The sequence below is a fragment of the Eptesicus fuscus genome, chromosome 13 (genome assembly GCF_027574615.1).
Source record: "Eptesicus fuscus isolate TK198812 chromosome 13, DD_ASM_mEF_20220401, whole genome shotgun sequence".
Classification (NCBI taxonomy): Eukaryota; Metazoa; Chordata; class Mammalia; order Chiroptera; family Vespertilionidae; genus Eptesicus; species Eptesicus fuscus.
In genome coordinates, this window is record NC_072485.1 from 41803626 (window position 1) to 42764938 (window position 961313).

The 961313-nt window shown below is 44.4% G+C and overlaps 27 protein-coding genes, 1 long non-coding RNA gene and 6 pseudogenes across 77 annotated transcripts; 11 read left to right on the top strand and 23 right to left on the bottom strand.

Moving 5' to 3' along the window:
* Positions 1 to 22672: 22672 nt before the first annotated feature.
* Positions 22673 to 26985, top strand: PHOX2A (paired like homeobox 2A). The gene is given in 4 exon segments (XM_054725446.1): positions 22673 to 22889; positions 24975 to 25162; positions 26015 to 26329; positions 26331 to 26985. Coding segments are annotated over 4 exon segments (855 nt in total). The 3' UTR covers positions 26466 to 26985.
* A 106-nt stretch (positions 26986 to 27091) lies between these two features.
* Positions 27092 to 41776, bottom strand: INPPL1 (inositol polyphosphate phosphatase like 1). 2 transcript variants are annotated; one of them, XM_054725221.1, is made up of 30 exons: positions 41697 to 41776; positions 40485 to 40883; positions 37621 to 37684; positions 37379 to 37529; positions 37028 to 37148; positions 36640 to 36780; positions 36308 to 36401; positions 36111 to 36200; positions 35835 to 35933; positions 35570 to 35720; positions 35375 to 35481; positions 34939 to 35041; positions 34656 to 34852; positions 34227 to 34344; positions 33393 to 33489; positions 33027 to 33165; positions 32827 to 32926; positions 32650 to 32738; positions 32308 to 32389; positions 32095 to 32184; positions 31480 to 31593; positions 31252 to 31340; positions 30712 to 30799; positions 30472 to 30627; positions 30146 to 30224; positions 29909 to 30049; positions 29583 to 29723; positions 28389 to 29061; positions 28006 to 28151; positions 27092 to 27884 (listed from the first exon to the last, which is right to left on the bottom strand). In XM_054725221.1, exons 2-30 carry the CDS (start codon positions 40679 to 40681, stop codon positions 27794 to 27796), a joined length of 3948 nt encoding a protein of 1315 aa, XP_054581196.1. In that variant the 5' UTR covers positions 40682 to 40883; positions 41697 to 41776; the 3' UTR covers positions 27092 to 27793. The 2 variants fall into 2 exon arrangements, with proteins under 2 accessions (XP_054581196.1, XP_008148261.2); XM_008150039.3 differs by lacking the exon at positions 29583 to 29723.
* A 2654-nt stretch (positions 41777 to 44430) lies between these two features.
* Positions 44431 to 49485, bottom strand: LOC103293566 (folate receptor beta). Its single transcript, XM_054724948.1, is given in 5 exon segments — positions 44431 to 44854; positions 44983 to 45118; positions 45233 to 45421; positions 47617 to 47781; positions 49431 to 49485. Coding segments are annotated over 4 exon segments (765 nt in total). The 5' UTR covers positions 47770 to 47781; positions 49431 to 49485; the 3' UTR covers positions 44431 to 44567.
* A 15239-nt stretch (positions 49486 to 64724) lies between these two features.
* LOC129151179 (folate receptor alpha-like) lies at positions 64725 to 69888 on the bottom strand. The gene is made up of 4 exons (XM_054725141.1): positions 69736 to 69888; positions 65403 to 65591; positions 65138 to 65273; positions 64725 to 65005 (listed from the first exon to the last, which is right to left on the bottom strand). The coding sequence occupies exons 1-4, from the start codon at positions 69886 to 69888 to the stop codon at positions 64725 to 64727; spliced, it is 759 nt and encodes a 252-aa protein (XP_054581116.1).
* Positions 69889 to 80689: 10801 nt separating this feature from the next.
* LOC129151089 (folate receptor beta-like) lies at positions 80690 to 86774 on the bottom strand. Of its 2 annotated transcripts, none has more exons than XM_054724828.1 (5): positions 86622 to 86774; positions 84807 to 84971; positions 81473 to 81661; positions 81237 to 81372; positions 80690 to 81105 (listed from the first exon to the last, which is right to left on the bottom strand). In XM_054724828.1, the coding sequence occupies exons 2-5, from the start codon at positions 84957 to 84959 to the stop codon at positions 80819 to 80821; spliced, it is 765 nt and encodes a 254-aa protein (XP_054580803.1). In that variant the 5' UTR covers positions 84960 to 84971; positions 86622 to 86774; the 3' UTR covers positions 80690 to 80818. The 2 variants fall into 2 exon arrangements, with proteins under 2 accessions (XP_054580803.1, XP_054580804.1); XM_054724829.1 differs by lacking the exon at positions 86622 to 86774 and adding an exon at positions 85162 to 85213.
* A 24310-nt stretch (positions 86775 to 111084) lies between these two features.
* On the bottom strand, positions 111085 to 115659 carry LOC103293661 (folate receptor alpha-like). The gene is made up of 5 exons (XM_028158208.2): positions 115626 to 115659; positions 115338 to 115505; positions 111867 to 112055; positions 111599 to 111734; positions 111085 to 111466 (listed from the first exon to the last, which is right to left on the bottom strand). Exons 2-5 carry the CDS (start codon positions 115503 to 115505, stop codon positions 111234 to 111236), a joined length of 726 nt encoding a protein of 241 aa, XP_028014009.2. The 5' UTR covers positions 115626 to 115659; the 3' UTR covers positions 111085 to 111233.
* Positions 115660 to 131309: 15650 nt separating this feature from the next.
* LOC129151053 (uncharacterized) lies at positions 131310 to 132453 on the bottom strand. The gene is made up of 2 exons (XR_008557853.1): positions 132290 to 132453; positions 131310 to 131624 (listed from the first exon to the last, which is right to left on the bottom strand). It is a non-coding gene; the product is annotated as an uncharacterized LOC129151053 (long non-coding RNA).
* A 22-nt stretch (positions 132454 to 132475) lies between these two features.
* ANAPC15 (anaphase promoting complex subunit 15) lies at positions 132476 to 135641 on the top strand. Of its 2 annotated transcripts, XM_028158226.2 has the most exons (5): positions 132476 to 132599; positions 134010 to 134134; positions 134668 to 134727; positions 135020 to 135157; positions 135311 to 135641. In XM_028158226.2, exons 1-5 carry the CDS (start codon positions 132500 to 132502, stop codon positions 135368 to 135370), a joined length of 483 nt encoding a protein of 160 aa, XP_028014027.2. In that variant the 5' UTR covers positions 132476 to 132499; the 3' UTR covers positions 135371 to 135641. The 2 variants fall into 2 exon arrangements, with proteins under 2 accessions (XP_028014027.2, XP_008148149.1); XM_008149927.3 differs by lacking the exon at positions 132476 to 132599 and having other exon boundaries at positions 135323 to 135641.
* A 642-nt stretch (positions 135642 to 136283) lies between these two features.
* Positions 136284 to 161673, bottom strand: LOC103293564 (transmembrane O-methyltransferase homolog). Its single transcript, XM_054724561.1, is given in 8 exon segments — positions 136284 to 136604; positions 137325 to 137521; positions 138615 to 138888; positions 148619 to 148771; positions 149634 to 149839; positions 155178 to 155315; positions 155886 to 155968; positions 161419 to 161673. Coding segments are annotated over 6 exon segments (1233 nt in total). The 5' UTR covers positions 155260 to 155315; positions 155886 to 155968; positions 161419 to 161673.
* Positions 141274 to 147186, top strand: LAMTOR1 (late endosomal/lysosomal adaptor, MAPK and MTOR activator 1). Its single transcript, XM_008149920.3, has 5 exons — positions 141274 to 141456; positions 145363 to 145508; positions 145755 to 145832; positions 146156 to 146282; positions 146548 to 147186. Exons 1-5 carry the CDS (start codon positions 141415 to 141417, stop codon positions 146638 to 146640), a joined length of 486 nt encoding a protein of 161 aa, XP_008148142.2. The 5' UTR covers positions 141274 to 141414; the 3' UTR covers positions 146641 to 147186.
* Positions 161674 to 161697: 24 nt separating the features above from the next.
* Positions 161698 to 248851, top strand: NUMA1 (nuclear mitotic apparatus protein 1). Of its 6 annotated transcripts, none has more exons than XM_028158186.2 (26): positions 161698 to 161910; positions 211285 to 211358; positions 220081 to 220166; positions 227344 to 227423; positions 228736 to 228818; positions 229386 to 229466; positions 230987 to 231074; positions 232856 to 232967; positions 233483 to 233640; positions 233886 to 234003; positions 234091 to 234208; positions 234535 to 234675; positions 235644 to 235766; positions 235897 to 239295; positions 239772 to 239813; positions 241270 to 241338; positions 242676 to 242786; positions 242866 to 243084; positions 243202 to 243356; positions 244588 to 244834; positions 245734 to 245962; positions 246460 to 246629; positions 247010 to 247183; positions 247407 to 247523; positions 247611 to 247826; positions 248164 to 248851. In XM_028158186.2, the coding sequence occupies exons 2-26, from the start codon at positions 211317 to 211319 to the stop codon at positions 248173 to 248175; spliced, it is 6390 nt and encodes a 2129-aa protein (XP_028013987.2). In that variant the 5' UTR covers positions 161698 to 161910; positions 211285 to 211316; the 3' UTR covers positions 248176 to 248851. The 6 variants fall into 6 exon arrangements, with proteins under 6 accessions (XP_028013987.2, XP_054580534.1, XP_054580533.1 ...); XM_054724559.1 differs by having other exon boundaries at positions 245806 to 245962; XM_028158188.2 differs by having other exon boundaries at positions 161699 to 161910; positions 246493 to 246629.
* LOC103293562 (60S ribosomal protein L18-like) lies at positions 163668 to 164264 on the bottom strand (annotated as a pseudogene).
* Positions 243653 to 253884, bottom strand: IL18BP (interleukin 18 binding protein). Of its 7 annotated transcripts, XM_054724563.1 has the most exons (9): positions 253360 to 253884; positions 252939 to 253135; positions 252784 to 252822; positions 252316 to 252371; positions 251718 to 251924; positions 250927 to 251050; positions 250701 to 250848; positions 248940 to 249084; positions 243653 to 244014 (listed from the first exon to the last, which is right to left on the bottom strand). In XM_054724563.1, exons 2-8 carry the CDS (start codon positions 252980 to 252982, stop codon positions 248971 to 248973), a joined length of 732 nt encoding a protein of 243 aa, XP_054580538.1. In that variant the 5' UTR covers positions 252983 to 253135; positions 253360 to 253884; the 3' UTR covers positions 243653 to 244014; positions 248940 to 248970. The 7 variants fall into 7 exon arrangements, with proteins under 7 accessions (XP_054580538.1, XP_054580539.1, XP_054580542.1 ...); XM_054724564.1 differs by lacking the exon at positions 253360 to 253884 and having other exon boundaries at positions 252939 to 253146; XM_054724567.1 differs by lacking the exons at positions 252784 to 252822; positions 252939 to 253135; positions 253360 to 253884 and adding an exon at positions 252697 to 252741.
* A 944-nt stretch (positions 253885 to 254828) lies between these two features.
* Positions 254829 to 326296, bottom strand: RNF121 (ring finger protein 121). Of its 2 annotated transcripts, none has more exons than XM_008149918.3 (9): positions 326223 to 326296; positions 301350 to 301387; positions 297865 to 298006; positions 271107 to 271261; positions 269195 to 269302; positions 265979 to 266099; positions 258333 to 258466; positions 257616 to 257717; positions 254829 to 256068 (listed from the first exon to the last, which is right to left on the bottom strand). In XM_008149918.3, exons 1-9 carry the CDS (start codon positions 326283 to 326285, stop codon positions 255948 to 255950), a joined length of 984 nt encoding a protein of 327 aa, XP_008148140.1. In that variant the 5' UTR covers positions 326286 to 326296; the 3' UTR covers positions 254829 to 255947. The 2 variants fall into 2 exon arrangements, with proteins under 2 accessions (XP_008148140.1, XP_054581266.1); XM_054725291.1 differs by having other exon boundaries at positions 271107 to 271215; positions 326223 to 326251.
* A 460-nt stretch (positions 326297 to 326756) lies between these two features.
* XNDC1N (XRCC1 N-terminal domain containing 1, N-terminal like) lies at positions 326757 to 348883 on the top strand. Of its 2 annotated transcripts, XM_028158194.2 has the most exons (10): positions 326757 to 327163; positions 331139 to 331308; positions 334680 to 334821; positions 336090 to 336245; positions 337270 to 337448; positions 342158 to 342243; positions 342481 to 342653; positions 345197 to 345269; positions 347343 to 347470; positions 348253 to 348883. In XM_028158194.2, exons 2-10 carry the CDS (start codon positions 331264 to 331266, stop codon positions 348483 to 348485), a joined length of 1215 nt encoding a protein of 404 aa, XP_028013995.2. In that variant the 5' UTR covers positions 326757 to 327163; positions 331139 to 331263; the 3' UTR covers positions 348486 to 348883. The 2 variants fall into 2 exon arrangements, with proteins under 2 accessions (XP_028013995.2, XP_054580915.1); XM_054724940.1 differs by lacking the exons at positions 342481 to 342653; positions 348253 to 348883 and having other exon boundaries at positions 347343 to 347404.
* A 3698-nt stretch (positions 348884 to 352581) lies between these two features.
* LOC129151182 (selenoprotein H-like) lies at positions 352582 to 353233 on the bottom strand (annotated as a pseudogene).
* A 1006-nt stretch (positions 353234 to 354239) lies between these two features.
* ART5 (ADP-ribosyltransferase 5) lies at positions 354240 to 360561 on the bottom strand. 5 transcript variants are annotated; one of them, XM_054725622.1, is made up of 5 exons: positions 360454 to 360561; positions 357176 to 357237; positions 355307 to 356036; positions 354665 to 354697; positions 354240 to 354579 (listed from the first exon to the last, which is right to left on the bottom strand). In XM_054725622.1, the coding sequence occupies exons 2-5, from the start codon at positions 357233 to 357235 to the stop codon at positions 354449 to 354451; spliced, it is 954 nt and encodes a 317-aa protein (XP_054581597.1). In that variant the 5' UTR covers positions 357236 to 357237; positions 360454 to 360561; the 3' UTR covers positions 354240 to 354448. The 5 variants fall into 5 exon arrangements, with proteins under 5 accessions (XP_054581597.1, XP_028013979.2, XP_054581596.1 ...); XM_028158178.2 differs by lacking the exon at positions 360454 to 360561 and adding an exon at positions 357589 to 357957; XM_054725621.1 differs by lacking the exon at positions 360454 to 360561 and adding an exon at positions 357589 to 357957 and having other exon boundaries at positions 357176 to 357336.
* Positions 360285 to 372560, top strand: ART1 (ADP-ribosyltransferase 1). Its single transcript, XM_054725623.1, has 5 exons — positions 360285 to 360338; positions 366871 to 366989; positions 367294 to 368073; positions 369160 to 369201; positions 372463 to 372560. The coding sequence occupies exons 2-5, from the start codon at positions 366926 to 366928 to the stop codon at positions 372558 to 372560; spliced, it is 984 nt and encodes a 327-aa protein (XP_054581598.1). The 5' UTR covers positions 360285 to 360338; positions 366871 to 366925.
* Positions 372561 to 373949: 1389 nt separating this feature from the next.
* Positions 373950 to 380195, bottom strand: CHRNA10 (cholinergic receptor nicotinic alpha 10 subunit). 2 transcript variants are annotated; one of them, XM_054725620.1, is made up of 5 exons: positions 380073 to 380195; positions 377220 to 377365; positions 376675 to 376829; positions 375180 to 375712; positions 373950 to 374407 (listed from the first exon to the last, which is right to left on the bottom strand). In XM_054725620.1, the coding sequence occupies exons 1-5, from the start codon at positions 380140 to 380142 to the stop codon at positions 373950 to 373952; spliced, it is 1362 nt and encodes a 453-aa protein (XP_054581595.1). In that variant the 5' UTR covers positions 380143 to 380195. The 2 variants fall into 2 exon arrangements, with proteins under 2 accessions (XP_054581595.1, XP_008148138.3); XM_008149916.3 differs by having other exon boundaries at positions 377220 to 377373; positions 380090 to 380142.
* A 6954-nt stretch (positions 380196 to 387149) lies between these two features.
* On the bottom strand, positions 387150 to 388046 carry LOC103293656 (transcription factor BTF3-like). The gene is made up of 2 exons (XM_054725654.1): positions 387912 to 388046; positions 387150 to 387518 (listed from the first exon to the last, which is right to left on the bottom strand). The coding sequence occupies exons 1-2, from the start codon at positions 388044 to 388046 to the stop codon at positions 387150 to 387152; spliced, it is 504 nt and encodes a 167-aa protein (XP_054581629.1).
* A 1548-nt stretch (positions 388047 to 389594) lies between these two features.
* NUP98 (nucleoporin 98 and 96 precursor) lies at positions 389595 to 493445 on the bottom strand. Of its 6 annotated transcripts, XR_008558014.1 has the most exons (34): positions 493175 to 493445; positions 480053 to 480154; positions 477257 to 477358; positions 476970 to 477146; positions 475426 to 475565; positions 473860 to 473967; positions 470997 to 471177; positions 467107 to 467270; positions 460280 to 460417; positions 458288 to 458426; positions 451841 to 451933; positions 443572 to 443712; positions 437677 to 437810; positions 433445 to 433632; positions 429410 to 429526; positions 427445 to 427740; positions 424790 to 424903; positions 423935 to 424073; positions 421180 to 421357; positions 419681 to 419845; positions 415561 to 415743; positions 414683 to 414839; positions 412866 to 413295; positions 411400 to 411629; positions 409503 to 409769; positions 404989 to 405146; positions 403370 to 403513; positions 402467 to 402609; positions 398189 to 398410; positions 393129 to 393370; positions 392473 to 392627; positions 390981 to 391092; positions 390352 to 390857; positions 389595 to 389790 (listed from the first exon to the last, which is right to left on the bottom strand). XR_008558014.1 is itself a non-coding variant. In XM_054725605.1 (33 exons), the coding sequence occupies exons 2-33, from the start codon at positions 480126 to 480128 to the stop codon at positions 390625 to 390627; spliced, it is 5466 nt and encodes a 1821-aa protein (XP_054581580.1). In that variant the 5' UTR covers positions 480129 to 480154; positions 493175 to 493445; the 3' UTR covers positions 389595 to 390624. The 6 variants fall into 6 exon arrangements, 5 of the variants coding, with proteins under 5 accessions (XP_054581580.1, XP_054581582.1, XP_054581581.1 ...); XM_054725605.1 differs by having other exon boundaries at positions 389595 to 390857; XM_054725607.1 differs by having other exon boundaries at positions 389595 to 390857; positions 458363 to 458426; positions 493175 to 493444.
* A 196-nt stretch (positions 493446 to 493641) lies between these two features.
* PGAP2 (post-GPI attachment to proteins 2) lies at positions 493642 to 514252 on the top strand. Of its 14 annotated transcripts, XM_054724672.1 has the most exons (9): positions 493645 to 493763; positions 495591 to 495686; positions 496574 to 496737; positions 498761 to 498781; positions 501842 to 502016; positions 509928 to 510022; positions 510167 to 510273; positions 510869 to 510977; positions 511157 to 512071. In XM_054724672.1, exons 3-9 carry the CDS (start codon positions 496641 to 496643, stop codon positions 511285 to 511287), a joined length of 735 nt encoding a protein of 244 aa, XP_054580647.1. In that variant the 5' UTR covers positions 493645 to 493763; positions 495591 to 495686; positions 496574 to 496640; the 3' UTR covers positions 511288 to 512071. The 14 variants fall into 14 exon arrangements, with proteins under 14 accessions (XP_054580641.1, XP_028013968.1, XP_054580647.1 ...); XM_054724666.1 differs by lacking the exons at positions 495591 to 495686; positions 496574 to 496737 and having other exon boundaries at positions 493642 to 493763; positions 498761 to 498786; positions 509770 to 510022; XM_028158167.2 differs by lacking the exons at positions 495591 to 495686; positions 496574 to 496737 and having other exon boundaries at positions 493643 to 493763; positions 509770 to 510022.
* LOC114234590 (U2 spliceosomal RNA) lies at positions 497501 to 497677 on the bottom strand (annotated as a pseudogene).
* RHOG (ras homolog family member G) lies at positions 512681 to 525181 on the bottom strand. Of its 3 annotated transcripts, XM_054724678.1 has the most exons (3): positions 525093 to 525163; positions 514990 to 515119; positions 512681 to 513903 (listed from the first exon to the last, which is right to left on the bottom strand). In XM_054724678.1, the coding sequence occupies exon 3, from the start codon at positions 513833 to 513835 to the stop codon at positions 513260 to 513262; it is 576 nt and encodes a 191-aa protein (XP_054580653.1). In that variant the 5' UTR covers positions 513836 to 513903; positions 514990 to 515119; positions 525093 to 525163; the 3' UTR covers positions 512681 to 513259. The 3 variants fall into 3 exon arrangements, with proteins under 3 accessions (XP_054580653.1, XP_054580652.1, XP_028013974.1); XM_054724677.1 differs by lacking the exon at positions 514990 to 515119 and having other exon boundaries at positions 525093 to 525181; XM_028158173.2 differs by lacking the exons at positions 514990 to 515119; positions 525093 to 525163 and adding an exon at positions 520043 to 520121.
* Positions 525182 to 538192: 13011 nt separating this feature from the next.
* Positions 538193 to 753173, top strand: STIM1 (stromal interaction molecule 1). 7 transcript variants are annotated; one of them, XM_054724794.1, is made up of 14 exons: positions 538193 to 538998; positions 669450 to 669580; positions 696076 to 696190; positions 717324 to 717435; positions 721327 to 721442; positions 730510 to 730687; positions 734701 to 734878; positions 741934 to 742101; positions 742614 to 742714; positions 742994 to 743229; positions 744414 to 744506; positions 746480 to 746546; positions 750393 to 750521; positions 751260 to 751322. In XM_054724794.1, exons 1-13 carry the CDS (start codon positions 538860 to 538862, stop codon positions 750475 to 750477), a joined length of 1719 nt encoding a protein of 572 aa, XP_054580769.1. In that variant the 5' UTR covers positions 538193 to 538859; the 3' UTR covers positions 750478 to 750521; positions 751260 to 751322. The 7 variants fall into 7 exon arrangements, with proteins under 7 accessions (XP_054580769.1, XP_008148134.1, XP_054580771.1 ...); XM_008149912.3 differs by lacking the exons at positions 744414 to 744506; positions 750393 to 750521 and adding an exon at positions 748600 to 748636 and having other exon boundaries at positions 538198 to 538998; positions 751260 to 751374; XM_054724796.1 differs by lacking the exons at positions 744414 to 744506; positions 750393 to 750521 and adding an exon at positions 745048 to 745096 and having other exon boundaries at positions 538198 to 538998; positions 751260 to 751345.
* LOC103293553 (60S ribosomal protein L26-like) lies at positions 614425 to 614776 on the bottom strand (annotated as a pseudogene).
* Positions 753174 to 753436: 263 nt separating the features above from the next.
* LOC129151300 (uncharacterized) lies at positions 753437 to 756625 on the bottom strand. The gene is made up of 3 exons (XM_054725655.1): positions 756611 to 756625; positions 756065 to 756579; positions 753437 to 755527 (listed from the first exon to the last, which is right to left on the bottom strand). The coding sequence occupies exons 1-3, from the start codon at positions 756623 to 756625 to the stop codon at positions 755329 to 755331; spliced, it is 729 nt and encodes a 242-aa protein (XP_054581630.1). The 3' UTR covers positions 753437 to 755328.
* RRM1 (ribonucleotide reductase catalytic subunit M1) lies at positions 756565 to 802551 on the top strand. 2 transcript variants are annotated; one of them, XM_054724764.1, is made up of 19 exons: positions 756565 to 756667; positions 765037 to 765125; positions 769640 to 769817; positions 771891 to 771991; positions 772980 to 773039; positions 774672 to 774711; positions 774976 to 775138; positions 779995 to 780136; positions 782167 to 782250; positions 784244 to 784405; positions 784780 to 784859; positions 785532 to 785733; positions 788107 to 788256; positions 788468 to 788689; positions 796742 to 796818; positions 799307 to 799442; positions 800292 to 800387; positions 801518 to 801706; positions 801989 to 802551. In XM_054724764.1, exons 1-19 carry the CDS (start codon positions 756649 to 756651, stop codon positions 802175 to 802177), a joined length of 2379 nt encoding a protein of 792 aa, XP_054580739.1. In that variant the 5' UTR covers positions 756565 to 756648; the 3' UTR covers positions 802178 to 802551. The 2 variants fall into 2 exon arrangements, with proteins under 2 accessions (XP_054580739.1, XP_054580740.1); XM_054724765.1 differs by lacking the exons at positions 756565 to 756667; positions 769640 to 769817 and having other exon boundaries at positions 765064 to 765125.
* A 4789-nt stretch (positions 802552 to 807340) lies between these two features.
* On the bottom strand, positions 807341 to 808345 carry LOC103293652 (olfactory receptor 52K1-like). Its single transcript, XM_008150030.3, has one exon. It carries the CDS (start codon positions 808343 to 808345, stop codon positions 807341 to 807343), a length of 1005 nt encoding a protein of 334 aa, XP_008148252.2.
* Positions 808346 to 870992: 62647 nt separating this feature from the next.
* Positions 870993 to 871953, top strand: LOC129151301 (olfactory receptor 52B4-like; annotated as a pseudogene).
* Positions 871954 to 878736: 6783 nt separating this feature from the next.
* On the bottom strand, positions 878737 to 880737 carry LOC103293651 (zinc finger protein 418-like). The gene has a single exon (XM_054725657.1). The coding sequence runs from the start codon at positions 880735 to 880737 to the stop codon at positions 878737 to 878739; it is 2001 nt and encodes a 666-aa protein (XP_054581632.1).
* Positions 880738 to 899944: 19207 nt separating this feature from the next.
* LOC129151302 (olfactory receptor 52B4-like) lies at positions 899945 to 900880 on the top strand (annotated as a pseudogene).
* Positions 900881 to 911712: 10832 nt separating this feature from the next.
* LOC114229648 (zinc finger protein ZFP2-like) lies at positions 911713 to 920035 on the bottom strand. 2 transcript variants are annotated; one of them, XM_054725611.1, is made up of 4 exons: positions 919822 to 920035; positions 916382 to 916437; positions 913778 to 913976; positions 911713 to 913650 (listed from the first exon to the last, which is right to left on the bottom strand). In XM_054725611.1, exon 4 carries the CDS (start codon positions 913394 to 913396, stop codon positions 912422 to 912424), a length of 975 nt encoding a protein of 324 aa, XP_054581586.1. In that variant the 5' UTR covers positions 913397 to 913650; positions 913778 to 913976; positions 916382 to 916437; positions 919822 to 920035; the 3' UTR covers positions 911713 to 912421. The 2 variants fall into 2 exon arrangements, with proteins under 2 accessions (XP_054581586.1, XP_054581585.1); XM_054725610.1 differs by having other exon boundaries at positions 911713 to 913976.
* A 13423-nt stretch (positions 920036 to 933458) lies between these two features.
* On the bottom strand, positions 933459 to 936096 carry LOC129151303 (zinc finger protein OZF-like). Its single transcript, XM_054725658.1, has 3 exons — positions 935198 to 936096; positions 934602 to 934948; positions 933459 to 934370 (listed from the first exon to the last, which is right to left on the bottom strand). The coding sequence occupies exons 1-3, from the start codon at positions 936094 to 936096 to the stop codon at positions 934099 to 934101; spliced, it is 1518 nt and encodes a 505-aa protein (XP_054581633.1). The 3' UTR covers positions 933459 to 934098.
* Between the last annotated feature and the right edge of the window lie 25217 nt (positions 936097 to 961313).

Here is a 961313-nt window from a genome sequence, read left to right on the forward strand (position 1 = left end):
TTTTCCATGCCCTAAAATTCCAAGGGAAAGGGACCCATAGAACCCTTCCCCCTTCCACTGCCATATCATAGCTACTGTTCTTCTCACCCTGTGTTCTGGGTCAGGCCAGACCAAGTTTCTCCAGCCTTGGATCTAGCCAGTGTAGAGCACTTCTAGGAGGATGGCTGACTGAGTCACACCTGGCCTACTCTGGGACTCGAATACCAGATGACCCAAGTAAGCTCAACTCTCTGAGACTAACAACATAGACCCTAGGGAGCTGTAGGGGAAATCTAGAGATCTTGGGGTCTGCCTCAGCCTGTCTACACTGCTGTCCCAGCTAAGTTAGCCTGGAATAAACAGCTCCCCCATGCAGTCTGCATCTTAGTCACTAAGCAGAAGGTCTGCACACCATCCCCTTTGTTTCAGCCTCAGCTTAGCTAGGCACAGCAAGGCCTACTGTGTCCTTGGGCATCATCTGCAGTAGTCCCCATTGATGATCACCCTCTCCCTGCAGGGCCATTTTGGAACCCTCCATCGGTGTTAGTGTATCTCTTTCAGAAAGCAGAAAATGGGGGCAGGAATCAAAGTCCCTTGGGTGATGGAAGAATGTCATAACAATATGGTGGGTATAAGTCAGGACGTGGGCTCTAACCATCATTATCTAGCCCTTCAAGGAGCTATGTCTGCTGCTCCCTACCTCAGTGACTGCTGTTCTTTTTTTTCCCCTTAAAATATTTTTAGACTTACGGAAAGTTGCAAAAATAATAGAATTCATGTATAACCTTAACCTAGCTTCTCCTAATATTAACATCTTATAAAACCATGGTATAATTATTAAAATCAGGAAATTAACATTGATACAGTTCTACTAACTAATCTGTGGACATTCAACTTTTTCCAATTCTGCTACTGATGTTCTTTTTCAGGTTCAGGATCTAAGGCAGGTTCAGGGTCCTGCCTTGCATTTTGTTGTCATGTTTCCTTCATCTCTTTCAACCTGTGATAGTTCCTCTGTCTTTCTTTGACTTTCATGACCTTGACACTTCTGAAATGTCCAGGTCAGTTATTTTGAAGAATGTCCCTCAATTTGGGTTTATCTACTGTTTTCACATTATTAGATTGAGGGTCTACATTTTTGGCAAGACGAGGACCCCAGGAAGGACTGTGCCCTTCTCAGTCAGTGCCTTTCAGCAAGGAGATAGTTAACTTTGATCACGTGGCTAAAGTGGTATTCGTCAAGTTTCTCCACTATAAAATTACAGATTCTCCTTTGAAATTAGGAAGAGTCTTGTGAGGGGATACTTTGAAGCCATGCAAATGCCTTATTTACCCTTAGAATTTTGTCCGCTGATTTTAGCATCTATTGATGGTTCTTACTTTTAAAATATATTTTTATTGATTTCAGAGAGGAAGGGAGAGGGAGAGAGAGATAGAAACGTCAATCATGAGAGAGAATCATTGATCGGCTGCCTCCTGCACGCCCTACACTGGGGATTGAGCCCGCAACCCGAGCATGTGCCCTGACCAAGCTGAACTCTCCTGGTTCATAGGTCGACATTCGGCCAAGCCGTCTGGGCCCATTGATGGTTCTTGCTTAAAGCAAGTATTAATGTTCTATTTGCCTAATGATGACTTTCTGTTTCCTTATTCCACCTATATTTATTAATTGGCATTCTACTGTAAGGAAGAGCTGTCTCTTTCCTCCCCTTTATTTATTCAATAATTTCTTTATAACAGTATAAACATAGATATTTGTTTTTCCTATGGTTTATAATCTGATACAAACAGTTTCTTTTGTTGTTCTTTTAGGCCTAGATTTGGCCATTGGGAACTCTGTAAAGTTGGATCCTGTGTTGTTTCAGCATTGCCCCCACCATTTTTTTCAGCACTTCCTTGCTTTCTGGCACCACAAGATATTTCAAGTTCACTCATATTTTTCTTGTCCCAGCCATGACATCAGCCATTTCTCCAAGCAGCACCTGGTTCCTTTTATTCAAGAATGATACTTAGAAATCAAGATCTAGGCATTAGGTGTATTCATTGCTACTAGAGTGTCATTGCTTCTAGGACCTTTCAGCACACAGAACTATGAAATATATGTATGTATGTTAACACATGCATCACACACATCTGAATTTATTGCCGTGTCTCTGTATCTGTATATTATTAAAGAAACATGAATTCATATTGATACCTACAGTTCCAATCCAATATCACATAGTTTGTGACTGCCATTATTATGACTTTACTATTCTTATTCTGCTTTTCCTTTCCTGCTATCTCTGTTTCTTCTCTTTTCATTCTGTTTTGTGTTAGATAAAATTATTTTGCCTGGCGTCAGTCCCTTGGTTCAATGAACTATGGCCATGAGCAGCAGGCATGTAACTCAAAACCAGGTAACTTTTTAAATGTGTTTTTTTTTTTGTTTTTTTGTTTTTTTACAGAGAAAGGAAGGGAGAAGGATAGAGAGATGGAAACATCGATGAGAGAGGAACATCATCGAATAGCTGCCTCCTGCATGGCCCCTACTAGGGATAGAGCCTGCAACCAAGTGAGGTACATGCCTTTGACCAGAATCGAACCCTGGACCCTTCAGTCCACAGGCCAATGCTCTATCCACTGAGCCAAACTGGCTAGAGCAAAACCAAGTAACTTTTATACAAGAAAACCCGCTGGCCACCTTTCTGAAAAGAGTGTCTGGGACAGAGTAGAGCCTCAGTTTCTGAGGAACTTAAGTATCACTTCTGTGGATTCTCAGTTAGACCTCCTTGGTGATGTTGGACCCTATCGTCTACTTCCTTGGCATCCTAGGCAGTCAGTATTCAGCTCACTGACTTGTTTTGTCTCTGTCTCCAGAATGTGAGGTCCAAGAGGGCAGACACCAGTTGTTCAGCTCACTGTCCTAGTCATAGCACCTGGCACAGTGCCAGCACATGATGGATGCTCCAGGTATTTGAGTGAATGGTGGGTCCTGTGGCAGGCACAGGTCTTCACAGTAGGTCCCAGGACAGAAAAGTGTTATTTGTTCACTGAGCATCCATTTATTTGTCATGTGCTTGTGGCCAGGCTGCACCCCCGGAGCAAATGGGGCAAATTAAGACCCAGATACCTTATTGAATATCCTGAAATGCATAACACTGGACTGGGAAATAAAAATGTAACACCAGCACCTTTATTGTTCAAAAAAGAAAAGCTCAAAGCTGTGTAGTGATGGTTATAGAAATTTAGAAAAAACAAACAAACATTTAAACCACAATAATATAGGAAATGGACTAATAAAGACAAAACCTGAAGTTAGCCCTAACCGGTTTGGCTCAGTGGATAGAGCGTTGGCCTGTGGACTGAAAGGTCCGAGGTTCGATTCCGGTCAAGGGTATGTACCTTGGTTGTGAGCACATTCCCAGTAGGAGGTATGCAGGAGGCAGCTGATTGATGTTTCTAACTCTCTATCCCTCTCCCTTCCTCTCTGTAAAAAAATCAATAAAAAATATTTTTAAAAAAAGCAAAAAACCTGAAGTTAATGAAGTAGGAAACTAAAAGTAATAATAAAAGATAAATAGAAAAATGATTCTTTGAAAACACCAATAAAATAGATAAAACTGTCTTAGCCTAATAAATGGGAAAAGAACATAAGAATAAAACAGGATTAGGAATGAGAAATCAGACAACCATATATATATGGATATATGGAAGAATTTTTAATGATTGTAGGAGTGTTCTATGGCAACAAATTAAAAACAGGCAAACATAATTTTCTAGCAAACACTGACCCAAGGTATTGTTTGAATGGACAAATTAATTACCAAAGAAGAAATCGGAAAGGTGATTAAAATTTTATCCTTTTTGTCTTCTTATTTTAAACTTTTTTATTGATATATATGGAAAAGTGCATAGATCACAAGTATACAGGTCAATTAATTATCACAAAGTCAACAGCAAAAAAAAATAGATAAGTTGCAGTTTTTAATTAATATGTAAACTGCTTCAAACCATGGGAAAATGAAAAAATGCTCCATAGATTTTTCTTTTTTATTTATTTTTTTTAATCCTCACCTGAGGATATTTTTCCATTGATTTCTAGAGAGAGTGGAAGGGATCAGGAGAGACAGAGAGAGAGAAACATCAATGTGAGAGAGATACATCAGATTGATTGCCGCCTGCGCATGCCCCGACCAGAAGTATGCATTGGAGGCAAACTAAGCCCTTGACCAGAATTGAACCCAGGGCCCTTCAGTTTCGGGCTGACTCTCTATCCACTGAAACAATGCAACTCGGGCTCATCATTGATGTTTTTATCCCCCTCTCCCTTCCTCTCTGAAATCAATAAAAATATTTTTTAAAAAAACAATAGCAAACATCATCTTTAATTATAAATACTAAAGCTATTTCTGTTAAAGTCTGAAATAAGACAAGATTCAACATTACTTTGAAAATTCAGGTAAAAGCAATTAGCTAAGAAATCTAATTGGTATAAATATTGTAAAATAAATTATATTTAGGAAATCTAAAAGACTACAGTAAAACTTATTAGCATTACTAAGGAAATTTGGTATCTAAATAAAAGATAACTATATAAAAATCAGTAGCTTTTTTCTATCCTAGCAATAATTAGCCAGAAACAGTACAAGGGCAAGTATTCCATTCATAATTGCAACAAATCTATATATATAAAAAGCCAACGACCAGAACAACCAGTCACTATGACACCCACTGCAGCCAGCAAACCGGCCTGATCGGGGGTGGGGCTGGCCAGCCAACCTCCAGCGGCCCAGCCCCCTGGCCAGCCTGGCCCCTGATCGGCCTCTCCCACCCCAATCAAGGGTGGGACACCAGACAAAACCCCCGTGGCCCTTCCCCCCAGCTGGCCCCACCCTCAATCAGCCTGCCCCACCTCTATCGGACTGCAGCCCCTCCCTCCAGCCAGCCCCGCCCCTGATCACCCCCTTACCCCAATAGGGGTTAGGCCAGCCAGCCAATCTCCTGCAGCCCCTCCCCTTGGCTGGCCCCACCCATGATGGGCCCCCACCACCTCAGTTGGTCTGCAGGTCCCACCCCCTGGCTGGCCCTGCCTCTGATTGCCCCCCCATTCCAATAGGGGGTGGGGCCAGCTGGCCAACCTCCTGCAGCCCCTCCTCCCACCCAGCCCCACCCTTTATTGGCCCCACACACACCAATCGGGGGGTGGGGCTGGCCAGCCAACCTCCCATGGCCCCTCCCCTGGCCGCTAACCCCTGATCGGCCCCCCTAGCCTGGCCCTGATCGCCCCGATCTGGCAGGCTAGCTGGCCAACCTTCGGCTGTCTCCTCCTCCCGAATGGCCCGGCCCTGATCCATCCTGATTGGGGCCAGGCTGGCCGGACCCCACCCATGCACGAATTCGTGCACTGGGCCTCTAGTAGGTATATATATTTGCTCATATATACATAAAGTACCTCTGGAAGAGAGGGAAGTTGAGTAGAGGGGATAGCAATGGAAGGGAAAATTCACTGAGTTCATTTTTTACAGTATTCAATTTTGTATCCTATTAATGTGTTATCTATTCAAAATTATGTAATACTTAATAAATTTAACAAATAAAATCATATTGAAGGGCATAAAACAAGATCTGAAGAATGAAAAGACATACCAGGTTCTTGGAAAAGATGACAATATCATTACAATGTCAATCTTTAAGTTAATATATAATTCAATGCAAACCCAATTAGACTCAACAGCATTTTTAATTTAATAAAATTAAAGTCATGTACAATATCAAGATAAACCCATATGGAGCTGTTGTTTTTCTGGATATAGACTCAGCAGATACAAGGTATTACTGTCAGTAACTATAATCTCATCTTGATAGTATGCAAACTAGAGATAAGTACATTTAGCTGTCATCAATACACACCCTAACTTTTGGGTTCCCATTCATGTCTGGCCCCTTGGGATTTCCCATATTTTTGTTTCATACCCAGCTGTGTCAAACTTTTTTTTTCTTGGTTACATATTCAATATTTTCATATTTGAGGTAGGAAGGGAGTTTATACCTGGAACTATTCTGTTTAATATTAGATGTCACCCAAACCATTGTGCATAATGCAATCAAAGAGTCTTAGGTGGGTGCTGCTTTTATTGTCAGACCCAGGACAGAGTCGCCCACTGCTTCTCTCTGATTCTCTTATTTCCCACTTAAAAAAAAAGTCAGCAGTTTGACTCTTCAGCTCTTTTGGTGCTCTATCTCTCAGTGACTGTCCCTCATTCAAGAAAGATTTTAGTTCTCATATCACTTTCTCTTCTCTAACACATCATCATTCCTGTGGCTTCAACTTGCCACAAATAACTTATCCAACACCCTGCTTTACTATTTCTCTGTCCCTGCCCACTTCAGTCACCTATGTCGTGGTCATATCCTAAATTTTAACAACAGTAAGTGCACTTCCTCCAAAACCCCCATATTCCTCTGGCCAGTCTAGTATCCAGAGTGAAGAGTCTTACAAGTTGACAATAAAAAGACAACCTAATTATAAAAAGGGGAAAATCTCTGAATAAACATTTCTCCAAAGAAGATATACAAATAGCCAATAAGCCATCAATTAGCCAGCAGGGAAATGCAAATCAAATCACAATGAGATATCACTACACACCCAATAGAATGGCTATAATAAAAAAGATAGACAGGAAGCCCTGGCCAGTGTAGCTCAGTTGATTGGACATTGTCCCATGCACCAAATGGTTGCTGGTTTGATTCCTTGTCAGGGCACATGCCTGAATTTCAAGGTTTGAACCTCAGTAGGGGGCATGCAGGAGACAGCCGATCAATGTTTCTCTGACATTGATGTTTCTTTTCCTTTCTCTCAAAATCAATTAAAAAAAAAAAAAAGACATAAGTGTTGGTGAATGTGGGAATGTAAAATGATGCAACTAATTTGGAAAAGAGTCTAGCAGTTCCTCAAAAGATTAAACAGTTTCCTTATGTCTCAGCAATGGACATATAATTGCACTCCTAAGTATATACCTGAGAGACATGAAAACATACATCCACACAAAAACTTGCTACACAAATGGTTTAAAAAAAAAAAAGTGGAAACAACCCAAATGTTCATCAGACTGAGGAATAAATAAAATACGGTATATCCATACAATGGAATATTATTCAGCCATAAGAAGAAGGGAATACTGATTCATGAACAACATGGATGAACCCTGAAAACATGCTGAGTGAAAGAAGCCAACTACAAAAGAGCACATATTGTGATTTCATTTGAGTGAAAATGTCCAGATTAGCAAATCCATAGAGGAAGAGAGGAGATTAGTGGTTGCCACAGACTGGGGGAAGAAGGAAGTGGGGATGACTGATAATGGGTCAGGAGGTTCTTTCTGGAATAATGAAAATGTTCTGGAAGTACAGAGTGGTAATGGTTATTCAACTGTGCAACCATTGAATTGTACACATTTTTATATCTCAATTTAAAGAAAAAATCCTTTAGGAAGTAGTTTCTTTTTTAATGTATTGAAGATAATGTTAAAAGAATGAGAAGACAATCCAAGACTGGAAGAAAGTATTTGTAAAACACATGTCTGATAAAGGACTGGTACCCAAAATATACAAAGAACTCTTAAAACTCAACGATAAGAAAATGAACAGCCAGATACAAGATGGGCAAAAGATTTGAACAGATACTTCTTCAAAGAAGAGATACAGATGGTAATAAGCATATGAAAAGATGCTTTTAACATCATATGTGATTAGGGAATTGCAAACTAAAACAACAGCGAGATAACCACTGCACACCTACTGGAAAGGCCAAACTCCAAAACACTGAAAACACAAATGCTGACGAGGATGTGGAACAACAGGAACTCTTCATTCGTTGCTGGTGGGAATGCAAGATAATATAGCCACTTTGGAAAACAGTTTGACAGTCTCTTAGAACACTAAACATTTTTTTTTTTTTTTTTTTTTTAAATATATTTTATTGATTTTTCACAGAGAGGAAGGGAGAGGGATAGAGAGTTAGAAACATCGATGAGAGAGAAACATCGATCAGCTGCCTCCTGCACACCCCCTACTGGGGATGTGCCCGCAACCAAGGTACATGCCCTTGACCGGAATCGAACCTGGGACCCTTGAGTCCGCAGGCCGACGCTCTATCCACTGAGCCAAACCGGCCAGGGCAGAACACTAAACATTTATCATCTGATCCTGCAAGCATGCTCCTTGGCATTTACCCAAATATATTAAAAATTCACATTCACACAAAAACCTGCATACAAATATTTATAGAGCAGCTTTATTCATAATTGCCAAAACCTGGAAACAACCTAGATACTTTTCAATAAGCAAATGGTGGTGCATCCAGACAATGGAATAGTATGCAGTGCTAAAAAGAAACGAGCTATCAAGCCGTGAAAAGCCATGGAGAGACTGTAAATCCCTATTACTAAGTGAAAGAAGCCAATCTGAAAAGGCTACATACTATAGGATTCCAACTACCAGTATATGATTCTGGAAAAGGCAAAACTATGAAGACAGTAAAATAATAACAGCAGTTGCCAGGAGCTTGATGGCGTGCACATGTATAGGTGGAGCACAGAGGATTTGGGGGGCAGTGAAACCATTCTGTACGACAGATAATAGTAGGTATGTGTCATACATTTGTCAAAATCCATGGAATGTACAACACAGAGTGGAGTGAACCCTACTGTGAATTATGGACTTCAGTTGATAATGATGTCAATATTGGCTCATCAAATTGAAATAAATGTACCTCTTCGATGCTGATGTTGTTATTAGGGAGGGTGTGGGATGATTATGGGAGCTCTATACTTTCCACTCAATTTTGCTGTGAACCTAATACTGCTCTAAAAAAAAACAAAAAACAAAAAACAAAACAAAAAAAAACAAATTAAACTACATTCTAATAGAGCTGTATCAACAAAGTCATATTTTGACAGTTAAAATTACAAGACTGTGGTTAACTGGGGATACTCAAGCATTTAGGATGTTTACCAAGCATTTTCTGGAAGAGCAAATTACTCAATAAACTTCCTATGGCATAATTTATGATTTGGGTTTTTATCCCTGACTAGAGGCCCGGTGCACGAATTCATGCACCAGTGGGGTCCCTCAGCCTAGCCTGCAGGATCGGGCCAAAACCGGCTCTCCAACATCCCCAAGGGGTCCCGGATTGCATGAAGGTGCAAGCCAAGCCGAGGGACCCCACCGATGCATGATTGGGGCTGGGGAGGGACGCAGGAGGTTGGCCAGCTGGGGAGGGACCACAGGAGGGCTCCAGGGCATGTCCAACCCATCTTGCTCAGTCCCAATTGGCAGGACCCCAGCAGCAAGCTAACCTACAGGTCGGAACATCTGCCCCCCTGGTGGTCAGTGCACGTCATAGTGACTGGCCGACTATCTGCCCCCTGGTGGTCAGTGCATGTCATAGCAAATGGTTGAGTGGCATTAGCTTATCATTAGCATATTATGCTTTGATACTGGACACTTAGCATATCAGGCTTTTATTATATAGGATATTTAATTTCCAGGAAAAGCCAGCTGGATGAGAAGTTACTATAATGGGAAGAAACTATCCTATATAATAAGAACTTTTCACCCTAGCCGATTTGGCTCAGTGGATAGAGCATTGGCCTGCGGACTGAAGGGTCCCAGGTTCGATTCCAGTCAAGGGCACATTCCTGGGTTGTGGGCTCAGTCCCCAGAAGGGGGCATGCAGGAGACAGCCAATCAATGATTCCCTCTCATCATTGGTGTTTCTATCTCTCCCTTCCTCTCTGAAATAAATAAAAAAATATTTTTTTAAAAAGAATTTTTCATGCAGTACCCTTAAAACTCAACAAGAAAACCTGATTTTAAAATAGGCTAAAGATCTAAACAGACCCCTCACCAAAGAAGATATACAGATGGAAAATAAGCATATGAAAAGATGCTCCACATCATATGTAATAAGGGAATTGTGAACTAAAACAACAATGAGATACTGCTGCACACATATCAGAATGACTAAAATCCCAAACACTGACCAGGCCAACTGACTAAGATGTTCAGGGTACCTGATACTTCCTGCTTTTTAGGTTTTATCAGAATTTTATCATAATTATAGTGGAACTGTTTAATGTCTTATGGAATGCTAAGATTATCAAAGTCCCTGTGGACTAAATTGTGGCACAGAGGCAGAGAGTTAACGCAGTCCTGAAGCAAAATGATGAAGGTGTACTTCTGCCCTTGCCAGGTTAAACAAGACTACCTCTGGCCTTCTTTGCTTATTGAAATAAAGAAGAAACATTTGCAAGTTAACAACTTTATTACAGGTGGCAGACACTGTTGTTTTACTCTCTCTAGAACAGCAGTATCATTGGAGTCGTCACCTGTCTTAACCTTTCAATAATCCACTGGCATTCTCCAGCCCTTCTGACTTCTGCATGAGCCAGACAGATGAGTTGAGTCAGTAACATGTATCATCTCCTCTGAATTTTCAGCTCTTTGATGGTTATGCTAGTCTTGCATTTCCCCCAGCAACACATTGGTTTTGTTTGTAATTCTGTTAGTAAGGAAACCTTTTCAACCATAATAGTCCCATTCTATGGATTAGAGTCATATGCTGCCACTTGCTGAATATTCCTAGTCTAATTATATAACCCAAAACTGGAGAAATCATGGGGAAATGGGTTTAAGGACTGTACTGTGAGGTCAATTAGAATCAAAAGTCAGTTTATCACTTGACTCCATAAGCCTCCATTGTACCAACTACAACTCGGCATTAGAGCCAGTGTCAACAATCCCCAAGGACACAGTTATTCTAACGAAGTACCACAAACTAGGTGACTTAAAACAATAGAAATGTATTCTCTAGAAAACAAGTCCAAAGTCAAGGTGTTGGCAGGGTTGGTTTCTTCTGGAGACTCTAAGGGAGACTCTATTCCATGCCTCTCTTCGACCCGCTGAGGTTACCAGTAATCCTTGATGTTCCTTGTCTTGCAGTTGCATCACTCCAACCTCTGCCTCCATCCTCGCACATGGTGTTTTCTCTGTGTGTCCATGGCCAAATTGCCCTCTTCTTATAAGGACGCCAGTCATTGGGTTAGGGCCCATACTAATCCAGTATAATCTGCAAAGAACCTATTTCCAAATAAGGTCTCTATTTCACAGGTACCTGGGGCAAGGACTTCAACATATCTTTTTGGGAAACACAATTCAACCCATACAATTGCCCTGGAAAATGACTACAGGTCTCATTGGGGAAGGTTGAAAGGAATATATAAACATTTATCCTTCCTTAAGTGAACCTGCCTTCACTTCATTTCAAGGGACTCTGTGAACTAACCCAGGCCTGGAACTTGGGTAAGAAACCCTAATTCTATTTTGACTTAAGTTGGTCCACTGTTCACCAGCTCCTGAGGACTTTTGGTTCTATAAGTCAGTTAGGATGTTAGTGAACTTCCCATATTGTTTAGTCCTGTCTGTAGTATCTCCCCGCAACATCCCTGGCCTCCAGAAGCCAGTTACTACAGCACTTTCTAAACATGTCATCACTCTCACAAATATATTTCTCAGTGCCTTGGTGAAGAGAGTCATCTGGACACTCTCAGGGGATGGAGTTGGGAGTGGATGAATCACACTTAGAAACTTAGAAGGAAAGGTTTATAAAGCAACATTCTCCTTACATGTTTAGATTCTTCTACATTATAGTAAAGGATCCTTGGCATCTTGATTTCATTTAACTTCATCAATGAAACCAGTTTTCACTCAACCAAGTGAAAACAAATCAACTATACACCCGCCAGGATGGATAAAATTTAAACTTTTTGACACTGATGAGGATGGAGCAACATTATTGGTGGGAGTATAAAATGGCACAACCACTTAGGAAACGATCTGGCAGTTTCTTATAAAACTAAACATACACCTACCCTATGACCCAACATTTCCAAGAGAAATGAAAACATATCCACACAAAACAGACTTGTATATAAATGTTCATAGCAGCATTATTCATAATAGCCCACAACTAGAACCAACACATATATCCATCATCAGAATGGCTACACAAACTGCAGTATTATATTAGTGTTCTACTGCCATGTAAAAAATAATCCCAAACTTAACAGCCTAAAACAATATTCATTTACTCACAATCCTGTAAGTCAGAGTCTGGCATGGTTCTATGCTCAGAACATGACTGAGTTCTCATTTGCTCAGGATCTCAGTGTCATCCAGGCTGCATTCCTTTCTGGGGACCCTAAGGAAGAATTCACTCCCAAGTTTATTCAGCTACTTAGCTGAATTCAGTTCCTTGTGGTTGTAGGACTGAGGTCCTATTTTCCTACTGGCTATCAACTGGAAGTCACTCTCAGCTCCTAGAGGTCACTGCATTCTTTGCCATGTAGACCCTCCACCTAATAATGAAAAATCTTCCTGTTGAGCCTCTCATGCTTCAAATCTGACTTCACTGTTTCTGACCTCTTGACCCAAATGTAAAGGGTTCATGTCATTAGGTCAGATCCACCCAAATAATTCCCAATTTTAAAAGCCATCTGTGAGCCCTAGCTCGTCTGGCTCAGTGGATAGAGCATCAGCCTACGGACCAAAGGGTCCAGGGTTCAATTCCAGTCAAGGGCATGTACCTTGGTTGCAGGCTCCTCCCCGGCCTGAGCCCTGGTGACCCAGGCCCTGGTTGGAGCTTGTGCAGGAAGCAACCAATCGATGTGTTTCTCTCACATCCAAAGTACTCTCTTTCCCTCTTTCTTCCACTCTCTCTAAAAATCAATGGAAAAATATCCTCAGGTGAGAATTTAAAAAAAAAAAAAAGAAAAGCCATCTGTGATATAAGACATAACCTAATCACAGCAGTGCTATTCTCTCATAGTCACAAGACTGGAGAGTGTACAGGGCCTACACCAGGAGGCAGGAATCTTGGGGGACATCTTAGAATTCTGCCTGTACAGGTATATACTCAGCAATATACTGAGCAATATAAAGAAATGAACTATTGATACAACATTGATGAATCTCAAAAACATGCTGAGTAAAAGAAGGCTCACACAGAGTTTCCAAAGGAAATCAAGAACAGACAACATTACTCTATAGTGGAAAAGAAAAGAGTGGTTACCTCTAGGGGAGTGGGGGTTGGTATTGATTTGGGAGAGGCATGAAAGAAGTTTCTGGGATGATGATAAGGGATTGGGTCACACATGTGTACTCACTGAATGGTACACTTAAGATTTATGCATTTCACCCTAGCTGGTTTGGCTCAGTGGATAGAGCATCAGCCTGCAGACTGAAGGGTCCTGGTTCGAGTCCAGTCAAGGGCACATGCCCGGGTTGTGGGCTTGATCCTCAGTGGGGGGCGTGCAGGAGGCAGCTGATCAATGATTCTCTCATCATTGATGTTTCTATCTCTCCCTCTCCCTTCCTCTCTGAAATCAATAAAAATATTTTTTTAAAAAGATTTATGCATTTTACTATATGAAAATTTTACTAAAAATTAACAAATAACATTTTTCTCTGCTTAATGATATCGGTCTTGAGGCCAAGTATATGGATGTCTGCCACTGACTATGAATGCATCAAAAAATACAATGGATAGAAGAATGAATAGGTGAATGGATAGGTGAATGGATATGTGATCAAGTGAATATAATGTTATTTTATACTCTAGGAAAAGATTAATTCATCTTTAAAAAAAAAAAAAGGAATGAGAACTCCTAGCTATTAGAATTGGCACATGGAATCCAGGCTCTATGGTCATGCACTCACACTGATCAGTTGGCCTGATTTTAAATTATGTTCCTCCTTCCTCGCCTAACACCCTCAGAATCCATTCCCACATGTATTTGCCAGATTTTATGAATATAAAATTGAAAAATCTTTTAATTCTTTTAGTGGGAAAGCTTTTTTGGAATTTGACCTCCTATTTGACCTCGAGGAATGTTAGAGTCTGATTCTAGTTATGAGTGTGGAGACAATGAAGTCAGTGGGATGGGGCATGAGGAGACTTGGCTTTCTCTTACCAGATAATTCCTCATGGGAAAGCCTTTACATGGTCTTCAAATAAGAGGAAGGCAATCCCATTAGACAGGGAGAGGGTGCTATCATAGCTGGCTATTTTCAGGGGGAAGTTGGGGTTGTGACAGAGATTGCTAATTGCAGGCTGTGGTAGATATCTCCTGACATGACTCCCAGTGATCCCTGCCTCCTGATGCTCATGCCCTTGTGTAATCCCTCCCCTCTCTTTGAGTGTGAGCAGGGCCTAGTAACTTTTCTTTTTCTTTCTTTTTTTAATATATTTTTTTTATTGATTTCAGAGAGGAAGAGAGAGAGAGAAACATCAATGATGAGAAAGAATAATTGATCAGCTGCCTCCTGCACACCCCACATTGGGGATCGAGCCCGCAACCCAGGCATGTGCCCTGACTGGGAATCGAACAGTGACCTCCTCGTTTATAGGTCAATGCTCAACCACTGAGCCATGCCAGCCGGGCTCTAGTAACTTATTTTTAAGCAACAGAATATAGCAGAAGTGATAGAATGTCATTCCTGGGATTAGGTTATAAAAAAGACTGACTTCTGCCATGGCCGGTTTGGCTCAGTGGATAGAGCGTCAGCCTGCGGACTGAAGGGTCCCAGGTTCAATTCCAGTCAAGGGCATGTACCTTGGTTGCGGGCACATCCCCAGTGGGAGGTGTGCAAGAGGCAGCTGATCGATGTTTCTTGCCCATCGATGTTTCTAACTCTCTATCCCTCTCCCTTCCTCTCTGTAAAAAATCAATAAAATATATTAAAAAAAAAAAAAAAGACTGACTTCCATCTTGCTGGCACTCTCTCTGGATCTTACATGCTTGCCTTGATGAAGAGGCCCATATGGCAAGAAACTGAGGGCAACCTCTGGCCAACACCTGGTAAGGACTGAGCCCTTCAGTCCAACAGCCCTGGAGGAACTGAGTCCTGGCAAGAACCATGTGAGTTAGCATGGAATCAGTCTTTCCTTGGTCAAGACTTGGAGGCTGCAGATGTAGCACCCTGATTGCAGCCTAATTAAAGACTCAGGTAAGTCATGCCCAGATCCCTGACCCACAGAAACTATGAGATTTATTTTGTTACATTATTGTTATTTTGGATTTTCCCTTATGTATACCCAAACTGACTCTAACTTATAGAGGGCTTAGGACTCTCTGAGTCATTCAGATCTTCATTTATTACCATCCTAGCATGCCCCTCTTCTAAACACTGTTCTCTCACATGGGAGTACACTTCAGTGTTTAAGTGTTCAAGCTCTTTAAGTGTTCCACACCTCCTCACAATTTTTGCAGTCCTCATTCCCTTTATATGGATCTCTGATAGCCCCCCAAAACTATACTTTTAATGGACACTTCATTCCAGGTGACCACTGGCAATACATTGATGAACTGGTTTTGTTTGTTTGGGTTTTTTTTTTAAATATATTTTTATTGAGTTCAAAGAGGAAGGGAGAGGGAAAGGAAGATAGAAACATCAATGAAGACAGAGAATCACTGACTGGCTGCTTCCTGCATGCCCCCTACTGGGGATTGAGCCTGCAACCCAGACATGTGCCCTGACCGGGAATCGAACCGTGACCTCCTGATTCATAGGTTGACACTCAGCCACTGAGCCACACTGGCCAGGCTGATGATTTTTGTTATTGTTGTTGTTGTTGTTGTTTTTACCACTGAATGCCTCTCCATCTCTGGATTTTCATTGCCTTTAATCCCAATCAGGTGACACAACTAGTCCCAGAATCCAACCAATTCTCTGAGAGTCTGATGTGCTCAGCCAGTCTAGTACCAATTTCTATATCAGAGTCATTAGGTATAAGAAATAGAAACCAATTACATCTTATTTAAGCAAAAAATAATTTTATTAAATTCATAAAATATATTAGATATCTTGGAGAATTATTGGAATGACTGGGGGACCAGATACAGAGCCACAGAACTAGAAACAATGCCCCAAATTAAGCTGCATTGTTGTCTCTGCAAGGGACACCTGTCCCTTGCACAACTGACATGGTTGGCCCTCAGCCCACGATGCTGCCATGATCAAGCTCTGTAGGGGCCCTGCTACACCTAGAACTGATATTGCTGCAACCTCACTGACCGGGGGATAATTCTTACGGTTCCTGAGTCCTCACTGCCTCAGTTAGATTCCTTAGCTCAGACTGCGGTGAGTGTACATGATTGGCTGACACTAGGTCAAGTGTCTGAATTTTGGTTGTGAGGGAAATTCAGAAAGTGAATTTCTGGTATCTATCAGGTGGGGAATTCCCCTAACTTAGAAAGTGTTTTCAGATGCCAGATGCCAAAAAAGAATAATAAATGTCAACTCTTTTCTGCTGTCAGGCCAGAGTACCAAGAAAGACTAGAAGAATCACACTTCCCTAATTCCTCTAGATCTTCCCAAATTTCATTTCACCTGTCAGACATTCACTATTTCCTAATCAATGCATTCACTCTAGGATGTGGCAGAGAACATGGCTATAGCCAATCTGCAAAGCACATGATTATCCTCCTGTTGCAACCTCAGATTGCTGGCCATAGTCAGAGGTTTCCTTACCAGAGTTACATCTGCTCCTCATCAGCTTGTGTCCCCCTTGAAGCACTTTCCTGAGTATACTCCAATATTTACCATTTTCCTATTTAATCCCCTGAAGTTGCAACCACAGGGCAAGGGGGGAAGTTGAGGTCGAGTTCTAAGAGACAATATGCAGTAGAATTCCCAGCTACTTCATTATCACCTAAGGAAGATATTTCGTTTCCAGGCTCAATGGAGAGATTTTCACTGCATCCCACCCTATATCAACAGGGCCAGTTCCATATTTTAGGGTCTGTCATTTGCATTGCTACATACCTTAAATCAAATTTTTAGTTAAATGTTTTTGTTTGGAAGTGATAGAAATCCAACTTGAAGTAGATTAAACATAAAGAAGAATGGCAGGGACATGATGGCACCTTTCTCCTCCCCCTTCTCCTCTTCATTCTCCACAGGAAGCATGCATCTCCTAGACTCTAAGAGACCCCATAAGGATTGGAACCAGGGAGGACAGCAATGGGCAGTGGCAGTTCATCCTGGGCAAACCTCTTGCCCCTGTCCCCAAGGCCCCCTTTTCTCTGACTTCTGAGTGAGCCAAAGCAGCCCAGCCCAGGCTCATCCCCACCTAGTCCTCCTGTTACCCTAGGCCCTTCCTTGTTTCACAGTCCCCAGCTTTAATAAACATCCTCTAAAATTAAAAGAATAAAGAGGAGGAGGAAGAAGCGGAGGAAGAGGAGGAGGAGGAGGAGGAGGAGGAGGAGGAGGAGGAGGAGGAGGAGGAGAAGAAGAAGAAGAAGAAGAAGAAGAAGAAGAAGAAGAAGAAGAAGAAGAAGAAGAAGAAGAAGAAGAAGAAGAAGAAGAAGAAGAAGAAGAAGAGGAAGGTGGTACTGGATAACAAAATCCAACGAAGGGCTGAACAACTAATTTGAATAAGGATGTTTCAGGAATAACTAGAACTAGGCTTTTAAATTCTAGAGTGAGTCTCTATATCTTTGCTTCAACTTCTTATTCATTCTTTCTTTTTTTATATATTTTATTTTTGTTGTTGTTGTTCATCCTCACACAAGGATATTTTCCCATTGATTTTCAGAGAGAGTGGAAGGGAGGGGGAGAGAGAGAGAGAGAGAGAGAAACATCGATGTGAGGGAGACATTGATTGGAGAGAGACATTGATTGGCTGCCTCCCACAGCATGCTTCCAGACTGGGGAAGGGATGGAGCCTGCAACCGAGGCAAGTGCCCTTGACCCTTCAATCCCCAGGACGAAGCTCTACCCACTGAGCAAAACCGGCCAGGATTTCATTCTTTCTTCATTGAAGATGACCTTCCTTCTTTTGATGATAGGGAACATGGCTACAAACATTTCCTGAACTTTATATGTATAGCTTTCCGCATTCTAAAGAAAATAACTTGTTTCTCAATTTAAATAAGAAAAAAATATTAAGGATTTTATTGACCTACACGTACACACACCTGAACCAATTATAGCTGAGGGTAGGATTATGTAAGAACAATAGTTCCCTGGATAGCCATGTGGATGGAGGAAGCAGTTCCCAAAAGAAAAGTTGTGCTGGGCTGGCCACACCACACATGTCCACTATGGCAGCCCTCAGGCAGGCCCCTTCCCACGCACAAAAACTTGAATAAGCTTGTCAATGTATGGCTTGGTTGTAGGATCAAACCTCTCCCCCTGCCCCGCCCTTTGTTTTGTAAAGGAATCAACTCACTTCACCCCCAGTGTACCATTCTCTTGCAAAGACAACAAAAACATTCTGGACAGAACCTCCCTATAGATAAGTGCTCCTGTGCCCACGAGATTGGGAGATCCTTAGACAAAGCATGCAGGACTAATTTATCCTCATGTGTCTAGTGCCCCATGAAGTTCCATCATAGATCAGATATTCAAAAAATATTTGTAGAACTGAATAAAGATCTTTCCTCATTCTTCAGGGATCCATGAAGGCTGAATACTTTTAGCCCTGTGTCCCTTACACCAAAAGGTTGCCGGTTTGATCCTGGTTAGGTCACATACCTAGGTTGTGGTTCGATCCCCAGATCCGCAAGTAAGGGAGACAACCAATCAATGTTTCATATCTCTCTCTCTCTCTCTCTCTCTCTCTCTCTCTCTCTCTCTCTCTCTCTCAATATATCCTCAGGTGAGGATTTTTTAAAAAAGGAAAGGAAATTACTTAATGACTGGATAGCCGTATTAGTGGGAAGAAAAGAAAGGTCAACAGTTGTTGTTCCCATAACAGAGAGACTATAAGATCTGATAGACAGGTTGGGAGAATATATAGTTAATTTGCTTGCCTCCAACCCTCCCTGGACCAGAAAGTCCTAGCAGGAGAGAACAGGGATTTGAGAATAGGGGCAGGGGAGGGGTGTATTCTGCTTATGAAGTTGGTAGATAAATAGGGTTGGCAGTTCTGGGATCTTTAAGCAGAACCAGACAATGCTAATATTTCCCTGATAGATAAGCTCCATCCCTTATTAGAAGTTAGACATGGGTGTCTGATCAAGCTTGGCTTCCAATCATAGTTGTACAATGATGACACTGAAGACATTGCTTCGGAGCGTGAGAAGATGCACTTCAGGGAGGAGCCACGACTCCACGCTCTCCCCTCATCAGAGAGGACTGACTAGGAGTACGCCTGGTTAATAAATCAGCATGGTGGCCACGCCCTGGGGCCAGGAGATCCTTGCTCAGAGTTCTGAGGGGAGGCTAACTTCAGTGGCTGCTCTTAGAAGTGGGAAAAGGGTGGTGGTCTCAGGCTGCCATTCTCCAAAAGACCGCAGGCAGAAGGAGTGCTCCAGGGCATGGGTCCTTCCTCATTCATTCTCATGATGCGCCCACCATCCAGGCTCACAGAATAAGTATCCAAGTTGGGATAAGAGCAGATGAAAAAGGAACCTCCCCACGTTCCTTTTTGCATCGCTGCTCTCTCTGTGGGGGTAGGGGATGTCTTTCTACCCTGACACACTCCCACTGTCTTTACTTCCACACTTCCTACAGGACCCCTCTCTGGGCCTCAACCTCTTCATCGGCAAAAATTAATTAAAGGGCCAGCCTGGGTAACTCTGCAGGACCTAATATCTTCTGAAATCTTCAGGGAAGAGGTGATGCTGCCATCCATGCAAAGATAGGGTTCTGTGTCCAGGTTACACATCTAGGTACCGGGTGTGACAGAGGAGCCCGACCACGGTGTGGTCTGGGTCTAGTCACACAGGGCCCAGTCACTGGGTGACAGGAAAAGGGGTTGTGGGGGTGATAGTAGCTAATTTATCTATCTGTTTACCTTGTGCCAGGCACTATTAGAGTGAGGGCTTGGATTTTATCCTGAGGGCAATGGAGAGCCATGGGGAGTCTAAAGAGAGAGGTGGCACCATCTGATTTCCCAATTCTGAGAACCCTTGGGCTTCCTGTGGAGCAGTGGTTCCCAAGGTGGGGCACATGCCCCTCAGGGGGGCAATTTGACTTTTAAGGGGGGCAATTTGAGAATGAGTTATTACCAATGAATTTTTTGCATTTCTTATGGTTCTTGGGGCCTCATATACAGTATATAAATATATATTGTGACATATTCATGCATTTCAGTTCTCTATTATATGTTTTGAAACTTTATTTGCTATTTTTTTCATATCACTTCATATTATTCTTATTTTTTAACAATTTCTTAGTGATTGCTTTCTCAGTACTTCAACTGTCCTTTCATTCTTTTATTTTTCTCTTCAATGGATGCCATGTTCTTTGAAAGCATGTTTAGATTAAGTTAATGGCCTTTTAGGCTTCCTCCACATGAATAGGAGTTCACTTTTTGAATAGGAATTATATGTCATGGGGAAGGAGGGCATCAGGATTTTAGAGATGCTTAGGTGGGGCATGACCAAAAAAAGGTTGGGAATCACTGCTGTAGAGGATGTGTCAAGGGAGATTGGTGAACCTCACACATCAGTGGGGAGAATTTTTAAAGCAGTTTTACTGTCAGTTTTAGAAGTTTAGAGCTAAAAAATAGTGAAAACACTTCAAAAAAGCCCCCTGGCATGGAGATGTCCTTGTGTGAAGCAAAGAATGGGTGGCCAGAGAAGTGGGTGATCTGAGGGTGCACATGCTCCCCATTGAGCTAGTAAACGGGGGCAGAGGTGTATTCTGGGAGCCCTTCCCTTATCCCCAAGGACTTTGGTAAAAAGGGTGCCTCCTCCCCTGGCTGCTTGCTGGGTCTCCACTCCCCCATCTGCAGGACCCGCCAAGATTTGGGTCGAGGAGGCTGGGGGCTGTGTGGGGCAGCTGTCCATCTACATAAGGTGAGCTGCTGGGGCAGAAGAGTTCTCTATTCTGTTCCCCTGGGAAGGTTTCTGTGTCCCACCATCCCACAGTGGTGGCTGAGTCTGCGGAGGGCCAGAGTGTCTGTGGCCAGGTCCAGAGTAAGTCTAGGTGGTTTTCTTGGAGGAGAAAAGATTCTCTGGAGAAGGGAGGTGAGAGGTTAAGGGAGAGAAAAGGTGCCACTGGGTTACTCCCTGTCCTGCCATTCATCATACACTTTGTGATGAAGGTGCGGGGAACCAGAGGGTCACCTCCGATGGCAGTGGAAAGGAGGACTGAGATGGGGGAACTGGAAGGGGAGAGGCCGATCTGGCCATGAAGGTTCAGGACAAGGTCGTGGGGCCTTCAGGACAAGTCAGGAGGACAGTGGGACCTCGGTACCTGCGACCCTCCCCCTGAGCTGCAGATGGTTTGGTGGTCAGTCTTTGCAGGGAGGGAGGGGAGAGCCTGGTGAGGGGCCTGGGGCTGGACCGGCTGTTTCCTTGACACTAAGAGTGTGGGGTAGGGATGTGGCAGCTGGGAAGGCTGAGAGTGGGAGGCCCAACGCTGCCCAGGTTAACCCCGTCTTACAGGGGGACAGAGCGTCCAGCGGGGCAGAGATGGTGGCGGCGGTGGGGGGCTGTCTCAATCACTTGAGGAGCAGGGAAGGGGCTGGGGGTTCCGCAGGATCTGGAGCGAGCGGCGCCTGCATCACAATCCTTACTCTGGGCGCTACAGCTCGTGGGTCTCAGCTCGCCCAAGGCTCTTTCTCTCCGCCTCTCCGCCTCGGTTCCTCCTCCGTGTTGATCCCTGGCCTTGTCTTTCTGAAACTGTCCCTCCGTTTGTGTCTGTCTCACCATCACTGCCCTGTTTTGTCTCATCGCTCTCCTGACCTCCATCACAATCCCTGTCTCATTCCTCTGCCTTCTGTCTCCAGGCCGCCTGCCTTCCTTTCTCTGCCCCCCTCTCCGTCTCTGCCTTGTCCCCATCCCCACCCCTGCTCTTCTCAAGTCCATGTTTCACCTTTGTCTCCATCGCTGTCCCTGTCTCTTCCTCTTGCCCCCGTCTCCAACCTTCCTCTCCCGTCCACGTCTCATCCTCGTCTCCATCTGGGCACCTGCCTCTGTCTTGTCCCTTTCTCTCCTTGTTTGTCTCCGTCTCCTCTCCTCATCCACGTCCCCGTCCCAGGCTCCGTCTCTTCCTCGGGCCTGTCTCCCTCCCCCTTCCGGGGCTGCCTCTTCGGTCCCCGCCGGGAAGGAACTCGCGGGGGGCGGGGCCGAGGGGCTGGATCGGAATAACTCGGTTATCTGGACGAATTGAATTAACTTCACACGAGCGCTGCCGGGCCCGTCTCCGCTCCCTTCTGCGGGGCCGCAGGTGGAGAAGCCGGGGGAAGGGGTCGAGACCTTCCGGGCCGGCACGATGCGTACAGACCCGAGGTCTGGGCTGGATTGGGGCGGGATGGGGACTCGGGTGAGGGGGCCTCGCGCAGCCCCGCCCCGAGCCTCCGGAGCCAGCAGAAGGCAGCGGGTACCTTTTGGGGTGGAGGTGGGGTCGGGGGCAGCTGGGGCGGGGTCTGGGCCGTCGAGGCCCCGCCCCGAGGAGCTCGCTCCGCCCCCTCGGCGGGGTCCTGCGCGTTAAAAGGCACGCGGGCCGCGCCGGGCTGCACTTGCGCTGCACCCGGGTGGAGCGCGGCCGCGACGGGGCGGGCGGGCTCGCGGGCGTTCAGAGCCGGACTCGGGTCCTCGGCGCCTAGCGCTCCAACTCCCATCCCGACCCGCACCCGGCCCGGGACCCCGACCCCGACTTGGCCCGGCCCGGCCCCCGTCCTCGCCCCCCCGGGCCGATGGACTACTCCTACCTCAATTCGTACGACTCCTGCGTGGCGGCCATGGAGGCGTCCGCCTACGGCGACTTCGGCGCCTGCAGCCAGCCCGGAGGCTTCCAATACAGCCCCCTCCGGCCCGCCTTCCCCGCGGCCGGGCCGCCCTGCCCCGCGCTCGGCTCCTCCAACTGCGCGCTTGGCGCCCTACGCGACCACCAGCCCGCGCCCTACTCGGCAGGTGAGCCCAGCCCCAGCCCAATCCTCGCTCCAAATCCTGCGGAACCCCCAGCCCCTTCCCTGCTCCTCAAGTGATTGAGACAGCCCCCCACAGCCGCCACCATCTCTGCCCCGGCCAGACCCTCCAATGCCCCGCTGGACCCTCAGTCCCCCTGTAAGACGGGGTTAACCTGGGCAGCGCTGAGCCTCCCACTCTCAGCCTTCCCAGCTGCCACATCCCTACCCCATACTCTTAGGGTCAAGGAAACAGCCGGTCCAGCCCCAGGCCCCTCACCAGGCCCTTCCCTCCCTCCCTGCAAAGACTGACCACCAAACCTCTCAATCCCTTGTATTCTTGGAAGATGCTCCCGGCTCTCAGTTTAACAGACCCACATCCTTATCATCACCACCCCACTTCATGCCCGATCCCCAGCAAGGACCCTTCCAGCCACGGAGCTGCCCAGATGAAAACCTTCCTAGAGCCCAGAGCCATCAGGCCCCTCCTGCCTGGTTTTGGACCCATCCTGCCTGTACCCAAACCCTCTTCCACCACGGAAACACATTCCATGCCCTGAAGAAAAGGGTGCCCAGGTCATGAAGCCACTTTCATGTCCTTATTCCCCCTGGAGACTCTCCCAACTAGCGGCCTGCAGAACCCAGAAGCTGCCCCTTCCTTGATCCAAGTCCCCATACGAACCTCCAGCCTCAGGGAGCCTCTCAGCCATCCTAGCCCTCCAATTACAGTCCACGCTGCCCCACCCAATCTCCTTATCTCCTTCCTTCCTGGGAAGACCCCTAGGACCCAACTAGAAGATTGGGGCCTAGGGGTGGGGGTGGGGAGGGATGGTGAGATAGGGACCTGGATTTGGAGAAATGAGATCCAGAGAGAAGGAGTCAGAAACTGGAACAGGGATGGGGAGATTGGGTGCTCTGGGCCTGATGCGGATGGGGACGGAAATGGAGAAAGGAAATGGGGAGATGGGCCCCAGAAAGATGGAGTTCTGAGCTGGGGGAGATAGGGACCAGTACAAAGAGGTGTGAGCCAGGTGGAAGACTGGGGACCCTAGGAGAAATAGGGACCCAGGGTTGGGGAGATGGAGATAAGAACCAGGCGGTGGAGACAGAAGTATGGGAGATGGGGATGAAGGAAGATGCAAACAGATGAGGAAGATGGGGATAGGATGGGGTGTTAGAGACAGGGATTCAGGGAGAGAGAACTAGGGTGACAGGACAACGATGACGGATATTGGGGGCCCCTGGAAAATATGGAGACCTAAGTGGGAGTTGGAGAGAGGGATGGGGAGACAGTGGGGACTGGGATGGGGTAGATGGGAGACCAGGATGGGAAGAGAGTGAGGGGGACCGGCACTGGGGGAGGTGGGACACAGAGGGGTGCCCTCGAGGACGAAGAAGGGCAAAGAGAAGATGGAGGAACCTAGGTGGGGAGAAACAAGGACACTTCCCAAAGGGCACCGAGAGGATGGTCCCGAGGAGGAAAGTTAGCGGGAGGTTTGGGTGGAGAGGAGGGAGAGAAGGGGTGAGATGCAGCTGAGGAAATGAGGCCTGGGAAGGAGGGAGAGGCGGGTGGGGGGCCAGATCCGGCAGTGCGGAGGGGCTGTGGCAGGACTGAAAGCAGACCCGAGCAGGGGAGTCTCCGCCGCCCTGCCGAGGACCGGGACTGGTTCCTGGGGAGATTGTCGGTGCTGATGAGCCCCGAAAGCCAGCCAAGGCTCGGGTGGACCTGACGCCGGGCGGCAGAATGGCTGAGGGAGAGGCCCGCTGATGGGAGGGTCGGAGCGGGTGGTGGCCTGGCGGGAGGTGGAGGGAACAGGGCGAAGGCCGACCCCAGGTAAACGGCTGTGACGGGAGGGGCGGATTCCGGTTCCCTCGCTGCTGCTGGTGGGTCTCACTGCGCCGTGTCCGCTGTGACCCCTGCCGGCTCCAGCGAGCCATAGAGACGACGCTTGACCCGAGGCCGCGAGGACGGAGCCGAGGGGCCGGGCCGGGGGCGGGGGCCGGTGAGCGATGCCCTCAGGGGCAGGACCCCGCCGGCTGAGCGCGGCCCCTCACTCTCCCTCCCGGCCGCCCCCCTCCGCGCGCCCCGCAGTGCCCTACAAGTTCTTCCCGGAGCCGTCGGGCCTGCACGAGAAGCGGAAGCAGCGGCGCATCCGCACCACGTTCACGAGCGCGCAGCTCAAGGAGCTGGAGCGCGTCTTCGCGGAAACCCACTACCCGGACATCTACACGCGGGAGGAACTGGCGCTCAAGATTGACCTCACCGAGGCTCGCGTGCAGGTGCGTGTTTGCGCGCGTGTGTGCGGGAGTGTGTGCTCGGAGAGGACGGAGGTGGTCGCCCGACACCTGCGGGGCCGCGGGGCCAGGGGCCTCGCTGGGCGGGGAGCAGGTGTAACATGCGGGCGGAGGGCCAGGGCCCAGGTGCAGGCGGGGGTAACCGGGCAGGAGAGGACGGGCAGCCCGGCGAGGCGTTGGGGCCGGGCCCTGGCAGACCTGAGGCCCTCGGGAGAACTGAGCGGGCCAGACCCACGATTTCCCTGCAGAACCCCTGGGCGGGCCGGGCACGCAGAGCGGTGCTTGGGGAGCGAGAACGGAGGCTGGGTGGGTAGAGGGGATGCCCCAGGCGGCCTCGGGTCCCAGCATTGGGGGAGGGGGCGCGGGGAGCCGGTCAGCGCCAGGTCCCCTCCCCAGCTCCGCAGCTGCGAGACTCCCGAGCCTGGAACCCCGGGCGGGCGCAGCGCCGGGCCAGGGCGGACTCTGACGTCTGTGTGACAAACCCGAGTACAGAGAGATGTCCATCTGGTCCGCCCTAACGGGACACAAAAGGTTTCTCCTGGAGTCCTCGGCCGCTCTCGGCCGCCCCGGGACACTCTGGGCGGGTACTCGGAGCGTCTTGCAGGAGGGAATTGGGGGGCAGGGCCTTTGGGAGCGGAGGAGAGGAAGGCGGAGTTCCCCCCAGCGGGGTCCGCAGACCCTAAGGACCCGGAGAAAGGGTCCAGGAGGCCGAGCTGAGCGGTGGAGGGCGGAGGGGCCCCGCTGGGAAGCCTGCTGACCCTCCCGACCCGGCCCCTTCCGCACGGAAGTCTCACTCGCGCCTCGCGGCCCCGGGCTGACCGGCCCCTGTGCCCGCAGGTCTGGTTCCAGAACCGCCGGGCCAAGTTCCGAAAACAGGAGCGCGCGGCCAGCGCCAAGGGTGCGGCGGGCACGGCGGGCGCCAAAAAGGGCGAGGCGCGCTGCTCGTCCGAGGACGACGACTCCAAGGAGTCCACGTGCAGCCCCACGCCCGACAGCACCGCGTCGCTGCCGCCGCCGCCCGCGCCCGGCCTGGCCAGCCCGCGCCTGAGCCCCAGCCCGCTGCCGGCCGCCCTGGGCTCCGGGCCCGGGCCCGGCCCGGGGCCACAACCGCTCAAGGGCCCCTTGTGGGCCGGCGTGGCGGGCGGCGGGGGCCGGCGGGCCCGGCGCGGGCGCCGCGGAGCTGCTGAAGGCCTGGCAGCCAGCAGAGCCGGGGCCCGGGCCCTTCTCCGGGGTCCTGTCCTCCTTTCACCGGAAGCCCGGCCCCACCCTGAAGACCAATCTCTTCTAGCCGCTGGACTCTGGAGGCTCCGGGCCTGGCCCCAGAGACGCCCCAGCCCCTCCAAGACCCGACAGAGCCCCTCCCAGTCCCGGCCGCCTGCCCGGAAGTCCCCACCTCCCACTGTGTCTGACCCCGAGGAGTCCCCTCCCTAGTTTTGGAGACAAAGTCAGAGCCACTCTTGTCCTCCCCCACCCCCACCCGGCAGAGTGGGGTACCTTTCCCTGGGACCCCCTTCCCCCCTAGGAGAGCCCAGGGGCGCGTCTAGCTTGGCTTTCTTTGGAACCGGGATCAAATACCTGCCGGTCCCTAACTGTTCCAACGTGAGGGTCCTCCGGGAGGACCAGCCGGCCCCTCCCCTTTGCAGCAGGCTGGGTCATCCCCCACCTTGGTGACCAGCCGGCTGCCCCACCCCTCAGGCTCACCATAATCAGCAGCCTGAAGGGTCCCACCAATTTGTCCCTCAGCGTTTCCTCCCGTCTGGCAACCAGTCTGGCCCAGAGGGTAGGCCCTTTAGAGGAGTGCAGGGGCTGCCAGGCCAACGGGACAGAGGGGTTTCCTCTTGATTTTTTGTTTTGTTTTATTGTTGTTCTTTTCCTTTGAAAAACTTGTAATTTATTGAGGTGAGTTTTGCTCAATCCAAATAAAACTTAATTTATTGAAGACATCATGCCGCTAACCCCTCTGAGTACCCAGGATGGGGACAGGCTGGCTGCTGGTAAGAGCTGGGTCTCCCTTGCTCCCAGAGGCTGCTACACACACACGCTCACATAGACCAGGAGACAGTGAGAACTAAGCAAACTGGCACTTTATGGCAGAGATTCATCCCCCATTCCCAACCGCCCCAATAATATTAAAGTCCCTGCCCTCCCTAAACCCACACAGAAAATCTTAAATTAAACCCAGCCCGGTACTTGGACTGTTCCTTCATTTCCGGATGGACACCCCAGAGTGGGTGTTGGGGAGAGGTCCCAACTGAGCCCCTCCCTCTGTGCTACAGGCCAAAGAACAGTGGTGAAAGTGAGGGTCCAGACGTACCCAAATGGACCCCTCAGACACTCCTTAGGTCTGAGGGGTCCAGAAAGGATGGGCAGCACCAGAATAACCAAGGTCCTTGGTAACCATGGTAACTGATCTCTGGTGCCCCTGGAATAAAAGGAGGGGCAGGATGTCCTAATTAGGGCATTCCAAAAGATTGGGTTGTGGGGAACGCAGATTCCAAATAAATAGGTAGAGAGGTGCTGCCCACCCCTCATAAATTTTCAACTCGGGGGCCACGGCTAGATCTTCGTGGGGGTAGGAAGGGGCGCTGAATTCGCAGCTTCACAGTGCCACCGCTGTCACTTGCTGAGCTGCAGGGTGTCCAGAAGGAGGCGCTTGTGAGCCGGGTCCTGCACCCCAGCCTCCTCCAGGTCCTCCTCGGTGATGTCGCTGTAGGAAGGGGTAAGGGAGGCCGAGAGATGGGCGAGGTAGTCCAGACTCTGGACTCCAGAGGATCCGTGGCTCCGCCCCAGGGCAAGCCCCACCCATCTGCCTCCAGCCCCTCCCCCACCTGAGAAACTCCAGGTCGTCCCAGCCATTGTGCACCAGGCCCTCCTCATAGCGCTCCAAGCCGATGGCCCGCAGCCAGGCGCCCATGCCCGCCTCACCCAGCCCGCCGGCCCGCCCGCTCTGCGGGCACGGGCACGGGCACGGAGCCTGAAGAAATAGGGCATGTCAGGGAGAGCACTGAAAGACAGCCACATTCTAACACATGTCCTGGGGTGGAGGGAAGGGAGGCAAGGACGGGGGCTAATTCATGTCTCCCAACTCCCCAGTGCCCGGCTCAGGGTAGAGGGGACACCCCTGAGTGCTGAATGGTGTAGAAGGACACCGCAGGCCAGGGACAAGCACACACCTCAGGAATACACAGCCAGCCACCCCTGGTCCACACACCTCCTCTGCCAGGTCCTCCTGGATGCTCTCTCGGATACGAGGTGGAGGGAAGCTGAGCGGCCGGCCGTAGTCTGAGGGCAGTCCCCTGGGTGGCTGCAGCTCCAGGGGGCCTGGCAGGAGCACTGAGCGGCCAGGCCCAGCAGGAGCGTAGTCCACCTCACTCAGCGTCTTGGCCATCTGCAGCACCGAGCAGGAGCGATCGTCCCCACTGGCTACCTCCCCCAGGAAAGTGCTAGTGGATGAGGGACCTGGGGGCAGTGGGGGTCTTGGATGGGCCTTAGGGGGGGGTGGGCCACGGGCCTCACCCCCACTGCGACCCCGGACCACTGGCCCTGGCAAAGGATCCAGGCTTGGAGGCAGGAAGATGGCCGAGTCTGGCAGTGGTGGGGGTGGAAAGTCTGGAGGGGGCAGTGTGCCCCCAGGCTCCTCATCTGATGAGCTCCCCTCTCCCGCTCGGGGAGGCCTGTGGCGACCAAGCTGTGGAGCAGGCACTGTGATGGCCACCTTGTTCTTGGTGGCAGGTGGGACAAGGGCCCTGGCAGGCGGAGGTGGCTCTGGGGGCAGCAGCTGGTGTGGGACCCCTTCAAGGACGTAGTAGGCAGGGTTATTGAAGCTGTTCTTGGGTGGAGGAGCCGCCACCCCTTCAGACTCTGGAGCCCCCTCTGGCTTCAACCTGGGTTAGGGAGCAGGATAACTAAGTCAGGATCCGGAAACCCAAAGTGAAGGTAGTGAGTGAGGTAGAAGGAAAACCAGACTGGGAGTCGGGAGACATGTGACCTTGAGCATATCACTTTCCCTCTCTCGAGGCATCTGAGACTGACCTACTGAGGACTCTTGCTCAGGAATTCAAGTTAGTTTTACACAAACCTGGCAATAAAACTAAGATGACTGCTAACAGCTGAAGAAGAGTGAAAAAGCACCCCCAGACCTAGGAGTTTTTAGTTAAGTTCAAGCAACAATTGGAGATAGTCACTTTCCCAAAGTATGATCCACAGAACACTGGATGTTAATAGCTATTGTGTGGAAAAGAAGTTTCCTGGTCCATTAAGTTTGGGAAACTATATTCAACAAAGTTGGAAAAGGGTTTCCTTCCTGTCCACATGCTCAGAGCTTTGGCTAATACTAATGTGCACTGGGAATATCTAAGAAAAGAAACTAGCAAGAACCGTTTCTCAAACTCATTTGATCACCAACCCGTTTCCAGGGGGCACTATAGAGCTGTGAGTGCTCCACAGAGAGCGCCGAGGGAGACCCCGAGCTGAGGCGTGTGCCTTCTCCACACAGGAGCTCACACCGGTTCTGTTTACGTGGAGGGAGCTGTTGCAGAAACCATTTCTAAGGCAGAATTGAGAGGAAAGGCTGACTATGCTCCCTTTGACTCAGAGAGCCACACCCAAGGGAGGCCTGGCTGGCCAGAGTGGCCATGACGTAGGGCCATGGGGCAGCAGAGCACCCAAGCAGCAGACAGCCCCCAGGCTGGTGCTGAAAGCCAAGCACAGTGATGGGTCAAGTTCTCTCACCTGGGGGTCAAGGGCTCCTCCCGGGGAGTAGCTCGAGGAGGGGCTGGTGGCCTCCCCGTTGGTGGTGGTTTCTCTGGTTCTTCGAATAACTTGGAGAGTGGGCAGAAGGCCTCTGTGGGGGCTGGCTTTCGGCTCCCTGACCTGCCAGGGGTGCAGAGGGCAGGAGAGATGAAGTAGGGGCTGACCAAAAGCCCCCAGGCACCCCTTCACATGACACCCCACACAGCCCCAGCTCACCTGGGCTCTTGGCTGCCTCGGGACACAGAGGGGGCTTTGCCCTTTGTTCCTGCCTCATCCTTATCAATGCTGATCCACTCTGGGGGAGGAAGGGAGAGGGGACTCAGAGGGGACTTGGGGTCCTGGATCCTGGGCACTCACTGACCTTCCAGCCTCCTCCCAGGTACTCCTCAGGGCAGGCCCACTCTCAGCCATGGCTGCAGAACTCCCAAACACCATATTCCAGGGATTCTAACATGCTCTCCCCACACCCCTGGTCCTTTCCTCCTGGGCCTACCCACACCACCTCATCTCATGCCCCACACCCCTCCCAATGGAGCCCCCACCGTAGAGTCGTTCACGGGTGCCCAGGCGCTCTGTGGGCACCCGCACCTTCATGGAGCCACGGATGTTGCCTGTCTCCTCGCCACGGTGGGACAGGAAGGTCAGGAACTGCTGGGCTGTGCTGCCAATCATGGACTTGAGTGCCACCACACACTCCCCTGAAAGGGCAAACCAACAAATTGCCAAACCTTTCTAGGGCCCCGTGTGGCTTCCTATGCTCCTTGGCACCCCTCACCCCTCACCATAGGATTCATAGCCATCCATGGACTTCACTGTGAGCAGGAGGTGCTGGTCCTGCAGGTACTCGATGTCAGCCAGAATGGGCTTGAGCTGCGGAGTGGAGAGGCCCAGTGAGGAACAAAGCCCTCACTACCCCCTCCTGCCCGACACCACTCACCCCTACTCTCAGGCTCATGCATGATCACTTCAACTCAACTCGTAAGGAAAGAACCCAAATCCTTAATGTAGAAGTCACAGCCCTATATGGGCCTTTCATAGCACTTAAAAGCATTGCAACTAATTAATTTTCTGCATCCTCAATGGCCAACATAGGACCTGACATTTAGCAAAGGTTCAAAAAGTAATGATTAAACAAATGAACAAACTGTAACTTGGCCCCAAATGAAGCAAACGCCCTCTCCTCACTCATGCCCACCCCTGACCCCCTGACATGCACACACACGCATGTGCTCTGCCTGCCCTCCCAGGCAGGCCCTGAATATGCTCCACTGCACCCTCTCTGTGCCCTCACCCATGAGCCCAGGCCCTGCCTGCAGCCTCACCGTGGGCAGCTGGCGTGAAGACCACTGCACTTTGAGGAAGTTGATGTTATCACTGCTCTGGGCATCATTCTCAAAGCTCTTCTTGTACTCTGGGTGGAGGTAGGGAACACCCATTAAGTACCACTTCCCAGCTACCCTTCCCCCTAACTAGGGGAGGGGGCTAACTGCTCTGGGCACATCTGGCCTCTCACGCCCCTTGGCCCACTCCAGCCCTGGGCCCCTTCTGACCCTCCAGGCAGGTGGAGTAGAACTCAATGAAGAACTTGGTGCGGCTGGCTGTTTTCACAATGGCCTCGATGCTCTCAAACTCAATGTAGGCCTGGTCTGAAGTCTTTGAGAGCCCTGAGGGGCAGAGGGCAGAAGGAAGACAGGAGGGCTGAGAAGGTGACAGGATGACAAGGACAGAGAGACTGAGCCCTGGCAGGGCAGAAGGGAAGGCCAGGAGGGCCCTCCCCAGTCCCAACAGCCAATAGGGAGTGAGACCCTAATGCCCAGACCCTAGATCAGAGCAGACAGGCAACTCAAGGATGAGAGGTCATCTAAGAGGTGCTGGGGACCAGAACGCCTCAGGGATTGCCCGCCAATAATCCACCACACCATCAGGCACATTGAGGAGCACACACGTGGCCCCAGGCAGATAGTCACTCACACATATACACACATACTCACGGGCATGTACCTCTTACGATGACCCAGGCACACAGACACCCTCACACATCATATTCAGAAACATTCCGCATGTACGTGTACACACACACATATATTCGAGCCCATGCACATCCCAGGTCTCCACCTGTGCCCCCAGACGTGTGCTACAGCTGCAAGCATATCCAGAATAGTCACCTTTCTTGGAAATGAACTGAGAGGTAACGCCAACCTCAAATGTCCCAAACACGGGGGAGTGGTCGCTGGTGACAATGTCATCAGTGCAACCTGGGGAGGGGGGATAGGAATGGGGGCTCAGGGGAAAGCTGTGTTCCCACTTCCCAAAGCTCGAGCAGAGTCAGGACAGTGACTACCCAGGATCGCCCATCACCCTTTCCGTGAGGCTCTGACCATAGGAATTGCAGATGATGTGGGTCTCAGGGTAGGATTTCCAGAGAATCCGGTCACACCATGAAGGCACGTTGGTCCGGACCTGGGCAGGGGATGGCAGCATGGTCAGGGCCAACAGCTAGGGGCTGCTCAGCACAAGCCCCCTCCCCTGCCCAACTCCCAGAGCTGATGAGGCCCCACCTCCTTCCACTTGGATCCTCACAAGACCTAGTATTACCCGCTGCGGCCTCAGTGGGAACACAGCACTGGAGTGGTAACTGCAGACGCCTACGCCCTTGACCCCATAAGCACTCTTGATTCACTGCAGCCCTGGGGTCCTAAGGCAGACCTGTCCTCACTCACCCCAGTTGGCTTCTGCTTATGCCAGGCATATGTGTCCCGGGAACCTCGCTCGTAGCGGTAGGTGGGCGGGAAGGAAATCTCCTCTTCACCTAGAGAAGGCAGGGAACAGGCTGGGGTCAGGGCTCAGGGATATCACAGATCTCTGGCCCTCAGACCTCCTACTTGGCCCACACTCACTGAATCGGAGGAAGACCTTGTGCTTCTCCCGCTCCAAGTTGAGCTGGTCCACCCTGAGCAGGGGCTCAAACTCCTTTCTGCTGATATAGTTCAGGATCTCCTGGGGTGGGGACACAAAGGCTGAAGGCTGTCCCTCTGAGCCAGAGCCAGAGCCAGAGGTGAGAGCCCATCTGACCCCCAGCCCAGCCATCTGCTCGCACCTGGATATCCATGTCCAGACGGTAGTTGAGGTCCCCAAACCAGAAGAGGTGAGTGAAACGCAGAGAGATGTCAAAGGCACTGAGCTGGCGGTCGCCCAGCGAGAGCAGCCGCAGGATGTCCAGGTAGTTCTGGTTCCGCCTACAGTGAGGATGGGAGGAGGTCCCCAGGGTCAGGACTCAGGGACAGGCAGAAAGGTAAGAAGTCTCTGGGGTCAGAGATGGGGTAGGGGTCAGGGTCCCTGAGGAAAGAGGGGTCTTGGGATAGGGACATCGGTAGGTCATGGACTGGGATATGGGAGAGGGAATAGGCCTCAGGTGAATTAAGGGATGGGGGTGAAGAGACTGTTTGGGAAGGCACCCGCTCACCGGGCAGTCTTCTCATTTCCCGAGGTGAGGTGGCAATTCACAAAGCCAAATGAAGTGCCATTGAACATGAAGGAGACGCCCACAGCCCCCTTGTTTCCTGTCAGGACATCAAGAAAAAAAAAGGCCCGAGTCACCCTTAGAGGGCTCCCAGCTCTCCCCTCGAAGCAGCAGTGGGAAGGTTCTCCTAACACCCCTCACCCGCACATTTGAGGAGGTAGGCAGGCCTTTGAGCACACACCCACACCTTCCCTGGAGATCCACGTGGGGCACACACGTGGATGGACCGAGTCTGTCTGCATGTGTGAGCAGAGCCCCTGGAGATCACAGGTGATTCCAAGGGTGAAGCTGCAAGGACCTACAGACTCTGGGCAGAATCCACCCTGGAGGAGCACTGGACTGCAAACCAACAGACCTAGGCACTATGCCAGGCTCCACCGCGTGCGACCTTAGATCACTCAACCACTCTGGGCCCAAGTTTTATCATCTACTAGAGGCCCTGTGCACGAATTCGTGCATGAGTGGGGTCCCTCCGCCTGGCCGGAGATCAGAAGGGAGGGGGGGGGGTGAGGGACCTGTGTTGAGCATCTGCCCCCTGGTGGTCAGTGCGCGTCATAGCAACCAGTCAACCAGTCTTAAAGGTCGTTTAGGCTTTTATATATATATAGGTGAAATGGAGGTAATTATCCTGGCCTGCCTTCCTGGTGGGGCCAGATGAGATTTAGAATAGGAACATACTTTACAAAGTTCAAAGAGTTCCATATATGGAAAAGCTGAGACCACCCTAAAGGGGAAGATCCTCGGCTGGAGAGGAAGCAGGAGGTGCACTCTGCTCACCCAGGGTGTTGGCAATGCCAGTCTTCACACTGGAGGTACTGACATGGCTGATGCGGTTCTCGTGCTCTGGCTTGACCAGCACAGCCACCTTGATGTTCCACAGGGACTGCATGGCAATCTGGGTGGAGAGTACAGAGTCACCACTGTCCCGAGCTGGGCCACTGTCCACAACCCCTCCCCACAGCCCATACTATATCAACTGTGCTGGCAGGCACAGGATAGGAAAACTTGCTATCTTTTTTCTGAGGGGCAAAAGAGAAACAGACCCTCCCATAGCATGAAGGACTCGAGTTAAATCTCATAAAGGATAGGCCCATGGGCCAGAAGAACAGCCAGTCAGGTTGTGTTTCCCAGGGTCACCATAAGGTCAAGCAGGATAGTTTGGGGTGGTTGTGAGGAGAGGGTACTAGACAAGATGACCCCCCTCACCGGGCGATAATCCAGATCTGTGAGCTCCTTGAGGCCCCCGCGTAGCAGGTCCAGCCATTCTCGGTCACCCACCGAGTTCTCCTGGGTCCCAAAAACATAGATGTCATGGGGTATGGCAACTGTGACCTCGTCCAGAGTCTTCCCCAGTCCCTTCGATGTGAACCAAGATGTCACATTTTTCGGAGGAGGCACACTTCCTGGAGGTGGAGGGGATGGGAGTGGTCAGGCCCCTGCTCTGGGGCCATTTCTCCCTCCCACCTCGGCCCCTGCCCCCAGGCCTCACCCATGTTCCAGGTGCCTATGAAGACAGAGATCATGTCGGGCTCATCCTGCTTCGAGTGCTTGTTCTTCATGAGCTGTAGCAGCTGGCAGAAGGCCTCCCGCTTCTGGGGGAGCAGCCGCCAGTAAGAGGCAGGTGAGCAGCCAGGGAACCCCTCCTTCTAGGGATACCCTGCTAGGTAGCAGGTACCATGAGGGGAGGGTCATGCCTGTCTGGTACACCACTATATAGTTCATGCAGATAATAGGTGCTTGATAAATATTCATTGAATGAGTATTTAAATCCACCCTCAGGCCACCCACTCTCCATACATGTACTCTCTGCCCTGTCAGACCCACCCTGCCAGGAGGGATGACATGCCTATATCATGTGTTCCTTCTTTTCCCATCCCATGGGGACTCTTGCAGCCCCCAATGGCCTAGCCCAATCTGCTGCTCACCCGGGCACTGACAAAGATGAAGTCCTTGCGCTGTGTCCGGTCCTTCTCCTTCTCAAACACGACACCCAGCTTGTTCTGGACACGCTGAGACTTAATGAGCTGGCGGACTAGGGGATGGAGAATGAGTCACACTGGCCTATGTACTGAGGCCCGGGGCTGCCCTGTCCACCCCTCCCAGTTTAGGCCCTGGCTCACTGCGGTCATGAGTGAAGGTTGTCCAGTCCTCCTGTGAGTCTCGCTGTCTCCGCAGCAACACCAGCCGCCCGCCCTCAACATCCACGCTCAGCGTGAACTTCTGTGACTTCCCGATCTTGGTCAGATCACCCAGGGTCACATCCAGCTTCACCTGCAGGTCAAGAGGTAAGGAGATGCTGAAAAGACCTCGGGGCAGGCAACAACCCCTTCACCTCCAACTGTCCTTTGTCCCATGAGACCCCAGCTGGCACCCCCTGCCATGTACCTCAAAGGCCTGCACAGGGATGGTCTTGGCCTTACGTGTGCATGGCTGCAGTGGAGCCGGGGGGGCCGTGGAACTTATATCCTGAAGGGCCTTCAGGGCCTGGAGAGGGCAAGGGCAGGGGACATGAGAGGACGGGGACAAGGTCAGAGGGCTGCTTCTCAGAGGGGCATGACTGAGGTGCCCCTAAACTATAATTTCAGGCTTGAGATCAATTAGGCCAATGGGAGTGGTAAGGGACTGGTGGGTTAGGGGGTCAGAGGTCAGGAGTCAGGCCACCTTCTTCTGGATGCCTGACAGGAAGTCCTTTAACACGGACAGTTTCAGCACCAGGCTCTCTAGTTCCTGCTCCCCCGTCTGTGATGGGTTCTGCAGTGAGAAGGAATAAGTCTTGTACTTGAGGCCACCATGCAGGAGGTCCCCAACTCAGCCCCAGAACATGAACCCAGTCCCCAAAGATGTTCCCACAACCCCACCTGTTGCTGCAAAAGGCGGGTAACCATGGGCGAGCTCTGCTGGTCAAACACCTTGGACAGAATTTCCAGGCCAGACAGGACCTTATCCACCTCACTACGGGAGACATCAGGTCAGAAGAACTGCCCACCCCGATCCAGGTACAGGTAAGGAGGGATTCAGCCTCCACCATAAGGATGCAAGGGTTCAGGTGAGGAAAAGTCAGGAGACAATGACTGGTTCCCTGTTCAGGGCCAGAGGTCAGAGGTCAGGGCATCTGTGCAGCAAGGGAGAGCAGGTGAGGACAGGTCAGAGGGGTAAGGGTGCAATGCATGGTGTTGGATGTCCCAGGTACCTGTGTAGCCTCCGGCATGAGGTGGCAAGAGTGCGGGTGAGGTGGGGCAGGTTGCTGGCTCCACTCCGAACAGCCTCCAGGTCCAGCCCGTAGCTGCCCTTCAGGTACTCATGCGAGACAGTGCTCAGCCCATTGGGAGCACTTGGAGGAGGGGTTAAGAAGTCAATAGAGGCCTTGCTGACCCTGTCCCAGCACCCCGACCCTATCCATAGAGGAGACAGTACTATTGACCATCAGAGTACCATGGATCAGGGTATCTGTCTCTGGGGCTGAGATGGGATGGGGGCCCCTGGGGGTGAGGCCTAAAAGGTCTCCCCACCTTTAGTGAGAACATAGTTCTCAGAGGAGAAAGGGACTTCCTGCTCAGTGAAGGGGATTGGGGTCTTACCTCTCAGCAGCCGGAGTTGTGGGGGTCTCAGGGGCTGGTGGGGGGCTGCTGGGCCCCACAGAGGCACAAATGCTGGTGGAGCCAGAGCGTGGGGGCAGCGGGGGCTTCTCATCCTCCCCATCTGTGGACAGGGGTCAGTGGGGCATCCATCTGGGCCTCCCACCCTCAGTGAAGTATGGGGGAATGCCATGGTGACCAGAAACTTCCGTGGAAAGGGGGTAAAGGTCCCTGGCATCATGGTTAGGGCTGGGGCTTTAAAGAAGGCAGGTTGAGAAAATGGGATGGGAAGAAGCAGGTAATATTTGAATGGGAGGCAGGGCAGGCATTTGCACACTGCACACCGGGTGGCACCTGAGGCATCGCGGTCGTCTTGAGGGTCTGGCTCTCGCTCCCGCTCCACAGGCAGCAGCAGGGCGCACACCAGGCCCTGGTTGGGCTGGGCATACAGGCCAATGAGCTCGCCCAGGGTCTGGAAGCGGCGCACAGGCACCCCCGGCGAGGTCTGCAGCCAACAAGGGTGGGAGAAGGGTCAGCCAGCTAGTCTCAGGCCACAGGCTGGAATCAAGGACAGGGGTCAGGGTCCAAGCCCCTACCTGCACAGCCAGGAAGTCTTCTCCATCAGGCAGAATTCGATATGTGTGCACATGCTTCTGATACCTGATAGAAGGTGGCGGTCAGAATCTGTCACTCCCAGGCTAGAGTCTAAGCCCCAAGGTACCCTCTCCTCCTGCCACTGGACTCAACGCCAGCCCTTTCAGCTTGGCTTCCCTATAACCATTTGCCCAAGCTGTCCAGGGTTAATGATGGGGGCAGTCCACGTCTATCCTGCTAGTGTCACCAACAAGCAGGAACCGCCCTCCCTCCCCCCCACCCCCCAGACCTACATAGTCTCCACACCCACCGCAGGGCCCGGGAAGTAACAGACAGCTCTTTTGTGGCCTCCACAGCTGTCTAAACAGCCCCTCTGGGCTGTGGTACCAGTCTGGGCCCCCCGCCAGATTAAGAGTCCTCAGAAGCCTGGGTAACCGCTGTTTGCATGCATGGGCAATGTGCTAACACACATGTGCCTGCTGTCTATGTTTATGTTGGTGTCTAGCTCTGCTGAAGTTGGGTGTGTCTGGGGCAGTTTTGCTGGGGAGGGGAGGGGTATCATCCTGGGGATTTCTATCCGCTTCCCCAGACACCAGGAAATTGGGATGACCTAAGGGGACCCCCCCCCCCATGGTAGATCCAGGCCACTAGGAGCCCCAAACTGAGGAGGGGTGATAGGGGTGCTGACAGATGACAGCAACAGCTGAGCAGGTGACAGCTGAGCTAGGCCTGGGTGGCGAAGGCCACACTCAGTGGGGCTGGAAGACTCCCTCTGCAGCCCTACCTCAGAGTAGTCTTGCCCAAGGGAGTCAGTCACCCAGACTGTGTATTAGGCAGGAGGGGGTGTCGGCTCCAGAGAGGACCAAATGCCTATATGGGAAGACCCTTTACCTTGGCCACAGGGCCATTCCCTTCCCTCAAGTGGGCCCCCTTTGAGGGCTCTCTTGGCTGCCAACCAGACACAAGCCATGCTGGTGTCTGTAGGTGACGGGGCGTGTTGGGTTTGTGGACTGTGGGCTTCTGTTTATAACAATAACAACATCCCATTAACTGAGCCCTGTCTCTGTGACAGGCCAGGTACTTAGCACAGACATGATCTCATTAATCTTCACCTTTTGAGGCAGATATTATTATCTCCATTCTCTAGAAGAGGAAACTGAGACTCACAGATGAAACACAAAGCAAGTAAAGGGCAGAGGCCAAGTCCTTATATCCTGGCCTGCTGATCGGATCGCCTGTGCCTGCTGAGGCAGGGATGTGTCCTGAATGTTACCTGTACACATGTGGGTGTGTATACAGGTAAGCAAGTATGTTTCTGATCGCCCACCCCCAGACTCCTGAAGTGCAAGGAGTAGCCAGAGTCAGCTGGCAAAGCTGAAGTACCTCCCCACAGACCCTCGCCCCACCCATCTCCTCTCCTGGCAATAGAGCCAGGATTCTCCCCTCCTGGGACAATAACTTCCTCACCCAGACGCAGGCCCAGCTGTCCTCCTCTCACTCAACAGCTGACCCAACACCTGCCTCTCTCCCCTCCCTAATTAGGGGTTATGCCTCAGAGGGGGGCTGGGAGGCAGGGCTCAAGGATATTCATCTGCTTGGGCTGCTCCTCTTTAGTCTTCCAGGCTGAGCCTCAGACGTAGGGCATAAGCTGAGACGTAGAGCACACCCCTTCCTCTTCAGGTCCACGGCCTGCCTCAGGGTTCCTCAGCCTCAGCGCTCCTGAGGTTTGGGGCTGCGTGATTCTTTGTTGTGAGGGGCTGCCCTGTGCTTGTAGGATGTTTAGTAGCATCCCTAGCTTCTACCCACTAGACGCCAGTAGCATCATTCCAGTTGTGACAACCGAAAAGTGTCTCTAGACATTGCCAAATGTCCCCTGAGGATCAAGTCAACCCCAACGGAGACCACTAGCCTAGGCCAATGCACCCCCGCCCCCCTCCTCCCCACAAGATGTGAAGAGAACAGAGGGAAGGGACGGAGGGATGGAGGTTTGGGAGAGCTCCTGGGGCCAAGGAGAAACATAACTAGATCTAAACAAAGCAGCCGTGTGGCTCCCCACTCACCACCTCCCACTCCTGAGGCCCATAGGAGCTACCCAGTGTCACAGTGAGTGGTGTGGGGGACAGCTCACGGAGAAGACTCCAAAAACTAAAAGTGCAAACTCACCCCAACACCACCGCCACCTATGGCTAATGGGTACAGCCACAGGACCAGGCCCACCCAGAGAGGTGCCAAGTCCAGCCCCACACTCAGCACCCACAGTTCAAGGCTAGGGCAGCCGGGAGCCAGAGCACACATACTCACTCATTGATTCATGAAATAATGGCATGGCCCCACACAGCCTCACCCTCTTCTTCTGGACACCACCCTGCCCCCTAGCCCCAACCATACACAGCCAGGCAGGCCCCAACCTCAGTCTGGGGCACAGCAAAGGCCCCTAAGGGAGCTGCTGACCATCCTCACACACCCCATCAGCCCCTCTGGCCCCAACTCCAACTGCGCTTATGCCTACCTCTCAGACACCTAATCTCTGTAAGCAGCACTGCACACAACCAGGCAATGCACATCCTCACTCCTCCAGCTCCTTCTATCTGGAGGGTGCCTGAGGGGGTCTGACAGAGACCCCCTGCATTTTCCCCCCTTACAGCCACCCTGGCAGCGGGTCGGCACTTACTCTGCTTCATCGCCCCAGAAAGTGCCCCCAGACACACAGCAGGAAGGAAGTGCTCCCGGCATCCTTCCTCGGCCTCAGCATAAAGCCCAGGCCCCACTCTGGGGGGCGCTGGCGTCCACTGTCCCAAGCCCTCCCCACACACTCCAGGAGCCCCAGACCGAGCCCCCGCCCGCCGACAGCCCCAGCGCCACTCACAGGACGCAGAGCGCGAAGGCGCCCGCCACACTCTCGCTGTCTCGGACCAGGAAGCTGCCATCGCGGCCTGCCCGGGCCAGCAGTTCCTCGGCAGCGGCGCGGCTCAGGTCTCGGTGGTACCAAGCAGGGGCCGGGCTGCCCAGCGCGCCCCCCGGCCCGTTGCCTCCGGGGCCCAGCGCACCGCCAGCCGAGGCCATGGCCCGCGCTGGGCTTAGCGCCGCCCGCGCCCACCGCCCCGCGCCATACCCTCGGCGCGCAAGGGGCTGAGGCTGGGGCTGGGCCCGGGCCCCGGGCCTGAGGATCCGCGGGCCGCCGGGGCGGGGATCCGGGCCCCGCGCTCCGCCGCGCAGGCCGCCTGGTGTGCCGTGCAGCCGCCGCCGCCTGCAGCGCCGGCCTCAACTTGAAGAGAAAGAAAAGTTTGTTCAGAAGCGGCGGGAGGGGCAGGACGGGAGTGCAGAGCCGGCGGCCGCCCCTCCCCCTCCGCGGGGCCCCCCGCCCCCGCCCCCCGCATTCCCGCAGGACCCGGGACTTCCCAAACCCCACAATGGTCTGTCTGCCCCGCCATCGCCATCCCGAGGAGATCTAGCCAAGCCCCTAAGGGAAGCCCAGGTCCCTCCATGCTGTGCCTCGACAGTTTGGGACCCCAGTCCCCTCCCCTGAGAACGAGTCCCCTTTAATAATCGCAATATGACCCCCAGCTCCCACAGACGTCTGATTCCGCCCCAGATCCTTTCCATTCCGCCCCCCAAAACCTTGCAGAGTCGAGTTCCCCAAACCCGTGGACCCCACGATGAACTTCCTTCCATCCCTCTCTCCATCATCCGAGCGGCCCCCAACCCCCAACTCCCGTGTAACCCAACCCCCCCCCCCCTTAGACATGAACCCCTAAACTACACTGGGTCCAGCTCCATACAAATCCCGCGAGGGAATCCCCTCCACAGAGACCCGATCCCCTACAAAGCCCCTGACGAGGTTCAGTGTCCTCGAAACACCACGCACGGCCCCTGGCAGCCCCCCTCTCAGCCCGGGCAGAGCCCTTCCCCCTCTTGGCCAAGTTCCCTGGCACCATCCACCATCCCCGCAGGCCCTGGCCTCGAGGGGTTCAGCAGTCCGAGCCCAGGCCCCCCTCTGCCCGTCCAGGAGGAAGTTCCCTCAGATCCGCGGGCTCCCGACCTCTCCCCAGAGCCGCGGCCGCCGCGCGCAGACCCCCACCTCCTGGGCTGCTCCGGGGCGCCCTTCCCGGGGGAAGCGGCCCTAGACTCTCCGCGGCCACTTAAGATGGCCAGCCGCCGCGCAACCCCCTTCGCCTTCCGCCCCGCCCGCCGCTCCGCCCCCGGGTAGCACCGCGCCCCGCCTCCCGGGCCCCGCGTCTGGATCCCGGAGCCGCCGACCCGCCTAGGGACTTCGGCCGAGTCACGGCCCCACGCCGAGCCGAGCCTTCCCGCTCTGTAAAATGGGGATAAGGTTATGAGGGCAGACTCCACGGGGCTGTGCTCGCAAAGGTCTGGGCACGGGGCCTGGCACCCAGGAGGCGCTCCCGAACGGCGGCTGTTTTTATGATTAATGAAGGAGGACCGAGGGCGACAGCTGTGTAAACTGCAAAGCGCGGCGGCTGCACGGACGAGTATTATTAGCACCCGCCCCCGCCCCAGCTACTCTCTCCAAGTCAACAAACTTGAGCCTTTGTAGGCGGGATGCCGAGTGGGGAGCTCCCCAAAGCCGGTCTGACCCGGCACCCCCTGCCCCCTCCCCTCCCGCCTAGTGAGGGACAGGCACCTGGAGGTCGGAAACGGGGCGGGGCCCATAGCAGGGCTGCCCGCCCCATCCCAAAAAAGACCTAGCCGGTGGCGCCGCCGGGGAGTCCGCTTCCTGCCCCGCCCCTCCGCCCCCTAGCTCCTTAAAGGCGCAGGCCTGCAGCCTGGCTCCCACTGCTGCCAACTCCTGGACGGCTGTCGCAGGTGCCCCTTTAACCTGGGAGACAGCTTTCATTTTGCTGAATTAGTGTCTTGAGTCCCGACCAACTCCTTGCTCAATTTCAAAAAACGTATGGACTTAATCCAGCTAGGTACAAACGATTGAAATTTCTTTTGAGAGCCAAATTTTTTAAACTTAAACTTCTTCTAACGCCACTTCTTCAAAATAGACTGGCTTAGGCCGTGGTATTTTTGTGGAAGAGCCACACTCAAGGGGCCAAAGACCGCATGTGGCTCGCGAGCCGCAGTTTGCCGACCACGGAGCTAGAGCAAAGCCTGGGACGTGGAGGGGGCTCTGTGGGACCTTCCCAACTTGATAGAGTAACTTGAGAGACCCTCCCACAGAATCCAACAGTGTCGCCGGGCCCCTACAGGAACCCAATAACGCGGCCGCCAATCTGTGCCCGACTTCTCTCAGCGAGTCAGTCACCTCTTGGTATGAGGGAAGGTGAGTCTGCCAGGAGGGGGCAGCCAGGGGCGGCAGGGAGAGACCTGGACTAGGAGTATTCAGGCCTCATTCTAGTTCTAGCTTGATCACCCACCTGCCTGATGTTGTCAGACAGGTATTGGTGCCTCTCTAGGGATAACTGCAGTCTGAGTTTGGAGACCCAGGAGGAAGGGGGAAGTGAGAGCCCCAGAAATCAACTAAGGCCCAGTTTCTGGGGACTGTGCAAAGACAGAACAACCACCCAGGGTAGGCATATCTACCATTGCCAGATGGGGACAAAGGTAAGAGTCCCCATCCCTCTTCCACCCATACCTCCAGAACATAGCCTGACTGAACCAGTTCAAGGCACTTGAGTATTTACTCCCCAGCAACCTCCCAGATTGCCTTCCTCCTACACTCTCTTCCTCCTGTGAGGGTCCCAAGCCCCAACTCTCTTCAGTCCACATCAATTGTGAAATTTTTTTCACCTCTGGACCCCCATCCCTAGCTTTCTCATTGCAGACCCTGAGCACAGAGACAGACAGACAAGGCCTGAGTGAAAGGGGATATTTACAGACCAATATAAATAATGAAGTCCTGAACCTGACTCTTACTTGGGGCTACAAGAGCAACAGGATCCCTGAGAACTATTAATGTGCAGGCACTGGGCTCACATACTTTCTAGGCAGCAGCTCCTTTATATTTAACAACCCTGAGGGAAGGAAGGATTATTAGTCCCATTTTAATGAGGAAAAAGATTGAGAGCAGTCAAGCAACTGTTTCCTTTCACATATTGAGTAACTGAGCTGATGTTGGAACCAGTTTTCATTTCTCTAATCTGAAGGAATCCAAACACTGTACTAGCTGGTTTGGCTCAGTGAATAGAGCATTGGCCTATGGACAGAAGGGTTCCAGGTTCAATTCCAGTCAAGGGCACATGCCCGGATTGCCAGCTCAATCCCCAGCAGGAGGCAGCCAATTAATGATTCTCAATGTTTCTCTCTCTACCTCTCCCTTCCTCTCTGAAATCTATATATACTAATATACATGTATATCCTATATAATAAAAGGCTAATATGCAAATCAACCGAATGCTATGATGCACACTGACCACAAGGGGGCAGACGCTCAATGCAGGAGCTACCCCCTGGTGGTCAGTGCGCTCTTGCAGGGTGAGTGCTGTTCAGCCAGAAGCCCTGAGCTGGGTTCAAGGCTGGGGAGTGCAGTGGCAGTGGCAGGAGCCTCTCCCGCAGCCTCCACAGCAGTCGGACATGCCCTGAGGGCTCCCGGACTGCTAGAGGGTGCAGGCAGGCCAGGCTGAGAGACCCCCACCCCCAGTGCACAAATTTCATACACCAAGCCTCCTCTAGTGTGCACGAAATTTGGACCCCCATATATATATATATATATATATATACACACACATACATATATGAAGGAATCCAAAAACTATGGAATCTCTCCACTATGCACCCACAAACTCAAACCAAAATAATTTATCAGACACAAATATGTCTGTCTATTTATTAGAACTGGCTATCAGAGGAACCCCAAGCTCCACATGAGGAACTGGTTGACAGAGGGATGGGTAATGCAGGGAGGCAAGCTTAGGGCTTCATTTGTGGACCTGTGCTGAGCGAAAACTGATCCTGTGCCTCAAAGCTGGGGACAGACAGAGGGGACTCAATCAAGGAGCCAGAGTAGCAGCATCAGAGTCAGGCTGAGCAGGAGAGGCCCAGTCCCATGGAGCATGGCCCTAGAAGCCATGGCCAAGGCATAGAACCTCTCCACCTCTTCATTGGGGTTGCCCTGGGCCGGCTCAAACCACATCTGGATGCAGTGGCCACTCCCTCGGCTGTATTGGCTGGCCTGGTAGGAGTGACTCCAGAGGCCCTCACACATGGCTGCAGGAGTGGGGAAGTAGGACTCGAATGTGCGACAGACGGCCCCAGCTGGACACTAGTTAGATCCTGCAGCGGGAGAGAGGATAGACAAGACATCCAGCCCTGCTTACCTGAGAGAGATTCAGGCAATGCCAAATCCTCAAACCGCCTTTGCCCAAACCCCACCTCCATCTCCCCACCCACCCAGCCCTCACCTGAGGTCCAGTTCCAGCCCTTGTGCCAGTCACTCTTGCAGGTGTAGGAGGTGCGGCAGGCTTCCCACCAGCTCTCACAGTCCTCTTTGCACAGGGGCACGTTCAGGAAGCGCTCTCTGCGCCAGCTCTGGTTCACCTGAGTGGGAGGTAAAATGCGAAGGTTCCTCAGCCAGGCCTGTTGGCAGCCACAGCTTTGACTGGGGTGGGGTGGGGTGGGTGGGGTGGGATGGGGTGAGGGGGACCCCGGTACCTCCTGGATCCAGGGCCCCAGGTTGGGGGAGCACTCATAGAGACAGGTGTCCTGGATGAAGTGGCGCTTGCAGGCGGGCTCCATCTTGCCACAGTGGTCCCAGTTGAAGTTATACAGGAGGGAGGTGTCCTTGTGCAGCTCCTGGCTGGTGCTGACAGAGCAGCAGGCATTCTTCCTCCAGGGAGTGCACTGGGTGGGGAGGACACAGCACTCAGTTCCCCCTGCCACCCACTTCTGCCACCTCCAGCCTCTCCCCGTTTGGTTCTTGCCCTCCAGCCCCAGGTAGATTGTTCTAGAAATGCTCACTGTGAGGACCTCTCTGTCCTTGGCCTTCAGGAACTCCCATCTTGAGGGACACTCAATTGCAACAGTGTGATTAGGGGGTTGTGGGAGCCTGGGGGAAACCCTGTCTTGGGAGGACAAAAAACTATCATTTATACAGGCCTTAACACTTTATTTATTTTTAAATACATTTTATTGATTTTTTACAGAGAGGAAGGGAGAGAGATAGAGAGTTAGAAACATCAAACCTCCCACTGGGTATGTGCCTGCAAACCAGGTACATGCCCCTGACCGGAATCGAACCTGGGAACCTCCAGTCCCAGGCCGACGCTCCATCCACTGAGCCAAACTGGTTAGGGCCAGGCCTTAACACTTTATAAAAAATTCTTAAATTTACTCATTAAAAAAGTATTACTGAGTAGCTACTCTATGCCAGCCACTGTTGTAGACGGAGTATAGCAGACAAGAAAACAGGCAGAAATATGTGTTCATGGATCTTACATTCTGGTCAGGGGAGACAGACAGTAAGACACTAAAAGGGGAAAAATATGATATGGAAGGATATGATCAACTATATAGGGACGTTTGCAGCAGGGAATGAGTATGTGGAGAATGGGGTGATGGTTGGAATTTAAAATAAGGTGGTTTGAAAAGTCTCATTGCTAGGTGACATTTTCAGTAAAGAAGGAAAGATCCCTGACCAGGTAGCTCAGTTACTTAGAGCATCACCCTGATATGCCAAGGTTGTGTATTTGAACCCAGTCAGGGCACATATAAGAATAAACTAATGAGAAAAATAAAAAAAGAATAAACTAATGAATGCATATATAAGTGAAAAAAAACAGATGTTTCTCTCTCACTTCTTGTGTCTCTCCTTTCTCTCTCTAACATCAATAAATTAAAAAAAAAAAAGGAGGGGGGAGAAAGTAAGCAATACAGTCATCTATTATTGAATAACCATATTCTTGGCAAGTATTAAGATCTGTGTCCCCTCTATGGATAGGACAGTATCAGACACACAGAAACATTTGCTTAATAAAGTAAGTGACAAACATATTTATGATTTCCTTATCTAAACTGTATTACATCTTCCATATGAACACACCTTAGTTTACCCGATTTTCTAGGACAACACAAACCATGAAATGGAAGGTTGTACCATATGTTTTGTATTACCGGAGATTATCACTATTGTAGAAAATTTTCTGCTCAATGGCAACACTGCTAGGGTATCAGATAGCATTTAAGTTGCTAATAGAGTACACCTGTATAAATCTTCATTTGAAGCTGCCCCATGCATGTGCTGTTTCACAAGCACTTCTAATGTAGCCATAGCAGAGAATTGACATATGAAATGTAGTTTGTTTGTTTGATTGGTTGGTTTTTTTATAAATTGCTTTCTTTTTGCTTCTCCTTTGCATTATAGGTAACTACGTTGATATTTTTAAATTAATAGATTCTAGTAGATTTGAACTTCATTCCCGGATAGAAAAGAGAGTCTAAACAATATTGTTCCTAAAAAGGAAGTGTGGAAACTAAAAGGGTTGCAACCAAGTGGCATAATTTTTTACAGAATGTGTGAAAGTACTGCACCTCTGCCCCGTGTCGCAGTCCTAGAGGCCTCTCCTTTGCCCCTAGCACTCCATGGGACTGCCACACTGTAGTCAAAGTAGGAAAACCATCCTCCCCCAAACCCCTGGAGGTGTCCGCCCCAGTCCTACCCCACCACGAGCGCTAGTCATGTCCAGGTCCTGTGTGTGTCCATAGGCTCCTCTGGGCCTCAGTTTCCTCATGTGTGTCATGGGGAAAATGTCACCTACCTACGTCAGAGGACCACCGGAAAAATGAGATCATGGACAGAAAGCCCATGACACCTGGTAGGTAGGTACTCAGTAAGTGATCATTGCATGTGATTGCTGACATGGTATCCTGTTCTGAGGAGGCCGCCCCAAAATCAGCTAAACCGCTCCCCGACCTTTACCTTCTCAGCAATAATCAGCACATGGGGTGTCTGGCCCCTCACCCCTTCCCGCACCACCCTAAGGTCCTCTTCCCTGTCAGAACCAGTCCCCTCCCCAACCGCAGCCACACTGCGGCCATACCTGGCCATGCAGCTTGTCCTCAGGGCCTGGCTTTGTCTTGTGGTGTTTGGCGTCCATGCAGACGTTGAGCAGGTCTGTCCTGTCTCTGGCACTGCACACGGAGGCCGACAAGCAGGCCAGCAGCAGCAGAGGTGGCATCCGTCTCCAGGCCATGTCTTTCTGTCCCTGCAGAGGAAGCTGTGGTTAGGGAGAAGGAGGCCTGAGGGGAGAGCCCATGCCGGGTGCTCCCTTCACCCCCTCCTCAGTCTCCCCATCTCCACAGTGAAGGCTGGGGCCAGACCCTGTTCCTTCAGTGCTGGGTCCTGGGGCTGCCTGAGGCTGAGATAGATGAGGCTGGCAAAGGGGGCTCCCTCACCCGTCTTGGAGGGTTCAGAAGGGGATCTGGGGTTAGTAAGGGGACCCTCAGGGACAGTACCCAAGTTGGAGAAGAATGCTTAAACCCACACATTCTCTCTGGATTTTACCTTTAAAAAGAAAGAAGTTAAATGGTTTAGGTCCCTACTTCCTGAAAAGGGCCAGGGACCCACAGCACCCTTATGCTGTATTCAGCAAGTGCCCTGCCATTAGACCCTGGATCGCCTGGGTTCCCATGGCAGCTTAGGAACCCTGTTTGCCTGGGGAAGGCAGAGGCCCAGCTCTGCTGAGTTCTCCACATCGGCCTGAGGATCAAGGGATGTAACACAAACAGGACCATGTTTGGTTTAATGATACAGAAATGGAAGTGGTGTTTTTTTATCTTTAAAAAAGAAAAGTTTTGCTCTGACTGGTTTGGCTCGGTGGATGGAGCGTCGGCCTGCGGACTGAAGGGTCCCAGGTTTGATGCCGGTCAGGGGCATGTGCCTTGGTTGTGGGCACATCCCCGGTAGGGGGTGTACAGGAGGCGGCTGATCAATGTTTCTCTCTCATCGATGTTTCTAACTCTCTATCTCTCTCCCTTCCTCTCTGTAAAAAATCAATAAAATATATTTTTTAAAATAAAAATAAAATAATAATAAAAAATAAACGTTTTTATTGATTGTTAGAAAGAGGAAGGATGAGGAAGAGAGAGAAACATCAATCTGCTGCCTCCTGCACAATCCCTACTGGGGATCGATCCCACAACCTGGGCATGTGCCCTGACCAGAATCATACAGCAACCTCTTGGTGCATGAGATGATGCCCAACCAAATGAGCCACACCAGCCAGGACAAGAGTGGTGGCTTTCAAACAGATTTGCTCCCTCAGACTTCTTCCTTCCCTATTTCCTCAAAGCCTTTCCTCCCTCCTCCCCACTGTGACTCTGGCCCCTCAGCTCTCTGAGAGCTGGACTAATGCCCCAGATCGCCACCTGACTCCTCAGAAAACAAACGCAGAGACCCTTGGACACACCAGAAGGACCACATAAAGTCTGCCGTGTTAAAGGAGCCTGCCCGACAGGCACTGAGGGGCATGGGCGGCACCTGGATAAGTGACAGCCCCTTGTCTGTCCAGGACTGCCCGTCACCCCACCCCACCCTTTACAGATCTGTTTCTTTGGGCTTAGTCGCTGAAGCACTAAGAGTTGATAATGAAGACCCATTCCTCTCCCTCACCGTTCCCTCATGCAGTTCATCACCAAGTCCTGGGAAGGGTCCCTCCAAAAACCTTTTCAGAATTCACTTCCCCTGGCTCTGTGTTTGGGGTCAGTTCACTCCTCCAATTTCTTCCCCTTCAAGTCATCTTTCCCACAGGAGCCAGGGTGATCTTTCTATAGAAAGACATGCCCCTCCGCTACCCACAGACCCACCAAATCCCCCCAGTGCCCCTGTCACCCTTCCCTCCTGGGGGCATCTTGCCTGAGCCTCCTTTGCTGCTGGGAGCGCACGCTGCTGCGTCCAGACTGGCCTCTCTCAGGGCTGGCCTCAGCTCCAGGACCCTGGACTCCCCAGTGGTCTCTGTCCTCAAAGCAGGATGACTGCAAGAGCTCTGAATGTGCTTATGCAGAATGTACCCTGAGGTTAGCAATGTCTACTTCTACTTCCTTCCTTTCCAGACCTCACTGTATTCCAAGCTTCCTTAGTCTGTCAAGTTAGCCAATTTTATGTGATTTCATCTCTTTAGTTGTTAATTTACTCATTCCAGGATCCACACATTCAACATTCATGACAATATAGAGTAACACTCACCTCCTCGGGGAATCTGATTTTTTGTACCTTTTTGTTAAAAATATATTTTTATCGACTTCAGAGAGGAAGAGGGAGAGAGAGATAGAAACATCAATGATGAGAGAGAATCATCAATGGGCTGCCTCCTGCACGCCTCCCACTGGGGATCAGGCCTGAAACCCAGGCATGTGCCCTTGATCAGAAGCAAACTGGGACCCTTCAGTCCGCAGGCCAACGCTCTATCCACTGAGCCAAACCAGTTAGGGCAGGAATCTGATTTTTTAGGTTCCCCAACTGCTTGTTAGGATAAAGCTAACTTGAGGGGAATGAGGCAAGGAGTGGGGAAAACCCAGGCTTTAGGGTCAGGCCTTGGGACCCAGTAAGAGTTCCATCCCTGGCGCAACCTTGGTAAATGTCACTAAACCTTACTGAGCTTTTGCTGGCTCATCGGAAAATTGTTGAGGATTTAACTGGAAAAGTCTGACACGTACCAAGCAGGCTTAAATAACAAGTCTCATGTTAATTTGTTAGCGGTGAAGTAGACATAGGTAGAAGTTGAGGTACAGAAGTCTAGGTGTGAGGTGTTCTCTCTTTTCCACGTTCAGCACGGAAAAGGAACGGGTCCAGTTCCTGAGTGGAGGAGCTGGGGATTAAGAAATAAAGAAAGAAAGCAAGACGCAGAAATAGAAGCAAGCTGGGAGCCAGGTGGGACGCCATCCTCTCTGATGGAGAGGCAGGGACCCCGAGCCCACGCAGCACATTTATTTTATACCCCCAAATACCAGGAAGTATCACCAAAACTTAGGATCAAAGGAGCTTATTTGCTATTCTTGAGTAGGCCCTAGCATTCCTGGTGCTTGAGTGGATTTACATATCAAAGTCACAAATCCCAGACACCTGGTCAAAGGTAATAGCCAGTACTCATAACACTTTCCGCCTTCTTGGGGAATGTGTATCCAAGACCTGGCTCTGCCAGTCCCCTCGGACTCAGCTGACAACAATTAAAGAAATGCCCATGTGCCTTCCCAGGTGCTGTCTACATCTAGGGACACAGAGAAAAGTTGTATCAGATCTGATCAAATATAATATCTCACCAGATAACATTTCTTTAAACATAATTAAGGAATTTTTTTATAATCTTTTAAAAAATATGGTAGAATACATATTATATAAAATATACTATCTTCACCATTTTTAAGTGTACAGTTCTGTTAAGTACATTCATATTGTTGTGCAATCAATCTCTGGTAATCTCATTTTGTAACACTGAAACTATTCCCGTTAAGCAGCTACTCCTGATTCCCTCCTTCCCCTAATCCTTAGCAACCATCTTTTGACTTTCTGTCTCTGTGAATTTGACTACTCTAGATACCTTCTTTAAGTGGAAACATGTTCTTTTGTAACTGGCTTCTTTGACTACATTATAGTCATAAAGTTCATCCATTTATCAGAATTTCATTCCTTTTTATAGCTGAATAATATTTCGTTGTATGTATATACCACATTTTATTTATGGATACTTGGGTTGCTTCCACCTTTTGGTATTGTGAAGAACACTGCTATAAGCATGAGTGTACAAATATCTCTACAGGACCCTGCCTTCAGTTCTTTTGGGTACATACCCAGAAGTGGAAGAGCTGGATCATATGGTAATTCTATTTTTAACATTTGAGGAACTGTCATACTTTTTTCCATAGCAGCTGCAGAATTTTACATTCCCATCAACAGTGTACAAGAGTTCCAATTTGCCGAAACCGGTTTGGCTCAGTGGATAGAGCGTCGGCCTGCAGACTCAAGGGTCCCAGGTTCGATTCTGGTCAAGGGCATGTACCTTGGTTGCGGGCACATCCCCAGTAGGGGGTGTGCAGGAGGCAGCTGATCGATGTTTCTCTCTCAGCGATGTTTCTAACTCTCTATCCCTCTCTCTTCCTCTCTGTAAAAAATCAATAAAATATATATTTAAAAAAAAAAAGAGTTCCAATTTCTTCCCATCCTTGCCAACACTTGTTATTTTCTGTTGGATTTTTTTTTTTTTTCAAAAAATAGAAGCCATCCTAATAGATGTCAGGTGAAATCTCATTGTAGTTTTGATTTGCATTTCCCTAATGATTAGTGACATTGCACAACTTTTCATATGTTTATTGGTCATTTGTACATCTTCTTTGGACTTCATTATCAAGTCCTTTTCCCATTTTTAAATCAGGTTATATGTGTTTTTTTGTTGAGTTGAAGGATTTGCTCCTTGTTAAATATATGATTTGCTAATATTTTCTCCTGTTTTGTAGGTTGCCTTTTCACTCTAATTGTTCACTGATGCACAGAAGTTTTTAATTTTGATGGAATTCAATTTAACTCTTTTTGTCTTCTGTTGCCTATGCTTTCGTTCTTCTATCCAAGAAGTCATAGCCTAATACAATGTCATAAAGCTCTTGCCCTGTGTTTTCTTAAGGAGTTTTAATTGTTTTAGCTCTTTGTGATTAGGTCTTTGATCCATTTTGAGTTAAATTTTATAGATAGAGTAAAATAAGGGCTGAATGTAATTTTTTTTTTTTTGCATGTGAATATCCAGGTATGTCCCAGCATCATATTTTGAAAATGCTATTCTTTTTTTTTAAATTTTTTTTTCAATTTTTTTTATTAAGGTATTATATGTGTACATATCTTACCATTGCCACCCCCCACCCCACTCCCATATATGCCCTCACCCCCCAGAGTTTTGCATCCGTTGGTTATGCTTATATGCATGCATACAAGTTCTTTGATTGATCTGTTATCTCCCCCACCTCTCCCTAACTTTCCCCCTGAAATTTGACAGTCTGTTTGATGCTTTACTGTCTCTGTATCTGTCTTTTTGTTCAAGTTTATAATGTTCTTTATTATCCATAAATGAGTGAGATCATGTGGTATTTTTCTTTCATTGACTGGCTTATTTCACTTAACATAATGTTCTCCAATTCCATCCAGGTTGCTGCAAATGATGAGAATTCCTTCTTTTTTATGGCAGCATAGTATTCCATTGTGTAGATATACCACAGTTTTCTGATCCAGTCATCTGCTGACGGGCACCTAGGCTGTTTCCAAATCTTAGCTATGGTGAATTGTGCTGCTATGAACATAGGGGTGCATATATCCTTTCTGATTGGTGTTTCTAGTTTCTTCGGATATATTCCCAGGAGTGGGATTACTGGGTCAAATGGGAGTTCCATTTTCAGTTTTTTGAGGAAACTCCATACTGTTCTCCACAGTGGCTGCACCAGTCTGCATTCCCACCAGCAGTGCACGAGGGTTCCTTTTTCTCCGCATCCTCGCCAACACTTGTCGTTTGTTGATTTGTTGATGATAGCCATTCTGACAGGTGTGAGATGGTACCGCATTGAAAATGCTATTCTTTGAATTGTCATTTATTCTATTGAATTGTCTTGATACCATTGTCAGAAATCTGGACTGTAAGTTCTATTCCATTGATGTGTACATCTATCCTCATGCTGCTACCACACTGTCCTGATTATTGCAGTTTTGTAATAAGTTTTGAAATTGGAAAGTGTGAGTCCTCCAATTTGGTGCTTTCTTAAGATTGTTTGAGCTATCATGGGTCTCTGACATGTCCATATAGGTTTTAGGTTCATATTGTCTATTTCTCAAAAATAGTCAGCTGGAATTTTGGTAAGGATTGATTTGAATCTATAGAGCAACTTGGGGAGAATTGCCTTTTATCAAAAGTGTCTTCTGATTGATGAATATGGAATGTCTTTCCACTTATTAGCTTTTTAATTTCTTTGAACAATGTTGTGTAGTTTTCAGTGTACAAGACTTTTAGTTTTTTTAATGTATTGCAATGTGTTTTGTTCTTTTTTATACTATTGTGAATGGAATTCTAATATTAAATTTATTGTTGTATTGTTTATTGATAGTGTACAGAAATACAATGTTTTTGTTAATACTCATCGGAGGATATTTTTCCCATTGATTTTAGAGAGAGTGGTGGAATGGAGGGAGAGATGGATGTGAGAGAGACACATTGATTGATTGCCTCACGCAAGGGCCCTGACCAGGGGCCTGGGATCTAACCTGCAACCCAGGTACTCTTCCCTTGACAGAAAATCGATCCCGAAACCCTTTGGTGCTTGGGCTGGTGCTTTAACCACTGAGCATACCGACTAGGGCCAGTTTATTTATTTATTTTTATTTTTTAAATATATTTTTTATTGATTTCAGAGAGGTAAGGAGAGGGAGAGAGAGCTAGAAATATCAATGATGAGAGAGAATCGTTAATCGGCTGCCTCCTGCACACCCCACACTGGGGATTGAGCCTGCAATCTGGGCATGTGCCCTGACCAGGAATTGAACCATGATCTCCTGGTTGACGCTTAACCTCTGAGCCATGCCGGCTGGGTGGGCCAGTTTATTTTTATATATAGATCTGGTGCTTATAAATTTGCTGAATTCACCTATTAGTAATACAATGTTTTGTAGGTTCCTTAGGATTTTTTATATACAATGTCATACCATCTGTGAATAGAAATAGTTTTATTTTTTGTTTGCAATCTGAATGACTTTTATTTCTTTTTCTTAAAATATATGTTTATTGATTTCAGAGAGGAAGCGGGAGAGAGAGAGAGAGAGAGAGAGAGAGAAACATCAAGGATGAGAAAGAATCATTGATTGGCTGCCTCCTGCACGCCCCTACTGGGGATCAAGCCCACAACCCAGGGAATGTGCCCTTTACTGGAACCGAACCTGGGACCCTTCGGTCTGCAGGCCAACACTCTATCCACTGAGCCAAACCAGCTAGGGCTATTTCTTTTTCTTCACTAACAGCCCTAGCTAGAACCTTCAGTAAAATGTTGAATAAACATGATGAGAGTAAAAAACAAAACAAAAATAAAACACGATGAGAGTGGCTATTCATGTCTTATTCCTGATCTTAGAGGGAAAGCCTTTTGGCATTAGTGTGATGTTAACAGTGGGTTTTTCATACATGTTCTTTATAAGGTTGGGAAATTTTCCTTTTCTTCCAAACTTATTTATTGGTTGTTTTGTTGGTGTGTCTTTGTTTTCTTTTTGTTGGTTTTTTTTGGTTTTTTTTATCATGAAAGGACTTTATATTTTGTCAAATGACATTTCTGCATCAACTGAGATGATCATGTGGGTTTTGCCCTTCATTCTAGTCATGTGGTATTTTATTAAATCCACTGCCTTTTGGATGTTAAACCAACTTGCATTCCCAAGGTTAATCCTACTTGGTTATGGTGTATAATATCTTTGACATGTTGCTAAATTCAGTTTGCTAGTATTTTGTAGAGGAGAGTTATGACTTTATTTAAAAGGGATATTGGGGTGTAGTTTTCTTTCCTTCGATATGGGTCTGCTTTTGGGCTCTCCATTCTGTTTATTTGTTTATTCTTTGCCAATACCCACTGTTTTGATGACTTTGTCTTTATAGTAAGTCTTGAAGTCAGGTAATATCAGTTCTCCAACTTTTTCTCTTCCAATATTGTGTTGGCTATTCTGAGTCTTTTGTTTCTCTATATAAACTGTAGAATCAGTTTGTTAATATCTACAAAACAACTTAGTGGAATTTTGATTAGATTACTTGAATCTGTAGATCAAGTTGGGAATAACGGGCATCATGACAATATTGAATCTTCTTATTCATGAACATGAACTATCTCTCTATGTATTTAGTCCTTGTACTTTGTTCATCAGAGTTTTGTAGTTTTCTTTATATAGATCTTGTACATAGTTGGTTAGGTTTATACCTAAATATTTCATTTTTCTGTATGGTAATGTAAATGATAATGTTTTTAGTGTTTTTTTTTATTTCAAATTCCACTTGTTTGTTGCTAGTATATGGAAAGGCAATTTACTTCAGAGAGGAAGGAAGAGGGAGAGAGAGATAGAAACATCAGATGAGAGAGAATCATTGATTGGCTGCCTTCTGCACACTCCACACTGGAGATCGAGCCCGCAACCTGGGCATGTGCCCTTGATTGGAATTGAACCTGCCCCCTCTCCCCCCCACACCCCAGTCCGAAGATCCACGCTCTATCCACTGAGCCAAACTGGCTAGGGCGGCAATTGAATTTTGTATATTAATCTGTATCCTGCAATCTTGCTATAATCACTTATTAATTCCAGGAAATTTTTTGTCAATTCTTTTGCACTTTCTCCATAGAAGAACAAGTCACCTATGAACAAAGATAATTTTATTTCTTCCTTCCCAATCTATGTGTGTGTGTGTATATATATATGTGTATATATATATATATATATATATATATATATATATGTATTTTTAATATATTTTATTGATTTTTTACAGAGAGGAAGGGAAAGGGATAGAGGGTTAGAAACATCGATCAGCTGCCTCCTGCACACCCCCCACTGGGGCTGTGCCTGCAACCAAGGTACATGCCCCTGACTGGAATCAAACCTGGGACCCTTCAGTTCGCAGGCCAATGCTCTATCCACTGAGCCAAACCGGTTAGGGCCAATCTGTATGTTTTTTATGTCCTTTCCTTATTTTATTTCATTATCTGGAACTTCTAGTATGATGTTGAAGGGGAGTGGGAGAGGGAAAATCCTTGCCTTGTACCTGATCTTAGTGGGAAATCTCCCAGTTTCTTACCATTAATTATGATTAGGATTTTTTAAATATCAAGTTGAAGTTCTTGTAAATGTTTAAGTTTAATTATTATACTCCAGATTTTCTATTTGATTTTTTAAAAAATAATTTATATCTTGTCCTGGCTGGTGTTTTTCAGTGATTAGAGTGTAGGCCCACACACCAAAGGGTCATGGGTTCAATTCCAGATCAAGGGAATGTACCTGGGTTGCATGTTCACTCCCCTCCCCTGGTGGCGGGTGGGGCACGTGTGGGAGGCAACCAATCAATGTGTCTTTCTCACATTGTCTATGTTTCTCTCTAGCTCTCTCTCTCTCTCTCCTCCCTCCCTTCCACTCTCTCTGAAATGCAATAGAAAAAAATGTCCTCAGGACAGGATTAACAACAACAAAAATTTATATCTCTTTATTGATATTCTCCTTTTGGTTAGACATCATTTTTACATTTTCCCTGACTCCTTTAGACATGGTTCATTTTTATAATAGATGAGTTAAAAACAAATAAGTTCAACGTAAGGGACAATGTCTGTTGACTGCCTTTTTTCTCCTTATATAGGCCATACTCTCCCATTTCTTTGCGTGTCTTATTGTGTTGGGGAACAGTGTAAAAACTGGTAATTTTATGCCGAAACCGGTTTGGCTCAGTGGATAGAGCGTCGGTCTGCGGACTGAAAGGTCCCAGGTTCGATTCCGGTCAAGGGCATGTACATTGGTTGCGGGCACATCCCCGGTGGGAGGTGTGCAAGAGGCAGCTGGTCGATGTTTCTCTCTCATCGATGTTTCTAGCTCTCTATCCCTCTCCCTTCCTCTCTGTGAAAAATCAATAAAATATATTTTAAAAAAAACAAACTGGTAATTTTAAATGACATAATATGGCATCTTTGGAAATTAGATACTCCCAAGGCTCATATTTGTTCCTGTTTATTTGTTGATTGACATTCAAGGACTAAATCTGTAAAGCCTGTTTTCTTTGTCATGTGTGGTCACTGTCATTTCTGCCATTTAGCTTAGTGGTCAGCTAATGAGTGGACAGAGATTTCCTTAAATGTCTTCCACTCTTTGCCAAGGGATTCTGTGTGTTGGTTCAGGCAAGCCTTCAAAGCTCTGAAAGTTTACTCTCCCTTACCCCTCATTTCCTGCTTCACCCAGGCCTTAAGGTTATTAGAATTGAGAGATTGGGCCTTTTCATGTGTTTCCAGGGTTTACATACAGTTTTGCAAACACATGTGGATTTCTAGACCCCCGGGTACGTCAGAGCTTTTCAAAGCCTTCTAGCTACGTGTCCTTCCTAATATTTCTTTTAAGTTTTTTGGCCAGCTTATGGTTTGTCTCAGCTGGTTTCCCTGCCTCAGGGAGTTGGGATGTCTAACAGTTTGCTGATGATTATTTGGACAAACACCCAGGGATGGGGCTTCTCGCTGTGTGAGCTCTGAGTCAGTCAAATAAGACTAGCTCTATGAATGGGGCTCTTACCAGGAGCTGCCAGACAAATCAGTGACATTTCTCCAGGGATAGGGCTTTGGGAGGAATTCCACACCCACTCTGTCCCCTCTAGTGGCTCCTGGGCTTCTGTTTTTCACAGTTACTATAGTTGTGAGATAACTGGGTTTGAAGGCTACCAGAGTTTGGGAGAGGAGGATGGGAAAAATGTCAAAATGCCAAGAGCTTGCTGTTTCCTACTGAGATTCAACCATTTTTCTTAAATAAGTGCTCCTTAGATTTTGAAAGTTTGGGTTAATTTCCAGAGTTCTGGAAAAGCTGAGTTTGACATCTTGCCAGTATTCTTGCTTTCATGGAGGAGTGGATTTTCAGATGCCCTTCCTCTGCCATTCCAGAAGTGCATCTTCAGGTTACTTTTATTTTAAGAGGCATAAAGCCTCTTACTAAGAGTCTTTGAGTATACATTCTGCACTTACCATGAAGAAATAAGTTATTTTTTGTTTCCTGTGTTTTCCCCTACAGCAGTGTTAAGGTCCTTACCCAACCTAACTGTGAACTTTTACTTCGCAGGAAACACGTTAATTTTTATTTTATTTTGTGCTGGCTCACTCACGTTGTGCTCTTAGGTCATGATACAAGACAGTATGTTTCCTCATTTCTAGAGAAGTTAAAATTCTTAATGACAATGTTATAAATAGAGTTCTCTTATTAATGAGACAGCCAAGACTCAGGCTATTTCCTGCCAACACTTTCTTCAGTTCTCTTCTCTAAATCAGGCCCTACATTCAGGACAATAAAACTATCAAGGTGTATTTTACACCAAAACCACCCTAGCATTTCTCAGACAGCTGCTAGAATACACCAAAAACTTGCTCTCTAACAGCATGGCACTCATAAGTAAAGTACTCAAGGAGGGATGCTAAAAATAATTAAATATAATTGGTATGCTCCACGTTTTTAAAATTAGCTTATCAATATTATAAGAGTTGCCCTGTTCATAGTGTCCACAATGTGGAGGAAGATGACAGCAAAGGGAGGAGCTCATCCCTTTGAGGTGAGTTTTATACAAGGTAAAGGGTTCTGACCAAATGGTTAGTTATTGTGGACTTTTTCAAATGGGTAAAATCATACTCATGTTCACAGGCAAGGGTTTGCATGATCACTGTCAACAAGTTTATTTCCAAGACGATTTTATGCCTTTATTTAAAATCACCTTTTAGACCAGCCATTGTGGCTCAGTGGTTGAGCATTGACCTATGAACCTGGAGGTCAAGGTTCAATTCCCAGTCAGGGCACATGCCTGTGTTAAGGGCTCAATACCCAGCAGGGAGCACGAAGGAGACAGCTGATCAATTGTTCTCTCTCAATATTGATGTTTCTATCTCCCTCTCCTCTCCCTTCCTCTCTGAAATCAGTAAAAAAAAGTATATAAAGTAAAGTAAAATAATAAAATCTCCTTTTATTGTTGATAGGAATCTAGGTGCACATCTTACAAAATAGACTGTAAGGCACTCAGGATTTCTAAATATGTATCACCCACAGAGCTCTGGCAAATAGAGGAGATAAATGGAATTATCAAAAATAAGTTAGCCCAGGTGGTGTGGCTCAGTGGTTGAGCATTGACCTATGAACCAGGAGGTCAAGGTTTGATTCCCAGTCAGGGTTGTGGGCTCAATCCCCAATAGGGGGTGTGTAGGAGGCAGCTGATCAGTGATTCTCAGCATTGATGTTCCTATCTCTCTCTCCCTCTCCCTTTGTCTCTGAAATCAATAAAAATATATGTTTAAAAATAAGTTGGGTAAAGTGGTTGAGAAAACTAACTCTCCTTGTCTATTTCTCCTTCCTCAGGTTCTATGATATGTTCTCTTTAAAAAAAAAAAAAAATTATATATATATATATATTATTGACTTTTTACAGAGAGGAAGGGAGAGGGACAGAGAGCTAGAAACATCGATGAAAGAGAAACATCGACCAGTTGCCTCCCGCACACTCCCCACCGGGTATGTGCCCGCAACCAAGGCACATGCCCCTGACCGGAATCAAACCTGGGACCCTTGAGTCCACAGGCCGACGCTCTATCCACTGAGTCAAACTGGTCAGGGCTATGATATGTTCTCTTGAAAGTAGCCATCAACTGAGACTTCATGAATCTCTTCCTCAGGAGGTTCATGCTCTGTTCTGCTCTTCATTCTGCTGTTGGAAATGAACACATTGATCAGATCATCTGGTCCTTTTAACAAGTGGTTTCTATTCTCTCCTTTTGTTTCCCTACAGATCCTGCCATGATTGACTGATGGGAAAATAGACTCATGGATCTGACATCACCACCATAAACCAACACTTGAATAATTCAACCTATCAGAGCCCTGGTTCTTGTCCAGAAAAATTCCAGCCCCAAAGCAAAAGAAATGCTCACCCACAAACAGGTAAGAAGAAATAATTTTGAAAGAAATAGTGAAGTTGACAAAGGATATGATTGTGCTTATTGTGTCGGTATTTTTGGTAATGTGCTTCATGTTCTTTTTTTAATTAGTCATATGATGCAGCCCTTTTCTTTCCGCTGGCTCTGATCGCTAACCCTCAATTTAGCAGACCACACTTGTGCCAACTGGAATAAACACTCCCTCTAAAAAATTTTTTTGGTCAGTGGGCTACGTTTTTAAATGTCTCAACTGGTATTGTCATCTTCATCTACACCAAGAACAGACTCCCTCCTTGATTACTGTATTGATCCAACCAATGCCTCAAAGTTCGTAATCAAATAGAAATTGCCTCAGCCCTACCCAGGTGGCTGAGTTGATTGGAGTGTGGTCCCCTGCACAAAAGGTTGCAGGTTAGATTCTGGTCAGGGCACATACCTAGGTTGCGGGTTCAATCCTGGTCAGGGGACATATGGTAGGAAACTGATGTTTCTCTCACATCAATGTTTCTCTCTCTCTCCCCTCCGCTCTATAAAATCAATAAACATAAACTCAGATGAGAATTCAAAAATATTGTCTCAGATAATAGATTGTATGGAGCCAGATGATAAATTCCGTAGAATACAGCCCTCATGGGTGCAACCCATAGAAATCAGAATCATACAAGATTCCCTATATGCTACCATGCAAGAGAGAATACCCTATAGGCAATCATTCATTTATTCATTCATTTCACATATCATAAAATTTACTTATTTAAAGTTTACAATGATTTTGCCAAGTGGTGCAACCTTATTGTAAAAGAGTTTTATTGTTTTTTAACTTATAATTTTTATTGAATTTATTGGAGTGACACTGGTTAACAAAATTATACAGGTTTCAGGTGCATAATTCCACAACACATCATCTGTACTCTGTATTGTGTTCACCATCCCAAGTCAAGTCTCTTTCCATCACCCTATACTTTCCTCTACCTCCCTGCTCCCCTGTAACATTTAGAACATTTTCATTCCTTCTCATACACATTTATACTTAATTCCTGTTCCCAAATCCAGTCCCAGGCAGTCACTAATCTACTTTCTGTCTATAAATTTGACTTTTCTGGACTTTTCATACAAATGGACTTTCACTTGGCATGTTTTTAAAGTTCATGCATGACATAGCATGTGTCAATAGTTCATTAGCTTTTCTTGCTAAAAAAGTATTCCATTCTATAGATACAACACATTTTGTCTATCCATTCATCAGTTGATGGACATTTAGGTTATTTCCAATTTGGGGCTTTTATGAATATGCTGTTATGAACATTCAAATGTTAAGTTTTTGTGTGATATGTATTCTCATTTCTCTTGATTTGTTGGGCTATAAGACTTGTACATTTAACTTTTGAGAAACTGCCACTGTTTTCCAAAGGGTAGAACCATTTACATTTCCATCAGCAATGTATGAGGGTTCCAATTTCTCCACATCCTTACCAACATTTGTTATTGGCAGTCTTGTTTATCATAGTCAGTCTAATGGGATGAAATGAGTGTATTATTATGGTTTTAATTTCCATTTCCAAAAGATGTTGAGCATCTTTTCATGTACTTGTTAGCCACTCATGTACTTTCTTTGATGAAATGTCCATTTATTTCTTTTGCCCATTATTTGACAGGCCTGTTTGTTTTTATTATTGAACTAGAGGCCTGGTGCATGAAATTCATGCACGGGTGGGGTCCCTAGGCCTGGCCAGCGACCAGGGCTGATTGGGGCTAGGCCTATCAGGGCCAGGCTGGAGAGGAAACTACGGTTCCATGCTGGGCGTGGAAGGAACAGACGCCAGACACCGACACTACCATTGTCGGTGGCCTGCCACTGCCTGGTACCTTGCCTCCCCCCCTCCTTCCCTTGCCACCACACAGCCACCGTGGCAGGCAGGCAGCAGGCTGATCCGGGCCTGCTGGCCAGGGCGAGGGACAGGGCATGGGAGGTTGGCTGCCTGCCATGAGGAGGGAGCCAGCCCTTGGCCCCCATGGGAAAGGTGCTGTGTCTGCCGCCACCCAACCCCAGTTCCCCGTCCCAGCCCGGCCAGCTGGGGGAGGTTAGCTGTGACAGCGCACTGTGTTGAGAGTCTGCATCCTAGTGGTCAGCATGCGTCATAGCTACCAGTCGTTCTGGTCACTTAGGCTTTTATATATATAGATAGATAGATTGTTGCTATTCTTTGCATAGTATGCATATAAATCCTTTATCAGACTTGTGTTTGGCAAATATTTCCTCCAAACTGTTGTCTTTTAAATTACTCAGTGGTTGAGCATTGACCCGTGAATGGCTAAGGCCAAGTATTTTTATAAATAACTAGAGGCCCGGTGCACAAAATTTGTGCACTGGGAGGGGGGGGCGGTCCCTCAGCCTGGCCTGTGCCCTCTCACAGTCCAGGACCTTGTTCCTTACTGCCTACCTGCTTGCTACTCCTTAGCACTGCCATGAGCCTGGCTTCTTGCTGAGCAGTGCTCCCCCTGTGGGAGCTCACTGACTACCAGGGGGCAGCTCCTGCATTGAGCGTCTGCCCCCTGGTGGTCAGTGCGCATCATAGTGACCTGTCATTTTGCCCTTCCATCAATTTGCATATTAGGCTTTTATTATATAGGATTCACAATCAGCACAGTAGACCTTTGATAAGGTATGTTAGATTGAGGTGATTCTAATCTTAAATTTCAGTAATTTTAATCTCTAATAATAAAAGCATAATATGATAATTAGACCTGACAGCCGAATGACCTTCCAGATGTCCTTCTGGATGACCTTCTGGGTGAAGCCAGGGCTGTGAGGTCTGAGGCAGCCACTGTGGCTGCAAGGGCTGAACCCCTTGCACGAATTTTGTGCATTGGGCCTCTATTACATCTATAAACATGCCATATTTGTAAAGTGTCACAAATTCTGTAGAGAATATAATACATCAATTGACTGTGTTCACAAGACTATTTAGGGTGGTAGCCAGTAGATTGTACCACTTTCCATTTAAAGTTGGTCCTCCTCCTTCTTACCAAAACCAAACCCCAAAAATACATTTGTAACTATGATCATGCCAGAAATATACTGACCATAGCATAACAGTTTTTGTAGTAGTCATTAGGTCTGTTGACAAACATTCTGATTCCCCTTTCCTTCCAGACACATGTAGAATTGTACTTCCCTGGCCTCCTTGAAGTTAGTCATGGTCATAACTTAAGCTGGCCAACAAAATACTAGTAAGTGATAGGTGGGTGCCAAGCCGGTGTGGCTCTGTGGTTGACTATTGACCTATGAACCAAGGGGTCATGGTTTGATTCCTCGTCAGGGTACATGCCCTGGTTGCTAGTTCAATCCCCAGTAGGGGATGGGCAGGAGACAGCTGATCAAAAATTCTCTCAACATTGATACTTTTCTCTCTCCCTCTCCCTTCCTCTTTGAAATATATGTAAGTGATGTGTGGAAGCTTTAAATGCTGGTATGGAATTCAACAAGTTCCTTATTCCTGCCTCATAAAAGTGTGTGACCAGATGGCACCTCCATCAGCCTGCCTTGCTGAGTGCCCAGCAGTATCCCCCTGACAACCCACATTAATCACTGTAGCTTGAGCAAGAAATAAATATTAGTGGTAAGCCACTGAGATCTCAGGGATGGTACTGGAACATAACCCAGCTTATCACAACTGCTACAAACTATACTTAATGTGAGATCAATGCCCACATATCTGTCAAATTATTGGTTTGGAACCTGTTCTAGGATTGGGATCCAGTCCTAGCTCAGCCAGGGCAACTCAGGCCCTGCTCCTCTGGTCAGGTGTGGGGCCAGTATCCCTTTAAGATGCACACATTTACCCACTTCACAAGGGAAAGAGCTTGTTCTCAACAGCCAGATTGCCTGGAGTGCAAGCCCAGCTCTTATGCAGGGGATGGCTTTGACCATGTCCCTTAATTTATGGCGTGTTTTCACATATGTAAAATGCAAACAGTATCTACACCCAATGGGAGTAAATATAAAGCATTTAGGACAATGCCTGGCAGGGAGTGCTTTAAGGGTATTATCTGTAGAGGAGTATGGCTCTTGCTGGCCCCCTTCACCTCTTCCCAGCCAGCATCCAGAACATGCTGGTCACTCCCATTCCCTCTCTTCTACTGAAGAGCTGAGCTCAGGACAGAACAGTCAACCCTGGGAGGCTTTGGTCCAATTCAAGTGACAAAGTCCTGGGCCTGACTCTACAGTGAAAAATGAAATTGAAAGCTGTGAATATGTCCCTGATTAGAATAGTTAAGTATCTGGCAAATAGCAAGTATCAGAGCTGGGAACTGACCAAGTCTCAGTCAATGGCAACAGGGAAGCAGAAGTCACATTCCTATTCAGACCCAAATAATTTGCAAGAGACATGCAGGACAACTAGTTTATTCAAACTGTTGGACAGAGCTCCCACCATGGGAGCTGAGCCGTGGGGCTGAACTGCGTGGGGATGACCAGGTATCAGAAGGTAAAAGGAGCTCAGCTGAGCAGCAGGAGCAGCATTTGGGCCAGGCCAAGCAGGAGAGGCCAGGCCCCATAGAGCTCAGCTCCATTCATGGCCTCTGCATAGAACCTGGCCACCTCCTCGTTGGGGTTGCCCTGGGCCGGGTCAAACCACATCTGGATGCAGCGGCCACTGCCTCGGCTGTAGTTGCTGACTTTGAAGGAGTGACTCCAGATTTCATTGCACAGAGCAGCAGGCGTGGGGAAGTAGAAATCAAAGCGGTGGCAGGCAGCCTTGACCGGGCATTCATTAGACCCTGTGGGAAGAGGAGGAGGGAAGGCCCTTAGCCATTGTGCCCAGAACTATATCTGGTTCTGCCAACTTTACAACTCTGTCCCTTCATATACCCATCTCACACCCCCACTCTCCCCACCCACCAGGCTCTCACCTGAGGTCCAGTTCCAGCCCTTGTGCCAGTTACTCTTGCAGGTGTAGGAGGTGCGGCAGTCTTCCCACCAGCTCTCACAGTCCTCTTTGCACAGGGGCACGTTCAGGATCCGCTCTTTGCGCCAGCTCTGGTTCACCTGGGAGGTGTCAGCAGGGGAAAAGGACTCAGGCCCAGGATTCTCAGTAGCCCAGCCCTAGAGAGCCCCAGAGCTGCAGAGGCAGGACGAGGAGATGTCTGGGAAGCAGGCACGGGGAGGAACTCATACCTCCTGGATCCAGGGCCCCAGGTTGGGGGAGCACTCATACAGGCAGGTGTCCTGGATGAAGTGGCGCTTGCAGGCGGGTTTCAAGGGGCCGCAGTGGTCCCAGTTGAATCTGTACAGGTAGGAGACATCCTTATGGGCTTCCTGGCTGGTGCTGACAGAGCAGCAGGCGTTCTTCTTCCAGGGACTGCACTGGGTGGGGAAGACACAGGACTCAGTCCCAGGCCCAGCACAGAATGTCTTCACAGGCAGCGTCTCCCATTTAAGCCCTTGGTTCCCCAGTGCAGTTGGTCTTTCAGGGAAATAGTTGCTGTTGGGGGGCCCTCTCTTGGGGAGATGTAGTCATTACAAAATTAATTCAAATCTTTATTGAGCTCATACTTACTCTTAACCAGGCACTTTTCTAGGAACTGGAGACAAAGCAAGAAAAACTTCTCATAGGATAAATGTTTGGGAAAAAATAAAGCAGGGGAGAGGGATGGGAAATTGCAATTTTGTAAAATGGTCCAATTAAGCCTCATTGATTTAGTAACAAAGACCAGGAGGTGAGGAAGCAAGTTAAATAAATTCTAACCCCAGAATAGTTCTAATTAAATAAACACAATGGAACCTCGGTTCTCGAACTTAATTGGTTCGGAAGGCTGTTTGAGAAACTTTTTGTTAGAAAATCGAATCATTGTTTCCCATTAGAAATAATGTGAATTCAATTAATCCATTCAAATTATTCCCTGTTTTAAACTTTCTTATATATAGTACATGTCTAATGTATAAATAAACACTTCTTTTCTAAAATTTATCAAACCACCCCCTCTTGCACACTCTTGGCAACATCAGCACTATTTTTTTAATTTAATTTTTTTGTTGTTAATCCTCACCCCAGGATATTTTTCCCATTAGTTTTTTAATTTTATTTTATTGTTTAAAGTATTACAAATAGTAATACATATGTCTCCTTTTTTCCCCATTGACCTCCCCCCACACACACCTCCTTTATCCCCACCCTCAGCCCCGACACATACCCTCACCCCCTCCCCTCCCGCAGTGTCTTGTGTCCATTGGTTATGCTTATATGCATGCACACAAGTCCTTCGGTTGATCTCTTATCCCCCCACCCCCCAATCCTCCCCTGCCTTTCCGCTTTGACCGTCTGTTCGATGCTTCTTTGCCTCTGTATCTATTTTTGTTCACCAGTTTATAATCTCCTTTGTATTCCACAAATGCTAAGAGAACTAAGCCAGTCAATGAAAGATAAATACCACATGATCTCACCCATTCGTTTTTAGAGAGAGTGGAAGGGAAGGGGAGAGACAGAATGAGAGAGACCCATTGATTGGTTGCCTCCCACACGTGCCCCAACCAGGGCTGGGATCAAGCCTGCAACCATGGTACCTGCCCTAGATCTGGAGTTGAAGCTGGGACCCTTCAGGTCCCTGCCTACCTGAGCCAAACCAGCTAGGGCAACATTAGCACTCTTGATGGCCTTTTTATGTTATAAAATTGTGCTAATCATCAATTTCCACCAGCAACAAAAGCGTTCTTCTCTCCTTTGTTTGTTGCCTGAGACCTGCTTTTTGTCAAGCTGAGATATCAGCATGAAACGATTGTCAGGTCCCAAACCGAAGTTTGGTTCAACAGAGACATATTTTCATTTGGTCTAGAACCGAATTGTTTAAGATGGGAGGTGTTCGAGAAACAAAGTTTGACCGTACTCAATACATTCTTATTGAATGAATGGAAGCTATGGCCTAGAATTTAGTATAAACAAAATAATAAAATGTGCACTTAAAGTATACATATAGGCTGAAAAAGTTCTTGTCAATGCTGCTAGTGAAGCATCCATTTTATATAAAAACTGCTGTTTGAAATTTTAACCCTGCTATTTTGGCTTCTGTAAATGCTTGCTTGCTTAAATAATAAGGAAAATAATACTCCTCCCATTCCAGAGAGCCCATAAACCTTCCCCAGAGGAAGTTATCAGTGCTGGCACCAGGCCAGGCCTTTGGTTGAGGTCTCAAAGCCCCAGCACATAGGGCTCTTTAAGAACTTGCAAAGGGGATAGGAAAAAACCCATATTTGGGAGACAAAGGTAAAAACATATAAATAGGGAAATTTCCTCCATGTTTTTTGCCCACAATTTGAAAGGCATTTTTCTCTGGGCCCACGCGTTATAATAATAAAGAGTGACTCCATTTCTCTAAGCATTGTTTGGTTCTTCTCTGGTTTTATGCAACACTAGAAGTACCCAAGATACACCACTACATGTGGTCAGTCTGCACTGCCAGCCTTTGCTCAGTCACTCGCAACAAGCACAACTGGAACTGAGATGATTACCTGCTGATGAGGTCCAAATGGACATTTACATATTGGAATGCATATTACAAGTGACTTCCTTTTGTTTTGTTTTTTAAATATATTTTTATTGATTTCAGAGAGGAAGAGAGAGGGAGAGCGATAGAAACATCAATGATGAGAGAGTACCATTGATCGGCTGCCTCCTGCACGCCCCACACTGAGATTCGAGCCCGCAACCCAGGCATGTGCCCCTGACCAGAATCGAACCCGAGACTCTTGATCCAAACTGGCTAGGGTCCAACCTAAACATTTTTTTAAAAAATCAATATGATGCCAACATTATAAAGAAAAAATAAAAGCCCTAGCTGGTTTGGCTCAGCGGATAGAGCGTCGGCCTTTGGACTGAAGGGTCTCAGGTTCGATTCTGGTCAGGGGCACATACCTGGGTTGTGAGCTCAACCCCAGTGGGGAGCGTGCAGGAGGCAGCTAATCGATGATTCCCTCTCATCATTGATGTTTCTATCTCTCTCTCTCCCTCTCCTCTCAGATCCTTGGAGAGATCGTTCCCAGTCTAAACTGAAATCAAAATCAACCTCTGGTCTCTAGCCGTTTTGGCTCAATGAATAGAGCGTTGTGGCCTGTGGCCTGAAGTGTCCCAGGTTCAGTTCTGGTCAAGGATATGTACCTCAGTTGCAGGCTCAATCCCTGACCCTAGTGGGGCACATGCAGGAGGCAACCAATCAATGTGTCTCTCTTGCATAGATGTTTCTCTCGGTCTCCCCCTCCCTTCCACTCCTTCTAAAAATCAATGGAAAAATATCTTCAGGTGAGGATTAACCAACAAAAATCAACCCCTGGGAGGGGTCTCCTCAGTGTCACTTCCCAGGCTCCTCCCTGGGCCTGCTTCCTGATTTGTGTAAGACAGAAACCCAGCAGCCTAAGAAGCTGAGCTGTTGACAATGTATTGGCAACACAGGCACAAAGTTTATGTTAAACAAATAGCTGCCAGATTAGTTTTTTTAGATTTTTAAAAAATAGATCTCTCCAATTTCTAGTCTTTTTGTTTTTTTTTATAAGGGAAAGAGAGAGAGAGATTTCTCATTTAATTGGTTGATTCTTGTATGTGCCCTGACCGAGGATCAAACTCCAAACCTTGGCATAGTATGGGGACAATGCTCCAACCAACTGTGCTACCTGGTCGGAGATTAGATTTTTATTCTGACAACAAAAATCACACAGGGAGCCCAGCCGGCATGGCTCAGTGGTTGAGCCTTGACCTGTGAACCAGGAGGTCACGGTTCGATTCACGGTCAGGGCACATGCCTGGGTTTCGGGTTTGATCCCCAGTAGGGGACATGCAGAAGGCAGCCAATTGATGATTCTCTCTCATCACTGAGGTTTCTCTCTCCCTCTCCTTTCCTCTTTGAAATAAACAGGAAAAAAAAATTATATTTAAGAAAATCACACAGGGAAGAACAATTACAAATGACAAAATGGGGAGTGAGATGTGGGCTGGGAAATGGGGAGAATGGGTGCCCACGTCCCTGGGATGCTTCCTGGAATCTTAGGTTTCCTCCCAGGTCTCCCAAGTACCCTGAGTGCCTCTTTGAAGTCTCCCAGGCGTCCCCTGGAGCAGAGTTTAAGAACCAGCACTATAGCCTGGCCAGCTGGCTCAGTGGTTGAGCGTCGACCTATGAACCAGGAGGTCACGGTTGGATTCCTGGTCAGGACACATGCCCAGGTTGCAGGCTCAATCCCCAGTGTGGGGCGTGCAGTAGCCAACCAGCCGATCAATGATTCTCTCTCATCACTGATGTTTCTATCTCTCTCTCCCTCTCCATTCCTCTCTGAAATCAATAATATATTATTGATAGAAGCTTGAAATCTTAAAAAAAAAAAAAAAGACCTGCACTATAGACCAAGGTCTGTCTAGGTCTGAAAATCTGTCTCCTCAGGCATAGAGAGGGTTTAACCTTTCATTTCCGGCTTTTTTCAACTGAGTCAGTTCCTCCCCACAGACCACCCCTCCTCCACCTCGGTCCACCTGCTCATGCAGCTTGTCCTCCGGGCTTGGCTTTTCCTTGTGGTGCTTGGCATTCATGCAGACATTGAGAAGCTCAGTCCTGGGCCCAGCTGCCCATACTTCGGCTCCCCACACCAGAAGGAGCCACAGCTGTGTTGTCATCGTTGGAGCCATGTTAGTCCCTGAAGGAAGAGCTGTAGTCAGTGACACAAGTAAAGTGGAGGAGTGGCCTCAAGGTATAAGAAAGCTCCAGGTGGGTGGAGCCTCCAGGAAGCCTGGGGCAGTTTACACCCTACCCCCACCCCTCAGTCTTCCCAGCCTCAATGAGAGGTGGGACCAGACGCCACCTTTTGGGACAGTCCTGGGTGGGGCCTCCCTGACGTCTCCATGTGGTCAGGAGCATCACGTGATACATACCCTAAGGGATGGGGTTTGGGAAATACGCAAAAATAGCCAGGAGATCACCATAGGTCCCCAATCCCTTGTTCACAATCTTTTTTAGGATTTTATGAAAGGTAACACTAAATCAGGTAATCTGATTTACATACACTCAACAATCAGGCGAGCACACCCTGTGGGGAAATAGTTACACCGGTGGGATAAATAAAAATGATAGTAACCTCACATTCATTTTCAGGACAGATTTTTTTACACCAAATGACTTTGTAAAAGTTTACAATTATCTTCATGTTAGGGCTCCAGATAAGCTGGAGACCTATGTGTTGTTGTTGTTTTTTTTAAACAAAGCCTCTGTGCCACCTGGCCAGGTAGCTCAGTTCATTAGAGCAGTCTCCATACTGGCGGATTCCATCCCAGTCAGGGCACATACAAGAACCAGCCAATGAATGCATAAATAAGTGGGATGACAAATAATAATAATTTTAAAAAGCTTGGTTCTAGCTCCTTCCAGCCTTATCATTTGGCCTCTCCCAGAGCCCATGTGGCCTGAGGGAGGTCACAGGGCACAGAGGGTCGGTGGGTGGGCACTGGCAGCCAGCTGGGTAGTCCCTGGGGGAGGCTCCTGAGCCTCCGACCACAGAGGTGGCCTCCACTCAGCCTTTGTGGCATCTCAATCCTCTAGCCCAGTGGTCGGCAAACTCCTTAGTCAACAGAGCCAAATACCAACAGTACAACGATTGAAATTTCTTTTGAGAGCCAGATTTCTTACACTTAAACTTCTTCTAACGCCACTTCTTCAACATAGACTCGCCCAGGCCGTGGTATTTTGTGGAAGAGCCACACTCAAGGGGCCAAAGAGCCGCAGGTGGCCCGAGAGCCGCAGTTTGCCGACCACGGCTCTAGCCTCAGACACTTAGCTTGGGGAGGTAACTGTTCCCTCAGCCTCCTGGTCAGCAGATGCCTGGCCCTCCTGAAACACTCATTTCCCACAGCTCCTAAAGCTTATGCGCCACCTGCTCACAAAGTTGCCTCGTCTGCACATTACACCCATCTCCTGCAGAACTCGGGTGTCTTGCCTGGGCCTCATGGACAGGCCCTGAGCTGAGCAGCCTCTAGGCCAGTGATGGCGAACCTGTGACACGCGTGTCAGCACTGACACGCGTAGCCATTTCTGATGACACGCGGCCGCATGCCGAGGAGGAAACATTTGCTGCTCCTGAGGATGAAACATTTGCGACTAGAGTCTTGGAGTTCGTTTTTCCCTCAAAGTGACACACTCCCCGAGTTATGCTCAGTTTTTTTGGCGAAGTTTGACACACCAAGCTCAAAAGGTTGCCCAGCACTGCAGGCTGACTCTGCCCAGCAGGGCTCCGGGAAACGTGGAACTGAATTCCCACCTAGCCCTCCTCCTCCTCCTCCCCATTCCTTCCCTTGGTCGACCTAAGAAACATCCAAACCTGTTGAGAATTTTGTAAGAGTTCATTTGAGTCAGAGGATATGCCTAGAAGCAAGATCTCAACAGAATGAAAAAAATGCTTTGAAAAATAAAGTCTCTTTTACGATTAAGGAGGGAAGGTAAGAAAGGTTACATGAAGGCGGAAGAAGGCAAGGTGGGGATCAGATTACCTCTTACAAACTTTAGAAGGGGGGTCTGAAAGAATTGTCAGGTATTATTAGAAGGAGGGGTCTGAAAGGGGCATTTCAAAGGGCGTTAATCTAGTTGCACAGAAACAGTGAACAGATTTGCTTAAGGCTAAGATAATCTTTTTAGTAAAGAAGTTATATATGCCTGGGGCCTGACTAACCCACCATGACCTGCCTCGTTAGGAATTCATCAGGTCACCCTGTGAGGCTACTTTCCATAGAACCCCCCTTTTTTGTCCACACCCCATACCCTTCCACAACCATATTCTGCCACTTTATTTATTCCAGAGTTCATTCGTTCTATCATTTGCTAATTCATTCATTCAGGACCCAATCTGTACTCTTGGGGACCACCAGGTGATTCTTCCAATCAGGCTCCTTGGGGAAACAAAGTCTAGCAATTTAGGGCTCAGGGTTTCAGATCCGCCTGCCCATAATCCCAGCCCTCACACTCACCTCCTACGTGATCCCAGGGGGAAATAACTCAAATTATCTTGAGGCTTAGTTTTCTCATCTGAGGATTATATGTCTGGGGAGGGAGGAACGTGGGTGTTGGAGAGTGGGAATTTTTGAGCATTCCAGAGTGGACTATGCCCCAGATAAAGTTGTCAGTGCTGACACTAGGCCAGGCCTTGAGATACGGTCTCATGGCCCCTTCCCAGCACGTAGGCCTTCTTTCATAGAACACTGTCAGCTTTCTGAAGAACAGGATGACCCTGTGAATAACATGGTCGTCATTGGCATGATCCTGACGTTGCTTGGGAAAAACTGTTTTGTCTTGGGTTACTTGTTCTGCAAAAACCGGATGTGGTTAATGTGCTTAAAAGCAGTCCGACACAAAGGGTCGCTGCTGCTCTCTGGTCTCCCTGCGTGGAGAATGGCAGAGCAGTCGCTGGGTCGTCCGGCCACCCAGCTAATAAAGGCTCCCTAAATTTTAATTTGGTCTGGGCTCCAGTGGTCATTCACTCGCATCCACTCCACAACAGTGGGGGGAGACCCCCAACACCTGATAGCCAGCTGGGCACAGATTGAGGCATCAGTTGGGCACAGTTTGAGAGATGTGCTCCAAGTCTGGGACCCCCCAAGTCTGACTCTGGGATCCTCAAGTCCAGAGCTCCTTCAGCTTGGGGCCCCTGTGCCTTCTCTGTGCTGAGGCTTTCATGGGGCAACTGATGTAGAGTCCTGGCAGGGGGGTGAGAAAGCCCTTTCTCTAGGTTCTGTTGGGTCCCACCTGGTCAATCAGTAGCTTTTCTTACTGTGGCTGCTTTCTAGAGCCAGAGGCCTCTTCCTCTCCGAGCCTGCTACATCCCTCTACAAACCCCTCCTCAATTTCCTAGGCTCAGCTCAGTGCTCTGCTGAAAGGCAAGAGCTCGGGGTTCTAGTTCGGGGATGGACACTAACTTGTAGTTTAACCTTGGGCAGGCCCTGCTCTGCTCTGCTCTGGGCCTCCATCTCCACTGCTGGAATCTCTGCACTTTAGGCAAAGTGGACCCTCCCAATCTAGCAAGTCCTTTAACACATGCTGGGAGTACCTGTGATAGGTGGGGAGTGGCATACCTGGGAGTGGAGGTGGCTCTCGATGCAGCTCAGGCGTCTGCTCTGCTTTCCAATTCCTTGCCCTCACCTTACTTCAGGAATGGCTGGGGTTTAGTGGCCTAGGAGACGGGCAGTCAGTCAGGCAGTGGGAATGTGGCCCAGGAGTGGAGCCTGGGATTGGGCGAAGGCCACTCAGCAGTTAATTATTGTCACCAGCCAGGCCTCCATGGGGGTGGGGGGAAATAATAATAATAATAATCCTATATAATAAAAGGCTAATATGCAAATTGTCCCCTTGATGGGAGTTCAACAGGGAGTTTGACCAGGGGGCGGGGCTGGCCCACCAACCACCCTCGGCCCCTCCCCCATGCCAGCCAGATGGGCCCCAATCGTGGTGGGCTAGCTGGACCTCACCCATGCACGAATTTGTGCACCAGGCCTATAATAATAATAATAATAATAATAATAATAATGTGGGCCTAAGGCCATTCCCCAAGCCCCACTTACCCCATTTTCTTCCAAAAACTCAGATTTGATAAAACCTTGCAGCAGAGTTGCTGGGATCCTTTAACAGAGTGGGGAATCATTCGGCCCATGTGCCATATAAGACCCAAGAAATCATTCGGTCTGGCTCTTACCAAGGCATAAGGAGTGAGTTAATTAAATGTTTGACCCAATATAGCAGGCTAATTTATTTTTAAGCAGGCTAACTTTTAAGTTGATAATTTTGTATGGTCAGCAAATGATGTTATAAATATCCAAATGGGCCTTGGCAGAAAAAAGGTTCCCAGGACAGAACCAGTTGCAGGGCAAGGGCTTCTGACCTCCCAGTCAGCTGTAGAGAGCAAAGAGCTCCCATGTTCCCAACTTAGCCTCCAACTCCTCCAACCTCATCAACCCCGTACATCCTTTACCTCCAGCTGCGAAACCACAGGTGTTCACTTGATAACTAGAGCCTCAGTTGTTCCCAAAATTCCAGCTCTCCTGCTCTGTCCTTCTCACTCACCCACCTACACAGGTACCCCTTAAAGATTTTTGTTTTTGCTGAGACCGGTTTGGCTCAGTGGATGGAGCGTCAGTCTGCGGACTGAGGGGTCCCAGGTTCGATTCCGGTCAAGGGCCTGTACCTTGGTTGCGGGCGCATGCCCAGTGGGGGGTGTGCAGGAGGCAGCTGGTTGATGTTTCTCTCTCATCGATGTTTCTGGCTCTCTATCCCTCTCCCTTCCTCTCTGTAAAAAATCAATAAAATATATTTTTAAAAAGAACGATTTTTGTTTTTAATGATTTGAAAGAGATAGAGATAGAGATACATATAGAGAGAGAAACATCAATTTTGTTGTTTCACTTATTTATGCATTCATTGGTTGCTTCTTGTAAGTGCCCTGACCTGGGATCAAACAGCAACCTTAGTGTATTGGGACAATGCTCTGACCAACTGAGCTTCCTGGCCAGGGTTACACAGGTATCCTTTCTACAGCATCGAAGAGTCTGGTCTAATTTAGACCCCACCATTCTCAGTCAAGGAGAGAAGCCTTCCTTTTTCACCCCCTTAGGCTGTGGTGATATCACTGGTGGGGGAAGAGAAGAGGGAAGAGCAGATTTGGACAGGAGGAAATACTGAGCTTGGCTTTGTCAAGGTGCCTGCAGCCACCCAGGGGAAGGTGGTTGCAGAGGCAAAAGCCCAAGGGAAGAGTCCAGCTTGAATGCAGATGTGGGAGCCATCAGCCTGTGGATGGCAGCGGAAGTTTAGGAAAGATGGGATCCCAATACCTTCTGGAAGGCCACAGGTCTGGGCGCCTGGAGCAGGAGGGAGCCAGAGAATCAGAGGAGGCAGATGGATTTAAAAGGACTTAGCTTGACACTCAGGCAGGCAGGGTAGGGGTCCAGTGGAAAACAAAGGCAGGTGGAGCATAGGCTGGGGCAGACACGGCAGTTTGAGCCAGCCTAATCACAGAAACCAACCACGCAGGAATAACAAAATGTTTTTAGACTGGGAGTGGGAGGTATGTGAAACTAGGGAGGGGTTGCAACAATAAGGTGAACTGGCACTTAGGAACAGGGAAAGTTCAGGTCCGTTGCTGGGCAAGAACAATGGAAGGTGGCTACACTACAGGGGTAGATATAGAGCAGGCTTGTAGCAAAAATATACCCCTAGACCAGTGGTCGGCAAACTGCGGCTCTCGAGCCACGGTTTGCCACTCTGTTGACTAATGAGTTTGCCCACCACTGCCCTAGGGAAAAAACACTTAAAAAACATTTTAATAATGTACTAATGTCTTAACCTGAAGTCAAAACTTCTGGGTAAGGGTAATGCCTTACGCAGTGGTCGGCAAACTCATTAGTCAACAGAGCGGCAAACCGTGGCTCTCGAGCCGCAGTTTGCCGACCACTGTCCTAGACTATAAGGCTTCATGGGCAACCCATTACTGGGCCCCCTTCCCATTCGGGGAGTCTGAATCCACTTGCAATAAAATTTCCACATTTTTGCTTAAATCTTCTGGTCCAAGATCTCATTCTTTGGCTTCAAGAGACAAGACCTCAGGACAAAGACCTCGGCTAGGCATGGTTATCAGGTTGCTGGAGGAAAATCAGCTTGGCTGATTTTTTTGCCCAGGAAGCCTTATCTGAATTCTGAGACAGCAGCCTGGGAGGGTTAAGCCCTCTGAAGATCTCAGCAGGCAGAGGGACACTGGAACCCTCAGGCTCCCTCCTGACTTCACAAGCCCAGCTCAGCCTTCTCCTGATTAGAGAATGACCAGTGAAAAGACCTCAAGGTGGGACTTGCTCCTGCTCCTCATCCTCCATCCCTGCCCCGGGAGCTGATCTTTATGGGCTTTAAGCTCCTCCACCCAGGCATGAGGTTTGGTCCCAGAGTCAGGCCCTGGGCCCTGAGGGCTTCAGAAGTGACCAGCGAATGGATGGTGAGTTGGAAGTGGAGCTCTGATCTATGGGGAGTTCCGTGCCCTTGTTGAGCCTCAGGCCCTTGTTCAAGGTAAGAAACATCCAAACCTGTAGAGAATTTGCATGAGTTTATTTGAGCCAAAACAGACAACAATTGCTGGGAAGCAAGATCTCAAACGCTCTGGGGAATGAAAGTTTTGCAGTTTCTGTTATGCATTTGAAATTAAGGAGGGAAGTAAGGACGACTACATGAAGGTGGGAGAAAGCAAGGTGGGACAGGATTACAGGACAATTAAAATAGGACTTTAGGCCGAAACCGGTTTGGCTCAGTGGATAGAGCGTCAGCCTGCAGACTGAAAGGTCCCAGGTTCGATTCCGGTTAAGGGCATGTACCTTGGTTGTGGGCACATCCCCAGTAGGGGGTGTGCAGGAGGCAGCTGATCGATGTTTCTCTCTCATCAATGTTTCTAACTCTCTATCTCTCTCCCTTCCTCTCTGTAAAAAAGTCAATAAAATATATTTTAAAAATAATAATAATAATAATAATAAAATAGGATTTTAGGACAGATAAGTTAAGTGGGTGGTTAAGACTTATTTCAAAGGTGTATTAACCCAGTTACACAAGAACAAAGGACAGAGCTTGTTTAAGGCAAAGATAAACCTTTTACTAAAATGTTATAGCCCTGGGCACGACTGGACCCCCTCCAGTTAGAAATTTATAATCAGATCACCCTGTGAGGTTACTTTTCGTAGAATTCTTTTTTCCTTCCACACTCTGCTCTGAATCTGGGGTCTGGGTGCTAGGGCCCCAGGGAGGGACAGGGTCAAGCAGTCACACCTTGGAGCCAATCCCAAGAATGTCCACCTAAACTGGAAGCTTAATACCAGCAAGATTAGTCACACAAAGATAACAGGAAGATGCTGGGCCTGCACAGCTGGGGGCTCTGGGCTGGCGGGAATGGGGGTGGGAGAAACCAGAGCTTTTCCTGAGTGCCAGCCCATCACATACACAATGGCTGCACATTCCCAGGCAGCAAGGAGGGGCTAGGATTCAGATCTGAGTGTGATTGCAAACCTGGCTTCCTTCACAAAGAAAGGAGAGCTCAGTGAGGGACTCAGGGCATCAGCCTAAGGACGGCAGATGCAGTGCTTCTTCTCCTGGGCCTCTTAACTTCCTTCTTAGCCACCTAGAAATTCTGTTAGCGCTTCTATTACCTTCGAGCCTTTGCACTTGCTGAACCCTCTCCATGGAGTGCTGTTCCTCCCACTGTCTCTGCTTGGCAAACAGTACTCCTCCGGAAGCCTTTCCCTAACCTCTCTGGGCTTCCACAGAACTACACCACACTCGGGGCTTCCCTATAGCAAAGCCTGAGCAACTTGTTTTCTAATGCCTGGCCGCCGTGGCTCTGTGGTTGAGCATCGACCTATGAACCAGGAGGTCACAGTTCGATTCCTGGTCAGGGCACATGCCCAGGTTGTGGGCTCGATCCCCAGTATGGGGCGTGCAGGACCCAGCTGATCAAGGATTCTCTCTCATTTCTATGTCTCTCCCTTCCTCTCTGAAATCAATTATATATATATATATATATATATATATATATATATATATATATATATATAATTTATTTATTGTTTATTTTTTTTAATAAGAGTTATTGGTTCTCAGGTCCACCTGCCCCCACCAGCTTGTGCAAGGTACTCAGTTTCCTCCCTGTTGATGGAGACAAGCAGACTGGGTGCTCAGAAAGCCTCTGTTGACTGACAGTATGGGTGCACCGATTCCTTAACTTCCTGAGTACCTCCTCTCTGCAGGCACTGACCCACACTCAGGCAATCTGTCACAAATGACACAGACATGGCCCCTGCTATCAGATGTATGTTTTGTTAGGGAAAAGCCAGACACTAAACACAGCAGGTATATATATATATATATATATATATATATATATATATATATATATCTGTACAAGGGGACTAAAGGGTTGTGATAAGAAGGTGCCTCACCATCCATTTGCTGGTCACTTCTGAAGCCCTGAGGGCTCAGGGCCCTGGCTCAGGGGCCAACCCTCATCCAACCCTCATGCCTGGGGTGGAGGAGCTTAAAGGTGTACAGAAGTCATTTTAGGGGGAAATTATATGTTGAAATCTAATGGCTACAGGGGAAAAGGCTGCAGAGGATAAAAGAGCATTCTAGGAACACAAGGAGGGTATTGCTAAAGTTAAGGCCCCAAATGAAAAGTGTGAATGGAGCTCATATATGGAGGTAGAAGGGGAAATAATTTGACATGTAATCTAAGTAGAGGGATGGCCAAGGCCTTCTATGCCACTAAAGAAGTTTAGATTTTATAACAGCTACCATCGGAAAGCATTAAAGGGTTGGTGAGGAGCTGTCATATAACAAGACCTTTTAGGTGTTCGTTTTTACTTTTTAAAAAATGTCCATCGCATAGTAAAACTGATGGCTGAAAGTTTACTGGTGAATAGGATATCTGCAGTTCTCAAAGTATCTCCCTACAACATACATATTAATTATAAGGGGGGGGGGGGGGTAGTAAAGAAACCTGGAAGACCCAATATCAACCAAAAGATCAGTTAACATCATCAGATGGGCAAACCTGACACCATGTGCCTCCTGTTATGATGCACCAAGAAGGACAGAGTATTGCTTTTGGGATATTTGTTTCAAAAATGCACAGCTTCATTCTAGTGATGAGGAAACAGATACATTCAAAATGAGGGATATTCTACAAAATAACTGGCCCAGCCCTAGCCAGTTTGGCTCAGTGGATAGAGCATCGACCTGTGGACTGAAGGGTCCCGGGTTCGATTCTGGTCAAGGGCATATATGCCTGGGTTGTGGGCTCAATCCCCAGTAGGGGGTGTGCAGGAGGCAGCCAATCAATGATTCTCTCCCATCATTGATGTTTCTATCTCTCTCCCTCTCCCTTCCTCTTAGAAATCAATAAAAAATAAGATAAAATCTATATAATAAAAGTGTAATATGCTAATCAGACCAGACAGCCAAACAACCTTCCAGACATCCTTCCAGATGACCTTCCAGACGACCACGCTATGACACCCACTGATACCAGGCCAGCCAAGGCGGGTGCGACGCAATTGGTTAGGGGCCCGGCCATTGCCCCATGACTGCCCTGCAGAGGGAGACCCAGGCCACAGGCCAGCAGGGCGATCAATCAATCAGGAGGTTTCACGATCGCCCCAAAGAGGGAGGCCCAGGCCACCAACGGGCAGGCTGCGGAGGGTGGGTGGGGCCTCCCTCTGAGGGCGATCCATCAAGGAGCCCCGGTTGGGTGGGCAGGGCCTACCTCTTTGGGGTGATCAATCACGGGGCTCCCAGACTGTGAGAGGGCACAGGCCAGGCTGAGGGACACCACCCCCCACCCCAGTGCACGAATTTCATGCACCAGGCCTCTAATAAATAAATAACTGGCCCGTGCTTTGCAAAATTGTCAATGTCATGAAAGAACCTCCCTTGCTGAAATATCCATCAGTAGGTGACAATTAAAGGTAACATATTCATAGAATGGAATATTGTATAGCAATTAAAAAATATGAACTAGGTCTCAACAGACTAATATGGAAATATTTCAGAAACTGTGTTCTCATGGTAAGGCACATGGATATGACAACTACACCTATCAACTTAGCAGAAAAAAAAAGTTTGATGCCATAATGTGTTGACAAGGCTATGAGGAAATGGACACTCATATTTTGCTGGTGGAGGCCACATTGATACAACCCTGTAAAGTTGAAATCCATATTAGAAAATTAGAAATCCACGTACTCCAGCAATCTCTCTTCTGGAATTCAAGTATAATATGCTACTATGTCTAAGATTATTCATTGTAACATTATTTGTCATTTTAAAAAATATATTATTATTGATTTCAGAGAGGGAGAGAGAGATAGAAATGTCAATGATGAGAGAGAATCATGGATTGGCTGCCTCCTGCATACCCACTACTGGGGATCCAGCCTGCAACCGGGGCATGTGCCCTGACCCCTGACCACGGGGAATCGAACCATGATCTCCTGGCTCATAGGTTGATGCTCAACCATTGAGCAACACTGGCTGGGCTATTTGTCATTTTTTAAAAAAGGAAATAATGCAGATGTTCATCATTGAGATCCCTCCTCCAATATTTCCATCCCAGACCACATCTGGTAAGAGAAGGAAGGGGAAAGAAACTTGTTTCGCACCAGAAGCCTGATAAGGTCATCCATCAATTTCTGCCCACCTTCCCTCCACCAATCCCCTTGTCCCCTTGTGATGCAAGAATGATGAACTTAGCCCCAGACTAAGGGATCAATTTATACTCCCTACTTGCTGGTGAATTTCAAGCTAGTCCCAGTCCTTCTTTGGTTCTCTCGACAAGAATGATGATGTCCCCCTGCCACCCCATCTACCCCACGATCGGCTCACCCCACCCTCGACAACCCACTCATCCCCAAATTATTTACAAGACACAAGACACATGCGGATCTCTCTATTTGAATAGACTGTCACAGCGTAAGGACCAGGGCATTGTGCGGTCTGCTAATTGAGAGAGCTGAGCTGGACTGCAGGCAAGGAAAAGGTCCAGGTATCAGTAGTGGAAGCTGTTCAGTCAAGGAGCCAGAGTTGCAGCATCAGAGTCAGGCTGAGCAGGAGAGGCCCAGTCCCATGGAGCATGGCCCTAGAAGCCATGGCCAAGGCATAGAACCTCGCCACCTCTTCATTGGGGTTGCCCTGGGCTGGCTCAAACCACATCTGGATGCAGCGGCCACTCCCTCGGCTGTATTGGCTGGCCTGGTAGGAGTGACTCCAGAGGCCCTCACACATGGCTGCAGGAGTGGGGAAGTAGGACTCGAATGTGCGACAGACGGCCCCAGATGGACACTTGTTAGATCCTGCAGGGGGAGAGAGGATAGACAAGACATCCAGCCCTGCTTACCTGAGGGAGATTCAGGCAATGCCAAATCCTCAAACCGCCTTTGCCCAAACCCCACCTCCATCTCCCCACCCACCCACCAGCCCTCACCTGAGGTCCAGTTCCAGCCCTTGTGCCAGTCACTCTTGCAGGTGTAGGAGGTGCGGCAGGCTTCCCACCAGCTCTCACAGTCCTCTTTGCACAGGGGCACGTTCAGGAAGCGCTCTCTGCGCCAGCTCTGGTTCACCTGAGTGGGAGGTAAAATGCGAAGGTTCCTCAGCCAGGCCTGTTGGCAGCCACAGCTTTGACTGGGGTGGGGTGGGGTAGGGGGAGGGGGACCCCGGTACCTCCTGGATCCAGGGCCCCAGGTTGGGGGAGCACTCATAGAGACAGTTGTCCTGGATGAAGTGGCGCTTGCAGGCGGGCTCCATCTTGCCACAGTGGTCCCAGTTGAAGTTATACAGGAGGGAGGTGTCCTTGTGCAGCTCCTGGCTGGTGCTGACAGAGCAGCAGGCATTCTTCCTCCAGGGAGTGCACTGGGTGGGGAGGACACAGCACTCAGTCCCCCCTGCCACCCACTTCTGCCACCTCCAGCCTCTCCCCGTTTGGTTCTTGCCCTCCAGCCCCAGGTAGATTGTTCTAGAAACGCTCACTGTGAGGACCTCTCTGTCCTTGGCCTTCAGGAACTCCCATCTGGAGGGACACTCAATTGCAACAGTGTGATTAGGGGATTGTGGGAGCCTGGGGGAAACCCTGTCTTGGGAGGACAAAAAACTATCATTTATACAGGCCTTAACCCTTTATAAAAAGTTCTTAAATTTATTCATTAAAAAAGTATTACTGAGTAGCTACTCTATACCAGCCACTGTGGTAGACAGAGTATAGCAGACAAGAAAACAGACAGAAATATGTGTTCATGGATCTTACATCCTGGTCAGGGGAGACAGACAGTAATACACTAAAAGAGAAAAAATATGATATGGAAGGATATGATCAACTATATAGGGACGTTTGCAGCAGGGAATGAGTATGTGGAGAATGGGGTGATGGTTGGAATTTAAAATAAGGTGGTTTGAAAAGCCTCATTGCTAGGTGACATTTTGAGTAAAGGAGGAAAGACAGTGAGTGATACAATAAAAGATATACAGTATATATTTTTATTTTTTATTAATCTTCACCTGAGGTTATATTTTCTATCGATTTTTAGAGAGAGTGGAAGGGAGGGGGAGAGACAGAGAGTGAGAAACATTGATGTGAGAGAGACACATGGATTGGTTGCCTTCCACATGTGCCTGGACTCAGGATGGAGCCTGCAACCAAGATATGTGCCCTTGACCGGAATTGAACCCGGGACCCTTCAATTCACAGGAATAAAATAGATTTTTGTCCGGGTGAGGCCGCGCCTCTGGGTCCGGGAGAGGCCGCGCGCCCCTGGGTCCAGGAGAGCCCACACACCCCCCTGCGTCTGGGTGAGGCTGGGTCCCGGGCCCGGGTGAGGCCGCACACCCCCGGGTCCAGGTGAGGCCGCGCGCCCCTGGGTCCGGGGGAGGCCGAGCGCCCCTGGATCCGGGTGAGGCCGCGCGCCCCTGGGACCGGATGAGGCCGCTCGCACCTGGGTCTGGGTGAGACCACGCGCCCCTGGGTCCGGGTGAGGCCACGCGCCCCTGAGTCCAGGTGAGGCCGCGCCCCTGGGTCTGGGCGAGACCAAACCAGAGAGAGTTGGACCTGCATTACCACCATTTGTTCACCATCCAGAACTGAAAAGTCAGAGCTGACATGTATACATAAGGAACTGGTGGACATTGAAATTGGGTCTCTAAAGAACTGTTGGTCCAGAAAGAAACTCACTACAGACTGATTCATTTGCCTGTCAGCATAACTATTATTGCTCGTCTCACATTCAGTTCTTATAAGTATATTTCTAGTAACACATGATCTCACTCATATAGGGGAAATGATGAACAACATAGACTGAGGAACAAGAACAGACCCAGAAACAAAGAGGCATCGACCGGACTGTCAGGCCTCAGAGGGAGGGTAGGGGAGGGTGGGGGGAGGGGGGAGAGATCAACCAAAGGACTTGTGTGCATGCGTACGAGCCTAACCAATGGTTAAGGACAACAGGGGGGTGTGGGCATCCGTGGGGAGGGGTGTGGGATGGGAATGGGGGGATGAGGACAAATATGTGACATCTTAATCAATAAAGAAATTTTTTTAAAAAATTATAAAATAAAAAATAAATAAATAAAATAAAATAGATTTTTGAATAACCATTCTTGGCAAGAAATAAGATCTGTGTCGCCCCTGTGGTTAGGCCAGTACCAGACTTAATGGGCCCACAGAAACATTTGCTAAAAAAAAGCAAATGAAAGACATTTATGATTTCCTAATCTAAACCAAACTTCATCTTAGAAATAGACACACCATAGTTTAGCATGTTTTTAATATAGACCCAATTTTCCAGGACAACAAAAGCATGAAATGGAAGACTGTACTGTATGGTTTACATTATTGGAGTTAATTACCATTTTAGAAAATGGCCTCAGTTGGTGTGGCTCAGGTGGTTGAGCATTTTCCCATGCACCAAAAGGTCACCAGTTGGATTCCCAGTCAGGGCACATATCTGGGTTATCGTGGGCTCAACCCAGTAGGAGATGTGCAGGAGGCAGTCAGTCAATGTCTCCCTCTCTCTCTCTCTCTCTCTCTCTCTCTCTCTCTCTTCCTCCCCTTTCCTTTTTCTCTAAAATCAATAAAAACATATAAAAAATAGAAAATAGTCATCAATGGCAACACGTCTTAGAGTATCTTATAGCCTTTAAGTTGCCAATAGAATACACCAGCACAAATCTTCATTGCAGCTGCCCCATTCGTAGTGATTTTATGAATAAAGAAACGTGTGCTGTTTCACAAGGACTTCTAATGTAGCCATACCAGAAAACTATATTGAAATGTAGTTTGTTTGTTTTTTATATAAATTGCTTTCTTCTTGCTTCTCCTTTGCATTACAGGTAATTATGTTGATAATTTTAAATTAAATGTGCAAATAGATTCTAGTAGCTTTGAACTTCATTCCAGGATAGAAAAGAGAGTCTAAACAATATTTTTTTCTAAAAAGGAACTATCGAGACTAGTAAGGGATGCATAATTTTTTACAGAATGTGTGAAAGTACTGCACCTCTGCCCCGTGTCGCAGTCATAGAGGCCTCTCCTTTGCCCCTAGCACTCCATGGGACTGCCACGTAGTCAAAGTAGGAAAACCATCCTCCCCCAAACCCATGGAGGTGTCCGCCCCAGTCCTACCCCACCACGAGGGCTAGTCATGTCCAGGTCCTGTGTGTGTCCATAGGCTCCTCTGGGCCTCAGTTTCCTCATGTGTGTCATGGGGAAAATGTCACCTACCTACGTCAGAGGACCACCGGAAAAATGAGATCATGGACAGAAAGCCCATGACACCTGGTAGGTAGGTACTCAGTAAGTGATCATTGCATGTGATTGCTGACATGGTATCCTGTTCTGAGGAGGCCGCCCCAAAATCAGCTAAACCGCTCCCCGACCTTTACCTTCTCAGCAATAATCAGCACATGGGGTGTCTGGCCCCTCACCCCTTCCCGCACCACCCTAAGGTCCTCTTCCCTGTCAGAACCAGTCCCCTCCCCAACCGCAGCCACACTGCGGCCATACCTGGCCATGCAGCTTGTCCTCAGGGCCTGGCTTTGTCTTGTGGTGCTTGGCGTCCATGCAGACGTTGAGCAGGTCTGTCCTGTCTCTGGCACTGCACACGGAGGCCGACAAGCAGGCCAGCAGCAGCAGAGGTGGCATCCGTTTCCAGGCCATGTCTTTCTGTCCCTGCAGAGGAAGCTGTGGTTAGGGAGAAGGAGGCCTGAGGGGAGAGCCCATGCCGGGTGCTCCCTTCAGCCCCTCCTCAGCCTCCCCATCTCCACAGTGAAGGCTGGGGCCAGACCCTGTTCCTTCAGTGCTGGGTCCTGGGGCTGCCTGAGACTGAGATAGATGAGGCTGGCAAAGGGGGCTCCCTCACCCGTCTTGGAGGGTTCAGAAGGGGATCTGGGGTTAGTAGTGGACCTTCCGGGACTGTTCCCAAGTTGGAGGTATCTTGCACCCACACCTTCCCTCTGGACTTTACCTAAAAAAGTAATTAAATGGTTTAGGTCCCTACTTCCTGAAAAGGGCCAGGGACCCACAGCACCCTTATGCTGTGTTCAGCAAGTGCCCTGCCATTAGACCCTGGATTGCCTGGGTTCCCATGGCAGCTTAGGAACCCTGTCTGCCTGGGGAAGGCAGAGGCCCAGCTCTGCTGAGTTCTCCACATCGGCCTGAGGATCAAGGGATGTAACACAAACAAGACCGTGTTTGGTTTAATGATACAGAAATGGAAGGAGTGGTGGATTTTTTTTTTTTAAAGATTTTATTGATTGCTAGAAAGAGGAAGGGAGAGGGAGAGAGAGAAACATCAATAGGCTGCCTCCTGCACAACCCCTACTGGGGATCAATCCCACAACCCAGGCATGTGAATCATACAGCAACCTCTTGGTGCATGGGATGATGCCCAACCAAATGAGCCACACCAGCCAGGACAAACGTGGTGGCTTTCAAACAGATTTGCTCCCTCAGACTTCTTCCTTCCCTATTTCCTCAAAGCCTTTCCTCCCTCCTCCCCACTGTGACTCTGGCCCCTGAGTCCGGGTTTATTTTTAAAGTAATATTATATGGTGAAATATTATACTTAATCAGATCTGAGACAATTTTTTCTGTGACCCTTGACTTCTGTACCTCACCTTCTACCTATGTAGAGACATTGACTGACTGCCTCACCTCTCTGAGAGCTGGACTAATGCCCCAGATCGCCACCTGACTCCTCAGAAAACAAACGCAGAGACCCTTGGACTGACCAGAAGGACCACATAAAGTCTGCCGTGTTAAAGGAGCCTGCCCGACACTTGAAGGGCATGTGAAACCCGGGCATGTGTCCTTGACAGGAATAGAATCTGGAACCCTTTAGTCTGCAGGCCGACACTCTAGCCACTGAGCCAAACTGGCCCAGGCTGATTTCATCTCTTTATTTGTTAAAGGAGCCCCCCAGGCACTGAGGGGCATGGGCGGCACCTGGAAAAGTGACAGCCCCTTGTCTGTCCATGACTGCCCGTCACCCCACCCCACCCTTTATAGATCTGTTTCTTTGGGCTTAGTCGCTGAAGCACTAAGAGTTGATAATGAAGACCCATTCCTCTCCCTCACCGTTCCCTCATGCAGTTGATCACCAAGCCCTGGCAAGGGTCCCTCCAAAAACCTTTCCAGAATTCACTTCCCCTGGCTCTGTGTTTGGGGTCAGTTCACTCCTCCAATTTCTTCCCCTTCAAGTCATCTTTCCCACAGAAGCCAGGGTGATCTTTCTAAAGAAAGACATGCCCCTCCGCTACCCACAGACCCACCAAATCCCCCCAGTGCCCCTGTCACCCTTCCCTCCTGGGGGCATCTTGCCTGAGCCTCCTTTGCTGCTGGGAGCGCACACTGCTGCGTCCGGACTGGCCTCTCTCAGGGCTGGCCTCAGCTCCAGGACCCTGGACTTCCCAGTGGTCTCTTTCCTCAAAGCAGAGCTCTGAATGTGCTTATGCAGAATGTACCCTGAGGTTAGCAATGTCTACTTCTACTTCCTTCCTTTCCAGACCTCACTGTATTCCAAGCTTCTTTAGTCTGTCAAGTCAGCCAATCTTGTTTGATTTCATCTTCCTTTTTTTTAAATATATTTTATTGATTTTTTACAGAGAGGAAGAGAGAGGGACAGAGAGTTAGAAACATCGATGAGAGAGAAACATCGATCAGCTGCCTCTTGCACCACCACCCCCCCCACTGGGGATGTGCCCGCAACCAAGGTACATGCCCTTGACCGGAACCGAACCTGGGACCCTTGAGTCCGCAGGCCGACGCTCTATCCACTGAGCCAAACCGGTTTCAGCTCATCTTCCTTTTTTTAAAGACTTAAAAAAATTTTTTTTATTGATTTCTGAGAGGAAGGGAGAGGGAGAGAGAGATAGAAACATCAATGAGAGAGAATCATTGATTGACTGCCTCCTGCAAGCCTCCTACTGGGTATCGAGCCCAAAACCCGGGCATGTGTCCTTGACAGGAATAGAATCTGGAACCCTTCAGTCTGCAGGCCGACACTCTAGCCACTGAGCCAAACTGGCCCAGGCTGATTTCATCTCTTTATTTGTTAATTTGCTCATTCCAGGATCCACACATTCAACATTCATGAAAGTTTAGAGAAACACTCACCTCCTCGGGGAATCTGATTTTTGAGGTTCCACAAGTGGTTTTAGGATAAAGCTAACTTGAGGGGCATGAGGCAAGGTGGGGAAGAACCCAGGCTTTAGGGTCAGGCCATGGGATCTAATAACAGCTCCAGCCCTCTCAGAACCTTGGAACTGTCACTAAACCTTGCTGAGCTCTCGTTGGCTCACCAGAAAATTGTTGAGAATATATCTGGAAAAGTTGGGCACGTATGAAGTAGGCTTAAATGCCAACTATCATGTTAATTTATGAGCATCGGGGTGGACATAGGTAGAAGGTGAGGTACAGAAGTCAAGGGTCACAGAAAAAATTGTCTCAGATCTGATTAAGTATAATATTTCACCATATAATATTACTTTAAAAATAATTAAGCAGTTTTTTAAAAATAAATTTTTATTGAATTTTGAGAGAGGAAGGGAGAGGGAGGGAGGGAGAGAAAGAGAGAGAGAGAGAGAGACAGAGAGAGAGAGAGAGAGAGAGAGAGAGAGAGAGAGAGAGAGAGATGTGAAAGAGAAACATTGATCAGATGCCTCCTGCAGGAGCCTCTGACCTTTTGGTGCATGGGATGATGCTCAACCAACTAAAGCCACACTGGCTAGGGCCATAATTAAGCAATTTTTAATAACCTTTAAAAATTGTGGTAAAATACACATTATGTAAAATGTGCCATCCTAACCATTTTTAAGTGTATTGTTAAGTACATTCATATTGTTGTACTACCAATCTCTGGAACTTTTTCATCTTGTAATGTTACAGAAAACCGAAGAAGAACAAAGCATTACTTAGAGAGATAGAGTTACGTTTATTACACGCGGGTCCAGAGAAAAATGTATCTCAAATTCTGGGCCCCAACATGCAGGAATTCTCTCTATTTATACGATTCTACCTTCTTTGTCTCCCAAATATGGGGTGTTTCCAGCCCCTTTTGCAAGTTCTCAAAGAGCACGTATGTACTGGGGCCTTGCGACCTCAACCAGAGGCCTAGCCTGGCACCAGCACTGATAAACTTGTCTGGGGAAAATTTAATGGCCTTGCTGAAGTGGGCGTAGTCTTAGCAAGCAAGAATCCACAGAAGCCGCCCCAGCCGGCTTGGCTCAGTGGATAGAGCGTCAGCCTGCCGACCGAAGGGACCCCGGTTCGATTCCAGCCAAGGGCACATGGCTGGGTTGCGGGCTTGATCCCCAGTGGAGGATGTGCAGGAGGCAGCCCATCAATGATTCTCTCTCATTATTGATGTTTCTATCGTTCTCTCCTTCTCCCTTCCTCTCTGAAATCAATGAAGAAATATATTTAAAAAAAAAAAAGAAGAAGAAGAATCCACAGAAGCCAATTAGCAGGGTTAAAATTTCAAACAGCAGTTTTCATATAAAATGGATACTTCATTCCCCACTGGTTTTATGTACATGAGTCAAATCATTGACTCTTAGTTATTGTAGTTATATTTACCCCTGAGGACTATAATCTTAATTTTTTGCCTAATAAAGTTAGTGGGCCTGCTTATAAGATAAGGGCCTAGAATGAGGGCCAGGAGTAATCTTTAGAGAGTCCGAAGAGTCCTGGACTTTCAATTTTTCCTGGGCTGTCTTAAGCCGGATGTGATGAAGCCACGCTGGGATTCCGTTGACCTTGACTGCCGTGGAGGTGGTCCTTTCCAGGTAGGAGTCAGTCCTTGGATGGCAAATACCTTTACCCAAACAGAGTCACCAGGGTGGAAGGAATAAACCAGATCAGAAGTTGGTACAGGCAGAGCTTCTCAGATGCTTACTGGGTAGACTGTAAAGCCTGTAAGAACTTGAATAAAGACTGGTTATGGATTTTAGTTTTTCTAGATTGGGTAGGCCAGGATCTGGAAGCGTCACTAGAATCTGTAGAGGCCCCACTGGTTTTAGGGCAGCCTCCCGGGCAGCTTCATCTGTGGCCCTGTTCCCTCTTGCTTCTGTGGAGAACCCTTACCTTGTTGTAAATGCATACCTGCTATCAGTATAAATTGTTACTGATTTTTCTTTTGTCCACCAGAGAGCCTGAAACTGGGTGACTTGAATGTTTGACATCCAGTGCTCCAGTGTGTTCCAGAGTAAAGCCTCGACCTCATGTGGGGCAGTTAGAATTAGTTACTGACTTAGGGTTAACTTATTTGCTTTTTCGATAAGCATAGCTGTGGCTGCTACTGCCTGGAGGCAAGCATGTCACCCAAATGCAAAGGGGTCAAGTCTTTTGGTCAAATAAGCTACTGGCCTTTTCTAAGGGCTGACACTTTGGGTGAATACCTCTTTGGCTATGCCCCTTGTCTTAAATACTTAGTTACATCTGGTAGCGCAAGTTGGCCCATCGTCCTTGCTCTGCTCATGTCTGTCTAACTGCCTAATATATTACCTCAAGGATCCTGGCTCTGAATTCTTTTAGGGAAAATGGACGTTGAATTACTTCTGTAGCTGCTTCATGCTGAGGAGGGACGGAGTTTTCTCTCAGAGCCAAGAGATCCTTGCTGTCTGTCACAGGGACCATGAGGCCTAGGCACAGAAGGAGGTGGGCTTGTGACCTGGCAGAGACAAACTGTAACAAATGATCCAGTGGAAGGGAAAGGAAACATTTCAGTTTTAATGACCTCTATTGAAATAGAATTTTTCTCCTCCAAATTACCTCTATGTTTATCAAAAGAGCCAGATAAAGACTAATTTACCTATTGTATTTAATTTGGCCTGCTTGTTTGCATAAACACAACAAGAATGGTAACTGACTACCTTTGCCAGAATTTCATGATTGAATCTTATTGAGCCCCATAGGGCTAGGAAGCCAAACCATCCAGCTGCCGTCAGGCCTGCCTGTAGTATCTGCTGAGTTAGGTGAATCCCTCACCTGAAGCGACTCCACCTAGGCCCACGCCCTAGGTTTTAAGGCCCATCTCAGTAGCCCTCCTATGCGTCACGGCCTAGAGTGTGTGGGGTTCCGCAGGGACACAGAGTCATCCTTATTGCTCCCCTTCTACTCTGACCAACCGCCAGTGATGGTAGGGCATGGGCCTGATGCTCCAGCACCAGCCATTTTCAGGGCTCACAAGCAGGATACGAGGCTTTTCCTTGGCACTCTTATTGGCTTTAAGTCTTCAGAGTTCAGACAGGGCTCTTTAAAACATGACACTACAGTCAAAGTTTCCGGTCAATAAAACCGCTATTAGAAACCGGTCTTACTGAATTTATGCAGAGAAACGTATTGCCATGATTTATTAAGCATTGCCAAATTTCAGAATAATTATATAAGGAGAAAAATATACTGACCTGCTTTAAGATCTTCTGATTTTCCTTGTCAGTCCTTTCTATGGATTCTTCAGAGTAATATAACTATCTTCAAATGACAAGGAGAAATTCAAAATGTGTCTATATTCAAGTAGACAATTATAGCTGTCCTTGTAGTAGGGTTCCCCCTACTTAACTTGTCCTTAAAATTTCATATGGTCTCTGGGAGGAGTGACATGCCCTCTCAGAAAGGACTAAGGGAGCTTTATTGCTTTACAGGATCTCACATGTCACAGGACCTCACGGGGTCTGTAATTCCTGTAACAAAGGGCTGGTACTCACCACTTCCCTTTGTTCCAAACAGGCCTTCCCTGGTTTCCTAAAGTTGAGGTTTGTGTCACACCTGACATGGGTATGGCCACAAAGGCCTGCAAGACAGTATACAGGCTGCCAACTGTCCTTTAATAGAGACCAAAACTAGATAGGTATTTCCCTTGCCCATTTGGGCACCTGCCCTTTTGGCAACTGCATTCAAATCTGTAAGGTTAATGCAATATTATTAACACAATGAAGTACAATATTGGCACTGTGGCTACCTTAGGTAGCCAAATCTTCTGCTACCATATATGACACATGGTAGGGCTATACAAATATCTTAGGGAGGTGACTAAGGTCTATTCTTTTTTTAAAAAATATATTTTATTGATTTCTTACAGAGAGGAAGAGAGAGGGATAGAGAGCTAGAAACATCGATGAGAGAGAAACATCGATCAGCTGCCTCTTGCACACCCCCTACTGGGGATGTGCCCGCAACCAAGGTACATGCCCTTGACCGGAATCGAACCTGGGACCCTTGAGTACGAAGGCCGACGCTCTATCCACTGAGCCAAACCGGTTTCGGCTGCTCTTTGATTTTTAAGCTGCCAGTCCCAAACAGCCAGAGTTGCAGTTAGAAACAGCTTTGCATATTGCAAAGCGCTTCTGTGGCAGTGGCTTGGGTATTAGGCCCCATGTCTCCTGCCAGTCCCCTTTGTGGCAGAGCAGCGACCAGGCCTCTCCCAAGGCAGTGCACTGGAAGGGGATCTCCGCCCCTCCTCTTCCAGCAGCAACAGGTACTGAACCCTCTCAAGGGATAAATATCACAAATTTATCCCTTTAAATTAACCTTAGGACTTTAAAATTTGCAAACAGGGAGCTTTCACTAGCTCTATCTGCTGCTTTCACAGATCCTGGGCCTGCTGCTCTATCCCTGGGGCTGCAGGAAAGCTAGTAGCAGTCACTGGCTTCTGGTTTAACTGCTGCAGCCAGCAAGCCAAAGGCCTAAGTAGCAGCGGGGCAGCCCTAGTGTCAGGTAAATGTCTGCTGTCCGCCGCTTTTCTTGCTGCTGAGGCTTCTTCCAGGGCCACTTAAGCAGCTCAGGCATCCAGCCCCCCTTATCCCCTTCTTTTATCTGGCTCTTGGGGGCTGAGTCTGCCCAGCAACCAGTTTTAAATCACCAGGGCAGCTAGAAGTTCTGATAAGACACCTGCGCCAGCCGAGCGGTCTGCAGCCAGTAAAAATAAACAAAAACCTATCTCTCCCAGCTTCATAATTAACTGCTGACTCCCCCCTCCCCTTCTCTGCATTAACCATTTACTCTGTCCTTAGCAGGGGACATAAGGCAAGCGGTCTGAGATCCTGTATAACCAGGCTTTTTACATTTAAGGATACTTTTTTCTTATTCAAACCTGTAACCGTTGTTTTCCGCATAGATTTTTACTCTAAGCCCCTAGACTCCTAGAGGATCTTAAATCCTCCTCCTTTACCACTCTTGATTTCTCCGACCCCTCCTTCCCCACCCGTCCCGTCCCCCAGTCCAGTTGCTTGTCTCCCTTTCCGATTTCGAGTCAGAGGAAGACAATTCCTACAGAGGGGAGAAAAAGAAACAGTGGGAGTTTCAGAGAAAACTACAGACTACTGCTGTAGCAGTCCTCCCTTTCGAAAGCTGAATTTTGACCTGTGGAAAAATGACTTTTAGTCAGCCTAGAAAGATAGCAGATGAGGATAAGGGTGTATAGGGAGATTTCTTGCAAACTGAAAGCCTGGATGGCCTCCTGAAAGAAAAGATCTTTAATCCAGTTATAGATGCTATTAGAATCAGGATGAGAGAGGAAGGGAAAGACCAGGTTATGTCCTCTATGAGAATCCTAATAACTGAAAACAGCAAGTTAAACAAACGTTGGACTATGATGTCACAGCCAGGGACAGGGCCTGTAAATCTCTCCACCCTGCGGAGCTATAAGCCCTGCACCTGGAAGTCTCCAACCACCAAAGAGATAAGAAAGCCATAAATAAAAGTTACTTGTTCTTTGAAATATCACAAATTTATCCCTTTAAATTAACCTTAGGACTTTAAAATTTCAATTTAATATAGCAAATTCACAAATCAGAGCAAACTGAAACTCTTACTTATTCAAAATAAGAGAGAAATTTTTATTAGCTAAACTAGGGGCCCAGTGCACGAAATTCGTGCACTGGGGGTCGGGGGTCCCTCAGCCCAACCTGCCCCCTCTCACATACTGGGAGCCCTCAGGGGATGTCCTACTGACGGCTTAGGCCCGCGCCTCACAGGGAGCGTACCTAAGCCGCAGTCTGGCCTCCCTTTGTGGGAGGCAACCAGGCTGGTCAGGGGAAGGCACCAGCCCCATCACCCCACTGCTGCAGCCACTGTCAGTCACCGCAGCCACCAAGAAAAAATGACAACTTTCTTTAGCCATTTTCAAGATGTGTCTTTCATAGGATATGGATTTCTTTATTTTTTATCCTCACCTGAGGGTATGTTTCCATTGACTTTTAGAGAATGTGGAAGAGAAAGGGAAAGACAGAGAGAAACACTTTGATTGGTTGCCTCCTGCATGAGCCCTGATCTGGGCCCCGGCCAGGGAGAAGCCTGCAACCTAGGTACATGCCTTTGATCAGAATCAAACCCAGACCCTGCTCTCTGCAGACTGAGGCATTATCCACTGAGTCAAACCGGCTAGGGCAGGATATGACATTTCTTAGCCTTCCAGCAGCGGACCTTCATTTTTTTCCCCAGAAGTGTGGTGGAAAAACCCTAGATCACCTTTTTGGATTCTTATTACCCAAGTTACTAAGAATATTTCCAATGGCATACAGGAAGCTTAGCCAATGTGCAGTCAGAAAAGGTGTTTCCTCTATAGTTCACACCAATGGAGGGCTGGGCCCTGCCCAGGCCTCCCCAGCTCCCTCTGATCACCGGCTCAGCCCCTGCCCAGGCCTGCCCAGACCGAAAGCCTCTTGGGCAGGAGCGGACCCCCAGCTCCCTACAATCAATCAAGGGAATCCGCTCCTGCCCAGGCCGAAAGCAGACCCCCAGCTCCCTGCCCAGGTGATCAACTGCAGGGGTTCCGCTGGTGTACCAGGCTGAAGAAACCCCCAGCTCCCTGCAATCGATGGCAGGGGGTCCGCTCGTGCACCAGGCCAAAAGCTTCCGGCGGAGGCTTTTTGCCTGGAGCCGGAGCGGACACCCAGCTCCCCGCTTTCGATGGCAGGGGGTTTGCTCGCCACGCCCACCATCCAATCAGAGTGAGGAGCTGGGTGTCCACCACGCCCACCATCCATCGAAAGCGGGGAGCTAGATGTCCGCTCCGGCTCCAGGCCAAAAGCCTCCGGCGGAGGCTTTCGGTCTGGTGCCAGAGCGGACCCCAGCTCCCTGCAATCCGTCGCAGGGGGTCAGCTCAGGGCGCCTATGTATGCAAATTAACTGCCATCTTGGTCGGGTTTATTTGCATACTCGCTCTGATTGGATGGTGGGCATGGCTTGGCTGGTGGGCATGGCTCGGGCATAGCGAAGGTGCGGTCAATTTGCATAATACTGTTTTATTAGGTAGTATGGGCTGATTCCCTCCCACTGTGATAGAGAGCAAACATCTCTGAGAAAAATAACTCAGCAGCGCTGCTTAAGACGTTTGCAGACCATCACCGCAGGTCCGCCCTATTTTTAAACAATTTAAACAACAGAAAGAGATAACATATACTCTCATGAGTACAGCCAGAGGCACAAAGTAGCTTTCACTTCACACAGACCAGTTAATGAGCAGATAATTATGCCAAGACAGACAAACATCCATACTCACACTCTCTCAGTAGACTAGCCCAAACTGGAGCTGAGCAGATAAATGAAACAATGCCCAACTCCCCAGACGGGCTTGGGGGCACTCCAGGCACCCATACCCCAGAACAGAATTCTCCACCAACATCTTGGTGAGAAACTACCGGAGGAGTTAGGACTGTGTCCAGTCCCCCATTCTCGGTAGCAAATTGGCTAGTCCCACACAAACAAACAGCAGAGTGAACTCATAATTCCTTCATTCACCTCCAGAGTCCCACATTTATATACTATCTAGTCCGAGTTTTTGACTTCTACCAGATATTAACCAGAGTTTAAACAGTCACCTGATTCCTGACTCCTGATTAATTTGCCTGAGGAAGCTCTATGGCCTCCGGGGAGGTGATCAAGCTCCCCCTTCCACACACTTGGAGTGGGCTTAACTGACGGGGCCCCTACCTTACAGATTCTGTCAACAGGTCCAGAAGTGTCCGTCCACTCTTTCCAGATGCCGGCCGGGTCCTGGGCTGAGGTCCAGGAGGGCCTGGAGTCCCCCAGTTCAATTCTACTAAATCAGCAGAGCGATACCTCCTGGAGGCCTATCCAGCTCCCCTGGGCCCCAAACTTGGCCCATTCACTGGAGTCCAAAAGGCCAAGCTAGTTATGTAACACTGGAACTGTGTTCCCACTAAGCAACTACCCATTGCCTCCTTCCCCCAGTCCTTGGCAACCACCATTTGACTTTCTGTCTGTATGAACTTGACTACTTTAGATATCTTCTATAAGTGACATCATACAGTATTTGCCATTTTGTGAGTGGCTTCTTTGACTTAGCATAATAACCTCAAAGTTTATTCATGTGTTAGAATTTCATTCCTTTTTATAGCTGAATAGTATTTAATTGTATGTATACAATGTATTTGATTTATCCACTTATTCATAAATGTACACTTGGGTTGCTTCCATCTCTTTGTACTGTGAAGAATGCTGCTATAAATACGGGTGTATAAATATTTCTACAGGACCCTGCCTGCAGTTCTTTTGGGTGCATACATAGAAGTGGAAGAGCTGTATCATGTGCTAATCCTATTTTTAATATTGAGGAACTGTCAGACTGCTGCAGAATTTTACATTTCCATCAACAGTGTAAAGGGTTCCAGTTTTGACGAAACCGGTTTGGCTCAGTGGATAGAGCGTTGGTCTGTGGACTGAGGGGTCCCGGGTTCGATTCCGGTCAAGGGCTTGTACCTTGGTTGCGGGCACATCCCTGGTGGGGGGTGTGCAGGAGGCGGCTGATCAATGTTTCTAGCTCTCTATCCCTCTCCCTTCCTCTCTGTAAAAAATCAATAAAATATATTAAAAAAAAAAAAAAAAGAGTTCCAGTTTCTTTTCATCTTCACCAACACTTGTTATTTTCTGTTGAACTGGCGGGGGCGGGGGGGGGGGGGGGGAATAGAAGCCATCCTAGTATGAAAGGTGAAATCTCATTGTGCTTTTGATTTGCATTTTCCTAATGATGAGTGGCATTGAACAGATTTTCATATGCTTTTTGGTCATTTGTATATCTTCTTTTAAGCAATATTGTTTGCCCATTTTAAAATCAGGTTCTATGTTTTTTATTGTTGAGTCGAAGGATTAGGCTCTTATCAGATAAATGATTTGCAGTATTTTCTCCTGTTCTGTAGGTTGACTTTTCACTCTAATTGTTCATTGATGCACAGAAATTTTTAATTTTGATGTAATTCAATTTAACTCTTTTCTTTTGTTGCCCGTGATTTTGCTCTCATATCCAAGAAATCAATGCCTAATACCATACCATAAAGCTCTTACCCTATATTTTCTTAAGGAGTTTTAATGGTTTTGGCTTTTATAATTAGATTTTTTGATCCATTTTGAGTTAAATTTTGTAGATAGAGTAAAATAAAGGCTGAAAGTATTTTTTTTTTCATGTGAATATCCAGGTGTGTCCCAGCATCATATTTTGAAAATGCTATTCTTTGAATTGTCATTTATTTCATTGAGTTGTCTTGATACCATTGTCAAAATTCTGGACTGTAAGTTCTATTCCATTGATGTGTACATCTATCCTCATGCTGCTACCACACTGTCCTGATTATTGCAGTTTTGTAATAAGTTTTGAAATTGGAAAATGTGAGTCCTCCAATTTGGTGCTTTCTTAAGATTGTTTGAGCTATCATGGGTCTCTGGCATGTCCATATAGGTTTTAGGTTCATATTGTTTATTTCTCAAAAATAGTCAGCTGGAATTTTGGTAAGGATTGATTTGAATCTATAGAGCAACTTGGGGAGAATTGCCTTTTATCAAAAGTGTCTTCTGATTGATGAATATGGAATGTTTTTCCATTTATTACACCAGAAAATTGTTGAGAATATATCTGGAAAAGCTGAGCACGTTCTTTTGGGTGCATACATGGAAGGGGAAGAGCTGGATCATGTGCTAATTCTATTTTTAATATTGAGGAACTGTTAGACTGCCGCGACCCATTAGGAAAGGGTCCTAATGCCGCGACCCTTTAATACAGTTCCTCATGTTGTGGTGACCCCCAACCATATAATTATTTTCGTTGCTACTTCATAACTGTAATTTTGCTACTGTTATGGATCGTAATGTAAATATCTGTGTTTTCCGATGGTCTTAGGTGACCCCTGTGAAAGAGTTGTTCGACCCCCAAAGGGGTCGCGACCTACAGGTTGAGAACTGCTGATTTATTAGTTTTTTAACTTCTTTCAACAATGTTGTGTAGTTTTCAGTGTACAGTCTCTTACTTTGTTAAATGTATTTCGATGTGTTTTGTTCTTTTTTATGCTATTGTAAATGGGATTCTAAAATTTATTGTTGTATTTTTCTTTTTTTTTTTCTTCTTTTTTTAATATATTTTTATTGATTTTTTTACAGAGAGGAAAGGAGAGGGACAGAGAGCTAGAAACATCGATGAGAGAGAAACATCGACCAGCTGCCTCTTGCACACCCCCTACTGGGGATGTGCCCGCAACCAAGGTATGTGCCCTTGACCGGAATCGAACCTGGGACCTTTCAGTCCGCAGACCGACGCTCTATCCACTGAGCCAAACCGGTTTCGGCTGTTGTATTTTTCATTGCTAGTATAGAGAAATACAATTTATTTTTATATATAGATCTGGTGATCTATAAACTTGCTGAACTCACCTTTTAGTAAGACAATGTTTTGTAGGTTCCTTATGGTTTTTTATATACAATGTTATTCCATCTGTGAATAGAAATGGTTTTATTTCTGGTTTTCAATCTGGATGACTTTTATTTCTTTTTCTTGACTAGTAGCCCTAGTTAGAACCTTCAGTAAAATGTTGAATAAACATGATGAGAGTGGATATACGGGTCTTATTCCTGATCTCAGGGGGAAAGCCTTTTGGTATTAAGTATGATGTTAGCGGTGGCTTTTTGTTTGTTGGTTGGTTGGGTTTTAGAGAGAGAGAGAAGGGAGGGGGAGAAAGAAAGAAATATGGGTGTGAGAGCAAAACTTCAATCAGCTGCCTCCTGCATGCCCCCTACTGGGGATCAAGATGCAACCCTGGTATGTACCCTGACCTGGAATCAAACCGGCAATCTTCGGGTTCACAGGACGATGCCCAACCAACTGAGCCACACTGGCCACGCAGCGGTGGGTTTTTCATAGATGTTCTTTATCTGGTTGGGAAAATTTCCTTTTCTTCCTAATTTGTCTATTGTTTGTTATTTTTGTTTTTTAATATATATATTTTTTTTATTTTAGAGAGAAAGGAAGAAGGAGAGAGAGACAAAAACATTAATGGTGAGAGAGAATCCTAGATTGGCTGCCTCCTGCACGCCCCACACAGGATCGAGCCCACAACCCAAGCCCTGACTGGGAATCGAACCTGACTTCCTGTTTCATAGTTTGACACTCAACTACTGAGCCATGCAGGGCGGGCTTGTTTGTTTGGTTTTTTTTTTTATCATGAAAGGATTTTTAATTTTTTTTAAAATATATTTTATTGATTTTTTACAGAGAGGAAGAGAGAGGGATAGAGAGTTAGAAACATCGATGAGAGAGAAACATCGATCAGCTGCCTCCTGCACACCTCCTACTGGGGATGTGCCCGCAACCAAGGTACATGCCCTTGACCGGAATCGAACCTGGGACCCTTCAGTCCGCAGGCCGACGCTCTATCCACTGAGCCAAACCGGTTAGGGCTCCTCTTCTTTTTTAAAGATAAGTTTGTGAATGATTGGTATTGTTTTTTAATTTTATTTTTCAATTACCATGTCCATTCAATATTATTTTGCATAAGTTTCAGTTTTATAGCATAGTGGTTAGGTAATCACATACTTTACAAAGTGTTCTCCCTCATAGTTCCAGTACCCATCTGGCACCATACATAATTATTACAGTACTAGAGACCCAGTGCACGAAATTTGTGCACGGGGGTGACGGGGGGTCCCCTCAGCCCAACCTGGGACCCAATCTGGGACCCCTTGGGGGATGTTCGACTGCTGGTTTAGGCCTGATCCAGGATCAGGCCTAAACCAGAAGTCGGACATCCCTCTCACAATCCTGGACTCTTAATCACTCACCTGCCTGCATACCTGGTCACCCCTTACTGCCCCTCCTGCCGGCCTGGTCACCCTCAACTGTACCCCTCTGCTGTCCTGGTCGCCCCTAACCACCCCCCCCACCAGCCTAGTCACCCCTCACTGCACCTCCTGCCAGCCTAATTGCCCCCAACTTCCCCCCCTGCTGGCCTGGTCTCCCCCAACTGCACCCCCCCTGCTGGTCTGGTCGCCCCTAATTGCCCCCCCATTGACCTGGTCACCTCTTACTACCCCCACCTGCCAGCCTAGTCACCCCCAACTGCCCCCCCTTGCTGGTCTGGTCATCACCAACTGCCCCCCCCCCTGCCAACCTGGTCGCCCCTCACAGTCCCCTTGCCAGCCTGGTTGCCCCATGCAGCCTGCTGTTCAGTCATTGGGTTGTCCCTCACTAACCCTCCTGCGGACCTGGTTGCCCCATGCAGCCTGCTGTTCAGTCATTTGGTCATCCCTCACTAACCCCCCTGTGGACCTGGTTGTAGGCAGCCATCTTGTGAGGGCGTGGGGGTTAATTTGCATATTGCCTCTTTATTATATAGGATTATTTACCATATTTTCTATGTTGTGTTTTCTATATGCATGACTATTTTATGGCTACCAATTTGTACTTCTGAATCCCTTCACCTTTTTACCCAGACCCCCACCCCACTCACCTCTGGCAACCATCAGTCTGTTCCCTATGCCTAAAAGTCAGTTTCAATTTTGTTTATTCATTTCTTTTGTTCTTTAGATTCCACATATAAGTGAAATCATATGGTATTTGTATTTCTCTGACTGATTTATTTTACTCCACATAATACTCTCTAGTTCCACCATGTTGTTGCAAATGGTAAGATTACATTCTTTTTTGTGACCAAGTAATATTCCATTGTATATATGTACCACAATTTTTTTTATCAATTCTTGTATTGATGGGCACTTGCATTAGTTCCATATCTTGGCTATCCTATATAATAAATGTCTAATATGCTAAGTGTCCAGTCATCCGGTCATCCATTCAACTAATCAAAGCATAATATGCTAATGATATGCTAAGGCCACTCAACTGCTCGCTATGACATGCACTGATCACCAGGTGGCAGACACTCCGACAAGTAGGTTAGCTTGCTGCTGGGGTCTGGCCGATCGGGACTGAGCGAGATGGGCTGGACACACCCTGGAGCCCTCCCACGGTCCCCTCTGCCTGGCCAACCTCCCGTATTTCTCCCCGGCCCCGATTATGCACCTGTGGGGTCCCTCAGCCTGGCCTGCACCCTCTTGCAATCTGGGCTGAGGGCCTCCCCCCCTCAAGTGCACGAATTCATGCACTGGACCTCTAGTTAGAAATAACACTGCAGTTAACATAGCAGAGCATATATTATTTCAATTTACTGTTTTTTGTTTCTTTGGATATATACCTAAGAGTGGAATTGCTGGGTCAAAGGCAGTTTCATTTTTTATTTTTTGAGGACCCTACATACTGTTTTCTATAGTGGCTGCACCATTCTGCATAAGGGTTCCCCTTTCTCCACATCCATGTCAGCACTTGTTGTTTGTGTATTTAGTTATGATAGCCATTCTGACAGATGTGAGGTAATATCTCATTATGGTTTTAGTTTCTCTGATTAGTGACATTGAGCACCTTTTCATATTTCTATTGTCCATCTGTATGTCCTCTTTGGAGAAATGTCTATTCAGGTCCTCTGCCCATTTGTTCTCTCTCTCTCTCTCTCTATCTATCTATCTCTCTCTATATGTATATATGTATATATACACACACACACACACACACACACACATATATACATACATATATATACACATATAATATGTATATACATATATATATATATATATATATATATATATATCTTACCTAATAATAGAGAAACATGTCAATTGACCATACCTCTGCTACACCCACAGCCAATCAGAGTGAGTATGCAAATTAACCCAACAAAGATGACCGTTAATTTGCATACATACCTGAGTCCCGGGAACCTCCTAGGCACCCAGGTCACTCCCAACCAGCCATAGGGCGGAGGCTTTAGGCTTGGGAAGGGGCTGAGCCTGTGATCGGAGGGGCGGGGGGAACCTCTTCCCAAGCCTAAAGCCTGGGGCAGAGGCTTTAGGCTTGGGCAGGGGCCAAGCCTGGGATCACAGGGAAGGGGAAAAAAATCAATGGAAACATATCCTCAGGTGAGGATAAAAAGAAAAATAAAGAAAGAAATGTCATATCCTATGAAAGACACATCTTGAAAATGCTTAAAGAAAGTTGTCATTTTTTCATGGTGAAGGGGCTGGAGTCCGTATTGATGAAAATACCTTGGCAGCTGTGGTGACCGGCAGTGGCTGCAGTAGTGGGGTGATGGGGCTGGCACCTTCCCCTGATCAGCCCGGTTGCCTCCTGCAAAGGGAGGCCAGACTGTGACTTAGGCCCGCTCCCCAGGGAGCGGGCCTAAGTCATCAATAGGACATCCCCTGAGGGCTCCCAGTATGTGAGAGGGGGCAGGCTGGGCTGAGGCACCTCTCCCCAGTGCACGAATTTCATGCACCAGGCCCCTAGTAATGTGTATGTGTGTGTGTGTGTGTGTGTGTGTGTGTGTGTATATATATATATATATATATATATATATATATATATGTTATTTTTATTTATTTCAGAGAGGAAGGGAGAAGGAGAGATAGAAACATCAATGATGAGAGAGAATCCTTTTTTTTGTTTTTTTTTTTTATTTGTTTGTTTTTTAATATATTTTATTGATTTTTTACAGAGAGGAAGAGAGAGGGATAGAGAGTTAGAAACATCGAGTAAGCATTCAATAAATACTTGTTAAGTGAAAAAAAAAAAAAAGAAACATCTATGAGAGAGAAACATCGATCAGCTGCCTCTTGCACACCCCCTACTGGGGATGTGCCCATAACCAAGGTACATGCCCTTGACCGGAATCAAACCTGAGACCTTTCAGCCCACAGGCCAACGATCTATCCACTGAGCCAAACCGGTTTTGGCTATGATGAGAGAGAATCCTTGATCAGCTGCCTCCTGCACGCCCCCTACTGGCAGCCCAAAACCAGGGCATGTGCCCAGACCAGGAATTGAACTGCGATTTCCTAGTTCATAGGTTGATGCTCAACCACTGAGCCACGCTGGCCAAGCATCTGCCCATTTTTTAATTGGATTATTTAGGAGTTTTTTGATGTTAAGTTGTATGAGTTCTTTATAAATTTTGCATTTTCAAATCTATCATTGGTGAATATCTTCTTCCATTCAGTAAGTTGTCTTTTTACTTTGCTAATGATTTCCTTTGCTGTACAAACACTTTTAGCTTCATGTAGTCCCATTTGTTTATTTTTTCTTTTGTTTCCCTTGATATATCAGGAAAAAATATTGCTAAGAGAAATGTCAGAGATTTTATTGCCTATGTTTTATTCTAGGAGTTTTATGTTTTGAGCCTTACATTTAAGTCCTTTTTTCCTTTTTATTAATTTATTGGTGTGATACTGGATAACAAAATTATACAGGTTTCAGATGCACAATTCTAAAACACATCATCTGTACGCTGGATTGTGTGTTTACTACCCCAAGTCAAGTCTCCTTCCATCACCATTTATCCCCCTGTACCCTCCTTATCTCTCCCACTCCCCACGTTTAAGTCTTTAATCCATTTTGAGTTTATTCTTATATATGGTGTAAGAAAGTGGTCTAGTTTTATTTTTCTGCATGTATCTATCCAATTTTCCCAGCACCATTTTTGAATAGACTGTCTTTATCCTATTGTGTGTTGTTGCCTCCTTTGTCAAATATTAATTGACCATATTGGTGTGAGTTTGTTTCTGGGCTCTCTATTCTCTTCTTTTTTTAGAACTTTTAAAAAGTATTTTTATTGCCCTAGTCAGTTGGGCTAAGCTGCTGTTTTTCACAGCTACTGCAGTTGTGAGATAGCTGGTTTTAAAGGCTACCATCGCGTTTGGGAGAGGAGGATGGGAAAAAAGCAAGTCAAGCCCTAGCTGGTTTGGCTCAGTGGATAGAGCGTGGCCTGCTGACTGAAGGGTCCCAGGTTCAATTCTGGCCAAGAGCACATGCCCAGACTGTGGGCTCCATCCCCAGTAGGGGGTGTGCAGGAGGCAGCCAATCAATGATTCTCTCTCATCATTGATGTTTCTATCTCTCTCTCCCTCTCCCTTTCTCTCTGAAATCACGGTTTCATCTTTGCTTCTTCACAAGCTTCCCTGTAACTGCATAGTTGTTTGCTGCATTGAATTTCTTTTAACGACAATGAAAAACAAATGTTAGTATTTTACTAATGAAGTCTTTAAGTTTCAGTCTATACATTAAAACATGGAGGGAAAAATCTTCTGAGGAACACTTTTAAAAACCATTACAGTGTAATGGGAATATTCACTACTTACACATCATGTATTTCGCCCCTAAATGTTGTATAAAGAAGTGACAGTTGAGCTGAGTATATGTTAATAAAAGGTCTGCATTAACATAAAATGAAATCAATAAAAAAAAGTGTAAGTCAAAATGCCAAGAGTTTGCTATATTCTACCGAGATTCAACCATTTTTTTAAAAATAAATGCTCTTTCGATTTTTGAAAGTTTGGTTTAATTTCCAGAGTTCTGGAAAAGCTGAGTTTGACATCTTGCCAGTATTCTTGCTTTCATGGAGGAGTGATTTTCAGATGCCCTTCCTCTGCCATTCCAGAAGTGCATCTTCAGGTTACTTTTATTTTAAGAGGCATAAAGCTTTAAATAATGTTGGCCACTCTTACTAAGAGTCTTTGAGTATACGTTCTGCACTTACCATGAAGAAATAAGTTATTTTTTGTTTCCTGTGTTTTCCCCTACAGCAGTGTTAAGGTCCTTACTCAACCTAACTGTGAACTTTTACTTCGCAGGAAACATGTTAATTTTCATTTTATTTTGTGCTGGCTCACTCACGTTGTGCTCTTAGGTCATGATACAAGACAGTATGTTTCCTCACTTCTAGAGAAGTTAAAATTCTTAATGACAATGTTATAAGATAGAGTTCTCTTATTAATGAGACAGCCAAGACTCGGGCTCTATCCACTGATCCAAACCAGCTAGGGCTTGCTTTAAAAAAACAAAAAACACAAACAAACATATTTTTATTGATTTCAGAGAGGAAGAGAGAGGGAGAGAGAGAGAAACATCAATGATGAGAGAGAATCATTAATCAGCTGCCTCCTGCATACCCCACACTGGGGACTGAGCCTGCAACCCAGGCATGTGCCCTGACCGGAATTAAACCATGACCGCCCGGTTCATTGGTCGACCCTCAGCCACTGAGCCATGGCGGCTGGGCGTGGACCTTATCAAATGGGTAAAATCATACTCATGTTCACAGGCAAGGGATTGCATGATGACTGTCAACAATTTTATTTCCAAGGTGATTTGATTCCTTTATTTGAAGTCACCTTTTAATTTGACTTAGGGTGGTAAACACATAATCCAACATACAGAAGATGTATTGTAGATATGTATACCTGAAACCTATATAATTTTATGAACCAATGTCACCCAATATATTAAATAAAAAAATAGACTTTAAAATATCACCCTTCATTATTGATAGGAATTTGGGTACACATCTTACAAAATAGACTGTAAGGCCCTCAAGATTTCTAAATACATCCAGTGTCCTGATCACCCACAGAGCTCTGGCAAATAGAGGAGACAAATGGAATTATCAAAAATAAGTTGAGAAGAAAATAAGTAAGTTGGATACAGTAGTTGAGAAAACTAACTCTCCTTCCCCAGGTTCTAATAATATGTCATCAACTGAAAGCAGCCATCAACTGAGACCTCCCAAACCTCCTCATCAGGAGATCCATGCTCTGTTCTCTCTTTCATTCTGCTGTTGGAAATGAACACATTGATGAGATCATTTGGTCCTTTTAACAAGTGGTTTCTGTTCTCCCCTTTTGTTTCCCTACAGATCCTGTCATAATTGACTGACGGAGAAATAGACTCATGGATCTGACACCACCATCATAACCCAACACTTGGATAATTCAACCTATCAGAGTCCTGGTTCTTGTCCAGAAAAATTGCAGCCACAAAGCAGAAGATTTCTTGGAGGGAATGCTAACCCACAAACAGGTAAGAAGAAATATTTTTTTCTAAAGTTTTTTAAAATATTTTTTTATTGATTTTAGAAAGAGAGGAAGGGAGAGGGAGAAAGAGAGAAACATTGATGTGAGAGAGAAACTACAATTGGTTGCCTTCTGTATGTGCCCGACCCGGGACCAAACCCCCACCCAGGTATATGCCCTGACTGGGAACCAAACCAGCAACCTTTCAGTGCACAGGATGACACTCAAGCAACTGAGCCACTCCAGCTGCACAAGAAGAAATAATTTTTAAAGAATAAGTGAAGTTGCCCTACCCGGTTTGGCTCAATGGATTGAGTGTCGGCCTGCAGACTGAAGAGTCCTGGGTTCAATTCTGGTCGAGGGCATATGCCTGGGTTGGGGCTTGATCCCCAGTAGGGGGTGTGCAGGAGGCAGCCGATCAGTGATTTCTGTCATCATTGATGTTTCTATATTTCTCTCCCTCTCCCTTCCTCTCTGAAATCAATAAAAATATTTTTTAAAAAAGAATAAGTGAAGTTGACGAAGGATATGCTTGTGCTTATTGTGTTGGTATTTTTGCTAATGTGTTTCATGTTGGGTTTTTGTTTTTTTTAATTGTTTATATGATGCAGCCCTTTTTCTTTCCCCTGGCTCTGATCTATAACACTCAATTTAGCAGACCATACTTGTGCCAACTAAAATAAACATTCTCTCTAAAAAAACTCCTTGGCTGTAGCTGGTTTGGCTCAGTGGATAGAGCGTTGACCTGTGGACCAAAGGGTCCCAGGTTCGATTCCGGTCAAGGGGCACATACCTGGGCTTGCAGGCTCGATCCCCAGTGGGGGATGTGCAGGAGGCAGCCAATCAATGATTCTCTCTCAAGCATTGATGTTTCTATCTCTCTCTCCCTCTCTCTTCCTCTCTGAAATCAATAAAAATAAAATTATATTTTAAAAAAATCCTTGGTCAATGGGCTACTCTCCTAAACATTTATACTAGTACTAGAGGCCCGGTGCACGAAATTCATGCACGGGGGGGTGGGGTGTCCCTCAGCCCAGCCTGTACCCTCTCCAATCAGGGACCCCTCGAGGGATGTTTAAACGGGCAGTCAGACATCCCTCTCACAATCCAGGACTGCTGGCTCCCAACTGCTCACCTGCCTGCCTTCCTGATTTCCCCTAACTGCTTCTGCCTGCCAGCCTGATCACCCCCTAACCACTCTGCTGCCAGCATGATTGATGCCTAACTTCTCCCCTGCTAGCCTGTTTGCCCCCAACTTCCCTCCTCTGCTGGCCTGGTCACACCTAACTGCCTTCCCCTGCAGTGTTGATCGCCTCCAACTGCCCTCCCTTGCAGGCCTGGTGCCTCCCAACTGCCCTCCCCTGCTGGCCATCTTGTGGTAGCCATCTTGTGTCCACATGGGGGCAGGATCTTTGACCACATGGGGGGCAGCCATATTGTGTGTTGGAGTGATGGTCAATCTGCCTACTACTCTTTTATTAGATAGGATAGAGGCCTGGTGCAGGGGTGGGGGCCAGATGGTTTGCCCTGAAGGGTGTCCTGGATCAGGATGGGGGTTCCCTTGGGATGTGGGGCAGCCTGAGCAAGGGGCCTGTGGTGGTTTGCAGGCCAGCCACACCCCCTGGCGACCCAAGCAGAGGCCCTGGTATCTGGAATTTATTTACTTTCTACAATTGAAACTTTGTAGCCTGGAGTGGAGTCAAGCCTCCTGCTCGCTCTGTGGCTGGCAGCCATTTCTGTTGGGGTTAATTCACCTTCTATAATTAAAACTTTGTAGCTTGAGTGGAGGCTTAGGCCTGCAAGGGAAGGTGGAAAGCTTGGCTTCCTCCATTGCCTGGGAAACATTGCTCTCTGTGGCTGTAGCCATCTTGGTTGGGTTCATTTGCATATCTGCTCCTGATTGGCTGATGGGTGTGGCTTGTGGGTGTGGCTTGTGGGTGTAGCAGGGTTAGGGTCAATTTGCATATTACCCTTTTATTAGGTAGGATTGTCTCCATCTATACCAAGAACAGATTCCCTCCTTGATTTTTGTTTTGTTCCCACCAATGTCTCAAAGTTTATAATGAAATAGAAATAATCTCAAATGGCCCTGACCGGTTTGGCTCAGTGGATAGAGCGTCGGCCTGCGGACTGAAGGGTCCCAGGTTTGATTCCGGTCAAGGGCATGTACCTTGGTTGCAGGCACATCCCCAGTGGGGGGCGTGCAGGAGGCAGCTGATGGATGTTTCTCTCTCATTGATGTTTCTAGCTCTCTATCCCTCTCCCTTCCCCTCTGTAAAAAATCAATAAAATATATTAAAAAAAGAAAGAAATAATCTCAAATGGTAGATTTTTATGGAGCCAGATGCTAAATTCCTTAGAATACATCTCCTCCTAGGCACATCCAATAGAAATTCAGAATCATATAAGATTCCCTATATGCTACCATTGCAAGAAAGTGTATCCTATAGGCAATCATTCATTCATTCATTTTACATATCATAAAATTTACTCATTTAAAGTTTACAATGATTTTGCCAAGTGGTGCAACCTCACTGTAAATGAATTTTAGAACAGTTTCTTAACACATTTATAGTTAATCCCTGTTCACAAATCTAGCCCCAGGAATTAAAAATTGTGCCTTTTCTGGCTTTTCATACAAATAGACTTCTACATTGCATAATGTTTTTAAAGTTCATCTATGATAATGGCCTGTGTCAGTAGTTCTCTAGCTTTTGTTGCTGAATAGTATTCGTTATATAGATACAATACATTTTGTTTATCTGTTCATCAGTTGATGGACCTTTAAGTTATTTCCAGTTTGGGGCTTTTATGAATATGCTGCTGTGAACATTCACATGCAAGTCTTTGTGTCATGTATATTTTTATTTCTCAAGTAAATACTTAGGAGTAGACTTGTGGGTCGTGAGACAGTTTTACATTCAACTTTTGAGAAACTGCCACTGTTTTCCAAGGGGCAGTACCATTTCCATTCTCATCAGCAATGTATGAGGGTTCCAATTTCTCCACATCCTGGTCAACATTTGGTTTTGGCAGTCTTATTTATCACAGTCTCTCTGGTGGGTATGAAGTGGTATATTATTGTGGTTTAATTTGCATTTCCCTAATGATTAATGATGTTGAGCATCTTTTGGTATGTTTATTAGCCATTCATGACCGTTCTTTGATGGATTGTTTATTCATTTCTTTTGCTCATTATTTGCCCGGGTTATTTGTTTTCTTATTATTGAGTTGTAAGCATTCTTTGCATAGTATGGATACAAATCCTTTATCAGACTTGTGTTTGGCAAATATTTCCTCCAGTCTGTTACTTGGCTTTTTATTTTCTTCATGATGTCTAATTTATCTGTCCTCTCTGAAGTGGTTTCTGCTTTTGGTCCAAAAAAGAAATAACAGATGGGTGCCTAGGAAGAGATGTATTCTAAGGAATTTAGCATCTGGCTTCAATCTAAGAAAGCTTTGCCTAACAGGGGTCTAGAAAATGTTCTTCTGTTTTCTTCTAAAATGTTTATTGTTTTAGCTGTTACATTTGGGTCTATGATCCATTTTGAGTTGATTTTGTGTATGGCATGAGTTGTAGGTCATAGTTCATCTTTTTATATGTGGGTAATAAATTATCCCAGCACATTGTCAAACAGACAGTCCTTTCCCCCAATGAATTGGCTGAGCAACTTTGTCAAAATTCAATTAAATATAGCCTTGGCTGGGTTGCTAAATTGGTTGGAGCATTGTCCCCAAAACCAAAAGGTTCGATTCCTGGTCAGGGCACATACCTAGGTTGTGGGTTCAATACCTGGCCGGGAGGTAGATAACTGATATCTCTCTCTCTCTCTCTCTCTCTCTCTCTCTCTCTCTCTCTCTCTCTCTCTCTCTCTTCCCCCCTCTCTCTCTCTCTTTTTTTCTCTCTCTCCATCCCTTCCTCTCTCTAAAAATCAATAAACATACATCCTCAGATGAGATTTAAAAATAATCAATTAAGTATAAATATAAGGATTTGTTTCTGGCTTTCAATTCTGTTCCTACTGTATGTTAATGTACATATCTATCCTTATGCCTGGACTACTCCTCTAGGATATCTTGATATGGAAAATTATTACTCCATTCCACAACCTAATGATTCCTAAGAATGAGGATGACAGCTACATAAGTGGGGTATTTTTATAAATACTTGTCTGAACGAACAGCATAATAGGCCTTTGATAAGGTATATTGGATTGAGGTGATTCTAATCTTAAATTTCACTAATTCTAATTCATCTATAAACAAGTCATCTTTGTAAACAGTGCCACTAGTTCTGTAGAGAATCTGGTCTATTGATTGGCCTATTCAAACAATAGGGTTGTAGCCAGTGGATTGCTTCATTTTTAATGCTGATATAGTTCTTTTCATAGCTTCAAAGAGTTGATCTTTCTCCTCTTTACCAGGACCAGAATGAAAAAATACATCTGTAACCATGACCACGCCAGAAATATACTGACCATAGCATAACAGTCTTTGTAGTAGTCATTAGGTCTGTTGACAAACATTCTGATTCCCCTCTCCTTCCAGGCACATGTAGGATTGTACTTCCCTGGCCTCCTTGAAGTTAGTCATGGTCATAAGTTGAACTGGCCAATAAAATAAGTGATGGGTGGAAGTTTTAATAGCCGGTATGGAATTCACCAAGTTTGCTATTCCTGTCTCATAAAAGTGTGTAACCAGATGGGGCCTCCATCAACCTGCCTTGCTGAGTGCCTAGTAGTATCTGCTGAGTGCCTAGTAGTATCCCCCTGACAACCCACATTAATCATTGTAGCTTGAGCAAGATATGCCAGTAAATGTTAGTTGTGTTAAGCCACTGAGATCTCAGGGATGGTACTGGAACATAACCCAGCTTACCACAACTGCTACAAACTATACTTAATGTGAGATCAATGCCCACATAATCTGTCAAATTATTGGTTTGGAACCTGTTCTAGATTGGGATCCAGTCCTAGCTCACCCAGGGCAACTCAGGCCCTGCTCCTCTGGTCAGGTGTGGGGCCAGTATCCCTTTAAGATGCACACATTTACCCACTTCACAAGGGAAAGAGCTTGTTCTCTACAGCCAGATTGCCAAGAGTGCAAGCCCAGCTCTTATGCAGGGGATGGCTTTGACCATGTCCCTTAATTTATGGCGTGTTTTCACATATGTAAAATGCAAACAGCATCTATACCCAATGAGAATAAATATAAAGCATTTAGGACAATGCCTGGCAGGGAGTGTTTTGAGGGTATTACCTGTAGAGGAGTATGGCTCTTGCTGGCCCCCTTCACCTCTTCCCAGCCAGCATCCAGAACATGCTGGTCACTCCCATTCCCTCTCTTCTGCTGAAGAGCTGAGCTCAGGACAGAACAGTCAACCCTGGGAGGCTTTGGTCCAATTCAAAGGACAAAGTCCTGGGCCTGACTCTACAGTGAAAAATGAAATTGAAAGCTGTGAATATGTCCCTGATTAGAATAGTTAAGTATCTGGCAAATAGCAAGTATTAGAGCTGGGAACTGACCAAGTCTCAGTCAATGGCAACAGGGAAGCAGAAGTCACATTCCTATTCAGACCCAAATAATTTGCAAGAGACATGCAGGACAACTAGTTTATTCAAACTGTTGGACAGAGCTCCCACCATGGGAGCTGAGCCGTGGGGCTGAACTGCGTGGGGATGACCAGGTATCAGAAGGTAAAAGGAGCTCAGCTGAGCAACAGGAGCAGCATTCGGGCCAGGCCAAGCAAGAAGGTTAGGCCCCATAGAGCTCAGCTCCATTCATGGCCTCTGCATAGAACCTGGCCACCTCCTCGTTGGGGTTGCCCTGGGCCGGGTCAAACCACATCTGGATGCAGCGGCCACTGCCTCGGCTGTAGTTGCTGACTTTGAAGGAGTGACTCCAGATTTCATTGCACAGAGCAGCAGGCGTGGGGAAGTAGAAATCAAAGCGGTGGCAGGCAGCCTTGACCGGGCACTCATTAGATCCTGTGGGAAGAGGAGGAGGGAAGGCCCTTAGCCATTGTGCCCAGAACTATATCTGGTTCTGCCAACTTTACAACTCTGTCCCTTCATATACCCATCTCACACCCCCACTCTCCCCACCCACCAGGCTCTCACCTGAGGTCCAGTTCCAGCCCTTGTGCCAGTTACTCTTGCAGGTGTAGGAGGTGCGGCAGTCTTCCCACCAGCTCTCACAGTCCTCTTTGCACAGGGGCACGTTCAGGATCCGCTCTTTGCGCCAGCTCTGGTTCACCTGGGAGGTGTCAGCAGGGGAAAAGGACTCAGGCCCAGGATTCTCAGTAGCCCAGCCCTAGACTAGAGCCCCAGAGCTGCAGAGGCAGGACGAGGAGATGTCTGGGAAGCAGGCATGGGGAGGAACTCATACCTCCTGGATCCAGGGCCCCAGGTTGGGGGAGCACTCATACAGGCAGGTGTCCTGGATGAAGTGGCGCTTGCAGGCAGGTTTCATGGGGCCGCAGTGGTCCCAGTTGAATCTGTACAGGTAGGAGACATCCTTATGGGCTTCCTGGCTGGTGTTGACAGAGCAGCAGGCGTTCTTCTTCCAGGGACTGCACTGGGTGGGGAAGACACAGGACTGAGTTCTTCCCCCAGAACAGCCATCTTCTCCATTTTCTGGCCCCAGTAGATCATCCAAAGGAAGACTCAGTGGGGAGGGTGCCTTTATGTCTGGCACTTGAAGAGCCCCCATTTGGGGTAAAGGCAATTATGATATTGGATTTTAACAGAGTAACAGGGGATGAGGGAAACCTGGAGAACCACTGACTGGAGAAGCAACTATTATTTGTATAGCTCTAAACAGTTCATAAACGTATTTCACATTTATTCAAGTTATCTATGTTACTCACTTTGCATCCAACCAGTATTAATTGAATGCTTATTATATATCAGGCACTGGGCTAGATACTAAGAATACTACAGTGAACAAAACAGATCAAATCTCTTCTCTCATGTTGTGTATGATTTTCCTTCAGAGTTGGGGGAAGCCGGAGAACATTGTAGGCCTAGAAAACAGCAGGTGCAAAGTCCCTGAGGCTTTTGTGCTTTATCCTCTCAACAATCCAGTAAAAATATCATTACTTGGCCGAAACCGGTTTGGCTCAGTGGATGGAGCGTCGGTCTGCGGACTGAAAGGTCCCAGGTTCGATTCCGGTCAAGGGCATGTATGTTGGTTGCGGGCACATCCCCGATGGGGGGTGTGTGCAGGAAGCAGCTGATCGATGTTTCTCTCTCATCGATGTTTATAGCTCTCTATCCCTCTCCCTTCCTCTCTGTAAAAAATCAATAAAATATATTTAAAAAAATTCACGAAGCCTACATTTATAAAATATATATATATATATATATATATATATATATATATATATATATATATCATTACTCCAAATTTTAGGGAGTGTAAGTAAGCTGAACCCCTGGTAAATGGTGGGGTTAAGATTCAGGACAGGAGCCTGGTCCAGGTTGTGGTGAGGGGTGGATGTGAAGGGGGTTTGTTTGGCTGTCCTGGGGTCTGTAACCCCAGGCTCAGGGCTTCCAGATAGGTTCAGAAAGCAGTGGGGAACAGAGGGGCAATGGTCAGCACATGGGCCTGAATATTGGCCTGACTAAATGTGGGAGGCTATCCTAGAGAATTTACTAAATTCAAGGTACGTAAAATGGTAGAAGTGGTGGAGGTTTCTCTTTCAAAATCACTTTAGCCTGGCCAGTAAGGTTCAGTGGTTGACCCATGAACCAAGAAGTCACCAGTTCAATTCCCGGTCAGGGCACATACCCGGGTTGTGGGCTCGATCCCCGGTGTGGGGCATGAGGAGGCAGCCAATCAATGATGTTTCTCTCTCATTGATGTTTCTATCTCTCTCTCCCTCTCCCTTCCTCTCTGTCTAAAAGTCAATAGAGAAGTATATATATATATATATATATATATATTTTAATCACTCTAGATTGGAATTCAAGTGCTGAATGATCATGGACCAATTGCTTCAACTCTCTGAGATGAACTCTAGTACCCACAGTCAAGCAAGAGGGGTTATGCTATTGGCCTGGGCACTCAGGAAGAACTAAGGAAAATCCATGGGGGTGGGGTCCAACCTACTGCTTTCCAACAACCTAGCCCACACCTAGTGCACTGACACAGACCATGCTTTCAGGCCTCCCCAACTTCACCCATGTTCTTCCTCAAATGCTCCCACTCTTGGTCACCCTGGAAGACACCATGCACCTCATCCCTGACCTACCAGCTAAGGTCAGTGGTTTCTGCCTCCAAAAGAGTTAATTAATATAATGAAACGCATTTCCTAGCTCAATGTAAGGGTTCAACAAAAATAGCTACTCCCATATAGCCCCTGCCCCTCAGAATTACAATCATTTGTCTCCTTCAAAGATCTGTGTCTGCACCATTTCTTGGCAAAGAGGAAGTACCTCAGAGAGGAAGGGAGAGGGAGAGAGAGATTGAAACATCAATGATGAGAGAGAATCATTGATTGGTTGCCCCTTGCATGTCCCCTACTGGGGATCGAGCCTGCAACCCAGGCATGTGCCCCTGAGCGGAATCAAACGCTCTATCCACTGAGCCAAACCGGCTTGGGCTTCAGAGAGTTCTTAAAAAGAACTTAAAAAGTTCTAAAAAATGACGTGGTGGGTACTGACTTCCGGGTAGGTAAAACGAAGTCGTTCTGGAGATGGGTGGTGGCGATGGTTGCACAGCAATGTGAATGTACATAATGCCACTGGACTGTACACTTTGAAATGCTTAAAATGGCAAATTTTGTTATGCATTTGGGTTTCCCAAAAAAATGTATATACACACTTTGAATAATTATAAAGGCCGTGTTTGTTAAAATACATTTCATTTTCAAAATTGAGCTATCAGCTGTTAAAGTGTGTATACATTTTTTGAGGACACCCTGTATTTCACCACGTACACACACAAAGCAATGAAAGGTTGGAAATGACTCAGGAGTCATGGGGCTGCTGGGCTTCCTCCTCTTCACTTCAAGTCCCTGGAATGAGTCCATGCCACAGTCTTTCCCGGAGAACACCCCCAGCCCTCTAGCAACGTGAAACCTTGTGGGGAGCAGAATCGGAGACCAGAAGGAATGAAATACTGGCATCTCTCATGAGCCTGGAGTTCAACTTCAAGCTCAGATTTCCTGCACTGCTTCCAGGGGCCTTATCTATGAAACGGGGACCCTGGTCTCACCTCTCCTTTTCTGTGGTCTCTGGCCCACAAGACTTCCACTGTTTGTGCTGTCACCCTTCGACCTGTGTACATGCTGTCCTCTTCTAGGCAGCCCCTTCCTGCTTTGTCTTCCTGGAAAACTCTTACTCAGCCTCCAAGGCCAAGCACATCTGATTTGTCACTGTCTCTTCAGAACCTAATGGGGGTGGGGGACCTGGCCTGTTTGTATATATGTGCTTCCTAGTGACTTCGAGAGACCCATCTCCCCTTCTACCTTGCCTCTGAGCTCTGCACTGGCACATAATGAAGGCTGGGAAACTTACTGCCTGTCTCTCTCCTAGCCCCTGCTAATGAGTAGCCTCTCAATTTCCACAGGTATCTGTGGGCCTATTTCTTCATTCGTTTAAGTAAAGACCATCACCCACCAACCAAGTAGGACATTTGAGCATATTCACTGATAAGATGTGAGGAAAGCACTTGGCCCATAGTAGGTTTCCCCCCCACCTCCCCACCTCCCCACCTCCCCACCTCCTCTCCCTGGGGAGACCCTCAATATCACCTTAGCCATACTCCTGCCTCAAAGTTGATCTTCCTATCACCCTACTTCTTCCCTTTCTGGGGTCAATCCTTTCCCCACCCTAGACCCCACCCCACCCTCACCTGGCCATGAAGCTTGTCCTCAGGGCTTGGCTTTGTCTTGTGGTGCTTGGCGTCCATGCAGACATTGAGCAGATCCGTCCTGCCCTGTTGAGTCCTGGGCAGAGCACCCCACACAGCAGTCACTGAAGCCAGAAGCAGCAACTGTGTGATCTTCCAGGCCATGTCCATCTGTTCCTGCCAGAAAGCCACGGTCAGAGATTCACAAGGCCTGAGAGGCAGCAACCATAAGAATCTTGGTCATATTTCTTGTTCCCCCCCAAGCCCAGATCTTCTCCCCACCCAGTTTACCCCACAGAGCAGCTGAGCCAAGCAATGAGGGGCATGTAGAGGTCTAGGCCAGAGACGGGAATTCCCCTCCCCACCCCAACCCTCAACTGAGGGCACTTCATCATCAGCTTGCTCTGGATCTCTTCTGGATTTCACCAGCCAGTATTTCGTCCACAATGGGAAATCTCTGCCAGCTTGGCAAGTCCTCTCAAATCTGCTCAAGAGAAACCACAGGGCAGGGCCTGCCGATGGGGTGGGGGAGTGAAAGAAAGGGGCATCTGCCAGCCTTGGCCGCCTAGAGGCTTTTAGGTGCCCAGAGACTGCCAGTGGGGCAGACAGGGAAACTGTCCTGGGGCCAGGTGAAGGCCACTGAGTTGTTCAGTTATGGCTCATGGTCCTGGACCAGGTGCCATGGGAGTTGGGAGGCAATGTGGCAAGCCAGTGAGAGTGCAGGCCCAGTCAGCAAGACTCCAGATCCTCACATACCAACAGCCCCTCCTCCCACACAGAGGGGTCTTGGGAAGTTCCCCCAGCAGAGTCAGGCCTTGAGCTAGAAGGCCAACAGATAAGGGGCATGTGGAGGAGAGCGCTGAGCCAGAACAGTGGGCCATGGAGAACCCGAGGAAAGTCAGCAGAGAAACCAGCCTCCCAGGAGTCCTGTGGGAAATCCAACCTTGACTCCTACCTCCCATTCGCACTTTCCCCCTCTCATCTGCCCTTACCTCTGCCCTCGGCCCACCTGGGAACGTAGAGTGGCTCCTCACCTCCACATCTCCTTTTATAAGCCCTTTCTGACTGCTTGGTCAGCCTCTCAGTCAGGGAAGGCAGGCAGGCTTTGTCTAGGCCAGTGGTCGGCAAACTCATTAGTCAACAGAGCCAAATATCAACAGTACAACGATTGAAATTTCTTTTGAGAGCCAAATTTTTTAAACTTAAACTTCTTCTAACGCCACTTCTTCAAAATAGACTCGCCCAGGCCGTGGTATTTTGTGGAAGAGCCACACTCGAGGGGCCAAAGAACTGCATGTGGCTCGAGAGCCGCAGTTGGCCGACCACGGGTCTAGGAGATAGCTCAATTGTCTCACTAAGGGAGGGGCCAGTTAAATAAATTATGGTACATCCACCCAGATTTAACTTGGGAAGAAATAAATGAAAAAGCTTTTGCTGTATGCATATGGGAAGAATCACCAAGTGTATTGTTAAGTGAAAGAAGAAAGGTGCAGAAGAGTGTCTATAGGATGCAATATTTGTTTATAATAAAGGAGGAGGGAGTCATAGTATTTTATCCAATGTAAATCCAGAATGTTACTCTTTTTGTGACATTCCTGGTTCCATATGTAACTATAGATAGTTACTGATGGCATTCTAAAATTAAACTTTTTATATATTGGGGGGGGGGGGGTGGGGAGGGAAAGAAGAGGAAGAACATATGTTTCCTTAAGAAAATTCTGGAATGGTACAACAAAATTTTTAAGTGGTTGCTTGTGGGGAGGGCACAGATTTGGGACGAAACTTTCCTCTGTGAATCATTCTATGCTGTGTGTTGTTGTTTTTTTCAATTACAGTTGACACTCAATATTATTTTATATTAGATTCAGGTGTACGGTATAGACATTTATATAATTAATGAAGTGAGCCCTCTGATAAGTCCAGTACCCTCCTGGCACCATACATAGTTATTATAATATTATTGAATATGTTCCTCATAATTTACATCTCCATGACTATTTTGTAACTACCAATTTGTATATCTTAATCCTTCACCTCTATCACCCAGTCCCCAAACCCAACTCCCCACTGGCAACCACAACCTGTTGTCTGTATCTATAAGTCTGTTTCTGTTTTTTGTTTGTTTATTTTGTTCTTTAGATTCCACATAAAGTGAAATCATGGTATTTGTCTTTCTGTGTCTGATTTACTTCACTTAGCATAATACCCGCAAGGTCCATCCATGTTGCCACAAATGGTAAGATTTTATTCTTTTTATGGCTATTTGGGGTCTTTTGTGGGTTCATCTAAATTTTAGAATTGTTCTAGTTCTGTGAAAAATATCATTGGTATTTTGATAGGGATTGCATTGAATCTATAGATTGCTATGGGTAGTGTGGACATTTTAACAATGTTAATTCTTTCTATTCATGAGATTCATGAGCATGGTATATGCTTCCATTTATTTGTATCTCCTTCAATTCCTTTCTTCAATGTCTTATAGTTTTCTGAACAGGTCTTTTATCTCCTTGGTTAATTTTATTCCTAGGTATTTTTTTTTGTTGCAATTGTAAATGGGATTGTTCTGATATTTTGATAATGGTGTATAAAAGTGCAATCAATTTCTATTTTAAAAATATATTTTTATTGATTTCAGAGAAGAAAGGAGAGGGAAAGAGAGATAGAAACATCAATTATGAGAGAGAATCATTCATTGGTTGTCTTCTGCATGCCCCACACTGGGGATCGAGCCTGCAACCAAGGCATATGCCCTGATGGGGAATTGAACTGTGATCTCCTGGTTTATAGGTCAACGCTCAACCACTGAGTTATGCCCACTGGCTGGGCTGCAACCAATTTCTTTCTTTTTTTTTCTTTTTTTAAAAATATATTTTATTGATTTTTTACAGCGAGGAAAGGAGAGGGCTAGAGAGTCAGAAACATCGATGGGAGAGAAACATCATCAGCTGCCTCCTGCACACTCCCCACTGGGGATGTGCCCGCAACCAAGGTACATGCCCTTGACTGGAATTGAACCTGGGACCCTTGAGTCCGAAGGCCGATGCTCTATCCACTGAGCCAAACTGGTTAGGGTTGCAACCAATTTCTTAATATTAATTTTGTATCCTGCTACTTTACTGACTTCAGTAACTGGTCTAATAGTTTTTGGTGGAATCTTTAGAGTTCTCTATATAAAGTATTATTTCTTTTGCAAATAATGACAGTTTTACTTCTTCCTTTCCAATTCAGATATCTTACTTTTTCTTTTTTTCCGTTTTTGATTCTCTCTCATCGTTGATGTTTCTATCTCTCTCCCCCTCTCCTTTTCTCTCTAAAATCAATAAAAATATATTGGAGGGGAGGGGTGGTAAAGACCTGCTGCTTCCTGCCAGCCACTGAAAGAGCCTTAGGCACTATGCCAGTTGTGTGAGGTAGGGCCGCAGGTAGTCTACAAAGCATGTCAAACTCAAAGGCTAACACGGGCCAAATAAACAAGGTTTAAGTTTATGTGGGCCGCAAGAAAACAAAAGCTTCAATTTTCATAGAAACGTAGGTTTATTTTGATAGAGGTATGCTGAATACAAAGAGCTGAAATAAATGAGTCATCATTCACATAAAATAAAAGAACATTTTAATAAAAATTAATATGTTTTGCCCAAACCAGTTTGGCTCAGTGGATAGAGCGTCGGCCTGCGGACTCAAGGGTCCCAGGTTCGATTCTGGTCAAGGGCATGTACCTTGGTTGCGGGCACATCCCCAGTGGGGGGGGGGGGGGGGTGCAGGAAGTGGCTGATTGATGTTTCTCTCTCATTGATGTTTCTAACTCTCCCTCTCCCTTCCTCTCTGTAAAAAATCAATAAAATACATTTAAAAAAATTAATATGTTTTCTTGAACATTAACTTACCAGACACTGAATAACTGCACAAATTAATAAGTGTAATGCAAATAAACCTATTTTTCTTGTTCTCCGAAAGCGAAATATTTCCTGTTGCGCACACCAAACAAGTCAATACAAGACTATTGATGTGGCAATTGGCTGCTAAAATATTCGCTGCTAGTATTAGTGGAGAGAAATGGTGCACCTGCAAGTAAGGCGCGTAAGGGAAATGAATGCAACACCATTATAGTAATCAGTCATTAGCAGATATTGTAGTTCGTTATTAATAATTATGTATAACAGGATATTGTAAGAATTAAGTTATGAAATTTTTATTAAAACGTTTCTTACATACCGTTACATTGGCTAGGTTGCAAAAACATTGGTTGTGGGCCGAATGTGGGCCGTGAGTTTGACATGCTTGGTCTACAGGGTAGGGCAAATGGTATTCACCAGCTACTACAGATTCAGATTTGGCACCAGTGCTGAACTTGAACCACACAGCAAAAGTCACAGTACACACCCAAGCAACCACCACCTGCTGGGGGCCTGGAGACCTTTGCAGTGGGGTCGGGTCTCAGGGAGTCATCAGGGTTGAACGAGCGGAGTCCACCAAGCTACTGTCGATTCAGATTTGGCCAACATAGGAAAGACGGTGCCTGCCCACTTGGCCTTGTGGGAGGAGGTCTCCTACAAGGGGACGATGGTAACCATCCCTCCAGCCCTCACCCTGAATCCACACAACTCAGTTTCTCCCTGTGTGTCTCTGGCACCCCCTGAGCTCGATCAGAACTTCTTGAGAGTTTTTTAAGAAAGATAGCTGAGCTGGCTTAGGCTGGCTATTTGCTGCCAAAATAGTCTCTGGCAGTGAGGGAGTTGGGACAGGGTCTCAGGGAGTCCTTAGGGTGGAATGCGTGGAGTTCAGATTCCGAATAGGCCATGTGGGAGGATGGCTAAACAAAGGAGAATGGCGACCGTCCCTTCAGCCCACACCCTGAAACTGCACAATTCAGTTTCTCCCTTTATGTCATTTGTAACCCCTGAGCTTGACCAGAACTCCTCGAGAGAGATAGAAACATCAATGGTGAGAGATAATCGTTGATTGGCTTCCTCCTGCATGCCCCCTACTGGAGATCGAGCCCACAACCCGGGCATATGTCCTTGACCAGAATCGAACCTTGGACCCTTCAGTCCGAAGGCTGACGCTCTAGCCACTGAGCCAAACCAGCTAGGGCTCCTGAAGAGTTGTGGTTTTTTAAAAAATATTTTTCATTGATTTCAGAGAGGAAGGAAGAGGAAGAGAGAGATAGAAACATCAATGATGAGAGATAATCGTTGATTGGTTGCCTCCTGCATGCCCCTCACTGGGGGTTGAGCCCGCAACCCAGGCATGTGCCCCTGACCGGAATCAAACCCGGGACCCTTCAGTCCGCAGGCTGACGGTCTATCCATTGAGCCAAACCAGCCAGGGCTCAAAAGTTTTTTAAGAAAAACTGTAGCTCAGCATTCTCCCTCTTGGGAGCACAATGCACCTTTCCTCTCTTTCCCCCACCCAGGCACATTACCTTTGCTGTCCTCTCTCCTGAGCTCCAAGGACCCTTCTTTTGCTTCTGTAACTTGTTTTCTGAGCTTACACAGCCAACTGGCTCACTTTTAACTACCTCTGTAACTTTCTAAATAAACTTTCTCTTATAATTTGGATTAAAAAACTGTCGCTCATGCCAAGGCTGGCTACTTGCCACCAAAAGAGCCTCGGGCAGTGCAGGAGTTGGGTGGGAGGGAGTCTCAGGAAGTCCTCAGGGTGGAGCAAGTGGAGTTCACCAGGCTAATGCAGATTCAGATTTGAGAGTGTGGGAGGAGACCTCAACACGGGAACAATGGCAGTCATCTCTCCAGCTCTCGCCCTGGATCATACAACTCACTTTCTCTCTGTATGTCTCTGATGCCCACCTCCCCCAGAACTGCTGTCCCTCTGCCAGAGCCCAGGGTGAGTCCTGCAAGAGAGTGTCTGTGTGTGAGCCTTTAAGAGGACACCTGTGGACCTAACCGGTTTGGCTCAGTGGGTCCCAGGTTCGATTCCAGTCAAGGGCATGTACTCAAGGGTCCCAGGTTCGATTCCAGTCAAGGGCATGTACCTTGGTTGTGGGCACATCCCCAGTAGTGGGTGTGCAGGAGGCAGCTGATTGATGTTTCTCTCTCATTGATGTTTCTTTCTCTCCCTCTCCATTCCTCTCTGTAAAAAATCAATAAAATATATTAATAAATAAAAAAAAGAGGACACCTGTGTCCTAGCTGTGCAGGAGGCAACCAATCAATGATTCTCTTTCATCATTGTTTCTATCTCTCTCCCTCTCCATTCCTCTCTGAAATCAATAAAAATATATTAAAAAAAAAAAAAAGACACCTGTGTTTCCAGGAGTCTTCTGTCTCACCCAGAAAATGGAATCTTTGCTGATTTTCACAGCCAGGTGTTTTATGAGCTCTTTTCCTGGTACTGCTCTAGGCTGGGAAGTACAATATGGGCCTGGGACCCCTCGCTCCTCAGGGGATACCTCTGCAGCTGAGACATCCTTCCCAAACACCACACCTGTGAGACCAGCCCATTTCGCATCTCTGTCCCTCTTACCAGTCTCAGAATGGCCTCTTCTTTATAACCTTAGTTATAAGACTTCTGTTCAGCTAGTCTGCAGACGGTTCTCCAGGTTGATTGTTCTATAATGTAGTTGTAATTTTGATGTGGTCATGGAAGAAGGCAAGCTCAGCATGTACCTCCTCCATTATCTTGACCAGAACTGAAACAAGCTCTTTAACTTGGTCCCAACTGCTGGCAGAATAATGCAACACACATAGGCCACTACCTGAAAGCTTATGTGGCTTAAAAGCATGTGCTCCCTCTTTATATGCTGTTTTGATTTTTGAATCATATAAATGCATGCCTTATTTAAATGTAATATACATGTATGCATATATGTATATAAATATCCAGAATGCTAAATAGAAAAATAAGATAGAGTGATACATCTGATTTGTTACCATTTATGTAAATTTCAATAATAAGTGTATGCACAAAACAATACTATATATAATTTATGGATGCTATTCACATGTTTGCAAAAGCATAAACATGAGGCCATCAATAGTTCTAGTTCCTTGGGTAACTGCCAGAGAAATTCTGTGCATTTACAAGTATTCTATGCATTTATACTTATCCCACTTTTGTGCACATATGATAGCATAATGTCCTACACTTTGCTTTTTTGGGTAGTTTCACTGTACATTTATGTTTTTGACAAAAGAAACAAAACAAAAAACTCATAAAACCAAGTTATCCACCATACACACTTGAATAATATTGTCACATCTGACAGCATAATCTTCAAGTTGTTTTTTTATACCTTGTACTGTCTGAAATTAATTTAAATGTTTTCTATGGCAAAAACCCTTTCATTAACCATTATAAAAATAAGTTAAGAAAAAAGTTTACTTTTTCATATTAAAAATGCTTCATCTTTTGTCCTTATTTCTCAAATGCTATTGCACACAGTAAAATGGCTGCTAAGCTAGGAAGACAAATGTTATGGCTCCTGTTTTGTTTTGTTTTGTTTTTGTTTTTTATCATGTGTATTGGTATTTTCTCATTATGATTTTGGGAAAACCTCCAAGTTCTGTCATTATTTACTCAACTAGTAGAATGCCTCTCCTGGGGCAGGGCCTGTGGTTTCAGTCTGCTCTCAGCACATGGTCCTGCCACAGGTAAGTCTAAGGGCACAAAGTCAGCATCTGGTTATGAGGTGCTCACCTTGTCCCGTCTCCTCCTCAGGGCTCCATCAATGCTGAGTACTGACCATAGTCTGTCCTCCTTCCATTGTACCAGACTGTGATCATCGCTGTTGCTGGTCTTAGTATCTTCACTTCCTAAATAGGGACATGTAGCCATCTTCCTTCTCTTAGGAGTAGTTTGAAGGTATATATCCAAGTATGTTGTAGCCTCCTAAACATTAATGTGCACGATCATACTGATAGTCAGATACCAATTCGAATAATGGGTGCTTTACTTACATCGTTGTGTCTTGTAACCCTCACAGTGCACTGCAAGGTTGACATTATTATTCCCAACATACAGATGAGGAAACTGAGGCTCTGGGAGTTAGGTGAATTCTCAAATAGCTAGAAAGGGGAGGAGTAGGGATTCAACCCAATTGGCTTAACTGCAAAACCCATGCTTTTTTTCACAGTAATACTATCTCCAGATACAAGGTCTTATTTTCCTACCCTACCTCCAGGAAATTTAGCTGAGAAACCACAGCCTCTATTTACTTTTTGGAACAGACTTCGGAACATCTCTCCCCAGAAACTTCCTGGACTGTACAATTGTATTAGTCCTGCTAATGTTTTCCTGAATAATGCAAATAAAGGAAATATGATATTGTAGAAATAAGAGTATCATCTTACCCCAGGTATACAAATCATCCATGACACAAAAAGGAAGAACATAAAATTTCCTTTGCCTTTTTTTAAGAAGCTAAGCAAAATCACAAACCAATAAATATATAAAGGCAGCCTATGCCTGGAACTATGAGGAGAGTATGTCAAGAACCAAGGGTTATGATTAATCCAAATCTGTGCAATGGGGGGGCTGAGGGGACCCCTTTCCCATGTGTGGTGGGTTAAAGTAGGAAACAAATATTTGACTATTGAGAAGTGAGGTCTATGTCCCCTCCCCTTGAATGTAGACAGGCTCTGTGACTGCTTTGACTAACAGAATATGGTAACAAGTGGTGCTCTGACAGTTTCCAGCTCCAGGTTTTAAGAGACTGTCATGGACTGAATGTTTGTGTCTCTCCAAAACTCATATGTTGAAACCCTACCCTGACCCATGTGATGGCATCAGAAGCTGGGACGTTGGGAGGTGATTAGGGTTAAATGAGGTGATTAGGGCTAGATGAGATATTAGAGTCGGGAGAAAATTTGCTCTCTGCTCTCCACCAGTCAGGATATATCAAGAACTCATCAGCCTGACTAGCCTCTCTTCCCACTTTTTTATTGTTTTTGCCTTGATCAGAGTAAGGAAACCTTACCTTCAGTGAGCAATTATATGCAAACCCACCATGCAAATCAAGGCCTGGGTTGCGCACCCCTTCGGGGCTGCTTTCTAGGGGACGGGAAGAGAACCCACAGAGATTGTTTCTAGCTCATCCATCCATCCTAATCTCAGAGTCAGCCCGGAGAGGCCCCAATGACTACTGGTGGACCAGAAAGTAAATGAGGTGTCAAGTGAGCCGGAGGTAGAAGAAAACTTATATACCAGGCAAAGGTATACTCCCTCAGTCAGCCCACCCAGTGGGGCTTTCTAGCCCCCTCCAGAATCCCCTCCGCATGTGCCCAAACAATCTCCTCATTCACCCCATATCCCAGTGCCTGCTCACGGAGTCTCCTCCCACCCGGAAGGTTTCCTCTTTCCTTTCTTTTCACTGACTATATAACTCTAAAGCATCCTTCAAGACCCAGATGAAGTCTCCCCTGCTCGAGGAGGCCTTTGTCAATGTCTCCTTGCCTGCTTCTAAGGATATGCGTAATCCTTTGAGTTCAGGGCACTAGTCTTATAGTCCTACTAGAGGCCCAGTGCACAAAATTCGTGCACGGGGGGCGGGGGTTGTCCCTCAGCCCAGCCTGCACCCTCTCCAACCTGGGACCCCTCGAGGGATGTCCGACTGCTGGCTCCCAACTGCTTGCCGGCCTGCCTTCCTGATTGCCCCTAACTGCTTCTGCCTGCCAGCCTGATGACCCCCTAACCATTCCCCTGCCAGCCTGATTGATGCCTAACTGCTCCCCTGCCAGCCTGTTTGCCCCTAACTGCCCTCCCCTACAGGCCTGGTCCCCCCCCAACTGCTCTCCCCGGCAGGCCTGGGTCCCCCCAAACTGCCCTTCTCTACAGGCCCAGTCGCCCCCAACTTCCCTCCTCTGCCGGCCTGGTCACCCCTAACTGCCCTCCCCTGCAGACTTGATCGCCCCTAACTGCCCTCCCTTGCAGGCCTGGTCCCTCCCAACTGCCCTCCCCTGCTGGCCATCTTGTGGCGGCCATCTTGTGTCCACATGGGGGCAAGATCTTTGACCACATAGGGGCAGCCATCTTGTGTGTTGGAGTGATGGTCAATTTTCATATTACTCTTTTATTAGATAGGATAGAGGCCTGGTGCAGGGGTGGGGGCTGGCTGGTTTTCCCTGAAGGGTGTCCCAGATCAGGGTGAGGGTTCCCTTGGGGCGTGGGACAGCCTGGGTGAGGGGCCTGTGGTGGTTTGCAGGCTGGCCATGCCCCCCAGCGACCCAAGCGGAGGCCCTGGTATCTGGGATTTATTTATCTTCTACAATTGAAACTTTGTAGCCTTGAGTGGAGGCCAAGTCAGGCCAGGGCTGCGGGAGCTTGGCTTCCTCCATCACCAGGGGAAACTCAAGCCTCCTGCTCTCTCCAGTTTCATGGCTGCTGCCATTTTTGTTGGGATTTATTTATCTTCTATAATTGAAACTTTGTAGCCTTGAGTGGAGGCCTGGGCCTCCCAGGGTGTGCAGAAAGCTTGGCTTCCTCCATCGCCGGGGAAACCCAAGCTTCCTGCTCGCTCCGTAGCTGCAGCCATCTTGGTTGGGTTTAATTTGCATACTCACTCCTGATTGGCTGATGGGCATGGCTTCTGGTGTAGTGGAGTTATTATTAATTTGCATATTACTCTTTTATTAGATAGGATTTCTCTCATGGTGCCTCCCACTAAGATGGCCACAAGCAGGCCCTGCGCTGAGCACACCACAACTCTTTCAAAGATCTATGTGCCTTTGCACATGCTATCCTCTCTTGTCTAGATTGTCCTTTCCTGGCATTATCTCCTGCAAGGTGTATATCAAAGTATTTCCCTGAGGAGCCCTCCCCACATCCTCTCCCACATATTGCCTTTCTCTTCTCAATGTTCCTACTCTTCTCAGAACCTATTTCTACCATAGCATTTGTAGCATAGAGTCACATGAACTAATCATTCAATTCCATTAGAGTGAAGGAAAAAAACACTCATATTGTAGAAGCATTTTTTGAGTGGCTACTCTGTGCCAGGTCCTATACGAGGTGCTGAGGAAATAGAGATGAATCAGAGACCTGCCCTCAGGGCTTAATACTTTGCGTTATGTCTTCCAAACTAGACTGGAGCTTCCAGAGGATGAAGACTCAGATCTGATTCTTCAGTGAGTCCCCATCACCAACCACAGATCAGCCCATAAGAAAGCTTTGAGGCCCAGTTGGTGTGGATCAGTGACTGAGCATTAACCATGTCCAGGAGGTCGATTCCTGGACAGGGCACATGCTTGGGTTACAGGCTTGATCCCCAGTAGGGGGGCATGCAGGTGGCAGCCAATCTATGTTGATGTTTCTCTCTCATTGAAGTTTCTATCACTCTCTTTCCCTTCCTCTCTCTCTAATAATAATAATTATTATTATTTATTAATATAATTATTATTATTAATAATAATAATAATTATTATTATTATTATTAAAGAAAGCTTTGTGAGTAAAAGATGACTTTTTTGCCCAGCCAGTGTGGTTCAGTGGTTTAGTGTCACCCTGTGAACCAGGAGGTCACCATTCAGTTCCCAGTCAAGGCACATGTCTGGGTTGCGACTGAACAATAAGTCTCTCTCATCATTGATATTTTTATCTCTCTCTCCCTCTCCCTTCCTCTCTGAAATCAATAAAAATATATTAAATAAAAGATTGACATTTTTTTAGTTGTAGCTTCAGCTAGGACAAGTCACTTCACTTTCTCATATGCTAACTGGGGACATGATTCCCAGGGCTGGAATGAGAATAAGAGGAAACTATTAATGCCAAAGCTCTTTGGAGATCACATATCCTGTCGTATGCATGAAAGATAGTGACAGTCCCCTGCATTCCCTGCCAAGGTCTGCCATACTCCTCAAGAATTGTGGAAGCAGCTCTCACTAGCATTGAATTCACATCAGTCAATTCTGGCCCTTCCTGAATTTTTGAGAAATTTCTGCACAGAGCCATGGATTTCCCTCTCCAGCATATGGGCTCTGACTGTTAGGAAATCACCATCATGCCTCCTGCTTTCAGCCCAGGCCCTAAAACGCAATGAAAGAGATGATAATATCTCAAGGCAGAAAGGGCCAGGTCTGGGGAGTGTCTTCTAGACACTCACATCAGAGCTGGAGACATGGTTGGGATATTATGTTAGAGAAAACATAAGCTAAATGATGGGGAGGGACCTGACTGTGGTCTCCTTCAAGTCAACAATAGGGCCAAGGTAAGACTCCAAATCCTGGCTCCCATACTGTCCATTCCATCTAAAGACCACCAAAACCCTTCCCCATCTGAATCCTCTTAACATTCTTTCTCTCTCCATCCCCAGACACCTAAATGCCCCAAAGGATTCTTACTGTTCTCTAAACACATCATCTGCTTTCAACTTCATGCCCTCGCATGTTATATGCCTGTGTGCATCCCTGTTCTCCCACTCATCTATCAGATGAACTCCTATTTATCTCTCAAAGTATACTCAAATGTTTCCTTTCCTGAAACACAAGTATAAGCTCAAGTGTAAACTCCATTTTTCCAGGACCCATTCCTCTCTTCCTCAGTTTATCCAGAACCCATTCATCTCTCCCTCTTATATAATCGTCTTTGTCCTCAGTACACTGTATTTTTCTTTAGGACAGAGATTATTTCTGCTTAGTCTTTCTGTCAAAGGGCCTATTCAAGGTGTCTAGCACTTGTTGGCACTCAGTAAATGCTAACCAAACAGTGAAACAAAGGAATATGAATCTAATTACTTAATCTCTTAGAGTCTTCGTTTTATTGTCTTTGATATGAAAGAAACATTTGGCAAAGATAAATGGTGGATGATGAATGTAAAACAAATACCACCATCATTGACTCAGTTGCTGAAGTGAAAAAATGGTCAGTGTTCTAAATTTCCACTTATCCCGCTCCAGTCACCGTGACTTGTTGAACCTGTCAGAGGACCTTGGTAAGAAACTCTAGGTTACCAGGGAATTTCCCATCAGATCAGAGCTGTCAGGAAGGATGGGAGGTAAAGGGTGCTTGAGGTAGACATAAGAAAAGGAAGCAGGAGGAAAGACAAATGGGGACATAAGTCACAAGGGGAGCAAATAAGGGATCCCAGGCGAAGGGAGAGGTCAGGATGGATCGTTGGGACATAGAAACCATTCAGTCTGTGCCCTCAAGGAGCTCACAGTCAGTTGGGGAAACATAGAGGCACAATTTTGTTCAAAACCAAACTATTTTCTGATATTCCTTCCTGATATTCCTTCTTTACTTGACTTACAGGATACCATCCAATTTACCAGGCTTTCTAATCTTTTTTACGCTCTTTCTCAGTCTGGTTTGCTGCTCTAGTTTCCTCAAGTTCAGGATTTTATTTTATTTTTATTTTTTTAATATATTTTATTGATTTTTTACAGAGAGGAAGGGAGAGGGATAGAGAGTTAGAAACATTGATGAGAGAAACATCGATCAGCTGCCTCCTGCACACCTCCTACTGGGGATGTGCCCGCAACCAAGGTACATACCCTTGACCGGAATCGAACCTGGGACCCTTCAGTCCACAGGCCGACGCTCTATCCACTGAGCCAAACCGTCAGGGCTCAAGTTCAGAATTTTAAAGGAAACTATTTTCCATTTACACACACCCCATTGGTGATCTCATCCAAACTCATGGCTCTAAATACCATCTATGTGCTAATGACTCCCAAATTGATATCTTCAGCCTAGATCTCTCTCCTTCAAACCTTTACCTTTTACCCCCTCAACATCTCTATTGTAATGAACATCTCAAACTCAACATACCCCAAAATGACCTCCAGATAGTTCCCCCAAAAAACTAGCACGTCTCTTGTCTGTTCCATCTCAAGAAATGGCAACATTAGTCTTCTAGTTGTTCAGGTCAAAAATCTTGGCTCCTTTCTTCCTCTGATATTCTACATCCAATCTGTCAGCAAACATTGCTGTCTCTACTTTCTAGATATAGTAGACTCTTGAACAACATGAATTTGAACTGCAAAGTCCACTTATACATGGACTTTTTCAGTCTCTAGTCGTACTGTTTTTGACTCACGTTTGCGAGTCCACAGATTTGGAAGGCCACCTATATACACTGATCGATATAGGCGACAGATATGGGGATTTTAGTATCTGTGGTGGGTCCTGGAACCAATCCCTTGCAGATACTGAGGGACAACTTAAGTTGTGAGGGAGTAAAAAGTTATATGCAGATTTTCAACTGTGCAGGGGTCGGTGCATTGTTTAGGGTCAACTGTATATTCAAAATTCAATCACTTCTCACCCCCCACCTCTGCATTATTATAATAGGCTCCCAATTGGTCTCCCTGCTTATTCCACTGCCCCTTATAAATCTAGTCTTCCTAGAACAGCCAGAGTAACTCTGTTAAAAATATAAATCAGATTGTGTGGATCTTCTACTCAAAACCCTTCAACAGGATCCTCAACATGGAGTAAAAGCCAAAGTCCCTATTATGACCTGATAGGGTCCTATCTGGCTCCTGCTACCTCTCTGTCTTCTCTTACTCTCCCCAGGGTACACTATGCTCCAGCTATTTCTAGGCCCTTTGCACTTACTGTCCCTGAAATGCTCTTCCCCTATCAGAATAGTGTTCTCTCTCCTTTTCTTCAGAACTTTCTTCAAAAGTCACCTTCCCTGCAAGGACTTTCTTGGCTCTCCTATCTAAAATAAAACCCATCCCCCACAAAAATAATTAATTAATTAATTAATTAAAATAAAAACTCCCCTGCCAATGTTTTATTTCCACTTCACTGGTTGATTTGGTCTCCTTAGTATTTACTGCAATCTTAAACTACATGTCTTATTTATCTTTATTGTTTATCTATCTCATTAGATTAGAAACTTCATGAGGAGAGAGGTTTTTTTTTTCAATCCGTACCTGAGAATATTTTTAAATTGATTTTTTTGGGGGGGGAGGGGAGAGAGAAACACCAATGTGAGAGAAACATCAGTTGGTTGCCTCCCACAACCTAGGTATGTGCCCTGACCAGGAATCAAATCCGCAACCGTTTGGTGTGCGGACAAATACTCCACCAATTGAGCCACCTGGCTAGGGTGAGAAATATTTTTTTGCTTCATTTTCTTCATTATTGTATACCCACTACTTAGAATACTGACAGGCACATCGTGAAGCACTCAGTAGGTATTTATTGAATGGATGAGTGAAAACGATGGCCATTTCCAAGAGGCAAATTTTACCCTTTTTAAAAAATATTTTTTTTTATTGGTTTCAGAGAGGAAGGGAGTGGGAGAGACAGAAACATCAATGATGAGAATCATTGATTAGCTACCTCCTGCATGCCCACACTGGGGATTGAGCCTGCAAGCTGGGCATGTGCCCTTGGCCAGACTCAAATCCAGGACCCTTCAGTCCACAGACCAACACTCTATCCACTGAGCCAAACCGGCTAGGGCCAAATTTTACTCTTTAATGAAAAACTTTATAACAAACAGAGAAGAAGGCTGGGCAGAGATTAAGATGGCAGTTGAAGAGGAAACAATTCAGGGGAAAAGACTTGTTAAAGGTCACACATCTTGTTGGGGAAGGAGTGTATTTTTGAATTACTAGCCCTGGAAGAGGCTGATAGGCTGATGGGTGATGGAGCTTAATGGAAGGTGGGTATGAAAGACCTCTTGCTAGAAGACATGAGGATCTCTGAAAAGGATGGTGAATCAGAGGTTGCAAGAACAGGGACATCAGCAAAAAAGTGGAAGAGAGGATGAGGCTGACCACTAATCCAAAGGGCAGCTGAATTTCTCAGCAGCAGAGGAATTCAGCTGTGCCCAAGGCTGACTAGTCACTTAGGCCCTTGAATAATCTCAAATACAGAACTGGACAGGCAATCTTAAGAAACAAGGGAGACCTCTGCGGGTCTGCAATCTTGCTTCCCCACTGGACTGTGAGGTGTTTTTGGTAGGGACCATGTTTCTGGATTTATCTTCAGCTTCTTGCAGAGCCTGGATTATAGTAGAAACTCAAATATAGGGTGTCCCCCCAAAAAATGTATACACACTTTGAATGATTATAAAGTTAGTGTTTATTATATACAGTTCATTTTCAAAATTTAAAAGAATCTACAGAAATGAATACTTTTGTTGTTGTTGTTCAATGCGTTTTCAAACTGGTGACCATTCTGCCGATAATGTGAAGCAACGGAATCACAAACATCAAGGATCATTTCGTTCAGTATTTGTGCACCCTCAATTTGTCAACTGTTGCCAGTTTTGTACCGTAAACTTTATCTTTTATGTATTCCCATAAAATAGTCCAGTGGATAAACTTTTTTTGTTCAGAGCTTAGTCTGGCTTCACCCATTATTTCAAATCAGTTAAGCCTGAAAAGGAGTAAAAATTAAGTAACAGCTGTTAAAGTGTATACATTTTGCCCCCCCAAAATGTTTACACGCTTTAAGTATAAAAGCAGTGTTTGTACTTCAACTGTGTATTCAAACTTCCAATAGCATTTTAGGGATGCATTTCTTTTGCTTTTGTTAGTTTGTTTTTATTGATTTCAGAGAGGAAGGGAGAGGGAGACAGAAACATCCATGATTGGAGAGAATCATTGATCGGCTGCCTCCTGTCTGCCCCCTACTGGGGAAGGAGCCCACAACCGCAACTCGGGCATGTGCCCCTGTCCCAAATCGAACCTGGGACCCTTCAGTCCACAGGTCGAGGCTCTATCCATTGAACCAAACCGGCTTGGGCTGAATTTCCTTTGTTCAAAGCTTAGTCTTGCTTAAAAGAAACATAAATTGAGCTATCAGCTGTTAAAGTGTATACCACATGTTTTGGGGACACTATTTTCGCGGAAGGCATACATAAATGAATGTATGCGCAAACCGGAAACTGGGAGTGAGAGAAGACAGAAACTGTTTAAAAACACCCAGCGACTCTGGGTTAGAAGCAGATTAATTTTCCTAGTACACAGCCTAACAAACAGGCCCACCGCTACCGCAGGTGACACCCAGCTATTTTCCAGCACAAGTCGGCGAGCAGCTACCGTCCGTAGGTAGAGGGGCGGGGTTAAGTGGAGCCGTAGGCAAGGGTGACCGGGAGCCGGGCAGACTGGAGAGGCCGATTGGCTGACTTTCAAGGCGGGGCCAACAGAGAAGGCGCAACAAATTTCCGTCTCCTGCTACACGACTAAAGCGTGTAACGTCACGTCCGGTCTGGTGGGCGGGAGCGGGAAACAAAAGGAGGCCAATGACGCATGCGTTCGGTGGGTCCCAGGTTCTGGTGGGTTCTTCCTCCGAGGCGGAGTGAAGTGCTTCCGGGTCACTGCCGGCTGCCGCCTCCCGCCTCCCGGCGCGGTAAGTACAGAAGCAAGACTGCGTCTGCAGTCTCTTCGCCCCTTCCTCCCTTCCCCAGAGAAACCCCGCTTCCCTGACCCGACTGCACCAGAGATCCGTGTTTAGACTGCCCTTTCAACATTAAAGAGCGCCAGCTCATTGGCCGCTTCCGCGAGACTAAGCCCCACCCCGTCACACAAGATCCGTCACTCATTGGCCTCACATCTTGTCACCCAGCATTTCTTCCAGTTAATTGGCCCTCTTTAAGCCCCGCTCCTTTCGCCTTTAGCAACCCTATAAGGGTAAATGCGTCTCCGAAACCCGCCCCTGCCTTATTCCTGTTGGTCAGCCTCGCGTTCGTTATCATAATGAGCAAAGAATGGGCGGCGGCTTTGCGGCGATCGTTTGGTTTTCCGAACTTGGGTCTCTGTGCCTCTCAGTAATTCTGGGGCATAATGGGTGGTACTGTTGTCCCTGTTAGGTGGTCTGGGAAGCTCAGGTTCACGGAAGGGTAGGGTTGGCCCGGAATCGGTCAAATAAGTTAGGGCAAAAGCAGAACTAGACCTACATCCTTTTCTCCTGCTCACCGCTCGTACCCGGACTGGACCTTTTCCCCGCCGGAGTTCTGTGCCTCCGTTCACTGTGAACTAGAGCCCAGTCGTTGCCTGTTGCTGAGCCTCAATTTTCCTGTGAGCCGAAAGGTTTTAATTCATATTCTCTGAGACCTTCTTGGTCAGCTCCCTCAGCTGCTTAATCCGAGCTGAATGTACTTGTTCTCTCACATGTTAGTTCATTCAACCTTCCACTACTTATTTACACATTTACCCATGCCTTTAGAATGTATTAGTGAGCCATACTTGCACGTCTCCCCGCCCTCCCCCCCAAAAAATTTTTGGCTGTGGTTTATGAAAGGTGATTAGTGTCCTAAATTTCGGACACTGGGTAGATATGTATGGATAATCACAGAGGGCAAAAAAAAATTTTTTTTTTAAATCGGTTTTAGTGTTTGAAGGAGATACAGTTTCGTGGAGCCCTGCTACCTCTACTTTTGTAATGCGAGTCTGCACTTTGGATTCCTATCTCTACATTTGGCTTCCATTCCTTCCCTCTTTGAACAGCTTACAGTTTTACTTATCCATAAAGTAAATTACCTTACTTAATGATCAGAATAAATGTGAGGGTGGCATATTGTTATTATCCCCATTTTTCAGATGAGGAAACAGACTCAGGTTAAATGACTTGGCTGAAAGTCAAACAGCTATTAAGTGGTGGGGCCAGGACTCAAACCCATGTGTGTCTGACTCCCACAGAGAAGAGCTAGCTGCTTCTCTGCTCCCTTCCACTCCACCCCACCGCCAAGTCAAACTGTAACCCAAATCAAAACCAACACATCTGAGAGCTGGATTCACCTGACCTTTTCTCTCAGTCTAGGAGCCATGTCCACCTTGTTTCCCTCCCTCTTCCCCCGTGTGACTGAAACGCTGTGGTTTAATCTGGATCGGCCTTGTGTGGAAGAGACAGAGCTGCAGCAGCAAGAACAGCAGCATCAAGCCTGGGTGAGTGAGCACCTAGCACAGTGGTGAGCCTCAGTCAGGGATTCCCCCTTCACTGGTCATGATCCAGCCTTCCTCTGGAGACCTACCCTGGAGGAGCTTTTTGCTTTGAGCTGAGAATAATCAGGCTGGGAGCTGGGTTCTCATCTTTGTGTTACCCTAATTTTCCACGGGACCATGGGACTTCTGGGCCAGATTGGAGCCCAGGTTCTTTTCCAAAAAGCATAGGAAATAATAATTTTGACTATTTATTGAGGACCTAGCAGATGCCATGTTCTAGGCTGATAGTCTTTCACTTCATCCTCACCATAATCTTATGAGAAAGTCAAGGCCCAGAGAGTTTATGTAATTGGATCAAGTTGCAGATGACAGGAGAGAAAGGGGATTGAATCTTCCTGAGAACTGGAAGCTTCTCCTTCACACTTGGGCGGGGGGTGGGGGGTGGGGTTCTTGTTGTGGGCAGAGTGGTCCCGTCCCATGCTCCTGACTTTCCCTGCTTGGGCCCTGGCCCTGCTTTTCTTCCCCTTTGGCCACAGCTCCAGAGCATTGCAGAGAAAGACAACAACCTGGTACCTATTGGCAAGCCGGCCTCAGAGGTGAGTGGGGCCCAGGTGGACTAAGGCTCTGCTCTAATTCTGAAGGTCCTGCCTCTGACTCCAGAGAAGTTGTGATCCTCAGTTCTGGATGGAGGCCAGAAATGGGAGCTAGAGGGGGTGGGCTTTGGGCCCAGAACTAAGGTCCTGCAGAACATGCACCAGCCTGCTAGACTCAAGTGTGGGTGGGGAGTTGGGGTCATTTGTTGACTCCAGAGAGAGGCTCCAAGTAGGCCAGCCCTTAAACTGGTCCAAGAAGGCTGTAGAGTCTACAGGCTCTCCCCTGCCTCACCAGCACTATGATGATGAGGAAGAGGAGGATGAAGATGACGATGAGGATAGTGAAGAGGACTCAGAGGATGATGAAGACATGCAGGACATGGACGAGATGAATGACTACAATGAGTCACCTGATGATGGAGAGGTCAATGAGGTAGGCAGGGGTGTGGGAAGGGCCTCTGCTCCTGGGCCCCTGCCCCTGACCTAATTGGTGGACAAGGGGTACAGAGACCCTGGATCCAGCCAGGAGCAGGGTCTGGGAGTGGGGCTGGCTGGGTGGCTGAGGCCCCTCCCCACCCACACCCAGCCTCCTCTCCAGGTGGACATGGAAGGCAACGAACAGGATCAGGACCAGTGGATGATCTAAATAGACAAGACAGAGTGGCCTCAGGGAGATTCCAGGCCATCCCAACCTACCCTGTGACTCCTGCAGAACCAGCTGATCACCCCAGTGCCGGAAAGTTCACCCTCAGGCACCTCCTCAGCTGCTGCCAGGACCTGGTCTCCTTGGCCCCTCCCAGGCAATCAACCTGCCCTTGAATCCCCAGGACCTGAGTCCACCCCACCTTTCTGGCCAGTACCTCACCCCTTGAGGTTAGTCTCTTTCTAACTCTCTTTAATAAAGACACAGGACTGATTTCTCCCTCCCCCCATGTCTATTTCCCCCCCCCTTTTTTTTTTTTGGTGGGGCCCAGAGGAATCCAGCATCTTTTCTTGAACTTTTGGGAGAGGGCATTCAAGGGACTTTGGGCAAACCTACCTGGCCATTGGGCCAGGGCTAGGGAAGGCCAGGGCCCAGGCTTCACTGCCTTCTACTCTAGCTTATATTGCACCAGCCATTCCTTCAGGGCTTCTAACTCAGAGTTTACTGTTTCTTTTAATTCTATCCACAATGGCATGGGCTGGGGAGGGCAGGCTTTTTGAGTTCCAGAGCTGGGAAGCATCTAGAACTCTTCCAGCCAGTTTCCTTGGTGTTAAGAGAGCAGATTAAGTCTCAGAGCAGGGCAGGGACTCCCCTGGAGCCACCCAGCAAATCGGTGACAGAGCTGGGGTGGGAGCTCAGGCCTTTGCCTGTCAGTTCATGGCTTTTTCTTGAAGCAGTGGGACCAAGCAATCTGACAGAACTTGATGCCTCAGGTGAGTGGGCAGAGGTAGGAGAGTCTCCCCAACTCCAAGCCCAGCATGTGTCAGGCCACAAGCAGGGAGGGGAAGGGATGTTCTGAGGTCCTTGCTTGGGTGGGGGTGAGGTGGGCAGCAGTAAGTACCCCTGGGCCTAGACCTCAGCCAGGTCCTGCGTAGGTGAGCTGGGCTATGCCATCCTTAATGGCAGGAAAGTCTGGGAGGCCAGTATGATGGAGACGGCAGCGATAGCGGCCACAGCTCTTGGCGTACTGCAGGAAGCGGGGTGCACCAGGGAAGAGCACGTGGTCCGCCAACACAGTGGCACCAGCTGGCAGCAGAGCGTGAGCCTCCAGAAGCTGCAGGTCCCGCAGGTAACATCGGGGCCGGTGTGCCAGGAGTACCAAATCTGCCCGACTCAGCTGGTACTGGGTTCGTAGGCGCGGGATCACCTCCTCTGAGCTACCCACGATGAGCTCCACCTGTGGGGGTGGGAGGAGCTGGAGGTTAGGGTAGGACACACCAGGTTTATCCCCCACCAGACCCCATCAGGATCTGGCTTACTTTATGTCAGGTCCTAGTCTAGATCCCCACCAGTGTTCTTACGTTTCCTCTGGCCTCAGAACCCAAGAAGTCAGGATCAGTATTGTGATTTTTCTTTTCTTTGTTTTTGTTTTGTTAATCCTCACCCAAGGTAATTTTTCCATTGATTTTTTAGAGAGAATGGAAGGGAGGGGGAGAGACAGAGAGAGAACATTGATGTGAGAGAGACACATTGATTGGTTGCCTCTCGTATGTGCCCCAACCAGGACTGGGAATTGAGCCTGGGACCCTTCGGTCTGCGGGCCAGTGCTCTATCCACTAAGCCATACCGGCTAGGGCTAGTATTGTGATTTCTATTCAGCCAGTGAAGAAGCTGAGATTCAGAGGATAAGTGCTTTGCCCAACGTCTCATACCTAATAAGTGGACTGAGATTTGGACCCAGATTTGCTGGACTCCAGAGACTTTCCTCTTAACTGCTTCTTAGTCACTCAGCAGTAAATATGTGCAAATGACTTGGAACAAGAGTTCACACAGCCTCCAGGATCACAGTTCCCTAAGTGGAGCTGCTACTTTCTCCTAGGTGGGATTCCTCCACAGGGGAGGCCTGGCCAGGACAAGGCCAAGGGAGGAGACCAGAGCTGGGGAGGTGGGGGCTGACCGTGCGCTCGTCGAAGCCAGCCAAGCGGATGAGTTTTTCAGCCACCACTGCTGTGCGTGGGTCCCGCTCTACAGTGAGAAGGCGACTCCCAGGGGGCAGGGCACGGGCAATAAGCAGTGTGGAGTATCCGCAGTAGGTACCCAGCTCCAGCACACAAGCAGGGGTCTTCTCTTCCACCAGCCGTATCAGGATCTGACCTACGGGAAGAGATAGCTATTGCAGCAGACATGGGAGATGGATTTTAGGCCACAGAAAGAGATCTCAAATGCCCACCTGCAGCTCCCAACCAGCTGGAGTCTTCTCTCTCTCCGACTAGTCTCAGCTGCCCCAGTGGTACCCCTTCTCCTCCAGGCTTACCAGTCTTCACACCAGCCACTAGAAATCTTTCTAAAAAAAATAAATCTGACACTATCACTCCCTGGTTCCTCGATCCTAAGGCCTTGGGAATTGAACTTGGGATCCTCAGCCTGACACTCAGGACCTTCTTGGAACTGATCCTATCTTACCTTTCCAGTTTCAGCTCTCAGTTATGCCTACCTGTAGCCTGTACCACAGCCATCCCAAACAACTGTGCCCAGGGTCAGCCATTCTGGCTCATTCCTTCCTGTCACATTTGTTATGTGGCTAACTTTGCCCTTCCCCAACCCTCTCCTCACCTGCCTGGCCAACTCGAAAGCAATCCTTCTAGGCTGTTAAACTGTTGCTTCCTCCAGGAAAGTCCAGGCAGAAACAATCACCAGGCTTCTGAGAGACCATCTTCCAGTCTCTTGAAGGAGCTTTGCTAGAACTTCCAGTTTAATTTCCCCTTATTTGTTCATTGAATATCTTTCTAACCTTGGAATTGGACCAATTTCTTAAATAAGACTGAAAGACTTGTGCTGGGAGCTGGGACTCGGACAAATCCAGGCAGGGAGCTGCCCTGAATAGGAAGTTGGGGCCTCAGTAGTGAGAGAGAAAGACATTACAAAGTTATGGGTTATGTGTGGAGATGGTTATTCCCCTCTGTATTAAGCCCCCCCTTGAGGCCAGCATCTGTGGCTGATTCACCCATGTGGCCTCTACTTTCTTCTCCCCCAGCACCCAGCACACTCCTGGTACAAAAGAGGTGGCAATAAATTTTTGCTAGATGAATTAACTTTGCCCAGCCCCCTCATTTCCAGAGGAGAAAGAAGAGACCCATAGAAAAGCAAGAACCTGCCTAATTCACCCATTAAGGCAGTGGCAGATCCCAGCTCTTCCTTCACCATCTTGGGGCGTTGCTTCCTGGAGCAGAATGCAGGGAACACTGACCTTTGACAGGCCCCATGTGGCTCAGGTACTCGCAGTGACTGCTCCAGTGGTCCAGGGTGGTGAGGATTTGAGTAGGGTCTCCAGGCAGGGCGTGGGTGAGCACATAGCTGAAGGCCCGTTCCTCAATCCGCAGCCCTGACAGGTAGTCTCGGAGGCTCCGCAGCAAGACGGTGTGCACCAGAAGTCGGAAATGGTGCCGGTACCGCACCAGCAATGTCACCACCAGTGGCAGGAAGGCTAGTGCGATGGCAGGAGACATGGTCCCTACCTGGTCCTGGTAGGGGTCCTGGGGTGGAGGGAGACAGTGAGGGAAAGCCACACCTGACATTTGCCTGTCAGTGCAATCCATAGTAGTAATAATTATCCCTATTTTTTACAAACTGTGGCTCATAAAGGCTAAGTCTTTTGTCCAGAGTCACACAGCAGGACTAGCATTTGAATCTGAGTTGGTCTGATCCCAAGCCCATGTACTTTCAAGGACTCCATGCTAAATTCAGAGCCCAACCCCAAAACACCTCTCCCCACTTCCTCCATCTTGCTCCCTCCACCCATTTCCCTTCATCTCTGTTGTCACCATTCTTCAGGACCCCTTTCACCAGCTCCCTTATGACATATCCTTCTCCTACCCCTACCCCTGCCTGCTTGGTCTCCTCTGACCCATTACTGTGTAGCAAAAAGGCACAGCTTTACATCAGAAACCCCTTCACTGCCCTTGCTTTGCCTCAGTAAAAGGCAATCCAAACACTTACTCCACAGGGTATTAGGATAAGATGTCCTTCCCACCCCAGGATTTTCCTTCTCTGCTTCCCTAGGGGTGAGAAGAGTCCTTGATTCTATATTTCTTTTTCATTCCTATCTCCTTTCTCCTGCAGTCCCCTCTTTTCTCCCTCAGAATTCCCTTCACAAGTGCATACACAGAGCACACACTTTCTCCTCACTCAGCCCTCTTCCCCCCAGCCGGCTATGAGGGATAAGTGTCCTGTCTTCTTCCATGCCCTTTTGAGGCCACTGGTAGTGGTGGAAACTAAAAATGAAAGTAGGAATGTATGAATGGCTGTGAATAGGTGAGTGATGGCAAATTTGAACCGGTGTGCTTGGGAACCCACACTCAAGGGCCCTGCTTACCTGGGCTGGAGGCTCCTGCTTGAGGAAGATCGGAGCATAGGACAGAAGGGGGAAGTCCTTGGAGGGTAGGGGTAGAATCCTGAGGCAGGCTGGACTTGCTCTCAATTATTGATGCTGAGGCTGCTGGTGTCACCTGAAACCTGCAGTTAAAGTTACTAACCCAGGAGCAAGCTGGAGCTGCCTCCTACCCTTCAGGAGCCCTCAGAACTTATAAGAACTCCATGGTCTTGATTTGAGGGGCAAAAGAGCTATAGGTGTTGGTAGCCTCTCCTACAATCCCTTGGATCAGCACATGGGGTCTGATGTGAGCCAACGTGATAGGGAGGTTGTAATTTATTCATTAATTCCAAATTTGAAAAAAAAAATTCCAAATTTGAGTTTTCTCTAAGTGCTAGGGAGTGGGTCACAGAAAAGAGTCAGATCTTGTCCCTGTCCTCCAAGAACTCTATGTTTTTTGTGGGTGTTGTGTTTTGTTTTGTTTTTGAACTCCATGTGTGGTAGAAGAAACTGATGCAGGAACAGTGAATACAATATAATGCGATCACTAGAATGGATGCTCCATGAATACAAGGACTCTTGGCTGTTTTGTGAACTGCTACATATTCAGATACAACAGTATGTGACATATTGCAGATATTCAGTAAAATTTGATTCAATAAATTTGATTCAATAACACAGAATAGGGAGTAAGCACAGATGTCCAGAGAATGAAGTTAGAGAAGGGAATCAGGAGGGTATTGTTGAATCTTGAACATAGCAAGCAGACCTAGTGGGGAGACAGTGTGCCCGGATACACGTGCAAAGTCCAAGAGGTCAATCATGAAACTGCTATGGCTGGTGAGGCATTCCCCTAACCCCTGCACCACCACCCTCTGGGCCTGGAGTGGGAAGCAGGTGTTAGAACCTGCAAGATTTTGAATGACAGACTTGGACCTGTTTTCAGGGTCCTAGGGAAGACATGGGATGGTTCTAAGAAAGCAATGATGGTGAGCTTTGTGTGTTAAGATAGTAGGGCTGCCATAAAATGGCAGGATTGAAGATAAGTGCCTAAGGGCAAAGAGATCAGTAAGGTGGCCTCTATCTCCACTACTAGGACTAAGCTCCACTCCGCTTCCGCTTGTGAAGATGTAAGGTTCCTTCTTCCATTAAGTGTCAGATCTTCAATGCAGGCCGAGAACTACGTTGGTCGTCACACCCTGTGTCCCCCGACTTGCCGCTGAGCAACTGGAGCCTACGTGTGTGCATCCCACTCGCCCCTCGCGTGGCATTTAGGAGACCACAACATGACACTTGGTATGAGTTCGCTCACTGGCCCACAAATGTAGTCTGGAGGCCACACGACCACTCGAGACCCTCTATGGCTTGCAGGAGAGAACGAGCTCAGATTGAGAAGAGGCTGAAGTCATGTGATAAGCCCCTCCCTTTCCTTCCATCACGTGCCTTGCGTCTTGTCACGTAGGGTACGCCTTCCCATTGGTTGGAAATGGTCACGCGGTGGGGGCGGGTCCGGAAGCCGGGGTTTCGGGGGCGCAGCGGTAGCGAAGTGGCTCTGGGACGGGAGAGTCGTGGAGGCGGGTAGTTGCTTGCTCATTGCAGCTACGGGTCATGTGACCGGAAGGGCTCCTTACGGACGCCGTCCCTCCTCTCGGCCTGAGCGCCCGGCCCGACCCCGGCCATGGGGTGCTGCTACAGCAGCGAGAACGAGGACTCGGACCAGGTGCGGCCGTGGCGGGCGGGGCTCGGGAATGAGGGCTGAAACCCTGGGGCATGGGGCTCAGAAAAAAACCCTGCAGAATAGGGGGGCAGCTGGACGGCGAGGCTCACAGAGTACGGAGGCCCGGAGGGGACATACTACAGAGGAGACGCCGGGCCGGCCTCTACTGTTAAAGCCCCAGTTCTCTCTGTCCAGTCACGGCGTTGGGGCGTGCAGTGGGGTGTGCTGGCAGCCGCTTATCTCACTTGCTCTCCCACCGTTTCACCTCCCCTACTTTCAGACCTTTACAGCTTCAAGGATCACTCGTCTAGGTCCCTGGGAAGCACTCCCTTCCCCCCTCCCTGTGCTTGCATTAGCGGGCTTTGTGAATCCGTTGTAGAGGTGGGAAAGCTGAGGCTCAGAGTTAGTTTGTCCTGAGATAAGTCAGAAATCTGTATATTCTCTCAGTCTCTGGGGTTGGAAAAGGCAGCTCACTGATGTCTGGGGTCAGAGGAGGCCTCTGGAAGGTGGTGGCATTTGAGTGAGTGAAGGATTTAATAGGCACCACGAGGACATCAGGATGTGTGGGAAATTATTTGGGAAGTAACACATCGGGTTTACCTTTGGCTGGATTGGGCCGGCGCGGGGAGGGTGGTGGTATGGGATGGGGAACTCAGTTTTGACTGTTCCAGTGCAGTCCCTACCTGGGCCTGACGGTTCCTCTAGCTAGAGGGGTTCTTGCTCTGAGAATTTGGCTGGGCACATCCCTTTGCAAGAAGAATTAGCTTGGGGAGACCTGTACAGTTTTAAATTATCCCTCTTCGTGCATTTTCACACCACACTTTAAAAAATATATATGTTTTTATTCTTTTTTTTTTAGAGAGAGAGAGAAACATTGATTGGCTGCTTCCTGCACGCTCCCTACTGGGGATCTGGAGCCTGCAACCCGGACATGTGCCCTGACCACGAATCAGACCAGCGACCTCTTAGTGCATGGGTCTGTGCTCAACCACTGAGCCACTGGCTAGGCTCACACCACACTAATTCTGGTCCTTCCCACCTGACCTCCTTTGAGGGGGGTAAACCCTTCCAAGGATGAAGTCTTAAGCTGTTGGCCCCTCACTTTTGGTTGCTTCTGTGCCTGGGTTCCACATCTCAACACATACTAGATACAAAGACAGTAGAAAGGTTTTAGCAATTAGCCCACAGTCTGATGGGTAGATGCTGACAGAAATGGATTATGTCACTGGTATTTGGGAGAATGTCTTTCCCCAGTGACTCATGAACCTCTTTTGGGTTAAGGATTTAGGCTTGGGAAAATGTCATTTGTATGAGAGGCATGGGTGGCTGAACACAATGAACACATAATCACATTTCCTCTGTCTTATGTTAGGCATGCCTCAGCCAATACTTTTCACTTCACCCCAGCCTGTTAAAGAGACAGTATCCCTTACTACTGAGGAAAGCTGTGGCATATGGGAAGTAGTTGTCTCTTAAAACATAATATGGACTCTTTCTGGCAATGACTCAAGAAGGGTTAATGCCTGCCTTATGAGAAAGGATATACCAGCTTCTAGCTGGAAGAGCTGGACTTTTTGCTCTCCTCAATCTCCACCTTGCCTTTGATGGGCTCTCACTTCTGTTCCTAACCCCCAAAGACGGTGTTTGGTCAGTGCTAGGTGATTTGAGACCTCAGATGGCAAAAGTCTAATTACCTGGACTATAAGCCATAATCAATTCGCTATCAAAAAAATCCCTCTTTGAGCTCTTGGGCTGGCTCCTCTTTCCCTCTCATCATTGCCCCATTATTATAATAATACAAAGACATGCACAACATATTACAGTTTTCAAAGCCCTTTTACAGTTTTCTCACTTGACTTTTGCCAGACATTTGTCATAAGGTACCAGTTATGCTATTAAAAGCCTAGGTGCCCTTGCAGGTAGCTCAGTTGGTTAGAAGGTCATCCCAATACACCAAGGTTGTGGGTTCGATCCCTGGTCAGGGCACATACAAGAAACAACCAATGAGTGCATAAATAAGTGGAACAAATAAAAGTCTCTCCTCTAAAATCAATAAACAAAAATTAAAGAAAAATAAGGAAAAAGTTCAGAGCGGCTAAGTGACTTAGCAAAGGTTACAAAGCTGAGAAGTGCCATAGCCAAGGTATTTTGATGCCAAGCCATGTGCTCTATCCATTGGATCAAGCTGTCTCTTCTAGATGACTAGTCATGGGCAGACCACATATGTGTCTATGCTAGGGTAGACCGTGAAACTGACTCCTGGGTTCACATTGACTCAGGAACAAAATTCAGTGTGAAAAACCTCCCCTGTGCTCCCTTTGCCCTTTGTGGGTGAGGCAATGTTATGTGTCCTCTCTAATGGGAGCAGTATGGCTTCTGGGAGGCTAGGTCTCGGGAACCCATGGGGAGAAACTACCCTGTCCTGCAAGAAGGTCTGTCTGAAGTGGGGCTGGGGGAAGGATGGACACAGGAAACAAACTCAGACTTCATGATGGAACCAGCTTTTCTGAGAGATAGTTTAATCTTTGGCAAGTATTTTGTCTTTCTAGCACTTCAGTACTTAGCCTGTCCTTTAGGAATGGAAGTGTCTAGAAGTTGGGAGGTAATGGGGCAGAAGCTCACAGCTTCTGTCTCATGCTGCTAGGAACTGTGAACACTTGGGCAATTTAGGATTGAGCAGGAAGAGTCATGTGACAAGGCTGGGCCTGCTTAGGGTGGGGCAGGCAGGGCAGGAGGAAGTGGCCCTCTACAAGGAGAGTTGTGCAGAGAAGTTGGGAGCCTGCAGTGGGGAAGTTAGTGGTAGGAACTGAGATAGGCCTGGAGTGGAACACTGAGGGGTCTGGTGGTCTGGTACTACCCGTTGGTGAGTCAGGATAGGCCCCTTGTCCTTGACTTTGTCCTGAGCACCCTCACTCTGTGGCTTGGCTAGATCCCCAGCAGGTCTGCTTATCCAGTTTGCAGCTGACACAAAGCCAGCAGGGATTTGCAGCTGATGTGCTCAAGGCAGGGTTGTATCCAGAAATATTAGAACAAGGAACTAAACTGGGACAAAGAGACATACAGAATTATACATGACCAGGGAGACTCTGCCCCACGTCCGTTCTGGGGGTTGTGATCATCAGTGAGGCTAGTAGTAACAGGGCTGCTGAACGTTAATGAAGCCACACTAATAGAGGTGTGGCACCTTCGCAAGGGAGGGAACAGCTCCCTTCATTCAAGTCAGGATCCCCAGGTGCATCAAGTTTGGTTCTGGGAGTCCCATATAAAGAGAGCATCAAAGCATCACACCTGAGAGGATAAGGGACCTGACCTCAAGAAGGAAGCACACTTAGCCTGTGTGACCCAGAAGTTGAGGCTGGAGCTCCTGCCCTGAAATAATATGAGGAATGGGCATTGAGAGCTTGGGTGTGTTTTCTCTTTGAGCTTAGGGCCATGTCTGGCCTCACAGGGCCTCTATCCTGGGAACAGACAGCCTTGCTGGGGAGGGCCTGGTTTGGGGAATCAGGAGGGTCATTGGGCTCCTGGCTTGCATCAATTTCCCCTGTGGACCACACTGTTTTTGGTGTTTTCTACCTCTTCTGGCTCCCAGCCTCCAGTATTCTGTCTCCATAAGTTGCTGGACTATTTTCTAAAGCTCCAGGGCTGTTACTGAATACCTCTTTTGTGCCTCTGTCCATCTTTTCAGGGCATCTGCGACTATTTGGGTCCACTTTACTTTGTCCTGGACCACCGAGCTGAGCTTCAAAGGGCAAGCAGGAACTGAGTCTTATCTGACATATAGTGGGGCACTGGGATATTCCTAATAAAAATATTTTTGGTGCTTAAACGTCAGAATTGGGCTGAGAACCCAGGAAAGGCAGGTTGGACTAAGGGCTCCGGGGCTGCTTTCTCCCTGATGATCTCTCCTAGGACCGAGAGGAGCGGAAGCTGCTGCTGGACCCTAGCAGCCCCCCCACCAAAGCCCTCAATGGAGCCGAGCCCAATTACCACAGCCTGCCTTCCGCTCGCACAGATGAGCAGGCCCTGCTCTCCTCCATTCTTGCCAAGACAGCCAGGTGAGCATCAAAGAACCAGGCCTGGGGCAGAGCTCCTCTCTCTGAGTTAAAGGCTGGAATAGAGAGAGCTGACATGGGGGGTGGAACACGGTCAGTGGGAGAGGCGCCTCTGGGCCCAGCCCTGCTCCAGTAGGCAGGTGGGGGCACTGGTGTCAGATAGTCCTGGAGTTAGCACCTGGCAGTGAATCCTTTTCGTCCCTCTTGGATGTACCTGTCATGTCCTCTCTATTTCTCTTCTCCCCAAAGCAACATCATTGACGTGTCTGCTGCAGACTCCCAGGGCATGGAGCAGCATGAGTACATGGACCGGGCAAGGCAGTACAGGTGAGCATCTGGCCAGCTTGGACTCCTCCCCTCCCCTCCATCCCTGATCCAGCTTTGCAGCCTGGGCCCAGTCCAGCCTCTTCATTTGGGTACAGCCCAAGAAACTGACCACAAACCTCTTGGGCACCTTCATGTCAGCGCTAGTTGTCCTGTGACACTCAAGGATGCAGAGGGCCAAGGGAGGTGGGCCTGGAGTGGATTTGTGGTCAGCTGAGGCCTTGTCACTTGCTTCTCTGGTCTGAGGGAGGCTTCCCCGGGCTGAGCTTGGCAGGGCAGGACAGATTGTAAACTGATTGCCCATCCCACCCCTCCCTGTCGGCCAGCACCCGCTTGGCTGTGCTGAGCAGCAGCCTGACCCATTGGAAGAAGCTGCCGCCACTGCCATCTCTCACCAGTCAGCCCCACCAAGTGCTGGCCAGCGAACCCATCCCCTTCTCCGACCTGCAGCAGGTGAGCCACCCCTTGCCCCACCCCTGCCTACCCACTCACACTGCCCAAGTTGTGGCAGAGGGTTCACCCTCTCTGCCTTATAGGAGGTGGGGAACTGGAGTTAACCTGGTAGCTTGTGGGCCCTGCTCGCTCCCACCTTTCTCTTTGGCTTTCTATCCCCCACATTCCCTCCTCTCTGGCCATCTGATCCTCCTCCCCTGGTTTCTGGATCTCCCTTTTCACCTGTCTCTCTCTGTTCTTCTCCTCCCTGGTCCCTCTATCTCAGGTCTCCAGGATAGCTGCTTATGCCTACAGTGCACTTTCTCAGATCCGTGTGGACGCAAGAGAGGAATTGGTTGTACAATTTGGGATCCCATGAAGACAGTGGTCCTTGGACAGCTCTTCTCCTCTCTTCACCCCGCCTCCCCTGGCCCCAGCCTCACTATGGCTTATACAGTACCCTGACCTGCTACTAATCACAGAGAAGAATGTGGAGGAGGAGGAGAAGAGCGAGGCTAGAAGCCTGGACAAGTGAGGATGGAGCAAGAGAGGGTAGAACCATTTGGGACTGGCCTTCGAAGCCCTGGCCAGGGGTGGGGTGGGGGTCAAAAGGACAGGGCCTGGTAGGTCTTCACTGTCACTGGGAAGGGGTGGAGGTAACACTGTGAGAGTGATCACTAGGGGGCCTATGAAGGCCCCTTTCCCACTCTTTCTCTTGGCCTCACTCTTTGCCCCTCTCCGACTTGGTGCTTACAGGCACCTCACTAGGGTTTGTGACCAGTGTCTGGATGAGATTGAATTTGAATGAATTGAGTTTGTATTTCTAGCACCCTGGGTTTTTACATGTTTGGGGTTTTGGTGTTTGTTTTTTTTGGGGGGGGAGGGGGTGTTATCTCCCTTGATAAAGGAAATGTATTCATCTGTGTGCTGATTTCAGCCCCTCTGTCCTGCCCAGCACCCTACTGCTTGCTTCTGGCTACTTAAGTCTATGAGCAGTGAAAATGGATGATGGGGAGGGGGACATCTTTTAGGGGCATTAAGAGGAGTCCAAGATATGAGTTCAAGGTTCCCAGGTCTTATCTGAGACTCGGCCTTGGCTAACCTCATATTGGATAAGATTGCTTGTCATTTCTCCAGTGATAGGAACACAGGCAGCTGTCATTGCTGAGGACCCTGCCGCAGACTCAGTGAAATTACTGAAAAGCCTGGGAAGGGATTGGTGGTGATGGTGCAGACAGATCAGGAGTACCTGACTTGGAGTCAGCAAGCTAGTTTTCAAGCAGAAGATTCTTCTTTTTTATTTTTAATCCTCACCCAAGGATATTTTTTCCATTGATTTCCAGAGAGTGGGAGGGAGGTTGGGAGAGAAAATGAGAAACATTGAGGTGAGAGACACATCGATTGGTTGCCTCCTGCATGCGCCCCTACCAGGGCTGGGAAACCTGCAACTGAAGTACGTGCCCTTGACGGAGAATCAAATCCATGACCCTTTAGTTCGTGGGCCAATGCTCTAACCACTGAGCAAACCGGCTAGGGCAGAAGTTCTTTTTATCAAATGAAGTCTCAAGCACAATCCCAACATATACAACATGAGAGTAACTACTCTGGTTGGATGGAAATGGGGATTCAGCATTCACGGCCTATCTTCTTGGCCTTTTATCACCGAGGCCTCTGAGGCATCACCACAGAACTCTGGAACTCTAATTCCAGGATATCTGATCTGAAGAGTGAAAAAAGGACCCAGGGTTGAGATAAGTTCCCCAAGGCCATGCAGTGAACCCAGGTCTCATGTGTCTCAGGCCAACAGGCCTTTCCCTCCTCTGCCTACCTTTCAGTGAAGCAAGACCAAAGCCAGTGGCAACTGCCCGAGTTGGGGGGCATTTTTACACAGCACAAGTGACTTCTAATCTGCTGAACAGCTCAAATCCTTTATTGTATTGTCAAACCAACACTGGCTGTCCTCGGGCCTTCAGACGGCTGCAGTCCTGGGAACCTCAGAGTGCATCTTGCTTGATCCGGATTTTCTTGGGCCTGATGTTCATGCGTTTCCACACTTCAGCTGAGGTGCGGTCTGCTTTGGTGACCCCACTGAAGTCGAATGTGGTGATACGAGGCAAGGTGCACAGCACATACTGCCTGTGGGGAAGACTCGGGCTGGGGGCCAGCCCCCCCCACCAGCACCCCATTCCCCCCCACCAGCTGCTGCTATCTCCCCTGATTGCAGGAAGGGAGGGACTTGAGTATAGTTTGGGGGAGACTGAGTTTATTCTGACAGCAGGAAATGCCTAAAGGTCTCTACTTCTTTTCCTTATCTTCCCTCCTTTCCCTTGGGGAAGCCTAGCTCCAGGGCAGGGCACTTACCTATACCCCTTCTCTTCCTCCATGGGGTTCCCGTGGAGTGTGAGGCTCCGGAGCCGAGGGAGGATGGCCAGCTTATTCACCTCTCCGAGGCGCTGGATGCTGTTGCCATGGAGGTAGAGGACACTCAGGTTGAAGAAAGTGGACAGGACCTGTTGGGGAAGAAACCGAAAGCCAGGCTAGACAGGTCTCTAGAGCTGTGCTCAGGACTGACTTGAGGGTGAGTAGAGTTTGGGTAACAACTTGCTCTCCACTCCACCACCCCTCATCTCCAGCCATATTGGATGACTCTAACCTACTTCCATTCACCTCTGAGGAGGTATAGGGCATCCCACCGGGTCCTAGCACTGTCACTGACTTGCCAGGTGACTGGACCTGCCTGCTTCTACCTGAGCCTTAGTTGCCCTTTCACTGAAGACCTTTGGTGATCTGAGAGTCTCAAAACAAGGGACAGGGATACAGAGCATTGTGCTAGGTACATAAGAGAAGCTTTTAAAATAGGGAAACTGAGATCACTACACCTGGGGAACAGTTTCTAAGTTGTGCTCTAGCTCCTTACCCCTAATGGATCCTGGACAAGGCAGGACCAGTTTTATTTATTAACACTTGAGTCTGAGTGCATGGAAAATAAAGTGCTGTAGTTTTACTACCTACCTCTTCCACAGAAGAACTTTGCACAAGGCACAGTGGGTGCCCATAACAAGAGCTACCATTTTATTTCAGCTTTCTATGTGCCAGTTGGTTTTCATACATTCTTATTTAATTCTTACAAAATATTGATGATCCCCATTTTTCAGACAGGGAGGCTGAGGTTTTGGAGAGGTTAGGAAGGTTGTCCAAAATCATAAGGGGCAAATCTAGGATCTGAACCTACATCAGAGCCAACAGCTGTGTGCTTTAGACAGTACCATGATGCCTCACAACTTCCTTGAGATGTGGGAGGTGGAAAGGCTCGGGGCTGGACAGGGTAGCTTCCGGCCCAACCTGACTGGACTCTCAGGACTGGGAACTCACAGGGTCAATGGAAGTCAGGTCGTTGAAAGACAGGTCGATCCAGGCCAGGTTCTCTGGATGCTGCAGCAGCTGTGAAATTACATGGTTGAAGTCTCTCAGCTCATTGAGGACATTGTTGTTCAGCCACAGGGACTGGGTCAGTGACTTCCCTGACTTCGAGTGCCTTAGTGGTCGCTGCCCTTTCCTTGGCTCCTCGCTTATCAGATCTGTGGGAACAAAGTGAAGTCTGCATATATCATCTTTGCCTTTCTGGTTCTGGGGGATGAGAGCTGAGAGAATAAGCAGCGCGAGCTAACTGGAGGGCCACAGACTGACTAGTGCAACTGCTCACTGTCAGCTCAAGACCCCCATCTCACAGGCCCCAGAAGTCAGAAAGCTTGAACTAAGGGCCAAAGACTTCTTATCCCAAACTCGGTTTGGGTCACATGCTCCTCATATCTATTTTATTATTGGGTCCTCTGTGTACACCCTGTGTATATGTGTTGGGGGGAGAGAGAGAAAACCACTCCTATTTTATAATGAGGAAACTAAAAACCAGGGTTGGGCTTGAGCCAAAATTATGATGGCACAAAATCCCAAATTATCCACTGGTAGAGCCTACAGAATTCACTTCAGTGTAACACACCCTGATTTGCTCTCTTCCATTAATATTGAACAACTACTATGTGCCAGCTACTGGATATACAATGGTGAACAATATGAGAGACAGACTGTGCCACGCTCTGTGTGAGTAATAGGGTAGGGATGAAGCAGATGTTTATGTCTTGGAGGAGCTCAAATGGGCAAGATGGAAACAAACTGGCAGTGTAGTGTGCTAAATGCTATTTACGTTGTTGAAGGAGAGGGGCTCCTAACTTAGTCTGGAGCTCATGAAAGTTTCTCAGGGAAGGTGCAACCTGAGCTGGATCTCAGAGGACTAGGAGAAGGGTGGAAAGGGTGAGAAGAACATGAGCAAAGGCACAGAGGTATGGAACAGCATGGGCACACATGTATGTGCTGCACAGGGGGCAAGGAGGAAAAAGGAGACAAGGAACCTCTAATGCCAGGCTGAATATCTTGGACTTTACTGTAGGTGACAGGAAGCCACTGGAGGTTTTGGAGCAAAGGAGATAAATCTTTCATATAAGAAAGATCATTCTGAAGCTTTAGTACAGAGTCTGGATTTTAGGGAGTAGACCAATTTGGCTATTTTAATCATCCAAGCAAGAGATGAAGGTCAATCAGAGTGACTTGATGGTTGATGTAACTGATAAGGAATTAAGAAAGGAAAAAACATGGTTGGGCTGGTAATGAGTTTAGACTTGACCTTGGTGTGTCTGAGGTTCCTTAAGTATAAAAAGGTGGATAAGCCATGTAGGCAGTTGGATATGAAGGTCGGAGACACAGACTTGAGAATAATTAGCATAGAGTGAACAAGTTAGAGAAATGGACGAGAGTCCTCAGGGATAGTAAAAGTAGAGAGGAGGCACAAGGAGGAAGGGGAGTCCATTTAAGAAGTTACTGAGCCCAGCCCATGTGTCGTCCTGTGCACCAAGAGGTTGCTGTCAGGGCACATGCCTGGGTTGTGGGCTCAATCCCCAGTGGGGGGCATGTAAGAGGCAGCCGATTGATGATTCTCTTTCATCAATGTTTCTCTCTCTGCCTCTCCTTTAAGCCTCTCTAAAAATCAATGAAAACATTTTTTAAAACACTATTTTTTTTAAAAAAGGCACTGAATAATCAGGAAAGGACAGGGCAAACCAGGAGAGTTTAGTTTTATAGATGCTCAGGGAATAATCCATATTTATAGGAATGAGTTTTAGGGGAGATGAGAAACGAAAAGTAATTTTGGTAACAAAATTTGAAGCCCCTGGTGACTTTGATGAGTGCTGTTTCAATGAAATGGCAAGGGCCTGGGGACAGAAGCTAGATTGGAGTGAGTCAAGAGTGAATGGAAGGTAAGGAAATATAAGCAGGTAGTGTAAACAATAACTTCAGAAAGTTTAGATGAGGAGAATAGAGTGATGTTAGAACCCATCTGAATGGACACCCCTGTAACCGTTCGCCGCCTCCCATTCTGTTTTGTTTTTGTTTTTTGACAAATGAGGTCCAGGGAGCGGATGCGCTTTGCCCAAACTTACAGACACCAGAATCAGACACCAACTCTGGCTGAGGTGACTATAGTTTTCCTATGGCCCCTATACCTTTGGTTACTTGTCTAAAACTGCCTCTGGCCCTAGCCAGTTTGGCTCAGTGGATAGAGTGTTGGTATGAGGGCCGAAGGGTCCCAGGTTCGATTCTAATCAAGGCACATACCTTGGTTGCAGGCTCCTCTCCAGCCTGGGCCTTGGCCAGGGCTCCTACAGGAGGCAACCAATCAATGTGGTTCTCTCACATCAATATTTCTCTGTCTTTCCCTCTCTCTTCCACTTTCTCTAAAAGTCAATGGAAAAATATCCTCGGGTGAGGATTAAAAATAAATAAAATAAAACTGCCTCTGGAGAAGGAAATATTTAGTACTTGTTGAATTGGGCAAGTTTGTCTTCACCCTCCCCTCAGCTCTTTTTGGGTACACTTCCTCTCTTACACCCCCAGCCAACATTCACTTCCTCTCCTCAGCTGCATGTCAGGCAGCATCCACCAGATGTCTCTCTGTCTTAATCCTAGAGTGAGCAGAACTCCCAGGTGGAGTGTGAGATTGGAGGAAGGTGGCAGAAATGTACTGGAGCACCCCAGTTTGTGAAGAAACTCCTAAGCCTGCCTCCCAACCTCACATCTCCTGACCGCAAGCCCTGGAATGAAGTTACAAAGATGACAAAATAAGCCTACATATGGCCTGACCAGCGTGGCTCAGAGCTTTGACCCATGAACCAAGAGGTCACTAGTTCAATTCCAGTCAGGGCACATGTCCCTGTTGCAGGTTCGATCCTCAGTAGGGGGCGTGCAGGAGGCAGCTGATCAATGTTTCTATCTCTATCTCTCTCCCCCTCTCTCTAAAATCAATAAAAACATATTTTTACAAAGCCCACATAGGCCGAAACTGGTTTGGCTCAGTGGATAGAGCGTTGGTCTGCGGACTGAAGGGTCCCAGGTTCGATTCCGGTCAAGGGCATGTACCTTGGTTGCGGGCACATCCCCAGTGGGGGTGTGCGGGAGGCAGCTGGTCGATGTTTCTCTCTCATCGATGTTTCTAGCTCTCTATCACTCTCCCTTCCGCTGTAAAAAATCAATAAAATATATTAAAAAAAAAAAAAAAAAAAAGCCCACATAGCCTGAAGGGTGTGGCTCAGGGGTTGAGTGTTGACCTATGAACCAAGAGGCTGCCAGTTCAATTCCTGGTCAAGGCACATGCCTGGTTGTGGGCTCAATCCCCAGTAGGGGGAATGCAGGAGGCAGCCGACCAATGATTCTCATCACTGGTGTTTCTATCTCCCTCTCCCTTCCTCTCTGAAATCAATAAAAACATTTAAAGAAATAAAAAGCCCACATATGGACTAGCATCCAATGTGATGCAGCCAGTGTGATGAGGCAGCAGCTTAGGGAATGCCATCAAGTCTGGGCTGACCCCAAGCTCAGGAGCCACTGGTGGAATGGCATTGCCTAAAATTCGAGGCTGCCTGGGGCTGCTGTTATCAAGGGTAGAGCAAGGTGTCTAGACTGCTACAGTTACTGCTCCCCACAGGCTCCATCAGGGTACTGTATTACTGCGGATCGGCCTTGATCAGATTAGGCAAAGGCAGGTCTGGAAACTGGACCACAAATATCAACACTCAGAGAACTGGAGGTTGTCTAGCTACAGGAAAATCTGGGGAGAAAGTGATTCTGTCTCCACCCCTCTGAAGAGTTACCATGCAACTTTTTCCATGTGTCCCCAGAAGTCAGGAGTTAGTTTGCTATGAACTTCCTTGTGTCATTTCTCATCCCATAAGGAAGGGATGGGTAGGTGCATGTGGTAAGGGACTCCCTTAACACTAGGTGAGCAGAAGTTAGAGAACTATGGGTTGGAGGTAGTACAGGTTGGATGCCGACTAAAGTCACTGCCATTTCAGATTCTATGATCCATCTATTGATTAATTACCAGTGTGCCAGCTACCACTAAACTCTACCCCCCTGTCCTCTAACCCCAATTTTAAGTAAGTGTTCCATAGTTCTGGGAAACCTGAGGGGACTGGCCTTTTGGGGCTTAGATGTGCCTCTCTCCCCTCCTAATATTCATCAAGGAGCACTATGCCTGGCATATATGTATACACACATATATACATACATACATACATACATACATATGCGCTTAATAAAATAGGTGCTTAACAAATATTTAACTGTTGAATGAAGAACAGGGGATCTGTACTGATTATGTTTTGGGCTGTGGAGTTATCCTTGGTTGTAGTAGCTTATCTCTACCCTCATTCTGAGGACTCCATAAAGGGTAAACTACATCTCCCTGCTCAGAGCTGGGAATTCCCAGGGTACGTGGGAGCCACACTTCCCTTCCTCCTCTGTCACCATGGCTATATTGCATGTAGCCATCACTGTAGCTAAAACCCTTGTGAAACATGGACTACATCAAGCAGAAGTGATACCATGCATAAAAAATAAAGATCACGATAGGTGGGTGTGTGCTCACTGAAGAACAAATATGAGTTACTATTGTGGCTGATGCCAACTCCTGCAGTATGCTAAACCCAAACCCAAGTAGTATCCAGTACCCTAGATAACTGTTTGCGTTCCTGAACTTAAATGTGGCCACCAGTTGCCTAAGAAAAAGTACCAAAGCCAGATAATGGGTCTAGGATATATTGATGCCAAACTGTTCTGTGAAGACAGATATACTGGAGCATTTATGAGACCAGATAACAAAAGCAAGTGACAGCAGAACTTCTCTAGGAAGAAGCATATTCCTTTGAAAATACATTACTTGAGAGCCCTGCTGTGTCCCCTTCTGAGAGGTACTAGCTGCCCATTTACAAAGATATTGAATGATAAAATGGGAACTAGCGTGGGCAGTGCTGAAACCTATAAGTGTGGGTGATGATGAAATAAACTTGGATATGACTGGAATGAATATAAAATGTCAAGTATTATACTGGAAACATGCCAGATTGTTAATAACAAGACCCCCCCCCCCCACAAAAAAAATGTTTTACCAGTGATCAGAATAGGCTTGTGTCCTGACTGAGGAGATAGGACTCTGCTGCAGGCTGTGTTTTCCTTCCATTAGTTCCTTCCTCTCCAGGTAAAAACAGAATAAAACTATTGGCTGACAGACTGGCTTCCCAGCTTTCTTCCACCTGACTTTCTTGTTGTAGCCTGTCTTCTGAAGATGATCAATTACCCTGAGAGAGCCCCCTGGTTCCTTTCAGAGTTTCTGCTAATTTTTTTAAAAGGCCAAACACTTCCACTCCCACCTCCCTTTCTTCTACTCCTCCCAGAAAAGACAACAACAACAAAATCTGCAAGTATATGGGAAGAATCTCTTCAGGCTTTTAAGTAGAAGACTGATTACTCCCTAGGGATCACACCCAGCCGCTGCTATGGTGAGTGGAGTGCTGTTCTCTGTGGGCTGACCTTGAATCACCTGGATGTTTCGGAAGGAGTAGTCAAGAGGGGGCTCTTGCACCGAAGTGTTCATGAAGTCCTGTTTGCTCATAGCTCAGGCCATAATTTGTCCGGTGTAAGCATGGGCCCTGGAAGTCCGGGTTCAGCCTGGGAGGACAGAGAAGGGCTGGTATTCTAGGTACAAGGGGCATAGGGCCCTCAGGTTTCCCCATTGCCCTCCACCCCTGCCTTCTACCCTCTATACTCCAGGCTTGCCTGGCTGCATTTATATTTTAAGATACTTCTTAGAACACCTTCACATCCCTTAGAGCTCATTGATAGTTATAACACCCATTTCTACTTTCCAGACGAAGAAACTGAGACCCAGAGTGAAAGAACTTGCCCAAAATTAAGCCAGTGAGTCAGTTGTGGACTGTAATCATAGTCTTCTGAATCCTACTCTGAGGCCCTTTCTGCTACTCCACAGTAGTTACCATGGAAACGGTCTTGATACCTACCCTCTAGTGACATCAACTGGGTTATTCTATTGCTTAACAAACCCCTTAGGGCATTGTGTCTGATCCCCTTTTGCAATCTGACCCAGCTCAGAATTTGCTACTTTCTCTGTCAGGCCCCATTGCCTTTTCGTCCAAAGGCCCTACTTCCAGCCACATTCCAAATGTAGTCATGTGTATGTAAATACACACATAAAACTAGAATCATCTCACTCTCACTCACCTGTCACTGATGCCTGAAACTCCACCATTAGGGATTCATTCCTTCGGGTTCAGGGATTGTTCCCTGTTAAAATGGAAATACCCCTTGAGAGGGGTGAACACAATGTTATCAGTCGTTTACAAGTGTGGTGTAAATTGTCTTATCAGATCCTTTCCAATTTGCTGGCTCAAGTAAAGCTGAGAACTTTTCAACAGGCAGAGCAGAGTCATAAGAACACTACTCACCTGATCAGAACAGCTGACAATATAGAAGGGTTTTGTATGTGACACAAATAAGACAAATGGACTGACAAGGACAAGTATATTTCCCAGGGAACCTCCCCTTTCTCACTCTATCCAATGCCATCACCTCCTTTGCATTTACTTTTTCACCTGCTTTCCAAAGGGATTTTAGGTAGTTTACAAATAGCACATTCAAAACAGGATGATTTGTAGAAAAGAAATGTCCAGCCTGGCCAAAGAAATGTCCAGGTGGTTCAGTGGATTGAGCATTGTCCCATGTACCAAAAGGTCACCGGTTTGATTCCCAATCAGGGCACATACCCGGGTTACGGACTGGATCCCCAGTACCGGGTGTGCACAAGGCAGCTGATTGATGTTTTTCTCTCATCGATGTTTCTCTCTCTCTCTCCTTTCCTCTCTCTCTAAAAAAATCAATCAAAAATATTTTTTTTAAAAAGAAAAGAACTGTCCACAGAAATATAATGAATTTCACAAATGCAGGCCACATATATAATTTTTTTTCACATAGGTAATATAAATTTTTCTAATAGCCATAATAAAAAGAAAGTAAAAAGAAACTGGGAAAGTTAAATTTAATCATATATTGTATTTAACCCAATATATGCAAAATATAATTCAACATATAATTAATATTAAAAATTGAAATATTTTACACTTTATAGCACATCCCAATTTGGACAAATTATTGAGTATTCCAATAGCCACATGTGACTAAAGGCTACCATACTGGACAGTGTGGATGTAGAAAATATAAACACGGAAGAGGAAGATTAGAAACCGGATTAAAGGAAGACAGAGATGTACCAAAGAATTAGGAAAGTAGGCCTATATTTAGCTCTGAAATTCCTGGTAAACAAAGCCAAAAGGGAAACATTAGGATATGTGGTTCTCACCATTTGATTCAAAGAAACAAATAGTCTGTATGCAGAAACAATTAAATTCACAAATGTTCTTAAATGGAATTTCTTTTAAAAACTATGGAGTTGAGCCCAGCTGGTATGGCTCAGTGGTTGAGTGTCCACCTCTGAACCCAGAGGCCATGGTTCAATTCCCGATCAGGACACATGCCTGGATTGTAGACTCAATCCCCAGTGGGAGGCAACCAATCAATGATTCTCTCTCATCATTGACGTTTCTCTCTCTCTCTCTCTCTCTGTCTCTCCTGTCTCTCTCTCTCTCCTTCCTCTCTGAAAAAAAATAAAAAAAATATATATATATATATTATAATTTAAAAAAACAAAAAAAAACTATGGAGTTGGTAGTTTGTAATTCAGTTTAAGCTACATACAGTTTAAGTAAAATTTTTTGTATGAATTAACATATGCAAAGATAGAGTTTAACAAGTTTAGAGCAGCGATTTCAACCTTTTTCATCTCATGGCACACACAAACTAATTACTAGTTCTGCGGCACACCAAAAAAAAAATATTTTTTTAACAACAAAACAAAACAAATATAGTTTTGATTCATTCACATCAGATGGCTATTGTGTTGGCTATTGTCATTTTTTTACTTGACAATCTAAGGGGAAAGAGGTCAGTGTCCTTGACTAAATAGTCAGGTATTGCATGTTTTTAAAATTTTTGCAGCACACCGGTTGAAAATCTCTGGTTTAGAGAAATAAAAAGTGAATGGCTTCCTCTCAAAAAGCAGCAGTTTCAACTGAGCTTTGGGAAGTACAGGCTTGAGTCACTTACAACTGAACTCTGTCTGATGCGGGACTAGCCAGGTGGGCGTGGGTGTTGATTAGGGAGATCTGGATCTTTTAGATGTCAAATCTACAGTGAGACAACAAAAACTGTTTCTTTTGTAGAAATAGAGGAACCTTGTGTTCTCATCTAGACAGAAGCCCATTCCACTTGGGAATCTACAACAGGTTTGATGCCTTTGAGCAAGACTGGACACTTTTCTCAAAGTAAGACCTGGGTTGGGACCCCAGAGTTCTGCACTACTGAACGTGAATTTTAGCTTAAAATATTTAAGGGCAGATTTTTATCATTAGTCTCCTTGACCATCGATTACCTCAGTGCAGTTCCTAAGAACTTCTGATTTAGTGTAGTACTGGCTCCTGATGCATTTTTCTGGGTTAGTTCGTATTAAAAATGGAGCCCTAAGTATTCAGATAAATTTGCCGGTTGGAAAGGGTTATTAACCTTCTCCATTTAAACAGTAGTCCTGTGAGCTAGTATCACAGAACCTGGCTTATTACAACAGGTACTCAGGAAATATCTGTGAGAAGAATGAATGAGAAACTGCCAAATACAGGATCTCTGTTTTAGGAGTGTTGATACTAAGCTGCTTGTTCTAACAATTAGCTTTGAGGTTCAGCTGTCTCAGTCCACACCTCATTCACAGTAAGATATTCAATTCAATTCTGCAAACATTTATTGAGTGCCTGCTGCCCTGTGCCTGACCAGAAGACATGAAGCAAAGATACAAATAATAGAATCCTGTCTGTCATGAACACAGAAAGACCTGCTGGGATTCTATTGATTGTGGCAAAATGGCCTGCATCTAGTTCTAAGAAACAGTTGCCTACTTAGTGAATATTCTTCTGTTTCAATACTCAGCTTTAGGGAATCCTCTTTGGTGAACACTTTCTTTCCCAGTAAAATTGATCAATGCGTCCTGTGGTAGATTGATTTCTTTGATGATTCCTATGTGTCGTCTCCCCTGCTCCATCCCTTTTGCCCTATTACTTTTAGTTGTTTGGAATACAGTTTCTTCCTCCTTTTGCCTGGCTAATTCACGACCCAGCTCAGTTTTCATCTTTTCTAAGGCGCCCAATCTTATGCCCAAATCTTGGATGTGGAACTTCTCTTCAGAGCTCCCAAAATACCCTATTACATACTGCCATGGTAGCACACATATCACTAAGATGATCTGCTTACTATTTGTATGTCCATAAACTCCACTGTGACCTCCAGGGCAGGAACCATGTTTTTCTCATAATTGTATTCCTACCTGGTGGCAAGTAGTAGGTGCTTAACATATACATTAAAAATTGCTACAGAGCAATACTATCAAGGAGAGGAACACGAGGTTATTATAACTGAGGAATCTGACCTGCTGAGCAATCAGGGAAGACATTTTTATCTTTAACAATTACTTTATTTAAATTATTTTTTTATTTTAAGGGAAGACATTTTAAAAGAAGTGATTGAGAGAAGAAATTGAGGATAAGCACAAATTAACAGGGAGATGGGGGGGGGGGGGGAATGAACATTCCAGGCAGAAATAACACATTCTATGGTGAGAGGTTACTTGGAAATTTTGAAGACCTTAAAAAGGCCATATAACCCAGCTGGCATGGCTCAGTGGTTGAGCGTCCACCTATGAACCAGGAAGTCACGGTTTGATTCCAGGTCAGGGCATATGCCTGGCTTGCGGGCTCAATCCCCAGTGTGGAGCGTGCAGGAGGCAGCCAGTCAATAATTCTCATCATTGATGTTTCTCCTTCCTCTCCCTTCCTCTCTGAAATCAATTAAAAAATATTTTTAAAAAGGCCATATAACTGAAGGGGATAAAAGGTATGGTTAAGCAGGCTGGAGGGGGTCAATGCGGGGGGAGGGGACATTTGTAATACTCTCAACAATGAAGGTTTTAAAAAAAGGTATGGTTAGATTGGAGGCTAGAGAGGTGGGCAGGAGTCAGGCTGAAATGTTGCTTGATGCTAAGAGTAATAGGAAGCCACATGATAACTTTTTAAATGAGTGTGGGATGGGGGAGGGTGAACAATATCAAATTTCTACTTTTAAAGGATTACTCTGGTTGCAGTATGCAAAATATCTGAGAGGGTAGGCAGGAAGGATGTGATGAGAAGTAAAGCTGACAAGACTTTACGATGAATGGGAAATGTAAGAGGTATTCAGGCTAAATCTTGGTTCTTTGGCTTCTGTAATGGTGATTAGAGGGTGAGAACACTGGAAGGAATTGAGGCTTGGAGTACATAGAGATTATGAGTTCAGTTGCAGACATGTTGAGTTTAGGTTGTCTTTGACATATCCTGAAGGAGATGTTGAAGAGGCAAGTGGCTATACAGACCTGGAGCTTAGAGATGAGAGCTGGGCTGGAGATATACAGTTGTGTACATACAGGTGGTAAATGAAGTTGTGGATGATCATCCCCAACAAGGGAATATAGAGTGAGGTAGGAAGTGGACCTAGGACCAAACCTGGGGGTACTTTAAGATAGCGAGTGGACAATCAGGGCCAGCTAGAAGCCAGCCAGAAACCAGCTAATCGTGGCAGCATCAGACATGGGTGCTGTGTAGCCAGACTGTTTCCTGTTTCTGTTTGATTTCCATTGTCTTCACTCTCTCTAGTTCCCTTTCCCATTTAAACTTTAAAGGAAGGATCTGAAACTCATTCAGGCTGAAGTGCGAAGAATCCAATGTAGGCCAGACAGGTTTCTTTTCCCTGGGGCAGTTCCTACTTGTTGGAACAAGTCCTTAAACTAGAGAGGCTGTAGGCTCAAGTTAGAGACTTGGCTGGATGTAGGCGAACTGGATTCTAGTCCTAGCTGTCACTGACTTGGTGTGTGGCCTTGGGCAAGTCACTGCGCCTCTTTGGGTTTCAGTTTTCCAATCTGTGAAATGGGGATAAATATCCTTGATTCACAAAGCTCAAAAGAGACACTGGATATGAAAGCGCTGGGTAAGTTACTAAATGCAATAGATCTGTCATGAAGACTGTAAAAGGAATGAAGCTCTAACTGTGGAGCTTTGAGAAACAGAGCATAGAGGAGGTGGGGACAGGAGCCCTCATAAGTGTGTGGAAAGATCCTGCTCAGACTGAGACGGAGGCTCTACCCTGGGGTCTTCCTGCTTGGAAGGAAAGGGGCAGTGCAAGCCCCATAAAGTTTCTTACATCTCCAGGATTAGCGCCTGTGATTTACTCTGTTACTCCCGTGTCTGGAAGACCCTGGGTCTCAGTTCATCAGGAAAACCAACCTTATGTCAAGGTGTTTCATATCTCCCAGGGTACCAGGGAGCCCCATGTTTGTGATGGGGAGGTTCTTAAGCACCCCGGAACCCGTCTACCCGATATGGGTGTTGTGTCATGTTCACTGTGAGAGCGAGTAAAGTTTTTTGTTTATTTTTTATTTTTGTTTGGGGTGTGTGTGTGTCTCAGGTCTCGGAGAAAGGAAGTGCCCCTCCCCTCTCCACAGAGCTCTTGTTCCCTAGAATGGGTTTCCCATTTTCCCGCCCGACTCACCCGCAGCTGCTGCCCTCCAGCCTCGGCGTCCCACTCACTACCTCAGGGTTACCCAGCGCAACTCCATGGTAACTACCTTCACCACCACACCTCGGCCTGGCGCCGAGAGCACTGCCGCAATGCCTTCCGGGAGCTGTAGTTTGTTAGGGGCGGGGCTCCGAGGCCGCGAATGTGTTGGGATTTGTAGTCTTGGCCCTCCCGTCGGGGCCGGGGCCGGTACACCCCTTCTTTTTTCCCAGCGGCCCTCACACTTCCTTTTCCCGGGTCCTCAAGCGTGCCCTTGCGAGCACCCCAGCCCACGGGAGCCTATCAGAGCTCCGTGCGAGGGGGCGGGCCATCGTTTAAACTAACTGTGCGCTCACAGGGCTGGCGCGAGCCCGCGTCGAACTCGATCCGGAGGAAGCGGAGGCCAGCGGGATCGCGCGGCCGGGTAACCGGCGCGGGCCGCGGCTGGCGTTCAGCCTCGGGGCCCACAGGAATGCCCAGGTCTAGAGGGGTTGCTGGAGAGGCGGGTGCGAGCAGAGGGCCTCTTTCGTAACGGAGTCTGGCCGAGGAGAATCCATCCGGGGTGAGGTTTGTGAGGAGAGGGGTATGTCGGAGGGGGAGGTGCCGGGCGGCCTGTTTGGGGGCGTGTCTGTAAAATTCTGTCCGCGGGTGATCCTGTGGGTGAAGGTGGGGGTGGGAAATGCAGGTTTCTGAAATGCTTGCGACGAGGGGGTCTTGGAATGGAAAGTCTTTGCCTATTGTTGTTAGTAATAGTAGGGGATAAACATTTCTGAGCACCAACTGCGTGCCAGACACTGCGCCACACCCTTTATATGGGTCATTTAAAAAATATTCCTAACAACCTTATAGTTTATTACAGACGGGGAAATCTGAGGTTTACCTCGGCCAGGGTTACCTAGCTAGTGCGTGGTGAGCTGTGCTGGGGTTTGGGGGGGGGGGCTGGGCCTAAATGAGGGCGGGAGGGGAGGATGGAGGCTGTGTGGGGGTGCAGGTTGTCTTGGACGAGCCACTTTATTTTAAGCCGCACTTTTCATGTATGTAAACAGCGAACTTACCTGCATTTCCTGCTTCCTGGTGTTGTTTTAAGGGTCAAGGCAGGTCCGGTGTTCCGTGGAAGCATGTTGGAGAGTACACATTCGTGACTGTAAAGTGACTGTGTGAAGGTGGTAGGTGGAAAAGAGCCCTCTGGGCGCTCTCTCTTACTTACCCCCGAGGTAGCAGTGTTCATCTGGTGTTCTAAGAGTGTCTGCATGGTGCCCTTCTAGGTCGTGTCTTTTGTCCTTGTGTCCTCATGCCTATGCGATAGGAAGCGTTGGCATGGTCATTACTTACTTTGAAACGAAGGAGCTTTTTTGGGCTGAAAGGGGATAGGAGCCTGGCTTTTCCATCTTCCTTCAGTGGCGTTTGGAACTCTGTGTTAGGCTATCCTCTTGCCTGGAGTGGAAGTGCTTTCTGAAAATGTTATAATACTGACATGCTTTAATGCCTGCTTTACTCTCTGGTGTCTGTTGCCTAGTCTTGGATTGCCAAAGTTATGGATTTTCAAATGTGTTACTGTGTGTGTGGGCAGAAACCTTCGATGGCGAGGGAATTGGGGCTCTCTATCTTGTGGAGATCTGTACTGTGGTGAATATATGGGAATCTGGGGGGAATGTTCAGATCACATCAAGTAGCTTTCAGTCAGCAGGGATGAGTGTGTGTTCCCTCTTTTTCTGTTCCAGCGTGGTATTTATTTCCTCTTGTAGAGGAAATTACTTAGGAGGCCCAAGTTGAAGCAAATGATGAATCTTAATCGAAAGCCAAAAGCTCCACTCCCCCCAAACTAAAAGATATTGTCCCAAAGCTCACATAAGAAACATTTCTATTTAGAATGTTTTTTTTGTTTTCATTTATTTATGGAGTATGGGAGTGGGAAGAATGCCTAAGAAGTAAGACTGGGGTTCTAGAACTGTTAGGATAGGGACAAAGCCTTGCCTCAGATGGCCAAATAGAGCTGCTGAGGGAATGTTTTGTGTCTAATTGATAAAACCCTATGGTCAGTAGGTATGTTTGGGGTCATTTATTTCAGCCTCTTACCTACTGTACACTAAAAATATTAAAAGGTATTATCTATATTAAAAATAAGCACTTCCATAAATGAGACTACTCCCGAAGGCAGTCAACATCGATGTTGAACAATTCTAATTAATAATTATTGTTTAGTGCTGTCAGTGATTCATTTTACCTGTATAGATTTACTCTTTTTTTCTTCTTTTCAATGGTTTTATTTTTTAAATGTTTTTGTTGTTTTTTTCAGCATCCAAAACCTTTTAAATAATATGATAGGATTTAGCGTTAGTTTTTGTAGCCGCGGGTGGCCCAGCGGCCTCTTGCACGCTCGAACTCCCGGCCCATGGATCGCACGTGGGGTTTGGTGTGGCTGTGGGGGGTTCCTGGGGCCTTGCCGAAATGCCTGTACACCTCGCGGCCCTTGCGAGGACCAGAAAGCAAGACAGTTGCCACAGCCCTTGGGGGAGTCCAGGGCCAGCTGGTCGAAGGTGAGAATCTTGCCCCCAGCCTTGAGGATGCGGCTCCGGGCACGGCTGCTCACACGAAGGGCACACACCTTCAGTTTGGGCACCTCCTGGATTCTCACGTCATCAGTTAGAGTCCCTACAACCACGGCGGTTTTGCCCTCCCGGCCAGGAAGCGTCATCTTGCGGATCATTCGGGGAAGGGACAGTTGGTGCGACTCATGAACAACCTCTTCACCACTTGATTGAAAGTGGAGTTGGTTCTTCTGGCCAGAAACCTGTATAGCTTGACCAACAGCCTTAGGTAGATGTCCTGGCTCTTGGGCTCCTTGCGCCCAACCTTTCGGTCTTTGTTGTGGCGGATGTCGACTCGCATGATGGCGCCTTCTGCTCCACCAGGTCCGGAAAGCTTAAATGTTTTTATTGATTTTTTTTTAGAGAAAGAGGGAGAGAGAGAGAGAAACATTGATGAGACATACATCAATTGGCTGCCTCCTGCACGCCTCCTACTGGGGATGGAGTCTTCAACCCAGGGCATGTGCCCTTACCTGGAATCAAACCTTTTGGTGCATGGGATGATGCTCAACCAACTGAGCCACACTGGCAGGGCTACATTTATTCCTTTTTTTCACCACTCTTTTTATTTTTTATGATAAGTTGTTTTTTTAAAATATATTTTTAATGATTTCAGAGAGGAAGAGAGAGAGAGAAACATCAATGATGAGAGAGAATCATTGATTGGCTGTCTCCTGCACGCCCTCTGCTGGGGATGGAGCCCACAACCCAGGCACGTGCCCTGACTGGAATCGAACCTGGTACTCCTTAGCCGGAGGCTGACGCTCTATCCACCTGAGCCAAACCAGCCAGGGCTCACCACTCTTTCTTGCAAGTTATTTATTTCTTTTGTGTCAAATAGACAGATACGACCTTCAGGTGTTTTCTTTCAAGAGGGTCTGTTAGTGGTAAGCACTCATTGTTGGAAAATACCTTACTCTTCAGTCTTGATTGATAGTTTATCTGGGTATTAGGTTTCTAATTATTTTCTCTCAGCACTTTGAAAATGTTATTTCACTGAAATTCTGTTTTTTTATTACTCTTGAAAACTATGCTGACAATTTAACTATTCCTTGTAGGTAACTTGCCTTTGTTTCTGATTGTTTTTAAGATTTTTTTTTTTTCATTTGTCTTCTATGGTTTCATTACAGGGTGTGGATTTAATTTTATCCTACTGGAAGTTTATAGTGACTCTTCAACCTGAGATTTCATATCTTTCATTAGTTTTGTAAAAATTCCCCATCATCATCTCTTTAAATAGTGCCTCTCATATTTAACTTACATTAAACCTCCTTATTCTGTCCTCCACATCTCTTACTCTTTCATAATTTTCATCTCTATGTTTCTGTAACCTTCTGGGTAATTTCCTTTATCTTTGCATGCTGATTTACTCTTCAGCTAGATTTAATTTGTTTTTTGAATTTTTTTTAAAATCCTCATCAGAGTATTTTTAAAAAAATATATTTTATTGATTTTTTTACAGAGAGGAAGAGAGAGGGATAGAGAGTTAGAAACATCGATGAGAGAGAAACATCAATCAGCTGCCTCTTGCACACCCCCCACTGGGAATGTGCCTGCAACCAAGGTACATGCCCTTGACCGGAATCGAACCTGGGACCTTTCAGTCCGCAGGCCGATGCTCTATCCACTGAGCCAAACCGGTTTCGGCATGTTTTTTGAGTTCTTATTTTTAGACATATTCTTTGGTTCATTTTCAAATCTACCTGTTTATTTTTATGGTATCTTTGTTTTTAATTCATCTTATGTTATAGTAATTTAAAATAAATTTAAATTATAGTCTCTGTAATATTGTTCAATTATCTAAATTTTTTAAGGTTATAATCCTGCCATTTCTTGTAACCAACTCTTGCTAATGATAAATTGTTTCCTCAAGTATTTTGTAATTGTGGTAAGCTCATATTCAGAGGTGCAGCATCTATGATAATTTTATGTAGTGTGTGTTGAGGTCAGTTATCCCAAGAGCAGTTTAAAAAAAAAATCAGCTTTGCTTAGGTGTAATTTATGTAAATTAACTTTAAAGGAAAAAGAGTTTTGACAAAGGTGTACACCTATAAGAAGGCACTGCCTTCAATACTTAAGATTGCTTTGATAAACTGCAAAGACTGAAAAACAAAACAAACAAAATCCAAGTTAAGCCATACAATAAGCAATGGGGAATTTATGACGTTGCAAAAACTCTTTTTTTAAAAATATACTTTATTGATTTTTCACAGAGAGAAAGGGAGAGGGATAGAGAGCTAGAAACATCGATGAGAGAGATACATCGACCAGCTGCCTCCTGCACACCCCCCACAGGGGATGTGCCCGCAACCAATGTACATGCCCTTGACCGGAATTGAACCTGGGACCTTTCAGTCCGCAGACCGACGCTCTATCCACTGAGCCAAACCGGTTTCGGCCAAAAACTCTTTAAGCTATTACTAATTGTACTGAAAAAATCTAGCCATATCAATTTAGGCCAGAAAAAGAAAGAAAAGACATCCAAATTGGAAAGGAAGAAGTAAAATGATCTCTGTTCAGATATGATGGCCCAGATGTTCCCCACTCCTGCTCTAAAATATTGTCAAATGATTTTTGACAAGGGTTTCAAGACCTTCAGTGGGGAAAGGACAGTTTTTTCAACAAATAGTGCTGGGAAAACTGGCTATTCACAGGGAAAAGAATGAAGTTGGACTCTCACCTAACACCATACATAAAAGTTAACTAAATTGGATCAAAGACCTAACTGTAAGACTTAAAACTATAAAACTCTTAAAACATATGACAGAAGCTTCATAACATTGGATTTAGTAATGACATTTTGGATATAACATCAAAGGCAGAGACCGCAAAAGAAATAACAGACACACTGGACTTTATGAAAAAATTTTAAAAATTGTGCAGCAAAAGACACTCAACATGATAAAAAGGCAACCTATAGAATGGGAGGAAATATTTGCAAATCATATATCTGATAAGGGATTAATATCCAGAATATATAGAGAAGTTCTAAAACTAAACAGTAAAAAACCAAACAAAATTATCAACTTAAAAATTAGCCTATTATATTTGTATACCTAATTCAAAAATGGCAAGGGACATTAATAGACATTTCTTCAAGAAAGACACAGATGGCCAATAAGCATATGAAAAGATTCTCAATATCACTAATCATTAGAGAATTATGAATTAAAAACGACAATGAGCCTTGGCCAGTTGCTCAGTGGTTAGAGCGTTAGCTTGTGCACCAAAGGGTCGCGGGTTTGAGTTCCAGTCAAGGACATGTATCTCGGTTGCAGGTTCAATCCTTGGCCCCTGTCAGGGTGTGTGCAGAAGGCAACCAATCCATGTGTCTCTCTTACATTGATTTTCTCTCTCTCCTCTCCCCTCCCTTCCTTTCACTTTCTCTCAAAAATTAGTGGAAAAGTATCTTCTGGTGAGGATTAACAAACAAACAAAACTACTATCTCACACCCGTTATGATGGTTACTGGAGAAATTGGAACCTTTGTGCACTGTTAGTGGAATGTAAAATGGAATAGCCACTGTGACAACAAACAGTATGGTGGTTCCTCAAAAAAACTAAAACTAGATTTACTATGTGATCCCACAATTCCACTTCTAGGTATATACCCCTCTCAAAGCTGAAAGCAGAGTCTCAAAGAGATATTTGTATACCTGTGTTCATATCAACATTACTTATAGTAACTAAAACAATAAAGCAACTTGTGCCCATCAATTGATGAATAGATAAGCAAAATGTGCTATATATATATACAGTGGAATGTTGTTTAACTTTAAAAAAGGAAAGAAATTCTGACATACGCTGTAAGATGGATGAACCTTGAAGACATTATGTTAAGTGATATAAGTCAGTCATAAAAGTACAAATGAATAATTCCACTTATAAGAGTTACTCAGAGTAGTAAAAAATCACAGAAATAGAAAATAGAATGGTGTTTTCCAGGGACTGGGAGAGTGGAGAATGAGGAATTATTGTTTAATGGGTATACAATTTCAGTTTTACAAGATAAAAAGATTAATAGAGAAGGATGGTGGGGATGGTTGTACAATATTATGAAGGTATTTAATACCACTGAACTGTGCACTTAAAAAATATTAATATGGGGGGGTGGGATGAGGGCATACGATAGGGGGTAGGGGAGGCTGGGGGAAGGTCAATGGGGAAAAACAAAGGAGATATATGTATTACTATATGTAATACTTTATTTTTTTTTTTTTTTATTTTTTTTTTTAATTTCTTTATTGATTAAGGTGTCACATATTTGTCCAAATACTTTAAACAATAAAATAAATTTAAAAATAAAATAAAATAAAAATATTAATATGGTAGACCTGGCCTGGTAGCTCAGTTGGTTAGAATGTCATCCTGATATGCCAAGGTTTAGGGTTCCATTCATGGTCAGGGCACATACAAGAGACAATGAAGCATAAATAAGTGGAACAACAAATCCCTCCTCCTCTCCCTCCCCCTCCCCCAAATTAATTAAAAATATTAATATGGTAAATTTGTTATGTGTGTTTTACCATAATAAAAAAAATCGAAAGTAAAAGAAAAGATATAGAGCATCTTCATCACTCCGAAAAGTTTCTTCATACCTCTTTACAGTACACCTTTTCCTCACCTAGGCCCCAGGAACCACTCTAGATTAATTTGCACGTTCTAGAATTTTATATAAGTCAAATCATACAGTTTTGTATCTTTTTCTTTTCATACAGTATGTACTCTTGAATCTAGTTTCTTTTAGGTACTATAATGCGTTTGAGATTTATCCATTTAGTTGCATATAACAGTAATTTATCTTCTTTTGCTAAGCAGTAGTCTGTTGTATGGCTATATCATACAATATTATTTATTGTTCACTGTTGATGAACTTTTGGGTTTTTCATTTTTTTGCTGTTGTGAATAAAGTTGCTGTGAGTATCCATGTACAAATTTTTGAGTAGATATATATTTTCCTGTCTTTTCATATTGAATGTCTGGGTCATATTGCAGATGAATGTCCAGCTTTTAAAGAAATTACCAGTTTTCCAAAGTGGTTGTACCATTTTATGTTCCCATAGCAGTATGAGAGTTCCAGTTGCTTCATATTCTTACCAACACACTTTTGTCAGTCTTTTTAGTTTGAGCCATTTTCATGGAGGTGTAGTAGTTTCTCATTGTGGTTCTAATTTGCATTTTCCTGATGACTGATGATGTTAAACATCTTTCCTATATTATTGGCCATTTGTATATCTTCTGGAGCAACTTTGTGTGTGCTTCTGTTGGGCACTCAAGGCTACTGGCAGTCTGGGACCAAAATGTGTGTAATTTTTTTCTTACCTGTAAATTTCTAGGGCTCAAGCTTAGTATAAATTTTAACTTCAAATCCATCTCATGTACACACCTATGGTTTTGAATTCCTAGGTTTTTTTTCTCCCACTTTGCTAGGTAACCAAGGCAAGAATCCTTATTTCCCTGTGGAGAGATGTTTTCCCTCGTCTATACTTTTTAAAATATATGTTTGTTTGTTTGTTTGTTTGTTTGTTTGTTTTTATTGATTTCAGAGAGGAAGGGAGAGAGATAGAAACATCGATGATGAGAGAGAATCATTGGTTGGCTGCCTTCTGCATGCCCCCAATTGGGATCGAGCCTGAAACCTGGGCATGTGTCCTGACCGGGAATTAAACTGTGACCTCCTGGTTCATAGGTGGACGCTCAACCACTGAGCCATGCCGGCTGAACCCCCTAGTCTTTCTTTTTACTGTACGTATCAACCTTTATTCAGGGATCTCAGTTGCTTTTTTTGGACTCAAGAGCTGTCTCTTGGACTATGAGCAGTTCATAAATACCTTATACTGCTATGAAAGTTATGCTGTCAGCTCACTTATAGTTTCCAGCTTCTTTGTTTCTGGTTCCTGGGATTTCCCTTATTTTCTTGTGACTCAATTTATATATCAGTTAGGATCCAATAAGAAAACAGAAACCACTTGTAGCTATTTTATGAAATTTTAAAAATTATTATTGACTGGAGGCCCGGTGCACAAAATTTATGTATGGGTAGGGTCACTAGGCCTGGCTGGCAATCAGGGCCGATTGGGGCCTTCCTTCCCCCATCTGCCTTTATTCTGTGCTGCCCCGTGGTGGTCAGCGCACATCATAGCGAGTTTTCAAACTCCCGAGGGGACAATTTGCATATCAGCCTTTTATTATATAGGATTTTTAGAGAGAAAGGAAGGGAGAGGGATAGAGAGATAGAAACATTGATGAGAGAGAAACATCATCGATTGCCTGCTTCCTGCACGCCCCCCACCCGGGACCAAACCTGCAACCCAGGCATGTACTCCGACTGGGAACCTAACTGTGATCTCTTGGTTCCCGGGTCGACGCTCACCCACTGTGCAACACTGGCAGGGCACACATGTAGCTATTTTAATAGAATGAACTCAGTCAAGTTCATTCTATTAGTTTAAACTCTTATAGGAGGTTGCAAAATTAGTTTAAACTCTTATAGGAGGTTGCAAAAGCCAAAAGGGAATCTTAAACTAACTTTGATATAATAACTGCATTAAGCACTTACCTATTAGGACTGAAAAACAAAGAGAAAAAAGGTTGGGGTTATCAGAACCTACAAGTCTGGAGGGATCTGGTGTTAACTGCACCCTAATTCTCTGAGGAGAGGGTGTTGCCTGGTGCTGCTGGCATCTCAGGGAGCTCACAGGAGGGGCCTGGAGGAGCCAGGTTTGGTTGAGCCCTGTCCAACTGGTATTGGTGCCTCTGAAGGGGCACAGTGAAGCTGATTCTGGGAGTTTAGAAACAGCAAGCCACAGGAAGAAGTCCTTTGTAGCTTCCTCCTGCCTTCCATTTTCCCTTTAGCACCCCCCAATTTACAGAACCTAACCAGGAGCCCCAGCTGGCAAAGGTGAAGTGGAATTGGTGGAGTCCAAACCCTAGTATCACAGAGCAGAGCATAACAGGGTGTCAACCTGAGAGAGAAGAACTCAATGGCACAGTCTAAAAGGATGTTTATTATATTTTCTAAGAATTATCATATTTGCAGCCATATTTAGTAGGAAGATTTTTGGGTTATCTGGTTCCTTATATAGCAGTTAGTAATAGCAGTAGCTAACTTTTCCCCCCATCATATATTGTGAGTCAGGCACTGTTCTAAGCATTTTACATGAACTGCTTCCCAAAGCTCTATGAGGTAAGTACTATTATTACTATTCCCTTTAATGGGCAAGGAAATGTAGCAATCTACCCAAAGTCACAACAGTTTGTAAAGTGGTGGAGTTGGTGTTTTAGTCCAAGAATTCTGAGTTACATAACCCACATTCTTAAGGTCTTTATTATCCTGAAAGTTTTTACCTATGTCAAACCAAAATCTGTCTTCCTATAGCTTCCACTCACTGGTTCTAGTTTTGCCTTCTTGGAGGAGGACACAAAGTTTTTCTCTTCATTTGTGTGATAAGCATGCCTGTATTTGAAAAAAGATTTTCATGTTCTCCCTGGTGTGACATGTGGAGTTCTTCCCTCACATTTGCCACAGTATGACTTTCAGACCCTTCACCAAGATTGTCATTCTTCCTCTGCATGTACTCTGACTTTGCCTTTCAAAGGTGGTCACACACAGTTGCTCACTCGATTTGAGCCTTGAGTAGCAAAACAAGCATTGATGTCTTGGGGAGCTCTGTCAGATTCATGGTTCATTGAGAGTATATATAGTAACAGCCTCTCCTCTACTTCCCATTATAGGCAGCCTTTTTCCCCCTTAAGACAACCTTTTGGTTTAATATGACCTGCTGTACCAGGTACCCACCATCCTGTGTTAGTTTGGTTGATTTCTTCTTTTAGAAATGCAGGGATTTATATTTAATCCTGTTAAGTTGTATCTTGTTATTTTGGTACGACCAAACCTGTTAAGATCTTTTTGCCAGATCAAATCTAAAAACATTTTATTTTTTGTCCTTCACAGTTTAGAATTCCAAAGCTCAGCAATCAGGCCTTACATGTTTTCATTCTGTCTTTGGTAAAAAATACTGAACATGGTAGGTTTTAGAAGCAAGCTCGATGTAATCCTTCTATAGCTCTTAGTCCAGTTAATGAAGGTTTGAGGGAAATAGTTTTGACTATTCCTTCTGCTAAATTAGGGGGGGACTTACCTGGCAAGGGCAGTATCTAGTCTGTCAGTGAGGGAAGGAGAGAGTCAAGGTTAAGGGTTGGCCATTGGGTAGTCATTCATCCTAATAAGGGACCCCTTAGTTGAAGTAAAATGATCTGATTGTAGAAGGGAGAGAGGGCATATTGCATGGCATGCTCCTGGGTTGAGACCTCTGTTGGTAGCTGTGGCAGCTGCCCTTTCTGTCCTATTTCAGGGCCAATGTCTTTGAAGCCAGTGCAGGAAATGCCATTGGTTTAGCCTTGTAGATTTCTTCTGCCTCTTGCAGCTGAGGACTGGTTTATCTGGTGAGGAGTCAAGACTGCATATGTTTCAGGCATATTTATTTGACTAGTTGGGTACTTTCCTGTGACTGGCCAGAGACACTTGTTTTACAGGCTGTCAGGTTTTTGTGATCCCAGCTCTTACTCCTGTGTGTGGGTAGCAATTGCTTTCTGAGCTGTAAGTGTTCATTTGTCAAGTGACCTCAGTGATGAGATGAGGTAATAATAGCTTTGATTGCCTTCTTTTCTATCTTTCCCGTGGTGTGACAATGTAAGTTTGGGGGAACCTCTTGTTTCCTAAGAGTTTGCCACTGCACCCCTGATCAACTGTTGCAAAGTGGACTTTGTCCAGTTGCTGACTTCCAAAGCCCAGTTTCCTTAGACAGTGAGCAACTATGTAATGAGTGCCTATTATATCTCTCACAGAGCTGAATATGTAATACAGGATTTCTCTCCTCACCAGCTGTTCAAAACTACAGAGACTTTATAGGAATAACATGCAAATATTTATATACTCATATATGTTTAAACATACTGATAGTTTACAAAAATAATGCAACATACATACTCTTAACCTAGATTTACCAATTGTTAACATTTTGCCAAATTTGCTCTATATCCTTCATTTTATGAACCTTTTGTCTGTTAGATGTGAATATCATGTTACTTCGTCCTAAACATTTCAGTAACTATTTCCTAAAAACCAAAGTATCGTCTATATAACCAAAATGCAATTAGCACTCAAGGAAATTTAATATTGATTCAATACATCCAGTATATAATAATTGTTTAGATTTCTCAAGTTTTCCCAATGATGTCTTTCATACATTTTTTTTCCAATTCAGCTTTTTAAAAAAATATTTTTAAAAAATATATTTTTATTGATTTGGGAGAGGGAGAGAGAGATAGAAACATCAATGATGAGAGAGAATCATTGATCGGCTGCCTTCTGCATGCCCCCTACTGGGGATCGAGCCCGCAACCCGGGCATATGCCCTTGACTGGAATTGAACCTGGGACCTAGTTGCCCACAGGCTGACACTCTATCCACTGGGCCAAACCACCTAGGTCCCAATTCAGTTTTAATTGAAGGATCAGTTGTCAAGATTTTGTCATGCCCCTAGTCTCCTTTAACGTTGAACAGTTCTTTAATCTCTTACTCTTAAATACCTTTTTGTCCATCATCGCATTGACATTCTTGAAGAGTTCAGGTTAGTTTTTTGCAGAATGTCTCTTAATTTGGGTTTATATGATTGTTTCTTCTCGATTAGATTCAGGCTAAACATTTTTGGTAGAGCTAATTAGATTAATACAGTAGTTTGCCTAGTGAAGCTAGGAAACACAATGGAATCAGTATTCAGTTTTGCATGACAGTGTATAATTTAGCATTCGATTGTGTTGTCTAATCTGTAAGCCCTATGGGAATTGAGAGAAGAGGGAACTCAATAGGACCTGGAGTAACTAGGGATGACTTTGGCAGGCAGGTGGACAGAATTTGAGGTCGTTGCAATATGGTTAGATAAGCCAGTCTTTGGGCTTCCCATCCCACTTTTAGGGTTGTATATCATGAAAACTGACTTTCTTCTTCAGAGTTTAAAGCTCTGTATTTGCCATAGTGTTTGTATTATTTGGAAGCCTAATAGTTTAGAGCTCTTACTTCAGACAGGCCTAGAGAATTCCCAGCAAAATGCCAGCTGTCTAACCTTGGGGAAGTTTCCTCACTTGAAAGCTAGAAAGAGTATTGATAACTACTTAAAATGTGATTGCAATGCTCACAGTGAAATATTACATATATATATTTGAATTAAAATATTTAAATTCCTTTAGGTGGGGGCAGCACTGTTGTTCTGCCATATGCTTCATTGGAGCATTTATTTCTGTTACCTGCCTAAGTCCTGAAGGTGTTTGAATTTAACACTGCTGGCTAACTGAAGGCATGGAAATGAGAAAGAGCTTGGCTCATGCCAAGAGAAGTGGGAAGACTGGCTTGATTAGTTCAGAGCATACATTGAAATAGTGGGAAATAAGGTTGAATAAATGACTTGAGGCCATGTAATGGAGGGCTTGGAAAATTTAAGCCAAAGAATTTAGATGTGATGCTTTAGGCAGAAGAAAACCATGGCAGGTTTTTGTTAGGAGAAACACCCTAGAAATGAGGATGGTATGGAGTCTCCTGAAGAAGGACCTTTCCTGCTTCATAAACCAGAATTCTGATAGGGCAGGCCCTTCTAAGTGTTGACCAGGGGTGGGTGTGGTTTGTCAATCTTGCCAGAGGAGGCCAGAATTTCTGCCCCAGTGACTCTTCCTGCTTTGCCACTGACTCACCCCATTGACCTGGGCTGTGTGGCTTCCCTTCCGGTTGCTGTCTGAGCTGCAGAACGCTGGGGCTGCCTGGGATAATGTGAGACTGAGCTGACCAACAGTGGGTGGAATGGGGGAATGAACAAGCCTTCCTGTCCCTTTGCCCCTTCCCTGGGTAAAGGCTAATTCTAAGCCAGACTGCCAGAGATCACTTTCTTCCGAGCCTGAGGAAGCTCCACTAGGAGGTAAGTCAAGATGGTTCCTGCCCTCTGCTTTTTCATAGGTCAGCTTTTTCTAGAACTGGAGCTCTACTACATACTCCCCCTGCTCTGTTCTGGATTCTTCATAGTAACCTTTCAGTTACTTGAGGCAAATGGGTTACTGCAGAGGTAGGCAAGAGGTTTAATAAACATATTCTCCTCGCTGTGGGGGTAGTGTCCAAAGGTTTCACCGATCCCTAGTCTGAGATAGAGTACCCAGAACTCTTGTGAACTAAACAATGGTTTATACCCCTAAGGGCGACTGCATAGAGATCCTGGTCAGAAACCATTGTTTCTCAGCTGCTGGGTTTCAGAACCATTCTTGGTGTGTTTTAGTGCCCCCAGTGATCTCCTTTCCCTTTGAAAGAAAGCAGTGAGGAACAGAGAAGGGGGGAGGTGTATGGATTGGGATATGTTGTAGGTTATGGTGAGAGTCAGGGTGTCTGGATTTCTAGTTCTGACTGTTACTAATCAGCTGTGTGACCAGAAACAAATTGCCTAACCTCGGTGGAAAACTAGAGTTTTCTCATATGTAAAAATGAACAGTTTGGATTATATGATCTAGAAGATTTCTTCCAGCCAAATTTTATGATTATATAATGTGTGATTGTAAAGTAATAAAATAATTTACTTTTAACACATGGGATATATTGCACATATCTTGTCCCTTTCATTGTAATTGTGGAACAGTTACAGTATTTGTAAGTGTGGCCCCCTCAAAGTAATTGTGTTTTCAACCTTTACATTTATTCTGGTGATGCTGTCAGTGCTCAGAACATTTTTGGCTTCTAAACCATTTTTTTGAATATCCTCAAAAGTAACAAATCTTCACTCTTGCTTGGTGGATTTAATTTTTAGAAACAGCCAGAAGATACTGTGAGAGTCAAGCAAGGCAATAACTCTTGGTGAATGGGGTGTGACACTTTTTGTGACTGTCTCACATGGAGTAGGTTTTTTAAAAAATAAATATTTTATTGATTTTTTACAGAGAGGAAGGGAGAGGGATAGGGAGGTAGAAACATCGATGAGAGAGAAACATCGACCAGCTGCCTCCTGCACACCTCCCTACTGGGGATGTGCCCACAACCAAGGTACATGCCCTTGACTGGAATCGAACCTGGGACCTTTCAGTCCGCAGGCCGACGCTCTATCCACTGAGCCAAACCGGTTTCGGCCACATGGAGTAGGTTTTAAAGGCAGTTGCCAAAGAAGTGTTTCGTAAATATTTCTAGCAATGGTAATATTGTTAAAATAAGTAAATAACTTCCTAAAGAGACTGTTTTGATTACAGTTTTCATTTGATTTAATAATATTGGAAATATTTGTTTTGAAAAGCGTCACTTCGGTTATACTCACTGTGTATGTGCTTGCTTCTAGGTCAAGGTAATTAAACAGTAGAGAAAATTAGCCTTTATCCTGATAGTCCTTCCAAATCACAAATGTGTTGAGGGCCAAGAAAGGTTTGGAACCTGTTGCTGCTGTAGGACATTGTAGTTGTGGAGCCATTGAAGTCCCATCTCCAGAAGACTCCCAGTCACAAGTTCTTAGGCTGCCGCAGCCACTGCTCATCAGCATGCCAGATTCTATCAGGATTACTTCCAGGTGGCATGGCTGAAGCAGATGGTTTGGTAGCTCCAATCTGTTATAGGCGAAATGATATATCATGTCACTTCATTTATTTTATTTATTTACTAGAAGCCCAGTACACGAAATCGAGCAGCCCCGCCCATCCACCCACTACCCCACCCGGCTGCCAGGCACCAGGACCTGGGCTGCTTTGCTCCGGCCACCTCTGCCACCCACCTGGTTCCCCATCCGGTCGTTACCACGTTACGGCCACATGCCAAAACCGGTTTGGCTCAGTGGATAGAGCGTCGGCCTGCGGACTGAAGGGTCCCAGGTTCGATTCCGGTCAGGGGGATGTACCTTGGTTGCGGGCACATCCCCATTGGGGGGTGTGCAAGAGGCAGCTGATCAATGTTTCTCTCATCGATGTTTCTAACTCTCTATCCCTCTCCCTTCCTCTCTCTAAAAAATCAATAAAATATATATTTTTAAAAAAGGCCTTTTAAATATAGATTTAGTCAGCAGTTTAGGTTTGAAAAAAGGGTGGGCATGTGTGGTGGGGTGGGAGGGACTACCAAAGCACAGGGGCTTATCTTTGTTTGTTTTTTGTAATCCTCATCTGAGGATGTTTTTTTCCCCATTGATTTTTAGAGAGAGTGGAAGAGAGAGGGAAAGACAGAGAAAAATATTGATGTGAGAGAAACACATCGATTGGTTGCCTCCTGCACGTGCCCCGATCAGGGCCTGGGCCAGGGAGGAGCCTACAACTGAGGTACGTGCCCTTGACCGGAATCGAATCCAGGACCCTTTGGTCCGCAGGCCAATGCTCTGTCCACTGAGCCAAACTGGCTAGGGCAGAGCGGTTATACTGAATGTATTTTATTTTAAGGAATAAAATGTGTGTGTTATTTATAACACTGAAAAACTGTGACCACTACTAATCATGCCTTTTGGCTTAATTCTACTGAGTTAACATTAACAATAATTTGCACACGACAAATAGTTTCCTAAATACAAGAGATGAATTATTTTATAAATATACTTTAAACATTATGTATTTATGAACCTTGAAAATGTCTAAGCACCTCAAATGCACTTATTATTTTAAAAAATATGTTTTTATTTATTTCAGAGAGGAAGGGAGGGGGAGATAGAAACGTCATTGATGAGAGAGAATCATTGATTGGCTGCCTCTCTCACAGCTCCCACTGGGGACCAAGTCCGCAACCCTGGCATGTGCTCCTGATCGGAATCGAATCCGGGACCCTTCAGTCCACAGGCTGATGCTCTATCCACTGAGCCAAACCAACTAGGGCTCAGATGCATTTAAATTAGGCTGGTTGTAGTGCCCTGGAATCTGTTACTGGAAATGGTGGTCTCATTAACCCTTTGCACTCGCTTGTTTTTTTCTCGATTCCTTTATTCTAATGCTAACCGTGTCGAGTTACACTCGACATCCGAGTGCAAAATTAATAGCTAGTCAGTAAAGTAAGGTTTTAGGCATCCTGGTCTGATTCTTCTGAGTTACTGTGATCACTTATAATTCTCTTCCTTACTCTAAGGCAGTTATGGACTTTTTGTAATAATAGCAAACAGTGGTTTTAGATGCCCTTTAATTTTTGTTTCCCATGTGCTGATTCTCCATGCTGTCTTCCTAAGATGCTCCTCAGAAAGCTCTCAAAATATGTGGGTTCCATATCTGCATCATCATCCTTTTATGGGCTTGGTATCTTCACTATTCTTACTCAGCAGTTTGGACGCTACATTCCTCTTCATATCTGCATTTTGCTTGCTAATGTCTACATTCTGGTTCCACCTATGCTGAATCCCATCATATACAGGATCAAGACCAAGCAAATCCAACAGCAGACTGTTCACATGTTTTTACCAAAGCAGGAATAACTTTGGAAGAGGATCAGAGTTTTCAGCATCTATAGCACGGGTAGGGAATGTCTGGCCTGAGGGCCGTATAAGGCCCGTGAAATCATTTGGTCTGCCCCTGCCAAGGCATTAGGAGTGAGTAAATTAAATGTTTGACCAAATATAGCAGGGCTAATTTTTAAGTTGACAATTTTGTTATAAATATCCTGGAATGATGTTATAAATATCCAAGTGGCCTTTGGCAGAAAAAAGGTTCCCCACACCTGCTCTAAGGGCTTGTTTTCCTTGTTTTTATACAGAAAAGTTAGATACTAAGAGTTCAAGGTCTGAAACAGGTAGGTCTAATGAGGTTTGATGGGGAAGTATCTATTGTTCTATGCTGCTTGTCTATTAAACTAGGGGCAGTCTTGGTTGGTGTGGGTCGGTTGGAGCATCATCCTGTGCACTGAAAGGTTGCTAGTTTGATTCCCAGTCAGGGCACATGCCCAGGTTGCAGGTTTGTTCCCCAGTGGCAGCGCATACAGGGGGAGGGGAGTGTGTACAAGAAGTAACCCATCGATGTTTCTCTCAGACATCGATCTCTCTTCCTCTCCTCCTTCTCCCTTCTCCCTCTCTAAAAACCAGTAAAAAACAAAAACAAACAAAAAAACAAAACTAGGGCAGGAGTGGAAATCCTTTTTAGCACCTAAATTATAGTGACTACTGTGTACTTGTAGTCACAGCTGAGTGAACAAACATGAACTAGCTATTTAATGAGAAGTAGGCACTAGAAACTTTCTCCTGAAAAACAGTCACAGGGCATGCTGGTCCTGAGAGAAGTTGAATTCTCTGACTAGTGGTCGGTTGCACGAAATTCGTGCACATTAAAAGGGGGACCCAGAGTCAAGTCCCCACCCACCCACATGTGCCTCAAAATCGCATTAGACCTCAGGTCCCCCGGCCCGGCACCGGGAGGGGGGCACAGCCTCAGGTCCCTGTCAAGCCCCACTGGCAGGGGGGCGCAGCCTCAGGTCCCCTGTCAAACCCTGCTGGGCGGAGGGCGCGGCCTGAGTTCCCCCGATCCAGCACTGGGGGTGCACCTTGAGGTCCCCCGTCAAGCCCTGCTGGGTGGGGAGCACAGCCTGAGGTCCCCTGTCAAGCCCTGCTAGGCAGGGGGGTGCAGCCTCAGGTCCCCTGGCCTGGTGCTGGGGCGGGGGGTGCGACCTGAGGTCCCCCGACCTGGTACCAGGGTGAGGGGGGGCGCGGCCTGAAGTCCCCTGTCAAGCCCCACCTGGTGGGGGGTGCGGCCTGAGGTCCCTTGGCCTGGTGCTGGGGCGGGGGGAGCAGCCTGAGGTCCCCTAGCCCAGAACCAGTACGGGAAGCGCACCTTGAGGTCCCCGTCAAGCCCCCCTGGGTGGGGGGCGTGGCCTCAGGTCCCCTGGCCTGGTGCCAAGGCAGGAGGCACGGCCTGAGGTCCCCTGTCAAGCCCCACGGGGGCAGGGGAGGGCGTAGCCTCAGGTCCCTGCTGATTGCTCATTAAGGCTCCTTAAAGGAACTTGGCCTCAGCTGTGGGTGCAGCCATCTTTGTGACGGAGTGATGGTCTATTAGCATATTCCCTCTTTATTAGATAGAATAGGACCTATTGTTTGAAAGAGGTGGGCTGAATTTCATCAAAATGGACTGTGGAGATTGTAATTTAGAAGATTTAGAGACTTTGTTCCCTGCTGTTGTTAATTTTAAACCTTTCTTTAAAGGGATTCTCTTAATGATTGATGCAGTGGGATTCATTTAGAGAAAATAAAAAACCATGTAACCAAGAAGAAAAAAAAAACGAAAAAACAAAAACAAAACAAAAAAAAACCCATGTAACCACAATTAGAAGTTAAATGCCCTAGAGCAGAGCCAGTTGCTGGATAGACAAAATGGCCTGATCAATTGCTTTACAATTCTTAAATCCTACAGTGACCCCAAAGAGAGAATGTGCTGCTTGTACAGCTTGCTAGGCTGGAAGATTTGAGCTCCAAGCAAAGGAAGAGGTGGCCTGTAGAATCCACACCTCTTAATTTCCCTATTTCTCTTCTTTGCCTTAGTCCCCTTTAGTCTTAATTAGGGTTGTGTTAACACAGTCAGCTTGCCAGTCCCCTTAAAGTGGCAGGTCCATGACATTTTCTGCTGTTGACTCATGTTAGGTATGTGACTTTAAATTAGAGGGATTGTTTTCTTTGACAATTTGGCTTTACTAGCTGCCTCACTAGATTAGGTTGAGAATGGAAGCTCTCATTCAGTCAGTCAGGATTATTTAGTGCCTGACTATAAATAATATATATATGTATAAGCAGTGTGCTGGAATGGAGCTGATAGGTGAATAAGATGGTTTCTTCTCTCCAGGAGCTTAGTCAAGTGAAACATGTATGCAGCTAGCTTCGACCCACAGGGGAATGAAATAGAGTGTGGAGGAATAAGTAATATGGGAGCGTACAGAGGAAAAACAACTGTTCCTGAGTTTGGGGGAATAAGGAATGCTTCTGAAGGGAGAATGCATTTGAGTCAGATTCTTTTTTTCTTTTTTTTAGCCAGATTCTAAAGGTGAATAAGAGTTCAGTAGGTTTAGAAGAAAGGGCATTTTGGAAGAGGTCCCAGCATGGGTAAATGCACAGAGCCTGGAAAATACCTGGCATGTTTGGAAAAAGTATTCCTGAGATAGAAGACATTTTAGAGGAATGAGCAGGAGATGAAGCTGGAAAATAAGTCTGACAGTTGGATCTTAAAGAAGAACCTTGAAGATGGTGGCATAGGTAAATGCTGGTACTTGCCACCTCCTACAACCACATCAAAATTACAACTAAAATACAGAACAACCGTCATTCAGAACCACCGGAAGTCCTACAACTAGATTAGTAAAGAAGAAGGCACGCTGAGACTGGTAGGAGGGGCGGAGGCGTGGAACAGGCTGGTCTGACACCCATGTGTGGTGTTTCTTTAATTGGCAGGGATCTTTCCAAGGCCTCCCATGAGAAGCAGGGGTCCCAGCCCCACACCAGACCCCCAGCACAGGGTTCCAGAGCTGGGAAGAGAAGTCCTCATAACTTCAGGCTGTAAAAACCAGTAGGGACTGTGGCTGAGTGACACCGAGGCTGCTGGTGTCCCAGGTGTTCCTCTTAAAGGGCCCACACATGAACTTACACGGTCCTGATTCCTTTGAGCTCTAGTGCCAGGCAGCGGCTTTGGGGGAATCCAGGGACATACGGGGATACGGGGATGAACTGGACTGTCTGGCATCAGGGCAGGAACTCGGGGATGGCTTTCTTCCAGACAGGGGTGCTTGCAGGGGTCAGTGTTTCTGTGCTGAGCTGATGGGCAGCCATATCTAAGTTTCCATCAGTGTGGCCCACACTGTTCACTCAGTCCTGGTGATTCTAAGACCCCGCCCCATCCAATTTGAAGGCCCACCCAAGCTGGCTTATGCTTCACACTTTCTCAAATTTTCTAAACAGCAGCTAGAATCAGCATGCCTCACACCTATCAATAAAAGGCTCAAGACCCAGCATTAGTACCAGCCTGCCTTGCTTCACAGCTAGGTCTCATCTGAGCACTTCCTAGCTCAATACAAGTAGCAGCCATCTGCAGATTGCTCTGTAGCTCCTGCTGGGTGGCCCTAGGCAGTGGCTGACTTTGTACCTCCTGGGAGGCCCCAGAACAGTGACCCAGTGGACAGCTTCAGACCATAACAGATTACAGCTCTACACATGCACAAGTGACACACTCAAGGGGCAGACTCAGCACTAAAGCCCCACCGAAGCAATTCCTGCTCCATAGGGGTATCTCCTGCATAGCAGATCCAAAGAGGACCACATCAAGACACATCATAATTAAAATGTCAAGGGCAGCCCTAGCTGGTTTGGCTCAGTGGATAGAGCGTCGGCCTGCAGACTGAAGGTCCCAGGTTCGAGTCCAGTCATGGGCACATGCCCTGGTTACGAGCTTGATCCCCAGTAGGGGGCGTGCAGGAGGCAGTCAATCAATGAGTCTGATCATTGATGTGTGTGTGTGTCTCTCTCTCTTCCTTCCTCTGAAATCAATAAAAAATATATATATTAAAAAAAAAAATAAAATGCCAAGGGCAAAAGACAAAGAGAGAATCTTACAAGCAGCAAGAGAAAAAGTTAGTTACCTACAAGGGAGCACCCATACGACTGTCAGTTGATTTCTCAACAGAAACTATGCAGACCAGATGGGAATGGCAAGAAATATTCAAAGTGATGAATAGCAAGAACCTACAACCAAGATTACTCTACCCAGCAAAGTTATCATTCAGAATTGAAGGGCAGATAAAGAGCTTCACAGATAAGAAAAAGCTAAAGGAGTTCATCACCACCAAACCAGTATTATATGAAATGCTGAAAGGTATTCTTTAAAAAGAGGAAAAAGAAGAAAAATGTAAAGATAAAAATTATGAACAACAAATACATATCTATCAACAAGTGATTCTAAAAATGAAGTGAATTAAAAATCTGAGGAACAGAATAAACTGGTGAACATAATAGAATCAGAGGCATAGAATGGGAGTGGATTGATAATTCTCAGGGGGAAACGGGTGTCTGTGTGGGGGGTATGGGAAGAGACTGGACAAAAATCATACACCTATGGATAAGGACAACGGGGGGGGGGAGGGAACCGGGTGATGGGGAGATATGGGGGGGAAAAAGGAGAAACAACTGTAATAATCTGAACAATAAAGATTTATTTAAAAAAAATAAAACTAATTTATTAATTTCTATCCTTTATATTGATAAAATAAAAATAACATCTGTTGTTGGAAGGGTGTAGAAACAGTAATTTTTATACTCTGTTGGTGGGACTAAAATTGGTATACCTTTGGTATTTGGGACCTATCGACATTTAACGTGTATTGACTTCATCAACTCCAATTATTGGTACATATCCTAGAGAAATTAGTTTGTATGTAAAAGAAGGTGTATACCAGTATTATTTTTTGTTTGTTTTTGTTTTGTTTTTTGATAATCTTCTCTTGAGGATATTCTCTTCATCGATTTTTTTTTTTTAAGAGAGAGTGGAAGGGAGGGAGACAGAGAGAAATATCGATGTGAGAGAGACACATTGATTGGTTGCCTCTCGTATACACCCAACTGGAGCTGGGGATCAAGCCTGCAACTGAAATACATGCCCTTGACCAGAATCCAACCCAGGACCCTTTAGTCTATGGGCTGACGCTCTAACTACTGAGCCAGACCAGCTAGGGCTGTACCAGTATTACTGATACAACATTCTTTGTCAAGACAAAACACTGTGAACAACCTAAATGTTCAGACATAGAAAATGGGAAAATAAGGTTTTGGCATAGTCTTACTATGGCATTTTTTCTTGAGCTTTTACAAGTATGAAGAGTCCATTATATACTAGCTAGAGGCCCAGTGCATGAAATTCGTGTACTCGGGGTGGGGGTCCCTCAGCCCAGCCTGCGCCCTCTCCCAGTCTGGGAGCCCTCGGGGGGTGTCCGACTGATGGCTTAGGCCTGCTCCCCGCGCCGGCAGTCGGACATCCTTAGCACTGTCGCGGAGGTGGGAGAGGCTCCTGCCACCACCACTGTGCTCGCCAGCCATGAGCCAGGTTTCTGGCTGAGCAGCGCTCCCCCTGTGGGAGTGCAATGACCACCAGGGGGCAGCTCCTGCTTTGAGTGTCTTCCCCCTGGTGGTCAGTGCACGTCATAGTGACTGGTCGTTCTGCCATTTGGTTGATTTGCATATGCGCCTTTTATTATATAGGATATGAAACATGTCAAAGAAATTTTTAAGTGAAAAAGGCAAGTTGCAGAACAAATTATACAGTATAATTGCAGATATGTAAACCAAACACACATGCATTCTTTTGTCTAATTATATACACATGTGCATATGTGTGTGTGTGTGTGTATGTGTGTGTGTGTGTGTACATATATATACATATATATATGATTAGGAAAAGTCTAAAAAGTTACACAACAAATTTATAACAGTGGTTACCTCTGAGGAGGGGGTGCCATTGGGGAATGTTGGTTAAGGTTTGGTGAATAAGGAGTTTTGCATTTTATTCTATATACTTCTGTATTATATTATTTCATAGCAATAATGTATTCTTTCTCCTTCCTACTTGTTTGGGTATCTGGTGGGCCTATCTGCACTTGTCAGGGTCAGGAGTGTGACAAAGTAGGATTAATTCCGTAAGCCAGCTTTGCCCACATCAGATGAGTTGGAGCAGCTGCTGAGACCAGAACAAGGAGCACAGCGTGTATGGGAGTGGGTGGGCTGGCAATGTGTGCAGATGGCTGGGAGAGGCAGCCAAGACAGGCCAACTCTAATTTGCTAACAGTAGCTATCACATGTCATGTCTTAACATTCTCCAAATTGCTTTGCTCTTCATTATCACACTGGGTCCTGAGAATTCTGTGAGCAAGTGAGGCAGGGATGATAATAGGAAAAGAAGCAATCAAGACTTGGGACAACAAAGAAAGTATGTGTGTAGAAACAGTTTTTCCCCCTTTTATTTAAAAATAAACATGTACAAAGATATTCATTACGCATTGTTTGAAATGGTAGCATTGAAAATAGTTATGTCCATCAATAGGAAAATATGTGAACACATTATGGTATATTCTTTTTTTTTTTGTTTTTTGTTAATCCTTACCCAAGAATATTTTTTCCTTTGATTTTTTTTTTTCTTTTTCCCTTTGATTTTTAAAGCTAGTGGAAGGGATGGGGAAAGACAGAGAAAAGAAAATCGATGTGAGAGAGACACATTGATTGGTTGTGCCCCACCCGGGGCCTGGTATCAAGGAGCCTGCAACCAAGGTACGGAATTGAGCCTGTGACCCTTCAGTCAGAGGGCCGATGCTCTAAGCACTGAGAAAAACCAGCTAGGGGTGCATATTCTTTATATGGACTATTCTTATACAGTTTTGTTTTGTTTTTAAATTCTTCATTGTTTAAAGTATTACATATGTCTCCTTTTTCCCCCATTGACTTCTCCCCAGCCGTTCCCACCCCCCAGCACATGCCCTCAACCCCTACTGTCTGTGTCCATGGGTTATGCTTATACAGCTTTTTATTTTACTTTTTCATATGTAAAGAATTCATGGGAAGTTTACTTTAAAATTATCTATAAAGCACTGCAGGCATATAGTATTATATCAGTAAATCAGAAAATCTCTAATCCTCATGTTTCCATTACTACCCTTCAGACCACCATTGATAATGTCTATAAGACAATTTGTCATGAAATAAAATTATTGATGGCCAACAGAGTGGCTAATAATAATAACATTAAAACAGTAGGAAAGGTGACTGTACATCCCAGTGTGCTTGTGACTGTCATGACTTCTGTCAGTTCACTCAGGATTTCACCTGGATTTTGACTCATTCATTCTCACAAGTATTCCAGTTTGTATAATAAATTACATGATTACTTTAGTAATATGATTTTTGTTTGTTTTTGTGTTTGAATGATAATATTTTTTAGTCCATTCTGATTTCTCTTGGACAGGTCTAATTTCAGTTAATCTTGTGGGTCTATGATAATTTGAATGGTTGTTTCAAATAAGTAATTGGTTGCTATAAATCCTACCCTGTTTTATAAAATATTGTCTTATTTTTAAGCATTTGTTAATTGGCTAAATTGACTATTCTATTAAGAAGCAAAGTAAAATTCATTAGAATATAGCAAGGATCAGTATGTTAAGATTTAGCTGGCAACAGCTTTTCTGGACATAATTGTATCTGGTAGCAACTACAGTTGAAATTTCAAACACAGTTCATGTATTATGCAGCTTTTTAAAAGTATGAATTGGAATAGCAAGAGAGCCCACTACATGGGAGAACATATTTGCCAATTATACATTCGATAAGGGGTTAATTTCCAAAATATATAGGGAACTCATACAACTTTAACAAAAGGAAGACAAACAATCCAATTAAAAAATGGGCAAAGGACCTAAATAGACACTTCTCCAAAGTAGACATACAGCCAGAGACATATGAAAAAATGCTCAATGTCACTAATCATCCAAGAGATATAAATCAAAACCAACAATGAGATATCACCTCACAACTGTCAGAACGGCTATCAACAACGACAAGCATTGGTGAGGTTGTGGAGAAAGGGGAACTCTTTTTTTTTTTTGGGCGGGGGGGAACTCTTGTATACTGCTTGTGGAAAGGCAGACTGGTGCAGCCATTATGGAAAACAGTATGGAGTTTCCTCAAAAAATTAAAAATGGAACTTCCATTTGACTCAGTGATCTCACTTCTAGGAATATATCCTAGGAAACCCGAAACACTCATCAGAAAGAATATATGCACCCCTATGTTCATAGCAGCGCAATTTACAATAGCTAAGGCTTGGAAACAGCTTAAGTGCCCATCAGCAGATGAGTGAATAAAATAACTGTGGTACATTTACACAATGGAATACTAAGCGGCAATAAAGAAGAAAGAACTCTTATCATTTGCAACAGCATGGGTGGACCTGGAGAGTATTATACTAAGTGAAATAAACCATTCAGAAAGATAAGCATCACATGATCTCACTCACGTGGAATCTAATGAACCAAATAAAATTATGAACAAAAATAGACCCAGAGACATAGAAATAAGGCTAGACTGTTGAACCTCAGAGGGAAGGCAGGGGAAGGTGAGTGGGAAGAGATCATTTAATGAACTTGTATGCATATATGCATAACCCGTGGACACAGACGCTGGGGTTGTGGAGGGGCGACAGAAGCGGGCTGGAAAAAGGAGGACCTATATAATACTTTCAACCATAAAGATTAAAAAAAATAAAAGTATGAGTTGGAATTTTAATTATTGAAACTTAGAGAAATGTTCATGTTAAATTATTAAGTGAGAAAAACAAGCTGCAGAGCAATGTTAGTGTAAACTTAGTTTTTTAAATATAGAAGACAATAAAGACCCTCTAAATATATATAAAAAAATTTGTGCTTATGTTTTTGGGACATAGGGAAATCTGTTAATATTTCTTATCTTGTGGAAGAACTTGGAGGGGGATGGAGGAGTGCTGAGAGATTACTAATTTTGTTTAATATCTAACCATTGTATTGCTTCATTGGTTTTGGAGAACAAGGAAAATAAACTTGTATGAGCAAGAAATGTAGTTTCCTAAACATATTTTTCTCTTAATTGATTTTTAAAAGCTGCTTTTAATTTTTTTTCAGTGAGTTAATGAAGTAAGAAATTATAAAATTCAAAATAGTGTTAACATGTACATTTTCCCTTCGGTTTAGGAGAGGAATCGGGTTAGTGGAAAGAGAACCAGGAGAACCAATTCTGTAGTTCTCAACTTTCTGATGTGTGAGCTTTAATAAATTAAGATAATTTACTGACTGTTAAACAAGGGCCTCAGTTTCCTCATCTCTGAAATGAAGACCTTTACCAGGAGACACTGTTCTCTCAGGTCCTTTTTAGCCCTAACACCCCATGAATCTATGATTCACAATTGAACTATCTCTTGAGACAATGGTCAGCAAACTCATTAGTCAACAGAGCCAAATATCAACAGTACAACGATTGAAATTTCTTTTGAGAGCCAATTTTTTAAACTTAAACTAAACTATATAGGTAGGTACATTGTTATTAACTTAATTAGGGTACGTGGTATTTTGTGGAAGAGCCACACTCAAGGGTCCAAAGAGCCGCATGTGGCTCGCGAGCCGTGGTTTGCCGACCACTGGATTAGAACATTGTATTTCATTTATTTTTAAATACATTTTTTAAAACTTTTTAACACTCTAAAATTCGGATGCATTTTATAATCAGTGGCATCTTTTAATTGTCATTAGCCATTTTTCTCACATTTTTATTATCTCCAAAATTTAGATATCTTATTAATGACATAGAATAGTCCCACTTTTCAATGCAGGGCCCTTTATTTTTGTTTTTCTTTTCCTTTTCATTAACAGTTATCTTGGCTCCTTCCTGGGCTTCCCTTGCTCCTAAATCCATCTGACTCACTCATATCACCTAGACATTCTGGATAGCAAAAGTGAGTGGAGATATTATTTGAGTGTGCAAGGATTTTGGGAATCCTTACTTAATTGGTAGGTGTCTTATATGAAACTGCTGCTTGAGAATTCAGATAAATAAAGATGTGATCTTGAGGGATCCAATTTAAGTGCTCCTGAATTTTGATTAGTCTCTATCTTGATTTTGCCTGGTGTTTTTGTTCTTTTTTTTTTTTTAATTCTCACCCGAGGATATATTTATTAGAGAGAGAAACATTGATGGGTTGCTTCCTGAAAATACCCCCACTGAGGATGGAACCCACAACCTTTTTGGTGTATAGTACAATGCTCCAACAGTGGTGTGGTGTTTGCTTTTTGTTTATTATTATTATTATTATTTTTTTAATCCTCACCTGAGGATATTTTTTCCATTGATTTTTAGAGAGAGTGGAAGGGAGAGGGAGAGACAGAGAGAAACACCAATGTGAGAGAGACATATCAGTTGGTTGCCTCCCACATGCCCCCGAACAGGGCCAGGAGCCTACAACCAAGGTATGTGCCCTTGACTGGAATTGAACCCAGGACCCTTCAGTCTGCAGGTTGACACTATCCACTGATCCAAACCAGCTAGGGCCTGATGTTTGCTTTTTAATTCAAGTATAACATACATATAGAAAAGTGCATAAATTGACATAGTATAGCTCATGACTTTTCACAAAGTAAACACACCTGTGTAGCTAGTACTGCATTAAGAAACAGAATCCCAATAGGTCCTTTCCAGTCATTATCCCCTTGCTGTTTTCCTTTTAAAGGTTGACTCTGTTGGTTCATAAGTGGGATGGCTCATGGTTATCTTGGGTGAGTCTGCTGGAAAGAGCTCCAGCTTTGAAGCCAGAACATCAGAGTTGCATTGGTTCCTGTTGGTTTTCAGTTGTACTTTTCAGAACTTCATCTTTGATAAAACGAAAACAGTGTCTACCTTGCAGAGCTGTTGTGAGCACTGTGTGACATGCTTTGTAGGTGGGACCAAGTGGAAGCAGAGAGGACAGGGTCCCAAACATCCTTTACTTCAAACAATCTACTTTTATCTGTATCCTGGGTTCTATATAAAGATTATATCTGAAGAGGGTTCTCTTTTAAAATATAATTTGGAGCCATTCATTTATTAAAAAAATATTTATCAAGTACCTTCTATGTGCCAAGCATTATTCTAAGTTCTAATAATTCATTGGTGTGCACACAGTCTATGATTTCATGGAACATATGGTAGTAGGAAAAAGAAATTAATGAAATACAAAAACATGTAATTAGAAACTGAGTGCTATGAAGGGAAGGAGTATGGTGCTATGCATAGTAGGAACTTGACCTAATCTAGGTGGTGGGAGTTTACATGAGGAGGTAACATTTGAATTGAGAGATGATAAATTAGAATTAACTAAGTGAAGAAGTAGGACAAAAGAAAGCTTCTGGTCAAAGGAAGAGCATGGACAATACTAGACCATATGTGGGTGTAACTTTTGCTGATGAACTTTCAGCCTCTAATAGCAGCTAGCATTTATCTCTGTACCAGGTATTGTGCTTATACTTTATTCATACCATCTTGTTAATTACTTATAACGATCCTTCTTAGAAAGTACTATTATTTATTATTTTTTAAGATATATTTTATTGATTTTTTACAGAGAGGAAGAGAGAGGGATAGAGAGTTAGAAACATCGATGAGAGAGAAACATCGATCAGCTGCCTCTTGCACACCTCCTACTGGGGATGTGCCCGCAACCAAGGTACATGCCCTTGACCGGAATTGAACCTGGGACCCTTGAGTCTGCAAGCCGACACTCTATCCACTGAGCCAAACCGGTTTCGATGAAAGTACTATTATTCCCATTTTACAGATGGGGAAACTGGGAACACAAGTTAAATAACTTGCCCAAGGTTACACAGCTAGTAAGCTATAGAGCCAGAATTTTAATTAGGTAGTTTCCAGATCCCATCTTAGCCATTATGCTATACTAGTGGCCCGGTGCACAAATTCATGCACATTGAAAGGAAGTTAATTAGAAGAAATATTTTAATATCACTGTTCGCCCTTTCTCTATAATAGAAGTGTCAGAGGTGAAAGAAAATTAGTAAAATGTATATGAAAATAACATATAAATTGATTAATAAGCAATACCAACATGATGTAACAACAACAAAGACATGATATAAAAAGAACAAAACATGATATAAAAACAACATTGATTAAAAACAATGACTGATAAATTGATTAACCCTTTGCACTCGCTTGCTTTTTTTCTCGATTCCTTTATTCTAATGCTAACCGTGTTGAGTCACACTCAACATCCGAGTGCAAACGGTTAAACTTATTGTAACACTGAGGCCAGTGTCAGACGGGAACAAATCAGTTCTTGGAATCGGAAAAACCTCTCCTCCGCAGATCCTGCTAATACTTCAGCTTTGATTATGTTAGGTTGCAATCTACATGAATAAAAGAGTAAGATGCAAATTGACCATACCTTCATGATGCCCACCAGCCAATCAGGAGTGAGTATGCAAATTAACCAAACAAAGATGGTGGGTTAATTTGCATATGCAGGCGCTGAGTGGCCGGGGGTGGGACTCAGGCGTTCTGCACCGCCCCAGCCACTCTGGGCCTCTGGGCAGTGTGGGAAGGCAGAAAGGTGGCTCCGGGCCAGAGCGAAAAGGCAGCTCCAGCTGGAGCGAAGGTGGTGCCGGCAGCCAGGGGAAGGAAGGCCCATTCTTGCATGAATCTTGGTGCATCGGGCCTCTAGTCTTTTAATAATAAGTCTAGTATCATTACAAAGACCCCATTTACTATTATGATTTCTCAGTAGCATGATAATTGCACCTACTTTCAATTCTTATTTATGACACAGCATTCCCGAAGGAGTAATACTCTTAAGAAATTCGAGGGGAAAATTTTCCTTTCGGCATCATCTGTTGAATCTAGTATTATTGTCGATTACACTGTCGTCTCTGAGTCTTAATGCAATATTTGTTCCCCAGCCTTTTTCACCATGTGGGAAAAGAATAGGATACATCATTGCATCTAATGTAGGAAACAGGATACTGATTTGTTTCATTTTAGTGGCATTCGGATTATTGGGATCTGGTTTACAATTAATGAGCAAGTCCCTTTCAAAATGAGGTCCTCCATCTTTGTTTCTGAATATGACGGCAACTTCGGTTACACAGGAATGATTATATCTACCTGGATCACTATTACGATCATATTTAATTGCCATTGTTACTTCCATGTGCTGCTGCCGCCGCCACTTTCTTTCAGCTTCAAAATGTCAACAAAACAACCAAATTCACTCATGGCAATGACATTGAAACACAGTGTGTGATTGGCGCCAGTGAGAGCTTTATATGTATCGCTCATGCGCGAGTCAACTTAGCCTTTTATAGATATAGAACAAACTTGCTTAATTAGACCTGCTTTCTGATGCAGCTAATCTTTTCCCAGCCCAGTGAAGCACCCCAACTTCTCTTTCAGGTAATTGTCAGCAACACAGCAGTAAATATCAACACAAAGCAGATTATTATTGTAGATCACGCAGGGAGAACAAAGGATAAAATATTTAACTGCAGTAGTGTTTGACTATATTTCGTGCAGTGAGAAAACCTGAAGTCATTTTCAAGGTCCACCATTTCTTACTTCTTTTCAGTCAGGTCAAGTTTCTGAGCTTTCTAAATCTCTGTTTTCCAGCTTATGAAAAGAAAATAGGATTCCATGGAGTCTCCTATCTACCTACTCCAGGAAGTCTGTGAGGATCAAATGAGATGAGGCGTGGGAAAATGCTTCACAGACATTTGGTTACAATGTAAAGTGTTTCCACCTGAGGCTAGTCATCACTAGGGAGAGGAAGCCAGGTGTTGCTACTTGACGTCAATACCCGGACGGTCAGACACAGCATATTAGCCTTTTATATAGTTAGACTAGAGGCCCAGTGCACAAAATTCATGCAAGGGGGGGTCCCCTCAGTCCAGCCTGCACCCTCTCCAATCTGGGACCCCTCGGGGGATGTCTGACTGCCTCTCGCAATCCGGGACTGCTGGCTCCTAACCGCTTGCCTGCCTGCCTGCCTGATCGCCCCTAACTGCCTCTGCCTTGCCCCGCACCTGGGACCCAGGATTCCCTCCTCCAGCTGGTTGCAGGCACCCAGGACCCGGGCTTCCCTCCCCGTGGCTGCCGCAGGCACCCAGGACCCGGGCCAGCTTCGCCCAGGTCAGCCGTAGCCGCAGGGGACCATGGGTGGGCGGCTTTGCCCAGGCTGCAGCTGCTGGCACCTGGGACCGTGGGGCAGGCAGCTTGTCCCTCTTCCGGGCCGCAGCAGGGCTGGTCCCCATTCCTCTCTCACAAGCTCATTTGTGCCTGGCTGGTCCCCATTCCTCTCTCCCCGGTGTTGAGTGTCTGAACCGTTAGGCGTGAGGGCATGACAACTATTTGCATATTAGCTCTTTATTAGCACTCCTTGTTTCTTGCCATTCCAGCCTGAATTTCATGAAGACTGAAACATAGATCTGATCTATGTTACTCCCTTTTGCTCCCTCCCTTTAGAAACCTTGTTTCCCATCACCTACAGTATAAATCTGAATTCCTTAGCATGATGTAAGCCCCTCAGAATTTAGTACTACTTATTCCCATCATCTGTGACACCCTTTCAAAACTGCATGCCATTGCTCAAATGTAATTAGCTCTGTCTTTGCATATGCTGTTCTCCCTGCCTAGAAATGTTTTCTTTCTTTTTTTTTTTTTTTACTTCTCTTTTGGTGAAACCCTACTCATCCTACTCAAATTTTAAGTACTCAGCTTAAATGTTACTTCCTTGGTAACATTTCTGAGTTTATCAGTCCCTCACAGCTCCTCAACAGCAGTTCTAAAGTCTTTTCAGCAAAGCAAGAATCTTAGAGGTCTTTTCCACTCTCTACCTTCCCCATACACCTCATTCTAAGAGCTTTGAGTCTACCTCTGCAATACTTTTCTTTTTCTTTTTAAAATATATTTTATTGATTTCAGAGAGGAAGGGAGAGAGAGAGAGATAGAAACAATGATGAGAGAGAATTATTGATCGGCTGCTTCTTTCATACCCCCTTTTGGGGATCAAGCCCATAACTTGGGCATGTGCCCAGACCAGGAATCGAACCATGACTTCCTGGTTCATATGTCGATGCTCAACCACTGAGCCACACCGCTGGGACCTCCGCAATGCTTTTCAAATGTACCTTTCTTTTTAGTTCCTACTGCCCCTGCCCTGGAAGCAGCAGTTTTTATCTCTGCCACTACAATTGCTACCTATCCCTATGTTCTACCTTGTTCTACCTCTGGACCCAGTGTTATGCCAAACCTGTGTTTTCAGAAAGCACACAGAAGTATGCCAGTCTCCTGCTTAGCACACCTCAGTACCTCCCACTGCTCTTAAGTAAGTCACTACTGGTCTCCACTAGATTTTACAATGTTCTCTCACCTTCCTTTCAGCATTACCCAGGTTTGTGTTCTTTGGGCTCATAATTAAGGTGAGTTACAGTTATGTTTGTTTCATGTTTATAGTTGAATGTCCCTGATTAAATTTTATTAATTCCAGATAAAGTGCAATATATCTTACTAGAGGCCCAGTGCATGGATTCGTGCCCTGGTGGTGGGGTCCCTCAGCCTGGCCTGCGCCCTCTCACAATCCAGGACCCCTCAGGGAATGTCGGACTGCCGGTTTCGGCCTGATCCCTAATTCACATTAAAATAGCAACTATACAGAACAAAGCCTATGGCCCATGGTCCTTTGACTAGATGGACACATACAGAGAAAAGACCAGAAGTCTGATAACTATCCCTCCCTCAGGCCTCTGTGATTCACACCTTCAAGCCACCCAGCTGCTCAGGAAACATGACTGATGGAGAGGATCTAGTACCCAAGAATGGGTTAGACAGTTTGCTACATTGCTATGTATACCAAGAATATATTAAGACAGGCTAAATAATTAAGATGTGAAAATCTTTGAAATCTGAATTACAGTTCAGTTCACCTTGAGTAAGTGTGTGCAAGGAAACTTGGAAGCAAATGCCTGCGGGGATCAGGCCAAAACCGGCAATCTGACATCCCCCAGGGCTGTAGTAGAGCGCAAAGCGGCAGGCAGCCGGGGAGGAGCCCAAGCCTAAGCCGCTCCTGCTCATCCCAGCCTCACTGCGCCTGCTGCCACTGCCAGCTGCGCTCGCCAGCCATGAGCCCAGGGTCTGGCTCACTTCAGTCAGCTGAGCGGCGCTCCCACTGTGAGAGCGCACTGACCACCAGGGGGCAGCTCCTGTGTTGAGCATCTGCCCCCTGGTGGTCAGTGCATGTCATAATGACCGGTCGACTGGTTACTTAGGGTTTTATATACATACATGTATTTTGGAGAATTTGAAATCAAATAGATTTTTTTAATCAGTCACTTTATTTATTTAAAATATATTTTTATTGATTCAGAGAGGAAGGGAGAGGAAGAGAGAAATAGAAGCATTAATGATGAAAATCATTGATTGGTTGCCTTCTGCACACCCCACACTAGGGATTGAGCCTGCAACCTGAGCATGTGCCCTGACCAGGAATCAAACCCTGACCTCCTGGTTCATAGGTTGACACTCAAGCACTGAGCCACACTGTCGGCTTCAAATGGATTTTAAAAAATACCTATATATAAAAGCCTAATATGCAAAATGTCCCCATGGGAGTTCAACCGGGAGACCAATCGCTCACTATGACATACACTGACCACCAGGGGGCAGCATGGAATGAAGGAAGGCCCCAGCTGGCAGCCAGTAGCCGGGGAAGGGAGGCGCCCTGGCTGGCAGCTGGAAGGAAGTCCCTGCCCGGCCCTGATTGCTGGACAGGCCTAGGGATCCTACCTGTACACAAATTTCATGCACCGGGCTTCTAGTGTGTGTGTGTGTGTGTGTGTGTACATATATTTGGTCCTAAAGGGGGGAAATTTCAGTTTTTAGGAAAATTGCTTGTGAGGAAATTTGTACTTTTCAGTGATGCCAGATACTTGGGATGTTATTTTATCTAGTGCTGTTCAAGGTATGTAGCATCTTTAAAAATGGAGGAAATGACACCTGCTCTGCTCATTCATGAGCTGTGGTAGAAGCTGTTTGCTTGAGGGATGCATAAATACTTTGTACACAAAGGGCTATACTGATGAGAAAGATATAGGACAGTGATGGCGAACCTATGACACGTGTGTCAGCACTGACACGCGTAGCCATTTCTGATGACACGCGGCCGCTAAGGCGGCCGCATGCCAAGGATGAAACATTTGCTGCTCCTGAGGATGAAACATTTGCGAAATAATGTTTTTTCCTCAAAGTGACACACTACCCGAGTTATGCTCAGTTTTTTGGCGAAGTTTGACACACCAAGCTCAAAAGGTTGCCCATCACTGATACAGGATATAGCTGAGGAATGCTGGAGAGAGCACTGGATTTAGAAGACTTGCATTTTGGCTCTGCAACCTTGGCAGTTGACCTTGAGGCAGGTATTTTCTTCTTTCTGAGACTTTGGTTCCTAGTCTATAAAATTGGAATAGATGTGTTTGCCTGTTAGGGTTCTTGGTGGGGGGATTAATTTAGATGTGAGACATAGTCTTCCTTAAATTCTTAAAGTCTGTGTCAGTGTTAGGTTGTTTGTCTATTTTATCATGGGCATGTTAGATACCATTCCATTTTATTTTACTTATTCATAGCATATTGACAAGTTTGGTTTTTGAGTCAATCTAGCATTCTATTTAGAAATGCAACCCTTATTAATATTTGTGTTTGGGGGAAAGGGAGACATATGTAATACTTTCAACAATAAAGAATTATAAAAAAGAAATTTGTGTTTGTTCATTTCTATCAGTGATTAAAGGAAGGAGAAGTGAATTTGAAACCAGAAAGACAGGGACCTCAGTGATGTGTAGGAGGTGGAGGCATGGAAAATAAAGGGGGGGGGGGGGGGCGGGGAGAAAGAAGAGAGATGTCATTTGAGTTTTGTACCTACTTAAAACCTATTTGAAACAAACCAGAACTGGGCCAGAGTCCCTGTTCTCCAAGATTATGTTCTGAAATCACAAGTTGTCTGAAATCGGCAGGCTTTCCTTGCTCAGGCATACAAATAAGTGTAACATTTTTGTCTGAGTCAGGAGATAGCAAATCTTCAGCAAAGTTGTCACATGTATTCCAGTATGGATGTTGAATGTGACCATGAAGGTCTCTTTCAACCTTGAGGTTCTGTGATTTGTTTACCAGGTATAGAAAGCTGCTTTCTTCAGTCTTTTTAGACTAATGTAATTCTAAATTGCACTTTGTGGCTTTTATTTATGAAACCTTGTAAATGCCCTGAGTATAGAGCCAGTCACTTTCATTGTACCCCATGCAAAGTGGTACTACCAGTTTCCAGGGACCTTCTCCTTCCATCAGGATTAATGAAGTACCCACATGTGCCTTGCTTTGAGTTTGAGACCCAGCAGGGTAACAACGTGTCTCTTTCTAGGGGACTTGCTTTTCTTTTCTTTTTTCTTTTTTTTTGGGGGGGGGGGGGGGGGGGAAGGAAGCCATACTGGTGAAGTTTGACCAGATTCTAAGGAAATTAGTTCTATTGAAGATTTTTGTTGTTGAGAATGGTGTCCTAGAGGAAGAATCATTGGAATTTTTGGATATTATCTAATTGGGTTAGATAGTATCTAACCCAATACTCTTCTTTTACTGGACCCAAGCTAGGGTAAGTGACTTGCCTAGAGCCACAAATTTAGGGGGCGGGGGTGAATCCAGAACTTACTGCCAAGAGCTTCCAACACTAAGTCTACTATGTTTTCTTTTAATATATTTTTATTAATTATTTTTTTTAATCCTCACCTGGTATTTTTTCATTTATTTTTAGAGAGAGTAGGAAAGACAGAGAAATATCGATGTGAGAGAAACACAACAATTGGTTGCTTCCTGCATACACCCAACCAAGGCCCAGGCTGGGGAGGAGCCTACAACCAAAGTAGGTGCCCTTGACTGGAATCGAACCCAGGACCCTTTGGTCCCCAGGCCAACGCTCTATCCACTGAGCCAAATCGGCTAGGGCTATTTATATTTTTTATTGATTTCAGAGAGGGAAGGAGAGAGAGATAGAAACATCAATGATAGAATCATTGATCAGCTGCCTCCTGCATGCCCCCTACTGGGGATCGAGCCCGCCAGCCGGGCATATGCCCTGACTGGGAATCGAACTGTGACCTTCTGGTTCGTAAGTCGATGCTCAACCACTGAGCCACACCCGGCCAGGCTAAATCTAGTATGTTTTCTACCACTAGCAAAGCTCTCCAAGAGTTACATATCTTTACATTTAATTGTTCCCCCTTTGTTTTTTTTTTTTTTTACTTTTGTCATCGGTTTTGTGTTTGTGAGCAAATATTGTAGTAGGTATGTTGCTTGTAGGGACAGAGTCATTTACTCCTGTGACAATGAACAGGGTGAACTGGTTCTCAGGTGTTTTGTAGAAAGACCTTGAGGGAGAATTGAATAGGGCCTCTTGGGTGTTATAATGAATCCTCTCTGGGTTTTTATTTGCCCTCTGCTTTTCTCCCCAGGAAGCTGCAGGCTTACAAACACTGCCTCATTATTCAGTCACTACCCTCTGGAGAGGGCGAATGAGGCTTCAGGTTAGGGTTCTGAAACAGCAGTCCTTCCGTCCAGCCAATGGCTTTTCTTCCAGCCTTCTTTCTCCATGGCTTCCCACCTTAGATCTGATCAACATCCCTTCTAGTAGAAGACTTTTGTCCATTCTTTCTATTTCAGAGGAATTTTGGTTCTTCAGTGTTGGTAAAGCTCTTGCATTTTCAGGAAAAAATTCCCAGTGGTTACTTTTGAAATTAGAACTGCTTGGTTGTTTTGATTAAAAAGTTGATTTTTATGAGGAGATAGAGGTACAATTCTTCTTTGGGTCACTGAGAATGTGCTTGCTTTTTTATTCATTCAATCAATGGTTGTTTTATGAAGAGCAGTAAAGAATAATATAGACCAGATAGATAGCTCACTATTTATGTGAGACTAAGTCACTTAACTCCTGATCCTCAGATTTCCTAATCTTTTTTTTTTTTAAATATATTTTATTGATTTTTTACAGAGAGGAAGGGAGAGGGATAGAAAGTTAGAAACATCAATCAGCTACCTCCTGCACACCCCCCACTGGGGATGTGCCCGCAACCAAGGTACATGCCCTTGACCGGAATCGAACCTGAGACCCTTCAGTCCGCAGGCCGACGCTTCATCCACTGAGCCAAATCGGTTAGGGCAGATTTCCTAATCTTTAAAATAGAAATAAAACCTACCTTTTAGATTGTCCTGAGGATTAGATGAGATGACCATGTAAGAGGGTGGATTCTGGGGACAGACCCAATTGGGCTCAAATTTTGTATCCAACACTTACTAGTGTGTGACTTTAGGCAAGTTATTTAATCTTTTTAATTCTCAGTTTTCTGTTACATAGCAATAATCATAGTGTTTGGATTATTGTATCATTGGGTTATTGTGAGGATGAAATAAAATAAAGCATGGAAGTGTTCAGCATAGTGCCTGGTGCATACTAAGTGCTCATTAAATGTAGGCTATCAATTACAACAATAACAGCAACAACAATAATGATAGACTTTATTTATTATGTTAGGACATCAAGTGGCAGAGGAAAGGCTTCAAGGCATTGCATTAGGCAGTGAATTCAAAAGAGGGGTTTTTCTGCTATCTTTCTAGGAGAGGTCCTCCAGGGACTGAAAGAGAGCTCTCATTGGGCCCTAGCCTACAGCTCCAGCAGCAAAAGCCCTCCAGGCTAGTAGGTTGAGGTAGTAGGTTCAGAAAGACTTGAAAGGACAGTATGAAGACCATTTTGGCAGGAGGGTTTTGCTGAGGGCATAAATGACTCTTAAGAAGGTAAAACTGAGGCCAAGTCATGGAGGGCTTGAATGCCAGGCAAATTAGAATCACCTCATTCCTGGGCCATCTCAAGGGAATTGCTCTCAGTCTTTCATTTAAAATTTTAAAAATGGTAATATACATAAAAAACTATAACACATTTTAAACAAGAATAATAAACACCCATGCACCTATGACCCAGCTCAGGAGATGTAATATTCCCACACCCTTTGAAACACCCTGTGCGCCACACACCCATCACCAACCCCTTCCAACCTCTATCTGAACACTATTTGGAATTTTTAGTCATTTATATAATTTTCCTTTCCTTCCTTCCTCCCTACACTTCGCTCTTTCTCTCCCTCTCCCTCTTTTCTTTTTCATCCCCCTTCCTTTCCTCCTCCCACCTTCACTTAAAAAAAAAAAAAAGGTTTTACCACGCCTATCCCAGTCTTCCAATCTTTGGAGACAGTGAGCAGGGGCTGTGGAATCAGGCAGGAGCCTGGCTGGGCTGGGAAGAGGAAGGGTGGGGAAGTTCTTTGCTTCTGCCACAGGAGGGGAGTGGTTGACTGCACTGCGGTAGGGGAGGAAGAGGCACATTCTTGGCTCAAACCCTTACTAGCTGTGTGACCTTAGGCCAGGCTCCTTGAGTTGTTCTGAAGAGAAGGCCCAGAAACATGGCAATTTTGGTGGAGAGGTTCCAGAGGAGAGGTCAGCCCCTCTGAGGCTGCACAGCTAGAAGCTGCTGCCTTGAGTTTAGAGCCAAAGAAGAGTAGAGGGGAAGACCTCTTTTATTCTTTGGAGACACAGTATCAATTCTTTTATGTGCTAGGGAGCTGCAGGGCTAACTCAATGCTAGATGAGGCCAGAAAGAGTTTAGCAGGTCTGCCTCCTGTTTTCACGTAATACAGTTTCTGGAATGTTGATTGTGCCAGTCATTACATTATGTTTACCGCTTTGTTTTTCTATAAAACTTTTGGTTTTGCTTTTCTATAAAAGCTTTTGCCTTTGCTTTGCCTTTGTGGTGCTTCTTTGAATAAGAACTTTCCTTTCCACCAATAGCGACTGCAAGTGATACTGTGGGAGTGAGCTACAGGGTCTGGGAGGAGAAACAGGGCTTGCGAGGTCTCTGCAGTAGTGGGCCTTGTTCTGACCCCCTCCACAGTACCTCCACTATTCACCAGTCATTCTCTGGTGGAAACCTGCCATCCAAATGTAGTTTAGTGCCAGGGCTGGCCAGCAGCTCCTGAACAGTGGATGAACAGATTACTCCGACAGTTTCACTGTTGGGGAGAGGGCTAAGGGACAGCCTGGCTGAAGGAGCCAGGCAGCCTTGATTGCCTGCCTTGTTAGGCTTTTATTGGAATTTTTATCTTTAGATACAATCAGTAGGGTGAGTAACCTTGGGAGGACATATGTGTTTACACTGCCCTCTAGGCAAGGGCATCCAGGGATTAAGCATAAGGATTCCAGTAAACACCCGGGGTCTGCACATGCACAGATTTGTTTGGAAAGGTCAAGAAATAATTAGGGGTGCCACCTTTGACACTCCCCTAAGTCGGAATTCTGATAAACAAGGCAGGCGGCCTTCCACTCACCTCCCTTTTATCAGAATGTCCTCCTTACAGACCTTCCAACCAAGTCTCTTGTGCTCCCCAGCAGTTTAGTAGAGGATTCAGGGAGCCCTAGTGTGCTAGGTACTATGGGGGATCAGAGAGAGAGAGATGGAACTACTTATGCCCTTGTGGAATTTACACTCTAGATGTGAAGACAAGTCTTCGTGCATATACAGACAAAGGAGTTCAAGTGCCAAATGCATAATGTAGACACATTTTTCTGATTAGCAATATAATACAAGGTTATTAAAAATAAATTCAGGCTGGTCGGTGTGGTGTGGCTCAGTGGTTGAACATTGACCTATGATCCAGGAGGTCATGGTTCAATTCCTGGTCAGGGCACATGCCGGGGTTTTGGGCTCAGTCCCCAGCCAGGGGCGTGCAAGAAGCAGCAAATTGATGATTCTCATCATTGATGTTTCTATCTCTTCCTCTCCCTGAAATCAATAAAAACATACTTAAAAAAAATAAATTCAGATATAAAAGAAACATAGTGTAGGAAGTCCCCCAAAATCTGACTCTTCCCCAAGATAGTTATTGTTATCTGTTAAATATTTGAGGCCCTAGTTGGTTTTCTCAGTGGTTAGAGCATGGCCTTTGGACCAAAGAGTCCTGTGTTCAATTCCCAGTCAAGGGCACAAACCTCAATTGCAGGCTTGATCCCCAGCGGGAGGCAACCAATTACTGTGTCTTTCTCAAATTGATGTTCTCTCTCTCTCTGTCCCCTCCCTCCCTCCCTTCCATTCGCTCTAAATATCAATGGAAAAATATCCTCGGGTGAGGATTAAAAAAAATATATATATATTTGAGGAATTGAAATTTGAGCTGGACCTTAAAGTAAAATCCAGAGAGGCAGACTAATGGAAGGAAAGTAAGCATCCTGAGGATCCAATCTCCTGCACTAGCTTTCTCCACAAATGGTGAGCCAAATTCTGCTTGGACACCTTGGTGACAAGGGGCCAAAATGCCAAAATAGGAAATTAACCTTTGTTAAGCACCTACTTGTGCCTGATGTGCCAGCCAGTGTTAAGCACGGATAGATGTTATAGATGAATTTTTCCTTATTACAACCTTAAAAAATAGGTATCTTTATCCATATTTTACAAACAGATAATGAGGCTCAGAGGTTACTTGCCAGTGTCATATAGTATGCACTCAGTAAGCATTAGCTGCTATTTATTATACCTGTTTTCTCTGTTATTGTAACATGATCTATATCATCTCCCCACTTAATTTAATTCTACTAGTGTGTGTGTGTGTGTGTGTGTGTGTGTGTGTGTGTCTGTGTGTGTGTCTATATATATATATAGACACACACACATTTTTTATTGAATTCAGAGAGGGAGAGGGAGAGATAGAAACATCAATGATGAGAGAGAATCACCGATTGGCTGCCTCCTGCACACCCCTATTTGGGATGGAGCCCACAACCCCAGCATGTGCCCTGACCAGGAATGGAACTATGACTTCCTGGTTCATAGGTTGATGCTCAGCCATTGAGCCATGCCAGCTGGGCAGTTCTATATATGGCCTTTCTGTCCTCCCAGCCATTCCTCACTCTTTGTTTGTTTGTTTATTATTGACAGTAGTATTACAGATGTCTACTATTTTCTCCCTTTTTGCCTCCCTTCATCCAACTGCCACCCCACCCCAGGCCTTCCCCATACTATTGTCGGTGTACATGGGTTATGCATATATGGATATACAGTATGTTCTTTAGTTAATCTCTTCCTGTCCCCTCCCTACTGAGATCTGTTATTTTGTTCCATGCATCCATACCGCTGGTTCTAATTTTTTTTTGTTAATCCTCATGCAAGGACATTTTTCCCATTGATTTTTGGAAAGAATGGAAGGGAGAGAGACAGAGAAACATCGATATGAAAGCGACACATTGATTGGTTGCCTCCTGCAAGTGCCCCTCTGGAGCCGGGAATCAAGCCTGCAACCGAGATACATGCCCTTCAGTCCATGGGCTGACTCTCTATCCACTGAGCCAAATTGGCTAGAGCACTCTGGACATATTTTGTTCATTAGTTTATTTTGTTCATTAGATTTCACATATAAGTCAGATCATGTGATATTTGTCTTTCTCTAACTGGCTTATTTTGCTTAGCACAATACTTTCCAGGTCCATCCATGCTGTCTCAAAGGGTAATTGCCCCTTCTTTTTGGTAGTTGCATAGTATTCAATTGCGTAAATGTACCACAGCTTTTTTTATCCACTCATCTACTGATGGGCACTTGGGTTGTTTACAGATCTTAGCTATTGTAAATAACGCTGCTGTGAACATAGGGTTGCATATATTCTTTGTGATTGGTGTTTCGGGATTCTTAAAATATACTCCCAGAAGTGGGATCTCTGGGAGTCAAATGGCAGTTCCATTTTTAATTTTTTAAGGAACCTCTATACTGTTTTCCATAGTGGCTGTACCAGTCTGCATTCCCACCAGCAGTGTACTAGGGTTCCCATTTCTTCACATCCTTACTAGCACTTGTTGTTTGTTGATTTATTGATGATAGCCATTCTGGCAGGTATGAGGTGATACTTCATTTTAGTTTTCATTTGCATCTCTCTGATGATAAGTGATGTTGAGTATTTTTTCATATGTCTATCGGCCATCTGTATATCCCTATTTGGAGAAGTGTCTATTCAGGTCCTTTGCCCATTTTTAAATTGGATTGTTTTTCTTCCTGGTGTTGAATTGTATGAGTTCTTTTTATATTTTGGAAGTTAAACCCTTATCAAATATATTATCCATGAATATGTTTTCCCATGCAGTAGGTTCCCTTTTTATTTTGTTGATGGTTTATTTTGTGTGCAGAAGCTTTTTAGTTTGATGTAGTCCCATTTGTTATTTTTTCCCTTTGTTTCCCTTGCCCTAGGCAATATATCAGTGAAAATACAGCTACATGAGATGTCTAAGATTTTACTGCCTATGTTTTCTTCTTGGATTTTTATGGTTTTGTGACTTACATTTAAGCTTTTAAAATCCATTTTGACTTTATTCTTGTGTATGGTGTAAGTTGCTGGTCTAATTTCATTTTTTGCATGTACCTGTCCAATTTTCCCAGCACTATTTATTTATGTATTTATTATTGATTTCAGAGAGGGAAGGGAGAGGGAGAAAGAAATAGAAACATCAATGATGAAAGAGAATCATTGATTGGCTGCCTCCTGCACGCCCCCTCCTGGGGATCTATCCCATAACCACGGCATGTGCCCTTGACTGGAATCGAACCCAGGACCCTTCAGTCCACAGGCCGACGCTCTATCCATTGAGTCAAACCAGCTAGAGCCGAACACCATTTATTTTTATTTTATTTTATTTTATTTTATTTTATTTTATTTTATTTTATTTTTAAATAGATTTTTATTGATTTCAGAGAGAAAGGGAGAGGGAGAGAGAGATAGAAACATCAATGATGAGAGAGAATCATTGATTGGCTGCCTCCTGCATGCCCCCCACTGGGAATCGAGCGTACAACCCGGGCATGTGCCCTTGACCAGAATTGAACCCGGGACCCTTCAGTTCGAAGGCCGATGCTCTATCCACTGAGCCAAACCAGCCAGGCCCCTAACACCATTTATTAAATGAAGAGATTATCTTTTACCCCATTGTATGCTCTTACCTCCATCTCTCACACTTTTTCTCCATTACAGTTTCTCCCTCTACTTCCAGTCATTCCCTTCTCTTCAGCCTATCTTCAGAATGTCCCTTATTCCCTTCTTTCCATTCTCTCTTACCTTACTCTCCTCCATGTCCTCATTGTCTCCTGTCTGATGTGGTAGCCTTCTGACCCACTTACCTGCTGCTAGTCTCATTTATTTATATATACCAGAATAATTTCTTAACGTACAGTTCTCATCGTATCACATCTCTGTTAAAAACAACAAACTAAGCATGCAAATCTTTAATTTGATTTTTTGGCTTAAAGTTTAAGATTCTCCAACTCACCCTTCAGATCTGTTTCCTTACTAATTACACACCACTTCTCTGCTTTCCTTCCACACTCCTCTCTCCATTCCCATCTGGAGAATCCTACCTACGTGTTTTAAGATCCAGATTAAAATACTGTAACCAGACAAACAATGGGCCCGTGCTGCCTGTCACTACTCGAGTCAGTTAAGCAGAGACAGGGTTGAGTCATTCTGGTCATTTATTCCAGCATTGCCGGCAGCACGGGAGAGCCGCAGGTCGTCCACAGAAATCTGCTCTGCAGCCACCATAAGCCAGCTGCTTATACAGGTATAAGTACAAAGGAAAGTAGGCAAAAGGGCAGTTTACAGATACGCAAAAAGGCCTGGGGATCTTCAAAGGGTTTAGCGATATGTAAAGACTAGGGTCTTCAGGTGAACTCCCAGGTCCTGAGTGCAGCTGCCAGCCTGGTTAGAATGTGCCTTCTTTAATTAGAACAAAACAGTCACGGTTAACAGAGCACAATTAATATTTCTTACAATGCTAACTGCTTCCCCAACATCCTATTTTTACCCCCTTTCAATATCACTTTGTTTTCTTAGTCCTTTCCTACTCTAAACTGGTTAGATTTTTAAAATTTTTTTGTGGGAGTTAGTAAATACTGTCTTTAAATATAATTTTTGAATCATATTTCTTATCTGCTGTGGGATTATAACCTATCTCAGTATAGATGCCAGGCTTAATTCATCTTTATATGCTTCCTACAGTGCTTTGCACATAGTATGTACTTAATATATGGTGCAAGTGAAAGGAAGAGGAGGGAGTCCCTGATAACTGGTGGGTTTCTCTCTTAGTCTTGGTGAGGGTCATTGTTCAATGGGTGGAAATGCTGTGGTGTGTTTTTTTTGAAGTCAGACATCTTTTCTTTTTGACCATGTAGGAGAGGCAGAGCCTATAGGTTCTGATGACGAGTCCCAGTGCCTATATCTGTTAAGGGGCTCCAGCCCGTGCTTGCCTTACTAGGTCCCGTGCTTTGGCCCCTCAGCCCCTCCCCACAAATGCTCAGCGGAACAGGGGATTAGGTTCTGGCAGTACAGCTGGGATTTTGGCGGCCATTCCACAGTCGACAACAGCACGCAGCCACCCGGACAGGACAGCGCAGGCCTGCGCTCCAGGCCCACAATTTGCCTGGGCTTCTTGTTTGGGTGGCGGAGGAGGAGGGGGAGGAGTGCGGCATCCTGGCCTTGCCACGCAGAAGGTATGGGCAGGACAGAGTCCCTTCAGGAATGGGCTTGGAGGGTGGCCATTGTCCCAGGTCAGGCGGTGCCCACAGAAGGAGGCAGGCGCTTTGTGTGTGAGCACGGCATGTGTGTGCTTAAAGACATGGCCCGCCCAGGAGCCAGCAGGAAGCTGCTCCCATTTAAAAGGGCCTGGCTCGCTCTCCAAAGCCTCTGTTCCCGGGTCTTCTCCCCTGCCCTTCTGTTGCTGGCCAGAGAGATGGACAGGCTGTCATTGCAGTCTTAAGAGAGTGAAGGGGGAGTGTCTGGGCAATATCAGGTTTGTCAGGCAGGCCACTGTGAGTGTGTTTTGTGTGTTTATGCCACAGTTTGCCTCGGCTCTTGCCACTGTTGCAACTCAGTGTTGTTGTCTGCCTCCCCATGCATCCTATTCTTCTGTTTGTGGGCTAGACTGGGAGGGAGGGGCTCCCCTCCTCTCCAGTGCAACCCTCCTCCCCCCTCCCCCCGCTGCTACCCTTCCCCCCCCTTGGTGAGAGTTCCCTGCTTCTCTGAGGCTCCCAGATCAGGACTCCCAGATCGCGGAAGCTTGCTGTGCCTTTAAAGAAAGCAGACTCCTGGCTGTGACGCACTTCTGGCTGTCAGCCAGGAAGATCGCTCCTGCCAGGCTGACTGAGAAGAAAACCAACAACTTTTCTTTTGTGTGTGGGGTTACTTTCCACTAGCCCCCCCCTTCCTCCTCTCCTTTCAAGATTTAAATGCTAATGGCGGATTAAAACCTGTAAATACGTTTGGCTTTAGGAATCTGGTAAGGCCCTCCTGCACTGAGACTTTTTCTCCTCACTCTTTCTCGGGTTTTTTGTTCAAACATGGACGTGGGGGTGGTGCGGTAGAGTCTGCCCCCCCCCCCTCTCTTTACTGCGCCATCCTTAAAGGGGAGGGGGTAGGAGAGGGAGAGCAAGTAAACACTCAGAAACAGGCACTGGGAGCAGAGCTTGCCAACATCCGGGAGTTGGCGCCTTTCAGAGCAAAGGGTTGCTTTCTTTCCCCCTCGCATAGATGTTAGCGCGTTTTTGTTCAGAGTGGGGGAAGCGTGTGTGCCTGCATGCTGAGCTGTAGAGACAGCTCAGGAGAGCTTCTCCATTCCCAAGTGAGGCCTGGGTGTGTATACAGTGGTGGGGAATGAAAAAGGTTCATTTTTCAGATGGTAGGGACCAGGGTGTATGAATATAACTGTGGGGGCAGGTGCTGATGAACTGCTGGAGTGGGTGCGGATGTGTTCGGGCGTGTGTGTGTGTGTGTGTGTGTGTGTGTGTGTGTGTGTGTTTGTGTATCTGTATGCGCGCGCATTAGGCCTGGTTTGATTGCAACCCTTTTGCCCACATCCTTCTGATCTGGACCCTACAGAGCATGTGGGGAAGGGCAGATATTAGTTAGCCACTTTTCAAGAAACCAGGGGAATCTTGGTTTCCCTTGCAATCTCTCCCTAGTTCTTTGCCAGGGCCTTGGAGCTCTGGGCCAAATTCTAGGCTACTCAGAAAGGGTGGTCTGTGTGAAGAGGGGCAGGCCTGAGCCTAGAGCATACATCCAGCAAGCTGGTTTGGCCCAACTTCAGGCGTGCAGAGAGCCCTTTGGCTGTGGATGAGACAGCCTACTCAGGACTCCCCAGGAGTTGAAAAGGATTGTTTTTTTCCCATCCTTGGCTTCTTTTGCGGCTGCTGGTCCTTGGGTCTTTTACCGCCTCCAAGCCAGGATACACACCAGAAGATAATTCCTATTCTCAAGTTAGCCTCTGATCACATAGTTTGGCTTTTGCTGGGCCTCTCTGGGGTAAACTACAAGGTGTGAGGTGTGGGTGCCGATTGCCCATGCCTCCTGACTGATCGCTCCCAGAGTTGGAGGAGTCCCAAGACCAGGGTGTTCACTCTTCAGTTGGTGGATCTTTTTTAGAAAGGTGTACAGAACATGGAATTCTTATGGCTGCAGGCAGGCAGGCTGTCAGTGTAAATGGTGGTAAACTTTGCCACTGAGCATGGGCACACAAACAGGATAGTCATTTCCCTTGTGAGCTGTGAGCCTTTGGAACCTTGGGGTAAAGCCAGGGTGGGACTTGGAGAAGGACCCTTAGAGATGGGAGTTTGTGTGGGCTTTGGGCCTTAAAATTCTGGGAGTGGGAGCTGGCCCCTAAGAGAATGAGGGTTCAGTGGAGGCATGAGCTGAGAGGTCAGTGCAGTTTTGCAGTTTTCTGGGACCAAAGGTCACTTTGGTGTTATCTTGAGGCAGGGCTGGTGTTCAGGCCAGGCAGTTAGTGGCTAAAAGGCAGTCTCCAAAGGAGCTGGCACCCGGGCTGGGGGCGGGGTAAGGAGAGCAGTGCTGCCACAACTCGGACCCTCTGGCCTTTGGCCTATCGCTGATTGTTCCTTGCATCTGAGCAGGTGGTTTGCATTAGCTTCAGCCATGATAGGAAACTGTGGCTGAGTTTTAACTCCTTACGACCCAGAGAGGGTGCATGCCAGGTGGCTATGTGTTTCTTGAGTGCCTGCTTGTCCTGATAATATCTTCTCTGGAAACAGAGGGGTTACTGTTAATGTGGGAATTGGTCCTGATGGTGAAGGAGTTTACATTATGTTAGTTTTGAAAATGTAGAGAAGATGCAAGACCTTTAGTTTATAAGGCAACGGCTTCTATGTCTTGGTTCCTTCTTGAGCCCAGGGGAAAGAGCAGGTATCTTATTAGCTCTCTGTTTTGGATTCTGAGACTCTTTTTTTGCAAAGAACCAGTAGATGAGAACTCTGAAGGTGCCTTCAGAGGACCTGCATTAGAGGTTTTCTTTGTTTGTTGATTTGGGGGTGACAGGGGATGCCTGATTGTGTCAGAGTGGATTTCAGGAGATCCCTCTGTGAAATGGTTCCTGGCTACAATTGTGGGGATCTGTTTTTCCATCACCATCACCCAGTCTTCTGGGTGGGGCCTGCCTCAGATTTCAGGGGGAGGGTGGGGAGGATGGTGCTCTGGCTGGGAGCCCTCCGGTTCCAAGCCAAGGTCTGTTTAAAGCTGTAGTCCCAGTGCTGAGGACTAGTGCCACCAGCTTCGATCATTCTTTACCCCAATTTAGCCCAAGAAGAGTGACTAGCTGGGCTGTCCTGAAGTTTCTCACCCCAGTGTCTTGTCTCTGATAAAGTGCCCCTTCGCAGTCTCTGAACTGACACGGTCCTTCTGGGGTTCATCGTGTTGTTGAGTATTGGGTTCCTCCTGTTTCTGTGCCTGGGAGCATAAAAGAAGACATTTGGCCTTGACACCAGTTTTCCTGAGAAGTGGAACTAGTTTTTAGATAGACTCCCCTGGGACAACATAAGGGTTGTATGTTTTGTCTCTGAGATGAAGGGAAGAGGTTGGTTAAACCTCAGGTCATTTTTAGCACCACAGCTGTGAAATCTCTCAGAGGGGGCAAGATCTACCTCCGGTTGCATATAAAATTTCTGACTGAAGTTTTGGGCCTCATCAAAAGGATATCAAGTCTAACTCGTGTAATACTTTAAACAATAAAGAATTCAAATTAAAAAAAAAAAGGATATCAAGTCTAGAGGCAGCATTGGGGATGAGGGGGAGGTGATCTGGGACTCATTTCCCTTGTTCCTGAGTAGCTCAGACTTTTTTTTCTCTTCAAGAAGCACCAGTCAAGCATTTGGCCACTGCCACCTTTACCACAAATGCCAAGCACGGTCCCTCTAACTTTAGACTGGCCAATCACCAGAAAAGCCTTTTTGCAGTGTAGTAATTGAAGCCATCTGCCTTCATCCTTGCCTGGCCCCAGGGAGCTACGCAGTTATTGGTCATGAATAGGCCATCCTGGGTAAAAATCATCCAAGACTGAGGAACACATAGACTCCTTAGCCTCTCTGCCTCCTGAAAGCTCCCTTAACCACTGCATTTGCTTATTGCCAAGGCCCAGGTGAATTGGCTCATTTCCAAGACTGACATTGATATGACAGATGGAATCATGTTAGGTTTTTCAGGGTCAGGAAGCAATTAGAATTAGCATTCAGTTATATTTAGCATTTAATTATTTTCTTACATTATTTAATGCTTCATGTATGTTTTATTTTACTCCTTATTCTGCTGTAAGCCCCTCAAAGGCAAGGACCATGTCATTGTCTCCCATTTCAAGTAATTTTGTTGTTTACTCTCATCTAGCTTTCAGCACAGGATGAACATGTAAGGATTAAGAAAACAACCTTTTTGATTGGCTGATAAACAGGGTACACTTGCATAGAAAGGGCTAAGAGATTTCTGTATGCCCTTCTACTAGACAGTAAGCACCATATGGACAATAATGGTGTTTTCTTATCCCAACACTTTGCATACAGAAGGTGCTTAGCAAATGTTGGTTCCACAGAACCCACACTTGGGAGATGCTAATATGTGGGGAGAGTTATAGTTGATGTGGCTCTTAACCACTCTTGCTCTTCCTTATAGAGTAGTGACAAACTGAGCACCTACAGCAGGAGGGGCTGATTGCTCCCATGGAGATTTGTGGGAATCGTGGAGGCTGCTAGGAGGTGTTGGGGAATATTTAGTCACCAGGTCTGTGGTCTCTTGGGCAGGTTGGCAAGTAGATGGACAATTCCCAGTGGGAAGGAAAGTTGGAGTTAAGAATACCAGGACAAGTACCTAATCTTTTATTAAATGTCCTCTGGGCTCTCTGTCAGAATTGGCTTTGACTTCACCAAATCTCCCATTTGAACCATGTCTGACATTTCTGGGAGGGGGGGAGGATATAAAAATTCAGAATTTGGAGAGGTTCCCCAAGGACTTAGTTATTATTGTTAGTTAGGTAGAACTTGGATACCTGTAGAAAGAGCCAGAAATCAACCTTTCAAACCTAGGTCTGTCTGGAAAACCATGATTATTCTATGTTTTAAGGGTTGAAGGCCAGCTTTGAATGTTGTACTTTCTGTAGAACAGAAAGATTGTGTAAAACTTGTGGACGTAGAATTAAATGCAGGATTCTTTATTGTCCACTCTGATGCAGTAAGTTTTATATTAATTTTGATGTGTACTCTCAGCTCTCTAAAGATTCCCATGGTGCCTTGGTGATGTGGATTAAGTACAAGTGAAGAGTGATTTATTTATATGTTCAGAGCCACCAGTGAATGAAACTGTTTCTCCCCTCCTCCTTCATCATGGATATCTGAGGTCATTAACTGCTCTTCTTCTCTTTGGTCCCAGGTGCATTGGGGTGACGGTCTGGTATCACCAAGATGACGCTCCATGCCACCCGGGTGGCTGCACTCCTCTCTTGGGTGAGTGGTCTTCCTCTCCTTTGCTAAACTTCTCCAGGAAGCTTGGGAGAATTTTTAGGAGTCACAACTATAGAAGTACAGTTTTCCCCTTAATTTTTAACTTTTATTATTTCTGATTTTGATGCTGACAGTGATCCATGAGTCTACCTGTGTAGGTTTGAGGAGGCTGCCCTAAGGCACATATTCCCCTTCAGTCATGGGAAGGGTTGCTACAGGTGTAATGGAAACCCATCCTCATTTGCTCCCTGTGGATTTTTCTGACTAAAAGTGTTGGCACTGAACTTTGGTCTTCAAAAGCCTTTATTTGTAGGGCAAGGTTCTCCTTGCTCTTTACCATGTTTTGTCTGCTTCGATTATTCTCCTGTTGCCTTCTTGATTACGTCACCAAAATTTTCCTGCTAGGTATTTTCATATACTTTCTGCTTGAGACAATACCAAATGAAAAAAAAAACATATACTAAGCACTGGGAATTTAGAGCTACAGAGTAAGTATAGAGGCCATTGAGTGCAGTGATGACAAGCATGGGCCTTGGAGCCAGACAGTCTGGCTTAGAATCATTGTTTTGGCTTGTGTGACTTAGAGCAAGTTACTTAGCCTCTCAGCTCCTCATTTTAAAATTGGAAAAAGCCCTGCCTGGCTGGTGTGTCTCAGTGGTTAAGTGTCAATCTATGAACCAGGAGGTCATGGTTTTATTCTCCGTGAGGACACATACCTGGGTTGCTGGCTTGATCCCCAGTAGCGGGTGTGCGGGAGGCAGCTGATCAATGGTTCTCTAATCATCATCGATGTTTCTATGTCTCTCTGAAATAAAAAAAAGAAAAAGAAATAGCCCGGCCAGTGTGGCTCAGTAGTTGAGAATTGACTCAGGAATCAAGAGACCACTGGTTTGATCCCGGGTTTTAGACTCGATCCCCGGTAGCGGGTGTGGAGGAGGCAGCTGATTGCTGATGTTTCTCTATCATTGATGTTTCTATCTCTATCCCTTTTCCTTCTTCTCTCTCTAAAAATCAATAAAAACATTTTAAATAAAAATGGAAATAATAATACCACATGGTGTTATTCTGAGGATATTGATATAATGTGTGTAAAAAACATTTCACACATACACACAACCATTTAGTCCAGTATCTGAATAAATAATTCCTGAAACTTAGAATATTGCTTGGGCATGCTATTTGGTACAGGGTATTTTAGTAGTCACCCTGACGATGGATCAATTAGCCAATTAAAGAGCCAGCTTTAAAAAATATATATATAGACTATTTTAAAGGAAATAAATTTTTAATTTCCAAATAGGGTGGATTTTATAATACAGCATCAGATATCTAGTCAAGTGATATGTATTTAATGTACAGAACATGCATTCTCAGTCTTCAGTTTCTGAAATAGATACAAATTTTAGTTGTGTAGTTTAAAATGATTTTTAAAATATTTATATTTAATACATTTTGTATTTATATTACATTTCAATGTTTTATGTATGTATTAGAAACAATGTCTCTTCCTTCTCTTCCCTTCATCCACCCCAAAAAAAGCTGGATGTGGGGGACCATGAGCTATGTCTGTAGTTCTGTGGCTTATGTGAATATTTGGGATCCTTTAGCCACATTGTTTTAAGTTGATCAGTTTATCTTTTTATTTATTTAGGTCCTAGGCTTGTTTTTATAGTGACTACTGCTGTTACAGAGAAGAACAGACACAAAACTAGTTTTTTCTTTTTTTTTTCTTTTTATATTTTATTGATTTTTTACAGAGAGGAAGAGAGAGGGATAGAGAGTTAGAAACATTGATGAGAGAGAAACATCGATCAGCTGCCTCTTGCACACCCCCTACTGGGGATGTGCCTGCAACCAAGGTACATGCCCTTGACCGGAATCGAACCTGGGACCCTTGAGTCCGCAGGCCGACGCTCTATCCACTGAACCAAACCGGTTTTGGCAACACAAAACTAGTTTTACTTAACAGCAAATACTTGTATACTTTTCTCAAAAATCACATGAACATGCATTAAAATATATTTACAATTTAAAAGGTAGGCAGCTACAGTGGATTTTATGACACTAGCAGCGTGAAATAATACTTATGCTAATGAGAAGAGTGGTTTAGAACAACGGTCACCAATCTTTCGGACCTCGTGGACCACCAGTGGTCCGCGGACCACTGGTTGGTGACCGCTGGTTTAGTACACACATATACACACATCATTATAGCTGTGGTTTAAAAAAAATGACTTAGGGAAAAAAGACTAGAAAGAAATATATACTGAAATTGTGTGTATTAAAATACTTGAATGAGTGGAGTTTTTTGGGTTTCCAAATTTTCAGTAATTTATTTTGTAATGTAAAAGTAAATTTAGTTTACTTAACATGTAGCTTGAAATTAATCTGTGCCAACAATTACAATGAATAAGTTGTTATAGGGAATAGGGAACTTTAAATAAAAATTTTGTTAAATATATATTTTTTTATTGATTTCAGAGAGGAAGGGAGAGGGAGAGAGATAGAAACATCAATGATGGGAGCGAATCATTGATCGGTTGCCTCCTGCATGCCCCCGAGCCCATAACTCGGGCATGTGCCCTGACCAGGAATAGAACCATGACTCGGGCATGTGCCCTGACCAGAAATAGAACCTTCTTGATAGGTCAATGCTCAACCACTGAGCCAGGCTGGATCAGGTGGGAATAGGGAACTTTAAGATTCAACAAGCTAAGCAACCCCAAAAGCCTGATAGACAGTTCTTGCATTCTGCCATGAGCTAGGCCCTTACTCGCATGATTTTTACCCTGATTAAAGATGAAAGAGCTTCTCCATTTCCTTAGCCTTTCAATGATTTCTCATTTGAGAGCAAAATAATGCACCAAAAGAAAATACATTTTTATATCTATGAAAGAAACAATTGATGTATTATTACTTAACTAGAGGCCCCGTGCACGAAATTCGTATACTCAGGGTGGGGGGGCAGGTCCCTCAGCCTGGCCTGCACCCTCTCGCAGTCCGGGAGCCCTTGGGGGATGTCCGACTGACAGCTTAGGCCTGAGAGCGGGTCTAAGCTGTCAGTCAGACATCCTCTTAGCGCTGTCGCGGAGGCAGGAGAGGCTCCTGCCCCTGCCACTGCATTTGCCAGCCATGAGCCCAGCTTCTGCCTTAGCAGCGCTCCCCCTGTGGGAGTGCACTGACCTCCAGGGGGCAGCTTCTGTGGATAGCGTCTGCCCCCTGGTGGTCAATGCATGTCATAGCAACTGGTCGTTCAGCTGTTTGGTCAATTTGCATATTAACTTTTTATTATATAGGATTGGTATTAGATGAATCCAGATTTCCTAAGTGACTTTAAATCAGCTAACTGATGTGATCTTTCATTCTTGTTAGTGAACAAGCTTTCCTAGCCCTTGAATATTTTACCTACATTGTAGGTATTAAAGGGAGATGGTTTTTGGATGCTTAAGTGTTGGCAGTCTCTTCGTTTTTAGTAAGTACAAAGGGATCTTGGTCTGGAGTATTCAGAATTTTCTCAGAAAATTTACACACACTGGCCATTCCTAACTAGATTAAGCTTTTTTTCAAAATATGGTTTTAATATATTGTCTTTAAAACTTCAGTGAGAGGTCATATTTTATATTCTATACTTTTTAAAATATATATATACGTACGTGTGTGTGTGTGTGTGTGTGTGTGTGTGTGTGTGTGTGTACACACACACATTAGAGGCCCAGTGCATGAAAATTCATGCACTGGAGGGGGGTCTCTCAGCTCGGCCTGCCCCCTCTCACAGTCTGGAAGCCCTCAGGGGTGGGAGGCAACCCGGCGATCAGGGGAAGGTGATGCCCCTATCACACCTCTGCTGCTGCCACTGGTGGCAGCACAAGCCTCGGCCAGCCCTGATTTACCTGAGCCTCGGGCGGCCCTGGGCGGCTGGACAGCTACCATCTGAGGCTTGCCTGTGCCTCAGACTGGCCTTGGGGGTCTGGGGAGCCAACATCAAAGGCTTGCCAGTGCCTTGGGCATCGGCTGGGCAGCCGCCATCCAAGGCTTGCCTGTACCTCGGACCGGCCCTGGGTGGCTGGGGGGCTGAGGGGACTGGGGGACTCCAGAGGCAGGTGCGCGGAGCTGAGGGGACTGGGTGCTGCCATCTTGTGGCTGTGGGTGCCGCCATATTTGAGGGTGGGGCAGTCAGTTAGCATATTCCCTCCTTATTGGCTGTGGGCGCTGCCATCTTTGAGGGCATGGCAGTCAGTTAACATATTCCCTCCTTATTGGTTGTGGGCGCCGCCATCTTTGCAATGGTGTAAGGGTCAATTAGCATATTCCCTCTTTATTAGATAGGAGGATATTTCAGAGAGGAAGGGGGAGAGAGAGAGATATAGAAACATCAGTGATGAGAGAGAATCATTGATTGGCTGCCTCCTGCACACCCCATACTGGGGGTTGAGCCCACAACCTGGGCATGTGCCCTAACTGGGAATCAAACCGTGACTACCTGGTTCATAGATTGATGCTCAACCACTGAGCCATGCCGGTTGGGCTGTATTCTACACTTTTAACCTTTTGCACTCGGATGTCGAGTGTGACTCGACACGGTTAGCATTAGAAAAAAGGAATCGAGAAAAAAACAAGCAAGTGCAAAGGGTTAAAATTAACCTATACTAACTTAGATCTATCTAGAAGTGGTTTTAGTTGTTGTTGTTTTTTTAACCCTCACCAGAGGATATGTTTTTATTGATTTTTGAAAGAGAGGAAGAGAGAGGGAGAAACATTGATCTGTTGCCTCTGGGAATGGAGCCCACACTTGGGTATGTGCCCTGACTGGGAATTGAACCCATGACCTTTGTGTGTATGGGTCAACTTTCCAACTAACTGAGCCATGCTGGCCAGGGCTAGAAATTGCTTTTAACATAAAAGTGTTTAACCAAAATAAATACTGTTATTTCTGTAGCTGTGAATCATTTATTTATTTATTTATTTATTTATTTATTTATTTATTTATTTATTTTAGTTCTCTTGATTCTCCATTGCATGCAGCTAATGTAACTGTGGAGACGTACTTCATTATTGTAAATTAATTAGTAATAATAGTGCTTTGCATTTCATGCTTTTATGTGTTTTTTGCATCCATAATCCTATTTGAACCCACACTGGTCCTTTAAGGTAGATGAGGTAGGGATTATATTCACTTGACATGTGACAAAAAGTTGATTACAAAGACTCCTGGCAAGTTAGTGAAGGAGATGGGCCCAAAATCTTTGTCTGGGTGCTCCCAGCAGAGTGTTATTTAAAAAGCACATCTAGCCTTAACCAGTTGGCTCAGTGGATAGAGTGTCGGCCTGCGGACTGAAGGGTACCAGGTTCGATTTCGATCAAGGGCATGTACCTTGGTTGCGGGCACATCCCCAGTGGGGGGTGTGTAGGAAGCAACTGATCGATGTTTCTAACTCACTATCCTTCTCCCTCCCTCTCCATAAAAAAATCAATGAAATATATTTAAAAAGCACATCTATACTAATAAAAGGGTAATATGCTAATTAGACTGGGTCGACCAGACATCTTCTGGTCGTCCTGCCTTCCTTCCGGACAAAGCCACGGTGGCAGGGGCCGAGGCAGAGGTGGTTAGGGCGATCAAGCTGGCAGGGGAGGGCAGTTAGGGGCAACCAGGCCAGCAGGGGATGGCAGTTAGGGGCGACTGGGCCAGCAGGGGAGGGCAGTTAGGGGCAACTGGGCCAGCAGGGGAGGGCAGTTAGGGGGGACTGGGCTGGCAGGGGAGGGCAGTTAGGGGCAATTGGGCAGGCAAACAGGTGAGCGGTTAGGAGCCAGTGGTCCCGGATTGCGAAAGGGATGTCTGACTGCCAGTTTGGACATCCCCTGAGGGGTCCTGGATTGGAGAGGGTGCAGGCCAGGCTGAGTGACAACCCCCTCCCACCCGTCCATGAATTTCTTGCACCAGGCCTCTAGTCATATCTAAAAAAAGAGGGAATATGCTAATTGACCCTCACACCATCGCAAAGATGGCATCACCCACAGCCAATAAGGAGGGAATATGCTAACTGACAGCCCCACCCTCAAAGATGGCGGTGCCCACAGCTAATAAGGAGGGAATTTGCTAACTGACTGCCCAGCCCTCAAAGATGGTGGCACACACAGCCAATAAGGAGGGAATTTGCTAACTGACTGCCACGCCCTCAAAGATGGCGGTGCCCACAGCCACAAGATGGTGGCGCCCAGTCCCCTCAGCTCCGCCTGGGTGGCAGGCGCACGGTATGGCCGGGCCAGCCCGAGGCTCAGGCAAGCCTCGAATGGCGGCTGCCCAGCCGCCCAGGGCTGGCCCGAGGGACGACCAAATGACTGGACAAGCAGGCTGCGTGGGGCGACCAGGCTGGCAGGGAGGTTAGTGAGGGATGACCAAAGGACTGGACAAGCGGGCTGCGTGGGGTGACCAGGCCGGCAGGGGCGTTAGTGAGGGACGACCAAATGACTGAACAGCAGGCCCCATGAGGGGCGACCAGACTGTGGCGGGGGCAGTTAGGGGTGATCAAACTGGTGGGGGCGGGCAGTTAGGAGCGACCAGGCCGGCAGGGAGGGGGCAATTGGGGGTGACTTGGCCAGCAGCAGGGGGCAGTTAGGGGCGACCAGGCCAGCAGGGGGGTCAGTTAGGGGCGATCAGGCTGGCACACAGAGGCAGTGAGGGGCGATCAGGCTGGCAGGGGGGCAGTTAGGGGCGACCAGGCAGGCAGGCAGGCGGGTGAGCGATAAGGAGCCAGCGGTTCAAGATTGTGAGAGGGATGTCCAACTGCGGAGACTGGCAGTCGGACATCCCCCGAGGGGTCCTGGATTGGAGAGGGTGCAGGCTAGGCTGAGGGAACCCCCCCATGCACGAATTTCATGCACCAAGCCTCTAGTTTATAAATAATAGAATCTATCATTTGCATATAACCATTATCCTAAAAGTCTTTAAAATACCTTGTTAAGCAGGCTAAGTCTTCCTCTTTCCTCAGTCTTATACAAGGTGATTGACTTAGTAAACTCTTCCTTCCTAAGGCAATACAATACAAAGCTAAACTTCAGCCTGGTGAACTTGGTACCTGTGAAATTCATGAGTATTTTCCCAGTTGACCACACATGCTAGTTGAATAACCTGTGTAACTGATTCATTTGCATGTGACTGCTGGCAAATTTTCTAATTGTAAAGACTGATTTAGGTGGATGCCTGCCTAAAGCCAAAGAAAGGGGACAGGGAATTGAATCATAATTAGTGAGTTGTTCTTTGTAGTTTCAAGTTCTTTTTCTTCTTCCTTTCTTATTTTTTAAAGGAGATCATTTGTGTGTGTGTGTGTGTGTGTGTGTGTGTGTGTGTGTGTATATTGATTTCAGAGAGTAAGGGAGAGGGAGAGAGAGAGAGAAACATCAGTGATGAGAGAGAATCATTGATCGGCTGCCTCCTCCATGCCCTACACTTGGAATCAAAGCCGCAAACTGGGCATGTGCCCTTGACCAGAATTGAACCCGTGATCCTTCAGTCTGCAGGCCAGTGCTCTATCCACTGAGCCAAACCAGCCCTGGCCCTCCTTTTTTCTCTATTACCTTGTTCCCCTATCATTTCTCCCACTTTCCTCAGCCAAAGTTTTATGTCTGGAAGGAATTTTAAGCATACATTAATAACAAAATTTTATATCTGTGTGGGAGTGTATAGATCTCTACCTAATAAAGAGTAACATGCTAATTGACTGTGCCTTTGCAACACCCACCAGCCAATCAGGAGTGAGTATGCAGATTAACCCAACAAAGATGGTGGGTTAATTTGCATACGCAGGCGCCGAGTGTCTGGGGGCGGAGCAGGTCGCAGGTGTTCCGCACCACCCCAGCCCCTCCAGGCCTCTGGGCAGCGTGGGAAGGCAGACAGGCGGCCTCGGGTGGAGTGAAGGCTATGCTGGCAGCCAGGGGAAGGAAGGCCCATTCTTGCACAAATCTTCATGCATCAGGCCTCTAGTTCAATATAAGTTTCAAATATTTCAAAATTCAGGAGACACAAAGGGCTATAAATGAAAAGATTTGAACTACAAAGCGTTATGCCATTTAAGAGATACCAAGGGCTATAATATAAAGAAACCTTTCTTTTTCCCTCATCTCCCAGCTATCACATTCTTATCTCTAAAGGCAATGGTGGTACCAATTTGTGTATCCTTCCAGAACCATTTTATGCCTAATTGCATTTAAGGTATACCCCTAGAGCAGTGATGGCGAACCTATGACACGCGTGTCAGCACTGACACGCGTAGCCATTTCTGATGACACACGGCCGCTGAGGCGGCCGCATGCCGAGGATGAAACATTGCTGCTCCTGAGGATGAAACATTTGCGAAATAATGTTTTTTCCTCAAAGTGACATACTACCCGAGTTATGCTCAGTTTTTTGGCGAAGTTTGACACACCAGCTCAAAAGGTTGCCCATCACTGAGCTAGAACATCCTAGGAGTATTTAAGCTCTTATTTAGTTGAAGCCAAAGGAAGGATTTTGATGGCAGCTCCAGGCGGCTGTCACTGGGTGAGTGGGTGCAGCAGCATTCTTATGCTGAAATTAAAAATCCTAGAATCATTTGTTCCTTTAGTCCTGTAGTCACACAACTACAGGCACTTGCAATGAGCAGAGAATTGCCAGCATCTGGGGAAGGCATGAACCACAGTGCTCTGGTACTTATGACAGCTTCTCTGGGCTCTTTCCTTTGTCTCACAGGTGAATGGTCTGCGTGTGGCTGACCCTGTGGAGGCCTTGCTGCAGCTGCAGGACTGCAGTGTCTTCATCAAGATCATTGGCAGCATGTGAGTGTGCACCACATCTCTCTCGGGCCTCTCAAGCAAAGCTGTGTGCTGGAGTGGGGACTGCCATTTGCTCCCTTGCCTTGGTGACTTCTGTGACCAGGAAGCGTGGACAGTATTGGGATGGCATAAGCCAGTGTGGGACCCAGAGGCAAGAACACATTGACCTCATCCTCCAGTCACCATGGTTCTCTATGGGAGGTTTCACTCTTGTTCCCCCTAAGGCTTCCTCCCTCTTGCGCAGAAGAACCTCCAAGTATTCCAACAGCCTGCTCTGGGGCTCCCTGTCTTATCTCAATAGGAGTCTTCTACAGCTCTCTTTTTGTGACTCATCCTTATCTCACAAGCCTTTGCATCCTATAGGGCTAAGAAGAAAGGGGAAGCTCTTGTACTTATGAGAAATAAGAAGCACTTCAAAATCTCATCTCTAACTTGTTAGCAAAGCACAGATATGCAACCATTAAAGCATTTCTATTGGTATTCACCTGCCTCCTTTACCTTGCTTTGTGAGGTTAATTAGCATTTGATAAGCTGTTTGTTGTCCTGTAGCCAGGTTTCTAGTTTGGGCCTTTTTATAACTGTGTCTTTAGCACATATTTTCATTGAAGCTCACAGTTATGGAGAAATAATGGAGTGGAGCCTCCTCTGGAACCAAGCAAAGATGGGTCAAGCTATAGCCTAGTTATTAAACTCATATAATTCATCCCTTTTCCTGTATCATCAATTTTTAGGGATTATGGAGGACAAAACTGACCTTCTCTCACTTCTTTATGCTACAAACAAAAGTAGAGGACATCCACAATATAAGGATTTGGAGGTACAGTGATGGAGAGGATAGCATAGTAGGCTGAACCCCTAGGCCAAGGATAGAAGAGTTGAGGGTGTTTATGTGGCAGGTAGGATCAGGGATTCAGCAACTCTGTGAAGTAATTTGGTCACCCATTCATAGACAACAGCTCATTACAGGGAAAGAAGATGGAACTGAGCTAGGGACTAGGTTTGATTTATCTTGTGTCCTTCATACCTAGTTTAGGACAGTACATTTATTTTATTTTATTTTTTTGTTTAATCCTCACCCGAGGATATTTTTCCATTGGTTGTTAAGAGAGTAGAAGGGGAAGTGGAAGGGAAGGGAAGGGAAGGGAAGGGAAGGGAAGAGACAGAGAGAAACACCAATGTGAGAGAGACACATTGATTGGTTGCCTCCCGCATGCACCCCAACCAGGACTGGGGATCGAGCCTGCAACCTAGGTACGTGCCCTTGATTGGAATCGAACCCAGGACCCTTTAGTCCAAGGGCCAATGCTCTATCCACTGAGCCAAACCAGCTAGGGCAGGACAGTACACTGATTTTAACTAATGTTTGTTGAATGAATAAATAGCGAATGAAAATGTAGTTGATATTCTCCATCAGTAAAGACTAGCAGGTCTGAGTAACTCAGGACAGATAGGTTTGCTAGTGGTTTTTTTCACAATCTTTTGAATGTATCTTTTGAAATGTTTATTGGTAATAGGATGTCTTTTAGGATTTTTAAAAAAATCTCTGTGGTTCTGCCTTAGTACTTCTGAAAGAAGCCACTGTTATTTTGGTACAGACACTGTCATTTTCTCTCCTAGTTATCAGGGCACGACCTTTTAACATCATTTTTAAAAAAAATTTTTATTTCTTTATTGATTTCAGAGAGGAAGGGAGAGGGAGAGAGAGATAGAAACATCAATGATGAGAGAGAATTATTGATTGGCTGCCTCCTGCATGCCCCCCACTGGGGATCGAGCCCGCAACCCAGGCATGTGCTGGAATCAAACCTGGGACCCTTCAGACCCTGACGCTCTATCCACTGAGCCAAGCTGGCCAGGGCCATCATTTTGAATTCTTTCCTCTCCTTGGCACTGATTTCTTTTTTTTTTTTTTTTTGTTTGTGTGTGTTTTTTTTAAATATATTTTATTGATTTTTTACAGAGAGGAAGAGAGAGGGATAGAGAGTTAGAAACATCGATGAGAGAGAAACATCGATCAGCTGCCTCTTGCACACCCCCTACTGGGGATGTGCCCGCAACCAAGGTACATGCCCTTGACCGGAATCGAACCTGGGACCCTTGAGTCCGCAGGCCGACGCTCTATCCACTGAGCCAAACCGGTTTCGGCCTTGGCACTGATTTCTAATCAGTCACCATCCTCTCAGTCTGTCCTTTAGAACAGAGGTCACCAACCTTTCGGACCTCACAGACCACCAGTCGTTGGCGACCGCTGCTTTAGAAGACTTCTCACATCCTTTCTTCTGCTTAATTCTGGATACCAGGCCCTTGTGATGCAATTCTTCTCTAACTTGCCCTTATTCCAGGGCATTCCTGTACATGTGATCTCAGGACCCTTCCTCTCATCCTTTCCTTGTGATGCTCCACAGCTGATGCGCCTCAGTGACTTACTAATCATTGCCAGGAGTTTGAATTCTAAATCTTTAGCTTTGGTATTGAAGAGCTTTTATCAGGGCCTACCTCCTCCCACAAGTCTTGTTTTCTACTCTATACCCCAACCCTCCCCTTTTTTGATCCTATAGAATTTTGTAAAATTTGGATTTTGTTAATTATATTCTCTTACTTATTCTCTTCTCACTGTTTCTGCTTATTCTCTTCGCACTGTTGCCTATAAACAGTAATTAGATCTATTTGATTGGGTTAAGATTTTTTGTTTTGGTTTTTTCAGTTTTTTAAAAATATTTTTTATTGATTTCAGAGAGGAAGAGAGATATAGAAACATCAATCAGTGATGAGAGGGAATCATTGATTGGCTGCCCCCTGCACGCCCCCCCACTGGGGACCAAGCCCACAATCCGGGCATGTGCCCTTGACCAGAATTGAACCCGGGACCCTTGAGTCTGCAGACTGACGCTCTATACACTAAGCCAAACCGGCTAGGGCAGGGTTTGTTTATTTTTAAATTAAATCTTTATGGTTGCAAGTATAAGGTATTTTTGCAAGACTGCTTTATAGGTGGAGTTAGGTACCACCTAAATCAGCATTTTGCAGCTAATCTTAATGAAAATAATTATTTTGCAAACCTTAATGAAATGATAGATCTAGGCAACCAACATCAATGGCCAATAAAAGTATTAGGCTAGTACAGTGGTCGGCAAACCGCGGCTTGCGAGCCACATGCGGCTCTTAGGCCCCTTGAGTGTTCTAACGCCACTTCTTCAAAATAGACTTGCCCAGGCCGAAAACCGACTTCAGCGCATGGGCCGCGAAGTTTCAATCGCACTATACGTGCACGCCCACATGTGGTATTTTGTGGAAGAGCCACACTCAAGGGGCCAAAGAGCCGCATGTGGCTCGTGAGCCGCGGTTTGCCGACCACTAGGCTAGTAGTACCTACCTCACTGTTTAACTTCACTAAAAGAGAAGCAGCCAGGTATAATATGCCTCATGTTATGACATACAATAGGGTACAGCCTGCTTTTTTCTGACTTAAGAATAGATCAAGGAGCTTTTGCTTTTGAGGAGATAAATTTTCCTTGGCCTGATGACAAGAACAGTAGATGTATCCAGGGGTAGCGATGTGTGCCTTTGTTTAGGCTTAGAACTAGGTGGGAAATTTTCATAGGGAGTTCAAAAATTCAAGATGCCCGCCTTCCAAATTGTTCTGTAACATGCTGCCTGAGTTTTAGACTAGGAGAGGGAGAGGGAAAGAGGACGGGGGGGGGGGGGGGGGGGGGGAAGGGGAGAAGAGAGAGAGAGAGAGAGAGAGAGAGAGAGGGCACTTTAGAAGGAGGGACTGTTGAAATTCCAGGCTAACCCTAATCTCCATCTCAGATCCAGGATAATGCAGTGCAGACCAACTTCTTTTGGATGTGTACTGCCTGTTACATTTTTGATGCTGCTACTGTTGCTAACCTAAATCAGATGCCTAGTCCTCAGGGGAAGGAAGTGGAGGATGGCAGGGTTGGTGGCGTATAGAACCTATGAGAATTGAACAGGGCTTATTCCTTGGCCCCTTGGCCTTCTCTCTGGGAAAATAATTGGAGCCACCCACTCTGACAAGTTTCTCTTTCCGTTCTTTGTGTGAAAGAAGCAAAAAGGCTGTTTCATCTTGAGGCTTGAATAACAAAGTTTAGTGGAGGCATTTTGTCAGAAAACTAAAGCCCTGACATTTGTCTTACCGACATTGACTTTTACTCTTCCCAGTATAAAGCATCCCTCATCTGTCAGTCAGCACATATACTGAGCACCTGCTATATATTCCTGGCTTTCAACTTGCACAGTTAGAGTGGTCAATTATAAATGATGCAGTTGTACCGTGAGTGCTGTAGGAACTCTTAAGGAGGAGGAGGAGGAGGTGTGTCTAGCCGTGGTTCTGAATGGCTTCCTGCTAGAGAAGAGACTTGAATGTAGTCTTGGCTTTTCCAAAGCATGTTTCATGCAACTTTATTTATCCCAGAGGCCCAGTGGGGAAAATAAATGCTTTTGTGATTAAATATTAGGAAATAATGCATGTTATATCCTCTTATGTAGAAAATGTTTAGTTTGGTTTAACCTAGTATTTCTCAAACATTTAACCCGCGAACTCTCTTTATTTTTTACCTAATGGAATATACTAGGTAAATTACTGCTCTACGCTGAGGCAAGGAGTCACAGCATTCCAGATTGTAGGTGGGTAGGGAAGAGGGCTCTTGCAGGAGTCTGTGAGGAGATTAGCATCTCCTGAAGACTTTGCAGGTGTCACTAATCATAGACTAGCTACCCAGGATGCTTCTTGTGGGGAGGTTCACTTGGAAGAAGCCTTTGTAATCACGTGGGAGACAGAGGGAGCTACTTTCATAGTCTTGGCTTGGTTACTTCTTGTGCTTTTCAGGATGTCTGGCACTGGAAGGTTCTAAGGCCTTCCCTGCCTTCCAGAAAATTGGTTGAAACCTGGAGATTGATGTTCTGAGGAGCAGGAGACCTTTTAATCATAGAAGATTGTTCACCTTTGAAAATAAAACTGCAGTTAGACTGAGCCCCCAGGAGCTAGGGGCCTGGGCTGTGTGAGAGCTCCCCCTGCTGCCTCCCGTCCTCATTGCTCTCTTTGTACTTGGCTTACCCTTCCAGTTAAATAAGCACGGTGACAGCCACAGATCAAAAGTGATTGTCCCTTGTTCTGGCCTCTGGGAGGCTTTTGCTACGTCAGCCTTCAGCCTAGTGTGTTGAACTTTGCTCTGTCATTTCAGGGCCTTGTTCCCTTTGGTTCTTTCCGTTCTTGGACCTGTTTTTTTCTCCTTTCCATCATCCTCTGTCACTCTTATTCTAGCCAGGTTTCCCAGGTGTCCTGACCTTTGACCTTTACTTGAGCCATTCCTAATTATTGAACTTAGCTTCCCATTTATCTCTGTTGCCTCCATCAATTTTTGTCCCTCTTCCCACAGTGCTTTTTTTTTAAAAATGCTTACAAATTTATTTACATTTCATTCACACAGGGATTTATATATAAACCAATATTTACTTTGTGGTGTTCTTTTAGACATTTCTATCACTAGTTTCTTCCACACATTGAAGAGTCCAAAATAATCAGAATTGTCATTCTTTTTTTTTTTTTTTAATATATTTTATTGATTTTTTACAGAAAGGAAGAGAGAGGGATAGAGAGTTAGATACATCGATCAGCTGCCTCTTGCACACCCCCTACTGGGGATGTGCCCGCAACCAAGGTACATGCCCTTGACCGGAATCGAACCTGGGACCCTTGAGTCCGCAGGCCGACGCTCTATCCACTGAGCCAAACCGGTTTCGGCAGAATTGTCATTCTTTAAAATCTCTACTTAATATCCTGACACTTTAATCCATTGCCTTCCAAAGCTTTCTCCATGATAGTTATTGAATATAATACTTAGGACTAAATTATGAAATGGTTACTGAAATAATTACTCAATAGTATTTTCAAAATGTGCTTTTTAAAATACAGCTATGCTGTATAACTGATGTTTCGGTCAAAAACAGACCACATCTATGATGGTGACACCATAAAATTATAATGGAGCTGAAAAATTCCTATTGCCTAGTGCAGTGATTTTCAACTGTGTGCCACAAGAATTTTGAAAATGTGCAATACCTGACTATTTAGTCAGGGGCACTTGTGACTTCTTTTCCCTTAGATTAGCAAATAAATGACAACAGCCCACACAACAATAGCCATCTGGTGTGAGTGAATCAAAATTATACCTAGTCTTTCTGTCAGGTTGGCAAAAAATATGTATTTTGGTGTGTTGCAGAATTTGCTAATTATTTTATATGTGCCATAAGATGAAAAAAGGTTGAAAATTGCTGGCCTAGTGACATCACAGCCATTGTAATGCCATGTAGCGCAGTGCATTATTCATGTGCTTGTGGCCATGCTGGTGCAAACAGACCCGTGCTGCCTGTGGTGTGAAGTGCAGCACACACAGTTATGTACAGTGCACAGTACGTGATAGCAAACTGGCTTATGTATTTACTATTTATCATTATTTTAGAGTATACTTATTCTAATTATTAAAACGTTTTTTATAAAACACCGTGCCTTGTTACACTGTTAGCAGTTGAACATGCTGTACAGACTTGTAGCCTAGGAGCAATAGGTTAATCCAGGGGTCCTCAAACTTTTTAAACAGGGGGCCAGTTCACTCTCCCTCAGACCGTTGGAGGGCCAGACTATAGTTTAAAAAAAACTATGAACAAATTCCTATGCACACTGCACATATCTTATTTTGAAGTAAAAAAACAAAACGGCAAAAACACCCGCATGTGGCCCGTGGGCCGTAGTTTGAGGACGCCTGGCGTTAATCATATAGCCTAGGTGTGTAGTAGGCGGTACCATCTACATTTGTGTAAGTGCACTCTGTGATGTTCGCACACGATGAAATTGCCTAATAACGCATTTCTCAGAACGTATCCTCGTCGTTGAGGTGCATTACTGTATTCACAAATGGGATGTCAGAGTGCTCTTTCCAGAGGGACCTCATGCCTCAAGTCCCCACTTGCCACCCACCACACAGTTCTTCTGAATAAATGGTGCCTTGGTATCTTCTCCCCTGTCTCTAGCATCTGGTCAGGTTCTTTCCCAAATCCAGTGCAGACCAAGCCTGACGAAATGGGAAGGTAGTATGTGATGTAGTAACAAGGAGGGAAGCACTGCTGAGTGATCTGGTCCTAATACTTGCTCTTTTTCTAGCCACAGCACGGAGGAGGGGCAACAAATCGTGCAACAGCCAGTGCCAGAGAGACTGGACTTTGTGTGCAGCTTTCTGCAGAGTAAGTACTTCCTTATCTAGCTGGGAAGGAGCTGCTTCCTCAGCTCTGGAGAGTCCAGAGGAACCAGTTAATAGGTATCTGGAGGAGCAAAGGCCCAGGGCTGTCAACTCTGTACCACAGAGATGAATACAGCCGGGTCAGCTTCCTGGGGTCTGGTGCTGCTCACACTAGCTGGGGCAAGAAGAGTGTCTCTTCAGTCCCAGAGCCCTTCTCGGAGCTCCAGGTACAGCCAGAGGGTCAGTTTTTAGGACTCCTCATCTGCAAGGAGATGGAGGAGAGGGAGGCATCTCTGTTACCCTCTTTGCAAGAAAAACATTTTTCTTGGGTAACTTTAAATTAATTGCTTAGGAAATAGTATAGGGGCAGAGGCAGATTTAAGTTGATATTTTGGCCCTTCTATTCACTGCTCTGTGACCTTTCTGGATATAGGTTCCCTGTCTATAAAATGGAAATAATAATAATTGCTCTAGGTTTTGGGTAGATTAAATAAGATCACCTGCAAAGCTTCTGGCACAGTGCTCATTATCTGCTTTCTCCACCTCCAGAGAATTAAAGGAAAGGTGAGAATGGATTTAGATAAAGCAAGGTGTTAGTAATTGAGCCCAGACCCTCTGGCAGCATAAGAACCAAATATCCCCAGTCTTCCCCATGTGACTCAGCTGCAGGATTCCTCTGTGACCTCAGTTGGAAGGAGAGTCTTTTGTTGTTGTTTTGTTTTGTTTTGTTTTGTTTTGTTAACCCTCACTTAAGGATACCTTATCCATTGGTTTTAGAGGGAGTGGAAGGGAAGGAAGTAGGGTGGGGAGAGAGAGAGAAACATCGATGCAAGAGAGAAACATCGATTGGCCACCTCCCACACCCCCCGACTGGGGCAGGGGATCAAACCTGCAACCCAGGTACATGCGCTCCACTAGGAATTGAACCTGCAACCTTTCAGTGTTGGGGCTGACTCTCTAACTACTGAGCAACACCAGCCAGGGCTGGAGTGACCTGGAATCTTTGGGCTCCTCTGTAGGGCTGAGCAGGAGTTTGTGCGTGGATGGGTGAGTGCAGTGCTATGCCCCAGAGCTGCTGTGAATCCAGCCTGCTTTCTTCAGGAACTATCCCTGTAATCCTTGGACTCACCCAGGATAGAACTCACTTCAGGTGGAAACATGTATGTTGGGGAGAGAGGACATAGGAGTAAGGAGCCCTCCATCTTCTAGCCCCACCAGAGACAGAAACCAGAACATCTGCTCTGACTCTGAGATGTTCTGATGATCTCAGGAATGACCCATAGGAAGTTCACCTCTTATCTACATTGTCATTACAGAAAACCGAAAACATCCATCTTCCCCGGAATGCCTGGTGTCAGTGCAGAAGGTGATGGAGGGGTCAGAGCTGGAACTGGCCAAGGTAGCTATTGAACACCAGACTGGGGGTGGAAGGGTGGCATCAGAAGAACCTGCAGAGCCTTCTCTTAACCCAGAGGAAATGGTGGGGGCTTTATTTCTGGGGCTTGTGGAGGTTTGAGGTAGGTTTTGATAGCCACCTGGATGAGGCAGGGGCTAATTTAGCCCAAAGAGTCTAGGAGACCATGCCATATGACAAGAGTTTACTAGACCATTACTGTGGACCTCAGTGGAGACTTGGCAGGAATCAGGCCTCACCCAGCTGTTGTCATATTTTTCTTTTTAGCTCAGTCTACTTCATTCCTTCTCCTGTCCGGGTGCTGGCCTAGAGGGTTCCATGAGTCCAGGTATTTAGCTGTGCAGGAATCCTGGCACATGGCTTTTTGCACGTAGGCATTGAGTCCTCAAATGTTTCCTGGTGCAGTTTAAGGGCAGTGGCCTGGGCTGCTGAATTCTAGGAGCTTTGGAATAGTCTCCAGAATAGCCTGGGCGGTGGGGGAGAGGGTGGGAGGGCGGGCAGTGAGAAGAGAGACAAGCTCCACTCAGTGACTTCCTCCTGTTTGGTTCCTAGATAACCATGTTGCTCCTATACCAGTCCACCATGAGCTCCAAAAGTCCCAGGGACTGGGAACAGTTTGAATATAAGATTCAGGTAAGCCCTTGTGCCTCCACTCTACCTAGCAGGCCTAGCCTGCATTTCACCTCACCCCATCTGTTTTCTTTAAACAGCACATAGAGTATTACAGCCATTCATTTAGAAAGTCTGAAAAATATTGAAAAGCACAAAGAAGGAAATAACGGTTGCCAATAATCCCATTCCCAGAGATAACTACTACCTTTTAAAAAATATATATTTTTATTAATTTCAGAAAGGAAGGGCGAGAGAGTTAGAAACATTGGTGATGAGAGAGAATCATTGATCGGCTGCCTCCTGCACGCCCCCTACTGGGGATCAAGCTTGCAACCCAAGCATGTGCTCTTGACTGGAGTTGAACCTGGGACTTTTCAGTCCACAAGTTTGGCTCTATCCACTGAGCCAAACCAGCTAGGGCATAACTGCTAACTTTTAAAGGCTATACTTCCAAGCTTTTTTCTTATTTAACTGTACCTGAAACTATATTGTTTGGGTGCTACATAAAAATTGTTCTCTCTTCATGTACTAGTATGTATTCCTGTGTGTGTATGTGTATATATATTTTTCTCAAACTGTCACTCCATTTATTCCTCCTTTCCTCTAGTAGAAAGGATTAGTTAGAGAGAATGTCTTTGTCCACCCTGACAGTCTAGCTCAGTGGTCACCTCCTTTCCCCTCCTCTACATGGCCCCTAAGTGAAGAGGAGTTGGTGCATCTGCTTCATTATAGAGTGAATTGACCTGATTTCCAGGAGCTACTTGCCATAAAGGTTCTGGTGTTGGCCTTGCTTCCTACATGAGCAGCTGTTTTTTATTTCCCAGAGCAGAAGCAGCTAGAATCCAGAGTGGATATACTGTAGGTGACTGGTGGGGCAGTGTCCAGAGAGCAGTGGCCTTTCACGTTATGGTAGAAATGTTGAATCATTCCATTTCGTACTCTGAGCTCATGGTTCATATTGGGGATGGGGTTAGGGTTGTCGTGTGGCATGGAAGGAACAGGTGGTTTCTTCCTCCCTTCAACCTTTTCTCTGCTCCAAGCTGGTCATAGAGCTGGTAGGAAGAGATTCTAGAAGAATAAGGGATACAGCAGAGTTGGCCAGGAAAATTAACTCTGTAGCTTTGGAATTCAGACAAAGAGGGAAGATTTTACAGCTGAGCTGGTGGATAAGCTTTGGATGAGCCCTGAGGTGTTCTCACCTAGATAAACAAGAACAGTGAGGGTCAGCGGAAAGAGGCCACAATAGTCATGCTAAAGCTTTCTGAGCACATTACTTTTCATGCCTGTTCTCATCTCTTGTGGTCAGGAGTGAAGTCAGTTGGAAACTCTAACCCTGAGTGGATATTTAGGGAGGAGGGAGGTGGGAGCAAGTGGGGTGAACGTCTCTAGTGGAATGTTCTCAGCTGGACCATGGGGCTTCCAACTCTTAGAGGAAGAATGGGCTCCTATAGACTTCTGGGGCTGGCACTGTCAGGGTAGTGACCTCCATCCCTTCAGGTGTCCCTAATACTTAAGTGTTGCTCTTTCTCTCTGTGGCCTAGGCTGAGTTAGCCGCCATCCTGAAATTTGTGCTAGACCATGAAGATGGACTAAACCTGAATGAGGACCTAGAGAACTTCTTGCAAAAAGGTAAATAGGGACCACTTCTGAGGATCACCTCCTCTCTGAGCTGGGATCCGGAGTTGTTGAGGAAGGAGGTTGTTTCTGTGTCTAAAACAAGACAGAGTTGGTCCTCAGGAAAATTGTGTAATGGCGTAGGTTGATTTCTGGGCCCTGTTGCCATCATCCCAGTTCATACAGAACTACTTCTAGCTGCCTGGCAGCAGCCAAGCAGAACTTTTTTATAAGTGATCTTGTCTACTGTTACGTTCTCCTTGATCACATCACCACCACCACCACACACACACACACACACACACATTTATTTTTTAATCCTCACCTAAGGATTTTAAAAAATATATATTTTTATTGATTTCAGAGAGGAAGGGAGAGGGAGAGAGAGATAGCAACATCAATGATGAGAGAGAATCATTGATCGGCTGCGTCCTGCACGCCCCCTACTGGGGATCGAGCCCACAACCTGGGCATGTGCCCTTGGCTGGAATCGAACCTGGGACTCTTCAGTCCGCAGGATGACGCTCCATCCACTGAGCCAAACCAGGTAGGGCATAAGGATATTTTTAAAAAATATATTTTTATTGATTTCAGAGAGGAAAGGAAAGAGAGAGAGAAACATCAATGATGAGAATAATTAATCAGCTGCCTCCTGCACACACCCCACTGGGGATCGAGCCCACAACCTGGGCATGTGCCCTGACTGGGAATCGAACCATGACCTCCTGGTTCATAGGTCAACGCTCAACCACTGAGCCACTGCAGCCTGGTCTGCCTGAGGATTTTTTTCCATTGATTTTTAGAGAGAGTTGAAGGGAGGTGAGGGAGAGAGAGAGAGAAACATTGATGTGAGAGAGACACATGTATGGGCTGCTTCCCACATGCGCCCCAATTGGGGCCTGGGATGGAATCTGCAACCCAGGTACATACGTGTCCTTGACCAGGAATGGAATCCATGACCCATGCTGTACCACTAAGCCACATTGCCAAGTCTGTTTTTTATTTATTTTTTAAACAATCATTACTCCTGGTTTAGAATCTAGGAGTACAGTCTTAAAAGATGTTTTTCCTCCACATTCAGCTCTTGTTCTAGATGAGAAAGCAGATACATAAACTCAGTAGGTATGATAAGGGGTAAGTGCTAGGACAGAGAGGAGCCAGTTTTACCAGATGTCTAGCTGGAAGCACAATAGAAAGAGTGATAGCTCTACCTACCTTCTGGTGAAGAGGCCATCGGTGTTGATAGGATGTAAGACTTGGGTCTCGGCCATTCTCTTCCAGCTGCTGAATTTGATGTTCCTCATATTCAGGTTCCTCATGAGCCCTTCAGGTGATGTTGGAAATGTGAGAGGAGAAGCTCTGGGCCAAGTTATGGGTTTGCAGGTCAGAGTATGGCTGGCCATTGAAGTTGTGAGAGCAAGGAGGCCCCATCTGAACACTGAGGGCTTAGAAGATGGGTGGAGGAGGAAGGAGCAAATGAGGGAGACTAATAAGAGTGAGTGTTTAGAAATAGGAGAACCATGTAAAAGTAATCATGGGAACCAAGGAAAGAGAAGGTTTTGAGAAAGTGTGTTGGCAGTGCAAGATTTTAGATTAGAGGAATTCAGAAAGGAGGCTAGTAGCTGACCCAAGAGGTTGTTGGGGCTGAGAGAAGATCCTGCTTAGGTTCTGCCCAGTGGCCGCCTTCTGTAGCTTACATATGTGTGCGCTCCCAAGAGGAGTTCTTAAATTGTGTAAAGATACAAATCTGTTCACCCTCTTACTAACCTCTATGGTTTGTCTGTTCCTTCCCCCAGCTCCTGTCCCTTCTAGCTCCATCTCTGAAGAACTCTCTCCACCCAGCCACCAGGCCAGGAAGGAGGTTCGCTTTCTAGAGCTACAGAAGGTTGCCTCTTCCAGTGGGAACAAGTATGTGCTGAGCCTCTTTCCTGGGACAGGGCCTCAGCATTCAGTCCTGAACTCCCTCCCTTCCTCCTAGACACTAAGCTGCTGAGCAGCCCCTTACATCATCAGAGGTGCTTGCAAGCATCCTGTCAGGCTGGGATGTCCTCACCTGCTGCAGTACTAATTGGGGGAATTGGTTGGGATCTATCTTGGGCAAAAGACCTCTCTCAAAGACTGTTCCCTGTTTATGGAATTCCTTTCTTTGTTGATTACACTAAAGTCCCTTGTCTCAGTGCAGCTCTGCAGAGGCAAGGAGAACACCTCCCTCCCCCTTTATTTTTTGACTTGGAGAAAGAAGGGTTTCCTTAAGGTCATGTCACAAGACATGAGATGGCACTGCAGACAGAACCTGGGTGTATGGGTCTCCCAGTCAGTGCTCACATCCATAGTGCCCTGCTTTCCCCGCCCTGCCTATTGCTGGTCACTTCAGGTCTTATACCTTAAGATGACCATGGCATCTGGGCTATCTCTTTCCTTAGCTTCCTCTCAGCTTCTCCAGCCTCCCCCATGGGTGACATCCTGCAAACCCCACAATTCCAGATGAGACGGCTGAAGAAGCAGCTTGCGGATGAAAGAAATAATAGAGATGAGCTGGAGCTGGAGCTGGCTGAGAACCGCAAGCTCCTCACCGAGAGGGGTGGGTGCTGGCACACAGCAGATGTGTATGAGTGGGCAGCATCTGGGGTTTCCTTCCAGGGAGCAATGGGCTTGTCTGAGGTATGGGCCCTCTGCTGGCCCTGGGCCTGTCAGGATGACCTCCTGGAAACTGGTTCTGTCCTTGCCTCCATCTTCCCTTTCCCTTGGATTGGATGTTTCCTCCTTGCTCTCCCTTCTCCCCTTAGTTCTGCGCTGACTCTCCTCTCCTCTCCCCTTGTCTCCCAGATGCACAGATAGCCATGATGCAGCAGCGCATTGACCGCCTGGCTCTGCTGAACGAGAAGCAGGCAGCCAGTCCACTGGAGCCCAAAGAGCTTGAGGAGCTCCGTGGCAAGAATGAGAGGTAGAGTTCTCTCTTCCCCCTTCCGAGCTCCCTGCCCCACCTTGTACCCATGAGGGACACACTCTTCTCACTGCTCCTTCCTTACAGCCTTACCATGCGGCTCCATGAAACGCTGAAGCAGTGCCAGGACCTGAAGACAGAGAAGAGCCAGATGGACCGCAAAATTAGCCAGCTCTCTGAGGAGAATGGGGACCTTTCCTTTAAGGTGTGTTATGCCCCCACCTGGAGGCCCCTTGGAGTTGAGTTTCTGGACAGTTAACCAAGAGGGGGTTGAGAAGAATTTCCTGGCACCTGTTTGGTGCCTTTGTCTCTCCAGAGACCTGCATACTTTGCCCCTTTCCTTGTCCCATAATTGGTTGTAGCCCTAAATTTTGATCTGTAGTCCTGAGTTAGGGATGTGATTCATTATGATTGGCCTGACGATGGTGGACAGAATCATCAGAGAATCCAGTCCTGGAGTTCTGGAGCAAGCAGCAGTGGTGGTACCAGTTCTGACTCTGGGTAATGGGGCTTCCGATTTGTCTATCTCAGCTGCGCGAATTTGCCAGTCACCTACAGCAGCTGCAGGGCGCCCTCAATGACTTGACAGAGGAGCACAGCAAGGCCACTCAGGAGTGGGGGAAGAAGCAGGCCCATCTTGAGAAGGAGTTCAGCACAGCCCTGCAGGACAAGGTAAAACTCTGTTTGGGGGTATTAGGGCCACCGTCTTGAGCACATGTTCAAAGTTGAATTCTGTTTGACGCTCTCTTCTTTTGGGCCTTTGGGAATTAAGCTGACTTCTGTTCAAGGTTTAATAGTGTGCTGTAATGGAAGAATTATGGGCTTAGAAGTCCAATACACCTTTGAATCTTGTCTCTGCTATTTACAAGGTGTGGATCTTGGACAAGTTACTTGATCTCCTTCTCTCTAAGCATCCTTTCCTGAAAATGGGAAAAAGAACGAGTAGCTGCCTCATCAATCATTGTAAGATAATAATACATAGAAAGCACTTAACACATTGTGTGGTGCAAAGTAAGCTCTCAGTGAATTAGTTGCTATTATTATTGCTGTTAATTAGGAACTCAACTCTGCCATTTATTAACCATGTAGCCCTGGGCCACGCCATTTAACAAATGAGCTTCAGATTCTTGCTCTGTAAAAGGGGCAGTCATAGATATCTCTCGGCTCTATTGTGTGGGTTAGAAATTCAGAAAGGCACCCAGTGCCTGGCCTGTTGTAGGTGCTTAGTGAGCAGTGAGGGGAAGTGGGGGTACAGGAGGGTGTGGTGCTGTGGCTGCTGCTGCTATTGATGCCCAGAGGGGCAGGGTATGTTTTTAAGCTGGGTGGGTATTTGGATAATCTGGAAGCTAAGACTTCCTTGAGGAAGGGTATACAGTGAAGAAATTTGAAGTAAACTCTGTGGCCTTGGGGAAGAAATTATCAGGTCACCTGACTTAATTTAGCCCTCTAGCTAGGGCTAAAAGGCAGGTCTCTCATGGTCCCAGATCCATGATTTCTGAGGGTTTTTTCCTAGGTGAGGGCAAAAGGAGATCTTGGTAACAAGGTGATAGGGTCTTATGTTTTGTTGATGTTCACAAGGGCTTGTGGGGACAGCCAGTGCCTCTTCCACTTCTGTTCATGTGGAGCTCTTTTACTCCCAGAAATGCCTTGAAGAGAAGAATGAAATCCTTCAGGGAAAACTTTCACAGCTGGAAGAACATTTGGCCCGGCTACAGGAGAACCCACCCCAGGAGAAGGGTGAGGTGCTGGGTGACGTCTTGCAGGTAGGAATGCATAAAAGCAACTGTAAGACCTGCATGCTGTGTGCTGGGGTTGGTGTGGGCCATGTTTAGCACATTCAGAGGCCCTGGTGACAGGAGTCATGCTGATCCCAATTTGTCTCTATCTCACCAGCTGGAAACCCTGAAGCAAGAGGCAGCCACTCTTGCTGCGGACAACACCCAGCTCCAAACCAGGGTGGAGGCACTGGAGACCGAGCGGGGCCAGCAGGAAGCCAAGCTGCTTGCTGAGCGGGGCCACTTTGAAGAAGAAAAGCAGCAGCTGGCTGGCCTGATTGCTGAGCTGCAGAGCTCTCTATCCAACACCAGACAGGCCAAGGAAGAACTGGAGAAGGCCTCCCAGGCTCAGGGGGCCCAGTTGTCTGCCCAGGTGGCCACACTGACCTCCGAGCTCACAACCCTCAATGCTACTCTCCAGCAGCAGAATCAAGAACTGGCTGGCTTGAAGCAGCAGGCCAAAAAGGATCAGGCCCAGCTAACCCAGACCCTCCAACAGCAAGAACAGGTCTCCCAGGGCCTCCGCCACCAGGTGGAGCAGCTGAGCACCAGCCTGAAACAGAAGGAGCAGCAGTTGGAGGAGGCCACCAAGGAACTGGAGGCCACCAGGCGAGACCACTCTCAGCAGCTGGCCACTGCTGCTGAGGAGCGGGAGGCCTCCTTAAAGGAGAAGGATTCAGCCCTCCAGCAAGTAGAGGCACTGGAGAAGGAGAAGGCTGCCAAACTAGAGGTGCTGCAACAGCAACTTCAGGCTGCTAATGAAGCCCGGGACAGTGCCCAGACCTCAGTGACACAGGCCCAGCGGGAGAAAGCAGAGCTGAGCCAAAAGGTGGAGGAACTCCATGCCTGTATTGAGGCAGCCCGCCAGGAGCAGCGTGAGACCCAGGCCCAGGTGGCAGAACTAAAGGCCCAGCTGAGGTCTGAGCAGCAAAAAGCAACTGAAAAAGAAAGGGTAGCCCAGGAGAAGAACCAGCTCCAGGAGCAGGTCCGGGCCCTTGAGGAGTCCTTGATGATCACCAAGGGCGGCCTTGAAGAGGAGAAGCGCAGGGCTGCAAGTGCCCTGGAAGAGCAGCAGTGTTGTATCGCCAAGCTAGAGGCAGAGACCCAGAGCCTGGTGGAGCAACATAAGCAGGAACGGAAGGAGCTGGAAGACGAGAAGGCTGGACGCAAGGAGCTGGAGGCTCGATTACAGCAGCTTGGGGAGGCCCATCAGGCTGTGACGGAAGCCCTGCGGCGGGAGCTGGCAGAGGCCATAGCCTCCCAGCGTGAGGCTGAGAGTGAATGTGAGCAGCTTGCCAAGGAGGTGGCCACATGGCGTGAGCGGTATGAGGATAGCCAGCAAGAGGAGGCCCAGTATGGTGCCATGTTCCAGGAACAGCTGATGACCCTGAAGGAGGAATGTGAAAAGTCCCGCCAGGAGCTGCAAGAGGCAAAGGAAAAGATGGCAGGGATAGAGGCTCACAGCGAGCTCCAGATAGGCCGGCAGCAGAGTGAGCTAGCCCAGCTCCATGCCAGCCTGGCCAGAGCCCACCAGCAGGTCCAGGAGAAGGAGATCCGGGCCCAGAAACTTGCAGATGACCTCTCCACTCTGCAGGAGAAGATGGCTGCCACCAGTAAGGAGGTGGCCCGCCTAGAGGCCTTAGTACGAAAGGCAGGTGAGCACAAGGAAACAACTTCCTCTGAGCTACTCAAGGAGCCCCCAAGGGCAGGAGACAGAGAATCAGAGTGGCTGGGAGAGCAGCAGGGGCATCGGTTCTGCAGTACCCAGGCTGCACTGCAGGCTATGGAGCGTGAGGCAGAGCAAATGGGCAGTGAGCTGGAGAAGCTGCGGGCTGCGCTAATGGAGAGCCAGGGACAACAGGAGGAGGAGCGTGGGGAGCAGGAGCGGGAGTTGGCCCGGCTAGCCCAGGAGCGGAGCCGAGCCCAAGCCGATCTTGTCCTGGAGAAGGCCGCCAAGGCAGAGCTTGAGATGCGGTTGCAGAATGCCCTCAATGAGCAGCGTGTGGAGTTTGCTACCTTGCAGGAGGCACTGGCCCATGCCCTGAAGGAAAAGGAAGGGAAGGACCAGGAACTGGCCAAGCTTCGTGGGCAGGAGGCAGCCCAGAGAACAGAACTGGGGGAGCTTCAGCAAACCGTGGAGCAACTGAAGAAACAGCTGGCCAAGATGGAGGGGGAGGACCAGCAGTCTCTAGGGACAGCCAGTGGAGAAGACACTTGTGCGTCAGGAGCCCAGTCTGAGGCTACTGGAAAGACCAAGCGAAGAGGCCCTGACCCGGAGGCTCTGCAGGCAGAGGTGAGCAAGCTGGAGCAGCAGTGCCGTGAGCATCAGGAGAAGGCCTCCAGCCTGGAGCGTAGCCTAGAGTCTGAGCGTGCCTCCCAGGCGGAGCGGGCCACCACTCTGAAGACTTTGCGGGGCCAGTTAGAGGAGAAGGCCCAGGAGTTGGGGCGCACCCAGGACACCTTAGCCTCAGCACAAAGGGAGCTGGCCACCCTTCGCACCAAGGCCCAAGACCACAGCAAGGCTGAGGAGGAGTGGAAGGCCCAGATGGCCCGGGGCCAGCAGGAGGCTGAGAGGAAAAACAGTCTCATCAGCAGCTTGGAGGAGGAGGTGTCTATCTTGAACCGCCAGGTCCTGGAGAAGGAGGGTGAGAGCAAGGAGTTGAAGCGGCTTGTTGTAGCTGAGTCAGAGAAGAGCCAGAAGCTGGAAGAGAGGCTGCGCCTGCTTCAGGTAGAGACAGCCAGCAATAGTGCCAGAGCCGCGGAACGCAGCTCTGCTCTGCGGGATGAGGTCCACACACTCCGGGAGGAGGCAGAGAAACAACGGGTGGCCTCTGAGAGCCTCCGACAGGAGCTGGCCTCACAAGCCGAGCGAGCAGAGGAGCTGGGCCAAGAACTGAAGGCATGGCAGGAGAAATTCTTCCAGAAGGAGCAAGCCCTCTCTGCCCTGCAGCTGGAGCACACCAGCACACAGGCCCTGGTGAGTGAGCTGCTGCCCGCCAAGCACCTGTGCCAGCAGCTGCAGGCTGAGCAGGCAGCTGCTGAGAAACGCCATCGTGAAGAGCTGGAGCAAAGCAAGCAGGCAGCTGGTGGGCTGCGGGCAGAGCTGATGCGAGCCCAGCGGGAGCTCGGGGAACTGATGCCCCTACGACAGAAGGTGGCAGAGCAAGAGCGAGCAGCCCAGCAGCTGCGAGCAGAGAAGGCCAACTACGCAGAGCAGCTGAGCATGCTGAAGGAGGCTCATGGCCTGCTGGCAGAGGAGAATCGGGGGCTGGGAGAGAAGGCCAATCTCGGCCGGCAGTTTCTGGAAGTGGAGCTGGACCAGGCCCGGGAGAAATATGACCAAGAATTGGCAGCTGTGCGTGCTGATGCTGAGGCCCATCTGGCTGAGATGCAGCGGGAAGTACAGAGCACTGCCCGGGAGCTGGAGGTGATGACTTCCAAGTATGAGGGTGCCAAGGTCAAGGTCCTGGAGGAGAGACAGCGGTTCCAGGAAGAGAGACAGAAACTCACTGCCCAGGTAAGGCACCAAGCTCAACACCACCTCCAAAGATTGGGCCTGAGAGACAGACGGCGTTGTTCCCTCTGCATTCCAGGGCCTTAAGCTTCCACATTATCGCAGAGTGTCTTGTCTCCCTCACTCACTGGGTGTCAGAGGAGATGTAGCTGGCAGAGTTCAAGTCTGTTGTCCCCTATTGTCCTAAAGAAAATATCAGTAGCCTCCACTTCCCTGAAGCCTCTGTCCCTGGAGAGTCAAACAGTGAAGGCCATGGCTCATTCTGGAGGCACATTATGAGGTGTACCTGCAGTGGGGGCCCCAGAGCCACTGGGGACTAGAATGAGCCAACTGGCACTTACACATTACTAAATGTCTGGTCCCTTGGGGGAGGGGGATTCTAAGAGTTTCAGTGAGGTCAGCCTGACAATAGGAACAGTGCCTCTTTGACCCCTATCCCCCATCTCACTCTGTCTCCATTGCTCCTCCCCCGTGCACAGGTGGAACAGCTAGAGGTATTTCAGAGAGAGCAAACTAAGCAGGTAACGCCTGGGGTCCTTGCTAAATGCTGGCTGCTTAAGCGGTGACCAGTCTCGGTGCATGACCCCGGCTGCAGCTTGCCTCCGCCAGCTCCCGTTGTGAACTGTTTGTGAAGGGGGCAGGGTCAAGCCATGGAATCCAGGCCCAGGCTGCCCAGGAGTGCTGGGCCCTCTCTCAGGCCTCATCCCACCCGTCCCAGGTCGGACTCCCCACCTTCTGCACTTTCTGCCATTTGCCTCAGGCACGAGGGGTAGGGTAGGCTTCTTCGTCTTTCCCATATCTAAACCAATCACAGACAATTCTTGGGATTCCTAAACTTTCAATTCCTGTTCCAAGTTTGGGTCCTCAATGAGGAGGACTAGCAGAATGACCAAGGCCTTATTTAACTCAGTTCCCTTCTTTCCCACAGAAGCCATAAAGGTGATAAGCAAAGCATTCTTCACAGAGCAGGGAGGGTTGTGAGCTCAGGATGTCTGCCGATGGGTGATGACCCTTTGGGCCTTAACCCCAGGCGTGAAATAGATGTCTGGTAGCAGGAAGGCCAAGGTTGAGAGGTGCAGGAGGGGCCTCTGCCAGAGGAGTTGTATCGTCTAGCTGCCTCGCTCGCTCTCTCAAGGATTTCTCTGTGCTGCCCAGATGTCAAGGCTATTGAGCTGGTTTTTAGCAGGAGCACCCTTTCTCTGCCAGCCCTTCTACCCAGTCACCTCAGGCCTGCGGAGGAATCAGGCTTTCCTTTCTTCCCATCACCTTCTGCAAGGAGCCCAAGACGACAATCAAACTGAATACAAACAGTTAGCAATGGAGCCCTCGCCTCTCGCTTTTGCTGATCATGCTTGAGCTTCTGGAATGCCTGGAGGAGCCGGAGTGCTTGTGGCTGTGATGCTCCCCCTCATCCCTCCCTCCCCTTGCTCTTCCTCTCGATGGGAATTGGGTGGGCGTGGACGTGTGCTGCCCTGCTCTGTCTCCCAGCAGTCTGATCCCCACACTAACCACACTGCTGGCACCAGCCCTAACAGCCGGTGGGTATTGGGAAGAGGACTGATCGTCTGTGGGCTTTTGCTTCAATAGTTTCTGGGAAGGTATTGAATGAGTATGTCTGCTAGTTACAGGCTAGGTCCCCTATTCCTGTCTCCAACCCAAGACAGTTGGGACTGGGAATGGCAGCAGTAGGGTGGTGGTGAGGTGTTAGCTCCCCAGAGTAGATCTCTCCCTGCAGGCCTCTGTCCCTGCAGACTGGGGGTGGAGGCGAGTGTGGGCAGGTGGCTCTGGCAGCACATGAGTGTTGGGTTACCTCACTCAGGTCCTGCCCAGCCAGGCTGAGCCGCAGGCTAGAGAAAGTACCAGAGTTTTTTTTCTAAAAATATTGGGGACTGGTCTGGGAAAACCCCCTAAGTTGCCTGGACATCCAGGGTAAGGCCGGCTGAGTCTTCCCGTCTCCTCTTCCCTCCCCTATCCCAGGTGGAAGAACTGAGTAAGAAGCTAGCTGACCACGACCAAGCCAGCAGGGTGCAGCAGCAGAAGCTGAAGGTGGGACAGTTGGGAGCGGGAAGGTGCTCTCAGCCCTCGGGCTGTGTTGGTTGTGGAGACAAGGAGGGGCACCATGGGGACCTGGCAGCCTTAGATCTGCCTGTGGTTCAAGAACCCCCTGCATGTGCCTTCTGGGATCTCTGAAGGGAAGATCTTTGCATTACAGTAGCAATAACCAAATGCGGTTACTTAAATTTAAAGTGGTTATAATTAAAATTTTAGTTCCTTAGTCACACTAGCTACAGTTTCCCTGCTCAGCAATTAACTGCATGTGGCTCCTGTCTACCATGTTGGACAGGGCAGAACATGGCCAGAAAGTCCTATTGAATAGTGCTGGCCTAGAGTTAATCACATGCAATATTATAATGCAATTTAATATTCTTAATATTTTCAACATTGTCACCGTTTGTTCAATATATGCTGTTTTTGCAGTCTAGGTGTCACAGCTTTTAGCTATAGGAGCAAAGGAATTGGGTCCCATGGCCCTGGGACTTGCTAAAGCCCTGGTGGGTTACAGGAATTGGTGGGAGCTGAGAGCTTCATTTCCCCAGCTCATTTCCACATGCTCCACACCATGTCATGATGATGATAAACAGATGCTTGTTATACTTCTTTTGGGGGCCTTCCTGGTGCTAGATGTAAAAGAGGTAAAGCCAGATGATTCTGTCCAGTGTCTATTACAAACTAAGCACTTGCTGGCCTTGCAGGTGGACAGAGAATCAGACACAGTCCCTGTCCCCAAGGAGTCTGGCCTGGAGAGGAGGCAGTGCAAGCCTCATAAACACCCACACAGGCTTTGGAGTCAGGTGCACCAAGGGTCAGATCATACGCTGCTATTGAGTCACTATGATCCTGGCCAATTGCCTTAAATCTCTGTGCTCATTTTCTTCAACTCTGAGATGGAGATCTAGTTACTTCCCAGAGTCGCTCTGAGGAGAAATGAGTTCACATGTCCTGAGAGCTCCCATCCCAAGTGCCTAGCCCCGTGCTCTGCACCTAGGTGAGAGGATCAGTTCCCTTCCTCCTTGGGGAGACTGTGTACTCATGGAGAGAGAAGGAGACAGTTTGTGCTTGATCTCAATGAAGATAGGGCTGTCAGAGCTCTGCCAGAAATGGCATAAGCTGAATGGGAAAGATCCTGCGGACTGTGGACCTTGCAAAGGTGTGTGGTGTTCAGTATGCTGGAGTTGGTGGGGGTAAAAGGATTTTCCCACTTCCTGAGAGAATATGTAGGAGTCTGAAAATACCCAAGAGTCCAAGAGGCTAGGGCAGGTCAGATTTAGATGGAGTAGCCAGACCACCACCCTGATCAGCCTTCCACATCACATGCTTTCCAGGCCCAGGGAGGGGAAAGCCAGCAAGAAGCCCAGCGCCTCCAGGCCCAGCTGAATGAGCTGCAGGCCCAGTTGAGCCAGAAGGAGCAGGCAGCTGAACACTACAAGCTGCAGGTGAGGAGTCCAGTCCTGGCCCACTGTGCCCTCCCCCACTCTCCACCCCTAGCCCCTACCCACCCGTCTGCCCACACAGATGGAGAAAGCCAAGACCCATTATGATGCCAAGAAGCAGCAGAACCAAGAATTGCAGGAGCAGCTGCGGGGCCTGGAGCAGCTGCAGAAGGAAAACAAGGAGCTGAGAGCCGAAGCTGAGCGGCTGGGTCAAGAGCTACAGCAGGCTGGATTGAAGACGAAGGAGACTGAACAGACCTGCCGCCACCTTACTGCCCAGGTGCGCAGCCTGGAGGCACAGGTAAGTATCTGGCTGGACAGACTCCCTTACTCATCATAATGGATCCCTGTGCCTTCCCCTCCTAAGCCACCCTTGCCTTAGGCTTCTCTTCACTCTCCCTGGCCCTCTGTTTCCCAGGTTGCCCATGCTGACCAGCAGCTTCGAGACCTGGGCAAGTTTCAGGTGGCCACTGACGCCTTAAAGAGCCGGGAGCCCCAGGCTAAGGCTCAGCTGGACTTGAGTATTGACAGCCTGGATCTGAGCTGCGAGGGAACCCCACTCACTACCACCAGGTCAGGAGGCACCATTCATTCCTCAGTCTGTTGTCCATTGAGAGACTATTGCCGGTATCCTGGGCTTGTCCCTTTGCCCTTTGGAAGCTTATTCTTAGGAGAATAAAAAGGCTATGTGGAGGTTGTCACTCCTGTTCTGAGTCTTCAAAAAAGCCATAGGTATGTGTGCCTGTGGCTGGACTCCCCATTGATGGAGGCTGGCGCTTTGAGGGACCTGGGAAGGGTGTGAAATGGAGTGCATGATCAGATTTTCATCTTAGCTTATCCTTACAGCCAATGTAGAAGCTGAGACTGAAAGCATTTGTTGTTATTTAATAAGACTTGTGTCAGACACTGTTATAGACACTTGAAAAATAGTAATTCATTTAACAGATGAAACTGGAGCATAGATGGGCAGTCACTTGCTCAAGGTCCCACAGTGACAGAGCTGGGCTTGGACCTGGGCCGCCTGGCTTGAGTCCTTGTTTGTCACTGCTCTGGTACCTCTCAGATGCCGTTGTCAGTCTAGGTGAGAGTTGATGACAGATCAGGGAAGGATGTGAGAGCAGAGCGGGGTGCAGTTAGGAGACTTGCTGATTTGGTTTATTAGGAGAGGGAAGCAGTAGGATTGTGTCCATGTTCATGGCTGGGCAGCTTGGGTGAAGGCTGCTCCCATTCGCTGAAATAGAAGATACAGGAGGAGGAACACACAGATGAGCTTAGTTTGGGACATACTCATTGGGGAGTAGTGGTGGGTGTCCAGAGATGTCTGGGACAGTGGGTGTATGGGTCTGGGAGTTGCCAGTATTGAGTCAGAGGGCCATGGGAGTGGACTGAAGGGAAGGCCCAGGTCAAGGACGCTCCTTGGGACCTCTGAAAATTCAGCAAATGGGGTGCTTGACCTGGTCTGATTATAATAAATGCAAGAATTTGCCACTTTGGCCAAAACCGGTTTGGCTCAATGGATAGAGCGTCGGTCTGTGGATTGAGGGGTCCCAGGTTCGATTCCGGTCAAGGGCATGTACATTGGCTGCGGGCACATCCCTGGTAGGGGGTGTGCAGGAGGCAGCTGGTCGATGATTCTCTCTCATCGATGTTTCTGGCTCTCTGTCCCTCTCCCTTTCTCTCTGTAAAAAATCAATAAAATATATATTAAAAAAAAAAAAAAAGAATTTGCCACTTTGGAGCAAAGAGATGGACAAAATGCTTCCTAGCCCCAAGAATGGCATCTAATCAGGTTTCTTTCCTATAGCAAGCTGCCTCGTACCCAGCCAGATGGCACCAGCATCCCAGGGGAGCCAGCTTCACCCATCTCCCAGCGCCTACCCCCCAAGGTAGAATCCCTGGAAAGTCTCTACTTTACCCCTATCCCGGCTCGGGGTCAGCCACCCCTGGAGGGAAGCCTGGACTCCCTGGGGGACATCTTCCCGGACTCAGGCCGGAAGACCCGCTCTGCTCGTCGACGGACTACGCAAATCATCAATATCACCATGACTAAGGTCAGGCTCAGGGGAGGGGGTGCGCGCTGCTCATGCCTTCTTAAGGGCATCTTTCCAGTGGGTCCTCAAAATAGCCACAGGGCTGACCAGCCTGTATCTTACAGAAGGAAAAGGTGAAATTCTGAGAAGAACCTTAGACCTCTTTTGTAGAAAAGGGCAGGACTGTAATTAGATGCCTATCTGCTGACTGTAAGGCTGGTGTCCTCTCCATGTGTAGCACTGACCCTGTACAGGCTGAAGGGAGAGAATATGGAGAAGTTGCAGCTGAACCTGTGCTTCCCAGCACATCCCCGGGGGAGCGGAGATGTGTTGTGGCCGCCAGGGAGCTGCCTGCCAGCCTGAGGGCTCTGGCCCTTGTTTCCACATCCCACGGTTAGGGAGGAGAGGGGGTGCGGTGCCTTTGGGGCAGCAGGGACACCTCTGTGTACAGGGTGGCTCTGCTACCAAGATGCTGGAAAAGCTCTAAAAGATGGTCAGACCCTGGCAAGCGTGGGCCAGGGACGCAGAGGCCGTGGGATGATCGTGACCAACTCAGGAGACATGAGAGCCCTGGTTCTCCCACTTCCTAGCTGTTTGACCTTTGGGCCAGTTACTTCATTTCTTTGTACTTCACTTCTGAAGTAGTCTAATATACTCTGCCTTCCCTCCCTCAAAGCATTGAATAGACTTAGTGGGGAAAATGGGTAGAAAAAGAGTCGATACCCTCAGCACCTTGTGTGGGATTCTGGCAGCAAGGCCCATTTCTTGCAGACGTCCAGGTAAGAACTCTTGCAAAGCAGTATGGGAACACAGCTATGTAGCAGGATCTGAGGGGCTTCAGGAGGGGGAACAGTGGAGGCTCCTTTATAGAATGCCAGGTGCCCACTCAACCCACTACAACAGATCGTCCTTTCTTCCAGAAGTCAGATGTGGAAGAGCTGGACAGCGCCAACTCATCCTTCTATAGCACGCAGTCTGCCCCTGTTTCCCAGGCCGGCCCAAGAGCCACCTCCTCCACCCAGTCTCTAGCCCGCCTGAGCTCTCCTGATGATGGCAACTCTGCTCTGCTCAGCCTGCCTGGATACCGGCCCACCACTCGCAGCTCTGCTCGCCGCTCCCAGGCTGGGGTGTCCAGTGGGGCCCCTCCAGGTAGGGACTGTTCCCTAACCCAATCCAAATATTAGACTGGAAGCAGATCCTGGCACAGGGAAATAACAAGCATTTAAAAACCCAAGACTAGCTTCCTGGCTGCCTTGCCTGTCCATCGAGGGGGAATCAGAAATGCTCACATAATGGGCCTGGGATTCCCAGCATGATAGTGAAGCTCAGAAGCTATTGGGAGTGCTTTTCAGGTGGTGAGAGTCTGCCAAAGGGCCAAGTATTTTACCCTCAGATTCTTCCGGGAGGCTCTTGTCCTTTGGAGATCCTCTGGGTATCAATTCCTGGCCCTCGAGTCGTTTCTCTTGGTGTCATGGCCTCTGCGTGACCTCTCCAAGGAGAATGCAGTGAGGCAGCTCTGAGCAGAGCAGGACTCTGGGATACTGGGCTTGAAGTCCACGGGGGAGGTGGACAGGATGGTGGCAGCAAAGGCTGGCGAGATGCCAGGGCCAGTGGGCAACCTGCTGCCTCCACCTTCACTCTTCCAGCCCCACTTGCTCAAATGTCCCTGCCCTCCCCAGGAAGGAACAGCTTCTACATGGGCACTTGCCAGGATGAGCCCGAGCAGCTGGATGACTGGAACCGCATTGCAGAGCTGCAGCAGCGCAATCGAGTTTGCCCCCCGCACCTGAAGACCTGCTATCCACTTGAGTCCAGGGTGAGCTCTGGGGTCACCTGCATGGGACTTGCCTGCACTGGCCCACCCCTTCCTTTCTTGGCATTCCATCCCAGTGCCACTTGCTGACCCAGCTCAAGTAATAGTGCCCTTGGTCTCTGGCCTCCTGAGGGGGGTAACTAGATACTTCTAGTAGAATAGCTGTAAGGAAGGGAGTCAGGGGTGAAGTTCCTGTGGGTGGGTAGGAGATAGAGAGGTCTGCTTGGGACTCCTCTTCTGTGGCCATTGTGCCAGGGAGACAACAGGCCTTTTGCGATATGTAGCCTTCAGCTGTCCCACATGCCAGGCCAGTGAAGAGAATCTGGGCCATCCTGTTGCATCTTCAACAGCCTGGGTCCATTGACCACTTCCACCTCACACAGCCTTCCTTGAGTCTGGCGACCATCACAGATGAAGAGATGAAAACTGGTGACCCCCAGGAGACCCTACGCCGAGCCAGCATGCAGCCAACCCAGATAGCTGAGGGCACTGGCATCACCACCCGGCAGCGCAAACGGGTCTCCTTGGAGCCCCACCAGGGCCCTGGCACTCCTGAGGTAGGAGACGTTGGCTCCTGGGTTTTATTCTAGCTAACAGCCTGCCAGGTCAGCTCACCACGTTTGAAAAGTAGATTAAAGGGGAGGCTTCTGGCCCTTGGGGGTGGGGTGAGAGGTGCTGCTGATGGGACAAGTTGATTTATAGGTCCACTCAGCTGAGATACCTGGCTTTGGATGTGAAGTCCTCTTGCTGATGTCTGCCTAATCGGCCTCTTCCCCATAGTCTAAGAAGCCCACCAGCTGTTTCCCACGCCCCATGACTCCCCGGGACCGACATGAAGGGCGCAAACAGAGCACTACGGAGGCCCAGAGGAAAGCAGCTCCCGCTGTTGTTAAACAGGTTAGTTGGGGGCTGAAGGGATACCCTAGAGCAGCAGGTTGGCCTGGAAAGCAGCAGTGAGCCTCATTTGACAGCCCCTCCCCACAGGCTGATCGCCGCCAGTCCATGACCTTCAGCATCCTCAACACGCCCAAGAAGCTTGGGAATAGCCTTCTGCGGAGGGGGGCCTCAAAGAAAGCCCTGCCCAAGGCCTCTCCCAACACCAGCAGTGGAACCCGTCGCTCTCCTCGCATTGCCACCACCACAGCCAGCGCTGCCACTGCTGCTGCCATCGTCGCCGCCACTTCTCGGGCCAAGGGCAAGGTGGAGGCACTGGCAGGGAAGAGGGAGGGTTGAACTCTTAGGAACCCCAGTGGAAATATGGGGCAGCTTCCAGGGCAGGCCTGCTGGGGGCTGAGCAGGTGCTCCTTGTCTTGGTCAGTGGCTTAATATTGAGGAGAGGAGGCAGACAATTCTACTCCTAACAGGAAATCCAGAGTTGCTTAGACACATCTAGCAACTGGTAATCTGAAGGTAGATCTGTCCAGAGCCACACCATGGAAGGGATCCTAGTCAGGGCTATGGGAGCAGAAAGAGGTCTTCCTAAGCCAGCTGGTGCAGGCTGATATCACAGCCACATGACTGTGTTTCTCTCTTTCAGGCAAAGCACTAAAGGACCAGTACCAGTGAGTGGCCCCACCTGTGTCCCTGATGCTGCCCTGCCTGATGCTGTCCCCCTCAGTGCCTTCTCTCAGCTTCCAGGCCAACTGTGGCCAAACCCCTAGAGACAGTGATGCCTGACACACCTTGGCCTGGTACCTGGGCCTTTGCCAGAGCCTTCACTAGGTGAACAGATGTGTTGTCAGAATTGGCCTGGAGCCTGAACAGTCTGGGTCCTCTCCCTACCTTGCCTCCTGTTTTCACAAAGCAAAGTCACTTCTCCATGACAACGAGATCTGAGGCTGGCTTTGAGGACTGGGTCCTTGGGCCCAGCCAGTCCTCCTCAGCCTCTGTATTTAGAAGGGACCATTGGAGGAGCAGGCCCTGGTCCCTGCTGTTCCTGGTGGCTAGGCTTACCAAGGGCCCTTGTTGTTAAAAGTCTATGGCTGGGCGTTGACCTAGTGGGAGCACCTGGGGATAAGGTGCTCCCATCCTTCCAAGGGCACAGTTGCCCGGAGGATGCTCTTTTCCAAGACAGCCCGGTGGGGGAGGGTGGGGACAGCTCATCCCCCACCTTCTCTAGACTTGTACTGGGGTGGGATTTGGATTGATGGGAAGGTTTTTAAGGGCCAGGGATGGATCTTTTCTAAATGTTATTACTTGTAAATAAAGTCTATTTTTCTCCCTTGGCTGCTAAGCTGCCTGATCTGTGTGGGAAAAGGGAAATCTGGGCTTGTTAGAGCATACCTTTGTTCCTGCTGTCTTCAGACCACCTACCTTCTTTCAAGTCCCTTCTCCTGGCCTCTGCTCATGAAGCAGTATATGCTGTCTTTTTCTGAGGGCCTGTGTCCCCTGAATCTGGTTTTGTCTTTAACTTCTGAGTGGTACTCTTCCCATAGTCCCTCTTAGAATGGGCCAAGTTCTGTGAATGGGAGAATGGCCTAAATCAGAAGATGTCAGCATGCCTCCACTGAAAAATCACCTATGAATGCCCATTGTGGGCCTTGCTAGGTATGACAAAGATACCACTGTGTATCAGAAGCAGCCTCTGCCCAATCTATTGGGACAACACAGACATAGCTTAGATATTGCAGGTTCAGTTCCAGACCACTACAACAAAGAATATTGCAATAAAGTCAGTTACAAAATATTTTGGTTTCCACTGTAGTCTATTAAGTATGCAGTAGCGTGTCTAAACAACGTACATTAACTAAAAAACACATCATAGCTAAAAAATGCTATTCACCATCTGAGCTTTCAGTGAGTTGTAATCTTTGCTGGTAGAGAGTCTTGCCTTGAGGTTGGCTATAAGAGTAGAATGGCTGAGGGTTGGAATGGCTGTGGCAATTTTTTAAAATAAGAAAATGAAGTTTGCTGCACTGATTGACTTTCACGAATAATTTCTCTATAGCATGCAATGCTGTCTAATAGTATTTTATCCACAGAACTTCTTTTAAAATTGGAGTCAAGCCCTGGCCGGTGTTGCTCAACTAGACATTGTCTCATTTAGAGATCACTGTAGGGTTATTACTTGGGCTAATTTTAATACTGTTATGTCTTGGGGAATAGGAGGCTCAAGGAAAGGGAGAGAGATGGGGAATAGGCAGTCAGAACACACACATTTGTCAATTAAGTTTACCATCTTATATGGGCATGATTCATGGCACCCAAAAACAATTGTAACATCAAAGACCACTGATCACAGATCATAACAAATACAATAATGATGAAGTTTGAAATACTGCAAGAATTACTACAATATGACATGAAGTGAACAAATGCTATTGGAAAAATAGTGCCAATAGACTTAATCAACACAGGGTTGCCACAAACTTGCAATTTGTAAAAAATGCATTATCTGTGAAGCACAATAAAACGAGGTATGCCTATACAAATATATAGCATTAAGTTGACAGATTGTGGCCTGAGCTGACAGCCTAGACCTAAATAAAGAGGTGGCGTTTCAACCAGGCTTGAGTTCACCGGTCAGGATGGTGAGGCAGAGGGAACCCTCTGGAGGCTTCTTGAGTCGGGGGTCATGACTGTCCTCAGCCCAGCCTGGGGAAGTGAAGGCAGACAGGGATCAGGGCCAAGAGGGAGGGATATCTCGTCACTTTCCTCTAGGCCAGTGGTCCTCAACCTTTCTAATGCCGCGACCCTTTAATACAGTTCCTCATGTTGTGGTGACCCCCAACCATAAAATTATTTTCGTTGCTACTTCATAACTGTAATTTTGTTACTGTTATGAATCGTAATGTAAGTATCTGTGTTACATTAGATAACAGATATTGCAGGGTCAGTTCCAGACCAGGCTGTAGAACCTAAGACCATCGGAAAACAACATGAGGAACTGTATTAAAGCGTCGCGGCATTAGGAAGGTTGAGAACCACTGCTCTAGGCCATGCCTCCTCTGCTTGAGTCTGAAGTTCTGTTTAGTTCCACCTTGGGCCTGGGGTTTGGGGCACAGCCCACCCTTTCCTCCCCACACTGGAGCAGAGCTCTGCCCATCCCTGGAAACCTTCCCTCAGGTTCCTCACCAAGAGATGGGCCAGGACAACGTGGCGCTGGACAGTGTACTCAGGATCCGTGAAAACACAAGAGAAGTTGGTGTTGAGCAAGACGGGGCTCAACTCCTCCAGCACCAAGGCCTTCTTCAGCTGAGTGCTGGCACCCCTGCGCTCCCAGCTGCAGCAGAGAAGAAAGGCATGAGAAGACTGCAGGAGGAGGCCTCCCTCCTGTGGGCCTCACCACCCTGCCCCTCACCTGGTGCTGCCCTCCCATAGCCGGTCTGGGAGGTGCTCGATGAAAGAACCGTTGCCCAGCCAGTAGAGGATGCTGAAGTGGTGGAAGCGGCTACAGGCGGTACAGGACAGAGTCAGCGTTCCATCTAGGGGCACAAGTGGCTGTTAGCCCTTAGCCCTTCCGTCGAGCAGCCCCCCACCCTCTCTTCTGCGGCCTGCCCACCCTCCCCAGCTCCACAGCACCACGATCCAGGGACCTTGAGTGCTGCTTGGCACACCATCCAGGTGCGAAATCCGTTAAAGCAGAAGTGCACTGTCTATCACGGAGGCCCAAAGCTGAGCAAGAGTCTGGGGGATAGGTCCTTGGTTCAGGTGATAACTCCTGAGCTTGTTTATTGAGGAGACCTTCTAGTGCCCAGCTTCAGTGACTAGAACCCCCAGCCAAGGAAGCAGCCCTACTGGGCCACTCCTCCTCTGAGGTGGCCAGAGCAAGTGGGCTCTGAGAGGAGAGGCAGGGCCTTGGAGCCCACGGCAGTCAGCTCTGCAGCTTCTCACCTTCCCTTGTCTGAATTCTCTCTGTCCCATTCGATAGGGAGCATCTTGGGAGCTAGGCCCCGTGCCCATACTCATAATGCTGGGTGGGAGACAGAGAATGCTGAGTGCTCAGCCAAGCTGGCAGGGTTGGTAGTGGGCTACATGGCAGAAGGGCAGGGGGTACATTCAGGAGTCAACCCCACCTTTGGACCCTCTGTGTTAACAGCCTCCCCTCTAACCACTGTGCCCTCCTGGGCTTTCTTCAGAATTATTCCTTACTTGGTGAGATTCCATCTTCTGGCCAGGTCACCTCCAATGCTGGGCACCGCTTAGTTGCTGGAAGCGTTGAGGGGTGGGAGGGGGCGGGGTCTTCTGTGATCCCAGCTGAGACTGTAGCAGCTGTGACGACCTGGGGTACAGGTGTGGCTCTCGCCAAATGGGAGACGATGTGGGTACACAGGAACAGGAACCACAAAGGGCTGGAGTCTGAGGAAAGGGCAGTCACGAAGATCAGCAGCTGTCAGGCCGCCTGGGAATGCTCAGCACCCGGGCTCAGATCTTAGCTGAGGGAGTTGCTGCCTGGATAGAGCTCTGGCTTGGAGATTCCTGGGCTCTGCTCAGGGAATTGGAGGGGCAGAAGGACCCTCCTGGCCATTTTTGAAAGAAACACAGGGAGACTCTGGAATAGAGCCAGAGCCACAGCGTCTGGACAGAGGCTGAGAGAGCACAGTGGAGAGGAGTCACCTGGGAGTTAAGGCTTGGGGCAACCCCACGGCTCCATTCTGTTCTCAGACCACTCCCACCCCCATGTTCTATCCCCGACCATCCTCTACCCTCCTCCTCCTCCCAGCCGCCCATGCACAGTCCCAGGTCCCACCTGGTGTCCAGTTCTGTCTGGTGGCCATGATGTGCCAGGAGCTGGTGTTCTTGGCTCTATATATGTATGTGGTGACGGGGCCGGCGGGGAAGGAGTGGTGACAATTCAGAAGCTGGCCTAGGACTCAGAACCTGCCCCCGCTGCCGCCCCTCCCCCTCCTTCTCCGCCCACTCCCCCTCCCCCCCCCTCCCAGCCGCCGCAGGTTACAGCTCCGGCTTCTCCGCCACCTCTGCCCCCGAGAGGCAGCCGCATTGGGTCTCCCTGCATTGGGTCTCCCTCGCTCGCGGCCTCCCGGGGACCCGCAGCTCATCACGCTCATCCTGGAGCAGCTCAAAAGCCGGCAGCTTCCGCAGGGACTGCCTTTCCTCGCCCGGCTCTTACCACTATTAACATGCTGGTTTCCCGTGCAAGCTAACCCCTTCAGCATAGACACGGAAACTGAGAAGCAAGGAGGGGCTGGGGACTTACCCAGTCAGGAGGGAGAGAAGGCTCTCCTCACAGCGGGAGCTGTTCTGGGAAGGGCAGGATCCAGTGAAATCATTCTGGGAAAGCACTGGCCCCTATTTCACTTTCACTTTGATTCAGGTACGGGAAGCTTCCTATTTCCTAGCACCCTTACTCACCAGCCAGTATCAGACTGGGTCCGTAAAGTCTTTAATCCACCCATATCTGCACCCTCCAGGGTCACGAAGGGTATGGACTAGTGAGTCTCTCTCAGGTCAATTCTTCCATCCCAGCGAAGGGTCAGGACTTGAGTATCCATCTTTGCTCTTCAGAGCCAGATCTTTGCTTCTATGAGCAGGCCTCCTGCTTCCTCCTCCTGTCACGTTGATATTCAAGGGAACAACTCTTGTAGGCACTGGGGATTCCAATGTGTTAGACCATTTCATGTTCAATGTCACCCAAGTCTATCCACATCCAGACCTTGCTCAGGCTCCCCACTCCCCTAAACCAACACCCACCCAGAGCCACGATGAACTCTTCTCACTTCTCTCATCCCAGAGCTACAGGTCTAGGTTCCCCAGGAAGTTAGATTCCCCCTACCTGGTTCCCAAGAAGTCTGAAGAGCCCTGCTTTTCGGAATCACCATTCCAGAGGGTCACAGCGCAGTTCCACTCCGCTGGTCCCATGTGAGCCCCGCCGTGGGAACTGCGCTGAGAGTACTTCCCAGACTTGTCCACGGGACCTCGCAGAGCCACGCTGAGAACTTGAAACATGAGCTGGAGCCCTGGTCCTAAAAGGAGGGCACTCCCTAGGGAAGAGGGGAATGGCCCCACACTGGCTGGAGCAACCCTCTAGTCTAGTTGCTGATGGGACAAATAGAGCTGGGACTGGGGCAGGGGCAGGACTAGGGGGAATGAGTGAGGCACTCACTGTCAGGGTCATGGAGGCAGAACGAGGAGGACTGGCGATCCAATGTATGCATGTATCAAGTGTGAAGGACAAAACCTGAGTGACTAGGGTTTGTGACTTCTGTGGTCAGGAGGCCAGGAGAGCTGGGACAGAGCCAGGGAGGCCAGGACACAGGACTGGCTTTCGAGGATGTCAGGAACATCGTCTGCTGCAATCCCAAGGGGGCATTACTGGTGTGGAAACCAGACTCATATTCCTAATTTAGAGGCAGGAGACGAAGCCATGCATTCTGTTCTCCAGAGCTCTACTTGGCATTTTTTACTCTTGGTCCCTCCCCAGGGGCTGATAGGCTGCAGGAAACAGGGAAACTCCTTCCAGCACCTGACTTAGCAGTTAAGTCAGGAGGCAAGGCTGCCTGGGGCTCCAAGACAGAGTCCTTTGGGCAGGGGTCCTCAAACTTTTTAAACAGGGGGCCAGTTCACTGTCCCTCAGACCGTTGGAGGGCCGGACTATAGTTTAAAAAAAACTATGAACAAATTCCTATGCACACTGCACATATCTTATTTTGAAGTAAAAAAACAAAACGGCAAAAACACCCGCATGTGGCCCGCGGGCCGTAGTTTGAGGACGCCTGCCTTTGGGGCTTGGGGTGGAGGGGAGGGAGGGAAAGGAGGTGGGATTCTACTTCAGAGTCACCAAGACTAGAGTGGGGCCACTGGGAGGTCCTAGGACTCAGGACTGGTGAAATATGAAGAGTCTTGGACAGTTGGCTTCAGCTTCTCCCATGAGCCGGATGTAGGGATTGGATGATCCCTGGACCCTTCAACCAGCCCCCAGTCCACTCTGAGGATGGCATGAAAGGTGGGGGACTGTGGGAAGCCACAGCTGGGTAAGACAGCCGAAGTTGAGAATGGCCCTGAGAAGGGGTGGTGGCAGGGAACCGACCTCAGGTGGTAAGGACACAACCACCCAGTGGTGCCCCAGGGCCCCTTCCACCACAGGACAGGAGCCCAGCATTCCACCGCTCCCAGGGGTGCTGAGCGGGGCCAACCTCAGGGTCCTAGCTCTCAAACAGGAGCAGCAAAAGGCAGCCAAGGCAAGGCATCCCCAGGGACCCCAGGGAAGGAGGTGGGAAGAAGAAAAGCAAGATGATGTTCAGCTTTCCAACCCAGCTCATGGAGCTTTATTCAGAATGGAGTGACAAGATCCTTCTTGGTTCTTGCTGCCCTTGGAGGGGAGGCCAGGTGGGCCATATTTCCTAGGAGCCCAATGTGGAAGGCCCATGTTTACCCTCCCACGTCCTCACAGCTCCTAGGGCCAGGGCTGGGTCCCCCTGGAATCCCTTTTCTGATGCCATACTCACCTGGGCCTCCCCCTCCTCCCACCTCCCCTGCCAACTTCCTCTGCCAGGCCCAGACAGGACCCATGAACAACAAAGCTGACGTAGGGATGGTCTCTGGCTGGGAATCCCCTGCCAGCTTCAAGGGAACATAGTCTCATGTGTGTCAGTCCCTCTGCCGCACCCACTCAGAGGCACGCACCCACTTCACCCAGGCTTTCCGGGAAGGAAGTGATGTGGCTGAATGGCCTGTGGTATATACTGCCACTTCCGGCACAAGGGGCCCTCAATCATTGCAGCCCCCGTGGCCTCCGTTCTGGCTGAGTACAGGGCTGCTCCGGGCAGGTCACCCAAACAGCTCCTGCCCCCAAACAAATCCTCAATGCATTCTGAAGTCCCAAGGCTTCCCTCACTGGAAAAGTCACAAGGTTCCATTTGCCTCAACCAGCCTATGGCTTCTGGACAGGGGAAGATAGAAGATACCCTCACCACACAGTGCTCCTCTCTGCCACCAGTGGGAGGGCTTCAGCTCTTCCACACCGAGCGTGCCAGGCTTGAGCCCCTTCGAGGGAAGGAGGGAGGGGTGGGCTGAGGCTCTCAGCCAGAGGCAAGGAGGCTCCTTTAAACCAGAAAGGTTGTGGCTCTGCTCCCGCCCTGCTCAAGCAGGGAGGATAAGGCCTGCAGGAGTTGGGGCAGTTCCTATGCTCCACAATAAAAAAGGTTTTTAAATATATTCATCAAAATAGTTTTTTTTTAAAAAGCCCCCACTGCTGACAGCCCACTGGCTAGCTCGCCATCATATCCCTCCCCTGCCCGGACACAGCCAGGAGGGTCCTGAGTGGCCCAAGTGCCCCTTTGAGTCTTTCCCACCCAGGAGGTCTTGAAGGGCAGGGAGGAGTGTGCCCTGAGGTCCATGGTGGGTGGATGCTCTTCGGCCTGATTATTCGAGGCCCAGGATGTAGTTGATGCCTTGTACCAGGCCAATGATGACAGGCTGCCAGGCTACCAAATAGCGAAGCCAATCCAGCAGTTGCCCGTACATGACGTGGGGCCTCTCCCAGCTGCCGGGGTGTTAAAGGAAAGAGGCTGTGCAGAGAGCTGCTAAGGCAGGTCTGGGGATGGTCACGGAGGGTTTGCCCACATCCTCCTGGGACTGCCCACACTTTCCAGCAGCTTTCTAGAAAGCCCCACCAGCCTTTCTATGTTGGAGTAAAGGGCTAAAGCAGAAAGTGGGGGGAGGATGGCGGAGGGGCCAGTGCAGAAGATGGGGGTGGAGTGTGGAACTAAGCTCTCCATGACCGACATGCAGATAGGGTCGTCCATGAAACAACTTCTCTGAGATGGACTGGCAGTGAGAGAACACAGCCTGAGGCCTGTGACATTGGCTGCAGGGAAGCTGGGAGTTAAGTAAGGCAACCCTGAAGGTTCTTGTAATGCCGATCTGGAAGGTCCCTCTTCCTAGGTCAAGGAAGAGGTTGAGTCTAGAGACAGAGGCAGAAGGGAGCAAGAGGCTGGTCACAGGTGTTAACCCCTGGCAGAGGCCCCAAGGAATCCCCATCCAGGGGCACTAAGCACCTGGCCCTACTGAGGCCAAACGGCTCTGGAGATAGCTCCCCTCCTTCACTTTACAGCTAAACACTGGGCAAGACGCCTGGAAAAGGAGCCTGGGATTCCAGGTCTGGGGAAAGCCCTGGGGAGAGGGAACCTCTTGAAAGGCATCAGAAAGGGCAGCTTGGCCTAGTCTCTGAGAACTAAGGGAAGCCCCAACCATCAGCTTGAGCATGGAGTTATTACTTGTTCCTAAACTAGTCTCTGCAAGAACGAAGCAAGGAACCTAAAAGGGCCTGTCTCCTATTCAGGGAGTGTACTAAGAATGCAGTGGCTCCCACACAGCCCAGCTAGTGTCCTGTGGACAGAGAAAAGGGGCAGCTGAGAGGAGAGGGGAGAAAGCTGGGTCCCTGGATCCCAGGGGAAGTGCAGGGGCAGGCAGAGTAGTGGCTGGGCACTTTCCAACAGTCAGGCTGTGAGGAGAATGAGGAGGGTGAAGGTACAGGATGAGGAGGGAAGCTGGCAGGGGAGGAAGTGGTAGCTCAGAGGAGCATAAGTCCTGTGTTGATAGCTGATGGGGACAGGGAGTCCCTCAGCCATCCCTGCACCTACAGGCCCTGCACAGGCACAGAGCTGGTCTCCAGGCCTGCATGTCATAGATAAGGCATCATCATGCACTAGTTATATCACCCTAAACAAGTATCCAACATCTTCACTGTTTTATCTGTAAAATGAGAATATCACCAGGTCATAAAGTTTCTAGAGAAGACGAGATTCATGAGAACACTTAGCACAGTGCCAGATACACAGTAAGCAAGCAAGAAGCGGTAGCTGCTACAACTACCAACTTAGCCTTAAGGGTTCTAGAACTATGATGAGAAGCCGAGGCATTAGTCCTATGCTATGTTCCATCCCCAATTTCCTAGATCTGAGGCCAAATAGAATGGTGGACATGTACCAGGTGGGGGGCAGGAGGGAACGCCCCAGGAGGACCCAAATGCAGGGTCACACTGGCCAGTGCTTTCTTCCCACTGCCCAAAAGAATGCAAAATAAGGATACGGGTTGCTGAACATCCTCTTGAGGTCTACCTTCTCTTTGCAGTAGGGACACGTCTGCTTCTTTCCCACAATGCACCAGCCGCGAATGCAGAACTCGTGGAAACTAAGCACCACTGGTCAAGGGAAATACTGTGGACAGCCTGCGTGGCACCCAGCTCTGTGCTGATCCTCAAGGTGCCCACGCACTAGCTCTGGAGAAAGGTTCCAAGCCTGGCTTCCCCTCTTACCTGCTGTATAATATTAGGCAAGTCCCTTCTCTCTGACTCTTTGCTCATATGTGAAGCAAGAATAATAATCTCTACCTTACAGGACTGACAGGGGGCAAAATGGGGATAATATAATACATGGCACAGAATGGGAGCTGAGCAAGGACATGACAAATCTTAGACGTTATTCAGGGGGATCTGATTCTGAAACTGAGAGATCCAATTAGAGGATGCTCCTCCTGTGACCCATCCAACCTTGGGGCAGCTAGTGCAGCTTCAGGCTCCTTCCTGATCTGCCAGGCTATGAACACCATTTACATAGAGTGGCTCCCATCTGCGGGAAAGAGCAAGCAAGGATGCATTTTCTACTCCTGGGTATCGGCGCCTCTAACACTCAACATCACCCAAATGTCTACCCTCTTGTGACTCTCCTACACTCAAAGGCCGGGCAGCATGCCCCCTTCTCTCCCTGACTACAGTGTGCATGTGACCCAGGAGCTCCAGGTGGATACACATGATTGCAAGACAGCCTGTACGTGTTCTCGATGATGCCCTCTTCACTGACATCCACAAAGATCTGCTGCCCACACACGGCACACATGCTGTCCGAGAGGTGTTTGGTAGGCATGCCTGACTCGCTGTAGAACTAGGAGAGAAGAACACAAGGAAAAGACAGGAAAGATGTGAGAATCAACCAAAGTGGGAAGCTACCACAGAGGCCTTAGGTCTTCTAGAGAGAAGGCAAAGTGGCAGGGGAGGTCACAGAGCTAGAAAACATGTCTATACAGTAAATAGACCTCATCCTTGTTGGGTGAATGAGGAGAAAGGGACAGACCAGAGATGGGTCAGGAAGTCTAATCTAACAGGACCTGAATACTAGGCTGGATTAATATTAGGGACAAAGGAGAATGTGAGGGAGAAAGGCTCAGGGTGGTGACCAGGAGCTATGTCAGGTAGGCCACGCTGTGGCCAGACTATGATGCTAGCAGACATGGACAACATCTCTAAGATTCAACGGCAATATCCAGAGCAATGCTGTGTGGTGATAAGGGTGCTCTCAGACACTTGTGGCTGCAGCAAAGGAGGTGCAATCCTTTTGGACAGCATTTGGCATAATATCTCATACTGTCACACACTTCAGCCATTAATTTCACTTTAAGAAATTTAAGGAAATAAAAACAAATGTCAAAAAGCTTCATGCAGCCCTGGCCAGTGTGACTCAGTTGGCTGAGCATTATCTAATGCACTGAGCGGTTCAATTCCCAGTCAGAGCACATGCCCGGGTTGCAGGCTTGACAGTCAATGTTTCTCTCTCCCTCTCCCTTCCTTTATTTTTAAAAGTGAATAAAAACATTTTTTAAAAAAAGCTTCATGCATATAGATATTCATTTAGGCATTATTTATAATTAAAGAAGCAAAGAGTTTCATAATTCCTCTAAAAGTTAAACAAGAATCACCACATGACAAGCAATTCCATTCCTAGGTACATACCTCCCAAAAAGGAAAACGGACTAAACACATGCTTGTATGCTAATACTCATCAGAGCACTACTATTCACAATAGTCAGAGGTGGGTACAGTCCCTCAATAAACGGATGTATAAACAAATGTGATATAGCCACCCAATAAAATATTGTTCAGTCATTAAAATAATGAAGTTCTGACACATGCTACAACACACACAAACCTTGAAAACATTATGCAAGGTGAAATAAGCCGACACAAGAGGACAAATATTATATGACTCCATATATAAAATATCTAGAGTAGATAAAAATATATAAAAAAGATCACTGTCTTCTGTGTGAAAAATGAATTGGAGAGGAGGCAAAGAGGCTTTAGAAAGACCAGCTAGGAGATAATAACAATTCTTTAAAAGCAATGGATGATGGAGGTTTATACTAAGTTGATGGTTTAGGCTAATTTGATGGCAGTAAAAACTGAGATAGGGAAAGGTGGGGGAGTTATGAAATCAAACGAAGGACTTGTATGCATGCATATAAGCATAAACAATGGACGCAAAACTCTGGGGGGGGAGGGCATGTGTGGGGATGGGGTGGGGGGGTAATAGTAAGATATGTACACATATAATACCTCAATAAAAATATTTAAAAAAATAAAAAAAAAACAAAAAAAAAAAACTGAGATAAGTAGACAGACTGATGATGTCTAATAGACCACCGAATAGTAACGTTCTGGAGCTCAGAAAACAGTTTTGGATTCGAAATCTGGAATCCCTGGAAAAAGAAAAGTGAACTATCCAGGTGAAGAGTAGAGAAGATGACTTAGATTTGAACTTGAGGAACAACATCATTTAGGAAAAAGAAAAGTTAGCAGACAGGAAATATCAGCGATAAAAAGAAAACCAGGACTGGGTAATGTTGTGAACTCTGCAAAATGCTTTACATTAACCTATTCCTTACAATTCTGTAAGACTGGTAGTATTACTACAACTAAGAAAACAAGACCAGAGAGGTAAAGTAACTTGCTCAAGAGCACACAGCTAGCCCTGGCTGGGTGGCTCAGTTGATTAGAGCATCATCCTATACATTAAAAGGTTGTGGGTTTGAAACCTGGTCAGGGTGCATACAGGAGGCAACCAACCAATGTTTCTCTTTCTCTCTCCTTCCCTCCCTTACTCTCTGTCTAAAGACAGTAACAACATAGGAACATATGTAATACTTTCAACAATAAAGATTAAAAGAATTTTAAAAAGAAAAGAGTACATAGCTAATTAAAAGTGGATTAGAACTTGAAACTAGGTCTGACTCTAACCCCCTAGCTCTTTCCATTACTTTAAGCCAGATGAATGGCTAGCTAGTCTTGTCCTGATGATATTGGGGCCACTGATGATCCAAGAGGTAACTCTGGGGCACAGAAACTTGCTCAGAAGTGTGAGGTAAAAAAACAAAACAGTGTGAGGTAGAGCCCTGGCCAGTGTGGCTCAGATGACTGGAGCGTTGTCCTGTACACCAAAAGGTTGCAAGTTCAATTCCTGGTCAGGGACATATCTAGGTTGCAGGTTCCAGCCCCAGTCCAGGCACAAACAGGAGGCAACCAATCCACGATTCTTCTCCCCTCTCCTCCCCTCCCCTCTCCTCCCCTCCTTCCCTCTCCTTCCTCTCCTTCCCTCCCCTCTTCTACTCTCCCTTTCCCACCCCTCTCCTTCCCTCTCTAAAAGTCAATAAACATATCTTCAGCTGAGGATTAAAAGAAACCTACAAAAACAAAGAAGAAAGTGTGAGTTATACCCAATGTAGCATGAATAGTGCGGGTTACTGCCCTGCCTGGAAGAAGCCCCCAAAATAAGCTTATTTCACAATCAAGGAAACCATACTGACTGGCTGTCACACGATTATGATCTCATAGTGACCAGATGGAAAAAACCAAACATCCAAGGTTCCCTAGACTCATCATAAGATGATAATGACTGAAGTTCATATTACAAGTTTCTCCACGTGAAGACAAACCAAAGAGGTACTCTCCACTAAACAGAACAGTGAAAAGGAATTGCAAATGCTTGCTAATGTACTTACAAAGCCTCCTGATTTCATTTCTAAGAACCCTGACACGAAAAAATCACAGATCTCTTTAGGGCAAACCACCCTCAAAGGGGAACTATGCGAGGACTAAAACAAGTTGCTGACATGGCAAGCAGAACAGCTCCAACATCAACTATGACTTTCTGGGATAGGAGCCATGATCACAAAATGTACAAAAGACTATGCAAAATGATCAGGCCTGAAAATATGGTCTATACCTACAGTGGAATATTATTCTGACTTAAAAAGGAAGAAAATTCTGATACATGCTACAACATGGGTGAACCCTGAAGACATTATGCTAAGTGAAATAAGTCAATCACAAAAGTCAAATATTGCACAAGTCCACTTATATGAGGTACCTGCAGTGGTCAAATTCAGAGACAGAAAATAGAATGGCGGTTGTCTGAGGCTGGGGGAGGGGAAATTGCGGAGGTACTATTTAATGGGTATAGAACTTCAGTTTTACAAGTGAAGAGTTTTATGGATGTATGGTAGTGATGGTTGCAGAACAATGTAAATGTACTTAATATAACTGAACTATACACTTAAAAATGATTAAGATAGTAAATTTTGTTATATGTGGTTTTTCAGTCCTCATTAGAGAATGTTTTTATTGATTTTAAAGAGAGAGGAAGAGGGAGAGAAAGAGAAACATCGAATCAGTTTCCTCCCATACATGCCCTGACCGGTAATTGAACCTGCAACCCTTTGTTGTATGAGATGATACTCCAACCAACTGAGCCACTGGCCAGGGCAATGTTATGTGTATTTTACCACAATTAAAAAAAAAAAACAAACACAAAAAACCACAACAACACAAAACAAGGATTGCTACTGAAATGGGTGGTAGTGGTATTAGTGAAGACTGTACTTGGGTCATACTTGGTACATTATAGACAATTGACAAATAACTATTTCTTGAATAAATGAATTAACGAGTTGCCTAATGAATGCATGGTAGGTGGAAATTTCCTGGCTTCTTCAAATTGCCTGCACCAAAGCATTGATCAGATTTTGTTTTTAAGGTCAGGGTTATTCTTGAAATTGAGGTTTCCGTGGCTCAGAGACCCAGAGCACAAGGCCCACTTGACCAAAGACGGGCAGAAACAAGAGAGTCCTGGAATTCTCAGGGTTGGAAAGAACTGTAAAGGCAGTGCAATGTATCCCTTTAATCTATGCTGAAATCCCTCTCCCACACCTTGCCTGGTCTGATCTGCTGGCATCCCAAGCCCTAGAAGAAGGCCTGTCACTAAGTCTCAGCAATGTTTGCTATGGGAATAATGAATGAACTCCTGGTGACTCACCAGTACCACCACAAGCCATTCTAGTCTTCCTATGACCAACTCTGCTGCAAGATGGGAACATGGGGAAACAGCAAACTGTCCATAGTCAGGATCAGCAAGGTCACATTCTGTTGAACAGGTGTTGGATAGAGTGGCTCCTCTGAAAGGGATGGCCATTCTCAATGTCAATTACCTAGGAAAGAGGTAAGTCTTCACATAAGACACCAGGATTCAGAAGGCTGGCCTGAGGAATAGAGGAAGGGGTGGCATATTTTTGTCAGGAACAAAGGCTCTGGGTCCAGACATTTGGAAAACAGTTGTCTAGATGTGCCACTAGCTACACAGCGTAGGCTGAGAGTTGGCAAAGGCGGGGTCTGGAAACCCTGGAAAGCAGGTAGCCTGGTAAGCCAGATTAACCTCAGCCAAGTATCCTTGGCTTATTTTCCTGCTCTCATCTTCAACCTTTTAATAAAGCCCAATGTGACTGCTTGATCCTTCTGTTCTTATGCTGAGATACAGGGAAGTATGTGGGTTTATACTTGGGCCAGCCTATTAAGTGAGCATATGGGGTAGTAAGATCCCATAAAGGGAAGGAGAATATGAGGGGCCAAGAGCTGGTATTTGAGGCACCCTCCGCCCTAACAAGAGATTCTCCTGCCAGGTCTTTTGGTAAAGCTGGAATTTATGTTTTAAGGACTATCAGCTGAAATCATTGGAGCACCCAATAATTCTTCCCAAGAACATGGAAGGCCCAGCTCAAACCCTGTTTTGGAGAGGCCAATGTAATGATCCCATCTCCCCTAGAGGAGAAGCTATCCCTGTGGATCAATTCTGAGCTCAGTCCCATTTGGACAGAAAAGGGATTTTTGTAGATTGGTTATCAGCGACCACCTGAGGGAATTAAGGCTATGCTTAAATTGGCAGCTGATAATAACCTTGAAATCAAGTTGGCAACAACCTGGGGAAATCAGAGAATTGGTCCTGTAAAAACAATGAGAAAAAAAAGAAATCACTAGAGGGTAAAGGATAGGATACCGGCAAGAGTGACTGTGAAAAGCTGGCTATGCTATAAAAGCAGTCTAAGAGAACAGCTGTTGTTCAACGTATAGTAACTAGATAATCTAGGGTCCAGAAATTTCTTCTGGGAAGTGAAATGGGTAAAGGAAGAGCTGAAGCCTACATAAATGTGTACAAGACCGAGAAATGCAGCTAAAACATAAGATAGTTGTTCAAAAAAGTATCTAATAAGCTGTCCACAAAGTGACCCAATATACTTTGTTTTCAATTTGATCCATTGCTAGAAAAATAAATAGCCCCTGATACTCAGAAACAAAGTCCTAGATCTGAAACTACAATATTAGATTAAAGGTATCCAAGGTGATGGTTGAGTATTATTTAACCTAAATTGGCCTGTGACACAAATGAGATTACAGAAGCATGGACATACAAGTTCACACAGTAGATAGTCTCCCACCTGCAAACTGCCTCAAATCTTTCCGGAGTTCCCGAAGCGCCTCACATGGAGTCAGTGCCGATCCTTTCCTGTTCTTCTCACTTGGTCTCCATAGCTATCTGCTGCCTAAAAGCTAGGACTGGTATCTGATGCTCCCAGAGAACCTATTTCCCTGGTGTTCTCCCAGGGTTTCACTCCAAGCTGTCAAGAACTTCTGAATGCCCTTCGGTTCCCCTTCATCAGACAGAGCCACAAGTATTTCAGCACAGAAATGGAGAGATGTCCATTGAATTCTGAAATATTCTCCCTTGGGGTAGGGTCTAATGGGATGACACTGAGATGGGGAACACTTTTGTGTTGTTTACATAATTAAGATAATGTAAATAGCAAAAAAACACAAAAACATATTTCCATTATAAAGGAAAGAAAGGGATACTGATGTGGGTTTCTCAGATTGGCTATTTTACCCATATTTTAAGCTTGAAGAATTTCTCCATGGTCTCCATCTCATCTTCAAAAAGCATTTCCTATCTCACCAAAGTGTACATCACTCAAGGAGTTGCTTGAGTTAGAAATCTCAGCTTTGACACCTACCTTTCCTTCATATTTTTTCCTTCAGGCTCCAGAACCAATCTATAACCAAGTCCCATCAAACTTACCTACAAAATACTTTAAAATAGTGCTCTTCTCTCCCTTTCTACCATCTCTACTCTAATCCAAGCTACCTTCATCTTTCCCAGACTAGTGCATTTGTCTCTTAAATAGTCTTAATTTTTTTTAAACCACACAGATAAGAACATATCTCTAACCTGTGGACCCCTCTCCAATCTGTTCTCTACCCAGCAGCCAATATGATCTTTTTTAAAATATATATATTTTATTGATTTTTTACAGAGAGGAAGGGAGACGGATAGAGAGTTAGAAACATCGATGAGAGAGACATTGATCAGCTGCCTCCTGCATGCCTCCTACTGGGGATGTGCCCGCAACCAAGGTACATGCCCTTGACCGGAGTGGAACCTGGGACCTTTCAGTCCACAAGCTGACGCTCTACCACTGAGCCAAACCGGTTAGGGCCAATACAATCTTTTCAAAATGCAAATCAGATAACGTCATTTTCTATTGTAGCCTTCCAGTCTTTTAAGTATAAAAAAACCCACAATCTTTCCTTAGTCCTATAAGGCTTTTTCTAGTCTAGCCTCTGACTATGTCTCCAGTTATTTCACTACATTCTCGGCCCTACAACCATATTAGCCTTAGTTCTTCAAAATGCCCACCTTTCCTTCCACCACAGGACGCTATACTCGAAATTTTCTCTACCTCTTTTCACTTCACTTCATCTAGTTAACACCTACACATTGTTTGAGTCAGCTCAGTAATCACTTTTTCAAAGAAGCCCTTTGAGACACAAGACTAGGTCAAATGCTACTACTACATTTATTCATTGCATCATGAACCTTTCCTTCATAATATTTATTAAAATTATAACTTTATATTTATTTTTGTGTTTATTACCCTTAATACCCCTCTCTGTCACTAGAGAGTAAACTCCAATTAGGCAAGGACCATATCTGCTTCTGTGTGTACACCTTTGCAATCCCAGCAGTGTTCAGGCACATAGGCATTACATAAATACTTGTTGAATAAATGCTAACTTCCTTCAGGGTAAAGTGGTCCTTTCCTATAATGGTCCTAAAGTTAAAAATTCCAGGGTACATCTGAGATCTGACTTTCCAAATTTTAAGGAAGAAATCTCCATACATACCACTCACATCTTGAAGGATTTTATCTGGCTCCTCTCTTCCTTCAAACAAGTGATGCTATCCTGAACTCTCTGGAGGTGGCAGGAGGCAGTATTAAGAGCCAGGTGAACTCACCCCTATGGTAGACGCCATGTAGTCTGCACACATTTCTGCAAAGTCCCGCTCAAGAACACCATAGTAGAGGCCATAGAAGAGGAGAGAAATGCCAAAGTCCATGGCATCTTCTGGTTTGATCCTGTAAAGGAAGTAGCATGGCCTGCCCTGAGACACACTGCTTTGTATTCTACTCTGAGACACAGAAGGAAGTGCCAAAAAGTGGAAGGTTCAAGGGCTAGAGCAAGTTTGCTAGGGCAAACTAAGACCAAATCTAACATGCTGTATTTACAGTATACACTGAGTGGCCAGATTATTATGATCTCTGAACGCATAATAATCTGGCCACTCAGTGAGTGTGTGTGTGTGTATGTGTATTAGAGGCCCGGTGCATGAATTCGTGCATGGGTGGGGTCCAGCCAGACTGGCCAGGGGAGGGGACATGGGCGATTAGCCGGACTGCCTGCTGGTCGAACTCCTGGTCGAGGGGACAATCTGCACATTAGCCTTTTATTATATAGGATATACACTGAGTGGCCAGATTATTATGCGTTCAGAGATCATAATAATCTGGCCACTCAGTGTATTGTCCCTGGGCACCAATTGAACAGGCTAGCATTGTGAGCTTCAAAGATGAAGCCATGGTATCCCCTTCTGCCTCACTTCCCCTCTCTGTTCCCAGTGCCTGCCTCCTCCAACTGGCAACCATGCACTGCAGCTGCCAAGGGCCTGCTCTGGTTGGCACCTACATATTGAGAACTCTACTTTAAACCCCCACCCCCTTTCAGGCTACTGCTTCTGAGAATGTCTTGTCTGATGGCAAGCAGGCACAAATATGCCCACCATCTGATACAGCCCATGGGGCAGGGAAGGCATTTTCTCTCATTATAGAAGCATCTATATCATATCCTAGATTTTGACTCTTATCTCACAAAGTCTAAAATATTTATTATTTAACCCTTTACAGAAAAGTTGGGCAACCACAGTTTTTAGAAAAAAAGTTAGTCAGTTACAGTCGAGCTACCATAAAATGTTAAACTGCACCTATACATATTCTATATGTCATCAAGTTAAACTTTGACCCACATCTATTTACCAAGAACAAAGTATTTTTATTAGATATATTAGGGTGACACTGGTTAATAAAATTATATAGATTTTAGGTAGAAAGACAAAGTTCTTGCCTATAATATCAAGAGATTTGTTTTAATAGTCCAATAATTTGCAACCTTGAGTCTATAAATGTTTAGTATAGAAAGTACCTTTGTTAAAATATTTGTACCCTGCCTGTGTGGCTCAGTTGATTGGAGCGTCATTCTGTGCACCAAAAGATCGCAGGTTCGATTCTTGGTGAGGGCACATACCAAGGTTGTGGGTTTGATCCCCATGCAGGAGGCACCCGATCAACGTTTCCCTCTCACATTGGTCTCTCTCCCTCTCCAGCTTCCTCTCTCTTTAAACTAAAAAAAAAAAAAAAAAAAAAGTACCAGGAACTGTATGTGTTCACTTAAAGTTGTAAATGGTATTTATCTTAGAAAGCTGAATTTGCTCATCAATCTTGTAATATTTAACCTATTAACTAGACATCATGATCTTTCACCGATTAACCTGATCAGTAGCATAAAAATGGTCAAGATTCCCAATTCAGTTTTCTTCCTTGTAGAGTTTATGAAAGTAAAAAGAAACTGTAATTATAGAATAAATGGCTTTAAAATATAAGGCAGAATCTTGATTTTAAATTTTTTTAAACCACACAGGTAAGAACATATCTGGAAATATCTTGCTTTTCTTTGATGAGATGTATTAGACTCTATACTGATTAGTTCCTTTGTGGAGCCAGTTTATTCTTCCAGCCTGTTCTACCCCAAGTAAGAGCCATGGCTGCCCTCTCACTATATAAAGTAGTGTACTAGGTTTGGGGAAGAGGCCAGTAGTCACGAATTTAAATTTTAATCCTAAATCTGTTTAGCTTCAGTACACTGTCATAGGCTTAGGTTTCCTTGTGATCCACAAACCTCATCCCTTCAGCCAGGAAACCACATTTCCACCCTCTTCTGCCCTACTCACTGTACCCACGAATCTCAAAGCCCAGAATTTCTTGGCTTCTACCTCAGTTGGGGGTAGGTAGACATGTATGCTGAAACAGATATTTTAGAAAGCTTATGACAACAGAAAGCAATAGCCAGACTCCTACTCCTAGTAATGTAACCTTAGGAAGCACCACAGCCATGTTATCTGTAACAACACTAAATAGAAAAACAACCTACGTGCCTAACAACGGAGGAGTTAAATGTCCACAGGTTAACTTTCTAGAACTGTTTCCTTAGAAATCTGATAAAAGTGGATTGTCAGCTGTGCTACAAAGCAACAATGCTTATATGTTAAACATGGCCTGTGATCGGTACACTGCATCTGGACTGGGAGATTCCTGAAACTGAATGTGTTCCTTGGGCGAGGGGGCACTTCTGGGACAGGCGTCTCACTCTCTTACAGCTCAGCCCTGTGACTACTATGAGAACTGAAGACACTGCCCTGCAATTTCCTGTCTTGTATCCTTCTAGGTGGATCTGTTGCCAGGTGTGGTCAACTGTATGCCACGAGTTCAAATGTCTAGTCCCGGGTCAGCAAATTTTTTCTGTAAAGGGTCAGATAGTAAATATTTTAGTTTTGTGGCCCATATAGTCTCTGCTGCAATTATTAAAATCTGCTGTTTTACTGCAAGAGAAGCTATAGACAATGTGTAAACAAATGTGTGTGACTGTGTTCCAGTAAAATATTTTTTTATTTTATAAAAACAGGAAGTAGACCAATTTGGCCCACAAGACATAGTTTGCCAACTCCTACTCTTCTTGAACATAAGATCACTCAGGGAGAGCAGATGCTGCAATAAATAGTTCTATTGGACAAGGAAAATAGTTCTATTAGGGAGATAAAGTAATGGGAAACTGGCTATAATCATTATTATTACTTCTGTCATACTCTTCCACTAAAATATAAATTCTTAGAAAACATAACCAATGATTTGAAACTCTAACTCTGTATTATCCAACATTCCTTTCTCTTTGTCAGCTCAATAGTGGAGGGCCCACCCTCGGATCCCCCATGGCTCGAGTCTGGGATACCATGTTTCCCCTGTTAATAACCAGGACTTGCCCCAGGAAGATATATCCCACCAGCATCTCCTCCCCCAACACCAGAAAAAAAAAAAAAAAAAAAAAAAAAGCAAAGGGTACTCACTTGAATAATAAATTAAGCCCAAAAAGGGTAAACATGACAGCCATGTAGCCAACGATGCCAGTGGCATAGCTAATTTTATAGATCAGCAGGAACCATTTATAAACCAACCTGGAGAAAGGAGAGAGAAAGACGTTAAAAATGGCGGTAGAGTAAGTGGATGCTGCACAGACACGCTCCCAGGAGCAAACTGGAATTACAGTTAAAATACAGAAAAACTTCCTGAATAATCAATGGAAGATTCACTGGAGAGAACCCTGATACCCGAGGACCGAAAGTGGAGACTGCATAGAGATTGGTAGGAGGGGCAGAGAAGCGATAGGGCTGGCCAGGTGCCCACAGACAGCAACTGATATTCCGGAGAGATATCTCAGCTGTGGGGGGTTGCCACTGAAAACTCTGGGATCTAATCCCCAAGCTGGGCCCCCCTGCAGAGAGCACCAGAACTGAGAAGAGTACCCATATAACATCTGGCTGGGAAAAGCAGCAGGGCTGCTATCTACCAGGGAGTGATGGCTGAAAATTCAGGCACCTTCTTAAAGGGCCACTGCACAAAATTCCCTGTGGAGCCACCGTTCTCTGGCAGAGGGAGAGCTGTGTGGACTAGAGCTGTGTGAGCAGAAACCAGGACTGGAGACTCAGGGGTTAGAGCTAGAAGGCAGACAACCCCGGTTTCCTGTGCTGAGTCATTTCCTCATGCAGCGGAGGACATCTTTCCCACACAGACATTTGCTATATACAGGCGGCTTTGCCTGGGGGGAAGGCAGCTGACCCATCCTATTGGAAAGTACCTTACCCTGAGGCCACTTAAGATATCCTATATAATAAAGAGGTAATATGCAAACTGACCCTCACACCCTTGCACAAGATGGCCACCCTCATGTGATCAAAGATGGCTGCCCCCATGTGGTCAAAGATGGCCACCACAAGATGGCCAGCAGGGGAGGGTAGTTGTGGGCCATCAGTCCAGCAAGGGAGGGTAGTTGGGGGGGACCAGGCCTGCAGGGGAGGGCAGTTAGGGGCGACCAGGCCGGCAGGGGAGGATAGTTGTGGGGGACCAGGTTGGCAGGGGAGGGCAGTTGGGGGTGACCAGGCCAGCAGGAGAGGGCAGTTGGAGGCAACCAGGCCTGCAGGGGAGGGGAGCTGGGGGCAACCGGGCCAACAAGGGAGGGCAGTTGGGGGCGACTGGGCCGGCAGGGGAGCAGATAGGCATTGATCAGGTTGGCAGGGGAGTGGTTAGGGGGTGATCAGGCTGGCAGGCAGGTGAGTGGTTGGGAGCCAGCAGTCCCAGATTGTGAGAGGAATGTCGTACTACCAATTTAGGCCTAATAATTGGGCCTAAACCAGCAGTCAGACATCCCCCAGGGGTCCCAGATTGGAGTGAGTGCAGGCTGGGCTGAGGGACACCCCTCCCCAGTGCACAAATTTGTCTGGATATACAGTGACAGACAGAATGGATGTGGTTCTGATCTCATAGATATAGTTTAGTGGGGAGATAGACTCTCAAAATAATATTTAGTTATAAATTGTGATAAGCTCTATGAAGGAAAACTGCAGGGCACCATGAAAAATATAACAGAAAATCTAACTTAGAGATCAGAGAAGGGTTCACAGAAGAAAATAACATTTTAAATGATACTACAATCATCACCAGGATTTGCTTACTCTATTGTTTGCTTTTAATGTAAACAGACCTTGAAATAAACTATAAGGTAAGCTATAGGGAAATATTTGGGTTTTTTAAATCTGTGAATGGGAGGTAGGTCTCCCAATCAGCTTGTTTTGGTGGAGCTCAGTGCCAAGTAAACATGGCAGATAAAACTTGCAAAGTTTTCCATCTAAACACACCCCCTCCCATGCATCCCAAACCGTTAGCTTCAGGAAACCTTGTTCTTTCCACTACCTAAATTCTCACCTTGGGGTTGTCTGCACTAGTGGCTTTCGGGTGGCTCGGAAGGTGACAAAGGCTGTGACAGCAGAGAAGAAGATCCAGATCACTAGGAACCTCCACCAGTGCAGCTTCACTGTGAAATAGAGGGGAACAACCCACATCTGAAAGAGGGTCACCATCTGAAACACAAACACAAGCACTTCAGCTCTAGCCAGCTCCCTCTGCAGCTCTACCCACAAGTCCAGAGTGCATCTCAGGTGTTCCATTTCAGCCTGATCCTTGCCTACATTTCCAATTGTGGACGAAGGCACCTGCTAGGACGTAAGTTGGAAACCTGGGACCATGCTGGACACTTCCCTTTCATCCCTCACCCAACCGTTTATTGTATCTATTCTCTCCTTTCCATTTGAATCTTTGCTGTCCCTTAACTGGCTGACTATGACGACTTCCTTGTTAAGCCTCCCTTGTTCAGTGTCTCCCCTTCCTATCTACCCTCCCAGGAGCTCTGGAAAGGAATCTCTAACATACAGTCTTGAACATGTCATTCCCCTGCTTAAAAACCCTCTAATGGTCCCCCCCAAATAGGATAAGATCCAACTCCTTAGACAGGCAATCAAATCACCCAAATATGGCCCCAAACTACTATTCCAAGGATCACCTTCTACCACTCCCCATGCTTTTTAGTCAGGCTGTCCCCCTCAGGCTAAAACATCCTTTCTGCCTGATAACATCACTTCCAAGACACATGAAGCCTTTAGTCTCTTTTCTAGGAAGAATGTATCTTGAGTTTTTAATGCTCCAAAGCATTTTCTTTTCTACCATCATTACAGTGCTTACCTAGAAGTACAAGACGGCATTCAAATTCATTCTCTACCTGAATGCAAGCTCCTTAAGAAAAGTCATTAGGCCATATTCATCTGCTTCCTGTGCTAGAAAACTGTCTGGCACGTGAGAGATCCTCAAAAAACTTAGATAAATAAGAGGAAAGCAGCCCGCCGGTGTGGCTCAGTGGCTGAGCGTCAACCTATGAACCAGGAGGCCACGGTTCAATCCAATCAGGGGACATGCCCAGGTTGCAGGCTTGATCTCCAGCAGGGGACATGCAGGAGGCAGCCAATCAATGATTCTCTCTCATCATTGATGTTTCTATCTCTCCCTTGTTCTCTGAAATAAATAAAAATATTTTTTTTCAAAAGAGGAAAGGAAGACTAGAACCCAAAGAGGGAGGCTCATTTCTGTTTCAGAGTATCTGTTTCCCTTTCATTCCTTCAGATATCTACCTCAGACTTAGCTGAAGAATTCCAAATGTATAATACAACTCTAAGTCAGAAGTTTGGACTAATCACCCTTTGTTTTGCTCCCCAATGCCTCCTTACTCTCTCCCAATCACCCAGCTTTCACTACATGTCACTTGTCTCAGGTAAGTAGCAGGTGTTAAAAAAAAAAGGATAATTAGCACTTAATGTAGGCTTTCTTCCTGGATTCTATTCTGACTTGAACAAAGACGTAATCAGGAGTAAGTCTGGACATCAATGTGAAAGGAGTAAAAAATCTTGCTGTGGTTTGTAACTTTCAGGCTTGAAACTTTAAGGGTGCAAAGCTATTCAACTCAAAGAAAAGAGGGGAGGGCAGTTAGGGGTGACCAGGCCTGCAGGGGAGGGCAGTTAGGGGTGACCAGGCCAGCAGAGGAGGGCAGTTAGGGGCAATCAGGCTGGCAGGGGAGCAGTTAGGCATTAATCAGGCTGGCAAGGGAGTGGTTAGGGGATGATCAGGCTGGCAGGCAGAAGCGGTTAGGGGCAATCAGGAAGGTAGACAGGCGAGCAGTTGGGAGCCAGCAGTCCTGGATTGTGAGAGGGATCCCAGATTGGAGAGGGTGCAGGCTGGGCTGAGGGACACCCCCCCTCCCGCATGCACAAATTTCGTGCACCGGGCCTCTAGTTCATAATAAAATACCCAATATTTCTCCACTGCAATTCTAGGTATTTAGTGTTTGGCTCCAGTGGACAAACTGTTCTGTAGTAAAAAATGCTTCATTGATTCATCCATCAAATATTTACTTTGCATTTACTGGGAAGAAGAATGTAGAAATAAACATGACCTCTAGTCCCTGTCCTCAAGGAGCTAACAGACGAGCAGCAGGAGAAAAACAAATCAAACCCAATTTTAAAGATTCTATTAATCCTTAGACCCTTTCTAGAAGAAGTCCAAATAGAAATCATTAAAGAACACATGAACAATGTCAAATAATACAATACATTGAAATGACCAGAGATTTTAGATATGAATTTAAAGAGATCTAGATGTGAATACTAATACAGCTGTTTACTGTGTTATCTTAGGCAAGTCACTAACCCTGATAAGCCTCAGTTTTCTGAACTATAAAATGGGGTTAACATATCTATTCGCATAAGGTTGTATAAGTTAAGGAAGTTAATACAGGAAAAGCTCTTTGAACAGTTTCTAACAAGATAAGCATTCAATATAAGTAATGTAATAAATATAATGTAAGTATTCAACATATCAGTTCTTACATTTAAATAGGAGTAATATATACACTGAGTGGCCAGATTATGATGATCTCTGAACACATAATAATCTGGCCACTCAGTGTATATATTAGAGGCCCGGTGCATAAATTTGTGCATGGGTGGCGCCCAGCCAGCCTGGGCAGGGGGAGGGGACATGGGCGGTTGGCCAGCCTGTCTGCTGGTCAAACTCCTGGTTGAGGGGACAATTTGCATATTAGCCTTTTATTATACAGGATATACACTAATTGGCCAGATTATTATGCGTTCAGAGATCATAATAATCTGGCCACTCAGTGTATATAAAACAAGCACAGTACATAATTCATAATAAGCGGTCAGTAAATGAGAACTCTTATTATGGTTTCACATGATCAAAACTGCATAAAGTCACATATATAAGGGAACAAAGACTGCAATGAGGTAACAAAAATAATCAACATATTAAAAATGATGAGGGCCCTAGCCGGTTTGGCTTAGTGGATAGAACATCGGCCTGTGGACTGAAGGGTCCCGCGTTCGATTCCGGTCAAGGGCACATGCCCAGGTTGCAGGCTCAATCCCCAGTAGGGGGTGTGCAGGAGGCAGCCGCTCAATGGTTCTCTCTCATCATTGATGTTTCTATCTTGCTCTCCCTCTCCCTTCCTCTCTGAAATCAATAAAAAAATATTTTTTAAAAATGGTGGGGTGGCCGAAACCGGTTTGGCTCAGTGGATAGAGCGTCGGCCTGCGGACTCAAGGGTCCCAGGTTCGATTCCGGTCAGGGGCATGTGCCTTGGTTGCGGGCACATCCCCAGTAGGGGGTGTGCAGGAGGCAGCTGATCGATGTTTCTCTCTCATCGATGTTTCTAACTCTCTATCCCTCTCTCTTCCTCTCTGTAAAAAAATCAATAAAATATATTTAAAAAATGGTGGGGTGCCAGCCAATATGGCTCAGCTGTTGAACATAGACCCAGGAACCAAGAGGTTACTAGTTCAATTCCCAGTCAGGGCACATGCCCAGGTTGCGGGCTCAATCCCCAGTAGGGGTCGTGCAGGAAGCAGCTGGTCAATTATGTTCCTCTTTCATCAATGTTTCTATCTCTTCATCCCTCTTCTTGCCTCTCTAAAAATCAATTAAAAAAAAATTTTTAATATGGTGGGGTTAGGCCCTGGTTGGGTAGCTCAGTTGGTTAGAGTGTTGTCCCAATATGCCAAAGTTGTGGGTTCAATCTCTAGTCAGAGCACATAGAAGAGTTAAATCAATGAATGCATAAATAAGTAGAACAACAAATCAATGCTTCTCTTTTCCTCTCTCAAATCAATTTAAAAATTGGTAGGGTGATAGAATTTCATTATAATGTTTAATTTGTCTTTTCCAGGAAAAAAACAAATGACCTAAAAACACAAACCAAGGATATGAGGCCACTTTCAGGTATTAACCTTTTGCACTCGGATGTCGAGTGTGACTCGACACGGTTAGCATTAGAATAAAGGAATCAAGAACAAAGCAAGCGAGTGCAAAGGGTTAAGGCACTCTCCATTGGAAAGGCTTGAAAGCTAGATTCTGTTCAGGGTCTAGAAAGCAGCTGCTGGGGTGAGAGCTCAGTGCCTGAAAAAAGAGGCAGGGCAGAGGGGCTGAGTGAACACAAGTTTACCATGTAAAAATGGAAAGTTACAACTTTGCTTGGTTAATTTGTTTCTACTGTAGTATTTATTGGCATTTTGCTTAATAAGTTGAAGCCTCTTCATTAAAGAAGGCATCTTTAATAGCTAGCTTGGCAATAAGTGGCTGAAAGTTACTACGCAAGATTCTCAAAATAATGGCAGAGACTCTGGTGCCATCTGGTGGCAACACTTCATGCAGACACATTTGGTTAAAGAGTTTCCTTAAGTACTTGTGCCTGATGGGTGGAAGGCACAAAATGATGGAAGGCCTTGGCCATAACTTCTCTTTCAGGGTGTGGAGTGATGAGATATAAACACATAAATTGGGAAGCCATGCAAAGCATCAAGTACTGACATGAGAGTTCAGAGGATAGAGGTAGCAGAAGCTGTCAGGGAAGACTGCCTAGAAGAGGCAGAGCTCTAGCTGGTTCTGAAAGAAGCTTGGGTTTGGTAAGGGGAAGGGGAGAAGCAAAAGCCATTCATCCTTCTTTCCATGATCTGGAAAGACCAAGTTGAAGTGAAGACTATCATGAAACTAACTCACTGATTCATTCAGCAAACATTTACTGAGGTACAAACCAAACTTCTCCAATCTAAAAGGTAAGAAAAGCAATATCCCACTTATCTCTGAAATGCTGTAAGTTAGATGCTAACAATAGCAGCTAGCCCACATTTAAATGAACTGTCTTTGTTTTAGATTTATTTCATCTCAGGAACTATAATTCATGAAAAGTCAGAAAAGAGCTCCAAATGACTTCCTTCCCTGGCACCAGCTGCCTTGTCAGTCTGCTGATGCTTGGCACTTATGACTTGCAGGATCTCATCACTTCTGTATCTTCCTATGTTATGGCGACAGGGATCACCCACCATGCTTGGCTGAAAAGAAATACTGAAGATGAGCTAACACCAAATGTCCAGGTAGTATCTATACTAATAAAAGGGTAATATGCTAATTAGACCGGGAGACCTTCCGGACATCCTTCCGGACAAAGCCATGGTGGCAGGGCCGAGGTAGAGGCGATTAGAGGTGATCAGGCCAAGAGGAGAGGGCAGCTGGGGGTGATCAGGCCAGCGGGGGGGGTGGGGGAGATTGGGGGCGAGCAGGCCGGCAGGCGGGGCCAGCTGTGGGCAAGCAGGCTGGCAGGGGGGCAGTTGGGAGCGAGCAGGCCAGCGGGGGGGCGGGGGGGCAGTTGGGGGCGAGCAGGCTGGCAGGGGGGACAGAGTTGGGGGTGAGCAGGCTGGAATGGGGGGCAGTTGGGGGAGAGCAGGCTGACAGGGGGGCAGTTGGGGGCGGGGGGGTAGTTGGGGGCGAGCAGGTCGGCAGGCAGAGTAGTTAGGGGCAATCAGGCAGGCAGGCAGGTGAGCGGTTAGGAGCCAGTGGTCCTGGGTTGCAAGAGGGATGTCCAACTACCGGTTTAGGATCAGGCCTAAACTGGCAGTCGGACATCCCCCCAAGGGGTCCCAGATTGGAGAGGGTGCAGGCCGGGCTGAGGGACACGCCCCTCCCCATGCACAAATTTCATGCACCAGGCCACTACTAGCAAAGTAAGAGACTCACAGCTAACAAACAATCAGCTTGAAAGAAGTGCTGATAATGGACAGAGGTCAACTAGAGGAAGGTGTCAGGGAAATGCTATACAGCTCTGCTCAATATTTTCATGAGTGATTTGGATACAAATACAAGGATCTGCTTACCAAACTGTGGATAGCACAAAACTGGGGAGGTGGGGAAGATCATGGCAGTGAACATGGAAAACAGAAGCAACAAGATCCAAAATGAATAAAGCTTTTTTCTAGAGTTCTTCTAGCTCTGACATCCTATGAGCTAATAAGCTGAGATGAAGAACCAAAACTATGCAATGAAACCTAACCAACTACCCAAGTATAGGATGGGAAAGGAATGGTTTAATAGCAGCTCATGTGAAACAGATCTAGGGGTTCCAGTTGAGCACAAATCACCAAGAAATATATGCCAACAGGGCCACTGCCAAAAACACCAAAGCAACCTCATGCTGCTTAGCTAGGAACAGACCCAGAAACAAGGAGGCAGCAGCTCTGCTATTCTCTGCTGTCAAAGCATTCCTAAGATCAGGTCTTCAGACCACATTGTATAAAGGACACTGATATATAAGCATGGTCAGTGAGCAGCCAGGATTACAAAGGATCTGAAAACCAAATCAGGTAAGGAACAGCTGAAGGCAGCAGGGTATCAGGCTTGGAGAAAACTACAGGATGGCATGGCTGAAACCTTCAGTTATCTGAAGATCACCTGGTAAGCAGATAGATATATTTCATGCCCTGATAAGACCCACACATTGCTGGAATACCCTACAGGGTAGAAACTTTTTTTGACAATTCCTTCCTACCACACCCTTGGTAAATGGTCAACCTTACCACAAGAGTGAGGCAGGTCCTTCCATTGCTAATAAATGTATTTCAGAGTTCCTGACTCTGATAAACCTGCCTTAGTGTCCCTTCTGCTTCTGGGTCTAATTCTTGTCCAGAGACACAGAGTAAATTTACTCCATTTCTTCTGATTACTCCACAATACCTAAAATTACACTTCCTCCTCTCCCCAAGTCTTCTGCTCTTCAGGCAGAGTCAGTCAACCAGTCATTTAACAAACACTGAGCACTTACTGTACAGCATGCTAAGGACTGTGGGATTCAGAGATAAAGAACAAAACCTCCTCAAGAACTTAGGTCTACTGAGGAGAAACAAAGAAAGTAGAAGGTAAATACTTCATTCAATGTAGAACCAAGGAAGGCTTCCTGAAGAAAGCAACCTTTGATCTCTGTCCTGACGGCCTAGTAGGTACAGGTACAGAAAGAATCATGATGAGTGTTTCAGGATGAAGGAACATGGTATGCTTGAGAAAGTACAACTAGTATTTGAGCGAAGTGTGAGAAATGAGACTACAGGGGTAGGGAAGGCTCTTTGGAGGAAAAGGCTGATGTTTGCCTCACAGAAGTTTTTATTATACTGTAAGGAGCAAATTTTTTCTTTCTCATAGAAAGTGGATTATAACCCTTTACCATCTTCGTCAGCATTCTCTAACCACATCCTAGTAACCCCCTTAAGGTCTTAGCATGAGAAAAATGTATAGTATTTTAAAGATATCCAGCTAGGAGATTTTGCCCCTCATCCATTCCAGGAGGAAATAGCAGATCAGTAGATAGGAGTTTGAAAAGATGCTATACAGTATTTGGTTAACAGACAGAAATGATGAAAGCTTCTACTTGGAGATCTTTAAAAATAGGATACTTTTCCAGGCATAAACTTATTCTTTCCCTAACATTCCTGAGGGAGTTAACCCTTTGCACTCGCTTGCTTTTTTCTCGATTCCTTTATTCTACTCGGGATTTAATTTTTTAAATACCTCAGATTTTACAAAGCGCGGCAGTAGAATAAAAACTGGAGTTTCTTTTCATACAAACTTATTTATTTGGATTTTTTTATATTTCAAATTATTGATACATTCAAAGAGTATAAAAAGAGCTGCTACCGATGCTAACCGTGTCAAGTCACACTCGACATCCGAGTGCAAAAGGTTAAGGAGTAACATTAGACTATCTGAATAGACTAGAGGCCCGATGCACGAAATTCATGCAAGGGCCTTGGCCCCGGCCCCCGCCGCTGCGGCTGGGGACCTCTGCCGCCTCTGCCTCAGCCCCCGCCCACTGCAGCTTTGTCTGGAAGGACGTCTGGTCTAATTAGCATATATGCTTTTATTATTATATTATTATTATAGATTATTATAGATGATAAAAACTGATGTACAGAGAAATTAAAGAGCAAGTTTGGCCTGGCTAGGTCTCCAATTCAGATCATCTGTCTCCCAAGTCCTGCCTCCCTAGCATATTCACTGAGTCTGGGGAAACCCTGGAAGCCTGAGGAGGCAAGATGGTGTAAAGGGAGGTTGTTGTGAGAATGCCTGAAATATAAGGAAAGGACTTGGGCAAAAGTCATCAAAAAAGGAAAAATCTGGGGGGTTATAAACCGAAATGACCATGACAGAAACTGATATTTTCCTGAAACTCTTAAGAAACCTCAAAAAATGGTTGAGTGGCTATAAAAAGAGCACTTAACCAAGAATCAGATTTTGGTTTTACGTCCAGCTCTCCAATTTAATAGTCATGTGTCCTTGGCAAATCACTTCAGAATTTTGCACTTTGGTCTACTAATCTGAAAAATGGAAATAAAGCCCTATCCTGACCATCTTATAAAGCTGTTGTGAGGTTCCAATGAGATAGCAGATGAGAAAAGTTTTTTTAAAAAACATCAACAAATTGGCTCTGGCCAGTGTGGCTCAGTTGGTTGGAGTGTCCTCCCATATACCAAAGGAGTGTGGGTTCGATTCCTGGTCAGGGCATATACCCAGGGTGTGGGTCCAATCCCTGGTTGGGGCATGTACAGGAGGTAACCAATCAATGTTTCTCTCCCAAATCAATGTTTCTCTCTTTCAAAGATAAAACAAAACAAATCAACAAATTGAAACGATAAAGCAATTTAAGTTACTCTTGTTTCTTTTATTCAAAAGAACAGTACCTGAAATTTAAATACAGAAAACAGTAAGATCTCTTGCTCCCAAAAGTAGTTAGACTAAGTTTTTCTTCTTCTAACCTGAAGATTACACTTGATCTCCTAAGTTAGAGAGAGAAGTTTAATACTTTTCACAGTGAAACAAGTAGGTTGACCTACTTGCTCATAATCAGTCTCATGGCTGGCAATATCTATGCTGTCCTAGGTCCTTGAGTCGAGGACAGTGTTTCTTCTCATCAGGGGTGAATTTCCTCCACACAGGACATTTAGCAATGTTTGGAGACACTTTTGGTTGTCACAATTTTGGGAGGGATGCCACTAGCATCTACAAGGTAGAGGCCAGGGATGCTGCTAAACATCCTACAATGAACAGAATAGTATACCCCCCACCCCCACCCCCAAAAAAGAATCATCTGGCCCAAATGTTAATAGTCTCCTTATTGAGAAACCTGGTCTAAAAGAACAGAGCTAGTTTATTTTCCACTCAGTGGTCATAGGGGCACAATGAAAAGCTGAGTTGCCAACCACCACTAGTGAAGAACAAAAAATTTCATTCAGTTTGAGAGAAACAGAGCCTTATCAATTAATTCCATCATTTCTTGGCATGTCATAAGAACCTTTTTCTTTTTTAAAAAGCTCTGAATAGCTATATTTTGAATAGTTTCTACTGTTCAATAATCTCAGTGCCACTTCTTTACACAACATTCTCTAGAGAGCTGTTTGTTTTTTTTTTAATTCCCATTCTTCACCCCATAGACATTGTAATGTGTTTAAGATGTGTATATATACTTTAAATTTATTAATTTTTTTGGTGGTGGCTGTTAATCCTCACCTGAGGATATTTTCCAATTGATTTTTAGAGAGAGTGGAAGGAAGTGGGAGAGATAGAGAGGGAAACATTAATGTGAAAGAGACAAATTGATTGGTTGCCTCATACCAGAGCTTGCAACTAAGGTACATGCTCTTGACCGGACTCCAACCTGGGAGCCTTAAGTCTGAAGGCCGATACTCTTATCCACTGAGCCAAACCAGCTATGGCAAGATGTATATATTTTTTGTATCTGTTCTGATAAATTGTATTTTTTGTGTGCATGTATTTTAAATTTATTATTGGCACTGTGTTGTATATCTTCCTGTTTGTTACTTTTTCATTGATTTGCAGTTTCAGTTACCTATGGTCAATACTGATCCAAAAATATTAAATGGAAAATTCTAGAAATAAACAATTCATAAAATTTAAATTGTGTGCTGTTCTAAGTAGTGTAATTGTAGAAGTTACTCTGTATATTAATCTACTGTCAGTTCTTTTCTAAATTTTTAAAATGTTTTTATTGATTATTTTAGAGAGAGAGGAAGGGAGAGGGATAGAGAGATAGAAACATCGATGAGAAGAGGAACATTGACCAGTTGCCTTCTGCATGCCCCCTACTGGGGATCGAGCCCACAATCCAGGCATGTGCCCTGACTGGGAATTGAACCAGTGACCTCTTGGTTCATGGGTTGATGCTCAACCACTGAGCAACTCTGGCTGGGCTCTATTGTCAGTTTTAATCATTACTAATCTCCCATTCTTTTATCATTTAACTTTGCCCATGGTAATCCTTTACTGAACAAAAACCCTTAATATAATCAAATTTATCAAGTTTTTATCCTATTTACCTACATATTTTTATTATCTTTATAATATGAATCCTGACTCTGATAATCATTGGTTGAAAGAATCTCTTTGAGCTTCAGTTTCTTGATCCATACAATGGCAAAAATAATACTGCCTACCTCACAGCAAAATACTTGGCACATTATAAAGCACTCAATAAATGGGAGCTAGTGCTATTAATTATCTATATACTATATAAAAGCCTAAGCGACCATCGTAACCGAACGGACGACTGAACAGGCTGCGTGGGGCGACCAGGCCCGCTGGGGGGTCAGTGAGGGGCGACCAAAAGACCGAGCAGCAGGCTGCGTAGGGCAACCAGGCCTACAGGGCGGGGGGGCAGTTGGGGGCGACCAGGCCGGCAGGGAGGGGGGGCAGTGAGGGGCAACCAGGCCAGCAGAGGAGGGCAGTGAGGAGTGACCAGGCCAGTGGAGGGGGGGAGTTGGGGCAACCTGGCCGGCAGTGGGGGCAGTAAGGGGCGACCAGGCCGGCGGGAGGGGCAGTTGGGGGCAATCAGGCAGGCAGGCAGGCAGGTGAGCAGTTAGGAGCCAGTGGTCCCGGGTTGTGAGAGGGATGTCTGACGGCTGGTTTAGGCCGAATCCCCAGGATCGGGCCTAAACCAGCAGTTGGACATCCCCCGAGGGGTCCCAGATTGGAGAGGGTGCAGGCTGGGCTGAGGGGACCCCCCCGTGCACGAATTTCGTGCACCGGACCTCTAGTCTATACATGTATATATAAAAGCCTAAGTGTCCGTTATGACTGGTCAACCGAACGACCACTATGATGATGGACTGACCACCAGAGGGCAGACACTAAACGCAGGAGGTGTCCCTGGTGGTCAGTGCACTCTCACAGCAACCTCCCACGGCCGGCCAACCTCCCGTGGTACCTTCCCCCAGCCAGGCAACCCCCTGCGGTCCCTTCCCCTAGCTGGCCTGCCCCGATCAGGCCAGCCAGGCCCAGGGACCCCGCCTATGCATGAATTCGTGCACTGGGCCTCTAGTGTTTCCATAATAGTGAAGACACAGCAATGTCCCAACTATGTTTCTGCTCACTTCTCCTCCTCAAAACCCACCTAGCAGCCTGGAAGGTAAGAAGTCCCCAAGAATAGTAAAACTGGTGGCTACAGCAAGTATCTAAAATCTTTCTGGGCAGGAAGAACAAACTTAGATGCACAAGGATGGAAAAGCAGGAATAACAAGATGGGTCATCCAAGCAGAACAGCAAATAATAGAATCCTCAGCCCATAGGATGGTTGAAATATAAGGAAAGGACTTGGGCAAAAGACTGTGAGTTTGATCTAGTCTGTAAAAATGTCTCTACCAATTATATGAATAAAATCAGATGGCAAACTAGGGAAAGATACCTGCAGCATGTACGTAAAAGGGCTTATTCCTAACATATAAAGAGTTCTTATAAATCAACTAGCGTTCCCGTTGCAGGAAAAATCCTGCAACAGGGTTTCCTGCTGCACTCTACCCCGCCCCGCCTCTGCTCCTCCCTTGTCCCCCGGCCAGCCTTCTCCGCCAGCCCACCCCGCTCTCCTTCCTTCTTCTCCCCCGGCCCCGTCTCCGCTCCTCCCTTGTCCCCCGGCCCGCCTTCTCCCCCAGCCCGCCCCACTCTCCTTCCTTCTTCTCCCCCGGCCCGCCTTCTCCGCCAGCCCGCCCCGCTCTCCTTCCTTCTCCTCCGGCCCCGCCTCCGCTCCTCCCTTCTCCTCCCCCCGGCTTGCTTGCTTCTCCGCAGCTTTGCTCCCTTCAGCATCTCTTGGCTTCTTTCTACGCTGTCTTGATATGCAAATTAGCCGCCATCTTTGTTGGGGTAATTTGCATACTCGTCCTGATTGGTTGGTGGGCGTGGCTTGGCTGGTGGGCGTGGCTTGGTGTAGTGAAGGTGTGGTCAATTTGCATATTTGTCTATTATTAGGTAGGATAAGAAACATTCCAAAGGGATCCTAAACAAGAAAGGGATATGTGACCAAACACACCACATGGCTTAACTGTGAATAATATTTACATGTTGTAATAATGTAAATAAGGAATATTTATTCAACTAAAAATTGGGAGGAAGAGGCGGCCTTGGCCAATGTGGCTCAGTTGGTTGAGCATTGTCCCATGCACCAAGTTTCTCTCTCTTGCCCTCTCCCTTCCTCTCTCTCTCAAAAATATAAATTTTAAATTAAAAAAAAAATTTGGAGGAGGAAAAGTGTGTGTGAAGGATATAGGTATAACAGTATAAGCTAATTATCACATTCCATAATAGGAAGTCAATACATAATATTTAAAAGTAAAATTGTATATATACTGTATATATACATATACGTATATATACTAGAGGCCCGGTGCACAAAATTCATGCAAGGGTAGGCCCTCGCTGCCCCAGCTGCCTCAAGGCCCCACCCCCTGCCCGCACTCCCCTTGGCCTGGCACTGCCCGCATCCACTGCCACATACCCCCAGTTCCCCGGAGGCCCCCAATCTATCACCCCGCAGAGGGTGGCCTGGGCCTCCCTCTTTGGGGCAATTGCAGAGCCCCGCCATCGATCGCCCCACAGAGGGTGACTTGGGCCTTTCTCTTTGGGGAGATCTCGGAGCCCTTCGATTGATCACCCCACTGGCCAGTGACCTGGCCTCCCTCTGCAGGGCGATCATGGAGTGATGGTGGGTCCCCTGACCAATCGCATCACACCCACCTTGGCTGGCCTGGCACCAGTGCATGTCATAGCGTGCTCATCCAGAAGGTCATCCAGATGGTTGTTCTGTTGTTCGGTCAATTTGCATATTATGCTATTATAGATATACTAGAGGCCTGGTGCACAGATTCGTGCACTGGTGGGGTCCTTTGGCCTAGCCTGCGCCCTCTCGCAATCTGGGACCCCTTGGGGGATATTGAAGGCCCAGTGCACAAATTTGGCCCGATCCTTGCAGGCCAGGCCAAGGGACCCCACCAGTGCACGAATCCGTGCACTGGGCCTCTAGTATGCATATAAGATCTTTGGTTAATCTCTTCCCGCCCTCCTGCCTCCCCCCTTCCCTCTAAGATTCATCAGTCTGTTCCATGTTTCCATGCCTGTGCATTAAGCGTCTGCCCCTTGGTGGTCAGTGTGCATCATAGCTACCGGTCGAACAGTCGAATGGTCACTTAGGCTTTTATATAGTATATAGATTCAGTATACTCATTTTATTTAAAAATAGAGGGGTAAGAATCAGAAAACAACTAAAAAAGTTAAAAGTGATTGCTACTGAAGTAAGAATCAGGGACTGATACAGTTAAGGCAGAGGACAGATGTGTTTTGTTTTTTAATGTTTGCAGAATTATTTGACTTTTAAACTATAATATATATATGCTGATAAAAAACTGAAAAATCAAACATATAAACAATATGAACAACAGACAACTGACAGAAAAAGTCAAATGATCAGTATGAAAACATGCTCAACCTCACTAATAATTAAAGAAATAGTTAACAAAGTAGATAGTTTTACCATTAGACTGACGAAGACTAAAAATATTGATGATTCCTTATCCTCTCTTTAACACTGGATTAAGAGCACTGTTCATCTCTGTTGGTGCAATTGTTAACTGCTATAACTTTTTTAGAGGGCAATTTAACAAGATCCACTGATAATTAAAATGTGTATATTTCTTGACCCAGCAATTCCATTTCTAGAAATTCATCCTATGGAAATGCTTGCCAAGCTATGCCGATTACATATGCAAGAAGTTTACTAAATCATGGTTGTAACAGTGATAAACTGTTAACATGTCTATCTACAGAAGTTAATATTTTTTAAAAATCTATTTAAAAGAATATTTACATTACTAGGTTAAGAGATGGCACAGAGTCCTAGCCGGTTTGGCTCAATGGATAGAGCGTTGACCTGTACTGAAGGGTCCCAGGTTTGATTCCTGTCAAGGGCACATGCCTGGGTTGAGGGCTCGATCCCCAGTGGGGAGCATGCAGGAGGCAGCCGATCAATGATTCTCTCTCAACATTGATGTTTCTATCTCTCTCTCCCTCTTCCTTCCTCTCTGAAATTAATAAAAATATATATTTTTAAAAAGAGATGGCATAGATACTAATATGGATAGATATTTGAGACTTAGTCTTAGGCAGGAAATGTTGCAGAACCTAACAGATGTCATTAACATCTAAAAATGTATAAATATTAACATACGAATAGCTCTGCCAGCTGGCATGGCAATGGTTGAGCCTCAACCTATGAACCAGGAGGTCACAGTTCAATTCCTGGTCAGGGCACATGCCCAGTTTCGGGCTTGATCTCCAGTGTGGAGCGTGCAGGAGACAACTGATCAATGATTGTCTCTCATCATTGATGTTTCTAACTTTCTGTCCCTCTCCCTTCTCTGAAATCAATAAAAATATATTTATTAAAAAAATATGAATAGAAAAATATGCAAATGTAACAAACTGTTAATAGTGGTTCTCTCTGGGCACTTTTTATTTCCAGGTAACATATATATTGTTTAAAATTTTTATAACAGCCGAAACCGGTTTGGCTCAGTGGATAGAGCGTCGGTCTGCGGACTGAAAGGTCCCAGGTTCGATTCCGGTCAAGGGCATGTACATTGGTTGCGGGCACATCCCCGGTAGGGGGTGTGCAAGAGGCAGCTGGTCGATGTTTCTCTCTCATCGATGTTTCTAGCTCTCTGTCCCTCTCCTTTCCTCTCTGTAAAAAATCAATAAAATATATTTAAAAAAATAAATAAATAAAAATAAAAAAATAAAATTTTTATAACAAATATGTATAACTGCTGGAGGCTAAGTCCAGTGGGCCATTATAAATGTGAGAAGTCCTCAAGAGGTTGAATGGATCTTTCAGCAGGGCTGAAAATCTGTATGTTATTACCTGCTGCTGGAACAGCTGAAGGCAATTCCCCCAACCTGATGGTCCTTTATTGTTTACTGGACCTTACCTTTGATATGTGTATCTGCTTTGCTAAAAGGCAAAATGTATGAATTAAAAGCCCTGGGCCGGAGAGCTGCCACTAGAGTGAAGCCTCCCCTGGCTCCCCCATCCTTCCAAATTTATATTTCATGTCTAGATTATTCATTTATGCGCAGACCCTTTACCAGATTCCTTGAACCCTAGCAGCTGCTGAGTAAGACCCCGGCATGTAACATTTGTTATCAGAACAAAAAACAAAATAATACAGAACAAAACCTCAGGTCAGCTTTGTCCTTTTAGAAAAAGACAGGCCTTCACCTCTGTTGGTTACTCAGTACGATACAGATTTTAGAGCTGAGAGTAAGTCCAGCCAAACATTCCATAAAAATCACAAAAAAATCCCCTCCATACATCCCTAAGAGGTTGTCTAGTCCCTAATAAACAATAGCTTGTGATGGGAATATCATTTTCTTCACAGTTCATTCCATGTGGTACAGCTCTCACTGTTGAAAACCCCACCTAATAAAAGAGTAATATGCAAATTGACCGTGCCCCTGCTACACCCACCAGCCAATCAGGAGCAAATATGCAAATAAACCCAACTAAGATGGCTACAGCCACGGAGAGCAAGAGAGAGGCTTGGGTTTCCCCAGCAATGGAGGAAGCCAAGTTTTCCGCCTGCCCTTGCCAGCCTAGGCCTCCACTCAATGCTACAAAGTTTCAATTATAGAAGGTAAATAAATTCCAACAGAAATGGCGGCAGTCACGGAGCTGGAAAGAGCAGGAGGCTAGGGTTGCTCCCAGCAATGGAGGAAGCCAAGCTTCTGCAGCTCTGGCTGGCCTAGGCCTCCACTCAAGGCTACAAAGTTTCAATTATAGAAGATACATAAATTCCAACAGAAATGGCTGCCGCCACGGAGCAAGCAGGAGGCTTGGCTCCGCTCCAGGCTACAAAGTTTCAATTGTAGAAGATACATAAATCCCAGATACCAGGGCCGCCACTTGGGTCGCCAGGGGGTGTGGCCAGCCTGCAAACCACCACAGGCCCTTCGCCCAAGCCGCCCCACGCCCCAAGGGAACCCCCACCCTGATCTGGGACACCCTTCAGGGCAAACAAGCTGGCCCCCACCCAGGCACCAGGCCTCTATCCTATTTAATAAAAGAGTAATATGCAGATTGACCATCACTCCAACACACAATATAGCTGCCCCCATGTGGTCAAAGATCCTGCCCCCATGTGGACACAAGATAGCCACCACAAGATGGCCAGCAGGGGAGGGCAGTTGGGAGGGACCAGGCCTGCAAGGGAGGGCAGTTGTGGGTGATCAGGACAGCAGGGGAGGGCAGTGGGGGTGACCAGGCTGGCAGAGGAGGGAAGTTAGGGGTAATCAGGCCTGCAGGGAAGGGCAGTTGGGCGGGACCCAGGCTGGCAGAGGAGGAAAGTTGGAGGTGACCAGGCCTGCAGGGAAGGGCAGTTGGGCGGGACCCAGGCCTGCAGGGGAGAGCAGTTGGGGGGGACCAGGCCTGCAGGGGAGGGCAGTTAGGGGTGAACAGGCCTAAAGGGGAGGGCAGTTAGGGGCAAACATGCTGGCAGGGGAGCAGTTAGGCATCAATCAGGCTGGCAGCAGAGTGGTTAGGGAGTGATCAGGCTGGCAGGCAGAAGCGGATAGGGGCAATCAGGAAGGCAGGCAGGCAAGCAGTTGGGAGCCAGCAGTCCTGGATTGTGAGAGGGATGTCCGACTGCCCGTTTAGGCCCAATCCCACTGGGATCCCAGATTGGAGAGGGTGCAGGCTGGGTTGAGGGACAGCCCCCACTCTGTGCACGAATTTCGTGCACCGGGCCTCTAGTTTCTTTATAATACTTGGCTGAAATCTGCATTCTTAAAACTCATTCCTTAGCTTTAATTTGGGCCTTTGGAGTTACACAGAATAACAATCATGAAAACATACTTTAGAGCAGTGGTCGCCAACCTTTCAGACCTTGCAGCGACTGCTGCTTTAGAGATTAAGGAGACTTTAGCAATCATCTAGTCTTAAACCCTCACTTTAAGTATATTTTTATTGATTTCCAAGAGAAAGGGAGAGGGAGAGATAGAAACATCAATTATGAGAGAAAATAATTGATTGGCTGCCCCCTGCACGACCCCCACTGGGGATCAAACCCACAACCCAGGCATGTGCCCTAATGGGGAATCGAACTGTGACCTCTTGGTTCATAGGTTGATGCTCAACCACTGAGCCACACCAGCCAGACTTAAACCCTAACTTTAAAGATGAAATCAGGATGAGGAAAGAAAGGCTAAAAGGGAGAAAGTAATCTGTCCAAGGTCTATTGCCAATTATTAGCAGAGGTGCTAGAAATAGATCTTAGATCACCTGATTCCCCACTTCAAAACTTTTTATAGTACACCAAAATTCTGTTCTTCAGAAAATAGGAAAGAAGGTAACACTTCTTTTTTTTTTTAAATATATTTTATTGATTTTTTACAGAGAGGAAGGGAGAGGGAGAGTTAGAAACATCGATGAGAGAGAAACATCGATCAGCTGCCTCCTGCACATCCCCTACTGGGGATGTGCCTGCAATCAAGGTACATGCCTTTGACTGGAATCAAATCTGGGACCCTTCAGTCCGCAGGCCAACACTCTATCCACTGAGCCAAACCGGTTTCGGCAGAAGGTAACACTTCTTAACACATTCTATGAGGCCAGCATTACCCTATTACCAAAGCAAGACAAATACATGACAAGAAAACTATAGACCAAAATTCCTTATGAATATAGAGGCAAAAATCCACAAGAAAATACTAGCAAATCGAATCAATCCAGCAGCACATTGAAAGGATTATGTACATCACAATATAGTGGGATTTATTGCAGGAATGCACATGATCATCTCAATGATGTAGAAAAAGCATTTGAGAAATCCAACAACCATTTGTGATAAAAAAACAAAACAAAAACACCAACAACACAAAACACAGCAACAACATTTGACAAACTAGGAATAGAAGGCAACTTCCTCAACATGATAAAGGGCATTTATGAAATACCCACAGCTAACACACTTAAAGTTAAAAACTGAAAGCTTCCCCAAGATCAGGAAAAAGACACTGATGCCCATTTCACAAATGGGGAAAGGGTGAAGACAGGGGAAATACAAAATGGAGTCACTTTAACCAAGCTGCTAAACTATTAACATTATGAAGGTTGAAGCATAAAGAAACAATTCTTTTTCTTGTCTTAACTAAACTGAAAAATTAAACTTTTCAAATTTCCAGTCCTGTGTCAATGCCTGGATATCCATTTACCTACAGATAAACCTCTGACTACCCCCTAAAGAGCTCAGGATGTGACTAGACCTCCTGGCAACCATCCAACAAACCACCTGGCATCCATCATCCAGACAGCCTGACACCTGACTTATAACCATCCTAGACCAATCCCTAAGACCTCGAATGCAAAACTGATTATTCTTAAGGATGTGACTTTAAGTTCTGCTACAAGAACTCTTAATTTTCCTTTTTTCTGCAGTATATACTTCTGGGATTTTGCCTAGATGTGTTTCTAGTTACAAACTCTAAGACCCTTTGTCATTTATTTCTGGCAAAGCTTCCAGGCTCTTTTTTCATTCCACACTATGCAGCGCGCGCGCACGCGCGCGCGCACCCACACACACACACCCACACACACACACACTCTGAGTGGCCAGATTATTATGCATTCAGAGATCATAATAATCTGGCCACTCAGTGTAGTTCAATGGAACATAATTGAGTGTACAAGGGTAAATGTATGCTTCTATGGTCAATTAAAAATGTTTTAATCCTCACCTGAGGATATTTTTCCTTTGATTTTTAGAGAGAGTGGAAGGGAGGAGACAGAGAGAAACATCGATGTGAAAGAGTCACATCAATTGGTCAAGGATTGAACCTGCAACCAAGACACACGCTCCCTCCTCCCCACATTGGAATTGAACCCAGGCACTTTATCCGCTGAGCCAAACTGACTAGGGGTATGGTCAATAATTTTTGACAAGAATGCCAAGACCATTCAATGGAGAAAAAAAATCTCTTCAACAAATGGTGCTAGGACAACTGGCAAAAGAATGAAGTTAGACTCTTAACCCTTTGCACTCGCTTGCTTTTTTCTCGATTCCTTTATTCTAATGCTAACCGTGTCAAGTCACACTCGACATCTGAGTGCAAAAGGTTAACTCACATCATATACAAAAAATTAACTCCAAATGGACCAGAGACCTAAATTTAAGAGATAAAAGTATAATACTATTCAAAACATAGAGTAAATCTTAATAATCTTGGATTTAGCAATGGATTCTTAAATATGACACTAAAAGCACAAGCAGCAAAATAAAATATAGGTTTAAGGGTATAAACGTACAATGAGGAGTAAATAAGGCTTGGAGAGCGGTAGCACAGTACAGCTTGGGTTTGAACTGCATGGGTCCACTTATACTGATTTCTTTCAATGGATATATAGTTGGCCCACCATATCCCCAGGTTTTGCATCCACAGATTCAATCAACTGCAGATCAAAAACATTTTCTCTCCGTGGCTGGAAATCGCAGATAGTAAGGGCCAACTATATGCAATGTTTTGCGCCATTTTTTATATAAGGGACTTGAGATTGCAGATTTTGGTATCCGTGGGGGTCCTGGGATGAATCCCCCACAAATACCAAGAGACACTGAAGTTTTGGAGGAGTCAAAAGTTATATGCAGATTTTCAACTGCATAGGATTCAACACTCCTAACCACAGCATTGTTCAGGGGTCAACTGTATAATGAATATAGACAACAATATTGTACTATATTATCAAACTTGCTAAGAGACTAGAACTTAATTATTCCAATCACTAAAAAGAAAAGATAGTTATGTAATGTGATAGAGGTGCTAAATACTACTACAATGGCTGTCATCCTATATGCAGGCTAATATGCAAAAGGCTAATATGCAAAAAGACCTAATGGTGAAACGACTGGTCGCTATGATGCGCACTGACCACCAGGGGGCAGAAGCTCAATGCAGGAGCTACCCCCTGGGTCAGTGCGCTCCCACAGTGCACTGGCTGCCCACCATGTTCGCACCACCCCCTGGTGGTCAGCACACGTCATAGCGAGCGATCAAACTCCTATTCTCCTGGTTGAACTCCCGAGGAGACATTTTGCATGTTAGCCTTTTATATATATAGACTAGAGGCCCGATGCATGAAGATTCATGCAAAAATGGGCCTTCCTTCCCCGGGCTGCTGGCACCCGCCTTCGCTCTGGCCGGAGCTGCCTTTCTGCTCTGGCCTGGAGCACAGCGGTGGTAGTGGGAGCCTCCACGGCAGCACTAAGGATGTCTGAATGATGGCTTAGGCGAGTGGGCTCCCACACTGTGAGAGGGCGCAGGCCGGGCTGAGGGGACCCCCCCGCTAGTGCATGAATTTAATGCACTGGGTCTCTAGTATTACAATATACAACTGTATAAAATTAAACGATGACACCTAAATTTACACAATGATATATGTCAAATATATTAAATAAAAAAGAAAAAATAAACTGGAGTTCATCAAACTGACAAATGTTATACATTAAAGGACACTGTCAAGAAAGTGAGAAACCAACCCATAGAATGAGAGAAATATTTGTAAATCATATATCTTATAATGGTCTGGTATTAAGATTATATTAAAAACTCTTACAGCCCAGCCAGCATGGCTCAGTGGTTGAACGTTGACCTATGGACCAGGAGATCACGGTTCAATTCCCAGTCAGGGCACATGCCCGGGTTGTGGGCTCAATCTCCAGTGGGGGCAGGCAGGAGGCAACCAATCAGTGATTCTCTTACATCAATATTTCTGTCTTTCCCTCTCTCTTCCACTCTCTAAAAATCAATGGAAAAATATCCTCAGGCCAGGATTAAAAAAAAACAAACAAAACTAACAAAAACCAAAAATGTCATTTGTAACCTTTTTTTAATTTAAAGTCTATTTTGTCTGATACTTAAGAGCCAACACAGCTCTCTTTTGGTTATCATTTGCATGGAATATATTTATTTGGGATGAAGATACTTTTTTATTTTTTATTGATATAATATCAGTATATAACATTATATAAGTTTCAGGTGTACAACTTTATGCTTCAACATCTGTATACACTACAATGTGATCACTACTAAAAATCTAGTTACCATCCATCACCCTAGAGATGACCTTCTTCACCATTTCACCCACTTCCAACCCTCCTCCCCTTTGGTAACCACCAATCTGTTCTCTGTATCACCCACTTCCAACCCTCCTCCCCTTTGGTAACCACCAATCTGTTCTCTGTCAAGAGTTTGTTTTTGTTGTATTTTGTTTATTCGTTTTTAGATTCCACATAAGTAAAATCTTATAGTATTAGTCTTTCTTCATCAGACTTATAACACTTAGCATAATATCCTCAAGATCCACCCACACTGTCTCAAATGGGAAGATTTCAACTTTTTATGACTAAACTAGAGGCCCGGTGCATGAATTCATGCACGAATTTGGGGCCAATTGGGGCTGACTGGAGGTCGGGCTGGCCAGAGGGGGCCACAGGAAGTTGGGGGGGGAGACCCAACTGGGGCCCCAATCAGGCCAGTTGGCTACCACGTGCGCCCCATAGCGACTGGCCATTCTGGTCGCTTGGCTTTTATATCTACTTAATAAAAGAGTAACATGCTAATTGACCGTACCTTCGCGACACCCACCAGCCAATCAGGAGTGAGTATGCAAATTAACCCAACATCACCATGGCGACGATGCAGGCATTCCGCACCACCCCCAGCCACTCCAGGCCTCTGGGCAGCGTGGGAAGGCGGAAAGGCGGCTCCGGGCCGGAGCAGAAAGGTGGCTCCGGGCCAGAGCAGAAAGGCAGCTCCGGTCAGAGCGAAGGTGGTGCCAGCAGCCAGGGGAAGGAAGCCCCTTTCTTGCATGAATCTTCATGAATCAGGCCTCTAGTCTATATATATAAAAGGCTAACATGCAAAATGTCTCCTCGGGAGTTCAACCGGGAGAATGGGAGTTTGATTGCTCACTATGACGTGCGCTGATCACCAGGGGGCGGCGCAGAACATAGTGGGCAGCCAGTGGCGGAGGCAGGATGCTGAGGGAGCAAGGAAAAGGGAGGCCAGGCGGGGGGAGGGGACGGGTGACCACATGGTGGTGGTGCACAGGGAGGCAGGGAACCTGATTGGCCCTGATCACTGGCCAGGCCTAGGGACCCTACCTGTGCATGAGTTTTGTGCACCAGGCCTCTAGTACATAGATAATATTCCATTGTATATTATGTACCACTTCTTCTTTATTCATCCATGGATGGACACTTACATTGTTTCTATATTTTAGCTATTGTAAATAATGCTGCAATGAAATAGGGGTGTATATATCATTTCAAATCAGTGTTTTTGTATTCTTCAGATAAAAGCCAGAAATGGAATTACTGGGTCATACTGTAATTCTATTCTTTTTTTCAGGAATCTGCTTACTGTTTTCTATAGTGGCTGCACCTACTTTACATTCCTATCTTATATAATAAAAGGCTAATATGCAAATTGACCAAACAGCAGAACGACCGGTCGCTATGACATTCACTGACCACCAGGAGGAAGACACTCAACGCAGGAGCTGCCCCCTAGTGGTCATTGCACTCTCACAGGGGGAGCACCGCTCAGCCAGAAGCCCTGAGCTGGGCTCATGGCTGGAGAGCGCAGCAGCGGTAGCAGGAGCCTCTCCTGCCTCTGTGGCAGCACTAAGGATGTCTGACTGATGGCTGTCAGTGGGACATCCCCTGAGGGCTCTCAGACTATGAGAGGGTGCAGGCAGGGCTGAGGGGACCCCCCCCACCCCGCCGCATGAGTGCACAAATTTCATGCACCGGGCCTCTAGTTAATAGTATAATCGAGTTCCCTTTTCTCTCTCTCTCTCTCTCTCTCTCTCTAATATGTTTTTACTGATTTTTTTTTTAGAGAGAAAGAAGGGAGAGGGATAGAGAGATAGAAACATCAACGAGAGAGAAACATCATCAATCAGCTGCCTCCTGCACACCCCTCAACTAGGAATTGAGCCCCGCAACCCAGGCAGGTGCCCTGACCTGGAATCAAATCAGTGACCTCTTGGTTCCTGGATCAATACTCAACCACTGAGCCACACCAGCCAGGCAGATTGCCTTCTGTCCATATCCTCTCCCACACTTGTTATTTTTTATCTTTTTTTATATGGTCAATGTAACACATATGAAATGATAGCTCATTGTGGTTTGGATTTGCATTTGCCTCATAATTAGTGATGTTGAGTATCTTTTCATGTGCCCGTTGGCCATCTGTATTTCTTCTTTGGAAAACTGTCTAATCAGATCCTCTGCCCATTTCTTAATTGGTTCTTTGATTTTATGTTATTGAGTTGTTTGAGGTTTTTATATATTTTGAATATCAGATGTAAGATTTTCAAGTATCTTCTCCCATTCACTAGGGTGCCTTTCCATTTGACTGATGGTTTCCTTTGCTATGCAGAAACTTTATAGTTTGAAGTAATCCCATTTATTTTTGTTTTTGTTTACCTTGCCTTTTAAATCACATCCACAAAATCACTGCTAAGACTGGTATCAAGGAGCTCACTGACTATGCTATTTTCTAGGAATTTTATGATTTCAGGTCTTATATTCAAGTCTTTAATCCATTTCAAATTAATTTTTTTGCATGGTATAAGATAGTGGTCTAGTTTCATTCTTTTCATGTGGCAGTCTAGTTTTCTGAACACCATTTATTAAAGTGTGTGTCCTTTTCCCATTGTTATGTTCTTGGCTCCTTTGTTGTAAATTAATTGTCCATATATGTGTGGGTTTAATTTTGGGCTCTCAGTTCTGTTCCACTGATCTGAGTGTCTGTTTTTATGTCCATACAATACTGTTTTGATTACTACAGATTTGTAGTATAATTTGAAATCAATAAGTGTGATTTGTTCTTCTTTGTTTTGTTCTTTCTCAATATTGTTCTTTCTCAAGATTGCTTTGGCTATTCAGGATCTTTTGTAATTTCACACAAATTTCAGATTTCTTTGTTCTAGGTTCTGTGAAAAATGTCACTGGAATTTTGTTAGGGGTTACAATGAATCTGTAGGCTGTTTTGTGTAATATTGACATTTTAACAATATTAATTCTTCCAATCCATGAGCAGAGTATCTTTCCATTTATTTGTGTCTTCCTCAATTTATTTAATCAGTCTTATACTTTTCAGTGTATAGGTCTTTCACCATCTTGGTTAAATTTATTCCTAGGTATTTTACTCTCTTTGATGTAATTATAAATAAGATTATTAATTTATCTGAGAACTTGTATAGATATACAGAAACACCACAGTCTGTATTATCAATTTTGTGTCCTATTAACATTACTGAATTCATTTAGTAGTTCTAGTACTTCTTTAGCGAAGTCTTTTGGGTTTTCTATATATAATTTATATATATATATATATAATGACAGATTTCTTTCTTTCCAATTTATATGCCTTTTATTTATTTTTTTATTTATTTGTTTTGGTTAATCCTCTCCCAATATTTTTCCATTGATTGTTAGAGAGAATGGAAGGGAGGAAGAGAGACAGAGAAACATCGATGTGAGAGAGACACATTGATTGCCTCCCGCACACGGATCAAACCTGCAACCGAAGTATGTGCCCTTGACCAGAATTGAACCTGCGACCCTTCAGTCACGAGCCGACGCTCTATCCACTGAGCCAAATCAGCTGGGGCTTTTATTTCTTTTTCTTGCCTAACTGTGGTGACTAGGACTTCCAATACTATGTTGAATAAAAGTGGTGAGAATGGGCATTCTTGTCTTGTTCCTGATCATAGTAAAAAGTTTTCATCCTTTACCATTGATACGATGTTTGCTGTGGGTTTGACATACATGGCTTTTATTTTGTCTAGGTAGTTTTTTTCTATGCCCACTTTGTTGAGAGTTTAGATATTAAATAGATGTTGAATTTTGTCAGAAGCTTTTTCTTCATCTATTGAGATGATATAATTTTTATCCTTCATTTTGTTAATGTGGTATATCACAATGATTAATTTGTGGATGCTGGACCATCCTTGCACCCTTGGAATAAATCCCACCTGATCACGATGCATCATCTTTTTACTGTATTATTGAATTAGATTTGCTAATATTTTGCTGAGAATTTCTGCATCTATGTTCATCAATGATGTTGGCCTGTAATTTTATTTTTTTGTAGTATATTTGTCTGGTTTTGGTACCAGGGTAATGCTGGCCTCGTAAAGTGAGTTTGGAAGCATTTCCTCCTGTTCAATTTTTTAGAAGAAGTTGAGAAGGATAGCTACTAAAATCTTCTTTGAATGTTTGATAGAATTCACCAGTGAAACCATCTTGTCCTGGGACTGTTGTTTTTTGGGAGATTTTTTATTACTGAGTCAATCTCCTTACTAGTAATCAGTATATTCAGATTTTCTTTTTCTTTATGATTGAGTCTTGGAAGATTATATGTTTCTAGGAATACATCCATTTTCTTCTAGGTTTTCTAATTTGTTGGCATACATGGACTATCTTTTCCCATCCTCTTACTTTCAATCTCTGTGTCTTTGTATCTAAAGTGAATTTCTTATAGCCCTGACTGGTATTGATCAGTGGTTAGAGCATCAGCCCACACAACAAGGGGTCCCAGATTCGATTGCCAGTCAAGGACACATACCTGGGTTACAGGTTTGATTCTTGGCCCTGGTCAGGGTACCTGTGGGAGGCAATCAGTCAATGTGTCTCTCTTACATCAATGTTTCTCTCCCCTCCAGCCTCCCCCCCGACTCCTTCCCGCCCCCCTACTCTCTCTAAAAAGCAATGGAAAAAAATAGGTGATGATTAACAAAATAAATAAATAATAAAATAAATAAAGTGTGTCTCTTACAGACAGTATATAAATGAATCATAGTGGGGGTTTTTTCATGGTGGTTTTTTAATACAATCTACTAATCTCTGTCTTTTAATAGAATTTAATCCATTTACATTTAAAGTAATTGTTGATAAGGATTTACTTCTGTCATTTATGAGTATTTCTCTGTATGTTTTTATTCCTCATTTCCTCCATACTGCTTTTTTTTTTTAATTAATCTAAATCCTACCTATAAGATTTATTGGAGGCTTCACCTTCCCAGTCAAGTGATCACTTCTCCCTCTATTTCAATAGTTCTTAATGAATATCTCCTTCATGAATATGTCCCAAAATATTTAAAAGGAAGGGCCTACCTTTTCTGGCCATAAAAGTAGTCTCAGGTTCTATCCCTGTTTTCACCCTCTGAATCACTTGCACCTTAAACACACACCCACCATACAGAATTCACCATTCATACATCAAGTTCATTATTATTGTCCATTCTCTGCCTACATGTGGCTTGGCTTAGGCTGGATCCTAGAATACTTAGGAAGGGTCTCTTGATTACTGGCAGACAAAGAAGAAGAGAGTCAAAATGGCTTACATTGTAGGAGCGAGGATGCCTCTGCTTCCACTGCACCAGGAGCAGCTGGGCCACCACCAAGGTAGCGATGAGGATGAGGACCATTTCGGCATGCATGGCTTCGTGACCACGGTGCTTGGCATGCATGCGTGCATGCTCGATCCTGAAAGTCAAACAGATGGGGTTAGCCAGGTTAGGGCTGGTGTGGTGGTAAAGAGGTAGTGCTTCCCAGGGATATTCTACCCGTCCAAAGTTCAGAACACACTCCTGTATTTTGCAGCTGTAGGGTACTATGCATATGCCCTAGAGCAGCGATCTAGGAGCAACCGCTGCTCCAAAGGTTTCCTTAAACCAGCGGTCACCAACCTTTCGGACCTCATGGATCACCAGTGGTCCACGGACCACCGGTTGGCGACCGCTGCCCAAGAGGACAGGCATTCTGGCATAGAATAGGGGTTCTATGGGCCCCAATAACCAAGCTCAGCTATTGGATTAAATGTGGGTGGTGTGCTGCCTGCCTCCAATGGCAGATACAGCTGACACCTTTCCTGTTGCAGGAAAAAGATCCAAGAAGCCCGTGTCACTGCCCATTTCAGACCTATTTAATTCTGTCATTGAAAAGAAAACATAACCCAAAGAGAAGATTGTAGCCACAAAGCCTCATAATCTTAGTATTGATGATACCAATAAAGGAGTAGCATTGAAAACGTGTGTTAATTCTAGGGTTAAAGTTTTGCTTTATTTGTCCTACCCTCTTTGTCAGGACCAGAGATCCTGAAGACTATTTACCTGGGATCCTGAAGACTATTAGCCTGAAAAATCTAGACTGCTTTGACTTTATATTATATTCATTCAAGAGTGACTTCGCCATCAGCATCGACAGGGAAATAGCCTCAAGGACTTAAGAAACTCTTATTTAATCTAAGGCTGGCATTCTCTTGTCCTGAGGATTGGCAGCAAACTATTTCCTTGTTCAATACAGGCAAAAAGCTTTTTCTAAGAACAGAGAAGAATAGTTACTCCTATTACTCTGGGTCAGAGTCAGCCAAGGGAAAAGAATAAGGAAGAATTTAGTCAGAAAACCAAATACAAATATAGCCTGTGGTCAGGAGCTTTTGTACAAGTTTTCCATGTATAGGGAGGGGGATTAGGGAGGGAAGGAAAGGACAACATAAATGCTATCTTCATGGAGTTCCCGAGGGCAAGAAGAACCCAGCAGGATGAATTATGGGTAAATGATAAAGCAAATATAGCAAAAAGTTAATTGTAGAATCTAGGTGGTGAGTGTAAGGGTGTTCACTGTGCATTTCTTTCATACTTTCTGTATGTCTAACATTTTTCATAATATAATGTTAGGGGCTGAAACTCAGTGGGCAGCCAAATGTCAGTCAGCCAGCCAGCCACAGCACCTAAGGGTGCACTTTACATAAAACACTATCCTGGGTGAGAGAATCTGACAAAAAGATGATAAGGTTAGGAGTAAGAAACTTTAACCAGTTAACTGCCACAATATTTTGAATTTAATTTAAAAAGGTCTGCCGCTTGCGTCTATAGACATTTATGGCGTACAAATGGTTAAGGTTGTGGCCTTGACCAAGAAAATTAACAACTCTACATCACAATTTCTTCATCTGTCAAAAGGAGTCCATATCTTTTCCGTCTCCCTCATAGGCTTATTGTGAGAATAAGCTAAACTAAAAGGACAAGTAACACTTTAAAAACCTAAGGACTGTGGGGAATTATAAAGATAAGAAATACATTTCTTGTTCTCAGACAATATGTAACTTAATGAATGTGCACAATGAAAGAATCAAGAAAAGACCAAAGAAGACATCTATTTCAAGTTCCCACTCAATGGAAAAATTATTTTTGATATCCTTTGTATGGAATACTTCCATTGGCTTGAGAACATATGCCTCTTAAAGTAATCTATTCTAGAACCACCAGTGTCTGACACATTGTAGGTACTCATATGTGCTTATAAAGGACTAACACTTCAATGCTTTAAGAGGTAGGAGGGCCCTAGTTAGTTAGGCTCAGTGGATAAAGCGTCGGCCTGCGGACTGAACGGTCCTAGGATCAATTCCAGTCAAGGGCACATGCCCGGTTTGTGGGCTCAATCCCCAGTAGGGGGCGTGCAGGAAGCAGCCAATCAGTGATTCTCGCTCATCATTGATGTTTCTCTCTCTCCCTCTCACTTCCTCTCTGAAATCAATAAAAAGAGGCAGAAGGTTCTCTACCTCTCAATATACCATGATTATTAAAAATGTTTCTGATAATAATACAAAATCTATCTTTCTATAGCTCCAATGTATTGGACCTAAACCTATATTCTGGAACAATAAAGGACATATCCACTCCTCTTTTCCAATGCTGCCCCTTCAAAGAGTTCTCATGATCTTATTTTTTAAAAACAAAAACAAAAACTATCCTGTTCCTATCACCATTTTCCTAGCCTTTTTAGTTCTAGATATTTATTTTATTTATTTTTAGTTCTAGATCTTGTAAACACTATTAATAAAACATAATGTGAAGACCATTAATCCTGGTTGCCTTCTTCGAGACATTATCTAGCCAAAGATCTTCTTATACTGTAGTGTCTACAACATCCAGTGTGGCCTCAGTGTAGCAGAGCACAATGGCACTGTCCCTACGTTAAGGCTGATAACATATTTCTATGAACATCTTCCAAATGATTTGAATTATTTCAGTAGCTGAGGTACACAACTGGTGCATATTAAGCTTAAAGTCATCTAAAATCTTGTTGGGTTTGTCATATGAGTTAATATTTTTGCCATTCTATATTTTTACAATCAATAGTTTTTAATCTAAAAGGTTTTTTCTCATTATTAGGTTTTATTTGGTTGACTTCAGCTCACTGGTCAGCCATCTTGTGAAGTTTGTGGGCAATCACTCTGAAACTCCTTTACTAATTAGAAATCATGACAATAAGATATTTGTTGGCCCACTCTGGGTACACAGCAAGTAACCAGCAAGTTGAGATCTCCCATTTTCTCAATCAGATCCCTCTGCCCTGTTTAATGTATAATGATGATAATGTTAATGATGATAATCATCTTCAAAGTAGGTAACATTGGAGCTTACCACATGCCAGGCACTGTTCTAAGGATTTCACATATATTAATCCTCACAACTCTATGAGGTACAGGTACTATTTTGATCCACACCTGACAAATGAAAAAAACTAAGGCAAGTTAAGTAACCTGCCCAAGATCACATAGCTAGGAAATGGTACAACTAGTATTAAAACCCAGGTGGATAGTTTGGTACATTTATGCATTTGCTTCCCAGGACCAAGGGAGCTACCCAGAAGTGACCCATGTACTGGAAAAAAATCCCAAAAGACCTAGCCTACTGGTCATGAGTCACTGTCTCTCACAGACAAGGAAGCAAAAAGGTCATGAGTCACTGTCTCTCACAGACAACTCTACTAGTTGGATTACCCTATAGTCCCCAGCCTGAGGGGCCCACACTGTCACACTTACCTCCATTGCTCCTCTGGCGAGAGGTGTGACATATCAACCTGTAGAAAGACACAACCAAAAATAATCCATTACTGTCTTAGGCTGTCCCTGCCCAAAATAAGGTGCTTACACATTCATCAATATCCGCCAAGGAATTACAGGTAGCTTTAAGTGTCACAATTTCTATGAAGCCTTCCCTAGTACACTATTCCCCACTAATCTCTCCCTTCTAGAACTAACCAGTAACTCTGGCCCATGTCTATGACTGACATTGTTTTGCATGTCTGTGCAAAGCAATAAGGACAAAAGAATGAACCTAATTCCTAAGATTCTCACAGCTATGAGATAAAAACATAATATTTCTTTATTAGATATTGAAGACTAGCTATGGAAGAAAGAAAAAGGAGGACTTCTCATCCAACCTGTGGTGTGCAGATTAGTGAAAACTTCCTGGAGGTGAGATGTGAAATACTACCCAGATGAGGAAATTAGAGAAATATGTTCCAGGAAAAGGACTAGCATAACCATGAAGTTATAAAGCATACAAACAATTAAGTATGGGGGTGGGGTCCCTCTGCCTGGCTGGTGATCGGGGCTGATCAGGGCCATCTGATCAGGACCATCTCGCCCAGTCCTGATCTGGCCGGTGGCTGGGGAGGGACCTCGGGAGGGCTCCAGGGCGTGTCCAACCCATCTTGCCCAGTCCTGATTGGCTGGACCCCAGCAGCAAGCTAACCTACCAGTCAGAGCATCTGCTCCCTGGTGGTCAGTGCACATCATAGCGACCAGTCAGTCGACCGATAGGACACTTAGCATATTAGACTTTTATATACACTGAGTGGCCAGATTATTATGATCTCTGAACGCATAATAATCTGGCCACTCAGTGTATGTGTGTATGTGTGTGTGTGTGTGTGTGTGTGTGTGTGTGTACCTATATATATGTATTATATATACATATGTGTGTGTATGTATGTGTATGTATATGTGTATGTGTGTGTGTGTGTGTGTGTGTGTGTGTGTGTGTGTGTGTGTGTATATATATATATACACACACACACACACTAGAGGCCCGGTGCACAAAATTCGTGCACGGAGGGGGGTTGTCCCTCAGCCCAGCCTATACCCTCTCCAATCTGGGACCCCTCGAGAGATGTCCGACTGCCCGTCGGGATCGGGCCTAAACGGGCAGTCGGACATCTCTCTCACAATCCAGGACTGCTGGCTCCCAACTGTTTGCCTGCCTGCCTTCCTGATTGCCCCTAACCGCTTCTGCCTGCCAGCCTGATCACCCCCTAACCACTTCGCTGCCAGCCTGTTTGCCCCCAACTTTCCTCTTCTGCCGGCCTGGTCACCCCTAACTTCCCTCTCCTGCAGGGTTGATCACCTCCAACTGCCCTCCCTTGCAGGCCTGGTCCCTCTCAACTGCCCTCCCTTGCAGGCCTAGTCCTTCTCAACTGCCCTCCCTTGCAGGCCGGATGCCTCCCAACTGCCTTCTCCTGCTGGCCATCTTGTGTCCACATGGGGGCAGCTATATTGTGTGTTGCAGTGATGATCAATCTGCATATTACTCTTTTATTAGATAGGATCGAGGCCTGGTACAGGGGTGGGGGCCAGCTGGTTTGCCCTGAAGGGTGTCCCTGATTAGGGTAGGGTTCCCTTGGGGCGTGGGGTGGCCTGAGCGAGGGGCCTGTGGTGGTTTGCAGGCCGGCCACGCCTCCTGGCAACCCAAGCGGAGGCCCTGGTATCTGGAATTTATTTTCCTTCTACAACTGAAACTTTGTAGCCTGAAGTGGAGCCAAGCCTGGGGCTCCCTCCACGGCTGGTAGCCATTTCTGTTTGGGTTATAATTGAAACTTTGTAGCCTTAAGCGGGTGGGCCAGGCCAGGGTGGGCGGAAAGCTTTGCTTCCCCTGTTGCCGGGGACAACCCTGGCTTGCTCTCTCAAGCTCCGTTCTGCCGCCATTTCTGTTTGAATTTGTTTACCTTCTATAATTGAAATTTTGTAGCTTGAGTGGAGGCTTAGGCCTGGCAAGGGCAGGCAGAAAGCTTGGCTTCCTCTGTTACCTAGGAAACCTTGCTCTCTGTGGCTGTAGCCATCTTGGTTGGGTTAATTTGCATACTTGCCCTGATTGGATGATGGGTGTGGCTTGTGGGTGTGTCGGAGATATGGTCAATTTGCATATTTGTCTATTATTAGGTGGGATATACATACATACATACATACATATATATATACATATAATTAGAGGCCCGGTGCATGAATTCGTGCATGGGTGGGGTCCGGCCAGCCTGGCCATGGGGAGGGGACATGGGCAGTTGGCCAGCCTGCCTGCTGGTCAAACTCCTGGTCGAGGGGACAATTTGCATATTAGCCTTTTATTATATAGGATATACACTGAGTGGCCAGATTATTATGCGTTCAGAGATAATAATCTGGCCACTCAGTGTATAGAGATTGTAACTCACAGCGCAGAATGCTCAGCACACACTTTCCCTCCAGCCCCTGGTCTTGGAGACCTCATGTCCTTCCAAGGCTCTGCTCACCCTCTTTAGCTGCTACACCAAGTAAATTGCATTGTGTGTATGGAAACCCTTTGCAGGCTCCATGGGTGTGTCTTTACTTCACTGCAGTTCTGATTACCCCAACATAAGGAGAGACACCCTCATTATCAGGTAACACTATCATGGTAAGACCCCTGCTCAGCCTAATGCAGCAGTTTTAAATAGGCCATGGGTCGCCCTAGATGGTTTTGCTCAGTGGATAGAGCTATGGCCTGCAGACTGAAGGATCCTGGGTTCAATTCTGGTCAAGGGCACATTCCTGGGTTGTGGGCTCAATCCCCAGTAGGGGGCGTGTGGGAGGCAGCAGATCGATTCTCTCTCATCATTGATGTTTCTATCTCTCTCTCTCCCTCTGCCTTCCTCTCTGAAATCAATAAAAACAAACAGGCCATGAATCAAACATCGCTGCTCTCCATCCATCCAGTCCCCTCACACCCTCTTTTGTCTTCACCCCCACACACACATACATACACTCTGCTGGGGTCTGTAAAATGGGGTCAGGATTTCTACTTCAATTAAGGGCGATGTTTCCACATGACCCTCCTTCCCCACTCACCTCTGTCCCCAGTCATGTGGGGTCTCTCCCTCCCTCCCCTCCATCTAACTTGGTAGGCCCTGCTCTGCCCCCTCTTCCTGTGACCTCCTGTCTGCAGCCTCCCCCTTTCTCCTACAGGGCGGAGCTCCCCAAAGGCAGGGCTGTGCAGAGTGGGCTAGGCGGTGTGGGTGAGGCAGTGCAGAGCGGTGCAGCTGTGCAGGGAAAGCCCAGGCGGGGCCTTGGAGGACAGCTGGGGTGATGGGTCACAGGGAAGAGGAGAGAAGGGCGTGGAGCCTGTCCTGTGGGAAAGGCAAGGGGCTCCTGAGCTGCCCCTACCCAGCAGCTTTTCTAGGCCTCTGAGCAGCGGTCACCCTCCTCCCACTCACTGCCTCCTGCTTCCTTTCAAGGTTTGGACTCAGTTTCTCAGCCCCACCCCCCTGTCTGCTGCATCCCCAGGAGCCCGAGATCACCTGGCCCATCCCCCACCCCATAATGGTGCTAACCACTCTCCTCGAGTAGCTAGTGAAACTTAACAAATAAAAAGCAGCAGCTCTGAAGATTATAAATTGTGCACTGAGAACGCCACAGATTGCAGAGGAGCTGATAGTCCACGGCTCTCAATCACGCATAGCAGCCTCCCCCACCATCCGGTCCCTCCTGGCTCCCGCCCCTGCCCCCACCAGGGCTGGACCAAACCCTGGGAGCTTCCTGAGGGCTCTCACCTCACACCTCACTTTCCAGTCCAGCCCACCAGCAACCACAGCAAGCTAACCTACTGGTTGGAGCATCTGTCCCCTGGTGGTCAGTGCACATCATAGCGACTGGTTGAGCGGTCAAACTCCCAGCCAAACTCCAGTTGAGGAGACAATTTGCATATTAGGCTATTATTATATAGGACTAGAGGCCCGGTGAACAAAATTTGTGCACTGGGGGGTGGGGGTGTCCCTCAGCCCAGCCTACATCCTCTCCAATCTGGGACCCCTCAAGAAATGTCTGACTGCCTGTTTAGGCCCAATCCCACCAGTCGGACATCCCTCTCACAATCAAGGACTGCTGGCTCCCAAACGCTCGCCTGCCTGCCTGCCTGATTGCCCCTAACCGCTTCTGCCTGCCAGCCTGATCACCCCCTAACCACGCCCCTGCCAGCCTGATTGATGCCTAACTGCTCCCCTGCCGGCCCGATTGCCCCTAACTGCCCTCCCCTGCCAGCCTGGTTGCCCCTAAATATCCTCCCCTGCAGGCCTGGTTGCCCCCAACTGCCCTCCCCTGCTAGCCCAGTCACCCCTAACTGCCCTCCCTTGCCAGCCTGGTCCCCCCCAACTGCCCTCCCCTGCAGGCCTGGTTCCCCCCAACTGCCCTCCCTTGCAGGCCTGGTCCCTCCCAACTGCCCTCCCCGGTTGGCCTGATTGCCCACAAATGCCCTTCCCTGCCGGCCATCTTGTGTCCACATGGGGGTGGCCATCTTTGACCACATGGGGGGGCATCTTGTGTGTTGGCACGATGGTCAATTTGCATATTACTCTTTTATTAGATAGGATAGCCAAAGTATGGAAGCAACCTAAGTGTCCATCAATAGATGAATGAATAAAGAAATTGTGGTACATGTATATAATGGAATATTACTCAGCCATCAAAAAGAATGAACTCTTGCCCAGCTGGTGTGGCTCAGTGGTTGAACGTCCACCTATGAACCAGGGTTTGATGCCCAGTCAGGGCACATGTCCAGAAATGTGGGCTTGATCCCCAGTAGGGGGCATGCAGGAGGTAGCCGGTCAATAATTCTCTATCATTGATGTTTCTATATCTCTCTCCTTGTCTCTCCCTCTCCCTTCCTCTCTGAAATCAATAAAAATATATATATTTTAAAAATTCAGACATTTTTAGTAGATCCCTGAGTACTGTGCCTACTGTACCTAATGGATAAGTTAGCCCTGGGTCCTGTTGTCTCACCAAGCTGCCAAGTCACTTTGTTCTGAGATTCTCTTTTCTTTTTCTTTCTTTTTTCCCCTTTTTAAAAAATCTTTATTGTTAAAGTATTACATATCTCTACTTTTTCTCCCATTGTGAAATTCTCTTTTCTAATGGGTCTCTCTGATCAAACAGCATGAGGATTAAGTTCACACTAAATCTCACACTGCCTAAATCCACACACACACAAAAAGGCAACCTCACTCTACTCATATAAACACTATAAAGTCTTTGGGCAATCATTTGACAATAATGTATAGTCTGTATTCAAAAAGGGTTTATTTACACTCATAAATTATCAAATCCAAACAAAAAAATAGACATGTCATTGACCTACAAATGCCAAAGTCATGGGAAGCATGTGCCTGGCATCTTGATGATAGCCAATAAATATTTGTTTGTTCATTCATTTGTTCATTCATTAAATCACAAGACAAACATAAAACAAAGTCTCTTTCCTTATGAAACTTAAACTTGCATTCTAATGCAAAAGACATAATAAACATGTAAATAAGCATATTTTTATATACATTAAATAATTTCTGGTAGCAGTGTTCTAAAGAGATGAAAGAGTTTAAAAAAAAAAAAAAGGCTATTTTGTTGCTACATGTAGATACTCTAGTTCAGCGGTCGCCAACCGGTGGTCCACGGACCACTGGTAGTCCATGAGGTCCGAAAGGTTGGCGACCACTGCTCTAGTTTTCCCAAAAGGTTTCCAACAAGAGAACACACTGGGTGGGATGAACAGTGAAACTTAGCCCATGTGGTATGTCTTCATTCCTTGGGGTTTAACTCATTCCCACATTTTACCCCAAGAAATGGTTTCAGGGCAACAACTACCTTTCTCAGTGAAGAAAAACAGCTGTAGGTCCTAATCTGGCATGGCTATTTATTTGATTTATTCCAAAGAACAGGGCACTTCTCTCCATGCCTCAGTTTCCCCACATATAAAATGAGGGAGGGGATTGGCTTAGGTGATTTTCAAAGTAGTAATTCACACCAAATCTGTCTAACTCCAAAGTTCTGCAGTTAGCTATAACACTCTGGCTTTCCAAACTCCCAGTTTATTTAGTTCCACAGAAGTGAAAGCAAAATGCCTTCAGTGTGGTGAGGTGTGATATAACAGGTTGTGACCAAATTAAATCAGTGAAAGCGTACCAAGTGACTACCATATGCATCCATCACTCAGGGGATGGCCTCTTGCCCTGGCTTCAAGTACCTGCTAACTGCAAAGGGAGCTAAACTCTGGAACTCCATTCACCAGGGCAACCTAGCATTTCAGAGGTCTCAGTTGATCCTTCCAAAAGTTAAAGACTGATCAACTTTGCAGCTAGAGACCTCATTCTTTCACAAAACATTAGAGATGACTAAGTCCAACCTTTGCTCTTGAGGTATTCACAGTTGGAGGAGGAGGGGCAGGCTATTAAACATAATATAATATGATAAGGATAACACTGACATATAAACAAAATGCTGTGTAAGCACAGAGAAAGGAGATTAGCTAGCTTCTAAACTTGGTATGAATACAGCACAACAACCAGGCTGACTGCCTCTATCTTGTGGACACAGATACTGTGGTCTGCTGTGTAACTGGAATAACAAGTGAAGTCCAAAGGTTCACAGGCTACCCATATTTTTGGCTTTCCGTTCTTCTCTCATTCATTTTTTCTCCAGCTCCTTAGACTTGCCAAGAATTCAAGGCCAACAAATCAAAGTAGAACTACCTACCTCACTTTTCAGAACTCATAAATCATCTGGGGATCATGCTTAGCCAAACAGAAAGGCCTAACATGGACAGTACACTCTGGGCAGTGAAGTGAAAGTAGATGCTAGCTGTAATAACTGCTGTGGCTGCTGTCTGCCCTCCACCCCTACCCCTCCTACCATCAAAAGACAGCACATCCTCCAAGCAGCTGAGTTGTAAAGCTTTTTTAAATGAAACTTTTCAAATATATACAAAAGTAGAAGAAATGGTTTAATGACCTCTCTCCTATTCAACATTATCAAATTTGGGGGCCTAACATTTGCTTTTTTGGTTCTTCAATGCCTATCCTATCAAATTTGTTATTTCTCAGACTGGTTTCCTCTCCACCTGGTCCTCCTCTCTCACTCTTTCCTATGTGCACACCAGCTTCCCACACATTCTACACTTTTCTATCCACCCATAAGAACCAATCCAGACATCACCTCTTCCAGAAACCCTTTCAGAACAGAATTATCCTTTCTATGAAGTCCTAATCTGGACTATCCAGGTGCTGATCACATTAACTCACCTAGGAAATCTCTCTTGAATTTTTCTTTTCTTTTTTTTTTTCTTTTAATATATTTTATTGATTTTTTACAGAGAGGAAGAGAGAGGGATAGAGATGTTAGAAACATTGATGAGAGAGAAACATCGATCAGCTGCCTCTTGCACACCCGCTACTGGGGATGTGCCCGCAACCAAGGTACATGCCCTTGACCAGAATCGAACCTGGGACCCTTGAGTTCGCAGGCCAATGCTCTATCCACTGAGCCAAACCGGTTTCGGCTCTCTTGAATTTTTCATTGCCACACCACCTTAGTATAGACTTTATCCTTGCTCTCTCATAGACTAATGCAGTGACTTTCAAGGTGATCTCTCTAACTCTGATCTTGCCAGAACAGATTCATAACACAGAAGCAGCCACAGTGATCTTTATCAGACACATATGACTGTATCCTTGACCAATTCTGATAACCTTCTATTACATTCGGCTTAAAGTCCAAACTCCTTTGCATGACACAGAAGGTACTTCATAATTTGGTCCAACAAGCTACTTATCTCACCACTCCCCACCAAATGGCTTACACTCTAGCCACACTGAACTGCCTAACATTCTTCCCTTATATCCCTCACTGCTTCTACTAAAAGCGGCTACTGTCTTCTCCCACTAGAATTCTTTCCTCACATTTACCGTCTAGTTCATTTCTATTCACTCTTTAAAATGCAGCTCAAATATCAATTCCCTTGTGAGACATTCTCCAACTTTATTCATTCACACATCCATTTGACAACTGTTAACTGATCCGATGTTAAGCTCTAGACAGGGATACAATAATAACTAACAGCTTCACACTCAAGGCGCTTAAAATCGGGTAGATCTCCACAGGTGAAGTAATTCGTTTCCTCCTCTGTTCTCCTGCAAAATTTTGCAATTTGCACATACCTCGAAGGTCACATTTATTACTTTTATAATTATTTCTGAGTCTGTTTCCATCGCTGGGCTCTAATCATCTTGAGGCCAAGGATTGTTTTTAAAGCTTTACTGAGGTATACCATCCACTTAAGATGGACAATTCAATATTTACAGAGTTGCTCAATCATCTTATTTTAAATCATTTCCATCACTCTAAAAAACACAACTCATGCTCATTTGCCAACTTCCTATTCCCACACTCAACCTAGGCAAGCACAAATCTACTTCTCTACAGATTTGCCTTTTCTGGATTTTTCATATAAATGAGTTTTATACTATACTAGAGGCCCGGTGCACGAAATTCGTGCACAGCAGGGGTGGGGGGTGTCCCTCAGGCCAGCCTGCACCCTCTCCAATCTGGGACCCCTCGAGGGATGTCCTCCTGCTTGCTCCTGGTGGGATCGGGCCTAAATGGGCAGTCAGACATCCCTCTCACAATCAAGGACTGCTGGCTCCCAATTACTCGCCTGCCTGCCTTCCTGATTGCCCCTAACCGCTTCTGTGCCAGCCAGATCACCCCCTAACCACTCCCCTGCCAGCTTGATTGATGCCTAACTGCTCCCCTGCCAGTGTGTTTGCCCCTAACTGCCCTCCCCTGCAGGCCTGGTCCCCCTCAACTGCTCTCCCCTGCAGGCCTGGGTCCCACCCAACTGCCCTTCCCTGCAGGCCCGGTCACCCCCAACTTCCCTCCTCTGCCAGCCTGGTCACCCCTAACTATCCTCCCCTGTGGGCTTGACTGCCCCCAACTGCCCTCCCTTGCAGGCCTGGTCCCTCCCAACTGCCCTCCCCTGCTGGCCATCTTGTGCCGGCCATCTTGTGTCCACATGCGGGCAGGATCTTTGACCACATGGGGGCAGCCATCTTGTGTGTTGGAGTGATGGTCAATCTACATATTACTCTTTTAATTAGATAGGCCTGGTGCATGGGTGGGGGCCAGCTGGTTTGCCCTGAAGGGGTTCCCTTGGGGTGTGGGGCGGCCTGAATGAGGGGCCTGTGGTGGTTTGCAGGCTGGCCACGCCCCCTGGTGACCCAAGCGGAGGCCCTGGTATCTGGAATTTATTTACCTTCTACAATTGAAACTTTGTAGCCTGGAGTGGAGCCAAGCCTCCTGCTTGCTCTGTGGTGGCAGCCATTTCTGTTGGAATTTATGTATATCTATAATTGAAACTTTGTAGCCTGGAGTAGAGGCCTAGGCCAGCCAGGGCTGCAGAAGCTTTGCTTACTCCATTGCCCGGGGCAACCCTTGCCTCCTGCTCTTTCCAGCTCTGTAGCTGCCGCCATTTCTGTTTGGATTTATTTACCTTCTATAATTGAAACTTTGTAGCCTTGAGTGGAGGCCTAGGCCGGCAAGGGCAGGCAGAAAGCTTGGCTTCCTCCATTGCTGGGGAAACCCAAGCCTCTCTCCTGCTCTCTGTGGCTGTAGCCATCTTGGTTGGGTTTATTTGCATATTTGCTCCTGTTTGGCTGGTGGGCGTGGCTTGTTGGTGTAGCAGAGTTAGGGTCAATTTGCATATTACTCTTTTATTAGGTAGGATGGTCTTTTTGGATGGGATTCTTTCACATAGCATAATCTTTTTCAAGGATCATCCATGTTATAGCATGTATCAGTTCTTTTCTTTACTTGCCAAGTAACATTCCACTGTACGGATATACATCTTATTTATCCATCAGTTTTTAGACATTTGGGTTGCTTCTAATTTGGGGCTAATATGAATGATATTGCTATGAACATTTGTGTATAAGCTTTTGTGTTGACATATGTTTTAATTTCTCAAGTATATACCTAGGGGTGGAATTACTGGATCATACGGTAACTATGCTTAAGAACTGCCAAACTGTTTTCCACAGCCACTATACTATTTTACATTTCCACTAGCAACGTATGAGGGTTCCATTTTCTCCACTCTCTCAACAACACTTGTTGTTATGTGTTTTTTTATTATGGCATCATAGTGGGTATGAAGTGGGATCGCTGATGGGTAAAGGATGTTGAACATCTTTCCATGTATATTTTCTCTGGAAAAAAAGTCTATTCAGATTGTCCATTTTTAAGTGGGTTATTTATCTTTTTCTTGTTGAGTTGTAAGAGTCTTTATATATTCTGAACACGTGTCCTTCATCAGATATTTTCTCCCATTTAACAATCCTACTGGGTGTCAAGTGGTCCAAGAATCATTGGAATATTATTCATCTTTGTGTTTCAAAGAATTGGCACATAATCTGGCACATTGGATGTGTCCAATAAATGTTAGATGGATGTTACATAATGCCTTACTCATTCAGTATCCCTCTCACACTTCACACCTAGCACTAGACACAAACCACATACTTTGGAAATACAGAGACTGAATAATTCACTCCTGAAGAAACAATGGGAATGCTGCTGAAGTAATCAGAGGAACTGGGAAAACCATCTGAAACCAATAGAACTTAATCTGTATATATTCATTGCTATCAGTCACCCCTGAAACTGCTACTCTCTCTGAGAATAAAGAAGCAACTTTTGTTCAGTGGCCCACACTCAGAAGTAGATATCAAAATTCTTCATCACTTAGATACTGGCCCCTCCCTCCAATCCCTTAGCCAGTGGGAGATATCAAGGACATGACAGAATCACAAACTATGCTCATTCATAGCAGTAAATGATACTTTGGCTTCAAGTGACTTGAAGTGACCTTTCTTCTTAAGGAACTCAGAAGTTGATCCAAAGAAAAGAGACAGGCTGGCATCTGGACCACATCAGAGATGCAGAGCTAGCAAAAGTGCCCCATCCTTTGTGGCTACTAAGTTAGAAAGTGAGTCTTCCTCATAAGAGAAATACTAACATGAAACCCTACATGATCATTAATAACAACAATAAATACTTTCCAAACTTATCACAGCATACAAATAGGACCAAAGGATGCTTTGGGGCGAATGCAGAACACAGGTGGTTGTACCAGAAGGCCTAGGTCAGTGTGGAAATGTCTCTACAATCTTTTCCTTCCTTTTTATTACTCAAGTTACAAATGAGGCCCTTCAACCTCATACCCTCTTAGCCAGTCACTGTGTCACTCAAGTTCAACATTTTCTGGTGTCCCAATGCTGCCTATAAAAGAAAGTCAGAACTCCTCAGCAGGCTGCACAATGCTCTCAACAAGAACACTGAAAGTGAGCTCTTGTGACCACACCTGGCCACAATCTGATCCCAGACTACCTTTCCAGTTTTACCTTCCTCTGTCCTGCAACTCCTCTGGCACTTAACATATGCTCCCCTGTACTATGTATAATGTACCAGAAAGTACATGCACTCTGGAAATAGATAAATCTGGAAGCCCCTTACCTGGATTAAGGCAAGTCTTCCCTGCCTCTTTAATCTCTTCTCCATTTCTGTCCCCAGAGTGATCTTTCTAAAGCAAACCTGATCCATGTCACTCACCTAAAGCTCTTCCGTAGCTAATCATCCATCCTATCTAATAAAGAGGGAATATGCTAATTGACCATCACTCCATCACAAAGATGGCTGCACCCACAGCTGAGGCCAAGTTCCCATAAGGAGCCTTAACCTTTTGCACTCGGATGTCGAGTGTGACTCGACACGGTTAGCATCGGTAGCAGCTCGAGAAAAAAGCAAGCAAGTGCAAAGGTTTAACAAGCAATCAGCAGGGACCTGAGGCTACACCCTCCCCCGCCCCCGTGGGGCTTGACAGGGGACCTCAGGCTGCGCCCCATGCCCCGGTACCAGGCCGGGGGACCTGAGGCCATGCCCCCCACCCGGCGGGGCTTGACGGGGGATCTCAAGATGTGCTTCCTGTCCTAGTGCTGGGCTAGGGGACATCAGGCTGCTCCCCCCGCCCCACCACCAGGCCGGGGGACCTCAGGATGCGCCCCCCACCAGGTGGGGCTTGACAGGGGACCTCAGGCCATGCCCCCCACCCAGTGGGGTTTGACAGGGGACCTCAAGGTGCACCCCCAGTGCTGGGTCAGGGGAACTCAGGCTACACCCTGGTGGAGCTCGACAGGGGACTTCAGGCCACGCCCCCCACCCCAGCACCAGGCCGGGGGACCTCAGACCGCACCCCCCGCCCCAGCACTGGGCCAGGGGACCTGAGGCTGCACCCCACTGCCTGGCTTGGCTTGACAGGGGACCTCAGGCCATGCCCCCCACCCAGCGGGGCTTGACAGGGGACCTGAGGCTGCAGCCCCCTCTCAGTGCTGGGCCAGGGGACCTGAGGCTGCGCCACCCCCCCACCCCCCGCCTGGCAGGGCTTGATGGAGGACCTCAGGCCATGCTCCCCACCTGGTGGGGCTTGATGGGGGACCTCAAGGCACGCCCCCCGCCCTGGTCTGGGCTGGGGGACCTCAGGCCATGCCCCCCATCCCGGCGCCGGGCCAGTGGACCTGAGGCTACGCCCCCTGCCCGGCGGGGCTTGACAAAGGTGGGACTGGCCGGGTCTGGATCTAGCCCAATGGGGGGGGGGGGGAGGCGGGTCTGGGTCTCACACAATTTTGAGGCGCATGTGGGTGGGCGGGGACTTGACTCTGGGTCCCGTGGTGTGCTCCAGACTCTGACAGGAGGAAGATTTTCATATACATTTTACTAATTTCCTTTCATCTCTGACACTTCTATTATAGAGAAAGGGAAAATAACAATATTAAATTATTTCCTCTAATTAATCCCCTTTTAATGTGCACAAATTTCATGCACTGGGTCACTAGTTACAGATAAAAATCCAGACTCCTTAGCACAGCTTATAAGGCCTCAATAATCTCACACAAGTCTTCCTTTCCAGTCTCCCTACTTTCTGATTACTCCCCACCTTCTACTCTGATGCTTCAATAATACTAAACTACACACAGTTCCCTGGCAGTGCCATTCTCTCCCTCTCACCTCCCACCTTGCACATGTTGTTCCTCTGGCCAAGAGGACCCTTCCCTTCCTTCTTTAGTTGGTTACTTTCTAGTCATCTTTCATACCAGCTAAAGTGCCACTTCTGGGAAGCCTTTCCTGATCCCTTGCCCACCATTTTCTGTGCTCCCAGAGATCTCTGTGCTTCTCTGTATTACAGCAGTTGTTACATCATCTGTTTATATGACTAATCATTCCACTAGACCAGTGATGGCGAACCTATGACACACGTGTCAGCACTGACACGCGTAGCCATTTCTGATGACACGCGGCCGCAGCGGCCGCATGCCGAGGATGAAACATTTGCTGCTCCTGAGGATGAAATATTTGCAAAATAATGTTTTTTCCTCAAAGTGACACACTACCAGAGTTATGCTCAGTTTTTTGGCAAAGTGTGACACACCAAGCTCAAAAGGTTGCCCATCACTGCACTAGACTGTGAGCAGCCTGAGGACAGGGCCTATGTCTTCATTATCCTTCACAGCTAAAATAGTGCCCTGGTAAATGCTCAGAGTATGTTTGATCAATGAATAAATGAGTGAACAGGATTCTCCCCTCATAGGCATGAGACTGGCATAACAAATAACTTCATTAATATTTTAAGCTGATAATATTTCACTTACCTAACAGTGCCTAACAACTCTGTGACAGAACTAGGATAAAATGTCAGAGCTTTAGAGTCCCAGACCAATGTTCAGACATCTCCCCTGAGTTCTAAATTCATATTTCCACTTACCTAATTAATTAACACCGCCACTTAGATGTTTAAATAGCAGCATCTCAAACTTAATGTGGCCAAACAGAATTTTTTATATTTCCTCCCTCCTCCCTCCAAATTTCTTCCCTGGTCATTCCTGTTTCAGCAAGTGACACCATCAACCAATGATCAAATCAGAGCAAAACAAATCCAAAAAACCTGAAAGTTGAGCTTAATTATTTTCTTTCTCTTACATCCCATGTCCAATCCACCAGCAAGTCTGTAGACTCTACTTTAAAACACATTCTAAATTCATCCACTTTTCTCCATGGTCTCAGCTGCCACCCACCCCCACTCCCAACTACAACGCTATCATTTCTCATGTGCACTGCTGCAATAGTCTAATTGCTCTCCTTGAATGCCCCCCAATCCAATTCCTAAAAACAGCCAGGAACATCATTTTTAAAATGCAAATCCGCTCACTTAACTTCTAGTTTTAAAGCCATCCAAAATCTTTTCATTGTACAATCAATAAAATTCAACATGTTTATCAGCATCTACAAGTCCTTACAGATCTGACTCTGCCTAACTTCCTGACCTCAAATGGTACTACTTTTCACCTGCTTACTATAATTCAGTCACATTGGCCTTCTTTTTGGTCCCAACACATGCTTAGCTTATTAGCATCAACTTCTCCCTCTACCTGACACATGTTTGCTTCCAAATCTTCATAAGTGTTAGGTCTTCATTATTCAGGTCTTGGTCCAAATATCACCTCCTAGGAGGCATTCCATAACAACCCTATTTAAAGTAGCAGCCTCTTTCTCTACCACATCACCCTCAGAGCACTTATAACCATTTGGAGTTATCTTGTTTGTTATTTATTTGTTATCTACTCTGATGCTCCATTAGAAAATAACTTCAGTCCAAGCCGGTTTGGCTCAGTGGAGACCAACAGACTGCGGACCGAAGGGTCCCAGGTTCGATTCCGGTCAAGGTACCTCTGTTGCAGGATCCGTCCAGGCCCAGGCCCTCGTCCGGACACGTGCAGGAGGCAACCAATCAATGTGTTTCTCTCACATCTATATTCCTTTCTGTCTTTCCTTCTCTCTCTAAGAAATCAATGGAAAAATCTCCTCGGGTGAAGATTAAAAAAAAGAAAAAGGAAGTAACTTCACAAAAGCAAGGACCTTGAAGCATAGATTGTCTCTTTATCCATATATGAATTCCCAAGACCAAATAAAATGTCTGGCATAATTAAATGCTCAATAAATACATAATTAAATTTGAAAATAGTGAATCCATATTATAGACTACACCAGCAATAGAGATCACAGAGTCACATCGCCAGGGTCAAATCCCAACTCCACTTACAAGCTATGAAACCCTTAATAAATTACTTAGCTGTGCCTCAGTTTTCCTCATCTGGAAAGTAAAGATGATGACAGTATTAAAACAGAATAAAAGAGCTAATGCATGTAAAATGCTTAGCATACTGCCTAGACCAGTGGTCGGCAAACCGCGGCTCGCAAGCCACATGCGGCTCTTCGGCCCCTTGAGTGTGGCTTTTCCACAAAATACCACGGCCTGGGCGAATCTATTTTGAAGAAGTGGTGTTAGAAGAAGTTTAAATTTAAAAAATTTGGCTCTCAAAAGAAATTTCAATCATTGTACTGTTGATATTTGGCTCTGTTGACTAATGAGTTTGCCGACCACTGGCCTAGACCACGGCAAGCACTAAAAAAGTTAGCTATGCCCTAGCCGGGTTTGCTCAGTGGTTGGAGTATCGGCCCTTATTGACTGAAGGGTCTCAGTCAATTCTGGTCAAGGACAGTACTTCAGTTGCAGTGTGGATCTAGTCCTGGCCCCAGGCCCCGGGGCACGTGCAGGAGGCAACCAATTGATGTGTCTCTCTCACATCTCTCACATCGATGTTTCTCTCTGTCTCTCCCCCTACCTTCTACTCTCTCTTAAAAAAAAAAAAACAAAAAGAAAAACACCAATGGAAAAAATATCCTCGGGTGAGGATTAATCAAAAAGAAAAATTAGCTATTATTGTTACCCTTAGAATAAAAGGAGAAAGATTGTTTCTGCAAGGCCCTAAGTAACAGACACAAGAAGAGGTTCGGCTCAATCAAATGGGCAATGGAGAGTCAAACGTCACTGGAAGCCTCTTAAGCAACAGAGGCATTCAGTTATTGAGAACACCCTACTGGAAGGGGGAAGGGCAGAGGGAACGCAAACCTTAGCAGAGCTTATGCACTCTGCCTCCAGCTCTCTGCTTCCCCTTTCGGCACTGTTTCTCTCTAGTTGCCCAGGGCTAAAAGCCCCATGGCCATAACTCTGCATCCCCTTGGGAAAGTTGCACTTTAGAGGGAACTAATGAGTTTATGTTTACCTCTGAGGAGCAAAGACAGAAAGGATGTCAAGAAGGGAAAACAGCCAGGCCCATGGCTGAGTAGTTGAGCTGATCAATGATTCTCTCTCATTATTGATGTTTCTATCTCTCTCCTTTCCTCTCTGAAATCAACAAAAATATATTTTTTAAAGACTATTATTAAGAAATACCTTCCCCAACCCTCAAGAAATAAAGGAATCCACAAATGTTTAAAAAAAAGAAAAAGAAGGTGCCTCATTAGCGCAGTAGGTAGCGCATCAGTCTCATAAAAAAAGAAAAAGAGAGGAAAACACAGCCCTGGCCAGTGTTGGTAAGTGGTTAGAGCGTTGGCCCGAAAACCTAAGGGTCATGGGTTCAATTTCCAGTCAAGGGCACACACCTGGGTTACAGGTTCAATTCCCCCCTGCGGGAGGCAACCAATCAATGTGTCTCTCTCACATTGATGTTTCTCTCTCTCCCCCATCCTCTTTCTCCCACTCTCTAAAAAATAAATCAATAGAAAATATATCCTCAGTTGAAGATTAACAAAACAAAAAGGGAAAACACAAATAAAATGGATATGAAGAATGACACCAAATGGATGATCTTCGGTTGGCTTTCATGGAATAAACTTCTAAGCTCTCAGGCCAAATAGCCCCAGGTGGACTGAACCTACACTCCCCAGAGGCATTCTCTGCCAGCACTTGTGCCTCTCCTTGGGTCAAAGAAGTAAACAAGCAGGATCTGGGAAAAGGAACAAAGAGGACTAAAACAATGAAGCTACAGAAATAATAATTCTAGCCCAATTTGAAGAATTTTGCAACAGAGGTATTCAAAGAGGATTTAGACTCACTGTAGAATGATAAGCTATCATTAGAGGTGTTTAAACATAGACTGAGTGATAACTTGTTGGGGATGTTCAACATGGGTGGATTGGATGGACTAGATTTAAGATTCAAACACAATAAACATTTGAATATCTACTCTGTTAGCTACTGTGAGAGGTTAGGTACTAGGAACACAGAGATGAAGAATGATACTGTTATGTCCCCTCAAGGAGTTCACTGACTGACTAATGGGGGAGACAAACAATGCAACATGGTAAGTGCTAAAGAAATCTATATAGGGAGCTATGGTGGCAGAAAGCAAGGCCTCAAGATTCAGTACCTATAACTCACTGGTAAGAAGCAATATAGCATTAACTAAAAATGAAAACACTTCATAAGCAGTTTGTAAGCAAATATTTGTCAGGCACTATTGTATTATATCAGAATAGATAGTGGGTATGTCAGTTAGCCTTTGTGGTTTAGTCAACACTTCCTTAATCTTTAGCAGAATCCATACCTACAAACATTCTTATTTATTCAATAAATATATTGGTGTCTACTATGTGCCAAGAACTGAGGAATGTACAGGCATGATAAAGATAGTCTCTGCACTCAAGGAATTAGAACATTTGTCTTCATCTTTTCTTCTTCTCTCTCCAACCCCACTTTATTGATCAGATGGCACCTTATTTCCTTCTGGAAGTAGATCAGTTATTAAGTCATAAGGTTAATAAAAAAATGACTTAAAAAGCAAGAGTGACCTGGGGATGGGAAGTGTAATGGGAAATCAAACAGGAAAGACTGTCTGTACACAAGTGTGTGCCAGAGTATGAGACTCGGATCACATAAGAAGTCAAAGGTTATGGTCCTAGCTGGGTGGGTTCAGTTTGTTCAAGCTTCGTCCCATACACCAAAAGGTTGCAGGTCTGATCCCTGTTTGGGGCACATATGGGAGGCAACCGATCAATGTTTCTCTTTCTCTCCCCATTCCTCTCTCTCTAAAATCAATAAAAACATAACCTTGGGTGAGGATTTTTTTTAAAAAGTCAAAGGTTATGGAATTCCAGGTCATATGTAGGCCTTTTTGTCTACAACTTTCCTATCACCATTTTTCTTCTCTCATCCAATATTATTAGCACAGATTGTTAACAATAATTATACCTTCATTTGTCCAGTCATTCACTAGTATTTACTGAGTACCTGAAAGGAATTGTAGGAAACACAGGCAGTGTTAGACACTAGGATCCAGGACTTTCAAAGCTGTCCTCCAGAAGGTCATCTAATCCCAACCTGTTATTTTACAGATGAAGAACTGAGGTACAGGGAGATTGGAATCCTTCATGAGTTTGTATCTTCACACATTTATTGAATCATACTCTATGCCAAGTACAAGAAATATAGGTATGGATAGGACTTTCAAAGAGAATCCAGTCTTATGGGAGAAACAGACAGCATGACCCCAGTCAAATCACCTCTGTAAATGAAGTCCCACACTTACACAAAATGTCTAGTGGACAATATGGAAAGGATAAAGCCACTCATATTGCCCAGAGTGTTTACGGGCACAGGTGCTAGAGTCCTCTTGGATTTAAACCCCAGCTCTGTCACGTGGTTGTATGATATTAAACAAGTTAAATACTCTATGCCTGTTTCCATATCTGTAGAATGGGGATAACTATAATAGTACCTGCCTTGTAAGGTTGTGGTATTAATATACATATAAAATACTTATGCACAGGACCTGCTACTCCTAGTCTAGAACCTAGGTCTACTGTTTACTACTCTAGTTTTTCCCCCCACTACACCATGCTACTACTCATTTTACATGCCTTTAAAAAATTCAAAAATAAATGGTAAGATATCCAAGATTAAATTTCAGTCACACATGCCTCAATCCCTCAATAAGATTTTGGCTTTCACAGATAATCCTTAGAGCTGGAAACAAAGAACATGTATCAAATGTCTAGAAGGAGAGACCCACAAGAGAAAAAACAACAACAAAAAAAACACAAAACAGTGATTACTACTTAAAGAAGGATGGGAATTTCCACAGCCTGCCTACTGGGGTTTACCAATCTAGCTGGGAAGAGGAGATATGACATGGATTGCCATTTTCTCCTGGATGTACCCACTGTCACACCACAATTTTGTACTTATTTATCTATTTTTGCTAGTCTGTGAACTCCTCATCCATCTTGGTATTATTAAGCATAGCACAGTGCCTGGCACACAGCAGTTACTTCAGAAAAGTGTGACAAATTAATAAATGAACACAAAAAAATTATAAAAAGCAGGGAAAGAAGATGTCAGTATTGATATGAATAGCTCTAAAAGCTGAGAGAACCTTGTGCCAGAACCTTAAAGTACAGGTGGGATTTGGAAGAGCATAGAGGGAAAGAAAAGATATTCCAGCAGACAGGACAGCACTAACAAAGACCTGGCAGTAATCAGAAAGAGCTATAGACATGATTTAGTCCAACAATTCATTTCAAATAGGAATGCTGTAAGCATTCAATCAAAAAGCATGTATTATTGAGCAGAGGAACTGGTATATCACAAACATTTGCTAAATGGTACCTATTACTATTACTACTCAAAAATAATAATTATCAAACACTTATTAGGTGCCTGATGTATGCCAGGCACCATGGTGAGTGAAGAGACTACAACAATGAGCAAGATAGACTTGGACTCTGCTTTCTCTCATGTAGCTAAGTCTAGTGGGTGAGACAGACAATTAAAATAATGCTTGGTAGGGCTGGGCTAGGGGAAGTAGAGGGGATCTGAAGGAACATAAAGTAGGGTCACCTAATCAGCAGGCAGTAAGAGAAAGCTCCTTGAGACACCCTTGGCATTCTGAGTCCCGTAAAGGACCATAAGGTTTCAAAGATTGTGTTTGAATAAAGGGTTTCATGACTAAATAAAGGTTTAAAAACCACCAATCTAGTCCAATCTCCTCTTTTAGCAAGAATAAAACAGGGCCCAGGAGAGGTAAATTACACACTTGAGGTAATAACACCTTAAGTTAGTTCTAGGCTGGGCTACTTGCTTTGAACTTGAGCTGGAAGCTACTCACTGATCTGCATATCACATCATTTTGGCAAATGAACAAGCACTGGGAGTGGACACATCCACATCCAAAATTCGCAGGCACTGGTCAGGTGGATGGGCTGGCCCAGATTGGATGTTGAAGTGCTTTTCTACCTTAGCTTCCAAGCCAGCTCTCTCTGTGCCAAGATGATGCCTCCAATTCCTCTCAGGAGCTGGCCAGCTACCCATTCCAGGAGGAACGCACTGGCTCCAAGAGTAGGTCTGCTTCTGAGCCTCCCAGCCAGTACCCAGGCTTTATCCTATGAACATGCTCAAGTTGAGAGAAAGAATTGAGCTTTGCCACTCATCACAGCCTATTTAATACCCAGCCTGAGCTGGCTAGACCCATTTCTCATCTCCCTAACCACCATTGGGCTAATCACTCCTCATGACCAGGGGTTCAACAGAATCAGATTATCTGTAAATTAAAGGACCTGTATAGAAAACCAATATTACTTTTGTTAGCCTCCATTTTGAGCCTCTCGGGAATGAAATGCTGCTTCATGTTTTAATGCTAGGACTTTTGTATATAAAAACAGAAGTAGTTTTACTTTAATAAGATGAGTCTGCAGTTTAGTTTTTTAAACTGAGGGAAAACAAACACTTTGGAATCTATAAAAATGGGTTAAAAGCTTAGTGATACCACTTAGTAGCTGCAAGACCACTGGTGTATCTCAAATATTCTGAATCTCAACTTCTTTGATCATAAACAGGGAATACTAATAAAACTTACCTCATAAAAATGAGACTCAAAATGCTCTTTTAAATAAGTCACTTATCAAATGTATTATATCAATTTTCACATATAATTGAGACCATACAGTTTTAAATTACCTACCCCCAGAGCACAATCATGGAGAAAGAAATGGAATCAAGGTGCTCAGTGTCTCATGGGCTAAGTTCAGTATAGCACTGAGTTGGCATCTGCACTTCCCCACTCACAAACTGGAATTCTAGGAAAGTTACCCACCCTCTCTAGCTCAATCTTCTCACTTATAAAATACTAGAGGCCTGGTGCACTCCATTTTCATGCATGGAGGGGTGGGGTCTCTCAGCCCGGGCTGCCCCCTCTCACAGTCCGGGAGCCCTGAGGGGTGGGAGGTGACCTGGTGATCAGGGAAAGGCGACGCCCCATCAAACCTCTGCTGCTGCCACTGCCGGCAGTGCAAGCCTCGGCTGGCCCTGGTTACCTGTGCCTTGGGCCGGCCCTGGGCGGCTGGGGGGGGCTGATATGACTAGGGGACTCTGGAGGCAGGTGCGAGGAGCCTTGCCGTGCGCCTGCCGCCCAGGCGGGGCTGAAGGGACTGGGCACCGCCAAATTGTGGCTATGGGTGCCATCATCTTTGAGGGCAGGGAAGTCAATTAGCATATTCCCTCCTTATTGGCTGTGGGCGTCACCATCTTTGTGACAGTGTGAGTGTCAATTAGCATATTCCCTCTTTATTAGATAGGAGGCTGGTTAACACCATCTAACTCACAGGGCTACTGTTAGTAATAAATGAGATAATGAAAGTAAAGGGCTTTCAACAGGAGCTGGTTTATGGTAAGGACTCAACAAGCAATAGCCTTTTTTATCAATAGCTCTTTTCTTAAGCCTTCTTTTCTATCCACCTCTCTAAAACAGGAGCAGTTAGCAAAGCCCAGATTACCTCAACTATTAGAGAAAATAATAATGAAAAAAGGCCCTAACCAGTTTGGTTCAGTGGATAGAGCATCGGCCTGCAGACTGAAAGGTCCCCGGTTCGATTCCAATCAAGGGCATGTACCTTGGTTGTGGGCACATCCCCAGCAGGGAGTGTGCAGGAGGCAGTTGATTGATGTTTCTCTCTCATCCTATGTTTCTAACTCTCTCTCCCTCTCCCTTCATCTCTGTAAAAATCAATAAAATATATATTTTAAAAAAAAAGAAAAAAGAAGAGGAAAGAATTGTGAATGAACTGATGACTGCTGTTCCAGACTATTTATCATACTAAGGGCATCTGATACTGAAAACCATAGGTACTACATTCTAAAGAACAAACTAAAGCATGAGCAGTCTTTCCAAAGGAGTGACAAAGAGTACCAACAGAATTTTTGCTAGGCTATCCACTACTCTTTTATAGTCCCTAACTAGCAGAAAGTGCTAAAGGAAGGAACTCTGATGCCACATGCAAATCACTGCTTTTCTATAAACATATCTCTATCATAAAGATTCCCCGTAGCTCACTCAAATGCTTGTCTCTTGTGCCCCACTACCTGGTAAATTTATTACACACTTCCATTATAGCAATTATCTTGTATTGTAAGGGGCTATTTGCATGTCTCTTCACTACACTGTTAAGTTGATAAAGATCCTGGCTTACTCATCTGTGATTTCCCAGTGCACAACAGATCCCCATAATTACTAATTGAAGGATGGGTTTCACCTTCTTTCACTAGTTAAGGCTGTTAAGAAATAACTGGGGAGACATAAGTAGAAATTTGCACACAAACTAAGGTCCCCCAGACGAGACCCCTGTTTTGGAGGGTCTTTGTTGTTTGGAGCTTGAAGGAAAGACTGTTCCTGCTTCTCCAAGTTACTTTCTTAAAAACACAAAGAAAAGGACAGAATCAGTCCCTACAGAATTTCCAGACAACAAATTATATTCTTTCTTAGTAACAGGTAACGGAAGTTTGTGAGATGAATACCTGTGGTTACAAATAAAACTGACCTCTGGACTTGACGCTCTAGAACAGTGGTTCTCAACCTTTCTAATGCCGCGACCCTTTAATACAGTTCCTCATGTTGTGGTGACCCCCCACCATAAAATTATTTTTGTTGCTACTTCATAACTGTAATTTTGCTACTGTTATGAATCGTAATGTAAATATCTGTGTTTTCCGATGGTCTTAAGGCTCTACAGCAGCGGTTCTCAACCTGTGTGTCACGACCCACAGGTTGAGAAACGCTAGCAGGGTCGCCTAAGACCATCGGAAAACACAGATAAAGGGTCGTGGCATTAGAAAGGTTGAGAACCACTGCTCTAGAAGTATATTATGCCACTAGAAGCTCTTAAGTTCTAAAAACAAATAGGGAAGAAAAGTTAAGAAGCAAAGATAAAAAATGTCTCACATAAAAAACCCTGATATGTGTAACTGAAATCAGGCTCCCTCAAAGGAGAGCCCACGACTAATAAACCATATATAACTTCAATACAGTATTTACCTTTTTCAAAGCACTTTCAAATATATCTGTGACCTGCAGCCAACTGTAAGCACAAAAACTTAAGGCTGGAACAGGTCTTGGAGGTCATTTGCACAACCTCCTCACCAACCAAGTGGTATCCAAGCACCCTTAGTCTCTAGTAATTGGGAATTATGAAACTAAAACCTGCTTTAAAAACCAACTCCTGTTCTGACCACCTGTCCTTTTTTCAGTCTCCACCCCCAACCTTAGTGATCCCAATCAGATAAACCAAAACCTTCAAGTCATCCCGCCACCAAACAACAGTCTGCTTCTCAAGTCCACTTCTACTCCCTTTCTCTGGGCTTCATCCTCAATCCTCCCCACCAACCCCACCACCCAAAACATGGCCAGGGCCTCCAAGATCCTCATCCCCCAGACATTCCACTGGTTCCATTCCTGACAGTCAGTTCCCTTCCTCCTATTCCTCAGTGCTGTTCATATGCTGTCATGTGCAAGACTACAAGCACTGCTAGCTATGAATGTATCTCTGGCCTCAGAATCTCTTCCCTTTCCTTTCTCACCTTCTTTCTCTGCTTCTTAGCACTGTCCCTTCATTCCCTTCAAACTCAGTATCTCCTTCCTCCTCGCATTCCTTCAAGGACCACTGGTAATTGGTCCTTAACAACAGCTGTTGTTAAGTGTCTATTAGATACGTAAAAGAGACCCTCACAAAGCTCACCCTCAAAGAACTCATGAGTCTAGATGGAGATAGAGATCATTTATCCTTTAAGACTCAGCTCCTCCTGGAAGCCTGCCTCAGCCCAAAGTGAAGCGGTCCCCTCTTCTCAGTGCCACAATTACAGTGTATCTGACGCAATGACTAATCTTCTTGTGTGTCTCCCACCACTAGACTGTGGCCTCTGCAATGGGAGGACCCCTTGTGGCCCTGTCACCTAGCCCAGGACTAGGCACAAAGGTGATACTGAATGTTTGTTAAATGAGTGAATGGATAAATTCTGGATTGCAATTATTCATTCATCCATTTGTTCATTAGTTGACCCAAACTTTACTGAGCATACATTATGTACAAACTCCTAGACTGTAGGGATAAATAAAATAGCTCTTACATTTAATAACCCAAAGCTATAATATTAGTAGATTAGCACCCTTCCCCGGACCGCATCCTCAACCCCCACCTGAAACCTAGTCAGTCTTTTCCACAGGTAAAGCCAACCTTCCCTTCCAGAAATCCACGCCCCTCCAGCTCAAGCTACCTCCTCCACCCTTGAGTTCTAACGTAGGGCCGGCCCCCAGCTAATAATCTCAGATTTTACACTCCTATCCATCTGGCTTCTCTCTCTGTCCTTCATCTCTACTCAAGAGGTTACCGTAAGTCTTCTCCCCACAAGACCGCCTTAGCGTCCCCGAGTTCAGGGTACCTCTGATTTCCCTCTCCGCGCATCCGCCTCCCAATTAGCACCTTCCCTCTCCCGGTCTATCCTAGGAAATGAATTATTCCCGATACCACCACCACTCTCCTCCTTTCAGTTTTAGGCTGAGTCTCTCCTCGACTCTCAACTCTTACCTCATCCAGCTCCCGTTCCCCGGCAGCACCTCCTCCAACCTCTAGCTCTACCACTGCCGCCATCTTCACAGGTCTCCCCCTCCCCCGTCCGCCCGCGAGCCAGCTGCTTCCGCTGCTCAAGTGCTCCTAGCCAATCAGCAGCGTAGGCTCCGGCAAAGGGGGCGGGGCATCGAGACAGGCCGAGACTTGACAGGGACTAAGAGACCATCTACCTGATACTCACTTAAAGGTCAAGGAGGAACGGTTCCCTCGCATTTCCAAGCTTCGGCGTTGGAGCGTTCTTGGAAAATGAGAAGCTGATCGTGTATTATTTTCAGGGCAAATATTTCAACAATTCTCCCCTTTGGAGAACGAAAGAGAAGGGTCCATAATCCGTCAACTTTCGCGACGCTCCCTCACCCTAGGCTCCAAAGAGTGAGGCGTGGAAGCTAAGAACTACATTTCCCAGAATACATTGAATCTGACCCGGAAGTTTTCATTCCGCTCCGGATCAGAGATTTTTAGTGAATGAGAATATATTTGTAACATATCTTACTGCTCACGGCATTTGACTTCTTGCCTCCTAGGGAGTCATTTTTCAGAAAGAACGGCTTTTGAGGCCCCAGAACGAATTCCCGGGCTTCGAGAGGCGGAAGAGTAGCTCTCTGGGTCAGAAGGCGGAGGTCAAAGGGCCGAATTGGCGGGAGAATGTGTTTGCGGTCCACGATCTCAGGCTGCGGTGGCTCTTTAAGGTTCATTGCCCCGGGTGGAGGGTGTTGGGGGTTGTAGATGGCAGGGTAGTGGCCGAAAGGGAGGAGGAGTCGCCAGAACAGCGCGTTCCGAGGAGCAGTGGAAGTAGCGAGCGGCTTAGGCTCTAGAAGTTGAAGAGCCTTGCTGTACCTCCACGGCCCCCAAACTGCTTCTTCGGGTCTCAAGTCTTCGGATCCAAGTCACACTTCTAGGTACTCCTTCCTACGCTACATCCTGCGTCTCCAGCACCTACCTTTCCCCCTTCTTATACATCATATTTACTGTGCTGCACTCCAATTTATAGCTTAGTATTGTAATTCATTTCCAAAAACCTGTTATTTGTCCATCCGGACCCAACACTTCACAAGCCTGCAGCTCCTGCTCACGCCCCCTGGGCATCCCTGCTGCAGCTATCCCATGAATAGAGCTAGGATGACTTGTGGGCTCACAAGACTAGAATGCCAGTCAGCTATTTGGGGACTGGCAGGAAGTTACAGGATAATATTTTTACCATCTGCAGCCATCTTATTTACTTAAAATGGGAATTTTTTTTTCCTGAAAATGGGAATTATTTTTACTATGTGAAACTTAAGACAGAGAATATTATATCTATACCTTTACCCCACATTGACTATTGACATTATGATCTATTTGCTTCCTCACGTTTAAAAAAGAAAAAATAAGCCCAGCCGGTGTAGTTCAGTGAGTTAGCATCGATCACGATTGGATTCTGTTCAGGGCATATGCCCAGGTGGTGGGCTCGATCCCCAGTTGGGCATGCAGGAGGCAGCCTATCTATGATTTTCTTTCATCATCGATATTTCTATCTCTCTCTCCCTCTCCCTTCCTTTCTGAAATGAATAAAAATCTATTTTAGCCCTGGCCGGTTTTGCTCAGTGGATAGAGCATCCACCTGTGAACTGAAGGGTCCCAGGTTCCATTCCTATTAAGGGCACATGCCAAGGTTATGGGCTTGAGCCCCAGTGTGGGGTGTGCAGGAGGCAGCTGATCAATGATTCTCTCATCATTGATGTTTCTCTCTTTCCCTCTCCCTTCCTCCCTGAAATCAATAAAAATATATTTTTAAAAAAGATAAAATAATACAAATAAAAGTTGAACTTATCTGTCTTCTACTCTCAGGCCCATTACTCTTTCATCCTCCCCAGAAGCAACTAGTATAATTAGCTGGTATTCTCTCAGTCCATTAAAAAAAAAAAGTGTATGTACAAACTATAAGTATTGTATTGTTTAACTTTTTTAATGAACATAAGTGCTATTTTCTGTGTATCATTTGTAATTCTTTCACTCTAATTTTTTGAGGTCTGTCCATGTTTCTGTATATTTACACCTAAGTATTCCTTTTAACTGTTAAATAGTATTCAACTGCGTGATATATAACATTTCACTAGAGTTTTATGATTTTTGCTATTAGAAACATTGTATGTGTCTTTTTATGCACATGTGAGTCACTCTAGAGCTGCACTGTTCAAATAAGTTAAATACTGGAAATGTAGCTTGTCAGAATTAAGATGTTCTGGAAGTGTTTATAAGAGGGCCCATTTCCCCACATTATTGCCAATCCTTTATATTATAAACATTTAATTTTTTTCCCAGGTATTTGCAATTTCCTTATTACTAGCGAAGCCAAGATTTGTTAATATGGATTTTTGGTCATTCAGATTTCATCTTTAGTGAATTGTATGTTTACATCTTTTCTCCAGTTTTCTTTTGAACTGCTTGCCCTTTTTTTACTAATTTGTAGTACTTAAAAATATATATATTCTGAATACTATCCAAGTTGATGTATTGCAAATATCTTCTTTTAGTCAGTCATTTGTATTTCAGCCTTGTTTGTGTTACCTTAAAGTATTTTTAATGTTTCTATCTTTGATCCATTTGAGTATAATTTTTCAAATATGTTACAAGATAGGGATCTTCTTTTATTTTTCTTCACGTTGTGAACCAGTTTTCTGAAGACCATTTATTAGTTCATCTTTTATCTGACAGAATCATGATCCTGCTCTCTTACAATCTCTTACGTATATGAGTCTGTTTCTGGTATCTACATGCTTGTTTCTATAGATAATATGTTTCAATTAAAGAAGTGGGGTTCAACTCCTTTAATCTTTCTTTCTAGAATTGTCTTAGCAACTTGTGGCCCTTTATTGATTAATGAGTTTGTCATGTTTGCCAGAAACTTCTGCTGAAATTCTGATTTGAATTATATTGACTTATTAATTACTCTTTTCAATCGTTATTTGTGTTTCAGCACCTCTCTGAGGTGTGGGAGATGATGAACATGCCAAAAATCCATATCCTCAAAGAGCTCACTAATTAGTGGGGAGACAGAGTAAACAAGCCATTGACCAAAACAAAACAAGAGCAACCGTGCATAAGCTGGGGCAAGGAGGCTAGAAAGTACTTAATCCTTGGATAACTACAGGCAATTTGATAGACAGTGATCTTCATGAAAAATAGTGTGTATGTCTTATTCACCTCTGTGTATGCAGCACTGTGTATGCAGTACATAACCTGGTGTCTACCAGACAGCCCCTAAAATATTAACTAAATGAAATATCCAACATTGACAGCTTCAGGGTCTCTAAGCCTACCGTGTAGTTAGTTTGGGGGCTGGCTAGGTCAGACATCAGTATGTTGGTGATGAGAAATGATTGCATTTTCACATCACATCATAAATGTACACTTGGAGTTTTCTCCAAAACAGAGATCATATCTTACTTATTTTTATATTTCCAATATCTAGCATAGAATAGGAAAATTTGTTGAATGTACAGTGAGCCCCTATTATGGGAATAATCAGCTCTAATTAATCCGGAGGCCTAGAAGGCTAACTCAGGACTCATCCTGCATTCTTCTCTTTTTGAAGCCTTGGCACCATATTGAATGTGACCTGTGAGGAACACTTGACCTTTAGATGCCCTTCGCTAAGAGTCTGTTACTGCCCCACTCTGAGCATTCCATGACTACTGGCCTTTTGAAGCTCAATTTTTATGGTCATTAATTTAACAGATATTTGCTAGTCTGGAACTGTAAGTTTCTTCCTGTTACATTGAGGATTTAGAAATGGATCAGATGTGAAGCCTGTTCTCTAAGAGCTTACCATCGGTCAAGGGACATACGACATATATTTAGATAATTGTAATACAGAATTGAGAGGATGAAGTGGTCACCTAGAGCTGGTTGGCAGCATGGAGGTGACATTTGAGCAATCAGAGATACATTCCATTTGGCAGGTGGGAAAGGGAAAGAGCATTCCAAGCAGAGGTTATAGCATGAGCAAAATCTTGGAGGTGAGAAAAATATTTGGTGGGAAGGAGGCAAGAAGACCACTGAGGCCAGGAGTATAGTGGGTCGTGGACCTATATTCAGGGGCCAGCTGGGCCACACACATGAGTTAAAAGGGCAGGGAATAAATATTTGGAGAGAGATCCATCTATAGACACTCAGACAACTTTAAAACACCTCTGGCCAAGGAATTGTTGCAGCTAGGTGATAGATGCATGAGAGAACATCATACTAATATGTATGTTTTTGCATATATTAAAAATTTTCCATAAAAAGTCTAGCAAAGACCAAAGTACAAATACCCATATGAATTTTTAAGATTAAATAAATAAAGAAAATCCTCAGATGAAAGGAATAGGAGATGAAGCAGGGAATGTAGAGATCTACATTGTGGATGTTTGAGGGGCCAAGCTGCACTAGTATTTATTAAGTACCTACCATCAGCAAGCCATTGAAGATTTCTAAGTGACTTAATGCAAAGCTAAATTAGGAAGATGCATTTTTACGGGAAGAAAACAACAACTAAAGGACAATTGCATCATATATTTAGGTGAACATTTGTTGCACATCTTTACTATGTGCCAGACTCTAGGGATATAAAGATGAATGATTTAAGGCACAATCCATGCCCTTGGGAGCTCACCTACATAAAAATTCAACACTAACATATCAATATATCTTTTGTACTTGCTGCTCCATTGCCCTGTGGTTGCATTCCAGTTGTTTCCATTTGTTGGAATCTCATCAGTTGGTGCAGATCTGGTCCCTGTCTCCCATCATGGTAGTCATGGTAATCCGTTACAGTCTGACTGCTGCAAATAACTACTGTTACCAGAGGAACAGCCGTGGCTAGTTTATTTTTTGTTTGTTCTCTTCTTCAGGAGTAGTATTCTTTCTCTTCTGGAAGCTGACGGGATGAAAATGTAGACAGTGCCAAAGTGGTGACAGAAGAAATCTCAGGAGAAAGCATTTTTACCTTGTACTGGGGGCAGCTGCTGGGCCTGCCATGGCTCCTGTGAAGATTAGCCACGTGGTATCATTTTCCTCTCAGGTATATTAATTAGCAGGCATGTTTTTTTCCTTGGTGACTGAACAGAGTGGGGGGCGGGGTGGGGGGAGGAATAGAGGGCTTGGCTCCACTTTCAGGAAACACACAGTCTAATAGGAGACACATTGTCCCTTCTTTGGGAGTCCAGAGTGGAAGTGAGGGAACATAGCTCTCGCCCTCAGGCTGTTCCCAGAGCAATGCCGGACACATAAAAGAAGTGTTCCCAGGAATTCAAGGTAAAGAAAGAAACCACCTCAGATTCCACCCTTAGTTTGGAGGGAAATGGCAAAGCTATAGGATCGAAGTCTGTACCAGGGTTCCCAGAGGGAAGTTTAATCACTCCGTCACTGAGAGCAGACCAGGACACTCAGTGTCATCCCTGACCGGTGAGGATATCGGCACCATCAGCAAAGGTGATCTCAGCCTTCTCCCTAAAAGTCCACTTTCAGGAAATCCCGATTATTCTGGTTACAGCTGGATGCCAGGACCCAGCACCAATCCACGGTGTTGATAAGGACTTCCCTCCCTTTCCTCTACTGTCATTTCCCTATCCATTTACCCATTCTCCCTGCTCTTCCCCTTCTGTTATCCTAGTCTTTCTCAAGGGTTGCTGTTGACATTTTGGGTCAGATAAGCCTGCATTTTATAGCAGTATCATTTGCATGGTGGAATATTTAGCCTCCAGGGCCTCTAGACCCTAATGACATAATACTTCCTGGTCATTATGACCGTCATAGGCATCTCTACACATTTCAGAAAGACCCTTAGAGTGTCTTTAGGAACTACTGTATCAACTCCTAAGTGAAATGGAATAAAAGTTACTCTTATCCTCCTTATCTATATGGTCAGCCTAAATGGTTTTCTTCATAGTGTCAGCCTTATAAAATGCTAGAGAGAGAATCATTGATTGGCTGCCTCTTGTATGCCCCCTACTGGGGATCGAGCCTGCAACCTCCGGCATATGCCCTTGACCAGAATCAAACCTGGGGCCCTTGAGTCCACAGGCTGATGCTCTATCCACTGAGCCAAGCTGGCTAGGGCTCCTCAAGAGAGCACTAGCTATCTTCTTTTTTAAAATATATTTTTATTGATTTCAGAGAGGAAGGGAGAGGGAAAGAGAAAGAAACATCAACGATGACAGAGAATCATTGATCGGCTGCCTCCTGCATGCCCCACACTGGGGATTGAGCCCGAAACCCTGGCATGTGCCCCAACCAGGAATCAAACTGTGACCTCCTGGTTCATAGGTCAATGCTCAACCACTGAGCCACGCCCACCAGGCTAGCTATCTTATAATATTGTGGTTTCCAACTGTACTCTGTGGGGACCCACTTCTAGAAGTTGAAGGGAGAAGGGACAAGTATATCTCTAGGCCCCCAAACTGTACTTTAACCAGAGCTGTGCTTTTTATTGAAAACACACACACACACACACACACACACACACACACACACACACACACTTTGGTATAAGACTTCAGTTAAAAGGAAGGGTTTTATTGCTAAAACAAAAAACAAGATTGAAGACCATGAAACTAGTCTCTCCACTTATGATGAAGAAATTTAGATCCAAAGAGAGAAAGTAGTTTGCTCAAGGCCTACCCACCAAAAAATACCTGACTTTGGGTTAGAACTGAAAATTTCTATCTCAGTATTGCTATTGCAGCCTTTGAATGAATCACTTTATTTCTAACCATCAGTTGTAAACTTAGATGCAAATCTTTGCCTTTCCTCCTAGCCAGTTTTGTTCAGTGGTTAGAGTGTCGACCCCGGACCGAAGGGTGGTGGGTTCAATTTCCAGTCAAGGGCACGTACCTGGGTTGCGGGTTCAATCCCCAGCCTGGTGGGGGCACATATGGGAGGCAACCAATCAATGTGTCTCTCTCACATTGCTGTTTTTCTCTTTCTCCCTCCCTCTTTCTCTCTTGCCCTTCCTCCTTTCCACTCTCTCTAAAAAGTTCATGGAAAAAATATCCTTGGGGTGAGGAGGATTAACAACTACAACAAAAATACTTGTTTAGAGCTGCTATAGGTTCACAGCAAAATTGAATGGAAAGTAAAGAGATTTCTCATATGCACCCTGCCCCCAAATATGCATAGCCTCCAGCATTATCAACATTCCTCCACCAGAGTGATGCATTTGTTCCAGCTGATAAACCTACATCATTATCACCCAAAGTCCAAAATTTACCTTAGACTTCACTACTGATGTGCAGTCTATGGGTTTTGCCAAATGTATAACGTTCCCATCATCAGAGTATCATACAGAGTAGTTTCACTGCCCTAAAAACTCTCTGTGCTCTTATTTTATCCCTCCATCTCCCCTAACCCTTATCAAGCACTGATCTTTTTACTCTCTCCATAATTTTGCCTTTTCCAGAATGTTATATAGTTGAACTCATATAAAGCATGCAGCCTTTTGACACTGGCTTTCACTCTCCCATTGATGTTGGGGTTTTTTCTCTCTCTCACTTTATCTCTCTAAAATAAATGAACATATCCTCAGGTGAGTATTTTAAAAATAAAAATAAATGAAGCCCCATCAGAATGGCTCAGTTGGTTGAGCTACATCCTATGCACCAAAGAGTTGCCAGTTCGATTCACGGTCAGGTTCAGTCCCTGGTTGGAGCAGGTTGCAAAAGGCAACTAATCAATATTTCTCTTTCTTATTCTCTCTCTCTCTCTCTCTCTCTCTCTCTCTCTCTCTCTCTCTCTCTCTCCATGTCCTCAGGTGAAGATTAAAAAAAAAAGAAAAAATAGGCCCTAGCCGGCTTGGCTCAGTAGATAAGAGTGTCAGCCTGCGAACTGAAGGGTCCCAGATTCGATTCCAGCCAAGGGCACGTGCCTGGGTTTCAGGCTTGATCCCTAGTAGGGGGTGTGCAGGAGGCAGCCGATCAATGATTCTCTCCCATCATTAATGTTTCTATCTCTCCTTCTCCCTTCCTCTCTGAAATCAATAAAGAAATATATTAAAAATAAATAAAAGAAAAAAATAGTATAGTGTGGTGGTTAAGAGCTCTAGATTCAGAAACCTGGGAGTTCTGACTCAGATTGGTTATTCGGCCTTTGGCCTTGGGTAAATTTCTGAACCCAAGCTTCAGCTTATTGATCTGTTAACTATAAAGCAATAATAGTAACCACCTAAAGTTGTTCTGAGAATTAAATGAGGTAGTCTGGTAAATGACAGAGAGGAAAACAGTGTCTGTAAATCTCTTGGTATGTGATGCCACATTCCTATGGACTCCTGTCTAGTGCCTTTCCTATCGTGTTGGGATGCCTGGAAAGGTTTGGGAGTCTAGGGACCCCTCATTCATGGGCATCCTTTGTTCCCTTGGGCTCAGGAAGGTTCCTGATACTCTCCTCTCTCTGACTTAGGATCCCAAGTATCCTGTGGAGAACTTGCTGAACCCAGACAGACAGAGGGGACCTTGGCTCAGTTGCCCTCAGGACAAGAGTGGGCAACTAAAAGTAGAACTACAGCTGGAAAGGGCAGTGCCCATTGGCTACATTGATGTGGGTGAGTGAGTTCTCTGGGGGCCTAGGAGACTCTGCAGGAGAACATAGGAGTAACACTCCCCTCCAAATGCTCCACCAAAATGTCTCAATTCAGGCTGGCTGATCAGCCTTAACTGGTGTGAAAGGGAGATGTGGCCCTTGGGGCAGGTATGTGGTGCTGGCAAGAACTCTAAGGATTCCATTCACATAGAATTGAATGTGAATGGCACTCCTTGAATTAAGCAACATACCTCCCCTGCTTTAATCTGAGTGGTCTGGGTGCAACCTTAGGACATTGACATAACTAAATGCAACAAATAGAATTTATACTCTTCTAAATATCAATGTCAAGAGGATGCTGGGGATGGACTGTGCTGGCTCATCCAGGAAGCCTTCATAGGAGTTTATGGGTTGAAAAGGTTGGCCTTAGAATTCTCTGGAATAGAGAGGTGACAAAGACCATTGATCTCAGCTCTGTCGGGACAGAGAGATGGCAGGCTCCCTAGCAAGGATTTATTTTTTTAATTCTTTTTTGAATTTTTATTTATTTTTTTACTGAGAGTGAGAAAGGAAGCTGGAGGGAGAGAGGGGGAGAGAGAGGTATCAATTTGTTGGTTCACTTATTTATGCATTCATTGGTTGATTCTGGTATGTGCCCTGACCATGGATTGAACCTACAACTTCAGTGTATTGGGATGACACTAACCAACTGAGTTACCTGGCCAGAGCCTCCCTAGCAAGGATTTAAGAGAGATAAGAGCCCTTACCGGTTTGGCTTAGTGGATACAGCATCGGCCTGCGAACTCAAGGGTCCCAGGTTCGATTCCGGTCAAGAGCATGTACCTTGATTGCGGGCACATCCCCAGTAGGGGGTGTGCAGAAGGCATCTGATGATATTTCTCTCTCGTTGATGTTTCTAACTCTCTCTCCCTCTCCCTTCCTCTCTGTAAAAAGTCAATAAAATATATTTTTTTTTAAAAAGAGAGAGATAAGAGTTTGGCACTGCCTGCCAGAGCCAGAGGACAGGGAAACAGCGAGTGTCTTCAGTAGGGGAAGGCTTCTTTCTGGCTGGGAGGAACATGGTGAACCTACCTTCACAATGTCATTTAGTGGGGCTGAGGTCTCGTTTCACTTCAGTTACTGGCTCATTGTGTTGCTTGGCCTTTCTGGGCTTCCAGTTAGCTATAGTTAGAATGGAGAAATGTCCTCTTCCCACCTGATTCCCTTGTGTACAGTCAGGGGAGCCCTCATCCTATAACCCTTATCCTTCTCTCAACCTTTTGTCCCCAGGTAACTGTGGCTGTGCTTTCCTGCAAATTGATGTGGGCCGTTCTTCCTGGTCCCTGGACAGACCTTTTGTCACCCTGCTCCCTGCAACCACGCTAATGTCCCTAGCTGATTCAAAGCAGGGGAAAAACCGCTCAGGGGTCCGCATGTTTAAAGATGGTAAGGAGGGCAAGAGCAGAAATGGGAGAGACTCAGGAAGAGAGACAGATTATGCGAAAAGGCTGCAGTACAGTAGAGGGCTGGTAGGCATATATATTGTGGGAGGGAACCTATGCAGGGATTAGTTATATCTATTGGGGAGACAGTGATTAGTTAACAAGTGAACATCCATGCAGTGTGTTTGTGAGTGCGTTCTCCATGATGAGAAAACATCCCTTGGGATATTTATGAGCTATGATTTATATTTATACTCAACATGATTCAGTGAAACCGGGTACAGAACACACATTTGTGACTAGTGTGCTTTTGTTTGTATAAATGTAAGTGTGAATGTAGGATGAATGTTTACATAAGTGATAGGAGACTATATGATAGTTATAGTGACGTAGCCTGTAGTGTTTCCTGAATTCTGTTCTATGCAGATCTCTGCGTTCACTAGGCACCACATAAGATCTGAACTCCTGGCCTCTGGGGACTTCGGATTTGTCTGTGTTTACATTGGAGGTGTTTGTAATGTGAAGGAAGAATGGTAAGGGAGGGGCATACAAGGTGGAGGAGATGAGGTCTTAATAGATAGTGCTGGGAACTGAAGGTGAGAAGGGTTTGTAGTACTGGTGTGTGACACTGTGAGTGCAAGCCTAGTGCATGGAGTGCTTGTGGGAGGCTGAAGTCTCATGGTCCAGGAAGGGTAGATGCAGATCATCTAACCCAGTGAGCAAGTAACACTACAGATACTTCCTGTTAAAATGAGACATGGAGAAGTGTAGAATGCGGATGTACCCATGCTGGGAATGGTGTGGACCTGTGACAGGGAGGAGTGATGGTGTCTGAGAGGACCCCGACTGGCCTGTTTTACACTGCCAAACCCTGAGCACCAAGGACTGAGGGGTCAGTTACTGATGACCTTCATTATTCCTTTTGTTGGAGTTTATATAGTCCCTGTCCTTTCTTTCCGTTCCTCGGTATTGAGCTTTCTCCCTCCCATTCATACATTTCCTGTCCCCCTCATTTTCTTTTCCTGGAGATGATTTCCTGGCTCCAGCCTCAGGTGAATCATGGGATCGACTTCGCCTGACTTGCTCCCAACCCTTCACACGTCATCAGTCCTTTGGCCTGGCCTTCCTGCGTGTGTGCTCCTCTCGGGACTCCTTAGATGACCCTGCGGTGGATCCCTCAGCCCCTGTGAGCTCTGGGCTGAGTCAGGTATGTGCACTGGTGGAATAAGGACTTAATATTTTCCCATCCTTTCAGTTTCTGGTTAGGAAGCTGGTGCTTGATTGAGTTACACACACACACACACATTCAAATACAAACGTAAATGGGCTCGCTACACTTTCTTAAAGGTAGGAGTGCACACCTTCCCTTTTACATGTGAAAGGTTCAAGTGAGTGAGCCTTCAGTATAGTGTACACAGAGCTGGTGGGCCATTGTTCTTTAGCCATTAAGAAATTCTTTGGGGCCCTAACCGGTTTGGCTCAGTGGATAGAGCATCGACCTGCGGACTGAAGGTTCCCAGGTTCGATTCCGGTCAAGGGCATGCACCTTGGTTGCGGGAAAATCCCCAGTAGGGGATGTGCAGGAGGCAGTTAATCGATGTTTCTCTCTCATCCGATGTTTCTAACTCTCTATCCCTCTCCCTTCCTCTCTGTAAAAAATCAATAAAAGTATATTTTTTTTAATTCTTTTGGAATTCAAACTTAATCTTATACTTTATTTCTGGGTTATTGGAGACTCTAGCTTTCATCAGACTTTTCCTTCTAGCACCTGAAACAACCAGGACTCACTACATTCCCTCTGTCATTGTTGTTCCCTAACCCACCTACCTTTTCTTAGATATGTGCTTTGCAATTTCATGTGTTCTCCTGCTTTCTCTCCCTGTATGCCGCCTAGAAGATGTATAGGTTTCTGGCTATCTATAAATATCTAATCAATTTATCTTCCCTTTTCTCAACAAGTTTTCTAATTTTTCTTTCTTCCTAAGCATATTATGACTCCTTTTTGTTGTTGTTGTTGTTGTTGTTTTTTTGTTAATCCTCACCCAAGGATATTTTTTTCATTGCTTTTCAGAGAGAGTAGAAGGGAGGGAGGAAGGGGGAGAAAGAGGGAGAGAGAAACATTGATGTGAGAGAGATAATCCATTGGTTGTCTCCAACACATGCCCTCTCCAGGACTGAGATCAAACCTGCAACCTAGGCACGTGCCCTTGACCAGGAATCAAACCCATGACCCCTCACTGCCCAGGCAGACGCTCCAACCACTAAGCAACACCGGCCAGGGCTGACTCCTCCTTTCCTATCAGTGGTGTCTCCATTTATCTTTCCAAGCCAGTACCCTGTACTGTAATTCACTCACAAACAAATATGAAGATATAATCACACAAAGCTAGAATCATAAAATTCTAGAGATGGAAAAATACTTAGAGATCATCAAATCCTAACCACCTCATTTTACATCTCAGAGAGGGAAACTTACATATTCAAATTCACACAGCACGTCAAAATTGAGTAGAGACCAGAAATCAGACCCTCCTATCATTTACACCACAGTACTTCTATGCACACTGTAGATTTTTAGAAGCTTCAAACATTTGACATAACCAAAAGAATTTCAGTTCCCAAGAGTGAACCTCACAAGTGTCACTCTTATTGAGGTTACTGAGAAAAGGAAGAGACTGGACATTGGGAAGAGAAAAGGGAGTTAGAGCAGACAGAGGAGGAGTAGATGCTCTTGTACAGCCACAGGAGAGACCCAGAGAGCTGAGACAAGGAAAGCTTGGTTTGAGATTTACTCTTCATTGTGGAAAGGGATAAAAAATGCAAAAGGCCAGTGGAAACAGTTCAGTGTGCTCTGCCAGGTCCCCATATCTCAGTGCTGGGAGCTGACGTGAATGGAGCTAGAGCTATTCAATCAAGTGGAAGCTCTGTGAGATTAGGAACCTGTTTGTCTTGTTCCATAATGCATTCCTAGCAGCTGGAACAAAGTAGGCTTTGAATGTACATGTTCATTATGTAAATGACCTTTCAGAAGGGAGTTGTAGATAGAGTTATCATAAAACTTGTCATCCAAACTGAGACCAAAAAAGAGTGCTATTAATAATTATACTGAGCCCAGCTGGCGTGGCTCAATGGTTGAGCATCGATCTTTGAACCAGGAGGTCACGGTTCAATTCCTGGTCTGGGCACATGCCTGGGTTGTGAGCTCAATCCCCAGTGTGGGGTGTGCAGGAGGCAGCCGGCCAATGATTCTCTCGCATTATTGATGTGTGTTTTTTTTTTCTCTCTCTCTCTCCCTCTCCCTTCCTCTCTGAAATCAATAAAAATATTTTTTAAATAATAATTATTGCCCTAACTGGTTTGGCTCAGTGGATAGAGCGTCAGCCTGCGGACTGAAAGGTCCCTGGTTCGATTCCGGTCAAGGGCTTGTACCTTGGTTGCGGGCACATACCCAGTGGGGAGTGTGCAGGAGGCAGCTGATCGATGTTTCTAGCTCTCTATCCCTCTCCCTTCCTCGCTGTAAAAAATCAATAAAATATATTTTAAAAAATAATAATTATTATTATTCTGAGGCAACAGACATAATAGGCACGACTTCCCAGGCAAACTAGGACAGACGATCTCCCTAATTATAGGATAAATAAAGACTTCATAGAATCTTTTCCATTTTGGCCATCTAAATTACTCTGCACCTGGGCTGGCTGTGTGGCTTAGCTGGTTAAAGCGCCTGTCTAGTAAATTACTCTGCACCTTTAGAACCAAGATGGGATCAAGGAGGAAAGGAGTCAGCAACTCCAGAGCCGTAATGTCAGAAAGGCATTGAACATCAATGGCAGAATGAAACCTGTTTCAGGTACCTCAATGAGACCACAGGGTACGGAGATCCTGAAACATTTCTACAAGAGGATTGATACACGGTAACAAATTGATAGCACTCAGTTTTACAATTTATGACCTCTAAAGTGCCATAGGCTTTTAAAAAAAAAATGTATCATTCCAACGGTAAGGTATAGTGAAAGCAAAATATAAGGGTTTTAATCCTGTAAAGTAGCGTCTTTTATGATCACAAATTTTCTAGTAAGGAAAACAGAAGCCAGAGAAGTTTAGTGGGATGTCCCAGGTCACACTGCTAAATAAATCTTGGAATGGATTTGAACCCAGGCCACCTGGCTTCACTTAGCCTGTGCTGGAGAGCTCATTTCCTAATAATTAATCGCATTTAGAGTTAAAGTTAAATAACCATCTCTACACATCCAGCTAGTTACCCTGTATAGTATTCACTCTAAAATTTATGAGACATGGTAAAGAAAAAAGAAAAATCCTGGTAAAGTAAACAAAGTATTTCAAAATTAATGCAAGGTCCAAAATGAGGTTGCAAAATAATTTCCAATTAGAAAATATTAAACAATGAATGTGAATAAAAAAACTATTTCTCAAATGTGCATAATGAGGCCAAGGTCATGCTTTACAAGAAAGACATTTACCTTTAAAAGAATCTGTGATTGCCCTAACTGGTTTGGCTCAGTGGATAGAGCATCGGCCTGCGGACTGAAGGGTCCCAGGTTCAATTCCAGTCAAAGGCATGTACCTTGGTTGCGGGCATATCCCCAGTAGGGGGTGTGCAGGAGGCAGCTGATCGATGTTTCTCTCTCATCGATGTTTCTAACTCTCTATCCCTCTCCCTTCCTCTCTGTAAAAAATCAATAAAATATATTTTAAAAAAATAAAAGAATCCGTGATGGAATAATCAGAGCTGAAGACGGGCTGGTGTTGATCAGTGGCTTAAGCATCATCCCATGCACTAAGAGGTTTCCAGTTCTATTCCCTGTCAGGGCACATGCCCAGGATCGATCGCCAGTAGGGGGCATGCAGGAGGCAGCCAATTGATGATGTTTCTCTCTCATCAATGTTTCTATTTCTCCCTCTCCCTTCCTTTCTCTCTAAAAAATTTTCAGTAAAAGTATATATTTTTTAAAAAATCAGAGCTTAAAATTAAAGAAAAAAATGTTTAATTTTTTTAAATTCAAGGAAATTTAGAAAAATAAAAAAGGAAATAGCCACAGATGAATCAACAGATAAATTGCATTTTGGCAAAGAATTAAGAAATTGTAGCATTCCACATAAAATCTATGTAGAAATGATCTGTATGATTATTACACATAGACCTTCCTGGAGTTTGAAGGAGAGAGGTTTATAAAATACCTGTAATAGATATATTGGCTAATGCTAGAAAGAGATGTGTCATATATCTATATACCCATACATATATACACATCTCTTTTTATAGATGGCTAGAAATTGGTAGGTTGTTTATAACTTCAGGTAAATAATTGTTCACAAAATAAATCATATTGGATATTAAACAGTATTATTAAACAGTATTTAGGAAAGTGATAAAAAATGTCCCCAAATAGTTCAAAACAGTACTTTAAAATATAAAGAAATATGTGTGTATAATTTCTCTCGCATAGATGTGTATAGAGATGAGTGATTTGAGTTTTGTACCTACATGAATCAATTTTATGTAGACACAAATTTATATATATATATGTGTGTGTATATGTGTATATATATACACACACATATATATATATATACACACACATATATATATATGCTTTCAAAAATTTGCACATGATATCAATCCCATAGCCCTTTTTTTCCCAACAGCACGTATTCTTTTAGGATCATGACAAAACCCTTAGCATTGAGGTTAAAAGTAATACAAAATCACTGCATCTCACATCTCAGAGCTGGAAGAGAGTGTGCACACATAAGCAAAGGTGCCCTGTACAAGTTATAGCAGATACATCCACTCACTAAGCTGAAGTCCTCAGGTTTGGGAGTATACTTGGCACTAGGTGACAGCGTCCCCTGGTGGTGAAGTCTGTATTTCTTATTTCTTCATTTTCTTTTCAGGACTCTTCTAATGCTTCAGAGTCTGGTCCCAGCCCCTGGATGGCTAATCCTTCTATCCGGAGGACATTCTTCCCAGATCCCCAAACGTACGTAGCTGCCAGAACAGAGGTCTCCCAGCCACTTTTCAGTTCTTTCACCTGGGAAAGAAAAACTACCAGGTCGCTCACAAGCACTCAAGCCCCACCTCGGTTCCCCCAATTAATCACATACTCCATGCCTATATCTAGATATTAAACTGGTTTTCTTGGTTAGATGCCACTGACTTGGGTGAGCAAAATGGAGTCTCTGTTCTGAGTGAAACCAAGTACTCTGTTTCCCTGCAGGAACACTAAGGAAATTTCAGACCTTAGGAATATCCTAAAGCAGCTGCAGCCGGGGCCTTTGGGGCGTTCAGCCCACATGGTGCTTTCAGCTGCCCGCAGGGCATCTCCAGCCAGTGTGTCAAGCCCAAAAAACAACCCTGGAGAACCAGGTCCCAGTCATCAGGACAGTGCAGGTGAGGCCCCAGGACCTTCCTTTGGCTCCTTGTTCTCCCTAGCACCATCCTTTCTCCTCGAATCCCCCACTGCTCTTTAGGGATGGCTCACCAATGGGACTTCATGTGGGAGAAAAGACAATTTTCAGTGTCTTATTACCAGAAGAAAAACAAAACAAGGGACTGGTGGGTTCCCTTGGCCTGGCGGGACCCTTTGGGGGATGTCGGACTGCCAGTTTCGGCCCGATCCCCACAGGCCAGGCCGAGGGACCCCACCAGTGCACGAATCCATGCACCCAGCCTCTAGTATGCATATAAGAACTTTGGTTAATCTCTTCCCACCCTCCCCCCTTCCCTCTGAGATTCATCAGTCTGTTCCATGTTTCCATGCCTGTGTATTGAGTGTCTGCCCCTTGGTGGTCAGTGCATGTCATAGCTACCGGTTGAACGGTCAGATGGTCACTTAGGCTTTTATATATATATAGAGATTGGTTGAATGTAGTCCCATGTACCAAAAGGTCACCGGTTTGATTCCCTGTCAGGGCATATGCCTGGGTTGTGGGCTCATTCTCCAGTAGGGGGCATGCAGGAGGCAGCCTGTCAATGTTTCCTTCTCTCTTTCCCTCTCCCTTCCTCTCTCTCAAATCAATAAAACATATTTTAAGAAAAAGAAAGAAAGAAGGAGCACTAGCCTAGGAATCAGAAATCCTTATCTTTTGGGCCTCAATTCCCTCATATTCAAAGGGAAGGAATTAAACCAAATAGTATTTAGGCCTCTTGCAGTGTTAATGTTCTGTTATCATCTCAGAAGGACAATTAAGTTAGGGTGATGGCCTGTGGAGCTTATTGGAGAAATAGAGTTGGGGAATAGTGTGCTTTTGTCACAGAGGAAGAAAGCACTAAACATTTTAGAGTTCTTACTTTGCATTGTTGGGCACTTTTACTAACTTTATCCATTTGCTGTTCACCACAAACTTACGAAATAGATACTGTTGTACCCATTTTACAAAAGAAGCTGAGATTCAAAGAGGTAAAGTATTCTGAATCACACAGCTAATCAGCGGCAGAACTGGGATGTGAACTCCAGAGCTCTTTCTATTCTAGATAGCGAGAGAGAGAAAACAAGTAGAGTTCTCATTGAAAACCTCGGTTTCACTCATTGCTTCACTGGGGAAAAACATTTTAAGGAAATGGTTTATCATTCCAAGGAACTGAACAAATTAGTGAAATAATCAGTATATATAATTTCATTGCAGAAACAGGGTACATTGGTTATCTGTTGTTGCATAACAAATTACCCCCCAAATTTAACACGATCTTTATTATCTCATAGTTTCTGGTGGTTAGGCTTCCAGGCGTGGTTTAACCGGGTCCCTGGCTCTGGGTGTGTCACAGGCTGCAGCCATCTCAAGGCTCACCTGGCAGGGATCTGCCCCGTAGCTCTTACATTTCCTCATGGCCGGTGGGCTGAGGCTCCCTCAGCTCCTCTGCCACGAGAGCCTCCACAGAGCATCTCACTGTATGGCCGCTTGCTTCAGCAGAGGAAGCGAAAAGAGAGTGCTAGCAGGAAAGCGGCCAGTCTTGTAACCTAATCACAGAAGTGACATCCCATCGCTTTCGCCAAATTCTGTTCATTCCACACGAGTTACTCGGTCCTGCCCACACTCTAGGGGAGGCATGAAGACCAGGAGGCAGGGATCAATGGCAGTCACTTCCGAAGCTGCCTGCCACATTAAGAAGGATGTGTTTTATTATTTTAAGAGATGGAGAATGGAAGGAAACTAAACTCTTTTAGGTACCCTACAGGCTGGGCACTGGAGCCATGAAAGCACTTTGAAACATATTGAACACCATACACAGTATTTCATAAGTGTTGAGTAACCAGACAGATGGCTGTTGCTGGGTTTTGTTATTATTACTCACTCGACACATTTATTGAACATCTCTGTGCAAGGCTCTGTGCTAGGTGCCAGGGGTATCGCAGCAAATGAAACTGCAGTAGCACGTGTGGCCTCTCCTAATGGAGAGGCACGTGTCAGTGTCACACAGGAAATCTAAAGCTTAAAACTGTGATAAGTGCTTCAAAGCCAACACAGGATATGATGACCAGATTTAGATTAGAGAACCCAGGGAAACTTCCTCACAGGAATTAGCATTTCCTCTAAGACTTAAAGAGTGAGAATTAACCAGGAAAAGAGGATAGAAAGAATATTTTTAAAAGAAGGAACATCATATGTGAAGGCCCTTTTGTTTTTGTTTTCTTTATTTTTTTATCCTCACTAGAGGAGTGAGGATTTTTGTTTTTTCATTGATTCTAGAGAGAATGGAGGAGAAGGGAGGGGGGTAGAGAGAGAAAGAGAAAAATGTTGATGTGACAGAGACACATGGATTGGTTGCCTCCCACACATCAGACCTGCAACCCAGGTACGTGCCCTTGACCCCTTGACCAGGAATTGAACCCAAGACCCTCTGGTGTGCAGGCCGATGTTCTAACTGAGCTGTGCTGGCCAGGGCTGAAGGCCCTTTTGTTAATGAGCTAGACCGAATGAGCATTTCTCACACAGAGCCCAGACCAGAGGAGCAAAACTCGGAGAGTGATGTGGGCAAGACGAAGAGACAGAAAGTGCAAGCCCGCAGGTAAGTAGGTCAACCTGAAAGACCCATATCACCTCCCCAAACCTTTCTGCCCTTCACCTGTCCTTCCCCACTCGTGTTTCAGTTACGTCTCGTAGTCTGGACCTAGAGGGTAGTAGAGAAAAGGTGTCCTTGTCCACATGTTGTCAGGCTTAGAGCTGGGGAAGGAGGTAGCCCTGTAGTGAACCAGAATTTGAAGCTGAGTACACTGTACTTTTTGGACGTCATTAAAATTTAAATCTTTTTCTGCTTCAGTACGCACTCAAAAAAATAAAAAGATAACCCATAGAATATGTAAGGAAATATTTCCAAATCATACATTTGAAAAAGGACTTTTATCTATAATATATAAGGAACGCTTACAACTCAACAATAAAGAACCTAATTTAAAAAATATTTCAAATAGACAAAGGATCTGAATAGATTTTCCTCCAAAGAAGATGTACTGGAGATAGATAGATAGATAGATAGATAGATAGATAGATAGATATAGATACACACACACACACACACACACACACACATTAGAGGCCCAGTGCATGAAAATTCATGCACTAGATAGGGGGGTCCCTCAGCCTGGCCTGCCCCCTTTCACAGTCTGGGAGCCCTCAGGGGCGGGAGGTGACCTGGCGATCAGGGGAAGGCGACGCCCCCATCACACTTCTGCTGCTGCCACTGCTGGCAGCACAAGCCTCAGCCGGCCCTGGTTACCTGAGCCCTGGGCGGCCCTGGGTGGCTGGGCAGCTGCCATCTGAGGCTTGCCTGGGGGGCTAAGAGGACTGGGGGACTCCGGAAGCAGATGCCTGCCACCCCGGCAGGCTGAGGGGACTGGGCACCGCCATCTTGTGGCTGTGGGCACCGCCATCTATGAGGGCAGGGCAGTCAATTAGCCTATTCCCTCCTTATTGGCTGTGGGCACCACCATCTTTGAGGATGGGGCAGTCAATTAGCATATTCCCTCCTTATTGGCTGTGGGTGCCGCCATCATTTGTGATGGCATGATAGTCAATTAGCATATTCCCTCTTTATTAGATAGGATCTACACTAATAAAAGAGAAATATGCAAATTGACCATACCTTCACGACACCCACCAGCCAATCAGAAGTGAGTATGCAAATTAACCCAACAAATATGGTTGTTTAATTTGCATACGCAGGCGCCGAGCGGCCAGGGGCAGGGCGGGACACTTGCATCGTCGCCATGGCAACAACGCAGGCATTCCACACTGCCCCAGCAGCTCTGGGCCTCTGGGCAGCGTGGGACGGCAGAAAGGCGGCTCTGGGCCAGAGCCAAGGCAGAAAGGCGGCTCCGGCCGGAGCCAGCAGCCAGGGGAAGACAGGCCCATTCTTAATATATTTTATTGATTTTTTACAGAGAGGAAAGGAGAGGGATAGAGAGCTAGAAACATCGATGAGAGAGAAACATCGACCAGCTGCCTCCTGCACACCCCCTACCGGGTATGTGCCCGCAACCAATGTACTTGCCCTTGACCGGAATCGAACCGGGGACCTTTCAGTCCGCAGACCGACGCTCTATCCACTGAGCCAAACCGGTTTCAGCGAAGGCCCATTTTTGCACGAATCTTTGTGCATCGGGCCTCTAATAAATATATATATATATACATATATATATACACACACACACACACACACACACACACACATACATATACAGTCTGTGGGGATATACTGGTAAAAGTGGGGAGTGGCTACTAATGGGTTCAGAGTTCCTTTTGGGAGTGATAAAAATGTGAACTTCTGTAACTGTGGTGGTTACACATCTTTGTGAATATCCTAAGACCATCAAATAGTGTACTTTAAAAGAATGAATTTTATGGGATATGCATCAAAATAATAAACCTAAAGGCAGTAATAGAAGCTCTATTCTCAGATGTTCAAAGGTTAAATGACTTCCCTAAAGTCTGATTCATCAAGTGGGAAAGCCAGGACTCCAACGCAGGGCTTCTGGCTCTACACCAACTAGTCTACCTTTTTTTCACACTAATTTAAGATAAGGTTCCTTCAGCCCTTATGGCCTTTTGCTAATAGCTGGTCTTTAACTATTCTTCCTCACAGGCCTTTATCCAACTCAAACTCTCAGCCAAACAGAAAGGGGAGAGCAAAGGCAGGGCGGAGAGAACCCCACCGACTGCAGGCCCAAACTAGCAGTGTCCAGGAGAGTGGAGAGTGCCCCATTTGTGCAGGTAAGCTGCTTGGGCACAGGCGGTTGTTGTGGGACTGCGAGGCATCCCCTGAGGGCGGAATGGATCTGGGAACGCTGCCAGGAAACATTTGAACTTGGACTCCTAGCCTCTGTCTGCTGTGCAGTTACATACAAGTCTTTATTGGACACCTGCTCACATTGTGTTGGCCAAGCTGCAGAAGGGACAGGGGCCATGTCCTCAAGGAGAAACATGGAACAAAACAATATAAAACACGATCAGATTTTTTTCTCATTCTAATTGTTTCTGCTCATTAGGAGCCAATACAATATTTAAAGATGTCTTTAAAAATAAAGCCAAAAAAAAATAAAAATAAAACACTATCCGAGAGGGCATAGAATATCCTTCATACCTTTTTCCTCTGTGTCCAAATTCTACTTATTCTCTGAGTCTCTGTTCAAATATTACTTATTTGCCAAGGCTTCTCTAATCTTCTCAGATAACCTCTTCCAGCTGAGCTCCTGCAGCATTCTCCCATCCCCTTGGGCTTAGCACTTCTCACCTTCTCTGCATCATAGCTGCTTGTGTTCATAGCTTAGCTTTACCTCTAACCGCAGTCCATAAGGACGGGCCTGGGTTTAATTGGCTCCTAGCACAATGTCAGGCACATAGGAGACACTTGATGAATGTTTAGTGGATTCATGATCGGATAGTGTCTCCATGTAAAATATTCATTTCTTACAAAGACAGCTGCATTTTGGCACGCTGCTTGGGGTGTGCTAGGAGCAGCCCCAATTTTGCTTACCTCTCTCCCTCCCCCTTAGGCTCCTTCAGCGTTGAGATTCTTCCCCAGCACGCTGCCACTTGTGGAGAGACCTCCCCTCCTCACCTAGCCTCTCCCTCCTCATCACCACCGTCATCGCCACCTGTGCTGTGGGTGTCCTCAGAGAGCTCCTCACCTGTGTCCTGGATCCAGTGCCCTATCTGCCAGCTGCATTTCTCAGCGGGGGAAGTAGAAGAACATGCCAGCATGTGTGGGGAGGTCCCTCAGGCATGAGCCATGAGGGCCTGTGGTTTTGGCCTCCTTGTCCCCTGTGACTAAAACTGGGGAGTGAATCTCTTGACAGCTAAGGAGGGCTGATGAGACCAAGCACTCTCCCTGTTCCCCTCCACTCATTCCCTCAGGACTCTGCCTAATGGCACCTCTGAGCGCAGCCTGCCCCCGCTCCCAGTTGTCAAGGCTTCTGTCACCATGGCACCTTATTTTCCCAAGGATGGATTCATCCTTTTCCCCTTTGGAACTTCTGGGCTTTGGGACACAGTCCAGATATCTTCCCCTAGTGAGTGGTGTGCATCCTTGTGCCCATTTTCCTGAAAGGAAGACTGAGGTCCTGTGAAAAGAATTACTGCCTAATAAATAAGATGCTGTGGTGTACTGGAAAGGTGATTTTTGAGCATGAGACCAATCTCCAGGATCCCATGAACTTAACTCTGTATGTTTTGTGGGCTCTCTTTCTAGATGTAATCAGGTAAACGTGTTGCTGTGTGACTTTAAGCAAGTTCTTTACCTTGGGCCCAGAAGTAACGCCGCCGTAACAGTGATAAAACTCCTGTCCTGCTCACAGAGCTGTCATAGGATTCAGATGGGTTAATGTCTAAGGAAGGGTTCTGGGCTTGGCTATGGGACTTGGGCAAACCTTTGTCCCCACCTGTACAGTGAGGCAGTTGGACCAGAGGGTCTCTAAAGTCCCCTCCAGCTATGACTTTAAATTCTATTCCCACCTTTTTTGAGCAACTATGTCCTCTCACTCCTTTCCCAGAAGATTTCATGGTGTGGTACTACCATCAGTTCTCCTGGTCTCCAAGTTACAGGGCTGAGGGCCAGCAGCTGGTCCTGGCAGAGGGAGGGCCGGGGGCGGGTTGTGAATGAACAGGAGAGAGGCAGCTGGACACAGGGGAGCAGACAGAACAGGAGTTGTCAGCTTCCTGCACTGTGTGCTCTAGCCACCTGAGTCAACTCCTGTAAGGGAGTTCCAACCAAGGAGCGAGACTTGCCCGGGCCAATGGGAACTATAGAGCTGTATACTCATTCTTCACATATTCCCTCCCACCTGGTTGATTCCCAGGGATCCTTAGCTTGAATGCTTTTCAAAGAATCTCTCCTCAACTCCCAGACTAAGTCATAACATCTCATGCTGCTTCTTCATAGCACTTGCCACAATTAAAAAAATGTTGCTATAGCCCTAGCCAGTTTGGCTCAGTGGAGAGAGCGTCGGCCCCCCTGGGCTGAAGGGTCCCGAGTGCAATTCCGGTCAAGGGCACATACCTCAGTTGCAGGCTCAATCCCTGGCCCTGGTCCGGGCACGTGCAGAAGGCAACCAATCAATGTTTCTCTGTCTCTCCCCCTCCCTTCCATTCTCTCTAAAAGTCAATAGGAAAATATCCTAGGGTGATGATTAACAAAATAAATAATGAAAGTGATCTTTTTAAAAATGGTGCTATAATTAGTGTCCATCTCACACCCTGTTCCCACCCTAGAACACAAGGTCCTGGAAGACAGGGACCATGTCTGTCTTGTTCATGGCTGTACCCTTAGCATCTATGGCACTACTATGTGCCCAATTAATACTGATTGAAAGAATGAAGCTGGAGCTCAGAAATGGCAAGTGTCTGTATGAGCCAGGCTGTTCCAGGGCTTCATGGAAGCAGAACGCCTTTGGCTGGGTCCGGAAGCGGGAGAAGGAGTGTCTGGGTGGTACTCAGGCTCATCTCCCACCCCTCACATCCTTCCCTTTGTCCCAACATGCCAGTTTCAACGGGACATTCCAGTGTCTGTTCTGGACCATGTTTGGCATGGAGGAGCACAGTGTGGTAGACATGCCTCAGTTTTGGTGCCTGAATTTGTGGGCTGGGCGCTCTGTGGCATCTTTACCATCGTCATGGTCATTGTGCCGCTCAACATGCTCATTGCCATGATCACCCACTCCTCCCAGAAGATTGAGGGACGTGAACTGAGGCCAGCCTCGGCCAGGGAGAAGGGAGAAAAGGGTAGAGGGGAATAGGATACAAGCAGTGGAGACACTTGGGTTCCCGTCTGCCTCTACAATTGTCTTGTTTTGTGACTGGAGACAAGTTTTCCTCTCGGCCTCATTTTCCTCAGCTGTAAAATGAGGGTCCTAGTAATGCTGTTAGGTGACAAGACTAGTGCTCTTTCCACTCTATGGTTAGGAGGAAAGGTGCATTTTAGAAAAGTAGATGGGAACATGAAAAGAAAAAGGGAAGGAAGTGAGTAGGTTAGGGTTAGTGGCTGGAAAAATGCCTGGGCGGGAATTGAATGTCAGAAGGATAAAAATAATGGGGAGGAAGGAGGAGAGCGGGACACAGGCAGGGGAAATGGGGGTGATGGACCAGAATGGAGATAAAAATGGGAGAAGATGCCCTGGCTGGTGTGGCTCAGTTGGTTGGGGATCATCCCATGAACCAAACGGTTGCCATTCCTGGTCAGGGCACATGCCCGGGTTACAGGCTCGACCCCCTATAGAGGCTGTGCAGGAGGCAGCTGATCTACGTTCCGCTCTCATAGATGTTTCTCTCTCTACCTCTCTTCCTCTCTCTCTAAAAATCAATAACAATATTATTTTTTTTAATCCTCACTAGAGGGTTTTTTTTCTCCCTCTCCCTTTTTCTCTAAAAATCAATAACAGAGGGAGGATAGGGGAGGTTGTGGGGGGGGGGAGAGATCAACCAAAGGACTTGTGTGCATGCATATGAGCCTGTCCAACGGTTGAGTTCAACAGGGGGTTGGGGCATCTGTGGGGAGGGGTGTGGGATCGGAATGGGGGGATGAGGACAAATATGTGACACCTTAATCAGTAGAGAAATTTAAAAAAATTAAATTAAATTAAAAATAAATTAATTAATTAATAATAAATAAATAAATAAAAATAAAAATCAATAACAATTTTTTTAAAATCCTCACCAGAGGATATTTTTTCCACTGATTTTCCAGAGAGAGTGGAGCGAAGGGAAGGAGGAGGGGGAGAAAGAGGGAGAGAGTTTGAGAAACATCGGTGTGAGAGAGACACATCAGTCGGGATCAAACCTGCAACCGAGGCATATGCCCTTGACCGGGAACTAAACCCAAGACCCCCTGATCCATGGGCTGATGCTCCAACCACTGAGCAAAGTGGCCAGGACTCAATCACACTATTTTTTTTTTTTAATGGAGAGAAGAAAGTGGTTGGCACCTTGAGCAGAAGAGAAGAGATGTGAGGATGGGGGAAACGAGGCAGACTCAGTGGGCAGGAAGACTGGGTATCAAAGTGGTCCTCACAGAGCCCCTACCTCCTGGGCCACAGGACGATGCCGATGTGGAATGGAAGTTCGCTCGCTCCGAGCTCTACCTGTCCTGCTTCCAAGAGGACCTGACCCTGCCTGTGCCCTTCAACACCCTGCCCTCCCCCAAGGCCGTTTGCTACCTTCTCAGGAATGACCTCAGAGCTCTCACTTCCAACCCCAGCACCATCCCCCACCTCCTGCCCCCACTTCCCTCGACCCTGTCTTCTGAATAACCTCTCCCTGCCACCTAAATTAGGAGAATTTTCTGGTTTATTTGCTGTTGCTGCTCCTGCTGCAAATCCAAGAAGCCACAGTATCCCACAACCCCCACCTCTGTGAGTACCTCACCGGTGAGTCCTCCACATCAGGCCTGACTGCACCTGTACTGTCTCTGCCGTCCATTTGTCTGCACACCCTGGCTTGTCTGTCTGCAGGTGTGTTCCCGGAAAGCCTGTTCCTAATTCCTGCTCTCACACATGGCATGTCTTTCCCTTTTCCTGGCTCTGGCCATTTCTTAAATTTCCAACCCTATCATCCAGCTTAAACAGAAGTCCATACCCCTCTCATCCCAAGCCACCGGCACCCTATGAGCTCCAGGCAAATCTTTTTGCCGCAAAGTGGGCCAAAAAACAAAAACAGAAAACACGTTAAGAAGCTGAGGGAAAAGTGCCCCACAAACTGGGAATTAGAAGGCTGACAGAGCCTAAGAGAGGAGGCCAGACCTCCAAGGGGCTCACACACCTTTCTTATCTGCTCTCCAACTCAGTTTGGCTTGGCATGAGAGTCCCTACCTAATGTATTTATTTTTATTTTTTATTTTATTTCAACTTTTATTAAACCAAATCCAAGAACTTTTCAATGCCTTACTAGTGTTGCCTCATAACTGAACCATCAGTTCTTCAGGGGAAGAAACTATAGCTTCAGGCACATAACTGAAGTTTGGCCATGTCCCGTCATAAATGCTCCTTCATCACCAGAAACAGAAAGCTCAGCATGAGGATTTCAGCCCAAGCCGTCCTACGAAAGGTACTTCTTCAGCTTCTCCACGACTTCTTGCGGCTCAGGGAACTTGAGTTTGCGTGGGGGCCCCTTCTTAATCCCAGTCCAGAGCTCCACACTGCTGCCGTCCGGGCGCAGCAGCGTCACCTCGAAGCTGCCCCTCCGGGGCTTGGCAGGGTTCACCTTCACCGGGAGCTCCGAGGCCTCTAGGCGCAGCGCCTGGCTCAGGGCCGCGGCGTTGCGCCCGTACACGCGTCAACTCGTGCAATGCTCGATAACGACCGTCGCCTCCTTCACTTCCTTCTGGCCGCCAGTCAGCTTCTCCTGCTTCTCAGCTGCCCAGACCACCGCCGCCTCGGCCTTCCGCTTCCTCCCGCGGGAAGCCATGGAACCCGGCCCGGGAACAGGGTGGAGACGCGGCCACGGAGCAGTGGGCAGCCCCTCGGCGAGCTCCAAACCGCTGGCCCTAAACTCTATTTTTATTTTTATTAATTGCTTTCTTCTAGAGAGAGAGAGAGAGGCTTGTTATTCCATTTATTCATGCATTCATTGGTTGATTCTTATATGTGCCCTGACTGGGGATTGAACCTGCAACCTTGGTGTATCCGGACAACATCCCAACCAACTGAGCCGCCCCATATGCCAGAGGAGCCCCTTTCTAATTTAGACCGGTATTACTGCCAGGTCTAGCTATTCCCCTTAAAACGTGTTACCTGTGGATCTCTCTAAGCAAGGGACTCCAGGCCAGCACTACAGGGCAACAGGCCAACTCTGGAGCTCTGAGGTCCCTGGATCCCCAGGTGAGGAAGGCCTTCCTTTAACTGGTTGATCAATAGTTTGTTCAACAAACATTTACTAAGCACCTGTACTGGAAACAAATGCATGCATACTAGTGCTGACAGTCTAGAGTAGCAGAAGGAAACAAACTGTAATTGTACGGGATGCCCAACAGCCTATGATGGAAGGAAGCACAGGGGCTGTTAGAGCTCAGAGGAGAGGGCCCAGCCCCAGCCTCAGAATCAGGTTGCTTCCTAGAGACCTGGAGGGCAGAACAGAATCCTGAAGGATAAACAGGAGGTTGATGGGACAATATGGAGGAGAGGGAGTTCTAGGCACAGGAAACAGCATGTACAAAAGCTTGGAGAAAACACGACACTTACGAGAAACTAAATGCCTAAGGTTCCCAGTTCCCACCACATCCTGGCTCCAGGCTTTCCTCCTTGGCTTTGCCTTCCTCATCTGACGAATGAGCTGAGGAATCCATCTGTCCCCTTCCTGCCTTCAGGATGTTGAGAGGAACCTCGGGCTGTTAAAGCTTCTGGGTTTGCAAGTTATAGTGTGTGACAGGGGTCTGCACAGGGGACCATGTCTAGGAGAGAGAAAGAGGTCATTCTTTTAAGTCCCTCAGCCCTGCAAGGCCAGAGCAGGGCAGATGGTCCCGTCTCATGGAATAAACTGATCATGAAATTCGATGTCACCACACTCCAACACTGTTTAATCAAGAGGTCATCACAGCACTACCTTTACTTGTCCCAGGGAGTGTCCACCCTTCCATGGCCTCAGATCCCCCACATCCCGGTTGGGGAGATGGCTTCTAGGGCTGGGTCTGAAACCATGTTCTTGCTTCTTGAGGCTTCTCGAAGGCCCCCTTCTTCCTATGAAGGTCAACAGTTCCCAGGACCCCTAAGTGGCAGGCATTGGACTTTCAAGGACCCAGCTCCCGAGAGCTGGAACCCCCCGGGGGCCAAGTGTAGGGTCTTCCAGGAGAGCAGAGAGAAGGCCCTGTTGGATGATGGGTCTGGCTGCCCCCCCTGCTGAAGAGAGAAGAAAAGAAGGTGAGGGGACAGCAAAATCGGGAGGAGTCAAAGCAGCTGAGGGAGGGGAAGGAGGGTAACTCACTTGGTACAGACATACAGCCCCGCCTCTTCTCCCCTGGAATAGACAGCTTGGTGAGACCTTCATGTAGACAGACCCTCACACCCCAAATACCCCTTCCCACCAGGCTCTGGCACTGGCCTTTCCCCTTCTCAATCCATCTTTCCCTTCCCCTAAATGCAAACTTCTGGCTTCCTTTCCTCCTCCTCACCCCAGGAAATCTTCCCAGATAGCCTATCCATCCCTGCTCCCTCCCTAGCTCCAGTCACTGCTCCACTCTGTCCCTGCCTCCCCACTTGGGAATAGCACGGATGTGTCCTGTGGACCTGTAAAGCCCAGGGCCTCCTGAGATCTGAAGCAGCATTCCTGTCACTTCCCTCTCCTTGCTGACCCCCTGGACTGGGCTCTTTTGCTCTATTAGACTCTATAGCACATGGGACCTTTTGAGCACATTTACAGAATCATTTGCGAATATGCACAGATCTGGAAAACACTGGCGGGACCTTCTTTCTAAGAGCGGGTAGGACCTAAGTCACGGAGAACCGTAACTGCAGCTGACTTCTACCTTTAACCAACTAGATCTCCTGCAGGCCCTGGGGATCGGTAGGGACATCCTGGCTTATTTCACCCTCTTTGCCAGTCCTGCTTCCCTCATGCACAGCTCACCACCCAGATAGGCGCAGTTAAAGTGGCTGCAGGTCTTATTATAGCTGCAGAGAGTCACTAGGCTCTGGGCTCCATCTTGGGAGAACCTGGTGACCAAGAAGACTTCGTGGGGAGGGATCAGCACCTCGCGCTCCTTGGGAAAAACAGACAGGGCCTCGATGGGGGCCCCAAAACAAGTCCTTAGGGAGAAGAAGGTGGCATTACCAAATCTGTGGGCCACTGCCTCATCCAGGGAGCTGGAGGCAAACTGGCCCAAGCGAATAGAGTCCCCCAGCCTCTTGGGTTCAAAGCGAAGGGTGCCTACACCTCGGAACACCACCTGCCCAGGTCCCCTGCTGCAGCCCTTGCTCCCCTGCAGCAACTGCAGGGCCCGGGTCAGGTAGAAATGCAGGGCCTTGAAGGGGAAGTGCCTCATGTAGTACTCCCGGGAGACTCCGCCTGTCCGCACCGCCTGGTTCAGCTCCCAGTACAAGTTGTTAGATGAGTTGGTGTAGACCATGATGGCGATTCCATGCTGGGATTTGAAGCCAGGGGGCAGTGTGAGCCCTCGCTGCTTCTGCTCCCAGGCCTCCTGGGCTGCCTCCCAGGATTCCCGCAGCAGCACGTGGCGGGCCATCTCCTCCTTCAGCAGAAGGGCTGCCTTCTCCTCCATCTCCTCTGCGCAGCCCACATAGGCATCATCGAAGGTGTCTGGAGCCAGGCCCAGGGGCAGGATGGGAACAGCCGGGGCCTAATGTGGTAAGGAAGAGAGGAGCCACACAGGAAAGGGTATAAATTCAGAGCACTGGACAGGGGCCAGCTGGCAGATCAGTTCAGAAACACAGAATCTCACTTTTTATGTCCAAATATCTGGTGTATATAATTTGGCAAGAGCCCAGGGGCTTAAATAACGTAGGCACTGGAGTCGGACATGGGTTCATCACCTATTAGCTGTGGGATCTTGGCCAGTCTCTTAACTCTTCTGGGCTTCAGGTTTTCCACCTATAAATTCATACTTCCAACCCCATAGGGCTATTGTGAGGCTAGGATATAGATCTTCACTTCTGTACAACCTAAAAGGGGTCATCTTGTCATGAAAGAGGTCCCTACGTTCAGAGGGAAGGGGGGCTAGATGGCTTCCAAGCACTATTCTGGCTCTAAGACTCGGTGTGCAGATGATATACAGATGTGCCACTGTGTCCCAATGACCTGACCCCACCCCATCCTCAGACTCTCTTTCCCTCCCATGCAGTGCTCAGCCAAATCACTGTCAGCTCTGAGACTCCGAGTGTTCTCCCACTGTCATCCCCAGACCTGGGGAGGGGTGGGGAGGAGCCCTGGTCCCCGAGGGACTGACTGCAGGAGGGCAGAACATAGGGGGCCCAATCCACTTTGCCTAGACCAGTGATGGCGAACCTATGACACACGTGTCAGCACTGACACGCGTAGCCATTTCTGCTGAGGCGGCCGCATGCCGAGGATGAAACATTTGCTGCTCCTGAGGATGAAACATTTGCGAAATAATGTTTTTTCCTCAAAGTGACACACTACCCAAGTTATGCTCAGTTTTTTGGTGAAGTTTGACACACCAAGCTCAAAAGGTTGCCCATCACTGGCCTAGACTGAGCCTGTGGATGGAGATAGAGATGGGAAATTGGGGATGAGGAAGTTAGAGGCCGTTCCTAGGGAGGGATGAGTATGAAGGAAGGAGGATCAGTGGGTGAAGATGGGGGTTCTAGTAGCGGGAATGGGAACTGGGGGGGAGGAAGATTGCAGAGAGGAATAGCATTAAGAGGACTGGGGTTTTAGAGAACAGACCCTGGGAGAGATTTTTGAGGAGTTTGCCTCCCAGCTCTTTCCTTAGTGGCAGGGGATGGTTCCCCCAGTTACCTGCCAGAAGGCGAGAAGGCCGAGGCAGCTGAGGGTGAGCAGCAGAGCAGCCTGCATCATCTCTGGGGGAGACAGGAGAGCGAGGTCCGGATGCGGGTGGGACCAGAGGCAGCGGTGCAGCCTTGGCTTCAACGGGCTGGAGGAAGAGGCGCACACCTTTTCTGCTGTGGAGTGAGGATGGTCCAGGACGCGGGGCCCAGGCGTGGGCGGGGCCACGGGAGTGGGCGGGGCCACGGGAGTGGGCAGGGCTTGGGTATGACCGTCTCCGCACCCCAGCCCAATCACAGCCCCAAGTCTCGGCTCCTCCGACCCCCGGATGCCCCTACACTCTGTGCCTCTGCCTAATTTTTTGCCATGGTCCAGGGGACTTGACTCCACCTGGCGAGGGGCGGGGGCAGGGACCTGGCACCCACCTGGAGGTCACAGAGGCCGAGAGAGCGGGAAGGTGTGGTCAGGCCAGCGGGTGCCGGTCGGAGTCTGGACGAGCCAGGCTGGTCCCGGGAATCCGGCGGACCGGCTGAGTCCCACAGCTAACTATAGCCCCGGGCAGTAACCCAACACCTCTTCCCCAACGACTGACGCTCTGGCCCAGGGAGCAGGAGGGGTGAGGAAGGGGCTGAACGGCTGACTCCCCTCCCCAAACTGCGAGTTCTTTCTCCAGGACCCCCTTGGGCTCCAAGCAATTCCAGGGTTGGGGGAGGGAGCTGGTGAGACTGGGCCTCTCCCTCAGGGGTGCCTAACCCGGTACCCAGACCATTAGGCCTGGGAACCCAACGAGGGCCGCCCGCTCCCTCCCTCCCCCCGTCACCACTTGCGTACTTGCTGATTTGCATGCAATTTGCATATGATTCACTCTTTAGGGCACCCACCCCTCCCTTCTCTTCCTCCCCCTTCTGTCAGTAGGCCTGGACCAGATGCAGAGCTCTCAGTTTCAGATCCTCAAGGTCCAGCCAGACTCCCTCCCAGACCGGTGTTTTATAAACACTGGCCTATCCCCTCCCCTAGTGTGGGCCAGTCTATAAATAACCTGGATCTGAGCTTTGGATGCCCAGTCAGAGATAATGGGGGAAGGAGCCAGCCGAGGTATCAGTAAGCAGCTCTGGGAAGAACTTTCTGAGGGCCTGAGCCTCTGGGGGTGAGAGAGGTTGCCCCCAGAATGGCCAGAGGAGTTGGGGTTCCTGACTGTCAGGACTGAGGAGACTCTGCCCACTTCCTGCTGGGGCTGAGGTGGGCATGGAGATTAGACTTACCCCAGGCTTGCATCCTAGTCTGGCTCATTAGTTTAGCCCCATCCCTATTCCCCATCCCCTCAGACTGCCAACCAAGTAAGAAATGTCCTTCACCTAGAATCCTGCTTTTTCCGAAAAGCCTTTCTACAGACTAATAAGGAAGGTGAACTGTGTTTGGGCTTGGATGAAGGTGGGAGGTGAAAGAGGGGCATTCCAGCCCAGCTGGTGTGGCTCAGCAGTTGAACATCGACCTATGAACCAGGATGTCATGGTTCAATTCCCAGTCAGGACACATACCTGGGTTGTTGGCTTGCCGGCTTGGTCCCTGGTGGGGGACATGCAGGAGCAGCCAATCAATGATTTTCTTTCATCATTGATGTTTCTATCTCTCTCTCCCTCTCCAAAATAAAAAAATAAAAAAAAGAAAGAAAGAAAAGAAAAAAGAGTGGCATCCTAAAAAGCAAGAATGCTTGTCAGGCAAACAGCTTCAAGACAAATCCTTCTGCCCCTCCAAAGAGACTGGCCACCCACAAGGTCCCCTTGATTAGAAGAAAATCAGAAGCCACTCTACTGTTCAGCATTACTGTGAAAACAGCATCTGCTTCCACTAGAGGCCCAGTGCATGAAAATTCATGCACTGGAGGGGGAGTCCCTCAGCCCAGCCTGCCCTCTCTCACCGTCTGGGAGCCCTGAAGGGTGGGAGGCAACCCGGCGATCAGGGGAAGGCAAAGCCCTCATCACACCTCTGCTGCTGCCACTGCTGGTAGCGCAACCCTCGGCCAGCCCTGGTTACCTGAGCCTCGGGCGGCCCTGGGCGGCTGGGGGGCTGAGGGTGGGTCTGGCTGCACCTTGTGCCTTCTACCCTCCACCCCCTACCCCAGCTGGGCTGAAAGGACTGTGGGACTCAGGTGGGGCTGAGGGGACTGGGCGCCGCCATCTTATGGCTATGGGCACCGCCATCATTGTCACAGCATGATGGTCAATTTTCACATTCCCTCTTTATTAGATAGGATATCTTGCCTGCCTGGAGGGACTGGAGCTTTTGCTGTTGCTGGAACAGAAGATACTGTCTGGGACAGTAAGGCCTTCTGAGACATTCCTGGGAACAGATCTAATGGGATCATGGCTTTGTCCTCTCTCCATCCTCTGGCTTTGGGGAACTGTTCTCAAGACTTGGAAACCCAAGAAAGGCCCCAAGAAATGGAGTCAAATCTAGCCATTGAACAGGGGTCCAGAGTGAGGCAGAAAGTCCTCCAAGCCGAAACCGGTTTGGCTCAGTGGATAGAGCGTCAGCCTGCGGACTCAAAGGTCCCGGGTTCGATTCCGGTCAAGGGCATGTACCTTGGTTGCAGGCACATCCCCAGTGAGGGGTGTGCAGGAGGCAGCTGATCGATGTTTCTCTATCATCGATGTTTCTAACTCTCTATCTCTCTCTCTTCCTCTCTGTAAAAAATCAATAAAATATATTAAAAACAGAAAGTCCTCCAAGATTACATGGCAAATCAGTGCTGGAGCTGGGACCCAGACCCAGCCTTCTTGATCTAGGAATCTCTCCTTCACCTTAGGTGAGTCTCCATGCTCACATGAAAGGAACAAACGTGAGGAGATGTTCTCTGAGGCCAGGGGTGCTGAGCCTAGGACCAAATCCAGGCGGGAGGCCGTTGTTCCAGCCTGGAACCTCCACGCCCCAGCCCACCTTGTCTCTAGCTTCAGGGATTCCCTTTTTTTATGGGGAGAACACTGGCCCAGGGCAGACTGGGCAGAGGCTAGTGTTCCTGAGCCTTGAGGAGATATCCAGAAATAGATGGGGGAGTGTCACCTTTCTGAGCAGCTGTGTGGGGGAGGTACAGTATAAAGGAGGAACCTGCCCTCCCCCTCCCTGGCGGCCATCACAGGAGACCAACACCAGCTTCCCTGCCCTGGAGAAGCCCTAGGTAAGGGGCACACCACCCTCTCCCGGCACTGGGCAGGGTATTTTTTAGGGAAAATTTGGGGTATTAATGGTGGAGTTTTAGGAATCATTAGGACAAGTTTTAGAAAGTCTTTTACCTTAGTCTGTTGTCTCTCTTGTACTTCTGAAGGCTGGAAGTCCAAGGTCAGGGCGCTAGCACGGTTAGGTGAAGGCTCCCTCCCTGGATCAGAGCCCATACCTTTTCACCGTGCTCACAGGGTGGAAGGGAGCTCTATGGGGTCTCTTTTATTAGAACACTAATCCCATTCAAGTAGGCTCCACCCTCAGGAACTAATCACCTCCCAAAGGCTCCACCTTCTAATACCATCACACAGACATTAGGATTCCAACATGTGAATTTTTCGGGGACACAACATTCAGGCCATAGTACCTTTGGCAGAGAGGTTTGGAACCATTGGGGAATTTGGGGATTCCTGGGGAGACATTTGAACTCACATGCACAGAGAGGATTGTTCAGCGAGGGCCTGAAAAAGGGGGAACTGACAAGAAGTGTTCTGGGCAGATGAGGACAGAAGGGCAGCTGGGATATGAAAATGGGTTGCCTGGTGCCTCCATTTCCTCGACTCCCAAGCCTCCCAGTTACTCTGGCCCCCCACTCCATTTGCCCACAACACTGGTCCCCAAAGTCATTGATCCACCTGCTTGCAGTGGTCTACCTTGCTAGTTGCACCCAGAGAGCCTCTCAGATTCTCAGCAAATATTCCGAAAGGCCTCACCTGGGCCTAGCCTTGGGCTGACCTCTGGGAACCAAGAATAGGTCATACAGGTCTCGCCCTCAGACACCTAAGAGCAGCACTGTATGATCAGGATGGACACAGGAAAGCATGGGGCGATACAGGAGCCCAGAGGAGTAGAGGACTTCCCGGAGGAGGGGACCCTTGAGCTAAGCCTGGAAAAGTGAGTAGCAAAAGAAGGGCATTCCAACAGAGAGGAGAATAGTGGAGCCTTGCCTGGACCTTTGTTCTGTACTGTAGAAGCCAAGCAGAGGTGGTGGGGCAGGAGGCTAAAGAGGTCCCAGAGGGCCCCTCACAGAGGCCTCAAACACCAGAGGAGGCTGGACTCTGTCCTGAGAGACTCTGATTGGCCTTGCTTATGTCATGCGTCCATCCATGAACCAATCACAATAGCCAGGGTGGTAGAGCACCAGTTTGGAGTCATATGTTCAGCCCATGAGGGTAAGCCCCACCTGAACGCATGGGCTGGGTTCTCCACAAGAAAGAGAGGATCTATTATAGAAGCTCAAGCTTCTTGTGTGGATTCCCAGGGACCACAGCCAAGAGTTCAAGTAGATTCTGCTGCGACATACCCTGCCCATCAGAATTCCCTCCTGGAGTTGGGGAGCAGAGTCTCATGCTTTATGGCCCATGGTGACGCTGTTTTCAATTCTGTATACTCTGTGCCTCCTCTGGTCAGCTCTTCATTTAAACCTCACTCCTGGTACAATTTGTTCCTGTTAGGCTCTTTTAGTTCCTTCTGGTGCATGCATCATATGCGACTTGAAATTACTTCAGCTCCATTTCCACTTCAAAAGAACTTAAAGAAGCAGGGGTGTGGGTTTTGCTGTTCATAACTTTTTTATCCTCACCTGAGGATATGTTTATTGATTTTACAGAGAGAGGAAAGGAGACGAGAGAGAAAGAGAGAGAGAGAGAGAGAGAGAGAGAGAGAGAGAGAGAGACATCGATGTGAGAAAGAACATCAATTGGTTGCCTCCCATACATGGCCCCTACCAGGGATCTAACCTGTAACTTAGATATGTGCCCTGACTGGGAATCAAACCCACAACCTTTTTGGTGTACGGATGACACTCTGACCAACTGAGTCACCCAGCCAGGGCTGCTGTTCATAATTTTATCCTCAGTGCCTGATACATTACAGATGTTCAAAATTTTTTTGTTGAGGGAGAGAAGATAATGAATTCACCTTGGGACATGTTGAACTTGATAAATATTGCTGCTAACTCCACTGCCCGGAGAAGCTCAGGCCTCAATTTAAATTGTACATTGGCAATATGTAAGATCTTATATTTGGAGACTCATCCTATCTAATAAAGAGGGAATATGCTAATTGACCCTCATGGCACAAAGATGGCGGCGCCCACAGCCAATAAGGAGGGAATATGCTAATTGACTGTCCCATCCTTAAAGATGGCTGCACTCACAGCCAATAATGAGGGAATATGCTAATTGACTGCCCCACCCTCAAAGATGGTGGCATCCACAGCCACAAGATGGTGGTGCCCAGTCCACTCAGCCCCCCAGCCGCCCAGGGCTGGCCCAAGGTGCAGGCAAGCCTTGGATGGCGGCTGCCCAGCAGCCCAGGGCCGCCCGAGGCTCAGGTAACCAGGGCCGGCCGAGGCTTGCGCTGCTGGCAGTGGCAGCAGCAGAGGTGTGATGGGGCGTCGCCTTCCCCTGAGGGCTCCCAGACTGTGAGAGGGGGCAGGCCGGGCTGAGAGACCACCCCCTCCAGTGCATGAATTTTCATGCATTGGGCCTCTAGTAACATTATAAACACATAGAATCCCAGTGTCTTAGAGTCAGTGAACTGTCAAAACTTAGGCCCCACCAAGAGCCAGAGGGGAAGATGGATCAGGGATGCTTAACCTGAGTGACACTGGGGCAGAGGCATAACCACCTGAAATTTGTGAAACGTTTTGTGTTTTTTAAAAAATATATTTGTATTGATTTCAGAGAGGAAGGAAGAGGGAGAGAGTGATAGAAACATCAATGATGAGAAAGAATCCACTGCCTCCTGTACACTGCCCCCTCCCCACTGAGGTATCAAACCCGCAACCTGGGCATGTGCCCTGACTGGGACTTGAACTGTGACCTCCTGGTTCATAGGTTGATGCTCAACCACTGAGCCACACCGGCCAGGCAATTTGTGAAATATTCGTGTGAAGGTGCAGGTATCCATTTCTGAGGTGAGGTCTTAGCTTTCATCAGATTCTCAAAGATAAAGAACCACTGAATGCATTATCATTTGTGCAAAAGAAGGGAAGCAGAAATGCCTGTGGATTTGCTTGTGTGTGCATAGTGTACTTCTGGAAGGATACACAAAAAAACAGTCACATTGGCCACTTCTGGGAGATGAGGTTGGAATTGGGGAATTAGTGAGAAAAACACATTTCACTGTATGCCTTTGGACTATTGAAATTTTGAACAATAAAAATGTACTACACTTTAGAAAAGTAAAAACTTTAAAATTAAAAATTAAGTTATGAATGATCCTATTAGTCAGAAGAGATATTAATTAAAAAGCAGATACCATTTATGCCCACCAGTTAAGTGAAACTTAAGGAGATATTAATAATATCCAGTGTTGCCCTAGCCAGTTTGGCTCAGTGGATAGAGCATCAGCCTGAGGACTGAAGGGTCCCAGGTTCGATTCCGGCCAAGGGCACATGCCCGGGTTGCAGACTCAATCCCCAGTAAGGGGTATGCAGGAGGCAGCCAATCAATGATTTTCTCTCATCATTGATCATTGATGTTTCTTTTTTTTCTTTTATGTTTCAATCTCTCTCTCCCTCTCCCTTCCTCTCTGAAATCAATAAAAATATTTTAAAAATAATATCCAGTGTTGGCAAAGATGTAGAGAAAAGGACACGCTTATTCATTGTTAGTGGGAGGGCAAACTGGTACCTTTTGAATGGCAATCTGGCAGTGCCTATCAAAATAAAACAATATTCATATCTTTTAAATATCATCTTCTTGATATCTTTGCTATAAAAATATGCACACAAGTAGACAAATATTTATATGGATGTTCATGCAATATATGTTAATATAAAAAATTAGAAAAAAAACTTGTGTCCATTAATAAGGAAATGCTTAAATTATGGTTTAACTATACTAGGGAATACCATGCTGCCATTATAATGGACAAGGTAGATTATATGTGTGACATGGAAGAAGTCCATGATATATTATAAGGTTACAGACTGTGTATATGTAAGCATGTTCCCTTTTTATTTTCTACTAGAGGCCCGGTGCACGAAATTTGTGCACTCGAGGGCGGGGGGGGGGGGGGTCACTCAGCCCAGCCTGCATCCTCTTGCAGTCCGGGAGCTCTCAGGGGATGTCTGACTGCTGGCATGGAGGCGGGAGAGGTTCCCGCCACCACCGCTGTGCTTGCCAGCCATGAGCCAGGTTCCTGCGTTGAGCGTCTGCCCCCTGGTGGTCAGTACACATCATAGCGATCAGTCATTCCACTGTTTGGTCAATTTGCATATTAGCCTTTTATTATATAGGATTTCATTTTTTTAAAATACGTTTTTATTGACTTCAGAGAGGAAGGGAGAGGGAGAGAGAGATAGAAACATCAATGATGAGAGAGAATCATGGCTGCCTCCTGCACGGCACCCCCCCCGCCACTGGGGATTGAGCCCACAACCTCCACCCCCTGGTCCATAGATCAATGCTCAACCATTGAGCCACACTGGTCAGTCTTCCCTTTTTATTTTTTCTTTTCTAAAATATATTTTATTGATTTTTTACAGAGAGGAAGGGAGAGGGATAGAGAGCTAGAAACATCGATGAGAGAGAAACATCGACCAGCTGCCTCCTGCACACCCCCTACCAGGGATGTGCCCGCAACCAAGGTACATGCCCTTGACCGGAATCGAACCTGGGACCCTTGAGTCCACAGGCTGACGCTCTAACTACTGAGCCAAACCGGTTTTGGCTTCCCTTTTTATTTAAAAAAAAATGACAAAAAGCAAAAACAGGTTGTATGCAGAAAACTGTGTATATGTATTTAAATACATTAAATGTATGTATAAAACTATGTACAGCTCTAACTGGTTTGGCTCAGTGGATAGAGCGTCGGCCTGTGGACTGAAGGGTCCCAGGTTCAATTCCAGTCAAGGACATGTACCTTGGTTGTGGGCACATCCCCAGTAGTGGGTGTGCAGGAGGCAGCTGATCGATGTTTCTCTCTCATCCATAGATGTTTCTAACTCTCTCTCCCTCTCCCTTCCTCTCTGTAAAAAATCAATTAAAAATATATTTTTAAAAAGCTATGTACATAGCCCTAACCGGTTTGGCTCAGTGGATAGAGCGTCAGCCTGCAGACTCAAGGGTCCCAGGTTCGATTCCGGTCAAGGGCATGTACCTTGGTTGCGGGTACATCCTCAGTAGGAGGTGTACAAGAGGCAGCTGATCGATGTTTCTAACTCTCTCTCCCTCTCCCGTCCTCTCTGTAAAAAATCAATAAAATATATTTTAAAAAAAGCTATGTACATATATACAAAATATTATTTTTATGTGCATAGGGAAAGGTCCTGAAAGGTATTTATCACAGGTCACCCCCTCCCTGCTAGCAGGCATGGGTAAGAGTGAGAAGGGGAACGTCGAGGGAAGAAAGAAAAAAGGGAACTTGGATTTTGTGTTTCACTCATGCATTTTTTTTCACAAGCATGCATTACTTTATAATAAAATAAACAGAAAAGCAGCATCAGCACTGGCTTAGAAACTTTCTGTTCCAACCCTGACCCAAAGCTGGGATGCCTTCTTCTTGGTGCTACTTGGGACTCCCAGTGTGCCCACCCACAGGGTGCAGGAGGCTGTGGTTCTCTCCAGCTTTCCTTGGGGGAACAGGTACCCTCTGTCCTCCCCCGTCACCGAGTCCCTCTTTCCTCCCCGCCTGGGGATCTACATCTGTCCCGGCCCCAGAAGCAGTTGAGGACTCAGGGAATGAAGGCTCAGCTCTCAGCAGGACTGGAGGGAGCGGGGAGGTCTCTGGATCCCAAGCCCTGCTTTAAGCTGTCTCTGGAGTCCTGCTGTGGCCCCCGCTGCTGACCATTCCCCTGTTCTGCCCTGTTCCAGCCTTAGGTCCCCCAGGTGCAGCCACGGCTTCTCACCATGGCAGTCAAGCTCCGTCAGGATTGGCCCAAATCTTTTTTAAAAAATATGTTTTTATTGATTTTGAGAGAGAGAGAGAGAGAGAGAGAGAGAGAGAGAAACATCTATGAGAGAGGAACATCATCGATCATCTGCCTCCTGGACCCCACATACTGGGGATGGAGCCCACAGCCTGCCATATGCCATGACCAGGAATCAAACCGGTGATCTCTGGGTTCCTGGGTAAACACTGAACTGCTCACTACTGAGCCACACCGGCCGGGTGGCCCAAATCTTTTGGACATTCTCACACTGCAAGTTCTACCACACTAGACAAAATGCCTCTTACTCTTTACATCCTGAGAGTTCCTACTCCAATACCTTTGCTCTTCTCATTCCTGCTCCTTCAAACTCTTTTCCCACCCCAAACTCCAAACTTTCCTCTCTCCTTGTCTCCACTGATTGAGGCCTTATTCTCCTATTCATCCTGCAAGTCCCTGTTCACATGTCACCTCTTCCAGAAAGTCTCCATGTTGCTTCCAGCAAGAAGGGTCCTCTTTCTGTCTTCTGAGCCTCCATTTCTATGTTGTGACTCTGTGCCAGATGTCAATGAATGTTTATTAAACTGTCTAGGTTAACATTCCCATTTTCCAGATGAGGAAACGGAGACCCCAAAAGAGACAGCAACTTACCCAAGGTCACGTCCAACATGCAGACTCCTGCTATGATGTCTCTGCTGCTTGTGTCCATGGGCCTCATGGAAGCACTTCAGGTATGGTCATCCTCTGCTGTCCCCATGCCAGCAGGGAGCTGAGCATCAGCTTCTTCTGAACTCTGAGAGGAGGAGCGGAGGGAGGAGAGAATGCCTGATGCTTCCCTCGGGACTCGCTCAGCCCGAGGGGACAGCCCCAAACCCCAGCCTCGGGGAATTGGCAGTTAGCAGGTCCCAGCCCCCTTCCCCTCCAGGTGTGTGTGGGGCCCTTAGAGTGTCTTTCTCAGCTCAGTGGCGGGGAAAGCTGGACAGGCTCCCATACTCCTAGGGCCCATCCTCTCAGTCCTTGCTGCTCCCTCTCCCACCCCAGAGCCACCCCATCACACGACGAGGACTCTTCTCTCAAGAAAGGCCCCTGGACATGGCCCCAACCTCCTTTGATGACCAGTATGCTGGCTGTGCAGCAGCCATGACAGCTGCTCTCCCAGATCTCAACCGCACCGAGTTCCAGGCCAACAAAGTGTATGCTGACAGCTGGGTGCTGGCCAGCAGCCAATGGCAGGAGCGCAAAGCCTGGGGGCCAGAGTGGGGCCTCAGCCACACCCTGATGTCCCCACCACCCCCCGGCTTCCGTGATGAGCATGGGGTGGCCCTCCTGGCCTACACAGCCAACACCCCCCTGCACAAGGAGTTCAATGCGGCCCTGCGCGAGGCGGGCCGCACCCGTGTCCACTACCTCCAACACTTCTCCTTCAAGACCTTCCATTTCCTGCTGACCGAGGCCCTGCAGCTGCTAAGCAAGGCCCAGCGTTCTCCCCAGTGCCGCCAGGTGTTCCGAGGGGTACAAGGCCTGCGCTTCCAGCCAGCAGGGCCCGGGGCCACCATCCGGCTGGGGGGCTTTGCCTCGGCGTCCCTGAAGAATGCCACAGCCCAGCATTTTGGTGAGGAAACCTTCTTTGGCATCTGGACCTGCCTTGGTGTCCCTATCAGGGGCTACTCCTTCTTCCCCGAGGAGGAGGAGGTGCTGATCCCCCCCTTTGAGACCTTTCAGGTGATCAACAGCAGCAGACCTGTCCAGGGTCCCACCCGCATCTACCTCCGGGCCCTGGGCAAGCACAGCATGTACAACTGCGAGTACATCAAAGGTGAGAGGGGCCTGTGGGTGAGCACCTGTGCAGAAGGTGAGCTCCCCACCCTGCTTTCAGGGAATGCATGCAGAAACACTAAAAACCAACCAACCGTGAGAGGGGCACAGACTGTCCTGTACGCCCCTCCTTCCCACCTCCGTCCCTCCATCTCAGGGGAGACAGAACCTTCTGAGGCCGGAGGCTTCTCGTCCCTGGTGGTGTCTGAACCAGAGCTGGTCACCTGCCTGCTGGAAGGCTTAAGAGGGTTTTCTGACCAAGGCAGGGGCCTTTGGCCATTTGAGGGCCAAACAGACCTGGTCAGGCTTTCCTCCCGCCTGGAAGCCAGAAGGGAATCAGTACTGACACACAGATCATTGTTGCCAGAATTGACAAGAGCCCCAACCTCAGTTTCCAAGAGGGGCGTGTTTATTTGAACAGAAATCCCGTGCTGTCGTGTGTGCTGGGCGGGGGCCAGGGTGGGGGTGGGAAGACCTCACGTAGGTGCTGTGCCCCTAAGGTCCAGTTCAGGCTGTGGCAGGCCTCAGATGCTCTTCCTGTCCATCCCCCTGGGACCAGCCAAAGGAGAAATCATGAGGATGGGCCCAGGTCCCTAATCTGTGGACTACTGTGGGCTACTGGTCCCGGCTGAGCAATGCCCAGGGGCTGGCAAGGCCGCTTTCATAGCGAGAGGCAGACTGTCTGCTGGAACTGGGACCACATCTACCATGGGAAAATGTCCTGTGTGGCTTCAGTTCCCACCTCGGACATGAGTGCATGAGTTGCCAGAGGTGAGGACGACATGCACAGAACATAAGCTAGCCTGTGCTTGGCCGGGATGGGCTCGGAGAGGCAGAGGTGGGTGTGGCGGGGAGACGAGGGAGCAGCAGGAGTACGTAGAGCAGACCCTGGTTTTTGAGGGCTGGCTCCCTTCTGGCCCCACTGCTCACAAATCAAGTCAAACCTCGGCAAGATAGGTCTCACCAGAAGGAAGCAGAATTAGAGGGAAAAGTACCAGCTTTCCTAGAGCAAGTCAGGGATGGCCCACAGGGCCACTTCCCATCCTTAGAACTATTAAGTCTTTGATTTTCTCTTTCTTCTCTACAGACAAGCAGTGCAAGTCTAGGTCCTGCCGCCTAGGAAACTCAGGTAGGACTGCAGGCCTCTGGGACAGGGGCTCCATTGGGGGATGAGCAGGCTGCTCTGGATGGCTCCTTTATAAGAAAAAAACCACCCTCTTCTAATTAAAAAGGAAAAATAAAGTAAACCCTCTACAGCAGACACCTGTGGGGATAGCTAAGCTCTCCCAGAGGAGGTAAGGGGCAGTGGTTGGGCGAGCTGACCCACCTGTCCCCTCTGTGGACCCCCCTCCCTCACAGGAGACAGCTGACCAGGCCCCAGAGCGGTCCTTCTGGCACAGAGGTGATGGAGGGCAGGGCTGATCTCACACACACAGTGCTCCCGGGCCTTCTCCTCCCTCGCCTGGGGAACCCTCTGTCCCTGTTACTGCCCTCAGCACTCCCTCAGGCCACCTTCCAAGATGGAGGCCGGCATTAGAGACCTGGGCTGTTGTCCAGGCCCTGCCCTAGCTCTCTTTGTGACTAATTATTCCCTCTCTGGGCCTCCGTTTCCCTATCTGTATAAAAACCCAACTGGACTAGATGATTCCCAAGTCACTTTCAGCCATGACTTCCCTTCCCTTCAAAACCTGCTGTGCCAGGGCCCACCTGGGCCACCGCTTCTCTAGGTGGGAACAGGCTTTTCCAAGGGAACCTATTGGAACAGGCCATTCCCAGGGAAGAAACCACAGCTGCCCTCCTCGTGGGTCTCTCCTCCCTCCTGCTGGGCTCTGCGGACAGTGGACAAGGAGCCCCAGCCTCACCATGACATAGCACCACTCAGAGTTCCAGGCACACCAGGCCATGAATCCACACCCAGAGCCAGCTGTGGGTACTGTCATCACCCCTGTTCTACAAATGAGGGAACTAGGGCACAGAGAAGGGAAGCAACCAGCCCTACACCACACAGCTAGTAAGGGGTGAGGTCCAGACAGACTGACCCTAGAGCCAAACTCTGAACCACCATTCCAGGCTGGCCCCTCCTCCCCATACCATTTCATTTTATCCTTCACTGCACAGTAACCTATTGGAAGGAGGCAGAACAGGGAGTATTACCCTCATTACATAGTAAAGTAAGACCCAGAGATGGAAGTGACCTTCCCAAGGTGACGGAATGAGGTAGTGTCAGAGCCAGGCCAGAAGCCAGGTCTCCAGCCTCCAACCTGCCTCTTTGAGTTTTTTTTTTTTTTTTTTTTTAAGTATATTTTTATTTTTATTTTATTTTATTTTTTAATATATTTTTATTGATTTTTTACAGAGAGGAAGGGAGAGGGATAGAGAGTTAGAAACGTCGATGAGAGAGAAACATCGACCAGCTGCCTCCTGCACATCCCCCACCGGGGACGTGCCCGCAACCAATGCACATGCCCTTGACCGGAATCGAACCTGGGACCCTTCAGTCCACAGACCGACGCTCTATCCACTGAGCCAAACCGGTTTTGGCATAAGTATATTTTTATTGATTTCAGAGAAGAAGGGAGAGGAAGAGAGAGATAGAAACATCAATGATAAGAATCATTAATTGGCTGCCTCCTGCATGCCCCACACTGGGGATCAAGCTCACAACCTGGGCATATGCCCTGACCGGGAATCCAACTGAGACCTCCTGGTTCGTTAGGTCAACGCTCAACTCTTGAGCAACGCTATCCAGGCGCTTCTTTGAGTTTTGATAATGAAATTTTGCGCGCTGGAAAAGTTTAAGATCTCCCCCACCTCTGCCACCAGCACCTCTCCTACCAGGGTTTGCGCAGAGAAGCCAAGATCAGCATCACTAGTTCCCATTCAGATCTCTACCCTGTTTCATCCCACCCTGTGATGCCTCGTGTGTGTCCGTAGGAGGCAGGAGGAGAGACCTAATAGCCCCTGGTATGTCCTAGTCTCTGCATCTCTGTTTGCCTTCTTCCTTAAATTCTTTTTTAAATTAAATTTATTGGGGTGACATTGGTTAATGAGATTTAGGTTTCAAGTGTACATTTCTATGATACATGATCTGTGTATTGCATTGCCTGGCCAGCACCCAAAGTCAAATCACCAAACATTTGACCCTTTTACCCTGTACTACCCCCACTCCCTTCCCTCTGGTAACCACTGTACTGTTGTCTGTGAAGAGGAGTTTTTGTTTGTTCATTTGTTACTTTCAGTTTTATATCCCACATATGAGTGAAATCGTGGCTCTTTTTTAAAAATTTATCTTTATTGTTGAAAGTATTACAGATGTCACCCTTTTTCCTCCCACTGACCCCTTCCACCCCACTCCCACCCTCCCATATGGTTTTTTAAAAATATATTTTTATTGATTTCAGAGAGGGCGAGGGAGATGAGAGAGAATCACTGATTGGCTGCCTCTTGCACGCCCCCCTACTGGGGATCGAGCCCACAACCTGGGCCTGTGCCCTTGACTGGAATCAAACCTGGGACCTTTCAGTCCCCAGGCCAACGCTCTATCCGCTGAGCCAAACCAACTAGGGCCCCCACCATATGGTTCTTAACTTTTTCTGGCTGACTTAATTTGCTTAGCATAATAATTCTCAAGGTCTATCCACGTTGTTGCAAATGGCAGTATTTCATCTTTTCTTCTGTATTCCATTGTATATATACACCACATCCTCTTTATCCAATCACCTATCAAAGGATTCTTTGTTTCCATGTCTTGGCCACTGTGAATAATGCAGTGAAGATAAGGGTGCGTATACCTTTGTGAATAAATGTCTTCAAAATTTTCAGGTAAATACCCAAAAAAGGGGTTGCTGGGTCATATGGTAACTCTATTCCTAATTTTCTGAGGAGCCTCCATAGTGGCTGCACCAGTTTACATTCACACCAGCAGTGAATGAGGGTTCCTTTTTCTCCACAAATCTCTCCAACACTTACTACTTGTCTTGTTGATAATAGCCGTTCTAACAGTGTGAGGTGGCATTTCATTGTAGTTTTGATTTAATTTCCTAATAGCTACTGAAGTTGAGCACCTTTTCATATATCTGGTGGCCGTTTGTATGTCGTCTTGAGAGAGGTATCTGCTCAGGTCATCTGCCTATTTTTTTAAATTAGATTGTTTGTTTGCTTGGTGTTGAGTTGTAGGAGTTCTTTCTATATTTTGGATAATAACTCCTTGTCAAAGCTGTTGTTTGCAAATATCATCTCCCAACCTCTCTAAATTCCTGCTCTTCATCTCTGTCTCCCACCGCACTGTATGCACCAGTGTTTCCAGCTCACCCGGCTTGGTTTTTGTCTTGTTTCTTTGTGTAACTCGCTTCACCCCTAAATATCTCTTTCTTCCTCTGTTTCCCTGCAGCCGTGGGTCAGGGCCCTCTGTCTACAGTCTGGTCCCTTCCACTGCTACTCTGGTTCCTTGTCGGGGGAGTCTTTCCAGAGAGTCCAGGCCTCCTCTGACCCATCAGACTCTGAGCAGCCCTGCCTGCCACCTCTGCCCAACATGAGGACGTCGGCCACATGTGTGCTTTACTCTAAGTGTAGCCAAGATCCGTAGAAACGCCACCTGCAGGGAACTCTGGGACCTTCTCTGGCAGCTGCCAGGCCTGATGGTGGAGAGAGAGAATTTTGGGCCTGAACTTTACCCAGTGCTCTAGGAGTGAGACATTGAAGAGAGGTAGGGGGACTCCAGGACAGGCAACAACGCACTTGGAGGTAGAAGATTAAACTCGTTTGGGCGTGGAGGTGCTGGGAGGAAAGCACGTGGCCATGGTACTTGCTGGTGTCACTCACATGCCTCACATGGACAACTGGAAAGCTACCTATTCACTCCCCCAGGGAGCTTTCTCTGACCGCTCTGACCCTGCTGGGTTAGGGTGCTGCCTCTGTGCTCCCACAGGTCCTGGGAGCTTCTCTACACCACATGTCCATGTCTGTTGCCCGTGACAGACTGTGAGCTTCCTGAGGTCAGGGACGGGGTCTGAGGCAAAGAGGTGGATGCTGGGAAGCATGTGAAAGTCAGAAAGGAACAAATACCTGTGGACAGCTGGTCCCTGCATTGCCCTCCCTTGGATACTTGCAAGTCCTCTGGACGTCAGTGTGGGCGAATGCGGAGAACAGAAGTGAACCCAGAGAGAGGGGAGCAGGAAAGACAGCAGAGGGCTTGCTTTAGGCCCTCTGCCGGGTCTCGGTCAAATCCGTCCTTTTCTTGTCAGCAAAGATGTAATTCCTGTTCTAACCCAGGAGTCCTAAGGTTCCTGTTTCTAGAGAGACAAACCTGGATCCCCATCTCCCACCACCACGGGCCCCAAGGGTAAGACAGGACATCGAGGAGGTGCCAGGCACACACTCTCTTTATGATGAATTGGAGCTTTGGGGCCAAATCCTTGTGTGGCCTCCTGCTCTGGAAACTAGATCTTAAGTCTGAAACCCCAAACCCCTTCCCTGGGCCCCTAGACAGGGACAGGCAAGACCAAGCTCCTATAACAGCAGCCACTGAGGAAGGAAGAGAAGAAGGCAGGCAATGCTGCAGTTCTGTTTCTCAGATAACTTGTACTCTCCCCACTGAAAACATTCATTAATGAGGCTCAATTCTGTCCCTCTAGGACTGCACTTTGACCTTGAACCTTCTTAGAGTTCTTCCCCCATAGGAATTAAGGGAGTGGCGAGCTCTAGATTTTTCTCAGAGATCAGGACTCACAGACAAGTGCTCCCTCGTGGTTGGTGAAGCCAGCAGTGCTGATCCCGAGAGAGGGTGTCCCAGGCGCTAGGGTGCAGTGGGGAGAGACTGGGTGGCCTATCTGGTCTTTCCCTCCTGTCGCCCTGCTGTGGCTGCAGCAGAGCCCGGATTCACAGCGCCTGCACGAGCACCAGGAGGCTCATGACCAGGGCCATGGAGAAGAAGATGCCCAGGAAGAAGCGATCCATCACACGGGCCAGGCGTTTCCAGTCCTCGTGGCGGTGCTGGGCAGCCCGGTGGCTGCGGAAGGTGTTAGCAATGGCGGCTACATGGCGCAGCAGCTCTTCCTGATGGCACAGACACCGGGGCTCACGGCAAGGGCCTGCTGGGGGGCCGGCCCCTCTCTCTGGAGGCGGGGGGCTGGGGGGTGACTCGGGCTGTCTGGACTGCCCACAGGGCTCCCCTCGTTCTCGCACGCACAGGCCCCGTGCCAGGCATCCCAGTAGGAGGGCCCGAGCCCAGGCCGGCACTGGACGTGCGCTGGGACCACAGTAATGCAAGTTCATGATAAGGATCGTGAGCGCTGTGGAGAAGGTGACCATGGTCATGGTGGCCATGTAGTACTTCCCTGCAAAAGACAGAGCGAGCTGGGGCCCAGAGAAAGAACGCCGGGGGCCCGGGCTTCCCAGCCACCGCAGCATAAACAGGAACCCACCCTGCGGCTGTCGGACCCTCCAAGACCAAAGGATGCAAGAGGAAGGAGGTAAGGGCCAAGGTCTCCCCAGTCCGCATGCCCACAAGTGGGTTCTCAGAAGCTAAGGGCTCGCTTATCCCACCCCCCTCCGTCCCCCACTGCTGGAGGCCGCATTTACCCACAAGTCACCTCTGTAATGAATGGTATGCCAGGACATGGGGCCAGTGAGGATCCTTTCAGCACAAGGGGGCATACAACAGAGCCTGCCTGTACGTCTGTGGAGACGCTTCCCCGAGTTAATTAACGTCAAATGCTGAGGAGTGCTCGGCCCATGAGCACCCAGGACATTTGCCTCTGATCATGACCCTGGGGGCAGTGAGCTCCCTCCAGCAAGTTCTTGAGAAAAGACTCTCTTTCCTCTGCCCCTCCCTGTCAGGGAAGGTGTCCTCCCTGGAAGGGGTGTCCTCCCTGGAAGGGGCTTCCTCCTTTCCCCTCAGTCTCGGGAGGAAGCATGCTCCCAGGAGGGGACGACCCCCTCACACGCTGAAGCGGGCCACTCTGGCGACCCAGGGCCCCGTCCCCGCACTGGTGGGACCCGCACGCATCAGCCGGCGTGGGGGTGTGGGGGGTGGGGCGGGGGCCATTGTCTAGGAGGGGACGGCTCTTCCCCGCACCCCCACCCCTGGCCGGGCCCTCCCCGACTCACCGATGAGCGGCACGCTCTCGGCCGGCGGCATGCTCTCGGCCAGGATCAGCTGGAAGACGGTGAGCGCCAGCAGCACCGTGACGCCCAGCGACACCTTCTCGCCCGAGTCTGCGGGCAGGTGGAAGGCGAGCGGCGCGAGCAGCGAGATGAGCACGCAGGGCAGCAGCAGGTTGCACACGTAGGCGGCGGCGCGGCGGCGCAGCAGCAGCGTGAAGGTCACGTCGGGGTAGGGCTCGGAGCAGCAGCCGTAGGTGAGCACGCGCCGCCGCGCCGGCATGCCCAGCACGCGCCACTCCACGTTCTCCACGAAGTCGGCCAGGCCGGCGCCGCCGCCGCGCGGCCGCACGTCCAGCTGGTGCCCGCCGTGCGTCCAGGAGCCGAAGGTCAGGCCGCAGCGCTGCGCGTCGAACGGGAAGGCGGACACGTCCACGCGGCACGAGCTGCGCGTGATGGCCGGCGCGTCCCAGCGCACGGAGCCGTCGTGCCGCAGAACCACGTTGGTGCTGGCGGAGGCTGGAGGCTGCGCGTCTGCCCTGCGGGAGGCGGGAGGCGGGTGGGGGCGGGGGGAGGGTTCCCTGAGGCAGTGGCCCGGGCCACCCCAGGACAGGAGTCCTAAGGCCACAATGCGCCTGCAGGGAGGGTAGATTGTGCCCTGGGGAGGGCCCTCTCTGCTTTCGGAGGCCTGGAAGGGGCAGCGCCTGAGGGCCCAGAAAGGATACTGATCTAGCCCAGGGCGGCATGAAAAGTCCTCTGCAAAAGTTGGCACGTGGTGGCACAGTGGCCTCTCTTGGGTGCCATCTGCTAAGATTGTGGAGGGGGCCCCTGGGGAAATATGCAGAGCCATGTGTTGTCTGGAAAACAGAACTGGCCGGGCCAGGGTGCTCAATGGTTGAGCATTGACCTATGAACCGAGAGGGCACTGTTCTATTCCTGGTCAGGGCTGTGGGCTCCATCCCTGTGGGGCATGAGGGAAGCAGCCGATCAATGGTTCTCTCTCATCGTTGACGTTTCTCTCTCTTTCCCTTTTCCTTCCTCTCTCAAATCAATAAAAATAAAAACAAGAAAACAGAACTGGCTTAGGCAGCATAAGGGGATGCCCCAGAGGGCCCTAGGCAGGCCTCTGGGGAGCCCTGGGACTCAGAGCCAGCCTGGAAGGGAGGAGCGTGCCATAAAGAGCACCGGTGCCCCAGAACCCTCTCTGCCAGAGAGAGAGAACTGGCCTGGACCGCACAGTGGGTTCCTGCAAGACGTTCAGCCTGGGTTGCCTTGGGACAGCCTCAAGTGGGGATGCCACGGAGGGGCTGTGAGGAAGCCCCCTGTGCCGTGTGGCCACCACTGCCAACACCTTCCTGCCAGATTGGAAGGGTCCTGGGGGACAACTTGCAGGGCAGCATAGCAACTAGTTAGGTGGGGGAATGAGGAATAGGCGCATTCCCAGAACCAAGGGCAACTCCAGGGAGGGCTGGGAGAGGGGAGGGGCCCAGGCAGGCAGTACTTGTTATAGAGCACGATGTCTGGCCGCCACACTAGACTGCTGGGGATGCGGATGGCATCCAGGCCTCCATAGTCATCGGGGTCCCATCGTAAGTAGGCGTCTGTCCACTCCTGTCGGATCCACAGGTATAGGGTCAGCACCTGGTTGCGCTCATCCTAGTTGGGCAGGGGGTGGGCACAGATGTGGACACATGTACATGCATATCCTTCCCTGAGTGTGCAACTCACCTACAGAGCTCTAGTCAGTACCCACAAACCCAACTTGCCCATACAGTCCAGTTCCCACCCACGCCTTGTTGTGACCTTGGCAGGTTCTTCTCTGGGCCTCAGCTTCCTTAGCAGTTATATGGGTGATAATCCCCCCTGCTGGGCAAGATTCAAGGGTGCAAAGTTTTGGGCACACTGTGGACACCTAACAGTATCCTAGTAGCTGTTATTGTTAATGTTTACAGGAAAGAATTGTTTGGTGAACCATCCCAGCCCCCCACCCCCAAATTCCTTGACACTGTCACCAGCACATTCCACAGTTGTACAACCACAATGTACCATGTCAATGATCTGGGACAATGTCACCTCCAGGGTCACGTTCAGAGTCTGGTCTGTATCCGCCACAGGTCTCAGGGCACTTGTGTAGTTGGCAAAAAGGTCACGGAAGAGCTTGTGAGCCAGCCTGCCCTCAGCTCCCAAGCATCCTGGGGGACAAGGAAGAAGGTTTACCCTAGTGCAGGAGCCTCTCTCACACCCTGCACCTCCACAAGGCTGGGGCTGTCACCTGCTCCACGCTCACAGTGGTCTGACTGGTCCTCCTGATGGCTGCCCTCTGTCCCCGGCTGTGACTCTCGTTCTTCCCTGGCCTGCCTCGGGGGGTGAATGAGGTGAAGTAGGTGGAGTGAACTGATACTCTTCTCTGAAGCAAGGCTGATGGGTTTCTTCCCTGCCTTTCCCTTCCCAAGGACCTGGATTCGGTCTGCCTTGCCACAAATGCTAGGAGGGCCCAGATAGGCCACAAAAGTGCCAGCTCTCACCCAGGCGTCTGAACCCCATTGCCCAGCCCCCTCCGGTCTCTCAAACCTGCCTCCACGCCTCCTGTTGCACTTCAGTTAATTTCTTCAAGGCTTCTGACACTGTAGGCCAGTCCCTCCGAAAAACACACCCCATCCCTAGGCTTTTGTGACACACCGTATTGTCCTTAGTCCCCGACTTAAGTATTGCTTCTCAGAATCCGGTCATTGACCCTCCTCTCCTTTTTCTCTGGTCTCCTGAGCTCCAGATGCATTTACAGACAGTCCTCGGGTTACGTCAGACTTGACGTACATCGTTTCGTGGTTATGTCGCCATCTCCCATTTATTTATTTAAAAAAAAAAAAAGTTCCGCCCGAACTGATTTGGCTCAGTGGATAGAGCATCGGCCTTTGGACTAAAGAGTCCCAGGTTCAATTCCGGTCAAGGGCATGTACCTTGGTTGCGGGCACATCCCCAGTAGGGGCTGTGCAGGAGACAGCTGATTGATGTTTCTCTCTCATTGATGTTTCTAACTCTCTCTCCCTCTCCCTTCCTCTCTGTAAAAAATCAATAAAATATATATTTTTAAAAAGTTCCATCATTTCAACGTATGTACATATGTGCTTTATGTATTTTTATTATTTATTTACCACAAGGAAAGGTCAGGAATTGTTATCTTTCTTTTAAATTTTTTTTACTGTTTCTCTTCATTACTGCTGTGTATGTGCTCCATGTGAGTGACGTAGGTGCTTATGTAGGTGGGTTCCGACATATGGAGAAAATCGCGTTAAGTCTCGCCCTAGGAACAGATCTCCCAAGTAACCCGAGGACCTACTGTATACGACAATCCTCTCTTGAATGTCCTGTAGGCACCTTAAACTCTCCAGGTCCCAAACAGGAACTCATTTCCTTCCCCCAGGTTCTGAAACATGCTCCTTGTTTGATGTTCCCCATCTCAGCAAATGGCACCCCCCCTCCCTCCCCCAGTGACCTCAGCTGGAAACCTAGGCATTATCACTCTCCCTCCTCCTGTCAGTTACCTCTGCAAACCAACCAATACCCAAATCCTGTCAGTCATACTGCTGAACATCTCCTGAATGTTTAATCGCCTCTTCAGCTCAGGCCTCATCCTCCCTCTCAGGGACCACAGCCGCAGCAACCTCCTCACTGTTCCCTCTGGTCTCAGGCTCAGCCTCTCTAATCCTCCTCCACATTTCTGAGAGATCAGCTTTTTTTGTCTTTCAGTTTGTTTAGCTGATGTATCACGTTTATTGATTTACAGATATTGTGCCAGCCTGCATCCCCAGAATAAACCCCACTTGGTCATGGTGTATGATCTTTTTAATGTTTTGCTGGATGTGATTTGCTAATATTTTGTTGAGGATTTTAGCATGCAAGCTTTTTAAAAATATATTTAAAAATATATATATATATTTTTTAATTGATTTCAGATAGGAAGAGAGAGGGAGGGAGAGATAGAAACATCAGTGATGAGAGAGAATCATTGATTGGCTGCCTCCTACATGCCCCACACTGGGGATCGAGCCCACCACCCGGGCATGTGCCCTGATCGGGAATCAAACTGTGACCTCCTGGTTCATAGGTTGAAGCTCAACCACTGAGCCATGCCGGCTGGGCTTTAATATATTTTTAAAATTGATTTTATAGATAGGGGAAGGGAGAGAGAGAGGGAGGGAAACATTGATGAAACATCGATTGGCTACCTCCTGCACACCCCCCACTGAGGATCAAGCTGAAACCAGGCATGTGCCCTGACTGGAAATGAACCGGCAACATCTAGGTACATGGGAGGATGCTCAACCAACTGAACCACACCTGCCCCTGGAGATCAAGCTTTTAAACACTCAAATCTGACCAAGCTAGTAACTGCTTAAAACCATTCAATGGCACCCTAACCGGTTTGGCTCAGTGGATAGAGCCTCGGCCTGTGGACTGAAAGGTCCCAGGTTCGATTCCGGTCAAGGGCATGTACCTTGGTTGCGAGCACATCCCCAGTGGGAGGTGTGCAGGAGGCAGCTGATCCGATGTTTCTAACTCTATCTCTCCCTTCCTCTCTGTAAAAAATCAATAAAAAATATATAAAACAAACAAACAAAAAAACATTCAATGGCTCCTCATTGCCTGCCCTAACTCAGCCTGGCCTTCAAGGGCCCTGGCTTTTCCATTCCTATCTCTGGAAGCTCCCCTCTTACCTCACCCACCCCAGTCAGGCAAATCTCCTCTCACCCTTTCCTGCGCCCCCTCCCCCACACTTCCCAGACAGCTTGTTCTCCTGCATAGGTAACTGAAGAGAGAAATGAAAAGAGAGAGATTTGGGGAGGACAAGAACAGCAGCAACACCCAGAGAGGCCAGGCCTGGTTTACTGAGCTTCATACCTGGAAGGAGTGGGAGCAGAAACAGAAGGCCCAGTCCGGAGAGGCCAACGCAGTGGCTCCTGGGCCCCATGGCCCTGCGGGGCAGGTCTCTGGGTGTGAGCCTCCTGGCCCGACCTAGGGCAGCATCAGGGCCTGCTAGCAAGGATGGTGTGGACAATACCTGGAAGTCAGAAGGAAGATCTTTGCTGGGTCCAGCTACCCACTGGGGAGCCCTGCAGCCCATCTGGTTATCTGACTCTCCTTTTTTGTACTTGTCCTTGGATTTCAGTACTTCTCCTTCTCTGCTGGTCCTTGCCTCTGCTGGCCTCTGCCCCTGCCCTTTTCTCTGCCCCTCCTCCTCCCTCTACCTCTCATTTAGCCTCCCTGTCTCTGTTTCCTTCTGTCTATTTCTCTGTAACTCATTCTTAGTCTCTCTTGGCTTCTCTGACTCTGATCTCCCTCTTTTCACTCTGTCTTCTTTTCTCCTCCTTCTATCTTAGCCCCTCTGACTTCCTGCTTCCATTCCCCATACCTGGGCTCTGGATGAGCCTGGTGCATTCTCCATCAGGGTCAGGGACTCCATCAGTCCTGATCCCTCAGAGGCACAGGACAGCAGGCCTCTCCTCTTGGCCCTTTTCGTTAGCTTAATTACACCTGTGCACAAGGGAATAGAGAAACTGAAACTGATACCTCAGGCCACTGGGACCTGAATTATTCAACTTCTGTAAGGCAGCACCCAGGCTCTGCTTAGGCCCAGCCTGAAAGGGCTGAGTGTAGAGAAATGCCAGGTTCAGGATCTGTAGGACACTGGGGCTTAAGGGTGTTAAGGGCCAGAACCTATGGATGGTAACTCTACTCCCAGCTCTGACACTCAGAGAGGTACTGAACAGATCTGGCCCGGTGGTTGGTGACAGGCAAACTCTCCATTCCTGCTGGGAATGGTGCTGAGCTGTATGCTGCTCCAGGTGGCAACACAGAGTAAGAAATGCAGCCCACTTCCTCACCTCTGAGTCTTCACAGCCATCCCAGTCTGACCTTCAGTGTTCTCCTCTGCCCAAACACCCTGGGCCAGGGAAAACACAGACTTTAGAGTCATTTTCAGCTGTCTTAAAAAAAAAAAAAAAAAAAAAAAAAATATATATATATATATATATACACACACACACACACACACACACACACACACACACACACACACACACACACACTAGAGGCCCAGTGCACGAATTCATGCACAGGTGGGGTCTGGCCAGCTCGGCCCCAATTGGGGTGCATCAGGGCTGGGCCTGTGGGTAGGAGGAGATGCCAGGAGCTTGGCTGGCCGGCCTGCCCAATCGGGGCCAATCAGGGCAGGGCTGGCAGGGGGGAGGGGCTGAAGGCGATTGGCTGGCGGGCTGATTGGGGTTGGGGGGCCGGTTGGGGGTGGTGCCAGCCATGGGGAGGGACTGTGGGTGGTGGGCCAGTCGGCTCTGCTCCAGAATGTGGTGGGGGATGCCAGGGGCCAGCGGCCTGGGGGAGGGGCCATGGGTGGTTGGCCAGCCGCCCTGCCCCTGATCAGGGTGGCGGGGGGCTGATCTGGGGTGGGACCGGGCAGGGAGAGGGGCTGCAGGAGGTTGGCTGGCCAGCCTCACCCCCTATTGGGGTTGCGGGGGGGGGGGGAGGGCGATCAGGGGCGGGGTCAGCTGGGGAGAGGGGCTGCGGGCTGAACAGCATGGTGGGGGTCCATAGCAGGTGGATCTGGCCTGGGGGAGGGGCTGTGGGAGGTTGGCTGGCCAGCCCTACCCCCTATTGGGGTTGGGGGATGATCAGGAGTAGGGCCGACCGGGGCAAGGGGCTGCAGGCTTATCATGGTGGGGTGGGCCGATCAGGGGCAGGGCTGGCTAGGGGGAAGGAGGTGGAGCATTTGGCCAGCCAGTCCCGCCCTTGATCGGGATGGGAGAGTCCAGTAGTGGGCAGTACTTATTAAAGGACTAGAGGCCCAGTGCACAAAATTCGTGCATGGGTGTGTGTGTCCCTCAGCCCAGCCTGCACCCTCTCCAATCTGGGACCCCTTGAGGGATGTCCAACTGCCCGTTTAAACGGGCAGTCGGACATCCCTCTCACAATCCAGGACTGCTGGCTCCCAACCGCTTGCCTGTCTGCCTTCCTGATTGCCCCTAACCACTTCTGCCTGCCAGCCTGATCACCCCCTAACCACTCCCCTGCCAGCCTGATTGATGTCTAACTGCTCCCCTGCCAGCCTGTTTGCCCCTAACTGCCTTCCCCTGCAGGCCTGTTTGCCCCTAACTGCCCTCCCCTGCAGGCCTGAGTCCCCCCCAACTGCTCTCCCCTGCAGGCCTGGGTCCCCCCCAACTGCCCTCCCCTGCTGGCCTGATCACCCACAACTGCCCTCCCTTGCAGACCTGGTCCCTCCCAACTGCCCTCCCCTGCTGGCCATCTTGTGGTGGCCATCTTGTGTCCACATGGGGTCAGTCATCTTTGACCACATAGGGGCAACCATCTTGTGTGTTGGAGTGACAGTCAATTTGCATATTACTCTTTTATTAGATAGGATAGAGGCCTGGTGCACAGGTGGGGGCCAGCTGGTTTGCCCTGAAGGGTGTCCCGGATCAGGTTGGGGGTTCCCTTGGGGTGTGGGGTGGCCTGGGTGAGGGGCCTGTGGTGGTTTGCAGGCCTGCCATGCCCCCTGGCGACCCAAGCGGAGGCTCTGGTGTCTGGGATTTATTTATCTTCTATAATTGAAACTTTGTAGCCTTGAGTGGAGGCCTGGGCTGGCCAGGGTGTATAGGAAGCTTGGCTTCCTCCATTGCCGGGGAAACCCAAGCCTCCTGCTTGCTCCGTGGCTGTAGCCATCTTGGTTGGGTTAATTTGCATACTAGCTCCTGATTGGCTGGTGGGTGTGGCTTGTGTGTAGCAGAGGTATAGTCAATTTGCATATTACTCTTTTATTAGATAGGATACTTTTGAGAACAGTAACTGGGAAGAATGAGAAAAGAGCAGGTTTGAGCAGAGAAATAAGTAAAACCGTAATGCTGGCCAGGGATCAGCCTCAGCTAACCACATAGAGAGCTCTTGGGTCAGTGGGGAAAAAAAGGAGACATATGTACCTTATTGGGCTGGTTGGCTGGCCACAGTGGGCGTTATAGCAATGGGTTCGGCACTATGGTCACTGACTTTTTATATATATAGAAATGGCCAATAAGCACATGAAGATGTTCAACATTGCTAATCATTAGGGAAATGCATGTCTAATGACCCTTAGTGGTTGTTTTCACGTTATGGTCACTGGCTTTTTATATATATAGATTTTTATTGATTTTAGAGAGGAAAAGAGAAGGGGAGAAAGAAACATCAATGATGAGGGAGAATCATTGATTGGCTGCCTCTTGCATACCCCACTGGGGATCAAGCCCTGACTAGGAATTGAACCGTGACTTCTTGGTTCATAGGTCAACACTCAACCACTTAGCAATGCAGGCCCTACTCATGTGGTTTGATATGCATTTCCCTAATAATTAGCGATTTTGAACATCTTTTCATGTGCTTATTGGCCATTTCTATATCTTTGGAGAAATGTCTACTCAGATTTTTTCTTATTTGGGTTCTTCTTTTGTTGTTGAGTTCTAAGTCTTCTCTATGTATTCTAGATATTAATCGCTTATCAGATACATAATTTACAAATATTTTCTCACATTCTCTGGTTTGCCTTTAACTCAATTGACTTTTAAGTAAATTATTACTTGATTGATTGATTTTAGAGAGAGAGAGAGAGAAAGAGAGAGAGAAGAGAGAGAGAGAGAGAGAGAGAGAGAGACAGAGGAAGGGGAGAGAAAGAGAAACATTGATTTTTTTGTTGCACTTATTTATGCATTCATTGGTTGCTTGTTGAATGTGCCCTGACTGGAGATTGAACCTACAACATTGGTATATGTACAATGATCTAACCAACTGAGCTACCCGGCCAGAGCCTACTCAGTTGATTTGTTTGTTTGTTAATCCACACGGAGGATATTTTTTCCATTGATTTTTAGAGAGAGTGGAAGGGAGTGAGGTGGGGAGAAAGAAACATCAATGTGAGAGAGACACATTGGTTGCCTCCTGCATGAACCTGCGACCCAGATACATGCCCTTGACAGGGAACTGAACTTATGACTCTTTGGTGTGCAGGCTGACACTCTAACCACTGAGAGACACCAGCCAGGGCTCAATGAACTTTTGATGAACAAACTTAAAATTTTCTAGTAGTCCAGTTTGCATATTTTTTCTTTTGTTGCCTTCATCCTTAATGTCATATCCAAGAATTCACTGCCAAATGTAATGTGGTGAAGCTTTTGCCCTGTATTTCCTTCTAAGAGTTTTATAGTTTTAAGTCTTACATTTAAGTCTTTGATTGATTTTGACTTAATTTTTGTACATGGTGTTAGATAACAGTCCAACTTCAGTTCTTTGCATGTGGATTCCAGTTTTCCCAACACCATTTGTTGAAAAGACTGTCCTTTCCTCCGTTGAATGGTCTTGGCACCCTTGTCAAAAATTACTTGACCATGTATGTGAGGGTTTATTCCTGGGTTTTCTATTCTATGCCTCGTCTATATGGTTGTCTGTATGTCAATACTGCACATTTTTAAAAATATATATTTTTATTGATTTCAGAGAGGAAGGGAGAGATAGAAACATCAATGATGAGAGAGAATCACTGATGAGTTGCCTCCTGCACACCCCACACTGGGGATAAAGCCCGCAACCCGGGCATGTGCCCTTGACCAGAATCAAACCTGGGACCCTTCAGTCCGCAGGCCGACACTTTATCCACTAAGCCAAACTGGCTAGGGCAGTACTGCACTGTTTTGATTACTACGGCTTTGTAGTTAAATTTTGATACCAGAAAGTGTGTCTCCATATTTGTTCTTTTTCAAAATTGTTTTGGATATTCAGGATCTCTTGAGATTCCATATGCATTTTAGGATGAGTTTTTCTATTTTTGAGAGAGAAAAGAATTGCTGCTGGGGTTTTGTTAGGAATTGCATTAAATCTGTAGATTGCTTTGAATAGTATGGACATCTTAATATTAAATATTCCAATTCATGAGCATAGTATGTCTTTCCATTTGTGTCATCTTTAATGTTTTATAATTTTCAGTATACATGTCTTTTAACTCCTTGGTTAAGTTTAGTTCTAAGTATTTTGTTTTTTGAAGCTATTGTAAATAGAATTGTTTTCCTAACTTCCTTTTCATTGTTAGTGTATAGAAATGCAACTGAGTTTTGTGTAATTTTATATCTTGCTACTTTGCTGAATTCATCTAACTATACAGGATGGCCCCAAAAGATGTATACACACTTTAACAGCTGATAGCTCAATTTTGAAAATGAAATACATTTTAATTTTAATAAACACTGCCTTTATATTTATTCAAAGTGTGTGTATACATTTTTTGGGGGGACACTATATTATTTCTAACAATGCAGTGTTTTTTGTTTTTGTGGAATCTTTAGTTTCCTACATAAAAGATCATATCATCCACAGAGATACATTTTATTTATTTTTTATTATTATTATTTTTAAAATATATTTTATTGATTTTTTACAGAGAGGAAGGGAGAGGGATAGAGAGTTAGAAACATCGATCAGCTGCCTCCTGCACACTTCCCACCGGGGATGCGCCCGCAAGCAAGGCACATGCCCTTGACCAGAATCGAACCTGGGACCCTTCAGTCTGCTGGCCAACGCTCTATCTACTGAGCCAAACCAGTCAGGGCCACAGAGATACATTTTAATTCTTTTCCAATTTGGATGTTTGTTGTCTTCCTTGCCTAATTGCCCTGGCTAGAACTTCCACTACTGTATTGAATGGAAGTGGTAAAAGCAGACATCCTTGCCTTGATCCTGATCTTAGAAAATGCTTTTACTTTACCACTGAGAATGTTTGTTGCTGGTTGGCTATTATTATGTTAAAGTAGTTTCTTTCTATTCTTAGTTTATTGGACTTTTTTTTTTTAATCATGAGAGAATGTTGAATTTTGCCCTAACCGGTTTGGCTCAGTGGGTAGAGCGTCGGCCTGTGGAAGGGTCCCAGGTTCGATTCCGGTCAAGGGCATGTACCTTGGTTGCGGGCACATCCCCAGTGGGAGGTGTGCAGGAGGCCGCTGATGGATGTTTCTCTCTCATTGATGTTTCTAACTATCTCACTCCCTTCCTCTCTGTAAAAAATAAATAAATAAATAAAATATATTTTTAAAAAATGAATTTTGCCAAATGCTTTTTTTCTGTGAGATGATCACATACATTTATTCTGTTAATGTGGTGTATGACACTGATCAATTTCCACATGTTGAGCCATTCTTGCATTCCAGGATTAAATCCTACTTGGTATGTAATCCTTTTAATATGCTACTGAATTCAGTTTTTGAGTATTTTGTTGGGGATTTTTGGCATCAATATTTATAAAATGTATTGGCCTGTAATTTTTTCTTACGTCTTTTTTGCCTGGCTTTGGTATCAGGGTTATGCGGCCTCATAAAATTAGTTACGAAGTGTTACCTCTTTAATTTTTTGTTTGGTAAAGTTTGAGTATTGGTAAATAATTCTTTAAATGTTTGGTAGAATTCACAAGTAAAGCCATTAGGTCCTGGGCTTTTATCAGATTTTTAAATTACTGATTCAATTTCCTTACTAGTTATAGGTCTACTCAGACTTTGTTTCTTCATGATTAAGTCATGATAGTTGTGTCCTAAGAATTTGTCTATTTCATCTAAGTTATCTAATTTGTTTTTTTTTACATGATTCTACCATGTTAAATCTTTACAATTTCGTCAAAGATTATGTCATATTACATGCCATGATTAGCTTTCTACAAACAACTTTTCTTTCTGTGTACAAATCAGTGTCAATGAAATAAAAAATAAAACTATACTAGGCAAAGATCTTTATTAACCTGTTTCAAACTTTATTCCCAAGCTTCTTCAGCTTAATTAGCTGCAAAGAATGATTTATGTATAAGCAAAAACTGAAAAGAGCTGCAATGTCCAGGGGCATTGGGCTAAAAAATATTAGAGATCTAGATTTTATCAGATCCATAAACAAAATTTGAAAAAGCAGTCATAATATAAAATAGCAGCTCCCAAAAACTTCAAGTTTATCTTCTTCAGAAGTTGACTCAATAAAGTTTGCTTCATTCTTGGAAGCCTCATCAAAATTCTCCACAAGATCTGGAACTTCATCATCATCCTCCTCTCCAGTAGCAAGTGGTGCTTTTCCATCCACAGATTGTTTGGGCAGAGCTTCAGCCAGTCTCCTTAATCTAATCAGACTGTCTGCACCACGCTGGTTTAAGATGCTGGGTAGCATTTCTGTCAGCTGCTTTGTCTCAGCATGGTCTGTAATGGTGAAAGTGTTCGCTGCCAGAGATGCCTGAACTTTAGGGTTGTTAAAGTGGATCACTGTTCCTTGGTTTGTTATTATTAAACACTAGTGTTCCCGTTGCAGGAAAAATCCTGCAATAGGGTTTCCTGCTTGCACTCTACCCTGCCCTGCCTGCTCTCCTCCCTTGTCCCCCGCCCCGCCTTCTCCGCCACAGCCCCCCTGCTTTTCTCCCTTCTCCACCAGCCCACCTGCTCTTCTTCCTTCTCCCCTGGCCCCGCCTCCGCTCCTCCCTTCTCCCCCCGCCCCCCCGGCTTGCTTGCTTCTCCACTACGCTGTCTTGATATGCAAATTAGCTACCATCTTTGTTGGGGTAATTTGCATACTCGTCCTGATTGGCTGGTGGGCGTGGCTTGGATGTAGCAAAGGTGCGGTCAATTTGCATATTTGTCTATTATTGGGTAGGATATTTACTTCTTCAATACCAGAGATATTGTTTACCCCTAACTTCTTTAAGAACTGAAGTTTTTTATCATCTGCTGTAGCTGTTCTGTGAACCACCTTCTTTCTACGAGCAGTTCCTTTCCCACCAATGCGCACTTGTGCCTGCAGTTTGGCGAGTTTCTCTTGGTTCATAATAGTTTATCTTGTTGGAGAGGAAACTGGGTCGCGTGGGGGGAGAAGGGAGGATGGACTAGGGCTGACGCTCAGGGGGTCTAGGGCAGACCAGCTGAGAATAAGCGCACACACGCGGGGACACAAGATGGCAGCTAGAAGAAGGCCGCTAAGTTATCTAATTTGTTGATGTACAGTGTTCTCTTATAATCCTTTTTATTCCTGCATAACCAGTAGTAAATTCCCGTTTCTCATTTTAGAAATTTGAGTCTTTGGTTTTTTAAGTTTGTCTTGCAAAAGTTTTGCCAATTTTGTTGATCTTTGCAAAGAACCAATTTATAGTTTCATTTATTTTTTACAATTGTTTTCCTAATCTCTGTTCTAATCTTTTATTATTTCCTACCTCCTACTAGCTTTGGGTTTAGTTTGTTCTTTTTCTGGTTCCTGAAATTGTAGTTAGGTTGTTGATTTGAACTCATTCTTGTTTTTTTAATGTAAGCATTCATAGCTCTAAATTTCTCCCTTAATACCATTTTCACACATTTTGTTTTGTTCATCTTTATGTTTTTTTCTAATTCCCCTTGTGGTTTTGTCTTTGTTCCATTGGTTGAATATGTTTAATTTCTACAAATGTGTGAATGTTCCAGTTTTACTTCTGTTGTTGATTTTGAACTTTATCCTGTTGTGGTCAGGATGTTTTGTATAATTACCTCTTAAAAATCTGTTGATACTTCATTTGTGGCCTAACCTGGAAAATGTCCTATGTGCACCTGAAAAGAATGTATGGTAGTGCTGGGTAAAGTATTCTGTATAGGGCTATTATAGTTGTTTTTTGTGTTACATCATCCATTTCCTTACTTCTGTCTGGTTCTATCCATTAACGAGTGGAGTATTATAGTCTCCAACTATTATTTTAGAGCTGTTTCTTACTTAAATTCTGTCTTTTGCTTCATATATTTTGCTAGTCTGTCATTAGGTGTGTGTGTGTAATTGTTATTCTTGCCTTACCATTTTGCATTCCCACAACCAAACCAAACAGTACTCATCAGCTTCATCTGATCCCTCTCAAAACAGCCCTGTGAAGCAGCAACATCAGGGAACATTATCGACTTTATACAATGAAAACTAGAATTAGGAAGGTGAAGTGTGACCCAAGGTTTAAAAACAAATACCCACCCTCCCCATCTCCCCCCAAAGCAGAAGAACAAGGAGACTTTGAATGTTAAGTATGACACTGGCCAATTTGAGACCCCTCCCCTATCCTCCACTGGGAATCCAGGCACATAAATATACTATGCACAGCAGTAAGGACTAATCAATAATCTCACCCCCTCACCCTTAAACTTGCCCTTATAAATCTAGTTTTTGATCTAGCCTGTATTCCTTTAGGACCAAACTGTTCTCTCTTTAATCAATGGCCAGTCTCCCTTTAGCTTGCAAATCAAATAAGACACCCATAAAGCTCCTTGAAGCAAGAAGGCTCAAAAACACAAAGGGAAAGCCAATACCATGAATGCTATAAACATTTCATTTTATTTTTTTAAGAAAGTAGCTTCAGTAAAAGAGGAAAATAATCTAGATCATTTATTTATATATATATATTTTTAATAAAAACCTTTACATAATCTTCATGCATACAGATCCAGGAGTAGCCATGTTGTCTGTCCCAAGCTGTTATCTGGGGCTCCCCTAGCTGGCAGGAGTGTAGTGAAGGCCCCCTGCCTGCCCCTGAAGTCTGCCTCAGTGATGGTTTTACCTTCTGGGGCTGTAGATGGAGGGTGAGAAATGCTTTTGGTTAGAATGGGAGGGACAGGAAGGGCTCCCAACCTGCCAGGTTTTATATAAACTCCCAGGCAAATCCAGACAGGAGGCCTAGCAAGATGACTGAAAACCAGGGACCAACTGAGTCCTGGGAGCTTTCCAGAGGAGACCTTGGATCTGTGACCAACGGCTCCTGCACACAGTAGCAGGGAAGGCTTGATGTTCACAAAACACTCAAGGCAGGAACAAACAAGCCTTGAAGATCTACCCCTCCACGGCAGGCACTCACAGGAGACCTTGTTCTGTTTCCTAACTCAGTCCAATTCTCTCTTGACTCTATAACACAATGTTAACTCATCAACCTACTTAAAAGAGAGATTCTCTTTCCTTCTGTGGATAGTTCATCTGTTAAGGAAGGATACATTTGTCCCACTCCTAAAGAGTCCTAGTGTGAAGGGCTGGGTTAGGAGTGGGTAGCAGGTTGGCATGGAGGGTCACAAGACCCAGAATGGCCGAGGGTGGAAAAGAATTCCCTGGTTCTTTGAGGGGATTCTGCCAAAGGTACCTTATTGACCGTTTTTAGAAAAAGAAAAAAATGAATGATCTTGAGGATGGTAAAAAGAGACTTGGCTTCTTTTTTTGGGTTCCAAAAGCCCTTATTCCATGTTCTGCATTAAGGAAGCCCTGAACAACAGGAGGACACTGCTTGGTGTGGCAGGATGGGAGGATGGATTCTGCAGCCAACTCAGAGAATGACAAACAGTGCTGATCAACTCAATGCAGGGACTTCTGTGTGGTGAGTGTGAATGAGTATGTGAGTGTGGGAGGAGCCTGGGGCTCACTGGCTCCCAACAGTCAGTTCTTGAAGAGTCAGTTCTCGAAGGTAGGACTGTGTGAGGCTGCGCAGTTCCTCCAGGGCATAGTCCTCAGGCATGGGGAGCCGGCCAATGTGGGGAGCCAACAGGCGCAAAGGGACCCGCTGAAGATCTGGCGTTGAGTCAGAGGTTGCATCAGGGGCATGCTGAAGGCTCAGCACCACCCTCAAAAGGTTGGCTAGACGTTTGGCCATGTCTGGAGAGAAAAAGTGGAGTGAGCACAAAGGATGGAAGGTGGGGAAGGGGGCACAGGGTGTATGTAATAATCATAAAGACAGGAGGCAAGCAAACAGAAAGCAGGGAGAGGCTAGAGGCTTACCTGACTGAGCCAGGCGATCCTTGGCATTGTAACACTGGATCTGCTCTATCCGGTTGCACAGTGAGGTCACTTTGGTTTGTAACTGCTCCAGCTCATAACCTGAGCACTCCACCTATAAAAAAGCAGAGAAATCAATTAGGAGCTCCCATCACTACAATCTTATCCATAGACTGACTGTAAAACTCTGAAACAACAGTGAGGTGAGGGAGGGGAAACCCACGAAGCTGGCTGGCAGTGCCATGTCACCACCATCCTGCCTACTTGCTGAGAACAAGGCATGGTGTTAGCAGGAACACACAGCAGGAAAGTAATACAGTGTAGAGTCTTGAATTGGACTCCAGAACTTGATTCTTTCTCCCCCACCCCTACTGTCCCCGTTATTTTTTATTATCTTAGGGAGTGGGGAGGGAGGGTGAGAGAAGGAGGCGGGGAGAGGGAATAAGAAAAAGAGAGACAGACAGACATTGATCAGTTGCTTCTTGTATGTGCACTGACTGGAAATCGAACCTGCAATCTAGGTATGTGCCTGACCAGGAATCAATCCCGAAACCTTCTGGTGTACTGGACAACACTCCAATCAGCTAAGCCACACTGGCCAGTGCCAGAACTTGATACCTAAGCTTTATACGCTATTGTCTTTGACCTTAAAAGAATGATCTTCCCAAAAGGAGCTCATGGCAACCTAAAGAGATCATAACTATAATATGATGAGGTTTGCTAGCAGACAAGTGCACCAAATATTTTGGTAGGGGGGAGAGAGAGAGAGGAGAGAAAGAGAGAGAGAGAGAGAGAGAGAGAGCAAGTTAACTCTTCCCAGGGGAAAAAGAGAAGTACTGCTTACAATAATCTAGATTTTAAAGGATGAATATGAGTATGGAGTTAAAGAGTGGAAGAAAACAAGATTTGCTAGAAACATCATGAGTAATTTAGTGTGCGTAGAGCAGGTTGGTAAGGCTGGAATGTGGATTAGAAGTGACAGAAGTTAAGGCAAGAGTGAAAAAAGGTAAAAGCCTCTACAGGGGCTTGAATACTATGTTTAGTAGTTTGGTCTCTATACTGTAAACAATGGAGATCTATCTTTATGCTTACTGAGATTGATCCAAGACATTTTAATGAAGACTGAATAACTGTAATGCTTGCCATTTTAAAACATAACAAATGATGTGTGAATTATCCTCATCAAATCTCTGACTTTCTGTAGCTCTCATCCCAAGCTTATTCAAAGTAGGGCTGGACAAGAGTAGGAGACTGACTACAGAGAAACTGCAGAAAGTCTATTGTACACACTTACTTGGTAATAAACACAAAAAAGTTTTTTAAATTTTGATACAGCTGTCAAGTCAAAACAGCTGCATCAATAGCCTCATCAAAATGCCCTTCTGCATCGACAGTGCTGGTGGCAATGAATTTTCAAGTCGCTGCTCAGACCTATGAGGTCTCTTTAAGGGCCAGGGAAAAGGAAAACCAGGCAGTAGTTAAGGAACTCAGATACCTGCTGTATTTGGTGGACCATTTCAAGGACCCGAAGATAGTCCAGGTAAACAAGGCCAGATGTTTCCCAGTCCTGGATTAGGCCACTGCGCTCTGGAGGTGCCAGGTCTTCCAAGAACCCCTTCAGGTAGTCATAGTTCTCATTAATGATGGCATCTGAAAAACAAAATATTGAGCACTATGTCTGCACAAGTTCATGGTTCCCAAAAATGTTCTTCCCAGAGGAAGAACATGGCAGAAAGCCAAGATAGGGAGGAAGAGGAAACAATGTTGGGTCAGACTTGAGAATTTCAAGTAGTTATTTGAAATTCTCTAAAAAAAAAGTGAAGAATTTCTGGCTTCAGTTTTCCAAACAGATATTTCTGGTGTTGCGAATAAAATTCCCTATATAAACAAAGCTTAACATAATTAGCACATGTCAAGAATATTCCTGGAAAATGATACTATAACAGTATTGCTGTCTACCCAGCCCTGCCCCTCTAGCCCCTCATTTTGGCCAAGCCTCGTCTATAGGGAGAGCTTTCACAGGTGTGGTCTGATTCACGTCTGCTATGTCCCATACTATGAGTATCTCTGGCCTGACTCGCCATGGAGTTCAGAGAGTGGAATAATTTGGGGTTATTCCAGGAGCCACAGACCCTAGAGTGAAGCACTTACCAGAAGCTAAGTGCCGGATGACGAGTTTGTGGCAGTGGTTCCAGTGACCAGCTTTAAATAAATAGAGGGCCTCCAAGTGCCTGTTGGATTCCATGTGTGCTCGCACTGCTTTGGCCTCATGAATCCACTCAGCAGGCACACAAAGCTTCTGGGTCAGGAAAGTCTCCTTAGCCCAAGATTCAGGGGTCTCCAATAGTTGACAGTGCCGGGTAAGTAGCTCTCGAACAGCTCTCTCACGCAGGCTGTAGGAAGAGATAAGTTGGAATGAATCTCATCCTCACTGATGGAGAAGGCTGCCTCAGACAGCTCAAACTGGGACAGTCTCTCAAACTTCAGGTCTTGATCCTTAGTGGATCACCTCAAACTTCACTAAAAATAAAAACCACCAAACCCCAAGGCCAATATGTCAGCATTTACTTTTAAAAAATTTCTTAAATTAATCCTCACCCAAGGATATTTTTCCATTGATTTTTAGAGACAGTGGAAGGGAGGAGGAGACAAAATAGAGAAACATCAATGTGAAAGAGACACATCCATTGGTTGCCCTTTACACCCTGACCAGGGCCGGGGGATCAAGCCTACAACCAAGGTACAAGCTCTTGATAGAATTGAACCCAGGACCTTTCAGTTGCAGAACGACACTCTATCCATTGAGCTAAACTAGAGCAGCATTTATTTTTTAAATAAAATAGAATAGAAAGTATCTATGCACATTGTATTTTCATGTTTAAAAAAGTCTGAAACTAATACTCTAGGAGCAACCTTTTGCTACTGCCCAGAAAGTCTTTCCATAGCTAGGATTGCTCCTTTATTTCCTTTCTAGTAATAGATCAGGACTGGGATAGGGAATTCTACACTCCACAGAGCAGTCCTCTGTAGTTCATTTCCAACCTTCTCCCTTTGGTCTCCCACATGGTCAGTACAAGTATGCAAAGTTGTTGTAAGTCTCTTCCTGGTTCTTTTTTATTTCCTTGTTCTTCTTTCTCAAAGCCATCAGCCTTCCTAATTCATTTTTCTCCTTCACCTCTAGATTTAGGCTAAACTTACTTTGTTTCTCTTAAGGTCCCCTGAGGAGAGTCCTTTTCTGCCTGGGCAAAGTGACCAGCCATTTAAGTTTCAATCCAAAATTATTCTCATCTTAGATTCTTCTCTGAACTCCTAGGCTTTTCAAGAATTCCCAATCTCTGCCAAAACCGGTTTGGCTCAGTGGATAGAGCGTCGGCCTGCGGACTCAAGGGTCCCAGGTTCGATTCCGGTCAAGGGCATGTACCTTGGTTGCGGGCACATCCCCAGTAGGGGGTGTGCAAGAGGCAGCTGATCGATGTTTCTCTCTCATCGATGTTTCTAACTCTCTATCCCTCTCTCTTCCTCTCTGTAGAAAATCAATACAATTAAAAAAAAAAAAAAGAATCATTTAAAAAAAAAAAAAAAAAAAAAAAAGAATTCCCAATCTCACAACTGTCTCTCCCCACTCCCCAACCCCACCCCAGCAAACAGGATCTGCTTTCCCAATGCCAACTTTGAATTATTAGTTGTCAAATCAGCCTGCCTTCTACCATGTGAAATTCCCCGTATCCTATATAATAAAAGGCTGATATGCAAATTGTCCGCTCTGGAGTTTTGACGACCAAGTTCGACTGCTCGCTATAAAGTGCACTGACCACCAGGGGGCGGCGGAATGATGGAAGGCCCCGGCCAGCAGCCTGGGGAAGGAAGGCCCCAGATGGCAGCCAGAAGGCCCCGATCGGCCCTGATTGCCAGCCAGGCCTAGAGACCCTACCTGTGCATGAATTTCGTGCACCAGGCCTCTGGTGTCTATTTAAACTCACAGGGAAAGTCTGGGGTCATTTTGCTTCCTGGGAAGGGAAGAGGAAAGCAAAACTCCTTAAAGGAAAGGCTGCACTAGATGCTTTATACTTTTACTCCTTTAATCTCCTGGTCACCTTTGAATGGGGATTAACACTATAATTTGATAGATTAAACCTGAGGCTTGGAGAGTACTTTACCCTAGGTCAAAGTGAGTACATGGTGGATCCAGAATTCAGTCAACTCTGACAACAACAAAACTAACTTCTTTCCATACCACACATTACAGATAGCGCAGCATAGTGATTAAAAGCACAGACTCTGGTTGTTTTGAGTTGGAAGCCTCTCTCTGCCATTTACTAGATATGTGACTCTGAGCAATGGTTATTTAATCTCACTGTGCCTTGGATTGCGCATCTGTAAAATAAGTAAGAGTGTCTATCTCATAGGTTCATTATGAAAATTAAATAAGTCAATATTTGTAAAGTACAACAGAGTATAAACATATTAAAAGGAATATAAAACAAAATACTATATAAATACTTGTTTTTGTTATTATTGTACTGCCATGCTGCCACCATTAACAAAACCCCTCCAAAAGTCACAGCACGAAGAAAAGGGAACCAAAGCATTACACATCTAAGCAAGGTTAAACTGGTAAATGCAGTACTATCAAACTTGAAAACTTAAGGGGTGGGAATGGTTGGATGTCAAAGAAAGGCCAGAGAGGGAGAAAGCCAGTAGAAAAAAGCAGGGGCCCTCCCTACTACGCCACTGCATCAGACCCACTGAAGCAGCTCCGTCAACACTATTTCTGCATATAGTAGTCCCCTACCCCTTATCTGAGGGAGACACATCCAAGACCCCAGTGGATGGCAGCTATGATGGATAGTACTTAACCCTATATATTAAAACATAGGTATGTTTTTCTTATACATACCTATGATAAAGTTTAACTTAAAAATTAGGCACAGTAAGAGATTAATAATCCTATCTAATAATAGACAAATATGCAAATTGACCATACCTCCGACACACCCACAAGCCACGCCGGCCATCCAATCAGAGCGAGTATGCAAATTAACCCAAACCAAGATGGCTACAGCCACAGAGAACAAGGTTTCTTAGGTAACAGAGGAAGCCAAGCTTTCCGCCTGCCCTTGCCAGGCCTAAGCCTCCACTCAAGCTACAAAGTTTCAATTATAGAAGGTAAACAAATTCAAACAAATGGCAGCAGAACGGAGCTTGAGAGAGCAAGCCAGGGTTGTCGGCGGCAACAGGGGAAGCAAAGCTTTCTGCACACCCTGGCCAGGACCACCCGCTTAAGGCAACAAAGTTTCAACTATAACCCCAACACAAATGGCTACCGGCCTAGGAGGGAGCCCCAGGCTTGGCTCTGCTCCAGGCTACAAAGTTTCAATTGTAGAAGGTAAATAAATTCCAGATTCCAGGGCCTCCGCTTGGGTTGCCAGGGGGCGTGGCCGGCCTGAAAACCACCACAGGTCCCTCGCTCAGGTCGCCCCACGCCCCAAGGGAACCCCACCCTGATCAGGGACGCCCTTCAGGGCAAACCAGCTGGCCCCCACCCCTGTGCCAGGCCTCTATCCTATCTAATAAAAGAGTAATATGCAGATTGGTCATCACTGCAACACACAATATAGCTGCCCCCATGTGGTCAAAGATCCTGCCCCCATGTGGACACAAGATGGCCAGCAGGAGAGGGCAGTTGGGAGGCACCCGGCCTGCAAGGGAGGGCAGTTGAGAGGGACCAAGCCTGCAAGGGAGGGAAGTTGGAGGTGATCAACCCTGCAGGAGAGGGCAGTTAGGGGTGACCAGGCCGGCAGAGGAGGGAAGTTGGGGGCAAACAGGCTGGCAGCAGAGTGGTTAGGGGGTGATCAGGCTGGCAGGCAGAAGCGGTTAGGGGCAATCAGGAAGGCAGGAAGGCAAGCAGTTGGGAGCCAGCAGTCCTGGATTGTGAGAGGGATGTCCGACTGCCCATTTAGGGATCCGACTGCCCACCGGGATCGGGCCTAAACGGGCAGTCGGACATCCCTTGAGGGGTGGTCCCATATCGGAGAGGGTACAGGCTGGGCTGAGGGACAACCCCCCTCCGTGCACGAATTTCGTGCACCGGGCCTCTAGTAACTAGTTATAAAATTGAATATAACAATAATCTATATATATAAAAGCCCAGTGACCGGAATGGCAGAACGACCGGTGGCTATGGCAGCCAACCAGCCTGATCTGAGCCCTGATCCCCCCCCCCGCCCCCAATACCCTGATTGGGGGTGGGGCCAACCAATTTTTTGCAGCCCCCCCACCCCCCGCCAGCCTGATGGGCTCCCGTGGGGGCAGGCCAGCCGGCCAGACCCCACCCATGCACGAATTCATGCACTGGACCTCTAGTACTATAATAAAAGTTATGTGAATGTGATATCACTCTTTCTCAAAATATCTTACTGGACTATACTCACCTTTTTACTTAAAGGAAGCACTTTATGGCTTCTCTGTGGCATACCCAAATTGTCACCATTAATACTCTTGTGCTTTGGGACCATTAGTAAGTAAAATACGGGTTACTTGAACACACCCACTGCAATACTGAGACAGTTGATCTGATAATCAAGATAGCTACTAAGTGACTAACAGGTGGGTAGCATATACAGCATGAATATGCTGGACAGTGCAAGATTTCATCATGCTAATCAGAATGATGTACAATTTAAAACTTATGAATTGTTTATTTCTGGGATTTTCCATTTAGTATTTTTGTACTCCAGTTGACTGCAGTTAACTGAAACCTTAGAAAATAAAACTGCAGATAAAGGAAGTACGACTGTAATTCTAAACACGCCACTCAAGTGCATCTCTGCCGAATGTAATGGGGTTTCCCCATCCAGGCATATCCTTTCTTTCCACTTACTCATTTTATATTCCAATTTTCTCAAGTTCTCTGAACCTTTCTAGAGATTCTCTGCAGTTCCCAGAGATCTCTTGTTCCTTCTCAGACTACTGAGAGGTCTTATAATAAATAATAAAATTTGAGCTCAACCAAAGACAGTTTCATTTCTAGCCTGTTCACATGAATATAGACACTCTGGGCTGTGGGTTGAATGGTCTTAAGGTTTATCACAAGGCTGGACCCGAACTACATTCTAAACACTTACTTGCTGAATTCAACACTGAGACTAACTCCTTTGGCACTGCCCTGCAGTGTAACATGCACCCAATGGGTTTGATGGCTTATCACTCACCTTGAGTTGTCTATGTGCAAGAGGACAAAGATGGCCCATTCCCAGAGCCCCTCACTTTCCAGTTGGCCAGCATAACTGGTCTGCAGCACACCCTCACACTGCTCTGAGAGATGGGTGTAGTTAAGAGCCCGCAGCATCTCCCACAAATGCCAGCTTAGGCGATAGTCCAATGGATCTGCTGTTATGCTTCGAGGCTCCAGCAGCTGGTTGAGATCATAATGTCTGAAAAGGAGAATGTGCTAAGAGTTACCATGTCCAGCCAGCAGACCATCTGCACTGAATGTCAACTGGTTTTGACTCAGAAGACAACAAAGGCAGGCACCTGCCAAAACCGGTTTGGCTCAGTGGATAGAGCGTCAGCCTGCGGACTCAAGGGTCCCAGGTTCAATTCCAGTCAAGGGCATGTACCTTGGTTGCGGGCACATCCCCAGTGGGGAGTGTGCAGGAGGCAGCTGATCGATGTTTCTAACTCTCTATCCCTCTCTCTCTTCCTCTCTGTAAAAAAATCAATAAAATATATTAAAAAAAAAAAAAAAGAAGACAACAAAGGCAGGCACCTGAGAGCAGAAGCATTTATGCCTCATAGTCTCCTTCTGACACTGTTGCATCTAGGTTCAGCCAGATTATAGAGCCTACCAAAAAAAAAAAAAAAAAAAAAAAGACACACCTTCTCTTCTGTGGTTATGTGATCTAACAGGTTTGCTGGTATTTGTTTGGCCTATATAATTCTACCATCTTCATACAGGGAGTCCCCACAGCTCTGACCCTTCCATTGGTTCATTATAGTATCAATCACTTTTCTTAACCATTTAAAAAAACATATACCTTAGTACCTTTCAAACTGTTCTATCTGAAGCTCTTGAAGTGCTAATTCCCCTGTTTGTTTAAATAGCTAACTAATCTTCATGACTAGTAAGCTACAGTCTGTATGTTGACTTGGATATGGCTTATAATTTTTAGCTTTGATTTTGTCTGCAGTGGGTATTATTCTTTATATAGAAACCCAGATGCCCTGGGTTTTAAAAGTGTCCCTACATTGACATTTATTTTTCTTCCGCTGGGGAACCAGTTTATTTGTTAAGTTCCTAGCTTGGAATTCCCAGATCATAAGAACTGTATAAACTAAGATAGCACACCTACAAGTTTTAAGGATCTGGAGCTTAGATTACCAAGCAGTAACTTTTCCCTGTTACCTAAGACCCCAGACATTTTATAACTTCCTAACACCTCCCTAAATAATGAGTAAAGTTCTTCTTAACCAGTGCTATCAAAATGAAGTTTGTGTGAAGATGAAAATGTTCTATAACCTGTCTTGATCAATATGATAGTCAATAGCCACATGTAGCTATTAAACACTTAAATAAGGCTAGTGTGAATAAGTAATTAAATTTTAAAAATTTAACTCACAATTCACATATACTGGACAGTGCAACTCTAGATTATTTTTAAGGGACAGGATGTGAATTTTACGTAAGGGTTTTTGTCACAGCAAGTCTACCTTTCATGAGAATAAGGTTTACTATCTCATTTTGACTTAGGTCTTATTTCTGACACCTTCAGATATCCCTCCTCTTATAAAAAACTGACATAGGATAAACTGCACATATTAAAACTGTACAATTTTCCTAAGTTTTAACATATCTATACACATGTGAAACTACCTCCAAGGTCAAGACAACAAATATACACATCACCTCCAAAATTTTCCTTTTGCTCTTCTGTAATCCTTCTCTTCTATGCCTCCCTATAACTACCATTCTCAGGCAACCACTGTTCTCCTTTTGGTCTTATAGATCAGTTTGTATTTTCCAGAATTTAACATAAACTGAAATAAATAGTAGGTACACTTTATAGGGTATTCTTTTTTTTTTCTCTCTTCTTTTTCAAAACTAAATAAAATTGTCTTCTGATTCATTCACTATGTTGTGTGTATCAAAAGTTCATTCCTTTTTACTGTTGAACAGTATTCCATTGTATAGATGCACCAAATTTGTTTATTCATGCAACTGTTGATGAAAATTTTGGTTGTTTCCAGTTTTGGACCATTATAAAGCTGCTATCATCAGCACTTTGGCATATGCTTTCATTCTCCTTGGATAAATACCTAGGAGTTGAAGGGCTGGACCATATGTCTGTAGGTGTATGTTTAGCTTTTTAAGCTGCCAAACTGTTTTCCAAAGTGCCAATATTATTTTCCATTTTTCACCAGCAGTGTATGGAAATTCCAATTGCTCCACATCCATGACAATTGGTACAGTAGGTTTCTTTAATCCTTAGCCATTCTTAGGTAAGTAGTGGTATCCCATGATGGCTTTAATTTGCATGTCCCTGTTGTCTATTGATGCTTAACGTCTTCTCATGGCTTGACATCCAGATCTTTGGTGAAACATCTGCTTAAATATTCTGCCCAATTTTTTAATTGGGTTGTGTGTTTTCTTATTGAGTTCTGAGAGCTCTTTATTATGTTCTGGATACAAGTTCTTTACCAGATATATGAATTGCAAATATGTTCTCCCAATCTGTCTTTTCATTCCTTAACAGGCTTCCAATGAGCAATTAATATATATATATATATATATATATATTTATATATATATATATTATATTTTTTTTTTTTTATTGATTTTTTTTACAGAGAGGAAGGGAGAGGGATAGAGAGCTAGAAACATCGATGAGAAACATCGATCAGTTGCCTCCTGCATACCCTCTACTGGGGATGTGCCTGCAACCAAGGTACATGCCTTGACTGGAATCGAACCTGGCACCCTTCAGTCCGCAGGCTGACTCTCTATCCACTGAGCCAAACTGGTTAGGGCACAATGAGCAATTGTTTTAAGTTTAACATTAAGTTTATGATCCATTTTGAACTAAATGAGTAATAGAGGTAACCAATGAAACCAAAAATTGAGGTAGACTAATCAAGAAAAATGAGAGAAGACATAAATTATTAATATCAGGAGAGAAAAAGACATAGTTACAGATCCTATAGACATTTAGAAATGATAATAAAGTCCTAGCTGGTTTGGCTCAGTTGATAGAGTGTCGGCCTGTGGACCGAAGGGTCCCAGATTCGATTCCTGTCAAGGGCACATACCTGGGTTGCAGGCTCCTCCCCAGCCCAGGCCTCCCCACCCCCGCTCAGGACACGTGCAGGAGGCAACCAGTCGATGTGTTTCTCTCACATCGGTATTTCTTTCTGTCTTTCCCTCTCTCTCTAAAAAAAAAAAGAGCCCTGACCGGTTTGGCTCAGTGGATGGAGCGTCAGCCTGCGGACTGAAGGGTCCCAGGTTCGATTCTGGTCAAGGGCATGTACCTTGGTTGCGGGCACATCCCCAGTGGGGGGCGTGCAGGGGGCAGCTGATCGATGTTTCTCTCTCATCGATGTTTCTACCTCTCTCTCCCTCTCCCTTCCTCTCTGTAAAAAATCAATAAAATATTTAAAAAAAAAAAATAAATAAAAAAAAAAGAAAAAAAAATTAATGGGAAAATATCCTCGGGTGAGGATTTAAAAAAAAAAAAGAAAAAGGATTAACAAAGAAATGTTATCATTTTATGCCAATAAATTTGGTGACTTTGAAATAGACAAATTCATTAGAAGAAACAAATGATCAAAACTAACTCAAGAATATATAGAAAACCTCAACAGCTCTATATCTGCTTTTTAATTGTTACTCGAGGATATGCTTTTATTTCTTATTTATTTTTAAAAAAATATATTTTATTGATTTTTACAGAGAAGAAGGGAGAGGGATAGAGAGTTAGGTACATGCCCTTGACTGGAATTGAACCTGGGACCCTTCAGTCCGCAGGCCGATGCTCTATCCACTGAGCCAAACCGGTTAGGGCGGAGATGCTTTTATTGAGTTGAGATAGAGAGAATCAAAGATAAGTTGCCTCCTACAAGTGTCCCAACAAGGGATCAAACCCCCAACCTTGGTATGTGCCCTGATCAGGAATCAAACCTGCAACCTTTCAGTGCAGGAGACAATGCTCCAAATGAGACACCTGGCCAGGGCAGCCCTGTATCTGTTTTTAAAACTGATTTTATAGTTGTGATGATAGTTATGTTAAAATGTTCAAACCACATACTTTAGTATATGCAAAGTGTATCTCATTAAAGTTGATTAAAATAAGTTTTAGATTTCTAAGTCTAGTTCCAAGGCTCTTTATACTCAACTACTATAAGTTACATTTTGGTGGTTTATACAGACTAATAGCAATTTGGTCATGTATGAAAGGGAAAGGACTCCCAAGAGCTCATGTGTAACTTTGATTTACCTGTCACTGTAGAGTTTTAGAAGGTGAAAGCAGACATCTTGAAGTGGTCTCCGTGAGTCTTGTTCTTCCTCGTCCACGTAACCAGAGCCCTCCAGGTATGAAGGAAGTGGAGAGCAGGCATACCTGTCACTCTCAGAGGTATTCTGAAGGTAAGAATTTGATAAAACAATACCTCAGCTGCTAGTGTGTTTCAAAGATGCCACCATGTCTCAATAACTCAAGACATGCATATTAAGAATGGTATGACACCCTCTAAAGGAATGTGTCAAAGATTTGAAACTTTAAATTTAGATTGGTGACATACTCCACTTGTCTTCAAGGGCCTGCCAAAGATTTTAGATAGCTCTCACTAATCCCACCACTTTTCTTGCCACAATTATTATTACATTTAGTTTCTTTAGTGTTCTCTTTTACCTGACAAATAAAATCAAAGATAATAAAAATGGAGAGAAAAAAAACAACCACAAACAACTGAAAAAATGATGGCATTAAACACAGTAATAATATTTTAACCTCCAAACTCACTAAGAAGGAATATGAAATGTGAACGTTTAGAAGAAAATCTTAGACCTAATTTGGGGCTATAGCAAGTTTGAGGTCAGGCAGTGTATCTCAGGGAATTCCCAAAAACAGCACTAAGAATGAAGAAAAACCCTCCCATTTGATGGGGGAAAAAAAAGTCAGTTGTGGAAACACATCTTATTGAATGAAACAAGAAGCAGACACTGTCCAGAGGCAGAAAAAAAGGAAAAAGTTTCCCATCAAATTTCTGAGGTTCTTTCCAACTTTACGGTATTTCCAAAAAAAGCAGAGAAAAAGTATTATGAAATGTGACTTGAAGGTTTTTTCTCTGGCAAAAACAGCACTACCTGATTGTTGCTTGGCTCTACTAGACACACATACCCGAAATGCTTCTTCATACATGCTGAGTGCCCTGGAAATGGAGGCTGTTGGTGGAAGCAAATACCAAAGATGGACAGCCAGGGAACGTTTCCAATCCAACTGGGAACACACATTAATTTGCTTCTGCTCTGAGAGCTGCCACACCTGCAGGTGACAAAATCACATTCACAGCTACAAATTACATTTACCTTGTTACTGCCCAGGTCTGCAAGTTATTCACTTATTCATATACATTTTAAATAATCTAAATAACAGTGTTAATAATCCAGAAATAAAATACAGTCCCTAGGTGGCAGGTGATGGGGTGAATTTAGATAACTACTGGTCTGAGAAGGGATAAGAACCACTGAGGTCTTTGTATTGCGCACAGTTGCCAACTTCTAAAACTTAAAGATGTGAATAAATTCCGACCAAATTTTTCATTTTTGAAAATTGACTTTAAGATGGCAATCAGGCCCTAACCGGTATGGCTCAGTGGGTAGAGCGTCGGCCTGCAGACTGAAGGGTCCCAGATTTGACTCTGATCAAGGGCATGTACCTTGGTTGTGGGATCTATCCCCAGTAAGGGGCATGCAGGAGGCAGCTGATTAATCGTTCTCTCTTATCGATGTTTCTAACTCTCTCTATCTCTCCCTCTTCCTCTCTGTAAAATCAATTTTAAAATTTTTTAAAAAGATGGCAATCAGCCCAGCCCACATGGCTCAGTAGTTGAGCATCACCCTATGAACCAGGACGTTATGGTTCAATTCCTAGTCAGGGCACATGCCCGGGTTTCGGGCTTGATCCTCCGTGTGGGGCATGCAGGAGGCAGTCGATCAGTGATTCTCTCTCATCATTGATGTTTCTATCTCTCTCTCCCCTTCCCTTCCTCTCTGAAACCAATAAAAACATATTAAAAAAAAAAAAAAGATGGCAATCATACAGGTAGACAGCAACAGAGACTTGGCTAACAATAATTATGGTATAGCACCCATAAAATGGAATAGAAGTGGCCATTAAAAGGAATCAGACTACTGGGCCGGTAAGACTCAGTGGTTGAGCATCAACTCATGAACCAGGAGATCACAGTTCGATTCCTGGTGAGGGCACCTGCGTGGGTTGCAGGCTCCATTGGGCGTACAGGAGGCAGCTGATCAATGATTCTCTCTCATCACTGATGCTTCTATCCCTCTTCCTTCCTCTCTCTGAAATCAATAAAAACATATTTTTTTTAAAAATGAGGCTGCCCAACATGAAAAGTATACATACACAGAAAGTAAAAAAAGTTGCATAACTGTTATGTATAATTGACGTTATATGAATATACAGTCATGTTAATATGCATACATGTATTTTAATATAAACTTAAATATGTCTAGAAAGACAGACAACAAATTAGTTATGTTGTTATCACTATGATATGGGATATGGTGAATATTAACATTTTTATTTCTATATAACTTGTTATTTGTCTTTTTTTAAACAATGTACATGTTGTACCTTTATAATTTTCCATTAAAAATTTCCACTAAAAATAAGTTGCTTAGGTTACACATAATGTACAATTTACAAAGATGGCTCTTTAACTAAGCAATCTTGAATTTGAGAAAATATGAGTTTATGAGAAAAGAGGAAAATACCGGTTTTCCAGCCAACAGGGCAAAGATGCGCAATCTCTCATCCTGGATGAAGCAGTCAGCCTGGAGCTGATGCCAGTCCATCAGCTGCATGGTAAGCAGCTCCCGGACAGACTGGCTACCCACCAACTGGGATAAAAGAAGGGCAAGACGATGATCTCCTGTAAGAAAAACAGAAGTGCTCGGTGATACTGAGGATTTAGACTTGTGATATTACTTGGGGGCATTACCTTATCTCTTCCTGCCTTCAGGATAGAGAACTGAACACCTGTGACTGCTTTCCCTGTAGTGCCAAAATATTGATCAAGAACTCACCACTTTCTGCTTGGGTAGAAAATCTTCAAAGTAGCTTAGCCTAAATTACACATGGATTATACAGTATACAGAGTTCACTGAAAGATCTACTATCACATTACTTCTGTGACCCTAGACAAGGCACTTCATCTATAAAATGGGGGAAAATAGCATCTGATTCAAAGGTTTGTAGCGAAAACTGAGATGGCAAAATTGATAATAAGCCCAACTAGAATGTGCTATATAATGACAGTGAGAAATAGCAAACTCAAACCTAAAGGAAAAATGTGTGTGTATGATATAAAGAGAATGGTTGAGTCCTTTAATCTCACAGGTCTAATAATCTCTTTTAAATAAATTTTTTAAGTACAAAGGGCTGGGACAACAGTGAGTCTAATTAGCCATAATATGAGGGGTAGAATTCCGGTTTATGATGAGCTGAGAAAAATTCTCTGTCTCCTAGTACAAACCTCCTAAAAAAGTCAAGGCCTTTTGTTTACGTATATGGGTCAGTACTTAAATGACTATTAAGTACTGCTCTCACAGAAACGAAGGCTCTCATAACGGTTTCCTTCATAAACTAAAGAGGCCTGGAGGAAAGAAATCATGCATCAGGACACATCTGGAAATGTGCTGCTAGGTCAAGCTGCCTCTCTGATGTATGTAGGTAACAAAAGAATGACTGGACTATGATTCATTAAATGCTGAGCCCACCTGACCATGCGCTGCTAGTATTCTAGATGAATAATAATAAAGGGAAAAAGTAAAAGACTATTTCTGTGTATCTACAGAACCCCAAAGAGAGGATTCAATAGCCAACAAATGTAAATATCCCGGGACACACTAAAGATGGTCAAATTCAGAGAAGAAACTGGCATGTTTTGATACAATCATTTAGATCATTTCTCTTTGTTCTGATCATACAACCAACCAATCAGCTTCTGACAATTCTTGACTTTTCAGACTTTCCCACTGATGAGAACATATACTTGAGCAAATGGCAGGATTCTACGGTACTTCCTTAAGTTGATTTAGTGTATGGTGTGAAGAAAGAATCTTTTTTACATGTGAATATCCAACTACCAAGCATTATTTGGTAGTTGAAAAGACTATCCTTTAACATTTAAATTGTGTTGGCACTTTTGTCAAAATTTACTAACCATAAGTGAAAGAATTTTATACTTGAATTCTCATTTCTGTTCCCTTGACCTGTACGTTCATCCTTATGCCAGCACATTGTCTTTATAGAATTTTTTCAGAAAGTGTTGATACTGTTGAGGTTTTTTTACAATTCCACGTAAGGATGAGGACCTGCTGGAGATTTTGATACTGTGTGGAACGTACAGGATGGGGCAAAAGTATGTTTATAGCTGTGAGTATGAGAAACAGAGTTTATGCTTGGATTATTCTTTATTAATTATTATTTTGCATATGAACAACTATAAACCTACTTTTGCCCTACCTGATAGAGATTAACTTGGGGAGAACAGACATCTTAACAATTCTGAGGTTTCCAATCCATTAGTGGTTCTCAACTTGGACAGTTTTGCCCTCCAGAGAACATTTGGCAGTATCTGAAGATATTTTTGGTTGTCACAACTAGAAGAGAGAGAACTCTTGAGTAGATGGGCAGGGATCCTGCTAAATATCCTACAATGCCAGGGCAGCCTCCACAACAAAGAATTGCCCGCTAAAAATGCCAATAGTGCTGAGGTTGAGATATATTCCATGAACATGGACTGTCTCTTCATTTATTTAGATTTTTTATTTCTCCAACAATGTTATATAGTTCTCAGTGTATAAGTCTTACACTTTTGTTACATTTATTCCTTAAGTATTTGAGTCTTTCAGATGCTATTATGTATGGATTTTTCAAAATTTCACTTTTAGATTTTTGTTACTAAAATACAGAAATACAACTAAATCTTATATATTGACCCTGAATCCTGAGACCTTGTTGAACAAGTTTGTCAGTCCCAATACCTTTTCTGTGAATTCCATACGACTGTTTACATACAGAATCATGCTGGCTGTGAATAAAGACATTTCTACCTCTTCCTTTATTACTATTTGTTGTTGTTAATCCTCACCAAGGAAATTTTTTCCATTTATTTTTAGAGAGAGTGGAGGGGGGGGGGGGAGAGGGAGAGTGAGAGGAAGAGAGGGAGGGAGAGGGAGAATGGTTGCCTCCCGCATGCTTCCCAACTGGTACCAGGCATTGATCCTGCAACCCAGGTACTGCCCTTGATCGGAAATCAAGACCAAGACCCTTTGGTGCATGGGTCAATACTTCAACCACTGAGCAAAAGCGGCCAGGGTTCTACCGCTTCCTTTTTATTTTTGAATATATTTTATTGATTTTTTTACAGAGAGGAAGGGAGAGGGAGAGAGAGTTAGAAACATCGATGAGAGAAAAACATCCATCAGCTGCCTCCTGCACACTCCCTACTGGATATGTGCCCGCAACCAAGGTACATGTCCTTGACTGGAATCGAACCTGGGACCCTGAATCCGCAGGCCAACGCTCTATCCACTGAGCCAAACCGGCTAGGGCTCTACTGCTTCCTTTTTAATCTGTATTAACTTTTGCTTCTTTTTCTTGTTTGAATACACTGGCTACAACAACCATTACTGTACAGAAATGGTGTTCCTAATCTTAGGGTATAATCACTTAGTCTTTCAAACATTAAGTATAATGCCAAGCTGTAGGTTTTTTGTAGGTTTGCTTTGATTAATAATGTCATCATAGGATGAGTTGAAAAAATGCTCCCTCCTGTATTTTCCAGAAGAGTTGTAGAAGACTGGTATTAATTCATCTTTATAAATATAAAAGTTCACCTGTGAAGACATCTGGATGTAGGCTTTTCTGAGTGAAGATTTTAAACTACAAACCCAATTTCTTTACTTGTTATGGATCTATTTAGATTTTCTACTTTTGGTTGAGGCAGTTTTGATTAATTTATACTTTGTTAGAAACTTGTCATTTTTATCTAAGTAGTTGAATTTGTTGCCATAGATTTTCTCATAATATTCCCTTTTCTGTAGAGTTAGTAATGATATTCATTCTTTCACTTATGTCTTTGGCAATTTATGTCTTTCCTTTTCTCATCGTCAGTGTAAAAATTTTTAACTTTTGCCCAGCCGGTGTAGCTCAGTGGTTGAGCATTGACCTATGAACGAGGAGGTCATGGTTCAATTCCTGGTCAGGGCACATGCCCGGGTTGTGGGCTCAATCCCCAATGTGGGGCGTGCAGGAGGCAGCCAATCCATGATTCTCTCCCATCATTGATGTTTCTATCTCTCTCCTTTCCTCTCTCTGAAAGCAATAAAAATAAATAAATAAATAAATAAATAAAGAGTAACTTTTGCCTTGGCTGGTGTAAGCGTCATCCCACGCACCAGAGGTCTTTGGTTCCATTCATGGCCAGGGCACATGCCTGGAGTTTCAGGCTCAGTCCCCAGTAAGGGGTGTGCAGGAGGCAGCTGATCAATGTTTCTCTTTCTAAAATCAATAGAAACATTTTAAAAACTGTAATTTTCTTGATCGTTTAAAAAAATGAACTTTTAGTTTTATTGACTTCTCTGTTTTTATATTTTCATTTTCACTAATTTCTGTCTGATCTTTATTATTTCTTCCCTTCTTCTACCTTTAGGTTTAACTTTTGCTAGTTTCTTAAGGTAAAAGTTTAGGTTATTTATTCTTGTTGGGTAATTAACAGGTAACACTGGTTGACATGTTTAAGTACTCTATACAACTGATTTTCTGTTTAGTTGTTCTACCACTGATTGAAAGCAGAGGGAGTAAAGCAAAAATTTAATCTTAGGGTAAGGAGAAAAAAAAGGGGGGAAAACAGTTTGTGAATAAGTTGAAGGATCAGACTTCTGACACTCCTTAAGATCCTCTCCCATTACACTAAGTGTGCTGGTGAACATAACTTTATCTCTTTAATGATTCATAATCTTTATAGCATTATAGAAATTCTTGCTTATCTGCATTTTCTAGTTTTATTACAAGTGTGTACATAGCATGTAAAATTCAAATACTTTTAATTAAGTAAATTTAATGTTTAGAAGACACAGTCCCTATTCTGGAGGAACCAGCAATCTTCCTGCGAAGTCTATATTTAATACTCATGATAGAAGACAAAAGCAAACCCATAATTAAGGGGTAGCGACTGCGAGTGGGAAGTAGGCAGAGGTATAGAGAAGGACCATATGCTCACCTGATTGCTGGGCCAGAGAGCAAGCCTCACTGATCCTCTTGCCCGTGAGGTAGCTAAAAACAGCCTCCACAGGGTTGCCTTTCCGGGTTAAAGAGACCTCCTCCTCAATTTGAGGTGCGGCAGTCTGGGATAGCCAGCGAGAGAAAGCTCTTCTTCGCTCCAGAATATGAATGTATTCACTGGGTTCATCCAGCTGGCTGTCAAGCTCCTTCAGGTGGCCCCATAGAGCTTCACATAATGTCCATGTTAGGCTCCACTGCTTCACAACTAAGGAAGAGACAGGAAATCAATGCTATGACATAAAGCCTTACAATAACTACAGAGGGGCATCACTCCAATTGTGGTGTAAAAATACATAAATTAGTAACTACCCCAACCACTCAAGCTGATTTCCCTGAATGTCTCTACCTCACTCAGCTATGTCTTATAAGTTCGAGAGGTGTGTGGTGTAACTGCTTGCTCACTCTGTTTCTGTGGTACTTACACAACAAATGTAACTCGATGCTCCTTTAAACAGTTTCCTCTAGCCTAATTATGGCTAAAATAATCTCAAATGCTAAGGGGGAAAAAGTCATTTGATTTGATCAAATTCTGTTTACAAAATGCTTTAAAAACTATAAAGTGCTCTAAAAACTTATGAGGGCTTATTCTCTCCTGGTAAAGGCACAGTTTAACATTTAGTGAATTAAATGACGGTATTCAAAGCACTTAAGAGTAAGTCAGCCCTAATATACAGGTGTGAGTATGCAAAACAGTTTATTCTTGCATTATTATTTATTGTAATATTTTACATATGAACTGTAAACCTACTTTTGCCCCACTCAGTATACAATGTGACTATATACTGATAGTAGTTACTATCTTCATTTTGCAGACGAGGAAGTGAGCTAGAGTGCTAAGTGACTTGCTCAATGTTACGGGCAATATGTAGCAGAGCCAGGATTCAAACCGAAGTATGAGTCTAACACTATACTCTTAACCACTATGTATATTGCCCCTCAAGAAGGAAAACAGAAAGGAAACACTGTTTACAAGTATGTGCTAGAAAGATGACTCACATGTTTGAAAAGAAGAATATGGAAGCAAACACAAAGAACTGAACAGAATTCCTAAATGTGTGGTATGGAACATTCTAAAATAATCACCGTTTTTCAATAAAGGTGATGTTATGAAATACTGTGAAACATGTAATTATCATTTTTCTGTTATTTGAAATAATAAGTTCCCAAACTGAAAAAAGACCTTTATCCAAGTATTGGTTCTGAAAAACATAGTCACAATAGTTATAGAGAGACATCAGGAAGGGAGCTAAAGACACAAAAATTGTTGGGAAGACCAAGCGGGACTTGAGGAATGGGTAAAATTTAGAAAGGTAAGAAGGAACAAATCTCTCTCTTCCTATGTTCTCTGCATGGGGGAAGGAATGCAATTTCATAAATCCAGATTTGACGGGCTATAGTTCCTTTGAACAAAAACTTGTATGTTAATGGCCATAAGAATAATTGTAAACAATGGTATAATTTCTCTTTGCTTGGGATTTTGCTCATCCAACGCAACTGTAGACAAGTGCTCAGGCATCCACCTACTTATTACATTGGCACATTGAAATTTATCCTCCTATGTACACATATTACATCCCTGTTCCTAGGACATCAAATAGAAGCCTAGTCCAGTGGTCGGCAAACTGCAGCTCGAGAGCCACATGCGGGTCTTTGGCCCCTTGAGTTTTTAACAAAGGCCAGCTTAGGAGTACCCTAATTAAGTTAATAACAATGTACCTACCTATATAGTTTGTTTAAAAAATTTGGCTCGCAAAAGAAATTTTAATTGTTGTACTGTTGATATTTGGCTCTGTTGACTAATGAGTTTGCCGACCACTGGCCTAGTCCATACTTACTTTGTGCTTCCAATAAATCTCCCGATGCTTCCTTAACCCAATCTGCATAGTCATGAATGACAGCAACTCCTGGATTGGGAACAATGAGAGGACACAGCTCATCCACATGGACAGTACTATGTTTTAATTTGAGCTCCAGAGGTATCTGGTATAATTGCAGGTCTTCATCCAGCTTCTTTTTTCTGAAACTTAGTTTTTCCAAATGAACTTTGAATGGGGACTCATTTAGGCTACAAGGGCAAATGATAAACAAGATAGAAAATAAAGATAAGACAAATGCTAGAATTTTCCTACAACCAAAATGGCTTCTTTTTATGATTACAAATAGAATGCAAAATATGATTTCAAAGGAAATCAGTTAGACTTGGAACCCACTTCAGCATATATCTAGACACTATAAAATCCAAGGGCCAAAATCTGTGTGATACCCATTTCTCAAATTATACTTCGTAAGGTATCAAAAGACTCCAAATTAAGATAAGCATATAGTCAATCTGGAATTGACTCAATTTTTAAGATTGATATTAACAACCACCAAAATATCAAAACACCATGCATAACTCAAGTTTAGGATCAACATTCCTGAGTTTCAAAAGATGTTGTTTATTTCTTCAAAGTCAACTTTAAAATCCTATATAATAAAAGCGTAGTATGCAAATTGTCCCTTTGACCGGAAGTTGTCTGGGAGTTCGACCAGGGGGTGGGGCTGGCTGGGGGAAGGGAGGGAGTACCCGGCAGGCAACTGGCAGCCACTAGGGACCCTACCAGTGCACAAATCTTATGCACTGGGCCTCTAGTCTATGAATAATAGGTGATCATAGCCACTTAATCTGTAAAGATAGAGCAATTTGTTATAATTATAAAAAGTAAATAGGGAACTATTATATATTTTACACAAGACAACTGTATATATACTAATAACTACCAGGAAACTATACTTGTAATCTATATGGTAAAATATAGAATATAGAGTACTATAAGCACACATATGTAAATATTAATGGTGGGTATTGTGTAGAAATATATAACATATGTAGTTATCAATTGTCACCTTATTTCCAAATACTTATGTATGGATTACCCACAATTCATGTTCTTTTTATCAGGTCTAAGATACAGGATGTGTTTAGCTGAGAATTTACTTTATATATGAAGAAATGGTAAATACCTACATGAGAAAATAAATACAATGACTAATGTAATAAAAGGATGAAGCCCAAGGAATGCTGCAGCATTAGCTTTGGGTCTGTTACGTTTCTAACAAAAGTTTAACCACTAGATATTACCTTTACCTTGATGGTACAAATGGAATTATCTTACTAATCATTTCAGTTTTTAATTACATAAATATCTTCTGCTATCTAAAATTGTGCTAAGAATATATCTAGAAAAATTTCCTTATGATAAAAAGTTTTTCTCACCTACCATGTTGCCTTTCTCAAAAAGCATAAGGAAATGTGACTCACGATTTAACAGTTACTGGGTTAGGCAGGAATCCATATTCCACAGAATCAGCAGTCTGATGATTTTCCAGTTCATGAGAGCCACTCAGCTGTTCTCCACTATTAGCAAGAGTCCAGTTGGGTCCCCAACCAACCCGAAATGAGCGTCCCATAAATAAGGCCATGTCCATCAAAAGTTTCCCCCTGCCATAGGTAACAGACTTTTCAAGAGCGACCAGGCCTGGTTGTCTGCGAGTTCCCACTGTTTTCAACTGGACCTCAGGGACAGGGCTGGGTACTGTAAACACAGAGGTCAGGGGTGGAGGGACAGACCAAGCAGATGTGGATGGGATATTCATCAACGATGATGTTCTGGGAGTGCGACATTCTTGCACAGAGGCACTTGGTGAAAAAAGAACTCCACTTGTAAATTTTGATTGTAGTAACCCACCAACTAAAATAAGGGGAGGGGAGTAAAAGCTATTAGAAAATACAGACTATTGCTTCTTGAACAACAATAATCAGTGAGTTTGAAATTATAGTTTTACCAAACTTACTAAATCAGATATAGAAAACCAGAAGCAGGTTAAATCAGATACTGGAGAACTTACTCTTCCAACCAGAAAATCAAGGCAAGAATTCTCATGATATCAACAATAGCAACATTAATAAATACAACTACTACCATTTTAAAAGATTATCTAGCACTTATCTGTAGCAGACTCTGCATAAGCATTTGTATACATTGTTTCATTTCATCTTTCAGTAACTTCATTGAGTGAGAAATATTATTATCTTCATTTTACAAGTAAAAAAACTGGACTCGAATCCAAATCCACAAAGCTACTAACCTGGCAGGACTGAAAGATGACACCAATGCTCATGCCCTTTATCAGAATGCCAAATATAACGGTTTCTTAGTCAATATGAAAAGCTTAGTTAATAAGATCAGAGTTCTACCACTGTGATGCTCAACTGAGGCATCTTGTAATTGTGATTGCACATGTGCCTTTCAGAAGACAGCTCTTGTTACTGTTGCCTGCTTCCCGATTTTTATATGGTTCCTTTCTAAAGCAAGGAGTCAGTTATTAAAATATGAGATTTTCATGTAGTGCCCATCATGGAACAGATTTGTGAATGTTTAACTGATGCTTTACTAGTTAAAGTATTAAAGAAGGAAGTTTAATGTATTAAGGCACTCAAAGAATTGAAAAATAAACGTTTAATTTTTAAAATAACAAACAAATCTTTTCCCGGTAGTTCCTCTGCTTTTCAATATTTCAACATTACATCTGCTTATGTCCTTTGTTGACCACAGGACTCTATCTCTAATCTCACACACATAGATGCAAGCCCACTAGAAAAGGGAAAGTTTTAAAATATGTAATGATTTCCTTGGGAGTCTGGGAAGGTTTGGAGAAAAGAATCTGACAAGTTTTGTGCATTATGAGAAGCAATATTTGCCCCTAAAAGGCAATAAGGACAGTGTCAGAATTGCAAAATAAGTATAGTACAGGACAACTTGCTATTTCCTCAAAGGCCTCATAGAAATTAGAAAATTTAAGATTATCTGATTCACACTCATAAGCAAATGAAAACATAAATCTAAACAAAACACAAATGCTTTTTTCTCCATATAACTTTTTTTGTTGGCACCAATAAAGCAAATCATGGTTTTTTAAAAACTGGCCCCACCTAACAGGTATGTATGAGTACATTTCCTCTTGACATCCTGGTCATAGCCATTAGGGGGTATTTGCTAGAGAAGTTGATTCAATTTAGAAGATATGTGAAAAACAAGACTTTATGGTGTTCTTATAAAATAGCATCTTTTACAGTACCTAATGAACGGGATTTTGATGTTTGGGATGCTGAAATGGGGAGTCTGGGAGAACAGATTTCTTGAGAAGTATCTGCTTTAGAAGGAAGGCGGCTGAAGCGTTGATCCAGGACCATATCTGTATCTTCCTCATCAGCAAGTAATGATGCTTTCATGATCTAAAAAGGCAATATCTATAGAATGAATGTGCTCCACCAAATCCAAAGGCCATAAAAGAAAAACGCAGTTGACAACCACCAATAAATTGCTCTGTCTCAATGTTGTGCCAGAGCAGAAATATTTGTATAACTGACTCAATTACACTTGTATGTACCTGAAGGGTAGAAGTTATTAATACTCCTCTTCCTTTGTATTTACAGTCTTAATAGGGCCTGCCTGGCATGTAGAAATCACTCTCTCGTTTGTTAAATGAATGATGTCAAAGTCAAACATAAGCCAAAGGCTAAACTCATAACAGGCCAAAAGGCGTGGGCAGGGGGAAGTTGAGATAGAGCTTAAAGAAATCTGCATCTACTAGTTTTGTTTTGTTTTTAACTTCTAGCTTTTGTGGAGCACTTTCAAAGAGCCTCAAAACCACTCTATGAAGTAAACAAAACAATATTTTATAGAGAAAAATCATTGCTCATAGTTATTAAGTGACTTGCCTAAAGTCATATACTAATATTTCTAAAACTGGGTTTAGAGTCCAGGCCTTCTGATCTCAACCCAGTCTTTCCTCCCTGAATGGGAAAATAAGGCTCAAACATGGGCCATGTTTTTTCTTATTCCAATGACAGAGGAATTAAATGCTCTTAAATGAAGGAAGACACCTGATGTTATGCAAGGGAAATAAATATTAGTTTGGCTTCCTGTTGTGGTAGGGATGGGTTAGGAGTTCACCTGTAAGACATGTGGATTAATTCCCAGTGAAGATGCAATGTGTGTTGAGGCGGACACAGGCTCCTGATCCTCAGGCACGCTCTCTTCTAACATGGAATCCAAAACTGGCTCCTGGGTGATATCTACCATGTCACTGTCCAGTTCCACAACCCTCCCTAACTGCTCCACCTCTGGGCTCTGGCTCTGTAGACAGCAGAAAGATCAGGGAAGCAGCATTAAATTACACCAAATAGACATAGAGCTTCAAGACATATGTAGTTTATTCAGAATATGGTAGGTAGTTTATTCAGAATATGGTATCGCAATATTAAATTCTGACCATTCTACACAGAGGTAGCATTTTTGCAAAAGAGTTAACAATTATTCAAAAATCCCCCCTCAAAGTACTTGGGATCCAAATGACGGTTCATAGAATGACCTTTTTGTAATATCATTTTCCAGTGTACACAGGGTCACCCTGCCCTCACTGCCTTATAGCCGGAAACCATTGGGAAAGAGAATAAAAGGCACAAAATATCAAAGTCTCCAGTAACTGCACTGTTTTAAAGAAAACATTTAAAAATAAATTTCTAGTTAATACAATGTGGGACCTGAATTTATCTTTTGGGTGATTGAAACCTAATGTCAGCTGGACTCTACCTGTGCAGTACCGTGTAAGATACAAGGACTGTCTACTCTAACTTCCCAAAAGAGAAAACAAAGTAATATTATTAGGAACAATTGGAATCTGGGAATAATTCCTTTATGTTTAAAAGTGTCTGGAGTTGCTCTAGCCAATTTGGCTCAGTAATCAGAGCATCAGCCCATGGACTAAGCGGTCCCAGGTTCAAATCCAGTCAAGGGAACATAGCTCAGCTACAGGCTCCATTCCTAGCCCTAGCCAGGGCGAGTGTGGGAGGCAACCAAGGATGTCTCTCTCTCCCCTTCCCTTCCATTCCCTCTAAAAGTCAAAGGAAAATGTATCCAATGAGGAGGATTAACAAACAAAGTGTCAAGAGTTACCAAAAGAATGACTGCTCCCATTTATAACTGTAGAAAAATTGATGTTTGGATACATGGTGAATTGCCACTTAATATGTGACCAATCCCCAAGGACTGCTTTAACAAAACTGGAAGCTAGGTAATGGTCAAAAGGCAAAGATGATACTATATTTTACCTATGGGGGAGGCTACAGGCAGATCTGACTATTTCTATGCTTTAAGATTCTGGAGAAAGTCCGGCCAGTGTGCTCAGTGGTTGAGCTTTGACCTATGAACCAGGTCACAGTTTGATTCCAGGTCAGGGCAGATGCTTGGGTTATGGGCTCAATCCCCGGTAGGGGCTTGCAGGAGGGCAGCCAATCAATGTTCTCTCTCATCAATGTTTCTATCTCTCTCTCCTTTCCCCTTCCTAAAGAAAAAGAAAAAAAAAATCAATAAAAATAACATCAATATTTTAAGTAAACATACTTGTGGTCATAGATTTTATATGTGTATAATATATAAATTACATAAAAATATAAAATACATATTAAAAATATATTGATGTACTGGATAAATTTAGATAGCTGCCATTTTATCTTTTAAAAAAGTATATAGGAGAAATGGAATTTTCTTCTAAATCCTAACCACTAGCCCTAGCCGGTTTGGAACAGTGGATAGAGCATTGAACTGCGAACTCAAAGGTCCCAGGTTTGATTCTGGTCATGGGCACATGCCCAGGTTGTGGGCTCGATCCCTAGTGGGGGCTTGTAGGAGGCAGCCAATCCATAATTCTCTCTCATCGTAGATGTTTCCACCTCTTTCTCCCTCTTCCTTCCTCTCTGAAATCAATAAAAATATGTATTTTTAAAAAGAAATAAATCCTAACCACTTTTTTTCTTCAAAATATCTTAAACTTACTTAAAGGTATTGATGCAGTGAGCTAAAAACTAGATCTCAGATCAGCATTTTTGAAATAATGTTCTAACTACCAAACAAACGTTTCTGCAACTGCCCTAATTCATCTATGTGACGGTTTTTCTGCTAGAATTTTCACTAACTTAAAAGGCATAAAAGAGATTACATAAAATTCAGTCTTTCCAGAACCTGTGATTGTACACAAGGAAGAAGAAAACAACAGCCTGAAAGAATACTGTATCATGGAAATCAACCTCTCTAAGGAGGCCAGGTGACGGTATGAAGATAGCCCTCTTGATTCTGGAATAAGACTTGGCTATCTATTCCCAGTTCATGTAGAAGGCTTAAGTATGCTCATGCCAAATAAAATGTAGGTCTTTGGTACTAAAAACTGTGCAACCACTGGGAAATATGAACAGTTCTCTAGAATCCCACCTTACTGTTTTAATACCTTAGCCTGTGTATCTAAACAACTCTTTCCATTTCTTCTTCCCCTACCCAAAAGGTCAAAGACCACCCACTTCCTCCATCAAGTAAGATATCTGAAACAGACCCCATATTCACTATACTCTCTTTGCCCATTTTGATCCTTATCACCTATTTTTCCTAAACCTTGTTCTGAAATATTTTTGGTGCTCAGTTTGTCAAAGAGCTCTCACCTACTCAAGTGCCAACATGGGATTTATAATTACCTGTTACTATTTGTATTCTGAAATTTAAAAAGCCTAAAATCACTAGTAGTCAACTTTTGTCAATTTTCATCTGTCCACAGATGAAGCTTTGCCCCACAGCAGTATTTTTAGGGTCCTCCATATTACTATTGGGTATCTGACTCTTATTCTAAGAAATACATGTTAAGATCAAAAAACACTTTGGCCGAAACCGGTTTGGCTCAGTGGATAGAGCGTCGGCCTGCGGACTGAAAGGTCCCAGGTTCTATTCCGGTCAAGGGCATGTATCTTGGTTGCGGGCACATCTGTGCAGGAGGCAGCTGATCGATGTTTCTCTCACATCGATGTTTCTGACTATCTCTCTCCCTTCCTCTCTGTAAAAAATCAATAAAATGTATTTTAAAAAAAAACCACTTTGGAAAGAGAGAGATTATAAAAACTATATGATTCAGATAAAATGAACACTGAAAACTAGAAAACCAAATCCATTTATAGCATTTCTTTAGTTCAGAAGAGATTTCTTAGGGGTATTTTAAATGCTATAAAGATTATAAATATAAAGGTCAATATGTTTCCCAATTTCATCACTCCCCCCCCCTCGCTCTGTATGTGCAAACATGAACATACATACACAACAATCTCCAGAAAATGCCTAAGTAATTATTTAATAAACCATAAAATTTGCATAAATGAGCAGCTGTTATGAATTATAGCATGGAAAATTCCAAAGATTCTGCTTTTAGCAGCTGAGAGGTAGAGGATTCTTTACAAAATAATTCTATACCAAGTTCTCTTCTTTAAGGGAGTGTGGCAGCAAAAGAAAAAAAATATTTTGTAACTTGATTGAATATAAACAACATTCAAATGAAAGTAAATCTTTTATAGTTGGCAAAACTACCTGATATTTAAATTACAAACCTTTCCTTACAAGGACAAAGGTTTACGCTGGTTTAACAATACTGAAAAAGTGTATGATACAAATAATTGCAATAAACAATGCAGCACCTACTCTCCCCAAGCCAAATAATTTGTATTCTTAAAACGTTATTTATAAAGATTATGTATTGTTATAATACAAAAACCAAGATGTTACCTGAAGTATAAGTGAACAGCTCGAGAAAAATGAAGTTAAAAACCCTTGCAGAAAGACTGAGCTTTTAAAAATAATCATGAAGATAAAGAACAAGATTTAACTTGCAGATCAGTAGTCAATAAAAGTAGGATTTACTTTGCATTAACCCACACAAGCAAAGGTTATCTTAAGTTGCTCACTGAGCAGAAAATTCAGCAAGTCCAAATGAGAGAGAGGGAGTTGTTCAAGAAAGAAAATCTGCAGAATGAATGATCCAAACAGCAAGAATTATTTAAATCTCTCAAGTAAAAAAAAACAACACAACAGATGCCAGCACCACCTCATGACCACCTCCCTTGTACTTGTCTCAATGTTATTGGCAATATATTTGTACTCTTCAAAGGTCCAGGGGGTCATAAAACAGCTTTGTACTAGCTGAATGACTTGCTTTTAACTTCTGTATCACGGATTCCGTTCAAATTCACTGTCCTTTCTCTACCTGGGGTGGAGGTGCTGGTTTGCCATTAAGAGCCATCTGGAATGGTGTGTCCTGGCCGGCAGGAGGCAAAGCGGCCGTCTTCAACTTCTTTGTGCTAGTTTTGGATGGCCGTTCCTCTTCCTCTTCATCAGAATCTTGAAGGCCATACTTAGAAAAATGGGACACCTAAGGAAGAAAAGAATCCAACAAAATCAATTTTAACACTATTATTCAGAAGAGCTTCCACCATATTTGTACTTGCTATTCTGCAAATTAGCTAAAAAAAAAAAAAAAAAAAAAAAAGGTATAAAGATTTTATTTAAAACACAATGAAATGTCACTTTACTGTTTTTCTAAGATTTAGATTATGTTTGATGCATGTACTAATTGTTCACATAATTACTAAACATATTAAGACAGAAACTGAATCCAAAAGAGCCATTACTATTTCACATCTATATACTGGCTAGTTGTTCTCTACCAACACAAGAACCTTGAATAAGTGAAATAATCCAATTGGCCTAGAAGAAAAAAACAAAAACAAAAACCAATTGGTTAAACTATCAAGGAAGGGAGGAAGTCAACCTCCTCACCCCAGATATCTTTTAAAGACTGACAATTATTTAGGAAGAGTTGATCTATTAAAGAGACAAAAATTCTGCCTATATCCCTAAATAATGCCATATATTAGAAAATCACACCTTAGAAGTGTATCTAAATGCTCAGAGGATGGAGAAGAGAATTTGAATTGTAAGCCCATCTCTATATATAATCTATACTAACTAAAGGGTAATACGCTAATTAGACTGGATAGACCAGACATCTTCCAGATGTCCTTCCAGACAAAGACACAGTGGCTGTGAGGGCCAAGGAGGGCCAGCAGTGGCAGCAGCAGCGGGGTGATGGGTGCGGTGCCTTCCCCTGATCGGTCTGGTTGCATCCCGCAGAGGGAGGCCAGAGTGCGGCTTAGGCCTGCTCCCTCTCCCTAAGCCGTCAGTAGGACATCCCCTGAGGGATCCCAGACTGTGAGAGGGGGCAGGCCAGGCTGAGGGACGCCCCCACCCCAGTACAAGAATTTTCATGCACTGGGCCTCTAGTCTCTCTATATAAAAGGCTAATATGCAAAGTGTCCCCTTGGGAGCTTGACATGGAGACCAGGAGCTTGATCACTCACTATGACGTGCGCTGACCACCAGGGGCAGTGAAGAACATGGCGGGTGAACATGGCAGCAGGGCACTGAGGGAGTGAGGGAATGAGGAGGCGGGGAGGCAGGGAACCTGATCGGCCCTGATCGCTGGCCAGGCCTAAGGACCCCACCTGTGTACAATTTTTGTGTACCGAGAGCCTCTATTAAAGTTTATAATAACTCCTATTGTTCTGGGGTTTAATTAGATGTGCAATTTGGAGCAAATCTATTCCCTAATTTGAACATAAAGAGAATTTAAGAGCAGATCACTTCCAGCACAAACATTTTGTGATTCTCACAACAGTTAATAAGAACAAGATTAAGTGACTATACCTTAAACACCCAAGAACCTGTTTCAGGACGGTACTCTTTGAACTGAGCTCCCTGTTTCCTTGAAACTGCTTCTAATCTCCCCTCATAGTTGATATCAGCAAGTCGATCTGGGCTCTTTATTAAACAACGAGATGTTTTATCTGTTGGCCAAACTCCATCCAATGTAACTTCAGCCTTCCTGTAACATACAACCAGGTAAAATGTCAGTGTTTCATATTTAAGCCCAGAAAGCCAACTAATATCTATAGAAATAGCAAATAAAGGTACCTATGTTACTTTGGAATTACATCTGCAGATGTTTCATGAACTTGAGTCTTATCTCCCAATTGATAAGCTCAAGAGCAAGGAATTACTCAACATCAACTAGTTCAGGACTTGGTTCAAGAGTCAAATTCCATTTATTCCAAACTACTATGGCATATCAATTATTTCCAATCTAATTTTAATAACTCTTTAAGTTATGTATCTTTGATAGAATCCAGTGGTCATAGTTCAGTGCTAAGAACTAAGTCTTAGTGAAGGTTTTAGAGTGTTATTGTACTTAAGAACAGTAATAACAGCAGTAACTACCATTGATGAACAACATATGCTTGAAGAATGAAGTATTAGGAATATCATAGTATCAGCCATTAAATAAAATTGTAAAGATGACTATAAAAGAGGTAATGTATCCTTTTAATACCAATACCTGAATTCAAGGACTGTGTCCTATTCATTCTGTATGTCTTGCATTCATAGAATGAATGCCTATGTATTCATTCTTTTGGATACATTCCTAGAGTGGAATTGCTGGATTATTTTAAATTTTTTGAGGAATCATCATACGCTTTTCTATAATGGCTATACCATTTTCCTTTCCTACCAACAATATACAAAGATTCTAATTTTTCCACACTGTTGCAAAAACTTACTTTTTTATACTAAACATCCTAATGGATGTGGATAGCTCATTGTGGTTTTGATTTGCATTTCCTTAATTATTAGTTATGTTGAACATCTTTTCATATGCTTGTTCACCATTTGCATACCATCTCTGGAGAAATTTGTATTGAAGTCCCTTTTTAATCTTTGTGTTGAGCTGTAGATCTTCCTTCATATTCTGGTTAATAACTCTTTATCATATGCATAATCTGTAAATATTTTCTCCCATTCTGTAGGTTGCCTTTTCATTCTGTTGATTGTACTTTCAGCAATGTTTTATATTTTTCAGTGTACAAGTCTTTTGCCTTCGTGGTAAAGTTTATTCCTAAGAGTTTTATTCTGTTTGATGTTATAAATGAAATTAGTTTCCTAACATTTTTAGATTATTGTTAGTGTAAAGAAAGTAAGTTTTACATGTAGATTTTGTAGCCTGCTGAATTTATTAGTTATAACAGGTTTTGTGTTTTTTTTAGTGGAATCTTTACTTTCTTCATGTAAGATCAAATCATCTGTGAACAGAGATAATTTTACTTCTTCCTTTTGAATTTGAATGCTTTTTACTTCTTTTTCTTGCTTAATTACTCTAGCTCTGATTTCCAGATTATTTACAGGGTTGTTCAGATCTTGGACTGTGGATTTTTCAAATACAACCTGGTAATTTCCTTCTAGCACTAGGTTGTTGAGTGTCTGTATTATGAAATGATACTGAATTTTATCAAATGCTTATTCTGAACCAATGGAGATTATCATGTGATTTTCTTCATTCTGTAAATGTGGGATGTACTGACACTGATCTATTTTCATATGTTGAATCATCTTTGCATTCCAGGAATAAATCCCACTCGGTCACAGTGTATAATCTTTTCAATGTATTGTTAAATTCTGTTTGTTAATATTTTGTTGAGAATATTTACATCAATATTCATCATGATATCAGTCTGTAGTTTTGTTACAAGGTCTTTGTCTAGCTTTGGAATCAGGGTAATGACTACCTCATTGAATGAGTTCAGAAGTATTCCCTTCTCTTCAATTTTTTGTAAGCATTTGATAGGAATCAGTGTTAATTCCCCTTTAAATGTTCAATAGAATTCATCATTGAAACCATATGCTCTTGCCCAGCCAGCGTGGCTCCGTGGTTTAGCATGGACCTGTGAACCAAAAGGTCACAGTTCTATTCCCAGTCAGGGCATATGCCTGGGTTGCAGGCTCGATCCCCAGTAGGTGGCGTGCAGGAGGCAGCCAATCAATGATTCTCTCTCAGCATTGGGGTTTCCATCTTTTTCTCCCTCTCTGAAATCAATAAAAATATATTAAAAAAAAAAAAAAGGAAACATCTGGTCTTGGACTTTTTCTGAGGTGGAGGTTTTTGATTACTGATTCAAGTTCCTTATTAGTTATAGGGCTGTTCAGATTTTCTATTTCTTCATAATTCAATCTTGGTAATTTGCGAACATAAACAATTTTAACTGTGGCCCTTTCACTTGTCTAAGAGATATCAGAAGCTAGTATCTCACACTAAAATATAGAGAAAGGCTTAAGCATAGTCACCACAAAAAATGTGAAGGAAAAAAACCCCCCACAAAAAACTACTACTTAAATTGTTTTTGGAAACTAACATCTGGACCTGATAATATTAGGGGAAAAGAGTCAAGAAGTCATAGTGTAGCATTTATCATTTATACTTTTAAATGAAAGTAGAGAAACAATAATTCCACATTGTGCACTAAGTCAAAAAAGCAAATTGCAGAAAAATGTATAATATGGACACATTTGTGTTGACAGAAATAACTGCGATTTAGCTGATTATTTTCTAAATACATAAATAAGTTCATACCTATTTAGTCCTTCACCCACAGGTGGTTTTTGGTCATCATCTAAATAGACAATAACTTCTTTCCTTCGGATATGTACAATATCATCCAGATTTAGATTTGTCAAATTCACTTCTCCTTCAAAATAGATTGAACCATAACCTACAAGTCAGAGCAAATAGTTAAAAACTCATCCTGTATAGAGGGCAAATACCTACATTAAACTTCTAATTATCAGAAGGAGCAAGCTGCTTTAAACATTAATATTTTCAATCACCCAGCGATATCACTGAATGGGTTATTTCAGCCATAATATGTATGGGTGAAACCAAATACATTGTTATCTGGTTTAACATCAGTATTTTTATAGCATTTAAGTTGTCCTCAAAACAGCCGTCTTAAATCTCTTACCAAAGACCTATATAGCTGCCATATAAACAACTCTTAGCACCATATCTGCAGTATGAGTTAAGATACCTGTGCCTTTTTTTTGAATACGATACCTGTTTTTCTCAAAGAAATTACATTTGTAATAATTTAATAATATAAAGTTGAACCTAAATATTACCCATCTTTTGTTAACTATTCAATTTTTTCATGTAGTATTCCTTGCTGTTTATAGTATTTTCTTTAATTGTAGAAAACTGCAATGAGCAAAACAGCTACCAAAGAATGTTATAAGGTTCTAGTCTTGTTTAGTTACTTGTCTGCTATTCAGGCCAAGGTGGGTTCAAATGTAGGGGGGGAAATGGATTCAGCTATCAAAAAAAAGGAGCATCATAATGAATTCATGTAGATATTCAGCTTCCTTTATCTAATTACAAAAAAAAGTGCAGATCTCTGGCTTATACACTATTAACTCCTAAACTCATACTCACCTTTACGACCAATAGTGAAGTCAGAGACAATACATTCTCCTTTTTCATTGGTAATTTTAGCAAGGTCATCTATAGATGGAATAGTATAGTAACCAACCTTAGTGAGAACAATGCCTATGATAAAAGAAACAGAAAATATCATATTAACTGTGATTGTCCTTTTCACTGACACCCATTAAAACACTATACTATGAAAGGCATTCTATAAAATACATTCCAGGGAAAGCTTGTTTAATCTTTTTATTTTTATTTTATTTTTTTATATTTTATTGATTTTTTACAGAGAGGAAGGGAGAGGGATAGAGAGCTAGAAACATCGATGAGAGAGAAACATCGAACAGCTGCCTCCTGCACACCCCCCACTGGGGATGTGCCCGCAACCAATGTACATGCCCTTGACCGGAATCGAACCTGGGACCTTTCAGTCCGCAGACCGACGCTCTATCCACTGAGCCAAACCGGTTTCGGCTTTTTTTTTTTATAAATACCTGAAGATACCAAAACCCAGGGTGGAATGAAACTGCTTACATAGTAATTCAGTTGTATAAATGAAACTAAACCCCCAAATCCAGTACTTTGTAAATTTACTACATGAGAAAGTCCCAAAGTCAAATGGAAACTTAAAGGCCTATATAAATTAGTGTTATTTAAAAAAAAAATAACAACTAGGTAGATTTCTGAAGAATTCAAAGAAAATAGGGCACTGATATGCTTTTTCTAATCACTCCTTGTTCCATTTATATGTAGAGGTCAGGCTAACCTGCTCTATGAGAGAAAACAATTTAAGGCCAATATCAGATTAAAGTCCAGCCACAACAATGCCCACTTGTATAATAACTTGTTTCTCTACTGGCAAGGTTTAGAGGATTGTTAATCCTGGGAATGAAATTTTAAATTGGGAAGTGGTGCCCAGCTGGTGTGCCTCAATAGTTTGAGTGTCAACCCATGCACCAAGAGGTCACCGGCTCAATTCTGGGTCAGGGCACATGGCTAGGTTGTGGGTTTCTATCTCTCTCTCCCTCTCCCTTCTTCTCTCTCTCTCAAATCAGTAAAAACAAACAAACAAAAACCTAAGTAAATAAACAGAGAGTTGGCAAACAAGGTCAACGGGAAAATGAAAAACAAAAAATCTAGGCTGGCTACGTGAAAAAAAAAAAAAAAGGAGCATCATAATGAATTCATGTAGATACACACACAAGTATATATACTTGGGATTCTTAATGTGAAAGTATAAAATTGTTTCCTTGGGGCACCAATTGACCAGAAATGTTGGCTTACTCTAAAAAAAAAAAAAAAAAAAAAAGAAAGAAATGTGTGTGTGTGTGTGTATGTATATATATATTTTATTGATTTCAGAGAGGAAGGGAGAGGGATAAAAACATCACTGATGAGAATCATGAATCGGCTGCCTCCTAAATTCCCCACACTGGGGATCAAGCCTGCAACTCGGGCACATGCATGTGCCCCAACAGGAAATTGAACCGTGACCTCCTGATTCATAGGTCGACGCTCAACCACTGAGCCATGCTGGCTGGGCACAGTTGGCTTACTCTTAAATGCTTTGAACATTACATAAAGGCAGTAAGATCACTAGATATAGAAAAATTTTACAAACATTTCAAGAATAACTGTAAAACAACCCAAATGTTCACTAACAGAAAACGGATTAACCAAATGTGGCATATTTACATATTGAAATACTACTGAGCAAAAAGTGATATATAAATTATGGATGCAATCGCATATAAATTAAGAGTAAAAAAGAATATGTATATATGATCCCATTTACATGAAGTTTAAGAACAGGCAAAACTAATCTATGAGACAAAAACCAGACTGTGATTGATTTCTGGGGATTGTGACACAAGTACTAACTTGCCAGGGTAAAAGTAATGTTTAGCTCTCGACTGAGGTATTAGACAATGAATATATGTTCCAAAATTCACTGAAATGAACACAAGATCTTTGCACTTCACTACAATTTTACCTCTATTTTTTAAAAAAAGGTAATGATATTTATCAAAGCCCAAAATGAGATGTAATATCAACACACACAGATAAGGCAAGCTCTAAGTATCCAATCAAGACTTTCTAATCTTATAGTTTATGTTAGTTGTTTCATCAGTTGGGAAAAAGTTAATCAGTTCATTATGGAGAACAAGAGGAGGGAAGCAAGCAAAGAACTGAGGTGATGATAAACAACTATAGCAACAGCTACCATTTGAATGCTTATACATGTTAGACATTATGGTCTATATACTTAAATCTAATTCACATCTCAAACACCTTATATGATAAGAAATAATTATCACTATCATTTTAATTTAAAAACTAGTAAGTAATCTATGCAAGTTTATAAAACTAAGGCAAGTATGAGGATAGTCTCTCTGGCTATAAAATTTGGGGTCTTTAAACTGTACCAGGATAATTAAAATGACATGAATTTAACTACTTCAAAGTTACAAAAGTACGTGAATTTACAAACAGACCAAAGCATAAGTGAAAAGTGTTTAAATGTTAACTTTTATAAAATGCAATAAAAAACATTTTAAGAGTTTAGATAGATGACTTTCATTCTGTTGAAAATCTGTGACAAACCACAAGAAATTTCAAATGACTGGCAAGACATTAGGCATATACCAAAATGAACCTGACCTGCTGGATGCATATGGTAAGTACTATTTTCTATTTCTTCCCGGTCATCCTGCAGTGACTCCTCATGAAAAGAAGTCTCTTCACTGCTTCCTTCCAGCCCATTTCGTAAGGCAGCACGCATGTTCAATGCAACAATGGTATCATCCACACTGCTGCTGTTATTGTGTTTATTTCCAGCACTCTCTGGGGTTTGAGGAATAGGTTTTGCAATAGGATTAGCATAAAAACGTGACATAAGAGAATCATCATGTCCATCTTGCTGATGATTCTCATCAGGTTTGCTCAGGAAACTGAATCTGAAAAGAGAAAGTAAAAACAGTATCTCAGCCCCTTGTAGTAGTAGTAACAATGATAACAGCTAACCTTTCCTGAGCCATTATTAGGTGTCTGACACTATTCCAGGTAATTCCACATATTAAAAATTCATTTAATACTTACTGTAATGTGGTAACACAGGTTACTATCATTCTCTCTAGTTTATAAAAAGACAACTAAGACAGAAAATAAAGTAACTTGCCCAAGGTCACAAATGTGTAAATGCTACAGTTGGAATTTTAACCCAGGAAATCTGGCTGTAGATTTTGTGCTTTTAACAGATCTATTTTCTTGAATAAATGACTCTGAGCATCAAATTTTTAGTTTAAAAAAACAAGGTGCTCTACTATATGGGGATCAAATAACCAGTGGTGAGTTTCAAATTTTAAAAAATGGAAAAATTTTTAAATATTATCATTAAGATATTAGAAAATATTTAGTAGCCCTAACTGGTTTGGCTCAGTGGATAGAGCGTTGGCCTGTGAAATGAAGGGTCCCAGGTTTGAGTCCGGTCAAGGGCATGTATCTTGGTTGCGGGCACATCCCTAGTGGGGAGTGTGCAGGAGGCAGCTGATCGATGTTTCTCTCTTTGATGTTTCTAATTCTCTATCCCTCTCCCTTCCTCTCTGTAAAAAATCAATAAAATATATTTTTTTTTAAAAAGAAAATATTTAGTAAAAAGAATTCAAACTAAAATTTTATCCAAAGAGATAAAGACAGGAGTAAAGATATATAAATGAATTTTTCAATGAGTCATTTTGAAATAGTAATAGCAAATAATCTAAATGTCCTCTAATAGAGAACTGATTAAATTATATAGTTATTAAAAAAGAAGGGGCAGATGTATCCATATTAATATAAAATGGCATTTATAATAAATTAAATGGAAATAGGAGCATCTCAATATATCATTCATGTATAACCTCTATGTTTATAAACAGATTTCTAAACTGTACGAATATATACCAAACTATGAAAGATTAGTGCATATACTTCTTATTTCTTTATACATTTTATGTTTCTATAATTATTTTTCTTTTATTTGGTTACAATGACTATCACTCCAGTACTTATCATAAACAAAATATTCCTTATTTTAGGAGAGGTAAATGTCAAATGTATGTTAACCCTGTTCAAAATTATATACATGGTTATCAAAATAATTTTGCAGGATTGAATCAAAAGAGCTCTAATTATTAAGGTCTAAAGAATTAAAAAAGCAAAAACATGATTTAATTTTTAGGTGCTCATCTGCTATAATACTTATATACAACATTCGCCAAGCTTCATACATTTTCATAGAATGAATTAAATTTTAAGCTCAGAATCTTTTCAAAATGGGAATAGGCCCCTGGCTAGTTTGACTCAGTAGATAGAGCGTCCGCCTATGGACTGAAGGGTCCCAGGTTCAGTTCCCGGCCAAGGGTGCATGCCAGGGTTGCAGGCTTGATCCCCAGTAGGGGGCATGCAGGAGGCAGCCGATCAATAATTCTATCTCATCGTTGATGTTTCTGTCTCTCCCTCTCCCCTCCTCTCTGAAATCAATAAAAAACATATTTTAAAAATTAATATATGATCTTAAAAAAAAAAAAAAAAAAAAAAGGAATAGGGAGCTCTACCAGAAACAACCCAAACCAGAATTCAGTTTACCTCTCTTCATTTTCTGGATAATCAGAGGGTGAAGCTAGATCTTCTGAATCATGATTAACAGGAGAGAAGAGATTGCTATTGTTAAGGTTTTTCAAAACCAACTTCTTAATGCTTTTCCTAAAAACAGAGACCAAAAGGAAAAAAGGTAAAAACCCAGGCACACATAGTTCGGTCACAGACATTATCTTAAAAACTGGAGTTGAAAAGGACACTCATATTCAATTCTTATATATCTAAAAATGACCTAACAAGTTCATTAAACTCACCAACTCTTCCTATAAATACATGACCAAAACACAAGGTCCCAAATATATTCCACTCTGGTATCTGGAAGAATAAACCTAACCATATTCAAAATAAAGTGGAAATTCCCCTGGAAAATATTTTTCTTGATTCTCTGAACCACTGAGCACTTACTTTATCCAAACACTTAGTCAACTCATCACACTATGTATTATATTTCAATTATTTCTCTACATGTCTTTTCTCTTTTTAAACATTTTCCTTCTTTTCTTTTGGCAATAAGGATTTATGACTATCTCTTCCTATAGAGCTCAGCATGCTGCCCTGAAAAAGTAGGTAAATAGATACTTTCTTGACTAAATGAGAAAGATTTTAAAAATAAGATGACAAGAGCCAGGCCAGTGTGGCTCAGTGCTTGAGCGCTGACCCATGAACTAAGAGGTCCCTGGTGTGATTCCCAGTTAGGTCACATGCCCAGGTTGTGGGCTCGATTCCTGGTGGGGGCTGTGCAGGAGGCAGCCAATCCATGTTTCTCTTATCAATGCTCCCCTTTAAAAAAAAAAAAAAAAAAAAAGATGATGCCCGGCTGGCATGTTTCCATGGTTGAGCACTGATCTGTGAACCAGGAAGTCACAGTTCGATTCCTGGTCAGGGCACATGCCCGGGTTGCAGGCTTGATCCCTAGTAGAGGGATCGAGGGGGATATAGGAGGCAGCCAATCAATGATTCTCTCTCATCATTGGTGTTTCCATCTCTTTCTCCCTCTCCCTCCCTCTCTGAAATTAAGAAAACAATATATATTTTTTAAAATGACAAAAATCCCGGATATCCAAAGATGCAAATGACCCTAGCCAGTTTGGCCTGTGGACCAAAGGGTCCCAGGTTCGATTCCGGATAAGGGCACGTACTTTGGCTGCAGAATCCTCCCCAGCCTGGGCCCTGGTGAGGGCGCATGCAGAAGGCAACCAATCGATGTATTTCTTTCACATCAATATTTCTCTCTGTCTTTATCTCTTTCTCCCACTCTCTCTAAGAAATCAATGGAAAAATATCCTCGGGTGAGGATTAAAAAAAAAAAAAAAAAGAATTCAAAGATGCAAATGATCACAAATACCTAAAAAGTTAACGTTTGTATATAGCAGGTTTACTTAAGGGCAAGAACCTCCACAGTATACAAACTTCAAGTAGAAAAACCAATAGAAGAGATCTTAACACTCAAACTCATGGGAGTAACTAATGTGCTTCATTCCTTTAAAAAAACAAAACAACTATAGGTAGCAGACCACTCTTATATGACAGCCAACAAGTTATAAAAAAAAATTACCGAACCAGCAACCTGGGGGAGAGTGGCACAGGGAGGTGTCTGGTACTTAGGGTTGTTTTTCTTTTGGGGACTTTTCTAATTCCAAGGGGAAGGCTAAGAGGCTAACAGGACATTTTAAAGTTTTGTGGGATTAAGGAGACAGAAACTGGAGTCCAGAGCTATCAAAAGTGTGGAGGTATCAGAGGATGCCACTCATTTTGTGTTGGGACTTGGAAAGTCTCTACCCCTATAGTTAAGAGAAAACTAAAAGTGCTCTGGCCAGGTAGCTAAGTTGGTTAGAGTGCCATCCTGTTACGCCACAGTTGCTGGTGAAGACACATACAAGGGTCAACCAATGAATGTATAAATAAGTGGAACAACAAATCAATGCCTCTCTCTCTCAAAGCAATTCTTAAAAAACTAAAAGTAAATAGCACGAGTCTGGTAACAAGTTCAGCTTTGACTCATTTCAATAAGCAACTTTCATTAAAAAAAAAAACTTTTCTGAAGGATAGTATCATCATACTTGAACTCCAATTACTGCCACACAGTTTTAAAAATGTAAGTGACATAAAATCATTTTTTTGGAAGATTATTAAATCTGGCTTGTGTGGCTCAGGTGTTTAGAGCGTTGGCCCACGCAAAGGGTCATGGGTTTAATTCTAGGTAAAGGGCACATACCGAGGTTACAGGTTCAATCCCTGGCCCAGGCTGGGATGTGTGGGGAGGCAACCCATCAATGTCTCTCTCTCACATCGATGTTTTTCTCTGTCCCTCCTTTCAACTCTCTCTAAAAATCAATGGAAAAAAAATCCTCAGGTGAGGATTAACAAAAAAGACACAAAACAAGCCCTGGCAGGTATAGATTGAATCCTACAGAAAGTTATCAAACATTATCAGGGACCTTGGAAAGGAACAGAAGGCAACCTGAAAGGAAAACTGCTTGCCAAAGATAGGGCAATTTGATCATTAAAAAACAATAACTGCCATGGACTGGAACACAGTGACAGAGGAGGAAAGAGAAGAGGGACTGATAAAATGTTTCACATGAAAAACATACAACTATAAGACAAAGAACATAAAACAGTGTCAGGCAAAAGTGAAGAGGATTGGCATCAGAAATATCAAGTGAGACAGGTACAGAAAACAGACACAAGAAGTCAAAGACCAGAAGTGTGTAGCAAACCCCAAAGAAACTGGTGAAATTACCCTGAGAGATGGTTGGACTGGTGAACCCAAGCACTTTTCAACAACTCTGTGCCAAACAATTTGCTAAGTGCTGGGGACATAAACATGAATAATACGCAGTCTCTGCCTTCAAAATAAGCTAATGCTATTCTAAGAAATGTATAAAAATTAAATTTTCCATCTTTTTGGAAGCAGCAGCCCACCATATTTTTAAGGAAAGAAAGGAGTGGTGATTTTTAAACTTATCATTCATAGACAAAGAACTGCAAGTGATGAATTCCCACTTTTTCTCCAAAGCAAAAAACAACCTTTTTTCTTTCTGATTAGAAAAGTACTTGCTGCTTTTTAAAAGCCATTATCTGTGTCTAACTGTAATCTCAAAAAATAGATGGCAGCGGACACGGCCCCTTTCCCAGGGGGGCTGAGGGCCGGCTCCCTCTGCTTTCTTTAAAAAATAAAAATAAAAAAATAAAATAAAAAAATAAACAACCCAGAAATAAAATGCCCTGAAGTTACATTTTCATATGTTAACTATTGTTGAGTTTAGTATGTATTTTTCTTCAGGGTTTTTCCATGCAAATATAAATCTCTAGGGCATATTTGCTCTAATATATAATTTAAATGTAATTCTCTCTGTTTATCAACAACTCTTCTATATACTTTCCTGTGCGATTATTTTACTATTGGTTCAACAGCTCTATGTATGGGAATCAAAATTATATATATTCTTCTTAATCAGTTTGGCTCATTTGTATTGTGAAAAAAAAGTGTCTTCTGCTTAAAATAAAATTATGTAAGCACTAACATCTCAAAAATAAAAGAAAAAACATATATATGTAAAACTAAGAGCATGTTAATTAAAATATTTTAATGTTAACTATGCTAGCCTTGAAAAGTGGTCAGGCCATTTTTATTCTGTAATGTTCTATAATTCTCAAATAAAAAAATAACTGTAGCTCTAACTGGTTTGGCTCAGTGGATAGAGCGTTGGCCTGTGGACTCAAGGGTCCCAGGTTCGATTCCGGTCAAGGGCATGTACCTTGGTTGCGGGCACATCCCCAGTAGGGAGTGTGCAGGAGGCAGTTGATTGATGTTTCTCTCTCATCGATGTTTCTAACTCTCTATCCCTCTCCCTTCCTCTCTGTAAAAAATCAATAAAATATATTTTAAAAAATAATAAAAAATAACTGTATAATAATCCAATTAATAAATAATAAGAACTGTTTCACATACAACTGTAAACCCATTTTTGTCCCACACTATATTTTACACTTAATTTATGTTAACAAAAATAAACTCACTTGGGCATGAATGCTCCATTGGCTAAGGATGGTTCATCATCATCCAGTCCATCAAAGAGCTGTGACTTGGCTGTGCCTGTTGTTTGTAAAGCCTTTGGTCGGACTCTGGTGGCAGGGCGAGGTGTCAGTTTATAATGAGTGGGTGTAGTGAGAGCCTTCTGGGCTGCTGGATTTGTTGGTTTCAATCTCTGAAAAACAAAAGCATCATGAAAAGTAAGTTCTAGATTAACTCAAATGTATGATTTTGGCCTTAAAAATCAGACCAGAATGGAAATCTCATCTCTGCCATTAACCAGCTAGATACCTCTTGAAGTCTTGGCTTCCAGAAAACAAGAATTCTAGGTAAGTCTTATGTACTCCAAGATAGACAAGAACCAATGCTCAAAACATAGCTACAGTATGATTTAATAAGGAAAACTATCCACTTGCAAATGGCCGTTTACAATGGGGACCTTAATGTCACTTTAAAAAACCACTTACACAAATAGTTTGTACTTTCATAACTGAAGCTTGTCTTCATCATGACTAAAATTTTGTTGGATCTAAATGTAAGCTGGAATGATGTAGCCCATGTTAGCTACTTTAGTGGTAGGTATCCTAAATCATCCTAAATTAAATTTCAATAGTTCCTCACTCAAGGATATGTTTTTTTTATTGATTTGAGACAGACATCAATTGGTTGCCTCCCATACTCCCCAACCACTGGGGACTGAACCCACAATCTGGGTATGTGCCCTAACCGGAAATTAAACCCGACACCTTTTGGTATACGGATGACACTCCAACCAACCAAGCCACACCAGCCAGGACCAGCAGTTTATTTCAAAACAAAGATGGTAATATTTAATATATTTATCTTAAGAAAATATAATATAAAAAAGAGAATTTTTAAATAAAACAAAAAATCTTATGCTTTAAGGAAACAGACACAGCTATGAATTAACGTTCAACTTCTATGCAATCCAAATCACTCTGAAAAAACAGACAGATATTAGCTTGCATTTATCCATCATTTAGCAAACATTGATAATACCATGAATCAAACATTAAGTACTGGGAATAAAAATAAAATTACTTTCCCTGATTTTTGAGGAAATTACAAGTTAGTGGAGGAGACATATAACTAAATTAAGTCTCCACAGTTAATATTGAGGGCACTTTTACTATGTTTCTATAGTATGTTCAGGATGTTATACATTGTTTTCTTTAACAGTGTACACTGGATACACCAACTGAAACAATGTCTAACATATAAAACACGTCATAATTTGTTTCTCTTCACAATGCAGACTGTTACACTTCAGTAACACTGTACCTTCCCAGATCATTGAGATCTTTTACAATTCTGTGCCTTTTCTTGGAATGTTTTGACCTAGCTCTACCAACTTCTACATACATACACAGAAAGAGTTAAATGTTACCTCTTCTGAAAAGCATTACAAAATTCACTCAAGAATCTATGCTCTGTATATTTTAATTTTATTAAGATAAAAGTAACGTGACATAGAAGTCACCATTTTAACGCAAACAATTACGTAGTTTTATATTTATAAGGTGTACAACCATTACTGCTCCCTAACTCCAGAACATTTCCCTCACTTCACAAAGAAACTCTGTACCTACCAATTCTTCTCCTTATCCCATAGTAAACATGAATTTACTTTCTGTCTCTATAGATTTGCCTATTCTAGACATTTTACATAAATGGAATCATTAGGTCTTTTGTGTTGCATTGCATCTTTCACTTAGCATGTTTTCAAGGTTCATCCATATTATAGTACTTACAGTATCAGTACTTTATTTCTTTTTATGACTGAATGATATTCCACTGGATAGGTATACAACATTTTGTTTTTCCATTCATCAGCTGATGGGCTTCTCTATTATTACATATACTATATTGAACTATAGTAAATTTTAAACACAGGTCTGATCTTCCTGTAACAAGTTCTCAGATAAAAAGTTCTGAGAGAATAAGTTATTTTTTATTTTCATTTTGTATCCTTAAAATGAAAGGGACTACTAGCATATATATATATAGACATCTAAATTATGCCTGCATGAATATCATAATTATGCCTGCATGAATATCGTAATTTTCATCTAGTCTTGGTAATATAAGAATTGGTAACTTATATTACATAGCACCTTAACAAGCACTTCAAATTCATATTTTGCTTCTCATTATATCTAGTTTCAGAGCTATTTAAGAACAAGCTGAAGGATAAATGACTAAATAATAATTGCTATATACTGAACAACCTACTATAAACCACGTTTGCATTATTTTTTTAAAATATATTTTATTGATTTTTTACAGAGAGGAAGGGAGAGGGAGAGAGAGCCAGAAACATCGATGAGAGAGAAACATCAATCAGCTGCCTCCTGCACACTCCCTACTGGGGATGCACCCGCAACTAAGGTACATGCCCTTGACCGGAATCGAACCTGGGACCCGAGTCCACAGGCCGACGCTCCATCCACTGAGCCAAACCGGCCAGGGCTGCATTATTTTATTAAATTCTCAACACTGAACAGTATTACTATTCCCATTTTATATATGAAAAAAAAAGATTTGGGGAGGCAAAAAGACATATCCAATGTTTCACATACTCTAAGTGGTAAAATAAGTATTAAACAGACCAAAGACTATGCACCCCTATGTTCGCTGAGGTGCTATTTACAATAGCCAAGATTTGGAAGCAGCCCAAGTGCCCATCAGTAGATGAGTGGATAAAAAAGCTGTGGTACATTTATACAATACCACTTAGCCATAAAAAAAGAAAAAAACCTTACCTTTTGTGACAGCATGGATGAACCTGGAGAATATTACGCTAAGTGAAATAAGCCAGTCAGAGAAAGACAAATAATACCATATGATCTTACATATGTGGAATCTAATGAACAAAATAAACAAATAAAATAGAAACAGACCCATAGATACAGAAAACAGACAGACAGCGTAAGAGGAAAAAGTGTTGAGGGGCTGAGTGAACAAGGTGAAGGGATTAAGTAAGAAACAATAATAACAACAACTCATCAATACAGGCAATAATTCTGTGATTACTAGAGGATAAGGGGAGTGGGGGAAGGTAGAAGAGGGAAAAGGGAGTACAGTGGTGATGGAAGGAGATTTGACTTTGGGTGGTGAACACACAGTACAATATACTGATTCTGTATTGTAGAACTGTACACCCGAAACCTACATAAATTTTATTAACCAATTATGACCCCAATAAATTCAATAAAAACCACCAACAAAAAAGCTGACCAGACTATAATTTTGTTTTTGTTTGTTTTTTTTTAATCCTCATTCGAGGATATTTTTCCCATTGATTTCTGGAGAATGGCAGGGAGGAGGGGGGGAAAAGGGGAGGAGAGGGGAAGAGTGGGAGAGAGGGTGGGGGGGAGTGGGAGTGGGGAAGGGAGGGAGGGAGAGAAGAGGAAGGGGGAGGGGGAGGAGAGGGAGGGAGAGCGAGAGCGAGCGAGAGAGTGAGAGACAGACAGACAGACAGACAGACAGACATTGATTGATTGGTTGCCTCCAGCACGAACTTTGACCAGGAATCACACCCACAACCCTTCGATTCTAACCACTGATCAAACCGTCCAGGGCAAAAGACTATGCTTTTAATCACACACCAGTGAGCAAAATATAATGTCTTTGCCACTAGAGCACAAAAGAATAAGACAAAGCTATGTAGAAATCAGGAGAAAAGATTTTGATTTGCCACTTAGGAGCATTATGATTTTAGAAAAATTAATCTCTGGGAGCTGCGCCTTAGTTTGCTCAACTATAAATATCTGCCTTACTTCAGGGCTGTCAAAACATCACAGCCCTTACTTCCATTCCAGTGCTCATTTCACTGTCTTGCAGCAAAAATAATTTATCCCTTGGCCTAATAAAAAGTATAAATAAATGTGCCTTGAAAATTAATTACATCGCCCTAGCTGGTTTGGCTCAGTGGATAGAGGGTCGGTCTGCGGACTGAAGGGTCCCAGGTTCGATTCTGGTCAAGAACATGTGCCTTGGTTGTGGGCACTTCCCTAGTGATTGATGTTTCTAACTCTCTATCCCTCTCCCTTCCTCTCTGTAAAAAATCAATAAAAAATATATTTAAAAAGTTAATTACATCTAACTTTGCACAGGCTTTATACATAAGAAATGACATTCTGCATATGTAGTTTATCCTCTCTGAGAATAAATTCTATAGAAACACCCTTAAATTTACCTCTTCTTTCTTCTTAGGGTCTGACATGGGATTCCTGAAGAGAGGAGAGTCTCCAAAAGGTGAGTATGTTAGACTGTTGATGTGCTGTTGGAGAACAGCCTGCTGGGCAGCGGAGGCATTTGGATCTGTCAAAGCTTTTTACAAAAAGAAAAGAAAAAGCAAGATGTCAGTCCAAAGATGCAGGGCATTTTTAGTAAGAGAACTCAAAACTCTTTTTGAAGGCTTGGTCTTCAAAATGTTGACTCACTTAATGATATTATTGGTGGCATGTAGGGGAGCAAACTGAAGAAATCAACCATCAAATAAACTAATGCGTCAAAAATATAAAGAGGCATTTTATAAAAGACAACATATATAAAACTTTTCATAGGTGTTCACTGCTAATAATAATCAAAGAAATGTAACTTAGAACAACCTTGAAGAAATATTTTTATACCTACCTCATTATCTATCAGTGGCAGTTATATAAAAAGAGTTAGTCTTTTACATTAAAAACGTTACAAATTGGTTTAGTCTGTCTAAAAAAAACAGTATGACAGTATATATAGCAAGTACTGTTTTTACATTTTTCATCCTAATAATTTCAAACATGGAAATTTAACACAAGGTTTTAATTAACCAAGAAACAAAATAAAGGAAAATGTTCACTGAACATTATATAATAGCCAAGACTTGGAAACAATCTATGTCCAACATTAAGTTAATAGTTATAAAAATCATGATATATCAACATGGTGGGTTAAGTAGTTATTTAAAAAAATAACATAATAATGACAAGTGTTACATAGTGAAAATAAGTATCTTTGATTTAATTTAATAAGTAAAAATTCCAGAATTAAAAATATTATATATACTAAGAATACAGGAGGAGGAGGCAGCATACAAAAAATAAAATGGCTGTTAAAGTGTCCTTACAGGTTTATTATTTACATTTAATACTCGTATTACATTGAAGTAAAAATTAAAAGGAAAAAAAAAATCACCCAATTAATCTAATTTTCTTTCAAAGTGTAAGGACAAACATGTCATCAGTCACAGAGAATTTAGAGAACAGTCAAGGAACAATGATCTACAATTATACACAGTAAGAAAACAAAATACAAAAAGCCCCATACTGTCTGCATTGTACCTTGATTGATGAAGAAATCTCTTTGCAACATAAAGATTTCAAAAAAGACTGATAAAGCAATTAAGTCACACTTAAGTCATTTTAGAGGTATAAATACTTTTCTCCTTTATAAGTGTTAAAAATAAGGTCAAAGTTAAAATATAATAAGACAATACACATTAAAGAAGTGTCATGAACAAAACATTCTGAAATTTTTAATAGAAAGAAAAAAACACACAGCAGCAGCAGCAGCAATAACAAGAAACCCAGAACAGATAGTTAAAACTAAATTTATGACAAATTTAATCAAATCAAGCTTTCTTAAAATTGAATGTATTCATTAAATACTAAAGCACTATAGGTTGGTATTTAAAGAGTGCAAATTTGCTCAGGATTGTGAAACCCAAAGGAGATGTCAATTTAAAGAACATATAGTACATCATCTATATTCAGAAAGTTCTTAAACCCATTTTAAGACTACAGGTAAGAAAAAAATATAGAAAAGTATATTTGGTACACAATGTCACACAGTCTCAGCTTAGTGTTATTCTGTGGACTATTCAAGGAGACTAAAGAAAGCTTTAATATTTTTTAAGGACTTTAATATTCACTGGTTAGTTTGTTACTTCAGAGCCAATTACCCATTAGAAAAAGTTGACTTGCACCAGCTGATCCCATCATTTTACTCAAAAGAATAAAAACTTCCTTTAACAAATTCATACATAATTAGAAAAATGTGAGGATGTTTTTATTTTTATGATTAAGTATGAAAATTTCTCTGTTAACTGTATCAATTAAAAATACAGAAAAGAAGAGCTGCTAGGTTAGCAAAAATAAGAGAATAAGGAAGCATAAGCACTAGTTAAGCTACTCTTGGTGTTATATTCAATTCTGATCATAGTCATTTGAAAACATATCGAAAAACTACATCATGACCAAATGATTAAAAGGATAGGAAAAAGTTTAAAAAGTCTTCTGAGAAAAGAATAAGCTAATAATACTTTATGTGGAAGACAATGAAGTTCTGCAAAGAAACTGTAGCAGACTGGTTTTGCTTAGCTATAGGAGATAATAAAAGTACACTACTGGGTAGAAATACTATTGAAGGCAGGTTTTGGTTCCTAAACAATCTGAACAAAACAATGGACTAAACTGACCTGTAAGAAAGGCACCTTAACTGAGGTTTTTAAGTTAAGTAAGCGACTTCCCCACAATAAGGGTAGACACTCACATAAACTCTAAAGCACCTTCCAACTCAGATTTTATGATGCAGAGATGTGTATTCTAGAAGTCAAGACAACTACTTCTAAATGGGCAGTAACATTAACATATGGGTGAAAAAGGTCAAAGGATTGAGAAATACATAAGGTAGCTTACAAAACAGTCATGGGAATATAGTCAATAATATTAAATAACTATGTATGATACCAGGAAGTTACTAGAACTATTAGGGGGTTGGGGGCAAGGAACACTTTGTAAAAAAATATGATTGTCTTACCACTATGCTGTACACCTGAAACTAATACAAAATAATATTAAATGTAAACTGTAATTGGAAAAAAACATTTTAAAAGATAGGATTATTAAAAACCATTCAGAAAGCTATCCACATAAAAATGTCAGGTTAGCTATGATATTTATGCTACCACCTTCTATTGAAAATAATAAAAATAAGAAAAAGAAAATAAAAATATCATTTTTAATGATAAAGCTGATTTGAATGTTCACACAGAGATCAATTAGAATTCTAATTCACCCTTGCTCCTTCCAAAGACCTAAATAAAACCTATGGTTAAAAAAATTGAAATATATCTATATAACCCATATTTACAAAGAATTAATAAAGTAGTAAATGATGAGATGAGAAATTATAATATATACAAAACACCACCATCCTCCAGCCTGATGCTCAACAGATAGGCCAAAATATCAGTGTGTGTGCCTCTGATGAAACCAAGTTAACACATGAGCAGATGAGAAATTATAATACATACAAAACAACTACATCCTCCTCCTTCTAATTCCTGAGGCTCAACAGACAGAACAAAATATCAAAGTGTGTGCCTCTGATGAAACCAAGTTAACACATGGAAAGAACAAGAGCAACCAGTTTGAGTGCTAACCTCATCCCAGAGCTGACATTTAGAGGAACCTTGGATAATAACTGGTTCCTGGACTAGTTACCTTAAAGTGAAACCTACTGGTAAACAAGCTCTACCCATACACACAAGTAGCCAGTGAGCCTTTTATTATTTTATTCTTTTTAAAATATATATATTTTTATTGATTTCAGAGAGGAGGGAAGAGGGAGAGATAGAAACATCCATGATGAGTGCGAATCATTGGTCGGCTGCCTCCTGCAAGTCCCCACTGGGGATCGAGCCCACAACCCGGGTATGTGCCCTTAACCGGAATCGAACCTGGGACCTTTCAGTTTGCAGGCCGACGCTTTATCCACTGAGCCAAACAAGCTATGGCTATTATTTTATTCTTTTTTTTTAATTTTTTTATTTTATTCTTAAATATAAATAGGAAAAGTCACAATGCATTAAAGAGTAAGACCAAAACAAAACAAAAATAATCCTGAGGAATTAAGGAACAGGAGAACCTGTGCAAACATTAGAATCAGCTTTAGCATTAAAAAAAAATTTTAATGCCTATTAACAAATTCAGAGTTTTTTCCAAGAAAAAACTGTATCTAAGAACCAGATGATTTAAAAGAGAAACTTTCAAGGAACATGAAAGAATTTTTACATGTTAAAAATAAAAACAAAGACCAGCCAGGATGGCTTAAGTGGTTGAGCATCAACCTATGAACCAGAAGGTAGTCACAGACTCCATCCCCAGTAGGTGGCGTGCAGGAGGCAGCCAATCAATGATTCTCTCTCATCACTGATGTTTCTATCTCTCTCCCCCTCTCCCTATTTTAAAAATACATTAAAAAAAGAAAGAAAGAAAACCAGCCCCGGCCAGTGGCTCAGTTGGTTGGGAGCATCATCCCCTACACCAAAAGGTTGTGGGTTCAGATTCCTGGTCAGGATATATACCAAGGTTGCAGGGGGTTTGTAGGGGACACCTGATCAACCAACGTATGTTTGTTTCTTTCTTTCTCTCTCAAAACAAAAACAAAAACACACACAGTAAAAACATATCCTTGGGTGAGGATTAAAAAATTATAAAATACATAAAAAATAAAAATATGAAAAGCTGATGATTTAGATTAGAAAGACATTGAAAAATCTCCTAGTAAAAAAACACCACCACAACAAACCAAAGCATTATGATAGAAAAGACCTAAGCAGATCCCTGAAATATCAGGACAAAGGGCAATCCTAAATGTTTGTGGGAGTGGAGGAACAAGTTTCAAAAATCAGAAAAACATTAGACTTCTCATCAGTAATGATTAATGCAAGAAGGAATACAGCAAAAGTTCCAAGAGCAAATTACTTTCACACCAAAATTCCGTAACATTAAAGTGTGAGAAACAAATAAAAGTATTTTTAAACCTGTAAGTAGTCAGTTTACCTTTCATATATATTTTACTTGAAAATACATTCCAGAAAGCTCAGGAAATAAAGAGGAAAACCCTATACCCAGGACACAGCAGTGCCCACTAAGTAGAAGGGAATATGCCCGAGCAATACTGAAGGTCTAGGGAATAATCAGAGTTCATATTGCTGTAGAAGACATATGGATCAAAGAATAAAGTATTCTGGGGTAAAAGAATTATGAGACCATCCTTAAGAATTTGGACTAGTTTGGGAAGGCAATAAGGGCTGGTAATGCAAGGGGAAAAAGGATCAGAAATCTCAGGAAAAGCTAGATGAGAAAGGAGTACTTGGCTGGGTAGCAATGTTTTCATAGTTATAATAAATGTGTTCATTTGCAACTTTATACCCAAAGAAGGGAATACAGTAATAATTTAAAACAAAACATATTATCAATTTCGTTAATATAAAAATATAAAGATAGTAAGAGAGAGAGAGAGAGAGAGAGAGAGAGAGAGAGAGAGAGAGAGAGAAAGGAAAGGAAAGGACGGGCACTAATATTCTTATTTAACCAAGGGGAGTCAAGAAATACTATCCTCCATTTTTACAGAAGTTAAAATAAATATAATCTGCAAGGGCTTCTCAAAATGTGGTACATGGGTTATGATAGTACTGGAGATTAATTTAAATTTCTATCTATCTATCTATCTATCTTTATTTATGGTAGGTGGTATCAATTTTTCCTTTCTGGTAAAACATATTGTCTTTAAAAAGATATTTAAGTTAAAAACTTAATTTTAAATTAGGAACATTAATAAAGGTGGCAGGCAGATACCACAAAAACTGCGAAGGGGTATTCAAATGAAGTATGATAAACACTTCAATATGTGTAACTAAACAGGGAATTTAGTAAACATTATATTGAGAGAAATACATAAAGAACACAGGTGATAAATGAGCTAAATTTTCATCTATCATTAACAATTTACATTTACTTATACTTAAAGCAAAACACAACAATATAAGCACATCATTCAGAAATATGAACTAATTATATACCAGATTAATTTAAAGCTATAACTAAAGTGGTTTCTTTGGGTGAGTAGGTCTGAGAATGGGGAAGGAAGAAAGACCACGATCTACTACAAGTCCTTCTGCGCTACATAATTATTCAATGACATGTATGCCTGTACTTTTTTGTTAAGGATGGAACAGAGTTAAAGTGGGAAATCAGGTCAGCAAGTTAAGTATTAGCAAGAAATAAACTAAGAAAAGCCTTCTAAAGTGACTGAAACTTACCTACTGGAGCCTGGGGGGCTCCAAAGCCCAAAGTGGCTGTCGAGGTATTAAATCCAGGGGCCCCAAAGGCTCCTGTACCAAGAGGCCCTCCGATCTTAGGTTGGTTGTTCCCAAACAAAGATGCCTGTCCAGCACCAAGAGCTATGGAGACAAGAGGAAAGAAAAATGCGCCACAGAAGATCCTTTGAATGTTGTACCAGAGGCCAGTTACTTAAAAATATAATACATTTGGAAAATTCATAATTTGTTGACCATTCATTTCAACAAAAGACCCAATATAGTAAAGGCTAACTATATGCCATGCACTGTGCTGAGTACATTATAAATATCATAAGCAAAATATTTAACCTCTCTGTATTGTTTCCTCAACTATAAGATAACACATAACTTAGATATTTATCCTAAGATTTAAAGCAAATAAACACATATTAAGCAAGTAGATGGTAGATCTTAACACTCTTTAAATAATAACTAGTATCATCTCTTTTAATTTTTATAAGCCTGGAAGTAGGAACTATTAACTTTAGACTTTTATAAAAAACTAAATGAATAAAGATTAAAAAGAAAAAGCTAAATGCCTTGTGATAAGATTACTAAAGAGAATCAAGTTTCAGTATGAATCAGATCAGAAGGAATAAGAACTTATTTTCGCCCTAGCCAGCTTGCTCAGTAGTTAGAGCATTAGCCCAAGGACTGACGGTTCATGGGTTCGATTTCGGTCAAGGGCATGTGGTTGCAGGCTCGATCCCTGGGCACATGTGGGAGGCAACCAATCGATGTGCCTCTCTCTGTCTTTCCCCTTCCCTTCCACTCAAAAAAAAAAAAAAAAAAATCAATGGAAAAAATATCCTTGGGTGAGGATTAACAACAAAAACACAAAACTTATTTTCACCAGAGGAAACCCATTGCAAAACGTGTAATATTTTAAAGCCAAATAATTCTTAACTTATGGATCTTGTCAGAAATGGTTTTTTAAAGTATGAAATAGGGAGAATTCAGTTATTTAGAATAAGTTACTGGCATATATTATTTAAAAAATTTCCATCTCCTCCTCAAGAAGTTATTGGCAATTTGGAAGATCTAAAGTTCCTTCTAAAGCAGGATGGGGAACATACCCACGAAATCATTTGATCTGGCCCTGCCAAGGCATTAGGAGTAAGTTAAATGTTTAACCAAATACATCAGGCTAATTTTTAAGTTGGTAATTTTGTATGGCATGTGAATGATGTTATAAATATCCCAATGGCCCTTGGTAGGAAAAAGGTTCCCAACCCCTGATCTAAAGCATCAACACATCTTTTTTTTTTAATGTTTTTATTGATTTCAGAGAGGAAGGGAGAGAGAGAAACATCAATGATGAGAGAGAATCATCGATTGACTGCCTCCTGCACGCCCCGCGCTGGGATCGAGCCTACAACCCCAGCATGTGCCTTGACCGGGAATCGAACTGTGACCTCCTGGTTCATAGGTCAATGCTGAACCACAGAGCAACACTGGCTGGGCCATCAACACATCTTGACAGAGATATAGGTTACCAGGAAAATCACTAAAATCATTTAAAAAATGTAACAATTGAAAGTTAAAAATATCAAATGGGAACTGCTTTGAAATCATAACAAACAAAAGAATAGAAAGTTTATACTCAGAAAATTCACACTATAAAATAGGGTGACTACTAAATGGACAAAATATTCCCTAACTGTCCAATCTCATTCACAATAAGAAGAAAACAATGTAGCAACGGGATTGTTTCACCTTAAAAATCCTATTCTGGAGCAGGGACTAAATCCTAAACCATTAGAATTTGGTGAAAATTCCAAGAAAAACTAAAATATTACACTCTCAAAGGACATAGTTATTGGCCAAATTTCAGGATTCTTTATTCTTCTAGATAGCAAACACATCTTTACCCCCAAATAAAAATTTAGATGAAATCCACAAACATATAAAATGGATAAAAATGTCTGTTCTGAATGGGTATGTATTTCCCTTACCTTTGCAGCAGCTATGAATAAAGAACCAGAAACATTCTAAAAAAACCACTATATTTCAATAACCCACAAAAGTATAAAAAGACATTGAGAGGTTCAGGTGACCTGGAAAGCAACTGTCATAAAATGGCCTGCATAGTGTTAGAATTTATCAAGGGAAAGATATATTTTATCCAGCTCTGTCTTACATTATGCACAAGTAGCTCTTTAAGCTTAATGAAAGGACTTACCAGGGACATTCTTGAGTATGATAATGTCAATTTATGAAATGTTCTGTATTTATGATTAAGTGGAGGAGTCATAAGGAAGATATATGGGGCACCATGGTAATAGTGAGCCTAGAAACTCCACAAAAAAGTGAAAATGATTATATTCCTTTTGAAATCTTCTAATAAATTTTAGAATTTAATTTTACCTATGGTATCTATTAGCATGGGGTAGATTTTTCTGTGTATATCTTAGTATAACTATTGACTTTATTAGCTGTACCCTTAAACTATATTACTTCATAGGAAACTTTAAGTACTAAAACTTAATATTACTACTAAGGAATTACCAAGAAAATGGCATGCCATTGATAATGTTGAGAGTTAATGTCACAATGAAGAAACTGATATGCCCATGATTTAATGAGAGTTCCTTCATTGAAGAAAATGGGGGGAAGGAGACTTTAATCACATGCCAAATAATATAAAATATTTTGTATTGATTGATCACTTAAATCTAAGTGTGCATCAAATCTTATATATATGTATATTTCATATTTCTAGTCAACTATTCATGAAGTAGGCAAAGGCCTATGTTACAGGAAAATTTACTTCTTTTGAGGTATGAGTTTGAATCTCCATCACTGAAAACAAGAAGCTGCACAGGAATACCGATTTACCTAATGCCCCCCAAAACTCAGCTCAAAGCTACAGTGTTATTCTACTTATGATATCATGAAATGCAGAGTTCATGAATTTGGAAGTTTATATACAGTAGTCTCCAGACACATTCCTCTCAAAGCTAAAAAATCTGCTTTAGCAGATGCAATCAATCATCAAAGAATTCCAATAGCATATGCTTGGTGATACTTATAATTCTCATTTCCCTATATGATCTGCTGCTAAGATTGGGGTTTAAAATTCTTTATTAATTCTATTTACCTTTTAGTTTATGGGAACAAGGCATGAATGAAGAATATATAACAGTAATAAAAATGCAGTTCATTGTCTGTGAAGTAGAACTCTTTAAGAAAAACAAAATATATTCAAACTAATAAAAAGGATGAGATATTATGTTACGGTAGAATAGAAGACGATAGCATCACAAAAGAGGCGATAGAACAGTTTATAATACTGGCCTACGAGGGAAGGCATTGCTAATCATAACCTGCAAGACCAAAAAGCCAAAGAGGAGAGAATGACAATTTTGAACCACATAAAAATAAGACTTGTATAAGGTAACATGAACAAGGTAAAATAAAGACTTGGTGGAAATACCTGTAACAGACATTAGAACAGCATTTTACCCAGGCCTTAGACTTGTGGTTACTATCCTGTCTAGTGTCAAAACTACCCTGGGGAAAAAACTCTCAATTTGACCACACCAAAGCTAATTTTTCCTCTGGGATTAAAAGAAAACATTGATGTCAGACAATATATTCTGCTTAAGTTTAGGAATCACATTGTATAATAAATTTTTTAGTTCTACATGTTAGTTTAAAAGCTGTAAGTTTAAAAGCTCAAATGAAACTTTCATATAACCAAACAGAATTAATATCCACAAAATATAAAGCACTCTCAAAAATAAATTAAGAAACAATGATCACATATTATGGAATAGGGAATTTAAAGATTAAAATGGCCAGTAAACATACATAAGGATATCCTTTACCGCTAATCAGTGAAGTGCAAATTACAAAAACCAATTTTCACTATCATGCATGTAAAGATGAAAAAGCCCAACAATATGGAAAAGGTATAAGAAGTGAGCACTTTTATACAATGTGAACAAAAATGCAAACTGGCATTCTTTTTAGAAGACAAATTGTTAGCAACACTGACCAAAATGTAAAAAATCTGTGTCTCTTCTGACATAATTCCAATTCTAAGAATAAATCCTATATAATACTAACACACAAAAGTACATCACAAAGATCTTTATTAATGCATTGCTAATAATATCAAGTAACTCAAATGTCTATCGAAAAAGGAAAAGTTAAATAAATTAGAGTGTATGTAGTTATGTGTATATACTATACTATACTACACACACACACACACACACACACACAAATACTAGAGTTATATTTAAAGAATGAGTTAGCCCTAACTGGTCTGGCTCAATAGATAGAGCATCAGCCTGTGGACTGAAGGGTCCCAATGCCCGGGTTGCAATCTTGATCCCCAGTAGGGGGCATGCAGGAGGCAGCTGATCAATGATTCTCTCTAATCATTAATATTTCTATCTCTCCCTCTCCTTTCCTCTCTGAAATCAATGAAAAAAAAAATATTTTAAAATGAGTTAGAGCTATACATATGAAACAAAAGAAAAAACACATGCTGAAAATGTCATGGAAAATGAAAACAAAGAATACAGAATACTATATAAGACACTTGCTTTCAGTTTGAAACATTTTGACTGCAGCACGTAATATGAAATACACTGAGACCCTGAACACTCATATGCTATATAACCAAAACAAGTTAAATAAAACAATAGTTAACCTTTGTATAATAATTTTATTAAAATTCCAGTTAATTTTTAAAAAATGCTAGTTGCACCCAGCTGGTGTTGCTCAGTGGTTGAGCATCAACCTATGAATCAGGAGGTCATGGACTGATTCCCAGCCAGGGCAAGTGCCTGGTTTGCAGGCTTGATTCCCAGTAGGGGATGCTCAGGAGACAAATGATTGATGTTTCTCTCTCATCATTGATGTTTCTATCTCTCTTTCTCTCCCTTCTTCTCTGAAATCAATAAAATATATATTTTTTAAAATGCTAATTGCAGCCACATTAATACCATATTCAACTACTTATTGTATTTCATCATTTGGCTTAAAAAAGCACTCACGGAGAATATAGTTTCCATTGAAAACTACAACAAAAAAAGCCTATATATGTGTATATATATTGAAGCACGTTTGAAAAATGTATTTAATGGGGTCTGACAAGATACATGCCAAACTTTCAATAGCTATACTTCACAACTGAAATATGTGGACTTTTCATGATACTACTTTATTATTGAAAAATTTTTTACAAGCACTTATATCATTTATTAAAAAAAAGAAACAGCTCATAGAGTATAAAATATTCTATTAAAAAGGATGACAAACAATCAGCGCATAGAAGCAAAGACAGCAAATAACTGGTCAGTGGAAGCAAAGACCAATGGAAATAAATGGTATAGAAGTAAATGACCACACCCATGGTCAGATGAATTGGGAAAGAAGGCATAACTATATGCTTAAACAACCTTGTTGAACTGTACATGTTAAAACACTTATTCATTTTATGACTACCCCCACTTCTCCATTGTTTAAAGCAGCTAGGCAGGTAGAAGGGTCTATGTCTTCAAAGACACTGAAAAAAAAAAAATATCAACAGCAGGAGTAAACACAAAGGTGTGACATCGCAGCTCTGTATCAAGGTGAAAAGAACTGAAAAGTATGCACAGGAGAGAAACCAAGAGGGCGGCATAGGTAAACACCTAAACTGCTGCCTCGCACAACAATTTCAAAACTACAACTAAAAGGCAAAACGGACATCATCCAGAACCACAGGAAAGCTGGCTGAAGGGAAATTCTACAACTAGAAGGAAAGAGGAAAGCACCCTGAGACTCAGAGGAGCTGCAGAAGGCAGAGGTACTGAGACGCACACGCACGCAAAGAGGGCGGGCAACTGAGTGCACGGCTGGCTTTCTCAAGCATGAGGGAGACAAAAGCTCCCGACTGCGCTGAACTCCAGTTCCGGGCAAGACTCTGGGAAACCAGACTCATTCAGGGAGAAACTGGACTGTCTGGCAGCGGGCGAAACTCGAGAGCGGCTTTCTCTCAGAGGAGCATGCAGCAATTACCGCGGGAAACTAAGACCCAAGGGGCCTCTTAGGGCAGGGCTGACAGGGAAACCAATGCTGTCTGCTCCGCCCTGAGACTCCGCCCCATCCAAGCTGAGCACAGAGGCTTTTGCAAGTCTTGTCTCATAAGGGTGTCTCCAGCACAGAAGTTCTCCCATCATAGACACAGCTGATCCTCACAGCCAATTGGCCTGGAGGTCAATTCCTCCCAGTGATGCAAACAACAATCAAGGCTTAACTACAACAAGACTGTGCAAACAGCCCACAAAGTGGTGCACCAAGATTGTCCACCTCAGGTAACTGGGGAGGCTGAGCCACTGGGCCCTATAGGACACCTAGCACACAAAGCCACTCTATCAACTCAGGGAAGCAGCCAAAATGCGGAGACAAAGAAACAGATCACAAATGAAAGAAATGGAGGAAAGCAAATGACTGGATATAGAGTTCAAAACCACGGTTATAAGGTTTTTCAAGAATTTTCTAGAAAAGGCTGATAAATTTAGCAAGACCCTCGAGGATATGAAAAAGGACCAACTGGAAATTAAACATACCCTGACTGAAATAAAAAATATTCTACAGAGATCTAACAGCAGACTAGAGGATCGCAGGAATCAAGTCAAAGATTAGAAATACAAAGAAGCAAAAAACACTCAACTGGAAAAGCAAAAAGCAAAAAGAATCCAAAAATATAAAGATAGTGAAAGGAGACTCTGGAACAACTTCAAGCATACCAACATCCGAATTATGGGAGTGCCAGAAGAAGAGAGAGAGCAAGATATTGAAAACCTATTTGAAGAAATAATGACAGAAAACTTCCCCCACATGGTGAAAGAAATAGACTTACAAGTCCAGGAAGCACACAGAACTCCAAACAAAAGGAATCCAAAGAGGACCACACCAAGATACATCATAATTAAAATGCCAAGAGCAAAAGACAAAGAGAGAATATTAAAAGCAGCAAGAGAAAAACAGTTAGTTACCTACAAGGGAGCACCCATACGACTGTCAGCTGATTTTTCAACAGAAACTATGCAGGCCAGACGGGAGTGGCAAGAAATATTCAAAGTGATTAATAGCAAGAACCTACAACCAAGATTACTCTACCCAGCAAAGCTATCATTCAGAATTGAAGGTCAGATAAAGAGCTTCACAGATAAGAAAAAGCTAAAGGAGTTCATCACCACCAAACCAGTATTATATGAAATGCTGAAAGGTATTCTTTAAGAAGAGGAAGAAGAAGAAAAAGGTAAAGATAAAAATTACAACAAATACATATCTATCAACAAGTGAATCTACAAATCAAGTGAATAAAAAATCTGATGAACAGAATAAACTGGTGAATATAATAGAATCAGGGGCATAGAAAGGGAGTGGACTGACAACTCTCGGGGGGGGGGGGGGTGTGTGGGAGGTGCGGGAAGAGACTGGACAAAAAGCGTACACCTATGGATGAGGACAGTGGGGGCGCGGGTAAGGGCAGAGGGTGGGGTGGAAACTGAGTGGAGGGGAGCTATGGGGGAGAAAAAGGAACAATTGTAATAACCTGAACAATAAACATTTATTAAATTTAAAAAAAAATTAATAAAAGAAAAAGAAAAGTATGCACAGACTTTACAAAAAGTCAGAATATTTGGGTAATAAAGCTTACTCAATAAATAGCCCAAGGTCTCAAATCCTGGTAACAAAGGTAACACAGGGTGTTAAAAATGTCACCCTAGCCCTCGGCTGTTTGGCTCAGTGGATAGAGCATCGGCCTGCGGACTGAAGGGTCCCGGGTTCATTTCCGGTCGGGGGCATGTGCATTGGTTGCAGGCTCCATCCCCAATGGGGGTTACGCAGGAGGCAGCTTATCGATGATTCTCTCTCATCGATGTTTCTAACTCTCTATCCCTATCCCTTCCTCTCTATAAAAAAATCAGTAAAATATATTTTTTAAAAAGTTACCCTATTAACAAGTCTTGCATTACACACTGAAAACCCCAGATAGACCAAGACTGTCAGAAGAAACATTTTATAGAAAGGGAGCATAAGAAAAATGTGGCACTGTTTTAAAACCTGGCAAAGCATAATTGCTGGGAATGTATTATAAATCCATTTGTGAAAATGAAAATTTAGACCTCTAATTTCCAGGCATATGATCAAATTCAAGTCTTAAGTTCCAGCAATTAGAAAGCCAAAATTATTACTTCCTAAATCTCATGGTACAATTCCTTACCTGTTCCAAATCCTGTACCAAGCCCAGTTCCCAGAGTCCCGGGTCCTGGTTTACTTCCAAAAATACTATTCCCACTGGTATTTGTGCCAAAACCTAGAAAGACAAAAGAGTGAGTGGACTGTACTTTAAATACAACTCTCACTTTCTTGCACAAGGGACTTTAATGCAAAGCAGTTTGACCCTAAGTTTTATATCCTTTCAGTTAGATATCCTAATGGTAGGCTAATTTATTAATACTACAAGTCTTTCTATTGATACATTTCAGCCTTGAAATACCAATTCAATATAGGATAATATCCAATTTTCAAAAGCAAAGTGATTGTGCTTGAGCTTGGGAAACATTACTTTTGTAAGGCTCAAAGTCTCCAACCTATGTCTCATGATTATTAGAAGAAAAACTCATTCCCTCAAACTTTCAATAAAAAATAAGATAGTCAACAAATAAAGACACTTTACTGAATCTAAAGGTTCTCGCTAAGAGAAAATTACCTATAAAAAAATCTCTTAAGTGCCCTAGCCGGTTTGGCTCAGTGGATAGAGTGTTGGCCTGTGGACTAAAGGGTCCGAGGTTCAATTCTGGCCAAGGCACATGCCTGGGTTGTGTAGGGGGTGTGCAGGAGGCAGCCAATCAATGATTCTCATCATTGATGTTTCTATCTCTCTATCCCTCTCCCTTCCTCTCTGAAATCAATAAAAATGTGTTTAAAAAAATATAAAGTAAAATAAAAAATCTCTAAAGCAACTTTTGTTTTGAACAAATGGATGTTATACGGATGATAATAAGTGGCTGATCACATATGAGAAGTTTTAATGGTGTCATATTCAATTAGCCTATAGGAGCACTCAAGTACTCAGCTAGCTGATATTAAGAAGAAAATAACCACTCATAAATTTTTCTTCAATTGTTTCAAAGAGATAATGGAGAGTTGTACAAACCATCCTCCTTCACTATGACCCATCATTTAGAAAAATCCTGATGCCCCTGTAAATTCCACAGATCTCCCCACAAACACACCTACATCACATTACTGCTATTATTTCTCTTTTGTTCAGATATGTCCACACTGTTTCTGCACTCTTTGTGGAGCTACATAACAACAAAAAAACTAATGAACATATCATTAATGTCTTTCATAAGAGAAAAACAATAATCAATGATTGGCCAGCAAACCTTGTTGATAGAATACTTGAAAGTCTTTTTTAAAGATATCACGAAGAGGAACAAATACAAAAGATTTACAGAATAAACAGAGTATCTTGGAATGTATGACAGTATCACCTACTAAGATTATACACTGTCAGATCAATAGTTGGATTATTATCTCAATGAAAAAGATTAAGAAAAAAAGTTGAAGAATTTATACAATTTGAGAACATATTTCTAAAGTCATTTAAAAATCCAAGCAGTAATCTGACTTCATCTCAATACATTTAATTCATACACTCATTAAATCTTTTCATTTGTGCTAATTAACAGCTTTGCTACAAAAACGGAGTACTGCCTACTCAAGCACAATCAATTCTTTTAAAAGGAAAAAAAATGGCTCGGCTGGCATGGCTCAGTGGTTTTTTGTATACCTATGAACCAGGAGGTCCCGGTTTGATTCCAGGTCAGAGCACATGCCCATGTGCAGGCTCAGTCCCTAGTAGGGGGCATGCAGGAGGCAGCAACCTTGCAAAATGTCAAAAATCATCACTGATGTTTTTATCGACCTCTCCATTCCTTTCTGAAATCAATAAAACTATATTTAAGAAAAGAAAAAAATGTACTTGGAGATATTCTTTTTGAGTTAAAATTTAACCAGAAAGTATCATCCATCCCCATAAACAGCAGAAAACAAAATATTTATGAACTACCTCAAACCCACAGGAGGGAAATAAGTCCCAACTTACACTGTTTATACCACACATTTCCTCAGATTCTTACTGACAAAAGTTTATCACCTCTGTCATTTCAAACAATTTTTAAAATTAAGAACAATTAATTAATGATCAATTAATTTACAACAAAGGAATCAAGAATATACGAATGGGAAAGGATAGTCTCTTTAATGAATGATATTGGGAAAACTGGACAGCCACATGCAAAAGAATCAAACTGAACCACTATCTTACACCATACACAAAATGGATTAAAACAGACTTAAAACATAAGACCTGAAACTAACTAATTCCTATAAGAAAGCATATGTGGTAATCTCCCTGAAATCTGTCTTGGCGATGATTTTTTGGATCTGACACCAAAAGCAAAGGCAACAAAAGCAAAAATAAACAAGTGGGACTACATCAAACTAAAAAGCTTCCATATAGCAAAGGAAACCATCGGTAAAATGAAAGGCAACCTACTGCATGGGAGAAAATATTTGCAGATCATACATCTGAATAAATGGTTACTATCCAAAATACATGAAGAACTAATTCAACTCAATAGCAAAAAAAAATCTGATTAGAAAATGGGCAGAGAATCTGAATAGACATTTTAGATTTGGCTAACAAGTACACAAAAAAAGGTGCTCAACATCACTAATTACCAGTAACATGCAAATCAAAACCACATAAATTATCACCTCACACCTGTTAGAATGGCCAACATCAAAAAGGCAAGAAACAAGTACTGGCAAGGATGTGGAAAAGAGGGCACCACCGTGCACTGTTGGTGGAAATGTATGGTGTAACCACTATGGAAATCAGTATCCAAGTTCCTCAAAACATTTAAAGTAGAACTGTCATGCAGCTCAACAATTACACTTGCAGATATTCATCCACACAAAATGAAAAACTACCTCAAAAAATATATGCATCCCCATGTTCATTATTTACAACCAGAGGCCCGGTGCACGAATTCGTGCACCAGTGTGGTCCCTCGGCCTGGCCTGCAGAAATCCCCCAAGGGGTCCTGGATTGCGAGAGGGCACAGGTCAGGCCAAGGGACCCCACTGGTGCACAACTGGGGCCAGGGAGGGACTGTGGGAGGGCTCCAGGGTGTGTCTGGCCCATACCCAGTCCCAATCAGCCGGACCCCAGCAGCAAGCTAACCTACCAGTCAGAGCATCTGCCCCTTGGTGGTCAGTGCATGTCATAGCTACCGGTAGAACGGTCACACACACACACATATATATGTATATGTATGTATATATGTATATACATATGGACAGAATATTATTGAGATAAAAATACAATAAAATCTGGTCATCAACAACAAGATAAAATTTGGGGGCATTATGCTAAGTGAAAAAAGTCAAGTCAGACAAAAAAATACAAATGCAACATGGTCTCACTTATATGTAGAATCTAAAAAAAAAGACAATAAATAATGAACTCATAGATAGAGAACAGATCGGTGGTTGCTAGAGGTGGGGGAATAGGCGAAACAGGTAAAGGGGGGGGGGTTCAAAAACTGCAAACTTCTGGTTATAAGTCATATGGATATAATGTACAGCATAGTGACTAAAGTTAATACTGTATTGCATATTTGAAAGTTGCTAAGAGAGTAAATCATAAAAGTTCTCATCACAAGAAAAAGAAAATTTGTAACTATGCATGGTGACAGGTATTAACTGGACTTACTGTGGTGATCATTTCCCAATACATATAAATTGAATCATTATGTTGTATATTTGAAACTAATATAATTATACCTTTAAAAAGTCAGCTTAGCCCTGGCCAGGTAGCACAATTGGTTAGAGGGTTGTCCCAATATGCCAACATTGTAGGTGCGATCCCTGATCAGAGCACATATAAGCAACCAATGAATGCATAAATAAGTGGAACAACAAATTGATGCTTCTCTCAAATCAATTTTTAAAAAATGTTTTTATTCATTTTTGAGAGAAAGAGGGGGGGGGGGAGGGGAGAGGGAGAGAGAGGAACGGAGAGGGATAGAGTAGAAACATCGATGAGAGGGAAACATCATCTATTGGTTCCCTCCTGCACATCCCTACTGCGGTTCGAGCACACAACCAGGAATTGAACCTGTGACCTCTTGGTTCCTGGGTTGACACTCAACCACTGAACCACACTGGCCGGGCTCTCTCAAATCAGTTTTTAAAAATAAGCTTAAAAAAGATGTCTAGGACAGTTAAAGGAGCTATTTGTATACAAAAGCAGCATAGAAGAGCCACCGATTTATTGCTAAGCACCATCTTATCAATACCCAAAGGATCTTCATCCTCTTTAAATCTATTCCATTCATTCAGAAATTCAGACATTATCATAGAGTCATTTAAACTTGTCCATAATTATTTACCAAGAAAACGAGCTGATAACTCTAAAGAATAACTGAAGGATCTGGCAACACCAATTAATTGTAGCAGATATCCCAACCTTTAACAGTGTGGATTAATCACTACCAGACTGAAGCACAATCCCATACTGAATAGCGTGTAAATGACAATAACATAATGATGGCCCCAAATCTTGGTATAACCTTATTCCATTTCCAGATTTGTTATAGGACTTATTTCTAAATCACATGATTATCTCTGCCCACAAAATCAAAGTTGACAAACTTCCCAAGAAAATAGGAAAATCAAAGAAAGCTTTATTTAGACCTGGATCTCTTGAGGGCAATACTGAAGTAAGTTCCTCCAAGAGTATAACAAAACTTGCCACCCTGCAACCTCCATCAGACTTACAAATTACAGGGAATCCTTCCTCTTAGGGCCCCAATTATTCATTCTTTAATTCATTTAACAAACTTTTAGTGAGCACCTACTAATTGCCAGGCACTTGGTCAACATTAGTGATTTTAAAAAAAAAAAGGGCAATTCAAATTCAGCAAGTAAGCTGTTGGGACAAATCAGATAATGATGAGACCTTCCATTTTCAAATCACTGAACATGAGTAAAAACAAAAAATCTCCAAATAAACCCCAAATCTGCAATCCCTGAATAACATCAAATACATTTCAGAAGTCTAGCCTATTTTATCAAGTACAGCCTACACAAACACTAAGTCAGATAGAAGTAACATTTGATTTTGTGCTACAGAAAAAAATATGACCCTAGCTGGTTTGGCTCAATGGATATAGTGTCGGCCTGCGGACTGAAGGGCCTGGGTTCAATTCCCATCAAGGGCACAGGCCCGGGTTGCAGCAACGATCTACAGTAGGGGGCGTGCAGGAGGCAGCCAATCAATGGTTCTTTCTCATCATTGATGTTTCTATCTCTCTCTCCCTCCCTCTCAGAAATCAATAAAAATATATTTTAAAAATAAATAAAACCATTTAATACTTAAAAAAAAAAAAGTATGCATTTTCAAAGGGAGCAAAAGTGGTTCTTGGGAGGGCTAAAATGGTCTTGAATGGCTCCTTGGGGAAGAGTGATAACCTTTTAATGGATGATTAAGATAGTCCCTTTCTCCAATATGTTACAAGATTATTTAAAAACTCACTGAGCCCTGGCTGGTGTGGCTCAGTTGGTTGGAGTGTCATACAATAAATCAAAAGGTGGTGGGTTCAATTTTCATTCAGAGTGTGTAAGGGAGGCAACTGATCAATGTTTCTCACATTGATGTTTCTCCGTTCCTCTCTGAAATCAATTTTTTAAAAAACTCACTGAAAAACAATGTGACTACTGATCTATGGCAAATAACCATGTCTTTGCACTCCCGTCCCACTAGATATCCAGCACCTAATGATGTATCTGAAAACCTTAGCAAATAGTATTTAAACAACTATTTCATTTGGTGATAAAATGAACTTTCCATTATCTGATTTAACACAATAATGTTGAATTTGTTTGAAAATTTAATTTGGTAGTTATGGGAGGCATTTAACATAATACTGTATGTTTCCTTTAAACAAGTTTTAATTTTTCCAAAGAATAGTTTAGGGCTTGTTTTGTCAATTATTGTTCAATCTTATTTGAATTTTCAGAATCTTTTACAATGAACATGTAATAAAAAATAAAGCTTTTTGCAACTATAACTAAAAATCCACAATATCAAAAAGGACTCAAATCACCAAATCTCAAAAAATAACAAAAACAAAAAACATTTAAAACAAGAATCATGAAATTCTTGTTTCTATGCACTACTTCCCTGTTTGAAACCTGGCCTAACAGAATGTATTATCTCAACCAAGTTTGTTTCATTTGTGGTTTCTCAACTACTGATTCAAAAAATTAATCCAGAGAAAATGATGTGTCCTAATTTTGAAAAAAATCTATCTCCATTAGAGAACCAACTTTCTGCAAAGTACTGCTGCATGTGCTGAATGGCCCATTTTATCAAAAGTAGAGTTCAAACATATATGAATGAGGAAAGGCAATTGAATATCTCTTGTATCTCAACCCATGTCCATGATTTTAAATCTTTCTCTCTTGTACTGACATCGAGCTATGGCTTACCTGAGAATTTTTAAATATTCCCAATCATATGAATCAGGAGAATGATGTGTGGTATAGTCAGTGTAACTTTAAGAGAGCCAAACCTGCTTTTTATATGTACCAAAATTGGAAGTGTTTGTATTGGTTCCTAAAGTCAGGGTTGGTTTGTTACCAAAGAGCCCGCCACTGGTTGTACCAAATGAAGGAGCACTGGTTGTGCTGGTTCCAAATGTAGTAAGCTTGTTATTGCCAAACAGGGTCTAAAAAGAACAGAATATAGGAAAATTTGTTAGTATAAAAAACAGTAAATAGAGGTTAACTCGGATATGCGGAATTGGGTGTGAAGTAAAGAAGAGAAATCATTTTTATAAAAAAGATAAAAGGAGCCCTGGCCGGTTTGGCTCAGTGGATAAAGCGTCGGCCTGCAGACTGAAGGGTCCTGGGTTCAATTCCGGTCAAGGGCACATGCCCGGGTTGTGTGCTGGATTCCCAGTGAGTGCGGGGGGAGGGCAGCGGGTGGGCAGCATGCAGGAGGCAGCAGATCCATGGTTCTCTTTCATTATTGATGTTTCTATCTCTCTCCCTCTCCCTTCCCCTCTTAAATCAATAAAAATGTATTTTTTAAAAAAAGATAAGAGGAGGATGAATAAAGACTAGCAGAGCCCTAGCTGGTTTGGCTCAGTGGATAGAGCGTCGGTCGGTGGACAGAAAGGTCCCAGGTTCGATTCCAGTTAAGAGCACATGCCTGGGTTGTGGGCTTGATCCCCAGTGGGGGGCATGCAGGAGGCAACTGATCAATGATTGTCTCTCATCATTGATGTTTCTATCTCTCTCTCCCTCCTCCTTCCTCTCTAAAATCAATAAAAAAATATTTTAAAAAATATATATTGAAAAAAAGAAGACTAGCAGAAAAGTAAACTAGTCTGAGCAACATTAACATTATGAATACAGCCTCAGAAGTTAATGGAAACCCCTCAGCAAACAAGATTTCAGAGAGGCAAAGAAAAATAATACAGGAATCAAATATATATTTTTTAAACCTGGTAACAGAAATGTATCATGTATTTAATTAGACAGTAGAAACAATTACAAATAATTTAAGCATTCTATAAGTGAACCTTCAAAACATTAAGAGAAAGAAATCAGTCACATTATATGATTCCATTATATGAAATGACCAAAATAGGTAAATCCATAGAGAGAAAGCAGGCCTCAAGTAATTGGCGGCAATGAGAAGTGATGAGTATGAGGTTCCTTTTTAGGGTGATAAATATGTTCTAAAATTGACTGTGGTGATAATTTCACATTCGGTGACTATAATAAAAGCCACTGAATTGTAAACTTTAAAAGGGTAAATTGTATGGTACGTAGATTATATCTCAATAAGGTTATTTAAAAATAACTTTCTGAGGCATTATATAATTTTCACAATTTTCTCACCTCAACTAGCTAACCAAACAAAGTTAAGAAATAACAGATTCCAATCTCTATAAAATCAGAACAACATGTTTTAGAGATTTTTTTAAAGTTACCCACACAATATGTTTAAAGCTTTTTATAATGGGTATAATACAGATTGACTACTTCATACTGATTCTCATACAGTTTAAGTGGTAATCAAGAATTTACTATTGTTTTTAGGTCAAGCACATTCTAAAATTGTAATTTAATTAAATAACAAGGAAAATAATTCAGTTAAGCCTCCAGCAACGAGAACTGTAAAAACACCAACAATTAACAATTTTATCAATACCAAAAATATTTAATTCTCAAATATCACATCAACTTGTCACCTAAAACAGGTCAGAACAAAAAGTTAAAAATTACCTGATTTAAGAATGAAAGCATCTCAATTTTGACTCAACAATTTAAATTAAAAAATTAGAGGGTAGTTTCCTATCAAAAGTAAGCTGCACAAAAGCATTGAGGTAAAGAAGTTTAAAAAAGAACTTACTATTTGAAAAGTAACCTATTTAAGTTACCTAATAACTTTTCAGTATCAAATCACATAATATACTCAATAAAATACTTGAAAGACAGTCAAATCGTTTTTAGAAATTCCTTTAACAGATTTAGACACCTCTTCATATTATAATCAAATGTAAAAACCCACCGAACCAACAGCACCAAATCCAGTATTGGTCTGCCCAAAGAGACCTGTTCCTGTTCCAAATGCTGTCCCAGTGCTGGTGTTTGTAGCTGTCCCAAAAAGACCTCCCGGCTGCGAGGCTTGGGTTACTCCAAATAAACCCTGCAAAAAGTAACCTAGATTAAAAGATGTCCTACAGTAGTCAGTTTAAGAGTCTTTCTTAAATTAGTAATAGTTGACTTTTTTAAAGTTTATGTGGTTAAGTACTGTCTTTAACACTCTACATAGAGCATTTCTTCACAACAACCCTAAAAAGCTGGGTCATTTTCCAAAAGAAAATAAACCTCAGAGCAGTCAAAATTTGACCAATATGTCACAGCTACTGAGTGGCAGAACCAAATTTCAAATAAGCAAAGCTTGTATCATCCAATGTTTAAGATATTTTACTTATGCATTAGTTTACAAAAGAAAATTACTGTACTAATGGACTATTGTTGAGGTGACAACTTAAAGTAGTGTTTTTAAACAGTTTCATTGAGACATAATTTGCATATCATAAAATTTACTCATTTATAGAAGACTATTTAATGGTTTTATGCAACCACCCTCACTCTCTAAATTTAGAACACTTTTATAAAAAGAAACCCCAGGGCCCAGCTGGTGTGGCTCAATGGTTGAGCATCGACCTACTAACCAGGAGGTCACAGTTTGTTTCCGGGTCAGGGTACATGCCTGGTTTGCAGGCTCGATCCCTAGTAGGGGGCGTGCAGGAGGCAGCAGATCAATTATTGATGTTTCTATCTTATCTCTCCCTCTCTCCTCTCTGAAATCAATAAAAAAATATATTTTTTAAAAAACCCCACACCCATTAGCAGTTACTGCCCTCCCACTCCTAGATAACCAATCACTAATCTACCTTCTGTTTCCATGGATTTGTCCATCCTGAACATTTCATATAAAGGAATGATAAAAAATGTGGTGTTTTGTGAATGGCTTCTTTCACTTAGCATGTGTAAAGGTCCATCTATGTTGTAGAATATCAGAGTACTTCACCCCATATTATCCTAATAAAAGGGTAATATGCAAATAGACCGAACAACCAATCAAAGCATAATATGCTAATGACATGCCAAGGATGCTCAACCGCTCGCTTGACATGCACTGACCACCAGGGGGCAGATGCTCTGACTGGTAGGTTAGTTTGCTGCTGGGGTCCGGCCAATTGAGACTGAGCAAGATGGGCCAGACACGCCCTGGAACCCTCCTGCAGTCCCTCCCCAGCCCAATCATGCACCGGTGGGGTCCTTCAGCCAGGCCTGTGCCCTCTCGCAATTTGGGACTCCTCAGGGAATGTTAGAGAGCTGGTTTCAGCCCGATTCCACAGGTCACTCCCCTTGGAAGGGTGCCAGATGCAGGGCTCACGGCTGGCGAGCGCTGCTGCGGCAGTGAGGGCCTCTCTGAGCCCACGGCAGGCACAGTGGGGCCAGGATGAACAGGAGCAGCAGGTAGGAGCTGCAGGCTGCGTTGGACTGTGGGTTTAGGCCCGATACCAGCAGGCCACCCAGAGGGATCCCACCCGTGCACGAATTCGTGCACCGGGCCTCTAGTTATCTATATTTATAAAAAGCCAGTGACTGGAACGCCAGAACTACTGGTCGCTATGATGCCCACTGCAGTGGCCAATCAGCCCATCAGGGACGGGGCCAGCTGGCCAACCTCCCATGTCCCCGCCACCCCACACCCCACCCCCGTCCGACCCCCATCAGCCCCTATTGGGGTGGGCCAGCTGGACCTCAGCCGTGCATGAATTTGTGCAATGGGCCTCTATAGTTAAATAATATTCTAGAGTGTGAGTGTGTGAGAGTGTGTGCATGTATATATCACACTTATTTATCCATTCAGCATTGATGGACATTTGGGTTTTTCCACCTTTTGGCTAGTATAAAAGTGCTGCTATGATACAAGTTCGTGTACAAGCCTTTTGTTGTTTTAAATATGTTTTTATTGACTTTTAGAGAGAGGGAGAGAGAGAAAAATCGATGACACAGAAAGATCGATCGGCTGCCTCCTGCACGCCCCCTACAGGGGATTGAGCCTGCAGCCTGGGCATGTGAGACCTCTTGGTACATGGAACAATGCTCAACCTACCAAACCACACTGGCTGGGCTATGAACAAGTTTTTATGTTTTCATTTCTCTTGGAGAAATACCAAGGTGTACAGCTTGGTGTTTATTCATGGTATATATGGTAACTCTGTTTAACATTTTTAGGAAGCACCAAACTGTTTTTCAAAGTGGTTGCATATATGAGGGTTCCAAATTCTTGAAAATACTTATTACTGTCTTTTTGTTTATATCCTTCAAAAGTAAGATATCATTTTGAAGTGGTATCTCATTGTGGTTTTGATATGCATTTTCATGATGACTACTGATGTTATCTTTTAATCTACTTATTAACCATTTGTATATCATCTTTGCAGAACAGTCTAATCAAGTCTTTAGCCCATTTATTTTACTTTGGGCACTTTAAAAAAGTTGTTTTGTTACTGAATTATAAGCATTCTTTACACATTCTAGATGCAAGTCATTTATAAGATATATGACTTGTGCCGAAACCGGTTTGGCTCAGTGGATAGAGCGTCGGTCTGCGGACTGGAGGGTCCCAGGTTCGATTCCGGTCAAGGGCATGTACCTTGGTTGCGGGCACATCCCCCGGTGGGGGGTGTGCAGGAGGCAGCTGGTCGATGTCTCTCTCTCATCGATGTTTCTAGCTCTCTATCCCTCTCCCTTCCTCTCTGTGAAAAATCAATAAAATATATTAAAAAAAAATAGTAAAAAAAAAAAAAAGATATATGACTTGCAAATATTTTCTCCCATCTTCAGGCATTCTTTCTGTTTTCGTGCTGATAAACCTTCGATCCACAAAGTTTTTAATTTTGATAAAGCCCAATTGATTTTTTTCTTTTGCTGCTTTTGATGTTAAATCTAAGGAACCATTGCCTAACTTATTTTCCTCTAAGAGTTTTATATTTTAGCTCTTATATTTAAGAATTTAATCTATTTCCAGTTAATTATTTTTATTGATTTCAGAGATAAAGGGAGAGGAAGAGAGAGATAGAAACATCAATGATGAGAATCATTGATCGCCTGCCTCCTGCAACCCCCCTACTGGGGATCGAGCCTGCAACCTGGACATGTGTCCTTGACTGGAATTGAACCTGGGACCCTTCAGTCCGCAAGCCGCAAGCTCTATCCACTGAGCCAAACCAGTTAGGGCTATTTTTAGTTAATTTTTATAGTTACAACAATGGTGAGAAGAAAGTACAACTTCATTCTTTTTGCACATGAAAAATTAGTTTTCCCAGCACGATTTGTTGAAAAGATTATTTTTTCCTCACTATAGTACCTTGGTACTCTTAATAAAAGTCAACTGTTGATCAACCAAAGGACTTGTATGCATGCATATAAGCCTAACCAATGGACACAGACACCAGGGGGGTGAGTGGGAGGCAGGGGCCAATGGGAGAATAAGGACACATATGTAATACCTTAATCAATAAAGAAAAATAAAGTCAACTGTCTATAAATGTGAGGGTTTATTTCTGGACTCTCAATTCTATTTCACTGATCTATGTGTATAATATTATGCCTGTACCACACTGTGTTTTTAAGAAAATATTTTTATTGATTTCAGAGAAGGGAGAGGGAGAGAGAAAAACATCAATCACTGACCTGCTGCCTCCTGCTCGCCCCTTACTGAGAATCGAGCCTGCAACCCAGCCATGTGCCCTGATCAGGAATCGAACCCCTACCTGTTTTCCAAGCTTCCTTCTTTTTCAATACTGTTTTGGCTATGCTAGGTTCCTTTCTATTCCTTGTTGATTGTTTATATCGTGAAACTGTATCAAACACTTTTTCTGCACCTAGTGAGGTGATCATGTGAATTTTGTCCTTTATTCTATTTCTATGGCTTATTATACTGTCACTGGAGGCCTGGTGCAAAAAATTCACGCACTCGGGGGTGTCCCTCAGCCTGGTCTGCACCCTCTCGCAGTCTGGGAGCCCTCGGGGGATGTCCGACTGACGGCTTAGGCCCGCTCCCCTTAGGGAGCGGGCCTAAGCCGTCAGTCGGACATTGTTAGTGCTGCCACGGAGGCAGAAGAGGCTCCCGCCACTGCCACTGTGCTAGCCAACCATGAGCCCAGCTTCTGGCTGAGCAGCACTCCCCCTATGGGATCGGGCTGAAACCTGCTCTCCAAAATCCCCGGAGGGGTCCCGGATTGCAAGAGGGCACAGGCCAGACTGAGGGTCCCCACTGGTACACAATCAGGGCCAGAAAGAGATGCGGGAGGTTGGCCAGCCGGGGAGGGACCGCAGGAGGGCTCCAGGGCGTGTCCGTTCCATCTCACTTAGTCCCAAATGGCCGAACCCTGCAGCAAGCTAACCTACCGGTCAGACCATCTGCCCCCTGGTGGTCAGTGCATGTCATAGTGAGCGGTTGAGCGGCCTTAGCATATCATTAGCATATTACGCTTTGATTGGCTGAACGCCAACTGGTCAACTGGACACTTAGCATATTAGGCTTTTATTATGTAGGATATGTTGAACCAACTTTTCTGGGATAACTCCCACTTGGTCATGGTATATAATCCTTTTTAATATGCTGCTACGGTTTGCAAGTATTTTGATGATTTTTGGGGGTCTAGCTGTACTTATTTTTTCATCAGGCAGAGTATCTCTAAAACTCTGGACATATTTAAAAAATTAGGAGACAGACCTGGTAAATTCCAGGAATTCTAATAAAAAAGCATACCTTGAATTACCTTTAACATTACACTTTCCTAAAAGAGTCCCTAGATAAAAACTAGTAATGATGTAAGGACTTTCTCTTTTACTTTCTACACAGAAGCAGCATCTACCCAATATGGCTCTAAGATCTGGCTCTCCCTTTGTTTTAATTAACTCAACTTCTTTGCCTAACTCTGCTTACAGGAATAAACTAAAAGGACATTTTGAAATATAGCCAGTAATTTATAACTATTTTCTCCTACAATCTACAGAATGGGTGGAGTCAATGCCCTAAAGTGTAGCTTCCAGATGACAAATTGTAGCACACCCAGCTGCTCTTAGTGATAAGAAGATATGCTCAGAAAAGATAAGTGACTTGCTCCACAGCCTCTCAACGAGTACAGAGTAGAGCCTGAAGTAGAATCTAGATATTAATTATTCAACTATTTCGCTCTCTTCCCATTACTACATACCATCAATGCTTAAGAAATGTACTACAGGTAGAACTTGCTTTGACATGATAAAAGCCTCATTACTTAGCTCTATAAATAACACCTGGAGTTACCAGGTATCCCAGTTAATAATGCGGATTTTTTCAATAGATGGAGTTACACGTTGATATATATGCAATAAATATGTATGCTATTTTGTGGTATTGACAAAAAGCTTCAAAACTTCATATGTCAAATTTGCTGAAGGTGTTAATATCACAGATATTTTTACGCTTAAAAAATGTCGAATTTCATGCCAAAAAAAGAGCATTTACAGGAAGTTTCAATTCATTACTTTTATTTTTAAGAAAAGTGCTACTGAAAGTTATCGTATACTTTGGGAAGCTTATGGTGAACATGCTCCATCTCAAGATACTTGTGAACGCTGGTTTAAATGCTTTAAAAGCGATGATGATTTCGAGGTTAAAGACAAAGAATATCCAGGTCAACCGAAAAGTTTGAAGACCAACAATTACAAGCATTATTGGATGAAGATGCGTGTCAAACTCAAAATAACTTGCAGAAAGAGTAAATGTTGCTCAGGAAACAATTTCCCATCGTTTACAAGCAATGGGAAAGATTTTAAAGGAAGGAAAATGGGTGACACAATAACTGAACGAAAGACAAATGGAAAACCGAAAAGTTATCAGTAAAATGTTGCTTCAATGGCACAAAAGAAAGTCTTTTTTGCATTGAATTATGACTGGCGATGAAAAGTGGATTTAGCCCTGACCGGTTTGGCTCAGTGGATAGAGCGTTGGCCTTCGGTCTCAAGGATCCCAGGTTCGATTCTGGTCAGGGGCATGTGCCTTGGTCGCAGGCACATACCCAGTGGGGAGTGTGCAGGAGGCAGATGATTGATGTTTCTCTCTCATCGATGTTTCTGGTTCTCTATCCCTCTCCCTTCCTCTCTGTGAAAAATCGATGAAATATATTTTAAAAAAAAAAGAAAAGTGGATTTGAAAATCCCAAACACACAAAATCATGGGTTGATCCAGGTCAACCATCAACATCGACTCAAGGCCAAATCGCTTCAGAAAGAAGACAATGCTCTGCATTTGGTAGGATCAGGAAGGTGTGGTGTATTATGAGCTTCTAAAACCAGGTGAAACCATTAATACTGATCACTACCAAAAACAAATAATCAACTTGAACCATGCTTTGATTGTAAAATGACCAGAATGTTCCAGAAGACACAGCAAAGTAATTTTGCTTCATGATGATGCACCATCACACACTTCAAAACCAGTTAAAGACACATATTCACCAGACCTTGCTCCTTCAGATTACCACTTGCTCCGATCGATGGCACATGCACTTTCTAAGCAGCACTTTAAAATGTACAAAGAAGTGGAAAATTGGGTCTCTGAATGATTTGCCTCAAAACAAGAAAAGTTCTATTGGGATAGTATGCACAAATAACCTGAAAGATGGGGGAAATGTGTAGCTAGCGATGGACATTATTTTGAATAAAGCACTTTTGATGTTTCTCTTGAAATTATAATGTTTACTTTGATTACAAAATCCGCATTACTAACCGGTACACCTGGTATTTAAGAGCCTGTTTTCTTACCATGGTGTTGGTGCTCGGCTGTCCTAGGGTGCTGGTATTACCAAAGGAAAAGCCAGTGTTCTGGGTGGTTGTGGCCTGGGCAAATGGTTTGTTGAAGAGGCTGGTAGTTTGCTGATTCTGTTGGCCAAAGAGACCACCTGCATTTGTTCCAAATCCAGTCGTACCTTTCAGGAAATAGAAATAAAGAAAAGGAAAAATAAATGGAGGGCAAAAAACCCCCAACCTCAACAGTCTTATTACATGGAGTACATATCTCTATTGCCTGACTCAAACTGAATAACTGTTTCATTTTCTATCCTTTCACCTAACTCCAGATTTCCTTCAGACTTTCTTTTTCTTTTTTTAATTTAATAAATATTTATTCTTCAGATTATTACAATTGTTCCTCTTTTTCCCCCCCATAGCTCCCTTCCACCCGGTTCCCACCCCACCCTCTGCCCTTACCTCCCCACCACTGTCCTCATCCATAGGTGTATGATTTTTGTCCAGTCTCTTCCCACACCTCCCACACCCCTTTCCCCCAGAGAATTTTCAGTCCACTCCCTTTCTATGCCCTGATTCTATTATATTCACCAGTTTATTCTGTTCATCAGATTTTTTATTCACTTGATTTGTAGATTCACTTGATAGACATGTATTTGTTGTTCATAATTTTTATCTTTACCTTTTTCTTCTTCTTCCTCTTCTTAAAGAATACCTTTCAGCATTTCATATAATACTGGTTTGGTGGTGATGAACTCCTTTAGCTTTTTCTTATCTGTGAAGCTCTTTATCTGACCTTCAATTCTGAATGATAGCTTTGCTGGGTAGAGTAATCTTGGTTGTAGGTTCTTGCTATTAATCACTTTGAATATTTCTTGCCACTCCCATCTGGCCTGCATAGTTTCTGTTGAAAAATCAGCTGACAGTCGTATGGGTGCTCCCTTGTAGGTAACTAACTGTTTTTCTCTTGCTGCTTTTAATATTCTCTGTCTTTTGCTCTTGGCATTTTAATTATGATGTATCTTGGTGTGGTTCTCTTTGGATTCCTTTTGTTTGGAGTTCTGTGAGCTTCCTGGACTTGTAAGTCTATTTCTTTCACCATGTGGGGGAAGTTTTCTGTCATTATTTCTTCAAATAGGTTTTCAGTATCTTGCTCTCTCTTCTTCTGGCACTCCCATAATTTGGATGTTGGTACGCTTGAGGTTGTCCCAGAGTCTCCTTTCACTATCTTTATATTTTTGGATTCTTTTTGCTTTTTGCTTTTCCAGTTGAGTGTTTTTTGCTTCTTTGTATTTCAAATCTTTGACTTGATTCTTGGGGTCCTCTAGTCTGCTGTTAGGTATCTATATATTTTTTATTTCAGTCAGTGTATATTTAATTTCTAGTTGGTCCTTTTTCATAACCTCAAGGGTCTCGCTAAATTTATCGGCCTTTTCTAGGAAATTCTCAAAAAACCTTATAACCGTGGTTTTGAACTCTATATCCAGTCATTTGTTTTCCTCCATTTCTTTCATTTGTGATCTGTTTCTTTGTCTCCGCATTTTGGCTGCTTCCCTGAGTTGGTAGAGTAGCTTTGTGTGGTAGGTGTCCTCTAGGGCCCAGTGGCTCAGCCTCCCCAGTTACCTGAGGTGGACGCTCTTGGTGCACCCCTTTGTGGACTGTGTGCTCAGCCCTGTTGTAGTTAAGTCTTGATTGTTGTTGGCATCACTGGGAGGAATTGACCTCCAGGCCAATTGGCTGTGAGGATCAGCTGTGTCTACGCTAGGAGAACTTCTGTGCTGGAGTTACTCTTATGAGACAGGACTTGCAAAATTGCAAAAGCCTCTGTGCTCAGCTTGGATGGGGCGGAGTTTCAGGGCTTAGCAGACAGCCTTCGTTTCCTGTCAGCCCTGCCCTATGAGGCCCCTGGGTCTCAGTGTCCCTCAGTAATCACTGCAAGCACCTCTGAGAGAAAGCCACCCTCGAGTTTCGCCTGCTGCCAGACAGTCCAGTTTCTCCCCGAATGAGTCGGGGTTCCCAGAAACTCGCCCGGAACTGGAGTTCAGCGCATTCGGGAGCTTCCATCTTCCTCTCGCTTTAGAAAGCCAGCCGCGCACTCAGCCGCCTGTGCATTCAGCAGTCAGTCCTCTCTGCGCGTGCACGCCTCCGGACCTCTGCCTTCTGAAGCTCCTGAGTGTCAGTGTGCTTTCTCTTTTGCTGACAGTCCAGATTCCCCCTGAATAAGTCTGGTTTCCCAGAGTCTCGCCCGGGACTGGAGTTCAGCGCAGTCGGGAGCAGACTTTAATTTTTACAATAATACGGACTCTAAGTGATCTTCCTTCTTGAGCCCATAACTTTCTTCTATATTAGAAGACAGCATGCTACATTCGAAGTCTATGTGTGCATTTTAACCTTGTTATACTAAGTTTTTCTTTAGAACAGAGGCTTTCTCTTTATAACAATATATTCAGCATAGGATTGTGACATGATAATACTCAAAGAATATGTGGCTAAACGAAATCACAGAATACCAAGACTGAAGAGAATGTTATATGCCACTTAAAATGTGTTTATTAGTGTATTTTTTGGGTGTGTGTATAGATCCCTCTAGAAATCTATGAAAAGTCTAACTTTTGCTATTTTTCCAGAGGCAAACTGGTGGCTTAGGGATGGGAAGAAAAGCTATTTGGTTATAAATACTTTTTAAAAATTAGTTCATAAACTTTATATCATGTAGGTGTATTACCTTTGCAAAATATATTTATAAGGTAATTTAGTAATCATCCTAGACTTCTTTCACACCTCACATCAAATCAATCTATTAGCAAATCCCACTAGTTCTATAGTCAAATTGACATTCTTACCATCTCCATAGCACCATTCTCATTCAAGCCACATCATCTCTCATGTAGATACAGCACTAGCTTTTTTAACTGATTTGTTTCCACCCATGTCCCCTTACAATCCACTCTTAATATAGCAGCTATCAGAATAATCCTTCACTCACAATCATATGACTTCTCTTTCATGGCTTCCCAACTCAAATAAAAATTCAAATCTTGACACTGGCCCACAAAGTCCTTCAAAATACTGTCCCTATATTCCCCAGTACTTCCCCTTGTCTTTCCTCTTTGGCAAAAACATAGATTTTTAGATTTATAGTTTCCTCTAGATGGAATGTTCTTCCCCCAGAAATCTGTACAGCTTTATGCCTCACCTTCTTCAGCTAGGTGGCTGCTCAAATGTTACCTCATCAGCCCTAGCGGATATGGCTCAGTGGGCTATAACGTTGGCCCTGTTTACAGGCTCAATCCCGGACCCTGGTCAGGGTGCATGTGGGAGGCAACCAATCGATGTGTCTCTTTCACATATATGTTTCTTTCTATCTGTCTCTCCCTTTCCCTTCCACTCTCTCTAAAAATCAATAAACCGGCCAGTTTGCTCAGTAGTTGAGCTTCGACCTATGAACCAGGTCATGGTTCAATTCCTTGTCAGGGCACATGCCTGGGTTGTGGGTTCGATCCCCTGTATGGGGCATGCAGAAGGCAGCTGATCAATGATTTTCTCTCACTGTCTCTCTCTCTCCCTCTCTCTCTCTTCTCTCTCTCTCTTTCTCTCTCACACTCTCTCTCCCTCTCCCTTCCTCTCTATGAAATAAATAATCTATTAAAAAATAAAATCAATGCAAAAATATACCTGGGTGAGGACTAACAACAAAAAATGTTACTTCATCAGTAAAGCCCTTTTTAACCATCTTCATTTAAAACTGTATGCCTCCCCACCTCCCCGAAAACACCAGGCCCTCCTCATTCCTTCAGCATCCCTGAATTATTTTTCTTCATAGCACTTATGACGTTATTTTTAGTTATGGTTTACTTTTAGTTGTCTGTCCCTCCTCAATATAGCCCAATATGATGTCAATTGCTTACTAGTTCCAAAGGCTGTTTTGTTCTGACCATATGCAAAGCCTGAATTAGTAGTGGAGGAGCTGAAGAGTCCTGTTGCACTAGACGTGGCTGGAGAAGGCCCAAACAAGCCAGTTGTGGTACCTGCTCCCACCTGGTTCTGAGGGCCTTTCCGGTTCGCCTGATAATCCTCTAAACGAAGTTCCTAGAGGGAAAACATATTTCCAATCTTACTATGCAGTCAAAAATTTATTTTAGGACACTAACACCTGAATTTAGAATTTAAGTTCCATGGTCACACAAAAACCATGACTAGAAAACAGAAAACTACAAATGACATTAATTTATTATCATTACAGAAAACATTCTCAATAATGTATAATGGACATTAAAATCTATACCATTTTTTCCATAAAACTAGACCAAAGAATCAACCCATCTTAATCTTAATTTTCTTTTATAAACAATAACTTTTTTAATAGAAAATTTTATTCAACATACAACATTTTCCAGCAAAAAGGCAATATAAAAGAGTTGGTGTACTCTGCTACTACAGAAACAAACAAAAAATACTGGAAAAGGATGAAAATAAGTGTGATTGGTGATTCTATTTTACTGCACTCAAAACTAGACATGCAGGCAGCATTAACTCCAAAATAAAAGGTCAGGACTTTTTACAGAGTTAACAGCATACTAACCACTAATGAGCATGCCCTCTTTGCTAAAAGGCGCTCCTTTTTTTGTTGTTCCACCTGTCCCATTTTAAGGAAATTTTATTCATAATTTGTTCACCTGCATGTATGAACTCTTACGATCATTAAGTTTGCCAAGAGGCAGCATAGTACACATACCTCAATTATATTTAACAGTGTTACATTTCCATTTAATAAAAAGACCCCAGAACGTCTGTCAGACTGTATTCAGTGCATCCCCTTTGCAAATGGGCTGCACAACAATAGCTGACAGAAGTGAGATCAATTTATTAAAAAGACCCAGGTAGCCCTGGCTGATTTGGTTCAGTGGATAGAGTGCTGGCCTGCGGACTAAAGGGTCCCGGGTTCGGTTCCTGCCAGGGTCAGGTTGTGGGCTCGATCCCCAGTGGGGGGCATGCAGGAGGCAGCCGATCGATGATTCCCTCTCATCATTGATATTTCTGTCTCTCCTCTCTCTCTGTGTGTGTGAAATCAACAAATTTAAAAAAAAAATTTTTTTTAAATTTTTAAAAGATCCAGGTAGCAGCTGAAACCGGTCCCACCTTTTGACATTTACTCAGAAAATCCTGAGCTTTCCAAACAGTGTTAGGTCCCTCTGCACAGACTCCCACAGCACTCTGCACTTCTTCATAGCACTCATCATATTTCTAATCATTTGTTTAAAAAATCTATCTTTCTCGCTGAAACTGGTTTGGCTCAGTGCATAGAGCGTTGGCCTGTGGACTCAAGGGTCCCGGGTTCGATTCCGGTCAAGGGCGTGTGCCTTGGTTTCGGGAACATCCCAGTAGGGGGTGTGCAAGAGGCAGCTGATTGATGTTTCTCTCTCATCGATGTTTCTAACTCTCTATCCCTCTCTCTTCCTCTAGGTAAAAAATCAATAAAATATATTTTAAAAAAATTCAGGTAGCACCATGGCTGGATGGCTCGGTTGGAGCATCGTCCAGTGCACCAAGAGGTTGCAGGTTTCATCCCCGGAGGCAACCGATTGATGTCTCTCTCTCTCTCTAAAAATCAATTAAAACATATCCTCCAGTGAGGATTAAAAAAACAAACAAACAAACAAAAGAAAAACAGGCAGCTTATGAGAGATCTGAGAATAATACTTTCTTTCAGTACAATGCTTTTCATTATTTAGTATAATAATCTTGTCTACTCCCACTCCAAATGTAAAAATCAGCAGATTAAAAGATGAAGGATTCTGGAGAGTTCGGAAAATTTAAGGAAAGAAGGAATAAAGTTTAGTAGTTTTGTCTCACAAGTCATGATGTTTCTGCACTCTCCAAAAAAGTAAATGCAGTTAGGATGTAGGAAGAAGCAACAGCTACAATCAGGGATAATCAAAATGTACAAAGAACTACACAGCAACAAGAATAAACTAACTTCATGCAACAACATGGACGATCTCAATGTAAAAGGAAACTTAAGAGCACATAATGTAAGATTTCATCTTTAAATGCAAAAATAGGCAAAATATGGGTATTCAGGTTAGCGTTTACCTTTAGAAGGAGAAGATTGTGACTGGGGGGTTGGGCACAAAGGGGGCCCTCAAGGGTGCTCGTAATGCTGTGTCTTTAGATCCTGGTTACATGAGTGTAGTTTACTCGGTGAAAGCTTACTATGTTGTAAACTTACAACTTTGCATAAGTTTATTAAAAACACACACATGGCCTGGCTGGTATTGCTAAGTGGTTAGAGCGACAGCCCACACACCGAAGGTCGAGGGTTTGATCCCTGACCCTGGTCTTGGCAAGAAGCAACCAACTGATGTGTGTCTCCCCGCCACCCGACCCCCTGTCTCCCTCCCTCCCTCCCTCCCTCCCTCCCTTTCCACTCTAAGAACCAGTGGAAAAAATACCTTCAGGTGAGGATTAACAAAAACAAATAAATAAAAACACACACATGTACTCCAGACACACACTGTCCAGTATAGTGTGGGCAACATCCGATCAGAATACACTATTAATAGAATTATGCCCGTACATACAATCTGAATATTATTCCTGCCTAAAACAATACACATCTATAAATAGTACGTTAATTTAAAAAATTGTTAGTTTTTTACATAAACCTAATGTGAATCGCTTGATCCTAAAAATAATAAAAAACATTTTCAAAAGCAGCTCTCCAATAGAATCAAAAGGTTAGGTTGATATTCTGTATTGCATTTTACTGACCTCTAGTGACTTGCTTTCATATTCTTTCATAGCAGTGATACACTGGTGCTTGGTACTGATGTTAGTACTAACTCCAGCTTTAACCATTGTATCCGTACCAGTTAGAGGCTGCAACAGAAGATAAAAGCAAATTTGAAAGTCTAAAGCAGATGTATAAAACCAGGCTTGATATCCCTATTCTCACAGACACAATTCTGCAACCACTGAACCCTATAACTAAGTCCATTAGGTCTTTTACTAATGAGACGGTTCCAAGGATGCTTGACTAAATACACTGCATGTCTGTTCTCTCCATACATCAATCTCAATAATAGTTATCACAAACCCAGAAATTAATCCCATAACCCAGTGGTCGGCATACTGTGGCTCACGAGCCACATGCAGCTCTTTGGCCCCTTGAGTTTTTAGCAAAGGCCAGCTTAGGAGTACCCTAATTAAGTTAATAACAATGTACCTACCTATATAGTTTAAGTTTTAAAAAATTTGACTCTCAAAAGAAATTTCAATCGTACTGTTGATATTTGGCTCTGTTGACTAATGAGTTTGCCGACCACTGCCATAACCAAACCATCTAATTATCTACTAAAAGGTATTTAATATTATATAGGAAAACTTTATCCACTTTATCCAATATACACATTTAAACCTCTATTTCTGAGATGGACCTCTTTCTCTGCTCTGAAATGTTTGCTTTATAACTATTATTGCATTTAACAAATATGGAAGCCTGATTCCCCCTGGCCCCTATAATCATCTGAGGAAAAAGACACAAGTAACTAAAGATTCTTACTTGTATCAGTTTTCTCAATTATTGTACTTTCTGAGACAACACATAGTATTTCTATCATTTGTATTTACTTTTATTTTAAATTAAGAATTCTAAATTCAGTACTGTTATCAATTTACCACATTGCCTGAGAAATTTCTTTCTGAACTTTTGACAAGCCCTATTTTTGCCAGATTGCCATTAGGCTAACTGCCTCAAGCCTATCCTAAGTATCTTCCAACCAATCACATCAAGTGGTATTCCATATATTTTTATAAACAATAGCTTCCCTTCTAATCTTCTACCTAACTCCTCTCAAAAAAGCCAAAGAAAACAAAACTCTATTGCCCATTTTGCCATTTTACCAACAAAAGCTTTATTTTTAACTAGCACACAATATTGATGAGTGATTCTATGTATCTCCTTGAAGAGGTCTTATTTTCCTACAGTTTGCCCCATATTCCTTATCTCTATAAAGAATGTTTGACCATTCAAAGGCCAAATTATGAACACAGTAAGTACTAGTACAAATTCAACCTTATGTTACCTGTTATAATCAACCTTGTGAATACAAATTTGACTGGGGTAAATATAATTCAAATATGCATTATAATCTAGATTTGTATTTTAAGACCTTTCCTTTCTACTATACAACTAGTTACAGATTTTGTTCTTAGCACATCTTTTGGGAAGAATGAGAGTAAGCTTTGCATAATTCGAAAGAGAAAAAACTTTATGATTCATTCTGCAAATATACAAATGGGAGAGAAGTTCCACAAAAGTTGAAAGAAAATACTTACATTAAATTTAATAGTAGTCCCAGTGGGAGCAGCTGTAAAACTACTGGGCCCAAAAAGGGAGCCAGATGTGCTTCCAAAAGGATTGGAGGTGGTATTTGTAGTTCCAAAAAGTCCCCCACTGCTAGTACTTGTTCCAAAATCTATAATGGATAGAAAAATTAGATGGTGACAGTAAAGAATGTAAGAACCTGTAAGGTATCTTGAAATTGAACTGTGGCACTAGAACAGCAGTACTTTCACAACCTCAAATTTTCTCTTTCAAATTTCTTTTTCACTAGCAGGTATTTCATACACACACACACACACACACACACACACACACACACACACACACAATTCTAAGCTCACAACTCTGAAGTGACACAAAATCTGAATCCTATATTCAACTAAGTTTCCAAGAAGCCCTACTTGGGTAAAATTTAAATACAAGTTAAAAGAAGGGCGTAACAGATAATTAGCATAATCCTCTTATTATAGAAAAATTACTAGGCATGCTGATCATTTTATAGAAAATAGATCCTCTCATTACCTTACTTTTCCAAAAGGATCATTTTTAAAATTAAGTGGAGAAAAATAAAAACTAAGTGAATTTAACTGTTCTCTAACGGGTATTTTTCAAAATATGAGAAATACTACTTCTAAAGAAGTTATCTATATAGAGCCAGAAATGTCAGCAAGTAATGGGAAGTTATCTGCCAATACTATTTAACATTAAGCGATATCCTAATTACCATGTTAAAAAGAAAGTGCTTTCTCAAGGGCAAATTATTTATTTTCTAAAAACATATACTAATCCATAAAGTGAATAGGTACATCTCTTTTGAATTAGTATGTTAGATTGCATTTTACATTGTCATAGTTAAATATTTCAACATCCCCACAAAAGCTTTCCCTTTGTAAAAAAAAATACTGGTAGTTTGGTAACTTAGTCATTCTGCCATTTGCCTGTGCTGGGAACAGCATCAACTCACAGGCCACGTTTATTCAACTAAAGTGCTGTGTGGAGAAACATCCCCAGATCACATTTAGATTACAACAGAAAGAAGCCATCAATTAAAAATATCTGCCATGGGCAAGAAAGTAAGGAATAAACATGTCATGGCCAGTTTTTGTCACTGCTGCTCTAGTCTCTCTCCAGATCAAATGTGAAACGGAGACAAGAAAAAGGTGCCCATGCCACACAATACTGTTGACTACACACATTCCTCCTCATAATTCTCCTGTCTGAACACTTACGACACCACTCTAACCTGGCTTTTCATCCCATCTCTGGTCATTCTATTATTATCAGGTGCCTCTACCTTCGAATATCCCTTAAATACTAATGCTTCTCCGATTTCCATTCTTGAAGAGATGTACATCCCCCCTCCCTCCCTTTCTAATCTATTAAACTTTCAATACATTTTGAAGTTTTCTTCTCCCTCTGTTTCTGTCATCTTGTGGGGGAAAAAGAAGAAGTTGAGCACAGGGAAAAGGAGAAGAAAAAACACATTCAATGGGAAATCTGATTGTTAAATGTAGATGTCCAATGATGTTCTACTTACTCCCAAAGCCAGTTGGCTTATTTTGTGCAAAGGCATTGTTTTGGGATGAGAAAAGACTAGTCCCTGTGCTTGCAGCTCCAAACAAGCTATTTGATGTTCCTGTTGATGTGCCAAACCCAAAACCGGTGCTTGTGGAGGTAGCTGGCTGGCTAAATGAACTGGAACCAAATAATCCTCCTGGGAGATGGAAGGGGGTAAAAAACAGTTATACAGACATATTAGAGGCACTTTGTGAAGTCCTATATTAGCTATAAATAAGTCAACTCTATTCCAAATAAAACCCCTACCTGGTTTGGTCTGTGAATTTCCAAATAGGCCTCCAGTATTGTTACTAGAACCAAATGCAGATGTTCCAAATGCCCCTCCACTAGTAGTGCCAAAGCCAGTATCTGAAAAAAATCAAATCCAGGGTTAAAATAAGATCTAAATCAGGTGACAATATAAAAACTAATATTGATATTTCTTAATATTCTACATTTGGATAGCACCATTGATCTAATAATTTTTTAAATTTATTATTGAAAGTATTAGAGATGTCCTCCCATTTTCCCCCCTCCATCTAGCCCTCCCCCACCCCCAGCCTTCCCCACACTATTGTATGTCTATGGGTATGCATATAGCATATCCAGTAACTGCCACGATATTTTGAATTTAATTAAAAAAGGTCTGCCGCTTGCATCTATAGACGCTTATGGCAGTTAACTTGTTAAATGTTCTTTAGTTAATCTCTTCCTGTCCCCCGTCTAAACAATTTTTTAATTGTTTAATTTTTTAAAAATTCCATCAGACTAATTATAACGCTAAAATTAAGCCACAGACATTTTTTTCCCATTGTCCCCAGGTAAAGTAAGAAAACAAGGTGAAAAGGTGTGACTTCAATAGGTAGGTTAAAAAAAAGCGGGGGGGGGGGGGGGGAGAGGAAGTGCCAAGGTAACTAGTGACTGAGTTACATAGTTACATACAAAAGTAAAATCATCAAAATGAAAGTGTTAAAATTCTCTTCACACATCATTTACTTCTGAGTCAATGGGATGAACGGTCCTTAATTTTCTAGAGAACATCAGAATGACCTGGGAAGTGTTTTCAAAATACATTATGTTCAGATTCCAACCCCCAAGATCCTAATTCATAATTCTATAATGGGAAATATGTACTTTGAGGGGAAAAAGGTGACTCTTAGGAACATTCTTAATTTAAAAACCAAGGAAATGTTCTCTATCATTTTTATTAAGCATGATTGAGGTGTGTAGTTATGCTTTTTAAAAATCCTCAAAAAAGCCGAAACCGGTTTGGCTCAATGGATAGAGCATCGGTCTGCAGACTGAAGGGTCCCAGGTTCGATTCCGGTCAAGGGCATGTACATTGGCTGTGGGCACATCCCTGGTAGGGGGTGTGCAGGAGGCAGCTGGTCAATGATTCTCTCTCATCGATGTTTCTACCTCTCTATCCCTCTCCCTTCTTCTCTGTAAAAAATCAATAAAATAAAATAAAAATAATAAAAATAATAATAATAAAATATATATTTTAAAAAAATCCTCAAAAAATTAAGAATAGAACTACTATATGAACCAGCAATTCTTCCTCTGTTAAGTTATTTGAAGAGTATGAAAACACTAATTTGAAAAGATATATGCACTCCTATGTTCATTGCAGTATTATTTACAATAGCCGAGGTATGGAAATAACCTAAGTGTCAATGGATGGATGAATGGATAAAGATGTGAGATATACATTTAAAAAAATGAAATATTGCCATTTGAGAAATTATGAATGGAGCTTTAGGGTATTAAACTAAGTGAAATTAGACCAAAAAAAAGGGACAAAAATTGTATGGTTTCATTCATGTGTAATATAAAACAAAAACAACAAATGAATAAACAAGATAAAACAAAACCACTCAGATACAGACAACAGATTGGTGATTAGCAGAGGGGGTGGGGGTGTGAGGGGAAGACTAAAGTTAAGGAGGTCAAATGTATGGGAACAGAAACTAGACTTTTGGTAGTGAGCATGCTATGTGTACAGAGATCATACCTGAAACTTATGTTATTAACCAATATTGCCTCAAAAAAACAAACAAACCAACAGCCCAGCTGGCATGGCTCAGTGGTTGAACGTTGACCTATGAGCCAGGAGGTCACAGTTCAATTCCTGGTCAAGGGCACATGCCCAAGTTGCAGGCTTGATCCCTAGTGTGGGGTGTGCAGGAAGCAGCCGATCAATAATTCTCTCTCATCATGGATGTTTCTATCTCTCCCTCTCCCTTTCTCTCTGAAATCAATAAAAATATTAAAAACAAAAAAAAACAAAAACAAAAAAACCCCACAATACACAAGAAATTATTTTAACAAAACGTTTTTAAACGAGTGAATTGCTATAGGAAGCTAATGTCAGGTACAAGGGTGGGGAGGGGAGTGAGCTCAGGAAGGCTGGTGGGAATTAGGGGCTTCGACATTTTAACAGTTCTGTTTCTGAATATCACATCTTTTTCATATAGTAAATCTCAGAGCAGTTATTCAATAATTGCATTAGGCTTCAATATTTAACAAGTTATTTCCTGGTCTGAAAATTAGAAACAAACTAACTTTCTGCTAAAAGGACCAATAAAGCCCTGGCCGGTTTGGCTCAGTGGATAGAGCAAACACCCGTGGACTGAAGGGTCCTGGGTTCAATTCCTCTCAAGGCCACGTGCCTGGGTTGTGGGCTCAATCCCCAGTTGGGGGTGTGCAGGAGACAGCCTATCAACGATTCTCTCTCATCATTAATGTTTCTAGCTCTCTCCCTCTCCCTTCCTCTCTGAAATCAATCAAAATATATTAAAAAAAGAAAAAAAATTTTAAGTAATGAAAGGGCTAATATAAAAATATTTTAAGTACCTATTGATGATCAGAAAGCCATAAAAATTCAGAATTTATTTCTATATTCTTAGAAAATTTTCACAAGATCTTATCCTGATTTCTTCTAAAAGATTGTTATAAAAACCAAAGTATAAATAAAATTCTTCTCTAAAGCCATCAAAGTGGATGTGTTCTTAATAAGAATAGCTTAAGATCCCCTCCCCCCGCCTTTTTTTTTTTACTTACTCTGCCCAAATGTTGAAGTTGTGCCAAAGCCACCTGTACCACCCCCAAAGGGTGTTCCAAATGACTTATTAAACATCTTCAAAATGAGTCTGCTTCAGAATGCTGGAAAGAAGAAAAAAATTATCATTTATAATTATCACCACAGAATACAATATAATTATTTCAGAAAATACATCAGGCCATATAAATTCCCTTAGACCTGTTCACAAATTGTAGCATAATGCTCACCACTCTCATTCAATATCCTATAACTTTGTATGATAAATTAGACCTTGAAAAATTGGGCCGAATAACACAAAGTGAAGTTAAAGTTCAGATCCCACCAAAACCATCCCTTTAAAACAATGTTTTTTAACCTTCTATAAACCTAAGCCTACCCTTTTAATGACGATTTCAGGTCCATGGTGCCAGATTTTGACATGCTCATCTAGAAGGTTATGCACAATTCCCATAAAAAATTACAGTGATATTCTGCTATCCTAACCACCTGAGAAGCAAAATGTTTGTCAAGGTTTATTTTCCATAGTTTGCATTACAAAAATTTTCCCCCTCTTTTTTTTGTATATAAAAGGGAGAGAGGGAGGAGGAAAGAGGGAGAGAGATAGAGACACATCGATTGGTTGCTTTCAGCACCCGCCCCTACTGGGGTTGGGAATTGAACCTGCAATTCAGGTACATACCCTTAACCAGGAATAGAACCATTGAGCCATACCGGCAAGGGCTTATTTGTATTTTCTGACAGGTACTATGATTTTCCTATGATGTACACATAATTCAGGTTTTTTCTTCTAGTAAAATCATGCCTTGTTCATATAATAAAATTAAATATCTTTTCTTTGTTCCAGTGTCCCATTAGTACTTAAACACCTGAAACACTTTGTGCAACATTGGAAAAGATGAAGCTGTCTTTAAATATCTAATGCTTTTATAGAAATTAACATTCTGTTCCCTAAACTCTCCTAGAAAAATATTTCCACACTGAGTTTCCAACATCTAGGAATTTAATAACTCCTTTGATTAAACAAAGCTCACTGAAACCAGTAGTCTAAGATGGCTAGGGCTGCTACATCAGAATCACTGGCAAGCTTTTCAAAATACGCACACCCCCGCCCCCCCATTCTAGAAATAATTGAATCAGTCCTGGCTGGTCAAGGCCACATATTTGGGATGCAGGTTTGTTCCCCAGCCCCAGTTGGGTGTGTGTGGGAGGCAACCAATCCATGTGTTTCTCTCACATCAATGTTTTTTTCCTTCCCTCCTTTGCTTTCACTCTCTCTGGAAATTGATGGAAAAAATATCCTCGGTGAGGATAAAAAAAGGTTTTTTGGATTTTTAATAATCTTATCTAATATAGAAAACTAGATTCACACATATATTTCAAAAGAGATTTTAAGTAGTAATAACATATTCTGTGAAACACCTCACAGTTTATAAGCTCTTGTATATTGTCTCAACAAACCTGAAAGGATATTATGCTTTATTTACCACCTGCATTTTACAGATGAGAAAACAGAATCAGGTGTTTAGCAAGCTTCCCAAAGTTAAAGTTTAACCTATTTCTGACTTCCCATGGATTCCCTCAATCCTAGGAAGGAATATACTAAGCAACAAGAAAGAACATATGTAGTATTAAGGCAATTTATCTATTCCAGACACAAGAACAAGAGACAATGCAGAGACCAAATCCTATTTACCAGTAGACTGCTGAAAGAAAAGCATCTCACTCAAAATCAGCCTATCTTTTTGGTTCTGGCAAGGATGAGCTTGGCTTAGTCTCAACCCTGACCATATTGAGATTCTAAGTGTGTGTGTGTGTGTGTGTGTGTGTGTGTGTGTGTGTGTGTGTGTTTTAATTATTACCACCTTAGCCAATTTGGCTCAGTGGATAAGAGGGTCGGCCTGTGGACTGAAGGGCTCCAGGTTTGATCCCCCAACCCCTGCCAGTTCACTCGGGGGTGGGGGGGGGGGGGCGGGAGGGTGCTAGAAGTAACCGATCAATATGTCTCTCTCACATCAATATTTCTCTCTGTGTGTGTGTCTCCCGCTCCCTTCCACTCTCTCTTAAAATCAATGGAAAAATATCCCCAGGTGAGGATTTAAAAAAAAATTACCATGGAAGCAAACCAAGATTTTAAAAACTGCCTCATATCTTGGTTGCAGGTTCCATTCCTGGCCCCAATCAGGGATTGTGCAGGAAGCAACAAACGGATGTGTCTCACGTATATGTTTCTTTCTCTTTCTCCCTTTCACTCTCTCTAAAAATCAATGGGGTCCCAGGCCCGGGTGAGGCCACGCGCCCCTGGGTCTGGGTGAAGCTGGATCCCGGGTCCGGGTGAGGCCGTATGCCCCTGGATCCGGGTGAGGCTGGGTCCCGGGCCCGGGTGAGGCCACGTGCCCCTGGGTCTGGGTGAGGCTGGGTCCCGGGTCCGGGTGAGGCCGCGCGCACCTAGGTCCGGGTAAGGCCATGCGCTCCTGGGTCTGGGAGAGGCCACGCGCCCCTGGGTCCGGGTGAAGCCGTGTGCCCCTGGATCCGGGTGAGGCTGGGTCCTGGGTCTGGGTGAGGCCACGCGCCCCTGGGTCCGGGTGAGGCCACGTGCCCCTGGGTCTGGGTGAAACCGTGCCCCTGGGTCCGGCCGAGACCAAACCAGAGGGAGTCGGACCTGCATTACCACCACTTGTCCACCATCCAGAGCTGAGGGGTCAGTGCCGACATGTACACATAAGGAACTGGTGGACATTGAAATTGGGTCTCAAAAGAACTGTTGGTCCAGAAAGAAACTCACTACAGATGGATTCATTTGCCTGTCAGCATAACTATTATTGCTAGTCTCACATTCAGTTCGTATAAGTATATCTCTAGTGACACATGATCTCGCTCATCTAGGGGAAATGATGAACAACATAGACTGATGAACGAGAACAGAGCCGGAAACAAGGAGGCATTGATCGGACTATCGGGCCTCAGAGGGAGGATAAGGGAGGGTGGGGGAAGGGGGGAGAGATCAACCAAAGGACTTGTGTGCATGCATATGAGCCTAACCAATGGTTAAGTTCAACAGGGGGTTGGGGCATCCGTGGGGAGGGGTGTGGGATGGGAATGGGGGGATGAGGACAAATATGTGACACCTTAATCAATAAAGAAATTAAAAAAATAAAATAAATAAAAACCAATGGGAAAAATATCCTCGGGTGAGGATTTAAAAAGAAATCGGGAGGGATAGCTCCGTTTCAGCGACCCTCCCTAAGGACCACCCTCCCTAAGGAGCGAGGGAGTCCCAGACCCATATCAGAACCCAATGCCAGGAAGAGAAGTCCCATAACTTCTGGCTGTAAAAACCAGTGGAGATTGTGGCTGTGTGAGACAAAGGACTCACTCCCGTAGTCCCAGGCATTCCTCTTACAGGGCCTGCACTCAGACTTATTCAAACTCCCTTGCACTGAGCTCCAGTGCTAGGGTGGCAGCTTGAAAGGCACCAAGGACATATGGGGAGGAACTGAATTGTCTGGCATCAGGATGAGAACTGGAGGGGCAGCTTTCTCCCAGACAGAAGTGCTAGCAGAGGCCACTGTTCCTTCCCTCCATAGAGCCTGCAAGTGGGCACCATATCTGAGTCTCCATCAATCTGGGTAACACTGTTTGTCCCATCCTCGTGATTCCCCGAGACCCTGCCCCACCCACCTTTCAGACTCACCCAAGCAGTTGCCAATGGCTTTTGCACACAAATGTCCAGTCTTGGCTCATGCTTCAGACTTTCCTAATATCTCTCAAACAAGCAACATCTGGCGTCCCCATGCCCTGTGCCTCTTGCTAAGTGGCTCCAGGCCTGACATGAGCGGCAGCCACCTTCCTCAGTTCATAGCTTGGCCTCTCCCAGGTACCTCTAATACCAGCAAAAGTAGCAGCCATCTGTTAATGGCTCTGTAGCTCAGGCCAGGTGGCCCTAGGCAAGGTGCAGGAGTGGGTGACCTTGCACTTGCCAGGAGGCCCCAGAGCCAGTTCACCTTGTGAATAGCTTCAGACGACACCAGTTTACAGCCCAAACACCTCCATGAATGACACACTCAAGGGCCAGACTTGGTGGGCACCAAAGCCCCACTAAAGCAAGTCATACTCCATGGGGTCAGTCCCTGCATAAGGAAAATGTAGCAGCTCTACATTAATACATAGAAACAAACATAGGGAAGCAGCCAAGATGAGGAAGGCAAAGAAACAGGTCCCAAATGAAAGAACAGGGAAATCTCCAGAAAAATAAATAAATGAAATGGAGGCAAACAAACTACCAGATAGAGTTCAAAACAATAACTAAGGTTTTCACAGAACTTAGAACAGTATGAAAAAAGAACACGGAGCATGAACATGCTCCCAGGAACAAGCTGGAATTAGAACTGAAATACAGAAAGGTTTCCTGAATAATCAATGGAAAACTCACAGCAGAGAACCCTGATACCCAAGGACTGAAGGTAGAGATGGCATACAGACTGGTAGGAGGGGCGGAGGTGCAAAAAGGGCTGGCCAGGCATGCACAGACAGCAACTGAAGTCCCAGAGAGATATCTCAGCTGGGGGGCGGGAAGGGGGGTGCACCACTGAGAACTCTGGGATCTAATCCCAAAGCTGGGCTCCCCAGAAGAGAGCACCAAACTGAGGAGGGTGCCCACAATAACATCTAGCTGTGAAAAGCTATGGGGTGCTGTCTGCCAGGGAGTGGCAGCTGAAAGTTCAGGCACCTTCTTAAAGGGCCAATGCACAAAAATTCCCTGTGGAGCCACCCACCCTGTGCTCTGGCAGAGGGAAGGTGAAGTGGACTGGAGCTGTGAGAGCAGAATCCAGGACTGGGAACTCAGGGGATAGAGCTCAGAAGGCAGACACCCCAAGTTTCCTGGGCTGAGTCATTCCCTCCCACAGTGAAGGACATCTTTTCCACAGTCATCTGCCTTGCCTGGGGGGAAGACAGTTGACACAACCTATTGGAAAACACCCTGCCCTGAGGCAACTTAAGATATTAAAAAAATAACAATTAGCCTCCAGGCAGAAGCAACTGCCCCACCCTACTGAAATACTCTCGCCACACCTGAGGAAGACTGCCTGGGGCAATTCAAGTCGGAATCCTATTAGTTTGTAGTCCAAGACCGGTTCTGGAGGCTTTGAGTCTTTGCCTGATCCAATTAGTCAGAAACAGCCTTTAACACTGACCTGCACTGGAGATTGAGAAGTGTAGAGAATCTACCTAATACATAGTCACAAACCCAAACAGACAGCCAAAATGAGGAAACAAAGAAACAACCCCCAAATGAAAGAACTAGAGAATTCACCAGGAGAAGAGATAAATGAAGCAGAGATAAGAAATTTATCTGAAACAGAGTTCAGAGTAATGATGGTAAAAATGCTCAACAGTATGAAAAAAGATATAGTAACTATGAAAAAAAGAACAGTCTGAGATAAAGAATGACATAACACAAATAAAGAACACATTGGAAGGAATACACAGCAGATTAAGGGAAGCTGAGAATTGAATCAGTGAATTAGAAGACAGAGTTGAAAATATCACTCAATTAAAGAACCAAAAAGAAAAAAACAATTAAAAAATAGGAGGACAGCTTAAGGGAGCTGTGGGACAATCTGAAACGAAACAATATTAGAATAGCAGGTGTGCTAGAAGAGGCAGAAAGGGAGAAAGGAACAGAGAAGGTGTTTGAAGAAATAATGGTAGGAAACTTCCCTAAACTGGTAAAGGAAAAAGTCACACAAGTGCAGGAGACACAGAGAACCCCAAACAAGAAGAACCCAAGCAGACCCATGCCCAGACACATCATAATTAAAATGCCAAAAATTAAAAACAAAGAGAGACAAAGGCAGCAAGAGAAAAGAAAACGTAACCTACAAAGGAGTTCCCATAAGGCTGACACCTGACTTCTCATCAGAAACTCTACAGACCAGAAGAGAATGGCATGAAGTACTCAAGCTAATGGAAGGCAAGGATCTGAGACCAAGATGACGATATCCAGCAAGGCTATCATTCAAAATAGACAGTCAAATAAAGAGCTTCCCAGACAAAAAAAAAAAAGGCTAAAGGAGTTCATCACCACCAAGCCAGCATTACAAGAAATGCTAAAGGGATTGCTGTAAGGGATTGCTGAGAAGAAGAAATGGAGAAACCTATGAATTAAAATGGCTATAAATAAGTACCTCTCAATAATAACCCTAAACGTAAAAGGATTAAATGCTCCAATCAAAAGGTGTAGGGTAGCTGAATGGATACAAAAACATGACCCAACTATATGCTGTCTAAAAGAAATCCACCTCAAAACAAAAGACACATACAGGATGAAAGTGAAGGAATGGAAAAATATTTTCCATGCACATGGAATAGAAAAAAAAAAAGCTGGAGTAGCAATACTCACATCCAACAAAATAAACTTTAAAAGCATCATGCTAAGCAAAATAACCCAATCAGAAAAAGATAAATATCATATTTCACTGAAAAGCAGGTTTCTGTTGTGTTTCAATCAACATTTTACAATATTTCTAATTAGTAAAGTGTAATAATTTCCCCCCACTCTAAACTTTGATTTATCAATGCCTAACTAGAACTCTCTATATAATACGATTCAGTTCCCAATACTTCAGTGTCATCTACTAACCACCTAACACAACTATAAAGTACTACTGCAAACAACAAAAACCAAAAGCCCCTACACACAACATACCCAGGTCACTCTGCCTCTCATCTCACATCTCTAGCCTCATTCCCAACTACTCATCTTTTTTTATGTACAAACCCATTTGCCTATTTCTTAAGAAGGTTACTCGAACAAGTTAGGTGTGCAAATAACAGCAAAGTGTGTCAAAGTACATAAAAGCAAGACTCAAAAAGTGTGTAATTACAGTGATGAGTGGCTATAACATGTATTCACAGAGGATGAACTGTTCTTTTCCTGAACAGACAGTCCTAATTCAGCCGCTCCATTCTTTTTTTCATTTCCCCAGGCCCTTGATTCTTTTCCCCTTGATCAATGATTTTCAAGCATTTTTAGCTACGGAACCCAATACGTGAAACAGACAAAAGCAGGAGCTGCCCTGGCCAAAATAAAGAGGGGAGGGTACAGTAGAACCCTTTCAAAGAAGCTTAGGTCTGTATGAACTAGTTCTGGATTAGAGGATCTCAAAGTGTGGTCGAAAGGTCACTAGAAGTCCTTGAGATCTCTTTCAAGGAGTCCATGAAGTCAAAACAATTTTCATAGTAAGTATTAGACATTATTTACCTTATTTTACTGTGCTGACTTCTGCACTGGGGTGCAAAAAGCAATGGTTAAAAAAAAAAAAGCAAAAAGCAATGGTTTATAAAACCGCTGTAACCTGAGCATGAATCAAGACAAAGGCCCCAAACTGTGCTAACAGTCACTGAATTATTCACTGCCACCCACTTAACAAATACAAAAAAAAAAAGTCACTTTAACTTGAATGTCCTTGATGAAGCACTAAGTAATGATGGTATTAATTCTCAACATTTCAGTACACACCTTTTTTAATAATCTGATTATTTTGGGGGATAAAATGGGAAGTACTCAAAAGAACTTGTCCATACTGAAATACAAGGGTTGTCTCAAGGTAAAACACTCACGTGATTACTTTTACTTTTAAATATATTTTTACTAGAAGCCCCGTGCACGGATTGGTGCAATGGTGGGGTCCCTCGACCTGGCCTGCACCCTCTTGCAATCCAGGACCCCTTGGGGGATGTTGGACTGCCGGTTTTGGCCCATTCCCCCCAGGCTAGGCCGAGCCGAGGGACCCCACTGGTGCACGAATCTGTGTACCAGGCCTCTGGTATGCATATACGATGTCTGGTTAATCTCTTCTCTCCCTCCCCTCTCTCTCCTTCCCTCTGAGATTCAGCAGTCTGTTCCATGTTTCCATGCCTGTGCGTCTGCCTCCTGGTGGTCAGTGCGTGTTATAGCTACCAGTCGCTTAGGCTTTTATATAGATAGATTTCAGAGAGAAAGTGAGAGGGAGAGAGAGAAACATCAATGATGAAATCACAGATCGGCTGCCTCCTGCACACCCAACACTGGGAATGGAGCATGCAACCTGGGCATGTACCATGAACTCCTTGCTCATAGGTCGACGCTCAACCTCTCAGCCACCAGTGGTTGGGCTCGTATGATTATTTTTAAGACGAAACTAAACTCATTGATTTTCTCATGGAACACCATTTTTATTTCAAAGAGTGAGTAACAAACCATGGTTATTCAGATTGGGAACAAAATTAGAATTTTGAAAACTTGTATCCACCACCAAGAACTCCTCAGCTTCCCAAGTTCTAAAGACTTATCTGAAAAGTGAAAATATTAACTGTACAATTAACTTCGTCAACATGTGGAAGAGATACATAACCCAGTGAATGATCAATATATAATTTCATACAATCTCGCATGGATAATATTCATTTAGAGTGCAATAACAAATGAATTTTAATGTAACAGAGCACAAAAGCTCAATGATATGGTTTCAGATTTCATATTGCAACAAACTTTTAAAAAGGTTTGAGTGTAGTGTCAAAGAACATCTACAATTACTTGAAAAGGCTATTTAAAAACTCCTCCCTTCAATTAGTAAAGTCATCCAAACTGTAAAAAAACAAAAACACAACACCCTTTTCCAGTATCTGTATGAGGCTGAATTTTGCTCACATACTTCAACCAAAACAACATAACCATTAATGCAAAAGACAATCTGCAAATCCAATGGTCTTCTATTAAGTCAGACATTAATGATATTTGCAAAAATGTAAGATAACACCACCTTTGTCACTAAAATTTGTCATTTTTCATAAAATTACTTATGTTAAATTAACTTATTACTTTTTAAAATCAACAAATCGTTTAAAAATTTGTTTTAATTTCTGGTAAAGTAAATATTAGTAGATGTAACCCACATAAAAGCTGTTTGGAGTCTTCAATAAGTTTTAAAAGCCTGAAGGAATCCAGAGACCTCAAACTTTGAGAACCACTCCCAAAAAACCAAACGAACAAAACCTTTGAGACCTGCTCTCTTCCTAGACTATTGCTATAGCCTAAATCCAGTTCCACACCTTCCAATCTACCCCAGTTTAAACTCACTTAGTATCAGACTTAGCTAATCCTATATAATAAAACCCTAATATGCAGATTGACTGAACAGCTGGACAACTGGTCACTATGATGCACACTGACCACCAGGGGGCAGACACCCAATGCAGGAGCTGCCCCTTGGTGGTCAGTGCACTCCCACAGGGGGAGCACCGCTCAGATAGAGCCCGGTGATTGGCAAGTGCAGTGGTGATGGCGGGAGCCTCTCCCGCCTCCGCTGCAGGTGGGCGGGAAGGAGCGAGGAGTCTCAGACTACGAAATCCCCAGACTGTGAGAGGGATGTCTGACTGCAGTGTAGGCCCGATCCCCGGCAGGCGGACATCCCCTGAGGGGTCCTGGACTACGAGAGGGCGCAGGCTGGGCTGAGGGACCCCTGCCCCACAAGTGTACAAATTTTGTGCACTAGGCCTCTAGTTAGAGCTATATTTTAAGAACCAATTTTTATTCCTCTACTGAAAATTTGCAATTGTTCCACACCACACTGAATTAAGGACAAACTCTTCAATACGGCAATTACCAGTATTTATAAAATTCTCAGTGTCAGTATAATGGGACAAAGCCTCTGATTAGTGCAAATTTATGTATATCAGTAAAATGTGTATCAGTAATGGAATCACAAAGCATCACATTTAATTATATCAACTACAGGTTCCTGTGCCTTCTTCCACAAAAATATACATATTGCTTTATTTAACCAATGGTCTACCCCCTTTCAAACAAGACCTTGATTTTTCCTATCCCAGAGAATTGGAGACTACCACAGAAATGAAAGGAGAAACTAAAGAAAATGAGTCTGGGACTCTTTGCAGCTTCTCAATACCAGATTTCAAAACAATTTAATTTAAAGGTTTTTCAAGGACAATTTTTACAAAATGCAATTTATTAGCTGACTTTACAAGCATATATCAGGCAACACATAAAGGTATGATTTTACTGAAATACATATTGGAAATATTTTCTCTAGAGAAGTGGTCTCAATCTGAGGCAATTTTGCATCCCAGGGACATCTGACAATGTCTGGAGACAGTCTGAATTGTTACAACTTGGGGAGGGGGTATTATGGATAGAGGCCAGGAATGTTGCTAAACATCCTGCAATACAGAAGACAGCTCCCCCAAATAAAGAATTATCTGGTTCAAAATGTCAACAGTGTCAAGGCGAGAAACCTTGCTCCAAATACAACTCTTCAAACATCATCATTTTGTTATAATGTTAATGAGGTGCCGTAAGAATTTAACTCTTGTTTATATCAATTAACCTATCTCAAACTGGTTGTGTTATAAGTAGTTTCATAGTTTCAATACAGTACCAAAAACCTATCAATGATGTTAAGTGAGGACTTACTATACTTCGGTTCAATTCCAAACACAAAGCATGCACCAAATTCTCAAGAAACATACCTTACCTCTAACATCTATTGTTTAATCTCTGAATTTCTTAGTCCTCTAACCTTTCAACAAATTCCATAATTACAGATGGGATTTATTGGAAAATAAACCCCTTACTTCATAGGTTAACTGCCACCATAAAAATAATATTGCAATAAAATGATATAACCGATTTTTTTTCCTCTAGGCTGCGAATGTGATTTCCTGAACACACTACTTGCCCTTAGCTATCTAAGAGCTAGTGGACAGAAGTAAAATCAGGTATCAAAGTACCATGTAACATGAATGTTATGAGTCCTCTTATCTGGGCCCCCTATTTCAGGAGCACACAAATACCCAGCCTCTTTATAGACTACTAGAAGCCCGCTACACGAAATTCATACATGGGTAGGGTTCCTAGGCTTGACCGGCAATCAGGGCCAATCTGTGGGGCAACTGGTGGGGCGATGGGGGGGGAGGGGGGTGTGTGTGGGCACCACCACTGGCACCTGCCTTGGCTGGCCTGGGGCCTGCGGACTAGAGGCAGCTCCTGTGTTGAGTGTCTGCCTCCTGGTGGTCATAGCGACAGGTCGTTCCACCATTTGGTCGATTTGCATATTAGGGTTTTATTATACAGGATTTTTAGGTTTAATTCCTCCATATGTGTTTATTCATTTAAGCAAGTGGTCAGCAAACTGTGGCTCGCGAGCCACATGTGGCTCTTTGGCCCCTTGAGTTTTTAGCAAAGGCCAGCTTAGAAGTACCCTAATTAAGTTAATAACAATGTACCTACCTATATAGTTTAAGTTTAAAAAATTTGGCTCTCAAAAGAAATTTAAATCGTCGTATTGTTGATATTTGGCTGTTGACTAATGAGTTTGCCGACCACTGATTTAAGCAAACACACTTACTGAGCGCCTACTATGTGCCAAACAACCTGAATACAAAGATAAGACAAAAATATTTACCACAGACTAATAAAAAGACAAACAGCTAAAATCCAAAATTATTTGTGCTATAAATAGAAGTCTCAAATAGTGTTAATGGAAGCTTGCACTGGAGAGGATGCCAGGTAAGACTTCCCAGAAGAGGGTGATGCTTGTACTGAGAAAATACCACAGAAAATATATCCCGTTCATATCTTAGTATTTAGGCTACAGATCTCTTCAGCTTAAACTAGTATACTACTCTTTTTGTTGTCATCTAAACAAGAGTGAAGATCTTACTGATATATAGTGATTATTTACTTTTTATCAAAAGATTTTAAATGGTTTTTTACAGAGAAGAAGGGAGGGAGGACAGGGGAGAGAGGAGACAGATCCATCGGACCCACCACCTTTTGGTGTACAGGACGACGCTCCAACTGAGCATCACCGGCCAGGGAACATCAAATCTTAGTGAAGAGTCAAAAAATAATTCTACCAATGTATTTCCTAGTCCCTCCATCCTGTCCAACTTCTGTTTTTGTTTTCTAAACATCCTAACTTCTTCCACCAAGTAAACATACCATCTGTCACCCGGTTAACAAGGGCTTCTTAATTTATAAGGCTGCCACAGAGAATGCTTTAGTTTATTTTTCAAAACTGAGTTTCATTTTCTCACCTTCTTCTACTACAAAACTTTGATTCTGCACAAGAGAGAAGCCATGAGTTCCAAGGTAAAATGATTGCTGCCTACGTTTCTAAGTCTCATCTATATTTTCTGCTTTCTATTCCAACACCGCTGTGGTTAGTGGACTCTTTCTTCTGAGTCCCCAGGAGAATAAAAATTTTAGATTTGGAACAGGAAACCATCCAATAACTTGTGGTCTTACCAAATTTGTTTTACAGTACATGACATTACTGACATTCTTTAACCAACTTTTAAGTTTAGGTCTCCTGGTCTAGGTTAGGGTACCACTAGTAGACACATTTCCAGACTGAGTCAGATCTGGCACTGGCTAATCCTGTCCCTTCTCTGGGCCTGGGCTTCTCCAGCTATAAACCTTGCTCGTGATCGAGGGTAGATTGGCTTAATCACTTAGGTCCTTATGGCTATATAGTAATCTAGAAACCCCATCTTTCCAATTAGCTTTTACATGAAACACGTGGGAGACCAGAAAATAATCTTTTACTCCACCAACCTGACCTTAATTCTCAGATGTTTCAAAAAGCTAACAAACTCTTGATCCACCCACCTTAACCCTGGAACTGCAAATTTCCCAGTAGGAGGCCAAGGCAAATACAGCCCATCCCACTCGGGAGAGTCAAGGGAAGTGCGGCGAGATCCTATTCAGGGTTTGAAGGCGCTGCCACCGCAAATGAAACGAGACCCTATTCATTGGCCCGGCCCACCTAGTCATCGCCGGGCAAATGAATAAGTACAACCGGATAGATGGACGCTCCCTCACCGTAGGCTGCGATGGGAGCTCCCGGGCCCAGACTCCACCGACAGCCATTCTCTCCCAGTTTCTGAAGAGTCCGTCTCGGGGCCGCAGGCTCGCGGGCCCGCCCCCTCCCTCAGGGCAGATGCGCGCGGGGCCCGAGACTTGGGCGCGGAGAGGGCCTGGGAAGCCCCGCACACCGCCCGCTCGGAGGAGAGGAGGAGCCTGCAGTCCCGAGCCGCCGCCACCCCGGCCCCCGACTTACCTCGGCGTGGTGGGGGAGGGGAAGTGCCAGGAGTCAAAGCCTAGGCCCGTTCGCCACCCGCCGCTCAGGGAGCAGCGCGCGGCCGCCTCGAAACCGTCACCGCCGCCACCAGCTCCGACACAGAGCGCCGCTTCGGGGGCAGCGCGCAGAGGGCCCGAATGCGTCACACGCCGCCCGCCGTCAGCGGTTCGCTCCGGGCGCTCCGCCCTCGCTGCCGGCGCATTGGCAGCCGACCACGCCACTCTAGGCCCACCCTACCGCTCATTGGGCAACGAGGCTTTTGAAACTGAACGTGACGGCGGTCTTCAGGAGACGGGGAGAGGAAGAGGAGGGACTTAGGGAATTAGGGGGAGGAAAGGGAAGGGATGGTGGGAGGGACTTGGAGTCCCGCCTCTCACCGCCGCGGTTGGCTGGAAGGGAGTCGTGATGTCACACTGGGCCCCTCGAAGTGGGCTGGTGAGTGGCTACACTGGACGGGGTGTGGGAGAAGAATGGTGACGTAATACAGAGGCTCCGCCCCCTTCCTTGGAGCGGAGAGACCCGGCTGCTGAAGCTCGGCCAATCAGAGGGAAGGCTACTGGATGGCATGGTAACTATTCTACCCTCACCTTGCCCCAGTTCCTGGGCGGTGAAGGGAAGGCTTCCCCTCGGTACCTCCCTTCGCTTCCTGGCCAAACCACGTGCGGAGCTAGAGGACCCTCCTGGGAGGTCTGACTGTCCGTGTAGCTTGCCTGCAGCTGCTGCGAGGCCTCAAAACCTGGCCTCCTTGTCTCCTGACCCATGCCAGCCCCAGCACAACCTTTCTTTCCCTCTCTGAATCCCTAGAATAGACATGAGCTCAGAGATGCCCTAGGGACTGGCTCAGAATAGGACTTCTTTTCCACTTGTCCTTTAGGAACCCCCAGTTATTCCTAAAGTCCTGGTTCAAATGTTCCCGCCTTCTCTGGGATACATTTGCTGATCTCTGTCAGAAAGTTGGGTTAATGTTTGGGCAGGCCTCTGTCACATTGTATCCTATTACATCGCTGTCTATGTGCCTGGGCTTTTGGAGGGCAGAGCTGCATTTTCTTCATCTTGGTTGTTAAAAACAAAATTCAACTGCGTAAATCTAAAAATCGGGTTGACTTCATAAAGCGATTCATGAATTGGGCAGCATCCCTCTAGCAACTGGAAGGGCACTCTGAAGGGTTGTACAAAATGGAAGGATTTTATAGGAAGAAGGGCGAGTAAAGGAAGCTGTTAGCAAAAGACATCTTTTCTTTGGGGGAGGAGAAGAGGAAGGTTTTTTATTATGTAACTGCTTCTTTCTATGGAGGACAAAGGGGGCCTATGTGACAGATTACACTTACTGGTGCTTGGCCAGAAAGTTTTATACTGGTTAAGATTATGTTTCTGGGAGAGGTTGAAAGTGCAAGTAGATCAGGTATTAAATCTAGGTTTGGTATGGGCTTTAGGCTGAGTGATGCCATTTTGGGCCTATGGCTTTTTTCTTTTTCTTTAACACTGGTGTTCCTAGCTTGGAGCAGAAGCCTGACATTACAAAGGGAAGGTTGTACATGTTCTAGAAACTAGATCTCATGACTGAGAGCCCCAAACAAAATAGCAGGGATTGCTCAGAAAGCCTATTAGGATTACCTCTCCACCACCATCTCTTCCTGGGGCATCAATGCCAAATTGATTTGAAATGGGCTGTGCCCAAATTAAAACAATGGAATTTGCAAAGGACTGGACTGGCCACATGTTTGGCTCTTAGAAGCACTAAGTAAATGTTTATTTCCTTCCTCCTGATAGTGAAGGGTGATACTCATAAATAGCATATAATTAGGTTTTTAACTAGAGCATAATGTTCTTTGCAGTTAATTTATTGGTATATTCAGTAATTTTATCTAATATTTTATACTTTCTACTTATCCTTCCTGTTCTGTTTCTGTCTCTCCTTTACTAGAATTTTTTTTATTTTTTTGTAGTAATAACTGCCATTTATTGAGGCCAAGCTCTTTGCCAGATCTGTTTAAAAATTGAGATATAATTCACATGAGAAATTACATAATTCACATATGATTCAAATTTACCCATTTAAAGTGTACTACAATCCAGAGGTTTTTGGTATATTCGTATGGTTGTGCAACCATCACCACTATCTAATTTCAGAACATTTTCATAACCCCAAATAGAAACCCATACTCTGGCTGGGTAGCTCAGCTGGTTAGAGCATTATCCCAATATGCCAAAGTTTCAGGTTCTGTCCCTGGTCAGGGCCCATACAAGAATCAACCAATGAATGCATAAATAAGTGGAACAACAAATCAATATTTCTCTCCCCCTTCCTCTCTCTCTAAAAATCAGATCAGTTAGCAGTCATTCTCTCTCTTTCTTTTTAATTCTCACCAGAGGATATTTTTCCATTGATTTTTAGACAGAGAGAAATATCGATGTGAGAAAAACACATCGATTGGTTGCCTTTTGCACGCTCCCCAACCAGGGCCTGGGCCAGGGAGGAGCCTGAACCAAGGTACGTGTCCTTGACCGGAATCCAACCTTGGATCCTTTGGTCCACAGGCCAGTGCTCTATCCACTGAGCCAGATGGGCTAGGGCAGCAGTCATTCTCCATCTCTCCCTCCCCCAGCCCCTGGCAACTACTAATCTACTTTGTTTCAATGAATTTGCCTGTTATGGACATTTCATATAAATGGAGCCATATAATATGGCCTTTGTGTCTGACTTCTTTTATTTAGCATAATGTTTTTAAGGTTAATTTGTGTTGTAGCATGGATTAGTACTTCATTTCTTTTCAGGGTCAAATAATATTCCATTTTATAGATATATTTTGTTTATACATTCATGAGTTGAATGACATTTGAGTTGTTTCCATTTTGTAGCTACTAAGAATGATACTGTTATGAACATTCATGTACAAGTCATTATGGACATATGTTTTCAATTCTTTTGTATTTATACATTTATACCTGGGAGTAGATTGTAGGGTCATATGGTAACTATGTTTAACTTTTTGAGGAAATGTCAAACTGTTTTACAAAGTGACTATACCATTTTACATTCCCACCAGCATTATATGAGGGTTCCAATTTCTCCACATCACTTTCAACACTTGTTATTTTCCTTTAAAAAAAAATTATAGCGATCCTTGGGGGTGTGAAGTATCATCTCATTGTTCTTTTCATGTACATTTCCCTAATAACTAATGATGATGACTATCTTTTTATGTGTTTGTTGGCCATTTAAATCTCCTTTCCTGCATTCTTCCAGATTATTTTGTTTTTCCTCCTGTGCCAATTTAGAAATAAAATTCTCTTTTTCTATTATTTTATCGGTCTTCTAGAAATTACCACATGAATTTCTAAATTACCGAAGTGTCATGCTAATCACTACCTTTACAGGAAGAGTAGAGTTTGCTGAGATGGAGGAAAAGAAGCATTCCAAGCCAGATGAACAGGGAGAATAAAGATGTGGGACCAGGAAAGAGCTCAAGACAGGGAACAAGGGCCAGAAGCAGGCATCTGTAGGTTGGAGCTAAACAAAGAGGATGACCCGAAGCCCAAAGGTAGAAAACCTAAATCCAGTTTTTGAAACTAAATGGAAGTGGTCTTTTAGTAAAGTTTTATTAATTGTTCGTTTGCCGAGGGACCTTAAAGGAGAAGGTGGGAAGAATTCAAAGTCAAGAAAAGTAGTTTTGAGAATAAGACACCTTTCTTCGAGGAGTGGGGCCGAGATATCTCTGGGTTCCCCACCATTGGCCAACCCAGGGCTTGCCACAGAGCAGGCCTACACTGAGTGAATGAACAAGAGTGAATGCATGAAATAAGCTCTGGCAAGTTAATAAAAATTGGGGTCTCTGTTTCCCCATTTGCAAAGTGGTGATTTTAAAAAAATATATTTTTCCCTAACCGGGGGCTCAGTGGATAGAATGTCGGCCTGCAGACTGAAAGGTCCCGGGTTCGATTCCAGTCAAGGGCATGTACCTTGGTTGCGGGCACATCCCCAGTAGGAGGTGTGCAGGAGGCGGCTGATGTATGTTTCTAACTCTCTATCCCTCTCCCTTCCTCTCTGTAAAAAATCAATAAAATATATATATGTTTTTTAAAATATATTTTATTGATTTTTTACAGAGAGGAAGGGAGAGGGATAGAGAGTTAGAAACATCGATGAGAGAGAAACATCAATCAGCCTCCTCCTGCACACCCCCTTCTGGGGATGTGCCCGAAACCAAGGTACATGCCCTTGACCGGAATTGAACCTGGGACCCTTCGGTTGGCAGGCGGATGCTCTATCCACTGAGCCAAACTGGTTAGGGCTTTTTTTTTTTTTTTTTTTTTTTACTGCAATACTGGGCCAATGGGCAAAGTGATGGAGCAAGCTCCTATTCCATCTCCCTGCTCCAAAAATCCATGTAATATATTGTCCTTGAGTAGAGGACGTATCAGATAGTAAATTGTTAAGAACAGATACTATACTTGATCTTAGCCAAAAGGCCGAGAAGTGATGCAGAGTGATCTTGCTACCTTGTAGGATATAGTGATTAAAGGATCTCATGTGCCAGTCTAAAATCCTGGTTCTGCCATTTACTAGCTGTGTGAGTAGGTAACTTTACCTTCTGTTTTCCATTGATAAAATGGGTATATTAATAGTATCTATCTCATAGAGTTTTTAATGAGGATTAAATATGATAACATAAAAAGCAGAAAAGTGCCTGGGACACAGGGGACTCAAACTGTGCTAATTATTACTGTGGGGATTAAATGGGGGGAAATGTGGGCCTGGCCCATTGCTCAGTTGGTTAGGGTGTCATCCAGATACATCAAGGTTGTGGGTTAAAACCAGTCAGGGCACATACAAGAAGAAGCAATCAATGAATGTATAAATAGGTGGAACAACAAAACTTGATGTGTCTCTCTCTCTAAAATCAATTTTTAAAAATTATGGGGGGAATGGGGGAATAAGGACACATATGTAATACCATAATCAATAAAGAAATTTTAAAAAATTAATAAGTGGGGGGAAATGTGATGGTAGTGTCTAGCTTAGAGGCCCTCCAACCCCTGTCGGTGCTCTGACAAAACGGGCATTGCACTTGCAGGAAGGATTACTGGTCCCTTCATCCCTTTCCCTATTGGGGTAGGATGATCTTTGCAAAGGGAGCCAAGAGTCTCCCTCAAGTTTCTTTATGGGTCAGTCAGCGTGGGGAGGGAACGCTGGGGGCCGGTTTCTGGTGATCTACCCTTTCTTTCATCGGGGGAGAAACCAGGGCTGGGGCTGGAGATCCTCTAGGCTCTGTCTGACAGGGCAGGGCGCCCTCTCCTGATCAAAGGCGGGAATAGCTTTGGCCCAGAGTTTCTGGGGTGGGCCTCACTGGATTTCATTACCTGTCAGGTGCCCTTCTCTTTGCTGAAATTCCCCAAATCGGCTCTGGGTAACAAAGTTTGGGACCAAGGTTGGGACAAAACTGATTTAATGTTTTAGAGGGGTGAGGCTGGATAATTCGGCTAGAATGGGGAGAAGGAGAGACTGGGGTCAAGAAATGAGAGAATTCGGGGCTTTGCTGAATTAATCTTCTGTTCTTTCAACAGGTGATGGAACGCAGTGGAGAGGTAAGGTAACTAGGCGGCTTACCCAATGGGTCAAACCCGTTGTACAGGGCTCTTCCGGCTGTCCCCACGCATCCGGAATTAGTGGAACAGAGGAGGGCTAGAGAGGCATGGCTTGAGGGGACACCAGATTAAGGAGAAGAGCCCAGGGCCTGGGTCTGCAGAAGCGGGGAGGAGCCAGCAGAGGATCTGGGCGCAGTTTCCTTCCCAAGTTCCGCCCCAAGCGCGCCGGCCCCGCCCCCACCGTCCCACTCCCCTCCCCGCCGCTCCTCCCCCCTACTCCCCCCTGCCTCCCGGCCGGGTCTGGGCTACCCTCCGGGTCCCCAGACCCCTCCGCTCCTGGCCTGCGCTAGTGCGGGCTCCTCGCAGCCGCAGCCTTGGTGAGTATGGGGATGGGTGTGCTGGACCGCTGGGCAGTCCCAGTTGGGGGAACTGGGCCACGTGGTTCAGCCTCCGCAGGGCCCCGTCCCTAACTCAGAGTCCTGGTCCCTACCCAGGAACTGCTGCTGTCCTGCCTTGCTGAGCTGACCCCTTTCCCCTATCTGGGGCTGGGTGTGCAGAGGCTGAGCTCTCCCTTCTTAACACCACATGGACTCCTGTTCCGCATTCCTCCATAGGTGCCTGGAAATGCTTGTGTTGCCACCCAGCCGGTGGCTCAGTGGTTAGAGCATGGGCCCGCGGACTGAAAGGTCTGGGTTAGATTCCCGTGGGCTGGTCAAGGTCAAGGGCACTACCTCAGTTGCAGGTTCTATCCCTGGCCCCCATGCAGGAGGCAACCTCTCATATTGATGTTTTTTTTTCTTTCTTTCTAAGAATCAATGGAAAAAATATCCTCAGGTGAGGATTAACAACAACAACAAAAAGACACACACAAAAAGCAGGTGTTGGAGGGGGCGAGGACTTGGAATCCAATATGTTAGTTTCAAATCTCAGCTGACAGTTATTAGCATGTGCTCTTGAGCAAATGCTTTTAGCCTCCCTGAGCCTTTACTATTGTGTAAAATGGAAATAAATACCGGCCATAGTGCCCACCTCATAGAATTATAGTGAGGAGTAAAAGAAATTATATGTAGTGCCTAGATTCAGAAGGCATCTAGTAACTGTGGATTAGGACTGGAAGCTGAGAAGATCTTTAGAGACCCTTGAGATGCGGTAGGGGTACTCCTAAGAAAGCTGTTTTCAACGAAGTAATTACCTACGAGGAAGTTAGAGCTAACTGGGGCTGAACAGCTGACCTTCAGGTAGTGAGCTCACTGTTCTGGAGGAGTTGAATGTCCAAGTTGGAATGGTCTTATCTAAAACAACATGATCCCCATGTTGAACAATTGTAGAAATAGGCCCAGAATGGTTAGGTGACGTGCCCAAGGTCACACAGCTAAAAAAGGAGGCCATGCATATCTTGAAGAAGTGGAACAGCCTGTTCTTACAACATCCTTATCACCCCCTGCTTTGAGCAGTAACTTTCATAACTTTTTATTCCTTGAGGATCCAGTGTTCAGTTTGGGACCCCGTGGTTCCAGAGGGATCTGTAGCAAATGGCTTCAGGAAGAATCTGGATTCATGCACAGAATCTGGATTTGGTCTGGGTGGGGAAGGTGTTCCCTTTCCAGGGCCTTGAGGGACTCAGTCTATTTGGATGATCCAAGGAATGTGTTTGATTGGGGAGGCTCACCAGAGCCACTTCCTACTCCCCTGAGAGACTCCTAGCCCCTAAAGGAAGAAAGGAGTTTGAGAAGTTGGGATAGGCTGCCTGACAGGGCCTAGCAGAGAGATGGGCGGAGAAGATAGATGACAGTGTGGAAGTGTATTTTCCTGGCTGGTTCCGGAAGGCCAGGAGGCGCCTATGGCAGTCAGGTTCTTCCGGAGGGTGGGACTAGAAGGGAGAGTCCTGTGGGTGGAGCCCAGAAGAGTTGGGACTTCATCTGGTGAGGCTTGAGTCCAGAAGAGTAAGTTATTTATGTATCTGGAACCAGCCCTAGTTTGGCAACAAGAAGTCTAAGTGGTGAGGATGGCTTTTCCTCTGGTCAGCATATTGCTTTGAGGAAGGGCCTTCTCTCTGTGTCTTGGTTTCTCTGTCTTTACAATGGGAACAGGGATGACTCATCCATATAGGATTTGGTTTTTACCTTTCTTCCTTTTATAGACAGGCACTCTTTCTCCCTCCCCTTCTAACTTGACCTTTCTGCCAAGATCTCTGGCCTAAGAGGTAGGGGGTCAATGAAGACCAGAGTTGCAGTTTGTGACTCTGTGGCCCTGAGCAGGTTCCTGCTCCTTCTCTTTGTCTCAGCTTCTTCTTCTCTATACAGGGGGTTCTGGGCTAGGATTGCTGCTGTATATTCGGCTATTATAATTTCTGACCTTAGATAACCTCATCTGAGCAGGAAGTCACAATCCTCAGGAGCCCTTACCTTCTATCCAGAGGGGGTGGACAGGCCCCTGGGCACTGGCAAGCCCCCAGAAGCTGAATAGGCAGCTTTCTTCAGCAAACAGCAAGCCCATGTCAGCACCAGGCCTGACTCTGCAAAGCCTTTCACACTCAGAGCATGTGAGGCAGCAGGTGGGGACAAGTAGGGAGTCAGAGGTTCTGTTGGTTTCCATGGAGTCCTTGCTGCTGTGGATTGTGGTGCAGGCACACAGAGCTTGGGAAGGGACTAAGGTTGCAGAGGGACCCTGGGCCAGTGGGTAAAGCAGTGAGAGCTGATGGGAGGCCCTGAAGCATGAAAGCTCAAGGACTTGGGGGAGAGAGATGGACCTTTCTGCCTGCTAGAAGGCTTTAGGGTTGGTTCCTGCAATAAGAGACTAGTTAAACCAGTTCCTATAGTCCTAGGCTTAGGGAAGAGGAGATCCCAATCTATTCAAGTTTCAAGGCGGCACAGGTCTGGTTCACTGTCCTCTGAAATTGAGGGTAAAAATTCTGGGTTTCCAAGTCAGTCAGTCTTCCTCATCCAGGACAGGAGCTGTCCAAGCTTAGAGGCTAACTGGCTTCCTTTTTTGAGGACTGAGCACTAGAGCTGACTTCACCTTGCTTCCTTGGGCCCTGACAGCACACCACTCCATCCCCAGGTCTGACAAGATGTACCAGGTTCCACTGTCACTGGACCGGGATGGGACCCTGGTCCGGCTCCGCTTCACCATGGTGGCCCTGGTCACAGTCTGCTGTCCACTTGTCGCCTTCCTCTTCTGCATCCTCTGGTCCCTGCTCTTCCACTTCAAGGAGACTACGGCTACACACTGTGGGGTAGGGATTGGGGGCACTGATACCTCATATTGGATTTATTTTGGATCCTGGTTCTTTTGTAACAGGATTAGCAGTGGGATCCATTAAACATACTGGGATGCTGGGGGGTTGCCTGCAAATTGAGGTCACAAGGATTAGTCTCCCTCTACCTTTCATGGAGGTTTCTGGGGGCTGGGGGCTGAAGTTGGGCAGCTGTAGCAGAACCCAATCCTTCATAGAGGGGCAAATTCAGGAGACCCAGAGTTTCTGGGGGGTGGAGAGAGAACAGGACTAGGCTAGAGGGCATTTGGAGCTTCTTAATGTGGCACTGTGGGCTTGTGCTTGTTTCTATGGGAATGTAATTGTGTGTATGTGTGTGTAACTGTAAGGGACGTGACTATAATGGCTTTGAGTTGAGTATGTGTGTGAGAGAGACTGTATTTGTGCCTGTCTGGATGGGGATCTGATTATGAGTCTGTGTTATGAGGTACCGTACTTTCCGGCATATAAGACGACTTTTTAACCCAGCAAAATCTTCTCAAAAGTCGGGGGTCTTATATGCCAGAAAATACGGTAGGTTAGAAAAATCTCTGACAATGTATATCAGATTGCTTAAAACCCAAATACCATATTTTCCGGCGTATAAGACCCCCGACTTTTGAGATTTTCCTGAGTTAAAAAGTCGTCTTATACGCCAGAAAATACGGTAGGTCCCAGGCCCTCTGAGTTTTCCTAGATGGCCATGTACCCTCTGGACAGCAATATGGGATGCTGGGCCAGGAAGAAAGATGTGATAATTCTTTCTCTATTGGATATTGGAGTAAAGGGGGTGAGACCTGTGTTTACTTTTGTCATACTCCTAGTTTATCCACTGACTCTGTATATTACCTGAGACAACAATACTGAGCCTCAGTTTCCCCATGTCTACTAGTATAGAGCTCCGGGTAGAGGAAGAATAAGAAGATGATTTATGAAATGTTAAGGGTGAGGAGCAGAAGGAAGAGGAGGAGAAGGAAATTGTCAGGGTGGAAGACAGAACAGGGGAGGAATTTACCTATGTGCTCTAAGTAGAAAAGAGGTAGGGCCTGGACATTTTGCATTAGCCCTGTCAGCAAGAGCTCTGAAGACTCCCAGTCCTATAAAGAGCATTTGCTCCAGAAAAAGGGCTGTGACTAGCAGTGGAGTCTGGCTGGGGATAGAGGTGGGGCACTTCTTTTGTTCATAGGACCTAGAGTTTTCCCTCTTGATTTGTCAATGGATAATCATGGGTCTTGAGCAATGGGTAGCCAGTCGGATAAAAACCAGGCTGGGAGCTATCAGAAAAAAACAGAACTAGATGAAAGAGAGTGACCAGGTGATCTAAGGGGGTCCTAGTTCCAAGATCTACTTCTCACCTTAGATAATACATCAAATGTTTCTATTACCCTGGCCAACTCCTCTTCATTCTGCAACATCCTGCTGAGGTGTATCCTCCTCCAAAAAGCCTTCTTCAGCTTCCTTGGGGCAAATTTAACCACTCCCTCACACAGTTGTATCACCTTATATTTGTGTATCTTCCCCACCAGAATGCACGCTCCTTGAAGGTGAGCACTACATCTGAATCAGTATTTGTTGAATAAGTGAATAAGACCCCCAGCCCAGTGCTCTGGGAAAAGGAAGGCGTGGTATAATGCAGTCATAGTCCGGTACAGAAAATCATAATATTTGTACAGCATATGGAGTTAAATGTAGGCTGTTTGTTCTGCCCTTCATGGCTGGCTCCAAGGGCTAATGGGAACAATAACCTCGGCATATCTGGCCTATCTATGCCCCATTCTTGGCATAATGGTTATGTAGATAAGTTATAGGTAGCTGTAGGAGGGGTAGTTCTGGTCCCACTGGGCAGAACTAGGCCTAGCAACCCTGGGGGTATTATGTTCCTACTCCCTGGGATTACCATGTTGGATCTCCCTGGGGATTTTTGTATAGGCTCTGAATTTTTCACCCTGAATTTCCAAGGAATGGCCAACCCTAGGAATGAAAGAAGTAACCTTAGTTTAACATATCTATAATTAGATGACTTTACTTCTGCTTGCACATCCCCAATGATGCGGAGTTTTCTTCCTCCCCAGGCAGCCTATTCTAACGAGGCTTAGTAGCTAACAATTAGCAAGCTCACTCTTACAGTGAGCATACACTCTCTTCTTGGGGAATCTCTGCTTCAGGAGCTACTTAGAGCTACTCTTTCCTCCTGGTTTCCAGCCAGCCCTGCAGAGATGGGAGTCCGTGAGTCTACTCTTAGGTAGCATAACTCTAGTTCCTTCAGGCATTATTGGTCACTGTTCTCTCCATGCTAAGCCCTAATCTGGGCATAGGACTTCATATGGACTGGGCAGTACAGGCGAAAACAGGACTGTTCCTTTCCTATTATAGGCTGTTAGGCCTCTCTTAATGCAGCCTGAGCTGCCAATAGCTGTTTCTGCATCTGTCCAGGCTAGACACTGATAGCTCATATTCAGGCCTGTCTAGATCTCTTCTGGATCATGAATCTATTATCCTAAGATTAGCTCTCTAATGGGGCCCACAACATACTCATTCCTATTCCAACAAAAAATGGTGAAATCCTATTCTGTTTTCTACTTTTCCCTTTCCAGAAACCTACCTGTATCACTAGACAAACTCCCCACCCCCAATCCCTGACAAGGAAGCTGTTGTGGGCTGACCTTAGCCACTATCACTTCTTACCTTTTCAGAGTGTTCCAAAATTTATGACGTGGCCTTATTGGTCCTAGGAAGGCTCTCTGCCTGAGCAGGCGTGGAGATCCGGGCACTCTGTGGGTGGGAAGGCCGGCCCTGAGGAGCTGGGGGTGGGACCCTTTAGTCTTAAAACAGTCTCAGTCTGGCTAAAGTCCTCAACCCAAGCTCCGGACCCTTCAGCACCCAGTGTGAGTGTTGCTCAGTGCACCCCTCCCTCCCCCAGCCCTTCCCCTGTCCCAATTCCTGATGGTGAGCTAGACTAATGGACTGGGGTTCCCTAATGGAGGGAGGTATGAGTCCCAAGGGGAGATTTGGTTTTAGGCATTTTAATACAAAATCATCTTTGTCTAATCTCCCCTCCCTCGCCCCTTCCCTGAAGGGAGCCTAACTTGAGAGGTCATGGTGGTTGGGGCAGTAGGGGGTGGAAAGGGAGTTCTTTGCCTAGAGGGAGAAGGGAGCAGAAGCAGCCCAGTTTCCTGGGTCTAGGTCTGTCTGTCCTGGGTGTGGTCCAACAAGGTTTCCATGATCCTCAGATTCCTGTAAACCTTAAAGTGGGTGACATGGTCTTCTTAGAGAGAAAGGAAATAGAAGTCTGGGCCTCAGAGGGACCCTGGTACCTTGGGATCAGGGTATACTACTGGCCTGAGGCTTGGATCATTCCGAGCCTGGGGGTGGGATGGCTGGTAGCCTGTGGTCCCATTGAAGTAGGTCTGGGGCACGCCCACTGTTCCTAGTTGAACTTGGATAAAGAGCTGGAATGTGGTCAGACAGGGTCAGTGGGAGGGCTTGGGCCAGTGTGAGATAGGGTTCTTTGTCTAGGATCCTTGACCTGTAGAAAGCCTTGATTGGAGCCTTAAGCTGTCAGGTGGCAAAAGGCCTTAGTCCTAATGATTGATCCTGGCATAGTGCTGGGTCTCAGTCTCCCATTCTGTGGGAGCCCTTCCACCTTTGACCCTTCTGATGGGAATGAAGGTAGTGAGGATGAGGTGGGCCATCAGAGCTTTCCTGTCCACTAGGAACCTCTATTTTCCAGACCCTTCAAGAGTGGCTGTATAGGATCAGTGTGCCATGGGGATTCCTAAAACCTGACACTGTCTATCTCTGCTGCTCTTACCTCATCTCCCTCTGCACCTCCTTCTCTTCTGCACTATTTTTCTTTTTTCCTTATGTTCTTCTTCTCTTTTGGCTCTTTTCTATACCCCGAGTAGCTCTGGAAAAGGCCCCACTTTCCCAGGCCTTGCTATCCCACCAGGCCCTATGTTGTATCCCTTGCCCTGCCTAGGCACCAGTTCCTACAAGATGTTCTCTGCGGCCTCCCAGCCCTTGGACCCTGATGGGACCATCTTCCGGCTTCGCTTCACAGCCATGCTAGGGTGGCTCATCACTTTCCCTGCGTTCGGTTTCTTCTTCTGCATCATCTGGTCCCTGATGTTCCACTTTGAGTACACGGTGGCCACTGACTGTGGGGTGAGTGCCATGCTCCCCAGCACTGGGCCAGGGCCAGGTTGGGAGATGGAGATAAGGGAAAAATCAGAGAGTAGGTGAGAAGGTGGAGGGTTAGAGAGAGGGGAAAGAGATAAAAGGCTGGTGGGGGCAAGTCAGAGTTATGGGGGTTTGAGGGAGAGACTCAGAAAGTAAGAGTCACAGTCCTCCAAGAGTAGAAGAGGATTATAGGGAGTGCAAGGGAGCAAGAGGGAAAGGGTGAAGGGAAGAGGGTGGGAATAGGTAAGAGAGATCATGAGAGGGAGAAGGAGAGTGAAGAAAGACCAGACTGAAAGGGAATCCAGGACTGAAGAAGTAAGATGAGGCCAGGAGCTAGAAGTAACAGCTATAGCTAAGACTGGGGGCCTGACCTAAGAGGACCCCAAGCCTTGCTATGGGATATTCTAGCTTGGATTCTATGTCTGGCCTCCCTGTATCCACTCAGAGCTCTGCCAGCTAGAAACCTAGGTGGACTTCCTGCCTCCAGGAGCAGTCCACCAGGCCTTTGTTGAGGACCTAGGAGTAGAGGTTCTGTGTCAGGGGCATTGAATTGAACATGGACTTGCCCTTAGCATTTCATTCATACAGGAAATAGTCCTAGACCCAGTCACTACACGGTGAGATAGGACTCCTTTTGTGATAAAAGGGAAGACAGGGATAGCAGGGCCCAGAGGAAGCACATAACCTAGCTTGGACACTGGGGAAGACTTCCTTCCTTGAGGGGGCATTGTTGCTGTGGGGTGAAGAAGAATCTTTGTGAATGCCAGGCTGACAACTTTGGGGGTGGAGGGATGGGGCTGATAACTTGATTTTATCCAGAAGGCAATGGGAAGCTTTGGAAAGATTTTACACAGGAAAGAGGAAGGGGGGAAAGAAAAAAAGAAAAAAAAAAAACAGGAAAGGGACATGATCATTTTTGTGGTTGAGAAGACCAATCTGCCCCTGAAAGGATGGCAGGCGACAAGAGTAGGGAGACCAGTGAGGAGGCTAGTACAATAGCTCATGCTACTGGGAGATGAGAGCTAAGATGGGGACTGTAAGGATAAACAGGAGGGATGGAGTCTAGAGAATAGAAAGTGGAAATGACAGGAGTGGGAGTTTTTGACCAGTTGGCAAGCGGCATGGTGCAGTAAGGTAAATAGGAAAGTGATTCATAATTTCAGGAAACTTTTATCTGAGGCCAGAAATATGAATCTCTAATGATAAAAAGTGAGATGCTAAGACAGGGAATATTTTGGGCACCCTCCCTTTATAATCATGTGCATTTCTGCCCTGTTGCTCTGCCACAGATCCACTAAGCTATTTCCTCCAGACCAAAGGGTTTCTATTCTTGGGGGAAGGGGTTATGTTCCCATCTCTCAGTACCCTTAGCTCTGGGCTCATGGTGAGGTTTGAGGTGAACTGTGTACCTGGTTTCTGATAGCTTCTGATGTTGCTTGTTGCTGGCATAGTTGGTGAGTGGGTATCTTGTGTGTGTGGTGTATATGAGTATCTGTACTTGATTGTGTGTGTGTGTGTGTGTGTGTGTGTGTGTGTGTGTGTGTGTGTGTGTCTGAGAGAGAGAGAGAAAGAGAGAGAGAGAGATGAGAGAGGCAATTCCTGCTCTTAGAACTCTGTCCTCATCCCTAGTCTGGGTAGAGTTTGTAAGGACAGGACTGGCAGCCACAGGGCCCTAATTCTCTCTTCCTCCTCAGGTGTCTCCCCAGCTCTGCCATCTCTACTCTTGACCTGTTTCCCAGCATTGGCCGGGGATGTGAGCCCTTAAATGCACTGGGCTCTTCCATTCAAGCTTTAGAGGCTGGTCCTGTCCCTCTTAAATAGCTGAGATTGTGGCAGGAGTTTTCAGAATGAATATTCTAGGAAGTGAAGGCAACACTCCCACTCACCCTACTCAGAGGACCTACTCAGAGAGGCAGAAAAGTCAAGTAAGGAGGCTTGGAGATCTCAGAAGTGTCTGGTGAAGGACTCCCACCTCTCCCTCATATGTAGGCCATCTCATGATTAATAGTTACATAGTAGCTCACCACCTATTTGCAGGCTTTTCAGAGAAGTTTGTCTTCTGAAAGCCATTCCTTGTATTAGATACTGTAGATGCTTTGCATACATTATATTTAATATTCACAATCACCCTGTAAGGTAGGTAGTAGTATCCCTATTTTGTCAATGAGGAAATTGAAGCTCAGAGAGGTGAAGTGGCTTGCTCAATGTTATCCTACTAATGAAGGCAGAGCTGGGCTGCAGACCCAGGTTTGTATGTCTCTGAAGCCTCCATGCTGCCCCTTCACTGAATAACCAGAGTGAATATCTGAGCCTGGTCTCAAGCTATGGTATCTCTAGCCCTGGCCTTGAGAGCAGCACCCTCTCTCTGAGAGCTTTGCACTTAGTTTCCTCTGACAGTGCTGATGGGAATCCGTCTCCTTTTCTGCGAAGGCTATGAAGCCCCTGGCTGGTGCTTCTCTAGACCCATCCCTGCCCTGTGAGCTGCCTCCATCATGCGTGCCTGACTAGCGGCTTTGGAGACCCAGTCAATGTCTCCATTGGGAAAAAGGAAGGGATCTTGCGAAACTCCATCTCTGAAGACTGGTCTCACCATAATCGCAGCAGGGTCATTCCCTCTCTGGGCTCTGGCACTGCTCTGGCCCTTATTGAAAGTCTAAAAAAAGTCCATGAAAAGTGTGGGCAACAGACTGATAGGTTCCAGAGTCCTGGAATCTTTTAGAAATGCAGATTTTTAGATTCCAGACCTTCTGCATTCTCACACAGTCCCCAGTGAGTTATATCCATATTGAAGTTTCAGAAGCAACTCCAGGCCCTCGAGTCCAAGAGAGCCTCCTGGCTTTCTTGTCCCCATAGAAGCTACTGTTACTCATCTCCCACTCTGTCACCCTCCCATTTCAACACAGAAATCCTTGCAGTTGTGTATTATCTCCTCCTCCTTCCTCAACTTGAAAAAATTATGCTCTAATTCCTTAAGGAATGAGGAAACCCATTTTTGAGAAAGATGGATGGGAGAGATGTACAAGATCAGGGTAACTACCACAGGTTAGGAGCATCATGCTCTTAAACATGATCAGGGTTGGGGTTCCCTTCTGGGCAGCTCCCCCAGTATCTCACAGTATCTCTACCACTTAGGCACACCTGCCCAGAAAACAGTCAGGGGAACAGTTCAGTTGGGCAGTGAATCCAGCACTGTCCCAAGGAAGCTCAGATGGTCTCTGACCCATCCCTGTCATGGGACTGAATCTGGGGTCCCGGGTTCATGGAACCTCTCAGGGCCTTTCGCTACTGGCTCAGTGTCTCTGAACCTGTCTACAGCTTTCCCAGTCATGTGTAGGTTCCATGTATAGGGAGATGGAGGTCACATATGCCCCTGCACAAGCACTTTGGGGAGCTGGGACCTGAAAAGGGAGGTCTCCAAGGAGAGCTCTGTGGGTACCTGAAGGAGGCCTTTCTGGAGCACAGCCTTCTGAGGGCCAGGTTGATTAGATGGAGAGAAGGATCTCCAGGTGGGTGGGTGTGGCAAGGGCCAGTGCCCACATGGGTCACAACTCTCTAGGTGCCCAATTACCTGCCTTCGGTGAGCTCTGCCATTGGTGGGGAGGTGCCCCAGCGCTACGTGTGGCGCTTCTGCATCGGCCTGCACTCGGCACCCCGCTTCATGGTGGCCTTCGCCTACTGGAACCACTACCTCAGCTGCAACTCCCCGTGTCCTAGCTACCAACTGCTTTGCCGGCTCAACTTCATCCTCAACATCATCGAGAACCTCGCGCTGCTAGTGCTCACCTATGTCTCCTCTTCCGAGGACTTCAGTGGGTGACCTGAGGAGGGAAGGAGAGTGGGGAAGGAAGGGTTCTGGGAGGGGATGCCCCTGCCCCTCCCTTACTCCGACCTTCGGATGTAGGGTTTGGGTGCTTCCTGCAATGAGCGCTCCCAACCCTCCTCTCTCCCTCCAGCTATCCACGAAAACGCTTTCATTGTGTTCATCGCAGCATCCCTCAGTCACATGCTCCTCACCTGTATTATCTGGCGGCTGACCAAGAAGCACACAGTAAGTCAGGAGGTACAGTCTACACCTAGGGTAGTCCTGGGGCTCCAGGCGCACAGAGGACAATCAAGGAGACCTGTCCTCTGCATGCGGTTAATGGTGAGATGGGAACTGGAGTTCTAATTGGAATCTTGGCTGAGGATAAGGGGAGGGTAACTGGTCAGAATTGGGTAGTATGGGAGACTGGAGAAGAGAGGAGATTGAGGCTCCAAATGGAGGTAGAATGAGGGGCATGGGTTAGGAAGACATGTCAGGGTCTGTGGTCTGTAATAATTACAATTGCCCCCCCCCCACACACACACACACTCACACACACACATACACCCTTTTTCTTCCCAGTATCTGGAGGTGTTGGATTGGTTGGTTGACTCCGAGTAACTTTCATAGTCCATCTTCCCAAAGTGGGAGGGGCAGGGACACCACTGCTCCTTGGCCCCATTATACCCCAAATGCAGGGATGTCAACATGCCCATCATTCCTGCTGCCCCTGCCTGTGCCCCCTTCCATGACCAAGGTTGGGGAGACCGGTCCTTAGGAGTTGGGGTTAACAGGGGAGGCCACTGACACATATCCAACAAGCTGCAGAGTCATCAGACAGCCTATCTTATAGGATCAGAAGTCCTACAACTGGAAACAGCGGCTCTTCGTCATCAACTTCGTCTCCTTCTTCACGGCGCTGGCTGTCTACTTTCGGCACAACATGTATTGTGAGGCTGGAGGTGAGACCAGACTAGGACCCATAGACGGTCACAGGACAATTGTGTTTCCTATAGTATGCAATACGGTGGTGTGCTCCCTGTGTAGTGCTGTAGTGGTGGTGACTTATCAAGAGGCCCCAGGTCAGGGGGGAGGTGGGGACAGGAGGCTCACCATGCCCTTCCTTGTATCCTCAAAACAGTGTACACCATCTTTGCCATCCTGGAATACACTGTTGTCCTAACCAACATGGCATTCCACATGACAGCCTGGTGGGACTTCGGGAACAAGGAGCTTCTCATTACCTCCCTGCCTGAGGAAAAGCGGTTCTAAACCCTTCTCTCCTGCAGAGGAGGCCCACTGCTCAGAAACTAGAAACGAGATAACCACTCTGGCCTTCCCTACCTTCTGTGTCCTCTCTGGGCCCTACTGAAGTGGGGGAGGGAAGAAGGAGGAAGGGCACAGGACATGGCTTTACCCAGCTCTACGGCATCTCCTTTTCCCCACACCATGTGAAGGCACAGGACCTTCAAGCAGCATCACCCTTACTGAGAAGCCCCAAGAAGCTGAGTTGGCAGGAGAGCTCCATCTGGTGCTAAAAAAAGCCCTGAGATTCATAACCACCATCTGGTTCTTGGCCTTAACATAGCCACCTCTCATTGAGGTCAGGGACCACTGAGCAGTGGCTGCCACCTGAAAACCACAGCCATTGTCTTCCTGTGGTCATTCACTTGGCTCATGTCTCTAATAATCTTCTCTGCATACCCTGCCCAGATGGTCTAGTCCTGACTTCATCTCTGATGATGGGGGTGGGCAGGCTGCATGATTTCCAAGGGCTCTGCCAGTCCGTGCTTCTGATATCACCTTGTGGAGGTGGTGATCTGTACCCGAAGGCTGACTGCTCCAGAAAAAGCACTGGCACAGCATATATTTCTCTTCCCTTCTGAAATCTCTGGCTTACAGACTCATCCTCCTTGGCAAAAGTGTGGGGTGGAAGGGCCAGAGGCAGATTCCAACCCCAACTGGTGCCCCTTCCCCAACCTCCCTCCTATCCCAGGCTCTGAGCTCTTTAGATTGTACATTTTATTTCAAAGGAAAATAAATTTTTTTGCCAACAGTCTGGGCTAGGCTTGCTTGTCTTTGGGCTTATCTCTAATGGAACTGAGGTGAGGACAAGCTCCAAGGAGGGAGGGAATAAATCCATGGTAGGTTATGATTCCACATGGTGCCCCACTACCTCCTAAGGCCTGGAGTCTCCTGTGGCTGACCTAAGCCCCAATTTTGGTGAGCAGAAGTAACTGAGCTATCCTTGTAATGGGTCCAGGCCTGGAAGCTGATACCTGGGAGTCTTGGGTGGAGGTAAAGGCTTGAGTTCTAGCCCCAACTGCCAGTAAAGATCTTTCCCTTTGGGGATGTAAACAGCTCAGATGCAAGACCACTGAGAACACCTGCCTGCAGGGTGATGGCTCTCTACCTCTCTCTGAGCCTATCCTTTGCATCCCAGTCTACTATAGAATCTGTGGCTGGGCCCCATAGCAAGACTGGCCCCTCTAAGGGAGCCCAGAGCTTTGTTAGAGAAATTGGGTGGTGGGGGGGCCACAATGAAGCCTATTGTCTTCTGTCCCCTCTTACAGGAAACAAAAGGCTCCCAGTCTCTGGGGAGCCCTAGCCCATGCCTGTCCCCTGCCCAACCCCCAATGTTCTGCACACAGGGAGGAGCCGGGGCCACTGGAGACAGGAGGTTTTATTGATGCTGATGGGGGTAGGAGCCTGAGGGGTGGGGTGGGGGCTGAGTCAGTCAGCAATGCATAAGGCCTGGGCACATGGAGACAAGTTAGGGCACATTCATCTTCTCAGGATTTTGTGGTTCCTTCATTGGGGAAGGGAGAGCATCTTGAGGGGGGGAGCAATTCGAAGAGCAGCAAGGGAGAGGTTAGGGATGGCTAAGAGCTCCTAACCTGAGAGAAGGCACCACAATAGGCAGCAACATCTGTGTAGAAAGCTGGATCAACTGGTCAGTAGGGAAAAATGGGGGAGGGGGGTGGGGGCACTGGGTTGGCTTCTTGGGGAAGGGTCCAACCTTGGCCTGGGTGAGCTCTCAAGAATATCTGGTATTCCCAAGCAGATTGGGACCCAAAGCCCCTTTCCCCATGGGCCTCCTTAAGGAAAACAGGCATTCAGGGAGCCCCCTGGCAAGGGGTGCCAGAATTAGTCTTTAAGGCACAAGGCACAGCTGGGGGCAGACAAGGCGCCAAGGCACAACTGGTGGGGGGGGCAGGGGCAGCCTCCAAGCTGAGTGCCAGGGTCACAAGAGGACACAGGACCGCCCACGCTTGATCGGTGTGGGGTTGAGCACAGCCCGGACAGCCTCAGCAAACACTTCCTTGACGCCATCCTGCTGCAGGGCCGAGCACTCGAGGTAGCGCACAGCATGGATCTGCTTGGCCAGTGCCTGGCCTTGCTGCGGTGTGATGGGCGCCTGGCCCTGCTCCTTGAGGCGCCGCAAGGTGTCAGGCTGGGCTCTCAGGTCCTTCTTGGTGCCTACCAGGAGGATGGGCACATCAGGGCAGTGGTGGCACACCTCCGGATGCCACTTGTGCCGCACATTCTCATAGGAGGGTGGACTGGCGATGGAGAAACAGATGACAAAGACGTTGGTCTGAGGGTAGGAGAGAGTGCGGAGGCGGTCGTACTCCTCCTGGCCCGCTGTGTCCCACAGGTTCAGGTTCACCGTGCGCCCATCAACTGCGCTCTGGGCGCTGTAATTGTCGAACACTGTGGGGATGTATTCCTTGGGGAAGGCGTTAGTTGTGTAGCAGATGAGCAGGCATGTCTTGCCCACAGCCCCATCGCCCACCACCACACACTTTATGCTCTGCATTGTGGGTGCAGCTGCTGCAGTGGAGGCACTGCCTCCTTCCCCTTCTGGGCCCCTCTGGATGCAATGACCTATGAACAGAGGAGAGGGACACTTGGTCAGGACACTCTTGGAACGAAAGAATGGGGGCACACAGAGGGAAATGACCTTCTGTTTTCTTAACCTGACACCATCTTATAATCCTATCAGGACAGACCTCCGAGACAGATACACAATAAAGAGAGGCCCTGAGATCATGCAAAGATGCTCAGATGTAAGGAGGCTGGCGCTACAGTATGTAAATCTATTATGTGGAGCACATAAATTCTGGTGTCAGATCAACTAAGGTCAAATCCTAGTTTTGCTATTTTCTAGCTGTGTGACCCTGGACCAATTACTTATTAGTTGGTAATTCGTGGGCTTGTTTTCTTATGTGTAAAATGGGAATAAAATAATACCTACTTCATTGGATTATTAAGAGGATTATATAAGGTAACACAGTAAAACATTTAGAACAGTGCCTTCAATAAGTATTAGCTACTTTTATTTTTCCTCCAGTCAGTATAGACACAAAAGGACGGTGTACAGGTGGAGGGATCAACCTACTGACCCTCTACTAGGTATGGATCCCTCCCATTATGTACACTGGAGAGGGGTTCTGGCACAGGGCGCTGTCCGTCACTCTGAGATGCAGCCATGTGTGGGAACCTCTCCCAACTCAGGGCCAGCCCAGCCCAGCGCACTGTTTCAACTCCAAACCCCATATCTTGGCTACTGAGTACAACCCAAAAGGTGCAATAAGAAATCTGCTGAGTGCCCTAACTGGTTTGGCTCAGTGGATAGAGCATCGGCCTGCGGACTGAAGGGTCCCAGGTTCGATTCCGGTCAAGGGCATGTACCTTGGTTGCGGGCACATCCCCGGTAGGGGGTGTGCAGGAGGCAGCTGATCGATGTTTTTCTCTCATCTATGTTTCTAGCTCTCTATCCCTCTCCCTTCCTCTCTGTAAAAAATCAATAAAATGTATATATATAAAAAAAAAAGAAATCTGCTGAGTAAGGAGCACAATTCTCTAGACAGCTGCCCTATCAAAATCCAGGGTGCCCTGGGGAGGGAAAAGGGGGGTGAGCTAATCCCATTATTTCTGTAAGCATAATAAACCCTATTTGGCCACACATACCCAGGTTGGCAACTCAGTGCAGGGGAACATGGGAGATTGAGCCAAGGCTGGGATCTAGTGGGAATCTGAGTATGTAATGATGAATGAAGCAAAGGGGTGGCTCTAGACATCAGCATCTTCTCTTGAGGTCCTTGGTGGGGTGAGGCAGATCCTCCAAGCCCACCCAAGAGGGATGAACGGAAGAATAAAACAAAACCTTGATTTCCCCCTTACTTTTCTGTCACTTTTTTGAGACCATGGCACGTACCTCTGAAGAATTTCAGGGGCTTCCAGACTCTTGGGTAGAGAACACAGTGCCATTAAAGCTCTATCACTGAGAACACATGCTGGAGTCAGATTGGCCAGGGATTCTACTCACAGCTCCACCAACTAGTCATGTATGATCTTGGGCAACATATTAAGTTTCCTGAGCTTCAATTTTCTCATCTGCAAAATGGGGGAAATCTTGCCTATTGTGTTACAATTGTTCAGAGTATGAAATGAGCAAATGTATAGAAAGTGTTTGGCCTGAGGCATGGCACATAGGAAGTACCAAATAAATGGGCTGCTATAATTATTAGTGAGGTATGAAAGAAAGAGTTCCAGCTCCAACCATTATCCTCATTCCCTTTGCAGCTCATGGGGCCTCAGGGTGAGGAACTGCTCTTCTGAGTTCTGGAAAGAACAGAGCTTCCGGAAACCCTGTGATTATTTATACTGCTGTGGCAAAGGTTCTCCTCTCATTGGCTACTTCCTCTTGGCCATGAGGGACTTTTGCTGGCCAGTATGTGACTTCCTTTCCCCGACTCTCACAACCAGGTCCCTGCATCCTAGGAGGGGAGAGCCAATTTCATTTCATTTATTTATTTATTAGAGAGTGGGGCATGGAGAGAGAAACATTGAGTAAGAGGAAAACACTGATTGGTTGACTCTTGCACACGCCCCAACCAGGCTAGGGATTGAACCTGCAACCTGGGTATGTGTCCTGACTGGGAATCGAACCTGAGACTTTTGGTGCACAGGACATTTCTCCAACCAACTGAACCACATTGGCCAGGGCTGGACAGTCTGTTTAGACACACCCAGATATCCAAGTATCCCTTGCTCCATGCAAGCACCATCACCACTGGCCCATTTTTCTCCATTTCGCTTTATATAGACTGCAAAACTGCACCCTAGTCTGAAAACCCCTTAACTCTCAGACTGACCTCTCAAATACTGGTTCAGAAGTCTCAAAAATCAAATTGTAGATAAGAGGGAAATCCCATTGGGAGACAAAAAGGAACTCTGGTGGTGTGGGACCTGCACAGGACCCAGAACTTAATCCCAGCTTCCTCCTAGGCTCCAGCTTCCCCCAGGACCAGCTGGGAGGGAAATGGTTTCATTCTATGAGGTTGTCTCTGGTTCCCATGAAAACATTTCTATCTTATTTGTATGAATAAGTATCTGTGTCCAACTTCAGGACAGATGATAGAGAGTCTCAGGAAATGGGTCCAGGTAGGAGTTAAGGATCCTATAGGGCAGTGGAACCTCAGGCTGGAAGTCAAGAGACTGAATTTCTAACCCCAGCTCTGTTCTGCTGCTGACTCACTGAAACCAAGCATGAGGCACTTACCCTCCCTGGGCCTCAGTTTCCCAGTCCATGAAATGGAGAGAAAACTGCCTGTGACAAGGTCAGTAGGTAGATGAAATGAGACACAAAGAGCCCTGGGAGCAGGGGATAGAATGATGGGGGTAGGAAAGGCAGGGGGTGGTGTGGGGGTGGGGTTGGGGCTGAGTCAGTCAGCAAATGCATAAGGCCTGCATACATGGGGGCAAGTTAAGACACATTCTTCTAGGATTCCGTGGCTCCTCCCTTGGGGAAAGGAGAGAGCATGTCGTAGGGGTTGGTGCTGTTACTTATGTCCCCTGAATTACCTGAGAGACCTTAGCATTTTGAGAGAACTCCTGGGCCTGTAAATCTTCAGTTCTACACAGAGTAGGGGCATGGGTGTGGTAGTATGTCTGGGAACTCCTCCCCCACAGGCCCAGCACTGGGTTGGCCCGGGCAGGAAGGCAAGAAGGGAGCTCTGACAGCAGTCACAAGGCCCAGGAGACTGGAAGTTCAGTGGCTCCAGGCTGCTCTCTAGGGAGGTGGTTATCAACCCACGATCAGTAAATCAGCCCTCAAAGGAGTGGGGAGGGAGAGGGCAGCAGCTTCCGGACTGGCAAGGGAACAGGACTGACACCGGAAAAGGATCATGAGTGAGGTAGTGTCCAGAAACAAGCAGAGCAGAGGCAGTGTGGTACAGGGCAGAGAAGCAAATTCCGGAATGTGACCTCTTGGGTTCACCTGCTGACTCTGTCCTTTGATAAAAAGCCCTCACAAGGTACAACCCTTTATAGATCACGTGGCATTGTTATTTGATCCTTATAACAACCCATTGGTACTATGTCTATTTACAGATAAGGAAACAAACTCATAGTTAAAGTAACTCAGGGTCACACAGCCAGTTAGCTTGGGAGTCAGGACACAAACCCGTTTTGCCATCCAAAGTTTGTGTTTTCCTCAATGCATCATATAGCCTCCACATTACCCCTTACTAGCCAACTTCGTGACCCTGAGCCAGTCAGTCACTTCCCTTCCCGGAGCCTCCGTTTCTTTAACAGTACAGTAGGAATGACAATACTTGCCTTCCTTGACTCAAAGGGCAGCAGTGCTTTGTGAATTGGAAAGTTGTGCACACAGAAGCAAAGCCTCTCATCCCAATAGGCAGGAAGCACTGAATACGTAGGTGTCTGAGTGGTGGCATCAGTCTAGTACTTTATCCCAGAGTGTATCCCCTCTCACAGGACAAATGTTTACTTGGAAATCCTATAACCTGTACTGGGTCAAATAGGTTCCCACAGCCCATTTAAGGAGGGTGGGGTCTAACCTGTGCCACATAGGAAGAAGGAACAGTTAATGCTGCAGGAGGCCAAATAAGAGTGGCCTGCTTGAGGTTAGGGTTAACTGTGACTTACTAGATGACTTTTATAAAAAGAACTTTTGGACCGACCCTGCTGGTGTAGCTCAGTGGTTGAGTGTCAACCTATGAACCAGGAGATCACGATTCGATTCCTGGTCAGGGCACATGCCCGGGTTACGGGCTCGATCCCCAGTAGGGGGCGTGCAGGAGGCAGCCGATCAATGATTCCCTCTCATCATTGATGTTTCTATCTCCCTCTCCCTTCCTCTCTGAAATCAATAAAAACTAAAAGAACTTTTATTTACTAAGTAAATTAATGATTGCAGATCTGTATATTCTTAGCCAAATTACAATGGCTTTTTATTCCTAACTTAATTAAGAGCATGCCTAGTCTCTCATCCTGGCATTCAGAGTTCTTCATACTCTGGTAGGGATTTTAGAGTTAGCTAGATCTGAGTTTAAATCCTAGTTCTGCCACTTATGAGCTAAGTAATAAAACCAACCTCATAAGGTGTTATAAGGATTAAATGCATTAATGTACAATATATGTGTAAATGTAGGTACTCTGCAAATGTGAGTCCCCAGCTTCCTGCTCCAGAGGGGTCGTCACAGTCCTCTTAAACAAGCCAGGACGATTGTTGCCTCTGAACTGTTACTCTTGTTCTTCCATCTGCTGCCATTCCCTCTTGCCTCTAGAATCTTCCTGACTCCTCAAGGCCTAGCTTAAACCTCAGAGCTTCAGAGTCCCATGGGGCTACTGACTTCTCCTTTCTTTGAACTTCCATAGCATGGCCAACCTTTTAACCCTTCTTTGGCTCCTTGTGATTTTCCTTCCCCAATAGTCATACATAAGTTTCCTAGTTTGTGGATGCCCTCCCCAACCCCATACTGGATCTTGAGCATCCCTCTTCTACAGAAAAACTAAGCACAGGGTTGAGAACACAAGAGTGTGCAACCACTGCCTTCTGATCTGCTTGCTTCTGCCCCATTACTGAGATCTGGACAGTTGCCTCAAAAGCCCAGAATTGAACTAACACTCCCACGGCCAACACTGCAATACTGAATCTTTTTGGACAGCAGTGGCAGCCAAACACTTTGACTGGGATAGGCAAAAATCTCTCTTTCCAGTACCAGCTTGACCTGACTTCAGCAGGGAGCCCATCCAGGGGAGCACAGCCCATGGGGACCTAACTCTGAGTATGGTTCCTGGAGCCCAGCTTGTACCCAGTGGGACCTTGTCTTAGGGTGTGCCTCAGGCAGACCCAGAAGTGGGGAGGGAAAGGAAGCAGAGGATTGCCTGATTGCCAGATCTCTGTGGCCGTTAGAGCAGGGGAAGTGTCCCAATTGGGAGTGGGGGAGGGGTGGGCCCTAAGAGATGGGGGAGTGTGAAGGCAATGGGAACCAACTTACCACAGCCTTTTAACCTACCTCCTTGACAGGGGGCTCCCCTTCTGCAGCCCTCACTGAAACTCATTCTACTTAATCCAGCTCTGGGCTTTCTGATCCTGAACTCTGGCCACACCATCCTGATTCTCCAAAGCAGTCTCCACATTCTCTTTCCCAAAACACACCAAACAGCCAGCAGTATTCCCTTTCCTCATGGGAATCCAGCATTCTTCCCCTCTTCCATCCCCCAATCCCCAATGGGCAGCTCAGAAGTCCTCAGTTGCCTAAGGAACCCCACCCCTTTGGTTCTCCAGGACCAAGCACCATTGTCATCTCCTCCAGGAAAGTTTTGGCAAATCACCCAGGTCACAAGTGACTTATCCCATCCAAGGTCTGGTCCCTGTTTCTCTCACAGGCACATTGTATCTTGCAAGACATGGAGGCTGTTCTGAATCTTATCTAGACTGGGAGGACCTAGAGGGCAAGGTCCTGGGGATCTGTCTCCTTAGGCTGAACACAGTCAATAACTGAACTCACTTGTACTTCATGTCTTTGCACATGGGAGTTCCTCCTCCAGAAATTCTGCTCGCCCCTGTCTGATCCTCCCAGCCTTTCAGGGCCCAGATCTGTTCCCATCTTCTCCCCCTTTCCTGTCCTAGCTTCCCCAGCACTGTCCCTCCTGTTCATTGCACTGAACTAACTAGATGCCTCATGAGGAGGGAAATTGTTCTTTTGCTTACTTCCAGAAGTCCAGCAGAGTTCTGAGCAAAAGCTGCAGACTGACACATATCTCCTCCTCCATCAATGCAAACTTTGATTCTGGGAACAAGGAAGAGTCATAGGCCCAGGAGACACGAGACATGGGCAATCAACTTCCTCCTCCCACTGAAGAGCACAATTTCGGGTATCAAACACATATAGGCTAGACTGCCCTGTCTTCTACTGGAAGAGGGAGAGGGGTGAAGCAGGCACAGCAAGGCTAGAGGTGATGAGGAAGATGGGTAGGAAAAGTGTTCCTGATAAGGCTAAGGATTGCGGGTATTTGAAGACCTGTGGTCAAGGGTTAAGCAAGGTCAGGGTCAGTGTTGAAAATGGCTTCAGAAGCTCGAGAGTCTGATAGTTTGTTTGTTTGGAAGGATGGAGAGGTGATACGAAGAGGCTCAAAAAGGCTGCAGCTGGCTGCAGCTGGGCGGGGAGGAGGAAGCTGGGGGAGACATGAGATCATTTTGGGGCTGGGACTAGGCCAAGGGCTGAGTTTCTCTCTTTCTTCCCCTTCTCCCCATCAGCAGGGAACTAGACCCAAGAGAGCCTAGTTCCCAGCCTTAAACACACACACACACACACACACACACACACACACACACACACACACACACACACACAAAACACCCCATGCTAGAGAACTCTCCACCTCTTGCCATTCTCCACCCTTCAGCCTCTGCAGAGCTTCCTGCACTGCAGCAGGTAGGGTAAGAGGATTAGTTGACTCTACCCACTAGGGCCTAGAGAGGAGGAAGAAGCAAGACAGCTGTAGTTGGGAAAGCTATGGTGAGGATAGGACCCTTTCACTAAGTCTGAGTTCCCTTCTTTCACCATCCCTAGCACCTGAGGTGCTCCATAAAGGGTGAGCCCCAGGGCCAGGAGAGCTTTGCTTGGGGGAGCTAAGGAGGCCATCCCCTCCCCCACCAAGCAGCACAGAGGAAGGCTGAACACTTGCTTCCTCCTCCCTTCCCCCTAGCAGCTCAGGAGTCCCAGGGCCCCACGAAAGGCCTGTGAAGTGGCACTTCCTTTGCCTTTGCTCATTTCACACGGTGCTGTACAGAAGCACCATCCTCCCAATCCTACCTCCTACCCCCGAAAATACCCACAGAGAGACCCAGGGCCACACTGTCCCTTCAGCCCCGCCCCAGGCCTAAGGGGGTTTCCACAAGGGAAAAAAACATCAGGGAGGAAACTCCGGCATCTATTTTCCACAGTCAGTGGGGCAGAGCTAGAGCAGGGCACAGGGTACTCCCTCATCTTGCTGTCCTCTCGCAAAATCCCCCACACTCTCTGCCCTCTTCTCATCTCTCAAACTATAACAATCCTTGGACTTTGGGGAAAGGGGCCACAGTTCCTATCCCTCGGACACCACTCAGATCAAGGCCGGCATGAGACAGGAGGGCTCACAGTGGAGGCCAGTGCTATGAAGAGCCTCTTGGTTGAAGGAGAGTCAGAGTTATCAGTATTCTCTATGCTCTGTGGAGGCATTGATAGGCAACTCCATGTTGAAGCTGAGTCACGAGAGACAAAGTTGGGAGCAAATCTAGGACAAGGGCCTGGATCTCCTAATACAGCCTGATGTTACTTCCATAAAGGAGATTATTTTACTCAGGCCTGGGAATGAGCCTATCATCTCTCTGACCTCATTCAGGAAGATCCTACCACGGTTTATCCCTTCAGGAAAAGGCCAAAGGGGTCAGGTTGAAGTTTGAGCCCTTTTTGCTTCTAAATTCTCAAGCTTTTATACCTAGTCTATACTGGGGTGTCCATGATTTAGAACTAACATTATTAGACAGACAGCCATCCTGGCCCTGCCCTAACTGAGAAACTCCTCCTTCAGCTTCTAGCTCCTGGGGAGATGCCCTCCCCCCATGACATGAGGACAAAAGAGGAAGCTGGACTCTGGACAGGAAAACCAATCTGTTCTGGGGAGGTGGCCCAGGCTTTGTCTTTGGTTTCCCTCCTCAGAGACCCCTACAAGCCTCACCACTAATGGGTCTACACTGTGCATGGAGGGAGGGATCTTCAGTCTGGGTCCTGGCCCCCATCTTCTTCCCAAACGCCCATCTACCCCCATTCAAATATCTTCCCAACTGTCTTACTATAGCCACAACCTCTCATATCTTCCTGCTCACGACCCCCTAAAAGCTCACATCAGCTACCTCATTTGCCCTCACATCTTGCCAGAAACAACTCTCAGATCCTAGATTCCCAACCAGGATTTGTGACAATCTCAGAACGGCCACTTCCTTTCATTTCAGGACCTTGACCTTCTTTCTTTAGCCAAAACCTCAATGAGCAGCCTCCTAGGTTGCAGGCACCTCCCCTCCTCTCTTGATATTTTCCCATTTAGATCCCTATGACCCTGATCATATTTTTTTCAGCAATGACTTTCTTGCAATTAGCTCAAACCTTCAGTGGGACCAGATCTCGCCTGGGAGAAACCCTGTCTTATCCATCCTATCTTCAACCCTCAGAGACCTGTGGGTTTTAGTTATGCAGGATCCTAAAATAAAGTATTGGGTTGCAGGCCAGGAGTCAGGACTCCTGGGTGGTTTTTTACTGAGTGGTGATGCTGGGAAAATGCCTTGCAAGAACATCCTTCCCCAAGAAGGGGTTTTATGTATGTCCCTGAGATTTCCTCTGGGGCCAAACCCCATATACCTCCCAGAAATGAGAGTAGGAGAGACTGGTGGGTAGAAGAAGGGACAACTCATGGGAGAGGGGCAACTGTGAGAATGGAAGAGATTAGAATGGAAACAGCCTTTAAATCTAAAGGTGCTTGGGAATCCCAAAAGTATAGCACTTGCTCCCCTCCATTTCTTTCTTTCTCTCTCTCTCTTTCTTTTTTTCCCCTAGTGGAGATAAATAGAGTAAAATGAGGGAGGCAGCGAGAAGCAAGATCTCATAACATGCATCCCAAAGGCTTGAGGAAAGAGTTCTAGAATGGGGTCAGTCCTGAGTCTAACTTCAGTCCAATCTAGACTGAAGTTAGACTCAGGAGAAAGACAGGGAGTAGGGTCCTATCTAGGGTGAAAGGGGGAATACTAAAGGATGCCTGAAAGCAGAGGAGCGGGGTCAGCAGACTGCAGAGGGCTTCCTGTCACCAAGGCCCTGACATAGTCCAGGCCGTGGGGTATCCAGCCTGGGCAGGACCCGGATGGAAGAAAGGGCAGATACTTTGCCTCACACCCCTCTTCTTCTCCTGAACTGGCACTAAAACATTAAAACTGAAGTCAGACTAGCTATAGTCTTCTCTCCAGAATCTTGCCTTTGCCCCTTCCCTTCCCCATCTGCCACACATAGTTGACCTGGTCGCATTCTCTCCAACACCATTGTTGGAACCAGTAAGTATTGGAGTTAGGGACCTTTGGGCTGTCCCCCACCCTCCAGGCTTGGCCTCATGATTAAGCACCCAAGGGCCTGGGTGATTTTGATTTCCCACGGCCTCTTTCACTAGTCTTATTCCTGCCACTCTACCCTGACTGCTACCACCTGCTTCCTCCTACCTAACCACAACCTCACTCACTACAGGTTCCCTTCATTCTGCTGGCTTTCTCTGCTCTGGGCCCTCTCAAGGCTGAGGGCAGTTATTTTGTCTCAAAGAGATAAAAATGTAGACACACAGACACTTGCGCGCGCGCGCGCGCGCGCACACACACACACACACACACACACACACACACACACACTCAGAGGTTTTCCAGCCCTTTAAGCATCTGTCACTAGGTGGTTGCAGCCTGCATCTCTGAGCTGGGGAGGTTTCAAAAGGCTCTCAAACTCACCAAAGATCTGACCCCAGAGCTGGAGATAAGCGGCTGAAGGGATCGAGAAGGATGAGGAAAGATGGAGGAAGCAAGAGTGTGGAGCCAGAAGCTGGCCAAGGAAGGGAAGGGTATAGGCTGCAGGGGGCAGAGATGGACAGAAGGGCAGGGTAAGTGAGAGGCCAGGGCCTTGGCATGACTGTGTGTTGGGGAAAATAAAATGAAGAAGATGGGAGAAGCGGGTAATGGAGGGTTCGTGGGTAGTCTAAAGAAAGAATGGAGGAAGACAGAGCGAGGATGTACAGAATTCAGGGACTAACAGTGAGGGGTGGTTGCGGATAGGGGGAGACTAGGAGGTGGTTCCCAAGCATTTCCCAGGGCCAGAGCCCTTGCTTCCTCCCAGAAGCCCTATCATTCTCTCCATCTTCTGAAATTAGTGCTGCTCTGTGATGCCATCTTGTCAAAGACTATCAGTGCCTCTGGATGAGAGTCCTTCCACTTCCAGTCACAGGACAAGACCTCCCTCAGTTTACCCACAAAGGAGCAAGGCCAGGCACCAGTCGGCCAGGCCGGCGGATGTTTGCTAACTAGAGACCTGTTGCTTGCTTCCAGGGATGAAGAGGTTTGACCTCAGGAAAAGAAAACAACAAACGATACAGAGAGAAGGACTGTGGTCAGCGCCACCCCCACCCCCCCTTCTCTCGGGCGCAGGGGACCGCTGGCTGCAGCCGGAGAGCCGGGTCCGAGTTGGCGGCGATCCTCCGGGCAGGGAGCTCTTCCTCTGCAGTGGAGGCTTCAGAGGCCAGACACCGCCCCCCTCGCAAGTGTCACAACTGCCGCAGCAGTGGGAGCGCCATCTCCAGCCCAGGGGGCACCCTCCTCTCACACACTTCGGGACACCCCCACCAACTTCTGCGGGCACCCCACTTTCTGAGTCCCACATCCCCGCTCTAAGCTCTCCCCACTTCAGAGACTTTTCTCGCGGAGCGGCAGCCTTCCGATCTCAGGGGTCCCCCGCAGCTCCCGGGAGCCGGTGCAGCCCCCACCATACAGGAACCCACCCTCCCGGGGCCACCGCCGGCTCGCGGGGACCGGGTGCCCGCCCCGCCCGGCGGCCGCGCCCGCCCAACTTGCAGCGATCCCAGAGCCTCCCGCCCGCGGCCTCCCGCAAGCAAACTTCCTGGGCCCGCGCCCGCGCCCACTCCCGGGCCGGCAGGGCTCCCCACCCCCGACCCCCAGCCCGCCGGCCCGCGCCGGGCCTCACCTGGTGCCCTCCCCGCCGCGGGGGAGCTGGGGGCGGCGGCAGCGGCTGGCGGCTCGAGAAGGAAGTGAGAGCGGGAGGCCGGAGGAAGTGGGGGGGGCGGGCCGGGCGGCCGGGGCGGGGCGGGGCGCGGGGGCGGGCCGAGGCGGGGCCCCGTCGCACCAGGAAGTCCGCAGGCCGGTGGCCCCCACCCTCGGTCTCCCCTCCACTGGTCTCTCCCCTGCCGGGTCCTGGGGCTCCCCCACCCCTCTGCCTCTGTGTCCCTTAAGGTCAGGCCTCCCGTCTCCTCCTAGCCGTCCCCCGCCTCCCCCCCACCCCCATAGAGGCCCTAACCTAGGCTCTAGGCTTCTGCCCCCTCCCCGTATCTCGCCCCCACCCGCCGCGGGAAGATGCTGAGAACAGGCGCCCCTAGGCCTGGTGCCTTCAGTCAAGTGCAGGGGTCGAGCGATGGTCAAGTCTCGGGCTACAGCGGGTCAAGCTGGGCATTCCCCACCCCGGCCCCGAGCTCCAAGGGGGTGCGGAGTGGTGCAGAGGTGGTGATTCAGCAGTGGGAAGGCCCCAGACCCCTGGGGAGGCTGCGGACATGGGGTGAGGGTGGGGGTGGGGAGGGGAGCTGGCGTCAGCACCCGGGGAAAGACAAGATCAGCAGAGGCGCAGGCGGAGCCGTGGGCCCCCAAAACAGGATGTCGCGTCGTCGTTCCGCACCCGACCGTTCGGCGCGCCCGGGCTCTGGGGAGGGGGCGGGGCGGGCCGAGGACGTGGGGCTCCCCTGGCCCCCTCTTCTCACGGAGGCGCGCAACTGCTTGGGGCTGAAGGACCGCACCCAGGCCTGAAATCCCCGCCCGGGCCCAGAGGACGGGCGGGTGGGCGGACTCGTGGGCGCCCTCTGCTGCTTCTGCTCCCAGGCGTTGTGCGTGGAGCTCTGACTTGAGAAGGGACATCCTTGGTTCAAAAACAACTTTCTGAGTGCCTACCACGTGCAAGTTGCTGTATAGGAAAACCGAGAGGCGCTTGCGACAGGCTCACTGTCTCCAAGAGAAGGATAAATTTAAAGAATGAATAGCTTATCCTTTCTCAGCCTCAATTCTGTCTTCGGAATAACCTCTTCTTCATCCTGTAGTTGTGAAGATAACATGAGAATGGATGTAAAAGGCCTTCTGTCAATGCCTAGCTTAAAGGAAATGAGAATGAGTTCCCTAAACACAATGTGCCTGCCCATATCTTTGGGTCTTTGCGCATCCTACTCCCCCTGACTTTTCTGTCTTGACTGCTAGGGGAAATAGACGCGTCTTTCACAATCTGGCCCTAATGTTCCCTGCCTGGCTGCCATTCTTACCCTTCCCACAATGCGTGCACACACACACACCACCACCACCTCTGCCATGCACTTAATAGTCTCTCCTAATGCTGTTCCAGTGGAAATATAATGTGTACCATAAATGTAATTTAAAATTTTCTAGTAATGACATTTTTTAACTTAAAAGAAACAGATACAATTAATTTTAATAATATATTTTACTTAGCCCAACTTATCCAAAATATTATAATTCAACATGTAATCAATATAAAAATTATTGGTTATAAATGAATAGGATATTTTACATTCTTTTTAAAAAATAAGTTTTATTCATTTTAGAAGAGAGAGAGAGAAAGAGAGAGAGAAACATTGGTGAGAGGGAGACATTAATTGGCTGCCTCCTGCACACCCCTACTGGGGATCCAGCCCGCAACCTGGGCATGTGCCCTGACTGGGAATCAAACCAGGGACCGGTTGGTTCATGGGTGGAGGCTCAACCATTGAACCATACCCACAGGCTCTTTTTGTTTGGTATTAAGTCTTTGAAATCTGGTGTGTTTTATACCTAACAGTACATCTGAATTTTGGCTAGACACATTTCAAGTGCTCAACAGTACATATAGCTAGTGAGTATGGCACAATGAAGTTAGAGCCCCTATCAGATTCAGGCTGGTAAATGACTGAGTAGATTAATTCATCCTCCATGCTGCTTTTAGGGAAGCTTCACTTGCCCCCCACCCCAGGCAGAGTTTGGATCTCTCTTCCCCCCTCCCCAGAGCACTTGGGACCCAGCTCCTCTCTAGAGGAATGGAGAGCTGGAAACGCAAGGGAAAAACCTGGTTCCCCTCATAACCTACTGGAAGCACATGGCTGGTGGTTGGCATTAATGATGAAGAAAGGACTGTGAGTTTCATAAAAGACAGGGTTCAGTGGAGGACCACATCGTACAATGACTTCTATGAGCCATTAAAAACTATGTCCCTCGCCGAGACCGGTTTGGCTCAGTGGATAGAGCGTCGGCCTGCGGACTGAGGGGTCCCAGGTTCGATTCCGGTCAAGGGCATGTACCTTGGTTGCGGGCACATCCCCAGTGGGGGTTGTGCAGGAGGCAGCTGATCGATGTTTCTCTATCATCGATGTTTCTGGCTCTCTATCCCTCTCTCTTCCTCTCTGTAAAAAATCAATAAAATATATTTAAAAAAAAAAAAAAAAAAAACTATGTCCCAGAACAAAGCTTTCTGAGTTGTGTTCTTAGAGTTCCCTTCCCAGGATTTGAGGGCAGGAAAGTAGTGTAGTTCTGACCTCCCTTCCCTTCAACCAGAGTTGGTTGACTTTTATCAGATTTACATACTAGTGTTCTGGGTAAAGAGCTCATTTTTTAAAAAAAGATGTTTTCTGTGAAAAATACTAGAAAGTCAATTTTAGAAGGATAGTGGTAAAAGTAGGATATCCGTTAGATTCAGTAGACCAAAAGGCTGGATTGGCAGCCTGTTGTCAGACTGCGTTTCCCGAGCCCCTGGTTGGCCCTGGTTTAGCTTGCTTAGGTCAGAGAACTTGACTTGGCCTTGAAGATTCCATGGTCTGGTGGGATATGAGACTTCTGCATATAAAGCTACTAGAGGACAAGTAAAGAGCCCTGGGCTGGGCTTCAGAAGACCTGAAGTCTGCCCTAGACAGTTTTGCTCAGTGGATAGAGCATTGGCTTGCGGACTGACGGGTCCCTGGTTCAATTCCTGTCAAGGGCATGTACCTCAACTGCAGGTACTATCCCCCCATCCTGGTCGGGGTGCCTTTGGGAGACAACCAATCAATGTGTCTCTCTCACATAGATGTTTCCCTCTCTGTTTCTTCCCCTCCCTTCCACTCTTTCTAAAAATCAATAGAGCCGAAACTGGTTTGGCTCAGTGGATAGAGCGTCGGCCTGCGGACTCAAGGGTCCCAGGTTCGATTCCGGTCAAGGGCATGTACCTTGGTTGCAGGCACATCCCCAGTAGGGGGTGTGCAAGAGGCAGCTGATCGATGTTTCTCTCTCATCGCTGTTTCTAACTCTCTATCCCTCTCCCTTCCTCTCTGTAAAAAATAAATAAAATATATTAAAAATATATATATAAAAAATAAAAAATAAATAAAAATCAATAGAAAAATATCCTCGGGTGAGGATTAACAAAACACAAACACCAACAACAAAACCAGGAAGACCTGAAGTCTAGTCTTGGTTTGTCCAGACTGACTAGGGAAACTCTAGGTTAGGCCTCACCCTTCTCTGGGTCTAAGACTCCTTCACTGGAAAATAAGGGATTGAACCAGATAATACCTTCGAGCTCTGACCTATGATACACTCTTCAAAATAATAATTAAGTAATTAAGGTTTATGCGTGTAGCATATTGCTCATAGTTCTTTCATACTAGTTAGGTCATCTTGCTTTGTGCTCTAGTTAATTGTATCTGTACCTACTGTCTGTCTTCCCCACTGACTGTAAGTCCTTTGAGGTTGTGTCTGATTCATCTCTGTGTCCACCCATTGGGCCTGGCACAGGCAGGCCTGAGAACACGTCTGCCTTCAGTATATGTTTGTGGAATTAAATTGTCTTAATAAAGCACGAATGTGTATAAAACCATCAGAGGCCAGGTGACTTGGAGCCACTTTTATGGCACAGAGATAGGAAGGGCCAATAAGGTCAGAGGAGAGGGAGACAGGTAGATAGGTGGGACTGTTTGCAAAGGCTTCTCGGAAAGGGAGGGACTCCGCTGAAGAAGGTAGAAAGAGAGCACAACCCCAGAAGGGCTGCTGCTGCTTCCTGCTCTCTCACTTGCCTTCCCAGAATAGGTGAGCTCTTTGTGCTCACAAGCAGCTGAGCGACAAGGACACCACGTTGGGACGTTTAGAAGTGAGACACCAGCCGAGACCGGTTTGGCTCAGTGGATAGAGCGTCGGCCTGCGGACTGAAAGGTCCCAGGTTCGATTCTGGTCAAGGGCATGTACCTTGGTTGCGGGCACATCCCCAGTGGGGGTTGTGCAGGAGGCAGCTTAAAAAAAAAAAAAAAAAAAAAAAAAAAAGAAGTGAGTCACCATATGAAAGCATTTTGTTGGAGTAGAAGAGAGAGATCACAGACAAATAGAGAGATTAAATAGCCCAGGATTCAAATCCTGGTTGTACAGCTTACATTGTGACCTTTGACAAGTCAGTCAAAAGGACCACTCTCTTTCATTTCTTGAACACACATTTATTGAAAATCTTTTCTGGGCCAGGTATAGTGTCACAGCAAGGATGCAGGCGTAAAAACATAGACAAGTCCCTATCCTGATATAACTGGTAAAGAAAATAGATTTTTTTTTCTAATAAAAAATTATACTTATTGAGAAGCATTCAGAATGTCAACAAAACAGCTGCAATTTTTTTTTTTTCAATTAAAGAGTGGTATTCAGCCAAAACCAGTTTGGCTCAGTGGATAGAGCATTGGCCTGCGGACTGAAAGGTCCCAGGTGTGATTCTGGTCAAGGGCACGTACTTTGGTTGCGGGCACATCCCCAGTAGGGGGTGTGCAGGAGGCGGCTGATCGGTGTTTCTCGCTCATCGATGTTTCTGGCTCTCTATCCTTCTCCCTTCCTCTCTGTGAAAAATCAATAAAATGTATTTAAAAAGAAAGAGTGGTATTCAGTTAACAGAACAACAATTATTTTATATAAGTTGCATCAGAGACAATTGAAGATGTAAAAACTACCACCCCATATATAACTAATTTGTGCTGTGCACCAAGAACCTGCTTTAAATTTCCATGCCAGTTTATAGGTCCTATACTGTACCAGGCAAGGTTAGTGGCTATTGAAAATACCACCAGGACAGGGCTATCTAAAGGCACATTCGGTAGTGGGTTAACTATACAAGAAAAGACACTCTACAGTTTAAAAACAAATCTTACACACCCTTACATTTCTTTTTTTTTTTTTCTTAAGAAGGAATGAGTTGTGTCCCGAGGTGGGGCAAATGGTTTATAGACAAGGTAAAAACTGTGCTAGAACCAACTTATTCTTTCTCCTCCCCCAACCTCCTCCTCTTTTTTCTTCTCCTCATCCTCTTCAACTTCCTCATCTTCCTTTTTCTTGCCCCTTTCAGCCTGACAACTCCCTTTTTTGCTGCATCAGGGTCTCCTTTAGCTCAGTATGCAGCAATATCTTTTTTATACTTCTCCTTTCGCTTAGCAGCTGTCTTCTCATCAGGCTTGCTTGTCACCCGCAGCAGTGTGATTCCACATCTCTCCCACCTTCTTCGCAACATCACCAATGGGTAAGCTAGAATGCTCTCCTTTGATTTTTGGGCAACACTTAGAACAAAACAAGAAAAAGGCCGAAGGAGGCCTCGTGGGTGCACTGGGATCCTTAAACTTTTTTTGTTTGTTGTCCCTTTAGGAGAGATATAAGTTTTCATTTCTCTTTGATAATGGGCCTTGTCTGCCTTTGCCATGTCTTCAAATTTTCCTTTCTCTTTAGCACATATGGTCTCCCACCTCTCTGAGCACTTAGAAAACTCGGAGACGTTGACTGAAGCATCTGGGTGCTTCTTCTTGTGCTCCTCCTGGCAAGTGTGCACACGAAAAACATGTGATGGTTCAACGGATAGAGCATCCATCCGTAGACTGAAGAGTCCCAGATTCGATTCCGGTCAAGGGCATGTACCTCTGTTGCAGGCTCTATCCCTGGCCCTGGTCCGAGCACATGTGGGAGGCAACCAATTGATGTCTCTCCCTCTCTGTCTCTCCCCCTCCCTTCCACTCTCTCTAAAAATCAATGGAAAAATATCCTCAGGTGAGGATTAACAAAAACAAAACAAAAAACATGATGACATTTTGCCTCTTGGCTTCTTAGGATCCCTTTTCCCATGTTTAATTATTTTTCCTCAGTAAGCTCAGAGTTGCTCAGTGCCCATCTGACTTGCACTTGCCCTTGCACTGTCTCTACGGGGCTCAATGTACTGCAGTGGCTATGAGAGCCAGAAGCCAGGGAGATAGCTCTTAAACAGGTAATCATACACAAGTATAAAAGCATATAACAGAGTTATTTGGTTTCATTTTAAAATGAGAATGAGAATACTGTGTGCTTTGCGGGATTGTGAGGATTAAATGAGATAATACAAGCATCTAGCAGATTGCCCAGGGTATACTAGTAACAAATGAACATTAGTTCATTTCTCCATATGCCCATGGTGTTCTCAGGTTCTTCCCCCTCACCAATTCCTCCTTCTTTCTCAAGGTCAAAATGCTAAAGCTGACTCGGTTCTCCTACAGGAGCAGGGTGGAGACAGAGAGGAGGAGAAGGGCCCTGAACTGATCTCACCCCTGCCCCAGAAGCTTCTAGCTTATTCCTGTAGTTCACCAGTGACCCGTAAGGGTTTTCTGCTTCATCCCAGTCCCAGTCTCTTTAGGCTAACCCTAAATCAAAGTTCTCCTTTGACTCTGATGTAGTTCTAGGGACCTCACCTCTTAGGACTCCTCTGTATTCCCTGCTCTTCCCTCTCTCAGTCTGTCTGAAGAGTGGAAGTAGAAGTCTGCCCTTCATTGCTATCCCTAAAGACAGCCTGATATCCCATTTTGTGACATGGGAAAATGAGGGGCAAGACAAGAGATGGCAGAGAAAGAACAGGGGAAGTGACAAATGAAACAAAATTCTAGAGTAGCATCCTCTGATCCATTGTTCCTGATTCTCTCTAAGAACCTAACTGGATAGCGGGAGGAGGGACCAAGGATATGCCCTATCCTCCAGGAGGGTCCCTTCTCCCAAGCAGGCAGAACAATAGTTGTCTTATTTGCCTCAGGGACAGCTTTGCATCTTTGAGGTTTTCCAAACTAGGTGGTACCCAGGTCACCTGGCATAATCCCCTCTGAGAAATGCCTTCTTCTTCAGCCCTGGTGTGTCCAGGAGCAGCTCAGTTTGCACAGTTACACAGCATAGCCAGGATGTGAACCTAAGCAGTCTAATTCTAGGACCCTTCATCCTCATCTGTGTACAAGCCTTTCTGACTGCTTTAGGCAGCTACCTGTCCCTCTTCTGTGCCCCCTCACCTGCCCCTGTACCAATTCCTTTCAAGACATTATTCACAAGTACCAGTTGCTCTTCTAAAAACTGAGCTCTTTGAGGGTAGGAACTGGGTTGTTACGAACAGGTGGTCAGTAGATGTTAAATGAATGAGTGAACATTGGCAGTAAGACTCTAGAACTGATTCTGGCAGGGGAGATGATTCTCTTTGTGAAACTGGCCTGGGAAGGGTTGTTAGAAGCCAAGATCTCTTTCCCTATTCCCTATCCTGCCCGAGTCTGGCAGCTTCTCAGTGATAGCTGTACTTGCCATGTTTGGACACCAGGGAGCTCCACAGATAACACAGCCTGGACTCAGAGATTCTTAAATTTTTCTGAGCCAGAGATTTAGGACTCTATTACACTTCTGCTGAAGATTCACTTTCCAAATGAAAGCTATTGGTATCCAGAAACCCTGTAATGTACAGGAAGGACAGCTAGGCTGCTGTACAGAACTCACATCATTCATTATTCACTTTTATTAAGTACCAGGTAAAGTCCTAGCCTGGAAGAAAATAAAGATGAATGAAACACAGTCCTGGATGAGCTCAGGGGCTAATTCGGAAAATAGATACTTAAGAGGTAATCACAATCCAGTTATATAAGCGCTCTAAGCGGTGTAGCAGAGACAGGGCAAGTCAGGGAAGGTACTGGGTCTTTTTTTTTTTCTTCTTTTTTCTTTTTTAACTAATATCTTCTGGTTCATGCTAGGCTGTCACCATTGGTCAAAGCATGAATGCTTTTATTTCACTCGAGCTGAAACTTTTAGGATGGAGAGGAAATCCCAAAGGAGAAAGAGAGCTTGATGTGGTTGCCCTGTCACCTTCTCAGCCTCAGTTTCTTCATGTGTAAAATGAGTATAGCCTCTGTCTTATCTAGCAGGGTTCTTGTGAGGGGGGAAATGAGATAATAGATATGAAAGCTATTGAAAATTATGGAATAGAGGCACGAGAATTGTTTATCCAATTTGATTTAACCAACGTCTGTAGAATATCTATTATGAGCAAAGCCAGAAGGGCGATTCAAGGTAGATACACCTGGCACATGTTAAAGGCTTAGTGTATAGGTTGTAAGAAGACAGAGAGATCACAAATAAAAAGCTCTCTTCTTGCAGAGGCTACAATCACGCGAGGATCCAACATAGGGGCTATTGAGTTGAGAGTCACAGCTTCTTATCCAGGAAGATCCATGAGGTCTCAGGATGTTCCTATCTTGTAAAATTTTAAAGCTGAACTGGATCTATAATCGGGTACCTACTCATCCTATAGTTGGGGAGACTGAGATCCAGAGAGGAACTGGATTTTCTGTTGTCACATCATGATTTTGGAGGCAGAGAGGAGATCAGAATGTTCCTTCTGTTGTCCAGACCATGTTTTTGGCTGCCAGACACTATTTTTTAAAAAAATATATTTTATTGATTTTTTTTTTTTTACAGAGAGGAAGGGAGAGGGATAGAGAGTTAGAAACATCGATCAGCTGCCTCCTGCACAGCCCCTGCTGGGGATGTGCCTGCAACCAAGGTACATGCCCTTGACTGGAATCGAACCTGGGACCCTTCAGTCCGCAGGATGACGCTCTATCCACTGAACCAAACCGGTCAGGGCTCAGACACTATTTTTCATTGTGGTAAAATACACATAACATTAAAATTTACCATCTTAACCATTTTTAAATGTACAGTTCAGTCATGTTAGCGACATTCACATTGTTTTGCAACCTATCTCTAGAACTCTTTTCATCTTGCAAAACTGAAACTATATCCATTCAACAATTCCCTATGCTCCTCTGCCCCCAACCCTTGGCAACCACTATCCTACTTTCTGTACCTATGAATTTTACTATTCTAGTTACCTTGTATAAGTGGAATCATATAGTATCTGTCTTTTGTGATTGGCTTATTTCACTTAGCATAATGTCCTGAAGGTTCATCCATATATTAGCATGTAGAATTTCCTTCTTTTTAAAGGTTGAATAATATTCTATTGTATGTATATAACACGTTTTAAGAATCCATTCGTCTTTCTGTAGGCACTTGGGTTGCTTCTACCTCTTGGCTATTGTGAATAGCTCATAGCTGCTATGAACATGGGTATACAAATATCTTTTTGAGACCCTGTTTTTAATTTTTTGGGCATTATATACACAGAAGTGGAGTTATTGGATCATATGTTAATTCTATTTTTTAAGTCCCAGACACCATTTTAGCCTCTCAGGAAATGCAACAGGTTCTAAAAGATTCAAGATATTGATGTGAAATGGTAACAGACCCTTACTTCCTGCCTCTAGGCTCTTTGTACCAAATGGGTTATGGGCCCAAAACCCCAAAGAAATCATGTGGCAGCTAAGAGAAATGATGCGGTTGAACTTAAAGGAAGTTGTAAGCATGCTTTCCTTTCCTTTATTCTTCTGTGTTCTCTTAGACAAATGAGTGAACAGGCAGATGGGTTCGCTTACACAGATGTGACAAACTAGCAGTCTGAGTGTTTCAGGCTGCAGATGTGTTTTGTGTGGCTTACACTTTTAAAAAGGAGTTGCTAATACTAAAAAAAAAAAAAAAAAAAAAAGGGACATATAAAAAATCCGTTTTTTCATCTTCTTTTAAAGATGATCCAGCAATACTGAGTCTACCTTCCCTGCCTGCTTTCTTTTTTATTTTTTTATTTTTTATTTTTTTAATTACTTTATTGATTAAGGTATCACATATTTGTCCTCAACCCCCTCCCCCCGTTCCCTTCCCAATCCCCCCCACACGCAAGCCCCCCTCCCCCTGTTGTCCGTGATCATTGGTTAGGCTCATATGCAAGCACACAAGTCCTTTGGTTGATCTATCTCCCTTGTCCCCACCCTCCCCTACTTTCCCTCTGAGGTCTGACAGTCTGATGGATGCTGTTCTTGTTCTTCAGTCTATGTTGTTCATCTTTTCCCCTAGATGAGTGAGCTCATGTGATACTAGGAATACACTTATAGGAACTGAAAATGAGACAAGCAATAATGGTTATGCTGAGAGGCAAATGAATCAGTCTGTAGTGAGTTTCTTTCTGGGCCAACAGTTCTTTTGAGTCCCGGTTTCTATGTCCAACAGTTGTTAATGTGTTCATAACAGCAATGATATTTCAGTTCTGGATGGTGGACAAATGGTGGTATTGCAGGTCTGACCCTCTCTGGTTTGGTCCTGGGCAATCTGCAGTGACGCATATCTGCTGACTGCTAGTATGGCAAGGCATCGTCAGCGTCTTCCATCTCTGGACTGCTTCTCTTCTGACTTCATGGCTGGAGCACTCCTGTCAATTCCTCTCTATTGCAGGAATCCACATGTCTCGGAGTTGTTTTCTGAAAATATACAAACATATTCTCGACCAAAAGTTAATAAAGGAATATTTTCTATGAATTTGATTTGCGATCCTTTTTCATTTTTTTGCCCAAATGATTTTCCTTTGGCTTGTTTTGACACCATGTATGTTTTACCTGGGTGACTTGCTGTTAGCATTACAAATGAAAGTTAATTTTCTAAAGTAAAAATTTTCTAGATGTAATTTATTTGCAGGATATTTTTCCTTACATGATATTCTTCTACTATCCCCCCTTTTTTGGTTTAAATATTGGGAGGCTTTTGGAAATTTTATGCTGTAATCATGATAGCTTTTAAATTTTACTTTTTTGCACTAAAATGTGACTGCTTTAGGTTCATTATATGTTATGCAATTTTACCATGAGATGAACTACCAATAAAAATTTTAGTTAACACTTTAGTAACAGCTTTTTTGTCCAGTACAATTGATTTTTCTAGATTATTTGCTTATTTTGGTTGGCCAATTTAAATTAGTCTGAAAACTTGACTACTATTTTACTGTCAAATTTAATATTCTAACAACCATCTTGTTTTACCCTGTAATTATTAGTGGAGAGGATTATTTGCCTTCTTGAGTAGGCCCTGCCTGCTTTCTTATGTGCCACTCTCCCCACCACTTCCTATACTCTCACCTACTTCTCTCAATTGTGTTACCTATCTGCCTGCTTTTCCATTTGAGTTTAAGACCCTGGCTCAGAGCATAGGTCTACTAGAACCTAGGTCAGGGGCTCATTTTCTCTTCTGGCCAATTTCTCAGCACACAGTTGTTACTCAATAAATATTTGATTGATCGTATGGATTAACTCATGTCAACTTACTATGTCCAGGGCCCATGAATGCATCCTTTTCCTCAGAAATGAATAAGGCACAGCCCTTGACCTCTGAAAACTCACAATCCTATGGGTTAGGGCAGTGGTCAGCAAACTCATTAGTATTAGAGGGAGTGGTCAGAGTTAAGAGTTTCAGAAAAGGAGACCTTGAACTCTATCTATGAGAGGCCAGCTATAGGAGGAGTTAGGAGGGAGTGTTTCAGACAGAAGCAATAGCAGATACAAATGACTTAGGTTCTATGTGTTTGAGGAACTTAAACAAGGTCAGTGTGACTAGAGCTTAGGGAGAGTGGTAGCAGATGACGTTAGATATGTATTTTTATATCAACAATCTAGCCCTTAAGCCAGGCAGCTGTTGGGCAAATCCGTGTTCCAGCTTTGGTGGGCTTGCTCAGAACAGGTAGTTAGCTTAGCACTGTCAGTCAGAGGAGGGACTGGGCCTCATTCCTCCCCCTGCCTCCGGTGCCAAGGACAGGGTAGGGCACAGAACAGGTTTCTGTAAAGATTTGCTGACAGCATACTTGAGAAGAGAACAGGAAGTGCAGGCTCTGTTAAAGGAGGCCCAGGAGCAGCTCTCCCTTCACTGGGGCACTAATTCTCAGGTCCCTAACACCTCCTGCAAGTGACAAAGAGAGCTGGGAGTGTTAGGTGCGGGCAAGAACCGGCTACAGGCCCTACTCGCAAAAAACCCCAAAGGGGAGGGGGCTTAAGAGGCAGGTAGGAAAGTTAAGGGAGGGCATCCTACTTAGCTTGGATAAGGCGGGGAGGGGTCTGGAAGGCAGATTGGGCTCTTCAGCCGAGACTTAAGGGATGTGTAGGGCAATTTTACCTTTAGAGGTGTGGACTTTTCCTTTTCTGGCAGTCCCTAATGGGCCTCCCCTGGGGCGGGTCCACGCTTTACTTCCCAACCCTCTGCAAAGGGGTAGGGCCTTCCAGGAGCTCGTGTTCTATCGGCAGTACCCAGATTTGCCCGCCAGGAGCCGCTGCACACGGGTGACGAAGAGCGCGGGTTCCTAAGCTGCAGAGAGGCGGAAGCCGATTGGCTGCGAGGCGCGGCGGAGGGCGGAGCTTAGAGAGCCGGCTCCGAGTAGGGGGCTGGGAGCGCACCCCAGGCCAAACCGGGCCGGGCCGTAGTCGCCTTAAACAGCCCCGGGCGGCAATCTTTGTGCCGCGGGCCTCTGTCCAGCCCGGCTCGAGAGCTGCGGCGAGTGGAGCAGCACTGAGGCCCGGAGAGCCGGGCAGGGCAGCTCCTGCCACCGTCGTCGCTGCCGCCGTAGGCCTGGGTTACCTGAGCCACTGCGTGTCAGGGGCCCGTCCGCCCGTTCGCGGACGGTTAGCGCGGGAGAGACTCTCGTCGGGGAAAGGGAGGCCGGCATCCGACCCTGGGCGCGGGAGAGGGGTCCCAGCGGAGACGAGCGCGGGCCGGGGGCCAGGGGAGCCCGCCGGGGGTTAGGGGCGCCCGGTGGGTGCCTCCAACAGGTTATTCCGGGATAAACCGGGCGCAGGGGCGGGCCGGGCTTCGCAGGGGGCCGGGCGGCGCGGGGCGGGCCAGTGGGAGAGCACGCCCCCGCCCGCCCGGGCCCGCCCCGCGCCGCCCGCCCGCCCGCCGGGGAGCCGCTGTCCCGGGCCTGGCCCGTGCGCGTCCGCCTGCTGAACCTGGGCTCAGCCCGCCGCCTGGGCACGGGACTGGGTGGGGGCACTGACCTCGGCCTAGGAGGCCTGGGATCCCAGCGCCGCCCGCGCCCGCGGGGGCCTGCTCGCTCCGGAGCCGGTGCTGCTCGCCCCTCCTCGGCGGGGCGAGGCCAGGTGCCCCCCTCTTCCCCCCGCTTCTCCCCCCCCTCCCCTCCCCTGCTCGCGGGAGATTCCGCCCGCCCGCTCCCTCCCTCAGGGGTGTAGCCCGCTGCGGAGCTGACCGCGGCCCGGCAGCCACCCTGTCCAAACTCTCCGGAAGCGGCCCGAGCAAACTGGGCGCTCAGGCCGCCCCAACTCCGGCGGACCCACTGTTGGACCGGAGGCGACGGCCCTCCTTCCGAGCCCAAACTTGGAGCATTTGACCTTTGGCTGTTGGAGGAGGCAGGCCCTCGGGTGCCTGGACAGCTGCGGCGCCTCGAGGGCATCCCGCCTGGAGTTCCAGGACCGACGGCCGCGCTCCCGGACCCCCCCGGCTTCACCTCTGGGACCCCGCGGTGTCCACGTCGGGCGCATGCTGACTGAGACCCCGAGTCATGGATCTGTGCGCGCGCCTCGCCCTGTGGCTCCTCTGGGGGCTCCTCCTGCACCACGGCCAGAGCCTCAGCCACATCCACAGCGAGAAGGCGCCGGGAGCCGGCTCCGGGGCCAATAGCGAGGAGTCCACTGCAGAAGGTAAGGCTTTGCCAGCGGCTGGGCCGGGCCGGGCCGGGCCGGGGGCTTTGACTCGGAACCGAGGTGCCCAAATGGGCAAGTTGAACTCGTTTTCTACATGTGCCGTTGGATGAAGGACTCACACGGGGCGCTGCCTGTTCCCAGTAGTCCAAGGAGTTCTTCCCGTGCAGGAGACTTGGCTAATGGGTTTTTCTCTCTTGAACAACTTTCCTCATCCCTCCTCAGGATGTCTTGTTGGCAGTGAGGAGAGGTCTGCCTTTGGGGCACCTTGGCCTTTCCGATCAGCAAGCCAAGACCCCTTCCCAGAACTACTTGTCAGGAAGAATGGCCAGGGCCGAGAAGTCTATTGCTGTTGGCTTTTTCCGCACTTGGCAACCCAGGGAGGTTGAGGCTACTTGGGTTGGGCAGGGAAAGTCAGGGCTAGGCCAGCTCCATTGGTGTGATCAGGTGTGCCTTCCGATTCCAACAAGTGTGGGAACCCTAGTCCCTCCCTTCCCTTAGGTAATCTGCTGGGTATTAGCTGTGACACACAAGGCAATTCCTTAGATGGAATTTTTAAAAATCTATTTACCACAAGGGATTTAAATGGCCTTTCCTCAACACGGGCACCACGTAACTTCTGGGACCACTTGTTGACCTCTGTTTCTTCTGACGGATGAGGGTGGGGATTCTATGATATTTTTGTTCTGTCCTGGTTTTCCCTATGTACTCATGGAGCCTTGTCAGATAGCACGAGCCCTGGTGTTTTGTTGAAGAATAAAAGAGCCCTTTTAAAATGCATTTGTTTTATACAAGGGTTAGAAGGAATACTCCTTTCTTTCTCTATTTCTCTCCCGGTGTTTTGCCCAAAGCAGTGGACTGCAGAGTGGGGGTAGTTGATAGCTGGGTTCTGAGGGGGGCCAGCTCCAGTGAGAGGATGCTCAGTGGATAACCATCGATAGCAAGGAGGAAAAGGAAACAGGCCGGGAAGTTTCACGGATGCATTCAGAGGCTGACTTTGGTGGTAGACCCTTTCTTAGGAAACCCCCTTTTAACTTCCTTGACTGGGTTGCGTGTGATTCCAGGTACCCCAAGGGCTGGGTTCCAAGTGAAGTTAGGGTTGCCCTGTATATAAGCATGGCACCTTGGTGTTGCTTTGAAGATAGGTCCTTCTTGCATATTAATCCTTTTTCTCCTTATGGTGTCTCCTTGGTCCCTGAAACATAGCTCAAAGCTTGGTTCTGATTGCCTGCCTGCCTGATTGCCCCTAACCACTCTGCCTGCCGACCTGCTCGCCCCCAAGGGCTGTGAAGGGAAAGACTGGTAGGCAGATGTGGGTCAAACTGTGAAGTAGCTCTAAGGAACATCTCTGCTGTTCCAGTGACATCCCTGTTTATAACTGAGATGTTCTTTTTTAACCCTAAAATATGAGTGCCTAACATAAAATGAATATATATATATTTTTAAATATATATTTTATTGATTTTTTACAGAGAGGAAGGGAGAGGGATAGAGAGTTAGAAACATCGATCAGCTGCCTCCTACACACCCCCCACTGGGGATGTGCCCGCAACCAAGGCACATGCCCTTGACCGGAATCGAACCTGGGACCCTTCAGTCTGCAGGCCGACGCTCTATCCACTGAGCCAAACCGGTCAGGGCTAAAATGAATATTTTGGGGAGTGGGGAGAAGGTATTTTATAGGTTATACACAAGCTAACGGGATGAAATTTTGAATTCTAGGTATTAGCTAGCTGCCAGGAATATGTTGTGTATGTTTGTGGAGTGGGGTGATAAGTGAGAGGCATTCCAGCATCCTTCAGAACCACCCCCCAACTTGAGCTTAGGGAGACAGTCTTTCACACAACATATTTCAGAGGCCTTGATGTGTTGATTATACCACTTAGGCCTCTCTTTTGGTCTTCCTCTCAATTCAGAAATTAGTTTCTGCTGTCACAATAATACTAAATCCTAGGGAGGGAAGTCTCAGAGACATTAGGTGCTGGGAATGGCTATGGTTTGTGGGAACTTGGAGGCCCCAGCACTATTGTTCTGGCAGGTTGTCCCCTTGGGCCTGTCTGGAAGTTTGTCTCTGATTCAGACAGGAACTAAGTTTTGCAAAGAGTTGGTTTGTGGAATGGGCTCAGCTAGAGGATTTGGGGAGAAGTTTTATGGGCAGCCAGGAATCTTGTAGGTTTTCCAGTTCCTTTGTATCTTCAGAACACAGGAGTTTACTTGCCTTTAAAACTGCCACTTTTCTAAATCAGATTCAACATACCCAGTCAATTTATATGTTCTCTGAAGTTTATATTTTATAATAACACAGCTATTTTTCTTACAACAGTCTCACAATAACCCTATTAGAAAGTGGGGCAGAAATTGGGTGAAGAATCTGAATTCTGTGCTCAGTCTTATAGACAGGTTTTCTGATGCTTAACTCCTAGACCACTTCCATCGTCTCAGGCCTTGCCCTGTTAAATGAGCACTGGGCAAGGCCAAGAGAATGCTTTTCTCCTGGTGAATTAGTGAGGCAGGCCCTGGTGACTCTGCACCAGAGAATGAAGAAAAGGCCTGGCCATTTCTACTCTGGAGAGTCTTCTGCAGGGGCGAGGGAATTGGATTTTTTCTCTTGTTGGATGTGTATGCCCATCTAAAGGCCCGACCCTGCAGGGAAGGCAGGTGCTCTGGTAGCAGGCCCCTCATTGGGCCATTCCTGTCACCTCCTGGCTCTTTGATGCCTGTACATTGAGCTATGCTAAGTCACTTTCTTATTAAAGATCTATTCTGGCTGTGCTGCTCTGGGGCCTGCATTTCTGAAGCTGGCCTGGAACTCATGCTTGGAATCTCCCTTTGGACTTGGGGCTCACTGCCTCTAGAAACTGTTTTCTGCAGAATGTGTGTGAGGGGTCCCAGGTAAGTCTGGAGTTGTAACTGCTAGTGTTGGAGGTATGAGGACCTCTAATCAGGAACTGTGGTTTGACTCAGTATAGCTAGAACAGAGCCTCGGAGGACAGACATCTAGATTGTTTGTGGAGTGCAGTCTGACTTCTCAATAAACCCTGATGGAGTAGGAGGCCAGAGCCTTGCCTGCCCACCCAGCTAGTTGCTGTTGCTTCCAAGGTTATAAATGGCTTGGCCATCTTGGTAGCTATGCTAATTTTAGCTGAGAGTGGCTCCCGGAACTGGACTGGAGCCAAGGGCAGGTGGGTGGGGCTTGACTGAGGCTAATATTGGAGGCTGGGGAGAGGGTCACAGTAATCCTGGGGTAGCTAGGACATCATCTGCACCCATGCCTCAGCTTTGACAGTCACCTGTAGCTAGGTTAATTTATTTAGCAAACATTGAACAGTGCCATCTCGTGTGCTATTTAAGTGCCTGTTCTGGGCCAGGCAATATGTTTGGTGTTGAATTTAAGGCTGAACAAAACAGACAGGTTCTCTGCCCTCATAAAGTTTATACTCTAGAGGGGAGATAGGAAATAAATACATAAATAAATATATTATATTGTGGTAAGTGCCATGGGAGAAAACATAAACAGAGTGTGTGATGGAGAATGGAAGGACAGAGATCCAGCTAAAGTAGGAAGCCAGCCGGAACCGGTTTGGCTCAGTAGATAGAGCGTCAGCCTGCGGACTTAAAGGGTCCCGGGTTCGATTCCCGTCAAGGGCACGTACCTTGGTTGTGGGCACATCCCCAGTAGGGGGTGTGCAGGAGGCAGCTGATCAATGTTTCTAACCATCTCTCTCCCTTCCTCTCTGTAAGAAATCAATAAAAAATAAAAAAATAAATAAAGTAGGAAGCCAGTGCCTGGTAAGACATTAATAACATCAATAATAATAACAACAAACATTTTTTAGTACTTAGTAAAATAGTTTTGGGCACTATTCCAAACATTTATTTTTCCAGTCATTCTGTGTGCTAGTATTAGCCTCATTTTATAGGTGAGGAAATGGAATAATAGGTTAAGTAACTTTTGCCCGAGGTTATACAATATTAGGGAGTAGAACCAGAATTTGAACCCAGGCAGTCTGATTTTTCTCCCTACCTCCCAAAACCACTACATTATACACTTTCTCAAAACTCTGTGATAAACTTTGTAATAGAGGTATTATATAGACATACAGAAGGCTGTGGGAAGCCTAGAGGAACAAGTGACTAACCCTGCCTGGGCTAGCTGGGGGAGGTTTTTCAGTTTCTCCCATAATTTTTCTCAGATCTCGGGGAGCTAAAAAGTAGTTGCCTAATTCAAAAAAGCTAAGAGGTGGAAACATCAGTTAGTTACACCCACTTTTTTTTTTTTTTAAATACATATGAGGAAATTTATGTCTAGAGAAGCATCAAACAGAAGTTCCACCTGAGTTATTAGAATTAGACTAAGACATTTGAGTCAGGGACCCTGACTCAATCGGTTATTCAGTACATGAGCCTATAACTAGTGCTTACTGCTTGCTTTGCACTGTGGAAGGAACACAGGGCTACCAAAGAAATCCAAGTAAAAAAAGAAAAACAAAACGAAAAAAGCCAAAAACAAAATAAAGAAATAAGAAAAAAATAAAGAAGTCTAAATCTGGGATTGGGGTGCAGATATAGGATATATATTTAGAGATTATTAAATGCAACATAATGCACAGGCTTAATAAATCTCAAAACCAGGTACTGTAGACTGTATGGATTAAGGGTTAACTGAGTTCTGTGTGGGCTGGGCTAGCTAGGCTAAGGTGGTTGGGGAGGGCTTCCTGGAAGGAGGGGTAGGGCACAGGCTGAAGAGAACCAGGAGGGAGTGATTTGACTTGGGGAAGGATGGGGGAAATGGAAGTGTCTTACATGTCTCTATCACCACTGTAAGCACATGGGGGTCTCACTGTTTGGTGGCTGAACAATTACTGGGCGGAGTTGCTTCATAGTTGGCCAGCTACCTCGCATGAGGGCCCACAGACAGGAAGATTGCAGTCATGTGTGATCTAACAGCAGATCTAATAACTGCCCTAGTTTTGAAGTAATAAGGAGTGTAAATAATATTTTAAGATATCTGCAACAATGTAATGTGACATGAAAATGACTATAATTTTTATTGGTGACAAAAATCATAGGTACTACTTATAATATTGTAGTTGGTTGCTTACAATATATAATTAAAGGAAATGTTAACTTTCAAGAAGAGAATATTGAAAATAAAGATATAACTTCTTTCTCATCCATATTCACAGGTGCCCCTGAATTCTACCCATGGGCACCTTAGGAATGTGGAGCCTTCACATTAAGAACTCTATCTGGCAAGGAAATGATGGGGTCCTTTAGAGGGGTGTGGTTTCTGAGATCTCCACAGGACTTGGGTTTGAACCCGAAGAGGCCCCTCATTTCCTGCTGAGTATCTTTGACATATGTTGCTGAGTGACTTCATGGGCTTGCTGTGGTCCATTTTCCTTTGTGGGAAATGATTCTCCAGGAAACCCAGTAGCTGTGGCTGGAAGACTTTTAGGGAGAGAGAAAGATACCAAACTGGGCCTCCAACAGAGCTTTCCTTTTTGTTACTGCTGATAAAAAAATATTATGAAATATTTAAGATATACAACATAGTATAAAGGATAATACATTGAATACCCATGTACCCACAATAGTTTAAGAAATAAAATAATAACAGTACAAAGCTTTCTTGTATTACCCTCAGGACACTTTGTATAAATCTCTTTTGTAACTCTAGTACATTGTATATGTTTGTTCTCTCACAAGTATAAGCTTTTTATAGAAAAAGGGAGGAGGGTTGTACTTTATCTCTGTTTTTATTGCCCCTAGGCTAAAACGTCTGTTAAAAGTTTGTTGGAAAGCTTGAATCAAGGGCCTGTCTGAATGGATCATATTTTCTGTCTTCATTTCAAACCATCTCAGATGTCTTGGTACACATTCTGGGCTTTTTCCTCAACCTTGGAAGTGTTGCTTGTCCAGGGCACTTTGTATTTTCATCCAAACTCAGATCTGTTTATACCTTTCAATCTATTATTTTATCCTCAACTTTGGAAGTAGTTAGGGCTTTTTTAAAAAAAATATATTGATTTTTACAGAGAGGAAGGGAGAGGGATAGAGAGTTAGAAACATCGATGAGAGAGAAACATCGAGCAGCTGCTTCCTGCACAACTCCTACTGGGGATGTGTCCGCAACCAAGGTACATGCCCTTGACCGGAATCAAACCTGGGACCCCTCAGACCGCAGGCCGACGCTCTATCCACTGAGCCAAACCAGTTAGGGCAGGGCTGTTTTTATTATTATGCCCATTTTAAAGATGAAGAATTTATAGCTGAGAAATTTGTGTCACATAGGTAAAAAGTGGCAGGATCAGAACGATAACTCTGAGGATCTGTGTACCAAGCCCTTGCTTTTTTTTTTTTTTTAATTTTAAATCAAATACACTAGGGGCCTGGTGTATGAATTTGTGCATGGGTGGGGTCTCTCGGCCTGGCTGGCGATCAGGGCCGATTGGGGCTGGTTGGCTAGGGGGAGGGACCGCAGGAGGTTGGTCAGCCACGGGAGGTTGGCTGTGGGAGCACACTGACCACCAGGGGACAGCTCCTGCATTGAGCGTCTGCCCCCTGATGGTCAGTGTGCATCATAGTGACTGGTCAACTGAACAACCAGTCATCATGGTCACTTAGGTTTTTATATATAGAGACTAGAGGCCCAGTGCATGAAATTTGTGCATAGGTAGGGTCCCTAGCAGCCGCTGGCTGCCGGCCAGGGCCTCCCTTCCCCTGCTGCCTGCCACCACCACTGGCCAGGGCTTCCCTTTGCACCTGCCTTGGCCTGGCGCTGCCTGCTCACCTGCTCCACCATCCCGCCATGGTCTCACTCTTATTGGGGCCCATTGGGGCTGGCAGTGCCTCTGCTGCCGCCCGCTGCCAGCGCCATGTCACCGATGCCTGCCATATTCCGCTCCGCTCCCTGGTGGTCAGTGCATGTCTAACTCCCGGTTGGTCGAACTCCTGCCCGTTGGGACAATTTGCATATTAGCCTTTTATTATATAGGATTACCTGTTGATGTGTTGCTCACTGATCTGGCATTGGGAGCCTATAGCCTCAATGTCTGGAGATAGCTGTGTTAACAAAGGTGTAAGAACAGTCTAGTTTCCTATCACAAAGTGCTGCTCTGGAGGGTGGTAGAGTCTACACTCTTACCCACCATACCATGTTGTTGGAGTTATCTGTATATATGCCTGCCTTCCTTGATGTTCCATATGCTCCTCAAGGGTTAGGACAGCAAGCTCCTAGCAAAAGGCTTGGCATGTAGTATACTTTATATCCTATAAAGTTTGTAGAACTAAATAGAAGGATACTTATTGTTTGGTTCTGATTCTACTATAGTTTACTAGTTTACTAGGCACTTGGTTAGAAGTTAAAAAATATTTCTTTGGAAAGGGTTAGGTAAAGTTGAAGGAATAAGCTTCATTTACTTAGAAAGTTCACTGTTTTAGAATTTCTCATTTGTCTTTGTTAAGAAAAATCATCCAGATCACTTTGGGTCCAGCAATCTCACTTTACTTGGAAGAAGTTTGTCTAATATTTTAAAGTAACCAGACTCTTCTCATTGTAATCATTACCAAGAGACTGCAGTTATGAGTAGCTGGAAAATTGTCTTATTCCACTATGTGTAGTGGGGAAAGGAGTGGGTGGGCTGAATAGAAGCCTAGATGTAAAGTGAGATGATTGGCTTTGGTTTGCAGAAGGGTCTGAGTTGGCCACAGCCATTAGACATAAATATAGTATCTGGATTTAGGGGAGCATCAGTTTCAGTTCCTTTCCTTATTAGCTGTGGATCTAGTGGAGGGTAACTCATCTGGTTTCTCTCAGCCTTAGTTTTTTCATTTGTAGAAAGGGAATAACCTTAATGAATAAATTTGTAGTGAGGTTCAAATGAGATAACTTATATGGTGAAAGGGCTTTATAACTCCAAACTACTGCACAACCAGGGATAGTTGGGCATTTCAAACTTAGCTTTTGTGTGCTGAAAAGCCTCAGTCAGAATCTGAGTGTTGGCTTATGGTAGCACCTCTCTGTAGTTGCTTCTCTGAACCTGCTATAGGTCCATTGTTTTACTGTGGGTGTGGCCAAACTAGGCTTTTAATCAAGGCTTACTCTAGGCCAGAGGGAAGCTGATGATAAAGTATGGGTGCTAGTCTTTGACTATTTCTGGTCCATACCCACTTCCTTTAACTGCAGGCTTGAAATGTCTTGCCAGATGGGCATGGTCCCCATCTATGTTGGTGCATAACAAATTATCCTAAAACTTAGAGGCTTAAAATAATAAACATTTATTATCTCACAGTTTCTGTGGGTTAGAAATCTGGTTGCTGCTTAGCTGGGTGCCTCTGGCTCAATGTCTCTTATGAGGTTGTAGGCAAGCTGTTAGGCTGGCATTGAAGGCTCAACTTGGGGGAGAGTTTGCTTTTAAGTTAATTTATGTGGTTGAATGGCAGGCCTTGGTCCCTTGCCACATGGGCCTCTCCATTGGGCTGCCATATGACATGATAGTTGGCTTCCCCTATGACAAATGATCCAAGAGAGAATGAGAGTGCTCAAGATGGAAGTTACAGTCTTTTTTTTTTATTATCTAATTTTGTAATTGATATACTATAATTTCTGCCATATTCTATTTGTTAGAAGCGAATCATTAAGTTTAGCCCACACTCAGAGTGAAGGGCCAGGCTGGTGTGGCTCAACGGTTGAGCATCCATCCAGGAACCAAGAGGTCGCCGGTTCAATTTCCAGTCAGGGCACGTGCCTGGGTTGTGGGCTTCATCCCCAGTGTGGGGCATGCAGAAGGCAGCTGATCAATGGTTCTCTCATCACTGATGTTTCTATCTCTCCCTCTTCCTTCCTCTCTGGAATCAATAACAAAAGAAAAAAAAAAAAGTGAAGGGATTACACAAGGGCATGAATATCAGGAGAGCAGGGATCACTGGGAACCGTCTTAGAGGGTGCCTATGATATCACCCCAGGGCCATGATCTTGGAAACAATGGCTTCTAGGTGCTGTGTCCTCTTAGCTCAAGCATGGCAAATTCAAAGGCTAACACGGGCCAACTAAACAAGGTTTAAGTTTATGTGGGCCCCCAAAAACAAAAGCTTCAATGTTCATAGAAATGTAGGTTTATTTAGAAAGAGACATGCTGAATACAAAGGGCTGAAATAAATGAGTCAACATAAAATAATAAAACATTTTAATAAAAATTAATATTTTTTCTTGAACATTAACTTACCAGACATTGGATAACTGCACAAATTAATAAGCGTAACGCAAATAAACCTATTTTTCTTGTTCTCCGAAAGCGAAATATTCCCTGTTGTGCACACTAAACAAGTCACTACAAGACTAATAACGTGGCAATCGGCTGCTAAAATATTCGCTGCTAGTATTAGTGGAGAGAAATGGTATGCCTGCGCATAATGGAAATGAATGCAACACGATAATAGTAATTAGTCACTAGGGAACATTGTAGTTTGTTATTAATAACCCTATATAATAAAGAGGTAATATGCAAATTGACTGTCATGCCCTCACAAGATGGCTGCTATGACCAGGCAGGCTGGGGGGTTAGTGAGGGATGACCAAATGACTGAACAGCAGGCTGCATGGGGCAACCAGGCCGGCAGGGGGGTTAGTGAGGGACGACCAAATGACTGAACAGCAGGCTGCATGGGGTGACCAGGCCGGTGGGGGGGCTGTGAGGGGCGAGAAGGCCAGCAGGGGGGGCAGTCAGGCTGGCGGGGGGGCAGTTAGGAGTGACCAGGTTGGCAGAGGGGGTAGTAAGGGGTGACCAGGCTGGTGCGGGGGGGGGGGGGGCAGTTAGGAGTGACCAGGCCAGCAGGGAGGGGGCAGTTGTGGGCGACCTGGCTGGCAGCGGGGGGCCATTAGAGGCAATCAGGCTGGCGGGGGGGGGGCAGTGAGGGGCGATCAGGCTGGCAGAGGGGGGGCAGTTAGGGGCGACCAGGTGAGCAATTAGGGGCCAGCGGTCCAGGATTCTGAGAGGGATGTCTGACTGCCGGTTTAGGCCCAATCCTTGGGATCGGGCCTAAACCGGCAGTCAGACATCCCCCAAGGGGTCCCAGAATGGAGAGGGTGCAGGCTGGGCTGAGGGGACCCCCCCCCCCATGTACGAATTTCATGCACTGGGTCTCTAGTTATGTATAACAGGATATTGTAAAAATTAAGTTACAAAATTTTTATTGAAATGTTTCTTACATACCATTATATTGGCTAGGCTGCAAAAATATTCATTATGGGCCATATTCAGCCCGCAGGCCGTGAATGACATGCTAGTCTTAGCTTTTCTTTGTCTTGTAGAGTCTTGTAGAGTATTTTTGTACTTCTTTTGACATGGCCCCTCCCTCTGTACTCTTCCCCTGTCTTGGGCCCAATACTAAACTAGCTTTTCATTTTAGTTTCTAGTCCTGCCTCCCAACTCCTTGTTTGGTACCTTCAGGTTTTTTTTGTGTTTTTTTTTTTTAGTTTTTTTATTTGTTTGTTTTGTTAATCCTCACCCAAGGATATTTTCCCATTGATTTTTAAAGAGAGTTGAAGCTGGGGGGGGGGGCGGGGGGAGACATATAGAGAAAAACATCAATGTGATAGAGACACATCCATTGGTTGCCTCCTATATGTGCCCGACCAGGACTGGGGATTGAGCCTGCCCTTGACCAGAATAGAACCCAGGACCCTTCAGTCTTCGGGCCGACGCTCTATCCACTGAGCAAAACCGGCTAGGGTAGTGCCCTTAGTTTTGGAGTCCGTCATACTACCTTGGAGCTTTTATTGCTCCAACTTGGCTTCTGAGAGCTAGACTGATAAGTGGTGTTGAAATGGACTTACACACTGACAGATGAAAAACTTACTCTGACCTTTTAGGCCATTGATGTTAGGTGTTAGGACTGGAAGGATTTTTAAGGACTATCTCTCCCAAACTCATTTTACACATGAGAGGAACAAACTTGCCCAAGGTCTTAGCTACGGCAAGACTCTAATTTTGTCTGATTATCATTCACATACTGTTCCCACTTTGTTGTGAAGCCTCTCTGCTCTGATGCAGCCAGTTTGGGTTGCTAGGGGTGTCTGAGATATATACAGAGGAGAAACAGAGAGTAATTCACAATACTGTATTGTGTTTACAGAAATTGTGCTGGGCAGAATTGGGGGTATACAAAGCTGTTGTCAAGTGCTGCTTCTGAGAACTTTTTCCCCAGCTAGAGAGCTTTTGTAATAAGGCACAGAAAAAGAAGCTTAGTAATATTTTTGGCATATGGTGATTAATATCTGCATTCTGTACCACGCTCTTTGCAATCTCAGTTCAGAGCAAGGAGAGATATCTGCTTGGATGTACAGAGTAGGCTTCCTGAAGGAGGTGGGTCAGAGTGTTGTACTGTATGTTTCACCATTGTTTGGCTTGGCTGGTTGCATTATGTATGGATTTGGGGCCTTCATAGGCAGAGTAAATGAATCTAAGGCTTTGTGGGATTACTTGTGACCACTTGGAAAGTGCCACGGGGACGCTTCTTGGGCACTGAGAATTTGACAGGATCTTGCCTGTGCTGGCATAACTTGCTAGAGCAGGTGAGGTGTGAATAGGGATGTCAATGGCTCTGTCATGTTTAAGTGGAGCAGATTTATTTCATATGGGAGGCCATGCAGAGAAAAACCTGAAGTGAACCAACAAAAATGCCCTTTTGTTTTCTGCTAGGATTTGGAATAGAGATAGTGCAGGCTCTAAAATCCCTCTGTGGGTGGTTATTTTCTTCCTGACCCAGGGTTCCGGCCCCATACCACTTTGCTCACTCACTTCATCTTCTCTGGTCCCCTCTCTACACCTTGGGCCAGCCAGGTTTTGTTTTTTGTTTTTTGTCTTGGTCTGCAGAACATGTCTTATATTGCTTTTCTTTTGCCTTTACGCATGTCGTTTTACTCTCCTCCCAGGATGTTCTCCCCTCCCTTTCTTCCTACCTAACATTTCAGTCCTTTGTGTGTGTTCCCTGATATTAACACTAGCCATGAGTTCCCTGTCATCTCTGATAAGACTCTGGTTGCATGTGCTATCTGCAATACTCTCTGTGCACTTCACACCCTGCTTGTGCCTCTTAAAGCAAGACATCCTGATACAGAATCAAGAGCACTGGGCACTGGCTTGAGTCCTTACTGACAGTAGGAGCCAAACTATAGTTTTCTCACTTGAAAAATGGGCTCAAAATATAGTTTATTTGAAAGGGTTGTATTCATTTTAAAGTCTTTGTGTGTGTATGTATTTTCCTCTCTCTTGAGGGCAAGACCTATGTACGGTTTGTTGACCATAGCACCTATCCTTAGTATCTGTCACAGGGCTGGTCAGAGAGTATGCATCTAAAATATATTTGTTGAATAAATGAATGAATAGCAATGAGTTGATCCTTGGATTGAGTAGGCATGGAGGGAGAGGGCCAGGTACATTGATATTAGTTCCTATGAAAAGCTTAGATAAAAGAGCACTGAGGTTACGGATAGAATTCACATGGTAGGTTTTCTGAGGAGTTCTGTGGGTGCTATTTTTCTGCTGAGTACTACTTCATCCCTGTTTATTGAGCACTGACTGAAGCTGTGCTCTGTGACAGTTATCAGTCATACTGATGGTTTGGCTTTTGACTCTGGCTGGCTGTTTTTGTTTTTCACAGCAATGGCTACCCTGAGTAGGTGGCTGCAGTTGGAGTGGAGCAGGGCTGTACTCGTGGAGAGCCGATGTGAGACCCATGGGCAAGGCTTCCTGGGTTCTGCTGCTCCCTGTCTTTGGTTCCATGGCCCACATGGGTTTATCTCAGGTCAAACTTGAGACAGCCAAATGAACAGAATGAACCTTAATTGCTTTTCTTAGCCTGCCTTGTGGGATGGAGGAGGGAGCCTTCTTTTATTATAGGCTTGTCTTGCTGCTGGGAGGTAGGCTAGTCCAATGAAGATCACTGGCTTTTTAAATGTTATCTCTGATTCTGAGAACTCCCTGGGCCTCAGAGAACTCCAGCCTGAGCAGATATCACACTAGCTTTCCTTCAAGGCATTGAGGAGAGCCCTCTAGAGAGACTTTGTGGAGGGGGCAGAGATATAAGAGAGTAGGCTATGCTGTCAGCATTGCCCAGCTAGGACAAAACTGTCCTTTTCCTCTGTTCACTACATTTGCAGAGCTCCTGGCTGCCTTGTGTTGAGGTCTGGCTTACGTGATGACCAGAAATCTCACTGGTAGGCAGGCAGGCAGACTGGCTGGCTTTCAAATCTCATGTGCCGCTTTCAGTGTGATTCAGTAGCTCTGCTCCCATTGGCCTCTCTGGGTTATCTCAGGCCTCTTGGGAAGCTCTCAGAACTCTCATCACTACAGTGTATGTTAAAACAAATGTGTCCATGTTTGCCAAGTTTCCAGAGCCAGCATCTAAAATGTAGTGGCATGGGGAGATGGGTGTTATTTAGGCATAAGCAGTATGTGTATGTGTGTTTGTGAGTGTGTGTTGCTATGTTATCATACTTGTGGAGGTTTTGTTTGAAGAAACTTTCACTGACAAGGGCAAAGTTCACTGAAACTCATACTTCATATCTCTAAAGAGAGAAATATGCAATTAAGACAACTAATTTCAGTGATCAAAATGATGATGATAGCTATTTACTGAGTACCTGTTATGTTCCAGGCACTGGGTTAGGTGCTTTATATCTGCACAACACCCTTAAAGGTGATATGTTTCTTATTTTATAAATGGGAAAACAGTAACTTCTGAGAGTTTAAAGAATTTTCCCAAGGGGACTAAGCCAGGATTTAAATTTAGGTTTCTCTAACACAAAGACCAATGCTGTTTCTAGTTTAATCATTTGTGGGAAAGAAAGAAACGGCTATATGAACTTAGATAGAGATGTACATTTGGAATAAAAAGTGTACAACTTGCCCTGGCTGGTTTGCTTAGTGGTTAGAGCACCAGCCTGTATACTGGAGGGTCTTGGGTTCAATTCCTCATTAGGGATATGTGCCTGGGCTGCACATTCAATCCCTGGCCTCGGTTGGGGTACGTGCAGGAGTCAACCTATTGATGTGTCTCTCCCACATGGATGTTTCTCTCTCTCTCTCTCCCTCTCCTTCCATTCTCCCTTCCACTCTCTTTAAAAATCAAGGTGTACAACTTATCAGACTATTAGTGGCATTTTTTCTATTACCTAAATAGCCTGGAAGAAAGTGGCATTAGGCCTTTAGGATATGGGGGAAGGAATGAGAGGGCATATTTCACTTATAAATCCTGAATGGCAGTATCACATTGGTGAAGTGTATAGCTACAGAGTGGTGTGTATTCAATTTGTATCTTCCAAAAATAGCATTATGGTTGAGCTCTTCTGGATATAAGCTTTGGGTTAGGGTCTGTATCTGTGTAGTGATCTTTACATCTTAAGTCAACATTTAACATTTAACATGTATGTTATATGTTATATGACACTCCCTGCCTAGTTAGAAGGACTGTGGAGTTAAGATGTACACCCATATTTTTCTTTATCATCTACACTAATGAAAGAGAATCATGCAAATTACCGTCACTCCGCTACGCTACCAACCTATTAGAGTGAGTATGCAAATTAACCTGAAAACATGTCGGCAGCCTCGGGCCCCCCGCCCCCGGCCGCTTGGGGTCTGTGGGGGTTGGAGAATTCGGGCGCCAGCGCCTGAGGCTGGCTGCAGCCCTGGAGACCAAGAAGCTGCCTGCTCCGTGATCCCAGGCCACAGCCAGCAGCAGAAGCCTCACGTCCGCCTGCCCCATGTCCTGGGCAAGACAGAGAAACCGGGCCCCAACGCCTGAGGCTGGCTGTAGCCCGGGAGAAGAAGAAGCCGCCTGCCCTGTGATCCCAGGCCGCAGCCAACAGCACAAACCTCACGTCCAACTGCCCCACGTCCTGGGGGAGACTGAGAAACCGGGTCCCAGCGCCTGAGGCTGGGTGTGGCCCGGGAGACGAAGAAGCCACCTACCCCATGATCCCAGGCCACAGCTAGCTGGAGAAGTCGCTCACACTGTATCCCAGGGAAGACGGAGAAGCTGCCCGCCTGCGGTCCAGGCGCCAGCACCTGCGGCTGACTACAGCCTGGTAGACGGAGAAGCCGCCCACCCCGCAGTCCCGGGCACCAGTACCTGCGGCTGGCTGTGGCCCAGGAGACAGAGAAGCCACCCACCCCGCGTCCCGGGCACCAGCACTTGTGGCTGCAGCCCAGGCGAAGCCACTTGCCCACCATCCCCTGTGGCTGCAGCTGGCCTGGGCACCTATGGCTGACCAAAGGGAGGGAAGCCCGGATCCCGGGTGCCTGTGGTCGGCTGGAGAAGGGAATCCTGCGTCCTGGATGCAGGGTCAAGGCAGAGGTGGTTAGGGGCAATCAAGCCAGCAGGGGAGCAGTTAGGGACAATCAGGCTGCAGGCAGGTGAGCGGTTAGGAGTCAGCAGTTCTGGATTGTGAGAGGGATGTCTGACTGCCATTTATCCCCTGAGGGGTCTCAGATTGGAGAGGGTGCAGGCCAGGCTGAGGGACACCCTTTCCCCCCCCCCCCCTGTGCATGAATTTTGTGCACCGGGCCACTAGTCCTATATAATAAAGAGGTAATATGCAAATTGACCATTACTCCAACACACAAGATGGCTGCCCCCATGTGGTCAAAGATGGCCACCACAAGATGGCCAGCAGGGGAGGACAGTTGCGGCGGACCCAGGCCTGCAGGGAGGGCAGTTGTGGGGAACCAGGCCTGTAGCGGAGGGCAGTTGTGGGGGGAACCAGGCCTGTAGGGGAGGGCAGTTGGGGGGAGGACCAGGCCTGCCGGGGAGGGCAGTTAGGGGCGACCAGGCCTGCAGGGGAGGGCATTTGGGGGCAATTAGGCCTGCAGGGGAGGGCAGTTGGGGGCAATTGGGCCTGCAGGGTAGGGCAGTTAGGGGCAACCAGGCTGGCAAGGGAGGGCAATTAGGGGTGACCGGGTCAGTAGGGGAGGGCAGTTGGGGGCATCCAGTCCTGCAGGGAAGGACAGTTAGGGGTGATCAGGCCTGCAGGGGAGGGCATTTGGGGATGACCAGGCTGGCAGGGGAGGGCAGTTAGGGGCAACCAGGCTGGCAAGGGAGGGCAGTTAGGGGTGACCAGGCCTGCAGGGGAGGATAGTTAGGGGTGACCAGGCTGGCAGGGGAGGGCAGTTAGGGGCAATTGGGCTGGCAGGGGAGCAGTTAGGCATCGATCAGGCTGGCAGAAGAGTGGTTAGGGGGTGATCAGGCAAAGGCAGGCGAGCGGTTGGGAGCCAGCAGTCCTGGATTGTGAGAGGGAAGTCCACCGGAATCTGGCCTAAATGGGCAGTCATACATCCCTCAAGGGGTCCCTGAATGGAGAGGGTGCAGGCTGGGCTGAGGGGCACCCCCCTATCCCCTGTGCATGAATTTTGTGCACCAGGCCTCTAATACATAATAAGAACTCAAATTTATTGATTACCTACTCTATAACAGGACTGGCTAGATGATATCCCTAGAGTTTTGCTTTAGGGATATTAATGATGTTGTTTAGTCTTCACAACAGTCTTCCATTTTATAGCTCGCTAGTGGCCCGGTGCATGAAATTTGTGCATGGGTGGGGTGTCCCTCAGCCCGGCCAACACCCTCTTCAATCTCGGACATCCCTCTCACAATCTGGGGCCGCTGGCTCCTAACCACTCGCCTGCGTGCCTGCCTGATTGCCCCTAACCACTCTGCCTGCCGGCCTGCTCGCCCCCAACTGCCCCCCACTGCCAGCCTGCTTGCCCCCAACTGCCCCAACTGCCGGCCTGCTCGCCCCCAACTGCCCCCCCTGCCAGCCTGCTTGCCCCCACTGCCCCCTGTACCCGCCCTCCGGCTGGCCTGATCACCCCCAACTGCCCTCCCCTCCTGGCCTGATCGCCCCTAACTGCCTCTGCTTCGGCCCTGCCACCATGGCTTTGTCCGAAAGGATGTCCAGAAGGTTTCCTGGTCTAATTAGCATATTAACCTTTTATTAGTATAGATTGTGCAAGGCAATGTAGGTTCAGTATCCTGTGAATGACACTGATGGCTCTGTTGGCAAATGGGATCAACTCTGCCTGGAGACATCAGGGAAGCTTTGTGGAGGAGATAGCATCTTACTGGGTCTTCAGGTACTTCATGCAAAATTGTAAGGTAGGGAAATACTCCAGCCAGAGAAAATACCATGAGCAAAGGCATGGAATGGGAAAAACTGAAGAGTCTTTAGGGGGCTATTAGTCTAGATTGGTTGGAGAGTGGCATCTATGAAGGAGACAACTATAAAGTAAGGCAAAAGAGATTAATTGAGGAAAGTTCATGGAGGACCTCAATTGTAGAAAATAAGTAAATTTTGCAGGTTTTTTCTTTTTTAATTTATTTCAGAGAGAGGAAGAGAGGAGAGAGGGATAGAAACATCAATGATGAGAGAGAATCATTGATCAGCTGCCTCCTGCACGCCCCCTACTGGGGATGAAGCCCTGACTGGGAATCAAACTTTGACCTCCTGGTTCATGAGTCCACACTCAAGCACTGAGCCATACCAGCTGGGCCTTTTCAGGTTTTGAGCAGGAGAGAGATATGATGTGAGTTTTGCTTTAGGGATATTAATCTCACAGAGTATGCATATGCATTGGCGGGGGTGAGGTTGCAACAGGGAACCTAGATAGGAGACTGCAGTTGTTTATGAGCAGAGTTCAGGGTCTACATTGTGGAGGTAGAATTAATAGGACTTGGAGTTTAAGTGTATGGAGGGGAGGAAAGAGAAAAGTCAAAGGAATACTCATATTTTGAGTGTGGGGAATGAGAAGTCTGATGGAGCCATTAACAGAAAATATATGCCAGTCAGAAGGGTCAGTGCTGGGTTTGATGAGTGGAAGGGTAGTTGACTTTCTTTGAAGTGCTCCGCGAGAGACTACACAATACTCCAGGAGCCGAAGAATTCTCTCTACACTTGCTTCACATCACTTCTTTTTACTGATAAGTTTTCTGGTGTCCAAGGAAGTGAAACAAGTTGCCTAAGGTTTTACAGTAAGTTTTGGTGGATTCCAAGTCTAAGAATCCAAGTTTCTTGTTTTTTAGCTGTTAAGCTTCCTAACAGAGCTGGGCCTTCTTTGTAGGAAAACCAGCGTTTTTGAGATAGAAAAACCTGGGTTCAACTCCAGGCTTTGCCATTTTCTATTTGTAAGATCTTGAACAGGTAAGACCTTGCTTTTTCTCTCTGAATCTTAGTTGCCAAATTTGTAAAAAAAAAATATAATATATATATATATATTAATTTATACCTTATGGAGGCAATGGAAGATAGGTACTTTGTATAACTCTTTAAAAAATTAAAACATTCTTCATTGTTGAAGTATTATATATGTCCTCCTTTCCCCCTCTTTGACCTTTTCTAGTTCCCCCTCTTCTCCAGCCCCAGACCTTCACCATCCTATTGTCTGTGACCATGGGTTCTGCATATATGCATACAAGTTCTTCGGTTGATCTCTTCCAACCCACTCTCCCACCCCTGCCTTCCCTCTGGGATTCGACAGTCTGTTCCATGCTTCTGTGTCTCTGGGTCTATTTTGTTCATCCATTTATTTTGTTCATTAGATTCCATATATGAGTGAGATCATGTGATACTTGTCATTATCTGACTGGCTTATTTCACTTAGCATGATACTCCCCAGGTTCATCCATGCTATCTCAAAGGGTAAGAGATCTTTCTTTTTTATTGCTGCAGAGTATTCCATGGTATATATGTACCACTGCTTTTTTTAATTGTTTAAAGTATTACATATGTCTTCTTTTTCCCCCGATTGATCCCCCCCTCATTGCCACTCCCACCCCCCCAGGATAAGCCCCCATCGCCCCAGTGTCTGTGTCCATTGGTTATGCTAATAAGCATGCATACAAGTTCTTTGGTTGATCTCTTACCCCTTCCCGCTCCTGCCTTCTCTCTGAGGTTGGATGGTCTGTTCAGTGTTTCTTTTTGTTTCTGCATCTGTTTTTGTTCATCAGTTTATGTTATTCATTACCATATATCTCACATATGAGTAAGATCATGTAATTTTTATCTTCCTCCGACTGGCTTATTTCACTTAGCATAATGCTCTCCAGGTCCATCCATGCTGTTGCAAATGGTAAAAGTTCCTTCTTTTTTATAGCAGTGTAGTATTCCATTGTGTAGATGTACCACAGCTTTTTTATCCACTCATCCTCTGATGGGCACTTGGGCTGTTTCCAGATCTTAGCTATTGTAAATTGTGCTGCCATGAATATAGGGGCAAATACATTCTTTCTGATTGGTGTTTTGGGTTTCTTAGGATATATTCCTAGAAGTGGGATCACTGGGTCAAATGGCAGTTCCATATTTAATTTTTTGAGGAAACTCCATACTGTTTTCCACAGTGGCTACACCAGTCTGTATTCCTACCAGCAGTGTACTAGGATTTGCTTTTCTCCACATCCTCACCAGCACTTGTCATCTGTTGATTTATTGATGGTAGCCATTCTGACAGGTGTAAGGTGATACTTCATTGTCGTGTTTTGTTTTAATATGTTTTTATTGATTTTTAGAGAGAGAGGAAGGGAAAAGGATAGAAGAAACATCAATGAGAGAGGAACATCCATCAGCTGCCTCCTGCATGTTCCCCACAGGGATCAAGCCTACAACCTAGGCATGTGCTCTCACGGGGAGTTAAACCAATGACCTCTTGGTTCCTGGTTGACACTCAACTGCTGAGCAACACTGCCCGGCCCCTCATTGTCATTTTATTTATTTATTTTTAAAAATATATTTTATTGATTTTTTACAGAGAGGAAGAGAGAGGGATAGAGAGCTAGAAACATCGATGAGAGAGAAACATCGATCAGCTGCCTCTTGCACACCCCCTACTGGGGATGTGCCCGCAACCAAGGTACATGCCCTTGACCGGAATCGAACCTGGGACCCTTGAGTCCACAGGCCAATGCTCTATCCACTGAGCCAAACCGGTTTCCGCCCTCATTGTCATTTTAATTTGCATCTCTCTAATGATCAGTGACTTTGAGCATTTTTTCATATGCATGTCCACTTTGGAGAAGTGTCTATTTAGGTTCTTTGCCCATTTTTTGATTGGATTGTTTGTCTTCCTTTTGTTAAGTTATATGAGTTCCATATATATATCTGGTGTATTATTGCCAAATATGTTCTCACATACAGTGGACTCCCTTTTCATTTTGTTGATGGTTTCTTTTGATGTGCAGAAGCTTTTTATTTTGTTGTAGTCCCATTTGTTTGTTTTCTCCTTAGTTTTTCTTGCCCTAGGAGATGCATACTTCCTACCAGTCTCTATGTGGTCCTCACTTTCCATCCTTGGTTATCAGGGTTCTCTCCAGCTAGTCTTCAGTTGATTATTCAGAATGGCTTTTCTGTACTTTAGTTGTAATTCCAGTTTGGTCCTGGAGCATGTCAGTGTGGCTTCCACTTACTCCACCGCCATTTTGGAATCTCTCAGAAGAAATTCTAATTAATTAAGCAGTTGCTTACTCTTTTGTAGCTTCAGTCTTAAAGCATTCCCCCACCTTTCCAATTATTTCCTTTGAGACTTTTTTTTTCTTCTTCCTTCCTAGCTTGGTTCTTTTGAGTCTCCACAGTGCTCTTTATGGGATAGCTTATTTAATAAAAAAGAGAGGACTAGACTAGGAATTAGGTAGACATAATTTAGCTCAGGTTGTAATACTCTTGGCCTTTCTGGGCCTCAGTTTCCCCATACCAAGTATTTTGAGGATAATAGAACATAACTCACAAGGTTGATGCATGCAGATCTTATGAGATAATGTGACAAATATTTAGTTGATACAAATGTAATTTATTATTATTAGTGTTCCTCCTCTGAATTCTGATTATCTATATAATTTTCTGGTTCATTCCCTCTCTTTACCTTATGTCTCCTTGGTTCTCACTTTTCCTTATAACCTTGCTTTTTCACTCTCAATGACAACAGGAAAAATGTGGCTATACTAGCACTACACATGGTACAGTTTCGAGGGAGAGGACCCGAGTCTTTGGGAAATGTAAGGTTCATTGACTTTGGAGTTATAATATCTTATCATTAACTTGAACAAGATGCTTTACCCCTTTGTCTCTCAAGTTTTACATTTGTCTCCTGGTTTACCATGTAGTTGTTTCTAGTCTTGAACTAATTTCATTGTAGAAGATCCCCCTTTAAAATGCAAGAATTACTGGGCTCAGGTAACAACTGAGAATCAAAACTAGCTTTTCAGTGTGGGTTAGGTTAGAGCAGCAATTTTCAACTGGTGTGCTGCAAGAATTTTTAGAACACGCAATACCTATTTAGACAGGGGCATTGACCTCTTTTCCCTTAGATTGTCAAAACAGTGTCAACAGCCAACACAACAATAGCCATCCAGTGTGAATTAATCAAAATGATACCTATTTTGCACTGGCTGGTTAGAGTGTTGGCCCATGCACCGAAGTGTCCCGGGTTCAATTCCTAGACAAGGTCATGTACCTGGTTGGCAGGTTTGATCCCGGCCCCAGTTGGGGTACATGTGGGAGGCAACCAATTGATATGTCTTTCTCTTATTGATGTTCCTCTTTTTTTCTTTCTCTCTCCCCGTCTCCCTCTAAAAATCAATGAAAAAAATATCCTTGGGTAAGGTTTAACAACAACAACAACAAATTTTACCTATCTTTTTTTTTGTCAGATTAGTAAAATATAATATATTTTTTAGTGTGCTACAGAATTTTAGTAATTAGTTTATGTGTGCCATAACATGAAAATGGTTGGAAACTGTTGGGTTAGGATATAGCCATTGAAAGCAGGGGTCACAATAGGACATTGGGGTGAGGTATGGATCCTGGCAAGAAGGCAGGTCTTTTCTTTTTTTAAAATATATATTTATTGATTTCAGAGAGAAAGTGAGAAAGAGATAGAGACATCAATGATGAGAGAGAACCATTGATTGACTCCCTCCTGCATGCCCCACACTGAGGATAGAGCCTGCAACCTAGGCATGTGCCCTGACCGGGAATCGAACCATGACCTCCTAGTTTATAGGTTGATGCTCAACCACTGAGCCATACTGACTGGGCAAGGACAGGTCTTAGTTTATGATATAGGGATGGTGTCAGGGCCTCAGAGTATTTGATACTGCCTCTCTCATAGCCACACCCAACTGCTCTTCCTGAGCTGCGCATGTGCCTGTACTCTCAGCCAGAAGTCAGAGCTTGGTGAGGCTTGATTCCCCCAAGAATTCATTGATGAAAATTAGGGCATTTGAGTGGATCTAATTGGCTGAACTGTGTGAAGGGCAGAGGATTTCCTTGGGGGATCCTTTTAATCTCTTGTGGTTATAGACTTTTTAAGGTTGGACTAATTAAAATGTTGGCAGCTGGACTCAATACCTTCCATGCACTAGGTCCTGCTCCAGCCTCCTGGAGTACCGTAAGTTGGCACAGGTCGTCTTTCTTGGGGAGCTAAGGAATGAGTTTCCATGTCCTTATCTAAATAAATGCTTACTGAGCCCTAGCCGGTTTGGCTCAGTGGATAGAGTATCGGCCTGTGGACTGAAGGGCCCCGGGTTTGATTCCGGTCAAGGGCATGTACCTCAGTTGCAGATTGGCCCTGGTTGGGGCACGTGTGGAAGGCAACCAGTGGATGTGTCTCTCTCACATCTATGTTTTTCTCTCTCTTTGTGTCTCCTCCCTCCCCTCCACTCTTTTTTATAAAAAAATCAATGGCAACGTAACCTTGTGTGAGGATTAATAAAAAAGTTATTAATTAAAAACAAACAAATAAATGCTTGCTGATGTGATATTTGTCCAGAATAGACTGCCACACATCTCATGGTGGAGAGATCTAGATCCAGATTTGCTTGGATTTGCTACTCTCTAGACTTCTGAGGTTCTCTTTTAGGTCAATTCTCTATTAGCCCCAAAAGGCATTGCTCTGTTAGCTGATTTTCACTGCCCTGGAGAATTCTTCTCTGTGTGTGTTTCTGTTCTAACTAGAAAAAGGGAGAAGGAAAATATATTTTATTATGTCCCATCATGTGACAAGTTGGGGCTAATATTTTACATAGCTGCCTTTTGAGATATCCTCAGATCTTTTTATAATGTCCATTTTACAGATGAGGGAATATTCATAAAAGGAAAATAATTTGCCTAATTATCATTACAGTCTGGAAGCAACTGAACCAGAATTCAAATCTGGATCTCTTCCAAAGCCTCTGGTTACCTCTTTAGGAAGCACAAATGATTTCAGAACCTACTATCCTTCTAAGCTCAGCTAATTTCCTACCTCCACAAAGTCTTCAATTCAGAATTATTTTCTTGATCTGCCTTTCCAGAGCACTCTGCCCCTCTCTCTAATCTGGTTGATATTTAATGGGGCATGGATCTACCTCCCTCATTTGACCACACTCCTCCTGCAAGGTGTGGTACTCATGATATATTTGTTAAATCACCCAATGAAGGGCATGGCTGGGTTGCTCAGTTGGTTAGAGCATTGTCCCAATATGCTAAGGTTGTGGGTTAGATCCCCAGTCAGGGCACATACAAGAATCAACCAATGAATGCATAAATAAGTAGAACAACAACAACAAAATCAATGTTTCTCTCTCTCTCTAAAATCAATAAATAGAAAGGTACAAAAAAAAAAAAAAAGAACCAATGAAGTTGTAGTTGGAATTTCAGGCTTTGTCACAGACTGTTAAAGTGAAGGATTTTAGGCTAGCTCCCTGAGTAAAGTCAGACCTGGGTCGTCGTCTTCTTTTTTTAAAAGTCTTTACTGTTGAAAGCATTACATATGTCCTCTTTTCCCCCCATTCAGCTCTTCTAGCTCACCCTTACCCCTCCGCCCCCAAAGACCTGAGTCTTCTTCAGAGTGTGCTGTATTATATTAGAAGCAGTAGGGCCTTCTAGGCAAGATGCTTTTGGGTCCCCAAGGGAGCAGGCATCTCTTATCTTAGGTCATTTTCTTTAGCCTCTGGCTTTGGAGTTCGTTTCTTTCTTGTGGTCTTCTTGCAATTAATAGAGCGTAGATCATTGCTACCTGGAGTGAAATAGTGTGAAAAAGCCCTCAGCCTAGCTTTGGTTGGAATATACCTGTTGACTGTGAGTTGCTTTCCCCCCACAAATAGCATAATGAGTTATTAATCCTGCATTTGGGACTTAAACTTTCTGCCACTTCTGCTATTAGTGCATGTCACATCACAGGATAAAGGTTTTCCTGGAGAAGGCAAGCTTTTAAAGGCATTTTAATAAGTTGAATGATCTTTCTTACTGACTTGAAAAAATTATAAAAGTATTTTTAGGCCTTTTCTGTGTGTATAGCACACATGCTTAGTATTTAACATCAGAAATTTGTTCCTGTCTGGCTGGGGAGAGGTTAAACAGGTGTAAAGATATTTGTCAAAGCTTGGACTGAACACTTAAAATGAGTGCATTTTACTACATGCAAATTATCTATAATAGTAAAAGGGTGATATGCTAATTAGACTGGACGTCTTCCAGACGTCCTTCCAGACGTCCTTCTTGACCAAGCTGGGGCCAGAGGGAAGTTAGCCCGGGTTCTGGGTGCCTGTGGGCGGCCAGAGGAGGGAAGCAGCCCAGGTCCCTAGTGCCTGCCAGTGGCCAGAGGAGGGAAGCCTGGGTCCTGGGTGCTGGAGGGAAGCCAGTGCCGGCAGCTGGAGGAAGGAAGGCCTACTCTTGCACGAATTTTTGTGCATCAGGCCTCTAGTATCTCAATAAAGTCAATTGAAAAGTAAAAACAGCCTGGCTGGCATAGCTCAGTGGTTGAGTGTCATGGTTCAATACCTGGTCAAGGCACATGCCTGGGTTGCAGGCTCGATCCTCAGTAGGGGGTGTTCAGGAGGCAGCAGATTGATGATTTCCCCTCATCATTGATGTCTCTATATCTCTCTCTTTCTCTCCCTGCCTTTCTCCGAAATCAATAAAAACATATTTTTAAAAAAAGTTTGTTCCTTTGGGAATAAATAGTAAATTAGAACATAAAATACAGTTAAAACACCTTCACTGGGAAAAGTAACATATAATAATAAAAGTGTAATATGCTAATTATTAGTAGACCAGACGGCTGAACAGTGGAACAACCATCCGGACAACCTTCCAGACAACCTTCTGGAGGAAGCTGGGGCTATGAGGGCCGAGCCCCTTGCACGAATTTCATGCATCAAGCCTCTGGTAAAATAATAACAATAACAATATATTACATAGTAGGATGAAACAGTGTTTTTTTTTTTAATTTTGGTATACTGGGGAATATGAAATAGCTTAATCAAATAGAATGAATCAGATAGTGACACAAACCCTTTTGGTTTCTATAGTATGAAGAATAGATTATGAAATGTTCTTAGGAGAAGGGAAGAAAGTGCATTTTGAGCTTTTTTCAAGTCCAGTACTCAGTTGTGTTCAAGGATAGTGAGCTTTCTGGGTGTGTCTGTTTCCCTGTTAAATGGAAACAATATCAACCTGGTTTAATTTTATAAGGATTCAATAAGGTAATGTATGTGAAGTGTTTTGTAAACTCGGAAGTGCTATTGTCATACTCATTGGGTGACTGGAACTAACTTGTTAGCACTGCAAGGAAACTTTTGGTTTAAAATATGGCTTGACTTAGGTGGGAGGAAGTATGCAGAATTGATGAATAAACAGTTGAATGCTATGTGGGCAGCAGTTGAGAGGAATTTCTGTAAGGTGAGGGAAAGGACCGCATTCATCCCTTCAATACATATTTGTTGAGTCCTGCCTGGTGGAGGAGAAAGAAATTCAGATATCTACCTATTAAATGTGTGGTGTGCTAAATATGGAGGCAGCTTGGTTTAGGAATGAAGAAAACTCCATAAAGACAGGGGATTTTGCTTGTCATATACACCCTAGAGTAGTGCTTGGCATGTATTAGGGTCTCAATAAATATTTGTTGAAAGAAAGGTTGTTTTGGAATTAGACAGACTGGGTTTTTATTTGGGCCCTGCCATTTACTAGCTCTCCTGAGCAAGTTGTTTAATTTTTCAGATGCTTGGTTTCCTCATTTATAAAATGGGACTAGGTTTAGCTATCATACATGGTTACTGGGAGGATTTTTTTTTAGAAGTTAAAAACCCTTTGTGCAAGTTCTAGCAAGTTGTCAATGAAAGATAGTTCCTTTCATCTCCCTTCCTAGTTTGCAAAGGGTGGTGGAAACACAGAGGAAGAAGCAGATGTGGTCGGGGGAGCCTAATCAATGGCTTCACAGGTTTGACCTGACGATGTCTTCCTAATGTAGAATTACTGGTGTTTTTCTCCCAAAAGGAACTTGCTGGGGTTAATATGCTTTGCTTTTCTGCATTTCCTATGGTCTTGGTTGGGAGGGCTGGCTCTTGTTTTTCAAGGCAAGGTAAAATTCAAACTACAGGTTTGTGCAGAGGTTGTTCCCAGAAAAGCAGCTTTCTCTGGAGAGTCTGGACTCATCTGATTTGGATTAGACTTTTATAGCCAGCCATTACCCTCCCCCCTCCCAATCCCCCTGCCTCAGTTATTGTTAGTTATAGCTTTGACAACATGTACTCAGCTTGACTTCTGTTCTGGGTCAGTTGTAAATTCTCACAGGATGTGGAACAGAGCGTGTTTGCTTGGGTTAATCAGGTATTTATGAGTTGACCTTTACTAGTGAAAGCCCAATTTTTCCCTCATGCATGAGTGACTCCAACAGGCTGAGCGCCTTACTCTGAGGCATTCCCAGGACTGTTAGAAGTTGCAGCACATTTACCTGCCCTTTTCATATGTAAACAGGCCAGTGGGACCCATCTGCCCCTTAAGCGAGGCTGCCCAGCACCTTTCTTTTATCCTACAGTTTTAAGACACTGGAAATACCACTCTTTCTCTTATCAACATTTTAGATTTTGGAACTTTCTCTTCTGGTTTAGTTTCTTGGGAGGGTGGTAAGCAGGGAGGAATTGTCTGGCCATCAGGGCTTCTTGCTTGCAAATTGAAGCCACTTGGCAAGAAGTGGGTAAAGAGCATGTTTGTGGATGGGAGTGGTCAGGCGTTGGGTAAGCTAAGAGTTAGTTTGGGGTTTAAAGGGCCTGTGCATTCTAGAAGTAGAGTCAGTAAGTACCAGAGCTATGTCCTCAGTGCCCTCCTTTGGGAGCTGAGCTTTGTCACAAGGGAGATCTCACATATGGGCCCAGGAGAAGGAAAGAAGAAGTTTAAGGAAAGGAGACAGAGGGAAGAAAAGGGAACTTTGCTGAGCTGTTGATTTATGCTAGGGGCTTTGGACCAATTATTTCCTTAAATCTTCACAAGAATCTTGTGAAGTTTACAGATGATGAAACCAAAGCCCAGAGACGTTAAGCAACTTTCCCAAGGTCACAAAGCTAGTGAATGATAATGATCATAGTTATCATTTATAGTATGTTGTGAAAGGCACATACTAAGTTTCTTTTTTTAATGTACTTTATATAATTTACTAGAGGCCTGATGCACGAAGATTTGTGCAAGAATGGGCGTGGGCCTTCCTTCCCCTGGCTGCCGGCATTGCCTTTGCTCAGGCGGGAGCTGCCTTTCTGCCTTCCCATGCTGCCCAGAGGCCCAGAGCGGCTGGGGCAGTGCGGAATGCCTGTGTCATCGCTATGGTGACCACGCAAGTGTCCTGCCCCCGGCCGCTAGGCACCTGCGTATGCAAATTAACCCACCAACTTTGTTGGGTTAATTTGCATGCTCACTCCTGATTGGCTGGTGGGCATCACAAAGGTATGGTCAATTTGCATCTTTCTCTTTTATTAGTGTAGATACTCACCACAGTCTTATGAATGATTATTATTACTTCTGCATTGCAAAAGAGGAAACTGGGAATTAGGGAGTTTTGGTTGCTTGATGAGGTCACTCATCTAAGCAATGGCAGCACAGGGATTTGAATCCAGAATCCTGTGATTATAAAGCTTGTTCCTTGATGTTCATGTCACTGTAGATAGAAGAGCTAGGATTCAAATGCAGTCATGAGAGCAAAGTTCATGCCTTTAACCATCTCTGTATCCCCCTAACCTGTGGTAGTACCTACCACATTGTTAGTGCTCAACAAATGTTTGCTATGGAATCCAGCTCTGCTGTCACCCATGGCTCCCAGCTCCTTGCTCTGACCATCTTCTCTTCATAGTCTGGCCTTACCCTACTAATCATCGTGGCCTCCCTGAATTCCCCACACACAGCATCTGGTCCATCACTGTTACTGCCCTGCTGCTTCACCCTTTTTTCCCCTGGGTACATACTGTTGCTGCTGCTATTGCTCTCTATCACCCTTCAATCCTGTCTGTTCTTTTCCATGCAGTTTCTCTGACTAATCCCAGAAACTTCCCTTTCCAGACTATAATCTTAGTCTGCACCATATAATTTGGCATTTAATTATCTACTGTTACACCTACGGTTTCATGGACATTAATCTTCTCTCCAGCCAGCTGGTGGTAGTCATATCATAATGACCCCTCATATTAGTTTGTGCTTTGTCTTTATGAAGCACTTTCCTATTCAAGACCTGTCTTTTTGCTTAGCAAACCTGTGAGATAGGATGGGAGGGGATTGTTATTTCCATATTATAGCAGAGAAAACAAATGTAAAAGAGGCAGGTAACTTCCCAAGGTCGTATGACTAATTAGGTCTCAGGTCTACTGATTTCAGGCTTAGTGTTTTGTCTGCCATGATTTAACATTTGTGTTTCTCCTTAGCATTTTCTTCCTACCTTTAAAGGCCAACCAAGGCAGAATACCTATTGGGCTTTCAGAAGGCTTGGTTGGTGGACTGGGGAATGGTGGAGTGGCTCAAATAGCAATTCCAGGTACTTCTTAGTGGTATCAGTGCCCTGGGTTGCAACTACCTGTGCAAGAGGTTCTGTCCCTGTGGCTACTAGGATTAATTTTAAACGGAAAAGCATTAGTTTCTTCCGAGTGGTCAGAGCATTCCCTCTTATAAATACAGGAAACAGGGCAAGATGTATGGTGCAGGGCAGTTTTGTATTGTGACAATAGCACACGCTTTGGAAGCAGGCAGACCAGAATTTAAAATCTGGCTCTGCTATTCGTTATTAAGCTCATGAGCCTGGGTAAATCATTAATCTGTAGGAGCCTTAGGGGCTGTTGTGAGAAAGTATTTAAGGGCTACATATTGGCTCTTAAAAAAAGGAAGTATTTGTTGGTGGTTTTTATAGTCAATACTAGAGGCCCAGTGCACGAAATTCGTGCACTAGGGTGGTGTGTCCCTCAGCCCAACCTGCATCCTCTCCAATCTGTGATCCCCCACACAATCTGGGACTACTGGCTCCTAACCACTTGCCTGCCTGCCTGATTGCCCCTAACTGCTTCTGCTTGCCAGCCTGATCACCCCCTAACTGCTCCCCTGCCAGCCTGATTGAAGCATAACTGCTCCCCTGCTGGCCAATCGCCCCCAACTGCCCTCCCCTGCAGGCCTGGTTGTCCCCAACTGCCCTCCCCTGCCGGCCATCTTGTGACAATGTGGAGGCGCCATCTTGTGATGATGTGGTGGCCATCTTGTGATTACGGGCAACCATCTTGTGACAATGTGGGGTGGCCATATTGTATGATGTGGGGGTGGCCATCTTGTGATGACATGGGAGTGGCCATCTTGTGATGACGTGGGGCAGCCATCTTGTGAGGGTGTGAGGGTCAATTTGCATGTTACATCTTTATTATATAAGACTAGAGGCCCAGTGCACAAAATTCATGCATTGGTAGGGTCCCCAGCGGCTGCCATCCGCCAGGGCTTCCCTCTCTTCCCCTAGCCGGCCCTGCCACCTGGTTGAACTCCCAGAAGAACTCCCAATATAGGGGACAATTTGCATACTATACTTTTATTATTTAGGACTAGAGGCCCGGTGCATGAAAATTCATGCACTGGGGGTAGGGGGTCCCTCAGCCCAGCCTGCACCTTCTCACAGTCTGGGAGCCCTCAGGGGCGGGAGGAGACCCGGCAATCAGGGGAAGGCAACGCCCCCATTACACCTCTGCTGCTGTCACTGCCGGCAGCACAAGCCTTGGCTGGCCCTGATTACCTGCGCCTTGGGTGGCCCTGGGCAGCCGCTATCCGAGGCTTGCCTGTGCCTCGGGCCCACCTTGAGTGGCTGGGGTGCTGAGGGGACTGGGGGACTCTGGAGGCAGGCACGTGGAGTGGCCAGACTCGCCTGGGGGTGGGCCCGGCCCTGTTGCGTGCCTGCCGCCCCAGTGGGCTGAGGGGACTAGGTGCTGCCATCTTGTGGCTGTGGGCACTGCCATCTTTGAGGTAGTGGCAGTCAATTAGTATATTCCCTCCTTATTGGCTGTGGGCGCCACCATCTTTGTGAGGGCATGATGGTCAATTAGCATATTCCCTCATTATTAGATAGGATTACTATAAGTATAAGGCATGAGGAGGGTGTGCCTGTGACCCTTGGAGGTTACTCCTTGTGGCTTGATTTCCAGGAACCAGTGATAATTTGCTACATTGGCGTTTTTCGGCTGATACGGCTAAGTGTGAATGCTGTGCCCCAAGTTTCTAATCTCCAGGTCTCCAGTACCTCCTGAGTACAATGAACAGTTTGTGAACAGCATGGGTATGGCTTCACTGGCAAACTTTGGGGAGTAAAGTTTTTGTTTTTCTGAAGCATTAGAATTTTTCTTTGGCATTAGAATTGTTGTTTCTGAAAAGTCAAGAACCCGTTTGTTGAGAGATTTTAGTGATTTCTGAAACCAGATATTGCTTCAAAGCTGTTTGTTAAATACTTCTTTTCTTGAACCTTTGCCCTTCCCCAAAAGAAAATAACCAGATTCAGAGCATTGCGTGATGATTATGTCTTTGGTCACCCTGACCTCCCAGCCTCCAGCTCCCTTCTCTGAGATAGCACCATCCAGACTGCTGCTTCAAGCGAGGTCATTCTGTGAATAAAGATATCACACACACACACACACACACACACACACACACACACACACACACACACACAGTGGCATACTACTCAGCCATGAAAAGAATGAAAGCTTGCCATTTGCAACAATATGGATGGACCTTGAGGGTGTTACGCTAAGCAAAATAAGTCAGATAGAGAAAGACAAATACTGTATGATTTCACTCATATGTGGGTTCTAAAAAACCAAACAAATGAACAAACAAAACAAAACCAGTCTCATAGATATAGAGAACAGGTTGGTGGTTGCCAGAGGGAAGGCCAGGGGCCAGCAAAATGGGTGAAGGGAATCAAGAGGTATAAACTTCCAGTCTGGCCAGTGTCGCTCAGTGTTTGAAAGTCAACCCATGAACCAGGTGGTGGTCATGGTTAGATTCTTTGTCGGGACACGTGCCTGGATTGTGGGCTCGATTCCTAGTGGGGCTTGTGCAAGAGGCAGCTGATCGATGATTCTCTCTGATCATTGATGTTTCTATCTCTCTCTCCCTCTCCCTTCCTCTCTCTGAAACCAATAAAAACGTATTTTTTAAAAAAGAGGTACAAACTTCCAGTTATATAATAAGCCATGGGAATGTAATGTATAGCATGGTGACTATGGTCCACAATATTTGCATTTCAAATTTGAAAGTTGCTAAGAAAGCAAATCTTAAAAGTTCTCATAAAAAATATTTTGTAACTTTGCCAAAACTGGTTTGGCTCAGTGGATAGAGCGTCGGCCTGCGGACTGAAAGGTCCCAGGTTCGATTCTGGTCAAGGGCATGTACCTTGGTTGCGGGCACATCCCCAGTGGGGGGTGTGCAGGAGGCAGCTGGTCGATGTTTCTCTCTCATCGATGTTTCTAGCTCTCTATCTCTCTCCCTTCCTCTCTGTAAAAAATCAATAAAATATATTAAAATATATATATATTAAAAAAAATATTTTGTAACTTTGTATGGTGACATGGTAAATAGACTTAGTGTAGTGATCACAATGTACCAGTATACATTTGTCAAATCATCTTGTACATACACCTAAAACTAATATAATGTTGTATGTCAATTATGGGGCAAAGAAAAAGAAATGTTGAGAATATTTAAATAAAAAAAGATATTAAAACTGAACAAAAAAGAGAGGTCATCAGCGCCTTTTCCTTTACTCTTCATTTATTACCTGGTCTGTGCTGTATGGGAAACAGAACAAGTATACATGGACACTATTTAAAAGGGAGATTTCTTTCTCATTGGGGCCTTTAGATAGCCTGATACAGGAAATGACTAAAGAATGAGCGCAAAGGAACATAACTTATTGCTAAAATGGCACGTTTGGATGTCTGGGGGATGTGAGGGCAGGCTTCCTATAAGGGTATGAAAGAGCAGCTGGATGCGGAAACATCAGTGGCTTTTGAATTTTTCCTTTAGAATATGGTGCCATGGGCCATTCATCTTTTTTTTTTTTTTTTATTGACCATTCATCTTTTTTTTTTTTATTGAGGTGAAATTCACATAACATAAAATCAACCATTTATATACACAACTCACTGACATTTAGTGCATTCACAATGTTGTATAACCATAATCTCTATGTAGTTCCAAACAATTTTCATCACTTCAAAGGAAACTTGTTACCTCTTAAGCAGTTGCTTCCATTTTCTCCTCTCCCCTTTCCCTTGCAGCCACCAATTGGTCTTCTGTCACTATGAATTTACCTATTCCGGGTATTTCTTATGAATGCAATCATAAAATTTGTTACCTAATGCATCTGGCTTCTTTCACTTGACCTAATATTTTGGAGGTTCATATTGTAGCACGTACCATATAGAATGAAGCAGTACTTTATTCCTTTTTATGGGCAGCTAATATTCCATTGTAATATATATATATATCACAGTTTGTTTATCCATTCATCTGCTGATGGACAGTAGGGCTGTTTTAATCTTTTGGCTACTGTCAATAGTGCTGCTATGAACATGTGTGTACTTTTTGAGTATCTGTTTTTAATTCTTTTGGACATATACTTGGAGTAGAATTGCTGGGTCTGGGGTAATTCTATGTTTAAGTTTTTAAGGAACTGTTTTCCATTGTGGTTGAACCATTTTATATTCCTACAAGCAACATATGAAGGGTCCAAATTTTCCACATTCTCACTAACATTGGTTATTTTGTGTGTGTGTTTTTTTTTTTTAATTATAGCCATCCTAGTGGTTATGAAATGATATCTCATTGTGGCTTCCATTTGCGTTTTCCTGATGACTAATGATGTTGAGCATCTTTTTCTGTATTTGTTGGCCATTTGTATGTCCTCTATGGAGTAATGTCTGTTCAAGTCCTTTATCCATTTTTGAATTAGGTTTTGTTTTTCTGTTGTTGAATTGTGTGGTGGTTAAATTAATTAAATTAATTAATTTATTTTTAAAATCTTTATTGTTCAGATTATTACATTGTTCCTCTCCCCCCCTCCCCCATAGCTCCCCACCATCCGGATCCCACCCCACCCTCTGCCCTTACCCCCCTCCCCACTGTCCTCATCCATAGGTGTATGATTTTTGTCCAGTCTCTTCCTGCACCCCCCATACCTCTTTCCCCCCGAGGATTGTCAGTCCACTCCCTTTCTATGCCCCTGATTCTATTATATTCACCAGATTATTCTGTTCATTCGATTTTTTATTCACTTGATTTTTAGATTCACTTGTTGATAGATATGTATTTGTTGTTCATAATTTTTGTCTTTACCTTTTTCTTCTTCTTCCTCTTCTTACTGAATATTTTTCAGCATTTTATATAATACTGGTTTGACAGTGATGAACTCCTTTAGTTTTTTCTTATCTGTGAAGCTCTTTATCTGACCTTCAATTCTGAATGATAGCTTTGCTGGGTAGAGTAATCTTGGTTGTAGGTTCTTGCTATTCATTGCTTTGAATATTTCTTGCCACTCCTTCTGGCCTGCATAGTTTCTGTTGAGAAATCAGCTGACAATCATATGGGTGCTCCCTTGTAGGTGAACTAACTGTTTTTTTCTTGCTGCTTTTAATATTCTCACTTTGTCTTTTGCTCTTGACATTTTAATTATGATGTGGTCCTCTTTGGATTCCTTTTGTTTGGGGTTCTGTGCACTTCGTGGACTTGTAAGTCTATTTCTTTCACCAGGTGGGGGAAGTTTTCAGTCATTATTTCTTCAAATAGGTTTTCTGTATCTTACTCTCTCTGTCTTCTTCTGGTCCCTGGATAATTCGATTGTTGGTACGCTTGAAGTTGTCCCAGAGGATTCTTACACTATCTTCATATTTTTGGATTCTTTTTTCTTTTTTCTTTTCAGGTTGGTTGTTTTTTGCTTCTTTGTATTTAAAATCTTTGACTTGATTCTTTCGATCCTCTAGTCTGCTGTTGGATCTGTATATTATTTTTTATTTCAGTCAGTTGTATGCTTAATTTCTAGTTGGTCCTTTTTTCATATCCTCACTAAATTTATCGGCCTTTTCTAGAAAATTCTTGAAAAACCTTATAACCGTGGTTTTGAACTCTATAGCCAGTCATTTGCTTTCCTCCATTTCTTTCATTTTTTTGTCTCTGCATTTTGGCTGCTTCCCTGAGTTGATAGAGTGGCTTTGTGTGCTAGGTGTCCTATAGGGCCCAGTGGCTCAGCCTCCCCAGTTACCTGAAGTGAATACTCTTGGTGCACCCCTTTGTGGGCTGTGTGCACAGTCTTGTTGTAATTAAGCCTTGATTGATTGTTGTTGGTATCACTGGGAGGAATTGACCTCCAGGCCAATTGGCAGTGAGGATCAGCTGTGTCTATGATGGGAGAACTTCTGTGCTGGAGACACCCTTATGAGGCAAGATTTGCTTCAGTGGGACTTTGGTACTCACTGAGTCTGCCCCCTGAGTGTGTCCCTTATGGATCTGAGGAGTTGTAATCTAGATGGTCCTACTCTGACCCCTGGATACACTGGCTCTTGGATCTCCAGGGAGGTGCTAATTCAGCCTTGCGTGAGGTCACCCAGCAGGAGCTATGGAGAGATCTGCAGATTCCTCTTCTTTGTTTGGGTTTTGGAGGTGCCCAGATGAGGCCCAGCTGTGAAGCAATGCAAGCTGCTGTGGTGCCTTGGGCCTTCTTTTGGATGTTCTGTGTCTCTCTGACTCAGCCGCAGTTTGATAGGTAAGTTTAGATTTCAAAGGCCATTCATATGCAAAAGCCTCTGCGACAGCTTAAGTGGGGCGGAGTCTCAGGGTGGAGCAAACAGCAATGGTTTCCCATCAGCCCTGCCCTAAGAGGCCCCCGGGTCTCAGTGTCCCATGGTAATCACTACAAGCACCTCTGAGAGAAAGCCGTCCTCGAGTTCTGCCTGCTGCCAGACGGTCCAGTTTCTCCACGTAGGGGTCTATGTCCCCAGAGTCTCGCCCAGAACCTGGAGTTCAGGGCAGTTGGGAGCTTGTGTCTCCCTCTAGCTTGAAAGAGCCAGCCGCATACTCAGTTTACAACCCTCTCCATGCATGGTGCGCCTCCGTACCTCTGCACTTTACTTCTGCAGCTCCTCTGAGTCTCAGTGTGCTTTTCTCTCCCCTTCTAGTTGTAGAATTTCCACTTAGCCAGCCTTCCTGTGGTTCTGGATGATGTCCGTTTTGTCTTTTAGTTGTAGTTTTGAAGTGGTTGTGTGAGGCGGCAAGTTCAGGTGTTTACCTATGCCACCATCTTGGTTTCTGTGATGGTTAATTTTATATGTCAACTTGACTGGGCAAAGGGATGCCTAGATAGCTGTTAAAACATTATTTCTGGATGTGTCTGTGAGGTTGTCTTCGGAAGAGATGAGCATTTGAATCAGTAAACTGAATAAAGAAGATCACTCTTACTAAAGCTGGTGGGCACCATCCAATTTGCTGAGGGCCTGAATAGAATTGAGGGAAGGAAGGGTGAATTTGCTATTACTGCTTGAGCTGAGATATCCATCTTCTCCTGCAATTGTACATCTTGGCTTTTGGACGCAGACTGGGACTTACATCATTGTAAAGCTTCCCTTCCCCCACCAATCCCTTTTCAGGCTTTTAGACTTGGTCCTAATTACACCATCAGCTTTCCTGGTTCTTGAACTTGCAAATGGCAGACTGTGGGATTTTTTGGCCTTCATAACCAAGTGAGCCATGCCTATTTTTTCTATTGGTTCTGTTTCTCTGAAGAACCCTAATACAAATTGTAAGAGTTCTTTATGTATTCTGGATACTAGAATTCATCTTTTTAAAAATGTAATTTTGAGGGAAAACCTTCTTTGACTTAAAAAAATCACTCATTAGTTTTTAAATACACCTAGCTCTTTCATGTCTCTTAGCTTATGCTCATACTTTTCCCCTTTTCTGGAATGTTCTTCCATTCTTCTCTGGTAGATAATATTATAATTGTTCTTCTAGGCTTAGGTCAGATGTCACCTCTTCTGCAAAGCTCTTTTCACTCCTTTTATCTCCATATTTCACTAGTTAGGTGCTCCTTGCTATGAATACTTCTCTAATGGCACACTTTTTTATTGTCTGCTTCAAATATTAGGTTGTATTTCTAGAGCCAGGAATTGTATTTTGATTAATTTCTGTTCTAATCATCAAGTGTATGGCCTGACATATAATGAATGTTAATAAATGCTGAATGAAATGACAGTAGAGTGTCATTTTGAGTGTAGACTGGAGGTTTACTTGGCAGAAATAGTGTAGGGGGATCATTTTGTGGATGCACTAGGTTTAGTCATTCATGTAGTAAATATTAAGGCCTTACTGTGTGCCAGGACCTCTGCTGGGCACTTGATATGAAATAGATAGTAAGAATCATAGTCCCTGTTGTTTTATATTTCAGTAGGAAGATAAGCATGAACAAATAGACATGTAATATAATTTCAGGTAATAATAAGTTCTAGAAAACATTAAGCAGAACTGAATTTCAAGGTTGGAATTTCTTTGTGTATTAAAAAAAAAAAAGGGCCAGGAATCCCTGCCCTGGGATTGTGGGGAGTGTTATAAAGATTCAGTTAGTTAATGGAGATGGAAAGTGCTGTCTTTCTTTCTTTAAAAATTTTTTTAAAAAAATTGATTTTAGAGACAGGGGAAGGGAGAGGGAGAAAGAGAAAGAAACATGGATCAGTTGCCTCCTGCATTCTCGGATCGAACCCTAACCAGTGACATTTTGGTGCACAGAACAATGCGCAACCAACTGAGCCAACACCCACCAGAGCTGAAAATGCTTTCTTAAATGATGAGTAGCATTAATGCTCGGCTCTCCCTTTTTTAAGTCTAGAGGATGAGTGAGCAATGTGGGAACTAGCCAGATGTTTTCAGCACCTTGAAGGCCAAAGGAACTGGCTTATACTAGAAACTATCATGCCACCTTGCCAGAAACACTGACTGATGCACCACTGATTCAAGGACTGAATGAATTCCATGCTCCAAGTGGGGCTCCACGTAAATTGGCAAAGAGGAATAGCCTGGGGAACTTGGAGTCTATTTTGGTCAGCCCCCAGGGAGGAAGAATGTGGAGATCACTCTTCAGTACACTTGTGTTCCTTCTCTCTCTCTCTCTCTCTCTCTCTCTCTCTCTCTCTCTCTCTCTCTCTCTCTCTGACCTTATTTCTTGCTGGCTGAATCTAACATAAGGGAGTAATAATAATAATAATAATAATCAGCTCTCCTTCAGAAACATTTAGATTAAACCAGCTTGTTTTGAGTTTTGATCTTTATCGTACTGTGGGCCATAGAAGAGACTGAAACATAGTCTTATTCTTGTGTTTGGGGAATTTACAAATCAGATAATTTCTTAACTAGAAATGTTAGAAAGCAGCTAAATATAATCTAATAATAGACAAATATGCAAATTGACCGCACCTTCGCTACACCTAAGCCACGCCCACCAGCCAAGCCACGCCCACCAACCAATCAGGACGAGTATGCAAATTGCCCCAACAAAGATGGCGGCTGATTTGCATATCAAGACAGTGTCGAAAGAAGCCAAGAGCTGCAAAGGGGAGTAAAGCTTCGAAGAAGCAAGCAAGCCAGGGGGGTGGGGGGAGGAGAAGGGAGGAGCGAAGTCAGGGCCGTGGTCGAAGGGAAACGAAGGCGGGCTGGAGGAGAAGGCGGGGCCGGCAGCAAGGGCGGGGCAGAGGCGGGGCCGGGGGCGAAGGGAAACGTGGGCTGGAGGAGAAGGCGGGGCCGGTGACAAGGGCAGGGCAGAGGCGGGGCGGGGGGCGAAGGGAAACGTGGGCTGGAGGAGACGGTGGGGCCGGTGACAAGGGCGGAGCGGAGGCGGGGCCGGGGCCGAAGGGAAACACGGGAGGGCTGGAGAAGGCGAGGTGGGCGGCAAGGGCGGGGCGGAGGCGGGGCCGGGGGCGAAGGGAAAAGCAGGCGGGCCGGAGGAGAAGGTGAGGAGGGCGGCAAGGGCGGGGCGGGGCGGAGGCGGGCGACAATGGCGGAGCAAAGGGAAATGCGGGCAGGCTGGAGGAGAAGGTGAGGCGGGTGATAAAGGCGGAGCGGAGGCGGGGCCGGGGGCGAAGGGAAATGCGGGAGGGCCGGAGGAGAAGGCGAGGCGGGCGGCAAGGGAGGAACGGAGGCAAGGTAGAGTGCAGCAGGAAATCCCATTGCAGGAATTTTCCTGCAACGGGAAAGCTAGTATAATATATAAAAGGAGAGAATAGTGTGGACTGGAATAATCCAAGAAGACTTTCTGAAGGAAATGGTGCTTGAGTTGCTTGAATAGACCCTGAGTATAGAGTAAATATTTTTATTTTTTATTATATATATATATATATATATTTTTTATATATTTTATTGATTTTTCACAGAGAGAAAGGGAAAGGGATAGAGAGCTAGAAACATCAATGAGAGAGATACATCGACCAGCTGCTTCCTGCACACCCTCCGCCGGGCATGTGCCCGCAACCAATGTACATGCCCTTGACCAGAATCGAACCTGGGACCTTTCAGTCCACAGACCGACGCTCTATCCACTGAGCCAAACCGGTTTCGGCAATATTTTTAAATTAGTGCTTGTTTGTGTGTTTTTTTAACCCTCACCCAAGGATATTTTTTTCATTGATTTTTAGAGAAAGTGGAAGGGAGAGGGAGAGACAGAGAAACACTGATGTGAGAGAGACACATCGATTGGTTGCCTCCCGGGTATCCCTCACCAGTTCCGGGAGCCTGCAACTGAAGTATGTACCCTTGACCGGAATTGAACCCAGGACCCTTCAGTCCATAGGCCGATGCTCTGTCCACTGAGCCAAGCCAAGTAGGCTAGTGCTTGTTTTTCATGCTTCTTTAATAAAGCCTTTCCCCAACCTTCACATCCTGTTGTGACCTCTACTTTAAAAAATACATGTTTTATTAATTTTAAAAATATTTTTAATTAATTTCAGAGAGGAAGGGAGAGGGAGAGAAACATCAATGATGAGAGAGAATCATTGATTGGCTGCCTCCTGCATGCACCCTACTGGGGATTGAGCCCGCAACCCCGGGCATGTGCTCTTTACCAGAATCGAACCTGGGACCCTTCAGTCCCGAGGCCGGTGCTCTATCAACTGAGCCAAACTATCTAGGGCTAAAATATGTTTTAGTTGATTTTTTTTTTTAGAGAGAGAGAGGAAGGGAGAGGGATGGAGAGATAGAAATATTGATGATAGAGAAATATCATCGATCCGCTGCTTCCTGCACATCCCCCACTAAGGATTGAGCCCACAACCTGGGTATGTGCCCTGACCTGGAAGTGAACCATCGACCTCTTGGTTCTTGGGTTGACGCTCAACCACTGAGCAACACTGGCTGGGTGATCTCTACTATTTTGAAGGTTTTTAGCTATTTATTTGGACCTTATTTATAGCCTTAGCATATTTTGCTTTTTAAATAATCATTTGTGTGTATTATAGTGGTTAAAAAGACAGACTTTGGAATCAGACTTTGTGGGTTTAAATTATGGCTCTACTTATTGGGTGACCTGAGTTAAGCTATTTAAATCCTAAAAAACCTTGTTTTTTCTCTCAATAAAATGGTAATGATACATAGAGTTGTAATGATGATTAAAAGATAATCCAGCTCAGCCGGCGTGCCTCAGTTGGTTGTCATCCTGTGCACCAAAAGATTGCTGATTCGATTTCCTATCAGGGCAATAAAATGCCAGAATAGGCTAATTAGTAAAGACAGAAGGTAGATTAGTATTTGGTATGGGCTGGGGGATGGGGGTTATGAGGGATGACTGCTAATAGGTATGGTGTTTCTTTTAGGTGTGATGAAAATGTTCTGAAATTAGATTGTGGTGATTGTTGCATATGTTTATGAGTATACTGAAAACCACTGAATTATTGCATGGTATATGAACTATACCACAGTGAAAACATAGATACTTTGGGTTTGCTGAAACTATTGGTCTTAACACACACACACACACACACACACACACACACACACACACATATACATATATAAAATTTTTATTTATTTTTCTTTTCTGATTGGAAATCTTCCCGCAGGACTTCAGCCTACAAAGGTGAGGACTTATGGGCCCATTCCCAGATTTAGATGTGAGCCTGAACATGATGTTAGGCATGGGCCCAACGGGGGATAGGTGGAGAATGCAGCATTGTTGTGCTTTGGTTCAAGGGGCTTTTTCCTGCCTTTGGCAGGGATTAGCGTGGTGAGTCACTCCCTATAGTCTAAGGGATGTGGGATGTGAAGAAAGAGCTGTCATCTCTGTTCTGATGACATCTTGAGTATCACACAATTGTAGGCCACATATTAGTGCTGATCCATTTTCATGAATTCTTTTTTTAAAAAAACTTTTTTCACCTTTATTTTAGTTTATTTTAAAATATAGTTTTATTGATTTCAGAGAAGAAGGGAGAGGGAGAGAGAAACGTCAATGATGAGAGAGAATCATTGATCGGCTGCCTCCTGCATGTCCCCTACCTAGGATCGAGCCTGCAACCCAGGCATGTGCCCTTGACCAGAACTGAATTTGGGACCCTTCAGTTTGCAGGCCGATACTCTACCCACTGAGCAAAACCAGCTAGGGCTTTCCTGAATTCTTTATGGAGAATTCCTTGGGAACCAGCAAAGGACATGGTGAAAGAGAAATAAGCTTAGCCTGTGGGAGCGCCCAGGTGAAACTAGATGAGACATGACAATAACAGATACTCTTTTCAACTTTTTACAGGTGAGCAATTGAAAGCTCAAGGGAAATTGATCCCCCCTCCCCCTGTATATTGTTATTGATGAATGGATTACCTTGTGGCTGGTCCATAAACCATGTTCTTAAGGATTTCCCCAATACATCCAGGAAGTGAAACAGACATCTATGATATCAAAGGTCCAAGGTTCTTATAGGATTGTGCACAGCTACAGGAGGGAGTGATGTCTGTCAGCTTGGTGATAATAGAATAAACTTGGGAAACCAGCCTGAGCATAGAGGCCAGAGGGTGGGGACAGGGGGAAAGGACCTCTGAGAGAGTAAGGCATGATAGTTCTTGTCCTGTTTCTGTACTTGCTTACTTTTGTTCTACAACAAATAGGTCTTTGAGTATTTGTTCTAAGCATACCCTTTTGGGCAAAACTGGAGACAGAGGCCTTGTGAGACCTGGGCCCTGCCTCTAGAATGCTTAATGTGTTTGGGGGAGACAGACCTGGAAACGATTGACTCGACTGGCATGGATCAGGTGTGTAATAGACAGAGATGGACTCGGTGTATAAGACTGCAGACTGACTGATTTGTGATTAGGTAAGGCTACCTTTAAATAGGCATTGGGACAAGGCCTCAATAGAGGGACCTCTTAAGGTCATCATCAGAAGATGAAGCAGAGGTTCAGAATGCTTCTTTTTTGGGTGTGGGCTGCTTTGGGGCCTTTCATTTTGCCTTCAAATTTGACGAGAGAATAGGGGTCTGTGTCCAGGAATAGCTCTCTTCCTGCCACTCCTTCAAGCAGTATTGGGCTGACTGCAGAAGGTGCTTTTTTGTTCTGCACTTGTTCCATTGCTGTTTTGGAAAGATGAAGCCTGAGAGGTGCCAGAGCTATGCCAGTTGCTATGGGACCGGAAACAGGTGAGACTTCTGGCCTGCTTGAGTTAAGGAGTGAGGGGTTTGTCCTCTTCAGCCAGCTTAAAGCCTGCCTTTGCTATGAAACTGGATAAGTAGTCCACACAGCTTGTTTTTCATTCGGGGCTATTTTCAGCCCTGGAGCCCAGCAAGGAGGAATGATTGAGATGCTTTTGTGGGGTTTAAGCTTTTGCCAGATCCTATTTGTCAGGATATGAGCCTAGGAGATCAGCTTTTCCAAACAAGCAGTGCTACAAGAAAGGAGTGTAGAAAAATGTAAGGGTGGGTGGTCAGTTCAATATTCTTACCCAGGTCCTAAGTGGACATGTGGTACAGTTTGGAACATTGCTATATGGTCTCTAAAACAGTTTTGAGGAACTCATGCGGATCCTTCTTATTTTTTTGGTCATCTTGATGGCTGGGCTCTACTATGGGAGGGTTCTATAAATGTGTGGACCTGCTGCTGGTCAGGGTCTTGGTCTGTTTTGAGCCCACTTGTTTCTATAGTTAGCTGAGCTATACTGGTAAGCGACCCATCAGTGGTCCATGTCCAGCATTCTTCTAGTGAGTGCTTACTGTGTGCCTGGCACCTATGGTGGGTACCATGAGAGATGCTGAGGTTATATCAGAGATGCCTAAAACAAGATCATTATCTTACTCCTAGGGCTTAACATAGTGGATTAAATAAAATATAGATAACATATAAATAAATACAGATAAGGATAATAAAATATGCATAACTTTGAGGAATTACCACCTAATGGAGGAGATAGGTAAACATATTACAGGTTAGTAGGTATTAAAGGAGCCATAAAAGCAAGGAGGGGCCCTTTAACTTTGGGATGGGTGCGGTGGGCAGGGACTTTTACTCTGCTTCCTTCTGTACCTCAGCTCTTTGTTCTTCCTTTCCGTACCTGCAGGTCTCTCCCTTACCACCTGAACATGAGTTTTTTTACTTTTTATTTTTTGTTTAAGTATAGTTGACATACAATATTATATTAGTTTCAGGTGTATAGCATAGTGACTTGTATGCATGCATATAAGCCTAACCAGTGGACACAGACACCAGGGGGGTGAGGGCATGAGTGGGAGGGGGGAAAGGGGGGCAATGGGGGGACAAGGACACATATGTAATACCTTAATAAAGAAAAAACATTTATATACATAAATGTGATTGTCAACTAAGTCTAGTAACCATCTCTCAATGTGCAAAGTTATCACAATATTATTGACAATATTCTCCTTCACCTTTTCACCCATCCTCCTACCCCCTATCGCCTTCCCCTTTGGCAGCCATAAGTTTGATCTCTGTTTCTATTATTCAGGTTTTTTTGTTGTTAATTTTTTATTTTAAGATTCCACATACAAGTGAAATTATGCAGTATTTGTCTTTCTCTGTTTGACTTATTTCACTTAGCATCATACCCTCTAGGTCCATCCATGTTGTCACAAATGGCAAGATTTCTTTTTTTTTTTTAATGGCTAATATTCTATTATATATATATATACCACATCTTCTTTATCCATTTATCTATCAATAGATGCTTAGATGGCTTCCAATCTTGGCTATTGTAAATAATAAGGGGTTCATATATTTTTTCGGATTAGTGTTTTTGTTTCCTTCAGATAAATACTGAGAAGTGGAATTGTTGAGTCCTATGGTAGTTCTATTTTTTTAGTTTTTTAAGGAACCTCTATACTGTTTTCCATAGTTGCTACTCCAATTTACAATCCCACCAAAAGTGCAGGAGGGTTCCCTTTTCTCTGAATTCTGGCCAGCACTTGTTATTTGTTGATTTTTTGATAATAGCCATTTGACAGGTGTGAGATGGTATTTCATTATGGTTTTGATTTGCATTTCACTGATGACTAGATGTTGAGCATCTTTTTATATGTCTGTTGGCTTATGTTTTTTTTTGGAGAAATGTCTATTCATGTCCTCTGCCCAATTTTTGATCAGATTGTTTATTTTTTTGTTATTGAGTTGTATGAGTTCCTTATATATTTTGGACATTAACCCTTTATCAAATAGATCATTTGCAAATATATTCCCCATTCAGTAGGTTGTCTTTTTGTTGTGTTGTTTTGACAATTTTTTAAAAAAATATTTTTATTGATTTCAGAAATGAAGAGAGAGGGATATAGAAACATCAATGGTGGGAGAGAATCATTGATCGGCTGCCTCCTGCACACCCCCTACTGGGGATTGAGCCTGCAACCTGGGCATGTGCCCTGGCTGGGAATCAAACCATGACTTCTGGTTCATAGGTCGACACTCAACCACTGAGCCACGCCAGTTGGGCTGTTTTGACCATTTTATGAGTCTTCCCTTGTTACTGTTTGAGAGTTAGATGCCTTGTTTTTTCTTTCTGCCTCTTAGCTATCTGACCTGGACCATATTACTTACCCTCTCTGGACTTCAGTTGCATTACCTGTAAAATGAGGCTAATGATAGATATGTTACAATCTGAAAGCAGGGACCAATCTAGATGGCAAGCTGTGGATATCCACCTAGTTCTCCCAATTTTCTGATTTCTGTAATTGTTCCCTTCTGGTCCTAATATAGGATTGAACTTTGAGTTAAGTTTGTTACAGAGTTGCTGAGAGTATTTTATGGCACCTTAGATTTCTAAAACTTTTCTCTGTTGGGTCTAGCAGCACTGATGGGAGCTCTTGGCTTCTCTTAGCCAGTCTCTTGTATTGAATCAGCCATTCACCCTGGCAGTAAGGATTTGACTGAGGTTTGAGCTCAAGGGGATGTTGTATTTAGTAAATGTGTTTTTTAGTGTGGTTTCTTTCATTATCTGCTAGATCAGCTAGAGGTAGAAGTTTTCTGATTTTGCCTCTGTAGGGCAAAATTTAAGCATTGGGATTAGGACTCCACCTTAGGACTTTCACCTCTCCAGGCATTGGGCCAGAGATCTACAGCTTCATGAAACACTTGGTTTGTGTACAATACCCACTTGAGATCTAAACTCCTAAAATAATCAACTTTGGTAAGACTTGGCAGGGCAGCGCCCCTCCCCTCCCCCAGGGAGAAGTCTCTAGGGACCAAGCAGGAAGTTACAGAAACTCTGAGCTACAGTTAAGTCTACTACTAATCAGACAGTTTGTTTTTATCATAATGTATATTGAATACTTATATGTTAGGTACAATTATGTGTTTACCTTATTTAATTCTAATAACAGCCCATAAGATAGATATTGTTATTCTCATTTTATAAATGAGGACTCTAAGGTCACATATCTAGTAAGTAATTGGTGAAAGTAGGACTCAACCTAATTAGAAATTTTATGTTCTAATTCCAAAGCCTATGTTTTTAGCCATTGCACTATGCTCCATCCCTAGTGATCTGTACATATGCTTCTATTTCTGTGGGCCAGGCTGCCTCTTTGGGAGGAAGGAGGTGCTTATAGCTTGTCTCTTCCTCAGCATCTGTAAGATTTATTTTTTGCAATGTCTGCTAAGTTCCAGGCACTGTTTAGACAAGGGATACAAAATTTTATTAATTAGTATTTTTGTATTTTTAGTAAAAAAAGGTAGTATAACATAGAATTAAGAGCATTGAACAAGATCCAGAATCATGGCTTCTTTTCTTTACTTCTCTTTTTTAAAGTATATTTTATTGATTTTTTTACAGAGAGGAAGAGAGAGGGATAGAGAGTTAGAAACATCAATGAGAGAGAAACATCAATCAGCTGCCTCCTGCACACTCCCTACTGGGGATGTGCCTACAACCAAGGTACATGCCCTTGACCGGAATCGAACCTGGGACCCTTCAGTCCGCAGACCAATGCTCTATCCACTGAGCCAAACCGGTCAGGGCATGGCTTCTTTTCTTACTAGCTTTGTGCCTTGGACAAGTTATTCAATTTCTCTTATATCAATTTAAATGTCTAAAGTTCTTAGCACAGTGCCTGGTATGGAGTAAAGTGTTTAATAATGTTAGCTATTATTTATATTATTTTGAAATTGAGGGTTGATAAATCTCCATTCTGTTCTTACAGAGTTAAATGTAGTGAGAAAGATAGATTTTTTAAACAAATGATTAGAAATATGATGAGTGCTATGAAGAAGTGCAGAGTGCTGTGGGAGTCTGTGCAGAGGGACCTAACACTGTTTGGAAAGCTCAGGATTTTCTGAGTAAATGTCAAAGGTGGGACCCAAAGTAGAAAAGGAGCAGCACAAACTCTGGGGCCTGACTGGCTGGGTTTGAATATTGGCTCTGCCACTTAATAACTATGCTCCTTTGGGCAAGTTATTTAATAATCCTATATCTTTTATCTGAATAACGAGGATAATAATAATAATATCTATCTCACAAGGTAGTTATGAGGATTAATAAAGAATATTTGTAGTGCTTAGGGCTAGGCCTGGCACATAAGTATTGTGTGTATATGTTAAATAAAATATATAGATGAAACACATTCTTTTTAAAACATAAATCTCGCCCAGCCTGCATGGCTTAAGTGGTTGATTGTCAACCTATGAACCAGGAGGTCAGGGTTTGATTCCTGGTTGGGGCACATGCCCGGGTTGCAGGCTCAATCCCCAGTGGGGTCATGCAGGAAGCAACCAATCAGTGGTTCTCTCTCATCATTGAGGTTTCTGTCTCTCTCTCTCTCTCCCTCCCTTTCTGAAATCAATAAAAATATATTTAAAAAAAGATAAACCTCAAGTATCTTCTTTATGAAGACTTGTGCCATTACTGTAATTAGTATAGCTCTTCATTATGATTCTTATCACCATTGTACTGCAATTGTTTACTTTTATGTCCTCCTATTAGATTTTGAGTTGTTAAAGGCAAGGACGAAGTGCTCTTTATTTAATTTTTAAAAAGTGTTGTTATGGCATATATACAATAAATGAATTAAGTGCTTAATGAATTTTTGCATATGTCTATACCCATATAGCTGTCATCCAAATCAAGATACACATTTTTGTATCTCAAGTGATTGGCTAACATTTTATGTAAAGGACCAGATAGTAAATCTTGTAGGCTTAATGGGCCATATAGTTTTTTGTTTGTTTGTTTTTTTAAATAAATCTTTATTGTTCAGATTATTACAATTGTTTCTCCTCCCCCCCCCCCATATCTCCCCATCACCCGGTTCCCTCCCCCCCGTTGTCCTTATCCATAGGTGTATGATTTTTGTCCAGTCTCTTCCCATACCCCCCACACAGACACTCCTTTTCCCCTGAGAATTATCAATCCACTCCCATCCTATGCCTCTGATTCTATTATGTTCACCAGTTTATTCTGTTCCTCAGATTTTGAATTCACTTGATTTTTAGAATCACTTGTTGATAGATATTTGTTGTTCATAATTTTTATCTTTACTTTTTTCTTCTTTTTCCTCTTTTAAAAGAATACCTTTCAGCATTTCATATAATACTGGTTTGGTGGTGATGAACTCCTTTAGCTTTTTCTTATCTGTGAAGCTCTTTATCTGCCCTTCAATTCTGAATGATAACTTTGCTGGGTAGAGTAGTCTTGGTTGTAGGTTCTTGCTATTCATTACTTTGAATATTTATTGCCATTCCCATCTGGCCTGCATAGTTTTTTTTGAGAAATCAGCTGACAGTCGTATGGGTGCTCCCTTGTAGGTAACTAACTGTTTTTCTCTTGCTGCTTGTAAGATTCTCTCTTTGTCTTTTGCCCTTGGCATTTTAATTATGATGTGTCTTGGTGTGGTCTTCTTTGGATTCCTCTTGTTTGGGGTTCTGTGCGCTTCCTGAACTTATAAGTCTATTTCTTTCACCAGGTGGGGGAAGTTTTCTGTCATTATTTCTTCAAATAGGTTTTCAGGATCTTGCTCTCTCTCTTCTTCTGGCACCCCAAAAATTCAGATATCGGTACGCTTAAAGCCATCCCAGAGGCTCCTTACGCTATCCTCACACTTTTGGATTCTTATTTCTTTCAGCCTCTCTGGTTGGGTGTTTTTTTCTTCCTCATATTCCAGATCTTTGGTTTGACTCTTCGGGTGCGGTGGTCTACTCTGTATATTCTTTATTTCAGACAGTGTATGCATAATTTCTGACTGGTCCTTTTCCATTTTTTTGGTATTCTCATTAAGGTCCTTGAAGGTCTCTTCAAGTTTCTCAGCGGTTTTTAGAAGATTCTTGAGTAACCGTATAAATATGGTTCTGAACACTGTGTAGTCCATTAGTTTGCTTTCATCTATCTCTCCTACTTGTGACATACTTCAATGTCTCCACATTTTGGCTGCCTCCCTGTGTTGATGGAGTGGCTTTGTGTGGTCGGTGACCTACAGGGGCCGGTAGCTCAGATTCCCCAATCACCCTAGGTGGTCGCTCTTGGTACTCCCCTTTGTGGGCTGAGTGGAAAGTCTTGGTGTAGTTAAAAGCCCTGATTGCTGTTGGTACACTGGGAGGAATTGACCTCCGGTCCAATTGGTTGTGAGGGCCTGCTGTGTCTATAAAGGAAGAATTGCTGTGCTGGAGACACAGTAGGGCTTTGGTGCTCACTGAGTCTGCCTCTTGAATGTGTCCCTTATGAGAGTGGTTGAAATCTGGTGTCGTCCACACCGACAGAAATGTCACTCTCACTCTCCGACCGATGGCCGAGAGTCCCGTAGGTGTCTGGGTCCCCCGTGTGTCCCCAGAAACTGGAGTTCAGAGTGGTTGGGATTGTTGGTATCACTGGCAGGAATTGATCTCCAAGCCAGTTGGCTGTGAGGATCAGCAGTGTCTCCACTGGGAGAGCTTCTGTGCTCAGCCTGGATGGGGCGGAGTCTCAGATTGGCGCAGACAAGCTTTGGTTTCCCGTCTGCTCTGCCCTAAGAGGGGCGGTTTCTCCGTGCCCGAATTAATGGCTGCGTGCCTCTGAGAGAAGGCAGCTTTCGAGCCTCTCCCGCTGCCTAACAGACCAGTTTCTCCCCAGCTAGGGCTGGATTTCAGTGCAGACTGGAGGTTTTGTTTTTCTCCCAAACGAGAAATCCAGTCACTGGGAGGGCTGTGCTCAGCTTGGATGGGGCGGAGTCTCAGAATGGCGCAGACAAACTTGGTTTCCGTCTGCGCTGCCCTAAGAGGGTCGGTTTCTCCGTGCCCTAATCAATGGCTGCACACCTCTGAGAGAAGGCAGCTTTCGAGCCTCACCCGCTGCCAAACAGACCAGTTTCTCCCCAACCACAGCTGGATTTCAGTGCAGTCGGGAGGTTTTGTTTTTCTCCCAAACGAGAAAGCTAGCCATGCAGCATCTGCTGCCCTCCCTCTCCGCGCTCTGCGAGCAAGCCTGCCCTGTATTCAGCCGCCCGCCCTTTCCGCACTCACGGATCTCCGAACCTCCACAGCTCCTGAGGCTCAGTGTCCCCCTCTCTTTTTTTCTCTAGTTGTAGGTTTTCTGCTCTGCCAGCTTTCCGGTGGTTCTGGATGGTGTGCGCTCTGTTTTCCAGTTGTAGTTTCAAAATTGTTGTGGTAGGCAACAGTTAGGTGTTTACCTTGGTTTCTCTGGGCCATATAGTTTTTATTGAAGTGACAAATTATAGCAGGAAAACATGCATGGCTGTGTTCCAATAAAACTTTATTTGCTAACACAGGTATTGGGCTGGATTTGGCTTGAGAGCCACAGTTTGCTGATCCCTTGTCTAACACAGCAATTCAATAAATGTCTGTTGAATTGTAGTCAAAGGCCTTGATCTCAGAAATACCTTTCTTGATTTTCCAGCAGTGGAGCAGCTTGTATCTCCAGAACAGGGCTGTGCAACTTCTTGAAGCAGGTAGCTTTTTCACAAGTTGTTTGTGGTCATAAGGGAATAAAAATGTCATCTACTCCAGCACAATTTTGGTGGCCTGTGGTCTCTGGAAACGCAGGGATCCATGAAAGCAATAAACAAATTTATATGAATTTCTTGAGGCTTTGAATTGTCTTATTCATTTTGTCCTTAGTGCCTAGCTAGCATAGGGTCTTGAACAGGGATGTTTAGTAAATATTTGTTTTTAGTGAATAAATGAATTTAAGTTGCTTTTAGAATTTCAACAAGCCTAATGGAAATTGTACATTTACCACAATAAAAAATGTATTTTTTTTTAGGTTTCAATTATGCCAGTTCTGTGTGGTAATATGAATTTGCTTATGCTGATTGGTACTTTGACTGGCATTTGATGGCATCATAGGATGGAAGCCTATCTAGTTGGTAAATGACCTTGGATACAATCATAGAGCCGAAATAAGCAGCTGGTAGGCAGCAGGGCCCTGTGCTTGAATGTCTGTCTACATGTTTACTTTCACTTTCTTGCTCCTTAGCACCAAAGCCTGGATGGTGAGGTGTGTGAATTCACAATATTATTAATACGCTTTTTTTCTTAATTTTTTGAAATTGATTATAAAGCTAGAGGAAAGGAGACATTGAGTTGTTGTTCCACTTATTTATGCACTCATTTGTAAATTCTTGTATTCGCCCTGGCTGAGGATCAAATTTGCAACCTTGGCATATTGAGACAATGCTCTAACCAACTGAACTAGCTGGCCAGGGCTAAGTTTTGATTATTGTATAAGGTTGCTTAAAACCTGGGTTCAGCATTTTGAAAAGAAAAAGTAGTGATAATAAACACAGCTGAAAGTGATGAATTTCTCAATAAGTACACTTTGTTTATAGACAAAATAATTTAAAACATGAGGGGTTGTGTAAAGAAAATAAAATGTTGATAAAAAGGATAGGTACCACTATTTCTTTTTTTTAAAATTTTATATTTTATTGATTTTTTACAGAGAGGAAGAGAAAGGGATAGAGAGTTAGAAACATCGATCAGCTGCCTCTTGCACACCCCCTACTGGGGATGTGCCCGCAACCAAGGTACATGCCCTTGACTGGAATCGAACCTGGGACCCTTGAGTCCACAGGCCGACGCTCTATCCACTGAGCCAAACCAGTTTCAGCAGATTCCTCCTCTTTATATTGGGTTTGGAAGTGTCCAGACGAGGCCCAGCTGTGAAGCAAGGTAGGCTGCTGCTGGTGCCAGGTCTTGGGCCTTTTATTGATAGGTTTTGGGCTCTGTGATCCAGCAGCAGCTTGTTTGACAGATTTTTAGCCAGTATCAGTATGCTTACTTCTTTATTTCTCTAGTTGTAGTTCTTCCGTTCAGTCAGCTTTCCAGTGGTTCTGGATGATGGGTTGTTCTGTATTTTAGTTGTAATTTTGATGTGGTTGTGGGAGGCAGTGAATACAGGGGATTACCTATGCCACCATCTTGGTTCTCTCTCAATCTTATTTCATCTTTACCCTCTTGCCCACTTGGATTATTTTGAAGCAAATTCCAGACATATTTCATTTATAAACATTATAGTATATATTTCTAAAAGAACTGTATTTGAAAGCATAAACAAAATATCATTATCATGCCCCAAAATTGAATAATAATCCCTTAATATCATCAATTCACCAGTGTTTAAATTTCACAAAATGGCTCAGAAAAAAATTTTTAAGTTGATATGTTTATATTAAGGTCCAAAGAAAGTCTGCACATTGGTTGATCTAAATTTCGAGTCTCTTCTAATCCATAGCTTACACCCTCTTTATTCTTCTTCTTTTCCTTGCAATTTTATGTTGTAGAAACTGGGTCATTTGTCTTGAAGAGTTTCCCAATTTCTGGATTTTGCTGATTATGTCTCTATGGTGGCATTTAACGTGTTCCTATATCATCTGAATTTTCTGTAAATTGGTACTTGGACCTGGAAGCTTGATCACTTCAGGTTCAATCATTGTTTTTTTTTTCCTTCTTTTTTGAAAGGATGTCTGATTATATATCTGTTTTTCTCTCTTTTTGTATTTTTAAGATTGATGTATGGGTTCAGATGTTGTCAACCTGATCTAGTCATTAAGATATTTCCCATCAGTTTTTTGCCTAATGATTTTAGAAGCCATTGATGTTTTTATTTTTTTATTGGAGACTTAATTAGATATTTAGACTTCTAATTAGATTTGATTTGAACTGCATTTGAAAAAGAAGGTTACACTGATTATAAATAAATTTTGAAATCTTTCGGATTGTAGCTGTTCTCTAAGAGCACCAATTATGACAGGAACCAGGAACTGTTAAGTGGGGACATGACAATAATGAACCTGTTAGACTTTTAAACATTTACTTCCTCATGTGTGTTGCTTTTGGCCTACATTCTTTCCCAACTCAACAGTTAAGCCCTTACAACACAAAGGGCCAATATTTTTTAACTTTTGAAGGCCAGAGAGGGGTGGACTTTCTTACCCAACAGCCAGGCTTGGGGGAGGGAGCCCTAAGAGGTGGAATGAGAGTTCTGCTTTAATGAGAGAGGAAGTGGTTAAGTCCCTGGGGCCTATGCAGCCTGAAGAAGATTCTGAAAAGTCGCCTTGGGAGCATCTAAGAGTAGACTCTCCCAACTGAGGATAAGAGGACTAGTCCCTTATCCTTACTCCTTAGGAGACTCCCTAGTCTGTCCAAAGAGTCTGGATGGTTGGGCTTCAGTTGTGTCACATCTGGCATATCCCAGGCCAGGTCCCAGTAGTTGTGTTTAGGCCTGACTCTTAGGAATCCTAAGCTGATAACCTCAGGACAGTTTGAAGGCTCCTTGTTTTGGCTCTGTTCTAAGGAAGGCCAAGGGTAAGAACCTCTTAGCAATAGATTTGGCTGATCCATAGCCGGCAATACCTTATGTCACTCTAGCCAAGAAAAGAGCTGCTGTGGAGCACTTGGTGTTCTCTAGCCTTTGCAGAGGTCACAGGCAAACAGGGCAGGGGAGCAAGACCTTAATTAGCTAGTGACTGCTGGAGCAAAGCCACTTGTCAGCATCTTAGCTCCTCAGTGGGTCTGGCTCCTTCTTCTAGTGACAGTGCAAATACTCCCTTCTTTTTAGCTTTTAGGTCTCTGAGAGATCATTCTTCTTCCGTGAGTTTTAAGACACTCATATGAAGTGTGGTTCAAGTCTGATTTTAAAAGCAAGATAGGGGGAATGACAAAAATTCTTTGTCTGTGCTCAAGCACATTTTATTTCATTTGTTCTGAACCAATGGTTCTGTGAGTTGCAGATGAAATTGAAGACCAGAAAGGAGAAGTATTTAACTGAGGTTATAGCTATAAGCTCTGGATTCCCCACTGCTGGTGCCGGCCCCAGTTGCTCTGCGCTATCAGTGGGTGTGAGTGGGGCTGGCGCTGTCAGCGCGTGGGAGCAGCGGCAGTGGGAGCAGAGTTGCCAGCAGAGAGGGGACCAGGGGCCATGGCATGAGGGGCTGGGTGGGGGTGCGGAGGATGAGCTAAGACCCACCGCTGTGCCCACTGCAGCCTCGTGGCCTACAGTTCCTTTCAAGGTGCACAAATTTGTGCTCTGAGCCCCTAGTTACTCTATAAAAGGCCTTTGAGATCAACTTTGGAAAAGTTGGAAATCTTTAGTATGATAAGGAAAGATATGCAGGGTTTCCTACATTTTTTTGATCATGGAATCTTTTCTCCTCCTAAAAGAACAACTATTGATGTTTTATAAGACACTAGAGGCCCGATGCACAAAATTCATGCATGGGCGGGGGATGTCCCTCAGCCCGGCCTGCACCCTCTTCAATCTGGGACCCCTTGGGGGATGTCCGACTGCCGGTTTAGGCCCAATCCTACGGGCCTAAACCGGCAGTCGGACCTCCCTCTCACAATCCAGGACTTCTGGCTCCTAACCGCTCACCTGCCTGCCAGCCTGATCGCCCCCTAACTGCTCCCCTGCTGGCCTGATTGATGCCTAACTGCTCCCCTGCCGACCTGATCGTCCCCAACTGCCCTTCCCTGCAGGCTTGGTTGTCCCCAACTGCCCTCCCCTGCTGGCCTGATTGCCCACAACTGCCCTCCCCTGCTGGCCATCTTGTGGCAGCCATCTTGTGATGACCAGGCCATCTTGTGATGGCCATATTGTGACAACGTGAGAGTGGCCATCTTATGACGGCCATCTTGTGGCAGCATCGCATGTGACGCCACCTAGGCTTTTATTATATAGGATCATATTCAATGATACACAGATACATGAGCACAAAGTGGCTTCCTCTGTTAGTAGGCCTTGGAGAAGTAATATGTCAAGCTGTCCTTTGGCAAGCTACCTTCAGTTTTCCCTTCTTTTTACAGACTGGGTTGTTGCTACAGAAAGCTGGAGATCTTGGTTAATTCACCAGTTCCTGGTTATGTCCCAGACTCAGTGGTAGGAGATTAAGCTAATTGTGCCTCTATAGTTGGCCTAGTCTCCTGCTTCTGGAGTGGGAGGTAATTGCCCTGCTTTGAATAACACTCAATTCAATCATAGCACTCTCTACTGCACTCTTGTTAGTTGCAGCTAGTCCAGAAGTGGGTGGGGGCAATTGCATTCAATATTTCAATCTTTTTTTAAAAATATATATTTTTATTGATTTTTTTACAGAGAGGAAGGGAGAGGGATAGAGAGTTAGAAACATCAATGAGAGAGAAACATCAATCACCTGCCTCCTGCGCACCCCCACCTGGGGATGTGCCTGCAACCAAGGTACATGTCCTTGACCGAAACTCAACCTGGGACCCTTCAGTCTGCAGGCCAATGTTCTATCCACTGAGTAACACCGGTTAGGGTCAATATTTCAGTCTTAACCTTTTGTACTCGCATGTCGAGTGTGACTCGACACGGTTAGCATCGGTAGCAGGTCTTTTTATACTCTTTGAATGTATCAATAATTTGAAATATAAAAAAATCCAAATAAATAAGTTTGTATGAAAAGAAACTCCAGTTTTTTATTCTACTGCCGCGCTTTGTAAAATCTGGGGTATTTAAAAAATTAAATCCCGAGTAGAATAAAGGAATCAAGAAAAAAGCAAGCGAGTGCAAGGGGTTAAGGAGTTCTGCATTCCAGTCCTCAGTCTGTTTTGAGTGAAGCACTTTTACTTTCTCAACCGTGTTTTCTCATTTAAAGATGAAGTTGGGCTAGATTGATTGCATTTAATAAATATTTATTAAATATCTACTATGATCCAGTCTCTGTTCTAGGGTAATGGGGATATAGTTATGGAAAACTAAATGCTGCTTCATGGAACTTAATCTAGTAGAGATGATTAGATGATGTGAGTGTGGAAGTGCATATTACAGAGTAAGATGTTAGCAATTAAGGAAAGGCAGATATTTGTATGAGTTACTGTAGTCTGGAAGGCTTCCTGGCCGTAGTGCTACTTAATCCGTCTCTAAAACTCTTTTTAAGGTTTCTATACTGCAGAAACTCAGGGGGACATTGGCTTGTGAAAATGACCTGAGTGCAGGTAGGCATGAGCATAGAGAATAGAATGTTTAAGATAAGCACCTATGGGCACTCTGCTGAGGGGCTATTTCTGGGGCAGCTGAAGGTAGCACTGCCAGGGAGAATTTGCAACTAAGGACTGAGGGAGGTGCAGGCAGAAGGGGATTGGTGTTGTGGGTAGAGTGAAAGAATGGCAAGTGATGAAGACAGAAGTGAAAGGATTGGGAGCTGATGAATTGTAAAACGTGAAATGGATCATAACAACAGTTCATATCTCAGGCTGTGAATGACAGAGGGACTTGAAACTTCAATATGTTTATATATAATTTATTAAGTTCTTACCATGTGCCAGGCACTGTCCTTAGCATCTTTAATGTTAAACTTAATTAATTATTTAAAAATATTATTTAATTCTTCTTATTAGTATATTTAATCTTTATACCAATCCTAAGAGAGTAGACACTATTATTTTCCTATTTTACAGGTGAGAAAACCGAGACCCAGAGAACTTAACCAACTTGCTCAAACTCACATGGTTAATAAAATGGTGGTTTTCAGGCCTGGCTGATGTATTTCCAGAGTTCTTACTCTCAATCACCATGCTATACAGTTTTAGTTAGTGAGAAGCCATCATAGATTTCTGTCTGAAGCAAATAGTGTGGTACAGGGCAGTTTCCAAAGGCAGGGAATTGAAGGCAACAAGACTAGTTACAGGTTGCTGTAGTAATCATACCAATTACTTTTGAAGGTATATGAAGGTCTTGATGCTATTTCACAATTACTTCTTGAGATGGACCTGGCATTTTCCAGCCTATTTTAGAATTTATTTTTCAGAGAATTTTAATTTATGGGATGCTCTCCTATTCCTATTGAACAGGCTGTTCTAGGCAGAGAAACCCCAGGAATCAGGTCAGGAATACCTCCTCTGGAGTCAGAGTCCAAGCAGCATCTGGAATCGATTGTAAGAGGGGAAGTTGAATCTATTAAGACTTCCTGTTGCCATTAGAGTTAGTGCTCCTGATATTGGAAGCATCCCCTGTCACAATTGATAGTCTTGTTGCTCATCTTGAGAGGCTGGGCAAGTGGCCAAGGGTACAGAGATGTGACATAGTCCCTGACCTTGAGCAATCCACAGATTACTGAGAAGATAAGCACACAAACAAGTGCTCTCAATATAGTATCACAAGTGCTACAATAGAGGGACATAGAAAATGTACTGTGAGAAAAAGGAAGGAGAGTTTAAATGCTTAGTAAGAGAGAGTCAGGGAAGGCTTCAAAGATGTTTAACCTGGATCTTTAAGGATGACCAGAAAGAAGTGTGCTAGGCAGAGAGGCCCTGGGATGCATTCTAGGTAGTGTGAGTGTGGAAGTACATGGCATGTTCAGGGAATGGTGAGTTGTTCCTTATGCTGGACTATTGGGCTGCTTGGGAGGGAACCTGAATGATAAAGAGCTTAAATTCTATTGGAATTGAACTTTCCTATTGACATGATCAGAGTGGTGTTTTCGAAAGATCTCTCTGATGTCTTTGCTTACGAGTCTTAGAATGGATAAATTAAAACTTTAGGCAGGAAACCAGCTAAAAGACTTACATTAAAAAATGATAAAGCTGGAACAAGGGCAGTGGTCATGCAGGTTGATTTAAATTGTGTGACTGAAAGGTGAGGGAGGAAGTGTTAGGTGATTGGTTATTACGGTGACTCTATTAACACATGGAATACAGGCTGGAGAGCTGGTTTGAGGAGGTTAATGTTGGTTTTGAGATGCCTGTGGATGGCATAGTAGAAACTATATGGTACTTGGGGGAGAAGAAATAAGTTTTGAAGCTCTTGAGAGAGGTGGGAGTGATGACTTCTAAGTGAGAGTGGAAACTATAGAAATAGATGAAGTCACCTAGTGAAATCCATAAAATGGGGAAAGAAGGGGATTGAGGATAGAGCCCAGAGGAGCTTTGATATGTATAGACAGTAAAGTTAGGGAAGGAATCTGAGAAGGAACAATCAGAGAGGTAGGAGAAATTATTATCTGGGGTGCCAGGAATGAGATGGTAAGTGGCTATTGCATTAGAGAACAATCAGAGTGAGTGCTGAAATGTGGGTACTGAGTCATTGGTGACCTGGTGACATCGTTTCAGTGAAGGGGTGGGGACAGAAGCTAGTCTCCTATAGCTTAGGGATTATGAGGTGAAGTGAGGTCTCTTCTGAGAAATATAATGGTAAGAAGGTAATATTTTGAAGAGGAACCAGGGGAGGTAGGTTCAAAGTTGTTTTTTTCAAAGTTGGGAGAGTGGAGTGGTATAGGTTGAGGGTAGTGAGAGAGAGAAATGTAGTCAGTTAAGGTGTCATGCCTCTCTGAATTCTCCATATTATTGTGAAAGCCCTGACCTTGGTGCTGTGCTGAAGCCTGCAGTCACAGAAAGAGTGTGGGGTAGACAGGAGAGACTGACATTAATAATAATTAGTGATAGCACCATATATGGAATAACCTCTGTATGCTAGGAGTTTTTATAGGTACATCTAAACACATCAGACACAATTTTAATTCTCATTCCAAATCCCAGAAGTATTGCCACCATTTTCTAGATGCAGACACAGACAAATTAGTGATGGAGCCAGAGTTTCAGTTTAGGTCTGAAATTACAAGGTGTTTTCTTTCTACTCCATAGTATTGTCTTTTCCCTTAGGAGCTCAGTGTGGAGATTCTGGAAAAGGCTGTACGGGGTAGGAATGGAGGGCCCAGAGGGACACAAGTAGAGTTCTGGAACTGGTCCTAGCCTAAAGGGAACATGATGATATCTGGGATGAAGGAGAAAGGTCTTACTCTGGCCTTGCTCTGCTTTCTCTCTGCTTAGTTAATGACTCTGTTGACTGCAGGCTTTCACTTCATTTTTCTCCATTTCTCTGTAACTTCCTACCAGGCCTCTAAAGTCCCAGCTACTGCTTTTTAGTGACTGTTTGCAGAGAAAAAAGGATCAACCTCTAAGCCCAAAGGGACTTGTCCTTTCTGACAAGCTATCTGTAAGGAATTGCTGAGCTTAGGATGGCACTCTCTTTGGCACAGGGCACAGGGTAGACTTCTTCCTGAGAAGTATTTTTATTTGAATTTAATAATTTTGGATCAGTAGCAAGAGCAAGACACTAAAAATTAAAACACATGATTTCCAGTCCAAGTGATTGACTAGGTGACCTCGGGCAAGTTACTTGTCTCTTGCATATTTACTTGGCATAAGGTAGGGACTATGCTTTACTCATCCCTGTATCCCTCATACCTGTCACATGGCCTGACTGAATAAGTGTCCTAAATAAATTTATTGTGGAGTAAGTTAATCTGCTCCTCTGTTACATGAGGGAATTGGATCTTTATTTTAAATTTATTTTTTAAAATTTTATTTATTTTTAATTTTTTAAATCTTTTGTTGAAAGTATTACATGTCCCTCCTTTTTCCTCCATCGATCCCTTCTAGCTCCCCCTGCTCCCCGCCGCACCCTATTATTGCTGTATCCAAGGGTTATGCATATATGTATAAAAGTTCGTTGATCTCTTCCCATCCACTCATCCCTTTCCCACTTCCCTCTAAGAATCGACATTCCCCTGTGCTTCTATGTCCTTGTATCTATTTTGTTCAACAGTTGTTGTTTTTTTCCATTAGATTTCACATATGAGTGAGATCATGTGATACTTGTCTTTCTCTGGCTTATTTCACTTAGCATAATAGATTGGGGTGAGGCCCTAGCCAGTTTGGCTCAGTGGATAGAGCGTTGGCCTGTGGACTCAAGGGTCCTGGGTTCGATTCTGATCAAGGGCACATGCCCTGGTTGCGGGTTCCATCCCCAGTGTGGGTGTGCAGGAGGCAGCCGATCAATGATTCTCTCTCATCATTGATGTTTCTATCTCTCTATCCCTCTATCTTCCTCTCTAAAATCAATAAAAATATATTTGAAAAAAATAGATTGGGGTGAGGTTCTAAGGTGGGCACTGAAATTTAAGTATACAGTGGAACCTCATTTCTCAAATGTCTCCCATCTCGAACAATTTGCTTCTCAACCTGACAACCCTTTCATGCTCATACCTATGTGATGAGTCACACATCTCTCAGGTGACAAAGGAGAGAATGCACAAATATGAGTCAGTTTACCACTGTTAAAATCTCAGGATATTGTGCTGTGAACGAATTAAGTTGGAGAAATGAGGTTCCACTAAACATGGTAAGAATACATAGTTGGCAAGTATCTCTAGTATCTTAAGAAAACAAAGGGGTTATAACAGCAATTACAATTCATTGGGCACTTCATTTATGGAGTAAATAAATAAATAATATTTAAAAGCCACTTTCATAGTTTTAATTATCATCCGTACATTGACAACGCTAAAATTTGTGTTTCTAGCTGAAACTTCTTCTCTGAACTTTGGAGTTGTACATGCAACCTCTTAATCAACATTTTGGATGTCTAATTGGCATTTTAAATTTCACAAGTTCACACTTACATTCAATCTGTCAGTAAATCCTATTGGTTCTATCTTTAAAACATATCGAAACTCGGACACTTTTCATAGTCTCTGCTCCTGTCACCTTGTTCTAAGCTATCATTGTCTCAGATCATAGCCTGTTTAAATTCTTTTTTTAAATTAAGTTCAGAGGTTAAGGGAGAGGAAGAAAGAGAGAAACATCAATGGTGAGAGAGAATAATTGATTGGCTGCCTCCTGCACACCCTCTACTGGGGCTGGAGCCCACAACCCGGGCATGTGCCCTGACCCGGAATTGAACTGTGACCTCCTGGTTCATAGGTCAACATTCAACCACTAAGCCACGCCAGCCTGGCTCGGATCATAGCCTCTTAATCAGTTTCCTGCTTTTGCCCTTCCCTGCCTACAGTTTGTTCTAATAGAGCAGCCAGAGCGATCCTTTCAAAATGTAAATGCAATCATACAGCTCTTCTGTTCAAATTGTTTAGTGGCTCCCCATATCTAGCAGAGAAAAAGCTGAAGACCTTAGAGCAGTGGTCGGCAAACTCATTAGTCAACAGAGCCAAATATCAACAGTACAACGGTTGAAATTTTTTTTGAGAGCCAAATTTTTTAAACTTAAACTTCTTCTAATGCCACTTCTTCAAAATAGACTCGCCCAGGCCGTGGTATTTTGTGGAAGAGCCACACTCAAGGGGCAAAAGAACCGTATGTGGCTCGCGAGCCGCAGTTTGCCGACCACTGCCTTAGAGTAACTTGGCTCCCAGTTACCTAGCCTATCTTTATCTCCTCTATCTGCTCACCCTGCCCCATTGCTTGCTCACTATTCTTTGAATAAGATGTACTCTTGCCCCAAGGTCTTTGCACTTGTTTTTCCCTTTCTTCTAACATTCTGTGTGGCTCATTATCTTACTTCAGATCTTTTGGTCAAATGTTATCTTCTCAATGGCCCCCTTCAATCATTCTATTTAAAAATAGCAATCCTTTCCCCATAGCACACCTCAAGCTGTATTCTCTACTTTATTTTTCTTCATAGCATGTCACCCTCTGACATATTTACCTGTCAGGCCTTCTACCTTGACCCCCACTCCCTATTCCCTGTTAGTTCCATAAGAGCAGTGATTTTTGTTCACTGTTGAATCACTGTTGAATCCTCAATGCCTAGTTGACATATAGTATGTGCTTAGTAAATATTTGTTAAATGTAATATTTTGGATCAGATACACTGCTAGATTATGTGTATGTGTGTGTGTGTGTGTGTGTGTGTGTGTGTGTATGTTTACTTTTCTTTACAACCTATAAGATATCACTATTATTTCATTTTACCAATGAGAAAAGTGATTTTCCCAAGATTCAGTGGCTAGAAATTTATAAAGGCTAGATCTGTTCCATTCAATACATTGCCAAGCAAGCCCAAATAAAATATTATAGAATGACAGTCTAAATATTATTGCTTTGCTGCTGAATAGAGGCGAACATACCAGAAGAAAGGCAAAACTTAGTGTTCTGAACACATTGTTCATTCACTCCCATATGAACACACTGACATTTGTGAGGCTACAGCAGCTGGAAATCTAAAACACCTGGAACAAGGCCTTTGTGTGAGATCTTCCTGTGCACCACTTGAGACACCTTCGGTTTGTATACACAGAAAGTCAGAAGAGTTTGGTGAAGATTTGGAAAATTTTCTCTCCCACTCTCCAGGAAAGACCTTTTTTCCCTAGTTTGGAATAACATTGGGTTGCTTTGGGCCAATTGTTTCACATCACTTTTCTTTCCTGAGGTATAATGTCAGCCAAGGTCAGTGTATAAGCCATCTCCAGGGTATATTTATTGTGACTTTCTCTGTGGTATGGTGATTGGGAAGGTCTAGGCCAGAGCTGTTCTCAAAGTCAAATGAGGTTGGAGTCAGAGATATCTTCTGGGTAAAATGAGGCTGGGTTCAAATGCCATCCTAAAGGTACGTCATTCTGTCAGAAGAGAAGGTAAGGGAGAATAAGATCCGGATCCAATCCCTCAGCTGGCTGGAATATAGTATATCTCTCTCCTAAGTCCCAGGTACCAATAACTTTTTTCCATTTTTTAAAATTGTTGTAAAAAATATATGACATAAAATTTGCCATCATAACTCAATTCTAAGCATAAAGTTCAGTAGTATTAAATACACTTGTAATGTGCAACCATTCAACCACCATCCATCCTCATAACTCTTTTCATTTTATAAAATTAAAACTCTATACCTATTTATATATTTATTTTTAAATACATTTTTATTGATTTCAGAGAGGAAGAGAGAGATAGAAACATCAATGATAAGAGAGAATCATTGATCGGCTGCCTCCTGCCCCCTACTGGGGATCGAACCCACATCCCTGGCAAGTACCCTTGACCGGATTCGAACTCAAGACCCTTTAGTCCACAGGCTGATGCTCTATTCACTAAGCCAAACCAGCTAGGGCTCTATACCCATTTATACAATCAATCTCCTATTTCCCTTTTCCCCAGTCCCTGGCAACCACCATTCTACTCTCTGTCTCTATGATTTTGACTACTCTAAAATCCAGGCACCAGTAACTTTGGAGTGAAAGACCTGGTGAAGCCCTGGACTTATAAGAGACCCAGACAGAGGAAGCAGAAGCAATTATAAGTAATATAACAGAAGTAGAAGAGGAAGAGGTTGAATAAGGTCATTCTGAGATGTAATATGGTCAATGACATATCCAGATAATAGTGAATAGTGAACTGTGGATCAGTGTGGTCCTGAGGGTACAACGAGCCTGGGATAAGAGCTGTTCCAAGGGAATAATAAAAAAGGACAAGAACTTTCTCCGGGGTAAGATAAGCCTGGGGGGAAAGTGTATGGGGGTGACAACACCATTCCCGGGGTGAGAGAAAGAAAACAGCATGTTTGAGCAGTCACTTGTACTAAGGGAAACATAACAAGAGGAAAGAATTTTTAGGACAACATGTTTAGGAGATGAGGCTAGAGAAACAGTAAATGCCTGATTATAGTCTCATGTGTCATGTTAAGGATTTGAGACTTTATTCTTTGGGCAATTCAGAGCCACTGAAAAGTTTTAAATAGGGATAGACAGAAGAAATTTGCTTCTGGTCACTATGCCCTGTGTTCCCAGGGGAACTGAGGTCAGGAAAGGCTAGAAAAGAGTATGGCAGCCTAGGAACTCAAGGCAGATACTTGCCAAAGCCACAAGTACCTGGCACATCAGTCTGTGCAGAGCCGCCTGAGCAGTGGTAGTGCCTGACCTCAGTGAAATCACATAGGGTTTCCTGGACCTTGTCAAAAACTAAGAACCGTGGTAGTTGCCCAACATTGTGAATATAATAAATGCCACTGAATTATTTACTTTAAAAGGTTAATTTTGTGAATTTTATCTCAATAAGACAAGCTTAAAAACAAAATCAAACAAAACTAAGAACCTTGTCCTGCCTCAGCCTTTGTAGAGCTTGATCTGGGGTTTTGTTATTGCCTTTCTTCTGGAAGGGCTTGACTTGTCAGTGGTGGCATTGGAAAGTCAAGGATGGGACTCTATATAGCAGTAGGGATGTGAGCCTAAAGCTCTCTCCTTTTCTTGTCTATCCTTTCTGTTGGTTACCAGAGTCCTCTTTCCCAACAAGTCAATCTAACTATGGCCCTTCTCTTGCTTTCCCATTCCCTACAGAATCTGGTGTTCATGGCATTCCATGATCTGGCTCCTGGACATTGTCTTTTCAGCAAATCTCTCTCTGTGTGTGTTTGTTTTTATTTTATGTTTTATTGAATTAATTTGGGGTGACATTGGTTAATAAAATTATATAGGTTTCAGGTGTACAGTTCTACAATACATCATCTGTATATTGTATTGTGTGTTCACCACCCCAAGTCAAGTCTCCTTCCATCATCATTTATCCCCCTAAACCCTTTTCTACCTTCTCTCTCTCTCTCTCTCTCTCTCTCTCTCTCTCTCTCTCTTTCTCTCTCTCTCTCTCTGTTTTTATTCATGCTTTCCGTTTAGCTTAGAATTTCTTCCTACCTTTTCTAGCTGATAAACTCTTTATCCTTCAATATTGAGCTCTCCAATATCACCACTTTTTTGAAGCCTTCTCTGGTCTCCATAGGCAGTCCATCCTGCTGTTATTCTTCTATTATACTTTACATATCTCTCTGTTTATTATCTCACTGTATTGTAATGGCTTTGTGTGTAATTGCCACACAGATTGGGAGTATTTTTAAAAAGGGGCCTACTTTGTTTTTTTCCTGACCCAGTATTGCCCAGAGACAGCTCTCACTGCGTTTTTTGAAGAAACTCTTATTTCTATACTATAAATGCCCAGTTACAAAAGGCAGATAATAGGCTATGTTGGTATTGGTCAATGTAGTAAGGCTAACAGGGGCCTAAATTCATAACAGTCTTGCTCTTCTTTTCTTTTTACCCTAGCCAAATGTTCCACTGAATAATAACTGCAAACCTCAAGGTAGCTGGGCTTGGGAATAAGATTTTTGTTAAATAAGACTAATAATCCTAATATATAAAAAGCCAGGGGCCGTCAAGACTGAAACAACCGGATGGATGACTGAACACAGGCTGTGTGGGACGACCAGGCCAGCAAGGGGGTTAGTGAGGGACGACCAAACGACTGAACAGCAGGCTGTGTGTGGTGACCAGGCCGTCAGGGGGTGTAGTTGGGGGCGACCAGGCCAGTGGGGGGGGGCAGTTGGGAGCGATTAGGCTGGCAGGGGGGGCAGTGAGGGGCAACCAGGCCAGCGGGGGGGCAGTTAGGGGTGATCAGGCCAGCAGGCAGAGGTGGTTAGGGGTGATCAGGCTGGTGGGGGAGCATTTAGGGGCGATCAGGCAGGCAGGCAGGTGAGCGGTTAGGAGCCAGCAGTCCCGGAGTGTGAGAGGGATATCCGACTGCCGGTTTAGGCCCGATCCCTGGGGCCTAAACTGGCAGTCATACATCCCCTGAGGGGTCCTGGTTTGGAGAGGGTGCAGGCTGGGCTGAGGGGACCCCCCCCCCCACACCCCCTGTGCACATATTTTGTGCACTGGGACTCTAGTAATAATAATAAAAATAATACCTGAAGTGAATATAACAGACTGTTAGTTGTCTTTGCCAATATTGACTTTCACATTCTTCCTTTAATGATAGAGCACCTATGTTTTCGTGGGGCACATAACTGCCCAACCTCCTTTGCAATCAAGTATTATTTGTTTATATCTCAGTCTCTGAGGAAAGGGAGCCACAAATCTAAGTTCTAACCAGTGGGATCTAAGTGAAAGTGGTGTGTCTATCACTTCTGGGTCATGTGCTTACAAAGAGTGGATGAGTGCTTTTCTTACCCTTTTCTCCTTCCTGCTGGCTGTGAGATGGTAGGAGCTGCAACATTTCTTTTGGTCCCAGAGATAGAGGAATCATGTTGAGTGAGGATGGCAAAATTCTACTCTCAGTCCCTGACTGCTAACTGCTCAGTTGTTATATGAGAGAAATACACTCTCTTTCATTTAATCTTTTCTAAGTGGGGTTCTCAAAGTTATAGCAGCTTGACCTGTATCTTCATCAATGCAGGGAGGTATCAGGTTGCTGCCGCATCAAGTTGCTTCTTCTTCTTTAAAAAAAAAAAAAGATATTTTTTTATTGATTTCAGAGAGGAATGGAGAAGGAGAGAGAGATAGATAGCGATAGAAACATCAATGATAAGAGAGAATCATTGATCGGCTGCCTCCTGTATGCCCCCCACTGGGGACCGAGCCCACAACCCAGGCATGTGCCCTTGACTGGAATTGAACCCGGAACCCTTCAGTCTGCCGGCCGATGCTCTATCCACTGAGCCAATCTGGCTAGGGCTCAAGTTGCTTCTTGCTGTTGTTCCTGGATGTCTCTTACCCACTGAGTTTCTGACCATTTTTTGCCTTGCCCTGCCTCTCCTCTTAGCCCTAATTCTGTTGCTCAGCTGATTCCCAAATTCTCTCATATACTGTAAAAAATATTTATTGATATTTATATCAATATAAATATCATATAACATAATATTTGATATAACATTTGTTATATAAAATCATATAACATAAAAGTAACCTTTTTAAATTGAACAATTCAGTGATATTTAGTACATTCACAATGTTGTATAACCATCACCTTTATCTAGTTCCAAACATTAACATCACCCCAGAGTAAAGCGCCTTACCTATTAAGCAGTTCCTTGCCATTCCCCCTATCCCCTGGCAGCAGTCAGTTTTTTATCTGTCTCCATGGATGATTTATCTGTCCTCGATATTTCATATTAATGGAATCATAATATGTGACCTTTTGTGTATGACTTCTTTAACTTAGCATAGTATTTTATAGGTTCATTTACATTATAGCATGTGTCAGTATATCATTCTTTTAAAAAGGTTTTTAAAAGAAATTGTGGTAAAATATATAACATAAAATTTGCCATTTTAGCCATTTATTTATTTTTTCAATTACAGTTTACATCATTATTATTTTGTATTAGTTTCGGGTATACAGTGTAGCGATTGAACCACCATATACTTTACAAAGTGTTTTCCCCGATATTTCCAGTACCCACCTGTCACTATACATAGTTATTACAATGTTATTGACTATATTTCCTGTGCTGTACTTTACATCCCATGACTATTTTGTAGCCATTTTAGCCATTTTATTTTATTTTTTATTTAAAAAAATATATTTTATTGATTTTTTACAGAGAGGAAGAGAGAGGGATAGAGAGTTAGAAACATCAATGAGAGAGAAACATCGATCAGCTGCCTCCTGCACACCCCCTACTAGGGATGTGCCCGCAACCAAGGTACATGCCCTTGACCAGAATCGAACCTGGGACCTTTCAGTCCTCAGGCCAACGCTCTATCCACTGAGCCAAACCGGTTTCGGCCCATTTTAGCCATTTCAAGTGTACAACTCAGTAGCACTTATTACAGTCACAGTGTTGTCTAACTACCACCGCTATCTATTTTCAAAACCTTTTTCAATAGCCCAAATAGAAAATCTGTACCCATTAAGCAGTATCTTCCTATTTCCCCCTTCCTTCTAGCTCCTGCTAAACTCAAATCTACTTTCTGTCTCCATGAATTGCTTATTTTAGATATTTGTTTCATATAAGTGGAATCATACAGTGCTTTCCTTTTTTAAAAAAATTGTTGATTTTGAGAGAGAGGGAGAGAGAGAGAACATCGATTTGTTGTTCCACTTATTTATGCTTTCATTGTTTGCTTCTTGTATGTGCCCTAACAGGCTTGAACCCTCAACCTTGGCTTATCAGGAGGATGCTCTAACCAGTGGTCGGCAAACTGCGGCTCGCGAGCCACATGCTGCTCTTTGGCCCCTTGAGTGTGGCTCTTCCACAAAATACCACGGCCTGGGCGAGTCTGTTTTGAAGAAGTGGCGTTAGAAGAAGTTTAAGTTTAAAAAATTTGGCTCTCAAAAGAAATTTCAATCGTTGTACTGTTGATATTTGGCTCTGTTGACTAATGAGTTTGCCGACCACTGCTCTAACCAACTGAGCAACCCAGTCAGAGCCAATGTTTTTCCTTTTGTGTCTGGCTTATTTCACGTAGCATAATGTTCATAGGTTTGTCTATGTTGTAGTATATATCAGAGAACTTCATTTCTTTTTATAACTGGAAAACATGTATGTACACACACACTTTTTATTTGTATGTTTGTTGCAATTAGTTTTTTTATATTTTTGGCATCCCATTTATCTATTTTTTTCCTTTTGTTGCTCATGCTTTTGATGTCATATCTAAGAACCTTGCCAATCCAAGGTAATGGAAACTGTTTTTATGTTTTATTAGCTCTTCTTTATAGGTCATTTATGCATAAATAATTGTTGTATATGGTGTGAGTCTAATGTATTTTTAAATCATTGAATGTATGCTATTGGGGTTTTCCCAGTCACTGATGAGTGTTAGCTACTGTTGGCTTAAGTGTAGTTTATCACCATAGGTGCATCTTAGAAGACATTTCTTCCTCCTCAGATCTTATCCACTGATGTGCATTTGTTAGGTCTAGGGCTACTGTGTGAGTAAGGCCATTGACCTTCAGGGCTGCCAGTCAGTTGAGCGACACATCGTTATTATGTACCTGCATTGGGATGCTGTGCCATGAGCTTGTTTATATCTCAGTCTCTGAGAAAAGGGAGCAGGGTGAGGCTTGAATGAAACAAGCAAAGCTGCCAGGGACAGGGAAACAATGCTGTCAGGTAGCAAGTCTGTACTGAGCCCAGTCAGGTTCCCAGCCCTGTGTATTGCTTGCTGAGAATTGCAAAGCAGTAATGAGTAGTGAAAAGGTGTATAATTTAGAGACAGAAGCCTTGATTTCAAATTGGATGACTTCAAGTTATTCAGTTCTCTCTGAGCTTCAGTGTCTTCCAATATACAATGTGAATACTGACTTTTGTTTTTGAAGATCGGATGAGATTATGAATTGGAAAGTGACTTGGAAATTGTAAAATGCTGTGCACATTCAGGAATGTACTGGGGATTCAAGAAGACAGTCTCTGGGAGATTTTTAAAAAAGATTCTTTCCCTGACTGTGATTTATAATAAAGGTTTGGGTTTATTGACCAGATGGAGGTTTGGACTTGATTAACCAGATGGGTGTTCCTCAATTATTTTCCCAAATAATATTCCATGTTTTGTGACTCTTTAACATTTTTGTAAAGTACAGTTTACATTCAATATTATTTTGTATTAGTTTCAGGTGTATAGCATAGTGGTTAGACATTTATACCCCAAAGTGTTCCCCTGGTTTATCCAGTACCCACCTGGCACCATACATGCTTATTATAATACTAGAGGCCCGGTCCACAAATTTGTGCACCCTGGGGTCCCTCGGCCTGGCTGGTGATTGGGGCTGTCTCGCCCAGTCCCAATTGGGCCAATGGGGGCTGACTGGCTGGGGAGGGACCACCGTGGGAGGGCTCCAGGGTGTGTCTGGCCCGACTGGCCTAGTCCTGATCAGCTGGACCCCAGCAGCAAGCAAACCTACTGGTTGAAGCATCTGCCCCTGGTGGTCAGTGTGTGTCACAGCGACTGGTCGAGTGGTCCACTGAACAGTCGAGCGGTCGACTGATCGGTCGGACACTTAGCATATTACACTTTTTATTATATAGGATTATTGATTATATTTCATATGCTGTACTTTATATCCCTGTGACTATTTTGTAACTACCCATCTGTACTTCTCAATCCCTTCACCTTTTTTGCCCAATCCCCCAATTCCCCTCCCCTCTGGCTACGATCAATCTGTTCTCTGTATCTATAAGTCTGTTTCTGTTTTGTTTGTTCATTTATATTTTAGGTTCCATATGTAACTGAACTCGTATTTGTCTTTCTCTGACTGACTTATTTCACTTACCATCATAGCCTCTAGGTCCATCAATGCTGTTGCAAATGGTAAGATTTCATTCTTTTTTATGGCTGATGTTGTGACTCTTTCTTTTGCAGGTGACAGAAATATAACTCAGACTGACTTAAGCAAGAGAGAGGGCCTTATTGACTGAAGTAACTAAAAAGCCTAGAAGTAGATCTTCCTTTAGACACAGCAATATCCAGGGACTTGAATGATGTCATTTGGACCTACTTTCTTTTCTCTTGGCTCTGCTTTTCTTTGTTCTGATGTCATTCTTAGGCAGTGGCAAAGATAGATATCAGCTTTGGGTATGCATTCTACCAGCTAAGCAACCACTATTGAAAAATAATACCTCTTCCCTGCTGGTGCTGGCAGTCCTGGGTATGATTTTGGTTTGGGTTCTGTGCCTATTCTAAACTAATCACTGTGGCCAGAAGAATGCTGGACTTTTCTTGGCCAACAGAGTTACATTCTACTCATGGAATCAGAGTCAGCTCCCCTGGAACCGTGTGGCTTGAGAGAAGAGGAGAAGATCAAGGTGCATTTATTCAAAGAAGGGTTTTGGAGATTGGGAGGTAGTTTAAATTAGCAACATTTATAGATGTCTGCTACATAATTGAGCCATTTTTATTTTTAAAAAGAAGTATATTTCTAGTGTTTAAAACACAATACAAATAGAGCTGTTCTGCTTGAAGAACTAGATATTGCCAAGGAACCTGGGCGGGAGTTTGGGAGGCTGGGGGAAGGAAGGTCCTGCAGAGCATAACTTGAAAACTGCTACATAGTTTACTCAGTAATTATTTGTTGGAGGTGCAATAGTCCCCAAATTCTTTTTTCCTGTCTTCTTTTTTTTTTTTTTGTAGATGAGATAGCAGAGCCAGTTATAACCTGAGCTTGAGGATGCCAAGGACCTTGCTTATTCCTGACATCCAAAAGTGTACTTTTTTTTTTTTTTAAAAGAAGCCATGAGTCTTTCAGACACTTTACAATGTGTTGGTTAATGTGAGTGATGAAATATATTTGTATCCTATGCATTTTGCAAGGGCTCAGTATACTAGATGTGTAGAGCCTGAGCTGGATTTTGTATTGTAAACTGAGGGTGAAAGCTGCTTGCACACACCAGCCAGCCCATTAGACAGCCAATAGTTACTCAGGTTTTTTTTAGATATAATTTACATAACATAAAATTTGCATTTTAAAGTGTACAGTTCAGTGGTTTTTAAATAATTTTATGCAACAATCACCACAATCGAATTCCAGAACATTTTTATCATCCCAAAAAGGAACCCACTGAGTAGTCACTCCCCGTTCTCTAGCCCCTGGCCATTAATCTACTTTTTGTCTCTGTGGATTTATAGCTGCTTATCAGTGGTTATACTTAAGTAGTTTTCCCCGAAACTATTTTTTATTTGTTATTTTAAAAATAAAACTTTATTTTAATAAAATAAATCTCATACTGTAGAGGTTTTTTTCTTGTGCATTTTCCATTTAGTGATCCTTAAAAGGCAGTTCCTTTTGGATTTCAGTGTTTGACAGAATATAGCAAATACGTTTAACTGGCATATGAAAGAAAATATCCTACTGCATAGAACATCTCTCACGCTCCATAATTTATAATATTTATCTTTTTATTTTTATTCTTTAATACATATTATTTATTGTTAACAGTATTATAGATGTCCCCTATTCCCCCCTCCCTTTTCCTCTCCTGAGGACATTTTAAAAATTGATGAGAGAGAGAGAGAGAGAGAGAGAGAGAGAGAGAGAGAGAGAGAGAGAGAGAGAGAAGAGAGAGAGAAACATTGATGTGAAAGAAAAATGTTGATCAATTGCCTCCTGTACATGTCTGGGGATCAAACCTATAATCTAGGTATGTGCCCTGACTGGTAATTGAACCTGCCACTCCTTGGTGTATGGGACGATTCTTCAATCAACTGAGCCAGCCAGGGCTATAATATTTATTTAAAAATTGTTAAGGGCCCAGCTGGTGTGCCTCAGTGATTGAGCATAGACCCATAAACCAGGAGGTCTTGGTTTGGTTCCTGGTCGAGGTACATGCCCTGGTTTCGGGCTCCATTCCCAGTAGGGGGTGTGAAGCAGACAGAGGATCAATGATTTTCTCTCATCATTGATGTTTCTATCCCTCTCTCATCCTCTCTCTGAAATCAATAAAAACATATTTTTAAAAAATGTTAAGAAATATTTTGTATACAGGGTGTCCCAGAAATGCTTTGAATAATTATTATTTCCAATGGGTTAAATCAGAAAACATCAATTGAGATATCAACTGTTAAAGTGTACATATATGTATTTTTGGATGCCCTGTATATTGTTCAAATAGCATTTGCTGACAATTGAGTGCAGTTAAAAATTTACTATTCATGTACTATTTAATCCTATTTTTTACTGCAGCAAGAAGTAATAGTGTTTGACCAATGAATGATATGAGCCTTTCCCCCCCCCCCACTATTAAGCAGGAATCCTATTAAAAGACTTCTTAATTGGATTATGTCCAGATTTCAAACTTCAAATACAATTTATAGAGGTTTATCTTTAGATTTATTTTTTAGATGTGTTTTTCATTAGGACAGCTTTATTTCATCATGAGTTAATACAAGGATCAGCAAACTATGCCTGATTCTATAAAGAAAGTTTTTTTTTTTTTAACACAGCCACATTTATTTGTTTACATATTGCCTGTGGCTACTTTTGTACTATAATGGCAGAGTTATATATAATAATAAAAGCATAATATGCTAATTAGACCGGACAGCCGAACGACCTTCCAGACAAAGCCTGGGCTATGAGGGCCGAGGCAGCCCCCCGAGGCAAGCCGCCGTGGCTGTGAGGGCCAAGCCCCTTGTACAAATTTCATGCATCAGGCCTCTAGTTTAGTTATAATGGGGACTGTATGGCCTGTGAGCCTAAGATATTTAGTATCTTGCCCTCTACAGAAAATGTTTGCTGATTTAATATATTAAGGCACAATATAAACTAAGGATGCAGTTCATTATTAATAATAAATATAAATCCACATTTTAAGTAGTCTTTGATAATTTTGAATTTTTTTGCCAACTTATTTTTCAACCAATTAGTTCGTTTTTACGCTCCATAATTTATAATATTTATCTTTTAATTTTTATTCTTTAACACATATTATTTATTGTTAACAGTATTACAGATGTCCCCTATTCCCCCTGTGATGGTGAACCTATGACACACGTGTCAACACTGACACACGTAGCCATTTCTGATGACATGCGGCCGCTGAGGCAGCCGCATGCCGAGGATGAAACATTTGCTGCTCCTGAGGATGAAACATTTGCGAAATAATGTTTTTTCCTCAAAGTGACACACTACCCAAGTTATGCTCAGTTTTTTGGCGAAGTTTGACACACCAAGCTCAAAAGGTTGCCCATCACTGGTTTTTACCTTGATAGAGAGCTTATACTAGGAATAGAAGGATCAGCTTTGTCACTTTCTTATTACTGTTTATTTTTGTGTGTTATTTTAATATCACCTGCAATCCATGAGAATTTTTTTTGTGTGTGTTTTGCTCACTTATTTGCAATAATCCTTTAAAATCATTTATCTGCATGGTGAAGGTTGGTTTACTTGGGGGGGGGGATAAAAACTGTAATTCACAAGTTTGTTTAATCAGACATGCATTAACTGCAGTATGTCATAGTATCCTGGAGTCATTCCAGACATGATGTTCTCCCTCTAGCACTGTGGAGCTCCCCCTCTATTCTCAGGACACCTTGTGATAAATGGTATGGAAATATCTGAGGGCACATTGTTAGTCTGTACAGTTAATACTGATAAAGCATAATTCATATATTTTAAGGTTAAGAACTAATAAAGAGTTTTGATTTTTCTTTCTCTGCTTTCATTGTAAAGTCTCATGCATCCCACTTTGGAAATGACTGTCTTAATATATTGTTTGTGTAAATGTAGGCATAATCCCTGAATATAAATAAAAGGTTATGACATAATAAGAATTGAGCTCTAAGTCCAGCAGAGATTACCTTGTGTGGATAGTACTGTCAGCAGCTGCAGTTAGAGAATCTGGAAGCCAAGCAAAGCCTCACTTAGTTGTTTCACCTGATCTTGTCCTGTGTGGACAGCCTTCTCTCTTTCAATAAGATTTTATTTTATTTTTAATTTAAAAAATTTTAAAATATATTTTATTGATTTTTTACAGAGAGGAAGGGAGAAGGATAGAGAGTTAGAAACATCGATGAGAGAGAAACATTGATCAGCTGCCTCCTGCACAGCCCCTAGTGGGGATGTGCTCGCAACCAAGGTACATGCCCTTGACTGGAATCAAACCTGGGGCCCTTCAGTCTGCAGGCCGACGCGCTATCCACTGAGCCAAACCAGTCAGGGCTCCGATAAGATTTTATATCTGCAGCTAATTAAATCAAGACTTTAATTTGGGGTGGAGGACATAGGATTGTGTCTTCCTGCCAATCTGTCACCCACCAGAAACACTGTAGTGAGCAAAACCACCACCTAAAAGGGGGATTTAATTTGGGGAGTCAACAAAAGCTTAAGTATGGTGTCATACTACCTGGGTTCAAATCCTGGACTCCTTGATTTATTAGCTGCATATCCTTAGGTAAGTTTACTTTAACTTTTCTTAGGTTAAGTGGGAAGAATGGTACCCAGTTTATAAGGTTGATATGAAAAAGTAGGTAATCCATAAAGAGTGCTTAGGAGAGTATCTTGCACATATGAAGTGCTCAGTTAATGCTTGTTAGTATTTAACTTTTTAAAAATATATATTTTTTTCATTTATTTTAGAGAAGAAGGGAGAAGGAGGGAGAGTTAGAAGCATCAATGGTGAGAGAGAATCATTGATGGGCTGCCTTCTGCACGCCCCCTACTGGGGATTGAGCCTGCAACCTGGGCATGTGCCCTTGACCGGAATCGAACCTGGGACCCTTCAGTCTGCAGGCCGATGCTCTATCCACTGAGCCAAACCGGCCAGGACAGTATTTTACTTTTGAAAGGTTCAGATTTTGTCAGTGTACTGAGAATACTTATCTCTTCAAGCAAACTCTCTTAACAAAGTTCACAAGGCTGATACATAAAACTAGAATGCCAGTTTTTAAGTTTACCTTGACAAATAGAACTGTCACATATACTGAAATGCCTACGTTGGTATGACCAGTACATTTTCTATGTTTGGGTACCATGGAACACCAAATTCTAGTCATAAAGGTTATGGTGAACATAGGATCTGAATTAAGGGCGTTAGTTAGATGAATGCTAAAGTGACTAAAAATGAATGTTTATTACGCTTTCCTCTGTCTAAGAATTTCTTCGCTCACAATGCCAGACATTTACTTTCAACTTCTTTTGTAGCATGCCATAGATTCTTTCAGTCTCATCCATTCACTATGGACTTTGACCCTCAAGAGCTGGTGATGCAAAGGAGCAGAGACTGCAGTGGTGGTAGTGTATATAGGAAGATGGAATTCTTGGAGCAGCTATAGTAATGGTATCACAGTGGCTATATTATGGTGGCTGAGGATAGTGGAGGTTGGCAGTGGAAGCAGAGATATGTTGACCAGATTTGTTCTGCTGCCTGGTTTTGGGCATTGGCCTTGGTTGGCATCATCTCTGGTTTCCTACTTCTCCAGGTGAGAATGATCTTCTCTTTAAAAAATTAAATAAATTTTTTTCATTGATTTCAGAGAGGAAGGGAGGGGGAGAGAGAGATAGAAACATAAGTGATGAGAGGGAATCATTGATTGGCTACCTCCTGCACACCCCACATTGGGGAGCAAGCCCACAACCCGGGCATGTGCCCTGACAGGGAATTGAACTGAGATCTTCTGGTTCATAGGTCGACACTCAACCGGCTGGGCTCAGAATGAGCTTCTCTTAATAAGTTCTCCTTCTGCTTAAACTAGCCAGCATCAATTTTGGTTGTTAATTTGCTAACTAAGTTGCTCTTGGCACTAAAAACTCTGGGTGATACAGCGGCTATAATAAGTAGCCTAATACATTCATCTCACAGTAGGGATGGGAAGATCATGGGAAAGCAACTGGAATGCTTGGATTTTGTTGGCTACCTCTCTCCTTGAGAGTGCTAAGTTAGGATCACTGTATTCCGGGCCTAGAATTTTGCCTGGCATTTAGTAGGTGCTCAGTAAACCTTTGTGGAATGAATGAATGGTGAGCTTATTCTGCCAGTGAACCCAATAGTGTGTCTGTTAATATGTGTGCCTGTGACTCTGCTTTATCCCAGCTTTCATGGCTGACCAACCTCCCTGATAAAGGACAAATTTTTTCTTTAGATATGCTAATACAGATGTAATCTTGTATAATAGCGAAATATTACTGGCTTGGGAACTGTTCTGTCTTTTATTTTTTTTATTTGTATTTTCATTTTAAGTTTTTAATGAAAGTTGTATATAATATTACTTTATTCCTGCATCTTCTCAATTGTTTCTTCCTTGTATTTTCCCTTTTCCTTTCCTACTTGGTGAGATTTGGCTTTACGTTCAAGGATCTTTTTGCGGTCTTTGTCCAGCTTTAGTCTAGTGATAACCACCTTGCTGGGGTGAATACCCACATGAACAGTTGTACCATTAGCTTTCTCTCATTGCACTCATTCAATGTAGATGACATATTTCTTCCTGTAAACTTGGACTACTTTGCCAATTTGCTGCCCTTTGTAATGTCCTCGAACAACCTGAACTTCATCATCCTTTCGGATGGGCATGGATCAAACATTGTACTTCTCGCCGAAACCGGTTTGGCTCAGTGGATAGAGCGTCGGCCTGCGGACTCAAGGGTCCCAGGTTTGATTCCAGTCAAGGGCATGTACCTTGGTTGCGGGCACATCCCCAGTAGGGGATGTGCAGGAGGCAGCTGATCGATGTTTCTAACTCTCTATCCCTCTCTCTTCCTCTCTGTAAAAAATCAATAAAATATATTTTAAAAAATTGTACTTCTCTCTCAGCTCTTTGGAAAGAGGAAAAGACATAATCTTCCTTCGAATGTGGGAAGGTGCATTGAAATGCCTTTTACGGTTCTTGCTCCTGTCAGAAGTCACAAAGGGATTGAACTTCATTTTGACTGCTGGCGCTCCTACGATGGCTACAAGAGGGAAGAGACCCACACGCTCCTGTTCTGTCTTATAAATTCACTTGGCTTATCTGTGTTGTGTGGAAATTTTAGTTTAGCTTTGGGATGTGTGAGTGTGATTTTTGTGTGTTTGCATGTACATGCACGTAGAAGGGCACCTCACAGAGCTCCAAAATGCTGACAAGAACTTGCATTCCTTCCTGGTGTCACAGATTTCCTGGTGTTCTGGAAGCCATCACTTCTTGAGTCTTCCTCATGAGGCTATTGATGGAATAAAGAAAAGTTCATACATCCACAGACAGTTACACACACACACACACACACACACACACACACACACATATATAGAACTGTATTTAAATCTCAGATGTTCCACCTAAAAACTTTATGGCTCTTGGTAAGTTTCTTACAGATGTCCTGCTTTGCTTTTCCTCTGATTGTGGCACTGAGATTGGAAAAGACAGGAAATACGGCCCTTTATTTCCACCTTTCCTTTTTTATTTTAAAGCAGGCAGGCCTCTGCTCCAGGTCTTTAAGAAACTCTATAGGATCTGGCAACTAGCATCCACATTCCGATGCCATGAGGTCATTTGCTTATATTTATTGAGCTCATTCCTGGGTGTTATGAGATGATGGCTTTCAGAGGCTGAGGGTGCTGGGATTTTGGGATTTTGAGAGGTTGTGATGGCTTGTTCCCAGTTCATTATGTTCTTTGCCTCCATTCCTAGCCGAGTGTCTGAGGCTGGTGGCAGAACAGTATACCTGAGACTCTTCTCTCTTCGTCTCTAGAACACAGTGTTTTAGACTTTGGGATTCTCATAAAGTAGGGCTGGTGCTTTGAAATTAAGATCTGTGAGCAAACTCATCAAGATGTAGGGATCATTTGGCCTAGCCTTCCTGAGTTTCAGATGTTAGACCCAAGCCTAAAGAACAGTGACTTGTCCAAGGTGACACAGTCTGTCAGGGTAGAGTGAGTGAAATCTTTCCAAGGGCAAATTGAAATCCCTTGGAAATTTATTTATTCTGCAGTTTCTTGCTCTATTCTATTATTTATTCTGCAGTGACTTGTCCAAGGTGACACAGTCTGTCAGGGTAGAGTGAATGAAATCTTTCCAAGGGCAAATTGAAATCCCTACAAAGGTCAAACCCCATCTGAGACCTACTGTAACACAAAGCCAGCAGGGTTGAGAGGGTGAGGGATTTATTCTGCAGTTTCCTTCCCTGCATCTTGTGAAGAGTCAACACCTTACCTCTGGTTGCTTTGGTTTGCTCCCACATTACATAATTTAGAGTGGACCCAAGACTGTAGTTCTTGGTCTGGAACATACCCCAGCCCTAAATTGTATGTCTTTGGCTTAGGTTATCAAGTTTACAGACAATCGTGTGCCTCTGTGATCACGTGACCAGGCTATTACTAGATCTGAAGTTCTGGGAGAGCCTCAGCTCTTCCCCACCTCTCTACTCTCAGCAGGTTGCCTGCTCATAATTTTTCTGCCCATCCCCTTTTAGGTAACAGTGTGAGCAGCCTTAGCCTCTGGCCTCTTTTGTCTCTGTGCTGTATCAGGTCAAGTGAAAGTGCTTAGCATTTATGAGGAAATAATACTCTTATGCCTTAGGGGGGATTAAAAAAATTAACCTGTTTTGGGGGCACTTGTGTTTTTTAATGATCACATATAGCTCAGAGAAATGGGGATAAAACAAAAGGAAGGGGAAGAAGGCCTGTCCGTCTGTGGGCAACAAAGTGATGGCTGTAGCAGGATAGTACCTACCATAGGCCTATGTGACCTTAGTGAACCAGGTCCGATAGTGACTGTCCTGCAGGCTAATGAACCATATTCCTTTGTATGGCATTCAAGACACTCACAGCTGGGGTTTCTACTTCTTAACTCCTACTTTATATCTCCTTACTTCCTATCATACAAATTGTTCTTTGTTCTGTTGTTCATCAAATCTGCTGTCATCTTCTACGCATGGGCATTTGTAGACCACATTAAGATTCTAGTCAAAATGTGACTATTGACAGTTTGTAGGGCTCTACAATCAGTTTTGAATCCCCAATTACCCCAGAGTCATTTTAGATTGGAGCGCTCTCATTCCTTCATTGATGTATTCAACCATTCTAACATAAGGGCACTCCCTCTATGCCAAATACTGTACTATGCCCTGGGAATCAGTACAATGAACAAAACAGATATGGTTTCTGGTCTCCTAGAGCTTATAGTGTTGTGGGGAAGGTAAAAATGAACCAGATAATCACAGTAAAGTCTGATAAATGTCATGAAGTAGAAATAAGGGATGTGATAACGGTACATTTTGCAAGAGAACTTAATATTGTTTAGGGCAGTGGTCGGCAAACTCATTAGTCAACAGAGCCAAATATCAACAGTACAACGATCGAAATTTCTTTTGAGAGCCAAATTTTTTAAACTTAAACTTCTTCTAACGCCACTTCTTCAAAATAGACGCGCACAGGCCGTGGTATTTTGTGGAAGAGCCACACTCAAGGGGCCAAAGAGCTGCATGTGGCTCGCGAGCCGCAGTTTGCCGACCACTGGTTTAGGGTGTCAGGAAAGACCTCACATTACCTGAGGAAATGACATTTGAGTCCTGAGAATTAAGAAGAATTAGCTAAGTAACTGGGGTTAAGAAAGGTAGAGTACTATAGATGCAAAGAGGCCAGGTGTTAGGGATAAGGCCATGTCCATATTTGTTCATTTAATTAATTTTAAATTTATTTTTGGGAGAGAGACAGAGAAACACTGATTGGTTGTTCTGCTTATTCATGCATTCATTGGTTGATGCTTGTATGTGCCCGGACTGGGGATCAAACCCACAACCTTGGTGTATCAGGATGATGCTCTAGTCTAACCAACTGAGTTACCCGGCCAGGGCTGGTTCATTTCTTAAGCAACCATTTATAATTGATAGATAATATCATGCAGTGTGCTAGGGTCTGGGGACATAAAAAGAGAAACTCAGGAGCAGTGCCATCCCTATTCGGTAACCAGGGTACTAAGGTCACTTTAGATCTTGGACTCAGTCTCCTGGGTCCCATGTGACAGGACTTAACACCTTTAGAGAAACTGCCTGTCCTTGAGTGTTTGACCCACCTGTCAAGCAGAGAGGACATAGACCTCAGCTGGAGACTTGCAGCATTTGTTTGCTCTTATCCCTGGCTTCACACTCACCAGATCCTTGGTTGATGGGGTTCATCTACAGACTTGAGGTTGATGGAGGTCCAGAAATTGGCTTTTACCCCAGTAGGAACATAGAAGAGGCTTTCTGAGATAAAGTTGCCTTGATTTTCAGAGCTTTATTTTCCTGGTGTATTGTATTTGTTATTGGGATTGATTGTGTGGTCTCAGACCCATCCATTATCTTGAATACACCTCCAGTGGTATTTTAGCTCTTTTTCTGAGTTCCGGCACTACTTATAGACAAAAGTCTTAGAGGCTGCCTATCTTGGACTGTGCATTGCATAATTCCAGGATGTGCTGTTCACATATACTGTGTTGTGAATGAGGCCACACCTCCCTAATTGTGCAACAGTGCACTATTGTGGCTCTGGTTAAAGGGAAGGGAAGTAAAGTTATTTAAACACTGACTATATGCCTCAGGCTAGGAGGTTTACATTCTTCACTTCATTTAATTTTCCCAGTAATGCTCTGAGGTAAATACTAATGTCTCATTTATTAAAGAGAAAACTAAAGGTTCAGTGAAGCCAGTAAGTGGTGGCTCAGGTCTGACTCTAAGGGCCATGCCTCTCTTCCACTCCTATCTGTTTCCCAACGTGCTTATAGACTTCAGTTCTTGTGTGTCATCTTGTTTCCATGGCTTCTTTGGCCTTGTTTACTTTGACTTGTCTGCCTGGCCTCTCTGTGTCAATAACCCAAGGATTCTCAGCATGGCTGGGGTTCAGAAATGTGTCCTACTAGAATCATTTTTTTCCCATCTGAAATTTATTTTTGTGCTTAGCATGAGACAACATTAACCATAGCTAAAGTAATTTTTAAAGCACCAGTCAGCTCTGATTTATTAGACTGCCTTTCTTACTTTCGCTCCCACAGCATCCTCAGGGGGACAGAAGCTGGAGATGGCTCACTAGAAATGAGTTGGAGTGAAAAAGGCATTGGATATGGGCTTAGGGGGTGGGTGAGATTCCCTCAGCAGTTTAAAGTTGCATGTCTACTAAGGTTAGTTGGTTGGACCTTTGTAAATTAGTACTTAATGTCCCTTTTCCAGAGACTTAAGGTTCTCATTTCTCTCTTTCAGTAGAAGACTTGCTTCTTCAGTTGGGGATTCTGGAGCTACTGACCTTAGAGTAGGGGGAGTTTTTTCCTTCCCAGAGTTGTCAGGGTGTGTGTGGTGTGGAAGAGGGATGTGTGTAAGGCAGAGTCTGGGGAAAGGAGGCAGAGGAGGTGGGATGCATATTTGCTATTTCACCTGCTTTTCAGCACTCTTTCTTCTTTCTCTTCCTTTCTTCTCTTGGAGGCTTTGCAGTCCTGTTTGAGAAGTCGGGTCTTAAATAGCACAAGACCACACTGCTTGCAGTTCCTGAAGCATGACAGATGTTTTCCTATCTCAGATCCTTGTAATATTCTGTTCCCTTTATCAGGAATGTCCTTCCCATCTTCTCTACCTTATGTATGTACCTGCTCATTCTTCAAGACCCATTTGCGGGGGGAATATATATATATATAGTAGCCCGGTGCATGAAAATTCATGCACTGGAGGGGGGGGGATCCCTCAGCCCAGCCTTCCCCCTCTCACAGTCCGGGAGCCCTCAGGGGCAGAAGGTGACCCGGCTATCAGGGGAAGGTGACACCCCCATCAAACCTGCTGCTGCCACTGCCAGCAGCGCAAGCCTCTGCCGGCCTACCTGCACCTCAGGCTGAAGGGCAGCCACCATCCGAGGTTTGCCTGCGCCTCGGGCTGGCCCTGGGCGGCTGGGCAGCTGCCATCGGCAGCAGAGCAGCCGGCCCCGCCCCCGCTGTGGGCGCTGCCATCTTGTGAGGACGTGATGGTCAATTTGCATATTACCTCTTTATTATATAGGATATATATATATATATATATTCCCCCAATTGATTTTTAGAGGGAGTGGGAGAGACACACACACAGAGAAACATTGATGTGAGAGACATCTATCGATTGCCTCCCTATCCGGGCCAGGGGTCGAGCTTGCAACTGAGGTATGTGCCCTTGACTGGAATCGAACACAACCCCTCAGCCTGTGGGCCTGTGCTCTATCCACTGAGCCAAATTGGCTAGGGCAATACACACACACACACACACGCGCGCGCGCACACACACACACACACACACACACACGTAATTGATTTCAGAGAGGAAGGGAGAGGGAGAGATAGAAACGTCAGTGATTACAGAAAATCATTGATTAGCTGCCTCCTGTATGTCCTCTACTGGGGATTGAACTCAAAACCCGGGCATGTGCCCTGACTAGGAGTTGAACTGTGACCTCCTGGTAAATAGGCTGATGCTCAGCCACTGAGCCACACCGGTCAGGCTCAAGACCCACTGAAATGGCACCTTTTCAGGACACCCTCTTTGATGTCTTCTCTCTGGAGATAGGCACAGACACTTTTGTGTTTTCACAGCATTTTGCACAGGTCTCCACTGTACTGTGATTATTCACTTAACGGTCTGTTTTCCTCTCCACATTTGGAGCAAGCAAGAACAGTCAGTTTTTTGTTTGTTGTTTTTTTTTTTAAGCAGGCACAAGGCCTGAAGGAGACTATAGTAATTGTTGAATTGAGATACAAAGAACTAGAAGTAGATGGTTGTGTACAACTACCTGTGTACCTCCATAAATTGAAACAGGATTCTCTTGTATAATTCACTGTATTGTGTGTCTTTCAGGCCTCATAGCCTTTCAAACACGCATGGCAGTAGCTGACTTCCAGAGAGAACAGTGTCCTGCTCTACAGATGTTATCTTTGCCTGCTTTGCCTTACCTTGCCCTTCACCTCACAGTGCTCTTCTAAGCCCCTGGGCCTGACCCAGGGAATGAGTAGGAGGAAATGCCAGAAATGAGCTACTCTTGGCATCATGAATCCTTAATTCACAGGTTTGGCCCTGTGGGGCAATGCAAGGTGAGAAAATGGAAATGAACCCTGTCCCTGTAATAGCAGCTGAAAGGGATCTCCTCCAGATTATTACTGCTATCACTGTTGCTGTAGCAGCTGCAGCAGCGAGGCAGTTCCCTTATTGCATTCTGGATCTAAGAATCAATTCTTCTAAATTAGCTCACTTGGCTCACCCTGAGATTTATCTCATGGCTGAGAGCCTGAAACAAATCCTTTTACACTTCTTTTTTCTACCATCCTCACATCACAGATTGTGGGATTGTTTATTCATATCCCTTCGTTTTATAGAGGAGGAAACAGGTTCACATTGGGCATGGGTCTAGTAAATGTCAGCTGAGGCTAGACCCTGGTCTTCCAGTTCCTTGCACAGTACTCTCTTCACTATACATTGCTCTCTCTCATCCCAATCTCCTTTTCCGATTTGTAATTTCTGTCATTTGTGAACTTGGTGAAGGTGAGACAGTCAGGAAATGATACATTTTCCTCTGTCTCTCCCTACCTCCTGCATTAGCTGGTCACAGTAGACATTTAGGTAAAACTTAGTGAAGGACTAATAAAAATCAAAGCTGACTCAGGAAGACCTCATGGTTAAAGCCAGAAGAAGACTAAAGAAAGCAGATCCCTCTCTGTTTCACTGGAATATTTGGTTTTGGTGATGATTCCTGTGGTTTGGCTTTCTCATTGTTGAACACAACCCTGGCTGGAGCTTGGAATGGGTATGGTTTGTGACACTGGTGTTTTATCTGGTGAAAGCCAGGTCTGTAATGAAACTTCTGGGCAAATTCCACATCTGGGCTAGCTGCCTTGGGTCTTCAGACCCCTTCCTTGATCCCAGCAGCAATCCGAGGACACAAACATTGTGTGCAGCATTGCAAACTCCATTACAAATAGATAACATTTGTTGAGTGCTTAGTATGTTTTCTGGAACTATTTTAGTTCCAGAAATTCTTTTAATCCACAATGTTCCATGAGTAGTTACTATGAATTTGTTTTTACTTTTCAATTGACTATTGAGATATAATTTACATGTAGTAAAATGCATTTATTTTAAGTGTTCAGTTTGAGTTTTGACAAGTGTCTATACACCTGTGTAACCTCTTTCCTGCAATCAAGATATACAACATTTCCATCAGTAGGTACTTTTATTATCCTCATTCTGCAGAGGGGAAAACTGAGCTACAGAGGAGTTAAAGTGATTTGCCCAAGGTCTCATTGCTAATAAGGGATAGAACCAGGATCTGAACCCAGGCTGCCTGAGTCCAGAGCCCTTCTTCTTTTTTTAAAATAAATATATTTTATTGATTTTTTTTACAGAGAGGAAGGGAGAGGGGTAGAGAGTTAGAAACATTGATGAGAGAGAAACATCGATCAGCTGCCTCCTGCACACTCCCCACTGGGGATGTGCCCGCAACCAAGGTACATGCCCTTGACCAGAATCGAACCTGGGACCCTTGAGTCCGCAGGCTGACGCTCTATCCACTGAGCCAAACCGGTTAGGGCCAGAGCCCCTCTTCTTAACTAATGTGCTAGGCCCAGAGGTAGGCTGTGGGGAGGGATGAAACAACTATCTCAGTACCTCTAGAATCCCAGGACTGAAGCAGTCAGAGCTACTTGCCTTTTGCCCAGCCGTTGCCTCTTTAGTCCTGCAAAGAGTGGAGCCTCCTAACAAGGTATAATGTAGTATGTGAAAAGGGGACTGGCTTCTAGGCTCTCATACTGCTATATAGAAATACAGACGACACAATAGTCTCATATGCTCTCAGAGTGATATCAGTGGTAGACTGCAGCCAGTTCTGGGCTGTGCACCATGAGGGCAACATAAACAGACCAGAACATATGCAAAGGAGGCAAGATGGAGAGGGACCTTGAAATCTAGTTCTTCGAAGAGGGGTTGAATGAGCCACTTTTAGAAGGCCCAAAGAGAAAAAATTTAAACATCATCCTCATATCCTTGAAAGGCTGTTTCTGTGTGGCTTCAGAAGGTACAATTTGAGCCCAATGGGTGGATGAGGGTGTGTGTATTTTGGGAAAAATAAAGGACAATGGATATGACATACCTCATCAGCTTGGAGTGCAAATAAGGTCAGATCTCTTTTCAATATTAAGATTAATCTCTTGGCCCTAACCGGTTTGGCTCAGTGGATAGAGTGTTGGCCTGCGGACTGAAGCATCCCAGGTTCGATTCTGGTCAAAGGCATGTACCTTGGTTGCGGGCATATCCCTAGTAGGGGCTGTGCAGGAGGCAGCTGATCGATGTTTCTCTCTCATCAATGTTTCTAACTCTCTATCCCTCTCCCTTCCTCTTGGAAAAAAATCAATAAAATATATTTTAAAAAATATTAATCTCTTGAATGAGTATGAAATTAGCTGGAAGTTTAATATGTCTCTCTTGTGGCCTTTCCTCTTTGCTCTTTCCCTTTCTGACGTATTCAAGAACTCTAAGGACTTACTTGATCCAAAGAGGTCAGGCTTAGTTCTGAATAGAGAACTAGAGGATCTTATTGATCTGCTAGTGGGTCCTATTTTTTCTTCTTCTTTTTTCCCCTGAGAAACATAACATTTTAATACATGAAATAAATAGTCCAGTACATGCAAGGTACAAACTTGACATTGGAGAGGGGGGGATCACTCTAGTGTAAATCAGAAAATAAAACACACACAGTAGCTTCTTCCCCCCCCCCCTCCCCATTTGCAAATCACATGGCTAGGTCAGCCTCTTTCCACACCAAGTATACCCCTAATCCAACTTAAAAAATTAACAACATACAAAAAAGGTAGCTACATCCATGTCTAAGGAGTGAAAACTGTGGTACCTTTTCTTTTAATTAGGAAAAAAAAAGGACCAAAAAATAAATGAACCCATGACTTCCTTCCTGCCCAATTAATTAATAAAGTTTGTGTGAGGGACTCCTGAAGAGGAGCTGGGGATGTGGCGGGGTAATCCTGCCACAGCAGGTTAGCATCTTCCATCTCCAGGACCCTACAGTGTGGGTGGGCTGCTGGGCTCAGCGCCCGAGTGCGTGTGTAAATTGGATGCATGGCCCTGCCTTCTGGAAGATTCCTCTTGAGCATCTAACGTGGGGTATGGGTGTGTGGGGGAACTTCACCTACGATTTCTTTGGTATAAATTGAGAGAGGCAGACAATAAGCATCTTCCTTTAGTCTGGGGTGGAAAAAGGGGGCGGGTGGGAGTGCTAATTCACAGAATTGTAATTCACTGGTGGTAAAGTCCTGGGCGAAGACCTCTCCCTTATAGCCTGAGATAGCAGGGTGCAGCCTTCAGACACGGGATAGGCCTAGTTCCTTAGCCTCTCCCTGTGGTTCGACATCTTAGCGCCCTCATCTGGGTGCTGTGCCAGATCCCTGAGGCACTGGGTCAGGAGCAAGCAAGCCGACACCATGCTCATGGCGCCGCCCAGGATGGCCATCAAGCACCGCCTTGTCCTCAAGGCCGCCACGAGACCCAGGAATTGCGGGCTCCGTGGCGAAGCCCACCAGTGCGCTCACCACCTGCACCAGCGGCCCGCTGAATAGGGTGCCAGTTCGCCTGGCACCGCCTTGACCTCCCGCACGCAGGCCAGCAGTGCGGACGCGCTTGTGCTCATGCACTTGACGCCCAGCTTGAACTGCTCGCGTGCAAAGTGGTCTTGGGACTTTTCTCTGGCCAGGGCGCACGCATCCATCAGGAACTTGAGATTGCGCATCAGGTAGTGGGCCCTGTTTTTAAGCTTCTGTTGATGATACACAGTATGGCTTTTAAAAATGGATCTTTCAGAGTATGCTGTTTCCTGAGTGTAGCCATGAGGACTTGGTTCTACACAAGTTCCAGTGGTTCTTTGTGGGAGGATGATAGTGCTCCTTCAGTGTCACCTGTGCCCTAGGCTCCACTAAGTTTGAGTTCTCAAAGTAAATGCTCTTAAGTTCATGTATATGCATAAGCTTATCTACTGGAGGAAGGGACCCCAACATTCTCCAGGTGGCTGGGTTTAGAAGTATTTCTAGATGTAGCCACATTCCAGTTCCAGAACAAGTCTTCTTCCATGATCATTTTGGAGCACCCATTCAGACTTTCTCTTTTCTCAGTGTGAGTACTTACTCTAGGCTGTTAGTATCCCTTCCCACCTTTAACTTGGCTTAGGATCTCAGTCTGTGAGAGAATTCTAATAGCACTGAATGTCAAAAGAAAGTGGGAGGTCAAGGTTTCAGTTTCTAGGCCTGGAATAACTTTGTATCCTGCACATATTTGTATTCATTTCCCCCAGCTTTGCATACCAAGGGGTACTGGAAACAGTCTTTGTTAGGTCACAAAATATCATGTTGCATCCTCTTCTCACTTGCTTTATATTTATACTAGAGGCCTGATGCATGAAGATTCATGCAAGAATAGGCCTTCCGCCGAAACCGGTTTGGCTCAGTGGATAGAGCATCGGACTACGGACTGAAAGGTCCCAGGTTCGATTCCAGTCAAGGGCATGTACCTGGGTTGCGGGCACATCCCCAGTGGGGGTTGTGCAGGAGGCAGCTGATTGATGTTTCTCTCTCATTGATGTTTCTAACTCTCTATCCCTCTCTCTTCCTCTCTGTAGTCTGTTTTTTTAAATATTGCTTGATCTCTGGGGCTCTCTGGATATATGTACACACAGGCAGTGACATCATGATTATCTGGTGATGGGCTGGAGGAAAGATGAGAGATGGATGAGGGTTAGGATGAATTGGCCTCTAAAGGTCCTGTAGCTCTGGGTTTCTATGCATCTATTAGATCTTTCCAATCTGAAAATACTAGAACTGACTTTGTGCTGTGATTCCTGGAAATCTTACAGGCCCAATAGGGGGTCAGAAAAATGGATGACTATGATGAAGTTGAGGTTATTACTGATTTCATTTCTGCATTTCTCCCAACCACTGCTCTCCCTTTAGGCCAGATTAATACAGCTATAAAATATAGCCTCTTATGTTCTGTATGCTTTACCACAATTAAAAGAACAAACAACAGCTTTAATGGCATATTTCACAGATCTAGAACAGATATTCCAAAAATTTATATGGAACCAAAAAAGACCCCAAATAGCCACAGCAATCTTGAGAAAGAAGAACAAAGTTGGAGAGATCACAATACCAGATATCAAACTATACTACAAAGCCATTGTAATCAAAACAGCCTGGTACTGGCACAAGAACAGGAATATAGACCAATGGAACAGAACAGAGACCTTAGAAATTGACCCACACTAATATAGCCAATTAATATTTGACAAAGGAGGTAGAACATACAATGGAGTAAAGATAGTCTCTTCAATAAATGGTGTTGGAAAAATTGGACAGGTACATGCACAAAAATGAATCTGGACCACCAACTTACATCATACAGAAGAATAAACTCAAAATGGATAAAAGACTTAAGTGTAAGTCACAAAAAACATAAAAATCCTAGCAGAAACCACAGGCATTAAAAACTCAGATATCTCATGTATTTTCACTGATACATTGCCTAGGGCAAGGGAAACAAACAGTATTTTCACCTATACATTGCCTAGGGCAAGGGAAACAAAAGAAAAAATAAACAAATGGGACTGCATCAAAGTAAAAAACTGCATAGCAAAACCACCATCAACAAAATGTGAAGGTAACCCACTGTATGGGAGAACATATTTGCCAATGATACATCTGATAAGGGTTTAATTTCCAAAATATACAAAGAACTCATACACTACAACACCAGGAAGAGAAACAATCCAATTAAAAACTGGGCAAAGGACCTGAATAGATACTTCTCCAAAGAGGACATCCAGATGGCCAGTAGACACATGAAAAAATGCTCAGTGTCACTAATTATCAGAGAGGTGCAAATTAAAACTACAATGAAGTATTATCTCACACCTGCCAGAATAGCTACCATCAATAAATAAACAAACAAGTGTTAGTGAGGATGTGGAGAAAAGGGAACCCTAGTACACTGCTAGTGGGAATGCAGACTGGTACAACCATAGTAGAAAACATTATGGAGGTTCCTCAAAAAATTAAAAATGAATCTGCGATTTAACCCAGCTATGCCACTTCTGGGAATATATCCTAAGAATCCCAAAACACTAATCAGAAAGAAAATATGCACCTCTATGTTCATAGAAGCATTGTTTACAATAGCTAAGATCTGGAAACAGCCCAAGTGCCCATTAGTAGATGAGTGTATAAGAAAGCTGTGGTACATTTACACAATGGAATACTATGCAGTTGTAAAAAAGAAGGATCTCCTACTGTTTGAGACAGCATGGATAGACCTGGAAAGTATTATGCTAAGCGAAATAAGCCAGTTAGAGAAAGACAAATATCACATGATCTCACAAGTATAATTTAAACTGACAAACAAAATAGGTCCAGTGGTATGGATGGGAGGCACAGAATAACAGATTTTAGTGGGATGGAATTGGTGGGGCGAGGACAGGAAGAGATTAACCAAAGAACATATATGTATAGCATAACCCATGGACACAGACAATAGCATAGGAAGGCTTAGGGTGGAGCAGGGGTTGGGTGGAGGGGGGCAAAAAGGGAGAAAATGGGAGACATCTGTAATACTGTCAACAGTAAAATAAAATTAAGAAAAATAGAGCTTTATATTTTGTCCATGATGTTAATCTGTCCTTTTCTCATTTTACCCTCTCAACACCTTGTGATATGAGCAAGTAAGTGCTTACTAGTATTAAGCTCTTTTTAGAGATGAAGAAATTGAAGTTCAGAGAAAGTAAGTAACTTACCTGTCTGGGTTACACAGTAGATTGATTAGTATCCTCAGTATTCTCAATAAATATTTTTTAATAAATGAATGAACCGGAACTGGAGCCCAGATTCTGTGTTTCCTTGACCAATGTTTTGCTTCCATGTTATTCTGTGTCTCCCTGGGAGCTTTCTGTGAACAACTTTAGGATTGACTGTTTTTTTCGCTGACCTTCCCCTTGGGATTCCCTCATTCTATAGCTGAAACTATGTGCACTCATTATAGAGCATCATTCCAGTTGTGTTCCCTACATAGTGGGAAGGGAGAAAAACACCTCCACCCACTGTAATTCTTTTTTTGTTACTTGTTTTCTGGGATCTTCATATTGCTGCTAACAAGAGTGATTCATAGACTTCACTATGTGATTTTCTTGGTTAAGAGAACTTTTTTCTCAGCTCTGGAAGAAATTAATAGTTATGTTAAGGCACAGGAGTTTAGCAGCTTTACCTAGAGCACAACATTCTCTCTTCTAGCTGAGCTCAGACCTATTACTTTGGTTTGGTAAAACTCTGTGGCCTCTGTGTGTCTGGCTATATGTTAGGTGCTAAAGGGGACAACCATGGGTGAGAGTCTGAGTCCAATTGGAAAGACAAGGTATATACATAGTTTGAGACAGCTTTTAATAAAATGCAAAATCAAATAGTAGACATGTAAGTATTTCAATGTGAGGAATAGGTCATAAGGGGCTTAGAAAGGATAGTGGAAAGGGTGTGTGCTTTAGAACTGTGGTGCATTGGCAAATTAATTCTGTGAACTACATTTTCCTTATCTCTGAAATGGGCATAGTAATAGCAGCCTCACAGGATTGAGGTTTAAATGAGGTAATGTGTCTAAAGCATCAGCCTACTGATTGATACATGGTAAGCATTAAACCAGTGATAATTCCCTCCCTAGAAGATCTAAGCCTGAAAGGTTGACTAGAATTTGGTGGAGAGGTAGAGGGGAAGAAGAGTGATGGTAAGAGGGGGGATGGGAAGGGGCAGGTCCCATGAGTATGTAAGTCTGGTGGGAGTAGAGGGTACATGGAAGAAATAGTGAGAAGCTTAAGAGACAAATGTTTGAACTTTATTTAAAGGACTAGAGGCCCGATGCACGAAATTCATGCAGGGGGCAGGGTGTTTGTCCCTCAGCCCAGCCTGCACCCTCTCCAATCTGGGACCCGGAAGGATCAGGCCTAAATGGGCAGTCGGACATCCCTCTCACAATCCAGGACTACTGGCTCCCAACTGCTCACCTGCCTGCCAGCCTGATCACCCCCTAATTACTCCCCTGCCAGCCTGATTGATGCCTAACTGCTCCCCTGCCAGCCTGTTTGCCCCTAACTGCCCTCCCCTGCAGGCTTGATCGCCCCCAACTGCCCTCCCTTGCAGGCCTGGTCCCTCCCAACTGCCCTCCCTTGCAGGCCTGGTCCCTCACAACTGCCCTCCCCTGCTGGCCTGATCGCCCCCAACTGCCCTCCCCTGCAGGCTTGATCGCCCCCAACTGTCCTCGCTTGCAGGCCTGGTCCCTCCCAACTGCCCTCTCCTGCTGGCCATCTTGTGGCGGCCATCTTGTGTCCACTTGGGGGCAGCCATCTTTGACCCCATGGGGGCAGCCATCTTGTGTGTTGGAGTGATAGTCAATTTGCATATTACTCTTTTATTAGATAGGATGTTACTATGGGAAGTGTTTGTAAGCCCTGTATACAGACATGCATATCTCTATATATAAAAGCCTAAGCGACTGGCCGACTGGCCAACTGGCTGACCGGCTGACCAACCAGTAGCTATGATGCACACTGACCACCAGGGGGCAGACGCTCAACACAGGAGCTGCTGAGCTGCATTCACTTGGCAGCTGTGGTTCTTGGGTGATGCATTGGAACCAGAAAGGAGGGAGACTGATTCCGGGATGTGTCACTGAGAACTGCCTTCTTGCAATCTGAGACCCCTCAGGGGATGTCAGAGAGCTGGTTTTGGCCCGATCCCGGCAGGCCAGGCCCTGCAGGCCAGGCCGAGGGACCCCTCCGGTGCACGAATCCATGCACCAGGCCTCTAGTCTTACCTAATAATAGACAAACATGTAAATTGATCATACCTCCGTTACGCCCACCAGCCAATCAGGCATGATATGCAAATTAACCCAACAAAGATGGTGGTTAGAGAAACCAAGATGGCGGCATAGGTTAAACACCTAACCTGCAGCCGGGCACAACAATTTCAAAAATACAACTAGAGGTCAGAACGGACATCGTCCAGAACCACAGGAGAGCTGGCGGACTGAAATGCCCACAGCTGGGGGGAAGGAGAAGGCCACGGGGACAGTCGGGGAAGCCGTAAAAGCCTGAGGTATGGAGAAACGGGCGGAGACACGAGCACACGCGCCTGCGGGGAGGATGGAACCGGAGAGGAGGGGGCGGCTGATGACCTGGCCGGAGTTCACTGGCAGGAAGGAGATAAAGGCTCCGGAGTGCGCTGAGCACCGGCTCCGATTGCACTGAACCCCATTCCGGGCGAAACCCTGGGAAACTCACTCACTTTCGCAACTCCGCCGCCCCCGCAGGCTGCCCGGCCCGGGACGCTGGGGACGCCGCCGCAGCGGCGGCGCCCGGAGCCCGGCGGCCTCCCAGCACCCGTCCCCGCCGCGCAGCCCCCGCGCGCCTGGTGCCGCGGGCCGCGCACCCCGCACACCGGACGGAGGCCCGGGCGCCCTCTCCGTGCACCTCCCGGCGGCGCTAGACTTCAGTAGAGTTGACTGAATTCAAGGGATTAAGTAGTACAAATTAGGGGGACGCCGCGGCGGCGACGTCCGGAACGCGGCGATGGCGATGCCTGGAGCTCGGCGGCCGCCCAGCGCCCGTCCCAGCCGCGCGGCCCTCGCGCGCCTGGTTTCGCGGGACGCGCGCACCGCGCACCGGACGGAGGCCCGGGCGCCCTTTCCGTGCACCTCCCGGCGGCGCTAGACTTCAGTAAAGTTGACTGAAATGAAGGGATTAAGAAGTACAAATTGAGAAGTTTGAAAAAGATGGCGGCGGAGGTTAAAGGCTGTTCTGTTGCCTCGCACCCAGCGAAATCGGAGGGGATGAAGTGTGGAGGTGCGTGGGTCTGGCTGGTGGCGGGGGAAAGGGGCTTTTGTTCCAAACCTAAGGGAGATTAGCTCTCCATCACCCTGAAACCCATCTTCTGGCGAACCCCGGGAGACCCAGATGCCTGCGGGGAGAGGCGGGACTCTTGCAGAGGTGCGCCCAGCAATCAGTGTTTGCTGCGCTGGAGTGCGGAACGAGGGGACTTAGATACATGGAAGGCAGAAGGACCAGACTCACAGCCATCGAGGCTCGCCGCACCATGGCCTGTTGGCGCCCTGAGACCCCGCCCCGCCCTGGGTCCCGCCCCGCACGTCTTGAAGACCTGCCCCGCAAGTCTTGCAGGCACACCTGCGCCCCAAGCAACGGCTTATGCATGTGGGTGGACTGCCCTCTGGCAGCGGACCAGATGATCTGCTGTTCTAGTCGGACTGCTCCAGGGCCACTCAGACAGGAGGAAGAAACTACAGTTTTTGCTGTAATCCTTGCTGAGTGCCTAAGGCAGTAGCTGATCTACACCCCATTGGAGACCCAGAAACGAGGGCATCTAGTGGTCTGTGGGAGATGACACCAGATTTCAACCACGTGCATAAGGGACACATTCAACGGGAATATTCAGTGAGCGCCAAAGCTTTGCTGCACCAAGACCCGGCCCATAAACGTGTCTCCTGCACAGCAACTCTTCCTTTATAGACAAAGAGAGCCCCCCCAGTGACACCAACAACAATCAAGACTTAACTATACAAAGGAGGACCAAGATGGAGGCATAGGGCGGAAGCCTGATTGTTGCCTACCACAACAACTTTGAGACTACGACAAGAGAGCAGAGCAGACACCATCCAAGACCACCATAGGGCTGGCTGAGTAGATGCTCTACAACTAGAATAAAAGAGGGGGATGTGGGATGCTGCTGATGCCGGTGACCCAAAGACCACACTTTAAGAACTACAGCTCAGGCGACACAAAAGAACTATGGCTCAGGCGATACAACAGCGGCCTGGAACGTGCTCGGCGCAGTTCCCCCGGCGGTCTCCGGCTGAGGGGACGGCTCCACTGGCAGCCAAGCACGGACAGACGAGCCCCTATGAGACATGGGGTGGGAGACTCCGCGCTTGCTGACCTCTGAGTCCGTCAAGAATCTCAACGCCCCGGAAGCGGCCAGGTGCGCATGCTCGGCGACCGGCCACCGATGCAGACCCAAGGGCCGACACAGCGACGCCAGACTGGCCCACCGCCATGCACCGGGTGCACCGGAGCTTCGCCGAGCCGCCGCCCGACGAGTTCTGCAGCAGCCATACTGGAGCTCCGGAAGGATGGCCAGGGGAATTGCTGAGGGGGGATTGACCGGCAGGAATTGGGATCGGGAAGACGGGGCCCCGCTGAGACCCGGGTGCGGGCGGGGTTGCGCGCCTCTGGGCTCGGGTGTGGTCACACGCCTCTGGGTATAAGTGAGGCCTCACGTCCCTGGGTCTAGGTGAGGCCACATGCCCCTGGGTCCAGGTGAGGCCGGACTCCGGGTCCGGGTGAGGCCAAGTGCCCCTGGACCCGGATGACGCTGGATCCCGTGCCCGGGCGAGGCCAAGCGCCCCTGGGTCTGGGAGAGCCCACACACCCCAGGGTCCAGGCGAGACCATGTGTCCCTGGATCCGGGTGAGGCCGCGTGCACCTAGGCCCGGGTGAGCCCAAGTGGCCCTGGGTCTGGGAGAGGCCAAGCGTCCATGGGTCCGGGTGAGACCATGTGTCCCTGGATCCGGGTGAGGCCTCGGGCATCTAGGCCCGGGTGAGGCCACGTGCCCCTGGGTCTGGGAGAGGCCAAGCGTCCCTGGGTCCGGGCGAGACCATGCGTCCCTGGATCCGGATGAGGCCTCGTGCACCTAGGCCCGGGTGAGCCCAAGTGGCCCTGGGTCTGGGAGAGGCCAAGCGTCCCTGGGTCCGGGTGAGACCATGTGTCCCTGGATCCGGGTGAGGCCTTGTGCACCTAGGCCCGGGTGAGCCCAAGTGGCCCTGGGTCTGGGAGAGGCCAAGCGTCCCTGGGTCCGGGTGATACCATGTGTCCCTGGATCCGGATGAGGCCTCGTGCATCTAGGTCTGGGTGAGCCCAAGTGGCCCTGGGTCTGGGAGAGGCCAAGCGTCCCTGGGTCCGGGTGAGACCATGCGTCCCTGGATCCGGATGAGGCCTCGTGCACCTAGGCCCGGGTGAGCCCAAGTGGCCCTGGGTCTGGGAGAGGCCAAGCGTCCCTGGGTCTGAGTGAGACCATGCGTCCCTGGATCCGGATGAGGCCTCGTGCACCTAGGCCCGGGTGAGCCCAAGTGGCCCTGGGTCGGGGAGAGGCCAAGCGTCCCTGGGTCCGGGTGAGACCATGCGTCCCTGGATCCGGATGAGGCCTCGTGCACCTAGGCCCGGGTGAGCCCAAGTGGCCCTGGGTCTGGGAGAGGCCAAGCGTCCCTGGGTCCGGGTGAGACCATGTGTCCCTGGATCCGGGTGAGGCCTCGTGCACCTAGGCCCGGGTGAGCCCAAGTGGCCCTGGGTCTGGGAGAGGCCAAGCGTCCCTGGGTCCGGGTGAGACCATGTGTCCCTGGATCCGGGTGAGGCCTCGTGCACCTAGGCCCGGGTGAGCCCAAGTGGCCCTGGGTCTGAGAGAGGCCAAGCGTCCCTGGGTCCGGGTGAGACCATGTGTCCCAGGATCCGGGTGAGGCCTCGTGCACCTAGGCCCGGGTGAGCCCAAGTGGCCCTGGGTCTGGGAGAGGCCAAGCGTCCCTGGGTCCGGGTGAGACCATGCGTCCCTGGATCCGGTTGAGGCCTCGTGCACCTAGGCCCGGGTGAGCCCAAGTGGCCCTGGGTCTGGGAGAGGCCAAGCGTCCCTGGGTCCGGGTGAGACCATGTGTCCCTGGATCCGGATGAGGCCTCGTGCACCTAGGCCCGGGTGAGCCCGAGTGGCCCTGGGTCTGGGAGAGGCCAAGCGTCCCTGGGTCCGGGTGAGACCATGTGTCCCTGGATCCGGGTGAGGCCTCGTGAACTTAGGCCCGGGTGAGCCCGAGTGGCCCTGGGTCGGGGAGAGGCCAAGCGTCCCTGGGTCCGGGTGAGACCATGTGTCCCTGGATCCGGGTGAGGCCTCGTGCACCTAGGCCCGGGTGAGCCCAAGTGGCCCTGGGTCTGGGAGAGGCCAAGCGTCCCTGGGTCCGGGTGTGACCATGTGTCCCTGGATCCGGGTGAGGCCTCGTGCACCTAGGCCCGGGTGAGCCCAAGTGGCCCTGGGTCGGGGAGAGGCCAAGCGTCCCTGGGTCCGGGTGAGACCATGTGTCCCTGGATCCGGGTGAGGCCTCGTGCACCTAGGCCCGGGTGAGCCCAAGTGGCCCTGGGTCTGGGAGAGGCCAAGCATCCCTGGGTCCGGGTGAGACCATGTGTCCCAGGATCCGGGTGAGGCCTCGTGCACCTAGGCCCGGGTGAGCCCAAGTGGCCCTGGGTCTGGGAGAGGCCAAGCGTCCCTGGGTCCGGGTGAGACCATGCGTCCCTGGATCCGGATGAGGCCTCGTGCACCTAGGCCCGGGTGAGCCCAAGTGGCCCTGGGTCTGGGAGTGGCCAAACGTTCCTGGGTCTGGGTGAGACCATGTGTCCCTGGATCCAGGTGAGGCCTTGTGCAACTAAGCCCGGGTGAGGCCACGTGCCCCTGGGTCTGGGAGAGGCCAAGCGTCCCTGGGTACGGGTGAAGCCAGATCCTGGGTCCGGGTGAGGCCGTGCGCCCCTGGATCCATCCGGGTGAGGCTGGGTCCCAGGCCCGGGTGAGACCACGCGCCCCTTGGGTATGGGTGAGGCCACGTGCCACTTAGTCCAGGTGACGCCGTGCCCCTGGGTTCGGCCGAGACCAAACCAGAGGGAATCGGACCTCCATTACCACCATTTGTCCACCATCCAGAGCTGAGGGGTCAGTGCTGACATGTACACATAAGGAACTACTGGACATCGAAATTGGGTCTCAAAAGAACTGTTGGTCCAGGGGGAAGCTCACTACAGATTGATTCATTTGCCTGTCAGCATAAATATTATTGCTCGTCTCACATTCAGTTCTTATTAGTATATATCTAGTGACATTTGATCTCATTCATCTAGAGGAAATGATGAACAACATAGACTGAGGAACAAGAACAGAACCAGAATCAACGAGGCATCGATCGGACTATCGGGCCTCAGAGGGAGGATAGGGGAGGGTAGGGGGAGGGTGGGGGGAGGGGGAGAGTTCAACCAAAGGACCTGTATGCATGCATATAAGCCTATCCAACGGTTAAGTTCAACAGGGGATTGGGGCATGCGTGGGGAGAGGGGTGGGATGGGAATGGGGGGATGAGGACAAATATGTGACACCTTAATCAATAAAGAAATTAAAAAAAAAAAAAAAAAAAAAAAAAAAAAAAGATGGTGGTTAATTTGCATACACAGGTGCCGAGTGACAGGGGGCGGGCAGGACACTTGTGTCATCGCCATGGCGATGATGCAGGGATTCCGCCCCACCCCTGGTCTCTCAGGGCCTCTGGGCAGCGTGGGAAGGCGGGGCCGGTGCGGAAAGAGGCAGCTCCGGGGTGGGAGCAGAAAGAGGCAGCTCTGGGGCTGGGCTGGAGTAGAAAGGCAGTGCCGGCAGCCAGGGAAAGGAAGGCCCATTCTAGCACGAATCTTTGTGCATCGGGCTTCTAGTATGTATATAAAAGCCCTTCATATACTCTGTAGTGTAGATTAGTTAAGAGCTTGGACTCCAGAGCCAGACTGCCTATCTCTAAATACCACCATTTAATTTACTTTCTCTGTACCTTAGCTTCTTTTTAAAAAATAGGATTAACATTGGTTAATAACATAAGTTTCATGTGTGCAACATTATAATTCAACATCTGTATATATTATATCTTGCTCACCACCAAAAGTCTAGTTTCCATCCATCACTATACAAATGACCCCCTTTACCCATTTTGCCCTCCTTCCACTCCTCTTCCCCTCTGGTAACTACTCACCAATCAGTCATGTGTGTCTATTAGGGATTTTTTTTCTGTTTATTTATTTTGTTTTAATATTAGACATAAGGGTGAAATCATATGATACTTATCTTTTTTTTCATCTGACTTATTTTCCTTAGCATAATACCCTCAAAGTCCGTCTATGTTGCAATTGGCACCTTTTTTATGGCTGAGTAGTATTCCATTGTATACTAGTATATGTGTACATCTTCTTTATCCATTCATATATAAATGGACATTTAGGTTGTTTCCATGTCTTGGCTACTGGAAACAATGCTGCAGTAAACATAGGTTTGCATATATGTTTTTAAAATGTATTTATTGATTTCAGAGAGGAAGGGAGAGGGAGAAAGAGAGAAATATTAGTGATGAGAGAGAATAATAGATTGGCTGCTTCCTGGAGACCTCCTATTGGAGATCGAGCCCACAATCTAGGCATGTGCCCTGACTGGGAATGGAACTGTGACCTCCTGGTTCATGGGTTGACACTGAACCATTGAGTAACACCAGCCAGGTGTGTATATCTTTTTTAATTAGTGTTTTTATAATCTTTGGATAAATGCCCAGAAGTAGAATAGATGAGTCATATGGTCGTTCTGTTTGTTTGAGGAATCTCCATACTGTTTTTCATAGTGGCTGTACTGATTGACGTTCCCACCAACAGTGTATTAGGGTTCCCTTTTCTCTGCATCCTCTCTAACACTTGTTGTTTCTTGTCTTCTTTATAACGGCCATTCTAAACAAGTGTGAGGTAATATCTTATTGTGGTTTTGATTTGCATTTCTCTGATAATTAGTTATGTTAAACATCTTTTCATGTGCCTGTTGGCCATCTGTATGTCTTCTTTGGAAAAATGTCTATTCAGATCCTCTGCCCATTTTTTTTAATCAACTTGTTTTTTTGTTGTTGTTGAGATATATGAGTTCTTTATACAGGGTTAGGCAAAAGTAGGTTTACAATGTGAGTACACAAAACAGTTTTTATTCTTGTATTATTATTTATTTATTTAATATATATATTTATTGTTTTAAGTATTATATATGTCTCCTTTTTCCCCGATTGACCCCTCCCCAGCCACTCACCCCCCAGGACAAGCTCCCACTGCCCCAGTGTCATTGTCCATTGGTTATGCTAATATGCATGCATACAACTCCTTTGATTGATCTCTTATCCCCCCTCCCTTTAACCCTCCCCTGCCTTCCCTCTGAGATTGGACGGTCTGTTTGGTGTTTCTTTGTCTCTGGATCTATTTTTGTTCATCAGTTTATATTGTTCATTATATCTCACATATGAGTGAGATCACATGATATTTATCGTTCTCTGACTGGCTTAGTTCACTTAGCATAATGCTCTCTAGGTTCATCCATGCTGTTGCAAATGGTAAAAGTTTCTTCCTTTTTATAGCAGCGTAGTATTCCATTGTGTAGATGTACCACAGTTTTTTAATCCACTCATCTGCTGATGGGCACTTAGGCTGTTTCCAAATCTTAGCTATTATAAATTGTGCTGCTATGAACATAGGTGTGCGTATATCCTTTCTGATTGGTGTTTCTGATTTCTTGGGATATAGTCCTAGAAGTGGGATTACTGGGTCAAATGGGAGTTCCATTTTTAACTTTTTGGGGAAACTCCATACTGTTTTCCACAGTGGCTGTACCAGTCTGTATTTCCACCAGCAGTGCACAAAGGTTCCTTTTTCTCCACATCCTCGCCAGCACTTGTCATTTGATGATTTGTTGATGATAGCCATTCTGACAGGTGTGAGATGGTACCTCATTGTTGTTTTGATTTGTATCTCTTGGATAATTAGTGACTTTGAGCATGTTTTCATATGTCTCTTGGCCTTCTATATGTCCTCTTTTAAAAGGGTCTATTTAGGTCCTTTGCTCATTTTTTGGTTAGATTGTTTATCTTCCTTTTGTTAAGTTGTATGAGTTCCCTATAAATTTTGGAGATTCAACTCTTATTGGAAATAACATTGGCAAATATGTTCTCCCATGCAGTGGGCTTTCTTGTTGTTTTGTTGATGATTTCTTTTGCTGTGCAGAAGCTTTTTATTTTGATGTAGTCCCATTTGTTTATTGTTATTTATTTATTTAAAATATTTTTATGTTTTGTTTTAATTTCAGAGAGAGGAAAGGAGATGGAAAGAGAACTAGAAACATCAATGATGAGAGAGAATCATTGATTGGCTGCCTCCTACACACCTCCTAGTGGGGATTGAGCCTCAGGGGAATTGAACTGTGACCTCTTGGTTCATAGGTTGATGCTCCATGTATACACACCATGTATTTTTTTTTATTTATTATTTTTTTAAATTTCTTTATTGATTAAGGTATCACATATTTGTCCTCGTCCCCCCTTTTCCATCCCACCCCCCTCCCCACACATGCCCCCACCCCCCTGTTGTCCTTAACCGCTGGTTGGGCTCATATGTCTGCACACAAGTCCTTTGGTTGATCTCTCCCTTTATCCCCACCCTTCCCTACCCTCCCCCCGAGGCCCGACAGTCTGATCCATGCCTCCTTGTTTCTGGGTCTGTTCTTGTTCATCAGTCTATGTTGTTCATTATTTCCCCTAGATGAGTGAGATCATGTGGTATTAGAAATACACTTATAAGAACCGAAAATGAGACAAGCAATAATGGTTATGGTGACAGGCAAATGAATCGGTCTGTAGTGAGTTTCTTTCTGGGCCAACAGTTCTTTTGAGACCCAATTTCAATGTCCAACAGTTCCTTATGTGTACATGTCAGCACTGACATTTCAGTTCTGGATGGTGGACAACTGCTGGTAATGCAGGTCCGACTCTGTCTGGTTTGGTCCTGGGCAATCTGCAGTGATGCACAGCTGCTAACTGCTAGTATGGGAAGGCCACATCAGCGTCTTCTGTCTCTGGACTGCTTCTCTTCTGTCTTCATGGCTGGAGTAGTCCTGTCGATTCTTCTCTTGCTAGAATCCACATGGTCTCGTAGTTGTTTTCTGAAAATATACAAACATATTCTCGACCAAAAGTTAATAAAGGAATATTTTCTATAAATTTGACTGGGGATCCTTTTTCAATTTTTGCCCAAATGATTTTCCTCTGGCTTGTTTTATCACCTTGTGTGTTTTTCATGGGTGTCTTCCTAAAGTGTCAACTAAAATTTTTATTGGTACTTCATCTTACGATAAAATTGTGCACCATGTAATGAACCTAAAACAGTAATATTATAGTACAAAAAATTAAAATTTAAAAGCCATCAAGACTACATTATAAAATTTTCAAAAGCCTCCTAACATTTAAATCAAAAAAGGAGGGGATGGTAGAGGAATATCATGTAAGGAAAAATATCCTGTAAGTAAATTACATCTAGAAAATTAATACTTTAGAAAATTAATTGCAAGGCTGAAAGCAACACACCATGTATTTTTAATTTTCTTCTTTGATTTCCCCATTGACCCAATAGTTGTTCATTACCTTGTTGTTTGATCTCCACGTATTTGTGATTTTTCTAGTTTTCTTCTTATAATTGATTGTTTAATTGTTTACATGTCTCTTCCCCCCACCCCGATTAACACCCCCAGGCACTCCCACCCCCGAGGGCAAGCCCCTACTGCCCCAGTGTCTGTGTCCATTGGTCATGCTAATTATGCATGCATACAAGTTCTTTGGTTGATCTCTAACCCCCGTCCCCTGCCTTCTCCCTGAGGTTAGATGGTCTGCTCAGTGCCACCTTGTCTCTGGATCCATTTTTGTACATCAGTTTATGTTGATCATTATATCTCACATACGAGTGAGATCATGTGATATTTATCTTTCTCCGACTGGCTTATTTCGCTTAGTATAATGCTCTTCAGTTCCATCCATGCTATTGCAGTCAATTTCTCTCTTTAGATCTGTTAATAGTTGCTTTATGTATTTTAGTGCTTCTATGCTGGGTGCATATATATTGATAAATATTATATCTTCTTAATGGATTGTCCCCTTTATAATTATCTAATATCCATCTTTGTCTCTTATTACCTTTTTTGGCTTAAAGTCTGTTTTCTCTGGTATAAGTATGTCTACACCTGCTTTCTTTTGGCTACCACTTACTTGGAGTATCATCTTCCACCCATTTATTTTGAGCCTGTGTTTGTCTTTAGAGCTGAGATGAGTCTCCTGCAGGCAGCATATAGTTGGGTCTTGTTTTTTAATCCATCCAGCCACTCTGTGTCTTTTGATTGGTGAGTTTATTTTATTTACACTTAGGGTAAATATTGATATATGAAGGCTTACTATTGCCATTTAATCTTTAGTTTTCTATTTGCTTCATAGCACCATTATTTCTTTTTTCTTATGTTTCTGTTTGCCATTTTAGTTTAGTGGTTTTCTATGATGTTTTTCTGTTTTTTTCCTCTTTTCATATTTTGTGTCTCTTCTCTAGATTTTTGTTTTTGGTTACCATGTGGTTCATATAACACATCTCATAGATAAAATAGTACTTTTTCTGATGATAGCATTTCATGTGCCTATATAAATTCCATCTTTTCCCTCTTCCCCTTTCATGTTTTTGTTGTCACATATTGCCCCTTTTTAATGTTATGAGTTTGTTACCCAATGAGGTAGCTATAGTTATTTTTAGTGTTTTTTCCTATTTAACCTTTATGCCAAATTTTAGTGATTAACACCCTAATTTGAAATTTTCTGATTCTACCTGTCCATTTATCAGAGTGCTCAAGATTTTGTATATTTTTGGTTTTTCATTTGTTTTCTTAGTAGAAGAGCTCCCTTAAACACTTCTAAGGCAGTGTCTAGTGGTGAACTTCCTCAGTTTTTGTTTGTCAGGGAAAACCTTTATTTCTCCTTCATATCTGAAGGAAAACTTTGCTGGATAGAGTATTTCTGGCTGGTGGTTTTTATCTTTCAACATTTTGAATATGTCATTTCACCCTCTCCTGCCTATAGAGTTTCTGCTGAGAACTCTGCTAATAGCCTAACGGGGGTACTGTCATTTTTTTCCCTGGCTAACCTAAATTTTTTTTTTATCATTGACTTTTGACAGTTTTAATATAATGTATCTTGGAGAAGGTCTTTGTATGTTGAGATAATTAGGTGTTCTATTAGCTTCATGGATTTTGTATACCCAGTTCTTTCCCCTGGTTTGGGAATTTCTCAGTTATTTCTTTAAGCTTTTTTCTCTCTTCTCCCTCTCTTTTTCTTCTGGGATACCCATTATCCCAATGTTGCTTTTTCTAATGGTGTCGGATAGTTCTCAGAGAGATTTTTCTTTTTTATGATATTGGTTCTCTCTTCTATTCCACTATTTCTAGATTTGTTTATTTTTAAAAAAATATATTTTTATTGATTTTAGAGAAGGAGAGATAGAAACAATGATGAGAGAGAATCACTGATTGGCTGTTTCCTGCATGCCCACTACTGGTGATTGAGCCTGCTAATCCTGGCATGTACCCTTGACCAGAATTGAACCCGGGACCCTTCAGTCCGCAGGCCAACGCTCTTTCCGTTGAGCCAAACCAGCTAGGACTATTTCTAGATTTCTATTTTCCATATGGTCTGCTCTATTTTCAATGCTTTCTAATGCATTCTTCATCTCATTTCTTTAGTTCTTCAGTTCCAGGATTTCTGCTTTGTTGTTGTTTTTTTGAGTTTTAATCTCTATTGTAAAGTACCATATTTTTCCGTGTATAAGACGCTATTTTTTTCTAAAATCGTTAGACTGAAAATCAAGGGGCGTCTTATACACTGAAGTCAGCCGAGGAGGGAGCTGCATGCAGGTGCATAGCTGCCCATACCTTGTCAAACAGGCTTCCTCCAATCATGAGCCTTTTTGTTACTGACATCAGCTGATGCTGTAATTGGAGGTGGAAGTAGAGAGTGCGCAGATGCAACAGGGACCCGAACCCGAGCGTTCTGAGTCCATACAGATGTCAAAAAATAAAACGATAAATACCTGTAAGCGATTGTCTTACTCTGCAAAATTCAAACTGAATATAACCAGCTCTGCAAAAGAGCATGGAAATAGAACTGCAGAGAGACTATTTGGACCTCCTCCCACTGAGAGTATGATCAGACAGTGGAGAAAACAGGAAGAACAACACCTTAAGATGCCAAAAAAGGAGAAGGCCTTAAGAGGAAACCCAACAAAATATTTAAAATATTGATTTCTTAATTTTGGGTTGGAAAAGTAGGGGTGTCTTATACATGAAAAAATACGGTACTTCTGTTCATTAATTTATTCCAGAGCTCATTGAACTTTCCTTTTGAATTTTCTTGAAGCTCATTGAGGTTTTTTGTTTGTTTCTTTGTTTGTTTTTGTAATGACAGCTATTTGAAATCTCTACTAGTTAGATTGCAGTCTCCCATGATTTTAAGTTTAGTTTCTAGAGAACTGTCATTTTCCTTTTTAGTGATACTGTGTTACTGTAATTTTTCATGGTGCTTGATGAATAATTATTCTGCCAGCACATTTAAAGTAGTGAACACTTTTTTGAGTTGCCTCTAGTTGTGTTTGACAGCTATCACTTTCCATCCTCCACTGCCTTTGCTAGTGGCATTGCTGGTGACCTTGTTGCCACTGCTTGTGCCTCCCAGGTCACTTGTGCCTTGCTCTTGTCAGTGTCACCTGGTCACAGGCACCACCACTGTCCCTGATACTTCTGATCTCAGGTATTACTGCTCTGCCTGGAGTCTTTGTCTCAGACACTGCCATGTTTCCTAGTGCCTCTGGACTTGGGAACCATGCCTTAGTTTTTTTATCTGAAAAATGGAGGTGATAATAATGATAACTTGGTAGGGTTATTGTGAGGACTAATGCAATAACAAATAGAAAGTGCTTAGAATAGTGCCTGACACACTGCTACAAAAATGGTAGCTTGCTATTATTATTATTTAAATGAAAGAAAACTTTTATAAAACTGTCTGTGTCCTTACTGATGAACTCTGATAATTTTTTTAAAATGCTGATGCATTAACTGAGGGATTGACATCTGCACTTTGAAGACTTTCATTATAGGTAATGAAGAATCATCAACATGGTGAGCAAGGTAAGGCCTGCATAAGGTGGTGATAAACAAGATCTGATTGGGAGGCACAATGAATTAGAGGAAGTAGAATTGGCACTGGGCTCCTGAGATAGGGTGTGTCCATGTTAAATCATCAACAATATTACATTTGTTGCATTTAGAGGTAATTCCGGGTAGGGTTAGGAATTGGGCAGCCTTGTCAAAGAACTTGAGTTCTGATGAGGGAAATGCAGCAATACCACACTCATCAGTGCTATCATAGGAAAAGCATTGCTGCATATTTTTTGAGAGGATACATGTTGCCCCCCAAAAATAGTATGATCGTTGAGAACTGGAGGAGGCCAGAAGGTCCCCTTAGAGGAGGCATTAGATTGTGCTTAAAGGTAGGGTAGAATTTGATCATTGGGGGACTGCATGGAAGTGAAAATGGGTATAGTGTATGATTACGTTAGCAGCCACACTTCAACCCAGTTTCTCTATTCCAGAGCAGTGCTTCTTAAATGCTCATTATAATATCTAGATTGCATGCAGCAGTCTCATTATGTATAAGTAGCCCTCATTTCCTGAGAAGAGTGGTCTGTGGTGCTTGGGTAGCACATTGCCAGCTGTTTTGCAGATTTCCAAATCCCACAGGGCCAGGTTGAGCTGGCAGCTACTCTCTTTCATTTGGATTGTACTTCAGGGAAGAGCCTGAGAACCTGCTTATCTACCTTCTTTCAAGTGCTGCTTGTACTATGTGCCTACACTGGGCCTAGCTGGAACATGAGTTTGGTGATGGGTGGGTAGGGTGGCAGAGACTACTGGATTTTGGGAATCCACTGAATGGACTGTGGCTTGGCAGGAACTGTTTGCTTTACTTTGTGTTTGTGCATCATTAAAGGACTTTTGTCCTCTTCTTTGGCCAGCTCAAGGTTAAGCTACTAAAAGTTGCATTTGAACTGGAACATTTCTCATTTTAACTGGCTTTAAATATTAAGACCATTAATGGTTGTATCATTAGCTGAGCTCTTTGAGAGATAAGGTGGCTTTGGCTGCTGTGGGAGCCAGTTTGCAAGGCATGAAGCAGAAGTGTTTGAGGGCAAGATAGAGAAATCTCTAGTAGAGTTGTAATATTACACTCAGAGCTTTGGGTCTGTATGAGTGCAAGGTAGAGCTAGGTCCATTACAGAGTTTGATGGACTTTACCTGGAGCATATGCCTCAGAGGGATAATACCATTTTTTAAAAAGAATAGTTCATTGATTTTTAAAGAGAGAGGAAAGGAGAGGGAGAGAGAGAGAGATATTGATGTGAGAGCAGAACATCGATAGGCTGCTTCCTGTATATCACCAACTGGGGATTGAGCTCACAATCAGGGCACATGCCCTGACTGGGAATTGAACCAGCAATCTTTTGGTACATGGGATGATGCCCAACCAACTGAGCCACCAGCTCATTCTCAGTACACAGATCTTTAAATGGCAATTAAGGAAAAGAGAGGAATGCTGAAAAAGGAATGGTGAGGGGAAACACCCTATGAGGGGAGAACATTTCATACCATCTTAAGTCTGGGCAATAATATTTTTATTTTTGTTTTTTATTTTTTAATATATTTTATTGATATTTTACATAGAGGAAAGGAGAGGGATAGAGAGTTAGAAACATCGATGAGAGAGAAACATCGATCAGCTGCCTCCTGCACACCCCCCTACTGGGGATGTGCCCGCAACCAAGGTACATGCCCTTGACCGGAATCGAACCTGGGACCTTTCAGTCCGCAGGCCGACGCTCTATCCACTGAGCCAAACCGGTTAGGGCAATAATATCATTTTTAAAGCAACCAGGGATATAGTATATATATTTTTTATCCCAAGGCAACTCTTCTGCTAGGAACCCAGGACTCTTTAGTTTACCCTTAGAGACCACTCCACCCCTGTTTGTGCAGGCTCAGCATTCTAGCATTCAGATATCCCATATTCCCTAAGGCCAAGCCAATAGTGTCTTCTCTGGAAAGGCTTTCCCTGACCCTTAAGAGAGAATTAATCATCTTGCTTCCACAGAACTTGGTATTTTTTCCTTGTATCCTGATTACTGTCTTCTCTACTAGTAGGTTAACACCCCCCCCCCCCATAATGCTATTGTGCTTTAGTAAAAAGAAATATATTATTTATTAGGGAACATAGCTTTTTCCAAAAGAGCCACATGCCAATTCCAGTTCCTCTCAAAAATAAAAAATCTTGGGGAGAGATCAACCAAAGGACTTGTATGCATGCATATAGGCCTAACCAGTGGACACAGACAACAGGGGGGTGAGGGCATGAGTGGGGGGGATGGGGGATAATGTGAGGATAAGGACACATGTAATAACTTAATCAATAACGAAATTTAAAAAAGATAAGATACTTATGAATTAGACTGGGTCCTAAATCTAATGATTGGTGTCCTTATAAGAAGAAGAAATTTTGGACAAAAATTCACAGACACATAAGGGAGAAGGCCATATGAAGACAGAGGCAGATATTGGAGTGATATGTCTATAAGCCAAGAAACACCAAAGAAGCTAGAAGAGACAAAGAAGGATCCTCAGCTAGCTCCTTTAGACAGCTAGCTGTCAATACCTAGATTTCAGACATATACCCTCCAGAACTGTGATAGAATAAATATCTGTGTTTTAAGCCACCTAAAAAAATAAAAAATAAAAATAAATAATAAAAAAATAAAAATAAAACTTCTGGAATACATGGAAAAATACAACAAAGAACAAACACAACTTTCCTTCATTTTTCCTCTCCATATATCTCCCATAGTCATATTAGTAAGACTTAAAGAAAACAAATTATATATGAAGTTCACATAAACAATAGAAGCAAATGAATTAGTTGAAAAATGGCTCCACCTTTAACAAGGAATCACAAACTGAAAGGTAAGCTTTTTAAAAAAGTCATTATATATATTTTAATTTTAAAAAATATATATTTTTTATTAATTTCAGAGAAGAAGGGAGAGGGAGAGAGAGAGAGAAACATCAATGATGAGAATCATTGATTTGCTGCCTCCTGCATGCCCCACACTGGGGATTGAGCCCAAAACCTGGGCATATGCCCTGACTGGGAATTGAACTGACCTCCTGGTTCATAGGTCGATGTTCAACCACTGAGCCACACTGGCCAGGCTAAAAGGTAAGCTTTTTGAAAGCAGTTTTTTTGTTATTTTTTAATTGTGTGGCTCTAATATAAGTTGTACACAAAATGAACATCAACAATGAAGAATGACTGACTGAATGAGTTAATGAGGAATTTTAGTACTTTTCCTTATTAGAAATTCAAGATCCCACCTGAGTTAATTTGGTGGGTAAACCTCAGGCTTGGGCCAAATTTGATATCTTCTGTACAGACTTACAAGATGGTATGAATTGTTCTCGCCTCATAGGGTGTTTCCCCTCGCCATTCCTTTTTCAGCATTCCTCTCTTTTCCTTAATTGTCATTTAAAGATCTGTGTACTGAGAATGAGCTGGTGGAATGAAATGTTTCCCTAAGGACATGGTGTCTAATGGAAGCCAAGGCTTTGTGGTTGATCAACGCACTGACTATAAGTCATTGACTTTGAGGCATCAAGGGAGGATGCATGAGTATATGTAAGCAGAGTTTGGTTTGGGTACATGTGTGGTGAGGGGTAAAGAGGGAAGTGGAAATAGGAGTGATGGTAAGATGAAAAGAGAATGGTCAGAGAAATCTAGAGTTTTGAACTCTTCTTCAATACCATGTTTGGGATTTTTCCTTTTTGTGATGAGTCAGAGAAGTCTAGTAGAAAGAGCAGAAGTCAAGAGATTAACTTTCTTCTGTCACCAACTCCTTGGCCACCTAGGAAAAAGCATTGCTGCTCTATTGGTCTTATTTTCCTCATTTATTAAGTGGGATCAGTAATATCTGACTCCTTTGACTGTTGTGAGGATTCGTGAGATGTTGGATGAGAAAGGCTTGCAGAACAGAGGTGATGGTGCTCTGATCAGAGCAGGAAAAGAGTATAGTGACTCTGGTCACTATCTTTTCTCACTGGTCTTCCTGTTTCTGGAGAAAATCAATATTTATCTGTATAACCCAGTGTTCCTCTGACCTTTCTATTGTCTCCAGCCTCTAGATCAGGGATGGGGAACATTCAGACTGTGGGTTGTATAAAGCCTATGAAATCATTTGATCTGGCTCTGCCAAAGCATTAGGAGTGAGTTAGTGAAATGTTTAACCAAATATAGCAGGCTAATTTTTAAGTTGATAATTTTGTATGGCCCACAAATGATGTTATAAATATCCAAATGGCCTTTGTTAGAATAAGATTCCTTAACCCTACTCTAGTCACTCTTCATTATATATAACTAGAGGCCTGATGCACGAAATTCATGCAAGAGTAGACCTTCCTTCCCCTGGCTGCTGGCACTGGCTTCCCTCTGGCACCCGGGACCCAAGCTTCCCTCCGGCCGCCAGCAGGTACCCAGGACCTGGGCTTCCCTCACAGCCCTGGCTTCGTCCAGAAGGATGTCTGGTCTAATTAGCATATTGCACTTTTATTATTATAGATAGATGGGGATGACTGTAAGGCCAGTTGTCCCAGTAAAAACCTCTGTCACCTCTGACTTACCTTCATCAGAGCATGTACCAAGCTGTCTTGCCATTGTGTTTTTGTAGGTAGGTATTAAGAACACTAGAGGCCTGGAGCATGAAATTCATGTGCAGGTACAGTCTCTAGGCCTGGCCTGCAATCAGGGCCATCTTCCCCGGCTGCCTGCAGCTGTCCCCACCCCCTGCTGCCACCCACCCCTGGTTCCCTGTTTGCTAACAGGCGATCGGACCCTGCCAGCTGCGGGGAGGGACTGAGAAGTCGGCCATTTCCACCCACCCACCCGCCGGCCCCACCCCCTGCTGTGGGTCGCCCTCTGTGTGTGGAGCAACCAGAGGGGCAGGGGCCTTGGCCTGGCACCACCTGCATCCCCCACTACCCACCTCTGGTTCCCCATTCGCCATTGGGCGATGGGAGCCTACTGGCCGGGAAAGGGACCAAGAGGTGGTCAGTGTGCCTCATAGTGACTGGTCAAGTGGTTGTTCTGGTCGTTCCACTGTTAGGGTCAATTTGCATATTACCCTTTTATTATATAGGACTAGAGGCCCGGTGCACAAAATTTATGCACGGGGACGGGGCGGGGGGATGGTCCCTCAGCCTGGCCTGCACCCTCTCCAATCTAGGACCCCTCGGGGGTTATCCAACTGCCAGTTTAGGCCCAATCCTGCAGGGATCCAGCATAAACCAGCAGTCAGTCATCCCTCTCACATCTGGGACCGCTGGCTCCTAAATGCTCACCTGCCTGCCTATCTGATTGCCCCTAACCGCTCCCCCTTGCCAGCCTGATCGCCCCCTAACTGCTCTCCCCAGCTAGCCTGATCACCCCCTAACTGCTCTCCCCAGCTGGCCTGATCTCCCCTAACTGCTCTCCACTGCCGTCCTGATCGCCCCTAACCACCTCTGCCTTGGCCCCCGCCATCGTGGCTTTGTCCGGAAGGATGTCCAGAAGACAGCCAGTCTAATTAGCATATTACCCTTTTATTAGTATAGATAAATACTAATGTGGCCAATGTGGCTCAGTGGTTGAGCGTCAACCTATGAACCAGGAAATCATGGTTTGATTCCTGGTCAGGGAATATGCCTGGGTCGCGGGCTTGATCCCCAGTGTGGGGGTGCAGGAAGCAGCCAATCATTGATTCTCTCTCATCATTGATGTTTCTCTCTCTCTCTCTCCCTCTCTCTCTCTCTCTCTCTGAAATAAAAAAAAATATATATATAAATAAATATATATATATAAATATAAAATAAAATAAAAAAGAATATAGGCTTTCTAGTCAAGCTGCCTGGGTTTGAATCTTTATTTTTACAACTTACTGGCTGTGTGCTCTTAAACAAGTAACTTAATTTTTTGTGCCTTGGTTTCCTATCTGTAAAATGAGGAGAATAATAGTAACTGCCTCACTGAGTTACTGTGAGAATTAAATGAGGTAGTATATGTGGAAAGCTTAGAATAGTGCCTGGCATATAATAAACATTCAAACATGTATGTATTATTATAATAATTATTAGTTAATAGCGTTTACCTAATTGGAACTCCCATAGGCCAGGGACCATGTTTATTTTTTCACTAGAGGCCCAGTGCACAAAGATTTGTGCAAGAATGGGCCTTCCTTCCCCTGGCTGCCGGCACCGCCTTCGCTCTGGCCAGAGCCACCTTTCCGCTCTGGCCCAGAGCCGCCTTTCTCCCTTCCCACGCTGCCCATAGGCTCGGAATGGCGGGGTGGTGCGAAACACCCCATCCCCATCCGCTCGGCGCCTGCATATGCAAATTTACCCGCCATCTTTGTTGGGTTAATTTGCATACTCACTCCTGATTGGATGGTGGGCATCATGAAGGTACCATCAATTAGCATGTTACACATTTATTAGGTAGATTGTATCTCCAGCCCTTATCACAGGATTGAAACAGCAGGTATTAGCTAAGAATTTTTTTAATTGAATTTATTGGGGTGAAATTGGTTAATAAAATGATATATGTTTCAGGTATACAATTCTATAAAATATCATCTGTATATTGTATTGTGTGCTCACCACCCTAAGTCAAATCTTTCATCACCATTTATCCCCCTATACTCTTTTCTACCTCCCTCTACCTTTTCTCTCCCCACAACCTCCCTCCCCTCTAACCAGTGTCAATCTCTATGAGTCTGTTTCTATTTTATTTGTTAGTTTATTTTGTTCATTAGATTTCACATATAAGTGAAATCATATGGTACTTGTCTTTCTCTGAGTGGCTTATTTCACTTAGCATAATGCTCTCCAGGTTCATTCACGCTGTCAGAAAGGGTGAGACTTCCTTTTTTTTTTTTTTTTTTTTTTATGGCCAAGTACTATTCTATTGTGTAAATGAATCACAACTTTTTTATCCACTCATCTACTGATGGGTACTTGGGCCACTTCCAAATCTTGGCTATTGTAAATAATGCTGCAGTGAACATAGGGATGCATATATTCTTTCAAATTAGTGTTTTGGGTTTCTTTGGATATATTTCCAGAAGTGGATTTGCTGGATCACAAGGTAGTTCCATTTTTAATTTGTTGAGGTAACTCCATACTGCCTTCCACTGTAGCTGCACCAATCTGCATTCCTACCACATCCTTACCAACACTTGTTGGTTATTAATCTATTGATGATAGCCATTCTGACAGGTATGAAGTGGTATCTCAGTGTGGTTTTAATTTGCATTTCTCTGATGATTAGTGATGTTGGACAGCTTTTCATGTGTCTAGTGGCCATCTTTGGAGAAGTGTCCATTCAGGTCCTTTACCCATTTTTAAATTGTATGTGTGTGGCCAAGACCGGTTTAGCTCGTGGATAGAGCGTCGGCCTGCAGACTGAAAGGTCCCAGGTGTGTGTGTGTGTGTGTGTTTCTAAATTTTGGATATCAACTCCTTATCAGAAGTATCATTGGTAGATATGTTTACCCATTCAGTGGGTTGTCTTTTCATTTTGTTGATGGTTTCTTTTGCTGTGAAAAAGCTTTTTAGTTTGATGTAGTCCCATTTGTTTATTTTTTCTTTTGTTTCCCTTGCCCGATGAGATATATTACAAAAAATATTGCTATAATAAATGTCCAAAATTTAACTATGTTTTCTTCTAAGGTTTTAAAGTTTATTTTTGTGTATGGTATAAGAAGATGGCCTAGTTTCATTTTTTTTTTTTTTGGCACATATCTGTTCAATTTTTCCAATCCTTTTATTGAAGAGACTGTCTTTACTCCATTGTATGATTTTGTCTCCTTTGTCAAATATTAACTGACTATAAAGGTATGTGTTTATTTCTGGGATCTCTCTTCTGTTCCATTGATCTATATAACTGTTTTTATTCCAGTACCATGCTGTTTTTCTTTTTAAATTTTCACTTACAGTTGACATTCAGTTTTTTGTTTAAGTATTTTTATTGATTTCAGAGAGGGAGAAGAGAGAGAGAGAGAGAGAGAGAGAGAGAGAGAGAGAGAGAGAGAGAGAGAAACATCAGTGATGAGAGAGAACTATCTATCGACTACCTCATGCACACCCCACACTGGGGATCGAACCCGTATCCTGGGCATGTGCCCCCAACCAGAACTGAACCTAGGACCCCTCAGCCTCTAAGCCAAACTGGCCGGGGTAGTACCATGCTGTTTTGACTACTATGGTCTTGTAATATAGTTTGATATCAGGTAATGTGATTCCTCTAACTTTTTCTTCTTTCTCAAGATTGCTGTGAGTATTCAGGGTCTTTTGTGGTTCCATATAAATTTTTGGAATATTTGTTCTAGTTCTGTGAACTATACCATTGGTATCTTGATAGGAATTGCATTGAATCTATAGATTGCTTTGGATAGTATGGACATTTTAATGATGTTAATTCTTCTTACACATGAACATGGTATATGCTTCCACTTATTTGTATCTTCTTTAATTTCTTTCTTCAGTGTCTTATAATATTCTGAGTACAAGTCTTTTACATACTTGGTTAAATTTATTTTTAGGTATTTTTTGATGCAATTGTAAATGGTATTGTTTTCTTAGTCTCCCTTTCTAATAGTTCATTATTGGTGTATAAAAATGCAACTGATTTCTGGGTATTTATTTTGTATCCTTCTACTTTACTGAATTAATTTATCAGTTCTAGTATTTTTTGTGTGAAATATTTAGGGTTCTCTATATATAGTATCATGTCATCTGCAAGTAATGACAGTTTTACGTCTTCCTTTTAAATTAGGATGCCTTTTATTTTTTTCTTCATGTCTGATTGCTGTGGTTAGGACTCCCAGTACTATGTTGAATAAGAGTGGTGAATGCAGCCATCCTTCTCTTGTTCCTGATCTTAAAAGGAAACTTATAGTTTTTGCCCATTGCGTATGATGTTGGTTGTGGGTTAAGATTTCTTAAATGAAATTTAAGTTTGACTACTAAATCTGCCATATACAGATACTAACTTTTTCACTGCACCCAAGAGACTTGTGTTTTCTAAGCTCCACTTTCTATATATGTTAAATAGGAATCATAATCTTTGTCTTGCAGGGCTGATGCGAGAATTGAATATATATTAAATTCTAGGTGTTGTGTAAATGTAGTTCCCCTCCATACTTGCCAGCTGTGTGTATGTGGGGCCCAGAAATCTGCTAATTGTTATAGTACCCTCATAATAGCCTGCTGAACACTAAGTTGCTTCGGAAGTGATGTTTTTTGGATATTTGGGTTTAGGACAGAAGAAGAAAGGTAGTACCTTGGGATTTCCCTTAGCTTTTCCAGCCTTTTCTATCTGCCTGCCCTGCTTGTTCTTTCTCGATTCTAAGTTCCTAGAATAGCCAGAATTTTTTTTTCTTCTGACTCTTAGTTTTACAAAGTATCTTAATCAGCCAGAGCACTTTCGTTTTGGCTCCTTTAAGCTTGCTCTGTTTGGACCTTGTCATTCTTCATTAGCTGTTAGTACATCCTGCTTTTTTTCAGTTTCCTAACCTGTTATACTTTTTCCAAGGCCGAAATAGCCCCCACATCATCTAAAGTAAATAACTTAATCTGGTTGATTTTAACCAGTGAGAAGCACACTGGCCTGTAAGGTAGAAGAAGTGAATTTCAGTGCTGGCTCTGCCACTGTCTAGCTGTGTGACCTTGTGTACTAGTAAGTCTCTTTCCCTCTCTGGGTATCAGGCTTCCTAGCATTAAATTAAAGGATTTGACCAAGTAAGTGGTTTCTAAGGGTCCCTAAATTCTGAGTTTGGACAAGTCACTATTTTGGGAGGTACTTAGCTTCCTCATCTGTAACACCTAAGAGATTGTACTGAATAATTTATAAAGTCTCTTCTAGGCCTGAATATTTTCTCCTTTTTTTTCTTCTGTTTTGTATTGCTTTCTGGAGCATTTCTGCGACGGTTAACAGCTGTTGACAGGAAACCCTTGAACACTTCTAACTTGGCAAAGGTTGCTGCTCCCTCTGAACCTTATCCCAGCCCATTTCCTGTGTTTACAGCTTTTAGGTTTTTCACTTAGTGACAGGCCTGACTGGTCCTACCTCAGTTCTCTCTCCATGGCTTGGTGTAGGGTACATAAAAATGAGCCTCAATTTGAGAATTGGGAGACAGGTTTTTAGACTCCATTCAGCTCTGTGACCTTAGGCAAGTGATTTCCCTCTCAGAGTTCAGTGTCTTCATCTGTAAAACCAGAGAGTTTAACTAGTGAGTCTTTCTGGCTCTGATATTACAGGATATGAATATTTACACCCCCCCCCCCCGCCCTGAAGGATTCTCTGTTTAGCCTGTTTCTTTGGCATATTCTACCCTGGGAGGGGATCCAGTGGTGCTCCCTTTGCATTTCCTATATGGGAAAAAATAAGAGGAAGAAAGAAAGCCGAACAACTACCCCAGGTCCAGATTGGCAGCAGAGAGGAGTTGAGGTTGAGAGTTGATACGATTGAATTGCCCAACAAATCAGGTGGACACCAGTATCAATTATTCTTATCAAGACTCTGGAGATAGACAATATCCCAGTTCCAGCCCTGCATTCACCGTATATGTGACTTGAGCAAGTCACTTAGTGTATCTAGACCTTAGTTTCCTCCTTCTAAATTAGGGATAATGAAAGTACTAACTATACAAAGTCATAAAAGAGACAACAGATGTAGAAGTCCCAGCCTGGTTCCTGACCTATTTATCTCACCTTTCTTAGTTAGACAGTTATAATATACTTACTTCTATTCTTGTTGAGATAGCAGGAGGATACTCAAGTCTCACTCCAGTGGAGCTAACAGGCTAGCTGGGGACGGAATTCAATTATGGTTAGAAGAAACCTTATGAGGTGGTGTTTGGACCAGACTGTGCTCAGTGCTCTGACCTCCAAGGGGAAGACTCCTGAGGCCTGAAGTGGTTAATGAAGGTTTCCTGGTGGAAAGGTTCCCTGGCTCTTGAAGGGCCAGCAAGTCTTAAACATGAGGAGCTGGAGGAAGAGTAATTCTAGGTAACCATCTACCCTTTATCAACTCTGGTGCTTTGTATAGGTCAGTTTCACATACATCTCTTCCCCCTCTCTTCATCTAGGCAGTTATTATCCAAGAGACTTGTCCCTTTTCTTCTTAAAATTTGAAGACAAAAAATTTAAGATAAGGGGAAAATAAAACATTTATTCAGAAAAAAACTGGTTTTACTTTAATCAATGTGGGCTAGATAGTTTGCTTTTGTAATCTTATATACTTAGAAAACTAGTATTATCCCACAATTTTACATATGAAGAAACAGTGCCTCCCAAAGGTTAAAAAACTTTTTCAGCTCAATATTAATAAGTTACAATGACAAATCAAAGGAGCCCTACATAATAATTGAGTATGGCCAGTTTAGAAGATATGTATAATTTAGTAGTTCTCAGCTGAGTTTGTTCACCTAAGTTCTCAGTAATCTATAATAGAGTTTTTCTGTGCTTAAGATGGCGACCTTATTCCTGGCTCTTACCTATACTAACCTTTTGCTATTAGCAGTAATTCCCAATTTTCTAGATCCTCAGTTCTACCACTGACTTCAATTCTACCTCCCTACCTCAACCATAGATTCCTTCTTTTACCAAATATTTAACAAGCACCTACTATATGCCATACTAGAGATGGATAAAAATATCAGTTCCTGCTGGATTTTTCAATATAGTGGTTAAACAGACAGTTACAACAAAAACAACTTGATAGTAATTGAACACTTATTGTGTGTAGTGCTCAATTAGAAATACTTTATATGTATTAACTAATTTCATTATTTAAAAAAATTTCATTCGTATAATTCTATGAGATAGGTACTATTTTCTCCTTATTTTAAAGAAAATGAAACAGAGGCATAGAGAGGTTAAGTAATTGGTCTAAGTTGTGATAGAGAGAATTTTAGGGAGTATAAGAGCACAGAAGAAGGGCTGCTAATCTAACTCTAATCCTAGGAGTCAGTGTAGAGAAGACTTGCTGGAGGAATTTAAAAAAGCCTAAGTAGAATCTTGAAACTTGAGTAGGAATTAGTTAGATTTAGAATGGGGCAAGGATACTGCAGTCAGTAGGAGCATTATGTACAAAGCCACAAAGTGAGCCTTACTATTTATGGAATTGAAAGAAGTTGAGTGAGTGACATGGAGTAAGACTAGAGAACTTGGTAGGGACTACTCTTGAAAGCTTTGTATGCTTTGCTACATGATATTCTTTATATAGGCCAATGGTTCCCAATCTGGGGGATGAGAAGCCCTGAAAGTTGGGGTGGGGGCGGGGGGATCCTTGAAGGGTGTTTAATGAATCCATATTATTTCCTCAATCAATCTTTCTTTTTTAAATCCTCACCCAAGGACATGAAGAGAAAGAGAGAGAGAGAGAGAGAGAGGAGAGAGAGAGAGCGAGAGAGAGAGAGAAACATCAATGTGAGAGAAATATCGATCAGTTGCCTTTCCTACGCTCCCTGACTGGGGATCAAACCTGAAACCCAGGTTTGTGCCCTGACCAGAATCAAACTGGCAACCTTTCGGTGCATGGGATGATGCTCAACCAACTGAGCTACTCAGGTTTGGCTCAATCAAACATTTTTAAATCAGTGGAACCTAAAAATACAACTATTATTATGTGGAGCTATTTTGAATTCCTCATTGAAAAATGTTAGGAATTACTGTTATAAGAATTTGGGATCCCTGCAAAGAGTTTTTTAAAGTTAAAAAAGGACATATGTAATGCTTTCAACAATAAAGATTTAAAAAAATTTTTGTTGTTGAGATAATTGTATATTTACATGCAGTTTTAAGAAATAATTCAGAGAAATCACAAGGATATTGTGCAAAGTTTCCTTCACAGTGATATTTTATTTTATTATTTTTTAAAAATATATTTTATTGATTTTCCACAGAGAAAATGTATCAAGATGGCCACCACAAGTTGGAAGGGACCAGGCCTGCAAGGGAGGGCAGTTGTGGGCGATCAGGACAGCAGGGGAGGGCAGTTGGGAGGGACCAGGCCTTCAAGGGAGGGCAGTTGGGGGCGATCAAGCCTGCAGGGGAGGGCAGTTAGGGGTGACCAGGCTAGCAGAGGAGGGAAGTTGGGGTTGACCGGGCCTGCAGGGGAGAGCAGTTGGGAGGGACCAGGCCTGTAGGGGAGGGCAGTTAGGGGTGACCAGGCCTACAGGGGAGGGCAGTTAGGGGTGACCAGGCCTGCAGTTAGGGGTGACCAGGCCTGCAGGGGAGGGCAGTTAGGGGCAAATAGGCTGGCAGGGGAGCAGTTAGGCATCAATCAGGCTGGCAGGGGAGTGGTTAGGGGTGATCAGGCTGGCAGGCAGAAGCAGTTATGGGCAATCAGGAAGACAGGCAGGCAAGCAGTTGGGAACCAGTAGTCCTGGATTGTGAGAGGGTTCCCAGATTGGAGAGGGTGCAGGCTGGGCTGAGGTACACACACCCCTGTGCACGAATTTTGTGCACCAGGCCTTTAGTATATTATATAAATGGAATCATAGAGTATGTAATTTCTAGGGATTGACTATTTTTTCTCAGCATAATTCCCTGGAAGTTCATCCATGTAGTTATTTGTATTATTACTTGGCTCCATTTTGTTGCTGAGTAGTATTTCATTGTACGTAAGTACCAGAGTTTAAATAACCATTCACCTGTTGAATAGACATATGGACTGATTCCAGTTTTTGGCTGTAACACATAAAGCATCTATGAACATTTATGTACAGGTTTTTGTGTGAACCTGTGAAGGATTTCATTCAGGAGAGTGGTCTACTCAGATTTGAATTTTAGAAAAATTATACCAACTGCTTTGGTAGAGGATGAGTTTGAGAGAAACTAGAGCAGAGACTGGGAGATCAGTGAGGAACTCGGTTATAGTAAACCCAAGTAAGATGTATTGAGACTTGAATTTAGTTCTCTGTGAGCTGGAATATGATTTGACATAGAGGCCTTTCCTCAGAAATCACATCAGGCTTGTGCAGATGAGCAAGCAGAGTTGGGGAGGTTGGGCTGTAAGGAGGCTCAGGCACACTTCATTCTTGATAGTCTCCATTCAGGAGAGACACTCTGCTACCATAGCTGAGAATTGAATTAGGTGAGGAAGGGCTGCCCACCTAGTTCTTGGAATGCTCATCCCTACTGCAAGGTTTCCCAGTAGATGTTCTTGATTATTTTCGCTTAAGAAAAGAATAAGGGCCCTAACCGGTTTGGCTCAATGGATAGAGCGTCACCCTGCGGACTCAAGGGTCCCAGGTTCAATTCTGGTCAAGGGCATGTACCTTGGTTGCGGGCACATCCCCAGTAGGGGGTGTGCAGGAGGCAACTTATTGATGTTTCTCTCATCGATGTTTCTAACTCTCTATCCCTCTCCCTTCCTCTCTGTAAAAAATCAATAAAATATATTTAAAAAGAAAGAAGAAAGGGGATCAGTTATCTTCCTTGTATTGTTTGAATGGAGGCTTATGTGGGACAGAAAGATGATGAGAAGCTCTCTTCTAGTTCTGGTCTCTTTTGGAGCCCAAGAATGTGTTCTCTAGTCAGCTAGCCAGCAATGGGCCTGGAAGACTTGAAGATGACCTCTTGTTGCTATAGAAACTGGAATCTACATTGTTTTTACCCCAGGCAGTGGTGTGCCTGGCTCCTCAGTGTTTATATCTTCAAGGCATTTATCACTGTGCTCTTAGTGCTGCTGTGATCAGGACTGATTGTTGGGAGCCATCACCTCTAGAAGGGTATAATTCTAGAGGGCCCACTAATGGGTGCAAAGTCTCTATCTGGGCAAGGGCATGGGTGCCCACCCCACTACTTTTAGGAAACTTTTCCCAGCATAAAAGTTTTGAGTTGTCTGTAATTATTTTTTGGCCATCTCAATCCCTGACAAGTGCTGGCCAGAACACAAGAATGTTTGGGTTAGGCGCCAGGTCAGAGAATTTAGGGTAGCTTTTGAACAAGTATGTGTTGATTTAATTTCTCTGAGGCTGTTACAGTTCTTGGCTCAAACAGCTTTAGACTATAAAGACGTGTGGTGTTTGGGACCCCAAGGCTGAGAAAGCATATCTTCAAAATCTTTACGCAGCTTTCAGTTGTCCTTTGACCAGATATTGTGTTGCCCAGCACTGGGCTAGAAACAGCAGAACACCAGAAAAATCAGCCTCCTCTTGCTGTAGTTGGGAAGATAAGACTCCCAGGGAAAGCAAAGAATAGAGAAATGACGAATGACTAATATTTTTATAGGGCTTTTCTGTATTTACAAGCCTTTACTGATTTTTCAAATAAGAAAATTAATCCTCAGGAGTAGTCAGGATATAGGAAAGTTGGAATTCAGAGATCCACATCTACCATTTCTGCAGTTCAGCATGTATTTTAATATTTGGGTGTTAGGGGTAGAGGACAAGTTGGGTGGAGGCCAGAGAAGTATGTCTTGCTTTTCTTTGTATTCCCAGTGTCTTTGGCTAGTTCAGCCATAGCTAGTTCAGAGTTCAGCAAATAGCTGTTAGAAAGTTATAAATGAGTGTTGACATGAAGCATGTGAACACTGAACTGGAAGTCAGACACTTTTCAGTCTATCAGAAAGGTTATAATAGTAAAAGGGCAGGCAATGGGCTGTTAAGCAGATGGACAAGAGTCCAAAGCCCTGCAGGAGACTCAAGAGGAGACATGGGGGGGGGGGGGGGTCAGAACAGCTAGAAGGCCCCTACACCAAAAGCCTGAAATATTGAGGTCATGGCCTGCTTGGTAGAGACTAACTTTAGGGATTAGCCATTTTCTCCTGGAAGGAGGCTTCTTGTGAGATTCAAGTTTGAAGAAAAGAATACTGAGAGGAGCAAAAAAGTAGAAATGGGACACAAGGGGGGTGGTTGAGGTTAAAACGCCCCTCCCCCAAGTAGGACTGATGATTTCTTCATCTTTTCTAGCAGATGATTAGGTTTCATATGCTGAAACAGAAGGTAAGAGATCAACCAAAGGACTTGTATGCATGCATATGAGCATAACCAATGGACACAGATGAGGGGTGGGGGTGTTTTGAGGGCATGGGATGGGGGGTGGGGGCAGCTGGGGAGTGGTGAATGGGGGGAAAAGGAGACTTATGTAATACTTTAAAAAATAAAGAATTTTTTTTAAAAAGAAGCATATTCCTTTGCTCTTTTTGCTCCTCTCAGCAGAATGTACCAGAGACTCAGTATTTCTTCCCTAGTGCCTTTTCAAACCTTGTTTCTAAGTCCTAATGAGGAAGGGCTTGCCTTTGGCTAGTGTGGGACACTGAAGGAGTTAAAACAAAACAAGAAAGTTCTGTTTTATCCTGCTTGGGGAATGGCAGAAGCCAAATTAGAACTTCTGTGTTTGCCCTTAATAAACTAAAAGTCACTGATGGAACCTGCCCATATTTGTTGGCCTAGGAGAGTAAGAATTAATAGTTCTGAGCCCTTTTGCACAGACTCATCTGGATCTCCCAACCTTAGCCTTGCTTAGGACATGGTATAGGAAGTTGTGTGGCTTTAAATCTGATTCTGCCATTGTTTTGTTGGCCAGCCTAGAACAAAACAATCCCATTTCATGGACTTCTAGTCCTTCTTTAGTTGTAAATTGAGCAGTGACCCTTCAAAGCCCCTTCAACTCTGCCATTTAGAGTCTTAATATAATGAGGAATCCCAACATCCATTACTCCCACTCTATGCTCAGAGCTTTTGCAAGATTGGTAAAAAGAACCCTTTGACTTTGGGCCCTTTAATAAATCAAACTATATGAAATACCGTGCTTCTTGCTCTTGGGCTTGTTTTGCTTGGGTTGCTCTCTCTCTGCCCCCACTGTCTTCTACTTGTTCAAACTGGGTTATCTCTGGTTTCTTGCCTCCTAACATATTCTACTTTGTGTCTTTGTAATTCATATGTTGTGCTCATTCTAGTACTTTTTGTGGGCAAGAACTGTATTGTTCATCACTGTTTGAATTTGCTCCTTCATGCAACAAGTTCATCTGGGCATTCATTTGTTCATTCAACAAATGTTTATTGAAGACCAGTGGATATGCCAGGGACTTTGCTAGGTATTAGGTATTGGCTAGAAGCCAGGATTCAACCATAAAGAAGACAGCCATGATTCCTGCTGCTATGGACCTTACAGTTTAGTGGAGAAAACAGACATTAAGTGAATTATCACACAAATAATTACAATAGTGAAGTGTTACTGATGAAAAATATAGGTGCTTTGGAGAATGTACAAGGTGGACCTAAACCAGTTTTTAAGGGATGAGTCAAAGAAGAGTCTTTGAAGAAAAAGTATTTAAACTGAGACCAGCATCATCAAGTCAGAGTTTGCAGGTCAAAAAAGAATGAAGAGCCTTTCACATAAAAGGAATTCTAGGTGATTCTTAACCTTGGCTACACATTAGTGTCACCAAGTAAAAGACAGTATATGAAGCAACAGGATTGGTGCTTCAAACTGGTGGTTACTGTTGGGATTATAAAATGATGCAACTATTTTGGAAAACAGAATGTCATTATTTAAAAAGTTATACAGCCCTTGCTGGTTTGGCTCAGTGGATAGAGCGTCAGCCTGCGGATTGAAGGGTCCTGGGTTCAATTCCGACCAAGGGCACATGCCTGGGTTGCAGGCTCAATCCCTGGGTGTACAAGAGGCAGCCAATCAATGATTCTCATCATTGATGTTTCTATCTATCTCTCCCTCTCCTTTCCTCTCTGAAATCAATTAAAAAACAAAGTTAAACATACCCCTATTATATAACCTAGCAGTCCACTCCAAGTGGAACTCAAGATAAAAATGAGAACTCATTTTCACTTAAGAAAAATGAAAACATTTTTCCACTTTATTTGTAACTAGAGGCCCAGTGCACAGATTCGTGCACTGGTGGGGTCCCTCAGCCTGGCCTGCGGGGATCAGGCTGAAACTGGCTCTCTGACATTCCATGAGGGGTTCCAGATTGTGAGAGGGTGGTTCTCGGGTGACACACCCCGGAATTGTGCTCCCTTCTCTTTGGTTCTGTGTGCATCACCCGAGAACTGCCACTGCCAAGTCACCACAGCTCAGCAGCTCCTGCATTGAGCATCTGCCCCCTGGTGGTCAGTGCACATCATAGCTACTGGAGTGCCTGCCCCTCTGGTGGTCATTGTATGTCATAGCTACCGGTCGGACGGTTGAACGGTTGGACTGTCACAGGTTTTTATATATATAGATAGGTAAAAACTGATGAATAGATAAACAGTGGTACATCTAATCAATGGAATTCTACTCAGTGATAAAAAGGAAGAAACTATTGATAGTAAACAACATGGTAGAATCTCAAATCATGCTGAGCAAAAGAAGCCAGACACAAAAGAGAACATACTGATGATTGCACTTATTTGAAGTTCTAGAATATACAAAACTAATGTATAATTATAGAAATAAGATCAGCGATTGTGTGGGGAACAGGGTGATGGTTGACAGTGAAGGGCTAAGTGGGAACAATTTAAAGTGATGAAAATGTTCTATATTTTGATTGAGGTGGTGGTTATATAGATGCATATGTTTGTCAAACACATTAAACTGTTCACTTAAAATGGGGGCATTTTATTGCTTCAACTATATCTTGAAAAATGTCAAGAATAGGCATAACTTGTCTATGATGATAAAACTCAGAATAGTGGTTACCACTGCCAGGAGAGGAGGTGGGTAGCGGTCATGGTTGTCTTGATTCAGAAGGGGCAAGAGGGAAGGATTCTTCCTGGAGTGTTGGGGATGTTTTACATCTTGATTTTGATGGTGGTGACATAGATATATCCATATGATCCATATGTTTATTAGTATGTGTGCACTTTATTGTATTTATGTTATGTCTCAAAGAAAAAACAAAAAAACACACCCCTCACCCAAACCAAACCCATACCTAGGTCCCATTTATACAGATAATGATTGAATTGGTCTGGGATGGGGTCTGGGCATCAGCAACTTAAGATCTCCTTGGGTGAGTGTAATATGCAGCCAGAATTGAGAACCACTGTGCTGTGTGCAAAGGAGGAAAGGAAACAACTGGAAACTGAAGGAGTTGCTGGACATGACACCAAAGGCGACAGGTGGCCCATCATGCTGGGCCTTGCAGGCACCCTACAGTTTTCATATATAACACTTTTCATAATTGTAATTGAACTTTATCTTAAGAATGAGAAGCTGCTGAAGGGCTTTAAGAAAGGAGATGACTTGGACAGAGTTTCAGCTGATATGCACTAGCACTATCTATATCTAGCATTCCTGCTGACTTTTCCCAGGGTAAGAGTAGATTCTGATCCCATTGAAAGTCATTGCAGAGCTTGCCTGTCCTGGCTGGGGGGTGATGTGGTGAAAAGGGAGAAATTATTCTCACAGATGAGGCCCCTGTTGATAAAATTTAGCCATTTCCAGATTCCCCAGGTTCCAGTCAAGCACTAAGAAATAGTCTGACCAGTGCCCTTCTCTACCTTAATCTGTACTGTCTTCCCTGACTGCTGTTTCTTTCACTTCTTTCCCTTTGGGCTTATGTCTCACATCAGACAATTGTCAGGCTCAACTGCAGTGGCTCTGCTTTGCTTTGCATGCCTACAGGTATGTGTTCTCTGGGGGATGAGTTACTATTTAATGATGAGAAATGAAAGTGACTGGGAGAGAAGAGGCATTATTAGGTGGATGGTGGATATTAGTGGTGGGAATTGGGTTGTACTCAAGAATTCTCTTGCTGCCCTAGCTGCTTTGGCTCAGTGGATCGAGTGTCAGCCTACGGACTGAAGGGTCCCAGGTTTGACCCCAGTCAAGGGCATATGCCCAAGGGCACATGCCCAGGTTGCAGGCTTGATCCCGAGTAGGGGGTGTGCAGGAGGCAGCCAATCAATGATTCTCTCTCGTCATTGATGTTTCTGTCTCTTCCTCTCTGAAATCAATCAATCTATCTATCTATATACATATATATATATTTAAAGGATTCTCTTGACTTTGGGGAAATATGGAAATATGTTTGGTTATTAATTCCTTCTTTTGTGCAGTCATTCATTCACTCATTAAGCCAGTATTTACCAATTTTATGCTTGACAGGGCAGATGTTGGTGGCGCCATACTAGGCTCTGGGGCATAGTGTGAGTCAAACTTAGTCCTTGCTGTTTTCTGGGTGGGCATGAGAATTAATATAAGAGTATGTACAAAGTACTTTGGACCTTCCAACAGTAAATGATTAACTCTGCTTGGAGAAAGAAGAGATTTGGACATGAGGAAAAGGACTTTGTGGTTTTGCCTGCCAGTGGTTACGTGGTCAGCAAACCATGGGAGTCACTAAGATCTTTTCAAGGGTCCAGAAAGTCAAAGCCATTTTAATAATAATGTTCAGATGCTACTTGCTTTTTTCACTGTGTGTACATTTGCAATGATGGTGCAAAAGCTATTAGTAGGTAACACTGCTGGCACCTTAACAGGAATCAAAGCAGTGGCAGAAAACTGCGCTAGTAATTGTATTCCTCACCTTCACGGTACTCTCTGTTTTTAAAGAAGTTTTTAATAAAAAAGTAAAAATTTATTAATTTTATTGTATCATATGAATGTCTCTTTAGTATTCTGTGTGATGAAACAGGAAGTTATGCATATTCTGCTGCCTGTAGAAGTTTGAAGTTTTTCTCAAGGAAAAGCATTTGTGTGATTGAGTTGCAAACTGAATTACCTCCTTTTTTTTTTTTTTTCAGGGAATACTATTTTTACTTTAAAGTATAACACAGACAGCTCTAGCCAGTTTGGCTCAGTGGATAGAGTGTTGGCCTGTAGATTGATGGGTCCCAGGTTCGATCCCAGTCAAGGGCTCGTGCAGGAGGCAGCCACTCGATGTGTCTCTCTCACATCGATATTTCTCTCCCTTCTACTCTCTCTAAAAAATAAAATAAATCAATGGAAAAATACCCTCGGTGAGGATTAGCAAAAATAAAGGTAAAAATAAAGTCTAACACAGAAAACTATAGTTACTCAGACTTATGTATTTGGCAGACATTTTCTTGAAAATGAAGGAAGTGAGTCTGTTACTTTAATGAAAATAACTGGTAATATTTGTTGTCAATGCTAAAATTTCAGCTTTTATTTTTTTAAAAATTTGCCACTGTGAATTTGACAGCTTCACCAGATTTAAAGCATTTCAGATTAAATCAGTGGTGATATTACTATATGTGATTATTTTGATAATGTATAAACTAAATGTGTCAAATGAGCTCTGCCTAAACTCATTGAGTCAGTAGTTCCCTCCTCCACTCACCCCAGGATATGTTTTTAGATTTTAGAGAAAGAGAAAAGGGGGGTGAGAGAGAGAGAGAAAAATTGATCGGCTGCCTCCTGTATGTGCCCCTGCATCCTAGGTATGTGCCCTAATTAGGAATTGAACCCACAGCCTTTTTTCTTTTTGGTGTACAGGAATGATGCTCCAACCAACTGAGCCACCTGGCCAAGGCTTGAATCAGTAATTTCTAAATGACCAGTGCATCATGTTATAAAATCACACATGGATAAAAAGATCTGTTAAAAGTGCAAGATAGGCCAAAACCGGTTTGGCTCAGTGGATAGAGCGCTGGTCTGCGGACTGAAGGGTCCCAGGTTCGATTCTGGTCAGGGGCATGTACCGTGGTTGTGGGCACATCCCCAGTGGGGGGTGTGCAGGAGGCAGCTGATCGATGTTTCTCTCTCCTCGATGTTTCTGGCTCTCTGTCCCTCTCCCTTCCTCTCTGTGAAAAATCAATAAAATATATTTAAAAAAAAGTGCAAGATAGGCCAATGGATTTTAATGTAATAGAGTACAAAAAGTTCATCCATATAGTTTCAGATTTTACACTGCAACGAATCTTTAATAAATCTACTACTTGTCGAATTTTGGTGTAGTATCAGAGAATAATGTCCACAATTATATGAAAGGTTATTAAAATACTCTTGCCTCTTCTTACTGCATATCTATGTTTTGATCTTCAATCAAAACAACACATTGAATGAGGAAACAGATATAATAAGACTGCAGCTGTCTTCTAGTAAGCCAGACAGTAAAGAGATTTGCAAAAATATAAAACAGTTCCACCCTTCTCATGATTCATTCCAGAAAACAATTATTTAAAAAATGTATTTATATTAACACATAGGAGAGTTATTGTTTTAAAATGAATTAATTGCTAAATATTAGAATTTGTGTTTTAATTTCTAATATGGTACATATCAAAGAGTTTTGGGTTTTAAAAATTTTAACCCCCCCCAAAATTACAAAACCTGATTCTATGCTATTCTCTCTACTTAGAATTCTTCTCTTTTTTGCCTAGAAAATCCTACATATAATTGTGGAATTGGTATTTAGTTATTTATTCAAAAGACATTTACTGAGCATATATCAAGAACTGTTTTTTGCTTACTACTTGGGATATGATCCTAAGCTCTTAAAAGAAATCATAGTCTGAGGGGAAAACAAATTAAATAGACAACTGCAACAGACTGTGATAAATGTTACCAATGGTAGACATATAAATGTTGTGGGAGTCAGAGTCACTTGCTGTCTCACCCAGAACATATGAATGATCAATTTAATTGGACTGTACTTCTTGTATTTGATTCTTCATGATCTCACAGGGAAAATGGCTGAAGTTAGCAGAAGATGAGAATTGTTTATCTGTTGCTCTTGGAGGAAAGTAGGAAACTACAAATGTATTGAATGTCAGCTTTATGCAGGCCCTCTGCTAGGTGTATTTTTTTTCTTCTTGTTTTTTAATCCTCACCCGAGGATATTTTTTCCATTGATTTTTAAAGAGTGGAAGAGAGAGGGAAAGAAAGACTGAGAGAAATATATAGGTGAGAGAAACTTATTGATTGGTTGCCTCCTGCATAAGTCCCAACCAGGGTTGGGGAGGAGCCTGCAACCCAGGTTTGTGCCCTTGGCCGGAATCAAACCCAGGAATCTTCTGGTCCACGGACCAACCCACTATCCACTGAGCCAAACTGGCTAGGGCTAGGTGTTTTTATTTTTTAAATAATATTATCGCTTTTAAAAAATATATGTTTTTATTGATTTTAGAGAGAGGAGGGAAAGAGAGGGAGAGAGACAGAGAGACAGAGACATTGATGTGAGAGAGAAACATGGATTGAGGATTGAGCCTGCAAACTGGGCAGGTGTCTTGACTGGGAATTGAATCAGCAACCTTTTGGTGCTTGGGACCGATGCTCAACCAACTGAGCCACACTGGGCAGGGCCCTCTGCTAGGTGTTTTAACAAATGTGGTCTTAATTCTCACAAAAAACCTTATGGAACAGAAATAATTATCCTAATTTTGCAAATGAGATATTGGAGGCTCAAAATTTAAACAACTTGTCCAATATAATATGGTTGTAACTGATGAAGCTGGGATTTTGACATATATGTTCTGACTCCCAGTCTAGGGCTCCATTGCCATAATAATGTGTTGTTAAATTGGTGGATCTTCTAAGGTATTTCCAGATGGCTCTGGGAAACTTGCCAGATTGGAATGTATAAAAGAAAATAGAAAAGGTCTCAGGAAAGAGAGATAGCTTAGGAAATCCTTGGTTGGAGAGATTTGTGAATTATGGCTGAATCATGCTTTCTTCTGGACAGGCTTCTACAGCCATATGGGATATCAAGATTTTATACTCTCTTATCTTCAATCCCTTTAATCCTTCTCTATGCCAGATGATGCCAGCAGTAAAGGTCACCTGTCAGTTTGATCAAGTTACAAACCAGAGCCTGTTGTTTGAAGTATAAACTTCTTGGACTTGTTGTATATAGGCTTTTGGGAAAGGGGCTGGCTGACTCCAGGTGCCTACCCTGGAGATATACAGGCCCTCGAGCTTAGTAAACTATTTCCATTATTTTTAAAAGCCTATTAGAAGTTGTGCTTTACTTAGGATAAACCTGTGTGTGGATGCAGGCTAATGAAAGATTGGGTCAGAAATCTGTCAATTCAGTGTGGTTCAGGTGTGCTACCCATGATTTTATAGAACAAGGGTTAGCAAACTATGACCCAGGGGTCAAACCCTAGCCCACAGCCCGTTTTTGTAAATAATGTTTTGTTGGAACACAGCTAAACTAATTTACTTCTGTTTTGTCCATGGCTGCTTTAGTACTCAATGATAGAGCTAAGTAGTTGCAACAGAAACTATATGGCCCCTAAATCCTAAATTGTTTATTGACTGGCCTTTTACAGAAAAAGTTTCCTGACCTCTAGAGTAATCTTGATTCTCTTATGGCACTTAGCACATAGTGTTTTAATTGCCTATCTCCCTCACTTTTATAATTTAGCTCCTTGAGAGCAAAGGTGAGACCTAATTCATATCTTTATACCCCATGCTGATTACAGAGCCTGACATATGAAGAGCACTCAATAAATGCTGTTTAAATGGACACATCCTATGCTGATCAAAAAACTCTGATGGGCAATTATGTGTCTTTCAGTAATACAGAAACAGGAATAAGGGAGTGAAAGTGTTATATTGGTTGTGCTAATCTGAGTGCTGTGTACTTTATCTATGAACTGGTCATTACTTATTGCTTTATTGCAATTGTTTTGGAAGAGTAGGATAGGAGTCCATAAACGAAAAAATCGTGCCAAGAGCTCTTGTTGGTGAGGAAGTGAAAAACAATGCCTTAGTATTTGGCTACATTCTACTCTTCCCATTAGTAGCCACTACTCCTTCCTCCCACCCTCTATTCCTTACTCCAACTTGGCAGGACAAATGTAGAAGAACATACGGTTACATGGATAATATATTCCATGTATGCATACTACTGTATGCATACTATTTATCTTACTTTTTTGTATGCATACTATTTGTATGCATACTATTTTGTATGCATATATTTATCTTACTTTTTTCTTTTATTAAGCCATTTCTTCAGTGTACTACTTCTCACCAGTATTACCATTTGTGGCTTCCAGAAGATGAAACCAACCTAAAGTTATCTGGTCACTTTGGCATAAAGGCAATTAGGTCAAGTGCTGGCCTGGGAATCAATAGATGGGTTCTTTCTGTGGCTCTTCAGTTGCCTTTGACTTTGGACATACCAGTTAATATCTGTGAACTTCAGTATTCAACATATTTTTATTAAATCACATCTGGGACATTTAAAAGTTTTTTTATTTATACCCCTTCCCTGTTTTGAAAAGGATTTGAGCAACTAGCAAGTGATAGGGAAATGGCCTATCTTGTCACTGTTTGACCAGCAAACAAGTAAGTGATTAAATGGATTAGAGTGTTCAGGTCTTAGATCAGTGCCTTCTAGAAGGCTTTGAAGCAGTAGCTTCTTTACCCTGTCTTGTGCTTTCTCTCCTGATAGCATCTTCTGTTATCTGGGAAGTTAGCGTCTTTCTTCCAACTTCTTTGGAGGTGTCTGAAGAATATTTTGTCTAGAAAGTAGTAATCAAGGTCAGCGTCAAAGGAAAAAGGAATTTTAGAATCTGGGAATTGGAAGAAATACTAGAAACTGTAATTAAAATGTGTGTGTGTTTTTTTTAAATAATGAACTTGAGGCCTGGAGAAAGGAAGTCACCACCCTAGAGTCACATTGTAGAGCTAAGACTAGTTTCCAAATTCTTTCTGCTGTATGCTGTAAGTCAGGCTAGGGGTTTTCCAGGTTTGTAAGAGATGATTAGGTGTCATAAAAGAACTAGGGTGGCCTAGGCTGTTGTTCTGGTTTTACTTCTGCAGTACTGACTGTGGGTGATGGTGGACAGAGGAAGCTGCATCTCAGACTTTCCAAACTTTCATATCAGATAAGCTTTGGACCTTAGATGTCTGATAGATACTTGCTGAATATGACTGTGGGAAGGCCTATGGTGTGAAGGGTTTCTCCAGTTAGTCATTATATGTCCCAGTAGTGACAAAGTGAACAAAAAGGAAACTACTATTATTTTGGCATTGGAATGAATCGGTGTTTTCCTGTTTCTAAAAAGATTGTATTAATTTACATTTGTTTATTAATTGAATAAAAATATTTGAATATGTATTTATTTGATTACTAGTGAGGCTAAACTCTTCTCTATGTTCACTGGCTATTTGTATTTTCTCTCATTTATATATTTTTTGTCTGAGTTACCTATTCATGTTCTAGATCCCAGTGTATTCCTAGTCCTATGCTTGACTTCCCTGCAAAGGAACTATTAGGGTGATAAAGCATTGTCCTTAAATGGGGGAGCTCAGCACATCCTTGGGGAGGCAGTTAAAGGTTAGATGAAGCACTTTTCTCTCTGTATAAATAGCCAGTTAAGTGGCTATATGAGGAGTCAGGTGCTAGAAGCTAAGGACAGAGACAGATGGGTAATGGAGGTTGGGTGGCAGCCCCAGTAATGTTATCTCTTGCTTTTCCTGTACAGAGTTTTGCCGGATTGACAAGCCCCTGTGTCACAGTGAGGATGAGAAGCTCAGCTTTGATGCAGTCCGCAGCATCCACAAACTGATGGATGATGATGCCAATGGTGATGTGGATGTGGAAGAAAGTGATGAGGTGAGCCCTCTCATCCTGCTGTGGCTCTCTTCTCTTCCTGTGTGAACAGTCCCTGAAAGCTCTCTAGACAGACTGTTCCCCGTGGAGAGATGGCTTTGATACTGGCTTGTTCTCTAGAAACTCATCCCTATCAGGGGAAGTGATTCTCAGCAGAGCAGCCCTCCAGGAGCCAGCTGTTCAGAGTGCAGGCCATATGTGTGCATCTCTGCCTGGACTGGCTCCCGCTCACCTACTGGCTAGAAGCACAACACTGACTGAGCTGTGCTGTTTGAGAGGGAGAGAGACCCCCAAGGTTGGTCTTTATAGTCCCCCTGAATCCTTCTTGCAATCCTGCTGTAGACAGAGGGCATCAATCTGTTCTTACTCTGTGCTCAGCCCTATGTTGGCAAGTGGGAGAGAAGGCAAGACAGATCTTGCTCTCTGGGAGCTTATACTCTATTTGGGAGGAAGAAACAAATGGTCCTAAAGAGATCATTCTTAATTCCAGGCTGCAGTTGCTGGGAGCCAGTTGAGTAGTCCAGATAGTAAAAGCGAGAGGAATCTCTAAATGGAAAAAGCTATGTTATTGTTTCACATTTTGGCATTATTACAGTTCCAATTCCAGAGAGCCCAGAAAACAAAGTCATCATGTGTGAAAAGATGTAAAGGTTTCAATTAATTTCAAGCTCAACATGAACCAGCAGTTTGGTGAAACTGCCAAGTTTGCCAAATCTTTAATAGTGATACAGTATATATCATGAGGGAGGAGGAATTCTTAGTCTCCTCTCTCTGCTGCTTAGCTCACCTTCAAGTTTTGAGTTCAGTTTTGGATCTCACCTCGTCAAAAGCATTTGTAACAGTGAGAGCCTATACAGAGAGGCATGACGTGACTGATGAAGAGCACAGAAACTGTGAAATGGAGACCATTCAATACATGTCAGTATTTATGAGTGTCTATTATATATGTATTATATATGCGCCAGGCACAGTTCTGGACATGTGGATATGGCAGTAAGTGGGGCAGACACATCTGTCCTCACATAATTTACAGTCTAGTGAAGAAAATTTAGCCTGAAAAAGAAAAAACTTGGGTAACACAATTTCTGTTTTCAAATACATAAGAAATAGAGGAATCAGACTTACATAACTATGATGACAATGAAAACCACAGAGCTAGCTATGATTTATTAAATTCTTTTTTTAAAATATATTTTTATTGATTTCAGAGAGGAACGGAGAGGAAGAGAGAGATAGACTGAGACTGAGCCCGCAACCTGGGCACATGCCCTTGACCAGAATCGAACCTGGGACCCTTGAGTCCGCAGGCTGACACTCTATCTACTGAGCCAAACTGGTCAGGGCTATTAAATTCTTATACTATGTGAGGCACAGTGTTAAGCTCTTTGCATAGTTCTTTTTTATTTTAATCCTCACCTGAGGATATCTTTTCCAATGATTTTTCTTTTTTTTTTTTTGAGAGAAAGTGGGAGGGAGGGAGGGAGAGGGGAAGGGAGAGAGAAATATCAGCCTGAGAGACACATCGATTGTTTGCCTGGGATTGAACCTGCAACCAAGGTACATGCCCTTGACTGAGAATCAAACCCTTTACCCTTTGGTCCATGGGCTGACGTCCAAACCACAGAGCCAAACCAGCCAGGGCCATAATTATTCTTTTAACTTTCTTACCAGCCTTATAAAGCTGATATTGTTATTAAGGACTGGAGCCTTGGAAAAGTTAAGCATTTTGTTCAAGTAAATACTGAACATGAGCACAGACCTGATTTCAAAGCTCATGCTGTTAAATTTTTTTCTTTTTTTAAAAATTTTTTTAAATTTTTAATTTCTTTATTGATTAAGGTGTCACATATTTGTCCTCATCCCCCCATTCCCATATCACACCCCTCCCCACGGATGCCCCCACCCCCATGTTGTCCTTAACCATTGGTTAGGCTCGTATGCATGCACACAAGTCCTTTGGTTGATCTCTCTCCCCTACCCCCACCTTCCCCTACCCTCCCTCTGAGGCCCGACAGTCCGATCGATGCCTCCTTGTTTCTGGGTCTGTTCTTGTTCATCAGTCTATGTTGTTCATCATTTCCCCTAAATGAGTGAGATCATGTATTACTAGAAATATACTTATAAGAACCGAATGTGAGACGAGCAGTAATAGTTATGCTGACAGGCAAATGAATCAGTCTGTAGTGAGTTTCTTTCTGGACCAACAGTTCTTTTGAGACCCAATTTCAATGTCCACCACTTCCTTATGTGTACATGTCAGCACTGACTTTTCAGCTCTGGATGGTGGACAAATGGTGGTAATGCAGGTCCGACTCCCTCTGGTTTGGTCTCGCCCGGACTCAGGGGCGCGGCCTCACCCGGGCCCGGGATCCAGCCTCACCCGGACGCAGGGGCGCATGGCCTCCAAAGCTCATGTTGTTAAATGTTGCTGAATTGTTTCTCTTATTCTAAGGGCAGAGCCAGGACCAATGTAGGAAACGTGAAAATATAGGCATATTCTTCTAGAATAAAGAATTGCCTAATAGTACTATCTCATCATGGAAAGGACTTCTTTGGTAGGTAGGTAGCTAGGTAGGTAGATAGTTAACTTCCTGTCATTGAAGATGGGCAAGTAGAATATAGCACTCCACTAACTGGTCAGCAGAGGGAATCCTTGTATTAGGTTGAACAAGGTAATGGCTAAGGGATTTATAAGAGGGGAAAAAATAGACTTCCTGGAGGAAAAGTAGATTTTGGATAGATTGGAAAGGGTGGGGCAGCCAGAGTTGTAGGGAACGAGTGTGAGCAAAGAATGTGGAGGTAGTTTAGTTAGAGTGACTGTGGTAGAAAACTGCAGGACAAAAATCTGGAAAAGAAAGTGGGCCGAGGCAACTAGACTGAGCTCTGTGTGCTTCTTGAACTTGGCAATTGTAGGTTCTTGAGCAAGGACAACCATGATGAAAATATCTAAACTTTTGGTTATATCTAGAAGTGTTACTGGTCCTCACAGGATCCAATTTTCTCTATGCTGGAAATAGAGTCATGTTTCTGGTAATGAGGCCTAGAGGCGTCCTGATCTCCCTCGAAGGGCCTGGCCATGGGACTGGGAGATGGATGGCACAACAGTTAAGGTGATATGGTCCAAGCTTCACCAATTCCTGGATATCCTTGTCATCTGCCTTCCTTCATTTTTCACTTTCTGCTGAATTACTTTGTAAAATGAGAGGAGGAAGAAAATGTTCTTTTTAGAGAAATGTTACCACAACAAAAAGCTCATCAGCACAAATTGTTCTAAAATAACACAAAAGCTGTCACCCTGCTCTGAGCCAGTGGCGAGCTGCTCTTTTTCAGCATAGCTTCTGCCTGCCTTGGCTTCAGATGTTCTTGCTGCAACCTCGGGCCTCTGGTGGTTATTGTTAGAGTAACCTGCTAGTGGGAGTTTTCAGGATCAGTCACAAGCTACTGTCTTTGAAGGGGAAAGTAATGTGTGCTTAAATTAGTCTAATCATATATGAGAGAACCTCAGAATTCAGGATCTAACTAGAAAGTTGTGTGGACAGCTCAGGGCTTAGACTGTTAGATAATAGACATCAAGGCATCAGAGAGGAAACCCTGGTTGTATTGGACATCAAGAACCTGAGATTTTTATGACCCATTTACTAGTAAAAGCACTGCTGATTTCTTAAGGACCTTAGTAGAAGTCTGAAGGGATCCTCTATTAAGGCCTCATTTATTTAGCCTTACATCAGTAAGTTTTCAGGTAATTTGAACTATAACCTCAGTACTCCATCTTTTAAAATTTTGACCATTTTTGAAGTGAGTCTTTCTTTTTAAAAAAATTTATTTTTGTTTTTAAGCATTGCCTTTATTTACTTCTTTCTTTCTGTCTTTTTTTCTTTCTTTCTAATCCTTAACTGAGGATATTTTTCCATTGATTTTTAGAGAGAGTAGAAGAGAGAGGGAAAGACAGAGAGAAATATTGATGTGAGAGAAACACATCAATTGGTTGCCTCCTGCAGGAGCCCTGACCAGGGCCCAGGCCGGGGAGGAGCCTGCAACCGAGGTATGTGCCCCTGACTGGAATAGAACCTAGGACCCTTCAGTCCTCAGGTCAGTGCTCTATCCACTGAGCCAAACTGGCTAGGGCTGAAGTAAGTCTTTCTTATCACAGATTATTGTGAGCAGAATGTTAACTTTCTTTGGATAATTCAAGCATGTCTTCAGGGCCTCTTGTGCTATTTATCCCAGTGCCTATATTCCAAATGTATGGTTGTGATTTCCTCTTATAGTTTTCTTGCCTCTTCTTCGGTTCATTCATTTTTAACTGCTGTATCTGCTTTGCTGTGAGCTATGAACTTAGACTTATGGTAAACTGAGACTCACAGGCATTTTATAGAAAATAAAAAGTATTTTGTTTATGGGGAAGTTAGTTTGGCTGCTCAAGTGCCATCTTTGCTTGCTTCTCTCTTAGACAGCAGAGGCTGTAGATTATGGGCCCTTCAGATGAGCAAGATGCCACTATTGGTGATGGTCCCCTTCTTGCCAAGCTGGCAGGAGCACTACCAGCCTAGCAGTGTGAGAATTAATGACCTATGTTCTATTCAGAGCTCTGGTGAGGACACTGCCCAGAGGCAAAGGATTTGCTGCAGTGGGATGGTACTATCAGGTTGTTGTGACAGTCTGAGGTGCACAGACAAGGGCCTGCCTTAAACCACTGACTTCTTGACTGGACCGGACTCTGTGAGCACTGTTATTTTTATTTCTGGAACCTACATGAAATATTAAGGGCATTTATTTATCATTAAACAAATTCTGATTGAATACCCCATTATGTGTCAGGCATTATTTGTGGGGGCTGTGGATTCTACAGTGAACAAAATTGACAAGATCTTTACTTTTATAGAGCTTGCATTCTAGATGTCTATGTGTCACAAGTGGCTAAGTAATGAGTAAACTTTGAAATTATGCAGAACTGTAATCAGATTATAGTAGTTTAATGACTTCTACTTTTATTTTCTTAGGGTAAAATGGTGGTTAATGATTCTTATCTTTGTAAGGTTGTTGTCAGGATTAAGTGAGAAAAGCGCTGTTAAAGTTCCCAGCTCGCCCTAGCCAGTTTGGTTCAGTAGATAGAGCATCAGCCCTCAGACTGAAGGGCCCCAGGTTCGATTCTAGTCAAGGGCATGTACATGGGTTGCCGGCTAGATCCCTAGCCCTGGCCCTGGTCCGGTGCGTGTGGGAGGCAATCAATCGATGTGTCTCTCTCACGTCAATGTTTCTCTCTCTCTGTCTTTCCCCTTCCCTTCCACTCTCTCTAAAAAATCAATGGGAAAATATCCTTGGATGAGGATTAACAACAAAAAAGAATAAATAAAATAAAATAAAATAAGAAGTTCCCAGCTCAAACAAAGAACTCTAAAGACTCAACAAAAGAAAACAAGCAACTCCATAGAAAATGGGAAAAATTTTGAATAGACACTTCATCAAAGAAATTATAGGATGGCAAATAAGCATGTGAAAAGATGCTCAATATTATTAGTCATTAAGGAAGTGCAAATTAAAACCACAATGAGCTAATACTGCACATCTAATAGAATGACTGAATTAAAAATGGCAAATACTAAGTGCTAGCCAAGTAGGAAGAACCACTGGAACTCTTGCTGATAGTTTCTTATAAAGTTAAAAAATAACTTGTTACATGGCCCAGCTGATCTACTTCTCAGTATTTGCCCTGTAGATAAATGAAAATGTATATTCATGCTAAAGCCTATGCACAAATGCCCGGCCTATGTGGTTCAGTGGTTGAGCATGGACATAGGAACCAGGACATCACAGTTCGATTCACATGCCTGGGTTGCAAGCTTGATTCCCAGTGTGGGGCATGCAGGAGGCAGCTGATCACTGATTCTCTCATCATTGATGTTTCTATCTCTCCCTCTCCCTCTCCATCTCCCTTCCTCTCTGAAATAAAAAATATATATATTTTGAAAAAATTATACCTATTTTTTCATCAGATAGGCAAAAATTATATTTTTTGGTGTGCCGCAGGATTTTAGTAATTAGTTTGTGTGTGCCATGAGATGAAAAAGGTTAAAAATCCTGTTCTAGATATACTTCCTACCACTTGGTCTGGCTCTTGTCTCATAGTCATTCCTAGGCCCTTTCTTTGCTCAGTAGTTCTCCTTACTTGGAATCAATTTCTCATATCCCTCCTTCCTACCTCTGGCCCTGTCTGTATCGGTTTTAGGAGTCCTCTGGAATGCTCCAGCCTTACTTTTCATAAACCTTCCCTAACTTTTCCACCCATGTTGACCTTTCTCATCTCAGTACTAACTTTTGTAGCACACAGTCTATATCACTTAATTTAGCTCTTAATTAGAATGTCTTGCTTTGTGCCCTAATTTTTGTTTATATTGTCTTCCTATAAGTTTTTCTTTTTGCACTAATACTCAAATTACTAAAAAATGCACAACTCTGATAATTATTTCTACCTTGTAAAGGGAATGTGGTAGAATAGGAGCATCCCTACCATGTGCCAAGCCTTGTGCCAGCTGATTGCATATACAGTTTCATTTAATCCTCAACCACTCTAAATTAGGTGTCACTAACTCTATTTTAGAGATTATGAAACTATAAGTGGCTTGTCTTTGCTTACTAAATTAATCTAAACTCTAACCCTGCAGTCACCAACCGGTGGCCTACAGACCACTGGTGGTCCGTGAGGTCCGAAATGTTGGCGACTGCTGCTCTAACCTGCCCTTCAGTGTTCCCACAATCTGACTTTAGCTCACCTGACTCGTTCACGTTACACTGCATTCCCTTCCTCTTTGTCATAGCCATCTCAAACATGCTCTTTATGTCTCATCACTGTTCCTTTGCTCCAGATAATTTTTCATCCTGGCATCTTTCTGTTTCCCATCTCTCTTGCAACTCCCATTTTTGCCTGTAAAAATTCCACTTGTCCACCAAAGCCTAGATATGGTTTCTTAGCCTCAGCATTATTGACATTTTGGGCCAGATAATTCTTTGTTGTGGAGAACTTTCTGTGCATTATAGGATGTTTAGCAGTATCCCTAATTTCTACTACACATGTGATGCCAGTAACACATCTTTATCTTACCACAACCCCTTAGTTATAACAACCAAAAATGTCTCTATTGACAATTGTTAATTACCCTGGGGGATAGAATTGCTCCTGGTTGAGTATTTTTGGCTGAGATTAAATCTTGTTTCCTCCAAGAAATCTTGTTTGTTTCCCTATAGTGGGAAGTGACCCTTTCTCTCTCATGTTCCAGAGTACTTGGCATGAATCTCTCATTTGGCATATTGCTCTGCTCTGTATTGTAATTAGTTGGGTCCATTTTGTGTGTCCTACCAGATAGCAGGTGCCTCCAAGGGCTTATTCATCACTGTTTCCCCCACTGTGTGCTTGGTATAGGGCCTTAGATGTAAAAATAATGAGTTAATCTTTTGAATTTTAAAGCAAAGATTCTGTCTTATTTCTATGTGCCCCTTAAATTGTTTCCTTACAGCAGAACAAGAGTACAGTTGGCTGATCAGTGCTATGGGGGAACACGGTGCTTTGGGCTTGTGAATTCCTGGCAAGGGTCGTAGCTGAGTCATTGGTGGGCTTTTTCTAAGAGTTGCTACGGTCTGGGCTCCAGATATGTTAGTGTATGAAGTGCATGATTGATCTCCTCTGTGATCCTCTTTCCTATACCCCTACTCTATGCCATGAATCACATACAGAACCTGGATGGAGGTACAATCACTGTATTTAAGATAATTAAGAAAAGTCCTAGAGAAAAACACATACTAGAGGAGCATAGATGAAGAAAAGAAAAAAAAGGAAGACACTGAGAATGCTGAAAGGCTGACTGAGCAAAAGTATGCACAGGCTTTAGAGCAAGAAAGATGAGGGTTTTAGGTGTCCTTTCACCAATTATAACTAATATGGCTTTGGAAAGCTTCTAAAGCTCTGTAAGCTTTTGTTTCCTCACTGTCAAATGGGAACAGTAATTCTACCTTGAAGTGTTATAGCGAAGATGAAGTGAAATCCTGTGTAGAGAGTGCCCAGCCTGTGGCTTAGTTCATGGTAGTAGTATTACTCCTTCTCCTCCTACCACTGCTACCACGTGCTAGGCCTGTACTGGAGTTTTTGCATACACCCTCTCTGGTAGTCTTTACAAAAAACCCGTGGGGTAGGTATTAATTTTTCCATTTCACCGATAAGGAAACTGAGACTGAATTAGCTCATAGTTATCTATTTTTTTGGTTTTTGCAACTCAGATCTGCATCAGGCCAATGAAAACATTAACTGGCGATGGTGACACAATTCTGTGAATATGCTAAAAACACTTGAGTTGTACACAGAATTGGTATGTGAATTATATCTCAATAAAGAGGTTTAAAAAATTGTTACCACTTTGGTCACCTCTCACTTGCCGTTTTGTAGTCCAACCCATAAGAATCCCTAGGGCCCTACAGAAAACACTTTGAAAACCATGTTGATTTCTATCCCCATTTTCCCCATTCCTAACTTTGCCAGATATGTAGAGGTGCTTCCAAGTCTGAAGTACCATTGTTTCTGGAAGCAGAGATCCCTGGTTAGCTTACTGACAACTAGTTGCCTTTGTTTCTGAGAAGGTTTCTGAGGACATCCTGACTGAAGGTCCCTGAGGCATTCTCTTTGGGAGAATTCCTTCCTCCCTCTCTTCTTCCCTCCTGTCCCTTCCTTTCCCTCCCCTCTCTTCCTCCCTCCTTCCCTCCCTCCCTCTGTCCCTTTTTCTCTCCCTCTCTTTCTCTCCATCCCTTTTGACCTACCTTTTTTGTTTTTTGTAGCTGAAGTGGTAGGGGAAGCTGAAATGATAGGAAAGAACCCAGGTGGTAATTCCCTCTCACCCAAATACTAGGGGCCTGCATCACATTCTTGGCCCTTACCATATGGAGCTCCATGAGCGGGGATGTCAAAGGCAGCTGGCTAAGTCCTGGCTTTATTTTTCCTGGATTCACCTTGTGCTCAGGGCCTCCCTCCAATTTCCACTGCTGCTGCCATGCCAATGCCAGCCCCTGGGAAACAGAGTTCTCTTCTTGGCCTCTGGGCCAAATCCTGAACATAGATTTTTTATATACATATATCCCTCTCTGCACAGTTTTGACAGCTTGGAGCTTTTGCCTTTTTTTTTTTTTAAGTATACCATATGCAAAATAGGGTAGAAAAGAAATAATTGCAGACAGTTATGCACATAACCTCAGTATAGGTTTCGATATATACATTTTTGTTGCTGCAGTGATTTTTTGACCTAAAGGATTGTTACAGTTTAGAGACACCTCTCTGTTTTTTTGCCTTCTAGTTCCCTGCCTATCTCCTGGTGCAATCACCATCTTATTTCTTGCCTTGTGGAACATTCTGAGAACCTGTACTTAATCTAGACAAAGTACAGATTGAATTCAGCTCAGGTCTTTTGGACAGAACAGAGGTGACTGATATCATGAATGATATCATTCTTTGGGTGAGACCTTCTCCTTGGGCTAAGGAAGAGACCTGGCCAGATTTTTCCTTGTAAATGCATAATTTATAAGATGGCTGTAGTATTCACCTACCAAGAGTGGCTCATAGTCAGCTTACAGGTTATATCCCCCATTGAGTCCAAGTTCTGTGGCTTTGCTCATGCATTCAGTCCTAACTTTCGTTTCTTAGAAGAAAGTATTTAAACCTTGAATTTTTAAAAATATGAGGCACAACTTTAGAGTCTGACCTGAATTTACATGCAAGCTTTGCAGTGTCCTAGCTATAAGGTCAAGTAATTTGAAGCCTCACTTTCCTCATCTGTAGGGATGAAAATAAGATACTCTTTGTCATTGACAAGCCTACAGGCTCGTGAGAGAGGCAGATATATAAACTGGCAATGACAATAACACATTTTAAGGGTTATAATGGTGGTGTGGACAGGGGACTATGGGAGTTTCAAGAGGAATAAGAGGTAATCTAACATGTGCTGGTGGAGCAGAAGACACATTGTCAACCAGCACTCAGGGAAGTATACCAGTTGCTAAACAAGCTGAACTACATACACATCAGAGGGAGTATAGGCATAGTTTGCAATCTGTCCCAGTGACTTAGCCAGATACAGGAGGAAGCAGCAGCTCCCCCAGATGGTATCTCTCATGTTTCTAGGAAAACCCAGACGGTAGTTTGCTTTGACAGACAGGGATATTCTTTCTTACTATGCAGACTGTTGTTTTTCCTTTCTCTCCATTTTGTTGGTGAGTCTGCTTTGCCTATTCTGGATGTCAATCCTATTGATGCCCGTAACATTTCTCTTTGTGAGTGCTTACATATGTGTATATGTCTCTCTGTGCCTTCATGTTTGTTTCTTTGTATGTGTGTATTTTGTGCCTTTCTGTATTGTATGTGTCTTTTTGTATTTAGACGTGTCTGTGTATGACAAGGAGTGGAGGAGGGGAGGAACACTGAGCCAAGGGAATAGGAACTGAGAGAAGCCCAGAAGCCAGGTTGAAGACTAAGGAGGTTAGGAGCAAAAGGTTAGGCTACGGTACAGTATGCAGGACCTAAAGGTAAGAGCAGAGCCAGAAATGTAATCAGGAACCAAAGATGCTGTTAGTCTAGGCAGAATTTGGGCCCTATAAAGTGGTAGGCCAAATGCAGTGGTCATCCAGCAGCCAGAAATGGTCAGGCCAGCAGAGAGAGGAAAGCCCTGCTTCAGGTATTCCTGTCTAAGGAGGAACCAGCAGCTGACTCTGAGGGCCCTGCTTGCCTTCAGACCTTACTGGTTTGTGTTTGTTTGTCTGTATGTGTATTCATGCAAATCCCTGTGTCTGTATCTGTATGCGCATCACATTCAGTATACTTCATAGCATTTGGAACAATTGGTTTCCAATGCAAAATCTGATTCACTTGCGGATCAATGACCCTTCCCTTATTTGTTATCCTTCCCTTCTTTCTCCAAACATATTTAGTGTCTGCTCTATGCTGGGTACCGGATATGCAAAGACTAATAAGGAAGACACACATTAGTGAAGCAAAAACACATTCATGTTCAATCCTAAAAGGTGTTTTGACAAGAGATCAGCACTGCATGCCCTGGAAATGCAGAAAAGGGCATTTCACTGTCCTAGGATGCCAGGAAAGGCTACCCAGAAGAGGTGATGCCTGAGATGAATTTTGGAAAATGAATAGGAGTCAACCTGGGACAGTGGTAAAAAGGGTATACTAAGTGAAGGGATGAATGTGATGTCCTTAGGGATCTGTGAGCCATTAGTTATTTTAACTTGAACATAAAATGTAATAGTGGGGCAGAGAGGGAAAGGTTGGAAAGGCAGGCATTAGCCAGATTTTATTGAGAAACTTGGATTTCATCCCAAGAGTAATGAGCTAGTAGGATTGTAAGTAGAGATGGCTCTAACTCTGATGAAGGTATGTCAGGAGGAGGATTTGCAGAGCAAGTGAAACTGGGACTTGGTTTTTAATGATGAACAGGGGTTTACTGATGAAGAAAGAAGGAGGAGCCCTAGCCGGCTTGGCTCAGTGGATAGAGCGTCAGCCTGCGTCCCGAAGGGACCCAGGTTCGATTCCAGCCGAGGGCACATGCCTGGGTTGCGGGCTTGATCCCCAGTGGGGGGTGTGCAGGAGGCAGCCCATCAATGATTCTCTCTCATCATTGATGTTTCTATCGCTCTCTCCTTCTCCCTTCCTCTCTGAAATCAATAAAGAAATATATTTTAAAAAAAAAAAAAGAAAGAAGGAAGAGCATTTCAGGAAAAAGGAAATTTATGAGTAAAGGCAGTAGGCAAAAATATAAGTTTGGGAAACATGTAAGGAAGAGTCTAGAGCAAGCATGTCAAGCTCAAAGGCTAACACGGGCCAAATAAACAAGGTTTAAATTTATGTGGGCCTCAAAAAAAAAAAAGCTTCAATTTTCATAGAAACATAGATTTATTTCGATAGAGACATGCTGAATACAAAGGGCTGAAATAAATGAATAGTCATTAACATAAAATAATAGAACATTTTAATAAAAATTAATATATGTTTTGAACATTAACTTACCAGACACTGAATAACTGCACAAATTAATAAGCATAATGCAAATAAACCTATTTTTCTTGTTCTCCAAAAGCGAAATATTTCCTGTTGTGCACACCAAGCAAGTCAATATAAGACTAATGACCTGGTAATCGGCTGCTAAAATATTCGCTGCTAGTATTAGTGGAGAGAAATGGTGCGCCTGCATTTAAGGGAAATGAATGCAACACGATTATAGTAATCAGTCATTAGGGAATGTTGTAGTTTGTTATTAATAATTATGTGTAACAGGATATTGTAAAACTAAAGTTACAAAATTTTTATTAAAACGTTTCTTACGTACCGTTATATTGGCTGGGCTGCAAAAATATTTGTTGTGGGCCGCAAGTTTGACATGCTTGGTCTAGAGAATAATTTCTTCATGTATAAGATAGGGAAATGGTAATATACCTTCAATGGCTAATATGAGGCTCAAATAAGATAATGGATGTAAAGAATCCTTTGTAAACTATAATGCAGTGTAAATTTCAATAGCAGGTATTATGCAGCTTCTCTTTTCCTCTCAGTGCCCAGCAGCATCAGGCCCTCCCCGTGTAGATCAGGTAGGCATGCACCTCAGCAGTGTGGCTCTTACTGGATGAGAACCGTGCCACTTGGAATCTTGAGGAGGAGGAGCTAAGTTTAGAAGCTGCTGGGACTTGGAGGCGAATACTGGTTCTTTCAGGATACACCATTTTCCACAGTATGAGCCCTCTTGCCCAGGAACCCAGTTTCAAAATAGTCAAACATGAAGCACCTTTTACATATAGGCACTGTGAAGGGCTGTGCTTTAAATGATTTCATTTTCTCCACTTTGTAACTGTGGAGTATCTGCATTTTCTAGGCTCAAGGGGACATAGTGGGTATGTGGCAGAGGTGGGATTCGAGTCTGTATCTGTGACATTCTTTTTCCTATATGTCACTTCACAAGCTTTCTGATGTCTGTGGGCTATAAGCAAGCTTCATGATTAGTGGAGAGTGAAATACTCTGAGGGGGTGGGCAGTATGGGTTCTCTGTCTTACCTAGGTGCTCTCAATGTGTCTGATAGATCTCTGTGTCCTTAGATCCCAGCACAGGACATGCCACAAATTAACTGCTCTATAAATGCTTGTTGTGCAAATGAATGAATAAATTTTTCTTAATAATAGCTTCTAGAACTCCAGATGTCTTCACTCTTCTGCCTTCTTTGTGGTGCTATGATACTCTAATTGGAGATTTTGTTCTTGAGGAATATTTTTGAGGCGGGGCGGGGGTAGGGGAGTATTGCTTAAATTCTTCCTCTTAGAGTTGATTAGGAGCTAGGAGGTTCTTTTTTTTTTTTTTTAATCTTTCTTATTGAAAGTATTACATAGGTCCTCCTTTCCCCCCATAAACCTCTTCTAGTCCACTCCCATCCCCCCCTGGAGACCCTCACCACCCAATTGTCTGTGTCCATGGGTTATGCATATACTCATACAAGTTCCTTGGTTGATCTCTTCACACCCACCTCCCCTGCCTTCCCTCTGAGGTTCAACAGTCTGTTCATACTTGTATGTCTCTAGGTCTATTTTTGATCATCAGTTTATTTGGTTCATTAGATTCCACATATGAGTGAGATCATGTGATACTTATCTTTCTCTGACTGGCTTATTTCACTTAGCATAATCTCTCCAGGTCCATCCATGCTGTTGCAAATAGTAAGAGTTCTTTATTTTTTATTTCTGTGTAGTATTCCATTGTGTAAATGTACCATAGTTTTTTTTATCCATTAGGGTGCATATATTCTTTTTGATGAGTGTTTCAGGCTTCTTAGGATAATTCCTAGTTGTGGAATGACTTGGTCAATGGAAGTTTCATTTTTAATTTCTTGAGGAAACTTCATACTGTTTTCCACAGTGGCTGTACCAGTCTACATTCCCACCAGCAGTGCACTAGGGGTCCCTTTTTCTTTACAACCTTGCCAACACTTGTTGTTTGATTTGTTGATCATAGCCATTCTGACAGGTGTAAGGTGATATCTGATTGTTGTTTTTATTTTCATCTCTCAGATGATTAGTGACTTTGAGCATTTTTTCATATGTCTCTTGGCTTTCTCTATGTCCACTTTGGAGAAATGTCTATATAGGTCCTTTGCCCACTTTTTAATTGGATTGTTTGTCTTCCTTTTGTTAAGTTGAATGAGTTCCCTATATATTTTGGAGATTAGGAGCTAGTATATTCTTAAAGTGGGGCATGAATTTTTTTCTTTTATATTCTTTGTTCCAAAGCCTATCCTCTCACTTTCCAAAAGTGAGTGGCATTCATAAGGAACACATGGTGAGCCCTCAACTTTTTAACCATGTTTTTTGAAGTTGGTGCTCCATTTTGGAAATGGAATCTAGGAGGTTTTTCTGCTGTTGATTGCTTGGCTGGGTTTGTGTTTCCCAGGGTCTTAGAAAGCCATGCATAGTGATGGTAGGATGGGGAACAACTAGAGGCTGGGCACATTCTTAGTATTTTTATATTTCTTTTATAGTATATTAAATCTATTAATATTTAGGAAAACTTATTTTGTGCCACCAAAGCTGTAAAATTTATTTACAGCTCTGGCAGGTGTGACTCGGTGGTTCGAGTGTCAGTCCGCCCACTATTCTAAGTTCTTTTTGTAAATTAACTCGTTTATAATATCCTCAAATGACGGTATTATAAAGTTTTATATTATGTACTATTATCTCCATTTTACAAATGATGTACATGATACACTGAAAGTAACTGGTGGAACCAGGATTCAAACTCAGGCAGCGTAGTTCTTGAATCAAACTCTGAACCATTATGTTAACTGAATCCAGGGTAGTGTAACCCTCTGGCTCCTAGCTGACTATCTTTGTTTTAGACTGGCCAAATATTTGAAAATCTTTTTCTTTTTTCTATGTAGTAACAGAATGTGCATTGACTAGTAGTTGTAAGCTAAGCACTGCTGGCTGTTGTAGGGAAAACTCAAGTGAGAGACATTCATTTAGTTATTTAATAACCACATATCCTGCTCTGTGCCAGGCCCTATGCTTGGAGGTGAGGTGAGTTTGTGGAGCTAAATCAATTATTCATTTGGGTGTCCCAAAGAATATGCAAGATGCTGGGTAAAGAGATAAATGATAAATAAAATACTTTCTATATTTGAGTTGCTTAGGAAAGTAAGAAGGGTGTAATTAAATAGAAGTTTTATTATGATGGGATAAGTATTGTTATAGATGTGTTCCCTGAGACATAAGAGAACAAATAGGATAGCACAGCTCACTTGCTTGGGAGAGGTCTGGAAAACTTCACAGAGGCAGTGACTTTTTCTTTAGTCGATAAAGAGAGGGAGAAAACATTTTAAATGGAGCACCTTGTGTAAAGGTATCCTATATAATAAAGATGTAATATGCAAATGGTCATTACGCTGGATCATGGATCAGCTGGAAGGTGGGGCAGCGAGTTACAAGCGGGCAGCAGAGAGCTACAGGAGGGGGCAGGGCAGCAAGCTATGAGGATGGGGGGGGGTAGGGGACGCGGAGGGAGCTACAGGAGGACGGCGGCAAGCTACTGGCACACAGATTCGTGTGCAGGGCTACTAGTAGAGGTATAAATAAGCATGGTTTGTTCAAGGAGCCTGAAGTGGCTTGATGTGTCTAGAGCAGTGATGGCGAACCTATGACACGCGTGTCAGCACTGACACGCGTAGCCATTTCTGATGACACGTGGCCGCTGAGGCGGCCGCATGCCGAGGATGAAACATTTGCGAAATAATGTTTTTTCCTCAAAGTGACACTACCCGAGTTATGTTCAGTTTTTTGGTGAAGTTTGACACACCAAGCTCAAAAGGTTGCCCATCACTGGATTCTAGAGCAAATATTGGCAAACTTTTTTTATAAAGAGCCAGACAATCAATCAATAGTCTAGGCTTTGCTGGTCATACAGTCTCTGTTACAACAATCAACTTTGCCTTTGTAACACAAAAGAAACTATAAACTAAACATAAATGAATAAGTGTTGCTATTTTCTAATAAAACTTTATCTTCAGCTCTGACAGGTGTGCCTCAGTAGAGTGTCAGCCCACCCACCAAAGGGTTGTGGGTTTGATTTCCGATCAAGGTCACGTACCTGGGGTTTGGGTCCGCTCCCTGGTTGGAGCACCTGCAGGAGGCAACCAGTTGATGTGTGTTTCTCTTCCCTCCCTCCCTCCCTCCCTCCCTCCCTTTCTGTCTGAAAGCAATCGAAAAAATATCCTCAGGTGAGGATTAACAACAACAAAAATACCCAGAAAAACTTTATTTACAAAAATAAGTAGTGAGCTAGATTTGACCCATAGCCATAGTTTCCTGACCCTTGGTCTGGAGTGTAGGTATCAGGTAAGGAGGGATAGTGACCAGAAAGTTAGTTTATGGCCCAGATTATAAAAGGCCTTGAATGCCAGGCCAGGAAGCTAAGACTTTATCATGTAGGTAATGGGGAGCCATGAGATTTTAAGTAGTTGATTTGGTATAGTTAGATTTGTACTTTACAAAGGTCATTCTGGTGACTAACTGGCAGAAGTGAGACCAGATGTACCAAGGTGAGTGAGAAATGACTGTCCTTTCCCTGCCCTTAAGTAGTAGCTTATCTCACTGGAGACAGATTCACCTCTAAGACATCCACGTCCTGGCACTATCTATATATGTCATTCAGAGCTGTTGTAGCTAAAATATGGGTTCTTGCTAGATGTACAAGAGGTGAATACGAATCAGGAAGCTTCTCAGGTCTGGGACATGTGTCTTACGGGTTCTAAATATTGTGTATGGGGGGAAGTGGGAGTGGAGGTGCTGAGGTTTGGTTTGGGAGACATGGAAGGTGGGCAAGTGGGGAACAAGGTGGGAAAGGGTAGGGAGGATTAAATGGTTCTAAGAACCCAAGAGACCTGCCCAGATCCCTGTATTCAAAGTTATGTTATTCCTCTTCTGGCTTTATATCAGTGAATTCTGTTCACTGATAGAGCTGGCTGGGCCTATTTTGTGGGGACTATAGAGATATGTCTCCCTTCTTCTCTGCTTTCACCTACATTTCACTACTGCTTAACATTTGGGATGGGTTGCATGCTTTGTGCCATCAAGAGGAAAATCATTTTTCTGAACTCACAGAGCTAAATATACTTAGAGACAGCTGTTCCCTTGGCTCTTCGGAGAGCTATTAAGTTAAAGTTCTAGCCAATGCTGCATTCCCACTGGTAAGCCAAGACTTTTAGGGAGCCTCCTTAGAACTCCCTGGGAGAAGAGCTGCTTGTTCTGAGTCTGAAATAGTAAATCCTCATGAGCCAAATGTTGCCTCTTTGGTTTTGTTTTGGTTTTGCTTTTTGTTGCCTTTAAACTTTGTCTTAAATCAGACTTTAGCTATGAGCTGGATGTAGCACAGTGTGTAGAGTATTACGGTGGTAATGCCCACCTCAAGTATATTGAACATTGGAGTTCTAGTCCAGCACAATGTGCTTGTATGCTATGTTTATGGCTGGGAAACTGGGACCTTCTATCAGAGGATGTATAGCAAGCATGTCAAACTCGCGGCCCATGGACCACATGTGGCCCACAACCAATATTTTTGCAGCCCAGCCAATATAACGGTATGTAAGAATGTTTTAATAAAAATTTTGTAACTTAATTTTTACAATATCCTGTTATACATAATTCTCAATAACGAGCTACAATGTTCCCTAATGACTGATTACTATAATTGTGTTGCATTCATTTCCTTTAAATGCAGGCGCACCATTTCTCTCCACTAATATTAGCAGCGAATATTTTAGCAGCCGATTGCCATGTCATTAGTCTTGTACTGACTTGTTCGGTGTATGCAACAGGAAATATTTTGCTTTTGGAGAACAAGAAAAATAGGTTTATTTGCATTGTGCTTATTAATTTGTGCAGTTATTCAGTGTCTGGTAAGTTAATGCTCAAGAAAAAATATTAATTTTTATTAAAATGTTCTATTATTTTATGTTAATGATTAGTCATTTATTTCAACCCTTTGTATTCAGCATGTCTCTATCGAAATAAACTTACATTTCTATGAAAATTGAAGCTTTTGTTTTTTTTGCGGTCCACATAAACTTAAACCTTGTTTATTTGGACCGTGTTAGCCTTTGAGTTTGACATGCTTGATGTATAGTTTACTAGGGGAGGCAGACAAATAACAAGACTGATAAGGGTATACAAGGTGTCTATAGGAACACAGAAGAGTCACCTTTGATCAGGAAGTTTTTTCTCTTCTCACCCTTCTAATGATAATAATCACAGCTAACATTCTGGTTGTACTTTAAAACCTATGGACTGCTTTTGTGTACATGAGGAGTCACAAGCTCCGTGCCTCTGAGGGGCTGGGGTATCATAACTGCGTAATATGGACTGTACAAATGCACATACATAAATCTATGAGTGCGGGAGCTGTGGCAAACTAGAGAGCACATGCCACTTTAGAAGGGGAGGACTGTTGCTCAGCTCTGGCAGATTGTCACCAGGTAGATATGTGAACCCAGAAGTGGTGCCAAGGGGGAAGGGTCTTAAGGCCCTCTTATCTCAACACCAACTCCCCCACTTCCAAGCTGCCCCAAATTACAATATGGACTGTTCATTTTTCTTAATTTTAAGTAAAATGTGAATAAAAACAACTTCATAAAATGTTGCATTTTAAAATTAATTTGTAATGAACGATCTATATAAAAACAATGTGTTGGCTATGCAAACACAACTTCATGACAAGTCCTTTAGCCACCACCATCCCTTCAAATCAAATTGCTGCCCATAAGTCTCAAGTCTCTTCTATGTAAAATTCTGAAGTTGTTAGTGGAATCTAGTGCTCCTAGATCTTTTTTTTTTTTTTTTTAGTGCATGATAGACAATGGATTTTAATGTGTTGGAACAAAAAGTTATTGCTGTGGCTTCAGATCCCATAATGCAGCTAATCTTTCAAAAAATACAACTTGTTAAATTTTGGTGTAGTATCAAGACAAATATCCACAATTATTTGAAATTACTATTAAAACACTCCTCTCCCAACTTTATCTGTGAGAGGTCATATTTTATTCAACTACTTCAATCAAAATAACACATTAAAATAGATTAAATATGGAACTAAATATGAGGTTGCAGCTGTAATGTATTTGGCCAGACACTAAACACATTTACAAAATGTAAAACAATGTCACCATTCTCGACAATTTATTTTGGAAAAATATACTTTTCATAAAATATGCTTTTTATGCTAACATCTAACAGATTTGTTATTAGATCTTTTGAATTTTTTTTTTCTTTAACTATCCTGGAAAGCTGGACTCTTTTTTTTGGTAAAGGTTTTTTATTTTTAAAGAGGTTCAATTTATAAAATGCTCTGCAGGCCATTAAAAGATACATCCAGCCGAAACCGGTTTGGCTCAGTGGATAGAGCGTCGGCCTGCGGACTGAAAGGTCCCAGGTTCGATTCCGGTCAAGGGCATGTACCTTGGTTGCGGGCATATCCCCAGTGGGGGGTGTGCAAGAGGCAGCTGATCGATGTTTCTCTCTCATCGATGTTTCTGGCTCTCTATCCCTCTCCCTTCCTCTCTGTAAAAAATCAATAAAATATATTTAAAAAAAAAAAAAAAGAAATCCAAAGCACATTTCAAAAATGTAATTAATCCTTAAAAAAAAAAAAAAAAAGATACATCCAAAGGCAGTTTATGACTTCCGTAAACAGGTTCTATTTAACCCTTCTCACACACAAATGAGAGGGATAGTTAGCCTTCATTTTGAGAGGAAAAGGCTCCGAGAGGCTAAGTAGCTTCCCCAAAAGTCACACAGGAAGTAAAGGGTCTGTTTCTATAGGTACTGAACTCTATAGTACATTGCCTTTTCTATTCTTCTTTTTTTAAATCCTTACCTGAGGATATTTTGTCATTGATTTTTAGGGAGAGTGGACGAGGAAGGGAAAGACAGAGAGAAACATCCTATGTGAGAGAAACAAACTCATTGGTTGGTTGCTTCCTGCATGAACTCCAACCAGGGCCCAGGCTGGGGAGGAGCCTGCAACCAAGTACGGGCCCTTGACTGGAATCAAACCTAGGACCCTTTGGTCTGCAGGCAGACACTCTATCCACTAAGATAAACTGGTTAGGGCTCTTTTCTATTCTTAAGTCTTGATTGTTGCAGCTTCACTTCTTTGTTCTCTAAAGAGGTTCCACTCAGCATCAGACCCTTCCTCCAGGTAGAGCTTCTGTGGGCCCACATTCCACATTTGGCACTATTTCTTGCTGGCTTTGTTTTTTGACCCCATATTCCTTTGCATGCTTTGTGGCATCAAGAGAGCTTGTATGCAGACCCCTGTGCAGATCATCCTTGCACTCTCTTCCCAGAAACCTCTCTGCTCTCCATAGGCCTCAGTGTTCAGACTTGGCTATAAACTAAGGTGACCAGACGTCCCGCTTTTGGCAGGACAGTCCCGATTTTTAACAATTTGTCCTGCGGCGTTTTAAAAAAGTCCCGATTTTTTGAAAGAATGCACGACAAGCTAGGGAACGGCGGGAGAACAGGAAGGGAATATACGGTTTTCGGCGGCCATGTGTCTATTTAGCCAGGATATGAGTTTTATATTATTTTTGTTAATTTTATAATGTTAAACTTTAATAATAACAAATAATTGTTGAGAACTGATTATCGAGAACTGCTTATCAAAGTTCGCATTGTTGATCAGTTGTTAGAATTCGACCACCATTGTTTGGACTTAATGAACAATGGCATTTTTTGGGATTGGCAACGATGAAAACATTTTGTAACTGTCTCTCAGACGATACACATCGTACTGCGTGCTAGTAAGCTAGTTAAACAAGTGATGTCATTACAAATCAGCTATTCAGATAATTTAGGTAAGTAATTTATTTATTTATTTCATAAATACATAAATTTTCTTGAATTTCGCAGACAGTACTCGTATTATTTATATTTTATAGTGGCGGCAAAAAGTCTAGTGCCGGCCTTGAAAGTGACACTTACGACTTACGTTACGGAAAATTCAGAGGAAAAATAATACAAGTTAGTATTGTTATTATTTAGAAAGAAATATAGGATTAAAATAATTTTTAAAATATAGTTACTTTATAACAATCAAATTAATTTAATTTATATGCTAACAATAAAATATGTTCATGTAATTATGTACCTACTTACTGTGTTTTTAAGCAATATGTATATAATAATTTATAATATAATTTTAAATTATTTTTTTTAGATTTTTAACATAATGAGTAAGAAAAGAGGATGCAAATTCAATGATGATCTAAGAAGTGAATTTCCTTTTATTAAAAAAACCAAAAGCGATACAATATAGACCAGATTTTTAATCAAGAATCCCCCCCCCCCCAGGCCGAAACCGGTTTGGCTCAGTGGATAGAGCATCGGCCTTCGGACTCAAGGGTCCCAGGTTCGATTCCAGTCAAGGGCATGTACCTTGGTTGTGGGCACATCCCCAGTAGGCAGCTGATCGATGTTTCTCTCTCATCGATGTTTTAAAATATATATTTTTAAAAAGACACCCCCTTCCTCCTCCCCCCCCCCCCCCCGCCCCAGTCAATGGTGTCCCGATTTACCAATGTTAAAATCTGGTCACCTTACTATAAACAGCAGTCTGTTTCTTGTTCGTTCTCTATAAGCAGCTGGTATGTCTCAGATGTTTCCTGGAGTTAGCTGGTAATGGCAAAAAATATTATTCCTTGGAGATTTTGGCATTTCTGCTCCTAAGGCCTGCATCTGATGTATATTTCTCTGGTCTTCAATTATGAGGACCTGGGTTAGAGCCTAAGAGGACCAAAAAAGGATACGTATACCTTAAAGGACCTGATGAATGATTCTCTCTTATCATTGATGTTTCTATCTCTCTCTCTCCCTCTCCCTTCCTCTCTGAAATTAAAGGACCTGATAAATCAAAACTAAAAATTTTGAGGATTACAGATTTATCTTTTTAAAATATATCCCAAACCTGATAAATTCTCATTACTCTCATACTACTGCCTTGTTTCAACCCATCACTAGCTCCTACTTAGATTATTGCAATAGCCACCTGACTGGTTTACCTGCATCTGCTTTTTACCTTCCTATCGTCTGCTTTTCAACACAGCATTCAGAGAAATCCTTTTAAAAATGTAAATGTGATCATATTGTACCGTGATTCAAATTCTTCCAACATGGCTTCCATCTCAGAGTAAAAGTCAAAGTCCTTATAATGGCCTCCAGGGGCCTTTGTATCTGAATCCTAGTTGCTTCCCTGACTTTCTCTCCTATAGTCAGCACCTATTCTCACTTCTCTTCAGCTACCCTGGACTCCTGGCTACTCATTGAACATACTAAGTATCTCCTTGCCTCAGGGCCTTTGTATTTGCCATCCCTATTCTCAGGATACTCTTCTTCCAGTTATTCTGCCTGCTTTTCTCCAACATCTCCTTCAGATATTTGCTTAAAAGCCACTTTCTTAATGAGACGTTCTTTGACTCCTCTAATTAAAATGACAAACCACTAATACCACTACTCTTAGCATTCTTTATGCTTTTTTTCTTGCTTTAAATAAATTATTGTCTCTTTTACCCAAATAGGATTTTAATGTTACTGGTCCAAAGTTTGTGTGCCCAAATACTTTAAAAGGCCAAAACACAAAATGTCAGTTTGGAATAAGAAAAGGTTTGTTGATTGAGAAAGTACCATTGAGCAGATAGGAGTCCTAACCCTCAAATCCATCTTTTTTTGTTTTGTTTTGTTTTTTGTTCTTTTTAAATTTTTTTCCCTTAAATCCATCTTAAGAAAGTACAGGATTCTTTTATATCAACAGAAGGGAAAATGGGAGGGTCTGTTTTTGTAAAACTCAAGCCCCAAGCAGAATTCCTCTCACGATTAGTATGTGTAAAGCAGGAGCTATTAGCCTAAGGGTCATGGGAACAACAGCAGGTTTGAAGAAGCTGGAGTCAGAGAGAGTGAGCACTTCACTGTCACGTTAGTTCAATGAAGACAAAAATTTGTATGTGCTGTTTACTACTTACTGCATTTCTAATGCCTGGAACTATGCCTGGCACATAGAAATCTTATATTTGTTGAATAAATAAATACATTTATGTCCCCAGACTGGCTGTCTCAGACTGCCTGTGACTGTGTCTTCCCTGAGATGTCTCAATGTCTGTGTTTTAGGTCTAGTGAACTTTAGGTTCCCAGTGAGAACAATTGGACTCTCAATAAATAACAAAATTGAAATAGAAGAACCAAGGGATGATGGGGCCCAGATATTGGAAAAAAACTTTTTAAGTATAAAGTAAAATAAAGAGTATAATAAAATAGTCAAATGTTAGCACAAAAATAGAAATATGGGTTAGTACAAAAGAATGGAGAACCTAGAAACATACCTTTCTATATGTAAGGGCTTAATTTATTATTAAATCACTAGAGGCCCGATGCACAAAATTCGTGCAAGAGTAGGCTTTCGCAGCAGAGGCGGCTGCCTGGATCTCTCCTTCGCAGCTACAGCAGCTGCCTCCATCCTTCAACTGCAGCCCCGGCTTCATCCGGAAGGAAGGATGTCCAGTCTAATTAGCATATTATGCTTTTATTATTATAGATTATTATAGATGTTTTTCAAAAAGGAATGAAAGACAAATAATTTAACAAATGGGGTTGTAATAACTAGGTCACAACTTGGAAAAAATGTTAAGGTTCATAACTTATAGCACATAATAATGGAATGTCAGATGGCCTAAAAGCTGACTATTAAAAAAATACTTTAAATAGTTTGTTTTCCTAAGAATTGAAAAAATCTTGCTTTGGGATCTTCACCATGTAACCTACTTAATCTTTATTAAATAGTAGCTTTTCTCAACAGTTTTAAATGAGAGTTTGGGAGCTGGAGAACCTAACCTCTGATGTCAGAGGGACTTTAATTTAGTTGTGGCGAGAGGGCACAAAGAGCAGTTAAACCTATGTACTAGTATGTGAGCATTGCTTTCACCATCTCATCTAACCAGAGGTCTTGCTTTCCCTGCATCATTCTAGCCTCCTTTGAGGTATAGCTGACCATACCCATATGCCAGGTAGTAGATAGAATATGTTAGAGCTGCATTCTAACATGTAGCCATTTGAATCTAAATTAATGTTTTAAAATTTTCAGTTATTTAGCCATACAAGCCACATTATGAGTGTGCAATAGCCATATGTGCCTTGTGGCAACTGTTTAGACAGGACAGATATTGAACATAGCCAACATTGTAGAAGGTTTTATTGGACAGTGCTACATTATAGTTCCTTGTGCATAGCAGGCTATACTCTGACTAGGTTGAGAATGCTCCAGTGTGGACTCCCTTCAAACTTCTTTTTTTTTTTTAATTTTTAATATATATATTTTTTATTGATTTTTTTACAGAGAGGAAGGGAGAGGGAGAGAGAGTTAGAAACATCGATGAGAGAGAAACATCGATCAGCTGCCTCCTGCACACCTCCTACTGGGGATGTGCCCGCAACCAAGGTACATGCCCTTGACAAGAATCGAACCTGGGACCTTTCAGTTCGCAGGCTGACGCTGTATCCACTGAGCCAAACCAGTTAGGGCTCTTCAAACTTCTTGTCTAGGTCGTTAAGCCCAGCTGTCTCAATGTCTGCAAAACCATAAATGCTTGTTTATGGATCCAGGGAATCTGGGACCATAATGTCAATCATCTGTTCATTTAGTCAGCAACATTTATTGGCCCTTTTTTGAACCCCAGATAAAGAAAGATGGATAGGAAGACATTTCCCGAAAATCCTACTAAAATGTGCTTTTGTGAGAGTAGTGATTAGAATTGCACATTTCTTTGATGTTTGAGGCTCAGTGGAAAGCAGTGATCAGTGTTCAATCCTTTACATACTAATGAGGTTATAGTGATCAGGCTGAATGAGTAGTCGTGAAATTAATTACCAGTTAAATTTCTAAAAGTTTTGATTTCTTTTGTTTTTCTTCTTTCTTGTAAAAGTATATTAGAAAAGAAATCCAGATAATTAAAGGACAGCATATGCAGTACAGGGGGGAAATTTGGACTATAAAACGAGGTATCTTGTGTTGAATACTAACTCCATCACTTATCAGCTATAACCTTGAACAACTGTTTCAGTAATCTAATTTTGTATAACAAACTTCCCCAAAGCTTAGTGGCTTAAAACAGCAACATTTATTTTGGCATGTATTTGCAATCTGTGCATGACTCAGCAGGGACAGCTCATCTCTGTCTACTTGGACATCAGGTGAAGTAACTCAAAAGCTGGGGGCTGCCCTGGCTGGCATGCTCAGTGGTTAGAGCATTGGCCTGAGCACCAAAGGGTCACAGGTTTGATTTCCTGTTAAGGGCACATACTTGGGTTGCAGGTTCTTGCAGGTTCAATCCCCAGCCCCAGTCAGGGTGCGCGTGCGAGGCAACCAATCAATGTGTCTCTCACCTCTCTCCCTTCCTCCTTCCCTCCCTCCCTCCCTCACTCTCCCTCTCTCCCTTTCTCCCACCTCCTTCCACTCTCTAAAAATCAATGAAAAAAAAATATCCTCGGGTGAGGATTAACAACAACAACAAAAAAGGGGGCTGGAATCACCTGAAGCCTCAGTCACTCACATGTCTGACTCTTGAGCTGGAAGTCTCACAGTTGGGGCTGCTCAGACATCTTTCTCTATCTCTATATAGTCCTTCTGCAGGATCTCTCCAGCATGGGGCTTCAGTGTAGCCAGGCTTCTTATGTGTTGGCTCAGGACTCCCAAGGCAGGTATCCCAAAAGGGGGAGAGCCAGGTAGACTCCATATTGCCTTTTCTAACTTAGCCTTGGAAGTCACTTGACATCATACTGTTAGAAGATGAATCTCTAATGTCAGCCCATATTCAAGGGGAAGGGTTTTCACCTTTTGTGGGAAGATTGTCAAAGAATTGTGAACATATTTTAAAACCATCACAGCAAATAATTTAACTTGTCTAAAGAATCTTAATGTGATTTGGGACCAATTGCATTATGTTTGAGAATATTACTGTTCTTATTTGTAAAACAGATATGATAATTCATTAGTTGTGAGGATTAGATGAGAAAATACTGTAGAAGTTCTTGGAATATTGCTTAGTGTATAATTAAGTGTTCAAACATTGTTAATTCTTTCTCCCTTCTTTCCTCTTCTGGCTTATTGAATTCCAGTTAACAATCATTTATTGTCTTTCCATAATTAAAAAATGAAGAAATTTCCTACTCATATTTATTTTTTCAAGTGAAACATATTATAAAAAAGAAAAGGCTATCTAGTTGGCAACTAGGACATAGGCACATGGAAGGATACATGAATGATGTGATGCACTTGTGCATTGGCTAGAGAGGGTGTGCTGTGGATAGCTCAGTAACCTTTATGGCTATCTTGGTGGGCTGGCTCCTAGGTATCTCTTGTGACTTGTGCACTTTTTCCTTGCAGTTCCTGAGGGAAGACCTCAATTACCATGACCCGACGGTGAAACACAACACCTTCCATGGCGAGGATAAGCTCATCAGCGTGGAGGACCTATGGAAGGCATGGAAGTCCTCAGAAGGTAATAGGCAGCCTGGTTGTCCATCTTAGTTGCTGGCAGATTTAGAGAAGAAAGAAGAAGATAGGCAGCAACTTGGCTTTAAAAGGACATGAGTATGAAATGCTTAGTAAAGAGCAAATTATTGAAATGGTTCTATATACAGTCACTAAATAAGAATGAATACAGTCACTGTGCTGGGAATGGGGGAAGGTGCTCCAAACAGAACTGAGGTTGTTTTTCACGGGAATTATAATTGAATTCCACCCTATCCCTACCCTTCTCCTCAATATTCCCTTCCACCCCCAGTTTCTGCTGCTTCATCTCCAGAGATAGGGAGCTTGCTGGCCATTTGAGGCAGCCCCTTTCTTCTGTAGCTTCCCATTTGGTCCCAGCTCTGCTGAGTCCTAGATGATTCAAAGATGGGAAGAAAGATGGTCTCTTCCCTGAGTCTCTCTTTCCTAGGTTAAATAGCCCTAGTTCTTTGAAGAAAAATGTTTTATCAGCCTCCTCCTCATCTTGGGTTTCCTGCCTGTGAACACTATTGTTAGTGTCTTTCTTAGATCATGGCTACTAGAGTTGCATGCAGTCCCCCTGGTATGGTTTGATCAGCACAGAGTGGAGCAGAACCTTCAGCTTCTCAGTTCTGGACCCTGTGTGTCTATTAGTACAATCTGACTAGATACTGGGCCCTTCAGCAGTCATATCTTTCTGCTGACTCATGTTGAACTTATTGAATAAAAACTTTCGATCTTTTTCATGTGTAAAACCGCTAAACCATGACTGCCATTTTTTTTCTGGAACATTTGCTTCAGAATTCTGAGTAGAAGAACATGTCTAATTGTGTGAGACTTGACAGGGAAAGGAAAAACAGGACTTTGCCTTCTCTCTGTTTTTATGTGTGGCTAGAGCAGTGATGGCGAACCTATGACACGCGTGTCAGCACTGACACGCGTAGCCATTTCTGATGACACACGGCCGCTGAGGCGGCCGCATGCCGAGGATGAAACATTTGCTGCTCCTGAGGATGAAACATTTGCGAAATAATGTTTTTTCCTCAAAGTGACACACGACCCGAGTTATGCTCAGTTTTTTGGCGAAGTTTGACACACCAAGCTCAAAAGGTTGCCCATCACTGGCCTAGAGCTTCCTTTGATACCAATAGGATTGGAAGCAATCTCTTCCCTACTGTTAGGGTAGGTGTTGATACTAAGAGGATTTAAACATTAAATAACCTCCAGACTCCCTGGTTTTGCAGATGAGGAACCTCAGGCCTAGATTTATAAAATTACTATTTGTTGTCATGCATTTAGCTAATAGCAGAGCCAGGACTTAGACCTGGACTTCTGTTCTCTAAGCCAGTGCTTTTCCATACCATCTTGGTTGAAAGCACTGGCATGGTGGTAGAGAAGACCAGTTTTGGTAGGAGTGAGGCAGTTTCTATTTTTGCTTAAATTATTACCTAGAATTATAGAATTTTCTATCTGTATGGGAGCTTCTAAAATATAGATTGAAAGCATTAAATTTGAAGCAGGAAGACTTATATTCTAATCCTGGTACTAGGATGGGCAGGCTGATAGTTCTTATAACTCTGTATTTTTATCAGTTTAGAAGAAACATAAATTAGCTATATGGACAGCTTCTTGGAAATCTTTAGAAGCTGAGTTCATGGTGGGGGCTTTTGTGTAATAGCTCCTTAGCAACTCAGTCTGTCTACTGATGAGAAATCCATCAGTGAAATTATCTTTGGAATTATACTAGCACTGCCAGGAAAAATCTCCTATTACTACTGTGTAATTTTAATTTACTTATTTTTCTGTACTAACATGACGACATGGCGCCTGGGTTTCAAGAGTGGGTTTCATAAGAAGGAACTTAGAATGAAAGATGGCAGGGAGAACATTCCTGGCTCATACAGAAGTAGCTGGCAGGGAAAAGGTTCAAGAAAGGGCAGATACAGAGGGACTAAATAATAAGACTAGAAAACAGCCCAAGATAATTTTCTAGTAAGAAGTTTATTTATGGACTTAGCAACTATTTGAAACACTTCCAACTGTGTTCAGTATGACAGGAAGATAGAAGACAATTAAGTGAGTTTTCACAAGTTGGTCCCCATTACTGATGAGCAGAAAAAAACATTTCAGTTGTAAATAAAAATTACTTTTAGATCATAATAAAGAATTTAAAACATTTAATTGAGTAAAGGAAGCTGCAGCCTGGGAAACACAGATTCAGGTAACAACCTAGATTATGTTTCTTGGAGACAAAGATGAGACTGCCTTTCATTGTGAAAGTTCCACTCCAGATTCCCATTAGATCTATTTTATGTACATGAGGTATCCAAATTGTGCAGTTCTGATTGGACAGGGCAGGTCTCAGTCTTTTGGTAGAAAGAGGAAACCAGGGTTTCCCTGCAGTTGTTGACTCAGATGGTGTAAACAAACGGGGCAAAGTGTGGGAAGCTAAGAGTTCATTTTGAGGTTCTTCCCCATACACAGAGTGCCTGAGAAGTCCCTGTCTGAAAATGGCCACTAGGGTCTTTATTATTTATAAAGATTGGGCCCTCAGTTGACTATGAGGAACCCATTTCATCAGATAAATTTCCTCTCAGGGTTCACATCAAATTAATATTTTTTCTTAGGGTCCACACAATGCACAGTGTTGTAGCTCACAGCTAAGCTGAGAAGTGATATATACTAGTATGTACTGTTAGGATTTGCTAACCATGTGTCATGCCTGGTGGTTTGAAAAATTAAAAGCGAGAATCTTCTTGTATACTATTTCTCACAACAGTTTGCTTCATTATTTAGAGCAAGGCCCCCAGTCTCTTTGGAATGATGATATCCAGAGCTACAAAAAGCATGTAATATTCTGGCACCGGCTTAAACTGGCTGGTCTGAGTTTCACTAGATAATGTAGATAGCAGCAGTGTTGATTCAGAACATTAGTTGGCTAATGTCAGTACCATCTATGTGATTAGTGTTGTTAAGATTTCTGACTAATGTTAGGAGCCAGTCTTTTCTCTGTGTTATTTAAATTTAGCAGGAAAGCCTGGTGATCATTAGACTCTGGACTTTTAACAATGAAAACAACAACTCAAAAATGACTCTATTGTTTATGTAGTGTTTAGTATGTGCTAGACACTGTTTTGAGTGCTTTACATATAGTAACTAATTTATTTCTCGCAAAAATCTTATGAAGTGTAAATACTATGATTTAGGATTTAGTATATTTCCTCATCTCCATTTACAGATGAGTAAAATGAAAGAGAGTGATTAAGTGAAATAATGTAATAAAGCCTGGCTGGTATGGCTCAGTGATTGAGCATTGACCCATGAGCCAGGAGGTCACGGTTGGATTCCTGGTCCAGGGTACACGCCCTGGGTTGTGGGCTCGATCCTTAGTAGGGAGCATGTAGGAAACAGCCAACCAATGCTTCTTTCTGTCTCTCTCTCCCTCTCCCTTCCTCCCTCTGAAATCAATAAAAGCATATTTTTAAAAAAGAAATAATGTAATGCAATTCTGTTACTAATTACTTAAGATTTAATGCTGACTTCATAAGTTAAGGGCTCAGGCCCCAACAAGACTGCCCTTACTTCAGATACCAAACCAACCACAAGCTCTGGGTGTTTCCAGGCCACCTGTGCTCTGACCAACTAGCTACAAAATTAGCGGTTTTCCCCTATCCCCTCATGTTTGATAATTTGCTAAATCAGCAATTTTCAATGGGTGTGCTGAGAGAATTTTTAAAACATGCAATAATTGACTATTTAGTCAGGGGAACTGACCTATTTTCCCTTAGATTGTCAAATAAAAAAATGACAACAGCCAACACAACAATAGCCATCTGGAGTGAATGAATCAAAATTATAACTTTTTGTGTCTGAGTATGAGACCGGCAAAACATAATTTTTTGGTGTGCCGCAGAATTTTAATAGTTTATGTGTCTGATGAGATGAAAAAGGTTGAAAATCACTGTGCTAAATGATTTACAGAACTCAGGAAAGTGCTATACATATGATTTAAGTTTTACTTCAAAGGATAATAATTAGGACCAGCTAAAAGAAGAGACCAATAAGGCAACGTCTGCCAGGATCTTGAATGTGAAATTTGTGTCCTCTCCCTGTGGAATCAGGACATATCATCCTTCTGGTCCATCAGTCATTAATGTGATTGCTAACCAGAAAGCTCAACTGAGCCTCAGTATGCAGAGTTTTTATTGGGGTCCTATTGCGTAGGCATGGTTGATTGACCCATTGGCCACATGATAGAAATCAGTCTCCAACCCCATTTTTCTCCCTGAAGGTTGGGCTGATATCACCTGGCTCAAAGCCCCAATCCTTTAGTCACTGGTTGGTCTTTCTGATGACCAGTACCCATCCAGAGTCATCTCATTAACCTGAATTCAAGTATGACCCAAGGGACCCACCATGCATTACAAAGATACTTCTATCTGGGAAATTGACCTGAAGATAAAGACCAGCCAAATTCTTTATTATACAAATAAAGTGATTAAGCAAGGAAGAGTTGAACAAGCTTGTCTGAGAAAGGATTAAGAATAAGACCAACTCCAAGGATGGAAACAGCAGGGAACAAGGGATTGGCCTTTTCTAACTGGCTACTCTCAGATCTCAGCTTCATTAATTTCTCACCTGTAAGTGTCTTTGTTCAAGAGTCAGATACAGTGAGGGAGAATCAGATTGGCATAGTTTGGATCACACACTTATGTACAGGAGTGATGGTGAGAGAGTCTTTATGGGGGTTGGAGGGTGTTGCAATTTCCAATCACTCTAATACCCTGTGAGGTAGGAAGAATGATAGTTCTTTAAAGGAAAGGATGCCAGATAGATTTTGTAGAATCTTTGGGAATAGAATTATTGTTTGCATATTGAGCTAATGGAAACAGTGACAGGGACTTTGTAGTGAGGGGTTGTGGAGGCACTGACCTAAGAGGATTCTCTACAGCATGGCTCTATTCTTCTAAACAAGGTGTATCATTACAGTTCCTTCCCCCTTTCCTGGACATGAGATTTTAAAAGGTGTTATCTGCCAAACAAAGCATATTTCTTTCCCCATTTTTATGGATCAAAGACATCTTAACTATAATTTTGATTCTAACTAAATAATATGATTCTAGCTAAAAGTAAAAGAACCTGGTATTCTAGTGTGACTGAGCTTTGCCTTGAGAAAATGTTTATTTTCTACTAGGCTTTTGGAAATAACCAGTTAAGCTCACAGAACTTCAATTCTGTCTGTGCTGTTGTTTGTAGGACAGGATTTTTCACAGGAGTCAGTGGAACATTACTGGGGATCAGGGAGTTTTTAGTTACAACTTAGTAGAATGACATGGGAAGCTAGGTGGCATCAGACTTTTGTCTAAACCATTTCAAAAGTCAGGTCAATATAAAATAGTTGGTATTCCCTTTTTGCTTTTACATAAACCCAATGAGAGATATATTCATTCTGTTCTTTTAGATATTTAAAAATTACTTTGCTAAGTGAATCTTCAAGTCCTTTAATTAAATATATCAGCCATTAGTTGTTATATTTTTGGAGGGAGGGTGGGGAGAAAGATTAAGTTGACTTTTTTTTCTTACATTCTTCAGGTTATTCTTTTTCTAATAACAAAAAACAACTAGCATCAATGCAGTGATTTAACACTTAACACAGTTATTTTCTATTTATATTAGACTAGAGGCTCATTTCAGGAAGATTCCTGCAAGAATAGGACTTCCTGCAGTGGTCTCTGCTGCTCTGCCTGCTTCCCTCCCATCTCCACCGCCCTGCCTGCTTCCCTCCATTCTCCGCTGCCCCTCTTGCTTGCTTCTCCGCAGCTTCGCTCCCTTCTGCAGCACTTGGCTTCCTTCTACGCTGTCTTCAGTCTTAGCTCTGCGCCTGGATATGCAAATTAACCACAATCTTGATTGGGTTAATTTGCATACTCACTCCTGATTGGCCAGTGGGCGTGGCTTGTGGGCATAGCAGAGGTATGGTCAATTTGCATGTTTCTCTTTTATTAGATGGGTAGCTACTTGAGGATAAATGTCTTGTATTTCTGTTTAATAAAGGAAAACGAGAATCTCTCACCTATATCTGTTACCAAATCCTGAGGATTCTACCTATTTAATATATTGAGCTGAGACGCTTTAGCTCAACTTCATCTTTTTGAAAGATTCATTATGTTGTAATTTACAATACAATAAGGTATAAACATTTAAAGTGTACAATTGAGAAAGTTTTGACACATGTATATAACTGGAAAACTATCACCAGAATCAAAACAGTGAAGATATTCATCATCCCTCAAAATTTTCTCATAGCCTTTTGTTAGCTTTCCCTCCACACCCCCAAATAATTACTGATCTGATTTCAGATACTATAAGTTAGTTTGCATTTTATAGAATTTTATATAAATGGAATCATGTAAATATGACTGTCTAAAAATATGGCTTATTTTACTCAGCATAATTATTTTGAGATTAATTTATATAGCATATATAAAAAGGGTTCATTTATTTTTTATTGCTTACTATTATTACATTACATAGATATAGCATAATTTATGTTTATCCATTCATCTATTGATAGACATTGTAGTTGTTTCCAGTTTTGGGCTATTACAAGTAAAATTTCTATGAACATTTATTTACAAGTCTTTGTATAGATTATATTTTATTTTATTTTTGGTAAATACCTAGAGAGGAATGCCTAGATTGTATGGTAGGTATATATTTTTAAGAAACTCTCAAACTGTTTTCCAAAGTAGTTGTATCCTTGTACATTCCTACCAGCAGTGCATGAGACTTTCAGTTCTTTCACATCCTTGTCAACATTTTGTATGGTCAGTTTTCTTAATTCTAGCCATTCTGATAGTGTAGTTATCTCATAGTGGTATTATTTTGTATTTACCTGATAACTAATTATGTTTTCATGTACATAAATTGCCATTCATTTATATTCTTTGGTGTAATTATCTATTCAAATCTTTTGTCTATTTAAAAAATTGGGTTGCTTGTTTTCTTATTGTTGCGTTTTAAAAGTTTTTATATACTCTGGATATAAATCCTTAATGAGATATATGTTTTGCAAAGATTTTTTTCCCAGTCTGTTGCTTGTTTTTGTTTAAATATATTTTTATTGATTTCAGAGAGGAAGGAAGAAAGAGAAAGAGAGAGCAATATCAATGATGAGAGAGAATCATTGATCAGCTGTCTCCTGCATGCCCCCTACTGGGGATAGGAGCCCGAAACCTGGGCATGTGCCCTTATCAGGAATTGAACCATGACCTCCTAGTTCAGTGATGGGCAACCTTTTGAGCTTGGTGTGTCAAACTTCACCAAAAAACTGAGCATAACTCGGGTAGTGTGTCACTTTGAGGAAAAAACATTATTTCGCAAATGTTTCATCCTCAGGAGCAGCAAATGTTTCATCCTCGGCATGCGGCCGCCTCAGCGGCCACGTGTCATCAGAAATGGCTACGCGTGTCAGTGCTGACACGCGTGTCATAGGTTCGCCATCACTGTCCTAGTTCATAGGTCAATGCTCAACCACTGAACCACGCTTCCTGGGCTCTGGCTTATTTTTATCATTCTCATAACTGTGTCATTTGAAGAACAGGAAGTTTTAGTTTCTCTTCCAGTTTATCAATTGTTATTATTATTTTTAAGTATATTTTATTGATTTTTTTACAGGGAAGAAGGGAGAGGGATAGAGAGTTAGAAACATCGATGAGAGAGAAACATCGATCAGCTGCCTCCTGCATATTCCCTACTGGGGATGTGCCTGCAACCAAGGTACATGCCCTTGACCAGAATTGAACCTCGAACCCTTGAGTCCGCAGGCCGACCCTCTATCCATTGAGCCAAACCAGTTAGGGCTATCAATTGTTATTTTATGGTTCCTGCTTTTGGTGTCATATATAGGAACATTTTGTCTAACTCAAAGTCATATAAACATTTTCTCTTGTTTCCTTCTAGAAGTTTTGCAATTTTAGGATTTACATTTAGCCTATGATCTGCTTTGTATTAATTTTTGTATATGGTGTTAAGTATGGATCCCAGTCCTTTTTTCTGCTAATGAATGTCCCAATTGTTCTAGAACCATTTGTTGAAAATTCTGTTCTTTCTTTACTCATTACCTTGAACCTTTTGTCAAAAATAAGTTATGTATATGAGTATGAGTTTATTTCTGGACTCTCTTTTCTGATTTACTGATCTATTTGTCTGTCTGTCTGTAGCATTTTGCTTACAATAGTCTTACAATAATTCTTTCAGTCAGGTAGTGTTAGCCCTCTAACGTTGTTTTTCTTTTTTAAAGTTGTTTTGGCTGTTTGTCTTTGAATCAGCTTGTTGATTTCTACAAAAAAGCCACCTCGGTTTTTATTGGAATTGTATTCAACCTATACATCAGTTTGAGAGAACTGATATCTTAACAATATTGAGTTTCCTGACCCATGAACAATATACATCTCTTCATTTATTTAAGAGTTATACTTTCTCTCAGTAATATTTTGTAGTTTTTAGTGTATGGGTCTTTCATATATTTTTTTCAGATTTATCTCTAACTATTTCATAGGTTTTGATGCTATTATAAGTAGTATTTTCAAAAATTGTGATATACTCACGAGACAGGGTCGACCAGATGGCCGAGCTCGATCTTTGTCTCTGATGGTGAGTCAGAGTGATCGGGTTGACCAGCTGTCTGTGGAGATGAGAGATTGAAGACAAGGGACTGGCGATTGAAAGGGGGATGAGGTGGGGAGGGCGGGAGGCGAGTCTAGGGGCAGGGGCGGGGCCAAAGAGCAAATAAATGTTGACAGAATATATATTAAAAAAAATTGTGGTACAATCTGCATAAGATAAAATTTACCATGTAAATGGTATTTTTTAAATTGATTTCAGAGAGAGGAAGGGAGTGGGAAAGAAAGATAGAAACATTAATGATGAGAGAGAATCATCAATCAGCTGCCTTCTGCACACTAACTACTGGGGACCAAGCATGTGACCCAGGCATGTGCCCTGATTGGGAATCAAACCGTAATCTCCTGGTTCATGGGTCAATGCTCAATCACTGAGCTACACCAGCCAGGCATAGTCTACTTTTAAAACATATTATTATATCTTGTCTCATAGTATAAGAACTTTACAAAAGTGTATTTCCATTTCTTCCCTCTGAAGTCGTTTGTATGACTTGCCTCATTTGTTTACTGGCTCTCAAAGATTACTGTCCATTGTAGGCTGATCTCCAGTGTCTTGAAAACCATTGTTTTATATGTTTTGTCTTTTTTTTTATAGTTTCAGGGGGGGGGATGGTAAATTCCATTCTTGTTACTTCATCTTATCCTGAAGCAGAAGTCTTAGCTTAATCATCTTTTGCTTGGATGCTTTCATACTATTCTTCTTGGCCTAGTCTAGCTCTATTGCAATCTATTCTATATGTGGTTCCAGAGACATCTTTCTAAAATAAATACCTGACTAGGTCTCTGCTTATATTTTTCAGAGGCTTACCATTTTCTTTTTAAATAATGAAACAAACATGCTAGGATACCAAATTTCTGGGTGGGAGAAATATTCTTAAATGGAACTTGCACAAATAAAGATATTGCTAAAGATGTTACAAGTAAATTCCAGTATAATCACAATATAGTAATTATATGTTATTTTGAGAAGATAAATATTGGCTTTCTTATTGTTCAGGTAACTCTTGAGTTTGTGTAGAATTTATAGTAAAGCTTAGATCACAATTGCTGTCTCATTTAGGATTCAACAAAATAAGCTACTGCAAGATCAGTAGTTGTTGATAAAAGAAATTATTACAGAAAATGACATTGCTTTTTTTTTCATGTTTATCCCTGAGATGTCAGAGCATTGAAATTAAATGTCTATTTGTAATCTCAAAATAAATTAACCTCAGTTGGGTAAAAAAAAAAAAAATCAATATGTGCATATAAATAAAAGTCTGGTGATCTTCTTTTATAACTTAAAAGTTCCCTTATGTCATCCTGATACACCAAGGTTTCGGGTTTGATCCCTGGTCAAAGCATACAGGAATCAACCAGTGAATGAATAAATAAGTGTAACATCAAATAGATGTTTCTCTCCCCGCCCTCCCCCACTTTCTCTCTAAAAAACAAAATATTTCTTTATATTGTGATATTGTAGTTCTCCATATTGGCCCCCAAAATTTCTGTTTCTCTCCCACGATTTGTGCAAACATGCTTGCATGAAAAAACAATTAACTGAATACCTTATATATACTAGGCATTGTGCTAGGTTAGTTTAGCCTAAGAGACCCATGCTTATTTCTGTGACTCACTTTTTTTTGTTTGTTTTTTTGTTAATCCTCATCTGAGGATATTTTTTTCCCATTGATTTTTAGAGAGTATGCAAGGGAGGAGGAGAGACAGAGACAGAGAGAGACACATTGATTGGTTGCCTCCTGTACTTGCCCTGACCAGGCCTGGGGAATTGAGTCTGCAACTGAGGTATGTGCCCTTGACTGGAATTGAACCCACAACCCTTCAGTCAGAGGGCCGATGCTCCAACCACTGAGCCAAACTGCCCAGGGTTCACTTACTTTCTTATTTTCTATTACTCTATCACATCTCTTTCTCTGTAGCTGCACTGATTTGTCAGCAGTTAGTACAACATGTCATTTTCTTTCCATTCCTTGATGCTTATGTATATATTGTTCCCCCTGCCCTTCCTCCTTTGTTGATCTGGTTAAATACTACTTGACAATTAAGACTCAACTTAAATATCCCCTTCTTTAGGAAATCTTCCCTGGAAACCACAGTCTAGGTTAGGTGCCGCCTTCTGTGCTCCCATAGCCTCTTACTCTTACCTCATTGCAGCACTAACACATTAATTACAATGATCTGTTCCCCTGCCTGTTTTCCCACCACACTGCTTGAGAGCATCACCTTATATGATTCTACTAGAGGTGGTATACGGAATTTGTGCACTTGCGGGGGGGGAGTCCCTCAGCCTGGCCTGCGCCCTCTCACAGTCCGGGACCCCTCGCTCCTTACCACCCGCCTGCTAGCTGCTCCTTACCACTCGGCTCACTGTTGCTTAGTGCTGTTGCTGTGCTCGCCAGCTGTGAGCCCGGCTTCTGGCTGAGCGGTGCTCCTGCATTGAGCATCTGCCCACTGGTGGTCAGTGCACATCATAGCAACCGGTCATTCTGGTTATTCCGCCGTAATGGTCGCTTAGGCTTTTATTATATAGATACCCCAACACTTAGCACAGGGCCTAGTCCAGAGTATGGATGTGGAAGACAAAAGTTTGTCCTTGGTTCTACCATTGTGTGACCTTATACAAATTGTTTGGCTTATTCAATTCCAAAGCCTAGATTCTCTTACTACTCTGTAGCCATGTAGACCTGGTTTTTGCAAGGTAGCCTAGTGGGCCCATCACATGAGAGCTAGGTCCAAGGGCCAGATTCTTTTTGCAATGATGATTCAGGGCTTGATATTGACATCATATTAGAAAACGAAGATCTCTGCCTCACTCTAAGTGCAGATGACAAGCTGCTAGTAAGAGTCAGGAGACAAACCATTTGGAGAGACAAACCAAAGGTTTAGGTCACAAACTATCTTTAGGGAAGGCCATTTTGGTAAGATTCTGAAGGTGTCTTGGAATGCTATATAGCATTCCAGAGTAGCCAGGTAAAAAGCTAGGTTTTAGATGGCTTTTTTGACTCACTATGGTTGTTAGTCATTCACTCCTTTCTACCACATCACCCCATATATCCTTCTGACCTAGCACCTATCATACTGTATTATACTCATTTATTTTCCTATATGTCTCCTTCTTTAGAAGAGAGCCCTTTATAATGGAGATCACGCAGATTGATTTCTGTATCAAGTAATTCACCCAATACCTACTAGAATAGAAGCCAATGAAAGCTTGGTAAATGAATGAATAAATAAATGGTGAAAATAATAGTAGTTAATATATTTAGCTTTTATGTTGCTAAGAGCTTCCCATAGCTTCACTATACTCTTATGATGTGAGAACTCTGATTCTCACCATTTTATAGGTGACAAAAAAAAAAAAGGCACAGAAAGGTTAAGTAACTTGCTCATGGTTTTTCATCTAGTAAGTGGCAGATACCAAATTCAAACCAGGCACCTAATTCCAAAGCCCACATTATTATTATTGTTGTTGTTATTATTATTATTAATCCTTACCTGAGGATACATTTTTATTGATTAAAGAGAGAGAGAGAGAGAGAGAGAGAGAGAGAGAGAGAAACATTGATTGGATGTGAAAACACATCCTGACCAGGGAGCTAACCCGCAACCTAGGTATGTGTCCTGAGCAGGAATCGAACTAGCAACCTTTTGGTGTATAGAGATGCTCCAACTAACTGAGCCATCTGGCCAGGGTCCAAAGCCCACATTCTTAATCACTGTGTTGTATGTGACTAACTGACCAAAAGGCTGACTGAGTGACCAACTAATAGCTGTATGAAGGAGAGGCAAAGTAAACACTGGCAATCTTCCTGTCAGACATAGCTCCTTTTGGCTTTGAAACCATAAAAGTAAGTAAGGGCTTCATCTGGAGGCACCAGTGGTCCATTAGGCAAAAGAGATACTGATTCAAGAGCCTATTTCTTATTTCTTATTCTTTCTCTGGCAAGATAAGGGATTGGCCAAGGCAAGGATCTGTCCTGGCATATTCCTGGAAGTATGGATATAACTCAAGTGCTAGGGAGTAATAGTTACTGCTCCATCTGCTTGGAATGCCTTTCCTCCAAGTATTCACATGGCTCATAGCTTTATTTAATTTTCTGCCCAAATGTTACCTCATCAGAAAGGGCTTTTCTGATTAGAACTGATGTAGCATTGCTCTTAATCCTTTCTTTTATCCTGCTGTATTTTTCTTCACTGTTATCACTATCCAACATTTATTTGTTTATAAATGTTTAGTTTGTCTCTCTCCACCAGAATATAAGTACCAGGAATCTGTGACTTGTTTTGCATACTGTTATATTCCTAGCTCTTAGAGCAGTGCCTGGCAAGTAGTAGTAGGTACTCAAATCTATGTCTTACCCCCATGTATAAATGATGTTGGAGTTTGATACCACCAGCTTTCAAGGGCTTTCATCATTTGGAATACCACTCTCTTGTTCCTGTATATAACCCTTGGACTCCAGATAAACTCTGTGTTCTCTGAGCAGACCCCACACTTTATAATTCTGTGTCTTAGCTTGTGTTTCTTTTCTCTGATGGGCCTACATTTCTGTCCACCCAGATTCTGACCAGCCCTCAACATCTGTCTCTTTTTGAATGAATATGAATATGAAGAAATAATTACTACTGAATTTATATTAAATCCTAGGCATTTTCAGACATATGAGTTCATTTATTTCAACAACTCTGGGAGATAGGTATTGTTAGATAGTAAGCTTCCTGGGGGTAGGGATCTCTGTTCCCAGTGCCTGGCACAAAGTAGTACAAAATAAATGTTTTGAATGACTGTATAAATATTTTATAAAAGGGGAATTGAGACTGGTTAAGTGATTTATCCCAGCTAGTCCATGGCACATAGGATAGAAATCAGGGTCTTGTGGTTTAAAGTCTAGTACTTGTTCTAATATATTCTACAATAACAAGCAGTGTTCTAAAATGCCCAGAAATTTGTCAATCCTGAATAACATTTTTTTGTGGTTATCTAAGAATAAAACAGAAGGTTTTACTCATTTAATATAAACATCTTTCTCAAATGGAAAAGGCCCTTTCCTATCTATGCAACATAGGATGGAGGCCAGGCTATATCTTTACTATTTGAGAAGCTAACTAAAAATCAGTTATTGGGGTTCCCTACTGATATATGATAAATGCCTTTCCCCCCTGTTTACTTTCATAAGAAATCTCTCGGGAAGAGTGTTGCTGTTAGTGAGAAAATATAATGTAAATACTGATGGGATGTATAACAAGTGATCCAGGATCCACAAGTAGCCCTTGTTTGCTCTTTCATTCATTTATATATATTATATTTATATATATCCTCTTGTCCATTCAGCAAACTCTACAGAGTACTTAGAATTAGGTAGGCTTGTGTCAGATACTGGAAAATACATAAATGGAAAAGACATGTTCCCTACCAAATTGCTTATAGTATAATGGAGAAGAGAGATATGACTAAATAACCATATAACATACATGGAAGAAAAGAACTATATATAAATAAAATGCTAAGTAAGCAGAGAAGGGAGAGCTAGTAGTTATTTTTCAGGTTTTATAATGGGCGGAGGGGGTGGTGGTTTGAAATGGGCTCCAAAGAGTTTCATTAAGTGAAGATGTAGAGCTGGGTTTTTAAGGATTAGTTGGTGCTTAGGAGGCCAAGAGGAGGGAAAAGAGCTTTTCTGGAAATAACAAAGACCTAGAAGTCTGAGCGCAATGTTCAAGGATGAATAAATAAATAATACAAGATACTGATTCTAGATGAGGACTCCAAAGTTAAGAGCTACAGCAGAGGCAGCCTCTAGGACAAGACTGTGAAGTGCAGGTCATCTGTGTTGGGATCAGTTAGATTGCTAGTCCTGTAGTTTCCAATGGCAGTGTGCGCATTTTAGCAGGGCCTGCACAAGACAGTCAGTTGGGGTGCCATAAGAAAATACTAGAGCTTGTATTTATATTGCAGTTATTTTTATCTCACACTTTAATTTTTATGTCTGTTTTAAACTATACCTAATGTCAGTACATGAATCTGATTCATAAAAAGATATTCATATATTGACAGTGTGTGCAGGTAGATTTTGTCATTAAATCTAGGGGTTAGCCTTCTCTGATTCTGTGTAATTCTGTGTAATGTTGCTGTTTTTCCTAGAGATTTAGTCTTTGATCTCTCTAGGGGCCACATGGACAGGTTCAGGGGGATGAGAGACTGACCATAGACTACCTCTGGTTTGGATGTCCTACTAGGATTTGGACATGTGATTCCTTTGGAGCCTGTATCTGTACTAAGTTCTCCTTGCCTTCACTGACAGCCACAGCCTCTCTGTACCTGCTGTTGCCTTCTTCCTCACTTTGGCCCAGAGAAACGTCTCATTTTCTCTTCTGGAATGAGAAAGCATTTTAATTTTTAGGTACTTGAACCGTAGGGACAAAGGACTCTGATGATATCTCAACTTGACTGCTCAGTGAGCTCTTCATGCTGGGACATGGGGTTGCTATCTGACAAGAATGCAGCCCATCCTGGCTTATTTTATTCAGACTGCAGTGACTCTGTTTGGACAACACCATGCTGCCACGCCCTACCTAGGTAGGGCATCTGCCTAGGTAACAGAATGATATGTTGAACACAGAAAACAAAAACTAAAACCAACTGCCTTGAGGTTTGGCCTGGCATATTGAACCATTATCCTTTTCCCTATAGTTTAGCTCTATAACACTGAGTATGTTCAGAGTTGTTCCTCACTGGGTTGCAACGACCCCCTTATAAACCCTCTGCCTCACCTAATATAGTGTTTAGAACAGTGGTTTTCAGTTGGGGGCAATTTTGTGCCCTAGGGAACATTTGGCAGTATATGGAGACATTTTTGAGAGCTTGTTTGGAGGTTCTAGCAGGGGAGCGCAGCTACTCGTATACCCTTGATAGAAGACCGGACCTCTCCTCGGTCGTCTTCTTCGACCGAGCGCGGCTTCGGGAGGGACGCACATGGATCGGTGAGGGAGGAGGGGGACACCCGCCTAGCCAGCCAGATCAGCCGAATCAACCCTGGCGATCAATGGGGTGACAGATGTCGCAGCCAGATCATCCTCACATCCAAGGAGACATTTTTTATGATCATGACTGGCAGCATGTCATTGGCATCTAGTGAGTAGATGCCAGGGGTGTTGATAAACATCTTACAATGCACAGGCTAGCCCCCCACAATAAACAAGTATCCTGTCCAAAATGTCAGTGGTGCAAAGACTTGAGAAACCCTGGTCTGGAGTGACTCCTGCCTGTCTCCACTGCAGGGTAGGGTACAGATAGAGGAGTTCCTGCATGCCAAAGGTCTGTGCTCAGGCTTGTATCAAGGCGTCCACCCAGTAGACAAAAGGCCTTTGTAGCACCACTGGCCTCAGGCCTTTCTAGCAATAAAAAAGTGGACTTCTTTCCACTCCATATGCCCAGCAAAAAGGCCCCTTTGTCCTGGATGGGACTGAGCTTTATTGGCAGCAGTGGCAGGAGTGTGCTGTTCTCTGTACTTTACAGGCTAGCACTTGTCTGCCTGCCTCATGTCTGTGTGTCACTCTACTACGCCTTTATTACCTGATACTCCAAACCATAGTAAATGATCATATTTGTAATGTGTGTGGCTATATATTCATTTTCAGGAATAATGGCTAGTACACTCTACTTTCTGTAATACTTTAATCCCAGCTCTGTCATCCCTCCTTTTCCAAGCCCTAGGATTTGAACATATCTCTTGGAAATTAATTACTCTCTTCTCTACACAGTCTGAGAATTAGAAATTTGACCAAGCAGTGACTAGGCACTCTTCACTTAAACCTCTAGCATCTTGTCTTCTAGGATGTAGCCTCAGAGCACTATACCTGCTTCATTTTGTCCCATGGCACCTTTCCCTTCTCACCTCCAGTGTCTCTGCAAATAGTCTAATCTATCTCCAAAGTCTATTGGCTTCAGAACTTTCCTCTTGAGCTCCAGTAGCTTCTTGAGAACATCAAGAGATTGGAGCATTTATGCCTTCAAGTTTATTTCATTCAGGATATCTTTCTGAGTGTCTACTTTGGACCAGTGCTGTGTTCCACTGTAGAGGAGGTAGGAGAATGAAGGAACAGGGCCCAACCATCTAACTTTTCTATCTTATGTGAGAGTGACAGAAAACAACCTAAGATCTCAGGTGTGCCTACCAGAGAAATGCCTTTTTTTTTTTTTTTTTTCCAAGCATTTCAGAAGTTAACCACCTACACGAGTGGTATATTAGTCTAAGGAGACTGCTGTTTAGCCCATAGTCAGAACATTTCTGGAAGTTCTCACTTAGGGTAGTTATTCTTTGAGTAAATTCTTATTAATGCCCCTGTATATGAAGCTCTATTTTAGAGACAATGGGGGGAACAAAAATGAATGGGACTAATTATTAAAGGGAAATTAGACAGTATTCTAATGAAAGACAGTTTTTTATAATGGTAGGAATCTTGGGGGAGAAACCAAGATGGCAGCATAGGTAAACACCTAAACTGTTGCCTTGCACAACAATTTCAAAACTACAACTAAAAGACAATACAGACATCATCCAGAACCATAGGAAGGCTGGATGAGTGGGAATTCTACAACTAGAAGGAAAGAGAAAAGCACACTGAGACTCAGAGGAACTGCAGGAGGCAGAGGTACTGAGGTGCGCGTGCGCATGTGTGTGCGCGCGTGCGGATAGGACTGGCAACTGAGTGCGCAACTGGCTTTCTCAAGCAGGAGGGAGTCAAAAGCTCCCGACTGCGCTGAACTCCAGTTCTGGGTGAGACTCTGGGGACTCAGACTCATACGGGGTGAAAATGGACTGTCAGGAAAGAGAAAAGCACACTGAGACTCGGGAGCTGCGGAAGGCAGAGATACCAAGGCGCGTGCATGGAGAGGGTGGGCAACAAAGTACGCGGCTGGCTTTCTTAAGCAGGAGGGAGACAAAAGCTCCCAACTGCACTGAACTCCAGTTCCGGGCGAGACTCTGGGGACCCAGACTCATTCGGGGAGAAACTGGACTGTCTGGCAGCAGGCGGAACTCAAGGGCGACTTTCTCTCAGAGGTGCTTGCAGTGATTACCACGGGACACTGAGACACAGGAGCCTATTAGGGCAGGGCTGATGGTAAACCAAGGCTGTCTGCTCCGCCCTGAGACTCCGCCCCATCCAAGCTGAGCACAGAGGCTTTTGCAAGTCTTGTCTCATAAGGGTGTCTCCAACACAGAAGTTCTCCCATCATAGACACAGCTGATCCTCACAGCCAGTTGGCCAGGAGGTCAATTCCTCCCACTGATACCAACAACAATCAAGGCTTAACTACAACAAGACTGTGCACACAGCCCACAAAGGGGTGCACCAAGAGTGTCCACCTCAGGTAACTGGGGAGGCTGAGCCACGGGCCCTATAGGACACCTAGCACACAAAGCCACTCTATCACTCAGGGAAGCAGTGAAAATGAAGAGACAAAGAAACAGGTCACAAATGAAAGAAATGGAGGAAAGCAAACGACTGGATATAGAGTTCAAAACCAGGGTTATAAGGTTTTTCAAGTATTTTCTAGAAAAGGCCGATGAATTTAGCGAGACCCTCGAGGATATGAAAAAAGACCAACTAGAAATTAAGCATACACTGGCTGAAATTAAAAAAATATATTATACAGAGATCTAACAGCAGACTAGAGGATCACAAGAATCAAGTCAAAGATTTGAAATACAAAGAAGCAAAAAACACTCAACCGGAAAAGCAAAAAGAAAAAGAATCCAAAAATATGAAGATAGTGTAAGGAGCCTCTGGGACAACTTCAAGCATACCAACATCAGAATTATGGGGGTGCCAGAAGAAGAGAGAGAGCAGGATACTGAAAACCTATTTGAAGAAATAATGACCAAAAATTTCCCCACCTGGTGAAAGAAATAGACTTACAAGTCCAGGAAGCGCAGAGAACCCCAAACAAAAAGAATCCAAAGAGGACCACACCAAGACACATCATAATTAAAATGCCAAGATCAAAAGACAAAGAGAAAAATATTAAAAGCAGCAAGAGAAAAACAGTTACCTACAAGGGAGCACCCATACAACTGTCAGCTGATTTTTCAACAGAAACTATGCAGGCTAGACGGGAGTGGCAAGAAATATTCAAAGTGATGAACAGCAAGAACCTACAACTGCCCTGACCGGTTTGGCTCAGTGGATAGAGCATCGGCCTGCGGACTGAAAGGTCCCAGGTTTGATTCCAGTCAAGGACATGTTCCTTGGTTGCAGGTACATCCCCAGTAGGGGGTGTGCAGGAGGCAGCTGATTGATGTTTCTAACTCTCTATCCCTCTCCCTTCATCTCTGTAAAAAATCAATAAAATATATTTTTAAAAAAAAGAACCTACACCAATATTACTCTACCCAGCAAAGCTATCATTCAGAATTGAAGGGCAGATAAAGAGCTTCACAGGTAAGAAAAAGCTAAAGGAGTTCATCACCATCAAACCAGTATTATATGAAATGCTGAAAGGTATTCTTTAAGAAGAGGAAGAAGAAGAAAAAGGTAAAGATAAAAATTATGAACAAAAAATACATATCTATCAACAAGTGAATCTAAAAATCGAGTGAATAAAAAAATCTGATGAACAGAATAAACTGGTGAATATAATAGAATCAGAGGCATAGAAAGGGAGTGGACTGACAATTCTTGGGGGGAAAGGGGTGTGGGGGTGAGGGAAGAGATTGGACAAAAATCGTACACCTGTGGGGGGTGGGTAAGGGCAGAGGTGGGGTGGGAACCAGGTGGAGGGGAGCTATGGGGGGAAAAAAAGAGGAACAATTATAATAATCTGAACAATAAAGATTTATTAAATTTTAAAAAATGATAGGAATCTTAAGCAAGGAGGATGATAAAGCTCACCACCTCATTCTGCTTCAAAACCTTTTAGGCCTCTTGCTGCTCCAATAGTTTTCAGAATTTGTACATTGAAGAATGTACAAATTCCTTTTAAGGGAAATAATTTATCTCAGACCTAAAATGCTAGCTTAAATTATTTTTACTGTAATGTTACTTAAATGTGTACAAACATAAAATGAAGTTTAAGTTGGTATATAAAATTTGTATGCAAATATAAACAAAAATGGATTTATATATTAAATAAAAATGAACTTCAAATCCAATAAAGTGATACCTTTTACTGAAACTCAATTTGCTCCCCCGCTCTTTAAGTTCAGCATGCCTTTATTATTGGGTGCCATCTGATGACTCAGTCCTCCCATCATCTTTCTCTATTCACACTACTATGAAACTTTGATTTATATTATACATCATGATGTCATTTGACCTTCATTTGGTTCAAACTTATTCCTTGTGTATTAAGTCCACTTTTATTCATTTCTTTGAAATTTGCTATCTATGTGTCTAAATAACACACACATATTACAATTATTTTAAAAGGATTGTTTTTAAAATCACAACATTATACCCTGGCCAGGTGGTTCAGTTGGTTGGAGTATTGTCCCATACACCAAAAAGGTTGTGGTTCGATTCCCAGTTGATGTTTCTCTCTCACATTGATGTTTCTCTCTCTTTCTCTCCCTTCCTCTTTCTAAAAATCAATAAAAAATACACCATATGTCCTAGCCGGTTTGGCTTAGTGGATAGAGCGCTGGCCTGCAAACTTAAGGGTCCTGGATTCGATTCTGGTCAAGGGCACATGCCTGGGTTGTGAGCTTGATCCCAGTAGGGGGCGTGCAGGAGGCAGCCGATCAATGATTCTTTCTCATCATTGATGTTTCTCTCTCTCTTCCTCTCCCTTCCTCTCTGAAAGCAATAAAAAATATATTAAGAAAAACAAAACAAAAACACACACACCATATCCTTAGGTAAGGATTTTTAAAATATCACATTATAATATTGAGGAATGACTAGCTAGAGTGGCCATGTAGGATGATGATGTGATTTGCCATGTTGTTAGTGATCACTCAGTAATGATGTCATTTAGAATTGGCTCATGTTATGACAGAAAATTTTTTCAATCTGATATAAACAAAAGGGGAAATTTACTTGTTACCCAAAATTTAAAAATCTGTGAATAGGGCTAACAACTTATGAACTGACTCAGGGCTTACTCAGGGTGACATCATTTGGATCCATCTCTCTTTCTCTATAATATCATATAGTATATGTAATTACAGGGGTGGGAAACAGTTGCAAATATACAAAACAGAATTTATTCTTGTATTGCTATTATCTATTTATTAATGTCTTTCTCCATACGAACAACTGTAAACCTACTTTTGCCCACCCCTGTGTATATACATAAATAAAAAGTAGAGTGTGTATTCCTTTTGTATGTAGGATTTTATGGGAGAATGAGATGTTAAACACATAAACATGTGTAAATGTTAAGGTCAGTGTTACTGTGACAGCAAATGCGAGCAGTGCTTGGCATGCTGGAGTCATGGCTTTGCTGCTCTCTTCCCACAGTGTACAACTGGACCGTGGACGAGGTGGTGCAGTGGCTGATCACATATGTGGAGCTGCCTCAGTATGAGGAGACCTTCCGGAAGCTGCAGCTCAGTGGCCATGCCATGCCAAGGTCAGGAGGCAATTGGGTTCTCTCACTTGTAGTGCAGGAAATGGGCTGGGGTTGGCTTGCCTTCAGGTTTCTGTGGCCAGTTAAATGAGGTTACATCCTTTTTTAGGATAGAATCTATAGACATCTCCTCTTCTCACATCTACTGTGCACTTGCCATAAAACAGATCGCTACTTAGAATCCATTCTCTTATTTAATATTTCTACCAATACTAGGAATAGTACTAATAGCTGCCATTTATTGAGTGCTTAGTACATGTTAGACACTCTACTTCAACACTTTTTATACAGTATTTCATTTAATTCTTACATCAAAGCCTGTGGTGTTTCTCTTTGTTCCTTCACACTCCCTCCCCTTCACCCAGCTATCTCTTTTGTTGCCCAGGAGTCTCTGGGGCTCTTTTAGCCTCCCCAGAATTATGCATATCAGTTAATCTATTCTAAAGAAATTGTACAGAGGTGGGGGCTGACTGCCATTGGACCCAGCCTCCTCTCTGGAATGACTCCTCCAATAGCTATTGTGCCCTAACTTTGCCTCCTTTACAAACATAATATGCTAGGGCTTGGGGTGGGTGTGGGGAGGAGATGGAGTACTGCTTGGACTTCTTGTTATATCAGACTAGTGCCATATATCATTCAGTCATTAATCCATTTACTTATTCATTCAACCAATATTTACTGGGTACCTTCTCTGTGCCAAGCATTTGTGCTGGGTGCTGGGGATAAAGGTGACAACAACCTGTTCTTGTCCTCTAAGGGCTTACTGTCTGGTAACTGCTGATTGTGTATATGTATATTCTGTCATCTTATTATGTAGGTGCATCTGGTTATGAGCTTCAGCAAAGGGGAACAGGGAGGGGAAAGCTATTGGAATGCCTACACCTTGCAGTCTCCAGCTACAGAACTACCAGACACTGCTGTCCAGGCCCAGCTGAGCTGGCTGTTCCCTCTTCTGCTGCCTGTAACCTTCTCTTCATAGCTTCTCTCTGCCCTGGAGAGAATAATATTCTTAATGTTTGTGCATCCCTTTATAGAGTATCTTCTTACCTATTATTTCAATTGATTCGCACAATTCTGGGAAGAAAGAATTACTGTCCCAACTTTTAGCTGCACAAACTAAATTTCAAATATTTTATGATTTATCCAATCTGGTAAGTGGCAGAGCTGGGATTTGAACCTAGGTCTGCCTGGTTCTAAGTGCCCTGCTTTTTTCACTGCTTCTCCCTCTTGCCCCATGCAGTTGAAGATGGATTTCCTGGAAGTATTCACTTCAGTTCTATTTGACACACTTTACCTAGCACCTACCATATATCATGGTCCCTGAGGACAAAGACAAGCATTAGACCTCATATCTGCTTTTAGGAACTCCAGGTTTGATGGACGAAACAAGCAATTGAATAGGTGATTGATCATGAAACACCAGGATTTAGGTTTCTTTTTCATTACCCATGGAAATAGTGGCAGTGCCTTGTGGATCACTGGACCGTTTCATCTTGAGGAATGACTATGCTTGGATTAAAACTAAAGCCTAGGATAAGTCAGTTCCCTGGTCATGGTCTTACTTAGTCCTCCTGTGTCTAGGATTAGATCTAAGACCAGATCCAGGTAGGCTGGGCTCAGGAATAGAGGAAGCCAAGCTGTGGTACTCTAGTAACATCGGGAAGCATGGGGCCTTCAGTGCATGGAGTAGGGATGGTTCTAAGCCCATCACTAGGCAGCATGATACAATGGAAAGAATCCAACAGATTTGAGTTTGTATCTTGGCTTTGCTGCTTCCTCGCTATGTGACTAGGCAAGTTACTCAACTCTAAGTCTCAGTTTTCACATCTGTCCAGTGGAGCTAATAATAGAACTGAGTTCTTAAAATCATGAGAAGTAAATTAGGTATTGAATGTAGTGTCAGAACAGTACAAGATACACATTAGTTCCTTAGTAAATATTAGCCGTATATGGTGTTTATTTGTTTCATAGCTTAGAAGTAGATAGCAGTCAAATTCATAGGTTTCTTTGACAAATAGACTGTACAAAAGATGACACTTGTTTTGTTCAGTCAGATGAAGTTCAGTACACCTGGTAGAAGTGCTCTAAAGAGGGTCTCCAAGAATTCTCAGGCTTATAGGAAGCATCTGATTTTACATAAGTTTATACAGAAGGAAACTGAGGCCTTAGGGGAGGGACTCAGCAGCTTATGATTGGACAATTGAGTCATTCACTGATAGAGCTGACCCCCCTACTTCCCATTAGTGTCTCCTTGCCTCTCTTGTAGGTGGGCTTGATTGCTTCCCAGACTACAGAAGGAAGTAGGTGCTCCTGCATGCCCAGGCAGGAGTATAAACACACACTCTGATGTTAGAAGCTTCTTTTCTATCTGGGGAAACAAAGATATGCATTTGAAAAGAGCTCTAGCCCTAGCCATTTGGCTCAGTGGATAGAGCGTTGGCCTGTGGACGGAAGGGTCCCAGGTTCGATTCTGGATAAGGGCACGTACCTGGGTTGTCGGCTCGATTCCCAGTAGGGGGCATGCAGGAGGCAGTTGATCAATGATTCTCTCTCATCATTGATGTTTCTATCTTTCTCTCCATCTCCCTTCCTCTCAGAAATACATACATATATATATATATATATATATATATATATATATATATGCATAATATGCAAATCAACCAGACAGCAGACCGACCAGTTAGCTATGACGTGCACTGCCACCAGGGGGCAGACACTCAACACAGGAGCTGCCCCCAGCCCACAGGCCAACCTCTCAGTCCCTCCCCTCCCCCCAGCTGGCAGGCTCTGATCGCCTGATGGGGAACCGGGAACCAGGGTTGGGTAGCAGTGGATGCGGGTGGTGCCAGGGCCCCCATTGCCCCACACACAGAGGGCGACCAGCAGTGGTGGCAGCATGGGGCGGGGCCGGCTGCTGGCAGCCAGGGAAGATCGGCCCTGATCACAGGCCAGACCTAGGGACCCTACCTGTGCATGAATTTCATGCACCTGTAGAGTATGGAGAGAGAAAGAGAGACAGAGAGACAGAGAGAGACAGAGGCAGAGAAAGAGAGAGAGACAGAGAGAGAGATTTCTTAAAAAAAAGAAAAGAAAGAAAATAAGAGAGCTCTGACCTTATTGACTAGAACAGTAGTTAGTGCTCACTTGTGGGATCCAGACAAGAGGCTTTTCAACCTTTCATATCTTAGACTCTCCTCCTATACCCACTGTGTTCTAGCAGAAGAGAAACAAAGTTCAATTTTTCCAAGGTCATTTTCTTGTTTATAGGCCCTCTCTTATTAGAGTTATTATTAACAATATGATTGAAGGTCATAAAAAATTACAGTATCTGATTGGGAGTAAATTATGGTGACTCAAGTATAAGCTAACAAGATATTCAGTATTTGTCATCAGCAGGTTTATATTTTATGACTGTTAAATATATTCATCATTAAATATATTTAATTGGGTTAGGATTAGGATGATTCAGAGGACCCTAGAATCACTGGGTCATGTAGCGTGACATTTTGACAAGGACTGGACAGGAGAATGCATTTATAAATGGTGAGTGTGGAGACAGATATATAATGGATAATCCGCATAAGGGGAAGCACATGGAAAGTTTACACCTGGCTGTGGGAATGGTCACAAATGAATATCCTCAGAGACTAGGATACTCAGGAGAGGTAGACATGTGGAGAAGGGTGAACAAATTCTTGGTAAATGTTATGAGTCTCTGCATACTCACCACTGAGATCCATCGGTATAGACTCTGTATTCTAGCATGCAGAAGGGAGCAGTTACCAGGAGCTAGGAGTCATGGAAGTGTTCCTGGAAGAGGTGAGGAGTTTTACCAGGATCCTTCCTAGCTTTGCTGGCAGAGAACTGAATGCCTACTCTTTGCCTCAACAGGCTTGCTGTAACCAACACCACCATGACAGGGACTGTGCTAAAGATGACAGACCGGAGCCATCGGCAGAAGCTGCAGCTGAAGGCCCTGGACACAGTGCTCTTCGGGCCTCCTCTCTGTGAGTCTTGTGGAGAGAAGGGCTGCTGTTGTGCCATGGAACCCAAGGCTGTTGGGGTGGCTGGGCTGAGGTCCTGGGTCTCCTAGGCACACCTGCCTCCACTTTCCCTGCTGCTGTTGAGATATTAAATGGTTTTACATTTTAGTCCAGCCAGTTATCAACATCAATTCATTAAATACATTAATGAAACATCTGCTTTGTGCCAGTGCTGTGCTGGAAACTGTAGGAAGACCTGGATGAATCATATTCTGCCCTAAGCAGATAAAATGAATGTTCTAGAGAGGTACACAGTGCTTCTGAATTCCAGAGAAGGAGTGGAGGAGGCATACTATAAAAGAGGTGGCAGGTGAGCTCTGCCTGTAAGAAGGGGTAGGGCTGTATTCCATTCAGGTGGCCAGAGAGGGCATTCTGGGTGGAGGAAACAACCTGCCAGGAACACAAAGGCTAAAATATGAAAGTTATGCTCAGGGATAAAAGTAACCGATAAGAGCTGAATGCTATTTCGCTTTTCCCTGCTCTCACTGTGGGTGTGCAGAATGTATGAAGTAATTGTTGAACATCTGTGTCCTTGGACAACCAAAGAGTACTAAGTAGGCTTTCACTGAAGCAATAGAGACACACTCAGGCCTAAGGAAGGGTGTTCGCTTCTGCCAGGAGTTAGTCAAGAGAATTAAGTGGTTCAGCTCCTGAAGATCTGCAAGAGCCTGACATCGTTTTTTCTTATTCTAAGTGAAATCAGGGGGAACAAATATTTCTTAGAAAATTAGCCTTGACCAAACAGGCTCTTAGGGTTCACTCCCGTCCTTTGAGATCTGTTGGCATCAGTTGAGGATGCCAGCAGCAGAATGCTATAGAGCCAAGGACTAGTCCAGAGAAGCAGCTGGCACGTAGGGTGGGAAATGGGAAGTGACTGCTGGTGGGTATGTGATTTCTTTATAGAGTAATGATGATGTTTTAAAATGAGTTGTGCTGATGGTTGTATAACCTTGTAAATATGCTAAAGCCATTGAATTGCACATTTTAAAAGAGTGAATTTTAGGGTGTATGAATTATATCTCGGTCGTCATTATTATGTACATCTAGATTTTTTTAAAAATCATAACCTGAGGGTATTTTTTTTCCCATTGATTTTTTTAGAGGGAGGTAAAGAAACATCCATGTGAGACACATCGATTAGGTGCCCCCTGCATGTGCCCTGATAGGGGCCAGGGACAAACCTGCAACCTAGGTGCATGCCATTGGCCAGGAATTGGACCCAAGATCCTTCGGTCTATGGGCTGACGCTCTAACTGCTGAGAAAAACCGGCCAGGGCCATCTAGATTTTTTTGTAACTCCTGGCCTTTCATATAGAGAACTTAAGCTTAGGAAAGCACATTGATCTCTTTTCAAAACTGCCACTCACTGTGTGACCTTGTGTAGGTCACTTTTCTCAGGATGTGTTTTCTAATTTGTATCATGAAACAATTGAGCTAATGGATCCTTAAGATTCCAGCTGCTATGTTCTATAATTTTGTGGGAAAACCCTTTGGCTGATAAGGGTCCTGTGTAAAAGACAGGAGGTCTGTTCCTTCCTACTACTATCTATATCCTTTTCCTTTAGGAATTCTGTGGCCCTTGCCTTATCAAGTGATCTTCGGCAATTCAATTCTCCTGTCTACACTTGCAAGTTCCTCACATGTAAAATGGGCTTGGTCAGTAAGGCTGTTACTGGCTCTCTCATTCAAGGACTCAGATAGAGCTGGGTATACTCCTGGGAGCTAAGATTTTGGAATCCAGCAGCTTTCCTGATAGAAAATATTGTTTTTATACTTGCCTACTGATGCTTGTTAAAGAAAATTGCCAGCTGGAATCTGAGGAAAATACTAGGAAGCTCTTTGCCAGGAAACTCTGCAAGGGTGGGGCCCTGCCTGGTGGGGTCCTGCAAAGAATCGCTTGATCTGTGTCACTCTCTAGGCTTTGTGTTCTCATCTGAACACGCACTGAAACCTCTAGTCCAGTGCTGTTCCCTGTCCAGTGCCCATGCAGGATTTAGAATGAGGGCCTATGCTAGCTCTGACCTGTGTTCTTCACCTGGATGAGTTCTTAGGGCTATGGTTCTCACGCCTCATCATAAGGTATGTAGTAGATAAATACTCCAGAGAACCTGGGCCAGTTACAACTGCCAGCCATGGCTACCTTAATGAAAAGCCTGCTGTTGGTCTGAGGTGTGAGAAATCTTAAAAGCAGTAGCCAGGAGGGTCTGCTGAGTGAGCAGGACCCATCTACTCACAGCAGCTTCAAAGCTTGGGAAGAGGGAAAAGGGATCATACTGGCTCAGCAGAGGGTCCCCATTTGCTGATAGTAGATGACATCTCAGTCTTCCCCATGTGGCCACAGAGCAGCACATGGCTCTTTACAGATTTTTCCACCCTGCAAAGTTGGCTCTAGGCATGGAGGCCCATGTGTGGCTGCCCTAACTGTGCCAGTAGCCAGGTGTTAGGTATGATCTGAGAAACCAAGGCCCAAGGCAGTGTCCAGTTGGAGGCCTAAGGTGATGTCTCACTCTGGCAGCAGATCATTTGTTGAGGGGGCTTTTTCTCCTCTGCAGATAATTTCTCAGAGAAAATGAAGCTCAGAGAGATGAGGTGAGTTTTTAGAGTTCATTCAGCATTTAAATGGCAGAGCCATGACTCAAACCCCGGTCTTTATATTTCAGTGCTCTTTTCTACTCTGTAATCTACACAAGGTCACACAGTGAGTGGCAGTTTTGAAAAGAGATCAATGTGCTTTCCTAAGCTTAAGTTCTCTATATGAAAGGCCAGGAGTTACAAAAAAATCTAGATGGCCCTGTAATCCTACCCTCTACTTCTGTAGAGGAAACAAATTATTATATAAAGAGTTTCAGCCTTGAAATCAAGTAAACTGGCTCTGTCACTCAGAAGTTTTGTGACCTTGAGTATATTCCCAAGGTTCTATATGCCCCAGTTTCTTCTAAACAAATGGTAGCAACTATTTTCAGTGTACAGCACAGTATGCCTGCTCTGGTCAGTCCTTGGCTAGGGACTACTGTGCCCTTGGTGCTTCAGCAGGAGTATTGAGAAGAGTACAGGGAGAGACCTGCCAAGCAATTGTTGGGGTTGGGGAAACTGTGGAGAGGAAAAGACAACACTATACCTGTCTTCCTCCTTCAGTGACTCAGATAATAGGGAAGAGTCCTTGGTAAGTGGGAGTGGCTGCCTCTCTGGCAAAGCTTGCTCTGGTCTGTCACCTCTATCTTTACCTTCTTTCTCCTTTCTGTTATGTTCCAACTCACCCTTCCAGCCTTCTTCAGAATGCCTTTCCAGCCTCTTCCCAGGTATTTTCAACCCTTCTCTCTTACTCTCCTCTGGGAAGCCACAGCCCGTTGTACCTGCCTCCTTTATAAAATTCTGTTTCCCTGTCTGATACCATTTAAACTGGGAACTCCCCGGGAGTAGAAAAACTTTGTTCATCTTTCATCAGCACTTAGCAAAGGGCCAGGAAAGAGTAGGTGTCAAGTGATATATGCTAGAAGTTATTCAGAAGGAGGCTGGGCCTTGCCAGAGCTACAGGACTAAGGGGAGTTGGGAGAAAATCCTTTCCAGCTTGGTTTTGGGGAGAACTGCTACCTATGGAGCATCTTTGGATAAGTGAGGCAATTAGAGCACTATTGGGGCTATAACCAGAAGGGAGGTGGGCCCAGGATAGCTGTTCCAGATTAAACAGATACCTCAGCACAGAAGGCTATGTAAATGACAAAAGAAATTCTTAGCACATATTTTGGCAGGTAGGAATGAATATCTATAGCTGCTTGGGGCAGGGTATTATGGGCAGTAGATTAGGAGAGGGAATTCCAGAAAGTGATCATGATTAGAGGCTCACTTCTCAGTGCTAACTGGAACCTTGAAAATTTTCACCATTACCCCTGACTCTGTTGACATGTCAGCATCTCATTAGTTTATACTCTCCTATGCTGCCTTAGGCCTGATTGTGTGAACAGTTGACCTCATTTTGCTAAAATCTATTTACAGCACTCAGGCTAGGAATTCTGCCACCCTCTGGGTTCTCAGGTCCCAGCCAGCTTTCCTGGGTTAGCTTTGTTCACTTGGCCAACCACATTTGTTCTCATGAAAACTCCATCATCTCTCTGCCCAGGTTATGTTCCCTGGGTGCGAGGTGGATGCTGAGAGCTGAGCTTGTGTAGGGGCTGTGTAGGACAGCTGGCCATATTCTTCATGTTTTAGGACAGTGGTCGGCAAATTCATTAGTCAACAGCGTGGCAAACCGTGTGGCTCACGAGCTGCATGTGGTTCGCGAGCCTCAGTTTGCCGACCACTGTCCTAGGAGCTGGTATTTGCCCTTCACATGCACTTTATATTATACCACCTCTCCCTGCTTTTTAGGCTAAAACCTCTTCTCGCTGCCTTTGCTGAGTACTTGCTCTGGTCAGGCTCTAGGCTAAGTATGGAGCTACAAAGATAAATTAGTTTTGTGCTTGACCCTGAGGAACTCGCAGACTATCAGAAAGAAGGTGACTCACATGAAAGCTGAAAAACATACAAGGTAGTCCCTGAGATAGTTAGAGATAAGTCATGTTTACCTGTCCAAAGAGAGGGTTGATCAGGGATCCTAGTTCAGAGAAGAGGAATGGAAGGATCTCTGTGGACTGTCCTGGGCTGGGAAGGTAGATTGTAGGAACTGAAGAATCGGAGTGGGATTATGATGGAAAGAAGTACATAGACTAGAACTTGATTTCTGTATTTCCCCCTCTTTTTCTGACACAATAATTTATAGATTCTGTATTATTCAGGGTTCAACAGAGTAACAGAGCCAATAGGATATGTATATAGATATAAATAAGAGGAGATTTATTATAGGAATTTATTAAATCACGTAATTGTGGATGCCAAGAGACCCATGATCTGCCACTGTCAAGCTGGAGAACCAGGAAAGCCAGTGGTGTAATTCAGCTCAATTCTAAAGGCTTGAGAATCAAGGGAGATGATGGTGTAAGTCTGCGTCCAAAGGCCAGAGAATCAGAGGGCTGATGGTGTAAATCCCTGTCTGAGTCCCAAGACCCGAGAACCAGGAGCACTGATGTAAGAGGGCAGGAGAAGATGGATGTCTCAATTCAAGCTGAGAGAGCAAATCCACTCTTCCACCACCTTTGGTTCTATTCAGGCCCTCAGCAGCCTGAGGATGATTGGATGATGCTCAGTCTACAGATTCAAATGTTAATCTCTTAAGAAGACAACCTCACAGATACACCCAGAAATAATGTTTTCCCAGTCAAGTTGACATAAAATTAACCATCATAGTTTTATTTAGGACTCTGGGGTTCAGGTCAGGGCTCCTCTGAAGGGACCTGACAATTCTCACATCAGCCTCTCCAGCTCCCATCTCTTCCTCAAACTCCACATCCACATTCTTAATTATCTATTGGATAAGTCCATCTGAATGTTTCCAAAACACCTCTAAGTGCTTTCATTTACAAATACACATTTGATCTCTTTAGCAATTCTATGATAATGCATTTTACAGCTGAGGAGGCTGAGATCCAGATGGAGGAAGTGAATTTCATAACAAATTGGGGCAGAGGACAGCATAGAACGCAGACTTCTTAATACTTGTAGGATGCTTCCTTTGATGGCAGAATTTCTCTACATGAGGCCTATGTTTAACCTTTTAAAGGCCTGTCCTGATGGCTAGGCCACAGTCAGCTCCCAAGATGTTATTTGGAGGGAAAACTGAGGCCTTGGAACTCTTAAGTCACATTCTGGCTAGATCAGGAGATATAGGCCTCTCCATGGTGAGAGATATTTGTACGTAACAAAGTGTAAACAATACCTGCTGCATGAATATGAAAGTTGTCATGACAAAGTGGGTGTAGTAGAAAGATCATGCAATCAGGCACATCTGGATTTGAATCCTAGATCTGCCACTTTTTGTGAACTCCAGCAAGTCATTGCTCCTATGAGCCACAGTTTTCTGGTCTATAGAATGAGACTACTAATACTCTGCCTTAGAGAGTAGTTGTGAGAATTAAAGATGGTGAATATAAATACCTGATACATTGTATATTTATTTTATTTCCGTTCCTTTCTTATATGGATTAAGGAGAGGGAAATATCACATTTGAGGCTGATCAGTAACAACTCAATCCCACAAATATTTATTGAGGGCCTCTGTGTGTTAGTCGGTGCTGTGCTAGGCACTGGTGTACAGACAAGTAACGATCAAGGGCCACAGAGTAAATCAGCCATATTAGACTTGTTTTCTTCCCACCACACTTGGTTGCTCATGGAATGTGCAGACAGCATAGCTGAGCTTCACCTATGCATTTGACAAGGCAGAAGGATGTATGTATGGGGTGGATGCTTTATATTTAAGTAAAGTCAAAACTGAAGAGATCCAGCGAGTACTGATAGGTGGAACAGTATTACCTTAGATCAGTGGTTCTCAACCTTTCTGATGCCGCGACCCTTTAATACAGTTCCTCATGTTGTGGTGACCCCCAACCATAAAATTATTTTCGTTGCTACTTCATAACTGTAATTTTGCTACTGTTATGAATCGTAATGTAAATATCTGTGTTTTCCGATGGTCTTAGGCGACTCTGCTAGCGGTTCTCAACCTGTGGGTCGCGACATTAGAAAGGTTGAGAACCACTGCCTTAGATCCTATCTTTGGTCCTGGCCATTTGGAATTCATATTCATGACTTGGATGAGACTGTGAAGCTGGAAAAAATAATAGCATCTTGTTCCAAATTGATCTGGACAAGGGTGAATAAGGGCTGAGTAGAATAGATAGGCGCCCTGTCTGCATGCCCACCTTAAAAATCTGAAGTGTTGGAGGTGCTGGTTGCATGGAGTCTTGTTGAGCAAGAATACCTTTGACTTTCTGTAGGAGTGTAGAATTGAGAATCCCTGGAATTGAGAACCCCTGGGAAGCCAAGGTTAACAGTCCTTAACAAACAGGAGACTGTGTAGGAGGCTGGTGTGTTCCAGAAAGAAAGGCAACTCACTATGCTGCAGAGATATCTCTTCTTGGGGCCTGAAGGGAGGAGCATGAGGAGTTGAGTATGGATGGAAGTGTAGGCTTGCCTGGAGGCTAGAATTGTGGTCGGCAAACTGCGGCTCGCGAGCCACATGCGGCTCTTTGGCCCCTTGAGTGTGGCTCTTCCACAAAATACCAAGGCCTGGGTGAGTCTATTTTGAAGAAGTGGCGTTAGAAGAAGTTTAAGTTTAAAAAATTTGGCTCTCAAAAGAAATTTCGATCGTTGTACTGTTGATATTTGGCTCTGTTGACGAATGACTTTGCCGACCACTGGGCTAGAAGATGGCTGCTAGAGGACCCTTAGTTTTCTCTGTGAGAATCTGGCATAAACATGTAAAGGACATGGCTCCCATCCCAGACCTAGTAACTCCTCTCCCTTGGATGGAAATAGAATGTGCTAATCTGCCTTTGATCCCACACCCTCCCCATGTCCTGCTGCTCAGTCTTTCAGTGAGGAGCTATGAATATAACACTTTTTCTCAATCGGCCTCATTTTCATGTGTCTTTTTCTGCTGTCTAGACCCTTCCTTAGCTTGGTGGCTCCACCTGGGACCCTTTGGATTTCCATTAACCTCTTTCCTGGGATCCTGTCAGTCCTGCTTTCCCCTTCCCAACTTGAGGGTAACCTGTTGTGCACAGGAGGTCATTCCCTCTTTCCTTCCTTCCCTGACCCCCACATCCGGGGTCCTCTGAGCCTACAGCTACTCTATCCCAAGTTGAGTACAGAAGCAGTCCTCTTCTCCTTAAGTATCTCTTTCAGGTCTCCTGCACTGTGTCCCTGGGCCCAGATCTAGTATACTAGGAACAATGTCAGACTCCAGGCGTGCCCCTCTTCTGGTTGGCTAAATTCTTAGGAAATGGCTTTTGCTCTTATCTTCTGTTATTCCTTGATTAGCTTTTCGGTTTTGCTCTGGAGACTGATTATTACTCTGAATCCCAGGTGGTGGCTGGGGCCCTGGCCGCTTCACCAAATTGCTGCCAGACATTCTCAGCAGGTAGCTCTGCCCCTCTATTCCTGGCATGTGGACTATTTTATACATACCAATTGCTTGAGCTACTCCTGTTCTACCTGGTCTGTGGATGGAGCCACAGCCTAGAAATGCTCTCCATAGATGAGACTTACAGATTTTTTACCTGATTTGGACTTTGCCATATATATATATATATATATATATATATATATATATATATATATATAATAGCCTAGTAATCCAGGAGACCCAGCTCCTGTGGTAAACTCAGTTCCACAGCCAGATCACAAGCTCTAAGCACCTTGGCTTTATATCTTTACCAGCCATCCCCTTCTACCTGCTCATGTACCCTAGCATGCTTACCCTGTAGAATGGAAGCCATTGCATCTGGATACATGGACCAAAACTGCAGACCAGGGATGGCTGGCATGTATTGAGAAGATACTAGTGCTCTCCTCTTCACTACATATTAGGGAAACATGATTTAATAGGTTTCCCGTGTTGCTCTAAGGCAGTGGTTCTCAACCTTTCTAATGCCCTTTAATACAGTTCCTCATGTTGTGGTGACCCCCAACCATAAAATTATTATCGTTGCTACTTCATAACTGCTACTGTTAACGAATCTTAATGTAAATATCTGTGTTTTCCGATGGTCTTAGGCGACCCTGCTAGCTGCTGTAGAGCCTAAGACTATCAGAAAACACAGATATTTACATTAAGATTCATAACAGTAGCAAAATTACAGTTATGAAGTAGCAACAAAAATAATTTTATGGTTGGGGGTCACCACAACATGAGGAACTGTATTAAAGGGTTTCGGCATTAGAAAGGTTGAGAACCACTGCTCTGAGCCCTCTTATCCTTTCCAAACTAGTTCTTGACTTAGCAGAGAAATAGGCACAGAGTTTACTGTAATAGTGTATAGCAAGTGTGTGCCTACGAACAGAAACAAAGGCTTCATGGAAGAGGAGGTGCAGTGGACTCTGCAAGGCTAAGTGTGCAGTGGGCAGCCTGACTCACCATGCCTTTCCTCTCTGGCAGTGACCCGCCATAATCACCTCAAGGACTTCATGCTGGTGGTGTCTATTGTTATTGGTGTTGGCGGCTGCTGGTTTGCTTATATCCAGAACCGTTACTCCAAGGAGCACATGAAGAAGATGATGAAGGATCTGGAGGGGTTACACCGAGCTGAGCAGAGTCTGCATGACCTTCAGGAAAGGTAAGGCCTTGCCCCTTCTCCACAGCCCCAGTGTTGCCAGCTCCTGGGAGCCTCCTGTTTCTACTTGGGTTGTGGGCTACCTGGTCCCTGGGACCACATTGACATGGCTGCCCAGGGTATGCCATCCTTCTAAAACTGCATTGAGGGTCCGGGTTCTTGCCATTCCAGTTGCATGGGCAAGTAATCTTCCCCAGGGCAGAAGCTTATATCTATCTATTTTCTCTCTGAGCTTCAGAGGAAGAAATATGTGGCTGTCAGAAGTCTTGAGCTTCCCTGGTTGGATGGCTTGCTAGGGGTCATTCTATGCTTTGCCCTACCTTTCCTTCCTTTCCCTTAGAAATAGATACAATGAACTGTTCTTCACTGTTCTCCAGAGAAACCTCACAAGTCTGTCTTCCTAATACCTTCCAAATCTCATAAGTACTCACTTGTTGTTGACTTTGGGTAAATCCCTTTCCCTTCTAGGACTTATTTCCTCATCTGTAATATGAAGGTGTCGAACTAGGAGAATGTTAACGACCTAGCTCTGATAGTCTGGGATTCTGTCTAAATAAAACTTAGCTTAAAACTACTGTTGAAGAGCTAGTTGTGGAAAAAAGGTACCAATTGATCCAAGTACTTCCTGATATCTAAGAACCAGGACTGTGCTAGGAATTGTAAGGAATTCACTACTCCTGGGGCAACAAAACTCACACATGAGAAGGAGCAGTGAGCACACGCTTAGTGCAGTGATTCAGTGCCAGCTTATGGGATGATAACTCTAAGGACTGAAAGAGCACAGAGATGGGATGAATTATGTGGATGCTGAGGAGGGGGCCTTGAAAGATGGGTAGGGAGGTCCTGATAGTTAAAGTTGAGTATGTAGTGAGGTCAGAACCCTGGTGCTTTAAGATTCATATGAAGAACTTTAGTAGGATTCAAAAGGCAACAGAGAGTCAATGCAGTTATTTGGGGTTGTTTTTTTTTTTTGCTTTTGAGAAGAGGAAAGACTATCTTTTAGAAAATTACTCTGCAGACTAGGGATTCTAGTTTGGAAGTCTTTGTAGGAATCCATGTAAAAGGAAATGAAGTCTGGCTCTTTTGTGTTATTTTTTAATGATAGATACTATTTTCTTTGGAGGGATAAGGAAAGGATTTCTTGTGAGCTAGGTACTGTTAAGCACTTAAATGCATTATTGTTATTAATAATCTCAACACGGTTAGGTAGGTACTATTGTTATCCCTACTTAGAGTTGAAGAAATGAAGGCTTAGAGAGGGTTAGTGCCTTGCTTGGGTTCATATATCAGTAAATAGTGAGCTAGGAATTTTGACACCCGCAGGGTACTGCCTCAGTAAAGGCAGTCCTATCAGATTCATTCCCATGGGCCGGGTTTCTAGGGGTAAAAGGAGGAGTTTTACCTGAGCTGAGTCCTGGCTACTGTAGTGGACCCCTTGATCCTGCCCTTTGCCAGTTCGGGGCTAAATGCTGCTGTCTGGGCAGTCCTCATTCTTCCTTTGTCTGAAAAACATGTACTGTTTTTATTCCAAAGGCAAAGAATCTAGACCTTTGGAATGAAAACTAGGAGACATTCCAAGTTTGGGGATAAAACTAAGCTCCCAGCCCTCCCTGCTCCCTAAGGCCTACAGAGCTAAATGACCACTGTGGCACTCAGAGAAACAAATGCACATATCCCCAGAGATGGAATTACACGTGTGCACACGTGTATCCTTTTCTGACAGTGTCCAGAGCTACATGCCACCTCCTCCCTTTTTCCTTACTTTAATAGGCCTACACTGCCAGCCATCATAGAGCTTTTTTTTTTTTTTTTTTTTTTGCAAAGTTCCTGATATTTTGGGTAGATAAATGTAATGCTACATGCACATTCCAGTTAGGATTTTATTGAGTTTCAAGATAATTCTTTGAGGCAGGCAGGAATTTTGATTCCCATTTAAAAACGAAGAAGCAGACTCAGATTTGTCCATAGTCACATAACTGCTTAGAGCCAGGGCTTGGCAGTAAGGCTGCGCAGTTTTCTTACTTGTAATGCTAATTGATTGCTGCTCAGCTTCTTTGGAAGAGATGGAGGGGGGGCAAGGCCTTATAGTACATTTTATTTGCTCAATTTCTGCTCCCAATACTATTTATTGATTTTCATCTCTTCTAGACCCTGTTAAGACTATAAAAGTGGGTCAGTTTTGATTCTACTTTAAAGGAGTTCCCTCTTATATGAAGACAGATCTATCATAAGCTTTTCTCAAGAGACTGCTTTCAGAGAGGATAATATTTCTGTGAAGAATTGAATCTCTAATGGTGTAATTTTAGGCAGTTGTGTCTTGAAGGAATACAATGAAGGAGGGTATTCAACCAGAGAGGATATGGGGGCAGGAAATGGCGCCTCTGATTTGTTTTAGTTATGTTTTAGCGCCACCTGGTGTGTACTTTGAAAAGGTTACACTCCCTTTGCTCTGCGGACAAAATGGGCAGAAGACTGCAGCTTGTCAGCAGTAGGAGAGCAGCCTAGACATTTCTTCCTCTTTCCTTCCCACTTATCCCACCACATCTTTTGAGGTTTCAGATATTGATGACCAATCTGGACTTGGGATTTTTTAGAGGTTGAATTCTGTTTCTGTCTCTTCTGTTTCACCTACCTCAGTGGTCTGTGCTCTTCTCTGTGGCCCTGTTTGTTCTGTAGCCTATCCTTTTTCTGCTGTACCTCAAGTTTAAGCCATGCATCACTTGTCTTCTTCATCACAATTTTTCCCTTCTATCTTGGTCTCCTGGTAATTTGGTGGTTCTTACTAAGGTAGGAAGACCTGACAGAGGTTAAGTCCTTTCCCTCTTCCAGAGGGATTAGCAAATCTTACTCTTTCTGCTGGGTTGTAGCCTATGCTTTGCCTTTCCTGACTCTTTCAGATGGAATTAATCACTCCATCCTTTGGGCTCATGCAACATCTCATATGTCTACCTATTGTGGAACGTATCACATTTTGTACAGTTATCTATTTGTCTAAATTAGATTAGATAATGAGTGCCTCAGTGGCAGGGACTGTTTTTTAATTCATCTCCATATATCTAGTGCTTGGCACAGGGCTCGACATTTAGTAGACACCTGAAAGTGCTTGGTGAGTGAATGAATGAATGAATGAATATAAATAGGTAGGTGGAAGAAAGATGAGAGGAAGGAAGGAGGCTTACTTGGATGGATGGAAGATTTTGCCAGTGAACAGAGGGAATGTGTGGGTGGGGAGAAGGATATAGTTTCATTATAACTGATGCTCTTGAGATCTTACCCACCATGGAAGATACTGAGGAAGGAAACTCAGGCCTTGGAGAAGCAGGGAGCTTTCCCAAGCTCTCCCTAGGCCCTTTGGTATGAATTTAATTTTTCTATGTTTCTGGTAACAGGTATTCAGGAGTACAAGCATTGGTTGGACAGCTCAATGGTTCCTTTCTCACCTTCCTTAAATCTCCCCACCTCGTTTATAACTCAGCCATCAGGCTTTCTCTGGATCTTTGGTCTAGCTTGCAGGTTATCTACATTTATATTGAACCTTCCAGACACCCTTGTATAAGGGGAATAACCATGGGATTTTAAATCATACAGACTGGAATTCTAGTCTCACTTCTACCTGCAGTTATTCCCCCTCTCCAAGCCTTCATATCCACGCCTGTTTTAAGCTGATAATGATACAATATATCATTATCTGCAGGGAGGACAAATGTGAAATATCTCGTAAACTAGTAGTTGTTATAATTTTAGCATGTCAGACACCTTAGAGGAAGGATTCAAATACCTGGGAACCTAGCTTCACAGACTGTATTACTGGCAGCAAACGGATGGCCAGTATAAGAATTGTGGTAATGACTGGTTTCTGTTGGCACTGAACTAACTTAGAGCCAGAGAGTCAGCAGAATAAGGAGAATATGTGCTGAGTGCTGGAGCCCTCAGTTTCCTCTTTGATGCCATGACTCATGGCGTGGTGGCTGGTACCCCCTTGCCTGGCCTCCTCCAGCTCCCTCATCGCCCCCCAGGCTGCACAAGGCCCAGGAGGAGCACCGCACAGTGGAGGTGGAGAAGGTCCATCTGGAGAAGAAGCTGCGAGATGAGATCAACATTGCCAAGCAGGAAGCCCAGCGACTGAAGGAGCTGCGGGAGGGCACTGAAAATGAGCGGAGTCGCCAAAAATATGCTGAGGAGGAGCTGGAGCAGGTAGGAGACTACACATTCTTGGACACAATGGGTAAGGGCAGGGCCCAAAAGTCTGGACGAAAAGTTTCGTGTGTGAGGACTTTGAATATGGCTCAAAGAATATCTTGAAGAGTTACTAGACTCTTACCAGCAAGAATAGTGGGAAAGTTGCAAAAAAATGGTCACTGATTTTCAAAGAACAGTGGGTAACAGGTGAGAACAATGATTTTGTTCTTTTTTTTATTGAGGTATTTACATGGATTCAAGTGTAGAGATTATAAGTATACATCTGGCAAGCTTTTACTTGTGCATATACCTGTGTAACCACCATTCAGATCAAAACACAGAATCTTTTAAACACCCCAGAAGGCTCACTTTTGCCTTTCCCTGTCAACTGTCACTATTCCTTCCAAAAGTACTATGGTCAACATCTCTAAACCAGACTAGTTTCATCTGATTTTGAACTTCATATAAATGGCATTATATGGTATATATTCTTGTGTGTTTGGTTTCTTTCAACATTATGTCTGTAAGAGTTATTTATGTTATTGCATAAAGTGATTTCTGGCTTATTTCCATTTCTGAGTAATAATCATTGCATACTATAATTATTTATCTGTTCTCCTCTGATGGACATTTGCGTTGTTTGCAGTTTTTTGCCTCTTGTGAATCACTGTGCTGTGAACCTTCTTGCACATGTCTCTTGGTGGGCATAGCACTTATTTCTGTTAGCTTTATTAGAAACTGCTAGACAGTTTTTTTCAAAAAGTTGTGCCAATATATACTGCCACCAGCAATATGTGAGAGTTGTAGTTGAGCTACAACCTTGGTATTTTTAGGCATTTTAATTTTACACATTCTGGTATGGATGTAGTGGTATCTCATTGTGCTTTTAATTTTCATTTCCCTAATGACTAATAATATTGAACACCTTTTCTTAAATTCATTGACCATTTTATTTGGGACTCTCCAGTTTTATTCTTCTTTAAGATGGCCTTGGCTCTTCTTGGTTCTTTGCATTTCCATGTTAGCTTGTCATTCCACTGGACCCTCTCCCTCCAAAACACATCCTGCTGGAATTTTTATTGTATTAGAATTGAATGTATAGATTAAGGTAGGGGGAAAATTGACATTTTAACTGAGTGATTCTTCCAATCCATGAGCATTGTTTATCCTGTCACTTATTTAGGCTTTTTAAAATTTCTCATAGCAACATTTTATAGTTTTCAGGGTAGAAGTCTTTTTTTTAAACTTGCTCTTATTTTTTTAGCTTCTTGAGGTGGAAGATTCGGTCATTGATTTTAAACTTTTAATCTTGCATTTAAAGCTATAAATTTCCATCTTAGCACTGTTTTAGCTGCATTTACCAAGTTTTGATATTTCATATTTTCGTTAACATTCAGTTCAAAAGATTTTCTAATTTTCATTGCAATTCCTTTTTTAAAAAAAATATATTTTATTGATTTTTTACAGAGAGGAAGAGAGAGGGATAGAGAGTTAGAAACATCGATGAGAGAGAAACATCCATCAGCTGCCTCTTGCACACCCCTACTGGGGATGTGCCCGCAACCAAGGCACATGCCCTTGACCGCAATCGAACCTGGGACCCTTGAGTCCGCAGGCCGACGCTCCATCCACTGAGCCAAACCAGTTTCGGCTGCAATTCCTTTTTTGGCCCATGGCTATTAGAAGTGTGTTGCTTAATTTTCAAACACTTGGAGACTTTTCTGATTATCTTTCTCCTTGATTTCCAGTTTAATTTCTCTGTAGTCAGAGAACATATGTTGTATGGTTTCAGTCCTTTCAAACATGCTCAGACTTGGTATATGTAAACAGGCAAAACAATACAATTGAAAGGCAAAGAGTGTCAGACTGGGTAAAAAAACAAAACCCATCTATACGCTATTTGTAAAAGATACACTTTAAGTATAAGGATACAAAACAGTTAAAAGCAAAAGGAGGAGATAAGATATATGATACAAACATTTAGCAAAATAAAGCAGAGGTAATATATCAATATTAGACAAAAGTAGACTTTAGTGCAAGAAGTATTATAGAGACAAAAACACATTCCTTAATGATAAGTGTGTGAGTTAACAGTAATATATAACAATCTTTAGTTTGGATATACCTATTTAAAAATATATAAAGCAAAAGTTGAAAAAACTAGAAGGATAATAGACAAGCTCATAATAAAAATGAGAGATTTTTATCATACCTTTCTCAATAATAAGCAGCCAAAAACATCAATAAGGATATAAAATATTGAAACATGATTATTCAATTTGACCTTAACAACATCAAGAGCATTTTACCTAAAAATTACAAAATACACATTTTCTTTAGTGTTCACATACTGCTTCTGCTCCATTCTCTGCTCTCCTTCTGGGAGTCCAATATTTATGTTTGACCTTTTAACTATATTCCATTTGTCTCTTAGGCTCAGCTCTGTTCTCTTCTCTCCATGCTTTGGTTTGATTATTTTCTATTGATCTATCCTTGAATTCTCTAATCCTGAATTCTGCTGTGAACATTGCACTACTTAAGCCATTCAGTGGAATCCTCCTCTCAGATAATGTATTTTTCAGTTCTAGAATGTCCATTTTACTCTTTAATAGTTCTGGTTCCCTTTCTAAAATTTTTATGTTTTCACTTATGTTTTGTGTTTATCTTTTCCTACATGTTCTTTAACTTTTCAGTTGTGCTTATTTTAAAGTCCTGGTCTGGTAACGCTAATATCTGAATCATTTATAGAAATTCTTTATCTTGATTATTGGTTATATTTTCCTGCCTCTTCTCATATCTAGTAATTTATTTTTATTAAATTCTAGACAGCATATTAAAAAAATAGAAGTTCCAGATGATTTAAGTTCCATCAGATATAGGGTTTCCCTTCATTGTGTTAGGTATATAGGGTGAGGACTTTAATCACCTCAAGCCAATCAGAGATTGAGCTCTTTTGGAACTGGGTTGTAGTTTTAGTAAGACTTGGTCTAGCACGCATTTGTCACAGTTTCTCAGGTAAGTCCTTTCCTAACTTTTTATGAGAGCTGGTGGATTTCTTTCTCTTAATCCTGAAAGACTATGAGATATTTCATTTCTGCCACTTGGAGATTTTTAATTTAGCTCTTTTACCTCCTGCTCCTCATAGCTTCAAAATTTTGCAGTTGTCTTAAGGGGAAGGCTGTGTGTTTGAGGCGGGTCCTATCCTTGCAATACTTTGCCTCCTAAACATTATGAAAATATGGGAGATTTTGTTTCATTCTTTGGCCTAGCTAACTATTCTCCTGCACAGCTCCAGGATTCAGTAAATGCCCAACAAAGAAAGCTGGGTATATGTTGGGAACCCCTCAATTTCCAATTTGTTAGACTAGTACTGTACTATAAACAAAAGCTAGGCTGTTTCTTTGTCTCCCAGTGGAGTCCTTCTGCCTGGCCCAGACCAAATTCTCAGTCCTCACCTAGAATCATCAAATGCCTTCAGGGAAGAAAATGGATGACAATTGTCAGTTCCCTCTAGAAAGGTTTTTCCCTCTCTGGATTTTTAGTTCATCTAATCTAGTGGTTCTCAAACTTTCTGGTCTCAGGACCCTTTTACCCTTAAAAAATTATTTAGGACCTTAGAGAATGTTTTCATGGGGGGCAATATGTTGCTATTTACCCTGTGAGAAATTACAACTGAGGCCCTGACCAGGTAGCTCAATTGGTTAGAGTATTGTCCGGATATGCCAATGTTGCAGGTTAGTTCCCTGCTCAGGGCACATGCAAGAAACAACCAAGGAATATGTAAATAAGTGGAACAACAAACCAATTTTTTTTTCTCTTTCTCTCCCCCCTCTCCCTTTCTGTCTCTCTCTTCCTTGCCCTCTCTCTAAAATCAAATAATTTTTTAAAAAATTAAAACTTGGAAAGTTAAAAAATATTTATTTATTAATTTAAAAGAATATTAAATCCCTTAAATGTTAACACAAATACTGCATTTTTATGAAAAATGACTAGGTTTTCCAAAGTAGAAATAATTTAATGAGAAGAGTGATTTTTAAAAATAATTTTGCAATTATTTTAAATGTCTGGCTTAATATGCTGCAGGCTTCTTATATTAATGTCTATATTTAATCTGTTGTGATATCACTCATCATGCAGCCTCTGGAGAACTCCACAGTTCGGTTGTGAAAGAAAGGGAGTGAAAAGAGTAAATAGTTCTTAGTATTACTATGAAAATAGTTTGACCTTAAAGATGCTCTGAAAGGGTCTTGGGGACATTCAGAGATCCCTGGATTACAGTTTAGTAATTGCTGACCTAATCTTTATTGCTCCTACAACTCTATGTCTTTGAAAATGTTTCATAATTATAATAATTTACCTTTAAAAAATGTATAACTTATACTAAGCTTTCCCCAGATGTTGTATTTGATCAGAATTATTCTTTTGACATGACCTACTGCATTCTATGTGGAGGTGAAAGTAAGGTGATAATACTTTAAAGCACATAGATCAGTGGTTAACTTTGCTGCATTTTAGAATCACATAAAAAGTTGTTTGATGATCAAGCCAACATCCTGGTTCAGTGAAATCAGAATCTGGGTTATAGTCCAGATATCAGCATTTTTAAAGTTCCCCAGGTGATTCCAGTGTGTGACAAGGTTGAGAAACACAGGCATAGAATAAAAGAATAGGACTGTAAACTCTGACTTGTCCCAGCCCTTATCTGTTGTCTTCTCCTTCAGGCAATTGTTAATTGTGTGCACAAGATATGTCTGTCTGTCTCTTTGCCTCCTATCTCCTCATTCCCTGTTTCCTATTTTGTAATTATTTCTCCCATTAGACAGTTTTTGAGCCTGTTAGGCCAACCCTTTTGTATGCCTCCCCAACTACCACATTCCCGTCTATTTGGTTTCTTTTTCCTTTCTCTCTCCATTCTCCCCTTCTTAGCTTATTCTATTCCTTAAAATGCTTTTAATGTAGAACTTGATCATATACTTGCAGACTTGGTGTATTAGACTCTAAGATAGATCCTTCATTTTAAGTATACAAAGGCAGGAGTGGGGCATTTGATAGTTTCTTTTTCAAGGAACAAAATCCAAGTGAAGATTGGCCTTATTAGCTCGCTAAGGAATAAAGATGTTCTGTCCTTAGTTAAGGCCTTCCTGGTCTATTTTAGGCTGTGGAGAGGACCTCAGGCTTGCTATGGGATACTTGTCCCATTGGCTGATTTGGGCACAGTGAGATGGCTGTCAATCCCTTTTTGCTCGGATTCTGAGCAGCTGAAGGTCAGTGTCCAGATGGAGGAGTTGTAGATCACTTATACTGGTAACCTGAGTGAGTTGCAAGTCATCCAGTGTGTATACTATCAGTATGTATTTTCAGACCTTTCTCATTTGAGTGCCTTGTGGTTGTCAGTTTCATTGAATGATTCTGCTGAGAAGTCAATGAGCAGATTTATGCTTATACATTGTCCGTCCATGTCTTGGCCTCTGTTGGCAATGCTCATTGTTAGGTGTAAGCATGCTTCTTGTCTTCTCACCTTGTAGAGTGTCCTTCAAAGCCTATCTGCCTGCTCAGTGAGAGAATCATCTGGGTAGAGGAGACTTTGGAGATCATTCAAGTCAATTCCTTTCTGGAATAGCAATCAATTTTTAAGGTCTCTATGACATGAGATCTTCATATAACTCTCCTGATGGAGAGCTCACTCTCTCCTAAGATCCAGAAAGTTTCCTCACACTGAATTGAGATCTGGTTTAGGAAGTACAGGGTCACACCGCTAGCTGAATGACAGACCAGGGACCAGAACCAGTCTTCTGAATTCCTAATCAAGTGGGTGTTTTGTTTTTGCCACATTGTGATGCCTTGAGGTCCAAGCACAGACCCCAACTCTTGGAAAAGATGATTATTCATTGAGCTGACCTGTGCCTGAAGTGAGAGGGAAGATTACTGAGGTTGGCTGCATGACCAGGAGAGGCACTTATTGTGGGAAAAGAGTGCTCTAGTCTGGTAGCTAAAAAACCTCAGTTTGAGTTCTGGTTGATGCTACTGTAGTCCCCTCTTACCTGAGGTTTTGCTTTCTATAGCAATTCAACTATATTAAATGGAAAATTATAGAAATAAACAATTCATAAGATTTAAATTGCACACAGTTCTGAGTAGTGTGATTAAATCTTGTGCTGTCCTACTCCATTCCACCTGGGACATGAATTACCCCTTTGTCCAGTGTATCTACACTGTCTATGCTACTTGCCAAGTAATCACTTAGTAGCTATGTTGGTTATCAGATCAACTGTCCTGGTATCACGGTTCTTGTGTTCAAGTAACCTTTATTTTACTTCCTAACGGCCCCAAAGTGCAAGAGTAGTGATGCTGGCAATTCAGATATGCTAAAAAGAAGCTGTGAAGTGTATTTATGTAAAGGCATGCCTCGAAGATATTGTGGGTTTGGTTCTAGACCACTGCAATAAAGCCAGTTGTAATCTTTTTGCTGGAGGAGTGTCTGCCTTCAATCTGTAAAATACACCAAATCTGTGAAGTGCAATAAAGTGAAGTACAATAAAACAAAGTATGTTCATATAGGAAAAGTTATAGTATATACAGGGTTTGGCACTACCCATGGTTTGAGGCATCCATTGGGGGTCTGTGTGACCTTGAGTGGTTACTTTCCTCCTCTTGAGCTCCTCCTCTTGAACTTGCTTCCTTGTATATAAAATACAGAGAATAATCCTTGCCCTTTCTCCCTCTTTGGAGAATTATAAAGCTCATATAAGATAGCAGATTAAGAACTCTGAATTCTGCCCTAGCCGGTTTGGCTTGGTGGATAGAGCTGGGCCTGTGGACTAAAGAGTCCCCAGGTTCGATTCCGGTTAAGGGCACATGCCCGGGCTACGTGCTTGATCCCCAGTAGGGGTGTGCAGGATGCAGCTAATCAATGATTCTCTCTTATCATTGATGTTTCTATGTCTCTCTCCCTCCCCCTTTCTCTCTGAAATCAATAAAAACATTTTTTAAAAGAACTCTGAAGTATGTTACAGAGGCATTGGAGAGGTCATGGTAGTAATAAATGGACTTACGTCCTCTTGGCTGCACAGGTTCGGGAGGCCTTGAGAAAAGCAGAGAAGGAGCTGGAGTCACACAGCTCCTGGTATGCTCCAGATGCCCTTCAGAAGTGGCTGCAGTTGACCCATGAGGTGGAGGTGCAGTACTACAACATCAAGAAGCAAAGTGCTGAGAAACAGCTGCTGGTGGCCAAGGAGGGGGTAAGACATGCCCTCATGCTGCCCTCTTCTCTCCTCACCTCCCTCCCTTTCACCTGCCCTTCTTCCTCCTTTCTGCCTCTCCCTATCCTTACTGTTGGACAAAGAGAGATCCTCGTGCTGGGTTCTGTTTCTTTTCCTAATAGACAGCTTCTAATAATTTCTTTAAGCTTCTGGAGCAGGTAATGAGGGTGTGGGGTATCCCACTCGCCTTCTAGGAAGGATGCAGCAAATGGAGGCAGGCATAAGGAAGACTGCCAGCCATAGACTCACGGGGGCAGCATCCTCCTGGGGCTAGGGTACTGACAGGGGATCCTTTTGCTTCTCTTGTTTCCTCTAATTTCTTTCTTCCTCTACTCTTTCCCTCCTCTTGCCTTTCTTTTCCCTTTCCCATCTTCTCTACCTTTTTCTTGTGCAGCCTAAGCTGTGATAAGAGGGGGACCCAACTACAGAAAGATATTCCTCAAATTCTAATCCCTGCTTTTTTTTTTAATCTGAGGGTCTAATCTTTGCAGGCTGAGAAGATAAAAAAGAAGAGAAACACACTCTTTGGCACCTTCCACGTGGCCCACAGCTCTTCCCTAGATGATGTGGATCACAAAATCCTAACGGCTAAGTAAGTAGCACCTGTTGCCCAGCTCTGGCGGTGTCCATCCCAGTCTCAGAATTCGAGGGTGTACAGGGCTTCCAACCCCAATTCTACTTCTTCGTTGGTATCAGGACAGCTCTGGTTTCCTGTCCCAGCCCTTATCTAGTTCCGACCTTGCTATTAGGTTTATGATTTAATTGTGTTTCTTATTTATACATATCTCTCAAGTTGTTCCTCTAAGAGACCTCATTCCTATTGGGGTTCACACCCAGCCCATGCCTGCAATTCTCTTTTATCTGTCCTCAGGCAAGCTCTGAGTGAGGTGACAGCAGCTCTGCGGGAGCGCCTGCACCGCTGGCAGCAGATTGAAATCCTCTGTGGCTTCCAGATTGTCAATAACCCTGGCATCCACTCACTGGTGGCTGCTCTCAACATAGACCCCAACTGGATGGGCAGTACACGCCACAACCCTGCTCACTTCATCATGACTGACGACGTGGATGACATGGATGAGGAGATTGTGTCACCCTTGTCCATGCAGTGTAGGTGATCTCTTGGGTGGGGATGAGGGAAGGAGTCTTTGATGCACCCACAGGTTTAAGTAATTGCCCACTGCCATGCTTAAACAGCACATGGAGCAGATAACAAGGAAGACAGTTCAACTCATAACCTTAGTTAAAGAACAATTGTCACCAGATATTCCTTTATAGTTGCCCTTTCAGTGTTTTTCCTTGCTTTATGCTGTCTGCCCTTCTGGGTTTATTGTATTCAGTGTGTCTCCCTTCACTCTGTGCTTTTTAAGTCCCTTTATTTACCTCTGCCCTCCCCCATCTGCCTTTGTAAAAATCATCTCCTTAGTGGTTAATGATATAAAAATGGCTTTTAGTTTAACTCATTTATTTTATTGCTTTTATTTGTTTTCATTTTATATACATTATTCTTAATTGCTAATGTAGATGAATAGAATGATGTCTCTTCCTCTCTGGCTTTTTGTGTGAGACCCCAGGAAGCAACAGTCCCTCCTGAATCTTCCAAACCAGAAAGACATTCTTGTCCAGGAGACGTCTCCTGCGCAAGCATGTCAAGTTTTCCACCTGAACTCTTGGACCTCCCCACCCTCTGTCCTGGGTCTTTTTCCTTTCCGTTGTCTCCTTTGTGAGTGATAAGAGCTAAGTAGAACAGAGTTGAAAGAGACAGAACTATGTGGGAATTCTTCAGTGAACAAAGGAACTTAACCCTTACTGGCCCAGTTGAGGTTTTCTCTGGATCAGAGGCTATTTTAGATACATAGACTAGAGCCTTATTTAAAAAAGCTGTTATTCTGGGCCATATCCCATGGGTGCAGAAGGGATGGCAAAAACCTGGGCCTGGGTTAGGGGCTTACTTTCAGAAATCCAGATTCTTTAATCACGATGGATTCCAGCTCCAGACAGGACTTATTTGTAAAATTTTCAATGATACTTTGCCTCTGGCCAAGACTCTTTATCTCCTGTTCTGATATCTTCTCAGGGCTTCTACTCAAAGGCAACAAGGTTAGGATCACTGGCAGGCAGAGCCTGATCCTTGATCTAAAGGCTCCTATGTTCTCTGGGTTGGGAGGGCCCATCATTAGCTCTGAACTACCCACCCCTTGCCCCCTGGCCCTTCCTTATCCCATTGGTGGGCAAGCTGAAGCCCTCTGTAAATCAGATTCTCTTCTCCTTTTGGCCTGGCTGTTGGACCCTAGATGCTGCCTGGCTGATGGGGCGTAGGTTCAGTGACCGCTCTCTCTGCTCAACATCCGCCGGCTCGGATGATCAGTCCCTCTGGAAATACCCCGGTTTGAGAAGCCCCTTTGGGGCTTTTGTTTTTCCGACTTTGGGGACTAAACCAACACTCCTATTCCACGGGCCCCTTCTCCTGCCTGCCTCACTCCCCTGCCTGCTCCCTCAATTCCCTAAGCACTGTCCCTACTAACTGCAGGGAGAGGTTCGGGGGTGAGAAGAACCAGCCTGCTCAGATGAAGGCTGGAGAGAATACCCATGGTGATGGAAGGCTTAGGCTTCTCCTGTTAGCCCAGCTAGACAGATTTCCTGGTGGCCCCTCTTCCAGCTGGACTGGGATGGAAAGAGGGAAGGAAAGATTATCCTCCTCTTTTCTCTTTTTAATGTTTTTCCCTTATTTCTCTGTTTCCCCTTTTTTCTCCCTCCCTATTTCATGCTTCCTTTTCCTCTTCCACTCTGCTTTCATGCCTTGAAGGCCACCAGCCATAGAAGCCCTGCCTCCCCAGCTCTCCATCACCGTGGACTTTTGCTTTCTCCCTGGTGGTCCTTCTAAGGTTTCTGCCACCCTTATAACCTGGCCCTTTCTCCTATTTTTAGGGAGAAGGCAGGGAAGCCCATCTATCAAGGTAGAGGAGAAAAAACAAAGGTGTGAATTCTGTTTTCAGCTGGGGCTGGGAGTAAGCCCAAGGGGTATGCTCTAGCACATTCCTGAGTTACTGGTGCCCACGTAGACCCCTTCACTGGGCATGGTGGCCATCATCTTCCAAAAGCCTGATTTGCAGCATTGATTCAAGAGCTGGTTCTTTGTTGTTTACATGTTTATTAGAGGAAATTCAAGTAGTAAAAAGAGTAAGCATGAGCACAAAAAGGCATCCATAGTCCCACCATTTATGAGCGCCTTTTCTTTCAGTCTTCTTGTGAGATTTTAAAATAATTTTTATGTGGTCAAGATAATGATAACCACTACCATTTATTGAGTACCATGAACCATTTCAGGTACTTTAAATACATTATCTTGAAGCCTTACGACAATCTTACAGGATTTTATAAATTAGGCATTAAAATAGGGATGTCAGTTGCTCAAGGTCACAGCTAGAAGTGGAAAGGCCTGGTTTCAAACTCTATAGTCTTTTGTATTCCATAGTTCAAGGTATTTCTTTTATAAAAAATGTTGTGTCCTTTGGTTTGCCCTGAGCATTTTAACCCTTTGTACGCCATAAGCATCTGTAGATGCAAGCAGAGGACCTTTCCCACATGCCATGTGCGTCTATAAAAAAAAAAAATGTTTTCCCTAAGTAGCAGCCCTGACCAACTTTAAAATTATTTTTCGTGAGAATTTTCAGCTGAAAATAAATATTCAAGAACATGCGAATTATGAGTAATATATTTATTTTTGTATATATTTTAATTAAATTCAAAATATCGTGGCGTGTGGGGATGGTTTCCGTTTTGGACACATGGCAGTTAACTGGTTAATAGGCATTTTTCTGTGCATTTAAAATCTTTTCATAAGTACCATTTTTAATAGGTATATTGTCTTCCAGTAACTGGATATATTATCATTGTCTCATTGTTCCACCTTTTTGTTGCTTTCACACAATTACTAATTATGATGTGATGAACATGTTTGTCTATAAATCCTTGTCTAAACTATGAATTATTTCCTGAGGTTGGCTTTCTGAAAGGCTGGTTCTTAGTGCTCTCCCGAACCTTGTCCCTAACCCCTATCCTACCTTGTCCTGCCTGTGTCCTCCCACTAACTGCTTTGTCATATCCCTTTATAGTAATGTTGGCCCTTGGTCACTTTCCATTGGAATTGCCACTAAAACTGACCCAGGCACCTTATCTTCAATTTCCCCATTTTAGGACCCCTGGTGGGAGGTTTTGGGGAAGAGGTGTCCCATTCTTCAGTTTGGGCACTAGAGGCCCAGAGTGGTCTCCAGCAGGCATTTCTCCATGGGCACACCTGCTTGCCTGCTAGCCCAAAGTAGGCTGGCCCTTCCTCATACTGTCTTCACTTTCCTTGCAGCCCCAAGCCTGCAAAGTAGTGTCCGGCAGCGCCTGACGGAACCACAGCATGGCCTGGGATCTCAGAGGTTGGTAGAGGGTGAGGCTGGCCACTTCTTGACAAGCCGGGTATCTCTGCGGCGAATGCGCAGCCTTTCATCTGGACAGTCTTTCAGTTCTGAAGGCCATGGGACCAGCTCTCCATCTGCCTCTGCTTCTCCTTCTTCCTGCTCCTCTACCACCACCACCACCACCGCAGCCGCCACCACCACCACCATCCATGTCCACCCTGTTTATTACCACCAAAGCACTTCCTATTTTCTTCAGATGGATCCCTCCTCTGACCCACCCACTTGTGACAGCACCACTGTGATGCCTGGGCAATCAGAGAGCTTGGGGTATCAGCTGTCTCTCTTTCTTCCCTTCCTTCCCTTTCTACTGCCTTTACCTTGGCCTCTGCCTGCTGGCTGCTGCTTGGTCAGCTGTGGGTTTGTGTGCAGTGTGTCCTTTCTCAGCCCTGGGATTCCTTAAGGTCAGCATAACTCCTCACACCTTTCTTCCCTTCTGTGTTTGGGGTTTGCTGAATCTAACCCCCTCCCTCATGGTCCTGTAGCACTTTTGCCTAAACTATGAACTTTTACATTCTTTATCTCAGTGGAGACCTCACTTCCTTTACTTCAACAAACATTTAATGATACCTACTCTGTGCCAGGTTCTGCTGGGCATGAGGATTCATAGATGATAATAAACAATCCCAGCCATCAAGGACTACAGTCTGGCCTGGGAGAGGTACATAAATAATTATGGAACAATTTGCTAAGTGCTATGGGGGTACTGAGGAGGGAGTGACTAACAGTGTGTACTTGGGTGGAACACTTCACAAAAGAGATGGCATTTGTGCTAACATCTTATGTACAGTAAAAGGAGAAAATGTATTCTAAGCTGAGGAAACATGTGCAGAGACATTGGAAATTCAAAAGAATCTGATATTTGTGGTTAGAACATTGGATATGTGTTGGTGTGAAGGGCTAGCAAATGAGGCTAGAATGATGAAGGGCTCTGAATGGCTAGGGGCTTTGGCCATTACCCTTTAAGAGACAGAGAACTGCAAAAGAGTTTCTACTGGGAAGTTAATTGATCAGATTTGCATTTTAGAAATAACATATTAGTGGACTAAATAAGAAAAGGAGGAGGAGACAACAGGAATTTGGAAGTCATTGTAGTAGACCACTAGGGGAGGTAATAAGGTGTTGGGATGGAAAGGAGAGGATTAGTTTAGTACTGGCCATGAGGGATGAAGGAGGAGGAGGAGTCTGTGATGACACTTGGAATTAGGGAACAGAAGAGGGCAAACATGTTTAGGGGTTTTGGACAAGAAAAGTTTGTAGGTGAGGCAGACATCAAAATAGACAGAGTAGGAAGTTAAGGCTCTGAAAGGTTAAGTAGTTTCCTCAGGTCCCACAACTAATTAGGAGCAGAACATAGACTGGAACTTGGTTTTCCATTCTAGGATACTGTTGGATATTGTTATCCTAACACAAGGTCATATAAGAATTAGTGGGAAGCTTTCTCCCACAGCTTGATTTGGCAGTTGTAGGGACTTGCCCTGTTGATACCTCAAGATGATAGGCTAGGGTCTGAGATAGTAACCTTGACGTTGTCTGGAATAGCTTAGGGACCCTCAGAAAGTCTGTCTCCTCTGGAAGAACCTCTCATCTCTGAAGTTGTAGCCATGGCCCAGTCCTGGCCTTTGGGCTGCATCCTGCTTATTACCCTGTTGCTTCGTTTTGGTCCTGCCTCACTCTGGATACCAAGCTCTCTAGCTCTGCCCCTTGAACCTCTGGATAGTTATCCTTGAGGGCTGTTCCTTTTTCTTTCACAAGGAACTGCCTTTACTAGCATTATTGCTTAGCAGAGCTTCTCATCTTCATTCTCATCCTCATTTTCATCCAAAATCCAAGGCAGGGAGATTGCTTTTCCCCAAAACAGATGGAGAGTACTGAGTTGGTTTGGGGCACTAGAAGATGCTGCAAATACCATGTTCCAAGGCCCATGGTGAGGCCAGTGGGGAGGGTGGGTGGGAAGGTACCTACATCCACCTGGCCTATTCACTGCTTAATTTTCTTTTGCACCATGCACCAGAGGATCGTCTCTAAAGGCTAACAGGCTCTCTAGTAAGGTTAGTAGTTTGGGATGGGAGCCCAAGGCAGCCCAGCCTTTGGGGAGGGATACCCCTGGCCTGAATTGTCTCAAAGATTCAGGGAGGGAAGATGAGCTTGCCTCAGTAGACCTTGTCTCTCCTAAATCTATCCAGGCTTCCTCCAAGGTTCTTTTCTTTTCTTTGCAAGTCTCAGCTTTTAGTTGATGGGGAAGGCATAGAAAGATGGGAAACATGACCAAATGGGGCTGTGGGCCTGGAAGACAGAGTCTGACCTCTCTTCCTTGGCATTAGAAAGGTAGGCTCCGCCCTGGCTGGTGTGGCTCGGTTGGTTGGAATGTCATCCCATGTACCAGAAGGTTGTAGGTCTGATTCCTGGTCAGGGCACATACCTAGGTTGAGGGTTTAATCCCCAGTCAGGGCACTTGTGGGAGGCAACCGATTTACATTTCTCTTCACATCAATGTTTCTCCTCTTTCTCTCTCTCCCTTTCTTTCTGTCTTGAATCAATAAGAAATAACACAACCCCCCTCATCCCCAATAAAAAGAAAGGTAGGCTCCTAGGAGCCTTACCACCTCAGCCTCAAGGGCCCCTTTTCCAGTGTTGCTCTCAGAATTTCCTTGGCATCATGCTCAGTGGTGGTTCGTATGTATGAAGAAAAGGCAGGATATGGAGAGGATCATCTTAGGGCTTAGAGAAGCAAGGGTACATTTACATAGAAGCAAGAACAGCATCAGATATTATGAAAACAAATATGAGACCAGATTTGGTAAACACAAAAGAATGTGGCTGAAACAGTATTTGTAGAATGGGAGTTGGAGATAGAATTGTGTTCTGCTATCCTCTATCTCTAGGAAGGTACTGACTCATGGGGTAGCTGCTTAGTTAATTGTTTCCTACTGAGAATTAAACCTACAGGGTGGGGCAAAAGTAGGTTTGTCGTTATTTGTATGGAAAATAATACAATAATTAATAAATAAAAATATAAGAATTAACTGTTTTGCTTACTCTCAACTATACTAGTAAACCTACTTTTGCCCACCCCTGTATAATACCTATGAGCCAACCTCCTGCTTTTGCCTATTTTAAGGGCCTGGAGCCTTTCCTAATTTTTGACCCACAAGCTTCCTTCTTCCCAGGTCCTGTGGTGCTCCCCTCTCCCACTCCCAACACTTTCCCTTTGGCTTCCTGACTTGTTTATTTAAGCATTTCCCTTAGCCCTCTCCTCTAATCTGGGTTCTCAGGCCTCTGGGAAAGCAGAAGGAAGGTTAAGGGATTGGCAGGGGACCCCCACATGTACCCTTTTTTGCTGTAGCGGCCGGAGGGGTGGCATCCAGAATTGGTTCATGGCTCTTTTAGGAATTGCCACCTCCGAAAGGGTCTCAACTTCATGGACTAGCCTCCGTGTGTGCATGTCCCGTGCGCAGTGCCACGCCCCCATAACTCAGCCTTGCAAAGAAGCCTCTTGTGACTGGCCCCCATGTGGGTCTTTCAGCTTGACCGGCCTCATCATCATTCCCACTATACTTTCTACATTTCCAAGTACTTTGCCAACATATTTGATCCCCCAAACAGTCTTGCAAGATAATTGAATTGGTATTATCTTCATTTGGCCCAAATTGAGGACCTGCAAATTTAGATGACTTGTCCAAACCTCAGGCAGAGATGGAAATTGAATCAAACCTTACAATTTCTAGTGTGCAGCTCTTCTGAACCACTGCTGCTTAAAGGCCAAACATCCTGTCTTTCTGCACCTCTCTCCATTCTCCCTTGCAGCAGAACTTTGAAAAAGATTCTACCCTTCCTGCTGCCAGCCGACTTTGGTTTGAACTCTGCAACACTTCTCTATGACCCCCTTTGAATCCTGTGAGAGGGTTGATGGAGGCAGCATCCTGGCCTGTTTGGGTGGGTGATTGTTTGCAAGGCTGTTCTGACTATCTCCTCCCCAGCCTGGGTCAGGCCCACTTACTGCATGTGCCCTGTTTCTTGGAGCCTGGCCCAGACTGGATGTGTCCCAGGGTGTGACAGGAGTAAGTGGGGGAGGAAGGCATGGAAAATGGTGACTCAGAGCAAGATGTGGATTCTATGTTAGCCAGGGTTGAGTCCTAAGAAATCTAACCAGCTATGAGGAAGCAGAGATGTTATGAGGAGAATGCCTGTGGTATTGAAGCCTGTGGTTGCCCTAGTTTAGGGCCTGGCCATTCTTCAAGGGTGGGGCCCAGACATTAGAAAGCCCTTTGCCTGACAGATGATGATATAATGACATTTGCTTTTGCTTCTTGTTGTCTGTCTCTTCTTCCCCCATCACTTTCCCCTTTCGTTTTTTTTTTTTTTTTTCTCCCCTTGGTCTTGCTTCTTCTTTTGCTTTTCTTCTTCCCCAATTTTATTCTCTTCTCTCTGTCTCTTCTTCAATTTATCCCCATTTCCTATTCCTGCCTCCTCTGTCATCCTGTGCTTATGACCTACTCGTTTTCCTTCTGTTTCTCATCCTTCTCTTTCCCACTATGCCTTTTCATCCTATTTTTATTTCTCTTGCTGCTCTCTTTACCCCCATTTTCATACCCTGTCTTGTCTTTTCATGTTGTTTCTCTCTCTCCTCTGTCCTGTATGCGTTCCTTTCTTCCTCTTTGTCCTGTCTTTCAGGGATTTGACCCATTCCGATTCGGAGTCCTCCCTCCACATGAGTGACCGCCAGCGTATGGCCCCCAAGCCTCCTCAGATGGCCCGTGCTGCAGATGAGGCTCTCAATGCCATGACTTCCAACGGCAGCCACCGGATGATTGAGGGGGTCCACCCAGGTTCTGCGATGGAGAAGCTGCCTGATAGCCCTGCCCTGGCCAAGAAGGCTCTACTGGCGCTGAACCACGGGCTGGACAAGGCCCACAGCCTGATGGAGCTGAGCCCCTCAGCCCCACCTGGTGGCTCTCCACCTTTGGATTCTTCCCATTCTCACAGCCCCAGTTCCCCAGACCCAGACATGTCATCTCCAGTTGGGGACAGCCGAGCCTCACAGGCCAGCCGAAATACACGAATTCCCCACCTGGCTGGCAAGAAAGCTGTGGCTGAGGAGGATAATGGCTCTATTGGCGAGGAGGCAGACTCCAGCCCAGGCCGGAAGAAGTTTCCCCTCAAAATCTTTAAGAAACCTAAGAAGTAGGCAGAATGAGGGTGGCGGTGGCAGGATCGCTTATCTTTCCCTGGTCTTCTGCCTCCCCTTTCCTGCCTTCCAAGATACTGGCCCCTAAAGTGGGGCATGGGAGGGGTTGGCAGGGGCCTGGGCACTGTAGATACCTGCCCCCCTCATCCTTGGGTCCTTCAACATTATTTATTAACTGACCACCATGGCCTGCCTGCCCTGCCTCCCTCCAACTATGGGCTGCTGCTATCACTCCCTCTCCACTTCAGTGCATGTCTTAGTTGCTGTCCCCTCAGCTACCAGCTCCACCTCTGAGGTCCAGCTCTGTCTCTGCTGTCCCAGTTTTGAGGTTTGGTTTCTTGTTTTTCTCTGTCTCCTGCTTTCAGTCTCTTCCCTCCCACCACTCCCCAACTTCCCCTAGCCGCTATGGGGGAAGATAGGAGGAGTAACTTCTGACACCTGTGCCTCAGATTTATCCCACCCCACCTACGATGGTTCTCTTTGCCCCCAACTGGGTCCTAGGGCCTAATATTTGAGGTTTGTATTTTGGGAATGTGGTGAGCCAGAGGAAATCGTGGCCTGGTGCTCACTCAGGCCTCCAGGAGTCCATGGGGGACTGAACCAATTCCCAGAGAACAAGCCACTAGAGAATTATAAAGAGAGGCCACGCTAAGGGATAGATTGGGAGAGACTTCTTAGTTGGAGGAGGAGTAGATGTTAGAGTTGTGGGCCACAAGGCTGTCACTTTTTCTCTCTTCTCTCATCCACATCTGCCTCTCTCTTATCCCTGCTCCCCCACACTGTAGGAGGGTTTGTCTATTAGAGGTGCTGCCCAAATGCTCCCCAAGCATCAGTACTCCTGGCAATCAGGACATGGCTCCCCTGGCCATGGGAGCCGAAGCCATGATACAGGTCTCTAATGGGGCCCTGGAGCTGTTGGGCAGGATGTTGCATTTGAAACAAAAGACAGTTTAAAATTTAAAAAAAGAAATCTCCTGAATTTCCCAAGTGCCTGCACCACACACTCCCCTTATCAGCACCATTTTCATGTTACTGCATACCCTGGGCCAGAGGCTCAGAAAGGACACAGCAGATTAAGGGAAGGGTGTGGCTAAGGAAGATGGTGTAGGTGAAGGTGGCTATGTAACCACTTCCTCCCACCCTTCCCCACCTTCTAGACAACTCTCTTCCCTACCTATTTTTGCTATGGCTATAAAGATATTTTCCCTCTGCCTCACTCCTTGACATGCCTTTACTCTGGGATCCTATTTTGGGCCTGGGGTGAGGGCACCTGGGGCTGGTCTTAGGAGGGGGGTAGGCTGCAGACTGCCTTGTACCCCCTGGACACCCTCACATGGGTTTTTCTGTGTTATTTCATAAGACTCTTTGAAGTCCAATAAAGCATGTAGGAGATTTTAACATCTGCTGGCTTTGACTCTTATGGTGTTGTCTGTGCTCTTTGTGGCATAGCAGACAGGATGAAGAAGAGTGTATTTCTGCTCTGTCAAGAGAAAATGAAACTAATACACAGACCCAAAAGGTCTCTGGGTAGAGTTACCAGATGAAATACAGGACACCCAGTTAAATTAGAATTTCAGATAAGCAATAATGATTTTAGTATAATTATATCCCATGCAACATTTGGGACACATTATTTTTATTTGCTGCCCATCTTTTTCTTGCCATTTCTTTAATATATAACTTTATTTCTGGTTATAGAAACAAATGCTAAGAGGAGAAACAGAACTTCCCCATCCACATACAACTTAATAGATAAAAGAACAGTTACAATAAATTAAAAACAAAATGTAGAAATTTTAAACTTTGTTATAGCTTTAAAACATTGTTTGATACAATTAGAAATCACATTCATTTCTCAAACTTAAAAATATGGCTCCTTATTTAAAAAGTACTGTATCCCATTAGAAATGAAATGAAATGAAATGAAAAGGCAGGCCGCACAGCCGCAGTGGGTCCTGTCTCCTGAGGGCGGCCTGGCTCCTGCCACCAAGCCGGGTGTCCATGAGCTGCCCTGGGCTCCCCAGACCAGATTTCACTCACGGGCGGTGACATCGCAGCATGACCTCCACTTCACACTCCAGGCTTAGACCTTAATTTCCACTTTGTAGGAAACCACTGCTTTTAAAGCACTGATTATTAAACATATAGTAAAAAATACTTTAGACAGCCAGCCACCGTAAAAAAAAAAATCACACACATACATACACACAGCTCTCTGGGCCATCTTGACCCCACCTATCCTATAGCTTCACCTGTGACCAATGACTTAGAATTATTTCACAGATCAACAAACAAGTGTTGGCAAGGATGTAGAGAAAAGGGAACCCTTGTGCACAGTTGGTGGGAATGCAGATTGGAAAACAGTATGGAGGGTCCTCAAAAAATTAAAAATGAAACTGCCTTATGACCTAGAGATTCCACTTCTTGGTATATATATGAAGAAACCTAAAACAGTAATTCAAAAGAATATATGCACCCCTATGTTCAGTGTTATTTACTATAGCCAAGATATGGAAGCAACTCAAGTGTCTATCATTAGACAAATAAAAAAGTAGTGGTACATATATACAATGGAATATTATTCAGCCACAAAAAAGAAAGCTTACCATTTGCAACAGCATGGATGGATCTAGAGGGTATTATGCTAAGTGAAATAAGTTAGTCATAGACAAATACCATATTGTACTTATATGTGGAATCTAAAGAACAGTACAAACAAAACAGAAACAGATTTATTGATACAGAGAACAGACTGATGGTTTCCAGAGGGGAAGGGGCTTGGGAGACTGGGTGAAAAAAGTGAAGGGATTAAGAAGTACAAATTGGTAGTTACAAAACAGTCATGGGGATGTAAAATACAGCTTAAGAAATATAGTCACTAATCTATATATATAAAAAGCCTAATATGCAAAGTGTCCCCTCAGGAGTTCGATCGCTCACTATGACGTGCACTGACCACCAGGGGGCGGCGTGGACTGAAAGAATGCCCCAGCTGGCAGCTGCTAGGGACCCTACCTGTGCATGAGTTTTGTGCACTGGGCCTCTAGTATTGTAATAACTGTGTATGGTGCCAGATTGGTACTGGAAATATCATGAGGAACACCTTTCTAAAGTATGTAATTATCTAACTACTATGCTGTATACCTGAAACTAATACAAAACAATATTGAATATAAACTGTAACTGGAAAAAAAAAAGTATTTTCACATTAAAAAAATTATTTTGTAGGGAGATTGGGATGCACCTGGAGGATACATACTGCCAAAGAATTATTACTGTAAGACTATAAATAATACATTTAAAAACACACACACAAAGACAACCAATGGGTCTGGGCTGCCTGTCACTACTTAAGCAGGGACAGGGTTGAGTAATATATGAGCATTTATTCCAATAATGCCGGCAGTATGGGAGAGCAGCAGGTCATCCACAAAAATCTGCTCTGCCCCTCCCCATAAACCAGCTGCTTATATTAGGTAGAAGGACAAAGATTATGTGGGCAAGTAAGAAAGAATTACAGGCATGGGAAAGTAGGAAGGTAATCATCTTTACAGGTTACAGGCAATGAGGGCTGGTGCCTCCAGGCACCTCTGGGATCAGATTACTGACAATAGGGACTGGGGGTTTGCAAAGGGTGGGTGCCTCTGGGACTATCTGAGGTTGTACATCTTTCCATGATAGGCAGCACTCAGAAAAGGAGGATGGACTGCATTCCGATGTTAGCTCCCACGTCAGCCAGGTTAGAATGTGCTTTCTTTAACCAAAATAGGACAATCACAGTTAACAGAGCATGATTAATACTTCCTATAATTACAGCCAGTCCCCACTATTCTATTTCTGCCCCTACCAAAATCAATGCAAGATTTTAGGGAGGGAACGCCACAGGAGGTTTCATAAAAATCAGTCTGTGTAGCCCAAATCACCAGCTGCTCCATCAGTCACCAAGCCATGTCTATCCTACCTCCACAAGGACGCTATGGCTGACCCGGTCTCTACCACTGTCCCCTGGAGAACTCTAAAAGCAAATGGATCTTGTCCTTTCTCAAAACTCTCCCAGGGCTCCCATTTACGTCAGGGCAAAATGCTCGCCTCGCAAGGCTCTTTTCCAATCGGACGGAGCAGTGCGAGGCTTTCTGCTGACCTCACAGCCCGGAGGCTCCCGTCCCTCCGGCTATGGATCCCAGGCTATAGCTCACATCAGATGGCAGTCTCGTGTTACCAAAACAGTACAGTAGTCAAGATAAGAAAACGTGTTTTGGATGGTTGGCTTTTAGTTGTTATTTCAAAATACTTGAACTGTCTTGACCTCAGCGGGGACGCAATGGCGAGAGCGGAGGGCCCGTCCCAGGCTCGGCGAAGGCTTTGCCCACACCCAACATGGCGGCGAGAGATCCGTGTCGACTCCACACGCAAGGCAGCTGCAGGAGGGGTGCGGTCTGCCGGACCCGGCCCATACTTAATAAGTGGCGGGAGAGCCGCATTCCCGCCGGGCGTGCCCACAGCCTCGGCTGCCGTGAAAGGGGCGCGGTTCCGTGGGCCCCGCCCACGTTCCACACTGTGGCTAACGGGCGAGGCCGACTTTCTGTAAAGCTGGTCCCGCCCACCGCCGGGCGCTGGCAGCGTAGAAACGTCAGACGAGCGACGTCGCACCGCTTTTGCGTCACGGGTGGCGGGAAGGAGATTCGGATTGTCGCGCCTTGGCGGAGGGCAGTGCTTGCTCTGCGGAGGAAAGTGCTCTGCGGGCCCTCTCAACTCCCGGCACTTGTGCAGCCCCCTGGAGGTCGACCCTTCGCACTCCGCCACCTTCTAGCTCCCCCGGCGCCTCAGCGCTGCAGACCCGAATCGGATCCATATCGCCTCGGGCCACCAGCTGCGATGCATGTGATCAAGCGAGGTGAGGGGCCGGAGAGGGGACGGTGGGAGAGTGGGGGGCGGGTCAGGGGACGCGGCTGCTGCCGCCCGAGCAGTTGGCCGCGCCCGCCCGTCTCCGCCGCTTCCCGCCCGTCTCCGCCGCTTCCCGCCCTGCCCGCGCGGCTTCCCGCCTCGTCAGCCTGCCGGGCCTGCCGGCTGACCTCTGCCCCCTCCCCCACTCGCATCTTCTGTGGGCGCCCCCTCCGCTGGGTCATCCAGCCGCGTTTCAAAAGAGCAACCCCTTCACCTTGACCGAGTAGTTCCTGTGTGCGCCTAACATTTTCCGGGCAGCATTTTCCTCACCGCGAGCCCCTGCGGTAGGATTATCAGCTCCATTTTATAGATGAAGAAACTGAAGCGCAGAGAGAGAGAGAGGGGTCCGGTGACTGATGCCAAGCCGCCCAGGTAGTTGATGGTGAGGCCAGGGTTGGAACCCGACTTTTATTTGAAAGCAGTGGGTTGGTCCAAGGCCATGGGGGTGGGGTTACTAAGGGGTGGGGTGGGGGGGGGGAAGGACTTTGTACCCTTCGAGGGCACCTATTAGCGCCCTGACCTATAGATAAGGTGTGGAAGGGTGAGGATACCGTGAATAGAACCAGATCTCAGACAGATATCCCTGGAATGGGATGTGGTGCCATTTGTTCCAGGTTTAGTCCCAGAGGAGTTTGGGATGGTGACCACCTGTCCTTCCCCCTGATGAGAAACTGAATCAGATTGGGGTGGCCAAGACGTCTTCTGACAAGATGGGAGTCCGGAAGAGACTGTGGTATTCTTCCTCAGCTGTTACTTCCCGTTAGACTTGCTGAGCTCCTCCTGGGTGCCTGCCTTTTGCTTGGCTGTGCGACGTTATGAGAGACAGTCCCTGCTTTGGGAAAGGGTTTATTCATATTCCGGTTGGGGGAAACAAGAGCAAAATGTACTTTTAACAGAGAACCATACCAGACAGATAGGAACGAGTTTTGAGTCGAATCGACTGATGCTAAAAGTCATTTTACAATAGTAGGCACTCCGTAAATACTAGTTGGCTGACTGGATGTTTGTTTTATCCACTAGGTTCTGAGTTTCAAAGATGGGACTTTATGCCCACACTAGCACTGGACCTGCCATGAAGAAATGCTCAAAGATTGAATGAGAATAAATTTTATTTTATTGATTTTATTTTTTTAGAGAGAAAAGAAGGGGGAGAGGGAGAGAGAGAGAAACATCAACTGGATGCCTCTTGCACACCCCTTACTGGAATCGGCCGGTAACCCCGCCATGTACCCTGACTGGGAATCCAACTGGTGCCTCTCGGTGCATGGTGCTCAACCAGCCAAGCCACACGGGCCAGTGGGAAGAATAATTATTTTAAAATATAGGATGCCTGCCCCCCTGGCTTGGCTCAGTGGTTGAGCGTGGACCTGTGAACCAAGTGGTCAAGGGTTCTATTCCCGGCCAGGGCGCATGCCCTGGTTGTGGGCTCGGCCCCCTACTAGAGGTCGTGCAGGAGGCAGCCAGTCGATTCTTTCTCATTGATGTTTCTATCTCCCTCTCCCTTTCTCTCTGAAATAAATAAAAATGTATTTTTTTAAAAATACATAAATGTGTATGAAGCCCTGGTGATGAGGTGGCTCAGTTGGAGCATTGTCCAATACATCAGAAGGTTGCAGGTTCAATTCCTGCTCTGGCACTTACGGTAGGCAACTGATGGATGCTTCTCCCTTTCCTTCTCCAACCTCTCCCTCTCTCTCCCCCCCCTCTCTCCCATTCTTCCCTTCCCCTTCCCCCCTACCCCCCCTTTTCTCTCTAATATCAATAAAAACATATCCTTGGATGAAGATTTTAAAAAAGGAAAATATAGGATTTAATGAATGCAGTTGGTAGGCAGGTAATTGATTTGGTTGTGGCCAGATGGTTTATATTTAAGAGATTGAGAGGTGGACAGTGGTGGCCCTTCATATTGTCTTTAGTAACTTTAGAACATTCTCTGAATTTTTCCTAGTCTCCCATTTTAGCTGATGAGACCAAAAGACCTCAGACATGTACATCAAGTTTTTTAGACCTATAGAAAAAGGTATGGAAGGATGAGTATGCTCTTATGATAAATCTGTAACAGATGAATGGAAAACTTGTGGATGTAGATTACTGCATGGGTAACACCTTTGTATTGAATTTTTAATTTTTTGGGTTCACTTTCAAATACTGGAGTTTACAAAGTACTCCCCTACACAAGCTCTAAAAAACAGGGCTTATTTTGTTTCTCATTCCTTCAGAGAACATAATTTGATCCAGATGGTTTGATAGAATCTTTCAGTGTAGCATTCAGCAAGGCTTATTAATATACAAAATTGTACTTAGATTTATTTATTTTATTTACGTTCACGTTTTAATGTGCTTTTTATTTTTGGTATGTCAGTGTAGTAGTGGACTAACTCCTGTAGTTTTGTCAATTTCAGTGTAATTATTCAGGAGGGCAACTGGTTGTCAACCTGTAAGTACTTGTTAAATGTGCTAATATATCGCTAAGCACTTTGAGGGACATATTAGAGGGGGAGGCAATTCCATCTTCAGAGATATTAGGGTTGTCAGGAACATAGGAATAATCCATATGAAAATCCTATATAATAAAAGCATAGTATGCAAATTGTCCCTTTGACCGGAGTTCTTCCCGGAGTTTGACAAGAGGGTAGGATGGCCAGGGGAAGGGGGGGAGGCCCTGGTGCTGGCAGGTGGCCAGGGGGAAAGGAGGGAGTCCCTGGCCAGCTGGTAGCCGCTAGGGACCCTATCAGTGCATTAATTTCGTGCACTGGGCCTCTGGTTGTTGGATATCCGAATGGAATAGTAGATGAGTTTTTTTCATCTCTCAAGCTATTTTTCTTGTGGGAGAATATATTGCCTAGGGAGGTCAGGTTGAAAATTGGAATGCCATGAAGGTGATTTAGTTGTAAAGTGTGCTTTGGAATTTAGTAGTATAGTGTTTTCAAAACTTTGGATTGTAACTCATGGTAAAAATTACATTCTACATAATGACTTAGTAAACACATGCCATGTGTATGTACACGTACATAAAACTGAAATAAAAGTTTGCAAAATAACACCTTCTAAAGCACCCATTTGCACTCTGATAATTTCTCTTCTATTCCACGTTCTTTATCCCCCTTCCCTCCCTCATCTCCTTTACAATCCACTGTATTATTTTATAAATCTGTGTGGATATTGTTCTGGGCACTGAGGTTACAGTGGTAAGTAGGCAGACGTAGTTTGTGCTTTCAAAGATATTGAGTTCATGATTCCCATTTAAAGAAAGTTGTTTTATACCTAACTGTACTTCTCTACCAAAATTACTAGAATGTGAAGCAGACTACATTTGTTGTGTACATCTAACCCAAGATACTTAACCAGTCCTATATGGTCTACATGTTCATTTTTCCTTTTTTTTCTTAAGTTCTTTTACTTCAGTTCCCTCCTGCCTCACAAATTTTCCTTTTTTCCTTCAGTTCCTTTCCTTAAGTTTCTTCTGTCTCACAAGTAATATCAGAGGCCAAATACTCACTATAATAATTCCTTTTTGCCTTATTTTCTGTCTAGGAAGATTATTCAATATTGGGCATCATCTTTAAACCTTCACAGGTCAAAATGTACAACTGGTTACACACTTAGTCAAGGATATTTAATACCTGGCTCTGTCTACCTCAGTAAAGATACCAGATTTGGAAAAATACTTTTTCCTTTATTTACAGTAAATAAATACATAGTTAGACAGTTAACAACTTGAAGGGAAATTGCTGGGGCTATTGCCAAAACAGAAAAAATCTTTAAATTCCCTTGTACGGTTATTTTAGACAATAGAATTACTCTTGACCATATCCTAGCTAATCAAGAACATAATTTGATCCAGATGGTTTGATGGAATCTTTCAGTGTAGCACTCAGCAAGGCTTGTTAATGTACAAAATTGTACTTAGATTTGTTTATTTTATTTATGTTCAAGTTTTAATGTGCTTTTTATTTTTGGTATGTCAGTGTAGTAGTGGACTAACTCCTGTAGTTTTGTTAATTTCAATGTAATTATTCAGAAGGGCAACTGGTGGGGTTTGCACTGTTAATATCTTTTATTGTACTTAATAAAACACCTCTGGTGAAATAAAGATGGAATTAGATAAAGTCTGGACACAAGCCAAATGATTAAATACAGAGCTCACTGACACTTCATGATTCTTTAATATCTTAATGTGACTGTCCTCGGGTATTGCCTCCTGTTTCAGGTCTAGTCTGCAAATTTGACTTAGCATTTTGTTTGTTATTACAGGAATTTTTGCGGTTAGAACACTTTGTTCTGCATAGCTTGATGTTATAAAGACAGTAAGCACTCTGATAATGGTTGCTCAACGTTCTGAGATCATTAAGGCGAATGAAACTTCATAGGAGAAACCTCAAGAACTATAGAAAATGTTTGTCCTTAAACATGATAGTAAAGTCTTCCTTTCTCTGGCTTTTGAGGCTGGGTTGGAGCATGGGTTTGATTTCCAGTCAGGGCACATATTCAGGTAGTGGGTTTGCGGTGCATAGGCTAAGCAACTGATCTGTAGTTCTCTCTTTCCCCCTCTCCCTCTCTAAGATAAATTGTTACACTGTAAATAGTTTAAAAGAAGAAGAAAAAGACCTCTGTTTTAGTGCTCTTGTTGCTCAAATGTGGCCTAAGGCTCCTAAGAAAAAAGAAAACCTCTTTCCCTGTTAGGGTTGCTGAAGGAGGAACATACAAGGCCAAAAGTGGTAAAGAATTTATAAATTTATTGTTACATCTGTGAGTAGAAGGGCTGAGACCAAAATGCATGAGCAGAGCAGAGTAGGGGGAGTGGGATATTTCTGTCTCTTGTAAATGTCAGTCAGAGCAACCTGTAGGGCCAGGTGTAGGCAGTCCACTGGAAACTGGGTTGAGGCAGTTTACTGGAAACTGAAGGCCGTTAATCATGAAACCTATAATGAAATTAGCAGAGCCGAAACCGGTTTGGCTCAGTGGATAGAGCTTTGATCTGTGGACTGAAAGGTCCCAGGTTCGATTCCGGTCAAGGGCATGTACCTTGGTTGCGGGCACATCCCCAGTAGGGGGTGTGCAGGAGGCAGCTGATCGATGTTTCTCTATCATCGATGTTTCTAACTGTCTATCCCTCTCTCTTTCTCTCTGTAAAAAATCAATAAAATATATTTAAAAAAAGAAAAGAAAAAGAAATTAACAGGAAAATCTCATGGAGCACAAGGATGTGTCTAACATTCCAGGGAGGGACAAGAACCCCAAGTGGGGCGTAATGAAGCGTAAGAATGTGCCTAACATTTCTTTCTACATGGGACATGACATACTGGATATGAATCTTCCTGGCAACAAGGGACCAGTGCTGCTTTCCATTTTCCATGTCGTTTTTGGTTTTTGAGATCATTTTCCATTTTGGACATCATTTCGTTTTTGATGCTTTCTAAGGAAGGATCTTGATCAAAAGGGGAAAATGTGAAAAATAATATAAATGGAGCCTTTATATTTTTAAAATATATTTTTATTGATTTAAGAGAAAAAGAGAGGGAGGGAGGGAGATAGAAGAAACATCAATGATAGGAGAAAATCATTGATTGGCTGCCTCCTGCATCCCCCCTACTGGGGATTGAGCATGTAACCCGGGCATGTGTCCTTGATCAGATTTGAACCTGGGACCCTTCAGTCTGCAGTCCAACACTATCCACTGAGCCAAACTGGCTAGGGCATAAATGGAGCCTTTTTAAAATGGAGTTGGAGCTGCCATCCAGAGTAACTGCCTTGTGCATCTTATTCTTCAAACCTTTGGAATGTGAAAATTGGGCAAAATAACCTTTAGACTGAGCCTAAAACAACATTGTATCCCAAACAACTGTTACCAAAGATAACAAAACATATGACTACTGGATAGAAAATAAAAAAGATTTTTTTTTTTTTTTATTTCTTTTATCACTATCCTCTCCATGCCCTCTTCTACCTCTGCCCATCCCCCTCCACCCTAAAAACATTCTTTAAAATTAGCATCAATATTTTAGCTTAGCTGCACCTATAGAAATTCCTTCCATTTGTGAAATTGTTCCCTTTGTCATAAATAGCTTTTGCCTTTGCCTCCTAATGGGAACACAGGGTTTCTGCCTGAACCAGTGCTTCTTGAATAGCTATTCTTTTGGATCTCAAATAAATGCTTATTGTCGCTCACTTTGGCCTTTTATTTTTAGTTAACAGACTGTTATGTGGGTTGCCTAAAGTTAAAGCTATTTAGTAGTTGGATATATCAACTATCCCTGGTAAGGTAAATACAGGTTCGATGAGTTACTATTTGAAGTTGAACTAAGAATAACGGGACTTTTTGTTAGGAAGAACAAAGAGGAAAATGATCTAAATTCAAAATCATGAAAAGGGCTAACTGGTAAGGTCTACATGTATTTGCTTCCATATCACCAAAATAGTAAAACTTAAGAGGTTGCCTCTGGAAGATGATCTTGATATGTAATAAGTTCAAAATTGATAATTACCCTAGGAGAGTAAACCAATTTTATCATGTTGGTGTTAGAGTGGAGACACGTTTATAAGTCACTTAGCGATCAGTAAATACTTGACTGCTACTATATGCTAGGCCTTCTTCCTTGGTCTGGGCACTGGGGAATACATGCAAGTAAAATAAAACATGCAAAAAATGTTTTTCTTCTGAAAGTTATATTCTAGTGGATTGATGGTGAGAGTCACAATAAACAAATACAGTAGTCCCCTCTTATTTGTGGTTTCACTTGCCTGCAGTCAACCATGGTCCAAAAATATTAAATGGAAAACTCCAGAAATAAGCAGTTCATACGTTTTAAATTGTGCGCTGTTCTGAGTGGCGGATGAAAGCTTGCACCATCAGGCTTCATCTCATCCGAAACTTGAATCATCTCTTTATCCAGCATATACACTATATACACTACTTAGCTGTCTCAACGTGATTTTTATTTTACTTAATATTGAGAAAGCATAAGATTTATGCTGGTGAGTCAGATATATCAAAGGGAACGTGTTCTCAACTTAAAGGAAAGAAAAACGTATATCGAGATTGCTCAGAGCTACAGTAAGAAGGAATCTTCTATCCACGAAACTGGAAACGTTTTGTTGTCGAACCTCAGATTGCAAAAGTTACCATAACAGTCCGCGATAAGTGCTTAGCTAAGATGGAAAAGGCATTACATTTGTGGATGGAAGACAAACAAAAAACGCGTTCTGATTGATGTCAGCATGTTGCTCCAGAAATCATCAAGCTTATATGAACATATCAGCAAGGGATCTGTAAAACAAGTGGCACCACACCCTTTATCGCAATTAATGGATGGTTACGCAAATTTAAGGATATGTTTGGACTGAAAAATATAAAAATTATCTGAAAGGCTGCATTTGCTGATAAGCTGCTACTGCCACATTTCCTGCAGCGTTAAAGAAGTTGGTTAAGGAGAAAGGTAAGTATGTAGAGGAAAAAACCATACAGGGAGTACCCCCAAAATGTAAACATACTTTAATTACAAAGGCAGTTTTATTAAAATACATTTCATTTTCAAACTGTAATAAAAACCAGCTGTTAAAGTGTGTATACATTTATGGGAGATACCCTATATATAGTAGGGCTTGGTAATATCTGGTTTTAGGCATTCACTGGGAGTCTTGGAATAGATAAGGGGGGACTACTGTAAAATGTAGAGTATGTCATAAGTGCTATGGAGAAAAATAAAGCATAGAAGGAGGAGGATAAGGCTGTATTTGGGGTATTAAAATTTAAAATAGGGTTATCAGGGAAAGCCTCATTGAGAAGCTTACATTGAGCAAAGACCTGACATCAGTAGAAATAGCAAGGAGGCCAGTGTGAGGAAGGTGGGAGAGTAGGAGGTGAAATTGAAAGGAAAAAATATATAGGGCAGGTTTAGGAATCTGCGGTATTGTAATAATTTTTACTTTGATTCTGAAGGAGATGATCAACCACTATTGGGAATTTGGAGGGGGTAATGACATGACTTTGATGTAAAGTTTTTTCTCTTTTTGATGTAAGTTTTAAAGAATAATTCTGTCTGCCATATGGGACAAGGGGAGAAACTGATCAGTCATTTGGGAAGTTATTGTAAGAATCCATCTGATTTATAATGAAAGGGAAGATAATATTTTCAGAATAGAATTCCTACTCTTTGAAGATACAAAAATAATATCTTCATGTGAATCTCCTAGGGGGCTGAATCTTTTAATAGCATTCTATTTGGTCAATTTTAAAAGTTCATGTATTGATTACATTTGATTCTTTTACATTGTTATCTTAATAAGTGCTAACATGAATTGTATGGTCTGATTCCTCAGATGGCCGCCAAGAACGGGTCATGTTCGACAAAATTACATCTCGAATCCAGAAACTTTGTTATGGACTCAATATGGACTTTGTTGATCCTGTAAGTAAATATGGTTTATATCTTGGGTTCCTTGCTTCATGTGATTCTTTTTACTTGTTTCTTGTCTCTGGCATTTCTTTCTCTTCATATATATTTTGGTTTGGTATTCTGCTATGGTCTTGGGTTTAAATGTGAACACATTGCTCAGTTTTTTTTGTTCTAAATTTTGGTTCTGGGCTCTGAATTCTTTTCAGAAAACTAAAAAGTGAACAGCGGAAAACTTGACATTGACATTTTGTTAGAGACATCCTTGAGTCAATTGTTTTATTTATTTTTTTTTTTTTAAAAAAAGCCTGTAATAAAGCTTGTTCTGGAATTGTGATCATTTGGGTAGAAACTGGTTTGAAATTTGCTTTTTTGTTATCTATGTAGAAAGAATGCATTTAAGTAATATAAAGTAGATTTCGTGGATAACATTTAAATTAAGGAAAACAAACTATTCATAAGCAAGTCATTCTTCTTTTCTTACCTTCTATAACTCCTCTACTCTAGATCCTCTTCATCCCTTACCTAGACTTCTGTCTCTAGTGGTCTCTCAAGTATCCTCCTGTCTTCCTCTAAACTTGCCCCCTTCAAATGCATCTTCGCCGTGGCTTCCAAAATCATCTTCCTAAAATGGAGTCTTGAAAACACTTTTTTCCAAACCCACTCATGTTGCCTCAGCCTTATTTAGGTATATTATCTCTACTTCTGTAGCACTTGTGCTGGCCCGATAGCATTGACCACATAATATGGAAATTAATTACATGTCTCTCCTCCCCTAGAATTGAGGGTGGGCTGTATCTTATTCTTGTGATATCCACAGTGCGTGGCACATATATAATTAGACACTTGATAGTGAACTGACCAAAATGGTCAAAAGAAAATAATTTTATATGACTTTAAAATGTTTTTATTACAAATTGTATTTTACTTTTAGGAATTCTAGACGATAATTAGAATAGTAGAATGTTAAAGTTGTAATGAACCTGAGAGATCATCCTATTTCATCTTCTTTAACCAAAGAGAAAGGGAAGTTACTTATATAAGCTAGTGGGGGTGTAAGGAGAACAACTGAGGTCCCCTGACAAAGGATATTCTACTAGTATTGCCTCATGCAGTACCACCTTTCAGAGTACAGGGTGCTGCTGTAGCAGACTCCAGCTTTCTGGGGTAGATTCAGCTGAAGTAGTCTGTATACTGTTGTATCTGGCACTGTTAGCATACAGATGTTAATTTTACTCTGTGTTTTGATTACTTGCCGTGTAGCATAAGAAACTATTTAGAAGACTGACACTATTACAGGTGTCTCCCATTTTCACCCCCTTTACCCAGCTCCACCCAGCCTTTGGCCATCACCACGCTGTCTGTGTCCATTGGCTATGCATATATGTTCTTTGGCTAATCTTTTTACCTTCTTTCATTCAGCCCCTCCCCCCAACCACCACCCACTCCCCCTGCCCTTTGACCTCTGTCAGTCTGTTCCATATATCCATGCCTCTGGTTCTATTTTGTTTGTCAATTTATTTTGTTCATTAGATTCCACATATAAGTGAGATCATATGGTATTTGTCTGTTGGTTTATTTTGCTTAGCATAATAATCTCCAGGTCCATCCATGGTGAAATGGGAGACACCTGTTGCAAAAGGTAAGAGTTCCTTTTTTTTATAGCCAAATAGTATTCACCAGTTTTTGTTTTGTTTTGTTTTTTTTTAAATATATTTTATTGATTTTTCGCAGAGAGAAAGGGAGAGGGATAGACAGCTAGAAACATCGATGAGAGAGATACATTGACCAGCTGCCTCCTGCACACCCCCCACCGGGGACGCGCCCGCAACCAATGTATATGCCCATGACCGGAATCGAACCTGGGACCCTTCAGTCCGCAGACCGACGCTCTATCCACTGAGCCAAACCGGTTTCGGCCCCCAGTTTTTTTATGCACTTATCTACTGATGGGCACTTGGGCTATTTCCAAATATTGGGTATTGTAAATAACACTGTTATTTATATAGGGGTGCATGTATTCTTTTTGACTGATGTTTCAGGATTCTTAGGATAGATTCTCAGAAGTGAGACCACTGGGTCAAAAGGCAGTTCATATTTAATTTTTTGAGGAAGCTCCATACTGTTTTCATTAGTGGTTGCACCAGTTTGCATTTCCACCAGCAGTATACAAGGGTTCCCTTTTTTCTACATCCTCGCCAACACGTGTTGTTTGCTGATTTATTGATGGTACTCATTCTGGCAGATGTGAAATGATATTTCTTTGTGGTTTTAATTTGCATCTCTGATGATTAGTGAAGTTGAACATTGGGTTGTTTATCTTCCTGGTGAGTTGTATAATTTTTAACATATTTTGGAAATGAACCCCTTATCAGATGTATCATTGACAAATATGTTCTCCCATGTAGTGGGTTCCCTTTTCATTTTGTTGATGGTTTCCTTTGCTGTACAGAAGCTTTTTAGTTTGATGTAGTCCCATTTGTTTATTTTTTCTTTTGTTTCCTTTGTCCTAGGAGATATATCAGCAAAAATATTGCTACAAGACATATCTGAGGTTTTTCTGCCTATGTTTTCTTCTCGGATTTTTATGGTTTTGCGACTTACACTTAAGTCTTTTGTCCATTTTGAGTTTATTCTTGTTTATGGCTTAAGTTTGTGATCTCGTTTCATTTTTTTGCATGTGTCTGATTTCACTACTCTTTTACTGAACATAATTTGACTGTGGGATCTGAGAAGAAAGTGATCAGGAGCAACTTGATCCTAGGTGAAATGTAATTAGAATAGATTGTAAGCTAATAATGACACACACTGTTTTTGAGGCAGTCATGTTTTAGTCAACTGGGCAATACATTTATTTTCTGTTGGATTAAGCTTTTTTTACAGAAACATTTAGTGAACACATATACAGAATTTAGTGTTTGTTTTTCTTAAAAATGTATGGTAATAACTTGTGCATTTTTTATATATGTATGTGTACATATATGTGTGTGTGTGTGTGTGTGTGTGTGTGTATCTATATATATGTGTGTGTGTGTCTACATATATATATAATATCATTGATGTTTCTATCAATATCATTGATGTTTCTATCTTTCTCTCCCTTTCCCTTCCTCTCTGAAATCAATAATCAGTATATATATTATTGATTTCGGAGTGGAAGGGAAAGGGAGAGAGAGATAGAAACATCAATGATAAGAGAGAATCATCGATCAGCTGCCTTCTGCACGCCCCACACTGGAGATTGAGCCCACAACCAGGGCATGTGCCCTGACCGGGAACCTAACTGTGACCTGGTTCATAAGTTGATGCTCAACCACTGAGCCACTGCTGGTTGGGCTACATTGTGTATTTTTGAAAGGGGAGCCTCTTACAATATGGTCTTGAAAACTGAAATGGGATGAGAAAGAAGATTTAGATGGTAATCTTGGGCAAGTCCAAGTAACCTGAGCCTCAGGTTTTACATGTAAAATGGTAATAGTAATAGTATCCATTTCACAAGGTGATTTTTTAAAAAAATGTATTTTATTGATTTTTTTACAGAGAGGAAGGGAGAAGGATAGAGAGTTAGAAACGTCAATGAGAGAGAAACATCGATCAGCTGCCTCCTACACAACCCCCACTGGGGATGCGCCCGCAACCAAGGTACATGCCCTTGACCGGAATCGAACCTGGGACCTTTCGGTCCGCAGGCTAACGCTTTATCCACTGAGCCAAACCGGTTTCGGCTCACAAGGTGATTATGAAATGTCAGAGATTATGAAAGTTGAGACACTTTGTAATTTGTGAAGTGCTAAAGAAAGAGTAACCGTTAAATTATTGATGACTCAGCCCCAATCCTGATTTATACCTTCATCTCTAATTGGAATGATTAAAGTTTGATTCATTTACTTTCCAGTACTTGTCTGTAGATAGATTTTGGGGGAAATGAGTAAGAATGTAGCTGGAACCCTGATTATGTAGAGAGAATTTGAATTAAAAATGGGGAAATACTTAATCACTGGGCTGGTGTGGCTCAGTTGGTTGGGCGGCATCCCATGCACCATGTCTGGTTGAGGGCTTGATCCCCAGTAGTGGGTGTGCTGGAGGCAGCTGATCAATGATTCCCTTTCACCATTGATGTTTCTATCTCTCTCCCTCTCCCTTCCACTCTGAAATCAATAAAAATACATTTAAAGAGAAGAAAAAATAAAAAAAGAATCACTGCTCTGTTTTTAGCTGTTTCCCTGTGAGGCTGTTCATCTTTGTCAACCATGAAATACCTATACTTAGGTATTTTAAAATTTATTATTATTATTTTTTTAATGACACCTATTCATTGTGTATGTAGTATGCATTTTCTGGCAGTTCTGTTGGTTTATGAATTCTCATTATGAAGTTTTCCACTGCTAACCATTCTAAAATATTTATTTTTTTAAAAAAGGAAGTTGACTTTTATTTTGATATACATTTGATTGTTTTCTTCATTGCCATCCTAAGGAAGCTATTGTTTTTTGGGAAAGCTCAAGTAATTCTTGGTTTTGTTTTTATAGGCTCAGATCACCATGAAAGTAATCCAGGGTTTATACAGTGGGGTCACTACTGTGGAACTAGATACTTTGGCTGCTGAAACAGCTGCAACCTTGACTACTAAGCACCCTGACTATGCCATTCTGGCAGCAAGGATTGCTGTCTCTAACTTGCACAAAGAAACAAAGAAAGTATTCAGTGGTGAGTCTAGAGGGAAAGTTAGAAATAATTTAATATTCCTAGAAAATTTATAAGGGCACTAGAATGACAAAAGAATAACATCTTGTTTTCAAAAAGCAAGTTAGTGGCAGAGGGGGCACTAGAACTTCCCATTTCCCCATGCTGCTGACTTGCTGAATGGAAAGGTCAGTGGATCTTTTTGTTTCCTTGTATCACGCTTTTTTTTTTCCTTCTTTCTTTTTTGAAGCCCATTTTGAAGTAGTTGGTGGTGATGTGCTTGGAAAAATGAGTAACACATATTGACAAGTTCTGGGTTAAACAAAATGGTGCAGTTAATCTTGTGTCCCATTAGCAAATCCTTTATTCCGTTGCTGCCATTTTATAGCTCAGGGAATGTGGGCAAGGGAAGGTTAAATAATTCGTTTGGAATATAAAATTGGTATATAAGAAGTCAGATGGTAAGACGATGACAGAAATCTTTGGCTCTTGATTTGAGATCTATTATCCTGGGCCTCAAACAGTGTATTCTACCTCGTTAGTAGATTTATTGTAAACACTAGAGGCCCAGTGCATGATTGAATCATGCACGTGTAGGCTCCCCTACACGCTTTCGCTTTCGATCACGGGGAGCTGGGTGCCTGTCCGCTGGTGCACCAGGCACCAGAGGCTTCTGAAAGGCCTGGTGCCTGAGCGGACAGGCACCCAGCTCCCACACTTTTGCTTTCGATTGCGGGGGAGCTGAGTGCCTGTCTGCTCAGGCACTCAGCTCCTCCGCTTTTGATGATCCGCTGGGCGGGACGTCAGCTCACTGCCCCAGAGGCCCCTTCTGTGCCGCAGCACAGCCATGGCGCAGACGCTGAGCTTGTGCCGCTGCTGGCGACGCAGCTCAGCGTCCCACCGGCCCAATCAGCTACCCCGGCCACCCCGAGTCCCGCCCCCCCGCGCCTCCTGGCCAATCATGGGCATAGCAAAGGTACGGTCAATTTGCATATTTGTGTATTATTAGGTAGGATATCAGTTCTCCCAGAATTGTATTGATAAATACAAGTCCATTCCAATAAAAATGCCAACATTGTGAGTATGAGTGTGCGTGTGTGTGTGTGTGTATTACACATAAATACAGAGAGCCAATTAATGCTATGATGTATTAAAGAAGAGCAAATGAGAGAGCTTACTAAATGTGCATTTATAGATGTGAACTGCTTAGTATGATAGATTCTGAATTTTAAGTTGGAATTTTATTAGGATAAAAATATTTGAGAAGAGATTATAATTTCTGCTTTTTAAAAATGTTTTCAACCAATAATTCTCAATGGGATTGTGTATTAATCACCTGGGAATCTTTTTCAAAGAGCCTATGTTGTGGCTCAATGGTTGGAGCATTGGCCTGTGCACCAGAGGTCCAGGGATCGCTTCCTGGTCAAGGGCATGTGTGGGAGGCAACCAATGATTGTGTCTCTCTCACATCCATGTTTCTCTCTCTTCTTTTCTCTCCCCCCCTTTTCCTCTCCCTGCTCCCTTCCACTCTAAAAAAAAAAAAATCAATGGAAAAATATCCTCACTCCTGTTTTTATTTAACAAAAAATAAAATAAAAAAGTCTATGGAAGCGTGTTTTTTTAACCGAGGCATTATACATTGAGTGGCCAGATTATTATGATCTCTGAATGCATAATAATCTGACCACTATGTGTGTGTGTGTGTGTGTGTGTGTGTGTGTGTGTGTGTGTGTAATTAAAGGCCCAGTGCATGAATTTGTGCATGGGTGAGGTCCGGCCAGCCTGGCCAGGGGAGGGGACATGAGCGGTTGGCCTGCCTGCTGGTCGAGGGGACAATTTGCATATTAGCCTTTTATTATATAGGATATACACTGAGTGGCCTGATTATTATGTGTTCAGAGATCATAATAATTTGGCCACTCAGTGTATAGTCAGCATGAATATGTTTATTGAGCACTTTCTATGCTAAGCATTGAGGTGGACTGGGATGAAAAAAATAGTTTGAGAACTATTCTTTTAAACTATTACTGAAAGAGTGGATTAGCTCTCCATTAAGTGGTTTTGACATTTTTATTTTCTGTTGTTTTTTTTTTTTAGATGTGATGGAAGACCTCTACAACTACATAAATCCACATAATGGCAAACACTCTCCCATGGTGGCCCAGTCAACACTGGATATTGTTTTAGCAAATAAAGATGTATGTGTAATGCTTTCCTGGTGGAAAAAAAAATCTTTTTTTAATATATTTTTATTGATTTCAGAAAGGAAGGGAGGAAGAGAGAGAGATAGAAACATCAATGATGAGAATCATTGATCGGCTGCCTTCTGCATGTTCCCCACTAGGGATCAAGCCCACAACACAGGCAGGTTCCCTTGACAAGAATCAAACCCAGGAACCTTTGGTCCACAGCAAAACTGGCTAGGGCATAGGTTCTTTTTTTTTTTTTTTTAAAGCAACAGCACGTTTTAAAAATGTAAACACTATAAAACATAGATTAAAAAAGTAACACTAGCTTTCCTCTTTAGAAATAATATTTTATAACTTTAAAATGTATTTTTCCAGGGCTATTTTGTAATACACGTGTGCATACACATAAATTTTTCCTTTTAGTGGCAGTCTGTGCACACTGTTCTTACTGATAATTTATCTTACAGATAGTCTGTATTAGTATTTATGACTAATCTTATTCTTTTGAACAGCTGCATAGCATTCTATTTTATAGAAATGTTGTGTTATATATATATCTATATATATTGCTCTAGTGGTGAGTGGTGAATATTTGTTTTCCATTTTTGCTGAAGTGGATATCCTTGTATGATAGTGTTTTACTTATAGAGTATATTGGTAAGATAAATCCTTTAAGTGGAATCGCTGAGACAAAGAGTGTGTGCATTCAAAATATTAGGGGACATTGCCAAACTAATTCCTAATAAGGTTGCTCAGGTAAAAATTTGAAAGATCTTGCTCAACAACTTAAAAGGGATCTACTTGAGTATATGTTTTTAAGCCTAATTAGGATACTCAATTTATATAAATTTTAAAAATTAACATTAGATGTGTATTTTTGTGGTACCTCTTTTTTATCCTATGTCATTTTTAATTCTGGAGTCAGGGCTGAACTGTTGATTTTGTGAAAATAAGTTTAATTATTTTAATTATGGAATCTTTTTTTTACCTTCATCAGCGCCTGAATTCTGCCATTATCTATGACCGAGATTTCTCTTACAATTACTTTGGCTTTAAGGTAAATAATGGGTTTCAAATACGTGGGAATTCCTCCTTACTTCAGGAAATACAGGTTTTTGTTTATGTTTAGTGATACAATTATAAAGGCAATAAGTTGATGGGAGTTGGGATGGACCTAGGAAATTAGTGGAATAGATGGATAGTGGTTGTTTGAATTAAGGAAATATAGCTTATCCATTTGCAATTTTCAGAGTTTCCAAATATTACTTCTGGATTACCTGAGGAGTTATGCAGATAATTTGCCATAATGATTCCATATTGTTTTACTGTTTATGCAACAACTATTGAATCCCTACTGTGTGCCAAGTGCTTTTCTAGGTACTTTTGTGTTGATAAACTGTGATTGAGAACCTGAATGTTGGTGTTAGACCTTCTGGGTTCGAATGTTGGCTCTACTTTTTTTTCTCTTTCCTGTTTTAAAATTTAATTTATTACTGCTTAACACAATTATACAGGTTTCATGTGCACAATTCCACAACATATCATCTATACATTATATTGTGTGTTTACCACCTCAAGTCTCTCTCTATCACCATTTATCCCCCCTATACCCTTCTCCACCTCCCCTCCTTACCCCTCCCCCTGGCAGTCACCACACTGTTGTCCATGTCTATGCATTTTTCCTCTTTTTTTTTTTTGTCTCAATTCCTCCACTGCCACCTCCTACCCCCCACCCCAGCCTCTGCTCTACTTCTTATTAGCAAGTTACTTAATCTCTCTATGCTTAGTTTCCTCATCTTTAGAATGGGGATCGTATAATTTTTTTCAGAATCTTTTATTAAGCTTAACTAGAGGCCCAGTGCATGAAAATCATGCACAGGAGGCAGGGGTCCCTCAGCCTGGTCTGCACCCTCTCCAATCTAGGACATCCCTCTCGCAATCTGGGATTGCTGGCTCCTAACTGCTTGCCTGCCTGCCTGCCTGCCTGATCACCCCTAACTGCCTCTGCTTGCCAGCCTAGTCACCCCCTAACTGGTCCCCTGCCAGCCTGGCTGCCCCCTAACTGCTCCCCTGCTGGGCTGATTGCCCCTAAATGCCTTGGCCTCGGCCCCCACCACCGTGGCTATGACCGGAAAATGTCCGGTCTAATTAGCATATTGCCCTTTTATTAGTATAGATGGTCTACATACCCAAATCATCTCCAGCCTTCGCCATCTCGCTTTGAACTTTCCAGACACAGTGACTCTCTTTTGAAAAAATTATGATTTTCAGTCATTCAACCTTTATAATTCTGGCATTGCACTGTGGTTTCCATCTGTATAATATAATATTAACAACAAATTCTGTTGAGGATAAGTGAGTGTTTTGCTTAGATCAATGCCTATCCTATTACAAGTACTTTATACCTGTTAACCATTGTGATGATGGTGAATACTGTAACTTGTGCTATTAGTGTTACGCATATTAATATAGAGCTAACTTTCTCCAGAAATTTTCATGTAGTCTGTTCCAAAACAAATAGACAGTTGATAATGTTCCAACTGAAGTTAGTAAGAGTAAATATATTATTTTCATTTAAAATTACATAAAAACTGAGAAGATTTAAATAGAATGGCTCATTGTGAATGCTGTATCTACTGTGTCTTTAAGAGCTGTTCTGGAAGTTTTTTGGTTGCTTTGCTTTTTCTAGACACTAGAGCGGTCCTACTTGTTGAAGATCAATGGAAAAGGTGAGAATGAAGATGTTTGTGTGTGTGTTTTATTTTCTGTGCATTATACTGAATATAGAGCTTTGAGCTATTAGCCTTAATATTTCTGTCTAAATTCTGACTAACATTTTTAACTTTAGGTCTAGTTTCTGAATAATTGTCCTGCTTTTTTTTTTTTTTTAATTGTCCTGCTTTTTAAAATCGTTTTCTTTTTGACTCAGATACATGTCTAACCTAGTTTGTCTAACATGTTCCATCATGTGAAAACTCCTCTTTTGATTTTAGTGGCTGAAAGACCACAACATATGTTGATGAGGGTATCTGTGGGGATTCACAAAGAAGATATCGATGCTGCTATTGAAACATACAACCTTCTTTCTGAGAGGTGGTTTACCCATGCCTCTCCCACTCTCTTCAATGCTGGTACCAACCGCCCACAACTTTCTAGGTATGCATCATCTATAGTCAGTTTAAAAATTCTGAAATGGTCTTGACTAGGGAAATAAACGTTGGCCTGAAAAACTAGGCATTTGATCACAGGAAAATTAATTTAATGAACACTTAAATCACTTCTGCTCTGATTAAATGAGACTTGCATTCTGGAAACTTCTCTTTAGTGTGGTAAATGAATTTGAGGGGGAAAAGCTGATAATGAATTTTAAGCTTAATTCCAGTGATGGTTGCTCATTCTGTGAATATACCAAAAGCCATTAGTTGTACACATTAAATGGGGAATATTATGGTATGTGAATTTATATCTCAAGTCAGGTTTTGAAAAAAGTAAATACTGCCTGGCCAGTGTTGCTCAGTGGTTGAGTGTCGACCTATGAACCAGGAGGTCATGGTTTGATTTCAGGTTAGAACACATGCCTGGGTTGCGGGTTCGATCCCTACTGTAGGATGTGCAGAGGCAGCTGATCAATGATTCTCTCTCATCATTGATTTTTCTATCTATTTCCCTTTCCCTTCCTCTCTGAAATCAATAAAATACATACACACACACACATATAATTAAAGCATAATATGCTAATTAGACCCAACATCCTTCCAGATGACCTTCCAGACAAAGCTGGGATTCTGAGGTAAGCCCGGGTCCCAGGTGCCGGAGGGAAGCTGGTGCCAGCAGCCAGGGGAAGGAAGGCCTACTCTTGCACGAATTTTGTGCATCGGTCTCTAGTCTATAATAATAAAAGAGTAATATGCTAATTAGACCGAATGTCTTCTGGATGTCCTTCCCGACAAAGCTGGGGCTAGAGGGAAGCCAATCCGGGTTCCAGGTGCCTGCAGGTGGCCCAAGGGAAGCCAGCTCGGGTCTCAGGTACCTGAGGGAAGCCGGGGGAAGGAAGGCCTACTCTTGCACGAATTTTCATGCATTGGGCCTCTAGTATATATAAATACTGCCAGCTAATTAAGGGATGTTTATAGTTGTCTGTACTAGAGATTATGGTAGTTTGGATTAGGAGGTGAAAGTAGAGATTGAAAGAAATAGATTCAAAAGATATTTTGGCGGTAAAATTGACAGAATTTGATGATGTTTTGGATATGGTGAGCCAAGGATGGTTCCTGAATTTATGTATAGGTAGAGTAAGAAGATGAATGATGATGCTATTTTTTTAAATATATTTTATTGATTTTTTACAGAGAGGAAGGGAGAGATAGAGAGTTAGAAACATCGATGGGAGAGAAACATCGATCAGCTGCCTCCTGCACACCTCCCTACTGGGGATGTGCCCGCAACCAAGGTACATGCCCTTGACCGGAATCGAACCTGGGACCCTTGAGTCTGCAGGCCGACGGTCTATCCACTGAGCCAAACCGGTTTCGGCGATGATGCTATTTTTTGAAAAGGGAACACTGGAACAGAGTCCAATAATATGTAAAAGACAAAGCATACAAATAAACAAAATACCCTTAGCAAGCTGATTTATTCCAGGAATTCAAGGATGTACTATCAAAAAGTATATTAATATTCCCCATTGCACTAACATTTTATACCATTTAATACTCTTTCATAATAAAAATTAGCAAAATCAATACAGAAAATAACTTCCTTAATTTGGTTAAAAATATCCACTAAAAACAGGTCTGTTAGAAATTTCAGCAAAAGATTTGGCTATATTAGTTCAATATAAACTAATCAATTAAATATCTATACTCTAGATGTTAGAAGATTTAAGTTTTAAAATAGATTATTTATAATACTGGAAGGTTACTCAGGAACAAAGCTAATAAAAGAGAAGGCTCTTAAGGAGAAAATTTTCAAACATAGTTGGACATTAAAAAATAAGGTGAGTGATTTTATATTTAAAAAATGAATTTAATATTGCAAAGATGTCCATTTTTCCCAATTTAATCTGTAGATTCAGTATAATTCCACTCAAAATTTCAATATGACAATTCTAAAATTTATATGGAGGAGCAAAAGACTAAGAAGAATCTAGTAGACTGCTCAAAGGTTGCAGGCCCTAATCTCTGGAACCTGTAAATATTACCTTATAAGGAAAAATGGTATTTGCAGATATAATTAAGAAAGATCTTGACATGGGAAGGTTATTCTAAATTATTCAGGCAGGTCCTAGGTGGTTTGGCCCGGTGGTATTTACTTTGGGGTAGACAAACCACTGGAGCATAACAGAGCACAGAAATAGATTCAGGATTATGTAGGAACGTGAATAACTGAGTTGTCTTTGCATTTCATTAGCAAAACAGTGCTAGGGAAATTGGTTATCCTATGGGGGAAAGTATAATTAGAGTTCCCCTTTACATGCTATATACAGAAATAAATTCAAGAAAAACTAATCTAAATGTGAAAGTAAAATCTTTTAGAAGAGCATATAGAGAAAATATTTTCCTCTTCAACTTTTTACTATGAATTTCAAACATTCAGGTAAGTTTAAAGAAACGGACAATGAATATCATCCATACATCTACCTTTGCTTAGATCTAAAGATTACTGATATTTTTTCATATATATATATATATTTTTTCTTTTAATCTTAAAATGTTTTTTTGGCTGAGTCATTTGAAAGTGAATTGTAGACATCATGACTCTTAATGCTTCAACCTATATTTTGTTAGGAGAATATATATGACCTCACAGTAATGAAGGATTTCTTAAAATATAATAAGCAAAACAACATAAAGGAAAATTGACTACATTAAAATTAAAACTTCTGTGACCCCAAAACAGTGAAAAAACAAGTTTCAGACTGTTTGCAATATATATTAACTATCAAAGGATTATAAGAAAAAGAGAACCAGATAGAAACATGGGCAAAGGATGTAAAAAATAATTCATAGAAGAAACTTGATTGGCCAATAAACATGTGAAATGATAAATATTGCTAATTAGAAAAATGAAAGTTAGTATAATGAGGTATATCATACCCATCAGTTTGATAAAAATGCAAAGGCTGATAATGGCAAGTGTTGGTAAGATTGTAGAACACAGGGTACTCATTCATACGTTGGTAAATAGAAAATACTTATTCACTTTGGAGAATCTTATTTTTTATTGATTTCAGCGAGGAAGGGGAAAGAGAGAGAAATATCAGTGATGAGAGAGAATCATTGATTGACTGCTTCCTACACACCTCCCACTGGGGATCGAGCCCGCAACCTAGGCATTTGCCCTTGACTGAAATCAAACCCAGGACCCTTCAGTCCACAGGCTGACGCTCTACCTACTAAGCCAAAACAGCTTGGGCTCTAATACAATATTGCGATAAAAGCAACTTGCAAAGGATAAATAGCATCCAGAAATTTTAAAAATGTAGAACATATGTAAATGCTAAAAGGTCAAAATGCACAAGAAGGTATCCTAATATATAAAGAGCCAGGTGCCGTCACAACCAAAACAGATGACTGGTCACCATAAAGTGCATGGAGCACCTCTCTGGGTTCCACCCCCCCCTCCTCCCGGCCCCCGAGCTGCTCGCCATGAGGGGGCAATGGAGGCGGCGGCGGCCTGCTTCATGGGGCAGCGGTGACCTCAGCGGAGCAGTCACCAGGTGGCAGTGAGTTTCGCAGAGCAGCCGCGTGGTGGGGGGAGTTTCGAGGGGTGAGGGGATCCTTATGGCGGGGCAGGTGAGTTTCGCAGAGCGTCCAGTGGCAAGCTTCGCGGGGCAGCAGCAAGCTTCGAGGAGCAGTCAAGGGCAGGGGGAGCCTCATGGAGCAGTTGCAGGGCAGGTGGAATTTCGCAAAGAATTCACAGGGCGGAGGCAGTTTCACGGAGTAGTCAAGGGGCAGGAGGATCCTCGCAGAGCAGTGGTGGGGCCAGGGGAGCCTCACGGAGGAGTCACGGGGCGGGGGGAGTTTCACAGAGCAGTTGAGGAGCCACAAGCATCATGGAGTGCCCCAGGGCAGGGAGCTTCACATAGTGTCGCAGGTTGACAGACGCCAGGCTAGGCCTAGGGACCCTAACCGTGCACGATTTCATGCACACTGGGCCTCTAGTGGGATTATAATTAGACTTTATAATTAATTGGTGGTAATAAGTAATTAATTAGGTGGTAATAAGTACAAGGTATAATTAATTGATGGTAATAAGTAATTAGGTGGTAATAAGTACAAAGTATATTATTCTCTATCTGAATGTCTAAATATTCAATAGAAGAAGTCAGTGGATAGAATACATTTGATTGGTTGAATATTCAAGGTAGTGAAAAGATCGTTGGTAGAGTATGGCTTCTGAGGTAGGGAATAGGTTGAAGATTGAAAGCACAGGTAGAGAGGTTGTCATAAAAAAGACAGTAAGGGAGCTGAATTTTGATGACATATCACAGAATTGGTTGACCATTGCATAGATGTTTCTTTTTTTCATAAATGTTTAATTTTTCTTGGCTTAGTATAGGTTGAAAAGACTGTTATGAATGTTTTAGGATTTGCATTAGAAAATGTGATAATGGTACATTTGCAATCTGGTGAATATGTAAACTAATATTTTTTATTTTTATTTATTTATTTTTTATACAAAGGTAGAAATTTATTGAAGAACAAGTACAGACTCCCGTGTGGGGAAGGGGCAAGAGTCCCTAAGTTAATATTTTAGACTTATCTCTAAGACTTCCTTCTAGGCTTAGCATCTAGGGTTGGCAGCAAGGTGATTTTAAAACAATATCATATGTTGATATTTTTTACTATGTCATAGCTAGTAACAGTATATATTTTTTCTTCTAAAAACACAGCAATTTTGTAAACTTCAAATCTTTTATTTGCCTAACTTACTGTCTTTGGATTGTATAGTTATTTCTGTGACTGCTTTGCTTCATTTCCTTGATAAGTTGTGACTTCCTTCCCCCATAGCTGTTTCCTTCTGAGTATGAAAGATGATAGTATTGAAGGCATTTATGACACACTAAAGCAGTGTGCCTTGATTTCCAAGTCTGCTGGGGGAATTGGTGTTGCTGTGAGTTGTATTCGAGCTACTGGCAGCTACATTGCTGGGGTAAGTTTCTGTTGTATGATTAAAAATGTGTAGACTAGAGGAATTCAAGTCCATAAGCAATCAAGCTTATGGTTGAGAGGGCATATGCTGGGGCTTGGGAAACCTAAGTCTGTTAGTTACTGACTGGTTATGTGACCTCAAGTGAGTCATTTCACTGCTTGTGACTTCATTTTTATCTGTCTTATTAATGATTTAGATTAGATGATCACCAGGATCCTTTTTATCTCAGATTTTGATTTATTTTATATTTTAGAATTCTGGTTTATGTATATACTAGAGGCCCGATGCACGAAATTCATGCACAGAGGGGTCCCCTCAGTCCAGCATGCATCCTCTCCAATTGGGACCCCTCGGCCTGGTCTCCCCTTACTGACCCCCCCCCTCAGTTGGCCTGGTTGCCCCCAACTGCCCCCCTCTGCTAGCCTGGTCACCCCTTACTGCCCCCGTGCCGTCCTGGTCGCCCCCAACTGCCTCCCCCACTCCCTGCCGATCTGGTCGCCCCCAGCTGCCCCCCACCCCCTGCTGGCCTGGTTGCCCCATACAGCCTGCTGTTAAATTGTTTGGTCATCCCTCACTAACCCCCCTTCCAGCCTTGTCTCCCCACACAGCCTGCTGTTCGGTCATCTGTCCGGTTGTTTTGGTCATGACGGTCCCTGGATTTTTATATATCTTTTAGAGGCTCAGTGCACAAATTCGTGCACAGGAGGGGGATCCCCTAAGCCCAGACTGCACCCTCTCCAATCCGGGACCCCTTCAGGGAATGTCCGACTGCCAGTTGAAGGCCTGATCCCGGGGGTTGTCCGTCCAATTGTTTCAGTCGTGACAGCCCCTTTTTATATATCAGGAGAGTAATAAAAGTGTAATATGCTAATTAGACCGGACGGCCGAACAGCAGAACAACTGTCCAGACGAAGCCATGAAGCCAGAGCTGCGAGGGCCAAACACCTTGCACAAATTTAATGCATCGGGCCTCTAGTTAGGATATAATAGCCTAAACAACTGTTATGACCAAATGACCAGAACGGCTGGTCAACCAGTCGCTATGACACACACTGACCATCAGGGGACAGATTCTCAATGCAGGAGTTGCCTCCTGGTGGTCAGTGTGCTCTCACAGCCAACCTCCCACAGGGGTCCCCCTGATGCCCAGCCGGCCAACCTCCCGTGGTCCCTCCCCCCAACCAGCCAGCCACCCAGTAGGCCTCGATTGCTGGCCAGGCCGAGGGACCCCACCTGTGCACAAATTCATGCACTGGGCCTCTAGTTTTATAATAATAGCAGCTGTCATTTATTGCTTGCTTACTGTGTACTAAATCTGTTATAAAAGTTTTACATGAACTACTCATTTAATTCTTACTACAGCTACAACCTATGACATAGATAACATTAAAATATCTATCTAATTCTATAGAATAAAGGTACAGAGTCCAGAAGGAAACCACTCCATTATGTGGTGTTTTGGAGATGCTGTGATACATACAGTACTTTTACCTAATAGTAGGGTGAGCCATTGCTCATTTATCTTTTTAGACTGTTCAAAGGCTTGCCGTGGGTTAGAAGGATTATTTTTGAAATTTGATGAGGTTTATTTTAGTCTTAGGAGTTTATATTTTCTTATCTTCATTCCAGAATCTACTTACTGCTGAGAATCTCTGTTTACCTGTTTATTGTCTTGATTTGCCATTGCATATACTTCTTATTTTAAGTTGCCTTGAATTCTTTTGGGAATAAATCTTTAGAAGGTGTGGAATTTATCCTGATATTGGATTCTTTTGACTTGTATTTATTATGTCTCATTGTAAATTAGAGATGCTATGAAATAACTTTGTATATAATTATAATTTATTCAACAACAATTTGTTGATTTTATTGGGCATTGTATTTTCAAAGCAGAGGTAAAATCTCGGAGAGCAGGTAAAACTTGATAGACTGGGAAAGAGTATTTTGTTCATTCTTTAGCCATTTTGTTATTTTTCTTGCTGAGCCCCCCTTCCTCCTCCAGATGCCTTTATTCTCAGTCTCTCTTTCAGACTAACGGTAATTCCAATGGCCTTGTACCAATGCTGAGGGTATATAACAATACAGCTCGATACGTGGATCAAGGTGGGAACAAGGTATGCTCTGTTACTTGAAAGTACTGGAAATCAGAACTAAAAACTATTAGCTATGTATGCTTATAAGATGAGTCATTGTGTGTTTCTAACAACTGCCTTTTTTTTAAGTTTTAGTATCAGTTTAATGCGTATGATTTACTTAAAGTGCACACAGTTGAAATCTACATTTTGGTAAAATCTACATTTTGGTGCCTACATATAGGCATTACCCCCAAATTTTTCCTCCTGCGCCTTTATATTAATCACCCCCATCCTTCCTGCCCATACTTACTGGCTGTAGACAGCCAATGATCTAGTCAGCAGCTTTTTTACATGACTGTTTATTTTCAGACAGTTGTTAAAGTTGTGACTTATATTAATGCTTAATCTTGAAAAGGGGTTGTCATATGTCTTCTAAGTTTGTCTTTAAAGAAATAAAACTCTGGCCCAGCTGGCATGGCTCAGTGGTTAGGTGATGACCTATGAACCATGAGGTCACCATTCAATTTCTGATCAGGGCACACGCCCTGGTTATGGGCTTCATCCCCAATGTGGGACATGCAGGAGGCAGCCAATCAATGATTCTCTCTCATCAGGGATGTTTCTTATCTTTCTCTCTCTCTCTTTCATCTCTGAAATCAATGAAAATATCTTTAAAAAATAAACAAAATTCTGCCTATTTTATAGAGGGAAAAGTAAAGTTGAAAAGATTGGGTTGTTTATTTAATACTAGAGGCCGAGTGCATGATTTAATCATGCACGTGTAGGCTGTCTGTCAGCTGGTCGGGACCCGGTGTGGCCGGCAGCTCCGAAGTCCCTGGGCCCCTAGGGCGAGGCGGGGTGGGGGCGTGGTCCTCCTGCAGCCGGAGCCCAGGCCGGGGTCTTGCCTTCGCCTCTCGCCCAGGAAGGCTGGGGCCGCCTCCGCCTCCTTCGGGGAAACCCGCGTGCTCTGCGGACACCGCCGCACGCTCCTGCGGCCCAACTGCCGCCAGACTCCTTCCCCGGGAGCCACGTCGCCCGCCCACCCATGCCGCCTCCAAACCTCCAAATGCCCGGCTCGCTGCCCCAGAGGCCCGTCTGTGCTACAGCACAGCCATGGCACAGACGCTGAGCTCACGCCGCCGCTGGCAACGTGAGCTCAGCGTCCTGCCAGCCCAATCACCACCCCAGCCACCCCGAGTCCCGCCCCCTGTGTCTCCCGCTGGCCCAATCGGCGTAGCGGAGTGATGGTAATTTACATATTACCTTTTTATTAGGTAGGATTATCAGCAGTATAGTTTGCAACTTGAGCCTGTATCTCATGGATACGTAGGCATACTAATCATCTCTTAGTTTATGAACTTGTCTCTAGTGTACTTAAAAAAAAAAAATCTAAACCGGCCTGAATAGCTCAGCGCTTGAGCATTGACCCAGGAACCAAGAGGCTGCCAGTTGGATTTCTGGTCAGGGCACATGCCCAGGTTGCGGGCTCGATCCCCTGTGGGGTGCATGCAGGAAGCAGCCCATCAATGATGTTTCCTCTCATCGATGTTTCTATCTCTCTATCCCTCTCCGTTCCTCTCTCTCTAAAAAAAATCAATAAAAACATTTTTAAAAATTAAAAATTAAATCTATAGGGACCTTTATAAGACAGCACCTTTTCGACTTTTAGTAAGAGCACAACCTATTTTTGTCAAAGTTAAAGTGATTTTCTTTGGGCTTTATACATGTTATGTAGTGTAAAGTGAGCTGGAGGACAACTGAAGAGGAAGCTCAATCTCTAGTTCACTGTATCACTTTGGACAAGTTATTTAATCTTTCTTTTCCACATTTTCTTTATGTCAAATGCTTTTTTTACTCCTGGTATTGTAAGAAAAATGTTAATAATGTATATTCTTATAAGACTTTTATTTGTATTATCTCATTTAATTCATTAATTGTAGTGAAGCTCCAAGGAGATATAAAAGTGCTTTGGAAAATATGAAGTTTCTTTGTTTCATTCTGATTCTGAAAAGATTGATGATTTTTACCTTAGCGACCTGGAGCATTTGCTATTTACCTGGAGCCTTGGCATTTAGACATCTTTGAGTTTCTTGATTTAAAGAAGAACACAGGAAAGGAAGAACAGCGTGCCAGGGACCTTTTCTTTGCCCTTTGGATTCCGGATCTCTTCATGAAACGAGTGGAGACTAATCAGGTGAGAGATGGATACCTGTTAATAATAATTACTCGATTCACATAAGCTTTTTCTTCAATCATCTTAAATCATGCTTAGGAATAGTCTACCTATGAGTTTTGCTACAGAAGGTATTTTGAACAAGTTAAAAGGTGCCATTCCTGCTTTCCTGGGTTTTTGTTTTCCAAAGTAGATGCTGTCTGTCGTATATGCTTAAAATTGTATACAAACAGGCAGAACTAGATATTTGGACCTGAGCCTAAAGTGATTATTTCTATAGCCGATTTCCAAGACAGTCTATGGAAGACACCCTATGGGTTATAGTGTTTCTAATGGATTATGTATGGTTGCTTATTTGAAGTTTCTCATGTGTGGTACTGTTCTTCCCTTTGTAGGACTGGTCTTTAATGTGTCCAAATGAGTGTCCTGGTCTGGATGAGGTTTGGGGAGAGGAATTTGAGAAGCTATATGAAAGGTATGGGGAAAATATGAAAGTAATAGTGTTTTACATGTTTTTCTCTTATTTGGGGATCCACATTTCAAAACAATATCTTTCATTAGCCAGTTTCTAGGAATATTTGGAAGCATCTAGGAGGGAATATGACTAGTAATTTTATTTTGGTCAGCTTTACTTCCTGAATCTTTACCAAAATTTTGGTTTCTGTTTTCTTTTTTTAAAACTTTGGGACATTTAATATTTGCTTGAGTTTTTTAATTGATGCTTTTAAAAATGAAGGCAATGAATTAGCAGGGTTATTATTTTGCTTTGTTGTATAGTACATTTGATAAGTTTATATTGCATATAGGAATCAAAATCAACCAGGACAGTACATGTCATTAACTAATAGCACAAGGGTACTACTTTAGCACAATAGCACAATTTGACTATTTTAGGTTTTGTTCCTTTTATTCTGGAAGGTGGTGTTGATTTAGTGGGTTTGGATTGTCTTTGAAGAGATTTAAAACTGCCTGGTTTTCTTCACTGGCTGTAGTGAGAGTAAAATAAATGTTATATTCCTTATTTTTTTTCCTTAGCTAAGTTTAGTAGAAAATTTGAGTTTTTACAATATTTCAGTGTCTTTCTTCACGTTATCTGTAATAAAGGTTTTCTTAGGGATATTAAAATAATACTAGCTTTGTCTTTCAGTTATGAGAAACAGGGTCGTGTTCGCAAAGTTGTAAAAGCTCAACAGCTTTGGTATGCGATTATTGAGTCTCAGACAGAGACAGGTACCCCATACATGCTCTACAAAGATTCCTGTAATCGGAAGAGCAATCAACAGAACCTGGGAACAATCAAATGCAGCAACCTGTGCACAGAAATAGTAGAATATACCAGCAAAGATGAGGTAGGTAGAAAAAATTCTGCCTAAATCTACGACTGAGAGATGAATCTTAGGAAGTGAAGTTAATTATTTGTGAATCCCTCACTTGATTTCACTTGAGATGGGTAAAGGGAAATTTTGTGGCTTATTGGTAAGCAGAAGGGCACTAAAATAGACAGCAATTATACAGGAAAGAAGAGGTGTGATCTGTGCCCTTGAATATCTTTTAGCCTAAGCCATGTGGAAGTCAGTCAACTGTTTCTTACATATTGTTGTAATAATCTTTACTTGATGGAAATAGTAATGTACAATCATGGTAGCTTAGGACAAACACAAAAATGTGTTAGGATGCTCTTTCAGTTTAAAGTATGTAAACTTGCAGAGAATCCTTTCAGTGATGGTGAGACAAAATTCTAATCTCAAATCTTTAAGGTGATTCACTGAAGAGACACGGCTAGAAAGGGAATATAGATTTAGTTTTTTTTAAAAAAAGTTTATGGCAAAGCTTCCATTTGGGAAGAACGGTCTGTATGACAGATCAGAGATATGGTTTGGTTTTATGCAATGAGTGTCAAATTTGTTTTGATGTAGCAAATACATTTAAGTTTGATATCGGTAGAGATGGTTTTGGCCAGGGGAAAGGAGTTAGTAGGTGAAAGCTGGAATGTGTCATAGGCTTGTGTAGGTTTCTGAAAGGAAAATAGCATTAAAATGGTAGGATGAGAAGGATAGATTTTGTTTCTGTTACAGAAAAGAGGTTTGTGGTTAGGTTAAAGACATTGTTGTAGTAGCTGAATGACAGCTTCTTGGATATTGGATATAAACTATGAAAATGAGGAGGAAGGAGCAGATCACAAATTGTAGGATCTAAAAAAAAATACATGACAAAAGAAAAATCAGGGAGAAAACGGTGAGTTAAACATACTGATATGGTTGCAGTTTAATTCAAAATTTATTGAGCACCCAGCTATGTGAAAAGCACTGTATTAAGTGCGTTGGGAATATAAATGAATATGGCTCAGCCTCTGCCCCCTGGAAACTTATAATTTAGTTGGAGGAAATTGACATATACTAAAATAATTAGACAAGATAGATTATATTATAGACTAGCAAGGTCTCCCCCTTTTTTTAATCCTCACCCAAGGATATTTTTTCCATTGATTTTCAGACAATGGAAGGAAAGGAGGAGGGGTGAGACAGAGAGGGAGAGAGAGAGGCAGACATTGATGTGAGAGAGACACATCGATTGGTTGCCTCCTTCACGTGCCCCAACCAGGGCCAGGGATCAAACCTGCAACCGAGATATGTGCCCTTGACTGGGAATCGAACCCACAACCCTTCAGTCGGCAGGCTGACATTCACCACTGAGCCAAACCAGCCAGGGATACCTCAGGATTTTTGCTGTTAATAACTCTTTCTCCCCACATAGGCACATGGCTTGCTTTCTAACTTCTTCCATATGTCATGTTCTCAGTGAGTTCTTTCTGGACAACTCTATTTTAAAATAGCATTCCTTCCATTCTTACCCCCGGGACTCTTATCTTATTTTCTTTCTCTAGCATTTAGTAGACTTCGAGCTATGTTTTAAAAATGGATGCTTTGGCAACAAGTATAGAATTGAGTAGGTATGAAGGGCATGAGGGAGTCTAGGTGAGAGGCATTGAGGGTTTGGATTAGGATAGTCATAATAAAAATGGAAAAGAAAGTGTATTCATTCAACATTATTAAGCTTAATGTATGCCACATGTGTTGCCAATACTAAAAATATAGGGATAAGATATGATCCCTACCTATAAAATGTCATTACCTAGTATAGTGAGTGTAGTGGGAGAATCACCTGAAGAGCTTTTTCAAAATTCATCAACTTGGATCCTCTGTTGTTAAGGATTTGTCAGAATCTCAGTGAGGGTGAGGTGGGCATATGTAATTTGGAAGAGTTTTCTTGCAGTGATGGAAATGTTCTGAAATGTTTAAGAAGCTGGTGGCTTTGAGACATTTAAAATGTTACTAGTGCAGCTGAGAAACTGAATTTTAAATTTCATTTACTTTTGATTACATAGCAACATGTGGTTAGTGACTGTTGTATTGGACAGGGCACATCTACTCAGGTACACATAAAAAATTATAACACAATGTGATATAAGTGGTAATAGAGCCATGTACTGAGGAACACAGGATTTTCTCTTCATTTTACCTATTTACTGGTGCATGTTATAACTCATATGTGAATAAGTACTGGGATTTAGAAATTAACTGATGAATGATGAAGAGGGAGAAGTCAAAGATAAAAATGAAAAATTTTAATGGTAAAGTGTTAGAGGCTTATATGGTAGTGTTATCACCACAGAGAGGAAATAAAAATTTTGTGATTTTTGACTCTTTTTCTTTGCATTCCAGGTTGCAGTTTGTAACTTGGCTTCCCTGGCCCTGAATATGTATGTCACATCAGAACACACATACGACTTTAAGAAGCTGGCTGAAGTCACCAAAGTCATTGTCCGAAATTTGAATAAAATTATTGATATTAACTTCTACCCTGTCCCAGAGGTATGAATAGATATCTCTGCTTATATTGATAATTAATTGAAATTCAAAGTGAAGGGAGTTTATCACAGTCTGCTTGCCAGGTATCATTTAAATAGTTATTATTGGAATGGTGTGAGAAAACATAAAAACAGAATGTATGTCATTTGGTACAGAACGTTGCTTTTTTCTCTTCAGTAATGTCTCTTTCTTCTCTAAACCTATTGGCACAAAGGCATACTTATCAAATAAACGTCATCGCCCTATTGGAATCGGGGTACAAGGTCTGGCAGATGCTTTTATTCTGATGAGGTATCCTTTTGAGAGTCCAGAGGCCCAGTTATTGAATAAGCAAATCTTTGAAACCATTTATTATGGAGCCTTGGAAGCCAGCTGTGATCTGGCCAAGGAGCATGGCCCATATGAAACCTACGAGGGCTCTCCAGTCAGCAAAGGAGTAAGTATATGGATAAAATTTTCTTCTTTTTTTTCATTCGGCGGGCCACCCTCCCTGTGCACTGCTGGCCACGGTCAGTGTGTTTGCCCCACCCTCTATCAGGTGTCCCCTCCATCTGCTATACTCTGCACCCACAGTCCCATCTGCATGAGTCTTACCCTTTGAGGTGTCTCTGACCATGAGGAAGCAGGCCAGCAAATTGCAAGCCTCTGGAACATCATGGGCTACTGTAGCCCGCATGGCTTGCAAGTGTGGTGCATATGTGCATGGTCAGAAAATGCCTGTCAGGTTGGGGAAAATTTTTGCCTGTAGTTCCTATAGTAGGCTAAATGGTAGCCCTCAAAAAGATAAGCTTATAGCATAAGTAGAGGCCCGGTGCACAAAATTTGTGCATGGGTAGGGTCCCTAGGCCTGGCTGGGGATCAGAGCTAATTGGGGCCTTTCGGCTGCTGGCCGGGGCCTTCCTTCCCTGGCTGCCAGGCAGGGCCTTTGTTCTGCGCTGCCCCCTGGTGGTCAGCACATGTCATAGTGAGCGATCAAACTCCCGGTCTTCCCGTCAAACTTTGCATATTAGCCTTTTATATATATAGATTCCTAGAACATGTGAATGTTCTGTTATTTAGTTTAAAGGGGTCTTGGCAGATATAATTAAGGATTTTGAAATGAGATTATCCTGGATTTTCCAGATAGGCCCTAAGTCCACTGACAGTTGTCTTTATAAGAGATACAGAGAAGAAGAGGAGGCAATATGACCATGGATGCAGAAATTGGTGTGATGCAGTCACAACCCAGGAATGCTGATAGCCACTAGAAACTGGAAAAGGCAAAGAACATAATCTCTAGAGCCTCTGGAAGGAAGTCGGTCCTCCCAAAAACATATTGATTTGGGTTTCTGGCCTCCAGAACTATGAGAAAATAAATATTTCTCATTTTATGCCACCAAATTGTGGTAATTTATAAAATCAGTCATCAGTATGGTACTTTTGTCCTCTGGAGTAAAACAGATATTCTGTTTTAGAACTAGTCATTGCTTAAATGACTTAAGAAGAATGCTATCTATATTCATTTTCTAATGCTAACCTTATTGAATTAAAACAATATACAATCAAGACAGGCTGTGCCCAGATCAAAATGACAGAGTATATAAGCTCTGTGCTCATCTCCTGCCATGATCACACCAAAATTACAACAACCGTCACTGAGAAAACCTAAAGACTAGCTGAACAGAATTCTTATAGCTAAGGATATAAAGAAGACATGTTGAAACTGATGGGACAGGCTTAGATGTGGACCAGGCAGGTCTTACAACCATCAGCATGCCTTGTAGCTCTTGCTAAACGGCCCTAGCTCAGCACAAGTGACATCCAGTCTCAACTTCCATTGTCACTTCTATCAGGTGCTACATAGTGGCAGCCAGTTGTGGCCTGTAACATGCCTGTAACATAACTTCAACTAATTGGTCACAAGCCCAGCACAATTGACAGATGGCCTCAGTTCACATTGTACCCACCAAAGGGTTCCAAGAATGACACAAGTAGCGTTCAATATCGGTTTGCAGTGTAGCCTCTTCCAAGTGCCTCCTAACCCAGTGAAAGCGACAACCAATTGCAGATCACTTGCAGCTTTTACCAAGAGGTCCCAAGCCCGGCAAAAACTGACCTTGGCCTGCACCAGAGCCCCTCCCAAGAGGCTCCAGGACCAACAAACATGATGGCTGACTTCAGACCACACTAGAGCACCACCCAACCAGCTCCACAAATGAGACACCCAAAGGACAGATTCAGCTAGCACCAGAGACCTGCTAAAGCAACTTCTACTCTGTGGAGTCAGCCCCAAACAGCAGCTTGTCTACTGTAGTCCCAGCCAGCCCTCATAGCCAGTTAGCATGAGGATCAGCCCCACCCACTGACATGCCAACCGCAGTTGAAGCTCAACTATAAGAGGAGGCCACACATGACACCTGGCTCAGGTGACCAGGAAGACTGTATCACTGGGCTCCACAGAACACTTTCATAAAGCCACTCTGCCAATACCAGGAGACATAGCAGCTCTACTTAATACATAGAAACGAAGGGAGTCAGCCAAAATGATACAAGGACCATGCTCCAAAGTATGGGACAAAACTAAAAAAAAAAAAAAAAAAACTAAAAAAGGAAACAAGGAATCTATCAGATACAGACTTTAAAACACTAGTTATAAGGGTGCCCAATGAACTTAAGGAAGAACAGATAAACTCAGTGAAAAGAAAACAAAAAGAACCAGTCAGAAATAAAAAATGCAATGGTTGAAATGATGAATTTATTAAAGGGAATCAGCAGATTATATGAAACATGATTGAATCATCAGTCTGGAAGGCTAGGTAGTGGGAAAAAATCCAAACAGAACAGCAAAAAGAAAATAATTTAAAAATAAGGATAGTTTAAGGTACCTCTGGGAGAACATCAAGTGTTCCAAGATTCATATCATAGGGGTACCAGGAGAAGAGAGAATAAAGGAATTGGAAACTTATTTGAAGAAATAATGACTGAAAACTTCCCTAACCTAAGGAAAGAAATAGACACAAGTCCAGAAAGCTCAGAGAGTCCCAAAGATGAAACCAGAGATCCACACCAAGACACAGCATAATTAAAATGGCAAAGGTTAAATACAAAGAAAGAATCTTAAAAGTGATAAGAGAAAAGCAGTTAGTTGCCTACAAGGGAGCTCCCATAAGACTGTCAGTTGATTTATCAACAGAAACATTGCAAGCCAGAGGAAATATTCAAAGTGATGAAGAGCAAGGACCTACAACCAAGATTACCCAGCAAAGCTATCGTTTAGAATTAAAGAAAAGATAAACTGTTTCCTAAGCAAGAAAAAGCTAAAGAAGCTCATCACTACCAAATTAGAATTACAAGGAATGCTGAAGGGTCTGCTTTAAGAAAAAACAAAAACAGTAGTACACAGGTTCCTCAAAATAAAAACAGAACTATCATATGACCCAGTAATTCCACTTCTAGATATTTACCTGAAGAAATCCAAAACACTAATTCAAAGAGGTATGTGTACCCCTATATTCATTGCAGTATTATTTACAATAGTCAAAATATGGAAACAATCTCAGTGCCCACCTATAGATGAGTGGATAAAGAAGATGTGGCATAGCCGAGGCCGGTTTGGCTCAGTGGATAGAGCGTCAGCCTGCGGACTCAAGGGTCCCAGGTTCGATTCCGGTCAAGGGCATGTGCCTTGGTTGCGGGCACGTCCCCAGTAGGGGGTGTGCAAGAGGCAGCTGATCAATGTTTCTGACTCTCTATCCCTCTCTCTTCCTCTCTGTAAAAAATCAATAAAAAATAAAAAAAGAAGATGTGGCATATATACAATGGAATATCACTCAGCCATGAATAAGAATAAAATCTTATATTTGTGACAACATGGATGGACCTAGAGGATATTATGCTAAGTCAAAAAAGTGAGAAAGAGACATATAATTTTGCTTATATGTAGAATCCAAAAAACAAAATAAATGAACAAATGAAACAGAAGCAAACATATGCAAAGACCATATTAATGGTTGCCAGAAGGGAGGGGAGTTGGAATGGTTGAAAAAGGTATCAAGAAATACAAATTGCCAGTAATAAAAATAATCATGAGTATGTAAAATACAGCTCAGGGAATATAGTCAATAATATGTAATAACTATGTATGGTGTCTGAAGGGTACTAGACTTACTGGGGTGATCACTTTATAAGGTATATAAATATCTAAACACTTTTTGTACATCTGGAACTAATGTAATATTGTATGTTAACTATAATTGAAAAGTAAATTTTTTTTAAAAAGGGGATTTTTCTGGCCCATGCCACAATATGGGTGAACCTTGAAGACATTATGCGCAGGGAAAGAAGCCAAGTAGTATATAATTTCACTTGCATGAGGTACCTAACATAGTCAAATTTGTGAAAAACAGTAAGTAAAATGGTGCTTCCTAGGAGCTGGTGGGTGGGAATGGGAGTTATTTAATGGATATAGAATTTCTGTTTTGTAGGGTGAAAAGATTTCTGGAGATGGATGGTGGTGATAGTGCACAACAATGTGTATGTATTGCATACTGCTGAACTGTGCGCTAAAAAAATGGTTAAGATGTTAAATTTTATGTTATGTGTATTGTACAACAATAAAATTTTTGTTGTTGGTTTGGTTGTTAATCCTCACCCGAGGACATTTATCCATTGATTTTTAGAGGGAGTAAAAGGGAGGGAGGGAAAAAGACACATTGATAGGAGAGAGATACATCAATTGGTTGCTTCTCATACACGTGCCCTGACTAGGGATTGAACCTGAAGCCCTTTGGTGCATGGGCTGATGCTCTAACCATTTAGCAACACTGGCCAGGGCAACAATAAAATTTTTTTATGGAGTTAATTTTTAAAAACTGTTCCAAAAAATTAAAGAAGAAGGGAGCCTCCCAAGTTGATTCCTTGAGGGCAGCATTACCCTAAAACCCAAACTAGATAAAGACACTACAAAAAAAGATAATTATAGGCAAATATTCTTGATGAACATTGACACAAAATATCTTCAACAAAATATTAGCAAACTCTAGCAAACTGTATTCAGCAATACATTTTAAAAGTCATATACCATGATCAAGTGGGTTTTATTCTTAGGATGCAGGGTTGGTTCAATATCTGTAAATCAATTTATGTGATATACTACATAAACAAAATGAAGGATAAAAATGATTATATCACTATATGCAAAAAAGCTTTTGGTTGCAGCATCCATTTATGACAGAAAAAACTCAACAAAGTGAGGATAGTGGGGACATACCTCAAATTAATAAAGGGCATTTATGACAAATCCTTAAGTAATATACTTAACTCTAGAAAGCTGGAAGCTTTTTGCTTAAGATCAGGAACAAAACAAGAATGTATACTTTCACCACTTTTATTTAACATAGTATTGAAAGTCTTAACTACAATAATGAGACAAGAAAAAGAAATATAGCCGAAACCGGTTTGGCTCAGTGGATAGAGCGTCAGCCTGCGGACTCAAGGGTCCCAGGTTCGATTCCGGTCAAGGGCATGTACCTTAGTTGCGGGCACATCCCCAGTAAGGGGGTGTGCAAGAGGCAGCTGATCGATGTTTCTCTCTCAATGTTTCTAACTCTATCCCTCTCTCTTCCTTTCTGTAAAAAATCAATATAATATATTTAAAAAAGAAAAGGAAATATAAGGGCCCTGATTGGTGTGGCTCAGTTGGTTAATGCTCACCCGAGGACATTTTTTCCATCGTCCCATGCACCAAAAGGTCTTGGGTTTGATTCCTGATCAGGGCACATGCCTGGGTTGTAGGCTTAATCCCCAGTAGGGGTTAGGCAGGGAGCAGCTGATCGATGTTTTTCTCCCTCTCCCTTTCTCTAAAATCCATAGAAACTTTTTTCTTTTTTTAAGAAAAAGAACTAAAAGGCATACAAATTGACGTAAAACTTGTTTGCAGATGACATACTACATGCAGAAAACCATAAGGATTCCACCACAAATCTACAGGATAAACAGACTGTGACAAGGGCTGTGAAGAGATGACACTGGGCGGTGGATTGCAGCGGCCTGGGTCTGTGCCAAGGCCTTGCTGATCAGCAGAAGCAAGTCATGCAGTCCCAGGTGGTGGGGATGGAGGGACAGAGCACTTGAGGTGCCTGAGACGATTGTCCAGTGGTGCTGACGGACCTGCTACAGAGTGAGGCCAGAAGGACATGGATGGCATTTAGGAAGAGGGCACAGGTCCACGGCATGTGACAGGAGGCGGAGGAGCAGCTGGAAAGCGTTTCCACCAGGGAAGCTCAGGTGCTGTAATGGAAAGCAGAAGTTTATGTTCTCATTAAACTCGAGCAATCACATCACATCTGCATCCAACTTCGTGTCAGCCAGCAATCAAGCTCTAGGCCTGAGTGAAACCAAAACAATAAAAAGTGCATTTTTTAAAAAGTCCTTTTATTGTTTGTTTTCCCTACAGCAACTTTCCTCTGATTTAAAATCATGTGATTTCAGTGAAATATGATCCTTATGTTTCCGATTCATTTACTGATCAACTAATGATTGTAAAAATTACTTTGAAATGACATTTACCACAAAGTTAAAAAAAATGATTCCACCAAAATACCATGAGAACTAATAAATTTATAAAGTAGCAGGATATGCAATTAATAATCAGTGATCAGTAGCATTTTTATATACCACTTATGAAATACCAGAAAGAGAAATTGAGAAAACAATCCCATTTACAATTGCATCAAAAAGAATCAAATGCCTAGAATTAAATTTTACCAAGGAGGTAAAAGACCTGTATTTGGAAAACTAAGGCATTGAAGAAGATTTAAAAAAAATTTTGGAAGGCTACATTATGCTCACAGACAGGAAGAATAAACACCTTAAAATGTCCATACTATCCAAAGCAATCTACAGATTCAATGCAATCCCTATGAAAATGCCAATGACATTTTTTCATAGAAGTAGAACAAATAATCCCAAAGTTTATGTGGAGCCACAAAGATTCTGAATAACCAAAGCCATCTTGAGAAAGAACAAAGTTGGAGGTATCATGCTCCTGATAGCAAACTATACTACAAGGCTATTGTAATCAAAACAGCATGGTACTCACAAAAACAGACATAGATCAATGGATCCAAATAGCCCAGAAATAAACCCATGCCTGTGTGGTCAATGTATCTATGACAAAGGAGGCTAGAATATACAAATGTAAAGACAGCCTCTTCAATAAGTGATGTTGGGAAAACTGGAGAGATACATTTAAAAAAGTGCAACTAGACTACCTTTTTTATTTTTACCATATTCAAAATGGGTTAAATACTTAAATGTAAGACAAACCATAAAACTGGAAGAAAGCAGACAGTAAAGTCTTTGACATCGCTTTTAGCAATATATATATATTTTTTTATATATATCTCTCCAGGCAAGACAAACAAGAAAAAATAAACATATGGGACTACATCAAACTAAAAGATTTTTGCACAACAAAGGAAGCCATCAGTGTAATGAAAAGACAACCTACCGAATGGAAGATATTTGCCAATGATACATCTGATAGGGGGTTAATAACCAAAATACATAGGGGACTCAAAATGTAATACCAAAAAAAGCAAACTGACTGAAAAAGGCACAGGACCTTGAATAGACATTTCTCCAAGAAGGATATATGAAATACACATATGAAAAGATGCTCAACAGCCGAAACCGGTTTGGCTCAGTGGATAGAGCGTCGGCCTGCGGACTGAAGGGTCCCGGGTTCTATTCCGGTCAAGGGCATGTACCTTAGTTGCGGGCACATCCCCAGTGGGGGGTGTGCAAAAGGCAGCTGATCGATGTTTCTCTCTCATCGATGTTTCTGACTCTCTATCCCTCTCTCTTCCTCTCTGTAAAAAATCAATAAAATATAAAAAAAAAGAAAAGAAAAGATGCTCAACATCACCAATCAGGGAAATTCAAATTAAAACTTCAGTGAGATTACTTCACACCTGTCAGAATAGCTATCATCAATAAATCAATAACCAGCAAGTTTGTTGAGAATGTGAAGAAAAGGGAATCCTTGTGCACTATTGCTGAGATTGTAAATTGGTGCAGCCACTGTGGAAAACAGTATGCAGGTTCCTCAAAAAATTAAAAATAGAATTGCCATATGACCCAGTTATTCCACTTAAGGATATTTATATGAAGAACTTGGAAACACTAATTTTTAAGAGATAGGCACTCCTATGTTCATTACAGCATTATTTACAATAGTCAAGATATGAATTAAAAATAAATAATTAAAAAAAACAATAGTCAAGATATGGATAGAGGAATGGGTAAAGATGATGTACATATATAAATGGAATATTACTCAGCTATGAATAAGAAGAAAATCTCACCATCTGTGAAAACATGGAATGGACCTAGAGTTATAATCTATATAATAAAAGCTTAAGCGACCGTTGTGGCAGGATGACTAGAACAACCATCATATTTCAAATTATAAAGTGATTTATCATCAGTCGACTTGTTTATTCCTTAGATCCTTCAGTATGATATGTGGAATGTTACTCCCACGGACCTGTGGGACTGGAAACTTCTCAAGGACAAGATTGCAAAGTAAGTAAAACATGTAAAGTAGCTTTGAAATAAGAGTTCAGGTTTTCATCCTGGCTCTTCAGAAATTAGCTGTTATGTTAACTTCTGAAACTCATTTTTTCTTCTTTATATGGAGCTAAAATGACGCATCTGCAGAACTATCTTTTAAATACTTTATAATATAATACATGTATAGTAACCTGTAGATTGCTTGGCACATGAAAGCATATCAGTACATGGTAGATATTATCAGCAGATCTTGTTTTAGAGGCCTAACTACTTAGATTAGGTTATTCTTTTTCTCATTAAACTTTTGTATTTCTAAGAGTGCTTACTTTTTAAATATATTTCATTTTTATTTATTGCTTAACTACATTGGGCTCAGAAATGACTTCTGTTAAATTGATTGTCAAAGGAATAAGGGATCTTGGAAGAGCTTTTGTAGGTCTTTCAAACTAATAAACATTAAAGAGATTTGAGGGCAGACAGAATGTTTTGCTGAATGAATAATGAAACAAGTTTTCATTTCCTGTCGTGATGAGGGTCATCTCTGGGTCAGTACATTTGCAGAGTTTTAATTTGAAGAAAGAAGCAGTAGCTTTAAAATGCTCTTTAAAAAAAATAGCCATTTGCAACAAAAGGGGACATCTGTAATACTTTCAACAATAAACAAATTTTTTAAAAGAATAAAAAAATATCCATTTGCTTTAAAAAAAATTTGTTACTCAAATAATACATGTTTACAAATTTAGAAAAACCTACATTTGGAAAGAGAATAAAATGAATATTATCCCAATACTACCTACCTTCTCCAAAAAACTTGTTTGCATTTTTTTGTCTGTCACCCTTCAGATTTAACTTACTTCTGAGCATGTGTATATGTGTACTAGGTGTACTGGTTAATAATGCGGATTCTGTAATCAAAGAAAACACAATAATTTCAAGAGAAACATCAAAAGTGCTTTATTCAAAGTAATGTCCATCGCTAGCTACACATTTCCCCATCTTTCAGGTAATTTGTAGATACCATCCCAATAGAACTTTTCTTGTTTTGAGGCAAAACCATTCAGAGACCCAGTTTTCCACTTCTTCATATGTTTTGAAGTGCTGCTCAGAAAGTGCGTGTGCTATCCATCGGAACCAGTGGTAACCTGAAGGAGCAAGGTCTGGTGAATGCAGCGGGATGGTTAATACTTCCCAGGCAAGATCTTTTAACATGTCTTTAACTGGTTTTGAAGTGTGTGATGGTGCGTCATCATGAAGCAAAATTACTTTGCCATGTCTTCTGGAACATTCTGGTCGTTTCACGATCAAAACGTGGTTCAATTGATTATTTGTCTTTGGTAGCGATCAGTATTAACGGTTTCACCTGGTTTTAGAAGCTCATAATACACCACACCTTCCTGATCACACCAAACACAGAGCATTTCTTTCCGAAGTGATTTGGCCTTGCAGTCGATGGTGATGGTTGATCTGGATCAACCCATGATTTTGTGCGTTTGGGATTCTCAAAATAAATTCACTTTTCATTGCCAATCACAATTAGATGCAAAAAAGACTTTCTTTCATGCAGTTGAAGCAACATTTTACTGATGACTTTTCGGTTTTCCATTTATCTTTCATTCAGTTGTTGTGGCACCCATTTTCCTTCCTTTAAAATCTTTCCCATTGCTTGTAAATTATTGGAAATTGTTTGCTGAGCAATGTTTAATCTTTCTGCAAGTTGTTGAGTTTGACACGAATCTTCAATCCAATTTTTGGTCTTCAAACATTTTCAGTTGACCTGGACGTTCTTTGTCTTTCACATCGAAATCATCACTTTTTAAAGTGTTTAAACCAGTGTTTACAAGTATCTTGAGATGGAGAATGTTCACCATAAGCTTCCCGAAGTATTCAGCAGCACTTTTCTTCAAAATAAAGTAACGAATTAGAACTTCCCGCAAATGCTCTTTTTTGGCACAAAGTTCAACATTTTAAAGTATAAAAATTTCTATGATGTTAACACCCTCAGCAAATTTGAGATACGAAGTTTTGAAGGTTGTTGTCAATACAACAAAATAGCATACATACATATCCAATCGCATATATATCAACATATGTGTAACTCCACCTATTGAAAAAAAATCTGCCTTATTAACCGGTACACCTAGTATATTTATATGCAAATGTAACTTTTACAAAAATGGATATGCTAGATAGCAAGATAACAAGTGCTATGATTCCTGAGTTTCACAGTGCAGTGGCATAAGTCATAGCATAATAAAGATTTCCAACAATTGAAATTGTGCTAATTCTGTTTAGGAGTCAGGCATTTAGGAGAGGGGTGAGCTGTTCCACCCATACTGTGGAGTTGCATTCCTGTATGGGTTAAAATAAAAAATCCATATGTGAGTCTAATGCATGTATTATGTTACTCACAGTAGGTACATTTATTACAATGACTTAAAGTAGCCATCTTCCTGCAGATTGTAGCTTTAGGACTAGCACCTAATAATCTCCTCTTCTTTAGGTATGGTATAAGAAACAGTTTACTTATTGCCCCAATGCCTACTGCTTCCACTGCTCAGATTCTGGGAAATAATGAGTCCATTGAACCTTATACCAGCAACATCTACACTCGTAGAGTCTTGTCAGGAGAATTTCAGGTGAGATCACAACAAGAAAATCTTTCAAAAGCCTGATGTTGGGAGTAAATGCTAATTCATATTTAGTATGCCTATTTTTCTTAGTATGGGGGCAAAGTTTTGATAAAGTGGATCATCTTCGTCCCTAATATTGTTCTAAGTTACTTCAGCCCATAATAGACATTTAATAAATATCTGCCAAAAGAATGAGTGATTGAGGGTTGAAAGCATGAAAGTAACTTGTTGATCTTAGAGTTCATGTGATATTTAGACATTCTGTAATCATAGTGATTTATACTAAAAGATCAGTTTAAATTGGTGATACTTAAAATATACGTAAAAGAGTTAAGACAGTGGTTTTCAGCCTTGGTTATAAATGAGAATTTTTGGTGGGTGGGACCAATGTTTTTTATTTTTAAGGTTCTCAGGTAGTTCTGGTGTTCGGCTAGGGTTGAGAACCACTAATTTAAAAGATTTTTATTTGAATTTGCTGATATGACATAAATTTCTGTAAGTTTGGGGTGAATACATAGGATTTCTATTTTTTTTCTTAAATACTTATTGTTTCCTTATATAGGAAAAAAAGACTCAATCCACATAAATTTACCCAGCTTAGGCAACATTAATTCTTTTCCCTGTTGCAAATACCGTATATTATGTTTCTTGAATAAAAAGGAAATCGAGATTTTAAAGGAATATAACTGTCAGGTAATGGAATGGACCCTTTAGTTTTATGAAAAATAAAAGTTACCAAGTTAATGTTAATTAATTCTTTAATGATTTTATTTACTTTAAGCTTTAGACCATGATCCTGTTTAGGCCCTGTCATTGTCATTTATTCCTTTACATCTTTTGTTCTTTTCCATTCAGATTGTAAATCCTCATTTACTGAAAGATCTTACTGAGCGGGGCTTATGGAACGAAGAGATGAAAAATCAGATTATTGCATGCAATGGCTCTATCCAGGTACAGAATGGGGAAAAAAGTGAATTAAGTTGGGCATTGGAACCTTCTCACTTACCCCAGGCAGTGGAGAGAAAAAATGTCTACCAGTTTGGTCTTAGGCTTGTGGTTATATAGGCGTATGTAGTTCTGTTCACCTCTGTATTATTGCGCTAGGATTATATACATCTTCACACAGCTAGTCCTGGCCTTACCGTTTTGTTTGTGCAATAATATAAAGCAGTGGTTCCCAACTTCTCTGCACATTAGAATCGGGGAGCTTTTAAAATTCTGAAGCTTCGGTTGCACCCCATACCAATTAAATGAGAATGTCTTGGAATAGGATCCAGGCATCAATATTTTTTAAGGACAATGTGCATCAACGTTTGGGGACCACTGACATAAGTCTGAAATTAGAGTCAAACTTAATTTAAAAGTATGGTGGAGGTAGAAGACTAATAGTTCAAAAGACAACTACAAATAGTGTTTAACAGTAAAATATTTGCAGTTGAGACTCGAGACATTTATTTGTAGATAGAGGTTTCTGACTAAACATTAGTTTAATTGACAACACAGATAAAGATTCCTGTAACATTTCACATTTTTTATATAAAAGTAGCATTAGCCAGTCTGCATGTTTTAATGCAAGTTAACCTTGGACCTAAGAAAACCTTAAATCTGTTCGTTCCAAATGGAGTTTGTGGCGTCCTAATTTATTTTAAGGGCTTTGTTTCTTTGCTTCTCTGATCTTGTCCCTGAGTGGCATGGCTCTGAGTATTTGTGTTTTCTTCAAAGCTCAAGGGTCATTTATTGCTCTTTAGCTGTGACTTTTCTCCCTTTATTAAGTGTCTCTTGCACAATGACTATTTAGACCATAAACCAATTACATACAGTGAATGTTTAGGCTATAAACTAATTGAAAGATGGATCTTAAATCACTACCACTAGACTGATATTTTGCTGGTTAGATTTTGTTGGACTTTCTAAACCAGAGGCTAGCCGTCTTAGGAAACTTGATAAGGATCATATTGTATTATACTGAATGGTAGGGTCAGATCTGGCAGGAAGTAGAAGACCAGATCCTTGGGTCATTATTCTATTAATCATACTGCTTTCATCAACTGGAGTACAATAAACATTTGGTTTCCCTTTAGAGCATACCAGAAATTCCTGATGACCTGAAGCAACTTTATAAAACGGTATGGGAAATCTCTCAGAAAACCGTTCTCAAGATGGCAGCCGAGAGAGGTGCTTTCATTGATCAAAGCCAGTCTCTGAACATCCATATTGCTGAGCCTAACTATGGCAAACTCACTAGTATGCACTTCTACGGCTGGAAGCAGGTTGGTGGAGCACATTGAGGAGGACTTCCTGCCAACGTGGGATATTTTGGAATTGAAAGCGTTTTATATTCCAGCTACCTATTAAATATTGCCACCTAGAAAACCTTGAATCTGTTGGCTTCAAATGGAGTCAGCATTTTTGAGAGGGCTTCCTAGAGGAGGTAGAATTTCAAGTTTAGAAAACAATTTGAGCTGGTTAATGGAAATGTGTTTTAGACATTGGTCTTGAATGTCTAGTGTTCTCACAGTTTTTTCTAATAGTTGTATTTACTTCCCTTGTAGGGTTTGAAGACAGGGATGTATTATTTAAGGACAAGACCAGCAGCTAACCCGATCCAGTTCACTCTAAACAAAGAGAAACTGAAAGATAAGGAAAAGGCATCAAAAGAGGAAGAAGAGAAGGAGAGGAACACAGCAGCCATGGTGTGCTCTTTGGAGAACAGAGATGAGTGTATGATGTGTGGGTCCTAAGGAAAGACCTAGAAGAGACCAGCACTTCAATAGCCAAACTACTTCTTGAGCATAGATAGGTGTAATAGATTTGCTTGAAGTGGTAAGGCTTTGCTGAACCTTATTGCAGCCAAAGGGTCAATTGATTTAAAGTATTGTTTCTCTCTATATAGAGGAATTACTTTTTAAAATTGATATATTTGGAATCAAAGTAGTTTTAGAATAAGGAGTAATTAAGTAGAGTTTCATTACCCATTTGGCACTTCTTTTTCTGTTGACTTCAATTTTGGTAAGCAAACAGGTTTGCTGCAAAATTGTGTCATAGCCCATGAGAAGTGCTGACAAGACCTTTATCTGGATAAAGGTCATTCTGAAAATAAACATTTTCAACTGATTGTGTGAGACTAATTATGTCATTTATTTTCATACAAAGGTCAAATGTGAAAGAACATGCTTTTTTCTCTTCTTTTTTATTGTGATAAGATAAACAAGTGTTGCCATTTTACAGCATATAGTTTAGTGGCCTTGAGTACATACACAATTATAACTGTCACCACTATCTATTTCCAGAAGGTTTTCATCAATCCCAAACAGAAACTATATAAAAAACAATAACTCCCATTCCCTTCCCCCTCAGTCCTTGGTAATCTGTTTTGCTTTCTGTCTCGAATTATTCTATTCTAGGTACCCCATATAAATAGAATCGTATAATATGTGTCCTTTTCTATCTGATTTATTTCACTTAGTAGCTTTTCAAAGTTTATACATGTTGTAGCATGTATAAGAATTTTTTTTCTGTTAAGGCTGAATAGCATTCGATTATATGTTTATACCACGTTTTGCTCATCCATTTATCTGTTAATGGACATTTGGGTTATTTCCTTCTTTTGGCTATTCTTTGAATTCTTGCTTTTAATTTGTTGGGTATATACCTAGAACTAGAACTGCTGGAATATATGGTAATCTCTGTTTAACTTTTGAGGAACTGCCAAGCTGTTTTCTACAGCAGTTGCACCATTTTACATTTCTGCCAGCAGTGTATGAGCATTCCAGTTATTTCATATCTTTGCCAACACTTGTTAGTCTATTGTATTTTTTATAATAACCATCTTAATGGCTTTTGACAATTTGATTATAATGTGTCTTGGTGTGGGTCTCTGAGTTTATCTTACTTGTGGTTTGTTGAGCTGCTTGGATTGGTGGAGTCACATCTTTCATTAAAATTTGGGAACTTTTCAGCCATTATTTCTTCAGATAATCTTTTTGCTCTATTCTGTTTTCCTTCCAGGGCTCCCACAATTACATCTATTGGTCCACTTTTTTGTGTCTCACAAGTCCCTTAGTCTCTGTGTACTTTTCTTCATTCTTTTTCTGCTCTTCAAACTATAATTTCAGTTGTCCTATCTTCAAGTTACCTGATTCTTTATTCCTACTCAAATCGGCTGTTGAACCTTTTTGTGATTTTTTCCCCCATTTCAATTATTGTTTCTTCGTGCTCTAGAATTTGGTTCCTTTTAATAATTTTTATCTCTATGCTGATGTTCTGATTTTGTTAATATGTTGTTTTCCTGATTTCCTTTACTTGTGTTCATCTATTCCTTAAGTTCTTCAAGCATATTTAAGACTGTTTTAATGGCTTTGTCTATTAAGTTTGATGACTGGGCTTCCTCAGGGATGGGTTTTGTTTATTTATTGTTAATTTTGATGTTGTAAAATCAAACTACTACTTTATTAAGTGCATTATTACTTTACACAATATGAAAGCAGCTGCGGGTTTGTTATCTAAGGTCTGAGACAGTAGAAGAGGCAAAGGCGTCATGAATTCACCTGTTAACAACTTTATGGCTGGGCATCAGCCAATTCTGGAGGAAGTTGTTAGGATGCTTGCTCTCAAAGTGCTGCTTGAAGGTCTTAGGGTTTAACGTTTGTGTTCTATAGACAGTTCAGGTATATATTAAGGCAGCTTTGGCATCAGCCTTTTGGTCGTGTCCTTGTTTCTTCTTTTATCCAGCTTGCTTTTTGTCAGAAATTTTTAATTTAGTCTTTCCTTTACAAAAAGATCAGTGCTTCTTGTGTTCTCTTTAGAAAGACTCAGTATCCCATTGTCATGGAGATATAGTCCTTTATGATCTTGTAAAAGCTTTATGGTTTGGACTTTTAACATCGAGATGTGCCTTTCTTTAATACTTACATAGTTACCAAATGTAATGCATACCATATATCCTATCACGCACGTAGCCTCTCCTGAGGTGTGATAATACAGAGCCCTTACCACCATTTCAGCCAGCTTCTCTGGTTGAGTATATCACATCCCTTTTATCTTTGCCCTTATGCTTGCTGCTCTCTTAGTTTTCTGTGTGGCTTTGTGGTTTTCATAGCCTTCTCTGAGGGGGTTTAGAGGGAGGTGGGGTCACATTATAAAATATGCACACTTTAGCTATTTTCTCTTATGTTCTTTTTTTTTTTTTTAATGTTTTATTGATTTTTTACAGAGAGGAAGGGAGAGGGTCAGAGAGTTAGAAACATTGATCAGCTGCCTCCTGCACACCCCCAACTGGGGATGTGCCACCCCCAACTGGGGATGTGCCTGCAACCAAGGTACATGCCCTTGACCAGAATCGAACCTGGGACCCTTCAGTCCCCAGGCTGACACTCTATCCACTGAGCCAAACCGTTTAGGGCCTCATCGTCCTTCTTGCTAATAACTGAACATTTCCCCTATTTTCCAAAGAGAATAGTTTCACCTACTCTTAACATTTTTCAACTTTTAATTTTGAAATAATTTCAGAAACAACAGTATGAAAAATTCCTGTGCACACTTCACCCAGATTCACCAATGTTAGCATCTTATGTAACCACAGTGTAATGATCAAAGTCAGGAAATTAATATCGACACACTACTATTGTAATTTACAGATGTTCAATTTCTGACAAGTAGTCAACTAACTAACGTCCCTTTTCTGACCCAGGATCCAATCCAGGACTGCATGTTTGCATTTGGTTTGCATTTGGTTTTCGAGTCTCCCTTTCGTTTGGAACAGTTCTTCAGCTTTTCCTGTCTCTCAGCATCTTACCACTTTGGAAGAGTACCAGCAAGTTGTTTTCTATCGCGCCCCTCATTTTGGGTCGGTTTCAGGTTTCTTGATTAAATTCAGTGTATGCAGGGTTTTTGTTTTTTGCAAGAATACCACATAAATGACATTGTGCCCTTCTCGGTACATCATTTCAGAAGACATGATAACACTTTATGCCACTGCTGGGGATGTTTGTCATTTGCTTAAGAGACGTCCAGGTTTCTCAATTGTGAAGTTACTATTTTCCTTTAGTAATTAATAAGTGCTTGCGAGGGAATACTTTGAAACTATATATATCTTGTTTCTCATCATAATTTTGCTCACTAATTTTAGCATACATTGATCATTCTTGCTTGAAATGTTTATTTCTGTGATGTTTGGCAAATGGGGATTTCTACCTCTATTCCTTCTGCATTTATTATCTGGAATTTTACTGTAAGGAAGAGCTTTCCCTTATCATGTGTCCATCTGTCTATCCATACATCTAAATCAGTATGGACTTGGATTCTAAAGGTTATCATCTATTATTATCTTTATTTTGTTGCTCAAATTTTCCCTCAGTGGACCACTAGAAACCCCTTCAGATGGGTCTTGCTATCCTTTTGACATGTCCCCATCATTTTTTGAGCACTTGCTTACTTTGTGGCACTATAAGATTATCCAGGATCATTTTGTCTTTTATACCCCAGCCCTAGAACCAGCCATTTCCCTGAGAACCCCTGATGCCTTTTATTGAAGAGTGGTATTTATTGGAATGGGCACTATCCCCTCAGTGTTAGTACCTTCTACCTTTAAGTACTTGTCCATGTGTTTTCTTTTGTATTAAAAGAATAATGTTTTCTCACTACCTTAATCTAATAGCTTTAAGATACAGTTTCTACCCTTATAGAACTCATCGTTAAGCAGTTAAAAAATACATTTATCCAACATTAAAACAATGTGATAAAGGAAGAAAACTAACTTATGATAGACATACTGTGTCAGCTGCCTCTTGTCACAAAATTGCTGCAATAGCAAACAGCCACAGAAACTCAGTTTGCGTTATTGCGGGCATTTATTCACACATTCGGGCGGTTAGCTCGGTGTCTCTGCTGATTTCGCTTGGGCTTCCTCACATGTTGAAGGGCTGGCTGGCTATCAGCTTATCTAGTTAGCATCTGTGGGATGGCTGGGGCAGCTCAGCTCTGCTAAATGCATCCTTTGTTCCTCCAGCAGGCTAGCCCAAGCATGTTCTCTTGTTTACAGCAGAGCTGGACAGTAGTTAAAGTGGTAGAAACAAATTTTATTAGGACTGTTGCAATCAGGGAAAAGAGACCTTGGTACAGAACTGGGCTCAACTCCAATTACACTGTGGCAAGGGGAATTTTTAGCCAAGGAGCAGGGGAGGAGTGAATGGATGGAAAATTACATCAGCGATAAGGGGGTCTGGCTGACCTGACCTAACAGGATTCTTTGCTGAAGACAGGCTGGGTGACCAGATCAATCTCAAAGCCGATGTCACATATTTTAGATTTTTATTATACAGCACCCCACTCCTGGTACCACTTTCTGTATCACTTCCTTATTGCCCATGCTGTTCCTTTTGTCTACAATGTCTTTTCTCCATATCTCCTTCCCTTCCAGTAAGCACTTTATCTTATCCCTCAAACACAACTCAAATTCACCCTCTGTGAAGTGTTCTGTTAGTGATTGTCCCTCCTCGATGTTCTTACAGAATTTTGTACATAAAGCTGTCATTGTAAACACATTACACAGTGTCTTTACAGCTTGCTAGGTTGGGACCTCCTTCAGGGTAGAGATCTTATTTCCCCTTTCTTTGCAATCATGGGGTTAGCATGATGTGTGATAATACATGTTTGATGAACGGATGAGAGAATGAATTGGTTAAAATCACATGCAGAAAGAAGAGGAGAAAATTTAGAAGACCGAGATAGAGCTGGCTTTGCAGTTGGTTACTGTGCAACTCTGGATGAGTAGCTATTTTTCGGAAAATGGATGAAAGACTCCAAAATGAATGCAGATAGCCAAAACCAAAGTACAGCAGGGAGGACTCACCTGCACATTTATTTACCCACTTACAGTAATTATAGGACCTATAAGTTCTAGAGAATCAGGCAGGAAGTTCCCTGTGTGAGGGCAGGGACTGGGCCTTTCCAGTGGGGACCTGCAGCTGTGCCCTTTGGAACAGAATCCCCAGGTGCTGCCTGATTTCCTTGGTCCTGGCCCCGTAGATGATGGGGTTGATCAGACACGGGAGCAGTAGGTAGAAGGCGCTGAGCAAGTTGTGCACGTCCTGGGAGGCAGTGCGGGCCACACGGTAGACGATGGATGAGGACATGGTCGAGGAGTAGACGGTGAAGATGACCAGCAGGTGGGAGCCACAGGTGTTGAGGGCCTTGGCACGCGCTCTGCCCGATGAAATGCGGAACGCAGCGTGGATGATGCGGGAGTAGGAGGCTCCAAGCAGCAGCATGTCCAGGACTCTGTTGAAGATGCGGACAGTGAGCCCCACAGTCTTGTTTAGGGAGATGTCCCCACAGGAGAGCTTCATCAGGGCCATGTGCTCACAGGCAAAGTGGTGGATCACATCTGAGCGGCAGAAGTGTGCCCGGGAGGCCAGCCCCACCACGGGAGCAACGATACCTGTGCTCCTGGCAGCTGCCACCCCCACCAGGCAGGCCAGCAACTGGCCTGTCACTATCTCTGGGTAGCGGAGTGGGTTGCAGATGGCAACGTAGCGGTCCAGGGCCATGACCAGGAGGATGTTGCAGTCAAAGACAATGAGGAAGTAGATGCAGAACATCTGGACCAGGCAGCGTGCCAGGGAGATGCGGTTGAAGCGGGTGGAGAAGCTAAACAGCATGGGGGGCACCACGGTGGTGGCGGCACAGATGTTGACAGCCAGGAGCAGGGCGATGAGCAGGTACATGGGCTGGTGCAGGCTCCGCTGGGCCGCCACCGTGTGGATCACCGGGGCATTGGAGGAGACAATCACCAGGTAGAGACTGAGGAAGGGCAGCAGCAGGAGCGTGCGGGTCTCCTGCAGCCCCGGGAAGCCCATCAGGAGGAAGCTGGTGTAGGACAAGTTGGAGCTGCCATTGCCCCACGCTGACATCCTCCCTGGGGAGCAGGATGGCTCTGGGAAGATAAGAGGGGCCGGAGGCCTGGTTTCTGTACCTTGGCCCCTACCAGGGCCTGCCCGAACTTTACCAGGCTTTGATCTCCGTGAGTAGCCAATATTCTTAGGGGGAAAATGAGAAGTTAAGTGTCACAATTTAATGAGAAATGTTTTTTTCAACAAATCTTTGCCTGCATTTCAAATAAATCCCTCAGGGTAGGTTTTGGATGTAGAATTATTGAGTCAAATGACATGAACATTTTTGAGAGTGCCAAGTAGATTTCCAAGAAAGTTGTATCAAGCCCTGACCGGTTTGGCTCAGTGGATAGAGCATCAGCCTGGGGACTGAAGGGTCCCAGGTTCGATTCTGGTCAAGGGCATGTACCTTGGTTGCGGGCACATCCCCAGTGGGGAGTGTGCAGGAGGCAGCTGAATCGATGTTTCTCTCTCATCGATATTCCTAACTCTATCCCTCTCCCTTCCACTCTGTAAAAAATCAATAAAATATATTTTTTTAAAAAAGAGAAAGTTGTATCAGTCTTGTCACTGAATCATTGGTGCTATTATTAAATTGCCATGATTAAAAAATTAATTTTAGTAATTTAATGGTTGAAAAACATCTCATTTTAATTTGCATGTTCTTTGTGAATTTTCTGTTCATGTACTTTGCCCCTGTATTACTAGGGACTGTTTCTCTCAGCAATTTAAATATTAAAATCATTATCCATTGAAACAGATTTTCCAAATCTTGTTACTATTTTTATTTTGTTTATGATGTTATTAAGAGTAAGAGTTTTAAATTTATAAAATTAAGTCTATTGATATTTTTTATTGTGGGTTCTTTTTTATTTTTATTTTTAATATATTTTATTGATTTTTTACAGAGAGGAAGGGAGAGGAGGGATAGAGAGCTAGAAACACCGATGAGAGAGAAACATCGATCAGCTGCCTCCTGCACACCCCCTACTGGGGATGTGCCCGCAACCAAGATACATGCCCTTGACCGGAATCGAACCCGGGAACCCTGAGTCTGCAGGCCGACGCTCTATCCACTGAGCCACACCGGTTAGGGCTGTGGGTTCTTTTCTTTAAAAAAATTTTTTATTGATTTCAGAGAGGAAGGGAGAGTGAAAGAGAGAAAAATTAATGTGGATCACTGATACCGCTGATAAAGCCTGCAACCCGGGCATGTGCCGTGACTGGGAATAGAACTGTGACCACCTGGTTCATAGGTCAATGCTGAACCACCTAGCCATAGAGGCCAGGCAAGTTCTTTTCTTGGTTTCAAGCTTAGTAATTCTTTCCTCATTCAAAGATAAAAAAGATAGTATATTATGTTTTGTTCTTCTTTAAAATATGGCCTAATTTTTCATGCTGAGTTTTGAGCCACATGAAATTCAATTTGATATGTGACATGAGGTGATAATCTAACTTGATATTTCACCCCCAAATTGCTAAATAATTGTTTAAGTTCCATTTCTCCACTGCTTTGTGTTACTATCTTTTTGTTGTTGTTAATCCTCACCAGAGGACATATATTTTGTCCCCCATTGGTTTTTAGAGAGAGTGAAAGGGGAGGTGGAGAGACAAAGGGAAACATTGATGTGAGAGAGACACATCAATTAGTTGCCTCCCACATGCACCACAACTGGAACCAGGATTGAGGTTGCAACCAAGGTACGTGCCCTCTTCAGTCCTCGGGCCGATGCTCTAAGCACTGAGAAACCGGCCAGGGCTGTGAGGTCCTTTCACATATAGTTTCCCCCCATTTTTAGTAGCCAGAGAGTCTCTATTAGGCAGATATCACAGCTGAGTCTGACATAAGAGATCATCTTTTATACGTTCATTTATTCAACATATTTTTGAATTTATCATGTACCAGGCACTCTGCTAGGCACTGGGCTTCATAGATACTCCGAGTCCATTAGGGAGAACCAGAGTGTCATGGAGACCGGGCATCTCTAACAGCCTCGGGTCTCGAAGGCTCCTCAGAGGAGAGGGGGTCTAGTCTGAGAGCAGAAGTGAGTCGGCCAGAGGAAGGGAAGAGGGGGTGAAGTGGTCTAATGGCCTAAAGTTGAGAATGAATGGGGGTGGGTGGGATTAGAACTCTAAAGCCGAGGTCCCTCTCACTGTCACCACACCTCAAGGGCTTGATGCAAACCCCATGGAAGAAAACGACAAGAAAAAACAAGATGAGAGAGTAGAAATGGGAGGATGAACTAAACGTTTGCTGATTTTCCACTATTGCTGAGACTCAGTTTCCAAAAGGAGGCATATAGGTTAGGTAGAGAATAGGATTTCCTCCTGAGAAGACCCGTGGCTGGGGAGGCAGGATCATTGGTGTGGACGGGGGTGGGGGCGGGGAGAGGGGAGTGGCATGGTGGTCCAGAGAGAGGGGGTGGCAGACAGGGGTGGAGGGCCAGTCGCCCTCCTTCCTTGTGCCTGCCCTGCTCATCCCCTACTCCAGCCATCGCTCCCTGACAAGAGCCTCTCTCCAGCCCCCTGCACCCTTCTGGTTGAACCCCCCCCTTCCCTCCCCCCCCCCCGGCCCACTCAGAGCTCATACTCACAGTCAGGCAGGACAGAGAGAACAAGAGGGGCTCCCTCAGTGCAGCTAAATGCACCCCTACTCCTCCCCCGGGGAGCCCAGGCTTGGATGAGCCAATGGGAAGTGCTTATGTCTGCAGCTCGGTCTCCTGGGACATCCACAGGACAGCCTGGATGGAGCCCAGTCTCCTGATGTCCGGGCCAGGCCTTCCCACTGGTCTGGGCTGCCCGAGGTCTCTGGTCTGGAGTTAAAGGGGAATAACTCAACACAAATGGACATCCAGACCTCACAGCCCAAGCTCAGGCGGCAGCCCACCGGGGTGGCTCTGCCCAAGCAGGGTCGGGAGTGGAGTGCAGGGTGCTGGTCGGTCCAGCGGGCAGACTAGCTGTCAGGAAAGGAATACAGCGTTCCAAGGAAGTGAAGCTTTTATTGAGCATCTACTATGGGGGGATTTTTTTTTTAAATATATTTTATTGATTTTTTACAGAGAGGAAGGGAGAGGGATAGAGAGTCAGAAACATCAATGGGAGAGAAACATCCATCAGCTGCCTCCTGCACGCCCCCGACTGGGGATGTGCCCACAACCAAGGTACATGCCCTTGACCGGAATCGAACCTGGGACCCTTCAGTCTGCAGGCCGACGCTCCATCCACCGAGCCACACCGGTCAGGGCTACTATGGGGGGATTTTTGAAGGATCAGTAGTACTCATTTAATGTTTGTGGGAGAAAGGGGGTACGAGAAGCAGGAGAATGAGGTTATAGGAGGGCCTGTTGAAGTGAGGATCTTATCCCCCCATTTTAGAGGTGGGCCACTCGGGTTAGAGACTTTAGGTGACTGGTCCTAGGTCACTCAGCGGATCTGTGGCAATGCTGGGAAGGGACATCTGATCCAAACCTGGCTCTCTCCACTTCACCCCTGTCTCTGGTCACTACTCGGCCTGGCAGAGGAGCCGGTGGAGATCAGGGAAGGCTTCATGGAGGAAGGGACATTTGAGCCAGGCTTGGGAGGTCTAGAAAGAGCCACAGAGGCAGAGGAGGAGGGGGAGCTGAGGCTGAGGCTTGACACGAGGGGCTGAGGGGGCGATGATGGTGGGCACAGCGCTGCATGGTTGGTCCCAAAGACTTGGAGGTGGGAACCTATAAAGATTGTGTGGTTTGGAACCCAGGACACCCCACCCACCCCAGGACATCTGTTTGGGCCTGTGTCAGCCCTGCTGGGTTGAGGTGCCAGCAGGTGGCCAGTGGACAGGTCTGGAGGGTCTCAGAGGCGTCAGGAACTTTCCACACCCTGCTTACTCCCCAAGCTCCGGTATGAGGTGTGCCAAGGGGAGGGGCTTCCTTACCCGAGCTGCGCATATCTCATGTGCTCCTAACCCCCTGGCAACACTGCCCTTCTCACTGGGCCCCTTGCCGTCTCCACTTGTCCACGACCCTCCTGCAGGGTGGGGCCTGGGCCTGGAGGCAGAAGCCCAGGCAGGGGTGGTCCCCCGAGGACCACACGGCTCTTGCTGGACACAGCATTCGGTCTGCTCGCACTGTGGCCAGTGAAGACCTCTGAGGACTATTTGCTTGCTGTTCTTAAGCCCCCTGTATCAGTTTCCTGGGGCTGCCAAACTACCGCGAACTGGGGCCTTGAACAACGGAAATGTGGTGTCCCACTGTCTGGAATCCGGGCATCCGCAGGGTCTTGCTCCCTCCGAAGGCTCTGGGAGCACCCACCTTGCACCTTCCAGCTTCCGACTGCTGCTTCTGTCTTCACATGCGTTCCCTTCGGTCTCTTATAAACTCAGTTGTCATTGGATTTAGGGCCCACCTGGCAATCTGGGATAATCTCCTATGAAGATCCTTAATTAACTACATCTGCAAAGACCCTTTTCCCAAATAGGTCACATCCACAGGATCTAGGGGTTAGGACCCAGACATACCTTTTTGGGAGCCACCATTCAACCCGCTACAGCCTCCACATGTGATGTTCACAAGAATGAGAGAGGGACAGTGAGGGCGGCCGTGGCCTGGGCAGACTCTGGAGCAGAGGGGTGGGGGAGGGGAGGGGAGGGTGTGTGTGTGACATCATGATGGGGGAGGCAAGGGGCTGCCCTCAGGAGCCCATCTGGTCTACGGCATAAAGTCCTTGGCTCCAGGGTTCACCAGAAGGATGGGGCAGGACTAAGCCAGAAAGGCTTCCTGGGGGAGGTGAGCGTCCAGCCTTGCCTTAGAGGGCAGAGTAGCAGCTGAGGGGCAGAGTTAGCAGCACAGGCTGAGGAGTTTGCACTCCAGGGTCCCTTTCACACCCGGAGCTCCCAGCTGTGCCTTCCCTCAGGTCCAGGGCATCCCTAGGCAAGGAGCCCCCTCCCCACCCCAACACCGGGACACCCTCCTGAAGGGGCAGTGTTCAGTGACAGAGTGAGATGTGTCAGCACAGAGAGGAGGGAGTCTGAGGGTGTGGGGGATGCCTCAGGCCTGCAGGCCGCCACCAGGACTCCCCACCAGGGAGGAGAGACGTGAGGTGGGCACACGCATCTCAAATGCAACATGGTCACCACTGGCCGCACCTCCAGCCCTCCCTCCTATCACCATCAGTTCCTCACTCAATGCCCTTTCTCAGGAAGTCCAGCCCACGGCCTGAGCCAGCTTACAGGGCATCACCCTGCTCGTCCCTCTCCCTCACACCCCTCGTCTCGTCTGGCACCAAGTCCTGCCAATGCTACTTCCAAGGAGTCTCGGCCCAGCTCCTGAACCTTAGTCCCGGCCTCCTCTAGGCCTCATGCGGGGCACAGCCCCAGGTCTCCCTCTGCTGCCGGAGGATCCTCTGGGAAAGCAGCCCTAACCTCGTCTCGCCTAGTAAAACCCCACCAACCCCTCTGCCAGCCACGGAAAGGCCAGCTCTTCTCCCCGCCCCGAGGGGCAGCTGCCCTCCAGCAAGGCCAAGCTGCTTGCACTTTGCCACCCACTCCTCCGCCCAGTCTGTCCTCCCTTCCTCAGTGACCCTGGCTGCTGCCTGGGCTTGCTCTGGGCCTCAGGTGCCACCTGCTGTCGGAAGCCCTCTCTGACCGTGCTTGCCCCAGCGGCGCTGAGTGCCTGTAGTGTGAGGAGCCTCAGAGCCCAGATTTCACTTTGTGTCCCATGTGGAGGGCACTTGGCAGCCCCACTGGCCCGGGAACCTGGTAGCCTCCCACCCCCATCCCAGGACTCCCTTCTTGGCCCCATGGCACCTTGCCCTAAACTCTCCTTCCTGGTTTCTCTCCGGGTCAAGGTGGTCAGGATCCTTTGCATCAAAATCTGCTCCCTTGCTGAAACCGGTTTGGCTCAGTGGGTAGAGCGTCAGCCTGCAGACTGAAAGGTCCCAGGTTCAATTCCGGTCAAGGGCACGTACATTGGTTGCGGGCACATCCCTAGTGCGAGGTGTGCAGGAGGCAGCTGATCAATATTTCTAGCTCTCTATCCCTCTCCCTTCCTCTCTATAAAAAAAATAAATGAAATATATTTTTTTTAAAATCTGCTCCCTCAGGAGGTCCAAGGCGCCCTCACACTGACTCGTAAAAGCCTGCCTCCCCCCCAGGTCCCGGGCTGTCCCATAAGCAAGTTGTTTGGCTCCGGGGGCCGTTTGGTCTCTGAGTGAAGCTTTTGTGGCAGCCTGTCCTTTCTTTCTTTTTTTTCTTTTTTTTTAAAAATATATTTTACAGAGAGGAAGGAAAAGGAATAGAGAGTTAGAAACATCAATCAGTTGCCTCCTGCACACTCCCTACTGGGTAGGTGCCCACAACCAAGGTACATGCCCTTGACCAGAATTGAACCTGGGACCCTTGAGTCCGCAGGCCGACGCTCTATCCACTGAGCCAAACCGGTCAGGGCAGCCTGTCCTTTCTTATTCATGTCTGGGCTGGGGCCTAGTCCAGGGTCTGTGGACTGACAGCGCTCTGGCGGCAGGACTGACCTTCCTTTCTCCGCATCCTGAGGCCTCTGGGCCAGGTCAGGTGCAGCCTGCATCGCCCACATCAGCCACAAGGTGGCACCCAAGCACCACGTCGGGCAGAGGCTTCCTGGGGTCAGGCCTGTGCTGGAGCGACTGTGCATGGGGAAAGGGGCAGCCTGTGCCTGGCTTGGCTATTTAGTTTGAGACATTCCTGGTGTGGCCCCCCACTCCCTCTCGGACTGTGAGCCTGAGTCCGTCAGAGCATGCTGGTATCAGGGCCCAGGGCAAGAGACCTGGCTCTGTGTGGTCCTGGCAAGTTGCTTCCTCTCTTTGAGCCTCAGTGTGCTCTTCTGAAAAATGGGCAGACAACACCAACCCCATTTTCATTCACTCATTCAGTCAGCACATTTTACTGAGCGCCAGCTGGCTAGGTGTAGCACACAGCTGTGAACAAACAAAGCCTCACAGGGACGTTGTGAGGATCAAATGAGGTAACATCTGTCCCTTATTTAGCAGTTTCTAACACAGTCTATAAATATTAGACTTTCTCTCCAATGCTTACAACAATCCTATGTGGTTGAACTGAGTATTACCCCAATTGTATGGACGACGAAACAGGTGAAGGCCACACACTGGCCCAAGGCCAGGCTGCCAGGAAGCGGCAGAGCTGGGACTTGAACTTGGGCTGATTCTAATCCCCATTGCTGCTGTTTCCACACTTAACTCGTGCGTGTCTCCTCTGAGGCCCCTCCAAATCTTCTGCAGAGGATCTTGGACCAACCTGGTTCACTTCCTCAGACCCCGTCCACACCCTCAGCCTCTGCCCTCCCCCGAGTCCCCGATTCCTCCTGCAGGTGTGGTTATCTCTGGCAAGGTGGTTACCGATGACTCAGGGGCCCTAAGAAGGTCCCAGACCCAGCTCCCTCTGCCACACCTTAGGTCAGGCCTGCCAGGGAACAGAGGCCAGAGCTAGCTGGCACCGGCCCCATACTGATCGCCATCACTACTGAGCTCAGACCATCTCCAAGGGGCAGAGAATTTCTGTCTCAGAGAGATTGTGGGGCCCCATCTGATTGGAAGGGGGCTGTGGTCTTGAAGCTGCGTGTCCATGGCAAGCTCTCTGCTTCGGCACAGACTGGGTTTATTGGGGGCAAAGCAAGCCAAAGAGAGAAGATCCTGGAGCTCACAGTTTACAAGTCTCAGCAGGGAGGGGTGGGAGGCATGCACCCCCACTCCCTCCGCATGCCCCTGGGCGTGTGTCCTTTCTGCAGGTATCTCCCCTCGTCTTACTGATTCCTGGTTGTGAGTTCCCTGGGAAGAGGTGGGGCCTGCGTCTCACGCTGGCTGGGCGTGGCACCCCAGCGTATGTCAGTGAGGCTGCAGTGAGTGACTGAGGTGGGAGGCTGAGGAAGGCTGGGAGCATTCCCTGGGGCTTAGCCACCACCAGCTGGGTGGCCTTGGCAATGACCTATGACCCCAGATTCTCAGCTTCCTTGTCTGTGAAATGGTAGGGTTGTTTCTTAGGGCTCTGGAATCGCAGACCACACTTGCCTGCATTGTCACACCTGGTTCTCGCCATCACCCTGCGGGGCAGAGATCGCTCGAGTATTTAACCAACTATCAACCTGGGCTTGGAGGGCTGAGGGGCATCTCAGATGGACCCCTGCCCTGTCCTTCCTCCCACTGCTCAGGAGCGCTTCTAACCAACACTGGAAACTCCAGGGCCTGCCATGGAGCCGGCATGGGTTAGGGCGCCAACGTATTTTTTGAGTTGCTGGCTCCAAATCCTGTGCTTTTTGTCCCACAAGCTGTAAGAGTGTATTAACCACAGTCATTTGGTGAACGTTTACTCTGGCCAGGACTAGGGTAGGCATTTTATTTTTTATTTACTTTTTAAAAAATATATATTTTTATTGATTTCAGAGAGGAAGGGAGAGAGAGATAGAAACATCAATGATGAGAGAGAATCATTGATCAGTTATCTACTGGATATTGAGCCACAACACGGGCATGCGCCCTTGACTGGAATCAAATCCAGGACTCTTCAGTCCGCAGGCCAACACTCTATCCACTGAGCCAAACCAGCTAGGGCTAGGGCAGGCATTTTAGATACACCGTGTTTAACCTCACAACCTCAGGAAATGGATATGATAACATCCCCAATTAACAGATGAAGAAACAGACTCAGCGAAGTTAAATATTGTGCATAACTCAACACAGCTAGTTCAGTGGCAGGGTTGGAGCCCAAATCAGTCTCATGTCAAAGCTAATATTCTCTGCAGGGAAAGGCTGTAGGATGTGGATGAGCTTCAGGCCTCTGAGCCCCAGTTTCCTCATCAGTGAAGTGGGGGTAAGGACTGTACCTCTTAGGGCTTCTCTGAAGAGTAAACGGGCTGATGCAGAGAAGACCCTGAGTCTGAAGTAATAATCATTTGTTTATCTTTGATCGCCATCATCATCTTTGCATCACCCTCCCTCCCTCCTGTGGCTGCTGTGAGGAGGAAACGGGCTAATGAGGGCGGGGAGGTGGGGGCCCTGTGAACTTCCCTGGATCCACGGTCAGGTTGATGGGACTTTTCCCCTTCAGGGATGTCCTGCTCGGCTCAGGAATGCCCAGGCCCTGACCCCTGGGTGTGGAGGGGCTGCTGTCCCAGCAAGTGTCCCGGGATGGGGTGGGGAGCGGAGGGTAGAGCTAGGCCTCCCTCTGCAGGTTGAGGGCACTTGCAGGCTCTGGGGAGCTGAGAGGTGCCTCAGACCTCAGCTATGGCTGAGGGTTACGTCAGCCCCATCGGGGACAGCAGCGTATGGCTGGTGCACCTGGGCTCGGGCAACCCGGAGAAACCGGGGGCATTGATGGAGAAACATCGGTGCCCCCAGGGCTGGGAAAACTTGGGCCTCTACGGAGAAAGTTGTGGCCGCGTGGGAGAAAGTTGTGGACGCTCAAACTTTTCTCACTCTGAGCTCATCCCTGAGGTCGGCTGAGTGATTTGCTACCAATTAGGCCATAATGAGCTGGACCTCAGTGGCTCTGAGGCTCCCGGGAAAAGGGGGGGGGGGGGCATGAGGGCTCAGCAGGCACCTGGGGCCCAATTACAGAGCCTGGAACTGGGTCCAGCTGCGGCCCCAGCCCGTGGAGATCCGCCTGCCCCTGGTGCCCACTTTGCTCGCCCGGCCAAACTTTTAATGAGTAGAAATGGCGACTTCTTGACTGTGGCCCAGACCTGCCATCTGGGTCCTGCTAGCTCCCTCCTTAAAGGGCCAGAGCACTTTCTAGTGTATGACTTGCTATAGTTTCAATTGACCAGCCAACAACAGACAGGTCATGTGGGGTCTAGACACTGACCCACCGTGTGGCCCTGGGCAAGCCCCAGGCCACTCGGGCCTTATTTCTCGGGGCTGATGGTCACGGGGCTGGGGCAGGCCCAGCTGAGGCGATGCACACTGCCAAGTGCCGGCTGCTTGTGAATGGTCATGATCGCCCTTGGTTATTGTCCCACACTAGCCTAGCTGGGGCCTTGCCCCTGACCCCTACTCTTCGCTGAATTAGAGCCAGCTCTGACTCGGGTGCTCACAGAGGCAGCAGTGGGGCCCCTCCCTCCTCCGCTGGCCCCTGGCTGGCCCCACCTGTTTCTAGGTATTTCTTGGCCCAAACTCCCTTCCCCTCCCCGCTCTCCACCTCCTAGGTCTGCAGGCAGGCACCACCAAGACTGTCAGAGCCCTGCTATCATCAAGTCCAATCCTTACTTCACAGATGGGGAAACTGAGGCCTGGGAGGAGCAGACCCTGAACCCGGATTCCCTCCTTTTCTGGAACTTAATAACAACAAACTTTGGTGCACACGTAGGGCTCTTCGGAACCTCTGGCCTCAGTAACCCTGCGAGGGTGGGGAGGCAGCCATCGGTTCACGTCATGCACTAGGGCTAAGCTTGCAGGCTCCAACGCCGGCCGGACTGGGTTCAGATCCTGAATCCGTTGTTTACCAAGCACGTCTCGGTGCCTCAGTTTCCTCCAATGGCACTTACCTCATCACCGTAGGACCTGCCTTACATTTTTGTTGCATTAAATGAGTTAGAATCCATGTGAAATGTTTGGAACTGGGCATAGTACACAGTGGGCTCTGCATATTATTAGCTGTATTTCTGGTTCTAATTCTGTCATCTCTTCAGCAAACACGAATTGGGCTCCCACTCTGTGAGCTTGGTGTGCTAGGCCCTGGGGACAGAGCAGCGGCCAAGACCCACCTTTGGAGCTCCATTTCTGTGGGGGAGACAGACACACGTAGTCATGATTTCAAGACTGGGGGTGTGGCAGGCTGAAGTGGGGCTAAACCAAGGAGACAGCCGGGGGTGGGGGTGGGGGCCCTGGCCTGCCTGGGGGTGGAGGGAGGCAGAGTCAGGGAGGGCTTCCCAGAGGAGATGGGGGTAGGGGGGTAGGTGTTGGGCCCTGTGCTCAGTGCTTGATATCCCTTGTTCTAGTCCATCCTCACACAGCCTGTGAGGTAATTACACTCTCTGTTCACCGAAGAGGAAACTGATGGTTAAGTTACTTGTCTAAGGTCACCCAGTCAGTAAACAGTGGGGCTGGGGTCCAAATCCAGGGTTGCCTAACCCCAGATCTTGTCCCCTTCCGTCTCCCCCGAGGGTGCTTGTGGCAGTACTTACACCCGCAGGGGGGATGGCCAGGATAGGGGGAGGTGGCCCCAGACGGAGAAGAGCTGCTCCCGGGGAATTCGGGCCTTGTTGCCAAGGGCCCGGACCCAGGGATCGCCCTCCACCTCAGGCGGAGGGGCAGAAGGTACACTGGGCACCAGCATAGGCCCTGCCCCCGCTGTCCGTGTTCCAATCCACTTACCATCAAGGTGATCTAGATGTGATCCGTCTTTCTGTACCTTAGGCTCCTCTTCTGTAAAATGGGGATAATGGTTCTAGCAAGTACGTAGAGGACCTTTAAGTGCTTTTGTCTAAGAATTTTACATTTATTACTCGTTTAGTCATCATGAGCTGGCCAGGCGGGCAGTGTGGATCCAGCTGGCCCTTTGCCTGGCTCTGAGGTCATTTTTTTTTTCTTTCAGGTGGAGATAACACCTGAATAGTTGCTGTAAGATACAAATTAGTACACACATAGCACTTAGGATAGTGCGTGGCACAGGAGAGGTGCTCAGGAAATGTTAGTATTATTATTCAGCACTACAGTGGCCAGAAGGCCAGGGAGAGGATCCATAAAAAAATAATGAACACGATGATGACAACAATCCTATCTAATAAAGAGGGAATATGCTAACTGACCATCACCCCATCACAAAGATGGCTGCACCCACAGCTGAGGCCAAGTTCCCATAAAGAGCCTTAACGAGCAATCAGCAGGTACCTGAGCTATGCCCTACACCCCCCATCTCCCGTGAGCTTGACAGGGGACCTCAGGCCTCGCCCCCCCACCCTGGCGTCAGGCTGGGGGACCTGAGGCCGTGCCCCCCGCCCCAGTGCCAGGCCAGGGGGCCTGAGGCCATGCCCCCCACCAGGTAGGGCTTGACAGGGGACTTCAGACCGAGCCCCCACTCCGGCACCAGGCCGGGGGACCTCAGACTGCACCCCCTGCCCGGGGGGGCTTGACAGGGGACCTCAGACCATGCCCCCCGCCCCAGCACCAGGCCAGGGGACTTGAGGCTGCGCCCTCCTGCCTGGCTGGGCTTCACAGGGGACCTCAGGCCGTGCCCCCCACCCAGTGGGGCTTGACAGGGAACCTCAAGGTGCACCCCCAGTGCTGGGTCTGGGGAACTCAGGCCACGCCCCCCGCCCAGCAGGGCTTGACGGGGGACCTGAGGCTGCGTCCTCTGCCGGGCAGTGCTTGACAAGGGTGGGACTGGCCTGGTCTGGATCTAGCCCAATGGGGCGGGGGGGGGGGGGGGGGGGGTCCGGCCAGGTCTGGATCTCACGTGATTTTGAGGCGCATGTGGTGGGCAGGGACTTGACTCTGGGTCCCCTGGTGCGCCCCAGACTCTGACAGGAGGAAGGTTTTCATATACATTGTACTAATTTTCTTTCATCTCTGACACTTCTATTACAGAGAAAGGGCAAAGAGCAATATTAAATTATTTCCTCTAATTACAAAGATGGATGTACCATCACATTGGGCCAGGAATCCCCTGTTCTGAGGAGCATCTGTGTGGGTTGTGACCCTTGGAAGACACTTATGAAAACTCTGGAGTAAAGAGCTTTGGCAAGTCACCTGACCCTGGGCCTCAGTTTCCCCATCTGTGAAATGGGAATAACGGTGCCCATGTGACAAGTCCTATCAGTGTTGCATGTGGACTGAATGAGATGGACTGGGGTAATAACGCGCTCAGCATAATTCCTGGCAAATGGTAAATGAGCAACACACGTTGGATGACTATCCATACGACCACCCTATTATCAGCCCCTCCAGAGAAGCGGAGCTCAGAGGGGTGAGTAGGCAGCTTCCAAGCGCCCCCGCTTTTGTGAGTATCCGCAGCGCACCCACACAGCCGGCCGGCGGAGAGGGGGCAGGGGTCCTCTGGTCACTGAGGCCCGCGGGCCCACTAGCACTGGGGGGGCAAGGGAGCCCCCTCCGACCCAGCGCAGTTCTCGAGGGCAGCTTTGCGGCGGGGCAGGGTGGGGAGGGGGCTCCCTGTGTAAAGCCAGGGCGGCGGGAGGCGGGAGAAGGGCGGCCGCGGGGCCAGGCCAGTCCTGCAGCGGCGGCGGCGGCGCGCACCCGGTTGCCATGGCCGGGCCTCCAGCCTCAGCGCCCTCGCGGGGCTCGTTAGCTTGGCCGGGCCTGCCGCCATCGACACGGCCCCGGGGAGCCCGGCGACTTCGCCAACAGCGGCTCCGCCAGGCGCTGACGAGGCCCCGGGGAGGCGGGCGGCCACGAGGGACGGAGAGCTCCCGAGGCAGGAGCGCTGCCGGCCCGCGGCCACGCGGGGGCGCCCGAGTCCACGGAATGAGCCGGCGGGGAGCGCAGCGTGGATCCAGCTGGCCCTTTGCCCTCAGGGGACAAGTGGGACCTGGGGCAGAGGGCTGCCCTGCGAGGTCAGGCACCCGTCCTGCTTCTTGCTCGCTCAGCTCCCTTCAGAGCAACATCGAAGGACTTTAGTCATGGTCCCCGCTGGCAGAAGGCCTCCTGCGAAGACTTTTGGATGCCTGATGGACATTTTCCCACTTGTTTGGCCACAGTCTGTTTTTCTCAATGAGTATTTTCTGTTCTAGCCTTAAACCCAGTTCATCTTTCTCCTCCCTGAACTTGCACTTGTTAGCCACGTCAGTGAGCCTAGCCCTGCCTCAGGCTGTGCATCAGCTCTCCCAGCAGCTCGACTTTCTGGAAAAACGGGCGCCAGGTCTCCCCGGGAGGGTGAGCTCAGGGTTTACTAGGCCAGGGCTGTGCTGTGCTGCTCTGCTTGGCGGCAGGCGTCCAAGGTGGACCTCGGTCTGTCCTTTTGGTTGTATCATTATCCCCGAGTCCAGAAAGCTACGACGCTACCCTCTGCAAAGGGCTAACCTGTCCTTCTACCCAAGTCCTCGCCTCCTTAACGCCTCGCCGGGACGACTCTACAGGATGACGACTTGCTAACAGTGTAACACGCGCGCTGCCTGTTACTCCACCCGTTACCCCCGCTGCCGGCGCCCCTAGTCCCGGTCATGCTTGGCTGGTGCTGGGCGGGGAAGATTTGGCTGCTATGTAGGAAAAGTCCAGAAGTCAGTTTAAGAGATCAACCAAAGGACTTGTATGCATGCATATAAGCCTAACCAGGAAACACAGACAACAGGGGGGGTGAGGGCATGAGTGGGGGGGAGGGGGGAGGTTTGGGAGGGTAATGGGAGGATGAAGACAAACATGTAATACCTTATCCAATAAAGAAATAAAAATAAAAATAAAAAAGAAGTCAGTTTTAAAAAATAAAATAAAATAATTCTTTATTGTTAAAAGTATTACATATGTCCCCCTTCCCCCTCATGTACCCCCTCCAGACTGCCCCGCCCCAGGCCTTCAGCACCCTGTGTCCATGGGTTATGCATAAATGTATACAAGGTCTTTGGTTGATTACTTAAGAATCAGGTTTTCGATAAAAATGAAATTTGGCCAAGAAGGTACTTCTTCTGGTTCTTCAAAATCCTGTAACTTAGAGTGTTTTCCATTTCCCTTTCAAATGACCCTGTTGGACCTGCAGGGCTGCCCAAGACGAGCCTCCCTTCAGCCTGGATCGCTTCCCGAGGGGGCACGTTGGCCGAATGCTTGCTGGGAAGCGGCACTTGGCCGGAGCTGAGAAGACAGGGAGGAGGGTTCTTCCCGGGCCGGCAGGCTGTGCTCCCACCGGTGCCACAGGGAAAGCCCAGGAGTCAGAGGCTGGCTCTCCGCTCAGTCTCCAGCTCCCCAGGGCCTTGGATTTGGGTCAGTTCTTCACCCTTATCACCATTTTGGGTGGAATAATAACTTTTTAAATAGTTTATTTAGAAAGTATTGAAGAGTTGTAAAATCATAAAAGCCAGCATTTCAGTAAGGGCCTGAGGTCAGTTGAAGACAAGGTCAGTTGAAGACAATTAGAACAAGTCAGCCAAGAATGTTGAAATAAAAACCAGATAGCCATCTATGGCTGGGGGGAACCGATACCAAGAGCTTGTGCATAGCTAAAGAAAAATGTTTGTATGTCAACAGACTTAATTGTCTTAACTGTTCCAGGAAGCAGAAAACCACAGTGGAAAGTTACCGGGTTGTAAAATGGAAAGACCCTGCCCCCTAAAGTGTATTTAACCTGTGCTCAAACCCTGCTTCGGGGCCCACAACCTCTGCTCTGTGTTCAGAGTATGTTGTGGGACCGGGCATGCCTGTACCAATAAAGACTTTGCTTTTTGCATGAGAACGTCTCTTGGTGCTTTGTGAGTGCGGCCAGCGTTCCGGGCGTTACAGTATCATAGTGTAAACAAACTATCCCTTTGATTTTCTTTTAATATAAGACTCGTGATGCAAAGCTTAAGCCACTCATGAGGATTGTGCCTCTCCAGAAAGTTGGGATTTCCTGTAAGGCAGGGGCCGCCTGAGACCCTGCTCTGTTGTCATTGGCCGCAGAGAGCCGAAGTGGTCTGTGTTGTGGAAGAAAGAGGCCACATGTTAACCTGACAAGCTCAGGGAAGGCCTGCGTCGTCGAAGTCCTGCAGACTAAAAGTGCCACGACCTGCAGGCGGGTTCCAGGATGACCTGTAGGAGGGCCGACGCACGATGAAGATGCTACACAAGAAGCGTGAATTTTTAAGGCATGGGAGGTGGGTGGAGCCTCTTGCAAGGAGAGGAACACCGGAGTCTGAGTCCTGCCTGCTTTTATTCAGTTTGGTTACACATTTGCCCTTTAGCATTGCATGCAGGCAAGGCAGATAGAATCAAAGGTCAGTAAAGCCCTCGCCAGTTTGGTTCAGTGGATGGAGCGTCGGCCTGCGGACGCAAAGGTCCCAGGTTCGATAACGGTCAGGGGCATGTACCTTGGTTGCAGGCACATACGCATGTACCTTGGTTGCGGGCACATACCCAGTAGGGGGTGTGCAAGAGGCAGCTGATCCATGTTTCTAACTCTCTATCCCTCTCCCTTCCTCTCTGTAAAAAAATCAATAAAATATATTTAAAAAAAAAAAAAAAGCTCAGTAAAGTTTAGTAAACAATGTAAAGATTGTCAGGTCAGGAAATCGCCTCGAGCCATCGCAATCACAGCAGGAGCAATCTATGCTGGGATCAAGGTCCATTGGCCTTCTAATGTCTCTTTTGCATTTTCATGCTCATGTTGGCTCTGGGTGGTCTCCGGCATAAAAGACCTACCAAAGACCTAAAGTAATCACCACGAAAGGTCTGAAATTAAAACTTTAACTAATAGCAGTTATGGTGGGGCCCTAGCCGGTTTGGCTCAGTGGACAGAGCGTTGGCCTGCTGACTGAAGGGTCCCAGGTTCAATTCCAGTCAAAGGCACATGCCCGGGGTTGCAGGTTCAGTCCCCAGTTGGGGGAGTGCAGGAGGCAGCCAATCAATGATTCTCTCTCATCATTGATGTTTCTATCTCTATCCCTCTCCCTTCCTCTTGAAGTATGGTAGCAATCATCTCAGGTAGAAACTGCTGTTTGGGTTCTGTACTTATTTGCTTGCTAAAACAATAGAAAGTTATTTTGATTTTCTGAACTTATGTATGCTATCCCAATACTCCATTGGTGATGGTTTGAATGTGATCTCACTGGTCATTGAAGCACATCCTTCTGGGAACTAAAACAGATAACTGAGTTTCGGTTGACTCAGTGGTCCCGGAATAAGAGCACAAATTATCCTAAATTGCCTTAGTAGCTACAGATAGTGCATTCCTGTTGACTCAGTGATCCCAGAATCTGGACAGCACAATTATTCTAAATTGTCCCGGTGGTCCGTCCCAGATAATGTGTTTCTGTTGATTCAGTGATTCGTAGATACTTTAGCTAACTAACTTGCTCAGTTTCACTTCTGTAAAATCGAGAAACAGGTTCCTCATTCCAGACCCAAAGATGTAATCGATACCTTTGTGATATTCTGCCAATATAAGCCAGAGGTGGCAAGCTGTTCGGGGCTGCGAGATTTGGAGCTTTAGCCCCTCGTATGCCACCGGCCTTTAATAAATGACTCCATAATTCGACTTTTTTGAGGCGTCCTTTGTAAGATGGGGGTTACACCACAACACTCTCTGAAATCAATAAAGATATATGTTTTAAAAAATAATAAAATAAAAGCAGTTATGGTGGGTAGTCACCTCCTAGGCTGGTATCTTCCCAGACAAGGTCAACCTTTACCTTAACTGAGCCTATTGTCTTTTTGGCATTTACATAACATATCGTTGAAATGTCAAGGTAACTTGTAACTTCCCTTTTTTCCAGACCTCTCAGGGCACAACCAAATGCCTCGGGTGCCAGGACAGAGACCACAAATCCCTTCATTGTTGTTGTTATCAGGTTACTTGTTGACTGTTAACTATCCAGTACTCACCTACGTAAAAGAGGTGTGTCTATCATTTTATTTTTATCCAATCCCAGAGGTTTCCCTGCTTTGCTTCTCCTGCCTGTTAACGTAAAAAAAAAAAAACCCATATTGAAACCTGTAAAGAATTTTTGTGAGTTTATTTGAGCCAAACTGTCGACATATGCCGGGAAGCAGAACCTCAACGAATTGAGTTAATGCTCCGGAGAATAGCGGGTTACATCTGTGTTTATACATTGCCATCAAAGGAAGGACATAGGTGGGTTACATGAAATTCACTGGTGATGGATTAAGGAGGTGGGATAAAGCAAAGCTGGGAAAACCCCTGGGATTGGATAAAAAGTGAAATGATGGACACATACTTAGGTGGGTGCGGGAACAATTAACATGATAATGAAGGAATTTGTGGTATCTGTCCTGGCGCCCACCACATTTGGTTGTGCCCCCGGGGCTCCAGAAAAAGGAAAGTTACAAGTTACCCAGACATTTCAAGGGTATGCTGTTGTTAACGAAAAAAACCATTGAAACCTGTAAAGAATTTTAGTGAGTTTATTTGAGCCAAACTGTCGACATATGCCGGGAAGCAGAACCTCAATGAATTGAGATAATGCTCCGAAGAAATGGTGGGTTACATCTGTATTTATACATTGCCATCAGAGGAGGGACATAGGTCGGCTACATGAAATTCATTGGTGACGGATTAAGGAGGTGGGATAAAGTCAAACAGTGGGAAACCCCTGGGATTGGATAAAAAGTAAAATGATGGACACATACCTAGGTGGGTACAGGAACAATTAACATGATAATGAAGGAATTTGAAGTATCTGTCCTGGCGTCCACCACATTTGGTTGTGCCCCAGGGGCTCCAGCAAAAGAAGGAAGTTACAAGTTATCCAGACGTCTCACAGATATGTTATCTTAGAGGCAAAAAGGCAAATGGGCTCAGGAAAGAAGATCTAAGTTGATCTTTGTCAGGGAAGATATCGGACTAGGACCTGACTACCCACTATAACCTGTTTGTAGTTAAATATTTAATTTTCAAACCATCCTTTGTGGTTATTTCAGGTCTCTGAGTTTGCAAGACTGCCACGCAGGCCTCCCCTGAGCTTGTCAAGTTAGCATGTGGCTCCTTTCATTCACACTGTCATAGATGCAAAAAGACAGATAGGCTCAGTTAAGGTAAAGGTTGACCTTGTCAGTGAAGATACTGGCCTAGGATGTAACTGCCCACCATTACTGTATTTAGTTAAAGTTTAATTTCAGACCATCCTTTGTGGTTACTTTAGGCCTCTGAGTTTGCAAGACGGCCATGCAGGCTGCCCCTGAGCTTGTCAGGTCAGCGTGTGGCCCCTTTCGTCCACATGCCTCCCTAATCTATCACCAAGGGATTTCATGTAACCCACTTGTGTCTCCTCCTTGGATTGTAATGTATAAAACAAGGTGGAAGCTGCCATTCTCTGGAGCATTATCCCAATCCATTGAGATTCTGCTTCCCGGCAATTGCTGACGTTTAGGTCAAATAAATTAACAAAAATCCTTTACAGGTTCAAATGTTTTTACTTTAACAGTTTCTAAGATTCGTACCACCAGTTACTTTGTGCCAAATGATTAGCTCCCCTGAGCATGAGAGGTGGGGTGAAGAGTGTTGGACACAGAGGGGCTCTTATGAGAAGTAACTTGATGGCAAAGAACATACAGGTGTTGGTGATAGATCCTCCCTTCCCCCAACTGATGGACGGAGTATGAAGTAATCTGCACCTGCGGCCTGGACATTCCTGAGCACCTAACCAGGCACCTTACATGGACTGTACATTGAACCACCAATCAGCACCTGCCAAATACCCTAAGCCCCCGATTCCTAAGTACCTAAGTGCCTAATCATGTGCCTTATATGAAACCACCGATCAGCGCGTGGCGAGTACCCTAAGCCCCATCCCTTCCCATTCCTCCCCTCAAAAGGCGTGTTCACCCCTGCACATGTGCTACTCCCCCTTGTGGGGCAGCCCGGCAGGGGTCCTTCTCCTCTAACAAAGCTTACAGTCCTGGTTTTAGGCCCTCTGTCTCATTTTTCAGTTGGCAGCAGCGGCAATGGCGCCAGGTGTTAGACCAGTGAGGTCAGGCCGGACCGGGGTTCAGCAACCTTGGTACTTGAGTTCTGGCTAGGAAAGAAGTCAGAGCCAAGACCCAGACTGTAAGAGAACATTTATTTAGAAAATCACAGAGGTAGAAACACTCATTCATAGAAGAAATGGGTTTAGGAAACATGTTATAGAGGCACAGAAAGAGCCCTTGGAGCTTAGAAGTGAGGAAGGTCAAGGTGACCAGCCAGGGGACATGGGGGGAGTGTGGGGAGGGAAAGGTGAGGGCATGCTCCTGGGATGGAGAGCTCACTGGGTCCTGGTTCCTAAGAGTTTTAAGGGTGGAGATTTTAGGGGAGCTCCCAGGGGAAGATCTCAATAGAATTTTCAGCAGCTCTCCAGGTGTGTCCTCTCAGGGTCAGGGTCTCCACTGATTGATTGCTTGCCACCAGGGCAGGGGGTAGTCAATGAAGATCGTCCTGAGGCAGCCATGGTGTTGTCTGCCAGGTTTTGCTGCTTTTCTGAGCCTGGAGCTGAAATACAACTGAGGCCTAGATGTTATCCTAGGGAGAAAAGGTCAGGAGGTCCACACACCGCATGACTCGGAGATGCTAGGGGAGGAATGCTGGGGGTGAGGTCCCCCTACAATTGCCTTTGCTAGACACCCAGGGCTTTCCACCCTGGTAACCTTCTGTGCCCGGCCCATCATCCTTGCTCTGCTCATGTCTGTTCAACTGCCCACCACACAGGTACCTACCTTAAGGGAACCTACTCCTAAGGTTTGCTTATTTTCAAGGATGATGGGGAAAATGTTTAATAAGCAGCATGGCATGAATTGTAAGGACACTAGCATTGATGGTAGCGTGGCCTACTTCATTGGGCAGAATCCTATTTTTTAAATCTTTACCCGAGGATATTTTTTTTTACATTGCTTTTCCAAGGGAGTGGAAGGAAGGGAGGGAGGGTGGGAGAGGGGGAGAGAGAGAAACATCGGAGTGAGAGAGACACATTGACTCCCACATGTGCCCCAACCAGGGTGGGAATCATACTACAATCCAGGTATATGCCCTTGACCGGGAATTGAACCTGAGACCTCTCAGTAAGCTAGGTGATGATCTAACCACTTAGCCACACAGACCAGGGCAGCAGTTTGATTCCCTGTCAGGGCACATGCCTGAGTTCTGGGCTCTGTCCCCAGTAGGAAGCGTACAAAAGGTGGCTGATCAATAATTCTCTCTCAGCATCGATGTTTCTATCTCTCTCTCCTGAGACCACCCCTAAGATTTCCACCTGCAGAAGGAGATAAATACGCTCAGAACAAAGGACCCAGTGCATGCTCTCCCTCCAAGGGACGCACCCGTGCCATTCCCTCCTCCTCTCCTTCCCCCACAGGCAGGTGCACCCCAACTTCTAAGGGACCCCATGACACTTGCAACCAGGGGAGCAATGGGCAGCGGCAGCTGGTCCTGGGCTAACCCCCTGAGCCTGTCTCCAAGGCCCCCTTTTCTCTGACTTCTCAGTGAGCCTGGGCTCTCCTGTTGCTTCTTCTATGCTCTTCCTTGTTTCACTCTCCTAAGCATATTTTTGCTGCGGTCAATAAATTCTTACTTGTTTTTCTACATTTTGAAATCTTTCTCTCAAGAAGACAAGAACGGAGGTCTCCTTGGTAACAGAAGGACAAAGATTACATGGGGAAGTAGGCAAAAGGAATAACAGGAACAATGGCTACAGGCAATAGGTGTGTGTGTGTGTGTGTGTGTGTGCGCGCTCACGCAAAGGGTGTGCACCTCCGGGACTCCATTGTTTCAGCAACAAGGTTGTTCATCTTTCCATGATGATAGGCAGTTCCCCTAAAAGGAGAATGGACGGACTGCATTCCGAGATTAACTCCCACGTCCCCAGGCATAGAACTCCCAGCCAGGTTAGAATGTGCTTTCTCTAATCAGAACAGAACAATCATGGTCAACAGAGCATGCTTAATATTTCTTGTAATTACAGCTAGTCCTCACTCTTCTATTTCTGCCCCTAAAATACCCACAAAAATTCTCTACTGGTTTGAACAATTCTTACATTGACAGGCAGCACCAGTTACTAAAATATTGAACACTACATGCCATTTGGGAATGGCTGGGCCCCCAAGCCCCCTGGGTGGGCACAATCAGGGGTTGGGCACCTGGCTCACTGTCCCGCACACTGTCAGCTCATCAGTGTCCTCCCCCCTCTCCTGCTCTCTATGTTCACTGGACCAGAGGGAAGACAATGTCCCAGGAACTGGACTGGCCTCTCAGATGCTGCTGAGGCTCCTGAGGCCGTGACTGCAGGGGCGCCAGTCACTCTCAGGGCCAGTTTGTGGGAACTTCTGCCTCCACTGCCACCTTCTGTCTCAGTTGTTAAATATTTGAGAGTCACTCCTGGAAGGGGGAGGGCACAGCTGGGTGAGGAATCCTGCTCCGGGCTGTAGGTCTGTCACTGTAAGAAACAGTAGGGAATGTTTGTGAGCTTCTTAGCCAGACTGACAGCACTTGCCCGAAGCAAAACCTCAATGGAGTGAGAAACTGCTCCACAGAATGGCAGTTTTAAACCTTGTTGTATACATTACAATCCAAAGAGAATCCATGCCAGGCTGGCGTGGCTCAGTGGTTGAGCATCGACCTATGAACCAGAAGGTCACGGTTCGATTCCCGGTTAGGGCACACGCCCGGGTTGCAGGCTCGACCCCCCAGTGTGGGGCGTGCCAATCAATGATTCTGTCTGATCATTGATGTTCCTATCTCTCTCTTTCCCTTCCTCTCTGAAATCAATAATATATACATATATATATGGAAGAATTTGTAAGTGGGTTACATGAAATTCATTGGTGATAGATTAGGAAGTGGGAGAAAGCAAAGGAGTGGGGGGAACCTGGGGGATTGGATGAAAAGTAAAATGGTAGACATGTTTCTTTACACAGGTGGGTGCAGGGTAGCTAAGAGTCAATAAGTAACATGAAAACAATAACAACGAGTGGATTGGTTGTCTCCACAGAGCCAATGCCTGTCTTGGAGGCGTCTGGAAAACAGAAATTACCCTGACATTCCAAAGGTAGGTTTTCGTAGATGCAAGAAGACAATAGCCAGGCTCACTTAAGGTAAAGATTAACCTTTGTCAGAGAAGGTACAAGCCTAGGATGTGACTGCCTGCCATGTTCTCTGCTTTTAGTTAGAAAGTTTTAATTTCCGACCATCCTTTGTGGGTACTTCAGGCCTCTGAGTTTGTAAGGCCGCCAAGCAGGCCGCCCCTGAGCTTGTCAGGTGTGGTATGTGGCCCCTCTGCATCCACAGCCTCTCCACTGGGGCTTATGATCCTCAGCTGTGGTGAACAGAGTGGTGGGTGCCAAACCCAGCCCACAGGGGTTCCTAGAGGCGCTGGTACCTCCTCCCCAGGCAGGGCCAACAGCTTGCCACTGCAGACCACATTACCTACTCCCTCCTGCCATCCAGTCCTGGGCCCAGATGCACTCCTGGGAGCCGAGTCCTGCTGGGAGCCAGTGCCTGCCAATGCTGGCAGCGATTTCTGCCTGTACCCTCTGTGGGGGGTTGGCAGGCTGAGTCCCTGCTTCCCTGGGCCACTTCCTGCCACCGCTAATCTCCTCCCTGTGGTCTGTTCCTGGCAGTGAGTCTTGCCTGGCACCACGGGCTGCACTCGGGGTGTCTTTGCCAGGCAATCCTGCCTCTGTCGCTGGCACTGACCCATTTCCCTAGAATCCTTCTGGGTGGCCCCATCCCTAGCAGGATTCTCCTGGGATCCTCCAGTGTGCCTCTCCTGCTGGTCTAGCACCTGAGCACCTTCCTGGATTTCCTCCCCTTAAACCCTACTGGGCGCTTGCAGGGTGCTTTACTGTTTGCAAAGCACTTTCCTTTTTCATTTCATCAGATGCTCAGAAGGCTCTCAAAGAACAAGTGATACCCCGGAGACTGAGGGCCCTGGGGTGGGCAGATTTCCTGAATGGGCTGCTCTGCCTCTGCATTTGTGCCCTGGGGCAGGGATTGGGGAAAGGATGCATCCTCAGAGTCCAGATGGGCAGGTGTGCAGCCAGCTGGCAGGGGCCCAGTCCTCTTGCTCTGGGAAGGGCATCAGAGGGTCAGCAGGGTCTGGAGCCTGCTGTGGCTCCCTGTTTGCCCCATCTGAAATGCTTATGGGCAGTTAGACTGACATGAGCAGAGCAAGGACAGAGTGCCAGGTACAGGTCACCAGGTGGGATGCCCAGCAAGGGGCAACACTGGGAAAACAAGAATCTTGTCATCCCCGGGGTAACCTGCCCTCCCAGAGCATATAACTGGTCGTGTAGTTTGGACCCCCTGGCTTTTCACATCGTTAGTCATACTGTTTAGACTTCCCTAACATTTTCTTCCCTAAAGATAACATCTAGGCCTGGGTTGTCGTTCAGCTCCAGGCCCAGAAAAGCAGCAAAACCAGACAAGCGACACCATAGCTACCTCAGGACCAGCTGCACCCCTGCCCTGGTGCAGACCAATCAATCCATGGAGACCTTGACCTTCCAAAGGACACACCTGGAAAGCTGCTGAATGTTCTACTGAGATCTTCCCCTGGGACCTCCCCTAAAATCTCCACCCTAAAACCCTTAGGAGGGAGGACCCAGGGCGCTCTCCTTCCAGGGAGCCCACCAGCACCTTTCCCTCCCCTCCCTGCTGCCCACCGCCCTCACCTTTACCTTCCTCACTTCTAAACTACAAGGGCTCTTTCTTTACCTCTGTAACTTGTTTCCTAAGCCCATTTCTCCTATGAATTACTTGTTTTACCTCTGTGACTGTCTAAATAAATGTTCTTTTATAGTTTGACTCAGCTCTGAACTCTTTTCTAGCCAGAACTCAAGTACCAAGGTTGCTGAACCCAGGTCCGCTCTGACCCCACTTATCTAACACCTGGTGCTGTTCTTGCTGACCCCAACAGAGGCAAACTGAGGTTTGCAAGAACTGAACTAGCCATTGTTTCATGGTGGCTTACAGCAGTCTGCTGCCCAGGCCACGTTAACCAGGTTCTGTGACAACTCTGAGCTTGCCTCTGCTCCTTCAGTGGGTCTGCCTGGCCTCGGGCTGAGGAGGCCTTTGCAGTGTGGGAGTTCTCCCATGAAGAGGGGAGAGGAGGTGCCCTTGTGCTGTCCTGGGCCTCCTCACAATGGCGACTTGTGGACTCTGGGAGGCGTATTTCTGGGCGGTGGCCTGCCTTCCTCCCATCACCCTGCTCCTACTCAGGGCCTGGAAGAATTTTTCCTGGGCACACTGATGTTCTTCTCTATCTGGGAGAGGGTCACAGTGTCCTGTGGTCTAGGGTTAGCTGCCAAGAGGCCAAGCGGTGTGGCTCGGCAGGCACTGGTGTCCAGGCTGGGAGGACGATGCCCACGTCCAGAGGACCCTTAGGAGGGTGATGGGAACAGGGCGGTGGGTCAGAGCTCAGGGAGGAAGATGGATTGTCAGGTGCGGTTCTTTGCCTGAAGAAACTTCCTTTCCATGCAGGTGGGGCTCTTCTTGGGCAGAATCCAGCCCTTCCCCACAAAGAGGTCACCTGAGGACTCACTTTTCTGACCTCTGGTGGATTCTCCCTGCTGAGGAAGCCTGAATCTGCTTTTGCTTGGCCGATTCCTTTCAGAGTTGTCCTCACTTTGTAGCTGCTGCATTCCCACAGCCACTGGTTGTCCCTCAGCACCAGCTCTTCCTGGAGTGCATGTGTGTGTGTGTGTGTGTGTGTGTGTGTGTGTGTGCGCGTGCGTGCGTGTGTGTGTGTGTGTGTGCGTGTGTGCATGCGTGTGTGTAGCTTTGGGGTAGGCCTGCACCCCATGGCTGTAGGATCCATGAGGCAGTTGGGTTCACTCTGGTCTTGCCAGTGTTTCTGTTTGTAGGGAAAGCCAGAAACCTTCTAGGAGAGGTGAGATCTTTACGTTGGAGTTGTTGGGCAGGTCATTGTGGTGACACGGAGGTGTGGGACCTGAATTGGGACATGGGGACACCAGGCTGTGGTCTTGGCACCATGGAGTCTTGGCTGCTCTGGATCGAAGGCCTCACCGGGAAGGTGAGAGCCAACACTGGTAGAGCTGGTGATTTCTCTGCTGCCAAATATGTGCCCTCTTGTAGCTGGAAAGAGGGCTGTAATTAAAACTCTGCCTTCCCAGGACCTGATGTCTGTGCACAGCCTTCACCATATGCTTTAAATATATACACATATGTATGTGCCGGGAGCCAATTCCAGGATGTTACAATTACAAGAGTTTTATCAAAAAGTTGATGAGGGAAGCCTGAAAATCCACAATTGCAGCAACCACCGAACAGCTGGGAGCCCCAGAACACCGGTCCCCAATGGGAGCAAACACACAGATTCAAAGGAGCTCTGCACTCCACCACGGAAAGGTCAGATTTCACCAGTGATAAGGTGAGGTCTCTGGTCCCTGCGGCAGGGAGAGAGAAACGTGTGCACTGCGGGAGCTGGAGGACTAGGGAAGTCTGTGCCTAGAAAAGTCCGTGGCCCTTGGGGCTAGCGTGATCCGTGAATGTGGAAGGGGGTCCTCAGAGCTGCTAACAGAAGGGATCTCTGAAAAGCAACCCATTTTGATCGGACGCGGAGGGACAGCCTAAGAATTTCAAAGGAGTGCAGGCTGCTTAGACTTGCGTGCGGACCCATTGTTCGCACACTTGGGCTTTTCCCCTCTTCATTTCCTTGATTCTGATTACTAAGCCCAATACATAGGATCACCCAGTTGGGGACACCCTGGGAGACTGCAAGGGGAAGTTGTTTTTATGGAACCTGGGGTTTGGAGCAGGGAGTGACCATCAGAGAGCCAGCTCTGAGGCAGCCCACATCCACAAACCGGTATTGAGTGCCACAGGGAAAGAAGGCTAGAGAGGCCATAGAGACCCGGAAGGCAATCCAGAAACACTTTCACCCAGGGGCTGAATCACAAATTGACTCTTGTGTAATAAAAAATAAAGGAATACGAGAAATTAAGACACCACCCGCTTAAAAATCAGGACTGGCTTACAACACTGAGGAGCAGTGGAACGCAGGGAACTGCAATACTGTCCTGACTGGGAAACAGGCGTGCCAAACAGAACAATAGAGGAAGTGAATGACCTTCACTACTGCACATTTTATTTATTTATTTTAATTTTTTGCATCTTTTACTTAAGAAACTAATTTTTTCTTTTTTCCTCAATTGATTTTACCTTTTTAATTATTACATTTTTATTTTATTGTTTTTCCATTTTTTTATTAAGGTACTAGAGGCCCAGAGCATGAAATTCGTGCATGGAGGGGGGTTGTCCCTCAGCCCAGCCTGTACCCTCTCCAATATGGGACCCCTTGAGGGATGTCCGACTGCCCATTTAGGCCCAATTCCGGTGGGCAGTCGGATCCCTAAACAGGCAGTCGGACATCCCTCTCACAATCCAGGACTGCTGGCTCCCAACTGCTTGCCTGCCTGCCTTCCTGATCACCCCCTAACCACTCTCCTGCCAGCCTGTTTGCCCCCAACTTCCCTCCTCTGCTGGCCTGGTCACCCCTAACTGCCCTCTCCTGCAGAGTTGATCACCTCCAACTGCCCTCCCTTGCAGGCTTGGTCCCTCTCAACTGCCCTCCTTTGCAGGCCGGGTGCCTCCCAACTGCCCTCTCCTGCTGGCCATCTTGTGGTGGCCATCTTGTGTCCACATGGGGGAAGGATCTTTGACCACATGGGAGCAGCTATATTGTGTGTTGCAGTGATGATCAATCTGCATATTACACTTTTATTAGATAGGATAGAGGCCTGGTACAGGGGTGGGGGCCAGCTGGTTTGCCCTGAAGGGCATCCCGGATCAGGTGGGGGTTCCCTTGGGGTGTGGGGCGGCCTGAGCGAGGGGCCTGTGGTGGTTTGCAGGCCAGCCACGCCCCCTGGCAACCCAAGCGGAGGCCCTGGTATCTGGAATTTATTTTCCTTCTACAATTGAAACTTTGTAGCCTGGAGCAGAGACAAGCCTGGGGCTCCCTCTGAGGCCGGCCGGCAGCCATTTGTGTTGGGGTTATAATTGAAACTTTGTTGCCTTAAGCGGGTGGGCCCGGCCAGGGTGTGCGGAAAGCTTTGCTTCCCCTGTTGCCGGCGGCAACCCTGGCCTGCTCTCTCAAGCTCCATTCTGCCGCCATTTGTTTGAATTGGTTTACCTTCTATAATTGAAACTTTGTAGCTTGAGTGGAGGCTTAGGCCTGGCAAGGGCAGGCTGAAAGCTTGGCTTCCTCTGTTACCTAGGAAACCTTGCTCTCTGTGGCTGTAGCCATCTTGGTTTGGGTTAATTTGCATACTCGCTCTGATTGGATGATGGGCGTGGCTTGTGGGTGTGTCAGAGTTATGATCAATTTGCATATTTGTCTATTATTAGATAGGATGGTCCTTCTATTCCCACCTTGTTGAGAGTTTTTATCAAGAAAGGGTGTTGGGGGTCCGGGTGAGGCCCTGTGTCCCTGGATCCGGGTGAGGCCTCGCGCACCTGGGTCTGGGAGAGGCCACGTGCCCCCGGGTCCAGGTGAGGCCATGAGTCCCTGGATCTGGGTGAGGCTGGGTCCCGGGTCCAGGTGAGGCCACGCGCCCCTGGGTCCGGGTGAGGCCATGTGTCCCTGGATCCGGGTGAGGCCTCGCACACCTAGGTCCGGGTGAGGCCACGCGCCCCTGGGTCTGGCAGAGGCCACGCGCCCCGGGTCCAGGTGAGGCCATGTGTCCCTGGATCCGGGTGAGGCTGGGTCCCGGGTCCGGGTGAGGCCATGTGTCCCTGGATCCGGGTGAGGCCTCGCGCACCTAGGTCTGGGTGAGGCCACGCGCCCCTGGGTCTGGGAGAGGCCACGCGCCCCTGGGTCTGGGTGAGGCCACGTGCCCCTGAGTCCAGGTGAAGCCGTGCCCCTGGGTCCGGCCGAGACCAAACCAGAGGGAGTCGGACCTCCGTTACCACCATTTGTCCACCATCCAGAGCTGAGGGGTCAGTGCTGACATGTACACATAAGGAACTGGTGGACATTGAAATTGGGTCTCTAAAGAACTGTTGGTCCAGAAAGAAACTCACTACAGACTGATTCATTTGTCTGTCAGCATAACTATTATTGCTCGTCTCATATTCAGTTCTTATAAGTATATCTCTAGTGACACATGATCTCGCTCATCTAGGGGAAATGATGAACAACATAGACTGATGAACAAGATCAGAACCAGAAACAAGGAGGCATCGATCGGAATATCGGGCCTCAGAGAGAGGATAGGGGAGGTTGGGGGGAGGGGGAGAGATCAACCAAAGGACTTGTGTGCATGCATATGAGCCTATCCAACGGTTAAGTTCAACAGGGGGTGGGGGCATCCGTGGGGTGGGGTGTGGGAAGGGAATGGGGGGATGAGGACAAATATGTGACATCTTAATCAATAAAGAAATTTAAAAAAAAAACAAACAAAAAAAAACACGCCGAAACCGGTTTGGCTCAGTGGATAGAGCCTCTGCCTGAGGACTCAAGGGTCCCAGGTTCGATTCCGGTCAAGTGCATGTACCTTGGTTGCGGGCACATCCCCAGTAGGGTTTGTGCAGGAGGCAGCTGATCGATGTTTCTCTCTCATCGATGTTTCTAACCCTCTATCCCTCTCTCTTTCTCTCTGTAAAAAATCAATAAAATATATTAAAAAAAAACCCAAAATGATTAATCCCAAACTTCACCAATGTTAGTAAAACCAATCATTGAAATTCCATTTTCTCATTTGTTAACAAAATACTAGTATATTTTAGACTACCAACTTGAATGTTTTCTATTATAGACACAAAATGTGATTCACTAATAAGCAGGTTCTTGCAATACAATAGATAATAGATCATTAAAATGTTTGCTTTATGATACAAAAAGAAAGGGTGTTGGATTTTGTCAAATGCTTTTTCTGCATCAATTGATATGACTATGTGATTTTTATCTCTCAGTTTGTTTATGTGATGTATCACATTTATTGATTTGCGGATATTGTACCATCCTTGCGTTCCTGGGATAAATCCTACTTGGTCATGATGTATGATCTTTCTGATGTATTGCTGGAGCCGATTTGCTAGAATTTTGTTGAGGATTTTGGCATCTATGTTCATGAGGGATATTGGCCTGTAATTCTCTTTCATTGTGTTATCTTTATCTGGTTTTGGTATTAGGGTGATGCTGGCTTCATAGAAGGAGCTTGGAAGTTTTCCTTCCTCTTGAATTTTTTGGAATAGTCTGAGGATAGGTTTTAGTTCTTGCTTGAATGTGTGGTAAAACTCTCCTGTGAAGCCGTCTGGCCCCAGGCTTTTGTTTGCCGGAAGCTTTTGGATGACTGCTTCAATTTCTTCCATAGTTACTGGCCTATTGAGCTGTTTAAATTCTCCCTGATTGAATTTTGGAAAGTTATATTTTTCTAGAAATATATCCATTTCCTCCAGGTTGTCCAGTTTGTTGGAGTAAAGTTGTTCGTAGTATTTTATAACAATCCTTTGCATTTCAGCGGGGTCTGTTGTTATTTCACCTCTTTCATTTCTGATTTTGTTTATTTGGGTCCTCTCTATTTGCTTCTTGGTGAGCCTGATTAGAGGTTCATCAATCTTATTTATCCTTTCAAAGAACCAGCTCTTGGTTTTGTTGATCTTTTGTATTATTTCTTTGGTCTCTATGTTGTTTATCTCCACTCTGTACTTTATTATTTCCTTCCTTCTGCTTACACTGGGCTTTTTTTTTTTTTTTAAATATATTTTATTGATTTTTCACAGAGAGGAAGGGAGAGGGATAGAGAGCTAGAAACATCGATGAGAGAGAGACATCGACCAGCTGCCTCCTGCACACCCCGCACCGGGGGATGTGCCCGCAACCACTGTACATGCCCTTGACTGGAATCGAACCCGGGACCTTCCAGTCCGCAGACCGACGCTCTATCCACTGAGCCAAACCGGTTTCGGCACACTGGGCTTTTTTTATTGCTCTCTTTCTAGCTCTTTGAGTTGTAGGGTGAGGTAATTTATTACCATTGTTTCTTGTTTTTTTACAGTAGGCTTGTAGAGCTATGAACTTTCCTCTCAAGACTGCTTTTGCTGTGTCCCATAGATTTTGTTTTTTTTTCTATGAAGTTTAATTATAAAAGTATGAAATGCTTCCCCTGAATGCCTTCCTACCACACCAACAGGGTTTCAAGATAATAAGGGTAGATTTAAAGCTTAAAAAGCTTCAAGAGAAACAGACTTTATGTAGGAGTAGTTTCTAGGGAAGGGCAAAGAAAATGGGAGAGCAAAACCAAGATACTAGAGGCATTTGAAACCTCCAGCATCCATAGCTATGACAAACATTTGCAGCCAAACCCTAGCCAGATTAAGATGAAACTTCACACTTATGACGTTTGCCTTAGTTTCTCTTATCTGATACATCATATTGCACTTTTTTTTTTGGTAGTTAATTTCTTTTTTTTTTATATGCTTTTATTGATTTTTTTTACAGAGAGAGGAAGGGAGAGGGATAGAGAGATAGAAATATCGATGAGAGAGAAACATCATCAATCAGCTGCTTCCTGCACGCCCCCTACTGGGGATTGAGCCCGAAACCCGGGCATGTGCCCTGACCGGGAATCAAACTGACCACCTGGTTCATAGGTTGATGCTCAACCACTGAGCCACTCCGGCAGGGTGGTAGTTAATTTCTTTTTTTTTTTTTAATTTCTTTATTGATTAAGGTGTCACATATTTGTCCTCATCCCCCCATACCCATCCCCCCCTCCCCACGCATGCCCCAACCCCCTGTTGAACTTAACCGTTGGATAGGCTCATATGCATGCACACAAGTCCTTTGGTTGAACTCTCCCCCTCTCCCCACCCTCCCCTATCCTCCCTCTGAGGCCCGATAGTCCCATTGATGCCTCCTTGCTTCTGGTTCTGTTCTTGTTCCTCAGTCTATGTTGTTCATCATTTCCCCTAGATGAGCGAGATCATATGTCACTAGATATATACTTATGAGAACTGAATGTGAGACGAGCAATAATAGTTATGTTGACAGGCAGATGGATCAGTCTGTAGTGAGTTTCTTTCTGGACCAACAGTTCTTTTGAGACCCAATTTCAATGTCCACCAGTTCCTTATGTGTACATGTCAGCACTGACCCCTCAGCTCTGGATGGTGGACAAATGGTGGTAACGGAGGTCAGACTCCCTCTGGTTTGGTCTCGGCGAACCCAGGGGCACGGCTTCACCTGGACTAAGGGGCACGTGGCCTCACCCGGATCTAGGGACACATGGTCTCACCCGGACCCAGGGACACTTGGGCTCTCCCAGACCCAGGGCACGTGGCCTCATCCGGGCCTAGGTGTACGAGGCCTCACCCGGATCCAGGGCCACATGGTCTCGCCCGGACCCAGGGACGCTTGGCCTCTCCCAGACCCAGGGGCACGTGGCCTCACCCGGGCCTAGGTGCACGAGGCCTCACCCAGATCCAGGGACACATGGTCTCACCCGGACCCAGGGACGCTTGGCCTCTCCCAGCCCCAGGGGCACGTGGCCTCACCCGGGCCTAGGTGCACGAGGCCTCACCCGGATCCAGGGACACATGGTCTCGCCCGGACCCAGGGACGCTTGGCCTCTCCCAGACCCAGGGGCACGTGGCCTCACCCGGGCGTAGGTGCACGAGGCCTCACCCGGATCCAGGGACACATGGTCTCACCTGGACCCAGGGACCCTTGGCCTCTCCCAGACCCAGGAGCACGTGGCCTCACCCGGGCCTAGGTGTACGAGGCCTCACCCGGATCCAGGGACACATGGTCTCACCCGGACCCAGGGGTGCGTGGCCTCTCTCAGACCCAGGGGCACATGGCCTCACCTGGACCTAGGTGCACGAGGCCTCACCCAGATCCAGGGACATATGGTCTCACCCGGACCCAGGGACGTTTGGCCTCCCCCAGACCCAGGGGCACGTGTCCTCACCCGGGCCTAGGTGCATGAGGCCTCACCCGGATCCAGGGACATATGGTCTCACCCGGACCCAGGGACGCTTGGCCTCTCCCAGACCCAGGGGCACGTGGCCTCACCCGGGCGTAGGTGCACGAGGCCTCACCCGGATCCAGGGACACATGGTCTTGCCCGGACCCAGGGACGCTTGGCCTCTCCCAGACCCAGGGGCACGTGGCCTCACCCGGGCCTAGGTGCACGAGGCCTCACCCGGATCCAGGGACACATGGTCTCACCCAGACCCAGGGACCCTTGGCCTCTCCCAGACCCAGGAGCACGTGGCCTCACCCGGGCCTAGGTGTACAAGGCCTCACCCGGATCCAGGGACACATGGTCTCGCCCGGACCCAGGGGTGCGTGGCCTCTCTCAGACCCAGGGGCACATGGCCTCACCTGGACCTAGGTGCACGAGGCCTCACCCCGATCCAGGGACACATGGTCTCACCCGGACCCAGGGACGCTTGGCCTCCCCCAGCCCCAGGGGCACGTGGCCTCACCCGGGCGTAGGTGCACGAGGCCTCACTCGGATCCAGGGACACATGGTCTCGCCCGGACCCAGGGTGTGTCCCATAGATTTTGGATTGTTGTGTTTTCATTGTCATTTGTTGCCATGATGTTTTTTATTTCTTCCTTGATCTCTCTGGTAACCCAGTCATTGTTTAATAGCATGCTGTTTAGTCTCCATGTGTTTGATTTCTTTGGATTGTTTTTATTGTAGTTGATTTCCAGTTTTATGCCACTGTGATCTGAGAAGATGCTTGGTATGATTTCTATCTTCTTGAATTTGAAGAGACTTTGCCTATGTCTCAACATATGGTCTATCTTTGAAAATGACCCATGTGCACTTGAAAAGAATGTATATTCTGTGGCTTTGGGGTGAAATGTTCTGAAGATGTCAATTAATTCCATCTGGTCTAGTGAGTCATTTAGGATTGATGTTTCTTTGCTGATTTTTTGTTTAGAGGATTTGTCCAATGGTGACAGTGGGGTATTAAAGTCCTCTAGCCAGGCTCACCAAGAAGCAAAGAGAGAGGACCCAAATAAACAAAACCCAACACCCTTTCTTGATAAAAACTCTCAACAAGGTGGGAATGGAAGGATCATACCTCAACATAATAAAAGCTATATATGATAAACCCACAGCAAACTCATACTCAATGGGCAAAAACTAAAACCATTTCCCCTAAGAACAGGAACAAGACAGGGATGACCACTCTCACCACTCCTGTTTGACATAGTACTGGAAGTATTAGCTATTGCAATCAGACAAGAAGAAGAAATCAGAGGCATCCAAATTGGAAAAGAATAAGTAAAGCTGTCCTTATTTGCAGGTGACATGATATTGTACATAAAAAACCCAAAAGACTCCATCAAAAAACTAATAGACTTAATAAATGAATTCAGCAATGTAGCAGGATACAAAATTAAGGCCAAGAAATCTATGGCATTTCTATACATCAATAATGAACTTACAGAAAGAGAGAGTAAAAAAGCAATCTCATTTGCCATCACACCAAAATTGTGTTCATTGCAGCACAATTTACAATAGCAAAGAGTTGGAAACAGCCTAGGTGCCCATCAGCAGATGACTGGATCAGAAAACTATGGTACATCTACACAATGGAATACTATGCTGCCATAAAAAAGAAGGAATTCTCATCATTTGCAGCAACCCGGATGGAATTGGAGAACATTGTGCTAAGTGAAATAAGACAGTCAATGAAAGAAAAATGCCACATGATCTCACTCATTTATGGATAATAAAGAACATTATAAACTGATGAACAAAAAGATAGATACAGAGACAGTAAAGCATCAAACACACTGTCAAATTATAGGGGGAAGGTTAGGGAGAGGTGGGGGAGATAAGAGATCAACCGAAGGACTTGTATGCATGCATATAAGCATAACCAATGGACGCAAATCTCTGGGGGTTGAGGGCATGTATGGGAGTGGGGTGGGGGGGACAATGGTAAGATACGTACACATATAATACCTTAATAGCCGAAACCGGTTTGGCTCAGTGGATGGAGCGTCGGTCTGCGGACTGAGGGGTCCCGGGTTCGATTCCGGTCAGGGGCATGTACATTGGTTGCGGGCACATCCCCGGTGGGGGGTGTGCAGGAGGCGGCTGGTCGATGTGTCTCTCTCATCGATGTTTCTGGCTCTCTATCCCTCTCCCTTTCTCTCTGTGAAAAATCAATAAAATATATTTTAAAAAATACCTTAATAAAAATTAAAAAAAATAATATTTGACAAAGGAGGCATGAACATACAATGGAGTTAAGACAGTCTCTTCAATAAATGGTGTTGGGAAAATTGGACAGATACATGAAAAAAAATGAAACTAGATCACCAACTTACACCATACACAAAAATAAACTCAAAATGGATACAGGACTTAAACATAAGACAGGAAACCATAAAAATACTAGCGGAATCGACAGGCTGGTAGCAAAATCTCAGACATATGCAGAAAGAACTTCTTCACTGATACTGCCCTTTGGGCAATGGAAGCTAAAGAGAAAATAAACAAATGGGACTACATCAAAATAAAAAGCTTTTTACAGCAAAAGAAACTTATCAACAAAACAACAAGAAAGCCCACTGTATATAAGCATAACCAATGGACGCAAAACACTGGTGGGGGTGTGTGAAGGCATGTATGGGAGTGGGGTGGGGAGGGTAATGGTAAGATATGTACACATATAATAACTTATTTAAAAAATGAAAAAATTAAATTAAAAAAAACAGTCTCCTTCATATATTAAAGCTCTTTGAACATGTAAAAAAAAGTTGATAAAACTTGGGGGCTCAACAAGGGCTGAGTCACATATGTAATCACATATGTTGGAATGGCTCATAGGCACTTCCCTAAAACCTGAATAGGATTATTATTTATTGCCAGACAGCTCAGGGCATCTTAATCTACATGTTATTGCCTCCTGTTGGCCAAATACCTGAACAGCTGTAGGCTATTCCCCAATCTGATAATGCTTCTGTAAACCCTACCCTTTGAAACCCTACCCATTGAAGCGGATATCTCCACCTTATCTTAGGACCATTTGTGTTAATAAAAAGCATGGGTTCCTGAGACAAGAAGGAAGAAGAACTAAGAACTTGGAGTCTTTAGCTCCTTTAGCTGAACCCCGTCATGTATGTATACAGTATGGATATATATAGTGTATACATAGATAAAATTGTACATTTAAATTTATTTACACATTGATATTATGTATATGCATATATATATATGTATATATATATGTATATATATATATATATATATATATACATACACACATCTATGTATCTAGCATAAATATACACACACAAACACAAGCACACAAATCTATCATCCTCCTATTCCTTTTCCTATGTATCTCCTGTGAGTGCAGTGGTTCTCAACCTTCCTAATTCCATGACCCTTTCATACAGTTCCTCATGTTGTGGTGACCCTCAACCAAAAAATTATTTTCGTTGCTACTTCATAACTGTAATTTTGCTATGGTTATGAATCGTTATGTAAATATCTGTGTTTTCTGATAGTCTAGATGACCCCTGTAAAAGGGTCGTTCGACCCCAAAAGGGGTCGCAACTCACAGGTTGAGAACTGCTGTGTAAGTGTAAAAACATTCAGGCCTGTAAAGAATTTTTGTGAATTTATTTGAGCCAAACTATTCTCAATTGCCAGGAAGCAGAATCTCAATGGATTGGGATAGTGCTCTGGAGGTTGGCGGGATACTTAGATGGGTATAGGATAGCTGACAGTGAACAACTAACATGATAAAAATAACAATGAAGGAACTTGTGTATCTGTCCAGGGGCTCAGGCACATTAGGTTGCGCCCCAAGGAGTTCGGAATAGAGGAAGTTACAAGTTATCCAGACATTTCAAGGATTTGTTATTATAGATGCCAAAAGACAGATAGGCTGAGTTAAGGTAAAGGTTGACCTTCTCAGTGAAGATATCGGCCTAGAATGTAACTACCCACCATAACTGCTTTTACTTAAAGTTTGATTTCAGACCATCCTCTGTGGTTACTTTAGGTCTCTGAGTTTGCAAGAGCGCCATGCAGGCCTTCCCTGAGCTTGTCAGGTCAGCATGGGGCCCTTTTTGTCCAGACTCCCTATCTAAACATATTAAAAATAAGGTCATAGGATACCTCCAGGTCTAATCAAACACCTAAGGTTCATTTCAACTTCTTCCCTTTTTTCCTTTCCCTTAAAAAAATAATTAAAAATATTTTTTTCATTGATTTTGGAGAGGGAGGTAGAGGAGAAAGAGATAGAAACATCAATGACGAGAGAGAATTGATTGTCTGCCTCCTGCATGCTCCCCACCTTGGGATGGAGCCCACAACATGGGCATGTGCCCTTGAACAGAATCAAACTCAGGACCCTTCAGTCTGAAGGCTCCACGCCCTCCCTTTCCATATGTCATTTCCTTCTCCGAAAGTGAAAAACCAGCCTTCAATTATCTACAATGTATTTACTTATTTGCTTAATCCTAGAGTACATGGAATATAGTTGCATAATTGCTACGTCTGCTGTGGAAAACAAATTTACTACATAGAATTCAATATTCGTTAGAACCTGGGAGTATGGAGGCAAAATACTGGTTCAAAACGTACTCCCTTTTCACTGTGTCTGACATTCATTTCAGATTCATTTTCTCCCAATTGTATTCTATGTTAGAGTTCTGCCCTTTTATTCTTTTTTTTTTCTCTTTTTAAAAAAAATATATATTTTATTGACTTTTTTACAGAGTGGAAGGGAGAGGGATAGAGAGTTAGAAATATCAATGAGAGAGAAACATCAACCAGCTGCCTCCTGCACACCCTCCCTACTGGGGATGTGCCCGCAACCAATGTAAATGCCCTTGACCGGAATCGAACCTGGGACCTTTCAGTCCGCAGACCGACGCTCTATCCACTTAGCCAAACTGGTTAGGGCTTATACTTGATTTTATTCATTAAAAAGGTTGGGTATGTGAAATGTTAACCTGGTTCTAAAAGTCAGAACTGCACAAAACCATAAATTCTACCAAGTCTCACTGTTGCCATTTTTCTACCCTGTTTCCACCATCTTATTATTTTCATCCCGTTTCCACCCACTCCCTGGATGTAACCAATCTCATTGGTTTTGGGGTTACCTTTCCCAAGTTCCTTTTTGTATAATCGTATAGATGATATATATTTTTTCTTATTTCTCCTTTCACAAAAGGTGACATACTTTCTCATATTTTGCTCTTTCACTTAACAATATATTTTGGAAGCCTTTCCATATCAGTTTATAGATGTTGTTCTCCTTTTTATAGCTGTATAGTATTCCCGTGGATGGATCTACTGTTGTTCAGTCAGCCCTTCTGCCATGTCAATTATTTAGGTTGTTTCTAGGATTTTGCAAGTACAATGCTAAAATGAATTACTTTGGGCATACATATTATTGTACAACTGGAGATGTCTGACCAGGATAAACTGGAAATGCATGTGTTATTTTGTTTGATATTTCCTGCTTTCCCAAAATTAGCATACCAATTTGCATTCCGACCAGTGATGTCTAAGAGTCCCTATTTCCCCCCAGGCTTGCCAACAGAATGTGTTGGTGTACTTTTTAATTTTTGCTAATCTGATAGGTGAGAAATAGCTCAGTGTTATTTTTATGTGCATTTTTCTTATTAAACAGTTGAATAGTTTTTCATATGCTTAAGGAACATTTTTTATTTTTATCTTTTTTTTAAATTATTTTTTTTAAATTTCTTTATTGATTAAGGTGTCACATATTTGTTCTCATCTCCCCATTCCCATCCCACACCCCTCCCCACGGATGCCCCCACCTCCCTGTTGTCCTTAACCATTGGTTAGGCTCGTATGCATGCACACAAGTCCTTTGGTTGATCTCTCCCCCCTACCCCCACCTTCCCCTACCCTCCCTTTGAGGCCCGACAGTCTGATCGATGCCTCCTTGTTTCTGGGTCTGTGTTTGTTCATCAGTCTATGTTGTTCATCATTTTCCCCTAGATGAGTGAGATCATGTGTTACTAGAAATATACTTATAAGAACCGAATGTGAGACGAGCAAAAATAGTTATGCTGACAGGCAAATTAATCAGTCTGTAGTGAGTTTCTTTTTGGACCAACAGTTCTTTTGAGACCCAATTTCAATGTCCACCAGTTCCTTATGTGTACATGTCGGCACTGACTTTACAGCTCTGGATGGTGGACAAATGGTGGTAATGCAGGTCCGACTCCCTCTGGTTTAGTCTCGGCCGGACCCAGGGGCACGGCTTCATCCGGACTGAGGGGCGCATGGCCTCACCCGGACCCAGGGGCGCATGGCCTCACCTGAACCCGGGACCCAGCCTCACCCGGATCCAGGGGCGCATGGCCTCACGCGGACACAGGGGCGCGTGGCCTCATCTGGGCCGGGGACCCAGCCTCATCCGGACCCAGGGGCACATGGCCTCTCCCGGACCCAGGGGCGTGGTCTCACCCAGACCCGGGACCCAGCCTCGCCCGGATCCAGGGGCGCACAGCCTCACCCAGACCCGGGATCCAGCTTCACCAGGACCCAGGGGTGCGTGGCCTCACCTGGACCCAGGACCCAGCCTCACCCGGACCCAGGGGCGCACAGCCTCGCCCAGACCCAGGACCCAGGACCCAGCCTCACCCAGATCCAGGGGCGCACGGCCTCGCCCAGACCCAGGACCCAGCCTCACCCGGACCCAGGGGCGCACGGCCTCACCCGGACCCGGGATCGTTTCACCCGGACCCAGGGGCGCGTGGCCTCACCCGGACCCAGGGGCGCGTGGCCTCACCCGGACCCAGGGGCGCGTGGCCTCACCTGGACCCAGGGGCGCATGGCCTCACCTGGACCCGGGACCCAGCTACATCTGGATCCAGGGGCACACGGCTTCACCCGGACCCGGGATCCAGCTTCACCCGGACCCAGGAGCATGTGGCCTCACCCGGACCCAGGGGCGCGGCCTCACCCGGACCTGGGACCCAGCCTTACCCAGACCCAGGGGTGTGAGGCCTCCCCCAGACCCAGGGGCGTGTGGCCTCACCCGAGCCCAGAGGCGCGCAGCCTCGCCTGGACCCAGGACCCAGCCTCACCTGGACCCAGGGGCATGCAACCTCACCCGGATCCAGGGGCGCGTGGCCTTGCCTGGACCCAGGGGCACGCAGCTTCACCCAGACCCGGGATTCAGCCTCACCCTGACCCGGGTCCCAGCCTCGCCCGGACCCAGGGGCACGCGGCCTCACCCAGACCCAGGACCCAGCAGGGCTTCATCTTCTTGATCCCAATTCCTGTCGGTAAATTCCCTCTCAGCAATTCCTTCGGCCATTTTCTCAAAGCTCCGGGGCGGCTGCCGCAGAATTTGTTGGGCGGCGGGCTCGGCGAAGCTCTGGTGCGCCCGGTGCATGGCGGAGGGCTGGTCCGAGGTCGCTGCGGCGGCACTCGGGTCTGCAGCGGCGACCAGTCACCGGGCAAGTGCTCCTAGATCCAGGACCCAGCGGGGCCTCGTCTTCCCGATCCCAACTCTCATCTGTCAATTTCTTCTCAGCAATTCCTCTGGCCATTTTCTCAAAGCTCCGGGGCGGCTGCCGCGGAACTCGCCAGGCAGCGGGCTCGGCGAAGCTCTGGTGCACCCGGTGCACGGTGGCGGACTGGTCCGGGGTTGCTGCGTCGGCGCTCGGGTCTTCAGCAGCAGCCAGTCGCCGGGTGTGTGCACCTGGCCGCTTCTGGGGCGCTGAGATTCTCGAAGGACTCGGAGGTCAGCAAGCGCAGGGTCTCCCACCCCATGTCTCCCAGGGGCTCGTCTGTTCGTGCTCGGCAGCGAGTGGAGCCGTCCCCTCAGCTGGAGACCGCCGGGGGAACTGCGCCGAGCACGTTCCAGGCCGCCATTGTGTCGCCAGAGCCGTAGTTCTTAAAGTGTGATCTTTGGCTCACCGGCATCAGCATCTTCCCGTGTGCCCCTCTCTTTTATTCTAGTTGTAGAGCATCTGCTCAGCCAGCCTTCCGGTGGTTCTGGATGGTGTCTGCTGTTTTCCCGTTGTAGTTTCAAAATTGTTGTGGTAGGCAACAATCAGGCGTCCGCCCTATGCCTCCATCTTGGTTCCTCCTTTGTGTAGTTCTATTTTTATCTTTTTTAGTGTGAATCATCTGTTCATGTCTTTGACTCATGCATCACATTTCTGCAAGTTTCCCCCTCAATTTTTAAAAGTTCTTGTATGTTAGCAATGTTATATATTCATGAATGTTACATGTCATAAATAGTTTCTCTCAGCTTGTCATTTATTTTAGACTTTTCTTGTTTTCTTACAATAAAATACTTGATTTTCATATAAATAAATTTATTACACTCTTATTGCTCCTGCATGAATTTGCTTTTTATTAAACCCAGGAATGTTCAATTATAATAAACTCTTTTTGTTATAAATAAAATATTTGAGCTTAAAATAATGTTAATTATAATATCTTACTTTTCCATTTTAAAATATTTTTCAACTTGAAAAAAAATGTTCTGGAAAAAGGCAATCATTTAACAAATAAATAAAAACATGTACCTAAGGGCACAGGCTCCAATATGGCTCAGCAGGGCACTGGCCAGAGGCCCATAACCCTTAGCAGCAGTAACAAGGCAGGTCCGCTGCTCAAGAACTATGGCAGCAGCAGCAGCAAAGCTGGAGGAAGCTTCAATGGACTTAGTTCTCAGGTCTCCACTGCACTTCCCTGTGCTGTACAGACTTTTATAGACAGAAAATTCTCATTTTCCACTGCTGCCTAATGAAATTTGGTTTCAAGTCACCTCGTGTGATACACTGTTGCCTTCCCCCTCACACACTAATATGAAAAGCATTTATTCCATATATTGCACTGCTGCAATACTCTCAGCCTGGCCATCCTCCTTCCTTTACCTACCGACGGAGAACCCATGGTTGCTTTTCTACTCATGCTCCTTAGTGGATCTTTTAGATACTCTTTTGTTTGTTTGTGGTTGGTTCATACTTGAAAAGAAAAAGTAAAAATTGCCAAGCAAGTGATGCTATCACAGACTTGAATTTACCTGTAAGCTTCACACAGAAAATCAAGTTTGGATTTTTTTCAGTAAGTACATAGTCAGTCCTATACCCCCAGGTTTTACATTCATGGATTCAACCAACTGAGGATCAAAAACAGTGTTTTCTCTGTGGTTGGGGATCTGCAGATATGGAAGGCTGACTATAGGCACTGTTTTATGCCATCCTATATAATAAAACCACAATATGCAAATTGACCGAAAAACGGAAGAAGCGGTTGCAATGATGTGCACTGACCATAGGGGACAGATGCTTAACACAGGAGCTGCGCCCTGGTGGTCAGTGGGCTCCCACTGGGGGAGCACAGCTCAGCCTGAAGCTGGACTCACGACTGGTGAATGCATCCTTGGGGGTGGGAGCCTCTCCTGCCTCCACTGCAAGTGGGCGGTAAGGAGTGAGGGGTCCTGGACTGCAAAATATGAGAGCCCCAGACTGTGAGAGGGTGCAGGCCAGGTTGAGGGACACCCCCCTCCCGCAACGCCCAGTGTACGAATATCATGCACCAGACCTCTAGTTTTTAATAAGGGACTTGAACATCCATGGATTTTGGTATCCAATGGGTGGTCCTGGAACCAATCCCCTGTATATATCAAGATATGATTGTAGTTAAGCTTCTGGGGAGTCAACAGTTACACTCAAAATTTTCACTATGGCAGAATGGGGAATTGGTGCCGTAACCACTAGTAGCTCAAGATTCAATTGTGTTGCTAATGCAAGCAAGCAGTCCATTACATGGATTTACCAAAACTAACATCCATTTTTGAAAATATTTTTGTCTTGATGTGCTCTTCCCAATTCTTTTGTATTCTGAACAATGATATAAACATTATCTTTTAATGTATGTTTTACAATTTGTCTGGTTATTTCCTGAGAATAGCTGGATTTGGATTGATGGGTAAAATGCAAACATGTGTTTAAGGTTATAAAAAAATTTAAAAGCTGAACTTTCAGCCAGTGAGGTTTTATTAGTTCATGACCCCAAGAATAACCCATGTGTGACCTGGCTAACACCCATGCCAAAACCGGGAATTAGCATGCCTTTCCATCTTTGCTGGATCAGGAGGTGAGCCAAGTGAAAATGGTGTCACATATCTGTCTTGTTAGAAATTCTGGGGTTACAAGTCAAGGTGAACCTGCCTTTTGTGTGTCCAGCTGGACTAGTGATGCTGTTTTCTGGAGACATGGTCTCTGTGCTGAAGTGGAGCCGGTCTATGAGAAGATGGGGTCTCACCATTGCCGTCCTCTCCTACTGCCCATACGCCACACAGAGGCCCCAGGTCAGGGAGAGGAAGGGCTCTCATGCTTATGCCATGTGGGGACAGTGCAATGAAAAATGGCCACAGGAGAAAAGAGGAACTTGCTCTCATAAGACACAGTGAAGAATGGGAAGTCATTCTAGAGGCAGAAAACTGTCAACTACAAGAAGAGGCTGAGAAGATCTCCTATGTGAAATGGACAAGGACACATTCACACAACATAGACAGCCCTAGTACAGACACAGACAGAGCAGGTCGGTGGCTGACCATGAGGCAGGAGAACTAAGGAAGAATCTTTAACCCAGTAGCTCCAACCAGCACAGTCTATGGTTGTATCACTATTAGCCCTGTGATTTGGGACAGTTTGGCTTACTCTGCTAAGCCTTAGCTTCTTGTTCTACAAAAAGGGATAACAGAACTAATACATCATGGCAATATTGCGGGAACTGAAAACTGTGTAAGCCACCGTCTTACTATATTTAAAAGTCTGAACAAACTTTATTTCTTAGAAACTCTATCTCATGGTGAAAGGAGCTCCTATTCTTTGAAAGGTCATCTAGTTAGTGCAAATTTCAATCAGGGCTCTTGTCACATTGCAGTGCTGCCTCTAAACTGACTGTGAGGATCAGTCTCAACTGGTTCATTTTTCCCTTCCCCTTAGTGCCTCATCTTGATAACCTCTGCAGCCCACTGTGATGTCCCCAAGAATGTCCTATTTCCAAGCAGTCCTCTAGCCCCTGTTTATACTGCCAACTCCTCTCTGACAAACGAGCCAATAATATACAGTTGGGAAAGGATAATTTCTCTTCAATAAACAGTGCGGGGAAAACTAGGTACTCACATCCAAAGGAATGAAATAAGACACTTATCTTGAGTCAATTATTGATTTTATTTTATTTCCAATATGAAAAACACTTACCCTACAAAGCAAAAACGACGCAAACTGAGAGAAATTCTACCCTGCATTTCTGTCGTTTCACTGCCCATTTGTTAAAGAAAATTGCCAAAACTCATACATTTGGCAGAACATATACTCAGACATTTAACCAAATAGAGATAGCAAATGCACATCTGAAAAAAGGCTCACCAAAAACCATTAGAAAAAAAGCAACCGAATAATGATATAGCATGATAAAGGTACAAACAAGTTTAAATAAAAGGATGACTGACAATACCAAATCTTTTCTAGGATGTGGAGGAATTAAATCTGTCATACACTGCTGGAAGGATGCAAAAATGTGCAATTTGCTTACGTCACATATTTCTAATTTCTTTAAAAAAAAAAGTTAAACATTCACCTCTCTGCTGACTTAGACATTGCATTTTGAGTTATTGATGAAGATAAATGAAACCTATCTCCATTTTAAGAATTATGCACAATCCCTATTAGGCCAGTGATTCTGTAGCAATTATGCTTTCCCCTAAACCATAGTGTCTTACACCCAAGTGACCATCACCTATGGAATTGCAGACATTAGGACACATGCCCTTTGCAAGATCTTTGAAAGTGATTCCTTTCAAAAGTATGGGCACACCCTGTGAACACTCTGATGACAACGAAAGTGACTGTTGCGGGCAAAATATTTCCCTCATTCACTGCAATCCTGAGGCCTTTCACGTGTGAACTCTCTGATGACGATGCAAGTGTTTGTTCATGGTAAACGATTTCCCACATTCGCTGCATTCATAAGGTCTTTCTCCAGTGTGAAGTCTCTGATGATAAAGGAGGCCTCCGCTAGTGGTAAAAGATTTCCCACAATGAGTGCATTCATGTTTTTCTCCAGTGTGAAGTCTCTGATGGCGACAAAGGCCACCACTAGTGGAAAAAGATTTCTTACACTGACTGCACTTATAAGGCCTTTCTCCAGTGTGAATTCTTTGATGCTCACGGAGGCCTGCACTAGTGGTAAAAGATTTCTCACAGTGACTGCACTCATAAGGCCTTTCTCCAGTGTGAAGTCTCTGATGATAAAGGAGGCCTATGCGAGTGGTAAAAGATTTCCCACACTGAGTGCATTCATGTTTTTCTCCAGAGTGAAGTCTCTGATGGCGACAAAGGCCTTCCCTAGTGGAAAAAGACTTCCCACACTGACTGCATTCATGTTTTTCTCCAGTGTGAAGTCTCTGATGGCGACAAAGGCCTTCCCTAGTGGTAAAAGATTTCCCACAATGACTGCACTCATAAGGCCTTTCTCCAGTGTGAAGTCTCTGATGGTGACGAAAGCCTTCCCTAGTGGAAAAAGATTTCCCACACTGACTGCATTCATGTTTTTCTTCAGTGTGACATTTCTGATGATATCTCAACTTAGAGGTCGTGACAAAAGATTTCCCACATTCACTGCACTCATAAGGCCTTTCTCCAGTGTGAAGTCTCTGATGATAACGGAGGCCTCCGCTACTGATAAAAGATTTCCCACACTGACTGCACTCATAAGACCTTTCTCCAGTGTGACTTTTCTGATGGAGACGAAAGCCTTCCCTAGTGGAAAAAGATTTCCCACACTGACTGCATTCATGTTTTTCTTCAGTGTGACATTTCTGATGAAATCTCAACTTAGAGGTCGTGACAAAAGATTTCCCACATTCACTGCACTTATAAGGCCTTTCTCCAGTGTGAAGTCTCTGATGATAAAGAAGGCCTCTGCTAGTGGTAAAAGATTTCCCACACTGACTGCATTCATGTTCTTCTTCAGTGTGACATTTTTTATGATAACTCAACTTACAGGTCGTGACAAAAGATTTCCCACATTCACTGCACTCATAAGACCTTTCTCCAGTGTGACTTTTCTGATAACTCAAATGGCAGCTCCTGGTAAAAGATTTCCCACACTGACTGCACTTATAATGCCTTTCTCCAGTATGAAGTCTCTGATGACAATAAAGGCCAGAGATTCTGGCAAAATATTTCCCACATTCAATACACTGAAATGGCTTTTCTCCACTGTGAACTCTCTGGTGTTGGACGAGGGTAGAACTTTGACTAAAGGATTTCCCACACTCATCACATTTATATGGCTTTTCTCCAGTGTGAACTCTCTGATGTTGCACAAGGTGTCCCCTTTGGCTAAAGAATTTCCCACATTCGCCACACTCATGACACTTTTCTATAGAATGAACTTGCTGGTGTTGAATGAGTGAGGAGTGTTTTTTATAGCACATCCCACATTCACTGCACTCGTATGACCTTTCTCCAGTGTGTAATTTCTGATGATGATAGAGATCAGAGATTTTTGTAAAAGATTTTTCACATTCATGGCACACCAGACACTGTATTCCATTACGGACACTATGATCCTGAGCAAGCGTCTGGTTGCAGCCAATGGCTTTCTTGCTGAAATAAAATTGCTTTGCACATGCCCCACACCTCAACAGCTTCAGGCTGTGTTGTGTTCCCTGCTGCTCAACCAAGTGGAAAATGTCTCTCAGGACTGCCCCACAACTCTCACAGGGATGACTCTTTTGGGAGGACAAAGCTACACTGGGGTTCTTTGCCTGTGACACTCTTACAGAAACATGCTGTTCAGTAGATGCCTCCACATCCTCTGCTCCACAGCAGCAACCTAGTGAGGATATGAGTTCAAAGTTCTCCAGCATCACTTCCAGGAACAGGTGTCTCTGAGCCTCATCAAGGAGGCACCATTCCTTCTTAGAGAAGCGCACAGCAATATCCTCAAAGGTCACACCAACCTCAGCTGGGGGCCTCTGTGGGTTGAACGGGGTAAGGGTGGCAGGAGAGGAGGCAGCCAGGGACACAGTGGTCCCTGTCCCAGGCCCAGCTCTGGTCACCTGGGAGGCTGGTTGATGGGGACCAGGACTCTTGTACCTTCTCATTCTGGCATCTCCACCAAGACGCAGTGCTCAGGATGCTCTAATCCACTTAGATGATCCTGAGAGAAGAGGAAATGACCATCACAAGGAGAACACTGGAAGTCAACTATTGACTTTATTTATACCTAGGCATATGCCCTTGACAGGAATCAAACCTGGGAACCTTCAGTCCACAGGCCAACGCTCTTCCACTGAGCCAAACTAGCTAGGGCCAACTGGTGACTTTAAAAACGGCAAACAAATGCACTGCAAAGCTTTCTATAAGAACCTCATATACTCTGTATGAGCAAGCATAGCTTAAAATGAGTCAGTTTACCCATTTCCTAAAGTGCACTTGTTGCCTGGGTTTGAAGTAATTTGGATGAGATAAACAAACTCATGTGTGTGGCCACAGATATATAAGAGAATTGCTACTGATTTCAGATGAAAAAGTGTCTGGAGATGATGGACATTCTCACAGAAGTAATTACAGAGAGACATAAAATAACTTTGAGAGAAACATATTTTTTTCTAGGATAAAATTTTTTTAAATGAATGAAAAAGAAGTAGTAACAAAAAAGACATTCGTAAGATTAACAAAACACTAACAGAAGCCAAGATGGGGGCATAGATAAAGACATGAACTACTGTCTCACACAACAACTTCAAAACTACAACTAAAAGACAAAACAGACATCATCCAGAACCACAGGAAGGTTGGTGGAGTGGAAATTCTACAACCAGAAGGGAAAAGAAAAGCACACTGAGACTGAGAGGAGCTGCAGAAGTACAGAGGCGCACGTGGAGAGGGCTGGCAAATGAGTACACGGCTGTCTTCATCAGGTGGGAGAGAGGGAAAAGCTCCTGAATGCTCTGAACTCCACTTTTGGGTGAGACTCTGGGGACCCAGACTCATATGGGGAGAAAGTGGACTGTCTGGCAGTGGGCGGAATATAAGGGCAGCATTCTCTCAGAGGTGCGTGCAGTGATTACTCCAGTACACTGAGACTCGGGGGCCTCTTAGGACAGGGTTGATAGGAAGCCATTGCTGTTTCCTCTGCCCTGAGACTCTACCCCATCCAAGCTGTGCACAGAGGCTTTTACATATGAATAGCTTGGTCCTTTGAAATCTGAACTTACCTAACAAACTGCAGCTGAGTCAGTGAGACCCAGAACATCCAAAAGAAGGTCCAAGGACCCACAGCAGCTTGCATTGCTTCACAGTTGGGCCTCATCTGGGCACCTCAAAAACCCAAACAAAGAAGAGGAATCTACAGATATCTCTATAGCTCTGGCTGGGTGGCCTCAGGCAGAGGCTAAATTCGCCCCTCCTTGGAGATCAAAGAGCCAGTGTACCCAGGGGTCAGAGTGGGACCATCCAGATTACAATTCCTCAGATCCATAAGGGACACACTCAGGGGGCAGTCTCAGTGAGCACTAAAGCCCCACTGAAGCAAGTCTTGCCCCATAAGTGTGTCTCCAGAACAGAAGTTCTCCCATTGTAGATACAGCTGATCCTCACTGCTAATTGCCCTGGAGGACAATTCCTCCCAGTGATATCAACAGCAATCAAGGCTTAACTACAACAAGACTGTGCACACAGCCCACAAAGGGGTGCACCAAGAGTGTCCACCTCAGGTAACTGGGGAGGCTGAGCCACTGGGCCCTATAGGACACCTAGCACACAAAACCACTCTATCAACCCAGGGAAGTGGCAAAATGCAAAGACAAATAAATAGGTCACAAATGAAAGAAAGCAAACACCTGGATATAGAGTTCAAAATCATGGTTATAAGGTTTTTCAAGAATTTTAATGAAAAGCCTGATAAATTTAGTGAGACCCTCAAGGCTAAGAAAAAGGATCAATTAGAAATTAAGTAACACTGACTGAAATTAAGAATAATATACCGAGATCCAACAGAAGACTAGAGGATCGCAAGAATCAAGTCAAAGATTTGAAATATAAAGAAGCAAAAACACTAAACTGGAAAAGCAAAAAGAAAAAAGAATCCACAAATATGAAGATAGTGTAAGGAGCCTCTGGGACAACCTCAAGCGTACCAACATCCGAATTATGGGGGTGCTAGAAGAAGGGAGAGAGCAAGATACTGAAAACCTATTTGAAGAAATAATAACAGAAAACTTTCCCCACCTGGTGAAAGAAATAGACTTATGACACCAGGAGGCGCAGAGAACCCCCAAAGAAAAGGAATCCAAAGAGAACCACACCAAGACACATCATAATTAAAATGCCAAGAGCAAAAGTGAAAGAGAGAATCTTAAAAGCAGCAAGAGAAAAAGTTAGTTACCTATAAGGGAGCAACCCTAAAATTGTCAGCTGATTTCTCAACAGAAACTATGTAGGTCAGAAGGGAGTGGCAAGAAATATTCAAAGTGATGAATAGCAAGAACCAACAACCAAGATTACTCTACCCAGCAAAGTTATCATTCAGAATTGAAGGTCAGACAAAAGTTACACAGATAAGAAAAAGCTAAAGGAGTTCATCACCACCAAACCAGTATTATATGAAATGCTGAAACGTGTTTTGAACAAGAGGAAGAAAAAAAAGGTAAAGATAAAAATTATGAATAACAAATACATATCTATGAACAAGTAGATCTAAAAATCAAGGAATAAATAATCTGATGAACAGAATAAACTGGTGAATATAATATAATCAGGGGCATAGAAACTGAGTGGACTAACAATTCTTGGGGGGGCAGGAGGGGTGTAGGGTGCAGGAAGAGACTGGACAAAAATTGTACACCTATGCATGAAGACAGTGGTGGAGAGGTAAGGGCAGAGGGTAGGGTGGGAACCAGGTGGAGGGGAGCTATGTGGGGAAAAAAGAGGAACAATTGGAATAATCTGAATAATAACAATTTATTAAAACAAACAAAGAAACAAACTAAAACCCACTAACTATAAGGGAAAAGCATCTCAGTAAAAATGAAAATTAAATACATCATGTTTAGATAATAGTAAAAAATCTGAAATTGATGAGGTCAACAGTGGCCAGAACTGACAGATCTCCGGAAGTTCCATGGAGCCACACGTCACCACTTCCTCTAGCTCTTAGTGCCACATCTGTCATCTGTGACAGCACTGGCTCATGCTAGGAATACTTCCCTGAGGCTAAGCAAAAGATGGAGAGAAACAGTTACCATAGCACTGGAGATAATTTTGTGACGACACAAAGTCCTGTCCTACCTAGAGAAGATAAGGCTCTGAGAGAATTCTTGCTCTAGATGTTCCCCATCTGCAGAGCAGAGAGGCCTATGTGAAGCAGTCACTTAATTGAAGGGGTTGTTTCCTCAGGTACCTTCCCACATTTACTGTCAACAGCCTCCTTCTAAATATAGACTTACTGTCTGCTCAAAATGATAGTGCTGAATATGGAAAGTGAAACTCTGGAAATTTAAGTTCGACAAAAACACTAATGGATCGATACACGGTACACCCCCTGGCACATCCTCAACAGGAAGGGCAAGAACTTCACGTGTGTACGAGTTCAGACTACAAGCTCCACTGTTAGGTGGGGGACCGACTCAACCCAGTTTTCCTTGGGCTGCTCTGTCATGCTAGTCTGCCTCCCGGGAATCCTCTCAGTCCTGGGAAATCTCAGACAACTGCCATTGGAGCTGCACAGGTCTCCATGAGGCCCAGGGAAAGTAACTGGATAAACTGCAGAAAAAAAAAGTAGGTTCAGGCAGTAACTCGGTTCTCCTGGCTCCAGGTGATGGCAATTTCCATTAAACTAAGAGGTGACATCACAGAAATCTGAGAATGATGAGGAGCGCCCAGCTGGAGAGAACCGAGCTTCAGGCAGGGATACTGATACTGAGACCTCATCAAGCCCAGGATGTGATTTTCTCACGGGAGAGGTCATCCTGACAGGTGGGAGGGAACAGAGGCCACTGTTACATATTCCTCTACTCAGGCCTGGACATATTTCTGAGGCTAAAATCTGGACTATGGACTAGAACTCACCTGAGGAGTGTCTCATGGATCTTCTTGGGGAAGAAGAGCAGCTGGAGATCAGGTAGCTTGGAGGAAGCACAGAGAAAAATATTACCCTGAATACTTCTTCCAAATTAGATTTATTGTATGCAAAAATAATAGTGCTTAATAAAAAAGTAAAACTATAGAAATTTAATTTTAAAAAAATATTAAAGGATCAGTACACTGGTAGTCATTGGCACATCCACTGTTTCACAAATTTCTCATTTTGGGGCTCAAAGAACTAGGGAAATGTTTTTATTGCATGAAAAATGTTGATTTCTTTGTCCGCTTACTCACTGCAGAAATGTCAACTGTATACTCACTATGACAACTTTTTTAAAATTTTATACTAGTGGCCTGGTGCAAGAAATTCATGCACATTCAAAAGGGAATTAATAAGAGCAAATATTTTAATATTGCTATTTGCCCTATCACTATAATGAAAGAAAATTAGTAAAATGTATATGAAAATCTTCCTCCTGTCAGAGTCTGGAGTGTGCCAGGGGACCCAGAGTCAAGTCCCCACCCACCTGTGTGCTCTTCGTAATCACGCAAGACTCAGAGCCATCCGGTCCTACCCCCGCAGGTGGGGGGCACAGCCTCAGGTCCCCTGGCCAGTGGGGAGCACAGCCTTAGGCCCCCTGGTCCGGATGGGGGATGCATCCTTAGGTCCCCTGACCCGGGCCAGGGATGTGCCTTGAGGGCCCCAGTCAAGTCCCGCTGGGTGGGGGGACATGACCTGAGGTTCACCAGCCTGGTGCCAGGGCCTGGGGACCCAACCTCAGGTCCCTGCTGGTTGCTCATTAAGTCTCATTACTGGAACTCAGCCTCTGCTTGGGTGCAGCCATCTTTTTTTTTTTTTTTTTTTTTGGGTGCAGCCATTTGTGTTACAAAAACCCCCTGCCTCTGCTGTGGGTACCTCCATCTTTGTGTTAGTTAATTTGCATATTCCCTCTTTATTAAATAGGATATTTGTGTTGATTTCAGAGAGGAAGAAAGACGGAGGGAGAAAGAGATTCTCACGCTGAGAAAATCACTGATCAGCTGCCTTTTGCACGCCCCACACTGGGGATTGAGCCTGCAACCCAGGCATGTGCCTTGACTCAGATTCAACCTGTGACCTCCTGGTTCATAGGTCAATGCTCAACCTCTGAGCCACACTGAATGGGCCGCACAACTCTTTAGCCTTGAAATTGTTCCTTTCAACCTAGGGGCTGGGAATCTTGCCCTGGGCATGTACAGCTTAGGAACTGACAAACACCTTAAGTGGACACTGCACACTGAATTTTGGGCTCATTTCTCTAAGGTTCCCGCTTCCATTTCAAATCTCAGACTCCATGGTATCTCTGAACTACAACTTCCTTCTTCCCAGCCAACTGAAATGCCACAAGCCCTGGCCACCTCTTTCAGCTTGGTCTCTGTTCCCTGCTCTGTGAGTTAGTAAATGTTCTGGGGGAAAGCACAGGTAAATGTGGGGCTTGCCTAGGAGCTCCCACATTCTCTGCAGCAATTTCCTTCAAGTCTTGTCTGACTTGATTTTTCTCTAATACCTTCAGTTGCTCTGAGTCTTTTATTCAGCTTTTCTACGATATAAGCTGCACCTCACCCTCCGATGTGGAGGTTGCATGCACTCCATGCTCATCCACAAATGTCCCAAAGCTCCAAGGTACTGACTGGGTTAGGTTTCATTCACTCCAGGTTTCTGACTGTTCTCTCACCCCTTCCTTACATGTTGGGGAGCACAAGAGACTTGGTTGGAAAGTTTGTAAGGAGGACATTCTGATAAAAGGGAAGTGAGTGAAAGGAGCCTGCCCTGTTTAATGGAATTCCGACTTAGGGGAGAGTGGAAGGTGGCACCTCTAATTATTTCTTGACCTTTCCAAACAAGTTTGTGCTCATGCAGAACCCCGGGTGTTTACTGGAATCCTTATGCTTAATCCCTGGATGCCCTTGCCTAGAGGGCAGTGTAAACACGTGTTCCCCCAAGGATCTAAACTAATCTAACATATAAAAGCCAAGAGATAGTTTGGTTTACTTACCTTTTGAAATTCCAAGGGCCTAATTCATTATTTTGGAAGCAGGTAAGGGGGGACACTAAGCATACCTCTCCTCTGTAACCTGTGTTCCCACGGCCAAATCTAAACCTTTTCGGGCTTCAGTAAAAGTGGGACAGGATGAACCTACAAACCGCTCTTGGCCAAGCCCAACGCCCTCCTTTGGTTCTCAGTGTCCTCACGGCGTCTCGGTGGCTTTAACCCAGGGGAACGCTCCGCTCTTGCGGAGACTTTCCTCCCTTGGTCTTCAGAACACTTTCCCTTCTGTCCTTCCCTTCACTCTCCATCTCTCTGCCGCCCTGCCCCTCGGTGCCCAGTGCCCGTCCGCGGTGCCGCCTCCCTCTGCCCCGCCAGACTCACCTGCCGCACTTCAACTGTGCGTGTCCCTTTGTGTCCCGCGAGGAGCGGCAGCCGGCGCCCCGCAGGCTCTCCGGGCCCGGCTCCGCGGGGGACGGGCGGGGGGACGGGTCCAGCCCTGAACTTCTGAGGAGTCCGCGGCCGCCTCTCCGACACTGAAAAGCGGACGGGGAGGGCCAGGGCGCGCCAACTCCACCGGGCGGGCGCGCACCTCCATTCCCTGGGAGCGGACACGTGGTAACCGGAAGCTCCGTCCTGGAGACCCGCCCTCGTGGGCGGGGCTACCTGGTCCCGCCCCGGTACAGGCAGAGCCCGCCCCGCAGTCTGGGCTGACTTAGGCGCTCAGCCGGAACCGGGGTGCAGGTGAGAGGGGGTGGAAGCCCCGTGGTGGGATCAGGTCCTCTGGGCGGTGCTGCCCCGTCCTGCCTGGTTAGAGGCCCAGCCCCACGCCCTGGTGAGCTCAGTGAGCGCTGGTGGTCTGGGTGCTGTTGTTAGAAATGCTCTTAAAAGGGGCCACGGGAACTGGAAAACCGCTCGGCAAGGCAAAGTTACTTCTTTTTTTAAAAAAATATATTTTATTGATTTTTTACAGAGAGGAAGGGAGAGGGATAGATAGGTAGAAACATCGATGAGAGAATCATCGACCAGCTGCCTCCTGCACACCCCCTACCAGGGATGTGCCCGCAGCCAGTGTACATGCCTTTGACCGAATCAAACCTGGGACCTTTCAGTCCGCAGACCTACACTCTATCCATTGAGCCAAACCGGTTTCGGCGCAAAGTTACTTCTCCAAAAGCGTGCAAGGCCGACAGAAAAGGGAGCGGGCAAAGCTCAGCGAAGGGGAGGGCCGTTCTCTGTAGCTCTGACCCATGGCTACACTCTGCTCCGATTGGTTTAGGGCGTGGGTTCACCCTCTGGCGCGAAGGGCTAATTCCAAGGGCGCCCGAGGGGTGGGGCTGGTACTTCAGGTCCCACTGAAAACCGGGAACTGGGGCTTAACTAAGTTCAAGGAAGGGAAACCCCAACAACAAGGCTATATAAAAAGGAAATAAAGTTAGTATTTAAACTATTATTATTTTGATAGAAAAGACCCTTTGATTCGTACACTGTCACTGCATCTGGTGGCTCAACTCCTCCTACCCCTGTGGGTCCTCAGTGTGGGTCCCACTCATGGCGTCCCAGGAACAAGGAAAGGAACCCTTCCCTGGTCACCCTTTAATGAAACAGTGTGTGTATCTTTGAGGGGGACTAGCTTAGTTAGGGGTTAGGTATAGAAATACTTCCATCTGTTCCATGCACTACAAGGGAGTTGTAAAGTGAGTGCAGGAGGGAGATATTTTTTTTCTCAGTAAAGTTTCTTAAAATTGAATTTATTAGACTGACATTGACTTACAAAACCATACATCTTTCAAGTGTACAACTCAATAAAGCATCATCTTGTTAGCATAAAAAACATTCAAACCTTTAAAGAATTTTTGTGAGTTTACTTGAGCCAAACTGTCCACAATTGCTAGGAAGCAGAATCTCTAAGTATTGGGATAATGTTCTGTAACGTCCGGAACGCTGGCCGCACTCACAAAGCACCAAGAGACGTTCTCATGCAAAAAGCAAAGTCTTTATTGGTACAGGCATGCCCGGTCCCACAACATACTCTGAACACAGAGCAGAGGTTGTGGGCCCCGAAGCAGGGTTTGAGCACAGGTTAATACACTTTAGGGGGCAGGGTCTTTCCATTTTACAACCCGGTAACTTTCCACTGTGGTTTTCTGCTTCCTGGAACAAGTAAGACAATTAAGTCTGTTGACATACAAACATTTTTCTTTAGCTATACACAAGCTCTTGGTATCGGTTCCCCCCAGCCATAGATGGATATCTGGTTTTTATTTCAATATTCTTGGCTGACTTGTTCTAATTGTCTTCAACTGACCTTGTCTTGAACTGACCTCAGGCCCTTACTGAAATGCTGGCTTTTATGATTTTACAACTCTTCAGCTCCAGAAAATGGCAGGAGACACAAGTGGGTTAGATGAAATCCATTGGTGATGGATCTGGGAGACGGGAGAAAGCAAAGTGGGGTGGGGAAATCTCTGGGATTGGATAAAAAGTGAGATGATAGAGACATACTCCTTTTACTTAGGTGGAGGCAGGATCATTAACAGTGAACAATTAACATGATTACAATAACAGTGAAGGAATTTGTGATATCTTTCCTGGGGCCTTGGGCATTTGGTTGTGCCCTGAAGGGTCCAGAAAAAGGGGAAGTTACAAGTTACCCCACATTTCAATGTTGGGTTATATAGATGTAAAAAAACAGTAGACTCAATTAAGGTAAAGATTGACCTTGCCAAGGAAGATAGTAGCCTAGGATGTGATTCCCCAACATAAACGCATTTAGTTGAGGTTTTAATTTCAGACTGTCCTTTGTGGTTACTTTAGTTCTTTGAGTTTGCAAGACTGCCATGCCGGCTTTCCCAGAGCTTCTCAGATTAGCATGTGGCCACTTCCTCCCTCCCCCGCATCTGCATACTGCATTGGATGCCTATTTCCAGAAACAAAGTCTCTTTCCATTCCATTTCTACCACCCTTTACCACCTCCACCTCCTCTTATCCTTCTTTCCCGCTAGCTATATTTTTGGATAATCCTGTCACTTTCTTTCATCCAGGTCCTCCTCCCTTCCCCCTGATAGCTGTCAGTCTGTTGCATGTATCCATGCCTCTATTTTTCTTTTATTCATTAGATTCTACTTATGCCCTAGTTGGTTTTGCTCAGTGGATAGAGTGTTGGCATGTGGACTAAAGGATCCTGGGTTCAGTTCTGGTCAAGGACATGTTGGGGTGCATGTGGGAGGCAGCCAATGGATGTGTTTCTCTCATATTGATGTTTCTTCCCATCTCTCTCCCTCCCACTCGAAAAATCAGTGGAAAAAATTGTTGTAGTGTACCCTCATCTTACAAAGGATGCCTTTAGAAGTTGAATTATGGAGTCATTTATTAAAGGCCGGTGGCATACAAGGGGCTAAAGCTCCCAATCTCCCAGCCCCGAACAGCTTGCCACATCTTGCTTATATTGGCAGAATATCACAAAGGTATTAATAACATCTTTGGTTTGGAATGAGGAACCTGTTTTGTGCAAAGATTTTACAGAAGCGAAATTGAGAAAATCAGTTACCTAACTTATGAATCAACAGAAACATTATCTGGGACCACCTGGGCAATTTAGAATAATTGTGTTGTCCAGATTCTGGGATCACTGAGTCAATCAAAACTCAGTTATCTGTAGCTACTCAGACAATTTAGGATAATTGAACTGTCTTGGTTCCCAGAAGAATGTGCTTTGATGACCAGTGAGATCACAATCAATGGGATATTCAAACCATCATCAATGGGGTATTGGGATACCATACATAAGTTCAGAAAATCACAATAACTTTCTATTGTTTTAGCAAACAAATAAGTACAGAACCCAAACAGCAGTTTCTACCTGAGATGATTGCTACCATACTTCAATATCCTTGGGTGAGAATTAACAAAAAAACAAAAGCTTGCACATGTGAGTGAGATCACATGGTATTTGTCTTTCCTTGACTGACTTATTTACTTAGCATAATAATATCCAGCTCTATCCATGCTGTCCCAAAAGGTAAGATTTCCTATTTTTTATTGCCAAGTAATATTCCACTGTGTAAATGTAACACTCATCTACGGATGGGCACTTGGACTGTTTCCATATCTTGGCTATTATAAATAATGCGGCAATAAAAATTTGGGTGAATATATTGTTTTGAACTGGTGTTTTGGGCTTCTTAGGATATATTCCCAGATGTGGGATCACTGGTTCAAAAGGCAGTTCTATTTTTAACATTTTAGGAAACTCCATAACAGTTTTCTTTTTCTTTTTTTAAATAAATTTTTATTGTACAGATTATTACAGGTGTTCCTCTTTCCCCCCACCCCCTATAGCTCCCCTCCACCTGATTCCCCACCCCATGCCCTTTCCCCCCCGCCACTGTCTTCATCCATAGATGTAAGATTTTTGTTCAATCTCATCCCGCCCCTCTCAGACCCCCTTTCCCCTGAGAATTGTCAGTCCACTCCCTTTCTAGGTCCCTGGTTCTATTATATTCATCAGTCCATTCTGTTCATAAGATTTTTTCTTCACTTGATTTTTAGATTCACTTGTTGGTATGTATTTGATGTCATTTTTTTGTTCATAATTTTTATCTTTATCTTTTTCTTCTTCTTCCTCTTCTTAAAGAATAGCCTTCAGCATTTCATGTAATCCTGAGTTGGTGGTGATGAACTCCTTTAGCTTTTTCTGGTCTGTGAAGCTCTTTATCTGACCTTCAATTCTGAATGATAGCTTTGCTGGGTAGAGTAATCTTGGTTGTAGGTTCTTACTGTTCATCATTGTGAATATTTCTTGCCACTCCCTTCTGGCCTGCATAGTTTCTGTTGAGAAATCAGCTGACAGTCATATGGGTACTCTCTTGTAGGTAACCAACTGTTTTTCTCTTGCTGCTTTCAAGATTCTCTCTTTGTCTTTTGCCCTTGGCATTTTAATTATGATGTGTCTTGGTGTGGTCCTTTTTGGATTCCTTTTGTTTGGGGTTCTGTGGGCTTCCTGAACTTGTAAGTCTATTTCTTTCACCAGGTTGGGAAAGTTTTCTGTCATTATTTCTTCTAATAGGTTTTCAATATTTTGCTCTCTCTCTTCTTCTGGCACCCCCAAAATTCGGATGTTGGTACGCTTAAAGTTGTCCCAGAGGCTCCTTACACTATCTTCATATTTTTAGATTCTTTTTTCTTTTTGTTTTTCTGGTTTGGTGTTTTTTGTTTCCTCATATTTCAGATCTTTGGTTTGATTCTTGGGGTATGTTGATATACAGTTGAGTTTCTGTATATTCTTTATTTCAGATAGTGTATGCTTAATTATGGAATGGTCCATTTCCATTTTTTTGGCTTTCTCATTAAGGTCCTTGAAGGTCTCACTAAGTTCTACGGAGGTCTTATCAACTTTCTCAGTGTTTTTTAGAAGTTTCTTGAGTAACCTTATAAATGTGGTTTTGAATTCTATGTCATCCAGCAGTTTGCTTTCCTCCATTTCTTTCATTCCTGACATGTTTCTTTGTCTCCACATTTTGGCTGCTTCCCTGTGTTAATGGAGTGATTTTGTGTGGTAGGTGACATATAGGGGCCAGTAGCTCAGCTTCCCCAATCATGTGAGGTGGACGCTCTTACTGGTAGCTATGATGCACACTGACTACCAGGGGGAAGATGCTCAATGCAGAAGCTGCCAAGATGTGCACTGGTTGGCATCATGGATCTGGCCCCCACAAACCAACACTCGGCTTTCCCCAAGTGGGACACAGGTCCTGCCACCACCCTGGAGCAACACCCCACCAAATTGCAGCCGATGCTACAGAGACCCCATGGTGCAAAATGCAGAACATAGCCCAGCACAGTCTGGAAAGGGTTGCTGTGGGTGCCAGTAAAGATGTCACATAGCAATGCCCAACTTCATTTCCCTAGTGACTAGCCTCCTTGGAGTTTTTTCAGCCCAGGAACACGACTTGCTTTATAGCCAGGTGCAGACATTTTACAGTTTAACCAAATGTCTCTGAAGCATTTCCATGTGCCTCATTTGGTCTTCACAGAAGTCCTGGAATAGGTAGATAGTAGACTCCATGGAATCCTATTTTCTTTTCATTAGCTGGGAAATGGATATTTAGAACGTTTAGAAACTTGATCCAACTGAAAAGAAGTAAGAAATGGTGGAACTTGAAAATGACTTCAGGTTTTCTCACTGCACAGAATATAGTCAAACACTGCTACGGTTAAATATTTCACTCTTTGTTCTCCCTGTGTTATCTACAATAATAGTCTGCTTTGGGTTGATATTTACTGCTGTGTTGCTGACAGTTACCTGAAAGAGAAGTTGGGGTGCTTCAGTGGGCTGGAAAAAGTTTAGCTAAATCAGAAAGCAGGTCTAATTAAGCAAATTTATCTATCTATATAAAGCGCCTGCTGGTGCCAATCGCACACGTGTGTTTTTATCTTTCATGTTCGATCATAAATTTGTTTGACACTTGTATTTTAGAGAAAGGGCAAATAGCGATATTAAAATATTTCTTCCAATTAATTTCCTTTCAACGTGCACAAATCAGTGCACTGGGCCTCTAGTATTTAAATAATTTATTATAAAGTGTAATGGAAAAAGGTGGGACCGGGCAAATGAAATAGAAATGTGGCTGAGGTAATCAAGACTCACATATCTCCTACTCATTGTTAAGTTTGTACAATTCTCTATCCTTAGACATCAGAGTTGAACATTATTAATGACTCTGGAATTTGAAACTATGTGAGTTTTTATGTAATTATTTTCACGAAAAATAAACCTTTAAAAACCATGAGTTCATATTAATTGTAAGCACTTATATTCCCACTAGAGGCCCAGTGTATGAAATTTGTGCACGGGGAGTGTGTGTACCTCAGGACAGCCTGCACCCTCTTCAATCTGGGACCCCTTGAGGGATTGGGCCTAAATGGGCTGTTGGACACCCCTCTCATGTTCCAGGATTACTGGCTGCCAACCGCTCAACTGCCTGCCTGATTGCCCCTAACCCCTTCTGCCTGCCAGCCTGATCACCCCATAACCATTCTCCTGCCCGCCTCATCGACACCTAACTGCTCCCCTACTGGCATGATTGTCCCTAACTGCCCTCCCCTGCAGGCCTGGTTGTTCTCAACTACCCTCCCCTGTTGGCCTGGTCACCCACAACTGTACTGTACAACCCTAACTGCCCTCCCCTGCGGGCCTAATTGCCTCCAACTGCCCTCCCTTTCAGGCCTGGTCCCTCCCAACTGCACTCCCCTGCAGACCTGATTGCCAACAACTGCCCTCCCCTGCCAGCCATCTTGTGATGGACATCTTGTGTCCACATGAGACCGGCCATCTTTGACCACATGGGGATGGCCATCTTGTGTGTTGGAGTGATGCTCAATTTGCATATTACCTCTTTATTATATAGGATTGTAATAAAATAGGCCTGTAGCAAGGCTTGCTTAGGTGCTACATGATTTTTTTTATAGGATCTTCTGGAGAGAAACAAGAGGGTAATGGACTGGAAGAAGTAAAGGCATTGGGAAATGGTATTAGCAAACATGTCCATTTTTGACAATGATGAAGCTGGTGGAGAAAGCTCTGTCTCTGGAGCTCTGGTGTAAGTGCTTCCCTCAAGGGCTTTTATAACAGAGGATAAATAAACCAACTCCTAGAATGCAACAAGCTGAATTTCATCTCCAATTTAATGTCTGTTTCTGAACCTTAATCTAAGGCTGGTGAGTGAATTAGACATCTTTGATTGGGATGCTTCTATGATCAAGGTAAGTGCTAGGCTGATATTATGTCCCAGACAGGCCAGAGATACAGGACTCTGAAAGATATTGATATATGTGTGTGCTGATTAGAAAAGACCAGACACACAAATCTGGTTGCTTACAGGAGAAGTGAAGGTTGAGGTGTGGGGTAGGCGTTTCCTGATGTTATTGAAAGTATGTAAGTAAAGCAATACCATCCAAAAAATAACAGGTCCCCGAATAATTTGACTGGGTCTGAAAAAACCCCACAGAAGTCTGAAGACATATCTTGGAAAATATGAGAAGAGCCTTGATGATGACGGAGATCTGTGCCAGGCTTCCCAAAGCAGGGTGTGGGAAGGGCTTTGAGGAGGCAGCCAGACCATCTCGGGCAGGTGTGAGAAGAACCTATGGAGGAGGAGTCATTTGAGAAGGGATTTCTAGGATAAACATGTGTTAGAGCAAAATCTTTCCAACAGGAGACGAAATAGGCAACCTCTTATTCTCTGGCTTTGTTCATGGGCTGAAATTAATAAAAATTCTGTGCTACAACCTTTCTTCAATAACTTGGCACCATCAGCGTCTATAATCTTTCTTCATCTGAAGCTCTGCTCTTTGTTGAATTGTGTGTTCCCTGGCCTCTTCCTCTCACAGAACGTATAGAGCGTATCTCTATACGCTGTATAGAGATAGTTCCCTTCTCCAGGCCGTGACTGGGCTGTCTTGACCAGTAACTCTAATGGCAGAACAATTTTCTGTTATCGCAAATAGGATGGTAATAGGAGCTGCTTGAAAGAAGAAAACAGAGGCACCGAAAGGGGGGACCTGGATGGGAAGAAATAATCGTAATGTGCATATAACAGCTACTATGATAGAAATTTAGAGATAACCCTTCATCAGAGGGAATTAACGTTGGTCTCCAGTTCTCCAAAACCACCTTTACAAATTTGTTTCACCCTCAAACTGTAAGTCCCTAGGATCCTGGGTGTTTTTCATTTTTTTGATAGTCCCAGTTTGTAATATGGTACTTGAAAAATGGTAACACTTAAAATACACTTGCTAAATGACTGAGTTAATGAGTAAAAGTACACTTGCAAACTTGTGATGTAATTTCCACTTCAGAAGAGTCTTTCAAATATCATGGTGTTGCGTGCCCAGCAACCATGCATTTCTTTTTCCCATTTCAGTTATTTCTAAACTTAGTTCCCTAAGGTCTGAGCACAAGGAGTGCCTCAGGTGAGGTACATATTCCCTGTGAATGTTGCCTCTTATAGGTCTTTTGATTCTCTTCTCAAATGAATGAGAAAACTGTATATGATAATTTCAGAAATTATTACTATTATTATTTTTTTGTTAATCTTCACCTGAGGATATTTTTCATTGATTTTTAGGGAGAGTGAAAGAGACAGAGAAACAGATGTGAGAGAAACACATCTATTGGTTGCCTACTGTATGAGCCCTGACCAGGGCTCGGTCTGGGGAGGTGCCTGCAAACAAGGTATGTTCCCTTGACCAGAATAGAACCCTGGACACTTTGATCTGCAGGTTGACGCTCTATCCACTGAACAAAACTGGCTAGGGCTGGTCAATTACTGTTTTGATGAATCTCTACCAGTAATTTTTCCAAAGTAGAATAATTGTTCTAAACTCTTGGCTTCAAGACATCTGATAATGCTCCCTGTGCAGGTAATCAAGACTGCAATTGGGAGAGTTCCCCACTGTGATCAAGGCCCTTCACAATCAGGAAAAATCTGCCTGTGAGAATCCTCCCTGCCCTGCCCAGCACTTCCTATGCATCAGCTACCTGGGCTAAAAATGTTTCAAGAATGCAAACATTTTCCCATGGTGATTCCCTATTTTCATTCTTCACCTTATGTTCACTGCTTAATCTCAAGGTCAAGAATCATTTTGTGACTGCCTTCCCAGACACACACAATGGTTTCTTCTTTACATTGATAACCACCTGTTTTGTAGGAAAGAACATACACTTATATTTGTACTTTAATTGCTTGGAAACATGTGTATCTTTTAATGAGAACATCACTCATTGAGGGCAGAGCACATGTTTTTTTTCACCATTGTTTGTGTCTTATTATTTATTTGTATGTTCAAAGAAAATGGAACTGAAGAATATGTTGAAATTCATGGTGTCTTCACAAAGGATATTCCAGGAAAATCTGCATTTTCCTCTGTCTCTATGAATGAGAAGTGATGTCTGTGGTGGTCTTCCCAGGTACGACTACCTCAAACCACACTAGTATTAGCCACACAGTCTTCTACTTGCTGGGCATCCCTGGCCCTGAGGACCAGCACATGTGGATTTCCATCCCCTTCTTCATTTGCTATGACATGGCCCTGCTTGGCAACAGTCTGCTCATCTTCATTTTCCTCACCAAGCCCAGCCTCCATGATGTACCTCTTCCTCAGCATGCTGGCTGGAACAGATGTTGTCCTCTCCACATGCACAGGACCTCAGGCCTTGGCCATCTTCTGGTTCCATGTTGGGGAGATCTCCCTGGATCACTGTATCGCTCAGGTATTCTTTCTCACTTCCACTTTCATGTCTGAGTCAGGGATCTTGCTAGTGATGGCATTTGACCGCTACATTGCCATTTGCTACCCGCTGAGATACACAGCTATTCCTACATATGCACTGATAGCGAAAATTAGTCTGACTATCTTTCTGAGAAGTTTTGGTACAGTATTTTCCGTAATATTTCTTCTGAAAAGACTGACTTTTTACAAAAGTAACATTCTTCCACACACTGTTTGTGAACTCATTGGGTTGGCCAAATATTCCTGTGATAACGTACGAGCAAACTGGTATGGACTTTTTCTTCTAATGTCAACAATTGCTTTAGATGTTTTTCTAATTATTGTTTCATATACGCTTATTTTCCATGCTGCCTTTCACATCTCTTCCCAAGATGCTCGCCACAAAGTCCTCAAAACGTGTGGCTCCCACATCTGTGTCATCATCCTATTTTATGTGCCTGGGATCTTCTCAGTTCTCACTCAGAGCTTTGGATGCCACATTTCACCCCATATCCATATCCTGCTAGCCCATGTCTCTATTCTGGCTCCTCCTATGCTGAATCCCATTGTTTATGGAATTAAGACCAAACAGATCCGGGACCAGGTGACTCATATCTTATTTTCAAAACAGATATGACTTTGGTAATGGAAACCAGACTAGTTTTCTCAACATTTCTAGTCATTCATTGAGGTAAGATTTAGAAGCTTCTAGTAGGTGGGTGATAGCTAAGACTACATGTCCATGTCATCTATAGACTACCTCACTGAGTATATGTTTTAGGAGTAAGTCCACAGGGGAGCTTGGGGCATGCTTTTCAAAGTCTCTGATCAATACTAAGAGATCAATTTCTTTGTGGCTCAGTGAGCTTTCTCATTCATAGTCTAGTAAGTAAACCACTCCTAGTCTATAGCCCTAGATAGGTATTTGGAAAGAGATGAATTATTGATAATTACTAGACTATTCTTTGTTGGTTTGTTTTATGCCTTATTGTAGTGAAATAATTCCCATTCGTCTTATCTACATCGGGATGTTGCTCTAAATATTATTTCCTTTGCCCTCTCTATCATAAAGTTTTATTCTTTACAGGATCACCTCCATCTGTAGACATTCCATTATTTGTCCTGAAACTTAAAGGAAGGAAGAGAGGGAAGCAGGCACAAACCTTTGGCACCCACATTCTCCTATATCCTTTCCTCTGATTTTCTTTTTCTTATTCTTTTTTTTTTCTTCCTCTTCCTCTTCATCCTTCTCCTCCTCTACTTCCTATTCCATCACATCTTCCTCTTTCCAGTGTTCTTCTTCTTTCTCGCCACTGGTCATTAGGGAGTGGGAGAAAGCAAAGGAGTGGGGGGAACCTGGGGGATTGGATGAAAAGTAAAATGGTAGACACATGTTTCCTTTACACAGGTGGGTGCAAGGTAGCTAAGAGTCAATAAGTAACATGAAAACAATAACAACGAGTGGATTGGTTGTCTCCACAGAGCCAATGCCTGTCTTGGAGGCGTCTGGAAAACAGAAATTACCCTGACATTCCAAAGGTAGGTTTTCGTAGATGCAAGAAGACAATAGCCAGGCTCACTTAAGGTAAAGATTAACCTTTGTCAGGGAAGGTACTAGGGCCTGGGACGTGTCTGCCGCCATGATCTCTGCTTTTAGTTAGAAAGTTTTAATTTCAGACCCTCCTTTGTGGGTACTTCAGGCCTCTGAGTTTGTAAGGCCGCCAAGCAGGCCTCCTCTGAGCTTGTCAGGTGTGGTATGTGGCCCCTCTGCATCCACAGCCTCTCCACTGGGGCTTATGATCCTCAGCTGTGGTGAACAGAGTGGTGGGTGCCAAACCCAGGACACAGGGGTTCCTAGAGGCGCTGGTACCTCCTCCCCAGGCAGGGCCAACAGCTTGCCTACTCCCTCCTGCCATCCAGTCCTGGGCCCAGATGCACTCCTGGGAGCTGAGTCCTGCTGGGAGCCAGTGCCTGCCAGTGCTGGCAGCGATTTCTGCCTGTACCCTCTGTGGGGGGTTGGCAGGCTGAGTCCCTGCTTCCCTGGGCCACTTCCTGCCACCGCTAATCTCCTCCCTGTGGCCCGTTCCTGGCAGTGAGTCCTGCCTGGCACCACAGGCTGCACTGGGGGTGTCTGCCAGGCAATCCTGCCTCTGTTGCTGGCACTGACCCATTTCCCTAAAATCCTTCTGGGTGGCACCGTCTCCAGCAGGATTCTCCTGGGATCCTCCAGTGTGCCTCTCCTGCTGGTCTAGCACCTGAGCACCTTCCTGGATTTCCTCCCCTTAAACCCTGCTGGGCGCTTGCAGGGTGCTTTACTGTTTGCAAAGCACTTTCCTTTTTCATTTCATCAGATGCTCAGAAGGCTCTCAAAGAACAAGTGATACCCCGGAGACTGAGGGCCCTGGGGTGGGCAGATTTCCTGAATGGGCTGCTCTGCCTCTGCCTTTGTACCCTGGGGAAGTATTGGGGGAAGGATGCATCCTCAGAGTCCAGATGGGCAGGTGTGCAGCCAGCTGGCAGGGGCCCAGTCCTCTTGCTCTGGGAAGGGCATCAGAGGGTCAGCAGGGTCTGGAGCCTGCTGTGGCTCCCTGCTTTCCCCATCTGAAATGCTTACTGGCAGTTAGACTGACATGAGCAGAGCAAGGACAGTGTGCCAAGTACAGGTCACCAGGTGGGATGCCCAGCAAGGGGCAACACTGGGAAAACAAGAATCTTGTCATCCCCGGGGTAACCTGCCCTCCCTGAGCATATCACTGGTCGAGCAGTTTGGACCCCCTGGCTTTTCACATCGCTAGTGGTACTGTTTATACACCCTGGACGTTTTCTTCCCTAAAGATAACATCTAGGCCTCGGTTGTCGTTCAGCTCCAGGCCCAGAAAAGCAGCAAAACCAGACAAGCGACACCATAGCTACCTCAGGACCAGCTGCACCCCTGCCCTGGTGCAGACCAATCAATCCATGGAGACCTTGACCTTCCAAAGGACACACCTGGAAAGCTGCTGAATGTTCTACTGAGATCTTCCCCTGGGACCTCCCCTAAAATCTCCACCCTTAAACCCTTAGGAGCTCCGACCCAGGGCGCTCTCCCTCCAGGGAGCTCACCAGCACCTTTCCCTCCCCTCCCTGCTGCCCACCCCCCTCACCTTTACCTTCCTCACTTCTAAACTACAAGGGCTCTTTCTTTGTCTCTGTAACTTGTTCCCTAAGCCCATTTCTCCTATGAATTACTTATTTTACCTCTGTGACTGTCTAAATAAATTTTCTCTTATAGTTTGACTTTTGGCTCTGAACTCTTTTCTAGCCAGAACTCAAGTACCAAGGTTGCTGAACCCAGGTCCGCTCTGACCCCACTTATCTAACACCTGGTGCTGTTCTTGCTGACCCCAACAGACGCAAACTGAGGTTTGCAAGAACTGAACTAGCCATTGTTTCATGGTGGCTTACAGCAGTCTGCTGCCCAGGCCACGTTAACCAGGTTCTGTGACAACTCTGAGCTTGCCTCTGCTCCTTCAGTGGGTCTGCCTGGCCTTACGCTTTGCAGTGTGGGAGTTCTCCACTGAAGAGGGGTGGGGTGGGGGCCTTGTGCTGCCCTGGGCCTCCTCACAATGGCGACTTGTGGACTCTGGGAGGCGTATTTCTGGGCGGTGGCCTGCCTTCCTCCCATCACCCTGCTCCTACTCAGGGCCTGGAAGAATTTTTCCTGGGCACACTGATGTTCTTCTCTATCTGGGAGAGGGTCACAGCGTTCTGTGGTCTAGGGTTAGCTGCCAAGAGGCCAAGCGGTGTGGCTCGGCAGGCACTGGTGTCCAGGCTGGGAGGACGATGCCCACGTCCAGAGGACCCTTAGGAGGGTGATGGGAGCAGGGCGGTGGGTCAGAGCTCAGGGAGGAAGATGGATTGTCAGGTGCGGTTCTTTGCCTGAAGACACTTCCTTTCCATGCAGGTGGTGCTCTTCGTGGGCAGAATCCAGCCCTTCCCCACAAAGAGGTCATCTGAGGACACACTTTTCTAACCTCTGGTGGATTCTCCCTGCTGAGGAAGCCTGAATCTGCTTTTGCTTGGCTGATTCCCATCAGAGTTGTCCTCACTTTGTAGCTGCTGCATTCCCACAGCCACTGGTTTTCCCTCAGCATCAGCTCTTCCTGGCGTGTCTATGCGTGCATGTGTATGTATATATAGCTTGGGGGTAGGCCAGCACCTCATGGCTGTAGGATCCATGAGGTAGTTGGGTTCACTCTGGTCTTGCCAGTGTTTCTGTTTGTAGGGAAAGCCAGAAACCTTCTAGGAGAGGTGAGATCTTTACGTTGGAGTTGTTGGGCAGGTCATTGTGGTGACACGGAGGTGTGGGACCTGAATTGGGACATGGGGACACCATGCTGTGGTCTTGGCACCATGGAGTCTTGGCTGCTCTGCATCTAAGGCCTCACCGGGAAGGTGAGAGCCAACACTGGTAGAGCTGGTGATTTCTCTGCTGCCAAATATGTGCCCTATTGTAGCTGGAAAGAGGGCTGTAATTAAAACTCTGCCTTCCCAGGACCTGATGTCTGTGCACAGCCTTCACCATATGCTTTAAATAAATACATGTATGTATGTGCCGGGAGCCAATTCCAGCAAGTCATAATTACAAGAGTTTTATCAAAAGGTTGAAGAAACTTGGGGGCTCAACAAGGGCTGAGTCACACATGTAATCACATATGTTGGAATGGCTCATAGGCACTGACAATTCTCCAGGGGAAAGGAGTGTGGGGGGTGTGGGAAGAGACTGGACAAAAATCGTACATCTATGGATGAGGACAGTGCGGGGAGTAAGGGCAGAGGGTGGGGTGGGAGTCAGGGGGAGGGGAACTATGACGGGAGGAAAAACGAGGAACAACTATAATTATCTGAACAATAAATATTTATTTAAAATTTTTTTCATTGATTTTGGAGATTAAGGGAGAGGAGGAAGAGTTAGAAACATTAATGATGAGATAGAATCATTCATTGGCCTCCTCATGCATGCCCCCCACCTTGGAATGGAGCCCCCAACCTGGGAATGTGCGCTTGACCAGAATCAAACTCAGGACCCTTCAGTCTGCAGGTCCACACTCTCCCTTTCCATATGTAATTTCCTTCTCTGAAAGTGAAAAACCAGCCTTCAATTATCTACAATATATTTACTTATTTGCTTAATCCTAGAATACATGTAATATACTTGCATAATTGCTAAGTCTACTGTGGAAAACAAATCTATTATAGAGTTCAATATTCATTAGAATCTGAGAGTATGGAGGCAAAATACTGGTTCAAAACGTACACCCCTTTTCACTGTGTCTGAGAGGTTTTATTAATTTATGACCCCAAGGATAATCCGTGTGTCACCTAGCTCACACACATGCAAACACCGGGAATTAGCATGCCTTTCCTTCTTTTCTGGATCAGGAGGTGAGTCGAGTGAAAATGGTGTCACATTTCTGTCTTGTTAGAAATTCTGGGGTTACAGGTAAAGGTGGACTTTCCTTCTGTGTGTCCACCTGGACTAGTGATGCTGTTTTCTGGAGAGATGGTCACTGTGCTGAAGGGGGGCCTGTCTGTAAGAAGATGGGGCCTTACCATTACCGTCCTCGCCTACTGCCCCATACGTCACACAGAGGCCCCAGGTCAGGGAGAGGGAGGGTTCTCATGCTTATGCCATGTGGGGACAGTGCAATAAAAAGTGGCCACAGGAGAAAAGAGGAACTTGTTCTCATCATACACAGTGTAGAATGGGAAGTCGTTCTCGAGGCAGAAAACTGTTAACTACAACACGACGCTGAGGTCTCCTATGAGAAATGGACAAGGACACAATTCACATAGCATAGACAGGCCTAGAACAGAGACACAGAGAGAGCAGGTCAGTGGCTGACAATGAGGCAAGCAGAACTGAGGAATTCTTTAACCCAGAAACTCCGAGCAGCACAGTCTGTGGCTGTGTCACTTATTAGCCCTGTGATTTGGGACAGTTTGGCTCACTCTGCTAAGCCTTAGCTGCCTGTTCTATAAAAAGGGATAACAGAACTAGTACATCATGGCAATGTTTCAGGAACTGAGAACTGTGTAAGCCACTGTCTTACTATATTTAAAGTCTCAACAAACTTTACTTCTTAGAAACTCTATCTCATGGTGAAAGGAGCTCCTATTCTTTGAAAGGTCATCTAGTTAGTGCAAATTTCAACTCAGGGCTCTTGTCACACTGCAGTGTTGCCTCTAAACTGACTGTGAAGATCAGTCTCAACTGGTTCATTTTTCCTTCCCCTGAGTGCCTCATCTTGATAACCTCTGCAGCCCACTATGATGTCCCCAAGAATGTCCTATTTCCACATAGTCCTCTAGCCCCTGTTTATACTGCCAACTCCTCTCAAACGAGCCAATAATACACAGTTGGGAGGATAGCTTCTCTTCAATAAACAGTGCTGGGAAAACTAGATACTCACATCCAAAGGAATGAAATAAGACCTTTATCTTGAGTAATTGTTGATTTTATTTTTTTTCCAATATGAAAAACACTTATGCTACAAAGCAAAAAAGACACAAAATGAGTGAAATTCCAACCCGCATTTTTGTTGTTGCACTGCCCATTAAAGAAAATTGCCAACATTCATAGATTTGGCAGAACATATGCTCACACATTTAACCAATATAGAGATAGCAAATGCACATCTGAAAAAGGCTCACCATAAACGCATAGAAAAAATGCAATCAAACAATGATATAGCATGATGAAGTTACAAAAAAGTTTAGCCCTGGCCGGTTTTGCTCAGTGGATAGAGCATCGGCCTGTGACTGAAAGGTCCCAGGTTCGATTCCGGTCAAGGGCATGTACCTTGGTTGCGGGGCACATCCCCAGTAGGAGTTGTGCAAGAGGCAGCTGATTGATGTTTCTCTCTCATCAATGTTTCTAACTCTCTATCCTTCTCCCGTTCTCTCTGTAAAAAAAAAATCAATAAAATATATTTTAAAAAAAAGTTTAAATGAAGGACGACTGACCAAACCAAATCTTTTCTAGGATGTGGAAGAATTAAATATGTCAAACACTGCTGGAAGGATGCAAAAATGTGCAATTGGCTTAAATCACAACTTCCTAATTTCTTTAAGTTAAACATTCACCTCTCCTCTGACTTGGACATTGCATTAGCAGTTATTGATGAAGATAAATGAAACCTATCTCCATTTTAAGAATTATGCACAATCCCTATTAGGCCAGTGATTCTGTAGCAATTATGCTTTCCCCTAAACCCTACTGTCCCTACACCCAAGTGACCATCACCCATAGAATTTCAGACATTAGGACACATGGCCCTTAGCAATATCTATGAAAGTGATTCCCTTTAAAAGTAATGGCACACGCTGTAAACACTCTGATAACAATGAAAGTGACTGTTTCTGTCAAAATATTTCCCATTCACTGCAATCCTGAGGCCTTTCTCATATGAACTCTCTGATGATGATGCAAGTGTTTGTTCACAGCAAACGATTTCCCACATTCTCTGCATTCATAAGGTCTTTCTCCAGTGTGAAGTCTCTGATGATAACAGAGACCTTTCCTAGTGGTAAAAGCTTTCCCACAGTGACTGCACTCATAAGGCCTTTCTCCAGTGTGAAGTCTCTGATGAGAACGAAGGCCATCGCTAGTGGTAAAAGATTTCCCACAATGATTGCATTCATAAGGCCTTTCTCCAGTGTGAATTCGCTGATGACGACAGAGGCTACTCTTATAGGGAAAACATTTCCCACACTGACTGCACTCATAAGGTCTTTCTCCAGTGTGAAGTCTCTGATGACAACAGAGGCCATCACTAGTAGTAAAAGATTTCCCACACTGACTGCATTCATAAGGCCTTTCTCCAGTATGAATTCGCTGATGACGACGGAGGCTACTCTTATAGGGAAAATATTTCCCACACTGACTGCACTCATAAGGTCTTTCTCCAGTGTGAAGTCTCTGATGACAACAGAGGCCTTCACTAGTGGTAAAAGATTTCCCACAATGACTGCATTCATAAGGCCTTTCTCCAGTGTGAATTCGCTGATGACAAAAGAGTCTACTCCTATAGGTAAAAGATTTCCCACAATGACTGCACTCATAAGGCCTTTCCCTAGTGTGAAGTCTCTGATGATAACGGAGGCCATTACTAGTGGTAAAAGATTTCCCACAATGACTGCATTCATGTTTTTCTCCAGTGTGACATTTCTGATGATTACTCAAGTTATATTTCCTGACAAAGGATTTCCCACATTCACTGCACTTATAAGGCCTTTCTCCAGTGTGAAGTCTCTGATGATAACGGAGGCATTTGCTAGAGGTAAAAGATTTCCCACAATGATTGCATACATGTTTTTCTCCAGTGTGACATTTCTGATGATATCTCAAGCTACATTTCTTGACAAAAGATTTCCCACATTCACTGCAGTTATAAGGCCTTTCTCCACTCTGAAGTCTCTGATGACAATAAAGGCTTGAGATTCTTGTAAAATATTTCCCACATTCAACACACTCATACGGCTTTTCTCCAGTGTGAACTCTCTGGTGTTGAACAAGGCTTGAAGTTTGACTAAAGGATTTCCCACACTCATCACATTTATATGGCTTTTCTCCAGTGTGAACTCTCTGGTGTTGCACAAGGCCTCCCCTTTGGCTAAATAATTTCCCACATTCGCCACACTCATGACTCTTTTCTTTAGAATGAACTCGTTGGTGTTGAGTAAGTATGGAGAGTTGTTTATAGCATTTCCCACATTCACTGCACTCATATGGACTTTCTCCTATGTGCAATTTTTGATGATAACGGAGGTCAGAGATTTTTGTAAAAGATTTCTCACATTCACGGCACATAAAACACCGTATTCCATTACGGACACTATGACCCTGAGCAAGCATCTGGTTGCAGCCAATGGCTTTCTTGCTGAAATGAAACTGCTTTGCACATGCCCCACACCTCAACAGCTTCAGGCTGTGTTGTGTTCCCTGCTGCTCAACCAAGTGGAAAATGTCTCTCAGGACAGGCCCACAACTCTCACAGGGGTGGCTCTTCTGGGAGGACAAAGCTACATTGGGGTTCTTTGCCTGTGACACTCTCACAGAAACATGCTGTTCAGTAGATGCCTCCACATCCTCTGCTCCACAGCAGCAACCTAGAGAGGATATGAGTTCAAAGTTCTCCAGCATCACTTCCAGGAACAGGTGTCTCTGAGCCTCATCAAGGAGGCACCATTCCTTCTTAGAGAAGCGCACAGCAATATCCTCAAAGGTCACACCAACTTCTGCTGGGGGCCTCTGTGGGTTGAACAGGGTGAGGGTGGCAGGAGAGGAGGCAGCCAAGGACACAGTAGTCCCTGTCCCAGGCCCAGCACTGGTCACTTGGGATGCTGGTTGGTGGGGACCAGGACTCTTGCGCCTTCTCATTCTGCAATCTCCACAAAGACGTGGTGCTCAGGATGCTCTCACTGACGTAGGTGATCCTGAGAGAAGAGGAAATGACCATCACAAGGAGAACACTGGAAGTCAACTACTGACTTTATTTATACCTAGGCATATGCCCTTGACAGGAATCAAACCTGGGAACCTTCAGTCCACAGGCCAACCCTCTTCCAATGAGCCAAACTAGCTAGGGCCAACTGTTGACTTTAAAAATGGTAAACAACTCCTCTGCAAAGCTTTCTATAAGAACCTCAAAGAATCTGTATGAGCTAGTGTAGCTTTAAAGGAGTTAGTTTACCCATGACCTAAAGTGCACTTCTTGCCTGGGTTTGAAGTAATTTGGATGAGATGAACAAACTCATGAGTTTGGCCAAAGAAATACAAGAGTTGCTATTGATTTCAGATGAAAAGGTGTCTGGGGAAGATGGACATTCTCACATAAGTAATTACAGAGAGACATAAAATAACTTTGAGAGAAACATATTTTTTTCTAGGATAAAAGAATTTAAAATTGATAAAAAAGAAGCAGTAACAAAAAAGACACTCATAACATTAAAAATACACTGACTATAAGGGAAAAACATTTCAGCAAAAAGGAAAATTAAATATATCATGTTTAGCTAAAAGTAAAAACTCTGAAATTGATGAGGAGTTGAACAGTGGCCAGAATTGGAAGGACGGCCCATGGAGCCACATGTCACCACTCCTCTAGCTCTTAGTGCCACATCTGTCAGCTGTCACAGCACTGGCTCAAGCTAACAATACTTCCCCAAGTCTCAGCAACAGATGAAGAGAAACAGTTACCGTGGCACTGGAGATAATTTTGTGACGACACAAAGTCCTGTCCTACCGAGAGAAGATAAGGCTCTGAGAGAATTCTTGCTCTAGATGTTCCCCATCTGCAGAGCAGAGAGGCCTATCTGAAGAAGTTACTAATTGAAGGGGTTGTTTCCTCAGGTAACTTCTCAAATGTATTGTCAAGAGCCTCCTTCTAAATGAAGACTTACTGTCTGCTCAAAATGATAGTGTTTAATATGGAAAGTGAAACTCTGGAAATTTAATTAAAAAAAACAACAACTAATGGAACAGTACACTGGTACACCCATCGGCACATTTGTATCATGAAGCCGGGTAAGAACTTCACATGTGCAGTAGGTCAGACTACAAACTCCACCGTTAAGATGGGGACCGACTAAACCCAGTTTTCCTTGGGCTGCTCTGTCATGCTAGTCTGCCTCCTGGGAATCTTCTCAGTCCTGGGAAATCTCGGGGAATTGCCATTGGAGCTGAACAGGTTTCAGTGAGGCCCAGGGAAAGTAACTAGATAAACGGCAAAAAAAAAAAAAAAAAAAAAAAAAGTCGGTTCAGGCAGTAATTTGGTTCTCCTGGCTCCAGGGGATGGCAATTTCCATTAAACTAATTGGTGACATCACAGAGAATAACGAGGAGAGCCCAGCTGGAGAGAACTGAGTTTCAGGCAGGGAAACTGAGACCTATCAAGCCCAGGATTTGATTTCCTCAAGAGGGAGGTCATCCTGACAGGTGGGAGGGAGCAGAGGCCACTGTTACATATTCCTCTACTCAGGCCTGGACATATTTCTGAGGCTAAAATCTGAACTATGGACTAGAACTCACCTGAGGAGTGTCTCATGGATCTTCTTGGGGAAGAGCAGCTAGAGCTCAGGTAGCTTGGAGGAAGCACAGAGAAAAATATTAACCTGAATACTTCTTCCAAATTAGATTTTTTAAAAAATAAATCTTTATTGTTCAGAGTATTACAATTGTTTCTCCTCCCCCCCATATCTCCTCACCACCCGGTTCCCACCCCCCCTCTGCTTTTACCTCCCCCCCATTGTCCTTATCCATAGGTGTATGATTTTTGTCCAGTCTCTTCCCATAACCCCCACACAGACACCCCTTTCCCCCGAAGAATTACTAATCCACTCCCATTCTATGCCTCTGATTCTATTATGTTCACCAGTTTATTCTGTTCCTCAGATTTTTAACCCTTTGCACTCGCTTGCTTTTTTCTCGATTTCTTTATTCTAATTCTAACCATGTCGAGTCACACTCGACATCCGAGTGCAAAAGGTTAATTCACTTGATTTTTAGGATCACTTGTTGATAGATATGTATTTGTTGTTCATAAATTTTATCTTTACTTTTTTCTTCTTTTTCCTCTTTTTAAAGAATACCTTTCAGCATTTCATATAATACTGGTTTGGTAGTGATGAACTCCTTTAGCTTTTCCTTATCTGTGAAGCTCTTTATCTGACCTTCAATTCTGAATGATAACTTTGCTGGGTAGAGTAGTCTTGGTTGTAGGTTCTTGCTATTCATCACTTTGAATATTTCTTGCCACTCCTGTCTGGCCTGCATAGTTTCTGTTGAGAAATCAGCTGACAGTCATATGGGTGCTCCCTTGGAGGTAACTAACTGTGTTTCTCTTGCTGCTTGTAAGATTCTGTCTTTTGCCCTTCGCATTTTAATTATGATGGGTCTTGGTGTGGTCCTCTTTGGATTCCTCTTGTTTGGGGTTCTGTGCACTTCCTGAACTTGTAAGTCTATTTCTTTCACCAGGTGGCGGAAGTTTTCTGTCATTATTTCTTCAAATAGGTTTTCAGTATCTTGCTCTCTCTCTTCTTCTGGCACCCCCAAAGTTCGGATATTGGTACGCTTAAACGAATCCCAGAGGCTCCTTACGCTATCCTCACACTTTTGGATTCCTCTTTCTTTCAGCCTCTCTGGTTGGGTTTTTTTTCTTCCTCATATTCCAGATCTTTGGTTTGACTCTTCGGGTACAGTGGTCTATAGTTGAGTGTATGTTCTCTATTTCAGACAGTGTATGCATAATTTCTGACTGGTCCTTTTCCATTTTCTTGGTATTTTCATTAAGGTCCTTGAAGGTCTCTTCAAGTTTCTCAGCGGTTTTTAGAAGATTCTTGAGTAACCTTATAAATGTTGTTCTGAACACTGTCATCCATTAATTTGCTCTCCTCTATCTCCCCTTCTCTTGACATACTTTGGTGTCTCCGCATTTTGGCTGCATCCTTGTGTTGATGGAGTGGCTTTGTGTGGTCAGTGACCTATAGGGGCCGGTAGCTCAGCTTCCCCAATCACCCTAGGTGGTCACTCTTGGTACACCCCTTTGTGGGCTGAGTGGAAAGTCTTGGTGTAGTTAAAAGCCTTGATTGCTGATGGTACACTGGGAGGAATTGACCTCCAGGCCAATTTGGTGCTCACAGAGTCTGCCTCTTGAATGTGTCCCTTATGTGAGTGGTTGAAATCTGGAGTCGTCCACAACAACCACTAGATACCCTAGTGTCTGGATCTCCAATGGGGTGCATGTCTGAGGCCTCCCAGCAGGAGCTACAGGAAGAGCTACAGTTTTCTCCTCTTTGCTTGGGCAGTTTTGGAGCAGTCTGACTGGAACTGCAGTTAATTTGGTTGAGCTGCCACAGAACAGGCCATTTATATGTAAAAGCTGCTGTGTGGAGCCTGGATGGGTTTGTAGAATGTGTGGGGCGGGGTCTCAGGGCGTCACTAGGCTGGGGTGTGGCCAACGGCCATGGCTGCCTTCAGCCGTCTCTGCCTTTCCACGTTTTCATGTCCCCGTGCCCCGCGCTCCAGCGCAGCAAACCCTGATTGCTGGGCGCACCTCTGCAAAAAAGTCACTCTCACGCTCCGACCGATGGCCGAGAGTCCAGCTTCTCCCCGTAGGCGTCTGGGTCCCCCGCGTGTCCCAGAAACTGGAGTTCAGACTGATCGGTAGTTTGTCTCCCTTCGGTTGGAAGAAGAGCCGCATGCCCAGTCGCCCGCCGCCAGCCTGCTTCGCGCGCGCCTCCGTACCTCAGCTCTCCAGCGTTTGCGCTCCCTTCTCTTCTTAGTTGTAAATCTACCACTCAGCCAGCTTTCCTGTAGTTCTGGGTGGTAGACGTTTTGTTTTTTAGTTGTATTTTTGAAATTGTTGTGCTAGGTGGCAGTTTAGTTGTTTAACTTTGCCGCCATCTTGGTTCCTCGGTGTGAAAATCCCAAATTAGACTTATTATATGCAAAAATAATAGTTCTTAATATAAAAAGTAAAACTCTCGAGATTTAATTTTGAAAAATTAATGGATCTCTAAACTGGTACACTCATTGGCACATTCACGGTTTCACAAATTTCTCATTTTGGGCCTCAAAGAACTAGGGAAATGGTTTTATTGCATGAAAATGTTGATTTCTTTGTCCTCTTACTCACTGCAGTAATTTCAACTGTATACTCACTCTGTTACACCTTTTTTAAAGTTTTATACCAGTGGCCTGGTGCATGAAATTCATGCACATTCAAAGGGAATTAATTAGAGGAAATCTAATCTAATAATAGACAAATATGCAAATTGACCATACCTCCGACACACCCACAAGCCACGCCCATCATCCAATCAGAGCGAGTATGCAAATTAACCCAAACCAAGATGGCTACAGCCACAGAGAGCAAGGTTTCCTAGGTAACAGAGGAAGCCAAGCTTTCTGCCAGCAGTTGCAGGCCTAAGCCTCCACTCAAGCTACAAAGTTTCAATTATAGAAGGTAAATAACTTCAAACAAATGGCGGCAGAACGGAGCTTGAGAGAGCAGGCCAGGGTTGCCGCCGGCAACAGGGGAAGCAAAGCTTTCTGCACAACCTGGCCGGGGCCACCCGCTTAAGGCAACAAAGTTTCAATTATAACCCCAACACAAATGGATTCGGGCCTCAGAGGGAGCCCCAGGCTTGGCTCCACTCCAGGCTACAAAGTTTCAATTGTAGAAGGAAAATAAATTCCAGATACCAAGGCCTCTGCTTGCATTGCCAGGGGGCATGGCCCGCCTGCAAACCACCACAGGCCCCTCGCTCAGGCCGCCCCATGCCCCAAGGGAACCCCACCCTGATCAGGGACACCCTTCAGGGCAAACCAGCTGGCCCCCACCCCTGTACCAGGCCTCTATCCTACCTAATAAAAGAGTACTATGCAGATTGATCATCACTGCAACACACAATATAGCTGCCCCCATGTGGTCAAAGATCCTGCCCCCATGTGGGCACAAGATGGCCACCACAAGATGGCCAGCAGGAGAGGGCAGTTGGGAGGCATCCGGCCTGCAAGGGAGGGCAGTTGGAGGTGATCAACCCTGCAGGAGAGGGCAGTTAGGGGTAACCAGGCCAGCAGAGGAGGGAAGTTGGGGACAAACAGGCTGGCAGCAGAGTGGTTAGGGGGTGATCAGGCTGGTAGGCAGAAGTGGTTAGGGGCAATCAGGAAGGCAGGCAGGCAAGCAGTTTTGAGCCAGCAGTCCTGGATTGTGAGAGGGATGTCCGACTGCCCGTTTAGACCGGATCCCTGGGATCGGGCCTAAACGGGCAGTCGGACATCCCTTGAGGGGTCCCAGATTGGAGAGGGTACAGGCTGGGCTGAGGAACAACCCCCCTCCGTGCACGAACTTCATGCACCAGGCCTCTAGTATTTTCATATTGCTATTTGCCCTTTCTCTATAATAGAAGTGTCAGAGATGAAAGAAAATTAGTAAAATGTTTGTGAAAATCTTCCTCCTGTCAGAGTCTGTGGTGTGCCATGGGACCCCAAGTCAAGTCCCCAACCCCCTGCGAGCTCCTCGAAATTGCGCAAGACTCAGACCCGGCCAGACCCACTCCTGTGAAACCTGACCAGTCAGGGTCGCAGCCTCAGGTCCTCTGGCCCGAGTGTTGTGCACAGCCTCAGGTACCCCGTCAAGCCCTGGCAGGTTGGGGGCGTGACCTGAGGTTCCCAGGCCTGGTGCCAGGGCTAGGGTAAGTGATGTGAGGTCCCCAATAAAGTACCGCCAGACGGGGTACCCAGCCTCAGTTCCCCCAGCAAGCCTCCCTGCTGGGTGGGTGGCGCAGGCTTAGGTCCCTGCTGATTGCTCATTAAGTCTCATTACTGGTACTCAGCCTCTGCTTTGGTGCAGCCATCTTGTGTTATGAAAACCCCCCGCCTCTGCTGTGGGCGCCTCCATCTTTGGGTTAGTTAATTTGCATATTCCCTCTTTAATAAATAGGATATTTGTATTGATTTCAGAGAGGAAGAAGGAGGGAGAGAGAGAAAGATTCTCATGATGAGAGAATCTTTGATCAGCTGCCTTTTGCACACCCCACACTAAGAATTGAGCCTGCAACGCAGGCTTGTGCCCTGACTCAGAATCAACCTGTGACCTTCTGGTTCACAGGTCAATGCTCAACCTCTGAGCCTCGCTGGCTGGTCCGCACAACTGTTTAGCCTTGCTACTGTTGCTTTCAACCGAGGGGCTGGCAATCTTGCCCAGGACATGTACAGCTTAGGAACTGACAAACACCTCAAGTGGAAACTGCACATTGAATTTTGGGCTCATTTCTCTAAGGTTCCCGCTTTCATTTCAAATCTCAGACTCCATGGTATGTCTGAACTCCAAATTCCTTCTTCCCAGCCAACTGAAATGCCACAAGCCCTGGCCACCTCTTTCAGCTTGGTCTCTGTTCCCTGCTCTGTGAGTTAGTAAATGTTCTGGGGAAAAGCACAGGTAAATGTGGGGCTTTCCTAGGAGCTCCCACATTCTCTGCAGCAATTTCCTTCAAGTTCTGTCTGACTTGATTTTCCTCTAATACCTTCAGTTGCTCTGAGTATTTTATTCAGCTTTTCTACAATATTAAGAAGGCAAGCCCCTATTATATGAAAACTGCTGTTTGAAATTTTAACCCTGATAATTGGCTTCTGTAAATTCTTGCTTGCTAAGACTACTCCCACTTCAGCAAAGCCATAAAACCTTCCTTAGACAAGGTTATCAGTGCTGGCACCAGGCTAGGCCTCAGGTTGAAATCTCAAGGCCCAGCACATTCGGGCTCTTTAAGAACTTGCAAAAGGGGCCAGAACCACTCCATATTTGGGAGACAACGAAGGTAAAATGATATAAATAGGGAGAATTCCTGCATGTTGGGGCCCAGAATTTGAGAGACATTTTCCTCTGGACCCGCGAGTATATAATAAATGTAACTCTAAGTATGGCTTTGTTCTTCTTCGGTTTTCTGTAACAATATAAGTTACACTGTCACCCTCCGATGTGAGGTTGCATGCACTCCATGCTACCCACAAATGTCCCAAAGCTCCAAGGTACTGACTGGTTTAGGTTTCATTCACTCCAGGTTTCTGACTGTTCTCTCACCCCTTCCTTACATGTTGGGGAGCACAAGAGACTTGGTTGGAAAGTTTGTAAGGAGGACATTCTGATAAAAGGGAAGTGAGTGGAAGGCTGCCTGCCCTGTTTATTGGAATTCGGACTTAGGGAAGTGTCGAAGGTGGCACACCTAATTATTTCTTGACCTTTCCAAAGAGGTCTGTGCTCATGCATTCCCTGGGTGTTTACTGGAATCACTATGCTTAATCCCTGGATGCCCTTGCCTAGAGGGCAGTGTAAACACGTGTTCCCCCAAGGATCTAAACTAATCTAACATATAAAAGCCAAGAGATGGTTTGGTTTAATTACTTACCTTTTGAAATTCCAAGGGCCTAATTCATTATTTTGGAAGCAGGTAAGGGGGGACACTAAGCATACCTCTCCTCTGTAACCTGTGTTCCCACGGCCAAATCTAAACCTTTTCGGGCTTCAGTAAAAGTGGGACAGGATGAACCTACAAACCGCTCTTGGCCAAGTCCAACGCCCTCCTTTGGTTCTCAGTGTCCTCACGGCGTCTCGGTGGCTTTAACCCAGGGGAACGCTCCGCTCTTGCGGAGACTTTCCTCCCTTGGTCTTCAGAACACTTTCCCTTCTGTCCTTCCCTTCACTCTCCATCTCTCTGCCGCCCTGCCCCTCGGTGCCCAGTGCCCGTCCGCGGTGCCGCCTCCCTCTGCCCCGCCAGACTCACCTGCCGCACTTCAACTGTGCGTGTCCCTTTGTGTCCCGCGAGGAGCGGCAGCCGGCGCCCCGCAGGCTCTCCGGGCCCGGCTCCGCGGGGGACGGGCGGGGGGACGGGTCCAGCCCTGAACTTCTGAGGAGTCCGCGGCCGCCTCTCCGACACTGAAAAGCGGACGGGGAGGGCCAGGGCGCGCCAACTCTACTGGGCGGGCGCGCACCTCCATTCCCTGGGAGCGGACACGTGGTAACCGGAAGCTCCGTCCTGGAGACCCGCCCTCGTGGGCGGGGCTACCTGGTCCCGCCCCGGTACAGGCAGAGCCCGCCCCGCAGTCTGGGCTGACTTAGGCGCTCAGCCGGAACCGGGGTGCAGGTGAGAGGGGGTGGAAGCCCCGTGGTGGGATCAGGTCCTCTGGGCGGTGCTGCCCCGTCCTGCCTGGTTAGAGGCCCAGCCCCACGCCCTGGTGAGCTCAGTGAGCGCTGGTGGTCTGGGTGCTGTTGTTGGAAATGCTCTTAAAAGGGGCCACGGGAACTGGAAAACCGCTCGGCAAGGCAAAGTTACTTCTCCCAAAGCGTGCAAGGCCGACGGAAAAGGGAGCGGGCAAAGCACAGCGAAGGGGAGGGCCGTTCTCTGTAGCTCTGACCCATGGCTACACTCCGCTCCGATTGGTTTAGGGCGTGAGTTCACCCTCTGGCGCGAATGGTAATTCCAGCGGCGCCCGCGGGGTGGGGCTGGTACTTCAGGTCCCACTGGAAACCGGGAACTGGGGCTTAGCTAAGTACAAGGAAGGGAAACCCCAACAACAGGGCTATATAAGAAGGAAATAAAGTTAGTATTTAAACTATTATTATTTTGAGAGAAAAGACCCTTTGATTCGTACACTGTCACTGCATCTGGTGGCTCAACTCCTCCTACCCCTGCGGGTCCTCAGTGTGGGTCCCACTCATGGCGTCCCAGGAACAAGGAAAGGAACCAGTCCCTGGCCAGCCTTTAATGAAACAGCGTTTGTATCTTTGAGGGGAACTAGCTTAGTTAGGGGTTAGCTAAAGAAATAGTTAAATCTGTTCCATGCACTTCAAGGGAGTTGTAAAATGAGAGTGCAGGAGGGAGATATTTTTGTTTCACTAAAGTTTTTTAAAATTGAATTTATTAGACTGACATTGACTTACAAAACCATATATGTTTCAAGTGTACAACTCAATAAAGCATCATCTTTTTAGCACAAAAAACATTCAAACCTGTGAAGAATTTTTGAGTTTACTTGAGCCAAACTGTCCGCAATTGTTGGGAAGCAGAATCTCCAAGTTTTGGGATAATGCTCCAGAAAATGGCAGGAGACACAAGTGGGTTAGATGAAATCCATTGGTGATGGATCAGGGAGGCGGGAGAAAACAAAGTGGGAAGGGGAAACCTGTGGGATTGGATAAAAAGTAAGATGATATCCGAAAGCGGTTTGGCTCAGTGGATAGAGGGTTGGCCTGCGGACTGCATGGTCCCAGGTTCAATTCCGGTCAAGGGCATGTACATTGGTTGCGGTCACATCCCCGGTGGGGGGTGTGCAGGAGGTAGCTGGTCAATGATTCTCTGTCATTGATGTTTCTAGCTGTCTATCCCTCTCCCTTCTTCTCTGTAAAAAATCAACAAAATATATATTTTTAAAAAGTAAGATGATAGACACATACTCCTTTTACTTAGGTGGATGCAGGATAGTTAACAGTGAACAATTAACATGATTACAATAACAGTGAAGGAATTTGTGATATCTGTCCTGGGGCCTAGGGCATTTGGTTGTGCCCTGAGGGGTCCAGAAAAAAGGGAAGTTACAAGTTACCTGACATTTCAATGATGTGTTATATAGAAGAAGAAAAAAATAGACTCAGTCAAGGTAAAGATTGACCTTGCCAGGGAAGATAGCAGCCTAGTTCCTCCTCCCCTCCCCCTGACAGCTGTCAGTCTGTTGCATGTATCCATGCCTCTATTTTTCTTTTATTCATTAGATTCCACTTATGCCTTAGTTGGTTTTGCTCAGTGGATAGAGTGTTGGCATGTGGACTAAAGGATCCTGGGTTCAGTTCCGGTCAAGGGCGTGTTGAGGTGCATGTGGGAGGCAGCCAACGGATGTGTCTCTCTCATATTGATGTTTCTTTTCATCTCTCCCCTCCCACTCTCTCTAAAAATCAGTGGAAAAATATTGTTGTAGTGTACTCCCATCTTACAAAGGATGCTTCTAGAAGTCGAATTATAGAGTCATTTATTAAAGGCCGGTGGCATACTAAGGGCTAAAGCTCCAAATCTCGCAGCCCCGAACAGCTTGCCACATCTGGCTTATATTGGCAGAATATCACAAAGGTATCCATTACATCTTTGGGTCTGGAATGAGGAACCTGTTTTGTGCAAAGCTTTTACAGAGGCAAAATTTGGAAAATCAGTTACCTAAATTATGAATCAACAGAAACATTATCTGGGACCACCTGGGCAATTTAGAATAATTGTGTTGTCCAGATTCTGGGATCACTGAGTCAACAGGGATGCACTATCTATAGCTACTGAGACAATTTAGGATAATTTGTGCTCTTCTGATTCTGGGACCACTGAGTCAACCAAAACTCAGTTATCTGTAGCTACTCAGACAATTTAGGATAATTGAACTGTCCTGGTTCCCAGAAGAATGTGCTTTGATAACCAGTGAGATCATAATCAATGGGACATTCAAACCATCATCAATGGAGTATTGGGATAGCATGCATAAGTTCAGAAAATCAAAATAACTTTCTATTGTTTTAGCAAACAAATAAGTATAGAACCCAAACAGCAGTTTCTACCTGAGATGATTGAAACCATACTTCAATATCCTTGGGTGAGAATTAACAAAAAAACAAAAGCTTGCACATGTGAGTGAGATCACATGGTATTTGTCTTTCCTTGACTGACTTACTTACTTAGCATAATAATATTCAGGTCTATCCATGCTGTCCCAAAAGGTAATATTTCCTTTTTTATGGCCAAATAATATTCCATTGTGTAAATATAACACTCATCTACGGATGGGCACTTGGACTGTTTCCATATCTTGGCTATTATAAATAATGCGGCAATAAACATAGGGGTGAATATATTCTTTTGAATTGGTGTTTTGGGCTTCTTAGGATATATTCCCAGAAGTGGGATCACTGGTTCAAAAGGCAGTTCTATTTTTAATATTTTAGGAAACTCCATAACAGTTTTCTTTTTCTTTTTTTAAATACATTTTTATTGTTCAGATTATTACAGGTGTTCCTCTTTTTTCCTCCCATAGCTTCCCTCTACCTGATTCCCCACCCCACCCCATGCCCTTACACCCTGCCACTGTCTTCATCCATAGGTATAAGATTTTTGTTCAATCTCTTCCCGCCCCCCTCACACCCTCTGCTCCCTGAAAATTGTCAGTCCACTCCCTTTCTAGATTCACTTGCTGGTAGGTATGCATTTGATATCATTTTGTTGTTAATAATTTTTATCTTTACCTTTTTCTTCTTTTTCCTCTTCTTAAAGAACACCCTTCAGCATTTCATGAAATGCTGGTTTGGTGGTGAAGAACTCCTTTAGCTTTTTCTTGTGTGTGAAGCTCTTTATCTGACCTTCAATTCTGAATGATAGCTTTGCTGGGTAGAGTAATCTTGGTTGGAGGTTCTTGTTATTCATCACGTTGAATATTTCTTGCCACTTCCTTCTGGCCTGCATAGTTTCTGTTGAGAAATCAGCTGATAGTCGTATGAGTACTCCCTTGCAGGTAACTAACTGTTTTTTTCTTGCTGCTTTCAAGATTCTCTGATTTTTGCCCTTGGCATTGTAATTATGATGTGTCTTGGTGTGGTCCTTTTTGGGTTCCTCTTGTTTGGGGTTCTGTGCGCTTCCTGAACTTGTAAGTCTATTTTTTTCACCAGGTAGGGAAAGTTTTCTGTCATTATTTCTTCTAATAGGTTTTCAATATTTTGCTCTCTCTCTTCTTTGGGAATCCCAAAAATTCGGATGTTGGTACGCTTAAAGTTGTTCCAGAGGCTCCTTACACTATCTTCATATTTTTGGATTATTTTCTCATTTTGTTTTTCTGGTTTGGTGTTTTTTGTTTCCTCATATTTCAGATCTTTGGTTTGATTCTTGGGGTACGTTGATCTACAGTTGAGTTTCTGTATATTCTTTATTTCAGATAGTGTATGCTTAATTTCTTTCTGGTACTTTTCCAATTTTTGGCTTTCTCATTAAGGTCCTTGAAGGTCTCACTAAGTTCCTTGGAGGTCTTATCAAGTTTCTCAGCGGTTTTTAGAAGATTCTTGAGTAACATTATAAATGTGGTTTTGAACTCTATGTTGTCCAGTAGTTTGCTTTCCTCCATTTCTTTCATTCTTGACATGTTTCTTTGTCTCCACATTTTGGCTGCTTCCCTGTGTTGATGGAGTGGCTTTGTGTGGTACGTGACCTATAGGGACCAGTAGCTCAGCCTCCCCAATCACCTGAGGTGGACGCTCTTGGTACACCCCTTTGTGGGCTGAGTGCAAAGTCTTGGTGTAGTTAAGTCTTCATTGCTGTTGATATACAGGGAGGAATTGACCTCCAGGCCAATTGGCTATGAGGACCCTCTGTCTATAATGGAAGAACTGCTGTTTTGGAGACATGTTTATGATGCAGGACTTGTTTCAGTGGGGCTTTAGTGCTCACTGAGTCTGCCTCTTGAATATGTCAGTTATGGACGTGAGGAGTTTAAATCTGGTGTCTCACACTGACCACTAGGTACACTGGCTCCTGGATCTCCAATGGGGTGCAGGTCAGCTACTGTCTGAGGCCTCCCAGGAGGAGCTACAGCGAGAACTACACTTTTTTTCCTCTTTGCTTGGGGTTAGGAGGTTTTGGAGCTGACCTAGCTACAGTTTATTTGGTTAAGCTGCAATAGGGCAGGCCATTCATATGCAAAAGCCACTACTTGGAGCTTGGGTTGGTTTGTAGGTTGTGCGGGGCGGGGTCTCAGGGCATCACTAGGCTAGGGTGTGGCAAACAGCGATGGCTGCCAGTCAGCCGTCTCTCCGTCTCAGACCACGTCCCAGACCGTGTCCCCGCGTCTCAGCGCAGTAAACAATTATTCCTGTGCACAGCTCTGCAAGCAAGCCACTCTCACTTTCCAACCTGATGGCGGACAGTCCAGCATCTCCCCGTAGGAGTTTGGGTCCCCCACATCTCCCCATAAAATGGATTTCAGAGTAATCGGGAGGTTGTCTCCCTTCGTGTTGTAAAAAGCAACGCCCGCCACCAGCCCGGATTGCTCGTGCCTCCGTACCCCAGCTTTTCAGTGCTTGTTCACGTCTCAATGCTCTTTTCCCTTTCCTTCTAGTTGTAGAACTTCCACTCAGCCGGCTTTCCTGTGGTTCTGGGAGATAGACATTTTGTCTTTTAGTTGTAGTTTTGAAATTGTTGTGTGAGGCAGCAGATTAAGTGTTTACATACGCTGCCATCTTGGATCCTCCCCATAACAGTTTTCTACAGTGGCTGCACTAGTCTGCATTCCCACTAACAATCCACAAGGGTTCTCTTTTCTCCACATTCTCACCAACACTTGTTTGTTGACTTTTTGATGATAGCCATTTTGGCAGGTGTGAGGTGATATCTTATTGTGGTTTTAATTTGCATCTCTCTGATGATTTGTGATGTTGAGCATCTTCTCATATGTCTATTAGCCATCTGTATTTCCTCTTTGGAGAAGTGTCTGTACAAGTCCTTTGTCAAATTTTTCATTGGATTGTTTGTCTTCCTGGTGTTGAGTTGTATAAGTTCTGTATATATTTTGGAAATTGATTCCTTATCAAATGTATCATTGGCACATATGTTCTGCCATACCATTTTGTTGATGGTTTCTTTTGTTGTGCAAAAACTTTTTAGTTTGATGTAGTCCCATTTGTTTATTTTTGTTTGTTTGTTTCCCTTGCCCTACGAGATATATTGACAAAAATATTGCTATCAGAGATGTCTGAGATTTTACTGCCTTTGTTTTCTTCTAGGATTATTATGGTTTTGTGACTTACATGTAAGTCTTTTATCCATTTTGAGTGTATTCACGTGTATGGTGTAAGTTTGTGGTCTAGTTTGATTTCTTTTGCATATGCCAAGATTGTTGAACCTTTAACCAGATTCATCAAGAATAACAGAGAGGACCCAAATAGATAAAATCAGATATGAAAGAGGAGGATTAACAACTGACAACACAGGAATACAAAGGATTGTATGAAAATATATGAACAACTAGATGTCAAGAAATTGTAGAACATTAGTTAAATGGACAAATTTCTAGAAACATACAATCTCCCAAAACTGAATCAGGAAGAATCAGAATACTTGAATAGAGAGATTACAACTCACAGAAATTGAAGCAGTAATAAAAATTTCCCAGGACACAAAAGTCCTGGACTGAATGTCTTTGCAGTCAAATTTTACCAAACATTTAAAGAAGAACTAACACCTATCCTTCTCAAACTATTCCAGAAAATTTAAGAGGAGGAAGACTCCAAGCTTTTTTTATGAAACCAGCATTATCCCAATTCCAAAACCAGACAAAGACACTACAAAGATAGAATTATCTGTCAATATTCTTCATGAAAATAGATGTAAAATCCTCAACAAAATATTAGCAAATTGGATCCAGCAATACATGAAAATATCATGCACTGTGATCAAGTGGGATTTATGCTGGGGATCCAAGGTTAGTACAATATTATCAAATCAATAAATGTGATACATCACATAAACAAAATGAAGGATAAAAACCACACAGACATATCAATAGATGCAGAAAACAAATTTGATAAAATCCAGCACCCATTTATGATAAAAACTCTCAGCAAAGTGTGAATAGAGCATACCTCAAAATAATGAAGGCCATATATGACAAATGTACAGCCAACATTATACTCAGTGGCCAAAAGCTAAAAGCATTTCCTTTAAGATCGGGAACAAGACAGGGATGTCTGCTTTCACCATTGGAATTTTTAGCCACAGTAATCAGAGAAGAAGAAATAAAAGGCATTCAAATTGGGAAGGAAGAAATAAATCTATATACATAAAGGCTGTGTCTGACTGGTAGCTATGATGCACACTGACCACCAGGGGGCAGACGCTCAATGTAGAAGCTGCCAAGATGCCCACTGGTTGGCACCATGGATCTGGAGGCCACAAACCAGCTCTTGGCTTCCCACAAGTGTAAGGTGACCAGACGTCCCACTTTTGGCGGGACAGTCCCGATTTTTAGCAATTTGTCCCGCGTCCCGCAGCATCTTAAAAAAGTCCCGATTTTTGGAAGGAGTGTACGACAAGCTAGGGAACGACTGGAGAATGGGAAGGGAATATACGGTTTTCGGCGGCCAAGTGGCTATTTAGCCAGGATATGAGTTTTATATTATTTTTGTTAATTTTATAATGTTAAACTTTAATAATAACAAATAATTGTTGAGAACTGATTATCGAGAACTCCTTATCAAAGTTCGCATTGTTGATCAGTTGTTAGAATTCCACCACCATTGTTTGGATTTAATGAACAATGGCATTTTTTGGGATTGGCAACGACGAAAACATTTTGTAACTGTCTCTCAGATGATACACATCGTACTGCGTGCTAGTAAGCTAGTTAAACAAGTGATGTCATTACAAATCAGCTATTCAGATAATTTAGGTAATTTATTTATTTATTTCATAAATACATAAATTTTCTTGAATTTCGCAGACAGTACTCGTATTATTTATATTTTATAGAGGCAGCAAAAAGTCTAGTGCTGGCCTTGAAAGTGACACTTACGACTTACGTTACGGCAAATTCATGACCTTTTAAACAACAACAGCAATCTACTAAAAAAAATTCACTCAAATGAGAAATATGCCAAAGAATAAAATAATACTATACATAATTTTTTATTTATTATACTAGAGGCCTGGTGCATGAAAATTCATGCACTGGAGGGGGGGGTCCTTCAGCACAGCCTGCTCCTTCTCACAATCTGGGAGCCCTCAGGGGCAGGAGGCAACCCAGCAATCAGGGGAAGGCATCGCCCCCATCACACCTCTGCTGCTGCTACTGCCAGCAACAGAAGCCTCGGCCGGCCTTGGTTACCTGAGTGGCTGGGCAGCTGCCATCTGAGGCTTGCCTGCACCTTGGGCTGGCTCTGGGTGGCTGGAGGGCTGAGAGGACTGGGGGACTCCAGAGGCAGGCACACAGAGCGTGCCTTGCTGTGTGCCTGCCTCCCCAGTGGGGCTGAGGGGACTGGGCGCCGCCATCTTCTGGCTGTGGGCACTGCCATATTTGAAGGCAGGGAATTCAATTAGCATATTCCCTCCTTATTGGCTGTGGGCGCCGCCATCTTTGAGGCGGGGCAGTCAATTAGCATATTCTCTCCTTATTGGCTGTGGGCGCTGCCATCTTTGAGGGTGGGACAGTCAATTAGAATATTCCCTCCTTATTGGCTGTGGGCGCTGCCATCTTTGCAATGGTGTGAGGGTCAATTAGCATATTCCCTCTTTATTAGATAGGATTTGTAAATTGTATTTATGTTGAAATTTAAAAAAATATATTACAATACTATTTTTGCATTCTATGAAAATTTTTGTTGCTCCATATAGACTAAATTTTTAATCAAGACCCTCCTACCCCCCGTCAATGGTGTCCCGCTTTACCAATGTTAAAATCTGGTCACCTTACACAAGTGGGACACAGATCCTGCCTCCACCCTGGAGCGACACCCCACCAAATTGCAGCCGATGCTGCGGAGACCCCATGGTGCAAAATGCAGACCATAACCCCCAGCACAGTCTGGAAAAGGTCGCTGTGGGTGCCGGTGAAGATGTCACATAGGAATGCCCGGCTTCATTTCCCTAGTGACTAGCCTCCTTGGAGTTTTTTCAGCCTTGGAACACGACTTGCTTTATAGCCAGGTGCAGACATTTTACAGTTTAACCAAATGTCTTTGAAGCATTTCCATGTGCCTCATCTCATTTGATCCTCACAGAAATCCTGGAGTAGGTATATAAGAGACTTGGTAGAATCCTATTTTCTTTTCATTAGCTGGGAAACGGATATTTAGAAAGTTTAGAAACTTGATCCAACTGAAAAGAAGTAAGAAATGGTGGAACTTGAAAATGACTTCAAGTTTTCTCACTGCACCGAATATAGTCAAACACTGCTACAGTTAAATATTTCACCCTTTGTTCTCCCTGTATGATCTACAATAATAATAATCTGCTTTGTGTTGATATTTACTGCTGTGTTGCTGACAGTTACCTGAAAGAGAAGTTGGGGTGCTTCACTGGGCTGGATAAAGTTTAGCTAAATCAGAAAGCAGGTCTAATTAACCAAATATATATATATACTAGTAGCCCGTTTGCACGAAGATTCGTGCAATAGACCTTCATTCACCTGGCTGCCTGCACCAGTTTTCTGCCGGCACCGGGGACCCAGGCCTTGGGTCCACCGCCTTCTACCTTCTTTCAGGGTCCCGGTGCCGGCAGAAAACTGGTGCAGGTGAAAACTGCACCCTAGCGTCCCTGCGACCCGATCGCACCCGGCTGGCGCCCAAGGCCCGGAAAGCCCCGGGCGGCTTCCCGGGCCTTGGGCTCCGCCCGCACCCCAGCGTCCCTGCGATCGGAGCACGCACCCGGCTGGCACCCAAGGCCCGGAAAGCCCCGGGCGGCTTCCCAGGCCTTGGGCCCGCCGTACCCCAGCGTCCCTGCGACCCGATCGCAGGAGCGGGTTCGGCTGGCTCCTGTGATCGGAGCAGGTGCTTCCCTTCAACGGTTTCCTGGTGGGCGTGGCTGTGGCTTGGGCGTAGCGAAGGTGCAGTCAATTTGCATATTTGTCTATTATAAGGTAAGATATATATATATATATATATATATATATATATATATATATATCTGGTGCCAATCGCACACATGTATTTTTATCTTTCATGTTCGAACATAAATTTGGTTGACACTTGTATTATAGAGAAAGGGCAAATAGTGATATTAAAATATTTATTCTAATTAAGTTCCTTTCAATGTGCACAAATCCATGCACTGGGCCTCTAGTATTTAGATAATTTATTATAAAGTGTAATGGAAAAAGTTGTGTCCAGGCAAATGAAATAGAAATGTGGCTGAGGTAATCAAGACTCACATGTCTCCTACTAATTGTTATGTTTGTACAATTCTCTATCCTTAGACATCAGAGTTGAACATTATTAATGACTCTGGAATTTGAAACTATGTGAGTTTTTATGTAATTCTTTTCATGAAAAATAAACCTTTAAAAACCATGAGTCCATATTAATTGTAAGCACTTATATTCCCACTAGAGGCCCAGTGCACAAAATTTGTGTACAGGGAGTGTGTGTACCTCAGGACAGCCTGCACCCTTTTCAATCTGAGACCCCTTGAAGGATTGGGCCTAAACGGGCAGTTGGACTTCCCTCTCACAATCCAGGACTGCTGGCTCCCAACCGCTCACCTGCCTGCCTGATTGCTCCTAACTCCTTCTGTCTTCCAGCCTGATCACCCTGTAACCATTCTCCTGCCTGACTCATCGACACCTAACTGCTCCTCTACCGGCACGATTGCCCCTAACTGCCCTCCCCTGCTGGCCTGGTCACCCCTAACTGCCCTCCCCTGCCAGCCTGATTGACCCTAAGTATCCTCCCCTGCAGGCCTGTTTGCCCCCAACTGCCCTCCCTGCTAGCCTGGTCACCCCTAACTCCCTCCCTTGCAAGCCTGGTAGTCTCTAACTGCCCTCTTCTGCAGGCCTGGTCATCCCCAACTGCCATCCCCTGCAGGCCTGATTACCCCCAACTGTCCTCCCCTTCAGGCCTGGTTGCACCCAACTGCCCTCCCCTGGCATCCTGGTCACCCCTAACTTCCTTCCCTTGCCAGTCTGGTCACCCCAAACTTCCCTACTTTGCAAACCTGGTCGCCCCTAACTGCCATCCACTGCTGGTCTGGTTGCCCCTAACGGTCTTCCGTGCAGTCCTGGTTGCTCCCAACTACCCTCCCCTGTTGGCCAGGTCGCCCACAACTGTCCTCTGCTGCTGGACTGGTCACCCCTAACTGCCCTCCCCTGCAGGCCCGATCACCTCTAACTGCTCTCCCTTTCAGGCCTGGTCTCTCCCAACTGCCCTCCCCTGCTGGCCTGATTGCCCACAACTGCCCTTCCCTGCCAGCCATCTTGTACTACAACCATTCTTTAATAACTTGGCACCATCAGCATCTCCAGGAAAATCTGCATTTTTCTCTGTCTCTGTGAATGAGAAGTGATGTCTCTGGTGGTCTTCCCAGGTATGACTACCTCAAACCACACTAGTATTAGCCTCACAGTCTTCTACTTGCTGGGCATCCCTGGCCTTGAGGACCAGCACATGTGGATTTCCATCCCCTTCTTCATTTGCTATGACATGGCCCTGCTTGGCAACAGTCTGCTCATCGTCATTATCCTCACCAAGCCCAGCCTCCATGACCCCATGTACATCCTCCTCAGCTGGAACAGATGTTGTCCTCTCTACGTGCACAGGACCTCAGGCCTTGACCATCTACTGGTTCCATGTTGGGGAGATCTCCCTGAACCGCTGTATCACTCAGGTATTCTTTCTCACTTCCACTTTCATGAGTCAGGGATTTTGCTAGTGATGGCTTTTGACCTCTACATTGCCATTTGCTACCCGCTGAGATACACAGCTATTCCTACATATGCACTGATTGGGAAAATTGGTCTGACTATCTTTCTGAGAAGTTTTGCTACAGTATGTCCCATAATATTTTTTTCTGAAAAGACTGCCTTTTTTGCAAAAGTAATATTCTTCCACACACTCTTTGTGAGCACATTGGGTTGGCCAAAATATTCCTGTGATGACATACGAGTAAACATCTGGTATGGACTTTTTCTTCGAATGTTAACAATTGCTTTGGATGTTTTTCTAATTATTGTTTCTTATATGCTTATTCTCCGTGCTGTCTTTCACATCCCTTCCCAAGATGCTTGCCATGAAACGCTCAACAGGTGTGGCTCCCACATCTGTGTCATCATCCTATTTTATGTGCCTGGGATCTTCTCAGTTCTCACTCAGAGCTTTGGATGCCACATTTCACCCCATATCCATATCCTGCTAGCCCATGTCTCTATTCTGGCTCCTCCTATGCTGAATCCCATTGTTTATGGAATTAAGACCAAACAGATCCGGGACCAGGTGACTCATATCTTATTTTCAAAACAGATATGACTTTGGGAATGGAAACCAGACTAGTTTTCTCAACATTTCTAGTCATACATTGAGGTAAGATTTAGAAGCTTCTAGTAGGTGGGGGATAGTTAAGACTACATACCTATGTAGTTTATAGACTGCCTCACGAGTATATGTTTCTGGAGCAAGTGCACAGGGGACCTTGGTACATGCTTTTCATAGTCCCTGACCAATACTAAGAGATCAATTTCTTTGTGGCTCAGTGAGCTTTCTCACTCAGTGTCTGATAAGGAAACCACTCCTAGTCCATAGCCCTAGATAGGTATTTGGAATGTGATGAATTGTTGATAATTACTGGACTATTCTTTCTTGGTTTGTTTTATGCCTTGCTGTGGTGAAATAATTCCCATTAATCTTATTTACATTGGATGTTTCTCTAAATATTATTTCCTTTGCCCTCTCTATCATAAAGTTTTATTCTCATCAGGATCACTTCCACCTGTATACATTCCATTATTTGTCCTGAAATTTAAAGAAAGGTAGAGAGGGAAGCAGGCACAAAACTGGCACCCACTTGCCCTGGCTGGTTTGGCTCAGTGGATAGAGCGTCGGTCTGCGGACTCAAGGGTCCCGGGTTCGATTCCGGTCAAGGGCATGTGCCTTGGTTGTGGGCACATCCCCAGTGGGGGGTGTGCAGGAGGCGGCTGATCGGCGTTTCTCTCTCATCGATGTTTCTAACTCTCTATCCCTCTCCCTTCCTCTCTGTGAAAATTCAATAAAATATATTAAAAAAAAAACAAAAAAACTTTGGCACCCACATCCTCATATAGTAAGGTGACCAGACATCCCGCTTTTGGCAGGACAGTCTCGATTTTTGGAAAGAATGCACGACAAGCTAGGGAACGGCGGGAGAATGGGAAGGGAATATACGGTTTTCCGCCGCCATGTGGCTATTTAGCCAGGATAAATAATGCACTAAAAATTGTGGAATACGCGCTGTCCTTACCAGGAACTAATGCTGTAACTGAACGTGTTTTTTCTACGGTAAATAAAGTGTGGACATCAGAAAAATCACAATTAAGTGTTGAGACTTTGAAAGCCATTTTATGTGTGAAATATAATTTAACAAATTCTTGTGAAAAATTTCATGATCTTTTAAACAACGACAGCAATCTACTAAAAAAATTCATTCAAATGAGAAATATGCCAAAGAATAAAATAATACTATACATAATTTTTTTATTTATTGTATTTGTAAATTGTACTTATGTTGAAATTTTAAAAAATATTACAATACTATTTTTGCATTCTATGAAAATTTTTGTTGCTCCATATAGACCAAATTTTTAATCAAGAACCCCCCCCACACACCCCTGTCAATGGTGTCCCGCTTCACCAATGTTAAAATCTGGTCACCTTATCCTATAGCCTTTCCTCTGATTTTCCTTTTCTTCTTCTTTCTTTTTTCTTTCTTTCTCTTCCTCTTCATCCTTCTCCTCCTCTACTTCCTATTCCATCAGATCTTCCTCTTTCCAGTCTTCTTCTTATTTCTCACTCTCTATCACAGTAAAAGACTTTGAAAGAGTTGTCTCTACATTCAGGAATCAATATCTTTCTCTATTTTTCTTCTTCTCACCCCAGCCAGACAACTTTCCTATACCATGGCACGGCCTGTCACAGTAACATCTACATTACTGAGTCCAATGGTCAATACTCAGTTACATCGTTCATGACACATCAGCACCATCTGACACAGTGAAACATTCTCTCATTCTAGAAACTCCTTATTCATTCCATCTTAGACAGTGTATTAGACATAAAATGTGTACAAAATCCCATTTTTCAACACAGAGATATTCCCAGCTAATATAATTTTATAGAAGGCTGCAATATATTTTCTACTGTATATGTGCGTGCAGGTAAACAAAAATTTTTAGTGGGACAATATTCCACCTACTCTTCTTGAATGTACTTTTCTCCGTTAGCAAAGTAATGTGGACATAATCCCATGCCAAAATTATACATCTCTGTAGGCATTTTTATCACCTCTCTATTTTACTTGTATAAGATATGCCACATATCAATTATCCAAGTATACTCTTTTTTTAAAATCCAAGTATATCCTAAAAATGCATTTATCCTGTGTCATTGTAATTATTTATTCACTGTTCATTTCTCAATTGACGGAAGCTTGGCATTCTATACATTACTTCTCTAGTGTCTATTATGTCATCTGAAAGGGTACGCACTAAATCAAGATGTTTAAGAGACATTTCTTTGTAAACTATGGAATTTTCACTTTAAATAAATTGGAGATAATAAAATGCATAAAGAAGTCACATTTATTACTTCTGTGTCATTTATCTTCTCTTTTGTTTTAAAAATTTTTTACGTGTCTCAAATTTTTACATATATTTCACATAGATTACATATATTATCTATGCAAAATCTTTTTGTATTTATAAAGTATTAAACTATTTTTACATAAATTTATATGTATAGCATAAGTATTTATTATATTTTTAATGTATTTTTAGCTGCCTATAAAATATACTTGTTTATGAAAAAACTGTAATTTACTGAAACCATTTCATCATTATTATTATTATTTACTTTTATTTTTGAACATATATTTTTTATTGATTTCAGAGGCCAAGGAATAGAGATAGATAGACACATCAATGAAAGAGAAGCATTGATTGGCTGCCTCTTGCAGGCCCCCTACTGGGGGAGATCAAACCCAGGCATGTACCCTTGGTTGGAATGGAAGCTGGGTCCCTTTAGTTTCCAGGCCATCGTTCTATTTGCTGAGCCAAACCCGCTAGGGCCATTTCATTATTATTAACATGCAATATATTTCACATTTTTCAGTTGTTTAAGAACATAATGTTTATTAAAACATTTCCTCATTTTGCCTGTCCATGAATTTTAGTTATACATGAGCCCTTAAATAGTATGTTGACAACTTATTTCTCTTTGTTTCCTTTGTGTTCCTCAGAAGTTTTCCAAAATCAAACAAGAATTATATTATTTTGTTGTAAAATTTTGCTTCTATTTAATTTAGCATCTGAATAATTACAGTCCATATTTCAAAAATATTTGTTGTTTGTTTCAGCAGAAATACAAAATAAATATTTCAATGACTACTAGTCTTGCCTATTAACAAAATATTTTGTAATTACAAAATATCTGTCATTTAAGCTTATTTTCACATAACTGTGAATTTTATGCTTTCCTTTTTTTTTTTTTGCTTAATGTTATATAACAAGTATTTTCTTTTAGAATCAAGAACGTTATGCAAATGACTCTGTATGCTATCAGCTGGGTACTGGAAATATGAGGAGGAAGACTTTGTAAAGTATATCCTTGTCTAACCACTTTTCTGTACACCTGAAACTTACACAAAATTTTATTAAATGTAAAGTGTAATTGAAAAAAATTAAAAAAGGAACATTATGTAAATAAGTTTACTCTACCTAATAAAAGAGTAACATGCTAAAAAAAAAAAGAGTAACATGCTTATTGACTGTACCTTTGTGATACCCACCAGCCAATCAGGAGCGAATATAAAAATTAACCCAAATAATAGGGTGGGTTAATTTGCATATGCAGATGCAAAGTGGGCGGGGAAGGGGCGTTGTCACCATGGAGACTCTTTAAGAACTTGCAAAAGGTGCCGAAACCGGTTTGGCTCAGTGGATAGAGCGTCGGCCTGCGGACTCACGGGTCCCAGGTTCGATTCTGGTCAAGGGCATGTACCTTGGTTTCGGGCACATCCCCAGTAGGGGGTGTGCAAGAGGCAGCTGATCGATGTTTCTCTCTCATTGATGTTTCTTAACTCTCTATCCCTATCTCTTCCTCTCTGTAAAAAATCAATAAAATATATTTTTTTTAAAAATTAAAAAAAAAAAAAAGAACTTGCAAAAGGGGCCAGAAGCAGCCCATATTTGGGAGACAAAGGAGGTTAAAACATATAAATAGGGAAAATTCCTGCATGTTGGGGCCCAGAATTTGAGAGACATTTTCCTCTGGACCCGCGCGTAATAAATGTAACTCCATCTCTCTAAGTATTGCTTGGTTCTTCTTTGGTTTTCTGTAACATTGTTGGTTCCCTGAACCGGGGAACAACTGAGCTTGGCTTTCTGGCCTCTGATGAATGGGCCAGGTTTGGGGTCCGGGGGAGCCAGATAGGCCTTCGGGAGGTGCTGCTCTGCTGATTTAGCCAAATTGAACGAGGGGACTCCGGGCACTCCTGGACCTCAGCCCAGGACTCAGCTGACATCTGGAGAGAGTGGATGAACACTTCTGGACCTGTCGACAGAATCTGTAAGGTAGGGGACCCGTCAGTTCAGCCCACTCCAAGTGAGTGGAAGGAGGAGCTTGATCACCTCCCCGGAGGCCATAGGGCTTCCTCAGGCAAATTAGGAAACTCTGGGTAACTATCTGGTAGAAGTCAAAAACTTGGACTAGCTAGTATATAAATGTAGGACTCTAGATTTGTTACCTCTTTCTATTGTTTAATTTGTTTAAAGATAGGGCGGACCTGCTGTGATGGTCTGCAAACATCTTAAGCAGAGCCACTGAGTTATTTTTCTCAGAGATGTTTTCTCTCTATCACAGTGGGAGGGAATCAGCCCACTTAGCTAATACAAATTTCTCTCTAATTTTGTATAAGTAAGGGTTTCAGTGTGCTCTGATTTGTGAATTTGCTATATTAAATTGAAATTGTAAAGTCCTAAGGTTAATTTAAAGGTATAAATTTGTGATATTTCAAAGAACAAAGAACTTTTATTTATGGCTTTCTTATCTCTTTTGGTGGTCAGAGATTTCCAGGGGCAGGGCTTACAGCTGCGCAGGGCAGAGAGATTTACCACAGTCCAACGTGGAACTAAGGCTGAAGTTATTATTAACTATCTATGGACCAAGTTAACCCTAGTTATGTGTCTTGTGTGGTCTCTTGACTTTATAGACATGTGTTTGTTTGACTTGTTTTCAGTTATTTATTAGGATCTTCATAGAGGACATAACCTGGTCCTTCCTTTCCTCTCTCATCCGGATTCTAATAGCATCTGTAACTGGATTAAAGATCTTTTCTTTAAGGAGGCCATCTAGGCTTTCAGTTCACAAGAAATCTCCCTACACATCCTTTTCCTCATCCGCTATCTTTCCAGGCTGATAATAGTCATTTTTCCCACAGGTCGAACCTCAGCCTTCAAAAGGGAGGGCTGCTACAGCAGTAGTCTGTAGTTTTCTCTGAAACTCCCACTGTCTCTATTTCTCCCCTCTGTAGAAATTGTATTCCTCTGACTCAATAGAAAAGGGAGACAAGCGACTGGACTGGGGCACGGGACATGGTGGGGAGCAAGTAGTTGGAGAAATCAACAGTGGTTAAGGGTGAGGATTTAAGATCCTCTAGGAGTCTAGGGGCTTAGAGTAAAAATCTATGAGGAAAAACAACAGTTACAGAAATAAAAAAGTGTCCTTAAATGTAAAAAGCGTGGTTATACAGGATCTCAGACGGATTGTCTTATTTCCCCTGCTAAGGACAGAGTAAATGATTAATGCAGAAAAGGGGAGGGGGGTGTCAGCAGTTAATTATGAAGCTGGGAGAGATTGGTTTTTGTTTATTTTTACTGGCTGCAGACCGCTCTGCTGGCGTAGGGGTAAATCTGCCCTGGTGATTTAAACCTGGTTGTTAGGCAGACTCAGCCCGAAAGAGCCAGATGAAAGAAGGGTTGAGGGGGGCTGGATGCCTGAGCTGCCTGCAGTGGCCCTGGAAGAAACAGCAGCAGCGAGAAAAGCGGGGGACAGCAGACATTTACCTGACACTAGAGCTGCTCCACTGCTGCCCAGTGAGTAATAAGTGTTTTACAACAAGCAATACAAGACTTAGGCCTTTGGCTTGCTGGCTGCAGCAGTTAAGCCAGAAGCCAGTGACTGCTACTAGCATCCTGAAGCCCCAGGAATAGAGCAGCAGGCCCGGGATCTGTGAAAGCAGCAGATAGAGCTAGTGAAAGCTCCCTGTTTGCAAATGTACTGAAAGGGTGCAGTACCTGTTGCTGCTGGAAGGGGAGGGGCTGAGATATCTTTCCAGTGCACTGCCTTGGGAGAGGCCTGGTCGCTGCTCTGCCACAAAGGGGACTGGCAGGAGACATGGGGCCTAATCTCCAAGCCACTGCCACAGAAGCGCTTTGCAATATGCAAAGCTGTTTCTAACTACATCTCTGGCTGTTTTAGAATGCCAGCTTAAAGTCAAAGGGCAAAGGAAAGGCACTCTCCCTGGACCTGGGAGCCTTCAGGACTTTGAGATTTTCCAAGAGAGGAGGAGTCTGACTGAGGGATGGCAGAGACCCTGTTGGGTTAGAAGGACCTAAGGCCACATGTTAAACTCATAACTTATGGCTTTCTAGGGCGATGTCCAAGCCCACATATGTAGGGGTTAAGCTGCCTGTTTACAGCAAAACAACTTTCTCCCTTGCCAGAATAAATTTCAGGGAAATTAGACAGGATGTGTTTGTGGTTAGAAAGAAGAACTGGCCTCCATGCACAGCCCTGACAGTGACCTGCAGAAAACTGTATGATAGATTTAGATGATACCTGCGACTTCATGGACATGACACCAGAAAGATAAGGACAATTTTGCTTTGTGTGGGAAGGTCAAAAATAGACTTTAGTCACTTCCGAAGATATTTGTAGAGCCCCACCATGTGTCATATATGGTAGCAGAAGATTTGGCTACCTGAGGTGGTCACAGTGCCAATGTCACTGTCATGCAGGGCTGTGTGACCATGCCCATGTCAGAGGTGGCACAAACCTCAACTTTAGGAAACTGGGGAAGGCCTGTTTGGAACAGAGGGAAGTGGTGAGTACCAGCCCTTTTTTACAGGAATTACAGACCCCGAGAGGTCCTGTGACATGTGAGACCCTGTAAAGCAATAAAGCTCCCTTAGTCCTTTCTGAGAGGGCATGTCACTCCTCCCAGAGACCATATGAAATTTTAAGGACAGGTGAAGTAGGGGGAACCCTACTACAAGGACAGCTATAATTGTCTGCTTGAATATATACACATTTTGAATTTCTCCTTGTCAATTAAAGACAGTTATATTACTCTGCAGAATCCATAGAAAGGACTCACAAAAAACCCCCAGAAGATCTTAAAGCAGGTCAGTATATTTTTCTCCTTATATAATTCCTCTAAAATTAGGCAATGCTTAATAAATCATGGCAATACATTTCTTTATATAAATTTAATAAGGCTGGTTTCTATTAGTAGTTTTATTGACCGGAAACTTTGACTGGAGTATAATGTTTTAAAGATCCCTGTCTGGACTCTGAAGACTTGAAGCCAATGAGAGTAAAAGCCTGGTATCCTGCTTGGGAGCTGAAAATGGCTGGCGCTGGAGCGTCAGGCCCATGCCCTACCATCATTGGCAGTTGGTCAGAATAGGAGGGGAGTAATAAGGACGATTCTGCGACCCTGCAGATCTCCACATACTCTAGGCCAATGATGGCGAACTTATGACACGTGTGTCAGCACTGACACGCGTAGCCATTTTTGATGACATTCGGCCGCGGCCGCATGTAGAGGATGAAACATTTGCTGCGCCTGATGATGAAACAGTTTCGACTAGAGTCTTGGAGTTAGAGTCTAAAACGTGTGAGCACTGCTTGCATTATGCTCAGTTTTTTTGGCGGTTTGACACACCAAGCTCAAAAGGTTGCTCATCACTGCTCTGGGCTGTGACGAGTAGGAGCACTACAAGAGATGGGACTTAAAACCTAGGGCGTGGGCCCAGGTGGATTCGCTGCAGGTGAGGGATTCACCTAACTCAGCAGATACTACAGGCAGGCCTGACGGCAGCTGGATGGCTTGGCTTCCTGGCCCTACGGGGCACAATAAGATTCAATCATGAAATTCCGGCAAAGGTAGTCAGTTACCATTCTTGTTGTGTTTATGCAAACAATCAGGCCAAATTAAGTATAATAGGTAAATAGGTCTTAATCTGGCTCTTTTGATAAACATAGGGGTAATTTTGAGGAGGAAAATTCTATTTCAATAGAGGTCATTAAAACTGAAATGTTTCGCCAAAACTGGTTTGGCTCAGTGGATAGAGCGTCGGCCTGCAGACTCAAGGGTCCCAGGTTCGATTCCGGTCAAGGGCATGTACCTTGGTTGCGGGCACATCCCCAGTAGGGGGTGTGCAAGAGGCAGCTGATCGATGTTTCTCTCTCATCGATGTTTCTAACTCTCTCTCATCGATGTTTCTATCCCACTCTCTTCCTCTCTGTAAAAAATCAATAAAATATATTTAAAAAAGCCCTGACCGGTTTGGCTCAATGGATAGAGCGTCGGCCTATGGACTGAAGGGTCCCGGGTTCGATTCCAGTCAAGGGCATGTACCTTGGTTGCGGGCACATCTCCAGTCGGGGGTGTGCAGGAGGCAGCTGATCGATGTTTCTCTCTCACCGATGTTTCTAACTCTCTATCCCTCTCCCTTCCTCTCTGTAAAAATCAATAAAATATAAATTAAAAAATATTAAAAAAAAAAAAAAGAGAATAAATGATTTATACTTCTCCCCCCCAACCAGAGGGTAAATAGTTCAAATCACACTGCTCAGAGAGACAGCAAAAATCCAGTTTGTGCCAACCACACCCAAGGACAGATGAAGTTAAGGGAATAAATCTCATTAAACAAACAAACAAATGTTTCCTTTCCCTTCCACTGGATCATTTGTTACAGTTTGTCTCTGCTAGGTCACAAGCCCACCTCCTTCTGTGCCCAGGCCTCATCATCCCTGTGACGGACAGCAAGGATCTCTTGGCTCTGAGAGAAAATTTCGTCCCTCCTCAGCACGAAGCAGCTACAGAAGAAATTCAACATCCATTTTCCCTAAAAGAATTTCAGAGCCAGAATCCTTGAGGAAATATATTAGGCAGTTAGACAGATATGAGCAGAGCAAGGACGGTGGGACAAGTAGTGCTACCAGATGTAACTAAGTCTTCCACCTCTATGTATTTAAGACAAGGGGCATAGCCAAAGAGGTATTCACCCAAAGTCTTAGCCCCTAGAAAAGGCTGGTAGCCTATTTGTCCAAAAGACTTGACCCCTTTGCATTTGGGTGACCTACTTGCCTCTGGGCGCTAGCAGCCACAGCTATGCTTATTGAAAAAGCAAGTAAGTTAACCCTAGGGCAGTAACTAATCCTAACTGCCCCACATGAGGTTGAGGTTTTACTCCAGAACACACTAGAGCACTGGATATCAAAAACTCGAGTCACCCAGTTTCAGTCTATCTGGTAGACAAAGGAAAAATCAGTAACAATTTATACTGATAGCAGGTACACATTTACAGGAAGGTAAGGGTTCTCCACTGAAGAGGGAACTGGGCCAAAGATGAAGCTGCCCAGGAGGCTGCCCTAAAACCAGTGGGGCCTCTACAGATTCTAGTGACGCTTCCAGATCCTGGCCTACCCAATCTACAAAAACTAAAATCCATAACCAGTCTTTGTTCAAGTTCTTACAGGCTTTAGTTTACCCAGGAAGCATCTGAGATGCTCTGCCTGTACCAACTTCTGATCTGGTTTATCCCTTCCACCCTGTGACTCTGTTTGGGTAAAGAAATCTGCCATTCAAGGACTGACTCCTACCTGGAAAGGACCACCACCTCCACGGCAATCAAGGTCAACGGAATCCCAACGTGGCTTCATCACACCCGGCTTAAGACAGCCCACGCAAGAAAGTCCAGGAATCTTCAGACTCTCTAAAGATTACTTCTGGCCCTCATTCTGGGCCCTTATCTTATAAGCAGACCCACTAACTTTATTAGGCAGAAAATTAAGATTATAGTCCTCAAGGGTAAATATAACTACAATGACTAAGAGTCAATGATTTGACTCATGTACATAAAACCAGTGGGGAATGAAGCATCCATCTTACATAAACACTGCTGTTTTTGCCAAAACTGGTTTGCTCAGTGGATAGAGCGTTGGCCTGGTGACTGAAAGGTCCCAGGTTCGATATTGGTCAAGGGCATGTACCTTGGTTATGGGCACATCCCCAGTAGGGGTTGTACAAGAGGAAGCTGATCAATGTTTCTCTCTCATCGATGTTTCTAACTCTCTATCCCTCTCTCTTCCTCTCTGTAAAATATCAATAAAATATATTTTTTAAAAAAGGGATAACAGAACTAGTACATCATGGCAATATTGTGGGAACTGAGAACTATGTAGGCCACTGTCTTACTATATTTAAAAGTCTGAACAAACTTTACTTCTTAGAAACTATCTCATGGTGAAAGGAGCTCCTATTCTTTGGCCGAAACCGGTTTGGCTCGGGGGATAGAGCGTCAGCCTGCGGACTCAAGGGTCCCAGGTTCGATTCCGGTCAAGGGCATGTACCTTGGTTGCAGGCACATACCCAGTGGGGAGTGTGCAGGAGGCAGCTGATCGATGTTTCTCTCTCATTGATGTTTCTCTCTATCCCTCTATGTAAAAAATCAATAAAATATATTTTTTTTAAAAAAAGGGGAGCTCCTATTCTTTGAAAGGTCATCTAGTTATTGCAAATTTCAACTCAGGGCTCTTGTCAATTGCAATGCTTCCTCTAAACTGACTGTGCAGATGAGTCTCAACTGGTTCATTTTTCCCTTCCCCTTAGTGCCTCATCTTGATAACCTCTGCAGCCCACTGTGATGTCCCCAAGAATGTCCTATTTCCAAGTAGTCCTCTAGCCCCCTCCATATACTGCCAACTCCTCTCGGACAAACGAGCCAATAATACACAGTAGGGAGAGGATGCTTCTCTTCAATAAACAGTGCTGGGAAAACTAGATACTCACATCCAAAGAATGAAATAAGACCGTTATCTTGAGTTAATTGTTGATTTTATTTTTTTTTCCAATATGAAAAACACTTACCCTACAAAGCAAAAACAACGCAAACTGAAATTCTACTCTGTATTTCTGTTGTTTCACTGCCCATTTGTTAAAGAAAATTGCCAAAACTCATAGATTTGGCAGAACATATACTCAGACATTTAACCAAATATAGAGATAGCAAATGCACATCTGAAAAAAAGGCTCACCACAAACCATTAGAAAAAATGCAATCGAACAATGATATAGCAGGATAAAGGCACAAAAAAGTTTAAATAAGGGATGACTGACAATACCAAATCTTTTCTAGGATGTGGAGGAATTAAATCTGTCATATACTGCTGGAAGAATGAAAAAATGTGCAATTTGTTTACGTCACATCTTTCTAATTTCTTTAAGTTAAACATTCACCTCTCTGCTGACTTAGACATTGCATTTTGAGTTATTGATGAAGATAAATGAAACCTATCTCCATTATAAGAATTATGCACCATCCCTATTAGGCTAGTGATTCTGTAGCAATTATGCTTTCCCCTAAACCATAGTGTCCTACACCCAAGTGACCATCACCTATGCAATTGCAGACATTAGGACACATGGCCCCTTGCAAGATCTTTGAAAGTGATTCCTTTCAAAAGTATGGGCACACACTGCGAACACTATGATTACAATGAAAGTGACTGTTGCTGGCAAAATATTTCCCTCATTCACTGCAATCCTGAATCCTTTCTCGTGTGAACTCTCTGATGACGATGCAAGTGTTTGTTCATGGTAAACGATTTCCCACATTCGCTGCATTCATAAGGTCTTTCTCCAGTGTGAAGTCTCTGATGATAAAGGAGGCCTCTGCTAGTGGTAAAAGATTTCCCACAATGAGTGCATTCATGTTTTTCTCCAGTGTGAAGTCTCTGATGGCGACAAAGGCCACCACTAGTGGTAAAAGATTTCCCACACTGACTGCACTCATAAGGCCTTTCTCCAGTGTGAATTCTTTGATGCTCACGGAGGCTTCCGCTAGTGGTAAAAGAATTCCCACAATGACTGCACTCATAAGGCCTTTCTCCAGTGTGAATTCTTTGATGGTGACGAAGGCTTCTGCTAGTGGTAAAAGATTTCCCACAATGAGTGCACTCATAAGGCCTTTCTCCAGTGTGAAGTCTCTGATGATAAAGGAGGCCTCTGCTAGTGGTAAAAGATTTCCCACACTGACTGAACTTATAATGCCTTTCTCCAGTGTGAAGTCTCTGATGACAATAAAGACCAGAGAGTCTGGCAAAGTATTTCCCACATTCAACACACTGAAAAGGCTTTTCTCCACTGTGAACTCTCTGGTGTTGGACGAGGCTAGAACCTTGAATAAAGGATTTCCCACACTCATCACATTTATATGGCTTTTTTCCACTGTGAACTCTCTGGTGTTGCACAAGGCCTCCCCTTTGGCTAAAGAATCTCCCACATTCAAAACACTCATGACACTTTTCTATAGAATGAACTCGCTGGTGTTGAATGAGTGAGGAGTGTTTTTTATAGCACATCCCACATTCACTGCCCTCGTATGGCCTTTCTCCAGTGTGTAATTTCTGATGATAATGGAGATCAGAGATTTTTGTAAAAGATTTATCACATTCACGGCACACCAGACACTGTATTCCATTACGGACACTATGATTCTGAGCCAGCATCTGGTTGCAACTAATGGCTTTCTCGCTTAAATAAAACTGCTTTGCACATGCCCCACACTTCAATAGTTTCAGGCTGTGTTGTGTTCTTTGCTGCTCAAACAAGTGGAAAATTTCTCTCAGGACTGGCCCACAACTCTCACAGGGATGACTCTTCTTGGAGGACAAAGCTACATTGAGGTTCTTTGCCTGTGACACTGACACAGAAACATGCTGTTTAGTAGGTGCCTCCACATCCTCTGCTTCACAGCAGCAACCTAGAGAGGATATGAGTTCAAAGTTCTCCAGCATCACTTCCAGGAACAGGTGTCTCTGAGCCTCATCAAGGAGGCACCATTCCTTCTTAGAGAAGTGCACAGCAATATCCTCAAAGGTCACACCAACCTCAGCTGGTGGCCTCTGTGGAATGAATGGGGTGAGGGTGGCAGGAGAGGAGGCAGCCAGGGACACAGTGGTCCATGTCCCAGGCGCAGCACTGGTCACTTGGGAGGCTGGTTGGTGGGGACCAGGACTCTCGAGCCTTCTCATTCTGAATCTCCACCAAGACGCGGTGCTCAGGATGCTCTGACCCACTTAGGTGATGCTGAGAAAAGAGGAAATGCCCATCACAAAGAGAACACTGGAAGTCAACTATTGACTTTATTTATACCTAGGCATATGCCCTTGACAGGAATCAAACCTGGGAACCTTCAGTCCACAGGCCAACGCTCTTCCACTGAGCCAAACTAGCTAGGGCCAACTGTTGACTTTAAAAACGGCAAACAACTGCACTGCAAAGCTTTCTATAAGAACCTCATATAATGTGTATGAGCAAGCATAGCTTAAAATGAATGAGTATACCCATGTGCTAAAATACACTTGTTGCCTGGGTTTGAAGTAATTTGGATGAGATAAACAAACTCATGTGTGTGGCCACAGATATATAAGAGAATTGCTACTGATTTCAGATGAAAAAGTGTCTGGAGATGATGGACATTCTCACAGAAGTAATTACAGAGAGACATAAAATAACTTTGAGAGAAACATATTTTTTTTTGGATAAAAATTTTTTAAATGGATAAAAATGAAGTAGTAACAAAAAAGACATCCATAACATTAACAAAAACACTAACTAAGAAGCCAAGATGGGGGCACAGGTAAACACATGAACTGCTGCCTCGCACAACTTCAAAACTACAACTAAAACACAAAACGAACATCATCCAGAACCATAGGAAGGTTGGCTGAGTTGAAGTTCTACAATCAGAAGGAAAGAGAAAAGCACACTGAGACTGAGAGGAGCTGCAGCAGTACAGAAGCGCACGTGGAGAGGGCTGGCAACTGAGTACGCGGCTGTCTTTATCAAGCGGGAGGCAGACAAAAGAAAAAGGTAAAGATAAAAATTATGAACAATAAATACATATCTTTCAACAAGTGAATCTAAAAATCAAGTGAATAAATAATCTGATGAACAGAATACACTGGTGAATATAATAGAATCAGGGGCATAGAAACTGAGTGGACTGACAATTATTGGGGGGGAAGCGGTGCAGGGTGCAGGAAGAGACTGGACAAAAATTGTACACCTATGCATGAGGACAGTGGTGGGGAGGTAAGAGCAGAGAGTTGGGTGGGAACCGGGTGGAGGGGAGCTATGTGGGGAAAAAAGAGGAACAATTGGAATAATCTGAATAATAACAATTTATTAAAACAAACAAAGAAACAAACTAAAACCCACTAACTATAAGGGAAAAGCATCTCAGTAAAAATGAAAATTAAATACATCATGTTTAGCTAATAGTAAAAAATCTAAAATTGATGAGGAGGTCAACAGTGGCCAGAACTGACAGATCTCCAGAAGTTCCATGGAGCCACACGTCACCACTTCCTCTAGCTCTTAGTGCCACATCTGTCATCTGTGACAGCACTGGCTCATGCTAGGAATACTTCCCTGAGGCTAAGCAAAAGATGGAGAGAAACAGTTACCATAGCACTGGAGATAATTTTGTGACACAAAGTCCTGTCCTACCTAGAGAAGATAAGGCTCTGAGAGAATTCTTGCTCTAGATGTTCCCCATCTGCAGAGCAGAGAGGCCTATATGAAGCAGTCACTTAATTGAAGGGGTTGTTTCCTCAGGTACCTTCCCACATTTATTGTCAACAGCCTCCTTCTAAATACAGACTTACTGTCTGCATAAAATGATAGTGCTGAATATGGAAAGTGAAACTCTGGAAATTTAAGTTCGACAAAAACACTAATGGATCGGTACTCGGTACACCCCCTGGCATCTCCTCAACAGGAAGGGCAAGAACTTCACGTGTGTACGAGTTCAGACGACAAACTCCACCGTTAAGAGGAGAACCGACTCAACCCAGTTTTCCTTGGGCTGCTCTGTCATGCTAGTCTGCCTCCTGGGAAACCTCTCAGTCCTGGGAAATCTCAGACAACTGCCATTGGAGCTGCACAGGTCTCAGTGAGGCCCAGGGAAAGTAACTGGATAAACTGCAGAAAAAAAAAGTAGGTTCAGGCAGTAAATCCGTTCTCCTGGCTCCAGGGGATGGTAATTTCCATTAAACTAAGTGGTGACATTACAGAAATCTGACAATGATGAGGAGAGCCCAGGTGGAGAGAACCGAGCTTTAGGCAGGGAAACTGAGATCTCATCAAGCCCAGGATGTGATTTTCTCACGGGAGAGGTCATCCTGACAGGTGGGAGGGAGCAGAGGCCACTGTTACATATTCCTCTACTCAGGCCTGGACATATTTTTTTTTTTAAATATATTTTATTGATTTTTTTACAGAGAGGAAGGGAGAGGGATAGAGAGTTAGAAATATCGATGAGAGAGAAACATCGACCAGCTGCTTCCTGCACACCCCTCACTGGGGATGTGCCCGCAACCAAGGTACATGCCCTTGACTGGAATCGAACCTGGGACCTGAGTCCAAAGGCCGACACTCTATTGGACATATTTCTGAGGCTAAAATCTGAACTATGGACTAGAACTCACCTGAGGAGTGTCTCATGGATCTTCTTGCGGAAGAAGAGCAGCTGGAGCTCAGGTAGCTTGGAGGAAGCGCAGAGAAAAATATTACCCTGAATACTTCTTCCAAATTAGATTTATTGTATGCAAAAATAATAGTGTTTAATAAAAAAGTAAAACTCTAGAAATTTAATTTTGAAAAAATATTAATGGATCGGTACACAGATACACTCATTGACACATCCAGTGTTTCACAAATTTCTCATTTTGGGGCTCAAAGAACTAGGGAAATGTTTTTATTGCATAAAAAATGTTGATTTCTTTGTCCTCTTACTCACTGCAGAAATGTCAACTGTATACTCACTCTGTGACACCTTTTTTAAAATTTTATACTAGTGGCCTGGTGCAAGAAATTCATGCACATTCAAAGGGAATTAATAAGAGCAAATGTTTTAATATTGCTATTTGCCCTTTCTATAATAAGTGTCAGAGGTGAAAGAAAATTAGTAAAATGTATACGAAAATCTTCCTTCTGTCAGAGTCTGGGATGTGCCTTGGGACCCAGAGTCAAGTCCCCACCCACCTGTGCGCTCTTCGTAATCATGCCAGACTCAGAGCCATCGGGTCCCACCCCCTCAGGTGGGGGGACGTGACCTGAGGTTCCCCAGCCTGGTGCCAGGGCCGGGGGACCCAGCTTCAGGTCCCTGCTGACTGCTCGATAAGTCTCATTACTGGATGTCAGCCTCTGCTTGGGTGCAGATATCCTGTGTTACAGAAACCCCCGCCTCTGCTGTGGGCACCTCCATCTTTGTGTTGGTTAATTTGCATATTCCCTCCTTATTAAATAGGATATTTGTATTGATTTCAGAGAGGGAGTGAGAGACAGAAAGATTCTCATGATGAGAGAGAATCATTGATCGGCTGCATTGTGCATGCCCTACACTGCGGATGGAGCCTGAGGTTCCCTGGCCTGGTACCAGGGTGGGGGCACGGCCTGAGGTTCTCTGGCCTGATACCAGGGCCAGGGTAAGTGGCCTGAGGTCCCCCGATAAAGTCCTGCCAGGCGGGGGAAACAGCCTCAGTTCCCCCAACAAGCCCCCTCTGGGTGGGTGACCCAGCCTCAGGTCCCTGCTGATTGCTCATTAAGTCTCATTACTGGAAATCAGCCTCTGCTTGGGTGCAGCCATCTTTTTTTTTTTTTTTTGGGTGCAGCCATCTTGTGTTACCAAAACCCCGCCTCTGCTGTGGGTACCTCCATCTTTGTGTTAGTTAATTTGCATATTACCTCTTTATTAAATAGGATATTTGTGTTCACTTCAGTGAGGAAGGAAGAGGGAGTGAGAGAAAGATTCTCGTGATGAGAGAATCTTTTTTTTTTTTTAAATATATTTTATTGACTTTTTACAGAGAGGAAGAGAGAGGGATAGAGAGCCAGAAACATCGATGAGAGAGAAACATCAATCAGCCGCCTCCTGCACACCCCCCACTGGGGATGTGCCCGCAACCAAGGTACATGCCCTTGACCGGAATCGAACCCGGGACCTTTCAGTCCACAGGCCGACGCTCTATCCACTGAGCCAAACCGGCCCCGGCGCGAGAGAATCTTTGATAGGCTGCCTTTTGCACGCCCCACACTGGGGATTGAGCCTGCAACCCAGGCTTGTGCCGACTCAGAATCAACCTGTAACCTCCTGGTTCATAGGTCAATGCTCAACCTCTGAGCCACACTGAATGGGCCGCACAACTCTTTAGTCTTGAAATTGTTCCTTTCAACCTAGGGGCTGGGAATCTTGCCCTGGGCATGTACAGCTTAGGAACTGACAAACACCTCAAGTGGAAACTGCACATTGAATTTTGGGCTCATTTGTCTAAGGTTTTTGCTTCCATTTCAAATCTCAGACTCCATGGTATCTCTGAACTCCAACTTCCTTCTTCCCAGCCAACTGAAATGCCACAAGCCCTGGTCACCTCTTTCAGCTTGGTCTCTGTTCCCTGCTCTGTGAGTTAGTAAATGTTCTGGGGGAAAGCACAGGTAAACGTGGGGCTTGCCTAGGTGCTCCCACATTCTCTGCAGCAATTTCCTTCAAGTTCTGTCTGACTTGATTTTCCTCTAATACCTTCAGTTGCTCTGAGTCTTTTATTCAGCTTTTCTACGATATAAGCTGCACCGTCACCCTCCGATGTGGAGGTTGCATGCACTCCATGCTCATCCACAAATGTCCCAAAGCTCCAAGGTACTGACTGGGTTAGGTTTCATTCACTCCAGGTTTCTGACTGTTCTCTCACCCCTTCCTTACATGTTGGGGAGCACAAGAGACTTGGTTGGAAAGTTTGTAAGGAGGACATTCTGATAAAAGGGAAGTGAGTGGAAGGAGCCTGCCCTGTTTAATGGAATTCCGACTTAGGGGAGTGTTGAAGGTGGCACCCCTAATTATTTCTTGACCTTTCCAAACAAGTTTGTGCTCATGCAGACCCCCGGGTGTTTACTGGAATCCTTATGCTTAATCCCTGGATGCCCTTGCCTAGAGGGCAGTGTAAACACGTGTTCCCCCAAGGATCTAAACTAATCTAACATATAAAAGCCAAGAGATGGTTTGGTTTAATTACTTACCTTTTGAAATTCCAAGGGACTAATTCATTATTTTGGAAGCAGGTAAGGGGGGACACTAAGCATACCTCTCCTCTGTAACCTGTGTTCCCACGGCCAAATCTAAACCTTTTCGGGCTTCAGTAAAAGTGGGACAGGATGTACCTACTGAAAGAGCAAATCAGAACCAACTGTCCTCCATTTTGTGAAGCTGGGACCCCCAACCACAGGAATGCCAATAATGTCCTAACTTCCCCAACATCCGCCTACGTGGACCAATATGGCTCCGGGAACGCAGCCAACATCCGGCTTAGGCTATACCACAGAGGGGATGGCTTAACCTTAGAATGTGTTAGTCACTTCCTGACCGACGTGCTGTAAAACGCTGGAATAAAACCCTGGCCAGAGTGGCCAATCACTGCCAGCCACGACCCTAACGCCACCCACCTAACCACACCCAGATGACTAGCCCCCTATAATCTTTGTTCTCCTGAGCCTCGCTCTCTCTGCGTCCCGTGCCACTGCGTGGACACATCTGGTGGACGGGGAGCTCAGGCCGGCCTGAATAAAGACTCTCTGCTTTTGCATCGGACTCGACTGGCTCCCTGGTGGTTTTTCTTGGGGACCCCGAATTCTGGGCATAACACCTACAAACCGCTCTTGGCCAAGTCCAATGCCCTCCTTTGGTTCTCAGTGTCCTCACGGCGTCTCGGTGGCTTCAACCCAGGGGAACGCTCCGCTCTTGCGGAGACTTTCCTCCCTTGGTCTTCAGAACACTTTCCCCTCTGTCTTCCCTTCACTCTCCATCTCTCTGCCGCCCTGCCCCTCGGTGCCCAGTGCCCGTCCGCGGTGCCGCCTCCCTCTGCCCCGCCAGACTCACCTGCCGCACTTCAACTGTGCGTGTCCCTTTGTGTCCCGCGAGGAGCGGCAGCCGGCGCCCCGCAGGCTCTCCGGGCCCGGCTCCGCGGGGGACGGGCGGGGGGACGGGTCCAGCCCTGAACTTCTGAGGAGTCCGCGGCCGCCTCTCCGACACTGAAAAGCGGACGGGGAGGGCCAGGGCGCGCCAACTCCACCGGGCGGGCGCGCACCTCCCCTCCCTGGGAGCGGACACGTGGTAACCGGAAGCTCCGTCCTGGAGACCCGCCCTCGTGGGCGGGGCTACCTGGTCCCGCCCCGGTACAGGCAGAGCCCGCCCCGCAGTCTGGGCTGACTTAGGCGCTCAGCCGGAACCGGGGTGCAGGTGAGAGGGGGTGGAAGCCCCGTGGTGGGATCAGGTCCTCTGGGCGGTGCTGCCCCGTCCTGCCTGGTTAGAGGCCCAGCCCCACGCCCTGGTGAGCTCAGTGAGCGCTGGTGGTCTGGGTGCTGTTGTTGGAAATGCTCTTAAAAGGGGCCACGGGAACTGGAAAACCGCTCGGCAAGGCAAAGTTACTTCTCCAAAAGCGTGCAAGGCCGACGGAAAAGGGAGCGGGCAAAGCACAGCGAAGGGGAGGGCCGTTCTCTGTAGCTCTGACCCATGGCTACACTCTGCTCCGATTGGTTTAGGGCGTGGGTTCACCCTCTGGCGCGAATCGGGTACTTCAGGTCCCACTGAAAACCGGGAACTGGGGCTTAGCTAAGTACAAGTAAGGGAAACGGCAACAACAAAGATGATCCAAGGCTATATAAGAAGTAAAAGAAGTTAGTATGTAAACTATTATTATTTTGAGAAAAAAGACCCTTTGATTCGTACACTGTCACTGCATCTGGTGGCTCAACTCCTCCTACCCCTGCGGGTCCTCAGTGTGGGTCCCACTCATGGCATCCCAGGAACAAGGAAAGGAACCCTTCCCTGGTCACCCTTTAATGAAACAGAGTGTGTATCTTTGAGGGGGACTAGCTTAGTTAGGAGTGAGGTAAAGAAATAGTTACATTGCCGAAACCGGTTTGGCTCAGTGGATAGAGCCTCAGCCTGAGGACTGAAAGGTCCCAGGTTCGATTCCGGTCAAGGGCATGTACCTTGGTTGTGGGCACATCCCCAGTAGGGGGTGTGCAAAAGGCAGCTGATCGATGTTTCTAACTCTCTATCTCTCTCCCTTCCTCTCTGTAAAAAAATCAATAAAATATATTTTTAAAAAAAGAAATAGTTACATCTGTTCCATGCACTTCAAGGGAGTTGTAAAGTGAGAGTGCAGGAGGAAGATATTTTTTTTATTAAAAATTTAAAAAATTCGCCGAAACCGGTTTGGCTCAGTGGATAGAGCGTCGGTCTGTGGACTGAAAGGTCCCAGGTTCGATTCTGGTCAAGGGCATGTACTGTTGATATTTGGCTCTGTTGACGAATGAGTTTGCCAACCACTGCCCTTGCTGGTTTGGCTCAGTGGATAGAGCATTGGCTTGTGGACTAAAGGATCCTGGGTTCAGTTCCGCTCAAGGGCATGTTGGGGTGCATGTGGGAAGCAGCCAATGGATGTGTCTTTCTCATATTGATGTTTTTTTCCCATCTCTCCTCCTCCCACTCTCTCTAAAAGTCAGTGGAAAAATATCCTTGAGTGAGGATTAACAAAAATACAAAAGCTTGCATATGTGAGGGAGATCACATGGTATTTGTTTTTCTTTGACTGACTTTTTTCACTTAGCATAATAATATCCAGGTCTAATTTTGCTGTCCCAAAAGGTAAGTTTTCCTTTTTTTTTTAATGACCAAATAATATTCCATTTGTTGTGGAGCAAACGTGAGTAAGACCACTGGAGTCCAAACCAAATTAAAATTTAGGGAGCCTTTATTGCCGGCCGGCGGCTGATCTGCCTTCTAGAAAGGGAGGTCAGAGAGCAGCAGCGACCCTTTGTGTAGGACCATCTTTTTTAAGCACATTAACCACATCCTGTTTTTGCAGTAAACCAAAAGCATTAACGGAAGCTCCGTAGTCATCTGCTTGCCGTTTGAATTCCTGAAAATTTTTCGAAAAACATTGCAAGGGAGTATAGACAGAAGCAGATTGACCCATTCTAATGATAGAGACAGATCACAATAACACAGAAGAAAAGAAACCAACTGAGGATCACTGGGCACCGTCATGCACCGGGATCTGGTCTCAGAAGTAGCGCTGTGTCCAGCCTTCCAGAGACCCTAGATGGGCGCCCACAGAACAGAACCAGAAATCAGTTTCTTACCAGTAAGAACCAGATCCAGGTGGCTCCGATCAGAGTCAATCAGGAAATTTAGCAGGCGGGTCTCCGACCTCTACCAGTCCCGGGGCTGAGGAACGTCTCTCAGAGATCTCCCCCTGGGTTGGAGAGTCCGGGGAACCCGGTGGGCTCCCGTCACAGGACCAGGCAAAGGCTGGTTATCTCGTGGGGGCCTCCAAATGTTGTGGAGCGAACGCGAGTAAGACCACTGGAGTCCAAACCAAATTAAAATTTAGGGAGCCTTTATTGTTGGCTGGCGGCTGATCTGCCTTCCAGACAGGGAGGTCAGAGAGCAGCAGTGACCCTTTGTGTAGGACCATCTTTTTTAAGCACATTAACCACATCCTGTTTTTGCAGTACAAGTAACCTAAGACAAAACAGTTTTTCCCAAGTAACAACAAGATCATGCCAATGACGACCATGTCATTCACAGGATCATCCTATTCTTCAGAAAGCTGACAGTGTTCTATCTTGCAAGGCTATTTTGTGAGGTGCAAGGGAGAAGGGGCCATGAGACCATATCTCAAGGCCTGGCCTGGTGTCAGCACTGGCAACTCTATCTGGGCATAGTCCATGGCTTCTCCGGAGTGCTAAAAAATTCCCACACTCTAACACATTGTGTAAATGTACCACTCATCTACTGATGGGCACTTGGACTGTTTACATATCTTGACTATTACAAATAATGCTGCAACAAACATAGGGATGGATATACTCTTTTGAATTGGTGTTTTGGGCTTCTTAGGATATATTCCGAAAAATGATATCACTGGGTCAAAAGGCAGTTCTATTTTTAATACTTTAGGAAACAACAAAACTGTTTTCCACAGTGGCTGCACCAGTCTGCATTCCCACTAACAATGCACAAGGGTTCCCTTTTCTCCACATCCTCACCAATACTTGCTTGTTGATTTTTTGATGATAGCCATTCTGGCAGGTGTGAGGTGATATCTTACTGGGTTTTAATTTGCATCTCTCTGATAATTAGTGATGTTGAGCATCTTTTCATATGGCTATTAGCCATCTGTATTTCCTCTTTGGAGAAGTGTCTGTACAAGTCCTTTGTCAACATTTTTATTGTATTGTTTGTCATCCTGGTGTTGAGTTTGTATAAGTTCTTTTTTTTTTTTTAATATATTTTATTGAGTTTTTAAAGAGAGGAAGAGAGAGGGATAGAGAGTTAGAAACATCGATGAGAGAGAAACATCGATCAGCTGCCTCTTGCACACCCCCTACTGGGGATGTGCCCGCAAACAAGGTACATGCCCTTGACCGGAATCGAACCTGGGACCCTTGAGTCTGCAGGCCGATGCTCTATCCACTGAGCCAAACCGGTCTCGGCAGTTTGTATAAGTTCTTTTTTTTTTTTTAAATATATTTTATTGATTTTTTACAGAGAGGAAGAGAAAGGGATAGAGAGTTAGAAACATCGATGAGAGAGAAACATCGATCAGCTGCCTCTTGCACACCCCCCACTGGGGATGTGCCCGCAACCAAGGTACATGCCCTTGACCGGAATCGAACCCGGGACCCTTGAGTCCGCAGGCCGACGCTCTATCCACTGAGCCAAACCGGTTTCGGCAATAAGTTCTTAATATATTTTGGAAATCGATTCCTTATCAGATGTATCATTGGCACATATGTTCTCCCATACCATTTTGTTGATGGTTTCTTTTGCTGTGCAAAAACTTTTTTGTTTGATGTAATCCCATTTTTTAATTTTTTTCTTTGTTTTCCTTACCCTGGGAAATATATTGGCAAAACATTGCTACCAGAAATGTCTGAGATTTTACTGCCTCTGTTTTCTTCCAGGATTTTTATGGTTTTGTGACTTACATTAAGTCTTTTATTCATTTTGAGTGTATTCACATGTATGGTGTAAGTTTGTGGTCTAGTTTAATTTCTTTTGCATTTGCCAAGATTGATGAACCTTTAACCAGATTCATCAAGAATAATAGAGAGGACCCAAATAGATAAAATCAGAAATGAAAGAGGAGGATTAACAACTGACATCACAGGAATACAAAGGATTGTATGAAAATATATGAACAACTATATGTCAACAAATTGTAGAACCTGAGTTAAATGGACAAATTTCTAGAACATACAATCTTCCAAAACTGAATCAGGAAGAATCAGAATACTTGAATAGAGAGATTACAACACATGAAATTGAAGCAGTAATAAAAATTTCCCAGCATGCAAAAGTCCTGTACCAGATGGCTTTGCAGTCATATTTTACCAAACATTCAAAGAAGAGCCCTGGCCAGTTTGGCTCAGTGGATAGAGCATCGGCCTGGGGACTGACGTGTCCCAGGTTCGATTCTGGTCAAGGGCATGTACCTTGGTTGTGAGCACATCCCCCGTGGGGGGTGTGCAGGAGGCAGCTGATCGATGCTTCTCTCTCATCGATGTTTCTAACTCTCTATCCCTCTCCCTTCCTCTCTGTAGAAAATCAATAAAAATATATTTAAAAAAACAAACAAAAAAACAAAAAACAAAGAAGAACTAACACCTGTCCTTCTCAAAGTATTCCAAAAAATTTAAGAGGAGGCAGACTCCAAGCTTCTTTTATTGCAGCCACATTATCCTAATTCCAAAACCAGATAAAGACACTACAAAGAAAAAATTATAGGCCAATATTCTTCATGAACATAGATGTAAAATCCTCAACAAAATATTAGCAAATTGGATCCAGCAATACATGAAAATATCATGTACCATGATCAAATGGGATTTATGCTGGGGATCCAAGGTTAGTACAATATTAGCAAATCAATAAATGTGATACATCACATAAACAAAATGAAGGATGAAAAACACACAGTCATATCAATAGGTGCAGAAAACACATTTGATAAAATCCAGCACCCATTTATGATAAAAAGTCTCAGCAAAGTGGTAATAGAGCATACCTCAAAATAATAAAGGCCATATATGACAAATGTACAGCCAACATTATACTCAGTGGGCAAAAGCTAAAAGCATTTCCTTTAAGATTAGGAACAATACAGAGATATCTGCTTTCATCCCTCTTATTCAACACAGTACTGGAATTTCTAGCAAAAGTAATCAGACAAGAAGAAGAAATAAAAGGCATTCAAATTGGGAAGGAAGAAATAAAAATGTCATTATTTGCTAATGGCATGATTTGTACATAGAAAACTCTAAAGCCAAAAGCAGTTTGGCTCAGTGGATAGAGCGTCGGCCTACAGACTGAAGGGTTCCAGGTTTGATTCCGGTCAAGGGAATGTACCTTGGTTGTGGGAGCATTCCCAGTAGTGGGTGTGCAGGAGGTAGCTGATCGATGTTTCTAACTCTCTATCCCTCTCCCTTCCTCTCTGTAAAAAATCAATTAAATATATTTAAAAAAAATAAAACTCTAAAGACCACCAAAACCCCAATGATTTAATAAATAAGTTCAAGAAAGCAGCAGGATATAAAATTAATATTCAGAAATCAGTGGTATTCTTATATACCAACTAGAGGCCCGGTGCACAGATCCATGCACTGGTGGTATCTCTTGGCCTGCCCTGTGCCCTCTCGCAATCCCAGAGCCCTTGGGGGATGTCGGATTGCTGATTTTGGCCCAATCCCTGCAGGCCAAGCTGTGTGACCCCACTGATGCATGAATCCATGGACCGGGTCGGTTTTGGCCCAATCCTCGCAGGCCAGGCCAAGGGACCTCACCAGTGCACGAATTCATGCATTCTGCCTCTAGTATGCATATAAGATCTTTGGTTAATCTCTTCCTGCCCTCCCCCCTCTCCCCTTTCCCTCTGAGATTCAGCAATCTGTTCTATATTTCCACAACTGTGCATTGAGCGTCTACCTCCTGGTGGTCAGTGCGTATTAGAGCTACTGGTTGAATGGTCAGATGGTTGGTTAGGCTTTTATATATATAGATAATGAACTATAAGAAAGAAATTAAGAAAACAATCGCATTTACTATTGCAACAAAAAATATAAGGCACTTAGGAATAAATTTAACCAAGGTGGTTAAAAACCTGTACTCTAAAAATTGTAGGACTTTGAAGAAAGAAACCGAGGAAGATACAAATGAATGGAAGCATATCCTGTGTTTATGGATTGGAAGAATTAACATCATTAAAATGTTCATTTTACCCCAAACAATTTATAGATTAAGTGCAACTCCTATTGAAATACCAATAGCATGTTTCATAGATTTAGAACAAATATTCCAAAAATGTATATGGAACCCCAAATATCTTCAGCAATCTTGAGAAAGAAGAACAAAGTTGGCCGAAACCGGTTTGGCTCAGTGGATAGAGCGTCGGCCTGCGGACTGAAAGGTCCCAGGTTCGATTCCGGTCAAGGGCATGTATCTTGGTTGCGGGCACATCCCCAGTGGGGGGTGTGCAGGAGGCAGCTGATCGATGTTTCTAACTCTCTATCCCTCTCTCTTTCTCTCTGTAAAAAATCAATAATATATATATTTAAAAAAAAAAAAAAGAACAAAGTTGGAGGTATCACAATACAGATATCAAACTATACTACAAGGCCATTGTAATCAAAACAGCAGTTCTCAACCTGTGGGTCACGTCCTCTTAGAGGGTTGAACGACCCTTTCACAGAGGTCGCCTAAGACATCCTGCATATCAGATATGTACATCACGACTCATAACAGTAGCAAAATTACAGTCATGAAGTAGCATTGAAAATAATTTTATGGTTGGGCATCACCACAACATGAGGAATGGTATTAAAGGGTCAAGGCATTTAGGTAGGTTGAGAATCGATAAACTAAGATAATAGGTAATCCCATTAAAGAAATTCAAGGAGGGATAAGGGAAAAAAAACAAACACTTTCTGAGGCTATGATTTCTCTTAAAAAATAGTTTAGTGGATAAATTGAAGGAAGAGAATTTTTTCTTGAGAGCCAAAATAGATTTGAGAAATATCTCCAAAAATCAGCAAAACTATAAAGATAAATCAAGAGTAACAGAGCCCTAGCCAGTTTGACTCAGTGGATAGAGCATTGCCTCACATACTGAAAGTTCCTGGGTTCAATTCAAATCAAGGGCATGTACCTTGGTTTGCAGGTTTGATCCCCAGCCCTGGGCAGGGTTTATGCTGGATGTAACTAACTGATGTGTCTCTTTCACATTGACGTTTCTCTGTCTCTGTCTCTCCCCCTCCTTTCCACTCTCTCTAAAAATAAATAGAAAAATATCCTCAGGTGAGGATTAACAACAACAACCAAAAAGAAAAAAGAATAACAAAGTGTAAATTACTAGAATTCTAGAAGGAATAAAAGACATTAATGGATGAGAGACAATAATTAACACATAGACTATTTCTTGAGCTGTAATAAAAGCTCACTGTGTTTCAGGCTGGACCATGCTTCTTCAACAGGGGTGATAATACCTCCAAGGAGGCAAAAATGGTTCTTGAGGGAGATATAGCAAAATATGTAACTGTTTTTATGTATGAAGCTCAGACACAATATATAAACAGAAATGCAGGTTATCTGTGCTATTAAAATGTCATAGTGGGCAATTAAGAAAAAATGTTTAAAAGTTTCCATAAGTGGGTGATAAAGACTAAAAGACTGAGGAACACTGATGAGAAAAAAGAAACACCCAAGATATATGCTGGTAAAATTTTTGTGAACTCTGAGGAGAAAAAGAAAAACCTTACAACTTTCAGCTAAAAAGAACATGTTATCTACAAAAGAGGAATCCTGCTGGAGGTAGATTTTTTTTTTTAATTACTAATGCTGGAATTGAGACTGGAATGGCAATAAAGGACTACACCTAGCCCATACTTAGCCAAGATGTGGTTCAACTGTCAGGGTGAAAGATACACAGCAATTGGGAGAGTTCCGCACTGAGAAAAATACTTGAAAGAAGACTTTGAATATTATTTCTATGTGAACCAGAACAAAAATTTGGGAGGAATGTCAAGAAAGAAACACTGTGCCTTGTATTAAATCTATCTATCTATCTATATAAAATGCTAAGTATCCCTCCAACTGTCTGACTGGTAGCTATGATTCACACTGACCACTAGGGGGCAGACTCTCAATGCAGAAGCTGCCATGATGCACACTGGTTGGCACCATGGATCTGGCACCCACAAACCAACACTTGAGTTCCCCCAAGTGGGACACAAGCACTGCCACCACCCCGGAGCAGCACCCTACCAAAATGCGGCCAACGCTGCCGAGACTCCATGGCGCAAAATGCAGACCACAGCCCAGCCCAGTCTGGAAATGGTCACTGTGGGTACCAGTAATGATTTCACGTAGTAATGCTGTGCTTCATTTCCTTAGTGACTAGCCTCCTTGGAGTTTTTTCAGCCCAGGAACTTAACACTTACTTTATAGTCAGGTGCAGACATTTTACAGTTTAACCAAATGTTTTGAAGCATTTCCATATGCCTCATCTCATTTGATCCTCATAAAAGTCCTGGTGTAGGTAGATAGGAGACTTGGTAGAATCCTATTTTCTTTTCATTAGCCGGGAAACAGATTTAGAAAATTTAGAAACTTGACCCGACTGAAAAGAAGTAAGAAATGGTGGAACTTGAAAATGACTTCAGGTTTTCTGACTGCATTGAATATAGCAAACACTGCTACACTTAAATATTTCACCCTTTGTTCTCCCTGTGTGATCTACAATGATAATCTGCTTCGTGTTAATACTTACCGCTGTGTTGCTGACAGTTACCTGAAAGAGAAGTTGGGGTGCTTCACTGGGCTGGAAAAAGTTTAGCTAAATCAGAAAGTTGGTCTAATTAAGCAAATTTACCTGTATATAAAGCTCTCGCTGGTGCCAATTGCACGTGTGTGTTTCGATCTGTCATTGTCAATCGTAATTTGGTTGACACTTGTATTATAGAGAAAGGGCAAATAGCGATATTAAAATATTTCATCCAATTAATTTCCTTTCAATGTGCACAAATCCGTGCACTGGGCCTCTAGTATTTAGATAATTTATTACAAAGTGTAATGGAAAAAGTTGTGTCCAGGCAAATGAAATAGAAATGTGGCTGAGGTAATCAAGACTCATGTCTCCTACTAATTGTTAAGTTTGTACAATTCTATACCCTTAGACATCAGAGTTGAACATTATTAATAACTCTGGAATTTGATACTATGTTTGTTTTTATGTAATTTTTTCATGAAGAATAAACCTTTAAAAACCATTGTCCATATTAATTGTAAGAACTTATATTCACACTAGAGGCCCAGTGTAGGAAATTCATGCACAGGGTCTGTGTGTGTCCCTCAGCCCAGCCTGTACCCTCTTCAATCTGGGACCCCTTGAGGGATCGGGCATAAATGGGCAGTTGGAATCCCTCTCACAATCTAGGACTGCTGGCTCCCACCGCTCGCCTGCCTGCCTGATTGCCTCTAACCCCTTTTGCCTGCCAGCCTGATCATTCCATAACCACTCCCCTGCAAGACTGATCGACACATAACTGCTCACCTGCTGGCCCAATTGCCCCTAACAACCCTCCCCTGCCAGCCTGGTCACCACTAACTTCCCTCCTTTGCCAACCTGGTCGCCCATAACTGCCCTCCCCTGCTGGCCTGGTTGCCCCTAACTGTCTTCCCCTGAAGGCCTGACTGCCCTCCTTTGCTGACCTGGTCACCCCTAACTGCCCACCCCTGAAGGCCTTGTTTCCCCCAACTGCCCTCCCCTGCAGGCCTGGTCACCCACAACTGCCCTCTCCTGCCAGCCATCTTGTGGTGGACATCTTGTGTCCACATGGGGCCGGCCTTCTTTGACCACATGGGTACGACCATCTTGTGTGTTGGAGTGATAGTCAATTTGCATATTACCTCTTTAGTATATAGGATTGTAATAAAATAGGCCTGTAGCAAGGATAGCTTAGGTGGTAGATGATTTTTTTTTATAGGATCCTCTGGAGAGAAGCAAGAGAGAAATGGACAGGAAAAGGTAAAGGCATTAGGAAATGGTATTAGCAAACATGTCCATTTTTGACAATTATGAGGCTGGTGGAGACAGCTCTGTCCCTGGTGTAAGCACTACCTCAAGGGCTTTTATAAAAGGATAAACAAACCAACTCCTGGAATGCAACAAGCTGAATTTCATCTCCAATTTAATGTCTGTTTCTGAACCTTAATCTAAGGCTGGTGAGTGAATTAGTCGTCTGTGATTGTGGTGCTTCTATGATCAAGGTGAGGGCTGGACTGATGTTATGTTGCAGACTGGCCAGAGATACAGGACTTTGAAAGAGGTTGACATATTAGAGGCCCAGTGCACCAAATTCGTGCACATAGGTGTGGGAAACCGTGAGAGGCAATCGGGTAAACAATCCAGTAATCTTGTTTTCCCCGCTTTACTGGGGCCCTTTGTTTCAAATATTTAGGTTTGATACATAGCAGAGGGAGTAGCATAGTGGTAGGGACAAAAGTTGCAACATGTTTTCAATAGCAGGGACAAAAGCTGTAGTATGTTCTTGATATCAGGAACTAGGATAGGGAGGTTGGCGGGGAGAGAAGTATAGAGTGTACCTAGGATCCTGTGGAGGCGGGAAAAACATCTAGCCTTGGCAATGACCTTTATGCTTGTACAAAGCTGTTTCTGCTTATAAAAAGGAGGTGAGAAAATAAACTCGGCGCGCAGTCTTGAACTGTTTGCCCTCCCGGGAACTAGTGTGTCTGTGTTTTTTAATCCTCACCCCCCTTTTCAGGTACCGTTCAACTGCAGTGCCGGCAGGCTCCGGCACATAGGGGGGAGTGTCCCTCAGCCCAGCCTGCACCCTCCACAATCTGGGACCCCTTGAGGGTTGTCCGACTGCCCATTTACGCCAGATCCTACTAAACGGTCAGTCGGACATGCCTCTGACAACACAGGACTGCTGGCTCTGAACTGCTCACCTGCCTGCCTTCCTGATTGTCCCTAACTGCTTCTGCCTGCCAGCCTGATCACCACTTAACCACTGTCCTGACAGTCTGATTGATGCCTACTTGCTTCCCTGCCAGCCTGATTGCCCCTAAGTGCCCTCCCCTGCAGGCCTGCTCCACCCCAACTGCTCTCCCCTGCAGGCCTGCTCCACCCCAACTGCTCTCCCCTGCAGGCCTGGGTCCCCCTCAACTGCCCTTCCCTGCAGTCCTAGTCACCCCCAACTTCCCTCCTCTGCCAGCCTGGTCACCCATAACTGCCCTCCCCTGCAGGATTGATCGCCCCAACTGCCCTCCCCTGCTGGCAATCTTGTGGTGGTCATCTTGTGTACACATGGGGGCAGGATCTTTGACTACATGTGGGCAGCTATGTTGTGTGTTGGAATGAGGGTCAATTTGAATATTATTCTTTTATTAGATAGTATTAGATAGGATAGAGGCCTGGTGCACGGGTGGGGGCTGGCTGGCTTGCTTTGAAGAGTGTCCCGGATCAGGCAGGGGGTTCCCTTGGGGTGTGGGGAGGCCTGGGCGAGGGGCCTGTGGTGGTTTGCAGGCTGCCCACGCCCCCGACGACTAAAGTGGAGGCCCTCCTATCTGGGATTTATTTATCTTCTATAATTGAAACTTTGTAGCCTTAACTGGGGGCCTGGGCCAGCCAGTGCAGGTGGAAAATTTGTCTTCCTCTATCTCCGGGTGCAACTCAAGCCTCCTGCTCTCTCCAGCTCTGTGGCTGCTGACATTTTTGTTGGGATTTATTTATCTTCTATCATTGAAACTTTGTAGCATTGAGTGGAGGCCTGAGCCAGTAAGGGCAGGCGGAAAGCTTGGCTTCCTCCATTGCCAGGGAAACTCAAGCCTCCCTCCTGCTCTCTGTGGCCACAGCTATCTTGATTGGGTTTATTTGCATATTTGCTCCTGATTGGCTTGTGGGTGTAGCATAGGTACGGTCAATTTGCTTATTACTTTTATTAGAAAGAATGTGGATGCTGATTTTAAAAGACCAGACACACAAATCTGGTTGGTTACAGAAGTGAAGGTTGAGGTGTGGGATAGGAGTTTCCTGATGTTATTGAAAGTATGTAAGTAAAGCGATACCATCCAAAAAATAGGTCCCCGAATAATTTGACTGGGTTATGTTGCAGACTGGCCAGAGATACAGGACTTTGAAGACATTTTTTGGAAAATATGAGAAGAGCCTTGATGATGACTGAGATCTGTGCCAGGCTTCCCAAAGCAGGGTGTGGGAAGGGCTTTGAGGAGGCAGCCAGACCATCTCGGGCAGGTGTGAGAAGAACCTATGGAAGAGGAGTCATTTGAGAAGGGATTTCTAGGATAAACATGTGTTAGAGCAAAATATTTCCAACAGGAGACCAAACAGGCAACCTTAGTTCTCTGGCTTTGGTCTTGGGCTGAAATTAATAAAAATTCTGTGCTACAACCTTTCTTCAATAACTTGGCACCATCAGCGTCTATAACCTTTCCTCATCTGAAGCTCTGCTCTTTGTTGAATTGTGTGTCCCCTGGCCTCTTCCTCTCATAGAGCAGCCATATGCTCTATAGGGATAGTTCCCTTCTCCAGGCCATGACTGGGCTGTCTTGACCAGTAACTCTAATGGCAGAACAATTTCTGTCATCACTTATAAGATGGTAATAGGAGCTGCTTTTCTTTTTCAGAAAGAAGAAAACAGCGGCACCAAAAGGGGGGACCTGGAGTGGAAGAAATAATCATAATGTGCATATAACAGCTACTGTGATAGATATTTAGAGATAACCCATCATCAGAGGGAATTAACGTTGGTCTCCAGTTCTCCAAAACCACCTGTTTACAAATTTGTTTCACCCTCAAACTGTAAGCCCCTAGGATCCTGGATGTTTTTCATTTTTTTGATAGTCCCAGTTTGTAATATGGTACTCGAAAAATGGTAACACTTAAAATACACTTGCTAAAAGACTGAGTTAATGAGGGAAAGCACACTTCAGAACTATTCATTCATGGTAAAGGATTTCCCATATTCGCTGCATTCATAAGGCCTTTCTCTGGTGTGAAGTCTCTGATGATAATGGAGGGTACTCCTCCTCTAAGTAAAAGACTTCCCACTCTAACTGCACTCATAAGACCTTTCAACCAGTGTGAAATCTCTGATGGCGACAGTGACCATGGCTAGTGGTGATAGATTTCCCACACTGACTGCACTCATAGGGCCTTTCTCCAGTGTGAAGTCTCTGATAACAGAGGCCTCCGCTAGTGGTAAAAAATTTCCCACACTGACTGCACGCATAAGGCTTTTCTCCAGTGTGAACTCTCTGGTGTTGCACGAGGGCCCCTTTGGCTAAAGAATTTCCCATATTCGCCACACTCATGACACTTTTCTTTAGAATGAACCCGCTGGTGTTGAATGAGTATTTTTTTTCCAATATGAAAAACACTTATCCTACAAAGCAATAAAGACACAAAATGAGTAAAATTCCAACGCACATTTTTGTTGTTTCACTGCCCATTTGTTAAAGAAAATTACCCAAATTCATAGATTTGGCAGAACATATGCTCAGACATTTAACCAAATATAGAGATAGCAAATGCACATCTGAAAAAAGGCTCACCATAAACCCTTAGAAAAAATGCCATTGAACAATGATACAGCATGATAAAGTTACAAAATTTTAAATAAAGGACGACTGACCATAACAAATCTTTTCTGGATGTGGAGGAATTAAATCTATCATACACTGCTGGAAGGAGGCAAAAATGTACAATTGGCTTAAGTCACATCTTTCTATGTTATTTTAGTTAAACATTCACCTCTCCTCTGACTTGGATATTGCATTTTGAGATATTGATGAAGATAAATGAAACCTATCTCCATTTTAAGAATTATGCATAATCCTTATTAGGCCAGTGATTCTCTAGAAACTATGCTTTCCCCTAAACCCTACGGTCCTACACCCAAGTGACCATCACGCATGGAATTGGAGACATTAGGACACATGGCCCTTGGCAAGTTCTTTGAAAGTGATTCCCTTCAAAAGTATGGGCACACCCTGTGAACACTCTGATAACAACGAAAGTGACTGTTTCTGGCAAAATATTTTCCACATTTACTGCAACCCTGAGGCCTTTCTCATGTGAACTCTCTGATGACGATGCAAGCGTTTCTTCAGAGCAAAGGATTTCCCGCATTGGCTGCATTCATAAGGTCTTTCTCCAGTGTGAAGTCTCTGATGACAAAGGAGGTTACTCCTACCGGTAAAAGCTTTCCCACAGTGACTGCACTCATAAGGCCTTTCTCCAGTGTGAAGTCTCTGATGATAACGGAGGCTACTCCTACCGGTAAAAGCTTTACCACAGTGACTGCACTCATAAGGCCTTTCTCCAGTGTGAAGTGTCTGATGACAACGGAGGCCATTCCTAGTGGTAAAAGACTTCCCACAGTGATTGCATTCATGTTTTTCTCCAGTGTGACTTTTTTGATGAGCACTCAAGTGATATTTCCTTAAAAAAGATTTCCCACATTCACTGCACTTATAAGGCCTTTCTCCAGTGTGGAGTCTCTGATGATAACGGAGGCCTTCGCTAGTGGTAAAAGAGTTCCCACACTGACTGCATTCATGTTTTTCTCCAGTGTGAAGTCTCTGATGATAACGCAGACTACTCCTACCGGTAAAAGATTTCCCACACTTAGTGCACACATAAGGTCTTTCTCCAGTGTGAAGTATCTGATGATAATGGAGGCTACTTTTACTGGTAAAAGACTTCCCACACTGACTGCACTTATTAGGCCTTTCTCCAGTGTGAAGTATCTGATGATAATGGAGGCTACTTTTACTGGTAAAAGACTTCCCACACTGACTGCACTTATTAGGCCTTTCTCCACTGTGAAGTATCTGATGATAATGGAGGCTACTTTTACTGGTAAAAGACTTCCCACACTGACTGCACTTATTAGGCCTTTCTCCACTGTGAAGTCTCTGATGATTATAGAGGCGTTTGCTAGTGGTAAAAGATTTCCCACACTGAGTGCATTCATGTTTTTCTCCAATGTGACATTTCTGATGATAACCTAAATGACACTTCCTGACAAAAGATTTCCCACATTCACTGCACTTATAAGGCCTTTCTCCAGTGTGAAGTCTCTGATGATAAAAGAAGTCTTCATCAGTGGTAAAAGATTTCCCACAGTGCCTACACTCATAAAACCTTTCTCCAGTGTGTAGTCTCTGGTGATGAAGGAGGCTACTCCTACTCATAAAAGATTTCCCACACTCATCACATTCATATGGCTTTTCTCCAGTGTGAACTCTCTGGTGTTGCATATTGGCTCCTCTTTGGCTAAAGAATTTCCCACATTCGACACACACATGATGCTTTTCTTTAGAATGAACTCCCTGATGTTGAATAAGTATGGAGTGTTGCTTATAGCATTTCCCACATTCACTGCACTCGTATGGACTTTCTCCTGTGTGCAATTTCTGATGATAACGGAGGTCAGAGATTTTTGTAAAAGATTTCTCACATTCCTGGCACACAAAACACTGTATTTCATTACGGATACTATGATCCTGAGCAAGCGTCTGGTTGCAACTAATGCCTTTCTCGCTTAAATAAAACTGCTTTGCACATGCCCCACACCTCAACAGTTTCAGGCTGTGTTGTGTTCCCTGCTGCTCAACCAAGTGGAAAATGTCTCTCAGGACTGGCCCACAACTCTCACAGGGATGACTCTTCTGGGAGGACAAAGCTACATTGGGGTTCTTTGCCTGTGACACTCTCACAGACAGATGCTGTTCAGTAGGTGCCTCCACATCCTCTGCTCCACAGCAGCAACCTAGAGAGGATATGAGTTCAAAGTTCTCCAGCATCACTTCCAGGAACAGGTGTCTCTGAGCCTCATCAAGGAGGCACCATTCCTTCTTAGAGAAGCGCACAGCAATATCCTCAAAGGTCACACCAACCTCAGCTGGGGGCCTCTGTGGGTTCAAAAGGGTGAGGGTGGCAGGGGAGGAGGCAGCTAGGGACACAGTAGTCCCTGTCCCAGGCCCAGCACTGGTCAACTGGGAGGCTGGTTGGTGGGGACCAGGTTTCTCGAGCCTTCTCATTCTGCAATCTCCACCAAGATGCGGTGCTCGGGATGCTCTAACCCACGTAGGTGATCCTGAGAGAAGAGGAAATGACCATCACAAGGAGAACACTAGAAGTCAACTACTGATTTTATTTATACGTAGGCATATGCCCTTGACAGGAATCACACCTGGGAACCTTCAGTCCACAGGCCAAAGCTCTTCTACTGAGCCATACTAGCTAGGGCCAACTGTTGACTTTAAAAACGGCAAACAAAAAAAATTAAAAAATTAAAAATAAAATAAAAACGGCAAACAGCCAAAACCGGTTTAGCTCAGTAGATAAAGAGCGTCGGCCTTCGGACTCAAGGATCCCAGGTTCGATTCCAGTCAAGGGCATGTACCTTGGTTGCAGGCACATCCCCAGTAGAGGGTGTGCAAGAGGCAGCAGATCGATGTTTCTCTATCATCGATGTTTCTAACTCTCCCTCTCTCTCTCTCTATAAAAAATCAATAAAATATCTTAAAAAAAAAAAAAAAGGCAAACAACTGCACTGATAAGCTTTATATAAGAACCTCAAAGAATCTGTATGAGCAAGTATAGCTTTAAAAAAGTCCGTTTACCTACGTCCTTAAGTACACTTGTTGCCTGGGTTTTGAAGTAATTTGGATGAGATAAACAAACTCGTGTTTGGCCAAAGAAATACAAGAGTTACTATTGATGTCAGATGAAAAGGTGTCTGGAGAAGATAGACCTTCTCACAGAAGTAATTACAGAGAGATATAAAATAACTTTGAGAGAAACATATTTTTTTCTAGGATAAAATATTTTAAAATGGACAAAAAAGCAGTAACAAAAAAGACATTCATAACATTAAAAAAACACTAACTATAAGGGAAAACCATCTCACTGAAAATGAAAATTAAATACGTCATGTTTAGCTAAAAGTAAAATATCTGAAATTGATGAGGAGTTCAACAGTGGCCAGATTTGGCCGATCTCAGGAAGGCCCATGGAGCCACAAGTCACCACTTCTTCTAGCTCTTAGTGCCACATCTGTCAGCTGTCAGGGCACTGGCTCACGCTAACAATACTTCCCCAAGTCTCAGCAACAGATGAAGAGGAACAGTTACAATGGCACTGGAGATAATTTTGTGACGACACAAAGTCCTGTCCTACCTAGAGAAGATAAGGCTCTGAGAGAATTCTTGCTCTAGATGTTCCCCATCTGCAGAGCAGAGAGGCCTATATGAAGCAGTCACTTAATTGAAGGGGTTGTTTCCTCAGGTACCTTCCCACATTTATTGTCAACAGCCTCCTTCTAAATGTAGACTTACTGTCTGCTCAAAATGATAGTGCTGAATATGGAAAGTGAAATCTGGAAATTTAATTTTAAAAAAATACTAATGGATCGGTACACTGGTACACCCCCTGGCACATCCTCACTATGAAGCGAGGCAAGAACTTCACATGTGCACTAGCTCAGACGACAAACCCCACCATTAAGAGGGGGACCGACTCAACCCAGTTTTCCTTAGGCTGCTCTGTCATGCTAGTCTGCCTCCTGGGAAACCTCTCAGTCTTGGGAAATCCCGGACAACTGCCATTGGAGCTGCACAGGTCTCAGTGAGGCTCAGGGAAAGTAACTGGATAAACGGCAGAAAAAAAAGTAGGTTCAGGCAGTAACTCGGTTCTCCTGGCTCCAGGTGATGGCAATTTCCATTAGAGTAAGTGGTGACATCACAGAAGTCTGAGAATGATGAGGAGAGCCCAGCTGGAGAGAACCGAGCTTCAGGAAGGGAAACTGAGACCTCAGCAAGCCCAGGATGTGATTTCTCAGGAGGAAGGACATCCTGACAGGTGGGAGGGAACAGAGGCCACTGTTACATATTCCTCTACTCAGGCCTGGACATATTTCTGAGGCTAAAATCTGAACTATGGACTAGAACTCACCTGAGGAGTGTCTCATGGATCTTCTTGGGGAAGAAGAGCAGCTGGAGCTCAGGAAGCTTCGAGGAAGCGCAGAGAAAAATATTAACCTGAATACTTCTTCCAAATTAGATTTATTGTATGCAAAAATGATAGTGCTTAATATAAAAAGTAACACTCTGGAAATGTAATTTCTAAAAAATATTAATGGATTGGTACACTGGTACACTCATTGGCACATCCACTGTTTCACAAATTTCTCATTTTGGGCCTCACAGAACTAGGGAAATGTTTTTATTGCATGAAAATGTTGATTTCTTTGTCCTCTTACTCAGTGAAGAAATTTCAACTGTATACTCACTCTGTGACACCTTTTTTATAATTTTGTACTAGAGGCCTGCTGCACGAAATTCATGCACATTCAAAGGGGAATTAATTAGAGGAAATACTTCAATATTGATATTTGCCCGTTGTCTATAATAGAAGTGTCAGAGATGAAAGAAAATTAGTAAAATGTATATGAAAATCTTCCTCCTATCAGAGTCTCTGGTGTGCTTTCGGACCCCGAGTCAAGTCCACACCCACCTGCGTGCTCCTCAAAATTGCGAAAGATCCAGATCCAGCCAGCCCCACTCCCCGTGAAGCCTGACCAGGTGGAGGCACAGCAACAGCCCCCCCCCCCACCCCCAGCCCCAATTGGGGGGGGCGGGGCCTGAGGTTCCCAATAACTCCTGCCAGGGAGGGGACACAGCCTCAGTTCCCACATCAAGCACCCCCCACTGGGGTAGGGGGGGTAAGAGGAGTGGTGGGTCCCAGCCCCAGGTCCCTTCTGATTGCTCATTAAGTCTCATTACTGGAACTCAGCCTCTGTTTGGGTGCAGACATCTTGTGTTACAAACCACACATCCCCGCATCCGCTGTAGACGCCTCCATCTTTGTGTTAGTTAATTTGCATATTCCCTCTTTATTAAATAGGATATTTCTACTGATTTCAGAGAGGAAGAGAGAGGGAGGGAAAGAGATTCTCATGATGAGTGAATCATTGATTGGCTGCCTTTTGCACACCCCACACTGGGATTGAGTCTATAACCCAGGCATGTGCCCTGACTCAGAATCAACCTGTGACCTAATGGTTCATAGGTCAATGCTCAACCTCTGAGCCTCACTGGCTGGGCCGCACAACTGTTTAGCCTTGCAACCTTTGCTTTCAACCTAGGGGCTGGGAATCTTGCCCTGGGCATGTACAGCTTAGAACAGACAAAGACCTCAAGTAGAAACTGCAGATTGAATTTTGAGCTCTTTTCTCTAAGGTTACCACTTCCATTTCAAATCTGACTCCAAGGTATCTCTGAACTCCAACTTCCTTCTTCCCAGCCAACTGAAATGCCACAAGCCCTGGCCACCTCTTTCAGCTTGGTCTCTGTTCCCTGCTCTGAGTTAGTAAATGTTCTGGGGGAAAGCACAGGTAAATGTGGGACTTGCCTAGGAGCTCCCACATTCTCTGCAGCAATTTCCTTCAAGTCCTGTCTGACTTGATTTTTCTCTAATACCTTCAGTTGCTCTGAGTCTTTTATTCAGCTTTTCTACGATATAAGCTGCACCGTCACCCTCCGATGTGGAGGTTGCATGCACTCCATGCTCATCCACAAATGTCCCAAAGCTCCAAGGTACTGACTGGGTTAGGTTTCATTCACTCCAGGTTTCTGACTCTTCTCTCACCCCTTCCTTACATGTTGGGGAGCACAAGAGACTTGGTTGGAAAGTTTATAAGGAGGACATTCTGATAAAAGGGAAGTGAGTGGAAGGCTGCCTGTGCTGTTTATGGAATTCCGCCTTAGGGGAGTGTCGAAGGTGGCGCATCTAATTATTTCTTGACCTTTCCAAACAAGTCTGTGCTCATGCAGACCCCCGGGTGTTTACTGGAATCCTTATGCTTAATCCCTGGATGCCCTTGCCTAGAGGGCAGTGTAAACACGAGTTCCCCCAAGGATCTAAACTAATCTAACATATAAAAGCTAAGAGATGGTTTGGTTTAATTACTTACCTTTTGAAATTCCAAGGGACTAATTCATTATTTTGGAAGCAGGTCAGGGGGGACACTAAGCATACCTCTCCTCTGTAACCTGTGTTCCCACGGCCAAATCTAAACCCTTTCGGGCTTCAGTAAAAGTGGGACAGGATGAACCTACAAACCGCTCTTGGCCAAGTCCAATGCCCTCCTTTGGTTCTCAGTGTCCTCACGGCGTCTCGGTGGCTTTAACCCAGGGGAACGCTCCGCTCTTGCGGAGACTTTCCTCCCTTGGTCTTCAGAACACTTTCCCTTCTGTCCTTCCCTTCACTCTCCATCTCTCTGCCGCCCTGCCCCTCGGTGCCCAGTGCCCGTCCGCGGTGCCGCCTCCCTCTGCCCCGCCAGACTCACCTGCCGCACTTCAACTGTGCGTGTCCCTTTGTGTCCCGCGAGGAGCGGCAGCCGGCGCCCCGCAGGCTCTCCGGGCCCGGCTCCGCGGGGGACGGGCGGGGGGACGGGTCCAGCCCTGAACTTCTGAGGAGTCCGCGGCCGCCTCTCCGACACTGAAAAGCGGACGGGGAGGGCCAGGGCGCGCCAAATCCACCGGGCGGGCGCGCACCTCCAGTCCCTGGGAGCGGACACGTGGTAACCGGAAGCTCCGTCCTGGAGACCCGCCCTCGTGGGCGGGGCTACCTGGTCCCGCCCCGGTACAGGCAGAGCCCGCCCCGCAGTCTGGGCTGACTTAGGCGCTCAGCCGGAACCGGGGTGCAGGTGAGAGGGGAGGGAAGCCCCGTGGTGGGATCAGGTCCTCTGGGCGGTGCTGCCCCGTCCTGCCTGGTTAGAGGCCCAGCCCCACGCCCTGGTGAGCTCAGTGAGCGCTGGTGGTCTGGGTGCTGTTGTTAGAAATGCTCTTAAAAGGGGCCACGGGAACTGGAAAACCGCTCGGCAAGGTAGTTACTTCTCCCAAAGCGTGCAAGGCCGACGGAAAAGGGAGCGGGCAAAGCACAGCGAAGGGGAGGGCCGTTCTCTGTAGCTCTGACCCATGGCTACACTCCGCTCCGATTGGTTTAGGGCGTGGGTTCACCCTCTGGCGCGAATGGTAATTCCAGCGGCGCCCGCGGGGTGGGGCTGGTACTTCAGGTCCCACTGGAAACCGGGAACTGGGGCTTAGCTAAGTACAAGGAAGGGAAACCCCAACAACAAGGCTATATAAGAAGGAAATAAAGTTAGTATCTAAACTATTATTATTTTGAGAGAAAAGACCCTTTGATTCGTACATTGTCACTATATCTGTTGACTCAACTCCTCCTACCCCTGCGGGTCCTCAGTGTGGGTCCTACTCATGGTGTCCAAGGAACACGGAAAGGAACCAGTCCCTGGCCAGCCTTTAATGAAACAGACAGTATGTCTATCTTTGAGGGGGACTAGCTTGGTTAGGGGTTAGGTACAAAAATAGGTACATCTGTTCCATGCACTTCAAGGGAGTTAATTAAAAATGAGAGTGTAGGAGGTAGATTTTTTTTTCCTTATCAAAAAATTTTTAAATTTTATTTATTAGAGTGACATTGGTTCACAAAACCATACAGGTTTCAAGTGTACAACTCAATAAAGCATCATCTTGTTAGCATATAAAGCATTCACACCTGTAAAGAATTTTTGTGAGTTTTTTTGAGCCAAACTGTCCGCAATTGCTGGGAAGCAGAATCTATAAGACTGGGATAATGCCCCAGTGAAGGGCAGGAGACACAAGTGGGTTAGCTGAAAACCAATGGGGAGGCGGGAGAAAGCAAAGTGGGAAGGGGAAACCTCTGGGATTGGATAAAAAGTAAGATAGACACATACTCCTTTTACTTAGGTGGAGGCAGGATAATTAACAGTGAACAATTAACATGATTACAATAACAGTGAAGGAATTTGTGATATCTGTCCTGGGGCCTAGGGCATTTGGTTGTGCCTTGTGAGGGGTCCAGAAAAAAGGGAAGTTACAAGTTACCCGACATTTCAAAGATCTGTTTTATAGATGTAAATAAACAATAGACTCAGTTAAGGTAAAGATTGACCTTGTCAAGGAAGATACCAGCCTAGGATGTGATTACCCAACATAAACGCTTTTAGTTGAGGTTTTAATTTCAGACTGTCCTTTGTGGTTACTTTAGGTCTTTGAATTTGCAAGACTGCCATGCAGGCTTTTCCTGAGCTTGTCGGATTAGCATGTGGTCACTTCTCGCCTCTACCCCCCCCCCCCTGCCCCCCAATCTGTAAACTGCATTGTTTGCCTAATTTCAGAAGCAAAGTCTCTTTCCATTCCCATTTCTACCACCCCTTGCCCACCTCCACCTCCCCTTATCCTCCTTTCCCTCTAGCTATATATTTTTTGGGTAATCCTGTCACCTTCTTTCATCTGGCTCCTCCTCCTCTCCCCCTGACAGCTGTCAGTCTGTTGCATGTATCCATGCCTCTATTTTTCTTTTATTCATTAGATTCCACTTATGCCCTAGGTGGTTTTGCTCAGTGGATAGAGTGTTGGCATGTGGACTAAAGGATCCTGGGTTCAGTTCCAGTCAAGGGCGTGTTGGGGTGTATGTGGGAGGCAGCCAATGGATGTGTCTCTCTCATATTGATGTTTCTTTCCATCTCCACCCCCTTCCACTCTCTCTTAAAATCAGTGGAGAGCATGAGCTCACTCATCTACAGGAAAAGATGAACAACATAGACTGAAGAACAAGAACAGCATTGATCAGACTGTCAGACCTCAGAGGGATGGTAGGGGAGGGTGGGGACAAGGGAGATAGATCAACCAAAGGACTTATGTGCTTGCATATGAGCCTAACCAGTGATCACGGACAACAGGGGGAGGGGGACATGCGTGTGGGGGGGTTTTGGAAGGGAACGGGGGGAGGGGGTTGATGACAAATATGTGATACCTTAATCAATAAAGTAATTAAAAAAATAAAATCAGTGGAGAGATATCCTTGAGTGAGGATTAACAAAAAACCAAAAGCTTGCACATGTGCGTGAGATCTCATGGTATTTGTCTTTCTTTGACTGATTTATTTCACTTAGCATAGTAATATCCAGGTCTATTCTAGCTGTCCCAAAAGGTGAGATTTCCTTTTTTTTTTATTGCCAAATATTCCATTGTGTAGCTGAAACCGGTTTGGCTCAGTGGATAGAGCGTCGGCCTGAGGACTCAAGGGTCCCAGGTTCGATTCTGGTCAAGGGCATGTACCTTGGTTTTGGGCACATCCCCAGTAGGGGGTGTGCAAGAGGCAGCTGTTCGATGTTTCTAACTCTATTCCTCTCTCTTCCTCTCTGTAAAAAAATCAATAAAATATATTTTAAAAAAATTTCATTGTGTAAATGTAACACTCATCTGCTAATGGGTACTTGGACTGTTTCCATACGTTGGCTATTATAAATAACTACAGGCCTGGTGCACGAAATTCGTGCACGGAGGGGGGTTGTCCCTCAGCCCAACCTGTACCCTCTCCAATCTGGGACCCCTCAAGGGATGTCCGACTGCCTGTTTAGGCCCAGAATCGGGCCTAAATGGGCAGTCGGACATCCCTCTCACAATCCAGGACTGCTGGTTCCCAACTGCATGCCTGCCTGCCTTCCTGATTGCCCCTAACCGCTTCTGCCTGCCAGCCTGATCACCCCCTAACCACTCGCATGCCAGCCTGTTTGCCCCCAACTTCCATCCTCTGCCGGCCTGGTCACCCCTAACTGCCCTCTCCTGCAGGGTTGATCACCTCCAACTGCCCTCCCTTGCAGGCTTGGTCCTTCTCAACTGCCCTCCCATGCAGGCCAGGTGCCTCCCAACTGCCCTCTCCTGCTGGCCATCTTTTGGTGGCCATCCTGTGTCCACATGGGGGAAGGATCTTTGACCACATGAGGGCAGCTATATTGTGTGTTGCAGTGATGATCAATCTGCATAGTACTCTTTTATTAGATAGGATAGAGGCCTGGTACAGGGGTGGGGGTCAGCTGGTTTTCCCTGAAGGGTGTCCCTGATCAGGGTGGGGTACCCTTGGGGCGTGGGGCGGCCTGAGCGAGGGGCCTGTGGTGATTTGCAGGCCGGCCACGCCCCCTGGCAACGCAAGAGGAGGCCCTGGTATCTGGAATTTATTTTCCTTCTACAATTGAAACTTTGTAGCCTGGAGCAGAGCCAAGCCTGGGGCTCCCTCCAAGGCAGGCAGCCATTTGTGTTGGGGTTATAATTGAAACTTTGTAGCCTTAAGCGGGTGGGCCCGGCCAGGGTGTGTGGAAAGCTTTGCTTCCCCCTGTTGCCGGCGGCAACCCTGGCCTGCTCTCTCAAGCTCCATTCTGCCGCCATTTGTTTGGATTTATTTACCTTCTATAATTGAAACTTTGTAGCTTGAGTGGAGGCTTAGGCCTGCAAAGGCTGGCAGAAAGCTTGGCTTCCTCTGTTACCTAGGAAACCTTGCTCTCTGTGGCTGTAGCCATCTTGGTTTGGGTTAATTTGCATACTCGCTCTGATTGGATGGTGGGCATGGCTTGTGGGTATGTCGGAGGTATGGTCAATTTGCATATTTTTCTATTATTAGATAGGATGCTGCAATAAACATAGGGGTGGATATATTATTTTGAATTGGTGTTTTGGGCTTCTTAGGATATATTCCCAGAAGGGGGATCACTGGGTCAAAAGGCAGTTCTATTTTTAATTTTTTAGGAAACTCCATAACTGTTTTCTACAGTGGCTGCGCTGTTGCAGAAGACCTGGAAGACCAAGGACGCTTCTGAGGAAGTGGGAGGGACACTGTTTAATACGCCAGCAGACTCAGGGAACAGCTTTCCAAATCTGAGTGAAGGAACACGCATGGGGCCTCCCTTATATCTCTCTACCTGTGATCTTTGTCCCACAAACATGGATCATACTTTCAGTCCTTTTCTCGGGCCTTGCAAGAAGGCCCCCAGGTGTTGGGGGTCTCCAGGCCATATCTGATGGTCTGGCCTTTACTAGCATTAATAACCCTCCCTCCAGGGCAGTTCACTGTTCATAGTAACAGGTTCTTCAAGACTAGTATCTGGGAAGGAGAGAGAGACTTAATTATAGGTTATCAGAATGTACACTGAGCTTGCTGACTTGGATTCAGCTCACTAGCCTCCAAATAAGAGGGTTACATTGGAATTACCCCTTTTAGCCTCCTCAGCACTAGTCTGCATTCCCCCTAACAATGAACAAGGGTTCCCTTTTCTCCACATCCTCACCAACACTTGTTCGTTGATTTTTTTATGATAGCCATTCTGGCAAGTGTGAGGTGATATCTTATTGTGGTTTTAATTTGCTTCTCTCTGATGATTAGTGATATTGAGCATCTTCTCATATGTCTATTAGCCATCTGTATTTCCTCTTTGGAGAAGTGTCTGTACAAGTCCTTTGTCAAATTTTTCATTGGATTGTTTGTCATCCTGGTGTTGAATTGTATAAGTTCTTAATATATTTTGGAAATTGATTCCTTATCAGATGTATCACTGGAACATATGTTCTCCCATACCATTTTGTTGATGATTTCTTTTGCTGTGCAAAAATTTTTTAGTTTGATGTAGTCCCATTTGTTTATTTTTTTTCTTTGTTTCCCTTGCCCTAGGAGATATATTGGCAAAAATATTGCTACCAGAGATGTCTGAGATTTTACTGCCTCTGTTTTCTTGTAGGCTTTTTATGGTTTTGTGACTTACATTAAGTCTTTTATCCATTTTGAGTGTACTCACGTGTATGGTGTAAGTTTGTGGTCTTGTTTCATTTCTTTTGCATGTGCCAAGATTGATGAACCTTTAACCAGATTCATCAAAAATAATAGAGAGAACGCATATGGATAAAATCAGAAATGAAAGAGGAGCAATAACAACTTACATCACGGAATACGAAGGAGTGTATAAAAATATATGAACAACTATATGTCAACAAATTGTAGAACCTTATTAAGTGGACAAATTTTTAAAACGTACAATATTCCAAAATCATGTCTTGCAGTCTCATTTTACAACTCCCTTGAAGTGCATCGAACAGATGTAACTATTTCTTTACCTAACCCCTAACTAAGCTAGTCCCCCTCAAAGATACACACACTGTCTGTATCATTAAAGGGTGGCCAGGGAATGGTTCCTTTCCTTGTTCCTGGGACCTCATGAGTGGGACCCACACTGAGGACCCACAGGGGTAGGAGGAGTTGAGCCACCAGATGCAGTGACAGTGTACGAATCAAAGGGTCTTTTCTCTCAAAATAATAATAGTTTAGATACTAACTTTATTGCCCTCTTATATAGCCTTGGATCAACTTTGTTGCTGCGGTTTCCCTTCCTTGTACTTAGCTAAGCCCCAGTTCCCGGTTTCCAGTGGGACCTGAAGTACCAGCCCCACCCCGCGGGCGCCGCTGGAATTACCATTCGCGCCAGAGGGTGAACCCACGCCCTAAACCAATCGGAGCGGAGTGCAGCCATGGGTCAGAGCTACAGAGAACGGCCCTCCCCTTCGCTGTGCTTTGCCCGCTCCCTTTTCCGTCGGCCTTGCACGCTTTGGGAGAAGTAACTTTGCCTTGCCGAGCGGTTTTCCAGTTCCCGTGGCCCCTTTTAAGAGCATTTCCAACAACAGCACCCAGACCACCAGCGCTCACTGAGCTCACCAGGGCGTGGGGCTGGGCCTCTAACCAGGCAGGACGGGGCAGCACCGCCCAGAGGACCTGATCCCACCACGGGACTTCCACCCCCTCTCACCTGCACCCCGGTTCCGGCTGAGCGCCTAAGTCAGCCCAGACTGCGGGGCGGGCTCTGCCTGTACCGGGGCGGGACCAGGTAGCCCCGCCCACGAGGGCGGGTCTCCAGGACGGAGCTTCCGGTTACCACGTGTCCGCTCCCAGCTCCCAGGGAATGGAGGTGCGCGCCCGCCCGGTGGAGTTGGCGCGCCCTGGCCCTCCCCGTCCGCTTTTCAGTGTCGGAGAGGCGGCCGCGGACTCCTCAGAAGTTCAGGGCTGGACCCGTCCCCCCGCCCGTCCCCCGCGGAGCCGGGCCCGGAGAGCCTGCGGGGCGCCGGCTGCCGCTCCTCGCGGGACACAAAGGGACACGCACAGTTGAAGTGCGGCAGGTGAGTCTGGCGGGGCAGAGGGAGGCGGCACCGCGGACGGGCACTGGGCACCGAGGGGCAGGGCGGCAGAGAGATGGAGAGTGAAGGGAAGGACAGAAGGGAAAGTGTTCTGAAGACCAAGGGAGGAAAGTCTCCGCAAGAGCGGAGCGTTCCCCTGGGTTAAAGCCACCGAGACGCCGTGAGGACACTGAGAACCAAAGGAGGGCATTGGACTTGGCCAAGAGCGGTTTGTAGGTTCATCCTGTCCCACTTTTACTGAAGCCCGAAAAGGTTTAGATTTGGCCGTGGGAACACAGGTTACAGAGGAGAGGTATGCTTAGTGTCCCCCCTTACCTGCTTCCAAAATAATGAATTAGTCCCTTGGAATTTCAAAAGGTAAGTAATTAAACCAAACCATCTCTTGGCTTTTATATGTTAGATTAGTTTAGATCCTTGGGGGAACACGTGTTTACACTGCCCTCTAGGCAAGGGCATCCAGGGATTAAGCATAAGGATTCCAGTAAACACCCGGGGGTCTGCATGAGCACAGACTTGTTTGGAAAGGTCAAGAAATAATTAGGGGTGCCACCTTCCACTCTCCCCTAAGTCGGAATTCCATTAAACAGCGCAGGCTCCTTCCACTCACTTCCCTTTTATCAGAATGTCCTCCTTACAAACTTTCCAACCAAGTCTCTTGTGCTCCCCAACATGTAAGGAAGGGGTGAGAGAACAGTCAGAAACCTGGAGTGAATGAAACCTAACCCAGTCAGTACCTTGGAGCTTTGGGACATTTGTGGATGAGCATGGAGTGCATGCAACCTCCACATCGGAGGGTGAGGTGCAGCTTATATCGTAGAAAAGCTGAATAAAAGACTCAGAGCAACTGAAGGTATTAGAGGAAAATCAAGTCAGACAGAACTTGAAGGAAATTGCTGCAGAGAATGTGGGAGCTCCTAGGCAAGCCCCACATTTACCTGTGCTTTCCCCCAGAACATTTACTAACTCACAGAGCAGGGAACAGAGACGAAGCTGAAAGAGGTGGCCAGGGCTTGTGGCATTTCAGTTGGCTGGGAAGAAGGAAGTTGGAGTTCAGAGATACCATGGAGTCTGAGATTTGAAATGGAAGCGGGAACCTTAGAGAAATGAGCCCAAAATTCAATGTGCAGTGTCCACTTGAGGTGTTTGTCAGTTCCTAAGCTCTACATGACCAGGGCAAGATTCCCAACCCCTAGGTTGAAAGGAACAATTTCAAGGCTAAAGAGTTGTGCGGCCCATTCAGTGTGGCTCAGAGGTTGAGCATTGACCTATGAACCATTAGGTCACAGGTTGATTCTGAGTCAGGGCACATGCCTGGTTTGCAGGCTCAATCCTCAGTGTGGGGCGTGCAAAAGGCAGCGGATCAAAGACTCTCTCATCATGAGAATCTTTCTCTCTCTCCCTCCCTCTCTCTTCCTCTCTGAAATCAATAGAAATATCCTATTTAATAAAGAGGGAATTTGCAAATTAATGAACACAAATATGGAGGTGCCCACAGCAGAGGCAGGGGTTTTTGTAACATAAGATGGCTGCACGCAAGCAGAGGCTGATTTCCAGTAATGAGGCTTAATGAGCAATCAGCAGAAACCTACGACTATGCCAGCCATCTGGCAGGAGGGCTTGGTGGGGGAACTGAGGCTGGGTACCTCGCCTGGCGGAACTTTATTAGGGACCTCATGCCACTCACCCTAGCCCTGGCACCAGGCCGGAGAACCTCAGGTCACGCCCCCCCACCTAGCGGGGCTTGACAGGGGACCTGACACTAGACCAGGGGACCTGAGGCTGTGCCCCAGCCTGGTCAGGCAATGACAGGAGTGGGTCCGGCCGGGTCTGGGTCTTGCGCAATTTTGAGGAGCACGCAGATGGGTGGGGACTTTATTCGGGGTCCCATGGCACACCCCAGAATCTGACAGGAGGAAGATTTTCATATACATTTTACTAATTTCTTTTTATTTCGGACACTTCTATTATAGAAAACGGGCAAATAGCAATATTAAAGTATTTCCTCTAATTAATGCCTTTTGAATGTGCATGAATTGCGTGCAGCAGGCCACTAGTATAAAATTTTTAAAAAGGTGTCACAGAGTGAGTATACAGTTGAAATTTCTGCAGTAAGAGGAAAAAGAAAGAAACAGTTTTCATGCAATAAAAACATTTCCCTAGTTCTTTGAGGCCCAAAATGAGTAATTTTTGAAACAGTGGATGTGCCGATGAGTGTACCAGTGTACATGATCCATTAATATTTTTTCGAAATTATAGTTCCAGAGTTTTAATTTTTATATTAAGCACTATTATTTTTTCATAACAATAAATCTAATTTGGAAGAAGTATTCAGGTTAATATTTTTCTCTGTGCTTCCTCCAAGCTACCTGAGCTCCAGCTGCTCTTGTTCTCCAAGAAGATCCATGAGACACTCCTCAGGTGAGTTCTAGTCCATAGTTCAGATTTTAGCCTCAGAAATATGTCCAGGCCTGAGTAGAGGAATATGTAACAGTGGCCTCTGCTCCCTCCCACATGTCAGGATGACCTCCCTCCTGAGAAAATTACAACCTGAGCTTGCTGAGGTCTCAATTTCCCTGCCTGAAGCTCGGTTCTCTCCAGCTGGGCTCTCCTCATCATTCTCAGACTTCTGTGATGTCACCACTTAGTTTAATGGAAATTACCAGCCCCTGGAGCCAGGAGAACCGAGTTACTGCCTGAACTTACTTTTTTTTTTTTCTGCCGTTTATCCAGTTACTTTCCCTGAGCCTCACTGAGACCTGTGCAGCTCCAATGGCAATTCTCCGGGATTTCCCAAGACTGAGAGGATTCCCAGGAGGCAGACTAGCATGACAGAGCAGCCCAAGGAAAACTGGGTTGAGTCGGTCCCCCTCTTAATGGTGGGGTTTGTCGTCTGAGCTAGTGCACATGTGAAGTTCTTGCCTCGCTTCATAGTGAGGATGTGCCAGGGGGTGTACCAGTGTACCGATCCATTAGTATTTTTTTAAAATTAAATTTCCAGAGTTTCACTTTCCATATTAAGCACTATCATTTTGAGCAGACAGTAAGTCTACATTTAGAAGGAGGCTGTTGACAATAAATGTGGGAAGGTACCTGAGGAAACAACCCCTTCAATTAAGTGACTGCTTCATATAGGCCTCTCTGCTCTGCAGATGGGGAACATCTAGAGCAAGAATTCTCTCAGAGCCTTATCTTCTCTAGGTAGGACAGGACTTTGTGTCGTCACAAAATTATCTCCAGTGCCATTGTAACTGTTCCTCTTCATCTGTTGCTGAGTCTTGGGGAAGTATTGTTAGCGTGAGCCAGTGCCCGGACAGCTGACAGATGTGGCACTAAGAGCTAGAGGAAGTGGTGACATGTGGCTCCATGGGCCTTCCTGAGATCGGCCAAATCTGGCCACTGTTGAACTCCTCATCAATTTCAGATATTTTACTTTTAGCTAAACATGACGTATTTAATTTTCATTTTCACTGTGATAGTTTTCCCTTATAGTTAGTGTTTTTTTTAATGTTAGGAATGTCTTTTTGTTATTGCTTCTTTTTATCCATTTAAAAAATTTTTATCCTAGAAAAATATGTGTTTCTCTCAAAGTTATTTTATATCTCTCTGTAATTACTACTGTGAGAAGGTCCATCTTCTCCAGACACCTTTTCATCTGAAAACAGTAGAAACTCTTATATTTCTGTGACCAAACTCATGAGTTTGTTTATCTCATCCAAATTACTTGAAAACCCAGGCAACAAGTGTACTTTAGGACATGGGTAAACGGACTCTTTTTAAGCTACACTTGCCCATACAAATTCTTTTGAGGTTCTTATACAAAGCTTTGCAGTGCAGTTGTTTGCCGTTTTTAAAGTCAACAGTTGGCCCTAGGTAGGATGGCTCACTGGAAGAGCGTTGGCCTGTGGACTGAAGGTTCCCAGGTTTGATTCCAGTCAAGGGCCTATGCCTAGGTATAAATAAAGTCAGTAGTTGACTTCCAGTGTACTCCTTGTGATGGTCATTTCCTCTTCTCTCAGGATCATCTAAGTGGGTCAGAGCATCCTGAGCACCGAGTCATGGTGGAGATTCCAGAATGAGAAGGCACAAGAGTCCTGGTCCCCTCCCACCAGCATCCCAGGTGGTCAGTTCTTTGCCTCGGACATGGACGACTGTGTCCCTGGCTGCCTCCTCAACTGCCACCCTTACACCGTTCAACCCACAGAGGCCCCCAGCTGAGGTTGGTGTGACCTTTGAGGATATTGCTGTGCGCTTCTCTAAGAAGGAATGGTGCCTCCTTGATGAGGCTCAGAGACACCTGTTCCTGGAAGTGATGCTGGAGAACTTTGAACTCATATCCTCTCTAGGTTGCTGCTGTGGAGCAGAGGATGTGGAGGCATCTACTGAACAGCATGTTTCTGTAAGAGTGTCACAGGCAAAGAACCCCAATGTAGCTTTGTCCTCCCAGAAGAGCCACCCCTGTGAGAGTTGTGGGCCAGTCCTGAGAGAAATTTTCCACTTGGTTGAGCAGCAGGGAACACAACACAGCCTGAAACTGTTGAGGTGTGGGGCATGTGCAAAGCAGTTTTATTTAAGCGAGAAAGGCATTAGTTGCAACCAGATGCTTGCTCAGAATCATAGTGTCCGTAATGGAATACAGTGTCTGGTGTGCCGTGAATGTGAGAAATCTTTTACAAAAATCTCTGACCTCCGTTATCATCAAAAATTGCACACAGGCAAAAGTCCATACGAGTGCAGTGAATGTGGGAAATGCTATAAACAACTCTCCATACTTATTCGACACCAGCGAGTTCATTCTAAAGAAAAGAGTCATGAGTGTGGTGAATGTGGGAAATTATTTAGCCAAAGGGGAGGCCTTGTGCAACACCAGAGAATTCACACTGGAGAAAAGCCATATAAATGTGATGAGTGTGGGAAATCCTTTAGTAAAAATTCAAGCCTCGTTGAACACCAGAGAGTTCACACTGGAGAAAAGCCATATCAATGTGATGAGTGTGGGAAATCTTTTACGTTTAGAAGTAGCTTCCTTCGTCATCAGAGACTTCACACTGGCGAAAGGTCTTATGAGTGCAGTCAGTGTGGGAAAGCACTTACCACTTGTGAAGGCCTCCGTTATCATCAGAGACTTCACACTGGAGAAAGACCTTATGAGTGCACTCAGTGTGGGAAATCTTTTACCGAAAGGATAAATCTGCGTTATCATCAGAGACTTCACACTGGAGAAAGGCCTTATAAGTGCAGTGAATGTGGGAAATCTTTTACCGGTAGTAGTAGTCTCCGTTATCATCATAGACTTCACACTGGAGAAAGGCCTTATAAGTGCAGTGAATGTGGGAAATCTTTTGTCAGGAAAGGTCTCCTGAGTTATCATCAGAAATGTCACACTGGAGAAAAACATGAATGCAGTGAGTGTCAGAAATCTTTTTCCAATATTAAACGCCTCCATTATCATCAGAGACTTCACACTGGAGAAAAACATGAATGCAGTCAGTGTGGGAAATCTTTTACCACTAGCAAAGGCCTCTGTTTTCATCAGAGACTTCACACTGGAGAAAGGCCTTATAAGTGCAGTGAATGTGGGAAATCTTATACCATTAGTTGTAGCCTCCGTTATCATCAGAGACTTCACACTGGAGAAAGACTTTATGAGTGCAGTCAGTGTGGGAAATCTTTTACCCGTCGGAGTAGCCTCCGTTGTCATCAGACAGTTCACACTGGAGAAAAGCCTTATGAATGCAGTAAATGTGGGAAATCGTTTGCCGTGAACAAACAGTTGCATCGTCATCAAAGAGTTCACACTGGATAAAGGCCTTATTAGTACAGTCAGTGTCGGAAATCTTTTAACCACTAGCGAAGTCCTCCGTCGTCATCAGAGGAGAAAAGCCTTATGCGTGCAGTCAGTGTGGGAAATCTTACCACTAGGGAAGGCCTCCATTAGCATCAGAGACTTCACACCAGACAAAGGCCTTATGAATGCAGCGAATCTGGGAAATTGTTTGCCCTGAACAACCACTTGTATCGTCATTAGAGAGTTCACATGAGAAAGGACTCAGGATTGCAATGAATGTGGGAAATATTTTGCCAGAAACAGTCACTTTCGTTGTCATTAGATTGTTCAAAGGGTGTGCCGATACATTTGAAGGCTATCACTTTCAAAGATCGTGCAAAGGGCCATGTGTCCTAATGTCTGAAATTCCATGCGTGATGGTCACTTGGGTGTCGTAGGGTTTAGGGCAATGATGGCGAACCTATGACACACGTGTCAGCACTGACTCGTGTAGCCATTTGTGATGACACATGGCCGCTAAGGCGGCCGCATGCCAAGGATGAAACATTTATGTTATTTAAACTATAAATATTGTGAAATAATGTCTTTTCCTCAAAGTGACACGCTACCCGGGTTATGCTCAGGTTTTTGGCGAAGTTTGACACACCAAGCTCTAAAGGTTGCCCATCACTGGTTTAGGGGAAACATAATTGCTACAAAATAACCTAATAGGGATTGTGTATAATTCTTAAAATGGAGATAGGTTTCATTTATCTTCATCAATAACTAAAAATGCAATGTCCAAGTCAGAAGAAAGGTGAATGTTCGACTTAAAGAAATTAGGAAGTTGTGATTTAAGCCAATTGCACATGTTTGTCATTATACCAGCCGCGTATTACAGATTTAATTCCTCCACATCCTAGGCAAGATTTGGTATTGTTAGTCGTCCTGTATTTAAACTTTTTTGTAACTTTGTCATGCTATATCATTGTTCAATTGCATTTTTTCTAAGGGTTTATGGTGAGCCTTTTTTCAGATGTGCATTTGCTATCTCTATATTGGTTAAATGTCTGAGCATATGTTCTGCCAAATCTATGAATTTTGGCAATTTTCTTTATCAAATTGGCAGTGAACAAAAATTCGGGTTGGAGTTTCACTCATTTTGTGTCTTGCTTTGTAGGATAAGTGTTTTTCATATTGGAAAAAAAAAAGCAATTGACTCAAGATATGGGTTTTATTTCATTCCTTTGGATGTGAGTACCTATTTTTCCCAGCACTGTTTATTGAAGAGAAACTATGCTTTCCCAACTGTATATTATTGGCTCGTTTGAGAGGAGTTGGCAGTATATGCAGGGGCTAGAGGACTATGTGGAAATAGGACATTCTTGGGGACATCACAGTGGGCTGCAGAGGTTATCAAGATGAGGCACTAAGGGGAAGGGAGAAATGTACCAGCCTGAGACTGATCCTCACAGTCAGTTTAGAGGAAGCACTGCAGTGTGACAAGAGCCCTCAGTTGAAATTTGCACTAACTAGATGACCTTTCAAAAAATAGGAGCTCCTTTCACCATGAGATAGAGTTTCTAAGAAGTAAAGTTTGTTGAGACTTTAAATATAGTAAGACAGTGGCTTACACAGTTCTCATTTCCTGAAACATTGCCATGATGGACTAGTACTACTATCCCATTTTATAGAACAGAAAGTAAGGCTTAGCAGAGTGAGCCAAACTGTCCCAAATCACAGGGCTAATAAGTGACACAGCTACAGACTATGCTGGTCAGAGCTCCTGGCTTAGACTCTTCCTCAGTTCTGCTGCCTCATTGTCAGCCACCATCCTGCTCTGTCTGTGTCTCTGTACCTGTCCTTCTGTCTCTATGCTGTGTGAATTGTGTCCTTTTCCATTTCTCATAGGAGACCTTCTCAGCCTCCTCTTGTAGTTAACAGTTCTCTGCCTCTAGGATGACTTCCCATTCTTCACTGTCTAATGAGAACAAGTTCCTCTTTTCTCCTGTGGCCATTTTTCATTGCACTGTCCCCACATGGCATAAGCATGAGAGCCCTCCCTCTTGCTGACCTGTGGCCTCTGTGATGTATGGGGAGTAGGAAAGGACGGCAATGGTAAGGCCCCATCTTCTCACAGACGGGCTCCCTTGCAGCTCAGAGACCATCTCTCCAAAATACAGCATCACGAGTCCAGCTGGACTCATAAAAGGAAAGTCCACCTTTATCAGTAACCCCAGAATTTTTAAAAAGATAGAAATGTGACCCCATTTTCACTTGGCTCACTTCCTGATCCAGCAAAGATGGAAAGGCATGCTAATTCCCTGTGTCGGCGTGGGTGTGAGCCAGGTCACACATGGGTTATTCTTGGGGTCATAAACTAATAAAATCTCATTGGCTGATATTTCAGCTTTTTAATTTTTTTAACACCTTAAACACATATGTCTGCATTTTACCCATCAAAATCCAGCTATTCTCAAGAAATAACCAGGCAAATTATAAAATGTACATTAAAAGACAATGATTGTATCATTGTTCAGAATACAAAAGAATTGGGAAGAGCGCATCAATACAAAAATATTTTCAAAAATGTATAAATTAGGTTTGGTAAATCCATGTAATGGACTGCTTGCTTGCATTAACAACACAGTTGAACTTTGAGCAATATAGGGGTTAGGGCACCAAACCCCCATTCTGCAATAGTGGAAAATTTGAGTGTAACTGGTGACTCCCAAAATGCTTAACTATAGTCATACCTTGGTATCCACAGGGGATTGGTTCCTGGATCACCGAGTGGATACCAAATCCATGGATATTCAAGTCCCTTATAAAAACTAGAGGCCTGGTACATGATATTTGTGCACTGGGGATTGGGGGTGAGAGTGTCCTTCAGCCTGGCCTGTGCCCTCTTGCAGTCCGGGGCTCTCAGTCTGAGGCTCTCGCAGTCCGCAACCCCTGGCTCCTTTCTGTCCACCTGCAGTGGAGGCAGGAGAGGCTCTCACCACCACCGCTCCACTCGCCAGCCGTGAGCCTAGCCTCTAACTGAGTGGCGCTCCTTCTGTGGGAGCGCACTGAATACCAGGACACAGCTCCTGTGTTAAGCATCTGCCCGTGGTGGTCAGTGCACATCATATCGACTGCTCATTCTGCTGATCGGTCAATTTGCGTATTGTGGTTTTCTTATATAGGATGGCATAGAACAGTGCCTACAGTCAGCCTTCCACGTCTGTATATCCCCAAACACAGAGAAAACACTGTTTTTTATCCTCAGTTGGTTGAATCCATGAATTTAAAACCTGGAGGTATAGGACTGACTATGTACTTACTGAAAAAAAATCCACGTATGAGTGGGATCCACACAATTCCAACCTGATTTTCTGTGAGAAACTTAAAGGTAAATTTAAGTCTGTGATAGCATCACCTGCTTGGCAATTTTTACTTTTTCTTTTCAGGTATGAACCAACCACAAACAAACCAAGCAGTATCTAAAAGATCTACTAAGAGCATGATTAGTTTTATACCAGGTAAAGCAACCATGGGTTCTCCGTCGGTAGGTACAGGAAGGAGGATGGCCAGGCTGAGAGTATTGCAGCAGTACAATATATGGAATAAATGCTTTTCATATTGGTGTGTGAGGAGGAAGGTAACAATGTATCACAGGAGTTGACTTGAAACCAAATTTCATTAGGCAGCAGTGGAAAATGAGAATTTTCTGTCTATAAAAGTCTGTACAGCACAGGGAAGTGCATTGGAGACCTGAGAACTAAGTCCATTGAAGCTTCCTCCAGCTTTGCTGCTGCTGCTGCCATAGTTCTTGAGCAGCGGACCTGCCTTGTTACTGCTGCTAAAAGTTATGGGCCTCTGGCCAGTGCCCTGCTGAGCCATATTGGAGCCTGTGTCCTTAGGTACATGTTTTTATTTGTTAAATGATTGCCTTTTCCCAGAACATTTTATTAAATGGAAAAATATTTAAAAATGGAAAAGTAGGTTATTATAATTCACATTATTTTAAGCTCAAATATTTTATTTATAGCAAAAAGAGTTTATTATAATTGAACATTCCTGGGTTTAATAAAAAGAAAATTCATCCAGAAGCAATAAAAGAGTAATAAATTTTTTATATGAAAATAAAATTATTTTATTGTAAGAAAACAAGAAAAGTAAAATAAATGACAAGCTGAGAGAAACTATAACATGTAACATACATGAATGTATATCATCTCTAACATACAAGAACTTTTAAAAATTGAGGGGGTAAAGTTGCAGAAACGTGTCTTGAACAGATGATTCACACACGAAAAAAAAAAAAAAAGTTCCTTAAGCATATGAAAAACTATTCAACCATTTAATAAGAAAAATGCACATAAAAATAACTGAGATATTTCTCACCTATCAGATTAGCAAAAATTTAAAAGTACACCAACATATTCTGTTGGCAAGCCTGGGGGGAAATAGGGACTCTTAAATATCGCTGGTCGGAATGCAAATTTTATCCTAATTCTGGGAAAGTAGGCAATATAGTACAAAATGACACATGCTCTTCCCAGTTTACCCTGGTCAAACATCTCCAGTTGTACAAGATTATGAATGACCAAAGTAATTCATCTTGGCATTGTACTTGCAAAATCCTAGAAACATCCTAAATAATTGACATGGCAGAATGGCTGACTGAACAACAGAGGATCAATCCAAGGGAATACCATACAGCTATAAAAAGGAGAATATCTATAAGCTGATATGGAACGGCTTCCAAAATATGTTGTTAAATGAAAGAGCAAAATCTGAGAAACTATGCGACCTTTTGTGAAAGATGGGAAAAATAAGAAAATATATATGTCATCTGTACGATTTCACAAAAAGAAATTTGGGAAAGGTAACCCAGAAACCAATGAGATTGGTTACATCCTGGGAGTGGGTGGAAAAGGGGTGAAAATAATGAGATGGAGGAAACAGGGAAGAAAAGTGGCAACAGTGAGACTTGGTAGAATTTATGATTTTCTGCAGTTCTGACTTTTAGAACCACGTTAGCATTTCACATTCCCAACCTTTTCAATGAATAAAATCAAGAATAAAATGGGAAAACTCTAACATAGAATACAATTGGGAGAAAATGAACCTGAAATTAATGTCAAACACAGTGAAAAGGGAGTACGTTTTGAACCAGTATTTTGCCTCCATACTCTCAGGTTCTAAAGAATATTGAATTCTATGTAATAGATTTGTTATCCACAGGAGACTTAGCAATTATGCAACTATATTTGATGTATTCTAGGATTAAGCAAATATATTGTAGATAATTGAAGGCTGGTTTTTCACTTTCGGAGAAGGAAATTACATATGGAAAGGGAGGGCGTCAAGCAAACTGAAGGGTTCTGGGTTTGATTCTGGTCAAGGGTACATGCCCAGGTTACTGACTCCATCCCAAGGTGGGGGGCATTCAGGAGGTGGCCAATCAATTATTCTCTGTCATCATTGATGTTTCTCTCTCTTCCTCCTGTGCCTTCCTCTCCAAAATCAATGAAAAAAATTTTTAATAAATATTTATTGTTCAGATTATTACAGTTGTTCCTCTTTTTCCCCCCGCAAAGATCCCCACCACCTGGTTTCCACCGCCCACTCTGCCCTTACACTCCACACTGTCCTCATCCATAGATGTACGATTTGTGTCCAGTCTCTTCCCACCCTCCCCACATTTCTTTCCCCCGGAGAATTGTCAGTCCACTCCTTTTCTATGCCCCTGATTCTATTATATTTACCAGTTTATTCTGTTCATCAGATTTTTATTCACTTGATTTTTAGATTCACGAGAAACCAAGATGGCGGCATAGGTTAAACACCTAACCTACAGCCGGGCACAACAATTTCAAAAATACAACTAAAAGTCAAAACGGACATCATCCAGAACCACAGGAAAGCTGGACTGAAATGCCCACAACTAGAAGGAAAGAGAAAACCACAAGGATAATCAGAGGAGCCGTAAAAGCCTGAGGTATGGAGACACGGGCGGAGACACGAGCACGCGCACGTGTGGGGAGGACGGAGCCGGAGAGGAAGGGGCGGCTGACGGCCTGGCCGGCGTTCACTAGCAGGAAGGAGATAAAAGCTCCAGATTGCGCTGAACCCCAGCTCCGACTGCACTGAACCCCAGTTCCGGGAGAAACCCTGGGAAGCCAGGCGCACGCTGGGGGAATGAATCTGGGCTGTGGGGCGCAGGCACAGAGGAGCGGCGGAAGGCAGAGCTCCAGAGGCGCACACGGGAAGTTGCGCAGAGGACAGACTGTTGCCTGTGCCACTGAATTGCCCTGGCGGGAAGGAGACAAAAGCGCCAGACTGCGCTGAACCCCAGTTCCAGGCGAGAATCTGGGAATCCAGATTCATTAGGGGAGAGACTAGACTGTTTGGCAGCGGGCGAAACTCCAGGGCGCGTTTCTCTCAGAGGTGTTTGCAAGGAGTACAGAGGGACACAGACACAGGAACCTCATAAGGCGGGGCTGACAGGAAGCCAAGGTTGTAGGCTCCACCCTGTAACTCCGCCCCATCCAAGCTGAACACAGAGGCTTTTCCCTGCTGAGTGCCTCAGGCAGTAGCTGACCTACACTACATTGGAGACCCAGAAACAAGGGCATCTAGTGGTCGGTGTGAGATGACACCAGATTTCAACCACTCGCATAAGGGATACATTCAAGAGGCAGACTCAGTGAGCGCCAAAGCCTTGCTGCACCAAGACCCGGCCCATAAACATGTCTCCTTCACAGCAACTCTTCCTATATAGACAAAGAGGGTCCTCACGGCCAATTGGCCTGGAGGACAATTCCTCCCAGTGACACCAACAACAATCAAGACTTAACTATACAAAGGAGGACCAAGATGGAGGCATAGGGCGGAAGCCTGATCGTTGCCTACCACAACAATTTTGAGACTACGACAGGAGAGTAGAGCAGACACCATCCAGAACCACTGGAGGGCTGGCTGAGCAGATGCTCTACAACTAGAATAAAAGAGAGGGGTACGCGGGATGATGCTGATGCCGGTGACCCAAAGTCCACACTTTAAGAACTACGGCTCAGGCGACACAATGGCGGCCTGGAACGTGCTCGGCGCAGTTCCCCCGGCGGTCTCCGGCTGAGGGGATGGCTCCACTGGCTGCCGAGCACGGACAGACGAGCCCCTGGGAGACATGGGGTGGGAGACTCCGCGCTTGCTGACCTCCGAGTCTTTCAAGAATCTCAACGCCCCGGAAGCGGCCAGGTGCGCACGCTTGGCGACCGGCCACCACTGCAGACCCAAGGGCTGACGCAGCAACACCGGACCAGCCCGCCGCCGTGCACCGGGCACACCGGAGCTTCGCCGAGCCCGCCGCCCAACGAGTTCTGCGGCAGCCGCCCTGGAGCTCTGAGAAAATGGCCGAAGGAATTGCTGAGAGGGAATTGACCAACAGGAATTGGGATCAAGAAGACGAAACCCCACTGAGACCCGGGTCCGGGCGAGGCTGCGAGCCTCTGGGCTCGGGTGTGGTCACACGCCCTTGGGTCTAGATGAGGCCTCACGCCCCTGGGTCTGGGTGAGGCCACGCGCCCCTGGGTCCAAGTGAAGCCGGATTCCGGGTTCGGGTGAGGCCATGCGCCCCTGGGTCCGGGTGAAGCTGAATCCTGGGTCCGGGTGAGGCCGTATGCCCCTGGATCCGGGTAAGGATGGGTCCCGGGTCAGGGTGAGGCAGTGCACCCCTGAATCTGGGTGAGGCCACGCGACCAGGGGTCTGGGAGAGGTCATGCGCCCCTGGGTCCGGGTGAGGCCACGTGCCCCTGGGTCCGGGTGAGGCCACGTGCCCCTGGGTCTAGGTGAAGCTAGAGCCTGGGTCCGGGTGAGGCCAAGTGTCCCTGGATCCGGGTGAGGCTGGGTTCCGGGTCCGGGTGAGGCCATGCGCCCCTGGGTCTGGGAGAGGCCACGTGCCCCTGGGTCTGGGAGAGGCCACGCGCCCCCGGGTCCAGGTGAGGCCATGTGTCCCTGGATCCGGGTGAGGCTGGGTCCTGGGTCCAGGTGAGGCCACGCGCCCCTGGGTCCGGGTGAGGCCATGTTTCCCTGGATCCGGGTGAGGCCTTGCGCACCTAGGTCTGGGTGAGGCCACGCGTCCCTGGGTCTGGGAGAGGCCACGCGCCCCTGGGTCCGGGTGAGGCCACGCGCCCCTGGACCCAGGTGAGGCTGGGTCCCTGGGCCTGGGTGAGGCCACGCGCCCCTGGGCCCGGGTGAGGCCATGTGCCCCTGGATCTGGGTGAGGCCACACGCCCCTGGGTCCGGGTGAGGCCACGCTCCTCTGGCTTCGGTGAAGCCGGATCCCGGGTCCCGGTGAGGCCGTGTGCCCCTGGATCCGGGTGAGGCTGGGTCCCGGGCCCAGGTGAGGCCACGTGCCCCCTGGGTCTGGGTGAGGCCACGT

What these genes read in the sequence shown, in the direction of transcription:
- ANAPC15 (XM_028158226.2), top strand. Translation starts at nt 132,500, where the DNA reads ATGCGTTCGGTGGGTCCCAGGTTCTGGTGGGTTCTTCCTCCGAGGCGG. An exon ending in GCCTCCCGCCTCCCGGCGCG is followed by an intron (nt 132,600 to 134,009) that starts GTAAGTACAGAA and finishes CTCTCAGTCTAG; the next exon opens with GAGCCATGTCCACCTTGTTT. An exon ending in TTGGCAAGCCGGCCTCAGAG is followed by an intron (nt 134,728 to 135,019) that starts GTGAGTGGGGCC and finishes CTGCCTCACCAG; the next exon opens with CACTATGATGATGAGGAAGA.
- INPPL1 (XM_054725221.1), bottom strand. Translation starts at nt 40,681, where the DNA reads ATGGCCTCGGCTGGCGGTGCGCTGGGCCCCGGAGGCAACGGGCCGGGG. An exon ending in TGTCAGGCATCCAGAAGAAG is followed by an intron (nt 35,934 to 36,110) that starts GTGGCCTGACTC and finishes TGCCCTCTCCAG; the next exon opens with GCCCTGAAGGCCCTTCAGGA. An exon ending in GGATGGCTATGAATCCTATG is followed by an intron (nt 30,628 to 30,711) that starts GTGAGGGGTGAG and finishes TTGCCCTTTCAG; the next exon opens with GGGAGTGTGTGGTGGCACTC.
- ART5 (XM_054725622.1), bottom strand. Translation starts at nt 357,235, where the DNA reads ATGATGCAGGCTGCTCTGCTGCTCACCCTCAGCTGCCTCGGCCTTCTC. An exon ending in GCCTTCTCGCCTTCTGGCAG is followed by an intron (nt 356,037 to 357,175) that starts GTAACTGGGGGA and finishes TTACCACATTAG; the next exon opens with GCCCCGGCTGTTCCCATCCT. An exon ending in TAACTGCGCCTATCTGGGTG is followed by an intron (nt 354,698 to 355,306) that starts GTGAGCTGTGCA and finishes TGTCTATTCCAG; the next exon opens with GGGAGAAGAGGCGGGGCTGT.
- LOC129151303 (XM_054725658.1), bottom strand. Translation starts at nt 936,096, where the DNA reads ATGAGAAGGCTCGAGAAACCTGGTCCCCACCAACCAGCCTCCCAGTTG. An exon ending in AGACTACACACTGGAGAAAG is followed by an intron (nt 934,949 to 935,197) that starts GTTTTATGAGTG and finishes CAGTGGAGAAAG; the next exon opens with GCCTAATAAGTGCAGTCAGT. An exon ending in TGGAGAAAAACATGAATGCA is followed by an intron (nt 934,371 to 934,601) that starts GTCAGTGTGGGA and finishes TTCACACTGGAG; the next exon opens with AAAGGCCTTATGAGTGCAGT.
- LOC103293652 (XM_008150030.3), bottom strand. Translation starts at nt 808,345, where the DNA reads ATGTCAGCGTGGGGCAATGGCAGCTCCAACTTGTCCTACACCAGCTTC.
- LOC103293661 (XM_028158208.2), bottom strand. Translation starts at nt 115,505, where the DNA reads ATGGACATGGCCTGGAAGATCACACAGTTGCTGCTTCTGGCTTCAGTG. An exon ending in TGGGGCCCTGGATCCAGGAG is followed by an intron (nt 111,735 to 111,866) that starts GTATGAGTTCCT and finishes GACACCTCCCAG; the next exon opens with GTGAACCAGAGCTGGCGCAA. An exon ending in GGGCTGGAACTGGACCTCAG is followed by an intron (nt 111,467 to 111,598) that starts GTGAGAGCCTGG and finishes CTCTTCCCACAG; the next exon opens with GATCTAATGAGTGCCCGGTC.
- LOC114229648 (XM_054725610.1), bottom strand. Translation starts at nt 913,921, where the DNA reads ATGAGAAGGCTCGAGAGTCCTGGTCCCCACCAACCAGCCTCCCAAGTG.
- XNDC1N (XM_028158194.2), top strand. Translation starts at nt 331,264, where the DNA reads ATGGCTCCTGTGAAGATTAGCCACGTGGTATCATTTTCCTCTCAG. An exon ending in GGTCCGCATGTTTAAAGATG is followed by an intron (nt 336,246 to 337,269) that starts GTAAGGAGGGCA and finishes CTTTTCCTGGAG; the next exon opens with ATGATTTCCTGGCTCCAGCC. An exon ending in CAGAAAGTGCAAGCCCGCAG is followed by an intron (nt 345,270 to 347,342) that starts GTAAGTAGGTCA and finishes TCTTCCTCACAG; the next exon opens with GCCTTTATCCAACTCAAACT.
- LOC129151179 (XM_054725141.1), bottom strand. Translation starts at nt 69,888, where the DNA reads ATGGCTCCAACGATGACAACACAGCTGTGGCTCCTTCTGGTGTGGGGA. An exon ending in TGGGGCCCTGGATCCAGGAG is followed by an intron (nt 65,274 to 65,402) that starts GTATGAGTTCCT and finishes GACACCTCCCAG; the next exon opens with GTGAACCAGAGCTGGCGCAA. An exon ending in GGGCTGGAACTGGACCTCAG is followed by an intron (nt 65,006 to 65,137) that starts GTGAGAGCCTGG and finishes CTCTTCCCACAG; the next exon opens with GGTCTAATGAATGCCCGGTC.
- ART1 (XM_054725623.1), top strand. Translation starts at nt 366,926, where the DNA reads ATGCAGACTCCTGCTATGATGTCTCTGCTGCTTGTGTCCATGGGCCTC. An exon ending in CCTCATGGAAGCACTTCAGG is followed by an intron (nt 366,990 to 367,293) that starts TATGGTCATCCT and finishes TCCCTCTCCCAC; the next exon opens with CCCAGAGCCACCCCATCACA. An exon ending in CAACTGCGAGTACATCAAAG is followed by an intron (nt 368,074 to 369,159) that starts GTGAGAGGGGCC and finishes TCTTCTCTACAG; the next exon opens with ACAAGCAGTGCAAGTCTAGG.
- CHRNA10 (XM_054725620.1), bottom strand. Translation starts at nt 380,142, where the DNA reads ATGGGGCCCAGGAGCCACTGCGTTGGCCTCTCCGGACTGGGCCTTCTG. An exon ending in TCTGCTCCCACTCCTTCCAG is followed by an intron (nt 377,366 to 380,072) that starts GTATGAAGCTCA and finishes CTTGTCCCCCAG; the next exon opens with GATGCTTGGGAGCTGAGGGC. An exon ending in CGAGAGCGTGCCGCTCATCG is followed by an intron (nt 374,408 to 375,179) that starts GTGAGTCGGGGA and finishes TGTCTTTTGCAG; the next exon opens with GGAAGTACTACATGGCCACC.
- LOC129151089 (XM_054724828.1), bottom strand. Translation starts at nt 84,959, where the DNA reads ATGGCCTGGAAACGGATGCCACCTCTGCTGCTGCTGGCCTGCTTGTCG. An exon ending in TGGGGCCCTGGATCCAGGAG is followed by an intron (nt 81,373 to 81,472) that starts GTACCGGGGTCC and finishes CCTCCCACTCAG; the next exon opens with GTGAACCAGAGCTGGCGCAG. An exon ending in GGGCTGGAACTGGACCTCAG is followed by an intron (nt 81,106 to 81,236) that starts GTGAGGGCTGGT and finishes CTCCCCCTGCAG; the next exon opens with GATCTAACAAGTGTCCATCT.
- STIM1 (XM_008149909.3), top strand. Translation starts at nt 538,860, where the DNA reads ATGGATCTGTGCGCGCGCCTCGCCCTGTGGCTCCTCTGGGGGCTCCTC. An exon ending in CGAGGAGTCCACTGCAGAAG is followed by an intron (nt 538,999 to 669,449) that starts GTAAGGCTTTGC and finishes TTTCCTGTACAG; the next exon opens with AGTTTTGCCGGATTGACAAG. An exon ending in GGGCAATCAGAGAGCTTGGG is followed by an intron (nt 746,856 to 751,259) that starts GTATCAGCTGTC and finishes CCTGTCTTTCAG; the next exon opens with GGATTTGACCCATTCCGATT.
- NUMA1 (XM_028158186.2), top strand. Translation starts at nt 211,317, where the DNA reads ATGACGCTCCATGCCACCCGGGTGGCTGCACTCCTCTCTTGG. An exon ending in ATCAAGATCATTGGCAGCAT is followed by an intron (nt 220,167 to 227,343) that starts GTGAGTGTGCAC and finishes CTCTTTTTCTAG; the next exon opens with CCACAGCACGGAGGAGGGGC. An exon ending in GCACAGCCCTGCAGGACAAG is followed by an intron (nt 234,676 to 235,643) that starts GTAAAACTCTGT and finishes TTTTACTCCCAG; the next exon opens with AAATGCCTTGAAGAGAAGAA.
- NUP98 (XM_054725605.1), bottom strand. Translation starts at nt 480,128, where the DNA reads ATGTTTAATAAGTCATTTGGAACACCCTTTGGGGGTGGTACAGGTGGC. An exon ending in AATGGAGCATTCATGCCCAA is followed by an intron (nt 429,527 to 433,444) that starts GTGAGTTTATTT and finishes CTCTGTTTTTAG; the next exon opens with GAAAAGCATTAAGAAGTTGG. An exon ending in AACCCAGTAACTGTTAAATC is followed by an intron (nt 411,630 to 412,865) that starts GTGAGTCACATT and finishes TTGCCCTTGTAG; the next exon opens with CCTAAATGAGTCCCCATTCA.
- RRM1 (XM_054724764.1), top strand. An exon ending in TTGTTTTAGCAAATAAAGAT is followed by an intron (nt 771,992 to 772,979) that starts GTATGTGTAATG and finishes TACCTTCATCAG; the next exon opens with CGCCTGAATTCTGCCATTAT. An exon ending in AACGAGTGGAGACTAATCAG is followed by an intron (nt 784,406 to 784,779) that starts GTGAGAGATGGA and finishes TTCCCTTTGTAG; the next exon opens with GACTGGTCTTTAATGTGTCC.
- LAMTOR1 (XM_008149920.3), top strand. Translation starts at nt 141,415, where the DNA reads ATGGGGTGCTGCTACAGCAGCGAGAACGAGGACTCGGACCAG. An exon ending in ATTCTTGCCAAGACAGCCAG is followed by an intron (nt 145,509 to 145,754) that starts GTGAGCATCAAA and finishes TTCTCCCCAAAG; the next exon opens with CAACATCATTGACGTGTCTG. An exon ending in GACCGGGCAAGGCAGTACAG is followed by an intron (nt 145,833 to 146,155) that starts GTGAGCATCTGG and finishes CCTGTCGGCCAG; the next exon opens with CACCCGCTTGGCTGTGCTGA.
- LOC103293651 (XM_054725657.1), bottom strand. Translation starts at nt 880,737, where the DNA reads ATGAGAAGGCGCAAGAGTCCTGGTCCCCACCAACCAGCATCCCAAGTG.
- LOC103293656 (XM_054725654.1), bottom strand. Translation starts at nt 388,046, where the DNA reads ATGAACCAAGAGAAACTCGCCAAACTGCAGGCACAAGTGCGCATTGGT. An exon ending in AGTTCTTAAAGAAGTTAGGG is followed by an intron (nt 387,519 to 387,911) that starts GTAAACAATATC and finishes CGGGAACACTAG; the next exon opens with TGTTTAATAATAACAAACCA.
- PGAP2 (XM_054724665.1), top strand. An exon ending in GAACGCAGTGGAGAGGTAAG is followed by an intron (nt 498,787 to 501,841) that starts GTAACTAGGCGG and finishes CTCCATCCCCAG; the next exon opens with GTCTGACAAGATGTACCAGG. An exon ending in CATGTATTGTGAGGCTGGAG is followed by an intron (nt 510,978 to 511,156) that starts GTGAGACCAGAC and finishes TCCTCAAAACAG; the next exon opens with TGTACACCATCTTTGCCATC.
- RHOG (XM_054724677.1), bottom strand. Translation starts at nt 513,835, where the DNA reads ATGCAGAGCATAAAGTGTGTGGTGGTGGGCGATGGGGCTGTGGGCAAG.
- RNF121 (XM_008149918.3), bottom strand. Translation starts at nt 326,285, where the DNA reads ATGGCGGCAGTGGTAGAGCTAGAGGTTGGAGGAGGTGCTGCCGGGGAA. An exon ending in TCGCCAGAGGAGCAATGGAG is followed by an intron (nt 298,007 to 301,349) that starts GTAAGTGTGACA and finishes TTTGACTTTCAG; the next exon opens with GATCGAGCATGCACGCATGC. An exon ending in ACATGGCGTCTACCATAGGG is followed by an intron (nt 258,467 to 265,978) that starts GTGAGTTCACCT and finishes CTTCTCTCCTAG; the next exon opens with TTCTACAGCGAGTCAGGCAT.
- IL18BP (XM_054724562.1), bottom strand. Translation starts at nt 252,634, where the DNA reads ATGAGCGTGATGAGCTGCGGGTCCCCGGGAGGCCGCGAGCGAGGGAGA. An exon ending in GCTGCCTCTCGGGGGCAGAG is followed by an intron (nt 252,372 to 252,542) that starts GTGGCGGAGAAG and finishes ATACATATATAG; the next exon opens with AGCCAAGAACACCAGCTCCT. An exon ending in AGAAGATGGAATCTCACCAA is followed by an intron (nt 251,051 to 251,717) that starts GTAAGGAATAAT and finishes TTGTGCCCCTAG; the next exon opens with ATGGAACGCTGACTCTGTCC.
- LOC129151300 (XM_054725655.1), bottom strand. An exon ending in CTGAGGTCAAGACAGTTCAA is followed by an intron (nt 755,528 to 756,064) that starts GTATTTTGAAAT and finishes TTTTGGTTAAAG; the next exon opens with AAAGCACATTCTAACCTGGC.